This window comes from Schistocerca piceifrons, chromosome X (assembly GCF_021461385.2).
Source record: "Schistocerca piceifrons isolate TAMUIC-IGC-003096 chromosome X, iqSchPice1.1, whole genome shotgun sequence".
Lineage (NCBI taxonomy): Eukaryota > Metazoa > Arthropoda > Insecta > Orthoptera > Acrididae > Schistocerca > Schistocerca piceifrons.
The window spans coordinates 545,244,236-546,397,668 of record NC_060149.1 but is presented as its reverse complement, the minus strand read 5'-3'; the positions used below and the strand labels follow the sequence as shown (position 1 = coordinate 546,397,668).

Here is a 1,153,433-nt window from a genome sequence, read left to right as displayed (position 1 = left end):
TTTTTCGATCACAAGGCACTTTTCTAGTACTTCCTAGAGGCCTGAAGTTAGTTCTTAATATATGTTTACGTCTTAAATTTATATAAAGCCATTCTATGCTAAATTGTAGACTGGCAGCATATCTTGTTTTATCGTTTTAACTTCCTATATTTATTCCTAGAGTAGAATATAAGCTGTCAGTTGTACAGTTTCTTTGTCTCACTGATATCCTTGTTAATTTTTTACACATTTTGGAATACTCATGAAATTTATTGTCCTTTATTCCGTTGTAAGCTACACAAGAAACTGTTTAATTTTTTTCATCGTCATCATAGTCATCATTTAAGACTGATTATGCCTTTCAGCGTTCAGACTGGAGCATAGTCCCCTTATAAAATTCCTCCATGATCCCCTATCCAGTGCTAACATTGGTGTCTCTTCTGATGTTAAGCCTATTACTTCAAAATCATTCTTAACCGAATCCAGGTACCTTCTCCTTGGTCTACCCCGACTCCTGCTACCCTCTACTGCTGAACCCATGAGTTTCTTGGGTAACCTTGCTTCTCCCATGCGTGTAACATGACCCCACCATCTAAGCCTATTCGCCCTGACTGCTACATCTATAGAGTTCATTCCCAGTTTTTCTTTTATTTCCTCATTGTGGGCACCCTCCTGCCATTGTTCCCATCTACTAGTACCTGCAATCATCCTTGCTAGTTTCATATCTGTAACCTCAACCTTATTGATAAGGTAACCTGAATCCACCCGGGTTTCGCTCCCATACAAAAAGTTGGCCGAAAGATTGAACGGTGCACAGATAACTTAGTGTTGGTAATGACTTCCTTCTTGCAGAAGAGAGTAGATCGTAGCTTAGCGCTCACTGCATTAGCTTTGCTACACCTCGCTTCCAGTTATTTCACTATGCTGCCATCCTGTGAGAATATGCATCCGAAGTACTTGAAACCGTCCACCTGTTCTAACTTTGTTCCTCCTCTTTGGCACTCAGTTCGCTTATATCTCTTTCCCACTGACATTACTTTCGTTTTGATGATGCTAATCTTCATACCATAGTCCTTACATTTCTGATCTAGCTCTGAAATATTACTTTGCAAATTTTCAATCGAATCTGCCATCACAACTAGGTTATCCGCATATGTGAGACTGCTTATTTTGTGTTCACATATCTTAATCTCACCCAGCCAGTCTATTGTTTGCAAAATACGATATATAAATAATATGAACAACAGTGGAGACAGGTTGCAGCCTTGTCTTACCCCTGAAACTACTCTGAACCATGAACTCAATTTACCGTCAACTCTAACTGCTGCCTGACTATCTATGTAAAGACTTTTAATTGCTTGCAAAAGTTTGCCTTCTATTCCATAATCTCCTAGAACAGACAATAACTTCCTCCTAGGAGCCCGGTCATACGCCTTTTCTAGATCTATAAAGCATAGATACAATTCCCTGTTCCACTCGTAACACTTCTCCATTATTTGCCGTAAGCTAAAGATCTGGTCCTGAAAACCTCTAAGAGGCCTAAGCCCACACTGATTTTCATCCAATTTGTCCTCAACTAATACTCGCACTTTCCTTTCAACAATACCTCAGAAGATTTTACCCACAACGCTGATTAAAGAGATACGTCTGTAGTTGTTACAATCTTTTCTGTTTCCATGTTTAAAGATTGGTGTGATTACTGCTTTCGTCCAGTCTGATGGAACCTGCCCCGACTCCCACGCCATTTCAGTTATCCTGTGTAGCCATTTAAGACCTGACATTCCACTGTATTTGATGAGTTCCGACTTAATTTCATCCACCCCAGCCGCTTTATTGCACTGCAATCTATTGACCATTTTCTCCACTTCCTCAAATGTGATCCTATTTCCATTATCATTCCTATCCCATTGTACATCGAAATCTGAAACATTACTGATCGTATTTTCACCTACATTGAGCAACTCTTCAAAATATTCGCTCCATCTGCCCAAGGCATCAACAGGATTCACCAGCAGTTTTCCTGACCTGTCCAAAATACTTGTCATTTCCTTCTTACTTCCCTTTCGAAGACTGCTAATTACACTCCAGAATGGTTTTCCAGCAGCTTGACCCAAAGTCTCCAACCTGTTTCCAAAGTCTTCCCAAGATTTCTTCTTGGATGCTGCAATTATCTGTTTGGCTTTGCTTCTTTCTTCAACATAATTTCGCTGTCTACCTGAGTTCTAGTATGTAGCCATTTTATATATACATTCTTTTTCCTTTTACGGGCTGCATTGACTGTGTCATTCCACCAAGCTGTTTGTTTCATCCTACCTTTACACACTATTGTTCCAAGACATTCTTTAGCCACTTCTAGTACTGTGTCCCTGTACCTCGTTCATTCCTTTTCCAGTGACTGTAATTGATTACATTCAACTAACTGATACTAACTGATACCTTTCTGAGATCACTGTTATGTACTTGTGCCTGATTTCCTTATGCTGAAGTTTCTCCACTTTTATCCCCCTACATATGGACCTGACCTCCTGCACTTTCGGCCTCACAATACCAATTCCACTGGAGATTAAATCGTGATCAGTGTCATCAAAGAATCCCCTGAATACACGTGATCTGTTATTATATAGTCAATGACAGATCTGGTTCCCTGCTTTCCCAAGTATACCAGTGAATGTTCTTATGTTTAAAAAAGGAGTTTGTGATTACTAAGCCCATACTGCCACAGAAATCCAAGAGTTGTTTCCCGTTCCTGTTGGCCTCCATATCCTCTCCAAATTTACCCATAACCTTTTCATACCCTTGTGATCGATTTCCAATCCTGGCATTAAAATCACCCATGAGCAGAACACTGTCCTTGTCCTTTACTCTAACAACTACATCACTGAGTGCGTCATAAAAACTATCCATCATATCTTGATCTGTCCCTTCACAATGCGAATATACTGACACAATCCTAATTTTCTTGTTAGGCACTGTCAAATCTATCCACATCAGTCGTTAGTTTACATACCTTATTGCAACTACGCTGGGTTCCATTTCTTTCCTGATGTAAAGCACTACACCCCATTGTGCTATTCCTGCTTTCACTCCTGACAGGTAGATCTTGTATTCTCCAACTTCCTCTTCTTTCTCACCCCTTACCCGAATGTCACTAACAGCTAAAACGTCCAGCCCCATCTTACTTGCAGCCTCTGCCAGCTCTACCTTCTTCCCAGAGTAGCCCCCATTGATATAGCTCCCCATCTCGCTACCATTCGTTTGCCGAGTCGTATCTTAGGAGTCCCTGGTTTGTCAATTAGAGGTGGGACTCCGTCACCTCCAAAGGTCCGAGGCATTTTGCTCTGATTGTTGCCAGCATCATATTTAAAGTACCAGGGAAGCATGTTGTTAGCCTTACTTGCGCCGGGTCCCATTGAGTTTTACCCCTAACGGTTGAGGGACTAACCGGTGGGTTTGGTAGTCTTTGCCGTCTGAGCACAAAGGTGACCACGACTCAGAATGTGTCTGAGATGCCCAGCCTTATTCCAAAGTAACTGGTATCCCGACTGTCAGGACCACTTACTTGGCCACTCATACGTTGCCCGTGGGTCATGAACTAGGACATGACAACAGGAACCCACACCATGAACCACTAATTTTTTTTAATCAAGAAATTTGTATTTCATCCTACTAGCTTTTTGCAGTGCTGTGTAGAAGTAAAGCTATTGGAAATGCTACATAACAATATTGCAGAGTACGAATTAAAAAAAAAATCTGTCGAAGTCGCCCCATAGCAAAAGCTGTGGAGTCTAATTTTGAAATGATATTTTGCCAAGAACTGATTTCTTATTTGCATCCTTTATCTGGTGGGATATGATAAAACAATTGCTCTACGTACAACTCTGTATGTCCTCTCAACAACATGCTGCAGGGCTGCGCATGGTCGCGTGGTGCCCCACCACGTACGAAATTCCACCAGAAATGCGACGAAAAGCGAATGAGCAGAGCGAGTACCAAGCACGGGCTGCCTACGTCATCGTAGCTGCGCGTGCGCAGCACAGCCTGTTGTCTGGCGCTGTCTGGTAACTGCTCAAACGAACCTAAGTATCTGATTTGATCCATTATAAATGGTTTTTGAAAGCCTGCGACTGTAGATACAATAGGTTTGTTTATAAATAAATAAATCTTCTGCTACCAGTCACGATTTTCCTTATTTTACTATTTGCACGACGCGTTTCGAGAAATAATTCCCATTTTCAAGTGCGTTTTTATGATGTGTGTTAAGCCATTTCTTTTGATGTTGTCAGTGTGTGTGAGTCTGCTTCATTTTGTTGACTTTTAAATTTTCTAATGGTCCATTTGTGTAGAGAGTCACACACACTTAACATCACACACAACTTGTACATTTTACACATCGAAAATATCTTATATAAACAAAACAGTTACAAAGATCTTCTTATAGGTAGTTCACAGAGATAACATTATAGGTCTTCCACAGATTATGATATGCTTTTGTACAGAGGTTAATTTATCTTTACAATTTGGCTCATGAATTACTTATACTGATTTTACAATTGTGCTTATTTCTATGTTTTACTGTTTTTATTTAAGTATATTATCGAAACATCTGAAGAAATTCACTGATTCACTTTCAAGTTTTTCATTTAATATTTTATCTTCATATTTTCTGTAATGTGAATATATCTCCAGTTCTTCAAGCAAATCCATTTTATGTCCTTTATCTAGTCGGTGGAGTACTTTGACATTTTGCTCTATTTTTCCAAATGGGTGTCCTGTATTATGTATGTGTGTTGCTATTGCTGATGTAGCGTGTTTGTTGTGGGTGTATGCTCTAATATGCTCTGTGTACCTGGTGTTGATATTTCGGCCTGTTTGTCCTATGTAGAACTTGGAGCATTCCTGGCATGTTACCTTGTATATTCCAGAGTCTGAATATGGATCATGATTACACCGACTAGATAAAAGACATAAAATGGATTTGCTTGAAGAACTGGAGATATATTCACATTACAGAAAATATGAAGATAAAATATTAAATGAAAAACTTGAAAGTGAATCAGTGAATTTCTTCAGATGTTTCGATAATATACTTAAATAAAAATAGTAAAATCAGTATAAGTAATTCATGAGCCAAATTGTAAAGATAAATTAACCTCTGTGCAAAAGCATATCATAATCTGTGTAAGACCTATAATGTTATCTCTGTGAACTACCTATAAGAAGATCTTTGTAACTGTTTTGTTTATATAAGATATTTTCGATGTGTAAAATGTACAAGTTGTGTGTGATGTTAAGTGTGTGTGACTCTCTACACAAATGGACCATTAAAAAATTTAAAAGTCAACAAAATGAAGCAGACTCACACACACTGACAACATCAAAAGAAATGGCTTAACACACATCATAAAAACGCACTTGAAAATGGGAATTATTTCTCGAAACGCGTCGTGCAAATAGTAAAATAAAGAAAATCGTGACTGGTAGCAGAAGATTTATTTATTTATAAACGAACCTAGGTAGTCATGTCACGTCAGGGGCGAGCCTCCGTTACTTACTGGCTGCAGGCGAGGCACCCCTGTGGATGCTTCCCCTCTCCACTGGCATGAGTGAGTGGGATCTGCCAGCTGCCTGCACTGCCACCTCCGTGTGGGGGGACGGGTCGCCTGTTGCTCACACCTGCAGAAGTGGCCCTGCAGTGACGTCACATCAGCTGGTCTCACGCCTGGGAATGTCGCCCCTGTTGTGACGTCACGCTGGCAGTCGCGCACAAGGTCTCGCTACAACACCTGTGCCCCCCCCCCCCGCGCCCCCACCAGCCGCGTTGTGATACGGGCACCTGTGCTGTGCCGAGCTACGTCCAGCTACGGTCTGCTACTCGGTCACCATTTGGAACGTCGTAGTCCTCTGCTTAACCCTTAGCACATGTTTTAGTGCTGTGTTTTTACTATGAATGTTTACAAAAATACATACATAGAAAATTCCAATAAAATATGAACTGACGGTCATTAAAATTTACAATATTATTAATGGAAAAACTGCCTTACTGCTTTCTTTCACTTAAATAATGAACCAAGGATCGAAAATTTCGCTCTTATCTAAAAAAAATGAACTAATCGTTTTCTAGTTGTGAAGCCGTGTTGCTGTTGTGTATGTAAGTGTTATACTAGTTTCCCAACACCACTCATGCACCCCAATGGACTAAGCTGGCACAGACTGCACATTCATACTTCAATCATTCTCACAGCATGCAACATTTACTTTTAATTATTCTACACATTACCGAGTTTATCTACCTCTAACCATTCCTGCTTCACGCTACTTGCACTTTGATACTTCTCCTGATGTCAACTTGTTGGACGGTGATGCTGATGCTGATATCTGGCGCAGAATCTGGGTCGAATACTGCTCATCGCCATCTGTACACTTCTCTCTGTGCTGTCAGCGCAGATCAGACATCGGCACGAATTCAGCTTTCCCTCGGAAACTGACCAATAACTCTCAAAAAACGACCTACAAATATCATCAATTAACAGCTGCTGCAGTGACATAAAAATACCTGGTCTTTTTAATAATTTTCTTTTAATGGAGAAGGATTTGTATCTTCCGTTTTCATCTGGTCCCATTCGCCATTTCATTCCTATCCACCTAAAAACATATTACCGTGCCCCGCACTCCATATGCTCATACCACGTAATACAAAAATTTAGCGATGACGCAACTCTGGAGCTGGCGATCCACAGTCAAAATACTTCAAGGCAAACATCATCGCACTACTGGCGATAATGCATAAGCGACAACCACTGACGGAAAAGTACCAACAGCGAAACATATCGCACCATAGGCGATTATCCATAAGTGTAATCAGACACGAAAACCACCAACGAGAACATATCGCTCTACTGGCGATAACCCTAACTAAACCACAGCGAGGAAAATAACCTTACTCGAACGTCAAAACTCATCTGGTGTGAATAGCCCTTGTCCATCTTGAAAAATACCCCCACCGGCATCGGTGACATGATCCAGAACACGCCGAGATCCACTATAGGATCAAAAATCAACTTCTGTGGCACCACTATCGCCTACTCACTCCGAATGGTGGAACGGACAGTGCATACGCCCCACTGGCATTGCACACAATATCAATGGAAGAAACCAAAAAACATTACTGCATTCCACGATGAATTCTGGGAAGAATTGTGTCTCCAAAAAAAAAAAAAAAAAAAAAAAAAAAAAAAAAAAAAAAAAAAAAAAAAAAAAGACAGCTCTCCGTCTTCAGGCCACGAGTGGCCTACCGGGGCCATCCGACCGCTGTGTCGTCCTCAGTGAATCAGTGAAGGATGCAGGTAGGAGGGGCGTGGGGTCAACACACCGCTCTCCCGGTAGTTATGATGGTATTCTTGACCGAGGCCGCTACTATCCGGTCTAGTAGCTCCTCAAGTGGCATCACGAGGCTGAGTGCACCCCGAAAAGTGGCAACAGCGAATGGCGGCCTGGATGGTCCGGCATCCAAGTGCCGACAGCGCTTAACTTCGGTGACCTCACGGGAGCCGATGTATCCACTGCGGCAAGGCCGTTGCCGCGAATTGCGTCTCCAAGAATTGTGCAATTGTTTCTGAACCAAAAAATGCAACTTTCACGTTGTTCCAACGCGTAATTTTACTGTGGCGTGACAAGCTACTAAAACAGCAATGTTCAAGTGTTGAACCAAACAGTTTTGTCATAAACCCGAGATGTTTCCGTCGAGAAATCGGCACATTTCCTTACACGAAATAAATTTCCATCAGTGAAACACGAGAGGACACCAACACGTCACAAATTTGCGGTAGATCATCAAATTGAAAATGCTGGACAGAAAACTACGAACGCCAAAGTTCTTGATCAGATTATTCGTTAATAATAATAATATATTATGCAAGTGCGAACAAATAAAGAATAATACACTAAATGACTACACAAATGAATCGTAAACAAATGATTCTTAACACTAACTTAATGATATAACGAAGCCGCAGCTGCCGACGGTCAATCCCTGCGTCGACTCCTGCTGCGGTTTCTGTTTGAGGGGCTAGGTGGTCTGTTTCCACTGCGTCATGCTGGTGATCAAGTTGCGGACTTCGCTTACAAATCCCTTCATTAATCCTTGTTTTCCCACAATTCCAGACCGGCTGCACGAAGTGGTTAGTATTTTGTATTTCCCTCCTGCTGCTATTTCCGCTTCCGTGAAAGTTACCGCCATACGGTCCCATCTGCTTCTATCATTCCACTGAGGCTCATTATTAAATCTTTGGCCTTGATAATCATTTCTTGTTGTCTTATTTCTATTTCTATTTTGCCCGTCATTATTTCCTCCTGATACACCTTGCGAATTTCGTTCATTATGTTTCATTTGGTCCCTCGCGTTTTGTGCTTCCTTGACAAAGTCTAACTCTCGTAGAGAGCTTTTGAATTACTCTATTGTGTCATTACATTAGCCAGTGAGCAGTTCCTGGTACCTCAATGACAGTTTCATGTAGCATTGTCCCATTATCTTCTTATCACTACATGGTTGGTGCGGGTAACTGTTCTTGTTGACTAGCGTCTCGAAAAACTTTACCGGACTGCGGCACCCCGATGCTTCGTAATCCTCACCTAGCATAATCTCCTGTCTAATCCTCTCTTAGGTGTCCTGTGACGAGTAGGTATTTGGGAAAGCCTCTCTGAATTCGCGGCAGATTGCTGCAACGCTACGCATGTGCTCTGCCATTGAACCTTCCAGGTATCAACACAAAAAAATGGCTCTGAGCACTATGGGACTTAACATCTGTGGTCATCAGTCCCCTAGAACTTAGAACTACTTAAACCTAACTAACCTAAGGACATCACACACATCCATGCCCGAGGCAGGATTCGAACCTGCGACCGTAGCGGTCACGCAGTTCCAGACTGAAGCGCCTAGAACCGCACGGCGACACCGGCCGGCGTATCAGCACACAAATTCCAATTTGTATACGAGTATCCATGACTCGGGTAGTACCCAACCACACTGAGCAATTCATGACATGGGGTGTAATGAATTGCTGTTCTCTTTCTAAATCTGAAATTTTGAATTGAGAGAAAATATTTTAAGTCAAAATATTCGTAATTTTGCACCCCTAGACTTTCTCTAAATTCCAGCATGCGTGCGTCCGAGATTTCATGGCCGACCGGTCCCTGAGTGCTGTTGTACCCCTGTCTCGTATCATCAGAGTCACGTAGTAATGTTTCCGCACGTCTGAGTCGCTCAAAGTTGTGGTCCGGCTTGATACTTTGTGTACTACGCGCCACTGACTGCGCGCGTTCTGCCGAGCGTCGTACCCCGCTACGCAAGCACTAACTGCCGTATATCGGCCTGAGCCGTGGATGTGGTTCCAGGCTTTTCACAATTCTGTCTTTGACATTCCTGGGGACCAACGAACTCACTGTCTTCAATCTCTGCTTTTACCCTCTTAACTTCATTCTCGATGTGATTTATGTTTTCGACAAACTCATCAGTTCTCCTTTGAATGTCCTTAATTTCTTTCGTTACTTCGACATGTCTCTTTCCTTCTTGTCTTGTCGCTTCTGAATTTCCCTAATTTCATTACTGAGGAACTCCTATCTTTGGTTTTCTTCCTGTCGTCGTCTTTTCTCTGCCTCTTGGAAAAACGAATGATCGATTCTAACTGCGTACTTCCAGTAACGTATCCCGGACTAGACGCACGCCACTCAGCTACGCTATGGCGCATTGCCCACAAAATCGGACTGTTACTTTCCCTGACTGTACCTCTTTGCGTATTTATAGAACTTACGTGATCTGCTACCCCGGCATCGTTTTCACTTTCATTTCCTGAGTGAATTAAACCCTTATCATTGGGTATTCTGCATTTGACATTTATGTCCCGTTTGCAGAGTGCTTTAAAGGAGCTTCTTCCGCCGTCCTATCTTGTTCTGAAGCAATGAGTGGCTCGTGTTCCATTTTGGACGACAATAGTACGCAGTCTTTCTCACTACATACACGAGCTTTGTTTCTCCTAAGCATTCAAATCAATTGCTACTTCCGCAAGTTTCCGACTCTAATGCATCACGCGCCACAACGCTACTCTGACCTTCTTTCAAGGGTGTTGTGTGATGTCCTTAGGTTAGTTAGGTTTAAGTAGTTGTAAGTTCTAGGGGACTAATGACCATAGATGTTAAGTCCCATAGTGCTCAGAGCCATTTGAACCATTTGAACCTTCTTTCAAATAATGCACAGATTTATGCCTAAGCTCGTGGAACAAAACCTATTCTAAAATATATTTAACATCCCCATAAACAAATTTGCTCCACAAAAGCTTGCTTAATGCGGCTAGCAACGACGGAATATCAGACAAGAAGTGACGCAGAAGTCACTGACAAGACACAATGACAAACAAAAATAGATTACACAAACAATACATACACTGAAACGAAATGACTACAAAGTACTACAAATTACTGAGATACAACGCATAGCGTAAAAACCGAGTCCAAAAGTTCCCAGAGCACAATACACTCACTTTGAAAAAAAAAAAGAATGAAAAAACCAAAAACATGCTTATGTTCAGCAAGCTACACCCTTAATTTTTATATATGTGATTAGCGAATCTACTCATGGCACTTTTGTTGCCTGTGTCTGTGGTCACTTTTAGATCTCAAATTAATAACCAAATTAACTAATTAAATATGATTGAATTTTGAACTGTTGGTGCATTAATGTATCACCGCAATAAAATAAAAACAGTGAATAGTTGAGGGAGTATAAATACGAACAGTAGCGTATTTAAGTTTATAGAAATAATGAGCTGATATATCTTACAAAAAAATGACAAACATAAATCAAAAAAGGGATGGTGCTAGACTGGCAAAGCATTCACTGGGGTGGGAGCTACACAAACTGTCCCCTGAATTAATCCGCCTTACAATGCAATCTGACATTGTTTACATGAATCCACTGTGAGGCCCAATTCTATTCAAATGGAATCAACTAAGACCAAGTACACCACAAACTATAGTTCATGGAGAACAGGGAGCTGTGAATATCATTTAACAACCTTACGCCGGTGCATCAATACTCTACCGTTCCACCTTGATTCAAGCAGCAGTAGAAACCGGCACGCTGTGGGCGAGGAGAGACGCACTGTATTATTCTGACGCGTCCGCGAAAATTTGCAAACTGCACAGACTAGCGTTCTGAACATTAGAGCGCGGGTAACTTCCCTATCAGAGACCTGAAATCGCAACAGATTTCAGTGCTAGGTGCACCCGTTCGCTGGTCTGGCCAAACCAATTTGACTCACAGGCACAACGGTGCGTGATGGAATTTTTAAACGTCAGACGGTTTACTCAGAATGAATAACTTCAAGTTACAGGCCACAAGTCTAAACCACTAGGGAAAGACCTGAAGTTCTCCACCAGTGGAGAACCAAACGACGAAGAAGGCATAGAATCACAATCGCTTTCCACCAAGCCTTGGTACGGAAGCTGAATTAGCCAAAAAAAAGGGGGGGGTCACCAAACTGTACAAACCAGTCGAACTATCCTGTACTCATTGAATCTCCGCTCTTCTGTTCTGTTGGCCTGGTAGCCAATCTAGACACAGCACTGGGGTCCCCATGCTCGTGGGGCAAGCCTCTGCTTTGCGTATCCTGAGAGGAGCCAATCAGCAACTCAAAATCTCTCTCGTTTCAAAAAAGAAGATTTTAGACTAGGGAGGCCTCGTTCTCAAGTTAAGCATGACCATGTTTCGGCAAAAAACATCTACCTAGACAGAACCACAGTCCCTCATTTATGGACAGATCTAATCTTTCTAGGCTGATCATTTCCAATTTCTGAAAGAAGGCTATTCAGCTTCCCAGACAGTCATGCGTGTGAAATATATGTTTTTTCCACTTGCTAAAAGAACCTAGCGTCAGGGAAGTTACAGTTTTGCATCCACTAAACATGTGCCCCAGCTGCTCTGTTCGTACCGTTCCAGCTTCTAACATGAGAATTCTTGGAGTTTTATGATCTTCCAACCATATGCACAAAAGCTCAGATTACAGCAGTCTCTCTTAAATGACTTCCTCCTTCCACTTTCCACCAACTATCCGCATTCGTGTCAGTCTGTTGCCTGGCCCAGGTAAAATGTTTTGCGAACTGGGGTCCTCCTGCTCTGACCCTAAGTGGGAAGAGGGTAGCGCCACGGTCCGATGTCCCTCTGTAGGCTTTTCAGAAGCACTCACACAGCCAGATCGGTGGATACAACATTCATGGCCCCCAAATCCATTTTTCTCCCTGTTCTCCATCGCATCCACTATGGCCTCTTACGTACAAGATCTCTACAGGCTACACATGCAGTTATATGAACACTCTGCTACAATTTCTTCATGTAAAATGTCATATACCACACATCCTAAATGTAGCACTGGGGAACACCGAGATCCTAACCTAAAATATGAATATTATTCTGATTGATAGTGTTGTTAAAGTGAGAGAGTGGCATGCCACCTCTAAATCTCTCATTGGGGATGAAAAACACTTCAAATGGCTCTGAGCACTATGGGACTCAACTGCTGAGGTCATTAGTCCCCTAGAACTTAGAACTAGTTAAACCTAACTAACCTAAGGACATCACAAACAGCCATGCCCGAGGCAGGATTCGAACCTGCGACCGTAGCGGTCTCGCGGTTCCAGACTGCAGCGCCAGAACCGCGCGGCCACTTCAGCCGGCGAAAAACACTTTGACATTTTTTTTAAATTAAAGAACAGATTCCTTCATATTTCACTTTCAGGAGAGTTACAAGTGTTAGCTATATACCGAAATACTTTCCTCTTTGTGTGCTATCACTTATTGGATATCTTTCTCGGATGTCTTGAACTGGTTATAATATATTAGTGTAGTCCATGTAACGTGAACCACTGTGTGCAGTGTTCTTGCATAGATAATCTCCTCTTGCATCTGTATGCACCACTGCCCCCCCCCCCTCCCCCATCCTTCTCTCCACATGCACACAGACACGCACTTGAATTGCTATGTGTTGATGCATGCTATACATGATAGCATACATGAGGTAGGGAAAAGCATATCCACCAGATGGCAATGCATTTTAAATTACAGCCTCACTAAGAAAAAAGAAGAAAAGTAGTGGGCAAAATATTGGAGAATAATTTTTAAAGCTCGGAAAGGATGAATTAGTTGTGGTGAAGGCACACCAAGGCATCACTAAATATGATGATACGTACCACTTCTGGAAGAGTCTCATAACTGCAGTAATCCCCTTTGTCCTTCAGAGGCACATGTGTGTAAAATTTAAAATGTAAGAACCTGTGTATGATGAATTGCACACAGCGAGTTCAGTACAAATTTCTCCTTCAAAATAATGACTGTGCACTAATTCAACTTACTTCATCGTTATACATAACTTTGCTTCTTGTGTTATACGCCTGTGAAAAAATGTTCTAGTTCAATATTTTTGTGTGGGATGTTCTTCAGCAGATACTGAAATGTATTATTGCTTCTCTGCAACAAGAATATAAGTTTTTTGGAACAGTTTCACCATGCAAGGAAAAAACTCTCCTAAATGTCTATCGATATTCGTGGTGTGACTCCATAACCACCCATTTCCTATGTGCTTCAAAATTCGATGAGTCACCACAATGTGAAAACAAAACCAACAGAACAATAAAATCATTGTTATGTAAGATGGCTCTAATTGGATAGCAGTGAAACACTTCTGACTACATTGTGTTGCCTACGACATTCAGCTGCTAGGTGTAAGAGCACAAAGAAAGTTGGTAGGCTGTGTGTGGAGTCGGCGCACTGTCCACAGCAGCTATACAGACCCACGGGTACACACAAAGAATGCTGGTTAGCCTACCAGTCAAGGTGGAGCAGTGCCATTACGGGTAGTACGTCATGTACAATCTGTCAGCTGTGTAGTCTTTCTCGCATGATTTTACAGCAACTATTCATTAAAAAACTAGATTTTTACGTTAGACATAGCTTTGTATGCCAGCTTTATGGTGAAGTGCCCGTCATCTCTCCAACAGTCATACTTATTATGATATTCCCATTTAAGTAAGACCCTGCAGGAAATTCGAAAAAGTTTGCAGTGAAAAACATGAGTCAATCCGATTTTGCGTTTGGTGCATATTACACCATATGTTGCTGTGAATGAATTTAGCTAAGACATTAAATCTTTCTTTAGACTTGAGATGAGGTCCCTATCTGTCTCCAGTCTCAAGAAATTGAAATTTATGTACCTGCTAGAGAATGAAATATTCATAACATACCTCATAGTTCCTGAACCGTTTGAGATATCGAAACGAGATTTGGGCAAATAACAGCACACAATGAGGAAAATATTTTGCGATGTGGTTATCATACGGAACTTTCTTATCTTCGTCCATAAAGCTGAAGTTCCTGTTTTTATTTAATTTTTTTAATTTAGTGCTGTAATTTTTATAAAGTCATTGACAGCTAGTGAAAATATAATTTGCTAGTATGAAAATAAACATGAAGTTTCTTCTCTTATGTTACAGCAAACCAACACAATGAGATTTGCCATAAGGTATTGAGTACTCTAGCTGCCTACTGTTTGTTTAATAAGGCACTGTGTGTCAAGATTCTGTGGTAACAGCTACTGAGAGGTGAGTTTGTGTAATTTATTCTGTGATTTGACAATAAAAGCATAATTAGACCAGTCAACAAGAGAAATGTCACCATTCCTCATAATTGAAGACGATTCCTCAAATGAAAAATGGTTAATGACTCAGACAAACTAATCGCCGATTCTGTTACAATTTCAGGGGAATTCTGTATCTCCTTGTATCCTTAATAATGAACAGCTGGGACTGAAACTTACCAAAGGATTTTGTTTCTACAACCCAGTAAATTTGCCGCATGAAAAAGTACAGCAAATAGCATTTCTGCTTTCCGTTCCTATCCTGTACGGAGAGTGAATCTCCTCACCATAAATATATTTTAATTTGTCGGTGATATTGACATCGATGAACAGTTGGCAAGGTTGTGCAAGTCGTCAGTGAGTTCACAGCATCAGAGTTACGAAAGAGTTTTATTGGGTCAGTTCTACCCTGCAGCAAAAATTATGTATTTTTCTCTTAGACATAACGAATTTGGTGCTTGTGTATCTGCGGATAACAAAGTTACAAAAACATGGTAGTCATTACTGTATGCAACGCTTGAGATTGTAAATATATACCATTTACCCTTACCACATCAAAAGACAATTAAGGTGAAGAAGATCACCACTTCACTCCGAATGGGGATAGGAACAAGGAGATATGCACTATTTGCTACGAAGAACAGGAATAAAATCACTTAGTAAGTTTTCATTCCAGCTGTTCACTATTAAAGTATGATGGATTACGAGTTTCTGCCAGAATTGGAACAGACGTTTCAAGTTATTTTTGTCTAAATCGTTAACCTTGTACCAGTTGAAGAAGATTCGTCAGTTATGAGTAACTGCTATGTTTTTTTGTTGACAGGTTTAATTTTGCTAAATTTGCTTCTTTTGACAAAACACAGTATAATTAGGGCAAACTCGTCCTGCAGTAAGTACTGCGATGTAATTCTGAAACAGTGTCGTATCAAATAGCCAACTGGCGACCGGAGATGTCTACAGCTTATGGAAATCCTCATTGTTTCAGTTTGAAGCAACATAAGAGAAGAAATTTTATGTTTATTTTAATACTAGCAAATTCTGTATTCAGTAGCTGTCGAAGACTTAAAAAATTACACTACTGGGCTGAAAAACATAGAATAAAAACCATAGCGTCTGCTATACCGCTGTAGATAAGAAAGTTCTGTATGTTAACCATACAGCAAAATAATGTTCTCTTAACATTGTATCACTTGCCAAAATCTCGTATCGATATCTCGAACGATTTGGGATTTATGAGGTATGTTACGAATATTTCATTTCCTCGCGCGTGAGGTTGTAAGTGAATATGCTACATATTCATGCTTTTCTCGAGACTGGAGACAGACAGCGACCTCCTCTCAAGTCTAAAGAATAATTCAATATCTTAGCTAAATTTCATTCGTACACATAAATGGCGGGATGCTTGAGACTGTAGAAACTCCACATTTATATGTGTAATGTAGATCTCTGAATGCAATTCCTGATGCACTGTACCTGGTGTAAGTAGGCTGTTTATGTTTTCTTTATGTAAGTAGGCTGTTTATGTTTTCTTTATGTAAGTAGGCTGTTTAGGTTCTTATATTGGTAACGCCGCCGCCACGTAGCGCTCTCTGTATGAAAATGAAATCACTGGCTGTGCTGTGTGCAGTCTGTGGCTAGTTTGCATTGTTGTCTGCCTTTGTAGAGGGGCAGCTGGATGTTAACAGCGCGTAGCGTTGCGCAGTTGGAGGTGAGCCGCCAGCAGTGGTGGATGTGGGGAGAGAGATGGCGGAGTTTTGAAATTTGTCATGAACTGCTATATTTATATATGATGATATCAAGGTAAATACATTGTTTGTTCTCTATTAATATCTTTCATTTGCTAACTATCCCTATCAGTAGTTAGTGCCTTCAGTAGTTTGAATCTTTTATTTAGCTGGCAGTAGTGGCGCTCGCTGTATTGCAGTAGCTTGAGTAGCGAAGATTTTTGTGAGGTAAGTGATTTGTGGAAGGTATAGGTTAATGTTAGTCAGGGCCATTCTTTTGCAGGGATCTTTGATAGTCAGATTGCGTTGCGCTAAAAATATTTTATGTCAGTTTAAGCACAGTCATGTATAAAATGTTCAAAGGGGAAGTTTCATATGTCGACCCTTAGCCGAGGATACCTCACTGGAATCTTCTGATTTTTTTTCTTGTAGTTTGTGTAATTAGTGTAGATTTTGTTTATTGCTAGCGCGTAATTGTAGAGAAAATCTCCTTTGTAGTTGCAGTCTTTCATTGTTGTACAGTAATACAGTTGTGGCATGCATGTAGATTTGCACCAAGTATTTCGCAGCTGCAATTAACTAGATATTATTTTCAGTGCTATGTTAACGTGTTCCCCTATTTTTGCTCTTCAAATTGTGTTCTTCTGTGTTGTCGTGTGAAATACTGTGACAATAATGGCGTGTGAAAAACGTAATACTAGGCTCCAAAGTAAACTGAGAAAAGACAGTGAAAATGAAAGCAGTGTGTTAGCGCCACCGAGTAATGAATTAACTGATGTTCCAAGTAGTAATTTGGTAATTGTGCACAGGGAAATGGAGCGGGCGGCAAACAATGGTGTAGACAGTGAAACAATTAGAGAACAGGGAAGCATTATCGATCGATCGGTCGGCAACATCTCGCCTCAGGAATCCGAAATGACAGGAAACAATCTCGCAAATACTGTAGATTCAGGTTTTGCGTCCTCACCGTTTTCTCAAATAAGTCAAGACACATTTTCAGCTTGTCAAAATGTGAATGTTGCCGGTGCAAATGCACTGCCGAAAAGAGTAGAGGAACAGATTCCAGACACTAATGCATTGTTATTACAACTAATGCAACAAATGGAACAAAATCAGAGACAAACACAGCAAAAGCTGCAAAAGTTAGACACAATGGAACAAAATCTTAAAAAGTTAGACTCATTGGAGCAAACTATTGAACAAACACGTGAGGATTTAACTACTGAGTTACATAACATTGAATCGAAATGTCAAAAAGTCTGTAATGACGTAAAAACACAAATTTGTGAGCATTTTCAACCTATTTTTTCGCGGCATGAAAATGCATTACAGAATCACGAAGCAGCCATAAAAGAACTGCAAGCCATTGTTCATGAAAATCATGAGACCTTGTGGGCTAAAATTGACTCAGTTGCATCTACCGATTCGGTTACACAACTTGCAATAACTCAGGAAAACTTAAAGGACACAGTAGATTAGATTTCAACACAAATGGACACTCTGAAACTTGGTTCAGAAAAACACACTGAGGAAATGTGTTCACTATCGGAGAAAGTAGCCGAACTTTCGGATCAGGTCACTAACTTATCTACAAAGGTAGATGATGATCTGAATGACACAAGACCTGTAGCCTTCACTGACACAGAAGAGTATGAACAAATTAGAAAATTCAAACAGAATCAAAATCAAATCAATACACAGTACAAAAGAGAAATCCGGGAAGTACAAGATCAGCTGACACAGGTAATTCAAGAATTATGTATTTCAGAGGATACTCGCGCCCCAATACGGGAAGAGGGACACAGAAATACGGAACAGCCACAAAATAATAACACAGGGCATTTCGGAAGTTATGAAAGAAATTGGCAAGGTACACCGAATTTTGAGATGGAACCGCCGAAACGACGTAACAATGACCGACATGCGACTCGCCGACATGATGATTTTGATTATAAGCTGTTCATTACTACACGTAAATTCAAAACATTTAAGAATTCTGGCAACGACATTCACCCACAAGCATGGCTCCATCAATTCTCTCATTGTTTTCCTCCCAACTGGTCGTTAGAACACAGATTAGAATTTATGTGTGGCTACTTGGAGAATGAACCAGCTGTAAGAATGCGATCGGTAATTCACGATTGCCACAGTGAAGGAGAGTTTTACCATGCCTTCCTCTCAGCATATTGGTCTCAAGCCACACAAGACCGAGTAAAACATAGCATCATAATGATGAAACGTTTCGAACAATCTGAATTTTCCAGTCTTATGAAATATTTTGAAGACATGTTGCATAAGAATCAATATCTTTCAAACCCATACAGCCCCTCAGAACTCATCCGCATTTGCTTAATCAAACTGCCTGAACATTTACGACATATTATTTTGGCAGGACGTTGCAGAGACGACATTGAAGCATTTCAGGGACTCTTACAAGAATTAGAAATTGACACTGACAATCGCGGAACGCGAAACCAGGAACACAACAATTACAGGTCACATCCGTCGCAATTCTGCGATGAAAGAAGTAATAACTTGACACGACAAGGCTATTCTCACAACACAAATCGTGACCAAAACAGACACCACCCGTATGACAACCGTTGGCAGAGTAGTAATAACTACAGGGAAAGATCACCTCTCCGTGGTAATGACTATCACAGAGACAATAAGAGAAACAGACAATATGGTAACCAGAACTATTATTGTCAAGGGAGACAGAATAACTTTAGACGCAACGGACCAGCGCGCAGTTACGATTCAGGGAGAAATTCTCCACCACGTGGCCGACAAGAAAGAAACTGTGTAAACTACCGACAAAACGACAGACCTGAATTCCATCAGAACTGGCGAGCTTCAAACAGGGCAGGGCCTTCCCGTCAAAGTGAATTTGTAGAAGTTAGGTCTCCTAATCCCAATAACGGCGCACGCCAACAAAGAGACAGACAATGACTCGCATAGCAGGCAGCCACGTGCGCCCACTGGCTCCGAGAAAAATAACATAAGACGCTAGCCTTGAGAAAAATTTTAGCATTCTTTACCGATGTATACAACATGATAATTGCGTTGAAGTTGAAACTCTGCGTACTAGGAAGAGCAAAGGTTTACACCACATTTCACATGTAAAACCGTTTATTGAAAGATAATCTGCTTTTTAACTTTGTCTTTGCCATAAAACTTTTCACTTCACATTTCTAGTATGCTTTGTCAGATTTAGAATCTGTTAACATGTAACAATGTTTGAAGTGAAATATCCAGTCAAGAACCAAGAGAACTTATTTAAACAGAAATTACGAATGCATTGTTATAATGAACAGATGACACAGTGTTGTTAATTGTACATTCTTGCTTGTTAGTTGCACGATTACATAACGACTATCAGGCTTACATACTTAGGACACATACTGGTACTGCTAATGAGATTTTAATGCAACTTTTGGTTTACTTGAAAATACATTCTGGGTTTAAAGTACTTTCTGTGAGATACCAGAGGACACAGTGGTTAGTTTATGTGACAGCTACACGATGTTATCACGACGCTACTAATGAGTGACAATTCACAATGTTGCTTTTGCAGTGTATTTGTTTTATATCTGCACAGTTTTCTGAATTCTTCTAGGAAGAAAAACATGTTTTAGTAGTAACTTTTGTGGTATAGCAACAATGAGACAGCCTTTTTTTGTGGCATAACAATACGTTACTGTACAGTACTTTCTTCATCACGCCAATAAGCATAATAACTACGATATCTATACGCAAAGCATTTCACTTTTGTTTATCATGTGGTAAGTACATTGACTTCTGCAGAACTTAGCTTTCGGAGGACGATAACTACGACACTTCCACAGAGATTATGTTGCGACAAGATGCACAGTTTAGCGCTACAGTACACGCATTTGAGTGATTAATCTTATACTTAAAACACTTATTTTTAAAGATTTTTTTTTTAATTACAAAGAAAGTTTTCCGTGATACATTTTATTCCATTGCTGTAATTTTGTAACACCTGGGAGTATAATTACATTTATCCTCAGGGGGGTACACACTTACTTTGTGTATCATGTGTGTGGCAACCACAAGGAACCCTAGCTATTATGGTATTTGCTTATACAACTTTACACATCGGTACCATATTTCTCTAACACACAAATTACACAGCTATCTGATCATGTAACTGAGAGATAAACTTTTTTTATTAAATCGGTGACATATGTTTACGCAATTACAGAGTTGGATTACTTCACACTTACTAAATTGTATTTTGTCTGTACTGTGTGATCTGTTCATATTTTTTCGGAACCATTGTGATACTATGAGAGCTTTGAATGATATATTTGGTAAGGGAGCATGATTTTAAAGTACGTTTGAGGTAGATGACACTATTGAAATGAGCAGAGAATTTTTTTTAGGTTTTGAAATTATTGCAGAAAGCTACGACATTTTTGAGATTTGACTGAGGTGTTATGATGTTATTATTACGACGACGATGTGTACTATGCTGTTGAGATATGTTTATGATCAATAAGATGATGCTACCGTATATGAGGAATAAGAAGTATGTTGGAAACCAAGAATCGTACTTTAAGAGTTATGAAATGTGCGTAAATGCGTGACTGTACCACAATACTGACGAATATTTTATTTGGACACTTATATTTATAGGATTTTCTTTCTACAGATTTGCAATGCTAATTCTTGACCTGTGAAATATTTTTATGTGAGACTGTCACTGTAGCGGAAACTGGTGTCGTAAATATTTCCGTAAGAAAGTTAAGTGGCCACCTGCACGTAATGCGTTGTGGGCACGCAGCTGTGTCAAACACCTGGAGAACAAGCCATTAGGGTGTGCCTTTCCGGAAGCACAGGTAGAAAAAAAAAAGGAAAAAAGGCAGGCCTTTACCCTCGCCATTGACATTCCTTTAGAGAAAATATTGCAAATGCAACACCCTCATTACTTCCATTAACCTTGCTATTGACATTCCTTTGTAGAAAGCATCGCAAATATTACACGCTCATTACCTGAAAACATATGATTACTTGTACTTTGTGCTAATTACTGCAATGCTTATGACTTGATGGGAAATATTCGTACATCTGCACACCTGATTATGACAAGTGTCTTTCTATGAGAGTTGAGAGCTACTGACTTACGAAATGCCACATGACTATTGAATGATGTTTTTATGCTTTGGTTTGTGTAATTGCTTATTTCATTTGACATCTGTTTTCCAGCTGTGTTGCAGCATTGGTTTCATAAAATAAAATTAAATGCATTTGCTAATGTGAACACTTTCTGTCAACAGATCTATTAAATAATAATTTTGTGATCCACATTCTTCAAAAAAGGAGCACTTGGAAAGGAAAGAACAATAAGAAGGGACTAGTAACAGTAACTGCATACATAATATTCTTTTCAAGTACATGGTAATATTTCTTTTACAATAAGTTGTTGTGGTGCACCACTTTGATTACTTTGACATTAAGATGTGATTATACATTTCCCTTATCTGCATTGTTATCTTTAGTGTACTATTTTTTTTGCTTGAGCTATGTCATGTTTAGATATAAGCTGCTGTTTGCCAGGCATAGTGCTACTGAACTTTAATTTGTGTTACTCTGCTAAGCCAGATTTATTTTTTTGTTTGCTGCGCATTGCCTCATATTAGTTGTAATGTTGAATTGCTTGGTAATTTAGATTTACTGTAGCTTGCTTTGCTATTTTCCATTTTTTTCCATTGCTGTTTATATTAATTGTTTTATGTGCTGCTGCATTGCCTCGTCCCTTAGTTTAGCATCTGAGCTCAGTAGATTTAAGTTAGCTTAAGAGGGGGTAGACTATATAAGAAACTGACTATGGAGAATAGGTAAAGAATGCATTGAGAAGTTATACAAAAAAAGTACAGAAAACAGGTTTAGGTAGGATTTTCTTAGAAATAAATGTTGAGGTGAGAAATGTGTGAACATATAAATACAGAAAGCATGCTTAGATAGAATTTTTTTGGTGGAAACAAAGGATGAAATAAGAGGAAAGATATATGAAGTTTTGGGTTGGACTGCAGTACCAAATGTTACACTGAAAACGAACCCTATCCTTTCCTATTGGTGTTATCCCACTATGTGTTTGTGTACCCTTGTGTAGTTGTTTTCTTCCTGTCTCTGTGTAGTTTCATAGAATTTTTTCCTCTTTTAATATTAAGCTACATTCACTATGATGAGGAATACTGTTATCCTCAAATATAATTGGCATTAACAATATGTTATTTACTTTGTAAAGATGTTAGACATTATTCATTCTGTTTAAATGCTCATGTGTGAAGTTGATGTTTCGCAAGTTATTCTGATCTTCTATGTATGTACTCATGTCATAATTCCTGTAACACTGACGTATATGTCTATTTCCATTCTTTTGTAAAACCTGTACTACAAATGTTATCTATATTGTTATGTTTTTAATGATGTATTTTGTACCTTTATTGTATTCTTATGTTATAAAATTGTAATTATCACCAGTTCATGATATTATTAACTTGTTAGTTACATTTCACTGCACACGTTTCTGTTGGTCATAGTATATGGACAATATGTGAGAAGTTGGGACTGTTAGTGTTTGCACGTGTGTTAATAGTTCAGCAAGGGACTGGATAACAGCATTGCTGGTTCTAAGGACAATTCCAAAAACTTTGTGAGTGCACAAGTGGTGGTTATGGACTTGCTATATTATCCGCAAGACTCTTCAATGGTGATTGTGCACCTGCACAGTCACAACAGATGGCTGCTGGCTATCTCTACAAGGACTACAGTGGGTCTGCATCTTTGATGACTCACCAGTACCATTATCTCTACAAGGACTACAGTGGGTCTACATCTTTGATGATCCATCAATACCATTATTTCTACAAGGACTGCAGTGGGCCTGCACCTCTGGTGGCCCACCAATACCACAATCTCTACCAGGACTCCAGTGGGTCTGCTCTGTGATGACCTACCTACCAATATTCTTCAAAACTTCGAATGACTCTGCTGTGGGTTTGCTCCATTGTGACCCATTACCTGTCAGCATGTCAAGAGTCAGCACTGTCTTTCCGTTGGAAGGACAACACTACTTCTTCAAGACTGTATGGAAATCCACTACTTCTATGTGCAATTTCTTTTACTAATGGGAAACTGTAATTACTATTATGATGAATGATCAGGACTATCTTTATGGACTGTGAGAAAATTTTAGCTTTTGACCAACATTGTATCAATAAGTGTGTGTATTTTATATCTTTGTTACTGTAATTGTGAAAAATTTTTGTCAAATCTGTATTGGCCAGTGCCCAACACCATTTGTAAAATTTTTTTGTGGGGAGCATGGGGGCTATGTAAGTAGGCTGTTTATGTTTTCTTTATGTAAGTAGGCTGTTTAGGTTCTTATATTGGTAACGCCACCGCCACGTAGCGCTCTCTGTATGAAAATGAAATCACTGGCTGTGCTGTGTGCAGTCTGTGGCTAGTTTGCATTGTTGTCTGCCATTGTAGAGGGGCAGCTGGATGTTAACAGCGCGTAGCGTTGCGCAGTTGGAGATGAGCCGCCAGCAGTGGTGGATGTGGGGAGAGAGATGGCGGAGTTTTGAAATTTGTCATGAACTGCTATATTTATATATGATGATATCAAGGTAAATACAGTGTTTGTTCTCTATCAATATCTTTCATTTGCTAACTATCCCTATCAGTAGTTAGTGCCTTCAGTAGTTTGAATCTTTTATTTAGCTGGCAGTAGTGGCGCTCGCTGTATTGCAGTAGCTTGAGTAGCGAAGATTTTTGTGAGGTAAGTGATTTGTGAAAGGTATAGGTTAATGTTAGTCAGGGCCATTCTTTTGCAGGGATCTTTGATAGTCAGATTGCGTTGCGCTAAAAATATTTTATGTCAGTTTAAGCACAGTCATGTATAAATTGTTCAAAGGGGAAGTTTCATTGGAATCACAAAAGAAATCGTTTATTTCAGTAGCACAGTTGCAGAGAGGTGGAAAAATGTAAGAGATCGGTACACTCGCAAAGTGCTCAAACAGAAAAAAAGTGAAGAGTGGTTCAGCGGCAGATGCCAGAAAACAACCCATTTTCTTCAAGCAGTTTTCGTTTTTCAGCGGCTATATGTAAAACTAAACCTCCTGTTGACAAAGAAGCAGACAATACGACAAATAAAGAGTCAAAAACTTATAAAGAACCATCACCTACTGCCTCAGGCTCTATAATTCCCAAAAAGACTTTATGCAGAGCACAAATTATTTAGTATACTTGCAGATAGATAGAAAACGAAATTAATGGAGGTAGATCCTGACTGATTATTTCTCTTGTCTTTGCTACCTCATCTCAAGGCCATACCGAAGAAAAGTGATTCAATGCGAAATTCGAATTTGTGAGTGTGGTGCATAAATACATTACAGACGATACTGCTCATGAAAACGTGGATGTATTACAAGGAAACGTAAGTGTAACGCACATTGTGCAACAGGGCTCATATGCTTCCGTGGCCACTTATGAAGAACAGCTGGCTCAGACAGCACAAAGGGCGTCAATGCAATCACCATCTCAGGTTTATGATACATCAGTGTACGAAGATTCATTTTAGGATGTCTACACATATTGTAATTTTCTTATGTAACGCAAATTGTTAAATTAAAATCATTTTGAAACGGTACAGTACCGCCCGACATTGAAAATAGGTACAACATACTTCATTATTTTTGTCAGAACAACACATTTTTTTGTAAAAATAACTCAATTTCAATTAATACAGCGAAGCCGGATATCAGTGTGGGAAAAAATGACAATTTATTTATTTAATTGATCACATGTGCACTCCCACAAAATAAATCCCTACATCCAGTTTGGTGAGATCTGAGAAATGAATGAATGTATGGTCGTCTGCTAACCGCAGATAGTGAATGTGAATATATGATCATCTTTGAGACGATCCTTTGGCCACCTTTGGTGGAACCAAAGAGATGAAATTTTCCTGAGCTTTAAGCGCCTGAAATGTGGCTGACCAATACGGTAGCAAGGTGCTCCCCCACTTCGGCAGAGGTGCGACAGAACCCGAAGAACGGCCATGTTTCGGCACACTGCCGCTGGATCTTGTGCTGTTAAGACCTGTCTTAGGTGTGTTGACTGAAGACAAAAGAGTGGAGACATGGTATGCATGTGGACTACTTAAGAGTAGTTTGAAATAATAATTTCTCTATTTCAGGAATTTTTGTGGGGAGAATTAAATGTCAGGCAGGTAATATTAATGGGATCGTAGTAATCTTCGGAAGTGACCAACGGTCACAATGAAACCACGTGTAGCAATAAGTTGAAATACTTCCATGCGCTTAAGTTAAGCTGAATTACTAGCGTGTGTACAATAAGTTGAAATATTTAAGAAATGGCGTGTGCAGGACTTGAAATTAAAGACGAGTACTTCCACGTGGTGAGTACTGTGTGAGTCTCAAACTGTGTATGAGACAAAAGATAAAGAGAAGTACTCGCCCATGGTATCAGTTGAGGACTCGCGTGTGTGATGGATACGTTCTTAGTATTACTTTGCGTGATATGTTTCCGTGTGACGCTTGATTCAAACTATAATACTCTGAGAGAGAAGCAAGGTGAGTCAGCCGTCTATCCAGCAACGCCACTTGGCTTGCATTGCATAGGAAGACGTGCATATATCTCCAGAGTTCATAGTAGGAAAGTAGAATTACGAAGTGGGGCAGTGTCGTGTGGAACTGGGATAAATATTAATTGAAGTGGGAAAGCTGAAAGTGATAATGTTGTGACTATTCCCTGTGTTGTATTTCATGTTGTAGTGTGGTGTATGTCATGTAATTTAAGTATGTGTGGTTTGCATGAGAGAGTAGCAAGGTAGTTTCAGAGGTAGTGGGTTATGCGTGTTCCTTTTGTACCGCTCGGTCTATAGGAAAGTTTCGTGATGATGGTTGTGAGAGTCGAAGTGTGAGATATAGCAAAAGATCCACCATCCTATCCAGAAAGTGCACGGTAGCGTTAAATAATTACGAGACCATAAGATAGAGAATCACCAATGTAAAGCCATGCCCACTGGGCGGAATTTCTCATGTGTTATTGTTGTAGGTTATAGAATTTGTGTGTTTAGGTTATAGAATTTATCGGAATAAATAAGATAGTGAAAAGAAAAAGATTGGTGGACTTTTCCTTCGAATTGTATGTTGTCATGATATCCAGAATTTATAATGTGTGCGTCACTCATATTCAGTGCGATTGCCACGTGTTAATAAAAGCCGTTAAAAAAAAAAGAAAATGTGGTATTGCCAGTGCGTAGTGAACAGTCAGAGTTCTGTAAATTACTGATAGTCAGATCTGAGTTTCCGTTGCGTATTATTCATATAGGAGGATAATTTGTAACTTAATTGTGAGTACGAGAGTTCATGTTACTCGATAAATAAGAATGAATCCACTCACTTGGCAGACCACTCATCTTGCAGGCCTGACTGCTTGATGCCACAGTATGAGCAAGGCATGTGGGTGCCTCTCAATTTTACATCAACTGTCTGTACTTCCCTTAATGTGATGGCCAACCTTTCCTCAGCAGAAATAGTGTTTCTCATGCAACTGTTTTGGCGTGAAATATGTTTTTTCAGCAAATGCAGTAGTTCTTCAAATATCAGTACTGACATCCTGAAGTAGTTGAAGAACTTAGCACTGTCTTCACGTTACTGCATACGGTACAGAAGTGAACGTATATTGTACGGGTGGTGACACATTGGGTGTTGCCAGTACTCACTTTTACGACGTAAGAGCCTGAGTTTTCTTTTGGTCAACACAGCCAGAGCCAACACTTCTTCGCCTGAGTCCATATTACCGAATGAGCGGGAAACAGCACGGCGTAAGCAGCGGCGATTAACGAGTGGCAGCACTACTAAATAGTGCGACGCAAGCTGCTCAGCAGCACTGCTGAAAACCGCCTGTGTGTAAGAGGCCTTTAAGTGGTCTGACGCGGTAAGTTGGCGCAGCCACCTGAAAGGTGCTATTACGCTGGAATTGCCGACCGTAGTGGCCGGCAGTGACTGCGGGCCGTTAACTACTGTTCTTAGGCAATAAGGCAAAGCAACGGACTATATGGCTCTGCAACTGTTCTACAGTCAACTGTCTTGACGAGCGAGGGGAATGACGCAAGCTGTTCAGCAGCGCTGCTGAAAACCGCCTCTGTGTAACATGCCTTTAATTTATATGGCGCGGTCAGGTGGCACGACTACCCGGGAGGTGATGTTACGCTGCGACTGCAGGCCGTAACGGCAGTGCTTAGGCAAATCAAAGGACCTTATGCCTCTGTAACTGCACGACAGATAACGGTCGTGACGTCATCCGAACTGCTGCGACGGCCGCTGCAGAAGCTGTCTGGCAGTCGGGCCGGGTCTGTGACGACTGCAATGTCGAAGAAAGGGTCTTATGATGACGACGACGACCAGTTTGTGAAGTATATGAGCAGATACTCTACACTGTATGATTATAAGCATACAGATTTCAGAAATGTCGTGGCAAAGGATAAACTCTGGTAGAAGATAGGAGAAGCAATGAAAGTACTTGGTAAATCTTTTTGCGTACACACATTTATTTACTTATGACTTTTTTCCTAATATGACACTTAATTTTACAATATTGAAGTTGGAACAATACCTTCCTTCTTCGTGTCGCCAAAGAATTACAATAATGGTAGTTATGAGTAGTAGCAATAAGCTATTTCCTTTATTTGAGCCTCAGTTCTTTTCCAGGTTGTAATCATTGGTTTGTAGGTTAACAGAAGTAATTCTTGAATGTATCTCGTACCTGAAACCCTTCAGCTTGGCAGAATCCGCCTATTAGAAGCACCGGAGTAATGTATTATGGTAAACTCATCACGGTCAAGTTCATAAAAAGGTCGTACACTTTTTTTCTAAGTTGGTATCCCTGAGGAGATTGTGTAGACGGTAGTAAGCTGTAACGAGTTTATCACATGTGTTACGTTGTAGATCAACATTTGTCTGAAACAGTTGAAATACCTGACTCAGAAGTCCAAAGGCATTTTCAGAAACCCTGCGCACTCGCGTCAATTTATAGTTGAAGATAGCTTTTGATTTATCTTGCTAGGCAATGTAAGGCGTGAGAATATGGTTTCGCAAACGCAATGCCTCGTCAACAGCTATAACAAATGGCATCTTGATTTCAGTCAGTTTCACCTGCTGGAAATACGTCTCTGTTCATGGTCATTTTCCCCATAGCCGACTTATTAAATACGCCACTATCTGCTTCTTTCCCATATGCGGTTACCAACTCCAAATTATTAAAGCAGGACAGTGCTTTACAAAAAGCCTGATATTTTTTAAAGAAGCCTGACGGTATATTTTAGAATAAATAAATTGTTTATATTTTACACAGTTGTGTAATAAACATGCTGTAATCTCAATATGAGCAAAAAATAATACATTGAAAATCTGCTATAGCATTAAACAATGGTATTTAATTGTTGGCCATATAATACAATCATCTAGAAGTAATTTTCAGTGCTTTTCTATAGCGTTCCCTTGGAGAGTGTATTTTTCAATAGAATGAACTGCTGAGAGGACCTCGTTCATTGTTTTGAAGAATCTAGCTATAAAATTCCTCTCAAAGCATATCAATGAAGTTGTACTTGAGCAGTGAAATTCTTTTCAATGAATCTGTCAACAAACGTTTCCTCTCTTTCTTGCACTGAGCAGCTATGAGATAAAACACATGTTAATAGATGCATTGCTTGCAGGAATTGCAAACAAAATTTAGCAAGTTTTTAAAATTTCAGTAAATAGTGTGACATTTTGACTCTTTTTAAACAAAGAATACCACTGCTGGCCTAGTTTATAGTTTTCTTCCAGCATTGTTCATTTGTCACACTTCTTGATGTTGCAGATCTGATCAAACTATTTCGAATCATCTGTTTCACGCTTTGGTTTATAAGTACTGAAGACATGGAAGAATGTCGTCTAAGCAAAAGTCCTTTAAGTCTTTGAATTTAAGTCATTTGAGGAACTTGAACTCTGCCATTGGTTGCATCCACTTTTCTACGTATTCACTGCGAGTTTCATAGAAATACGAAAGATTTTCCAAATACACTGGTATTCTTTTTCCAAGCCACCATCTGAAAAGAAATGCAAAGCTTGTCTTACTGAGAGAGATGAACTAATTCTAAAATCTGTTATTCAGAGAAATTAGTATAGTTTGTAATAAGTCATGCACTCAATAGAACTGTTTTCCTCTTAATAAGACATCATTTTGCAATGTAAAATTTGCGTGATCGAGTAGAGAAGCAGAAGATATGGCTCCAAAAAGTCGTCCCGTAAAGGATTCTTAATTGTTGTATTAACAGAGTTTCAATTCTTTGAGAAGAAGTAACATTTAAGTGCTGGCTCCACTTGCAGAATCTTTGTATTATTGGATACGATGATAGCCACCCCCTCACGTAATAGTTTAGGAACTACTGGTAATTTATGTCTACAAATTCGCAGAAATTTTTCGGTTCATCCTTGTGTACTACATACACGTAAAAAAAATTGAACACTTTCATAAAGAAAGATTCTACATCTAAAGGTAGAGAATCAGTTCCGTGTTGCAAGTTATTACGCAGTATACGCAGGGTATTTGGCTATCGTTTAGCTGTGATTTGAGAGCAGAATACACACTTCTTTCTCCCCTGCATGCAGACCACCGAAGTTTGCATCTGAATCGTCACCAACAAAAGCAGTTCGTTGAGAAATAGTAAGGTGCTGCTTTCTCAAAGTATCTATAATATAATTGGCAATGATTTCGTTTGAAAAACATTGTAAGTCAACGGCCTTTGTCTGAATACCACTGATTTAGTAATCAAAATACTGAATTACAATTGGGGAACATTTCAGTGCACCATGATTACTTTTATCTGTCCCCGGGTCAAAATACGGAATTTTGTCATTCAAAGTGTTGACAAAAATGTCTACAGAGTCAGGTAGACGACATAATTAGTTATAGCTTCTCTTTTAGTTCTTCTACAACATAAATTCTGAGCAACCTCAGATTTTGGAAATAGTTTTATATTATTGTGCTTGTACAATCAATCGATTGGAGTGGTATGCCAGAGTGTCTTCTGTGGCTTGAAAGTTTCTAACTACAGGCGTATGGTTTTTACTAATAAAATCCAGCGTTGAGCACGATGTGGAGCTGGTTCGTACCATTCTTTCATGTTTTCCTATGCTAAGATGTTTTTCCTAGTCCATAGCACCCTCATTTCCTATATTAACGTAACAATCACACACTGAACATTTAGCTTCACTTTCGTTTCGTCAAAATACAAAGCACTGGTATTTTGCATTTATTTCGTCTGAGAAATTGCACTGCCTTTTTCTGTCGTCACTTCTATATAACTTAGAAGACTTCATACTCCAAATCAGATATTAACTAACAAGCTTTTGCTCAAGTATGGGAATATCAAAGCAGTGCTACACAAACTACAGTATCTGGAATTGAGATATCACACACATCAACTATGAAAATATCGAGACAGTGCTACGACAGTTAGGCCATTGGCAGCGTGCCTCATGAAAAAATATATAGCAAAGTGTGTGCAGCTTACAATTCAGTGCGGTTACGCTACACTAAAATTCTTTGTATGATGAAATGCAACTTTGGTACCAAAAAGTCGGACTTTTCTAAAAAAAAAATTCCGGCCGGTCATTATGGAAAGGTTTGAGAAACTGAAGATGTTCGTAAAAAGCCGGACGCTTGGTAACTCTATTCTCAAATGAACTGATGTCGATCGCACCGAATTTACAGTTCGAATCAACCAATACCGAAAGTTACTATGGAGAAGTAGCCTTTAGAATTCCAGAAAAAAACAGAACCAATTTTTCCAGGATACGGTATCAAATGGTTCAAATGGCTCTGAGCACTATGGGACTCAACTGCTGTGGTCATAAGTCCCCTAGAACTTAGAACTACTTCAACCTAACTAACCTAAGGACATCACACACATCCATGCCCGAGGCAGGATTCGAACCTGCGACCGTAGCGGTCGTGCGGTTCCAGACTGTAGCGCCTTTAACCGCTCGGTCACTCCGGCCGGCGATACGGTATCCTTACATGTTTCCTGTCAATAGCAGCGCAATAGTTAGGGAAACCCCATAGAGTGCAGAATTGTTTCACACTTTACCAGAACGATTCTCGAGATGGAGGAGGTAGGAAGATAGGTGAGAATCTTTGTACGTAGCCTCCAAAGTGTCACGAACCATGGTGCTCACATAACTTGGTGATGCCCATAAAACTCTCACCTGTAGCTAGAAACCTGTAACACAACCATAATTATTATTAATAGGCTCTACATGAAACATAAATTATATGTATTGTACTGGTTACGCATCTAAAAAAAATATCTTTCTGTTTTAGGTAACCCGTGTAGGAAGAGAAGGGAGTGGTTCAACAGACTAAGTTTTTTGAGAGATTTAGAAAGGTAGGGATCTTCTTTTTATAGTTTTCCGCTACACGACCCAACAAATGTTGAAAGACTGCCATTTGATGCAGGCGTACAAAATGCTGACAAATGTTCAAATGTGTGTGAAATCTTATGGGACTTAACTGCTAAGGTCATCAGTCCCTAAGCTTACACACTACTTAACCTAAATTATCCTAAGGACAAACACACTCACCCATGCCCGAGGGAGGACTCGAACCACGCCGGCACGGTAGCTCAGCGTGTTCGGTCAGAGGGTTTAGCTACCCTCTGTAATAAAAAAAAACTGAGTGAACAGATCAACGAACAACCTGAACGAGTGTCATCGGACGTCTGCCACGAACAAATTCGACGAACAATACAGAACAAAAAAAAAAAAAAAATGAGATAAAAAATACCTCCGCCGGGACCAGCCGCACAGTCCATGACTGCAGCGCCTCTGACCGCTCGGCTAATCCCGCGCGGCACAAAATGCTGACGAAAAAGGGTGTGACACTACACAAGCCATTGCTTCCTTGTCCTCTAGTGATACGCCTGCTGCCAACTCTTCCTTCTCAGTTCACAGTTCGAGGAAAACCCAATGGGATTCCATCAAGAAAAGCCCCGAGATGATATGGGGCTATTCATAAGAAGCATCGCAGCACCAATTAGGAAACTGACACGTCACCTCACTAATAAAGCGAAAATTGACATTTTAAGCTATGTTACAGGACTTGAATGTTCTTCTGAATCATCTCTTGTGCAACCAGCTATGACCATCAGTGCTTCAAGCTCTTCTTCCTCCCATCTCCACTTTAACGGAATTCACAACCACTAGATGTTTCGTCAGTTGGAGACGATGGGTACACTTTCATCCCATTAATAAACATCGAACCATGGGCAGGTGATGCTGCTACTTTTGCAAATATTTGCTAATAATAATGTAAACATAAAGTAAATATAATGTAAAAATAAACAACAAACTGTACAAGCCCTGAATCACTTCTATATAAACCTATTATCCTGATAGAATTTTATCCTATTTCGCAGATATGCAGAATTACTCATTTTAAACTGATGTTGATGATTAAGTATATTTTTATACAGCTACTTACCGTAAAATCACCGTCATCTGTTCATCAGCTTTATTGGATTTTGCACCCCTTGTAGCTGTTCCTGCTATATCTTCTTTCACCAGGGTTAAAGCAAAATCGAACTAAAATGGATTAAGCCTAAAAAAATTTCTGAACCTTTCTTCATCGTTGTGTGAGTGGCCGTTCACTAAGTTATCAGAAATTCCTTCACTTTTCCGTGTTTAGAAAATGATGTGGGGGTGAGCTCTCTTAAGCATTGCCAAAATTTCCTCTTCCTTTTCTTCCTAGTGTGCCAAAAAACCTACAGCGGTATTAGCATCTATTCCGCGAACTCACGTGCCTGTTTCTTTCACAGAGGCGACGCACTGAGTGACGTGACCGCCGCGGTTTGCAGACTCAACGAAATACAGACACTGACGGGCGGCAGTTACGGCTGGTAGTTACTGCCGGCCGCTACGGCGTGCAGTCGCAGCGGAATAATACTTTACTGCGACATAAGTTTCGTTGCTTCCACTAAGAACATTAGTTAATTGCCCACCGTCACTGCCGACTGGCCGTACTTGCCGCTGGCACAAAGGCGTCTGCCTCGCTGCGCGTGAATGCAAACAGGAATATCGTCGCATTGAGCCGCAACCACGTTTGGTTTCCCTTTGAGGGCCGCCGGCTGTCTCCTGAGTCAGTCCCTCATGACTAAGTTTTGGGTTTCGTCTAGCAACAATTATTATCTCTCTCCAGGCAACTAGGCTAAAAAAAACTTGGTCACCAACTGCAGATGTGAAACCGGTATTGTTCCTGTCACCGCTAACGCTTGGCCAGTAGTGGCTAACAGGCACAATACTGATGCAGTAACGCCTACACTCGTTAGAAACTCGTGTGCGTAACAACTTCAGGAATTCTAAATTTCACTGACACATAACGAGTCCTGTCACTGTCGCCATGTCTATGGTGGGTGGAGGGGGGTTTATTAAGCTGAATGAGGAATGAGTGAATAATTAATTTGACTGTCCGTTTTCCTTGTTTCCCTAATAACTAGCGATATTAAACCTCACCTTTGATTGTTCCGCTCTGCCGATCGCGGACAGCATCAGGCTCCATCACCTTTAGCTGGATTTCAGTGATTAATTAATAAATAGACAACAAGAGGAAACCACAGACCAAGAAAACAGACAGGCAGACGTGGTACGATGATCCATACATCGAGGCAAGGCAACATGTTACGTGCGAGATAATCTGTTACACGTGACTATTTGTTACTACTCGCCAACTAAGTTAATAAATTAGCAAGACTCGTCTTGCTGCAGGTCAAGACACAATAATAATCAAATAGCACGAATTATGGACATGATATTGAATGGTCCAACCCTTGCATTAAGAGAGAGTGCGCCAAGAGATAGTTGAAATAGGAATTGATGATGCCAGCGCAGGCAGGGGCTCTTGAGACTGATTTTACAGAAACGTGATACGGTTCTTGCATCAACCCTTTGGCGTTCAGGTTATCGCGTCGCGTCGGAATTACTGTTGACCAGTACGGAAAGTTGAAGAACAGAGAATTAGAGAGAGAGAGAGAGAGAGAGAGAGAGAGAGATTTGCGTGCGTATAATAAATACATTACCTCGAAAATTCCTCTCCTTCCTTGTCTGTGTTACCACATATGACGTGTCACTGATCTTATTTGTACTAAGACTGCAGTACACGTGAGGTCCCTATTTGCTTTCACCGCCTGAGCAGAATGAATAAGTTAATAAGTTCTAATAAATATTCACCAACCTGCAGGCTTCTGTAGTTGTTGTCCCCTGCGCAGAAAACAGCACGTAGGTCGTGAATCCGTCATCTTGAAGCTGTAAGAACCTCTTAGCGAGGAACTGTTATTTTAGAAATAATTAAATTTCCAATTAGTTTGTTTATATGGGATGGCAGTCCTTTTTTTTATTAGCAGAACGCGAGAAACTGCACAGCTATAATCCGTTTTATGAATCACAAATAATCTCCATTCTTCACACTTTCGTAGAAAATAAACAAATTAATGAACAGCGTATTTGCATAGTTACTCAGTTGGATGCCCACATAACCAGAAACTGCTAATTAAGTCCGTAACCGATACCGACCAAGGCAGACAACATGTCTTCTAAGACTACCGAATCAGTTGTGATCTTACAGCCAAGCCAATTCGCCCGCCATCCGAATAACCCCCAACCCGAAGATCTCCGAAGTACTTTGCCTGCCTTTTTTGATTAACTATTGTTTAATATTCTGCTGATAATTGACAATTTTGAAATAATGGAATGATAACCTGCTATTGAGAGACGGTTTTATGTGAAAGGCAAGTAAATCCATTGTTCAGTTTTTCTAATATTAGTAACAGAAATTTAGCATTTTGGCGCACAACTTCCGAAAGCAGCCGCCAATCGAGGTGTAATACCACAATTTAGGCGGTCTTTCCCATGATACCCGTATCAAACAATTCATCTGTCAACGGTACCTCACACCACATTGCGTCATCTTCTCTCTGCTGCCTTCTCAATCTCTTGTAGATGAATGTGATAGCTGTAAAGCCACAAGTATTACACATCCCCCTTATTCTGAGATTTCCAAAAATTGGGATGTTCTCGCAGACAACAATCAATTTTCGAAATAAGCAAATTTTTATTCAAATTTTTATCAATTTTTCAGCTAGCATCTCTCTACAGCTGTATCATTTCACTCTACTTGTGATTCGTTATTGTTTTTCAAAACTTGAATCTGTTTCGTATTTTTTCATTCTCAAGTTATAAATTAATTTATATAATTATCGACTTAATTATTTTATGATTAGAAAATACTAATTGTTTCTCACAATAAAATCCGTCTATAACCTTATATCCTAAAATAATTAATGTTAAGTTACAATTTCTATAGTAATAACACTATTGTTTGAGTAGCAAAGATTTTCAAAGTCGCATTACTCTGCATCTTTATGTTGTTGATAGTCTTTTTTTAACGTAAAATCTATCATTTCTGCTAGAATACTCCACAGAAGTTCGTTACCTCCTAGCCAAGTTTCAATCAATCAGAAATTTTATACTCCTGTTAAGCCACTATCGGCGCATTGCCGTACATTAAATTCAACAAAATATTTCTCATGACTAATTTACATTGTTATTCACTTTTGTCACACTGACTTTCTTTTAAATTGACCAATTACTTGCTATAAAAAGTTACACCTCTATTTGAACTAGTGTCGGCGCATTGCTGTCCTTTCAAATCGATGGAACATACTTTACACTATTCCGCACCATGCCGTTCTGCATTTAATTATATTTTAATGCGTTATACAGACGTCCATTTCACATGGTTACAAATAAAACAAACACAGCATCTACACATTTCACAAAAACATGGAGACGGATGAACGTTACACTCACACTCTTTACCACAACATACGCAAGCAGCCCACAACAGCAATCCATATTGAGGATTCTGTTGTCCATGATGTTGCCCTGCACTGTGAAACTCCAGACTTTCCCAAATGATGTTGAGTTCAGCAACTGTCTGTCCATTCTTCCATCTAAAACTTCTTCATACAGCTCCAGTACAATTCCATGAAAAATTACGAAACGTCTTAAATTAGTTTCTCAATAACTTTAAACAAATTTCAAATAAACATGTTTTCATACATTGTTACAATATACAAGTAGGGAGACAAGGACATCAGCATATTTGGATAGTGCGGGTTTCCTACATCAGGAGGAGGTATGCAGTCAGGGGCAAACCAATTGCTCTCCTTTGACTGACAGGTTATTAACCTATTGTTCTCCTTTGATTGACAGGCCCTTAACCTATTGTTCTGCCAAAAGGATCCGTCCTACTCTCCCCCCACCCTTCCATCCTCCCAAGCCCTCAGGAAACCTCCAACCCATTTCCTCCCCCTCACTGCTGCAGGTAGACTTTCAGGTCTGAGTTATTGGAGTAGCCCCTTTCAGTCTTACCAATGTGATTGACTACATAATTAAATTGATCAATTAATTAACCTCTCCCCCTCTGGTAAAACTCCTCCCCTCCCACCTCCCTCCTGGAAATTGGCGGGAAAAAGAATGAGTTGAGCGGTCATTTGGAGGAAATTCGATTGCAGTTTATGGAATATTGTTTAAACAATTTAGACCATGTATAGAATGTTGTTTAATTATTTATAGGTACATACAGAATATAGATTATTCTTTTAGTTAACGAATTTATCCAGAAATCGATTTCAGTGTACGGACTATTGTTTAAACAATTTAGACAATGTGTGGAATATTGTTTATTTAAACAATTTATGGAATTCAAGGCAGTGTATGGAATATAGTTTATTTATTTAAAGAATTTTTCAGGAAATCGATTCCCACCTCTGGTAAACCCCCATCTGCCCCCCTCACATCTCCCCTTACCCCCCCCCCCCCCCCCCACCTGGAAATAGGCGGCTCTGTGGTGGAAGGATCTCATGAAAGGAAATTCAAGGGTATATTGTTTATTTATAAAAAAGTCCCTTTGAAGGGGTTGGATTTCTCTTGCTCATCATTCTATGCTGTTTGCAAAGAAGCAGGTCTTGTAAGAAGTAATTAAATGGACCGCCCTTCTTTTTATTCCGATCATGCAAGGAATACCGTCATGCAACACACACCACACATAATTACACAGTTAAAATTTTTTCGATCGCAAAGCATGCACCGCTCACCGACAATGTGCACTGGACAACACATGCTGCCAGGAGTCAGGATGTACCAGTAGCCCCGCAAAGTGACGATGCGGCCATCAGTTACCGAACCACGTGCAAGTGTCAGTTCAAGTCCAGCAAAGATGAGGCGGCGGCATCTCTTTCATACTTGACACCTGAGAAATACCTGTTGAAACACGTGTTCACTTAGGCACCATTGAGGGCATGATGACGCATAGCTGCGGGTGCAGTACCAAGAGAGATGTTTGCATAGTGGCTCACCCTCGCAGATGCAGCTATAAGGTCTTCATTGTAATATTGACATCTCATGTCTATGTAAATAACAGCTAAGTCTCCCTCTGGGTGTGCTATAGAAATTATCCATAGTGACCCTAACAGGACAGCCAATCCATTACATATCAGTCCCTTCTTGGAATTCGTAAGTGTCGCAAACATAGTTAACGGTCTCTTTTGTTGTTGTTGTTGTTGTTGTTGTTGTTGTTGTAGGAGATTTCGTGATGTATCAGCTTGTCTGCATGGAAATTGTTGTTCTAACAGGACCTGTTTACGAAAATAGCCATGAATAACACCGAATGCATTGTTCCTGATGATCCTAACAGGATAGCCCATCTGTCACTTAGTTTACCTGTAAAACTACTGCTGCTGCTAGTGTGGCAGCACCGTCTGCCATTGTTTTCTGCAGATGAGGCTTTCAGCGCAAAACTATTTTGTACAGATCTCCATATTGCACTGACAGTAAAACCTCGCAAAATGGTCTACAGATCATCAAATACATCCCAAGTACTCACCGTGCTGCAGTGCAGGGCCGGCGGAGGATATTGCCTCCATAAACACAGCCCATGACTGTAAAACTGCTGCTGCTGCTAGTGTGGCAGCACCGTCTGCCATTGTTTTCTGCAGATGAGGCTTTCAGAGCAAAACTATTTTGTACAGATCGCCATATTGCACTTACAGTAAAACCTCGCAAAGTGGTCTACAGATCATCAAATACATCCCAAGTACTCACCGTGCTGCAGCGCAGGGCCGGCGGAGGATATTGCCTCCATAAACACAGCCCATGACTGCAGCCACGGAAGCGAGTGTTAGCCAGGGAGAGGGCCAGCCGACCGTGGACGACCTCACATCCCACGAGTACCTGAGTGGTAGGAGTTTGAACGCTATGGATTTGCAAAAGCTCGTCGTATTGAATCATCTCAAATTTCCACAGAGGATACATTCGACACACGCGGTCCCGAAGGCAACCCAACGCAAACTGGGTATTAGTTCATTATTTACCCATTCAGGGGGAGCCGCAAGCAAAATTGGGATAAGTCGGAAGCTTTCTTGGACTCTCTGAGCTGGTGAACAAAGGATGTGCAAGTCCCAGCTCAGAACAAAGGTGTCCGCTGAAATGCTGTTTCTGGTCCCGACCTGCTTGCTTGCTGCTACGCTTTCTGTGGCCATTTCCAAACTCACAAGAATATTGGGAACCAGGAATATATTTATCTGTGCAACTACAATTAAATTGGATTTCTGCTGCAGTCTGACACTGAGCGATGTCCTCTCTTGCCGGCCGTGATTTTGGAACGAATCTAAATATCTATAGCGCACATAATTTTCCACATGAAAAAAAAAAAAACATATTTCATTCCCCTTGCGACTATCGATCTGCTGAATCTATACCTTCCTCACAATAGGACACACAGTAGCAACCACCAGACACTCGTACATATACCGCAAAAACTGTTGTACAAAGCCTGGGACGGTTCCTCTCGGCACAAAGGCGTTACTGTTTCTGGCCCCCACCTGCTTGCTTGCTTGCTTTCTACACCCATCTCCAGACTCTGGGATTACAAGAACATATGTATTTTCGCATGGTTTTCCCAAATTTTATAACATTTACGCGATACTTCTCGATATCAAGCACATAGCAACATCGCTTGCATAGCAATGTCGCTTACACAGTATAATTAGGAAGATATAGACTGGAAAATATTTCTCTAGAAACTCGAAACGTTAGCGAGGTGCAGTGTGCTGTAAACTATCGTGTAACTAGAAACTTATCCTGTCTGTGGAGATCTTTAAGTGAAAACTCGAAAAAAATAGAGGAAACTGATATTTCCAATCACGATTACCGATGTCAGTGATATAAGTGATTTCAAAGCATTCTTATAATTTACGAAGTCAACTAAGCTGTTTCTCATGTCTGGAGAACCAGCAAGCGTGTCTTCCACCCGTTTTTCACCTGCTAGATGCACACATCACAATCGTTGTTCTCTGAACCAAATAAAGCCAAGAAATGTGCACAAGCAGTCAATCGGACAATTTACATGGGAGGGAATAATGGTCCAGCGTAAACACACGTCGATATTGAATCTTCTCAAGTTTCTACAGATTACACACGCGATCACGAAAGCTGTCCAACACATACTGAGTATTAGTACGCTATTCAGCCGTCTAGAGGGCGAAACAGTTAGGTCAGCTACATTCCTGTACCCCAACCGGTCTGTCGGTTCGGACGGCTCCTACCGTTAGCGGGAAACGTGAATCATTCTCACCATTGGCCACCGCCGCCGCGCGCCACGCACCCCAAGACAAAATCATGTTAGGGAACCAGCTACAAATATATTTTATCACTGTACTTACAATTAAGTATTACGATCGCAATCTCAACTGAATGATATTCGACAATGAGTGAAATATCGGAAATACCCCATGCTGACGGCTCTGGCTCAGGAAATAGAAATATCCCTCCCATTCTTATGGCTTGACATACTTTTCCCTTTGCTATCACAGTATTCCACGTCAAATCCATACCTTCCTTACGACTGGACATAGTCATTTCCTTTGCACAATCAGATCACACACACATACATTATAAGCCTGATGCTGTCACGCATCCCCTACTACTGAGTATAATACCTTCCCCAATAACTGATTGCTGGCGATATGAAATAATACTCACCGAAAATCAGTGATGGGTGGACATGTCTCATAAGCTTATCTTGCGGGTGGTTACCCCTGTGTCTTAGAAAGAGAAACGTAATCGTCTTACAAACCGCAAGATGCTAAAAAAACACGACCGCAACAACTACTGTATGTTACTGTCACAGGTGTTCTTGGTTTTACAGATGCTCACAAGTATCCATGTTAAAAGCTATACTGGCTTTATAAATCGAAGTATTGCATTGCCTTCGAATGAAGTGGTCTTTGCAGACAAATACTGTGACACTGAATATAGATACTAAACGCTGGAGTGTATATAACAGACCAACAGTTACACGTCGCCGACGGTGCTACCTCGAATAAAATTACCGAATGTAGGAAGTGATTTGGCTAAGGAATGTGGTATGAAACCGGCATTTGCAACTCACTCATGCCGTCGCTAGGTATTTCTCCAGTATTTGTAACGCAGTCTCCGGCCATGTCAGAGGTCCGGTGATATATCCACTGGGTTACAAGCGATGGTTGATTGAGAAGGATTACAAACAGTAGATGGTGCGCTGTTTGGGGTCGTAAGAAATGTACACTAGCTTTTCAGATCTCTAGTGCTATGTTTTCCGGTAGAATGATGTCTATGATTTCGAATCAAGTCTTTCCATTCAGCCACATACCTGCGTAGTATCCAATGGAGAAGCATTTTAATGTTTACAGTCACTAGTGAATCATATTTCTGGCGTTCTCATATCTCGAAACAAGTCATCTTTCTCGAACCTATCTGCTACAGTATAATTTTAGATAGTCCCAATGCCTCTTGCAACTCCTGCCATTTCTGCAGCTTTGCACATGTGATCGTTGAAATTTAAGTCGGAACTGAGTAGAAGTCTGAGAGAGAGAAGGTGGTAAATATAGCCCCCTCAGACTTTTTACTGTAGCAGCTAGGATCGGGAAAGGTGACTCGTTTCGAGATGTGGGAGTGCCAGAAATATGACTGAGTAGTGGTTTTAATCATTAAAGGAATTGTCAATAGGATCCAACGCAGGTATGTGCTTGAATGGAAAGACCTGTTTCGAAATCCTAGACATCATTTCTAGAGAATAGCGTAACACTAGAGACCTGAGAAGCTAGTGTACATTTTCTTACGACCTCAATCAGCACATCATCTACTACTACTGTTTGTGGTCCTTCTCAATCAGTCATCGCCTATAACTCAGTGGATATATTGCGGAACCTCTGATATGGTATCGAGACAGAATATGCTACAAATACTATAGAATTATCTACCTGGGGCGGTGTGAGGGAGTCGCAAATATCGCTTACATACCACGTTCCTTAGCCGAATCACTTTCAAAATGCGGTAATTTTATCACGATGTTGCATCGAAGGCTACGTGTTGGTCTGATAATACACATTCCTATGATCACCATCACGGTATTTGTCCGAAAGGCAAAGGTCCCGAGTTCTAGTCTCGGTCCGGCACACAGTTTTAATCTGCCAGGAAGTTTCATATCAGCGCACACTCCGGTGCAGAGTGAAAATCTCATTCTGGAAACATCCCCCAGGCTGTGGCTAAGCCATGTCTCCGCAATATCCTTTCTTCCAGGAGTGCTACTTCTGCAAGGTTCGCAGGAGAGCTTCTGTGAAGTTTGGAAAGTGGGAGACGCGGTACTGGTGGAAGTAAAGCTGTGAGGACGGGGTGTGAGCGAAAGGCAAAGGTCCCGAGTTCGAGTCTCGGTCCGGCACACAGCTTTAATCTGCCAGGAAGTTTCATAACAGCGCACACTCCGCTGCAGAGTGAAAATCTCATTCTGGAAATTTGAGAAGGCTCAATCTTGGGTGGCCATATATCATTTCAATCAGTAGTATATACGGCAACCATCCCAGATTAACCCCCAAATATTAAAGGTTCGGTCTTGGGTCCTCTGCTGTTCTTAATATATATTAATGACTTGCCATTCTATATTAACGAAGATGCAAAGCTGGTACTTTTTTCGATGACAGAAGTATAGCTATCAAACCCAACAGACAAGAATTAACCGATGAAATTGTAAATGATGTTTTTCAAATATTCATTAAGTGGTTCTCTGCAAATGGGCTCTCATTAAATTTTGCGAAAACACAGTGTATACAGTTCCACACAGTAAATGGAACTACACCATTAATAAATATAGACTTCGATCAGAAATCGGTAGCTAAGGTAGAATATTCAAAATTTCTAGGTGTATGCATTGGTTGAACTGGGAAAAACACACTGAAGATCTGCTGAAACGTTTGAGTTCAGACACTTATGCTATTAGGGTCATTGCAAATTTTGGCGATATACATCTCAGTAAATTAGCTTACCAGCCTATTTTCATTTTCTGTTTTCGTATGGCATCATTTTCTGGGGTAATTCATCATTGAGTAAAAGAGTGTTCATTGCACAAAAGCGAGTAATCAGAATAATTGCTGGAGCTCATCCAAGATCATCCTGCAGACACTTATTTAAAGAGCTAGGGATCTTCACTGTAGCCTCACAATACATATATTAACTTATGAAATCTGTTATTAACAATCCGAACAAATTCAAAAGTAATAGCAGTGTACATGGCCACAACACTACGAGAAAGGATGATTTTCACTACTCAAGGTTAAATCTAACTTTGGCTCAGAAGGGGGTAAATTATGCTGCCACAAAAGTCTTTGGTCACTTACCTGCTAGCATCAAAAATCTGGCAGATAGTCATACAGCATTTAAAAGGAAATTAAAAGAATAACTGAATGGCAACTCCTTCTACTCATTAGATGAATTTTTGGATATAGTAAGTGGATAATTTCCCCACTCCTCACCCAAAAAAATTGATAATAATATTCAGTTCAAATGGTTCAAATGGCTCTGAGCACTATGGAACTTAAATTCTGAGGTCAGCAGTCCCCTAGATCTTAGAAGTACTTAAAGTACTAAGATTGCTGGTACTTGTGGGAATCTGTTACTGTCACGATGGGAGTAACCAGTGATCGAACTAAGAAAGTCTAATAGGAATCTTGTTCTGAGTTTAAACAATTTTTTGTCATCAGAAGAATAACTAGTATTAGAGGAGTGTTTATTACCATATTTGGCTGTTTATTATTGTACAGTTGTGTGGGAACAGTTGTTGAAGTTGGAGGTGAAGATGATCTGTTAAAGGATATTTATTGTCCCAGAGACCAACAGCAAGATTCTGATGTTGTCGACTCGGTAGCGTATGTTTGGTTGTCAACAAATGAGGGAGAAACCGTAAGTATGGACGAGTGTCCCCGTGTGGTGGAGGCAGAATGCAACAGGTGAGGCACAGTTGGAGAGGCCCCTCTTTCGGCAGTGTGTACCAGGGAAAGTGACTGCCAGGTACTGGACGTAAACTACTCCAGTTACCTCCCCAACGCAATACTGTCCGTAGGCACTCTTCGATCGGTGATCTGGGGCCCTATTCTGTATCGTTCATACCGATCGGTGCAGTTGCTTAGAATCGGTAATGATGTCATTTTCGGTTCTTTATCTGAAGTTCCTGTTCAGTAAGCTTCTGAAACCTATTATCGTTCGGTCCTCCTGCCGATTTTTCGACAACTGTACTGGGAGGTACTGGATTTCAGTATGGCCCTCTCATTCGGTTTGGTGTGGTTTATTTACACCTAGAATTTGTTATTTTAAACATATTGAGCGGTTTTAGCTTCGGATTTAGTGATTCTGTTAAGAAGAATCACCAGGACGCATCCGGGTGGAAAGAGAGTTCGTAACAGACTGTTTTCCTTTGTTAGGAATATGGTTTTAATTGTAGTTACTACGAATGATTATAACATAAAAAACAGTTTCGGTCAATATTCTCATAAAACACCTGCTATTTGCACATAATTAAGAGTTTCAAAAATCATTAAATTTGAAAAGGTCGGCTCTGCTTTGTATATCACATGAGTGTTACCTGAAATTACTAGTGACTTCGCGCACTTTTCCGCAGATGGTGTACTTATTAACTATCGAAACACGTTTAAAACTTTTAAGTAATAATGCAAAGGAATTTTTTGAAGCCTGATAGAGGAAACCTTCCAAAATTTCATTCATATACGGCTTACGCCCACATCATTCACAACAAAGTCAGCCTGCGTCTCTCTCGAGTGGAATTATGTGGAATAAAGAAGTGAAGGCATGGGAGCTGTAGTAGCCAAGTTGGTGCCGGCACGGTAGCTCAGCGTGTTCGGTCAGAGGGTTAGCAGCCCTCTGTAATAAAAAAACTGAGTCAACTCGATCAACGAAGAACCTGAACGTGTGTCATAGGACGTCTGCCCCGAACAAATACAACGAACAATGTGGAACAAAATGAGGCTGAAAAAAAAAAAGAAGTTGAATAGGCAACGAACTGCCATGTCGAAGGTCGTAGGTTCACATATTGCTGGGTACGAAAATATTTTCTTTTTCTCTTTGTGTTCGTAACACATTCTGAGACGTGGTTAATCCTCAAAGTTAAGGATTTTTCTGAAATATTAATTGTTATTTACATGTATGAGCGTGTTTTCTCAGTATCGAGTATCTTCGATTTCGTGACTTCCATATGTTTAAGAAATGAAAGATGAAATTGCTGTGCGCGAATCAACTGACAGTGACATTTATACTTTTTCTTGTCACAAATATTTCACCATTTTTTTCTGAACACGTAGCGATTTCCGAGAGTGTGGTCAGACAGGAATCTTAGGCTAGGCGCAAATTGAGAAGCATATAGCATGTGTGACGTGACACGACATTATAGCGCGACACGCACGTGCCGCACGGGTCGCGCGGGTCCAGCGCAAATTGCGACGCGTACACCAACTTCGTACGCGCCGACTGGCGAAGCTCTGCGCTGACTGAATCGAAGCGCGTGCAACCTCTTATCTTTCTCAAACGATTTTACAGAAACTATTCTCTGAAAATATATGATTTTTGCCTTACTTGTAGCGTTATATACCAGCTTCGTGACGAAGTACCCATCACCTCGCTAATGACCATTCTTATTGTGATGTACACATTTCACACTACGCAAAACTCAAAAAGTTTGCAACGAAAATTAGGGGTCGCTATGATCTTGCATTTGGTGCGTATTACACCATATGTTGCTGCGTATGAAATTTAGCTAACATGCTGAATTTTTGTTTAGACTTGGGAGGAGATTTCTATCTGCCTCCGATCTCGAGAAAATGGATCCCATGTAGCGCGCTCACTTCCGATCTCACGCCCGCGAGAATGAAATACTCGCAACATCTCTCGTATCTCCTAAACCGCTCGAGACATCGAAACGAAAGTTTGGCGAATGATAGTACACAAGGAGGAGAGTGTTTTGCCAATTATTAAACACACGAAACTTTCTTATCTATGGCGATATATCACTACTTATACTTCTTTTTTTATCTATTTCACTCCAATGACTGTAATTTTTTAAGGGTTATCGACAGCTAGCGAAACAAGAGCTTCCTAGAATGAGATTTTCACTCTGCAGCGGAGTGTGCGCTGATATGAAACTTCCTGGCATAGTGCTAGTTCTGCAAGGTTCGCAGGAGAGCTTCTGTAAAGTTTGGAAGGTAGGAGACGAGGTACTGGCAGAAGTAAAGCTGTGAGTAGGGGGCGTGAGTCGTGCTTCGGTAGCTCAGTTGGTAGAGCACTTGCCCGCGAAAGGCAAAGTTCCCGAGTTCGAGTCTCGGTCGGGCACACAGTTTTAATCTGCCAGGAAGTTTCATAAGAGCTTCCTAGTACGAAAATAAACATGAAATTTCTTCTTTTACGTTACTGCAAACCGATACTATGAGGTTTTTCGTAACCTATTGAGCTCTGTGATTGCCAATTACTTGTTTAATGAGGCCCTCAGTTTCGGAATTCTGTCTCAATAGCTGCTGTGAGATGAGTTTGGCAAATTACATTGTGACAAAGGAAGTCCAATTAAACCAGTCACCAAGAGAAATGTGGCCTTTACTCATAAATGGTGATGCTTCTTCGAATGAGAAAAGGTTAACAACTCACATAAAAACAGTTTGGCAATTCTGTTGGAATTTTGGTGGGATCCCCGTAACCCATCGTATTTTTAACACTGAACGACTGGAATGGAAACTTACCAAAGCATTTTATTCCTTCTCTTGATCTGAGCAGTATTAAAATAATGACGATCGTTCCTTCAGGCGGAATGATAGGCACATGCCAGATACTGTTTACTCACCTAGGGCTTGCCAAACTGACAATGCGTGATCGCGAATAAAATAGTTGTTATTGAGAAAAATAAACAATTGATCTGTCGCACAACACAATGGTCAGTGTATTGTCAGCAGCGAAGGATAACGCGCGCGACGGGAATGCAGAAGCTACCCATGTGTGCCTTGTGAGATGGTGTTCGAAAAACATTGTCATGAAAGTAGATCTACCTTTGTCAGCAGCACATTTCAACAAATTAAATATATCTAATCATAACACTCTTTTAGGACATTCCTACTTTCGTAATAATACCGACCATTTTCTTCATTTGTGTAGCCTGTTGTTGTGTAATTGGTTTATTCATGCTGATAATGTCCATGCAACAATTGAAATGCTTTTCCTCAGCACGGCGAACCAATTACAACATTGTTATTTGTGTCTGCTTTTCGACTGTTTCTAGCTTGCAGTGGAAATATGTTGTTCACATGCATGTAGTACAGTGTGTTGTATTACATTATTACACCCATATCAGAGTAATCACAGTGAAACTTCTATACTTCAGATCTTGGACGCTTTTTACCACAAGCACAGAGGGATCACACCTGTAGAGATTATCCCTCTCTAAATTTTTGTAACAGATCGTACAGATACGCTAGCTTACTAGGCAGCGAGAATATAACCTTGCTTTACTTTCCTGCCTTGATTCTTAATCACATGATTTTATAATATTCCTTGCTTCCTTATTCACTACCCCCTGTCCCTTCTTGCGAGCTGAAAACATCGCGGAGGCATATGGTGCAATTCCAGCGGCCAATGGCTCATCAGTTACTGAAGTATACATTTTTCTTGACAGAAGAAAAACAAAACAAAACTCTGCAGATATAAATAACAGAAAAGTATATCGTGCTAACGAAGAAAGCTGGAGCGTTTAAATGGCGAAAAACGAAACACTACCCAAAGGCAATAAAATTCAGGACACTGTAAGGCAAAATTTATCGTATTGGCAATACTACCAATGCTGATATGCGCCGTTCCGATGTGAGCATATGGCCGGGCTACTTTTGCGCTCCCCGCCTCAAATTTCCCACGGTACTAGCGAGGCAAGCGCGACGTGCGGCGCGAGAAACTGTGCCTCAACCACAACGCCGCGCGACCTGGCGCAGGCGCGTGTCGCGTCCCAGTCGCGTCGCGTCACAATTTGCGCGGTCCCATTTGAACCTGTGAAGTTACAAAAACGCGCGCTGCGCTGCGTCGCACCACACGCGCTATACGCGTCTCAATTTGCGCCTAGCCTAAGAGCACAACTTTAAATTACCACGATTGAAACTAGGAGCAATCGTCTTTATGCTCTAGCTTGTCACAAGTATGTATCTGCGATCAAAACTTAACAACAGTAGACAGCGGTGAAAGATTCCTGCGACAATATTTTCATACTATACCACCATATATGAAACATTTTGATTCATCAGATGTATGTTATAAACTACAACAAATATAGCTGCACTCGCCACACGCTCTGGAAAAGGCGGTTCTTTAAATTTTGTTTTTAAGAACCAAATCGTTGAGGTATCATATAGGGAAGTAGGCTACTTCATCATTTGGACCTCTAGGAGAGAGTTCCAGCCACATTCTAGGCATCTTCTTATTCTTAGACATTCTCTTAAACAATTTTTATGGTTTCTGGAAATGTCTTTGCAACTAACTGAAGGCAGTTTGTTTATTGCCATACGCGTTTCGCTTCTTTTATTTGTGAAGCGTATTCACGAATGAAAGAAGCGAAACGCGCATGGCAATAAGCAAACTGCCTTCAATTAGTTGCATAGACGGAACGTACCTCTATGAATTTTGAAGCCACTAAGGAACGACGGAAAACAGAAGATAATGACGAGTTTTTCGGGTGTTTCTGCAGATGTATTTGTACAATGTTGTACTACACTCCATTCCTAACTCATATTCTGAAACGTAAAATGCAAAACAAGATGTCGATGTGAATGAGGATAAAATGACATAATGTGACATTCATCAAAGTTTCCAGAACATAGACAATATTCTATCGTTATCATGCATTCATGGAAGCATGAATCTGCCAGGAAAGTATCATAACAGCTCACACTCCGGTGCAGAGGGAAAATCTCATTCTGGAAACATCTCCCAGGCTGTGGCTAAGCCATGTCTCCGCAATATCCTTTCTTCCAGGAGTGCTAGTTCTGCTAGGTTCGCAGAAGAGCTTCTGTGAAGTTTGTAAAGTAGGAGACGAGGTACTGGCGGAAGTAAAGCTGTGATGGCGGGGCGTGAGTCGGGCTTGGGTCGCTCAGATGGTAGAGCACTTGCCCGCGATAGGCAAAGGTCCCGAGTCCGAGTCTCGGTCCGGCAAACAGTTTTAATCTGCCAGGAAAGTTTCATAACAGAGCACACTCCGCTGCAGAGTGAAAAACTCATTCTGGATGGAAGCATGTGATCAGCGAAATCTGAACAGTATTACGTACTCTAACCACACTTTTCAGTACTGTGAAGAATAGCGTTCCTGGATCGGCTGCTAGCTGCTTCGGGTTCATGTCGCTTTGGCGCTGCGGTGTGCATGCGTGGATCTGAGGCATATTGCTATTGATTTATTTGCGCGAGGAGAACTGCCAACAGCATTCCGGCTCGCTCTGACGCTGCGGTGCGCATGCGCGGATCTGAGGCATATTGCTGTTGATTTATTTGCGCGAGGAGAACTGCCAACAGCATTTCGGCTTGCTTTGACGCTGCGGTGCGCATGCGCGGATCTGAAGCATATTGCTATTGATTTATTTGCGCGAGGAGAACTGACAACAGCATTTCGTCTCGCTAGGACCCTTCGGCATCGTTTCCGGAATGCTTACAGAATAATGTTGGGGCTATCCTTCTAAAACAAGACTGTTCGGTGCGCTCACGTACTGAATCGACAGGCAAAATGGCGGAAAGATGCAGAACAGGGCCCCTAGGGAGATATTCTGTATCGTTCATACCAGACGGTGCAGTAGTGTAGCCACGGAAGTGACGTCATTTGTTCTTTATACGAAGTTGCTGTTCTGTAAGCTTCTGAGACCTGTTTCCAATCGGTCGTCCCACTGATTTTTCGACAGCTGTACTGGGAGGTTTTTGGTTTAGGTATGACCCACTCGTTCGGTTCAGTGTGATTTATTTACACCTACAATTTGTTATTTCGGACATGTTGAGCGTTTTTAGCTTCGGATTGAGTGATTGTGTTACTTAAGAATCACCAGAACATATCCGGACGGAAAGCGAGTCCATAATATACTGTTTTCCTTTATTAAAAATATGGTTTGTATTGTTGTTACTGTGAATGATTATAACATCAAAAAAAACGGTTTCAGTCAATATTCTCAAAAAATACCTGTTATTTCTACGTAATTAAGAGTTTAAAAAATCATAAAATTTTACGTATATCACATGAGTCAAATGTTTTTTATTCCAGTCTTTGATCACAATATCAATTCTTTTGACGATGGCCGGTTTCAGTCAGTAATAACCATCCTCAGATCATTTCTACACCATGTCCTAAAGTGATAAGGCCGTAATGGCCGTGCTGACTGAAACTGGTCATCGTCAGAAGAATTTATATTGTGATCAAAGACTGGAATAAAAAACATTTGGCATTATTGGATCACTGTTACACACGCGACTGTGTTGCAGCTGGTGGTATCACAGGAGTGTTGCCTGAAATTTCTATGGACTTCGCGTATTTTTTTCCACAAATAGTTTACTTATTAATCATCGAAACGCGTCTAAAACTTTTAAGCAACAATGCAAAGGAAGTTTGTGAGCCTGATAGAGGAAACCTTCCAAAATTTCATACATTTACGGCTTACATTCGGCAACGAAGTCAGCCTGCGTCTCTCAAGACTGGAATTATGTGGAATAAAGCACTGAGGGCACGTGGGTTGTAGTAGCGAACAAGTTGGCATGGTCTTCAACTTGTTCTGTCAGAGAGCTGGCTGTGCTCTGTAATAAAAAAAATTAAATGAAGGTATCAACAACGAACTTCGTCGGATGTCATGTGACGTCTGCTGCGATCAAATACAAAGAGCAATAACGATCAACTGAGTAAGGCAACGAACTACAGTCTCCAAGGTCGCTGGTTCGCATGCCGCTGCGTACAAAATACTTTTTCCCTCTTCGTATTTGTAACATATTCGGAGACTTCGTTAATAGCCAAAGTTAAGTATTTTTCTGAAATATTCGTTGTTATTTACATGTAAGATGGTTCAAATGGCTCTGAGCACTATGGGACTTAACATCTGAGGTCATCAGTCCCCTAGAACTTAGGACTACTTAAACATAACTAACCTAAGGACATCACACACATCCATGCTCGAGGCAGGATTCGAACCTGGGACCGTAGCGGTCGCGCGGTTCCAGACTGTAGCGCCTAGAACCGCTCGGCCACCCCAGCCGGCTACATGTAAGAGCGCGCTTTCTCAGTAATGAGTATCTTCGATTTTGTGACTTTCATGTGTTTAAGAAATGAAAGTTGAAATTTCTGTGCATGAAACAACTGACGGTGAGTTTTTCTTGTCACAAATAATTCACAATTTTTTTCTGCATACATAGCGATTTCCAAGTGTGTGGCCAGACAGGACTCTAAGAGCACAACTTAAATTACTGCGAATCGAACTAGCAGCAATTGTCTTTATACTCTTGCTTGTCACAAGTCAGGCTATGGGGGGGGGGGGAGGGGGAGGGGGGGGGGTGAAACAAGAGCTGGCTGCTCTGCAGTAATCTCTCCGAAAACCAACCCTTCGCTGAACAGTAGTGCCAGCCACCTGGGCACCTGTTGCAGGAGGCTCAACCACCCTGAAGCCTGTTCCCGGGGCCGGAGACCACAGTCAAGCGCCTGTGCTCCCACAACCGTCGCCCAACGCCCCCCCCCCCCCCCCCCCCCCCGTCAGCGCCTGTGCGCCCGCCATACCGCCATCGCGCCACTGCGACTTTGACAGTGTTTGGGGGTATGGTCCGCAGTGGGGGAAACAACCAGGCAGGACCGGTATGCGCGTGAACAGAAATTATAGTGACGTCCACATAAAGTGAAATTGCTTGTGTAGTTAGGAGTGCGAGACATACAAAAAGTCTACGTCTTCATACATACTCCACAAGCCACTGTACGCTGCGTGGCGGACGGTACTCTGTACCACTACCAGTCATTTCGTTTCCCGTTCCACTCGCAAATAGAGTGTGGGAGAAACGACTATCTGTATGCCCCCGCACGAACCATAATCTCTCTAATCTTGTCTTCGTTGTCCTTATGTGAAAAGTTCGTTGTCAGCACTAGAGCTGTTCTACAGTCAGCATCAAAGGCCGCTTCTCTAAATTTTCTCAATAGTGCTCCGCGAAAAGAACGTCGCTTTCCTTCTAGTGGCTCCCATTTGAGTTACAAAAGCATCTGAAACTGATTTAATTTACTTAGTGGACTCTCAACTCAAATTTAGAAGAGAGTTTATTTGATTCAGTTGTTTGGTGTTCTTTCTTCTGCCATGTGTAAGTATCCTTCGAGACAAGATTGACTCCTTTATGAGCTGAAGTTTAATAAAAACATAAAATATATAAGGACATTGTAAAAATTCATGCAGTGAAAAGTTCCATTTCGACGAAACTTTGTTCTCAGAACTGTGCCTTAGATTAAGAATATTAATGATTTATATAAGAGGAAGTCCTGAACGGATTTTTCTATTTGAGTATTTGTGTATCTTGTGTGGAATTTATTTTGTTTTGTTGTATTACAGCTAACATTTGTTTTGCTTGGAGTGTACCAATGTTTTCAGTGTCTTGATCTTGTCATTTATTTAAATACCAATTAGGGTTCTATTTAGCTTAATCGCACCTTAGGGGTGCGGTCTTCTAAAGGACGCCGGCCGGTGTGACCGAGCGGTTCTAGGCGCTTCAGTCCGGAACCGTGCGACTGCTACGGTCGCAGGTTCGAATCCTGCCTCGGGCATGGATGTGTGTGATGTCCTTAGGTTAGTTAGGTTTAAATAGCTCTAAGTTCTAGGGGACTGATGACCTCAGATGTTAAGTCCCATAGTGCTCAGAGCCATTTGAACCATTTCTAAAGGACGTCAGCATGTCTTCAGACTGCAGATTTTTCGTGGACTGGCCACAAAGCCTGCCATCGATCTCTACTGCTGCATGGTCCAGCTCAATGACATAGAGAGAGTGCACTAAGCAAATTAAATGAATAACTTTAACATCTGATTCGGGTTAGTCAGAAAATTATCTTTCGTTTGACATGCATCTCCAGTTGTTTAAACTCTTATTTCAAGAGTCGTCATAATTAATTTTTAATTATTCACTATCAGACTAATTTTCCCCGACGATTTGAGATCACCATTGGCTTGCCTAACCAGCGGGTTTTGGGTTCGTGAGGGCAGAAGAATTTTCTGGGTCCTAATTTGGTTAATTCTGTATCGCAAGGTGGCAAATATTGGCAGAAGCTAGCTAGCCATTAGTTTCAAATTCAGGCCACGGCAACTTGCCGCGGAAGGACACGAGCGTGCTGCCGTTCTCGCGGAAGGTGCTGCCTCTTCATATACTCAACCCTTGCTTGGACCGCGGTCTCTGACCGCAGCGCTGATTGGGTCGGCTATACGCTCCTCTTGTTGTCGGCGGAAGCTTACTGTGTCGACGGCTCTTCCGCTGTATAAGTTACGAGAAACACCTTGACCGTCCATTTGTGACTAGTTGATCCAGTTAAACGGAAGTGAGCAGTTACGACGGCCGCGAGTTCGCGACTAGCCACATTCTTATCTTCGGTGAGGCGAAAGAAAGGTGAATGACAAACTTCACCACTTGCAAGGAAACAGAGAAATCGTCTGAAAAAAAAAAAAGGTTCAAATGGCTCTGAGCACTATGGGACTCAACATCTGCGGTCATCAGTCCCCCAGAACTTAGAACTACTTAAACCTAACTAACCTAAGGACATCACACACATCCATGCCCGAGGCAGGATTCGAACCTGCGACCGTAGCGGTCGCGCGGTTCCGGACTGAAGCGCCTAGAACCGCTCGGCCACACTGGCCGACCAAATCGTCTGCACAAGTAATTATTTTGCAACATCTCTGCAGATCAACCTTCATTTGTAGAACTTTTCTATCTTCTTCGGCACAGATTTTGCGTTCCTGTTTCATTGGTATGAATATTTACACCCCATAACTCATGGTGGATAGAGAAATATGTGTTAATCTGTGGAGTTTTATTGATTGCTATTCCCGAAGAGTACATAATGGCATGTTTTTCATTGTTACTCGTACGATGGACAAAATATTTTGCCACTTATAGCGTTAAGGCTGCTGGCACCTTGGCACCGACACCTGACCATCCAGCTGACGAGCGACGTGGTCGAACACAGCTCATGTTTTCAGTGTTGCGCAGTTCCACATGTACGATTTGATTGACAATGAATTTGAATTTATCGACTGACTTTCCCGACGTCTGACGGTGATCGCCGAAACCGAAATTCTTTTTTTTTTTTTTGGTCGACGTCACAAACAGCAAGAGATGGATGCGAAAAAATTATGGTTACATAAATATTTTTGTATAAAGAGTACGTTAGAGATATTTCTGGAACTGGTTTGTTAATTGTTGCTTTGCTTAAAATACCGTAAGGAAAAGAAATTGTTTTCCGCTTTATTTTTTCCGTGCCACCCGTTCGCCACTTTCTTGTGAAAAATAAAAGGCTTATTATGTTACATGCAATCGGGAAGATTCTTAAATGTGTAAAGAAATACTTACCTTTTCCATGTTGATTACTGTTAATGTGAAATCTCGGAGTTGCTCTAATACACGCACTTGATTCTTCAATGCTCCAAGTGGTTATATTTAAAGTACAGATACCCACGTAGGTCCAGTGTGGGCTGTAATTATCTTATGACAGCGAAACTTGCTAGATATTCCAACGCGTTAATGTGGAACTGATGCGCTTTGGAAAATAGTTAATTCCAATAGCCGTCAGATGCAAATCTTGCGCTGTACAGCATTTCGTCGACGTCTCCGGTGCTGATATTAAACATACTGTGTAAATGGCGGGTAATAATAATCTCAACATTATGAATTTCTCACTTGTTTCACCTTTTCTGTCCACGTCTTCCTAATTAACTGCATATGAAAACATTTCTATACGTCTTTATTGAATTCACAGTGCCTGATTTACATATGGTTGCCAAAATTTGACCAAATTTTTTTCCATAGTAAATCGCTTCCGCATTAACGGATTAGAATAACTACCATGTTTCGCTGCTACACAGCCCACACTGGACCTCTGTGAGTAGCTACACTTTAATTACAACCACCCAGAAATACAGAATAAGATGAGATTGATCAATTTAAGATTTAGTTCAAAATTTAACTGAAAATAAGTAAACGGTTTTTAATCTGAAATAACAATGTGTGACCAGTTCTGTAGTATTGTACCAGGGTCTGGAGGTCTTGTCAGGTAGACATGACAACAGACATCGAACGAATTCAGATACGCGCCGCTAGAATTGTAACGGGCTGGAATAGCCCAGTGGCAGCTTATGAAAAATTTTTCCACTGTCATACAATACTACAAAAATAAACAGATTGCGTTCCCGTATGTCGTCACCATAGGCACACTTAATAATGTTGCTATATTAGCTGTACTTAATGCACTAAGACCATACATGATGTTTATATGTTTATGACTTCCACTATTTTTTTCACTCCCACTGTACCCCACACATCTCTGTTCCCAAATAACAAACATGAAAAGCAAAAAAAAAGATCATTGTAAACATCACACCCACAAATCCAACCCTTTTCGTATACCTTCGTACTAAATTTCCTCAAATACTCGCTTTTTTAGCACCACGTACTGCTTTTTGAGTTACAAGGCAGATAATCATGACTAAATCGAATATATTAATTTTGCATATATAAACTGAACTCTTTAAAGATATTTAAATTTTGTAAGGAATGGTGGCAGCAGGAGTCAAACCCAAACTTAACCACTGCGCACGACACTGACACTGACACGTCATTTGCTGGTCAAAAATCCCTCATACCTCATATTCTACGCGTATATCTTTACAGAGCATTTTATCTTTTCCTGCGGCCCTCTCAGGCGAAATATTCTAGGAACTTGAAAGGGACATCTACCTGCTTCTATTCACATATGTAGTTTGAGCCAAACCAGTGTTCTCTTTGTCATGACCTCTCCTTGTTAGATTTGAACTGGAGTATGTCTACCTAAGTCTTTAACTCTCACTTTCTATTCCAAAGATCCACTGGAAAAGGGCCTCTTTAGCAGATCATCTGTAGAATTCACCATGTTGGTTCACAATACTTTACACGCACTTTCAAAGAAAAACACTACCCTGGTGCTGTGAGCACGACAACACCCACAGTGCCAGAAGTGATGACATTACATCAGAGCATGCACAGTCGAAAACGGACAGCTGCGTTCCTTATGTGAGATGTCTGCAGCATGGCTGACATCATTTCAGCGCTCGGCACTGGTTTCTAGTTATAGCGGAGAAAACGCTACAGAACATGGTTTCATCCTTTTTATATGCATACCAGCATGCATGTGAGGAGAAATGGGATAATTTTACTGCGATTCCCATCTCACATATGAAGAGAAATGTCATAATTTAAGTGCGATATTTACAGCGTGTTGTAGCACGTTAGCACATGAACACGTGTATGTCACAAACTAAAATGTAAAAAAAAAAAAAAAAAAAAAAGCTCGAGGAACTTAAATTGGGCTCCGTGGAATCCTGTTGGGTAAATTTAGAGAAACTGTATTCAAAGAGCACTTTGTGACCATTATGCTGCTGCCATCGTACATCCTGCATAGGGAACATGGGAAAAGGATAAGTGAGTTTAGGACACATAGGAGTCTTCAAAGTCATTTAGACAGGCATTTTACCACGTTCAGTAAGTGAATTAAATAGGAAAGAAATGCGCTAGCAAGTTGCAGTAGGTAGGAAGAAAAAGCCTTTTTTCCTGTAAATATGTTACAAAATAATGAAAAGGTGCGTACACTACAGCATTTTATTCATTACTTGAAGACAATGTAGTTTTCTTTCATGTGGAAAACTTTTTCACACATACTTACTGTAATAGTGTAATGTCTTAACATTACGTTAATTAAACTTACGTTTTCGGTGTATAGTGTGTGTCATTTGTTTCTGTAAGTGATGCCAGCTTTCCAGGTTTTTTGTTTTTACTTGTTTTCTATCTGTCTTTATATGTGTTTGTGGAACTGTGTTAATATAGAATTAGGAGAGGAATGAGATTTGTAATCACGTGTAGGAATGTATGTCTACTGCGTAATCAAATATTGTTAACAGTGAGTTGCTTTTCATATTTACTTAGTCATTTAACAGCAGTTTATATTCTGTGTTTGTTTCCTATACATAATAGTTTTCTTGTACAGTTATCAGGTGTTTAATTATTTATTCTATTTTCATGTATTCCTCTCTTGTAGATGGTCTATGATTCATTTCTATTAACTGTTTTGCTAAAGTTGGTGGCATGTCCTATACCGTTAGCCTCTGGCACGGAATATGTGTACTCCAACTCTTTGCGTGTAGTGTTATCCACGTGAAAATGAGCAAACGTTTTCTGAATGTTTGCGAGCCGTGCATCTGGCCGGAACTTTGGTACCAGCTGGGTATTCACCTAATGGGATGTGGAAAACCGCCTAAAAAGCACGTCCAGGCTGGCCAGCATATTGACTTTCGTAGTAAATCCGCTGGGTTGATTCGATCCAAGGCCAGCGCACCCTTACGTCACGGAAAAGGTGCTTTTAACACGCTCGGCTAGCTTCTTTTTTTGTGGGAGGGGGTTCTCCTTCCTCCCCTCCAATCCATCCATACGCTCGCCAACTTGTACTTTCTCGGCACGGCCTCTTCGCCTTTAAGCAAAAGATGTAACGAAGACAAATATAAAAGTGTTACTTCTGCATTATATTAAATCCAGTGGTTTTTTAAATTTTTTTAAAGGAAAGTTGTCGATACCAGGAAGCTGGAGACAAAATGGGCAGGTGTCAAGGAACTTGAGACCTGGCCAAAAATCTGGAACTTATGGCGACATTTCTCAGGAGCCATAATGTGTGAAGGCGCTTTTCTTTATGGCACTGTCGTTGTAGTATGGTTTTCCTCTACTGGATAAAACAGAAAATTATTTTCCCTCCTTTTTAAAAAAAAATAAACATTGACACATGACAAACAAGTATGACTCAAAGAAAGTAATCTCTTCTTGAAAGGGAAAAACGTTTTGTCGTGAATTGCGATATTTACTAAACATGCAGATAGTTTGTTAAACAGCTTTGCATCCACTCTTTGTATTTAGGTTGTGACAAACGAAAGTGCTCCGCCGTAAAGAATAGTGTAAAATGTAGCAAGGAAACGTGTCCTTTCGAATCATATAATAATAAACATATGGTTCCAGCAGCCAAGTCACGCTGTTAGTTTTTGCATTGGGATAGCAGTACCAGGCAGGTTTCAGAATATAACTTACGACTATCTGCGATCGATGGTTCTGATGATACTTGATACTTTCTTCCTTATCCATTTCAAGGTTTCGCTCCGATCTCTGCACACAAACCTGTGTAGGAAGGAGTCAACGAGCTGACCTAGTCGACACATACGGCTTGGCGTTAGATTGATTTATGTAGTTTTTCCTTTGTGGGAATTGTGTTGTTAACAACATCATACCAGGTGGCCCTATTGTGGGACAGCAGGGTAGGATTGTTGATATTCTTCCATATCCTCTGCCAATTTGCGATAGGCTATTTTTGTTTTGCTGGCTTCCGTGGAAAGTGTTTTGTTAGTTTGACGTACAAGGATTTTAATGGTCGATCGGGGTGGTACTTCTTGCAAATGACAAAGTTCCAATAAGTATCGCCCTATATAATCTAGTTCCGGATTTATGTAACCCACATTGATTGGGGGTAGGCTGGTCGTAGGTTCTAATCGCGTCAATAAGCATTTTGTTATGGCATTGTAGTTGTTATGAAGGGTTTTACGAGTTTCCTTAAGAAAAAGAGCTGTAGCTTGTGCCATGAAGTTCTTGATTCCTAAGCCTCCGTTTATCCGTGTTAAGTCTTAAAAATGGTACCCTGCCAGACGTACCAAACCAAGAGACTGTGGATTTTCTGAGCAATTGATGTTGTTATGACTAAGACAGTTGCCACGTATGTATTTTGCTAAAGACATAGATGTTTAAAAAATCGAACCCCTGAAATCTGACGTTCTTGCTTTATGTTCTTTAACTGTAGCTAGAAATACATTAAGCTTATCTGTCCCGTTATCCGTGCTGGCGTCCTTAGGTTCGGCCCATATTTTCAGTCCCAGTTGAGTTCTGTTTATTGTTGTAGCCAATAAGTTATGTGCGAATGTGTTAGCAACTCGACCTAGTTTCAGTGATTTGATATTTCCGAAAATTAATATTTGCTCCTACCGCATCACAATAGTGCTCGTCAATGCGTTTGGGTGTCTATATTTCCCCATTATCGTTCACTATGAAACTAATGCCGTCCGCATATGCGAGACATACTGCCTTGGTGTTAAAAATTTGGAGAGCTTTTAATGTGAGATGCAACTTTTTTACTAGCGGTTCCATACATAATACGTATAAGGTTGTTGACAGGGGACATCTTTGGCGATTTGAGCTGGTCCTGTAAGCTGTCCGTTGATTTTGATTCTTGAAAAGGATTCCGTTAAATTTTTTCTATAATTTTCGCAAAATGCACACTAAAACCCATTGTCTTCAAAGTAGTCAGTAAAAATGTGTGATTTAGCTTGTCCTAAGCTTCATCGAAATCAAGGAAAACGAGAGACAGTTTGGTCCGGCATACTGACGTGAGCTGTACTGTGTGTCTGTATTCCGACAGAAGATTAGACATAGAGCGACCAGTTGCAACGCTGGAATGATATGAACCCAAAAGTTTGGTAAGTGCCAATTTCTTTCTGTCCTCTAAAAGACGCTCAAAAATTTTAAAATCGCCGTTCAATAAACTTATGGGCCTGCAACAATTTACTTGTTACGCATCTCATACCTTGGGTACCAGGACTACCACTCCTGCAGTGAAGGTGTCAGGGAAGCAAAGTATCTGATTGAACGTTTTTGTAATTTCTTCGCCAATATCATCCTACATCAGAGCATAAAATTCTAGAGGAAACCCGTCTATTCTAGGGGCCTTGTTTTTAGGTGCTGGGTTGATCTTTAAAAGAATTTCTTGCGACATAAAACGCTCTAATAGGCCCTCATTGTCAGCTGCGGTTACCTCACTACGCACTGAAGACGAAATGTTGTTCCCTTTGTAAGGTGTCAGGCAAATCCAATACCTTCCATGAAAACCCTGACATGATAAGCAAATCCAGTAGTATGTCACATAGCTCCGAATAAATCGTGACATTAATTTAACCAAAGTAATACGAGTAACGAGTGAGCAAATGGAATACCACAGACTAACTCAAGAATGCCTAAATGCATGTCATACCTTCCCACCATGAGACAGACGCAGTTCCGAGGGGAGAAACGAGAACAGAATCCGAGAGCAGAACCGTGTTAAGCTGGAAGGCCCTACGATAAGGGACGGACACCCACGTGTCCAGCTAACCGCTATGACCACCCCCAGCCCATGTTAAAAGCTAGAGCCCTCCAGAAGAACAGTATAGATCTTACGATAACACAAAGGGCCACCCAAGCCACAAGTTTTAGCGTGAGACTTTTTCGCGTCTCTGTTACGTCAGGACCACCCCCCAGCCCATTTTAAAAGATAGAGCCCTCCAGAAGAACAGTATAGATCTCACGATAACACTAAAAGGACCACACCAGCTGCAAGTTTTAGCATGAGACTTTTTCACGTCTCTGTTACGTTGCAAACTTTAAAAACATTGCCCCACCACGAAAAGTATAACGTTTCTCATTGGATAGACAGAATTTTTGTAGGCAGAGCTTAAGGTAAACATTGAGACCCTGATTGGTCGGATGAAAACACAGCCAGATAGTTTTTTTAAACCAACTTCGGTAAATTGTAGTAAGGAGAAGTTAGAGGAGAGTTGCTTCCGAGACGGCGAGGTGAGCGGAGCTGTGCTGTCCGCCGCCCCCTGACGAACACCGACAAGGTAATGAACGCACGCGATGCCACATAACAGCGCATAAAGCTTCACTCAGAACTGCAGAAGTCTCATCTGTTACATCCCCTTTTTGCGTAATACTAGTGTCAATTGTCAATTAAAGCTCATGGTGTTCACATTTGCCACTTGAAGTAAAAATCTGAAACGCGATGATTTTTCTGTTATATAGTTACTGAGAAGCCACATCAGCCACTGTAATTTACGACAAGTTAGATAAGTAATTAAAGATAATTGAGGGTCGCTGTAAACCATTTTGATAGTTTTCTCTGTTGTGAAACTTATTTTAAACCTAGATAATAGATGTGATATGGCATAGGTCATCCTTCGATCCATTGTAGAACTTGGAAACCCACTCAGGGAATATTCGTTCACATTTTTGTTGAACGCAGTTGGTTTTTATCATCCTGTATTAAAACATTTCCTTTTATCAATAGTGCAATTTATAAACAATGTTTTGTGAGTAGAATAAAATTTCCAATGGTAATAAACTTCACTGCTTTTTCGACGTAATTTTACCAGCTAACTAAAATAGGAAAGCCTTGAACCCCTTCCACTAAATTTAGTTAGTATTAAGATTCTTTTACAGGGAGTGCAGTGGAGCTGACGCTGAAATCATTAAGTATTTGGTTATATCATCGCTAGTCTCACTGAACTCTCCTGAACTCTACATGTCATGTGTGGTCTGGCGTCTCCTTACCAGCAACAGGTCCCAGGTTCAAAATGGTCAATTCCCTAAAAAACACGCTCAGAGCGTCGTTGTGCGAAAGTGGAAGTGAGACGCGATATAGAACAAACAGACACCATGCAGAATGTTAGAGAATGGCGTCCCTGCCAGGATGGTAAAATACCATGATTGAAGGTCGACCACATGCCTAACTAGGTCAGAGAAATATCCTGTTAAAAAATTTTCGTAATAAAAAAATTTTTTTTGAAAGGCATAAATAGTTGAAAACAGGAGCTGCAGCGATAGATAGTGAGACATTCTAGCAGAGACAATAGCATAATTATGTTATGAATTTTAAAAATTGTTAGAATTACGTTTTCTCCTCAATGCAAGCGCACAGGTGGCGGATACATCGTTGACAAGTTGGTTCTGATCCAACAAGTAGGTGAATGGATTGTCAGTCTTGGGTATAATAAGTGTCAAGTCGTGTGAACAAAAAGTTTATGAAACGCGTGAGATCGTATGAGCGCATGTTGACTCGAAGTAGGGCGCGCGAATTGCTTTTAAAACAGAAAATAAGGGATTCGGAAAGATTAGCAATGGCAGATCGAGACCTTGACCGAATTGAGGTAGAGACCCAGCATGAAAATGGACAGAGAATAGAGGACAGTGCAACAGACGATGCAGTATCGCGAGAAATAGGACATATAACGCACCATAACGAGGATAATGTACGTCAAGGCATAGAAAACGTAAGTAAGCATACGACAGAGGAGCAGAAAAGTAGAGAGACAGTCGATGAGGATTCTAACTTGCGTCTTCAATACGTAGAACCCATAGTACAAGTAATCAGAGCTACCTCACCACAGAGTACAAGGAATGCGAGCAGAAGTGTGTCACAGCACAGTTCAATGCTATCGGTTGCGAACCAACACTTGGGCGAAAACACAGAGCGTAGGACGTCGGAAGAAAACGCAATAGGACCCACCAATCTGGCAGAATTATTACAACAAATTACTTAAACCATGACAAGGCAAGATAAAGACTCAGCGAACTAAATTCAAATTCAGAATGCAGAAACCACGAGACAAATGCGTGCGATTAAAAAACAAAACAAAAAAATTTAGTTACACCTAAATCATATTGAAGACGAGGCAAAAGAATCTCGAGAAGTGATAGGAAACTTAATAATAGGTCACAATCAATTGAGAACAGACATTGACAAGGTACACGCGGACGTACAAACATTGCGTAATGACATTCAGGGCGAGATCAAAACATTACGTAACAACACCCAGGGAGAAGTCAAGAAACTAGAGAAACTGATAAACGAAATTACTGGACAAGCAGCAGGTACAGCGCGTGAAGTTGTTGAAAACAGTGTGTTACACAAACGTATCACAAAAGCAGCGCTGAAAAGATATGATAACCGCATAGTCAAAATAGAAGCGCAAACGAAGCGACAATATCAGAAATTGCGAACAGAGTTGTTGCAAACCATTGAAGAGCGTAATGAACAGGATCGAACAAGCACAGAGTCTGCAACCACATCCGTATCTGTAACAGCACCGTAAAAACAAGCAATTAACGAAGATATTACGCATTTGAGATTCCAGTCACAGGCGGAAAGTAACATACGTGAAATCAGACAGCCTGCACAGCAACAAACACGTTTCGAAATTCTTGATGAACAAACGTCATCACAAACACATGCGGAACCACAAGTGTATGTTTCAAGACGGTTTGGATCGTGCAATGAAACACCAAGGTTAGCCAGACAAGATACCGAACCAATACCTGACAATAGAAAGCCAGGTCGTGAAGAGTGCAGTCAAATGCATTCAGCTACACGTTCACAACCGATGGAAGAAAATTATTGCGTACCACTCCAACGATACTACGCAAGGGTAGGCGAAAGTTACAGTGGACAATATCCAATGGATCTACCACAACCGGAAAGAACGACGGGAGAAATGATCAGAAACAAAAGTGGCGAAGAATCGCGAATTTCATATGGAACTATGACGAAGTACGACAACGATCATTTCCTCACAGTCAGAAAATTTCAACACTTTCGAGAAGGAAACTCATTAATCCACGAACTTTTATTGATCAATTCCGAGTAGAATTACCAGAACACTGGACGCTAGCACACAAATTAGACTTTATATGTGCAAATATGTCAGAAACAGTCGCAGAAACCATGCGGAATGTTGCAGCGACATGCCGATCGTACGAAGATTTCAGAGAGAAGTTTCTCTCACGATATTGGTCCAGCGAAGCACAGAACAGAGTGAAGTACGAATTATCACAGAACCCATATTTTGAAAATTCAGGAGAGAAGAGTCCCGTGAAATTTTTCGAATTAATGGCAAAGAAAAATCAATGCTTAGATATACCATACAGTGACGGAGAGTTGATTAAATTATGCGCGATGAAGTTACCATTGAAATACCAGCAATTATTAGTAGGTCGCGGAGGCAATGACGTCGAAGCATTTAAAGGTATTCTAAGGGAACTAGAGTTCATATTTTCGGAAGATGACACAAGAAAAAGACGAAGCGCACGTGAAAACGAAAGCAAAAAGCAGTGGAATCCACAAGACACAGTGCGAAGAAACAATAATTACGAACCATGTGATAACTTCGCACCAAGAAACGACAATAGATTTCAACAAAGAACCGGTTATGGATTTAGAAGAGAATATGGCAATAACTATAATTTACCCAGGAACGGCAACAACTATTACAGAGGGAATAACGACAACCGGAACGGGTACTGGAGAACCAATAGACCGACAAATTATCAACAAAGAAACCGCTATCAACAAGCTGAACAAGAAAAGAGAATACAGATAGAAGAGGTGGAGGTAAGACCACCAAACCCCGATAAACGTTCGAATTGACAGATAAGCACCCATGCCAAAGAGAATGACGCACCGACCCAGGACAATTGCAGCACCTTGAGCAGAGAAGTAAAAATCTTATCACGAGAAGAGAAGAAGGAAGCAACAAATTCGCAGAGACCAGATGAAAACGAAGACAAGAAAATAACAATAGCGTGTTGGGACGAAATTAATTGGGAGAATACTGACGAGGAAGATGAATTACCAGAGGCATGCACAATGAATGTAGGAGGAAAGGACGAAGTAATTAGTATTGCAGAGCTATTTGAGATGGAAACCAGGGAAAGTGAATTCAATGAGGATAACGCGCAGTCGACAGAAGTTGAAAATAAGTTACGAGTTGGCACACAACCCAACGTATATAATGAAGGAAGTTATGAAGCGATAATTAGAGCATTTAGATGCGATTATGTGGAAGTAGCGACGAAGAAGGAGAAGATAGACGAGGATGAGGAAAAAGTAGAGGATGTTGAAGAAAGCGTAAATGAAGGAAGAAATAAAGAAGAGGAAATAAAAGAGAGAGAAGTAGCAGTCGAAGCTTATCCTACAGAAAGTTCGAATTCACAAGGGAAATTCCTAAAAAGACTCATGTATGATTCAGTGGAGGATTCGTTGATGCAAGAAGAAGAAAAACAGTACCAACCCTTTCAAATTCAACCAATTGTGAAGGCCAAGGTAAAGCATATCCCAGTCAATATTGTAATTGATAGCGGAAGTGAACTGACTGCGATCTCAGAAAATTTATTCATGCAGTGTAATGCCAATGAGGGATTGCCAGTTCTGAAAACACGTAAGATTAAAGTAAGAGGTCCTATTAGAAACAATGCTGCGGAAGTTACGAGACAAACAAGGTTAACTCTTTCGTTAAAAGGTCAAAAGATCGAAGCCAACTTCGTGATTATACCTAAACTAACTGTAGATTTGATTATAGGTGCAGATTTTTTAAATGAGAGACGAGCGATAATAGATATGGGGAAAGGTAGCGTAACATTCGGGAATGCCACACTTCTCTTTGAGCAAAAGCTAAAATTAGAAGAAATACCAGTTATAAACAAACAATTAAGAATGACGCGTGATAAAGAGGATGAAGAATTAGCATGGTATGCACAAAAGGGGGAATCGCTTCAACTCATGTTAGAAGTCCATTAAGAAATCGACGAAAAATTGCAAGAAGTTCAAAGTATTTCGGAACACAGTAAAAGAGAATTAGAGGGTATTTTACGAGATAAAGCAGAGGTATTTTTACCTAAGACTGGCAGTATTAAACACTTTCAGTACAAGTTTGAAGTAAAACAGCACAAACCATTTAGAGTGCCACCCTATACAATCCCATTAAGCTACAGGAATAAAGTATTCCAGGAGATATCTAAAATGATAGATGACGATATTATTGAACCAGCTACCTCCACATATAACAGCCCGCTCCACATTGTACAAAAACGAGATGGGAGCATCAGGTTAGTGCTTGATTCCAGACAGATCAACACAATCATAATCACTGAGACAGATCGCCCAGAAAAATTAGAGGAATTGATACAAAGCTTCCACGGTGCTAAGATATTTTCATCAATTGATTTACGGAGTAGTTTCTGGCAAATAGAATTGGCCCCAGAATGTAGAAAATTTACAGCATTTATCGTATTCGGTAGATGTTACCAGTTTAAACGATTGCCATTTGGTTTAAACATATCATCAGCAGCGTTTATTATGGGATTTAATACTATGCTCAGTCCTGAAATTTTACAAAAAATTACTTGTTATGTTGATGATGTGATTATAGCAGAACCCTCTTGGGAACATCACAACGACACATTAAATCAGTTTTTACAGATCATGAAAGAGCATGGGATCACAGTAAATATAACAAAATCCAAATTTGGAAGGCGAAAGGTCAAATTTCTAGGACACATAATTTCCGAGAAAGGGGTAATGCCCGACCCAGAAAACTAACGGCAATCAAAGAATTCTGCAGTCCATATAATAAGAAAACTCTCAAAGGATTTCTAGGTCTCACCGGATTCTATAAAAAATTTATTTGGATCGACTCTCTCACAACACCACGCCTATGTGCATTGACTGGAAAAAACACGCCATGGGTATGGGATCAACAAGCCAATGAAGAATTTTTAAAAGTGAAAAACGCACTAACAACAGCACCGATTTTAGCACATCCTGATCTAACACAAAATTTTTGTATGGCCACTGATAGCGCGAAAACAGGTTTATTTGTTTTATTCCAAGAATACGAACAGGCAGGGCTAAGATCATATAGAACAATTGCATTTGCCACTCGGGTACTCACAAAAAGCGAAAAAAACTATTCAGTCACGGAACTGGAAGCATTGGTCGTTGTATGGGGCTTCCAACGTTTTCGATACTTCCTATTCGGAAGAAAAACAAAAGTATACACTGACCACAAGGCATTAGAATTTCTGTTATCCACCAAACTAACTCATGGGAGGTTAGCCAGATGGATGTTAATATTACAAGAATTTGACTTCACTATTACACACATACCAGGACCAGCGAATGTATTAGCAGATGCTTTATCACGATGTCCACAGGGTGCATCCAATAACATAGGTTTGGAAGCAGCAGAAGACCAGTTTACAATGTACTATATGAAACAAGTACCTTCCGAAAACTGCATTACGACAGCATTGAAAAACATAGGCAAAGAACAGGACAAGGATCCCGAAATACTAGGAATCAAACACAAGTGGAGAGGTAAGGATTTTCCAGACATTCGACAGCACTATCTTGTAAAAAACAATGTTTTATTTTTTAGACGAAATGTTGCAACGAATGAATGGTTAATTTATATCCCAGATGAACTAATTAATAAGTACATATGGTATACACATTTAAGTAATGGCCACTTTGGACCAAAGAAATGATTTTTAAAAATAAAACAAACAAACCATTTTCCTAATATGGAAAGACGAATTAGAACAGCATTAGTCAAATGCAAAAAATGTATGAGGGCTAAACACGTCACTTTCCAAACCAAGCCACCTATGTTTCAAATAATCCCTAAAAGGTTAAAACAAATCGCTGCAACAGATTTGATATGGCCCTTCCCACGCACAAAAAATGGATATATTTTCATATTTGTCGTTTTGGAACTTACTTCTAAATATGTTACCTTGACACCATTAAAATGGGCAACAGGTCTTACTATAAGTAAAGCATTTAGACAAGATTTTTTCAGACAAGTACGTCAAGTGGAACGAATAATTTCGGATAATGGCCCACAATACAAATCAGTGCAATGGCAGAACACGTTAAAACAACACAAAATAAAACCCATCTACATATCTAAGTACAAACCTAGCGTAAATCCAGCAGGACGATCTGTGAAGGACATAGGCACTTTATGCCGATTATATGCAGGCTAAAGACACAACACTTGGGATATATACCTTAAAGATTTTCAAGAAGTAATAAATGAAATGCCACATAGCACTACACTACTATCTCCAGTTACTGTACTTAAAAATATTGAACCCCCAAACATAACCAGAGAAAATGTTAGATTTCCTATTGTACCACGTAGACAGCACAAACAAGTCATAGCAACAGCACTCTCCAACATCAGAAAGGCAGTCATTAAAAGAAAAGAAAGAGGAGATAGAACAGCAATTAAAAGAACATTCTCAGTTGGCCAGAAAGTATTAGTAAAAACACACCATCTCTCCAGCAAACAGAAACACAAAATACATAAGTTTTACGCTGCATACAAAGGACCTGTCATAATTAGCCGAATTGCTCATGATAATGCTGTGGAACTAATGAACCCAAAAACAGGCAAAACCTTAGGACTTCACCATGTGAGCCATATCAAAAAGTTTGAAGATTAATTTTATTATTGGTAAATAATCAGCACAATATTTCAAGATTATGTTGCAGATAAGATCGTCAGGAGAAAGAAGAATGAAGAGAGAGGAAGGTGGGAAAAACAAAGTAGTTTCAATAAAAACAAAAACAAAAATAACACCAATAGTACCATAGAGTAAGGTGAAGGGATAAAGCGTAGATAGTCTAACACCATGAAATACTAAAATGCTATACACCACGACACTACACATAAATAAAAAACGAATTTGAGGATTCTACATCTTGTAGACGTTAAGACTCAAAATATCATAGAATTGTAACACGGAAAGGGCGCCGAAATTTGTAAAGCTTTTAAGAAGGCGTAAAACAATGTAGGTACTAGACATATGTTAGATGATTGTAAGTAAAACTTTTTGTAAGAACCATTGTAAAAACTCCAGCGAGGACGAGATGCAACGACCCACAAGTTGCAACACAAGAAGTATCAAGAAAGGAAAGGACGTAATTAGCAAGACACGATTCCTACAAGGCAGAAGCGTCGAGAGAAGGGAAAGGACAGCGAGACCAACAGAAGGCCCTTGTAGCCAGAGTGGGCAGTAAATAAATCTGCTGCCAGGCTCAACCACAGGGTGGCGGAACCCTGCTGGGATGGAGCACGGAACCACACAGTGGCGGAGCCCTGCAGAGACACGACAGGACGCCGAACGCCAGAAGGGTCTCCGAGCGCCCAGACTTGGTGGAGTGAGCAAAAACCAGCCTGATGAGAAGACTGCTTGGGCAAGCCACCACTGGCAAAAAAATATGTGTAAAAGTCACACTACTACTATTAAACAGCACGCTGATACACGAAACTGAAGAAAACTTCCACAAAGTAAAAATGACATGCCCAAGCAATTCATCAAACTGTTACTAAGACGAGAACTTCAAAGCGACTAGTTACCAATAAATATTTCCATATCCTGCCCAGAGAAGAACCAAGAAGCAAGTAAGAAGCAGAGAAAAAGCAGGAAGAACAGAAGTTGAAGATTCGCAAGACTGAGACCAAGAAATAAATGGCTCTGAGCACTATGGGACTTAACTACTGTGGTCATCAGTCCCCTAGAACTTAGAACTACTTAAACGTAACTAACCTAAGGACATCACACACATCCATACCCGAGGCAGGATTCGAACCTGCGACCGTAGCGGTCACGCAGTTCCAGACTGTAGCGCCTATAACCGCACGGCCACTCTGGCCGGCTGAGACCAAGAAAGAAGATGGGTGAAGAATAGACGACATACCTTCTCAAATCTCTATCCTATTGTAAACTAGTCGTCTGCGAAGTATTACAACGAGAAACGACCGCTTTCAGCGACACATAACGATGACTTTCACGCATACAAAGCCAATAAACCACGAGATTCTGCACTCCCAGCTCCATTCCATTATGGGACCTCCACAACAGCAACACTCACTTGCAAAGCCAACAAGGAATGACGAACGAAGCTGTACATCAAATACTTGCCCACATCCATCTCGCTCAAGTCCATCACCTTCGTGCAAAAAACATTCGCCAACCTCATGCTTAAACATTCATAGGATTGTGTGAATGTGTGAAATCAAATTATGTGATGTAGGAATTGTGCAAAAGAAACGTGTGAAAAACTAAATAAGTTAAGCACACCAGACAGCTAATAAACTACAAAATAACAGTCATTGACTATGGACTTAAGTAAAAAATAGACTATCGATAAAAATAAGTAATTAGTTCTGAAATGGACAGTATATAAAGAACAAAAGTAGGGCGTAATAAACACTAAAACTATATGCCACTTATTTTCTCCTCATAAAAATAAAAGAATAAATATATTTTACTTATTTTCTCCTTATAAAAACAAAGAATAAAAAATTATCTTGTTGGATGTTTTCCCGTTTTTTTAACATTTGTACCATTTGTTAGGATAATATCTCAATACTTGTGTATGTATATTTCTTTGTCAAAGCAATTCTTGGAAATAATTCTTATTTGTTAGTGTAACAATGTTGAAATGAGTGTCTAGAAACAAAAACATTTTACTTGTACATGATATTTAGAAAATGTGGTAGGAATAGATTTTACTTAATTACTACATTTATAAAAACAATATTTCTAAGAGAATCGATGTGAAAGACTCCTCACTTTCGATAACAAACTTCTTAAAAAACAAACTTCACAATTAAATAAAGAAAGAAAATAATTAAAAAATAATAATTATAATAGAATAAAAATATTCTTCCCTTGTCAATATAAACATATTTTTGATAATAATGTGGAAGAATATAAAAATATAAATTAGTAATACAAACTAGCATAGAACAGAATAACATGGCTGAACAGTAGGCAACAAAATTTAGATAACCGAATAAATTTTGACTGACTTAGACAACGATTCAATCATTGCCTATCTTCAGTGCAAAAATTAAGTTCGAAGGGTGGTGATATGTAAGGTGTCAGGCAAATCCAACACCTTCCATGAAAACCCTGACATGATAAGCAAATCCAGTAGTATGTCACATAGCTCCGAATAAATCGTGACATTAAATTAACCAAAGTAATACGAGTAACGAGTGAGCAAATGGAATACCACAGACTAACACAAGAATGCCTAAATGCATGTCATACCTACCCACCATGAGACAGACGCAGTTCCGAGGAGAGAAACGAGAACAGAAGCCGAGAGCAGAACCATGTTAAGCTGGAAGGCCCTACGATAAGGGACGGACACCCGCGTCGCCAGCTAACTGCTAGGACCACCCCCATCCCATGTTAAAAGCTAGAGCCCTCCAGACGAACAGTATAGATCTTACGATAACACAAAAAGAGCCACCCCCGCCACAAGTTTTAGCGTGAGACTTTTTCGCGTCTCTGTTACGTCAGGACCACCCCCCAGCCCATGTTAAAAGATAGAGCCCTCCAGGAGAACAGTATAGATCTTACGATAACACTAAAAGGACCACACCAGCTGCAAGTTTTAGCATGAGACTTTTTCGCGTCTCTGTTACGTTGCAAACTTTAAAAACATTGCCCCACCACGAAAAGTATAACATTTCTCATTGGATAGACAGAATTTTTGTAGGCGGAGCTTAAGGTAAACATTGAGACCCTGATTGGTCAGATGAAAACACAGCCAGATAGTTTTTTTAAACCAACTTCGGTAAATTGTAGTAAGGAGAAGTTAGAGGAGAGTTGCTTCCGAGACGGCGAGGTGAGCGGAGCTGTGCTGTCCGCCGCCCCCTGACGAACACCGACAAGGTAATGAACGCACGCGATGCCACATAACAGCGCATAAAGCTTCACTCAGAACTGCAGAAGTCTCATCTGTTACATCCCCTTTTTGCGTAATACTAGTGTCAATTGTCAATTAAAGCTCATGGTGTTCACATTTGCCACTTGAAGTAAAAATCTGAAACGCGATGATTTTTCTGTTATATAGTTATTGAGAAGCCACATCAGCCACTGTAATTTACGACAAGTTAGATAAGTAATTAAAGATAATTGAGGGTCACTGTAGACCATTTTGATAGTTTTCTCTGTTGTGAAACTTAATTTAAACCTAGATAATAGATGTGATATGGCATAGGTCATCCTTCGATCCATTGTAGAACTTGGAAACCCACTCAGGGAACATTCGTTCACATTTTTGTTGAACACAGTTGGTTTTTATCATCCTGTATTAAAACATTTCCTTTTATCAATAGTGCAATTTATAAACAATGTTTTGTGAGTAGAATAAAATTTCCATTGGTAAACTTAACTGCTTTTTCGACGTTATTTTACCAGCTAACTAAAAATAGGAAAGCCTTGAACCCCTTCCACTAAATTTAGTTAGTATTAAGATTCTTTTACAGGGAGTGCAGTGGAGCTGACGCTGAAATCATTAAGTATTTGGTTATATCATCGCTAGTCTCACTGAACTCTCCTGAACTCTACATGTCGTGTGGTCTGGCGTCTCCTTACCAGCAACAGGTCCCAGGTTCAAACTAGTCAATTCCCTAAAAAACACGCTCAGAGCGTCGTTGCGCGAAAGTGGTAGGGAGACACGATATAGAACAAACAAACACCACACAGAATGTTAGACTTTGATCAGAACATGTCGACGGCGGTGCGTAAAGCTTAGTAATATAGTCTGCTACATGTTGATTTATGGTCGTTTAAGTATCGCAAAGTACACCTCGTGCATCAGTTAGACGATTATTTGACTTCTGTTTCACTCTTCTTTCTTCTCGTATTACGCGGAAAACAGAGGTGCGTTCCGAATGAACATCACAATCGTTTCGGGCAAGGATGCTTCTGACATGCTAGGATTGTCGATTTAAGGAAAGAATTTTCGCTTTTGTCTGCTTCATTTTAACAAACTTTTATTTCACTACGGTATATTGATAATTTTCACTTATGGGCAACTGAATAAAACACAATTTTAGTGCCATACGCGTTTCGCCTTTATTTTCTGCAAGGCATCATCAGTGGCAGGTTGCGTAGACAGTTTCTTACATATTACACTTCTGTTGCATTTTTGGTGTTGTTCTTCTTCCTATGAGCGCCAATTTGCTGTTTTTCCGCATTCCACAGCACTATGCACTGAATGCTTGTTTTAATGCATTGCTCAAGAATTATGACGCTTTTGGAAAATGATCATCTTCTCTATAAAAATCAATATGGACTTCGCAGATAGAGATCCTGCGCAACTCAGCTCACTCTGTTCCTCCATGAGATCCACAGTGCAGTGAACAACGGCGCTCAGGCTGATGCCATGTTCCTTGATTTTAGTAAGGCATTTGACACCTACCCGCATTGTCATTTAATGAAAAAAATGCTAGCTTAAGGAGCATCGGAACAGACCTATGATTGGATTCAAGACTTTCTTGCAGATAGAACTCAACACGTCGCTCTTAACGTAACTAAATCAACAGATATAAAGGTAATATCCGGAATACCATAGGGAAGTGTGATAGAACCGTTGCTGTTCACAATATATATAAATGATCTAGTAGAAAGCGTCGGGTGCTCTTTAAGGCTATTCGCAGATGATGCAGTTGTTTATACCAAAGTAGCAACGCCAGAAGTTAGTAAGAATTTGCAGAACGATCTGCAGAGAATTGATGATTGGTGCAGACTCTAGCAGTTGACCCTGAACGTAAATAAATGTAATATATTGCGCATACATAGGAAAAGAAATCCACTACTGTACAGCTACACTATTGATGACAAACAGTTGGAGACAGCGTCTGCCGTAAAATAACTAGGCGTAACAATCCAGAGTGTCCTTAAGTGGAATGACCATATAAAACAGATAGTGGCAAAAGCAGACACAAAACTCATATTCATCGGAAGAATCTAAAGGAAATGTAACTCATCCACGAAAGAAGTGGCTTATAAGGCGCTTGTTCACCGGATTCTTGAGTATTGTTCATCCATCTGGGATCCCTATCAGGTAGGAGTGATAGAGGAGATAGAGAAGATCCAATGAAGAGCGGCGAGTTTCGTCACGGGATCGTTTAGCTGGCGAGATGCTACACAAACTCCACTGGTAGACGTTACAAGAGAGACGTTGTGCATCACGGAGAGATTTACTATTGAAATTTCGGGACAGCACTTTTCAGGAGGAGTCAGACAACATATTATTTCCCCCCACATACATTTCGCGTATTGACCACGAGGAGAAAATTCGAGAAATTAGAGCCAATGCAGAGGCATACCGACAATCATTCTTTCAACACACTATACGCGAGTGGAACAGGTTTGGAGGATTCAGATAGTGGTACCGAAAGCACCCTCCGCCACGCACCATTGGGTGGCTTGCGTAGTATGATGTAGTCGTAGATGTAGATTACAAACTTCTAAAATAATCTGTTTCAGCGCTGGCTCATACAAGTGGAGATGTTCAGATTCCAATTATTACTGCCTCGAGAGATTGGCGAGAAAATTTGACCCAAATATGGTACGCACAGTCATCGAAGAATCTTACCGACCATATTTCCGTGCCAGTGACACTGGACATCATAGGTTTTGATACATATATTCCTGTCTAATCTATTCGCTCTGTTATTCGCTGCAAATGTGTACGTCGTAACATTTGACCGTAATGTGCACGTGTCTACCAAGAACGGCAAATGGAAGGAGAGAGATACAGAGATGCCGTTAGTGAGATGGATCTCCGTGCGTTTGATAAACCCCTTCCCTCGAAAATCTGTTTCCTTCATACCTCCTCTGTGTTACCACATTCGACATGTTACTGATATTATTTGTACTAAGATTGCAGTACACGCGAGGTGTCTATTGCTTCTACCGCCCTGAGTGGAATGCATAAGTTGTAATTAATGTTCACCAACCTGCAGTCTTCTATAGTTGTTGAACTCTGCGCAGAAAACAGCTTGTAGATCATGAATCCGTTATCTTAAGGTTACAATACACTCCTAACGAGGAACTGATATTATATAAATAATTAAATTTTCTGTTAGTTTGTTTATACGGGATGCCACTCGTTTTCTTGTTAGCAGAATACGAGAAACTGTACAATTATGTTCCACTTTTTGAATCACAAATAATTTCCGTTCTTCACACTTTCATAGAAAATAAACAGAACAAGGAACTGCGGATTTGCGTAATTATTATAAAATTGTTCTCAACTACGTATCCAAATAACCAGAGGCAGACAACATGTCTGTCTTCCGAGACTGCAGAACCAGCTCTGATCTTACAGCCGAACCACTTCGCCCGCCACCCACGTTGGCGCGATTCGCAGATCACCGGCGTGCTTCGTCTGCCTTTTCGTGTAGCAGTTGTTTACTATTCTGCTGGCAGTTAACGTTTCTGAAATAATGAAATGATAGCCTGCTAAAGAGAGGTGCTTCTTCATGAAATTCAAGTAAATACACTGGTTAGATTTTCTAATATTATAACAGAAATTTATATTTGTGGCGCGCTATTTCCGATCACAGCAACCAATCACGGAGAATGACCACAATTTATGTGGTGTTTTCACGAGCCCGTACCGAATAACCCATCTGTCACCAGTACCTCACATCACATTACATCATCTTTACACTACTGACTTCTCAACTGCTCTACGATGGCTGTGAAGCCAGAAATATTACACAACTCCAGTCCACTTGTTAAAGTCTGCAGTTCTTCACAGACATTGAAGTTTGGGATTTGGTCCTGATTTCGTAATACACTGTTGAAGTCCCCACCAAGTAGCACTGAGCGGTACGGGCTTGCTAAAAGAATTAATTAATACGTTGTCTGTAAAAAATGGCTTCTGCGCGTTGTTTGTTCCCCGTGGCGCACACACACTGATATGCAACGTATCCTGCAGCTGGACAGCTACGCCCTTTGCATTGTCCAGGACCGCCGTTGTCGTTAACTGAATAACTTCTTTCAATAAAATTGCAGTGCCACAGGAACCGTCAAAATTAATAATTGCCTCAAAGTTACGTACTTGGTTTATTTTACAGTTCGTGCTTCTTGGAGCTAAATAATATCATTGTCTGCAGCAAAAAGATAATCTTGCAAATCCTGAATTTTGAGACTCGATTGAATGCTGTTTAATTGAGATTGGCAAATTTTATAATCTTGCATAGAATGCGGTTTGGTAGAATTCTAACATATCTTGCAAATGACCTAAATAGAAGTAAGTACAAAATTTTATTACGGTTGAAGTTGCAATTTTGTAGAATAACATAGTCGACTTATTCAACAATATATAGTCATTTTCAATGAATGATAGCTCAGGAGGCATGAAAGAAAACAAATCTGGTTAAATGAGTGTTCGATGTCCGTATTCAAAGCGATGTGTTTCCCATTATTGGTGACCCACATTAAATTAATCGGTGTATGTAGTAATTTTAACATGGCTATACACTGAAGCGCCAAAGAAACTGGTATAGGCATGCGTATTCAAATACATGTCAGGCAGAATACGGCACTGCGGTCGGCAACGCCTACATAAGGTAACAAGTGTCTGGCGCAGTTGTTAGATCGGTTACTGCTGCTACAATGGCAGGTTAACAAGATTTAAGTGAGTTTGAACGTGGTGTTATAGTCGCCGCACAAGCGATGGGACACTGCATCTCCAAGGCAGCGATGAAGTGGGGATTTTCCCGTACGACCATTTCAAGAGTGCACCGTGAATATCAGGAATCTGGTAAATCATCAAATTTCCAACATCGCTGCGGCCGGAAGAAGATCCTGCAATAACGGCACCAACGACGACTGACGAGAATCGTTCAGCGTGATAGAAATGCAACCCTTCCGCAAATTGCTACAGATTTCAATGCTGGGCCATCAAAAGAAATCAGCGTGCGAACCACTCAACGAAACATCATCGGTATGGGCTTTCGGAGCTGAAGCCCCACTCACCTACCCCTGATGACTGCACGACACATAGCTTTAAACCGACATTGGATTGTTGATGACTGGAAACATGTTGCCTGGTCGGAAGAGTCTCGTTTCGAATTGCATCGAACTGATGCACGTCAGCAGGGGACTGTTCAAGCTAGTAGAAGCTCTGTAATGGTGTGGGGCGTGTGCAGTTGGAGTGATATGAGACCCCTGATACGTCTGGATACGACTCTGACGGGTTACACGTACGTAAGCATCCTGTCTGATCACCTGCATCCATTCATGTCCATTGTGCATTCCGACGGACTTGGCCAACTCCAGCAGTACAATGCGACACGCCACACGTCCAGAATTGCTACAGAGTGGCTCTAGGAACACTCTTCTTGGCCACCAAGGTCCCCAGACACTGGGATACCTTGCAACGTGTTGTTCAGAAGAGATCTTCACCCCTCGTACAATTACGGATTTATGGACAGCCCTGCAGGATTCACGGTGTCAGTTCCCTCCAGCACTACTTCAGACATTAGTCGAGTCCATGCCACGTCGTGTTGGGGCACTTCTGCGTGCTAGCGGGGGCCCTGCACGATATCAGAGAGGTGTACCAGCGTCTTTGGCTCTTCAGCTTACTTCGGATAAATGGCAGCATCGATCGTAAATATTGAGACCCTTTATCTTAAAGATCGATTTCGTTCATTGTGTGACCATCTTCAGTATTAAACATTCATAAGAGCCATCAGACATGAGGATCTTAACACAAATGTGTGTGTGTGAATTCCTAAGGGACCAACCTGCTGATGTCTTCGGTCCCTAGACTTACACACTGCTTAAACTAACTTATGCTAAGAACAACACACCCATCTATGCCCGAGGGAGGACTCGAACCTCCGGCGGAAGGGGCCGCGCAGTCCGTGACATGGCGCCTCAAAAAGCTCGGCCACTCCGCGAGTCTTAACACAAATGTGACCCTATGAATAACCACCATCAAAAAATACAGAAACAGGAAAATGTACACAAATATACAGATTCTCGTTCATACCAAATTATTCAAAGCTTGTAGCCCCATATCATAACAGCTGAACATTTTCTGTGAGGCGAGAAATGTACTGTGATGATTACTTCCAACAGATATCTTCAGTTTTACTGCATACAATAATTTTTCAATATAATATGTGGGCCAGATGGGGTGAAAACTCAAAGTTAGATATTGTGAGCATGTTTCACTGGATGGGAAGGATATTGCCGACAGATCCAAATTTGCGGCACATTTGATTGATGCGGGCCATCTCTCTCCTGACTTGACATTGCAGCTTAAATTGCTGCATAGAGGAGAAAAAGGCAAATGTCTCGATCTCCTTGAGCAGATGGAGATTTTCTGTAATTTGGATATCGTAATTGCACGTTGTTTAACTAGAAGACAGTTATGGAAAGTGCCCATTTCTTGGCAGCAATTTGAGAACTGCCTAGCGCATGGAAAAAAGCCGGCCGCAACGCCAACGAGGAGGAACATTAACTTTTTTTTCCTTTATTGGATTTCAATCCCCCCCAGAGGGGGGAGGGGGGGGAACGGGCTGGCAGCAGCGTAAAATGCTGCTCTACAGCCTACAGAAAAGTTAAAAACGTAATGAAAATATAAACAAACAAGAAAAACAGGCGATAAAACGGTGATATTGTAAAAAACTGTAAAATGGCGGAAAGTTGTGGAATTTAAAACATAAAAACACTGCGGTGACGATGCGGATGAAGATACACAAGAAGGAGACAGGCATAATTAAAAAACACGGCGACAGTCTCGTTTTCGTTCGCACGAGATAAAAAACACAACTAGCGATAGTATGGTGGCTGTTCGCAACACTGACACGGGACCCACAACACTGATCACTCACTTACAACAGCACTATACAGGTGGCACGGCGGCAGATTGGGAGGTGAGGGGAGCGGCGGGAAATCGGACCTATGAGGGGGAAAAGGGGGGAGGAGAGAAAAGCAAAAAAAGGGGGAGCCGATGGAGGGAGGGAGGGAGGGAGGGAGGGACGCGTCATAGAAAAGGGGGGCTGGGCGGACGCGAGAGGGAGTGAGAAAGGCAGGGGAGGGGAGAGCAATAAGGACTCGGGGGGGGGGGGGGGGGGAGTGAAGTGAGGCAGAGAGAGGGTAGGTGGGGAAAAAACAGGATGGAAGGGAGGGAGAACATTATCCGGTATGACGCTCTTATAGAGGGCAACACGCTGATTCATGAGATGAGCATAAACTTGGTGCGCATTTAGGCAAGCCTCCTCTTCAGCAACTTTTTGCTATGAGGGATTTAACAGGTTTCCTAACAGCAAATGGTGAATTTAGTTTTATTTTTGAGCGCTATTTGCTGTTTATATTTGGCATATGCCTGTTTATCCATTGAAGTAACCAGTCATGCACTTGATCGTTATTGAAATTTAATGTCATTGGTCACTTCGAAAATAGCAGTATTACGGCTCTGGTACACCATATGGGAGATTATTGTAGATCTGTTACTGTCTTTGTATTACTCTTTGTAAATGCCTGTTAAGAATTTACGCTGATAATGTCAATCAATAGGTTGGTCAAGTCTTCGAGTATGATAGAGAGGGCGTAATGTCCAATTTTAAAGGGTTAATGTTTTTACATTTAATCGATGATTTTGGAAATGTAAAAAGGCTGTTTCTGATGTTAAGTTTTCTGTGTTTATTTTTAAGAAATTACTATGTGCTTTTACATTAGGTATACTCCTATAAAATTTTATCTTGTACTTTACATCAGAGGGTGTAACTTTATTGTATTTTTTGTTATGCCTGTACCGCGTTTTTAAAGATTTTCTGTGACTTGTGACGGTAAAAATTCATAATATGATTTTGAAGGTTATCTTTTATGTGAGCTTTGGTTTTTCTGTTAATGGTATTTGTTGTATTTGATGTCTACGTCTTGTACACTTTGGAATATAGAGGGCACTATGATGCTTGTTTTTCCAACACTGAGCTTAGCTAGTTGGCTGGGGTAAGCTACGAGCTCACTGTGCGTTGGATTGGCAACTGCTAAGGTTAAAAGATAGTCTCTTCCGTAAATTTAAAAATTATTATCTGCAGTAAAAGTGAAGATATCTGTTGGAAGTAATGCCTCATAGAAAATGTGCTGTTATGATACGGGCCTACAATAGAATATATTTCACTGTACGGGATAAAAGGGTGTGCCTAGGCTAGGAAGTTACCAGGAGTAGGCCAGTATATGAGGTCGAACAAACTAAATGAAGTGGGCAATGGGAATGGAGGCGATTCATGTTAAGCTCTGTTGGTGGCCGGTATAGGCGGCCAGAGCAAGAGGATATGCTTCCCGAGAAAGACATCTGCTCTACTCGAGGTCTGGAGTACAAGAGAGAGAAGAGTTGTGTTCTGCTCTACAGAAACCTCCACAGCCCATACACGCGACCTGACTCCCACACATACTTTGGCTTAAACCGATGGCATGAATTCGTTAGTAATTTCAGCAGAAGGCTTAGGGCGTCCCTTGTCAGCAGCTTTAACCGGACAGAACTGCCTCGGTTCTGAAAGGCAGGCAACTTTTGTCACGTAGACACTCTGGGAGAAAAATTGTAAGAATTTGCCTGGGACATTTGAAATAAAATTTTTAAACCAATTTTCTAAAATATTCCTTGTCTGGTTGCCACCCTGTATATCCCTTTCACCCTCCAGAGACGTGGCAACTCACATTATCTACATAAGGGCGTCATCCACTCCCCAGAAAGACGGTTTGCCCTGCTAAGGGCCTTAATACTATGGGAGCGGTCTGTTACAACATTTCATTTAGTGTAAGTGGGAGGGGACTTACATGTAGTCAAATTTATCAGATTTCGTGAGATAAGTAAATAGAAAAGTATTAAATGTTCAAATTTTGTGCAATGATATAAAATTCTTAGTAATCATCACACTCAGAATTATAAAAGAATGATTTCGGTACAACAATGGAACGAATTTTGATAAGTCAAAAATTTCCTTTAACAGTTTACGGTTTACACTGCTAAACTCGGTGTAGTAAACGAACAGAAATTGGCCGAACTTTATCAGCACTGATCTTTTAAATGTTTACAGGCGCCCCTAGAAATGTGTAGGAGTTTTTGTTGCATGGCAAATACTAATCTTGATGCTACATAGTGAACCAATAACAAAACATAAAATGTATCGCCAGCATGACAGCATAATTACCTAAAAATCAATGTATTTGGGCGACAAACATAATAAACCGACCTACTGCAAAACTCAGCACTAGAATTGATTAGAACTGGATTAAGTACATTTGAAAAAGGTTGCAACAAATGTAAAATATTGCTACATCTTCCGTGTATTAGTTAAGAATGGTTGCACAAAATTCCACTGGCTAAAATGTATTACCAAAATTTCACTAAAGTGTAGAATTCAGTTAACAAGCGTAAAAGATGGTGTAGCATTAAAAAAAAAAAAAAAAAAAAAAAACATCAAAACCTTATCTACGTTATACCATGTCAAAATACAGAAGTTGAAAACCATTTCTTATACTGACAAAATATTGGGATTACGGATAAAATTAGGGGTTAGCACGGGCTACACAACAAAACACACGAATTTCTAAGGCTAAAATCCTACCTACTCACTTTGGAGCACCTTAATTTACCTCATTGAATAGTGGTCCTTCAGAACACGGCATACTTAGGAATACACAGTACTAAAAACACAGTGAAATGTTACACCTAGGTAATTAATTTAAACTGGAAAAAGGGTAGCAAAAACTAGCCTGAGCATGTGTTAAGCTGCCGCTGCCTCAACTTGGGTACATCATTGGAAATGGCCAATACAGCCAAACAATAGTGAAAATCTCAGAAAAGCAAAAGAAAAGATATATCTGCTCACTTAAAAATAATTTTAAATTACCTCATGGCGTAAAAGTCCTTATGCACATCACATGTAAATTAATTAGACATAATTGAGGCAAATGGATATTAAGAAGGTTGAAATGAGGCAAAGTTGTGATCTGAATAGTTATAGGTTTGCACAAGTTATACAGGTTTCATAAGTAGATAACTGTAATCAATATCTCCCATAAGTTACTACTCAAGATTCGACATGCCACAATATTGTCCAATTGTAAAACGACGATCCGGCATTACCTTAAATATTTCTGGAGCGAACGCATCTACCTAATGTGAGAACCTTCCAATCATAATACAGTTTCGACTTATTCTCACTAATTGCGGAAAACACAACCTTCTTTAAATGCTTATCGAATCCCCAGAACTACAAAATAAAATCATACATGTGTCACCTCAATAAAAGAACATAAAACAAAAGCACTTGAGAGAACAGTTCTGTGGCAAATCGTTAATACCCACTATCTTACGTAAGAACACTGCTCACTTTATCAGCCGGCCGGAGTGACCGTGCGGTTCTGGGCGCTACAGTCTGGAACCGGGCGACCGCTACGGTCGCAGGTTCGAATCCTGCCTCGGGCATGGATGTGTGTGATGTCCTTAGGTTAGTTAGGTTTAATTAGTCCTAAGTTCTAGGCGATTGATGACCTCAGCAGTTAAGTCGCGTAGTGCTCAGAGCCTGTCACTTTATCATCAATCAACACTAACGTAAACTACGATCCACTGATTGAATAACACTCTAAGTCTGTTTGGCAGGAAAACACACGAAACATTACTAATTACCATTACTCTAAAGACGTAATATGTGAAAATGCACCAAGAAAGTGCAAAATATAAAGCTACTGGCACGGAGAAACACAAGACAAAACTTTAGAAATCGTAAATTAATTATGTGCCCACCATAATGAAACAACTAAAACTATTCTGGGCCCATTAATAAAACTTCTTATAAAGGAAAGAAAATTATGCAGTGAGCAGTACATAAAATACGAAAGGCCATGTCCAGAATGCTGTTTGGCGCGACAAAAACGCATGTTTGTAGACGAACTTCTCACTGACAGAAAAGAGCACATGAAATGCACGGCGGAGAAGGAGAGATATGCGTACGACGCGACAAACCTTATTGGCGACTCAAACGCGTGAGAGGAAGAAGGCGTAGAGTACAGCAAGTTACAGCTGAAACGGTTGCGCAAGGCGGTTGGGGAGGGGGTGGGGGGCGCTATCCCTACGAAAAGCGGTAGGAGGGGAGAGGAGGAGAAACTGCTCGTTGTTACGGAAGGAGTGAAGGGGGACGCTGAGGAGTAGGCGCAAGGGAGGAGGAAGGCAAAGACGGGTGAGGGGTAGATGGTACTTAACAGCCCTCTGCACAGCACAGTGCTAACGATGAGCCTGAGGTGACCGAATCGGCCTTGAAGTAGACACATGTTTTAACACACAGCTGGTGCCACATACCGGCTCTGTGTCGCCAACAATTTCCCAGCACCAGGTAAAACAGAGTAAGATAATGCTATATGGCAGCAGGTCAAACACCGATAACAATCAGTACAGAGCGACATCAAATTCGTACTCGAAATTTGTATGACAAAACCAAATACAAAGCAGCACAGTAAACAAGATTTAAGTAGACTTAGTTCAGATCGTTAGTACAGTACTTGTAATTTTGAAACAGAAACAGGATGACAATGTGTCTCGGAAAACACTGGCCAGTCGCTTTAGGAATTTGTTGTCCGCATTGAAACCACAACAATCACCTCAAGACGAAAATACCGATACGTAAGGGTGTGAGTGTGATACAGTGCTGCAGTTTGGACTTCATATAACGGTAAAACAAAAGTGCATATTAATTTCGCTAGACACAGGTCAGGAAAATCTTACAAAGAGAGATTAAAGAGAAACTGTCAGTTCAGCGGACATAAGAATAAAAAACGCCCAATTATTTTTTATCCTTATGAGTGACGCCATGAAACAAAATACGGAAGTAAATGCTTCTAAACTAACAATAGAATTAGCTCGTTTGCATGCATTGTATCCTCCTTAGCTTCCACCACAAAACATTACTCCCACAACAAAAACAACATCACTCAAAACAGTTGACACAGGAACTCTTGTCTGCACACAAATAACATCAGTAAAAGAACCTCACACAAATCTTCATATCAACAAACCTTCGGTATGTTCTGGAGGATAACAGCCGAAAGTCATCGTATACTCAGGTAACAACACTTGACAACTTACTTCGTCATTCATTATATCTCTTAGTACAGTACATCACTTAATATATGGTAGCACTGTGCACTGCGTAACCAGTTACAAGCAAGTATCACTTACGAAAAAACATAAAATATGGGCAAAATAAAACTTGAAGATGGGGAGAGAAAAAGTAGAGACTGGTAGAAAGAAGAGAAGAAGACGACGGAGAAAATTCAATCCTTTCGTTCCACAATCTGGCATATCACACAGTGTCCCATTGGTTTCGGCAGCACAAGTGCTAATTTTGTAATTATGGCTGTGTACGTGCTTGGGGCCTAAGTCGCCTGTCTGTCCAAAGTTACTTCGGAATTGACAGTTTGCAGGAGCGCGTGGAACCGCGGAAAAGTGTTGCCACGCCCCGCACGGAACACGTGCTTAACCTTACATTTCATTCAACTCGTGCAAACAGGCAAACTATTCATTTTATAAATATGTAAATTGCATCAATGTGTTCTGGAAGAGTTACACTACGTTTTGATTTTTGTTTTATCTGTGGCAACAAATTATTAAGACGATATGACAGTTGACGGAAGTGCATTTTCTCACGACGTTACCGAATTTTGGACATGCGGGAAACTTATGTTGTTATTGAAGTTAAGTGAATACAGTATGCGAATGAAATCTACGACTACGTCACATTTTCATATGTTAACCAGAACTCTGTCGGAGATCTCTAATGCGAGATAATTTGAGCTAAATATGACGCGTCAACTACTAATCGGGCGCCTGTCCAATTTCGACACGAGAAACAGATCACTATAGGTTTGTAATGGAACTGTTATTAACACAACAACAAATAAGATTAAGCGTGTTTATCACAATGGGAAAACATATCTTAAATAGGCCGACCTCAATTGCTTAGAAAGAACAAAAGCGATGCAAATAAAAGGACCTCTGTATTTCAGCAGTTATATTTACAATAATTTATAGTAATATTTATTTTGTGTGATACATACTGAATTCCTCACATGAACTTCCTTTGGAATTAGTTGCTATTAAGGCATTCTTATTAAAATTTCACGAATTATGACGATATCATTTTGTTATATACATACTTACAGATGTAAACTGCGCACGCCAAACACATAGCTGTATGTGCCTGTGCTCCCTTTATATGGGGATAACAGAAAAACTCCACTGATATCACTAATTTCGCGATGACGGATTCTTGTATCGTTACTCTCACTGTCACTGTCGTCATTTAAATGAAATTGTCATCTCCTCCACTCAATTTTACAAAAGAGCTTTATTCTGCCATGCTCTTTCCATGATGCTCCGCGTATGTTCGACGGCTTTCTTCAATCTTCAGCAATGACGTTCCTGACAGCTTCTCTTGTGAGTGCTTCGACTGCAGAGAGGGTAAATTTATAATTAGTCCTAGCAATTTAACTTTTGATTTGAGCCCTATTAACTCTATTGGGTGGAAACGGCATTCGTGCGGTGGTAGCCTGACTGTATGGTCATCTTCTTCTTGCCAGTTCGTCGATTTCATATTGGGAGAACTGTAACTTATGGGGAACATTTTTTTTCCATATGCTCCACCTTTTTAAGGTCATCACTTACATCGACGTTATGACGCTGGAGCTAATCAGTCATTTCTTCCTTTCGGTTTGGCATGATAGGTACCTTGTCAAAAACAACTGAATGGTAAGTAGCATTATCTAGAACAATTGTTGACCGTTTTCCAGTTTTTGGTATTGGTGAACCTTCGAAGCAGTTTTTAAGTGTAATATGCTTCTTTTCTTCGTGATAATCTCCTGTTTTCTTTGGTTTAAAAAGCAAGAGACTGTTTGGGAGAAAACCTTGCGAGGTGCCTGCAAGAAGAAGAAGAAGACTGACCCCCTTGCTGGAAGACTTTGCCATAGTTCCCATAGCTGTGTCGTCTGTCCAGCTCTGCTTGACAACGTGACGGTATTTGACCTACGTTTCTTCAAGCCACGCCACTACGTCGATATTTATGCTACGGATGTCCCTTAAAAATCGGCACCGCCATGCGGGTATATCCTCCGTTTCCATCAACAGCTTACGGCCACAGAAACGGCCATAACGAAAGCCAAGGTTGTGTAAAACTGTGGACAAGGATGTGCGACTACCTTGAAAAAGTCCTCATTCTTTAAGTGTGACCAATAAATTGCTGAGCATTGGACGTTTCTTCCTGCGATAATAATCATAACATGACGACGAATCGCATCCTCTGCAGAGGAATCGATATTGTTAAACCGCTTATCCATACGATGATTTTTGCCTGGGATGTTAAGCTTCCGTTTCTTTCTCGAACATTTCCTTCCCAATCTTCACAACAGTGTTTTTGTTTATTTTTAAAGCTGTAACAGTTCTGTCGATCACTTTGGTAATGGAGAGCACCGCCATTAAGTTTTTAATTCTCAAATTTGGCTCGCAACTGTCCTCGTAGGGTAATTCCCTGGACAAGAGAACGGCCTCGAACTTTTCCTTCTATAACTTGCGACGAATTTAACGCTGACATCGTTCAGTACTACAACGAATAACGGAAACAACAAATAAAAGATTAACTCCTACAACCGTAAAAACGAACGCACAGAAAGTCACAGGGCGCAACGATTACACAGGACAGCAAGCTGGCTGCAGCTGAAGCCCACTGCAAGCAGGAAGTGTTGCGGTGTGGGGTAAAGGTCATGTTATAATCCGCAGCAACAGCAGAGCCCGCGACAAGATCTGCGCCTGTTATCGGCGTGGCGGCAAGGCTGCGTGGCCTGACACATTGCACTCAGCGGAGTGGTGGCGTCAGTGGGCGACGCAGGTGGGCGACAAGCAGCTGGTGGGCGGCGGCAGCGTCAGTGGGCGACGCAGGTGGGCGACAAGCAGCTGGTGGGTGGCAGCAGCGGCAGTGAAGCCACGACGACCGTGGGTGGGTCGCCCCGGGCGATTACTGAGCCACGGGAGCGGCACTGACGCAACGAGCTTTTTTTCTTATGTCTCAGCGCCCTGCTCAAGGTTTGCGCGAGGCGACAGAGTAGCAAAGGCCGCTGCGACAGACTATGTGGCCGACGCGCACGCTGCATGCACGTGCCCTGCGCTCCACTCAGAGCACAGAACTAAGCAGAGGGGCTTTTCCCTTGGCTAAGGACCTGCACCTACCAAACCTAGCGCAGCATCAGCCGCGCTCTGTTTTCGCCGTGTCTTCTTGTTTACTCACCATCTCATTTCGCCTTTCTGTATGGTTTCCTTTAGATTAGTTACTTTTCGAGTTAATTATAACTTGTTCATTTTACAATTGCCGACGGAAGAACGCGAAACTCAACTTTATTTACTTGCAGACGGGACGAAAGGCATTCGATGATACTCGACAGTACACGATTGACGCACATACCTCGGTATTGTGCAGTCATGTTATAGTCATAGTGTGTTACTACTTCTGCGTATTGTTAGCGTCTGCTGAAATGGAACGTCACTGCGCAAATATTCCCTGATCGCAGAGTATGCTCAGATGGAAATGTGTTGATAAATAATGTAGTTAAATTCTGTCGAGAAGAAAAACGGAGAGGTTTGCTTCGGTTTAAGAAATGTAAAAACAGGATATTTCTGTTTGTGTGAGAGGACATTGTAGCATGGCGTCCACACATTCTTAGAGCAATGAAAGAAAACGGGAAAGATGCCAAGAAACCTGCACCTGCGATCTAACCTCCAACTCCAGTTATTAGCTCGTAAAACAACAGTTTTGTTTTAACTGAACAGCCGACGACAGTTCGTCAGCGCACCTGACGATGGTGACATTTCTGACCGCCAAAATTGCGTGTCCGTTTGATACTGTGGACCAGCGGTACACCGGTGAACTGTTCTATCAACAAATACGCCAAGAGAAACTGAAAAATCACAATTTTATTTTAATTTCGTACGCTTCACTGTAGAAGAATAGCAGTTGTATTAGGCGTTCACTGCTGTTAGACAGTAACACAAGTTTTATTTTATTTATTTATTTTCATTTCCTACGCTTTTCTGTAGAATATATTAAAAGCGAGAGTACCGTTGTCTCGCCAGCGGTGGCCGAATGGTTCTAGGCGCTTCAGTCCAGAACCACGCGACTGCCACGGTCGCAGGTTCGAATCCTGCCTCGGGCATGGATGTGTGTGATGTCCTTAGGTTAGTTAGGTTTAAGTAGTTCTAAGTTGTAAGGGACTGATGACCTTAGATGTTAAGTCCCATAGTGCTCAGAGCCATTTGAACCATACCGTTCGCTCCTACACGCATAGCTGGAGTGTTCGACTGTAAAACGAGTTTCATTTTCCTATTGTTAATTTCCATTGTTTTTGCGGAGACGTGTGTTAACAGAATATATGTTTGTTCTACTTGTTGCACTTATACCAAGTACACTTCAGGAACCGTGATAACATTTTGACTGAGCGCAGTTATATCGCTCGTGCGTCATACGAAACAACCAACAGCAGAACATGTCAGCAGCTCTCAGCGCTTTCAGCTAAAAAAAAAAAAAAAAAAAGTGTGAAATCTTATGGGACTTAACTGCTAAGGTCATCAGTCCCTAAGCTCACACACTACTTAACCTAAATTATCCTAAATTATCCTAAGGACGAACACACACACCCATGCCCGAGGGAGGACTCGAACCTCCGCCGGGACCAGCTGCACAGTCCATGACTGCAGCGCCCAAGACCGCTCGGCTAATCCCGCGCGGCGCTTTGAGCTAAAACGGAAGTGCTAAAGTGCACAGGTTATGCAGAAATAAGTTAGTAATATGTTACTAACGTTGTGAACAAAATAATACAGGTAACATTGTTTCCTGAAACCAAGCAGCATAGACTGAAAAAAAACAAACAGTAGCGTCATGAGCTGATGACTCCCGGAGTCTTTTCATTTCATTAAGTTTTTCTTTCATTTCTAGCTTCGCTTCGTGACACCAGATACGAAAATGAAGCAGCTCCGCATGCCGCATAGCAGGCGCCAATAGCCGCGCGTGACGCGTAACTTCCAACCTCGTTGCGGACAGTCTCCAATATATCTAACATATTTTCTCGACAGTGGAAAGAGGTATGATTCTCCCTCCACTCTTAAAAACAATTTCGATATGTTTTCCACATTTCATACGCATGGACCTATGCTCTGAAACCCATCAAATGTAAACTGGCGAGCGCTACATTTTTCACTGCAAACTTTTCAAAATATGCACGGTGTTGTACTTCGAAGTATCACAATGACTATGGGCCATAATGAAAGGAAAACACGTTCGTTATCAAGCTGCAATGTGTGGCTACAAGATGCGGAAAAATATTATTTTCTTACTGAATAGTATCCTCAGAAACGAATAAGAAAGATTGCACAGCAGAGAACACGCACGAATCCCAAAACAGTGCTCCTTTTTTTTACGCGATAACTAAAAGTTTTACTGAGAAACTAACTACAGAGACGGATATAGCGTTGATTCACCTACGTAAAACAATTTTGTTGAGGCAAATCTGATGTCACGATATCACTCCCCGTGTATCGAGCGGTACGTCCTGCTTGGATCGACTAGCAGCTCAGTGGTAGTGGGTACACAGATGGAGGGGGAAGCTTGACATATCTCGCGCGGCCTGAAGGCCACTATTTACGTCTGTGCTCTCTGGCTGCACTGCTCGGCTCGCTTACTCGGGCGCGCGTGTTGGTGCGACGCGCTGTTGTGAGACAGCTCGCGCTGCGGCCACTGCCTGCGACAGGCAGCGAAGCGATGCAGTACATTTTGCCCCGGGCGCCGGAATATGCGAAGACAGCGTCTAGCGCGGTAGCAGGCCAGCGCGCTACGACAGACAGGCACGGCTGGCTCGGCTCGCGCCGGACTGACAGCGGCGAGTACTGAACGGGCACACATCGAACATGAACCAAAAGTAAACGGCCGCCCTATAGACTGAACGGTAGAAACGAATCCCACTCCTGACACCAATGTACGTGAACGAGGAGAGAAGCGCGTTGTTGCATCCCGCTTCTGAGAACAACGTGCAATAGTGGGGAGATAAGGATTTATAGGATCTGGCTTGTGACGACGATGTACAGGAGGACGAGCGGTCAGGACTTGTGAGTGGGTATCCAGGGTTTACGTTCATTGATAGAACATGAAACAAACACAAGACCAACGATGAACAAGTGAGCAACGACAACAACATGACACCTCTCACTGAGTGTGTTGTCAGAAGCGTCTGCTCATATCACATTTCGCCATTTTTGAGTAAGTGCATGCGAGGTGAAGTAGTGAGCGGAAATTTGTGAAAAACTGAGTGAAAGCAATGCACTAAATACCAACTGATTGAGACATCAACCAGGCACACGAAACAGGACGGATAATGTAAGTACAGAAACGTACATAACCTTTACCCTCGAAATAGCTTTCCTCAAATACGCAATAATTTTCTTCATTGCTAGTTTGCAGATGACATGCTGCCAAAAAACGACGAAAACGAGCACTGAAATCGATGTATAACAATACAGTTCAGTTAGCTATCTAATTTTAAGGTGAGTGTCAAAACAAAACGAAGCAAATTGCAAATATTGTACTTCTTAGGCCTACAACAGTTAAATTATTACAAATGTGATATTGTACTTTACAGAAATAAAAATTTCACCCACAGAAGATGACACATGTGCGGGTAAATATAAAAATAAACTAATTGTGTTTGCATAAGGCTGATTTCCAAAACAACCAGTTTTTATTATGAATGAACTACCTGAGCGGACGATTGCATTCTTTGCATTACCAGGTAATTGACGATTACCAGGTACACGAGATAAGTGACAGTGTTACTTCATCTTCCCTCATGTCGTTACTTCTTCATCTTAGATCATTCTGAACTAAATCTGTCATCTTTACTTTTCTTCACTATCCAGAGCTAAGACGAGCACTATCTCAGGGGGCAATAGCACTCTTCGCACTGCCAGGTAATTTACGATAACCAGGTGCCTGAGTTAAGAGCCGGAATTATTTTATTTTTCTTCATGCTGTTACTTCTTCCACTTCGATCATTCTGAACTAAATCTGTCTGTCTTCTTCTATATCAAAAAAGCTAAAAGCTAGAACGAAAACACAAAACACTGGATATGACAATAAACACGTAGGTAACAATTAAATAATCACAAGTAACCCAGCAGAACAAACATCTGCAAAGTGCAGGTGAAAATAAATATGTAAAGGATATTTGACAAGGATCATAGATTCGCAGGCAGGAGAATATAAAATAACGGTGTATTACGAAATATATATTTAAGTTAATAACAGACATCGATGACAACTGGTACCACGGAAAGATGTTTTTTGAACTGCAAGGGCTGTTATGATGGAATAGAGGAACAAAAAGATTAACATGCATAATAATATGAATAAGCAGCAGAAGCAAAGGACTGCACTAAACCAGGTACGTGCATATGACGTATTAAGAGGGAATGGAGAATTAAGTGGCGAAACAGAGCAACAGCTTGTACATCGTCTCGAGATAAGAAATAAACAAAGGCTGTGTCAAATTAAATAGATAAATGTTATACGTTGAGGGAGTAATTAATAAGTGGCAGAGGTTTCCGCTGAAATAAATGATTATACGATGATAGGCAAGAGATTGTTCTGTCAATAAGGTTTATTATGAAGTGGGGATAATTGATAGACGACCGGTAAGTCGGCTAATACGTTATAGTGTTTGAGATGAAGAAGGCGACGTGTGAGTCAGCCAATGGTTTACCGTATTGAAGTGTATAAGCTGACAGGTAAGTCGGCCAATTATTTAGGGAAAGAAAAAGTGATGTAATAGGCGAAGTGGTTTCCACCAATTGTTTAAGAAATATGATGAAGTAGACACGTTGTAATGTTGTTACTTTATTTTGTTCTGCTGGGCATTCAGGACCATAAAAGTGGGTTAAAACCTGTGAGCTGTCTGGGGAAGTTAACCTTCCATTACTGCGCAACTGTTTCACCAGGTATCCAGTCTACCGAGCGAGGTGGCGCAGTGGTTAGCACACTGGACTCGCATTCGGGAGGACGACGGTTCAATCCCGTCTCCGGCCATCCTGATTTAGGTTTTCCGTGATTTCCCTAAATCGTTTGAGGCAAATGCCGGGATGGTTCCTTTGAAAGGGCGCGGTCGATTTCCTTCCCAATCCTTCCCTAACCCGAGCTTGCGCTCCGTCTCTAATGACCTCGTTGTCGACGGGACGTTAAACACTAACCACCACCACCACCAGTCTAGCTTACCAAATTCTCAACCCGACTAACATTAATTATAATCCTTTAATAGTCATACGACAACCGGTGATATATATATATATAAAAGAGAATTTAAATAAAAAGAAATAAATCAGTTTATATTTGGAAATTTATTTTAACATTGATCATTGAAATTTCAGCATATTAAACTTGATTCATAACTAAACTGGTGCCTTATTTAGGATTGTGAAAATGTGAGTTGTAATCATACGGAACACATCAAATATGGAGCCAAGATTGGGAGACTGCATACAACACTGCATTCATAATATAACACACGAAGAACGTTGAAACATATGCAAGAGGAAATTAACCACAACCAACCGATTCAATTTTCACCCAAAGAAGTTACGTTCGTAGCACAATCCTGTCCGTCATGTAATTACCACACACTGGTATACTAAATTCACACTAATTCCCTGTGAAATCTTCCCGAAAAGAGTAGCTGAGGGCTACTTTGATGATTACACCACATACTTCACGTGGTCAACTTGGTTTACACAAAGAGTGTAACTCCACAATAATTTTGATAATTAAAATAAATTAGATCGAAAAGCAATTTACAAAAGAAAAAACCTCAAACTGGTTACTATCGTCTTACTATTAACCTGATGGGTCAAACTATTGTTTGAGCACGTGGTACTGGTCTCCCAAAGTACACCCCACGTGGGTTGAACATAAAGAAAAGTTGCTATATTGAAAAATATTGTCAAGACGAGATGTTATAATCTCACGCACATTCGCATTTAAGATTGATGATCTTAGTTAGAGTTACTGATCAACACGTGGTTCCACTTTACTCACAAAGTAGTGACAAAGCAACTACCGGAATATATTCTGAACTTCACCCTCGAATTACACTGCGCTGCAATTTAAGATAACATTAGATATTATTCGGGAGGACGACGGTTCAATCCCGTCTCCAGCCATCCTGATTTAGGTTTTCTGTGATTTCCCTAAATCGTTTCAGGCAAATGCCGGGATGGTTCCTTTGAAAAGGCACGGCCGATTTCCTTCCCAATCCTTCCCTAACCCGCGCTTGCGCTCCGTCTCTAATGACCTCGTTGTCGACGGGACGTTAAACACTAACCACCACCACTACCATTAGATATTTTAGAGCTAAACCTGAAATAAAGGTGATTAAATTTTCAGTTAGGCTGAATTTAAGAAATCCATTGTCCTACGGACTTAGCAGACACGTGCTTAGCCGGAGATCTTACCACTTCAGACGCTCGCCGCAGACAGACTGCACTGGTCCCTTCCTGAGGGTGGCTCACAAATACAAACGGAAGTGGCCAGAGAGGCAGCTTCCTATACCAACATGACAAGGGACAGACAGGACCATACTAAGGATAGAAAACTCTTTGCTTTTAGAAAGCGTAGCTACCTGTTCCGACGTTGGTCCTGCTGTTCTCTAGCAGACAGGCTTGTCTGCTACCATCCAGCATGCAACTAGAAATACATTTGCTCATTCATCCTCTCACACAGAAGGGATGGGTCATGACAGTATCTTATCATATACAGTATATAAAAGAAAGCGGATGTAGGTTCCGTATGAGACTGTGTGACATGAATTACATATAAACTGTGTTTTAAAGTGTAGTAGTGTGACAGATCGTTCTTGTTTATATGTAAAAGTAACACGTTTCACTGCTCAGTCTCCTCCCAGATAGTTAGAAACACCAAAGTAAATTTAGAAGAGGAATTTATGCCGTAAATGACAACAGATTTAAGAAATTATCTTGAGAGGAATCCAACAGAGGCCTTTCATAACCCCAACACTCCGGGAAAAGACTGTGCAGGGAATTTTCTGGCCATGCTAGGACTTTCCCAAGCAGGCTTCTCACACTCAACTTAAATCAAAAATGTAAAGAAAAGGCGAAAGGTCACCAGCTACTTGCTAAAACACAATAACTTCAACACATCTTTAGAATCTACCAATTTCAAAGAGAAAAATAACAATCTGTGACACCTATTTAAAAGATAGTGTAGACCTAATTCGGTCAGCAAGTAAAAACAATGGTTCCTGTGTCATTAATATGAAAACAATTTCTGGTTGTTACCCTTATGGAGTTCACCAGTATTTGCTCATTGCAAGAGCCAACTGATCACAGGAAAATTTATGACTGTTTATTATCAAGTCAAATTCATGAAAATAGCAAAGGTGCCACAGCAATTAAAAAAACATGAAAATAACATCAGTATTATAAAGCAGAACATTACAATGCACAATCCGTAAAAGCAAAAAAAAAAAAAAAGATAAGAGAGAAAACATGTTTTACAAAGTGGTTATCGCAAGAAAATTCTATATCTTATAAAACTAATAATTTGTAGAACTGAAATAACTTTGTGGCACTAATTTAATCACTCTACTATATTTCAGTTAGTTAGCAAACAATGAGCACTGTGTCATTATACTGAAACTACTATTAATTATATGATTGTTACCCTTATGGGGTTCCTCACTATAAATATGCCCCATGCAAAGGCTAATCGATCACAGTCCAATGAGAATGAATAGCTATCTGACTGATAAACGAAGCAATGCCACAGGAATGAATTTACGAAACAAAATATCACAAATCTAATACATCACACAAGAACAAACATTGATCAATAAAACAGCTCTGAAAGTACAATAGTCAACACCTAAAAAAAACACCAATAAATTAAACACCTGCAAAATACAAGAGTCAAAGTCTAAAAAAAAACAATAAATAGAACACCTGCAAACTACAAGAGTCAGTCTAATAACACCAATAAATCGAACCACTGCAAAACACACGAGTCAAAGTTTCTCTGACAGAAACACACATATATGCATTGAACTAAGAACCGTATAATCACTGTTCACTGACACACTCAGTAGTTCCACTGTTCCGAGGCACAATATAAGGGGAAAGGGGGGGGGGTCTCGTCGCCGCAGCTGTCAGTAGGGATTTTTGTCCATCTGTTGCGTGCAATCCCGCCATCTCTGCCCTCTCATGAAGTTTCTCTTGGTGGCCCGTGTCACGTGCATCTCGATTTGGTTCCATGTTTGTGTTGTCAAATTCGTGCGGTATCCTCGTTGGACTCGCCAGGTTGATATTCCTGGGCAAGGATGACACTTAATGGCTCTTCTTTGTGCCACCCTTAGCTACCAGCGAACATCGAACTATGATTTACTGTCGCTTGACAGTGGGCATCCGCCAGGAAATGTTGATAGGCGTCGTTGAAGTCTGCCAGTTTCTCTGGACAGTATGTGTCAAAACGCTCCACACTCCTTGTGTTGTTACATTCTTGAGTTATCCTCAATTGGCTCGCCGGTTTGATATTCCTGAGCAAGGATGACACTTAATAGCCCTTCTTTAGGCCACCCTTAGCGACCAAAGAACATCGAACCATGATTTACTGTCGCTTGACAGTGGGCATCCGTCAGGAAATGTTGATATTCGTCGTTTCACCGCGGCCGTCTCGTCACGGTTGCGTGCGTGTGGTGCGTTGCCAGCAGATGGATTTCCGCGCCGTGGACCGGTCGCCCATCTCAGGTCATCGCCTCCACGAAGGGTCGCACTGGTGCGGCCACCCATTAGCTCCAGGTGCAAGGGAAAGTGTTTTCCGCGTACACTTCTTTTGTTGCCTACCGCGCTCCCGAAGTGGCCCGGTTGACAGTGTGGCCTGCTGGGAAACCCGCCTGTTTACAACTAGTCCTCCTCCTCGCTGCTCCCGCTGTCTCGTAAGAGTTTAGCCGGTTCGCTCTCACGTTCTCAACTGCATTCACAGAAATTGTTCATCATAGTTATGTGATTACAAAATGTCATACATAATACCGCTTAGTATTGTCTTTCACAATTTTTAAGAACAAAAGTGAGACTTATTCTTTTTTTTTAAATAAAAAAAGTTACATGAATCGACAATATAAAATTAAAAGTTAAATGACTTGACAATATAAGAAATAAAAGTGAAATGACTTGACAGTATAAAAATAAAAATTAAATGAACTGACAATATAATATCTAAATTCACATCACTAATGTCGTTCACTTGCGTTTTAATAAATCAAATGCTACTTATTAATTCACTAAAATGAATAGGATTATGCCTTGTGGAAGTATAGGTCAGGACAGCATAGGGTTCACATGTTATTTACACACACACACATGCACACCTGTTGTCTATACTACAAACTAACTACTCATAAACATGTATTACTCAAAATTCTACTTCAATCCACTACTAGTTAATTCAACAAGCTACTTCAATGCTACTCCAACACAGTGTTTATACCACTACAACATTGTTCTAATTCGTCCTCTTCCTGACGCTCGCGGCATATGTCTTGTCACATGATAAATATGGAGAAACTTTCCTTAAACACACACAGTAAAAAGAACAATGGTTATATACACGACAAAACATTTATACCAGTTGACACACCTGATAAGAGACTCGCAATTATACATTTATCATACTCATATGTTAACACACAAAACAGTAAGACAATTTCATCTAAAATTACGTTATCACAAGAATTAATCACACAGATGACTCTGAGAAGGGTAAAAATATTTTCATTATATAGGTTATACTACATTTTCTTACCCATTTCGTTCCTTCTTTAAGTTACCTTTCCCTTCCAAATCAGTTATTTCGCCTGTGGTGGTCATTCTGGATTCATTTCTCATGAATGGCAAAATTGGGGCCACCTCTATTCTGTAAAACAGTTTCATCTTAACATATTGAACTTACAACAGACACAAAAGATCCGAATCCTCCTGTAGTGTAAATGACAAATGTTTTGCTTCATCCTTATTACATTAAACCAAGCTTTCCTTCGGTCCCATAATCAAAATTATTTAATCTTACTCTACCTTCAAGAGGGAAATTTCCTCAGTACAAATCATATAGGCTGCAGTGCATCCCGCACCAGCGAAAACAGTAAGCTGTAATGCTCACAGCATCAGCAAAACACATAAACGTCGCTTTTCTAGGACAAGTATTAACGCAGAATAATTTTTCAGGCTCTGGCTCAACATCAATCAAGACTACAGAAAGGATCCATATTTCTGTTCCATTCTCCATTAGCTGAAAAACTGCTCGTATTTGACTACCACAATAATATTTCAGGGCCACGTCGCTTTTCTAGGACAAGTATTAACGCAGAATAATTTTTCAGTCTCTGGCTCAACATCAATCAAGACTACAGAAAGGATCCATATTTCTGTTCCATTCTCCATTAGCTGAAAAACTGCTCGTATTTGACTACCACAATAATATTTCAGGGCCACGTCGCTTTTCTAGGACAAGTATTAACGCAGAATAATTTTTCAGGCTCTGGCTCAACATCAATCAAGACTACAGAAAGGATCCATATTTCTGTTCCATTCTCCATTAGTTGAAAAACTGCTCGTATTTGACTACCACAATAATATTTCAGGGCCACGTAAATTACACAACCACAATTCTTCTTTCACCTTGAAGGGAATCAATATACTGACGAAATCCACAGACAGCACTTTACATACTCAGCTATAAAGAACAAAAAAGATATATATCATCAATATTAACATATCATCGCATATTGGGAAGCCAATGGTTAAACAATCGTATTATTGCATCCTGTTTTCAAGATTCTAAACTTACTCATCCCTTTCTCAGAGTTCCCCTATCTTAAAATATTCATACCGCACGCATACTATAGTAAGAGATCATCATTTATACTGACAGATATGGAATATTAATAGATAGATAGTAGCACTGAAAGCAGAAAATCGAAAACACGGCTACTAACAGCTGAGGACCTGGGTTTGCCAGACCCATAATACTCACAGATCGGATATTCCCCTGAGTTTCACATTAATTCAACACAGATCTTGCTTCTCTCAGGAGCGACTCGTTTCAATTTACACAAAAAAAAAAAAATAAACAGCATTTCACTCGTTCACAAAGGAACCTTTTATCTTCACCTTTGAACCAACCTAAATCCTAATTGCACAAGGAAAGAAAAAAAATTTAAAAACATCACTTCAATCAATCACATAGAAACATCTTTATCATTATTTTTACCAACATATTATTCAAAATGCATACGCCACAAATTTAAACTAATCAATTTTTTCTCCTCACCGTCCTCTCTACTTCTCACTGTCCTTTCCACTCATTTGCCATGTCGCTCATTTGTTCCGATTGGGCGCCTTCTGCGCTGATCGTTTGCTATCGCCGGTTTTGTTCATTTCCATTTCCTGGATTATGTCTAGGGTTAGCCGGCCGAATTTCAACATCATGAGGTGCTCCGCCTACAGTCCTATTCCCACCGTATTCATCGTAGTATCGATTCTGGTTGCTGTACCTGTAGCGTTCACGATCTTGTCCACGTCCTCGATCATTTCCGTTGTTCCACCTGTGTTCGCGACTGTTACCCCAGTTTCTATACGGCCGGTCCCGATTATTGTTCCGTTCGCGTCGCGACGACCAGTCACGCCGTTGATTAGTACTACGGCCACGACTGCGATCGCACTGTTGTGCCCCGTAATAACTTTGTGCCTGATTAGGCGGGCATTCTCCTGTATTGTATTCCAACTCTTGGAGAAGTGTCTTAAACGTTTCCACGTCCTCTTTGCATCGTCCCGCAAGAATGACGTGGCGCAAGTGCATCGGCAATTTGGTGATGCATATCCTAATTAGTTCCACAGGCCCGTATGGGTCGTATAGAAATTGATTTGCCTGCAGCATGTGGTCGAATAGGCGTGCTGGGCTGCCGAAACCAGACTGGTTCAAATTTGGCAGCATAATTATGCCATGCTTGACCCTATCTTGTGCCGCTTCCGACCAATAGGCGGACGGAAAGGCTTGTCGAAACTCCCGAGCGGAGCTGCAGTGACGCGCTGCCGACCTCATGCGAATCGCCGATTCGCCTTCCAAATAGTCACACATATATTCTATCTTATGTGAACTTGCCCAGTTGGGGGGAAGAAAAAACTCAAATTGCTGGAGCCATGCTCGTGGATGTATTCCTTTTTGCGAATTTCGAAATATCTCAAACTTTCTCACCGTAAGGAAATGTTTGAAATCAAATCCCTGCATTTCCTCCCGGCAAGGCCCTTGAATGTTTCTATTTTTCTCATGTCTGCCCCTCAAAATACATTCTTCCTTGTCGTCAAAATCTCCCTCGTGGCCGGAGTCCCTCTCTGCACTTTTCGTACAGCTATTTTTAGTGCTATTGGCGAGTTCGGAATCACACGCCATGCGGTTTTCCAGATGCGCCACGCGTTCTTGTAATTCGCCTGTTACAGCTTTGTGCCGCCTGTTCACTTCGAACTGTCCCTTCTGAAATCTAAGAAGCGAACGCACTTCTTCGGTCTCTGCGACCGCTACCGGTGTAGTATTGTTCTCGCTTTCCGTCACCTTCATCGTGCCTACGACATCTGCTAATACCGCAATCTTATCATGTATTTGTCTGTTGACCTCCGCCCCAGTCTGCTTCAATTGTTCTACTTGCTGTTCGAGTGCGTGAATCGCTTGACTGTTGTCCGCTACTGTGTTGCTAACGAATGGGTAAAGGAATCATTGATGTCGATGCTAAAGTTCAGTCGGCAACCACAGAAGACTGCGGGTCCATCCAATAGCGAATGTGCAGCGACAGATTTGATGACATTCCTTTTCTTGTCGGCAGCTGATGTAGTCATTTCGACGTCTTCAATTGTTTTATATATTGTCTGTCTTGCAATTGAAGACGTCGAAATGACTACATCAGCTGCCGACAAGAAAAGGAATGTCATCAAATCTGTCGCTGCACATTCGCTGTTGGATGGACCCGCAGTCTTCTGTGGTTGCCGACTGAACTTTAGCATCGACATCAATGATTCCTTTACCCATGGGAACGGATGGTTAACAGTCGCTATTGTACGTGGTGGTACAGGCGTACCAAATGTATCAGGACTGGAAAGCTTCGTCGATCGTGATGTCATAGCCTATCGAACATATCATGTCACAGAAAATGCAAATAAAGACTTCGGCAAATCAACGTATATCTCACCCTCACCCTTCTCCTTGTATACGCGTAGTAGACGTAAGATATCTGTTAATGAAACTGTATTTATATGGATTAAAGGTAAAGGTACATGTACCCTCGAGAGTACCTGCTGGTGTTCCCTTTGGCATTCTTCTCTCAGCGCTTGGAAATTCCTAAGTAGCTGTTCTTCGCTTTCTTTCGATTCCGCATCGCGACTCCGCTTACCCTGTTCTAAGGCTTGCAGACGATCATCGATTTGTTCAAATGTACGGCCTAATTCTTTCATAATATCACTTTTTATTTCACTTGCCAGATTGTTTATTCTTTGTGGGATATCATCGGACACTCTCTGCATCGACTTGTCGACTTTATTTGTCTGCTGGATTAGTTTTTCGTCTATTTGTTCGCCTAGCTCGCGGATCGATTTTTCAAATTTCTGCGTCATTTGTTCGCCTAGCTCGCGGATCGATTTTTCAGATTTCTGCGTCATTTGTTTGCCTAGCTCTCGGATCGATTTTTCGGATGATTCTTTTTGTTCTCGGAACGATTTTTCTGATTTCCCTGCGTTTTCTTTATTTTGTTGCAATAAGGCTTTCATGAGTTCTGCCAAATCAACTTGGTTAGCAGGAGGCAAATTAATTTCTGGCTCTGCTGTGAGCCCGTTCGTCCTGTTTTGCATTTCGTCTGAATTATTCCCCCATTGCATTTTCGGAACCGTCCGACGAGTTAATATTCGAAATCAAATTATCCCCTTGGTCCATGTTGCTTAAGTTGTTGGACCGCCTACTTTTAGCTTGGTTACGTGTCTGCATTAGTTCAATTTATACCCGGTACGCAACACACTAATCACAATAAATGTATCCCCCAAAAATTACGACAATCACACGAAAGGTACCCGACCTAGTACGCACTTTTTCACACGCAAAACAAATTTTTATCTTTGATCGAAGCAGTGCAATTTACAAGCGAGAAAAAAAAAAACACACACACATATAAAACACACAAACATAGGAAACAAAGCAACATGACAAGCAACACATCGCCACTCAACAACGCCGTGAATCATTTGAAAGTCTGCTCAGAAACAACACAGAAATTGTTTGAGTGCTGCAGGGAAAAAAAAATTAAGGTTATACAACGCTCGCAATCTAACGTTTCAGAGATTCCAGAGTCTAGCGGAATCACAGAACAGGGTCGCCATGTGTAATGTTGTTACTTTATTTTGTTCTGCTGGGCATTCAAGACCATAAAATTGGGTTAAAACCTGTGAGCTGTCTGGGGAAGTTAACCTTGCATTACTGAGCAACTGTTTCACCAGGTATCCAGTCTAGCTTACCAAATTCCCAACCCGACTAACATTAATTATAATCCTTTAATAGTCATACGACAACCGGTGATATATATATATATAAAAGAGAATTTAAATAAAAAGAAATAAATCAGTTTATATTTGGAAATTTATTTTAACATCGATCAATAATATTTCAGCATATTAAACTTGATTCATAACTAAACTGGTGCCTTATTTAGGATTGTGAACATGTGAGATTGTAATCTTACGGAACACATCAAATATGGAACCAAGATTGGGAGACTGCATACAACACTGCATTCATAACATAACACACGAAGAACGTTGAAACATATGCAAGAATAAATTAACCACAACCAACCGATTCAATTTTCACCCAAAGAAGTTACGTTCGTAGCACAATCCTGTCTGTCATGTAATTACCACACACTGGTATACTAAATTCATACTAATTCCCTGTGAAATCTTCCCGAAAAGAGTAGCTGAGGGCTACTTTGATGATTATACCACATGCTTCACGTGGTCAACTTGGTTTACACAAAGAGTGTAACTCCACAATAATTTTGATAATTAAAATAAATTAGATCGAAAAGCAATTTACAAAAGAAAAAACCTCAAACTGGTTACTATCGTCTTACTATTAACCTGATGGGTCAAACTATTGTTTGAGCACGTGGTACTGGTCTCCCAAAGTACACCCCACGTGGGTTGAACATAAAGAAAAGTTGCTATATTGAAAAATATTGTCAAGACGAGATGTTATAATCTCACGCACATTCGCATTTAAGATTGATGATCTTAGTTAGAGTTACTGATCAACACGTGGTTCCACTTTACTCACAAAGTAGTAACAAAGCAACTACCGGAATATATTCTGAACTTCACACTCGAATTACACTGCGCTGCAATTTAAGATAACATTAGATATTTTAGAGCTAAACCTGAAATAAAGGTGATTAAATTTTCAGTTAGGCTGAATTTAAGAAATCCATTGTCCTACGGACTTAGCAGACACGTGCTTAGCCGGAGATCTTACCACTTCAGACGCTCGCCGCAGACAGACTGCACTGGTCCCTTCCTGAGGGTGGCTCACAAATACAAACGGAAGTGGCCAGAGAGGCAGCTTCCTATACCAACATGACAAGGGACAGACAGGACCATACTAAGGATAGAAAACTCTTTGCTTTTAGAAAGCGTAGCTACCTGTTCCGACGTTGGTCCTGCTGTTCTCTAGCAGACAGGCTTGTCTGCTACCATCCAGCATGCAACTAGAAATACATTTGCTCATTCATCCTCTCACACAGAAGGGAAGGGGTATGACAGTATCTTATCATATACAGTATTTAAAAGAAAGCGGATGTAGGTTCCGTATGAGACTGTGTGATATGAATTACATATAAACTGTGTTTTAAAGTGTAGTAGTGTGACAGATCGTTCTTGTTTATGTGTAAAAGTAACACGTTTCACTGCTCAGTCTCCTCCCAGATAGTCAGAAACACCAAAGTAAATTTAGAAGAGGAATTTATGCCGTAAATGACAACAGATTTAAGAAATTAACATGAGAGGAATCCAACAGAGACCTTTCAACGTATTATCGACATTCGTGAGGCACAACAAGAAGTTATAAGGATGTAACAAAGGATGCCAAATGGTAAACATAATATTTGGGTATGAGGTCACATGAAATGAAGTAGACAACGTAACGTCATGCGCTTGACCAAAATAATAGGAAAAAAAACAAAGGCCTAACTGTAAGAATCATAAACAGCCCCAGAATACATTATAATATTAAACGTTAGTAGGTAGGTATACAATGCACGCTTAAAATTAGTTCCACTGGCGATGTTGATAACGACAACATAACATGCAAGTACACAAGGAGTAAGAAACTCATACTGTCGAATGAAGCACTGAGTACAAAGTTGGATTCAACGAAGCAAAGTATTGGCTCAAATGGCTCTGAGCTCTATGGGACTCAACTGCTGAGGTCATTAATCCCCTAGAACTTAGAACTTGTTAAACCTAACTAACCTAAGGACATCACAAACATCCATGCCCGAGGCAGGATTCGAACCTGCGACCGTAGCGGTCTTGCGGTTCCAGACTGCAGCGCCTTTAACCGCATGGCCACTTCGGCCGGCGAAGCAAAGTATTAGCAGCATTCTCTCAGTGTATCTTTGAACCGCAATTGTGTATCTTAGAAAACACAAATTGCTCAAGACTAATAGGTAAATAAATAATAGTTGAAATGTAATCCAAAATGTGACGTAATTATGAAATATGACTTAGAAGGGACATAAGTACGTAATGATGCTTTTGAAATTACGAACAAAGCAGACGAGTAATGCTGTTTTTATATCACGACAGAGAGTACGCTGAATATCAGTGTGAGTCATGGACATATTTGCGACAGATGATTTGCTAGCGTATAAAGACGCTGGGAGAGTATTACGAGCAATGCCCCAGCCGTTTGAATGTCACACAGCCACGCTTAAAGAAAAAGCAATAATAATACGTATTAATTTTGTATTCATATATAATAATCATGTGTTTGTTTCACTAATTTAAGTTATTTTGTATTGTTACGTAGAATGGTATGGGTCCTGTATGCTGTCTGACGTTGGAAACGGGAGGACTAGTTGGGCAAATCTGAAGTCACGCAATGTGAAACCATACCTCAGTCAATGGAATCATGTCTGCGTGTTGCTGTTGTGTGTTTTCTGCACTTGTTTATCGCATCTGTGGGTGCAAATTTGAGCCGGCCGGTGTGGCCGTGCGGTTCTAGGCGCTTCAGTCGGGAACCGCGTGACCGCTACGGTCGCAGGTTCGAATCCTGCCTCGGGCATGGATGTGTGTAATGTCCTTAGGTTAGTTAGGTTTAAGTAGTTCTAAGCTCTAGGGGACTGATGACCTCATATGTAAAATCCCATAGAGCTCAGAGCCATTCGAACCATTTTTTTTCTTCTCTTTTTTCTTTTTTTTTTTTTTTTTTTTTTTTTTGCAAATTTGATCCATCGTCTCCACGTCCATATGAAATGTGCATAAAGGTTTTTGCTTTTACCCTGTAAAGTGAAACGTCTGCTTAACATAAGGAAGCGTTGAACTGCGTACAAGACAGTAATGCGCCGATATTGAAGTGTGCAAAGACATCCAAATGATCGAAATGTTTCTTGTTCTTGTTTATAAATTTAAAGGATGGCAATGCGTCGATAGGAATAGTGCGTGGTTACTCTGTTAAATGAAATGGCTGCTTGACGTAAGGGATTGTTGAATTATGTAAATGCCGGCAATGCGCCGATTTGTAAGTTATCGTAAGTGTGCAAAGACATCCAGATGATGCAAATTTTTCTAGTTTATAAATTTAAAGGACGACAACGCGCAGTTAGGAAATGTAGATATTTAATCTGTTAAGTGACATGTCTGCTTGACGAAAGGAAGAGTTGAATTACGAAAAGAACAGCAACGCACAGGTATGTTAGTGGTGATGAGGTAAAATATCCAAGTTTAACTGAGAACGTTTCAGAGAGAGAACTCCCAAGGTTTCCTAAGCTGGCGCAGACTCGGCTGTTGGGACAGCGGGGTTTTCTGTGTTTCTGCGCGCCTCAAGATCAAGAAGACGCTCCGTTGAAACTTGAATCTTTTTAACTGCCGCCACCATATGGAACAGTTTATTAATTCCTCGCAAAATTACTGCTGCCGAAATCTGTTTACACACATCGCTTCCTCTGTATGTAGTGATTTATTATCACAAGGCTTGTTTTGTTTCCGTAATTATTTCAGTGCTTCAATTTGTGGTTGAATCTTTAGATACTTCGAAATAAAACATATGCAAATTATAGATGGAGCAGCTGTTTGTTCCTCATCAAACGGTCCCAAATATGTCACCTGATTTCATATTCATTAGTTCTTTTTGACTCCTTGACTTCTCCTTTGTTTCCGACCTTGCGCGGCCACTCGCGCGCTTTTCGCAGCACGTGGCGTTCTTGGAAGGGTTCGTAACACGATATGTTATAACTTGCCCCCTCTCCCCTCAAGAACTCTAAGACATGTCAATTAACTATGGTTCAGTCATCCCTTCCGCTACCAAAATTGGATTACCCTTCGTAAAAATATGTAGCCTAACACATGAATGAGTCAGTAGAAGGAATTGACACTATTATTGAACCAATACAAACGAAAAATATGGGACAAATATAATTATGTAGCACGAGAACTAAGACAAACACATTCGAAATAAGAACTCTTTCAACATTAATTTTGGTCCTTTTCATTCAGACTTGTTTGCAAGAGCACTGGAAGCTCAACTCCTCAGAGACAATGGTGGATCACTAGCTGATGCGTTGGCTCCGCTCCTAGTAGAGGGTAACTTACAGTTCATAACTTATATACAGATACCTCCTCTTAGTTTCACGAATCAATGTAATTATACTTGTTTCTCTAATAGACACTACACTCTGGTTCCTAAGGAATTCATGTCTCTTGCATTTCCAGTCACACAATGTTATGGTCAAATGGGGAAGAAACGTAATCAAACACTTTAAATTTTAAAGTAGTGTTAGGCTCTAGTCTTCCAGGAACTTGGGAAGGTTTACTGCTTCTCTCTTTTTCTCTTAGTGCTCGAAGTAACGTCTCTAAATTAAGGTGAAGTTATAAGTTTCTAAACCAATGTACATCCTATCAGCTGCCTGGACAAAACACATCGCAGGACATTACCACATTACTTAGAAATTACCAGAAATTGACATATGCACTTTCGTCTTTGCGAATACTAAGGCGATTTTTATCTAACAAGTATTGCGAGGAACACAAATGTTCATACCAACTCGATCTGTAGGCGTGCGGCCTAATACACAAAGCACTGGAGTTCGTGCAGGTCCTATAAATTATTGGGGAGTGGCAGTAATTGGATTATTAGGGGCAATAAGATTTTTGTCTCTTCCCTATTAGTTTTCGGAAACTGTTAGTTCAGCAAGCCTCCTTTCGACACTAGTAAATGTTTGCGTGTGTGTGTCCAAACATCCTTGATCAGTAAATCACTTACGACGTGTCAGTTACTTCACGAGCGTAGATTGGTCTGCTACAGCAGTCGAACACAACAATCAGATCCTACCCGAACTGGCGTAATCAACTCTGAAGAAGACTAACTACCTTCAGTGAAGTAATTTTGTCGGGGAGCTGCGCCGGAATCTGGACCGTAATACACGAGCAAGAGATCTGAACGGTCAACCTTGCGAGAGATTTTCGGTGCTCTGCCTACTAACACTCATAAATAAAAACTACCGGAGCGGGACATTAGCCCTTACATGACTAGAATCAACGAAAACAATTTGGTCTTGTAACATCACCACTGGCTTGGGACGAACTACTGACTGAATTTCAAGTCAGTCCCACAGAATTCTGCGTTATCTAATAACATCTTACTAGGTTTAAATTTGCACCAGAAAAACTGAAATAAACAATGATATTACACTGTACATACAATACTTAACAGCACCGTATAATAACACATAAATAACTCCACACTTCTTTAAACAAGCTTTAATTCTCGTGTGATATACCTAAGGGGAAAAGGGGTTTCTTCATCAAATAATTATTTCCCAGCTCAACTAAAACATTTATATAGCATACTTATGCCCTGAAAACTTTTTTTTAGCACCATTCTCCAGATCTTCTGATAAGTATGAATGGTATACGATTTTCTGATTAATTTCCCTATCTCTTGGAAACACTGTTGCACCGTTCCCGCAGTGTGGTAGAATCTTGTTCAGTGAACTGATAAATCCTGTCATGAATCCAGGAGCGGGAGGTGAATTGAACAGAAAGCTTAGGCCGCCTTCACACGGAGCCACCGAGACGTTGAGAGGTGGCATGAGCCCCCTCTCATATTTCTATCTTACTCTGAGTAATTCGATTTCCCTCTCTAATTGCATGCAGTGAAAAGTTGCTATTCATTCGCACTCGGACTTCCCACACAGCGTCTCTGGTGACCCAGGTGGTCCGGTGACAGGCAGGTTCGGCTGATCTTGAAAGGGTTAAGCCAAAGGGTGTGAGGGAGTCGAGTGGATGCTTTCAAGACGCCGACGTTGTCATATGAGCGGGAGCGACACGCCCACAGGGGCCTGAGGGAGCGGCTGCGCTAGAGATTCCGTTACTTCGCAGAAACTTAGTGAAAACACTTTCTGGCGGGCTACCAGCGAGGCGTGGGAATGATTTGTGTTCCCAGGCAGTCTTGGTGGGCAAATTCCAGCGTTTTCTGCAAAATCATAACTATAATTGGCTTGCTCACGGGATAGCTCCGTGACGTAGAAAAATCAGCGCAGAAATTGGCGCCAAGTCCACTATTGGTGGAATAGTAGTGCGTCGGCAATAGAGTGGAATTTTCCGCCGGTTTTCGAGTTGCTGATTGGAACGTTTAACCACGGCCACTGTCGTGGGGGCGGGAATGTTCTGTGTTCTGATTGTACAGGTGCTCTTGAGGGGGTCGGCTCTCGCCTTCCGGTCGGAGTAGGTTACAAGACTGAGCTCTCGCTGCTCTGGCCAGCCTGCCTTCTGTTGGCTGTCTAATATACTTTCATTTAATTGTAACTGTTTGACGAAGTTGCTGAAGTTTCGACTTCAATGTAACTTTCCGAGTACAGTTGGCAATTGAGCGTTCTGCATACAAGCGGCCTATGTTGTCCACCTTGAGCAGTTTTGGCTAAAGTTGACTGTATCGGAGTTACTGTGTGACTTCGCTTGTTAAAATCAGTCACCGTACCGTCAGTGATTGTGTGCCGAGCTTTCTTCGTCTCCCTCAGTGGCGCATTTGTATTGATGGGAAGTCTTTAGTCTGGAACAACCAGACCAGGATAATTTGTTTTGGGGTATACTCGTGACATTATCATCACCACAACTGGATGTCGAAGCAACCAGCCATCACTTCCGGTACGCCAGATCGTGTCCTTGCAGTTAAGAAGACAGCTTGGTAATTTATGTCCGCAGCACCGGCAGATTAGGGAATTTTGCTCTGTGATAACCAGAGCTCAGCAGAGCGCGCCTGTTCCCGTATTCTCTTACGTGGTTCTGTCTTGGGTATTCATTGTCTGAGTTCTCACCCGTTCAAAAATTTGAGAGCAAAATGTATCACGTACTTAATTTACTTTTACGCTGCATAAACTAAAAGTGTATCCTCACCATTATCAGTATTCCACTTAGCGCTATGACTGGAAGTTCTCACTACTGCAACAGCAATTAATGTTGGGTTGGCTGGGTGTTTCTCTTAAGATTTGAGTTGCAAGGAATTGGCTCCACATCCAATTGGACGTATTGTAAATGTTTCATGTGTTCTGTTTATTATTTAGAGTTTAGTAATTACAAATCAAATTGTTATTTTGGACACGAACTTTCATTCTGTAGATCGGTAGAGCAACCCTTTCATTTCTCACCACGTTAATGAAACTTATTTATCAAATTAATTTCTATCAAATTAAATTATTGCAGGTGCCAAACTCTTTTCTACTCTACTTGCAGGGTCGATTAGAGTCAGTTCGCGTTTCTTCTTAATCCGTGTGCAATAGCAAAAGTCGGAGTTAGAAAAAGGGGGGCTTAGAGCATCATTTCCATATGAAGATTCTAGAAGAATTTAGTGTTAAATACACTGCTAGCCCCGGCACCTCGCAAAGTGCTTCTCAGTGGCTGCCTTTTTAATAAACATTTTAAAGCTTCTCCTTCGAGAAATGGTGGCACCAATGATCTACTTTTAAATTACCTCCTTTTCATTTCGTTACTCCGTAAGAGAAGTAAGAGAGAGGCACACTGCTCATCAGACTCCATGACGGAACCGAAACACGGTGACGCGGCAGCAGCGGCAGAACAAAGCGGCGACACAGGAGTTGCTTCTCTTTCCAGTAGAGCCCCGCCGCGCAACGTTCTGGGAAGGCTCGGCGCTGCAGATAAAGCGCTTCTCGTTGGTTCGTGTGAAAGAGGCCTTGCCTGTCACACGGAGTAAGCTAGATGGCGCGCATGGTTGCCGACTGGCAGGGAGGGGAGGGGGGCGGGGTAGACGGCTACCTCGCATGCCGAACCTCTCACACAGTGCATAATTCCGCATAGAAGCTAGCTGGCTGGCTTCACTTCGTGACGGACATGTCGCGCGAGCCGGGTAAACTGGTCTTTCTCAAACGATTGCAAAGAAACTTGTCGGTGACAAAAATTAATTCGAACTGCCTATCATTTCGTTAGTGGTCATATTTGTTGTGATATTTTAGACTTAAGTAAACTACTGCAAGAATTTCCGAAAGTTTGCAGTGAAAAATGGAGGCTGCTATGAGTTTGCGTTTGGTGCATTTTAGGTCATATGTTGCTGCATATGAAATGTAGCTAACAAATTGTATTTTTCTTTAAACTTTTAAGGATATTGCTATCTATCACCAGTCTCGAGAAAATGTATTGTTATGAAGTGCTTCGTCGCGAACTCGCGCACCACCGAAAAAGTCCGAATGAAAGATTCGCAAAATTCCTAATTCCTCGTATCTCGTAAACGGTTTCAGTTTCAGATATCTAAACAAGATTTTGGCTTCTACTTCTTTCGCCAAGACACATCAGAGTTTGTAATTATTTCATGTCACTAACATTCTGTTTCAACCTCCCTCCCCCTTCCCCCCCAGCTCAGGAGTTGTAATATGTCAGAACGACCGATAAGTGGCCGCCGCATGCGGCTGACTGATCCCTCAAGTGCGACTCATAAACCCCATGAAGAGCGCCGAGGGAAAACAGCCAACCGCCGTCGTAGTGAGCCGTAACAGCTCCGGCCGTCCACCCAGGACAGCTCGATCAGTGCCCACAGAGAGCTCTGCACCCTGGAGTCCACGCGTTCGCGACCCTGCCCCGCCCGTGCGGAAGGCAGCTTGCAGTTCGCCGGACAATCCTACCCAGAGCGCGGAGGCTAGCAGCTCTCTCGCTCCTCGCGCTCGTGTTTCTCTAAGGTGCGATGCGCCCCCCCACAGCAATGACGCGTCTGTGCAACATACGTTGCAGGTACTGTAGCTTCAGCGGGCCACCGATAGCTATCACCAGAAGGTCATAAAGGTTGGCCTGCAACTTAAACGATCCTCGTTGTCTCCCGTTCTAGACGCATATAAAGTGGCGACACGACTGCCTGCTTTGAGCCTCCGGGCTCGCTTATTTATACGTCGTTTCCATAAACCTCTGACGTAGTTCCTCTGAAGGGGACAAATAGAGTGCTCTTTGATAATTCCAACGTCAGCTTTACTCAGCCCACTTGGGCCCCTACACGCAGGTCGTTAGGCGTTGTTGTAACTGAAATGTATGGGTTCTTTACAGCACGTCAGTGTCCTGTGCTGCCCTGATCATTTCACATTTGTATACAGTCCGTACCTGGTCGTGCCTTCTAACGGTGTCGTAAACCTGCCTCGTAGAATCGTTTGCGAAATATCAACATCGCCCGCGCCTGCCAACTGATGTGCCAATCGGTCCCTTAATTACTGTCTTCCAGCCATAGCTGCGCAAAATTTACAAGAATTCCCCAAATCCACGCCTGAATTTATTCGTGGCGCAGCAATTCTAATGCAGCTGAAATTGCGACAGACTCATAACACAACAATTGATGTAAGAACATGTCAGTAGTTTATGAAAATGCCCATTCTCAGTATAAAAATAAACTGTAATTTCTTCACATGCACTATGAGATCAAAAGTATCCGGACACCTGGCTAAAAATCGGTAATGCTGGAATTAAATATGGTGTTGGCCCACCCTTAGCCTAGATGACAGCTTCCACTCTCGCAGGCATACGTTCAATCAGGTACTGGAAGGTTTCTTGGGAAATGGCAGCCCATTCTTCACGGACTGTTGCACTGAGGAGAGGTATCGATGTCGGTCGACGAGGCCTGGCACGAAGTCGGCGTTTCAAAACATCCCAAAGGCGTTATATAGGATTCAGGTCAGAACTCTGTACAGGACAATCCATTACAGAGATGTTACTGTCGTGTAACCACTCCGCCACAGGCCGTGCATTATGAACAGGTGCTCGATCGTGTTGAAAGACGCAATCGCCATCCCCAAATTGCTCTTCAACAGCGGGAAGCAAGAAGGTGCTTAAAACATCAGTTTAGGCCTGTGCTGTGATAATGCCACGTAAAACAACAAGGGGTGCAAGCCCTCTCCGTGAAAAGCACGACCGCACCATAACACCACCGCCTCCAAAATTTACTGTTGGCACTACACACGCTGGCAGATGACGTTCACCGGGTATTCGCCATACCCACGCCCTGCCTAAGGATCGCCACATTGTGTACCGTGATTCGTCACTCCACACAACGTTTTTCCACTGTTCAATCGTCCGATGTTTACGGTCCTTACACCAAGCGAGGCGTCGTTTGGCATTTACCTGCGTGATGTGTGGCTTATGAGCAGCCGCCTAACTGTCATAGCACTTGCAGTGGACCCTGACGCAGTTTGGAATTCCTGTGTGACTGTCTGGATAGATGTCTGCCTATTACACATTACGACCGTCTTCAAGTGTCGGCGGTCTCTGTCAGTCAACAGACGAAGTCAGCCGGTACGCTTTTGTGCTGTACGTGTCCCTTCACATTTCCACTTCACTATCACATCGGAAACAGTAGACCTAGGGAAATTGTGGAAATCTCGCGTACAGACGTATGACACAAGTGCCCACGTTCGAAGTCCGTGAGTTCCGCGGAGCGCCCCATTCTGCTCTCTCACGATGTCTAATGAGTACTGAGGTCGCTGATATGGAGTACCTGGTAGTAGACGGCAGCACAATGCACCTAATATGAATAACGTATTTGTAGGGTGTCCGGATACTTTTGATCATATAGTGTATGTTGTTCCGACCCCATAGTAATTCTCGTTTTACCAACTTTCGACGGCACTTACATATTTCATTGAAAAATCTGCAGTCGCTCGAATATCACGGTAGATATGGATATTTCACATATTAATCATGTAGCGAAATACTCTCCTCTTTGCATACTGCCATTTGCTAAAATATTGTTTCGATATTTAAAACCGTTTACGAGATACGAGGAATTTTATGAATATTTCATTCTGGCCTTTTCGCTGGCGCCCGCTTTGCGTATGATCCATTTTCTCAAGATTGGTGATAGATTGCAATATCCTTCAAAGTTTAAAGAAAAATTCAGTGTGTTAGTTACATTTCATATGCAGCAACAAATGACTTAACATGCGTCAAACGCAAATTCATAGCGACCCCTATTTTCCACTCCAAGCTTTCCGAAATTCTTGCAGTAGTTTACCAAATATCACAGTAAATACTGCCATTAATGAAATAAGAGGCAGTTTATCAAGTAGCTGACGGATGAAGCTATCAGATGTGCGAGAATCAATTTTTATACCGAATGGTTTCTTTACAATCGCTCGAGAAAGATCGCTAGTTCGCCGGTGGGCGCGTAACGTTGTGTTTGGTCTTGAGGGTTATTTGGCGTTGTCTCGGTTTCAGCCCTGTAGGCTCTAACGTCAGTCGCCAAACACGTCTCCTGATTGGCCAGCCAGAGAAGGCCTCAGAAGAAAAGTAGCACTGGACCTATCAAGGAAAACATGCGCAGCTTCCTGCAGTGCAGCCGGCGAGCGGACGACAGAGCCCTCAAGGGAGCCGCCGCACGAGGTGACAAGTAAGATAGCGCTGAATCTTACTCCGTGTGAGACGGGTTTAGCCTGCACTGCTGGCGGCATTTTATTCTGCCAGAGCGAACAGTTCTATAACTGTTGAGGGCTGACTAAATCCTAAACTGAAGGCAGCCATTTGGTCTACCAAGTTTCTAACGCGCCCCCTCTCGTTTATTGTGTATGGTTGGCACAAGGGTGATTTTTGCGAGTACCTACTACCTCTCAATTGTGAAGTTTCGAGGAATTTGGCTTAGGGAGACCTATCAGTTTTAATGTGCGCAACAGAAACTTTAAATTAACGGAATCTTGAAATCTGACCATGTCACTCTTAAATAGCCCCAGTGGCTAATGTTAGAGCACAAATTAAAACACTAATCATATCAGTAAAAGGAAGGATCAAGGATAAACTATAATGCTCCTAGAAGGACGAATGCTAGTGTTCACTATACAGTTAATTTTAAATAAAACTGTGAAATAAATTGCGAAGTAAATGAACTTAAGTAATTTTGGGAAGCTTCTGGCTACTTCTCCCCAAAATGGATAATGCGATCTGAGAAAAACTGCACGATACGACTGCGTTCGTCTGTCGTACCAAAAACTAGAAGATGCTACTGGAATCGATTGATTGGCTTATAACCTCTGCCAAGTAACCTTTATCCGTGATCCGAACAATTTTATCTCTATCTGCCCTAACAATCCGGTTCCGTTGGCTATATCACCATAGCAAAAGCGTGCTGGTTGACGCAATGATTATACTCGATGTAACTGCAGCTGGTGACAAAGCTACAGACCTACAGATGTGGTGAGAGCTGAAACCTGTCACCTTAGACAGCAGACTGCTATCTATAACTGCTAAAGCAAAGCAGCAAACGTAAGACGCGAACTCCCAGCACAAGGCGGAATTCAGCAACGTCTTAAGCGCAAGCAAATGACAGCAAAGCACTCACAAGAATTGTATACCAGACGCAAGACGGGAACTTCCACCACCAGACGGAGTACAGTATCGTTTTCAAACGTACAGCAAAATACAGTGCCCTAACTGATCTCTAAGACGGAAGTTCTGCGTCGCACTGAGGCTAAAACAGAATTCTTCCGTGCGCTTGGGAGCAAAGACAAGAAAGTGTTCCTGCTCTTTCAAGAGTTGAGACAGAGTCTCCTGCTCCTTCCAGAATTCAAACAGGAATGCCGTAGCCTCTTTTTACCTCCCACGTTGGTACGGGCGAGCGAATCATCGCTTAGAAACCACAGTGCATGCTCCCTCTTTCCTCATACTAAACGGCTCCAGCCAATCACACTCAAATTTTCGTCGACTTTTCAAAATGGTTCAAATGGCTCTGAGCACTATGCAACTTAACTTCTGAGGTCATCAGTCGCCTAGAATTTAGAACTAATTAAACCTAACTAACCTAATGACATCACACACATCCATGCCCGAGGCAGGATTCGAACCTGCGACAGTAGCGGTCGCTCGGTTTCAGACTTTAGCGCCTAGAACCGCACGGCCACTCTGGTCGGCGTCGACTTTTCCAGAAGGCATCCTTCCTACCAACGCTTTAAGCAAATGCGCCAATCCGGAATGTTCGACTCAAAATTTCGAGGGAGCAAGTCTGGTGTACGTGCCAAAACAGCTAACGGCTCGAGGCGCCAACACATCGCAGCAAGATCAACCACCACAGCCAAAAGTACATCCTCATGTTTACCTTGCGAGATGCCATCGGTGGTATTAGTAGTGGATTTATCGCTATCTGACTCTGGGTCTGTTTTTCGCGTCAACACGAGGTATCCTTGGCATGAAAAATTATTTTAATTGATCCTTCCCTATATATACATTCCATTTATAATGTATTCAGGATGAGTATAGGGACTAATCCTGGCTAAATAAGATAAGGAGGATTCAATTAACAAACGTTCAATTGTAAAATAAAAACGAAAGTGCAAAAAGCACAACAATGAATGTCAAGAAATATACAATAACAAATGTTACTATTTACTATGTCCAAGACTGGCAGAACACCTAGCTGTCTAAATGCGTCTCCTGTCATGTTTGTTAAGAACACTGCAAAGATTGATACTGTTAATCCTTTTGTCTTCCCCATGAACATGGACCTTGCCGTTGGTGGGGAGGCTTGCGTGCCTCAGCGATACAGATGGCCGTACCGTAGGTGCAACCACAACGGAGGGGTACCTGTAGAGAGGCCAGACAAACGTGTGGTTCCTGAAGAGGGGCAGCAGCCTTTTCAGTAGTTGCAGGGGCAACAGTCTGGATGATTGACTGACCTGGCCTTGCAACATTAACCAAAACGGTCTTACTGTGCTGGTACTGCGAACGGCTGAAAGCAAGGGGAAACTACGGCCGTAATTTTTCCCGAGGGCATGCAGCTTTACTGTATGGATAAATGATGATGGCGTCCTCTTGGGTTAAATATTCCGGAGTTTATCAAACCAGTCTCAGGACTGAAGACCACAACAACAATCCTTTTGTTAGTTCAAACCACCACCTAAGCTAGCGTAGACAACGAAAACTCATCGAGACGAACTGGTGGAACTGTATATATTTAACTTCACAGTTCCCTATATTAGCTCGATGCGCAAACAGTACCCAAGTGATCAGAAAAATGTGGACCTTACGCGTCGTAGAAGACTGGCGGCCGCGTGGAGATGCAGCGTAGCGTCCAGAAAATAAATATGGCTACACCATTGACATATTATTGTATCCGAAAACTCATCGAGGTTCTTAACGAGACTCTGCAGCCGCTAGGAACGCTCCCTGCCTCTTCGTTGCTACGGCCAGCGAGAAATTTAGTTTTCCCAGAGCATGCTGTTTTACTGTGTTACGACAAGCTAGCCAGTAACAATCATTTCCGTTAATAAAATGACAATTCTCCTCACAATCGATCTCTCTTGATGTAAAATATTTGTATAAATTAACATAACTGATGACTTTTAATTGATAATTCTAACATGTAAAGTGTCCAAAATACCGGCGCCTTACATAACATTCCTCTAAAACGACTGATCTGCTAGGGTCGTGTGAAAGTTGAAGTGCTACATGATTATGCATAAAATTCGCAGTGCCGAGTATCATGTGCTTTCGTAAGCCCCAGAGCTAAGTCTCTGTAGTGCCAATCTATCCACACACATACAGATGTGCTTGGAGACTCCATTAAGAAAGTTAATCTGTGGTCATTATTTAGCCGCGTGGGATTAGCCGAGCGGTCTAGGGCGCTGCAGTCATGGACTGTGCGGCTGGTCCCGGCGGAGGTTCGAGTCCTCCCTCGGGCATGGGTGTGTGTGTTTGTCCGTAGGATAATTTAGGTTAAGTAATGTGTAAGATTAGGGACTGATGACCTTAGCAGTTAAGTCCCATAAGATTTCACACACATTTGAACATTTTTTTTGTCATTATTTACTTCCCTAATCCGTCACCTCTTGAGGGAGAACACTGGGTTCTGTGACATTGTTACAATTATAACGGCACAATGACCCAGATGCAAAAAAGAAAAACTCGACTTTAGATCATCAAAGACAATTGTTTGTTATCTACATTGGAAAAGGAAGGGCAATCTCCAATCTACTTGAGTGCTCTTACACAACCCAAATTGCCATCAACTACCTCAGCCTCTCATCTTCAAGCAACACACTCATTCCTCATCAGCCATTCTCTAAGCAATGCAAAAATTATTCTACAAATGAACTTATTGTCTACGGCCATCCACCCTTAAGGAAGAATATTACTACCTAAAGTTACTGTGATCTGCGTTTACTTTTTATATAATTTCAAGATCAAGAAAAACCGACTAAACGACAATCAGTATCACATGATATTAAACATAGCGAACTGCACTTAAATATACGTTACTTTAATGTAACTTGATTATAAACATGCAAGCATTATCACTCAAAGTAAATAGAAAAAGAAACACAAGCTATGCTGATCTGCATTTAAATTTACTTTCGTCAAATGCAGCAGAATCACCACAACATATCACAGAGAAATGTTCCTAATTTTAACTACCGTTAGTATGCATTTAATGTTAAATTGAGGGCTGAATGAATGGCCAAACGTAAATACAAAGAAATACAGATGAAAAAGACAAACATAAATATATTATTGTAGTATACACAAGTCACTGCAAGATGGCTTGGCTTTACAAAACATAGTTACATAAATGGACAAGTACACAAGTCATTCCATGATGACATGCCTTAACAAAACATGGATGTTTAGAAAGAACAAGTACATATTTAGAATAGTAGGGCAAGTTGTAAAAAGCCTGTGCAGAATGTTTTTGAAGAAAAAAGGGACCGAACTTCCCAAAAATTGTTTTCATCAAGGAGAAAAAGTTTGTGACCAGTGCAAAACCTGTTTTTGTCTGTGGAAAAAGTTTTTGGACTAGGAGCACTGAATTTAAAAAAATGTTTTTGGCAGAACTTTACTTTGGAGCGATTGTGTTTGTTGAAACTCACTTCACTGCCGTAGTTCTGCAGCTATAGACTGTGCATCCGCTCTACTCTAACGAGGAGCTGAAAATACTACCATGTGCGGTGACGTTAGCGGGTGGCGGTATCACACCCACAATAGGAGCTGTGTACTAGTCCGTGAGAGTACACCGCGTTCGAAGCATTATTTGCCTGTGGTTGCGACGGTCAAGTGAGCTGTCGACTCCGGTACTTTGTCGGGAGGATTACAGAGACTTACGTCGCTGAGGAACCACTTAAGCCCTTGTAACGGCCTGGAGATTGACGTCCGCGCCCTGTTGTGTTCCAGGTCTGCAGCGTGCCATTGTGAGACGGGGCGCGTGCGTGGGCTGGCACCGTATTATCACCGCTAGGCCACAAAAGCACGTGCCGCTTGCAGTGATGCGCTGGTCCTGTTATCTCGGCTCACAGGGACGGCGACTCGTAAATTTCCCTTCTTCTGGCGGGCAGCCTGCCGCCTGCATTCGGTCTAGTGTTCGGTTGTCTCGACAAAGATCGCTGTGTGACGATTACTCCTCAGTGCTTCCTTGGCTCGCCTTATAATCTCCTCTGATCTCTGCACAAACTGTACATTGCGTATAAGTACTTACGGCTAAACAATTCATTACCTATCCATCAAAGAATTACAAATTTCACGTAGACAAACTGCAAGTTGAAATGTAATTGACACCAATGAAAGTTAACTTTCAAGTTAAAGCTAGCGATAAGGCTAGTTATTACAAAAAGGTAACTTGAAATTGCTTACATCATGGCAAAGTCAGCGATAAAGTAATTTTTTTAAAAGGTAAATAATGCAATTATCTATGAATTTTAATTGCATATAAAGCTACCTGCAGAGCTAGCCATTATAAAAACGTAAATTAAAATTGTTAAAGTGAAAAGTAAATTTACACATATTTAATTAACAAAAGCAAAACAGCAAATAAGTAAAATATAACAAATACTCGTCCATTCATGCTTCGCGGATTAGTGGGTCAGCGTGATTTATTTTGTTAGAATGCAGGCAAGAGTAAGTCTTCTACTACCAACACAACTATTCCTTAGCAAACTAATCAACTACCGATACCACTATGCGTTAGTAAAGGAATATATTTTTTGTAAGTAACCCCCTTCTTCTTGATGATGGTGCTTATCTCGAGCACATGACGTACTTATTTTCAGTTCGCTGTCATCATTTCCATTTCATTTGGTGCTGAAATTTATTATATTTTGGATTTGTCTGCCGAACGATGAGAACATCAGTGGTACATCATTCATTCACTGCGACAAAGTCATTTTGTCGTGAAATTTGCACGCACAGTACAGCTTCTAAGTTCGCAACCAATTAAAACTTTTCCGCTTCATTCAACGAACGTACCGTGTCCTTGTTAATCCGTCTCTCGTGCGCAGTGCTTCATGCTCCTTTCCTACATAAAAACTCGCTTCCGCACCTGCGTAAAGCTCACCTCCATCCATATAAATTGGTCATCTTTGTCGGGTCTGGTAGTGAGATCGTACCATAAAATAAAACACACAATTCTCAATGACTTGTCCAAGGAACAACAAACGTATGAGTTATCGACTGCTGAGTAGGACAAATATCTTTTTCAGTCGCAAAACGGGAAAATGTTCATCCGCACAATGCGTCCTGCACCTCCTTTTTTAGAGAGTTAACCGACGCTCTTTTATAATTTTCTGTTTGTTGCACCACCCTACCACTCTCTAGCTGTTCATACAGTCGTATTTCTTAGTGAACCAACGCTTTCACTGTTGGTTACGTTGCATGTCAGTGGAAATGTACCTCTCAATTTGCGGTGAGTGTACATCGCGCTTTCTAAGATTTTGTTACTGTAAACGAACATGCTGTCCTTTCAGCGGTTTTACTGCATGAGTAGTAAAACGGTTGACCCAAAAAAAAACTTCTCCTCTAATCTATGATGTTTTTGTACAAGTGGCCATACGCTACGTACACACTACTATTCCAACCTTACAAATACTACTTTTTGTTTTATATTTATTGACAAAAGAATTCCTTTACTTGGCTTATATGATGCGCCTCCAAAGACTTTTTTGACTTGAGAGTCTCTAATTCCACTGAATTTACGTGTGTTATCCTGCGCACACGCACAAGGGCATAATAAGTTGCAAAGAACTTGTGGCAGACTCTCTTCTGTCGGTCAAACAGTGAGACTTCACCAGGTTTTTGTCCCCATCGTTTAATTCTCTTACCGTTGCCATTTTACACTGAAGAGCGGAAGAAACTGGTACAACTACCTAATATCGTATAGGTACCCCGTGAGCAAGCAGAAGTGCTGCAACAAGACGTGGCATGCACTCGATTACGGTCTGAAGTACTGCTGGAGGGAATCGACACCATGAATCCTGCAAGGCTGTCCATAAATCCGTAAGAGTACGAGGGGGTGGAGATCTCTTCTGAACAACATGTTGCAATGCATACCAGATATGCCCAATAATATTCATGTCTGGGGAGTTTGGTGGCCAGTGGAAGTGTTTAAACTCAGAAATGTGTTCCTGGAGCCACTCTGTAGCATGGACGTGTGGGGTGTCGCGTTGTCCTGCTGGAATTGCCCAAGTCCATCGGAATGCACAATGGACATGAATGGATGCAGACGATCAGACAGGATGCTTACGTACGTATCACCTGTCAGAGGCGTATCTAGACGTATCAGTGGGCCCATATCACTCCAATTGCACACGCCCCACACCATTACAGAGCCTTCACCAGCTTGAACAATCCGCTGCTGAAATGCAGGGTCCATGGATTCACGAGGTTGTCTCCATACCCGTACACAATTTGAAACAAGACTCGTCTGTCCTGGCAACATGTTTATAGTCACCATGTGTCCTTTGTCAGTGTTGACGGATCCATGTGAGGCGTAAAGTTTTGTGCCGTGCAGTCAACAAGGGAACACGAGCGGGCCTTTGACTCTGAAATCCTTTATCGATGATGTTTCGTTGAATAGTTCGCATGCTGACACTTGTTGATCGCCCAACATTGAAATCTGCAGCAATTTGTGGAATGATTGCACTTCTGTCACATTGAGCGATTCTCTTCAGTTCGTTCTCTTCAGTTCGTTGGTCCCATTCTTGCAGGATCTTTTTCCGGCCGCAGCGATGTCGGAGATTTGATATTTTACCAGATTCCTGACTTTCACGGTACACTCGTTACGTTGAATCCAGCCTAGTCGTCGAATATGGAGTGTCTAGAAAACCCGATTTCTCAGATCGCTAGACAACATTCAAACAAATCGTATTAGTGAATTTTATTACAAACGGAAATGATTAAAATATTTAACTTTGTGTTAAACAGATGTGTCGCAAGCAAAGTCCGACAGACAAAATAAGAAATCTCTTCAGTGTAACAATTCCAAGTTTGAGCTACACAGAATGTACGAGCAAAGTAATAAGTGTTGACGCTTCTCTCCTATTTGCTAGTCTTGACGCTGATGTAGAAATGGCCGCGACCGGTCGGGCGCGGCGCGTATGTTCTGTCCACATAGTGGCCGCTGCTGTCGTGTTGTTGTCATGGAGAGGGGCCGGTCAGTGTGCAATTGGCTTACATCTTCTTCACAGCCCTCTCTGCTGTCTCGTTCCGACTGGCGCGCCGGCGCTTGACTTTACGCCGTAACATTCCTCCCTCCCTCCCCCCCCCCCCCCCGCCCCTCCTCAAAGCGACGAACCGTCGTCGCATAGGGAGCACGACAACGGCGGGAGAGGCAGGAGCGCGGATGCTGCGATGGACTGGAAGCTGTGGCTGCAGGGGACGGCAGACCTCCAGTCGTACCCCGCCATCCGGCCTTCGCTCTGGCAGAAACGTCCCCCGGAAAACGACCTGAAGGGTACGCGTCACCTCCTGAGGCCCGCACCCAGGTGTTGAAGGCGTCGGCTGCTGCAGCGTGGGCGGGTCCAGCTCCATCGGTAGGACGAGAGGAGGCGAAGGCTCCACTTCCATGGAGTCGTCCCACGGTGTCGTGATGACTCCCTCTGGCGGCTGCTGTGGCCGCGCTGTTCTCGGGATGCGTGAATCTGGTGGAAGAGCTACAGAGGGATCACCGTGCACATGACAGTGGAGACTTCGATTGTGATGTCGGCGCTGCACTCCGTCTGGGCCTGAAATGAGATACATGCATGTGTCAAGTCGACGAAGGATCTCGCCTCGTGCCCACCCTCTGCTGCCGCTAAAATCCCTGTAAAACACAATATCATGCAGCGCGAAGCGATACTTTCGCTCTTTCTTCGGCGCTGGATGCTGAGGAGGGTGGAGCAAATGGAGCAGTGTTCGATGGCGGCGATCGTGAAGCAATTCCGCTGGCGATGATCCACCTCGTGGATGCGAAGGATAGGAGGAGAGAAATAGTTGCAATGCTTGATCCCTGGTGTGTGCGGTGCGAAGTTTTGCCATATGCTGCTTGGAGGTTCTGACAGAACGTTCCGCTTCGCCGTTTGACTGTGGATGGAACGTTTGTAAGTAGGCTGTTTTGGTTTTTATGTTGGTAACGTCACCTAGCGCTCTGTATGAAAATCACTGGCTGTGCTGTGTGCAGTCTGTGGCTGGCTGGCATTGTTGGAATATTCGCCATTGTAGTGTTGGGCAGTTGGCTGTTAACAGCGCGTAGCGTTGCGCAGTTGGAGGTGAGCCGCCAGCAGTGGTGGATGTGGGGAGAGAGATGGCGGAGTTTTGAGGGCGGATGATCTGGACGTGTGTCCGCCAGAAAGAGTAAATTTGAAAGACTGGATATCATAAACTGATATATATATATATATATATATATATATATATATATATATATATATATATATATATATACGATGACTTTGAACTTTGAACACTATTAAGGTAAATACATTGTTTGTTCTCTATCAAAATCTTTCATTTGCTAACTATGCCTATCAGTAGTTAGTGCCTTCAGTAGTTAGAATCTTTTATTTAGTTGGCAGTAGTGGCGCTCGCTGTATTGCAGTAGTTCGAGTAACGAAGATTTTTGTGAGGTAAGTGATTCATGAAAGGTATAGGTTATTGTCAGTCAGGGCCATTCTTTTGTACGGATTATTGAAAGTCAGACTGCGTTGCGCTAAAAATGTTGTGTGTCAGTTTAGTGTTGATCAGAATAAGTAAAGAGAGAAACGTCTGAGTACGTTCAGTTCTGCTCAGCTGTTTGAAAATCAAATAACGTAATAGGTTTATCAGCACAGTTATTCATAAATTTTTCTAAGGGGACGTTTCACGTTCCATTATTTAAATGCTGTATGTCATTGCGTTCACAGAACGTTTCAAATTCATTTGACGTGAACTGAAGGCTGTTGTTAGATACTGTGACTTCAGGCAAACCGTCGAGGCAAAAAATAGAGGACAATACCTGAATGTGCTACGTGACGTTATCAAGTTCATTGGTACAGCAAAAGGAAACTTGCCGTAAGAATCTTCCACAATCAACCAACGTGTGTTCCAGAAATGTTCCACAAAGTCTGTGTGCACACGTTGCCATGATGAATGCGACATAGGCCAAGCAGAGAATTTTTATGGCGGAGCGAACTGATTTTCCGCACATGCTTGACACTGTGACGTCATCTGTTCTATTTGGTTGTCCATACCCTGCCAAGTACAGTGTCTACGCGCTAACTTTTCGTACGAACATATGTCCTTGGTGATGTAACTGCAACACTTCTTTTTGCAAAGCTTTGGGGATCAACACACGTGGCTGCCCACTGATGTGCTTTAGCAAAATGGTCAGATATTAATCAGCTTCCGTGGCCTGTGAAATTGTCCTTGATTGAAGCAATTCAGAATCCGTAGCATCGATGTAACAACAAGATGCAGCAGAAGCGTCAAAATCTGTGTCAGGGCCAATGGGAAGACATGAAAGTGACTCCGCGTTACCATGTTGAGCCGTCGGACGATACACAATCTCGTACTGGTATTGAGACAGCAACAAAGCCCATATTTGCAATTTGTGGGCAGTTCTTACACGAACCGGCTTCATCGGATGAAACAGGACTACAGCGGCTTGTGATCCGTTACTAAGTAGAACTTTCTGCCATACAAATAGTGGTGGAATTTGGTGACACCATACACAATAGCCAACGCCTCTTTCTCTATTTGTGAATAGTTGCACTGGGCGTTGGATAACACTTTTGATGTGAAAGCAATAGGCCTGTCTTTATCACTAAATCTGTGCGAAAGCAGTACATCTATTCCGTAAGAGGAAGCGTCAACTTGCAACACAACTGGTTGCAGGATCAAAGTGAACCTGCGAGGTGCCGGGGCTAGCAGTGTATTTAACACTAAATTCTTCTAGAATCTACATATGTAAATGATGCTCTAAGCCCCCCCTATTCTAACTCCGACTTTTGCTGTTGCACATGGATTAAAAAGAAACTCGAACTGACTGTAATCGACCCTGCAAGTGGAGTAGAAAGGAGTTTGGCACCTGCAATAATTTCATTTGATAAATAAGTTAAATAAAGGAAAGTTTCATTGACGTAGTGAGAAATAATAGGGTTGCTCTACCGATTAACAGAATGAAAGTTCTGTCCAAAATAACAATATGATTTGTTATAACTCAAAATAATAAACAAAAACACATGAAACATTTACAATACATCAAATTGGCTCAAATTGGATACTCAAATAAATGCTGTGAAGGTGAAGTTGTCCCTGAACTAGATTGTGACATTTATGACGAAGTGGTATGTGGAGCCAATTCCTTGCAACTCAAGTCTTAAGAGAGACACACAGCCAACCCAGCATTAATTGCTGCTACATTAGTGAGAACTCAGACAATGAACACCCAAGACAGATCAAAGTTAGAAAAGACAAACAGGCGCGCTCTGTTGAGCTCGGATTATCACCTAGCAAAATTGCCTGCTTTGCTGGTGTTGTGGACGTACATTAACAAGTTGTCTTCTTAACTGCACAGACACGATCTGGCATACCGGAGGTGATGGCTGGCTGCGTCGATGTCCCGTCGTGGTGATGATAATGTCGCGAATATAGCCCGAAACAAATTATCCTGGCATGGTTGTTCCAGACTAAAGACTTCCTAGCAATACAAATGCGCCTCTGAGGGAGACGAAGAAGGCTCGCCACACAATCACTGATGGTACAGTGACTGATTTTCACAAGCGAAGTCACACAGTAACTCCGATACAGTCAACTTTAGCCAAAACTGCCCACGACAGACAACGCGTGTATGCAGAACGCTCAATTGCCAACTGTACTCGGAAAGTTACGTTGAAGTCGAAACTTCAGCAACTTCGTTAAACAGTTACAATCAAATAAAAGTATATTAGACAGCCAACGGAAGGCAGGCTGTCTAGAGCAGCGGGAGCTCAGTCTTGTAACCTACTCCAACTGAAAGGCGAGAGCCGACTCCCCACAAGAGCACCCGTACAAACCAAACACAGAACATTCCTGCCCCCACGACAGTGGCTGTGGTTAAGCGTTCCAATCAGCAACTCGAAAACCGGCGGAAAATTCCACTCTATTGCCGGAGCACTACCATTCCATGAATGGAGATTCTTCGCGCCAATTTCTGCGCCGATTTTGCTACGTCACGGAGCTATGCCCTGAGCAAGCGAATCACAGTTACGATTTTGCAGAAAGAGGGGGATTTGCCCACCACAACTGCCTGGGTACACAAGTCATTCCCACGCCTCGCTGGTAGCCCGCCAGAAAGTGTTTTCGCTAAGTTTCTACGAAGTAACGGAACCTCTAGCCCAGCCACTACTTCAGGCTCCTGCGAGCGTGTCTCCGCCGCTATTCTACAATGTCGGCGTCTGGAAAACATTCACTCGACTCCCTCACACCCGTCAGCTTACCCTTTCAAGATCAGCAGAGCCCGCCTGTCACCGGACCACCCGGGTGACGAGAGACGCTGCATGGGAAGTCCGCGTGTGAAGGAATAGCAACTTTTCACCGCATGCAATTAGAGAGGTAAATCGTAAGATAGAAATATGAGAGGGAGCTCATGCCACCTCTCGAACCAAGTATCGATCACTGAGCAATGCATCTTTAAGTTTTTGAAACTTAAGCTTTTGGCACTCATCTGTCCAAACAAAGGGAACGTTCTTGCAGCACAAGCGAAGCAATGGGGCTGCGATTTGTGCAGCATCCTGTATGAACCGAATATAATAGTTCATTTTCCCTAATACTGACTGCAATTCTGTGACATCGCGAGAAACTGGCAAATCACGTGTGGCTAACAAATGTCACTGAAGAGGATGTACACCTTAACTGTTTATGACATGACAGGATACTGCAACTCAGGTTTAAAAAAAAATCACACTTGTCCGGTCTACAATTTAGACCTGCATCAGATAATACACAAAACAAAGCACGCAAATTTGCAATGTGTTCTTCAGGTGTACGACCTGCTACCCCAATATCGTCCAAATAGTGTGAACAGTTTGGTACTTGAGTAGTCAGCTGTTCCAAATGGCGGGTGCGGAAGCACTGCCAAAAGGCAAACGAAAATATTTAAACAAGCCCAAATGAGTGTTCACAACACACAGTTTTTGAGATTCTTCATCTAGTGGAATTTGAAGATATGCGTCGCACAAATAAATTTTTGAAAAGTAACGACCAGCGCCTAATTTTTCCATGATATTCTCTGGGTATCGCAATGGATAAGTATCTATTACAGTTTGTGGGGCGACTGTAGACTTAAAGTCAACACAGGGGCGAATGCGACCAGGAGGTTTGGGGAGAAAAACCAGGGGACTTGCCGATTGACTAGCTTGTATGGGCACAATAGCTCCGCTATCTTACAATTCATTAAGTTCATCAGCGACTTTGCCCTGTAATGCAATGGGAACTGTTCTGACCCGGCAAAATTTCGCCCGTTTTCCTCTAGTATGCAATTGAACCAAAAGTTTGTTGGACTGGCGTAACACTGGAGAAACCGTTTGCTTGTGAGTTTTGCTAATGCCTGCAGCAGATTTTGAATACACTGCATTGATTACACGAGCCTTGGGAATAGATTTTTGTGAGTGGGCAGAATTCTTTTGTTTGTTCCGTTGCAAACATACGGACTGTATGTGACCTTACTTGCCACAAGTGTAACACTGTGCTTGTCAGGACGGGCAGTCTTGGTGTTTGTGGTGTGAATAACACCACACCGAGGGTATGACTTAATTCTGTTACCTGTTTAGAGAACTTTTTATGCAGTATGGAGAACTATTTATGTGGTGTGGCGCACGCATGTTGTCGCTGCCTACTGGGCCGGTCGTAAGCAAGGGACGACTCATCCCGACAAATTGGAGGCTGTTCAGATTTATTGGCCGAAATGGCACCTTGATCGTACTGAAATGATGAATCGGACTGTTTCAAAATCTGTTCTCTAAGTTTGACATCAGTTACATTGTACATGATCGCATCTTACAACATAACATCTTAATATCAAGCAAAAATGGCTCTGAGCACTATGGGACTTAACATCTGAGGTCACCAGTCCCCTAGAACTTAGAACTACATAAACCTAACTAACCTAAGGACATCACACACACCCATGCCCGAGGTAGGATTCGAACCTGCGACCGTAGCGGTCGTGCGGTTCCAGACTGAAGCGCCTAGAACCGCTCGGCCACACCGGCCGGCAATATCAAGCACCGCAAGCACATTTGAATTTTCATTTTCTCATCATAACCTGCAAACCTGTTACCCACTTGTGATAAGTTTGTTCTGACTTTTTATTGGAATTGAAGAATTGGTACCTGGCTGCTACCACATTCACTTGTTGGGCATAATAGTTAGTCAGCGAATCTACAACCTGGTCATAGGAAAGTTCACTTAGAGTGGCGTTAGGGAACAATTTCTGAATGAGGCGAAACACTGCACTTCCTACCGTTAACAAAAAGTAATTTAGTTTCACAGTACCTAGTATGGGGTGAGCAATTACGTGGGCTTCAAACTATTGTAACTGCTCGAGCAAGTCCTCTTAGTTTTCATTAAACTGGCGAGAAGGGGAAATGGCACTCGGAGCTACAATTGTAGTTTGCACTGCATTAGTGGTTTGTTTCATCAGGAGCCGCTGCACCGTGGTTAGCAGCGAGCCAATTTGCAGGTTCTAAAACTGAAACATCTGTGTTAGCTGCGTTAAATCTATCGCTTGCATCTGAGGCGCCTGAGTAAGGTGTGGGAGAGGTGGGTTGGTCATTTTGGAATACACAAATGCAATAACAGACAAGGCAAGCAATGAAAATAAGCACACAAGCAAAGAAAATTTCCGCAATGTCCACCTGAAAATACTGACTAACAAAAACACTAAAAGAGACACTATTAAAGCAAGTAAACACACCCCTGCAACGAAAAAGTCAAAGTAGAATTAAGGCGCCAGCAAAACAAAAAAGCCCACGAAAAATCAAAAATTTGTGCCAACCAGGCGCGGGGTTCTTCTTACTCGTCCCCAAATGTTAAAACTGCCTAGTCAAAGAATACGGGGTGTCTAGGAAACCTACTTTCTGGGATCGCTAGACAACATTCAAACAAATCGTATTAATGAATTTTATTACAAAAGGAAATGATTACAGTACTGAACTTTATGTTTAACAGATGTGTCGCAAACAAAGTGCGACTGACAAAATAAGAAATCTCTTGAATTGAACAAGTCAAAGTTTGAGCTTGACTTTACGCCATAACACTTGAAAAGGTCGTACAGGAAATTCCCCACTTCATCGCTACCTCGGAGGTGCTGTGTCCCATCGCTCGTGTGCGGACTTTAACACCACACTCAGACTTACTTAAGCCTTGATAACCTGCTATTTTAGCAGCAGTAGCCCATCTAACAACTGCGCCAGACACTTGTTGTCTTATATAGGCGTTGCTGACAGCAGCGCCGTATTCTGCCTGTTTACATATGTCTGTATTTGGATACGCAAGCCTATACCAGTAACTTTGGCGCTGCAGTGCATCTGCCCGTTCCTTGCACTTCCGTCCAGTTATCATTATATTGTGGAGCGTCTGTCTCACAATATCAGTGTGACGAAGTCGTGACCTCGGCGGGAAGTCCACTACTTCTCGTACTGGCTCGGAAGGATTTCTTATTTTTTAGGTTTCCTCTCTGCTGACTCACGGGTGTCGTTCTAAAGAAGCGTCACATGCGTCTTCCATTTGCAATCTGAGGTAGCTGGAAGGTATTTGTGCCTTTACGGCTTCCTCGTCAAACCTAATGTCGACTTGGCCATTTTCTTCCAATGTTGCCACGCCTCTCCCAATGTCCGTGATTGCCTTTCGCTCTGACAAGAAATACATTCTCAGGATGATTCCTGTTGCCAGATTCGTCACCACGAAAAGATTAACGGATAATTTGTGTCCCTGACACAAGATCTCTAGTCTGATTTGTCTGCTGATCTCAGTGCTCTTGTCTAAGATTGCCCCTCGTATCTTCGTCTTTTGCATCTTTTCCATTGCACACAACGCACTTGTCTTGTACAACTGTTCAGAGACTGTAGAGAGTTGGCTTCTCCTAAGATAGCTTCTACCCTTACTTCGCCAATTAAGATTTCCAAAATTGGGTATAGATCATGCCGATGTTTACATCCGGTTAATCAGCTAATAATTCCACTGAATCGTCGTAGTCTAATAATTTGAAGTGACTGCCTCCCATCCTTTCTGCGGGATCCCTTGCAGTCTTTCCCGCAGCGGAATCTAGTCAGGTTTGCGGAGCGTCATCTTGCCTTGCCCGACCCCGGTTCGGCGGACGAAGTTCAATCTCGTTATTATTTGGTTGTTGCTGAGCATCGCTCGCTTCATGTCCCTGACTTTTGTACTGGTTTCCATTATCATTCTGACTATTTCGCCAATTGGTGTACTGACCGTAATTCTGACTGTTATGGCCACGGAACTGCTGACTGTTGTATTGTAATCGGCATCCGTTACGGTTCCCGTTGCTTCGTTTCTTGTTGTTATAACCTTGATTTTGGTTGTTATATCCTGGATTTTGATTATTCTGACTATTATTACAGTGGTTGTTGTGGTTGTTCTTGCTCGACTGATCATATGTAGACTCCTGTTATTTCCGTTTTTCCTTTTTTGCTCTTCATTCAGTGTGAATTCTGACACGACGATCAAGAACGGAAAAACAGATAGGGGTGTGAGACGACGTCAGCCAACAGTATGCTGACGAACCCCTCTCTAGGAGGACACCAAAACAGGAGCGGCCTCTACACGAAGAGAATATAAGCGCCGCGCCGCCTAGCCGAGCATCGTAAAATTCCTCTGAACGCATCTACGTCATCTCCGTACTTTCCAATAAGAAGCATTTATTGGTACGTAAGTCGTGTCGTGTGACTAGGGCCTCCCGTCGGGTAGACCGTTCGCCGGGTGCAAGTCTTTCTATTTGACGCCACATCGGCGACTTGCGCGTCGATGGGGATGAAATTATGATTACGACAACACAACACCCAGTCCCTGAGCGGAGAAAATCTCCGACCAAGCCGGGAATCGAACCCTAACCCTTAGGATTGACATTCTGTCGCGCTGACCATTCAGCTACCGGGGGCGGACGGTACGTAAGTGGGAGCCGGGTAAAACATAGCTGTATTGTCTCGTTATCGCTACATGTAGTGTCCAGAAATTGATTCCTTTTGGGCATGTGATCCAAAAGTTTCACTGCAGTTTTTTTATCCTGATCCTTCCATATGGCGACTCATCAATAACTCGTGTTTTATCAGTTCCTGTGTTGTTTTCGACCAGTATTGGCTGAGAAACGCATTTTTAAAGTCCTCGACGTGTTATATACACGTATGGCTTCTCGCATTGTCTCTGCCACGACTTCTTCTAGGTGAGCACGGACGCAGTCCCTCTCTTTATGCTCGGGCCAATACGTTGGATTGCCTCGGTAAACTGTTCTATGAGCGTTCTCGGACGGAGACTGTTTCCATCTTCCTTGCAATGTTGAAACCGTCTGACCGTTAAATATTTCTCGTGATCGACTATTGTCATATTGTCGCCTGTTTCTTTCGGTCATCACGTCTCTCGCTCACGTCTGTCTTCAGTTAGTGCCGATTCTGCTGGACGTGGTGACAAACATTTTTGATTTGTGTGTAGCGGAATGCAGTTTGTTACTGGCTGCTCTTCCTAGTTGCCAGTGCTCACACATACCGGTTCCGTGTCTTAGTGACACATTACAACGGAACATCGCCTCATGTCTACGATTCTGCCGAGTGCGGTATTGCTGTTGTCCGCATATTATGACTTTCCCGTGCGACTCACACGTCGTTCTGTCTGTTTTCACTCACTCATGAGGAGACGCTACTAACGTTGCACGTGACACCGCGTCCGCAAGTGTCCGATGTTTCCGTGTCCACGACTGAGCATAATGACGATCCTTTTCGTTCCAAGGGTTGCCGAAGCCTCTCTTCTAGAATTTCTTTTTCTACTTGATGATACTTCGCATTCTGGTATTCGGCCGACAATTGTTCTAAAGCCTGCTCCCTTTCTTGTTCCAGTTTCTTGATGCGACTCTGCATTTTACTGAGAACACTTTTACCCGTTTTTGCTGTCGCCTTATTTCGGTTCTAAGCTCTTGTGCTATGCGCTTTGCTTCTCTTGCGAGCATGCGCGCCTCTTTCACCTCTTTTTGAGATTGTGAAACGTCTCGTTTCATTTCAGCTCGGAAAACCACCATCTGATTTTCCAGCTGCTCTACTATTATTTTTTTTTTCAGTTTCGTCATTTACTTGCTTGACCTGTTTCTGTAAATCTGTTCGATATTTGATAATTTCCGCCTGTAATTGTGTACGGAAGTTCTCAATCTCCTTCCGTATCTCTATTCCGTCCTCCTTCAACGCTTTTAACTAATCGAGTATGCAGGATATTTCGTTTTTCGTGTTTGCGTACATCGTTTCACTCTCTCCATCTAAGCTTACTCGCGATAGTCTAACACCTCGAGAACTCGGTCTTTCTGTTTGAACTGTACGTTCACCGTATGTGGCGTTAGGACTACCTCGCACAAGACGGTGGTTCGCTGTAACAATTCCTTGTCATGGCTGGACAATCGGAATCACTATCCGAATAGTGTAGTATCGTAATTGCTGGTTCGACGTGCCTGTGTGAGTCCTGCTCAGCGTCGGATGGGTACTCAATTATCTGTTCCCTATCTGCGTTTTCCCGATAGTACAAATCACTATCAACAATATTTCCCCGTTCTGCTTCTGCCATTATGTCGCAGTGTACTGTGCGGCTTTGTTCTCTTTCTTGTCGAGCACTACTATTCGTGATCATTAATACGGTAGTATTCGCACGTACATGACCTAACGCAGTTCAGATTCTACACTAACGTACACTCTTTGACATAAAACTTGACCGGCGGCCGGCCGCTTCAGAGGCTAAGTCCGCGCCGATCGCGACATGGGACAATAAAACTGGCCAACTCGCTAATTCTCTAAGTCCGGTCATCTGCACAATCTGGCAACACTGCAGACTGCGGCACTTCCTGGAGGAAAACTTGTCCCATGATGGAGAAACTATAGGCTGATTGCACCTGTGGTCTAGCGGTAGCGTGCGTTGTTTATGTTCATAATGTCAGTGGATCGAGAGCAGCTGGCATAAAATATTTTTATAGCCTCTTCTGCCTGAATACTGAACACGTGAATGTAATAGTAGCGCAGATTCAATCTATTTCGCTTTCTGACACACCGATATCAAAATTTTGTCCAGTAACCATTTTGCGGCAGATTTCCTGCAGACTGTCCTCCTCTGGACGCCGTAAACGGCAAAGCTCCGGGATCCATTTGCTGGCTACTGGCAGCGGCCGTGGCGACAGCAGCGGCGCTGCACTCCCCCGTTCTTTATCGAAAGCGCCTGCTACCGCTCATCGCTTTTGATGATTTAAAACGCTTTATTATTAAATGTTGCTCCACAGAAAATTTCTACGATTTCCATTCACGCTCAAAAGCAACGGAGACAGACGCCCTGATTAGTAGGCGGGTATTATATTACATTAATCGGCAAGAGCTGAGTATGGCCCGAAATTAATTTTATAGACTGGGACGAAATTAAACCACCTCACTACATTCGATGAATTTATAAATGCTTCATACCTCGTTTCTTTTCCTTTCAAACTCAATTATTTGTGCAACTTTTGGTCAATGTTTGGATGTTTTCGTCAAGCCAGAGTGAGCGTCTGTGGTGTAAAGTGTATTACAGTTCTTGTTTCATTTCTTATGGTAAGTCTATGCGATAAACTGTGTGAATACCTTGCAATGCATGCTCTGTAGCAGTGCAGGAACACTGCACATTTGGAGTTCCATGTATGGGTTCATGAAGTATTTATTGTTGATCGGAAGTGATAGTTAAGGTCATCAGATTTAAACCAGAAAAATTTGTCGTTTTGAAGGTTTCAGAGAACGGAAAGGAATTGCTAACGCCGGTGTTAGAAAACGTCTACAGTTAAATGCTATTGCAAAAATTTAGAAGAAGGGAACTATATTAATGAACATGTGCACTTCATAAACAACCTTCTGACATGTTAGACCTATATGACGAACAAAGCTCAAATTTATATCGTTGAAAGTCGGTTTGAATCTTTTCAGGACCTATTTTACAGTGAAGCACCTTGGAATTTGCAAAGCAGAAGTCCATGATATTAACTTAATTTACTAAGTCGAAATCGGACGAAGGTTCATGTTTAAAGGCATTCTTCAGATTTCGCATAAGAAATTTTTACTAGCAGTTTGCAACTCCATTACTTAAAATGGAAAGTAAAAGGTTGTAGTCAGCGGCTTCTACCGTGATTCGAACTGCTATGTCTTATAGTACAAGCACTGCAAAGCACAAGGGAACCTCTGAACTAACGACACACTGGCGGCCAGAGGCGGACTATAGTCACTGCGATGTTGCCTGAGCCTCAAAACGTAACCTTAAACACACAGAGGAGGTGGAGATTACTGTTTTAACGTCCCGTCGACAACGATGTCATTAGAGACGGAGCACAAGTTCGGATTAGGGAAGGATGGGGAAGGAAATCGGCCGTGCCCTTCCTAAGGAACCATCCCGGCATTTGCCTGAAGCGATTTAGGGAAATCATTGAAAACCTAAATCAGGATGGCCGGGTGCGGGATTGCACCGTCGTCCTCCCGAATGCACACACAAACAGGTGTTACTTATGTGAAGAACGCCGTTCTTGGAGTCCAGAAATTAAATATAATTTCTAATTGTGTCATCTTGCAGTGGATTATATCATACGAGTCTTCGATGTGGGAAACGAATGTCAAGTGAATTTAGCGAGGTAACGCCGACCTACACCCGGAAGTAAATGCACTATCAGAGTGTTGACAAATACTTGCTACGATGCTGCCATTTCTCGGCTCTCTGACGAGGCAGCTCTTCAGCGAAATGCTTGCCGTGATTCTCCGATACGGTTCTTCAGAGTGGAGACGCGCGCGCACGTTTGGTTTTTATGCGGCGTTCTCCCCTGATGGTTTCTGACGTCGCCTTGTGGGCTATGGATACATATGAGACACTCAATTATCATTAATCCAGAATGATACAAGTTTCAGCTTCCGGCGTGGAAGAAGGCTGTTGACGCCGACATTATATCATTTCAACGTAGGGAAAGCAAAACGGATCATTCAATGTTTCTCATTCAACATAAAGCATGTGAGATAAATTTCCGTAACGTTCATAATCATCTAAAAATACAAACGAAGTAAAAATACACCGGAAGCTCATTCGAATTGAATATAATGTAAGATACCAAACGCTTTGCACCTCGATGTCGAATTTGTCCACTTGCAATCTTTTGCAGCATACACATAGAATGTCATGATTACCACGAGAATGAAGAAATATGTTGGTAAGGATGGAAGCAAGAAAGGACGCAGTCAACAAATATTCTATTCCTCATGGCATACATTTCATTTGACACGTAAGAAGAGGTAAAGCGGGAATTTACTTTCGTTAACACGAAAGACATGCCGCACATATTGATAACGAGGAAGTCTGCGTCTTCATACGTTTCCTTAGCAAATATCAACTTTAAATTGCATAACGCAAACATTTTTAACAGACACGAATTCCTACCCAGCATCTATTGTCCCTGTTAACGAACGACGAGAGATGTTAAATATTGCTTCTTCACAAGTAACTTACTTGAAATGCCGTGAGGTAAAGCTGTGTGTTGGACACGGATTCGAACCCGGAACCTAATCGGATTGCTATCGAAGCACAGTCAAATGTGACATATCGGAATTTTGCGGCAGTAGCTAGATGTTTTAACTGAAATGACGAGACGAAACATTAATTTTTTCCTTCCCAGGACTCCAACCCGGCACCTATCGCTGTTATATTCTAGAGAAAACGAACGTTAAATATGGGTTTGTTGCACCAGCAGTGACATGTGAGCATGTTTGAACTGAAATAATATGACGAAGAGTTCAGCGCTCACTGGGAATAGAGCCCCACACATATCGTTGTTGACTACACACAAAGGTAAGTCAGCTACCGAATTGTTCTCCACCAGCTGCTCAGAATAGCATCTTGAACTTACAGTCATCTCGCAAATAGTTCTGTGTCTCACTGGGAGTTAAAAACGTCAGATATCGTTAGTGTTGACAGCGAATGAAAATACATTAAAAATCAAAATTATTATCCACCAGCAGATAGGTGTTCTCATGATAGAGCTTGATAATACATAATTAAATCTTTAGTGCCGGGCCAGGATTCGATCCCATTCACGCGTAATATGTGAAGGTGTTGAGGAATCTGCAGTTTTGGACAAACAACAAATTGTAGCCGAGCTGTATTGCCACGAAGGGATCAAATTCCGCGTTAAGGGCGGTCTGAGTTGCATTCCCAGTTCAGAACCAATTTTATCGACATACAGAAGCTCAAATAAAAGATGGAATAAGTGTCCTGTGACCATACATAGCGTTTGTGTCGTCACTTGAAATAAATAACTAGTATAAGAAAGGTTACTGGTGATAGAGTTTCTACATGTCGCCACTCCAGACTTTATTGTGGTTCAACCTACCGTCTACTTGGTAAAGAAGGAATATCATCTTTAATGTGAATTTTCAGACCACGCAGCCATTATATCTCCTTCACTTAGTGTAGCCAGGAGAGAATGGAATCTGTCTCTCCCTATCTAAAATCATTGACAGAAGTGGGAATCGAACCCAGACCATAGGTATAACAACCTACCATCCGTCCAACAGACCACGAAATCCCGTTCTCTGCGAGTCATTTTTCTATCGTAACGCAGTTGTGCCACACTGGATGAGAATTCTGACACACAGGCGTCCTGTAGTAATTTGCAGCATGTTCAGTAAATTCATTTACCTGGTTGACCGAATCACCATGAACTAAGCTGCCTCGGCTACCCAGTGCATACATTCGACTATTTTGTAATCACAGAAATAAAATCACGTAACTGCCACCTACACACAACTGCCAACAGTGTAGGATGCAGAAGTTTAAATAGGAAGTGTTCCTTTCCACTTGAGCTATTCTATTGCGCTATCTGTTACTAGAAAACGTCGCTCAGTCCAAAAGAAAAGCTGTAACTGTTTTTCTCTCAGAAGTCAAGACCTGGCCATATGCATAATCTCACAGTGCTGTGGAATCCAAAAGTTCTGGAGGAATAGTTGCCGAGCTCTGGAGCTGTTGTAGCTACGTGTCAGCTTGTAGCATAGATAAGATGTCGCGAGTTCGAATACACTCAGTGCCACATTTAATAAAACGCAATTCTGCTCTCTGCTGAAGTTACCAATCTAATGGAACTTTGAACTTAATTCCCTTCACTTCTCAACCCAAAGTAGTCGCATGTGGAAAAAGGACTAACTACTGTGACATTTTGTTCTGTTCAGGTTTAATAGACAGCAGGCAGCAGATGCATCTCGAAGATGTGTAGGGAGAGCGCATCGTGCCATAATACGTCAGAAAAGTATTTTCTACATTAGCTGTCGTGTGGTAGTGATATTTTATTCTTCTTCAAACTTTGACAGCTTTATCTCAGAACAAGTTTTCTACATGCATGTAATCAATAAACTGCATGTGCATTGTCAGACTGTCATAGGTAACATCAGAGAATTCGCATATATCGTTGATGATTAATTTCTCTCTCATGTTTACTATTGTTTTAACAACACTAAAGGAAACCTTACGAAAATTGTGCACTGTATTATAAGAAATGAAATAAAACTAACCATGATAACCTTACGACGAAAGTATCTGTACGCAAGCATGCCTCTATCGACACGAATTAGAAAAATACTACTCACTTAGATTTTGATTGGGTCTGTGTGTAATTGGTATGCTGTGTCATACTCAAGAGGTATGCAAATGTGGCATTTCATAAATATAGTTACGTATTCCTAGAAACCCAAAATTCGCTTGTCAGCAGCGAAAAGAGGCGTTACCTGTTGTGCAGCATTGTAAGTTTTTCAACATTGCACTATGAGCTGAAAGCGTTTTCTTGCGATTTCCTTATTAATGTTTGATCTGACTGCTTGTAGCTCTTTCACAGAAGGGATAAAAACGTTACAGTCAGTGAGACTGGAACTGCGAAACGTAACAGACGCTGTTTCACAGGTCAGCACGTTACCACAGAGCTGGCGAGGAGGTACGGGTCTCAGCTTCATATTTCGAGGGCAATAGTAACTAGAACTCGTAAACCGCTATTTAACGGTCGAGATTAGTTGCGATTTCCACCTGCAACGACTTTCCTGGGCTGAAAACCGTAAATTTTCAATCTTTTGTTACCCTTCAAGCGATAATAACTCAGATTATTCAATGGAAATGACAGGTAAAATCAAGTGAACTTTGAGGCTTAATTCCGTGCACACCAGGAAGTAACTCGTCGATCACAGAGTTGCCAAACATACGTTGCCTTGTTGCCAAATCTCAGTTACAGTACCAGCAGGAAGAAGACGAACCGATGTGATCCTACAGCGGTCTGGGAAGTGACCATAGCTGGTGTCTCCAAGTCGCGGCTGCTACGGCCTGGAATACGTAATGCGTCTGATTCGCTTTCTGTAACTAGGTTTAGGGACTGGAGCGTAGTTACTAATAATACTGAGAACTGACTGCAAACTGAGCATCATAAATCAGTAACTCTCATTGTTGTTTTTATATTTCTTTCGTAAGTGTACTCAAAACTAAGAAAGTCATTCACAGGCGTTTTCGTGCCTCGCCGATAGTCGAGCACAACAAACAAATAATTAAAAAAAAAGAATGTGTGTGTGTGTGTGTGTGTGTGTGTGTGTGTGTGTGTGTGTGTGTGTGTGTGTTTGTGTGTGCGTGTGTGTGTGTGTGTGGGAGAGAGAGAGAGAGAGAGAGAGAGAGAGAGAGAGAGAGAGAGAGAGAGAGGGAGGGAAATAAAAAGCAATGAGAGAGAGTGTAAAAAATTGTTGTAAAGAAATTGAATCATGGTATTTAAAGAACTTTTTCATTAAAATGACACGTTCCACATCATTACGAAATGTCGTATTCATGATCTATTGAACAAGAGGTAATCTAATGTAATCTAATCTAATCTAATCTAATCACATCATATTGATGATTAGCCATGAAGAGTCATGAATTACCGAAAGTTTTGCCAATACCAGTAACCAAATCTAAACTTGAAAATAAAAGACGACAATTTTTGTAATAAACCGTGACTCCTATCAAGACCCTTTCGTCCCTGTTATCTAGCCACGAAAGATGTCTGATAGACCTCCATTCTGAAGTAACAAAGTGTGCATGCATTTAAAGATGAAGTGCATGATGTGAAGTTCTGTGACGGAGATACGAACCCAACACGTAATCCGATTGTTAACTAAGAAAAATCAAATGTTACGTATCAGTTTTTCTTACGAGCCGCTAGGTGTCTGAATCTAAAATAAGGATACAAACTTTTGTGCCTAAGCGACAATCGAACTGCACACCTACCGTGCATCCACGAATATAGCATAAGTATCAGTTGCTTACTCATGAACAGTAAGATGTGTGCGTGTTTGACCAGAAATAACGACACCTGTTGCGATTGTTGGCAACACATGAACAGACATTGAAATTGCGCGTTAATTTTCACTAGCAGGTCGGTGTGCACTTGATAAAGCTAGAAATGAAATTATGAATATTTTTGTACTGGATCAGGTTTCAGACCCACATACTTACCTTTGGAGGAGACCTAGAGAAGATTGCAGTCTTGGGAAAAGGAACGAAATGACTGAACTATACTGTTCCGAGAGATTCAGATCCTCGAAAGAGGAGATACGAATTCGAATCACAGTCCAGCACCAAATTTTTAAACGTCTCTAGTTCAATCAAGTACATATAAAATAAGAGCCCTGTCCCTTTAAATGGCTATCGGTTCATTAAATAAAATAAAATTTGCTAATGTAAGTAAGCTTACTGGCGACTGTATTTCTGTTTACCATGATTTCCGCTGTGTCATTTCCCAACGGAAACCGGCTCTGCCCAGTCGGTAATGAAGGAACGTGATGTTTAATGCGGATTCTGGATTATAACGTCTTTCTCTTGAGGTTACCAGAGGTAAAATAAATATGTTTGTGCCTCTTAAAAGTAAATGCCTGAACCCACGCATTGCACCTGTGATAGCTCGTTCCACCAGACCATTGTGGTCACATTACCCAGCCCCAGGAGTGTGCTGTAACGGATGATGTGCTTAGCTTACAAAATTAGTCACGGTGGAAAAAATGCGAGTCTATTAAATGGTCAAGTAGAAGCAAGCCTCTGACGCAGAGATTATGCTATTCTCATGTCAGCAGGATGTAAAGACTCTTCTAGGCATCATAGGCAGGATGTGAAGCCATTTTGATTTTTCACAAATTCAGCAAATTTCTTAGTTCGCGAAAATCCACTGTGAAGTGTGAAGTTGCCGGATAATTCGATTATTACTGTTATTATTAATATCATTTTAATTATACCGCTGCTGGAACTCAAGTGCTTGAACATCATTTAATGCCTTTTGGTCACTATAGAAGTAGTTTCCCATGAACAGTTTCTTTCCCTGTCTACGGAATCCTTTTCATGTTAATATCAAACACCAGCAATTAGTCGTAGATTACATTAAAACTAAAGTAATTGACGAAGACATTACGTGGTAACAAAATCGCACTGCCTTTCTTCATTTACTTTCGCCTAGAAATGGCTATCGAGTACTGACAAACCAAAAGGCAAGTGATCTTACTGCCTTCCGATATACGTTGCTGTTAGTTCTTCCACATGATGTGGTCGACATGACCTGTTTCAAGTAGTGTATGACAGACAGTGTTTTAGAAAATCTATTGTTTCCCTTTGCAATAAACAGAAGTATTTTCATTCTAAGCTGTCCAAGTACAAAATTTTCGCAATATTAGTTCAAATTTAATATTCGCTTCTATAATGTAGGAAAGTATTTCGCAGTCGCAAACTCGCATCCGAAACGTTGACCTTAGACTTAGTCGCTGACCATAAGGTCTAGCTCAGAGTGACACCAGTTTAAATAACCGAATGTAGCGAAGACTGTTAGCCAGTGCTCTTTCTCACCGTAAAATACGCAATTCACTCATTTGGCTCCATAACTACACTGTAACAGTAATTTCTGTGTGAAATTTGTCAGTAAGCTTTCGCCTTCCAACCGGCAAAATACGGAAGAGTACGGCCGGTAAACAATTCACAAACCACGATTTAGTGCCGATAAGACGATTTCTTTAAACATTGTCGAAGCTGAGGGAATTTAGTTTCTGCTTAAATTGTCTTAAGCAGCAACGTTCACAGATATCTCAAATAGGAAAAAGCTGAATATCCAGGTACGAAAGTTGTAAAACAAACTTCCCACAATTTGTGTCAGGTTGATCTTTTCGTCTGATAACACTGCTTAAGTATTCTGTCTAAGAGGTATCACAAGTAGTATCCCTGTAGCTGTGGGAATCATTGGTTGAAAACGAGTTTAACACCAATGGGTACAGGGCTGCTAAATTTTCAGAATTATTATGAACCTAAGTCTGAGTCCATCCACAAACTGAGGCGTATTTATAATATTGAAGCTAGACTGTGTATCCTTGTCTTTCTTGAGTGGTCATTGGAAGGCGTTTACACAGACGTATACAATACTATGAATACTTCGAACGGTATGGTTAACGTTGCTCTCTTAAAAAATACATTTTGTTTTAAATTCTTCTGGGTCTTAAGCGTACAATATGTGTTGTAGATACAGTCTCAGACCAAAAAATTGACCGCCGAGTCGTTCACGTAAGGTGGACAATACAGTCATGCTCCTCTCAGAATTCTATGTCTGGCAATATGCTCGATCTGGCAACATGTAGACTGCGGCACTTCCCAGAGGAAGTCTTGACTCCAGTCTTAGTACATTACTCTTGACTACGACCGTAGTCGTGAGGTAAAACGCGAGACCAGCTAATATGATATTGTAGATTCGCTTGTATTACACTCATAGCTTCAGCACCGAGAGGAAAGGGGCGATAAAAATTTTGTCGATATGTGCTTTCGGTCGCCAGACGTCATATTAGCTGGTCTCGCGTTTTACCTCAAGACTACGGTCGTGTTCCAGCAGCGGTATGAATAAAATGATATTAATAATAACAGTAATAATCGAATTATCCGGCAACTTCAGACTTCACAGTGGATTTTCTAGAACTACGAAATTTGCTGAATTTGTGAAAAATCAAAATGGCTTCACATCCAGCCTATGATGCCTAGAAGAGTCTTTACATCCTGCTGACATGAGAATAGCATAATCTCTGCGTCAGAGGCTTGCTTCTACTTGACCATTTAATAGACTCGCATTTTTTCCACCGTGACTAATTTTGTAAGCTAAGCACATCATCCGTTACAGCACACTCCTGGGGCTGGGTAATGTGACCACAATGGTCTGGTGGAACGAGCTATCACAGGTGCAATGCGTGGGTTCAGGCATTTACTTTTAAGAGGCACAAACATATTTATTTTACCTCTGGTAACCTCAAGAGAAAGACGTTATAATCCAGAATCCGCCTTAAACATCACGTTCCTTCATTACCGACTGGGCAGTGCCGGTTTACGTTGGGAAATGACACAGCGGAAATCATGGTAAACAGAAATACAGTCGCCAGTAAGCTTACTCACATTAGCAAATTTTATTTTATTTGATGAACCGATAGCCATTTAAAGGGACAGGGCTCTTATTTTACTTGTACTTGATTGAACTAGAGACGTTTAAAAATTTGGTGCTGGACTGTGATTCGAATTCGTATCTCCTCTTTCGAGGATCTGAATCTCTCGGAACAGTATAGTTCAGTCATTTCGTTCCTTTTCCCAAGACTGCAATCTTCTCTAGGTCTCCTCCAAAGGTAAGTATGTGGGTCTGAAACCTGATCCAGTACAAAAATATTCATAATTTCATTTCTAGCTTTATCAAGTGCACACCGACCTGCTAGTGAAAATTAACGCGCAATTTCAATGTCTGTTCATGTGTTGTCAACAATCGCAACAGGTGTCGTTATTTCTGGTCAAACACGCACACATCTTACTGTTCATGAGTAAGCAACTGATACTTATGCTATATTCGTGGATGCGCGGTAGGTGTGCAGTTCGATTGTCGCTTAGGCACAAAAGTTTGTATCCTTATTTTAGATTCAGACACCTAGCGGCTCGTAAGAAAAACTGATACGTAACATTTGATTTTTCTTAGTTAACAATCGGATTACGTGTTGGGTTCGTATCTCCGTCACAGAACTTCACATAATGCACTTCATCTTTAAATGCATGCACACTTTGTTACTTCAGAATGGAGGTATATCAGACATCTTTCGTGGTTAGATAACAGGGACGAAAGGGTCTTGATAGGAGTCACGGTTTATTACAAAAATTGTCGTCTTTTATTTTCAAGTTTAGATTTGGTTACTGGTATTGGCAAAACTTTCGGTAATTCATGACTCTTCATGGCTAATCATCAATATGATGTGATTAGATTAGATTAGATTAGATTACATTAGATTACCTCTTGTTCAATAGATCATGAATACGACATTTCGTAATGATGTGGAACGTGTCATTTTAATGAAAAATTTCTTTAAATACCATGATTCAATTTCTTTACAATAATTTTTTACACTCTCTCTCATTGCTTTTTATTTCCCCCCCTCACTCTCTCTCTCTCTCTCTCTCTCTCTCTCTCTCTCACACACACACACACACGCGCACACACACACACACACACACACACACACACACACACACACACTTTCTTTTCTTTTTTATTTGTTTGTTGTGCTCGACTATCGGCGAGGCACGAAAACGCCTGTGAATGACTTTCTTAGTTTTGAGTACACTTACGAAAGAAATATAAAAACAACAATGAGAGTTACTGATTTATGATGCTCAGTTTGCAGTCAGTTCTCAGTATTATTAGTAACTACGCTCCAGTCCCTAAACCTAGTTACAGAAAGCGAATCAGACGCATTACGTATTCCAGGCCGTAGCAGCCGCGACTTGGAGACACCAGCTATGGTCACTTCCCAGACCGCTGTAGGATCACATCGGTTCGTCTTCTTCCTGCTGGTACTGTAACTGAGATTTGGCAACAAGGCAACGTATGTTTGGCAACTCTGTGATCGACGAGTTACTTCCTGGTGTGCACGGAATTAAGCCTCAAAGTTCACTTGATTTTACCTGTCATTTCCATTGAATAATCTGAGTTATTATCGCTTGAAGGGTAACAAAAGATTGAAAATTTACGGTTTTCAGCCCAGGAAAGTCGTTGCAGGTGGAAATCGCAACTAATCTCGACCGTTAAATAGCGGTTTACGAGTTCTAGTTACTATTGCCCTCGAAATAGGAAGCTGAGACCCGTACCTCCTCGCCAGCTCTGTGGTAACGTGCTGACCTGTGAAACAGCGTCTGTTACGTTTCGCAGTTCCAGTCTCACTGACTGTAACGTTTTTATCCCTTCTGTGAAAGAGCTACAAGCAGTCAGATCAAACATCAATAAGGAAATCGCAAGAAAACGCTTTCAGCTCAAAGTGCAATGTTGAAAAACTTACAATGCTGCACAACAGGTAACGCCTCTTTCCGCTGCTGACAAGCGAATTTTGGGTTTCTAGGAATACGTAACTATATTTATGAAATGCCACATTTGCATACTTCTTGAGTATGACACAGCATACCAATTAAACACAGACCCAATCAAAATCTAATTGAGTAGTATTTTTCTAATTCGTGTCGATAGAGGCATGCTTGTGTACAGATACTTTCGTCGTAAGGTTATCATGGTTAGTTTTATTTCATTTCTTATAATACAGTGCACAATTTTCGTAAGGTTTCCTTTAGTGTTGTTAAAACAATAGTAAACATGAGAGAGAAATTAATCATCAACGATATATGCGAATTCTCTGATGTTACCTATGACAGTCTGACAATGCACATGCAGTTTATTGATTACATGCATGTAGAAAACTTGTTCTGAGATAAAGCTGTCAAAGTTTGAAGAAGAATAAAATATCACTACCACACGAGAGCTAATGCAGAAAATACTTTTCTGACGTATTATGGCACGATGCGCTCTCCCTACACATCTTCGAGATGCATCTGCTGCCTGCTGTCTATTAAACCTGAACAGAACAAAATGTCACAGTAGTTAGTCCTTTTTCCACATGCGACTACTTTGGGTTGAGAAGTGAAGGGAATTAAGTTCAAAGTTCCATTAGATTGATAACTTCAGCAGAGAGCAGAATTGCGTTTTATTAAATGTGGCACTGAATGTATTCGAACTCGCGACATCTTATCTATGCTACAAGCTGACACGTAGCTACAACAGCTCCAGAGCTCGGCAACTATTCCTCCAGAACTTTTGGATTCCACAGCACTGTGAGATTATGCATATGGCCAGGTCTTGACTTCTGAGAGAAAAACAGTTACAGCTTTTCTTTTGGACTGAGCGACGTTTTCTAGTAACAGATAGCGCAATAGAATAGCTCAAGTGGAAAGGAACACTTCCTATTTAAACTTCTGCATCCTACACTGTTGGCAGTTGTGTGTAGGTGGCAGTTATGTGATTTTATTTCTGTGATTACAAAATAGTCGAATGTATGCACTGGGTAGCCGAGGCAGCTTAGTTCATGGTGATTCGGTCAACCAGGTAAATGAATTTACTGAACATGCTGCAAATTACTACAGGACGCCTGTGTGTCAGAATTCTCATCCAGTGTGGCGCAACTGCGTTACGATAGAAAAATGACTCGCAGAGAATAGGATTTCGTGGTCTGTTGGACGGATGGTAGGTTGTTATACCTATGGTCTGGGTTCGATTCCCACTTCTGTCAATGATTTTAGATAGGGAGAGACAGATTCCATTCTCTCCTGGCTACACCAAGTGGAGGAGATATAATGGCTGCGTGGTCTGAAAATTCACATTAAAGATGATATTCCTTCTTTACCAAGTAGACGGTAGGTTGAACCACAATAAAGTCTGGAGTGGCGACATGTAGAAACTCTATCACCAGTAACCTTTCTTATACTAGTTATTTATTTCAAGTGACGACACAAACGCTATGTATGGTCACAGGACACTTATTCCATCTTTTATTTGAGCTTCTGTATGTCGATAAAATTGGTTCTGAACTGGGAATGCAACTCAGACCGCCCTTAACGCGGAATTTGATCCCTTCGTGGCAATACAGCTCGGCTACAATTTGTTGTTTGTCCAAAACTGCAGATTCCTCAACACCTTCACATATTACGTGAGAATGGGATCGAATCCTGGCCGGCACTAAAGATTTAATTATGTATTATCAAGCTCTATCATGAGAACACCTATCTGCTGGTGGATAATAATTTTGATTTTTAATGTATTTTCATTCGCTGTCAACACTAACGATATCTGACGTTTTTAACTCTCAGTGAGACACAGAACTATTTGCGAGATGACTGTACGTTCAAGATGCTATTCTGAGCAGCTGGTGGAGAACAATTCGGTAGCTGACTTACCTTTGTGTGTAGTCAACAACGATATGTGTGGGGCTCTATTCCCAGTGAGCGCTGAACTCTTCGTCATATTATTTCAATTCAAACATGCTCACATGTCACTGCTGGTGCAACAAACCTATATTTAACGTTCGTTTTCTCTAGAATATAACAGCGATAGGTGCCGGGTTGGAGTCCTGGGAAGGAAAAAATTAATGTTTCGTCTCGTCATTTCAGTTAAAACATCTAGCTACTGCCGCAAAATTCCGATATGTCACATTTGACTGTGCTTCGATAGCAATCCGATTAGGTTCCGGGTTCGAATCCGTGTCCAACACACAGCTTTACCTCACGGCATTTCAAGTAAGTTACTTGTGAAGAAGCAATATTTAACATCTCTCGTCGTTCGTTAACAGGGACAATAGATGCTGGGTAGGAATTCGCGTCTGTTAAAAATGTTTGCGTTATGCAATTTAAAGTTGATATTTGCTAACTGATACTGTCTAAAATCGAGGTATATCACTCTCTGTATGCCTAATCAGGAATGACTGTTAGTGTCCGTCAGTCACGAAATCTTTGCTTAGTCTGCATGAGCTGGGTTTGAATCCAAATGCAGAACAAGACGGTTCGTCGTGTCATTTAATGTTAATACATATTCTCAACTAGCTGCTTGTGAATAACTTAAATTTTTAATGTCATTTTGTGTTAAATAGTTCAAATGGTTCAAATGGCTCTGAGCACTATGGGACTTATCTTCTAAGGTCATCAGTCCCCTAGAACTTAGAACTACTTAAACCTAACTAACCTAAGGACATCACACAACACCCAGCCATCACGAGGCAGAGAAAATCCCTGACCTCGCGGGAATCGAACCCGGGAACCCGGGCGCGGGTAGCGAGAACGCTACCGCACGACCACGAGCTGCGGGCACATCAATAATAACCTCGTGTATTGCTTCAGTGACTGTTACCGTCTTGTTTGACACCGAGATGATGTAAACAACACAAATTCGGGTCCCTGACAGATAATTCTAGTCTCTTCAGGGACTTAGGCTTGTTTGGTTGTTGTTGTAGATTGGCATTCGCGAAGAATACTACTGTCGCAAATCCTGAGAGGTTTTCGAAACACATACGATACGGAGGGCTAAGAATAGTCTCTCAGTTTTGACCTTTAGAATAGTAGTTGCCGCGCGGTGTGGCCGCGCGGTCGAGTGCGGCGTGTCACAGATTTCACGACCGCTTCTGCCGGAGGTTCGGGTCCTCCCCCGGGCATGAATGTGTGTGTTGTCCTTCGAATAAGTTAAAGTCAGTGTAAGTAGTTTCTACGTCTAGGGACTGTTGACCCTAGCAGTTTGGTCCTTTAGTCATTAGAACTTAAAAAAGAGCACTAGCGGAAGGAATTGATAAGATCAAGCTTCTGCAGAACAACTGGAACTAATGAAAAAAAAAGCAGCTATGGTTACACAATTTGAGCACTTTACTGCAGCAGTGCCTTGTTCGCACAGTAGTAAATACTGCCCTTACCATAATCGTAGCTGACGTATACAGCTGCCAACGTGAAACATGAAGAGTACGACCACCTTTCGCATGAAGCGACCATTTTGAACTGAAATACGTTTCCTAACTCAAAACCACTCCTTCTGTGATAATTATTGACAATATTTGATCGAGATGACAAGAAAATATTAAATGGATGTAGCAGATACAATGTAGCCCCACAACCGCAAATCATTCTCATACTAACACAGTTGCCAACAAAGGTGTACGACGTTGTGAGTCCTTGACTACGTTAGTGGCAAGAACTGATATACATAAATTTTCCTACTTACCTTTTCTCTTCTTAGGCTTCTCTCCACAGTTACTTCTTACACGACTCTGCGATTCGTTTCTATCTCCGTCTACCTTGTTTTGGTCATTTTCCACAACATTCTGTATCCTGTTACCTGTAGGCGGATTATACTTTATTTTTTCAGATTCAGTCTTTCACTTCCAAAGAAAAGAGTACTCCACATCGTCCATTTTGCAGTGTGTTTCTATGTTTCTATCACTTGTATGTTTACTTGAAAGAATATTATTCGTAAACATAAATGGTTTGCTAGCACTTTTATTCGCTTTACTTTTGTTAAGCATCTATTTCTCTCTCATTCTGGTCCTGGCGTGGCTGAAGTGCTATACTTTTAATGCCATCAGTTTTTATTGCTGTGTTCCTATGTTTATTACTTTTTCTCATTGCCATTACCATTGGTGGTTGTTCTTACATTCCAGTGTTATTATCTTCTCGATTTTCGGGTAATACCTGCAAAATGTTGTTCATTTTGTTTCTAAATCTGGAATGATTAGGAAATTGTTAACAAATGTGATGCAGCGTATCTTTTCACAATTGAATTTAACTTTTAATGTTAACTGTTCCGTTGTTTGTATTGCTTCTGTAATATATATACACGGTGTTAAGGAAAGTGGTTTTCCATACTTTGCGAGTCGGTAGTATGGACTAAAACAAGACAAACTGCATATCGTAAGAGCTACACGCACTTCTGTACAAGAAAAGTGTTTTAAGTAGAAAGACAGATGTTTTTCACAGTGGTAAAGGTGAGGAAGTGCTCATTGCTCTTAAGATAATCATTTCAGACTCATTGCTCTTGTTTACTGAATATGTTTGTCTTATTTCTGTCCATCCTATCAGCTCTCGAAATATGGATTTCTTGTTTTTAATACCCTATATTCGAAGCAGATATGTAGACAAAGGACGTCCTCGCTTACTCATTTCCAGACGTCATATTCCCATTTTATTCCATTTGTATTGATTATTGAGCTAATCAACTCAATCCAGGCCAGTTTTTTATAATAGTAAAATTATACCTTCCATTTCGAACCATTCCTAAATCAATGAAGGCATTATTTCTTTATCGGTTCATTTCTTCTCTTTTAACTAGCAGCACATACGAACCTGTAACTGATTTGGTTGTTCTTACTTTGTTCCCGAATTGGCCTGCCCCAATAAACCGATCTATATTTCCTTTTATTAAAATAGTACGATATTCGTACGTTTCTTGGAGGCATGCTCTACTTTTCACTGTTGACTGCCTTGACTGATTTTTCTCTTAAAGTTAAGCATGAGATAAAATATACTTTACAGTACTTTACTAACATTACAGTTATGATCTATAACATTTCCCCCAAGGTATACACTCTTTTTCTCCAGGTCACTTCCCGTAACTTAGAATATAACTGCGCAGTAAAGTCCACATGTAAAATTAAAATGTGTTCAACGTCTTCGTAAGTGCATTTCCTCACCTCCTGGCATGGGTGAATGATAACACATCTGTCAAACAGGAGAGACGAGGCCTGTATCACCAAATCCCAGGTCGTTCGCGCTGGTTTCTGCCAGCCACTTTGACATTGGAAGTGCGTGGTGACGGGGCTAGGAATCGGAGAGTGAACGTACTGGTGACGTAGTTTGAGGTTCCTTGTGTCTCAACCTAAAGCCGCTCACCCTAGTGTGCTTTCTGTCAGGAAATATCGTCCCCGAAAAGTGGACAGGATGGTTTTCTCATCCTTTGAAATTGTGTGATAGCCGGATCAGCACGTTTCCAGGATAGTACACAGTTGTTCATGGGTTCGAGATTTGTTTCTTGTATATCTTTCTCATTATTCATCCTTTACATTCAGTTTTGATATCAGCTGGCAACTGCCCGCATTGCCTTGATTAAAAATTATATGACAAAGAAACAAACTGTTTTCATGTTTAATATTCCGTAGGTGCATGCAAATATATGAATTGGGTTACGATTTGCAGATTTCTTGATCTTAGTCATAACAGCAACGTTGCATACACGAATTGTTCTTGAGCAATGAGCATTACATAAAGATACGTACTCGTAGTGATATTTAGTTCTCACTAATATGAAGGGAAGATTATTTTATTAACATTCCTGAAATCAGCCATTTACCTCAACTGCAGGCGTTTACTCCGAGCGCGGGGCCGCGTTGGCACGAGGTGTGAACAGGTGACGTCAGCGGCCACGGCCGCCTTCCGTAAATGCAACACATTGAGCGAACGAGCACGTGTAAAGTCCGTAGAGAATATCTCACTATAAAACAGATTTTTTTCTTCTATATATCTTTGACAGTGGATGTACAGAAGAAAGAATTCTATAGTGAAGGCAATCAATCGTTTTGAATAAGCGAAGCAGATTAGCTTTACAACCATGCAACGAGTCTAACAGTTCAACAGACTGCTGCACTGTATTGAACAACCTACACTCGACCTCATCATTACCAAAGCATAGGAGTGGTCTCGCGGTTCTAGGCGCTTCAGTCTGGAACCGCGCGACTGCTACGGTCGCAGGTTCGAATCCTGCCTCGGGCATGGATGTGTGTGGTGTCCTTAGGTTCGTTAGGTTTAAGTAGTTCTAAGTTCTAGGGGACTGATGACCTCAGATATTAAGTCCCATAGTGCTCAGAGCCATTTGAACCATATTCAGAAAGAAGGCCTACCTGTGTGTTATAACTGGCGCCTTAAACTGTATTACCATTCGCTCTGTATCCTGATCTCCGTCCCAGCACCCTCCCCTTGTCAGCATAGGTTTTTGTCAACAGCTATCAGCAAAGTATTTTGGACTGTGGAATCCTCCGAATGATTTATAGACCTGTAGCTTAGACTACACAGCCATTCAGCAAAGTATTTTGGACTGTGGAATCCTCCGAATGATTTATAGACCTGTAGCTTAGACTACACAGCCATTGCAGTTGTCGAATTTTTTCACAGTATGGAAATTAAGTATTCATAGTATTAGAAGTACTGAATTTCGAAATTAATGGATGATCATTTCTTTACAGGATCATAGCCCGATTCATAATAGCCTAGCAGTCCAGAACTGGTTCCAAGATCAGCAGAGAATAAAACTTCTTCCTTTCGTGCCAAAATCACCAGACCTCAACCCCATTGAAAATATGTGGGCGGAGGTTACGAGGTCGTTACCACCTGGGTCAAGGAATTCGGAAACTCTGTGGGAAAATATAGAGAATACATGGTGGGAGATCAACGATCATCTCAACCTCTCGAGGAATTTAGCCTTATCACTTCCCAGACGCCTTCGAGCAATTATAGAAAACGAGGGAGGATGGGTAGGGTACTGAAAGAAAAATAAAGGTCAAACCAGTTGCGTGGTCCTAAAGTGTTCCGGAAACCTACTAAAGCTAAATGGTCCCTGTGTATTCTCATTAAATGTGTCACTGCGTGATTCTTCCACATAGCAACTACTAATTAAATTCTTTACTCAAGGAAATAAATAAACAAATGTATGCACAACGGATAAATGTTTGATTTTGTAGTATTAACCCCAAATTTGGTACACTGTTAATCACCTGACGGTGTTTAAAGAAAAACCGTAAGTAACCGGAATCGTAACTGGACCTGCATAACAACTCCTCCTCCGTTCTACAATCTATTTCGTTTCATTCTGTCTTACTTTCATCTCTCAAAACATAATAACGGTATTACCAGTAACATACAGGATTAAATTCCCTAACAGATGATCTTGTAACAGCTCATATAAAGATATTTCTACTTCCTATGGTTTCTTACGAAGATAACCATTGTCTCACCTACGGGAGGGAACGAAGGATAGCCCACAATGCTTGATTCATAATGTCACAGCCACACACTATCACTCTTATTACCATTGGACAAAGCAATGATCGTATCTCAACGCGGACTAGTTCTAGAAAAATTCTGTAACTTCTTCAATCACTGTCTCATCCCAAAAACACCTCTCACTTATCGATGTGCCTCGATGTTAACTAAGTCTCGCGTGGTTGGAAAGTTCGCGCGGTCGCGATTCTGAAATTTACGTTCCGCTCATATTCGTGCGCGGCACGTTATTCCAACTGAAAAAAAAACCTCCACAAGTTACTTAGACTGATTTCCTAATAATATCTCGAGACCATTAAATAATATAGCATCCAAAACCTCCCTTCCAAAAGATACATAAATACACACACAGAACTTTTCACAATACTTACAGTTCGTGTATAGATTGCATAGCATGGCTACACGAATTACTGTTATGCTGGTTCCCCTTTATTTAATTCAGGAAACCGGTCTCACTGACTCCCACGTATCTTTCAAATCCTGTTGTTCTAAAAATCAGCTTCACACGTAAATTTCTACTGACTCATTTCACAAAACGTGACTTCTTATTCTTTCATATTAAATTAGCAACCTTTCCTTCATCCATGAATTTCAGAAACCCGTCAAAATACAAATTGAAACACATGCAAGCTACAAATGGCTTCTTTGAAAATTAATTTTTTCAGATCAAAATTAAGAACATTACTTTCTGCCATGAATTTCTCGTAGCAGCTCGATTAGTTGAAGCCACGAGTTAATATGTTCCTGCACTTCCAGATCAGATTTTGATACAAACTAACCAAAATCATGAATTGAAATTGACCATTACTAAAAAATTATGGTAAATCAACACATTCCTACTTATAAACTAATGGTTCCGAGCACTCACAAATGGTTCAAATGGCTCTGAGCACTATGGGACGTAACTTCTCAGGTCACCAGTCCCCTAGAACCTAGAACTACTTACACCTAACTAACCTAAGGACATCACACACATCCATGCCCGAGGCAGGATTCGAACCTGCGACCGTAGCGGTCACGCGGTTCCAGACTGAAGCGCCTAGAACCGCACGGCCTCGCCGGCCGTCCTCTCAACCCAGTCGACGTATATTTAGGATACGATAAGTGGGAAAAGTGGGTTTTCATACATTATACCAAAATAATAAACTCATTCAGTTACTCTGATCAGTTTCCTTAACACAGCAGGTTGATTCAATAAAAATCAACAGCTCAGATCGAGCGTCTGATAACACATACCTGATACCTGACGTAGCAAGGTATTCTAGCAATTACATGTGGATAGAAATTCCTGTGTGAATATGCTGATATTTTTGTAGTGACAGCGCCTTTGGGTTATCGGGAAGTAAATTCGGAGGAATATGGCCAAATTAAGGGCGCTGCGTTGACAGTGCCCACGCTCAGTATGAAGAGCCTGCTGCTCTTCCTGTTATTTTGTTTCTTTCGTTCTGAGGTGTACCACGAAGTAAAGTTCTCATCCGCTAAGCGATTTTCGCTTCTATTCGAAAAGCTTCTTGAGTAACCCCGCAGTGAACATTACATAGAGATGATACTTATACTTTTTGAAATATGGACATATTTCTAAGGATAACGAACTGTAGTCGAAACTAAACCAGATGATGCTGAAGGAATTAGGGTATGACATGCGACAGTGAGAGTGGTAACCATTGTTTGCTATGTGGGAAGCAAGACACCTGAGGCCTTCAGTTGTAACTTGTATGTCAAATGCAATAACAAGAAATCCTTTTTGATGGGGTAAGGATGCTAAAATGATATATGTCTGAGGTTCAGGAAACATTATCTGAAAGTATATGACAGGCTTCCTGCTATTATGTAATGTCGCTTGCTTTCAGTAAACATATAGATAACCCATAGCAGGGCTTTCTCGTCATCCGAATCACATCAATGGGAATAGCCATCAGAGGGTTATTACTAAATTGTAGGCACATGGCCAAAAATTTGGAGAGCAGAATCTCTCGCGACAGATTGGATGTCTGGATCCTATCATGAAATATTCAGGCTACGAAAACACGTTCTTCTTGCTGTCAGCGTGGTCCTGACTGCAACGTTGTAGGCATCACTTGGCAATCCTGTAGGCATAACAATGATTTGCAGCTGTGGGACAGATTTATTCTGCTAAATTCGCCTGACGTTTTCTTGTCTTCTCTATGAAATATTCTGAATATTTTGTGAATACAAGGTCATTTCATGCAGAAGCTACCCCTTGTCTCATCTTTCATTTTGCGAGTTTATCAGTTATATACTGCAGCCGCGATTGTGGCAATGAGAGTGTTTATGCTGGAATTCCTTGGCAGCGTAGTTGTAGTGACTTTATAAAATGGTAGTTGCCTCCGAAAGCTGTTCCAGGTTTGCTGCAAACGATGTATCAATTCCTTTCAGTAAATTTTAAATCAGGTGATACCTGTCACATGTAAGTGTGTCCTAACAAGTTCGCAGAGGTTGCCATGATCGTAGACCTAACTGATCTTAAGTCACATCAAAATTACTGACAAAATTACTGAACAGATTCGAAGCATCTGTAAGAGTCACGAATTTGTACTTTTTTTAATCAACTTGGTCTGAAACAAGAGGGAAAAAACTACAGGGACAATGACTAAGTTTGTCAGTATACATTATCTGTGGTAGATCTAGAGGTGAAAACGTACGAAAAAGTACAGCTGCGCTTTTGCGAATTGCTTTTTTATTTTCGCATCAATAGTGTTGTGAACCCACCATCTGGTATCGATGCATTACATTAGCATCCATTATATATAATCATTTTGATAGTACACCGGATATTATAGATGAGTAGGACACAAGACGGGACGTATATAATGTCCGTTTGACGTCAACAGTGTGTAACATTTTACTTTTTTTGAATAGGACAATGTTGCTCTCCAATCATTTTAGATTAGTTACAATAAGCTTAAGCTGCAAGAGAATTCGCTTGTATTTTTCAATATGTGATCTGTTATCGGTTTGAAGGTCTTCCATTACATCGGCAACTTAGTGCAGCTCCTCCGAGGGCTCTCTGGAGTAGGGTGCAGATAGCAATGTGAAAGCCGCGAGCTTCATACTGTTAGTGCGATTGGGACTTGGTATACTCTTGACGACGTTTAGCACCTGTGCGGTCAGTAACCCAATTTCAAAATTCATGTTGAGTAATCCTGCTCCATTCAAATAATATTGTCTTTTTATATTGATAAGTAATCTGGATAGTCGTCACGTTCATGTGCCATCTACATCGCAAATTTAATGTTACGATCCTAACAAGTAACCTGCAATACGTTTTGTATTTCATAATCGGAACTATCTGCATTAACCGTCATCAGAGCAGTGTCAGGGAACAGACTGCAGCACTGCCTTGGTAGCTACTTGGAGACCTGCTTGAGTCGTGTTCTAAGGTTCACATTATATTACACTAGCGAGAAGTATCGACTTTTCCTTTTTTTCTGCAAACATCCAGAACTAAATTCAGTAACAAAATGCTAAGAAGATTTTGCATTGTGCCAACTCAATGATCAACCTATTTTTATAGATTTTTATTTTCACAGCCATTCTCGTTCTGCATTGCAATAAACTTCATTCATCATTTGCTTGTTCTTGTTACGATTATTATTGTCATTCTCTCACTCGCAAGAGTTTTCACATCCCTATTTGCTATCGATGCACATGAAGAGTGGCTATGAAAGAAGGGAATACTGAATGTTACGTTATGCAGAATACACTCATTTACTTCTACTTCTCGTGATCAACGCTACAGGAGAAAAGAGATACATAAAGTTGACAATGGAGGACAGATATGCTGGCACAACTCTGCAACTATTCCTCTTGTTTTAACACAGCGTTACCAGATAAACAGATGCTGCGGAATCGAAAATGTAGTACGGACTTTGCCACAGTAGCAGAGAGCTGCTAATTTCGGACCATGACCGTGGATTACTCTTCGGTCAGCTGCTGGTTAGAGTGTTGCAACTGTAAATGGATGACTTTGTTTGATAGTCTTGTGCTGATGTTGTCTGAATAAATTATGCCATTGGATAAAAAACGGTTTAGTTTTGAGACCTAACCCTCGAGGGGAGAAGGCACAGTGGTCTGCTTCATGAATTCCAAGCAAAAAACACAAACAATACAGGAAGGGTTCAAACAACTACTTTCATGCAGAGACACGCATTTGGAACCTGTTCATCTTTAAGGGCCAAACAAGAGCGTAACATTACGGAAACAATAATCAAGCTACTTAGTATATAACAGAGCATACAGATTTCAAGGAGGAAACGTATGAAGACGCATACTTTCTCGTTATCCATATGTCTGGTATATCTTTCGCGTTAACGAAAGTAATATCCCGTTTTACCTCTTCTTACGTGTCAAATGAAATGAATGCCATGAGGAATCGAATATTTGTTGACTGAGTCTCTTCTTGCTTCCATCCCTACCAACATATTTCTTCATTGTCGTGGTAATCATGACATTCTATACGTTGCTGCAAAAGATTGCACGTGGATACATTCGACATCGAGGAGCAAAGCGTTTAATATCTTACATTATATTCCGTTCAAACACGCTTCCGATGTATTTTTACTTCGATTGAATTTTGAGGTGATTACGAACGTTACGGAAAATTATCTCACATGCTTTACGCTGAATGAGGAACACTGAACCATCCGTTTTGCTTTCCCAACGTTGAAATGATATGTCAGCGTCAACAGCCTTCTTCCACGCCGGAGGGTGAAACGTGTATCATTCTGGATTAATGATGATTGAAAGCCTCAGATGTATACATAGCCCACAAGGCGACGTCAGAAACCGTCAGGGGAGAACGCCGCAGGAAAACCGAACGTGCACGCGCGTCTCCCCTCTGAAGAACCGTATCGGAGAATCACGGCAAGCATTTCGCTGAAGAGCTGCCTCGTAAGACAGGCGAGAATTGGCACCGTCGTAGCAAGTATTTGTCAACACTGTGATAGAGCATTTACTTCCGGGTGTAGCCCGACATTACTTCGCTAAATTCACTTGACATTCGTTTTCCACATCGAAGACTCATACGATATAATTCACTGTAAGATGAGACACCTATAAAGTGTATTTAATTTCTGGACTCCAAGAACGGCGTTCTTCACATACATAACACCTGTTTGTGGGTTTAAGGTTGCGTTTTGAGGCTCAGGCAATATCGCAATGACTATCGTGGGCTTGTTGCCGGCAGTGTGTCGTTAGCTCAGTGGGAAAAAAAAAAAAAAAAAAAAAAATGGTTCCCTTGTGTGCTGCGACGCTTGGGCTATATGAGATTGCAGTTCCAATCTCGATGAAAGCTGCTGAGTACAACTTTTCAATTTTAATTAATGGAGTTGCAAACTGCTAGTAAAAATTCCTTATACGAAATCTGAACAATGCCTTTACACATCAATCTTCGTGCAATTTCAACTTAGTAAATTATGTTAATATCATGGATGTCTGCTTTCCGAATGCCAAGATGCTTCACTGTAAAATGGTTCCTGAAAAGATTCAAATTGACTGTCAACGATACGAATTTGAGCTTTGTTCGTCATATATCACTTCCGATCAACGTTAAATAGTTCATGAAACCATATATGGAACACCAAATGTGCAGTGTTCCTGCACTGCTACAGAGCATGCGTTGCAAGGTATTCACACAATTTATCACATAGACTTACCATAAAGAATGAAACAAGACTGTAATACACTTCACACCACAGACGCTCACTCTGGCTTGACGAAAACATCCGAATATTGGCCAAAAGTTGCACAAATAATTGACTTTGAAAGGAAAAGAAACGAGGTATGAAGCAGTTATTAATTGATCGAATGTAATGACGTGGTTTAATTTCGTCCCAGTCTATAAACTTAATTTCGGGCCATACTCCGCTCTCACCGATTAATGTAATATAATACCCGTTTACTAATCACGGCGTCTGTCTCCGTTCTTTTGAGTGTGAATGGAAATCGTAGAAATTATCTGTGGAGCAACATTTAATAATAAAGCGTTTTAAATCATCAGAAGCGATGAGCGGTAGCAGGCGCTTTCGATAAAGAACGGGGGAGTGCAACGCCGCAGCTGTCGCCACGGCCACTGCCGGTAGCCAGCAAGTGGATCCCGGAGCTTTGCCGATTACGGCGTCCAGAGGAGGACAGTCTGCTGGAAATCTGCCGCAAAATGGTTACTGGACAAAATTTTGATATCGGTGTGTCAGAAAGCGAAATAGATTGAATCTGCGCTACTATTACATTCACGTGTTCAGTATTCAGGCAGAAGAGGCTATAAAAATATTTTATGCCAGCTGCTCTCGATCCACTGACATTATGAACAGAAACAACGCACGCAACCGCTAGACCACAGGTGCAATCAGCCTATAGTTTCTCCATCATGGGACAAGTTTTCCTCCAGGAAGTGCCGCAGTCTACAGTGTTGCCAGATTGTGCAGCTTACCGGACTTAGAGAAATAGCGAGGTGGCCAGTTTTATTGTCCCATGTCGCGATCGGCGCGGTCTTAGCCCCTGAAGCGGCCGGCCGCCGATCAAGTTTTATGTCAAAGAGTGTACATAATATCCTATCTTAGCACACATAATATCATAAAAACATCAGTATAACGACAGAAACAACGGCGAAAATATTGTGAGAACAGAACTCACACAACAACAATAAAGAGATAAATTGATTGAGTAAAGTGCAGCAGACTCTACCACTAATATTACGAATGTTATGCTAAAGCGTGACTCTGATTTAACTATAGTAAAAAGAAACTATCTGAAGTATTACTTTTTCCACACATTTACTGTTAAATTTTCAGAGCTCTTTCTTGTCTATTTAACTTAGTCTTTTAGTCTTCTTGTTAATACAAAAACAACATACACTATCAGAATTGATATTTATTTATGCACGAGCCTGCGGCGCGGAGTAGCCAATTCTATGCAAGATGCCATCTGTGATATTAGTAGTGTATTTATCGGTATCTGACTCTGGCTCATATTTTCGCGACAACACTGACGTGTACTTGTCATGAAAAATTAATTTTATTGATGCTTCCCTGCCGGCCACGGTGGCCGAGTGGTTGTAGGCGCTTCAGTCAGGAACCGCGCGACTGCTATGGTCGCAGGTTCGAATCCTGCCTCAGGCGTGTATGTGTGTGATGTCCTTAGGTTAGTTAGGTTTAAGTGGTTCTAAGTTCTAGGGGACTGATGACCTCAGGTGTTAAGTCCCATAGTAGTGCTCAGAGCCATTTGAACCATTTGATCCTTCCCTGTATATCTATTCCTTATCTAATCTTAAATAAGAAAAGGAGGATTCAATTAATACATATTTAATTAAAAATAAAAAGGAAAGTGTAAGAACAGAACATGGGATGCTAAGACATATACCATTATAAATCCTACTATTTACCGTATCCAACACTGGCACAACACCTAACTGTCTATATGCGTCTCCTGTTACGTTTGCTAAGAACACTGCAAAGGTTGATACTGTTAACCTTTTTGTTTGTTCTGACCACCACCTAGGCAGGCATAGACAACGAAAAACGCCGGCCGCTGTGGCCGAGTGGTTCTAAGCGCTTCAGTCCGGAACCGCGCTGCTGCTACGGTCGCAGGTTCGAATCCTGCCTCTGTCATGGATGTGTGTGATGTCCTTAGGTTAGTTAGGTTTAAGTGGTTCTAAGTCTAGGGGACTGATGACCTCAGATGTTAAGTCCCATAGTGCTTGGAGCCACTTGAACAACGAAAAACACAGCGAGACAAACTAGTGGAACAGTTCGTATTTAACTTCACAGTTACCTATCTTAGCTCGATGCGCAACTATCACTCAAGTGATCAGCAAAGTGTGGATCTTGCGAGTAGTAGAAAACTGCTGGCGGCATGGAGATGCAGCATGGCGTCCAGAAAATAAATTCAGCTACGCGATGGACGTATTATTGCTCCTATGGTTGAAGATATTCAGCTATCGCAGTCGTTTTCGAGTTCTGCAGTCTACTTGTCTACACTGGCCAGGAGCGAAATTTTGTCTCTAGTGCACAAGCGTAAATGAGCACGTCTCAAAATTAGCAGCGCCACAATGAAGTACCAACCAGTTCTCGCACTTCAAGTAGCGCAATCAACAGTGTACTGAGTAAGACAGAGGCTAGTCGCTGTACACGTTGCCAGCAACTCCTCAGAACAACGTTGCTCTGTGACTGTCCTGCTCGCCTCCTCTCGCTAGACTCCTGCACGCTCGCTTCCAAGCCTCCGTTACTCCAGTGTCTGTTTTGGACACAGCTATCCATTCGAAGCGATTTCCTCCCATCCGTGTAGGATGTGAAACCGCAGCCTACAAGGCGCTTCCAGAACCTTCGAGATGTTTCTCGAAAAATTCAAGCAAATCTTCTTCATTGTTACGGCCAGCGAAAAATATTTTTCCCGGAAGAAGCTAGCTAGTATCAAACCAATCCGCTTATGAAGTGACAGCTCTCCAAACCATCGATCTTTTTTGATATAAAATGTATGTAATAATTAACATAACTGATTACTTTTAATTGATAATTTTAACATGTAAGGTGACCAAAATACCGGCGCCTTACAACCTCGCCCTACCAGCTGTGAATTTCATATCCTCTTTTCTGGAAAATCAAATGAAAACGTCTACACATTTATTCAAAACGTCCCGGACACTGTAAAAATATGTGCGTGGCCCGACGAGTTTATGCTTAAGATCAGTCGCTTCAGGTTTGCGGACGATGCTAGGATTTATACGGAGTACATATGAGTATTAGAAAGTTTGATGCCCTGGCGCGTAGGTTATTAGAGCGCTACTCTGACAAGAGAGGAGTCAGTTACTACCGAGATCAGTTGTCTACCTTGCGGCACAAGCTGAATAAAGAGTTTGAGACTTTTGCTGACATAATTCTGGCTGTTTCGTGCTGCACACATGTATTACGGTCAAAGGTTGCACGAAATGAAGCGCTCAGAAAGGAAGCAGAGTATCGAGCAATAGATGTCAATGTCAGAGGGCTACACCCTCACATAGGTGTTCAGGTTAAGGTTGCTCCCAACCCCCCACCCTCTCACCCCCCCTCCCTTCCCTCCCCCCCCCCCCCCCCACACACACACGACCTTTTCCTTGGATGAAGCCGTCAGAGTTGCGTTCCTATGGGACGAGGCTTATAGATTCGTGTCCCCGCCTCCACGGAGAAGTGAACTTCGCCATGTGTTTGCGGAAGTGGCAAATTGCCGCCGATGTGGCCAGACCGGTCACGTCGCTGAGCACTGTCCCAATCCTTACCGTTCGACGTACCGTCAATTCGTCCATATGAGGAGGCACTGTACATAGGTACAGTACCGACGAAGTTTCTGTCGCTGCACTGTACCCGCAAACCAGCCATATCAGAAAAACAGTAGTGAGATAAACGCAGTCACCACCGCTCAACCTCCGGAGAAACCACACCAGGGTTCTAATACTAAAAGAAGGAGGAAGTGTAGCAACCAAGACAATCCCAAAGCCAATAACCCGTGGCCAGCTGAGCACAGATGTGGTAGAACAGGCAGCTCATCCCGTTACTGCCCGCCTCCCAAGCGAACAGTAATGCAAATCAAAGGGGAAGACGAGATTGTAAGTATCAATGAGGAAATGTTTAATCAAGACTGACTGCAAGTGTTAGGAACGGATGAACAGTACACACGGTATGAAGTCAAAGCTGATTTAGCCCGTTTCTGCTCATGCGTTATAGAATGGAAATTGTTTGGCTACTGCCGATGTGTTTAGTTGCGCGCCGTACTTTGCTGCATGGAGCTTAGAGTCAATTTACTGCATCTATTCGTAGTGTTTCGATGTTCTGTTATGTGTATGTCATTTCTATCCTATTTTAGTTTAAGATTTGCCTTATTACAGAGGTACGGTGAAACAAGTGAATAGTGTGTCTTATCCCAGTTTTCCTTGTGGTCTACTGACAACACTAGTACCAGGAGAGCGTTCGTGCACACAATCACATTGTTTAGGAACACACAAGAATTAGATCTGAGACTGTTGTTAGGTCATATCGTGTTCCATGAAATTCAGGCATTCCATATTTAATCGTGAGCAGAGACCAACAGTCCTCAGCTCGTGGTCGTGCGGTAGCATTCTCGCTTCCCGCGCCCGGGTTTCCGGGTTCGATTTCCGGCGGGGTCAGGGATTTTCTCTGCCTCGTGATGACTGGGTGTTGTGTGATGTCATTAGGTTAGTTAGGTTTAAGTAGTTCTAAGTTCTAGGGGACTGATGACCATAGATGTGAAGTCCCATAGTGCTCAGAGCCATTTGAACCAACCATTTGAAGAGACCAACAGACATGTCAACTTTATTCTCACACCCATATTGCAAGTGCTGTAGACTTACTACTGTAGCCAGATGGTTACACCTCGTTACGTCGCTTTATAAACAATTACGAGCAAAGTCCTGAATAATATTGCCACTGAATTTATTTCAACCAGAGTACCAAAACAAAGAAACCAAGGAAAGTGGCGTACTAGCAAAGAATTCTAATATGTTGACTACGGACGATCTAAATACAACCTGATATTCTTCTGCCAGTTGCTTGCACATAATGCCATTCCTAAAACTATCTTTGTAGCTTTGTAGTGAGAAACATATTTTGTGATTCGTTCCATCCAACTACTACTGACATGTTTGTTTGCCGGTAGGCTGTCAGATAAAGGAGAGACCCGTGCTGCGAGGATGATTAGAGAACCCTGTGATGTTGTTCCGTCCGTAAAATTAATTAACAGTACAACTAATGTTGCTATTGCTAGATTGGCGCGTGAGACGTCAGAGTGACAGCCGTCAAATGTTTGAATCTCCAGGCGGACACGTGCTGCGCTGCTGTACTGCGAAGGCGCAGTCTACCTGCTATCCTCCACCTCTTTCCTCGAGCGCCTAGCGTATGACCACGTGGTCCGTGTCTCCCGCCTGCGCCTCCTTCTTTTCCGCTCTCTGCCCTCCATCCGGCGCTTCACTCTTTTCCCCTCTCCCCTCCCTCCTGCGCCACCCTCTTTTCCCCTCTCTTCACTCCCGCCTGCGCCTCCCTCTTTTCTCCTCTCCCCCCTCCCTCCTGCGCCTTCCTCTTTTCCCCTCTCTCCCCTCCCCCCTGCGCCTCCCACTTTTCCACTCTCTACCTCCCGCCATTGCCTCCCTCTTTTCCCGTCTCTCTCCTCCAAGGTAACACACTTTCTAGCCGCCAGACCCAGCTGTGGTGCTACTGCGACGTCAAACCCCTCGATATGAACATACGTGGGCTCCGTAAAGTTGTGTTCGCACTGGAGTTCGTTGACGCCTAGAGCTGCTACTACGAGAGGTAGAGTGGTTGATCAATGGATTGGTGCGCTAGCCATCACGCCCTGACTGATCTACGCAGCAAACAGGTGATAACCGACAGATTTCCGACTATGGCTACTAAATTATGTACAACCGTACCACACGAGCGAGTTTCGGGTTGTTTTGACGTTACAGTCACTACCTCGAGTAACCTTTCCTTCCGTTTTTCCTCTCTACGAAGCCATCGCTAATCTTCTCCGTTGATACCTTGCGTTCGATGGCCGCGCCACGCGTTGTGCTATACGCACCGTCCCGTTACGTAACACGTGCGCACATCGACGCAATGTGACGTATGGTGGATATGCCACGTGCATTGCAAAACACCATGTATTCAGAACTCCACCCCCCCCCCCCTCCTACTACCAACGGAAATGTTATCCAAACCACACTTATATATGCGGTTCTAGGCGCTACAGTCTGGTACCGCGCGACCGCTACGGTCGCAGGTTCGAATCGTGCCTCGGGCATGGATGTGTGTGATGTCCTTAGGTTAGTTAGGTTTAAGTTGTTCTAAGTTCTAGGGGACTGATGACCAAAGAAGTTAAGTCCCATAGTGCTCAGAGCCACACTTATATACATGTGTATGGACGGACACACCACTTACAGCTGTTACCAAGCTTTCTACCATGAATGGTAACCCTCAGTCGAAACAGATGCCTTACGCACCGTTCCGGTGTTTTCTCAGTGTAACCCCATCCTGCGCTCATAGTAAACATTCATTTACCTTATGTTTTGAGTCACCCTGAATGTATAATACCTTATTAGCATCAGAGGAATGATGTTTCTCCGATTCGTACTATGTTTAATCAGGTAGCCACAAGACACGCACACAAACAATGAGCCGTTACTTACGTAACAAACAGCCCCGACTTTCTATAACAGCATCCAGCATTACAGCCGATCCAATATGATGGTAATTCTTCAAAACTCATACACCATAATGTCTAGTATTCCCGTTTCACACCATTTCCAGGTTACAACCTAAGATATAGCTCAGTTCGGCAAGGAATCAACACCGCTGCTGCGTGTCAACGACCTGCCTCAGACACCATCGTCATCACCAACTGTCACCATTACATCGAGGGATACAACGGTTTTGCTAGTAGCAAGGATACAGCCGTTGGGAAGAGAGTATTCAAAGTTTATTACCTGCTAGACCAAGAAGTTAGGAAACAACTTTTATGCTTTTACACGTTTGCAGTCCCACATGTCTACACAGACCTCCTTAGGGAAATCCTAATTACCTTTACACTATACGGGTTACTTCATCCATCACACGTTGCGTTGTCGAGTTTAGAGGAACAAATGAGTCAAGATACAACTAAGGACACGTTCCAGAGTTTTTGACACTTTTATTATACTCGCGCTACCACCTCGCCGCTGTCTGACGACAGGAAGCTGGAATCATAACGGGTTTGGCTTGCACTGGCGTCCTCGCCGTCAGCAACGCCGCTGCCTGCAGGTACGCTCAGAAGCTGAGCTAAGCTGCTTTAAAACAGCAACGAGAACTTCTCATTCGTTCATTACATTACCCCAAAGAATCATCTTCACCCTTCTACTGATATGGAGTACGTTCATAAACATTTAATCCACAACCTGCTTGCTATCCACGTAGTTGAGAATTCTTTTGTCATGTAGTTCACGTTCATTGCGATTTTTCCATTACTACAACACTATTCGTAAATCAGATGCATGCACCTAACTTTACAGAGAAAAAAGTTACTAATAGACACACTTGCAGAACGGATAGATTATATTTAACTCTAAAATTCATTATAACCTCCCGCAACAGCGAGCAGTAATGCTTTTACCGTCCTCACCAACATTACAGACCGTTCAGCGAGAACTTAAGCGAGCCTGTCAACACCAATTATCTTCGCCACAAGCAGACGTTTGTCGCGGGATTTGAGGCGCCATGTCACGGATTTCGCGACCTCTCCCGCCGGAGGTTCGAGTCCTCCCTCGGGCATGGGTGTGTGTGTTGTTCTTAGCATAAGTTAGTTTAAGTAGTGTGTAAATCTAGGGACAGATGACCTCAGCAGTTTGGTCCCATACGGATTCACACACATTTGAACATTTTTAAGAGACGTTTGCGCCCTAATTAATTATGTAGGGGTAAGACTACTGTCTCGTTTACTCACTGCCTCTGTTCCGCTGTATTTATGTTAGTTATATTGCTTCCTTAGATGCTCATTATGTGTTTTTGTCCATATGATGTTATTGCACATGTACTTTATGTATTGGTGATGCCGTGAATAGTTTCAAATATTTTATGTGTATGTAGTTCATGTAATTACTTTGACACTGTCAGGCCCACTGTCATCACTGACCACCACACTTTGGTGCCCATACATAATCGGATAGTAGGGAGGAGAGTTGGAAAGTGTTTAAGTCAGAATGTAACTCGCATCCTACAGCTGACGTCACATGAGTTATGAATGATTTTTGTGTCCAGATGGATATTGTCAACCATTACTCTGATTACATTTGCTACAATGTCTTTTGCTGTCATCTTAAGCCTCTTAACACATACATGTTATATAGCCCTAGATGTCTAATCCATATACCTGTGACTTGGCCTCCACCGAGCACCCTACTGGTTTATAGAAATTTAATGTTGATCATACCAAATTCAGTGACCCTTCGTTGAAGAATAGAATAGAATGAGAACATCGAACTCCGTAAATTCTGATTTCACTACCCAGTCTACCGGCTTACCAGTTCATATCCGCCCCATTATCCCCTTCCTGTGTCCAAAGAAATCGTTAAAGACTACTAATATTGCAACCGCCGTAGTTTTCATCATGTAACTTCGGAGTGAACAGACAACCTCCACTGTACACTGGAAATCGTCGACTGGAGATGACATTACTTGCTTCCAATCTGTCTAAAAAACCCTTTCCTAAAGCACCCAAGACTCGCTAACCTGCATGTTCGATTATGTCTATTGCCATCCTTCGTCGAAGCGAGAGTATTTTTATGTATTCCTAGTTCTGTCTATCCCAACACATAGGAGAAGCCGTTTTTATTGAACCATGTGCTAACAATTCACGGACCTATCCTGCAGCAAGTGTTCGTGTCTTTATAACTGCATTCGCAACTGTTGAAGAACTTCATACCTGTCGGTGTGGCCGAGCGGTTCTAGGCGCTTCAGTCCGGAACCACGTGACTGCTACGGTCGCAGGTTCAAATCCTGCTTCGGGCATGGATGTGTGTGATGTCCGTAGGTTAGATGGGTTTAAGTAGTTCTAAGTCTAGGGGACTGATGACTTCAGGTGTTAAATCTCATAGTGCTTAGAGCCATTTGAACCATTTGAAGAACTTCATGATTACTGGAAAATTGTTTCCTTTTCCGCATTACGTGATGTAACATTGTGTATTTCGCCTTCGACGATACGTGTAGCACCGAGGCAGATAGTTGAATGTTTCGTGTAAACTTTGTCCCTTGTGCCTGTTATACTAAATTTTTCCGGTTGTAAGTTAAGGAAAGAGTACTGAATGTCTTCTGTCAGACCGGCCGGAGTGGCCGAGTGGTTCTAGGCGCTACAGTCTGGAGCCGCGCGACCGTTACGGTCGCAGGTTCGAATCCTGCCTCGGGCATGGATGTGTGTGATGTTCTTAGGTTAGTTAGGTTTAAGTAGTTCTAAGGTCTAGGGGACTGATGACCTCAGAAGTTAAGTCCCATAGTGCCCAGAGCCATTTCAACCATTTTTTCTTCTGTCAACCTCTCTGTAACCAAATTAAAATGCCGAGCATCCATTATCAATACTTGGAAGCGATACCTTGACATCGGGGCCACATAATGAACTTCAGCACTGTGCCTGTCAGTATTAGGCCCCATAGGGCTTTGCATTGCATTATTTCCGTGACTAAGTAAACACATGCGAATAAGTGATACTGATACCCATGGCGACTTATCACTAGCCATTGATGTTAGAAATATGTACACACAGTTACCTATAATTGCCCAATGTCAACCTGGATTTTACCAACTTTATCCTGTTGCGTGGCTTGGCCAGCTAGCCCTTTTTAGTTACAAGCGCACAAACTTAACAGCTGCACCTACATATATTCCCTCCCTTTCCTTTCCTTTCTTCCCCTCTCCCCCTTTAATTTACATATGCACTGAAGCGCCAAAGAAACTGGTATAGGCATGCGTATTCAAATACAGAGATACGTAAACAGGCTGAATACGACGCAGCCGTCGGCAACTCCTATATAAGACAAGTGTCTGACGCAGTTGTTAGATCGGTTACTGCTGCTACAATGGCAGGTTATCAAGATTTAAGCGAGTTTGAACGTGGTGTTATATTCGGCGCACGAGCGATGGGACACAGCATCTCCGAGGTAGCGATGAAGTGGCGATTTTTTCGCATGATCATGTAATGAGCACAATGTGCATATCAGCCTTTCCCTCCTTTTACTCTGTAAGGCCCCTATGCCCAACACCGCCCTGTCTGAAGGAGCAACTTCACACTTCTTTAAATAATTGTAAATTTTAGCTGCTGTTCTTGAAGAAGGGGGAGGAGTGTGCAGGGCCGCTAGTTCAGAAGGAATTACGGTAGGCAGATAACAAAATTTTTATTATCTTCCTTTCAACTGCAGTTAACGTAGAAGTACTGCTCGGAGCTGGCTTAGCATGGCTACGCACCAAGGTTACGCCACGAGTTGTTCACGTGAATACCACTCAGCTGTCCATGGGTAAAACTGCATAGTGCATGGCGCCTCTACTTCCGCGGTCCTCTCAGAGAGCCAGTAGCATGCGAGGGATGTTTGGCGTGAGGTGCTGCGGCGATCACCAAACAGACGTAGCGACGAAGGCGACGCTTTCTTCTGTGGTGGCTACCGAACCGAACATATGCACCTACTCTTATCTCAATTATGCGTTCCTCTCAGCCCCACTGTTTTAACACCTCTGAACTGGTGGCATCCTCCTGGTGACACCGGATACCGAATCAGAATAAATTTTATTTATGGTTTAACTTGAAATTTTGCTTCACAACGAAGGGACGACCCAACATCACCTGTCCTCACCTGACCGTCCTCAACAGCAGTTTTAAAGCATAGACCACTGTTAGTCAACGCCTGCCCATGAAGTAAATGTATCGCGGTCGATATTCGGTAGGCTGCGGAAGGTACAGTAACAGTCTTGCTGTTGAATTCACAGTTAGGCTGGCGGCTCGACTACTTCATTCTGGTAGGCAGATGAAATGGTGAGAGGCTGTCACTGTCTCTCTGTTAGGGCTTAGCAGTGTTGTCGAAGCAACATTCCGTCTTGTCAGGTATTCCTCTTGTGGGAATGGTTTCTTGAAATAAACATACAAACAATGTTTTACCACCTGAAGTTGCCGACCGTGGTGGTCGAGCGGTTCTAGCCGCTTCAGTCCGGAACCGCGCGACTGCTACGGTGGCAGGTTCGAATCCTGCCTCGGGCATGGATGTATGAAATGTCCTTAGGTTAGTTAGGTTTAAGCAGTTCTAAGTTCTAGGGGACTGATGACCTCAGATGTTAAGTCCCATAGTGCTCAGAGCCATTTGAACCATTTTTGTGTAATTTATAGGGAGTCTTGTTTTCGCTCCGCTGAAAAATTTGGCCAAAACATTATTAGTGTTAATATACAACAAAATACGTCCTTTTGCGTGCTTTTACTTCAAAAACCTCGTTTCGATATCTTGAACCGTTTATGAAGTTCGGCGAATTTTACGATCACTTGATTCTCGATGCGCAGGAAACGATTCGGGAGCGCGGCGAACGACCCGTTCGCAGATATAACAGCCACTATCTCGACAAAACAGATATCTTTCCGCTCTTAACCTTAATTACAATTTCGATATGGTGGTTACATTTGATACGCAATAATATATTACCTTAAATTAACTATACGCAAAGTCTACGCAATGTGGTTTTATCTCTCCAAAGTCTTAAAACATTTCGTGCACTCATTTGCTTACTTTCGTGCAGCACAGTAGCTATGACGAATAACGAAAATAAATTCAGTCCTTCATTGAGCGAATATATCAAGCTGTAAGATGCGAAAGAATGATATTTTTTCACTGAATAGTTTTCTTAAAACGGGATGATAAGTGTTTTATAGTTTTATAGCAGCCGGCGCGTCCGCTCCAGCGCTTTGCCGAGAAGATTCGTAGCTGTCACTCTCACCGTCACAAGTTCTGCAGCGGCAAGATCCAAACGTCGCAAGTTGTAGCTGAGGACAGGCAGCGCCACCGACGTCGCACACCGAGGACACTTCCGCAACCATACCTGCTGTTGTGTTTTATCGTCTGGAGCTGTAGCCCGCTGTCGTTCGCTTCTGCCGCAGGACGCGGCCTGTTACCTGTCAGCCGCAATCAGAGTATCGGTGTATCACCGACCGCAGCCACAGCACAGCTGCGCACGTCAACGCATCGCAGCGCAACAAGGCAACGAAATAAAATAAAAGAAATCGTAACTTGAGAGAATAGTCACTACAGTCCCGAGAGAACCAGCAACCGCGTTGATGTTTAAAACAATTATCATTTATTTTTCGGTCTCAGTTGCACATTTTTAATTAGATGTTTAGATCACTCTGGATCTAAAACAAAATAAAACTGCACAAGTACCGTTTAATATTTTATAGGCATAAAAAAACAAAACTTTATAACGTAAGTACATGATATTTTATATTGTTGGATAGATACGCAATCGACACTCTCCAAGATACGATCCTCACCATTTCATCAACAGCGCAGAGTCGCATGGCGCATGTGCGCCAGTGACAGGGCACACCTACCTTGACATGTTGCCGAGCTTTGCAGTTCCACAGATGCCTCCTGACGTAATTTTCCAGCAGGATGTCACCCCACCCCACTACCCTGAGAGTGGGATGAGAAGAAGGGGCCCATTGCCTTGGCCCCCAGTTTCCGGACCTGATTGCGCTGGATTTCAAAAATGGCTCTGAGCACTATGGGACTTAACTTCTGAGGTCATCAGTCCCCTAGAACTTAGAACTACTTTAACCTAACTAACCTAAGAACATCACACACATCCATGCCCGAGGCAGGATTCGAACCTGCGACCGTAGCGGTCGCGCGGTTTCAGACTGAAGCGCCTAGAACCGCTCGGCCACCTCGGCCGGCTGGATTTCAGTGCATGGGGATTTATTAAGGACATTGTTTACAGATCAAGAGTTTGAGATCTGATCGATTTGAGACATCGAATCTACGACGTAGTAGAGGCCATGACACCTGTCACGCATATGAACATGTGGCTAGAAGTGGTGCATGGTTTAGATATCTGACGAGCTAAAAGCGGTGCCCAACTGAACTGTGTCTACATGCATAAAATGTTTGAGTCCCTGTGTACAATGTTGGAAAAATGAAACTATAAACCTTAATAGGTACTGAAATATAAAAAAATATTTTTGTACACTCCTAGCCCGGACACCCTGTACAGAAATGTAGAATTTACGTAAATGGTTACGTCCGCGCCCTGGCTCGTCTGTTAAGAATCTCAGATCAGAGTACCATGTTTTGGAATTACAGTCAATGTTTTAAATACATATCTAGTGGGAGTAGAGGAGAGAGGAGGGGGAAAGAGGGAGAAGGGGAAAATGGAGAGAAGGTAACCGGGTGAGTGAAAACGAAACAGGGAGGGGGAGTGATAGGAATGTCATGGATTAACAAGAGGGGTATTGGTTGGCTGGTTGGTTGATTTGGGGAGGGGACCAAATAATGAGGTCATCGGTCCCATCGGATTAGGGAAGGATGGGGAAGGAAGGTGGCCATGCCCTTTCGAAGGAACCATTCGGGCATTTGCCTGAAGCGATTTAGGGATTTAGGGATTTAGGGAAATCATGGAAAACCTAAATAAGGATGGCCAGACGCGGGTTTGAACCGTCGTCCTCCCGAATCCGAAAGAGGGGTATTGCTAAAATTATAAAAAGTATAATTATGTAAACATTATCATGATAAAGATATACAAAAACCCTGTGCATTACTGGACAGTGAGCCCTTGATAGGCGATACATCAAGTTTACTCACATTATCATCACACGTCACAATGTAATAATAGTGAGGCTGGCAGAGAGCATGGGACGAGGGGGTGAAAGAGAGAGGTCCGTTTGGTAGGGAAGACTGTACGTCATGAGAAGCCAATGAAGGGCTTAGGACGCAGTGTGTGACCATACAGAGAGAAGTATATCTATCTAGCCTCTGACGAAGTGATGAAGAACGAAATACAAAAATGGGCCATGAGGTGGCGAGACAGCTTCGAAATTACGTCGTTTGACGTCACATTGGGCGACTTGCGAGTCGATGATGATGAAATGATAACGAGGACAATACAACACCCAGTCCTTGAGCAGAGAAAATCTCCGATCTTGCCGGGAAACGAACACAGGCCCGCCGCGTAGCAGTCAGACACGCTGACCGCCCAGCTAGTGGTGGGGAAATTAGGGGTCATATCAGAAGTGAGAAGCTGCAGGCAAGCTGCTAGTAGACCTCGTCATTGGTCGTTGTAGGGGTAGCAGTCAGGACTGACGGTGTTTTTAGGCAGTTAGCTGTGGGGCTCTGTGTTTTGTCCTGGGTGCCACTGACAGATGCACTTTAGAGCAGATGGAACAGTAACAGGCAGTAACCATCTTTGTTTTAAGACTGGGCACTTCGTGGGTACACCTGAGCCAGGGCAGTTAGCTTGGTCATTGTAGTAGTTCTGATAAACTTAGAAGTTGTTAATCGTTTCTAACGGGATTTATTTTCTAAGTTACTTTTCACACAAGTAATTCTAACATCACAGCCAGATCAAGTCTCCTCTTTATAACGGTCAATCGGCTAATTCCCCTATTACGAATCGTCTTGCCCAATCTAAGACAATACCTCTGGTGTCATCGATATTTCGCATAATGACTCTTAAGGTCAGCACCACCACAGACACTACTGTAGTGTATTCACTGAGATGTGGGACGAAACAGAAACCTTCACGTGACAGACGACAACCTGTTCCAGTGGAAGCAGGGGTGTCGAAAACACTTCGTGCACGCTGTGCAATTGGCCGCCGATCTGATTTCACAGTGCAACGTGCGGGCTTAACTGTATGTACGGGCCCTGCAACGAACGACGCCCACAAGAAAGACAGGCCGCGTCACGAAGGCAGGCCTGACTCGCTCGCTCACATCAGCAGAAAAACTATGCTTCAGCACCTGTTAACTCGAAATTGCGTGTTTACGTGCAAATGAGAGTTGCATCTTCTACTCTGAATCCGCTATTATGGAGTCTTATTGTTTATTAGTCCTACAACGATCGAAAGTCCATATGCCCACTAATAATTTGGCAACGGCCTTGACGCAGTGGATACACCGGTTCCCGTGCGATCACCGAAGTTAAGCGCTGTCGGGCGTGGTCGGCACTTGGATGGGTGACCTTCCAGGCCGCCATCCGCTGTTGCCATTTTTCGGGGTGCACTCAGCCTCGTGATGCCAATTGAGGGGCTACTCGACCGAATAGTAGCGGCTTCGGTCAAGAATACCATCGTAACGACCGGGAGAGCGGTGTGCTGACCCCACGCTTCTGCTATCCGCATTCTCCATTGAGGATGACACGGCGGTCAGATGGTTCCGGTAGGCCACTCGTGGCCTGATTGATGGAGTGCTACTAATAATTTGTTACACTGTACTGCATATAACAAAATTTTATCGGTTGGATGAGGCACTACATCTTGTATAAAATGATGACTGTTAAGCAGTAGAGACTAAATGCTATAAACGAGCTGTTATACCATTTATGCAGAACATAGATCTTAAATTACAGCTAGTGCACAGTTGTGTATTTTGTTATAGCACTAGTAATGAGTAAGACCCTATAAAAGCAGATTTCAGTAGAATATGCAATTCTCGTTAGTATGCAAACACCCAGCTACGAGTTAACACGATTAGAAACGCATTTCGTTTGCTGAGCTGAGCGAGCGAGCTAGCTCATGCCTACCCTCGTGACGCACGCGTCGCGGCCCGTCTTTCTCGTGGGCCTCGGCAACGAACTTGTGATGTCACCACATTTCGCGAACGTTCATCTCTGTGCAGGGCCCACGGGAAATCATGTTTGTTTGAAAAGGTACCCTATAAAAAAAAGTTTTAATTTTGCCGTGTGCTACCGAGAACTTGCATGCATTTAAACACACAGTCAAAAATTATTAAACTTGTCTAGAAAAGTTACTTGCTTCCCTCTGGAAACGGTTGCTGGCACTCTTAAGACCTGTAGTGTCACGTGCTGTGACGTATTGTACGCGCCGCAGCCTGTCTTTCTCGTGTGCCTCGGAAGCGCGTGTCGCTCGCGGGAATCTCATTATGAGCTTGGGCTACAGTGTAACGAGAGAAAGCGTAAAAAAACGACAGGCGGCGTAGCAGATTCAAACACAACCCAATTTAGTAACAATACCAGTTGCAATAACGTTAAAAGAACGATAACAGCCTGCCGGGGTGACCGAGCGGTTCTAGGCGCTACATTCTGGAACCGCGCTACCGCTACGGTCGCAGGTTCGAATCATGTCTCGGGCATGGGTGTGTGCGATGTCCTTAGGTTAGTTAGGTTTAAGTAGTTCTAAGTTCTAGGGGACTGATGACCTCAGAAGTTGTCCCATAGTGCTCAGAGCCATTTGAACCATTTGAAAGATAACATATTTTGATTCTGTCCAACCTGACCTTTTTCATTTAGGTTTACAACAAAACGCACTTCTTTCTCCTCTGTAATGCAATCTAATTTCCACATTTGTGTTTCAAGTATTTCCACCACATGAAGGGCACAATTGTTCCACTCTCCTGCAGTCACTGTTCTCACCGCTTGTTCTAACATATTTTTAATTTCTGTTTTTTGGTGCGACATAACCTTTGATTCTGGCCCAAACTAACTCGATGGCGTTTAATTTGCAGTGGTACGGAGGAATTCGAAGAACAGTTTTCCCTGCATTCTTAGCTACTTCATCTATTGAGTATTCATTGTTTCGCTTTTTAAAAAAAAAAAACGATTTCTTGTAATTCCTAGTGATAATGCTAGCCTTTCTGATATACCTTGCTTATTGAAATCCTCATTAAAAACTTTTTCTTTTCGATCTTGAAACTATTATCAGTACATCTACCATCCCACAGGTGGCATATGCAATATCGTATTTATCCACCGACACTAGGCAAGCGACGTTCAAGTATAATGTCTTCCCTGTACAGGAATATACATGATGGACGTACGAGTACAGGTTGCAGACACATTGTTGACGACATATGGAAGTTTGGGTGTGGCCGTGAGTCGTGCTCGGATAGCCAAATGGTAGAAGGCATGGTAGCTCAGCGTGTTGGGTCAGAAGGTTAGCTGCCCTCTGTGGCAAAAAAACTGAGTAGATGGAACAACAATGAACTTAAACGGATGTCATGGGATGTCCTTCCCGAGCAAATGCAACGAACAATAACGAACAAAATGAGATTTAAAAAAGTGGTAATAAACGGGAATTCCGGGTTCGAGTCCTGGTCCGACACACATTTCCACTGTCGTCATTCCATTGCACAGCTGATGGTTTTGCATATTCGCAACTGCGAATACATTTCATGTATTTCATAAGGGCTGTAGTCGCTGCAGTGCCTGAAAGTTTTGCATCGTAATTCGGAATAACTCAGGCAGGCCAATATCGTATCGTATATAAATGTAGAAAGGTGCAACAGTTGAGGTTTACCTAGAGTATGGAGATGCATTCCATCTACCAGTTGATAAATTGTCATGTATGTCTACAGTTAAGCGTAACATTCCAATAGCACAGGAACATGCAGGGAAGTTAGTGGGTGACAGCTCCTACAGGCTTCCGGAAGGACAGAAAATGATCTTAAGAGAGCATAATGAGCAAATGTTGAAATGTGGTATAATTGTTGAAAGCGAGAGCAAATGGAATACCCCGTTACTATTGGTTCCACGAAAGACAGACGCCAGTGGTAAACAAAAGAGGAGACTCACGACGGACTGCAGATAATTAAACGATATCAGTATAGTCAATGCATTTTCACTTCTGAATATCTTCGATATAAAGGACAAACTTGGGCAGGTAGTGCATTTATCAATGCTTCATCCTGTGAGAGGATTGTGTGTGTGTTTGTGTATTGAACTGGGGACCTAGAAAAGATGGAGAGGCTTCGTCCCGCCGTAGCCCTCAGTGGTTCACTACAGGATACAGGCCACAGCAGTCCACCCACCCCACCGCCGCCCCACACCGAGCCCAGGGTTATTGTGCGGTTCGGCCCCCAGTGGACGTTCCCAACCTCCTTCGGAAACGTGTCATACTAGATGAGAATAGCCCCAAATGTTTGCGTGGTAATTATGGTGTACGTGTACGTGGAGACAGTGTTTGCACAGCAATCGCCGACATAGTGTAACTGAGGCGGAATAAGGATAACCAAGCTGCATTCGCTGAGGCAGATAGAAAATCGCCTTAAAACCCATCCACAGGCTGGCCGGCACGCCGGACCTCGACACTAATCCGCCGGGCGCATTCGTGCTGGGGACCGGCACGCCTTCCCGCTCGGGAAGCAGCGCGTTAAACTGCGCGGCTAGCCGAGTGGACTGCAAGAGGATACTATCAGATACTGACGGGCGAGAAAGACAGAAAGAACAATGCGTTCAGTTGGAATTAGGAGCACTACGAGTATAAGCGGATGCCAATGTGAGTGAAACGAACACCAGAATGTTTTCAGCGGCTCATGCACACGGTCTTGGCAGGCCTGCAAGTCATAAAATGTGTTGTCTATCTAGACACTATCTGGCCAATATAGTGTGCTATGGAAGAAACCGGCAGGAGAGTGATGAGCACATCCTCGAAATTATTGATACACAGTATGGCGAGAGAATAATTTAAACGCACAAAGTGACAATCAGTGAAGGAATATATTAGGGAATTTGTTTTAAAAAAAATGTTATTTAGCATCTCCAGTCAAATCTTTACAAGTTACTCCCTGAATAACTTTGGCTGTGCATGTGTAACACAAGCTGCCTGCCTTTCAGAATTGAGGCAGTTCTGTTCGGTTGAAGCTGCCGACGAGAGACGCCTTAAGCCCTCTGCTGAAGCTGCTAGTGAACTGCATGATCCGTTCAGCGAATAACATGCATGGGAGACAGGTCACGTGTGTGGACACTGGAGGTTTCTGCAAAAGCCGGCCGGGGTGGCCGACCGGTTCTAGGCGCTACAGTCTGGAATCGCGCGACCGCTACGGTCGCAGGTTCGAATCCTGCCTCGGGCATGGATGTGTGTGATGTCAAAAAAATGGTTCAAATGGCTCTGAGCAATATGTGACTTAACTTCTGAGGTCATCAGTCCCCTAGAACTTAGAACTACTTAAACCTAACTAACCTAAGGACATCACACACATCCATACCTGAGGCAGGATTCGAACCTGCGACCGTAGTAGTCACGCGGTTCCAGACTGTAGCGCCTAGAACCGCTCGGCCACTCCGGCCACTCCGGCCTTAGGATAATCAGGTTTAAGTAGTTCTAAGTTCTAGGGGACTGATGAATTCAGAAGTTAAGTCCCATAGTGCTCAGAGCCATTTGAACCATTTTTTTCTTTCTGCAGAGCAGAATAGACACTTTCCTCTCTTGTGATCCACCCCTCGAGTAGAAAACACATCTTTCTTGGGAGGCAATGCCTCTGGCTCTGCGCCTCAGGACCGTCCACCAACATAGCTTAGCATGTAGCGCCACCTCTCCTCGTTGCCCACTTCTTTAGTTTGTTCGTCCTCCTAGACTGGCCTACGCCTAGTAATTTCCTATCTTAGGCTGCCCCGTGTATCCCTACACTGAATTATATTGTCTTTATTTGACCCAATTTCCTATTCTACCACTTTTTAACACCAGTTCCGAACGGCCACTCCTCAGTCCTGACCGCTCGACCTATCAGAATGAGGATCGGTTCCCACGTTTCGGTCTATGGGGCGGCTGTTTACTTTCGGTTCATATTTGATGTGTGGAGTATTCGCCGCTGTTACTCCGCTGCGAGCCGAATCTGGGTGCTGCAACGCTCCGGCTGTGTAGCCGCGCCAGACGCTGCTGCTACACATACCAGGGCCCCGGGCAAAGTCTACTACGCAGCAGAACACCGCGCCCCACCAACACGTGCGCACTAAGTGCAACGAGCAGCGCGTTGCAGCGCATCAGAGTGCTGCATGCGCTACGGTACCATTTGACTGTCGCAGCAGGCGTAGCTTCAGTCGCCGCGTCCGCGTCCTACTTTAAGCTGCGGTATCAAGCCAAAGTGTGCGACAGCTTCAGGCAACAAACAGAAGCCCAGGTATAGTAACGGAAGTCTCCTTGGTGACCTGCCTGTCCTGTGCTACAGCTTGCGACGTTTGAATTCAAACGTGTTTGAATCTTATCGCTGCATCGCGCGCGATAGTGAGAGCGACAGCTACGAGTCTTCTCGGTAAAGGACTGGAGCAGACACCAGGCTGCTATGAATTATTTATCATCCTATCTACGGGGTGTTCAAAACGTCTCTCCGCAGTGCAGTATGATTGTTAGCCGCGCGTGCTGTATGATTGTTCGCCTGCCTGGGTTACTTCCCTTCAAGTGGACTCTCCCAACATTCCACTTGTTCGTTTATCTCAGCCAGCGTCAGTAGTATCGTTGGTGTGTGTCGTTACGTTTTGACTTGTACGTTTAAGTTTTGTTCCTTTGCTCGCTTGTTCCGTTTCAGTCACTGTTAAAATGCTAACCATCGAAGAGCGTGTGTTGTTAGTCGAGCAAGTGTTCAAAGCTGGCGGTAAATACACAGTTTCAGTTCCTCAAACATTTAATTCATTTTTCCCGGAGACAACAATCCCACATCGCGTTACTGTGCGAGATTTGATTAAGAAATTTCGAAGTACGAATTCAGTGACAGATGCACCGAGAAGTGGTCGTACTAGCGTTTTGTCTGAGGATAAACTACTCGATATTTCCGATATAATGTCCATGAGTCCGAACAAGTCAGTAAGAAAACTCGCCCAGGAAATCGATGTCAGTGTCGGAACGGTCCACACAGCTGTAAGGAAAAAATAGAACTTTTCCCATGCAAAGTGACAGTCGTGCAAGAACTGAAAAATACTGAGCATGGCAAGAGACTGCATTAATGTCAATGGTTCAAAAATGTCGTTCAACAGAATGGAAGGGATATTCTTAATGAAACGTTTTTCACTAATGAGGAGTGGTTTCATTTATCCGGGTACATGAACTCACAAAATTCCCGTATGTGGAATACTGCAAATCCATTGTGTATTCATGAGGAACCACTTCATTCTGTGGAAATAGGGGTTTGGATTGCAATTTCTAGACGTCGGATTGTGGGTCCCATATTTTTCAACGAAACAATAAACGCACAACGATACTGCACTGATATTCTGTACCCATTCATAGGAGAACTTGTGTTATGTGAAATACTGAACGGTTATTTTCAACCAGATGGTGCAACCGCGCATAAAGCTCGCGTTTCAATGTCACTGCTTGCTGATGTTTTTGGTGATCGCATAATTTCACAGGGACTTTGGCCCCCACGATCGCCTGACCTAGCCCCACCTGACTTTTTCTTCTGGGGTGCAGCGAAAGCAACTGTCTATAAAAACCGTCCAAAATCCATCGATGAATTGAAGACTGCTATATCCATTTTCACTGCTTCTGTTTCAGACGAAATGTTACAGCTTGTGTTTGGAAACATGATTAGACGAATTGAATTGTGTATTCAATAACAGGGGGGACTGTTTCAACATTTAATGTGAAACTTTGTAAGTAAAACTGAATATTCAATAAATTTATAACTTGTACTTCGCTGAGTTTCATTTCGGTATATTCACTGCGGCATACGGCACGCACGGGTAACAATCATACGGCACTGCGGAGAGGCTTTTGGGACACCCCGTATTTGGTGAAAAGAAATTGATTGTTTCTCATCTCACGAACTAATATCTTCGCTCGATAAACGACTGAATTTCTTTTCGTTATTCGTCAGAGTAACTGTGCTGCACAAATCAATGTAAACGACTGCACGAAAATTTTGAAAGTTTGCAGAGGTAAAAAAGGATTGTGTAGACTTTGCCTGTAGTTCATTATCGGTCATAGATATCAATGTATGAAATGCAGTGAAGTTATCGAAATTGTATTTAAAGTTGAGAACAGAACAATATCTCTCTTACTTCTCAAGATTTTGGATACGTGAATGTGACGGATGGGTCGCGCGCGTCGCGCTCATATCCATCCCTGGGCGACACGAATCATGCGATCGTAAAAATCGTCGTATTTCATAAACTGTTCACGATATAACTAACTGTTGAAAATATGGAAACGAAGTTTTTCGCAAATGACAGCATGCAATGAGGATGTATTTTGTCGTATGATTAACACTCAAAACTTCTTGTTCAAATGTTAGCTACTAGCTATGAAAATGAAGTTTCAAAAAGTTCATATCTTCAAGGCCTAGTTACTTTGCGCATAAAAACATACATTGGTGTGATATTAAACTGTCAAAAAGACTTCCTCCGAATCAATCTCTAAATTTTGTACATTTCGAGAAGAGAAGATGCTAGGAAGGCGAATGAGGTGTCAGTAAGTACAGAATTTCTGACTGAAATTTGTAAGTAAAATGATAAAAGAAATCGGTCAAATATTTTGTGAAATGATTTGTAAAAAAGAAATAAAATAATTTACATACGCATTAGACGTGCTGTCGAATGATGCTCGAAATAATGCGCTGCAAATGAGGTGCACCAAATGTTTCTCTATTCTGTTTTGTTTCATACTTTTAGACAAATCATTTCCCAAAACATTTTACCTTTGTTTTCAAAAATTTTGTGTGTGTGTTTTATGCAGACTATTTAAATTAATTGAAACACTTGGCATTAACACTGAATGATGGTTCAAATGGCTCTGAGCGCTATGGGACTTAACATCTGAGGTCATCAGTCCCCTGGACTAACTAACCTAAGGACATCACACACATCCACGCCCGAGGCAGTATTCAAACCTGCCACCGTAGCAGTGGCGCGGTTCCGGACTGAAGCGCCTAGAACCGCTCGGCCATCGCGGCCGGCACTGACTGATGATGACGTAGGTTCCCAACAATCAAATATGAGTAAAATTTCATGGTTGTTCAATGTGATTTATTAGGAATTTAATGTCTGTGATATAATGGGATAGATGCGTGTTTATTTAAAGATGAAGCACTTTGGCAAGACCTGACAAATACCCTTTGAAATGCAGTGTAAAGAGTATAGATAAAACTTGGTACTCAGAACAGGTGAAGACTACGAACAGCTCGTATCAAACACTTCTCAGTATTTAGTATTTACATTAGTCAGTCATTCTTCTGCACTTATCGGCTGGTGAAAGTGCTTGATCAGGTAAGAAACACTCGTCGGTAATTCATTGATAAGACAGTAGAACGTATCTGTGCTCATCCACGCAGTTCCCAGAATTTATTTGGTGGTCTTTGTAGCTGACTGTACAAATTATGAAATAATCCATGAAGATTCCTCTGTTTGTAAATTTCATACACAGCGATCCTTCATCGCCTTAGAAGATAATTTTGCTGCCTTACTCTCGAATTACAACATTCCACGATTCGTTTTACAGGAAAAGCTGGTCGGCTCTGTTAACCATCTTGTAGCATGAGTTTGTCGCTCGCACGCAGGACACGCTGCTGCTTTTATACTCTGTTCATCATAAGACTAAACCTGATGTAAACAGTACACAATTTCTTCTTCCGCGTCTGCTTGAATCTCATTGGATTTCGTTTCACGTGGAGCGGAGACCAATACGTGTCCAGTACAGTCAAGTACGATCATAAGGATACGTTTTATGCTGTGCATTACACACACATAGACTGAGCGATAATGCGGGACAACAACTTTAGCGGCGCATTTAACTTGGATCAAGGAACATAGAATAAAAAAGGTATGCCAGATTGGCTTAGTGCGCTGTCATTGGTCAGCGACTTGTTACGTCACCTGGTAGCCAGACGGCAGCAGTCTCCGTTTGTAGAATATGAGTGATTGCAAAATAACTGTTTTCACGTCTCTTCTCTTCTCATATAACGTAAAGTTTCGCGCTCACAGGGTTGAACACACTTCATGTTAATATTATATACAAGGTTTCCGAAAGAAATGCGTTAAATATTAGTAGCAATGATGATATATCGCCACGTAAAACTAGTGGCCGATGTTCGCATCCGCATTCATGCTCGTGTTTTAGGCATCTGACTACGGTAAATGTTTTACAGTTGGGTACTGCCGATTTTACACATGTTTTTGTAAATAAAAAGATAGTAATCGTCGAACTTACCTTACAAAGCTGATGCAGAAGCTACGTCGAAGATGCTGAAGGCGACGCTGACCAGAGCCGATTCTTCCTTGCCGAATTCCGTTTCATTGCATCAATTTTGGCTCTTTTGTTTAAATGTCTAATCCGTATAAAAGTTCTTGTTCTGACATATAACTGAACTATTTTGCTATTAAGTTCGGGAAATTTCGCACTTATATGACCTGCTAAGGTTGCCATCACTCTATTACAATGAGAAATATTTGATCCATGAAAAGCAGCAAATATAATTTCTAACTCACGTATTTTAGCAAACCAGTCAGTAGAGGGAGAAATGAGGCCCCCTTTTGAGATAATGGTAATCCAATCTTGCTTCAGACTTAGTTCTGTATCAACAACACACTGCCCTGCTGTATTTCCCAAAGAACTGTCAACGTTTTTGCACTTGAATGCTATATATCCTGCTAGATATTTTAGAGCATCCTCATTCACGTCTTCACTGGTACACACTGAATCACTGAGCTCGAAATGTAAGAGCAAGTTTTCGTCATCTGTAGCGACGTCAAATGATTTATCAGTTACTCTTATACATAATTCACTCGAGGGAAAACGTGCAAAATCTTCCTCAGTTTCATCAGCTGGTGTCCGGTAGTTTTCAGAAACAGAATTCTCATTTCTGTCCTCTGAAGTCGAAGCACCAGAAGACAAAGGTATTTCACTTGCACTTCCAGTCAGTATCAATAAACGAATTCTGTTTTTCACCTCGAAAGGAGTGGGATTGTTGTAGAAGACACCAAGGCCACGGATTCTGGAAAAGAAATTTTCCAGACAATCTTGATTAAGTATGGCTGTCAGTATATAAGTAACTCCGAAATTTTTCATATCATTGTACAATCCAAAAAGTGAATTTATAGATACAATGAATCCCTTCTGAAATGGGAGAAGACTGCTTCTTTTTCCTACTCGCATACTAAAGCACATTTCAAGAAATCTTTTTAGAGTGTTTTCCTGACTTCTGATATGAAACCCGTAACCACTTCTAAGGGGAGCTTTCTCATCTTGAGGGTATCTCGAATTCAGCACATCGAAAACATCGTTCACGAGCTCAATGAAGCTTCCTTCGCGATTTTTCTGCAGAACGTATCTCACAGCTTGGGCAGTGCGACGTGAAAATATCTGTGCAGCCCTTCGGACATTCTGACGATCACGTCCACTAACGTTAAGATGAACCTCCGATATGTGGTGATTGATCGAAAGGTCGCCTTTCTGATGTCGAAGAAGATCTTCTATAACCATTTTTGTAATCACAGTACCATCAGGCAAAGTGATTCCGTCATCAAGAAAATGATTTCTTAATAACTTAAGCAAATGTGGAACATCAAAAATAACCCAAACTTTTCTGCTGTGATCAACAGGGTTTGAAAAGAATGTCTTGGATGTAGACACACCAAGTTGCTTCCACACATTCATATTTTTTGGTCCCATGTCACACGTAACAGCTACAATACGGATTCCTGCTGTTTCAACTTCTTTTATGACATTCTGCAACAAATCGCTAGACATTGCAACATCAAAGTCATAATACACTGGCTGCTTCCATTTTGAAAACAAGCTGCGAACCATGACAACTTGGACATTGTTGTGTGGTCCGAGTACTACATCGTCGGACGAATCATAAGTCACACGACCGTCAATGCTCATCTCGTCGAAGCTTAGGACACCAATCGCCTCTAATGATGTGAACATTTCTGACCTACTTTTAATTAACTCCAAAACTGGTTTCAAAATACCTGGTCGGCACTTGAACTGTTTCGTCCATATCTGGACTGTTGACCTGCAGGGAAAAGGATAATTCTTCCTCCTCAGGTAGGCATATGCTTTAGGAGACAAAGCTCTCAATGTGAGAGCATTTGAAATGTCCTCTGAGCACCACTTTACTTGCTTCCTCTTCTTTAACAGACAACGAATTTGTCCTGGTGTGAAACACTGAGAAAGTGTACTTCTCACATCCGAGCATACACATTTGTGCTTCTTAGTGTGAGACACATTAGGTTTTACAGATGTAGCTTGCTTTATAACTTCTTTCATGGACTTAATTCTTTGTTCCAGTCGAACATTTTTAATCTTCAAACTAACCAATTCTTTCTTCAGTGCTTGAATTTCCTGGTCTTTAAATGAAATTAGCGGATCAGTAAAAACGTCTGTGTTGCTGGATTTGTCCAGCTTACTTTTCTTGGGAGATAAAGTTTTCAACGTTGAGAAAACTCTTTTTTTTACTGTTCTAGTGTCACAGCGACGTTCTCTCTCTGTTAGAACACTACCGGTAACATTCGCGGTGCTGGGACCTGGAACTTCGAATAGATTTCCGTGCCAGTTTGGTATTTTTAGAGACGGAACAGCATTATCCTGTAGCAGTTTCCGTGTAGGTAGACCTAACAATTCATTCTGCAAGTCTCGTTTGTAATCGCTTTCACAAAAATGTTCAGAACAAACTCTTGCATTATTAACATTAATTTTGTCCTCTCGTTTACAACGAGCAATCCACTTACGCTGTAGTTCAACATTTTTTGGAAAACGATGATAAATTACGCCTTAAGTCTTACGTCCACTATTACTACATTCAGCAACTGCACAATACGACGTATTTGTAGACATAATTCCAAGAACGAAGCTACAAGACTCACGGAACAATTCCTTTCCAACTGAACACTCGGCAGGACAAGAATTACACACAAACTAACGTGTAACACGAACTCGCATGCACGCCTTCGATAGAAACACTGAGACACACCGTTGTAAACAAACTGCAGCAGCTGCCAGGTGACGTCACAGCTCGAGATTCATCATGGCGGAAAAAGGAGTGGGAGGTCGCATTTACACTCCCCTGACTTGGATAGCACTGGCCAGCCAGCTGGTCCAACTAACCTGCAATGGTGTGAGCAGTTGCAGTTCAGACGTAAAAAAGAGAAGAGGAGAGAAACAATATAGCTTCGAATGTCATTTAATTTTTAAAGAGAATGAAATAATATTCGACAAAACTCCAGCAATACCGCACGCTTCATAGGGGACCAGATGGAAAGCATAATTTAAACACAGGGTAATTTTTCTGAACGAGCTATATGTGATGCAAAAGTATACTGCAGGAATTTCACCATATTGTTGAATAGTGCAGCCACTGTGGCTATTAACTACAGTAAATCGCCTGGTAATCTCTTAGCTCCTTCCTTATCCGAATCCGAGAAATACATTTCAGTTCTGGAACTTTGATAACGAGTTGATCAACATCAGAATCCAGGAAGCCACCAAGCCACCGCATTTTCTCATCTTTTATGACGCGCTGTTCTATACACTGCCAGCGTTTGTCAGAGACCTGTGAAAAAGCTGCGTGCGTTAATTCCAGTACCTCCTGCAGCTAAACAGTCTTGTTATTTTTAGAGACAAATCCCTTAACTTGGCGCCAGATCAGTTCTGTTGGATTCATATCGTAATGGCAAATGTAAAAATGCAGCGTTTGTGTGGTGTGCTCGATCCTGTGAAAATGTTTTTCATGTTACTACGACACTTACCAGTCTGGCTCGTGTGAGAGTCATCTGCGGTATAAAACAACGGACATAATCCAAACAAAAAGTATTCGGTTTTTCATTTTGTCCTAAAAATTAAACTGTTATGTTTTCTTTTATTAACAATTTTTCATAAAATGTCGATAATTAAGAATTCATATTTGAAATGAAAACAGGAATTTCGCTTGCAATATGTAATTAGATACAAGAAGACGTACTTTATTCATAAAAAATGATGATGAATTTTACAGGTACGAAATGCTGGTATTTCAAATCGAACGAAAAAAGGATGACCAAGGCCAGACTTGAATCAGCGATCTATGAACTGCACCAGTTTACTGCGCTACAGATTACGCTTATAACCAGTGCGTGTTTGTATCTCAACTATATTAAATACAGTCCCTCCGAAAACTACAAAGCCGATTTTTTCTGTAAATTTACGAAAAACCTTAAGAACAACCTATTTCTCGTGATTTTTTAACTGTGCTCCACGGGCGTATTCCACTACGGACCAGGAAGCAGCCTCAGCCATTTTCACACTGCGTATTATCAACGCGACAGTCAGAGCCCAACGTTACAAATACTGTGACTGTACACGATTTTTTGAAATAAAAGCTACATAGCTAAAGAGTGATTAAGAAAAAGTTAATGGGTATTAATACATTAGAATATCTTAAAGTCCCATTTAACGTAAGTAAGTAACAAGATGCCCGCCCGGTTAGACGAGCGGTCTAACGCATGGCTTTCCGGAGCGGTAAGGAGCGCCTGGTTCCCGGCACTAATCCGCCCGACGGACTTGTGTCGAGGGTCCGGTGAGCTGGCCAGTCTGTGGATGGTTTTTAGGCGCCGACTGTAGTGGCCGAGCGGTTCTGGTCGCTACAGTCTGGAACTGCGCGACCGCTACGGTCGCAGGTACGAATCCTGCCTGGCATGGATGTGAGTGATGTCCTTAGGTTAGTTAGGTTTAAGTAGTTCCAAGTTCTAGGGGACTGATGACCTCAGAAGTTAAGTCCGATTGTGCTCAGAGCCATTTGAACCATTTTTGTTTTTAGGCGGTTTTCCATCTGCCTCGGCGAATTCGGGCTGGTTCCCCTTATTCCGCCTCAGCTACACTATGTCGGCGATTGCTGCGCAAACAAGTTCTCCACGGACGCGTACACCACCATTACTCTACCACGCAAACATAGTGGTTACACTCGTCTGGTGTGAGACGTTCCCTGGGGGGGTCTACCGGGGGCCGAACCGCACAATAGCCCTGGGTTCGGTGTGGCGCGGTGGAGGGGTGAAGTGGACTGCGGCAGTCGTCCTGTGGTTGTGGACCACTGCGGCTGCGGCGGGGACTGAGCCTCACCGTCGTTTCTAGGTCCCTGGTTAACATACAACATACAAGTAACAAGATATCTAACACATGAGTAGGACCTACTTCCAAGAGTGTAACAACACCAGTGTACGTGTATCACAGCTTCTGACCAGTCATCGCTTTTGTGTTTGTTTACATCAGGTCATTCTTACGATGAACAGAGTATAGGTGGAAGATCGGGTATCCAGATGTTGCGCGCTGTCGATCGTTTCTGTCGCTTACGCAGGACGCAGCCTACCCTGAGCCGGGCGCCGGGACATGATAAAGCGCGCAATGTGTCCTTACCGCTCCTGGGGCCACACCATGCCCAAGGGAGCGCTACCCACCGCCAGAGCGGCTGCCTCTCAGCTAACGCCGCCCAAAGGCGCCGCCCACTAACTGCATGTCGCCCACCTGCGTCGCCTACTGGCGCCGCCCGCCGCTGAATGCAGTGTGGCTGCCTTGCCTGTCAAGGTGCATTGTTCAAGGTGCTACAGCGGCCTGCTGCAGCAACAGCCTCCTCCTCCCTCCCCTACACCCCCTCCCCCCACCCACAATCGTGCATTGCTCAAGGTGTTACAGCGGCTTTCTGCAGCAACAGCCTCCTCCTCCCTCCCCTACCCCCTCTCCCCATCCTTCCACCACCCATAATCGTAACTTGTAGCTGCCTGCTCGCGCATGCGCAGTTTGAGTTTGTGCTGCGACGCGCTTCACGCTTCTACCTAAAGGTACGTTGTCCAAGACGCGACGCACACTAGCGACTGCGACGGGTCGCTACGTGACGTCAGAAGTTGCCTGCTGGCGCATGCGCAGTTCGAGTTTGGGATGCGACGCGCGACTGTTGCGGCAGCTGCCGCAGCACTGCACCAGTGAGCAGTGTTGCGACGGAAGTCGGACGACACAAAGACGTACGGCTGCCAGAAAGATGTCGAGCCAGTCAAGGAAAACTGAAATGAGCCACTCACAGGATGTGATGCTCTGTGAGCTGATCTCGCAACATCCTTGCCTTTACGATTTGAAGAACCCTAAATATCGAGACACTATGTTCAGAGGCAGAATTTGGAAGGAAATTGGTGCACAGTTGAAACTGGCAGGTGAATGTAATATATAAAATTTTCCCATTAATGCAAATTTTTCAGGCCTGTTATGAAAATCAGTATAATCCTTGCAGATGTAGAATTAGAATGATGAAAATGAACTTGAAGGTCAATTTTCGCATTACTCTTTTCTGTGACGATAAAAATTGAAAACGGCAATTACATTACAAAATGAACAATCTAAAGTACAACGAGAAAGTTACATTTTACAATACCTTCACTTTTAAAGTAAACTGTAGATTGGTGTCTTGATGATACCTTCTAGTTGTGAAAAACCACCACCAGATTGTTGTACAGCTTTCTGTAATCAATAGATGTTCGTTTTTGACGAAGGCGTTTCTCAACAGATTGCGCAAACAGTATGCTGCAATAAGTAATTTGTCACATTCACTTCAATTCATTGGTAGAAGAGGGTGCTCAAAAAACTTGTGCCAAAAGTGCACTACTGTTTTACAAGGCCCTTCTGACACAGTTCACAATTGAAATTCGTCTTTTGTAAATCCTGGAGTCATCTTTTGAGTGCAGCTTGGCAAGATTAAGTGTTCATGTCATCCATAATGATGTATGCTGTCAGAATATAAGAATATGGAAGTTCATTTGGATGGGAATAAAGAGTCAGTCGGCCATGAAAGTTGCCTTAGCTTGTTCCAAAAGTTTCTGCATGGGAGAAACTGACAAGTATAATTTGGGGAAATTTTTTTGAACAAGCACGGACATTATTTCTTCCACATTTCTGCCAGTGTATACTGTAGACGTTCAGAATGAAAATTCTAGAGATGTTTAAGGTGTAACCCTATCTTGTTGTCAAGAACTTGAAACAATGTAATGACGCTAGTGTGCGCTTATTGTTAATAAACTTATCTTTCATTGGAATTTTAGGTGAAATGTGCAAAAACAGATGGAGGAATATTCGGGACTCGTATCAGAGAAATAAACGAGAAAGAAAGCTTGGAACAGGTTCAGATGCCTCAGCAAAACCAAGAAAATGGGTTCTGCTTGATCACTTGGCTTTAAGAAAACTACATTTCGTGGCATTTTAAATGAAATTGTCAAGAGCATATGGAGAAATATTAGTAACTCATACCGGAGAAATATATGACATAAAATGATTTCATTAGGTCCAAATGTGTCAGCGAAACAAAACAAATGCATTCTCTATCGTGTGATGACCACACGATTCTCGTTGCGCGTCGACAGAACTGGCGGCTAGTCGCGACGCTCCCGGAGATATATGAGCCCAAATCTCGGAAACGGAGATCGATATCACTCTGATCTCAACTTTAAAAATAATTTCGATATGTTAGCTTCTTTTCATCGCCAACGATGTATGACCTAACGTGAACCATACGTAAAGTAGCCAGCGACCACATTTTTCACTGTACACAATTCAAATTTTATGCAGTAGGTTACTTGTAAATTAAGTATCGGAATAACTGTGACGAATATCGGAAAAATAGACATCTCATTATCAAGCTGTGATGTGAAACTGTAAGATACGCAAACATCAATTTTTTGTGCCTTTTACTTTCCTCACAATTGATAGAGAAGTAATATACAGCGAAAAAAACACGCAAAACCGGAAGAGATACTTTTCAATTTTGTAAAGTAAAAGGAGAATCTGTATCGAAAAACTAACTCTGGGAGCCGATGTAAGTTTGTTGCATTAACATACAGTATTTTTTACAGCAAGAAAATCGGAATTCTTATTTTTCTGATGTGTTTGAATCCGCCGCCGCCGACCGGAGCTTGGGAAACAGCGACGACTCCTGTCGTGTTGCGGCCGTGTCGCCGTCTGCCAGGGTGGGAAAAGAGGAGGGGGCAGCGTCGCAGTCGCAGCCAACTGTCGCGTCTTGCACAACGTAACTTAACGGGTCTGCCCTGACCCGTGCAGGAGCAGGCTAAGCAGTCTTCTGCTATTCCTGCGTAAACCTTACAGATTGGAACTGCGGCCTCTCTGCATGGATTGGCCTCTAGGTTTTCCTGGATGCGGATGTCCTGTCTCTGTTGCGGAAGTTTTCACTCCCGCAGCAGGTCAGGCCAACGTGTTGTTAGCCTGTGGTGTGTAGGGTGGCCCAGATCCCTGATGAGCCGGTTTTCGGACCGTTCGGTCCGCTCGTAGAACGTCCGCGCCGATTGCTTGAAGCGGTCGCGGAGGAGGGGGATTCCAGTCTGCTCGTGTAGCCGAGCGGTCGAACATAACCTCGGCAGGCGCAGAGCGAGCTTGAGCGCCCTGTTCTGCACCCTCTGCAGCTTGCTGATGTGTGTTTCGGCCGCGTTGCCCCACACCACAGCCGCGTATTCCAGCACTGGACGTACCAGCGCCAGGTACAGCGTGATGCCGTGGTGAGGCGGCAGCGCAGACGAGGGATTGAGCAGAGGGCACAGGACGCGTAGGCGCCCTATTGCTCTGCCCCTGACGTCCTCGATGTGCGGCTTCCACGTCAGCTTATGGTCCAATGTGACACCCAGGTAGCGGCCAGTCTTGCTCCATGGGACGGGGCTGCCCATGATGGTGACTGGCGGAAGATCAGGCGGCAGTGGTCTTCTCGTGAAGACCACCGCCTGGCTCTTCGCCGCGTTTTGCTTGAGGCGCCACTTGGTCGACCAGGCGCCAAGGGCCTCGCAACCTCTTTGGAGAAGACGGCGCATCTCGACCGCCTTCATGCTCCGCACGAACAGCGCAGTGTCGTCGGCATATAGTGCCAACTTCACCGGCGTCACGCGCGGAGCGTCGGCGGTGTATAGGGAGCACAATAGGGGCCCAAGGACGGACCCCTGCGGCACTCCAGCACGGATGTGTCGATGGGTGGATGTCCCATCGTCCAGTCTGACGTGGAAGGACCCCTCGGCTAGGTATCAGCGGAGGAGGACTCCGTGCGACGTCGGTACCCCGTGCACGAAAAGTTTGTACACGAGGCCGTCGTGCCACACGGAGTCGAATGCCCTGGAGACGTCCAGGAACACCGCCCCAAGGTATTCCCGAGTCTCCAGGGCGCGCATGGCTTCTTCTACCAGCCGCATCAGCTGGTGGACGGTGGAATTGCCCCTCCTAAAGCCGAACTGCTCGTCGGGTATGATGCCTTCCGCTGACACGTGGCGGAGCAGTCGTCTGGCGTACAGGCGCTCGAACACCTTCGAGAGCGCCGGCAGCAGGCTGATGGGCCTGTAGTTGGCGGCGTCCCGTGGGTCCTTGTTCGCCTTGGGGATTGCCACCACCTCTGCATGTTTCCATACAGTGGGGTAGACCCCAGAGCGAAGGACCTGATTGAAGATGCCCGCCAGGAACGGGTATGCACCCGCCGGCAGGCTCCTCAGCAGATGGTTGGTGACGCCGTCAGCACCGCCAGCCTTCTTGGTGCTGAGCGCTGTAATCTGCGCGGCCACCTCCTCATCGGAGATGGGGTCGATCTCGTCCGCGTCGTCCCTGGCTTCCAGGAACACAGGGAGCTGCTCTTCAACCCGGTGGAGGTGTTCTTCGTCTATGTTGTCATCCACCGGGGTGAATGACAGCTCGAAGTGGTCCACCAGGGCGCCTGCCTTGCCGTCCGGGCTGCAGACGACGTCTTGTCCGACGAGCAGAGGCGGGACGCGCTGCCTTCTGCGTAGAAAAGACTTCACAGTCCGCCACGCGCTGCCGTCCTCAGGGTCGAGGGAGGCGACGAAGTCCGTCCAGACGTTGTTCCTGTGCGCCTCAGCCGCCGCTTTGATGTCTCTCCGCATGCGGTTGAGGCGCCGTTTCGTCGCGGGTTGGCGGGTGAAGGCCGGTTCCCACTAGAGCGCGGCAGCGCGTCGTGCGGCAACGGCAGCGGCAAGCGTTTTCCGCTTTGACGCGGCGGCTCGCGGAATTGGCGTTCCCATCTGGAAGCGGCAGACGCTAGCGGTAGCCAATGACGGACAGCCACTGAGGTACGGGGTGGGACCCAGCGAAACGACCGGTGTGTTTGAATTACTATATCTTATACCTAAATGAAGGAAAGACACGAAGTTGGGTGAAGACATACAGATTTTTCATTTTCTGTACAATGTACTCTTTTACATATTTCATTATTCATGTTTTCTCATTTCAACATAAACAGATTTCATGACTACCGTTCATGATTGTTCACTATCTCCTAACACATTGAAACGATGTACGATAAAAGAGATTATTCAGATAGTTAAGCGTGACAAAAATTTAAAGTGTGATACGGTAGCCGGTACAGGAAAACACTAAAAACACAAAGGCTTGTGGGAAGGGATGAAAGTGGAAGCCACCTGATAGAATTGCGCACAGAGCATAATGTAATCATCGCCAGCACCTTGCTTAAGAATCATGAAAGAATAATACATACTTGGAACAAAGTTTTCGAAACCAGATTTTAAGTTATAAGATATTTCCTGGTGCAGACGCAAACCTACAATAATTTATTGGTTACGAGCTGCGGTTTGCAACTAAAGAGACAGTAAACGGTAGCAAATTAAGGAAATTGAACTTGAATAAGTCAAGACCCACAGTTTTTCGATAATCTTAAAGTTACCATAATGCAACGACTCACTGAAACAGAGAAAGGAATCCGCTAGAATACGAATGGATATCTTTGAGAGAAAAAGTGGTGAATGCAGCAGAGTATGTGAACGGGAAGAAGGTACAGTAGAAATCGTTAGATAAAACGTGATATATTAAATTTGACACGAGGGAAATGTATAAAAATGCAGCAAAAAAAGTAGGCCATGGGAAATAGAAATGTCTAAACATGACGTTGACAGAAAGTCCAAAATTGCAACGCGATTTTGCACTTGGAAAACAGGGGAATGAAAATGAGAAAGAACAAAGAAAACTTTGCTCAAAGGAGAAGCAACTGTCAAGGACTCATCTGGCAAGCCAGAACTAAGCAAATAAGAGAAGGCTAGAAAGTGGAAGGAATATGTAGAGAGGAGAGGGGGAGGGGTTGTACAAACTAACATAAGCAAAATGTTAGATTCCTGTGAAATGTCTGTACATGCAAGGCAATACTGATCGTACCACTTAGTTAAGTAGACACACTGAAGAACTGCAAAACTGTGTTTATAGCATTTGCATGTTTAGAGAAAGATTTTGACAATCTTAATTAAAACATTCTTTGAAGCTCTAAAACATAGGGCCACAAGATTATCTACAACTTTTACAGAAACCAAACTGCATTTCTAAGACTTCAATGACTTGCAAGGGAAGCAGTAATTGAGAAGGCAGAAGTAGAGAGGATGTAAAATGAAGACTGTGAATAGCAACAAAAGCGTTCTGAAAAAGAAAATTTGTTCACATCGAATATAAATTCTAATGATTGGGTACAATTTTAGAGAGGTATTTGTGTGGAGTGCAGCCTTGTATGTAAGTGAAACGTGGGCTATGAACAGTTCTGTCAAGAAGACAATGGACGCTTTCAAGACGTGGTGATCAATAAGAATGCTGAAGATTAGATATGAGGATCGTGTAACTAAAGAAGAGGAACGGAATTAAATAGAGCAGGAAGAGGAAGAGGAAATTACAGCACAACTTTGACTACAAGAGGGGTAAGTTGACAGGACATATTATGAGGCGTCAAAGAGTGAGGACAAAGGGGTTGGGTGATAGTATTCTGATAATAATCATCTGTTGAAATGCTATTCTGCTATTTTATCGATTAATGTAAGCAGTGAATTTACTATTCCATGCACTTCTCCACAAAACATTTAAACCAAAACTGAAATCAGCTGAACACCAAATCTTTCAACCACTGTCTGACAACAACTGCATTCTCTTTCAACTTTCTATAACTATCACTGGCTTGCCACACACACATAAAGATATAAGGAGGACAGAAATAAACAAACATTAGTTTTCAGCATATAATTCTTTAGATTGGCAACATGCACATAAACAAACCAAACAGGAAGGGACATGAGGTGAACACACTGTAGTTATGACTTCAAATCAGTGTTTTCGGTAAAATGTCTACAGCTATTGACAGAAGAAAAAAGAGCGAACATAAAAATGTGCTTATGTTCCATAATCTAAGTTTTAGTTCAACTTCCAGTATGTGACCAGGTGAGGGGAAACGCAGATGTCCGCCAAAAACTCGATTCACTGTAAGTAATCAGTTATTCACGTAAAAAAAGATGTGAACTGTTTTATGATCTGCAAGTATCACATATCAAAACAAAACTGAATCCTTCTAGATTCCACCGAAGATGCCTTAAAGTAAAAGGCGAAACGCGTCTTGAACCAATAAAGTACACTGGATAAAGAAAAAAACGTTTGTTACTTCCAAAGGAAATAATCAATAGCTGTAGATAATTAGCAAATTACATCTTATGACATACCAGCAAATTAGTCTCGGTTTAAGTTCTCATTACACATGCTATTAAATGCTGTTTAAAAAAATTCATCTATCCCTTCTGAAAAAACTGTAGTTTCTTTCATATCTTGGTAGTTAAACAGATTTTGGATATTTATCATGCGGCGAAATACATAAGTTTTTACAAGTTATCGTTTGCAAAAAAACACGTTTCGATTTCTTGAACCGTTTACGAAATTTGCAGTTGATACAACCGCATGGTTTACGACGAGCAGGACGAAAGTATCGGTCGCGTAGCGAGCGATCCGCGCGCGGTCACCGCACAGCCCGTCCGCCGACATATCATCCAATGTCTCGAGAACGGTGATAGCTATCGTTCTGCTCTCAGCTTTAAAAACAATTTCGATATGTTGACTAAATTTCATACGCAATAATGTATTACCTAAAATGAACTGTACGCAAAGTCCACGCAATGCGTTTTTACCTCTGCACACTCATTCAAATTTCGTGTAAAGGTTTACGTAAATGCGATACAGCAAGTAACCACGACGAATAACGAAAAGAAATTCGGTCCTTTATCGAGAGAAGATATCAGGCTGTAACATGCCAAAGAATCAAATTTTTCTATCGAATAGTTTCCTTGGAATCGGATGATTAGTATTTCATAGCTGCCGCCGCGTCCGCGCCAGCGGTTTGGCGAAAGTTCGTGTGGCCCGGGGGTCCGTACCTGACGTCACGCTCAGCGCGTTCTGTGATTGGCGGCACGCACCTGGAGCGCGGCACGCGGCAGCGGAAGCGGTTCGACATGGTCAAACAGCGACGCAGAGCCCGCCGCGCCTTGCCGCTGACGCCATTTCCATGGCAACCACGCCGCTGACGCGCGGTTTTGACGCGCGGCAGCCCTAGTGGGAACCGGCTTTGAGCTGCCACTCCCGGAAGAGGCGGTTCTTCTCCCGTATTGCGTCCCGGATGGGAGGCGGCAGGTTACGGGAGAGGTCCCTGGTACCCCGTTGAGGGGGAGGGGAGGCCGCATCCGCTGCTTGCAGCAGCTGGCGGGTGAAGAATTGAAGGGCTGCATCCGCCCCCACTGCCGCGGGGTCGGGTGATTCCGCCAGTGATGCCAGGACATTGTCCTGAAATCGATCGCAGTCCAGGCGCCGGTACGTCTGCCGACGTGGCGGGAGCGTGGCTCCAGCGATGTCGATTTCGTAGACCACCGGCAGGTGGTCGGACGACATCGCACACCGCGTGGTGACGGTCGTGTGGTGCCCGATGCCTTTGATGACGGCCATGTCGAGCACGTCGGACCGACCTCTGGCCGGGAAGATGGTGTGTTCCCGTGGGCCCAGGACCAGGGCGCCATTCCTCTGGGCAGCGCGAAGAAGTCGGCGGCCACTGACGTTCGTGAGGCGGGAGTTCCATTCCGGGTGCTTCGCATTGAAGTCACCCGCAATGAAGGCCCTTCCCCCAAACGTCAACAGCGCGTCGACGTCCGCCTCTTGGAGGTGTCCACGTGGCCGCCTGTATGCGACCACGAAGGTTATTTGCCCCGCAGCCGTGGTGACGTTCACCCCGGTGGCTTCCTGGGTGGGCATGGCTGGGAGCAGCACCTGGTGGTGCCGGAGTGAGGCGCGGACATAGATGGCCGTCGGCCTGTCGTTCCGGTAGCAAACATAGTTTGCTACCTTCACGTGAACACCTGGCTTGAGGTGAGTTTCGCAGATCAGACACAGGTCGATGGCCTCGTCCTGCATGAACTGACGAAACTCACCTTGTTGCGGAAACAGGCTGTTGGCGTTGAAGCCACAGATGGTCAGGACATGGATAAGAACATTATCCATGGTGTGGCTTCGTGGCGACGGTAGCGGCCTGGAGGGCCCCCGTTACGGTGGTGACGAGCACCGGCAGTTGTTGTAGCAGGGCAGAGAGGGAGCTCAGCATTGCTCCCAGGTCTGCTGCTTCCGGTCCTGGTATCGCAGCTGGAGGTGCCGCAGTTGCGGCTTGCGGCGTGGCTGTGGTGGGGGGACAGGTTTGTCGTCCACCCTGGTGTTGGTCGTCCTGGGTGCCGGCTGCCTGGTTAGGCGCCGTGATGGCCGGGAAGTCCACCTGCCGCTCCCTGGGGGCGCCCGAGGGCTCCCCCTTGGTGGCAGAGGCGAAGCTGGTGCCTGGTTGCACCTTTCGCGCGGGTGCCGCACGTCCTTTCTGCTGTGGGCGGCGCTTGAAGGCGGCGCAGCCTCTGTAGCTCGCCACATGTGGCTCGCTACAGTTGCAGCACTTGGGCGCCTCCTCCCTCTTCTTCGTGCAGTCCCGACTCTGGTGGGAGTCGGCGCACTTGACGCAGCGCTGCGACGCGCTGCTGGTGCGGACTCCGCCGCAGCACTATATCAGTGATCAGTGCTGCGATGGGATCCGTGCGTCTAGGGTGTGTTCATATAGTGTTGTCTCGTGAAGTTTACCCAAAGAAAACTGTAATGAGACATTCACAGAAAGTAATACTCTCTGAGTTAGTATCTCAGCATCAGTGTGTTGAAATTTAAAGCATCATAAGTACAAAGACGCCTTGTCTAGCATCGTCACAGCTGGAAAACTGTGATTTGGTTGAAAATTCCATTGCTTGTTCCAAATGTTTTTCTGTTCAGGAAACTGGGAAAGAAATAGGGGACAGTTGGTAAATGACGCAACCAGCCATAAATACTTTCTAAATATTTTATTTTAGTTCCATAACCGGTTTCGAGCTACCATACCCATCTTCAGATGGCTAATATTTTTCGTTACATGGATGTTACGATCAACAACATGTCTGTTCCAAAGTGCACAAGAATATTTTGGGTATTTAGAGTCACTTTATCAGTTGTTTCCTTAATAAAAATACGCTAAAGTGCATGCATTTTATATACAAAATAGTTGCTTTCACTTGCATATTTTACAGTAAATGGCGATTTGTTTCGTTGTGGTTCGTTTGGTTCTCTAGCTCGCTGTATATGTTCCCGAAGTCCACCACAATACACACATTGTACTTAAGTTACGGTGGCACACTTCATAATATTCTTAAAATGCGTGTTTATCATCGCGATGTGTTATAAACGGGATGTTATTCATTACAGTGCAAGAAAACTCAGAAGTTTACAAGATTATCTGTGACAATTGCCCCAGCTTTTATCTTGGACAGACCGGCAGAAGCTTCAGTATAAGATATCGAGAACACATGGATGCCTTTAGACTAAAAAATTTAAATAAATGCGCAATAGCCTGTCACATTAACCAATATGGACACTCTGTTTCTGACATTAAGGACAACTTGCACGTATTGCATACCACTAACAAAGGGAAGAAAATTAACCTCTTAGAGGAACTAGAAATACGTGTTCACACCCTCAGCTCACTTCAATATATTCTAAAAGAACAACTGGAGCTAGCCAATAAACATTTTCTAAATAATATCCCTGGACTGTTCACAAAAATAAAAAAAACGAACTCCACCCCTAGAAGTTATACACTGCAGTTTGAGATAACAGTCTGAAAGTATATACAAATGTGCTGCTCTCATCCACCCTACAGCTTTTTAATTTTGTATTTCTTGCAACTGAGGTATGAACTGTAGTCCAGAATGAGATTTTCACTCTGCAGTAGTGATAACTGTAGTGATAACCAAATATCTGTATATATAAATTTGTGTACATATATGTCTGCTTTATAACATACAGTAGGTTGGCTTTGAAGTACACTGTGTGATCAAAAGTATCCAGACACACCCAAAAACATACATTTTTCATGTTAAGTGCATTGTGCTGCCACCTAAAGCCAGGTACTCCATATCAGCGACCTCAGAGTCATTAGACATCCTTGGGAGAGCAGAATGAGGCGCTCCGCGGAACTTACGGACTTCGAATGTGGTCAGGTGATTGGGTGTCACTTGTGTCATACGTCTGTACACGAGATTTCCACACCTCTAAACATCCCTAGAGCCACTGTTCCCGACGTGATTGTGAAGTGGAAACGTGAAGGAACAAGTACAGCACAAAAGCGTACAAGCCGACCTCGTCTGTTGACTAACAGAAACCGCTGACAGTTGAAGAGGGTCGTAATGTGTAATAGGCAGACATCTATCCAGACCATCACACAGGAATTCCAAATTGCATCAGGATCCAGTGCAAGTACTATCACAGTTAGGCGGGAGATGAGAAAACTTGGATCCCATGGTTGAGTGGCTGCTCATAAACCACACATCACGCCAGTAAATGCCAAACGATGCCTCGCTTGGTGAAGGAGCGTATGCATTGGACGACTGAACAGTGGGAAAACGTTGTGTGGAGTGACGAATCACGGGACAGCATGTGGCGATCCGATGGCAGGGTGTGAGTATGGTGAATGTCCAGTGGACGTCATTTGCCAACGTGTGTAGTGCCAACAGTATCCCCGCGCCCGGGTTCCCGGGTTCGATTCCCGGCGGGGTCAGGGATTTTCTCGGCCTCGTGATGACTGGGTGTTGTGTGCTGTCCTTAGGTTAGTTAGGTTTAAGTAGTTCTAAGTTCTAGGGGACTGATGACCATAGATGTTAAGTCCCATAGTGCTCAGAGCCATTTGAACCATTTTTTTGCCAACAGTAAAATTCGGAGGTGGTGATGTTAGGATGTGGTCCTGTTTTTCTCAGAGGGGGCTTGAACCCCTTGTTGTTTTGCTTGACACAGCACAGGCATACATTGATGTTTTAAGCACCTCCTTGCTTTCCACGGTTGAAGAGTAATTCGGGGATGGCGATTGCATTTTTCAACACGATCAAGCACTTGTTTATAATGCACGGCCTCTGCCTGAGTGATTACACGACAATAACATCCCTGTAATGGACTGGCCTGCTCATAGTCCTGACCTGAATCCTACAGAACACCTTTGTGATGTTTTGGAACGCCGACTTCGTACCAGGCCTCATCCACCAACATCGATACCTCTCCTCAGTGCAGTTCTCCGTGAAGAATGGGCTGCCATTCCCCAATAAACCTTCGAGCACCTGATTGAACGTATACCTGCGAGAGTGGAAGCTGTCATCACGGCTAAAGGTGGGCCAACACCATAATGAATTCCAACATTGCCGATGGAGGGCGCCATCAACTTGTAAGTCATTTTCAGCCAGGTGTCAGGATACTTTTGATCACATGGTGTATTTCGTCAATTATTTCCACTGACAATAAAAAAATACTACTAAAAACTATTTATGTTGCTGCCATTTAATAATAAATTTAAATCTAAGGTGCAAACATTTTTCTGTTGTTAACATGTTACATTTTGCACATCCCACACATCATTTTCACCTTATGGATCTGCAGCTCTAGTCCTTTCTTTCCACTTTTGCAGTTAAATTATGGGTTGTCACTTCCACGTTTTGCAAATGCACTGCTTCTTCATTTTATCAAAACATGTTCCAGCATCTCTGTGCCATCATCGGTGGATTTTTGTTTATTGAAAACTGTAAAAAGTCAAAATATTTTAGGTTATAATTGATTTAACAAAATGAAACCTTACGAAGCAAAACGAACAAAAACTTTCCTTAGGCCTCACAATCAATTATAACCTAAAATAGTTTCACTTTTTAGTTATCAATAAACAAAAACCCACTGATGAATGCGCAGATGTGCTGAAACATGTTTGGGCAAAAAGAAAAAGCAGTGTGTTTGTAAAAGGGCGGAACCGATATCCCACACCTCATCTTTGTATCTATTTTTAATGATAATATTTGCGTTATAACGAATAACATCGAGTGTGTAACACCTGGCAATGCCCAATACGCATTTGAAGAATATTATGAAGTGTGCAACAGTAACTTACTTACAGTATGTGTGTTATGGTGGAATTCAAGAACATATACATCGAGCTAGAAAACCACATGGACTACAACAAAACAAATCGGCATTTACTGGAACATATGTAAGTGAACACAACTATTTTGCATCATACATATAAAAAATGCAAACAGTTTAGTGTATTTTTGTTTTAAAAACAACTGATGAAAGCGGTACTAAATACTCAAACATTCTTGTGCTATGTGGAGCAGACGACACGGTGTTGATTAGAAAATCTATGTAACGAAAAATATTAGCCATCTGAAGATGGACATGGTAGCTCTAAACTGGTTATGACACTAAAATAAAACATTTAAAAAGTGTTTGTGGCTGGTTGCGTCATTCATCAACTATCATTAACGCCCTAGGAGTTCACAAGAGCCAACATGGATAAAATAAAATACAAGACAGTCTGTTAAGAAATACGAACAGCACTTCTTCCGTAATTCTGCTGACGTATTCTGCAGAGATTGGGAAGAAAAATACTGGAGATGGGTAAAATTCTGCTGTTGTTAAAAACCAGGAAAAAGATAAGCAAACTAGTATGTCTTTTCAATAAACCGTTATTTCATGGCATTTTAAGTGATACGGCGGAACATTGAGGACTCATGTTAGAACAATAGAAGAGAAAGAATGCTTGGAACAGGATTCAAAGTCTCGACGAAACCAAAGAAATAGGTTCTCTATGATCACAAGGTTTGCCTGGGTACAGTCCAATGCGAAAGACAACGAGTAAATTTATTGCATTTAAGCATTCTACTTTCATTTGCCTATAGTTTCCGCTTCTTTGACTTTGGGAAAAATAAATTTGTGATGTTACAGCGCATACAAAATAACTTAAGGACAGGTCTAAATTTCGTTGAAGCCACATGTGTCCCTAAAATAACAGCATTTCAGACAGTGTTTTACATGGTGTTATTAGACATCTTAATAATGGTTTTCAGTTAAAATTTCACTGTTGTAGCTCTAATACCTTGGGAGGTGGAATATTTTACCGTTCTATAAACAGAACTAAAAAGTCCTGTTTTTCTGACTAAAATGTTTCTTTTCTCGAAACCTGCTACTCCTATAGCTATGAAATTTTTACTGCTGTTTCAATACAGCATAGAAATCATAAAAATAGCAATACGACGTGGGAAAAAAGTCCCTACTCACTTCGTCACCTATAAAGCAAATTTTTTCTCCGATAAATTCGGTTTCATAATAGGTCAGTTTCGTTCCGCGATAACTCACGATTGACAACATTTAGACCTATTTTGACTGCAGATGCATCACACACAAAACTCGCAGAAACAACTGCGTCCTCAGAATTCACCCAAGTGTTGCCAATCGGTAGTTATCACACAACAAAAGTGACCAATTTTGCCACTAGGATTTTTTTCTACGCGTGTGATTGCTATGGTGTACTGGAGCGGCATTAAAAATTTCATAACAGTAGAAGAAGCAGTTTTACAGAAAGAAAAACTTTTAGTCGGAAACACAGTACTTTTTGTAGCTCTGGTTGCAAAACGGAAAACATAGACTCTCCTAAAGTATTAAAGCCGGAGCAGTGAATTTTTAACTGTAAACTCATATTTCAGATCCGTAATAACATCATGTAGAACACTGACTGAAATGTTGTTACTTAAGGGACACATTTGGATTCAACGAAATTTAGATGGGTCCCTAAACTTTCTGCAAGCGCTACACTGATACATTTGACGAACTAAAACAGCAAATATTTTTGTGCAGATCTGTCTTCAATATTTGACTCTCTCAGTCGGAAGAAAACACTGACAGTATTGTTTCAAACAATGTGACTGATTCCAGAGACTATACAGAACTTGTATCCATATTACTTAAATGGAAGAGCCTGACATGAAACAGAGATGCGAGCTCGATTAAATGATTCCGATGAACATACGAATTTCGTACAGGTAAACAGAGGCTCTTATCCCAGTGGCATAAATTTACATAAGAGAAAGAAGGTGAGTGTTGAGAACAAGATGTATCTTCTTCTTCGTCCAGTTAAGGAGCCACGGTAATATTACCGTATCATCCTGTTCTTCATGTTATAAATTACCTAATTAGTTCAAATCCAATTCCGCCATGCTTTTCTTCATCACGTTGCCGACTGCCCCGCTGCTGCCGCGGCTGCGTCTGGGCGGCGCCTTGGGAAACAGAGCGGCGGCTGCGGACGAAATTCGGGTGCGTCGCAGGATACCTGAGCGAGCAGACAGCGTCTTTCGCCGCAGGGGTCTGTCGCTGACGCAAGCTGTGAACGCTTACTACTTAATTTTCAGTCATTTGTGGTATAAGTTTTGAGTGAGTGTAAACAGTGTTGAACATGGTGGGAATCTGTTTTCTTTCGAAAGAATGCATTAATTTAACCCTACGTAGGTTTTTCTACAATGTTACTTTTTACAAGTCTGATTTGTTCGGTACTTCGCTTTGTTGTCAAATAAAGAATATACGGTGTCTGTTCTGTTTGCCTTTTATTGTCACTGAACCATTACACTTCAAATTTTCATCTAAATCTTGTAATTAATGCCCCACTGCTCCCCAGACGAGCTAAGTCCATTGTCGGCTTAGAAGCATTTATTTCCGTTCCTTTCTTCCAAAGTATCAGTAATAAGAGTTAAAAATAGTTTTGGGTGTATTTTTAATTCTACTGCATGTTGAACTGCTTATCCTTCTTATCCTTTCTTTTTCCGATTTTCTCTTGCCCTGTGATCGGTGAAAAAATAAGCACTCTTTTTTTGCTCATCTGACATCACCAGTATAATTTTCATCCGAAATTTATGCTACAATATCCCTTGACACGTCAGTTCTTTTACTTACCAAATAGTGTTATCCTAGAGCGTCTGTGTTGTGTGTCAATGCAAACAAATTCCGTAAATGGTGGCCAACATTTTATGAGTTTGATGTTGCTGAGATTACACACAGAAACTCGCTAGGACACCACCGAAATCTGAAATTATGTATTCTTTGTCTACCTGTTTGAATCGTTACACTTTTTCTTATTGTAAAGATGAAATTCTACTGTACCACTCTATTTCTGCCACTGCCGTTTTATATTAATTCAAGTACTGTACAAATGATCTGAACAAACCCTTCTTAGACCTTGTTTTCGTCATGCAAACGTTAACATTCGTTCACTTACAAATTTAGTATCACTCTCTGCCGGCAGTTACTAGTGTTAAAGTTGCTGTCAGATAACATTGTCATACTATTTTCGCGCGTACTTAGCGTTGTATCGCTGGAACACATCACCAGCTATGAGTTTAGAAACATAGTTTCTCCGAGGTCGCTACAGCAAGCGCACGTATAACACGAGCGCTGGCTGGGAGGCTTTACTCTCCCCTCTGACCCTTCCGTCCCCGAGCGCCTATCCCTCCAGTCTCCCCTTCACATCTCTATTACAGACAGCAAGCCACGTAAAGCAGCCAGCAGTTAGTGGTGGGGGAGCCATCTATTCCAATACAGTCAGACTGTGCGCTAGCTGCGTTCTATTCGGCAGTTGGCGACCGACTGTCGACAAGAAACGTTACATACGCATTCAAGAAAGGTGGCAAGCACAATGATTTACGCCTTTGTGAGGAAGACCACTTGATCAAACTGTATAAAACGTGTAACGTAGCAAAATAACAACGCATGGTAATAGGATGAACAATGATAACAATAATAGATTACGTTATTTGTCGTTTCTGTCGATCAATGCAAGAAAATACCGTGATGAGTAACTGGGGAAAACCACGGCCCATTTTTTTATCTTCCCCGTTCGAGCTGGGAGTGAAGTCTTGCGAAATAAAATTTAAAAAGAAGAAGAAAAGAAACGCAACGAAAACTGTATATTTACTCGCACATCCTGGACTAGCAGTGGCTTTTCATCATTCTCAAACAATTTTTAAAATATCCATTAAAATTTTTGCAGTACATGAGATTAATGGGAAAAACTGCGGCACATTTAAATGATTTAAGCTAACGACTGAGCGGTCTACATGCGCAGTATCTTGTCGGTACGCAGCTGAAATAATCTTATTTCAGAAAACATAAAAAAGGTCTGTCATACATTAAAAATCATTATTTTAAAAAATAATGGCTTTTCTGTTTCTAGACACCTCACTTACATCAAATGATTTATATTTGTCGTCGATATTGTTTCTATTGTACGGAGTTGTTGCCATACCTAACATAAAACAAGTTTCCTCTCGCTTTTTGTTGGGGCTGATCTCGGGGAGAGCAAGGACAGATTTCGATAATCTTTCGAACAAAGCGCGCGGAACAGGGCGTAGCGCATCTTCCCTCCCCCGTCTGCCCCACTTAGGCGGCGTACAACGTGAGTGAACTGTTGCGAAATCGGCACGGCTCGGCGAGCGACCGCGCGAAAATATTGAACAGTGGCCAGCTGTTCAATTGTCCTGCGTGAGCTCATACGCACGGGGCGGACGCTAGCGGTTGGTTTGTGGGCGCGGTTGTGGTTTGTGGTTTGACTTGCTACGAGAAGCTGGAAGTTCCTTTTGCGATATTGCAGAAAGGCTTGGCAGGAGTGTAGCTACTGTACATGGTTGCTGGGAGCGATGGTTACGGGAATATACTGTTGCAAGAAGGCCGGGCTCCAGACTACCACTTGGCACTACCGGAAGGGAAGATCATCGTGTTCGGCGTATGGCTCTGGCGCATCGTACTGCATCTGCAGCAGCAATTTGAGCAGCAGTTGGCACCACATTGACACAACGAACTGTTGAAAGTCGGTTACAAGGAAAGCTCCGAGCCAGACGACCTGTAACGTGCATTCCACTGACCCCAAACCACTGCCATTTGCGACTTCCTTGTTGTCAAGCGAGAGCTCATTGTAGGACGGGTGGAGGTCTGTTATGTTTTCTGCTGAAAGATGGTTCTGCTTCTGTGACGGTAATGGACAACTCCAGGAAAACCTGTGGTTAGTCGACCTTGACGTCTACCTGCTGATAAGCTGTGGACAGCCAAGAAAGAATTTGCCAAGATGATTGCTGACGGATCTGTATCTCGTTCTCACAGTGTTGCTCATCTCCATTGTTGTTGTTGTTGTTGTTGTGGTCTTCAGTCCTGAGACTGGTTTGATGCAGCTCTCCATGCTAACCTATCCTGTGCAAGCTTCTTCATCTCCCAGTACTTACTGCAACCCACATCCTTCTGAATCTGCTTAGTGTATTCCTCTCTTGGTCTCCCTCTACGATTTTTACCCTCCACGCTGCCCTCCAATGCCAAATTTGTGATCCCTTGATGCCTCAGAACATGTCCTACCAACCGGTTCCTCCTTTTTGTCAAGTTGTGCCACATACTCCTCTTCTCCCCAATTCTATTCAATACTACCTCATTAGTTATGTGATCTACTCATCTAATCTTCAGCATTCTTCTGTAGCACCACATTTCGAAAGCTTCTATTCTCTTCTTGTCCAAACTATTTATCGTCCATGTTTCACTTCCATACATGGCTACACTCCATACAAATACTTCTAGAAACGACTTCCTGACACTTAAATCTATACTCGGTGTTAACAAATTTCTCTTCTTTAGAAACGCTTTCCTTGCCATTGCCAGTCTACATTTTATATCCTCTCTACTTCGACCATCATCAGTTATTTTGCTCCCCAAATAGCAAATCTCCTTTACTACTTTAAGTGTCTCATTTCCTAATCTAATTCCCTCAGCATCACCCGACTTAATTCGACCACATTCCATTATCCTCGTTTTGCTTTTGTTGATGTTCATCTTATATCCTCCTTTCAAGACACTGTCCATTCCGTTCAACTGCTCTTCCAAGTCCTTCGCTGTATCTGATAGAATTACAATGTCATCGGCGAACCTCAAAGTTTTTATTTCTTCTCCATGGATTTTAATCCCTGCTCCGAATTTTTCTTTTGTTTCCTCCACTGCTTGCTCAATATACAGATTGAATAACATCGGGGAGAGGCTACAACCCTGTCTCACTCCCTTCCCAACCACTGCTTCCCTTTCATGCCCCTCGACTCTTATAACTGCCATCTGGTTTCTGTACAAATTGTAAATAGCCTTTCGCTCCCTGTATTTTACCCCTGCTACCTTTAGAATTTGAAAGAGAGTATTCCAGTCAACATTGTTAAAAGCTCATACATCTTCCTCAGCAGATGGTAGAGTTTTGTCAGGACTGGCTGTCCCAAGGCCGCCAGTAGTTCTAATGGAATGTTGTCTACTCCCGGGGCCTTGTTTCGACTCAGGCCTTTCAGTGCTCTGTCAAACTCTTCACGCAGTATCGTATCTCCAATTTCATCTTCATTTACATCCTCTTCCATTTCTATAATATTGTCCTCAAGTACATCGCCCTTGTATAGACCTTCTATATACTCCTTCCACCTCTCTGCTTTCCCTTCTTTGCTTAGAACTGGGTTTCCATCTGAGCTCTTGATATTGATACAAGTGGTTCTCTTTTCTCCAAAGGTCTCTTTAATTTTCCTGTAGGCAGTATCTATCTTACCCCTAGTGAGATAAGCCTCTACATCCTTACATTTGTCCTCTAGCCATCCCTGCTTAGTCATTTTGCACTTCCTGTCGATCTCATTTTTGAGACGTCTGTATTCCTTTTTGCCTGCTTCATTTACTGCATTTTTATATTTTCTCCTTTCATCAATTAAGTTCAATATTTCTTCTTCTGTTACCCAAGGAGTTCTACTAGCCCTCGTCTTTTTACCTACTTGATCCTCTGCTGCCTTTGCTACTTCATCACTCAGAGCTACCCATTCTTCTTCTACTGTACTTCGTTCTCCCATTCCTGTCAATTGTTCCCTTATGCTCTCCCTGAAACTCTCTACAACCTCTGGTTCTTTCAGTTTATCCAGATCCCATCTCCTTAAATTCCTACCTTTTTGCAGTATCTTCAGTTTTAATCTACTATTCATAACCAATAGATTGTGGTCAGAGTCCACATCTGCCTCTGGAAATGTCTTACAATTTAAAACCTGGTTCCTAAATCTCTGTCTTACCATTATATAGTCTATCTGATACCTTTTAGTATCTCCAGGATTCTTCCATGTATACAACCTTCTTTCATGATTCTTGAACCAAGTGTTAGCTATGATTAAGTTATGCTCTGGGCAAAACTCTACCAGGCGGCTTCCTCTTTCATTTCTTAGCCCCGATCCATATTCACCTAATATGTTTCGTTCTCTCCCTTTTCTTACTCTCGAATTCCAGTCACCCGTGACTATTAAATTTTCGTCTCTTTTCAGTACCTGAATAATTTCTTTTATCTCATCATACATTTCTTCAATTTCTTCATCATCTGCAGAGCTAGTTGGCATATAAACTTGTGCTACTCTAGTAGGCGTGGGCTTCGTGTCTATCTTGGCCACAATAATGCGTTCACTATGCTGTTTGTAGTAGCTTACCCGCACTCCTATTTTTTTATTCATTATTAAACCTACTCCTGCATTACCCCTATTTAAATTTGTGTTTATAACCCTGTATTCACCTGACCAAAAGTCTTGTTCGTCCTGCCACCGAACTTCACTAATTCCCACTATATCTAACTTTAACCTATCCATTTCCCTTTTCAAATTTTCTAATCTACCTTCCCGGTTGAGGGATCTGACATTCCACGCTCTGATCCGTAGAACGCCAGTTTTCTTTTTCCTGATAACGACGTCCTCTTGAGTAGTCCCCGCCCGGAGATCCGAATGGGGGACTATTGTACCTCCGGAATATTTTACCCAAGAGGACGCCATCATCATTTATCCATACAGTAAAGCTGCATGCCCTCGGGAAAAATTACGGCCGTAGTTTCCCCTTGCTTTCAGCCGTTCGCAGTACCAGCACAGCAAGGCCGTTTTGGTTAATGTTGCAAGGCCAGGTCAGTCAATCATCCAGACTGTTGCCCCTGCAACTACTGAAAAGGCTGCTGCCCCTCTTCAGGAACCACACGTTTGTCTGGCCTCTCAACAGATACCCCTCCGTTGTGGTTGCACCTACGGTACGGCCATCTGTATCGCTGAGGCACGCAAGCCTCCCCACCAACGGCAAGGTCCATGGTTCATGGGGAAGGTCATCTCCATTACAGATGGTTAAAAAGAATATCGGTAAATGGAAAATGCGTAGTGATTACAGAGACCTGAACTCTCGCACGATACCTAAGAGGTACTCAGTACTAAATGCAACAGATTTTACTAGGAGCTTGGCGGATGCGCGTCTCCTTATTATGCTCGATTGTACAGAAGCTTTTGCACAGAATCCAATGGCCCCTAAAGACAAGTAGAAAACTGCTATAACATCTCGATTCGGAGTATCTGAGCAAAATGTGATGCCGTTTGGTCCATGAAACGCTGCTCAGACGTGGCAACGTTTTATGCACAAGATACTCCACGGTCTCTCTTCTGTTTTCTGTTACGTTTATGACATTCAAATTTTTCCTCAACACAAGAAGAACATGTGGATCATGTGCGTGCGGTGTTTCAGGGATTGGAAAACTATGGGATTATGATTAATGTCAATAAATATGTTTTTTATGGAGGAGGAAATTCTTTTCCTGCGATACGTGGTATCATGCAACGTCATGTCACCTACACCTGAAAAAGTATCCGATATCGTGCAGATGCCCCTTCCTGATACTTTAAAAGGGCTTCGGCGGTTTGTAGGTATGCAGAACTACTATCGTAGACACATAACAATGTCGACTTAAATTCAAGAGGTTCTCAACAACCTCCTGAAGGACGGAAACAAGTCAGGCAAGAAGAAGATTTCTTGGTCTGCAGTGGTAACGACAGCTTACGAGGATTTAAGAAGTGCACCCGCTCAGGCTTCATTATCGGCACATCCAATTGCCAATGCTCCCATCGCCCTGATGGTGGATGCTAACCAAACAGCAATAGGAGCGGTCTTACAGCAGTCAATATCTAGACGGTGGCAGCCATTGGCTTTCTTCTACAATAACGTCTCAGTCCAGTAACAATTATGGAGCCCCTTGTCCGAGAGCTTCTAGCTATTTATTTAGCGGCGAAACATTTTCGTCCATTTTTTTATTGCTCATTTGGGACTGCAACATAGAGATATTTAGAAAATGACATTGTTATGAAGAAGGTCCAGAATAGCTGCAATGTAATTATCAGTCTTTATTTTGCGACAGATCTGTTTCGGCTTTCGTTGTCATTTCCAAGTAGTCTGCGAATACAGTGTAGGTGAGATCATTTATGTACATAACACACCTTGCACTTTTGATTGATTACATATTAGTACTTATGTGCAGGTGAACTTAATGTGCATATTACATCGATAGCAAACTGTCACGTAACTGCCAGTGCTCAGCTGTTGGTAAAACTACGTAACCAATACCTGTTATATATTGAATGTGTTTTGACAGTAATTTGACATTTCTGTTACTACGAAGTTCTATGTTTACAAAGTATATGCGAATAGACGGAGATGATGTTATTTCCCACTGGTTGGATTTCGACATAGACTATCTTTGGTTACTGTGTGGTATTTGTTTTTAAATTTATTCTTTTTCGTGCTCCAGCTTTTCAATAGTTCTTTAGGTAGATTCAGAGAGAACATCAGAAACAGCGACAGTAATCAGCCCAACTTCTTTCTCCATCTGAAAAATCAACACCACAAAGTTGTTAACATTGAAAATGCGTTGCAAATACTTTATAGGATAGCCAAAGGTCCCCTTATGAACATTCTAGAACAATTAGAAATGTATATACAAACAAAGAACACGAAGAGGTATAAAATAAAAATAATAACACACAGCAACCATAGATAGCCTACGTTGAAATCCAACCAGTGAGAAATTACATCATCGCTATCTATTTACATATACTTTGTACACATACAATATCATAGTAAGAGAGCTGTCAAAATATTGTCAAAACGTGTTCAACCCCACCAAATATTACAATTACGTTATTTTACCAGCAAGTGAGCACTGACAATTGCGAGACAGTTTACTATGGATGTAATATGGATATCAAGGTCACCTACACCTAAGTAGCAATATGTAATCAGTCAAATGTGCGAGATGTATTATATATACGCAAATTATCTCACCAACAATGTATTCGCAGGTTACTTGAAAATGGCAATGAAAGCCAAAACAGATCTGTCGTGAAATAAAGACTGATAATTACATTGCAGCTATTGCGGGCGTGCTTTATAATTTTCGCCCGTGGTTGGAAGGTCAGGTTTTTTTCTACTTTCACCAATAATAAACCGCTGACATCTTTCTTCAAACGAGTTAGAGAGCTTAACTCCCCACGGCAGCTGCACCACGCCGAAATCATTGCACACTTTTCCACCGATATTCGCCGTATCTCGGGGTAAGGCAATGTGGTGGCTGACTGCTCGTCCTGCTCATGCGTGGTGGTTACAGATATTGATTAGGCGGACGTGGCTGCAGAACAGGATACGGACCCGTTCCTTGTCTGTTGCTGCCAAATTTAAAAGAACGCAAAATTCCCAAGACTGGCAAAGTTTTACAGAAGCCCGAAATTTAGCGCGAACTTCAGTGTGAGATGCTTTTAATAGATTCCACAATCAAACTCTTTCACGAAACCTGGCAGAAAACACAAAGAGATTCTGGTCGTAAGTGAAGTACGCCAGTGGCAAGGCGCATTCAGTCCCTTCACTGCGCGGTAATCAATAGTTATTGATGACAGTGACACTAAAGCAGACTTACGAAAAGCATTTTTCCGAAATTCCTTCACATAAACAGACGAATTAACTATTTTAGGATTGGAATCAGGAACAACTGCCAACATGAATAACTTAGAAGTAGATATCGTCGGTATAGCGAAGCAGCTTAAAACATTTAAGAAAGTCAAGGCTTCCGGTCCAGATTGTATACCAATCACGTCCCTTTCAGATATGCTGATAAAATAGCTTCATACTTAGGAATGATATACAACCGATAGTTCGTAGAAAGATCCGTACCCAAAGACTGCAAAGTTGCACAAGTCCATACTCAAGAAAATAAATAGAAATAATCCGATAAATTACAAACCCATATCATTAACGTCGATTTGCAATAGGGTTTTATAACGTATACTGTGCTCGAACATTATGAATCACCTCGAAGAAAACGGTTTATTGACGAATAACCAACACGGATTCAGAAAATACTGTTCTTGTGAAACACAACTAGCTCTTTATTCTCACGAATTAATTAGTACTATCGACAGAGGATATCAAAATTGATTCCATATTTTTAGATTTTCAGAAGGCTTTTGACACCGTCCCTCACAACCAACTTCTAGTCAAAGTGCGTTCCCATAGAGTATCACCTTAGTTGTGGGTCTAGACTAGTGAATTCCTGTCAGAAAGGTCACAATTCGTATTGACTGACGGAAAGTCATCGAGTAAAGCAGAAGTAATATATGGCGTTGCCCAAGGAGCTATTATAGGCCCTCTGCTGTTCCTGACCTACATAAACGACATATGAGACAATCTGAGCAGCCCTTATAGACTGTTCGCAGATCACACTGTCATTTATCGCCTTGTAAAGCCATCAGATGAGCAAAACCAATTACGAAATTATTTATACAAGATATCTGTATGATGCGAGAAGTGGCATTTGACTTTGACGAAAAGTCAGGAACCGTACACATTAGTACTAAAATAAATCAGCCTAATTTAGGTGACACGATAAACCACACAAATCTACAGGTTGAAAATTCAGCTAAATACTTAGGTATTACAATTACGAATAACTTAACGTGGAACGATCACATAGATGATGTTGTGGGGAAAGCAAACCAAAGTATGCAGTTTATTGGCAGAACACTTAGAAAGTAAAACAGATCTCCTAAATTCATATGATCTGATGCAGACTGTGTTTTTTCCAACCAGGGTGCAGGGGAACAGTAGCACAGCCATAGACAACATTTTTATTCATTCTTCATTACTAGGCGGGCATTCTGTTAGTAAAAGGGTGAGTGGCCTTTCAGACCATGGTGCACAAATTTTAACACCAAAAGGTTTTTGTACTCAAACAAATGTTATGTATAATTACAAACTATGTAGAAAAGCTAATCCAACGGCACTAGAGAGTTTTTTAAACCTCATTAAGGAACAAGAGTGGCAGGATGTTTATGGTGTCGATAACTTAGATGACAAACATAATGCTTTCCTTAACAAATTTCTCATGCTCTTTGAAAGTTGCTTAGAACGTTCTAAACAGGATACTAGCAGTGGGTGGCCGACCAGTGGGATAGGGATATCATGTAGAACAAACTGGGAATTATACCAAAATGTCAGAAATAGTTACAAACGAGCTACAGTAGCTCATTACAAACAATATTGTAAGGTGCTTAAAATGTTATTAGGGAGGCAAATAGTATGTGGTACGCAGCCAGAATAGCTGATTCACAGAATAAAATTAAAACAATATCGTCAATTGTGAAGGGAGTGTCTGGTCAGCAGCACAAGGTTGACAATATAAAGTCAGTTCGTACTAAAAATATTTCTGTTATTGAGAAGTCAGATATACGTACAGTATTTAACAATCACTTTCTGAGCATTGCTGCGAATTAAATAAAAACTTAGTTTCTACAGGGAAACATATAACTCTCTTCGAAAATGTCTTTCCGAGACTGATGTCTGAAATACTCCTCTGTGACATTGACACGGGAGAGACTGAGTCAATAATTAAATCACTGAAGACTAACGACTCTCATGAATATGATGGAGTACCTAGCAGAATATTTAAGTTCTGTGCTACACATGTTAGCCCTGTACGTAGCCATATTTGTAATTTTTCCTTTAAGAATGGTCAATATCCTGAACGATTATAGTACTCTGTAGTAAAGACGCTTTATAAAAAGGGAAAAAAGGGATAATTTAGAAAATTTTAGACCTATTTCTTTGCCATCTAAAGTTATTGAAAAGGCTGTGTATGCAAGGATAATTTATCATTTTATTTCACATAATTTGCTATGGTTAACAACTAAAAATGCAATATTCTCTTTTCTTTGTGAGGCATTGGATGGATTAAACTAAAAGTTTCGAACGCTAGGCATCTTTTTTGATTTAGCTAAGGTCTTTGATTGTGCTGATCACAAAATATTGCTCCAGAAGTTGGACCATTATGGAATACAGGGAGTAGCTCACAACTGGTTCACCTCTTACTTTAACAACAGACAGCAAAAGGTCATTATCCACAGTGTAGAGAATGTCTATGATCTCGGGTCTGAGTGGGGCACCGTCAAATGGGGGGTGCCTCAGGAATCAGCGCTTAGGCCAAACCTGTTCCTTATTTATGTAAATGATATACCCTCTAGTATTACAGGTTATTCTAAAATAGTTTTGTTTGCTGATGACCCTAGTTTGGTAGTAAAGGATGTTGTGTGCAACAATGGCACTGTTTCAAATACTGCAGGTCATGACATAAGTTCATGGCTTGTAGAAAATAAACTAACGCTAAATCACAGTAAGACTCAGTTTTTACAGTTTCCAACCCACAGTTCAACAAAACCCGACATTTTAATTTCTCAGAATGGGCATATGATTGGTGAACTGTGCAGTTCAAATTTCTGTGTGTTCAGATAGATAGTGAACTGACGTGGAAAGTCCACGTTCAGGATCTTGTTGAAAGACTTAATGCTGCTATTTTTACTATTCGAAGGGTATCTGAAGTAAGTGATAGTTCTACACAAAAATTAGTCTACTTTGTTTATTTCCATTCGCTTATGACGTATGGTATTATATTTTGGGGTAGCTCTTCCCATTCTCAAAGGATATTTTTGGCTCAGAAACGGGCGGATCGGGCAATAAGTGGTGTAAATTCGCGAACGTCTTGTCGACCCCTGTTCGGTCTGGGTATTCTGACATTGGCCTCTCGATATATATATTCTTTACTGTCATTTCTTGTTAAAAGTATCAGCCTATTCCCAAGTAAAGGATGTTGTGTGCAACAATGGCACTGTTTCAAATACTGCAGGTCATGACATAAGTTCATGGCTTGTAGAAAATAAACTAACGCTAAATCACAGTAAGACTCAGTTTTTACAGTTTCCAACCCACAGTTCAACAAAACCCGACATTTTAATTTCTCAAAATGGGCATATGATTGGTGAACTGTGCAGTTCAAATTTCTGTGTGTTCAGATAGATAGTGAACTGACGTGGAAAGTCCATGTTCAGGATCTTGTTGAAAGACTTAATGCTGCTATTTTTACTATTCGAAGGGTATCTGAAGTAAGTGATAGTTCGACACAAAAATTAGTCTGCTTTGTTTATTTCCATTCGCTTATGACGTATGGTATTATATTTTGGGGTAGCTCTTCCCATTCTCAAAGGATATTTTTGGCTCAGAAACGGGCGGATCGGGCAATAAGTGGTGTAAATTCGCGAACCTCTTGTCGATCCCTGTTCAGTCTGGGTATTCTGACATTGGCCTCTCGATATATATATTCTTTACTGTCATTTCTTGTTAAAAGTATCAGCCTATTCCCAAGAATTAGCAGCTTTCTCTCAGTTAATGCTAGGCAGAAATCCAATCTGCATTTGGTCGCACTTCCATGACTCTTGTGCAGAAAGGTGTGCGTATACTGCTGCATCCATATTCAGTAAGCTACCACAAGAATTCAAAAATCTTAGCAGTAATCCACGCGCTTTCAAATCGAAACTGAAGAGTTTCCTCGTGGGTCCCTCCTATTCTGTCGAGGAGTTTCTTGAAAAATTAAGCTGATTCCTGTGTTATATTGTTGATTGCTTTTATATAAACTTATAGCTTGTCTTTTTGGATTCATAAACATTTTATTTTATCTGTCATTGCTTTTATGTTGTAATTTTATGTACTGCCACGTTCCATGACCTTTGAGATTTGCTTCTCAGTTTGGCCCTACCGAACTAGACGTGTAAAATACTCGTAAATAAATGTACAGAGGGGCATACGACAGCCTCATATAAGAAACCCTGGGCAGATCTAAAATTTTAAGGCTGGCGCGTAAGTAGCATCTGACGCACGAGAACCTGAAACCTTATTGAATATAGCCGTCCGTTCCATTGATCCCGTAGTAGCTAACAGATAACTCTACAAGAGATATCTATATTTATTAGTGATGTGATGGCTTCCGCCTATTTAGGAAACTGGCCAGATAAAACGGTTTACGGTCATCGAGTGACACAAGTACTAGGAGACACTAAGTAAGGCGGTAACTTATAATAAACTGTGTTATGGACTCGTCCAGCACTATCGTAAATAAAACAGAGCGAAGATTTTCAGGGAGAAGCTCAGTGGGTTGTTGCAGAAACACAGTGAATCCGCGGACCTCTTCTCTGACAGAATCAGGAAGATAAAAGCACAAACTTGTGTGTGTGTGGTTTGGGAATTTATGGGCGCCCAACGGCGAGGCTATCAGCGCCCTAACAATGATTAAAATAAATGAATGTGGATAAGAACGAAAACTGTCGTACACGCATGCACGCGAAATGACCACACAACTTATGAGTTAAACAGAATGCAATATTGACAGGGTCATCGTACTTGAGGTGGAGAACATGGATTTAGCTGTATTTGTGGGCGGTATTTCTGCGGAGATGTCAAGAAGATTCAGGATGGAGAACCCAAATGATTTGTCTGCTGCTATTAGGATCACCGAACAGCTGAAAGAAACCGACATTGGTAATGGGAGACTGAATGAGCATAATGTTTCCTACTCCGAGGTAAAGTGTTGTAGGCATGGGTATACAGGCCATACCAGAAACCAATATCGCCATCTGGAATGTTATGTATATGGAGAGGTCAGACATAAGGCGCGTGATTTCCAGAGCAAAAGATGAGATAAACAACATTCAAGTGGCCGTTTGATACACATGAATGGAGGTGCCTCATTGTCGGAAGCATTCCCAGTGGAACGGAGTACTGCAGAAACGTATGCAGAGATGGAATGTTGCTTCCTAGGCACATTAAACGGTAAGGAACATCTTTTTTTGGTGGTTACAGGTGCTCACGTGTCGATCATCAGTCTGGATCTCTTGGGCAGAAAGTAAGTAAAATCTCCACAATATAGCTTATGTGGGGTAATGAAAGTGACATGTCGTCACTTGGGACAACGCTGCTCTGCTCTAATGGAACTAAGAGTTTTCAGGAGCGTATGGCAGTTTTTCTATATGTTGGTGGGGTGTACTGTGCTATCTTCGGACTTGACTTTCTAGACAAACATCATGTAAAAATTGATCTTTCGCAGTATACAGGTGCACTCAGCAGGACAATGTTTCACCTAACGCCAACGACAAAAAGTGTCACAAGGTTAAGTGATCATCTAGGTGTTACCAAATAAACTGTGGTGACATACGCTGCAGATCAATTATCATGACAGCATACCGAGAGGCACAGGGAAGTTGGTCTGGGTTAGTGAAGATACTGATTTACAGAAGGAAGTATCATGTGCTGCAGAGCCATTGGAAAGCAGAAGCGTAGTATGCATCAATAACATGGACAGATGTTTAATGGTTCTGGTTAGTCTTGATAATTTTGACATGCACAAAGTCAACCTGCTAAAGATTTTACTGATTGCTAATTTAGATATTCTAGACGAGAATGATATGGATAGGCCAAGTGAGGACGTTATGCATAGGCCGAGTGAGGACGTTTGCCGCAAGCAAACCGTCGATGCGTCAGCATCATGTGAGAAAGTAAAGTACTTACAAGGAAGCGATACGAAAGCAATGGAAACCTCATTACTGCAGTTTACAGAGTTATTTGATCCAAGCGGTCCATTAACAGCAACGCCAGGCACGCAACACAGGATACCAAACTGAAACAACGCTCCAGTATATAGTAAACCAATACAGGGTCGAGAGATGTATGCAACTATTGAAGGAAGGATTTATTGACCAACAGCTAGCAGATGGGATCTTAATAATAATGACAGGCCATGGGCAGCATTGGTCGCCTTGGTTCCAAAAATGTCATAGGATGGCAGTAATAAATATACACTCCTGGAAATGGAAAAAAGAACACATTGACACCGGTGTGTCAGACCCACCATACTTGCTCCGGACACTGCGAGAGGGCTGTACAAGCAATGATCACACGCACGGCACAGCGGACACACCAGGAACCGCGGTGTTGGCCGTCGAGTGGCGCTAGCTGCGCAGCATTTGTGCACCGCCGCCGTCAGTGTCAGCCAGTTTGCCGTGGCATACGGAGCTCCATCGCAGTCTTTAACACTAGTAGCATGCCGCGACAGCGTGGACGTGAACCGTATGTGCAGTTGACGGACTTTGAGCGAGGGCGTATAGTGGGCATGCGGGAGGCCGGGTGGACGTACCACCGAATTGCTCAACACGTGGGGCGTGAGGTCTCCACAGTACATCGATGTTGTCGCCAGTGGTCGGCGGAAGGTGCACGTGCCCGTCGACCTGGGACCGGACCGCAGCGACGCACGGATGCACGCCAAGACCGTAGGATCCTACGCAGTGCCGTAGGGGACCGCACCGCCACTTCCCAGCAAATTAGGGACACTGTTGCTCCTGGGGTATCGGCGAGGACCATTCGCAACCGTCTCCATGAAGCTGGGCTACGGTCCCGCACACCGTTAGGCCGTCTTCCGCTCACGCCCCAACATCGTGCAGCCCGCCTCCAGTGGTGTCGCGACAGGCGTGAATGGAGGGACGAATGGAGACGTGTCGTCTTCAGCGATGAGAGTCGCTTCTGCCTTGGTGCCAATGATGGTCGTATGCGTGTTTGGCGCCGTGCAGGTGAGCGCCACAATTAGGACTGCATACGACCGAGGCACACAGGGCCAACACCCGGCATCATGGTGTGGGGAGCGATCTCCTACACTGGCCGTACACCACTGGTGATCGTCGAGGGGACACTGAATAGTGCACGGTACATCCAAACCGTCATCGAACCCATCGTTCTACCATTCCTAGACCGGCAAGGGAACTTGCTGTTCCAACAGGACAATGCACGTCCGCATGTATCCCGTGCCACCCAACGTGCTCTAGAAGGTGTAAGTCAACTACCCTGGCCAGCAAGATGTCCGGATCTGTCCCCCATTGAGCATGTTTGGGACTGGATGAAGCGTCGTCTCACGCGGTCTGCACGTCCAGCACGAACGCTGGTCCAACTGAGGCGCCAGGTGGAAATGGCATGGCAAGCCGTTCCACAGGACTACATCCAGCATCTCTACGATCGTCTCCATGGGAGAATAGCAGCCTGCATTGCTGCGAAAGGTGGATATACACTGTACTAGTGCCGACATTGTGCATGCTCTGTTGCCTGTGTCGATGTGCCTGTGGTTCTGTCAGTGTGATCATGTGATGTATCTGACCCCAGGAATGTGTCAATAAAGTTTCCCCTTCCTGGGACAATGAATTCACGGTGTTCTTATTTCAATTTCCAGGAGTGTAGCTTTTGCTGTGACTATCGAATCCCCAGTGGAAGAACTATCACCGATGCATAACCAATACCGAACGTAATGGAGACTCTGGACAACTTTGGTTAGTGCTAATAGTTTTCAACAATGAATTTGAAGAGTGGATATCACCAATTGGAAGTAGCACCGGAGGACAATCCGAAGACAGCTTTTACTGTCCCATGGGGCCATTTTCAATACCAGCGAATGCTGTTTGGACTCAAGAACGTCCCAGCTAATTTTCAAAGACTGTTGGGTGGGTTACCTTGAGGCGAAAGCTTGGTCTATTTGGATTAAACCACAGGACATGGAGGAATGTAGCATGAAATGTTTACAAGACTGAGAACAGCATTTCTTCCCACAGTGAAACAGTTGCAGTCATTTTTTAGTCCTCTGTAATTATTATAGGAAATTTGTAAAGAATTTTGCCGTAATTTCCGAGCCTCTGAACTGATTATTAAAGAAATGAGCAAAATTTGAATGGTACACCAACTGGCAGTCAGCATTTGAAATCTTGAAACACACTGACGTCGGGCCCAGAATTAGTATTTCCAAACTTCGTAAAGGATTTCATTTCGTTCTGTAATGCAAGCGTGGAGCATTCTCAGTCATAGAATAGATAACAAGGAACGTCCAGTAGATACGCATCCAAAGAATTGATCAAAGCAGAGCGAAATTATTCCACTATAGAGAAGTATATGTTAGCACTTATCTACAAGTTTTCCTAAAAACTGGTTCTAATGGCTCTGAGCACTATGGGGCTTAACTTCGGAGGTCATCAGTCCCCTAGAACTTAGAACTACTTAAACCTAACTAACCTAAGGACATCACACACATCCATGCCCGAGGCAGGATTCGAACCTGCGACCGTAGCGGTTCCAGACTATAGCGCCTAGAACCGCTCGGCCAGCCCGGCCGGCAAAGTTTTCCTACTTCCATTGTTATTTGTGTGGTCAAATGTTTAAGGCAGTGAGAGATGATGTCGCGTTAATGTGGTTAAAGACCCTTCCAGTAGGTTAACAAGGTGAGCACTGAAGTTAAACGAATTCCATTATGAGGTGGACCATACACCAGGGAAAAAGTAAAATAACACCAATAATTTAAGAAGGAAAACTGCAGTTCTACAAGAACTAGGCAAGAGTGTTGCCAAGTGGCAAAAAGTACAGGCAGCAGTTGTCAACCACCAAGCATTCAAGTGATAGCCACAGTTCATGATGCGGCGGGTCATGGATGTCGTAAAGCAGGTAACTGACAAGTGGCTGAAAGTTTTGGTGGAGGACAAGGGAACAGGATGTCGAGCAATATGTTAGGAACTGCATACTTTGTGGGTAATGGGATGGCTTTAGTCACTGACCAATTACATTACAAAGGCTACCAAAAGCGTCGAAATAATTCAAAATGCTAGGACTGGATATTTCAGATCCATTTAATAGAAAATCAGCAGGTACACGATGTACGGGGGTTGGAACTTTAATAGTGGCAACTGTTTATTTACTGCTCGTTCAAAATAGATACGTTTTTCAGAGTTTTACTGACCTTCAAAGTAGTCACCAGCATTGTGTAAAACTCGTTGCCAACGATGTGCAAGTCGTAGGATACTCTTAGCAGTGCCAGTTGTGTTGACTGTTCGAGCGGTGCGGTCTATTGCCCGACGAATTTGTAGCAGTTCTGAAGTGAATGCCGTGAAGTGTTTCCTCCAGTTTAGAAATCGAGTTGAACTCGCGAGGGCTTAAGTCAGGGGAGTGCAGTAGGTGGTATAGCACTTAGAAGCCCCAGCAGTCAAACAAATCAGTAACAGCTTGGACTGTACGTGCTTGAGCAATGACCTGCAAAATTATGGTCAGGTCCTGCAGAAAGTGTCATCACTTCTGTCTCTAAGCAGGTCGTAGGTTGTGTTCCGAAAATGAACAGCATAGAGACAAGTAAAAGTACCCTGACTTGTAGAACTAGTTTCTCAGTGCTGCAGCTAACAAGTTCCGATTGCTCCATCCACTCTCCTGTGATGACTATAATCTACGGTGCCACTTTTAATTAGATCTGGTTGACTCTGCTGCCAACAACGGGTGCTGCCCCATCCTTGCCTACGCTGATGGGAAGACTTTAGTGCCTTCCAACATCAGGACGCTGCAGGTCACTGAAAGTCCCTAGGTCCTAGGTAGTGAGCTGATCAACGACCGTCGTTCCGCGGGAGCACAGTAATTACTCCCGCCTCCCCTCCCCCCCCCCCCCCCCCCCAACTCGCAGCTATGGGCAGACACTGACGTCGCGAAGAGGCTGTGACATAACTGTTCATGACTACGGCCACTTCATGCAGAGCTGGTGGGCGCTTTTCCTGGACTTCTCTTCGACGTCCAGGAGACGCCCTAGAAATTAGATAGCAGAGCTGCAGCAGGCCACCAGCCAGCACTGGCTGTGTTTGAGCTGCTACAGGGTCATCGACCATTCGCTCTGTTGGTGTGCCAGGCTGTCAGTGATCTGGAGAAGACGATCCTGTACTTGTTGTTAATAAGTGTGTAATGGCTCTGAGCACTATGGGTCTTAACATCTATGGTCATCAGTCCCCTAGAACTTAGAACTACTTAAACCTAAATAACCTAAGGACATCACACAACACCCAGTCATCACGAGGCAGAGAAAATCCGTGACCCCGCCGGGAATCGAACCCGGGAACCCGGGCGTGGGAAGCGAGAACGCTACCGCACGACCACGAGTTGCGGACAATAAGTGAGTAAACTGACAGTTTCATTAACACTTTCGGGCGTCTGACAGATCCTCACCACTGCATTCTTCATGATGCCATGCTGATGACTGTAGAGGCCACTGTTCCAGCCCTTTACAGTTGATTTGAAAGGTGATGTGCGTAGGTGGTTTCACACTTCTGGTAACACCGATAACAACATTTATTGCACCTTATGTGTCAATAAATGGAAGTGTGTTTAATGAAAGATGTTACCAAAGGACATTATTACAGAATTCACAAGACTGAATACAAATATGTATGGTCTTGAAACTGAAACACGATGCACAATGCATAAAACAGAAGGTGTGAAACATCCATCATCAAAGGAATTACACATTGATGATTACTGAGAATGTATATTAAATCAAGTTGATAAATCGTCTCTTAAGTACATAAGTCGATCCCAGCTGCATACAGTTTTCACCATAAAGCAAAATAAATCGGCGTTATCAGCAAAAGACGAAGTCAGCACAGTAGCGTAGGGATGGTAACTTGCATGTGTCTTGCAAACTAGAAGAGGGCCACTCACCAGTTTATACAATGTAAATTCATTGGGTATGTAGAACGAACTATGAGAGGAGGATGGTGGAACGGGGAACAGACATTGAACTTTCTCAATAAACGGGACTCTGGGATATCTGTAAGGAACTACCAGAGCAAGATGGCGTCTCTGGGTTACGAAGAACTAACTATGACAACGAGATAGCAGAGAAAGGGCCATAGATAGAACTTTCACAGTAAATGACGACTCTTGGCTACATAGAATGCACTGCTAGAGGAAGATGGCAAAGCATGGGTCACTAGCAGCTCCGGGGGGCGTAGAACAACCTATGAAAATACAATTGTGGAGCTGGGGTGCAGCAAACAAACAATCACATCTTATAATGTACAGAGTGTGCTCGTGTATGTGAGTGTGTGTGTGTGTGTGTGTGTGTGTGTGTGTGTGTGTGTGTGTGTGTGTGGGTGGGTGTGGGTAAGTGGGTGTGTGGGTGGGTGGGTGTGGGTGTGTGTGCACGCATGACAGCCACTGTAGCAGCAACAGTGCCAGATGCCTGAGAGGTATGTGATGTTACAGGGACGTTACTAAGGATGGTACGATACTAAGCTTACAAATCATGAACGAGAAGCCCCCGTACCTTACTAAGAAAGTGTGTAGTGTACATGGTGGCAGCAAGTCAAGGAATATTTTACGGAATTGGTTAAAAAAATTTGTTTCAAAGGCCCAGTCAAATCTTTACAAGTTTACTCGTAGAGCAACTTACGCTGTTCCTACGTGACACAAGATTCCCGTCAGCAGCTTTACAAGGTATATGTAACAACCTTCTACCCCCTTCCCTGACCATATACAGTACAGTAGATAAATTGAACGTTTGATTATTTATTAAAATTGTGAGAAATATAATGTTTGTGTGTGTTTTGCAGGTCAGTCAAACAAGTGTCGCAGCGACAGTCCCTTGGGAAACAAAGACGTAGTTGATTGACAGGTGTTGACCACTAAGAAAGATGCGTTATGTTGCCAAGATGTTTAACTGAAAAATTGATGTGCTTTCAGTAAGTGAAACTGACAGATTTGTTTAAATATATGTGTCATTGCAAACAACTTATTTAGATAATTGGTTACTACAGTAGTTCTTAATTTCGTATGCATTCATTATGCTCTTGTCCCTCTATTCTTAACCTTGTTAAGCGAAAGATGTGGCTGCTTGACGTGAATTGAGGAAAACCTCTTTAAGTGAGAAGAGCCACTTCTGAAGCTCACCTGTTAGAAACCGAGTAAGTAGCAATCCTCTATAGTTGAGAAAAATTTCCTTATACATTGAACACTTTCTTACCCAAGTTATACAGTATTTAGGTTCTTTCATACTGCATTATATTGTGGAAAAGTCCTAAGGATCTCATGTACACGCACAAAAAGAACGATGGAAGTCTGTGGTTTACCGCCCTCTCGATAACAAGCTCATTAGCTGAAGACAATGTGGAAGGATGGAGACGGAAATCGGACTTATCCTTTTGAAGGAAATAATACCGGCATTTTATCTTAAGCTATTAGGTAACGATGAAAAATCTAAATAGGGATGGTATGGTGTTTATGCCACAGTCTGCTGTTCATTTTTGGCGCACAATTTACGACCAGCTTAGAGACAGAAGTGATGCCACTTTCTGCAGGACCTGACCATCATTTTACAGGACAATGCTCAAGCACGTACAGTCCAAGCTGTTACTGATTTGTTTGACTGGTAGGGTTGCTAAGTACTATACCACCTACTGCACTCCCCTGACGTAAGCCCTCGTAAGTTCAACTCGATTTCTAAATTGAAGGAAATACTTCACGGCATTCACTTCAGAACTGCTACAAATTCGTTGGACTATAGACAGCGCCGCTCGAACTGTCGACACAACTGGCACTGCTAAGAGTATCCTCTGACTTCCACATCGTTGGCAGCGGGTTATACACAATGCTGCTGCTTACTCTGAAGGTCAGTAAAACTTTGAAACACGTATCTATTTTGTATGAGCTGTAAATAAATAGTTGCCACTATTAAAGTTCCAATCCTCGTAGATGCTATCCTTTCATAGTAGGGGCTGTAAATACGGTGGTGTCGACGAGACTTGTGAAAGATAAGGAAAGATGAAGGCAGCTATACGCGCCGACAAGTCCACGAATTGAGAAAACCTTTACTTGTATTGCATGTCTAGCGTTGTCCGGCATTAACGGCCCGGAATTGACGATTCATCGGTACGTGAAATTTTTCTCAGGTCGGCTGCCTTTCTGTCGGCATCATCTACATTTAAGGGGAGCAATGTACTTGCCTTGTGTATAATATGTTTCAGTAATATTTTCGATAGGCAGTTTTCTGGAGCTGTAATGTATTTTATAAACATCTCGTTGGCTAAGTCTCTTCATAGAGCTACCGCTTTTACCCTATAGATCGTCATAAAGCCACGAACATCACCTTAGAATATGTATACGTAATCTATCACGCTTGCGAACGCAAATTTTGAGTGAGATTTAAGGTTATTTTTTATAACTTTGAGATGGAATGGTAGTTATCGGAAGTATGATAGGTAGGATTATGTATCATGGTCTGATGATTATCATGTACATCTAAACTGATACCACAATAAAGAGATTGACACTGCAGCAATCGCTGTGCATTTCGACGATATATTCAGAAAGTATTAGTTTTTTCAGCTATGGTTCCGTCTTTTGGAATATTTCACGAGGCAACATTATTTCCTCAAGACTGTACGTTTATGTTTATTTAAACCAGCAACGGTCAAACTGGATACAATATTTCATGTATTCACAGGCTTGTCCACTCTAAAATGGCTATGGAGAATTTTTCTTAATTAAGAACGGAAACTGACACGAGTGAGTGTAAGCGATTATAGCAGTAAACATGGTTCTGAAAACGAGCCGTTTCCGATAACTGCATGGTTCCAAGTAGTCACTGACGTTAGTATGAATTACGCTGAAGTGATAAAACTCATGGGATACTTCCTTTTGCCCGGCGTAGTGCAGGGATACGTTAGTCGTACGTCCCACATTGATTTCTGCGGGTATCTGGCGCTGTGTTGTTTGTCTGTTAGCAATGACAACATTGACAACTCTACGCAAATGCCGCTGCTCTCGGTCGTTATGTGAAGGCCGTGAGCCAGTACGTTGTCCGTGGTGAGTTGTAATGCCTGAAGTGTGGTGGTCTTGGGACACTCTTGACGCTACATATCTCGGAAAACTGAATTCCCTAACGATTTTCGAAATGGTATGTCCCATGCTTCTAGTTCCAACTATTGTTTCGCGTTCAGAGTATGTTAACTCCCGTCGTGCAGCCATAATCACGTCGGAAACCGTTTCACATGAGTATAACTGACAGCTCCGCTAACTCACAGCCCTTTAATACCCTGTGTAGGCGATAATACCGCCACCGTAAATTTGCATGTCGGTATCCCATGACTTTTGTCACCTTAGTGTAGTAAAAATGTATTTAACATGTGAGCTTTTTGATGAAAAGTCCCTATCTAATTGGGCTCTAACTTCACTCACGGAGCATGGATGGGAAATGTGGTACGAGCGCGCGCTGAAAAGTAATGACTTGGAATTTTTTGTGCGAAAACTCGTAAGACTATTTAAATAAAAGAAACGTTGTTAACATTTTACATCTTTATTTTTTATGTGTACATATTTACAGCCCTCTTCCGCTAGAGGGCTCCAAATTGTAGCTTATAACATGGAGGTGTGTAACGCAACTATGTAGGTGCATGGGAAAAAGCGTGCTGTAATTCAGTTTCGAAGTCGAAGAGTTCGTCCACACATTGAGCACCCTCTCCTTCAGCATGACAATGCCAGACCACACTCGAGCGCTGCGATATCGGAAATCTGTGGTAAGTTCCTATGGGACCAAACTGCTGAGGTCATCGGTCCCTAGGCTTACACACTACTTGATCTAACTTAGACTAACTTACCCTACAGACAACACACACATGCCCATGCCCGAGGGAGGACTCGAACCTCCGACGGGGGGAGCCGCACGAGCCGTGGCAAGGCGCCAAAGACCGCGCGGCTACCCCGCGCGGCGCTGCGATATCGGCAACATCACTCTCATCGATGATCCGCCGCACAGTCCCAACTTGCCGCATATGATTTTCATTTGTTTCCAAAACTTAAAGAACATCTTAGAGGGTTTCACTTTGATAGTGATGAAGCATTGGAAGCACAGGTGAGGTTGTGGCTCTGTCAACAAAGTTAAACGTACTACATTGATGCTATCAACAAACTAGTCTCTCGTTGGGAATAATGTGTTCGTCGTCAGTGAGACTACGTTGAGAAATAAAAAAGTAGATATAGAAAATAAAGATGTAGAATGTTAATAACGTTTGTTTTATTGAAAAGGCTTTAAGAGTTTTAACACAAAAATTCGAAGGCATTACCATTCGGCATACCCTCATAGATCCAAGACCAGGCACCGACACATTTTGCTACTGGTGTGAGGCGACATCTAATGAATCAATATTGTCGTGTCCAGAGGAATAGCCAAGTCTTACGTTACAATTATTAACAAGCCGGAAATAAAGTCAGGTATTAGGGCAAAAGGCTAGTCTGCCAGGCAGCTGTGCGTGGCAATGATACACGCACATTGAGTGGCCCGTTTCGTTACTGGATAGTGAGCCACTGATAGGCGACGCATCAAGTTTACTTACCTTATCATCACTCATCACAATCGAATAATAGCGAGACCGGCATCTCTCGTTAGAGATAGTGTGGGATGAGAGGGAGAAAGAGAGAGGTCCTTTTGGTAGGCACGACTCTATGCCATGAAGAGCCAATGAAGGGCTTAGGATGCAGTGTGTGACCATATAGAGAGAGGCGCCGATATCCCTCCACACAGCCCCTTGAACAACTGCTGAAGAACAATGCGTAAAAAAGAGCCAATGAGGTGGCAAGGATTCTTCGACATTATATCATGTCGGGGACAGGCGGAGTCGAAAGGAAAAAATAAACAAAACTCGGGAGCAGAACACTTCGAGGGCGTCATAAGGAAGTTCGTAGTCGTAGTCTAAAGTGAGAAGATTCAGGTAGGCAGCTGGAGGAGCTTGTCAGACGTTACTGCAGAGGTAGTAGCCGGTTGGTTGTTTGGGGAAGGAGACCAGAAAGCGTGGTCATCGGTCTCATCGGATTAGGGAAGGATGTCGGCCGTGCCCTTTCAGAGGAACCATCTCGGCATTTGCCTGGAGTGATTTAGGGAAATCACGGAAAACCTAAATCAGGATGGCCGGACGCGGGATTGAGCCGTCGTCCTCCCGAATGCGAGTCCAGTGTCTAACCACTGCGCCACCTCGCTCGGTAGTAGCCGGAGCTGATGGGTTTTTAGGCAGTTCGCTGTGAGACTCTGTGTTCTGTCGTAGGTGACGTTGACAGGTTCACTTTAGAGCAGACGGAACGGTGATAGGCAGTTATCGTCTCTGTGTTACGACTTGGCCACTTCGTGGGCACGCCTCAGCCAGGGCAATTACCTTGGCATTGTTATAGATATGGATAAACTTTGAAGTTGTTAACCGCTTCCAACCGGGTTTATTTTCCAACTTATACCCCATTCCTTCCCTTGCACACAAGGGATTATAACATCATAGCCATGTCACGACCCCCTCTCACAACGGTCAACAAGCAGACTCTCTTTATTAGGAACCACGACGCTCAATCTTAGACAATACTCATGTCTGAGACGTGACAATATGGCCAAGATGGATAGGTCGCGCAGAGTCTGTATCCTGGACTCCAAGGTCACCTGTCCTCAATCATATGGACTTTTTTTGCCACAGGTTGTGACAAAAGTGAAGTCTACAGCACTCCTGTTAATACGGTTGAAGAACTGAAGTAGTGAACTGCACACAATTTTCGATACTTAGGACATGATCTCGTATGTTGGAAGGATTTGTAGCTCACTGTAGAGCAACAATCATTTACTGATAAGGTAGGTCATGAGTGAAATTTGAGCCCAATTAGAAGAGAGCTTAATCGGAATTCGCAATTATCTCGAAAAACGGCTCGTTTCTAGAGCCTTATTTCCTGGTTCCTTTTTGCTCACATTATCATCTACAATGTGTTTCACAATTCATCTTACACTCTTCTAGAGGTTGTAGAGGGGACTTAGTGGATAAAATTTTACATAGGAACCCATGTCCGGAAACGTTTTCCAACGACGCTACAGAGCATTAAAGTTGTAGACACCAGAGCCAGTAAATTTGTGTATATAGAGGGTGCTTCTGCGATGACGTTACAGACTTTCAAGGATGATGGAGACGGATAAGTTTATCAATTTGGGGTAAAGGTCTCTGGTTCTGAAATGAACGAGTCGGAAGTTATGATACCTCTGACAGTGGAATTCATGTTGTTGCTGAGAATGTAGGGTATGCAACTTTCGGAGGTGGTAGTATGGACCAAGACAAGAAAAATGTCTGGTAAACATGGGCTCTATAATGCATGTCTGGGGAGCTATGAGCACTTGTTCATATTCACTGCTGTGAAACACATATCCTCTAATGAACAAGTGCTCATAGCTCTTTAAAAAAATGGTTCAAATGGCTCTGAGCACTATGGGACTTAACATCTATGGTCATCAGTCCCCTAGAACTTAGAACTACTTAAACCTAACTAACCTAAGGACGTCACACAACACCCAGTCATCACGAGGCAGAGAAAATCCATGACCCCGCCGGGAATCGAACCCGGGAACCCGTGCTCGGGAAGCGAGAACGCTACCGCGAGACCACGAGCTGCGGACATAGCTTTTAAAGTATGCATTTTAGAGCCCATGTTTACCAGACATTTTTTCTTGTTTTGGCCCATACTACCACCTCTGAAAATTACCTATCCAACGGTCCTATGTATTCCACTGTCAGAGAGATCATAACTTTCGACTCGTTCGTTTCCGGTACAAGGATCCTCACCTCAAATTGATCGTTTATCCTTCTCCATAATCCTTAAAAGTTTGTAACATCATCACGGAATCAAACTGTGTATATATAGATCGATACTTTGACACTCTGTAGCGTCGTTGGATGACATTTCCGGACATGGGTTCCTATGTAAAATTTGATCTACTAAGACCCTCAACAACCTCACGAAGTGTGTAACATGAATTGTGAAACACCTTATATTTCCTAGCAGTCATTTGTCGTTAGTAATTATCATACACCCTTTCTGGCCATACCACCCCAAAGGTAGTGGAAACAAATACAGTTGTGTTTCGTAAAACATATATCGCGTGTTTTCTTCTGTTAAACGTTTACGTGTTGCCGTCCCAGGCTGAAGATGGGGAACCAAACGCTCATTCTTCTTAAGAGGTGAGAGAATGGTCTTATAATAATCACACACAGTCTAACAAAGGTACGTTATACACAAGTGATAATTTGACACAGAGTGCTGACGAACATAGAGGTTAAGGAAATACAGGCAACGTCTGCAGAGTACACTGAATTTAATAAACATGGTCATTTCCTATTATGTCTGTCAATATTATTTTATGTTTTATTCATCATGATTGGAATTTCGAGTATCACTCTTCATCTTCAGGGAGAAGTCTAAAATATTAATTGGCACCCGGTCATAAACACAGCCGTTAGTCCAAACATCATGCGAGTACTAATGTTGTACAAGTCATAAGGTACATGAGTGGTCACAAAACAGGATATAGACCACGATAGTAACGTATTCTTTACGTTCATATGGGCCCACTTGAGAGTAAATAAGTGTTCAGATAAACAGGCACGAGTAGCGCATTATTTTGTTTTTGCTAATTTAGCCCTAAAACGTGATTGCCTTCGGATATTGATTGTTCTGATGGTAACACGTTCAGGTTTACTCTGAGGTGACAAAAGTCGTGGGATAGCGGTATGCACTTAAGCAGATGGCGGTAGAGTCGCGTAGAGAAGGCATAAAAGGGCAGTACGTTGACGAAGGTGTCATTTGACTCAGGTGGTTCATGTGAAACGGTTTCCGACGTGATTATGGCCGCCCAATGGGAATCAACAGACTTAGAACGCGAAATGGTACTTGGAGCTAGACACATGGGATACTGAATTTCTAAAATCGTTAGGGAATTCAATATTCCGAGATCCTCAGTGTCAACAGTATGCCGAGAATACCAAATTTCAGGCATTACCTCTCACCAGGGACAATGTAGTGGCCGACGACCTTCACTTAACGACCGACAACAGCGATGTTTCCATAGAATTGTCAGTACTAACATACAAGCACCACAGCGTGAAATAACCGCAAAAATCAATGTGTAACGTACGACTAACGTATTCGTTAGGGCAGTGCTGCGAAATTTGGCATTAATAGGCTGTGGCAGCAGACGACCCCCGTGAGTGCTTACACTAAGAGCACGACATCGCCTGCAGAACCTATCCTGACCTCGTGACCGTATCGGTTGGACCCTAGAAAACTGGAAAGCCGTGGTCTGGTCAGATGAGTCCCGATTTCAGTTCGTAAGAGCTGATGGTAGGATTCGAAGGTGGCGCAGACCCCACGAAACAATGGACCCAAGTTGTCCATAAGTTCAAAAATGGTTCAAATGGCTCTGAGCACTATGGGACTTAACTTCTGAGGTCATCATTCCCCTAGAACTTAGAACTACTTAAACCTAACTAACCTAAGGACATCACACACATCCATGCCCGAGGCAGCATTCGAACCTACGACCGAAGCGGTCGCTCGCTTCCAGACTGTAGCGCCTAGAACCGCTCGGCCACCCCGGCCGGCCTGTCCATAAGTACTGTGCTAGTTGGTGGTGGCTGTGTTTGCATGGAATGGATTGGGTCCTCTGGTCCAACGAACCGACCACTGACTGGAAATGGTTATGTTCGCCTATTTGGAGACCATTTGCAGCCATTCATGCACTTCATATTCCCAAACAATGATGGAATGTTTTGGATGACAAGCTGGTGTTTGCACTCAAAGCAATTTTTTACGGTAATAGGACAAAGTACCATTTGGAATGCCATGAAGATCACCAACGGGCGAGGCAGCCACCTCGGCCGCCCAGGAGACTGTCTGCCGCCGTCCGTTTGGGCATGTCCAGCCGCTGGTCCCGCCGGCCGCTCCGCTTACAACGCAAGCGGGGCATAGGAACACCGAGAGGCTAACATCTCACCACGCCGCCGCCACTGGCGCCCGTACCAACGAAGAATAACTACAGCTTTGCCTAAACAGCGCTGTACAACACCTGGAACAACTTCCACCGGCACACAACACACCAGTAGAAAACGTCTCCATTGCGCACAACGAAATGGAAGAACCTCTGCCACACGAAGTTTCTTCATCGTCACAAAGCGAGGAAGAAACGGAACAGCAAAACGAAACGTAAAATCCTCAGGTGAATGAGTTTGAGACGGTGTAATATAGACGCCGTCACCACCGGCAAAAAACAGCGGAGGAAAATCCGCGTTAACGAAAAGCGAAGGTGGAAACGGCCAGTCGATTTACTCAGATGGACACCTCCCCTCCTGCACAAGGAGAGGCACCAGCAGACACGAGCAACACCCCTGCAGACAACGCAAGACCTGCAGAAGTGACACTAACACACTGCAGAATACCGCCAATAACCATATATTATACGAAAAATTATGTACAGTAGAATACAACCCTCAAACAACAGCTACAGGGTTCACTCAAAGCAATTTATCAGGGAAACAGGACAAAGTACCATTTGGAATCCTATGAAGATCATCAAAGGGCAATGAACTTCTTCAAACAATACCAACTTCCATTTTTCACCCACCACCCCTCTGAGGCAAAGGAACTGAAAGTGGTAATTATACGTCTACTTACACCGGTTTCAGTGGCGGAAGCGGCCAGGGCACTACAGGTAAAAGGCTTCCCGGCCGCAAGGGTACATCAATATGACGAGGAAAGAAGCAAACAGCGACTTGGTACCAATGCCAATCTTAGTCATGAACTTTCCCAAATCAAAGGAAAACGACAAGATCTACAACATACAATATCTACTGTATACAAGGGTGTAAACTGATCATAATGCAAGAAAGATGGACCAAAACAGTGTAAGAAGGGCCAGGGATTTGAGCACACAGCTAATTACCTGTATTGCTCGTTGCTAGCACGTTGTGTCCGCTGTGCAGGTTTCCATGCATCGAAAGGCTGCACAGTGCCGCGCACAGCAAAGGCAAAATACGCAAGCTGTGAAAAGGACCACCTGGCTTCTTAGAAAGGCTGTGAAACAAAAACAAGAATTACGTCGTAAGACCAAGACCAAGACGTCAAACAAGTACAGACGACGCAACCGAAGCTGGTGTTTGCACAGCAAGAGGCACCACCCCAGCAGACGCAGGCCCCACCACCGACCACAGTACAACCCTCAACTTCCCACACAACTGATATACCTGCAGGAGTCAGGCGGACAGCAAGAACCTCCTCTGATGCATTTCACAACTGTCCGGGTACGCAGGAACCAACACCCTTTGCCGCAAGCCACCTGACATCGCAAAGTATTACGAAGCCATTTTCACAAGCTTTGATGGACATCGCATTGCTTCTCTCAGCGTTCTAGCAGAAAACCACATCCTTACTCAGCTTGGTGGAAGGAACAATCAAAGCGTTCGCGTCTCCTTAAATGGACCTACGAACGGCAACGAAATACCTCCGCTTACTTAAGACGTTAATGGCCGCGTGGGACCTCTCAGATAAAAAATGCTATCTATTCTCGTAATAGCTCCCACCTCTTCTATTCCTCTAGCTAGTTGCGAGACTAATACAGACTTTCCTACGTGGGAACACTCAGAAAGAACAAATGGCAAATCCACAATGAATTGAAAGAGATAAAAAGGAAAGGAGCCGTTTTCTACTATGTTTGCATTCCGCAAAGAGGGCACTATGGTGTCGTATGTGCCCGTAATAAAATAACAGGAAAAACGTCATTGCGAATTCCAGCATGCATATGGATGGAGCGATTGACGAAGAAAGTGGGGACAAAATGGCTCTGAACACTATGGGACTTAACTGCTAAAAGTGGGGACAAAAAGAAATCGAATATGATTACCTGTAGATGTGGACGTGGTCGATAAAATGTGTTCTGGGTACAATGTTCAAAGAGGCGCAAAACGGTGGCCAGTCGTTATTTTTTACGCGATGTTGAATGTTGCTGGCATAAACAACCAGATCATATCTTTAGCAAACAGAATCGAAGTGCCGGCCCGCCGAATCTTCCTCCGTAATCTGGTAAAAGAACTAAAAGAAGCCAGATGCAAAAGCGTTCGCTGCTGCCCCAATTGCCTCGAATTATTTAATTCCGTCTTCGGGAACTTCTTCCCCAATTTGAAACACCTGCGACTCCCGGTAACACAACAACCGAGGGCACCTAAACGCGAAAGCGCTGCCAAATATGTTGGGAGAACAAGACTACAAGACTCTACCCACGGTCAATATTTATGTGCAATGTTTTGTCCCGATAGCTGTGACGTTGATGAAGACATCGAAGACAGTGGGTGATGATACGTCTTCCGTTTTTATTTTACTTCCTTAGAAAGGGACGTTATTTTTTACTGCTTCCGTACCTGTTTCATTGTTAGATTCTAGATACATTACTGTATTCTGAGTAAAGTTTCTACATGGTAATAAATAAACGTTCTAGTGCTCATTCTCACACAATAAATGTTCAGTTGCTATTATTTTAATACATACATGTTTTGTTCCGCGCTATGTTTTCTTATTCTCTACAACATCTGCGGTTAACTGAAGTTAATGGGACAACGTTGATGCAGTATCTCGCAGATACCACGCAACCACCAATGTGCCAGCTAGTGACGTGACCATTGGAGTATTAATCGGAGTGCGAACGGCGTTCACAATAAAAAAGCGGAACTAACCGACTTTATTACACGTCACCGCGTCTAAGTTGCGATGGTGATGAAAACCAAGCTTACGGACTCAGTCTTCTCTCGTCTCCTTAATATGCAGATGTACAGGACGGTTAGGATGGATCGGAGCTGAGATGCCACAGCGATTTTCCCATGAAATTCGATATGACACCATAGGGAGACACTACCACCGTTGCAGACGTTGGAGGACACAGCTGTTCACACAGCAGTTGGAAACATTACGTTGGTGACAGGATATATCAGCCCAAACTGCTGGCTCATTCGAGAAGATTACTCACAATTTTCGACGGGTACCCAAAACTTCTCCTAGCGGGCGATTTAAATGCCAAACACTCTACTTGGAACTCCAGAAAAACAACCAGAAGGGTTACACACTTTTAGAGCTTCGATAGGACCTAAACTGTGTTGTGCACGGATCACTGAATCCTACCAGGATCAGTCACTTCCAGGGTCAATCAGATGATTTCCTCGACATTGCGTTAACAAAACGCATTGATTCAAACGTACAGGTACGCGACATAAATGACCTATAATCGGATCACCTTTCAGTCGTAGAAATCATCAGCGGCTGCAGATAGGTGAGACCACCCATTAACCAAACGGAAGTCAACTGGGAACAGTTCAAGAGGTTCCTCACTAACAACGTCAGGCCGACAATATTTCTACATACGACTGTTGATATTGATGCGGCATTAGAAACTTCAACAACGAAGATCCAACAGGTTTATCGTAGGACGGCAAACGTCACATATCAGACCCACAATTAACTGTCTTCCCACGCCATCTGCAAAAGATGAAGACGCTGCGCAACAGAGTGATAAACCGTTGGTGAGATTTAGAGATCCAGCTGACAGACGGAGAACGACACGTCTGTCGAGAGAACTGCCAAAATGAGCAGTAGAGTGGAGTCAACAAACAAGGGAGAACACCGTTCCCCAATTTGTTTTACAACCAAGGAACGAGTGGAAGCTGGTGAAACGACACGGCAACCAAACATCAGCTAAGCGAACCTTTGCGGGACGGAATGAATTGGTATACAATGCTACAGAACAGGCCGAACTGTTTGTAGACACGTATATCCAGCAAATGACGTCTCCAAAATTTAGACAAGGCCCCTGAGGACGACAAAGGGACGATGAAGAAGAAATACAGGCTTTCGTTGCATAATTCCGAACGGAACCGCTTAGTGTTCAACCTAGTCTTATCACTCCATGAGCGGTAGTGCAAATCATCAGGAGGGCAAACAACTTGGTACTTTGGAATTGACCGTATAACCAATACTGAACTTCAGCACCTACCATAAAAAGCCGTCGTCCTCTTCACGAGGATCATAAACAAATGCTTGATGACCACATACGTTACAGTGGCGTGGGAAATGGGGAAGACAGTACTAATACCAAAACGGGGAAAAGGTCTGGCGGTACCCATGAACCATCGGCCCATAAAATTACTATCCACGCTGGGAAGAATCCTGGAACGTGTGCTATTGGTTAGGATGACGAACTGTTTCCAGGAACACGAAATTATCAGGCTGGAGCAGTTCGGCAGCAGAATTACAACTGGTATGACTCAATAAACACTGTAACGAGGCAGGGTATTTTATCACCTCATATCTGATTCTTCACGACATGGTGATTCGATTGATGTGGCACATGCCATACTTTGGACGTAATTAGCTTAATTTGCATAATGAGAAGTGCAATGAGCAATCGGCACAAATGTGGCTTTCATGTCCTCTCTAATTTGCATGCAGATAAATGCATAAATTTTTATAGCAACGTGCAATTGAAGTGAAAGGGACCAGTCACTCAAGTTAGAACGCAGAAGCGTGACATTGAAATCCCATTTAGGAAACATTAGTGAAGCACAAAAAACTTCCCCCGACCACAGGGAACCAATTTAGCACCACAAGGGTCTGGGTCATTGCCTCTGGGCATTTCAATGGCAGGTGGAAAAAACCCTCTGCTTTGGAGTTTTAGTAACCACTCGAATCACGTGATCTGTCGTGAATAGCTCGTGGGCTTCACATGTAAGAACATTTACCCTGGCGAAACTTAAACGCAATAATAAAAACTCAGACGATGACTGAACGAAAGGAAGACAAGGAGGGAGAAGGCGACGTTATTGCGATGGAGAAGCTTACCAGGAGAATTCTGATTGGATTGAACAAGCAAGTATGGAATGTACAGAGCACTCCATTGGCTGATACCAGTGTTGATCCGAGGCAAGGTCGCAGTACAATGGGAGAAGTTCATGTCGATATAGTCAACTGCTGATGGATAATTAGGGCTCTCTTCTCTCGAGAGGTATCGAGTGTTGCACGGGACGCTTAACAACCTGTGGTGACTCAGACAGAGGTTTTTCTGTGAACATTTTAGGCTCGCTAGGCTCTGTTTCATCCCTCGTAGATCTCCAAAGTGGAGAAAACGAAATGAGTCGCTTTAGATAACGTTCTTGCGAGAACTCTGAGGGCAATATTGTGCACTTCGCCCAGCCTTGGCCGGCATACATAGCAATTCTGTTTTAGCCTAGGGACACATGCAGTCTTCCGCTTCACGGAAACTTAGGGAAGCATAGTGTTATTAGGTTTGCAGGTAAAAGACACGTCGCATGAAGCAGCCGGCCACCGCCGCCATTGTTGCTGCACACTTCGAAACATAAATCATACATTGCTGATGCTCTAAATGTTGGAGTCACTAGCGTGTTTACACTTCAGAACTGTGTAAGCTTGGAGTAATAGCTAGAGTTCCCTCGTATTTGTGAGAGCCACACATTTATTTTGTTAGTTACTAGGAATAATAGCGCCATCTGCCAGGATTGTCATTTATCTTATATTCTGTGAGTTAGTAGCAGTCATAAGGTGCATTATCCTGTTAGAAATAAAAAATTGTTACTCCACACTGACGCCAGATCTGAGAGTATAATTTAAAAGAAAGTGTGTGCTATAACTGCCTAAACAATTTAAGTTTTCGTTTGTATGATATGTATATATACTTTATTTACATGTTGGAGTCAGTAGTTAGAGAAATTTCTGTTTTTTCATTGCAGGTGCGCAGGTGACTGTCTCGTCGTTGCTGAGTTCCGGTGGATTCCATTACAACAATATTGAGTTTGAAAGTACAGCTTTGCACTGAAATTTCGATTTAAAAGCGTAGGAAATTTACGTGGGGACTATGTACCTATGTTGCTTGGGAAAAGAGTTAAGTCATATGATCGAATGTTAACGCGAATTCAAGCGCGCGAACGTCCCGAAGGTTAGAGAGATCCGGAGGCGGAAAGACATAGATCAGGACAAAGACAGGTTGTTGACGACCTGGATAGGATCGAGATGTGGGAAGATTATTTGCGTAAACAGCACGATTTAGAGCAGGGAATGTCAAATGATAAGGCAGGCATAGTTACACAACAATTGCACCTGGTTGCACATGATGAACATGGGGATGAGGCTTTGAGTGAGGTAGACGTGGATTCAGATGAGTTTAGTTGGAGTATGTAGAAAAGAACGAAATCGTACTGAACCAACCGGCACAATATAGGGCCGAAAGAACGAGTGGTAATGCACCAGCACTCTGCTCTGAACTCAAGGAATCGCCACTGGAAACACAGAATAGGGAAAGACTGCATGAGAATGGTTACAGGGGGAGGCACGAACGTACCAGATAATGCGTTTGCATTGTGTCAGTACTTGACTCAGGTCATGCAAACCATGCAAAAGGGGTTGCAGCAAACCCTGAAACAAACGAATACAGGGATACTAAATCTTGAAACGGAACAGAAAAAATGTGAGAGGATATCAGTCACAAAATCCAACACACGCTAACAGATCTAAATAAACAATTATATCATATTCGAAAGGATACGAAAGAATCACGAGACGTGATTGAAACAAACTGTTTCCAGGAACGCGAAATTATCAGGCTGGAGCAGTTCGGCAGCAGAATTACAACTGGTATGACTCAATAAACACTGTAACGAGGCAGGGTATTTTATCACCTCATATCTGATTCTTCACGACATGGTGATTCGATTGATGTGGCACATGCCATACTTTGGACGTAATTAGCTTAATTTGCATAATGAGAAGTGCAATGAGCAATCGGCACAAATGTGGCTTTCATGTCCTCTCTAATTTGCATGCAGATAAATGCATAAATTTTTATAGCAACGTGCAATTGAAGTGAAAGGGACCAGTCACTCAAGTTAGAACGCAGAAGCGTGACATTGAAATCCCATTTAGGAAACATTAGTGAAGCACAAAAAACTTCCCCCGACCACAGGGAACCAATTTAGCACCACAAGGGTCTGGGTCATTGCCTCTGGGCATTTCAATGGCAGGTGGAAAAAACCCTCTGCTTTGGAGTTTTAGTAACCACTCGAATCACGTGATCTGTCGTGAATAGCTCGTGGGCTTCACATGTAAGAACATTTACCCTGGCGAAACTTAAACGCAATAATAAAAACTCAGACGATGACTGAACGAAAGGAAGACAAGGAGGGAGAAGGCGACGTTATTGCGATGGAGAAGCTTACCAGGAGAATTCTGATTGGATTGAACAAGCAAGTATGGAATGTACAGAGCACTCCATTGGCTGATACCAGTGTTGATCCGAGGCAAGGTCGCAGTACAATGGGAGAAGTTCATGTCTATATAGTCAACTGCTGATGGATAATTAGGGCTCTCTTCTCTCGAGAGGTATCGAGTGTTGCACGGGACGCTTAACAACCTGTGGTGACTCGGACAGAGGTTTTTCTGTGAACATTTTTGGCTCGTTAGGCTCTGTTTCATCCCTCGTAGATCTCCAAAGTGGAGAAAACGAAATGAGTCGCTTTAGATAACGTTCTTGCGAGAACTCTGAGGGCAATATTGTGCACTTCGCCCAGCCTTGGCCGGCATACATAGCAATTCTGTTTTAGCCTAGGGACACATGCAGTCTTCCGCTTCACGGAAACTTAGGGAAGCATAGTGTTATTAGGTTTGCAGGTAAAAGACACGTCGCATGAAGCAGCCGGCCACCGCCGCCATTGTTGCTGCACACTTCGAAACATAAATCATACATTGCTGATGCTCTAAATGTTGGAGTCACTAGCGTGTTTACACTTCAGAACTGTGTAAGCTTGGAGTAATAGCTAGAGTTCCCTCGTATTTGTGAGAGCCACACATTTATTTTGTTAGTTACTAGGAATAATAGCGCCATCTGCCAGGATTGTCATTTATCTTATATTCTGTGAGTTAGTAGCAGTCATAAGGTGCATTATCCTGTTAGAAATAAAAAATTGTTACTCCATACTGACGCCAGATCTGAGAGTATAAGTTAAAAGAAAGTGTGTGCTATAACTGCCTAAACAATTTAAGTTTTCGTTTGTATGATATGTATATATACTTTATTTACATGTTGGAGTCAGTAGTTAGAGAAATTTCTGTTTTTTCATTGCAGGTGCGCAGGTGACTGTCTCGTCGTTGCTGAGTTCCGGTGGATTCCATTACAACAATATTGAGTTTGAAAGTACAGCTTTGCACTGAAATTTCGATTTAAAAGCGTAGGAAATTTACGTGGGGACTATGTACCTATGTTGCTTGGGAAAAGAGTTAAGTCATATGATCGAATGTTAACGCGAATTCAAGCGCGCGAACGTCCCGAAGGTTAGAGAGATCCGGAGGCGGAAAGACATAGATCAGGACAAAGACAGGTTGTTGACGACCTGGATAGGATCGAGATGTGGGAAGATTATTTGCGTAAACAGCACGATTTAGAGCAGGGAATGTCAAATGATAAGGCAGGCATAGTTACACAACAATTGCACCTGGTTGCACATGATGAACATGGGGATGAGGCTTTGAGCGAGGTAGACGTGGATTCAGATGAGTTTAGTTGGAGTATGTAGAAAAGAACGAAATCGTACTGAACCAACCGGCACAATATAGGGCCGAAAGAACGAGTGGTAATGCACCAGCACTCTGCTCTGAACTCAAGGAATCGCCACTGGAAACACAGAATAGGGAAAGACTGCATGAGAATGGTTACAGGGGGAGGCACGAACGTACCAGATAATGCGTTTGCATTGTTTCAGTACTTGACTCAGGTCATGCAAACCATGCAAAAGGGGTTGCAGCAAACCCTGAAACAAACGAATACAGGGATACTAAATCTTGAAACGGAACAGAAAAAATGTGAGAGGATATCAGTCACAAAATCCAACACACGCTAACAGATCTAAATAAACAATTATATCATATTCGAAAGGATACGAAAGAATCACGAGACGTGATTGAAACAAACTGTTTCCAGGAACGCGAAATTATCAGGCTGGAGCAGTTCGGCAGCAGAATTACAACTGGTATGACTCAATAAACACTGTAACGAGGCAGGGTATTTTATCACCTCATATCTGATTCTTCACGACATGGTGATTCGATTGATGTGGCACATGCCATACTTTGGACGTAATTAGCTTAATTTGCATAATGAGAAGTGCAATGAGCAATCGGCACAAATGTGGCTTTCATGTCCTCTCTAATTTGCATGCAGATAAATGCATAAATTTTTATAGCAACGTGCAATTGAAGTGAAAGGGACCAGTCACTCAAGTTAGAACGCAGAAGCGTGACATTGAAATCCCATTTAGGAAACATTAGTGAAGCACAAAAAACTTCCCCCGACCACAGGGAACCAATTTAGCACCACAAGGGTCTGGGTCATTGCCTCTGGGCATTTCAATGGCAGGTGGAAAAAACCCTCTGCTTTGGAGTTTTAGTAACCACTCGAATCACGTGATCTGTCGTGAATAGCTCGTGGGCTTCACATGTAAGAACATTTACCCTGGCGAAACTTAAACGCAATAATAAAAACTCAGACGATGACTGAACGAAAGGAAGACAAGGAGGGAGAAGGCGACGTTATTGCGATGGAGAAGCTTACCAGGAGAATTCTGATTGGATTGAACAAGCAAGTATGGAATGTACAGAGCACTCCATTGGCTGATACCAGTGTTGATCCGAGGCAAGGTCGCAGTACAATGGGAGAAGTTCATGTCGATATAGTCAACTGCTGATGGATAATTAGGGCTCTCTTCTCTCGAGAGGTATCGAGTGTTGCACGGGACGCTTAACAACCTGTGGTGACTCAGACAGAGGTTTTTCTGTGAACATTTTAGGCTCGCTAGGCTCTGTTTCATCCCTCGTAGATCTCCAAAGTGGAGAAAACGAAATGAGTCGCTTTAGATAACGTTCTTGCGAGAACTCTGAGGGCAATATTGTGCACTTCGCCCAGCCTTGGCCGGCATACATAGCAATTCTGTTTTAGCCTAGGGACACATGCAGTCTTCCGCTTCACGGAAACTTAGGGAAGCATAGTGTTACTAGGTTTGCAGGTAAAAGACACGTCGCATGAAGCAGCCGGCCACCGCCGCCATTGTTGCTGCACACTTCGAAACATAAATCATACATTGCTGATGCTCTAAATGTTGGAGTCACTAGCGTGCTTACACTTCAGAACTGTGTAAGCTTGGAATAATAGCTAGAGTTCCCTCGTATTTGTGAGAGCCACACATTTATTTTGTTAGTTACTAGGAATAATAGCGCCATCTGCCAGGATTGTCATTTATCTTATATTCTGTGAGTTAGTAGCAGTCATAAGGTGCATTATCCTGTTAGAAATAAAAAATTGTTACTCCACACTGACGCCAGATCTGAGAGTATAATTTAAAAGAAAGTGTGTGCTATAACTGCCTAAACAATTTAAGTTTTCGTTTGTATGATATGTATATATACTTTATTTACATGTTGGAGTCAGTAGTTAGAGAAATTTCTGTTCTTTCATTGCAGGTGCGCAGGTGACTGTCTCGTCGTTGCTGCGTTGCGGTGGATTCCATTACAAGAATATTGAGTTTGAAAGTACAGCTTTGCACTGAAATTTCGATTTAAAAGCGTAGGAAATTTACGTGGGGACTATGTACCTATGTTGCTTGGGAAAAGAGTTAAGTCATATGATCGAATGTTAACGCGAATTCAAGCGCGCGAATGTCCCGAAGGTTAGAGAGATCCGGAGGCGGAAAGACATAGATCAGGACAAAGACAGGTTGCTGACGACCTGGATAGGATCGAGATGTGGGAAGATTATTTGCGTAAACAGCACGATTTAGAGCAGGGAATGTCAAATGATAAGGCAGGCATAGTTACACAACAATTGCACCTGGTTGCACATGATGAACATGGGGATGAAGCTTTGAGCGAGGTAGACGTGGATTCAGATGAGTTTAGTTGGAGTATGTAGAAAAGAACGAAATCGTACTGAACCAACCGGCACAATATAGGGCCGAAAGAACGAGTGGTAATGCACCAGCACTCTGCTCTGAACTCAAGGAATCGCCACTGGAAACACAGAATAGGGAAAGACTGCATGAGAATGGTTACAGGGGGAGGCACGAACGTACCAGATAATGCGTTTGCATTGTTTCAGTACTTAACTCAGGTCATGCAAGCCATGCAAAAGGGGTTGCAGCAAACCCTGAAACAAACGAATACAGGGATACTAAATCTTGAAACGGAACAGAAAAAATGTGAGAAGATATCAGTCACAAAATCCAACACACGCTAACAGATCTAAATAAACAACTATATCATATTCGAAAGGATACGAAAGAATCACGAGACGTGATTGAAACGTGCACGGCTGGTCACAAACAAATGCGGAAAGACATATATAAGATACAAAAGGACAGAAACACGTTGCGTGGCGATACTCAACAGAGCGACGAAAAAGTTAACCAATGGTTGAGAGTATTTTGCATGGAGCACAACTTGTCAAGCGCAACATGTAATAGAGGAAAGAACAATAAGGAGAAGTGTCACAAAAACAGCTTTAAAGCGATTTCGTAGACGAATTCTAAGAATAGTGTAGTGTCACAGAATAGTAAAGAGGCAGTAGGTTAGCCAAGAGGTCAGAGGATTGCACATGTATCGGTATGTGTCGTCACGCAGGGGCAGTGGCCTGGTTACACACAACAGGCGAGAGAGAATTGCTTAGCACGTGGGTTTGTGTTAGATGGAGACTTTCGTAGAGTGTAAGACAGAGGGTTAGCGTCAGCTGTACTGCATTTCATAACTTCGCGTAAGTCTGCCGTAACAACACGTAACTCTGTCACAAGAACACTTAAGGGGCGAGTACAACAGATAAATCAGCAGTATAAGTGGAACGAATGCGTTCATTACAAACGAGTATGACGTCAGGACGTCGCTCGTGCTTCCTTTAAATACGCCAGCTTTGATAGCAACAAGGCACTCGCAGTTAGACTTGCAGTTAGATGTGTACTGGGACGCTACATAGCGCTCAGCTCGGTGATCGACATGTTAATCTTTATTAAGGAGATGTTGCAGTAAGGGCGGCCCATCCAGCAGCAGACGTGAGGGGACAGTACCAGCTCTGGTCCTCTCTGCTACCGCTGTCAATCATCAACCCAGGATTAGCAGACATCGTGGCAGACTCGCTCGCCGCCAATGCTGACCACATCAGTGAGCCGTCGTCGAGATCGTGCGGGGCCTAGGCCCTGTGCATCCGCCGTCACAATCGGGTGAGCCGACGACGCTGGGGTACTGCAGCCCGTTCCGCCCGTTCACCGCAGACGAGCCACCAGGAGGAGCAGGGAAGAAGACGGGGTGGGATAGAGTACACTCCACACTACGAGAACACTTCTTGTGCTGACAGCGCCGGGACTCCGACCCGGAGCCTCCTACGCACAGTGGCCTGCTGTCCGCCGCCAAGCCGGCCGGCAAGCCGGGCACCGCCAGCCACACGTGGCCAAAGTAAGGGCATTCTACCGCTACGTCACAGTACGCGGCGTTGCGCTAGCAAGACTGGTGCAGCCCGGAGCTGGTGTCATCACTCTGAGTCGGCAAGGACTCAGGGAAGGTCGTTGATATCAACAAGCTCAGCCAGCCTGTGTTACGCGGGCCACATTGTACTCGGCAGGAATAAAGGTGTCATGAATTAATAATGTTTCTTTGGCGTTTCTGACGCGTCCACAGTCATTTCCTAGCATCCTGTCAACTGAAGAGGCCACAACTCGGCTTCCAGTCCACAGTAGGCGACCGGGACCACCGGGGCGCGTACAGATTTGGTGTTAGAAGTCCTCGCGGCCACCGCCTACAGATATGGTATCAGATGTGTTCGAACCGCCCACTACAGCACTGGCCTGTAGATCTGGTATCTGGAGTCGTCTACAACGCCACTGCAGGACTGACACCACAGAGTTGCGGTCAGAACTGTCGACTCTACGCAGCCTTGTGTAAGTAGGCTGTTTATGTTTTCTTATTGGCAACGTTACGTAGCGCTCTGCATGAAAATCACTGGCTGTGCTGTGTGCAGTCTGTGGCTAGTTTGCATTGTTGTCTGCCATTGTAGTGTTGGGCAGCGGCAGCTGGATGTGAACAGCGCGTAGCGTTGCGCAGTTGGAGGTGAGCCGCCAGCAGTGGTGGATGTGGGGAGAGAGATGGCGGAGTTTTGAAATTTTTAAAACTGGATGTCATGAACTGGTATATATATTATGAGTTTTCAACATTATTAAGGTAAATACATTGTTTGTTCTCTATTACAATCTTTCATTTCCTAACTATGCCTATCAGTAGTTAGTGCCTTCCGTAGTTTGAATCTTTTATTTAGCTGGCAGTAGTGGCGCTCGCTGTATTGCAGTAGTTCGAGTAACGAAGATTTTTGGTGAGGTAAGTGATTTGTGAAACGTATAGGTTAATGTTAGTCAGGGCCATTCTTTTGTAGGGATTTTTGAAAGTCAGATTGCGTTGCGCTAAAAATATTGTGTGTCAGTTTAAGGATAGTCGTGTATAATTTTTCTAAGGGGATGTTTCATATGTCGACCCTTAGCCGAGGATACCTCACTGGAATCTTCTGATTTTTTTCTTGTAGTTTGTGTAATTAGTGTAGCTTTTGTTTATTGCTAGCGCGTAATTGTAGAGAGAATCTCCTTTGTAGTTGCAGTCTTTCATTGTTGTACAGTAAAACAGTTGTGGCATGCATGTAGATTTGCACCAAGTATTTCACAGCTGCGCTTGCAATTAACTACATATTATTTTCAGTGCTTTGTTAATGTGTTCTCTTATTTTTGCTCTTCAAATTGTGCTTTTCTGTGTTATCGTGTGAAATATTGTGACAATAATGGCGTGTGAAAAACGTAACACTAGGCTCCAAAGTAAACTGAGAAATAATAGTGACGACGAGTGCAGCTTACCAGCACCGCTGTGTAACGAATTAACAGACATTCAAAGTAGTAATTTGGTAACTGTACATAGGGAAATGGAGCGGGCGTCAAATAATGGTGTAGACAGTGAAACAGGTAGTGAACAGGGAAGCATTATCGATCGATCGGTCGGCAACAGCTCGCCTCAGGAATCGGGAATGACAGAACACAATATTGCAAATACTGTAGACTCAGGTTTTGGGTTCTCGCCGTTTTCTCAAATGAGTCAAGAAACATTTTCTGCTTGTCAAAATGTGAATGTTGCCGTTGCAACTTCACTGCCGAAAAGCACTGAGGAACATGTTTCAGACACCAGTGCATTGTTATTACAGTTAATGCAACAAATGGGACAAAGGCTACAAAAATTAGACACAATGGAACAAAATCTTCAAAAGTTAGACACAATGGAACAAAATCTTCAAAAGTTAGACACAACGCTTGAACAAAATCAGAAACAAATGGGACAAAATCTTCAAAAGTTAGGCACAATGGAACAAAATCTTCAAAAGTTAGACACAACGCTTGAACAAAATCAGAAACAAATGGGACAAAATCTTCAAAAGTTAGACACAATGGAACAAAATCTTCAAAAGTTAGACACCACGCTTGAACAAACACGTGAAGATTTAACTACTGAGTTACATAACATCGAATCGAAATGTCAAAAAGTCTGTAATGACGTAAAAACACAAATTTATGAGCATTTCCAACCTATTTTTTCGCGTCATGAAAATGCATTACAGAATCACGAAGCAGCCATAAAAGAACTGCAAACTATTGTTCATGAAAATCACGACACCTTGGAAGCTAAAACTGACTCAGTTGCATCTACCGATTCGGTTACGCAACTTGCAAAAACTCAAGAAAACTTAAAGGACACAGTAGATACGATTTCAACACAAATGGACACTCTGAAACTTGGTTCAGAAAAACACACTGAGGAAATAAGTACACTATCGGAGAAAGTAGCCGAACTTTCGGATCAGTTCACTAACTTATCTGCAAAGGTAGATGATGATCTGAATGACACAAGACCTGTAGCCATCACTGACACAGAAGAGTATGAACAAATTAAGAAATTCAAACAAAATCAGAATCAAATTAATACGCAATACAAAAGAGAAATCCGGGAAGTACAAGATCAGTTGGCACAAGTAATACAAAAATTTCATATCTCAGAGGACACTCGCGCTCCAACACGGGAAGAGGAACTTAGAAATACGGAAAAGCCACAAAATAATAACACAGGGCATTTCGGAAATTATGAAAGAAACTGGCAAGGTGCACCGAATTTTGAGATGGAACCGCCGACACGACGTAACAATGACCGACATGCGACTCGCCGACATGATGATTTTGACTATAAGCTGTTCATTACTACACGTAAATTCAAAACGTTTAAGAATTCTGCCAACGACATTCATCCACAAGCATGGCTCCATCAATTCTCTCATTGTTTTCCTCCCAACTGGTCGTTAGAACACAGATTAGAATTTATATGTGGCTATTTAGAGAATGAACCAGCTCTAAGAATGCGATCGGTCATTCACGATTGTCACAGTGAAGGAGAATTTTACCATGCCATCCTCTCAGCATATTGGTCTCAAGCTACGCAAGGCCGAGTAAAACATAGCATCATGATGATGAAACACTTTGAACAATCTGAATTTTCCAGTCTTGTCAAATATTTTGAAGACATGTTGCATAAGAATCAGTATCTTTCAAACCCATACAGCCCCTCAGAACTCATCTGCATTTGCTTACTCAAATTGCCTGAACATTTAAGACATATTATTTTAGCAGGACGTTGCAAAGACGACATTGAAGCTTTTCAAGGACTGTTACAAGAACTGGAAATTGACACTGACAATCGCGGAACGCGAAAACAGAAGCACAACAATTACAGGTCACATCTGTCACAATTCCGCGATGAAAGAAATAATAACTGGACACGACAAGGCTATTCTCACAACACATATCGTGACCAAAACAGACACCACCCGTATGACAACCGCTGGCAGAGTAGTAATAATTACAGGGAAAGATCACCTCTCCGCGGTAGTGACTATCACAGAGACAATCAGAGAAACAGACAGTTTGGGAACCGAAATAATTATTAGCAAGGGAGACAGAATAACTTTAGACGCAACGGTCCAGCACGCAGTTACGATTCAGGGAGAAATTCTCCACCACGTGACCGACAAGAAAGAAACTATGGCATCTACCGACATGACGACAGACGATATGATCGTAACGACAGACCTGAATTGCATTAGAACTGGCGGGATTCAAACAGAGCAGGGCCCTCTCGAGGAGGTGAATTTGTAGAAGTTAGGTCTCCAAATCCCAATAACGACGCGCGCCAACAAGAGACAATAGGCAATGACTCATACCGTTGGCAGCCACGAAACGTACGTGTGAAACTGACGACGCAGCTGCCGTAGCTAGTAATTACGTAAAAATGGAAGACATTAGGGACATCTTACTCCAGGAACACGACGTAAAACATAACAACATTGCATATCCTGTGATTCACATTACTGTAAATGACGTAAAATTCACGGCAGTACTTGACTCTGGCAGTCCCATTTCAGTAATTAGTGAAACAGCTTTTAGCAAATGCAACAAATCGAACGATTGCCCCACACTTCCGTTACGTAAGATTAAATTACAAGGTGCAATCTTTGGAAAAAGTGTAGATGTACGCCAACAAACCAATTTAGAATTCTTTTGCCAAAGCCACAGCTTCTCTATGAACTTTCTTATTGTTCCATTATTGTCGACGGAAATTATATTGGGAGTAGACTTTTTGAATGAATACAAAGCAATCTTAAACTTTCACGATGCTGAAATAAGTTTAGAGAAGGAAGGTAAGTCAATAGCTTTGAAATTTGAAGATTGGCTCTCAAACCATGACGAAGAAATTAATCGGCTTTACCTTCTGTTGGACAACAGTTCGGAATTTTCTACGGAACTAGACACTAACAATCACTCTGCAAGTACTGACAGGGATGATATCGACGGCATATTTGAGGAGGAGGAGGAGAATAGTGTTTAACGTCCCGTCGACAACGAGGTCATTAGAGACGGAGCGCAAGCTCGGGTTAGGGAAGGATGGGGAAGGAAATCGGCCGTGCCCTTTCAAAGGAACCATCCCGGCATTTGCCTGAAGCGATTTAGGGAAATCACGGAAAACCTAAATCAGGTTGGCCGGAGACGGGATTGAGCCGTCGTCCTCCCGAATGCGAGTCCAGTGTGCTAACCACTGCGCCACCTCGCTCAGTGGCATATATGAAACTAATGAGTTAATTCAGAATAAAATTCAAACAATTGAGAATTGTAATGACACTGATAGGCAGGACCTTTTTGAGATTTTACAAGCACATTCCACAGTTTTTACTCACAAAACAGGAACAATCAAAAGATTTCAATACCAATTTCGTGTTCGTGAGCATACTAAATTTTGTGTTAGACCATACGTAATTCCAGCACATTATAGGGACCGTGTTAGAACAGAAATACAATCTATGCTTCACGAGGGCATTATTGAGCCTGCAGTAAGCTCATACAACAATCCATTACATGTTGTTGAGAAGAAAAATGGATCGATCAGGCTTGTCTTAGATTCGAGACAAATCAATACTATCATTATTCCTGAATCAGACAGGCCGCAAACGTTGGAAGAACTTCTTCAAAATTTTAATGGTGTAAAAGTGTTGTCTTCCATTGATCTCAGATCCAGCTTTTATCAGATCGAACTTCATCCAGAATGTAGAAAATACACACCTTTCCTTTGTTTCGGCATTTGTTATCAGATTCGGAAACTTCCTTTTGGTTTGAACATTTCTTCGGCAGCATTCATTCGCGGGCTAAATTCCATATTACCTGAGTTCTTAAAACGTCACATCACCTTATATGTGGACGATATTCTAATAGCAGAAGCTTCATGGGAACAACATAATCGCATCCTCAACAGTTTGTTACGTATTTTTGCAGAATCTGGATTACAGTTAACTTGGAAAAGTCTGAATTCGGTAGGTCAAAGGTGAGGTTTTTGGGACATATTATTTCTTCTGAAGGTATTCAGCCGGATCCTGAAAAGTTAGATGCAGTAAGAGCCAGTCCAGTTCCATCCACAAAAAAACAAGTCCGCAGTTTTCTAGGTCTTGTAAATTTTTACCGTCGTTTTCTGAATATGCAAATTCTAGTTACACCAAAACTTTGTTTTCTCACTGGAAAAAATACTATTTGGAACTGGGATGAACAAGCACAGTTGGAATTCAATTCTTTGAAAGAATCGCTACTTAACGCGCCAATACTAGCTCATCCAGATCTGTCACAAGATTTCTGCCTTAGCACGGATTCTTCTAAAGTCGAAACAATTTGTAAAATTTTTTGTGGGGAGCATGGGGGCTATGTAAGTAGGCTGTTTATGTTTTCTTATTGGCAACGTTACGTAGCGCTCTGTATGAAAATCACTGGCTGTGCTGTGTGCAGTCTGTGGCTAGTTTGCATTGTTGTCTGCCATTGTAGTGTTGGGCAGCGGCAGCTGGATGTGAACAGCGCGTAGCGTTGCGCAGTTGGAGGTGAGCCGCCAGCAGTGGTGGATGTGGGGAGAGAGATGGCGGAGTTTTGAAATCTTTAAAACTGGATGTCATGAACTGATATGTATATTATGAGTTTTCAACATTATTAAGGTAAATACATTGTTTGTTCTCTATTACAATCTTTCATTTCCTAACTATGCCTATCAGTAGTTAGTGCCTTCCGTAGTTTGAATCTTTTATTTAGCTGGCAGGAGTGGTGCTCGCTGTATTGCAGTAGTTCGAGTAACGAAGATTTTTGGTGAGGTAAGTGATTTGTGAAACGTATAGGTTAATGTTAGTCAGGACCATTCTTTTGTAGGGATTTTTGAAAGTCAGATTGCGTTGCGCTAAAAATATTGTGTGTCACTTTAAGGACAGTCGTGTATAATTTTTCTAAGGGGATGTTTCACTTGTAGTAAGTGCATGAGGCGATTTTTGTTAATAACTATGGATGCACATTCTTTGTTGGGAGTGCACTTTGTGAGACCTGCTGAAACAGCAGATTTATCTGAGTTTAAGGGAAACAGTTGGGAAACGTACTTGGTACCAGTCAGATGTACTGTGTGTAATTTAACGGGGCATGGGGAGCCATGCACGAAGTTTGTACCAGTAGAATGTCCAATTTGTAGACGGTTTGGTCACGCAGCGCACAATTGTAGAGAGTGTCGCTGGGCAATAACAAGGTGGAAGGATTAATTTTGTTTAGTTGTGGATTGTGAATCTTGTTTGTCTTCTTGTGTGTAGTGCTCAACTGTGACAAAGGAGTTGAGTAGCTAGTGTAGTTATTGTTCTGAGGAGTAAGTTGTTGGTAATTTGCATAAATCATGCCGGAAACAAGATCCGTTAGTACTGAAGTGAGTATAGCTGCTCTGACGGAGCAAGTCTCAAAATTGTTAGAAGAGAATGCGCAGCATAAGTTACGTCATGTAGAATTAATGACGCAAATGGAGATCTTGCGTTCGGCGCAAGAGTTGCAAACGGGTTCAAGTGAGCGCAAGTCAGTAGCAATGTCCAAACTTGCAATATATCCTTCAGTAGCTAACCTGATCACGTCTTTCTCGGGTAAAACAACAGAGGATGTCACAGCGTTCATTAACGATATTTTGGCAACAGCTGCAATGAGCAATTGGTCGGACGTAACTACGATGGCAAATTTGCGACTTGCAGGGGAAGCCAAGACGTTCGTGATGTACCGTGAGACGCTTAGTAAGGCGAGCACATTTGAAAAATTGGCAGATGGGTTACAACAAAGATATCGTAAGCAGAATAGTGCAAGATTTTGTAGGGAGAAGTTAGCTAATTTGACACAGAAGGTCAATGAGACAGTGGAGTCTTTTTCAAATAGGATACGGAAAATTAATTCGCAGACCTATGAATTATCGGGTAATCCTGATGCGGATCGTGTATTACTACGAGAGACAGAAAACAGAGCCCTCGATGTATTCCTCAGGGGAATTCCTGCAGAATTTTCTCGTAGGGTTAGGATGGAGAATCCTGGGGATTTAGCTGCAGCACTGCGTATTGCAACGCATCTGCAGGAGATAGACACTGCAACAAGGGTTCGCAATGATAAATGCATCTTTGCGTCGGAGAGGAATTGTTACTGTTGTGGGAGGAAAGGTCACGTGAAGGCTTAATGCAGACAGCCGCAGTGCTATGTTTGTAAACGCTACGGTCACAAGGCGAATGAGTGTCGTAGTAAGCAGAATGGTAACGGGAATAAACAGGAAAAAGCGTTAAACGGGAACGGGAGTGTTTCGTCCGTCGGAAGACATTCCCGGTAAGCAGAAGTACGGTGAAAACTAGTACAGAGACGGATTGTTGCTTGATGGGTGTTGTAAGGAATAACAGATGTAAGTTTATGATTGATACAGAGGCACATGTATCTGTTGCTAGTCTACACCTCGTGGGTAGGAGAAGACTAGGTACTCCTAGGTATAGATTACGTGGAGTAGGGAATAATGAGTTGCAATCATTGAGTACAACACAGCTCGTTTTTAAGAGTGGAACTGTAGAGTTCGGAGAGCAAATGGAAGTGTTGCCAACTGTGGGACTGGACTTCCTCGATAAACACCATGCCAAAATTAGTTCTTCACAGCGTACAGTTGAACTTAGTGGAAACTTGTTTTCAATGGGTACAACAGCTATAAATGTTTCTACGTCGCGAGGTGCATCCGTTGCTAAGATAACACCAATTGAACCGCGTACAAGGGCATTAAAGATGATTACGCATGTCAAAGTGCCTTCGGAAGCATTGGATGAAATGCATTGTTTTATTAAGAGGAGCGTTGCTCGCGTAACGGATATAAATGGGGAACTGATGATTCCGGTCAGTGTAGATAATTTTGGGGCAGATGAAGTGATCTCCCAAAGGGTTTAGTGGTAGCAAGTTTGAAAATACTCGACGATGAGGATATAGCTGAATCCCAAGGTGATTATAACGTCAAGCAAACCGTCAAGGCATCTCTACTACGTGATAAGATTCGCCATTTGGAGAATGGTGATCGGAAAGCTATGGAAGCTTTGTTATTAGAGTATTCAGATTTGTTTAATTCAGAAGGTCCATTACCAGCAACTCCTATTACACAGTACCATATACCGACTGGCGATAGTCCGCCAGTCTATAGAAAACCATACAGGATAGCGAAACACCTACAACCACTAGTGGAAGAATTTATTAATCAACAGCTAAGGGACGGTATTATAGAGAACAGTGAAAGCCCGTGGTCTGCCAACATAGTGGTAGTTCCTAAGAAGGCATTGGACGGTACTAAAAAGTATAGGTTTTGTTGTGATTATCGTTTTCTGAACGCACGAACTGTAACAGATGCGTATCCAATACCAAACATCACGGAAACATTGACAACCTAGGTCGGTGTAAATATTTTTCGACACTAGATCTAAGGAGTGGGTACCATCAGATAGAAGTAAGTCCCGGGGATAGACCGAAGACGGCCTTTACAACAAGCCTTGGTCACTTTCAGTATCGCCGAATGCCATTTGGGTTGAAAAACGGTCCTGCTACTTTCCAGCGTCTGTTAGATGGTGTGCTTCGGGGACTGAAACCGAAGATTGCTATGGTATACCTCGATGATATTGTTACTTTTTCGCGTAATATAGAAGAGCATGTGGAACGACTGAACGAAGTATTTAGTAGGCTAAGAGCGGCAAATCTTACGCTTAATGTCGAGAAATGTCAGTTTGCTCAGACGCAAGTGGCTTATCTTGGGCATATCTATCAGTCAGGATGGGGTAAGAACGGATCCTCGTCTAACGTCGGCTGTGCATAGTTTTCCAGTACCACAGACCACTAAACAAGTTCAGCAATATGTCGGTTTATGTAATTACTACAGACGATATGTAAAGGGGTTCGCGGAAATTGCACATCCATTAACGAGATTGTTAAAGAAAGGTGTTAGGTTTGAATGGACAGCACAGTGTCAGGAGGCATTCGAGAAGCTCAAACACATACTAACATCAGACCCAGTGTTGATACTTCCTGATTTCGAACAAGAGTTCATACCATCTTGTGATGCTAGTAATATTGCTGTAGGTTGTATTCTTTCTCAGAGGGTTAATGGACAGGAATATCCAGTGGCTTATGCTTCCAGGCAACTGAATGAGGCAGAGAAGAATTATTCAACTACAGAGAAAGAAATGTTAGCAGTGATTTACGGTATCTCGTATTTTCGCTGTTATTTATATGGGCGTAAGTTCAAGGTGATTACAGATCACGCAGCATTGAAGTGGTTGTTGGGGTTGAAAGATCCTTCGAGTCGTTTAACGAGGTGGACATTGAAACTAAATGAATTTGACTACGAGGTAATTCACAAACCAGGGGTAAAACATACAAATGCAGATGCGCTTAGTAGAAGAATAGCAGCTGTACAAGTTGTGGGCATAAGTAAGAAGGAGTGGATAAAGGCGCAAGCCACTGACAGAGAGTGTCAATTGTTCCAAACGCAACCGCAGTTTGAGATGCAAGATGGGTTGCTTTGCAGGAAGGTGAAGTGCGGACTATGCGTCGTATTACCGGAGTCGCTGAGGGAAGAAGTGTTGAAACAAGCGCACGACCATGTATTGTCGGGTCATGGTGGTAAAAGAACGACTGACAGACGGATAGCTGAAAGGTTTTGATGGAAGACACGTCCAATGATGTAGAGCAGTATGTGCAAAATTGTATACCGTGTGCACAGAGAGCAGATTTAAGTCATCAGAAAATTCAGTTACAGAGGCTACCTGAAGCGGATCGTCCGTTCGCATTCATCGGATTAGACGTAATCGGAGCATTTAACAAGACCCAAGCGGGTAATCGATACGTATTAACAATATTAGATCATTTTTCCTGATACCTGGTAATGGTAGCTATTCCAGATCAGAAGGTAAGCACTGTTGCGCAAGCCTTAGTAAATAACTGGTTGCTGAAGTATGGTGTGCCTGATACTATAATTACAGATCAGGGTAGTAACTTTATGTTGGAACTGATGAAGCAGTTATGCCGTTTATTGAAAGTTAAGAAATTGCGGACAAGCCCATTACATCCTAAGTCGAATGAACGAACAGAACGGGTTCATAGGACGTAGTTAAGATGATTAGTCATTAAATAAATTCAGAACACACGGATTGGGACGTGTATTTAAAACTGTTGACAAGCGCATATAGTGCAAAAGTTCATACAGGAACGGGGCTCTCTCTGTATGAGGTAATTTATGGTCGGAAAATGCCATCACCATTTGATGTGCTCAAACCTCAGGTAGGTTCACAGGATGAGTCAGTGAAGTATTTCGCCAAGAAATTGAGAGAGATTTGGCAAAGGGTACGGCGTGCTAATACTAAAGCTTTGGAGAAACAAGAGAGTACTGAGCAAAGAACAGGTAAACTGCCGCAATACAGAATTGGTCAGTGGGTATTGTTGGCTAATCCTTAAGTTCCGAAGGGTAAAACGAAGAAGTTTTTGACGAAATATTCTGGACCATATCAGGTAAATGAAATAGTGTCTACAGTGAACGTAAAGTTGCAGTTACCAACCAAGTCGTCAGTAGTTCATGTGAGTAGGATTAAGCCGTTTAAGGGCGCAGTGGATGTGTTATCGCATTCCTCCAGCAGTAACAAAGGGTGTGAGGGTACCGAAGCTAAAAGAACAGCAGAGGAACGTTCCTTACGTACACCGCAGACGAGCCACCAGGAGGAGCAGGGAAGATGACGGGGTGGGATAGAGTACACTCCACACTACGAGAACGCTTCTCATGCCGACAGCACCGGGACTCCAACTCGGAGCCTCCTACGTACAGCGGCCTGCTGTTCGCTGCCGAGCCGGGCGCCGCCAGCCACGCGCGGCCGAAGTAAGGGCATTCCACCGCCACATCACAGCACGCGGCGCTGCGCTAGCAAGACTGGTGCGGCCCGGAGCTGGTGTCATTGCTCCGAGTCAGCGAGGACTCGGGGAAGGTCTTTGATATCACCAAGCTCAGCCAGCCTGTGTTACGCGGGCCACATTGTACTCGGCAGGAATAAAGGTGTCATGAATTAATAATGTTTCTTTGGCGTTTCTGACGCGTCCACAGTCACTTCCTAGAATCCTGTCAACTGGAGAGGTCACCGCTCGGTTTCCAGTCCACAGTAGTCGACCAGGACCATTGGAGCGCCTACAGTAGAATCGGAAACAAAGAACAAATCCAACGGCTCAGATCAGAATTGTCGCAGAGTATTGAATGTCAGAGTGACAATGATAGCTTGTGTTCAGGGTCAAGCGTGACGCCACAGTCAACCGTAGGTCCGCACAACAGAGCTGGTAAGAACAGAAAGAAATCACCCGCATGTGGTAATAACCCGGAAAGAGATCGCGAAGCAGTTAACAGATGCGAATGTGGGTGCGCGGTTTGCAAAGTGAAGAAACGTGCGAAAAGTCAAGTACTCCGATGCACATAATGAGTACTGACAATCAGCACATGAAATCATGACTTTCGCAGGGGCAAATGATACCTCAGATAGGAACAGAACTCCGTGGAGAGCACCAGAGTCCGATACATCAGGCATAAAATGTAACTTACACTTACAGGTGTCAACAAATTAATACACAGCTCTATTGTAGTTCGATCAGGTAGCACAAGGTCACTGAATAGGACAGTACATACCGTACAATAGTCCAGTGCCACTGGCGAGACAGGACACAGACTTTGAGATTAACAGCGTGTACCAAGGTTGCGAAGCATTACCCATGATAGACAGTCCAGTACTTACGGCGCAGTTTGAAGCACATAACTGTGTATAGTTGCGACGATGTCACACACGTCTGGTTGACAGCGGAAGTACACGATGGCAGTACAACATACAGAATAGAGTAATGTACGCACGACAGGAAGGAGCAGTAGTATATTACAACAAACACTATATGGTTAGTGCACAACTGGAGCACAGAACAGAATGAAATATGAGCAACTTCAGATGGCATTATACGAAAATGCGGGAGAGGAAAACCCAGAAAAATTCTTTGAGAACATGGTGAAGAAGAATCAGTGCTTAGATAATCTGTATAGCGATGGAGAATTCATACATCTCTGTACAACGATGCTCCCATTACAGTATCAACAATCATTGGTAGGAAAAGGAGGAGATAAAGTGCAAGCTTTCAAAGGAATCCTCCGTGAATTAGATTTCATTTACAGAGAGCATGATACCTGTAAACGTAGAAATCAACGAGAAAGTAACAGTGATAGGTCGAGTAATGGAAACGTGTAGAAACAGGAACAATGGTAGTAATGGAAGACAGACTCCATGGCGGAATTACTGTCGAAATGGAGCAAATTGTAACCTACCACGAAATGACAGTGGTTATAACAATAGGTTCCAGAGAAGTAATAATAACAGAAAAGGTAACGGTAGAAACAGTGACAACAGATCAAGTGGTTTCCAGCACCGTAATCTGAACAATTTGAACACGAGTATCCTTACGGGTGTTGCAAGAGCAACAGAATCTGAACACGCGAGGTGATCAAAGGCGAAACGAACCACAACCTGAGGTCGAGATTACACCGCTTAACTCAGGAAAACGTAAAAATTGACCAGCTGTGGAAGCGGGAAACCGGAGGAGAATACACAACCCAATGAAAATTGCGAAGTTGGCGGTAAACAGATAAAATAGACTCAATTATGGTAGAGGAAACAAGCAAATAGTACCAACGATGGAACAGATAAGTCGAAAGTCACTATTAACATGTTGGGATACTATTGATTGGGATTCAACCAATAAATGTAACAAGACCTGAAGATGCTCATCTGTTACATTGTTTGTTGCAAATGTTCGACACAGAGGCTGATGAAAGCAAAGCTCAGGAAGATAATGCGCGCCCAACTGAAACATAAGCCCATGTGCAATCGAAAACAAAACCAAATTTATACCACTCAGGGGATTATGACGCCATAGTGCTAACGTGCGCTCTTGATTATGAACAAATTTCACCCGTAAAGGCTAGACATGCAGTTGACGTTAGAGGAGACGAAGTTGTCGATATATGTCTGCTGCGAAGCTTGGTTTCCGGAGCTGTCCATGGTTGTTTAAGTTAAGGGTTATAATGAACTGCAGAAATAACATGTTGCTACACGACCCCATTACGAATTGATTAAAAGCTGTAGTAAACGCATCACTAAAGGTAGTCTACGAAGCTGAAGTTGAAAACTCTCCTATCGAAGGGCGGGGCATGTTGTCATCATTGCTGGTGGACTTAAAGAGGCACAAAGTTTAAATGGAGCAAGGTGTAGGTCGAGGTTCCGTAAGCAGAATGCAACCAAACCATTAAAGATATTTGGGCTCATAGTAAAGGGCATGAGATACCGACATTTTTATAGGACTCGGCGAAGGTATGGGATCCTTTGACAATGGTTAATAGGTGACAGGAAGGGCTGTAAGCGGTATTTTTGGATTAGCATCTAGGAACAAAAGTTGGGCGATTCGAAGAAAGATAACTCGTTATATGAGGGAGAGATGTTGAGTAAGGAGGAGTAAGCCAGTGATGTTTTTAACTTTCGTGTGGCGTTAATACGTCTTTGTTCATCATGGCCATTACAGTTGTACACATAATTAAGGAGAAATGGAGTAGCTATCTGGACATTGACACATACACTCCTGGAAATTGAAATAAGAACACCGTGAATTCATTGTCCCAGGAAGGGGAAACTTTATTGATACATTCCTGGGGTCAGATACATCACATGATCACACTGACAGAACCACAGGCACATAGACACAGGCAACAGAGCATGCACAATGTCGGCACTAGTACAGTGTATATCCACCTTTCGCAGCAATGCAGGCTGCTATTCTCCCATGGAGACGATCGTAGAGATGCTGGATGTAGTCCTGTGGAACGGCTTGCCATGCCATTTCCACCTGGCGCCTCAGTTGGACCAGCGTTCGTGCTGGACGTGCAAACCGCGTGAGACGACGCTTCATCCAGTCCCAAACATGCTCAATGGGGGACAGATCCGGAGATCTTGCTGGCCAGGGTAGTTGACTTACACCTTCTAGAGCACGTTGGGTGGCACGGGATACATGCGGACGTGCATTGTCCTGTTGGAACAGCAAGTTCCCTTGCCGGTCTAGGAATGGTAGAACGATGGGTTCGATGACGGTTTGGGTGTACCGTGCACTATTCAGTGTCCCCTCGACGATCACCAGTGGTGTACGGCCAGTGTGGGAGATCGCTCCCCACACCATGATGCCGGGTGTTGGCCCTGTGTGCCTCGGTCGTATGCAGTCCTGATTGTGGCGCTCACCTGCACGGCGCCAAACACGCATACGACCATCATTGGCACCAAGGCAGAAGCGACTCTCATCGCTGAAGACGACACGTCTCCATTCGTCCCTCCATTCACGCCTGTCGCGACACCACTGGAGGCGGGCTGCACGATGTTGGGGCGTGAGCGGAAGGCGGCCTAACGGTGTGCGGGACCATAGCCCAGCTTCGTGGAGACGGTTGCGAATGGTCCTCGCCGATACCCCAGGAGCAACAGTGTCCCTAATTTGCTGGGAAGTGGCGGTGCGGTCCCCTACGGCACTGCGTAGGATCCTACGGTCTTGGCGTGCATCCGTGCGTCGCTGCGGTCCGGTCCCAGGTCGACGGGCACGTGCACCTTCCGCCGACCACTGGCGACAACATCGATGTACTGTGGAAACCTCACGCCCCACGTGTTGAGCAATTCGGCGGTACGTCCACCCGGCCTCCCGCATGCCCACTATACGCCCTCGCTCAAAGTCCGTCAACTGCACATACGGTTCACGTCCACGCTGTCGCGGCATGCTACCAGTGTTAAAGACTGCGATGGAGCTCCGTATGCCACGGCAAACTGGCTGACACTGACGGCGGCCGTGCACAAATGCTGCGCAGCTAGCGCCATTCGACGGCCAACACCGCGGTTCCTGGTGTGTCCGCTGTGCCGTGCGTGTGATCATTGCTTGTACAGCCCTCTCGCAGTGTCCGGAGCAAGTATGGTGGGTCTGACACACCGGTGTCAATGTGTTCTTTTTTCCATTTCCAGGAGTGTATATCATCCGGAAAAAAATAGCTATAGAAAAGATAAAGAGGTAAGGAAGAGTTTATAATGGTACAGTAAATCAATCAAAGATATTCGAATGATAATTCGAATAATAATTTTGAGATGCCTATCGAGTGAAAGAAAGAATCTAGTCGATAGCATAAAACGCCTATGCTTCGAAGGTTTCAGGGACCAACAGGAAAGACAGAGTACTGATGGGAAACTATAATGCCGTTATAGAGGCAAAGGCCAACCCGTAAAAAAAGTTATATTACTAAACATGATCATACTAACCTTTTCGTAGATTTAGATTACAAGGTGAAGAAAAAAATGATGGGTAACCAACCGCATGATATGACTAATCTCCCACATTACGCATCACCATTATTCCATACCTGTACTTTCTCTATGAAACTGAGGAAACTTATAAGATTTGGATAAAGAAATTGATGTTGGCACTTGGATGCAACACCCGAAACATGTTTTTTTACGGTTTAATATTAATTCCTTTTGTTCTAATTTAAATTTATGATGAGTTTATACGCCTATTGTAAAGGCCATTGCAGGGCGACATGTAAATGTAGGATTACGATATTACAGAGTAGAGTTTAACAAAGACTAACATTGTAAGCATGAGAGGTTGACACTCACCACAAAACAACGCCACAACTGATCAACGATCCAGAGGCAGTATGAACTTCCAGCATCGGAAGATATGGCAGCGGAAAAGCGACAGAAAAAGACAGAAAGAGTTAACGGAGATGCGAGTGTAATTACCACTCATATTGTTGCAGTAGCAGACAATTTTAAGAAAGGTAGATAGCAGAGTCAGTGGAATGTGAAAACGGAACCAGGCGTCAGGCATACACAGGGGCAGCAAGAATTTGGAAGAGCTGTTCGGCAGGAAGCGTATACTTGATATTGGATGCGTGAAACGAACTGCTGAAAGGGTGTGTTTTGGCAGTTGTGCCACAGCAAATCCTATAATTACCAGACCACACATCATATCCTGATATAACAAATATCCTGGTAAACCGAATATACAAATTTTGTATTTTAATGCATTTTGCCGTATACCAGGCCAGAGAAGAAAAAAATACAAGAGAGAAGAGGGGAAGATGCGGTAAGAGCGGAAGAGAAGACCGTCAAGAAAAGGAGAAGAAAGAAGATGGGCTAGAAGCATGAAGAATTAACCTTCCCAAATCCCACCCCAGAATTTTAGTCATGAGTATGAGACAACGATTACTGATCTACATTGGAACAATTTAACTGCATGTCGTATCCATACTGACAGCACATTTTTTCCCTGGAAATCTACACAGCAATGTCCGAAGTAATCGACTCCAATGTTGAATTGATACAACTGCTACGGGGCGACACAAGCTGATATCTATGACCCATATAAGAGGCGTACCGATGCTCTGCTGATTCAGTCTGCTAATGAAGCTCATCTCTCATGGCACTTTCTATGGAGGTCGAACGTGACATTCTCCGAGTACACACCCTAAGCCGTCCCAATCCCTGAATCCTTCAACAAAACGTCATCACTCGTCACGTTCTACAGACTGCGTCGTCGACAGTGACAAATAAATATATTGGTTTTATGTGACTGTGAATCACAGCCGATTAACAAAAAGCAAAAAATGTTCAGAATGTTGCGTCATGAGCAGTGCAATACCATTTAAGTGTCACCAAAAACTTTTTTGACATCGTAAAGGTGGACGACGCAGTATGGCATGACAATCTCATATCGAAACTATATTGTCAAACACCCTTACCGGACTGTCACGTGTAGCTGTTAAGATAGTTTTCTACAAGGAAAAAACTACGTTACAGTGTACGGCAAACGTTCATCGAGGGAAACACCAGAAGCAGGTATCCGACAGGGATCTGTTATCTCACCACTGCTGATCAGCGTACATATAAATGACCTACAAACGATCCTCTGGTGACCTGCAGTTTATCTGCCGACGGTACTGCATTTGTCATGTCGAGCCGCAAACAGGACCAGCTAATAAACAGAGCACAACGCCAAACAGATATCATGGAAGAGTGAGTGCAGTTCAACAAGATAACAATCAACCCCACGAAGACTGCTGCAGTGCTCTTTACTAAGAAGAGGCTATCCCATGGTCACACTCGACGAAATATCTGTGGATCATTCAGGGTAAGTCCCTGACCTTCACCACACATACACAGTAACGAAGAAGGACACCATGAAGATGGTACACACACCGATACCATTCTTCACCAGCACTCATCTCAACGCCAAGAAGAAGTACCAACTCTGCAGATCGACAGTCCAGTCAAAACTCGTCTACCGCTGTGCAACGTGGCGAGTCAATGCGATAACAAATACGTTCACTCTAACCAGTACAGAACCTGTGCCTAAGTGTTCGCTGGGTACTCCTCAATGGACGAGAATCGGGGAGCTACACGAAGTTCTAAAGGAGATATACCCGCACGAAAAAATAACAGACTATGCCACAAAGCTCTTTAACAAAGTGAACCACTGAAGAGACGAAATACTGCAGCTCCGGCTAATAGGCACTATTCAACTCCAGCACTTGCATAAGTACAAAGAGCCACAGGCCTTGTGTGGTGTGCGTACTGTAAGACCTTCGGTACACACACCATCAGATTATTTGACTTGTCACTCTAACGAAGTAGGCGAGTGTCAGCAATATGTCTCTTGGTCTTATCGTGGCGTGTTTATCTTCTGCTGTTAGGTCAGACGATAGAAATGCCACTTGCACGCTTAGAGTAGCAGACTGACAGTGACCAACTTTAAACAGAACTTGATTAATTTTCACACACATTTATTAAACTAATAAAAAGCATAGACATTACGTAACTTGATTCTGGATGCTATTTACAATTGACAATCTGAAGTTCCTTTGGTCTTGGTACATTAATCTTATTCTCACATATATCTGATACTTGACAAAGTGTCTATACATTTATCTTCATGGCTATGTAGAGGAATATGATAATCTTATTAGGTGCAGACTGAAACTTGACTATAGACTGGTACAGACTAATGCAGACTGGTACAGACCGGTGCAGACAAATGCAGACTGACTAATCGGGGATCTGTATACTCGTTATAATACCTCACACATTCAGGTATCACTACGCGAGTGTGATCCGCGAGGAGAAAAGGTTCTACATTAGCAGCAATCTCATTGGCTGCATTACATATTAATATGCGGATCGGTGGAAGCAGAATTTGGTCCGTCTCTAAGGCAGCGCCAACTCGTAGTGCGGAGACGGACGAGCGCTGCACCTGCGCTGTTGTGCTTAGCAGGGCGCGCTCTAGTGGGAAAGTTGTGTACGCGCTGACTACGCAGAACTATGTACACAACAAAGTTCTAAAGGAGATATACCTGCACGAAAAAATAACAGACTATGCCACAAAGGAGACGAAATACTGCAGCTCCGGCTAATAGGCACCGTTCAAATCCAGCGCTTGCATTAGTACAAAGAGCCACAGGCCTCGGTCCACTGACACCCGCCATAAGTTTGTGCACCAGTCATGAAAAAGTTGCGTGTACCACAGCTCGTGGAACGAATTAAGAAAAGGTCCCTACAATACCAAATACTCATATTGTAATGAAAGAACGTCCCTAATTAGAGGACCAAAGGATCCGATGAGGGTCCAGCTACCTCACAAAGTGTATAGTAAATTGTTAGATAAAGAGATATAAACATGTGAATACCTATCACACACCGAGAACAAACTCCAGACTGTGGTCCACTACTGACAATAAAAAAAAGAAAAAGAGAAATTAGGAGGTATCTCGTGACTTTCGTCGCCTCAGTGTAAAGCTCCACTCAACACAGTATAATACGCGACACGAGGTGACTATGTGAGGATGTTGACGACTTCGCTTCTGCCGTAGCGCTTGGCCAGGTCGAACGGCGTCTTGCCGGAGTGGTCGGTGGCGGTGGGGTCGGCACCGAGCTGCAGCAGTGCGCGCACCACTTCCGCGTGGCCCAGCTGCGCGGCGCAGTGCAGCGGTGTGCCGCCGGACGCCCCCGGTGCGTCGAGGTGTGCGTTTGCGGCCGCCAGCAAGCAGGCGGGCGAGACGCGCCGCATCCAGGCCGCCTTGTGCAGCGGCGTGTCCCCGCAGCGGTCCCGCGCGTCCACGTCGGCCCCGGCGCGCAGCAGACTCGCCACGACCAGGTCGTGGCCCAGCGCCGCCGCGCAGTGCAGCGCCGTCCAGCCCGCCGCGTTCCGCGCGTCCACCGGCGCGCCCGCTGCCAGCAGTCTCCGCACGTCTTCCGCGCTGCCTCGGATCGCCGCCTCGTGCAGCTGCGGCAACCTGTCCGACGACTCCTGCGCTTCACGCGCCGACCTGTGGGAACACCGATCTGCTCTAACGTTTGCAGTAACTACTACAGCCAGAAGGGAGACAGGAAGAAGAACGGGGGCTTAATGTCCCGCCTACGACGAGTTTACTAGAGTGCGCACGGTAGTGGAAGCAGGTTACCCGGACACTGGATGACGGCGTGAGACAGCTGGAAACAGAGTGAAGAATATTGACGTGTTGCTGGCCGGCTCACTACAATGCGGTAACGGCAGCGCATGCACACCGGTTGGTGTGTGGTGTTTCTCAATCGATTTTAAAGAAAGTATTCCATGAAAAATTATTTTTTTTTTCGCATCTTACAGTCCGTTCGTCGCCTTCCTATCGTTTTCGTTAATCATCGTAGTGATTGCAATATTTCAAAACTAATTAACCTGCCACACGAAATTCGAATAGTTTGCAGTGGAAAATAGGAGTCTCTATGACTTTAGGTTTGGTTCGTGTTAAGTCACACATTCCTGCTCATGAAATAGAAATAACATATTATATTTTTCCTTAAACTTGGGAGGAGATCATATTTATGTGTCTGCTCCAGAAAACTGAGCGTATGTGGCGCACTCACTCTTTCTCGCGTGCGCAAATCGGACAGCTATTCGTAAAATATGTCGTATCCCGTAAATTGCTTATGTTTCTTTGTAAGAGGTATTCTCTGTTACTAAAGATCATTTTATATAGGACCGATGTGGGCATAGTATAATTTCTGAACTGTGATCGGATGTGGACAGTGGACGCTATACATCTCTGGAAAGCTATATTGTGCGTGTATCTGTCCACTTCTAAGACAAAAAAAATTACCGAGCAATATTTGCCAGATCAAATGAAAGGAGAACAATCGTAACTTCATGAAATTAGAAGTATCAGAGTTCAAGAATTGGGAAACCATGGTGGAGGACAGTTATGAAGGGAAGAGAGATAAGATGCGTAATATCAATACACGCGCATTAAGACACTATTTAAACCGCAGTTGGACGTCAACAGAAGTTTACCATACGTTACGTAAAGTAGGGACATCAAGTAGCAAGTCGGATCACGAATTAAACACGTGATGGATCTATTAGAGACTGTGCCAAGAGGCACAAGCCCTGACGCTAAAGGAAGCTTTCCAGTATACGTAAGTGGTAACTTCGAGTGGAAACCTATAAGAGAAATCGAACATTAAAGTGTTTACGTGTTGAAGGAGCCAGCAAATGGAACTATCCCGAACGGATCTTATAGAAAGTCAGCCGCGACTTAGAACGGTATATAAGCAAGAAAGAGATTCTGTAGAGGATTCTGGGGGAGCAGTAGTACGATCGACTAGCGAGTGGCCGCTTTGAGGACCCACCGTGTAGTTACGCTAGGCAGCAGTAGCACACGTATGCAGAAGTAATATTCTCAGCGAGAAGTCGGTGATCAGATCTGGTGACACGCACATCAACTGCGAGATAAGTAATCATTATCTATTCTGGGGAATAGCTTTGAACATTGGCAATCTGTCTTTGTCTCAAGGAGTAGATAGGATTGGTAGTTTCGCAATTAACAAGAACAATTTACGGAATAGTAATTGTCTCTTGCAAGCTTAGGCGAGTGGCCTGTTGGTAAGAATAAACTGAGTCTGACATTTATTAAAGAAGAGGTTAGGAACTGGCATCTCTTTTATAAGTTATCAAACAGATAACAAATGAATTACTTATATAAATAGTTAACTCTTCAGCATACCCATCATGCCATTAATCCTAAAAGATCACCACTGCAACCAATAACCACCCAGTTCTACCTCGGAGAACTTTCTCCCTCTCATCTCCGATAACAAAGGTGGACAGCCCAACAACCCTCAGATTGTCGTCAACGTTCCTATTGCATGACAAAACTGTGCTGGGACGCGACATATCACACAGAGACACTGTTTTAAGCAAGTAGTTTTCTCGTTTACGGTCCGATACCATAGTTTGTCCTAGAGAAACCTACAAGAAGGATGTATGTCATGCGCTGGAAATATATTTCTTACATTGGAATATTAACGACGCTGCATTCTACATGACTGATAAGGTAAGAAACTCAAGCAATCTAACGTTATAGGCTGTTTTAAGTGCGCAACGTTGTAGCCTTAGGAGTGCATGTGTTTATCTTCTCTATTACCAATACCTTCCAGGTACTGGTCCTAGACTCTAGAACCATACTTTAAAGTTGATAGCGTAGTTGATTCACGTAAAATGCTTCGAACTCCATCTATCTGGAGCTCCATCATACATAAAAATCACCCGTTTCTTGTTATTCTTAACCATCTGCTATTACATCACAACACTTTCAAATCTGTTACTATACACCGATAAGGGGTGCTAACATTCTCGACATGGGAGCATATGGCGAAATCTTGTTTACTTGGATGGGCGTGGACTCGGTTAGCTCCATTCATTCACGAGACACTAAGACTAAGGAAATGTTACCAGTGTGGAAAGATAGGACATGTATCCAAACATTGTCGTAGTAATACGCAAGTCAGGTGGGTACCACCACCCAACAAAGTGCAAGAAACGCGTAAATTTCAAAATTATTGTTACTACTGTGATAAACCTGGGCATACGGATGCACCATGTGAGAAGATAATTATATAACAAAAATGTAGAAGGAGAAGACACAGGGTAAAAGACTGTTGAAGTCCCAGTAATAAATATGGGCATACAATGTTTAAAGGTGGAGAAAACCGTGGAAGACAACCAGGGGAATGGCCGGGAAATGAAGCAGGTGGCACCCAAAGCAGTCGCACGCAACCACCGTTAAATGGCCCAAAGTGTGGGTAGTAGACCGCAAGGCAGAAAATGAAATAATTACGATATACTGCAAAGAATTCGGTACGGGGTTAAAGTTTTTAATCGACACAGATGCTCATATAAGTCTGCTCAAGGAAGAAGCAATAACCGTGGAAATACCTGTGAATTATAGAGAAATAAAAAGACTGAAAGGTGTTACAGAAGGTACAATGGACACAATGGGCATAGCGGAATTGAATTTAAGACTAAACGGAAAAGTGTTGGGTAAGCAGACTTTCCATGTATTACGCAAGGGAACAGATGTTCCGCATGATGGACTATTAGGAAGAGATTTTCTACAACGGCATAGAGCTATAATCGATTACCACAGGAGACAACAAAGAGTGAATGGGCATGACATTCCGTTAGTAACAGAAGCAGAAGGACAGCAAGGCAGGGCCAAGGGCACGTTACCAGGACGATATGGAGCTGACAACAGAATTACGTAAGTTCAAGGGAGCATTAGCTGTGGACGGACAGATAAGAGGTAAACAGTACGGCACGTTAAGGTCACAGCATAGAAGGACACCAGATCTGGAGCTCCCGCAACGCAAACTTACGGAAATAATCGGACCTAGGGAAGAAAGAGTAATGATAATTAGATTAGCTGAACACAAAAAAAACTCCCGAGGGAGGAGATGTAATAATACCGAAACAAGAAGTACTTAAAGGTGTGTACATTCCAGAAGCAATAGTGAGAAACATTCAAGGGAAATGTATTATTAATATGTTAAATACCAATGAAGTACAATGTGATGTGAGTTCTGTATGCTTAAGCACAGAACCATTATATGTGGAAGCAACAGCAAGGAGGGTAAACGAAACGCCAGAATAGGTAATGGATTACAAGAATCGTACTGCACAGGTTAGAGACGCATTACGAGTGGATCATTTAAATGAGGAAGAGAAATATGAAGCGAAAAAACTGTCTAGTGAGTACTGTGATGTCTTCCATTTAAAAGGAGATAAGTTATCATTTACAGAGATCGGAGAACACAGTCTTCCGATACTGCCAGAGCATTCAGGAAAAGTAATCAATGTCATACCACATAGAATACCAGAATCCCAGAAAGAAGCATTACGAGAGTACGTAGAAGAAATGTTAGCAGACATTATTGTAGAAAGCCAAAGTCAATGGAATGCGCCGATTCTATTAATCCCTAAGAAAGTGGGTACCGTGACGGATTATCGTAAAGTAAACGAGATTTCAGTAGGGGAAGCATTCCCGATCCCGAATACATCGGAAATATTAGAACAGCTAGGAAAACCAAGTACTTTTCGACATTGGATTTAGCCAGCGGATATCACCAGATAATAATGGAGCCCAAAGACATGGAGAAAACAGCGTTCAGCGCTAATTATGAACACTATAACAGAATGCCTATAGGTTTAAAAGGAGCGCCTAGTACGTTTCAGAGATTAATGAACGTAGTGTTATCAGGATTACAAGGAACCAAGAATTTAGTGTATTTAGACAACGTAATATGTTATGGAAGTTCGCTAAAAGAACATAATGAAAAAATGGTTCAAATGGCTCTGAGCACTATGGGAGTTAACTTCTGAGGTCATCAGTCCCCTAGAACTTAGAACTACTTAAACCTAACTAACCTAAGGACATCACACACATCCATGCCCGTGGTAGGATTCGAACCTGCAACCGTAGCGGTCGCGCGGTTCCAGACTGTAGCGCCTAGAACGGCTCGGCCACTCCGGCCGGCACATAATGAAAAATTAAGAGAGATTTTTGATAGATTACGAGAACACAGGCTGAAGTTACAGCCAGACAAGTGTGAATTTTTACGAACCGAAGTAATATTTTTGGGGCATAAGATAACAGATGAAGGAGTACAGCCAGATGAGCGGAATGTAGAAAAAGTAAAGAAATTCCCAGTACCAAAGACAAAGAAGGAATTGAAAGGATATCTAGGTCTCGTAGCATACTATCGCAAATTTCTAAAGGATTTCATGAAATTGCAGCACCTTTACATAAATTATTAAAGGATGACGAACAACATGAATGGGGAAGGGCACAGCAAAAAGCATTTGAAGAATTAAAAGAAAGATTAATCAATCCTCCCATTCTGGAGTATCCTGATTTCGACAAACCTTTTATTATTACGACAGACGCAAGTGGAATAGCACTTGGTGCAATACTGTCACAAGGGAACATTGTAAGCGACCTACCGTACGCCTCCAGAACATTAAATAAAGCAGAAGGAAATTATTCAGCCACTGAGCTGACATGTTAAGCATTAGCATGGGCAACGAAACAATTTCGACCATATGCGTATGGAAGAGAATTTGAAATAGTAACAGATCACAAGCCTTTAACATGGATTTTTAGTGTGAGTGATCCATCATCTAGGTTCTTAAAATTGAGATTAAAATTAGAAGAATATACATACGAGATTGTATATAAGCCAGGAAGATTAAATGCCAATGCAGATGCCTTAAGCAGAATAAGGTACAGCGATGAAGATGCACAGGTAATCGAAAAACAAGAGCCAGTTAGAAGAATAAATGAGGACACGGAATTAAATGAAGACACCACAGAGCTAAGCGAGGAACAAAAGGCCGGCATTATGAAGGAAGTACATGACAATCCATTACGTGGATATCAAGGAATACATAGGACACTGGATCGTTTAAAAAGATATGGTACATGGAAAGGAATGAAAAAAAGATATTGAAAAGAATATTAGAACATGTGATAAGTGCCAACGGAATAAATGTACGCAGGGAAAAACAAAACTGCCATTAGTTATTACGGACATGGCAGAAACAGTGTTTGATAAATGTTGTATGGATGTAATTGGTCCATTAGACAAAACCATGGAAGGGAACAGACATATTTTGACGTTTTAGGACGATTTAAGCAAGTTTACAGAATCAATTCCAACAGAGAGACAAGATGCGGTTACAATAGCCGAGAAGTTCATAGAAGAAGTTATTTTGAAGTTTAGTATTCCTTCACTATTATTGACAGATCAAGGATCAAATTTTCAAAGTCAAGTGTTCAAGAGAATATGCAAATTATTAAGGATAAAGAATATACAAACGACCGCATTTCATCTGCAGACAAATGGAACATTGGAACGAACACACAGGAGCTTAGTAGAGTATCTAAGGCACATTATCAAGGGAGATCATAGTGATTGGGACAAGTGGATATCGTATAGTTGTTTTGTATTTAATACGACACCACACAGCAGTACACAGGGTATGCCCTGTTTGAATTAATGTTCGGAAGAACAGTGAACGTACAAAGAATGTGCAAAAGTAAACAGCCACAATAGGATATGATTACGACGATTATGTATACAAAGTCAAAGCTAGGATGCAAGAAGCGCGACGAGTAGTGAGAGAAAAAATAAGAGAGGCCAAAGAAATAGGCAAGGTGCATTATGACAAAACAGAGCATCAGAGAGCTTGTGCGTGCAAAAAGATTAAAACCATATTACTGAATAAGCTAGACAGGTAACATCAAGACTTCTATTACAGACCCATCAGGATGGCATCAATCCTAATGACGTGGATTCTAATTATCATCAATGGATGGTTGGTTTACAGTTGCCACGGGCAAGGAAATATGGATGGACTTGTGAAGATTAATCAGATAAGAATATCACCAGGAATATATTACCATCACAGAGGCGACCTTGAAATTACGAGTACAACATGGAAATTGGTAACATATTCTCACTCTAGTTCCAGTTGTTCTTTATCTATGAATTTATCAATATCTTCCAATTTCTTGCCCACTACTCTTAAATCGTCTAAATTGGAATTGAGGTGTTTTAGTGGTAAGTCAGATTGTATTTTTGATTCATTAATTTTTGTTTCCATTTCCATACAACAATCTAGATTCAAATTAAAATTTGGGATTACGTCTCTTTGTAGTATACTTTGTCTGTATTACTTTGTCTGCTTGAATATACACATGTGATCCATAACCTTTACAATTTTTCTTAAACGCTAATATACCTAGTTAATTTAATAACGTTTGCTGGATATGGGCTACACAGAACTGTCATGGCTTCCTCCTTAACGATTACATGTAACCACTCTTTAGTACTTCAACTGGTCTTTAAACTTCTTTCTAATGAAATCATTTTCTTGGCACAATTAGTTGGTATATGACTGACTTGTAACAATTTTACCCCACAATCTTCTTGATTGTACATGGAAATTAATCCAAACGTTTGCTCACTTATCTTTCTTTGTGCTTCTAAATCTTTACAATTTAGCTCATCCCATGATAACTTAGCATATAGTTTCTTAGAGCTATCTACTAGTAAGTATTCCTTTTCAGGTTGATCTGCACCTGAAGTTAATTTAATTGGTACTGGCAACATTTTGTACGGACTAAAAAACTTTGTTTTCAATAAGTGGTATACTAATAACATATCACAATATTTCATTAGTTACGAATACATCGAGAGCCATAATTTTCGATAACATATATCCACATTCTTCCATTAAGGGGCTCGGGAATTTGACTTCTCTTAAGTCAAGTTGGATTTCTCTCAGATACGTGACAATTTGTACTGGATTAACAATATGAGGTGCAAGAATACCCTTTTGCGCATAAATTATTGCACTTACAAATCCTTCATATTCCCTACATATTTCAACACATACCATTTGTAATTGTAAGAGTTGTTTATTGAGTGTCATGAATCCAGCCATTTTCTTGAGGCCATAATCTGTGGTCCACAGAGAATATTTAATAAAATTTTCTAACTTATTTATTCCTTTTTTGAGCAATTGCTCATTGGTCGACATTGTATCTACTGTTTTATTCAAGCCAGACGATGTGTCTCTGACTACTGCTACTTGCTCTCTAGATAATTTTAACAATTGTTCAGATCTCGATTCCATATTATCGATGTGCGTTTTATAGTATGCAGCATCTGCCTCATCTAAGGTTCGAAATAAAATTTTACTTATTTCCCCCACAAAATTTATAACTCCTCTCTTTTGCCTTCTCACTGGTCTGGTTAATTGATTTATGAGGGACTTGGTTTCTTTCAATTGCTCTATATGGTGCGTAAACCCGTTAGTCAACATATTACACTTTACTTGACTAATGTTTAACTGTTCTAGTCTTTCTTTGCACTGATGTATCATTTTTAATCCTACTCTTTGTACAGCGTGAAATTTGTCATCTAACGTTTTCAGATTTACATATGTTACCAATTTCCATGTTGTACTCGTAATTTCAAGGCCGCCTCTGTGATGGTAATATATTCCTGGTGATACTCTTATCTGATTAATCTTTACAAGTCCATCCATATTTCCTTGCCCGTGGCAACTGTAAACCAACCATCCATTGATGATAATTAGAATCCACGTCATTAGGATTGATGGGTATATTGTTAAATGACAAATTTCACGCTGTACAAAGAGTAGGATTAAAAATGATACAGCAGTGCAAAGAAAGACTAGAACAGATAAACATTAGTCAAGTAAAGTGTAATATGTTGACTAACGGGTTTACGCACCATATGGGGCAATTGAATGAAACCAAGTCCCTCATAAATCAATTAACCAGACCAGTGAGAAGGCAAAAGAGAGGAGTTATAAATTTTGTGGGGGAAATAAGTAAAATTTTATTTCGAACCTTAGATGAGGCAGATGCTGCATACTATAAAACGCACATCGATAATATGGAATCGAGATCTGAACAATTGTTAAAATTATCTAGAGAGCAAGTAGCAGTAGTCAGAGACACATTGTCTGGCTTGAATAAAACAGTAGATACAATGTCGACCAATGAGCAATTGCTCAAAAAAGGAATAAATAAGTTAGAAAATTTTATTAAATATTCTCTGTGGACCACAGATTATGGCCTCAAGAAAATGGCTGGATTCATGACACTCAATAAACAACTCTTACAATTACAAATGGTATGTGTTGAAATATGTAGGGACTATGAAGGATTTGTAAGTGCAATAATTTATGCGCAAAAGGGTATTCTTGCACCTCATATTGTTAATCCAGTACAAATTGTCACGTATCTGAGAGAAATCCAACTTGACTTAAGAGAAGTCAAATTCCCGAGCCCCTTAATGGAAGAATGTGGATATATGTTATCGAAAATTATGGCTCTCGATGTATTCGTAACTAATGAAATATTGTGATATGTTATTAGTATACCACTTATTGAAAACAAAGTTTTTTAGTCCGTACAAAATGTTGCCAGTACCAATTAAATTAACTTCAGGTGCAGATCAACCTGAAAAGGAATACTTACTAGTAGATAGCTCTAAGAAACTATATGCTAAGTTATCATGGGATGAGCTAAATTGTAAAGATTTAGAAGCACAAAGAAAGATAAGTGAGCAAACGTTTGGATTAATTTCCATGTACAATCAAGAAGATTGTGGGGTAAAATTGTTACAAGTCAGTCATATACCAACTAATTGTGCCAAGAAAATGATTTCATTAGAAAGAAGTTTAAAGACCAGTTGAAGTACTAAAGAGTGGTTACATGTAATCGTTAAGGAGGAAGCCATGACAGTTCTGTGTAGCCCATATCCAGCAAACGTTATTAAATTAACTAGGTATATTAGCGTTTAAGAAAAATTGTAAAGGTTATGGATCACATGTGTATATTCAAGCAGACAAAGTAATATAGACAAAGTATACTACAAAGAGACGTAATCCCAAATTTTAATTTGAATCTAGATTGTTGTATGGAAATGGAAACAAAAATTAATGAATCAAAAATACAATCTGACTTACCACTAAAACACCTCACTTCCAATTTAGACGATTTAAGAGTAGTGGGCAAGAAATTGGAAGATATTGATAAATTCATAGATAAAGAACAACTGGAACTAGAGTGAGAAAAGAAAGTACACAATTATTCCATTGTCACTTACTAAAACATATGTTTAATTATAGGTGTTATAACGTTTGTATGCTGTGCAAAATGTAAATGTTGCATGTATTTACACAAAAAGTTTTCTGATGATCCAAAAGATGGAAATTGCTGTCGACCTATTTGTATCAAGACGACAGCCGTTCAAACTCCTGAAGTAAATTGAATTCCTTTAATATTAGCCGAAAGCGAAGAAGATGTAGTAATATATGAAAGAAATCCCAGAAACACCGATGTCCGACTAATAATTACCAACAGACGATAAGATGCTTTCTTTCCGGTATAAAATAAGAACCATGCCAAAGGGAAATGTGAAACCCTCAAGTAAAACTAAATGTAAAACTGCTAATAGAATGATTTCAAATGTATACAGGGCGTTACAAAAAGGTACGGCCAAACTTACAGGAAACATTCCTCACCACAAAGAAAAAGAAATGTTATGTGGACATGTGTCCGGAAACGCTTACTACCCATGTTAGAGCTCATTTTATTACTTCTCTTCAAATCACATTACTCATGGAATGGAAACACACAGCAACAGAACGTACCAGCGTGACTTCAAACACTTTGTTACAGGAAATGTTCAAAATATTCTCCGTTAGCGAGGATACATGCATCCACCCTCCGTCGCATGGAATCCCTGGTGCAGCCCTGGAGAATGGCGTATTGTATCACAGCCGTCCACAATACGAGCACGAAGAGTCTCTACATTTGGTACCGGGGTTGCGTAGACAAGAGCTTTCAAATGCTCCCATAAATGAAAGTCAAGAGGGTTGAAGTCAAGAGAGCGTGGAGGCCATGGAATTGGTCCGCCTCTACCAATCCATCGGTCAGCGAATCTGTTGTTGAGAAGCGTACGAACACTTCGACTGAAATGTGCAGGAGCTCCATCGTGCATGAACCACATGTTGTGTCGTACTTGTAAAGGCACATGTTCTAGCAGCACAGGTAGAGTATCCCGTATGAAATCATGATAACGTGCTCCATTGAGCGTAGGTGGAAGTACATGGGGCCCAATCAAGACATCACCAACAATGCCTGCCCAAACGTTCACAGAAAATCTGTGTTGATGACGTGATTGCACAATTGCGTGCGGATCCTCGTCAGCCCACACATTTTGATTGTGAAAATTTACAATTTGATCACGTTGGCATCAAGCCTCATCCTTAAAGAGAACATTTGCACTGAAATGAGGATTGACACATTGTTTGATGAACCATTCGCAGAAGTGTACCCGTGGAGGCCAATCAGCTGCTGATAGTTCCTGCGAACGCTGTACATGGTACGGAAACAACTGGTCCTCCCGTAGCACTCTCCATACAGTGACGTGGTCAACGTTACCTTGTACAGCAGCAACTTCTCTGACGCTGACATTAGGCTTATCGTCAACTGCACGAAGAATTGCCTCGTCCATTGCAGGTGTCCTCGTCGTTCTAGGTCTTCCCCAGTCGCGAGTCATAGGCTGGAATGTTCCGTGCTCCCTAAGACGCCGACCAATTGCTTCGAACGTCTTCCTGTCGGGACACCTTCGTTCTGGAAATCTGTCTCGATACAAACGTACCGCGCCACGGCTATTGCTTCGTGCTAATCCGTACATCAAATGGGCATCTGCCAACTCCGCATTTGTAAACATTGCACTGACAAAAAACCACATTCGTGATGAACACTAACCTGTTGATGCTACGTACTGATGTGCTTGATGCTAGTACTGTAGAGCAATGAGTCGCATGTCAACACAAGCACCGAAGTCAACATTACCTTCCTTCAGTTGTGTCAACTGGCAGTGAATCGAGGAACTACAGTACATACTGACGAAACTAAAATCAGCTCTAACATGGAAATTAAGCGTTTCCGGACACATGTCCACATAACATCTTTTCTTTATTTGTGTGTGAGGAATGTTTCCTGAAAGTTTGGCAGTACCTTTTTGTAACACTCTGTAAATGTAACACATTTGGAATTACTTGACAAATTTTCTTGCAAATGGATAAATGTTTAAATGTATTAAAGGCACTCTGAATAGTGCACATTAATGTAATTTGGGGGGGAGGGGTCCAACCCCAAGAAAAAAAATTAATAAACAATCTTGTAAGGTCAAATTAAAGGAGAACAATTTTAACTTCATGAAATTAGAAGTATCAGAGTTCAAGAATTGGGAAACTATGGTGGAGGACAGTTATGAAGGGAAGGGAGATAAGATGCGTAATATCAATACACGCGCATTAAGACACTATTTAAACCGCAGTTGGACGTCAACAGAAGTTTACCATACGTTACGTAAAGTAGGGACATCAAGTAGTAAGTCGGATCACGAATTAAACACGTGATGGATCTATTAGAGACTGCGCCAAGAGGCACAAGCCCTGACGCTAAAGGAAGCTTTCCAGTATACGTAAGTGGTAACTTCGAGTGGAAACCTATAAGAGAAATCGAACATTAAAGTGTTTACGTGTTGAAGGATCCAGCAAATGGAACTATCCCGAACGGATCTTATAGAAAGTCAGCCGCGACTTAGAACGGTATATAAGCAAGAAAGAGATTCTGTAGAGAATTCTGGGGGAGCAGTAGTACGATCGACTAGCGAGTGGCCGCTTTGAGGACCCACCGTGTAGTTACGCTAGGCAGCAGTAGCACACGTATGCAGAAGTAATATTCTCAGCGAGAAGTCGGTGATCAGATCTGGTGACACGCACATCAACTGCGAGATAAGTAATCATTATCTATTCTGGGGAATAGCTTTGAACATTGGCAATCTGTCTTTGTCTCAAGGAGTAGATAGGATTGATAGTTTCGTAATTAACAAGAACAATTTACGGAATAGTAATTGTCTCTTGCAAGCTTAGGCGAGTGGCCTGTTGGTAAGAATAAACTGAGTCTGACATTTATTAAAGAAGAGGTTAGGAACTGGCACCTCTTTTATAAGTTATCAAACAGATAACAAATGAATTACTTATATAAATAGTTAACTCTTCAGCATACCCATCATGCCATTAATCCTAAAAGATCACCACTGCAACCAATAACCACCCAGTTCTACCTCGGAGAACTTTCTCCCTCTCATCTCCGATAACAAAGGTGGACAGCCCAACAACCCTCAGATTGTCGTCAACGTTCCTATTGCACGACAAAACTGTGCTGGGACGCGACATATCACACAGAGACACTGTTTTAAGCAAGTAGTTTTCTCGTTTTACGGTTCGATACCATAGTTTATCGTAGAGAAACCTACAAGAAGGATGTATGTCATGCGCTGGAAATATTAACAACGCTGCATTCCACATGACTGATAAGGTCAAGCGATCTAACGTTATAGCCTGTTCTAAGTGCGGAACGTTGTTGCCTTAGGAGTGCATGCGTTTATGTCCTCTATTACCAATACCTTCCAGGTACTGATCTTAGACTCTAGAACCATACTTTAAAGTTGATAGCGTAGTTGATTCACGTAAAATGCTTCGAACTCCATCTATCTGGAGCTCAATCATGCATTAAAATCACCCGTTTCTTATTATTCTTAACCACCTGCTATTACATCACAACACTTTCAAATCTGTTACTATACACCGATAAGGGGTGCTAACATCCTCGACATGGTAGCATATGGCGAAATCCTGTGTACTTGGATGGGCGAGGACTCGGCTAGCTCCATTCATTCACGAGACGCGGAATGTAGCGGTCTACTTCCGATCAGCTGCAGATTAAATCGGTAATGGTGTTGCAGGGCGGGCTGGTCAAAGACAGTGTGGGGAGACTTTTTAGTCACTAATTTTAGCCTAAGACGGCAAGAATGCTCTGTGGCTCCCATCCGCATAGAGATAGATCGTAAATTATGCACTATGCTCAAAGTGCTAGAAATTTTAAGAGCACTGTCTGGTATGTTTGATGTTGTATGTGTTTGACAATTAACAATTAATGGACGTACTGCACTGTCCTCTATCTACATTCGCAATGCTACTCGCAAAGTGGAGAAGGGGTGGTTTAGCTATGATACTGAAAGTGGGAAACATGCTGTCACATCATTGGTTGGTGTTGAAATTACAGTACATTTTCTAAAATTGTTCACACTGTCAACTGTTATGCTTATTATTTCAGTATATCGGCGCTCTCTTTTTCCATCCCATTTGTCCACTGACACGCTGTTGGTTACCAAATAATGATTGACTGACAATGCTTGCTTGAGTTGGAGAAAGAGTTTTGTGGATGGGTGACACCTTCTGGGTATGGCTAGCACCAAAACAGTAAAAACAGTAATAGCGTATATAAGTGTAATATGAGGAATCAGCCGAAACGGAACGCAGAGCCATCAGCTCTTCCGTCACTGTGACAGATGAGTTTAAATTTAGAAGTAGCCCAGTTGACCTATCTTCCCTCCAAAATTCAAACTTTCCACCACGGGGGGCTTGTCAGGTGGGGGGGGGGGGGGGTGGCACTTTCCCGCCATCTTGGGTAATGGTACTCGCTTCATCAACTGACCTCACAGTAGCCCTCGTGAATATCGTCAATCGCGTCACAGTGTGAGGTCTAGTTTTCTGCAAGAGGCTGTCGATCAGAACGTGTTAATGTCAGCTTAGAACCTGACACAGACCTCGAAGTTGTGGCGGAAAAACGAAACGTATGGCAGTGTACAAAGCGTACTAGAGCAGGTAAAAATCTTATCAAATTCTATATTGGATGAAGTTAGTGGAGCTTTTATATTTCGTAATTTTTCTCTGATAGATGGTACAGAATAATGATGATAGCATGTTGTCCCTGATAGACATGAATGGGACCTGAGTGATGTGGATCTGCTTTGGACTGTAGTATCTCTATGTCGTTTGGCTACGCACCACGATGAGCCCATTTCCTCTGAATGATCAAAACACGGACCTGTCGCACTTACTCAGGTTGCTCTGTTTCTACACGGGTTGTGGAAGGTGGTGGATGTGACTTTCGCAAACTTCTACCCAGTTCCAACTTAAATTGGAACGATCATATGCGCAAAACTGCGGAAATGGCAGCAGTCACAAGATGCGTAGGTACTGACTAAAACCACATTGGAATTTTACTGTAGCAGACAGGTTCGAGAAAGGTGATTCGTTTCAAGATACAAGAGTGGCAGAAATATGATTCACTTGTGTTTGTAAGGTGACTCGATTCGAGATATGAGAGTGCCAGAAACATGATTCACGTGTGGCTGTAATGATTAGAGGACTTCTCCATAGGATCCAATGCAGGTATGTAGTTGAATGGAAAGACTTGATTCCAAATCATAGACATCATTTCTAGCAGTTAGCGTAACACTAGAGATATGAAAAGCTAGTGTATATTTCTTACTATCTCAATCAGCACACCATATACTACTATGATTCACTTGTGGCTGTAAGGTGACTCGTTTCGAGATATGAGACTGCCAGAAACATGATTCACTTGTGGCTGTAATGATTAGAGGACTTCTCCATAGGATCCAATGCAGGTATGTGGTTGAATGGAAAGACTTGATTCCAAATCATATACCTCATTTCTAGCAGATAGCGTAACACTACAGATATGAAAAGCTAGTGTATATTTCTTACTATCTCAATCAGCACACCATCTACTTCTGTTTGTGATCCTTCTCAATTAGTCATCGCCTATAACTTAGTGGATATATTGCAGAACCTCTAACGTGGTATCGAGACAGAATACAATACAAATACTGGAGAAATATCTAGTGACGGCGGCATGGGGGGGGGGGGGGGGGTTGCAAATAGTGGTTTCATACCACATTCCTTAGCTGAATCACTTTCAAAATTCAGCGATTTTATGACGAGGTTGCATCATGGTCTACGTGTAACCAGACTGCTGATCTGATAGTATAAACTCCTACGATCACCGTCTCGGTATTTGTCTGGAAAAACCACGTGATTCATAGGTAATGCCATGTGTGGGTTTATAAAGCTGGTGTAGCTTTTAACATGGATACTTGTGTGCACATGAAGAACCAAGACCATCTGTGACAGTAACATACAGTAGTTGTTGCGATATGGTTTTTTAACATCTGGCGGTCTGTAAGACGATTATACCTCTCTTTCTAAGACACGGTGGTAGCACTCGCAAGAAAAACTTATGAGACATGTCCACCCATCGTTGATTTTCGGTCAGTATTATTTCGTATCGTCAGCGATCAGTTAGTAGTAGGGGGTGCGTGATAAGTTTGCCTTGAGCATCAGGCTTATAAAGTAAGCATATATGAAGATGGTATCTGTTCTTTTGGACATGTCCTAAAGAACAGATACCATCGGTGATGGTGCAGCTCCTTAGGATGAAATTACAATGAAATGAATACCCTTAGCTGCATACAGGCGTTGATTTAAGTCAATGGGGACAGTTGAAATTGTGGCCCATGACCGAGACTCGAACCCGGGATCTCCTGCTTACATGGCAGACGCTCTATCCATCTGAGCCACCGAGGACACAGACTGCAGGTACTTATCTCTGGAACACCTCCCGTGAGACCCACATTCGCAACTTATTGTCCCGCGCTATATTCATAGTGCCCCTGCCCATCATACTCATTACTCGCGGCTTTACTGCTGATTCCCGCAAGCGTTCGGGCACTGTTTGTGCATCCACACAGAAGAAGATGGTCAAATGGCCGGTGAGCCTTAACTATATGTATATGAAGGTGATATCCGTCCTTTCGGACATTCTCTATTTTTTCGAGTTTCTGTGTAAATGTCTTCACAGACGTGACAAGTTTCTAGTTGGTCAGTGGTTTACAGCACGCTCCACCTAGCTAAACTTTCGAGTATTTAGAGAAATAATTTCCAGTCTATATCTTCGGAATTATGTTAAACGAGCGAGATGTAGGGCACTGCTGTGTGCTTGATATCGAGAAGTACCGCGAAAATGGTATAATATTATGGCATACCATGCGAAAATACATGTGTTCTTGTAATCCCAGAGTCTGGACATAGGTGTAGAAAAGCAAGCAAGCAGGTAGGTCTGGACCAGAAACAGTAACGTGTTTGTGCCGAGGAGGAACGAATCCGAATTTACACAACAGTTCTGAGAGTGACCCCAGTCCACTGAGGACGCTCTGGTCACCCTTCTGGGGTGGATGACCGCCGACTTCGCAGGGAGTGTATGCAAGGAGTGTATACGGTGCTGTCTGTCTTTGCTGTATATGTACGAATGATGTAAAAGGGCTGATTTTGTATGGTGCAGGATATGAATTGTATGTTTACTACATCGACACGATACACAGTGATATATTGCTGGGTTGGAGATCTCTTTCACACTCTGATATTCAAGCTCCTGTCCTCAGTGGAGAGAGAGTAATTGAGTTGGAGTCTTTCCGTATTTGACGATCTATAGGCCACTTTGCACGATTTAATTGTCAGTACAATGTGGGGATCTGTACAAAATACAGTCATAATGCTCTATTCATTCACAAAACATCCTTTGTGCCAGGACGTAAGAGTGTCTACAAACTGATTCGAACAAGATGGAGGCAAGGTATGTAGAAAAATTCTGACAAAGCAAGCGTTCAAAGACGAATTGAAGCAGACCATCAATATCTGCCATCACTCATCTGCAACTGTAGCATTAGAACATCTCCAGACCTGTAGCTATTGGATACAGAAAGTTCTGGCCATTTTTTTCTCTTCTGTAAGACAGTACTTCATTGAATAATTGTTCTGATTTCCCCCTGTCTCTGCTTAGAGAGTGCTCTCTTTCCAAACCACAAGAATGCTTTTATGATTAATGGTGTTTTCACGAACGTGCACAGGTTTTTAGCGGTGAGAACGTTTAACGTTTCTGAGATGTACATATATTGATAGCAGGACAAACATTTCGTGCGATGCGTCAGCCACGCTGGGTACGTGTACGTGGCTAGATGCAGCTCTCATGTCCCATTAGAATCCCTAGGAACAATGCACCCTGTGCTATTCTGTGATGTCAGTATCCACAGGTATCGCGTCAGCAATGGTAAACGCACATGCTGCCAGAAGCGTCTCGCGTATTGGGACTGGCGTGAGCGCGCCTTTAAGTTCTATGACGTCAGTATAACACTCGAAGAACTCTAAGTGTATACCCGAAAATAGACCCAACTTTCACCTGCTAACTGTAGGCAGCAGCAGTGTGAGAGCGATGGCTTGTGCTGGCTTGTATCAGGTGGTGGTTCGCATCGACGTCGACGTGCGCGTTCACTTGGAGCGTCTGTGCACTGCAAATAGGTCTGGTCACGTCAGCAACAGTGCCTAGGTGATCACGTATTTCAAGAGGAATTTCTCAGGTGTCAAGTATGAAAGGGATGCTGCTGCCTCATGCTTGTGGGATCCAAACAGACACCTGTGCATCGCTTGGCAGTTGATGGCTGCACCACCAATTCGCGGGACCCGCCGATGCACCCGGACTCCAGTGTCGACATCGGGCATCAGTTCACTGGATTTGCTTTTTACTAGCGATCTTTTGTTTAAACTATATTCCATCGATTTTACTGACCAATAGCATGCTGTGAATCAAGAAAAACTACCCCATACATGTGAAGAATACCGATTTAATTAATTTGCATAAATTTTTTATATCAACAGGGTATTAGCGGTACAATAGTTAAGGGGCAGGTGTGTGTCAGTGGGTGACATGGAGCAGAACAGCAAGTTCAGTGCAGAACACTAGGTTACTTTGAACAGTTTTTTATGTAAAATGCAGTACAATAATTTAAGGGGGTAGGTGACAAAGAAGAATCCGCCAGAAATGTCGTTCAAAGCATGTGATAATTGGAAAGTGTACCAGAAGATGGTAGGAGGACATAACTAATATCTTAATTTGGTATCAAAGGCAGTACAACAGTTTAAGGAAATGGGGGTGACATGGAAACCACTTAACAGAACAATAGGTTAAGTGCCAACAAAAGCCCAAACATTAGGTTGAGACACCCAGAGTACAGTGCCAAACATTAAGTTATGCAACATGTTTGCCCCATGTAACTGCTTCTTAGAAGACCTATATGTTTCCAAACAGCAGAGGATGATGAGCAAGAGAAATCCAACCCCACAAACTGAATTTTTTATAAATAAACAATATACCTTTGGATTTCCTGTTATGAGATCCTTCCTCTCCACCAGTTTCCATATATTCCATACACTGTCTTGAATCCCCTAAATTGTTTAAATAAACAATATTCCACACAATGTCTAAATTGTTTAAACAATATTTCATACACTACAATCGAATTCCCTCCAAGTAATCGATCAACTGAGTCTTTTTCCCGCCAGTTCCTAGGAAGAGGTGGTGGTCAGATGACTTAGGTTAGTGGAGGTAGCCCAAGTGCCCTTTTTCCTGCCATTATCTTAGGTTAATGGGGATAGCCATGGTGTGCTGCATTGTACTGATGGAATTTGGACTTCCCACCATTTTCTGGAGAAGGGAAGAGGAAGGGGTTTACCAGAGGGTGAGTGGTTAATTAATAGTTCAATTTAATTAAGTAACTAATCAAACTGATGAGAGTGAGAGGGGCTATTCCAATAACTCAGACCTGAAAGTGTACCTGTAACAGCAAGGGGGAGGGGGTGGGTTGGAGGTTTCCTGAGGGGGAGGATTGTGGGAGGGGCTGGGGGAACAATATGTTATGTGCCTGTCAATGAAAAGGAAGGATCCTTTTAGCAGAACAATAGGTTAAGTACCTGTCAATCAAAGGAGAACAAAAGGTTAAGTACCTGTCAGTCAAAGGAGAACAATAGGTTTGCCCCTGAGTGCATAGCTGCCCCTGATGTAGGCAACCCCCACTAACGGAATGCGCTGATGCCCCTGTAGACCCCCTACTATCACCGTCTCATGACTCTCACCTCACTGTAGCGATATGTAAAAATTTATGCTGGACTGGGACTCGAACCACTTCGGCTGCCCGTGGACACCAATTACATTAGAATTAATTTCAGATGGCTGTCAATCGTTATTAACGACTGTTCATCCAGACATGCAATTAAATGATACCTATGTTTACTTTTAGGTTGTAAACATGAATGAAAATTACACAGAAACTCCTGCAGTGTGTCCCATAACAGCTGTTTCTGTTGGAAGTGGAGTTGATTTATCAGCTGAAAGCCCCATAAAAGAAAAATTAAGAAGTAAAGTAAAATTGTTGCAAGGAAAAAAAGGAAAAATTAAGAAATAAAATAAAATCGCTGCAAGGAAAAACCGATATTTGCAAAAGGCGAAGTAGCTTCATAGTTCAAAAATGGTTCAAATGGCTCTGAAAACTATGGGACTCAACATCTGAGGTCATCAGTCCCCTAGAACTTAGAACTACTTAAACTTAACTAACCTAGGGACATCACACACATCCATGCCTGAGGAAGGATTCGAACCTGCAACCGTAGCGGTCGCGCGGTTCCAGACTGAAGCGCCTAGAACCGCTCGGCCACACCGGCCGGCAGCTTCATTGTTATCTGAAGCTAAATGCAGTGGCAGTTCTCAGCCTGCACATGTTAACAGCACAGTAGTGAATTTTGAAGTTTATATGATAAGTTTTTCACTACCGATTTATCACAACTTGTTTCATTAGCGTTATCTTTCGCAAAACTTTTCATTTATTACGGATCATTAATTCTCTTTCGTAAGAATGTCAATTCGAGCCGTAGTAGTACAGGTAAACAGCTACCGTTTTGCGTTTACAGCGTTTCAATATGGCGTCGAGCGCAACGCTTCACTTCATACATGTCAATGGAGCCGCTCTCTGCTTTCCTTTCTGTATGCTTCTGTTCTGCGGTATGACTTCGCATGTAGCGGCTCATTGATTTGAAAAGCTCAGCTGTCTTCGGCCGGTGTCGGTCGACGTCGGAATCTGCCAATATCTGTGTTACTGTAATCGTAGTCGTACAGCAAGAGCAAGGCCCGCACATTTGCACAGGCTTTCTAGGCTGCAGCCTATGGGTCCGCACTACGACGATATCTGCATAACAAAAAAATTAAAATATATAAATCCTTGCTTAACACTGTGGTGCGGTATGATTTCGCATGTAGCGGCGTATTGATTTGAAAAACTCGGCTGTCTTCGGCCAGTGTCGGTCGACGTCGGAACCTACCAGTATCTGTGTTATTGTAATCATAGTCTTACAGCAAGGCCCGCACATTTTCACAGGCTTTCTAGGCTGCAGCCTATGAGTCCGCACTACACCGATACATACATAACAAAAAAATTAAAATACAGTATGTAAGTCCTTGCTTAACACTGGTGCGGGCTCTCTTACGGTAGTATCAGAGGTGGGAATAATAATTTTATGTGGGTTGATTCGGTTGAATTTTTTCAAGAACAGCTGACAGGAATTACGGTAGCATTCATCTCTCAAATCCTGGACTCCCTCGTGTCAAATTCCCCGTGGCGTCCAGTCAAACGAGCGGCTCTTTAGTTGAGATAATCGCTAAGACTTTGAAAAGAATGGTTAACGGAGTTTTGGCAGTTGAAAGTGAATTACATTTCGCGGTACGTCGATTTCTTGCAAACCTCATGTCATCCAAACCAGGGCCTACCTTTTTTTTTTTTTTTTTTTTGCTACCTGTCGCCAGATGCATATTCTTTGGCTCTTGGAGCTTGATCGATTTTAGCTAATTTTATTCTCTTTGCAGATACTGCGGGATACATAGAATATGTCTTCAGACACATGGTGTCATGGCATGGTCAAGCAACTGTTACATCTTAATTAAATATAGGTAATATTTGCTTGATTGTTGCATTCCCTTCGTTATCTTGTATTTGTTTAACAAGCCTTGTAGCGCAATACATTAATTTTTAAAATTCAGATACTGATGTTTTTGACTTGAAATGATTATTCCTCCTTTTAAAAAAGCGTTTAGTTACTCACTGAGATGTTACAAACTGTGTTGGATGCCTTAATGATCTCCGTTCACTTTATTTTTTAAATTTCAGCAACACATTAAATCATTAATTGTACAGTGTAATTGTTTACAATTAAATAATAACCTTAAATGCTGCCTTGTAGGCTTACAACTCAAAAGCAGCTCTGAAATGCTGCATTTACGTGTTAGTTATCACAAAATTTTTCTTGGTAGTGGCCACACCATGAGTTCAGCATACAGGTCCTTAGATCCTCAATATGGCCTCGTTACAACATCCAATTCCATCATAGCTGTAACAAAGTGTTCATGTCTCTCATAGCTGGGAAATACAAATGCATTTAGTATGTAATGAGAAAGGTCAGTTCAGAGAAAGCTGCCCAAGCTTCTTTTCTGTATTGAATGTGAATTTACAACGTACAAATAGACTTATACATATGGTAAACGAAAGTAGCTCTCGAAGACAAAAATAAAGTAACGTTAGAGGTGGCTCCGAAACAGTTTCCTCAGCGTGGCAGATTGCTAACCGAAGAGGCCCGTGTTCGATGCCCAGCCGGGTCGGAGGTTTTCTCCGCTCGGGGACTGGATGTTGTGTTTTCCTTACGTTTGTATCGTCGAACTAACAAGAAAGTCGTCTTCGCTGCACTGCCGTATCGTCTATCCATTACTGAAATTGTTGAATGGGCACGAACCGAAAGTCAATAAACTGAAACAAAAAAAAAAAAAACAACAGTTTCCTCATAATTAAGTATCACAAGACACGGTTGACGCACTGCGCCGGTGACGCAGTGTCGCAGGCACAAACAAACACGACGTAGATGTGAATAAAGACTGTGGTGACATCGGGACTGTCGCATAAAAGTTAACTAGTGAACTCCTTGAAGGACTTCCAATAGGTTTTTCAGCAAAACATGAAAGCAAAAACAGCTGAGTACTGAGTTTGATCCAGAAAACAGACGGAAATCTCCCACTGAAGCAAGTACCTGTATTGAACACAACGGAAGAAATACACAACGAAGCACTAGAAAACAATGAACTGAAAATGCGAACAACGACCGCTGAGATTGTGGACACAATACAAGACACGAAGCAAAGTATCAGTAAGAAATTTAAAAAATCACAGAAATTCCAGATTTCTTTGTGAAGATGTAATAAATAGGGTATATAGGGGTGAAAAGAGAAAACACCCATAGTTTGAGAGAAGACAAAGGGAGAGAGTAACACAAAAAACGACATCGAAACATAGGCACAAAGGACCGAGGGGCAATGAATGCCAGCGATGGTGACGAACCGAAATGTTTCTCCTGTTTGAGAGTCGTAGGCTCTAGCAAAATCTCTATACAAAAAGATGAGAAAACCATACGTTAAATAATGAACCGAGATCTAGGAAGGGAATAGACAATATAGAGCTCATGGGGGAAGTAATTAATATAGTTAATGTCAATATAAATGTGATTAAGACTGAAGCCGTAATTCGGTAATACATTTTGAAACACTGGTTACGTATAGTATTCACAAAAACAAAATTTGGTTAGTTCAAATGTTCAAATGTGTGCGAAATCTTATGGGACTTAACTGCTAAGGTCATCAGTCCCTAAGCTTACACACGACTTAACCTAAATTATCCTAAGGACAAATACACACACCCATGCCCGAGGGAGGACTCGAACCTTGGTTAGTAAGACGAGCTGAAGAGTTGGGGCCTGAAATAAATGAACTGAACCTTGAAAAAAAAAAAAAAAAAACTCTCATGGAAATCGTACCTTGAATCTTAAATTATAGACCTAGAAAGAGATAATTTTAGTTGGTTTGAATACAACGTTGAAATAGGAAGGACTAAGGTGAAATGTATTTAAAAATGTATTACAGTGTATTAAGAAAAGGAGGAAAAGGAACTAAGGAGAAAAATCGTTATTCAATTATTTGTTTCATTCATTCTACTATTTATGTGTTTATTCAGTGTGCTGTAAGAGAAGATCGCTTACAGTGAAGTACGAGTAAGGATGTGAACAGACCACTCAATTCCAGAGACAAAACCAGAATTTAATCGAATTGGGGAGAAATGAAATTTGCAGCGCACCTTTATTAAAAGAAAAAATGGTTCAAATGGCTCTGAGCACTATGGGACTTAACTTCTGAGGTCATCAGTCGCCTAGAACTTAGAACTACTTAAACCTAACTAACCTAAGGACATCACACACATCCATGCCCGAGGCCGGATTCGAACCTGCGACCGTAGCGCTCGTGCGGTTCCAGACTGTAGCGCCTAGAACCACTCGGCCACCACGACCGGCTATTAAAAGAAAGGATCTCTTGATAGGACACATCCTGTGGCATCAGAGAACAGCTAATGTGGTAATAAAGAGAAGTAAAAATCGTAGAATGAGACTATGGCTAATTTACAGTAAGCAAGTTCAAACGGACGGAGGGTGGCTTAGTTATGCAGAGATGTAGAGACTTGGACGGGTAGACTAGCGTGGTGAGACGAAGAGACCTGCACTGGATAGAATAGCATGGAGAGCCACAACAGACCTGTCTTCGGACAGAAGACCACAGCAATAACACCTGAATTAAAAGCAGTATTTTTTAACATTTTAAAAAATCAATTTTACAACAAGTTTTTACAGTTGATTGATACTAAGATCAACAGTTTTACAGGAAACTACGAAAATGAATAATTGTAAGAAGTGTAATATAATGTGGTGAACGTTTCATTGGTTTATGTCGCACAGTCTGTGTCAAAATGGAACTTTTATATCCGAAAAGGTCTTTCTGCAGACATTGCTAGGAAACCTGCCGCTGATCCTGGCCAGGTGCATAGCCACGGTTGCTCTTTTTCACTTTTTCGCCTTTGCTGCGATCTTCCTCCCCAATTTCGTTTGTTATGTAGTATTTGTGATTTGTCTTGATCTGCTTCATTTTTTAAAGATATGCCTAAAGCTGATGTATTGGAGATATTTTCAAACAATTTTACTCAAGAGTCATACGTGCATTACATACGCCTGTGCAAAGGATTTTGATGTCGTTTTTTATATTACACTTTGGAAGACTCGTTGGCGTTTTGTGCACAGCCAACTAAATGTTTTCACAGTAGGTTCGGGTGAATTGATCTTCTGTCAAGACTCTATGCGTGGCTTTACTGCTCTCCAGCCTTTAGAATCTAGAGGCCCTCTGCAACGGCTCTCTTCATGCATAACAAAAACTATCTGACAATTGATATCATAACATCTATTAGTGGATATTAATATGGGGGTGTATCTGCCCTTTGCCTTCATGACGGTTTGAACTCAACTGGGGGCGCTTTCAATGAATGCCTGTGAAAGATTGGCAGCCCATTATTCCTCAACAGCCGAAACCAAGGTAGGTAGTGATGTTGAATGCTTGTGTCTAGTGAAAAGTCTACGTTCTAACTTACCGCAAATGTGTTCCACTGGGTTCAGATCGGAACCATGGGCATATTAGAACTTTCCGGAAATAATATTATTCACAAACGATTGCCACAGAAAAGCTGCTTTATGAAAGTGTGTACCGTCATGTTGGTACAAACAATCATCGTCTTCGATCTATTCCTGTACTGTACACAGCTCACAATGCTGTAAAAGGCGTTGATATCCTTCCGCACTTAGCAGTTCTTAAGTGCAACAAGAAAACCACACCCAAACCACGAAAAGTACTTCCCTACCGCAACAATCCCTCCACTGCACTTCACTGTTGGCACTACACATGAAGGCAGGTAACGTTCTTCAGGCATTCGCCAAACCCAGAGCCTTCCATCAGGTTGCCAGAGGGTATAGCGTGATTCATCACTCAAAATCACTCGTTTCACTCAACGACTGTCCAGTGTCGTTGCTCTTTACATCGTCTCAAGCGTTACTTAGCGCTGACTACAGACACGTGTAGTTTACAAAGAGCTACTCGACCATTGTACCCCACTATTTTTAACTTCCCATGTTGTCACTGTGTGCTAGCTTGGCTACGTAGCACTTTGGAACTCACGAGTGATTCATTCCACTGATTTCATGCTATGCTTTACAACCACCATCTGTAATTCTCAACTGTCCCCATGCAGTACATGCGATCTACCTGGTATTGGTTTAGCTGCGGTTGTTCCTTCACGTTTCCACTTCACAGTCACTTCACTAGCAGTAGACTTGAGCAGCTTTAGCAATGCTGAAATGTCCCTGGTGGATTTGTTACTCAGGTTACATCCAGCGACATTCGAAGTGACTGAGCTCTCTTGACCTCTTGACCGACCCGTTCTGCTGTTACTACTCTCCCTACTTTTATACTCGCGTGTCCGCTTGTCATGACGTCTAGTGCTCAATTCGGCATTACATACAGGTATCCGGATACTTTTGATCAGATAGTATAGTTCACGGCATGTTTCCTCATCGATCTACTTAAGAGGCAAACATATAACCCAAACGTCTTTTCAACAAATTCTAATCTCCTTAATTTCTTTTACCTCGGAATTGATAAGCTGGCTGTTGGATGTCCACTTCCAATTTTTTTTGTGGCCTGTAAGCGCATTACAGGTTAATTTAGTTCAGCTTAATTTTTTTGCATGTTCAGACGATCATATTCGCGATTTGGCGTAGTGACATGCATTAATAATTAAGAAGGTGTAAAATTCACCTTAGTAACCTCAAGCGCTACAGAACGCATTCCCACTCTGGGAAGTTGCTGTCTCTCGTTTCTGTTCTCACAAGTTGAAGTGCATATACGCTCTGCAGATTGTTCATATCACACACCAACCGGTGAATTAATAAAGTCATTTACGGTACATTATCGCGATAAAATTTCTAGTCTTACATCGTAACAATAGTTAATTCCTGCAAAATGTTTCAGTTTTCAAACAGTGATTACTATAATAAAAATGGTTCAAAATGGCTCTGAGCACTATGGGACTTAACATCTGAGGTCATCAGTCCCCTAGAACTTCGAACTACTTAAACCTAACCTAACCTAAGGACAGCATATACATCCTTGCCCGAGGCAGGATTCGAACCTGCGACCGTAGCAGTCGCGCGGTTCCGGACTGAAGCGCCTAGAACCGCTCGGCCACCGCGACCGGCTACTATATTAAGTTTTCGACATTATTATTTTCAATTTTTTAGCTCTCGCGATGAGAGCGGATGAATTCGGCATGTATGTGATACATGAATCTGGAATTTTCTTAACAATTAATGATGAGCGTGTGAATTATATTGTGTAATAGAGCAGAGTCACCATCAAGGTTTAACATGCTTAGTGTAAAATAGTCAATTTAAGGATTCTAGAAGCAAAACTCTTTACTTTTGTCTTTACGACCAGTAAATAAGGAATCATTTTCAGTTTATTTGATTTTCGGGAAATACTAAGTCTGGAAAATCATTTAAGTAAATTTTGATAAGAGGATTGGTCACGAACGGATATTACCATGCTGTCAGAGACAATCGTCAAACCGACTGGCCAATCAGAATTCTGGAATGGAGAGAGATTTGCGCGTGCTCGTCTCGAGCAGTCGTAATTCAGCTTTAATAGCGTGACGTCAGCTGGTTTTATGTTCTAGTAAATTGAAAACATTTTGTAATTTACTTTCACTAATAAGTTGACTGTATTGTAAAATGATGAGATCAGCTGTAAACAAAGTTTCCCATAGTCTTGTGGATGGCAGATGTTCGCAGTGCCACTCCAAAATAATCCACACACTAACTTCACTGTCGTTGTTCCTGGTAGGAGTCAGACTTAAGTACGCTTTTGGCTACGTTTAGTATGGTTACCCAAATAATGTCGTACCTAACATTATACCTTTCTAAAAGCGTCCAAAAGTAGATATCTGGCCGTAGCACTTGACATGCTATAGCATTTAAAAGAAACAGAAAACATATTAGCAAAAATGAACTTCAAATATACAAAGTAAAGATTTTAAAAGTAACAAAGTGAAGAATCGAAATTTTTGTATCCAATCTGATGTATAACCTGTCACTTATGGGCTTATGAAAACACACATGACATTAGTCTTGAGAAGAGGTCAATACGTCGAGATGTAAAACCCTTCATGATATGGCAATTGTCCTCAGTAAGTGGAAATTGTGATCATTTACGATATCAGATGGTTGCTTAAAAACATCTCACTTAGTGATTGCACACTATATCGATAAAAGTTGCGGGTCCATTACTGCAGTAGTTGACAACAAGTAGCCAGCCATCAATGTAGGTTCGGTTTAAGTAGTTCTAAGATCTAGGGGACTGATGACTTCAGATGTTAAGTTCCCGTCTACAGTGAACTGGGAACAATCACTCCAGCTCACTGTATAAACAGGTCTCAATACCGTGGACTGTGGACACTGGACGAAGTCCACTGCAGCTACGCGGGAAATGCGTGGCAAATGTTCAAATGTGTGTGAATGCCTAAGGGACCAAACTGGTGAGGTCATCGGTCCCTAGACTTGCACACTACTTAAACTAACTTAACGCTAACGACAACACTCACACCCATGCCCGAGGGAGGACTCGAACCTCCGGCGGGAGAGGCCGCACGGTAGTGACATGGCGCCTCCAACCGCGCGGCCAGATCTACGTGAAAAAGTTTAAGACGTGATTACAGCCGCGCGGCAAATGTGTGGCGATCACTGTCTCCGCCATATTTTATAGTCGCCTGATCGCCACTGTCTTCCAACTCCTTGTATCCAGTCATGGAATAGTGATATGTACATATACAGATGACGGTAGTATCGCGTACACAAGGTATAAAACAGCATGCATTGGCGGAGCTGTCATTTGTATTCAGGAGATCTATGTGAAAAAGTTTACGACGTGATTACAGCCGCACGACGGGAATTAACAGAGTTTGAACACCGAATGGTATACTATGTGATCAAAAGTACCCAGACACTTGGCTGAAAATGACTTACAAGTTCGTGGCGCTCTCCATCGGTAATGCTGGAATTCAGTATGGTGTTGGCCTACCCTAAGCCTTAATGACAGCTTCCACTCTCAAAAGGCATACGTTCAATCAAGTGCTGGAAGATTAATTGGGGAATGGCAGCCCATTCTTCACGGGGTGCTGCAATGTGGAGAGGTATCGATGTCGGTCGGTAAGGCCTGGCACGAAGTCAGCTTTCCAAAACATTACAAAGGTGTTCTGTAGGACTCAGGTCTGGACTCTGTGCAGGCCAGTCCATTACAGGGATGTTGTTGTCGTGTAACAACTCTGCCACAGGCCGTGCATTATGAACAGGTGCTCGATCGTGTTGAAAGACGCAATCGCCATCCCCGAATTGCTCTTCAACAGTTGGAAGCAAGAAGGTGCTTAAAATATCAATGTCGAGCCCCCTCCATGAAACACGCTACCACACCATAACACCACCGCCTCTGAATTTTACTGCTGGCACTACACACGCTGGCAGATGACGTTCACCGGGCAATCGCCATGCCTACACCCTCCCATCGGATCCCCACATTATGTACCGTGATTCGTCACTCCACAAAACGTTTTTCCTCTGTTACATCATCCAATGTTTACGCTCCTTGCGTGCCTCAGCGATACAGATAGCCATACCGTAGGTGCAACCACAACGGAGGGGTATATGTTGAGAGGCCAGACAAACATATGGTTCCTGAAGAGGGGTAGCAGCCTTTTCAGTAGTTGCTGGGGCAACAGTCTGGATGATTGGCTGATCTGGCCTTGTAACATTAACCAAAACGGCCTGCGAACGGCTTAAAGTAAGGGGAAACTACAGCCGTAATTTTTTCCCGAGGCATTCAGTTTTACTGTGTGATTAAATGATGATGGCGACCTCTTGGGTAAAATATTCCGGAGGTAAAATAGTCCCCCATTCGGATCTCCGGGCGGGGACTACTCAGGAGGACGCCGTTATCAGGAGAAACAAAACTGGCTTTCTACGGATCGGAGCGTGGAATGTCAGATCCCTTAATCGGGTAGGGAGATTAAAAAATTTAAAAAGGGACATGGATAGGTTAAAGTTAGATATAGTGGGTGTTAGTGAAGTTCAGTGGCAGGAGGAACAAGACTTCTGGTCAGGTGAATACAGGCTTATAAATACAGAATCAAATAGGGGTAATGCAGGAGTAGGTTTAATAGTGAATAAAAAATAGGAGCGCGGGTAAGCTACTTCGAACAGCATAGCTAACGCATTATTGTAGCCAAGGTAGACACGAAGCCTACGCCTACCCCAGTGGTACAAGTTTATATGCCAACTAGCCCCACAGATGCTGAAGAGATTGAAGAAATGTATGATGAGATAAAAGAAATTATTCAAATAGTGAAGGGAGACTGAAATTCGATAGTAGGAAAAGGAAGGGAAGGAAAAGTAATAGGCGAACATGGAATGGGGGTAAGGAATGAAAGAGGAAGCCGCCTGATAGAATTTTGCACAGAGCGCAACCTAATCATAGTTGACACTTGGTTTAAGAATCATGGAAGAAGGTTGTATACGTGTAAGAGGCCTGGAAACACTGGAAGGTATCAGATACATTATATAATGGTAAGACAGTTTTAGGAACCAGGTTTTATATTGTAAGACGTTTCCAGGGGCAGATGTGGACTCTGACCACAATCTATTGGTTATAAACTGTAGATTAAAACTGAAGAAACTGCAAAAAGGTGGGAATTTAAGGAGATGGGACCTGGTTAAACTAAAAGAACCAGAGGTTGAAGAGAGTTTCAGAGAGAGCATTAGGGAACGATTGACAAGAACGGGTAAAAGAAAACAGTAGAAGAAGAATGGCTAGTTTTGAGAGATGAAACAGTGAATGCAGCAGAGGATCAAGTAGGTAAAAAGAAGAGGGCTAGTAGAAATCCTTGGGTAACAGAATAGATACTGAATTTAATTGATGAAAGGAGAAATGTAAAAATGCAGTAAATGAAGTAGGCAAAAAGGAATACAGACGTCTCAAAAATGAGATCGATAGGAAGTGCAAAATGGCTAAGCAGAGATGGCTAGAGGACAAATGTAAGGATGTAGAGGCATATATCACTAGGGGTAATGTAGATACTACCTACAGGAAAATTAAAGAGATCTTTGGAGAAAAGAGAACCACTTGTATGAATATCAAGAGCTTAGATGGAAAAGCAGTTCCAAGCAAAGAAGGGAAAGCAGAAAGGTGGAAGGAGTATATAGAGGGTCTATATAAGGCAATATATAGGGCAATATTATGGAAATGGAAGAGGACGTAGATGAAGATGAAATGGGAGATATGATACTGCGTGAAGAATTTGACAGAGCACAAAGACCTAAGTTGAAACTAGGCCCTGGGAGTAGACAACATTCTGTTAGATCTACTGATAGCCTTGGGAGAGCCAGCCCTGACAAAACTCTACCATCTGGTGAGCAAGATGTATGAAACAGGCGAAATACCCTCAGACTTCAAGAAGAATATAATAATTCCAGTCCCAAAGAAAGCAGGTGTTCACAAGTGTAAAAATTACCGAACTATCAGTTTAATAAGTCACGGCTGCAAAATACTAACAAGAATTACAGACGAAATGAAACACTGGTAGAAGCCGACCTCGGGGAAGATCAGTTTCGATTCCGTAGAAATGTTGGAATACGTGAGGTAATACTGACCCTACGAATTATCTTAGAGGATAGATTAAGGAAAGGCAAGCCTACGTTTCTAGCATTTGTAGACTTAGAGAAAGCTTTTTACAATGTTTACTGGAATACTCTCTTTCAAATTCTGAAGGTGGCAGGGGTAAAATATGGGGAGCGAAAGGCTATTTACAATTTGTACACGAGCCAGATGGCAGTTATAAGAGCCGAGGGGCATGAAAGGGAAGCAGGTGTTGGGAAGGGAGTGAGACAGGGTTGTAGCCTATCCCTGATGTTATTCAATTGTATACTGAGCAAGTAGTAAAGGAAACAAAAGAAAAATTCGGAGTAGGAATTAAAATTCATGGAGAAGAAATAAAAACTTTGAGGTTTTCCAACGACACAGTAATTCTGTCAGAGGCAGCAAAGGACCTGGAAGAGCAGTTGTCTTGAAAGGAGGATATAAGATTAACATCAGCATTAGCAAAACGAGGATAATGGAATGCAGTCAAATTAAATCAGGTAATGCTGAGGCAATTAGATTAGGAAAGGAGACACTGAAGGTAGCAAATGAGTTTTGCTATTTGGGAAGCAAAATAACTGATGATGGTCAAAGTAGAGAGGATATAAAATGTAGAGTGGCACTGGCAAATAAAACGTTTCTGAAGAAGAGAAATTTGTTATCATCGAGTATAGATTTGAGCGTCAGGAAGTATTTTCTGCCGGCCGGTGTGGCCGAGCGCTTCTAGGCGCTTCAGTCTGGAACCGCGCGACCGCTACGGTCGCAGGTTCGAATCCTGCCTCAGGCGTGGATGTGTGTGATGTCCTTAGGTTAGTTAGGTTTAAGTAGTTCTAAGTACTAGGGGACTGATGACCTCAGATGTTAAGTCCCATAGTGCTCAGAGCCATTTGAACCATTTGAAGTATTTTCTGAAAGTATTTGTATGGAGCGTAACCACGTATGGAAGTGAAACATGGAAGATAAACAGTTTAGAAAAGAAGGGAATAGAAGCTTTTGAAATGTGGTGCTACAGAAGAATGCTGAAGATTACATGGATAGATCACGTAACTAATGAGGGGGTACTGAACAGAATTGGGGAGAAGAGGAATTTGTGGCACAACTTGAGTAGGAAAAGGGATCGGTTGGTAGGACATGTTCTGAGGCATCAAGTGATCACCTATTTAGCATTGGAGGGCAGCGTGGAGCGCAAAAATCGTAGAAGAAGGCCAAGAGATGAATACACTAAGCAGATACAGAAGGATGTAGGTTGCAGTAGTTACTTGGAGATGAAGAAGCTCGCACAGGTTAGAGTAGCATCAAACCAGTCTCTGGACTGAAGACACAACGACAACAACACCAAGCGAGGCGTCGTTTGGCATTTATTGGCGTGATGTGTGGCTTATGAGCAGCCGCTCGAACATGAAATTCAAGTTTTCTCACCTCCCGCCTAACAGTCATAGTACTTGCAGTGGATCCTGACGCAGTTTGGAATTCCTGTGTGCTGATCTGGATAGATGTCTGCCTATTACACCTTACGACCCTCTTCAAATGTCGGCAGTCTCTTGTCAGTCTGCAGACAAGGTCGGCCTGTACGCTTTTGTGCTGTACATGTCCCTTCACATTTCCACTTCACTATCACATCAGAAACAGTGGACCTAGGGATGCTTAGGTGTGTGAAAATTTCGCGTACAGATGTATGACACAAGTGACACCCAATCACCCGACCACCTCCGAAGTCCGTGAGTTCCGCGGAGCGCCCCATTCTGCTGTCTCAGGATGTCTAATGACTACTGAGGTCGCTTATATGGAGTACCTGGCAGTAGGTATCAGCACCATGCACCTAATATGAAAAACGTACGTTTTTGTGGGTGTCCGGATACTCTTGATCACATAGTGTAGTTGGAGCTAGACGACCGGGACATTTTATTTCGGAAATCGTTATGGAATTCAATATTCCGAGATCCACAGGGTCAAGAGCGTGCCGAGAATACCGTATTTCAGGCATTATCTCTCACCACGGACAATGCATTGACCGACTGCCTTCACTTAACAACCGAGAGCAGCGGCGTTTGCATAGAGTTTTCAGTGCTAACAGACAGACAACACTACGTGAAATAACCGCAGAAACCATTGTGGTGCGTACGACGAACGTATCCGTTAGGACAGTGCAGCGAAATTTGCCGTTAATGGACGATGGCAGCAGACGATCGACGCGAGTGCGTTTGCTAAAAGCATGACATCGCCCGCAGCGCCTCTTCTGGGCTCGTGACCATATCAGTTGGACCCCAGGCGACTGGAAAACCGTGGCGTGAACAGATGAGTCCCATTTCAGTTGTTAAGAGCTGATGGTAGGATTCGGGTATGGCGCATACCCCACGATGCCATGGACCCAAGTTGTCAATAAGGCATTGTGCAAGCTGGTGGTGGCTCCATAATGATGTGGCTGTGCTTACATCGAATGGATTGGGTTCTCTGGTCTAACTGAACCGATTATTGACTGGAAATGGTAATATTCGGTTATTTGGAGACCATTTTCAGCCATTCATGGACTTCAATGTTTCGGTTGGTTTGAAGAACATTCTGCACAATTCAAGCGAATGATCTGACCAGCCAGATCGCCCGGTATGAACCCCATCGAACATTTATAGGACATAATCAAGAGGTCAGTTCATGCACAAATTCCTGCACCGGCAAACACTTTCCCAATTGTGCATGGTTATGGAGACAACATGGCTCAATATTTCTACAGGGGACTTGCAGTGACTTGTTGAGTCCATGCTATGTCAAGTTCCTGCACTATGCCGGGCAAAAGGAGGTCCGACGTGATATTAGGAGGTATCCCATGACTTTTGTCCTCTCCGAGTACAGTGCTGATCATCAAAACAGTGGCAATAGGAAGGATAGGAAATAACGAACTTTTACTTTTGGTGTATGTGCAGTATTGTAGGATTAGTACGTAATTAAATTTGTAGACGACTTGGGGGTATACAGAGTGCGGAATTTAGTACACGGAACTGGCGCCTCTGTCAGTAACAATGGTTCTAATTCGGCTGGACATGGAGTTGAACTGTGCGTGAATGAAAGATACGGATACACCATAGCATACAACGTCAACTCGACACCAGTGTTCATCAGTCGTAGTGGCTAGTGACTGGTGGCATGCCATTCCCTCAGCAGCCCATGACAAGCTGCTTTCGGTGGTTAAGATACCTGGAGAACGTTCTGGTCAGTGTAACAGTCAAACACCGTCTGTATTAGGGTAGGTCAGGACAATACAGGGAACATGTGGTCTACGTGTTACATTGTTGAAAGGAAACGCAATGGAAACCTCCAAGATGCGTCACAGACACCGGTCTTAACATAACAGAAATATAACGGTTACTGGGTAGGCGAATCCTAGGTCATTGTGTTGTGTACTGGATGGCATACAATACCATAAGACCAGATGTTGGGCCTGCTTGTAAATGACGAATGCAATCTGTCAACGTTCGTTCTCCTCAGAGCGTTCATACATGTATAGGTTCATCATGATGCTGAACATAGAACCGGCACTAGTCTGAAAAGAGACGTGATGCCAATTCTGTATCCAATGTTGTCGCTGGTCGCACCACTGTTGGCAAGCCGCTCTCTGCTGCCGCGTCAAGGGAGGCGGCAACAGTGGTCGCCTTCCTGCCAATCTGCACCGCTCCAGACATCGTCATACTGTCTGTGTGGACATTTGTCTTACTCATCTTCTGACTCAAGGCACGTGACTTGGCTGTGCAATACTGCATGGCCAACTGAAGGATATTTTTGTCCTCTCGGGCGCTAGTCATTCGGTACCACTGACATTCTGCATAGTGTTGCGTATGGCCCTCCTGCACAAATTGGTTCCACGTGTGACTGGCAACTGTGGAATTCTAATCAACACTATCATCCATAACACGGAAGAATTAACCACAGTCTTGATAAGCCTCGATCTTCCTGCTGTCAAATTTCGATAATGCTGGTAGAAATTTCTCCTTCTTACTCGGTAGATGATACGATCTTCTCGAGAAACCAACATTCGAATGAGACTTCTGAAAGATAAAGCATCTGCGTAATATTTCCTTATTTACAGAATGTAAGAGACACGTTCAATTAGTAATGCAACACATTTTTTTTCTAAAAGGAGGTTGATGTTATGCAGGATTCCAATACACCTTATTATTTCCCACTCTTTCTGTTACAAAATCCTGGTTTTCAACATAACCTCCGTTCAATGCGACAGCCGTACATCACCCTACTGGATGTCCCTGTATGGTCGCATGGTACCACTCTAGTGGTCGGCGTCGTAGCAAATGTCTTACTACATCATTCAATAACCTCCCCATCATCCACGTACTGCTCACTGCGGAGTGCATCCTTCATTGGACCAAACGGATGGAAGTCGGAAGGTGCAAGATTTTGGCTCTAGGGTGGGGAAGGAAGAACATCCCAATGAAGATTTGTGAGGTCCTCTCGGGTGCGCAGACTTGAGTGAGGCGTTGCGTTGTCATAGAGAAGGAGATGTTCGTATGCATGCGGCGATCAGCTCGAATGAGAGTGTCCACATGTAACGCTCCATGAGTCACAGATGTGTGCGGCCGCCGGCAAGCTGGAGATCGGACAGGTTTGCGCGACCTTGCTGAGATTATGACAGATGTCTCGCCCAACGACTCACTGTGCTTTTATTCACTGCCAACTCTCCGTAGACATTCTGCAAGCGCATATGAATATCTGAGTTGCTCTGGTTTTACACCAAAAGAAACTATATGACAGCTCTCTGCTTGGAAAGCACCTTCGTTACAGACATCATTCTGAAGGCTACTCATAGCGCCGCCACCTGTCGAAACTTCATGAAACTGTAGGGGCTGAAGCGGGAATATTCCACGAGGTCTCCCAACAAATTCCGCAAACTTTTAACCGAAATTCGTCGAAAAGTGTTACATTACTTACTGAATGCCCCTCGTAAATGGTGCTAGTCCACCCTATTATGTATGGTTGCATAACCAAGAATTTAGTCCCCTTCATGCCAATCTAATGCTAGTTGCAACTGCCTTCGTAGTATTGCACTTTTAATTGCTAACAGAGTATACATGTTACCTCGCTTCCAGTTTCCACATACTATGTGGTTCGCAACAATGACCTGTCTAGGTCGTGTTTCTTCAAAGACGGCACCTTCTTCCCTCATGGGTTTATTGTTGTATCTCATGAAATATCATTTCTTGTATGAAATTCAGTGGTGGACCATATATTCATGTGTATTACGGCAGAGATGAAGAGACCCAACTACGTAGCGCACTGTTTGGTACACTGGACTCTCATTAGGGAGGACGATGGTTCAAATCCCATACAGAATCAAGTTTTCCGCGATTTCCCTAATCACTCCAGGCAAATGTCGTGATCTTACCTTAAAAGGGTACCGCCCATTTCTTTCCCTACTCTTGAAACATTCCGAGCTAGTGTTCTGTCTGTAATGACCTCGATGTGAAACGAACGTTAAACCATCATCATCTTTCCTTCGGGTCAAATCCGCGTCCGGTCCTCCAGATGTAAGTTTCGTGTGGTTTCCCTAAACCGCTCAAGGGGATAGACCAGGGTAACGCTCGAGTTTGAAACTAATGTTAATGATTTTTTTTCAGTAACATAACAAAAGAAATTACAAAACTGACTTTGGACCTTTATTGTACACCCTTAAAATTGTATCACGTTTTTTTAAAGTAAAAAGCTTACTCCCAGAGGACACTACACGACATCGACGATAGGCTTTTGTGGAATGCGAAGGTGGCTGGTGGGAGTTCTGAACGCCACAATTTTTTACTTAGAACAAAATTTGAAATACTGCTTTGAAACTGTTGATATTGTCTAGCGTAGTACGTATGGCTATTTTAAAAGAAGTTGATTTTAACAAAATGGTGGACTGTGAAGTAAAAATCGATTTCTTCGCAAAAAAAGTAGTTTTAAAAACGTGCAACAGAATCTAAATTAAAATATATTACAAAAATCTTACGTACTACAGTAGAAAAACGGCCGACTTACAAATTACGAAAAGGTATAATTTAAGTGCATTTACATTTCATGAGTTGTTCAAATGGGTTCAAATGGCTCTCAGCACTATGGGACTTAACATCTAAGGTCATCAGTCCCCTAGAACGTAGAACTACTTAAACCTATCTAACCTAAGGACATCACACACATCCATGCCCGAGGCAGGATTCGAACCTGCGACCGTAGCTGTCGCGCGGTTCCAGACTGAATCATGAGTTGCAGCGCCTGCCAACTTGAAAACTGTTGTTTTCAGAAAACAGCGTTTAACGTTTTAACTTGTGTTTTTTAATACTCAAACTGAACAAATCTTTAGCCGGCAATGCCAGCACCGTACGGTTGGCCGTTTTTTCGCTGATGTCGAAACACTCACATTTTGACGAAATTATATCAATTAACTCATTTCCGCTTGCGAATCGAAGCGCTTTTTCCACGTCTGGGATTACTTTTCGAACCTTTTCTATTCGTATAAATACATTTGATTGTCACTTTCAAGCTCTACCTAGTACTTCGTATGATAAACAAGCGAAACAAGTTATGCAGACACGACACAAGCACTTGCTTTCAGCCTGTTTACCATAAACGAATCATGTTACGAAGAGAAATCTTGTTGAGAATCATATTGTAGTTGGTACTCTCGGAAACTAAAAGGACCCCTATTCAGTTGCTAACTGTTACAATATTACATCGGTTATATTCGACCAGTCAGATGCGCCAGACCCCCGGCTGCAAATCGCGGTTTTAGCATATTTTAACATTTATCGTTCACTTTATATGAATGATTTTTGTTAAAAACAGACTCTCTAAGGAACATTTTAAGCCAATAAAAATTAGGCGCATAAAATTCTATCCTACCCCGTTAAGACAAATTCTGTGATGGGTCCTTTGGAAGAGCACGACGGAGTTTGATCCCTAAGACAAGCCACTGGTCGATTTTTAACGACCTCTTTGACGGAACGTAAGACACTAATCGTCCTTCAGTCTTTTACACAGACACAGAGGAATATAAAAAGGACGGAAAGTTAAGCTGTAACCTCTTGTTGACGTCGATGCAATCAGAGCAAAAGCTTATATTGGACAAGGGGGGTGGGAAATGTGCTTTCAGCTTATTTTAAGGAACTAGCCTGGCATTAGCCATGTGATTTATGGAAACTCGGTCAACCTGATTACGGATGGTCAGACAGGTGCCACGCCGGATAGCCGCGCGGTCTTAGGCGCCTTGACACAGTTCGCGCGGCTTCCCCCCCACCCCCCCCCCCCCCACCCCATCGGAGGTTCGAGTCCTCCCTCGGGCATGGGTGTGTGTGTTGTCCTTAGCGTAAGTTAGCACAAGTTAGATTAAGTATTGTGTAAGCCTAGGAATCGATGACCTCTGGAGTTTGGTCCCTTAGGAACTTACCACTACCAGTCAGACAGGTATTTGAACCCCATTAGTCTTCGAATACGAACACGTCGTCTCAAGCATTGCGCTACTTCACTGGGTGTGGGAATTTAAAGTGTGCAGTAATGCGAACCTGTTGGCTGACGTCGTCGATGCGACGTGTCGACAAACTTCGATGAGTATTTGCGGGTGGTTCCGCAGCGCTTCCTCCCAGCCGCGGGTGCCCATGACCTGCACGGGGTGGCTCCTAATGAAGGCGGCGGCCGTCTCGCGTAGCAGAGGACACGAGTGCAGCACGGCGAGCACGGCGGTTTTTGCCGCACTCTCTACGCACAAGTCACTCGCCAGCTGCAGCTCGCACCTCTTCTTGAGCAGCGCCACGTCGTACTTGTCAGCCGCCGCGAGAAGGTCGTGCGCCATGGTCGCCATCGCGGGCGCCTCGTCCGTGTAGACGAAGGCGAGCAGCTGGCCCAGCACAGGCTCGGATACGTCAGGGATGTGGACGCGGCCGCTGCTCGCCTCGAGTGTAGGGTGACGCAACATGGCGGCGAAGACGGGGCTGCGAGCCGCCAGCACGGTGCGGTGCGCGGGCAGCTGCGAGGCGCCGGCCACCAGCGTCACGTCGGCGCCCTCCCCGCTCACCAGCAGCCCCTCCAGGTCGCTGGGCAGGTTCCGCGACATCGCTGCGGCCACTGTACCAGGCAAACCGACATAACAGGGTAAATATTGCTCGTATTCGAGTAGAGAGTTTTAATCTTTGTTGCAAGGAAATTGCACAACTAAAGGAAAAAACCACTAAAAGATTTTTTGGTTTTATTTGTTTGTTAGCGATTCCCTGCGAGCTCACGATACGGATACAGCAGATACTATTCCTGAACCTTTCAAAATTAAAAGATGGAGAGCAATTATTGCACGAAGAAAGGAAGTAAAAATGAAGTGTTACACAGAATGAGGTTGCAATGGATGTTTTTCATAATTCCGAGAGCGAATTTACGCAATACTAAGGACACCAGATAGCACCCCAAGTGTGGTCACACCTCCGGTTGTGACTGTGCATAAAGGGTCTACAGTGTTCAGTAAGTGCTGTGAATGTCCTCAATACAGAACTCCACCTACCAAGAGGTGGCAGTGCGCACCGAAACAAGAAAAAAAGTCTAGTAAACATGGGCTCTAAAATGCTTATCCTAAGAGGTATGAGCACTTGTCGATCTTCACAACTGCGAGACACACCTCTTCTACTGAATGACCTTCGCTTTCCACATTTTGCGAGGTGGTAGTACGGACCAAAACAACAGAAAACTCTAGTAAATATTGGCTCTAAAACGTATAACTTAAGAGCTATGAGCACTTGTTCATCTTCGTTACTGTGAAATAAAACAATAAAAAACTCAGTAAATATTGGCTCTAAAACGCATACCTTAGCAGCTATGAGCACTTGTTCATTTTCATTACTGTGAAATACATCACGTCTACTGGATTTTAAAGCCCATGTTTACTGGACCTTTTTTTTCTTCGTTTGCTCTATACTACCTCTGTGGTGTCACCACCAGACACCACACTTGCTAGGTGGTAGCCTTTAAATCGGCCGCGGTCCGTTAGTATACGTCGGACCCGCGTGTCGCCACTATCAGTGATTGCAGACCGAGCGCCGCCACACGGCAGGTCTAGTCTAGAGACTCCGTAGCACTCGCCCCAGTTGTACAGCCGACTTTGCTAGCGATGGTTCACTGTCTACCTACGCTCTCATTTGCAGAGACGACAGTTTAGCATAGCCTTCAGCTCCGTCATTTGCTACGACCTAGCAAGGCGCCATATTCAGTTACTATAATTACTTCAAGACTGTATTCTGAACAGATAATATTGTGAATCATATACCGTCATGAGCGACGTTCATCATTAATGGATTAAAGTTAAGTATCAAACCAATTACGTCCGCTTTCTGAATTATCATTCCTTGTCATGTTCCAGACCTCACGTCAGTAAAGTTCTTCCCTCTTCAAGCCAGCCTGCGTGAGCTAAAACGCGTGCATTTCGGCCTCCACTCGTAACACGGTGTTGGCTCTTCTAACACAAAAACCTCCCAAAATGTGGTAAACAAAGAGTGTGCAGTAGGAGAAACGTGTTTCACAGTGTCGAAGATGAGCAATTGCTCATAGCCCTTAAACTGTGCAATTTAGACCAGTTGTTTACTAGACATTTTTAATGTGTTGGTCCGTACTACCGCCTTTGAAAGTTTGTCAGTGGAGTTCTGGTTCCCTAGTTAATATATACATATGACCCATGTGTTCCTTGTGTGTTGCAGGCTGTGCGAGTGACAAAGCGACTGTAGGCAGCAGAGTGACCCGGTATTCATGTCGGGAACAAGCCGACATGGTGTCTGTGAACGGCCAAGCAGATGGAAATGGTAGAGAGGCAGCACGGCTATGCCTAAACAAGTAACCTCACGGACTTCCAACGTACTCCCCCGGTCGTTATGACCCGTCCTTACTACTTGCCACACACGGTTACATCTGACAGAGCTAAAGTACCTGTGAACCCAGGCCCTGCAAGGTAAGATCCCGGATGAAGGCACGATTAGACATCAGAATAACAGCCGTCATACATGCTTTAAAATATTTCTTTGAGGAAGAAGTAGACTCTACTCTAGAACACACGAACAACTGTTACCTGTACTAAATCTTTTTATTACAGAATCACCATACACATAGGGTTCAGGTGTGTAGTTGACATTGGAAAATCCTCCACAACTGGGAAGATCCTGACAAGGCATTCACAAACTAAATGAAATTAATCGTGATAAACGTTCATACATAACCTGTCAAAAGCGTTCCTACAGGAGAAAGGAACCCCTAGCATAACTTACAATACAATAATCACAAAATAATATAACCTCCAAAATATTACACTCACCTCACTTCAATATGCCCTATTGTCCATGCTATTTTAGCTGGAATATAACGTATATTTACCGATACCTTTCTCGACTTTTAAGCCCTATTAACACACACGCGATACGTGGCTAGCATGGGCACGAGGAAATGAGAAGAAAAGGCATAAAACTCCAATCTCCAATAGAAGTGAGCCGTGTATCGACTCGTGCTACGCCTTGTTTAGATTGCATTGGTTTTCCTTTTCTTCCCCTGACATCTTTGTTTGATATGTTGCCTGTCATTAAGTGGCTGCTTCGTTGTCTTTTCCCTCTGCTATCGATATCTGCGTTTTTGCTTCCGGGAAACTGCTATGGAGGAAGTGAGATCTTTGACCGGTTGTAACCTCGTGTGATGGCGCGGAAGTAGGGGCGTTGCGCGCAGTGTGTGGTGGACACGGGAGGGCAGTGTGGCTCTCCAGCGCGAAGCAGGCGTGGTCGGTTGTACCGAGTCGCCACGTGATGTATGTCGGTTGTGTGTAACGAGCGGGTCGAGTTGACGGAAGAGCTCCCCGCGTGTTGGTTGTCTACAGAATCGCCCCACAAGTAGTTGCTATTCATTTCGCCTTGGTGGGACGTTAACAAGCTTCTTTAAATCCTCCGTTTCAACACTGGAGTTTAAAAGGAGACACTTAACATGAAGGAGCGGTCACTACCCGTCAACGTTGCAGAGAAAACGTGAACTCCGGTGACAGAGCGTGTTGTCGCGTGACAGTGGCGTGTTGGGTACGCTGGCGACGCGCGCGCAGTCGGATGTGTGGATCCTTGCCATCGGAGGTCGTGTACTGCCTGTTCGAGCATAATTGCAAGTTAAGTTCGTGGAAGGTTTAATTATTAAGCAATAATTTTGTGTAACCAGAGTCTCTTCTGCCTTGTGGCCTCCGGCGACCGGTTTTGCTGTCCCTGCCACAGGTGTAATTTAAGACGGTGATCTTTCCTCCTCCTCTCGTTACTATCCGATGGGAGGTGTAGTTTTGGCAGTTTGTTTCGCTATTCTGTCGTGGGTTATGAATAAATTCATGCTTATTGGTTGATCATGTGGTCGCTCATTCAGGACGGTGTGTGGTAATGTTTCCTTGCACGAGGTTAGCTCTAATTCTGTCAGCAAGTTAAGCCATCTTATAACAAGTTTTCGCTGGCTAAAAGTCGGTGCAGTGACCAGCCTGAGTCGCAGTTGTGTTTACGGGCGTATTTTAATTGGTCAGTATTCTGTCTAGGCTGAGCATCTCTGAGTGGGTGATTTGTGGCCGCCTTACACGGGTCCGTCATATATATTATGTTCTAATGATATTCCAGGACACCTTTGTTTAAATTTTTTTAAATTCCTCCAAGTTTGTAAATTCATTTTATTGCCATTAATCGTGTGCTTGCTGAGACCTGTTTAATTTTTTTAATGGCGGTGTTGGTAGCTTCACTACCTCACCGTGCCTTATTAACAAAGTTCTGTATTTACTTTAGTAGCCTGTTTACTAATGTTCTTCAAATTTTTTAAATTATTGTATTGCTATAAATTACTTTGATTGGCGTTAGCGGCGTGTTTTAAAAGGTAGTTTATTGCCGTACTGCTAGCTTCTGTTTTTTTAGTTTCAAATTGTTGTATTGCTATAAATTACTTGATTGCTGTTAGCGGCGTGTTTGAAAGGCTGTTTATTGCCGTACAGCTAGTTTCTGTAAGATACGAATAAAAAGTTTGTGAAAAATCTCAACTCGACAGTAAACTACTAGAAATTTGGCCCCGTTTCCCAACTTGTGGTGTGGCTTGTAGTAACCGTAACCACTGTGTCAAGAAGTGCACACACACGTTAGTGACTCCCTTACTGAGCGCCTGAGAAACGCGATACTTATCGTGCTTTGTCGGCGGCTGCTGTGGTCGGCAGTGGCGTATGACGACGGCGAGTCGATGCTGTGCGGACCTGTAAACATAAATACTATTCTGGTGTTGATTGTATCAGCAGTCTGAAACTGTCCTGAGTTTTCGTGAGACGAAAAACTGTTCCCCCTAGATAAACTATTGGCAATGTCCACTGGCTTTCGCCGGCCACTGTGGCTGAGCGGTTCTAGGCGCTTCAGTCTGGAACCGCGCTGCTGCTACAGTCACAGGTTCGAATCCTCCCTCGAGCATGGATGTGTGTGATGTCCTTAGGTTAGTTAGGTTTAAGTAGTTCTAAGTCTAGGGGTCTGATGACCTCAGATGTTAAGCCCCATAGTGCTTAGAGCCATTTGAACCATCCACTCGCTCTGGCTTAGCAAAATGTACACCTCTGCCCTTTGTAATTGTTCCGCAGAAACAACTAATTGGGGTCGAAATCCGTGATCTCCACCCCAGGGAGGTTACGCGATTTTTCGATCACTGTGAACGTAAGTGTACACTAAAAAGCTCTTCTAGGCCTAAAGAACAGTAAGTGTTCCATCTACACACAGCCCTGGTCTGAAGAGATCTCCCTTCTTCTACCCATAGGTCCGGTCTCTACGAGGTGCATTAAAGTTCTAAGGCCTCCGATTTTTTTCTAATTAACTACTCACCCGAAATCGATGAAACTGGTGTTACTTCTCGACGTAATCGCCCTGCAGACGTACACATTTTTCACAACGCTGACGCCATGATTCCATAGCAGCGGCGAAGGCTTCTTTAGGAGTCTGTTTTGACCACTGGAAAATCGCTGAGGCAATAGCAGCACGGCTGGTCAGTGTGCGGCCAGTGTCTTTCATTGTTGGAAAAAGCCAAAAGTCACTAGGAGCCAGGTCAGGTGAGTAGGGAGCATGAGGAATCACTTCAAAGTTATCACGAAGAAACTGTTGCGTAACGTTAGCTCGATGTGCGGGTGCGTTGTTTTGGTGAAACAGCACACGCGCAGCCCTTCCCGGACGTTTTTGTTGCAGTGCAGGAAGGAATTTGTTCTTCAAAACATTTTCGTAGGATGCACCTGTTACCGTAGTGTCCTTTGGAACGCAATGGGTAAGGATTATGCCCTCGCTGTCCCAGAACATGGACACCATTTTTTCAGCACTGGCGGTTACCCGAAATTTTTTTGGTGGCGGTGAATCAGTGTGCTTCCGTTGAGCTGACTGGCGCTTTGTTTCTGGATTGAAAAATGGCATCCACGTCTCATCCATTGTCACAACCGACGAAAAGAAAGTCCCATTCATGCTGTCGTTGAACGTCAACATTGCTTGGCAACATGTCACACGGGCAGCCATGTGGTCGTCCGTCAGCATTCGTGGCACCCACCTGGATGACACTTTTCGCATTTTCAGGTCGTCATGCAGGATTGTATGCACAGAACCCACAGAAATGCCAACTCTGGAGGCGATCTGTTCAACAGTCATTCGGCGATCCCCCAAAACAATTCTCTCCACTTTCTCGATCATGTCGTCAGACCGGCTTGTGCGAGTCCGAGGTTGTATCGGTTTGTTGTCACACGATGTTCTGCCTTCATTAAACTGTCGCACCCACGAACGCACTTTCGACACATCCATAACTCCATCACCACATGTCTCCTTCAACTGTCGATGAATTTCAATTGGTTTCATACCACGCAAATTCAGAAAACGAATGATTGCACGCTGTTCAAGTAAGGAAAACGTCACCATTTTAAGTATTTGAAACAAATCTTTCTCGCCGCTGGCGGTAAAATTCCATCTGCCGTACGGTGCTGCCATCTCTGCGACGTATTGACAATGAACGCGGCCTCATTTTAAAACAATGCACATGTTTCTCTCTTTTTGTTCCCTCCACGGTGCCTTGTGTTCATCCCTTACGACAATTCGTAGGGGCCAATGCTGATTGTGGTACGACTTGCGTCGTTTTTTGGCCCAATGAAGCTTGAGTGGTGTATTGGGGTGTAAAGTATTTTCCTTCTGGCCTATAGCACTCATGTATCGCTCCTATACCCTCAGACTCCGCCGATTCGTGAGCTGTCCACGTGCACCCTCATGTTCTCCATGCCATCACCACGTGATAGGCCAGTATTTGTTAAAAAATAGCAGTGCTTTCCACTGTGGCCTATTTTCTGTTTTGTAAAAAATAGTGACAATTTTTTCGTGCTTTTCAAAGACCTCCAGAGTTGATTGTGAAAGCATTACTTTCATAGCTTTCCCAGGCATCAGGTGTAGTCTTTCTACATGGGTTCTGTCCCGTCATCTCTGCCCACTGTTAACTTTATTTTGTGCGACTTAACATTTTTTCATAAATGAGAATTCCATGTATTAGTCTTCTAAGAGCGCCACACACTCATGTTACGTTAAGATGTTTCTTTCTATTCTACGCAGATGTCAGAAAAGATCGCTTAATGGCTTATTGTTAGCTAATGGTGCCTGCCTCCCCACTGAGAAGAGACGGTCCCTAATTGCCTCCATCAAAATGCATTCCATGTTCTTATCTCGACGGCGGGAAACTCCCTGTGTGCACTACAATTCAAAGTGATAGCAATACTACGGGAGTATTAACACGCAAGGGAGGGAATGCTTGTTAGTATCGAGTTCAAGCTGGCCACATATGAATGATTACTCTGTTCTACACAGATTATCACTTTACTTGAAGTAGGGCATTCGTGGTATCAAACTCCTCAGCTAGATGAATAGATTATGTTTCTGTATTTAAAATAGTATGTGATCGGATCCATAATTAAGGAGATACAACAGAATTCCGAAACATGCCATGGTGTATGTTCACATTGTGTTCACAGGACACACAATCAGTCTTGGGTAGACAAGTGCAGTGAATGGTACGTTTACACAACAATCATGTTGCTGATACAGCAATTACCTTTTACTGAAATTGTCTCCTGTGTACTGTACACCTTGCGATGCCATACAAACTTTCATCGTAGGAATATGGAGAGATGGTGTACATTTTGGGCTTTTGTGACGGTAATGTGAAAGCGGCTGTTGCCGAATATCACCATCGGTATCCTAATTATAGCATTCCAAGTGCCAAAACGTTTAGTGGAACATATCGAACATTGATAAAAACTGGTACTCCTCCCAGTATTCATATTCACTCCAGAAGACATCGTGCCCTTCAAGAAGAGGAAAACATTCTTAATTCTTTAGAGCACAGTCCTCATTCAAGTTCAAGATTCCTTGCTACCAGACTGAATGTTCACATTCTAAGGTGTGTAGGATTCTTCATGAGAATGGACTGTATCCTTTTCATGTGCAGGAAGTTCACCATTTGGAGCCACATGATTGTGCCAACCATCTGAACTTTCGTAACTGGTTAAATGGAAATTGGAAGCTCTGTCGCTTCATAATGTTCAGTGATGAGGCAACCTTTACAAGAGATGGCACCAAGAACATACATAACATGCACGTCTGGGCAGACGAATATCCCCATGCCACAGTAGTATCTCAATTTCAGTACAGATTGTCAATGTGTGGTGTAGTGTTGTGTGTGACCAGTTACTGGGTCCATTAATTCTCCCAGGAAATTTAAATTATCAGATGTACGGTGCCGGCCAGAGTGGTCGTGCGGTTCTAGGCGCTACAGTGTGGAACTGAGTGACTGCTTCGATTGCAAGTTCGAATCCTGCCTCGGGCATGGATGTGTGTGATGTCCTTAGGTTAGTTGGGTTTAATTAGTTCTAAGTTCTAGGCGACTGATGTCCTGAGAAGGCGCATAGTGCTCAGAGCCATTTGAACTATTTTTTAGATGTACAGTAACTTTTAACATGAAAAGTTACCACAGCTTCTTGAAGATGTTCCTCTGGAAACAAGATGCCACATGTCTAACATGATGTGACACATGCACACTTCCACCATGTGGTAACAATTTATCTTAATCAGCAATTCCCAAATCGATGTATAGGTGGGGGGGGGGGGGGGAGGCGGCTATCATCTGGCCTGCCAGATCCCCAAATTTAACACCCCTAGATTACTGCATCTGGGGATGGATGAAAGACATTGTGTATGAAGTTAAGGTGGAAACATGAGAAGAATTGACACAACTTATTTTCGATACAGCAACATAAATAGCGAATGGGCACGTGAAGTTACGAAATGCCACTTGTGCAGTTCTCTCCAGTGTGAATCTTTGCCTTCAAATGCAGGGAGGAAATTTTGAACATTTGCTTCAGATCCACTGTGGATGCAAGAGACTGCTACAAAATGGTTTAATTATTTGCATTTTTTATAGTGAAATCCTACAATAAAAGTTTTTGTGCCACTTTCCTGAGTTTTTAAATTACTGTAGCTCCTTAATTATGGATCTGATCCCATTACTATATTTACATTTTTGTTGCAAATAACCTAAGGAGTACCCTCCAGAAACTGGGGGAAACCCTCACAACTCACCCTAAATATGGATACATATGCTGTAAATGTTTCAATTCTAAAATTTTGTTTATAGATGGCACATATTCTATTATTCCATACTGAAAATTAGTATTCATTAATTCAACAATTATCTATTGACGGTCTCTATCATTCTGAAAATTAATACTGATAAATACCAATAATTATGTATGGTTTGAGTTACATCTAATACTTTTCCTTATCAATCATACACGCTAAGTGTGATGATGAAAATGGTTGAAGATGAGGAAATTTCCTTTGTATAATTACTTGAACCACAATTTCTCAACCAGTCTGTATAATTTCAATTATCATCAGTCCTCTAATAGTTTAATATTATCATTTGGATGCTATCTGGAAGTATGTCAAAATTCTTGTATCTTAAAGCTTATCATCAATTAATATCCTGAATATGGATGTTGTATCTCCAATAGCACATGAACAGGCACTATGCCACTTAACCTGCAACAAAATGGCTTTAACGCAGTATTTGTAACTCTCTAACAATGCAAAAACGTTAGTACATACATATATACCTGTGAGAATGTGGTTTTAACAAAAATGTAAAAAGGAATATGGGTTTAACAAAAATGTAAAATAGTAATACACACATAAGTAGGACAATCTAATCTACAATCATATATGTCAATTCAAAACATTCAATCTGTTCACAAGAGGGACACCCACCTTTATTCTTATCCCTCATAAATGCACTAGTTTTCATCATATCATTCATTTGAAAATAAATTACTGAATATATCCTTTAGATTTTTCTTTGTTAATGACACATGAAAATATTTTGTACAAAGTTAGTATGTAACTTTGTTTTCATGTTGATATTGCAGTCTTCCTTGGCTGAGGTGTGGTGCCAAGTAGATGAAGAAATTGGGGGTCAGCACAGAGTGAGTGATATGAGAAAGTGTGGCATTGGAGTTACCGTCTCCTAACTGTTAAATCCAAAACTACACTCATGCTCATAAATTAAGGACAATGCTGATACATGGTAAAACAACTCTGGTGGGCGGTTTGTGGGTTTAAATCATCTCGGGGTATGACTAGGTGGTGCATTTGACCTGTATGCTTATAGCATTCAAGTTTCGCTCCTATACTCTGACTCCGCTGATACATGAACTGTCCACGAGCACCCTCATGTTCTCCACTCCATCATGTGATGTGCAAGTATTTGTTAAAAAATAGTGGTGCTTTCCATTGTGACCTGTTTCCTGTTCTGTAAAAAATACAGTGACAATTGTTTTTGTACATTTCAAAGACCTCCCAATGTGATTCTAAAGGCATTCCTTTCCTAAAAGCTTCCCCAGGCATCAGGTGTGGTCTTCTTACATGTGTTCTGTCCTGTCGTCTCGCCCCTGCTGATTACTTTATTTTGTGCGACAACATTTTTTGTAAATGCGAATTCCGTGTATTAGTCCTTTAAAAGCGGCCACATGGACCACTGTTATGTTAAGATGTTTCCTTCCATTCAACACAAGTATGTCAGATAAGCTCGCTTAATGGCTTATTCTTAGCTAATGGTGCCTGCCTCCCCACTGTGAAGGGTCAGCCTTTTATGGCCTGCCTTGAAATGCATTCCATGTTCTCCTCTCGAAGGCTGGGAACTCCCTGGGTCTACATCAGTTCAAAGTGATTGCGATACTATGTGGGTATTAATATGTAAAGTAGGGATGCTTGTTAGTATCGAGTTCAAGCTGCCCGCGTATGAATGGATTATGTTCAAATGTGTGTGAAATCTTTTGGGACTTAACTACCAGTCATCAGTCCCTAAGCTTACTCACTACTTAACCTAAATTATCCTAAGGACAAACACACACACCCATGCCTGAGGGAGGACTCAAACCTCCGCCGGCACCAGCCGCACAGTCCATGACTGCAGCGCCTTAGACTGCTCAGCTAATCCCGCGCAGCATGAATCATTACTCTAGATACTTTGCAAATTAGTATCACTTTACTTGAAGTAGGGCATGTGTGGTATCAAACTGCTCAGCTTGATGAGTAGATTACATTTCTATATTTAAAACAGTATGTTAAGAAGCAAAATTATACCACCACCTTACAAGAAGTCAGTCATGCCACACATTTCACGCTCTTTATGGATGTTTGCATGATCATGGGTTCTTTCAAACACAAAAATGTGCAGGAAAGCGGTGGACTGTGCAAACACCAGATGTGGAGGACCAGGTTCTACAGGATATTGAGACAAACCATAGTACAAGCTACAGGCAAGAGGCCTGCCAATATGGTGTAAGCCAAAGTATGATTATGCATATCCTGCATGACAACCGCTAGTATCCCTGTAATCTGCAATCCCATGGAGGCCATTTTGAACATCTGCTATAATGTGGATGCAATGCAGCACTTTAGTGTGTTCTTGGACCATTTGTTGTCACATGCACAGTGTCCATTTCCAGAAACACGTTCATAGGGCCTTTTTCCTCAATTTGCAGTCATGAATCCATCTGTCCAGTTCGTCGGTTTTTTAATGTATATATATATTTCTTTCTTGGGGCCTTTGTCCCACTCCAACGTGGGGTCGGGAGTGTTACTATTGACTTGGCAGTGTTAGTTGCAGAGGGTGGCCAGATAACCTTCCTGCCATCACACCGAAGCCCCTGGGATGGAAGTAGTGTACTCCCTGCGTCTAGTGTAAGCCATGTATTCGTGCAAAAGTTTTCAAATGTCTGCAAGTCGAGTAACTGAGGCGGAACGTGGGGACCAGCCTGGTATTCACCTAGTGTGATGTGGAAAACAGCCTAAAAACCACATCCAGGCTGGTCGAAAAACCGGCCCTTGTCGGTAATCCGCCAGGCAGATTCGATCCAGGGCGCCTACTAGTCCAGGAAGCAGTTCATTAACGCTCCCCTGGAGGGTATATATGATCAAATGAAACTATATGGTTCCAGAGACCCTTTAAAGCCTCAAACATCTATGGTGTATGTATGCAGACTGAAGCAACGAATGAAAATTTGTACAAAGGCCAGGATTCGAACCTAGGTCGCCTACTCATTAGGCAGATACACTAACGACTATATCACCCTGGCATACTGGCTTTCCACAACTGCACAGACTACCCTACCATGCTCCCCCCCCCCCTCGATCCAAATTCCTATTCATTCGATGCTGAGGTACTATTCAAATAGTCGGAGAGCCTCTGTGGGGATGTTCCAGTTTATGGGAAATACCAAGTGGGCTAGGACATGAATGGGAATTTAGCTCAAGGAGGGACACATGCTAGGGTAACACATGCAGGTCTGCAAAGCCATTATGCCAGAGTGTCATAGTGCCTAGCATGTCTGTCTAGTGATCAGGAGACTTGGGTTCGAATCCCGGCCTTAGTACAAATCTTTATTCGTCACTTCAACCTGCATATACACATCTGATCACTGACACCGGACTGATTTTTCCGCATGGTCCAGGTTTGTCTACCCATCCTGTGTCGTACACACTGGCCCGTATGAGACCAGTGTATATTGTACCTGGCTGGTGAGCTTACATGGCGACCGCTCCTACTCGTCACCGGTTTCGACCAATTTATGGTATATGGAGGGCTTTGCCAGAAACGAAAGTGAGATAGGTGGGAGCTCCAGATAGCCAAGCATATAGTAAAAATTACATTTTTGATGCAGATAGACATAAGCCATTTATATTAGCGCAGTTTCCGAGCAGTGGCTGGAGCAGCGGAAAGAGAAGGCAACGGTAGTATCAGTGTTGTGGGGTCGAGTCCCTATGCGTAAACATTTTTATTTTCTATTTATAAAATGGTTCAAATGGCTCTGAGCACTATGGGACTTCTGAGGTCATCAGTCCCGTAGAACTTAGAACTACTTAAACCTAACTAACCTAAGGACATGACACACATCCATGCCCGAGGCAGGAATCGAACCTGCGACCGTAGCGGTCGCGCGGTTCCAGACTGAAGCGCCTAGAACCGCTCGGCCACACCGGCCGGCTTCTATTTATATTTTCTAATTCATGATTGGTTCGTTGATAAGATTAGTCAAATCTGATCAGGTAGAATGCTTACTTTGATTCTGATTTGTATGCATTTTTTCTGAAGTTTCGAGGTCCATTACAAGTAGACTGGCTTCTCTCTCGGGTTGGTTCTCAGGTGGTGATTACACATCATAACGGTTCCGTTAGTCCAGTCCTTCTTGCAAATGCGGGGCTCTACAATATTTTGGGTGGAGTTTACAATCTTCCACCCGAAGTGGACGATCCATTTCTTAAGGCGGAGTTGCTTCCTTACAGAGTCGTTCGGCGTATCTGGCAGGAACGCTGGTCTGCTCAACATCGTTTGCAATGTTACAGTGGTATCCGAACCGCAGAAATGTGTGTTCAAAAGAATATTCCTTCACACCGGAATGTTTGTGGTAACCGAATTCATGACACGTATGCAGGGCAAGGACATGCTTCTTTTGTAATGAAAGTGGCCACATCAGATCCAATTGTCCGCGAGGTGTTATGGTTTTGAAGTTGTCCTATGAAAAACGTCGTCCGCTGACATTAGCTAAATTATCTTCGCAGTCTGCTGTTAGTACTTATCCAGCTTTAGAGGCGTTGGTGAGACATTTCCCCACTCCGAGCGACTTCCCGCCGTTACCGGCACGTTCATATGCGACCTCTGTTGCCTTTAAGGCGCCGGCACCGGTGGCATAATTTAAACGCCATCGGACTCATTATGGGGAAGACTTTGAAGTCACCTCTCCCCAACCTCGTCTCTCCCAGGAGGTGGTGATGGAGGGTGCTTCTTCTAGCAGTGACGCTTTGAATACTGACGATAACAGTTCCTGTTTCATCAGGGATGACGAGGATAGTTCTCTTGATGTTGAAATGAATGTTGCATGTCCTCTCCTCCGCCCGTAGGAACGTCTGTTCCGGTGGGTTCCGATGATTTAACGGAGACATCGTCTGCTGTTCTGCCTTTACAGTGCTCTAGTGCAATTCCATCCCTTACTCCGTCTGATACGATGGAGCAACTGGTTACTGCCGATTCTCTTCCGCATAGTCAGATTATGGAAACAGTTTCAGACGCTGCATTGCCTGTCTGTTGTTTATCTGATGTTCACCGCTGCCTGTTGTATTTCTCTCATTCTGTTGAGTGGAGTGGGGTCGCCTCCATCTCCACAGCACACCTTGATGAGCCCCCTGCCCTTCCGCGTCAAGAAGTTACGTTGGCACAGAGTGGTGTAAAACAACGTTTTTAACCTGGGTGTGCAACGTCGCAACGAAACAGTGCATGGAATCTGCACCTTCCGCTGGAGAAGATTCAAATCCTGAAGTTTCGTCTCCGCTGTCTGCCTGTGCTGTGGAGAGCGGGACATGAGTACATTTTTTTCTAACACTACTTTCGTTCCTTGTTTGTGTTGACTAATGCAGGCGTATACATTTCTGACCCTTAATGTTAACAGGATAAGATCTTCATTACGGCTTGCTACGTTACGACAGTTTATTTAGGATTCACAAGCTGTTCTGTTTGCAAGAAGTGTTTTTTATGTGTTGTCTCACTAGATTTTGTATGTTTTTTAATGCTGCGCCAGAAAGTTTTGCTCGCATGGCCGTACTTTATAAGGACGGTATTCCGTTGACATACTTTGAAACGCTGGACGACGGTCAGGTTATACGGTGTCGTTCTATGAGCACGCCTTAATGTTTCTTTATGCTCCATCTGGATCTGGTCGTACATATGACCGCCCGCGCTCTTCTACGGAAGATGCATTTAACTACTTCGACAAAATCCGCGGTACATTTTGAAAAGGGGGAGATTTCAAATGCGTCTTACGTCCTATGGATCAGACTCCCAGCTATAACTATTGGCATCGTTGAGCCCGCAGGGTGCTTGGATCCTCAGAGATCCCACATTAGTGCGTTTTACATATTTTACAACTACTTCTAGTGGTTGACGGGACCCTTTTTGTCTGCTTCCTTATTAAGCTAACTTTTGTCAACTGATGTAATTCCTGCCAGCTTCATTGCCCACAGATAGAAGATACGGTAATGAAGTGGTGAAAGGGGTGCATATCCCGCCATCCTTGAAAATCGGAAAAATTATTTTAATTGCCAAAAAGACTGTCTGTCGTGGATCAGGTCCGACCGATAACTCTACTCAATTTTGATTATAAAATCGTAGAGCGGGCGATAAATAGCCGTTTGGCGGTTCTGCTTGCTGACAGTCGCGCGTTATCAAAGTTGTTCCCTAGGTCGTACTCTTCTAACTTCCGTTCCTGAATATCGTGATCTCATCTCTATTGCTTCCACTGTTCCTGTATCGGGAGCTTTACTTTTCATTGATTTTAATCATGCGTTTGACAGAGTTAGTCTTGATTTTCTGTTGTGTGTGTTGACGGCTGTTGGTTTGAATGATGCCGCACGATGGATATTCACTTCTCTAATTTCTGGTATTCAAGCGTCTGTTGACGAGGATGGTAGTCTTACTCCCTCATAGAAGTGTGTAGAAGTACCCTTCCTATGTCGTTATTCGTACCATTTCTGGAACCCTTACTGAGACCCATAGCTGCTAGACTGGGTGGCTGATCGTTATTGGCGGAAAAGGTTCATCTTCCACGCATATTCCGGCGACGTTGTGGTATCTCTTCGTACTCGTGACGACATACCGATGCTCAAGGATGCGTTCAGTCGTCTTACGGGACCACAGATTAACGACCGGAACTGTCGGTTACTCAGTTTGCGGGAATTTGACGCGGGTCCATGGGCTGTGGCGGTCGCGCGCCATCAGTCGCTGGGTGTTATAATTGGCAGTTTTACGATTAAGGTGGATGCGTTAAATTGGAAGGGCGTCACTGAAAGGATCGAATGAGCGATCCTTGAATACGAGCGTCGCTCTCTCTCATTACTTCAAAAGGTTCGTACCTTGGAAACCTGTGTGTTGAGCAAAGCTTATTTTGTTGCCCAAATTTTTCCCCTTCCTGAGATGATGTCCCGAAAGTTACAACTATTATCAGGCAAGTTTATCTGGTAAAACTCTAATGCACTGTGAGGTTATGTCGACACCTCAGCTAATGCGAGGTTTGGGCCTCCATGATGTTCGGGCCAAGGCTTCTATTTTATTTCTTCGACGCACTGTTTTCACGTGTCTTCGCGTCCCCTAATCACTTGCAGCTCGCCTTTTTGCCTGTCCCCGACCTGCAAGCTTATACCCTCCTATAGATGTTCGTAGGATAAGTAATAAACTAAAGCATATTCGTGAATTTTTTCTTGATGTCAGTTATTTGAGTGTTGATATTCTTTCTCAGCCGCAGAATGCTGTTATGCCGCTGGACGTTTCCAAATCGCACTTCCTCTGTGGAGTCCCTATCGCCAGAGACAGAGTGGAACGTTGGTTGGTCCAATGTCAGCCTACCTAATTTACCGATGGAAGTAGCGTACTCATCGTACGAAGTCGTTCATAACCTTCTCCCCACTAACGTTAGACTTTTTCGCATTAGCCTTGGTGAAACAGACCGATGCAGTCGTTGTCGTAAACGGATACATTATATCAGTTGGTCCCTTGCAGACGCACACTGGAGATGGCTCCGCAGACACTTGTCCTTTCTTGCCAGGACGGCGGTAGTGGCAGTCTCCAGTAAGACTTTGTCGTAGATAGTAAAATATTCAGTCCTAAGAATAGTAAAATGACCAAGTGGGAAGTATTCAGATTTTGTCAGAAAGACAGTTTAGAAACCGCTGCTGAGCGAGTGGCCTGTGAAATACGTGTCTGACACGTCGGAAGCCGCTTGCAAAGCTTGTTCTCCTAACAAGAAATGGACCCTGGAGCATCACGAGGTTTCTAGCAAGCACAACCATCTGACCCTTGGACGGCACAGGCACCAGCACAAGGGGAGCACTTGCAGATGACGTTGAGCAATATCACGTGCTAGCAGCAAGAAGTGTCACGTTAACCTCAAGACAGTCACAGATTAAACAGTCTTCATGGCACGTTCCAGAAGGGTGGTGTCGGGTGCAACCACCCGTTGTAAATAGGCGATCCGCCGACTGGTGGTAGAGCTCTGGTGGGTAGACGTCAGGGACGCTACCTTTGTCGGTCAGGATCAGGAGCCGGACTTGTCATAATCCGTAGCAGAAAGTACTTAGTAAAACTCTGCGCAGCAGTTGGGCTGTTGAAGTTTCATACTTATGATACTCGTACGTAGTAACGTCTATATAGTTAGGGAATGTGCCAGGGGGTACTTCTAGGGAAAGTAACAACTTGTCTGAGTAGATGACTTGCATCCTCTAACCGACCAGATTCCTATCAAGTTCCACACTCTACACTAGTCAATACTCAACTTTTCAGCTGAGGTCGGGGCTACAGTAGGCGGCCCACGAGCAGTGCCTCATCGGAATCGCCGACTGAGGTAAGTTCTTCTGTCTCGTGCAGCGAGTGTCGGTCTCACTCCCTCTGAGGACACAATTCTCCTGCGTCCCGATTCCACCTTTTCCAGAAACAACAATACGGTTATGTGGCTTGTTTTGCATGATATTCATTACATGATGGGGAGCGGGTATGACCCGAACCCTTGTGCCTTTTCCAAACATATGGTTACTGCCCACTGGACATGGCAAACGATGCCACTCTATCGTGAGCTTTTTGCTAGTGTGCTGTACCCGGTATTTAATCGTCAAGGAGTTGGATGAAATATAGAACCCCTTTTCTGTTCGAATGTTTCGTTCTTGTTGCCTTGCATTTGATAACTTTAAAAAACAAGAAAAGGAAAAAAGGTGTAGAGTTAACTAGTCCTCTCGGCACTTTTGTGTTGTTTGATTTTTGTGGCCCTGTTTCTCTTGTTTTTGTTTAATTAATAAAAAACTAAACAAAAATTGTTGCAGGCCATGAATGAAAATTAATTTTTCTTCTTTTTGAAGTGGGAGAAACCATGCAGAATAAAGTCCGATTTTGTTCCTTTTCCTTTTGAGTAGCAAGTTGTAAGGTTTCAACAAAAAATAATAAAGATAAAAAATTTAAAAAGTCCAATACGATGTGTAGGGCTACCATAGAGACAGACGGGAGTAGGCATCGTGTTTCGTGGCCTGGCCTCATTTGTACCCCTGACCACCTTGCCTACTCCCAGCCTGGAAGCTGACTGTGTCCGTCCTTTCCTGCCGCTAAGAAAATAAAATGAAAAACTGAGTAAACTGCTGGCACATCATGAAGCTGTCGTTATTCCTCGTCAGGCTCCTTTTTGTTTTTTACTTTTTTAGATGTCCGTTCCCTAGTCCTCGTCGTTTATAAGCAGGACATCATTTTATCTCATCACAGTAGCCTATCACGTGACAGCGAGATCCATTAAACTGCATGCACGTGCCTACTAAACCACACAGTGCACAACCATAGCTGGTTCTGTCGAGTTCATGTAGGGCGGCTTCCAGATAGTGCACAAACGATGAAAACTTCGATAAGCTTTTGGTGCATCCGATAACCAAGCTGCTGCTGCCGCTGCTCGTGCGTAAGCTGCACGGTAACCTCAAAGGTGCGATCCCAACAAGAACTTTTTCGTCGCCTGGATCAACGCCTTCAAGAAACCTGTAACATTCGTCCGCAAGTAATGGACAGAGGTCGTCCAAGGACTAGACGTACTCCAGAGGATGCGATTCTTCAAACCGTTCACCAATCACTTCGGCGAAATATCCTTGATATTGCAGTGCTGTTCCAGATATTTGAAGAACATCACCTGTATCATTACACGTTAACTCGACACCAGCGGCCAGAATACCGCATTCGAAGAGTACAGTTTTGTGAATGGCCTTTGCACCTAGTAGAAGATAACGAACATTTTATACAATGAAGCGCCAAATAAACTGGTACATATGTCTAATATCGTGTAGGGCTCCCGCGAGCACGGAGAAGAGGCGCAACACGACGTGGCATGGACTAATCTAATGTCTGAAGTAGTGCTGGAGGGAATTGACGCCATGAATTCTGCAGGGCTGCCCATAAATCCGTAAGAGTACGAGGGGGTGGAGATCTCTTCTGAACATCACTTTACAAGGCATCCCAGATGGGAGGCCGGCCGAAGTGGCCGAGCGGTTCTAGGCGCTACAGTCAGGAACCGCGCGACCGCTACGGTCGCAGGTTCGAATCCTGCCTCTGGAATGGATGTGTGTGATGTCCTTAGATTTGTTAGGTTTAAGTAGTTCTAAGTTCTAGGGGACTGATGACCTCAGAAGTCCCATAGTGCTCAGAGCCATTTCAGATATGCTCAATAATGTTCATGTCTCGGGAGTTTGGTGACCACCGGAAGTGTTTAAACTCAGAAAAGTGTTCCTGGAGCCAGTCTGTAGCAATTGTGGACGTGTGGGGTGTCGCATTGTCCTGTTGAAATTGTCAAGCCCATCGCAATGCACAACAAACATGAATGGATGCAGGTGATAACAGGATGCTTACGTACATGTCACTTGTCAGTCGTATCTAGACGTATCAGGGGTCCCATATCACTCCAACTGCACACGCCCCACACCATTAGAGCCTCTACCGTCTTGAACAGTTCCCTACTGACACGCAGGGTCCAAGGATTCATGAGGTTGTCTCCATACCCGTACACGTCCATTCGCTCGATACAATTTCAAACGAGACGTCCAAAAGGCCATATCGATAATGCTTCGTTGAATCGCTCACACACTGACACTTGTTGATGGCCCAGCATTCAAATCTGCAGCAATTTATGGAAGGGTTGCACTTCTGTCACGTTGAACGATTTTCAGTCGTCGTCGGTTCGTTTCTTGCAGGATCTTTATCCGGTCACAGCGATGTCGATCTGATATTTTACTGGATTCCTGATATTCACGGTACACTCGTGAAATGGTCGCACGGGAAAATTCCCACTTCATCGCTACCTCGGAGATGGTGTGTACCATCGCTCGTGCGCCGACTATAGCACCACGTTCAAACTCAAATCTTGATAACCTGCCATTGTAGCAGCAGTAACTGATCCAACAACTGCACGAATAGCTAAATAGTAAGGCCGCGCGGGATTAGCCGAGCGGTCTCAGGCGCTGCAGTCATTGACTGTGCAGCTGGTCCCTGCGGAGGTTAGTCCTCCCTCGGGCATGGGTCTGTTTTTGTCCTTAGGATAATTTAGGTTAAGTAGTGTATAAGCTTAGGGACTGATGACCTTAGCAGTTAAGTCCCACAAGATTTCACACACATCTGAACATTTGAGCTAAATAGTAAGGCTACTGCTCGCGATAAGCGGGAAATCCTGATTCGAGTCCCGATCTGGCACAAATTTTCTTTGTCGTCAGTCCATTCTACAGCTGATGGCTGTCCTTATTCGCAAATGCGAATACATTTAATGCATAGGAAATGTTGTGGGGAAGGTGAACCAAAGACTGCGTTTTATTAGAACACTCAGAAGATGCAACAGATCTACTAAAGAGGCTACCTACACGACGCTTGTCAGACCTCTTTTGGAGTACTGCTGTGCGGTGTGGGATCCTTACCAGAGAGGATTTACGGAGTACATCGACAAAGCTCAAAGAAGAGCAGTACGTTTTGTATTATCGAGAAATAGGGGAGAGATTGTCACGGACATGGTGCATGATTTGGGGTGGACATCATTAAAACAAAGGCGTTTCCCTTTCCGACGGGATCTCCTCACGAAATTTCAATCAACTTTTCCTGCAAATGCGAAAATATTTCGTTGACGCCGACCTACATAAGGAGAAACGATCATCATAATAAAATAAATGAGTTCGCTCGGAATGATATAGGTGTTCGTTTTTTTCCTCGTGCTGTAGAATAATAGAGAATAAGTGTGAAGGTGCTTCAATGAGTCCTTTACGAGGCACTTAAGCGTGATTTGCAGAGTAGCCATGTGTGTATAGATGCGTGTTGGATATCCGGGTTGCACACGAAGGCATCGTTGCCATGTATCGTTGACCTCCTGTTCCAATTGTGCGTCCTTCAAAAGTGGCACGTTGAGTTGTCACGCGCCCCTCCCCAGAAGTATTTTTTGTTTAGTATGCTGCGCGGTTATGTAAAATGCGCGGTGATCCGAGAAGTTAATGAATAAAATTTTAGTCAGTTACATTATGGATAAAACCTTTCATTACATAGTCCATTTCTAGTCTGCTTGTCGAACTAATAGATACGTACGTGTATACTCGTGCTTACGGACGGAGATACCACCAAGTATCTCTTAAATCTAGTCAATTAGTTAACAACAAAAGGTTCTGGCAAAAGTTGAAATTCTGAACCTGATCTTCTTGATGCAGAACGTAATTAAAATCACCACCCAAAATTATGTTCAAACGAGCATCTGTTATTGATGGGACGATTTCATTTCGAAACAGGTTGCTCCTCGCACGTTTCCCGCTGGATCCGCAGGGAGTATATACATTTACAAGATGTAGCTCATACATTTTTGCAGTTATTCCTTGTCCAGATTAAAGAACAGCTTGTGCTGTACGCTTTTTTTTAGCAAAATTGCCGTTTCGCACTCACTCCATATGTTCCTCATATCCGAATACGTCCGCTATTTTCGTCTTAATGACCTTTTGTATTATCACTGTCAATGTCGGCAACGTGTAAGTAGCCCTTTAGATATTGTAACTTCACGTTGAAAATAATGCTGTTTACACTGAGCGTGGAAATCTTACGCGCCTGCGTCATTCAGTAGTACTACTAATCACACTGTCATCAGACCGCGCAACACCCTTATCAGGTCCACAGGGTGTCCTGTATCCATCTGTTCTTCAGTTGGGGAGACTTGTTTCATATGTACAGCCTCATTCATGTTTGTAATGTTTGTGTTTCCGACGTCAACCACGTCATGCTTCTCGCTTGGGTCTGTTTTGAGAATTTTCTCGGTACGTGGGAGTTTTTGCTCTAGCTCTTGAATCTCTTCAAGGCTCTGTTTACGTGGTTGCCGTTTGAGTTTCGCCGGCTGCTGTCTGAAGTTATTTTTCTCGGTATTGTTAAACTCTCCTAATAGGGTGGTGTTTTGTTTTTATTGGAGGTCCATTCGATGAGAAGAATTGGTTCGCTTTGAGGGAGCTCATTCAGATTTGGTTCTTCCATAACGTTAGTCTTAACAGTGGAAGAATTAATCTGTTCCCCTTTACCTTCCGGGGTCCGTTGTGCTGAATCCGTTATAGTCATGATTTCCTTCGGCTCGGTTGGTCTTGGTCCTGTTGTCAGTGATGGCACTCTGGGCTGCTTCTTGGGTTGTATGGTTGTCCCTATTCATGTTAGGGCTTTGAGTCAGAACTTGTCCGTGGGCAGTCCAGTAAGTCGCTGGCAGCGCAGTCTTTAGCCGGCGGTGACGGCGCCGTGCCAGCCAGCAGATACGCCACTCGCTGCTGTAAACACTCAGCACGGGCGGGGCTGGGAGAGTTGCACGCCGAGCACGTCCTTGGCCGGACGTCATACACAGTGGCGCACATAAAACCGGCCCCAACCGGAATGCGAACGCTCGTGGGTAGCATTACTAGCTTGTCAGTTTCTTTGCCACCTTCCAACAGCAGTGGCGTGTGAGTAGTTCATACGGGAAGTAGTCATTATAAACCGTGTGCTTCATTGTGATGCCTTACTCCATTGAAGAATGTGTGTTTATTGTTGAAGAATTTGTGCGGTCTAAATCCATTAAAGCTGTTCGTGACACTTTTTATGAAAAGTTTCCAGAAAGTAATATTCCTGCAAAATCAACGATTCAGGATCTAGTGAGAAAGTGGCGTTCGACAGGCAGTGTTGTTAATTCAAAGAGAAATACGGCACCGACTGTACGTACACGTGAAGTTGTGGCAAACGTGACGGCACACATTGAAAGAAGTCCCTAAAAGTCAAAACGACGATTATCACAGCAATGTGGTATATCTCGCAGGTCATGTCAATGCCTCCTTCGTGGCTTAAAAATGAAACCTTACCGTGTGAGTCTTGTTCAGCAAATAAAAGAAGCGGACAAGGGTAAGCGTACACATTACTGTAATTGGTTGCTGGAAAATGTCGCTGGGGGATATCTTGATCCGTTCAGACTTTTTTCGATGGATGAAGCTTGATTTCATCTGTCTTGTTAACTTAATTCACAAAACACAAGACACTGGGCTACAGAGAATCCCCACGGCATACTGCAAAAGCCGTTACACGAGTTAAAAATTGGTGTATGGTGTGCTGTATCTGGTAACAGAATTATCAGGCCATTGTTCAACGAACATGTTTACTTGCAAATCTACAACGAATTTTCGTCTGTTAACTCCAAACGAAAAATGTTGTGCATATTTCCAGCAAGATGGGCAACTTCTCATGTCATTAGCTCGTATACATGCTGATTTTACAGAAAAGAGGGCCATTAGTAAGGGCTTGTGGCCACCTCGCCATGTGACTTTTACCTCTGGTTCTTCTAGAGTCTACCGCAACAATCCCAAAAAACTTGACACATTAAAAAACATATGTGAAGAAATTTCGAACACTCCTCAAAGACATTTTCATTATGGCAGCGACAACAGCAACCGTTACGAAATTGTCTCGAATGAAAAACAGCCCACAGTTGCACTAAATTATGTTTATTTTAATCCTTGACCATGGTTTCTGCTATAATAATATAGCCTTCTTCAGAAGTCATAAACACTAAGGCATTTTTTATTTATTAGTGTATGACTTCTGAAGGATATATTATTATAGCAGAAACCATGGTCAAGGTTTAAAATAAACATAATTTAGTGCAACTGTGGGCTGTTTTTCATTAGACAATTCTTCAGAGTACTGAAAAGTGTTTTCCTTAACGTGCTTCTACGTGCAAAACTTTGCTTGGATGGCGGAGAACATTTTGAACACAGGCTTTAAATTACTTTCTAAAATATGCTCATTAAACTAATAAAAGTAAATCTGTTACTTAAACTTTTAATTACATAGTTAATAATGAAACTGTACAATAAAATTTAAGAAAGCGATGATGTACGTGGATTTTCTTCATTCATATTCCTTTCAGCGCAAGGGCCGGTTTTATGTGCGCCACTCTGTATAACTATGCCTTGGTAACCACAGACGCTGATGTACGATGGCTTGTGCAAACCCACCTTTAACTGTCTCACTCCGCTGAGCACTTGGAATTTGTGTGCATTGGACAACCGTTCGGCAACATAACTGAAGGCTTTGCCGTACGGCGCTGTCACTAAATTTTATTCTGCTGGTACTTCGAACGGCAGTTCGAATATCCTGATCGTCCGTATTACACACCCTGCATGAGCAGCGCTAACTTCGCCTGTCTTCCTGTAACAATGTTTAAACTTCATCATTCTCCCGACAGACCCAAGTACCCTCTCGCACAAGTTGTCATCCTTTAGTTTGACAGAAACAACACTGCTCACTGTCGAAAGATGTATTCCAATAACGTCCACGAAATAAAGTTTTACTTCTTGTTCTAACCGGCCTTCGATTTCATGTAGCTTGGCTCGGGCGTAATTGCAATCCAATAATAATTTCAAAGTACTTTTTCTGTTGAAGTGGGCCATCAAGATATCATATATCAAATTTCAATAAACGGACAAGTTTCTGCATCGCTACAATAAGCACTGCTACTTAAGACACCGCAGCACAGCGGACCACGGAGCACGAAAGCCACCACACGTCCGCACAGCACAGCACCGCTAACGCAGCCAGACTGCTAACGGGACAGCTCCGGCACAGCGCAGAGTTCATTGTACCTGTTCTTAGTCACGCTGCACGCAGTCATGACGTTGTCAGAGCCACGTTTTTTAAATCGTGTTTCTATTAAACCTACTGGCGCTACTAGGTTTTGTTAGATACACTTTTCTCTTGAACTGGGATGAGGAATTGCACGCCGACCGCGAAGTGCGGTATTTCCTCTTCACCCCGTACGTTACTTCATAGTACCCATGTACGTCACCTACTTTCACTGTGGCCACTTCTTGAGCCATGGCGTTTTCTGTATCGGTTGCACACAAATATTCGCATAGATCTTTAAACTTAACCTCTAAAACTATTACATTGATGTTAATCATAGCAATTTTATAAGCTTCAACCTGCGTAGTGAAGACTGCTCACTCTGTCTCCCGGCCATGCCATCATTGTATCATAGTTCCATCCACAAAAATCTATTCATTTCAGTATCCCTTGTGGTAGGGATAGCCATGATCTATCTCCAAATCTATTTCCCAAGTCGTGCTACTTTGCATACTCTATGGATGAATCTCTGATGGTAAATTCGGAAATCACAGATAACATCACTGAGAGTGAAAGTTTGAGTCAGGCATGGTAGTATACCCAGATAGCCTAACGATTAAGGCGACTGCTCACGACATATCTACAACTACACAATTACTCTGCAGTTCACAATTGTCTGGCGGAGTTCATCGAACCAACTTCAAGCTATTTCTCTGCCGTTCCACTCTCAAACGGCGCATGGGAAAAACTAGCCCTTAAATCTTTTTGAAAGAGCTCTGATTTTTATTTTATTAGGATGATTATTGATAATAACAGTGATGTAATACTTACAACACGGGAAGGAAAAATGGAGAGTTCAATACGCAGCAACAAAAATTTTTGATCACTTGCAAAATAACATAAAATGTCTGACAGGTAGCGCAGCAAGTTTTAAATCTAATTTAAAATCATTTCTCCTGGACAACTACTTCTATTCCACTGACGAATTTCTACTTAAAAACTGGTAGCCAGTAGAAAAAAACGTTAGTAAGCGTAGTTGTATGAGTAGGATAGCTCTTTGCCAGATATAGTTCATTTATTACTCTTGTGAATCTGATAGTCATAACTGTGGTAACACAGGATTCTTCTTCTGCGCCTTGTGCTGCAGTGATTTTTACATTCGTTAACCTTTGAACATCGATTTTACACGAATGCAGAGTCTTACAGAAAAGTGACGTCGATGGGGCGAATGGGTGGGTAGTATTGACACACATCCATTTTTAAAAATCTTTTATACGATTTTAACCACTGCAGCTGGGATATTTCCCTTATCAGTGTGGTAGCTGTGTCAAATCTAATCCGTACACGAGCTGTTGGGATTTAGCATGCCTTTGACTAGTAAATTAAGAGAATGCTCTTTCCGTTACGTGTGCCTCATTTAAACCCTCGAAAATCTGCTGTCACCGATAATGTCATATAGGACAAAAGTGCACTCGAGATCCCGTTCTCAGTAATGACACTGTCATATAGAAGAACGAAAGTGCGTTCGAAAGTCTGTCACAAATGATGTTGTCATATAGAAATACAAAAGTGCGTTTGAAAACCTGCTGTTACTAATGTGACTAATGTTGATGTCGTTATATAGAACGACGAAAGTGCGCTCGTAGGCCTGCTGTCACTAATGATGATTTCGTGATACAGAAGGTGAAAAGTGCATCGCAAACACGATCGAATCTTGTCGTCCTCCAAGTCTATCACCAAAGGTAATGTTGCGCAGTGGAGCTCAGAACAGAGAAGGCTAGCTGTCGGCCGCTGTACCGATCGGAATGTCAGCAGATGTACCGCTGTCACCAACGCCAGGGCATGAAGCGAGCATTGTCACACAAACTCAGTGAGGAGGCAGAAACGCAAATGTGGCAGTGCTACATAACAAGGAAGTGTAAAGTAATACTTCGTAATTTCAGCGCCAGTATGTCACTTAAAAATCAAAAGCAAGCAGAAAGATCTGAGCTCGGCACTCAGAATAATATTATCGAATTACCACCGTGAGACAGAGTACTGACGGAACCGATAAACGGGGGCAAATGCGTTCATACACATAGAGCCACCACGTCATACGTGCAGGCTTAAGGACATATTCAGTTATGCTGCCATTCTGTTGGTGTTGCTAGAACCAGAGAAATGATAATCTATTGAGTTTCAGTGAAACCACGACAAGCCAATCGAGCCGTTGGCTGTCCACTGGGACATCATGTATGAGACGAATGGTGTGCAGTCAGCTCTCCCCCACTTCGGATTATGCCGGCCGGAGTGGCCGAGAGGTTCTAGGCGCTAGTCTGGAACCGCGCGACCACTACGGTTGCAGGTTCGAATCCTGCCTCAGGCATGGATGTGTGTGGTGTCCTTAGGTTAGTTAGGTTTAAGTAGTTCTAAGTTCTAGGGGACTGATGACCTCAGAAGTTAAGTCCCATAGTGCTTAGAGCCATTTGAACCAGCCACTTCGGATTATCACAAACGATCAGCAAACTTGAAGCCCAACTGCTGCTTTTATTTACTAATGTATATGTAGGCCTTATGCCGATAGTCTAATGCATTTTGTCTAACGCTAATAACGTAATACAGTTATCTAGACGGCATCAGTTGTAAATCTGATTTTATTGTTAATGCGGGTTTTGTGACTTGTGTTGATTAAAATCCGATCACGATCTTGACTACCCAAACTGAGTTTACATTGCCAATGTTATCCACATACATGTTCGCGACTGTGGTTTCATCAGTTGGTGCGTCTGTTTGACTGATTCACGCCTTTCTGTTTCGTTGTCTGTATGACAGAGCCTCCCTACACTCGTTATTCAGAATGACTGAGACTGCATTTGTTATATTATTTAACTGTATCTACTGTCTGGGTCCCGTACTGCTTTGTGTAAGTTTTCTTGCGTTTGTGAAGCATATCTCACGTGTCAAAATAATCTGCAGTGTATTCCTGTGAGTTCTATTTCTCTGCAAGTGCGTTCTAGCCCTGGTCTGTGATTTGCCCGCTTTGTGTGTTGAATAAAAATCACGTCTGGTCAAGAAATGGAACCATGCCACAGCTGGATTTCACATGTGCCATTTCTAGCCACTGCCTCATATCGGGGAAGAATGTCTATTCTACAGCCCTCATCGCCGTTTCTCCATTCGCTCTGCCAGGTATCCACCTGCTATCTAGTCGACTGACGTTTGTGTTGTATGTTTCTGTTATGGTCAACACCTTGTCCATTTTCCCATCTTCAGCCAGTAGGCTGCAGCCCTGTATTTAACGGTGACATCTACAGGCTATAATCCCAACAGCACATAAAGTTAGTCCACTGACGTCGTTCTGAAAGTTCCTGAGAGTCTCCTAAGAACCTCTCTTTTTCTTCTCGTGACTGCAGTGTTATTGGTTGACAGACTTCATCAGTAAGCCCATGCGTTTGTCGAAAAATCAAACAATGGACTCAAAAAGTGAGAAATTGTTTTCTCATACAACATAAAGGCAGCCTATATTCTGCCTAATGTATTCGACAAGTCTGTTAAAGAATTTCTTTTTTTTGCATTGTGGACATCCCTTAAGATTCCTTTGATCACCTTCCGGCTACCCGCAGTCGACTCTACTATTCTGTTTCAAAAATAATGAATAACGCTGTAGAGTGCAGGAGACGTATCTGCTGTTCTCTAGACCGCGCAAGCAGGGAAGGCCACCTAAGGTTGTCGAATGTGCCTGTGATGTCTGTTAATATTGCAACAGCTTATTTCCGACCTGTGCTATCTGCTACTCGAAGGGCCTAATCTGTCACGTCCTCAAGGTATCGACGTCATTCGTGTAATTAATATCTGTGTGTGTGTACTATTAGTGAACCGTCGTCCGGCAAGAAGTTGTACAGCAGAAATTTCGCGAAATTTCCCCATCCTTGTCATGTCGACGTCAGTGTTTCTCAGCGTTCACACGCAAAAAACTCGGGGAAGCACAAAGTTCACTTCCTCAGCCAAAGGTCTATCTCATAGTTGTCTATAGATTTTTCTAATGTCTCTTCCTGGTCTTATAAATATGTGTCTTATATGCAGTCTTTTTATCCTTACATATCAGTAATCTGAATTCTCTTTCCGTAGCTGTAATCACTCACTGGTAACGTTTCCTACTTTTCCGTGTTCCTTTTCGTAACTTTTTTAAATTTCTAACTCAAAGGAGATTCTGATGTTTTTGTTTCAAATGCAAGATGGCTTCTCTCTGTGTTTAATTTGCAAGTTCAGTCAGCGTATGCATTTTATAATCTATGCTCTAAGTGGCCACTTTAAGTGGAAAGTCTTCTATAATTTTGCATAACTTTGCCCAGTTTACCTATGTACACTCTAAGACAAAAAATGGCACACCACCAATGCTTCGTTGCCGTGTCTTTGCGCTGTTGCCGCGAGTTCAGTTTTAGTTGTCATCCTTTTGGTGTCTGTTTAAACTATACCATTCATGATACCACCCGATACGAACTTTACTGGTTTCAACGGATCATCACATTTAAAGTATCATACTCTTTCCTACTACTGTTTCTTACAGAGGTGTATATTGCTGGTACTAGTTTCCTCTCATTCTAGCTTTCCCTAAGTTTTCCGTATCATTCACTACACATACACTCACTGTCAAACACTTCCACTTCTGATTTTTCGACTCTTAATATAACAGCTTTTTTCTCATGGTCACCTCCACCTTGACTGTCCCCTCCCGAAGATCTAAATTGGGGACTATTCCGGAATCTTTTGCCAATGGAAACATGGACTGTGGGAAAACCGCAATGGAAGAGAACAGAAGCATTTGAGATGTGCTGCTACAGACAAATGTTGAAAATTAGGTGGACTGATAAGGTAAGGAATGAGGTTAGTAGGGGGACTAGGCCGCTGTCACCCCAAGTAACGCTATCCAAGATGGTGGTGATGACGTCATCTAAGATGACGGCCGTGACGTTATCTGATGACATCATCCAAGATGGCGGATTTTGGCGGAAGTTTGAATTTTGGGTGAAAGATAGGTCAACTGGGCTTCCTCCGCTAACCTAACCCCACTCCCCACCGCTCCCCCAGAAAATGGTGGGAAGTACAAATTCCATCAGGACAATGCAACACACCATCGCTACCTCTACTAACCTAAGAAAATGGCGGGAAAATAGGTCACTTGGGCTACCTCCAATGACCTAAGTCGTCTGACCGACACCTCTTCCTAGAAAATGTTAAACAGTTAGAGGCAATACCTACATCCAGTGTGTTCGCCATGGGGTCTAGAGTCCAACTAACTTAGTACACAGTACTGCCACCAGAGGGCGCTGTTGTCCCTTCTGTGACATAATCCAAGATGGCGGTCTGGTGGTGGAGAGGAAGGATCTCATAACAGGAAATTCAAGAGTATACTTTTTATTTATAAAAAATTCAGTTTGTGGGGGTTGGATTTCTCTTGTTCATTATTCTCTGCTGTTTGTAAACATGTAGGTCTTGTTAGAAGTAATTATATGGGCAAACAGGTTGCATAAACTAATGTTTGGCACTGTACTCTGGGTGTCTTAACCTAATGTTTGGCCCTTTATCAGCACTTAATCTATTGTTCTGTTAAGTGGTTTTCCATGTCACCCCAATTTCCTTAACCTATTATACCACCTTTGATACAAATTCAGTAATTAGTAATGTCCTCCCACCATTTTCTGGTACACTTTTCGAACATCTCATGCTTTTGAACGCCATTTCTGGTGCATTCTTCTTTGTCACCCACCCCCTTACACTATTGTACAGCATTTTACATAAAAATTATGCAAATTAACCTACTGTTCTGCACTTAACCTGCTGTTCTGCTCCACGTCATCCACTTACGCATACCCTCCCCTTAACTAACGCTAACAGCACCTTGGTATAAAAATTATGCAAATTAGTTAAATAGATATTCTTCACATGTATGGGGTAATTTTTTAATTCTCAGCGTCCTATTGGTGGGTGAAATCGATGGAATATAGTTTAAACGATGGCTAATTAAAAACACATCCCACCACTCGACGCCCGAAGCAATCCCTGTGAAGTGACGACGTGGTCATAAGCTGCCAGGCGACTCGTAGGCGTCAGTTTGCGTCTCGCAAGGATGAGGCGGCGGCATCTCTTTCATATTTGACACCTGAGAAATTCCTGTCGAAATACGTGGTCACCTAGGCACGGTTGACGCCACGATGATGATTAGCTATGGTGTGGGTCCAGCGCTGAGAGAGATGTTCCAATGCTTCCCAGAATAGCACAGGGTGCATTGTTCCTAGCGATCCTAACTGGACAGCCCGTTTTAAAACAGTCGTTTCTCGTTGCAGCGGGATCTTCACGAAATTTCAATCACGAGCTTTCTGCTCCCAATGTGAAAATACTTTGTTGAAGCAGACATACATAGGTAGAAACGATCATAATAAAATAAGGAAAATTGGAGTTCGCACGGAAAGATATAGGTTTCCGCTTTTTCAGCGCGCTGTTCGAGGGTGGAATAACAAATTATTGTGACGGTGGTTCGATGACCCCTCTGCCAGGCACTTAAGCGTGATTTGCAGAGTAGCCATGTAGATGTAGATGTAAATAATGGAGAAACATATTTATTTTGAAAATTAAGAAAAAATAAATGAGGAAAACTTGTTTTATTCGGTGATTACTTCAATTTCAAATCATTACTAATGACATAGAAATCATAAGAAAATTAGAAATGCGCTTAGTATTGTCACTGTCAAAAAATCGCCATGTTATTGTTTTTCACGGAGCCTTATTTACTTCCGGTGGAACACCAGTGTTCTGCGGAACACAATTTGGGAAGCGCAGCCGTACCAAAGCAGCAGCAAGAACTCCATTGTCGAACGTCAGTGGGGTGTGTAAGAGGGGCCACCACGTGTAACAAACGCATGCACTGTCGCAACGTGATCCATGTCAGTGGTAGAAGTCTGTTGGGTATTCATTTATTTATGATGCTACTTGGACGAAATGACACTGTGATAACAGCGTATATTTACATCCGCAGGTTGAGGGAGAGGCTTCTTCTCATAGGCAGAAGGCAGGAACAGGAGGGTTAGGACAACTTACTTACCTTTCCCTGTTATTTTTCAAACCCTATTTCTTATTTGTCCCCTCAGTTTTTGCGCCTTTTCTGTGCCTGTTACTATGGCATGGGCTTCTCTCTGCACCCTTCCGGTGCTGCCCTGTGCTACTAAGAAGTCTTTATTTTCAAAGTGTGTAAACAGATTTACACGAATGAGCCAAAATATTAAAAGTACTGTCCATCGCGAGACTGAATGCCGACTGGTGCCACTGCGAGCACATCCCGGGGTAAGGAAAGAAGTGCAGTAGAGATGAATGGGAAATCACTCTAACGACGATACGCGCGGAAAATGATATAGGCGACTTCAACAAAGGGCAGATTGTTACGCCCTGCTGCCTCAGAATGAGCATCCCGGGAACGTCAAAGATGATAGCCTGTTTGCTTGCTGCTGTCGGGAGCATCTACGGAAGATGGTTTCACATGTACGCGACAATGTGTTGCATATATACGTCTCATTGCTGAACGTGGAGGTCGGAGGATTGCGAGCTCCGTAAAACAGGATTACAAGACAGAGTACAATTCTGTTGCAGACATAAGTGTTCCAGAATATACCGTTCAGTGTACATTGCTGAATATCGGGCTCTAGAGCAGGCGACTCCGTATGTGTTACCACGTTGACCCGACGGCATCGTCAGTTACTGTTTCATTGAGCACAGGATCATCGGGATTGGACTGTGGCTCAATAACGTATATCCTGGTTGGATGAATGACATTTATTTTCATACCAGGTGAGGGTGTGACATACCGTCATCAGGGATAAAGGCTGCTCAATACATACATCGTGCCACTGGCGCAGATCAGAGTAGTAGCGTTATGCTATGGGGGACGATCACTTCGAATTCCATGGGAGTTACGGAGCTAATGCAAGACACTATCACGACTATGTACCACGTTAACATTGTCAACCACCTGCAACTCTCAATAGACGAACGCGACCGTGATGTCTTTTAAAATGGAGTATATCCATTTCATTTATTAAATGGAAGAGAAGCATATTTTATGTTAAAGAGGTGAGAGGAGATATATAAATGCAGCACTCAAATGCAGTCTAGCGTTCACATGGCACGACTACTAACAGTAAGGAGCTGAAATCTGACGAATTTCGCGAGTCGAGGTTAAAAATTTTGCGAGCCACACGAAAGCGCCAGCCGTCGAGCAATGGCGTCATCGTAACGGGCTAAGGTGGCAGACTAGAGATCTGCAAGTATTGCTTTCATGTTAAGTTTTTTTCTGATCTTCCACCACCAACTTGTACCGCTACAACGAGTCATATTTCTTAGGACAGAAATAATAATAATAATAATAATAATAATATAATAATAATAATAATAATAATAATAATAATAATAATAATAATAATAATAATAATAATAATAATAGAATTAGTATTAATTATTATTTCTTTCTTTTCTCAGACCTTATGTCTGGTCAAAATGTAAAGTGACGCGGACCTTGATCAAGCGTGACTTCCTTTTAACTGTACGGTATATGTTATATTGCATTTAGGAACTTTCGGGTTATTGAACATGTATCAATAATTACGGATTTCTGTAGTTAAATATATAAATTTGGATGTAGCTGTATTGCATTCATGTACTGGTGGATATTGTGTGGTATGACTCCTGTAGTTGATAGTATAATTGGTATAATGTCAACTTTATCCTGATGCCACATGTCCTTTACTTCCTCAGCCAGTTGGATGTATTTTTCAATTTTTTCTCCTGTTTTTGTATTGGGTATGGATATTTCGATTAGTTGTGTTAATTTCCTCTTTCTATTGGTGAGTATGATGTCAGGTTTGTTATGTGGTGGTGTTTTATCTGTTATAATGGTTCTGTTCCAGTATAATTCGTATTCATCGTTCTCCAGTACATTTTGTGGTGCATGCTAGTACGTGGGAATGTGTTGTTTTATAAGTTTGTTGTAAGGCAAGCTGTTGATGTATTATTTTTGCTACATTGTCATGTCTTCGGGGTATTCTGTAATTGCTAGTATTGTACATCCGCTTCTGATGTGATCTACTGTTTCTATTTGTTGTTTAGAAAGTCTGCATTTATCTGTTGTGGTATTGGGATCTTTAATAATATGCTTGCTGTAATATCTGGTGTTTGTTTGATCCTGTATTGCAATCATGAATCCTTCCGTCTCACTGTATATATTGCCTTTTCTTAGCCATGTGTTGGATGCGTCTTGATCGATGTGTGGCTGTGTTAGTTGATACGGGTGTTCGCCATGTAGTGTTTTCTTTTTCCAATTTACTTTCTTCGTATCTGTTGATATTATGTGATCTAAAGGGTTGTAGAAGTGGTTATGAAATTGCAGTGGTGTAGCCGATGTATTTATATGAGTGATTGCTTTGTGCATTTTGCTAGTTTCTGCTCGTTCTAGAAAGAATTTTCTTAAATTGTCTACCTGTCCATAATGTAGGTTTCTATGTCGATAAATCCCCTTCCTCCTTCCTTTCTGCTTAATGTGAATCTTTCTGTTGCTGAATGTATGTGATGTATTCTGTATTTGAGGCACTGTGATCGTGTAAGTGTATTGAGTGAGTGCTTCTAGGTCAGTGTTACTCCAATTCACTACTCCAAATGAGTAGGTCAATATTGGTATAGCATAAGTATTTATAGCTTTTGTCTTGTTTCTTGCTGTCAATTCTGTTTCCAGTATTTTTGTTAGTCTTTGTCTATATTTTTCTTTTAGTTCTTCTTTAATATTTGTATTATCTATTCCTATTTTTTGTCTGTATTCTAGATATTTATAGGCATCTGTTTTTCCATCGCTTTTATGCAGTCGCTGTGGTTATCCAATATGTAATCTTCCTGTTTAGTGTGTTTTCCCTTGACTATGCTATTTTTCTTAAATTTGTCTGTTCCAAAAGCCATATTTATATCATTGCTGAATACTTCTGTTATCTTTAGTAATTGGTTGAGTTGTTGATTTGTTGCTGCCAGTAGTTTTAGATCATCCATGTATAGCAGATGTGTGATTTTGTGTGGGTATGTTCCAGTAATATTGTATCCATAATTTGTATTATTTAGCATGTTGGATAGTGGGTTCAGAGCAAGACAGAACCAGAAAGGACTTAGTGAGTCTCCTTGGTATATTCCACGCTTAATCTGTATTGGCTGTGATGTGATATTATTTGAATTTGTTTGGATATTAAGTGTGGTTTTCCAATTTTTCATTACTATGTTTAGGAACTGTATCAATTTAGGATCTACTTTGTATATTTCCAATATTTGTAGTAACCATGAGTGGGGTACACTATCAAAAGCTTTTTGGTAATCAATGTATGCGTAGTGCAGCGACCTTTGTTTAGTTTTAGCTTGATATGTCACCTCTGCATCTATTGTCAGTTGCTCTTTACATCCTCTTGCTCCTTCGCAACAGCCTTTTTGTTCTTCATTTATAATTTTGTTCTGTGTTGTATGTGTCATTAATTTGTGTGTAATGACTGAAGTTAATATTTTCTATATTGTTGGTAGGCATGTTATGGGGCGATATTTAGCTAGGTTTGCTGTGTCTGCTTGATCTTTAGGTTTCAGATAAGTTATTCCATGTGTAAGTGTATCAGGGAATGTGTATGGGTTTTATTATTATTAGTATTAGTATTATTAGTTCCCATGGAGGCCCGGGAAAAGAATAGGCCTCCGGTATGTTCTGCCAGTCGTAAAAGGCGACGAAAAGAACAAACCACTAATAGGGCTAACCCCCCCCTTTTAGTGTGATTAGTTGGTTCAGGACACAACTAAAGAAGCCTCGGACAAACGCTGTCATGGTTGGGGACGACGCTTGAACCCTATGCCCGCCCACAATGGTAACGACACTGCTAGCCAACTGGGAAATGATTCAAATCCAAATAGAGGTGTTTTGCAGGATATGCTTCCTGCAACCACCCTAGAAGGAAACAGACAGAGGATGAGATGGTCAGATGAAGTTAACTGACACCTCATGTTCTGTTATTACCAAGCAACAAACCTAGGAACCAACACAACTGGATACAGATCACAAGTATACACAACATTTATTACCAGATACCCAGAATTAAAATTTTTAACAGAACGACTAGCTGATAAGATCCGTGTAATAATAAAAAATAACAGGATACCCCAGTCAGAATTAGAAAACATCAAACAAGAAGTACAACAAATACTGAAACAAAATAATGTGCAATCAGAAGAAGAAGAAAATACAGTAATGGACTCAAACATCCCAGAGCAAACAAAGAACAACACGCATCAATTAAACAATCAGAGGAAAACCAAATCTTAAGACAGCCACCAGAACAAACACAAATAGAACACAAAGTGACACACATGTTAGATATAGAAGAAAAATTTCAGCTGACATATATAGAATACAAAGACACAAATACAGACATTAGACCATTCTTGCATAGACCGCCAAATAACCCACAAGTCGAAACAACAATAAAAACTATCAACACAATCATACACAACAAAATAAATGAAAACACAACTATGGAAGAGTTACAACTACTGGTTTATATAGGAGCACTCACTACACTAAAACTGAGAAAAGACATCGGACAGCTAACACAATTTATAAGAAATGAAATGTCAGAAAAAAAGAAAAAGGTTAGGTAAAATCTCACAACAAGAAGTGATTGAGCAATTAGATGAAAAGAAGCAGAAATTACAAGCATTGGCCAAAAGACTTAGAAGATACAAAAAAGTGAAATAGAAGGAAACAAAACCAAACATTCAACACAAACCAAAAGAAATTTTACCAGACAATAGATAACACACACATTAAAATAGACAATCCACCAAACATAACAGACATGGAACACTTCTGGAGCAACATATGGTCAAACCCAGTACAACATAACAAGAATGCATGGTGGACACAAGCAGAAACACACGTACAAGATGATACCACAAATGCCTGAAGTGATAATTTTGCAACATGAAGTCACCCAAGCAATTAATTCTACTCACAATTGGAAAGCCCCTGGAAAAGATAAAATAGCAAATTTCTGGCTAAAGAAGTTCACCTCAACACATTCACATCTAACTAAATTATTTAAGTTACATTGCAGACCCATACACATTCCCTGATACACTCACACATGGAATAACTTATCTGAAAGCTAAAGATCGAGCAGACACAGCAAACCCAGCAAAATATCGCCCCATAACATGCCTACCAACAATATACAAAATATTAACTTCAGTCATTACACAGAAATTAATGACACATACAACACAGAACAAAATTATAAATGAAGAACAAAAAGGCTGTTGCAAAGGAGCAAGATGACGTAAAGAGCAACTGACAATAGATGCAGAGGTGACATATCAAGCTAAAACTAAACAAAGGTCGCTGCACTACGCATACATTGATTACCAAAAAGCTTTTGATAGTGTACCCCACTCATGGTTACTACAAATATTGGAAATATACAAAGTAGATCCTAAATTGATACAGTTCCGAAACATAGTAACGAAAAATTGGATAACCACACTTAATATCCAAACAAATCCAAATATCACATCACAGCCAATACAGATTAAGCGTGGAATATACCAAGGAGACTCACTAAGTCCTTTCTGGTTCTGCCTTGCTCTGAACCCACTATCCAACGTGCTAAATAATACAAATTATGGATACAATATTACTGGAACATACCCACACAAAATCACACATTTGCTATACATGGATGATCTAAAACTACTGGCAGCAACAAACCAACAACTCAACCAATTACTAAAGATAACACACGTATTCAGCAATGATATAAATATGGCTTTTGGAACAGACAAATGTAAGAAAAATAGCATAGTCAAGGGAAAACACACTAAACAAGAAGATTACATATTGGATAACCACAGCAACTGCATAGAAGCGATGGAAAAAAGATGCCTATAAATATCTGGGATACAGACAAAAAATAGGAATAGATAATATAAATATTAAAGAAGAACTAAAAGAAAAATATAGACAAAGACTAACAAAAATACTGAAAACACAATTGACAACGAGAAACAAGACAAAGGCTATACTTACGCTATACCAATACTGACCTACTCATTTGGAGTAGTGAAATGGAGTAACACTGACCTAGAAGCACTCAATACACTTACACGATCACGATGCCACAAATATAGAATACATCACATACATTCAGCAACAGAAAGATTCACATTAAGCAGAAAGGAAGGAGGAAGGGGATTTATCGACATAAAAAACCTACATTATGGACAGGTAGACAATTTAAGAAAATTCCTTATAGAACGAGCAGATACTAGCAAAATACACAAAGCAATCACTCATATAAATACATCGGCTACACCACTGCAATTTCATAACCACTTCTACAACCCTTTAGATCACATAACATCAACAGATACGAAGAAAGTAAATTGGAAAAAGAAAACACTACATGGCAAGCACCCGTATCAACTAACACAGCCATACATCGATCAAGACGCATCCAACACATGGCTAAGAAAAGGCAATATATACAGTGAGACAGAAGGATTCATGATTGCAATACAGGATCAAACAAACACCAGATATTACAGCAAGCATATTATTAAAGATCCCAATACCACAACAGATAAATGCAGACTTTCTAAACAACAAATAGAAACAGTAGATCACATCAGAAGCGGATGTACAATACTAGCAATTACAGAATACCCCGAAGACATGACAATGTAGCAAAAATAATACATCAACAGCTTGCCTTACAACAAACTTATAAAACAACACATTCCCACGTACTAGCATGCACCACAAAATGTACTGGAGAACGATGAATACAAATTATACTGGAACAGAACCATTATAACAGATAAAACACCACATAACAAACCTGACATCATACTCACCAATAAAAAGAAGAAATTAACACAACTAATCGAAATATCCATACCCAATACAAAAACAGGAGAAAAAATTGAAAAATACATCCAACTGGCTGAGGAAGTAAAGGACATGTGGCATCAGGATAAAGTTGACATTATACCAATTATACTATCAACTACAGGAGTCATACCACACAATATCCACCAGTACATGAATGCAATACAACTACATCCAAACTTACATATACAACTACAGAAATCTGTACTTATTGATACATGTTCAATTACCCGAAAGATCCTAAATGCAATATAACATATACCGTACAGTTAAAAGGAAGTCACGCTTGATCAAGGTCCGCGTCACTTTCCATTTTTAACCAGACTTAACGTCTGAGAAAGTAAAGAAATAATAGTTAGTGGTGCTTTCATTGCGAGATATGATCTAGGTATCGTAATGAATCGTTATTAAATGATCTTTTAACTACTGCTGATTTCGTGTGACTATTAAAATGTCGTCACAGTCAAGTCATTACATTCTTAGTTTTTCGTCATTGATGACACGACTGCATTTTTAGTGGTATCTATCATAAAAGAATGAAAAGCATAGCGTAGGCTTGCACCAAGTACATTTTGTGAATGGCACTTACTGACGCACACTTTTGATTTTTAATAAATTTAGTGGAATGAACGCTTCATTAACATTCACTGAAGAATGGTCGTTAAGAAATAATTTTTGATGCAAACCACGTCAAACGCACATACCCGAGTGAGACTTACGCCTCGTGTTGAAAGGGTTAATGGCGGAAGTAAATTCTCGATAAAGTTTGTACAATAAATTGCTGAGAAGTGGAAGAACAGGAAAAGTGTTGTCCAAACATTGATATTTATTTACTAGAGAAAATATATGCATGGACCACATCAAAAAGCATTGATAAGACCATACAAAGAGCCTGTTTACCTTATTCATGGTGTTTTTTTACTTTTTTCTTGTTCTTCTAAGTACCAAATAACGTCAAAAGCGACTGCACTTTTCTCCTTCAATAGAGCTGCCGTTTTCGCTGTTAAAAAAAGTCTATTAAACGAAAACTGCTGCATCAATTTACTTTCTTATTTATACACAGTGTAGGCTGTTTTTGATCAGGTGATATAAAACCTAAAGCATTTTTCATTTACAGAAATTTTTTTTTGTGGAAGGACACTCAATAGAAAAAATATCGAAGTCGTCATTCCACTATGTCAAGAAAACAAAGAACATAGATAAAATATAGGCGCTACTATAAAATGAGCGATCGCAACGAAAATAGGTTAACTTCCGGCGTTAGCAGACGGCGACACTATTCTCTCTCCCACCAACGTCTGTCTTTTCTCTCGAGAAAGCCTGTGTGAATTGGAAATACTTTGTGGAACGTTTTGACGTTCCGTTTCGTCCCGTTATGTGTGAATCATACTTCAGCCGGTTGCCCTGACGCTACTGCTCCATGGCTGGCACTCACGTATGGTATTCAACAGTCTCATAAAATAAAACCACGAACCCCCATTTCTCTAAACATTGTGAGACACGTCGTAGTTGACAGCCTTTATTACATCTACTACAATCGCGGCACCAGCAAAATCCGTGACCTATTTGGGTGCATGCTACCCTTGACAGTGGGAATGGCGCTGTTGGGTGCCCTGTCAGTGGCATAGAACTTATTGCGGAGGTAAACATCCAAGGTGTTTCATTCTCTGCGCTCAGGAGTTTGCTGCTCTGCGCTCAGGAGTTTGCTGCTCTGCGCTCAGGAGTTTGCTGCTCTGCGCTCAGGAGTTTGCTGCGCTACGATCAGGACTGATCGAGGGGATTTTGGGGTCACCTGCAGGAAGCTATTATTAGATGTTATAGTATAACGAAAAATGCTGAGCAGGAATCATTTGCCAGGATTGTAGGTAACAATGGGACAAAAATCGACCTTACTAAGCCAGGAATGTCGTAAATGTTTCGCAGTGAACCGAATTCAGGAAGTGGTCTATGGGGAGGGGTGGAGGGAGGGACCGACGTTGGCCGGAAGAAGTCGAACTGATAGTGAGATTGTGAGTTCAGTTTCCTGCGCCGTACTTGTTACATACGAGGGTAGCGCGTTGCCCGTAGCGTGCCACTAGCTTCGTGTCAGAAAAACCCTGGTAAAATTCTCAACTTAAGGTTTTAAAAAATGTGATCTACGAAGTGCCTGTGCGGGTGCAAATGCCTGCATGCTCAAGTATGAGGTATGTTATCTATCAGCCGGGAATCGAACCAAAGTAAAGACGATGGCCCAAGCCTCGTTAGTTAAAGGAACCTCTTAAACAACGCTATGTTCCAGCATCATTAAATATGTAGATACTGCTCCGTACCAACACCATTTCACGGTTAACTTCTTCCTGATACTATATAAAGAACTTGGCTCAAATGGCTCTTAGCACTATGGGACTCAACTTCTGAGGTCATCAGTCCCCTACTTAAACCTAACTAACCTAAGGACATCACACACATCCATGCATCCATGCCCGAGACAGGATTCGAACCTGCGACCGTAGCGGTCGCGCGGATCTGGACTGTAGCACCTAAAACCGCTCGGCCACCCCGGACAGCTATAAAGAGCTTCTTACAACGTTTAATGCTGCCATTTTTCCAGCTTTTTTATGAGCAGTAATCACGATCGAACTTTTCCAAAGCTGTCAATGTTTCCGGTTTCATTATAATATCAAGACACGATGTTAGGAGTGTTGGCTGTCACGAATGATGCAACATATGCACTTTTATAGATGAGAAACTCTTTCACATCTGGTTCAAATAATCATTGCCAAGGCATTTCCAGACTGGAGGCATCCAGCTGTTTTGAGCACTTATCAGAAGTACAGTGATAATTTCGTTGTGGATGTGAACTATCCAGGATCAGCCTTGAATTTTTATTGGTGGAAATGTCAAAGCGTACCACGCACCTGTCGAGCATGAGATTACTTCTCATTTGAGTTATCGGCAAACCGTAACAAACGCCGCAGACTTCAGCTACCTAAATTGTGATTGGCGTACTCGGAGTAACACGATGCAACAAGACTCACACAACACGTAAATAAATCTTCTAGTGAAAGGGAAAAAGGACATCCGCCAGTTCAAACGCAAAACGTTCTGTTTATTGAATAAAAACGTAAGGTAAACAAAACTATAGAAACATTATTGGTTCAAATGGCTGAGCACTATGGGACTTAACATCTATGGTCATCAGTCTCCTAGAACTTAGAACTACTTAAACCTAACGAACCTAAGGACATCACACAACACCCAGTCATCACGAGGCAAATACTATTGCAACTGGGATTTTAACAAACAACTTCGAAGTGCGCGAAAATCTGAACACTGCGTATGGAATTACGGGAAACTGCAAGAGAAAAGAATAAAGAAGAACGTGTTTCCGTGTCCTATGAAATACATACGGAAAGATATATATTATGAAATAGGAAAAGCTACTTAAGCTTATCCACGAGCTGCATACGAATGAAACACATTTTCATTACTAACACGCAAAACCCATGGTAAATTAATATTTCTCACTGCATAAAAATATAACATTACGTTACCTCATTTCAGTATAACTGACTCATTCTAAACAGCATATTCATCGTCACTGTTGTTTCCACAAGTGCTTTGACAAATATCTGAAAGTTTGAGTAATTTGTAGCACTAACCTCTGTGTCACGATATTTTTTTTTTAGTTTATACCTGCTGCTGTAATATGTTAACAGTAGGCCAAACGAAGTATGCAGTTATCTTATCGTATAACAGCTGATCAATAGCAGTTCACTGGTCCTCATATAGGAGACGAATAAGCCTGCAGCGGAAGACAGCCTAAACCAATTTTTATGATAAAGCGTTCTACAGAGCTGCATCTGAGGTGGTTCACTTGGAGTCTATTTTATGTTTCAAACGGCTAGGACAGTACAATTATGTTAAAATGCATCAAATTATTTCTGTAACTAACCAATGTGTTTATTTTCGCTCTTGTAGTGAATGAATTTCTCCTTGACGTCCAAGACGATGTGTTCTCACTCAACGTGGCTCGGTTATCACATTGCAAACGCTTTTCCTTTTGTGCTACTCACAGTAAGTGCCGACTTCTTCGATGAGTGGACTGCGTCTGCAGGCGTGATCACAGCTGTTTGGGATTAGGTTACACACTGCCGTTCGAGGTCCCTGTAGCGTCCCGACGCGGCGATGCTGGCGCTGCCTCTGCGATAAAAAACGGCCGCGTTGCCAAGCCGCCTTCCCCGATCACATCGGCGTCCTCCTAGATTTTACTAGCGCAGTTTTCAAAACGAAAAACCGGGCCAGAATCCCGTTTCTTGTATATGGCGCGAGGGAGGGACTTTCGGAATTGGTCGATCGGATTGTAGTCACGGTTTCCAGGAAAGTTTTAGGTACGAAGCAAACATCTGCACTATCTTATCAAAAGTGTACGGACACCTAATAGTGGACATTAATATGGGAAGTGTCTACTCTTCGCGTTTATGGCGGTTTGAACTCTGCTGGGTACAGTTTCAGTGAGATGTGTAGATGTCTGTGGAGGAATGGCAGCCCATTCTTTGTCAAGAGCCGAAACCAGAGAAATTATAGATTTATTTTATTTTACTTGTTCTTCTTAATTACAGCCTATTATCTGAGAAGCAAGAAAAGCCATACAGAAAAATTTTCTTCGATAGTATTAAATTTATATAAACTATTTATTCCTGTATTTCATTTCCTTAAATACTAAATGTACTTATACTACTAAAAAACTACAATAAAACCCTTAACGAGTTACCCTACTACTAGCATTTCTATAAGTCTTACAGAATGTGTTCTCTGCTCATTCGTTTATTTTGGTGAATTTAATTTGTGGATGGTTGTTTCTGCTACTGGACCAGCCCTCATACGTACAACCCCGGTCAACAGCCATTGTCTGCTGGATTCCTTAGGCGTCGGGTAGCACGTCAGCAGAGTTTCTACTTGAGAAGGCAATTCCACCCATCACTATTACACCTTAAAGTCCATAATCACTTGTACCAACGCATTGTAGATTCTTGGGAAACTATTTCATTCTGTGGTCGCCGACCTCAGTTATCTTCTCTCTATATGCAGAATGTTTTTTAGCCTGGATGGCAGCATGCTGACTTATGGTTGAATGCCTCATGAAGTCTTCCGTGGTCTTCCTGGATACTGCGGCTGTAGTGTCGTCCAAGGTGCGCCGGGTCGACTCGCTCCTTAGTGCTGCATTGGGATCAAACATCCTTAATACCTGACGTCCATTACCCGCTGCATCTTCACAGAGCACACAGTCACCCAAGGTGAGTTCTGGTGTGCCCACACTGCCGCAGGCGCAGCTATCGTTCATCTGTCTTTCGATTTTGTATAGATGCGTAGGATACGGGCCATGGCCAGTCAGGTAATGTTTCAGTCCACTCGACGGAGTAAGAAATCTCATTTTTAATCTCTCCGTGATGCTAGGGAGAAATCCGTATATTCTCATGCCTGTGCCTGAAGTGTTCCTTGAATTTTGCCACAGTTGTAATACGCGATCCTTTATCACTTTTTTCGCGCTGGCCTCAGTTCCAAGCACTCTTCGTACTTCCATTTGATTGCCTTTCTTTAACCAGTAAAAGGGTATAGTAGGTGTCTGTTAATCTTATTACTACTACTCGTTGAACTCTTCTCACTAATTATGCTGGCTTCAGTATCCGAGCGAGTTGGCGCAGCGGTTAGCACACTGCATTTGCATTCGGGAGGACGACGCTTCAAACACGCGACCGGCCATCCTGATTTAGGTTTTCCGTGATTTCCCTAAATCGCTCGAGACAAATGCCGAGATGGGTCCTTTGGAAGGCCAGGGCCGATTTCCTCCTCCATCCTTCCCTAATCCGATGGGTCCGACGACAAGCTGTTCGGTCCCCTCTCCCAAATCAACCAACCAGCAGCTGCTATCTACGAGCCCAAACGCTCGCAATATATCCTACGACTGATGCTAATATAGATTGGTAGTATACTCTGATTGGTTTCAAGGGAAGCCGAAATTGCCTAACTGCAATGGTTATAATTTTAGTCATCAAATTTGTACCTTTCTGCTTGCTTCCTCTGTATGATGTGCAAAGTTACGACGTTCGTCCAGAAATACCCATAGATATCTCGTTACTGCGCATCTTCTAATCGTTGTATGATTTTATTTTATTTTAAGGTTTCTTACTAACTTCACTTTCAGTGGGAGGTACGTTGTTTTGTGAAGCGCTGGTGACAGTTTAACACTTCAACATTATCTCTCAGCCGGCCGGTGTGGCCGAGCGATTCTAGGCGCTTCAGTCTGGAACCGCGCGACCGCTACGGTCGCATGTTCGAATCCTGCCTCGGGCATGGATGTATGTGATGTCCTTAGACTAGTTAGGTGTACGTAGTTCTAAGTTCTAGGGGACTGATGACCTCAGAAGTTGTCCCATAGTGCTCAGAGCCATTTCAACCATTTGAATCATCTCTCAAGTTCGTGGAGTGCCGTATTACATTTGTCTTCTATAATTCTTCTGGAGTCACCACTTACAACGAACAGCACGTCATCTACAAATGCTAGCAGACCGCTTGTATTACCGTTGTCATCTAACTTCTGTAGTATGGGCTCCAGTGCTACATCCCAAAACTCTGGACCACACACTGATACCTACGGACTGCCTTTTGTTATTGTCTTCGTTATTTTCTTTCCTGGACATGTTGAAGACGAGTGTCACCAGTGGAAATGTCTCGGGCAGTTGCACAGCGCTTCTGGACACTACAAATCCCTAAGCCGACAAAAGAAAGACGGCCACCATGGGTTATCAAAAGCGCCAGCAATATAGATCATCGTCGCTATAACGTACGTAGAATGTCTGTCGCTAGCGAAATCGTCGTATTAATTGGGTCTTCAGTTGACTTGCCTCTTCTATGCCCGTACAGGTGAGGGCTCATCCCGTGTAGCAGTCTGTGATCCTGTGATCTTTTGCATAGTTTTTCAAATAGCTTGCTGAGAACATTCAAAAGACCAATTGGTCTGTAGTATTTGGGAATCATTGGATCCTTATCTTGCCCTTTACTAATTATTACATCATCAGAGTTTTTCCACTGTGCAGGGAACCCTTTCTTGAAAGACACACTCGTTGTACAGTTCGCGCAAGTAACTATCTCTAATTGGACACATAGTGCTAGTATTACTTCGGCTGGTATCCCGTCCGGTCCTGGAGATTTTTCTTTTTCAGTCCTAAAATTATTTACCTAATTTCTTCTTGTGCCAAAGGGTACACAGGTTTGTTGTTTCTATGGTCTTCCCATAACATTTTCCGTAACCTACACTGATCACCTGTCTCGCCTTCGTCTCCATCGTCAGGAAGTAGTGTGTGTCCATTAGCAGGGTAACTGACTGTTCCCAACTTTCTGTTACCGTCCCATTGAACGTGGATGGGACTATTGGTGATCGTAGTTTCTGGCAGGGATCGGTATCTAAGTTAGCGTCTACGAATTCCTTCCATCGTTCCATTTTTGGTTTCCATAACTCTTCCTTGAAACATTTAAGATACCTGTATTTATGCAACCTTCGGCCTCTTTTTTCTTGGGTCATTCTGCTCTGGTATAGCTTCCTGGCTCTTATTGCTTCACATCTTAATTTCTGCAGCGCCTCGGTCGAGATGCAAGGTACTCCGTTAGAATGACCCCTGCTGGCAGGTATTGATGCCTCTATGTACAGCCACAGTCAGTTCTTGCCATTTAACACCTATCTTATCACACAGCGATGGACTCCCCAGACGCTGAAACACCCTTCTTAGTTCTTCCCAATTAACGTCCTTGAACTTGTATTTGGGCCTGTGGGGTCTTGGATTTCCCTTCCTGTGATGGTATAGTGGATGATGTGGCCATTCGATGTCATTCCACTCTCAGCCTCTCAGCCTTCCAGCATTCCGCATGGCGCGCCGCTGCGTCCGTGTTATATTGTTTACTTCTTTGTAGTAGGTGTTTGTTTCCTGTACGAACTGACTCTGAGTCTTGTACTGCTTTTGTTGCAGATTCACGTCCTGCATTGGCGAATCTTTTTACTTCTGCTGGCAATGCAGTGTATTCCTCAGGATGTGTGTTGTCGCATTCTACGAACAACTGCCAAGTTTGTGTCATGTCACCAAATCCTTATCGCCTGTATCATGTATCACTCTTACATCCGCCTCTGATGTCACTTCTGTTACACCACATAGATCCGAATTTTCGTGAAAAATTTCTTTCCTGCTTTTTCGTAGGTGCATGATGCTCTACTTCTGTCTGTGTCATATGCTCTTTTCTGTGGTACTTACTGCTCACTTTTGCCACAAATTCGTTCTTTATTAGTAGAGTAATTGATGTTGGACACTGAGGTCTGGAGCGAAATAGACGTTCTGACTCATCCCAAACGTCTACTTCTGGGTTAAGTTAGGAATTCCGGGCAGGCCACTCCATTTCAGGAATGTTGTTGTTCACAAACCATTCCCTCACAGCAGCTGATTTCTGAAAGGGTGCAGTGTCATGCTGACAGAAATAATCAGCATCTCCAGACTGTTGACCTACTATACGTAATACACAATGCCGTAAGATGTGTTCATATACTTCCGTATTTAGCGTTTTCTTAGGTGCAATAAGGGATCACACCCTAACCACGAAAAACTCCCCCATACCGTAACACACGTCCTCTGTATTTCACTGTTGACACTACGCATGGCGGCTGGTAACATTTTCCCGCATTCACCAAACCCAAACCCTTCTTTCGGATTATCGCAGCATATGGTGCGATTAATCACTCCGAATCACTTGTTTTCAGTCATCCACTGTCCAGTGGCGCCGGTCTATACACCCCCTCCAGCGTCTGTTAAAAGTGACTACGAGGAACTGGTCAACCATTGTACCCTATTACTTTCTACTTCCTGCGTAGTTACTGTGCCAGTTGGAATGCTGGTAGCACTTTGAATCTCACGAATGATTCATTCCTCTGATTTAATTTGGTTTTTTCAACCACCCTCCGCAAAGCTCGACGATCCTTGTCCACCAGTACATGAGGTCTGCTTGGTCTTGGTTGAGTTGTGGTTGTTCGCTCGCGTTTCTACTTCACAAACACGTCACCAACGGTCGACATGGGTAGCAGTAGAACAGTTGAAAATTCGCTGATGGATCTGTTGCTCAGGTGATATCCAGTGACTACTCTCTCTTCAAAATCACTGAGATCTCCTGGCCGGCCCATTCTGCCGTGTTTCGCTAATGACAACACAGCATTCGCCGCCTCGTTTTATACTGGCAGGTCTGCTCTTCGTGACATCTACTGGTCAGTTCTGCATGTCATTGGAGTGTCAGGATACTTTTGATCAGATAGTGTATCTACATCTAAGACTATAATCAGCCTGAAGGTTGCTTTACTAGGTGTGGTCCTAACGGAGGTCGGTAAACTGTTGCTTTCCTCCGACCTTTGAACTCGGGCAGTTACAGAAAGCCCTACGGTTTAATGTGGATTCCAAATTACGATGCTACTCGGATTTTTTCACATTAACAGACGTTGCCAGAGATGTAAGAAGCCAGACATAAAAGTCCTAGTTCTGGTCAATGATCGAATCCAACACTTTCGAATCTGAGACTTCCTGGCAGATTAAAACTGTGTGCCGGACCGAGACTCGAACTCGGGACCTTTGCCTTTCGCGGGCAAATGCTCTACCAACTGAGCTACCCAAGCACGACTCACGCCCCTTCTTCACAGCTTTACTTCTGCCAGTACCGCGTCTCCTACCTTCCAAACTTAACAGAAGCTCTCGGTCCAGCACACAGTTTTAATCTGCCAGGAAGTTTCATATCAGCGCACACTCCGCTGCAGAGTGAAAATCTCATTCTGGGAACTTTCGAATCTGTAGACTACCTCAGCACTCAGCCACCTAGCCACGTTCCCAATTACCTCTGTATTTGCGAATCACCGTGAAAATACTTTTTCTTGTATTATCGTAAAATGGGCGAATAGAAGCAGTTTTCAACTTTAAAAGAACAAATTGGTAGTTTTATAAAGAAAAATGAACATCAAAATCTAAAGGGATTATGGTTTTTGTGTCTAACGTCTAAGTTTTTGGACCTAGCTCAAGATTTTATAACATAAAAAAATAAAAATTTGTTTCTATATTCACCTCGAAGAGAGGGGTGAATGGAAACAGCGATGTTCATCTTCTTAGTGTTTCTGTTTATTGGTCCTTCGGGCGCATAGGGACATGTCAAAAACTATTTTGTTTCTAGAAGAATAAGGAACAAAATTTATGTGGTTCAAAAAATTTTGTTCAGTACTAAATTAATATCTGCATGCATTGTGATTTTTAATTCTGTTTTCCAAATAAACAGTGCGTTGCCTGTAATATTATGGTATGTTGGTTATTTTTACTTTTGTACCGTCTAATTATAACTGTTATCTCTAATTACGTTATTGTTACATTAAACTGATGAACTTTATTTGCCTGTTAATATATTAAGCAGCTGACATTTTTGAATCTAAAAGTTGTAGGCAGCCCCATAAGCAAAGCAGAGCCTTCGAACAACGTGACTCCTGATCTGTTAAAATAAACTTATTTAATCGCTCTTGATTTTTCAAAAAAACGCTATCACAACCTCTGCTTTCTAAACAACAGAATTTACATACATACATACAATCTATATGACTGCTGTCCGCCTCCTTAGCTGAGTGGTAACGTGCTTAGCACCCATACGCTGTGTCGGGGTTCGATTCCCGGCCGGATAGAGATTTTCTCCGCTCGTGGACTGGGTGTTGTGTTGTCCTCATCATTTCATCCTCTTCAGCGGCCGCAAGTTGCCCAATGTGGCACCGCCTGAAGTAAGACTTGAGCTTGGCGGCCGAACCCGACTGGGGCCCTCCGACCAACAATGCCGTAAGATCATTTCATTTATATATGACTGCTTACTCTTCCATATACTTAAACCACAGCATGATCTCTTGAGCTGAGAACAATGACAGGTGATTCGTCATTTGTCAAATTTTTGGTCTTCTTCTGAAGAAACACTGACGGCTACAGTTTCTATTCACCCCACAAATTCCGAAAACATAACTCGTCTTTTATCAGTTAGCTGAAACACAAGTCATGTTAGAGCATACTTTACAACGGAACTTGTGGTTAATGAAATGATGTAGAAAGTTCGAACGAAAGGTATTGCAAATTTGCTTGCTAGGTACCGGTACTTCAATTAAAAAACGCAGTTTGATTGGTACTCACAGCTGCAGTTCGAAGTAAACAAATTCAACTCGACATCCAATGTTTGTCATACAGTAAACAAAACATTAACTGATAGTCACCAACGTTGAAATTCATACTTTCTCTGTTAGATTGGTTCTCTACTAACCTGGACAAACAAATCTTTGAATAATCCTCTCATTCGTCGTCCGAAACGATAGCGTAGAATTTTTATAGAAGTTTCTTTTCTATTCACCCCATTATTTACATTCTCGCCATTTTACGAGATATATCAATTTTATCTTTCATTCCAGTGATGTATGTAGCGTGAGAAAGCGACTGCTTGTACATCTCTGTGGACTTCATTTGATTTAATCTGCATCATCTCTGCGAGATAGATGTGTAGGAGGCTGGAGAATATTCGCAGTTTCTGCTTTAAAATACGGTTTTGGAAGTTTCCTATGGAAGTTCTATCGATATGTATGGCGTCTTTCTTCAAGTGATTGCCAGTTAATACTTTTTCAACATTTCTCACATTTTCAGGCCAGTGAAATAAGTCTTACACCATTCGCAGTACCCTTATTTTTATAGGCTTCCCCCGTTAGCCCAATTTAATATTGGTCCTAGATACTTGATTGGTACTAAAGTATTGGCCGTGCAATTTTTTGTATGAAATCTCTTTTGGAGACGAACTTGAGTTTCTCCATATCCTCCTAGTGCATCATAACCTCTCATCTGCTGCGTCTGCGTTGTTGTTCCACTTCGTACTTCTGTATATTGTTTCACATAAATATTTGGATGACCTTACCAACTACTTTTAACTCATTAATCTGGTAGTAAACGGATATCACGCTTTACATGTGGCGAAGTGGGTAACTCTGCATCACTCTGCTTTGAGAGCAATCTGCTGGGCTGATACTTTGCTGTAAAGTGCAATTAGATCTTGACAGTTTTCACCGGATAATTTTCCTCAACTACAAAAATCCAAAGACAACGACGATACTACAGGGTGTCCCAACTATCTTGTCCACCCAAAATATCTCTGGAACAATAACAGCTATTGGAAAACGACTTTCACCAGTATCAATGTAGGGCTGGGGCCCATGAATGTACATATTTGGAAACATTCTAAAACGAAAGCATGTGTTTTTTAACACACTTAAGTTTTTTTAAGTGGACCTCCTATATTTTTTTCTTCAGCAATCCATAGCATGACAAAGCACATACACAATGGCGTTGATTGCATCGCAATATTCCCATTACATTTCGAGATATTGAGACGCGAAGTTGACGCTTGAAACACCCGGCATGCGCTGCTAGCGCACGTCCTGAGGCTCAGGCGTGAACCTCATGCTGCCCGTAATCGCGATGTGATTGACATGCGTAATCACACTTCCATACTTATCAAGAGGTCCAAAATGAATAATACGGTCTGCTGCCATCCTGCATTAACATCGTACATTCCTGCAGGTATTTATCCCATAGGCTAGGGGCGGTGCGGTTCTGTAACATATCTGTGTACCACAATGTTAGTCACAAAGTTAACTTCACTTATCGTTAATCCGTTACTAAAAAGGTAATGCCGTTCAACGTTACAACTTTACTTTACTGTAGATCAAGCGCAAGTGACAGTTAATCATTCACTCGTAATAGTAAAATTCATGTTGATGGTTTTCATGAAACGAGCAAGTGGACTAAAAGTTTTACCGTTGTTTAGGTAAAAATGTTTTGATTTGGGAAGTTCAGGTAGGACATAGAAGATGAATGTAAACATGTTTAACCAATTAGTTTTATTATCACATAATTATCAATGTTATGTTTATCTAATGCGTTAAATGACAAATTGTTGCAAGCAAATGTTTCTTAACATCACTGGGTAAAATGGCCCTTCGTAGAAACTTCCCCTGTGATACCAGCACTACATACTAAACATAGCGTTCACATCTCATGCTCAAAGTGATGCCCATTGGCTTGCATACATAAGGTCACTCTGCGGATGAAGGATGCCCTACTTCGTGCTACTGTTTCCTCTTTGATGGCTGTACAAGCATCAATAATGCGTTGCTTCATGTCCTCTGGTGTTGTTGGTTCATGTTGGTAAACAGCATCCTTCACTGCTCCCCAAAGAAAATAATCCAGCGGTGTAAGGTCCGGAGATCGGGCAGGCCACCTAACTGGGCCACCTCATCCAATCCACCTACCAGGGAACTTACAGTTCAGAAGTCGTCGTGCTCGTAAGGCGTTATGTGCAGGGCATCCGTCATGCTGAAACCACATGACCATTCTCCAGTTCAGAGGTATGGTGTCCAAGAGAACAGGAAGATTGTGTCGTATAAATCTGGAGTATTGTCTGCCATTTTGGATGCCATTTATAAAGAAAGGTCTGATAATGGTATCTCCAATAATCCCACACCAAACATTAACTTTCCACGGACGTTGATGCTCTACCTGACGGAGCCATTTTGGATTGTCTGCAGACTAATAATGCATATTCCTCATATTGACAATTCCTTTGTTGGCGAATGATGCCTCGTCGGTAAAGAGAACATCTGCAAAAAAAATTTGGATTAGTCAGAAGTTTTTGCTGAGCCCACCGACAAAATGTTACCCTATTGCGGAAGTCATTTCCATGAAGATCCTGGTGTAAATGGACATGGTAAGGATGAAATTTGATGTTTAAGAATACGCTCTGCACTTGATTTCGACACACCAACTTCACGTTCAATTTGACGTGTGCTGATTTGAGGATTCACAGCCATGGTAGCGAGCACAGCAACTTCAGCACGTTCATCTGTCGAGGTCTTGGATTTAAGCTTCCCGTTTCACGTAGACTAGATGAGACGACCAAACATCCGGCGCGAAGGCGATGGCTTGTCAGGGAATCGTCTTCTGTACAGTCGTTCTGCCTGCACAGCATTTCGTCCACTTACAACGGGGTAAAGTACATGTATGTAGAGTAGGGTAGAAAACAGACATATTAACTTAATAATCATAATGTTCGCTAACAGTACTATCAACAAACAAGCAATCTCATAACCTATTTCCCGTCAACGTACGTTCTCCATAGATCAGCAGCATTTCTACCATATCTTCATGTGTGTACATTATACTGCACAGTATGAGTTCCACAACACAACGTTTATTCACAACGTGTACTACCTCCGTGCCGTCACTAGATTACTCTGATGCACGACTACACTGGCAAGCGGTGTACTGCACGCCAAAGTAACACCAAATGGGCTGCTCGGAAGGTGGAGTACAGGAGTTCGCATGGGTCGCAAATCATAAACAAGACGAAGTGGTAGCTGTGGCAGTAGTGCGAACTACGTTGGACACATGACTAGGTAGAGCCAGGCCTTGCGCGACAGGCACACTGGGTCATATAACGCATTAGATGAACCTTATTTTGGGTGTGCAGAATAAAAGAGACGACCTGACGGGTGTACACCGATCGGTACTGGTTCATATTGTGTACGTAGATACGTAAAACGTGCAAGAGGGAAGCCATTATGTGCTTATGAGAGTTGATGGCAGCAGACCGTTTATTCGTTTCGGTCCTCTTGATACGTATGGAGGTGTAATTACACATGTCAATCACATCGCGATTACGGGCAGCATGGGGTTCACCCCTGAGCCTCAGGACGTGCGCTAGCAGCGCATGTCGGGTGTTTCACGCGTCAACTTCGCGTCTCAATATCTCGAAATGTAATGGGAATATTGCGATGCAATCAACGCCATTGTGTAGGTGCTTTGTCATGCTATGGATTGCTGAAGAAAAAATATAGGTCCATTTCAAAAAACACAAGTTTGTGTTAAAAACACATATGCTTTCGTTTTAGAATGTTTCCAAATATGTACATTCATGGGCCCCAGCCCTACATTGATACCGGTGAAAGTCGTTTTCCAATAGCTGTTATTGTTCCAGAGATATCTTGGGTGGACTAGGTAGCTGGGACACCCTGTATACCCTTTGTCGTTCATATACGACGTGAACAGAAGCTGTCATGTTTCACTACCCTGTAGAACCTCGAATGGGCAAGCAATAGGCATTTCAACGTTGATAATGGTATTAAATACATAAAAAATGGTTATGAATCAACACATTCCATGCTGTATAACGGTGTAAGATTTTATGGCGTCGTTCACCAGTCATGGACATGCAACGACATCTGTATCATGCATGCTACCTTATGGTGTGTGACGGATATAACTTATGTGCCACTGTTACTTTCCGTCTTTACTATTCCAGTCGCGAATGTTCCGTGGGAAGAACGAAGCCTTCCTGTGAGCTCGAATGGCCCTGATTTTACGTTCGTGGCCTTTTCCTGAGACAGACGTTGAAGTAACTCTTGTATTAATTCTTTTCTAGGAACGTACGCTCTAGAAATATTAACATTAAACAACAGCATGATGAGAAACGGCTGTTTTTCACCGTCTGCCACTGGAGCTGGATGAGCGTTTCCGTGACGCTTTCGCGTGACAAAACGCTTTGCCCTTCTTTGGATTTTCTCTGTTTATTCTATCAATCCACTCTGGTACGAATCACAGATTGACGAGCAATATTGAAGTGTCGGCCGAAAGAGGGTTTCGAAACTGCCTCCTTCTCTGGGAGGTCGGCACTTCCTGATCATTCTTCCAGCGAATCTGTCTGGCATCTGTGTTGCCTGCTATTAGTTTTACGTGATCATTTCGCTTTAAATTACTCCGTACGCTTACTCCCAGACAATTGACGGATATTTTTGCTTTGTCGTTCTACTCCTCTTCAAAAGCGCTGTCGCAAAGTTTCAATAGCAAATGTCTCCGTGATGCACAACGCCTCTCTTGCAACGACTGCCAGTGGAGTTTGTTTAGCATCTCCGTAACGCTCTCTCACCAGCTAAACGACCCCGCGACGAAACGCGCCGCTATTCGTTGGACCTTCACTATTTCCTTTGTCAGTCCAACAAGATAGGGATCCCAGAGAGATGAACAATACTGAAGAATCGGGCGAACAAGCGCCTTATAAGCCACTTCTTTCGTGGATTAGTTAGATTTCCTTAAGAAACTTCCGATGAATCTGAGTCTGGTATCTGCGCTTCATACAATCTGTTTTATGTGGCCATTCCAAGTAAGGTCGCTCTGGATAGTTACGCCTGGATATTTTACGGCAGACGCTGTCTCTAGCTGTTTGTCTTCAATAGTGTAGCTGTACAGTAGTGGATTTCTTTTCCTGTGTATGCGCAACATGTTACATTTATTTACATTTAGGGTCAACTGCCAGAGCCTGCACCATTCATCAACTCTCTGCAGGTCGTTCTGCAAATCTTACTATCTTCCGGCGTTGCCACTTTGGTATAAACAACTGCATCGTCTGCAAATAGCCTTCAAGGAATTCGACGCTTTCTACCAGATCATTTATATATATCGTAAACAGAAACGCTCCTATCACACTTCCCTGTGGTACTCCGGATATCACCTTCACATCTGTCGATTCTGTTCTGTTAAGAGCGACGTGTTGAGTTCTGTCTGCAAGAAAGTCTTGGATCCAATTTTCAAGTCTGCTCCGATACTCCGTAAACTCGTATTTTTTTCACTGAACGGCAGAGGAGGACGGTGTCAAATGCCTTACTGAAATCAAGGAACAGTGCATCAACCTGAGCGCCGTTGGCCACTGCACTGTGGATCTTATGGAGGAACAGAGCAAGCAGAGTTGGGCAGGATCTCTATTTGTGAAGTCCATATTGATTTTTGTAGAGGAGATGATCATTTTCCAAAAACGTCATACTTCTTGAGCATAAAACATGTTCCACAATTCTACAACAGATTGGCGTCAACGATCTGTCCTACGGCCTTTCTTAAAAACGGGAATGACCTGCGCGTTTTTCCAGTCGTTGGGTACCTTTCGTTGCTCAAGCGATCTACGATGAATTACTGCTAGAAGGGGAGGAAGTTCTATCGCATAATCTTTATAGAATCTTATAGGTATAACATAGCCGGCCGGACTGGCCGAGCGGTTCTAGGCGCTTCAGTCTGGAACCGCGCGACTGCTACGGTCGCAGGTTCGAATCCTGCCTCAGGCATGGATGTGTGTGATGTCCTTAGGTTAGTTAGGTTTAAGTAGTTCTAAGTTCTAGGGGACTGATGACCTCAGCTGTTAAGTCCCATAGTGCTCAGAGCCATTTTTGAGGTATAACATCTGGTCCGGACGCCTTTCCGTTACTAAGCGACTGTAGCTGCTTTTCAATTCCGGAGCGGACAAGACATCCAGAACAGCGCTACACGAATCCCTGTCTCTGGCACCAGTTTTGATGGTACAACACTCCCAGTCTATGCCCGGCAAGTTGAAGTCACCCCCTATTAAAACGGCATAATCAGGAAAATTACCAATGATGTTCTGCAAGTTCTGTATGAAGCGCTCTACAGCTACAGATTCTGACCCAGGTGGTCTATAAAAGCATCCGATCACCATTTTTGACCGTTCTTTGATACTGAATTTTGCCCAGATTAATTCACATTCGGAATACGTGATAATCTCTCTATATGTTATCGAATTTTTTACTGCAATAAACACGACACCACCGTTGGCGACTAACCTATCTTTACGACAAAAATTCCAATCTGGACTTAGGTTTTCGTTGTCATTGACGTCTGAGTTGAACCAGCTGTATGTTCCCAATACTATTTTTGCATTATAACTTTCATCAAGCGATACTAATTCTGGGACCTTTCCTCGGATGCTCCTGCAGTTTACTAAAATCATGTTAATCTTTTCCATCTCTGATCCGCGAGGACTAAGCTTCTCTGAAGTCACTGTGGCTGATTAAACAGGCAAATCGTCTTTGATCCCAAGGGAAGGTTTCTCTTACCTAAAAAAGCCCCATGTTCACGCCACACCTACTCAGATACCCTAGTAGCCGCTTCCTGTGTGTAGTGCACGCCTGACCTATTAAGGGGAACCCTACAATTCTGCGCCTCATGACGGAGGTCCAGAAATATGCATCCTATACCGTCGCAGAGTCGTCTGTCTTAGACTCTGGTTTAGACCTTCCACTCTGCACCAAACCAGAGGACCACGATCGACCCTGGGTACAATGCTAAAAATAGACGGCTTAGTCTGCACACCGAATGCGTTGCTAGTTGCCTTTACCAAATGTGCCAGCCGTCGAAAGAAGCCGAGGATGGCCTCAGAACCCAAGCGGCAGGCGTTATTCGTGCCGACATGTGCCACTACGTGCAGCCGGTTGCACCCAGTGCGCTCGATAGCCGCTGGCAGGGCCTCCTCCACATCGCAGATGAGACCTGCCGGCAAACATACCGAATGCACACTGGAATTCTTTCCCGATTTGCCTGCTATCTCTCCGAGGGGCTCCATCACCCACCTAACATTGGAGCTCCCAATGACAAGCATACCTACCCTCAGTACTTGTACTGACTGGGCATGAAAATCGACCGCTGGCCCAACAGGAAGGCATCCAGTGCTGGCTCAGAGTTATTACCAACATTGGGTAGCACCTTGTGCCTGTTGCTAAGACGTAAGGAGCCAGCCATACGGCCTGCTCCCTCTTTCGCCTTCTTCTCAGTGACACGTGAACCCACCACCGTCTGCCACACACTCTGGACTGAGGATGGAAGTAGTGAGACAAAGAGACCGTCGCCCCACTCTCCATTGTTTCTACATTTATTCAAGATGACGGATCCAAGACGGCAGCGATAGATATGGCAACGTCGAAATGACGTCATGGCGGAAGTTCAAATCTTGGCGGGAAAATAGGTCAATTGGGCTACCCCCACTAACCTAATCCCCTCACCTCACACCTCACCCCTCAACCTTCCCCACTCCCCCCTCTCCATCACAGAAAATGGCAGGAAGTTCAAATTTTGGCAGGGAAAAAAGTCACTTGGGCTACCTCCAGTAATCTAATTCATCTGACCAACTCTTCCTAGGAATTGCCAGGAAAGGACTCAGCCTGTGCTGGGCTGATGGATAGGATGGACATAAGTCTTTACTTTGCATGCAGTGTTTATCTAAGCAATTTGAGTCGGTAGCTCCATTAAGTGTGTTCACCATGAGGTATGGAGTCCAACTGAAGTAGTACACAGTACTGCCACCAGAGGGCACTGATGTCCCTTCTGTGATGTAATCCAAGATGGCGGTTTTTGGGGTGGGGGGAGGGGGTGATGGCAGGAAAGGGACTCAGCCTGTGCTGGGCTACTGGAGAGAGGAAGGCGTGTACTTTATTTACTATGGAGCCATTTATTTAGGGATGGATTTCATGTAGTTCATTTATTACACTGATACAAAACACTCGCCCTGAGGTGCTTGAGATCACGTTGTACAGTCTACAGATCTGCAAACTACTCATAAATTATCGAAATAATGCAGTACACTGATTATACACGCAAACAACTCGTAAATTGTCAAAAAATAGTGCATGTAAAAGGCTCTGCAAACATGCTCACAATGCTTAAACAGCCGAAAATAATGCTATGCACAAACACTCAGTACCCATAAAAAAAAACTTTCACACTATTGTCAACCGCAATGTATGAGGTAACAACCGGTGCACACACAAACGTCACCGACACTGCACAGGTGCTTTGCAGGGGCAGCCGGATGCAGGATCATGAGCCATCGCTCTCAGGCTGCTGCCATCTACAGCAAGCAGGTGAAAGCCGTGTCTATTTTCGAGTATACAGTTAGAATTCTTTGAGTGTTATACTGATGTCACATGTGTCTCTGTTTGGCCACGCATGTGGTCACCTAACCACCATGGCTGGTAAGATGACTTATAGCTGCGAGTCCAGTGTCAAGAGAGATGTTTACATGGTGGCTCACCCTCGCAGATGCAGCTAAAAGGTTCTTAATGTTATACTGACGTCTCAAGGTGCGCTATAGGAATCTGTTCCAATGCTTCCCAGAATTGCACAGGATGCATTGTTCCAAGTGATCCTAACAGGACATGCATGCTGCATCTAGCCATGCACATGTTCACCTGCACTGTATGGCTGACAAATTACTGCGAAATGTTTGCATAGCGATTCACCATCGCAGGCATATCTAAAAGGTCTTCAGTGTTATACTGACATCACATGGCTATGTAAATAAGAGGCAAGTCTACCTCTTGGAAATTGTAAAGTGTCGCAGAAATAGTTAACAGTCGCTTTCATGATCTCAGCTTTTCTGTATGGAAATTCTTGTCCTAACAGAGGCTGTTTACGAAAATAGCCCAGAATAACGCTGAATGCAGTCTTCCTGATGGTCCCAAAGTGGCACCCCGTCCATCACGTGTTACCCTTCCTGGAAATCTTTAACTCCTGCTTTCAACAAACATCTCCAAAACACAAACGTTCTCACTGCTATGTAGAGGCTCCTATGTCCCAGCACAAAAGATGTCTTGTGAATCAATCCAGCACTGTGATTGGCTCTTACTGAAGTTACCCTCTAAATTACTGATGCTGTCGGTGTGGAAGCACTGACCGCCTTTTTATTTCTGCAGACGAGACTTTCAGTGGCAAAACTATTTTGTACAGATCGCCATATTGCACTGACAGTTAAACCTCACAAAATAGTCTACAGCTCGTCAAATACATCCCACATACTCACCGTGCCACTGTGCAGTGCTGACGGAGGAAACTGCCGCTGTAAAGGTGGCCCATGACCGCAGCTGCGGAAGCACATGTATGCCAGAGAGGGGTCAGCTGGCCGTGGATGACCCCCACACCCCAGGGGATTTGAGTGGTAGCAGTTAGACTGCTATGAGTACTCCCAGTGCACACACTCGTCGTATTGGATCTTCTCAAATTTCTGCAGAGTATACATGCGGCACATGTGGTCCTGAGGGCAACTTAGTATTAGTTCACTATTCGCCGCCGGCCGCGGTGGTCTAGCGGTTCAGGCGCTCAGTCCGGAACCGCGCGACTACTACGGTCGCAGGTTCGAATCCTGCCTCGGGCATGGATGTGTGTGATGTCCTTGGGTTAGTTAGGTTTAAGTAGTTCTAAGTTCTAGGGGACTGATGACCACAGATGTTAAGTCCCATAGTGCTCAGAGCCAGCCACTATTCGCCTGCCCAGGTGGAGCCACGAGCCAAATCGTCATAAGCTGGAAGCATTATCGGACTCTCCGAACTGGTGTACAATGGATGGGCAAGCCCCATCTTGGAACAAAGGCATCTGCTGAGATGCTGTTTCCGGCCCCGACCTGCTTGCTTGCTGCTACACTTTCTATGGCCATCTCCAGACTCACAAGAATATTGGGAACCAGACTCACATTTATCAGTGTAGCTACAATTAAATATTAGGATTGCAGCAACAGTCTGACACCAAGCAATGTACTGGATATGTCTCCTCTTTCCGACTGTGGTTCTAGTTGTTTATAGCGCACATAATTTTCCACGTAAAAAAAGTCTTTCATTCTCCTTGTGACTATAGATGCGCTGAATCTAAACCTCCCTCAAGATGGAACACGCAGTAGCAACCATCACAGTCACACATATACCGCGAAGACTGCTGTACAAAGGCTGGGTCGGTTCCCCTCAGGCATCACTGTTTCTGGCCCTGACCTATTTGCTTGCTTGCTTGCTTGCTTGCTACACACATCTCCAGACTATGGGATTACAAGAACACATGCATTTTCACATGGTTTGCCAGCATATTATACCATTTACGCGATACTTCTCGATATCAAGCACATAGAAGTATGCTGCCGCTCGCTCACACAACGTAATTCCGAAGATATAGACTGGAAATTCTTTCTCTAGAAACCCGAAACTTTAGCGAGGTGGAGTGTGATGTAAACCACTGACTAACTAGAAATATGTCACGTCTGTGAAGACCTTTATGTGGAAACTCGAAAAAAATAAAGGAAACTGATATTTCCAATCGCGAATATCGATGTCGATGATGTAACAGATTCCAAATCTCCCAGATAATTTAGTCAACTAAGGTGTTTCTCATGTCTAAGAGAACCAGTAAACATTTCTTCCACCCGTCTTTCACCTGCTAGATGCACACACAACAATCGATGTTCTCTCGACTAAATAAAGGCACATAATGTGTAGAAGCAGTCAACCAGACAATTTACATGGGAGAACATAATGGTCCAATGCAAGCACACGTCAATATTGAATCTTCTCAAATTTCCACGCGATTACGAAAACTGTCCAACACATACTAAGTGTTAGTTCGCTATTCGACCGTCTGGAGGACGACATGGTTAGGTCAGATAAGTTTCTGCATCCCAACAGGCTTCTCCATTCGGGGAGCTCCAACCGCTAGCCGGAAACGTGAATCATTCCCGCCATAGGCAACCGGCGCAGACAAAATCATCCTAGGAAACTGGTCACAGATATATTTTCAGTGTACTTACAATTAAATGTTGCGATCGTGGTCTCAATTGGACGACATTCGACATTGAGCGAAGTATCGGAAATACACCCTGCTGACGGCTGTGGCTCTGGAAATTGAAATATCAGTACCATTCTTATGACGTGACATACTTTCCCCTTTGCTGTCACAGTATTCCACGTCAAATGCATACCTTCCTTATGACTGGATATAGTCATTTCCTTTGCATATGTCTGAACACACACACATACTTTATAAGCCTAATGCTCAAGGTGAACCTATCATGCATCCCCTACTACTAAGTATTATACTCCGCCAATAACTGATTGCTGGCGATATGAAATAATAGTGAACGAAAATCAGCGATGGGTGGACATGTCTCACAAGTTTTTCTTGCGAGTGGTACCACTGTGTCTTAGGAGAGATGTAATCGTCTTACAAACAGCCAGATGTTAAAAAACAACCATATTGCTATCACAAGCGATTTTGATTCTACAGGTGCACAAAAGTATCTATGTTAAAAGCTATACTGGCTTCATAAATGGAGGTATGGCATAACCACTAAATGAAGTGGTTTTCCCAGACAAATACTGCGACGCTGAATGTAGACGGTGATCGCCAGAGTGTGTATTATCAGATTAGTAGTGTGGTTACACGTCGCTGACGGTGCACCGAATTCAGAAAGTGATTCGGCTGAGGAACATAGCATGAAACCGGTATTTGCAACTCCATCACGTCACTGCTAGATATTTCTCCAGTATTTGTAATGCATTCCATCTTGATGCCACATCAGAGGCTCGGTGATACGACTGGTTTATAGGTGATGGTTAATTGAGAAGGATCACAAACAGTAGACGGTGTGCTGATTGAGGTCGTAAAAAATGTACACTTGCTTTTCAGATCTCTAATGCCACACTTTCGGTAGAAATGATGTCTATGATTTGGAATCAAGTATTTAAATTCAACAACATACCTGCGTTGTATCTGATGAAGCCCTTTAATGATTACAGCCATTAGTGAATCATATTCCTGGCACTTTCATATATCTGCTTCAGTAAAATTTTAGATAGTCCCTATGCCTCTTGCAACTGCTGCCATTTCTGCAGCTTTGTGCATGTGATTGTTACAATTTAAGTCGGAACTGAGTAGAAGTGGGAGAAATCTACCTTCTACACCTGTGTACAAACAGGCTAAGCTGAGTTAGTGCGACAGGACTGTGTTTTGACCATTTGGTAGAAATGGAAAGATGTTGTCATAGCTCTGCCAACAATGCACGATGTGTAAGGTCAGCACCAAACGAAGCCTGCTCCTGCAATACCAGGTAGTATAAAAGACAGTACAGGAACTGGGAGAAGGACGAGGGTTTTGCTACTGCACTGTAGTGCTTTTCCAAACTACTTACAGATACTGCAGTCCAAAGCAGATTCGCGTCCCTCAGGGCCCATTCACGTCTATCACCCCAATATTCTATCATTATTCTGTAGCATCCAACAGAGAAAATTACGAACTATGAAAGCTCCACTAACTTCATCTGATAGAGCACTCGATAAGATTTTTACGGCATCTCTCTCCTCCCATATGTCGAAAACAAATACCGTGTGCGTGCTGGCACTGAGCACGCACATGTGGCGATCCTGTTAATATAAATGCATTGATCCACTGCACAGACCAGTTTAAAGATCCATCGCCTGTAGTGTAGGATGACCATACCCTGCAGACTATACTGTAAGTCGCAAGTGATGCTCCCTGTGACCCTGTGTCATTGTTTGAAACATGGCTTTTTCTTCTACTGTAACACGCTTTGTACACTGCCATAAATTTTCTTTTTCCGCCACAACTTTGAGGTCTGTGTCAGGCTCAAAACTGATCCACATTCTGATCCATTGCCGCTCACAGAAAACTAGACGTCGCACGGCGTACATTACGTTATAACTGCTGCTACGATAACAAACCACACTTGCACTGGATGATTTTAAATAAAAGATAGTTGCAACATAAGGAAACTGGGATAGTTTGGCGGCGTTGTGGAACGTTTCTTAACTGCAGACCGGAGATGATTATACACGTCTACATTTAAATTCACCTGTCACAGTGATGGAATATCTGATGGCTCTGCATTTCCTTTCGACTGATTCCTCACATTGCAGTCATGTATGCAATCACTATTTCGGTGCTAGCCACCCCCAGAAGGTGCACTTCCAACAAAACTTTCTCCATCTGAAACAAACGTCAGTCAATCATTAAGTGATAACCAGTAGCGTAACAGTGGACAGATGGAATGGAAAATACAACTTTGATGTACTGTAATAATAAGCATCACAGTTGATAGTGCGAACAACTTTAGCAATTTTACAGTAATTTCAGCACCAACCAGTGATACGACAGCAGGTTTCCCAATTTCAGTATCATAGCTAAATCGCCCCTTGTCTACTCTGCGAGTATCATTGCGAATGTAGATAGATGACTGTGCAGTACATCCATTCATTGTTAATACTCGAACATATGCATCATCAGAGTATACCAGACAGCACTCTACATATTTCCAGCACCTCGAGCATAGTGCATAGTTTACAATATATCTCTATGCGGATGGGAGTCACAGAGCATTCATGCAGTCTTAGGATAAAATTAGAGACTGAAAGACCCCTCGCACTTTCTTTGACCAACCCTTCCTGCATCACCGTTACCGATTTAATCTGCAGCTGACCAGAACTAGTAGCCGGCCGGGGTGGCAGAGCGGTTCTAGGCGCTACAGTTTGGAACCGCGCGACCGCTACGGTCGCAGGTTCGAATCCTGCCTCGGGCATGGGTGTGCGTCATGTCCTTATGTTAGTTAGGTTTAAGTAGTTCTAAGTTCTAGGGGACTGATGACCTCAGAAGTTAAGTCCCATAGTGCTCAGAGCCATTTGATTTGTGACCAGAAGTACACCGCTACATTCTGTGTCTTGTGAATGAATAGACATCACCAAGCCCTCGCCCATCCAAGTGCACAAGATTTCTCCAGATGCTCCCATGTCGAGGAGGTTAGCACCCCTTATCAGTGTACAGTAACACATTTGAAAGTGTTATAAAAGTAGACGATTAAGATGACCAAGAAACAGCTGATTTTTATGCATGATGCATCTCAAGACGGATGGATATCTAAGTATTTTACGTAAATCAACTACGCTATCAATTTTAAAGTACTGTTCTAGTGTGTGGGATCAGTACCAGGAGGGTACTGGTAAGTGAGAACATACACATGCACTCCTAAGGCTACACGAGTCTGCACTTAAAACAGGCTAGACGCAGCTCACATGTTCTGTTAATATCGCTAGGAACAATGCACCCTGTGCTACTCTGAGAAGCATTGGAGCATATTTCTATAGCGCGACTTGTGACGCCAGTATAACATTGGGAACCGTCATCGCGCCAGCCACGGTGGTTAGGTGACCACATGCGCGTCCAGAGACATTGACTTGTGACATCAGTATAGCACTCGAAGAATTCTAACTGTATACTCGAAAACACACGACTTGCACCTGCTTGTTGTACGTGGCAGCAGCCTGAGAGCAATGGCTCGTGCCCCTGCATCCGGCTGCCCCTGCAAAGCGCCCGCGCGGTGTCAGTGGCGTCGTGTGTGTGTGTGTGTGTGTGTGTGTGTGCGCGCGCGCGTGCGTGTGCGCGCGCGCGTGCGTGTGCGCGCGCGCGTGCGTGTGCGCGCGCGCGTGCGTGTGCGCGCGCGCGTGCGTGTGCGCGCGCGCGTGCGTGTGCGCGCGCGCGTGCGTGTGCGCGCGCGCGTGCGTGTGCGCGCGCGCGTGCGTGTGCGCGCGCGCGCGCGTGTGCGCGCGTGTGCGCGCGCGCGTGCGTGTGCGCGCGCGCGCGCGCGCGCTCGTTCGTTGGAGCTTCTGATACATTGCGGTCGACGATAGTTCGAAAGCGTATTTTACGTGCACTGTTTGTGCATAGCATTATTTTCGGCTGTTTAAGCATTGTGAGCATGTTTGCAGAGCCTTTTACGTGCACTATTTTTTGACAGTTTACGAGTTGTTTGCGTGTCTGTTCGTCAGTGTACTGCATTATTTCGGTGATTTACGAGTAGTTGGCAGGAGTGTATGCTGTGTCCTGCATTATTCCAGTAATTTACGAGTTGTTTTCGTGTCTGCACATCAGTGCGCTGCATTATTTCGCTGATTTACGAGTATCTTGCAGGTCTGTGTGCTGTGTACTGTATTATTTCGGTAATTTACGGGTTGTTTTCGTGTCTGCACATTAGTGTACTACACTATTTCGGTGATTTACGCGTAGCTTGCAGGTCAGTATGCTGTGTACTGCATTATTTCGGTAATTTACGAATTGTTTGCGTGTCTGTACATCAGTGTACTGCATCATTTCGATAATTTACGAGTATGTTTGCGGATTAGAACTTAAGGACATGGCGGAGCTACTGGAGATGGGAAAATTTACACTAGGAAGCCACACTACGCAAGGATATTCACAAGACTTACACAAAAACAAAAACTACAATTAATTTTCTAACCACCAGTCTACACAGTAAAATACACATGTATTGCGTGAAAAGAGAGAGACTAAATTAATTTACTGTTTATGAGAAAACTGCTGCTGCTGCTGCTGGCGGCGCTGCTGCACGTCCTCTCACCTCGGCTATTTGCAAACATGAGTGACCTGCACTGTTTTCCAGTTACTGTTACCATTTCGCTCCTGCAGCACCCTAAAGTAGACTGCTGTTAGAAGAGGAGCTAGTTCTACTGCATGCTCTGAATAGTATAGTATAGTATAGGATAGGCCGCAGGGGCCGAGCGGTTCTAGGCGCTACAGCCTGGAACCGCGCGACCGCTACTGTCGCAGTTCGAATCCCGCCTCGGGCATGGATGTGTGTGATGTACTTAGGTTAGGTAGGTTTAAGTACTTCTAAGTTCTAGGGGACTGATGACCTCAGACCGTAGAACTTAGAACTACTTAAACCTAACTAACCTAAGGACATCACACACATCCATGCCCGAGGCAGGATTCGAACCTGCGACAGTAGCGGTCGCACGGTTCCAGGCTGTAGCGCCTAGAACCGCTCAGCCACCCCGGCCGGCAGTCGTCTTTCCTCTTCTGTGCGATTTCAGCTCATCTTACGTCCTCTCATCACTTAATTCTATATGTGTCAATTTGATATTCGTATGACGATTCAACGGAGGAACCGCAGTACGATCCTCCTCAGTGAAAGTTTTCGAAAAAACCGAATTTGATATTTCAGCGTTATCTCTGACATTCTGTGTTTCGATGCTATAGTGGTCACAGAATTTCTGGACTGATGGCTTCGATCCGTTTACTAATTTATCATAAGACTCAAACTTCTCAGGATTTTGTCATACCAATAAACGAATTACTGCTTTTGAATTCGTTGAATACTTTATGCGTGGTTCTTCTTATGCTAATTTTAGTTTAGGAGAAACTTTTGACGGGTGTAGACCATTTTCCAGTAAAGTAAACGAGAATACATGAATCCCAGTTATGTACACTAGCATCATTACATAGTCATGGACGACAAGTCAGCAGTTGGTGATCTTGTGGTTAGCGTTGCTGACCCTAGTTATGGGGCTCTGGGTAAGATTTCCGGCTGGGTCGGGGATTTTCTCCACTCGGGACTGAAGATGTGCAAGTCGCCGAAGTGTGCGACGGTATCTAATGGGCTACTGCAGGTGAGTTGCTCTTCTAAACAGCATCACATATAGCAAACCAGTTGCGTCTTTACCTGTGGTTACTCGTACTTCAGCTACTCTGCACGACTCTGTTTAAAAAGGGAAGCTCGATGTAGTCACAGGGTCGAGCCGCGCACGTCTACTTTCGCCCACAACAGCCATTTCGCTGCAAGTAATAATCTGTAGCTGCGATCCTGCATTCAAAGTGTCTGTGCATCGGCTATAACTGCAAATTAATAAAACACACAGAAATAAAAAAATAAAACTTAAATGAGTAATTTAATAACGAGGGTTCTATTCTAACGTCTGTAATTGACGCAGACAACAGTGAATTATGCTGAATAATGTTTATTCTAGAAAGATCTCAAAAAAAGGGAAGTTGTCCTACGATACTCAGTTAAAACACAGGCAGAAAATACCATCATCAAATGTAGTAATGTTACGTTGAGGCCGTTATGGGAAGTTAGCAAAATCACCAAACTAAGCTGGAATCAAAGTTCCCAAAAACGAAGTTATTTCGTAACCGCATACACGAAATATTCACTAGCTCAAAACAGTTGAGAGTTCAGCATGATGATTTACGAATTATCACACACGATACAAAGAATAGTAACTCATACCCTACCCTCAGTTCCGTTACACAAGTGTAAAATGTTAGGGTCCAATACTGGAGCACATTCAGACGGCTCGAAATATATTAAGTCCCTTAAGAAGTAAAAGTGTGGTAGCGGCCGTCCACCTCTCAGAATCAATCACCTATACGAGCGAATACAACTCGTGAGGTCTGTCTCCTTGAAACACAAATGTAGAAGTATCCAGAATCGATCCCTTGAGCTCTTCACTCGAAAAAGTCCCAGTCTCCACTTGAGTCCAGTAATGTTCCGATACTGTCTGTTTTACCATTGAATGGAGGCCATCCCTACCAAAAACGCGTTGTTCCTAATTTCTACATACATGATTTTATTCAACTTCACCACTTTCTCGCACTAAACTAGCATATTGCAACAGTATTTAAATAAATGTGTTATAAAAATTTGAGCACCATGCACAAAGAATGTAAATAATGTATTATTCATCATTAAATAAGCCAGCATTCTTGCGTAAGTGTGGTCACGATAAATGAAAGCAAATTGTTGCTTAATATTGTTTTAACAATTATTTAAGCCTACTTGTCAGAAACGTCTTTTGACACTCCTTTAGACTTGCTATGAGCTAACATATACGACTGACCACGTCTTACATTACCATGATTCTGCATTATCAGGTGCAATTAATATTTACGTAAAGTTACTGGCCAAATAATAAATTATTCATAAAATAAATACTTACGTACGGCAAAATATGAGGTATTCATACTGCATTTATTTGCTAGGTAACTGTGGAGCATATGATATTCTGATAAACATTTGCGTAATAAAAAATACATAAGGACTTCACAAGTCAATAAATAAAACAGATACAGATAGGTGGCTTTCAGTGATGATAGTTATCATGCAATGCTATCATCTGAGATATCGTTTGTTGCTATTGCATAAATCGTTTAAAAAGTCTTAGTTCAGAGGTTCCTTATAAAAATGTTTATTCATTGTGAAATATCAACTTCTGTAGTTTTAAAGATATTGAAAATACCGTTGTGGCGTTGGTTGCGCCTCATTTATTAGAGGTTGGTGATGTATTCAGATTTGTATTAGATGACTGCGAGTTATTGTAGATTCTCAGAGCTGTAAGAAGGGCCATCTTTCAGCTTGTCTGACAATCCCTCATATTTGGTGCATCTCCTGCACAAAGGCCATGCGAGCAACAGCAGTACATATTCCCATCTTTGGTATTTACCAATTTCCGGCGAAGCTACTTATCTTTGTACCTGGACTCACTCGTACTAGTCACTTAACCGGACCTTCCGCGGCGCGTCGTGAGCCCTCTGTCCGCTAGTGTTAAGTTGTACAACAATTTCACCTCCCCTCGCACCACCTCCAGGCGGCCAAATCGCTGGTCTACATAGCCTAACGTTGCGTGTGGCGTGAACTAAAGAGGCTGGCAGTAGGTGGCCAAATTCCCCAGAAGAGGGATCCCGGCCACAAATGCCATAATCAAATTTAATTTCATCAGGGGCAAGTAGACACAACGACAAAGAGAGTACAGTCATCATTAGATGAGAAGAGATATTCTAACCACGTTCCAAGGATATAGCAAAGAGCGTAGGTACTGCAGGACACTGGAAATAAGAATATGTAACAGTGTGCAAGTTTCAGTTTCGAAACAAGTCACAACGGCAAGCAAAGCCACAAAAGGGGACAGTTTATGAGGAAGAACGGTGTGCGGCTACCACAATAACTAAGCCCAAGGGTACGATTAACCGGTGGCAGATACTTTAGGTGAACAGTACAAAGAAGGAAATCGAATGGTACACAGAGAAAATCCTTTCACATAGGTGGAAGGAGGAGATAATAGAGCGGGCCAACGTAAACACACGTGACAGAGAAAAATATTGCAAAGAAAAAGAACAAGATTTAAAAACAAAACAAAAAACAAGATAAGGAATAAGGATAATAAGAGAAGATCTCAGGTGAAATCAAAATAGATAACTGGACCATTGTGCCCTGTCAAATTGAAAAAAATGGCTTCTGAAGAAAATATGAAAGCCACAGAAGTTCAAAACCCAAAATTGGGTTGCCTAGCAATCACCACTCCACGGAGGTCGCGCTCGAAATTTGCCCTTCAGGTGTTAGTTTATTTGTTACGATCTGACAATACTACAATCTTCCGGTCATAACCGTGGGTACTTTTATCGCTCTGAGAGATGGGTGGTCGGAACTACAACATACGAAACACTAGCCCACTTCATTACAAAAATGATAAAGTGCTATACTTCACTTTATACTGGTCATTGGCACAGGAATGAATCGAATATTTACAACTGTCTTTGAACAGTAAAGCTTCACTTGATGCACACAATTACAAACTGTTCTCTTGAAGTACAAGTTCAACATTTACAAGAGCACAGTTCCATCTGATACTTGAATAATATGGGTATCCTAACTACATGATGTTGACTGTTTCATCGGAGGATACGAACTGGGGCAGAGTGAGCCCATACTCGGCTGTCTATCGACTTCAGTGCGATAGCGCTGTGATGCTAAGAAAGAGGAATGTCTTCAGGAGCGCCTCTCGTTCGTTGTTGCGGACTGCAGCGAGACATCGCTAATGACTATGGTATCGATGCACGTTGCCGACTTTGGTGTGGCACCTCGGTATTTGGACGATACCACAGTTTCGGGTTCCTGGTGATACCTTAACTGTGTGTTAACTGTTTGTAACGTGTGCATTCTGTCATGCATGTTGAAAGGTCGGTGGTCAAAGTGGTGAAGGTAGGGAACTGCTGGCCACTCGTAATCGTTCGTCAGTAGCACCACACAGTATTCTGAACGCTATTTACAGTGCTCTTCAGCTCCTGAACACTGACAGACCATATGGACGAATCAGCCAGTGATCTCAGCTTCTCTGATAACTAATAGAAGCTTGTCTGCAATCCACCTGTGAAATGGCAATGTGGAGAGGATCCACAACTGCTCATCAAGGCCAATAACCTACCGATGTGACAGAAGGTCCTGGGGTAGCTTCACAACAAGCAACGAGCACAGCAACAGTTACATTCATCACTGCGAATCAAATCACCAGAAAAAGGTAGAACACACTGCTAAAAATTTTAATGAACAGTGTGACGTTGGACATTACTTGCACTCATTGGAAGTGTGCATAAAGAAACAAGCATTGGAAGATTGTATCCAATGGTTATAGATCAGCTGATATATAAACAGGGTCCACAGATTTCTAACAGTGTCATGCTGTATGGCTGTGAACGTGTATCGAATTCAAGACAGCAGCAGCAGCTACTTATTATGTGGTTCAAAACGCTGTTACAGTGCATGAGGATCTTGCAGTGTGTTTACCAACTATCCTTATTAGACAATAAAAGACGTCATGATTCAATTTCAGAATAAGAAATAATGGACATCCTCATTACTATAGGTATGTACTACCTAGCCCACCTTGAATTTTTACGGTTCCACTAGCTGATCTTGAACACAATTATTGACCTTCTTTGAAAGTCATACATGATATCATCAATGACCTTGAACTCATAACGTTATCATACTAATACGTGACATCATTGTTCTTATCAGTGTGAAGCCACACCCCTTCCTCCGCCCCGCCCCCCCTACCTTCCTCCCTCCTCGTCTCTGGAAAATCGTAATGCAATATTAAAAAATCCAGGATTGTGGTGATACACTAACTCAATTAGTGGAAAATTTAAAAACTCTTCCCCTCCCCCAAATCACAATCAGTCCCACAGTGCAGTACCTCCTATCTCCAGCCAGTTATAGTGTGTAAAAATCGAAGATTGTGGAATCAGCTAAATTGTGTTATTGGGGAAATTAAAAGTTCCATCATCCCAAATATCTCCAGTCCATCATAGTGCGGTATTAAAACTATAAATTGATAGAAATGGACCCCCACCCCCCTCTGATTTCCAATCAGTCAGACCATTGTATTAAGTGATGTGTAAAAATTGTGTCAAATAACAATAATAGGGGGACAAGGCCAGCATCAGCGCGTTTTGTTAGTGCAAGTTGCTTACATCAGGGGCAAACTTACAATAAGGGTCAAACCTATTGTTCTCTTTTGATTGACAGGTCCTTACCCTATTGTTCCCTCCCCTCCCCCCCCCCCCTCCCCGAACCCTCCCAATCACCCTCACTGATACAAGTACACTTTCAGGCCAGAGTTATTCGAATAGCCCCCTATCACTCCATCAATTTGATTGACTATTTGATTGACTGGTTATTTATAAAAAATTCGTTTTGCATGGGTTGTATCTCTCCAGCTCATTCTCTGCTGTTTGGGAATGATGCAGGTCTTGTAAAATACATCGAAAAGAAGTAATTAAATTGATCGTTTTTTTTATCCCGACCGCGTAAGGAAACACACAATTACGCTGTTAATCTTTCGATAGTGAAGCACGTGCGTTCGGCGTCTCCGGTCCTCTGGCCCGCACCCAGTGCCGGCTCGCACCAATGCATACACAACTCGCTCGGGATTCTGCAAAGCGCGACCGCGCCGAGCGCCTATCCACAAGAGTGTCACGCAGGCTCCGCGACTGACAGACTGGATGCCACGATGTAATCTCCCCCTCCTTCCTTCTGCCATCTATTGTCCACATTAAACAATGCCCAATCCAAGTAATTAATAAAGCAAAGTCCTTTATGAAGATCTGAGAGGAGCGAAGATTAAAATAAACTTTCGAGTTTATGTAGCTTATCACGTTGAGATGGCTCCAGTTCTTCTTGTCTAGGGACCTGATACTTGAAACTGAAAATCTAACATGAAGTCCTCATGGTTGGTTTGAACTAAAGAAATTGGAAGGTTGTTTCTGCTGAACTTTTTTCATAAATACTGTATTTTCCACTGATTTCTCACGTTTTAGTATATCATATAGTATTTTGATTTTTCACGTTAACAAAGCCGAAATTTCATTGTTCGCACCCATTATACAAAAATACGTCTGATCACATCAGGGGGCAAGCTTACGACTCACACTCTGTGGAAGTAACAATATTCCAAAGGGTTTAAAGTTTTTCTTAACAAATGAATTCCTACCAGTTTTCGTTACGTTATTAATTTCGATTTTTATTTCATAAATGAATCCAGAAATAAACATAGACAACAATACAGGATTGCGTAATTAATAATAGAAATTTTAAGTGTGCAAATAATTTGTAATTTCAAATGTTTCTAAGAAAAAAAGTAATTTTAACTGTAGTCAGAACTAGTACTTATCGATTATAACATCGAAACTAAAATATTTTATAAAGAAATTCCTTTTCATAAATTTTAGCTTTAAATATAAGATAATTTTTATAAAATTATATGAAAGTTTTCAAAAACGCAAGAGGTAATATTGACCTGTCCAAAATTCGAAAAATAATACTGTTGCAGACAACTACTGTTAAGGAAAAGTAATTCTAGAGGAGGACGTCCCGTTACAATGCTAATCCCTGAACAAAAGGACAAGAGAAATTCCAGTCGAAACAGTGCCCCTGTGGAATACCGACGCATGCAAGAATTCTTTCCAAGGCAAATTCCTGACTGAGAATGGATTCCGCCATGGGCTCTAAGCTGTCGTCTGTGCTCGAAAGAAAGGATCTCACGAACAGAAATTTAATTATATAGCACAGTTTACTTATAAAATTTAATTATATAGCACAGTTTACTTATAAAATTTAACTTGCAGGGGCTGGATCTCATTTTCCACATCCAGCAACTACATGTCCTGATTATGTAATTACACTGCTGTATATTTAAGTTGTCATCTAATATGAAATTTTCCTGTTTGTGCTCACCTTGACATGCAGGGGTCGACTGAGCTAGTGCACAGTGCCACCACCAGAGGACATCCCAATCCCCTACCCCTTGCGCCTCTCTCCCCACCACTCCCAGAAAGAAATTGGTAGAAAAAATACTCACTCTGTGCTCGAGAAGAAAGATCTCACTACACGAAATTCAAATCGAAGTTAATAATACATTGATACATATTCTTTACTTAATTAGTTTGTGGGAGACGTGGTTCCACCACTTGGTTAGACATCTCGGCTGCACCCCGTACCCTTGCTCTCCATGGCATAATAACTGTAATCGCAAGGGAATGGAACGAAGTGCGATATAATAGCAACCATTTGAGGTCTCCCAAGCGTGCGTCTACCGTCAGGGCGCCGTCATGAAGGTCAAAACAGTTCAATGTCCTATTTACAGTTCACCTTACCAAATACCACCAGCGACGGACCCGATATCGGCCTCCATCGATGTCACGGCCCCCAAACAAAGCATCAAGTGACAGCGTTATGCTGATTGGCAAATTCCAAACTCGCTTCCTGGATCTGTCGCTCTCAAAAAGCCACTACTTGCTTGTCTATCACGAAATACAACACCATTGGAGTTTAGAGTCCTCCCTCGGGCAAGGGTGTGTGTGTTGTCCTTAGCGTAAGTTAAATTAAGTTAGATTAAGTAGTCTGTAAGCCTAGGGATCGATGACCTAAGCAGTTTGGGCACATAGGAACTTACCACAAATTTGCAATTTTTTTCCAAACATGAAGGTGGAGGTTTTCATCTCTCCTCAGAATACTGTATTCCAATTGGCTAATCCTGCAGACAAAGGGAAAGCTAATGTAATTTCGAGATCAAAATTAGAGTGAAATAATCCATTTGCACTATCCTGTCAAATTAATTGTTTAAAAATTTACAGGAATCAAATAGATCACTTAAAACACTCACTTCCATCTGACAATGATCTATCTTCATAATAAAATATATTTTCAACGTTTGAGTATTGCCGCAAACATCATGCAAATCAAGTAATAAAACTTCCATCACAAGTAGATTGTATCACTAAACATATCCGAGGTCCTGTACGTGTCGTCCTGCACGACAACGTATCCACTAAACATATCAGAGGAAAAAAAACCTGTCAATCTCACAAACTAACGACTGCGAGGCACGCGCTGTTGGCTATCTACAGTGTAGCTCCCATCAGTGTTGGTACTATGCCGATTCTGCCCCAAACTACCGTTATGGCGCCGATGACGTCATCCAAGATGCCGACCATACCGTCAACTGATGACACGAGACACGTTATCCAAGATGGCGAATTGCAGCACCCCCTTCTCTCCCCTAGCCTAGAAAACTGGCGGGAAGTTCAAATTCCAACAGGATAATGCATCACACCAAGGCTCTCTCTACTAACCTAAGAAAATCGCGGGAAGATCGGTTATTTGGGATAACTCCACTGACCAATGTCATCTAACCATCATCTCTCCCTAGGAACTGGTGCAAAGTTTGAATTTTGGCGTTAAAGATAGGTCATTTTGCGTATCACTACTAAGCTAAGTAAATGGCGCGAAAAAGGACACTTGGAGTAACCTCAATCACCCGACTGCCACCTCCTCGTAGGGATTCGTGGGAAAAGGACTTGACCAGTGCTGGACATAAGTCTTTATAATTTTACATACACTATTTTATTTAAACAATTAGAGGCACTACCAATATCCAGTGTGGTCGCCAAGGGTTCTGAACTCCAACTGACCGAGTACACAGTACCACTGAGAGGCACCCACGTACCTTGCTCATACTGTGGCATCAAGCAGTCAGGCCTGCAAGATGAGTGGTCTGCCAAGCGAGTGGATTCATTCTTATTTATCGAGTAACATGAACTCTCGTACTCACAGTTAAGTCACTAATCAACCCCCTGTATGAATAATACGCAACGGAAACGCACATCAGTAATTTGCAGAACTCTGACTGTTCACTACGCACTGGTAATACCACATTCTCTTTTTTCTTTTATTTAACGGCTTTTATCAACACGTGGCCACCACACTGAATATGAATGGCGCACACATTATAAATTTGGGACATCATGACAACATACAATTCGAAGGAAAAGTCCACCAATCTTTTTCTTTTCACTATCCTATTTATTCCGATAAATTCTCTAACCTAAACACACAAATTCTATAACCTACAACAATAACACATGAGAAATTCCGCCCAGTGGGCATGGCTTTACATTGGTGATTCTCTACCTTATGGTCTCGTAATTATTTAACGCTACCGTGCACTTTCTGAATAGGATGGTGGATTTTTTATTATATCTCACACTTCGACTCTCACAATCATCATCACGAAACTTTCCTCCAGACGGAGCGGTACCGAAGGAACAAGCATAACCCACTAATCTTTTGAAACTACCTTGCTACTCTCCCATGCAAACCACACATACCCAAATTACATGACATACACCACACCACACTACAATATGAAATACTACACAGAGAATAGTCACATTATCACTTTCAGCTTTCCCACTTCAATTAATATTTATCCCAGTTTCACACGACACTGCCCCACTTCGTAATTCTACTTTCCTACTATGAACTCTGGAGATATATGCATGTCTTCCTGTGCAATGCAAGCCAAGTGGCGTTGCTGGATAGACGGCCGACTCACCTTGCTTCTCTCTCAGAGTTTGAATCTAGCGTCACACGGAATCATATCACGCAAAGTAATATTAAGAACGTATTCATCACACACGCGAGTCCTCAACTGATACCATGGACGAGTACTTCTCTTTATCTTTTGTCTCATACACAGTTTGAGACTCACACAGTACTCACCATGTGGAAGTACTCGTCTCCAATTTCAACTTATGGTACACACGCCATTTCTTAAATATTTCAACTTACGGTACACACGCTATTTCTGAAATATTTCAACTTATTGTACACACGCTAATAATTCAGCTTAACTTAAGCACACGGAAGTATTTCAACTTATTGCTACACGTGGTTTCATTGTGACCGTTGGTCACTTCCGAAGATTACTACAATCCCATTAATATTACCTGCCTGACATTTAATTCTCCCCACAAAAGTTCCTGAAATAGAGAAATTATTATTTCAAACTACTCTTAAATATTCCACATGCATACCATGTCTCCACTCTTTTGTCTCTACGGAGCACAACTAAGACAGCTCTTAACAGCACAAGGTCCAGCGGCAGAGTGCTGAAATATGGCCGTTCTTTAGATCATCTCGCACCTCTGTCGAGGTGGGGGAAGACCATGCTACCGTATTGGTCAGCCACATTTCAGGCGCTCAAAGCTCCAGTAAGTTTCATCTCTTTGGTTCCACCAAAGGTGGCCAAAGGATCGTATCAAAGATGATCATATATTCACATTCACTATCTGCGGTTAGCAGACCAACATACATTCATTCATTTCACAGATCTCACCAAACTGGATGTAGGGATTTATTTTGTGGGAGTGCACATGTGATCAATTAAATAAATAAATTCATTCTTTCCCACACTGGTATCCGGCTTCAATGTATTAATTGAAATTGAGTTGTTATTAGAAAAAATATGTTGTTCTGACAAAAATAATGAAGTATGTTGTACCTATTTTCACTGTCAGGCGGTACTGTACCCTTTCACCACCGGCTACCCATGCAGAAAAAATGGCACGGTACTATCCTTGCAATACGAGGGTAGTTCCGAACTTTTTTAAGAAAGCTGTATTAGAACAAACGTAGCAAGTCATCAAAATAACGAGGAGGAGACCTTAGCCCCTGGTGACCTCAAATAGACGACCAAATGCTGTTAATTTACCAAATTATTGACACAGTTGTTGCATTATTGTACTCTCCACAATCCGGAGTAACGTACACATACAAATTTACAACAATCCAAATGACAAATAAAACATCACATCATACAAATAAAAAATAATGGAGAGATAAAAATTGGCTTAGTTACCAGCATCTGTTATTTTTAGGAGTAATCCAAACTTCAATAATTCTAAAACAAATAAAAAATACTAATTGTACTCATGAAATTTTAAATAGCTCACCATCCAAACACAGAGCAAGTAATCTGACATTCATAAATTGCGGGGTAAAAACCTTTACACAGCAAAGTCTAAATACAAAACAAAATCAACAAAAGAAAAAATTGCATATACTAGTTACACGTAGAAGTCAGGCTCCATATCAGTACTCTAAAATATACATCAAACCTACAGAGGAATAAAACTGAGAAGAAAAACAATGAAATATACCACAAGTTACATACTGGTTACGTAATATAGTCAACCTAAGACATCATGTCACACCTCGTTAACTATCATCACTTAAGCAATTGCCACCACTACTCGACTGTGAGTTTAACCTTATCCTTGTCCACCAGTACAAATGCCTGCTGCTGAGCCAGTCAGTCCATCAACTTTGATCAATACACGCAGTAAATAGTTTAGCAATAAGTGCTTGAATCCACCAGTAGCTCTCGTATCTTACTCTACTGCTCATTTCTCCGTTGTTACACATTTGGACGACAAGAACTTGCATTTCGACTAGCCTTCGTTACACTTTAATGTGAAATATCACCACTGTGATAATGAAAATAAGTGGCTTCAGTCAACACCAACAAGATCATTACTGTCCACGACATCAAAATGCATCAATTAATTCCGATATTTGTTGTGCAATGCAAACTCTTGTCCCCTGCGACAACCTTACTGACCTATGCAACAAGAGCCGCTACGTTAGTATTACGCCACTGGCTAATAATTTAAGCATCTTTGTACCAAATTTTCTAATAAACATGCTACGTGAACCGGTAGCCCAGAACAAAAAAAAACTAACAATTCTAAACACAAATGTTAATGAAATACAATTACACTTGCTGTCCCTTCAGGAATGAAACATATAAAAAAATTTACTCAATTACAAGTATTAATACATTATTCCCTATCTTGCGAGTTAAACGGAATCATTTCATTCTGTGATTTTCTTGGGGTCAAAAAAGTTGCTGACAGGTTCCCTAGAAACACTGTCTCGGTGCCAAAGCTCCCCCATGGTTACCCGGACGAAAGTCTTTCACTCAAATCGGCATTTTGAACACGCACTGAACAGTAAACTGTATCTCACATTAAACACAAATGTCATAGTCACTCTCAGCGTACCATCCACACGAATCTGGTTGTCCAGAAACGGTCCTACAACTACTATTACCCACGGTTCTGTCCTTTCAGTTCATGGTGTAATTAAAAGTCGTAAGTTCCAACAAACAGCACTTATTCCCGCACCAATTCAAGAAATGTCTCCTACTATGATTGCAAATGTCAATGTCCCACTTTAGTTTCTTGCGTTCATCCAATAATTAGTCACCAAACGACAACTGTCCTCTTCAAGAATACCAAGCGTCCCACATGCAATTCACAAAGCACACTTAACAAGTCACTGCCAAAAGTTTATGGATCCCACCGTTCAGTGGTCAAGACAACACAAAACAATCGTCCTGTCTGCTAAAGACAAAATCTTTTTCACCACTCACAACGCGGAAACACCAGTCCTTCACTTCCCACCTTATGGAGACATACGAGCAGTCATCTTGTTTCACAGCTCCACAGTCCACTACTAGTTAATAGTTGCTGTTACAAAATGCCCGCCGGACTCTGCCGCGCGTCGTTCATTCTGCCGTGGCGCCGCCGCGCGCGCCGTTGAGCAGAAGAAACCACCCGCTGTTGCCTCCGCGGGATACTTTCCCCAGTCGTAAAGGTGGCGGAACTTACGAATGGCCAGTGGTACGTGCATGTCGCCCCAGGCCGTTGACCTGCTCTAGCGGGCGCGTGGGGTGTACCCCGACCAGCAGTGGAGTGGGGAGTGCCGCGGTTCTGTTGCCGACGTCTGCTTGGCTTATGTGGTACGGGTGTGTTCTGTGTAGCCCCTCAGCGCTACGACACCCAACCAGTCGGACCCTTCTGTGCACCTCACAACATTACAGACAAAATGATATTCTTACATTATTTAAATACTCATTGATTACATGTATGATCTATTAGATACATTGGCAATAAAAGAATCTTTGTTCTAAAAAAAAATAAAATTATACACCCTAGTTTTCTACACATACATCAACATTTATCCCTTTTCTATATACAGCCCATACTTGTGCTACTGATTGTACCTGTCGTCCCTCATACAAAACATGAAAGTGCTAAAAAAAAGGAATAAGAAACAATCTATACAGCTCATAATTACAATATCAAATAGTAGACTACTTTAACATCCTATCACAGTGAAAATATTAGAAACTGTTGATCCTAAAACTACAATATACAACACACCTTTGTGCTTGTGACAGACTGAAAGTAATACCCCTTGAAAGTGTTCTAACAAAAAATAAGAAATAATCTCAAAGCTCACAATTACCTACCACATGTTATTAAATAGTAAACTACTTTTACATCCTAACACAATAAACATTTTAGAAACTGGTGACTCTAAATCTACAACATACAATGCACCTTTGTGCTTGTGACAGACTGAAATCAGTATCTCTTTATATATTTTACATTTTATTATATATAACAACATTTCTAGGACACGTATGTACCATCCACATGTCAGATCCTGACCTGCCATCGAGGTTCATCCCAATCAAACAATAAAACACAATAATGTTTTAGTTACGGATCGGTAGCATCCCCTTTACAGGAGTGTGAGCGTTGATCACACTACTCTACGACTCTCACTCACCAAACATCACATTTTCCTTCTCATTCAACCCATTAATACACTAACAGAATAGGTCTAGAAGTTAGCTAACCTTAACACCACCACACTCACGACAACATACCATACCTTTGCTCCCTTATACTCAACCACATAACACATGAAGCTGTTTCGGAGATAGCATTCCAGTCTCCGAATTCGTCCTTTCACTCTGGAACCTCTCTCCATCGGCTTACCTCTGCATTCACTTTACCGATTATTCATCCTGCTAAATATCAACTTAGAATTGCGACATTTCATCTAAGAACAAAAAAATACACAAATTATTCATCCTGCAAAATAACTGTACACGTTCTTGGTACCGTTTTGATTAGTTATACTGGTACCAGGCTTCAATAACAACAAACATTATTTTTTTCATATAGCAAATGTTAAGGTAAGATTTAGGTTTACACTTATATTACATCTTACGTCAGAAAGGGCACAGTACCGCCCGACATTGAAAATAGGTACAACATACTTCATTATTTTTGTCAGAACAACACATTTTTTTTGTAAAATAACTCAATTTCAATTAATACAGCGAAGCCAGGTACCAGTGTGGGAAAGAATGACATTTTTTTTAATTTAATTGATCACATGTGCACTCCCACAAAGGAAATCTCTACATCCAGTTTGGTGAGATCTGTGAAATGAATGAATGTATGGTCGTCTGCTAACCGCAGATAGTGAATGTGAATATATGATCATCTTTGAGTCGATCCTTTGGCCACCTTTGGTGGGACCAAAGAGATGAAATTTGCCTGAGCTTTGAGCGCCTGAAATGTGGCTGACCAATGCGGTAGAAAGGTGCTCCCCCACTCCGACAGAGGTGGGAGAGAACCTCAAGAACGGCCATGTTTCAGCACTCTGCTGCTGGACCTTGTGCTGTTAAGACCTGTTTTAGTTGTGCTCCATAATGACGAAAGAGTGGAGACATGGTATGCATGCGTAATATTTAAGAGTAGTTTGATATATTACTTTCTCTATTTCAGGAACTTTTGTGGGGAGAATTAAATGTCAGGCAGGTAATATTAATGGGATTGTAGTAATCTTCGGAAGTGACCAATGGTCGCAATGAAACCACGTGTAGCAATAAGTTGAAATACTTCCATGTGCTTAAGTTAAGCTGAATTACTAGCGTGTATACAATAAGTTGAAATATTTAAGAAATGGCGTGTGCAGGACTTGAAATTAAAGACGAGTACTTCCACGTGGTGAATACTGTGTGAGTCTCAAACTGTGTATGAGACAAAAGATAAAGAGAAGTACTCGTCCATGGTATCCGTTGAGGACTCGCGTGTGTGATGAATACGTTCTTAATATTACTTTGCGTGATATGATTCCGTGTGACGCTAGATTCAAACTCTGAGAGAGAAGCAAGGTGAGTCGGCCGTCTATCCATCAACGCCACTTGGCTTGCATTGCACAGGAAGACGTGCATATATCTCCAGAGTTCATAGTAGGAAAGTAGAATTACGAAGTGGGGCAGTGTCGTGTGAAACTGGGATAAATATTAATTGAAGTGGGAAAGCTGAAAGTGGTAATGTTGTGACTATTCCCTGTGTAGTATTTCATATTGTAGTGTGGTGTATGTCATGTAATTTGGGTATGTGTGGTTTGCATGGGAGAGTAGCAAGGTAGTTTCAAAAGATTAGTGGGTTATGCTTGTTCCTTCTGTACCGCTCGGTCCGGAGGAAAGTTTCGTGATGATTGTGAGGTATAATAAAAGATCCACCAACCTATCCAGAAAGTGCATGGTAGCGTTAAATAATTACGAGACCATAATATAGAGATACACCAATGTAAAGCCATGCCCACTGGGCGGAATTTCTCATGTGATATTGTTGTAGGTTATAGAATTTGTGTGTTTAGGTTAGAGAATTTATCGGAATAAATAGGATAGTGAAAAGAAAAAGATTGGTGGACTTTTCCTTCGAATTGTATGTTGTCATAATGTCCCAAATTTATAATGTGTGCGCCATTCATATTCAGTGCGGTGGCCACGTGTTGACAAAAGACGTTAAATGAAAAAAGAAAGAAAATGTGGTATTGCCAGTGCGTAGTGTACAGTCAGAGTTGTGTAAATTACTGATAGTCCGAAGCGTGTTTCCGTTGTGTATTAATCATATAGGAGGATAACTTGTAACTTAAGTGTGAGTACGAGAGTTCATGTTACTCGATAAATAAGAATGAATCCACTCGCTTGGCAGACCACTCATCTTGCAAGCCTGACTGCTTGATGCCACAGTATTAGTAAGGCATGTGGGTGCCTCTCAACAACAACAAAAATTATTTTTTTCATATAGCAAATGTTATGGTAAGAATTTGGTTTACAGTTATATTACATCTTACGTCAGTATTCCACAACGTTCACCATCTGGATCTCATACTCCCTTTGTCCTTTCACGTTGTGCAGTTGTCCTCATCTCTTCATTCGTATTTCGGCTCTCCGTCCGTCCATTACTCCATCATTTCCTGGTCTTCCTTCGCCATTCGCATCAATCTCGATTGCAGCATACACAGGCTTCTCTGTAACATACCTCTAAGACATCTCCATATTATTAGTTCTACTCACCTTTATTTACCACTGTTTCATCACGTCGAATCTCTCTTTATTAATCACACTGCTTCACGTCGCTTCTCTCCTTAAATATCACCTTTATCCACTACTATTTATCACGTCGCTTCTCTATCTACCATCTTTATCCACTCATTAATCATCACGTCGTTTCTGCTTGATCCTTATTCATATGACAAAAATACGTACATACACCACTCTGTCGACTCCTGTTCATGACTCATTCGACCAGTCTATTCCGTCATACTTCCTGACATCCCGCCTGAAAACTGTTATGTTCGATTTGCCCCTGCACAACATTACACGCCACAAATAAATACACTATCTACCATAAATTGCCTACTTTCGATCTATCCTTAACTTTTCCATAATTTGATGTTAGAAATGTGATGAAGCCCACGAGATTGTTTTCCCTTGATCGTCTCAATCAGTACAGCATTTTCATGGACAATCCGCCTCACTCTGAATGGTCCACTATACACCCTAAAGAATTTGCTAGTTAGGAATCTGTGCTTCTTTGATAATCGATGAGTTTTAATTAGAACCTTGTCTCCTACTGCCAATTCGATCTTACGGATCTTTCCTTTCTGCTTCTCCTGCCTATCCTTAGCTGCTTTCTTAACACGCTCTATCGCAACCTTGACAATTTCTGTGTGCCTCTGCTTTCCTGATCGCGGAAAATCTACCAGCTCCCTGACTCGATCTGGTGGTGGTTCATTCTTTAGTACCGTAATTGGCGATAAACCAGTTGCTCCATGTGGTAGCTCATTGAGGATGTCCTGAAAATCTTTGAGAAAAATACTCCAACTTCTATGTTGCCTATGGCAATAGATCTTACAAAACTTTCCCAGTTCTTTTACCATTCTTTCACTGGGGTTACTTGCAGCATGGTATCGGGATATGAACACCGGTTTTATCCTTCTTCTCTTCAGTGTGGTTAGTTTTTAACGATCGCTGTTGCTACTGTCCTTCTCGTCGCACGTTTCAATGCGGTAAAAGTCACATACTTTGACACCAATTCCACTGCTACTAAAACATATCTATATCCTTGCACTGACTTAGGTAGCGGGCCAAACAAATCTGTTGCTCCGAATTCCTTCAATCTACCTGGCACTATCGGAAAAAGCGGTGCTTTGCAGGAGATAGTTAACGATTTTGCCTTCTGGCACAATTTGCAACTACCCAGCACGTTCTTGATCCTCCTCTCCCTACTAATGAAATAAACTGATTCCCTTAACTTCTTACAGCATTTCCTTGCCCCGTAATGCCCGTAACTTAGGTGCGTGTACCAGATCAACTTGTTGACTATTTCATTTGGTATACACAACACCCAGTCCTGTGTGTTCGGATTTCTACGGTAGAAAAGGACCCCGTTCTGAATTGTATAAAAGCACGCTATATTGGCATCTAAGTTCGCTCTAACTCTGTCCTTCACCATTCTCCATGACGCGTCGTTATCCTGCTCTTTCGCGATATTTGTGAGTAACGCCCCTATGTATTTCTCGAACGGCACGCCCTGCATATACAATATGTCATATCTGTTCTCGTTTACCTCCTCATCAAAGCATTGACCATGACCTACTGGGTTCATTGACAACGCATCTGCCACTATATTCTGTGGCCCAGGAATATACATGACCGAAAACTGAAACTCCTGTAAATAGAGTGCCCACCTAGCGAGTCGTCTATGGTTAAGTTTGGCCGACATCAGAAACTGTAGTGACTTGTGGTCAGTAGAGATTTTAGTATGCCTCCCATACAAATAGTATCTAAACTTACTAAAACCCCATACTATTGCCAAAGCTTCAAGCTCAGTTACCGTGTAATTTCTCTCAGCTTTGCTAAGCACTCGGCTCGCAAATGCAATAGGTTGTTGTATTACTTCTCCTCCTTGCTCTTGCTCTTGGAACAATGTTACCCCAAGTCCACTACGAGAACTGTCCGTGGCCATACAAAACTCTTTCCCTAGGTCTGGATGCCCGAGAAGAGGTGCCGATAGAAGTGCCTTCTTTAACGCCTCATATTCTTCCTGCGCGACAGGGTCCCAATTCCATACCGTTTTCTTTCCAGTCAGCTGACATAGTCTGGGTGTCGCTGCATCCCCAATCTTAATGAACCTCCTGTAAAAATTGATTAATCCTAAATAACCCCGTAGCTGACGTTTTGTTCTTGGCACCGGATAATCTCTGATTGCCTCGAGTTTGTCTGGATTTGGTCTTATTCCCTCTGGTGTCACAATGTTACCTAGAAACTCGATTTCTTTTCGTCCAAATTCTGACTTTCCCAAATTCACGGTTACCCCATGTCTCTCCAGTGCACCGAGCAATATGCTTAACGTTCTATTGTGGTCTTCCCAGTTTCTTTCGGCTATCAGGACATCATCCACGTACTGTGTTACCTTATCTTTTATTTCATTAGGAATGACAGTATTTAGGGCTCTGATAAATGCCGCGGATGATACATTTAACCCAAATGGTAGTTTCCGGAATTGATACGATTTCCCGTAGCACAAGAAAGCAGTGTATTTTCTACACCCCCTATCTAACCACCTGCCAGAAACTCATTCTCAAATCAACTGAGCTGAGAACTCTGATTCCGTGGAACTTTTGTAGCAATTCGTCCAGTGTCAGCGGCCGATCTTTCTCTGGCTCTGTTATCTTATTAATCCTTCTTGCGTCCAAAACTAATCTAATTGACCCATCCTTTTTTTCAACACAAACTAAAGGGCTGTTGTACGGACTGGATGCTGGTTCGATAATCCCTTGTTGTAGCATGCTTTCGATTTCAGCTTCCACTCTTTCTTTGTACACAACAGGTATCGGGTACACTTGGGCCCTAAACTGTTTGAGGCTTGACCTTGAATCTATACACAAAATTTCTTATTGTACCCGCAGCATGTTTAAATACCTTTCTATTCTCGTATAAAATTTTCTGCAATTCCCCGTAGACCGTGGTCCCTCGTAAATGCCAGATTTTCTCCCTGATCTCCTCCTCCAAACATTTATGAATTTCCTTCTCTTGTTCGAACCCCATATTCTGTGCCTGTCTACCGGACTTTACCGCCAGACATAATGCTAAGTGTGCGTTATCTTTAGCATATAAGCAATCGTCGAATCTTAATGTAATTTCCTCCGAATCTCGTTTCAACTCCATCGAACCATTTCTCATGTTAACGACTGCTTTATATTGGTTCAAAAAATTAACGCCTAATATCCCTTCAACAGTTAGAGATGACACATTCATGAACACTGTACTAAACCTCTTCGCCTGGCACACAGTCTACCTGCGCTTGTAACTTAACCTCAATTCCCTTTCCTGTAACTGCCCCTCTCACTGTTGTCCTTTGCAATGGCAACGTTGGCCATGGTTTTGTAAGACTACAACACTTAAACACATCTTCCCTCAAAACACTCATTACACTGCCCGTGTCGATGACACAAGGTACGATTATATTATTTATTTCTACGCTAATTATTGGGTGGACTTCACTCCCCACATCTCCTACCTCCTCTAACAGATTCTCCCTTAGTTTTCCGTAATCGATATACCTAATATTTACATCATTAATAGTCCTGGTTTGTACCCGTCTATCATGTAGTCACCTTCTTGTCCCTCCGTCATTGTGACAGTGATTGTTCTGTCGTGAACCCGATGACTGCCTATCCTCTCTTCGCCTTTCATTTTCCCTTCTTCTTCCATCTCTGTCCCATCTTCTATTTTCCCGGTTTGCCGGTCGATATCCCCATGAATTCTGCCCCCTATTTCCTCGCCATCTTCCATTTCCGTCATTCCTCTGATTCCATGCTCTCCTGTCATTCTGATAGTTTCTGCCGTTGCTATCCTCGACTCTGTCTGACCTATGAGTCGTGTCGCCGTTTACAATGTTGCTCTCATTATCCAGTTCCTGTAACAAGTGCTGAAATGACGCGGAATCGTCTAAACCTCTGCCTGCTATCACTATATCTCTGCGCAATCTCACTGGCAACTTCGTTATACAGATTCTAATGAGCTCCCCAGTTTCGTATGGCACATCCAAATACCTATTTCGTCTCAGCATTTCCTGATAGCACGACACTGGATCTCTTTTACCACCTTCGTTACAATTTGGCATCATCAATATGCTTTGCTTAACCTGGTCCTGCTTACTTTTCGACCAGAATTCATTTAAAAACTTGTCACAAAATATCTTGTAACTACTACAGTCTTTAATAACTTCCTGCATTTTCGCTCTAGCCTCGTCCCTCAAATGGTTACACACAAACTTCATTTTGAGGAGCGGTCCCCACGATGAAGGTAATGAATCTTGAAATTGAGACAGCCACAGGCATGGATGTTGGTAATTATCAGGATCCGGAAAACAAGTGTACGTTTGTACCAACACAAAGTGCCTCCTACATTCTTCTTCCGCATTTACTTTTCCGACCTTGGACTATACCCAGTTGGGTTTGCCACCTGTTTTATCCGACGCAACCGTTCTTCTAACTCTCTGAGTTCGTCTTCCTCTTTCTGCCTATTTCCGTTTTTTGAATTTATCTCACTCTCCCTCTGCAGTCTACCTGGTGGTGTTTCACCTTTGCTTCTGCACGCTAATTGTAACTGTGCTAGTTCTTCCCTATGTTTCCTATTTGTTTCTAATTGTGCCTCATTAAACTGTAATAGTGATTGTATCTCCTCCTGGTCGGCATAAACCTCTCGTTGCGTACTGTCAGAGCCTGTTTCGCCTCTCATACTGATCTTTTCTACATCTGCGCTAATCGTATTCATTCTGACCACTACCTCCGCAACTTCATCCCTGTGTTTATTTAGCGCCACTTCCTGCAGGGTGACTTGAGCTTCCACGCTGTCTAATGCCCCTTGTTTATCTGCAAGTAAGTCCTCCACTATCTCTTTGATTCGCTCATTCGGCAACACGTCCCTATGTTCTGTAATATCGCTCTCTATTGCACTTATTCGTACCTCCAAATTATTGGCTTTTTCTTTCAAGGCATCACATACTTGCCTCAACGCATCCAGATTCTTCTCCCCCTCATCTAACCGATTATTAACTGCGGACAGACGCTCATCGATAACTGTGTGTAGCTCCCTCATTGCCTCTTTATTTCCCTTATCCATTGCCTCCAGTCTTTCCTTATTTGCTTCCAATCTTTCCTTAGTCTCCCTATCTCTCTCCTTATTATCTCTATCCATAGCTTCCAATCTCTCCTTATTTGCTTCCAATCTTTCCTTATTCTCCCCATCTCTCTCCTTATTATCTCTAATCATCGCTTCCAATCTTTCCTTATTATCTCTATCCATCTCTTCCAATCTTTCCTTATTATCTCTATCCATCCTCTGTAAAATCTGCAGTAGCACATTGTCATTTGCTACTTTCGGTGCGGTCACCTCGTTCGCCTGAGAAACGGTAGCTTCGCTAAGGGTAGCTGCACTTTCACTGCATACCTGACCTAGTCCCGGCTCACCCGCGTCGTCGGGAAAAGCCCCCGGTTGCGGACAAAGCCCGCCGGCTCAAAGGATCACCTAGCAGCGGTCCACTGAACAATTCAGCCCCTTCCGAGTGTTTCCCGTTCCCACTCATTAGCCCATGGTCGACACCTACTTCCTGCTGCACTGCTACGTTCACCCCAGAATCGCTATTCTCCATGGTGACTACACTTTTCGACTGCAACCTAGTTACAACGGACATTACGCAAAAAAAATTATACAACGATATTCCAGCCTTGGACGATATAGCAATTAATTACATAAAAAAATAAAAGATCCTCACCAATCCAGAAAGAAATTGCATACAAAAAAATTTTACTTCTTAGCGCTATCACAATATATTCCATCAAAATAAAAAAAATCTTAACAGCAAACCCTAACAGCAAAATATCCTGGCAAAATATCCTGGCAGGGTCGAAATTATGACCTACAACAATATCACATGAGAAATTCCGCCCAGTGGGCATGGCTTTACATTGGTGTATCTCTATATTATGGTCTCGTAATTATTTAACGCTACCGTGCACTTTCTGAATAGGATGGTGGATTTTTTATTATATCTCACACTTCGACTCTCACAATCATCATCACGAAACTTTCCTCCAGACGGAGCGGTACCGAAGGAACAAGCATAACCCACTAATCTTTTGAAACTACCTTGCTACTCTCCCATGCAAACCACACATACCCAAATTACATGACATACACCACACCACACTACAATATGAAATACTACACAGAGAATAGTCACATTATCACTTTCAGCTTTCCCACTTCAATTAATATTTATCCCAGTTTCACACGACACTGCCCCACTTCGTAATTCTACTTTCCTACTATGAACTCTGGAGATATATGCATGTCTTCCTGTGCAATGCAAGCCAAGTGGCGTTGCTGGATAGACGGCCGACTCACCTTGCTTCTCTCTCAGAGTTTGAATCTAGCGTCACACGGAATCATATCACGCAAAGTAATATTAAGAACGTATTCATCACACACGCGAGTCCTCAACTGATACCATGGACGAGTACTTCTCTTTATCTTTTGTCTCATACACAGTTTGAGACTCACACAGTACTCACCATGTGGAAGTACTCGTCTCCAATTTCAACTTATGGTACACACGCCATTTCTTAAATATTTCAACTTACGGTACACACGCTATTTCTGAAATATTTCAACTTATTGTACACACGCTAATAATTCAGCTTAACTTAAGCACACGGAAGTATTTCAACTTATTGCTACACGTGGTTTCATTGTGACCGTTGGTCACTTCCGAAGATTACTACAATCCCATTAATATTACCTGCCTGACATTTAATTCTCCCCACAAAAGTTCCTGAAATAGAGAAATTATTATTTCAAACTACTCTTAAATATTCCACATGCATACCATGTCTCCACTCTTTTGTCTCTACGGAGCACAACTAAGACAGCTCTTAACAGCACAAGGTCCAGCGGCAGAGTGCTGAAATATGGCCGTTCTTTAGATCATCTCGCACCTCTGTCGAGGTGGGGGAAGACCATGCTACCGTATTGGTCAGCCACATTTCAGGCGCTCAAAGCTCCAGTAAGTTTCATCTCTTTGGTTCCACCAAAGGTGGCCAAAGGATCGTATCAAAGATGATCATATATTCACATTCACTATCTGCGGTTAGCAGACCAACATACATTCATTCATTTCACAGATCTCACCAAACTGGATGTAGGGATTTATTTTGTGGGAGTGCACATGTGATCAATTAAATAAATAAATTCATTCTTTCCCACACTGGTATCCGGCTTCAATGTATTAATTGAAATTGAGTTGTTATTAGAAAAAATATGTTGTTCTGACAAAAATAATGAAGTATGTTGTACCTATTTTCACTGTTGGGCGGTACTGTACCCTTTCACCACCACCAGATTTCTCATCTGTAACATAATCCAAGATGGCGGGGGAGAATGGCGGCAGACAGTATCTCCACCAAGAAATCTAGAGTCCAACTGACCTAGTTCACAGTACTGCCACCAGATGGTGCTGCCATCCCTCTTGTGACAAAATCCAAGATGGTGGTCTGGAGGGATAAAATGGCACAAAATGGACTCAGCCTGCGCTGGGCTGCTGGGGAGAGTAAGGAAGGAGCGTACTTTATTTATTTTTGAACAATTTATATGAGGATGGAGTATATTTATCAAACTGATACGAAACACACGCTTGGGGTCACAATACACAGTCTGCAGACCTGTAAACTACTCCTAAATAACTCTCAGCAGCCATACAAAAAACTCCTAACTTACCAAAATAATTTCAGTACAGACCTGCAAGCTGCTCCTAAATAATGAAGCACAGTGATGTGTAGGCACACTCATTACTCATAAACTGTCCAAATAGTGCATAGCACAGCCTACAGACCCACTCGCAAAATAATGCAACAGACACGCACAGACACTGCCCACCACCTCCTGTCCATTGGCCTGCACATGCTCCCAAAAGTGGGGATGCATTGACAGCCCCAACCGGGTGACACGGATGTCAGCTGTCAAACTGCACACAGGCACCAGTCTGTGCGTGCGTGTTCACTGCTGCTGGCCTGAATTCTCTCTCCACCTGCGGTCCGGTGAAGAGCTTATTGCTGAGCGACCCTGTAGAAATCCGTTCCAGAATATCACAAGTGGCTTTCTCCCTAGCGATTGTAATAGACCATGCATGACGTTTGGGCTGATGCATCGCTGCGCATAGCTACATACCCCCACAGGCGCGTCTAGCAACACTGTCAATGTTATAGTGAAGCCAAATGGCTATATCAAATAATAACCACGTCGAACTCCAGTAAATTGCGTAGTGTCCCAGAAACACTTAACGTGCGCTTTTGTAGGAGTTTTCATGATGTCTCACGTCGTATGCACGGAAATTCTTTCCCAAACAGAACCTGTTTATTAAAATAGCGCAGAATAACATCGAATGCACTCTTCCCAGCGGTCCTAACGTGATAAACGTCCTGCTCTCAACATACGCATGTGTGCTCACTGTTATGTAGAGACTGCTATATCCCAGCACAAAGGATGTCTTGTGAATGAATCGAGCATTATGATTGGCTCTTATCGAATGTACCTGCCGAGTTACTGATGCCATCGGTACCGAAACACCATCCACCCTTTCTTTCTTTCTGCAGACGGGACTTCAGAAGTAAAATTATTTTGCACAGATTGCTAAATTGTACTGACAGTTAAGCCCACAAAGTTGTCTGTCTAAATCTGGGAAAACATTGACATCGAATCGAAGGGAATCAGGGAGGCAGTCAATTTTTCTCCGTCGAGATAGCATTATACTGTAATCTATTGAGGTACCAGTGATACATGCGAGTTGACTACTGTATTTGATGCTTTTCAGGAAGACTTCGAACCATCCGCCTCTAAACTTACTTGCATCTGCGTTAAAGGATAACAGATAGTGGAGGGGGTGATAGATTGAGATGCAGCTGTAACGAGGTAAGATTTAATGCTTGACTGATGATGCGTTCTAGAGAAGGAGAAGTTGCTGGAGGTCAATTTTGCCAGTGTTCTGTCAGGATGCAACAGTCACATGACACAGGCTGCGTTCTACTCATATACAGCCACGTGTCCTGTACGTGGTTTAAAGCACTGTCTACTTGCTATCGTTAACGGTAAACCTGTCGGTCATCAGAGGACTTCCATCCCATGTGTGATGAAACGTGGCACATTCCTCTAAACAAACTTTGATTTATGCAATGTACTCCATCCCCCCTGTCGCATCTTGGGTGTAAAATCAAGACTTCAGCGTCATAACTAAGTTAACGATAGGTGCTTGTGAGGCAGTGCAATCCCTGTGTCCACATTTGCCTGACAGGTGTGCTGTTTACAGAGTTAGTGACGAAATGACCTGTAATTTTCGCAAGTCGGACGCTGCTGCTATGTGTTTATCTGTTTCCTTGTAAGAGGTTAAAAAATGGTTCAAATGGCTCTGAGCACTATGGGACTTAACATCTTAGGACATCAGTCCCCTAGAACTTAGAAGTACTTAAACCTAACCTAAGGACATTACACACATCCATGCCCGAGGCAGGATTCGAACCTGCGACCGTAGCAGTAGCACGGTTCTGGACTGAAGCGCCTAGAACCGCACGGCCACCACGGCCGGCCCTTGTAAGAGGTATTCGGCGTTACTAACGATCATTTTATATAGGGCGATGATAGCATGTAGGGCTGATTGATTTGAATGGATACGGATCTGCTTTGGATTGTAGTATCTGTATCTAGTTTGGAGACGTACCACATTGAGAGCATTTCCACCAAATTGTCTGAACACGGTTCTGTTGCACTAACTCGGGTCATTCTGTTTCTACACGGTTTGCAGATGGTCGTGGATATGTCTTTCTCCGACTTCTGTTCAGTTCCAGCCTAAATTGGAATGACCACATGCGGAAAGCTGTAGAAATGGGAGCAGTTACAAGATGCGTAGAGATTGACTAAAACCACGTTGGAATTTTACTGTAGCAGCTAGGTTCGGGAAATGTGACTCGTTTCGAGATATGGGAGTGCCAGAAATATGGTTGAGTAGTGGTTGTAATCATTAAAGGAATTGTCAATAGGATCCAACACAGGTATGCGTTTGAATGGAAAGACCTGATTCCAAATCATGGACGCTATTTGTAGCGGATAGCGTAACACTAAAGATCTGAGAAGCTAGTGTACATTTCTTACAACCTCAGTAAGCATATGATTTACTACTGTTTGTGATTCTTCTCAGTCAGTCATCGCCTATAACTCAGTGAATATATAGCAAAACCTCTGACATGGTATCGAGACAGAATACATTACATCAACTGGATAAATATCTAGCGGTGTGAGGGCGTCGCAAATACCTATTTCATACCACATTCCTTAGCCGAATAACTTTCAAAATACAGCGGTTTTATCACGAGGTTGCGTCGTGGGCTACGTATAAGGCTGGTCTGATAACATACACTCCAGTGATCACTGTCTCTGTATTTGTGCGGATAGAAAAACCACCTCACTCAGAGGTAATGTCGTACCTCGATTTATAAAGCCAGTATAGCATTTAACATGATATTTGTGTGCACCTGTAGAAGCATGACCGCTTGTGACAGTAACATAAAGTAGATGTTGGGATCGAGTTTTTTTAACATCTGGCCTATTACGTCTCTCTTTCTAAGACACTGTGGTAGCACACGGAAAAAAGACTTGAGACATCGTTGTCTCAGTATTATTTCATATTGCCAGCGATCAGTTATTGACGAAGTATTATACTTAGTAATAGTCTGTGAGACGCGTTTGCGTTGAGCATCAGGTTTATAAAGTATGTGTTTGTGTTCCGACATATGCAAAGGAAATAACTATGTCCAGTCGTAAGGAATGTATGGATTTGACATGGAGTACTGTGATAGAATGGAAAGAGTATGTCAAGTCATAAGAATGGTACTGGTATTTCTATTTCCAAAGCTACAGCCGTCAACAGGGTGTATTTCCGACACTTCGCTCATTGTCGAATATCGTTCAACTGAGACCGTGAACGTAACATTTAGTTGTAAGTACATGGATAAAATATATGTGAGTGATTTCTTAGGATAATTGATTCTACCTGTGCGTGCTCGGCCTGCAGCGCCTGTGACCTGTGCAGGGGTGATTCATGTTTCCCGTTAATGAGAGGAGCTGTCAGAATGGAGAGGCCTGTTGGAGTGTAGGAATGTAGATGAATTAACTGTGTTGACCTCTAGACGATCGAGTAGCGAACTAATTCTTAGTATGTGTTAGATAGCATTCGTGATTGCATGGAAATTTGAGAAGATTGAATATGGAGGTGCCTTTGCTCTGGATCGTTATTCCCTCCCATTTAATTGTTCGGTTGACTGTTTCTGCACATTTCGCGCCTTTATTTAGTTGAGGGAAGATCGATTGTGGTGTGTGCATCTAGCTTGTGCAAGAAACGTTCGCTGGTTCTCTAGATATGAGAAACACTTTAGTTGACTTTGTAAATTATAGGGATGATTTGGAATCTACTACATCACCAACATCGGTATTCAAGAGTGGAAATACCAGTTTCTTGAAAAAAGAGACAGCTTTGGTCGTATATTTTTTACTATTGCAAAATCGATTTTCTGTCACTGAGTGACCATCTTCAGTGCTATATTGTATAACTTAAATTGGGATGCACTGTTGTCACTAAACTTACGGCAATGTAGTTTCTGAGTAAATGTCTTTGCAGGTGTGACAGGTTTCTAGTTAGTCAGTGGTTTACATCACGACCCACCTAGTTTCAGGTTTCTAGAGAAATAATTTCCGGTCTATATCTTTGGAATTATACCACGCGAGTGGTACTGCTGTGCAAGCGATATTGATATGTGCTTGATATCGAGAAGTACTGCGAAAGTGGTATGATATTTAGCAAACCATGCGAGATTAGATATGTTCTTGTAATCCCAGAGTCTGAAGATGGGTGTAGAAAAGTGAGCAAGCAAGCAGGTCCAGACCAGGAACAGTAATGCGTTTGTGCCGAGGGGGGGAAATGAGGCCGAATTTGTAGAACAGTTCTGGGAGTGACTTCGATCCACTGATGGCTTTCTGATATAAAAGGGATGATTTTGTATGGTGGAGGATATGAATTGTATGTTTACTACGTCAACACGGCACACGGTGATATATTGTTGGGTTGGATATCGATTTCATGCTCTAATATTCAAGCTCCTGTCCTCAGTGGGAGAGCAGTATAATTGAGTAAGAGCCTTTCTGTATTTGATAATACGTATGGCACTTTGAAAGGTTTAGTTGTCGGTGCAATATGGCGATCAATTTTTTTTTTGGGTGTTGCACAGATGTAAAAGGTAACTGCACTGTTTGTGCAAAATGTGTATATATTACATTGTAAAGTTACTGTGGCTTATATAGTGTAAAATGTGTATGTATTGCATTGTAAAGTTACTGTGGTTTGTGTTGTGGCATGACTAGAGAAGATGACTGTGTGTCCTGTCGTGAGGGACGTACAGATTCAACACATTGATAGCTGCAAGGGTATGGGAGAGATTTTTTACGTGGAAAATTATGTGCGCTATAGATACTGAGATTCACTCCAGGAGCACAGCCATCAAGAGGAGACATTACCTGCACATCTATTGGTGTCACACTGTAGCAGCAATCATAATATTTAATTGTAGTGTTCCTGGCTTCCAATATTCTTGTGTGTCTCGTAATTATTTGACGACCTATAAACAACTTTGCAGGTTTAACTGTCAGTGAAATTAAGCGATCTCTACAAAATAATTTTACTACTGAAAGTCGCATCTCCAGAAAGAAAGGAAAGGTGGATGGTTCTTCGATACCGATGGCATCAGTAATTTGGTGGGTAAATTCGATGAGAGCCAATCATAATGCTTGATTCATTCACATGACATCCTTCGTGCTGGGATATAGGCGTCTCTACATAGCAGTGTGAACGTATGCGTATATTGAGAGCAGGAAGGGTATTATGTTAAGACCGCTGGGAAGAGTGCATTCGATGTTATTCTGTGCTATTTTGATAAACAAGTTCTGTTTGGGAAAGAATTTCCGTGCATACAAGGTGAGACATCACGAAAACTCCTACAAAAGCGCAGTTTAAGTGTTTCAGGGACACTATGCAATTTACTAGAGTTATTGGTTATTATTTTAGATAGCCATTTGGCTTCAGTATAACATTGCTAGATGCGCTTGCGAAGGTATGTAGCTATGTGCAGCGATGCATCAGCCACACGTCATGCATGGTCCTTTGCAACTACTAGGGAGGAAGCCACTTGTGCTATTCTGGAACGTATTTCTGCAGTGTCGCTCAGCAATAAGCTCTTCACCGGACCATAGGTAGAGAGGGGGTTCAGGCCAGCAGCAGTGAACACGCACACACGGACTGGCACCTGTGTGTGGTTCGACAGCTGACATCCGTGTCACTTCACAGCGCTGTTGATGCATCCTGATTTCTGGGAGTGTGTGCGATCCAATGGACAGGAGATGGTAGGCAGTGTCGGTGCATGTCTGTTGCATTATTTTGCAAGTGGGTCTGTACGCTGTGCTATGCACTATTTGGACAGTTTATGAGTACTGAGTGCATTGACACACCACTGTCCTGCATTGTTTAGGAGCAGCTTGCAGATCTGTACTGAAATTATTTTCGTAAGGTAGGAGTTCTTTGTGTGGCTGCTGAGCGTTATTTAGGCGTAGTTTACAGGTCTGCAGACTGTGTATTGTGAACTGAAGCATGTGTTTCATATCAGTGTTATAAACATACTCCGTCCATAAATAAACTGGTCCAAAATAAATAAAGTACGCTCCTTCCTTACTCTATCTAGCAGCCCAGAGCAGGCTGAGTCATTTTCGTGCCATTTTACCCCTCCAGACCACCATCTTGGATTACATCACAGGAGGGATGACAGCAACTTCTGGTGGCAGTACTGTGTAGTAGGTCAGTTGGACTCTAGATTTCTTGGTGGAGATACTGCCTGTGGCCAGTGTCCCCCACCATCTTGGATTACATCACAGATGAGAGCGGCCTCTGGTGGTGGTAGTGTGTACTATGTCAGTTGGAGTCCAGACCCCATGGTAACTACACTGGATCATGGTAGTGCCTCTAATTGTTTAAATAAATTAGTGTATGCAAAATAATAAAGACTTATATCCAGCACTGGTCCAGTCCTTTTCTCATGAAACCCTAGGAGGAGGTGGTGGTTGGGTGACTGAGGTTAGTCCAAGTGTCCTTTTTTTCGCGCCATTTTCTTAGCTTAGTAGAGATATGCGAACTGACCTATCTTTACCATCAAAATTCAGACTCTGCGCCAGTTCCTAGAAATAGGTGGCATTCGGATGAGTTTGGTTAGTGGAGGTAGCCCAAGTGACGTATCTTCCCGCTATTTTGTTAGGTTAGAAGAGATAACCTTAGTGTGATGCATTATCCTGTTGGAATTTGAACTTCCTGACATTTTTCTGGGTGAGGGGAGGGGATGAGGGTGTGACACTGAAACTCCATAAGCCGCCATCTTGGATAATGATATCTTGGGGCAGAACTGGCCTAGTACCAATACTCCTATCTGCACCAGCCAGAAGAGATATCCACACCTGAACCCATGCATGCATGCAGTAAAACTATCTGAAACAATAAATTGATCACTCAAAACTTCACACCGCGTTTGGATTTTTAAAAGTAGCATGAACTTCTTAAATTTATTCTCCGTGCTCCCTTCGGAAGGAGGGAGGAAGGTTCTACTACGTGATAGAATAGAAACAACAGCAAATAACACTGCAAGGGTGTGTCCACTGCGATGTGTTGAGAAGCACTAAACACGACACACTAAAACCGCCATCCAATTGATATCAATAATCTGTCATGGATTGGTGTCGGAGATAGCTAAACCCATTGCACGCTCCGCAAACTCCTGTCCCAAGGTCCACACACAGCGCCTTCCCCCATGTACATAGTCAGCGCCGCGTAAATAGGTCAAAGAAAATTTCCGCCGCTGCCGCAGTCGCAGTCATGGAGGCGCATGTACAGTATGCCAGAGCGCACCACCCCCTGCCATGGAGAGAATCTGAGAATGATTGAAGTGGTAGGAATTCGGATATTATCAATACGTCCAGCGCAAACGTCCACTATTTCCAATCTTCTCTTGCGCAACAAATACGCTTCCGCTTGTGTCACGCTCGCCCAGCACAGTGGTCACTTCGCCGCCCCTAGCTGCCGCGGGCAAGATGAAACAAGTAGGTGCATTCTTTGTATACATCAAAGGCTGAGCTAATACGTTACTTCTGGGTGCCGACTTCTCATGGCCGCCCTTGTAAGGCAGCCGCGGTGCAATGCGAAACAAGCAGCTGCAGCTTGGGTGTATACAATAGTTCTAACCCCCCAGGGGGTCCACAACTCTTTTGTGGACACGTGCGTAGCGAGCACGGGACCCCGAGCTAATGTGGCCCTCCTTCCTTTCCGGGCTGCATACCTTCCCTTCCCTTTCCGCATCCCTCCCCATCCCCCATCTTCGCCCCGCCCCCCCTCACCTCTGGCTCTTTCCTTCCCTTTCTCCCCCTCTGGGAGTATGGTTTGTGCCTACGTCCGGAGACGGACGCTAGAAACTGTTCCAAATTCCTTGCTTTTACACTTGCAAGTCCTCTGTCTTTCTCTTTTCCTTCCCTCTTCTCCTTGCCCTTTTCTCCGCTGCGGCGTTTGAGACCCCTCTTCTTTCCTTTCCCCTTCTCTTTTTTCCTCCCTGTGCATGTCTGAAGGCCGACCCACGCACTTCCATGCGTAGCCGGTGACGGGGTAACGCGTAATTCCCCGCCCCGGGTAGACAGGTAGGACACGTACGTACCCCCTGGTAATGGCCAGCCCCGGGGAGGGGTGATTACCCAAGCTGATACCTTCCGAAAGTGCCGATTGGTCCCTCCGTCCGTTTGTCGGGAGGTGTGACCTGAGGTGTGAACAATCACCTAAGGCGGGTGTGCCCTCGGTGAGGGCCCCCACAAGGGAGGAGCGCGCCATCGGAGACGCCGGTAATCATGGGGGATTCTTCCGCAATGGTTTCCTCACCTTCCACTATGTCTGCTCACAGACGTAAGTTCCCTGAGTCTCAGCCACAGACGGTTCTTCCATCGTTGCCACAGTTCCTTGTTGTTTCTCGGTCTGACGAAGGTCACGACTTTTCCACGGTCAACCCTTTCTTTATTCAGAAAGGTGTCGACGCAATTGCGGGTCCTGTAAAGTCTTGTTCCAGATTACGGAATAGCACCCTGTTGTTAGAAACACACAGTGCCCTCCAGGCTCAAAAATTGCTGCGTACTTCTCTGCTCCACACCTTCCATGTTCGGGTGGAACCGCACCGTACCTTAAATTCCTCGCGTGGAGTCGTTTATACCCGCTCCCTCGATGGATTGTCTGACGAAGAAATTCAGCCCTACCTGTCTGACCAGGGCGTCACGGCTGTTCATCGGGTTATGAAAAGGGTTGACTCGAACATCATTCCAACCCGCACTGTCTTCTTGACATTTGACAAAGTTCAACTCCCATCAAAAATCAAAGCAGGCTATGAGATAATTTCCGTTCGCCCTTATGTCCCAAACCCTACGCGTTGCTATCGATGTCAGCGGTTCAATCGCACCAGCCAGGCCTGTTCCAATCCGGCCAAATGTGTTACGTGTGGCAAGGATGCCCATGAGGGTGCTTGTCCACCTCCATCCCCTCGCTGCGTCAACTGTATGGGTGACCACGCTGCTTCCTCTCGAGATTGCCCAGTTTTTAAGGACGAAAAGCTCATCCAGGAAATAAGAGTGAAGGAAAAGGTGTCGACCTTTGCTGCTCGAAAGTTACTCGCCAGTCGACAGCCCACCGTGCCTCAGAAAGGAAAATACAGCACTGTCCTTGCTTCTCCTCGGCCAACAAAGGAGGCGGCCACGCAGACTTGCGACCTCACCTTTAGTACCACGGTCGTCAGATCGGCCAGCGCAAAGATCGCCCGTTCAACCTCACCACTTTCGCCTGCCCACTCTATGGCTCACCCTTCGTCGGGTTCTGCTAAATCTCGAGCCCAAAAGTCAGACGCCAAGTCTTCGAAAAAAGAGCATTCTCGTGAAGAGTTTTTATGTACCGCTACTTCACAACCATCGGTTCCTCCTTCATCTAAACATCATACTTCCAAGAAGGCTACGAAGAAACACAGTTCCTCTCCTTCTCCGCCAAGGCGTGTCCCATCTACAGCACCACCTGGCGGCAATCGCCCTCGGCCGTCTTCTGTGTCACCGAGGCGCACTGCTGGTGGCCGGTCAACAGGCTGATCGTTGGTGGCAGCAGCTGCTCCTGACCAACCTATGGATCAGGATCTTCTGCCTTCAACTGAATGCCATTCCATGCTGTCGGTCGCCAGCTCTGAGCAGTCGTTGAGTTGACAGCACCCTTGGTCACAATCCTCCAATTTCTGTTCACCCTATGTCCATTATCCACTGGAATATCCGCGGCATTCGAGCCAATCGGGATGAACTGTCGATCCTCTTACGATCCTACTCGCCGGTCATCTTCTGTCTTCAGGAAACAAAGCTGCGTCCCCATGACCGCTTTGTTCTCCCTCATTTTCAGTCCGTCCGATATGACCTCCCCTCTGTTGAAGGCACTCCAGCCCATGGAGGACTCATGATTCTGCTCCATGATACTCTCCATTATCACCCAATCCCCTTAAACAGTTCCTTCCAAGCTGTCGCCGTCCGTCTTTCCCTTTCTGGATACACGTTCTCTCTTTGTACGGTATACATTCCATCGTCCACACCAATGGCACGAGCTGATCAGCTTCCACCCCCCTATTTGCTGGTTGGGGACTTCAATGCCCACCACTCGCTTTGGGGATCTCCACATCCTTGTCCACGTGGCTCACTATTGCTAGACGTCTTCCACCAAGCGGATCTAGTCTGCGTCAACACTGGGGTCCCCACATTTTTGTCTGCTTCCACGACAAACTTATCTCATTTGGACCTTGCGGTCGGTACTGTTCCGCTAGCTCGACGCTTCGAATGGTTCGCCCTTGATGATACACACTCGAGTGACCACTTTCCATGTGTTCTTAGACTGCAGCCTCAACTGCCATATATGCGCTCGCGACGCTGGAAGTTTGCCCAAGCCGATTGGACACTTTTTTCGTCTCTAGCGACATTCGATGACCGTCGCTTTCCCAGCGTCGACGATGAGGTAACACATGTTACCGACGTTATTCTCACAGTTGCGGAACGTTCAGTACCACGCACCTCCGAATTGCCCCGGCGCCCCCCAGTTCCTTGGTGGAACGAGGCATGCCGTGACGCAATACGTGAGCGGCGACGTGCTCTTCGCATTTTCCGTCACCATCCGACTTTGGCCAACTGTATCCGATATAAGCAGCTCCGTGCGCGATGCCGTCGCATCATCCGCGATAGCAAGAAGGCAAGCTGGAAATTCTTTATTAGCTCATTTAACACCTTCACTCTCTCCTCGGAAGTTTGGAGTCGGCTTCGACGGTTCTCAGGCGCGCCTAGTTTCTCCCCGGTCTCTGGGCTCACTGTCGCGCATGATACCTTAGTGGACCCCGTCGCAATTTGTAACTCATTGGGTCAGCACTTTGCTGAGATTTCGAGCTCTTCAAATTACCACCAGCGTTTCTCCCGAAGAAACGTGCAGCGGAAGTGCGACATCTTGCTTTCTCCTCTCAAAATCACGAAAGCTACAATACTGTTTTCTCCATGCGGGAACTCCAACATGCCCTCTCTTCTTCTCGCTCCTCCGCCCCAGGACCGGATGGTATCCATGTCCAAATGTTGCTGCATTTATCAACCCATAGCCTGCGTTACCTCCTTCGCCTTTATAATCGAATTTGGACCGACAGTACCTTTCCCAAGCGATGGCGGGAAGCTATTGTCGTTCCCGTTCCGAAACCTGGACAGGACAAACATCTCCCCTCTAGCTATCGCCCCATTTCTCTCACGAGTAGTGTCTGTAAGGTTTTGGAGCGTATGGTGAATTACAGTTTAGCTTGGTGGCTGGAATCCCGCAGTCTTTTAACACCAGCCCAATGTGGATTCCGAAAGCATCGTTCTGCCGTTGACCATCTTGTTGCTCTCTCCACTTATATCATGAACAATTTTCTCCGGAAACGCCAAACGGTAGCAATATTTTTTGATCTGGAGAGAGCATACGATACCTGTTGGAGGACAGGCATCCTCCGCACACTGTTCTCTTGGGGCTTTCGAGGCCGGCTGCCACTTTTTCTTCGCGAATTTATGGCAGAGCGCACATTTAGGGTGCGGGTGAACACTACTCTCTCCCGTACTTTCTCCCAAGAAAACGGGGTACCGCAGGGCTCCGTGCTGAGTGTTGTACTGTTTGCCATTGCCATTAATCCAATTATGGATTGTCTCCTTCCTGATGTCTCGGGCTCCCTCTTTGTGGACGATTTTGCGATCTACTACAGCTCTCAACGGACCAGCCTTCTTGAACGACGTCTTCAAGGATGTCTCGATCGCCTCCACTCGTGGAGCATCGAAACCGGCTTCCGGTTCTCACCCAGTAAGACCGTTTGTGTTAATTTTTGGCGACGTAAGGAGTTTCTTCCGCCCTCCTTACATCTAGGTCCTGTCAACCTTCCGTTTTCCGACGTCGCTAAATTCTTGGGTCTTATGTTTGACAGAAAACTGTGCTGGTCCTCCCACGTTTCCTATCTTTCGGCTCGCTGTCTGCGTTCCCTTAACACCCTCCGTGTCCTGAATGGTACCTCCTGGGGAGCGGACCGAGTGGTCCTTCTACGCCTCTATCGCGCCTTAGTGCGCTCGAAATTGGATTATGGAAGCATAGTCTACTCCTCTGCTCGGCCGTCTATTCTTCGGCGTCTCGACTCTATCCACCACCGTGGATTACGTTTAGTGTCTGGAGCTTTTTACAACAACCCTGTGGAAAGCCTTTATGCTGAGACTGCTGAACCTCCGCTGTCCAATCGGCGGGCAGTCCTTCTGAGTCGTTATGCTAGCCATCTGTCTTCCATGCCTGCTAATCCAGCCCATGACCTTTTTCTCGACACCTCCTTTGATGTCGGGTATGCAGGCCGCTCCTCCTCCCTACTACCCCCGGGAGTCCGCTTCCGTCAACTGCTCCATTCTCTTTCCTTCCGCTTTCCTAAAACCTTCTTGACAACTTGGGGTACAGCACCGCCTTGGCTCCGTCCCCGGATCGACTTGCTCAGAGACCTATGTCAATTTCCCAAGGATGGTACCCCTACACTTGTTTACCGTCGGGCATTTGCTGCTCTATGTGCACAAATGACGGAAGCCACATTTATTTACACCGACGGCTCGAAAACATCGTTAGGTGTAGGGAGTGCCTATATTGTTGGCGACACCCCAAATCACTTTCGGCTTCCCGACCAGTGTTCGGTTTATACTGCGGAGCTTTACGCTGTTCTCCAGGCTGTCCACTACATCCGCCGCCATCAGCGGATACAGTACGTAATCTGCTCAGATTCTCTCAGCTCTCCCCTAAATCTCCAAGCTCTTTACCCTGTGCACCCTCTGGTCCACCGGATTCAGGACTGTCTGCGCTTGCTCCACCTGGGAGGCGTCTCAGTGGCGTTCCTCTGGCTCCCGGGACACGCTGGTATCTGTGGGAATGACGCGGCCGATATGGCGGCCAAGGCTGCAGTCTCTCTTCCTCGGCCAGCTATTCAGTCTCTTCCGTTTACCGATCTACGGAGAGGTTTATGTCGCCAAGTTGCTCATTTATGGCATGCGCATTGGTCAACACTTCCCCATAATAAATTGCGGGAAGTGAAAGCCCTTCCTTGCGCGTGGACCTCTTCCTCCCGAACGCGTCGTCGGGAGGAGGTAATTTTAGCTAGACTCCGGATAGGGCACTGTCTTTTTAGCCATCGACATCTTTTAAGCGGTGATCCTCCCCCACTCTGTCCCCACTGCTCTCAGCTGTGGATGGTCAGACACCCTTTAATTGAATGCCCCTATTTTAATCCGTTACGCTCCCGTCTACAGCTATCGCCTGATCTATCGTCGATTTTAGCAGATGACACGCGCTCAGCTGACCGCGTTCTACAGTTTATTAGTGACAGTGAAATGACGTCAGTCATTTGAAGCTTTTTTGGGGACAACCAACCCCTTTCTATAGTGGATTTTTAAGCATTCCTTCTGCCTTTAGTTTCTCAAATTTTATGACTTTGTTCCCATTGCTGCTGATTTTAAATTTCGTTTTTTTCCTGTTTCCTACGTCACGGGCTGGGCGCTAATGACCATAGAAGTTTTGCGCCCTAAAACCACAAACAAAAAAAATATAGTTCTAAACAGTTTTATCCCTACATAGGTCCACCAGTTTCAAAAATCTACTTTACCCAAACCGAGGAAACGATGTTGTTGACTATGTATTTCGAATTTCTCACAGGAAATGTAGGTTCCTCCCGTTTATACGAGTTATTTTCGAAGATAGAAGAAACAAGACAAAATACACGTTTTCACGTCGATAAAGTATCGTTACTTACTGTGAAAATCCTGTACAGGACTATGGCGTAGGTTATATACCCTCCAAGTATTCTTTCAGCACGTAGAAAAATATCTTTTATCTGTCACATGATGCATCACAGAACTGGAATATTAAATTCATTTTTGGTACATGACGGAGTGCTAAGATGTACCAATGTCACTGGACGCCTCCTCACTTTCGAACTCTCTCTTAAGGTAACCAACTGTCTCGTCACATACGAGGTTCTCTTAAGGTAACACAAGTTGTAAATATAAGTTTTATGTTACATACCACTTTATGAATTTGGTAACAAATATGATTTTATTACGATGGTTGTCTCTCCTTGTAAAGGTGGACGATTGAAATATCGTTAAAAGATATCATCGCAACGAAAAAACACAAAGTGAAAGATCATATTCATGATGCACTAGCCATCGGCTAAACCCAACAGTGGGCATGTCACTGATGTCAAATTAATAGGCTAATTAATTAAACTGATAATGAGTCACTTTGCGTGGTGAGTAATTTTTTGTCAGTAGTTGATTACACTCACCAGGTATTTCAACTTGGAATCCCTGGAGGGAAGACGATGTCCTTTTCGGGGAACACTATTGAGAACCGATATTTGCAGCTGACCACAGAAGGATTCTGCCGCTGGCAACATATATCATGCGTAAGGACCGCTCTATTAAAAACACGATCACAGCAACTATGTTACTGTCACCCTACATAAAAAGCAGTCTTTGTTGTACATGCACACACAAGAGTCACTGATAGTATAACGCTTTCTGGTAGAAATGTTGTCAGTGACTTGGAATCAAGTCTCTTAATTCAGCCACATACTTAGGTTGCATCCTATGGAGACAACTTTTAATGATTACAGCCACAGGTGAATAGTATTCGTGCCACACTCATATATCGAAACGAGTCACTTTTTTCGAACCTGTCTGCTACTGCTACGCATCTTGTAACTGCTCCTCAGCCTGTCACCGCCACCATTGCAGCTTTGCGCATGTGATCGTTCCAATTTTAGTCGGAACTGAGTAGAAGTCGGAGAGCGCTTTGTCCACCACCTTCTGCAACCCGTGTAGAAACAGGGTAAGCTGAGTTAATGTAACAGGGCCGTGCTTTGACCACTTTGTGTTGTGTCCTCGTCGCCACTGTTGAATCTTGTAACATAGGAATCAAGGGAGAGGATGTTATTTTGTGGCCGGTATCCTCTTTCTACAACCCTATTGCACACGTCTATTAACATGGTTCCATATTTAAATGAACAGGAAGCTACTTGTCTGTAAGAGAGTCTATGTGTTGTGGTACAAGCTGTTCAATATTTGTTCACATTAGCCTGACTGCTGGTGTATTACGAGTTCCGCTGTGTGATGAATGACAGCCGCCAAACTGGTGTGCGAATTGGTGCATCAGTGACTGAGCTAGTGACTGAGCGACTGCACTACTGAGTGGGGCTGTGACTGTCTGCAACCCTCTGGTGAGCAGCGGTGATCTAAATACTTGCGGTTGAGAGGGCATTGGCGACAGCTTATGCCAGAACATTTCTCCCCCCCCCCCAACCCTACCCCACCCCCCCAAAATAGCACACCATTGTCGTGTAGGGAAAATGCGAACCACAACTGGGAGGGAAGCAGGATGGTGGATGTAGAGATGAGCTGGGAGCAGTGACAGTGCAGGACGGTGTACTCCCAACTGTATTCCACCATCTGGCATGCGATGCAACAGGAATATCCACTGGAAAACTGCTTCCATCGTACAAGTCAAGGCCTGAGGGCGTGTCCTTCGGCGATGACGGCGACGGCGGGTCTAGGTCCATAGGGTCGGCGAGCGGGGATGGTGGGGGCGAGGGCACATCTATCTGCTCCTCCTGGCGTGACATGGTGGCATCAGCAGGTGGCTATGAAGGCTCCACGATTCAATGAGGCCGTGAATCTGGGGGAGAAAAGCAGCAGAGTCCCGCAGCAAATACACTCACAAATTTGGTTCTGGTGGCAGCATTGCAAACCATCGGGATCTGCAATTAAGTATATAAAAGAGCCAATCTATTACTAAATCCCACCTCTTTCCCAGCGCCCAAAGTTGCCATAAGTAGTGGGACAATGTTCGAACGGCTCCATGTTGTATTGTTGCCAAATTTATTGAAGATGGCGCATCCAAAATGGCGGCAATAGATATGGCAACGTTGCAATGACGTCATGGCGGGAAGTTCAAATTCTGGCGGGAAAATAGGTCAATTGGGCTACTTCCACTAACCTAACCCCTCCTCTTTTCCTTCCCCTCCCCTCCCACCCTCCCTATAAAATGGTGGGAATTTCATACTTTGGTGGGGAAAAAAGGGCACATGGTCTACCTCCACTAACCTAAGAAAATGGTGGGAAAATAGGTCACTTGGGCTACCTCCACTAACCTAAGTCATCTGACCGCCGCCTCTTCCTTGCAACTGGCGGGAAAAGAACTAAGCCTCTGCTGGGCCACTGTATAGGATGGATGTAAGTCTTTATTTTGCATGCAGTGATTAATTTCAGAAATTTGAGGCAGCAGCTCCATTCAGTGTGTTCACCATGAGGTCCAGAGTCCAACTGACCCAGTATACAGTACTACCACCAGAGGGCACTATCATCCCATGGAAGTCTGGGGGAAAAATGGCGAGAAAAGGATTCGGCCTTTTCTGGGCTGTTGGACAGGAAGGACTGTATTTATTTCGGAACAATTTATTTAGCAATGGATTTCACATAGTTCATTTATTACACTGATACAAATCACTCACTCTGAATTGCTTGGAGTCACACTACATAGCCTACAGACCTACAAACTACTCGTAAATCACCGGAATAATACAGTTCACTGATGTACAGACACGCAAACAACTCGTAAATTGTCAAAATAGTGCAGATTTAACACTCTGCCAACACGCTCACAATGCATAAACAACCGAAAATAATGGACTGCACAAACACACAGCGCATGTAAAAAAATACTTTCTAACTATAGTCAACCACAATGTATCAGAGGTTCCTTCACGTGCCGCCACTGACGCCGCCGACTCCGGACGTGAGCCACCACTGGAGAGACAAACGCAGATGCGCAAGCCATTACTCTCAGGCCGCTGCCGCCTACAGTCAGCAGGTGAAAGTCGCATCTATTTTCCGGTATAGAGTTAGAATTCTTCAAGTGTTACACTGACGTCACATGACTATGTAAATAAGAGCCAAGTCAGCCTCTGGATGTGCACGTGTTCACCTAACCAATGTGGCTGAGGCGTACCTGCGTCCAGCGCCGAGAGAGACGTTACATAGTGACTCATCCTCACAAACACAGATAAAAGTTTCTCAATATTATACTGACGTCACGTGTTTATGTAAATAACACCCAAGTCTTTCTCTGAACGCGCTATAGAAATGTGTTGCAATGCTTCCCAGAATAGCACAGGGTGCATTATCCCTAGCAATCCTAGCGGGACATGCGAGACACCTCTGGCCACGCCCGTGTGGTTGACACATAGACGCGAGATGTGTGTGTAATGTGGCTGGAATTTTCGGTGTCCTACAGCTACTGGTCTGGAGACGCTCTAATACCACAATGTCGGATGAGGAACAGCATCACACCAGAGATGAATGGTCTGCTTCAACTTGTCTTTGAACACTTGAACAAAGAATACATCACCTTACACTCAGAACTTTCCATAGATGCCTTGGCCCCCCCCCCCCCCCCATCTTGTTCGAACCAGTCCGTAGAGGCTCCTATGTCCCAGCACACAGGATGTCTTGTGAATGAATGAAGCATTATGGTTGGCTCTTACTGAATTTACCCATCAAATTACTGATTCTGCCGGTGTGGAGGAACTGGGCACTGTCCGTCTTTCTTTTTCTGTAAACGACTTTCAGTGGCAAAAAATTATTTTGTACTATTTACCCATCCAGGGGAGCCGCGAGCCAAATCGTCATAAGTCGAAAGCTTTCTCGGACACTCTGAACCGTTGTACAAAGGATAGGCAAGCCCCAGCTCGGAACAAAGGCGTTCACTGAGATGCTGTTTGTTGCTGCGACCTGCTTGCTTGCTTGCTTGCTGCTGTGCTTTCTACGGCCATATTTATCAGTGTAACTACAATTAAATACTAGATTGCCGTCGTCGCTGTCTGCCACCGACCAATGTATTGGAAATATTTCATCTTGACAGCTGTGGTTCTGGAACGAATCTCAATATCTATGGTACACATAATTTTCCATGGAAAAAAAACACCTTTCATTCCCCTTACGCTATCGATGTGCTGAAACCACCAGACACTCGTACATACACCATGAAGACTGTTGTACAAACACTGGGTAGGTTCCACTCGGCACAAAGGCGTCACTGTTTCTGGCCCTTGCCAGCTTGCTTGCTTTCTACGCCCATCTCCAGACTCTAGGATTAGAAGAATACGTGTATTTTCACACGGTTTACCAGAATATTATACCTTTTACGCGATGCTCCTCGATATCAAGCACTTAGAAGTATGCTACCGATCGCTTGCACAGTATAATTCCGAAGATATAGACTGGATATTATTTCTCTAGAAACCCGAAACTTTAGCAAGGTGCAGCATGCTGTAAACCACTGATCAACTAGAAACTTACCCCGTCTGTAAAGACCTTTACGTGGAAACTCGAAAAAAAAATTAGAGGAAACTGATATTTCCACTCGCGAATACCGATGTCACTGATATAACAGATTCCAAATCATCCCTATAATTTACAAAATCAACTAAGGTGTTTCTCATGTCTAGAGAACCAGTAAACATGTCTTCCACCCGTCTTTCACTTGCTAGATGCGCACACCCCAATCAGTGTCCTCATAGTTCGTAATTTCTCTTTGTTGGATGGTACAAAACAACTATGACAGTAAGCTTGGGTGACAGTCGTGAATGCACAATGAGGGACACGGATCTCCTTCGGACTGTAGTACCTGTAATTAGTCAGGAAATGCATCACAATGCAGTGGCAAAATTCTCGTCCTTCTTCCAGTTCCTACACGATGTGGAGTCTTCCTAATTTCGCTGATAAGAAACACGGCCCTAACAATTCGTGCTGTCTTTTATACTACCAAGTGTTGCAAGAGTAAGCTTTGCTTTGGAGCTGACCTTACACTTCATATACCGTTGGTGAGGCTATGACATGTTGTCATTTCCATAGAACTGTCAAAACACGGTCCTGTCTCATTAACTCAGCTTACCCTGTTTCTACTCGGGTTGCAGAAGATGGTATATGTAACACCCTCCGACTTCTGCTCAGTTCCGACTTAAATTGTCCGGAGATGTGTTCTTTGTTCGAAGCTGGATCCACTGGAGTCAGAACCGGGTCATGGGAGCCATCCACGGCAAATGTACAGACGCAGACATACAGAAAACAGAGGAGGCGCACGGAACGAAAAGTGATGTCATGATCTCATGGGAAGAAGTGACATAAAACCGATAAAATTACGAAAAATGACGGAAAATATGTATAAATGCTGGGAAATTGAGGGAGTACGTGCATGTCTTCTGGTTGGTGCAGAACAGTTCTTGTACATCGGAATTAGTACGTGACAGCAAGAGGAATACGAGGAAATGTTGACATGGAAGCATCTGGTATAAGGGAAACAGCTCTTTTTTTTTTTTGTCGTCGAGATAACATCCTGTTGAATGTCTATTGAGGTAATAATGATACACGCCCCCCATGAACCATGGACCTTGCCGTTAGTGGGGAGGCTTGCGTGCCTCAGCGATACAGATGGCCGTACCGTAGGTGCAACCACAACGGAGGGGTTTCTGTTGAGAGGCCAGACAAACATGTGGTTCCTGAAGAGGGGCAGCAGCCTTTTCAGTAGTTGCAGGGGCAACAGTCTGGATGATTAACTGATCTGGCCTTGTAACATTAACCAAAACGGCCTTGCTGTGCTGGTACTGCGAACGGCTGAAAGCAAGGGGAAACTACAGCCGTAATTTTTCCCGAGGACATGCAGCTTTACTGTATGATTAAATGATGATGGCGTCCTCTTGGGTAAAATATTCCGGAGGTAAAATAGTCCCCCATTCGGATCTCCGGGCCGGGACTACTCAAGAGAACGTCATTATCAGGAGAAAGAAAACTGGCATTCTACGGATCGGAGCGTGGAATGTCAGATCCCTTAATCGGGCAGGTAGTTTAGAAAATTTAAAAAGGGAAATGGATAGGTTAAAGTTAGATATAGTGGGAATTAGTGAAGTTCGGTGGCTAGAGGAACAAGACTTTTGGTCAGGTGAATACAGGGTTATAAATACAAAATCAAATAGGGGTAATGCAGGAGTAGGTTTAATAATGAATAAAAAAATAGGAGTGCGGGTTAGCTACTACAAACAGCATAGTGAACGCATTATTGTGGCCAGAATAGACACAAAGCCCATGGCTACTACAGTAGTACAAGTTTATATGCCAACTAGCTCTGCAGATTATGAAGAAATAGATGAAATGTATGACGAGATAAAAGAAATTATTCAGGTAGTGAAGGGAGACGAAAATTTAATAGTCATGGGTGCCTGGAATTCGAGTGTAGGAAAAGGGAGAGAAGGAAACAGTAGGTGAATATGGATTGCGGGGAAGGAATGAGAGAGGAAGCCGCCTTGTAGAATTTTGCACAGAGCATAACTTAATCATAACTAACACTTGGTTCAAGAGTCATGAAAGAAGGCTGTATTCATGGAAGAACCCTGGAGATACTAAAAGATATCAGATAGATTACATAATGGTAAGACAGAGATTTAGGAACCAGGTTTTAAATTGTAAGACATTTCCAGGGGCAGATGTGGACTCTGACCACAATCTATTGGTTATGACCTGTAGATTAAAACTGAAGAAACTGCAAAAAGGTGGGAATTTAAGGAGATGGGACTCGGATAAACTGAAAGAACCAGAGGTTGTAGAGAGTTTCAGGGAGAGCATAAGGGAACAATTGACAGGAATGGGGGAAAGAAATTCAGTAGAAGAAGAATGGGTAGCTCTGAAGGATGAAGTAGTGAAGGCAGCAGACGATCAGGTAGGTAAAAAGACGAGGGCTAATAGAAATCCTTGGGTAACAGAAGAAATATTGAATTTAATTGATGAAAGGAGAAAATATAAAAATGCAGTAAATGAAGCAGGCAAAAAGGAATACAAACGTCTCAAAAATGATATCGACAGGAAGTGCAAAATGGCTAAGCAGGGATGGCTAGAGGACAAATGTAAGGATGTAGAGGCTTGTCTCACTAGGGGTAAGATAGATACTGCCTACAGGAAAATTAAAGAGACCTTTGGACAGAAGAGAACCACTTGTATGAATATCAAGAGCTCAGATGGCAACCCAGTTCTAAGCAAAGAAGGGAAGGCAGAAAGGTGGAAGGAGTATATAGAGGGTTTATACAAGGGTGACGTACTTGAGGACAATATTATGGAAATGGAAGAGGATGTAGATGAAGACGAAATGGGAGGTAAGATACTGCGTGGAGAGTTTGACAGAGCATTGAAAGACCTGAGTCGAAACAAGGCCCCGGGAGTAGACAACATTCCATTGGAACTACTGATGGCCTCGGGAGAGCCAGTCATGACAAAACTCTACCATCTGGTGAGCACGATGTATGAGCTTTTAACAATGTTGACTGGAATACTCTCTTTCAAATTCTAAAGGTAGCAGGGGTAAAATACAGGGAGCGAAAGGCTATTTACAATTTGTACAGAAACCATATGGCAGTTATAAGAGTCGAGGGGCATGAAAGGGAAGCAGTGGTTGGGAAGGGAGTGAGACAGGGTTGTAGCCTCTTAGAGTAGTAAAGGAGTTTTGCTACTTAGGGAGTAAAATAACTGATGATGGTCGAAGCAGAGAGGATATAAAATGTAGACTGGCAATGGCAAGGAAAGCGTTTCTCAAGAAGAGAAATTTGTTAACATCGAGTATAGATTTAAGTGTCAGGAAGTCGTTTCTGAAAGTATTTGTATGGAGTGTAGCCATGTATGGAAGTGAAACATGGACGATAACTAGTTTGGACAAGAAGAGAATAGAAGCTTTCGAAATGTGGTGCTACAGAAGAATGCTGAAGATAAGGTGGGTAGATCACGTAACTAATGAGGAGGTATTGAGTAGGCTTGGGGAGAAGAGGAGTTTGTGGCACAACTTGACTAGAAGAAGGGATCGGTTGGTAGTACATGTTTTGAGGCATCGAGGGATCACAAATTTAGCATTGGAGGGCACCGTGGAGGGTAAAAATTGTAGAGGGAGACCAAGAGATGAATACACTAAGCAGATTCAGAAGGATGTAGGTTGCAGTAGGTACTGGGAGTTGAAGAAGCTTGCACAGGATAGAGTAGCATGGAGAGCTGCATCAAACCAGTCTCAGGACTGAAGACCACAACAACAACAACAACAACAACAACAACAACAACAACAATGATATACGTGAGCTGACTGCTGTCTTTGGTGCTTTCATGGAAAAAAGAGAACCATCGGCCCCTTAACTTACTTGCATCTGCGTTAAAGAATGACAGAGACTGGATGGAGCTATCGGTTGAGATGGAGTTGTCCAACGAGATATGATTTAATGGCGGACTGATGATGCATTCTAGAGAGGAGGTGAGAGATGTTGCTACAGGTCATTTGGCCATTTTTTCCGCTGTTCTGTCAGGACGTATCAGTCGTGTGACATAGTCTGTGTTCGATTCGTATAGAACCACGTGTTCTGTATGTGACTTAGAGCACTGTCTATTTGCGATCGTTAGCAGGAAACCTCTGTCATCAGAGGACTTGCATCTCATGCGTGATGAAACATGTCCATCCTGTTTCGACACATTCCTCTAGACGAACGAAGATTAATGCGACGTACTCCATTCTCCTGCCGCATCTTGGGCATAAAATCGAGGTATCAGTTTCATAACTACAGCGATTGTAATTTAGCGACAGGTATTTGTGAGGTACTGCAATCCCCGTGTATGCATCTGCTTCACAGACGTCCTGCTTACGGAGTTAGTGGCAACGTGACGTGTCTTTTCACATGTCAAACACCTCTGCTATGCGTTTGTCTCCTTCTTTGTAAGAGGTATTTTCCGATACTAACCATCATTTTATATAGGACTCATGTGAGCGTAGTATAATTTCTGAACCGTGATCGGATGCGAACAGTGGGTGCTATACACCTCTAGAAAGCTATCTTGTGCATGTATCACAAAGAATCGATATTTTAAGGAAGTTTTTTTTTCATTTTAAAATTTGTCATCATCGTCTGTCGTAGAGAAACCTGTAAAGAGAATGTATGTCATGGACTGGATTTTTTAAATTGAGATGGTAACAGCGTTGCATTCCACACGACTGATAGGTCGGAAACTGTGATGATGTAACATTAAAGCATGTTTTAAGTGCCGAACCGTATAGCCTTAGGAGTGCGTGTGTTTATGTTCTCTCTTACCAATACGTTCTCGGGACTGACCCCAGACACTAGAACAATACTTTAGAATTTATGTCGTAGTTGATTTACGTAAAATGCTTCAAACCCCATCCGTCTGGAGCTCTATAATGCATAAAAACGACCTGTTTCTCGTCCTTGACCGTCCATTATATCATCACAACACTTTCATATATACTATACATCGATGAGGGGGTGCTAACCTCCTCGACATTCGGGTATCTGGGGAAATCTAGGGCTCTTGGATGAGTGCAGGACAGCAGTTACGGACTCGGTTTGCTTTGTTCTTCACGAAACGTGGAATGTAGCGGTCTGTTTCTGGTCAGGTGCAGATTAAATCGGAGACAGTGTTGCAGGGAGCGTTGGTCAAAAACAATGCGAGGAAATTTTTCGGTCTCTATCTTTATCCTAAGAATGCGAGAATGCTCTGTGACTCCCATCCGCACAGGGCATCGGCAATCGTAATTGTAAATTACGCACTATGATCGAAGTGCTAGAAATATGTTGGTCACTGTCTGATATTCTTTGATGTATATGTTCGAAAATTAACAATGAATTGACGTACTGAACAGTCATCTATCTACATTTGCAATGGTACTCGCGATGTAGAGGTGGAGTGGTTAAGCAGTGATACAGAAATTGGGAAAGATGCTGCCGTGTCACTGGTCGGCGTTGTAAAAAAACTGGTAAAATTCCTAAAATTGATGGCACTATCAACTGTGATACTTATTACAGTTCACCAGTGGCGTCTTTTCCATCCCACTCATCCACTGGTACGCTGTCGATTACGCCAGAATGATTGACTGACAGAGACTTGGTGGAGGGGCAACACCTACCGGGGATGCCTAGCACCGAAACACTGATTATGTACATGATTGCAATATGAGGAATCGATCGAAATGGAACACCGAGACATCAGCTATCCAGTCACTGCGAAAGATGAGTTTAAACGTACTGATTGTCAATCACCTTCGACAAGTCTGGAAACGCTCCACAGTGCCGCAGAACTCTCCCAGTTTCTTTATGTTGTGACTGACTTTTATTTTAATCATCCAGTGTGTGTGTTAAGAGAGCAGCAGCAGCAAATGGTTTACACCGTGCGATGTCCAGTTTTCTGTAAGAGCCAATGGATCAAATCGTGTTAATGTTTAGAACCTGACACAGACCTCGAAGTCCTAGCGGAAGAAACGAAATGTGTAGTGGTGTACAAAGCATGTTACAGCTGAAAATACACTGTTCGAGACAACAAAACAGGGACCCTCGCTTGTGACTGATAGTCCGTGGAACATGGCCCTCCTGCGATACAGGCGATGAAACTTCACACTGGTCTGTGGAAGAGACTTGGATCACTGGTGCCGTCTGGTTTGAGGTGCCACGTCACGGACTGCGCAGCATGGGTGTGTGTTGTTGTTAGCGTAACTTAGCTTAGGTAGTGTGTAAGTTTAGGGACCGATTTCCTCAGCAGTTTGGTCCCTTAGGAATTCATTCACATTTGAACATTTTGATCACTGTCCACCTGCTCCAGTGGAGTTGTCTGTCGGATGAAGTTAGTGCAGCTTTGCTAATTCGTAGCTATTCTCCGTTGGGCGGTACTAAATAAAGATGATAGAATGTTTGGATGAGAGACGTGAATGCACCCTGAGGGACGCAGATCTTCTTCAGACTTTAGTACCCGTATTTAATTTCAAAATGCATCACAGTGCAGTTGTAAAATCCTCGTTCTCCTTCTGGTTCCTGTATGATGTGGAGTCTTCCCAATTTTCCTGATAAGAAACACCACCGTAACTGTTTGAATTATCTTTTATACTACCTCGTGTTGCAGGAGAGAGCTTCGTTTTGGCATTGACCTTAAACATCGTATACCATTGGCGGAGCTACGACAACATGTTCCCATTTCCATCGAGTAGTCAACACACAGTTCTGTCCATTAATATAGCTTACCCTGTTCCTACACGGGTTGCAGAAGGTGGTAGACTCCCGTTCGGTTCCGACCTAAATTGGAATGATCACATGAACGAAAATGCAGAGGGGCCGAGGCTGAGACTCAGGAACAGTTACAAGATACAGAGGAATTGTCTAAAACCACGCTGGAAATTTGCTGTAGTACATAGGTTCGAAAAATGTGACTCGTTTTGAGAAATGAGAGTGGCACGATTATTATACGCCAGTGCTTGCAAACATTAAAAGGCATCTCCATGGGATCCAACACGAGTATATGATTCAATGGAGAGACTTGATCCCAAATCGCTGACAGCATTTCTACCACAAAGCGTTAAACAATCAACTACTGTTGTGTGTGCCTGCAGAACCAAGGCTGCTTTTTATACAGGGTGTCGGTAACATAGTTGTTGTGGTAATGTTTTTAACAGAGCGGTCCTTATGCGTAAAGTATGTTGCTGACGGTAATATCCTTCTGTGGTCAGCTTCAAATGTCGGTTCTCAATAGTGTTCCTCGAAAAGAACATCGTCTTCCCTCCATAAATACCCATTTGTGCTACCTAGTGAGTGTATTCCGACTACTAAAAATGAAAAATTACTCACTGTGCAAAATTACTCTCATGATCCATTTAATTATTTAACCTATCAATTTGATAGCCGCCAGGTGGGTGTCGGTGATGGCTTGGATGCCACGGTTATGGTTTTTCACTCAGTGTTTTCTTCGTTGCAGCGATATCTTTTAACGATATTGCAGTCGTCCATCTATACAGGGAGTAACAAACATCGTAATGAAATCAGATGTGTTAGCGAGTTTATGAAGTGATACACAGTATAAAACTTATATTTACAATTTCTCAACGCTGTTGCCTAAAGACGCTTCGTTTGTGGCGAGACATTTGGTTACCTTAAGAGAGAGTTCGAAAGTGAGGAGGCATCCTGTGACAGTGGTAGGCCCTAACACTCCATCATGAGCCAAAAATGAGTTTAATATTTATTCCTCTGATGCATGACATAATAGATAAGAAAAACTGTTTTTCTCTCTGGTATAAGAATACTTAGAGGGAATATAGCCTATGCCATAGTCCCATACAGGATTTTCACAATTAACGATACTTTAGTGACGTGAAAACGTGTGTATTGCCCTATTTCTTAAGTCTTAGAAAATAGCTCGGATAAACCAGAGAAATTCGAGGTGTACAGTCAACAACATGGATGCCTCACGGTGGGTAAAGTAGATACTTTTAAACTGATGGTTCTATGTCGAGGGGGATTGTTTAGAACTACACTGTATGTTCAAGCTGCAGCTGCTTGTTTCGTAGTGCAACGTGGCTGCCTGCAAGGGCGGTCACGTGGAGTTGGCAACCAGAAATAATGGATTAACTCAGCCTTCGATGTGTATAAGGAATGTGTCTACCTGTCTGATCTTGCCCATGGCAGCAGAGGCTGGCGAAGTGACCAGTGTGCCAGGTGAGTGCGACAGAAGCAGACGTGTGTATGAGAAAGATTCAAAATGATGGATGTTTGTGCTGGAGATATTCATAGCATCTGAAGTCCTACTCTCCAGTTCTCCCAGGATGCTCTCCATGGAGGAGGGTGGTGCACTCTGGCATACATGTGTGTCCATTATTTGCGACTGCGACCGTGGCGGTAATTTTCACCGATCTCTTTATGCAGCACTGGCAGTGTACAGTCTTAGACATAAAAACTGACCGCCGGCCGGCCGCCACAGAGACTAAGTCCGAGTCGTTCACTTAAGGTGGCCAATAAAACTGACCGCCCCTGACAACTCTAAGTCCGGCCAGCTGCACAATCTGGCAACACTGTAAGATGTGGAAGTGTTAGGAGGAAGTGTTGTCTACTTCCGATATGTTCTCGGGTTGTATGAGCCCATGGTCTAGTGGTAACGGTCGTGCATCCTAATCTTACAGTCGCCTGTTCGCACCCAACTGTATTTTTTTTTTAACCCATTTCGGTCTAAAGTTATGAGTCTGATTGAACATCGAAGATAATTCGCTTAACATTCTACCCACCAGCAATAACAAGTATTCCAGAAACAATTCCGCAGGACAGCTCGTGGCTGCGTAGCGATCGTAACAGCTTACACTCGAGCGCTTCCTCGCGCTGCAGCGGCTCCCGGCCAGACGCCACCCGCCGCCTGAAATCCGGCGCCGCCCGCGTGAAAGCAGCGCGACGCTGTCAGTGTATGTATCAACTGTCATTTTCGAATTTGAAGTTGTAGTTATCATCTTGCAGTTCAGCATTGGATTTCGCATACTTGAAAATCATGAACTACCGTTATGCATTGTAAAATTGCGGCGCAAGTGGGAAAAGGTGTAACATCTGCAACACAACGTTTACTTTTGGTATAACAGAGGGGTGAATGCAGAGGAGGCAGCTAGAAAGATTTGAACTGTGTGTGGAGCGAGTGCTTTTGTGAAAAATAAGCCAGAAAAAGATATTCTTGTTTCAACAAAGATCGTTCTGGCATGAATGATTTTCCACGTTAATGAAGTCTCGACTACTGATATAGGTGATAGATTACCATTTTACCATCATGCGACATTTGCATTCAACAGGCAAAGTTCAGAAGTCTGGTGTAGGAGTACTGCATGCTCTAATTCGAAATAACAAAAATCAACGGAGTGACTATACTTGAACGTCATTGAGCATTCCTATGCAGTACTGTTACCGGTGACGTGTTATGATGCCTTTATCGTTAACTTCCTAGGAAGAAATGAAAGGCTGAGCCCCACCGAAAGACGTAAACTCGAGCAAAGAGTAGTGTGAACATAATATTTTACATCTGATAGCTCCAAAAGTGTGTTTTGGGCTACGAATTCTGCCCCAAGGGGTGTGTGCAACACAGCTGGAATTTGTTGCCAACAACTGAGACACCTTTCGGTCGCAGTGTAAGAAAATCGAGCGACAAAACTACATCACCTGTGCTACTGCATGATAACACACACTGTTGATTTGAGAAACAAAACTATCCAGGAGATGGATAGGAAAGTCGTCTCTCAGGCACTTGTATTGGTAGGGAAGTCCTCTCTCAAGCACTTGCCCCTCTCGTCATATATTCGTAAAATTTTACCTTTCCCGCTCTTGCTCGATCAACCGTCAAGGCAATTCATTTATATGACGAAAATGCTCTTAAAACTACACTGGTTTAATGACACCAGTAGAACCAGTAGGTTTCTACTGGCGTAGAATTTGTAAACAACTTTAGCATTGTCAGATAGTTTTAGATATCGTGAAAGAAAATTCTGTTGCTGATTAATTTCTCGTTGATGATTACTGTTGCGTTTAGTGAACTAATGGAAAATGCAATTAAAATATTCACTGTACTAATGCAAATTAAATTCAGCTTACTACAGAAACATCACGACGGCAGTCTATCTTAATAAAGCATTAAGTGTCTGTAAGACGATTGAGCCTATTTAAACACGAATTAGTAGTATGTTATCGACTTTTGACTTCGAAAAGATCTGTATTTACTTCATTTCGTGTATCATTCGCAAGTATTATGAAAATGTGGCATCTCATAGATAAAATTATGCATTCACAACAACAAAAAATATGTCGGCAGAAAACAAAAGTGGCATTATGAATTTGGCAGTACCGTAAGGTTTTCGCTCTGACACTAAGGGTTACTGAAAATAGCAAGACGAATTTTGCTCGAGCGTTGTCTTACGATTCCCTTATTGAGTTTGTAGCTGCCTGCTTGTAGCTCTGCTACAAAATAATTAAAAATCTGGCTTTCAGCGAGTCTCGAAAGGCGAACGAAAGCAGCTTGCACATGGTAGCCAAGCATGTTACGTGGGAACTGGCTTTCTCCTAAAGTGGGAAGACATCCTTTTGTGGTTGAATTGTTGGCAAATGTCAGTCAGACGTGTGCCGTTGGTCTAAGCGTTTCGGTGTGTTGAATTTGTACCAATAATTTTTCTACAGGTTTTTCTGTCCCAAATAGTGTTGAAGTCTCCCATTAGTATTTTCACGTCATCTTAGTGAATTTTGCTCATAGTATTTTCGAATGCCTTCCAGAACGTTTCGACAAATTCTGTGTTTTTCTTATTTTCGATGTTGGTGGGGGCACGTGCATTGATGAGTGTATATTTTTTACTGGGGCTCTGAATGAGCATAGTCATAAGTCGAGTGTTGATGGGTGTGATTTCTTTGGCAGAGCTGATGATAGATCTGTGTTCGAGAAATGCAATGCCGAATATTGGTACGCCTTTCGCTACCTTTTGTTGTATTTTGCTCTTGAAGATGCACTGGTTTCCGTAATGCAAGGTTTCATAGTCAATTAGTCGTGGTTCTTGAAGAGCAAGGATGAGAAATTTTTGTCGGTCGATTTCTTTTGTGAGATTATTTAGTTTTCGTGTTTGGATCAATGTATCGATGTTTAGTTTCCAAATGCATTTTTTCTGCTCGTAGGGAAATTTACCAGAGATCTTCGGTATTCTCTACCGTGCTAACTTGGACTCCCCAGAATCCGAAAATCCAACTGCCGCCTGTCGACAGCCGGGTTGTGGACCACCTGGGGTAAAGCTGACTTTGCTTGCACAGTTCATGTTTGCTTGTGTTTCATTGGTTTGGCTTGCGTGATACCAGTACCGGACAGGACCAGAGAGTGTTGAAGCGTTTGGAAGCAAATATTTTCAGCCAAGCTCATTGAGCTAACAGACGGTGACCAGAGTAGCGATGATTTTCACTCTGAGACGTGTCTGTATTATGGGTTCAACGGATTGAGTAACCGTTCAGGATTGAGTTAGTATTTTGTTCACCCCAAGTATTTGATTTCCTCGGTACCACCCATATGGGGGAGGGTTTTCCCTATCCGCCACACGGGATTATTATTATTGTCATTATGTCATCAGCAAATCCGACATGGTTTATCTTCCCACCACTGAAATAGATGTGTATTGTTCGATTCAGTATTTCCATCACATTAATATGGGTTATAATTACGTTACAGTGCTGCTAGTAGACATACGAGGGATGTTTCTTAAGTAAGGGCCGTTCGCGCGTATAGTCCCGTAGTTCGCGCGGACGCCGCAACAAGCCACCGCGCCACTTGCAGGCATACTTCCCGTTCACACTGTTGCAAGTTGCAGCTCTGTAGCTGACGTGTACGCATCGCTGTGCTACTTTATAATGTTAACGATTATTGAATCGCCCGCCGCGTGTGAGATACGGTCAGTGATACGTTTTTTGACCGCGAGAAGCTTTTCAGCTGCAGAAATTCATCGTCAGTTAACAGAAGTTTATGGCTTGAATGCAATGAGTGAAGGTAAAATGCGTCAATGGGTTAGAGAGTTTAAAAATGGCCGTCAAAACGTCCATGACGAAGAAGCTCATGCCGACCCTCTGTGATCACTGATGATTTGGTGGCTGCAGTCGAAACAAAGATTCGTGAGGACAGAAGATTCACAATTTCCACTCTTTCTTTGGCATTTACACAAGTTTCAAGATCGGTTTTGTACAAAATTGTGTCTGAAAACCTAAACTTTAAGAAACTGTGTTCTCGGTGGGTACCCAGACTCCTCACAGAGGACCACAAAGGGAAGAGATTTGCCACTTCATTGGACTTTTTGATTCGTTACGAGGAAGAAGGGGATGACATGTTGAGTGAAATTGTCACTGGAGATGAAACATGGGTATCCCATGTCACTCCCGAAAGCAAGCGACAATCGATGGAATGGCGACACACAACCTCACCCGTCAAGGTCAAAGCCGAACAGACGCTGGCAAAGCGCAAGATTATGGCAACTGTGTTCCGGGACCGGCGCTGTGTTTTGCTAGTGGACTTTATGCCACGAGGAACGGCAATCAACTCAGATGCCTACTGTGCAACTCTAAAGAAGCTCCGCAGAGCAATTCAAAACAAAAGGCACGGCATGCTGACAAAAGGAGTTTTGCTCCTGCACGATAACGCTACGCCTCACACCTCTCAAAAGACTCGGGATTTGATTGATTCTTTTGGCTGGGAAGTTTTGGACCATGCACCATACAACCCCGACCTTGCTCCTAGCGATTTTCACCTTTTTCGGTACCTGAAACACCATCTTGGCGGGCAGCACTTCAATGACGACGATGAAGGGAAAGCGGCCGTGAACTCTTGGCTGTCGGAGCAGGCGGCCGAATTCTTTGAAGAGGGAATTAAAAAGTTAGTTGTACGGTATGACAAGTGCTTATATAAACAAGGCAACTATGTAGAAAAATAGGTAAAACTGTGTAGAATCAGAAAATAAAAGTTTTTTACAAAAGTATTTGTATATTTTTTTTTTAAATAAAAACGGCCCTTACTTACAGAACAACTCTCGTATTTCTCACTTTTTATTAGACAGTTGCTACCTGTTGCTCCATCATAGGAATTCATGTGCGCAGCATTGTTGCAATACAGACGTTCAAATTATCCGATTTCTGTAATTTCATTTCGATACCAGATCGTTCTACTCGGTTTCAGCCAGTCAGTCTTAATGTGGATATCCGACTACGATTCTTATCATATGATAGACTGGCTAAACCACGATCTTAATCCGACTGTTGAATTTAGATCACTTATCTACGACAGGGCCTGAATTCTTAAACACTGCGGAAAGTAACAATGCAATGTGCTTATTACAAACACGTTATTTAAATATAAACACGTTTATTTACAGGAGCAGAGCCCCATCCATCATAGCAGAGCAGTGCGAGATTGGTTTCAGGGCCAAGAGCGGATAAAGCTGTTGCCGTTTGTTCCACGATCACCGAACATCAACCAGATAGAGAACATGTGGGCAGAGGTAACAAGGTCATTGCTATGTGGACCTACAAATGCAAGCTACCTGTGAACGAATATAGGAAACGTACGGTGGGAAGTAAACCATCACGCTACACTGTTGACGACATAATGAAATCAATTTCCCTTCGCCTTCGAGAAAAATGGTTCAAATGGCTCTGAGCACTGTGCGACTCAACTTCTGAGGTCATCAGTCGCCTAAAACTTAGAACGAATTAAACCTAACTAACCTAAGGACCCCCCCCCCCCATGAACCATGGACCTTGCCGTTGGTGGGGAGGCTTGCGTGCCTCAGCGATACAGATAGCCGTACCGTAGGTACAACCACAACGGAGGGGTATCTGTTGAGAGGCCAGACAAACGTGTGGTTCCTGAAGAGGGGCAGCAGCCTTTTCAGTAGTCGCAAGGGCAACAGTCTGGATGATTGACTGATCTGGCCTTGTAACAATAACCAAAACGGCCTTGCTGTGCTGGTACTGCGAACGGCTGAAAGCAAGGGGAAACTACGGCCGTAATTTTTCCCGAGGACATGCAGCTTTACTGTATGATTAAATGATGATGGCGTCCTCTTGGGTAAAATATTCCGGAGGTAAAATAGTCCCCCATTCGGATCTCCGGGCGGGGACTACTCAAGAGGACGTCGTTATCAGGAAAAAGAAGCTTGCACAGGATAGAGTAGCATGGAGAGCTGCATCAAACCAGTCTCAGGACTGAAGACCACAACAACAACAACAACAACAACCTAAGGACATCACACACATCCACGCCCGAGGCAGGATTCGAACCTGCGACCGTAGAGGTCTCTCGGTTCCAGACTGTAGCGCCCAGAACCGCACGGCCACTCCGGCCGGCGGTTCGAGAAATCTCACGTAATGATCGTGGGTGGGTTGGTTACTAAAAGTATACTCGTCCACAAAACCCATGTGGACAATTATCTAATAATCGGTCAAGCTTTGCTTTGTCGCAGCTCTTTAGCACACAAGTCCATTTACTTTCAGTCTCCTCCTTACAATTCTGGCAGTGCAAGGTAATTGAAAAATCTCATCCACTCGACGCCAGCTGAGGAATTGGCTGGTGCTTGTGTTGTTCAACACACAGTAATTGTCACCCTCACTGGAATCAATGACTCTGTGTGTGTGTGTGTGTGTGTGTGTGTGTGTGTTTTCGTGTTCACACACAATCTGTATCAATACTATTAACATTAGAGAGACAACCAACAATAAATATTTCATCAAATATGACTGTAAAGTATTTTAAGTGATGCGAAGTTACAAACTGAATTTTTACCCAACCCACGTCCTGCATACTACGTTAAGTAAGATGTATTAACTCCATAGTATCGTTAGCAGAGACAGTGCGCTCTTGTTGTCGAGGCTCGCGACAAGTGCAGTGATTAGCAGTGCCAATTGCCGCCGCGATTTGTTTATGTTGGCTGAGCGCGGACACTGCAGCAGACGCTTCGCCATAAACAGAAGGAAATCACCTTGGCCCTGACTGCAGTGATCGGATATCACTGCCTGCGTATTCTTAGAGTAACCAACGTGAGACTCTACTCACAGGTGCCATGGAGCAGTTGCAACGGGTATCATGTCATTAGCCATCAGAATATTAACCTGTGATGAAATGTCCACTCTACTTGAATCTCAAGAAAATAGGAACCTTTTCACAAAGGAATGTGAGGTGATATCAAAACTTATCCGACATACAAAAATTAACTGCAGGGCTTTCATCTATGCAGTAGTAGCACACAAGGAAATATTATGTCTTGGAAGCGTATATTTCACTTCCTCTTCTCATATTAACGCCCTTGTTTTAGTATGAAATGAGAAAATAAGCACGAAAAACTAAAGTTCCTGAGAGGCATATAAGACATTTCCTCGTCTCTTATCATAACTTTTGTTTTAGTATGAAGTAGAATAATAAACAGTTTAGGGTTCTGAAGCATAATATGATACCAGATTCTTATCGTAGGCGCTATCGGAAACTCAAAAAGCAGGGAGCTATCCATTCTTTTGTCCAGCAGTCTGTTTCCTTTCATGCATTACTCCCGCTAGGAGATTCTTATTTAAGGACTTGTGGGCATCAAGTTCTTCAGCAGACTAAGCCTTGTGATATTGTGCTAATTACGGTATGGAAAAAATGCAACAAACACGAGTTCCCCTAGTGCAGTGAGGATATTTACGCATGTCTGTATTCAGCAATGACTGTCAGCTGCCACAACACATCACATAATCCCTGCGGCAGGCAACACAACTGTGCGTGCACTTCAGACTTCATTCAATAAGACGTCAGGAGGTCGATGGAAACGTCAAATTAACGTCACTTTCCGAGTAGTATTCATTCCAGAATGAGGTGTTATTAAGGTAGTTGAGCGTTCTAGCAATTACACTTTTGTAATTCCCATATGAGTATTCCGACAGCCAAAAGAACCCGTTAGTGTGAAACCATGGGGAACTGCATTAATATCAAACTGCAAGAACTTGAGACAATACGTGAACTCTTCTCTTCGCTGGGTGACCTACTACTGTTATTTCGGATTCTCTCCGTCCTAGGGGTAATGCTAATGGAACTTCAGAGGCGCTTTCCGCTGATCTTCACAAACATCAGTAACCTGTAATCACTGCGAGTTACAAATGCGTGATGATAATGGTTCAGGTTGTCAGTAGTTGTGGTGGTGTTATGCTGTCGAACTGCTTACAGCAACGTTAATGGTGGCTCCATAATTTAGCGCTGACTACCTACTTAAGTAAGGATAGTGTTATGGCATCGTCGCTGGTCTTTATTTGGGCTCAGTGAGTAATCCGATTTAACGAACATAGTACTCCATTCGCGGGCTGCTAATGATACAGTATGACTACAGAGATCATCGTGCGGGTATTACATTAATTCTGCAATGAATTGTTAAACAAATATTACCCTCAGCTGTGCAGCCGGAATGACTCATTACAAAGGTAATGTATGTTGCACTTGGTTAAGTGATCAGTTCGCTGCAATCTTGCTTCTACTGTTTGTAAATACTTGTATACTTCAAAAATTGTTCAAATGGCTCCTAGCACTATGGGACTTAACTTCTGAGGTCAGCAGTCCGCTAGAACTTAGAACTACTTAAACCTAACTAACCTAAGGACTTCAGACACGTCCATGCCCGAGACAGGATTCGAACCTGCGACCGTAGCGGTAGCGCCGTTCCAGACTGTAGCGCCTAGATCCGCTCGGCCACCCCGGCCGGCATACTTGTAAACTGACCATTCGTTATTTGACTAAATATGAACTACAATATGATTGGCGTATATATGACACGGATTAGCGCCGGCACAAAGCAATGACTATGGCTTGGATGCCGTTGAAGTCCCATTACATTGATGGCAAGAGAAATTTTCGCAAATCACCTCTATTGCCTCAAAAACAATTGCATCTTAAATATCGAAGGACCGACGTCCACACTGTCACAGCGCGTTGAAATACAGCAAGGACGGCAGATGAAAATTTGTGACCGACTGGGCTTCCAACCTAGACCTCCTGCTTACTTGACAGACGTACTGATCAATGCAATTTTTTATTTTCTTTTAAAGTTTGAGAAGACTTTCAGCACCGGGTAGGCGGAGGCAAAAAGGGCAGGGGTCGATGATCCGAGGCCTGGCCACAATGCCTCTCCCATACCTGTCACTGAGCAGCTGTATTGTTCCCATGTATTCCGTGTTTGCACCCAAATATTCCTTTAAAATGTAGAACAAAACTGACGTAGTAATTAAGATAAAATAAGTTACAGATTGCCGCCTCCATGGCGTGCGTTCCTTGTAGAATAAAACTTATAACAGTGAAAAGGGGGGCGGAAAAATACATAACAAACATTCATTCAGAAATATATTCAGAATTTAAGTTAGTATGCACTGTATGCATATGAGGTCTGTAAGGAAGCCATATACACTCCTGGAAATTGAAATAAGAACACCGTGAATTCATTGTCCCAGGAAAGGGAAACTTTATTGACACATTCCTGGGGTCAGATACATCACATGATCACACTGACAGAACCACAGGCACATAGACACAGGCAACAGAGCATGCACAATGTCGGCACTAGTACAGTGTATATCCACCTTTCGCAGCAATGCAGGCTGCTATTCTCCCATGGAGACGATCGTAGAGATGCTGGATGTAGTCCTGTGGAACGGCTTGCCATGCCATTTCCACCTGGCGCCTCAGTTGGACCATCGTTCGTGCTGGACGTGCAGACCGCGAGAGACGACGCTTCATCCAGTCCCAAACATGCTTAATGGGGGACAGATCCGGAGATCTTGCTGGCCAGGGTAGTTGACTTACACCTTCTAGAGCACGTTGGGTGGCACGGGATACATGCGGACGTGCATTGTCCTGTTGGAACAGCAAGTTCCCTTGCCGGTCTAGGAATGGTAGAACGATGGGTTCGATGACGGTTTGGATGTACCGTGCACTATTCAGTGTCCCCTCGACGATCACCAGTGGTGTACGGCCAGTGTAGGAGATCGCTCCCCACACCATGATGCCGGGTGTTGGCCCTGTGTGCCTCGGTCGTATGCAGTCCTGATTGTGGCGCTCACCTGCACGGCACCAAACACGCATACGACCATCATTGGCACCAAGGCAGAAGCGACTCTCATCGCTGAAGACGACACGTCTCCATTCGTCCCTCCATTCACGCCTGTCGCGACACCACTGCAGGCGGGCTGCACGATGTTGGGGCGTGAGCGGAAGACGGCCTAACGGTGTGCGGGACCGTAGCCCACCTTCATGGAGACGGTTGCGAATGGTCCTCGCCGATACCCCAGGAGCAACAGTGTCCCTAATTTGCTGGGAAGTGGCGGTGCGATCCCCTACGGCACTGCGTAGGATCCTACGGTCTTGGCGTGCATCCGTGCGTCGCTGCGGTCCGGTCCCAGGTCGACGGGCACGTGCACCTTCCGCCGACCACTGGCGACAACATCGATGTACTGTGGAGACCTCACGCCCCACGTGTTGAGCAATTCGGCGGTACGTCCACCCGGCCTCCCGCATGCCCACAATACGCCCTCGCTCAAAGTCCGTCAACTGCACATACGGTTCACGTACACGCTGTCGCGGCATGCTACCAGTGTTAAAGACTGCGATGGAGCTTCGTATGCCACGGCAAACTGGCTGACACTGACGGCGGCGGTGCACAAATGCTGCGCAGCTAGCGCCATTCGACGGCCAACACCGCGGTTCCTGGTGTGTCCGCTGTGCCGTGCGTGTGATCATTGCTTGTACAGCCCTCTCGCAGTGTCCGGAGCAAGTATGGTGGGTCTGACACACCGGTGTCAATGTGTTCTTTTATCCATTTCCAGGAGTATTTTTCAACAAGTGAAAGAAATTTTGGAGCCGGAGTGGTTCTGCCAAATTAAAACAGTTCTAATTTTAGAACCAACGTAAAAGAATATTACAGGAATAAAAACAGTGAAAGGATAGTATTCTGCTTCTAATCAATAAAACTGCCCACCTCTTTGTAGCCCACATAAAGCAATAGATACAAAATTTTAAACCATTCCTTATATGTGTTCTTCTTTTTCAGCTTAAAATGTTCTTCTGCAATATAAAACATGTACTCTTAAGTTTTGTTTGTTACCACGTAAAACACAAACTGTCCCAGGAGCCACGAATAACTGTTATTCTTTGCGGACGGATAACATTTCCAGTCGGGTTGTAAAGCTTCAGTTATCGGTATATAACTTTCTGAGGTTCTGTTGATAGTGCTAATTTCATCTTAGTCCAGTTAAAAAATCTGATTCTATTTTCACATAAGATGTGCGCTACAGTTTCTACAAGCTGACATTTGTCGCAGTATGGAAATGGTCTCCATTTGATTTTCCACAATCGTTCCGCTGTGGGCATGGTTTCGTTTACAACGTCGCACCATACGGCACTGACTAGTTAGTATAATTTTATCGTTGATATTTTTCCAGACGTACCTCCAGTTTTTTGTATGTTAATTTACCGGAGTTGATTTGTATAGACGACGTCTGGTAATATAACCATAAACGGTTCTAGTGATGGTTTGTGCTGGTGGAAGTCTTATGCAGCTCCAATCGCCATAATACTTTCTGATACAATCTAGGCTGGCGTGCTACATTAACAGGAGCGTTCCTATCCCCAGGATCTAACGAGACGAACAGAAGTTTCGTGATGCCTGTCTTAGTGGCATGTATTAGTTCAAAAGTACGTCGTTAATTCCAAGTTCTCCGTTTTGCCTCTGCAAAGTCGCCGCGTGGAAGGATACTTTGAAGATATTTTGTTTCCACAAATACCAAGAGGCTACAGTTAATATTTTATGTGCAGTGACCTGCAGTATCGGTAAGACTGTTGCGACATGATAAATTTTGCTAAGTATGTGTGTATGACTAGATCACAAATGTAAGATATTTGAACCATTTTTAAAGTATACAAGTATTTACAAACAGTAGAAGCAGGATTGCAGCGAACTGATCACATAACCAAGTGCCATATAGAGTACCTGTGTAATGAGTCATTCCAGGTACATAGCTGAGGGTAATATTTGTTCAACAATTCATTGCAGAATTAATGTAATACCCGCAAGATGATCTCTGTAGTCATACTGTATCATTAGCAGCACGCAAATGGAGTACTATGTTCGTTAAATCGGATTACTCAAGCTGAGGCCAGATAAAGACAATCGACGACGCCACAACACTGTCTTTACGTAAGTACGTAGTCAGCGCTAAATTATGTGCGCCACCATTAACGTTACTGTAGGCAGTTTGACAGCACAACACCACCACAAGTACTGCCAACCTGAACCACTATCATCACGCATTTGTAACTCGCTGTGATTACAAGTTGCTGATGTTTGTCAAGAATAGCGGAAAGGGCCTCTGAAGTTTCATTTGCATTACGCCTGGGACGGAGAGAATCCTAAATAACAGTAATAGGTAACCCAGCGAAGAGAAGACTCCACGTATTGCCTCAAGTTCTTGCAATTTGATATTAATGCAGTTCCCCATGGTTTCACACTAACGGGTTCTTTCGGCTATCGGAATACTCATATGGGAATTATAAAACTGTAATTGCTAGAACCCCCTATGAACCATTGGCCTTGCCGTTGGTGGGGAGGCTTGCGTGCCTCAACGATACAGATAGCCGTACCGTAGGTGCAGCCACAACGGACCAGGAGAGCTTCTGTAAAATTTGGAAGGTAGGAGACTAGGTACTGGCAGAAGTAAAGCTGTGAGTAGCGAGCGTGAGTCGTGCTTTGATAGCTCAGATGGTAGAGCACTTGCCCGCGAAAGGCAGAGGTCCCGAGTTCGAGTCTCGGTCGGGCACCACACAGTTTTAATCTGCCAGGAAGTTTCAGTGTAGCGTGATGGTTTACTTCCCACCATACGTTTCCATCATTTTGGCCACAGGTAGCTTGCATTTGTAGGTCCACATGGCAATGACCTTGTTACCTCTGCCCACATGTTCTCTATCTGGCTGATGTTCGGTGATCGTGGAACAAACGGCAACAGCTTTATCCTCTCTTTGCCCTGAAACCAATCTCGCACTGCTCTATGATGGATGGGGCTCTGCTCCTGTAAATAAACGTGTTTAAATTTAAATAACGTGTTTGTAATAATCACATTGAATTATTATTTTCCGCAGTGTTTAAGAATTCAGGCCCTGTCATAGATAAGTGATCTAGATTCAACAGTCCGATTAAGATTGTGGTTTATCCAGTCTATCATATGATAAGAATCGTAGTCGGATATCCACATTAAGACTGACTGGCTGAAACAGAGTAGAACGATCTGGTATCGAAATGAAATTACAGAAATCGGATAATTTGAACGTCTGTATTGCAACAATGCTGCGCACATGAATTCCTATGATGGAGCAACAGGTAGCAACTGTCTAAGAAAAAGTGAGAAATATGTCTACTAGCAGTAATGTAACGTAATTATAACCCATTTTTATGTGATGGAAATGCTGGATCGAAGAATACACGTCTATTTCAGTGGTGGGAAGATAAACCATGTCGGATTTGCTGATGATATAATAATAATAATAATAATAATAATAATAATAATAATAATAATAATAATAATAATAATACCCGTGAAGGCCCGGGAAAAGAATAGGCCTCCGGTATGTTCTGCCAGTCGTAAAAGGCGACGAAAAGAACAAACCACTAATAGGGCTAACCCCCCTTTTAGTGTGATAAGTTGGTTCAGGACAGAACTAAAGCAGCCTCGGACAAGCGCCTTCATGGTCGGGGTCGACGCTTGAACCCTGTGCCCGCCCACAATGGTAACGACACTGCTAGCCAACTGGAAAATGATTCAAATCCAAATAGAGGTGTTTTGCAGGATATGCTTCCTGCAACCACCCTAGAAGGAAAACAAAGACAGAGGATGAGATTGCCAGATGAAGTTAATCGACACCGCATGTTCTGTTATTACCAAGCAACAAACCTAGGAACCAACACAACTGGATACAGATCACAAGTATACACAACATTTATTACCAGATACCCAGAATTAAAATTTTTAACAGAACAACGACTAGCTGATCAGATCCGTGTAATAATCAAAAATAACAGGATACCCCAGTCAGAATTAGAAAACATCAAACAACAAGTACAACAGATACTGGAACAAAATAATGTGCAATCAGAAGAAGAAGAAAATACAGTAATGGACTCAAACATCCCAGAGCAAACAAACAAAGAACAACACGCATCAATTAAACAATCGGAGGAAAACCAAATCTTAAGACAGCCACCAGAACAAACACAAATAGAACACGAAGTGACACACATGTTAGATATAGAAGAAAAATTTCAGCTGACATATATAGAATACAAAGACACAAATACAGACATTAGACCATTCTTGCATAGACTGCCAAATAACCCACAAGTCGAAACAACAATAAAAACTATCAACACAATCATACACAACAAAATAAATGAAAACACAACTGTGGAAGAGTTACAACTACTGGTTTATATAGGAGCACTCACTACACTAAATATACACACTAGGCAGAGATCAGAACCAACCAAGACACAGAAGAACCCCACAAAACCAGCATGGCAACACAGGCTACAGATCAGAATAGAAAAATTGAGAAAAGACATCGGACAGCTAACACAATTTATAAGAAATGAAATGTCAGAAAAAAAAGAAAAATGTTAGATAAAATCTCACAACAAGAAGTGATTGAGCAATTAGATGAAAAGAAGCAGAAATTACAAGCATTGGCCAAAAGACTTAGAAGATACAAAAAAGTGAAAATAGAAGGAAACAAAACCAAACATTCAACACAAACCAAAAGAAATTTTACCAGACAATAGATAACACACACATTAAAATAGACAATCCACCAAACATAACAGACATGGAACACTTCTGGAGCAACATATGGTCAATCCCGGTACAACATAACAGGCATGCACGGTGGATACAAGCAGAAACAGATACATACAAGATGATACCACAAATGCCTGAAGTGATAATTTTGCAACATGAAGTCACCCAAGCAATTAATTCTACTCACAATTTTAAAGCCCCTGGAAAAGATAAAATAGCAAATTTCTGGCTAAAGAAGTTCACCTCAACACATTCACATCTAACTAAATTATTTAACAGTTACATTGCAGACCCATACACATTCCCTGATACATTTACACATGGAATAACTTATCTAAAACCTGAAGATCAAGCAGACACAGCAAACCCAGCAAAATATCGCCCCATAACATGCCTACCAACAATATACAAAATATTAACTTCAGTCATTACACAGAAATTAATGACACATACAACACAGAACAAAATTATAAATGAAGAACAAAAATACTGTTGCAAAGGAGCACGAGGATGTAAAGAGCAACTGATAATAGATGCAGAGGTGACATATCAAGCTAAAACTAAACAAAGGTCGCTGCAGTACGCATACATTGATTACCAAAAAGCTTTTGATAGTGTACCCCACTCATGGTTACTACAAATATTGGAAATATACAAAGTAGATCCTAAATTGATACAGTTCCTAAACATAGTAATGAAAAACTGGAAAACCACACTTAATATCCAAACAAATTCAAATAATATCACATCACAGCCAATACAGATTAAGCGTGGAATATACCAAGGAGACTCATTAAGTCCTTTCTGGTTCTGCCTTGCTCTGAACCCACTATCCAACATGCTAAATAATACAAATTATGGATACAATATTACTGGAACATACCCACACAAAATCACACATCTGCTATACATGGATGATCTAAAACTACTGGCAGCAACAAACCAACAACTCAACCAATTACTAAAGATAACAGAAGTATTCAGCAATGATATAAATATGGCTTTTGGAACAGACAAATGTAAGAAAAATAGCATAGTCAAGGGAAAAAACACTAAACAAGAAGATTACATATTGGATAACCACAGCGACTGCATAGAAGCGATGGAAAAAACAGATGCCTACAAATATCTAGGATACAGACAAAAAATAGGAATAGATAACACAAATATTAAAGAAGAACTAAAAGAAAAATATAGACAAAGACTAACAAAAATACTGAAAACAGAATTGACAGCAAGAAACAAGACAAAAGCTATAAATACTTATGCTATACCAATGTTGACCTACTCATTTGGAGTAGTGAAATGGAGTAACATAGACCAAAAAGCACTCAATACACTTACACGATCACAATGCCACAAATATAGAATACATCACATACATTCAGCAACAGAAAGATTCACATTAAGCAGAAAGGAAGGAGGAAGGGGATTTTTCGACATAAAAAACCTACATTATGGACAGGTAGACAATTTAAGAAAATTCTTTATAGAACGAGCAGAAACTAGCAATATACACAAATCAATCACTCATATAAATACATCGGCCACACCACTGCAATTTCATAACCACTTCTACAACCCTTTAGATCACATAACATCAACAGATATGAAGAAAGTAAATTGGAAAAAGAAAACACTACATGGCAAGCACCCGTATCATCTAACACAGCCACACATCGATCAAGATGCATCCAACACATGGCTAAGAAAAGGCAATATATACAGTGAGACGGAAGGATTCATGATTGCAATACACGATCAAACAATAAACACCAGATATTACAGCAAGCATATTATTAAAGATCCCATTACCACAACAGATAAATGCAGACTTTGCAAACAACAAATAGAAACAGTAGATCACATCACAAGTGGATGTACAATACTAGCAAATACAGAATACCCCAGAAGACATGACAATGTAGCAAAAATAATACATCAACAGCTTATAAAACAACATGTTCCCACATACAAGTATGAACCACAAAATGTACTGGAGAACGATGAATAAATGTTATACTGGAACAGAACCATTGTAACAGATAAAAACACCACATAACAAACCTGACATCATACTCACCAATAAAAAGAAGAAATTAACACAAGTAATCGAAATATCCATACCCAATACAACTAATATACAAAAGAAAACAGGAGAAAAAATTGAAAAATACATCCAACTGGCTGAGGAAGTCAAGGACATGTGGCATCAGGATAAAGTTGACATTATACCAATTATACTATCAACTACAGGAGTCATACCACACAATATCCACCAGTACATCAATGCAATACAGCTACATCCAAACTTATATATACAACTACAGAAATCTGTAATTATTGACACTTGTTCAATTACCCGAAAGATCCTAAACGCAATGTAACATATACCGTACAGTTAAAAGGAAGTCACGCTTGATCAAGATCCGCGTCACTTTCCATTTTTAACCAGACATAACGTCTGAGACAAGAAAGAAATAATAATAATAATCCCGTGTGGCGGATAGGGAAAACCCTCCCCCATATGGGTGGTACCGAGGAAATCAAATACTTGGGGTGAACAAAATACTAACTCAATCCTGAACGGTTACTCAATCCGTTGAACCCATAATACAGACACGTCTCAGAGTGAAAATCATCGCTACTCTGGTCACCGTCTGTTAGCTCAATGAGCTTGGCTGAAAATATTTGCTTCCAAACGCTTCAACACTCTCTGGTCCTGTCCGGTACTGGTATCACGCAAGCCAAACCAATGAAACACAAGCAAACATGAACTGTGCAAGCAAAGTCAGCTTTACCCCAGGTGGTCCACAACCCGGCTGTCGACAGGCGGCAGTTGGATTTTCGGATTCTGGGGAGTCCAAGTTAGCACGGTAGAGAATACCGAAGATCTCTGGTAAATTTCCCTACGAGCAGAAAAAATGCATTTGGAAACTAAACATCGATACATTGATCCAAACACGAAAACTAAATAATCTCACAAAAGAAATCGACCGACAAAAATTTCTCATCCTTGCTCTTCAAGAACCACGACTAATTGACTATGAAACCTTGCATTACGGAAACCAGTGCATCTTCAAGAGCAAAATACAACAAAAGGTAGCGAAAGGCGTACCAATATTCGGCATTGCATTTCTCGAACACAGATCTATCATCAGCTCTGCCAAAGAAATCACACCCATCAACACTCGACTTATGACTATGCTCATTCAGAGCCCCAGTAAAAAATATACACTCATCAATGCACGTGCCCCCACCAACATCGAAAATAAGAAAAACACAGAATTTGTCGAAACGTTCTGGAAGGCATTCGAAAATACTATGAGCAAAATTCACTAAGATGACGTGAAAATACTAATGGGAGACTTCAACACTATTTGGGACAGAAAAACCTGTAGAAAAATTATTGGTACAAATTCAACACACCGAAACGCTTAGACCAACGGCACACGTCTGACTGACATTTGCCAACAATTCAACCACAAAAGGATGTCTTCCCACTTTAGGAGAAAGCCAGTTCCCACGTAACATGCTTGGCTACCATGTGCAAGCTGCTTTCGTTCGCCTTTCGAGACTCGCTGAAAGCCAGATTTTTAATTATTTTGTAGCAGAGCTACAAGCAGGCAGCTACAAACTCAATAAGGGAATCGTAAGACAACGCTCGAGCAAAATTCGTCTTGCTATTTTCAGTAACCCTTAGTGTCAGAGCGAAAACCTTACGGTACTGCCAAATTCATAATGCCACTTTTGTTTTCTGCCGACATATTTTTTGTTGTTGTGAATGCATAATTTTATCTATGAGATGCCACATTTTCATAATACTTGCGAATGATACACGAAATGAAGTAAATACAGATCTTTTCGAAGTCAAAAGTCGATAACATACTACTAATTCGTGTTTAAATAGGCTCAATCGTCTTACAGACACTTAATGCTTTATTAAGATAGACTGCCGTCGTGATGTTTCTGTAGTAAGCTGAATTTAATTTGCATTAGTACAGTGAATATTTTAATTGCATTTTCCATTAGTTCACTAAACGCAACAGTAATCATCAACGAGAAATTAATCAGCAACAGAATTTTCTTTCACGATATCTAAAACTATCTGACAATGCTAAAGTTGTTTACAAATTCTACGCCAGTAGAAACCTACTGGTTCTACTGGTGTCATTAAACCAGTGTAGTTTTAAGAGCATTTTCGTCATATAAATGAATTGCCTTGACGGTTGATCGAGCAAGAGCGGGAAAGGTAAAATTTTACGAATATATGACGAGAGGGGCAAGTGCTTGAGAGAGGACTTCCCTACCAATACAAGTGCCTGAGAGACGACTTTCCTATCCATCTCCTGGATAGTTTTGTTTCTCAAATCAACAGTGTGTGTTATCATGCAGTAGCACAGGTGATGTAGTTTTGTCGCTCGATTTTCTTACACTGCGACCGAAAGGTGTCTCAGTTGTTGGCAACAAATTCCAGCTGTGTTGCACACACCCCTTGGGGCAGAATTCGTAGCCCAAAACACACTTTTGGAGCTATCAGATGTAAAATATTATGTTCACACTACTCTTTGCTCGAGTTTACGTCTTTCGGTGGGGCTCAGCCTTTCATTTCTTCCTAGGAAGTTAACGATAAAGGCATCATAACACGTCACCGGTAACAGTACTGCATAGGAATGCTCAATGACGTTCAAGTATAGTCACTCCGTTGATTTTTGTTATTTCGAATTAGAGCATGCAGTACTCCTACACCAGACTTCTGAACTTTGCCTGTTGAATGCAAATGTCGCATGATGGTAAAATGGTAATCTATCACCTATATCAGTAGTCGAGACTTCATTAACGTGGAAAATCATTCATGCCAGAACGATCTTTGTTGAAACAAGAATATCTTTTTCTGGCTTATTTTTCACAAAAGCACTCGCTCCACACACAGTTCAAATCTTTCTAGCTGCCTCCTCTGCATTCACCCCTCTGTTATACCAAAAGTAAACGTTGTGTTGCAGATGTTACACCTTTTCCCACTTGCGCCGCAATTTTACAATGCATAACGGTAGTTCATGATTTTCAAGTATGCGAAATCCAATGCTGAACTGCAAGATGATAACTACAACTTCAAATTCGAAAATGACAGTTGATACATACACTGACAGCGTCGCGCTGCTTTCACGCGGGCGGCGCCGGATTTCAGGCGGCGGGTGGCGTCTGGCCGGGAGCCGCTGCAGCGCGAGGAAGCGCTCGAGTGTAAGCTGTTACGATCGCTACGCAGCCACGAGCTGTCCTGCGGAATTGTTTCTGGAATACTTGTTATTGCTGGTGGGTAGAATGTTAAGCGAATTATCTTCGATGTTCAATCAGACTCATAACTTTAGACCGAAATGGGTTAAAAAAAAAATACAGTTGGGTGCGAACAGGCGACTGTAAGATTAGGATGCACGACCGTTACCACTAGACCATGGGCTCATACAACCCGAGAACATATCGGAAGTAGACAACACTTCCTCCTAACACTTCCACATCTTACAGTGTTGCCAGATTGTGCAGCTGGCCGGACTTAGAGTTGTCAGGGGCGGTCAGTTTTATTGGCCACCTTAAGTGAACGACTCGGACTTAGTCTCTGTGGCGGCCGGCCGGCGGTCAGTTTTTATGTCTAAGACTGTACATGTGGCAGGAGCACTGTGTTTGGACACTGTGACAGGAGTGTGCGAGTGTTTTCAGCTATCTTCGACATCTAGCCATGACAGCTTTTTGCTATGGACTGGATCATGATTTAAGTGTGTCATTTCTAGGCCTACTCTGTACATTGCAGTGGACTGCATCTTGCAGTGGTATATGCTGTTGTCTCTAGTTTATCATGCAGTAGAACTTATCATGCGGCAGAACCTTCTGAATGTAATGTAGAGAATTCATTTAGGAAGCCTATAGTACTTTTAAAAACCCAATCGAGACGTCAAATTCTCGATTGATCAATTTATTGTTTTTGCTTGTTTTATTGCGTGCGCGCATGCATTCGGGTGTGGATCTCACTCCCAGCCGGTGCGGCTGAGGCTGTGCTGTATGTGGCAAACAGCACATGCCTTGCAACTGCTATTTTGTTTGATTGGTAGGACTTTTTTCCATCTGATACGTTTAATGGGAGCACTGTGGTGGAGAAGGGCACATGTAAGACATCAGTTTTATGTAGTATACGACCTATTTGTGACGTTAATTTCATTATTTGATATGCATAATGTTTGTGTGAGATACCAAAAGTTGAAAATATGTGTTATTATGAAGAAGGATCGTTGTAAGGTGGAAGTGAGTCATTTTAAGCGATGCATATGGATTATCTCACTCTAATTTTTATATCGAAATTGCGACAGCTATCCATTTGTCTCCACCATTAGCCAATAGGAATACAGTATTATGAGGAGAGAGGAAGACATCCATCTTTGTGTTTGCAGGCGTTGGTCCTCTGGAGGTAAAATAGTCCCCCATCCGGATCTCCGGGTGGGGACTACTCAAGAGGATGTTGTTATCAGGAGAAAGAAAACTGGCGTTCTACGGATCGAAGTGTGGAATGTCAGATCCCTTAATCGGACAGGTAGGTTAGAAAATTTAAAAAGGGAAATGGATAGGTTAAAGTTAGATATAGTGGGAATTAGTGAAGTTCGGTGGCAGGAGGAACAAGACTTCTGGTCAGGTGACTACAGGGTTATAAACACACAATCAAATAGGGGTAATGCAGGAGTAGGTATAATAATGAATAGGAAAATAGGAATGCGGGTAAGCTAGTACAAACAGCATACTGAACGCATTATTGTGGTCAAGATAGATACGAAGCCCACGCCTACTACAGTAGTACAAGTTTATATGCCAACTACCTCTGCAGATGATGAAGAAATTGAAGAAAAGTATGATGAAATAAAAGAAATTATTCAGATAGTGAAGGGTGACAAAAATTTACTAGTCATGAGTAACTGGAATTCGGTAGTACGAAGAGGGAGAGAAGGAAACGTAGTAGGTGAATATGGATTGGGGCTAAGAAATGAAAGAGGAAGCCGTCTGGTAGAATTTTGCACAGAGCACAACTTAATCGTGCCTAACACTTGGTTCAAGAATCATAAAAGAAGGCTGTATACATGGAAGAACCCTGGAGATACTGACAGGTTTCAGATAGATTATCTAATGGTAAGACAGAGATTTAGGAACCAGGTTTTAAATTGTAAGACGTTTCCAGGGGCATATGTGGACTCTGACCACAATCTATTGGTTATGACCTGTAGATTAAAACTGAAGAAACTGCAAAAAGGTGGGAATTTAAGGAGATGGGACTCGGATAAACTGAAAGAACCAGAGGTTGTAGAGAGTTTCAGGGAGAGCATAAGGGAACAATTGACAGGAATGGGGGAAGAAATACAGTAGAAGAAGAATGGGTAGCTTTGAGGGATGAAATGGTGAAGGCAGCAGAGGATCAAGTAGGTAAAAAGACGAGGGCTAGTAGAAATCCTAGGGTAACAGAAGATATATTGAATTTAATTGATGAAAGGAGGAAATATAAAAATGCAGTAAATGAAGCAGGCCAAAAGGAATACAAGCGTCTCAAAAATGAGATCGACAGGAAGTGCAAAATGGCTAAGCAGGGATGGCTAGAGGACATACGTAAGGATGTAGAGGCTTATCTCACTAAGGGTAAGACAGATACTGCCTACAGGAAAATTAAAGAGACCTTTGGAGATAAGAGAACCACTTGCATGAACATCAAGAGCTCAGATGGAAACCCAGTTCTAAGCAAAGAAGGGAAAGCAGAAAGGTGGAAGGAGTATATAGAAGGTCTATACAAGGGCAATGTACTTGAGGACAATATTATGGAAATGGAAGAGGATGTAGATGTAGATGAAGATGAAATCGGAGATACGATACTGCGTGAAGAGTTTGACAGAGCACTGAAAGACGTGAGTCGAAACAAGGCCCCCGGAGTAGACAACATTCCATTGGAACTACTGACGGCCTTGGGACAACCAGCCCTGACAAAACTCTACCATCTCGTGAGCAAGATGTATGAAACAGGCGAAATACCCTCAGACTTCAAGAAGAATATAATAATTCCAATCCCACAGAAAACAGGTGTTGACAGATGTGAAAATTACCGAACTATCAGTTTGATAAGTCACAGCTGCAAAATACTAACACGAATTATTTACAGACGAATGGAAAAACTAGTAGAAACCGACCTCGGGGAAGATCAGTTTGGATTCCGTAGAAATATTGGAACACGTGAGGCCATACTGGCCCTACGACTCATCTTAGAAGCTAGATTAAGGAAAAGCACACCTACGTTTCTAGCATTTGTAGACTTAGAGAAAGCTGTTGACAATGTTGACTGGAATACTCTCTTTCAAATTCTGAAGGTGGCAGGGATAAAATATAGGGAGCTAAAGGCTATTTACAATTTGTACAGAAACCAGATGGCAGTTATAAGAATCGAGAGGCATGAAAGGGAAGCAGTGAGACAGGGCTGTAGCCTATCCGCGATGTTATTCAATCTGTATATTGAGCAAGCAGTGAAGGAAACAAAAGAAAAATTCGGAGTAGGTATTAAAGTCCATGGACAAGAAATAAGAACTTTGAGGTTCGCCGATGACATTGTAATTCCGTCAGAAACGGCAAAGGACTTGGAAGAGCAGTTGAACGGAATGGATAGTGTCTTGAAAGGAGGATATAAGATGAATATCAACAAAAGCAAAACGAGGACAATGGAATGTAGTCAAATTAAGTCGGGTGAGGCTGAGGGAATTAGATTAGGAAATGAGACACTTACAGTAGTAAAGGAGTTTTGCTATTTGGGGAGCAAAATAACTGATAATGGTCGAAGTAGAGACGATATAAATGTAGACTGGCAATGGCAAGGAAAGCGTTTCTGAAGAAGAGAAATTTGTTAATATCGAGTATTGATTTAAGTGTCAGGAAGTCATTTCTGAAAGTATTTGTATGGAGTGTAGCCATGTATGGAAGTGAAACATGGACGATAAATTGTTTGGACAAGAAGAGAAAAGAAGCTTTTGAAACGTGGTGCTACAGAAGAATGCTGAAGATTAGATGGGTAGATCACATAACTAATGAGGAGGTACTGAATAGGATTGGGGAGAAGAAAAGTTTGTGGCACAACTTGACTAGAAGAAGGGATCGGTTGGTAGGACATGTTTTGAGGCATCAAGGGATCACCAATTTAGTATTGGAGGGCAGCGTGGAGGGTAAAAATCGTAGAGGGAGACCAAGAGATGAATACACTAAGCAGATTCAGAAGGATGTAGGTTGCAGTAAGTACTGGGAGATGAAGAAGCTTGCACAGGATAGAGTAGCATAGAGAGCTGCATCAAACCAGTCTCAGGACTGAAGACAACAACAACAACAACAACAACAACAACGACAACATCTATCTTTATATGGGTTAGCAAATGTGTTTACATCAAGTTAATTTCCACACATTGTTGCCTTGATTGCAAACTCTAAAGTATGTGTCAGGAGAGGGGAAAGTCAAGATAATGTAACACTAGAAAAATATAATCAATAACAATTATTGGAAAAATGATTGGCACATAGTGCAGGTTAAGTACAAGGCAAATGATGTAAGGCTCAAGTAAATTATTTTACATCAAGTATGATACTTGTAAAAAATGCTACAATATTCTAAAATGCATAAGAAAATGTAATGTTTATGTTGCAACACTGTCTAAATATGTAATGTGTACTCACTCTGATTATTTTTCTTCTCTCATTACCTAACTTTTTTTCTTTCATCACCAGTTTAGGAGAGGAAACGAAGATAATGCTTTACAAGAAAAAAATACAATCTATGAGAAGTGTTAGAAACAAACTTCTGCTAAATCATTCAGGAAACTATGGTTCATGAAAACAAAAATGTAATCGACTACAGAAACATATTGAATGATTGAGACCTCTGCCAGTTGTTTGTAAAATTCTTGCTCAGTATTTCGACGCCGTGGTTCACTGTCTTCTTCAGGTCCTCCGTGAGAATGTTGCGAGAATGATGCAAAGAAATGTCAGATGTCCTGATTATTCAACATATCACAAGGAAAGCCTAAAGAAATACTACACAAACATCTAATAAAAATGACATTGACCGTTTATAAACACACTCATGAGAGATGACGAAAGATGGTAACAGTGAAAGATATGACATTTCCAAAGAATCTCGAAAGTAAATAGAATTATTTACCATTTATTGTGAGACTTCTCACACTTTACAAGCACAATGAAGCTTCAAATTAAATATTTCAGCATCTAAATTGTCTGTATTACTTATTAAAATACACACAGCTTGCATGCTTATCATAAAACGCAAGACCACTATGAAAATCCGAGCTAAAATAATGTTGTGTTTTATGTGAGATGTCACACACTTTTGTAAGTTTCAAGTTAAATATTTCTGTACATAAATGTCTGTATTACTCATTAAAATACTAACTATTGCTTATTGGCACTATAGGCAACAACTTTAGGTTCAGCAGTATTGTTAAGAGCTACACATGTGTACTACCCTTAAATATTCCACTATGAAAAAGAAAAGTAATTACATTCTTTCTAAGATAGTGATTTATTTTTCACAGTTAACGATGTACAAAAATGTTTATGTTAACTTTCCATTTTATATGTCAAAACTCTTCATTGATAGTGAATTTATTACGACAGATATGCTATTACTGTAGCTAAAATATGATTCTGATACACAGTAGTAGTTTAAGAAAGGGAAAGTAAAAAGTGAATAGAAACAGCGATGTGTCTGCATAGAAATAATGGCACGCCCTTTTCATCTTGAAAGCAAATTTTACACAGGCAAATGTTGTCCAAAGAAGCCTTAACCATTTTATGGTGAGAGTTACATGTTCCTCTCATCATGCTTAGTGTCACTACTTTTGTGTTAAAGAATATGGATTGGATTCCTGGTATCTCCTAAGATTCTTCTGAGGCAGGGAGGTGTGGAACTTGGTTGCACAGCATTCCATAACTTGGTTTGATCATAATATGAGCAAATGCAAACATGTGACAGAAATTTTGGGGCAGTTTGGTACAGTTTGAGGGGCCAATCTGATACACTTTTGGGTCTCACTGATACACTTTTGGGACTAGTTGATACAGTTAGAAGGGCAAGTTGATCCACTTTTGGGGCGAGTTGATACACATTTGAAGAAAATTGATACAGTTTGAAGGGTAATTTAATACCTAACTAATAAGCATTTGGGGCTAGTTGCAGCAGTTTGATAGGAAATTTAGTGCACTTTTGGGGCAAGTTTATACATATTTTGGGCAAGTTGATTGGGACTGAGGGGCAGGTAGATACACTTTTTTGGCAAGTTGTTGAACTTTGAGAGTTGATTTGATACAGTTTTCTGGGAAACTGAAATAGTTTTAGGCATCATTTGATACACTTTTGGGGCAAGTTGATACAGACTTAGCAGTAATTTCATACATTTTTGGGGGGCAAGTTGACGCATTTTTGGGGCAACATAATACAGTGTGAGGTTTAGTTTCATAGACTTTTGATACAACTTGATAGATTTTTGAGGTAATTTGACACTGTTTGAGGGGGGTTATACAGTTAAGGTAATTTGATGCAAGTTGCTACTGCATTTAATGTCAATAAATTACCTACTTTATTTACACATCTGGCTCAGACTCATCTCTCTCATTTATACACTGCAGTAAATTTCTTCTCCCTCTTTGTAATGTTTATTTTAATGAGATAACAAACTACAGTCTCTTGAGTTATTAAGTCTCAACTTGTTTGCTCTTGTTGTGCCTTGCAGGAACAAATCTCATCTTGCTTAGTCAACACCATGACAACATCTGAACATGCTCATTGATGCACTCTTCAGTCGAGTATAAAAAGCAATGTATGGGCAATTTGTTTAATTTTGTTGTGATTTATTGTGAAGGTAGCATGAGGAACTAGAGAAAGATGATGTACCTAACGCTGGATGCAAAAAATTTCACTACATTTTTACAGAGGAGGAGAAGAGGGTGCAAGCAATTCAACTTCCCACTAGATTGAGTGAGTAAAAATATTAAATAAGAATATTTATATATCCCTTTAGCATTACTTGAAAGAGATATTAATGAGTTATTGCTCCGAGTATCAGATCCTAATCCAACTTTGCCTAAAGTTGGATGCAAAAAAAAACTCTCACCAAGTTTTTTCATAGAAGAGGATGCTAGCACTTCAACTTTCCATCAGACTCGGTGCATAAAAATGTAAACTAACTATAATTGAATAATGCCTTATCATTACTTAACAGCGATATTAATGAGATATTATTTTTCGTTTCAGACCATAATCCTGCTGTTCCTAAAAACAACTTGTCAGCTTTTGGGAGAGGAGAGGAAGATATGGTTCAAGACCAAGTGTGCATTTCAACTTCCTATTACACGTGCTTCTTAGAGACTGAGACAACTATTCTGAAAGAAGACAGATAAAGATGTTAAAAATTGTATTTGTGAAAGTAGTAGAAAAAGATAAATACAGGGGGAAGAAGAGGCAGAGTATGAACTGCTGTCATCATCGTTGAACAAAGAGACAAAATGTGTGAGACTGTATACAGCTACAGGCGTGAAGCAACATCAAGGGTGTGGATAACTGGTGATTCACTGGTAGATGTCAGTGGGAATGATTTAATTATTCCCAATGTAAACTACCTGAGAACAATACGATTATATAATCTATTGTTTAAAATTAAACCTCGTGAAAAAAGTTAGGCAACAAAGATCTTCGAAATCTTGGTAAAATTGTCAAGGCCAACAGTCCTCATAAACAAAGCTATTTCGCCTATGGACAAGTAAACTAAAACAGAGGTTACAAATAGTTGACGCTGCATCAGATAAAACTGGTGGATCATTTTTGGGAGATGATGACACACATATCAGCATGGCAGAGAACGCAATTCCAGCTGTACTTAAAAAATCTCGCAAGTTATTGTCAGAGGACAAGAAAAATATGCAATTTAATAAACTTGCACTTCAACCCACTTCTCAGAGATTGGGACAGCTGTGCTGAACGGAGACTGATGAAGACATTAAAAACAATGAATTATGAAAGCAGAAGGTGGAGAAGAAGAACAGTATTGTGGTCAGGAAGATGGAGCTTACGACACAGAAGTTGAGGATGATGACATTCATGATTGCAAGATGGTCTCGAACAAATCACCAGCACATTTTGACGCAAGTATAAAGGTGTAGCAGTTAGTTTCCTTGCTGGATTCGAAAGCAGTGGGCATTAGGTTACACAATAATGAAATAATATCTACTGAAGAAGAGCTTTGGGAAGCATTTATTATTGTCTAAAAGTTTGATATATGATGAAACAATGTAGTGAAAAACTAAATTCGGAAACAGTCCACATAACTATCGATTTTAAGATTGAACTGCATGCACTGGATTATGGACCTCTGCAGAAAAATTTAAAAAATATTAGAGTCTTTCTTTTTTGCATATTCACCACAGCAGCGTTTCATTAAGCTGGCATCTAGATTCAAGCTGCCAAGTTCATTTTCAAGCCAGGCCTATTAAAGCTGCACTTATAATGCCTGGATAGGCAACAGTCAATTCACACATAGGTAGTAAATACATTATGTGTAGTCATATGGAATGTCAAACCGATTTCACAATGTAGGTGTATTCATAAAGTATGGGTGAATTAGACTGCAGTAAACTTTATGAATGAGGGTACATCTACATTGTGAAATTCGTCTGACATTCCATGTGACTATGTATCATGTGCATATTACGTATGTGTGAATTGGTGTCACAAAATCAAACACTATGAATGCAGCTTTATTAGGCCTGTCTTGAAAATGAACTTGGTAGTTCGAAACTAGACGCCAGCTGAATAAAACTCAACTGTAATGGAATTGCAATAAAGAATTTGCTATGCAAGTTGCTGGTCCTGCCCTGACTTCATGTGGGAAATATGTAAATATTAGGGTAAATAATACTGGGTACGTGGAGTTAGGCAAAGAAATAAGTGCACTCAAGACAACATTCTGCAAGATAATAGATACGCGTAATCTGACCTCTCTCTTGCAAGAATGGTGCCATGCTTATTGCCACTGTTGAGACAAGTGCTTATGTATTAAAACATTATATGTAGGGGGGGGGAATTTCTCTCTTGATAATACAAATAAAAATTGATGTAATTTGTCACTTTTTTAATGCAGGGTGTCTCCTATGGTTCTCTAGAGCCTAGCAGTCGGGAGAACAAGAAATTGAGTGTGATAACCCTTTCCAAATTTCACATTGCATTTTCATGTCTCTATCAGGGAAAAAAACAAATCTCTTACCTAGCTTAGATTTATCTGCTTTGTGGGAAACAGGTGTTTCCGAGAATGTCTGCTGCACAATCCCTGATTCAGCACATGAGATAAGAAATTCCTGCTGCTTCATCAGGGTGGCATAAAAACTGGTAAAATCTCACTTAGAAGCTATTTGTTGAACCTTTGGAGAGTCATGAAAAAATGTATGTACAAGAAGAACACAATAAGAATCCCTGCTTATATATTTTTATTATCAATTACTTTCTGTAATACATGTAAGGTGTTGCTGTACTTGAACAGCTCTGGAGAGCACAGTATACATTGCAGGACTGTCAACACTGAAAAAGGAGCAGCACCACCTAATACTGATCGCAAAACGCATCATCACCAGATTTGGAGCAATGGTACTGGTTCATCGAATGGAATGCAAGGTATATCTACCATTAAGATTCCTGACCCTCCGTCCTGCCAAACTTGACTTCCTCAACAACAGTAAAGTGTGCATAATATAGTGTAGAAGAGAGGATAGCACAGACACTGAAAATTTAGAAATTAATGGCATGTAGTTGTTTGTGTATAAGAAAATGTCTGTTTCTATTTACAAAGTATCACACTGTGAAAGAATAAGAGATAGTAATATTAGAGCTCTACAACAAGACTATCGTTTTATTTCGAAGTGTTGAACTCCCATGTATTTGTAATTTAAAGGTTTTTAGAGAACCCATGAAACATATTCGCAGTTGTAAATATGGAAAACCATCAGTTGTACTAAAGAATGAAGACAATGAAAATTTGTGCTGGACCAGGACTCAAACCAGGATTTCCCACATGGCACGAGCAGTCACCTTACCATTAGGCTATCTGAGCGCGACTCACGGCCTGAATTAAACATACATATTTCGTCAACCATGCGTCTACAACCTGCACTCATACATTCATTATGTATATTCCCGTACAGGTGAGACATTTTACTCAAAAGTCCCTTGCCTGGTGTGGGTGGATAAATGCGACATTGCAGTGCCTGTGTTATTCAGAAGTATGATGCAATATTCCTTCAGAGATGCACGATTGGGTGTGGCGATGAGTTGTGCTTGGATAATCTAATGGTAAGGCGAACACTCGCAATGAGTGGGAAATCTAGGTTCGAGTCCGTCTGGCACAAACGTTCATTGTCGTCATTCCACTATACAGCAGGTGGTTGTCCATACTGGCAGCTGCAAATACATCTGATGCATTTCATAATGGCTATAGTCACCACAGCACTTGTTCCTTCAGACATGTATGCATGCCCAAAGGAACATTGCCTCATACTTCTGAATAACACAGGCACTGCAGTATCATATGTCTTTTACAGAAGTCAAGGGCTGAACAATATAATCGCTTCAATGAGAGTGCTTTACTGATTCCAAACACTATTGTAAGGTGTCCACATTTTCGGGCCTTACATAAACTGCATAACGACGATACCGAATAAAATCACCAGCAAATAACGATATTATTGACAACAAGAAGTAATTAGAGCCATCTCATGTATGGAATATTAAACGATTTACCCTTTTAACGACAGGGGCATGAGTAATATAACAAAGTGATCGCAGCTTGGAGATGGACAGGGCAGGTGGCTAATGATATTGGAACGACTCAAACAGCTTTAACAAAAGAAAGCCCAGGTGCACTGCAGAAAGAATTAAGGCAAAATCAATGTAATACCTATCAGAATAAACACGGCCGAGACGCAAGTAAGTGGTCAGAGTACATTAATGAGTGGAGACCAAAAAATGTTCAAATGTGTGTGAAATCTTATGGGACTGAACTGCTAAGGTCATCAGTCCCTAAGCTTACACACTACTTAACCTAAATTATCCTAAGGACAAACACACACACCCATGCCCGAGGGAGGACTCGAACCTTCGGCGGAACCAGCCGCACAGTCCACGACTGCAGTGCCTCAGACCGCTCGGCTAATCCCGCGCGGCAAGTGGAGACCCAGGCAAGAAAAATAAGTTTACCTTTAACGTGGGAGCAGTCGGCTGAAGCCAGACGTGTGACGTAGTAAAATAAAGGTGGGGATGATAACGTCATATAAAAGCACTTTGAGAACTCAGTTATGACACACCTTCCGCGGAATTGACGAGGCCAGATTCCAAGCCGAACTGCTCGGCCGCTTTGAAGATGCCCCAGATCCTGCCCTGGAGGGGGCCGATCTGCGCTGGCCTTTTTTACGCGGCACACCCTTAGCGCTGCTGCCGCTGCATCTCCCAGACAGCCGCGGCGGCCCCGAGAGATGTCTCGGCAGCTTCCTCCGCACATACTGGAGGCTATAACGGCCAAAAACCGCCTCTTCCGCGAGTGGCAACTCACTAGGCAGCCTGCGACCAAGCGTCGCCTCAATCGGGCACGGCGCGAAATCCGGGCCGCCATCGACCAACACCGAAACCGTGACTGGGCTGGCCTTGTGGCCACCCTGAACACGACTGATGGGAGTGCCTGGCGGACCGCCAAGCGCTTCCTCCGCCGCCATCAGCCTGTTCCTCCGCTCCATGTCGGCGGCGAGGTTGTCTGCGCCCCGGACGCCAAGGCCAACGCCCTCGCAGACGTGTTCGTCGACAACTTCCGACCGGTCGCGGATGTTTTCGACGCCGAACACGTCCAACTCGTGGAAGACCACCTACCAGTTTTCCACGCCGCAAGGGCCGCTGATGATGTGATCACGCCCATCACAGCTGAAGAGGTTGGACTCCAGCTCCGCCGCCTCAACCCGAGGAAGGCAGGTGGCTCTGATGGAGTCACAAACCACCTCCTGCGGCTACTGCCGCCGGCACTCTATCAGCCACTAGCGGACACTTTTAACTGTGTCCTCAGCTCCCGGATCTACCCTTCCGCGTGGAAACACGCGGAAGTGGTGGCTATCCCGAAGGCCGGCAAGGATCCGCGTCAGGTGGAGCATTACCGGCCGATCAGCCTGCTCCCGTCTCTCTCCAAGATTTTTGAGAGATTGTACGTGGAGCGGCTGTGGCGCCACGTCACCGCTGAAGGGCTCCTTCCTGCGGAGCAGTTCGGATTCCGGCGGGGCCACTCGACCACGCACCAGCTCCTACGCCTGGTGGAACAGGCGATGAGGGCGCTGGAGACGCGGGAGTACCTTGGGCCGGTACTCCTAGACGTCTCCAAAGCGTTCGACAGCGTGTGGCACGAGGGCCTCGTGTACAAGCTCCTTGTACATGGGGTCCCGACGTCGCACGCACTTCTACTGCGGTCCTACCTCGAGGGCCGCACTTTCCACGTCCGGGCCGCCGGCGGCACATCCACCGACCGGCCGATTCGTGCAGGGGTACCGCAGGGGTCGGTTCTCGGCCCCCTGCTGTACACCTTGTACACCGCCGACGCACCGCGGGTGGCGCGCGTGAAGTTGGCTCTTTACGCCGACGACACTGCGCTGTTCACCCGCAGCATGAACGTGGTCGCGATGTGCCGCCGACTCCAACTTGCGTGCGACGTCCTGGGGGCGTGGTCCACCAAGTGGCGTCTCAAATTTAACGCCGCCAAGAGCCAGGCGGTCGTCTTCACTCGGAGACGACTGCCTCCTGCCCTGCCGCCTGTCTCGATCTCGGGAGGCCCCATCCCGTGGTCACCAACAGGCCAATACCTCGGTGTGCGGCTGGACCGGCATCTCACCTGGCTACCGCACATCCGCGACATCAGGGGGCGGGCGATTGGGCGTCTCCGGGCGCTCTACCCGCTGCTGAACCCCTCGTCCACTCTCCCCCCTCGGCACGGCCTGACCGTGTACTTGGCCCTCGTCCGGCCGGTACTCGAGTACGCCGCCGTGGTGTGGGGGAATGCTGCTCCGTCGCACGTTGCGATGCTCCAGCGCGTCCAAAATCGGGCGCTGCGACTCGCACTTCTCAAGCCGCCTCGGTACCCCACGAGACTGCTTCATGAGGAAGCTGGCGTCCCGTTGCTACGGGATCGCATCAGGCAGTCCGCCAGGGTGTTCTATGCCTCTGCAGAACACTCTGGCAGTCATCTCATACGTGGACTGGGACACCAAGTCCACCGCAGGCCAACCACGCGCTGGCCTGATCTGCTGCGGGAGTAGCTTCTCCCGCAGCAGCTATGACGCATTTAACGCAGCGTCCGCCCTCACGCGGGCGCTCACATAGGCCAAACCAACAGTGAGGCCACACAGCAGCTCTAGAGGTCCAAACAGGAACAGCAGCTTCGCTGCTTAGCCTGTCCCTCCTCCTGGTAGATGAAACCAGTGATTTGCAGTGCAGTGCAGTGCAGTTATGACACAAAGACAGAGAGAGCAGACACGCACGTCTAGCGGCGGGCCACACACCTACGTGTGGTAAAGGCTCGACTCTGACTCTACTTTACAATTGCGAAGTGAGGGCGATATACTTCACGTATCGTGGCGACAAACGTAAAGCGACAGTTAAATATTCCTGCGGGTATCTTTTCTGGCTGAATTTTGTGCATGTCGCTTCAATCCAGAGCTAGTGTGCAACTGCCATTAATTTCGTTTAGGTAAGATTGAACATTCCACAAAACGCATAGCGTTTGAGACTGATTACTTTCAGTCAAGGCCAGAGTAGGGAATTAGCTACTTCAGATCCGGCATGGAGACAACGCCGCCGCAGTTGCCGTTTGGTAATGTACGAAGTGCTTTTGGCGAAATTTAATGTGGAGTCCAATTTTGTGAGAGTTGCATACGTTAACATGCGTACACTTTGAATAGACAAATTCAAGAGCTAATTACTAACCTACCCTCCAATGAGTACATGTGAACAGATTAGATAAAGTCATCCTCCCCCAACTTAGTTCATTGTACAGCTATGGCGCAGGTGTAATTTTCACTGCTGAAGATATACTCGTTTCAATTGATAACATTTTCACATATAGAGATATATTTGATTAACTGCATATTCAATCTTTAAATATTACTTGATTTATTGAGAGAAGAAGGACTCTTGAGAGCTTTGGTAAATTAAATGTAATATGGAAAAGGGAGAGATTGTGTTATCATTCTAGGTTACATCCCAAACTTGTCATTAACATCAATTTTTGTATTCTTTGAATGTCACAGTAGCATTTTTGATTACTTTGAGATAGGGACAGAATGAATAGCTATGTGGAATGTCTGTTTACCACCCTGCGCTTGAGATGACGGTCAGAACGTTATCGTTTGCCGCATTCAAAATTAAAAAATCCAACGACACATTAAACTATGTTCTATTTTATGTAAATCATAGATACATGCCGGCCGGAGTGGCCGTGCGGTTCTAGGCGCTACAGTCTGGAGCCGAGCGACCGCTACGGTCGCAGGTTCGAATCCTGCTTCGGGCATGGATGTGTGAGATGTCCTTAGGTTAGTTAGGTTTAATTAGTTCTAAATTCTATGCGACTGATGACCTCACAAGTTAAGTCGCATAGTGCTCAGAGCCATTTTGAACCATAGGTACAAGTATGTTTATGACACATAACTGCTTCAGTTCCAGTGTAAGAAGCTGGTCGATTGCTGCACTAAGGATATATATTTATAATGTACACAGTTTCCTCACAAAATGCTGTTCAGCGCCGTTTGAATTTCATTAATGCAGATACAGTAGTGAAATCTCGGTTGTCTGATGCCATTGTTTTAAATATCTGCTCAGATTGCAAGACACTACGGTTTGCAAGAGACAGTTCTGTAAAAAGTGTGTAGGATTATGTAGAAAGTGCATTAAGTTTGTACTTTTTCACACTATAAAATGTAACAGCTAACTGTAAACATTTTTATATAATAAAGTTTTTATATATTGTTTTTCCTTTTATTCCTCAGTAATGTATTAAAATTATATTAATTCCGATACATTTGTGTGTGTGTGTGTGTGTGTGTGTGTGTGTGTGTGTGTGTGTGTGTGTGTGTGTGTGTGATGCAAGAAACGATTACTAGAAAAGAAAAGGGGTGTACAGAATTTTCACGGTATAAAATATAGAAATAAGTGTGTGTATAAATGATGCAGAACTTTTTGGCCTTGGGTTCATTTTCTAATGTTATGCCAAAGGTATATTTATGTACACAATCATCTTTGACTTTCACAGAAACAAATTACATTGATACCACTTTTCATACATCATAAATTTTTGTAGAAATCCGTAATAATACTTGCATTTTGAGATAGTGTTTAGTGTCTACTGTTTAACAATTACCATTTAGTGTTTAACATTTGATGTTTACTATTTCCTTTTGACTAATTACCATTTAGTATTTAGCATTTACTATGAGCATTTAGCATTTCCTGTGTAGTATTTAGTGTTTAGCATTTACCATTAAGTGTTAAGTTTTTACCATTTATCATTTACAGTTTAGAATGTAGTGTTTACCATTTACTATTAAGCATCTACCATTTTGCATTTAGCATTTACCATTTAACATTTAGCATTTACCATTTAACATTTAGCATTTACCATTTAACATTTAGCATTTACCATTTAACATTAAGAATTTATAGTGTTTACTTTTACTCATTTAGCATTTACTGCTTACCATTTACCATTTAGTGTTTACTGTTTAGTGTTTAGCATTTGCTGTTTATGGTTTCGCATTTACTCTTTAGCATTTAGTGTTTAGCTATTAGCGTCCACTATCTAGTGTTTACCATCTACTATTTAGCCTTCACTGTTAAGCATTTAGCGTTTATGGTTTAGCCTTTACCATTAAATGTTTACCATTTAGCATTTGGCTTTGTTGCTTATCATTTATGGTTAAGCATTTACCATTTACTGTTTAGTATTTACCGTATACTATTTAGCATTTACTGTTCACTGTTATGCGTTTAGCATATCCTAGAGAGGGCATGGGGTGTAAAACACACGGCTCGTCCATTTCCATAAACTTGGAATTTTAACATCACGATGGAAGGAGATGGGCAGGGGGGACTGTAATGTATGTCGTTGGTCTGTACACAAACAATATAGCTTGACACCATTTTTGTTAGAAAATAATGAATATCGTTGACTTTCAAGGGAATAATGTGACTTTCGAGTGGCACCATTGTCACACATCTTTTAAATACTACGTCCTCAAGGGTAGAAAGGGGAGGAGATGGGGTACAAAGAACACAACCGGTCTGTTTCCATATATGGAGGTGGGGGTGCTCCATTAACACAGCTGTCCTGTTTCTGCCCTCTTGGATATTTAGTACTGTCCTATGATTTGCTGGAAATAAGGAGGGAAAGGGGGTGACTTGATGTGTACATCAAAAATAATGTTATTTGACATCATTTTAATACCATATTCTTACTGGTTTGAAAGAAGAGGGGAAGGGCACATGAAACAAATAATGGGTATGTCTCCATGCAAGGTGTTGAGGGGGTTTTCAATATTCAATTAACACAATAGTGCTACGTCCATCATTTTGGATTTTTAATATCACAATATGACTGGATGAAAACAAACTGTGTGATTTGTTAGTGATAGGGAGAGGGAAGGGGGGTTCTAATTTTCCATTAATGCAGTTAGGCTATTTCTGCTGTCTTGGATTTTTTAATACTGCATTATGATTGCCTGGAGATAAGGAAGAGCATGACCTCCTAATACAAAAATATTACATCACTGATGACATCATTAGTTCAAAGTCATCGATAACATCATGTATGACATCACTGAAAATAATGATGACAACACTAGGTCGATGACCTCAGCCATTTGATGTAAGCAACACCATAATTTCCTATGTAAACAAAGTGTCCCAGGCAGTACATACCTATATTACCCCTCTAACCCTCCGTTCCTAATCTCCACTGCAGTATTAAACATCCTAGTCTGGGGCCAATCAGAGCATTGTATTAGAAATTGCTCCAGATATGCAGCAGAAAAAAATTGTATCTGATGCACCTGAAAGTCTCATTATCTCCACGAAAATTAAAGAGATTCATTATTTCTGGCATTAAAAATTGTGTCAATTTTCATTATTTATGTACAGGCCAATTATGTTCTTTTGTACCCTATCCCAATCAGCACATAGTATTAAAACGATGCTCCAAACATACAGTAAAATTGCATTACCGACCATCATTGACCACTGACCATCATTGACCACTGACCATCACTGACCACTGACCATCACTGACCACTGACCATCACTGACCACTGACCATCACTGACCACTGACCATCACTGACCACTGACCATCACTGACCACTGACCATCACTGACCACTGACCATCACTGACCACTGACCATCACTGACCACTGACCATCACTGACCACTGACCATCACTGACCACTGACCATCACTGACCACTGACCATCACTGACCACTGGCAACCAGCGCCAGTTTAACGCCCAAATAACACAAGCCACCTCTTGCAACACCAAGCTGAGTGGATCGACAGATTGTAAGACTGTAAGATTTCTATACAGGACGTATCACAATTGGTAGTGGCCGCCTGGGGCACCAATGTGAGACGGGCTCCCATATGTAAGATGTGTAAGCAGTGCATATCACAGTTAATACAACAACTGAAACAGGCGAAAGTGTAGAAGGGAAGAAGAGAAGGGCGCTAAACAGTAAGTCGCTTATGTGAAAAAATGTTCTTGGACCAGCCCTGTTGATCATTCATCATTATTGATCACTGAATATCGTTAATCACTGACCATCAGTGATCACTGATCATCAGTCATCACCAACCATCATTGATGACTAAACATCAGTGATCAATGAGCATCAGTGGTCTTGATTGATGACTGACCATCATTAATCACTTCACATCACTGGTCACTGATCATCATTGATCACTGAGTATCACTGGACACTGACAATCACTGACTGCTGATCATTAATCACTAACAAAATGTGATGCTACTGTCATTCTGCAGTAACAAGAACATGTAAAAGTTGGCTTGTGTAAAAGTATACTTTCAAATAATAACCACAGAAAGGTTAGGTAAACTATTCTTCATCTGCCTACTGTATTAATTATAGCCTAACGGCTAGTGCATAATGCCTCCAGGCAGCAGCGTTATAATACACAGTTTTCCACCTTCCCTTCCCTCATCCATCTGCCATTAGACCCAGTAACCCCTAATGCTTAATGGCTAACACATAACAGAATTATATTACAGAGGGAGTACAGTTTTCTCCTGTGCAGCAGCTGACATCCCCCTGGTGTTAGAATACTATTTAAGACACAGTGACCTCTAACGTCTAATGCTGTGAGGAGTGGTATAAACTGAGACATTTGCTTGTCATGATCGAGCAATGCAGTAGTCAACATGTCTCAGATCGATTGGATGGAAGAGTAGTCTTGACAGACAGATGTTGAAATATCCTCAGGAAACTGGCATTGCTTCATGAAAGGTATGCTCAAGCGGCTGACTCTGTATTGGGAAGAGCATTTAGACCCATTTGTCAACCACAAGAGAGTTTGGTAGAACTATTCTGGCGGAAGAATAAGACTTTCCCAGACAAGGGAGGGGTATCTAAAGTACTTAGGAAAGCAGAAGACGAAGATGATGGCGATGGAGATCAAGTAGAGCCATGAGAGAAAATTATGCCAGAGGCATGGTGTAGACTGGTAACATAATATTTTAGTAAACCAGTAGACAGAATGCATTATACTGAGTGTGAATGATTACTGATTCACCGTTAGATGTCGATGTCGTTAATTTAGTAATTCATGATGGAACCTTCATGGGTACAGGAGGATTATGCAGTCTATTGTTTAAAATTAGACCTCCTAAAACGAGTTACATGGCACGAGATCTTCAGAATTCTAGAGGCTAGCAATGCCTGCAGCCAAATCTACCTCTCTCACAAACCATTAAATTCAAAGCGTGGCTACAAATACATTCAAATAATTAAGCCTGCATTAAATAAAACTGGTAGATCGATATTGAGAGACGATGATACATGTATTTGTAAGAGAGAGAACAAAAATGCACTTGAAGTTCGCGGAGGAGGGTACCAGTGTTTAATATCTCGTTGACCATGAGGTCATTAGAGGCAGAGCGCAATCTCAGTTTAGGGAGGATGGGGAAGGAAATTGGCGGAGCCATTTCAAATGACTCATCCCGGTATGTGGCTTAAGCAATTTTGGAAAATCATGGGAAACCTAAACCAGGATGGCTGGATGCGAGTTTAAACCCTCATCCTCCTGAATGCAAGTCCAGTGTGGTAACCACTGCATCACCTCACTCGGTTTGAAATTCGTGATTGGAAGATAGATAGAGGATGAACTGTAATGGTTCTTGTCAATGAAGCTCCCTATTTGGTTATGATTAGAGCAATGGTAACACAAATGGTCATGTTCTTATCTTTGTGGTTATAGGTTCCCAGGAATCCTTGTGTAAAGTTTTTAGGCTAGGGAATCATTTACTTTTGTGTATTAATTATCTTTAAGAACTACTTTGTCATGTTTACTGAATACTGTTCATTGCCTGTTTCCGTTTGTTGTTACTAATGTTTTCTCCACAGGAGGAAAATGTTACCTTATAATTTGACATTGAATTGAATGTTTATTGATCTAGTATACATAGCCGACACGCATTTACTATCAGAAAGTAACATAGAATATGTAGTTTGTTGGTCAAGTGCGTTGTGATAGCTAATATAGTGGGGTGGAAATTATTGCAATTAGTAAAGAACACATTAGACCAGCTTACAAAGAGGTGTTTGCAGTATTAGTGAACTTTGCAGAAGAAGTTCACTCTGCAAGTAAACCATAACTACATTAAAAGAAAATGCAATACAATTTATTAAGAAATGTAAATCATGCTTAGCAAATATGTGCACTAATGCCATACATATAAATGTGTAAGTTAACCAATAATTCCATGTGTAATTTTGTTAATATACCTGATTACTTGAGATAATGTATTATTTTGATTGATAAGTGGTGATAACCAGTTTAATTGTACTTCGTTTAATATGTTTCATGTAAGAAGAAATATGACTACTTGAGGGAGAAGGTAAGAGACTGAGACTACCAGCAGAACATGAGAAGTCCAAGCCAGAGAATGGGCCTTGTGAAGGAAGCTCACCTGAGATAGTAGGCACAAACAGATTCCAGCTGTGCGACCTTCAACAGCCAGTACTGTCAAGATGAGTTTTGCCGCATGTATGAAGCTTCTGTGTCCTCCAGCCAAAGTTTGAGAAAGTTTGTTTTCAGGTGATCAAAACCAATGTTGATATTAGCTCACTCTCCAGCCCAACATGTGCTACAAAACTATGATGAACACTTCCATAAAATGACAATAGTACCGTTACCTACTATCAGTGAGTGAGAGAGTGAACTAATTTTTGCTGCTTTGAACAATCAAATCCAATTAATAACGTGTGGTGTTAATTTTTTCCATTTATCCAACAACTTTTTATATATACTATTTAATGATAACTGTAAGTTTTCAAACATAATCAGACTTCAACAAGATTTCTCAGATAATCATTTGTATTTGTGTTAAATCGGAGGCTATTCACTTTGCTGAACTAATGTGGTAAGGCCACAGATGCGACGATCTTATGAGTTATATATAGTGATACAATTGATTCCGTCTATCATATGCCACAATGACCACATTTAGGTCCAGAGAGGCAATGCTTAAGTAAAAGGATCATGTCCATGTAATATTTCAGGCAGTAGTTTTAAAGTTATGGGTATATGGGCTCAATAGTAGCCACATGTTTAACCTCTGTTGTTTCAGAGCATTTTTTACATTATTAAAAGATGTTCATACCTTTTTTTTGCATATAAAGTCTACAGCAAGGCCATATTTGAAATTACATCTTTTTCAGTTTTCTAATTTATGAGCATCTTTTCTACATAATTTGAGGATGTTCACACCAGCTTCTATGTGTGACATCACGGCCAAAATGAGGCTATGACTTTAAATCTATTTCCTACACCTACCACCTTGATAACTTACATATACCATTTGTAAATGGCACTTCTCTACTTAATTTTTTTTACTTTTATATAACATATAACAAATTTAGGCCACACTACTGTACTATTTACAGCAGAAGTAATGCGCCTCTATGAATATTTAAAAAAGTTGTTACATTTTCATTTTAATGATTTTTGTATAGCTTGTGCGTTATTATGTCAATATTCAGACCATGCCATGGTGTCATTAGCACAGATGACACAACTTATTGTGTATTTAAAACACCTTCCATATTTTGTTTAATCTGAAAATTTCTGTATAAATTTTGTATTAGTGTGTCAATATTTGAATTATGAAATGTGACTGCTCTTTTACAAATATTTAAAAGAATTTTGTTATACCACTCTAAGGCTAATGAGGACTATGTGTCTTAGTTTGTTTCAGTGTTTGACACATTTTGAACTATATTGATTATTGTCCTACTATGGTGAATGACGACCACTTTTACGCTTGTTAGGATGATTTAGACCGTCAGCTTGGAATCTGTTCTGTTGGTTACTCTACAAAAACACTCTAATATGCCCTTCAATTCCAGCCAAGTGTGATGAAAGCTGTTGCTCATATTTGCCAGCTTCAACACATTATGTTTGTTACATATCTACTAGCGAGCAACCTTTGCTGTCATTAGTGCTTCCAATGATTGACTTTTGTATTTCCACATGGTAAGGGCACAGATATCGATCTTGTCTCTGATGGATCATATCTATCCTTACACATTTTTGCTCGAGCAATGTAGTGTTGCTATGGGGATGCTCCAAAGGGTACAGTTTTGGGGGCTGTAGATACTTAGTTCAGTCGAGCCTGGGCTACCTGGCAGGGCAGGTGCTGGGTGATTGTGGTTCACATGATTATAACTAAAAGTGAAAAAAACTGAAGGAAAGAAACTTGAAGCTCCAAAAAATAGTTAATGTAGCGTAATCAAATTTCTGGAGTACATTTGTCTAGGTAACATATTTAAGTGATTAACATTGCAAGATCACAGGTTAATGCAAGCTCGAGGTAAGCTGTTGCAAATATGAACTGCTGGTACATCAATAACTGGTGTAACCGCCAGAATGTTGAATGCAAGCATACAGACGTGCTTGCATTGTGTCGTACTCGTGGCGGATGTCAGTTTATGGGATGAGTTCCATGCCTGTTGTAGTTGGTCGGTCAGCACAGGGACAGTTGATGATGGTTGCGGATGACGCTGGAGTTGTCGTCTGATGTCCCATATGTGCTACATTCGAAACAGATCTGGTGACCTTGCAGGCCAAGGTAGCATGTCGACACTCAATAGAGCATGTTACGATACAACAGCAGTATGTGGGCGAGTGTTATCCCCTGGAATGCCGTTCATGAATGGCAGTACAACAGGTCAAATTTGAAGTCAGTTTGCGTGGGATAACCGTGAGAGTGCTTCTGCTGCCAATCGAGATTGCACCTCAGACCGTAACTCCAGGTGTATGTCTAGTGTGACTACCACACACGATAGGTTCGCTGCAGGCCCTCAACTTTCCCCTCCTAACCAACACACGACCGTCATTGTTACCAAGGCAGAACCAGCTTTCACCAGAAAAAACAACGGACCTCCAATGAACTCCCTATTAACACCACTGAAGTCGCAAATGACAGTGGTTTGGTGTCAGTGGAATGCACGGTGCAGTGCGTCTGGCACGGCTCAGAGTAGTCCTTGACGTAGCCGATTTGTAACAGTTCGTTGTGTCACTGTTGTGTCAACTGCTGCTCAAATTGGTGCTGCAGACGCAGTACGATGCCCCTGAGCCACACGTCGAAAACGACAGTCTTCCCTCTCGGTAGTGCCACGTGGCCGTCCAGAACCCGATCTTCTTGTGACCGTACATTCTCTTGACAACTGCTGCCAGTAATCACGTCTGTGGCTACATTTCTGCATAGTCGTCCTGCAATATCACAGAAGGAACATTCAGCTTCTCGTAGCCCTAACACACGATCTCTTTCTAACTCAGTGAGGTGTTGGTAATGGCGTCTTTGCCGCCTTAAGGCATTCTTGCTCACAACTCAATAAAAAGTGAAGCTACGGTATGTAGGGCACAAAGGACCCCAGTGAGCCCAAAGTCCTACAAACGATTACAATAAAGATGTACAAAACCCACCTTTCAACCTTGGAAGTCCAGCCGCCAAAGGTGGTAGCACTTCGGCAACGACACCACACAGGTAAAAAAAAAAAAAAAGGCATTCTTGACTAACATCAACTCACCACGTTCAGTGTCACAAGTAACTAACATTCACAACCGTTACAGCGTGTATTTATAGCAAATCTGGTTTGAATCCTCATACTGGTGCTACTAGCGCCACTTCTATGCTACTGGCGCGAAATTTGAATGTACATAATCTTTCAGACGTAGAAACACACCTATCAACTCCTCCTTGATGTTGCGACTTTTTTCCGTCAGTGTAGCTCTGTGAAAGGATTAATATTGGTGACATTTCCGTATTAATTGAGACATTTTGCAATACTTAGAGTTCAAATTGAGGAACCATGTGATGTGGATTACGTATATGATGTGGTTATTTATGGCTCAGAAAATTTTCATAATTTGCAGAGCTGATCGTATTTCGTCAATCAGAGAAAGACATTTAAGTCAACGTCGACCGTAAAGTATCGGACAGCGACGACTAACTCAAACGAAGTGGTGTTTAGTTAATGACTGTGGCTGTAGAACGACTGAGAATTGAAACGTAAAGATATACCCACTGATTTGTGTGTGTATATATATATATATATATGTGTGTGTGTGTGTGTGTGTGTGTGTGTGTGTGTGTGCAAAAGTACAATCTAACTTCTGCACCATTTCAGTGCAGTAATGTGTTCATTGTAAATAAGTATTATAGTAGTTGTATTACATCTTTATTACCTTATAAATAAATAACTTTTTTATTTTAAATTAAGTGCATTAGTATTTGTAAAATGACTCTTTCATATAGTGTTCATTAAAAAATGACGATCATTCCACTTGGGTCCTGTGGAATGGTACATTAGCTTATTTTTGTTTTAGTTGTAAATATCTGCCATGTATTGTTGTTTTTCTGACATGTTCCACATCCTGGAGGACCTCCTCACTACGGATCAATTGGAATGAAAGTAAATCTAATGTAATTTAATCTAGTCTACTACTTGCAACTAAACTGCAATATCGACTGTTCATTACATCAATGTTAATATCATTTGCCATATCATTTTAATGCAAGTATTTTGGTGTGGGTTGTGAACAGTTACAGAAGAAATAGGAAAAACACGTGTCATTAGTCTCCTGGTCAAGAACAAGCACGATTTGGCACGTCTACCTTGATTGTAAGTTCGCCCTCGTATGCTGTCAAACCCAACAAGTTTGATGTCTATGAATTTCAGACAGCCAAATTACTGCAAGTACTTTCAATTAAAAATGAGTGGCTTACATATGTCAACCAGTGACATGACCGTACAGTTAAGTTTTCAGAGGTGATAGTGTAAAAAGAGTAGGGGTAGGTTCCAAGCATTCGCATGCGCCGAGGCAACTGATACTATGAAGAAGAGACAAGCTGGACCACGTGACGAGCCTGTGGATGAAGCAGATGCCACATCACAATGCACAGCAGCCATCAGTAGCAGAAAACAGCGAATGTGTACCAAGTTGCTCTCGGCCATTAACTAAAATCACTGCTGTAGAAAGTAATCAAACAGTGCCGCAATATGCGATAAGGATAGCTGCTGTAGTCGGCTAAACAGTATACTCAAAGTTATTTTTGATAAAAAGTAGTATTCGCAAATTTCAGGTATTGATACAGTTGTGTAATATTCAGGAAAAATAGTAAGCTTAATATATAGCAAATGAAGTCAATATTATCGGTAGATAAGGCCAAACGGGAGAGCATGTTAGATGAGGACAATTGTCAAGTAAATGTAGGAAAAAGAACAATTGTTATCACGAAGAGAAATTAAAATGGAGAACGGGTCCGAAGATATCAGATCGATAACTCGACGAAATTCTCCTCTGCCAATAGCACTGGGAAAAAATAGTATGGAAAATACGGCCACACACCAGACAATAAGTGTGGGAAGCATAACTACACTTAAACCGCTGCAGCGCGAAGTCGTAGTGGCAAGCACAGATAGTGGCTTGCTATGGAGTGTGTACAGAAACACGAAAACAATCTAGTGAAACAAGTTCAGTCATTAGTAGGACCATAACCGGGGGAACTTACGTCCTCAGCAGATAATAAATCAAATAATTAGAAAGAACTGAATTCATTAGTACGGATAAAAATGACTGAAAAAACCAGATAAGTGAATGAAAGCATAAAGATCGTCATTTGATGAATAACCGGACAGGGAAGTAAAATTAGAAATTCAGGCAATTAAGCAAATTCAGGAAAGGCAAATCTTGATTCAAGGAAATTTTCGAAGCATGAAAGAAAGAGGTAGATGAGAAAACAAAATCAGTATGGGAAGAACTACGCAAAACGAGCGAAAAATTAGTCACATGTAGGAAGACGGGGAAAAAAAACTAACGAAATACGAGAACAGCAGAAACAACATGGGACAGTAAGAGTAGACACAGTCGTAGTTCTAACAAATATGAATGCGCAGAAGTAATATGACACTACTTTACACATAGTCAGACACGTAGCCAGTGTTTGCCAAGTGGTACAGAGCATCCAAAATCAGGGAAGTATGTTTAGAGCAAGTATCAAACGACAAACCACATCTTTTTCTACTGAAAAGGCAGCAATAAATTCTACAAACGATCTACCGGTAGTACAGTGTGAAGACGCACAATAAAAGTTTCGTGCAAAAAAAAGCCTTTTGCGGAAAGAGAAATCGAAGGAAATAAAGATCGAGACACACAAGATGATGACCAAAATGTAGTACGTGGAAACTGCAAGAACTTGAGAGGTGGCATGAGCCCCCTCTCATATTTCTATCTTCCGATTCTCCTCTCTAATTGCATGCGGTGGAAAGTTGCTATTCCTTCACACACGGACTTCCCACGCAGCGTCTCTCGTCACCCAGGTGGTCCGGTGACAGGCGGGCTCTGCTGATTTTGAAAGGGTAAGCCGACGGGTGTGAGGGAGTCGAGTGAATGCTTTCCAGACGCCGACATTGTCAAAAGACACGCCCGGAGAGGCCTGAAGTAGCGGCTGGGCTAGAGGTTCCATTACTTCGCAGAAACTTAGCGAATTCACTTTCTGGCGGGCTACCAGCGAGGCGTGGGAATGACTTGTGTACCCAGGCAGTTGTGGCGGGAAAATTCCCGCGCTTTCTGCAAAATAGTAACTGTGATTGGCTTGCTCAGGGCATAGCTCCGGGACGTAGCAAAATCAGTGCAGAAATTGGTGCCAAGAATCTCCATTGGTGGAATGGTAGTGCTCCGGCAATGGAGTGGAATTTTCCGCCGGTTTTCAAGTTGCTGATTGGAACGTTTAACCACGGCCACTGTCGTGGGGGTGGGAATGTTCTGTGTTCGGCCTGTACGGGTGCTCAGGGGTAGTCGGCTCTCGCCTGTCGGTCAAGGACGTCGAAGCAACCAGCCATCGCCTCCGGTATGCCAGGTCGTGTTCTGGCAGTTAAGAAGACAGTTTGGTAATGTATGTCCGCAGCACCGGCAGATAGGGATTTTCCTAGGTGATAATCAGAGCTCAGCAGAGCGCGCCTGTTGGTCTTTTTCTAACTGTGTTCTGTCTTGAGTAGCAGCAATTAATGTTGGGTTAGCTGTGTGTCCCTCTTAAGATTTGAGTGGCAAGGAATTGGCTCCACATACCACTTCGTCTTAAACCTCACAATCTAGTTTAGGGACAACTTCACCTTCACAGCGTTTGTTTGAGTATCCAATTTGAGCCAATTTGATGTATTATAAATGTTTCATGTGGTTTTGTTTATTATTTTGTGTTTAGTCTTAATAAATCATATTGTTATTTTGAACAGAACTTTCATTCTGTTAATCAGTAGGGCAACCCACCATTTCTCACTACGTTAATGAAACCTCCCTTTATTTAACTTATTTATCAAATTAAATTATTGCAGGTACCAAACTCTTTTCTACTCCACTTGCAGGGTTGATTACAGTCAGTTCGCGTATATTTTTTAATCCATGTGCAACAGCAAAATTCGGAGCTAGAATAGGGGGGGGGGCTTAGAGAATCATTTACATATGTAGATTCTAGAAGAATTTAGTGTTAACTACACTGTTTGCCCCGGCACCTCGCATAAAATGGCGACCCTTAGCCTGGGATCTTTTCTGTGAATTGCTGATAACCAAGTATTATTAGTGGTAGGGACACTCAGAATTTTTTTGCTTAATTTTTTATTGATTAATACTCAAGTTTTTTCTGGTAGTTCCGTGTTTAGTTTTAAGTAGCGGCGCATGATTACAGTTTTTTTTTTCAGTGTATATATTCTTTTGTTCATTGTTTTGTGTTCCTTTGATGGTGTGTCCGTATCACATCACACTTTGTCGGGTTTGTGTGCGGTTTCTGTACCACAACAAATCGTGCGTATAATTACAGCGTTGGAGAGGCATTGTTGAAATTTTATGTCTATGTGTAAAAAATATATGGAGTAGATTAATTTTATTGTGCATTTTAGATAAATTTGTTTTTCATGAATGATAACGAGAAGTAAGGCACGACTATTATCGAGCGAAGCTAAAACAAAAGAGGATATCATAATGGATAAGGGGCAGTTTACTGACGGGAATAGGTTCGGAGATGAGATGGGCACATTTTTAGCAGGACAGGACGCCAGGGTCATTGATGAGGAAGGTGATTTGGGCGCGATCTCAGAACAGCTTTGCAGCCGTGATTATGATAGTGAAGTAGAGGATGAAACAGAGACAGGCACACAGGTCGAGACGGTAGCAGAAGTTTATAATCAAACGAACGAGAGCAGACAGGGGCTAGCTCGGCCACGTCAGAGCTCTAGAACCCAGGTGTCCAGAGTTACATCTCCCACGTTTGAAGAGGATCAAAAAGATGACGTAAACCCAATACTGAGCTTCCTACGATCAATAAAGAAGAAGCTGATGAACAACGTAAGAAGGAGAAGGAAGAAGCTGACGAACAGCGTAAGAAGGACACTCAGGAAATAATTTCGCATATACGAGAAATTCGAGAGGAATTACTGACAATAAAGAAAGAATGTGGAGAAGTAAAACAAATGTCAATGGCTGCACAAAAAGTAGCAGGCTTGGCCAAAACGGCAGCAATAGGGGCAATGAAAGTCGCGGAAGCAACTTCTAAACTTGCAGGGCGCTTGCGACGTACAACACAATCCCACTCAAAATCCCTAGCATTCTTAAAAACTCAAGGTAATATCGCGGTTGCGAACATCACGAAACGAATGGAAGAAGTAGAGAGTCGGATAGCAAAACGGACACACGAGATCTGCGCGTTCGGATACCAATGATGGAATACACAAAATTGTGTCTCCGAGGAAAAGCCCGCCGTGCTCTAGCCCAATGACCGAGTGCGGAACTAACAATGCACACGCAGAAACAGCGAGTAATAGCTCCAATAATTATAGCCCACTTAGGAGAGTGAATTCTGAGTGATACAGAGGTAGCACATCACAGTTATCAGCAAGATAGAACAGGACACTCAGCAGACGTGCAAGTATCGGAAATGAGTGACAACACCAGTGCGAGGATCAGACAGGATTTTGATCACAATCACTTCCTGTCGATACTAAAATTCCGGAAGTTCAAAGAAAATGGAGGGTCGATGCATCCGAAGAGCTGGGTGATGCAGTTTACAAATTCATTACCGGCATCATGGCCAACTCAGACAAAATTAGAATTCATGTGTGGACACATCGAAGGCCAAGCCGCGGAAAAGATGCGGGGTGTGGCAGTGACGTGTCGGACTTATCAGGAATTTGTTGGTGCATTCCTGCGGACCTACTGGTCAAAGGAAACGCAAGACAGGATTAAAGAGGAAATAATATTTTGTCCTGAACTGGACGTGTCCGGGCATAGGAGCGCAACCAAATTTCTTGATGATTTACTCAAGAAGAATCAATGTTTAGATAGTCCATATAGCAACGGAGAAATCATTAAATTTTGCTTTTCCAAATTGCCAGTTAGGTACCAACGGACACTTGTCGGGAAGTGTGGATCTGACATAGAAGCATTCAAGAGTCTGTTGTGCGAACTCGAAGTAGTCTTTGATAAACAAGACGCAAAGGACAGGAAGAAGGGGCAAACTAACAAATACCATGGGCCAGGAAGGGAAGACAACAGATCGCATAATCGCACTGGTCAGTTAGGAAACCAGGGTTACGGAAGTCAAGGTTACGCTATTCAAGGTTATGGAAACCAAAGACACGGAAACCAGAACGTCAGGGAGCAGGGTCAATCTAGACAAGGAATCTGGGATAGGAGGAATAACGAACGGCAAAGCGACCGTAATTGGAGAGAGCGAAACCAAGGACAACAGTGGAACCAGGAGATTGAAACTAGACCCGCAAATCCTAATGCACGTCAGAGGAGGGGGAGCTTAACAAGGGATTGACGCCAGACTAGTGCGAACACAGGCCGCCGGAATTTCGCACGTAATCTCGGACCTGGCCAACTACGGATGATACATTACGAAGATTTATCAGAAATCCTGCTCGAGGAACATAAAGCAACTCCTCGACAAGATCGGCAGCCTCTTATCACAGTAGCAATAGCTGAAAAGAGTATGAATGCGATAATAGATAGTGGAAGCTACATAACAGCAATATCTGAGGCAGCATACAAGAGGTGCTCTCAGGAGATGGACTGGCCTGTCCTATCGGTTAAGAAAACCAAAATAAAAGGGGCATTAGCGGGTAAATATACGGAGGTCACCCAACAAACAAGACTGGAATTCTCCTGCCAAGGACACAAAACAGAGTCTAACTTCTGGATCGTGCCAAATCTGGCGATCGACATGATAATAGGAACGGACTTCCTAAATGAACATGAAGCGATAGTTGATCTAGGACGAGGTGAAGTGGTTTTGAGGAAAGGGAATCCCGTCCACATTAAGTTCGACGACCAGCTGATCCCAGCTCAACTACCGTCTAACTGTGTACGTATAAACTATGCGTGTCTGAAAGACAGAAAGGAAGAACAGGTCGACGTTGCGGGTAGGGGAGAGGACACGGATGAGAATGAAGTCGGAATAATGGGAGAAATAAAGGAGAAAATAGGAGAAAAAGTGGAAGCAATAAAGAATATAAGGTGCGACCACCGCAAAGAACTTCATAAATTACTAGTAGAACACGCGGAGGTCTTCCTTCCCAAGACAGGATCAATAAAGAACTTCCAATATGAATTTCGTGTACGTCCGCACAACCAGTTTCGTGTGCCACCCTATCCAATCCCCTTGGCATATCGACAGAAAGTAGCAGCTGAAATTACGCGATTGCTGAGTGAAGGAATAATAGAACCTACGGGTTCAGCCTATAATAACCCGTTAAGAGTAGTCGAGAAGGCAGATGGTAGTATTCGTTTAGTCTTGGACTCGCGACAAATTAATACCATAATAGAACCCGAAACAGGCAGACGGGAACGATTAGAGGAACTCTTACAAAACTTCCATGGAATATCAATCTTCTCATCAGTTGATCTAAAATCGAGTTTCTGGCAGATCAAGCTCCATCCAAATTGCAGACAGTACACAGCCTTTTTAGCATTTGGAAGATGTTACCGGTTTCGTCGTCTACCATTTTGTTTGAACGTTTCATCTGCCGCATTCATTCGGGGGCTGGACGGCATACTAAGCGATAATTTGAAACGTCATGTCACCATCTATGTGGACGATTTGCTGATCGCGGAGAAATCTTGGGGAGAGCACAATGCGGTCCTCGGTGAACTCCTTGCGACATTCAAGGAATACGGAGTGACCTTAAATATCGAAAAATCGAATTTTGGGACGTCCTCTGTCAAATTTCTGGGACATATCATCACGAAAAGATCGAAGCGATTGAAAAGTTTCCTATTCCTACGACAAAGAAGCGGTTAAGGGGGTTCTTGGGGATCATAAATTTTTACAACCGCTTTATACATGTCAAAACTCAGAGCAGTCCTGGGGTGCATCAACTTACAGGAAAGAAGATTCCTTGGGAATGGGATGAGGCGGCCGAATCCGAATGGAAAGCATTAAAATTCGCATTATTACAAGCACCCATCCTATCACACCCTAATTTAGCAGAAGAGCTTTGCATAGTAACGGACAGTTCATACTCAGGTCTGGGTGTCATGGTGTTCCAAGACTATGTACATGAAGAAAACAGGGTGTGGAAGACAATTGCGTTTGGTAGCAGAGTACTAGCCAAGAGTGAGAGGAATTACTCAGTAACCGAGTTAGAGGCGCTGGCTATTGTATGGGCGTTTGAAAAATTCAGATACCTTCTGTTTGGTCGCAAGACGAGGGTCTACACAGACCACAAGGCAAACGAGCTCTTGATGACTGCAAAGCTTAATCACAGGCGGCTCATTAGGTAGGCATCATATCTGCAGCAGTACAACTTTTCGATAGAATATATCCCCGGTAGTCAGAACATTATTGCAGACTCCTTATCACGGTCACCGATCGGATTTGAGCACAACATGGAAGAAGATCTGGAGGAAAATCACTACTGCCTTTTCTATATGCAGAAAGTAGCCTTTGAAAATTTTATTACCTGTAGTATGCAGGACATCAAGAAGGAGCAAGACAAGGACCCTGCCCCAGTGTTATTGAAACAGAAATGGATAGACAGAAGACACGCCACCATCAGGCAGTTCTACCTCTTGCGGAAAGGCATAATTTTCCACCAAAATTATGCCAATGACACTGAATGGGGGGTATGCATCCCTGAACACCTAATAAACAAGGTTATATGGCATACTCACCTCAGCTATGGACACTTCGGACCACGCAAGTGCAATCTCAAGCTAAGAACCATGTGTTACTTTCGAAACTTGGAGCGTCGAATTCGGAGGGTACTGTCGGTGGGTAAAGACTGCCAAAAGGCTAAGCACACCACTGTGAGCATACAGGCACCATTATACCCAATCGTACCGACCAAATTAAGACAATTAGCAGCAAGAGATTTGATGGGACCTTTGCCAAGAAAAAGAAGAGGATATACTTACGTACTAGTGTTTGTTGAACTAACGTCCAAATACGTTACCTTTACGCCACTGAAGAGGGCGACAGGACGAACTGTATCACGAGCCCTAATCCGGGATTTCCTACCACAGGTTGGTCATGTGAGTAAAATTATTTCTGATAACGGGCCACAGTTTAAGTCAAAAACATGGAAGGAGACGTTGCGTCGACGTAAAATTGATCCCATTTTTATATCTTCACACCATCCGAGCTCGAATGCTGCAGAACGGGTTATTAAGGAACTCTGAAACTTGTGCCGGTTGTACCGTAACGAACAGCACACGACATGGGACGTTTTCCTTAAAGACTTTCAGGAGGTGATCAATGAGGCACCCCATGGGATAACAAAATTGGCACCCATTACAGTACTGAAAAACCGGATTCCTAAGGACTTGATAACCGTGGTCGTAAACTTCCCACCAAGGGCGCGAACGCAGCACCAAGCCATAATGGATTTGGCTCTCATGAGGATACGGGCTGCAGCAGAGGTCAGGAAGAGACGCGCCGACAGGGGAGCTCGTCTACGACACTTCTAAATTGGACAAAAGGTGCTCGTGAAGTCTTTCCGACTTTCGAACAAACAAAAAATGAAATGCCAAATAATCTATTCTGTTTACAACGGCCCGTACCGTATAAGGAGAGCAGCTCACCACAATGCTTATGAATTGGAGACGCTGAAAGGAAAGAAGTCCATAGGACTCCACCACATCTCTCACATAAAGGAGTTCGTGGAATAGTAGTAGTGTAAGTGGTGTACATAGTAGAATGGGCAAATACATGAACCTTGTTTTTTTTTTCTTAAATTTCTTTCTCTAGTGTTGTTTTTGTAATGTATGTTATACCTTATATGTGTTTGTGTTTTACACTGTAATTCTTATGTAAGTGATAGAGTAGGGCGCACAAATTACAAATTACTGTATTGTTCTCCACACCATGTTTTTTTTTTGTATTTTGTATTTATTGTTGTGTGTATGCAAACAGTGTGCCTGAAGTCCCCATAAACTGAAGCAGATACCACCACTGTCATTGTGAATGGACCATCAGTTCAGGGAACATTTTGTAAAGGTTATTCTTGCTGCAGGGAGACAGAATGAATCGGAGGTTGTAATTAGATTCCGAAAGCTCACAAAGAGATTGTTAACTTAAATAGTATCATGTGTGAGTGAGTTCAGGATAGTTTAATGATACAAGTTGTTGTAACATCTTGGGCATTTAATTGCAGAGCACTCCAACTCTGATTGTAAAGAATAAACTGCTCCATATTTGGCTCACATGCCCAGGCTATATTTAGAGCGTGAATGTCTGTGTGAATCGGTGTTTGGAAGGGGCTCCCTGGGTATGGATGTGTGATGTGAGTGTTAGAGTTCCATATTAAGAAGGTGAAGTTGGCTACATCATAAATAATCCTCCCTCTGTGAGCTGCATTTTTCAGTGCAGTGATTTTCTTTATAGAGTGCGGCATGTGGAGTCAGTTTGCAAGATTGTTCTTGGGCGATTGACTCACTACCTTGCTCCTAAGTGAGCCAACCGCTCACCAATTACAATCTAAAATGGCGTAGGGGCAATGAGAGGTGGCATAATCCCCCTCTCATATTTCTATCTTACGATTCTCCTCTCTAATTGCATGCGGTGGAAAGTTGCTATTCCTTCACACGCGGACTTCCCACGCAGCATCTCTCGTCACCCGGGTGGTCCAGTGACAGGCGGGCTCTGCTGATTTTGAAAGGGTAAGCCGACGGGTATGAGGGAGTCGAGTGAATGCTTTCCAGACGCCGACATTGTCAAAAGACACGCCCGGAGGGGCCTGAAGTAGCGGCTGGGCTAGAGGTTCCATTACTTCGCAGAAACTTAGCGAATTCACTTTCTGGCGGGCTACCAGCGAGGCGTGGGAATGACTTGTGTACCCAGGCAGTTGTGGCGGGAAAATTCCCTCGCTTTCTGCAAAATAGTAACTGTGATTGGCTTGCTCAGGGCATAGCTCCGGGACATAGCAAAATCAGCGCAGAAATTGGCGCCAAGAATCTCCATTGGTGGAATGATAGTGCTCCGGCAATGGAGTGGAATTTTCCGCCGGTTTTCAAGTTGCTGATTGGAACGTTTAACCACGGCCACTGTCGTGGGGGTGGGAATGTTCTGTGTTCGGCCTGTACGGGTGCTCAGGGGTAGTCGGCTCTCGCCTGTTGGTCGAGGACGTCGAAGCAACCAGCCATCGCCTCCGGTACGCCAGATCGTGTTCTGGCAGTTAAGAAGACAGTTTGGTAATGTATGTCCGCAGCACCGGCAGATAGGGATTTTCCTAGGTGATAATCAGAGCTCAGCAGAGCGCGCCTGTTGGTCTTTTTCTAACTGTGTTCTGTCTTGAGTAGCAGCAATTAATGTTGGGTTAGCTGTGTGTCCCTCTTAAGATTTGAGTGGCAAGGAATTGGCTCCACATACCACTTCGTCTTAAACCTCACAATCTAGTTTAGGGACAACTTCACCTTCACAGCGTTTGTTTGAGTATCCAATTTGAGCCAATTTGATGTATTATAAATGTTTCATGTGGTTTTGTTTATTATTTTGTGTTTAGTCTTAATAAATCATATTGTTATTTTGAACAGAACTTTCATTCTGTTAATCGGTAGGGCAACCCACCATTTCTCACTACGTTAATGAAACCTCCCTTTATTTAACTTATTTATCAAATTAAATTATTGCAGGTACCAAACTCTTTTCTACTCCACTTGCAGGGTTGATTACAGTCAGTTCGCGTATATTTTTTAATCCATGTGCAACAGCAAAATTCGGAGCTAGAATAGGGGGGGGGGGGCTTAGAGAATCATTTACATATGTAGATTCTAGAAGAATTTAGTGTTAAATACACTGCTTGCCCGGGCACCTCGCAAACTTCCATGCAAAACTTGCAACTTTCGAATAGGAACAATAGCAATAGCACTAAAAATGACAACAGAACAAGAAAGAGTAATATGCGCGCTGATCGAGAACGAGGTATGCAGCCTCCTCATCGGCTAGGACGTACGTATGGTGACACGAGGAAGAACAGTATGCACGCAGCAACAGCCCATAAAGAGACTGTCGGACACGCAAAACTAGTTCTTCCACGCTGTGGACAGAAGACAAGAATCCGCCATGAAGCAGAACGAAAAAGCAGATACGATGGGTATCATTGTGGATACAACCATGAAGTAGTAGGCAGGGGAGAACGGCGTGGTCTGAGCGAAGGAAAACGCAAAGCAAAGTGAACGAGGAGAATGGGCGTGCAGCAGCCAGCCAATCACAGCACAGGAAATCTCCTGCTTTAGTGAGAATACACAAAATGTATTGGCTCACAAGCAGCTAGAGGTGCAAAAGTATTGCAAAGTCTGATATGGAAAACAAGAATGATAATTCGGGGAATTAAATTTATTTAAAGAAGGTAGCATCGTTAGGGTCTTCAGAGACCTGTTCTGATGGAGTTTAGTTTAGTTAGTAATTATACAATAAAAATCAAATTATATGGACAAACAATAAAATTAGTTATAGACTCTGGAGATATGCCATAGTGTGTAATGTCTACACAAAAGTACTGAAGGAAAAATAGTATTACAAATCTTTCAGGTTAGTGGACTTAAAGGACAAAAGGCACTGTGGACTAATAGTACAATCCTATAGACTGCCATGAGTTGCTGGACTTAAAAGGGGGAAGTTCAAACGTTAGGGAAAAATATACTGCTTGGACATATCGTTGTGCCGTATTTACAGGCAGAAATGATGGCTGTATTGACGCAATGTTACAAAGAAATATTACAAACAAAAGAGAGGTAGTGAAATTAGATTACACTAATACTTGTTCAATAGATCATGAATACGACACTTCGTAATGATGTGGAAGTTGCCAGGTTAATAAAAGATGTCTGTACAAGATATTACATTACACAAAATATCGCATGACACTAATGTTTAAGTTGTTGTTGTTTTTTCCCTTAATTTATATCTAAAAATTCAGCCAATGAGTAGAAGGGTTGTCACCTAGAAATTCTTTTAATTTATTTTTAAATGTTAGTTCACTATCTGTCAGCCTTTTGATGCTGTCTGGTAGGTGACCAAAGACTTTTGTGGCAGCATAATTTACCCCTTTCTGTGCCAAAGTCAGATTTAACCCTGCATAGTGAAGATCATCCTTTCTCCGGGTGTTATAGCTATGCACACTGCTATTACTTTTGAACTGGGTTGGATTATTAACAACAAATTTCATAATTGAATATATATACTGTGAGGTTACTGTGAGGATCCCTAGATCCTTAAATAGGTGTCTGCAGGATGACCGTGGGTGAGCTCCAGCAATTATTCTTATTACACGTTTTTGAGCAATGAATACTTTTCTACTCAACGATGAATTACCCCAGAATATGATGCCATACGAAAGCAGTGAATGAAAGTAGGCATAGTAAGCTAATTTACTGAGATTCTTGTCACCAAAATTTGCAATAATCCTAGTAGCATACGTAGCTGAACTCAGACGTATTGCTTCCAGTTTAACCTCTCATCAATGGACACACCTAAAAATTTTGAAAATTCTACCTTAGCTACAGACTTCTGTTCAAAATCTATATTTATTACTGGAGTTGTGCCATTTACTGTACGGAACTGTATATACTGTGTTTTATCAAAATTTAAAGAGAGTCCGTTTGTTGAGAACCACTTAATAATTTTGTGGAAAACATCATTTACAATTACATCACTTAGTTCTTGGTTTTTGGATGTTATTACTATACTTGTACCATCAGCAAGCTTGAAGTAGAAATGAGGTGAATTTATGTAACATGGGAAGATTCATATCAAATATTTTTTATGGGCGGCAACATTGAGGAATGAAGTACAGGAGTTTTTCTCGTACATAACCGTAGTTGCGTATGGAATTCTGAGCACTAACAGAGGCAATGAAATTCCGATCTAAAAATAAGAATATTAAGGACCTACACGTTTAGAGCTGAGATTTGCAATGAAATAAATTATATTACGTATTTTAAGGGAAGGAAGAATAATTATGGAATTATTAGCAGAATTATAAAGCAGTTTCGGCATATCACCAGAAGTAATAAAAGAACAGTCGAGAAGAAAGTAAAGTGAAACATCGTAAACTTACATTGTATATCTACATATTCTCTACAACAAGCAACTGAGCGAGGTGGCGCAGTGGTTGGCACACTGGACTCGCATCTGGGAAGATGACTGTTCAAACCCGGGTGTGGCCATACTGATTTAGGTTTTCGGTGATTTCCCTACATTGCTTCAGGCAAATGCCGGGATGGTTCCTTTGAAAGACCACGGCCGACTTTCCCATCCTTCCCTAAGCCGGTGGGACCGATGACCTTGCTGTTTGGTCCCCTCTCTAAAATCAACCAACAACCAGCTATGAAACATGAAAGCAGGAAGAAAAGGCGGCACATCATATGCTGCCTGCGCTCCAAATGAAGATAACAAAACGATATATAGTGAAGAAGAAAAAAAAGGTCATGCTTTTTGATAATATGTATGACTATCAGGAATGAACAGTATCAGTTCTCTCAAGGTGGCTCTCGTCTCTTTTGTGAATACGTGCTTGGCCTCCACAGTGCCCCATCGTTTGCAGCGCTACTTCCCTTTCCGTGCTATAAGTGCTACTATTCTCTCTTTTCGCCTTTGCCTTTCCAGTGGACGGTTTTCTTGATACCGACCATGCTTGGATTTAGTTTACGATTTTCGACATTCGTTTTTCTCTCTTCTGACACTTTCTATAACTTTGCATCCTTTAATATATGGTCCCCATTAATCATTTAGTCTGATTTACCATTCCTCTTCCAAATATTACAGATGTGCGGAGTGAGCAGCGAAGGGCACTCAACATGGTATTCATTCCACCTTTTGTGCCTTTCTATCTTTGCAACTTCCCTTTCCAGTAAAAATACTGCACCCAAAACCCAACACAGTAGCCATCTCATTGGAGGGGAGGGGGGGGGGGAGGATGTCGGGTGTCGTCTAGCATCTGCATGGTGGTCGCCCCTGAACCACGTAGAGTTCATCCTACTGGTGCCTGAACCGGAAACGCCCCAAGTACCAAGGAGTATGTACCCATGATGGTTGGGACACAAGGACTCCAGGCAATGGTTTACTGACCAGGTTGGCGATGGCTGTGGCTGAGTGGCCCCCATGGAGTTAGCACCAGTTCGAAGTGTGTGACACCAAAACGAATGACCCGGAAATGAAGCCGATCAGTCTTTATTCTGCTGGTGGCCACATACCATAGCACTCTTCACCAGACTGCACAGTCATTCAAAGAGAGAAACAAATGTAACAATACAAAACTCTTGACTGACTCAAGTATCAGGAGGCCAAGAAGAAATATGATTGTCTGCATTTCGTATGTATGTATGTATGTATGATGACGATGATGTATGCTATGCCTATGACATCAGCCTCTCTATCACTGGTATCCTTGCCTTTGTACCTTCTATGTCAGGCCCTTGGGACTGCTCAGCTACACCCATACCTCTGGTACTTGGGGATCCCCTCCTACTGTTTCCCTCACACAGACTTTGCGAGTATTGACTCCCTACCCAATGGGACTATCAGTCCCCAACACCCAACTGGAGAAGCAACACCTTCCTACGGTATATCACCAGGACATGGCCCTCAGGATGTTCCCTTCCCAGGATTCTGCTGATCTGTAACCAGACACTAGCCAGTGGTTGAAGGAGCCACAGGTTGCTGGTCACACAGCTTTGTGTTCCTCCTCCACCCCTGAAATTAGGACACACAAGCCCTCATGAACATCAAAATCATCCAATGAAAAGAAGAACAAAAAGAAGACCTCCAAGATGAAGGAGGTTGCAGTGGTCCCCATACCTCCGGACGTCACATGTTCTCTTTCATTGCATGAGGTGGAACTCCCAGTGGTCCCTGTAGTACAGGATACCCCCACATGACCTCATTCTGAACCAATGTGTATTGATGCTGTATCCCCATAAATGATGGCAGAAGGACACCAAAGGGTATGACCTGCCTCTTTGGTCCCTTCACGCCCCCGCAGGATATTGATAGCATGATATTCCAGTGAAACCTGGTTGAGGTACAATACCTCTTACATGTTTCCCCTAGTTTCTGCATTGTTATCCAGGGAAGTTTTTTCCCAGCATTGAGAACTTTTACTCTCCTTGGCTGTCAGGGCCATTTTAAGAATTTAATTACGATGAAACATTGGGCAGATTTAGATTCCTTCGCCTCTCCCATCGTCTTTAGCAATCTGTCATCTGAAGGTATTGATGCACCTGTCCAGAGCACAACCACAGTTATTCTGTTAACAGGATAAGTTCACCAATAGATGCCTGTACACTTTTGCTTCTTGTGAGGGATAAGGATTTTGTGGATAATATTTGTCAGAAGAGAGATGCAAAAATTACTGCAGGCTGCAGCTAATATTAGAACTCCATCAGATCTTCTGAAAACAGCATGTGGCTGTGAGAGCTTCTGACAATGATTAGCTGTGTAAAATCGGCTTCCACGAAGAAGTGGGAGTACAGTTCTTTTCCTACAGAAATACTGCTGCTTGTGTTAAATGTGAACCTCCCCTTTCCTCGTGTGCTGTGTGTCAGAGCCCTGTTTTAGCTACAGTAAAAGCATCTTTGACGATGGAAACAATTTTTTAAGAAATAATATATTTTACAATGTATTTTTATACTTCATTAACACATACTGTGAACGATAAAGTATTATAGTTAAAATGGGTTCTTGTCTTTTTTTTCCTACATCAATCACAGTTAGGTTTTCCCTTAATATGATAACTATGATTACATTGTGATCTTAACAGCTCTTGGCCTGTATTGAAGAATTGTGATTTTTTACTGTCGAGGCGTGGAACTGACGTACAATACTACCATTTTGTCAATGTGTGCAGACTCCCATGGGTTCAGAACACATCACTTCCTCCCCCAGCAGAGTACTATTGTTAAGATCTGTGCTAGAAAGTTCCATAGTAGGGACTAGATTCTGTATTGGGATGAACTGCAGGGAGAGACCTTCTGCTGTTGCTCCATTACACCATTGACAAGAAATCACTAGAAGCAACACCAGTCATAAAAAATATCTGGATGTAAGCATCTGCATTCTTGTGAAATCCTTCCTGTACGTTACTCTGCTAATTTTCTTGTTGTGGTAGCTCTCTATCTAACCAGTGATGGGTAGAGGGCTCGACAGCCTTCTAACTATTGGAACAATGCTATCAGGACATGATGGGATTTCGACAGAATTAGCAGGGGTCTGTGACTTGTCTGAGACATCCTTACTCGTGAAATATATGTGATGCAACTGCCAAATTTCGAATACTGGAAAATTCATAAGACTGTGGGAGGGTACGTGATGCACCGACAAAGGGGGAGTCGAGAGGTGAGCTTCATCTAAATGTTGTGAGGAACCGTATTACTCCCTCCCACATACCTCTTGCGAAGTGACTGCTATGACAAAATTAGGGGATAATACAAAGTAACACAAGTTCCGTCTTTTGTTTTCCTGATAAATGAGAGGCAGCATGCTTGTGTGAGTTTTGTTTGCCTATAAATGAATAAACTGACATCTTAATAGGTAGACTGAAAGAAATGTCTTGAAAACACATCTTTAGGACCACACACACAACGTGTCGTCCGTGGAAATACGCTTAAGGGGAGTTACAACGGAAAAACTCACATTATTGGATTTTTATCTCATTATAAAATTTGCAATTTTACGAATAAAATGATATACATATCACTTATAAACTCACATGGGAAGTGACTTCTGAAATTTTCCCGGCGTATTTCTTCTTCTAATAATTTCCGGGTATGCAGCCGGATCCCGTCGACATTCTGCCACCATATTTCGGCTCAGAGACGTCCGGCCATCATCAGGTGAGTACACAACTACTGAAGAGTCCAGGTGCAGTCGCGGTATTTATACCGAATCTCGCGTATGCGAAATGTACTGGCATCCTACAGCGCATGCATCAACTGTTCACTTGCGCGGCATAGCCGAGTTGTATGTGCTGCCCTCGGTGGTGAAAGTAAAAGGTCATCTAGTCATTGGGTATCGAATGACGCCGTCGATTCCGCTGTGATTGTATAATTTTAATAACAGGGTTCCAATTTATATACAACTGAAGCCGTTGTCACGATTTATAAGATTATCGGCAAGACGTATTTCCACTGATTCTTTGATTACAGAATCCCAAAATCCGGAAACCGGAGCTAGAATTTTTGTTCCATTGTGTTCCAGTGAATGTCCCAAAGAAATACAGTGCTCTGCTACTGCCGATTTTGATGGTTGCAGCAGAAGGGTGTATCTTCCATGTTCTGTACATCGTTCATGGACAGTTCTTGTCGTCTGGCTAATATATGCAGAGCCTCATTCACAGGGAATTTTGTAGACGCCTGCTTTCTTCAGTTGTAAATCGTCTTTAACGGATCCAACCAGGATCAAAATGGCTCTGAGCACTCTGCAGCTTAACTTCTGAGGTCATCATTCGCCTAGAACTTAGAACTAATTAAACCTAACTAACCTAAGGACATCACACGCATCCATCCCCGAGGCAGGATTCGAACCCGCGACCGTAGCGGTCGCCCAGTTCCAGACTGTAGCGCCTAGAACCGCACGGCCACGCCGGCCGGGATCCAGCCAGGGCCCGGTTCTTTGCTGGTGGACGGAAGATAACCTTGATTTTATTTTTCTTCAGCAATCTGCCTATTTTCGACGACACAATCCGGCCTATGGTAGGAACGCAGTTGCTTTATAGTCGTCATCAGCGTCCTCAGTGCGTTGCTTCTTGTTATGACAGTTGCGCATGGCCTTCCTTATTTGGCGTGAAGTGTAGCCATTCTCCTTAAAAACCTTCTCCAAGTGTTCTAATTCTGCGTGGAGGTTTTCAGCATGGGATATTACATGCGCTCGATGTATTAAGGTACTGAGAAACATTGGCTGTTTGTGCTGGGTGATGGCTGCTTGACGCCTGGAGGTACAGATCTGTGTGAGTCGGGTTCCTGGACACAGAATGTGTTAATGACCCATCATTTTTACGGCGTACTAGCGCGTCTAGAAATGGTAAAGTGCCATCTTTTTCAATCTCCATCGTGAATTTGATGTTCTCATATAATGAGTTTAAGTGATGAAGGAATTTCTCCGGTTCCTGTCTGCCATGAGGCCATACAACAAAAGTATCATCTATGCACCGCCAGAAGACCGAAGGCTTTAAAACAGCAGACTCAAGTGCTTTCTCCTCAAAATCCTCCATAAAAAGATTAGCTAGCACAGGAGACAAAGGGCTCCTCATGGTGACGCCGTCTGTTTGTTCAAAGAATTCGTCATTGAATAAAAAGTACGTCGAGGGGAGTATATGATCAAACAAGGCCGTCAGTTCTGCACTGAATAAGTTACCAATAAGATGTAACGAATCCATTAAAGGCAATTTGGTAAAAAGTGAGACCACATCAAAGCTGACTAATAAATCCGAGCTGCTAAGTTTAACTTCCTTCAAGCGACTGACAAAACCCTCGGAATTACGTATATGATGGCAACACTTACCCACATACGGCTTTCGTAGTGAGACCAGATATTTTGCTGTAGAATAGGTCGCAGCACCAATATTACTCATTATTAATCGTAATAGGGCACCATTCCTTGAGTATCTTGGGAAGACGATAGAGTCTTGGTGGTACTGCGTTGTGTGGTCTCAATCTCTTGATAACTTGTTCAGGTGGAGAACAGTCGTTCAGAAGTGTAGCAGTTTTCCTTGATATTCGGCTTGTTGGGTCCTTTCCAATTCTGCAGTAAGTAGAATCATTTAGCTGGCTATATATCTTCTCGTTGTAGGCTTCTCTTGCCAGAAGAACTGTGGCATTACCCTTATCCGCAGGCAGTACGGCTGTGCTAGTATCTTCTCTGAGGCTGCGGAGAGCAGCTCTTTCAGCTGGCGAGATGTTACTTCGTTATTGGGCACACTTCAACAACGTTCGGCATGATTCACGTCGAATTTCGTCAGCAGAATCCACAGGGAGACGTCTAAGGGCTTGCCTGTTCGTACTGTTCCTGTGAGCCCAGTCTGCCTTGGCACAGGATACGCCGTCAATCCAGTCCCAGCTGAGAGAAGAACATCTTGCTGCAATCTTCAGATGTAAATAATATAAATTCCTGGAAACAGCGTCTAACTCACGACGTGTAAAACGGATTCGTTCTCTTACTAAGGCGAGTCTCGCCTTGCGTTTTATATTGTTGGAGGCCACACTATTAATAAAATGAAGAACCCTTGCGAAAGTTGGAATCAAGTCTCTACATTTCAGCAAAAAATTTAGTGAACACAGCAACCTGGCTCTTTCTCGCGTAATTTATCCAGTCCGTGGATATCGTGAACCATCTCCTCCCCGTAGAGGTATTTCATGTGACTTCTGAAATTTTCCCAGCGTATTTTTTCTGCTAATAATTTCCGGGTATGCAGCCAGATCAGGTCGACATTCTGCCACGATATTTCGGCCCAGAGACGTCCGGCTTTCATCAGGTGAGTACACAACTACCGAAGAGCCCAGGTGTGGTCGCGGTATTTGAGCCAAATCTCGCGCATGCGAAGTGTACTGGCATCCTATTGCGCATGCATCAGGTGTTGACATGAGCGGCATAGCCGAGTTGTACGTGCTGCCCTCAGTGGTGAAAGTAAAAGTTCATCTAGTCATTGAGTATCGAATGACGCCGTCGATTCCTCTGTGATTGTATAATTTTAATAACAGGATTCCACCAAATATGTAGTTCTGAGGATTTTGTCAGTCGCTTGAAGAAAGTTAAGCTTAGCAGCTAGGATTTATTAGTCAGCTTTGGTGTGGTCTCACTTTTTACCAAAGTGCCTTTAATAGATTCGTTACATCTTATTGGTAACTTATTCAGTGCAGAACTGACGGCCTTGTTTGAACATATACTCCCCTCGACGTACTTTTTATTCAATGACGAATTCTTTGAACAAACAGACGGCGTCACCATGAGGAGCCCTTTGTCTCCTGTGCTAGCTAATCTTTTTATGGAGGATTTTGAGGAGAAAGCACTTGAGTCTGCTGTTTTAAAGCCTTCAGTCTTCTGGTGGTACATAGATGATACTTTTGTTGTATGGCCTCATGGCAGACAGGAACCGGAGAAATTCCTTCATCACTTAAAATCATTATATGAGAACATCAAATTCACGATGGAGATTGAAAAAGATGGCACTTTACCATTTCTAGACGCGCTAGTACGCCGTAAAAATGATGGGTCATTAACACATTCTGTGTCCAGGAACCCGACTCACACAGATCTGTACCTCCAGGCGTCAAGCTGCCATCACCCAGCACAAACAGCCAGTGTTTCTCAGTACCTTAATACATCGAGCGCATGTAATATCGCATGCTGAAAACCCCCACGCAGAATTAGAACACTTGGAGAAGGTTTTTAAAGAGAATGGCTACACTTCACGCCAAATAAGGAAGGCCACGCGCAACTGTCATAACAAGAAGCAACGCACTGAGGACGCTGATGACGACCATAAATCAACTGCGTTCCTTCCATACGTCGGGATTGTGTCGTCGAAAATAGGCAGATTACTGAAGAAAAATAAAATCAAGGTTATCTTCCGTCCACCAGCAAAGAACAGGGCCTTGGTTGGATCCGTTAAAGACGATTTACAACTGAAGAAAGCAGGCGTCTACAAAATTCCCTGTGAATGAAGCTCTGCATATATTGGCCAGACGACAAGAACTGTCTATGAACGATGTACAGAACATGAAAGATACACCCGTCAAAATCGGCAGTAGCACAACACTGTATTTCTTTGGGACATTCAATGGAATACAATGGAACAAAAATTCTAGCTCCGGTTTCCGGATTTTGGGATTCTGTAATCAAAGAATCAGTGGAAATACCTCTTGCCGATAATCTTATAAATCGTGACAACGGCTTTCAGTTGTATAAAAATTAGAACCCTGTTATTAAAATTATACAATCACAACGGAATCGACGGCGTCATTCGATACTCAGTGACTAGATGATCTTTTACTTTCACCACTGAGGGCAGCACGTACAACTCGGCTATGCCGCGCATGTCAACAGCTGACGCATGCGCTGTAGGATGCCAGTACATTTCGCATGCGCGAGATTCGGCATAAATACCGCGACTGCGCCTGTGATCTTCAGTAGTTGCATGGGGAGCCCAAATGGCCTGAGCAGATCGGCGAATATTTCGTCGTTCTGCGCATGACGTCAGCATAGGAGCACATTGTGTCGAGGCGCCAAAAGAGCTTTTTTTGTCGGTGTTGTTGTTTTACTTTAGTTTGTGGTGTTGTTGCGTTACTTTGTAAAAGTTTTGCGTTAAAATGCCTGAATGTGCTGTAACAGGGTGTCTGTCGTGCAGCCGAAAGACAAATGGCACAGATATAATTTATCATTCGTTCCCAAAAAACGTTAAAGTGCAGAAGACCTGGATAATGAAGTGCCACCGAAAAGATAGCTTCAATGTTGCGACGTCAACTGTTTGTTCGTTGCATTTCACATCCGATGATTATCTACGTGACTTGCGAGCAGAACTTCTCAACTTACCGCCGAAGAAAACACTTACACCGGACGCAGTGCCTAGTGTAAATATACCAAGAAGTGTACCCAGTGTTAGTGGAAATTCAGGCCCTGATGACACAGTTTCTCTGAATAGGGCAGACAGGTTGCAGGCAAGACAGACAATGAAAAATTCAATTGAGCAACTGACTAGCGTATCTCCGAAAAAAAGAAAAATAGACCAGTCAACAGCGACAGATGACTGTGACACTGATAGTAAACAGATCAGCGAACTCTGTAAACGTATAGAAGAATTAGAATACAGGAACCGCAGACTGACAGCTATGTGTGCAAACCTCAGGTGTAGTGAGAAGTGTTTGAAACTCAAATTGAAAGCTTGTGGTGAGAAAATAAAATATCAACAAAAGTGACAAACGAAGCAAGTGCAGGAGAAAGTGACTCAAATATTAGGCAAATTGTTTTCAAAAACACAGATTAACTGCTTGTTGAGTGGAAAGAAATGAGCAAAATGGCAAAGTGAAGATATTTGTAAAGCGGTTACACTTCGTGCTATGTCTAGGAAGTGTTATTTGTTTCTAAGGAATCAGGTCGGTTTCCCACTTCCAGGACTGTCAACACTTAAGAGGTGGACGTCACGCTCTTTCAGATGCTTTCCTGGTGTGCTGACAGATGTTTTGCAACTAATGAAGGCCCACTCATCTGTATTGACAAAAACTGAACGTGTGTGTGTGCTATCATTCGACGAAATGAATGTAGATAGCAATATTACTTATGATCCTGTTGAAGATCGTGTCTCTGTACGAGATGTTGGTTACGATGTTGTTGCGGTAGTGTGTGACCTTGGAACAAAAAATCGATCTGTGTGGAAAGATTTTAATGTAACAGAAACAAATTCCTGCTTTTCCAATCCGCAGTATGAAAAGAAACGAATCTGGGTGTTTTCAGATGTTCCGCATTTGTTTAAATTAATGAGGAACCACTTTCTGGATGACGAACTAAAGCTTCCAAGTGGGAAAATTGTTAATAAATCTATTGTAGAAAGACTGCTCGCATTAGCTAGGAGTGAAATGAAGTTGTGTCCGAAACTCAGTGTCAAGGGGAGAGAGCGTCAAAAGGTTTATTTGGCAATGTAACTTTTTTCGAGTACCACAGCTGAAGCTATAAAGTACCTAATGCCTGAAGAAGAGGAAGCAGCAAATTTTTGTTCAGTTAGCAAACGACGCATTTGATATTCTGAATGCTCGAAGGTACAATAAGAATGCGTTATCCTGTGGTTATGGGATACATGAGGATGTTCAAGAAAGAAAATTGAGAGAACTGTGTAAGTGTGCCGAAAAAATGCGCGTAGGCAATGCAAATTATTTGCTCCCATTCCAGATAGACATTATGACAATTGTTCGGTCATTATTTGGACTGTTTTAAGACCTTCAGCCACTACAAATGACATATATTTTAACTGCAAGATTGAACCAGGATGCACTGGAAAATTTTTTTCTCACAGATCAGAGGAATTGGTCATTTCCATTTGAACCCTTCTCCAACAGAAGTAAAATATCGATTATGGCTGTTACTGCTAGGACACAGTGCTCATGACATTCCTCTGTCAAGTGACACATCAGTAGAGGCAGATGAGTGTGACGGATTTTTGACGTCATACCCGTTCACAGGAATTTTGACTGACATGAGCGAAGCACTGCAGATGGTAGATGGTGAAAAACAGCTACGAGATATTAACTTTCCTCTTCAACCTGCACCAGAAGAATCTGCTGTCAAAGAGGGATGTGACTGCTTTGCAGAAGGATTCCGTTACCTGGCTGGCTACATTGCATATCATGCAAAGAACTGTGACAAGACACTGGGAACGCTGTCTCCTTATACACTCCTGGAAATTGAAATAAGAACACCGTGAATTCATTGTCCCAGGAAGGGGAAACTTTATTGACACATTCCGGGGGTCATATACATCACATGATCACACTGACAGAACCACAGGCACATAGACACAGGCAACAGAGCATGCACAATGTCGGCACTAGTACAGTGTATATCCACCTTTCGCAGCAATGCGGGCTGCTATTCTCCCATGGAGACGATCGTAGAGATGCTGGATGTAGTCCTGTGGAACGGCTTGCCATGCCATTTCCACCTGGCGCCTCAGTTGGACCAGCGTTCGTGCTGGACGTGCAGACCGCGTGAGACGACGCTTCATCAAGTCCCAAACATGCTCAATGGGGGACAGAAACGGAGATCTTGCTGGCCAGGGTAGTTGACTTACACCTTCTAGAGCACGTTGGGTGGCACTGGATACATGCGGACGTGCATTGTCCTGTTGGAACAGCAACTTCCCTTGCCGGTCTAGGAATGGTAGAACGATGGGTTCGATGACGGTTTGGATGTACCGTGCACTGTTCAGTGTCCCCTCGACGATCACCAGTGGTGTACGGCCAGTGTAGGAGATCGCTCCCCACACCATGATGCCGGGTGTTGGCCCTGTGTGCCTCAGTCGTATGCAGTCCTGATTGTGGCGCTCACCTGCACGGCGCCAAACACGCATACGACCATCATTGGCACCAAGGCAGAAGCGACTCTCATCACTGAAGACGACACGTCTCCATTCGTCAATCCATTCACGCCTGTCGCGACACCACTGGAGGCGGGCTGCACGATGTTGGGGCGTGAGCGGAAGACGGCCTAACGGTGTGCGGGACCGTAGCCCAGCTTCATGGAGACGGTTGCGAATGGTCCTCGCCGATACCCCAGGAGCAACAGTGTCCCTAATTTGCTGGGAAGTGGCGGTGCGGTCCCCTACGGCACTGCGTAGGATCCTACGGTCTTGGCGTGCATCCGTGCGTTGCTGCGGTCCGGTCCCAGGTCGACGGGCACGTGCACCTTCTGCCGACCACTGGCGACAACATCGATGTACTGTGGAGACCTCACGCCCCACGTGTTGAGCAATTCGGCGGTACGTCCACCCGGCCTCCCGCATGCCCACTATACGCCCTCGCTCAAAGTCCGTCAACTGCACATACGGTTCACGTCCACGCTGTCGCGGCATGCTACCAGTGTTGAAGACTGCGATGGAGCTCCGTATGCCACGGCAAACTGGCTGACACTGACGGCGGCGGTGCACAAATGCTGCGCAGCTAGCGCCATTCGACGGCCAACACCGCGGTTCCTGGTGTGTCCGCTGTGCCGTGCGTGTGATCATTGCTTGTACAGCCCTCTCGCAGTGTCCGGAGCAAGTATGGTGGGTCTGACACACCGGTGTCAATGTGTTCTTTTTTCCATTTCCAGGAGTGTATTTTAAGTCCTCCAACAAATGAAAATTGTGGTTGGATTGAAGCCCTATCTTACAGTTCCAACAGGTGAGTGGCTACATAAGGTGTCTCAGTTTGAACTAATTTTTAATGAATTTAATGGATTGGGTAATATTTCCAAGGAAAAAAAATATAGTGAAAACAATATGCACTGCTGTCCAAACTAAATACCCGGAATGTTCTTCACAAGTTATAAAACTGTATGTCTAAACGTGACTTTTCATTCGTATGCGGTTCCTCAATACGAAGCATAAAATGCAGAAAGCAGCTGCAGCACAGAAGCGGAAATCAAGACAGTGGCACTCTTCTACCACTGCAAACATCTAAACAGGTAAATCAACTGTTTTAAATAATTTCCTGAGAACTTATTGCTGTTAAAGGAGTTGCTTATCTTTAGTAAGAGTCGCTTGTTGCTCTACCTGCTGCCTCGCATTGCTCCTACAGTGACGTCATTGCGCCAGCCAATCACAGCCGATTTAGCTTCGGGCCCAACGTCCCTTTTAAATAACCTTGAGTGGTTGTGTACGGACGTCTCCGCGCCGAAATATCGTGGCAGAATGGCGACAGGATCCGGCTGCATACCCGGAAATTATTAAAAGTACACATGGGAAGTACTTTACATATAATCTACACCGGTTGAAAATGTTAAAATTTTTACTTTAATTGCTTCAAGATCTAATAAAATCGGTAATTTTTTATATAGAAGGCTGTGGATTGCTGTGTTATAAAGGTCATGTCCAGAAGAGTATGGGCACCAGGTTGATGAAGTTGAAACAGAGTTTGAGAGAAAAGAAACTTTCTGGCGGTAAAACAATAAGAGGCAGGCTGACAGACAAAATGATTGATGAACTACAACAATATTATGGGATGGCCATTAGAAATAATACTGAGGATTTGTTGAAAATGAAGCAGGCAGTATGGACTACCTTATTCCACAGACTGTCAATTGATGAAAAATCAGTACATTACCTTTGCCCTCCTGGACCTGATGCATGGTGCAATTACTGCAACGCCCAGTAGTCAAACACTTCATACATCCATAAACATTCCATCCCAGCAGCAGTCATGGTTATCATAAAACCTATTTACTGAGATCTGGCAAATCCTGAATTACTGAAGAAGTTTCTCTGTGGTCAGACTCAAAATCGCAATGAGTCATTCAATAATCTTATATGGACTCACGTACCAAAAAATGTTTTTGTTGGAATGAAGAGATTGAAGTGGGGGGTCAGTGATACTGTTATTGCAATGGCAACATTGGTAGGGTGAAATTGCTACAGCATATGGGATATAATCCTGGAACAAACTGCATCAGTGAACTTGAACGGGTGGACAAGGTTCAAATTGATAAAGAAGAGTATGCAGCACAGTTGGCCACTAAGGAGTCCAGAAAGAAGAAAATACTTGGAAAAGATCAAGAGGATGATATACAGTATGGCGCAGGGTACTTCTGAGTGACTAAAAATAAAAAATTAAGCATATATTAAGTGTGTTACAGTCTTTTGAAACTTTTAGGAGCCGTTCCTGAAAATTTACATTTTCTGTTGCATTTTTCCCCAAAATCTCATAAATCACTTCTAGTAGAGTATTTAAATGTTCAGGCAGGAATAACATACATATCATGAGTCTACTGAACTGAAAGAACAACATAATGTTATGTATAATTTAAATTATTTAGGATGACATACAAAATTGTACACAAAATTTTAACTATGTAATTAAAAAATTGTATTACCGAAAGCAGTGGCGGAAATGCAATTATTGTAGTTCCGTAGGGTCAGAACATACAGTTTATTATCCTGTATTAGTTTCATGTCAATGGTTACAGTGGTTCTTGAAATACAGGGCAGCCAAGTCACTAAATTTAACATTGTCAGGATAGGGCATTCCAACTGCACTTAACGATTTTCAGGTGGGAAGATGGGAAGCATATTGTTTGCTGTTGGTGAAACGTTCTGGTATTTCCCCACTTCTGGAGGTTGGTGACGTTTAAGTGCCCACGTGTCCATCACTCCTTCTGAGAAGAATAGGATGGCTTTTGCTTGGACAAGTTGTGGAATATCTCTGAACCACCCTCAAAGCACCCTCTCGTGTTTGAAGATACGAATCCCTTTGCTCTTTGTCACGCCTTTTAGTGTGCAGGTGTTCCAGGAATAACAAGTACTGTGGGGGCTTACACAGAGCAAGCTGTTAGGGCAGCGCCAACACAAAACAAGCCGTTAATGGTTTCCAGGTCCTCAGACAGGAAGCATGATGGTGTTTCCTATCAGTTCTGGAGGTCGGTCACAGCTTAAAGTCTAGTTTACATGACGACACTAGGTTGCAGGCAACTGTGCTACCAGCTACTGTGCATGCGCGCCACGCGTTTGCGCAACTCGTCGGTGAAACTAAACTTCGGCGTGTTCCAACTTTAGCCACACTAGTAGCATGAGTTTTGAAATTATGTGTGTTCATAGAGTGAGGGCAAACTGAAATATGAAGTGGGGAACGGAGAATAATGTTCGCTTTTTGGATATCTATGCTTTGCATAGGTGTTTGTGGGATTTCAGTGATGCTGATTACAAAAATAAGCAACACATTGCTGCTCCTGAGACCGTCACGTGCGATCAGAATGTAGATAGTTTGACAATATGTGATCTGCAGGGCAAAATTTATTGAATTAGGAGCACATATACAACTGGATTAAGAAAAATACAAGCAAATGTAATTCTAGCTATCGAAATGTTCTTGTCTACAAGACTAAAATCCTTTTTTTTTTTTTTTAAGGAATGTTGTTAGTAGGAGGGAAGGCTACACAAATAAAGAAGCTACATTCTTTATTCAATATTCCTCTATTTAAAACGTCACACAGTGCTCCTCATTAACTTATGTCTGAATTTTGAAATATTGCCACTGTACAGATCTATCTTCAAGAGAGTAGTTTGCAAACCATTCTCTTCTTAATGCGACCTGGTGTTAAAGTTAATAATTATTACTGTTAATAATTATTGGTGTTAATGAAAAAGCGTCATCACCAACTAAAACCGCATCTCATAGCATTCCGAGTGTTGTGGATTGTAATGCATGAAATGTGATATGTAATTTCAGTTCTGGCGACAGTGCTTCATGTATTGTAATATCTTTATTCCTTGTCGCATAATTCATTCTATTTAGAAGAAACGTTAACAGTTCTGGTGACATTATAAGATAACTAAAATAACTTCTTGGGTCTTCCATTAGAAATTATTTCAGGTTGCTGAGCAACCCAGCTGACGTCTTTTCTTCATCCAGTCACTAATCGAAACACGTTTCTTATTTTTTTCTTATGCAGCGATTCCATGCAACAAGCTTTAACTCTATCACAACTCATGCGACGTGCAGCTGCCAAAACTTTCATTTCAGACATGACTCAGGAACCCACAAAACGACGAAACTTAAGTGTATACTGGTTTCGCTGTGTCTACAGCCAAATATGAAACCATCTGCGTGCAAATCATTCCACGCAATGAGTGGTGCAACTCAATGTCGTGGTGTAAACTAGACTTAAGTGTGTAGCTGTTCCAGGAAATTCTTAGTTCTTTGTCAGTGTCTTTCAAGTGTGCAGGTATTCCAGGAATCCTTTCACTCTTTGTTGGTGTTTCAGGCAGAACTTCAAGAGGGCATTATGAGCAGCTAGTCGTGAAAGCAAGCTGCCAACAAAGAAAGATCTGGGGAAAACCCAATTCTGTAGACTACCTATGGATACAGAGCAAGACCCATTGGTTTTTTACGGCACTCAGTAAGCTGGTGGGCAGCCTAAGGGACAATAGGCCACCCACCACCCTGCAGGTCTTCCAAGGTCGCAACTGCCAGAGCACAGGCCTGAGTTTACTCGGCAACCACTAGATGGCCCAGGCATGCAGTGCAGGCAGTCCACTGTGGGGAGAGATGGCTGCGCTGCATGAACAGCAGTGCACGCATGCCCCATAGTTTTTCTTTCTATGTTTATATCTACAGTCACAATTTATTTATTTTGTCTACTGGCTACCAGTTTTGGTACACATATCATCCTCAGGCCATCTCTTGGCACACAGTCCTCATGCTTCCGTCCCAAGTGGGTATGCCAAATAATTGTATACAACAATTGAATAGGGATTTTGAGGCCATACAGTGTGCAGTTACACCTGCATTGCACGCGTTTTCCTGTGAGAAGGGACACATTTTGGCATCATTAACAGTGTTGTTCAGTTGAAATAAGCCATATTTATGCTTAGCACAAGTGACCTGGGAAAGTAAGTCAGATGGTTCAAATCTGACAACTGTCATATAGTATGATGTCACAGCAACCATGCAGGCTGTGTCAGCTATGAAATGTCATTATTTTTGTATTACATTCCTGCAGCATTGTCAACAATTTGCACCAGACAGTCAAGTGCACTACCACTGCAACTGACAGAGTGAAGGTGGCTCTCAGATGACTCATTTCTTTTTAGTTACTGTCTGATTCGATCACAATTCATTATTTTCTTCTTTAGCCAAAAAAAGATCTAGATTTTGGGATGCATAATTCTGTTATGAATATTGTTTATGGCTGTGTAACACGATCTCTCTCTCTCTCTCTCTCTCTCTCTCTCTCTCTCTCTCTCTCTCTCTCTCTCTCTCTCTCACACACACACACACACACACACACACACACACACACACACACACACACACACACACACACACACACATACACATTTAGTAAAATACAGAAAATGTAACAGTATTGTACATTAATATTGCAGGAAATAAATTATTTTGTTGCTTTATCTACAAGAGTGTGTGCAGTATTTGCAGTATGATATTTTGCAATTTCATGTGTCAAGTTTTGTATTTTACATGTTTTAAGAATCCTGCTATTGAATAGAAACGATGATCAAGTAAGAATGGTCTTAGGATTTTACTAAAAAGTGAGAATGGTGAAATAATTTTATCTTATGTGGAAGACTGTTGTAGATATATGTTATACTGTTTGTAATGGGACTTTTATAAGCTGATACAGTTGCCGACTGGATATGAAACTTTCCTTTTTGTTTTATAAAATGTTTATGGATATCGAATTTTTTATTTATGTATGTTACAGACTGACCAACGTGAGTAATACAGGAGCAAGGGCGGAAATGGGCGCTTTAATAGAGCTTAGGGAAATTTTTGTATGTCCATTTTCATTAACAAATTGTGTGGTTTGCGAGTCTGAGACAGCTGACATCTGCCATGGAGTGCACTGCAGTAGCAAATCGTGTTAAACAGCACATCCCATGCGACATGAATGTTGTGTATCATGCAGTTGGATTTCCCATATGCATCCACGTCAGTAACAGTTGCCTTGTACCATGTGAGGATTGTCTTAGGGCTTCTCCTGCGTTACCACTATTTGAATTTGTGTAGAAAGCCCTATATTCATCTTACCAGAACTATTGTTCTTCCTGACACCACACTTCAGTAGTTCCAACTCTATCTAATGTCAACTTACTCATTTCCATTTTTAAATTCTCCAACCTATCTACCCACCTAAATAGTTTAACACTTCAGATTCCAACTCATAAAATGCCAGTTTTGTGTTTTCTGATGATGACATCGTCATGACTAGACCCAGCTGAAGATTCAAATGAGGTACTATTTTACCTGTCGTTAATCATGTCCAAGAGAATTCCATCATCACTGAACAATACAGAGGAGCTGCATGTCCTTGGGAAAAAAATATCAGATAAGCTTTACCTCGCTTTCAGTCATTTGCAGTTCCAGTACAAGTTCAACTTGGCTCATGCTACAAGGCCAGATCATTCAGTTATTTAGACTGTTGCCCTTGCAACTACTGATAAAGCTTATACCATCTTCAGGAGGCACAGGTTAGCCTGTCCTCTCCATAGATACCTCTCTGTTGTGGTTGCACTACACTACAGCTACCTTTATCATTGACGTGGTAGGGCATGCAACACACCCCTCCTTGGCAAGGTCCCCAGCTCATGATGAGGGAGATTATCAGTACTAATGATACCTAAAGCCTCCACCTAAATTTAATGCAAAAGAATCATGTCTCCTATAAGGTGACGTGACATAACTGTTTATTTGTAAAACCTGCTTCCTTATTAAATTTCAATATGGGTAAGGTACAAAGAGTACAGGAACTGGTGTGATGTAAGCTTAAGTAGAACATTACGTAGACGAGGCAGTGAGCTGCTTCAGGGTGACAGTGCTGTTTCAGGTGTATATGGTCAGAAATGGCGCATGGGAAAACAGTTTCTTTCTCAAGTGTTAAAGAAGTTCTTGGTGGATGTAGAGCTTCTGTAGCATGAGAAATGCATGGAACGACTCTTCCATAGGCGAATGGCAGGAGGTGGTTTGCTCAGCAATACACTGACATCACGAAGTTGTACTATCAGTTTATTAACCTTTCGGGTTACATAGCATTTTGTTAATGACAAATTCAAGCAGAAAGTGTAGAAGATGGCCTACTCAGGTAAATTCCACTTCAATAATGAATATCAATTCATTACTTCATAAACAGAGATTTACATACTAATTTAACTTTTGAAAGCATACATAAAGTGGAAAGAAGTGTCTACTGATGCCTTGATGTGCAGTCCACCGAGATTCGATATTCGACTTCCATAGCAGACGATCACGTACACAATGCTCCATGAAAATACTAGCCTTGGTGCTAATAAAGTACTTTTACGTTTACTAACTTTTGTATCGCACTGGATACAAACACAATTTGCTCATTATATCCACAATAGACAAGTATATATTGCTCAGAGTAAATTTCGAACCCGGTTTGTATACTATGTTACTGTCTAAATGAACTCTGAGTGGCAGCAAGTTTTAATTCCCCTCAAATATACATACATTATGTGTCGACCAGGCAGTGACTTAAGTCATGTGAAAAAGTATAATTTGTACATGTGAAGCTATTTAGAATTACGGTAGTTCCAACTTCTTTAGACATGATGCTGCTACATCAAGACAGGTAAGTGATTCTGGAATTAAGTTTTCATTTGCGTGATTTTCTGTGTTTGCTTAGATTTCGTTCATGTTGATGGCCCACTGGTCGTATGACGAAGTTTTAACTCTCGTTTCAATGTTAAGTTTGGAATATGCAGGTGTGGAAGCATTGCGTGTCGAAGCACACTTCTACATTCTGTCTCTGAAGGATGATGTAGAGGCACACATGGCAGAGCAGTTTCAGTTTCTACTGTTTGTCACTTTTACTATCTTGATTACAAGTGAAATTCACAAATTCTGTTAGATTTTACTTTCGATCACATTCTGGCCAACGTTACTTAGTGAATATTACTCTCACGACCTTTGATTGTAAGCATCACGAAAGCGATCTCGTTAAGCCTCGCATCATAAGGCGAATGCCTGAGAGCAACTTTTTTATGTGCTTCCTTACACACTTTTTTCATAAGGTACCATACGGTACTGAGTAGTTACAGGATGTAACACAGCTGAGTATCAGGTCAACGCTTGGGTGTAATGACAGTAAGTGCTGGATTGGCATTGTTCAAGATGCATATATATGCTCCAATCTACAGTTACTGTGTTTGCAGGTAGTCAAGAAAGTAGCAAGTCTCCAAATCCTCAAGTCAATGTATGCTGACATTGTTCACTGGTATTATAAACCTTCGTCCAGATATAGAGACAGAGGTAATTATTTGGAAACACCAAACTTGCTGAGATCTGTTCTATAATAAACTACTATCAGCAAAAATTAGCACAATTTCTTGTTAGATCCTGATAAATTTTCAGTATGGTTCAGATGTAATCAACTTGTCTTAAATGTTGAGAAATGTAAAACTGTGAACCTCTCAAAACAAAATCGCTAATGCATGGATCTATGAAAAGGACTTTCTGATCATTTTGACAGCAATGTAAAGTATATGGTGGTAGGAACTCACAAACAGGAGAGGAAAATATGTAGAAAGGTATGTCAGGCAAGTGAAAAATATTGAAGCCTTCAAAGAGAACCAAAAGCAGTTGATAAGACAAACAAGAGCCAAATCAGCAAATGAAATTGTTTCAGAATCAACAAATAAAGTGAAATGAGCGAAGGATATAACTAATAGTGAAAGGGGTTACAAAAACACACAGAGAGAACAAATTAAATGTCAAGTGTGAAAGTGAGTGACAAAATCGTCTGGGTTAAAACAGAAATTGCCAAAACCATTAATAATAACTATATCAATACAGTAGAAAACATACAGAATGGAATAAATAGCCAAGTAAGTCACCAGACCATAGTTACAAATAATCCAGACCACTCAATGTTCTTGAAACTGGTACCTGAAGAGGAGCTGGCAAATCGTTTAAAAAAGCTAAAGGTAAAAAAGTCTGCTGGAAATGAGGAAATATCAAACTATCTAACCAAGGAGACGTTGTAGAAAGAACTACAACACTATTGGAAATCGCCAACTGCTCCTTCAAAGAAGGACTGTTTCATGATCAATTTAAATTAGTTAAAGTAAAAATGCAAACAACTATGATCCTAAAAATTGCAGACCAATATCTTTAGTATCAGCCTTGTCACAACTAGCATAAATGCTCACACTCAATAGACTTACTGCTTTCCTGGAAAATCATAATATAATAACTCTAACACAACATGGGTGGCAGATATGGAAATTAATGAAACAGAAATTCAATGTTTAGCAGAGATCATTATGTAAGATTTAGACGAAACAGTAGTTTCGTAAGTGTTCCTTAACTTATCTAAGGCATTTGACACAATTAATTACACAGTTTTGCTAAAGAAATAACAGGAATTATAATGTGACTGCCAATGTTGTGTGGTATTGTATAATACAAGTGATAAATGGAGAACACAATGTACAGGTATGTTTCATATTCATTATTTTCTTTTGATCCCTATTTTGTCTTTCACTTCTGATTGATTTTTTTTTCTTCTTTAATTTTTTTCTCTTTAATTTTACTTTCATTTATACTCATTACTCAGCAAACTGCAAAATTTATGACGCAGATCAACAATAATCATGCATAAAGTAGTGTGTTGACAACATCACTTAAGTCATGTACTTTTTCTAAAGAGACATTGCTTTTGCAAAAGTTGTGTTACTGTTTGAATGAATTAGTATTATAATTCTTGTGGGCAAGTATTTAAACACTTATTAAGTAACAACAATGTTCGATGGAAAGAAAATAATGACAACAGTGGGAGATTTTGTAAACTGGTCAGAAAAAATAATATTGTTAAAAGTTTTTGATTGTAATTCTGATGGCTACAAATTTCAAGTAATCTATAATAAGAAAATAGTACTTTTTGAGTTATATAATGGTGGAAATTGGACTAATACTTATAGGTAAATTAGAATTAGTGACTTTGAGACAAGGGAATTTATCTGCCACACATAGAATGAACATATTCAGCATGCATATTAAGGATATTTTATTATTGTTCTAATGAGATCTGTGTCATTAATGAAATATGGTGAGAGTTTTGGGTTGTCCTGCCAGCTAAATCACCTGCCACAAGGCAGAATCTTGTTAGGTGACAGAGAATGCAGCAGACTGTAGAATATCATATATCAGTAACAGGAGACCATACGTAACGACTGACAGCTTACACAGATCAGAAGTTAGAAGCATTAAGTGCAGTGTTTCGGAAGGAAATTAATAGAACCTATCATGTTCAATTTATTTGTTAACAACGTACAAATATATGAAATAGAAATATGAAGGCATATAAGTGCATGACCAGCTAACAAACTACCTAGCTACAAACAGCCTGCTAGACGAATACCAATAGGTTTCTGTAAACATTTCAACACAACTTCTGTCATAATAAAGGTAACAGATGACATGAAGCTGGCCATGGACGCACAACAGGGAACCATCATGTACTTCATAGATGTTAACAAAGCCCTCGAGACCGTCGACTATGACATTTTAATTGCCAAACTTAGCAGCCTAAATTTCACACCAAGAGTAGTGCAATGGTTTCACCCATATCTGACGTCTCATCAGCAATATGTCATGTCTGGCACAATGAAGTCACAATGCAGTCAGTAGTATCAGGCGACCCCCAGGGTTTGGTATTATGTCGTATATGCTTTTCATTGTACAGAAATGATGTGTCATCAGTTTTGCCCTATTACAGATACCACTTATAGACTGATGACTTCGAGTTGTATCTATGTGCAAAACCAACAAACCTGAAGACAGCTATCGAGAATCTCAGTGTCAACTTTTGTTCACTATCATAATGGGTACAGGACATAGGATTAAAGTACAATCTACCAAAAACCCAAGATGTACTGATTGGTCTTTCTAGGCTTATTAGTCCGAAATATCACGAATCCCTGCCGTCTTTAACCCTTCTGCTTCAGCAAAGAGTCTATGAGTAATAACAGATGAAAATCTAAGTTGGACTGACCACATAACTGCAATGTGCAAGAAATCATCAGTATCTCTCTGTGCCCTACAAAAATATAAAAAGTTCTTTCCTCTTGACCTGAAAAATAAACTTGTACAAATATTTATACCTCCAATTATTGATTACAGCGATCTTATCTCGCAAGGCCTTTATCAGGAAAGCTCAAGGTGCTTGGGAACTGGTTATGAATGCCTGTCTTCACTAAATCTGTGATGCTCGATTCTTTGATTTCATTTCACCGTCATATGCACAGCTATCCTGGCTGCATGCAGACATATATTTCTGTACCTTCTGTCTTCTCTACTGTCTCATCTTTGAACACTGTTCCTCATATCTCTCCTTGTCTGAGCAACACAGTACACCCACATCATCGTTCAGGAACCTTCTCAAAGTCCTTCTCAGTAGCAGAACCCAACTCTGGAACAAACTGCCAAATTATATTAGAGAGTTAAATAACACTTCGAGCTTCAGAAGATAGATAATGACATATCTACTAAAGCACCAATAAGAATTATCACTGTCCCTGCAGTCATTACCCTTGTACACCCCTCTTTACAACCTGGTATTCCTCTTTTTCCTGTATTCTTAGCCAATGTAGTATCCTCACATTTCCTTCTCCCAGAACTCTCTGTATCAGACAACATGTTTCTCCACCTATAAACTCTTCTTATACCTGCTTATTGTTCTTAACGTCACAATTACTGTCATTTTATTATTGTTGTTGTTGTGGTCTTCAGTCCTGAGACTGGTTTGATGCAGCTCTCTATGCTACTCTATCCTGTGCAAGCTTCTTCATCTCTCAGTTACTGCAACCTACATCCTTTTGAATCTGCTTAGTGTATTCATCTCTTGGTCTCTCTCTACAATTTTTACCCTCCACGCTGCCCTCCAATACTAAATTGGTGATCTCTTGATGCCTCAGAACATGTCCTACCAACCGATCCCTTCTTCTAGTCAAGTTGTGCCACAAACTTCTCTTCTTGTCAATCCAATTCAATACCTCCTCATTAGTTATGTGATCTACCCATCTAATCTTCAGCATTCTTTTGTAGCACCACACTTCGAAAGCTTCTCTTCTCTTCTTGTCCAAACTATTTATCGTCCATGTTTCACTTCCATACATGGCTACACTCCATACAAATACTTTCAGAAATGACTTCCTAACACTTAAATCTATATTCGATGTTAACAAATGTCTCTTCTTCAGAAGCGCTTTCCTTGCCATTGCCAGTCTACATTTTATATCATCTCTACTTCGACCATCATCAGTTATTTTGCTCCCCAAATAGCAAAACTCCTTTACTACTTTAACTGTCTCATTTCCTAATCTAATTCCCTCAGCATCACCCAACTTAATTCGACTACATTCCATTATCTTCGTTTTGCTTTTGTTGATGATTTTATTATTATTATTATTGTCACAATTAGTGGCAGCAGCTGCAGTAGTACAAGAAATGCCAGTATCAACTTTGTTGGTTCATAGTCATTATAATTTATCCACACTGCCATTTTGAATATTAAAATCATTTTAATACTCATTGTCGTATTAAAATTCGTATTTCTTGGGTAACTATGATGTAATAGATGCTGTACATGTGAAATCCTGGTCTTTTGTAAGAGAGGACCTGATGACCCTAATCAGATCATGTTAACAAATAAAAAAAATAGATACTGCATGCAGATGATATGACTGTACTGAATGTGACCAATAATATTGAAGTGTTTGAGAAAAACAGTTTCATATCTAGCAGTAATACAGAACAATGGATCGTGGAAACTGAGCTAATAATTAATCTGAAAAAAATCTGTGAGCGCAGTTGTTCACATTAAATAAAAAGGAAAACACATGGATTGATTTTTTGATGTATAAAGACTGGAAGAAGTAGATTTAGTTTAGTTTTAAGGTCTAATGACAAACAGTGAGCTAAACTGAAGACTGCAGGTAAACACAGTTTCCAATAAATTTAATTCAGTGACATTTATAATTGAAATAAGTGTATACCAACTGCTCTTGTTCACTGTCTTTAATGGTTTTTTTGAGCTGTATGTGCAAAATGGAATCACAATATGGGGGAACTCTAGGATCACAGGAATAAAAACAATATTCACTCCATAGAAAAAAGCCATTAACACAATTAAAAAATACATTAGTGTAGGAATTGTTTTAAGGATCTTAAGATTTTAACATTTCCATCAGTGTCTGTATTCAAGACTGTTGCGGCTGTGTTACAGTATCCCACCACACTGGAGACCAACGAGATTTTTTATCCCCATAAGACAAGAAACAGAAAATGATTGTGGTGTCTTTCGTATTGACTACAGATTTTTAAGAAAGGACCCCAATGCTTCAATAAAAATTATTACAAACATTTCCAACAGAACTATAAAGCCTCAGAACTGAAAAGACTTTCCCTATAATCCTATGAAATTTTCTGATGGAAAAGAATTCTTTAGTGTGGCAGGATATGCGAACAGAAAGTGAGCTAACAATACTTGTTTACCCCGTGAGCAACGAATTTTATGTACCATATCACATAGGCAATCAAAAATAATAATACATCACAAAATACTGTTTTTAACCTATTTTATGTCATGAACACCATTTAAATTACGTTTACATCTTGATTCATGTTTGTTTTTACGCACTTGATGGATTATTATGAAATAATTGTGCTAGTGTTAAGGATTTGGATATTGCAGAAGTTTTACCATCTTACTGTAGGATAGATGGCTTTCTATATTTCTAATGGCAACGTCGTTTTCCACTTTATGCCTACATGATAAACTGCTAAAGAAGTTCACCGAAATAATCTGATATACTTTATATCATATGCTGAAAAGGTTTAATGAAGGTCTTCATCCAGCTTTTCAGTGTTTGTACCATGATAGTATCTACATCTCTAGCGTTCTCATTACTGTATACAGGGTGTTCGAAAATTTCTGTTACAAATTTCAAGGGCTTGTAGAGGAGAGTGAACAGATAAAACTTTGAATAGGAGCTCATGTTCGCAATACAGACATTTCAAAACATGCTTGCTAGGCAGATTTGCAACAGGGTAGTCATAGTGGGGGCTGCTTAAGTTTGATTGGCTGATATCATTTGAAGTCTATCCTCTCTCACCTGGTTCAAGCCTCATTCACATGACTGTGAGTCTTAGAGCAACGTGCTTGAGTACACATTTGCAGAATACGCCGACATGATCCTTCTGTGTGATGAAGCGCCCATTATCATGACCAGGCTACAGTTTCGCTTGTAGAGAAAAATTAATTTACAGAATATAGTGGTTGTTGATTGAGCATATGGATCAGTCTAGCTCTGAACATCCTCAGTGGCAATGTTTGAAAGTCCAGTGGTAGGTGGTTGAACATCTTCAGGACTGCTGTGGGTAAATTTACCAATGTCTTAATTACACGACAGCTTCGAATATCAATGTCGCCCTTATTTCGTGTGTTGTAGTTCTGAATGTCTTGTCTCATACAGAAGGACTCTTGATTTTCTTTTATATAGAGAAAAGAGTGGAAAACATACTGGCTACTGCTTGAAAATGAGTCTACAATGCTCAAATACAACCTCCTTTTGTAGTAGTAATATGATTTTGCTTCCAGTAGTGTGTCCCCAAAGCAGCAGTTCATATGTCATGTAGCTGTGGAAAATATTATGTCATTCAGTGATGATCTGTTATCACACATTTGAGCTTACTGAGGAGATATTTACTCTTGACAGCTTAGAACATGCATGTACAGTGTATTGTGTCCACATCAGCTTATTGCCTATTGTGATTACCAAAACTTTGACATTATCAACATCTGCTATAGATCCAGAGTCACCAAGGCTGCATTATATTTTCTGGGTCTTACTTTAATTCCATTTCGTTTCACTCGCTATGAGATACTTTTTGGCTACTTCAAACAAACTATCAGCATCTTTTAGTGCCTCAACTAAATTTATGCCCTTCGCCATTAATGTTCTATCATCTGCAAAGAGCAAGGATATGACCACCACAACTTAAGAGACTGACAAATATTAAAAAGAACAGAGTGCCAAGTACTGAGATCTGTGGGACATACATACATTGATCCTTGTTCCATAGATCATGAATACATTTCCTAATGATGTGGAACATGTCACTTTAACAAAAGTTTTCTTTACACAAAATATTTAATTAATTAATTTTTTTAATAGTTACTATTCATATCTAAGAATTCATCTATTGAGTAGAAGGAGTTGTCATTCAGAAATTCTTTTAATTTGCTTTTAAATGTTGGTTGGCTATCTGTCAGACTTTTAATACTATTTGTCAAATGACCAAAGATTTTTGTGGGAGCATAATTCACACCTCTCTGTGCCAAAGTGAATATCATCCATTCTTCTAGTGTTGTAGCTCTGCACTTTGCTGTTATTTTTGAATTGGGATGGGTTATTAATGACAAATTTCATAAGTGAATATATGTATTGCGAATGTACTGTCAATATCCCAAGTTCCTTAAATAAATGTCTTGGGTGGGCAGCTATTATTCTGATTACATGCTTTTGTACAATGAATTCTTTCTCTCTTAATGACGAATTGCCACAAAATATGATGCCATATGAAAGCAGTCAATGGAAGTAGGCACAGTAGTCTAATTTACTGATATGTTTATCACCAAAATTTGCAATAACCCTAATAGCATAAGTAGCTGAACCTAACTGTTTCAGCAGATCATCGATGTGTTTCATCCAATTCAATTTCTCACCAATGCACATACCCAGAAATTTTGAGTATTCTGCCTTAGCAACAGACTTCCGTTCATAGTCTATATTTATCAATGGTTTTATGCCATTTACTGCACAGAATTGTATAAACTGTGTTTTCTCAAAATTTAGTGACAGTACATTTGCAGAGAACCACTTAATAATTTTCTGAAATACATTATTTGCAATTTCCTCAGCTGATTCTTGCTTGTTGGGTGTTATTACTATACTTACATCATCAGCAAAAAGAACTAGCTTTGCATCTTTATAATTACAGAGTGGCAAGTTGTTAATATATATTATGAACAATAAGGGACCCAAGACTGAACCCTGTGGGACACTATTCTTGATACCTCCCCAGTTAGAGGACTCTGCTGGTTTTTGCAGACTACCTGTACTGTTAATTTCAACCTTCTGCATTCTTCCAGTTAAGTATGAATTATACCATTTGTGCACTGTCCCACTCATACCACAATACTTAAGCTTATCTAGAAGATAAGTGCTCAAATGCTATTTCACGAGACACTACTTCCTGAATATAAGCTCCCTGCCACCTGTCTGTTAGGTAAGATGACAGAGTATCAGAAACGTCACCCTTTATAATATAAGATTTTAATTTTTCCAACAGTGTATCATAAGATATGTAACGGAATACCTCGCTTGGATCGCAAAAAATTGATGCCACACAGTTCTTTTCTTCGAATGCTTCCATTAATTTTGTTATTATATCAAGCACTGCAGTAAATGTAGTCTTCTAAATCCATGCTGATTGCGCAGGAAGAGGCTGTTGTCTTCTAAATGACATAATAGCCGTTTCTTCGTTATACTTTCAATCACTTTTTCTACTATAGGTATTACATAAATTGGTCAGTAGCTGGATGTGATGTCAGGATAACCTTTTTTTATACATTGGTACTGTCTTTTTCTGTTTTAAGATCTCTGGAAAAGTACCAACCTCAAGGCATTGATTAAAGACAGCAGCCAAAGGCCCAGCAATATGAGATATAGCACATGACAGAATAGCACATGACATGCCACATATACATATGCCAACAAAGTGTTTAAAATCATCCACAGTTTTAAATATGTCCTCTGGAAGCATTTTCTTCCACCGGGTCAAAGTTCAACTATTGCTAACACCCATATTGCAAGTAATATCAATAATTAAATATGGTACTTCAGCTACATTATTCCCAACAACATCAATAAAATATTTCCTATAATTCTCATGGTTGCAAGACTTTATTGTGGCATTGCATCTATTTCTGTGCTTCCAGGATGCTTTGCGTGGCTTGTGGGCTTCAGAAATGAACCTAATGTTATATTCATCCTTGGCTGCTTCTGCTGCCTTCCTGTTTTAGTTTTCAGGTAATAACAATGAAGCATATCTAAGGCTCTGGCATCTGTCGCTGTTATAACTTGGTCATGTAGCAGAAAAACATCACACTTTATGTTTTCCAGCTTGGGAGTGTAACATGCTTTGTCTCTGTTTATTTTTCTTCTAATTTGTAGTTTATCTAAGCGATTCTGCATGGTTATTGCTGGAAACAGGTGTCAAAATTTATTCTGAGGAGCTAGAAAATACGCTTAAAAGTGTCACTTGGTCCCAGGCCTACAAACTTCAGACTGACAGTCAATCCTGGCAAGCACATTTTTAAAGATATTTATTCATTGCTCTGTTATAACTCCTTTAGTGAATGTATAGCCAGAATACTACACATTGCCTTTTCAAAGAAGGTTTCTTTGACTATTTAGGTGGACAGCTAATGCATCAAAATCTTTTGTCAGAGGCTACATCACACATATTTTGTAGTCCCAGGTGTTTAGGTTGGTGATGACAGTGTTGAGGCAAGTCTCTTCCATTGTTGGTATATGGTTAGCCACATACAAACCATAGCTACTCATCAAGCATGTAAATGTTTTCTCCTTAGCATTGAATTCTCTAAAATGAATGTTGAAGTCACCACACAACACAATTTCTGACTTCATACCCCTTAGGTAGCACAAACAGTTCTCCATCGTGGTGATAAAATTATCAAAGTCTCCAACAAGTGCATGGTAACAGACACAATAACAATATTTACAACACAAAGTTGCAACATAGCCAACTATAAATTCAGGTCAGCATAAAACTGTTTAAGGTCAACTTCCCAGGCTCTAAAAATGTTGTCTGCATAAACAGATACCCCACCATGAGTGGCTGTTTTATGATACCATGCACTTATCGTTTCAAGATATTCCATGTGTCTACAATAATCCCTTTCCTGCTCAGCTAGACACTATTTATCAATGCACAAAACACCTAGTCTGTCTTGGCACACAGAGATGGTTAAATTGTTCAGTTTGTTCTGACACAATGAATATTAACACTTGCTACAAGCACATTTTATTCTAGAATTCATTACATTTTAAAATGGATAGATATCCATTAATGACAGTCTGAGATCGAAACTGGTTGATGGTTAAGTTTTTCAATAAAACAGGAGATGGTCAAATATGCATTTCATGAAATTATTGATGGGTGTTATCAGTGATCTAACAAACATGTCTTTTAAACCATAATATTGATATCAGGCAACAGTATTTACTGTAAAACAATGTGTATTGTAAATCAATTCTGTGTAAGCTATTATATGTATAATTATATTGTCTAGGTTGTAAGCGTAATGATGTGCCATTTGCTATAACTACATGGCTGCATATAAGGTAATTTATGGGGAAAATAAAAATCCAATTTCAAAAACGTAGCATCCTATCACTAAAGTACCAGAGAATCATTTTTGGATTCCCTTAAATCGTACAAATACCTGAGTGTGATGATATATGTTTATATGGGATGCAATGATCGTGTAGGTACAGCTGTAGGTAAAGCAGCTGACAGACTTACTTTTTCATATATTAATTTTTTTGCATGGAGTCCCTTCCAATGATGACTTTTACAAACATTGGAAAAATAGTACTACAATAATTACACTAAAAGTATATTATATAGTACAATTGTAACATCATATACCTATTTTCTATATTTTTTTATTTTATGGTTGACATGTTACTGCTTTATATCAAAAGTAATGTCTTAAAATTCATTGACTAAATAAAAACATTTCCCTCTCAGAAAAGATTTTAATTTTTTGTTAAAATCGTTGCCCTACATGTGTTCAGAAAGTTTGGTAGTTTCCTACACCAAATCAAATCATTGGTTTTTGGGCTTCACCAACTAATTTTTACCTTTTGTTTTACTGAAAGTAGTTACATTTTGTAGTGGTGGAGTGATCATGTACATCAATACAGTTGATAACTACACTTAGATGGCTCATAAAAATGTTAGTAATTTGTATTTGGCTAAAGAATATTGTGTTAATTATTTGTATTTCACAAACACATCTCGGCATGATGCCCTATGGCCTATCGAATGTATAAGTATAATACCAACATTCTTTTTAAGTAGACATCAGTGCACTGCTCCCAGCTCATGAATATAGTTCCTGTTCAAACATTAAAAATTTTGTACCATGCAATAACTTACCCTGTTATTAACTACACAACTGAATTCAGTTGTGTAGTTAATAACAGGGTAAGTTATTGCATAGTACAAAATTTTTAATGTTTGAACAGGAACTACATTCATGAGCTGGTTAAAAATGTATAAGCCACTGCTGACTTTTTGACATACTAAATTAATGTGGTTTGTATGCTGCAATTTTTCATCAGTGTATACACCCTAAAGTTAACTGCAGCTAGTTTCTGTTGCTGAGATGTAACATAAGTCATACTATTTAGGTTGGTGTGATGAGAAATGTGTTTTAAATTTTGCTCTTTTGTAAGATACTGACAAAATTCAGTGTGACCTATACAAAATAGAAATAACCTGGGATATTGTATATATAAAGAAAGACAGCATCAGACAGTGCATATATTAGTTTGGCCCATGAGTTACTCTCAGAAATGATAACATATTCAAATTTGTAGACATAGAAGATGGATTGCAAATGTTCTGTGAAAGTATGTTTACAGTCAGTCAAAAACCAGTTATTAAGAGAGCAATCTTGGAACATACTACAGCTTCCTAATTATTGCCGCTATATGGAATGCAAAGACAAGATTAGTCAAATTATAATGAGTACAGATTCATTTAAGCAATTATTATTTCAACATTCCATAGGCCAATAGGAAGAAACCACAAGGTAGTTTCATGTTCCATTGATCTTTGGAATGATTAATCATAATAATGTGAAATGGCTCATTAAGAATTCATTTATAAATATGGCTACCTATTGACTATGTAGAAGTTTCTCTTTCTCGCCACCTTCTGCGGGTTAAAAAATAGAAATACTTCTTCAGAATAGAAAGAGTTGTAAGGAGAAACTTTTTCAGTTTGTTTTCAAATTTACCTTTGCTGGTTGTCCATATTTTATATCTCACTGTAAGTGATGATAAATTTTGGTTAAATTACTGTGTATCCTTTCGTGCTAAAGTCAATGTTGAATAATTAATGTCAGTTTTTGTTGTGTTATTATTATTATGCACTGTCCTATTCCTTCTGAACTGCAGACAATTATCTACAGCAAACTTCACGAGGGAATAAGCATACTGTGAAGCAGAAGCCAAAATGTCTAACTCCTTTGACAGATGTCTGCAAGATGATCATAGGTGAGCACCACCTGTTTTTGAGTATGTTTCAGCATGTTCATCTCTAAAAGATGAATTAACCCTGAACGTTATTCCATATGACAGTATTGAATGAAAATACGCAAAATATGTCAACTTACTGATTTGTCTGAACAAAGTTTTTTAGGAGTTCCAAAATGTGTTTCCTCCAGTTTAAATTCTTACCAATATGGACACCGAAAATTTTTTTAGTCTCCACTATATTACGTCCTCACCATGTGTTACACTTATCATTGGTATATTACCACTTGATGGCAACTGAGTTTGTTGTATTTGTTTGAAATTGAGAGTGAGACCATTCGAAAAAACCAATCAATAATATTTTCAAGAATATTATTTATCATTTCCCATGTTGTTACATGTATGTTTGGACTGGATACAATACTAATGCCATCTGCAAAAAGAACTAATTTTGGTTTTATATAGAGAGAATAAAAGCTCATTTAACGAAAATAATAAAAGAATCCTTCAACTCCACCATAGCCGGTCCCAAGACCGGTTGAGAGAGGAGGAGGGGGAGGAGTAACACCTCATTAAAAAACCTTGGTTCACCTGGTCCGTGTGATGGTACCTTGTGAGGGCCTCTTGCCAGGCATACGGTGAAGACCTCAATGGCAGCAAAAGTGGAGAAGATGGAATTCAATGCGGCAGAGCTGGTGGAAGAGGCAACCTCTTGTCCAAGGCCAAAATGGAGAGAGGGTATGACAGTTCCACATGTTAGTGGCGGCACCCCAACAGCATCTGTTCCACATGTTAGTGGCGGCTGAATAAGTAATATTCCAGGCTAACAACCTGGTCTTACTTTGGGAATTCAGGGATGACTTTGGATTCCCTACTCTTTACAATTTACAGCTTCAAATCGCAAAATGAAAAGTTCACACAATGGATGCTCTACCCCAGGTGGTAACTCTGATGACGAATCCACGATTACATCATGTAACACAATGCGACCTAGGATTCTGGGGAGTCCCAACATTTGCAGTAAAGAAGAGCTGGAGTATATTGAAAAGCCTTCCAAGTTTCAGTTCAGGAAGAAGTTCTACTTTGGAACATCAAATATAAATTCTCTTCTGAAAATTGGCAAACAAAAGGAATTAGAATTACTTCTGAAGAAGAACGATGTACAAATTATAGCATTCCAGGAAACACAACAGTTTACCAACAGTGATAATAATGGAAAACATGCTGATGTTTGGAGCAGCACTCTATGTAAACAGAAAAATTGTAGACAGTGTAACACAATCTAGATTGAATTCAGAAAGAATATCCATGTTAACAATAAAGTGCAAGAATAAAGTTTACACCCTCATAAACTGTCATGCACCTACAGATGCTGAAAACAGAAGAAATCTGGAGAAACTAAATCAATTGTGGGACCTTTTAGAATCTGAAATTTCTATCATACCTAATAAGAACGTAAAAATACTTCTTGATGACTACAGTGTGCAAATTGGGAGGGAAAAGAAGTTTAGGACTATTGTAGGTGAATATCCAGCACACTCAAGAACAAACAAAAATTGTGAAATACTGATCAAGGAGAATTTCAACTGGATCACATAGTCATGTCTAAAAGGTATACCTCAGAAATTATGAATGTTAAAATAGAAATGCGGAATTTGATTCAGATCATTATCCCTCTAAGATTAAAATAAAATTTCTCCCATCTAAAACAAAAAAGGCGACAAAGAAAGTGATTATATGCAACACCACTACACTTAATATTACAAAAGAAAATACAGAACAATTTGGAGAAGAAACTGAGACGAGTAAAGGGAATTGTGAAATTTTACCAAAAATTTTTTAAAAGCTGTTAAACTGTCCGGTTCCAAAAGATAAATTAGAATTTCCAGTGACATCTCGAAGTCTAGAAGAAGTTTTCCCACCAACAGAGTTAGAAATTCATGAAGCCATCAAAACACACAAAAACAATAAAGCAAGTAGTGAAGACTCCATAAGAGGAGAATTATTGAAGTGGTCAGAACCAAAAATCGTAAATGATCTTCATCTGCTTTTTTTGAGGACATTTGGAAAACTGAAAAGATTCCAGTTGAATGCAAACAGCATTAATCCACCCACTACATAAAAAGGGAGACAAACAAAATGTCAATACTTACAGAGGAGTGTCACTTCTGAAAGTGGCATGCAAAATATTAGCAAAACTTCTCCTGAACAGAATGGTAGATATCTTAAATAGGCAATTGGAAGAATATCAGGGTGGTTTTCGAATGGGAAGATCTTGTACAGAACAAACTTTTGACTTAAAGTCAATAATTCGCCATAGAATGTTAACCACCAAACCAATAATAGTGTAATTTACTGATTTCAAGAAAGCAATTGATTCTATAGACAGAGAAACAATAGACAAGGTCATTAGAGAATTTTGAGATAATTCAACATTAGCAAATATAATTTGTGAAACACTAACAGGTACAATATCTAAACTCAAATTTGTGGGAAAGTATCTCAGCCATTTGAAATAGAAACTGGTGTAAGTAAAGGTGATGGTTTATCACCTTTTCTGTTTAATTGTGTTCTAGGAAAAAATTGTAAGGATCTGGAATTTGGAGCTAAAAATCACAAAATTGAACCAATAGCTCTGGGAAGGAAAACAAACGGAATTAAGGCAAATTGCTTGGCTTTTGCGGATGGTTTTGCACTACTTTCAAAAAACCTGACAGAAGCAGTGACTCAGATAAACCTTCTGGAAACAGAACTGGTCTCATAATTTCAGCTGAAAAAACAAAATTCATGACAAATATAAAAAATGCGCCAAAATTCATAGAAACACAAATAGGTAAAATAGAGCAAGCAGGTAGGTTTAAATATCTTGGAGAAACTATACAACATAATGGACTAGAAAATTTGCAATAGATGTAAGAATGAACAAAATGGAAAGAGCTTATGGTTTGACCAAAAATATTTACAATAAGAAATGTATATCTAAGAAAACAAAACTGAAACACTACACCACAGTGGTATGACCAGTGTGTTTATATGGATCTGAATGCCTAAACAAAGGACAAACTAGAGGTGCTGGAAAGAAGGATTATTCGAAAAATAATGGCTGCAATAAAAACTGCAGTTGGTTGGAAAGTAAGAAGTAATAAGAAGATCTACAAAAATATAGAGAAAATATCTGAAGTAATGGCCAAACAAAGATTAACGGTTTTCGGACACCTCTACCAAATGGATGGAAATAGACTAACAAAACAAATATTCCTATATTTCTGGAAGGAGGAATGGACAATAGCATGGGTAACAGAACTAAGGAAAGATCTAGAAAGAAACAACATCAAAGAATCAGAAATAGCAGAAAGAAACCGTTTTAAAAATAAAATACTAAATTTGGAAGGCTTTCAAAGCAAAAGAAATAAAAAAATTGTGAACATGGACAGAAGAAAGAAAGAGACTTCATGGGGAGAAAATGAGGTAACACTGGAAAAATAGGAAACAACGACAAAGGAAGAAGAGGAACTGAAGTTGTTAACATGATTCTAGTTGGTCAATTGGACAGCAAAAAAAAAAAAAAGTCCTTCATAACAGGGAAATTTCCAGAGTATTTAAAAGAGGCAAAGTTACGCCCTACTAAACAATGATAATACAGAAGACATAGAAAACTGCCAGCCCATTTCTCTGCTTTGAATAAATACCCTGAAAGGGTAGAAGTACAGAATCAGTCATAGTAGAATTCACAAAAGTGGCTCTTCATGCTCTTGGCAAAGATGAGTGTTTCACAGGCATATTTTTATATCTTTCTCAGGCTTTTGATACTGTTGACTGTAAGATTCTACTAAATAAGTTAGAAGCATCGAAATAAGAGATGGTGAACAACTGGCTCTGATTATACCTAGCAGACAGGATACAAAGAGCAGGGCTAAAACATGCCCCAAATAAGTATACACTTTTGCTAAAAGGGTTATCAGAGCCAAAATGCATTAATTTAAGAGTTCCTCAAAGTAGCGTTTTAGGACCAAGACTATTCCTGGTACACATCAGTGACTTCCCCAGCAGTATTAGTCATGGGGAAAAAATTCTCTTTGCTGATGACAGCAGTATTATAATCACTGAGAAAACAAGAGATCCCCTTGGACTTGAAATCCTCAAGGAAGTTTACTATTGGCGAATAAGCAGTATAAATGACACTGAACATAAAGAAAACAAATGTCATGAATTTCAGTTTGAAGTGAGAAAGTGACACTGTTAAATTAAATGTAGATGGCACCTGCGTAGACGGTGTAAAAAGTACAAAATTTCTGGGGATTAAATTTGAGAAACAGACAAAGTTATAAATGCAAAAAAATTTCCCATTTTCCAAATCTGTAAGCATTTACTTAAAAACTCAAAATTATATGTGTACATGTTGCAAAGAGCATTTTTTCCTGTTTAAGAGAAAGAAAATAAGAGCCCACTGATGATGCTGGAACTTCATCAAAACGTGTTTCGGTAAAGAAGAAAAAGAAAACGTTCTGTTTGGTGTAAGGTGGACTCCCACCCTAAAACAAATTTATATTTTTGTTTCCTTTTCTGGAAAAACTTGTTCATGAAGCTATGCTGTGTGTAATACTGACACCCTATCCTCTTCCTGAGCTAAGTGTCCAACTCGTTTTGCAGGGATGCTGACTCAGCTTATCATTCTAGCAAGTGAAAGGTTGTGGTGCACAAAATGGACCTGACATCAGCTGATAGTATGTGTAGCGTTATAAAACAATGTGTGTAGAACGTGTGTTCTGTGTGTAGTAACTGGGAGTGAGAAATGTATGAACAGTGTATCATTAGCCTCTTTATGTATTAAATAACTTATCTGTTACACAGTACTGTACAGTAGGGGTAAACCAAATGGGGTAACACTGTTTTAAACGCGGAAACCTTGTGTTTGGGAGACTGGAGGCTTCAATCTTCATCAACCATCCTGATCGTAGTATCTCGTGGTTATCCTAATTTATTTTAGGCGAATGATGGGATGGTTTCTACTATAAGGCCACAGCTGACTACCTGTCCCATTCTCTTCATACTAGACCTTAAAGTCTGTAGATGTCTGTATTTGTGAATTACTTTACTTTGGTTGTTTTTAAATTGAAATGCCAAGACACGTCCAACATCCTTGTAAAAGAAATCTACAGGTGAATAAAACTACTACTACTACAGAAGGTCCTTTACGTATATGGGAAACGGTAGTGGACCTAAGATTGAGCCATATTGTACCACACAAGTGATTTCTCACCTGCTTACTCTGATTGAACTATTAAGTACAATACAAATGCTTATTTGGCCGACCTAAAATGCACTCAATTCCAAATATATTTGCTCCATTCACAGTCAGCCAATGACGACACAGGTTAAAATCAGCCAATGAAAACATTCTGATACAAGTGACATATTGTCTACACCTTCCTGGTTCACGTGGTTTGAATACGGATGAAATGTGCAGTGTTCTGCAATGTTTGTGGGAAAATTTTGTCCACAGCTATAACTTATAGAAACGTATGTGCGTTTGACACAGTTACAGCAAGGCAGAGAAAAAAACAGTGTCACATTTGCAACGGATCTCAAAAGATACATGAAAACATGCAGGCCTACAATAGGACAGATAAGGAGAGTATTCAAAATAATACGATGTACTGTAGTGTTGTGAACATCCTTACCATGTATCCTGTTCCTTTGTTAATCTGTCATGCAGCTGGAAAATTTTCACGTGAAAGAAAGGGTGATAAAACTGGAGTTTGTCTGTGCCAGATAAGGAAACACATTTTCAGCGTATTTTGTTGTATTTGTGTTTGTTTGTACCCTTACATTAGTAAGATGCGACATTGGGCTATGCTATAAATCAGTCCTTCACTTATATCGCATTCACTGACCCATGACCAAACTGCCACTTGTCAACCTAACCTAGATCTCAGGGTATGACACAGATCAGTCTGTCGCCTGGGTCAATATTTCGTGTGAGAGCACTATAACACTGAAGCCATATTTTATAGAGCAAAACAAAGGAAGAATGATAATTGTAGCTGCCAGTAATTAACTGCTTGTCTCCTTGCATGTGGCTTATTTGATTGCTAACAGTTTTTGTTGTTGGAAATGTTTATCTTTTTCCCTTTCGTGAGTCAGAGTGATATGGACAGGGTACCTCCCAACCCCCCCCCCCCCCCCCCCCAAGTAATCTTGATTCAGGAATAGATGTTAGGCTGAAGCCTCAAACCTATGTATTCATTACTGTATATAGACTTTGCTCAGTTACAAGGTGCGATTAGGTTCATTTCACTTCAGTATTTAGTGTGTTTCCTTGAGAAAAACAAGTTTACAAAATTTTTAAGTGTCAAATAATTTATCACAATTGATACTTGTGTATTTATGGTTGCAAGCAGAACACTGGACATTACAAAAGGCAGGACATGTCTCTTGTGATAACCACAGATAGCAGTGCATGCTCTGCAACATGCTGCCATGCTGGTCGCAAGTTTGGTATGTAGTTCTTGTGGTAGGGCCTTCCATTCCTCCACCAGCACAGTTGACAACTGCAGGATGGCTGTTCGTGCTTGTGGATGTGCTGCAGAGTATCTCCTCAACACACCCACACATGGTAGGTACGAATTAAGGCAGGGTATTGGGCAGGCAGCCCACTTGCCAAATATCTTGCACCTGCACTGGTCAATGCAGCCATGCGTTGTCATCCATAAAAAATTAAATTGTGGCTGAATGCACTCCCGAAAAGACGCATCTGGAAGAAGTAGTGTCACAGTGTTGTCGATCTGTAAGTGTATTGTGTTCAAAGATTTTGAGGCAGTATGCCCATGTAACATCATGGCTCCCCATATCGTAACATCTGGAACACCAAAATGACCATGTGGCCTCATGGTGTGAGCATGTAATGCACCCCAACAATGTTGCCAAACAATAGTTTTTGTGGTTCAGTTGTTATGGTGTGTGGAGGCACAATGTTGCATTGGCGTATTGTCTTCAAATCTTTGAACACAATACTCACCAGTCAGTGTCGTTATGATAATCTGTTCCTTCCTGATGTTTGTTTTTCAGTAGTGCATTTGGCCCTGAATTCGTTTTTATTGATGACAATGCTTGACCTAATCGAACAGTGTAGGTGGAGGAGCTCTTGGAATATGAGGATATTCGACAAATGGACTGGCTTGGCTGTTCCCCTGACTTAAATTCCATTGGGCATGTTGAGGAGATGTGTTGCAGCATGGCCACATACGCCAACTACCATCCAGCTGTTGCGAACCACACTGGTGGAGGAATGGAACACCCTACTATTACAACTCCTTGCCATTCTTGTGACTAATGTGTGAGCATGTTGCAGAGTATATTTTGCAATCTGTGGTTATTACACACTCTATTAAGAACCATGTCCAGCCTTGTGTAATGTCCAGAGGACGATTATAGTTCCTGGTGACTTTGAGGTAAGTATTGTCTTTGAATGAAAGCATTATTTCCGTTTATGATAAACTGTATTTCTTTCGGTTACCTCCTGCACTTTAGTCAAGTAGATATTTCTCTCCATGGTTTCATCAGGCTGTGTTACTTGACAGTGGTACATTATGCGAAAGTTACTTTTGTCATTGTTTTCACACCAGTGTAGTTTGAATGTATGGGCCTGTGAATTCTTGAGGGACCTTGTTGTTGTTTACTGTGCATGAAACTAATATATTTTGTACAATCTGTTGCATGTACAACATGACCACCATCAGGAGACCCTGAAGAGCATACACTCATCTCCAGGCAGTCAACAACTTGTTCCTGTTACTGACCCACTGCTATCAACCAGCTGTAAGTGTCGACTTCCTGTAGTCTCCAACCTGTAGATGCCCTCGACATATTGGATTTCATTGTAAATCAGGTTCTTGAGAGCTGCCAGAAGTCGAACTGTCGTCAATTTTTAAAGGGGACTTTTTCAAGGAAACATTTGGCCAAATGCCAGGATGAAGCAATGTAAAGGTTTGTGCCACTCACTCCAACAAAAGCCAACCCAAAAGACATTTCTGGCCTTCTCCAAAAAAAACAGCTCGTATTGAAATTTTTATTGATTCAGTTTGCAGTAAAACTACACTCCTGGAAATGGAAAAAAGAACACATTGACACCGGTGTGTCAGACCCACCATACCTGCTCCGGACACTGCGAGAGGGCTGTACAAGCAATGATCACACGCACGGCACAGCGGACACACCAGGAACCACGGTGTTGGCCGTCGAATGGCGCTAGCTGCGCAGCATTTGTGCACCGCCGCCGTCAGTGTCAGCCAGTTTGCCCTGGCATACGGAGCTCCATCGCAGTCTTTAACACTGGTAGCATGCCGCGACAGCGTGGACGTGAACCGTATGTGCAGATGACGGACTTTGAGCGGGGGCATATAGTGGGCATGCGGGAGGCCGGGTGGACGTACCGCCGAATTGCTCAACACGTGGGGCGTGAGGTCTCCACAGTACATCGATGTTGTCGCCAGTGGTCGGCGGAAGGTGCACGTGCCCGTCGACCTGGGACCGGACCGCAGCGACGCACGGATGCACGCCAAGACCATAGGATCCTACGCAGTGCCGTAGGGGACCGCACCGCCACTTCCCAGCAAATTAGGGACACTGTTGCTCCTGGGGTATCGGCGAGGACCATTCGCAACCGTCTCCATGAAGCTGGGCTACGGTCCCGCACACCGTTAGGCCGTCTTCCGCTCACGCCCCAACATCGTGCAGCCCGCCTCCAGTGGTGTCGCGACAGGCGTGAATGGAGGGACGAATGGAGACGTGTCGTCTTCAGCGATGAGAGTCGCTTCTGCCTTGGTGCCAATGATGGTCGTATGCGTGTTTGGCGCCGTGCAGGTGAGCGCCACAATCAGGACTGCATACGACCGAGGCACACAGGGCCAACACCCGGCATCATGGTGTGGGGAGCGATCTCCTACACTGGCCGTACACCACCGGTGATCGTCGAGGGGACACTGAATAGTGCACGGTACATCCAAACCGTCATCGAACCCATCGTTCTACGATTCCTAGACCGGCAAGGGAACTTGCTGTTCCAACAGGACAATGCACGTCCGCATGTATCCCGTGCCACCCAACGTGCTCTACAAGGTGTAAGTCAACTACCCTGGCCAGCAAGATCTCCGGATCTGTCCCCCATTGAGCATGTTTGGGACTGGATGAAGCGTCGTCTCACGCGGTCTGCACGTCCAGCACGAACGCTGGTCCAACTGAGGCGCCAGGTGGAAATGGCATGGCAAGCCGTTCCACAGGACTACATCCAGCATCTCTACGATCGTCTCCATGGGAGAATAGCAGCCTGCATTGCTGCGAAAGGTGGATATACACTGTACTAGTGCCGACATTGTGCATGCTCTGTTGCCTGTGTCTATGTGCCTGTGGTTCTGTCAGTGTGATCATGTGATGTATCTGACCCCAGGAATGTGTCAATAAAGTTTCCCCTTCCTAGGACAATGAATTCACGGTGTTCTTATTTCAATTTGCAGGAGTGTATATGTATTGTATAACCCTAATCAGTGTTGCTCAGATGCTATTTGAAACACATTTACCAAGTCACTCCAGTATGAACACTTAATTAACATTATGAAATATTAATGTGATTTAAAAAAAATTGGAGATTACTTTATATTGGAATTGTTCCTTGCAGCAAACAATAGGTGATTAGACTTGTTAGCAACATGTTCAATGTTTAAACTAACATATTTTAACAATGCAGTTGACAGAAGCAAGGCAGTTTCTTCATAGAAATAAGGTAATAACTGTATTTCTGTAAAACTGAAATGAAAAAGTGTTGATATCTTAGAACAGAATCTACAATTCATCAGTTTTCTTGTTAAAATCGTATATTGTACATACAAATATTGGTACAACAAATGTGATAAGTCTTGTAAAGAGTGTGAAAATTAATTTTTTGATAAAGAAGCTTTAAAGCTGTTCATCAACTATTATATTTGTGCTAAACAAACATTATGCATCCCCTTACTTGGTTCAGATATACAGGAATAATCATCCTACAGTTAAAAATCAAAAGTGCTGACTTGCTGAGAGTTGAATTGAATGTTGCATTAAACATGGGGAATAATGTTCTGTTGATAACATATATACAGTGAAAACATTTTGCAACAATGAATGATCAGTTTGTAATAGCGAATGATGCTTATCAGTCTTCATATACTTGCATTGTATTGAAATATAAACCTAATAATGCCATCAAGTCGTAATATAGCATTATGGATGCTTTAAGACTGTTGCTTAAAGTATTATATGTCAGTGTGGACCAAGTTTATGAAAGATACACATATACAATAGAAAAACCCAACTACTCTTCTTATTGATGTAATATGCTTTACACATTCCCACAGTAAAAAGTTAGAGGTGAAGTCAGGGAAATGCATGTGAGGAACTTGGCATCTATTTACTCACCAACTGAAAGTAATACAATACTTGAATTTGGGGTTGTGACTGAACAAATATCTTGCATGAAATATCTACAACTAGGGTTACATAGTCATTTAGGATGGGAAAAACATGAACTATTTGATAAAAGTATGAATAAATATCGTTACAAATAAAGAATATTTCGGAATTACTGACTCATTTAAACAGCAGTGTGTGTTTGCTACATAAAGGCGTGTTACTATTTGACAAACTGTGTACTGATAATGTGTCTAAAAAGGACTGTAACTTCAGACTGTGATTGTATATGCCACTGTGGTATTGTGTCATAGGAGAATGAGGCTGTCTGCTTGCATAGAAACATTTCGATATGCAATCAGATTTGATCATCAGTGTTTTTATGATGGAAATAAAATAGAAAAGAGCCATGTTGGAAATTGTGTAGTGTACATCATTTGCACAATTCCTACAAATATGTTTACTACTGTTCTCCAAGGCTTTGATCATCAAGGGTCCAGGGTAGGCTTGCCAAACGAACAGTTTTAGCCAGCTATACGGAATTTTCGCATTTTGTGCTGGGTACGGTGCAAACCTTTAACCATACGCCAAATCTTCTGATTTTAAACATAAGGCATAACGACTTATACTTTTTAATCTTTCAGTAGCAAATTTTACGATGCAGATTACGTTTTTCATGCTAGGGCGCGCTTGTGATGGCAGTTCAGACTGAGAGTGAGACAGATGTGACGTCAAACGCAAAACTGCGTTGTGTTCAGTCTACTATCAAAGAGACCAACTATGCCTGCCTAGTTCTGGCTCGCCAGAAGTCGGTCAGAATTGGCCTCCTCATGTTTTGTGTCAATCGCTGTCAACGTCAGTGATTCAACACAGAACATTGCAGTTTACCCATTGCGAAGTGATTGTTGTGATGGGGTTTTCGCATGCGTGTAGGCAGACAGCGGGCAAAGTCCGTGTTGCCGAACTGTGTTGCTGCGGACAACAATCCTGTTCATTTTCCTTTGGTACATTGTATTATACATTCAAATCTATGAGGGAATAACACATTTTAAAACCGATTTCGATCATTCTTCTACGTGAGATAAATCTTACTTGTGAATATTGGGGTTGTATCCGCTGCCCCACGGCAATTGTCTGTGTGACACTGGAAGGTAACAACAACTAATAAAACTTTGTGAAGAAGTCAAGAACAATGTTTCTCAAAACTACGACTGTCTAACGCACAAGATCATCGAAAATAGTTGCAATAATTGCCATTTATTTCGATTTGGACTGTATTATAAGTAAATATGTAATGCATAACAAAATAAACGTCCCATAGGAACTTACACAAATTTTCAAATTTCAAAGTCGAACCGAAATCATTATATTCGTTTGATAACAGCTCCTACTCCATATAATTTTTAAATGTGTATAATGCGTGTATGTGGGTGTGTTTCATTGCTGTTCAGCGTAAATCATTATGCGTAAAAAAGAATTGCTGGTAACAATCACTAGTGCAAAAGACTATCGTAAAAATTGTCAGGGTGGTATCATATTTTTCGATGTCAACAGGCATTATGAGTTTAAACTAACTCGTTCAACATTATAGTGGGAGAACGCATTTATGATCCATTGAACAAGCTAACAATTAACCGTCTTCTGTGAATAACTCGACGGTATGCTGACCGATAACGTCGAAAACCTCCGATATCTCGACACGTAAGCCTCCCTTTCATTTTAAGGCATTTTCCAATTCTTGCCATTAAAATGTCGAGGCTTTACGTTACGAAATACTGGGATTTTTGAAGAATTTATCCAGGTGCGCTCTCGCAAGTAAGACAACAGGCAGGGAAAAGGTTTTTATCCATCTTCACCTCCCTGTGAAAGTCTTATTTTTGAAACTTTTCAGCGTTACTCACATAGTGTGCCCACGCTGTCTGTTGCTTCGTCCACAAGACTTTCAGTGTCTGTTATCGTGAATGTTTTCTTTTTTCCTCATATAGCTTGCAAACTGTGCGCAAATTAATTCTGTCGGGTTATACTGACAATAATATGTGGGTAAACACGAAACTGTGTGACATCATTCACATCCAAGAAAGTCAAATTTGTGCATTCTGTCTTATGACTTTTATAAATTAACGAGCTGCAGGGGTTCACCACAATTTTTCCTTATATTAGCTGCAATATTTTTATTTTTCAGCCAGTGCAAAATATCCCCTTTCCTGGTGCTCTTACTTGCTCATTTCTCTGTAACAGCTGAATGATAACTGGCACGGTAATTACAATGACCGACTGCGAAGCTAGGTATGGCAAGAGTTATTCAGTGAATCACGTCTTAAAAGTGACAGCATTCATTTCCGAATGGTAGTTACTACTGTTTTTCTTTCACCTAAATACGACTTTACTATCAGGAACCAAATCAGAAGAACCAGCATGCAGAATAAGTATCCGAAAACCATTTCCTAAGGGAACTTCAAAACCGCCAGTTCCATCACTCACTTTCCAGCAAGTATTGATGGAATGATCAACATAATACACTGTAGAACTACATCATCCTCTTGTATCGTATACATTTACAACGGACGTGCTTCGTGCTGCTTCTGTGTCACTTGTATCAATTAAAACTCTCTTCTGAACATGTTTAAAACCAATGTATTTTAAAATTCTTTACATTGACGAAGCGCTGCCTTTGATGCCAATTTGCACAAGCATAATCGTAACAAGTTTTTGTGGTGTTGGGTATTCCGTTCTTATATACATTTCGAACATGGAGCGCTTTAAAAAATCGTTGTCAAAACCGTCTATTTGTGTTAGAGCTTTCTTGCTTTTTCGACGATTTTCAAGCGACAGGAAAACAGATTTTCCTTAGGTTTCTACAGCCCCGACACTTTTGTTTACTATTTTCCGTACAGTTCTCTTGCCGACACGTGCTTCTGCAGTTCTTTCTTGAGTCTTCAAAATTTCAAAAATAGAAGTATCGCTTTCAGATTCACATTTGAAGAAGTTACAAATGCGGGACATAAAGCTCCTCGACTGATTGTGAAGCATATAGCCTACGTCTACATGATTACTCTGCAATTCATAATTAAGTGTCTAGTAGAGCGTTCATAGAATCACCTTCAAGCTACGTTTTTCTTTACTGTTCCCCTATCGAACTGCGTGCAGGAAACACGAACGCTTTCATCTTTCCTTTCTAGCTCTAATTTATCTTGTTTTTATTATGATGAACGCTCCTACCCATGTAGGTGGCCGCCAACAAAGTATTTTCACGCTCTGAGGAGAAAGTTGACGACTAAAACTTCATGAAAAAATGCTGCCACAACGGAAAACGCCTTTGTTTTGATGGTTGCCACCCCAATTCGCGTATCATATCCGTGGGTCTCTCCCCTATTTCGCGAAAATACAAAACGAGCTGCCTTTCTTTGAACTTTTTCGATCAGTTCTATCTGCAGTGGATCCACCATCTGACAGCAATATTCCAGAAGAGGGCACGGAAAAGCATAGTGTAAGTAGTCTCTTTAGTAGACCTGTTGCACTTTCTAAGTGTTCTACCAATAAATCGCAGTCTTTGGTTTGCTTCCCAAACAACGTTATCCATGTGATAGTTGCATTTTAAGTTATTCGTAATTTTAATCCATAAGCATTTAGTTGAATTCACAGCCTTTAGAATCGTGTGTTTTATCCTGTCGACCGAAATTAGCGGATTCCATTTAGTACTAATGTGGATGACTTCAGACTTTCCATTATTTAGAATCAATTGCCACTTTTCTCACAATACAGATATCTTGTCTAAGTCGTTTTTTAATTTATTTTAATCTCTACTGACTTCATAAGACGATAAATCACAGCATCATCCGCAAACAGCCTAAGAGGGCTGCTCAGATTGTCTCCTAAATCGTTTATTAGATCAGGAAGAGAGGAGCGCCTATAACACTTGCTTGCCAATGCCAGATATCACTTCTGTTTTACTCGATGATTTTCGGTCGATTACTACATACAGTGATCTTTCTGGCAGGAAATCATGAAACCAGTCCCACAACTAAGATGATATTCCGTAGGCACGCAATTTAATTAAAGTCGCTTGTGAGGAATTTCATGTTTATTGCTGTCACATGACATTTTCATTTGGAAATCACAATAAAACGTTTACAGATACACATTCAGAGCAGTACTGCTACAAGAAAGTAACATCAACATCTGAGTGAATAAATCGGTCGATCTGCGAATGAAACTGCATTGTTACAAAATAGGGCAACACTGCAGCTTGTGGGAGAGGGATTCTCGCGGTCCAGTTTGCAACTTGGCGGCTAGCCGCTTGCAAGGAGAATGAATCCTATTGGCTACAACAGTTAATGGTGGGGGATGCGCAGAACTACTGAAAATAGGGCCACCTTCCAACATGATGCGAGCTATAGCACTGCGTGACAGAAGTGCGGCTTGTTCACACAACACTGCACCCCCCCCCCCCCCCCCGAATTATTCTTCTTTTTGAGAACAAGCTACAAGCTGTACTTCCACTCCATGCAACAAGTCACATTAATTCGCTCATTTTGGGAGCAGGTTCAATACCTTATGGTAAGCCATCGCATATTTTACGTTTTAGAACTTATTTTTTTGTGGAAGTATGGTGTTCAAAATGGATGGGATTGTGACAAATCCCACGAAAAGAAAATTACATATACAAACCAGCACATGCTGGAATAGGAGACTGCAATTGTATCGTTCAGTTTGGGTAAAAGAATGTCCAGAATCGCGGCCAGTTCCAGGAAATGTATATAAAGCAGCGTGTATCTTATATGTTGGAAAAGCTGGAGAGGGATTTTCGATTTCACACGTAGGCATAACCGACGTTAGGCATCATTTTAAGTGTCAACCACAAACGCAGACTCTTAATGTCAGTACATACCACACTGATGAAAAGTCTCTACAAGACAGACTCTGTTGAAGCAGACAAGGTATGTAGTAGGTGCATGCTAATTTAAACATTTCTACTTTTCAAGATAAAAATAGAACTGTTTAAGCAAGTATAAAAAGAAGCTATTATTACTGCTTCTTTTTTCGTTTGCACATAACAGCATTTGAGCGTACATTCACGTTTCACTCATTTGAACATCATCTTATCTATGCCAGCACTGACTGCAATGTAAAATATATCTTCTCAGTTATTCCCAGATTAGACAATTGCAGATAAAATCACGTGTGGTAAAACATAATGTGAGGCATTAATTACTGGTGTTTTGGGACCAAATAGCACCAATAATTTAACTCAGGATAACAAGTTTTTAGGTGTGGGGTTTGATGCTTCCGACAAAGGTAATCAAAAATGTTATCCTATTTGTGTAAGGTACTTTGATCTGCAAGCAGGCATGCCCCACAGAATTCTAGAGTTGTATGAGGACTCTAGTGAATCTGCATCTGCATTGTCTGAGCAGATCTTGAAAACGATTCCAAAACACGAATTGCCTCGCGGGATTAGCTGAACGGTCTAAGGCGTTGCAGTCATGCACTGTGGGGCTGGTCCCGGCTGAGGTTCGAGTCCTCCGTAGGGCATGGATGTGTGTGTTTTTTCTTAGCATCATTTAGGTTAAGTAGTGTGTAAGCTTAGGGACTTATGCCCTTAGCAGTTAAGTCCCATAAGATTTCACACACATTTGAACATTTTTTGAAAACACGAATTGAATTCGTCCCAGACTTTAAGTTTTACTACAGGTAATACAAATTCAAACTATGCGAAGAAAAATACTGTTTACGTTCACTTAAAAAAGGAAGCTCATGGTGTAGTGAAATCAAACTGCTGCACACATATAGTCCATAACTGCTGTAAATCTGGTATGGATGCTATGTCAATAGATATTGAAATGTTAGTAATTAAGACTTTCAACTATTTCTCAAATTCAGCTAAAAGGGTATCTCAGCTGACAGATTTCTTTCAATTTGTTGATATAGAATACAATGTTTTGTTAGGCATGTACCTATAAGGTGGTTAAGACTAAAGCCTGACATAAAAAGATTGTTGAAAAATCTTCCTGGAATTATATCATACTTTTATAATGGAGATGATTGCCCAAACTTCATTAGAAACAACCTGATAGATGTGTCTGGTTCAGGAAAAGAACTTATTTTAGTGGAATTATACCTACAATTTTCCTTGCACTTAAGTGACATTTTTTCGAAGGGTGTACTCAACTTAGAAAAAAATGAACTAACAATTTGTAAAGTCTACTGTGTGATGGAGGAAGTATAAATGGAGTTATAACAAAAGATAGATGATCTGTTTTTTTATAAGTTGCAACATTTGCTAGATAAATTGGAGAACCTGATCCCAGGTGAAAAACAAACACAACTGGAAGAATGCAAACATATATTTGGAGTTTGTTGAAATGTTTAAATAAATGGTTTCATTTTGATGAGAGTAACATTTTGTCCTTAATGGATTGCATATCACGTGAAAAAAATGAGTTAAAAAAAATTGAAATTAGCTGAATCACTTTGTCTTGCTGCTTTCCTTAACGTAGATAATAGGTATTCAGAGGTCACTGTGGTTTCTGATTCGTTGCGGGGGGGGGGGGGAAGGGATGGAATGAGCATTTGAAAGAAAAATTAGTTACTATGACAACACCACAGAGATGAGTCTATATTATAGAAATGATTGGTGCATCAAAATTGTTTTAATTTTATTTGCATTTGTTTTGAGTATATTTCTTTCAAATTCATTCACAGAGAGCGAGTTTTCTTCATTATGAACATTAAATGGAGGAATGAGTGAAACAGATGTTCAGTTGATCTAATAAAAAAATGAATTGTGCACTTATTTCAATTATGATGAAAGTTGCAACGATTTTTATAAGACAGTATTGTCTAATGAAAAAAGTTGAGAACTGCACACTCAACAAAAAAGTACTACTCTCCATTGTTTTGAATATATTATAAACAAAATGTGAGTAAATGTGTTTCTACTTTCCCTCACTGAAATCTGAAATCTGGCAACACTATCTGGGGGATTAACAGATAATATAAGTTGGCAACATCACAGTTTAATCCATTTTCTGGAGAACTTCTATTGGGATACAATGAATACAACAATGTACAATCTTGAAGAAGAAACTGGATATGCAAGACATTTTCTCGTGCCTTATGTTTCCCATTCCTTACTCACCTGGAAAACTCTCTCTCTCTCTCTCTCTCTCTCTCTCTCTCTCACTCTCGTGGTATTTGGATAAGTGAAAGGCTAAAAAGATGAAAAATATCCACAAGACACTGTTTTGGTAAGTTTTGTTTTATCCCAGTTGTGCATACAGTGGCACAAAGTAGTATATCAACATGCCATTGCTCAGTCCTCTACAGAGAATCAGTCATCTTCCAGACTGTTAGCAATCTCGTGGTTTCACAACAAAAGTTGAATAAGTATTTTCTTTAGTGGGCTGCATTATAACTGAATTGTGCCTCTTTGTTCACCTATTACACTTCTGAAGCTTCCATGTAACAGGTTCGCTCCTGAGAACAAAATACTTACTATTTTCATTCTTTGAACCTCTGGACGCACATTCTGCATTCTCATGTGAAGGCCTTCTTAGACACGTTTGCATGGATGAGCTCAACATGCAGTGAGAACATCTATACAATTACCATGGATAGTTCTACTTACTTCGCGGTTTCCACCCCACACAATTTCAGATTTATTTTGTGGGCAGAAGCACATAATGACTTGTCTGATTGTAGACTAGACTAACAAGAATAAAATGTAAAAGCTACATTTTCAGGATTTTTATGGCAAGATAATTTTCCGATAGTGGACATTATTCTGACGCATCTGTCCATTCAGACTATTCACTGCTAGCATTTTTCATGTAAAGAACCAGCATTACTCATCAGTCCGTCACTTGGATCAAAGGGAATTTTACTTAGCCTTCACTGCTACAAAATTTGAACAACTTACTTATCTATAATTGTTTTCTTGTGTAAGGAAAAAAACTCAGACATTCATAAGGTGAAGGATACATTATTTTCTAGCCAAAAATTTATAACCTATGTGCTTTTTCCTATGGAAGAGAATGTCTGAGAATCTCAAGATCGAGTTATCTGCCAACAAAGTTTAGAGCAAATAATGACACCAGGTTTAAGTGCAGAGCATTACAATATTTCTTTTTCATTTAGAGCTACATTGAGGACACATGGTACCTGCATAAATTGCTACCAGTTAATTTTCCCACAACATAGACATATTGCAATATATGAACAAAAAGGGAAATACTAGACTGCAACCTATAAAAACTTTTATTTAAGTAGCAGGGCACTTTCAGAGCAATAATTACTACACTAAACATCAAGTGGCTCAAATGGCTCTGAGCACTATGGGACTTAACTTCTGAGGTCATGAGTCCCCTAGAACTTAGAACTACTTAAGCCTAACTAACCTAAGGGCATCACACACATCCATGCCCGAGGCAGGATTCGAACCTGCGACCGTAGCGGTCGCGCGGATCCAGAATGTAGCGCCTAGAACCGCTCGGTCACTCCGGCCGGCAAACATCAAATACTGCATGAGTTCGTTCTCTATGGCCTAAAACAACATCCATTAGATTTATGGCATCTGGTAGAGATTCATCGTTGCTTCTAAAGTTGTGTTTAAATTGCAGGATTCTCAGTGACTGTAAAACTGTGTGTCATCAATTTCCGGCCTATGATTAGCAAGCTTTCAATTTCAATGGACGAAACAACTATACATTACATGATCTTTCCAGTGGAGTCACATGGGATCAATCAAACATAGCGGCAAAGTAATGATGGCCTGTGATTGCATAAGATCTGGCAGCTACGTACACCTTTTGACACATATGTGCCTTCATCAGATTTGATTCCATGGGGAATTTTGTCCTACATATGAATCTGCTATCAAGTGGTGCCACACTGTGACCTCAAGTATTTGAAAGCAATCATCATCTCTGTGTCTCCTCTACATGCACCTACTGCCAATACATTCTTATTCTTCCACCCATGTACGATGGTTGTTGGTTTTTAGTCTGTTAGCTAAATGTGCAAGGAATTACAAATTAGAAGAGCGTGACAGAAAAAACAAAAACGTAAGACAGGCAATCACTCATTCGTAGATAACTGATTTGTGGTGCACAGGTACACAAACAAAAGATCTGATGTCTCAACTTTTTGAGCTATAGATATTTTTGTAGCATGTAGGTTCTAGACGAGATTTAGACATGCACACCTACACTGAAACGTGAAGCTATTTGCCAAAGCAGGAACAGGCTCAGATGCTGCAAGAAGGCAGCAGAGAAGCACTGAATGAAGTCGTCTGTGCCTGAAGTATTGTAAAATTAATTCTTTCTATCATTGTATTAAACTGGAAAATAGGTGATTGAGGGTGTAATCCATAAAAGAGCGTAATTTAGACGTTTCAAAAAATTCAATGTGCTAAAGAAGATAACGTGATACAGCAAATATAAAGTTATTTGAAGCAGAATGGTATAGACTGTGGAACAGTAATTATAGGCCTACTGGTCATACTTTGTGACATATAATTAATACAGTCACTGCTAGTGACTGCTACCTTCACTTAGTTACAACTGCAGGAGTGGAGGAGTTAGGCCTAAAGCAGCACAACTCACTAACCTAAACTCTTATATTCCTCAACCGTTATCCTTTAAAGAGACTTCCTGTTTTGCACACTATAGCCAAGGCTAGAGATTCTGTTACTGATCACAGTTATAAAACAGCGAGAGCAATACAAAAGAGTGAAATGCGACAACTGGATATACCAATGACAGCCACAGTTACGGAAAGGTCGCACAACCTTGGCAAGGAAACACAAAACTACATAAGTAACTCGATTTTTACCCAAAGTGCTACAGCAAATCTCTATAAACGTATTGCTACATCCAAAGTCAGCATTCGTTTGCATTTATATGGATGTGTCCACATACAGTTTTACATATTCTGCTAATGTCATTTTCTTTAGTTTTGGGAATTTGGTTTCGTCACATCTCATCAATAATTTCTACTTCAGTTATTGACCTACATCATCATGGAATTATGTGGATAAATCTTTGAAACTGATGGCGAAAAGAGTATCGATCAGTTTGCAAATTTAAAAAGGAAATCGCGGACCCTTATGATGCAAACTCTGAACCAAACCAGAAGAAATGGTGCAAGTATGTTGGGTAGTGTAGCAGTGAAAAACAGTTTAGTGAATTAATTGAAATAGGGAATTTTGTCCTTGAAGTGCCAGCCCATAACACTTGTATTGAGAGGTTGTTCTCCTTAATACAGTCGCAGTGGAGAAAGGAGATAACAAGCTGGCAACTGAATGTGTAAAATGGAAAATTTAATTTATGTAAAATTTTAGTTATGCCAAACAAAAGGAACTTCTAAAGAAAATTCAGGCTAGTGAAAAATACACAAGAGACATGGGATGTAAAGCAAGTTAGGTATTGTGATGTGTCGTCTATAATATTTTTATTTTTATTGTTTCATATCTAATATAGCAATATGACATCAACATGAAACTGAACTAACAATGTTTCATTCGGCAGTCCTAAATGGTTTGATCTGGATCTCGATTGGAACATCACAGTCACTGTTTCGCAACAATTGTATTTTCTTATTTTAAAAAAATCCCAACCTAGTACCGATTACCTGGGCTATGGTACAGGTAAGAGGTAGTGCAGTCATACCTCTTTATTAAAAAATCTTGGTCAGCTATATATGATAAGAAATCAACAATCTTTGCCTTGTTCTACACTCTCAGTGAGGTCGATACTGGACCGGTCTTGAAAGAATGGTAATTAATCCTGTTGCGGGAGTCCTCATTTTGCGGTTTCAGAATATGGCAATCCAATGAGAAGTACATAGAATATTCAAGTGTTGCAAATGTCAAGCCTCCAATGAACAATGCACCTTTCTACTATGCAAATCTTAGCTGATCATTTACTTGTTTCAGAGATTTGCAAACTTCCTTTCAGGAATGAATAGATGTCACGCATGTTCAAGTAGTGGTAACGTAATTATTTTGCTTTAACTTTTTTCTATTTTTTTAATTTTGCTCTCTGTTTGTTTTTCTTTTTTTCTTCTGTCTGCATCTTGTCATCATGGTTGTGCTGTGGTTGAAATAGTATGTAATACTTTGGTATTTATGTAAATACGTGGAAATTTATAGCATTAAGAGCAACACACATTTTACCATCTGTTGTAATTAACCAAGTATCCACCGACGATTTCTCCAAGGTTTTAATTTCCGTAGTACAAAATCAAATTTAGCCTACATACACAAAATTAGACTTTGAGAATTTTGGGCCTGTGGGGATATGAATACTGGTGCACAATGACTACACTGCCACACACTTCACTCACAGGTTCATTGAATTCCACATTAAAACAGTAACGAACATGAAATATTAAATGTCAGGGTGAATCATGGCTTTGTGGGAAAAAAATAAAGGACACAACACAGAAAGTTACACGGTTTGCTAAACTGGCACGAATATTTCTTTTGTTTCTCCAATTATTTACTACACAATTACAACGTCGGAAGTTAATTTCCAGTCGATTCGCGCCGAACGTTTTCAATGGCTGTCAGTAACTTCGTGCTCGTTGGTTGACTGCAAGATTTGACTTTGGAATGGAATGTATTTTAGGTCGAGGAAATAAGCGCACGTGAGTACATTACGTGTCGTAATGGAAAGTACGTCCTACCATACACTTCACAGCGCTTTGGTACGTACAGCTGTAGCTGTAGAAACAATTGATGTTACAGATTTTCTTTCTATCGAATCAGTTGTTTCGATTCTATCGTATAGATATTATCCTCGATAAGAGTCGTATCGAATGTAGAGGTCGAATGTTCCTTAGCGACTAGCGAGATAGCGACTGTAGTTCAACGGTTTGTTTGTGTAGTGGTGGTTAGTGTTACAAAATCCGTGTGTTTAGGCGTGTTGGTGTTGTGGAAGTTACTGTGTTTTATCTGTTTGTGGACATTTTTTATGTTTCCATCAGATATCAAGAGGATTACGGTATTCCACGAAGCTAGACATGAAGAAATCTCATAAGGTATTTAATAAAACGTGGTTATGCACCATGTTATACACGGACACATATATTATCTATTTTACAATGTGCAGTTGTAACTATTTCGTTTTTGAACTGCCAAATTATAATGTATAGTGCCATATTTCTGGTCTCAGGACCTTGACCGTGTTTCACACTGTATGTACATTCGCGTGTGAATATCAGGTTTTTATACTGCGGTTTTTATTCGATTTGCGGCGATAGCCCATATGTGATGCACCTGAAACTCAATTCTATTTAATTATAGGTTAAGAATAATCGTTCCATGCCGTGCCTGTTTTGATATCAAGTAGATAATGCGTACACAAGCGAGGCGGACAGATTGATAGTGCACATTGGGGGGTATGATATACTATGCAAATAAAGTCATGCGCCTGAGAGAGAATGTTTCTTTTTAGTTGAAAGACGTCCCTTCTTCAAATGGGTAATGAAATATAAGAGAATTTTGTGTCGTGTAGACATATTTTGCACGTTATTTACAAATGCAGACGGTATGGCGGGAAAACACGCAGTATTGTGCCCTAGCATCACCTTTCTTCTGTTATCAGTTTCAGAGTTCTGCAAGTAATCTGTTATTGTAGAGTATGCAATATTTAAGAGGTGCACTTTGATTGCTTATGCAAATAAATGTATTTTTTACCAATATCTTTTCTCTCTTTGGACAGATTAATATACAGTTTTAGTCCCTGTTAGAAAAGTGTTTTCACTTGTTAAGTGTAAGCACAAACTGGCTCTTGTTCCATAATAATGTGTAAAACTATTCGTGGAATACTTAATAATGTGTTTCATAATGTGCACAAATTGTTGGTACTGTATATGACCATATGTGGCACAGTACCCTAAGGATTTGTTAAATATTTTCATTCAGTGAGCCTGACAAATATTTTTATTACAACCCTTATCTGCAGCTTGGAAACAGGGTCCATGTTTAATGTATTTGATCTCTAGGATAGAATCCTGTGTCTAAGAACTGTATGTACAAAGCAATAGTATGTCATCACAAAGCACAGTCTTTTGCATACTGATGATAAGGCTCTAATGGCACTCTCCTTCCAATCTCTCTCTCTCTCTCTCTCTCTCTCTCTCTCTCTCTCTCACACACACACACACACACACACACACACACACACACACACACCCTGTGTGTGTGTGTGTGTGTGTGAGAGAGAAAGAGAGACTATTTCTATTCAAAATTTGTTTATGGTGTAGGAGAAGCTATTGAGGAGAAACTGTGAAAACATTTCAGCTGTTTGTTATACATTTTATTTCCACATATACATTGTCAGAATGTTTTTTACTTGTATGTATCACTCCTTTCTGCACCATAGTTTTATTAATGGTTAACACTTGTGATTTTACCTACTTTTGTTGGACTTGTGAGTACTGTTGCTACTCTCAAATTCAGTTCGACTGTTGATACCACATTTCATGATTGAAGAAGTGTACTGTGAGGCAGTGATTACTATTCACAGCTGCTTAAAGGTGTGACTGCAAGGTGTGCCTGTGTGAACACCTCCCAAAATCTAATTAGGCCTACTTTGTTTTGTCCTATGAATACTTTTGTGTGTGTCAGAAGTTACCCCATATTATAAATGCATAACGCATTAGTGGATGAAAATATGTTAAGTTACTGGCTTCTATATTCACAAAGTTAGCAGTTATTGCTATGGCAAAAGTAACCGATAATAAACATTGTAGCAAGTTTTCTATAAGGATTTTCCACTTTTAATTTTTCATCAAGATGCACACCTCAGAACTTAGAATTTTCTGTGTTTTTTACAATTTATTGTTGGTATGATAGTTTAATTGGGAATAGACTGGTTTTTACTACACAAAACAAGATTTACAGCATTTTTATCAACGTTTAAGCCTAGCCTATCTGTGCAAAATCAGTTAGTAACTTTCACGAAAACACTATTTACTATTTTTCCTGTTAATGCCTGTTTCACTTAGCCTCAAAAGAATGCTTGTATCATCTGCAGTCATGAGTAATTTTGCACCATGATTCAAATGAAGTGGTAGATCATTAACATGAAGCAAGAACAGTAGTGGACCAATGATCAGACTTTGAGAGACTCCCATTGTAATTTCTCCCCATGCAGATGGTGATGCATCCCACTTTATTACCCCTGGTCTGCCTACAGTAGCGTTCTCCATTCTGTTTTGTAAATGAGAGCTGAACTATGTTTTCCAAAAAAAGAAGAAAAAAACTACCACTTTCTGAATAGAATGGTATGCCTCAGTCACAATCAGATGCCTTTGATAAATCACAGATGATCCCAACTGGTGATATTTTATCAATGTGGAAGTGTCTAATTCTGCCTGTCTGCTTTGACCCATATGTCATTAAGGTGGCAGACACCCCTGTTTCCAGCATATATACTACGTGGCAAACACAACATACCAAATACACCCATGAACAGTGATATAAATGACACAAAACATTTCACACCAACAATAAAATGAAACTAATACAACTAATGTGGGAAGTGGGGGATTTAGGGTTGGAACAAGTCAAATATACAGTAGTAAGAATAACATCCCTGTTCCAAAACAAGCAAAACTGAAAAACAATACACACAGAATACTTGAGAATAACCCGGAAAAAAACACAGTTACTTGAATATTTGCCCTGTAGAGCTCAGACGAAAACACACACACAAAACTAGTATTGCAAATTTCTCTTGAATTATGGTTCAAACCAAGACAGCTAAAAAAACCAACACAACCACAAAAACCAGTATTAGAAAGTTCACATGACCTATATAGCTCATACAAAACCCATGGTACCAAGAACACACAACTAACGCAACTGTAAGTTAGGAATTATTAATTAATAATATTCCATCATCAGTCACGTATTTTTATTTTTTAATTGCCGTTTAACACATTTTGGAGCTAGAACTCCATTTTCAAGGACTGTATGGTGACAGTGGATGTTACAGCTGCTTCAGTTTTTCACCTAATAGTAACAGGATGACACAGTTGTTTTATGTAATGGGATAAACTCTACCTCAGTTGGCATTAATGAAAAAATGCTAGATTGGATTTATTATTATTCCCATTTGCATAATAGTAAATCCAATACTCCATCGTATCACTAGAACATCGGTTATATATGCAGCATTTGAGTCATGTAATACTATCATAAACATGTTAAGTAGTTTCAGAATGTATGTGCAAATGTGGAAGCCTTTCGCCAATGCAGAAGGTGAAAGTTACACGCTGAAATGCAAGTAATATGTTACAAGACTTTGTCTCAAATTTCTCTAGTATTTTATCATTATTCCCAGTTGAGCTATAATTTATCTTTTCAAATTTAACAGTTGTCATTCTGTTACATGATAAACAGACTTTTGTTTTGACTTTTTAAGAGGCCCATGTGGTTTGTGGTATTCATTCTGCAAACATTTGTAAAAAATATTGCTGCTTTGATGTTTATTGTTAAGATGATGTACTGTCAATGCAGCCTCAGCAGGCCAGGCTCGAAAATGAGTCTTGTAAGGTTTGAAACTAGTCGCTTAATTTAAATACTGCAATTGTTGACATAATCATTAATAAACACTTTATGAAGCAGGTGTAATACCCATTATAGCCAAACAGTTCTTGAAACTAGAGTTTTAGCTCCAAATCATGTGGGACAGCAATTAAGTAATAAAATTTGGTGATTAATGATTGAATGTTATTAACTAATAATCCCTAATGTAGAAGTTATAGTCATGAACAGTCTATGACTTAATGTCTGTTAATAACATAGCAGAACTATTATTGAAACATAATGATATCAAAATGACTGCAACACACTCCACGATACCTACAGCTATAAGTTACCAAATATGAACTACAATTACCAACACAAACCACATCATAAAAAACTAGTGCAACATAAATTTCAATGCATGTATATCAAAGTTAATTATGAATGTAAAGAAACACAATACTATTCTAACAATAAAGACCAAAAGTACAATAAAACATACTTACTTACCACCCCAAGCACTGCTGACACTTAGTACATTATGCCAAGAGGCCACATAACTAAAGAAATTTAATTGTAGACATTATATTGTTGTCCATTGCAGCAACCAATGAACTGTTAGTAAATTTCGTTATAAAATATCCACACTTAGTGTACAAAAAAAAGGTTTCAGGCCATTAACAACACGATGAAATAACAAATTCAAAACAAATCAGTGGCCAACAGCTGAAATGAAAATAACACACTGCAAGGTCACAAAAATGAAGCCCCAAAACTTCAAGTAACACAAATTATCAAGTCCAGTGCTGCACTAACATCACTCACAAACAACTCAGGAACATAAACATTTCAAACTGGAGTGCACAGCTGCTTACTTTAACATTTCCTTAGCAAACACAGTCTATTTCAAATATGCCATGCCCCGATGATGTCACACAATGCCAAGTCACTTGCATCGAGGATCAAAGCAGAGGCTTTGCAAATGTATAGGTAGTTCACTCAGTAGAGTGGCCCTTTTGAAATCCTGGCTAGCTAAACATCCCATTACCACACAGGTAGGTGGAAATGCTGAACCACATTACCTCCTTAAAGATTTTAGAGAATGATGTAACGAGTGATGCCGGGCAGTAGTTGTTGACATCTGCGGAGTCATTCTTCATATGGAATGGCACATTGTAATAAGTTTGGGAAAACACCTCAAATTAATGATACACAAGTGACTGTGAACATTACATTTTATAAGGCCACAACTTTTTAGTATCTTGATGGAGGTATTATTCCCTCCATACAAACTTTTACTTTTGTTATGATCATCTTCCATATTTCAGATGTGCGATTAATTTTTATTTCACTAAACCTCCTCTGCATTGATCTTTCATTGTACTGTTTTGTTTTATCTTCTGAACGATTTGCATCACTTTTCTCACTTATTTTTTAAAATTGGTTACTAAAAATATCTTCTACACATGAACTATCTTTAACGGTGCTTCCATTGTGTCAGTTTCTTATAAGATATGCATACTCAAGGTCTTTTTCAACTTTTATCAGTATATCAGAGTACTGTTCATGATATGAAAATATTTCTGCATGGTTACTTGTTCTTTATATTTTGTACAAGCTCTTTTATCATTGTGAAGAGACACTTATATCTGTTGTGATCCAACATTTATGTAATGACTTCCTACTATTATTACATTTAATTATCTTTCTGGAAAAACTACTTTCAGAAACGGATGCAAACTCATTAAGAAATATCTTGAATTTAGAGCTGGAATTAGGCTCATTGTAAACTCCGTCTCTGCCACTATTTCTTAACTTTCTTTACAATTTTCAGTAGTTTTTACATTAATCACCCTCATTGTTTTCTTAGAGTCTTTTTGAATTGTACATGGAGCTAAGTTACATAATGTGATTATCTGTTCATTGTGGTCTGACAATCCATTTAGCAAAGGGTAGTCAGACATCTCTTAAACTTCCACTTGGAACTACTGCCTGCCTTGAGACTGAATGCCACTTAGTGCCATTGTAGGAATGTGGCGTGGTAAGGACGTTATAAACTGATGAGCCAAAACATTATAACCATCTGCTTAATAGCTTGTGTGTCCATATTTGGAGTGAAATACATAACTGATTCTGGATGTCAGGAATCTGACTGTTAGATTTTAGGAGGGATGGGGCATTAGATGTCTATGCACAGGTCATGTAATTTGCTTAAATAATGGGCCACTGATTTGTGTATGCAGTAATGGTGCTCAATAGCGACTCAGATAGGTTCCATAGGAACATCATCAGGCAAATTTGGTCGCCGAGATATCAACATGAGTTCACTGTAGTGTGGTTCTGGCTCAGAGACATGGACAATTATACTGCTGAAAGATAACATTGCTGTTGGGGAAGACATCTAGCATGAAGGGATGCAGGTGGTTTGCAGCTATCAGTGTGTCTTTGATTTCTACCACAGGTCCCATGCAAGCACAGGAGACAGAAGCGTCCGATCCCGCACGTCGGCTTTGACCCGTGACGTAAGGGTGTTGTCGTGTGTGACATCATGACGGCGCAGAGTTTGGTTTGAGTGTGGCTGTCTCCAGTTCTGTTTTATCTTATTTTATTTACTTTTCTGATCTGTTCGTTCTATCTCGTGAGATTTTTTTTTTTTTTTAATTTAAAAACACTTATTACTTATTTTAATTATGTTTCCTCGAATTTCTGTTTTAGTTTATTATACTTATCTTTCTGATCTGTTCGTTCTATCCCGTGAGATTTTTTTTAAAAAAAGACAAAAAACACTAATCAGCTACTGAAGCATCTTTATCTTCTATGGGTTGCAGGGGTTACGACCCCTGGGGAGGTGGGTGGGTATTCATGCATGGCTGTCTTCACTTACACGTTGTAGCTACGCAAGGCGTCTAAATTTGTTTATATTTAGTTTGCCCCCCACCCAAAACACCCCATTTCCCGCACTTGTCCCGTTAGTGTCATTAGGCTTCTTGTGGAAAGTGTGTGTGTTTGTTTTTGTTTCCGCCATATTTGTGACGTCATGGGTCAAAGCAGATGGGTGGGATCGGACGCTTCCGTATTTCCAATTTCTCCCATAGCGTAATACTGCTCCCACCAAGTCTGCATTCTTGATGCACTGCACTGTTCGAGCCGCCAATCGATGATGGCATTTGTGGAGACTGCCAGTGACCTAGAGTAGCAAAAATGTAATTCACCCGAAGAGCCGACATGTTTCCATTGTTTGATGATTGAATACTGATTGTCCCATCCCTGCTGCAAGCATAATTGATATGTCATTGGGTCAACTTGTGAACACGTAGGGGTGGTCTGCTGTGGAGCTCCATGTTCAAAAATGTACTGTGAGCAATGTGCTCTAAAACACTTGTATGTGCACCAGCATTGTGCTCTTTTGGCAGAAATGTCACAGTTCACCATCTATCCTACTCTATAGAGCAGGCAAATGTTCAAACTCCACATTATGTGAAGAGTTGTGGAGGTCCAACCATTTAGCTCCTAGTGGTGGTTTCACTGACCTCCTACCGCCTTCTGTAGCTGCTCATGACAGTAGCATGTCAATATGCAAACACGTTTACCGTTTTCGAGATGCTCGTTCAACTGCTCTGTGTAATAATAATCTTCCCTTTGTCAGAGTTGTGTATCTTAATGAATATGCCCATTTGTTGCCCTTATTTTTGCTAAGGTGATGCTCTGTTTGTCTGTTTGTATCAGCTCAGCTTACATACTTTTGTTACTGCACCACGTGTCCGCGGCACCACCAGGCGTTTCCCGCCCCCTCCCCTCCCAGGGGCTCTGACTGCTCTTCGGTGAGTATGTGCTTGGCTACCACGGTGCCCCAGCCTTTGCGGCACTACTTCCTCTTTCTGTGCCACAAACCTATGCTGCAACTATCTGTTACCTCCTCTGACTTTCTGTCAGGTGGTCCTTTTGGTACAGACCCTGCCTGGATGTGGTTCAAGATTTTGGCATTGATTTCTGGTTTCATTCTTAGCGCTGCCTTCACCTTCCATTAAGGATTATATGGTCCCCATTATTGGGTTCGATCTGCTATCTTTTACAGAAGTGCATGTTGTGCAGCAAAGGTCGCCTGCTGTGGTGTATGCTCTGCCTCTGTACCTTTCTGGCCTGGCACCCTCCCTTCTTGTTGTCATACAATCAAACACCAGTATGGTAGCAATTCCATTGTGGGCTTGGGTGGCGCGGGCGGGGGGGGGGGGGGGGTGTTCATCATGTACCTGCACGGTGGTAACCCCTGACCATACAGGGATCACACTCTTTGTGGCTGTGCTGCACACTCCACATGTATGCCATGGAGCATGTGCCCATCATGACTGGGGCACGGGGACCCCCAACAGTGGATTACTGGCCAGGTAGCTGTGGCTGGATGATGCCCATGGGGAGAGCCCCTGTCTGGAGAGGATGACACTGTGGTGGATGTTTTGCACATGAAGTAACTTAAGCTTTCTCACACTGGTGGCCCCACAGCCCCAGCAGTCTCTTCGCATGGAAAGGCCTCTTATGATCCCAACAAGTTCCCTTCCCTGGCCGTGCTGTGGGAGGAATGCAGGACTAGACAACAAGGAGCAAAATCCTCCTTCCAGTATCTGGTCTGTACCAGGACTGACAGGGACACCTGTTTGGCCACAAAGCCTTTATTTTTTTCTTGAATACGTTGAGGATAAATACGGGAAATCTGTAGCTACCTTTAAAATGAAGAACAGTTCTCTCCTGATTAAAATGTCATCTCCTGCCCAGTAACAGGCTGACTCTAATTGGGTGACGTTCCCATGACAGTCATTCCCCAAAAGAATCTCAGTATGGTCTGCAGTGTCATCTCTTACTGTGATCTTCTTTTACAATCTGACGATGAACTGTGGGTCAACTTGGAGTGACAGAGTGTGTACTTCATCCATCGTGTCCATAGGGGACCAAGGGAAAACAGAGTTGCTACCGGAGTCCTCATCTAGGCTTTCGAGGATGATATGTTCACTGAGAATGTCAAGGTGATGGTGTACCAGTGTAACGAGAAACCCTATGTTCCGTCTCATACGGGATGCTTGAGGAATATGAAATTTGGACTTGTGTCTTCCCAGTGTACCGTCACCACCATCTGCATGTATTGCAGACATCCTCTGCACGTGAACATTGCTTGTGCCCCTCCCCCCATTTGTGTAAACTGCAGCGAGCTCTACTCTCCCTGTTCTCCAGATTGCTTCACTTTGAATCATGAAAAGAAAATCCATGAGTGTAAAACTCTAGATAAGCTCACATATCAAGAGGCCAGAAAAAGTATGAGCATCTTGAATACATACAAGTGACCCAATCTTATGCTACAGCCGCAATGTCTTTGCCTTCTGTCGATTGTGCTTTCCCCTACTGTGCATCTTACAGTGAGCCCTCAGACCCACCTGCTAATTCCTGTTCCCCAGCCGGTTGGGGCCCCTTCTGGTGCGTCCACTGCACCCACTTCAGCAGCACTGACTCCCCACCCGCCGGGGACACCAGTCCCCATCCCCCAGTGGGAGGAGCCCTATCCTCTGGTTTCTCTAGCTAAGAAGAGGTCCCAACCACAGGCTGCTGGCCGTCAAACTTCTCGTTCTTCCTCTGACCCTGAAACAAGTTCAGGGGAACCACCTTTTCATTTCTCATCTTCTAATCAGAAGGACAAAAAGAAGTCCTTAAGATGAAGGAAACTCTGTGGCCCCCACACCACTGGGCTCTGCATGTCCTCCTGTGCCCATGGTGGAGATCCCAGTGGCCCCTGAGGCAATGGATTTCCTCAGGCAGTGTGTTGCAGAACCTGTGTTAATGGATCACCTAATGTCTCAGTCAGTGGCAGCACGTGACCCTAGGTCATAACCTGCCCACCTGGTTGAGCTACAGCAACTTTTAAGCACTTACCTGCGTTCTCTGTTGCCATCTAGGAAATGTGGTTTCCAGCAACTCGGATCCCATCTTTCGTGGATACTGAGGTTAGTTTAAGAATTGTACTGACTATGAGAGGGTATCAGGTGGTGGTTGTACGTGTGTGGTGGATTCGGTATACAGTGACCTTGTGCCTCTTCATACACCTTTCGAGGCTGTCTCTGTTCAGGTAAGTAAGGGCACATCAGGGTTTTACCATCTGCATCACTCTGTCAGCTCCCACCCCTTTCCTAATCTTGGGTGACTTCAACATCCGTAACCATTTGTGGAGTGGTACAGTGATCACTGGCCGTGGTAAAAACATTGAGTCTTTACTGGCACGGCTCAATCTTTGCCTCTTGAACTCTGGTGCCACCACACTCTTCAGTGTAGCACACGGAACTTATTTGGTCATTGATCTCTTTTTTTGCAGCTCTGGCCTTCTACCATCTATCCACTGGAGGGTCCATAATGACCTGTGTGATACTGACCACTTCCTGACCTTCCTGTACCTCCCTCAGCATTGCTCCCGTGGACACCCACTCAGATGGGTTCACCTCTGCTGTTGTCTTTAGCTCCCAACCACAAGGCAGTATTGATGCAGCTGTTCAGAATACCACAGCAGCCATTTTTTTGGCAACCAACCAAACCACCCCCTCGTCCTCTGGATTCAGTCACCAGAAGACTGTACCCTGGTGGCCCCTGAGATCACTGCGACCATTAGAGATTGTAGGTGGGCTCTCCAGTGCCATAATTGGCATCCTTCACTGGAGCATCTCATTGGCTGTAAATGGCTGTGTGCCAGAGTCAGCTTCCCATGAAACGATGAAAGCAAAAATTAAACAGTGGGTGAAGGAAATGCACTTATCTTTTACTACCCACCACCTGGAGCCGTATAATACTCCAGTCAGTGAATGGGAACTCTCCATTGTCCTAGTCCATTGCCGCGATGTAGTCCTAGGTCCAGACCACATCCACAACCAAGTGCTGAATCATCTGTCAGTGGATTGTCAGCATTTCATCCTTGCCCTCTTTAATCCAGTCTGGAATGAGAATGAGTTCCCAACTCAGTGGTGAGAATGTGTGCGTACTCCAGTTCTGAAAGTGGGTAAGAACACTCAGAGATGGACAGTTATCACCCAATCAGCCTTACTGTCATTCTCTGTAAGTTGCTCAAATGCATGGTGAGTGAGATACTGTGTTGGCTCCTGTTGTCTCGGGGCCTTTTGGCTGCATCTCAAGATGGTTTTTGCGAAGGCTGCTCCACTGCTGATTATGTGGTTCACGTGGAGTCCACAATTCAGATGGCCTTTGCATGTTGTCAGGACATCATCGCCATCTTATTTGACCTGCTTATGACACGCCATGGTGTCAAATCCTATGTTATATGAGTGGAGTCTCGGGGGGTGGGGTCCGCTCCCAGTTTTTGTCAAGAACTTCCTGTTGCACCATATGTTTCAAGTTTAAGTGGGTGCTTTACTCAGTAACCCCCCTCTCCCCCCAAAATCCAAGAGCATGGGGTCCTGCTGGGCTCTGTACTGAGCATTCCCCTCTTTCTGGTTGCCACCAATGGTCTAGCAGTGGCTGTGAGGTCTTTGGTATTGCCCTCATAATATGGTGACAATGTTTCTTTTATTATTGCTCCAGTGGCATGGGTGTTGCTTGCATCACCTACTGGGTGCCATACGGAAGGTGCAGTCACGGTCTCTCGCCCATGGCTTTCCGTTTCAGCTGCAAAGGCTTTTGTCATGCACTTCTGTCGCTGTTATACTGCCAACCCACACCCAGAGCTTTACCTATATACTCAGTTAGTTCTTGTAGTTGAGACGCACCACTTTTTGGGACTAGTCTACCATTCCCTGCTAACGTGGCTTCCCCACCTTGGCCAACTTAAGTGAAAGTGCGGATGACACCTCAATACACTTCGCTGCCTCGGCAACACTATCATGTATGCAGATTGCTTTATTGTTTTGCAGTTCTACAAAGCCCCATTTCTATTCCATCTAGATTACGGGAGTCTCACATATGGTTCAGCCTCACCCTCAGTATTGCGGATACTGGACTCCATTCATCATTGTGGGGTCTGACTTGCGACAGGAGCCTTCTGAACTAGCACTGTGAATAGCTTACTGTCGAGGCTGGAGTTCCTCTATTACCTATCAGGCACCAACAACAGCTACTGAATTACACTATATGCTTTTGTAGCTTCCCAGAACATCCCAGCTACCATGCCCTTTTCCCTGGAAGGGTGCTGCACCTCGCAGAACTGAGTTTGCAATTCATGACTGCCTCCAGTGTCTCTGTTCGGAACTGCAACTTCCTCTGCTGTCACCTTTGGGCTGCGAGACATTGCCCTGTGCCCCCATGGTTTGTGGCTCAACCTGAGATATGTCTCGAAGTATCCTTTGGTCCGAAAGATTCCATAGACCCCACAATATTTCACTGCCTGTTCTGGCCCCTCTTTGAGACATATCTGGGCTTGGAAGTGGTATTCAGATGGCTCAACAGTTGATGGACGAACAGACTTTGCATACACATGTGCACAGTGCAGTGAACCCCACTCTCTGTCAAATGACTTAAGTGTCTTGACTGCTGAATTGATGGCCATTAAACTAGCCCTTAGTTATGTTCGTTCTTGCATTGGCAAGAGTATCCTAATCTGTAGTCATTCCCTTAGCAGACTTCAGACTTTAGACAAGTGCTTCTCTCCTCACCCACTGGTTACAGCTATCCAGGATCTTGACATCCATCAAGCTGAATGGCCAGTCGTTTTCGTTTGTACCCCCGACGGTCAGAGTGGGATTTCAGGAAATGAACACGTTAGTCAAGCTGGCCACCAGGATGCCGATTCTGGAAATGGGGGTCCCAGAACTGTACCTTTGGTCATTTATACACCATGAATTTCTGGAAGTTAGAATGGTCTGCCCTGACCTTGCCAAACAAACTGAGGACAATTAAGGAGACCACGACCCTGTGGCAGTCTTTCTTGCGTGAATCTCACAGGAAATCCACCGTCCTCTGTTGAGTCTGTATTGGCCACAGTTGGCTGGCCCATGGCCACATTCTCTGAAGCGAGAATCCTCACTGTCGATGTGGAGCCCACCTGATGGTGGCCCACTTACCACAGTTGGCTGGCCCGTGGCCACATTCTCTGAAGCGAGAATCCTCACTGTCGATGTGGAGCCCACCTGATGGTGGCCCACTTACTCATAGGCTGCCCTAACTGGACTGCTTTGAGGCGGCATCCTAATCATCCTGCCAAGCTACATCTTGTGTTAAAAGACAATATCAAAACAAGTTTATCTCGTGTTATGTTTTGTCCACAAAGGTGGTTTACATTTATCTCTGTAAGGTATGGCCATTTGGCCTCATTGATTGCCTGAAGGGTTGGTGGGGCACCCTTCTCCTGCTCTTTCCTCCCCCCCTCCACTCGCCCCCAGTTGTCTCTTGTCGGCCCTTACTGTGTTGCCCAGCCTGGCCTCCATCCTTTCCACCTTTTTTTCTTTATTCTTTTTCATTTATTGGTTTTAAGCCTTGTCTTGGGTGATCTTTTAACAACTTGTCTGTGGTGTCTTTTTTATGTGCTTTTTTATCTGTTTTTATTGTGTTAGTTACACTTAGGCTTTCCAGGATTTGCCTTTCATCTCCCTTCTTCAACGATCACTCCTGGTTTGCCCCTTAACGGAAGGATTTTAGTCTCTTTCACTCCAAATCAGCCACCAGGCAGCATTCAACGTCACGGTGGGCAGCACCCCTCTGCGGGTCCGGTTGTTAGCATAGGTCCGAGGTATTCCTGCCTGTTGTAAGAGGTGACTAAAAGGAGTCTCACATGTTTCGGCCTTCATGTGATGGTTCCCTGCAGGGTTTGACCACCATTTTTCAAAATTTTCCTGAAGAGCAAGCCAATTGGGGAAGGGCGCCTTACATGGTGCATAGTGTCTATCATGTGCTGAGACCTCTCGCAACCTTCGTTGACGTGGATCTGCACTTCCGCTCATTCTCCAGCTGTTGGGTGAGGTCACCCTCCTGGGTGCGTTTTCCTCCATCCTCTGTGCGGCACCGCTTTCTGCACTTGCTCATTTGGGTCACATACCCTGTTGGTTGTAGCCTCTTGACCACACTGGGATTGCTCTGCTGATGTCTGCGCCGTTAACTCCCCACAATGCCAAGGAGTAGATGCCCGTCACCCTGGCTTCGGGACTCCTGGCAATGGCCATCCTGCCAGGTGGCCTTCGCTGCGGCTGGGTGGTGCCCGTGGGGACGGCCCCTGGTCAGAGTGGGTGGCATCAGGGTAAATGACACACCATAAAGGGTAGTACATCATGTGTTGCTGGTACCTCGCATGTACGAGTGTTGATGGGGAATCTTTCTAGTCAATGAAACACAGTTTTTTGTGGAGCATTTATAGGACAAGTTTGTGTAGGTGGAGGGCTTATCCAAAATGTGGTCAGGGTCAGTCTTAATCAAAACAGCATTCTTTGCCCAGTTATGGGCACTACTCGCCTATGACAATCTGGGGATGTTTCTGTTTCCTTCACGCCCCATGAGAGCTTAAATATGGTCCAGGATATCATATTTCACAGTGACCTTCTTTTGCAGTCTGACAATGAGCTGCGCGCCAGTTTAGAGTGGCAAGGTGTCCATTTCATCTGGTGCGTCCACCGGGGCCCAAGGGATAATCAGGTTGCCACCTCCACCGGTGCCTTCACCTCGGCCTTCGAGAGTGACACATTACCCGAGAAGGTCAAGATGATGGTCTACAACTGTGACGTAAAGCCATATATCCCTCCCTCTATAACACTACCGCCCACTACTGTTATACTATAACCTCAAAGCTGGAGGCAGTTCGTATAGTGAAATTATTTTTATTAAAGCAATTACAGTATGAAGAAACAGAGCAGTTTACTCTCTGAAAGGAATTTTGTTGTTTTGACCTTAATGTACCTGAACGAGGTGGCTTATCGGACGTGAAAGTCTGACTTACATAAAGGTTTAACAAGTAACAAACAATATTTTATCTATCCTAACTGTCCAAATACTTGAATGGGGGGGGGGGGGGGGGGGAGGGTCGCCAGCCTAATTAGGCATAAGAATGAGTAATGTTTCTATTCAAGAAAAAGTAAGCAGTTTTAGTATAAAGACACGGCCTATACTTTTCTCTTACAAAAGTGCAATGGGCCCAGTCACAAGCCACAACAAACGTTTCAGTGGGTAAAAGTAGTAGCAGCAAGATGTTCACATTTTCACAATCACAAAAGACACTGTTATGTTCATCAATATTAAATGCTTTGCCAAACTGAATAACTCCATCAACACTACACATGCAAGTCATTGTTAAACTGGAAATTGGGCATGGGCCTAGTCTTCCTTCATCAGATATTTTCTGCACAGTACAAATTTAAATAATATTCACATGCAATAAGATTCACACTATTCTTCAAAGGCAAAGAAGTAACTGTTCTCATGGACAATGACATTCATGGCAACTTTACCTTTAGTGAGGATAAAACAAAGTAGGTGCTTGTAAACTGATCTTACACTTTTTAGAACACAAGGAGTACAGAACTCAACGTAAATATCAAGAGTAGTTAGAACTTTCTATAATCAAGTAACTTTGTGCATTTGAGCAACTTTCAGTGAGGGGTGGCCCTTAATCTTGACTACTGAAGTAAAGCAAACTGGTACATTTTTATGAACATTGACTCACCTTTGGTTCTATTTCAACAAGCTGCACAACAAATTTATTTACTAGGGAAAGCATTTCAAACCAATCTTTGATTACATTTAATTTGCAACTTACCTCAAAATGGCCTATTGCCTTTTCATTATCATCACAGTCTTTAACTTTAAAATCAATCATTAAGCAAGTGATTTTAAAAGTCCACAAAACTTTAAATTGATTTATCTTAAATACTGGGAAGCTCTCACAAAACTACACTTACTGCCTCCCTCAACTTTACCAAATTCCACAGCAAATTTAAATATTCCTTTTTACCAAATTTCAAATAAAATTAATTTACTAACTGTTTTACTTTATGACTTTCATTTTTCACTACATGGACACTCGATAATCATAGTTCAAGTGGAGAGGAACCTAATAGTTGTTGTGATAATGAAAAAATCAAGGTAGGTACATAAATTCAGGTATTAGTTACCTTATATTTAAGTACACTAAAACATCCAATGAGCTGATCCTTCACTTTGCATATCTACAATTCCTCCATTACGTTACAGCGATTGCGCAAAGTGGTGGCGAGTACGTCTTGGCAGATGGATTTGCAGTAGGTAATGTTGAGCTCTATCATTTCTTGGTAGCGACGATCCTCAGATTAGTATCATTTCTAGAATAAAGCCAGATCTTTATCCATCCATTTGAGGCTTTGGCACATTGGAAAATGGCACGAAAAGTCTCTCTCGGCACCAGCACAATACATGACTTTTACATAAGCTGTTGGCAGTTTGGTAGCTTGTCCCCGACTAAGTCTTGGTTCACCTTTTCATTAACGCCAACCACATTTTTCGCGTGCTGCACGATTCCGTTCCCGTGGGGAACCACAACACCTTTTATACATATAAAGAACTAAGAACCCTAAGTGAGGATCAGCAAATACAGCATAGCTACAAGATTTTTTGAACAAAACATATTGTTTGCACGTATTGACAATTCTACAAAAAATTATTTACAGGAATTCCAGTTATATACGACAAGTTTTGTCTCCAGACAAAGAATTTAAATGATAGGTACATTACATTGCATAGAATCAAACCATATCGAAGTTTTTACAAAGAAAAAAGCGAACACTTTTGTGTTATCAATATAACAAACAGTATTTACAACAGAATGTTAAATAAAACACAAAAAGGCCAAGTAAATTAATAGAGCTCTGGTGTTACACCCCGATGCGGTGCTTTTTAAGTGCTGGAAGTTTGGCCATATGTCTTCCTACCTTACTTCCAGGGTCACCTGTCAAGATTGTGAACATCCTTCGCATTCCAAACTTCCTGTGCCCCGCCTCCCATCTGTGTCAACTGCAGAGAGCATCATTCGCCTTGCTCGTCAGACTGCTGGATTCTCCAGAAAGAAAGAAAAATAATGGAAGACAAGACCCTGGACCAACTGACCTACACTGGGGCTAAGAGACAATACGAGAGGCTATGTACTGTGCATATGAAGTCAACCTACACTGCCACTATGACAACAGTTCCACCATCTTCTGTTCCGCCATATACAGTTGGCTCTCAGAGCCGTAGACTACATCTGCTCCCCTTGATGGTGGGGGGCACTTCCCTCCCTGTTGCTCCTGCACAATCTACTTCAGGAGCAACACCCCCACCCCCCCCAGCCATTGGGGACGTCAACAATCCCCACTTCTCAGGTAGAGAAGCGTAAGTTGTCTTTGGCTTCTCTCGCCAGGAAGGGATCCCTTGGGTCACTCCCTTCCCAGGTTCCTACCAGTGGCAAAGCTGACACCTGCCAGTGGCTGAAGCAACCACAGGTAGCTGGTCGTAGGGCTTCACAGTCCTCCTCAGTTGCTGAGACTGAATCAGTGAAGCCCTCCAAGCTGGACACACGTAAGGAGCACCAAGAGAAACCTAAAAAGAAAAAGACCTCCACCCAAGGCACTGTGGTGGCACCCACACCACCACTACCTACAAACTCTGTGTCTGAGGATGAGGTGGAGATTCTGAGATCTGCTGAGGACCTAGATCTCGCTAGGACCTCTGACACAATGGATGTCGATCGCACAGGTACTCATCTGGTGGCAGCAGGTGGCCCTGAGTCGTAGTCTGCCTCATTGAGTGTTTCATGCCTTCCCAGTCTCACGGTCACGTAATCCTCCAGTGGAATTGCGGCAGTTTCTTCCACCACCTGGCTGAGCTATGACAACTGTTAAGCGTTACACCTGCTTTCTGCATTGCCCTCCAGGAAACCTGGTTCCCGGCAATGTGGACTCCTGCCCTGTGCAGCTATAAGGTATGTTACAGGAACTGTAGTGACTATAATAGTGTGTCAGGTGGGGTTTGTGTCTATGTCCTGAACTCAGTATGTAGTGAACCTATGCCCCTTCAAACCCCTCTTGAAGCTGTGGCTGTCAGGATAAGGACAATACAGGAAATAACTGTGTGCAGTGTATATCTTCCTCTAGATGGTTCAGTACCCCTGAACATATTGGCTGCACTGAGTGATCAACTCCTCAAATCTTTCCTACTTTTGGCAGATTTTAATGTGCAAAACACCTTGTGGGGTGGTGCGATGCTTATTGGCCGAGGTAGGGTGGTTTAAAATTTACTATCACAACTCGACCTCTGCCCCTTAAATACAGATGCCCCCACACATTTCACTGTAGCACATAACACATATTCGGCCGTTGATCTCTCGGCTTGCAGCCGTGGCCTTATCCCATCTATTCACTGGAGAGCACATGATGACCTGTGTGGTAGTGACCACTTCCCCATCTTCCTGTCACTCCCCAGCATCAAGCCCACAGACGCCTACCCAGATGTGCTTTAAACAAGGCAGAAAGGGAAGCCTTCACCTCTGCTGTCACTGCTGAATCTCCTCCACATGGTGCCATAGATGTTGTCGTTGAGCAGGTCACTACAATGATCATTTCAGCGGCAGAAACTACGATCCCTCGTTCTTTAGGATGCCCCCGATGAAAGACAGTCCCTTGGTGATTGCCAGAAGTGGCTGAGGCAATTAAAGAGTGTTGGAGGCTCTACAGCGACATAAGTGGTACCATTCCCCAGAGCACCTAATAACCTTTAAGCAGCCCCATGCCTGCATTGGCCAGCTTATAAAACGATTTAAACAGGAGTGTCGGGAAATTTAAGTGTCGACCATCGGGTGCCATACGTCACCTTCCCAAGTCTGGATGAAGATCAGACGTCTTTTTGGGTACCAGACCCCAACAGGTGTTCCTGCCATTAACACCAATTACATGTTATATGCTGACGCGAATGCGATTGCCGAGCACTTTGATGAGCACTATGCTTGAGCCTCTGCATCAGAGAACTGCCCCCACCCTTTCGCACCCTCGAACGGTGGATGGAAAGGAAAGTCCTCTCATTCAATACACGCCACAGTGAACCCTATAATGCCCCATTTACAGAGTGGGAGCTCCTCAGCGCCCTTGCAAATTGCGCTGACACAGCTCCTGGGCCGGATCAGATTCACAGTCAGATGATTAAACATCTCTTGTCTGACTACAAGCGATGTCTCATCATCATCTTCATTCAGATCTGGTGCGATGATGTCTTTCCATCACAGTGGCGGGAGAGCACCATCATTTCGGTGCCCAAACCTGGTCAAAACCCGCTTGATGTGGATAGCTATCATCTCATCAGCCTCACCAACTTTCTTTGTAAGCTGCTGGAATGTATGGCGTGTCAACGGTTGTTTGGGTGCTGGAGTCACGTGGGCTACTGGCTCCATGTCAGGGTGGCTTCTGCCAGGATCGCTCTACCACAGATAATCTTGTATCCCTCGAGTCTGCCATCTGAACGGCCTTTTCAGACGCCAACATCTGGTTGCCATCTTTTTTGACTCATGTAAAGCATACGACATGACCTGGCGACATCATATCCTTGCCACATTGTGTGGGTGGGGTCTCCGAGGCCCGCTCCCATTTCTTACCCAAAACTTCCTTCACTCTGTACTTTCGGTGTCCAAGTCGGTGCCTCCCATAGTTCCCCCTGTATTCAGGAGAATGGTGTTCTGCAGGGCTCTGTATTGAGTGGCTCCCTATCTTTAGTGGCTATTAACAGTCTAGCAGCAGGTGTAGGGCTGTTGGTCTCACCTTCTCTGTATGTGGATGACTTCTGTCTTTCGTACTGTTCCTCCAGTACTGGTGTTACTGAGCGGTGCCTACAGGGAGCTGTTCACAAGGTGGAATCATCGGCTCTAGCCCATGCCTTCCAATTTTCAGCCGCGAAGTCATGTGTCATGCATTTCTATCAGCACCGCACCATTCATCCAGAACCAGAACTTTACTTTAATGATGATCCACTCACTGTAGTGGAGACATATGGATTCTTAGGACTGGTTTTCAATGCCCGATTGAATTGGCTATGTCACTTTCGTCAGCTTAAGCGGAAGTGCTGGCAGCACCTCAGTGCCCTCCGCTGCCTGAGCAACACCAACTGGGGTGCAGATCGCTCTACGCTGCCCCAGCTCTACAGAGCCCTTGTTCAATCCTGCCTAGACTATGGCAGCCTGGTTTACGGTTCGGCAGCGCCCTCGGCATTGTGTTTACTCGACCCAGTGCACCACTGTGGCGTTCGCCTAGCGACAGGAGCTTTTAGAACGAGTCCAGTGACCAGTGTCCTGGAGGAGGCCGGAGTCCCTCCATTGAAGGTTAGGTGTGCACAACTGCTCATCAGTTTACATTTTACACATTTGTAGTTCTCCTGCGCATCTGAATTACCGTTCCATTTCCCAACCACAGCGGTTCATCTCGCGCATCCACGGCTAAGGTCAGGGCTTACATTTGCGGTTCATGTCCGGCCCCTTCTGTCTGAACTAGAGTACTTCCTGTTAAGACCTCTCCTCAAGGTCCATTCACGTACCCCCCCATGGTATACACGTAGGCCACAGATTCTTCTGGATCTTCCATGGCCCTAAGAACTCTATTAACCCTGCGACTCTACACTATCACTTCCTCTCGATTCTTGACATGTACCTGGGCCATGAAGTGGTTTACACCTATGGCTTGATGGCTGATAGTCATGTAGGCTTTGTGTATGTTTGTGGAGGACATATTGAACCGCACTCCTTTGCAGATGGCTGCAGTGTTCTCACTGCAGAGCTGGCGGCCATATCTCGTGTTCTTGAGCACATCTGCTCATGCCCTGGCGAGTCATTTCTCCTGTGTATTGACTCCTTGAGCAGCCGACGAGCTATCGACCAGTGCTACCCTCACCATCCTTTGGTAGCATACATTCAGGAGTCCATCTGTGCCCTGTAGTGGTCCCGTCGTTCAGTGGTGTTTGTGTAGACCCCAGGACACGTCGGAATCCCAGGCAACGAACTTGCTGACAGGCTGGCCAAACAGACAACACGGAAACTGCTTCTGTAGATAGGCATCTCCAAAATTGACCTGCATTCAGTCACGTGGCTAATGCATGGTTACTTCCTCTGTTCCGAGGACTCACCTCGGTGTCGCTGTGGCTCACAAATGACTGTTGTCCACCTCTTGTTGGATTGTCCACTTTTAACCGCTCTGTGGCAGACTTGTAACTTTCCCAGCACCCTACATTTGGTGTTGGGTGACAGTGCCTCAACAGCAGCTTTAGTTTTATCTATTATTTGTGAGGGTGGGTTTTATCATTTGACCTAAGTCTTAGCGCACGTCCTTTGTCCCTCTGTGTCCTCCATCCTAGTGCTTTTAGGGTGGAGGTTTTAATGTGTTGCAGAGTGGCTGGCCTCTCCTTTTTATTCTCATGGTAATCTGCTCTCTTGTTTTGATCTCTTCTACATGTTTCTTATGTCTCTCTGTGGTTTTCTTGTCTGATTTTGTCCATTTTAGTGTTTGTTGCCCTTATCTCATTCTTGTGGTTTTCTCCTTTCTTCCAGCTGTGTTGTGTATGTCTATTATTTTACTACCACCCTTGTGGAATTATTTTAATTGGAACAAGGGACCGATGACCTAGCAGTTTGGTCCCTCCACCCCTCTTTTAAACCAACCAACCAATGGTGGGCAGTGGTCGTAATGTTTTGGCTTATCGGTTGACGTTGGACTTTTAAGTTCTAAAAATCTTAAATTAGGTAACTCAAAAAGAGAGTTCTTCGCTGCAATGTGCGCAACAAAGATATAAATAACATGTTAACCTTTTATCTGCTACACCCACTCAGGGAACAGTGATGCCACTGTTTTTCCTGAGTTAACTTAGACCAGACACATGCAAATGCAAAAATATTGTTTCTAAACCCTTAATGTGGTTTAATTTTGCTAAGGAGATCTCTTACGTAAATTCTTCCAGAAAGTATTTCTCATTTGTTTTTGTTTTTAGGCACGTTCTGAACTGAGGCCGCATTTTCGTATAAAGTATTTAAATAGTTCTTTCTCAGTGTGGATTCTGATGGAACGCTGTGGTGACAGTATTTCTCTAGAAGACTTTTGAATTGGCTATTTTCAACTGTATTGAATGGTACGTTTGCTGCAACAATGGCTCGACACAGGTCACAGTGAAATTAGTTTTTGTTTGTTACGTTTGGTTTAGCTACAAATGTTTGTTTCAAATTTGATTTATTTTTTAATTTTGCCTGGTGTTTAATCTCTGCAGCATGCTGATTAAATGCGACCTCGGTTCAGAACGTGCCTAAAAACAAAAACAAATGAGAAATACTTTCTGGAAGAATTTACGTAAGAGATCTCCTTAGCCAAAATTAAACCACATTAAGGGTTTAGAAACAATATTTTTGCATTTGCATGTGTCTGGTCTAAGTTAACTCAGGAAAAACACTGGCATCACTGTTCCCTGAGTGGGTGTAGCAGATAAAAGGTTAACATTTTATTTATATCTTTGTTGCACACATTGCAGCGAAGAACTCTCTTTTGTCTGTAGAGAAATCGGGAAATTCTTGTAACCACTGATGAATCATAGGTGATTTGAAGCTGGTTACTGTCGCCGTGCTTGACTTTCTACAAATATACTGGCGCTGTGAAATAATGTCATGTAGAAGAAGGTGTAATTAGATGAATGACGAACACCAACTTCACCTAATGAAGGTTTATTCAGCACTTACACATACAAGAGTGTGGAGCGAACTGCCTGAGGCCAGAACACATACGGAATATGTACAGTTACAGAACATTCCAGTATATTGATTCTTTACATTTGTGGATACTTCTAGAAGGTACTCGAACCGAATATAGAAATTAAAATTTTACAGTTGAGGTGAGTTTTGGACTCATGACCCTCCATGCAACACTCTAGTATCATAAGCACTAAACCACGGTGACTGTGCTACTCATCTTCTTCTGTGACATTGCTCCCTCCTTAAGAGAACAGCATTTCTGTGTTATGTCCTCCTAGTCCGGGAATGATTCATTGGTCCTGCATACTCCCACTCCTGATGACTAATGTTCGCCCTGGTGGGGATCTTCTTAGAACCTCCTTTGGTGCCACGCTCTTCATCACCTTTCCGCTTGTTGCCTTTCGCTGGAGCTTCGAATTTACCTTGGGTTGCAGGATCCTTATAGGGCTTCATTCGAAGGACGTGGACCGTATCTCTGATCTTTCCTCATCTTGTGTGGGGGTCGAAATCTTCAACTTAAAAAGTAACATCAGTCGACTGTTTTAGAACCTTATAAGGTCCAAAGTAGCGCCTGAGGAGCTTCTCAGAGAGACCAACCTTCCGAACAGGAGTGAAGATCCAGATCAGGTCACCAGGCTGGTAGAGAACAGGGCAGTGGCTCATGTCATACCTTCAGCGGTCGTTTTCTTGAGCCTGCAGCATGCTTAATCAAGCTAACTGCTGAGCTTCCTGGCCGATTTAGTCATTGTCCACGTTATCAAGATGTAATGCAAACACAGTGTTCATCGTCGTAATCGCCTCACACCCATGCACCAGGAGAAATTACGTAAATCCTGTGGTGTCTTGTTTGGTAGTGTTGTAGGCAAATGTCGTGAAAGGTAGCACTTCATCCCAGTTGTTCTGCTCAACATGGACGAACATTGATAGCATGTCGACCAAGGTCTTACTAAGGCGTTCAGTAAGTGCATTAGTTTACGGATGGTAGGCAGTCATCATGTGATGAGTAATGTTGCACCAGCGGTTTATCTCTGTCACAAGATTCGATTGAAAATCTTTCCCTCAATCTGTAATTAACAACCTTGGGGCACCGTGTTTTAATACAATGTCTTACATGATGAATTTGGCTACCTCGAATGCTTCGGCTGTTTTCATGGCATAGTGTGTCAGATAATAAGTGGAAACAATAATCCATCTATTGCCACTAGCAGACATTGGAACTTGTCCGAGGAGGTCTATCCCAAGACGCTGGAAAGGTGTTTCAGCTGGTGGGATTGGTATTAGTCGGCCAGGTGGTTTCTGAGGAACTGCCTCTCTCTTCTGGCACTCTCCTCAGTGCGACACATAGTGACGGATACCCCTAAATAAACCTGGCCAAAAAAATCTCTTTCAGATTCTATTGTATGTCTTATGAAATCCTAAATGTCAAGCCTCATGTGTGTCATGGAATTTCTGTAGAACATCTAAGCACATGTGTTTAGGAATCACTGGTAGCCACCTCTTTCCAAATGGGTTAGAGCTTTTCTTGCAAAGTAATCCATTAACTACCTTAAATTGTCCTTTCACAGCCTCTGATTTAAGGCAAGCATAACGTGAGATATCTTGGCATCCTCCTTCTGCTCGGCAGAGAGATCCTGGAGTGCAGCCATCCAGTCACTATCTTCATCAAAGTCTTGATGGTCTTGCACAGGGTTTCTTGAGAGATAGTTGGCATCTTGGTGTTTTCTTCCACTTTCGTACACTGTGGTAATGTCATACTCTTGAAGACGTAGTGTCCACCTGGTGAGTTGTCCTGTTGGATTCTTAAGACCTGTCAACCGACAAAGTGAATGATGGTCTGTAACAACTGTGAATGGCCTTCCATAGAGATACTGTCAAAATTTGTAAATGACCCTGATCACAGCAAGACATTCTCTTTGTGTAGTTGAGTAGTTTCTCTCAGCTTTTGTAAGTGTCTTAGAAGCATAGGCTATAACCTTCTCTTTTCCATCCGAAATTTGCACCAGAACAGCACTGATCCTGTACCCACTGGCGTCTGTGTGTAGTTCTGTAGGTGCTCTCTCATCATACAGACCAAGTACAGGGTCAGTCATCACAGCTTTTCACAGCACATTGAAAGAATCTTGTTGAGCACCACACCAGATAAATTTAGCATCGGCTTTTAACAACTCTTGGCATGGCCTGGCTTTGATAGAAAAGTCTTTGGTAAAACGACGGTAATAAGAACACAATCCGAGGAAGCTTCTCACATCTCTACTTTTAGGAATAGGAAATTCCGCTATAGATCTCACCTTTTCTGGGTCTGGCCGCACACCTTCGTGTGACACAAGGTGTCCAAGTATTTTGATTTCTTTTGCTCCAAAGAGAGACTTTCATGGATCAAGTTTCAGTCCGCCTTGTTGGAGACACTTGAGAATGGCCCTCAGTCTTTTTATATGTTCATCAAATGTCTCTGAGAACACTATAATGTCGTCTAAATAACAAAGACACATCGTCCACTTCAAGTGACTTAGAAGATTATCCATCATCCGTTCAAAAGTTGCTGGTAAATTACACAAACCAAACGGCATTACCTTAAACTCATACAGACCTTCAGGGGTGATGAATGCAGTTTTCTCACGATCAGCATCATCTACTTTTGATTTGCCAGTATGCCGAGTACATGTCCCTGGTTGAGAAAAACTTAGCCCCGCTCAGACAATCTAGTGTATTGTCAATTCGTGGCAAGGGGTAAACTTCATTTTTACTTATCTTATTAAGCTTCCTGTAATCAACACAAAAGCACCAACTGCCATCCTTCGTCGTGACAATGACCACTGGTGATGACCATGAGCTCTGTGAAGGCTGAATGACGTCATTCTTCATCATTTTCTCTACCTCGTCGTGAATTATTCGACGTTCCGTTGCTGACACACGGTATGCTCTCTGGCTTATTGGTTGATAGTCTCCAGTGCTAATCCCTTGCTTCACCATTGATTTGTCTAATACGCTCTTCACCTGTGGATTGAAGCATTCAGAGAACTCTTGAAGAATGGCAGGTAGCTTCTCCTGTTGTTCCTTAGTGAGATCTGGTGATAGTCGAGCTAGAAGATCTTGTCTCATAGTGGTAGCACCAATTTCGCCCACAGACTCGGCATGGGAAGTTCCTGTGACGTTCAGATGTTCTGCAATTAACGGCTCAGCGTTTGCTATGCACATGCATCTTGGAAGGATCTGCGGTTCTTCGTGACAGTTAACTATCCACAATTCACCTAATGACCAAGTTATTCTTCAGTGGTATGCTTCTCTGCATCCCATTACAAGATCCATGGGTTGATGCTTGGCATGACACATGACAATTACCTTTCTAGCGCTGACTGCAGGAATGATCACTTCATCCAACACACACAATCTTCACACACTCGAATGCGCATCTTCCTGTCTACAGTATCTCATCTCGTCTACCATAATCTTCGAGTGACCACAATCTGTAATTGCTTGAGAAGCTTTCAAATAATCCCATCCAAGAATGACATCATGACTACACTCTTGTAAGATGATGAATTCTAAGGGCTGTGTATGGCCACTTATACCCGCATGAATGACACATCTTGCTGTAGGTTTTACATATTTCCCATTAGCCACCTTCAGCAGAGATGTTTTGTTGGCGACGAATACGGTTTTCTGCAATTGGCGACGGTACGTCTCCGAAATGACTGAATATGATGCTCCAGAGTCCACAAGAGCTTGGGCTGGTTGGCCATCCATGAGGATATCGACGTAGTTTCCTATCATTTTGGTAGTGATCGACAGCGGAGGATTTTTGTCTTCGGCGGCCTCACCTGTAAGGAAGGTCGCACCCTTTAGTTTTCCAGGTTGAGGTGGCTAGGTGATGATCGGCTGGATCTTTCAAACGGCGATGGAGACCTTGATTGGCGTGTTGGGGAGCATCTTCGCCAGTGGCTAGCTTGCGGCGATGGTGACCTACGTCGTTTTGCACCCACATCTTCTTGTTCATTTTCGTCGTCCTGGAGTTGGCATCAGCTAAGATTGGTCTTCTGGTGTGGGCGTCATCAAATATCCACCGCCTTTCTCGACAATAGCGCACCACATGTCCCATTCGTCCGCAGTGGAAACATCCTAGTTGATTATCCTGGGTCCTCCAGATGTCAGTCTTCCTTGGTGCCCAAACAGGTTCCTGATGTGGCATTGTAGGAATTTAACTTCGCCTGGGTCTTGACTTTTTCACCGTTTTAAAGAGAAATGAAGGACGAAAGATTGGGTTCAATATCTGTTCCACTTCCTCCCTTATGACCTCTTGAAGAATCTGTTTTTTGCTCACCGTGCAATCCAAGTGCCTTCTGAACTTCCTCTCTCACTATCTGATGAAGAACACTTGTGAAATCAGTTGCTTCCTCTATCACAGACATATGAAGTTTGGAAGCCGTTGAAACTTCTTGCGTGTAATTCTTTTTTGACGCATTGTCTCGATATACTGGCACCATTTTATGAAGTTGTCTGCTGTCGAAACCTCCTTCAGGAGTAGGGCTTGATACATGTCCTCAGCAACACCCTTCATGAGATGTGCAACCTTATCTTCCTCCTTCAGTCTAGGATCCACTATTTTACACAGCTCCAAGACGTCTTGAATGTAAGTTTCTCCTGGACACTGTGCCCTGTACTTTAATTTGTCTTCAGCCTTGCACTTCTGTCATTGTGTCCCACCGAAATACTTGCACAGTTCCACCTGGTATACTTCCCAGCTTGTGATCTCCTCATTGTTCTCATACCATTGCTTGGCAGTGCCCTCCAAGTAGAAAAATACGAGTACATTAGTGAAACACACGGTGTCATCCCATTTGTTAAATTTGGCTATATGCCCATATATTTGGATCTTGGCCATTGTCACCAGAGAACCCAGAAAGATGTCTCATGGGGTGGCACACAGTTACTGTCATCATAACGTCCTCTTCTTCTTCTGTCTCTGACAGATTGTGATCTTTTGAAAATGGCTCGAACTCTGGCTTCTCGCCACTTAAACGGCGGATCTGTCGTGGCCTGATGGAAGCCACTGTGTCGTCAATAATGTGTGCTATCACAAGTTCCAATACCCAGCGCCTTCACCAGAATAATGTCATGTAGAAGAAGATGTAATTAGATGAATGATGAACACTAACTTCACTTAATGAAGGTTTATTCAGCACTTGCACATACAAGAACTCGGACTGAACTGCCTCTGGCCAGAACACATACGTTATATATACTGTTACAGAACATTCCACTGCAATGATTCTTGACATTTGTGGATACTTCTAGAATGTACTCAAACCGAATTAGAAATTAAAATTTTACAGTTCAGGTGAGTTTTGAACTTGTGACCCTCCATGCAACAGTCTAGTATCATAATCACTACACCACGATGACTGTGCTACTTAGCTGCTTCTGCGACAATATTTCACCACGTTCGACCAAAAGAAGACAGTGCTGGTGTTTTAAACTTGTTGTTCTGACAAGGAAGGAAGGTGCCGGAGACAGATCAAAAGGCTCCTCAGTGCCCTGCCGGCCCATTTGACGGTTCACAGCGAGTGACAACGCTCTGCCGAGCAGGGCGGGCTGGAACAGCCTGGCTTAAGCTGTCGTCGTCTGACTCACGATTGGTGTTCAGATATGCAAACAAACCAGTTATCATTCAGTTCCTGTTTTTTAAGTAGTTGGGAGGACCTGAAACATAGATTTTTAAAAATTAGATATAGTCAGGTTCTAACATGAAATTAGGTATTTTAGATATGATAAAATTACAATTTTCGATAAAATATTTTCGTAATTCTTAGCTGGGAAGACCATGAGAGAATGTTAGTCATAAAAAATTGTATTAATTGGATTTTTAAAATTGAGGTACAATCAGGTAGTAATCTGCAATTAGGTATTTTTAGGTGCTATAAAACTAGTGTTTTCGGTCATAAATTAGCGTAATTCGTGTATATACAACTTTTATTGCCTTTATTTTAATGAGAAACGAAATAGGTTTTTACCAAAATTCCGAGGTCTACTCATCAGTGTATAAGCAAAACAGATAAGAATGGGAACCATTCTGGTGACAATATGAGCCCCCAAGTGGGCGAAATCCACTAATGTAAACAACTAGGCAGTGAGTCTCTCAGACATAATGGTGCTGGTCTGCCATTTTGAGAATTTGTGGAAAGTTGCTGAATGACAGTGAAACCACAAGTAGGTGACAAGGTGCTGTGCATCCACACCTAATTGCAGAATGTGGATATCGGAAGCTTACCCACTCTATCCAGCAGTATATGTAGCAATCTGTGGCAGATGTGATAACAGCATACAATGTAGGTGCAGATAAAATGGTTTCAGAGCAGAACATTCAACGTGCATTGTTGATCATGGGGCTCTGCTGCAGCAGACCCCTATATGTTTCTGTGTTGACCTAATGATATCCTTAATTATTATTGCATTCAGCATGGGATCATTGTAATCTGAATCAATAGAAACATGTCACCAGAATCTTCTTTCTTGTTATGCCAGGGCAATGGCTTTGCCCCGATACACCATCATCCAGGTGAATCATTCATTGCACCACATTTTCAAGTCGATAGGGACTGTAGTATGCTATGGGGAATATTCGCCTAGGCTTCTGTAGGACCTGTGCTAGTAATCAAAGACACTGTGACAGTGGAGGACTACAGTTACTCCACAAAGTATTCGTCTAATACATGATTGTATGTTTAAGGGTGGAAAACTGGTGGATTGAAATAAAGCAGGGACAAGGATGTCTTTATTGATGAGTGAAAATGAGAATACAATAAAGAAATACAGTTTGCTACGTAAATGAACATAGTTAAGCATTCAGAAGTACAGATAGGCAATGTAAGACGCAAAACAAGTATTCGTCTACAGTACTGAAAATCACACTTTAAACATAGAATGTTGTTGTTAGTATTTAGTAGGGCCTCCTTTCCTCATTATAATTGCTTGCATTCTTCTTGGCATGTATTTCACCAGAGATTCTGTTGTTTGCACTGTAATTTTACGCCATTCCTCTTGTAGAATGGTCTGTACATAATTTCTACTGGACATGTGACGATTCCTGATGTCTTCGTTGAGTAAATGCCACAAATTCCCGAAAGGCTTAATGTCAGGGGATTGTGGTGGTGTCTGCACCCAGTGAGGTGTGTTATACATCAACCACGGCTTTGTATCTAGAACAGGATGTTTTGGATCATTATCTTGTGTGAAAATATAATCCCAACTGAGATCTATATGATTCACACTACAGGATAGATGCATTTTTAGGATATTTATGTAGATCTTGTGGTCCATAATGCCATCAGTAAAACACAAATCCCCCACACCATTTGCACTCATTCACCCTCACACAAGTGCTGAACCTCCTGAGAATGTTATATTTCTCTTAAAGTTCACAATTCTTTTTTCCCCACACCATTTGCGCTTTTTAGACTTAAACAGCTCAAGTCGACTCTTGTTAGTAAATAAAACTTTCTTCCAGAAATCAAACCCATCTGATTTATGTTCCCTTGCAAATGCGTCACTTTCTTCTGTTGATTTTACTGACGTACGGTTTTCTATAGGCTGTTCGGCCTCCGTACTCAGCTTCATGAAGCATATTTCTGACAGTCTGTGCTGAAACGAACTTTCCTGTACACAAATGAAAAGTAGTAGCAAGGTGTGGAGTGCTCAGTTTCGGATTTTTGATGACTTCTCGAAGTAGCTGTCATTTCTCCGTCTAGGATAGAACTGCAGGATAATCACGTCGTGATTTGTTTTCGTACTTTCTGCTCTGATTAAACATGTATATAATACTCTTCACTGTACTGGTAGGTCTACTGACGGTCTCTCCGGTTTCTTGAAAATTTTCCTTGTCGAAAGAACCTGACTCAAATTTCTCTCTCTTCCTTTGTAGTTTCACAATGTTTTCGACCCATATTACATAAATATTACTCAACGGCTTTCAGACCGGAGAGACAACTATTAACTGTGCTGGGTGGAACACAACTGCATAACAAATGCGAGAGGGGAGTGTGTCAGTGCGGCCCAATACCACAGATATTACTTACTAGACGAATACTTGTTTGGCACCCATTGCGGTGTGATTTTACATAGCGTGTATTTGGTCACAAATTAAGCCACATATGAACCATAAAGAGCGTTTTATTTCCAAGTGTAGAAAGCAACCAATGTAAGGATATAGTTATTATTCATTTCACAGCTATATTTGTATGACTGTGCATATTTAGTCTGTGCGCCACGGTTGGACAAATACTTTGTGGAGTAATCCCTTCATACGTGATATCTTTCCCAATGGTGATAGTATCTTCCAGCAGGCTAACTGTTTGTTCACAAACCCAAATTCATGCTACAGTGGTTTGAGGGGCATGGTAGGAAATTAATGTTGATATCTTGTCTGCGAAATTCGCCTTAGCTGAGCCTGATTGGACACATCTGTGATGCTGTTGGACTTCAGCTCAATGCCCACATGGAATTATGTGATCTTTCGTCTCATCAGCATATATCAAAACACATTCAAAATCATTTAGTCAGAAAGCCTAGAGGCAAATCACAATGGGGAATATTATTATAACATTGTATGTATTTTTGTTACAAATATTGTGGGAAATTGTATATAATAATCATTTTGGCAACTCAAACATTAAGTGAGATTAAGTGTAGTTGTCTTATAACAAGTTAAAATGAGGAAGAAAGTTATTATTTATATGTATATTATTCTCTAAAGCTTTTGTGCCATCTGCATTCAGTTGGTAACTAAATCAGGTGCCCTTAATCACAAAAACAATAACTAGTCATTCAGTATGCTTATTAGGATGTTGAATTAAATGTAAAGTAAGCTTGTAAAAATATTTGACCACTATAACTATTTTCAAGAAGGTCCTGCGTGTTGGTTGAATTTTAATTTGCTAATGTTTTCTTATAGGTAGGGTGACTGGTTGTTCCTCAGTGCTAACATTTCAGCTATGTCAATGACCTCACCAGCTTATCTTTTTGAGTATTGCTTTAACTAATTCCAGTCATTTAAGAGCTGTTTCAGTGTCATTTTCAACTCATTCAGTTTGAATGTATACATTTAAAATAAGACTAATGTTCTGTAGGATAACTGCTATGTGATACACTGATACTCTTGTTTTTCTGTGCGCTTATAAACTAAGCTTCTGTACAGTTTCATGACACAGAATATTAATGTTTTGGCTGTAGATTCTTTAGTCTTTTCAGCTCTTGCATCATTTAGTGACTTGTATTCCATAGCTATACTAGGTACCTACAAACAAGGCAGATACAGTCCTTTTAGATTATTAATTACTGGCCTGGATGACTCTCTGCATCTAGTTTGGTTTATCAGTACACAGTGGCTCAGACAATGTACTCTTACGAGGAACTAGTAGGCTACAAATCTTTGTCCATTCATGTTGTATGTTTTCTTCCCTCATGTGGTAATTTACACAATAGCTCATTATACTGCGGGACACATCAGTTGAACTAATACTTTTTCATTCTAGCTATTTATATTTGTCTTTCTGTTTCTTAGCAACATTGAGCATAATTTCTCAGTAGAATATGAAAAGTTAGCCAGGAGGAATAGTTGCAGATCATTTTTAAATTATCTTCATTATCTCTTAGAATCTATTAATTCACCGGGGAATCAATCGTTGATTCTTGCTGCCTAATTCCTTCATTTCTTACAAGATTAATGTTAAGGTCTGAATAGTGATTTCCATGTTTTGTTCTTGTACTATTATTTATGAATTTTTCAGTGCCTGCAAATTATGTATGTTAATGACAAACTTAATCATTGCTAGATGCGCGTGTTTAGAATCTATACTACAGTTACATGGTGTACATCTCCGTCTGAAAGTATGTACATAAATTGAATTTCACATAAATAAAAATTGCAGTAAAGGTTTGACCAAAAAAGAGATGGGAAGATTGGAGAACAGAAGGGGAAAGTTGCTGCCCTTTAGGCTGAATTATGTAAGACTACAAAATATGTAGACAGGTTAAGAATGTGGAAAGTGACAACAGATAATAGAAAGAACAGGTGTAGAACTTCATCTGCCTGCTTTGTAAGGAACATGAAAAATAAGTTTGATGTGTTACTTCAGTTAGAAACAGATGAGCCTCAAGTAGATTTAGATGTAGGCGGGCCATGGCTAACTCAACCAACTTTCAGCAAGGAATTGAAAAGTAAGAAGCTAAGGAAGTGAGTAAAGAGAGAGAAATTTTTGTTGTCTGGTAGTTATTGTGCTAGAGATGTAGACCAACTTTTGCACAATGATGAAGGATCAGAATACTAGATCACAGTTTTGTTATACGGACAACTTATCTACCAACTGAGCTGGCCAAGCACGACTCATGGCCCACCTTCACAGCTCTAATTCCATCATGCCTCGTCTTGTTCCTTCCAAACTTCACAGAAGTTGTGCAGGGGTTGTGTGGACTGGGCGGTTTTTTAGGTTAGATGGCCTCGGGCAAGTACAGAAAGGGCAACAGCCTCAAAAGGTGCGGGGCAAAGTCAGGACATGCGGGGACCAAGCAGCAATCGGTATTGTAATTGGAAACTGTCAAAGCTGCATTGGTAAAGTACCGGAACTTCAAGCGCTGATAAAAAGCACCGAAGCTGAAATCATTATAGGTACGGAAAGCTGGCTGAAGCCAGAGATAAATTCTGCCGAAATTTTTCCAAAGGCACAGACGGTGTTTAGAAAGGATAGATTGCATGCAACCAGTGGTGGCGTGTTTGTCGCTGTTAGTAGTAGTTTATCCTGTAGTGAAGTAGAAGTGGATAGTTCCTGTGAAGTAGTGAAGTAGAAGTGGATAGTTCCTGTGAATTATTATGGTTGGAGGTTACACTCAACAACCGAGCTAGGTTAATAATTGGCTCCTTTTACCGACCTCCCGACTCAGCAGCATTAGTGGCAGAACAACTGAGAGAAAATTTGGAATACATTTCACATAAATTTTCTCAGCATGTGGTGGAGATTTCAATTTACCAGATATAGACTGGGACACTCAGATGTTTAGGACGGCTGGTAGGGACAGGGCATCGAGTGACATTATACTGAGTGCACTATCCGAAAATTACCTTGAGCAATTAAACAGAGAACGGACTTGTGGAGATAACATCTTGGACCTACTGATAACAAACAGACCCGAACTTTTCGACTCTGTAAGCGCAGAACAGGGAATCAATGATCATAAGGCCGTTGTAGCATCCCTGAATATGGAAGTTAATAGGAATATAAAAAAAGGGAGGAAGGTTTATCTGTTTAGCAAGAGTAATAGAAGGCAGATTTCAGACTACGTAACAGATCAAAATGAAAATTTCTGTTTCCACACTGACAATTTTCAGTATTTATGGAAAAAGTTCAAGGCAGTCGTAAAATGCGTTTTAGACAGGTACGTGCTGAGTAAAACTGTGAGGGACGGGAAAAACCCACTGTGGTTCAACAACAAAGTTAGGAAACTACTGCGAAAGCAAAGAGAGCTTCACTGCAAGTTTAAATGCAGCCAAAACGTCTCAGACAAACAGAAGCTAAACGATGTCAAAGTTAGCGTAAGGAGGGCTATGCGTGAAGCGTTCAGTGAATTCGAAAGTCTATGTACCGATTTGACAGAAAATCCTACGAAGTTCTGGTCTTACGTTAAATCAGTAAGTGGCTCGAAACAGCATATCCAGACACTCTGGTATGATGATGGCATTGAAACAGAGGATGACACACGTAAAGCTGAAATACTAAACACCTTTTTTCAAAGTTGTTTCACAGAGGAAGACCGCACTGCAGTTCCTTCTCTAAATCCTCGCACAAAAGAAAAAATGGCTGACATCGAAATGAGTGTCCAAGGAATAGAAAAGCAACTGGAATCACTCAACAGAGGAAAGTCCACTGGACACGACGGGATACCAATTCGATTCTACACAGAGTACGCGAAAGAACTTGCCCCCATTCTAACAGCCGTGTACCGCAAGTCTCTAGAGGTACGGAAGGTTCCAAATGATTGGAAAAGAGCACAGGTAGTCCCAGTCTTCAAGAAGGGTTGTCGAGCAGATGTGCAAAAACTATAGACCTATATCTCTGACGTCGATCTGTTGTAGAATTTTAGAACATGTTTTTTGCTCGCATATCACGTCATTTCTGGAAACCCAGAATCTACTCTGTAGGAATCAACATGGATTCCGGAAACAGCGATCGTGTGAGACCCAACTCGCTTTATTTGTTCATGAGACCCAGAAAATATTAGATACAGGCTCCCAGGTAGATGCTATTTTCCTTGACTTCCAGAAAGCGTTCGATACAGTTCCGCACTGTCGCCTGATAAACAAAGTAAGAGCCTATGAAATATCAGACCAGCTGTGTGGCTGGATTGAAGAGTTTTTAGAAAACAGAACACAGCATGTTGTTCTCAATGGAGATACGTCTACAGACATTAAAGTAACCTCTGGCGTGCCACAGAGGAGTGTTATGGGACCATTGCTTTTCACAATATATATATAAATGACCTAGTAAATAATGTTGGAAGTTCCATGCGGCTTTTCGCGGATGATGCTGTAGTATACAGAGAAGTTGCAGCATTTGAAAATTGTAGCGAAATGCAGGAAGATCTGCAGCGGATAGGCACTTGGTGCAGGGAGTGGCAACTGACCCTTAACATAGACAAATGTAATGTATTGCGAATACATAGAAAGAAGGATCCTTTATTGTATGATTATATGATAGTGGAACAAACACTGGTAGCAGTTACTTCTGTAAAATATCTGGGAGTATGTGTGCAGAACGATTTGATGTGGAATGATCATATAAAATTAATTGTTGGTAAGGCGGGTACCAGGTTGAGATTCATTGGGAGAGTCCTTAGAAAATGTAGCCCATCAACAAAAGAGGTGGCTTACAAAACACTCATTCGACCTATACTTGAGTATTGCTCATCAGTGTGGGATCCGTACCAGAGCGGGTTGACGGAGGAGATAGAGGAGATCCAAAGAAGAGCGCCGCGTTTCGTCACAGGGTTATTTGGTAAGCGTGATAGCGTTACAGAGATGTTTGGCAAACTCAAGTGGCAGACTCTGCAAGAGAGGCGCTCTGCATCGCGGTGTAGCTTTCTGTCCAAGTTTCGAGAGGGTGCTTTTCTGGATGAGGTATAGAATATATTGCTTCCCCCTACTTATATCTCCCAAGGAGATCACGAGTGTAAAATTAGAGAGATTTGAGCGCACACAGAGGCTTTCCAATTGCCGTTCTTCCTGCGAACCATACGCGACTGGAACAGAAAAGGGAGGTAATGGCAGTGGCATGTAAAGTGCCCCCCCCCCCCCCCCCCCCTGCCACACACCATTGGGTGGCTTGCGGAGTATGAATGTAAATGTAGATGTAGATGTAGAAGTTCTCTTGCATACCTCCTGCGGGTTCGGGGGTTAGAATAGGCCCGCGGTATTCCTGCCTGTCGTAAGAGGCGACTAAAAGGAGTCTCACATGTTTCGGCCTTATGTGATGGTCCCCTCTTGGGTTTGACCTCCATCTTTCTAAATTATTCCGAAGAGCGAGCCAATTGGGGAAGGGCGCCTTACATGGTGCACTGTATCCGTCGTGCAATTAGACCTTTAGCCGGCTTTCTAGTCGTTGCAATGGTGTCCCGCTCGTTTTCGATCTCTTGGGTGAGGATACGTCCCTGGGTGCGATTACCACGCTGCACTCTGCAGTGTTTCTTTTAACTGCGACGACGACCTTGGACATTTTTGCACCTAAGATCCAGCATGGTAGCCAGTCCGTTGTGGTGGGGCCGCCATGTACCCTGTTGGTTGTAGCCCCCTGACAACACAGGGATTGCTCTACTGATGCCTGCGCCGTTAACTCCCCACGTATGCCAAGGAGTAGCTGCCTATCCTCCTGGGGTATCGGGACTCCCGGCAACGGCCATCCTGCCAGGTGGCCTTTGCTGTGGCTGGGTGGCGCCCGTGGGGAGGGCCCTTGGTCGGAGTAGGTGGCATCAGGGCGGATGACCCGCAATGAAGCGTGGTACATCATCTCTCGCTGGCGGCCAGCCGCCAGCAGTCTCTAAGCGTTCTCGGGCTCAATTTAATGCTCAGAAGTATGATCCGAAAACGTTCCCCTCCCTGGCCATGCCGTGGGAGGAGAGTAAGTCTCAGGATGGAGGTAACAGTTATTCGCCCAGATTCTTAGTTTGCATGAGAGCTGATGGGGCGTCTTTTCACTCCACAAAGCCTCAGTTCTTCGTCGAGCATTTAGAGGACAAGTTTGGGGAGGTGGAGGGCTTGTCTAAAGTGCGCTCTGGGTCAGTACTGATACAAACGGCATCCTCCGCCCAGTCACGCCAGTTACTTGCTTGTGACAAGTTGGGGGATGTTAACATTACTATTACACCACATAAGAGTTTAAATATGGTCCAGGGTGTTATTTTCCATAGGGACCTCCTTTTGCAGTCTGATGACGAGCAGCGCGCCAACTTAGAACGTAGAGGTGTTCATTTCGTCCGGCGCGTTCATCGGGGTCCGAGGGACAATCAGGTTGCTACCGGTGCCTTCATATTGGCCTTCGAGGGTGATACATTACCAGAAAAGGTCAAGGTGATGGTCTACCGATGTGACGTCAAGCCCTATATCCCTCCCCCGATGCGGTGCTTCAAGTGCTGGAAGTTCGGCCATATGTCTTCCCGCTGCACTTCCAGCCTCACATGTCGAGATTGCGGACGCCCATCTCATCCCGATACTCCATGTGCCCCGCCTCCCATCTGCGTCGACTGCAGGGAGCACCATTCGTCTTGCTCACCAGACTGCAGAATATTCCAGAAAGAGCGCAAAATCACGGAATATAAGACCCTGGACCGACTGACTTATACTGAGGCCAAAAGGAAATACGACCGATTACATCCAGTGAGACTGACATCTTCCTACGCCGCTGCTACAACACCTGTGCTCGCCCCATCAGTTTCGCGACTTCCGGCCGGATCGACGAGTGGTACAACTCCTCCTGCCCCCTTGCCAGTGGGGGGCTCTACCCACCGGGTTGCTCCTGTGCCACCTACCTCAGGAGCAACACCATCCCCCCCATCGGGGACGTCGGTCCCCGCTTCTAAGCCGGGGAAGTGTCCAACTTCTTCGGCTTCTTACGCTCGCAAGGGGTCCCTTGGGTCCCTCCCTTCCCAGATTTCCACCAGCGGGAAGGCTGACGACTGACAGTGGCATAAGTGCCCACAATCAGCTGGTCGAAGGGCTTCACGATCCTCCTCAGTCCCGGAGACTGAATCGGTGAAGCCCTCCCAGCCAGTTAAACCCAAGGAGCAGCGTGAGAAATCAAAGAAGAAGAGCTCTAAGCCCAAGGAACTCGTGGTGGCAGCCACCCCATCGCAACCTTCCAGCTCTGCGTCTGAGTACGAGGTGGAGATTCTACCGTCCGCTGATGACCTCGATCTCGCAGGTCCCTCAGACGCCATGAATAGCACTAGCGCAGGTGCTCAATCGGAGGCAGCAGGTGACCCATTAGCGTAATCTGCCTTCCCAGTCCCATCACGCCTTTCTCAGCCATGGACAAAACCATCCTCCAGTGGAACTGCAGCGGTTTCTTCCACCATCTAGCTGAGCTCCGCCAACTTATCAGCCTTCACCCTTTCCTCTGCATTGCTCTGCAGGAAACTTGGTTTCCAGCAATGCACACCCCCGCCCTCCGTGGCTATCGGGGTTATTATAAGAACCGAGCAGCTTATGAAAGGGTGTCTGGTGGCGTCTGCATCTATGTCCTTAACTCTCTTCACAGCGAGTTTGTCCCTCTACAAACAGCTTTAGAGGCTGTCGCTGTTAGGGTGTGGACGCCGCAGGCTATTACCATCTGCAGTCTTTATCTTCCACCAGAGGGTGATGTCGCGCAGCATGTCCTGGCTGCGCTGATAGCCCAATTGCCGCCACCTTTCTTGTTACTGGGCGACTTTAACGCCCATAACCCTCTGTGGAGTGGGTCAGTGGCAACAGGTCGAGGTGCCACTGTTGAGCATTTATTGTCGCAGCTCGATCACTCGATTTTGAATGATGGTGCCTTCACACACTTCAGTGTGGCGCATGGCACATACTCCGCCATTGACCTTTCAATCTGTAGCCCTAGCCTCTTAACGTCTGTCCAATGGGGTGTGCATGGCGACCTGTGTGGTAGTGACCATTTTCCAATCTTTCTGTCACTGCCATGGCGCCACTGTTCTGGGTGCCCCAGCAGATGGGCTATGAATAAGGCTGACTGGGACTTGCTTTCCTCCACTGCCGCTATTGAGCCTCTCTCTCGTGATGACATTGATGCGGTGGTTCAATCGGTCACCACCGGCATCGTTACTGCCGCCGAATCTGCCATTCCCCGTTCTTCTGGGTCCCCTCGGCGGAGGGCTGTGCCTTGGTGGTCGCCTGAGATCGCTGAAGCGATTAAAGATCGCCGGCGGGCGCTCCAGTGTCACAAGCGTCATCCCTCCATAGACCACCTTATCGCCTTCAGACGGCTGCGTGCGCGGGCCCGCCTCCTTATCTGCCGAGGCAAGAAGGAGTGCTGGGAGCGGTATGTGTCCACCATTGGCCTCCATGTCACTCCATCGCAGGTCTGGGGGAAGATTCGACGCGTCTATGGCTATAGGACCCCTGCCAGCGTCCCTGCGCTCTCACTGAATGGAGCAGTTTGAACAGACTCCGACATCATTACAAGCCGCTTGGCAGAGCATTTTGCTATGAGTTTCGCTTCTGCGAATTACCCCCTGGCCTTCTGCTCCATTAAAGAGCAGATGGAATGTCGGAGCCTTTCGTTTCGCACCCACCATCCAGAATCGTACAATGTTCCATTCAGTGAGAGGAAATTCCGCAGTGCCCTTGCCTCTTGTCCTGATACCGCTCCTGGACCAGATCGCATCCACTGCCAGATGCTGAAACACCTCTCAGTGGACTGCCAGCGACGGCTCCTCGACCTTTACAACCGTATTTGGGTCGAGGGTGAGTTTCCGTCGCAATGGCGGGCAAGTATCGTTATCCCCATTCTGAAACCAGGCAAGAACCCTTTGGAGGTGGACAGCTACCGCCCCATTAGCCTCACCAACGTTCTTTGCAAGCTTCTCGAACGGATGGTGAGCCGGCACTTGACTTGGGTACTGGAGTCTCGGGGCCTTCTGGCTCCGTCTCAGGGTGGGTTCCGTAAAGGCCGCTCCGCCGACGACAATCTGGTGAGCCTGGAGTCGGCCATCGGTACTGCCTTTGCCCGCTGTCAGCACCTGCTCGCTGTCTTTTTCGACATGCGGAAGGCGTACAGTACGGCATGGCGTCATCACATCCTTTCTACGCTTCATGGATGGGGTCTTCGGGGCCCTCTGCCGATCTTTATCAGAAATTTTCTGTCGTATCGTACCTTCCGCGTGCAAGTCGCAGCCTCATATAGTTCCACCCACGTCCAGGAGAACGGTGTGCCACAGGGTTCTGTTTTAAGTGTCTGCCTGTTTTTAATAGCCATTAACGGGCTCGCTGCGGCCGTGGGAAATTCTGTCTCTGCTTCCCTGTATGCTGATGACTTCTGCCGTTATTACAGCTCTCCTGGCATTGCAGTTGTTGAACGTCAGCTACAGGGTGCTATCCGCAAGGCGCAGTCTTGGGCTGTAGCTCATGGGTTCCAGTTTTCGGCAGCCAAGACCTGCGTTATGCATTTCTGCCGGCGACGCACTGTCCACCCGGAGCCGCGGCTTTATCTTGCCGGCGAACTTCTTTCAGTGGTGGAATCACACAGGTTTTTGGGGTTGGTTTTCGATGCCCGGTTGACTTGGCTGCCTCATATCCGGCAGCTTAAACAGGTGTGTTGGCAGCATCTAAACGCTCTGAGATGCTTGAGCCACACCCGCTGGGGCGCCGACCGATCTACCCTGTTGCGGCTCTACCAGGCGTAAATCCAGTCCCGCCTGGATTATGGGAGCCTGGCTTATGGCTCAGCATCCCCCTCTGCGTTGCGGGTGCTGGACCCAATACTACACAGCGGGATCCGACTTGCCACTGATGCCTTCCGCACCAGCCCTGTGGACAGCATCCTTGTTGAGGCAGGTGTCCCGCCACTGCGGTTACGACGCCAACAATTACTGGCTGCTTATGCTGCCCATGTTTTTAGCTTGCCTGGGCATCCAAATTACCGTGTCCTGTTCCCGCAGTCAGTTGTCCGTCTGCCAGACTGTCGGCCCCGGTCGGGTTGTCCGATCGCTGTATGCGTCAAGGAGCTTCTCTGCGGGCTTGGTTTTTTCCCTGTTCCACCTCCTTTCCGGGCACTTCTGCGTACACCCCCGTGGTGTGTTCCTTGCCCTTGCCTTCGGCTCGACTTGCCACGGGGCTTGGTTTTTTCCCTGTTCCACCTCCTTTCCGGGCACTTCTGCGTACACCCCCGTGGTGTGTTCCTTGCCCTTGCCTTCGGCTCGACTTGCCACGGGGCTCGAAGGACTCAGTCCCTCCAGAGACCTTCCGCCGCCGCTTTTATTCCATCCTGGCCACATATCCGGGCTCTGGAATTGTTTACACCGACGGTTCGATGGTTGCTGGTCGTGTCGGGTATGCGCTAACTCTAGGGGACCATTCCGAACAATGGTCCTTGGCGGCTGGCTGCAGCGTTTACACTGCTGAGCTGGTCGCCATATTTCGAGCACTAGAGTATATCCGCTCCTGCTCAGGTGAGTCCTTCGTTATCTGTAGCGATTCCCTGAGCGGTTTACGAGCTCTCGACCAGTGTTTTCCTCATTCTCGTCTGGTGATGGCTATCCATGAGTCCCTGCATACTCTTGCGCGTTGCGGGCGCTCTGTGGTCTTTGTGTGGACCTCCGGTCATGTCGGTATCCCGGGCAATGAACATGTTGACCGCCTGGCGAAAGAGGCCACGAGACAACCGTCTCTGGATGTTGGCCTCCCAGAGGCTGATTTGTGGGCAGTCCTCCGCCGAAATGTTTTGGCGCTTTGGGACGCTGAATGGCGCGATCGGATCACGCCCAATAAACTCCGTGCCATTAAGGAGACGACGAGTGTGTGGCGGTCATCCATGCGAGCCAACCGCAAGGATTCAGTCGTCCTTTGTTGGCTCCGCATTGGCCACTCCCGGCTGACACACAGTTACTTACTGTGCCAGGAGGACCCTCCTGTATGTCGCTGCGGGGCGGCTTTGACAGTGGCTCACATTTTGTTGGCCTGCCCCCTTTTAGCTGTGGTCAGGCAGACATTTGCACTGCCTGATACACTCCCTGCCATTTTATCTGATGACCCTGTTATGGCTGCCTTAGTTTTACGTTTTATTAGGGCAGGGGGTTTTTATTCTTTAATCTGAGTGTTTCTGTTTTATTTTATTGTTTTGTGTTTATTCTGGCCTCCGGTTTTAAACTGATTTTTAATGTGTTTTAAGTGGTTGGCTTTTCCTTTTTTTATTTCTATGGTCGGCCAACCACCGTCACACTCTGTGTGATTTTAGTTCGTTTTGTCTGGTCTTTGTCTCAGTTTCTCTTGTTCTGTGTCGTCTGTGCTCTATTCTGTTAATCGTTTTTATTCTCTGTGGGTGTTTTTAGTACTTGGAAAAAGGGACCGATGACCGTAGCAGTCTGGTCCCTTTAATCCCACAAACCAACCAACCGTTCTCTTGCATACTTTGTGGCATTAGCACTCTTGGAAGAAAGGATACTGTGGAGACAGTGAGGGTGAGTCGTGAGTTGTACTTAGGTAGCTTAGTCAGTGGCATTCAAAATTGTATGGCATAAATAGAATCCCAATTCAGTATTCCAGGCAGGCTATTTCCCTGCTCATAAAGAGAGACAATTCTGGTAGCTCTCCTCAAATCTATAAAGGGTTAACTGTGTCTCAGTGATTACAAATGTGTCACATTGTTGAACTATGTAGGAACGACCATGGAACAAATGGTCACCTGTCACGTAGGTTGGTCACTAGAGGATAGGCAGCTCTGTAGCCACTCTGTTTATGCTCAGAAGGTTTTGATTGGCAGTCAACAACCAGACCTAGCTGGAGATGGCTGTATGATAGGCTTTCAAACACAGATAGAATTGTAGAAATCTTTTTTAACGTAGTTAAGATGAACAACCCTACATGGAAAGACAGCATTCTAGGGCAGACTCAGCAATGGAGCTTTAGTACGCATCTGTCTGTATTTATTCAGTCCTTCATTATCGCAGTGACTTTTTAGACACCAAGTTGGTGAAATTTTTCTTTCAATTTTCAGCAGTAGAATTGTGTACCTCAAGGAAGTGTGTAAAGTCATTCTGTATTTACCATGTTATTTACCTGTGAACATTCTTGTAGTTTTTTACTTCTTCCAACCCCTCAATGGCAATTCATTGTTAAGAGATTGGAGTAGCAGGTGTGGAGACAGGTCTTTAATTTACTACAGATAACTGTGTGTGTTAATTTTTAACCTTTTTCATCATATTTGCAATTTGATGTGACCTACAAATGAGGGATATCGCTCTATCTTTCAGGATTCGGCATGGCTCTTGTACTCATATTTGATTCAAAATTGCTATAATGTCCCACATTAAGGACATGAAGACAGTCAACATCTTACAGTGTGATAACCACAGATTGAAGGCTTTTTAAGGCTGTTATCCAATCTCTCTGCTGAGTGTTGGGAGCTGCTACTTTCCATCTGGTGGCAACTTCTCATAATGTGTGAGGCACATGCTGGGTAGTTATACTCATAATTAAAGTGCAGCTACTGATGGAGGTCCAGTATGGACTGCAAAATTTGGAACAAGTGCAGCTACTAACTATATTAGTGAAACCTGGTGGATATGCTAATGTGTTAATGTGGAACCGATTTACACTAGAAAAAAATTAGGTCGAATTTTGGCCACCAGGTGCAAATCAGGCATTGTACAGTGTTTGTATTAAGGTATGACACCCACACTCTCATTTGATAAGCCATAACATGAGTGAACAGTATGACTATTAAGATAAGAGAGAGTGCACTCTCAGTGAAACTGTTTTATGTGAACGGCAGCCATTGCAGTCCTGCATTGACAGAGCATCGCAGATTGAAAGGTTTGAGGAGAGGTCTGTTGCCACCAAATGGTTTAAAGAAGGTGATGAAGAAACGCTAAAACACAGGTGAACTTGGTGCGGCACCTGGAAGAATAAGGCATCCTATCCCACTGGAAGTTATTGAAGAAGTTGTTGTTGCTGTAACTGACCATGCAGCATGTGACCTGGGTACTGCTGATGTTCATGCAGCATCATGAGAATCCTGTGGTCAACACAATAACGTTTTGTGGTCTGTGTTACACTGGTACCTGTACAAGATTCAGATGATGCAGCAATTGAAAACTCATGATCTGCAGCAATGTTCTGAATTTGCACTTTGGTTTCTGGCACAGACTGAAGATCATGACATGTGGCTGGGCAATATTCTTTAGAATGCCAAGGCACATTTTTCATTACAGGGATCAGTGAGTACACAGAACTGCTGAATTTGGGGTACTGTTAAGAGGACACTGTACGTCAAATTCAGTGAAATTTGACATGCTCTGTTTTCTATTCCATGATGTACTTTGGGCTTTCTGAACATTTTGATATATCATTCATTAAAACATACAATTTTAAAGTATTTGAATAGTATTTTGAAAGTTGACATGTGACTTACAATTTTCACGACTTTGCGTACACTGCCACCATTGAACAGTCATATCTTGGGAAGTGCACAATCTAGAAGCCTGTGAATTGGCTTGTTTTGTGTCTACTACTACATTGGCATTAAGAATAAACAAACCAGTCCTTTGTTTCTGGCACAAGTTTTTGACTGAAAGTAGTGTGATAGCCGGCAGTATCCGTAGTACACTTGCTTATATTGCTCTTTCATATCCAAATAAAATGACCGTGTAAAAGTATCTTTAAGAAATGCAAATTTGCGGGTAACAGATATGTGAGATCTGAAGTATTAGATAACACATGTGCTAACAGTGAAGAAGTAGTTTTTGAATTGATCACACCTCCTAATGCACCCAAAAGAAAAGTAACATTAGAAATGCTTGACAGTGGTAAAAGCGATTATTTTATGGACAACATCATTATTGAATTGCAAATCCTTGCTCAAGTTCTTTCTCATAACTTGATTTCTTTGATTTCTTGTTTTCTTTCATGGTGAAGATAAACTTTATGAAGATATTGAAGCCAGGGTGGATGGTGTGTGTAAATTAATTATTAAATGTCAAAAGTGCAAAGCTGAAAAAGCATTTCAGGCAATGGATTGTATGAGACTAATGTGAGACTGTTCTAGGGCCTTAGATGTGTTGCCAAAGGTGCAAAGGCTGGTAATGTTCTCTGCCCTTTGTTGAATTTGCTGAAACCTCCTCCTAGATATAGTAAATATGTAAAGCTGCCAGGGCCTGTGTAAATTTTGTGGCTGAAGAGTCAGTTGTTGCTGCTACATCAGAAGCTGTGGAACAGAATGAAGGTGACTCAGACATCAACATTGCTTTAGATGGATCCTGACAGAAGCATAGGTTTAGTTCTAAAAATGGTATTACAACTATAATCAGTATTGACACTGGCAAAGTTTTGGATTTTGAAGTTCTCAGTAAGAACTTCCAAGGTTGTACAGTGAACTATAAAAACAGAACCTTTCATATGTAGCAATGGGAAATACGGAAGCGTCCGATCCCGCCCGTCTGCTTTGACCCATGGCGTCACAAATATGGCGGAAACGACCGTAAACCACGATTCCAATATGGCGCATATAAAGTCGTTATGTACACATTATGAGGACGAAAATACATTGAAAAACAAACACACACACGTTCCACAAAAAGCCTAATGACACTAACGGGACAAGCGCGGGAAATAGGTTTTTTTTTGGGTGGGGACAAACTAAATATAAACAAATTTAGAAACCCACCTCCATACAAAACCACACAAAACGATGAAAAGAATCGACGTCACAAAACTCCCCACCACCAAACACAATATCATCTGGAATCGGACACTTCCCTTGACCTATATAGCTCAACAGCAGCTCCTGATCCCATAAATTAGGACCTAACACTTCCCTTGACCTATATAGCTTAAAAACATCTCTCGATACCAATACCAACATTCACAGCCACACATTGGGATCGAACATTTCCCTTGACCTGTTATCCTTACATCTCCACATACAGCCGTCCCTGGTCTGACGCTGGAGCTTTAAGTAAGCCTCATTTCTTCACGACATACTGAACACTTCACGACTTCATCCAAGAATCCGAATAGTTGAAGAAATTTTACTAGAGACAATGCACTGTCCCCCATCACAGCCGACAACCGAAAACTGTTGACCCTGTCAGTCATATCCATACCTACAAAAGACATAAAAAAAAGCAATTTACCAAAATTCACACACGATGCCACACTCGCAAACTAAACCAAAAACATCACCTAACACACCACCAGAGAGCACCACCGATCGCATCAAAACGATACCTACAAACATGCCACTCTCACAAACTAAATTCCGCGCCATCGTGACGTCACACACCACAGCAGCCTTACGTCACGGGTCAAAGCCGACGGGTGGGATCGGACGCTTTGGTCGACCCTAGCAATGTATAAAACAATTATGATGGCAGAAGTGGAGGAATGGAGGTAAGAGGGGCAGTCAACATTTTCCAACATTTGCAGAAGGAGAGAAGTGTTGTATATGTGAGTTACTTAGGTCATTGAGACAGAAAAACATTCATTACAGTACAGAACAGTAAGCTGTATGATGCAGCTCTACAAAAACATGAATGTGCTGGACATATCAAGAAGAAAATGGAAACATGCCTGTGTCACCTAGAAACCAAACTGGGTGACACAAAACTGTACGATTGGAAGACAGTAAAATGTGGTGGAAAACTAATGGAAAAGGTAATTGATGAATCACAGGAATATTATGGGAAGGCCATTAGAGAAAACTGTGATAATTTAGAGAACATGAAAAGAGCTGTGTGAAGCACTGTCTTTCATTGTATATTAACTGATGAAAAGCCATGTCATGTGTTGTGTCCACCTCCACCAAACACTGGGTATAAACAAAGGCCTCTTCCTTTGCATGTATGGAGGCAGTTAAACCTATTTTCAAGTATTTGACAAATCTAGAGCTACGAAAGAAATGTTTGTATGGGAAGACCCAGAATGTGAATGAGTCCTTCAATAATGTGTGATGCTGTGTGCCTAAAAATGTTGTTGTTGGCCTCATGACTCTAAAAGTTAGCAGTGTCTGATGCTGTAATAACTTTTAACTGTGGGAACTAGGAAAGATGGGAACTATGTAAGACTGAAGGTTCTGGAGAAGTTAGGGATGAGGTTTGGACAGAACATAGCTAAAGGACCAAGGGAACTGGGTGAGCTTTGTGTATGTGAAGCAGTGTGTGCTACTTAGCAAATGACGAAAGAAGCAAGAAAAAAGAAGGCAAAACCGGGCAATTGTGACACTGAAGAGGCCTCAGAAAATGAGCCAGGACAATTCTAGTGCTTAAAAGCCTTAGAAATGTAAGTCTATATGAGAATTTGTAATAAAAAGAACTTCAAACCTCACTATCTCAGAACTACATTTTTTGCCATAAATGACCATTTTTCTGGAAAAGTACTGATCGTAGAGATATGAGGTTTCCACAGTATGCCAAGTATGAGATTCAACACAAAAAGTATACCATGGTGTTTAATTTTTATATTCATTTATTTACAGAATTCTGCCAAAAAGTTGCATGTTTGAGAGAAAAATTTTAACACGTCACCACATGATTTTTGCAATAAGTCTAGTTCTGTTCATCTACAAAAGTGCTTTCAGTAATTATGAAAAGCTGGCATCTGAAAAAAAATTTAAGATAATGGGTCACAATGTTTGATAATATAACATTGGCTGCATAGGTCATACAATGTCCCCTTAAATTGTTGTGCACAGAGAGGCATTGCACTCACCATGTGAAACTGTGTAGAGTTGATTCACAGGCACCTTTATTCTCAATGTGTTCTTTGAAGAGAACTTACACAGAGAGTCTGTCAAATGTACTGTGACATCTGGACATTATTGAGAGAACCTTGTACAGTATGTGATTCCTGACGTGGAAGAGTGCAGCTGTGTGGAAACCACTGTTTTCATCCAAGATGGGGCAACATCTTGTATCGTTTGTCCAATGGAAGATCTGCTTAATACAACCTACCACGAACATATTATCTCGTGAGGTTTTCCGGATACGTAGTGTATAAGATTGCCTGATCTGAATCCACGTGACTTTTGGCTCTGGAGATATCTAAAAGAATGTGTTTACCAGGGACTCCTTTAGTCTCCATCTGATCTGAAGGCCAGTATACAGGGACACAGTGCTCAGATTCCATTGGAACAGAAACTGTTGCTCACATCATTTTATGGGTGCAGCATCTTGTCAACATCTTCAGTCCACATATTGAACAAATTTTGTAAACAGTGGTTAATAATAAATCCAACATTATGCTTTTTCACTTGTTTTATCTTTTTACCTACTTCCTGTTCATAATCTGTATGAATGGAAACATTTCTATATGTCTTTCTTGCATCCACAGCACTGAATTTGCAGCTGGTGGCCAAAATTGTAAGGTTTTTTTTCAGCATAAATCAATGCCACATTAACAAATTAGAATATGTACCTAGTTTTAACTGCCATACGATAATTGCAGCCCCCACATGCGACTTCTGTGAGTAGCTGCACTTTAGTTATAACCACCCGCTAGGACTGATCCACGTTAAACCAAATTCGCCCCACACCGATCTGTTGATTATTGTACTGTGGAATAAATATCCTGAATGAAATCGTTCATAAGCAACGAGGTTATTTGCATCACTTTGTAAAATATGAGCTAGAGATACCAGTTGTTGAGCAAGTAAGTACCAACCCAAACCAAGGGTTGGAGCCAACTTCCACCCTGGCTGTAGAATAATTTCAGATGTTGTGAGGTGAAGGAGGGAATGCACTCCTGCATGTATTTTTAATACAGTGTTTTGTGAAATTTTAAATGAGCACAACTACCACTTAGCTGCAATTACAGATGGGCCTCTGTTGGTTCCTCTGTGGTTTTTCCTGATCTCGTCCTCAATACCTGCATGTTTAAGGAATTAACTGTGTATGATGCACATGATTTTGAGGGCACTGGTGCAGATACGTATTTAGACTGCTAATTGCCATTTGTACTCTGACTGCAACTGCACTTCAACCTCTACCTAGCCTGTTCCTAAAAGATAAAGTACCCAGGATCCCCCCACCCCCCACCCCTCCCCCCCCCACCCCTCCACCTACAAAGGATGGAGAAGTATGTCTCATTCTGCTGTGTACCAGTGCCCATGGGAATTTAATGCAAGGAGGACGTGACAACCAAGTAGGCGAGTACCTTAAATCGTGTGGATCAATATACTATCTCCTTATATGCTACATTTTAGCTCTTGAGCTATAAGATCATGACTCAGTGTAAAGAAAAGTGGCTACAGGTGATGGGCAATAAGTTGCTGTTGCTAAATCAACTACTCTGCAGTGGTATACCTACTTCTAACCATACAAATGAGGTGGTGCTCTTCTCACTCCTCCATAATAGCATGCAGAACATAATTGCTCCGAATTTTTTATGTGAAAACTCTTGGTGCATCATGTAACTATGTCGGTGCATGAGAAATGGTGTGCTGTAATTGAGTTTTGAATTCCAAGAGTTCTTCCACACATGGTGCAACCTCTCCTTCAGCATGACAATGCTAGACCACATGTAAGCACCATGATAGACTTCTTGGATTCACTGTAATCAGTCATCCTCCATAAAGTCCCACTTTGGCCCCATCCGATTTTAGTCTGCTTGCAAAACTTAAAGAACATGTTCGAGGCATTCACTTTGATAGTGATGGAGTGATGCAAGCAGAAGTGAGGTTGTGGCTCTGTCAAAGTCAGCAATGATTGTATCAACAAACTTCTCTCTCATTCAGAGAAATGCGTTCATCACCATAGTGACTATGTTGAGAAATAAATATGTAGACGTAAAGAATAAAGATGTAGAATGTTAATAAAGTTTGTTTTATTAAAAAAGGTTTAAGAGTTTTCACAGAAAAAATCAGAGACATAACTTTTCAGCATGGCCCCCTACAAGTAAGACACACTTGTATGGCACAGTGAGAAGACTATCCAATGTGTGGTGTTTGTGGCATATGCTGATCAGCCAGAACATTATGACCACTGACCTGCTATCAATATAAACCCATCCAGACAATAACAGCATCACATGGTGAGGAATGACTGCTAGTCAGACACATGCATGGTGCATGTAGTATTAGTGAGTGTACTGTCCATGTGTAGAATGGGGGAGGTGCATGATCTATCAGAATTTGACCAAGTGCAGATTGTGATGGCACAGAGGCAGTGAACTGGTGGAACTAACATCAGACTTTAATGCTGGGCAGAGTACAAAGGTGTCTGAACACTCAGTTCTTTGAACACTCTTAACGATGGGCCTCCGTAGCCGATGACACATGCATGTGCCAATATTAACACTATGACGTGGACAACTAAGACAGAAATGGCCCTGTGACCATTGGCACTGGACGTTGACGTAGTGGCAGAGCATTGCATGGTATGACGAGTCCTGATACTTTCTTCCTCATGCCAGTGGAAGGGCATGAATCTGTCACTCATAAGGGGAACAGCTCCTTGACACCTGTACTGTGGGACAGAGACAAGCTGGCAGCGGCTCCATTCTGCTCTGGGGAACATTCAGGTGGGCACCTATGGGTCCAGTATGGCTGGTGCAAGGCACCATGATGGCTAAGGAGTATCATACACTGCAGACCTCGTACACCTTTTCACGATGATCGTGTTTCCCGATTTAAGTGGCATTTTTCAGTGAGATAATGCTCCTTGTCAGAAGGCCTGGAGTGTGATGGAGTGGTTTGAGGAACACAGTGACGAGTTCCAATTGATGTGCGGGGCCCCCAACTGTCCAGATCTGAACCTGATAAACACATCGGGGATGTGATTGAACATGACATCAGAGCTCGCTGTTCCCCTCCCCAGAATTTATGGGAATTAGGTGAGTTGTGTGTGCAGATGTAGGGCCAGCTCCCTCCTGTGACCTACCAAGGTCTCACTGCTTACATGTCATGATGTGTCGCCGCTATTATTCGTGCCAAAGGTGGGCATACCGTCTTTTAGGTAGGTAGTCTTAATGTTCTGGCTGATCAGTGTTCAGATCAAGTCACATTTATTGTGACTACATTTTGCATTCTGACAATATTTTGTATTCTGACAAGAGGACAGAAGCTTAGTTACCCAGTGTACCCTCTATAGCTGATAATGAGATGAATGAGGTACAATTTTTAAGATTCTGTGTCATGTCTGACTTGCTTCCTAAAATATTTGAGGGTTTTTAATGTGTGTTTCTTCAACTTTGTCCTGTGTAATTCATGGCAAAGTGCTTCATAGTGAACAGTGGGATGTCAGTGTCCAGTGGGTACAATATTTCAACAAATGACCACTTTGCCATCATCAGGTGTGCTGATGAATTGAAAGCCTTTGGACTTAGCACCAGGCTTATATCTCCTCTTCTCCCTCCTGCCAGGCATTCTGTATGAGGCCCACATCCAAGTGCGGGTGTGCCTCGAGCATCTTGTCCTCACACTCCTCCCAGAGCCAGGCCGTACCATCCAAGATTCGCACACCGGGACACATGCTGGTGGCACCTCTGCTGCTGCTTTGCCTGCTCCTGAATTCAGTTTGTTATGGGAGTTCTCTTTCCTCTTCTCAATCAGACTCTGTACAGGTTCATTGGCCTTGCTAAGGATGGTATCACTATCATGATTGATCAGTGACTCCCTTACTTGAATATCAATATATACTGTAATTAGGCAGCACCAGAAGTTAGTTGGTGTCAGAACCATAGTATGTGAGCTACAGCGTGTACCATAAGAAGATGAACAGTGACCTAAATTTATATTTGCACAGCTGCCACTACGAGGCACGGAGGAGTGGTATGCTCAAAACATAGGTACATGTGACTTTCATGTTCCCTGACAATGGGAGTCTGAACCAAAAACTTCTGAGGATGGTATTGCAGAAAAAGAGATAAACAGAGTGACAATTTCAGAGAGCTCTGCATCCTGCACTAATTTCAAAACAAGTGGAAACATAAAAGGAACCTTAGGAGGATTCGCCTATTGCAATTAATCAATTTTGTGGTGCAGTAGTGAGGAAGATTGGACAAATTATTTGGAAATATAAAGTGGAAACTGTCTTCCACCTCTCATTAAAATACAGGCACTGCTTGTTAGCATAAAGGACGACCTCTAACTACAGAAATCTATTGTTTACCAAAACCTCCCTTTCAATGTGCCATAACTTATATAAGCCAAATGGTGCATACTGTCATAGATCATTGTCAAGAAAACCAATGACACGCCAGACTTCGGCAGCCTATAAATTTGACAGTCACGGAACATTGCCTATCAGAATTACATGAAATGTATTATGACTGTACTAACGTTCTGAAACAGATGTCTTCTGGGACTGTGTAGTTAAAAATCAATTGAGATTTGAGAAAGTGAGCCGCTGATCAGTCGTGATCCTTAATAAGACCTGGAAACCCACACTGAGTTTGATTAAGAAGACGGAGGAGATATCCTATGATGAAATGATTTCGGAGCTGGGCAGAGCAACAGCAGGGATGCCACCTGCGTGCGTCTCTGTGTGCAGATCTTAGACAGAACGACTTGGTGGCAGGAAGAGTGTGAAAGAAATACTGGATGCATGCCCTCACTTGGGTGTGGACCTCGTACAGAACTCCAGGTAGGAGGGAGGAGCAGGAGGCATAGGAGTTACAAGGTCAGCGCCAGCTCCTTGGCATCCAGTTCATCAGTATGCTTTGCTGAAATGCGGTGTTCATTGGACACTAATGCTTGTCTGTTCATCCATGAACTATTTTGTCCATTTTTAATGTCATTACAGGGATGGCTTATCCTTTTTTTTGTTATTAATTAGGCAGTCACACACCTCTCTGTCAGTGTTGCAGACTTCTTGTGTACTCCAGTTTTAGTATTTTAGACATTTAGACCACATTTATCTTCAATTATTTTGCTACAGATGCTGATAGTCCCATTGTTGAGTGACTGTACCTACAGTTTTGGACAAATTTGCCATAGAATTTATAGGGATTCATCCCATAGTAGGTGGATTGAGTGGGCAACATGTTGCATCTGATTCAGCTAATGCATGCATGTATTTTTCATTATAACATGGGTGTTAAAGTTCTTTTGCTTTTTGTTGTGATGTTCTTGAATGTGGGCTTGTTTTCAAGCTTAACATGTATCTGATCTGTTCATATACTTACCTATGCAGGAATCGGTGACACCTAAAACACTGCCGCGGAAAACGTTAAGGCCTCGCAGAGTTAGATTTGACCTGCCTGTGAAGGAGAAAGAGGTTTCACCATCTCAGGATACATTGAAGGAGTCTAGCTCTCGTCAGAAGAAAGTGAAATCCTCCCCATCTTCTCCAACAGTTAAAGGGTCATCTGTGGCAAACAGGACAAGAAAAAGAAAGGTACATTTTTTGGATTAATAATCTAATGAATAGAAGGCTTCTCGATATTTACTGCTGTCTGCTCATCCTGAATGTAGAAAATCAAATGCTTTCACTCAAGTGCACCCACCCACTAACTGGCTTGATGCTCTCACCTTGTTTTATTATTGTCAATCTTATTGGTGTACATTATGTTTTTAGCCATTTCACTTTTACTCTTATGGATTGTAACTCGCTGTCCTGCCCCCTATGCCTCAGTTTCATAAATCTCTTGGAATTTATACTTTAATCATCATCCTGTTGTTGATGACTATGATAAACTGTTATTAAAAGATATACACAATAATGTGGAGTTTGGTTTTTATTTCTCTTCACATTTATTAACACACAGTGTAATTCAGTGATCAGCTTTGTAAATTATATTTTTGCATACTCATTAAGTTAAACAAACTCATTGTTTTCACATCCAGCAATAAGGAACAAAATATCTGTGCATGTTGGAGACTCAATAAGAACTTTACCGGACTGTCACATAGTAATTGTACATTTTGAACTTTTTTAAGACAACAGTTGACAGGGTGAATATATTTTACAAGATACATGTTAACTTTGCTGTCTTGAGTTTTTCAGTGTGTAAAATTCAATGCAGCAAAGTTAACTTGCAGTTTCTAAAATACACACATAGCTACCAAATACTGACGGACTGATTTAGTGATTATATTAATGAACACCAGCCGCAGACTGACTGAGGCTTTGCGTGGTACGCCTACTTATAGACATGCATATTATAGCAATTACAAATTGGTAAAATTCTGAATTATTCCATTTTAGATATTAACATAAAAGACTGGTCGGTTAAAAGGGACAAAGATGTGGTAGAGAAGTATGTTCATTTAACTAAGACGTGTATAACCAGCAAATAGCAAAATCATCGGTACAGTCTTATGGGAGAGCAGTTTTAATGTGCATGTGGATTCCCAAAGTTTGCCAAAAAGTCTGTAGAAAGTGAAATATTTAATAAACTAACAGGTTATTTTAGTGAAATTATACATTTTTTGAAAGAGAAAAATCAGGGCCACTAAACTGAGGCACTGAGTTTCGGAAAGAATGATGTCTTAATATTGAAACTTTCTGGAACACACAAATTTTATATACAAATAGGTTTCAGAGTATTAAGTTTTTGGTGAAAAGTAAAATGTTTGTTGAAAAGTAAAATGTTTGTTGAAAAATGAAGAATGATAGATTTAAATGAGTGATACCAATCTTGTAACAAACTGTACTGAAATCGGATGTGTACGTGATGTACAGATGTAGTAGGTCATGAACACATCTACAGATAAAATGTTTCTGTAAAAATCAGATATACTATTGCCATCAGCAATCAGTATGAAGTTAGTCATTTCATGAACTATCACATACATACTACTAACAAAACCAGAGAAAGAAAGTATTACTGACATTAGGAGTGGCATAAGAACAACTAGGATAATCTCACATTACTGTTACAGGATTTCATTTCTACTTAGCTATAAGGAATTATTCATTCCATTACTGTCCTCTCAAAGCATGAGACAGGTGGGGAGTCACTTGTGCGTGGAGGAGGCACCTCTTGCTGAAAATGTACGTAGTAGGATGGTGGTGTGTCTTCATCTGCTCTCTGGCCTGCAGATGTGTGCACTTCTTTCTGCAAAATAGTGTCTGTTTCAGGTAATGATGGTACAGTTGTCTAGCGATCATGCACCCTTCTCCTTTTTTCCAAAGTAGACCACAAAGCCTCAATAATATTAAAATCTGGTACTGGTGGCTGGGACGATTCATCCTAGTGCTTCTATCTCTGAGGCAGTTATTTCTGATGTTTTGCACAAATAGTACTTCCAGTGCCTTGATATTTTCACTTGTACATACAGGGGTGATGAAAAAAAAATGTGAACACCACAAACGCAATACATTACTGTACCTAATAAGGTGTAGGAAAACTGTTAGCATGCAAAAGAGCATCCTGTTGTCTCTCAATTGATAAATTCAACTCCTGTATGATGTACCTTATACCATTCTTTCTGCAAAATAGTGTCTGTTTCAGGTAATGATGGTACAGTTGTCTAGCGATCATGCCCCCTTCTCCTTTTTTCCAAAGTAGACCACAAAGCCTCAATAATATTAAAATCTGGTACTGGTGGCTGGGACGATTCATCCTAGTGCTTACAAAACTAGTTCCGGACAATGCGGGTAATGTGAACATAGTCCCTGTTGTCTAGGAACACAGCGTTACCATTGGGTAACAATCACTGTACCGTGGGACAGATGATATCAGCCAGGATGGTCACTTAATTCTTGGCTGTAATGTGACCTTGCAGAGTAACCATGGAGCCCATGGAATACCATTATATGGCTGCCCAAATAATCACCAAATCCTCAGTGTTTCACTCTTGGCACCTAAACTCATCCAGGAGTTGGAAACAGTATAAAAGAAGACTCATCCAATCAAATGACATTCTTCCATTGTTCCACAGTCCAGGCTTCATGACTTTGGCATCCCATTTTCCTGTTACAGGCATTTGCATCACTGGTGAGTGGTATTGGAATCCCAGCTCATCCTGCAATTCTTGGTCCAAAGTTTTGTGGCGGTGTTCGTAGCGACAAACAATTCGCGGTAGAAACGGCTTACGAAGTCACCGCCACACTTTTAATAGCGGGCCGACCGGTCCGCTGGAACAGTGAACAGAAAGATGAAAACCCAAACACTCTGATTAAATAAAAGTCGGTACTTATCTTTATTGACGAAGATACAGAAACACAATAGTGAATTCCGTGTCTACAGAGATCTGTCTAGTTCGAGTCGGAGCGGCTAGGTCAGCGTCGGCTGACGACAAACAACAACTCTGCTGCGATGAACACACAACTGACTAGCAAGTACACAATTCGGTGGCGAGTATACAACTGAGCGACGAATACAGAACTGTCCTAGCGCTCGCGACTCCAGCGCTTAAGAAGCCAGAAGCCAGCGGTGGCGCGCGCAGACTTGCGGCGATTTCCTGTCTCGCTGGCGCTGCTTATGCGGACGGCGTCCGGACTTTGATGCTGCCAACCTTTTGGCAGCGGGCTCGGGTGGCATTACTGGCTAGGATATAACACAAAGTATGTCAGAGCAGCAAACAGGGCAAAACCTAGAAATCCTCATTTTTAATGTCAGTTGGGCGTCAGTTCATTTTCCCAACTTGTGGCGAGAAGCAGTTTGAATACAACTTTTAAAACCCGTGAAGAATCACACATACCTTGTTAGTTATTGTAGTGTTGCCCTCATTAGCTGGGTGTACAAGGCCTTGAAGTTGATGATCTTAGAATCCAGGCAGGTCCTGAGTCACTCTCTTTGTGGGTTGAGGAAGTATCACTCTACCTTTGATAACATTGCTCTCCTGGAGGCACCCATACAACAGGCTCTCTGGTGCTGTTATCACCTCCTGGGTATATTTTTTGATGCTGAGAAGGCCTGTAATAGTAGTTTGAAATTTCATCCTCAGGAATTTATATGAATGGGGTTTTTGAAGGTTCCTTCCTCTCACCATGCTAATTTTCCTGTTGTGTCAGCGACATCCTCTCTAATCTCTTTGAGCACCTGTTTCTAGATATTTCTGGTGTATAACACTTCGGTGACCAAGCCCAAGCGTAACTTGAGCCACAACAAAGGAGCATATCTCGTGCTCCAGTTTTCATGATGCAGGAGCCACCTATCATTTGAAACCTGGACTGCTTTCATATCTGAGTAATCTACAGATGTGTTGCTATTTGTCCTGTGACAGGTGCTGCCTTCTGTTGTCAATTTCTGTAATTTATTTGAAAGAGGAAGTAGTGATTCTAAGAGCTGCTATCACAACTGATAGCCATTGCGTGCCTGCATCATTGTGAATTTCATGTATTTACTTGTTAGTTTTTGCAGTTTGCTATAGTTTGTCTACATATATGTCACATTTGAGTGAGCAAGAAGTTTTGGAAGCTCAAGAGGAAGAATTCAATGATTTTGCATCAGAGGGAGAAACATCAAGATGGGATCAGCCTGAAGAAGATTCATATTCATTTAAGCTGCAGTTTGCTACAATTTTTCATCACTAATATTGTTGCTACATATACTGCTGCCGTAAATGGATTTTAATTGTATTTTATTTGTATTAATTTTTTTTTTTACGGAGGATTTTCAAGACAAAGCAGCATCCAGCATGGGTTTCCAAGATTTTTTGGAGAAGATGAGACAGTTTTTTGGCAAAATAAACAGGAAAAAAAACCAAGCTCGTATTGCCGTGATTGTAATGTTCCTCTGTGTATGGCAGAATGCTTCAGACTACTTCAGGCAAAATCCAGTTGTGTGCAAAATAAAGAACTAACCTCTCACTGCTTTTTGGAAGGATGATTGTACTTTCTGTCACAATTATTGTTAAATTTTTATTATGTCAAAGAACTAAACTGATAAGAAAAATAAACATTTAAATTTGGCATCTTTTAGTGTGTATTACCCTGTAAGATGTGTTAAACACAAATATGCCTGTAGCATTTTAAAAAATGACATAATGGTCTGATCATCAGGGCTCACAATTTTTATGAGTAGCTGGAGCACAAAGCGTAAATAATTTTGTCCCCCTTATCCACATTGTATTTTAATATGAATGCTAAAGATGTTGCAGTTGTGCGTCCACACCAATCATCTCCTCCTCCTCCTCCTCCTCCTCCTCTTCCTCCTCCTCCGTACTTCACTGTTAGCACTACATGTGGTGGCAGGTAATGTTTTCCAGGCATTCACCAAACCCAAACCCTTTCATCGGACTACCACTAGGTGTAATGTGATTCATTATTTGAAATCACTCTCCTCGACTATCGTGTGCAGTCCTCTTTAACTCCCTACACTGGCTGGACTGCTGCTAGCACTTCGTTAGTCATGAGTGAGTCCGTCTGCTGATTTCATGTGATTGTTTACAGCCACTCCGTGCAAAGCTGAATGGTTTCTATCTACCAGTACATGAGATTGGTCTGGTCTTGGTTTAGTTGTAGTTGATCCTCAACATTCTCACTTCACAATCGTATCACCAACAGTCAACTTGTGCAGCTTTAGAATGGTTGAAATGTTACTGATGGATTTTTTTTTTTTAACACAGGTGACATCCAATGACTAGTCCATGTTGGAAGTAACTTAGGCGTGCTGGCCGATATGTTCTACTTCTCTACAGACAGCACAATATTCCCCACCATCATTTATACTGATTGGTCCACCTCTCTTAACAGAGCAAGGTGGCACAGCAGTTAGCACCCTGGACTCGTATTTGTATGATGGTTTAAATCCTATCCAGCCCTCCCGATGTAAGTTTTCCATTATTTCTGTAAATTGTTCCAGGCAAATACTGGGACGGTTCCTTTGAAAGGGTATGGCTGATTTCATTCCCCATCCTTGACATAATCAGAGTTTGTGTTCTGTCTCTAATGACCTCGATGTCAATGGGACATTAAACCCAATCTTCCTTCTATTTGTCCAGATACTCTTGCTCAACTAGCTATCTGCATTTAGCTCACACCTAAGAGAACAAAAATACACAGCCAGTGGCATAAGAAAATGCCTGTCAATACTACAATCTGCTAAGAAAGAAGAAATAGAAATCGTCACACGTACGGTGAGACATACAGACATTATTTTGATTGAACAGATGAACCTTGGGGAAAAAAGCTTCCAAAAAACTTCAGCATTGTTCTTCAAACCTTCAATATGGAGACATTCTTTTGCTTAGACATTCCATTAACACAGATAATGTAATTTAGTTAAATTGCATAATCTGTTAGTTAACGAAGTGAATGATTTCTGGATGGAAAGCATGTTGCCACTGACAAATAAACAAAATCCAAATTTATATGCTGACTATGTGTGTTATTGACAAACATCTTTGGTACATGCTAATAAATGAGTTTATGTATCAGAAGTTAAATTATATGAAAAAATAGCAGTCACATGATTCATTTGAAACACTGTAGATAAATGTGTTTCGAAAGCTATTGTCTTTCGTAAGGCAGATACTGTTGAAGATGAATACATGCACTTGATACTATTCTGGCAATAAATAAATGAAAGTTCACTCTATTGGGTAGCATATATCAATACGAGTGAAGTGGGGTTAATGGGGGTGAGGGTGGAGGTGCGTGCATGTGCGGGGGCTAGCAGAGATTGAGGCCAGGAGGAATGACTATTTGATGATGTGTTTCAAGGACAGTTCCCATCTGTGTAGCTCAGAAAACTGATATGAGGAAGGGGGGGGGGGGAGGGAGGGACAGAGGCGAGAAGAGGGCATACCCAGATGGAACTTTTTGTGAAACAGCTGGTTGGTGACCATGCCCATGTAAAAGGCTGTGCAAAGGTCATTGTGGAGATGGCATATGACATGACTGCTTTTCATATCACTCTTCCTCTGATAGCGTAGTGTATGTCTGTGGCAGGAATGGCATGGTATGTGCTGGGTGGACAGAGCAGGTCTTGCACATGATTCTTTCACAGATGTATGACCCATTTGGCGAGGTTTTGAGAGTGGCAGTGGCATTAAGATCTACCAGAGTATTTCATATATTTAATAGGCAGAAGAATGCCATTTTTCGGGGTGGGAATGGTTGTGGGTAAGATATTCCTCATTTCCTGACATGAAGCCCTGGTGAACAGTTTCGTTAAATTGTTCCAGTTGATGCTGATTTTGGGTAATGTGGAGGGGGAGAGGAAGTCCTCCTTTGCAACTAGTTTACCAGGGTGGTCATAGGATTGGTTGCATGTGTTAATATGTTTTGGGAGAGTTGTCTGTGAAGGCCTCAGAAAGACCAGCATACTGGCCAGGCATTGTGTGTCACTACAGATAGGCTGTTGAGTGGTGCCTAGACTGCATTGCAAAGAATTTGTAGCGTGCAGTGGATGGCAGCTATGAGAGTGAAAGTACTGTTGATGTTTAGTGGGCTTCATTTATATTGACCTTCATGGAGACATTGGAGTGGAGGACTTTTAATGTCCGGTATTCCTGCGTGTCGTAAGAGGCGACTAAAAGAAGTTTCACACATTTCGGCCTTTATGTGATGGTCCCCTGTAGGGTTCGACCTCCATACTTCCAAGTTTTTTCCGAAGAGCTAGCCAATTGGGGAAGGGCGCATTACATGGTGCATCGTGTCCATCGTGCATTGAGATCTTTCACCTGCTCTCTCATCGTCACATTGCAGTCCCACTCACTCTCCATCTCTTGGGCTAGGATACATTACTGGGCCCAGTTTCCACCATCCACTATGCTGTGTCGCTTTCTGCGCTGCCGCCGACCATGGACTTCTTTGCACCTGATATCCAGCACAGTAGCCAGTCAGTTGTGGGCCCCCCATGTACCCCGTTGATTGTAGCCCCCTGACAACACAGGGATTGCTCCGCTGATGCCTGCACCATTAACTCCCCACGTATGTCAAGGAGTAGTTGCCTATCTCCCTGGGGCATCGGGACTCCCGGCAATGGTCATCCTGCCAGGTGGCCCTTGCTGCGGCAGGGTGGCGCCTGTGGGGAGGGCTCTTGGTCGGAGTGGGTGGCATCAGGGCAGATGACAAGCAATGAAGCGTGGCACATCTCTTGCTGGTGGCCAGCCGCCAGCAGTCTCTAAGCATTCCAGGGTTCAATTTAATGCAAACACATATGAACCCAAATCGTTTCCCTCCCTGGCCACCCCTTGGGAGGAACTAAAGTCTAAGAATAGCAGCGAAGCTTATTCGTCCCAATACCTAGTATGTATGAGAGCTGATGGGGATTACTTTGTGTCCATGAAGCCTCAGATCTTCGTAGAGCATTTAGAGGACAAGTTTGGGGAGGTGGAGGGCTCGTCTAAAATGTGGTCTGGGTCAGTCTTGATAAAAACAGAATCCTCTGCCCAGTCATGGGCATTACTTGCTTGTGACAAGCTGGGGAATGCTTCTGTTACTATCACACCCCATAAAAGCATAAATATGGTCCAGGGGACTATCTTCCACAGGGATCTTCTTTTACAGTCCGATGACGAGGTGCGCGCCAACTTAGAGTGACGAGGTGTCCATTTTGTCCGGCGGGTCCACCAGGGTCCGAGGGATAATCAGTTTGCCACCGGTGCCTTCATCTTGGCCTTTGAGGGTGACACATTACCCAAGAAGGTGAAGGTGATGGTCTACCGATGTGATGTCAAGCCATAAATCCCTCTCCCGATGCGGTGCTTTAAGTGTTGGAAGTTTGGCCATATGTCTTCCCGCTGTGCTTCCAGCCTCGTATGTCAAGATTGTGGTCGTCCATCCCATCCCAATAGTCCATGTTCCCCGCCTCCCATCTGTGTCAACTGTGGAGAGCACCATTCCCCTTGCTCACCGGACTGTAGCATTCTACAGAAGGAAAGGAAAATAATTGGATACAAGACCCTGGACCGACTGACCTACACTGAGGCTAAAGGGAAATTTGAAAGACTCCGTCCCATGGGCGTGACATCATCTTATGCCGCTGCTATCACTACTGTTACAGCCCCATCTGTTGCACCGATCATAGTCATCTTTCAGAGTCGTAAGACCACACCTGCCCCCTTGATGGTGGGGGGTGCTTCCCTCCCTGTTGCTCCCGCACCACCTACCTCGAGAGCAGCACCCCTCAACCATCGAGGACATCAGTCCCCACTTCGAAGCCGGAGAAGCGTAAGTCTTCTGTGGCTTCTCATGCTAGTTAGGCATCCTTTGGGTCACTCCCTTCCCAGGTTCCTATCAGCGGCAAAGCAGACACACCAGTGGCTGAAGAAGCCTCAGGTAGCTGGTCGTAGGACTTCACGCTCCTCTTCAGTCCAGGAGACTGAATCAAAGAAGCCCTCCCCACTAGAGCAACCCAAGGAACAGTGCGAGAAATCGAAACTGAAGACCTCTAAGAACAAGGAAATTGCGGTGGCACCAACACCACTGCTACCTACAAGCTCTGCGTCTGTGGCATAATCTGTCTCCTCGGTCCCTTCACGCCTTTTTTGGCTGCGGACAATGTCATTCTCCAGTTGAATTGCAGCAATTTTTGCCACCACCTTGCTGAGCTCTGACAACTTATCAGCCTTCACCCTTTCATTTGCATTGCTCTCCAGGAAACTTGGTTTCTGGTGTTACAAACCCCTGCCCTCCGTGGCTATCGGGATTATTTTGAGAATCGGGCAGCTTATGAGAGTGGTGGAGTCTGCGTCTACATCCTTAACTCTCTTTACAGCGAGCGTGTACCTCTTCAAATGCCTTTAGGGGCTGTCGCTGTTAGGGTGTGGATGTCACAGGCTGTTACCATCTGCACTATCAATCTTCCACCAGACAGTGATGTCCCACACCATGTATTGGCCCACGCTGATAGCCCAACTGCTGCCACCTTTTCTGTTGCTGGGCGACTTCAATGCCCATAACCATTTGTGGAGTGGATTGGTGGCAACAGGCCGAGGCATTGTCACTGAGCAAGTGTTGGCACAGCTCGACCTTTCTCTTTTAAATGATGGTGCCTCTGCACATTTCAGTGTGATGCATGGCACATACTCAGCCATTGACCTTTAGATCTGCAAGCCTGGCCTACCGTTTGTCCAATGGAGTGTGCATGACTGCTTATCCGGTAGTGACCACTTTCCAATCTTTCTGTCACTGCCCTAGCTTCACTCACCTGGGCGCCTCCTGACATGGGCTTTGAATAAGGCTGACTGGGACCCGTTCGCCTCCATTGCAACTATTGAGCCTCTTTCTCATGACACCATTGATGTGGTGGTTCACACGGTCACCACCAGAATTGTGTCTGCAGCGGAATCTGCAATTCCCTGTTTTTCTGGGCCCCCTCGGTGGAGGACTGTGCCTTGGTGGTCACCAGAGATCACTGAGGTGATTTGCGATTGTAGGCAGGCCCTCCAACGTCATAAGCAGTGCCCATCACTGGACCACCTAACTGAATTTAAGTGGCTCCATGCCCAAGCCCGATGCCTTACTAGCTGATGTAAGCAGGAATGCTGGAAAAGGTATGTCTCCACCAATGGCCTCTGTACGTCTCCATTGCTCTTTTGGAACAAGATTAGGTGGCTCTATGGATTTCAGACCCCCGTCAACATCCCTGGGCTTCCCATGTATGGAGCAGTCTGTACTGGCTCTGACATAATTGGGAACTCTTAGCGGAGTATTATGCTCAGAATTCCACTTCTACGAATTACCCGCTGGCCTTTCACTCCCTGAAAGACTGGTTGGAACGTCGAGCCTTTCATTCCATACCCGCCATCCTGAATCGTACAATGCTCCATTCAGTGAGTGGGAATTCCAAAGTGCCCTAGCCGCTTGCCCTAATACGGCTCCCAGGCCGGATCGCATCCACTATCAGATGCTCTAACACCTCTCGGTGAACTGCCAGCAGTGCCTCCTAGAACTTTTCAACTGTATCTGGGTTGATGGTGAGTTCCCATCACAATGGCAGGAAAGCATTGTCATCCCTGTGTTGAAACCTGGCAAGAGCCCACTAGAGGTGGACAGCTACTGCCCCATTAGTCTCACTAACGTTCCGTGCAAGTTGCTCGAACGAATGATGAGCCGGAGATTGAGTTGGCTACTTGAGCCTCAGCGCCTTCTGGCTCCGTCCCAGGGTGGGTTCCGTAAGGGCCACTCTGCCATATATAATCTGGTCTGCCTGTTGTTTGCCATCCGTTCAGCATTTGCCTGCCGACTGCATCTGGTTGCCATCTTTTTTGACGTGCGGAAGGCATATGATACAACATGGTGACATCACATCCTCACCACGCTTCATGCATGGGGTCTTAGGGACCCGCTCCCAATTTTTATTCAAAATTTTCTGTCACTTTGTTCCTTCCACGTGCACGTTTGTCTCTTCCATAGTTACTCCCGAGTTCAGGAGAATGGGGTCCCGCAAGGGTCTGTCTTAAGTGTGTGCCTCTTTTTAGTTGCTCTCAATGGGTTCGCTGCAGCTGTGGGAATGTCCGTATCGGCTTCTTTGTATGCTGATGACTTTTGCCTGTACTATAGCTCCATTGGTGTTGCGGTTGCTGAAAGGCAGCTGCAGGGCGCTATCCGCGAGGCACATTCTTCGACCGTATCATTCAGCTTCCAGTTTTTGGCCACCAAGACTTGCGCCGTGCATTTTTGCTGGCATCACACTGTTCACCCTGAGCCATGGCTTTATCTTGACAGCAAATCTCTTGCTGTGGTGGAGACACATTGGTTTTTGGGACTGATTTTTGATAGCCGGTTGACTTGGTTTCCTCATATTCGGCACCTTAAAAGCATGTGCTGGTGCCATCTTAACACTCTTCATTGCTTGAGTCACACCAGCTGGGGTGCCGATTGGTCTACCCCTATACAACTGTATCAGGTGTTGATTCAGTCCCACCTCGATTATGGGAGCCTGCCTTACGGTTTGGCGTTGCTTTCCGTTTTGCGACTGCTTGACCCCATACTTCACTGCGGGATCCAACTCGCAACTGGAGCTTCCCGCATAAGCCCTGTAAACAGCATACTTTTGGAGGCTGATGTCCCTCCATTGTGGATCCGTTGTCAATGACTACTGGCCGCTTATGGTGCATATGTTTGTAGCTTGCCCGGGCATCCAAATTATAGTCTCCTAATCCCCAACTTGGTTGTCCATCTTCCAGAAGGCGGCCCCGGTCAGGCTCTACAGTCGCGGTTCGTGTCCGGGCTGTTCTCTCGGGGCTTGAGTTTTTCCCTCTTCCACCTCTTTTCTGGGCTGATATAAGTATACCCCCATGCTGTGTGCCCCGCCCATACCTTCGGCTGGATTTGGCACAGGGCCCGAAGGACTCAGTCCCTCCTGAGACCTCCCACCGCCATTTTCTTTCCATCCTTACCACGTTTCACGGCTCTGATGTGGTCTACACCAAAGGTTCGAGAGTTGCTGTTCAAGTTGGTTATGCTATTGCTCTTGGGGATAATTCTGAACAATGCTCATTGCTGGCTGGTTGCAGTCTATTCACTGCAGAGCAGGTAGCCATCTCTCGCGCCATAGAGAGTATCTGCTCCTGCTCAGGTGAGTCCTTTGTCATCTGAAGTGACCCCCCCCCCCCCCCACCCTCCGAACAGCTATCGACCAGTGTTTTCCTCACTCTCGTCTGGTGATGGCTATCCAGTATCCAGGAGTCCCTCCATACTCTTGCACGCTGCAGCCACTCCTGGGCTTTGTGTGGACCCCAGGTCATGTCTGCATCCCGAGTAATGAATGAGTTGATACACTGGCCAAACGGGCTGTGATGCACCAGCCCTGGAGATTGGCAAAAGGTCCTTGGTACCAGGAGTGATGAATGGCACACCATGCCTTACCCAACAAACTTCGGGTCATGAAGGAGACTACCGGTGTGTGGCGCTCCTCCTTGCAGGCCTTTTGCAAGGATTCCGCTGTTCTCTGCCGGCATCGCATTGACCACACCTGGCTGACGCATGGCTATTTATTGCGCTGCGAGGACCCATCTCTCTGTTGCTGTGGTTCAGTGTTGACAGTGGTCCACATTTTTTTGGACTGTCCGCTTTTAACTGCACTCAGGCAGACGTTTGCGCTTCCTGTTATGCTCCCTGCGCTTTTAAGGGCTGACACTGCAATGGCAGGCTTTGTTTTGGGTTTTATTTGTGCAGGGAGCATGTATCACTCAATTTGAGGGTTTCTCTCTCTTTTTGTGTTGAGTCTGGCCTTTGGTCTACGGTTTTAGGTCGGGGTTTTTAGTGTGTCTCTTGGTGGTTGGCTTTTCCTTTTTTGTTTCCACTGTCGGCCAACCACTGTAACACTCCACGTGTTTTTTTAATTCCTCTTTTCTGGTCTTTGTGTAGGTCTTTCTTGTTCTGTGTTATCCCTTGTTGTCTCTGTTGCTTGTTTTTCTTCTTTGTGGGCGTTTCATGGTCGTGGAATAAGGGACCAATGGCCTTTGTAGTCTGGTCCCTTCCACCCACAAAAACCAACCAACTAGTTTAATGTCCATGAATGCTGCATATTGACCTATGCTGTCTGTTAATGAGGATAGTGTTTCTTAGCTCTGGGTCCAGATCATGGTGATATCATCAGTGAACCAGAACCAGCCATAGGGTTGTAATGTTGGGGTGACTTGGAACACCTTTATAGGCCTATAAACTGGTTGGCATAGGAGGGTGCCGTGTGGATATGTATAATAATTACTAGGTTTTGTTTATATATCCTCCCATTACAGGGGAAGTAGTCGTGAGTGAGAATGTAATTTGTCAGATGTATAAGGAATGGAGCTGTGAATTTTGAGTCAGTATGCTGTTGTGAGAGAGACTGTTCAAGAGCAACAAAGCCATGGGAATGGTGTGGAGGGATCTAGATGGTAGGTAGTAGGGTGGGGATGGTTGAGAGATGATTATGGAGGTGGCCTGAATTTTTGGTATTTGATTCTCTTGTGCAGCCTGTGGGTTGGTGTTGGTCAGTAAGAGCTCATGCTCTTCCCATAAGACCACAATACAGCTACAGTGGATTATAGAGGAAGTTAATGAATTTTAGGAAGATGGAAATCATCTGTACAAAACAGCTTTTGATCCAGAAAGCCTCCTCACCTCAATCTCTGCTAGCCCATCCCCCTCACCCATTTGCAACCCTATCCACAAAGAACCCACTCCTCTCATTCTACTCCCCAATCATACCATCCTCTCTGTCGTCTCTCTATGCCACATGCAAATCTCACTGCCCGATGTGGAGAGAGTTCACCAGTGCCTCATTTCTGTCCCGTGTGCTTACTGCTTCTCGTTCCCATTCTCTGCCTGCCTGCATTCTTCCTCCCTCACACACTACTTTCGATATAACCCCTCACGCAATTGAGAAGCAGTGCCTGTTGAATGCAGTTGGGCAGATGAATATGTACTCTGTAGTTGGCTCTGATGAAGGATGATACCTGAAAGCTTGGCAACATTTGAAGCCTTATTTATGTGCCTATTGGTCACTCAATGGCTCATCTATGTATGATGCATTGTTACCTTTACTCCCTCTATGACTTATATTCTATGCAAAGTGTTGGATAGAAAATTTTGATGTCTGTTCTGGTTGCCTGTCTTGTGACAATGCTTTGCACTCCTGTCTTGTGAATATAACTGTTAGTTTAACATGTAACACATGTTAAGTTATTGTAGGCTAGTAAACACACTCTGTGTGGTAGGTGCATAGGACATCCCACAGTGGATGCGGAAGGGCTCAACAGACTAATGAGCAGAGCTATTCTTGTTTTGGTGATCGCGAGGGCAACATTTATTGTATTTGGCTGACATGTTCTATTTAATAAAGGAGTTCAGTATTAGTGAGACTTTACTTACCACAAAAGTTGTTATTCAAAGTGAAATTATTTACCAGTTATTATTCATTAAACTGTGATAGATCACTGTAGAATCATCTATTTTTTTCAGTGTCACCTAGCCATAATGCCTGTTATTTCTTTTAGCTGCTGTATCATCATTTTAATTGTTTTTAACTACAAATTTTATAAAATGTAATTTATATTTATTTCGTGTTTTTGTGTGAATGAGTGACTGAAAGCAAATGACACTGGGGCAGAGTGGATAATATTTCAGTCAAGAGATTTTTACCTCTAAATACTTTTAAACAGTTTAACCACTTTCACCTTAAGACAAATTGGTGGTGGTGTTCATGACCATGATGTTGAGTACACCAATCATACAACCATACAAATAAATATTAAATTTTCTACAGTGTCTTTTCTTCTAGTAATGCTTGCTCAGTAATGTATTCAGGGGCTAGAAAGGTTGAAGAGTGATCTCAGTAGAGGCATACACATTGGAATCCATGCTATAGAATCTGAAGGCATCAGTTGCTAAGATGCAGAACAACGGGGCAGGTGGGAGCAGAAGCTTACACAGTTAATGTACGAAGAGAAGGTGGTGATGGAATAGATGTGAATATCAAACCTGCCAACTGTGATTTACGGAAATTGGAGCATTTTACAGTTTTATGGACAATCGGTATCATTTTACAACTTCATGGACTAAAATTGGAAACATTATCATTTGTTAATCACCCCACTTCCATACAATCAATTGTTTGCATGGGTCGAACTTAAGTCTACGATAATTGCTAACTCGTTCTTTGATGTGGTTCGTATTTTTAACTGTGTGATGTTTATGTTGTCATTGGAATTGAATTTAAAGCCGGGATACAGTTCTTCTATGTATATCTTACATGTCGACAGGCTCTGGTTCACAAATTCTTTGTTCTCCTTTGTTCGCTTGTTGTGATTTAACCCGTATTCTTTGACCACGTGTAGACTAATTACATTCGTTCCATATACAGGGTGTCCCAGCTATCTTGTCCACCAAAAATATCTCTGGAACAATAACAGCTATTGGAAAACGACTTTCACCGGTATCAATGTAGGGCTGGGGCCCATGAATGTACATATTTGGAAACATTCTAAAACGAAAGCATATGTGTTTTTAACACGAACTTGTGTTTTTTGAAATGGACCTCCTATATTTTTTCTTCAGCAATCCATAGCATGACAAAGCACATACACAATGGCGTTGATTGCATCGCAATATTCCCACTACATCCCGAGATATTGAGATGTGAAGTTGACGCTTGAAACACCCGACATGCGCTGCTAGCGCACGTCCTGAGGCTCAGGCGTGAACCCCATGCTGCCCATAATTGCGATGTGATTGACATGCGTAATCACACCTCCATACTTATCAAGAGGTCCGAAACGAATAATACGGTCTGGTGCCATAAGCACATAATGGTTTCCCTCTTGCACGTTTTACGTATCTACGTACACAATATGAACCAGTACCGATCGGTGTACACCCGTCAGGTTGTCTTATTTATCCTGCACACCCAAAATAAGGTTTATCTAATGCGTTATATGACCCATTGTGCCTGTCACGCCAACGTAGTTCCCACTACTGCCACAGTTACCACTTCGCCTTGTTTATGATTTGCGACCCATGCAAACTCCTGTTTTTCACCACCCTCCAAGCATCCCATTTGTTGTTGCTTTGGCGTGCAGTACACCGCTTGCCAGTGTAGTCGTGCATCAGAGTAATCTAGTGATGGCACGGAGGTAGTACACATTGTGAATAAACGTTGTGTTGTGGAACTTATACTGTGCAGTATAATGTATACTCATGAAGATATGGTAGAAATGCTGCTGATCTATGGAGAATGTACGTTGACGGGAAATAGGTTATGAGATTGCTTGTTTGTTGATAGTACTGTTAGCGAACATTATGATTATTAAGTTAATATGTCTGTTTTCTACCCTACTCTACATACATGTACTTTACCCCGTTGTAAGTGGACGAAATGCTGTGCAGGCAGAAGGACTGTACAGAAGACGATTCCCTGACAAGCCATTGCCTTCGCGCTGGATGTTTGGTCGTCTCACATCTCGTCTATGTGAAATGGGAAGCTTAAATCCAAGACCTCGACATCGTCCTAGAACACGCACAGATGACCATGCTGAAGTTGCTGTGCTCGCTACCATAGCTGTGAATCCTCAAATCAGCACACGTCAAATTGAACGTGAAGTTGGTGTGTCAAAATCAAGTGCACAGCGTATTCTTAAACGTCATAAATTTCATCCTTACCATGTCCATTTACACCAGGATCTTCATGGAAATGACTTCCGCAATAGGGTAACATTTTGTCGGTGGGCTCAGCAAAAACTTCTGACTAATCCAAATTTTTCTGCAGATGTTCTCTTTACCGACGAGGCATCATTCGCCAACAAAGGAATTGTCAATATGAGGAATATGCATTATTAGTCTGCAGACAATCCAAAATGGCTCCATCAGGTAGAGCATCAACGTCCGTGGAAAGTTAATGTTTGGTGTGGGATTATTGGAGATACCATTATCAGACCTTTCTTTATAAATGGCATCCAAAATGGCAGACAATACTCCAGATTTATACGACACAATCTTCCTGTTCTCTTGGACACCATACCTCTGAACTGGAGAATGGTCATGTGGTTTCAGCATGACGGATGCCCTGCACATAACGCCTTACGAGCACGACGACTTCTGAACTGTAAGTTCCCTGGTAGGTGGATTGGATGAGGTGGCCCAGTTAGGTGGCCTGCCCGATCTCCGGACCTTACACCGCTGGATTATTTTCTTTGGGGAGCAGTGAAGGATGCTGTTTACCAACATGAACCAACAACACCAGAGGACATGAAGCAACGCATTATTGATGCTTGTACAGCCATCAAAGAGGAAACAGTAGCACGAAGTAGGGCATCCTTCATCCGCAGAGTGACCTTATGTATGCAAGCCAATGGGCATCACTTTGAGCATGAGATGTGAACGCTATGTTTAGTATGTAGTGCTGGTATCACAGGGGAAGTTTCTACGAAGGGCCATTTTACCCAGTGATGTTAAGAAACATTTGCTTGCAACAATTTGTCATTTAACGCATTAGATAAACATAACATTGATAATTATGTGATAATAAAACTAATTGGTTAAACATGTTTACATTCATCTTCTATGTCCTACCTGAACTTCCCAAATCAAAACATTTTTACCTAAACAACGGTAAAACTTTTAGTCCACTTGCTCGTTTCATGAAAACCATCAACATGAATTTTACTATTACGAGTGAATGATTAACTGTCACTTGCGCTAGATCTACAGTAAAGTAAAGTTGTAACGTTGAACGGCATTACCTTTTTAGTAACGGATTAACGATAAGTGAAGTTAACTTTGTGACTAACATTGTGGTACGCAGATATGTTACAGAACCGCACCGCCCCTAGCCTATGGGATAAATACCTGCAGGAATGTACGATGTTAATGCAGGATGGCAGCAGACCGTATTATTTATTTTGGACCTCTTGATAAGTATGGAAGTGTGATTACGCATGTCAATCACATCGCGATTACGGGCAGCATGAGGTTCACGCCTGAGCCTCAGGACGTGCGCTAGCAGCGCATGTCGGGTGTTTCACGCGTCAACTTCGCGTCTCAATATCTCGAAATGTAATGGGAATATTGCGATGCAATCAACGCCATTGTGTAGGTGCTTTGTCATGCTATGGATTGCTGAAGAAAAAATATAGGAGGTCCATTTCAAAAAACACAAGTTTGTGTTAAAAAACACATATGCTTTCATTTTAGAATGTTTCGAAATATGTACATTCATGAGCCCCAGCCCTACATTGATACCGGTGAAAGTCGTTTTCCACTAGCTGTTATTGTTCCAGAGATATTTTGGGTGGACAAGATAGCTGTGACACCCTGTGTGTGATATATATATATATATATATATATATATATATATATATATATATAGTGTGTGTTTTTTACCATGTGCATATTCTTTGTTTGCGATTTTGGTGTCATGTTCATATAATGGTTTAAGACTTTGTGTGCTGTGATGTGTTTCAATGAAGTGTTTGAGTGCCTGGAGTGTTTGTGTTATAATTTTATGTGATGTTCAGTGATCCAGGTTCCTTTCGATGTTTCAATACATATTGAGACATTTGTTCTTGGACATTTCCATGAGCTAGATTCCTATTGTAGGATTCATGAATAAATCTAACAACAAACAGTACTCCCAGACATTTAAGGAATCATATTCGGTTGATTTTCCGAGCATACTGAAATCGGGAAAAAGAGAAAAATTTGCCTTTTGCGCTATATGTGGGTGTAATATTAATATTGCACATGGTGAAAGAAATGATTTAAGTAATCGTGAAGTGTGGTAAACATGTAAGTTATGTTAAATCAAAGGAAGATAACAAGAAAATCAACACCTTTATTTCCCGAGCTTGGAAATGTTATCAGTGACATAATTATTGCCGAGTGTCGGTTTACTTCCTTTTTGGTGGAATACAATGTGCCCTTAACTTTGGCTTATCATGGTGGTGCTTTATTTAAGATGATGTTTACCACGTCAGAAGTTGCAAAGAAGTATAGCTGTGGTCACAAAAATGACATGCATTGTAAATAAAATGGCAAAAAGTGCATCATCTGAAGTTGTTACATGCCTTCAGGATGGACCATTTTCTTTGGCAACAGATGGGACCAATGATACAAATGCAAAGTTGTATCCTGTTGTTACATTCTATGATATTCCGCAGGTTACATTCTATGATATTCCATAGGAAAAAGTAGTGAGCAGTGTGCTACCCATACCAGCATTAGACGGTGACTGAACAGGGCGAACCATAGGTAACCTGATGTTATTACAGCTGAAATCTCGTAACATATCAATTGAAAACTGTGTGGTGTTCTGCTTTGACAATGCTCCTGTTGTGATAGGGCACAAAAATGGAGTGTCAGCAGTTCTAAAGGAAATTAACCAGGTATTGCCATCATCGGTTGCGTTTGCCACCTAATTAGCAGCTAAAAACGTGCCATCTAATTAGCAGCTAAAAAAAGAGCTGGAAGATTACCACTTAAAGTGGATGAGATGGTTGATGATATACTTTATTTCATAGAGAAAAACAGCAGAAGGAAAGGAAGCCTTCAGAAATTTCAGAATTTCCACAATAAAGAGGCAAAGAAATTTCTGAAGCATGCATGTACTAGGTGGTTACCTGTAGGCAGATGTTTGGATAGACCACTGGACCAGTGGGATCTGCTTTTTTCTTTCTTCAGGGAGGAAATAATATTATGTATGCAAAACATTTCTACAAGCTTGATATCTTTCATAATACCTAGAGTTGAACAAAGTGAATCCAAAGAGTATAAGAAGAAGAGAATTCTTGATTCTGCTACTGCACATGCCCCTAAAAGAATAGCATATTCTTCCAAATGTGACAGACCCATCCTAAAAAGTAAGAGATTTGCTACACCATGTAAGGAAAAATTGTTTATGTTCCTGTCCTCAAACTTTAACAAGGCCTTTTGCACTTTCCTTTGTGTGACTTTTCCTGTATTTGACAAACTGAACATTGCCCTTCAGACTTCTTCCCCACAAGTTCACTTTTTGTTAGAACTTCTAATGGATTTGCTAAAGCTGTTGTTCACCAAGTTCCTCATTGCTTGAAATTGAGTGCAACTTGATTCAAAATCAAAGAAGTGATGATGAGTTAGTTATTGGATTCAGTCCTCAACCATAGTGAAAGATCTCCAGGGTACAGACAAATCTCTCTTCTTTTCATCAGTGAGAAACTACTTTTATACTGCCTGTGACTACATCATCAAGAAGTTTCATCTCAAGGATGATGTGTTAAAGCATGCACAAGTTGATAGGTTAGACAAAATTGAAGATGCAAAGTTTTCTTCCATTCGCTTTTTCTTTGAAAAGTTTCCTATCATGTTACACAAGGAAGAGAATGAAACTACAAATGACGAGGTGAATAAACTTCAGAGTCAGTTCACAGCTCTTCAGGTAGATGACACTTATGATGAAAATCAAGATGCTGCAAGTGATTCCAGTTGGGAACAAATATAAAGAATTTATGGAGCCAATGAGCCTCTTAGTATAACTGAATTTCTAGAATAATGTTCTCTATTCTCACCATACCATCATAGCAGTGCAGAATGTGAACGTGTTTTCAGCCTTGTGAAGAAAAATAGAACAGAGTTCAGATCATCCATGACCATTGAATCTCTGGAGTTCATTTCAATTTTAAAGACCAGGAGTTTTGGTCCCTGTTATGACAAAACATTTTCTTAAGGTTTTTTGCAGGATGCTAAAAGGGCCTCAACTATGACTTTAAAGTCGAACTAGCATGTAATTTGCAATGTGTATTATATTATTTCTTGCATGTGTTACATTAAACAAGTTTTATTGTATAAAGCCTTTTTCAGTTATTGCATATCTGCTTATTTGATCAAGGAAGTACTGTTATGTATGCTCCAAACCAATGTTCACTCTGCCTGCTGCTGTTTAACATGGATTTCTTCTTGACTGTTATGTTCATGTACAAATCGTGGCCTATAATGTAAGTAGATGTGATTTCAGTGAAGTATCCTGATTAAAGCCTGAATTACGGTATTTTGTAGACCAGAAGTATTTTTATTTTCACCAAGTGGGGTATATAAAAAATTGCTAGATTTTTTTTGGTTGCACATAAGTTTCACTTATAGCTCTTTTCTAAAGTTGGCAGTTATGGAATATACATCAACTTATACTCAGCGTATGGTGATCAGATAAGATGTTTTAGGACCAGGAATGACAGTGGTGTATAACATTCTCAAATGGGACTGTAAAAGTTGCAGAAGGATAAACTTCTTGAGAGGAGTTCGGTTTTCAGTGTAAAACACTGCAATGATTTCTTTGATTTTAGAAAGATATATGATAGAATGTTCACTTATCTAGTGGAATGAAAGTAGGGACCCAGCCATCAGAATCCTTTGAGGCTGAACCAACACATTCTCGTAACTCATTATTAACACTGAGCTGGCTAACTTTTCCCAGAATCCTGGGAGTTCCTGGCAGTCTCACTGTACTGCCATGCAACACGTAGATCTAGATTAGATTACATTTACTTTTATTCCAATTGATCCATAGTGAGGAGGTCCTCCAGGATGTAGACCATGTCACAAAAACAATAGTACATGACAAATATTTACAACTAAAACAAAATAGGTAATGCACCTTAAACAGGTCCCAAGTGGAATGATAATCCTTTTTATTATTATTATTATTATTATTATTACTACTACTACTACTACTACTACTACTACTCTCTCTCTCTCTCTCTCTCTCTCTCTCTCTCTCTCTCTCTCTCTCTCTCTCTCTCTCTCTCACACACACACACACACACACACACACACACACACACACAAGTTGGTTCTACTGAGAAATTCATCAATAGAGTGGAAGGAGTTGGCCACTAATAAATCCTTTAGGCTTCTCTTAAACTGAAGTTCTATGTACCTATGTACAAATAACTGTGTTCATTCACTAGTTAATGTAAAAATAAACACATTATGGACAGAATGCGAAAAAAAGTTGAACAAATTCCAGTTTCAGTAGCCTCCTGTAAAGCATAAGAGCCAGTCTCAGGCTGTCAAGACAAGGATTAAGGCAGCCAGTATCAATTACTTGGTGCCTTGCTAATCCTTCATATTACAAAATTTCTATAGAGATCTATATTTACAAATGGTAGTGAGACTTCATTACTGTCAAAGGGAAATTATTCGAAAACAAAGTGTTTCACTGAAACTTTGAGATATTGACAGTCAGTGTTCAAAGAAATAGTACACTACTGGCCATTAAAATTGCTACACCAAGAAGAAATGCAGATGATAAACGGATATTCATTGGACAAATATATTATACTAGAACTGACATGTGATTACATTTTCACGCAATTTGGGTGCATAGATCCTGAGAAATCAGTACCCAGAACAACCACCTCTGGCTGTAATAACGGCCTTGATACACCTGGACGTTGAGTCAAACAGAGCTTGGATGGCGTGTACAGGTACAGCTGCCCATGCAGCTTCAACACGATACCACAGTTCATCAAGAGTAGTGACTGGCGTATTGTGACGAGCCAGTTGCTCGGCCGCCATTGACCAGACATTTTCAATTGGTGAGAAATCTGGCGAATGTGCTGGCCAGGGCAGCAGTCGAACATTTTCTGTATCCAGAAAGTACCACTCAGGACCTGCAACATGTTGTCGTGCATTATCCTGCTGAAATGTAGGGTTTCGCAGGGATCGAATGAAGGGTAGAGCCAAGGGGCATAACACATCCGAAATGCAACATCCACTGTTCAAAGTGCTGTCAATGTGAACAACGGGTGGCAGAGACGTGTAACGAATGGCACCCCATACCATCATGCCGGGTGATACGACAGTATGGCGATGATGAATACACGCTTCCAATGTGCATTCACCGCGATGTCACCAAACACGGATGCGACTATCATGATGCTGTAAACAGAACCTGGATTCATCCGAAAAAATGACGTTTTGCCATTGTGCATCCAGGTTTGTCGTGGAGTACACCATCGCAGGCGCTCCTGTCTGTGATGCAGCGTCAAGGGTAACAGCAGCTATGGTCTCAGAGCTGATAGTCCATGATGCTGCAAACGTCATCGAACTGTTTGTGCAGATGGTTGTTGTCTTGCAAACGTCCCCACCTGTTGACTCAGGGATTGGGACGTGGCTACACGATCCATTACGACCATGCAGATAAGATGCCTGTCATCTCGACTGCTCGTGATACGAGGCTGGTGGGATCCAGCACAGTGTTCCGTATTACCCTCCTGAAGCCACTGATTCCATATTCTGCTAACAGTCATTGGATCTCGACCAATGTGAGCAGCAATGTTGTTATACGATAAACCGCAATCGCGATAGGCTACAATCCGACCTTTATCAAAGTCGGAAACGTGATGGTACGCATTTCTCCTCCTTACACCAGGCACCACGACGACGTTTCACCAGGCAATTGTAATTTGGAAATCCGGTGAAAATCCAGGATTTTTTTTTCTTGTCCACGTATACACCCTGTTGTATTTTAGTAGAAGATATTTGAACTTCAAAGGGGTGATTTGAAATATTGTTTTGGCACTCCAGTATGTTAAATTATGAATTGCATATTTACCTCTTTCTTCTGCATCAAGCCTGCTGCATCTACATGGACTACTGATCCCTGCATGGCAGCAGTGGGCTGCTGGATGGTGAGCAGTGGTTTCATATTGACATCCGAAAATACAGGGCCAACGTCCAGGAATCATATTGGATGATAAGATTTTGGATTCACAGTGTCCTTGCTAGAGTGTTTCTAAATGTTCACAACTTCTGCCACTTTCTCATGGAAAAATTTACCAACCCACAAGCACCAGTTATATATTTCACACAGAGAAGTTTAAATGTTAGGCATTGGCCTGAGACTGACTTCAACCAGGGTGCCATCAGGGACAAGTGCTTTGGAACTATACAGTGTAGGAGATAGACTGATAAGCTAAAACATTATGACCTCTGCCCACCTTGATGTTGGAAGCCACCTAGTGGCATTGTGGACATGTGACATGCTAAGAGAACTACGTAAGCGGAACAGACATGGACAGGAGATCACTGTAGTGAAGGTGTGGGAAATCTATTGAGATGACTGACTTTGACAAATAGAAGGTTATTACTACACAGACTGAGCAAATATCCCACAAACAGTGAAGTTGGTAAAATGTTCACATACTACTGTTGTGGGCACCTATGGAAAGAGGTAGGAGGACAATGAAACTATCACTGGTTGGACGTCCATGACACTTCACAGAATATGATTATCTGTGACACCTGTGCCAAAAGAGCACAATGCTGGTGCACGCACAAGTGGTTTGGAGCACACCGTTCATCACACTTTGTTGAACATGGAGCTCAACAGCAGACCACTACTATGTGCTCACATGATGACCCAACGACGTCATCAATTATGATTGCAGCAGGCATGGGACCATCGGGATCAATGGAGACGTGTCAGCTCTTTGGGTGAATCAGAGTTTTGCTATAGTAGGTCAATTGTCATCTCCAAAAACGCCATCGTCTAAGTGAATGGCAGCCTGAAACTTGCAGCACCATGGACGCTGGCTGGTGGGAGCGGTGTTATACTATGGGAAAATTCTCGTATGGTAGTAATTGAAGACATGCTGATAGCTGCGAACCACCTGCATCCCTCCACGCCTGATGTATTTCCCGTCAGTGATGTCATCATTCAACAGTATAATCGTCCATGTCTTCTAGCCAGAAGCATGCTACAGTGGTTTGGGGAGCTTTATGGTGGACTCATGTTGATATCTCAGCAACCAAATTCCCCTGATATAAATCCTATGGAACCAACTGGGGCACTATCGGGCACCATAACCCATACACAAATCAGCGGCCTGTTATTTACAAGAATTGCATGACTTTTGGATGACAGTGTCCTCTGTAATGATGATATAGCCCTGCCTCGTGGATGCCTGCACTTTCCTAGTGGACCACTGAATAAATAGTTGAGCCACAACAGCTTGCCACAGTGACACCTGAAGACGATGAGCAACTGCCTTGTGGAAATTAGACTAAATGATCCAATGCTGTGACTGAGAACATTTCAAGCATGTGAATGTTCTTGACATTTCACTAGAAATTGTGGAAATGTTAGAAATAATGCTGATGATTCAGAAAAATTCTGTTGAAGCATGATAATTGTGCTATGAAACAGCCTGATACAAAAATCATGAACTGCAGTAGTTTTCTGTGATAAAGAAAAGTCTGTGAATGTTTAGTTAAATGAAGGATGGGAAGAAGCTCAGATGTGGGCAAGTGCAGAGTCTGTTAAGTTTTGTAAAATTTGAGTCTAAATTGTACAAATGAAACAAAGAATTACATGGAAAAAATCATGCACCAAATGAAGCTGAGAGGTGCGAAATAAAAAAAAAATATTTGAAAGATTTATAACTGTCCATGAATGAATACGTGCCTTTATTGATGGAGATCTACAAGACTTTGTAACACTGCCACAAAGGTTTTAGCGACAGTGCTATATTACTCCTCGCCAAATCTGTTTTCCCAATCAGCCAATCATACGTATTCCTTCAGTAGCTCATATGTATTCCTTCAGTAGCATATTATAATATGGACATTGTATAATTGACATAAAGTAATGATGAATCACAAAAACTATTGTTTATTATTCCACTTGCTCGTGTACAAAAACCAGCTTGAGCTACACATAGATGAAAAGTCCTATGTGCCACAACACTGAATTTCTTCATATAGAAATTTTAGGTATATACAACTACCATGGAATGAGTAATTAAATGGAAAATAATGTCAAAGTGGGTGCAGTTTCATCCCAGTTACATCAAAACTTAGGTATCTAATCACATCTGCATGTTACGAATCAGAACTGTAAAATGAACCAGAATTTTTTAAAATAGGAGCCTCCTGTGTCAATACAGTCTCCATGCTTTGTAGGCATCCTTGAAATCATGGGATGGAATGTCTTGTAGCGTGCACATAATCCTGTAGTGTGCACATAACATCAGATTTCACGTTGTTCACTGTCTCAAAATGGTGTATTTTCAAGAGTGTCTTGAGCAGGGGAAACACAAATGTTCACTGGAGCAAGGTGGGGGCTGTATTAGGAGTCATGTAACATCATGGTTTGTGACCAGATAATATTTTGCTAAGAAGGTGGTGTGGCTGTATGCATTGTCTTGGTGGTGTTTCCAAGAATGAGTGATACGTGTTCAGTTTTTTATCTTTGAGCAGTTCCACATAAAACGCAGCATTGACGGTCTGTTCAGCAGGTTGAAACTCATGGTGAATGATGATACTATTAGCACTGAGAAAGACAATGAGCATTTCCTTCACATTTGATCTGCTCAGGAATGCCTTTTTATGGTATGGTGACAGTGAGATATGCCATTCAGCTTTCTATTTTTCTCAGGACCGTATTTGAAAACCTGTGGCTCATCTCCTATTACAACAGTGTCTAAAAAAGTTACAAAACTTTCTGCAGAATTCCAGAAGCTTTTCACAAACGAGCTCTCGATTGGATATGCGAAAATCAGTTTAAATTTTCGGGATTAATTTTATCCACACTTCCTTCATTCCTTCATCCACATTGCTCGGTTACAGTCTTGCAGACATTTTTTTGGGTGTATCCAGATTATGAGCTATAAGAATAACACTCATTATGTCTATGTTAAAAAGTACATAAGAATCCAGCTTCAAGAAACAAATGCAAAAGTGATACAAGTGACAGAATGTGATGTTTAACGGAAAAAATGCAAGTGAAGAAAACAAACAAAATTTTTAGAACTTGGTTACCACATAGAAAATACAGGAAACAAAATGGATGTAAACATCTGTCAATCACATTACACAGGTTCGTGAGAAGAACTAAACTTGTGTCTACAACAGCAAATATAATTACGTACTTATAATCTCAAGAAATATTGTTACTCGTTTGATGTGGTTCAGGAATATCTACTAATGTGACATCAAAATTGTTTTGTCAACCAATTTTTCAAATGACTTTTCGTAAAAGAGAAGAAAATGCTTCTCAAGTGTGGTCTGTATTCCTAAACAAACTCATCATGATATGAAGTGTGTCTACTTACACTAATCATTAAATATTGCCATTATGAGCAACAGATCAAATAATTATATAGCCACGTGGCAAGACTAATGCGATGCAAGTCCATAACATTATCAGAATGTCAGGCACTTGGGGAAATTATCAAATGTATTGAGTGTACACATAAGGTGCAATAATTTTTAAACCCATTCAAGTAAATGTTAAGATTATTAGTATGAGAAAATGCAGAATGGGCAAAGATAAGTTTGTGGCACACAGTTCGCATGTGTTAAAAAAAGTTTCTAAATAAATAAAAAAAATAGGAACTGTATGTGAACACAGTTTACATCACACTATTTTATTTTAATCTTTCCCTTTACTCATGGATGTTCTGCTTTGTTAAGATACTAACTGGCACTTGCTTCATAAATGAGGTGCCATAGTGGTGTTTAGTCCATGTGGTTGTGGCTACAAGCACACAGACTCCAGGGCCACATGTAGTGGCACTCTGTTGTGTTGTATCACAAATGGACCGGACCAGAACATTCCACACTCACCTGGATTGGCAGCTCATATTGCAGAGAATCATGTGTGAGCAGTTCAGCAGTGCCTTTTGCACACTGCTGAGTTGTCAGTTCATATCACAGTCTATCAAGAACTGGTAGCACTGCAGGGCCATGTTGTGGAGCACTTGTTAACTCATGATGTCACATGAGCTGCCATCTTGTTATTCCAGTGAACCATTTACTTGCATTTGATGACTTAGCAGTGTGATGTTGGTGATGCCACCATTCCAGTACTTCATAAACTGACACACAACAATATCACACAGAGAGAATACCTCCACTACTCATAGACTCTCATTATCAGACACTTACATTAGTCACACACAAAATAGAGTGAAATAAAACAATATTATCAGTGATTAAATATAATTTGAAAAACACCACCAGAGTCGAGATTCCATTTCACCTGCCTAACACTTTCATGACCAAGCCTGAGCACAACTTGAGCCACAACACAGTATTCAAAATACCTTGCCCAAGTATATATTGGGCTATGATGTTCGCACTGCACAATCAATCTGTTGCTTGAAAACTGGTGCCATATGAGAACAATGTACAGACATTTCACTACCTGTCCATTGCCAGGTGCTACCTTCTGTTGTCGGTTTCTAAATATATTTTGAAAGAATCGTAGTGAATGTAGGAGCTGCTGTCACAACTGACTGAGCTGTTGTGTGCATGAATTGTGAGATTCCCTTGTATAGTCATTAAGCATTGCTAGGTGTTGTAATTCTGCTACAAATGTTCACATTTCTTGAGTGGGCAAGAAACTCTGAAAGCTCTGGAGCAGGTTGCTCTAGTGCGCGTGCCTGGTGCAGAAACTGCACATGCGTGCAGCAAGTAAGTCTGCTGCACACTTACAGGGATGGGAAAATGGGTACATAATAGAACTGGTTATATGGAGAGTATGACTAAGTAATGCATTGTAACAGGATCTGTAAACAGAGAAATTCAGCCCGAGTGAAAAATAGTAAAATTCTACTACATTTGTGAAACAAGACATTTCTTTTTTATTACAAGAATCGAAAAAATTGGAGTGAGGTCCCTTGCTGTGGCAAGACGCAGACTGCTTTTCAGTGTTGGTTTATGGAGCTGGGACCTTTCTGCAGTTTTTATTCTCTTCATAACAGAAAACAGCTGTTCACAACAATACATAGAGCCAAACATAGAAATAATGTTACCTGCATTTGAGTGTAGCTGTGGAAACTCTTCTGCAGGAGCATTAGGGTACCATCTTAACAAATTGGTTGTACTGTAATATCTCTTCTTGAGGACAGTGCAGTTTTGCAAATTAATGAGTTATAACTGCATCTCCGAAGGCACAGTGTCAGGTGCAGCAGAAAATGACTTGCTGATCACTTTGAATTCATTTTTCAGGTTACATAGGTCTCTAAACCTGGTTTAGTACGACTGTCAGAGTAGCACAATGTTTTGTTGATAAATTGCAAAACATGAGTCTGGAGGTAATGGTAGTGATGCAAAACATTAGGCTTTCATGAGCTGCCTTTCAGACAGACATAGTTTGTCCATGAATGCACAAATTTTGTCATACAGGCTAGGAATAAGCATATAATTTCCTTGAAATGACAATTTAAGTGAATTAAGTGTCCTGTGATATCAGTAAGAAAGACTAAGTCTGCAACCCATTTGTCATTACCGAGTGCTGGCTGTCTCTCTCCTTTCATTTCCATAAATATGGTGATTTCCTCCCAAAAAGAAAAAAAAACAAAAAAAAACAAACCTTTGAGAACCTTGCTTCCTCTAAGCCATTGTACTACACAATGATAGAGTACATCACCATATGAATGGTGGGCAATGAAAACTTCATAATTCCAATAGCCAGTGACTGCATTATCAAAGACAGATTTGGAAGTGCATGGATTTCTCCAAACTGTCAATAACTAGGCTTGTATTATATAATTAAAAATGTAACAACACTATCTGTATTACTTTATGTATTTTTTTAGAAGCTATTTTTGCTTCTCCTGTAAAATTTAACAAAATGGAGTTACGAGGTTTTCATTGCCTATCATCATTATGCTGCTGCGGAGTCTTTTAAAACTTCTTGGAGCTGGTAGTGACTGATACCATGGTGCCTTACAAAATTCACACATTGTATAATGACCTCCATGACTTCGCTATATTGCACACTTTCTGTGCATAGGGCTTCCTAGTGGATAAAACAGTGTGTACTTGATAAGTCTTTCCCAAATTTTGTCTTTTTTTTTTTCCATACGAGACAAATCCATTCTGACTTGCAACCATGTGCGGAACTCCATCTGTTACCACAGAACAGAGCCTGTCCCACAGCAAATGTGTTTTAAGTGAATTCACACACTACCTTGAATATTTCATGATCTATGGTTGTGTAATCTGTAGGCATAACATCTAATAGTTTCTCAAAACCTGTACTTCATAGTCAGCACCCTGCAAAAATGTTGCAGGCTGTGCATAATCTGTTAGTTGGTGGTTTCATTGAGTGCTAATGAATAAGCAATGAAAGTCTGACCTTTCTCCTTCAATCCTCTACATCCATATCTCGAATCCAACAAGAAACTGTTTGTTTGGAGAGGCAAACTCCTTCAAATTTTCTTACCTCTCCTGGTGTTAAGCACTCTGTGGCAGCTAACAAACAGGATTTGAACAGAGGCTCCATTGAAAATATGCCACTCCTTGCAAAAATGTGTGCAACTTTGTACCTTGCTCTTAATGCAACATAGGTGCATTATCAGAATGCTGCTCCTCATCAGCTGTCTAAAATTAATTGCATAAAATGTATGTAAAAATTGAAATTGACACACATGAAGAACATGCAGAAAGTCTATGTTATGATGTTTTGCTGACTCAAAATTACCTGTTGTACTTTGCCCTTTCAGTGTGGCAACAGGTTGCTTTCTTGCAGCTCTGTCAACCTTGACAAACTGCCCGGCATGAAGGGACATGTAGTGATGCAGCATATTGTACTAAGCATCTAATGGCACACTAGGCACTGAGGCAACCCATCCTTTACAATAAATAAGAACTGTTCTTCCCAACTAAGGGAGAAGGGCAACAGGATGTTTAGAGACATCATCACTATAGCTATGTTCACGACGAAGTGTGAAGTATTAATAAATCCTGTGATGCCATTATCAGGTGTGCACCCAGTGGAGCACACAATGCGATTGTGTGGTGTCAAAGGACTGCCTGATGGGTTGCCTACCAAACTTGTGCCTGCCTGAGGGCAAATTGAGAGGCACACATGGGTGCCCATGCTCAGTGAACCAGCATTGGAACAGCCTGCTGTAGAGGAAGAATTTGGTGATTCTGGATCAGGACGGAGAATTTCTGAGTAGGAATTGTCTGAAGAAGGTTCGTATTCAGGTAAGCTGCAATCTGCTTCAATTTTTCATCGCTAATATTGTTGCTACAGATACTTCTTCTGTAAATACAATTTAATTCTGTTTTGTTTATCTTAACTTTTTTTTTTTTTTTACAGATTTATCTCCTGGCAAAGCAGTAGCCAACATGGGTTTCCAAGATTTGTTTCAAGAAGATGAGACAATTAACTGGCAAAATAAGTAGGAAAGAAGCACGCTGGTATTGCCCTGATTGCAACATACCTCTTGTGCGCCATAATGCTTCTATTTTTTTGTACAAAAACCAAAGATTTGTAATCCATCACAAAACTAAAATAAATATTATAATTTAACCTTGAAGCTTGGTATTTTTTAAAATGTGTATTGCCCTTTAAGATACATCAAACAAATGTGCCAGTTACACTTTAAATGATGTCATAAATTACAAGTTTCGTGGACCTGAAATATTTCTGTGTGGCAGGATCTGAGAATGTCGGTGAAGGTGACACCTGCACAGCACAAAGACACAATTCTTGTAGAAATGATCAGTGGAGGGTTCTGAAGCAATCTGTCACACATTATCAGTGGGAAGATTTGCAACCATTCTGTTATATATTATTACTTATGGTAATACACAATGTATTTCTCCACAACATGTAGTTTTGCAAGTCACATGTTATCTCCCGACAGTACATGTAAAAGTACTTCCTCCTCCCTTTCTAGTGACTTTTTCCTCTTCCTTTCTGAAATTAGCATACAGTTCTCTTCCACTTTTCTTCTCATGCTGCCATTTCTTGAACAAATACACCTGGGAGTGTTGTCTTGAACTTTGCTGATGTAAATATCTGTATGCCACATGTTTCCACATACGTGGTTACCAACATACATCTTATCAGCCTCATTGAAAGTATGCAAAGTGCAAATTTAACCTTCCAACTGCAGGTGATTTTTCAATTCTTTTTCATATAAAACTGTGGACCAGTTTTATTCAATAATGAGAAGAGTTATAAAGATTGTCTTAAATGAATGTAAATGAATGTAACAAGAATACCAAAAACTGAATTTGAAAGTGAGTTTTAATTGACATTCAATGTACATAATGTGCAAAGCTCACAAATCACATTCAAATGTTATAAACACAGGAGAGAGTTATTGATACATTTTCTGAGTGGTGTGTATCATGAAGAAATGTTGCATACATAAGGCCACATTGCAATCTTCATTCCAAGTTCATGTTTCTTTCTGCATTTTTTTCATCAGCATTTCTTCTGAAATAGCATACAGCACACCTACAAGATTTGTTATTTGCTGCATTCAGACGTATATGGGATGCACAGTGCCTTTCTGTCAGTCTTGTGCCTTGGGCATGGATGTGTGTGATGGCCTTAGGTTAGTTAAGTTTAAGTAGTTCTAAGTTCTAGGGGACTGATGACCTCAGCTGTTAAGTCCCATAGTGCTCAGAGCCATTTGAACCATTTTGTCAGTCTTGTTGTATTTGCATCTCCTTGTACATGTCTAGGTAATGCTCATGCATGTTTCTTGAAAATCACTTCATTGCATCCATTCTAAATTCCAAAAAGGTTTTCTTTGTTATTTGGATTTTTTGGAGTAAAATAAATGCATTGAGTAGAGAATGATCAATAAGATGCAGAAATACTTTGGTGTGATACTTCTTTTGATGTTTCCTAATGATTTCATAATAAAAAATTTCATGATATGCTGCCCATTGTATCGATATAGTCATATTTCAACTGAGGTTAAATTATTAATTTTGTCACTTTTTTTTATTTCGGTTATATGCGATGGTGGTGAGTGTATGGGGCTGAAAGTACATTCTTTTGTCTTGTCATGTTACAACCATGATTTTCCTCTTTGTAAAGCACTGGTTTTTACCTTTTTAGATTTTGTATCTGCAAACACGGTCAGTAGATCCTTTCCATTTGTTCAAAGAATTGCACAGATGCCTATTCTGCATTGTACCCAATAATCAGCTAGTTCATGTGATGTGTAAAAATTGTCATTTATTACACAATAGCATCTGTCTGATAGAGAATTGATTAGATGTTAAACATTTTTGGTAGACGTACGGTATTCCTTATACTTATCCAAGTATGCCATACTTTTGCCAACGTAAAATAAAAAGTTCCACATGTAACCTGATTATGATTCGCACAGAACAGTTGATTTTATATCAGAGGAAGATCATTTTGTTGGTGTATACTGTTTCCACTGAAGTCTTTCTTTGAATAATAGTAATAATAATAAAACTTTCATACATGCTACCAATTCATTCTGGAATTAAAACTGAGCTGAACTAGTTTCATAAATATTCAGTAACTTTGTATACTTTTCATAACGATACGAGATAAGGTAAAAATGGAAAGAGTACTTTGACAAACTACTAAATACGAGAAACAGCATTGAAAAGGGAATAGAGATACAGCATAGGGACACTGGCCTGGAAGAACAGAAAAATGTTTTGTGTTAGAAGTAGAAGTAGCACTTAGAAGAATGAAAACAGGAAAGGCACTTGGGATAGATAAAGCAGGTGCAAAGATGATAAAAGCAATGGGACCTACTGGGCCACAATTGTTATATAGATTGCTAAGAAGCAGATCTACTCCAAAATGCATGCATGAAAATGGGGAAAGGTAATAATTCCAATGTTTGAGAAGGGAGACAGAAAAGTGTGTGAAAACTGTCAAGGGGTCAAATGGTCCAAATGGCTCTGAGCACTCTGGGACTTAACATCTGAGGTCATCAGTCCCCTAGAACTTAGAACTACTTAAACCTAACTAACCTAAGGACATCACACACATCCATGCCCGAGGCAGGATTCGAACCTCCGACCGCAGCAGCCGCGCGATTCCAGACTGAAGTGCCTAGAACCGCTCTGCCACACCAGCCGGCTGTCAAGGGGTCACAATCATATCACAAGTAGCAAAAATTATGGAGCGGATACTGGAAAGATGATTGAGGGGAAAAAGAGGAAGGTCAGTTAGCAGAGGAGCAGTATGGCATTTGACGTGATAGATAAATAGAGGACCCAATCTGTAGTATACGACAGTCGATGGAAAGGAATTGGGGATATGGGAAGTATCTGGTGAGGACATTTCCTGACTTAGTGAATACTTAAAGTAGTGTTCGCAAAAGGAAACCTCAGAGAGAAAGGGAGTTGGAAAACAACAGTAATTCTTCAAACAGTATGTGACAAAAGCTTCAGCTGTAACCAGACCCAAGTTGGAAGAACTGATAGGTTTAGTAATGTTACTGGGTTGAGACAATTATGTTTGGTGCCACAATCCTTTTCCACGTGTCCTGTATCCACTTACACCTTACATCTGCCTAATGCATCTACCCTTCCTTCCCTCTCTCTGTTGATTTCGTCCTCCTCCACACTCTCTCCATCCCCTCATTTGTTCATCTCAACCTGACCCTAGCCATCCTCACCAGCACATGTAGCCCCTGCAATACAGTTGAATAAAGCGGGCCGATAGTACTCCCACAACAAGCCTGTCATGCAAGAAAGCCTTGAAAATCATTTGCTGTTGATGTACAGGCCACCATGCAAAACAGGTCAAGAAAGCAGGCTGATACTGTTTCCAACCAACATGCTTGTCATGCCAGGTAGTGTGTACACCTGGAGCTGGGAAAAAATGTGTTATCATCATCATCATCTCATCTCCTATTGAAGCTAGGAGGCTATAAACCCAACAGTGCTGATATTCATGAGGGCTGCTCATTCTGTGTGAAATTTGGTTGAAATTGCTGCAGGGGTTTGGGAGATCTCAGACATACACTCTATATTTGTTTCCTCACTGCTTCACCACACATCTCTTGGTGCGTCTGCACTCTCTCTCTCTCTCTCTCTCTCTCTCTCTCTCTCTCTCTCTCTCTCTCTCTCCCCCCCTATCTCTCTCTCTCTCTCTCTCTCTCTCTCTCTCTCTCTCTCTCTCTCTCTCTCTCTCTCTCTCCCCCCTCTCTCCCCTCTCCCCCTCTCTCTCCCCTCCCCCCTCTCTCTCCCCCCTCTCTCTCCCCTCTCCCCCCTCTCTCTCCCCTCTCCCCCCTCTCTCTCCCCTCTCCCCCCTCTCTCTCCCCCTCTTCCCCCCCTCCCCCTCCTCTCTCTCTCTCTCTCTCTCTCTCTCTCTCTCTCTCTCTCTCTCTGTTCATTGTATTCCTACCCTCTTTCTGTCCATCTTGGCCTCTATCCTGTCTCCCTCTCCACTCCATCTCCTCATTTCCCTTCTCTGCATTCATTCCCTCCTGTGTCCATCTCAGCCTTCCCCTGGCATGCTCATCCACACGTGTAGCCCCTGCAGAGGTTGTTGATGAATCAGCCTGGTACTATTCACACTACATGCCTATATGCGAAGGGCTGGAAAACCTATTTTTTCCCATGATGTGTAAGCTGCCATGCAAAGCAGGCTGATAAAGCGTGTTGTGCTGGGCAACCTACACGTTTGGGGTGGAAAAACTGTCTTACCCCTGACGTGTAGGCTGCCCTACAAAGCAGATCGGTACTGTTCCCACACAAGATACCTGTCGTGCAGGCAACCTATTTGGCAGGGTCTTAAAAAAACACAAATTTGTATCTCTGTGAGTTTTAGAGCTATAACATTACAAATCCCTTATGTTGGTCCTCTCGGGGCAGGGATTTCATGTATCAAATTTGGTCCACTTCAGTCCAGGAGCCTGGGAGGAGTTCTTATACATATTTACATACATACATACAGATGCTCAGCTTTATGCAGTGTGTTTGTAAATTTTCGTTATAAACTTGTAGAGGGGAGTGAGTACACAATATTTTAAATAGGAACCCAAGTTCCAAAACATACTGTTTCTGTTCTATGATGGTTTCAATTCAGATGTTCAACTCATCCATTTCTGCTTCTGGAATTAAATTAGGCATGACACTCTACAATTTTTAGGCAACGGTTCAAAAGGAAACGTGATGAAACTTACATTTCTCACTTACGCACATTGTGTTTGTACCTTATTCCAAAACAAAAGAAATCGAGCATACTGTACTTATAGCACAGACAACAGCCTTGCCACAGTGGATACACCAGTTTCCGTCACATCACTGAAGTTAAGGCAACCACATCCTGGTTCAGGTAAAAAAAAATCGGTTTTCGGTTTTCATCATATTTCGATAGATTAAGGTTTGATTTAAGTACTCTGAAAAGGATTTTGCTGAAAAAATTTTTTTTTGATCATTTAAAGAGCGATTTCCTACCACGTGTGTTTATGTGCCACGCCCACTTTTCTGTCACCCACTTTTCAGAATATATTTTAGATCTTTATATCTCCTACATTGCACGGCAGGTATTTTTTTTACTCCCAAGTGTGTTGGCTATCCTTGGAATGCAACTGTCGGTATTCTTTTGTTTCTGCTGGTTGTAAACAACATGCGAGTAGTTTTTATACTTACGTTTTCAGTGCTTGTTTACGTGTGTTTTGTTGTGTTTATTGAAGATGACGAAATGTAAAGGCATTTTCAAGAAACGACAGTTTAGAGGAAACAAGTTTAGATAGCTCTCTGTACAAGAGGTTATGTCGCCTGGAAACGATGTTTCTATTTGTAATTCTTTAACAAGTGCTCTCACCATTTCAAGAGGGTTACAATGCATTTTCTGTAAGTGACAAGGTGTACAGTAACATTTTTATAAATTAAAGAATATTATCAGATGTAATTTCTAAATTTGTACAATGTAGACAGTGTGGTGAGTCACAGAGAGTGAAAATTTGTGAGAGTGCCAGTGGGAGAAAAGGCCTAGCAATTGCTTTGGATTTAATTTGCACTAAATGCTAAGCTGTGATTTCATTTATGAGTTATTCAAAACCAGATGCAAGTTACCTGTATGAAATCAATACTAGATTAGTTTATGCCTTATGATCCATTGGCTAGGGCACGGCTGCAGGGAGAACATTTTGTTCAGTGATGAACTTACATCAACCACCGTATAAATTTGAAAAACTGACTGCAATATTAGAGAAAGCTGTATGAGGTGAATGAGGAAAGCATGAAACTGGCTGCTAGGGAAGCAGTGGAAGAAAATGATGGATGTTCGAATATTGCAGTTACACTTGATGGAAGTTGGCAGAAATGAGGATATACTTCTCTGAATGGAGAAGTGACTGCTACGAGTGTAGATAATGGAGTGGAGATAATGTCTAAATATTGCAAATGTTGTAAAGTCAATGAATATGAAGAACACAACTGTGTGGCTAATTTTAGAGGAACAAGTGGTGGCATGGAAGTTCATGGAGTACAACAAATATTTCATCGCTCTGTAGAAACAAGAGATGTATGGTACACCAAATCTTTGGGCGATGGTGACAGTAAGGTATGCAACAATGTGGTAAACTCTAAGCAATATGGAGATGCCATTATTAGTAAAATAGAATGTGAAGGCCATGTTCAAAAACGTTTGGGAACAAGACTGAGAAAACACTGTTGATATGAGAGGAAAAAATTTAGAAAATGGAAAATTGTTGACCGGACAGGGTCAGTTAACTAAAACTGAAATAGAAAACGTGCAGGTATACTATAGGCAGGCAATTAGGAGAAATAAAGAAAATCAGGAGGCAATGAAGAGAGATGTTCGGACCATATTCTTCCATAAGTCCTCTACTGTTGATAAGCCATGTCATGGATTGTGTCCATCAGGAGAAAATTCGTGATGCAAATACAATAGGTCTCAGGCAACAGGAAAATCTTATTCTCACCAGCAGTCTCATCCTGCTGCTGTTATTACAGCAATTAAACCTATTTTCAGAGACTTGGCTCATCCTGACCTTCTAAGGAAATGTCTGCATGGGCAGACACAGAACCCAAATGAATGTTTCAACAGCATAATTTGGAATCACCTTCCTAAAACTGTATTTGTAGGCATGCTTACAATGAAACTAGGAGTTCACGATGCTGTTATTGCATTCAATTGTGGTAATATTGCAAAGTGTTGGGTAATGAAAAAACTGGGAATTAATCCTGGTGAAAATATGATCACTGGGCTGCAACATTGTGATAAAATGAGGATAGCCATATCATACAGGTCTGCATCTAACATGGCCAAGAAAGCAAGACAAACATCCAGGAAGGTGAAAAAGAAGCTGGAAGACCTGCTAGAGGCCCAAGAACGGCCATCATATGCAGCAGGACAGTTTTAATTAACTCTTAAGTACCAAATTTCAAAAGTTTTTTCTCTAAGTCAATTTCCTGCAAACTAAAATTTTCAGTACATATGCCCGATTATATCAGAAACTCTCATAGATAAATGAATGAAATTTTCAGAGACTCTGCATAACATAAAAAGCCGTCTCTGGTACTACATTTATTAATATTCCCCCATTAGGAAGTTCACAAAAAATATTTTCTACAGGAAAAACTTAATATTTTTTGTTAATAAATTTTAAAAAAGTATAAAATGGATGAAGTAGATTTTAGTATAGTTGACTCTGTAAGCATCATGTGACATACAGTAAAAAATATTAAGGTCGTGCATCAAATAGTTTTTTTCAGACACTGGTCAAACACTTGCCTAAATTACATGGGTTAGATAGGCAGGGTCTGGTCCATTTAAGCACTGTCGGGCATGGTCGGCACTTGGGTGGGTGACCATCTGGGCCACCATGTGCTGTTCCAATTTTTTGGGGTGCAGTCAGCCTCATGATGCCAGTTGAGGAGCTACTCGACTGAATAGTAGCGGCTCTGGTCAAAGAAACCCATCGTAATGACCAGGAGAGCGGGGTGCTGACCACATGCTCCTCATATCCATATCCTTAGCTGCGGATGGTCCCGATGAGCCACTTGTGGACTGAACACGGAGTGGTGGTGCTGCTGCTGCTGATGCATTACAACAGATGTTAAGGGCATCAGGTGACCATTTGATGGAGTACATGTCATCATGTCTATCCTACTGCATACCAGGACAAGCAGCTCTGAGACTTTTTTTCTTTCGCTCAGCAAACGTGGATGCATTAAAAATCTGAATTGAAATCATTTTAGCTGGAAATGGAACATTTCCTGATTTGAGTTCCTGTTCGCCTCTACAAGTCATAAAAGTTTGTAATGGGGATTTCCAAACTTATCCTTTTCCCTACATGTAATGTGCACATCTCTTTGTCCTCTCCTCTCCCTCCCTCCCCCTTTCTCTCCCTCCCTCTCCCCCTCTCTCTCCCTCTCCCCCTCCCCCTCTCTCTCCCTCCCTCTCCCTCTCTCTCTCTCCCTTCCTCTCCCCCTCTCTCTCCCTCCCTTTCCCCCCTCTCCCCTGTCCCCCTCTCCTTCCACCTCCCCTCCCTCCTCCCTCCCCTGTCCATATGCACCTGGAGTCCCTGCAGAAGAGGTTGATAAAGCTGGCCAGTACTGCTCCCCCATGTCTTGAGCAGCAAAGCATATACACCAAAGGCTTGGAAACCCATGACATGTTGCCTGCCATGCAAAGAAGGCCTCTACTGCTCCAACACATGGCTGTTGTGTTTTGCAGCCTACACATCAAGGGCTGGAAAACCATTTCTTGCCCATGGTCTGTACGCTGTCCTGCAAAGTATGTCAATAAGGCAAGTCGTGTAGCAGTACCCTGTATGACAGGGCCTTGAATCATCATGTAACATGTATCTCCATAACTATCAGAGGTAGAGCATTGTAACGCCCTGTATGTTGGTCCTCTCAGGTCAAGCAGTTTGTGTTCTAAATTTGGAGCATATCGGTCCAGGGCCCAGGGAGCAGTTCTTATATTATTATTATTAGTCGTAAAGCTCCCAACATGGAAGACGCTAAGTAAAGATGGTTCACTTCTGGGGCTTCTTATTCTTCTTGTTTGCCCACCAGGTCTTCATTCTTTGTGAGAATTCAGCTTTTCTTTCTTCGCTCCATTTTGTTCCAGTTCTCGGCGCTTTTGTCTCTGGTTTGACCTCCCATTTGTCAACTTTAAGTTTGAAATTGTTTCTTTTGTTCATGTCTTCAGTAGTAATGTTGGCTAATTCCAGATCTTTCTTTACATTTTTGATCCATTCTCCTCCATTAACAAGGGATGCTACGTATCTTACTATTTTTTTTGTAAGTCTGTGATCGGGAAGTCTCATTATGTGGCCATAGAATTTTAGACGCCTCTTCCTCATGTCTATCTCTATGTTAGAATATTCTTCAATTTTAGAATTTTTCTGTTATCTATACCCTTCTTTGGTCCATCTTGGTCCCAGAATTTTCCTAATGATTTTCCTTTCCTCTTTCTTCAGGTTTTCCATATCTGTTTTCCTTTTAAGTGTCAAGGTTTCGCTGGCATATAGCATTAGTGGTTTAATTACCGACTTATAATGTTTAATTTTTGTATTTATAGATAGACATTTTTTATTGTAAATGTTTTGGACCAGCCCTAGACCCCTACGAGCTTTTAATATTCTTTCTTGTTGTGAGTATTTTTCAGAAATTATCTCTCCTAAATATTTAAAGTATGGTACCCTCTTAATTTCTCCATATTTGGTTTGTAACTTAGAAATTTCTAGATTTGTTGTTGTAAACACCGTTTTCTCAATAGATATTTGTAGGCCAACTTTTCCTGCACACTCTTTTAAGGTTTCTATCTGTTTGACTGCCATTTCACTAGAATCTGCAGTTCTTATATATACATTGTATACATATTAAGATGGACGTATGTGGGGGGGGGGGGGAGGCAGGCAATTCATCCACATGTGGTGGATTGCCTAACTGATTACCCGTAAGGGGCCTGATGATGTGTAGGCTGCCCTTCAGAGCAGTTCCATAATGCAGGTCAATACTGTTCCCACACAACACACACATTGTGCAGAGCAGTCTATATGGTAGGGGCTTAAAGAAGTCACATGTCTGTATCTCCATACATATTAGAGCTAGAGCATTTTAAACCTTCCTGCCTTGGTCCTCTTGGGGCCAGGAGTTTCTGTGCCCAATTTGGTCGAGGGGCCTGGGAGGAGTGTATATGTACTATGGGAATTAACAGACTTGTAACACAGAATGGAAGTTGGAGTTGGATCCAATAGACATTCCATTTCAGAAATCATTAGGGAATTCAATATCCCTAGATTCACAATGTCAAGAGAGTGCTGAGAACACCAAATTTCAGGTATCACATCTCACCACAGACAACACATTGGCTGATGGCCTTCACTTAATGACCAGGAGCAGCATTGTTTGTGTAGCGTGATCAGTGCAAACAGACAAGAATACTGCATGAAATAACTGCAGAAATCAATGTAGGACGTACTACGAACTTATTTGTTAGGGCAGTGGGATGAAATTTGGTGATACAATTTGAATAAATGACAATGCTCCATGTCACTGGGCCAGAACTGTTCACAATTGGTTTGATCATTCTGGTTAATTCATGCGAATCATTTGGCCACTGACATCACCTTAAATGATGATGCCCATCGAACTTTCATGGGACATTATTGAGAGATTGGTTCGTGCACAACATCCTGTAGAAGCAACACCTTTTCAATGGACAGCTGTAGAGTAGAATGGTTCAATATTTCTGCAGGGGTCTTCCAATGACTTGATGAGTCTATGCCATATCGAATTTCTGTACTACACCATGCAAAAAGATGTCTGAAATGATATTAGGTAGTCTGTGACTTTTGTCACCTGAATGTATAAAATAGATATCTCTTGGTCCCTCTTCTCCTCCCATCTCTCTGCCCATCACCTTGTTGCCTGCCTGTCTATCCCTCTCATTCTACTTCCCAGCCCGTCTCCTCTTCCCCCCCCCCCCCCCCTCCTCTTTCTGTTAATCTTCTCTTCCCCCTTCTGTCCTCCATCTCTGACCACTGAAACCTCAGACAACTGGGCTGGATGGCATTCATGCTCTACTGGTGGTCATCTGTGAGAGTGTACAACTAATTTCTACTCATCCTTCAGCATACATTGTTTGTAATGCAATCAGGATAATATGATGTGTGCTGGGGTTGCATTCACATTGTCTACCTGTCTTGAGGACCTCATTACCTAGGAAATATGGTTGTATGTATTTGTGTGCATTATGTTCAGGGGGCAATATGGACCCCACCTTGTGATATACCTGCCCCAGGATCTTCAATCTGGTGCGCACGACAGTGTGCATAAATTGTGGTGGTGTATCGAATGACGTCATCTGGAACACTGCATTATATTTTCGAATGTGGTTTAAGAAAAGTCTTGTCTGCACCATGTCACTTTGTGTCAGTGTATCAGATTCGTCTGGTGGTGGACGGAGGTGTGGTTGTTTAACCGGGAAACCACACAAACAATTTGTATCTCTGCATTTGTCTCCTGAGGTGTCTAATGATAGGCCAGAATGCAGAGGAGTGAATGTGCCTCTGCCTGATAATGTCGTGTGTTTTCAAGGCATGTCTCATGCTGTAGTGGAGTCCCATGTCCTCATGAGTGGGAGTCATACTGTATTAGCCATTCAAACCTCATAGCACAGTCATTGGCATACTCAAATGCTCTACATGTTGCTGTAGTAAGTCACATCTGTACATTACATTTCATGTCTTCAGGACGATCCTGCACACGCAACTTTTTTTGGCCTTTGGCACTGGGGCACACTTAAGCTTTGGGGTGTGCTGTTGTCTTGCCATGTTGCACCATTTTATGTCATGTGAATTGCAGTAGAGGAGTTGTGAAGTGTGTTCAGGTCCAGTGCCAGGAAGTGTCAATGCTGTTCAGCCACGTCACACAGTGTACGATGTCATCCTTACTGGATACGTTATGAATGAATGTGGTAATGGAGATGGAAACATGTAGGCATTTCACATTGGATAAACGCAGTGGTACATACTTGCGTTAAGAGCTGAGTGACCTCACAACATGGAGCACACTTCGGAAGTTTTATTGCTACATATGCAGTGCACTTCCTGTGATGTACTAATGGCCATCTCTATGGAAACGACACTCTGTTGTCAGTGGAAGGATGGAAATGGATGGGTGTATGCTGGGGGGGGATGTGCATATAGAATGTTGCATGTTCAGGTGCCTGTAAGTGGTCTGATGTGTAGGCTGCACTGCAGAGCAGTTCAGTTACACAGATCAGTACTATTTTCACACAGCACACCTGTATTGCAGGGCAGTGTATATAACAGGGCTTAAAAAATGCTGTAAATGTTAGAGGCAAGTACTTTGTCAGATTTGGCCCACTTTGGCCCAGGGATTGGGAAATTCTCCCAATCCCTGGGCCAAAGTGGGAGAAATCTGACAAAGTACTTGCCTCTACATATCTACATATGTGTTTGTCACCTATAATGCACACGTCTTGGTCCATCTCCTATTCCCCCCCCCCCCCTTTCTCTCCTCCTCTACCCCTCGCCCTTGCTCTCCCCTTTGTCCATGTCCTCTGCACCTCTCTGACCATAGCTTGTTCCCCCCTTGTTCTATCCATATCCTGCTACCCCTCCCTCTGCCCATATCCTCATCGCCTCCTGCTTTTCCACCTGCCCACTTTCCCTGTATCTTTTCTACCTTCCTTCTGCATCTCCCCCCTCGGTGTATATCTTTTCCTTCCCCTTCTTACGTTGTTCCCACATCCCTCTCTCTGCTCAGCCGTACCTGTCCCCAGGTGTAACCCCTGTGAGGTATGCCAATACTACCCGCACGACATTCCTCCTTCCCCCCTCGCTGTTCATCTCCTCTCTTTTTTACCTCTACCCATCACCCTTTTTTACCTCTGTTTATCTCCTCCCTCTTTCCTCTCTCCACGTCATGCTCACTCCCTTCCTCCACTTCGTCACCCCAACTCTACTCTCACCCTCTTCCCCTCCCCCTCTCTTCCCCTCCCCCTCTCTTTCCCTCCCCTCTCTTTCCCTCCCCCTCTCTTCCGCTCCCCCTCTCTTTCCCTCCCCCTCTCTTTCCCTCCCCCTCTCTTTCCCTCCCCCTCTCTTTCCCTCCCCCTCTCTTCCGCTCCCCCTCTCTTTCCCTCCCCCCTCTTTCCCTCCCCCCTCTTTCCCTCCCCCCTCTTTCCCTCCCCCTCTCTTCCCCTCCGCCCTCTCCTTCCCGCCCCCTCTCTTCCCCTCCGCCTTCACCTTTCCTCCACCTCTCTTTCCCTCCACCTCTCTTTCCCTCCACCTCTCTTTCCCTACACATCTCTTTCCCTACACATCTCTTTCCCTACACATCTCTTTCCCTACACATCTCTTTCCCTCCCCCTCTCTTTCCCTCCCCCTCTCTTTCCCTCCCCCTCTCTTTCCCTCCCCCTCTCTTTCCCTCCCCCTCTCTTTCCCTCCCCCTCTCTTTCCCTCCCTCTCTCTTTCCCTCCACCTCTCTTTCCCTCCACCTCTCTTTCCCTCCACCTCTCTTTCCCTCCACCTCTCTTTCCCTCCACCTCTCTTTCCCTCCACCTCTCTTTCCCTCCACCTCTCTTTCCCTCCACCTCTCTTTCCCTTCCCCCTCTCTTCCCCTCCCCAACTCTTGCCCCCTCTCTTCCCCTCCCCTTCTCTTCCCCTGCCTCTCTCTTCCCCTCCCTCTCTCTTCCCCCTGTCTTCTCCCTCTCTCTTCCCCCTGTCTTCTCCCTCTCTTCCCCTCCCCCTAATCCCTCCCCCTCATGTTGTTCCCCCTCCAATTCCCCTCTCCCAAACCCCTCTCCCTAACCCCTCCCTTCCCCTAACTGCGCTGCCCATCTCCCCTCCCGCCCCCACGCTCCCCCTCCCCATCTCCCCTCCCTCCACCTCCCTCACACTCTCCCCCCTCCTTCCTTCTCCCCCTCCCTCCTCTCCCTCACACTCACCCCCTCCCCCTTACCTCTTCGTCACTCCCTTCCCTCCCCTCTCTCAATGCCCTCGCCTCTCTCCCCTCTCTCAACGCCCTCGCCTCGCCAATCCCTTCCCTCTCTCCCCTCCCTCCCATCTCTCCCCTCCCTCCCGTCTCACCCCTCTTTCCCGTCTCTCCCCTCTCTCCCCTTCCTCTCCACTGTCCCTTCCGTCCCCACTCTCCTCATCTCTCCCCTCCCTCCCCACTCTCCCCTCCCTCCCCTCTCTCCCCTACCTCCCTCTCTCTCCCCTCCCTCCCTCTCTCTCCCCTCCCTCCCCTACCTCCCTCTCTCTCCCCTCCTTCCCTCTCTCTCCCCTTCCTCGCTCTCTCTATCCCCACTCTTGCCCCTCCTCTGTCCCCCTCTCCCCCTACCTGCTCTCCCTCTGTTCCCCTCTCCCCCATCCCCCTACCTGCTCTACCTCTGTCCCCCTCTCCCCCTTCCCCCTACCCGCTCTCCATCTGACCCCCTCCCCCTTCCCCCTACCCACTCTCCCTCTGTCCCCCACTCCACCTTCCCCCTACCCGCTCTCACTCTGTCCCCCTCTCCCCCTTCCCCCTACCTGCTCTCCCCCTACCTGCTCTCCCCTTATCCCCCCTCTCCCCACCATCCCCCTCTCTCCCCACCCTCCCCTCTCCACCTCTCTACCTGTCCCTCCACTCCCTCCCCTCCACATTGCCCCACCCCTCCCCTGTCTCTCCTCCTTCCCCTTCCTCCCTCCCCTCTCTCCCACCTCTCCTCTCTCCCTTCTCTCCCCTCCCTCCCTTCTTTCCCCTCCCTCCCTTCCCTCCACTCCCTTCCCTCCCCTCTCCAAGCCCTGACACTCACTCCCCTCCCCCTCCCTCCCCTCCCCCTCCCTCCTCCTGCTCTCCCTGCCTCTTTTCCCACTCTGGCCCCTCTACCCACTCTGGCCCCTCTCCCCACTCTGGCCCCTCTACCCCCTCTGGTCCCACTCTGGCCCCTCTCCCCACACTGGCCCCTCTACCCCCTCTGGTCCCACTCTGGCCCCCCTCTACCCCCTCTTGTCCCACTCTGGCCCCTCTACCCCCTCTGGTCCCACTCTGGCCCCTCTACCCCCTCTGGTCCCACTCTGGCCCCCCTCTCCCCCCTCTTGTCCCACTCTGGCCCCCCTCTCCCCCCCTTTGTCCCACTCTGGCCCCCCTCTCCCACCTCTTGCCCACTCCGGCCCCCCCTCTCCCCCCTCTTGCCCACTCTGGTCCCCCCTCTCCCCCCTCTTGCCCACTCTGGTCCCCCTCTCCCCCTCTGGTCCCCCTCTCCCCCTCTGGTCCCCCCTCAGGTCCCCCCTCAGGTCCCCCCTCTGGTCCCACTCTCCCCCTTTGGTCCCCCCTCTGGTCCCACTCTCCCCCTTTGGTCCCCCCCTCAGGTCCCCCTCTCCCCCTCTGGTCCCCCCTCAGGTCCCCCCTCTGGTCCCACTCTCCCCCTTTGGTCCCCCCTCTGGTCCCCTCTCTGGTCCCCTCTCTGGTCCCCTCTCAGGTCCCCCCTCTGGTCCCCTCAGGTCCCCCCTCTGGTCCCCCCTCTGGTCCCCTTTCGGGTCCCCCCTCTGGTCCCCTCTCAGGTCCCCCCTCTGGTCCCTCTCTCCCCCTCTGGTCCCTCTCTCCCCCCTCTGGTCCCCTCTCAGGTCCCCCCTCTGGTCCCTCTCTCCCCCCTCTGGTCCCACCTCTGGTCCCACCTCTGGTCCCTCTCTCCCCCCTCTGGTCCCCCCTCAGGTCCCCCCTCTGGTCCCCCCTCTGGTCCCCTCTCAGGTCCCCCTCTGGTCCCCCCTCTGGTCCCCCCTCTGGTCCCCTCTCAGGTCCCCCCTCTGGTCCCCCCTCTGGTCCCCCCTCTAGTCCCCCCTCAGGTCCCCCCTCAGGTCCCCCTCTGGTCCCCCCCTCAGGTCCCCCCTCTGGTCCCTCCACTGGTCCCCCCACTGGTCCCCCCTCTGGTCCCTCCACTGGTACCCCCACTGGTCCCCCTTCTCCCCCCTCTGGTCCCCCTCTGGTCCCCCCTCTCCCCCTCTGGTCCCCCCTCTCCCCCCTCTGGTCCCCCCTCTCCCCCCTCTGGTCCCCCCTCTCCCCCCTCTGGTCCCCCCTCTCCCCCCTCTGGTCCCCCCTCTCCCCCCTCTGGTCCCCCCTCTCCCCCCTCTGGTCCCCCCTCTCCCCCCCCTATGTTCCCCCCTCTGGTCCCCCCTATGTTCCCCCCTCCGGTCCCCCCTATGTTCCCCCCTCTGGTCCCCCTCTCCCCCGTCTGGCCCCCCTCTCCCCCCTCTGGTCCCCCTCTCCCCCCTCTGGCCCCCCTCTCCCCCCTCTCCCCCCTCTGGTCCCCTCTCAGGTCCCCCCTCTGGTCCCCCCTCAGGTCGGTCCCCCTCTGGTCACCCCTCTGGTCCCCCCGTCTGGTCCCCCTCTGGTCACCCCTCTGGTCCCCCGTCTGGTCCCCCCACTGGTCCCCCCTCTGGTCCCCCGTCTGGTCCCCCCTCTGGTCGGCCCTCTCCCCCCTCTGGTCGCCCCTCTGGTCGGCCCTCTCCCCCCTCTGGTCGCCCCTCTGGTCGGCCCTCTCCCCCCTCTGGTCGGCCCTCTGGTCGGCCCTCTCCTCCCTCTGGTCGCCCCTCTGGTCCCCCCTCTCCCCCCTCTGGTCGCCCCTCTGGTCCCCCCTCTCCCCCCTCTGGTCGCCCCTCTGGTCCCCCCTCTCCCGCTCTGGTCGCCCCTCTGGTCCCCCCTCTCCCCCCTCTGGTCGCCCCTCTGGTCCCCCCTCTGGTCGCCCCTCTGGTCCCCCCTCTCCCCCCTCTGGTCGCCCCTCTGGTCCCCCTCTGGTCGCCCCTCTGGTCCCCCCTCTCCCCCCTCTGGTCGCCCCTCTGGTCCCCCCTCTCCCCCCTCTGGTCGCCCCTCTGGTCCCCCCTCTCCCCCCTCTGGTCGCCCCTCTGGTCCCCCCTCTCCCCCCTCTGGTCGCCCCTCTGGTCCCCCCTCTAGTCGCCCCTCTGGTCCCCCCTCTGGTCGCCCCTCTGGTCCCCCCTCTCCCCCCTCTGGTCGCCCCTCTGGTCCCCCCTCTCCCCCCTCTGGTCACCCCTCTGGTCCCCCCTCTCCCCCCTCTGGTCACCCCTCTTCCCCATCTGGTCCCCCCTCTCCCCCCTCTGGTCCCCCCTCTTCCCCCTCTGGTCCCCCCTCTTCCCCCTCTGGTCCCCCCTCTTCCCCCTCTGGTCCCCCCTCTCCCCCCTCTGGTCGCCCCTCTGGTCCCCCCTCTCCCCCTCTCCCCCTCTGGTCCCCCCTCTCCCCCTCTCCCCCTCTGGTCGCCCCTCTGGTCCCCCCTCTCCCCCCTCTGGTCGCCCCTCTGGTCCCCCCTCTCCCCCCTTTGGTCGCCCCTCTGGTCCCCCCTCTCCCCCCTCTGGTCGCCCCTCTGGTCCCCCCTCTCCCCCCTCTGGTCGCCCCTCTGGTCCCCCCTCTCCCCCCTCTGGCCGCCCCTCTGGTCCCCCCTCTCCCCCCTCTGGCCGCCCCTCTGGTCCCCCCTCTCCCCCCTCTGGCCGCCCCTCTGGTCCCCCCTCTCCCCCCTCTGGCCGCCCCTCTGGTCCACCCTCTCCCCCCTCTGGCCGCCCCTCTGGTCCACCCTCTCCCCCCTCTGGCCGCCCTCTGGTCCACCCTCTCCCCCCTCTGGCCGCCCCTCTGGTCCACCCTCTCCCCCCTCTGGCCGCCCCTCTGGTCCACCCTCTCCCCCCTCTGGCCGCCCCTCTGGTCCCCCCTCTCCCCCCTCTGGTCGCCCCTCTGGTCGCCGCTCTCCCCCCTCTGGGCGCCCCTCTGGTCGCCCCTCTGGTCGCCCCTCTGGTCGCCCCTCTCCCCCCTCTGGTCGCCCCCTCTGGTCCCCCCTCTGGTCGCCCCTCTGGTCCCCCCTCTCCCCCCTCTGGTCGCCCCTCTGGTCCCCCCTCTCCCCCCTCTGGTCCCCCCTCTCCCCCCCCTCTCCCCCCTCTGGTCCCCCCCTCTCCCCCCTCTGGTCCCCCCTCTCCCCCCTCTCCCCCCTCTCCCCCTCTGGTCCCCCCTCTGGTCCCCCCTCTCCCCCCTCTGGTCCCCCCTCTGGTCCCCCCTCTGGTCCCCCCTCTGGTCCCCCCTCTCCCCCCTCTGGTCCCCCCTCTGGTCCCCCCTCTCCCCCCTCTGGTCCCCCCTCTCTGCCCTCTGGTCCCCCCTCTGGTCCCCCCTCTCAGCCCTCTGGTCCCCCCTCTGGTCCCCCCTCTGGTCCCCCCTCTCTGCCCTCTGGTCCCCCCTCTGGTCCCCCCTCTCCGCCCTCTGGTCGCCCCTCTGGTCCCCCTCTGGTCCCCCCTCTGGTCCCCCCTCTCCGCCCTCTGGTCGCCCCTCTGGTCCCCCTCTCCGCCCTCTGGTCGCCCCTCTCCCCCCTCTGGTCGCCCCTCTCCCCTTTCTGGTCGCCCCTCTCCCCCCTCTGGTCGCCCCTCTCCCCTTTCTGGTCGCCTCTCTGGTCCCCCCTCTCCCCCCTCTGGTCGCCCCTCTGGTCCCCCCCTCTCCCCCCTCTGGTCGCCCATCTGGTCCCCCCTCTCCCCCCTCTGGTCGCCACTCTCCCCCTCTCCCCCCTCTGGTCGCCCCTCTCCCCCCTCTCCCCCCTCTCCCCCCTCTGGTCCCCCATCTCCCCCATCTGGTCCCCCGTCTGGTCGCCCCTCTCCCCCGCCTGGTCCCCCCGTCTGGTCGCCCCTCTCCCCCGCCTGGTCCCCCGTCTGGTCGCCCCTCTCCCCCGTCTGGTCCCTCCTCTGGTCGCCCCTCTCCCCCGTCTGGTCATCTCTCTGGTCGCCCCTCCCCCACAGGTCCCCAGTCTCCTCCCCCTGGCCCGCCTCTCTCCATCCATTGGTCCCCCTCTACATAACTCATCCTCCCTCTCCCTCTTTCCCAACTCCCTCCATCCTTTCCCCCTCCCTTCCCCTCCTTCCAACGTCCTCCAGCCCTTTCCCCTCCATCCCCCTCTACCACTTTTCCCCTCCGCCTTCCTTTCCCTCCCTCCATCCCCCCTTCCCCTTCCTTTCCCTCCCTCCATCCCCCTCCCCCTTCCTTTTCCTCCCTCCATCCCCCCTCCCTCCTTCATTTCCCTCCCTCCATCCCCTCTCCCTCCTTCATTTCCCTCCCTCCATCCCCCCTCCCTCCTTCATTTCCCTCCCTCCATCCCCCCTCCCTCCTTCATTTCCCCCTCATCCCCCCTCCCTCCTTCATTTCCCTCCCTTCATCCCCCTTCCCTCCTTCATTTCCCTCCCTTCATCCCCCTTCCCTCCTTTCATCCCCCTTCCCTCCTTCATTCCCCCCCTCCATCCCCCCTCCCCCTTCCATTCCCTCCCTCCATCCCCCCTCCCCCTCCCATTCCCTCCCTCCATCCCCCCTCCCCCTCCCATTCCCTCCCTCCATCCCCCCTCCCCCTTCCATTCCCTCCCTCCATCCCCCCTCCCCTCCCATTCCCTCCCTCCATTCCCCCTCCCCTCCCTTCATCCCCCTCTCCATTCCCTCCCTTCATCCCCCCTCCCCCTTCCTTTCCCTCCCTCCTTCTCCTCCATCCTTCCCCCCTCCTTACCCCCTCCCCCTTCCTTCCCCTTCCTCCTTCCCCCTCCTTCCCCCTCCCCCTTCCTTCCCCTTCCTTCCCCTTCCTCCTTCCCCCCCTCCCCCTCCCTTTCCCTTCCTTCCCCTTCCTCCTTCCCCCCTCCCCCTCCCTTTCCCTCCCTCCTTTCCCTCCCTCCATCCCCGTCCCCCTTCCTTTCCATCCCTCCTCCCCCTTCCTTTCCCTCCCTGCATCCTCCCTCCCCCTTCCTTTCCCTCCCTCCATCCCCCTCCCCCTTCCTTTCCCTCCCTCCATCCCCCTCACCCTTCCTTTCCCGCCCTCCCTCCCCTCCTTATCTTTTTTCCCTCCCCACCCCTCCACTACCTCCCATCCCTCCTCCTTCACTCCCCCTTGCTCCCCACTCACCTCGCTCCCCTTGCTCTCTCTCTCTCTCTCTCTCTCTCTCTCTCTCTCTCTCTCTCTCTCTCTCTCCATCTCCACCTCCTTCCTGCCCCCAACTCTATTTAGCTATGGTTATCTGCATGTATATAGCTCTTGTACAGTAGGTTGATAAAGCAGGCCAATACTGCTCCTACAGAAAATGCGTCATGCAGGGCAGCCTGCACATTGGAGGCTGTAAAACCATTTGTTACCCCCTGATGTTGATGTGTAGGCTGCACTTATAAGCAGGGCAGTATAGCAGGCTGATAGTATTCCAGCACAGTCTGCCTGTTGTGGAGGGCAGCCTCTTCATCTATATGCCAAGGGGTGGAAAAATACATTTTTGTTTGTATCTCTGCTCATATTGCAGTTACAGGATTACTAAACTCACAGTGCTGATACTTGTGAAGCCTACTGTTCCTGTTCCAAATTTGGTTCAAGTAGATGCAGGAGTTCGGGAGGAGATCCGTATAGTAATGGACGAAATTGTGAAAGAGATAATAGAAGTACATAGAGGAAGGGAGATGAAGTTATTGCTTTTGCTGATGATATTGTGGTGTGGGGAACCAACAGTAAGTATGGCCAAGGACAAATAGACATCATTAAATGATATAATCAAGAAATATGGAATGAAATGCAGCATGGAGAAAAGCAAAACTATGGTGGTAATTAGAGAAGACAGAGAAGGCAAGGGATAAATCAATATTAAAGGACAGGAGATTGAAATTGTGGATAAGTCTCAATATTAGAAAGTGTGATAATGGAGAATGCAAGAATGTAGGCAGAGGTTAGGAAATTGTGCAACAAAGAAATGCATTTTATCAGTGTAGGGGTATAGACTGGGGAAGGGAGGTGCCAAAGAAGTGTGAGGAAGTGCTGTGTAAGACATACTTCACACCAGTGCTGAAATACGAACGAAGACATGGACAGTGAGAAGCCAATCCAGTTAAATGAAATTCTAGGAGAGACAGAGTGAGAAATGAAGATGTTAGGAACAAAATAGAAGTAGAATTCAGAAGAACAGGTTACAATTGTTTGGGCATGTAAAGAAAATGGAAGATAAAACAATACCAAAAATCTGGATATTGATTCATATTTTGGTTGAATTATCTGGAAAGTGTCACTATTTCTGATCATTCTGAATCTGTCTCATGACATTAAAAATAAAAAAAATCTCAACTCGAATTGTTTCACGTTTGAAATACTACCATTCTTGTTCAGGTAAATTTACTGTACTTTCTAATAACAAAGTACCTATGAAAACTTCCATCTTCATTAATAGTAACCAGATGAATCATGATACCTCAGAAAGAAACATGTACATTACCATTATTTGCATGACGATTCTGATGGTGTAATCACATTTTCAATATCTTTATTGGTTTAAAGTTTAGTATCTGACGATAAATTATACAAGTAACACCCAGCAACAAATTTCCAAAATCTAAACGCTTCATCCCCTTTCGTCGATCGATGCATCTTTAGAAAGATATGAGTGTAAACCTAAATTGGTATAAATTACAGGCATGTAACTTGAATAGTACATGAGTTATTGGAGGTTAAAGTGGCAGATTACTATCAATCGTGTCAGGCCATAAGTACTCCACAGTGACATGAAAAAACAGTAGCAGCATGCGTATAAATATATTTATTCATCTGTGTCTTTGTTTGTATCCGATATGTACTATTCATTAAGAAATTGGTTAAATATTTACTGTTTTTTAGAAAGCACAGAGACATAAGGCCACTGGCCTACCTTTTGTTGCTATTCCTTTGATATATGTTTATTTAATTTGTTCATGTATTACATAATGCATGTTAGAGCGTGTTTATGTTCCAGCTATAGGAATATTTATTTAATTTCAAGTTATTTAAATGTAAATTCAATATTTCGTATGTGTTTCAATATGTTTGTGAGTGTATGTTGGCTTGGAGACGTGGAGGGAGCATTCTAGCCAATCACAGCACTCGTTAATAAGAGAGACGTATGGAGGTAAAGGAGGAGCATTGTTTCCGGAGAGGACACGGGGTCATTGGGGGGGGGGTTTCTGAGCAGGGCGGTGCGAGAGACAGTCGCACTGGACACAGAGGAAGTGCCGGATGCACGGTCACGAGGGAGACTTCGAATGTGTGGAACGATTTGCACATGTTCGTGAGAGATAGAAAGACTTCAGAGTGCCAACTTGTGAGATTTCTGAGGTTTCTACAGTGAAGATGTAGTATGCCCTTAGAAGTTAATATCTCACGAGCTTTGTTGTCGTTCATAACTAATTACGTGCAGTAGGAATCTATTGTTTCCCTGTTATTCAACTTATATTTTATTGAGTTGCTGGACCATCAACACCAATAAGTGTTTTGCAGAAATATACCACATTCTCAAAAGTACTTCTATTATTTTCACCAACTGCGACATGGTCGCGTATAACAAAAAGTGATCCAATACTGTCAAATGTTTTTTATTCCAGTCTTTGATCAGAATATGAATTCTTTAGACGATGACCAGTTTCAGTCTGTAATGACCATCCTCAGACCTTTTTTACACCATGTCTGAAAGTGATAAATCCATAAAGGCATGCATTTTGATGATGTCTTTATGGCCTTATCACTTTAGGACCTGGTGTAAAAAAGATCTGAGGATGGTTATTATGGACTGAAACTGGTCATCGTCTAAAGAATTCATATTGTGATCAAAGACTGGAATAAAAAACATTTGACTTCTACTATTGTACTCATCATTTAAAGTAGTTAAGATAGTAACTGCAGATTTTACTTAGTTTCAATCTTTCATTTATAAATGTTTATATTACGTTCAAAATTCACAATTGCCGATTGATAGGAACCTTCGACCATTCGATTCGTGTGTCTGTTCATATTGTATATTGTAGACTCAGCAGTATTTAGCTTGTAATGTGGCAGCTACATATCCCAGTCCCTAGACAATGAAAGCAGCTAAAACTTCAATGTTTCAACTATGTGTCAGAGGGTACATAGCTGAACGCCACACAACACCATCAGTTCATGTTATTTTCTGAAAGCCCGCAATGGGAAAGAGTGATTTTCAACATTTCATTCAAAATTTCTTCTTACCAGTCATAGAAAAAATCATTGTTTTTTTTAAGAGTATTGGATTAAATGTAGCGTATCTCCATCTTTCAGGACGACAACAAATGAGTGTTGGTACAAACTGGGTTCTCCTTAGTACTAATAATGTGATTCAGCCTCTTGTTAAATAGTGTTTTTGCCCATGGAAAGATGTAGTTTAAACACCTTTCATTTGTGTTTTACATTTGCATTGGTACATTTTTCAAACTTGATTATGTACACTTGATGCACAGCTTAGTATACACAGTAATGCTTGTAACCCTTTTCTACTCCATACAGTTTTTGTCTAAAGAAAACTGATATTTACTGAATGTGCCCCGATATATTAACTTTTCTTTTGTTAGGTGTAAAGTGTTTTTGTCACGTAAGACACTCTGAATTTTTATGATGGCAAATAAACAAGAAATTGCTTGATTGTTAGTGAACTGCATAAAATTCAAAGTAATAATTCATAGATGTTATAAAATGATTTACAGCTATATACTATTTCATTTAAACAAATTAAGAACCTAACTGAAGTGAAGAACACCATTATTTTTGTTCTTTTCTATTCACCTTGAGGACTGAATTGTATCAGCAACATTTTAACTTTCAGTCTGATTGGGAAGTAATCGAAAAAAATAATTACATGTGACATTTTTGCTGTACTTTAAATGCTTGAAATAGCCAAATGGCTGTCATGCTATGCATCACATTACTCTTGTCAAAGGTGCTTCATCATGTTCACCAATTTGTGCTGTTATACAGGATGGACTGTATAAACCACTATTAAAAGTGGCTATTTGTGTGGCAAAAATGAATAACTTCAACTTTTTTAAAAATATTAATGTAGTCTGGCTTAGCAGTTCAAATTTTAACACTATTTTCTTTTGGTGTATTTCTGTACTGAACATTTCTGATTAGATTTCAACCTTTCTGGTGGACCATTCCCTTGGCAGTGTACCATGTGCTAAAGTTCCTTGTCAGTGGTCATTTCTGCAACACATGGGCAACATGGGCAGTTGGTTGGTCCTCACTAAAAATGTTCTGTCCACAGATGGTCATACTTTATGGGGTGGACTTTTTAGTACAGAAGGAATGGGAGCTGTGAAAATGCAGGTATTGTAGATAGTTATTGGGCCTACTATGAACAGATGTTTGGATGGTGTCATCAGATTGGGGGGGGGGGGTGTCAACTTCTAGCAAGGTCGCATGCTACGCTGAGGAGGACCAAGTGATGGGAAAGATGATGTTGAGGCTGTGGGGAAATGATTGAGTATTTTGATCCTGGTTTCGAATCACGAAAATATCATAAAGTAACCTGAGCCACACAAGGATTTTGATGTTTTGACTGGCTAGGAAAGTTTTCTTTAGATAACCCCCAAAAAGGTTGGCATAAGAGGGTACCATGTGGTTGCCCATGACTGTGCTGATGATATCTTTGTATCTCTTTCTTTCAGAGGAGTAATTGTTGTATGTGAAGGTTGTAGTTTATCAGGTGTATAAGAAATGATGTGGGTTTGGAGTCGATAATGTTAATCGGTAGCATTTGAAACCACCAAGCATTGGTTTTGAAAGTTGTTGGCGTATGTAGAGAGCTGATGTCAACAGTGCTGAGTAGCGAACCATGTGGTGGTGTGGATGTGGGAATCCCGGAGACACACTGAAGGAGGTGGTTTGTGTGTTTGATATTGGAAGTTAGGCTGCGGGCAAGTGGTTGCAGGTGTTGATCAGCAAGAACTGAGTCTATTTCTGTGTGAGCAAGTAACCAAGTACAAAATTCCTTGGAGGATAATTATGTTTATGGGTTTTGAGGAGTGTTTAGAAAATGTTGGTTGTGTGTGTGTGTGTGTGGTGGGGGGGGGGGGGGGGGGGGGGAGGGGGGTCTTTTCAGAGTAGGGAAGGCTTTGGGGGAGAGAGACTTTGATGGGCCCTTGGATTTGGGTAGGAATTGGAAATGATTATAAGCTTTAGGGTGGGTTCACTGTGACACAGCTTGTAGGTCAGGAGGAGTCAGACTGTTGCCAGATACCTTCTGTCAGATAGTCACTGTAGTTCATGATAAGAATTGTGGACCCTTTGTCCACAAGGGGATTATGTCATTGTGGTCTGTGTCATATATGTGGGTGGTGGTTTTTTACTCCATGAAGAGATTTGTGTTACTGGGATCAAACCTAAAACAAGAGGGTAACACCAAGTTGGAAGCAAGGAATTCCAGGAAAGTACGGGTGATTAGGTGGGATGTGGGGTGTCATAGCTGAATGGAGGAATGCACTGGGAGAGGGAACGGTCAGAGTGGAATTTTGTTTGGCTCTGATTGGATGGATTGATGGCAAAGAAATGCGTCCGCTGTGATTTGTTGTTTCATATCTCTGCTTGTATCAAGTTTATTCACAATATGATATGCAAAACAAATGCAAAAGTTAGATTGAAATCATAAATAATGTGTCTATGTTGAGTGTTGTATATTGTGACATTCTGAGTGTCACCCACTGTAATCTGTTGGTTATAGTTGTTGGCTGTCAATGTGCAGGTCACTAATTTGATTATTTGATTCCTGCCTTTTGCAGTTATTTATCATTCATCATCTTTAATTTTTGGAAAGTTCTGGCACTTGCTTGTTTATGAGATATTAGAAATTGATAGAGCAGTCTATGTACATATAAGTAGGAGCACACTCTGCTGCATTGGGTAAGGGGGAGTTGTAGGGTATCATATTCATGCTTGGTAGGATCCTGATTGAAATCCACACCTGACCATTCAGATTAAGGTTTTTTGTGATATCTCTAAATCGATTTAGATGTGCTGGGATAACTCATTTGGATGGACATGCGTGATATCCTTCCCCATCCTTTCGCAGTCCAAATTTGTACTCCATCTCTAATAACTTACATGACTGTAAAGACTAATCTTCCTTCCTTCTATCTGTCCGTCCCACTCTCCATTGAAGCAGGGGCTCAGCTATGCATGTACTTTCATGTATGCTCAGTAAGTGTGCTTTTACTATGGGGTTCTAATTCATATGGGCAATTCTGCTCTGTTATCTGGTAGTAGATGCTGGATTCTTTGTGACATGGTGTGGTGGTCATAGAGCTAAGCATAGCTCCAGGGTATAATCTGCTACCAGTGGATATGAAAGCATCAGTGAGTCAGATGGACATCAGGGATCTAGCAGCATTCTTGGGAGATGTTGGTCAGTATCCAACAAAATGCGGAAAGGATTCAACCATATCACTAAGTACAGCAGTTGAAATGACAGGATGAGTCTGTTCAATATCTGCTTATACATGAACAGCACAGACCACCAATCATTTGAGAATAACAAAGAAAACTCCAGAAATTGGACAAATGTCAGGTGGAAATTAAAAAACAGTTTTGTGACAACAAGTGGCATTTCTGTATAGCTGAATAACAACTAAATAACAGGGCCTAATACTAGGGGAAATGAAACAGTCATGTACACAAAATGTTTAGGTGCTGTGTCAGTGGACCCGAATATGCTTGAACCTGAAAAAGTCTCACACCCAACAAAGGGGGTGGCGGAGGGTGAGTATTGGTCACTTCTTTTGAAGGGTGTCAACACAACAGAGGACTTCATTAAATGGTGGCATCACATTGAGACAGTACACCAGAATGGATTACACTGCAGAATGTTTAAATAGACGTATGAAAGCTGCAAATTGCTAATAAGGGAAATAAAGAGAAAATACAGTGTTTTATGATATTTGTTAATATTGAACCCTGATGACCAGGATCAGCAGTGTTGGATGTGGAATACAGCTGGGAACAGGGAGAATCATTAATTCAAGAAGGGGCTCATTGGCAATTGGCACCAATATCTACAGGGAAGACCAACATTGAAGAATGGATCAGAAATGTGGACTTATGCCACAGCTGTCAGAATTCATGCTGGGTTCTTGATTAGATAAATGCCAACAGTTTCCTTACTAATTTAACTGCTGCACAGGAAGACAGAAATTTATGAGAATGGAGTATAGTATCGTGCAGATATGTTTCCTTTGTGGGTGCCCTGGGAAAATTTTTGCTACTGTAAAGAAAGAATAGTGTTGTGTGACAAATATGGAGCAAGACACCAAGCAATAGGTTAATTCTATGCTCACTAGGCAATTGCAGGCGACTGTAGCAAACCTACAGGACAAAGCACACCACCATTATGCAGTTGACATAGTTTTTAAATGTGTTGCAGTTGTTTCACATCACCATACAGAGGGTCTAGCAACCCACCCGCTTGCAGAAATCAGGAAAACTGTCTATGCGAGTCAGGTCGCCACGTGAAAATCCTCCATGGCTGACAGTAGCCAGGATGTTGGGATATCGCACTGAGATTACAACTAACTGTCCAGGCACTAGTTCACTCTGAGATGTCATTTCTTGTAATGTCTGATGTTTGTATTTTTCCAGCTGAAGAATACTATCTTCTGAAATTCAAAGGTCATCATGCAGAAGGTTCCAAATTGAAAATAATCCCACGTAATAGGAGCCTGTTTTGTGAGCTTAAGTGTCAATGACATAACACAGCCATTAGAATTTGTCATTTTACCAGAATGCAGCCATAGTGTTATCTTCAGATAATATTTCTTGCAGGCATCACAAGCAGTCATATGGAAGGTGGGAGCTTCTGACACACAAAATTATTCCGACAAAACAACCATTGCTTTCTGCAGTTGCCTACATTGAAGATACAGGGTGATTCAAAAAGAATACCACAACTTTAGGAATTTAAAACTCTGCAACGACAAAAGGCAGATCTAAGCACTATCTGTCGGCGAATTAAGGGAGCTATAAAGTTTCATTTAGTTGTACATTTGTTCGCTTGAGGCGCTGTTGACTAGGCATCAGTGTCAGTTGATGCTAAGATGACGACCGCTCAACAGAAAGCTTTTTGTGTTATTGAGTACGGCAGAAGTGAATCGACGACAGTTGTTCAGCGTGCATTTCGAACGAAGTTGGTTCAAGCACTGTCTGCAGCTGATAGGATTAAAAGAATCGATTTCTGTGATTTTATCCTTGCTCAAATGGAAACAGATGAATCTTTCGTTTCAAAGATTGTGTTTAGTGATGAGGCAACTTTCCACACTAACGGGAAAGTCAACCGTCACAATGTCTGTATATGGGGCACTGAGAATCCACGGGAAACAACTCAGTATGAACGTGACTCGCCTAAGGTGAACGTTTTCTGTGCCATTTCAGCCAATAAAGTTTTTGGTCCCTTGTTCTTCGAAGGTGCTACAGGAACTGGACTACAGTATCTGGAGATGTTAGAGAATTGGCTGTTCCCTCAGCTCGAACAAGAAGCACAACAATTCATATTTCAGCAGGATGGAGCGCCACCACATTGGCACTTACCTGAACGTCAACTACCCGAGGCGATGGATCGGCCGCCAGGCAGCCCGTGACAGAGCACTTCATCACTGGCCTCCAAGAAGCCCTGATCTTACCACCTGCAATTTTTTCTTACGGGGGTATGTTAAGGATATGGTGTTTCAGCCACCTCTCCCAGCCACCATTGATGATTTGAAACGAGAAATAACAGCAGCTGTCCAAACTGTTACACCTGATATGCTACAGAGAGTGTGGAACGAGTTGGAGTATCGGGTTGATATTGCTCGAGTGTCTGGAGGGGGCCATATTGAACATCTCTGAACTTGTTTTTGAGTGAAAAAAAACCTTTTTAAATACTCTTTGTAATGATGTATAACAGAAGGTTATATTATGTTTCTTTCATTAAGTACACATTTTTAAAGTTGTGGTATTCTTTTTGAATCACCCTGTATATTAGGGGCATTCAAGAATTAATACAACACATTTTTTTCTCGGCCAATTTTGTTTGAAAAATGCAAAATTCGTTGCGGCACATCATGAAATATTGGCACATCAGCCCCTATAGTTTCATGAAGTTCTGATTGGTGGCAGCATTATACACAGTCTTCAAAGTGCCACCAGTAATACAGGTGTTTTACAAGTAGATAGCTGTCATTGAGTTTCTCATGGCAGATAACCAGAGCATTACAGACATTCATAGGTGCTTGCAGAATGTCTACAAAGAACTGACAGTGAATAAAAGCATGGCGAGTCATTAGGGTAGACGTATGCAGTCATCGCAAACAGGTTATACAGTCCTGTCCAATCTCCTGCATGCCCACAGCTGTGACACCTGCAGTGTTGGAACATGTGGACACTCTTACTTGATGTGATTGATGGATCGTAGTAAAATACCTTGCTTCTCAACTGGATACCCATGTTGATACTGCTGGCACACTCGTCTACCAGTATGGGCACTCAACGTTGTGTGCCCACTGGGTTTCTCACGGCCTAACAGAGGATCATAAAGACAAGTCTGCACAATCTGTGCAGACTTGCTTGCATATTACAAAGCTAATCGTGAAAATTTTTTGTCAAACATTGTCACAGGCGATGAAATATGGGTTCATCACTTCAAACTGAAAACAAAACGGCAAGCCATGGAGTGGCGCCACACCACCTCTCATCTGAAGAAAATGTTCAAAGCCTCACACTCAGGCAGTAAAGTCATGGCAATGGCTGTCTGAGACTCTGAAGGGGTTACCATGTTTGATGTCCTCCCTCATGATGCAACGATCAGCTTTGAAGTGTAGTGTGCTCGTCTCAGGAAATTGAACAAATGACTTCAGCATGTCCATCAACACAAAAATGGGGATGAACTTTTCCTTCTCCATGACAACACAAAGTGTCACACAAGACTACGCAACTGAGAAGAGCTCGCAGAACTTCATTAGACTGTTCTTCCTCATCCACGCTGCAGCACGAATCTTACGCCTACTGACTTCCATCTCTTTGGCCCAGTGAAGGATGCACTTTACAGGAAGCAGTACGTAGATGCTGGGGAGTTTGTTGATACAGCAAGACATTGGCTCTGACATTAACCCGTAGAGTGGTAACATGCGGGTATAGAGGCCCTCGCACGAAAGTGGTGTAAGGCAATCGCACCAAACAGAGATTGTGCTAAAAGTAGGGTTTTGTAGCCAAAATAGTGGGGAATAATATGGTGGTGTTGGAATCCTGAATAAAACCAACCTGCTTTCAGGAAAAAATGTATTGCATTCCTTAGTGAGTGCTCCTCATACGTATCCCACTCTCATCAAGGAGACGAGATCTAGTCAACTTTCTGGATGGTCATTTAAACTGTGAATCTTGTGTTGAATGCAAAAAGGTACTGAGGCTCAGAACTGTATATGTCAGCAATGATCATAAACATTACAAGTAGACAAAAGTGAGCTCTGGGTGCCAGTTGCCATGAACTGCTGCAGCTCATCCCAAAGAGATTTAGAGAAAGCTGAACCAGTTGAAGAAGGTCAGCTCGGTGCCATAGATGGAGAGTCACGCAGCACTACCATTAACAAGTATACACCTGGGAAATTTATTATCCAGATGCCAACAATTCCTGGATTGACTGGGCATTATTTAATTTGTTAGCAGCTTTAAAGCCATTACTGGCTCAGGAAGGACTTCAATTTGCAGCAACAAAAATCTTTGATCATGTAGCAAATAACATAAAATGTCTGACAGTTAGCAAAGCAGATTTTAAATCTAATGTAAATCATTCCTCGTGGACAACTCCTATTCCTTGGATGCATTTATGTTTAAAAACTGGTAGCTAAAAATATCTAATTGTTAAGTGTAGTTGTATGAGAAGAATCCTTCAAGTGATGTATGTAACTAACTAACTAACTAAAGTCCTTGGACCTCCCCTTTGCCACCATGAGTGTGCATTTTAAGTGGTTGAATAAAATCACCAGAAAATAAGTATCCCCACAAATTTATGAAAGCTTGGGCTTTCTGCAGGGAATGAAATATTCCTCCACTAGGGCTGTGCAAACTTTCTATTGGCAGGCCAAAGTCATTAAGGCTGGCCAGGAAACGACTGCTATCTTAACACCTAATAGACTCAAAGAGTTCTAAATTATGCTATTTTGACCGTGCAATGCTTCAGCCACCTATGAATGTATCGTGGGTAGTTTGTTTTAATATATTAAATGGACCATCCATTTTTGTTATCAGGTTAACGTCTTGTTTTTGTGAAGGCATTTGAGGACCATTTAAACCACTTTACAATTGTTCTGAAGTGTGTCCAAGATACAGATCTTCATCTGTGTCGAAAAAAAGTGACTCTTCATCAGTCAAGAAATACTGGGCACATAGTAAACAAAAATGAAGTCTCTTTTGATTCAAGAAAATTAAGGGTCCAACAGATGTTCCAACTATTCAGCATGTTTGTAATGTAAATGGTTGCAGAGAAATGCCAATTTTTTTGGAGCGAGACATCACCTTCAGTTATGGCACTTTGTAACAAGACTGCTGACATAGAACTATGCATTGATTGATCGGATGGATGGAATTCTACTGCAAATCTAGGAAGTTGGTGAAAGAGTGATAGCTTACACCTCCAGAGTACTCTCCAAGTCCAAGAATAGCTACTCTGTGACTGAGAAAAAGTGTGCTGCAGTTATTTGAACAGTCAGTAAGTCCTAATCCTAATTGTACAGCAGACTTAACTTTCGACTGAGCGAGGTCGCGCACTGGTTAGCACGCTGGACTCGCATTTGGGAGGACAATGGTTCAAACTAGCATCCGGCCATTGTGACTTAGGCTTTCTGTTATTTCCCTAAATCACTTCAGGCAAATGCCGGGAAGTTGCCTTTAAAAGGGCATGGCCAACTTCTTCCTTACCCATCCTTCCCTAACTGATTACCTCGTTGTTTCGTCCCCTCCCCCAAATCGACCAACCAATTTAACTTTCGTGACTACCGTTCATTACAGTGGCTGAGAAGCCTTACAGATCCTTCAGAGCGATTGACACTGAAGCGGATTGTCACATTAGTGTACAAAACTTGATGTAAGCAGAGAGATATTGACTGCCTTTCACCTAATCCATTGAAGGAATATTGCAGTACTTGTAATACATGTCATCCCTGCACTAACGAAAATTTCCGCCAAAGAAACAGGAGATCCAGCATTACTGAAGACCAGTAGAAGTAGACACCTTGGAGAAGGAAGAAGCTGTTCAAATCAAATGTTCAAATGTGTGTGAAATCTTACGGGACTTAACTGCTAAGGTCATCAGTCCCTAAGATTACACACTACTTAACCTAAATTATCCTGAGGACAAACACACCCACCCATGCCCGAGGGAAGACTCGAACCTCCGCCGGGACCAGCCGCCTTAGACCACTCGGCTAATCCCACGCGGCTGAAGAAGCTGTTAGGAAGAATTCAGACTAATGTATGAAACATCATATAAAAGTAATTACAATCTAAGAGGAAGAAAATGGCTTCTCATCATTCAAGTCCATATGTGGCTCACTGTATTGAATGATTTTCACAGAGCACTAACATCAGGTCATCTGGGATTAGAGAAGACCCTTGATAGGATCTGATGCAGGTATCACTGGCCAAGTTTTTGCCCATCTTTCGTAGATTGTGTAAGCCACAATAGGTAATACCAATGATGGAAGCACGTGCATCAATTATTCCTAGGACATCTGGTACCAGTTCCTCATGCAGTTGCTCCATTACCTATCACTGACCTCTTGGGGAGGTTTTCCAAGTCGACAAATAGGAATAAATGACTGGCAGTACACTATTATAGAAAGCAAGAGGAAGTACAGGGTGACAGAATAATGGGAATGTTTGAGTTTGAAATGAGTAGTGGCAGCCATTGGCAGGTGGCAGCACTGCGGGTTCGTGACAGTGACAGTTAGCGAGTAAAGAGTCTGCCATTTCAGTAATCATGGATCAGTGGAACAGACAACAGCATGCGTTAGCCATAAAAATGTTTTTATAAAACAATGACAGTTTGGTAGTGGCGCAGAGGCAGTTTCGGCGTTTTTATAATTTAGGATTTCATGATACTGCCGGCCAGGGTGGCCGAGCGGTTCTAGGTGCTTCATTGTGGAACGGCGCGACCTCTACGGTCACAGGTTCGAATTCTGCCTTGGGCATGGATGTGTGTGATGTCCTTAGGTTAGTTAGGTTTAATTAGTTCTAAGTTCTAGGGGGCTGATGACCTCAGATGTTGAGTCCCATAGTGCTCAGAGCCATTTGAACCATTTGAACTTCATGATGCCATTCCGTGGAAACACGCAATACAATGTTGGATTAATAACTTTGAAGAGACTGGATCTGCCTTCAAGAAGAAACCAACAGGACGATCAAGCGAACACTGATGTTGCACGCAAGTCTGTTTTACGGAGCACGCGACATTCAATTCGTAAGCGAGGAGCAGTGGTGGGAATGTCCTGGGAGAGTGTTCGCAGGATTCTTCATCTTGATTTAAAATTTCATCCGCACAGACTACAGATGGTACAACAATTGAAGGACAACGATTACTGGTTACGATTAGGATTCTCTCAACAAATGATAACAAAAATAAACAATGACGATGAATTTCTAAACAAGTTGTGGGTGTCAGATGAGGCACATTTTCATCTCACAGGTTATGTGAATAAACAGAACTACCATTACTGGGCAAACACAAATCCTAATGATGTTCATGAACGCCCTTTACATGCTAGTAAAGTGACAGTATGGTGTGGTGTTTCATCACATGGGATTATCGGAGTGTATTTTTTCGCAAATGAACAGTGAAACACAATAACTGTCAATGTTGATCGTTACGTGGAGATGTTACGAACTTTCATTACACCTGCATTGAACCTCTTTCTAAACATTCAAGAAGCCTGGTTTCAACAGGATGGAGCGACATCACACACTGCACGGCAATCAATGGCATATATGCGAGAATTGTTTGGCAACCGTGTGTTCTCACGATTTGGTAACATTCCCTGGCCCCCTAGATGGCCAGATTTATTCGTTTTGTGATTTTTTCTTATGGGGCTACCCCACAAAGTCTACACGACTTGACCAAGAACCCTGGATGAGTTAAAACAGAGAATTCGGGATGCAATTCACAGTATCCCAGCTGAGATGTTTAAGCGATCAGTGAGGAATCTCAACAGCAGATTTCACGAATGTATTCGCACAGGACGACGCCATCTAAAGGACGTAATATTTAAAAAGTGATAAATGCCGTTAATGTCTCAGTTACTATGAATGCAATTCCTATACTTCATCAGTTCTAATTTTATTGTATTGTGGAAATGTTCCTATTTCTCTGTCACCCTGTAGATGAAGATGAGATGGGAGATAGGATATTACAAGAAGAATGTACCAAAGCACCAAAAATCTAGCTCAAAACAAGGCCAATGCAGTAGGTGACATTCCTTCAGAATTATAAAGATTCTTGGGAGACCCAGCCATGACAGAGCTATTCCATCTGGTTTGCAAGTTATATATGACAGGGGAAGTACCCTCAGACTTAAAGAAGAACGCAATCATTCAATTTCCGAAGAGCTCTGGCGCTCGAAGGTGAGAATATTACTGAATTATCTGTTTAGTTAGCCATGGTTGCAAAACACTGACACGAATTATTCATAGGAGAGGGGAAAACTGGTAGAAGCCGACCATGGGGAACATCAGTTTGGCCTTCAGAGAAATGTAGGAACGCATTAGGCAATACTAACCCCACGACCAGTCTCAGAAGATAGGTTAAAGAAAGGCAAACCTACATTTATAGCATTTACAGATATTGAGAAAGTTTTGACTGGGATACTCTCTTTGAAACTCTGAGGGTACAGTGAATGAAAAATTAATTACAACTCGTACAGAAATCAGATTGCAGTTGTAAGAGTTGAAGTACATGAAAGTGAAGCAGTGGGATTGTGAGACAGGGTTGTAGCCTATCCCTGTTGGTATTCGAGTTTTACATTGAGCAAAGAGTGAAGGAAACCAAGAAGAAATTTGGAAAAGGAGTTAAAGTTCAAGTAGAAGTAGTAAAACTTTGAAGGTTTTCTTATGAGGCTGTATCTCTCTCAGAGACAGCAAAGGACTTGGAACAACAGCTGAGTGTAATTGATAGTGTCATTAAAATAGGTTTAGGATGAACATCAACAAAAGTATAGCAAGGGTAATGCAATGTATCAAATTAAATTGGGCAGTGCTGAGGGAATTAGATTAGGAAGTAAAAAAACTAATAGTAGTAGATTAGGTTTGCTATTTGATCAGTAAAATAGAGAGGAAATAAAATGCAGACTGGCAGTAGCAAGGAAACATTTCTGAAAAAGAGAAATTTGTTAACATCAAGTATAGATTTAAAAGTTAGGAAGTCTTTTTTAAAGATGTCAGTATGGAGAGTAGCCTTGTGGGGAAGTGAAATGTGGATCTTAAACAGTGGAAAGAAGAAGAGAATAGAGACTTTTGAGATATGGTGCTACATGACAATACTGAAGTTGAGGTGGACAGATTAACTAATGAGGAGGTACGGAATCAAACTGAGGAAAAACAGAATGTATGGGACAACTTGACTAAGAGAAGGGATTGTCTGATGGACACATCCTGAGACATCAAGGAATTGTCAGTTTGCTAATGGAGTGAAGTGCACGGGTAAAAATTGTAGAGGGAGGCCAAGGGATGACTACAGTAAGCAGGTTCAAATGGGTATAGGTTGTCATAGTTATGCAGAGATGAAGGGGCTTGAATAAGACAGACTAGCATGGAAAGCTGCATCAAACCATTCTTCAGACTCAATTCTACAACCAGTATGCTCTGACACCCTCTACACTATCAGTAAAGCTGTACCAACTGCTGAAGCTCTAGAAGTCATCAGTTTTTTTGTCAAATACGAAATTTTGAAGCATGAAACACCATATTGAATGGCCTCTGATCATGGAAAGGTATTTTAATCAAGACAGATGTCAGAAGTAATTTCGTGATGCAACATTGTGCAAGGATGACAACTGCCTACTACCAAAAACAAATGACCTGCCACATCATTTATTAAAATGCACGCTGGACTCAAAATTGGAATGATGACAGTTCAAATCTGTGTCCGGCCACCCAGATATAGGTGTTCCGTGATTTTCCTAAATTGCTTCAGGCAAATGCTGGAATTGTTGCTATGAAAGAGCGCAGCCAGTTTTCTTCCTCATCCTTGACACAGTCCGAGCTTTTGCTCCATCTCCAACGATCTCAGTGTCGATGGCACATTAAGACCAATCTTCCTTCCTTCATTTATTAAAATGTCCTCGGATAAACCATTTATGTAGAGCAGATACACAATGCAAAATTGCCTGTTGTGGAATTTGGGCACAACAAAGCAAATTAAGACGCTACAGATTTCACAGTTTTTCCTGACCCATGATTGAGGGACTGTATAACAATGGATAGTGTGTGTCCGTTTCAACCTGACAGTGCTCAGTATGGTTACCTCAAACAGGCTGATCACTATAGTGTGTTTAAAATAAATTGTGACTTTTGACAGTTCAGTACGGAGCGAGGGGAGGGAAGCGTAGTGGCTGGGCGCGTCAGCAAGTGGACCGGACAGGCTCGCTTGACTGCGTGATCAGCAAGACGGCCGATCTGCTATCTTTCTCAAACGATTTTAAAGAAACTAATCAGTAATAAACTCTCATTCTAGCACAGCTTATAGTTTAATTAGTCAGCTTCATGATGAGCCGCTTATCATTTCATTAATGGTCATTGTTATTGTGATATTTCGATAGTAGGTAAACTACTGCAAGAAATTCTTAGTTTGCAGTGAAAAATACGGGTCGCTGTGAATTTGTGTTTGGTGCGTGTTATGTTACATGCTGCCGCGTATTAAATGTAGATAATATATTGAATTATTCCTTGAACTTCGTCTGTTCCTAATCTCGAAATAATGGAATGTGTGTAAAGCCTTCAGTCACTAACTCGTGCGTCAGTGAAAAAACTAGAGTGAAATTTTCATAAACTTCTCATATCTCACACCTGGTTTGAGATATCGAAAAAAGATTTTGGCAAAAGGTAGCGCGCAAAGACTAGAGTGTTTTGCCATATGATTACTATGCAAAACTTCCATATCTACCGTGAGATTCAAGCGACTACAGATTTTTTTCAATGAAGTAATGTAATTATTTATGTCCATCGATAGCTAATGAAACGAGAACTGCTATGGGTTTTGTAACAATATAAGTGAAGTTACGCATTTATTTTTCTACCGAGAATGGGTTGTTTCATAAAGTATTGTCCTGACTTGTTAGTTTAATAATACACTATTTCAGCATTCTGTTGCAATTTCATATCCATTAGAATGTTAGTGAGATGAATATTTCTAAACTCTGCTAACATGGCAACAAGAGAAGTTACGCATCCCTCAAAACTCGTCACAGTCCTTCATGAACAAATGTCTCCTCAGCTACCTTCTCAGTATGGCTGACAACTCAAGACCAGTCCTGTCGTATAGCGTTCGCAGTGGCTTCTTTTCTCAATATTTCAAAATCACTGAGCGTTAACTTGCTGCTGTTTATTGCGTCATTACTTTTCACCTAGGTCCACATGTTCTCAGTCACATTCAAACGAGCATGATACGGAGGAAGCACGATTGAGCTATGCCCTTTACCAGTACCCAGTTCGTCGACCTGGGAGCGTGAAGTTGTGGTTTGTACAGCACTAAAAGTTCCATTAACACAGCTTTGTACATGCTAGGTTCAGCTTTATCTCATGGAACATTTCGTTGTACCCAGAGCAAATTATCCGTTTTCCTCCACTACACTGTTGAAGCTTTATGCATCACAACACAGTGGTAAGGCGTTTTGCCCATTACTATTGTCGACTTCCAAGGTTTTTTTTTTGCAGCAGAACGTTATCTCACCAGCCAGTAGAAGCGTTCTTGGACAGCACTTTTATTGCAAATCTCGTATTCAGATGTATTGCACTGTTGTTATTAATGCAACACCAACATAAAATGCTTGTTCACAATACCTACCAAACTACGGAACACTTAAACCCTAGAAAATACGACTCTATGAGTGCTGACGAATGTTGCTTCATGTAATGTGTGACACCACGTGGTTTCATGGTGAGCCACACAGAGGCGCTTTATCAGCCGAACCGCAGGCAGCGGGGCAGGGAATGCCGGCTCGGCATTGATATTACTTGTGCGACGGCGTCACGTCCCCCTCCAGTCAAGTATCGCAATAAATTTGAAACAACTGGGATGCATATGGATCTTGACAATTAACATTGTAATTCCGAACACCGACCTGTAAGCGAAAACCCAGGTGACTTAATATGAAAGTTTATACCAGTGTGAAATATCAGAATCAGAAAAATTAATAATGCTACTTTGGTCCTTACCAAATGCTGCGTCATTTGTCACTCATCACCTACAAAGTTGAGAATGTTGATCGAACTTTGAGAAGGCAAAATTACTAGAGATCTTATCATGGTCTTTCCCATGAAGATCTGTCCTGCCCTGCAACAGCAGATCAATGATGGGAGTTTCCAATACAAGGAACATTAAGATCTGCATGACGATTGCGATGCCTTGGCAGAAGTAATTCTGTTTACATGTCACAGTGACCATGATGATGTGACAACACAACCAGAATGTAGGAATCCACCACTGCTGCCATATGAAAGCCCTTAGGACCCAGATTCAGGAAGATACAGTCCACCTTTGGCAGTTGTTTATGGTAGCTGGTGACATGAGGGTCACTGTTTCAGTTCTGCCTTCTGAAATTTTTTGTCATTCATCATCAAAGATTTGTAGGGGGTTCTGGGACTTATTAATACAATATTGGAATTTGTGTGAGCATTGTACGTACGTGTGAGTGGGAGCACGCTCTGCTGAGGTAGGAAACTCAGCTCTATATGTACTTATGTATTTGATCAATAGGGCGTCCCGTGTGGCCGAGTGGTTCTAGGCGCTTCGGTCCTGAACTGCGCGACTGCTACGGTCGCAGATTTGAATCCTGCCTTGGGCATGGATGCGTGTGATGTCCTTAGGTTAGTTAGGTTTAAGTAGTTCTAAGTTCTAGGGGACTGATGACCTCAGATGTTAGCTCAGAGCCATTTAAACCATTTGATCAATAAACATGCTTTCAGTCTGAAGCGTTATAGGTTATTGACAATCTTGCACTCATAATTGATAATTGATTTTGGCTTTTTTTCTGACGCTGTAAATAGAGCTTTAATTCTCATATAATTTTGTCCATTTTCAGAATTTTGATTTCTTAGATATGTTTCAGGAATTTGGATCACCTCCTCTCCTAGACATTTGAATTGATACGGTTTTAGAGTCCTAGTTCATTTTTAGGGCTGCACCATCAATAGAACACAATATTTGTAAAGTGTCTGCACCTGGCTTAAATGTGGAATCCATGACTGAAGCCAAGGTGTCGTGAGTGGAGCATTGTATCAACATCAATAACTCGTGTGAGAAAGTCATTGTCCAAAGCAGGGTTGAAATCTAAATAGCAGCTAGATGAGATTTAACTGAGCTCATGAAGCCTACTATACTAGACGAACCTGCAGCTGCCCACTTAGCTCTGTGCTACTATCAGGTTGGCCAGCGTCAGTGGGTAGAGCGGCAGAACTTCCTGCCATCAGGAGGAGGACCATCAACTCAGGGTCAACCCCATCAGGAAGCCTGGCTAAGGACTGGGGGTAGTGGAGGTGGGTTGAGCGTATGGAAGGGCGCTGCCCTAGGGCCACCTGGGTGGGGGACAGTTGGGATAGAGAGAATAGTTCTGGCTCCATAGATTCCCAAACAATCACCCCTCACCATGGTGGCATGGGGGCAGAAGTCACAAGAGGGAGAAAGACCTGGCTGGAGGCGACCCCGGTGTGTGATCTGTGGGTCACAGGCAGAGACAACGAGAGGCACCAGTAGTGACTGCAGTCGTCACTGGAGCTGTTTGCAGTGACGGGTCAGGCAAATGTGACTGACAACTATGTCAAACAACTGACTAGCCATTTGGGCCATGATGACTCCTTCAGTTGACCCTGAACACCGGTCGACTGTGCATACCTCTTTTGGAGTGTAGCGAGACCACAATTTTTGCTTTGGTGTACAGGACGGAACCATTAGGACTGTTCAAAAGCATTTAATGAAATTGGAATGTCATCCGAAGCAGCAAAGGGTATTTACATTTTTTCAGCCCTCTGTGTGATCGTGGAGGGGGGGGGGGGGGGTGGCATGGACACATGCGTGAATGACATGGCTAAGGGTTGCTGCAAGACCCCCACTTCTGCAACACCTCAGTGATACGTCATGAGGAAGCTGTACAAGTCATACTTGGGGTTTACCTCTTCTGCAAGGCCTTCCACATATACAGGGTGTTACAAAAAGGTATGGCCAAACTTCCAGGAAACATTCCTCACACACAGAGAAAGAAAATATGTTATGTGGACATATGTCCGGAAATGCTTACTTTCCATGTTAGAGCTCATTTTATTACTTCTCTTCAAATCACATTAATCATGGAATGGAAACACACAGCAACAGAATGTACCAGCATGACTTCAAACACTTTGTTATAGGAAATGTTCAAAATGTCCTCCGTTAGCGAGGATACATGCATCCACCCTCCATCGCATGGAATCCCTGATGCGCTGATGCAGCACTGGAGAATGGCGTATTGTATCACAGCCGTCCACAATACGAGCACGAAGAGTCTCTACATTTGGTACCGGGGTTGCGTAGACAAGAGCTTTCAAATGCCCCCATAAATGAAAGTCAAGAGGGCTGAGGTCAGGAGAGTGTGGAGGCCAGGGAATTGGTCCACCTCTACCAATCCATCGGTCACCGAATCTGTTGTTGAGAAGTGTACAAACACTTCGACTGAAATGTGCAGGAGCTCCATTGTGCATGAACCACATGTTGTGTCGTACTTGTAAAGGCACGTGTTCTAGCAGCACAGGTAGAGTATCCCGTATGAAATCATGATAACGTGCTTCATTGAGCGTAGGTGGAAGAATATGAGGCCCAATCAAGACATCACCAACAATGACTGCCCAAACGTTCACAGAAAATCTTTGTTGATGACATGATTGCACAATTGCATGTGGATTCTCGTCAGCCCACAAATGTTGATTGTGAAAATTTACAATTTGATCACGTTGGAATGAAGCCTCATCCGTAAAGAGAATATTTGCACTGAAATGAGGAGTGACACATTGTTGGATGAACCATTCGCAGAAGTGTACCCGTGGAGGCCAATCAGCTGCTGATAGTGCCTGCACACGCTGTACATGGTACGGAAACAACTGGTTCTTCCGTAGCACTCTCCATACAGTGACGTGGTCAACGTTACCTTGTACAGCAGCAACTTCTCTGACACTGACGTTAGGGTTATCGTCAACTGCACGAAGAATTGCCTCGTCCATTGCAGGTGCCCTCGTCGTTCTAGGTCTTCCCCAGTAGCGAGTCATAGGCTGGAATGTTCCGTGCTCCCTAAGATGCCGATCAATTGCTTTGAACGTCTTCCTGTCGGGACACCTTCGTTCTGGAAATCTGTCTCGATACAAACGTACCGCGCCACGGCTATTGCCCCGTGGTAATCCATACATCAAATGGGCATCTGCCAACTCCGCATTTGTAAACATTGCACTGACGGCAAAACCACGTTCGTGATGAACACTAACCTGTTGAGGCTACATACTGATGTGCTTGATGCTAGTACTGTAGAGCAATGAGTCGCATGTCAACACAAGCACCGAAGTCAACATTACCTTCCCTCAATTGGGCCAACTGGTGGTGAATCGAGGAAGTACAGTACATACTGACGAAACTCAAATGAGCTCTAACATGCAAATTAAGCGTTTCTGGACACATGTCCACGTAACATGTTTTCTTTATTTGTGTGTGAGGAATGTTTCCTGAAAGTTTGGCTGTACCCTTTTGTAACACCCTATGTATTGTGAGGGTGTGGACCATACATCAGCCTCTGGGCTGAAGGCACTGTGGAAATGGGTGGTCGTCAGATGTTCAGTGCTGTTGGGGCAAAAGGTCATCACGAACTGAGTGGATGTAAATTGGGACGCATTGTCTGATACCAGGCTGCAGGGTACCCCTCAGTGGCAAAAACCCTCCAAGGGCAAGCATGGTAAAAGGTGTAGTTAACAACGGCATGCCTGTGACAAACAGAAAGTTGATGAAGGCATCCACCACCAGCATGTAGATGTCAATCCTGACCCAAGGGTGGGCAGGGTGGGGCCATGGTGAAAAATACTGAGCTGGGGATGCTTGATTGAGAGAGCAGGCACAGCAGAACCAGCATGCTCATTCAGTGTTGGCATTGATGCTGGGCCAATAAACTTGCTACCTGGTCAGTGCCTTCATGCGCCTCATCCCCAGTGTAATGCATGAAAGGACTTGAGGATGCAGGGCTGGGGCAAGAGTAGAATTAAGACTCTGAAGTGTAAGTCCTCCATGGCCAGTGTTAAAACGCCATGTGTGCTATTGAACTTGAAATGCAATGTGAAATAATTCCAAAAAACTGAGTCAGTCTGGTGGTAAATATGCTCCACCACCCCTTCTGGATTATTAACAAAACCTCGCATGGGACTGGATTGCGGAATGCTGCCAAGGCGATATTACACGCCATCAGTGGGAATTCATCCAATTTTGTGTGCAGCTGTTGTACCAGTGCAAAATAAACAGTATTCTGGCGAATCAGTTCTGTGTTGGGGCAAAGAGGGAGGCAGGACAGGGCATCTGCATTTGTATGTTGGGTGGCGGGACGAAAATGGATTTCGTAAAGTTAACTGCTTAAAAACAAAACCCTGCAGCAGACTCTGTGCCATCTTATTTGGGAACTTAGACTGATTCCTGAACAAGGAAATGGAGGGTATGCGATCAGTCAGCAAGTGAAGTTTGCAGGCTTACAAATATACATGAAACTTCTTGACACCATAAATGATCACTGAAGCCTCCTCCTCAGTCTGGGGATAATTGAGCTGTACAGTGTTTAACATTTTGGAGGTGAAGGCAAGCGGGCACTCTGAACAATCTGACATGGTCGCACATTACTGTGACATCTCTATGACAAAGAATGTGCCTCAGGTAATTCATGCTGAGGGCGAAGAAACAGCTCTTTTCCAATTGGCAGCAGAGTCCATTTTCCAGGTGCTTTTCAAAAAAGGCTGGCAAGATACTTGCGAAGCTCTGCACTCATTGCCCCTATAGCGATAATGTCATCGAAATATACTTCGCTACCCAATTAAAGGGTCACATTTTCGAAACTCCGTCTTACTGTCCCATTACAATGCAGAAGTGTGAAATTTGGCCTGAAGGTGTCTACAACCTTTCTCTTTGATAGTGAAAAAGCGTGGCACCTGCAACTTCACCCTCAGGCTCAGTGATGCTTCAAACAGCAAGGTGTTGACATATGCAAAAAGGGTAAGAGCTCAGAAATTCATGTGATGTGTAATGTGTGTTAATGATATCACATTGGCACCAAATTTTGCTACAATTCTGCCCAATATCACTGTCAACATCGTACATGATGGGAAGGTAGTTATACCTCTTCTTATGTACACATCACCCCTTCCTTTGCAATGGAGGTCAGAACTGCGATGCCCAGATTTAAAATCACGTGGTTTTCTTATGGGTGTCTGTGGATAACATCTGAGGTATATTACTACTCGGAATCAACATGAAAAGGCCTCAGGCGGTGCCATGAAGTATGTCAATGAAACCACCATTCCTTTTGGAATGTTGATTCCCACACATTCCATGTTCGAAAACAACAGTTCACTGTTGTGTCCTGTCCACACGTCTAATTTAGGGTGCCTAGGAAACCTGCTTTCTCGGATCGATAGACAGTTCAAGCAAATCGTATTAACAAAATTTATTACAAAAGGAAATGATTGCAATACTTAACTTTTTGAAATATGAGAAGTGTTGCACTCAATGGGCAACAGACAAATAAGAAATCTCTTCAGTATATGCAACTCATAACATAAGTCACTGCTGTAGATCTCGTAGAACGGCTAGTCTTCCACTGGGCTGTGGCCAGGCAGTGAGGCGCTTATGTCCCCTTCGTGTAGATGGCGCTACTGTCTCGTCATCTTAGGGAGGGGTCGGTCGGCATACTAAGCGTACTATTGGCTGAAGTTGTCTCACTGCCCTCTCTGCTCTAACATTCTTGACATTGAGCCGGAACATTTACTGTGTGATTTCCTACAGGATGATGTTCTTAATCTTTGACACTGCTGACACCCCTCTGGACGAATCTACCCTTCTGTAAGGACATAATGGGCATGCAACCACACTGAACATGATTACATCCCTTTGGAGTGTAGTGCAGCCTCAGTTTGTGTTCTGGCCTACAGGGCAGAACCACTAGGGATCGTTCAAAACCATTTGACAAAACTGGTATGTGATATGAGGTAGCAAAGGGTGTTCATGCATTTTCAGTCCTCCTGTTTCATGCCCTCCTGATGCATATTATGGGCATGGGGGTACGACATTGACACATGCATGAATAGAAGGGCAAAGGGTCCCTCCAAGGCCACCCCAGTTTGGATGCCACCCATGCACTTTATTGGATACTTTAAAAACGTCCTCCTACAGAGACAGACATTCATTGTTTCCTAGGCACCAGTGTGACAGGCACCTATTTCGACACATCTCAGCTGAGTGGTGCTATGACGCTGAACTGGTGCCTGCTGGCCGCATGTGAAACCTATTAAGTGTTGAAAAGGATGCCTTTCATGTCAGCACTTAGGAAATGGTGAATGGCTGTCTCCATACAGGGACATTTTAAAGTGGCCAACAACAAAGCTGTGCAGTTGGTACTGAGGATGTTGCCAACCGGGGGGGGGGGGGGGGGGAGGGGGGGGGGCGGCGGCGGCTGGCTTAGAGGGTCCCTTTACCATTTTATCCACACGTAAATGTTGTACTCCTTGATCACGTCACAGGAGGGCATGAAACAGAAGGGCTGAAAAAATACGAACACCCTTTGCTGCTTTGGATCACATTCAAATTGCATCAAATGGTTTCGAATGATCCTTAGTGATTCTGTCCAGTGCATCAGTGCGGTGTGATCATGTTCAATGGGGTTGCAGGCCCATGGTGTGCTTAGAGAAGTGTTTTATCATCTAGGGGTGTCAGCAGTGTCAAAGGTTGTCAAGAATGTCATCCTGTTGCTCATCATACTGTGAACTGTTGTTTTTGTGTGCAAACTGTGTGGGAATAAATGCCCAAAGAGGAGGGGTGTTTTCATTTATGTCTGTTATGCCACTCTCAGAGAACTTCTTGTGTCTGTTCTGAGTGGAGGTGTGTCTGAAAAGTTTTCCTTGGCCACACATAAGAAAAATCACTTGTTTTCAGCGCTGGGTGTTGCAGTTCAGATCTCCATAGGATATGTATCAAGAGAAGGGGTGAAATGTGGATAAGAGAGGGTGTGATGACTTTCCCTTCAAGTGAGATGCCCACAATGATGTTCGGCAGAATTGTGGTGAAATTTTGTTCCAATGCGGCAGCATTAACCCACATTACACCTCAAATGAACTTCCGAGCTCTGGGCTTTCTTTCACTTGTGTTTATACCCTGCTGTTTGAAGCATCACTGGGCCCAAAGGTGACATTACAGGTCGCCATGCTTTTGCACTGTTACAGAAGAAGGTTTTAGGCACCGCTGAGCCGTATTTCAAACCTCTATGGGCCAATTGGAGACAGTTATGGGGTTTTGAAAAAGTGAAAGTGACTTTGTATTGGTATTGCTCAGTGTAGATGACACTATGCAGAGTACGTTGAATCCTCTGTTGAAACTACTTTTGGAAAATGGTAAGTGCACTTGAAATCTCAAGTGCCTAGCAATTATACCTGCATGAGCTGAACAGTATATTTAATACTAGTAATTGCTCTGAATTCTCATCAAGTGGCAGTTGGAGGAGTATATCCTAAAAATGAATTTTTGTAAACTAGTGGCCCACAGCTAGTTTAGATAACTAATCCTCAGGATAAGGCAGTAGGTATAGATCAATGTTAGACTGTAAGTAAACTGTGGACTTCAAACAACCACGAGTACTTAACAACCCATTCAATGTTTAATGATCACCATAGGCATTGTCCATTGACTTGTGAAAACTGAGGACATAATATCGTGGTCCTGAAGCCACACGAGTTCTGCCTGAACAGTCTCATGAGCTGCAAGTGGAAGCAGGTGAGCTCGACAAAATTTAGGTACTTCCAGAGGCATCAAATAAATGTGACTCTTGAAGTTACACATACATACCAAACATTGGTTCATAAAGCTCCGTATATGACGTGCACAGGGCATCAGGATCGGAGAAAGGAGCTGTGGTTGTCACTAAATTGACTTGGACTTCTATTGTGGGCCCAAAACTGCTAAAACTGTCTAAGCCATTAGTGTTAGTATCAGTACGGGAGCATATGACTAGGAAGGTTTGCATGCATTCAACATTTTTATACTTAGCTGCCAGTGACAGTTCCGCAAGGAGAGGAATGCACCTGTGGCAGTAAGACAGGACATGATATTGTGTCTGTTGCACCAAGGTGAAGCTGGCGGCGTGTGTTCTTGTTCAACAAGATGTGTAGCTGGAACTCTATGGACTGGCTGAATGACATCAAAGCCAAAATGAGTTTCCATGGCAGCAAGGAAATCCTATAGTTCTCCATCCATGACTGTGTACTGCAGCGTAGACCTCATGTTGCTCCTGAGCATGTGGCTGTATGCCACTCATTGACAGATATTGGCCAGGTGACCCATTTGCCGCAGGCCCAGCAGTTTTCTACATGATGCAGGCATCGGCTTCTGTTGTGCTTGCTGCCACATTCCAGACAGGACTGCAGATTCTTTGATGTGCGTGACATCTCACAACCCCAAGGAGGGAGGGTGTTTCTGACCTGCTGAGTGACCAGTGCTTGCAGCAGCGACTAACAACCTAAGTAACTTGAGTATCATTTGTAAGAACCTGCTGAGCTTTCAAAGCAACCTTGAAAGATTTTGCAATTTGAAGTACGTCACCAGAACTAGGATCATATTTAGCTAAAGCTTTTGTAGTGACCTCCCTGTCAGGAGTAAGGTGCACAGTCACACATGGAATCAATGATTCCACAAAGAAAACCTTACAGTTGTGGCACATGAAACTACACTTCCTTGTGAGACCCTGCAAGCCAGCAGCTGATGCTGTACATGCCTGCCCGTGTTGTTTATGATGCTGATTAAGCTGGAGCCTTGCTGGAGCAAGGTGTATCAGCTGACTGTAGTATTCAGTTAACAGGGCACAGAGATCACTGAAAGACAATTCACTGGCATCTGAGAGAGGTTTAATTTTTTGCACCTCTTCTTATAGACAACTATTAGAAGACAAAGGCAAAGAACTATGCTCCCCACCAGAAATGTTATAAGCAAAGCAGTTAAGTTCAAAATGATGATGGTAGACTTCTCAGCTCTTTGACAACTGGTCAAATGCAGTGAATGGCGATGGGAGCATAGCCACGACCACTGACTAATGTATTTGTTGCTGCTGAGGCACGAGCAGGAGAAGAGCAGCCTGTTGCACCTGAGCTGCAAATTGTTGCTCTTGTAGCTGCTGCAGTGACATCTGTTACTGCCAAAGTTCCATGAACGTTGCCGTAAACATGATAGGGTAAGAATTTGTTGCCACTAAAGTGTGCATTCCTTTCACCATTGTGTAATGCATGAACAAACCCAAGGTTGTCTTGAGCGGAGCACTGTATGAAAACTTCGAATGTAAGCTAAAAACTCTGTGTTCAAAGGAGGGTTGAAATCTTAATATCAGCTTGGTGAGATTTAACTGAGCTCACTGCAGCATACTACAGTAGACGGGCCCACAGTCGTTTGCTTAGCTCCATGCTGCTATCAGCTCGGACCATGTGACCCTGTGATTGTGCCTCAGGTGGCATTGGACAGATGCTAACTTATAGTGCCTCAGATCCACTCTCCACATTCTTTCCTGGTGGGGATATTATAAGCGGCAATCAGAAGGTTTCTTTTTGAGGGAAAGTTGTAGCGCATATGCAACACAGTGCACCTCTGTCACCTGTTGAACATCGGTGGTTGTTGAGGATGTCATAATTTATTTGAACATTTGAGACCCCGGGAGAAGCTCAAGTTTTGTGTGTTTCAGTTTTTCTGATGTTATCTGTAGTATGACATTATTGGTATGTTGTGTTGTCAGGCCTCACATTCAAGTTTATGATTTAGATTGTTTACGGTTTACATAATCACACTTCACAAAGTCCATGTTGCTTCCTTCAACTCTTTTTATAATTGAAATACCCATTCAGCTCTCTTTACGTTGTAGTGAACATATTATTTAAACCAAATTGATAAAAAAATTGCTGTTGGGGTTACATAATAGACTTAAAATCATATTGTTTTGCATAATTAATGTTAATAAAATCAGTTTCACTTTGATAATTAGACCTGTGAAATAAAGTTGTAAGTCTATCCCTGTTGGCACTTTCTTGTAGCACTTGCTTGTGTGCATGCATGTTTCTATGGATTGGTCTGTACTGGTGTTTTTGACATTCATAATTTTTTAAATGTATCCTGATTGAAATTTGGTGTAAGAAAAGTGTTACTTCCTGTATCTGTACATGTTGGTCCCAATATTGTAATAATTGTTGAAATTTGCTGATTAGGTGTCAATTTCCACCCATTTTACTAAAAAATCCTGAATGAATTTCTTCTATGGTATTATCAGTGGAGAGGAAATACACAAACATGTTTTTGTGTGTGCAGCGGTCTGTGGCACCTTCCTCCCGTCTGCAGAAAGAACCAGAATGCAACCTTATTAAGGGTGATTTGCCAGCTGGACAGTCAGAAACTGCCTGTTCAGCACCTGCACCAGTGCTTTCGGACACAATAGAGGAGCCCGAAGAGTGTCCTCCGAAGAGACGAACACTACATTCTCTCTTAAGTGTGGAACAAGAGATAGTCCAAATATTGGCAGAAATGCAAATGAAGGTACTGTACTGCTGCTTAAATGTTTTGAATGTAATTACCAAATAACACAAACTCAGTTTGTAGTTGTGATTCTGCTGTTTTGCCTGTAACTTACATGACAACTCAGTTTTCTTCATAGGAATACCAACTGGCTTGAAAAACATGTAGATTAAACCAAAATAAGTACACTGAATGAGAATAATTTGGTGTTGGCTGTTATTACATATAGACATACTATCTATTAGTGACATGTGAAAATTTGTGCCTGATCCGGACTTGAACTCAGATTTCTCTCTTCACAATCAGTCACATTAACCACTTTGACTATCCGTACATGCCTCCTGGACCAGCTCAAACTTCCATATTCCTATATCATTGTATCCTAGTCCCCTACATTCGTAATTTGATGCTCACAGCATTACTCTTTATTCCTGCACCAGTAAGAATGAGTCCAGGAGGTGTGCATGGATAGCCAAAGTGGTTAATGCAGCTGCTTGTGATAAATGGGAAATTTGGGTTCGAGATATTTTCATGTGTTACCAGTTGGTAGTACATCTATACCTAATAAGGCTGAGCCAAAGCATTCACACTCAGCAAATTTATTTCGAACTAATTTGATACAGTCGTTGATCGCTAGTAATGTCAGTCTCTTTCCATCATACAAGTAAGTATTACACACCAAGTTGGGCGAAAAGATAACATCATTTGGTCATGATTTCTCAGATTCTCATTCTCACTAGTGTGGGAATCCAGAGTAATGATGCAAGCATTAAGTAATAAATGTAGGGGACTGCTGTGCAAGGATGTAGTGATATGTGGAAGTTTGGATCAGTCCGAGAGGCATGTGTGGATAGCCAAAATGGTTAAGGCAACCATTCGTGATAAGTGGGAAATCTAGATTTGAGTCCCAGTCTGCACAAATTTTTATGTCCCTAATAGGTCGTATATCGATACCTAATACTGCTGATGCCATGATATTCCCACTGAAGTAATTTATTTCGAAATAGTTTTGTAGAACTGTCAATAGTAATGTCTCTTCTTTCAGACATACAAGTAAGAAGTAGATTAAAACTGAATCAGCTGTAGGAGAATGTCACAGATTTGAAATTCATTAGTGAAAGACTTAAGAATGTAATTGATGAAACTGGAGTCAAAGGAAAGACTCAAAATAAGCTGTGTTCAACATGTAGTTTGTGAACACAATTGGAGAAGTACTTGTAATAGAATTTGCAGATAAAAGTAGATGAGTAAATTATTGCTTTTATAATAGCCATGATTGTGTTCACCAAAGGTGGGTGCCCAACAAATGTAGCAGGAAGGAATCTCCATTGCCACACACATCTGTAGCTAAATGGAAGTGGGCTTCCTGCACATTACCTACAATCTCTTCACAGGGCAGTATCTCTAAAACAAACTCCTTAAGCAACACATGAGAAATAATAATGTCATTTACAATGAAATGAACACCCTTAGCTGCTTACAGGCATTGACATATGCCAAAGGGGTAGGTGAAAATGTGTGCCCCGACCAGGACTCGAACCCGGGATCTCCTACTTACATGGCAGACGCTCTATCCATCTGAGCCACCGAGGACACAGAGGATAGTGCAACTGCAGGGATTTATCTCTGGCACGCCTCCCGTGAAACCCAAATTCTCAACTACATTCATAGTGCCCCCTCCCATTATACTCATTACTCGCAGTGCATTGCTGATTCCCGTAAGAGTTCGGGCACGGAAGAAGAAAATGGTCAAGTGGCTGGTGAGCCTTAACTATATATATACGAAGATGGTATCTGTTCTTTCAGACATGTCCGAAAGAACAGATACCATCTTAGTATATATATAATGTCATTTGTTGAAATGAAACCAAAATATACTCAGGTTTGGAAATCCAGAGAAGGTGTGGCACTGATGTAAAGTCCTGCATCAATGCTACTCTAACACAGTAGATGATTATTAACTAATCTAATTGAAGTTCAGTATGGAGAGAATTTAAATTCAGTTTCTCCATAGACAAACACTTCGAATGTTATCCTGTGAACTATTTGGTGGATGTATCAAACTGTTTTGGGTTTCAGCAGTGTTTGCGGTGACAGATTTAAGTAATGGTTGGGAAATGTCCTATTTCAGTGTCTTATGTGAAAGTACAAAATAGACCACGGTGTGAGTGCTGTCAAGGAGGCGAGTGATCATGCTTTTTGACACTTTCCCGACAATAACTGCTTCAGGGGTTCACAAGTGTCACATCAGATAATGTTGTGAAAGCTGCATAATATTTTAACAAGGCAGCTGCCCATCATCCTCAGGCACTTACTTTTTCGCTGTGGCTCATCAATTTATATGCTGGGTTGCCAGAAAAGCACAGTCACCAAAGGGTGGGGCTATAATGTCATTGTAGACGAATCATAAAGAACGTCAACATCAGGAGCCCCCGCTAGAGAAACAGGCCACTATCATTACACATATGACGCAGGCAAAGCGCAGCTGCAGAATGCAGCCCAGCATGTGCACGGGCAGAGTGTTGGCCCCCAGTTTAAGTTTCCTGACTTTGATTTCCCAGTAAGTGTTGACACATTGAATTTGTTCGACTGTGGGTGACAATGCCTTAGTACTGCCGGTGCTAGTTTGCATGCCTTGCTAACTTTTAATCATGTGCCTCTGTTGACCAGGTTGTTAACTGTATGTATCTCCACTGTTTCTTGGATGATGGAGTTCCAATAGGTGGAGATGGATGAAAGGATCTCTGTATTTCTGTAGTTCTTGCTATGTCCTGTGTCCAGGCAGTGTTCAGTAACAGTAAGCTCTTATGGTTGACCTAATCTGGTGTAACATTTTTGTTCATCACATCTATCTTTAACAGTGCAACACGCCTGGTAATTATACGGTATCGCACACTTGCATATTTTATGTGTTTCTGGTCGCCTTAGACCTAGGTTGTCTTTAGCAGAACCCAACATTATTTGCACTTGCTTTGGAAGGCAGAAGACACACTTAGTTTGATGTTTCTTGAATAGCTTGACAGTTTTAAAGCACATGGCACCAACATAAAGTAGAGAAACTGTCCTCGTGCAGTTCTGTTTCTTCTGGCTGTTTTTGAAGCTTAGTGCATTCTGGTTGACACACATTTCAGATCTGCTTATCAAAGTATCCATTGTGCACAAACAGAGTGAAGATGGCTAAACTCTGCTGATTGGCTCTCTGGATCAGAGATCCCTGTGAACTAGTGTCCGTAATACACTACTATGTTGTGATGGGTGGTAGCAACTTGTAGATATAGGTCAGTGTGATTTGGTTTACAGAACACATAGTGGCCCAAGGAATCACCTTTTTTCTGTTGGCCAAGACATCTAAAAATGAGAACTCTCAATTTTTCTCCTCTACCATTGTGAAGCAAATGCTCAGCTGGAAGGAGCTCAGGTGTTAAGGAAATGAAGGGAATGTTGCTGTCCCATGTGGCCATACCACAAAGGTGTCATCCACATACCTCCAGAAATGTTTAGGTTTCAAAACTACTGACTTAGTGCTTTGTTCTCAGTCTTCCATAAAAAGTTTAGCTACTATGGGAGACACAGGGGGATAACCCATAGCAACAAAATCGAGGTAAGCATATATTTGAAAAGATGTGAGATTTCCTCCTCCAGCTTAGCTCATATGATGAGCAACTGTCTCATTAAAATATTGTTGAGCTCTCACATTATCTGACAAGACGCCTGTGAACCACTGAAGCAAGGAAAAGCAAGTTCTAACTTGACCAGAATAACAAAGTGACTGTCAGTTAGATTTGTTAGTTCAGTTCACATGCGTAATGTGGGCACAGCAGCAACAGCTGTGTAGTTCAGCACTGAATTCCTTTGTATATTTGCTATTACCATTGCAGGATCACAAGAACCTTAACCTTTTTTCTGTTCACATTCACTTTTAGCTGCAGGCTTTATTTTGCATATTATAAAGAAATCAACTCAAAAAAACAAACCACATGACTAAATGAACTGCAACAGTTACATTAGAGACTTTGTCACAAGCAGAGCGATATGCCAATGGTGAACGAAAGAGTAGGTGCGACCAAGTTTGTTCTGTGGTTGAAGGTTGCTATGGTTTGCCCTTTTGTAAACAGCTAGCCATCCATCACTTTGTTATTCTAATCTAAGATAGAAATACTGGTAGACTTCCACATGGAACACATATTGTAATAAATGAGGAAACTGCAACATACTGTAGTTCAGTTAGACTTCCAGTTTGCCAGAATTAAAATAAAGAGTAGTAAACTGGTGTGAACAGTGAACTCTTGAGAATTTATGTTGCTCGCATGTTGTTACAAATGAATCCTAGAAAAATAGGTGTAAATATCTATAAAGTTAGTGCAGAATAATGTTAATCTGGAAAAGGAGTAGGGGAATTTTCAGAAAAATCTTGTAAGCAAACCATTGCAAGCTAGAGGTTACAAGATGAGCTCTTAAGATACAGAAGCACTTCAGTTGAAACTAAAAGTGAAAAAATGCTATTGATAGAGTAAAAGTTGTCTGTTCAGCCAATATTCAAGCTAGACTTTAGTTAGTTTCCACCTTAGTTTGCATCATGACTCATCTCAAACCTTCAGTCACCTGTACCTTTCTTGTACCTTCCCCTCTCCCACCTCATTATTGTAGTGTCAACATGTCTTCCAGAAATAAAGTTAATATGTGTTTGTTTTCAGACATATTGGACTTGAATGTGTTTAGAATGTACCATAATATGCAATAGACCATAATATATTCAATAAATTTGTTTCATCACAGCAATACAGCAATATATATATATTTTTTTTGATGAGTGGCGTTATTTGCGTACACAGTCCTGCCACTTTAATGTGACCACCATCTATGTCTGCCATCAATGTGCAATAACAACTCACTCACGACAGGTGGCAACACTAGAAGTCGAGGGATGTGGGAAACAATACAGACACTGCTGTAATGCATACATGGAGTGATTTATCTGAATTCCAAAAGGGCATGATTTTTGGCTTTTGAGCCATGGGTGGAAGCTTTTTGAAATGCCTAAGTTCGTAAACTGTTTGTGCGCTCACATGGTTAAAGTATGCTGTGCATAGCAAAATGGTACTGTGCAAAACTGCCACCAAGCCAACTGTGGTGCACCACGGGCTGTAGAGGACAGGGGTGAACAGCAACAATGGAGATGTGTATGTGTGAATAGATGTGCAACTGATGAGCAGCTAACTGCTCAGATGAACCAAACGGCTACCAACAGTGTCTCTTCTAATGACCATTCAATGAATGCTACTGTGTTTGGAACTCCACAGCAGGCGCCTGGTTCATGCACTCTTGATGACTACTGTTCATTGCCAACTAAAGCTGCAATTTGCACACCAGTACAGCAACTGGATGTCCACTGAGTGGCAACAGGAGACCTTTTCAGATAAATCACATTTATGCTCCATTGGACAGATGGCTGTTGGCATGTATGGCATGAAACATCTCAAAGCAAACACCATGCAACAGTTGTCAGAGGGATCCAGGGCAGAGGAGGGGGCATCACATTCTGGAGAATGTTTTCGTGGCATTCCCTGAGTTATTTTGTCATTATGGAGGGACAGTGGCTCAGTACAAGTATGCATCTATTCTCAGGGCCCATGTCCACCCAGCATGCAGTTTGTTTTTCCTCGGCATGATGGCATCTAGCAGCAGGGCAATTCAACATGTCACCTACCTCACAGTGTACATGCTTGATTTGAAGATCATCAGGATGAGTTTGCCATACTTTCGAGGTCACCAAACACCCTAGGTTTAAACCCAATTGAGAATATGTGGGACCACCTTGCTTGGGCTATATGTGCCATGGATCCTCAGCTGAGAAACCTAGCATAGCTGGCCATGTCACTGGAGTTGGCATGGCTCCATGCCCCTGTCAGTACCTTCCAGAGTCTCGTTCTCTCACTTCTTGCATGTCTCATTGTGGTCCATGCTGCAAAAGGTGGTTATTTGGGCTCCTGACAGGTGGTCACATTAATATGACTACAGTGTAATTGTTAGGTGTTCAGCATTGAGTGTTCTGAATATCAAACATATTTCCTTTTTCTGCTGTATGAGAAATGAAAAGATTTGAGCTTATGTGTGGGTACTGTGGTGCGTCCGTTTTCTCAAAGATGGATATTAAATGTGTAGTGATTGTTTTGGCTTTTGTTTATATGTTCTTTGTACCTTGTGTCTTCATTTCTAGTTTATGTTCTGTCCAGAAGCTGATTTTTACTTTAGTATTTCAAGATGTGTTACTTATTTTTGAGAAATATTTCCCATGTATCGTAGTGAAATGAATTTTTATGTCTTCTTTCTTCCTACTAATGTGAATGTTGTTTGCTAATGTTTCTTTCTACATTTGGCCATAATTTTCTTTCTGTGTTTTATCAATTATAGTCAGATTGTAGCCATCATTTGCTACTTCAGCTTTAATTGGATCTAATTCTGTCTTCATATATTCTTCAGCAAGGGGAGCTCTAATCGTGTGATCTATCATATCGTGAAAATACACTGTTTTATGTGCTAGTGGGTGACAGTATGAGTTACTACTGGTATTTTTGTGTCTGTAATCTGATTGGTTACATCCAATATAATTTTAATTGTATATTTTTTGGTATGTGTATATTATTGTTTAAGCAATTCATTTAGTTCTTCTTTTAGTAACTAAGTATGCTGGGCTATTTATGTAATTTACTAAGGTATAATAGGAATACCATTTTGGTGTATTTTCAATTGTGCTCTCAGTTTCGGTACTTCTGGGTTCATAACTACGCAACTGCTCATTTCCTTAGTAGGAAGTAAAAAAAATCACATTTTCTAACTGCTTGTTTAATAATTCTCTGAAATTTGTTTGTTGGTTTTTTGTGCAATCTCACAGTGTCATTTACTCTGAAAAATTCTTTTCTTCTTAAAAAAAAATGGAGTCATCTTTATACATAACTACAGTTGTATTGCTTTTGTTGCTACTGCATTATGTTATTGTAATTTATTGATTGTGTGTTTCTAAGTTAGTAATTTCATTTCATCATTATTATTAATATCATTTCTTTACTTTCTCAGATGTTAAGTCTGGTTAAAAATGGAAAGTGACGCGGACCTTGATCAAGCGTCACTTCCTTTTAACTGTACGGTATATGTTATATTGCATTTAGGAACTTTCGGGTTATTGAACATGTATCAATAATTACGGATTTCTGTAGTTGTGTATATAAGTTTGGATGTAGCTGTATTGCATTGATAAACTGGTGGATATTGTGTGGTATGACTCCTGTAGTTGGTAGTATAATTGGTATAAAGTCAACTTTATCCTGATGCCACATGTCCTTTACTTCCTCAGCCAGTTGGATGTATTTTTCAATTTTTTCTCCTGTTTTCTTTTGTATATTTGTTGTACTGGGTATGGATATTTTGATTAGTTGTGTTAATTTCTTCTTTTTATTGGTGAGTGTGATGTCAGGTTTGTTATGTGGTGTTGTTTTATCTGTTATAATGGTTCTGTTCCAGTATAATTTGTATTCATCATTCTCCAGTACATTTTGTGGTGCATACTTGTATGTGGGAACGTGTTGTTTTATTAGTTTATGTTGTATGGCAAGTTGTTGATGTATTATTTTTGCTACAGTGTCATGTCTTCTAGTGTATTCTGTATTTGCAAGTATTGTACATCCGCTTGTGATGTGATCTACTGTTTCTATTTGTTGTTTGCAAAGTCTGCATTTATCTGTTGTGGTATTGGGATCTTTAATAATATGCTTGCTGTAATATCTGGTGTTTATTGTTTGATCCTGTATTGCAATCATGAATCCTTCTGTCTCACTGTATATATTGCCTTTTCTTAGCCATGTGTTGGATGCATCTTGATCGATGTGTGGCTGTGTTAGATGATACGGGTGCTTGCCATGTAGTGTTTTCTTTTTCCAATTTACTTTCTTCATATCTGTTGATGTTATGTGATCTAAAGGGTTGTAGAAGTGGTTATGAAGTTGCAGTGGTGTAGCCGATGTATTTATATGAGTGATTGCTTTGTGTATTTTGCTAGTTTCTGCTCGTTCTAGAAAGAATTTTCTTAAATTGTCTACCTGTCCATAATGTAGGTTTTTTATGTCGATGAAACCCCTTCCTCCTTCCTTTCTGCTTAATGTGAATCTTTCTGTTGCTGAATGTATGTGATGTATTCTATATTTGTGGCATTGTGATCGTGTAAGTGTAATTGAGTGCTTCTAGGTCTGTGTTACTCCATTTCACTACTCCAAATGAGTAGGTCAATATTGGTATAGCATAAGTATTTATAGCTTTTGTCTTGTTTCTTGCTGTCAATTCTGTTTTCAGTATTTTTGTTAGTCTTTGTCTATATTTTTCTTTTAGTTCTTCTTTAATATTTGTGTTATCTATTCCTATTTTTTGTCTGTATCCTAGATATTTATAGGCATCTGTTTTTTCCATCGCTTCTATGCAGTCGCTGTGGTTATCCAATATGAAATCTTCTTGTTTAGTGTGTTTTCCCTTGACTATGCTATTTTTCTTGCATTTGTCTGTTCCAAAAGCCATATTTATATCATTGCTGAATACTTCTGTTATCTTTAGTAATTGGTTGAGTTGTTGATTTGTTGCTGCCAGTAGTTTTAGATCATCCATGTATAGCAAATGTGTGATTTTGTGTGGGTATGTTCCAGTAATATTGTATCCATAATTTGTATTATTTAGCATGTTGGATAGTGGGTTCAGAGCAAGACAGAACCAGAAAGGACTTAGTGAGTCTCCTTGGTGTATTCCACGCTTAATCTGTATTGGCTGTGATGTGATATTATTTGAATTTGTTTGGATATTAAGTGTGGTTTTCCAATTTTTCATTACTATGTTTAGGAACTGTATCAATTTAGGATCTACTTTGTATATTTCCAATATTTGTAGTAACCATGAGTGGGGTACACTATCAAAAGCTTTTTGGTAATCAATGTATGCGTAGTGCAGCGACCTTTGTTTAGTTTTAGCTTGATATGTCACCTCTGCATCTATTGTCAGTTGCTCTTTACATCCTCTTGCTCCTTTGCAACAGCCTTTTTGTTCTTCATTTATAATTTTGTTCTGTGTTGTATGTGTCATTAATTTCTGTGTAATGACTGAAGTTAATATTTTGTATATTGTTGGTAGGCATGTTATGGGGCGGTATTTTGCTGGGTTTGCTGTGTCTGCTTGATCTTTAGGTTTCAGATAAGTTATTCCATGTGTAAATGTATCAGGGAATGTGTATGGGTCTGCAATGTAACTGTTAAATAATTTAGTTAGATGTGAATGTGTTGAGGTGAACTTCTTTAGCCAGAAATTTGCTATTTTATCTTTTCCAGGGGCTTTAAAATTGTGAGTAGAATTAATTGCTTGGGTGACTTCATGTTGCAAAATTATCACTTCAGGCATTTGTGGTATCATCTTGTATGTGTCGCTTTCTGCTTGTATCCACCGTGCATGCCTGTTATGTTGTACCGGGTTTGACCATATGTTGCTCCAGAAGTGTTCCATGTTTGTTATGTTTGGTGGATTGTCTATTTTAATGTGTGTGTTATCTATTGTCTGGTAAAATCTCTTTTGGTTTGTGTTGAATGTTTGGTTTTGTTTCCTTTTATTTTCACTTTTTTTTATCTTCTAAGTCTTTTAGGCAATGCTTGTAATTTCTGCTTCTTTTCATCTAATTGCTCTATCGCTTCTTGTTGTGAGATTTTACCTAACCTTTTTCTTTTTTTTCTGACATTTCATTTCTTATAAATTGTGTTAGCTGTCCGATGTCTTTTCTCAATTTTTCTATTCTGATCTGTAGCCTGTGTTGCCATGCTGGTTTTGTGGGGTTCTTCTGTGTCTTGGTTGGTTCTGATCTCTGCCTAGTGTGTATATTTAGTGTAGTGAGTGCTCCTATATAAACCAGTAGTTGTAACTCTTCCATAGTTGTGTTTTCATTTATTTTGTTGTGTATGATTGTGTTGATAGTTTTTATTGTTGTTTCGACTTGTGGGTTATTTGGCAGTCTATGCAAGAATGGTCTAATGTCTGTATTTGTGTCTTTGTATTCTATATATGTCAGCTGAAATTTTTCTTCTATATCTAACATGTGTGTCACTTCGTGTTCTATTTGTGTTTGTTCTGGTGGCTGTCTTAAGATTTGGTTTTCCTCCGATTGTTTAATTGATGCGTGTTGTTCTTTGTTTGTTTGCTCTGGGATGTTTGAGTCCATTACTGTATTTTCTTCTTCTTCTGATTGCACATTATTTTGTTCCAGTATCTGTTGTACTTGTTGTTTGATGTTTTCTAATTCTGACTGGGGTATCCTGTTATTTTTGATTATTACACGGATCTGATCAGCTAGTCGTTGTTCTGTTAAAAATTTTAATTCTGGGTATCTGGTAATAAATGTTGTGTATACTTGTGATCGGAATCCAGTTGTGTTGGTTGCTTGGTAATAACAGAACGTGAGGTGTCGATTAACTTGATCTGACCGTCTCATCCTCTGTCTTTGTTTTCCTTATTATTATTATTATTATTATTATTATTATTATTATTATTATTTTAAAAGTTTTATTTTTCTGTACTTGCTTATTAATTCAACCTGCATATTTCGTGATTATGTGGTTCTGTTTCACTATTGGAAATTTTGCTGTATCTAATCTGACTTTGCAATGGGCAATTATGGGTTTAATATTATCATTATATGTAGGAATTATATTGCAGCTTAGTCCTTTATGCACTTATTCTAAATCGTTACTGTCAAAATTTTTGTGAATATTATTGGCCAGTCTTTCATAAAACTTAACATTTGACTTGGGTTTGTCTTTCTCTTGGATTTATTTATTTTGTCAGTCAGAGCAGTAAGCTTCCTGACGTGTTTTTGCCTGACCACATCAGTTTCTCTATATGCATATTTGGACAGTGTATTCACTATTAAATCAAAATGAGTATGAAGTAAATTTCTCCTAATTTCACATATGCTAAGTAAAGCAATTTTCTCAAAAAGTCTTTATATTTGTATTTTTCACTACTTTTTTTTCTCAGCTGCTATTGTTAACTTTTTTAAACACATTTTGCCATGGTAGTAGTTGCTGTAATATAATATTGCAGTGACACTGGCAAATATTTTCTTAGATCACTTATAAAATAAAATTTTTAGAGAAAAAAAATTCAGTGGGGAGATCAAGTCACTTATTACTGACATTATGTTCTTGTTACACTTTTTCTGTTTAATTGAAATAGTGACAAAAATGAATTTCATAAAAAAAAGAGCAACATGCACAGCAGCCTCAAATTTACCACCAGATAAAAAAATTCGTATGTATAAAAATAGCTGATAATAAATAGTGTCCATAAGTTTGGCATATTTCAGAACCCAACCTCAGGTGACTGTATAATATGTAACTCATCAGTTCACCCACTAACATGTAAAACAGCATATTTTCACACTATGATAGATTGCTTGATTAGAGAAAATTTGAAGACAGAATTAAATACAATTAAAACTGTATTGCAAATAATGGCTACAATGTGACTACAGTTGATAAAATATATGGAAAGAAAATTAGGGCCAAATGTGCAAATTAATATCAGGAAGTAACATTTTCGAAAGTAGAAAGAAGAAAATAAAATTCATTACACTACCATATATGGGGAACATTTTTCAAAAATTAGTAACACATTTCATAATAATAATGTTAAAATTAGTTTCTGCATAGAGAGTAAACTAAGAATGGAAGTAATACACTGAACAGACAAAGTTAAAAAAACGATCATTCATCATATAAAAAATGAAATGCATTAACCGTGACATGTTCTGTGTCAGAGAAATAGGGCTAGAATTGACTACAAGGTACAAAGAGCATATAAACAAAAGCAAAATCAATGTTTCCACATGTAGTATGCATCTTCTAGAAGATGGACACACACAGAAATAGACACAATTACTAATCCTCTCATTCTTCATGTAGCTGAAAAAGGGAGCTATGTGAGCATCTATCACAAAATAGAAAGCTTTGCACATTTGCCAAAAAATTCAAATAATGTCTTAAATGAACAAACAGATCTCAGAAATAAGAAATTTATTGAGAACTTCAACAAAGTTCTTATGGGTGTCACATAAGTCAGAACAAAAGACAATCCTAAATTTCGAATATGATATAAATTAGTTTTAATCAAAAATGTAAATGTAATAGCAAACCATATTTCATACACATAAATCAATGATTTAAAAACAATGCATGAAATATGACAAAACAAAAGTGCATCATATTTGAAAAATTACATTTGAGATGTTACAAGTTAAAAAAAAAACTATATATACACTTATGTGCCAAAGAAATTGGTATAGGCATGCATGTTCAAATACAGGGGTATGTAAATAGGTAGAATATGGTGCTGCTGTCAGCAACGCCTATATAAGACAAGTGTCTGATGCAGTAATTATATCTGTTACTGCTGCTACAATGGCAGGTTATCAAGATTTAAGTGTGTTTGAACGTGATACTTTAGTCGGCACACAAGCGGTGGGGCACAGCATCTCTGAGATAGCGACAAAGTGTGGATTTTCCCATAAGGCCATTTCACGAGTTTACCGTGAATACCAGGAATCTGGTAAAATGTTAAATCTCCGACATTGCTACATCCGGAAAAATATCCTGCAAGAACAGGACCAGCTACAACTGAAGAGAATCATTCAATGGGACATAAGTGCAACCCTTCCACAAATTGCTGCAGATTTCACTGCTAGGCCATCAGCAAGTGTCAGCGTGCGAACCATTCAATGAAACATCGTCGACATGGGCTTTCAGAGCCAGATGTCCACTTCTGTACCCTTGATGACTGCACGACACAAAGCTTTATGCATCACCTGGGCCCATCAACACCGACATTGGACTGTTGACGGCAGGAAACATGTTGCCTGTTCGGTCAAGTCTCGTTCCAAATTGTATTGAGTGGATGGACGTGTACAGGTATGGAGACAACCTCAGGAATCCATGGATCCTGCATGCCAACCAGGGGACTGTTCAAGCTGGTGGAGGCTCTGTAATAGTGTGGGGCGTGAGCAGTTCGAGTGATATGGGAGCCCTGATACGTCTAGATAGGATTCTGATATGTCTAGATAGGATCCTGACAGGTGACATGAATTTAAGCGTCCTGTCTGATCACCTGCATCCATTCATGCCCATTGTGTATTGCGCAGGACAGTGTGACGCCCCACACATCCAGAATTGCTACAGAGTGGCTCCAGGAACACTCTCTTGAGTTGAAACTTTTCCGCTGGCCAACAAAGTCCCCATACTTGAACTTTATTGACCATATCTGGGATGCCTTGCAACATATTGTTCATAAGAGATCTCCACCCCCTCATACTCTTTGCAGATTTACGGACAGCCCTGCAGGATTCATGGCGTCAATTCCCTTCAGTGCTACTTCAGACATTAGTCGAGTCCATGCTGCATCATGTTGCGGCAGTTCTGTGTCCTTGCAGGGCCCCACACAATATTAGGCAGGCACACCAGTATCTGTGGCTTTCCAGAGAGAGAGAGAGAGAGAGAGAGAGAGAGAGAGAGAGAGAGAGAGAGAGAGAGAGTGAGTGAGTGAGTGTGTGGGTGTTTTTTTTTTTTTGTGTGTGTGTGTGTGTGTGTGTGTGTGTGTGTGTGTGTGTGTGTGTGTGTGGGGGGGGGGGGGGGGGGGGGGTGCGCACACACTGCTTGAGAATTTGCCATCGCTGAAAACCAGTAACAGTAAATATAATGCATAAAAGGGCCTCTGGTGGATTAGTACTACGTTTGTATGCATTTCATACAATTTCTTGTGGCTGCAGAACAGCATACAAAAGAAACATTCTTTTCATTTATTTTATAAATTAATTTCTTTTTTGTGACAGAAATTAAATAATTTGTGTGTGTGACTGGTACCATGACCAAATTGCCTTGGCTTGGATGGTTCCACATGGCAATTCAAATTTAAAGTAATTAATAATGACTTTGTGATAATTTCATACACTAATTAACAGAGGCCTGCGAACATGTGGCCATCTGGGTGATCAGTACATGGATTTGGTGTGCAAGGAAAAGAGCACAAATACATTTTTCTAACATTGGCAGAAGTTGCTGAAGAAGACCAATGTTTCCTCACCTTATGACATAAGTGAATGAGCACTTGGTTGTGGCAGGGTGTATGTCATGTGCTTGTGCACAGCTATGCGGATATCATGCTCTCACATTCACTTGCACATAGGGTGTGAATTTGTAGTGTGCTCATGTGTGATGCACTTTGCTTCCATCCAGAGTTGGGCACATTTATTTATTATTTGTGACTAACAACTAAAGATATTTATTTGAAATATTATTAAATTACACTGATAAAAGTATTTATTACTTATCTGCGAATTAAAAAAATGTTATGAATAATAGATATTCTTGAAATCCAATTACATTTATTGCTCCAATTCTTTGTCATTTATCATACACTTTTATTTTTTATCGCTTTTAAATTTAGTTTTCAAAAAACCTCATTTTTACAAACATCTCATCAGAAATCTTTTTTGATTTTCAAATAGTTGCCTCTGTGACACACTAAACAAAATATGTTCTGTACATGTAAAGAGAATATCGGTGCATTATAAATCCTGAAATCATGGGTAATGATACAAGACTTTCAAATCACAGTTGTCTTCAACAAAACTTGAGAAATCATCAACTCTGCTGCAGTTTTCTGCAAATTATTCATTCTGATTCAACGTTACCTTCACCTCTCAAGTCACGTTCAAAATAAAATCATCTTTTTATGACAGAACATCATTTGAAACCCGTGACCCAGTTTCTTCACCATTTCTTTGGCTATTGTGTGTCTGTATTTTGTTGGGAGCCTCCCTAGGTCTTGGACAGCAATGCTGGTGCTCTATTTGCATATATATTGTGGGTAAGACATTGCTGCAATATTTACAGTTGGTGTAGATATATGGAAAAAGTCTTCCAATTATCTCTTGACACTTAAAAAGAAAAAGGTGCAAGTGTGCTGCAATATTATGAATCTGCATAGATGCACGTTGCATTGAAAAACTATTCCATCATCTACTGGAAAGCATACTTAGAGTTAATCCCAAAACTTTTTCAAATGACTTTGGATGTTCATCAGCATTCCATGAACATTTTAGTAGAGTTTAGATTATAAGTCTATTGATATTAATCGTTAGCAGCCAGCGAGTTCTTGCAGGGTTCACTCATTTTTTAGCACTACAAACATCAACAGATTGCATAATTATGAGGACGTGCTGAAATGGAATGCTTTCACATTTTTTGTGTAAAAACTCCTTAAGTTTTTAAAATAAAACACACTTTATTAACATTCTGCAACTTTATACTTCATGTCTACATATTTCTTCCTTTAGTTAGTTTGATGACAAACACATTTCTCTGAAGGAAAGACCAGGTTGTTGATACCGTCACTGTGGAATGTCTGACTTTGTTAACGGGTTCATGACCTCCCCTCTTCTTAATTTGTTGATATGGTCAGTGTTGAATATTTGAAATTGTTGTCAGAGCCATAACCTCACCTCTGCTTGCACCACTTCATCATGATCAAAGTGAAGCTCTTGAAGGTGTTCTTTAAGTTTTGGAAACAGATGAAAATTGGGTGGGACTAAATTGGGAAGCTGGATGGCAGTGAACTCACGGTTTTGGAGTTGCAGATGTCACAGAGCTCATGTGTGGCGTGGCATTGTGATGCTGAAGGAGAGGGTGCTCCATGTGTTGAAATCGAAACTCGATTACAGCACACTGTTTCTTGCACATCAACATAGTTCTGTTACACACCACCTTGTTACATGCTAAAGTTTAGTGCCTTCTAGCAGCAGAGGGCTGTGAATATGTAGACATGAAGAATAAAGATATAGAAAGTTAATAACATATGTTTTATTTAAAAAGCTTTAAGAGTTTTCACAAAAAAATTTGGAGGAATTACTTTTCAACATGCCCTTGTATATCAAGGATGCACCCATATTAGATGTGTTAGCACTCTAAGTATAGTGTTGGAAGTTAAGAGATTTTGTTGATTGCATTCTTTAGCTGCTTATGTAGAGTACTTGTGCATGTTAACAGGGGGAGGGGGGGAACTGGAAGATAGAGACACAATCGAATGGGTCTATGTCGGTAGTGTAACTGCTGAAACTGTCCGCCTATAAGTAATATTAAGTTTCATTTGTTGTGTTGTAAATCACATAGAGCCATGCTCAACCCAAAGGTTGGATTGAACACTGCAGTGGTACACTGGGCATGATGGTGTGCCCTTGATTTCCTCACACCGCTGAACTGACTTATACAGCTAGTTAGAGAGAGAGAGAGACCTACATTTCAGCATCTACTCCAAAACATGGTGCATGCAACTTGGCTTGACATTTTTGTCATTGTTTACGGTGAAAGAAGTGATAAGTAATGGAGAAAATAGGGCAACCTATAGAGGATCAAACCCAAAACCTTGAATTTCACCCACTGAGCCACAGAGGTACATTTCTGTACAAACCATTAATAAGCTATTTATCAAATAGAAGCTGCAGTGAGCCAAGGGAACAAACACTAGTCCTAGAATTCAGTACCCAAAGTAAACAAAGAAAATACAGTGGCTTACATTATTAATGATTTAAATTACAAATAATTTATTCATAAATAAATTTGTTTGAATTATCTACATATTTGAATAATGACCTAGTTAGAAATATATTCGAATAAGGACCATCTCTGCTTATCACTACACCTTGTGCATTCTTCCTCTCTCTGGTCATTGCAGTTAATGCTATCAACTGTAATTAGTCTTATTAATTAATGTGCTTGATTTACTCATGAGAGCCTCCAGTGTAGCTGGATTGAAATTAGTTTTTGCTAATTTTGAACAAACCAGACAATTACAATTATTTGTCATGCTTGTCAATGTAAATCTTTCAGTTTGTTCTCTTCAAAATATTTCTCAACAGCAGAGCGATTATGGCTGGAGACTGAGTGTGAGCGTTATTTCATCAGCTTTCATTCATGAAAATTTGCAGTTACACAGCTAAATTGATGACCTTCCGAAACATTCAATATTGAATTCTCACTTTATGTTTCATTATACGCAATCATACTCATTTGCTGTGATAATAACTGATGAATCTCAGGCATAAAGCATGCTTGCCAGGCCAGTTAGTGTCACTACATTGTGACAAAGCTGTATAGTGTCTATGTTTCCCCAGCAGCTTTCAAGGCTATGCACCTGTTGCCTCCACGTTCAGTGAGTGAGTGCTGCATGATACCAAATGAAGCTGTATGATACCAACTGAGGAGACTACTGAGTATGAGCTTACATGTATGAAGTGAATGATGGGCAGTGAGTGTTACTCATGCAGTTTTGCCACGCAGATGCAGTGCCCTACTAATTAAGCTGTAGATTCTTTGGTTGGTTTATATTCAGAGTTACCAGTATCTTAAAATTCGCTGGGAGGTAGCTGCTACTAATCTTTAATACTCATGTCAAGCAATTTGCCACATTGTTTAAGGCAGCTGACTCACATTTGATGGGGTTCTTATTTTCCTCCAGCTATTCAGATGTACGTTCTATAGTGCCTTTTAATTTTTCGAGTATATGTTGTATGGTTTCTAGCAAATGATTGTGCCTGATTTTCTTCCCTGTCATTGTCTGCTAGGAGCTTTTATTACTGAGCTTCTTAGTGATGAGACATTAATACGAACAGAAAAAAATATTTTATTTCCAGTTTATGTGTTATATCCCTCCAGTTTGCTTTTATTTTTTGCCTATTTCAGAGTTATTTTTGGTCAATTTTTGTGTTATTTTCTGCCTATTCTTGCTTTATGTTGCCAATTTTGGTATAAGTTTGTGATGGCTAATTTTGGAAGTACTGTATGTTCCTATTTTTGCCTTATTTCTTTTCAATGTTACATTGAAAATTAAAACAAACCTACTAGTTACATTATATTTATTGACATCACATCACGTTTATTTATGTTATTAAAAATGAAGCAATTTGTATTAAAATCACTAAATCTAATCAGTTAAAAATGTTGGTAATCATACACTGTTGAAAGTTTTCGAAACAAAGCACTGGCATAACTTCAAAGTTCTCTTTCGAGACTTTGTGCCTTTAAACTGTCAATACTTCACTATAGTGTGAAAGCAGCTGTCCAAAGTCAAAATTTGAACTTCAGAGACAAACTACCTTCAGCACAGTACTGACATTGGACAATATCCACATATCCTGCTGGCATGGAAATTTGCTTTTCCACTAAATTATAAGGGATGTGTATCCACCAGAATGTCTTTACATGGCTGAGCCCTACCTTTCTAGGTATGCATATCTGTTTGACATAGCAGCATTAATAGAGCTCATTGTTGAAGAGCCCTTTGTTGAAGCAAGAACCTAGAACTGTGAACACAGACTTAATACATGAATCTGTGTCCATAAGAGTTGTTAGTGTAATTTGCAGGTGCAACCCAATGCATTTCAGCATTCCCTCCATCTCTTCCTGAAGTATTTGTCCCAATACAGTAAATGTTTTAACAGTCAACATCACATTTCCCAATATTTTTGTGAAACAAATCATGCCAAGAACAATACAGTTTGGGAGATCTTTAATGTTGTGCATCAGTTATACTGCATGTTTTTGTAGTTCAAAAGTATACTATGGCCCCACAAACACACAAATCACACCATACCCACTTGGTTTACTTGTCAGCCAGTCACAGCTCAGGACACATGATGTCACGCAGATGTGTTTCTGGTGGTAGAACATAACACTGGGAATATTCATTTCAGTGTTTGTTCAATGTTATTTTGTTCTATTTATCAATGAAGTCTGTGGTGACAGCATGATCTGTTACCTAGGCTAGTCCTTATGACAGGTCGAAAGCAAATATAGTTTTGTTTATGTGATGATAACCAATATTGTGGAATAAAGTTTACGCTGACTGACTGCAATCCCAAAATCTCTTCAAAGAATATTATTTCCTTGTCAAGAAATCAAGTTATGACTCATCAGCTAAGCTAACGGGCTTAAATTAACTGAGGCATGCTGTTTCAGTTTATATTGTATACAGCATGATGTCAAATTAATTTTATCAGCTAAATACACATTGGGTCAAAATAAAGATGCATGTTTCTTGATTTATAGTTTGCATTTATTGCCACAGAACCTAGTCAGTGAACCCAGTCCTTGTGTGTCATCTCCAACAATTTCAGTTGCAAAAAAATATGAAGGAAATGTTCATAAGAACTTCGACTGTACAATACAAAAATGACAGTTTCTTCAAGTTATTGCTGAAAAAATTTACCACACTACAGTCTATTTTTTGCCCCATGAAATTGATCAGTAGGGACAAAAGCTTTACTCTAAAAATGGTGATGGCATTGTCATACTTCATGCAGAAGGCACAGTCAGGCAAAGGACAGCACATGCTATTACACATGCTTGAAAGCTTAACGTCCCCTGTTATTTTATCATGTTCCATGATCTCTCTGTGCTAAATGTTGTCATTATGCACCACTCTTCACTACATAGTGACCTTTTGGTCCACTAAGAGGTCTGTATTTTGTAAGAGCAGAACAGGTTCTTTATTATTTTCCATTATATGGTATATACTTTGATTAAAATAACTTTCTGATTGACGTTTCAGTGAGTTGGGTGGTATAGTGCAGTGACAAGCCCATCGTAATTCCTTCTTGAGTGCAGCATGTTTGGTGTGTTGCTGATTTTATTGGCATGTGCAGAGCTTCACCAGAGATGGCTGGCTGTAAGCAGGCAACGCAGACCCGTGACTGCAGTCTGTCAGTCACAAAGTAATTTTAGTTGAAGTGTAGTAATATGTTTGTGGTGAAAGAGCCAGTGACATGGGTATCATGTGACAGCTTGGGTGTCTGCACAATTCCATTGAGGTTTTCTCTTCTGTGCAAATGCTCTTTTGCAGTTGTAGGAGTTCTTGTTCTAACAGTTGTACCTATCCAGAGTACTTTTAGGTGAGTGGATATTTACAGTGCTGCTACTTTGTGTTAATTTGTGAATATTTATTTATTTATTTCAGAGATCTGGTTGTACTTTTGGTACTAACGATGAAGAAACCAAAAGAAATGTTACAAACGACACACAAACAGAAGATAATGTGAGTACTGATCTAGTCACGCAGCATTAAACTTTAAACAAACAGCTAAATTGTACAATAATCTTGTTTCTCCTTTGAATTTAATACCTGATGAACCATATGTTACACAGTCATAATTTTTATTATAGTTAGACCTTTACTTATGAAAATGCTCTGTAATATTGCAGTGAACATTAACAGTGCTTCCTGACTACTTACAAATCACACTGATGCTAACAGGGTGTACCTTGGACAAGGTTATGGCATTTTCCTTCCCCCATCCTCTTTTTGTAATCATTGTACCTGTGTCCAGAGCACTCTTAGGTTAATGGATATCTACAGTGCTGTTACTTTGTGTTCATTTGTGAATATTTCTTTATTTCAGAGATCTGGTGTCAATGATGAAGTTATGGGGGAAAATGCTATAAACCATGAACAAACTGAGCATAATGTGAGTATTGTTCTAGTCATACAGCACTGAACTTTAAACACACAGCTAGCATGTACAACGGTCTTATTTCTCCTCTGAATTTAATACAGTTTAAACCAGTCCTTCATCTCAAATTACTGAGACATTGTAGATAACTCTTCACATCAGCGTCAAGATGTAAGTCAATATCTTTGAAAGGACATGAAATAAAATAAAGGTGTAAGTTCAGTTTTGGAATGTATGATACTTTGTTGTAAACAGTATTTTTCATCTATAGTGTTTTGCACACTACAAATGATTAATCTATTTAGCAATATAAGATGATGCACATCTGAATATTGGAAGATTATGTTCACGAGTCATGACAGATGCTGATACCATAGTAGTCTTTGTTAAAACTATATTTACAAGGAAAGTATATATGAAGGGCTACTCTGAATATGAATGGAAAAACTAGTAGAAGCCAACCTCGGGGAAGATCAGTTTGGATTCCGTAGAAACACTGGAACACGTGAGGCAATACTGACCTTACGACTTATCTTAGAAGAAAGATTAAGGAAAGGCAAACCTACGTTTCTAGCATTTGTAGACTTAGAGAAAGCTTTTGACAATGATGACTGGAATACTCTCTTTCAAATTCTAAAGGTGGCAGGGGTAAAATACAGGGAGCGAAAGGCTATTTACAATTTGTACAGAAACCAGATGGCAATTATAAGAGTCGAGGGACATGAAAGGGAAGCAGTGGTTGGGAAGGGAGTAAGACAGGGTTGTAGCCTCTCCCCGATGTTGTTCAATCTGTATATTGAGCAAGCAGTAAAGGAAACAAAAGAAAAATTTGGAGTAGGTATTAAAATTCATGGAGAAGAAATAAAAACTTTGAGGTTCGCCAATGACATTGTAATTCTGTAAGAGACAGCAAAGGACTTGGAAGAGCAGTTGAATGGAATGGACAGTGTCTTGAAAGGAGGATATATCAACAAAAGCAAAACAAGGATAATGGAATGTAGTCTAATTAAGTCGGGTGATGCTGAGGGAATTAGATTAGGAAATGAGGCACTTACAGTAGTAAAGGAGTTTTGCTATTTGGGGAGCAAAATAACTGATGATGGTCGAAGTAGAGAGGATATAAAATGTAGGCTGGCAATGGCAAGGAAAGCGTTTCTGAAGAAGAGAAATTTGTTAACATCCAGTATTGATTTAAGTGTCAGGAAGTCATTTCTGAAAGTATTCGTATGGAGTGTAGCCATGTATGGAAGTGAAACATGGACGATAAATAGTTTGGACAAGAAGAGAATAGAAGCTTTCGAAATGTGGTGCTACAGAAGAATGCTGAAGATTAGATGGGTAGATCACATAACTAATGAGGAAGTATTAAATAGGATTGGGGAGAAGAGAAGTTTGTGGCACAACTTGACCAGAAGAAGGGATCGGTTGGTAGGACATGTTCTGAGGCATCAAGGGATCACCAATTTAGTATTGGAGGGCAGCGTGGAGGGTAAAAATCGTAGAGGGAGACCAAGAGATGAATACACTAAGCAGATTCAGAAGGATGTAGGTTGCAGTAGGTACTGGGAGATGAAAAAGCTTGCACAGGATAGAGTAGCATGGAGAGCTGCATCAAACCAGTCTCAGGACTGAAGACCACAACAACAACAACAACTCTGAATATTTTGAAAAAGTGTCAGAAATAGATACTTTACAAAAACTTATTGTTACATGTCATAAATGTACTTCCTTTCTAGTTGTGTGCTCTTGGGCATTCTCTAAAACAACACAGTGAAATACTTTAATAAATTGTTACTTGAGCTGGTTGTTTAAAAGTCTGCAGGGAGATGTAGATGCTTATGGTGCCTTGAAATGATTATCATATATAGGGTGGGCCACTGGTAGCTACCAACACCCAGTCTGACAAGAGGGCTCGTGTAGCCAGTCGTCCTGACTCGGGAGCGAAATCTAAGGGTATCATGTCTAGTAACAGAACACATGCTGGCAGTCAGAATTTGTTTTTAATTGTTAAGAGGAAAGAGGGCAGCTTTGAGAAAGTTTCACCTTCCTATATTCAAAAAGGGCTAGAGGGCTTTGCTGAAAGTTGAAAATCTGCTAAGTGATTGCGTAATGGGACGTTGCAGGTGGAAACTGCTGGTTTCCTATTAAGCTAAGAATGCAGAATGCGCAATCCGTTGGGGAATATGCCATCGAAACTGAGCTGCACACCACCTTGAATGATAGCAAAGATGTTGTGACATGCAGGGATATTCCCAAAGAGGAACTGAAAGATGAGTGGCTCCAGAAGTAATAGTTGACATGCAAAATATCATGAAGAGGGTGGATGGGGTTCTTGTTAAGTCCGACTCCTTTATCCTGACGTTCAGTAGCATGAAACTCGCTGAGCATATTAAGGCAGGTTTCCTTCGCTTAAGTGTGCGGCCTTATGTACATAACCCAATGCAGTGATTCAAATGACAGTTCTTTGGGCATAATAATCTTGGGTGTCATGGAGAAGTTACTTGTGGCAAGTGCGGTCAGGAAGGTGTCCATTGTTAGTCTCCATTGAAGTTTGTGAATTGCTCTGGACCTCACCCTGTCTGGTGTCAGGACTGCAGTGTGTATCTGGAAGAATGGAAGATACAGGAGCTTAAAACTATGAAGCTCATCCCCTATGGGAGGCAAAAAACTTACAGAAAGTCATGCTGCACCCGTGTTTTGCTACCTCCTTCACTTCAGTTGTTAAACAGCCAATGCCGGAAAGCTAGTGCTGCTACAAAAACGGAGGCTGCTAATGTCAGCAGTAGTACCTGTGTGTGTCCATGCACTTGTGCTACTGCGGTCGTTTCTAAGCCTGTCCCTCCCCAAAGAACTTCAGAAAAAGCTGTGGTTGCTGACATTGTGGTGCTCCCTACCCATCCAAAGGTTCCATCTGATATGCTGTACAATGCTGCCACACCCACAACTGCAGTAGTGGCTGCAAAGTCCTGGCAGGGGAAAAAACTCCAAGGCAAAAAGTCCAACACCGGTTGAACTGGGCAGAAAACAGCCTGACGTTCTTGAGAACGACCTCTCTGACGTCTCTCTTGAGTCTTCTGTAGAGGCTATGGAGCTTGATGTTGGATATGGGCAACCATCTTGCTCCAAAACTGAGCTTCCACCCATTGTGGGCTCACCTCCCCATCAGAAAGTCAGGATGAAAGTACTACCCCAGGCACCCCCACCCCCGCCCAAATAGATGGCTCCTATTATACAAACATGAAAGGATTCAGGATGCTCATTGAGGAACTGAAACTCCTGATGCAGCAATGCCCTCTGTGCTTGTGTTTACAGGAAACATGTTTCAAAGCATCTGATGCCCCTGCACTATGGGGCTATCGCTATATCACAAGGATGTCCTGACGGGGGCAGAGGCAAAGGAGGGGTTACCGTGTTTGTCAATTTTGTCAATAATGGGCACCACTCCTCTGCCCTTCCTCTGTATACCAACCTGCAAGCAGTTGCAGCTGAAATTTCTGCACGTTAGAGGCTTAAAGTTTGTTCTCCTTATTTACCTCCACTGGATGCAGCCATTATGCCCTGTGGGGCTCAACATCTACTTACCGTCGGGGTCGAGTTTTGGAAAGCCTCCTGACATCTCGAGAACTGTGCATCCTAAATACTAGTACCCCAACTCATTTTTGTGCTGCTTCTGGGTCATTCTCAGCCATTGACCTACCTCTCTTCTGCCGGCCACGGTGGCCAAGTATTTCTAGGCGCTTCAGTCCAGAACTGTGCGACTGCTACGGTCGCAGGTTCAAATCCTGCCTCGGGCATGGATGTGTGAGAGATCCTTAGGTTAGTTAGGTTTAAGTAGTTCTAAGTTCTAGGGCACTGTTGATCTCAGGTGTTAAGTCCAATGGTGCTTAGAACCATTTTCTACCTCTCTTCTCTCCAGCCTTCGCCGACTCTGTTCACTGGGAGGTCATTGACAAGCTTCATTCCAGCGACCACTTCCTAACCCGCCTTCAGCTACTTGAAGGTGTGTTGTAGGAACAGAAGCCACCAATATGGATGATTGGCGGGGCTAACTGGACACCGTTTGGCCAGTTGGCTGGGTTTGAACACCATGACAGCATCCAGGAATAGGTGGATCACATCACACGTGTTCCATCATGTTGCTGATGTATCCATACCAAAGTTTTTCGGCCCTCTTCAGATGCGACCTGTCCCTTGGTGGACAGAAGAGTGCCATTTAGCCATCCGGGACAAGCGTGTGGTGCTTCGACAGTTTAAATGCCGCCTGACAGCAGACAATCTCACACCATTTTGACTCGCGAGAGCCAGGGCTCGCCGCGTCATTAGAGAGAGCAAAAAGTGGTCATGGCATGAGTTCCTGAACTCCATAAATCATTCCAGTTGTTCCTCCAAAGTATGGGAAGCCATCCAGAGGATTTATGGTAAACACAGCCATTTACTGATAGCTGCAGTGCTGCACTAAGGTTGCCTCCAAACAACACCTAGAGACATTGCTCAGACACTGGCCGAGCATTTTGCACAAACTACTGCCAGTGCAAGCCAGGATCCAGCGTTTCATCACTACTGTGCGACTGTCGAGAGGGAAAAGTTGAACTTCAGATCCAACAGTTCTGAGGTCTACAACTCCCCTCATGGGAGCTTGAATCGGCACTGACTTCCGACTTCCGACACTGCACCCAGTCATGACCACATCTGGTACTGCATGCTTCGACATTCGCCGGCGGCATCAAAGGAAGTCGTCCTTGAATGTTTCAATCTAATATGGCAGACAGTCGTATTCCACAACTCGTGGAGGGAGGCAATTCTAATCCCTCTCCTCAAACCAGAAAAGGACCGCACATGACCCAGTAGTTACCGGAGTATCGCCTCAACGAGCTGTGTAGGAAAGACCCTGGGAAAGATGGTTAACTGTCATCTGGTCTGGCTGTTAGAGACCAGGTAACTCCTTAGCTGCTCTTGGTGTGGATTCCAAAAATTTCAGTCCACCGTCGACAACCAGACCCTCTTAGAGGTGGCTATTCAGCAGGCTTTCCTCGGTCAGCATCACTGTATTGGCATATTCTTTGATGTCAGTAAGGCATGCGATACTACTTGGAGACACTGTATTCCCATACAACTGCATCAATGGGCCTTTGGTTGCCACCTCCCCATTTTAATTTTGTCTTTCCTGTTTCAGCAGTTTTTTAGGACCTGAGTTGGTGACACGCCGTCTGATCGATTTGAGCAGGAGAATGGTGTCCCTCAGGGCAGTGTTTTTTAAGTGTTACCCTCTTTTCTATAGCCATCAACAGTATCACATCTACAGTAAGGAGTCCTGTACAGTGCTCCTTATATGTGAACAATTTTGCTGTTTTCTGTTCCTCCTCCAGTGTTGCAACAGCGAGCCATCGGCTGCAACTTGCAGTGTGCTGCAAAGACAGGTTTTCAGTTTTCTGCTGGTAAGTGTGTGTGTGTGTGTGTGTGTGTGTGTGTGTGTGTGTGTTCATTTTAATCATTCTCATCATCTTTTTAATTTGCCTGCCTTGAATAGGGGGGACACTATACTACATTTTAGAGACACAGTGTGATTTATGGGCTGCATTTTGGACTCCAGATTGTCATGGTTGCCCACATCTGTGAGACTTGAAAGCCAGAACCCTGAAGGCACTAAACATCCTCAAGTGCCTTAGCTGCAGGTCTTGGGGGAGGCGACAGGGCATGTCTCCTCCAGTTTTATCAGAATATTGTGCCTTCATGGCTGGACTACAGGTGCACGGTGTATGGGTCAGTGAGGCCCTCGTATTTGCAGATTGTTGATGCTGTCCACCATGTGGGGATCTGACTGGCCACAGGTGCTTATTGGACCAGTCCCATACCCAGCCTCTGTGTTGAGGCCAGGGAACTACCACTTACCATCTGGCGGCAGCTCCTCCTGGTGCGCCAGGTGTGGAAGTTTCTTGCAGCTCCAACTTCACCCGCTCACTGTTATTGTTGGTCATCCACTTTTGGACCGTCTTTTTTCCCACCGTCCCTGAGCCATGATGCCATTTGGGATTCATGTGCAATGTGTGCTGGAATCCCTGTATGGTCCAAATCCAGGGTTTTAACCACCTGCCACCCTGGTTACTGGAGAGGCCCAGAGTGATTTTTAGATTTGGTGGGGTACAAGAGAGGTTGGACCCCTGCTTCCATTTTTAATGCAACATTTTCTACCATTTTATCTGAGCAGCACGACTATGTAGCTGTTTCTATGGATGGGTCGAAACAGGGGGATTCTATTGGTTGCTTTGTTGTTTTTTTGGATTGTGTGCTCAATGTCCGACTGCCTCAGACATTTACTGCCTTTGATGCAACAATTTCTGCGATCTTGCGGGCACTGGAGCAGATGAGACCCTCTTCCCGTCCTAAATTTCTTGCCCGTTCAGATTCACTAAGTGCTTTCACTCGTTGCAACATTTGTACCCAGCAACTAATATACTCCACACGATCCAGGATGCCCTCCTTCAACTACAACAACTGGGGAAGGAGGTGGCTTTCTACTGGGTTCTAGGGTACATGGGCATTGCTGGGAACAAAAAGACAGCTCTCGCAGCCAAGGAGGCGTGTCTTGATTCACAACTATTTCAGTGTGCCATCCCCCTGCACGCACTCACCTCACTGTTGAGCTCAAGAGTCTTACATCTGGGAGGATGAGTGGCTGGAAATGACTGGCAATAAGCCCTGTTTAGTTGAGCCCACAACGTGTGTGTGGTGTACTACTTCCAGTCACGTAGACGGGACGAGATTCTCCTCACTCGTCTTCATATAGGTCATAGGCCTTTGACACACAGTTCTTTGCTCTGTGGAGAGGACCCTCCAATGTGTGGTGCTTGTGGCATCCAGATCATGTTTTATTGGGTTGTGTTTTATTTTCTGACCAGCATCCCATGGCTGACTTCCCTGTGGATCTGCCATCTCTTTTAGGAAATAATCAAACAAATGTGGTTAAAGTTTTAAAGTTCTGTGACTTGTCCAATGTTTTTACCAAGATCTTAGGGAGAGGGTCTTAATTTGTTCACAGGGTGACTGGCTCACCCGTATTTTACATAGGTGGCCAGCCAGTGACAATTTTCTGTGGCGTCCTTGACACTCCTTTCTCGTTTTACTTATGTTTTATTTTCTTATGCAGCATTTTTTGTCGTTTCCAGCTTTCTTTACTTATAAACTACCATTTTACAAATTTTGTTCACATTCGTTTCTTTTAATGTGTGTTAGGGTGCTGATAACCTCGACATTGAGAGCGCCCCCCCCCCCCCCCCACACACACACACACACACACACACACACACACATATGCACGCACGCGCACGCACCACGAAGCCTCTTTCAGATTGTCAGGTGCTGCTAAACTGTCTCACTTGAGTACATGGCATCTCCATCTCCTCACTGGTCATTCGACATCTGATGCTGTTTTTGCTGTTGTATGCTAGTAAGACTAGTAAGTTTTAGTAAATAAACTAAGCATGAATATAAGGAGTAGGATAGAGTGCTACTTACCGTAAAGGTGACCTGTTAAGTTGTGGACAGGCACAATGAAAAGACTGCTACACATGCAGCTATCAGCCAAAACCTTCCTCAGCAAAGAAAACATACACACATTTACGCAAGCACACACACCTCACACACACTCTGCCACCACCACCGGCAACTCTTACTGGAATTCTGATCAGAGCTGTCAATGGTGGTGGCCAAATGTGCGTCAAGTGTGCTTGATTGTGTGTATGTTTTTTGTTTTTTTTTTTGCTGAGGAAGGCTTTGGCCGATAGCTGCATAGGTATGTTTTTTCGTAGTGCCTGTCTGCAACTCAACGGGTCATCTTTACTGTGAGTAGTAATCTATCCTATTCCTTGTATTGTTGTTATTCCTGCCTGGAGTTTGCATTGTTTAAATGATACATTAACATTATTTCTGTGCTCCAGTGATTGTTCTACCTGTCACAGAGAATTACAACTAGAATCATTTTCATACCTGCTGATTGTGTATGTGTACGAAGTTATGTTGACATCTGGGTCTTCTGGGTGCTTCACATTTTTGTCAGACAGTAATCACCATAACTGTTAATGCATTTATCCCATTGTGACATAAGGCAATCAGTGCCTTTCTGGAAAAATGGTAACTGTTGCCTATGAAACCGTGATTGTACCCAGGTGTGCACCTCTTCATCTGAAGCCAATAGGCGGCCACAAATGTCTTTCTTCAGGCCTTCAAAGATTTCCCAGTCAAACTGCTGCAGTTTAGTCAAAACAACCTTTGCAACATGGGGCAGACATTGTCTTGCAACAGAATGATGGCGTCCGTCAACATTCCTGGACATTTGGACTTGGCATCCTTCATTGAATGCACAGCAGTTCATGGACACTTTGCAGAAATGTAGTGCACCAAGTTCAAGGGCCCAAGAATATTGATGGACAGCAACACTCTGTTGCAGAGTAATCCCTGCCCACATGTTGTCAATGTTGTTTCGACTATGCTGCAAGAGTTTCATTGGAAAGCCGTTACACATCCACGTACTTTTTTTCCACCTGTCTCAATTTCATTTGACTGCCCTTTTATAAGAAGGCATCAGATCAAGACTGCTAGGTGGACAATGAAGAGTCTCGATTTTGGACATATAGGAAATTCTCCTATGTCTCAGTTACTAATGGTGCCTTCTTAAAGTGTGTTTCCAACAGTGTGTTAAACCTGTAACATTCCGCTACTGAACTGTGTGTGCCATCTAGTATCTCTCTCTCTCTCTCTCTCTCTCTCTCTCTCTCTCTCTCTGTCACACACACACACACACACACACACACACACACACACACACACACACACACACACACACACACGCTCACTCACACACTCTAGTTGTTTAGGTGATAGCCTCTCTGTGAACATATGAACTAAAGCATGCCAATTTCTTCTATTATGCACTACTTTCTGCAGACTTTCCAGGTTGGAACCCATTACTTCTGTGATTCCATCAATCCATCTCATTCTTTGCTACCATTTTCTTGTTGTTCCTTCAGTCTTCCCTAGCACTCAGGTGTTTTCCAGTGAATCATGCCTTTCGAGGCGCAGTCTGGTTTTATTTGTTGCACTACTGACCTATTCGTTTTCTTTGTGGTCCATGGAGCTCTGAAGAGTTTCCTCCAACACTACAATCCAAAGAAGTTTATTATACACCATTCAGTCTTTCTTATGGTCCAGTTCTTACATCCATACATCACACTGGAGAGACAATAGCCATTACTATATGGATTATTGTTGTCTACTCCTTAAAACGCTCTCAAGGTTGGATATTGCTTTTCTGCCAAGTAACAAGAAAGTACAAAAAGTATAACACTATAGCAAACTCATCCGACAGTGGTGTGGATTTAGTGTTGGTAAACCCAGCCACCGATGACAGTTTTTTGTTTTTCTTAAATATTATGATATGTCAAAAAGCTAGTATTTGGCTGTTTCAGGGCTGTGGGCTTGAGATAGCTGATGTAACTAAAGACAAAACTGCAGGGAACTGGGAAGCAACTGTTATCCCAAATCAACTCGGGGATGATGGGAATACTATGTTTATGAATCTATCATCCAATAATCAGTACATATTTCTGCAATTATATAAGCTACTTTTAAGGTGTACCAACTACAGATGTATCCTGTGAAACACATATTTCCATAGGTTTCAAATCAAGTAACGCTGTGAAAAGGATTAGAAAATATCAGATTCCACAGAGCATTTATGAAGCAAGGCAGTTGGTGAAGAGAGAGATTTCAATTCGAAAGTGCAACTTCCCTGTCTCCAAGCCGGCCACTGTGGCCAAGCAGTTCTAGGCACTTCAGTCCAGAACCGCACTGCTGCTACGGTCTCAGGTTCAAATCCTGCCTCAGGCATGGATGTGTGTGATGTCCTTAGGTTAGTTTGGTTTAAGTAGTTCCAAGTCTAGGGGACTGATGACCTCAGATGATAAGTCCCATAGTGCTTAGAGCCATTTTGAACCCTGTCTCCATCTGGGAACTGAATTCTGCACTTCTGGTGTCATTTAACCGCTCCTAAAAATTCAAATACAGTGCAGAGTTTAGACAATAATGTGAAATAAATTCTTATATCTATTTTTGTGTGTGTGTGTGTGTGTGTGTGTGTGTGTGTGTGTGTGTGTGTGTGTGTGTGTGTGTGTGTGTGTGCGCGCGCGCGCAATTGAATTTAATGTGAATCTTGTTGATGTATTCAAGTAAGTATTGAAACGAAGTTTCTATCAGTCATGGAAATTGAATCTACGTTATAGTGTTTATAGTTTGTTTCCAAAATATTGCGGTTTGCTGCAAAGCTGCCATGTTGATTGTTTCAGGGCACTGTTCCAGTTGCTGTTGATGTCATTAATGCTATTACTGAAATTAACCAGGATAAAACTCTCACCCCAAATCACCCTGAAGATGTAAGTTTCATATTTACGTCTATTATCATTTAAACAGTTAATATTTCATGAAAGGTACTTGAGTGTCTGATTTCAATCATGATAAAGAGTGGAACTGACTCTCTGTGAGAAGTACTCTTCAATGGGTAGGCTTACAGAACTGCTTCTAAAACCCCAATGCAGTACGTAGAGATGAGGTGGTAGACATCCTTATTGCTTCCCTTAATGCCGTTTTTCTTGTTCTGTGAAATTTCGGGGGAACTGCCAGGTGTCAGTATTAGCCTGAGTTAGTCAGAGTTTCAGTGGATCATTTTGCACACTAGATTGTCATGATGTGGAATGAGTCTTTTGATATTTACATCGCAAATTAATTTGTACGTATGGTTACATTTTGAACATTTCTAAGGTTTTTTCCATTCTCTCTCTCTCTCTCTTTCTCTCTATTTCTAGTGGAAAAAAGCTATTCAGATATGAGTTAATAATTCCTACCCACCACCTTCTTCACATTACAGTAATAGAAATTCTTCTATGGAATAGAAGTTGTCAAGGAGAAACTTATTCAGTTTGTTACAAAATTTTACTTTGCTGTCTGTCAGATATTTTATATCACTGGGTAAGTGATGAAAACATTTTGTTGCAACATTGTGCATCCCTTTTTGTGCTAAAGACCACCTTAAGATGGAGTAATGAATGTTGTTTTTCTTTCTGGTATTTTAATTATGGACCTCATTATTCCTTTTGAACTATAGTGGATTATTTACAACAAACTTCTTGATGGAATAAATATACTGTGAAGCAGTAGTCAGAATGCCCAACTCCTTAAACAGGTACCGACAAGATGATCATGGGTGAATACCAGATAATATTCTTACAGCAAGGTTTTGCACAATGAAGACTGTTTCTTGAAGATGAGTTATCCCACAACATTATTCCATATGACATTACTGAATGAAAATGAGCAAAATATGTCATCTTACTGATTTGTCTATCCCCAAGATTTGCAATGATTGTATGTGCAAGTGTGGCCGAACTAAATTGTTTTAGGAGTTGTTTACCCAGTTTATTATTTCTTCACCATGTGTTACACTTATCATTGGTATAGTACCTCTAGATGTGCAGAAGTGAATGTGTTTTGTCTTTCTAAAATTGGGGTTGAGGCCGTCAATGACAGTTCTAAGAACTTTGTTCACCGTTTCTTCTGTTTCCATATGTATGCTTGGATTGATTACAATACTAGTGTCATCCGCAAAAAGAACTAATTCTGCTTGTTGTATACTGAATGCAAGATCATGTACACATATGAGGAACAGTACTTTGGGGAGCCCCATACGTGATTTCTTCCCAGTCAGAATTAAGTCCCTGGAATATATTGCTTGATTAACTAAGTACAACGTTCTACATTGTTTTGGTAAGATATGACATTATCCATTGATTGGGTATAACCTCAGTCCCATAAAAGTCAATTTATCTGGGAGAATTCTCTGACTCATGCAACCAAATGCCTTAGAGAGGTTGCAGATATTACCAATCAGTGGTATTTTATTATTTCATGTGTGTAAAATTTGGTGAGTGAACGTGTAAATGGCATTCTCAGTAGAGCAACCCTTCTGAAGCATACTATTGTTGCTAAGGTGAGATACTATTCTAGAATGCTTCATCTTCTCAAAAATTTGTAATGTTGTCAACAGTGAAACAGGTTGGTAGTTACTGACATATCTCTTATCACTTTTCTTGAAGACGGATTTAACTACACATATTCCAGTCTCTCTGTAAAAATGTCCTGAGTTAGTGATGCGTTACATATTTCAGACAAGACTGGGCTTATTACATGGAACAAATTTTTAGTGCTCTATTGGAAACATCATCAAAAGCAGATGAACTTTTATTTTTGAGAGAATGTATAATTTTCTTAATTTCAAAACTAAAAGTTTATGATCGAATTTTATGGAAGTTGCTTTTTCAGCATACTGCTGGGATATTGCTTTTGAACTTTTTGTTCTTATACTTTCTACTATATTTAAGAAATGATTATTAAATGCATTTGCTACCCATGACTCATCATTTATAGCCTTTCTATTCAGTTCAGTAGTGATGTCATGTTCTGTGGCTGGTTGTCCTGTCTCTCATTTCACTACATTCAATATAGGCTTAAGTCTGTTGTCCGAAGAACTGATTTCTGACATTATGTGCAAGTTTCTTGATTATTTAATAATCTTTCTTAGTAATTTTGAGTAGTTTTCATAGAATACAACTGCTGCAGGATCCCTACTTGTTCTTGCCAGAAGGTACATTTCACAACACACTTTAATCCCTCTAGTGATCCATTGTTTTTTATATGGCTGTTTAGTACCCTTTCTGATTAACTTATCTGGAAAGTTATTTTCAATTAATGAAATTTCGTGGAATAATGTATAAGCTGTCAATATTTTAAACTCTTACATCAATCTGTCTTATTTGTAGTCAGTGTGTAATGTATTTGGCTTTGACATCTGAATGTCTAATGTTAAAATTCCTTCTTTCTTTCCTTATTGGAAGAGAGTGAATTTAATTTTGTGTGTTTGTTTTTGTAGTAACTGAATTTACTGTGATTCTTGTTGATGTATTAATGTAAATATTGAAAGAAAGTTTCGGTCAACCATAGAATTTGAATCCATTACAGTACTTATAGCCTGTTTCCAAAATATAGCAGTTTGTTGGAAAGTTGGCATTTTGATTGTTTCAGGCCACTGTTCTAGTAGCACTTGATGCTGCTAGTGCTATTATTGAAAACAACCTGGAGGAAACTCTCATCCCAAATCACCTTGAAGATGATGTAAGTTTCAAATCTGAATCTACTATCCTTTAAACAGTTCATGCTTCAAGAGAGGTACTTGAGTGTCTCATTTCAGTCCTGATGAAGAGTGAAACTGATTTTTCTTTCTGTGAGAAGTAGAGTCTGCAATGTATAGACTTGCAAAAATTGTTCTAAACGCCAAATGTATTACAGCATTTTGCAGAATGTAGAAAGTCATGGGAAAAAATCCTTATTGCTTTTATTAATGCAGTCTTTCTTGTCCTGTGAAATTTTAGGGGAACTGCTACATGTCTAGTATTAGCCTGAATTTTCACAGAATAATCTATAAACTGTGGAAACTTTAAACCTCACATTAATCTGTCTTATTTGAAGCCAATGTCTAATACATTTGGCTTTGACTACTGAACATTAATATTCGTTCCTTCTTTCCATATTGGAAGAGAGTGTGCTTAATGTGTGTGTGTGTGTGTGTGTGTGTGTGTGTGTGTGTGTGTGTGTGTTTGGAAATATATTATTAAAGGAAAGGTTCTGTCAGGCCCTGGTATGTGGGGTTAGTGATTTGGCAAGATTCTACAGTACAGTATTACTAGCTGACAAAAAAATGTTTTGTATTGTCTGAAAGCTAGCATTTTGTTGTTTCAGGGCAATGGTCCAGTAATCACTGATGTCACTAGTGGTAATATCGAAGACAACCTAGAAGAAGCTATAACGTCAGATGACGTCAGAGATGATGTGAGTATTGAATTTATCGATCTTACATTCTTTAAGCAGATCACACTTGAAGAGAGATCCTTGAGGCTTTAATTCCAACCTTACTGAAGAGTTCAACTGCCCTTTTTCCATGTGGGAGCTGAACTCTGCTTATTGTTAGTGAGTGAAATTGTGCTAAATATCCAAATGCACTACCGTATGTTTCAGAACAGAAATAATGTTGTGGAAATAATCTTTTACTCAGCACATCATGGTGTTGCACTTAGAAGCTGCATCAGAAAAGTGTGGCCAACTGGTTTGTGATTAAAAAAAATTTTTTTTATTTATTGTCCTCTGAATCAATACTGTACATGACATGCACATGGTGATGCACAAACATACATTTGATGTTGGACATTTCAGTCCTAGATTCCAGGATACTACTGACCTGTAAGAGGTATTGATCTACTATTATAATTGTGACTGCTTGAGGTAACAAAAACATTTCTGCATGGGTAACTTTTAAATATATTTTACAATGTTGAGGAGAGCTATGAATGTACTTGGAAGATTGATATGCTTTGGTAGCTCCACAAATCTAGCTTGCAGTGACATGTTTGCAGCTTCATAAGATCCAAACTTTCATAATGATTTTTCAGTCATCAAGACAAGAATACACACACTGAACAGTGAAAAGCTAACCCTTGGTCCTCTGTTTCTAGTGTGATTATAGTTCATCGACAGTAAAATTCTCCCTTCGGTTTTCATTGTTTGTGATTAGCTTTCAAAAAGCTACTTCTCAGTTCTGACTGATGGTACAGTGATTGATGGAATGAGCAGCTAGCACTGATTTTAAATTTTTGTTCAGAAAAATTATGTCACTGTTAATTAGTGTATCACGGTCTTTCTTAAACTATTTTGGTTCGTACTGAGGCCACTGCTTCAGTTGACAAAGTTTGCTGAGGTTTTTATGTCCCATTTTTGGAAGTAACTTACACTGTTGCTGCGTGTTGAGGATTTTAATGTCAACATCCTCAGATGACTAAACACCATCAAATCTCAGATTCACAGATTGTGTGAAGCCAACTGAGAAAGCACCAGTTTGACAAGGTTTTTGCATGATCCTGGCATTCCATATCATTGTGTTTCCAACAACTGTGTTGATAATTATGAATTACTAATTTCATACCTGTGGCTTTGCTCATGCGTGCATATGTCACATATATTGCATACATCTTCTTGTCCCACCTCTCCATGTCCATCTCCTCCTCCTCCTCGTCTTCATCTTCCTCCACCTCTCTGTCTCCATCTCCTCTTCCCCCTCTCTCTGTCCATCTGCTCCTCCCCTCTCTCTGTCCACGGTATCACTCTCTCTCCCCCCCCCCCCCCCCCAATCACTCTCTCTGTCTGCCTCTCCCCCCCCCCCCCCAATCCATCTCCTTCCCCCCTCTCTGTCCATCTCCTTTCTCCCCCTCTCTGCTCCCCCTCCCTCTGGCCTTCTCCTCCTTCCCCTCTAGCTGTCCAGCTCCTCCTCTCCCTTTCTCTCTGTATTCACCTCCTATATCACCCTCACTCCAGGGGGAAGCTTGGTGGTTCTTACCACTTAAATAAATCTCTCATATATTTTAAGCCAAATGACACACTGGTTAAGGCATTAGATTCTTATTTGGGACTAGCAATATTTGAACTATTTACAATCATACTTACCTAGCTTTCATTGCTCGAATTCATCTTAGGTGAATGCCAGAGTCTTCCCATTAGCAGCCAGATATCAGTTCATTTTATGCAGCTTTGGCCAGATGTGATAAACTCTGATGTTAAATGACCTTGAAGTCATAGATGCATTAAACACTAATCTCTTTTCTTCCATGTCTATATGAAAACTTTGAGCAGTAAGATAATTTGGTATTTATTAAAAGCAAGATCTGGTCACACTTTATGAAGAACAATTTAAGATTCTTACCAAAGTGTGGATTAAGTTACTACCCTGTTTATTAAGGAGATGTGGAATTATTGTAATTCTGAAGTGTGAATGTGGGGAGAGTCATTAAACTGCTTTTTGATATTCCTTATCCACATATTCAGACAAGAGGTAAATTCGTGTTATACGTGGCAAAGTCATTTTGGCTACAAAGGAAAAAGAAGGGGGTGCTATTCTTCTAGGTACTCGGTCAACATCAGAATTCAGGTAAGCGTGGCTGCAGGTGAAACTGCTAATAACGCTTGTGTGTCACTCACCAATTGCTGAGCTGACCTGCTACATTCCTGACTTTTAAGATATGAACTCATTCGTAAGTTTGAGGATGTGGATGCACAGAGGTATAACAGCTGGTGAAAACAATGATCTGGGCATACTGGTCTGCCACTTGGCTACTTGCTTGAAAATGATCATCCTGATACACCTTTGATAAACGTCTTTGGACACTTGTGTACCTTTTCTGGTGTGAGAAACCAGTACAGCCTAAGTCGCTACAGTTTTCTATGTCTCACATTTTATCATTGTGCCTGCTGTATACACGGAAGGCAGGCAGGCTTGAGTTCAGTTTTTCATTAACATTCCAGTCATCAGGGATAATTCTCTAAATAAGAAGATCAGTCAGTTTACTGACTGATCTGTCCTCCATTACATCTGATGATAAGATTGATGTGGAACATACTTGAAAATCATATATTATGTGTGACTGCCTATCTAAATAATAATTTGTCATCTGCATGACAGGCTTACCCACTTCTTGTAAGCAATTAGTCAACTATATTTCTTTGTATGCTGGGCACTTTGAAATTTGAATGTATTCAATAAGGGACATCTTAAATGTCTGAGCTGCACCATGAGGTGGATTTCAAAAGTATTTATGTGACAGACCGGCGTTCTGGCATACAACCCATCACCAGTGGCACATACTGTGCATGTCTACATGAATTGACATGCCTGTCAGGCATAAAATCTTTATGATGATTATAAATGATGTTGATCTCTGTGGTACATAGATTGTCATATGTACATCTTATAAAACTGTTAGCCATGGAATGGAATGAGAATGATGATCTCTCTGAAACACATTGAAACACGACCACTAGACAATTAGTTCCATTAATTGTGTGTGAAGTGCAATGTCACTTGTCTCAGCCACAATTGTGGGTCATGTTGGACAATGTTCTGATCATTGGATGATAAATATAATGCTTTCCTTAACAAATTTCTCATGGTATTTGAGAGTTGCTTTCCATTAGAATGTTCTAAATGGGGTACTAGCAGTAGCAGGCAGCCCGGGTGGCTGACTAGTGGGATAAGGATATCATGTAGAACAAAGTGAGAATTATAACAGAATGTTAGAAGTAGTCACAATCAAGCTACAGTAGCCCACTACAAACAGTACTGTAAGGTGCTTAAAATGTTATTGGGAAGACAAAGAGTATGTGGTATGCAAATAGAATAGGTAATTCACAGGATAAAATTAAAACCACGTGGTCAGTTGTGAAGGACACGTCTGGTCAGCAACACAAGGTCGACAATTTAAAGTCAGTTCATAGTAAAAATATTTCTGTTACTGATAAATCAGATATATTTACAGTAATTAACAATCATTTCCTGAGCATTGCTGCTGAATTAAATAAAATTTTAGTTTCTACAGGGAATCATATAACTTTCATGGCAAATGCCTTTCCAAGATTGATGTTTGAAATACTCCTCTGTGATACAGACAAGGGGGAGATTGAGTCGATAATTAAATCACTGAAGACTAAGGACTCTCATGGTTATGGCGGAGTGCCTAGCAGAATATTAAAGTACTGTACTGCACATGTTAGCCCTGTATTTAGCCATATTTGTAATTTTTCCTTTAGGAATGGTCAGTTTCATGAACGATTAAAGTACTCAGTAGTAAAGCTGCTTTATAAAAAGGGAGAAAGGAATAATGCAGACAATTTTAGATCTATTTGTATGCCATCAGTGTTTGCTAAAGTAATTGAAAATGCTGTGTATGTAAGGATAATTGATCATTTTATATTACACGATTTGCTATTGAATGTACAGTTTGGATTTAGAAGTTGTTTAACAACTGAAAATGCTATATTCTCTTTTCTCTGTGAGGTACTGGATGGGTTAAACAACAGGTTTCAAATACTAGGCAAATTTTTTATTTAACTAAGGTGTTTGATTGTGTTGATCACAAAATATTGCGCCAGAAGTTGGACCATTATGGAATACAAGGAGTAGCTCACAATTAGTTCACTTCTTACTTTGGCAATAGACAGCAAAAGGTCATTATTCACAATGTTAAGAATGGCTGTGTTGTGGGGTCTGAGTGGGGTACGGTCAAGTAGGGGATGCTCCAGGGATCAGTGTTGAGGCCACTCCTGTTCGTTATTTATATAAATGATACACCCTCTAGTATTACGAGTAACTCTAAAATATTTCTGTAAAAATATTTCTACAGGGAATCATATAACTTTCATGGCAAATGCCTTTCCAAGATTGATGTTTGAAATACTCCTCTGTGATACAGACAAGGGGGAGATTGAGTCGATAATTAAATCACTGAAGACTAAGGACTCTCATGGTTATGGCGGAGTGCCTAGCAGAATATTAAAGTACTGTACTGCACATGTTAGCCCTGTATTTAGCCATATTTGTAATTTTTCCTTTAGGAATGGTCAGTTTCATGAACGATTAAAGTACTCAGTAGTAAAGCTGCTTTATAAAAAGGGAGAAAGGAATAATGCAGACAATTTTAGATCTATTTGTATGCCATTAGTGTTTGCTAAAGTAATTGAAAATGCTGTGTATGTAAGGATAATTGATCATTTTATATTACACGATTTGCTATTGAATGTACAGTTTGGATTTAGAAGTTGTTTAACAACTGAAAATGCTATATTCTCTTTTCTCTGTGAGGTACTGGATGGGTTAAACAACAGGTTTCAAATACTAGGCAAATTTTTTATTTAACTAAGGTGTTTGATTGTGTTGATCACAAAATATTGCGCCAGAAGTTGGACCATTATGGAATACAAGGAGTAGCTCACAATTAGTTCACTTCTTACTTTGGCAATAGACAGCAAAAGGTCATTATTCACAATGTTAAGAATGGCTGTGTTGTGGGGTCTGAGTGGGGTACGGTCAAGTAGGGGATGCTCCAGGGATCAGTGTTGAGGCCACTCCTGTTCGTTATTTATATAAATGATACACCCTCTAGTATTACGAGTAACTCTAAAATATTTCTGTAAAAATATGGCATTTCAGTCTCAGATCGCTATTTTTTATTTTCTATGACTGGTTTCAGGCTAGCTGCCCATCTTTGGATCATAATTGCAGTTACAGAGTAACCTGTCAGTACAGAACTATTGGTTCACTGTCATAACAGCTCTGTACTGACAGGTTACTCTGTAACTGCAATTATGATCTGAAGATGGGCAGCTAGCCTAAAACTGTTCATTGAAAATAAAAAATAGTGATCAAAGACTGAAATGCCATATTTTTATTTAAAGAACAATCGCGGTAATCCCAATAAGACAATCATGTCTGGTTTTGATAAAATATTACTGTTCACAGATGACACTGGCTTGGCAGTAAAGGATGTTGTGTGTGACATTGGCTCAGTTTCAAATAGTGCAGTTCATGACCTAAGTTCATGGCTTGTAGAAAATTAACTAATGCTACATCTCAATAAGACTCAGTTTTTACAGTGTCGAATACACAATTCAACAAAACATGATGTTTTAATTTCACAGAATGGGCCTATAATTAATGAAACCGAACAGTTCAAATTTCTAGGTGTTCAGATAGATAGTAAACTGTCGTGGAAAGCCCATGTTCAGAGTCTTGTTCAGAGACTTAATTGCTGCAATTTTTACTATTCGAATGGTATCTGAAGTGAGTGATGGTTTGACCTGAAAGTTAGTCTACTTTGCTTATTTTCATTTGCTTATGTCGTATATTATATTTTGGGGTAACTCTTCCCATTCTAAAAGTATAGTTTCGCGAGATGCTGTTCTCAGTACCGTATGTAGAAACATCAGAATATGGAACAGTATGCAGAATCACAGGTTCCTCATTCTGTGAGGGAAGAAGAATTGATTTATAGGCGTTAGATTAAGGAAGGGGGACTGGTAGTTCATCAAAACCCCACTCTCCTGTCTAACATGAGTAACCCTCACCTCACATTGATTCAGGCTAACACGATGACATGACGACATATGCCATCTGTCAACTTTTGTGATTATTCGAGACACTGAACTGCAATAGCCATTCTAATAGATGAATTAAATGAACAACTCATTATATTTTAAAATTAAAATTGACTTGATAATGAGAGTACATGTATTAAAAATGCCGACCTGTTTTGGTCAAGTAGTGACCGTTTTCAGGCCATATACACAATGATGGCAGCTGTTGGTGGTGAACAGAGCATGTATCATGGAGGCATGCAGTTGCCATTTTTAATAAATGTTTTGTTGCAGTCATGACTATTTTAATTTTAAAACGTTTTGTTGAGATCACTGTTTACCTCCATAAAAATACTTTCAAAAGTTAGCTCACTATATCTCCAGTTAGTACGTTCATAGCAATAAGGACCTAACAGTACAGTTTTTTGAATTGTAAATTAGTGTTAACAGTTGTTATATGTCATTGTGGCTTAGTTGGTTAAGTGCTTTTATATGGTGGGAGAGATTCTATGCTTGAACCTAGTGTGAGTCATCAGTTTTTTCTCCTTTAAGAGAAAAATGCTGCCAAGTTGCACTGTGGTAAGAAGTTCACATTAAACTCAATAAATTAATTTAAAGACTGGATCAGGAAGGCAAGGACATTCTGGAGGTAACAGCACCACTCCAGTGACAGCAGTTTCCATTTAACACAATGTTCTTTACATGTACATTGTTATTCTGCAAATCATTGTGAAATGCATGGCAGATTTACCATGAAATAATGTTTCTTCCCATTTCAGTCACCTATAGAGTGCGGGTAAATGATTGTTTAAACACCTTTGTGCACGCTGTAATTAGTCCAATCTTGTCTTTGTGGTATCTGCAAAGTTATACGTAGAGGACTGAAGACTATCTCTATATTCTTCAGTTAATATTGATTCTTGAAACTTAATGAATAGGCTTCAAGTGTCCACCACTCCACCAATCCACATGTTTCACTATTTTGGTGACATTCTTCCACAACTCCAACAGACCTGTGATCATTTGTGCCATTCTTCTTTGTATATGTTCTGTAATATTTGGTAAGGCTCCCATACATTTTAACACTATTCTAAAATTTGACACTAGAGTGTTTTGCAATAATTCTCTTTTGTAGACATTTTCGTTGATATTTTTGGAGCACTCTGCTTTACAAATGTAGAATTAATTTCCATTTTGATTTGAGTTTTCAATTTTTTTAAGGTTAAACACTCTAATCTGAAGCTCTATTACACAGTAATTGAGTTTTACTGGAAATGTCCTGCAATGTGTTTGTTATGAAATTTGTACACACAATTTTGGCACAATTTAATTCTTTTACAGGTACTGGCCATACAATGATTGAAAAAAAGTGGTGCTTCAGTATGCACATGTTGGAAAACTTGCAAAACTCTTTCAGCACTTCTCACATATATGTACAAAATCCAATATTGTATATTACTGATGTGAGGGATTACAGTATCTTGTTCTTTTCTTATGATCTTAGAACTAACTTATTCAGTTGAACATGAACTCTGCACGCCACAGTGTGACAGCACTTAACCAACTGAACAACAAGGACATAGGAACTGTAAACACTAATTTACCATTCACAAATCATATTGTCAGATTCTTTTCATAAAGCTGACAGGTTCTCACTTGCAAAGAAACAAATTGCAATGAACACACCAATTGAAGGTATAATGAGCTGCTCCTTTAATTCATCTGCTAGAGTGACTACCACAATTTAGCATATCATATGTTCACGAAAGTCGATACATGACTTTCATCATTTTCAATATAGCATGGACACATCATAATGATGTCACATTCATTTGAAAAAAAGCTCTTTCCCTGAAGAAACTTTGGGTTCGGAAATCAAGGAATACTGTTGCTAATTTTTATGTTTTCACCTCAACAGTATTGAGAATTACACCACTTGAAGGAGACTACTATCCAGTGTGCACCTGAATGTAGGTGTTCTGTGAATATAACATTTCTTTTATAATAACTGAAGCAGAAGAAATGAATTAAAATTTGTGCTATGCCCGGGACTCGAACTTAATTCATTTCTTCTGCTTCAATCATTATCGAAGATAATGAAGAGACTTAAATGTCTCAGGGAAATATTTAATTATTTCTTTTATCCTAACAATGTAAAATCCAGGATAGAATGTGACAATATTGTGAAAAGGATAGGTGCTACTTACCATATATCAGAAGTGAGCTTTCGGGACAGTTTCTGGCTGCTGGAGGCCAGGCCTCGGCAGCTAGAGACTTTGGTTTTTGTGTGTGTGTGTGTGTGTGTGTGTGTGTGTGTGTGTGTTCTATTTCTGATGATGGCCTTGTGGCTGAAAGCTCACTTTCTGACAGTCCTTTTGTTGTGCCCCTCTGCGACTCAACATCTCTGCTATATGGTGAGCAGCAACTATCCATGTCATAATATTGTCACATTCTTTTATACTAACATTTTAGAACCAATGATACAGACACTTTTGTTCATAGTGAGCAATGTACCTGATCTTGAAAATTTCTCGGGTATTCAGCTGGGTAGCGTCATCCAAAAGGCACGATATTTCGGCAAGCCGACTTCTTTCTATCTTTAGGCGTTCTTGGTGTCTGATTGATCTCTGATGGATGCCGACTTTATATAATCTCCACCCGTCTCCCGCAGCCTCCGTCTGGGCACCTCAAAGCAGTCCGTGGCCAGTGGTGGGGGAAGGGCGGTCCTGGGTGTTGGGGGAAGCGCGGCGCCCCACAACAGTTCATGGGCCACAGTCCTTCCGCGGCTATGGCCGCTTGCGGAACTCTGCCGTCCTGGTGACAATGCTTCTTCTTCTTCTTCTTCTTCTTCTTCTTCTTCTACTTCTTGTTCTTCTCCTCCTTTTTCTTCTTCAGGTGTCATGACAGGAGCGGATTTCCATGTAGACTGTCGTGTTTTAATCATCCAGAAATGAAAGCTGGTTGTTTTCTTCTACCTCCATTGTGAACTTGATATTCTGGTGCAGTGAGTTCAGATGCTGCAGAAAGTCTTGGAGGCATTGTTGTCCGTGTGGCCAGACTATGAATGTATCGTCTACATATAAAAAAAAAGCAAGAGGGCTTGTAGGCTGCTGACTCGAGAGCTTCATCTTCAAAAGCCTCCATAAACATATTGGCCACTACTGTTGATAGCGGACAGCCCATCGCTACTTCATCTGTTTGTTCGTAGTAGTTCCCATCATACAGAAAGTATGATTCTTAGGGAGTCTCTTAGAGGTACCCTTGTACTTTTTTTGATATGTAGATGATACATTCATAATCTGGCCGCACGGACAATGCCTCCAAGACTTTTTGCAGCATCTGAACTCACTGCACCAGAATATCAAGTTCACAATGGAGATAGAAGAAAACAACCAGCTTTCATTTCTGGATATGCTCGTCAAGCGAAGACCAGATGGCATACTAGGACGACAGCATCTATCGTAAGCCGACACATACAGATTTGTACCTGCATGCCTCCAGTTGTCATGCTCCTTCACAACGAGAGGGTGTTCTAAGCACACTGGTGCACAGAGCACACTAAATCTCGGACTGTGACAGCCTAGCAGCTGAATTGCAGCACTTGCAGGCGGTGTTATGCATGAACAGTTACAACAACCAGCAGATAAAATGCCCCTTAAGACCGAAGACGCAGAGACCGCAGCCTTCTGAGGACAAAGACAAGCCGGTTGCGACAGCGATCGTACCATATGTGGGGAACACATCGGCAAAGATTAGCAGAATACTCAGATAATATAATGTCAAATGCATGTTTCGCCCTCCATCCAAAATGAAAACCTTATTATTATCAGTCAAGGACGACTTAGGACTCCGGAAACTGGGAGTTTACAGCATCCCTTGCCAGCGCGGGAAAATGTATATAGGCCAGACCATACGGACGATACAGGAAAGATGTAGTGAACATAAACACCACACAGACAATGCACAGCTGACCAAGTCCGCCGTCGGAGAGCACTGCATCTCACATGGACATGACATGAACTACGATGGGTGTTACAGCAATCGAACACCTTCTGGGATTGTCTCCTCAAAGAGGCAGTGGAGATCCAGCTGCATGACGAACTAATAAAAATAAAGACAGCGGTTTCCAGTTAAGCAAAGCCTGGGATCCAGCTTTGAGTATGATTAAAACACGACGACAGTCTACACGGAAATCCGCTCCTGTCAGGACACCAGAAGAAGAAGAAGAGGAGGAAGAAGAAGAAGAAGCATTGTCACCAGGATGGCAGAATTCCGCAAGCGGCCGTAGCCGTGGAAGGACTGCGGCCGATGATGTGTCGTGGGGTGCCATGCTTCCCCCACCACCCACCGCCACCCTTCCCCCACCACCGGCCGTGGACCACTCGGAAGTGCCAAGACGGATGCTACGGGAGAGGGGTGGAGATTATATTAAATCGACATCCATCAGAGATCAATCAGACACCAAGATTTCCTGTAGATGGCAAGAAGTCGGCTTGCCGAAATATTGCGCCTTTTGGACGACGCTACCCGGCTGAATACCTGAGAAATTTTCAAGATTTTTGTACACTGGAAAAACCTCAGGTCACACATCAATGTATCTGATATTTCCAAATTTTGTCATTGCTTCAGGAACAAAAATTTGTTATTGGAAAATACTAACCAATTTAGAGCTGAATGTCTACACTTTCCCACCTCTACATCCATGCTCTGCAAACTACCTTATGATGTGGTGGAAGGTGCTGTGGTGACTCCTTCTATTTGCCTCCAACTTTAGCAGCAGACGACGGGTTGTGTTGACTGAAAACTAGTGATCAGCGTAGTTCGTGCTGGATGAAGTACCACCTCATCTCCCCAGAACCCTTGCTGGTCACTTCCGCTGGAGGTAGATCTTAGTTTACCACACTTTCCAGACACCCTGCATGCTGAACCATCGCCTGAGCAGTCTCTTCTTCTGCTTCGACGAAGCAACACCTCCCGGCTGTGCTCCTGGCAGCCCGTCCTGCGCAACATCAAGTGGCTCTCATTGTTGCCTGCCACACTTCTCTGGAGTATGTGTGGACTGCAGGATTTTACAATTGCATCCAGTGTCATTATTTTGTTGTGGTTTGATTAACAAGAGGACTGCTACCATGTCTTCAGCTCCACCTTCCTGAGCCGCTTTCCTTCCTTGAGGGGATACCCTTGACTGTACATAGCCTGATAGCCTGATGCCAGGCGTCTGGTGACCCCCCCCCCCCCCCCCCTCCATTATTCGCACCTGGAATACCATGTGCAGTGTGGTGAAGTGTAGAGTGCACCAGGAGTACCATTTGGGTTTATTACCATTCCAACCCCAGCCGTTTTGGCGTCCCTTTACTGCTAAGTGTGCCACTGAAGTGAGTGTTCCCGCACTGCCCAGTGGTGCAGTACAAAGTACTGGAAACCATTCGTAGCCACCCTGTTCAAAGATTCCACCACGAGTGAGGACCTCCCTTGATTCATAAGTAGCACCTCATTAAATTTTACCCTATCTGTTTGCTTTTTGGAGTAACATCCCTGAACCAGCTGCTGTGCCTCTTCCAGGACACCCCATTATTTATTGTTATCTTTTTTAATTAGCATGTATGCCCCTCAGGAGCGTAGAAGGGAACCTAATTCATTGCTTCAGCACTTGGTGTGGTGGTGGTTAGTGTTTAACGTCCCGTCAACAACGAGGTCATTAGAGACTGAGCGCAAGCTCAGGTTAGGGAAGGATTGGGAAGGAAATCAGCCGTGCCCTTTCAAAGGAACCATCCCGGCATTTGCCTGAAACGATTTAGGGAAATCACGGAAAACCTAAATCAGGATGGCCGGAGACGAGATTGAACCGTCGTCCTCCCGAATGCGAGTCCAGTGTGATAACCACTGCGCCACCTTGCTCGGTGCACTTGGTGTGCCATTGTCACTTCCCCATTTTCCTGTTCCAATTGTGTGTGGTTAACAAGAAGAACAGGTTCTGATAAGCCTCTGCGTGGACTTGAATCTTTAATTTTATCTTCACAGGCTTCTTACGAGATATAAAAAAAGGAGGAAGCAATATATTGGTTCTCTTCTAGGAACGTACATTCTTAGAATTTTAACAGTAGACCAAACAGTGATTCAGAATGCCTCTCATGCAGCATCTGCCACTGGAGTTGACTGAGCATATCTGTGATGCTTTTGTGATTACAAAATAGACCTGTAATGAAATATGCAGCTCTTCTTTGGACCTTGTCTATTTCCTCTGTCAATCGTATCTAGTGTGGATCCCAGACTGACAAGCAGTATTCAAATATTAATTGAACAAATGTTTTGTAAGCTACTTCCATTGTTGATGGACTACATTTCCTGAGGATTCTTCCAATGAATCTTTTTGGCATTTGCCGTACCCACAGTTAATTCTATGTAGGTGTTTCACTTCAAATCACTCCATACACGTACTTCTAAATATTTTATGGAAGTAACTCCTTATAGCGATTGTTCTGCATCATACAGTAAAAGGGTCTCTGTCTGAGTATTTGTAATATGTTATATTTGTTTGTGTTGAGAGTCAGTTGCCACTCCCTACACCAAACATCGATCCTGTGCAGGTGGAGCAGGGTAAGCCTGCCTAAGGACAGTAGTTACAGCACTAGGGGTGGCCTGGGTGAAAAAGGAATAGCAACTGCACACACAAATGTGTTTTGTGGTGGTCCTGCAGCACCATGACCAGTCCTGGGTTAATACTGCTGAGGACTGTGAGAACACTGAGTCAGTCAGGCAGATGCTGACTAAAATGAAATCTCATATGAGTTCAGTGCCTGTTGCTACAGCTGGGAGATGGAGATACACTAGACATGACCTACACCTCAATAGAAGAGGGAAAGATAGTTTGGTTGAGCTTCTTGCAGGTAATGTACAGGAGGCAGATAATATATGGGAGGCCACACAAAGTAAGGTCTTTGTGATTACTGGTGTCAGAGAGGTAACCTTTTTATATTAGGATCAGGATTCAGGCACCCTATTTTGAAAGAAGTCAGAATAACAGAAGAGCCTCGCAAAATGCTTAAGAATGCACAGAAAAGTAAGGTTAGCTTATTTCATCCATATTTTAGAGGGGACTGAGTAATAAGGTAAAAGAGCTTCTTGTCTGTTTGGAAAATTGAGAGAGCTCTGAAATTACAGATATCCTGTGCCTATCTGAGCACTACATAACGACAGGATTAGATAAGTTGCATAGGAAAGACTACAACTAGCAGCTTACACGTGCAGAACTAATATGGGAAAACGAAGATTTATGACATAAATCAAGATGGAACACAAGTTCAAAAACATTGTGAAACTTAGATTTTCTACTGATCAGTACACAGGTGTATGTGGTTGGGAATTAATACTAAAAAATATCACTTTTAATTGTCATTGTGTATAGGTCTCCACTTGGAAATTTTGAAATGTTTATGAGGCATCTGGATTCCATACTATGCTATCTGTCAGACAGCAGCAACAGTTAATATTCTGTGGTGACTCCAATGTAGATTTTATAAAGGATTCTGATAGAAAAAATGATTTGGAATCCTATAATTTGAGCTCAGTGATTAAGTTTCCAATATGGGTGGATAAAGAAATTTGGATCCTAATTGATATTATTTTCTTTGATGAAGCTCAAGGCAAGAAAATAACTGTTTACCCAGTAAAAAATGCTATCTTTGAACATGATGCACAGTTAGTTAGGATAAATAACATAGTTCCCTACAGTATGGAAACTTTTAAGTGGAAATCAGTTAGAATTATTAATGACTCCAGGACATAGGTTTTTAAGCATACTTTATAAGAGATAACCTGGGATTGAATTTGTAATGAACCAAATGCTAACATTAAATGCAATCTTTTCCGTGATAAATTCATATCATTATTTGAAAGGAAATTAAACAGCCATATAAAAACAATGGATCAGTAGAGGGATTAAAGTATCTTGTGAAAGGAAAAAAGGAAATTTATCTGTTGGCATGACCAAGTACAGATCCTGCAGTAGTTGCACACTACTAAAACTACTCAAATTTACTAAGAAAGGTTATTAAAAAAGAAATTAACGTACACATTATGACAGAAATCAGTAATTCAGGCAACAGAATTAAGGCTATGTGGAGAGTAGTGAAATGAGAGACAGGACAGCCTGCCACAGAACAGGATAACAACACTATTGAAATGAATGGAAGGGCTATAAATGACGAGTCACAGATAGCAAACATACTTAATAATTATTTCTTAAATATAGTAGAAAGTATAGGGACAAACAGTTCTAAAGAGAAAACACTGCAGTATGTTGAAAAAGAATCAGTCATAAAATTCAATCATATGAATGTAACACCAACTTCTCCTTCAAATATTAAGAAAAATTAAGCATTGCAGATGCAAGACATGTCTCATACATCCTCCCACCACCACCTACTCCATTCTGGTCACAAGCATCACCTATCCCATCAAAGTCAGCGCAACCTGTGAAATCAGTCATGTGATCTACAAGCTAAACTGCAAACACTGTGCTGCTTTCTACATGAGCATGACAACCAACAAGCTGTCTGTTGGCATGAATGACCACCAACAAACTGTGGCCAAGAAACAGTTAGACCATCCAGTTGCTGAGCATGCTGCCCAACATGATGTTCTTCATTTCATTTCCTGCTTCACAGCCTGTGCCATCTTAATCCTTCCTACCAACACCAACTTTTCTGAATAGTGCAAGTGGGAACTCTTCCTGCAGTATACCCTTGTTCCCATAACCTCCTGGCCTCAACCTTCGGTAGTCATTGACCTTTACGTACCTATCCCCTTCCCTGTCCCGATTCCAGTATTACAGAGCTGCACAGCCTTGTATTCCACCAACACGACACAGTCTTTCTGCTTCTCTTCTTTTCTGCTCCTACCACTATCCCCCCCCCCCTCCCCCACCCCCACCCTCCATTGTAGCATCCTGACTGCGACTACCTGCCGTACCCTCTCTCCACCTTGTCCCTGTATGCCCTCACAAGCAGCACATTACTGTCCTCCAGCCCTGCCCTGCTATCCCTCCCCCTTGAAACCTCCTCCTTACCCCCACCACTCAGTTTGCTTCACCCGTCATGTGCTGTTGCTCGCCATCTGGCCACGGCAGCCAGGGACAGTGGTCATGTGTGCACAAGTTGCATTCGCATGAATATCTCTCTCTCTCTCTCTCTCTCTCTCTCTCTCTCTCTCTCTCTCTCTCTCTCTCTCTCTCTCTCTCTCTCTCTGTGTGTGTGTGTGTGTGTGTGTGTGTGTGTGTGTGTGTGTTTAATTCAGGAGACTTTTTGGCTGATAAATTACTTGTTTAGCAGTCTTTCTGTTGTGCCCGTGTGTGAATCAACATTTCCATTATATGTTGAGTAGCAATCCATCCTTTTCATAATATAGAAGAGACAAATCAGTAAGTTGACATATTTTGCTTATTTTCATTCAAGAGTGTCGTATGGAATAATGTTCTAGAGTAATTCATTTTTAAGGAACAGACTTCATTGTGCAAAAACTTGCTGTAAGACTATTATGTAGTGCTCACCCACGATCAACTTGTAGACATGTGTTTAAGGCGTTGGGCATTTTGGCTACTGCTTCACAGTATATTTATTCCCTCATGAAGTTTGCTGTAAATAATCCACTACAGCTCAAAAAGAGCAACGAGATACATAATTACAATACCAGAAAGAAAAACGACATACTCTCCATTAAGGTTGTCTTTACTACAAGAAGAGGTACACAATGTTGCAACAAAAATTTTTGAATACTTATCCAGTGACATAAAATGTAAAATTTGATAACAAACTGAGAAAGTTTCTTCTTGACAACTCCTTCTATTCCATAGAAGAATTTCTATTGCTGTAATGTATGAAAGGTTGTGGGTAGGAATTACTAACTCACATCTATATATTCAACCATATTGACAAATTAATTCATGATGTGAATGTAAAATGATTGCTCCACTTCACTACAATTAATTGTCTAAAATGGTTTATGAAACATGAAACTAATGAACTAACTAACTAACTTCCTGCATTTTGCTACAGTTTTCTGGCCTTTCAAGTTGTCTCTATCAACAACACCATCCGCATAAACCCTCATGGAACTTCCAATGTTATCTACTGGTTCATTTATAGTGAAAAATAATGGTCCTGTAACACTCCTGTGGGGCATGTTCCAAATTACTTTCATGATTGAAGACTTCCTTCTACGTAGAATGACATGCTGTGTTTTTGTTTGCTAGAAACTCTTCAGTTAAATCACACAGTTGGTTTGATATTCTGTATGCATCTATTTTGTTCATTAGGTGGCAGTGCATAACTGTGTTGAACACCTTCTAAAAGTTGAGGAACACTGCATCTACACGAGTATCTGTATGTACTGCACATGGAGGAGGCATTGAATGGCAGATAGGCACAGTTCTCGAAAGTTGACCAGATAATCTTCAGCTATTTTATTACGTCATTTGTCAATCGTAGACAAAACAGAACTCACACATTTTCACACAAGCACAACTAGTACGCTCATGGCCATTGTCATCTCTGAGTGCTAAGGGCCAACTGCAACTTTGTCTGAGGCGATCTGTTCTGGGTTGGGTAGTTGGGATACAGAGGTGGTGTGGGGTGGGAAAGTGTAGGGATGCCAGATTTTCTGAACTGCACAAGTGAGAACTCTCCCTGCAATGTATACTTCATTCACATAATCTTCCTTAGTGTAACCTTTACTAGTTGCAGCCATCCACCTGCCTATCCCTTTCCTTGCTCCCAGTCCAGCCCTACACATACCATCTACAGGATGAAGAAAAATTCGCGCACTTGGACTTCGCAGTGTGGTTCCTCACATGCTAGCAAACCAAAAATGTCTGTCACAAAATTTCAACTCGCGCATATTTCTGGCAATAAATGGACCTTAAAGATAGGCAATCTGGCAATGCTGTAATCTCATATGGTAACTACCTGTGTCAGGATATAGGAGTTGTGCAGTTGTTGCAGTGGATAGCATGTTGCATTAGCGTGCTTGAGGTTGTGGGTTCAAAGTGAATGCAGGTGTAAAAACAAATTTTTATTTTGATTGTATCATATAATATTGTAGCATACGTTGTTTCCTAAACCCATGTGTATCCGACATTTACCTAATACAGTTTTCTGTGACAGTGAACAAAACAAAAATGTGGTCAGACAAGTTAGAAATATGACAGAATAACTTCAAAAATAGTATCAGTTGTGAGATGCTAAGATGATTGCACAGTTAAATAACTCAACATCTACTAGTCATTTATAGTACATGCAGTACGTCCACTCAGATGCAACACATTAGCTTTTGTGGTGGCGTTCGTAGCGACAAACAATTCGCTGTAGAAACGGCTTACGAAGTCACCGCCACACTTTTAATAGCGGGCCGACCGGTCCGCTGGAACAGTGAACAGAAAGATGAAAACCCAAACACTCTGATTAATAAAAGTCGGTACTTATCTTTATTAACGAAGATACAGAAACACAGTAGTGAACTCCGTGTCTACAGAAATCTGTCTAGTTCAAGTCGGAGCGGCTAGGTCAGCGTCGGCTGACTCTGCTGCGATGAACACACAACTGACTAGCAAGTACACAATTCGGTGGCGAGTATACAACTGAGCGGCGAATACAGAACTGTCCTAGCGCTCGCGACTTCAGCGCTTAAGAAACCAGAAGCCAGCGGTGGCGCGCGCAGACTTGCGGCGATTTCCTGTCTCGCTGGCGCTGCTTATGCGGACGGCGTCCGGACTTTGATGCTGCCAACCTTTTGGCAGCAGGCTCGGGTGGCATTACTGGCTAGGATATAACATTAGCAACCAATAACAATGATAATTTTCGTATTAATGAGTGCAAGATATTTACAAAATAATATTTTGACCTCAGGATGCCCAACGCCTTAAACACATGTCTACAAGTTGATCGTGGGTGAGCACTACATAATAGTCTTACAGCAAGTTTTTGCACAATGAACTCTGTTTCTTAAAAATGAATTACTCCAGAACATTTGCTCAAAACTACCCCTCTGCGTGTCCAAACATTGCACAACCCACTGGATCATGCAGCTATGGACTCTGAGCAATATGGCTGCATCCCAGCTGGCCGAAGTGGTTGTGCGGTTCTAGGCGCTGCAGTCTGGAACCGCTACGGTCGCAGGTTCGAATCCTGCCTCAGGCATGGATGTGTGTGATGTCCTTAGGTTAGTTAGGTTTAACTAGTTCTAAGTTCTAGGGGACTAATGACCTCAAAAGTTGAGTCCCATAGTGCTCAGAGCCAATTGAACCATTTTTGCTACATCCCATAGATACAATGTGAATACACACTATCTGTTCTTCCACACTTGTCACCGAGCGAGGTGGCGCAGTGGTTAGCACACTGGACTCGCATTTGGGAGGACGACGGTTCAATCCCACGTCCGGCCATCCTGATTTAGGTTTTCCGTGATTTCCCTAAATCGCTCCAGGCAAATGGCGGGATGGTTCCTCTGAAAGGGCACGGCCGACTTCCTTCCCTGTCCTTCCCTAATCCGATGAGACCGATGACCTTGCTGTTTGGTCTCTTCCCCCAAAAAACCAACCAACCATCCACACTTGTCGGCAGAGTAGAATACGTGTGCTCCTTCCTGTTTCCCCATTGGAAGAAATCCAGGAGATTTAGGTCAGGTGAATGTAGAGGCCATACAACTGGACCTTCCTGTCTGAGCCGTTTCCCTGGAAAAGTTCTGGCTAAATACTGTTGTGCATTAATTCCAAAGTGTGATGTGCACCATCGTATTGAAACCATAACCTCTGCCGAACATGAAGTGAAACATCTCCCAGTGTATCAGACAAATAGTTTGAGAGGAATGCATAATTCGTTTGTGCAGTCAACTGGTCAGGCAACGAGTAGGGACCCAAACTCCTGTCTCCCAGTATTCTGGCTCAGACGTTGGTGCCAAAGTGAACTTGATATCCATGGTTGTGGGAGATGTGCGGGTTAACATCACACCCATATGACTGATAGCGGTTTTATCTGTTATCTGTCAAATTTGACAGAAGTCATTGCGGTAGAAAAGTTGTATGTACTTACATCTCAGATCTGTATTTAATTATGTACGTTTCTCTTCTATCGACACGAAAGGTGAGTGATGGCTTGGAGAGACTTCCTTATTTCATTAAACAATTCCGTACCAGCTACATAAGTGTGTGGATGAAACAAAAGGATTGAACTATCTTATTGAGAATTGGCGCTGTGGAACAGGGCGAAGGATGGAATGGAACACTGTTTTGAGAACAGTACCTCAGCCAGAGTCTAGCATTCACATCTTTCATGAAGTCTAAACATTGACTCGACCAAGAAGTATCTCCCCTTTTACATGTTAGGAGCTTGATTACATAAAGTATATCATATGGAAGATAGCATGGTCATTGGTCAGATAGAGTACACAAAGGTATGCCACCTCAGTTTTTAAGCCTTATTTTTTAATGAATATTATTCTGATGAACAGTATTTTTATTTTAGGAAAAAGGCAGTAGTCATTCCCTCCTGGAAACAAGGAAGGATATAAGATGTTTTTTATGTTGCTGCCATCAGCTATTGAGCAGATAAGGTGGTGAATTACCACTGTACAGTAAAACTTGATCAAAATGAAATCACATGGGACTAAAATAATTTTCCAAGTTGGAAAAGTTTCCAAATTACACAGAACTCACTAGGTTACATAAAATTTATCAGATATCATACATAAAAATACAAATTTATAATTATGCACAAATTTATGTACCTTCACTACTGCATAGTAGGTGTTTATTTACTGTATATTGTACAATAGAATACTACACGATTACACTAATTGGTAAATAAGACAGTGTATTTGTGTTGTTACTCTAACTTTAATTTCATTTATTGTTGTATGTGTTCATGTATTATTCCTGTGTTTATTTGCTTTTCATTCCACTTTTTTCATCACATATCAAGGTGGGAAACCTGCTTGAATTTCCTGAAAAAAACTTTTTTTTTCTATGCAATATTTTGCACTATACGATAGTTCTAACAGCTTGGGAGAATTTGTGTGTGCTGCTAATGGCAGAACATTGTCTATGCTCCTTCATACCTATTAATTTTTCTAGGGCCATCATTTTTCTTCTCCTCTTCCTCCTTTGTTCCTTTCTGGTCATCTTCTGTATTGTGGATTTCTGTTAAATTTGTTGCTGAAGTAAAAATGGAATGAGTTCACAAAAAGTAGTAACTTTGAATGTAGTCATCTGCACTATATGAAATGTTTTGTATTTTAATTCAGCAGTTGCTGTGTTGCATTTTCTTGAGCTTGAATGGCCACAGAAGTGTCTTGTTCTTGACCTCCAAAACCCGCTTTGTTGACTCACTTGGTAACAGTTTCAGGCTTTATTTCCCTTACTGCCAAGCCAATCCAGGACAAAAACTGACGAGGCAAGAGAAAATGCACTTTCTGCTTCTTAGACACCAAGAATAAGAGACTGTTTCAGTAATTGCCTATCATGCGACTTGAATGTCTAAATAACTCCCTGGTCGATGGATTGCATGAGGCTGGTTGCAACTGGTGGGAACCAAGCCAATTTCATGTTTGATAATTTGACTTTTAGGTGGCAAGTTGCATTGTCTAGGAATAGGAGAACTTCGCAATTTCCTTTTTTTGTTTTGGCATTTTGAGAGCCCAGCAATTCTTCCATAACCACTCACCATCCACACCTTTTTATTGCTTCACCATGTGACTGGAAATTTACTGATGTCTATTTTTTGAAACAATGTGGTTTTGCTACTTTTCCAGTCAGCAGTGGCTTGTCCATATTACCTAACATGTTCCACACAGCAGTACAGTGAGTCTTTCCTTAGAAATTTTTCCACTGGTGCACTTCTCACCTTGAGTTGCTAGAGATTTTGAAGGCAGTACACAATAACAGTCCCGTTTCATTGGCATTGAAAAGGTCTTTTGGGTCATAATTTGCCATTAGGTTGTACATTATTGTTTTCCATTCTGTTGCTACACTTTCCTACAGATTCTTAGCTTCATCACACACTTCATTCCGTATGTTATGCCTAGCTTTGAATCTGTCCAGTCATCTAGTGACTTTCAGAGCCTCACTCTGCAACATGGGTCCACACAGAGGTAAGTTTTTTGCTTGAGCACTTATGAATGATTCCCATACACTCTCATTATTTTCTTCATTTCCTGTCTTCTTCGCCTTTTTTCATTTGTCCATTCCCTTTCATCCATTCATCCTTTATCTTATCCTTGTTTCTTAAAGCATCATAAATTTGTGTTTTACCTCATTTGAAACACAACATTATTTCACATGCAGGGAATTTGTCATTTTCACTCACCTCGATTACCTGAACCTTTTCGTGATGTGTTAGCAACACATACTTTTTGCTCGACAACATTTTATCACTTGAAGTGCTATTAGTCAACTGAAACTGGCAGAAAATAATGAAGTTAGTGTATTTCTTTGGAATGCTTGACCTTGCCGGGTAAAACTATTGTTTAACGGAAAAAAAAGGAAAAAACTCTTCACCGTGCAGATTGCGACAGGTTGTTTGTAGGTGCAGAACACTGCTCTAGTGTCCATTGTTGCACATCAGTAATAATGGAAAATGAGAAATGCCCACAAACAGAATGCTCACAAACAAACCACTTCATTTGATGTACCGACACCATGCATAAGTTGTTCGTTGTTACACGGAGTGGGGCAGTTTGATGTCCACACTTTTAGTGCCGCTCTATGCCAAACCTCTTTTCTTGTTTTTGTGCCACTTAAAAACATTGTAGGGCTGTATAGTCTCTGTGTTAAAAGTACTGTATTTGAAGAGTCATGAATAACTAATGTATACTGTAATGCAGTATTAATGTGTAAGCTCTTTTCCACATTATACAATGAATTATTAATTAAATCTTTAAACTTTATTCCATTTCTGTGTTAGGCACATTCTGCTTTATGCAAAAAATTACCATATGAAAATGTATTGAATGCATCAGGACTGAAATACTGTTCACAAGACATATATGTTCATTTCAGGGACAGAGAATATGGAAAAACTGTTTTCTAACTAATTCTGTATAGCTTTCCAGTGTACAATGTGGTTCACATGTTTTGTATCAACTTGTTCTTATGATTTTTTTAGGCTTAATGAATGAGATCAATAAATGTGAAGAAATTTTTTTAATAATTGTTTGTAATGTAAATGTTGCATTGTCTTTTGGCGACAAATCTAATTTGTACAGTTGTCAATGCGAGGATGATTTAAAATGGCTGCAGTTATTGTATTAGTACATTTTCTATTTTGCTATAAATTATGTAAGGAATAAATATAACAGTTCACCTTGATAAGCACATAAATGAGACTGAGCATATTGGGATTACCGTAGTCATTTTTCCAAGCTACACACACACACACACACACACACACACACACACACACACACACACATATACATTTACTTATGCACATACACCTGCACGACTATAATGGTATACCTAACTACATTGTGACTACACTGTAGCTCGACTAAGACAATGGCTTGTGTTTGATAGAATGGGTGAGTGGGTAAAGGAGGTGATGAATGGGAGGGAGGGCTGGAGGAAGGGTTGCAGACAGCTGGACGGCAGACGTAGCAGGCACAGGGAATTGGAACATAGCACCAGTGACCTTCTTCTCACCACAGGCAGGGTTGAATTGTACTTCAGTGCACATTAATGTGCAAGTGTGAGTCGGGAGGAAGACTTCGGGGATAAGGTCTCAATCTTGTTTATACCCCCATTGACTACTCAGTGTTTCAGCTACATGGTCAGCTGTTACATTCATTTCTTTCATTATCTATGTTCCACCAAGGACTTTCCATTACTCTATTTGTCTTTTTATGTGTTGTTTATAAAATACCGTGTGTCCTTTTAGGATGCTGGTTGCCCAGAAAACACTGATCCTGCTGCTGACATTGATATAAAAGAAAATATTGATGCAGTTGTGGCCACTGATCAAGTTAATGATGGGGTAAGTGTTCTAATTGTTGATGTATCCTCTGCAGATTTTCTATGTACTAATAAAGCTGACATGGAGAATGTGTTCAGGAGGTAACTTGAGACTAAGAAAACGTGTTCCCCATGTTGTTCCATTTAGCAATTCTGCACAAGACAAAAAACAAAAAAGAAAGTTAGTTACTGGTGTGTGTGTGTGTGGGGGGGGGGGGGGAGGGGGGAGGGAGGGGGGGGGGAGCAGAGCAAGAGCGCACTCGCTTGCGCACATCACCCCAGTAAAGATCTCTGTTCACTTCATATGCAGACGGTACCTGTCTGTCTGTCTGTCTGTCTGTATGTATTATACATTGCCTACTAGATAATTATACATCGTGAGTCACCTAAAACTTGCACTGTAAATGTTGTGGAAATGGAAAATGCCATTGATGTGTGGTTTTCACATACTGGATTGGTAGTCAGTTACTTCTTTGTTAGCCAATAAACAGATTGTAATAATGTTTAGAAAGCATATTTCTTTTGCATACATACAGTTTTTTAAATGGAAAAATGCCTATTAACAGTAACAGATCAAAAATAGGTTAAATTAAAATGTCAGTGGTGTTTGTTGCAGTATTCTAGCGTGCGTCATTAACAAGATACTGTATTTTGAAAAGTTTCCACACTGACACTTATTCGTGCCATTCAGCCTACTTAGAGGCTAGGTACGATGTTGTTATGTTTGCTTACAGTGTGTGCTTGTGTGTTCTTTGAGTACATTGCGACTTGCTAGTCAATTGGTGCTCAGCTTTTGAAAACATTGCAGTCTAGTCAGTTACTTCATATTTTAAAATTTTGAAAAAAATATTATTGTTTTTAATGATTTGTTCTTCTAGATTCCACAAATGTTTCAAATTTTTCTGTTAAACTGAACCCGAAAATTTAAGTTGTAGGAGCAGATGTCACTTACCCAATGAATGTCACATTCAGTACTTTCAGGCTCTGGGCCTTACTGACACATCAGTATCTATTTAAATAGTATGTTGAGAGTAAAAGTCAACAACAGTTAACAAAATTTGCATTTCAGAAATTTTTTTCACAAATGGGAATGAAAAAGTACCCTCCTGTTGGTAGTACACATTAGTGAAAGCATGTTGTTATTTCTAAGAGTGGGCTAAAAGATATATCCAGCTGCTTTACTCTCACTTACATATCATTATGTGTTAAAAAGTATGATGTTGATGCAAGTCAGGAACAAATAATGTTTATTTTTATTTTTTTATTTTAAGGATGGGCATGAAGTACCCCCACTTGGTAATGCGCATTACGAGAAATGCGTTGGTATTCCTGGGGTTAATAACTCACTGATAGATTTTTTTCTTTTGTACCTTTTGTAATACTGACATTTTCATTTTATTACTGAGACCTGAATGAAAATGCTGCCCCTCTGAGAACACAACTATAATACACAAGTCAGCCTGTCTCACTATTTTCTTTCCTACATCTGAGCAGCTTGTTTATGAATTTAGTGAAGACTAATTTGATAAGTTGTTACAGCACAAAGTTGTTCCTTTGTATAATGACTTTTCATGTATCTCCAGCAGAATGTCACATATTAAATGTGAAAGTAATATTGGTGGTGAAACTGCTAGTGTGTACACATAAGTGGTGTGTTCCTGTTTATTGTTAACAGAATTGCTGGCAATGTCCTGATTCCAATTTATTTCATAATATCTCACCATGTAAATGACAGTGCTTTGCTGTCTAATAGTGTGGTCATGGTGTGTAGTCATCTTCATGGCTGTGCAAAGCCCTAAAGAAAGGGTAGAAAAAATGACAGTAAGTTATCTACAAAGAAAATGATTTTTAATCATTTTTATAAACAGTTCCTCATTTTTTACCTATTGAAACTGTGTATGGGGGATGCTATTCTAAATTTTATCAAATTATTATTTCCACAGTTACTATTGGTTTTGAAAGTAAGATAATGAGCTTCTTGCACTTGAGTAAAATAAAACTAAGGGTAATAAATCACTGAAAATAGTGAAGTGCCCCAGCAGATGTGCTTGAAGAGCTGATAGATCATTGCTCCAGTTTTCTAATGGATATGTTAGATCTCAATTTGAGAACACTCTTTATTAAGGAAGTATTGAAGAGAGTATTCTGTCAAAAGACTCCATAAGTTCCAAATGATGGCATACTGCTGGTAGTGGGTGGCCATTGGTTCAGTCCTGCTCCTATTCTGTTTGTAGAGCTATGTTTTGCATTCCAGTGGCATTTTATTGCAGTGTGTCACTGAAACCTATTTTGAGTGAATATTTACAAATCAACAACACAAAGCAATACCATTTGCAAAAGAGGAGAACTTCTGTTTTTCAGTGAACAAAGAAATGTGCTGCCAAAGTAACTGATATCATGAACATTCATTGAGCTCATATACACCTAGTGTCTTTGCTGTGTGTAAAATAGTTGGTGAGGGACAGACACCCCTAGTGTGTGCAGTTCATAATTTGTGTTTCCCTGAAGGTAATTTTGAAGTATTGTATTCATAAACACGGTTTCCTCATCTGGTTATTTTTGAGTCATTATTATATGGTTCATTCAATTACTGTTAGGTGCAAATTGTCCACAGTTTTATTGGTAATTTCTGCTGCATATTAGTTAAATATCTGTCTGATAAATAAAACATAAATAGATGTGAGTTACATCTATATTTTGTGTGTAAAGTTACAGAGCCTAGAAGAATGCTGTTTGGCACTTGTGGACTTCATTGAAAAACTTTTCTTATTATTGGCAGGAAAGAAAATGTCAGACGAATCTCATCAGCTGTTTACGAGACAAGTAGGTTCATTTCAGTGACAGAGAAAATGGAAAAACTGTTTTCTAACTAGTCCTACACAGCTTTCCAATGTACAGGTGGTTTGCATGTTTTGTACCACTTGTTCATCTTACATAGGCCCGTATATCATGATTTTTTTTTTTTTTTTTAGAAGTGGTGAGCGAGATAAATTTAGATTTATCACATGCAAATTGCTTCACTAAGTAGTGAGGCAATGAACTGACTTAGTACTTCATTCTCAGCTTCTGATTCCACTCTGCTTGTGCTTGTTGAATGGATAAATAATCATGATAAATTGGTATATGTTCTTACTGCTGCATATTTTAAAAGATGCAGGGCATTATAGTTAAGAACATATTGGCATTTTTCTTTGGTTCCTGTTTTGTATATGTGTTCTGTGCTGTCCAAACCTCCATTCTCCATCCCCAACCATTCTTGCAAACCATCTGCTCAGTTGCCTCTGCTTGCCTGTTTAATGCTGCAGTTTAATACTTTTATTCTCAGAACTACAGTGCCAGTACTAATGAAGTTACAAGTACAGCTCACCTTGAGAAATTCCACCTAGTTATAATAAAATCAGTTACCTGTTTGCTTTTAATTTTATGTTTGGTGTATCTATTTTCTTTGACAACATTATCATATAGAGATGAAAGGACACAGATGAGATTATATAAACGAACAACAGAAACAAATAGTAGTTATAGCCCACAGTGGCTTCATATGTAAATCATACTGTTAGCACTTGTGAGTACACAAGTTTCCAGCCTACAGGGACATCAGCAGTAATTACACTTTTACTGTGTGGCCCCCTCAGAATATGACAACATGCTTCAAGCTTTTCAGTAAATGTGGCCCCAAATTTTTGTTGCAATTTGTATGTGAATGTGAAGAAAACTTTTAATAATTGTAATGTAAATCTATTCTGTTTTGTTGATGTACCTGATTTGTACTTTTGGTTGTTTCTTTTTCCTTAATTGCTTTCAGTTGTGCATGTGAAGATGATTTAAGATGGCTACATTTATTGTAATAGTACGTTTTCCATTTTGATATAAATCATGTAAGCTATACGTAAAACAACTCACCATATAATTGAGGCATTGAATCATTGATAGGCACTTAAGCGAGACTGGGAATATTTCTAGCTTTTGAATGAGTTGTCGTCCTATGCATACACCTCTGCATGGCTACATTGACTTGACTGACTACATTGTGACTGGTGTATATCTCGACTGAGATGTGGGGTTGTGTTGGATAGTATGGGCAATGAGGAGATGGAGGCGATGAGAGGGAGGGTTGGGAGAAGGGTTTATGCTGGCTGGGAAGCAGAGGTAGCAGGCACAAGTGATTAGAATATAGTACCAATGAGCTCCTTCTGGCCACAGGCAGAGGGAATTGGGCTCAGTGTGCATTGATGTGTACGATTAGATTGAGGGGAGGAGATGGAATGGAGGAAGAGGGAGACTGGGAAAGATGTCTCAATTGTGTTTATGCCTCCATTGACCACTCAGTGCCTCAACTATATGGTGAGCTGTTACCTTTATTCCTTTCATATTTATATTCCATTAAGGACTTTCCATTGCAGTATTTACATTTTGGTATGTTGTTTATAAGACACTCTGTATTATTTTAGGACTCTGATTGCCCAGTAAACATTGATGCTGCTGCTGAGATTGATACAAAAGGAAATATTAAAGCAGTTATGGCCACTGATAAGCTTAATGTTGAGGTGAGTACTCTAATTGTTTATGTATCCTTGGCTGATTCCTTATGTACTAAGAAAGCTGCCATGGAGTGTGTGGTGGAGGGAACTTGATAAGAATACTTGTTCCCTGTCTTGTTCCATTCAGTAATTCTGCACAAAAAAAGCAAATTACTGATGTATATATGTCCTAATTTCTGTACCTAAATCATTATAGTTTTTGTATTGCATCTGTGTAGGAATTTTTGTGTGTGTGTGTGTGTGTGTGTGTGTGTGTGTGTGTGTACTAGGAAGTATTTTATTAAATTTGTCAGACAAGTATCATACATTGCTTTCTAGATAATTATATACTGTTTAAAATAATTGAGGCTCTGGGCAAAAGATACTGGCATTTACGCACACAGAAAGAGGAAAAGGCAGTTCTGCTCAATTGTACATATAAATTATGCTATAGAAACCTGAAACTATTGCAGGGACATGCGAGTATAGACAGTACCCTTTCCACATTTTCCATATGATTCTCCCTCTTGTGTTCTCACCATACACCACAGTCATTAGATGTCAGAAGCCTTTGTCCCAAATGCCCATGCTTGTCTAGCCGAACCAGAAAACTATCTGCTGAACAATGCTGTCTGACATGTAACCACAATGAATTACAAGGCACTCATTTGAAAATGACACAATTACAGAAATCAATGGATAGCATAAAGCATATTGCAATAAAGACTTACAGGGTGACAATTATTGAGCTATATGAAATAAAATCATCATAACTTCTGAACAGTTTGCGCTAGGATGTCCCAACTGCTTTGTTGGGCATGGGGGCACATGCGCCTGCACCTTCTTGGAGTCAGCCATTTCCATTTGCATTTGAATGGATTCATCAATAAGCAAAATTGGCACATTTGGGGGACTGAGAATTCCCTTCAACGGGTGACTGTGTAGTTAGCAGTGTGCAATAGTCCTTGATGGCACGGTGACTGCTGAACAGTTTGTGAAGGTTTTAGAAGATGATTTATTCCCCATTATCCAAAGTGACCCTGATTTCAACAAGTTGTGGTTCATGTAACACAGAGCTCAACCCCATCGAAGCAGGATAGTTTTTGATGTCCTGGGGGGATCACTTTGGGAACTGCATTCTGGCTCTGGGGTACCCAGAGGCCACTGGCATAGGCCTCGATTGGCCGCCATATTCTCTGGATCTGAGCACATGTGACTCCTTTTTGTGTGGCTATATTGAGGACAAGGTGCACAGCAATAATCCCAAAACCATTGCAGCTGAAAATAACAATTCAGGAAGTCATCGACAGCATTGATGTTCCAACACTACAGTAGATCATGCAGAGTTTCGCCATTCGTCAGCACCACATCATTGCCAATGATGGCAGGCATGTCGAACATGTCATAATCTAAATCCAAGTATCTGTAATGATATTTACATGTTGAAAAAAGTGTGTGCATGCCATAGTTTGCAAGTAACTTAGCTTTTTGTCATATAGTTCAATAATTGTCACCCTGTATGTGGCCAGAAATAGACAGTGACTTCTTTTAAACATTGTATAATGGCAGTGAAACTATGCACCAAGCAAATGTTTGAAGTACTATATTGAAATAGCAACTACAGCTATATTCCTGTTTAGTAATATATTCTTGTACGGGTAATAAGGTATATTGTAGCAGAATGAACTGTAACTACTCATCTAAATTATGTAACTATTTCTGTTTTAACTACATGACTATTTAAGCATTCATTATCTCTGTATGTTGGTTTTAATCTTTGTGGGAAAAAAAATTGGAGTCTTGCTTCTTACAAGTAACATCGGCATATGAGACAGGACAAGTAGAATACTGTTTGTCCGGCAAGTGTTCTGCCTCATATTGATAAAGTTTAAGGAGGGACAACTAAAGTGGGAGATGATGGGAAAGGGAGCAGAGAGGAAACAGTGTATAACTTCAGGGAAGAGAAATAACAACATGGCAGTTGCAGTCTGCAGTCCAGTAAGACTTCATTTCCTCTAGGATTATCTTTAAGGTTGCAAATAAATTTTTATACATTGTATATGCTTACTTCTGTTTGACCCAATATGTCTTGTAATTGAGTTATCTTAACTTGCAAAGAAGAACAGCAGCAGCACGTGATGAAAGTCACAGCTCTCTTTGCTGATGTACATCATGTTTACACAGTGAACACACAAGCAGATTGTGGTTAGCAACAAAGTTGTAAAGCTGTGCCTGCTGCAATGTGAATGAAGTTGTATGTTGCCACATAAACCCTGTCAACAATAGGTGTCTCTCTGATAGCTGTTGCTTCTTATGTATTACCTGGGTCACAGCTATGGCAGAAGTGACATTTTGGCGATGGTGTGCACTTGAGTGCAACTGACCAAGTTGGACTAAAGGTGGGAGAACTGATATTCCCCTCCCGGCTGCCAGTTTAGCTGCTTCCTAGTGTGGGTTTGCTGTATAGCTATTGATTAGAATCATGATTACATTTCTAATCACAGGAGCATCAATTATGTAGTACTTGTGGTAATTTCAATGATTAAAGTTGTTGTCTCAACAGTATGATGCATCTGTGACTAGTTAAATGATTCACGGGAAATGAGCTAACAATTCACAGACGGAGATAGCAAATTCCATTGGAATGTCCCAAAGTTTAATTTCTGAAGGAATCGCTGAGATCTCACTCCCTTATGATGATTGTTGACAACCACTGGACTTGTGAACTGATTGTCAGTAATATTTCACCATACATTAAAAATGAAACAACTAGTCTTACAGTCACTTGTCGTGTTTGAGGGATGTGACGTGTTGGTTTCGTTGTGAATAAATATTGATTTGTCAGTAAACAGAATGTGTGGAATAATTCACAATGTTGACACCTCTCTAATTCTGAGATGAGATAGACATTTTGTAGACCTTCAACTAGACACTTTTCATGCATTCTCATTCAGGAAGCCATCAGTGGTATTCTCAAACTAAAGCCCTTGCATTTAACTGTAAATGTACACTATGTTGCCACAGTCTTGTTATGGAAGTATTTATGTTGCCACATACAGGGTGTATATGACCCGGGACAACCGGGAAATCCGGGAGAAACCTGGGAATTTTTTCATCAGGGTAAAAACCGGGAAAAACCCGGGAATTTTTTAGAATTCCGGGAATTTTTCATTGTTTTAGTTTTCAGTTAAATTTTTGTAATTTTGACTGGTAAGAACCATTACTCTAACAAAGGATATTACTGTACCCTACTACTGCAGAATAATACTTCAACAGTAAAACATAAATGAGAGGAAAAAAAGGAAAATGACTTAAATTGTAAAGGAAGTGCGCTATATACGACGACGACACGTAGTCCTCATGCAAGCGTCTGCCAACAGCAAATGTTTCAAAGGCTTTAGGAAGACTATGCAATACTTCATAACAACAAATTCCCTCCGATGAGCACGAAGTCACGACTGTTTACATTTGATTTGTGTTAGCAGTTACGAGCGGGTTCATGCACATGTGCTGTTGAGTTGCATTTGAGTAGTAGATTCTCCCCCTTCTGGCTACAGGAATGTGGCTGTTGGCTATGCAAGCAGTTGCAGCAAGCAGCTAGATGCTACCGGGAAAAGGGGGGCACCAAATTCAAATTCTCGAGGAAAAAAAACTTGTTTCTCAAAGCACCTAGCATCCAGCGCATATTGATCAATCAATCATTTATATGATCTTGAAATGCGTCCTTGTTGGTTTTTGAACATTTTTGAACTCGTTTTAAGTTCATTTCTGAATGAATCATAAGTTGATTTTTGAATGCGTGCATAGTGTACGTGTTGTCTCTGTCAGGAGAATCCTCGTCACATCTAGAAATAAACTTTCCACAGATAAAAGGGGATGGGGCTATACGAGCTGAGCGGAGTAAAGCTGAACGGATGAATGCCAATCGCTGTTGTATTATGTGGTTGATTGAGTTTCCAAATGATCAGCATTGTTATAATTACTAGCGAAATCCATAGATTGAGTCTACCAGAATGGAAATAAACGACTATAGGAATAACAAGTGAGAAAGATTACGTATTATCTTCTTGTCGTATCCAAGAAAATTAAATTCGGACAGAAAATTTTTGGCCAGATCGCGACACTACTAAGGACTAGTTGTACAGTCCCCAGTTAGCAGCTGCTTAAGTTCTATTTTGGAAGTAACGCAGAAAAGTTTTGTACGAATATGTAACAATGCCTAACTGCATATTAATCGCGGGGTAACTAAACCAGTGATACTGGCCGGGTCAGTGAAGTTAAACGGTGAACAAATTTTGACAATGGCAGGAATAGCTACAGAATTGGTGATGACAAGATTGTTAGAATGAGGAAGCAGAAGAAACAGGGACATCACACAAATTATGGAAGAATAAGACGATTCCAAATTTATATAAAAATTTCGTAATACTACTTTTTGATCTCATGCTTGAGAAACTGGTGTGTATGAATGAAATGTGAAAATGTTTCCTAACATAAAGCTTTTTGCTTCTAGTATGCGTAATAGGCATTTGATATTGGTACTTTGTGAATTATATTCTGTCGTGTTATAAAAATGATCATTTGTGCCAAAACAGTCTCGCTTATTTGGTGTGTGTTACAGAATTGCTGCAATGTTAGAAAGGCCTATTTTGTTTTATCTAGCATACAATGACAAAATAGACATAATCAGATCGAGAAACCACACCAGTTTTGGGTATTATTTGTATTAACAGCTTTTTTAGTATTATATAACGAAATTTCGATTTTTCATTGACAAACTTTGGTGACACTAGAGAACTGCTGTAAACTTTCTAAGTCAGACAGATGAGAACTGTAAGACTCATTTCTCTATCACTTTACAGAAGTGGTGTATACATTAGAGATCTGCAGCTGGCGTTTTGTGTGTAGGGAACAACTGCATTTGCCTTCACTCGTGGTTGTTCAGGCATCCACATCTACATGCACATAGATACTCCACAAGCCACCGTACAGCACATGGCTGAGGGTACCCTGTACCGCTACTAGTCATTACCTTTTCTGTTCTGCAAGGGAGAAACGACTGCCTATATGCCTTCGTATAAGACCTGATTTCTCATATCTTATCTTCGTGGTTCTTATGTGCAATTTATGTTGGTGTCAGTAAGATTGTTCGGAAGTCAGATTCAAATGCTGGTTCTTTAAATTTTCTCAGTAGTGTTTCTTGAAAAGAACATCTCCTTCCCTCCAGGAATTCCCTACCGATAACAAATCTAGCAGTGTGCCTCTGAGTTGCTTTGATGTTTTTCTCTAATCCGACCTGGTACAGGTCCTGAACACTTGAGCAGTACTCAAGAATAGGTCGCACCAGCAGCCTATATGTGATCTTCTTTACAGATGAACCACACTTTCCTAAAATTCTTCCAGTAAACTGAAGTTGACCATTTGCCTTCCCTAATGCTGTCCTCACGTGCTTGTTCCATTTCATATCACTGTGCAATGTTACGCCCAGATATTTAAACGACGTGACTGTGTCAAGCAGGACACTGCTAATGCTACATTTAGAGCTAGCTACCATTCATGACACCAACTAGAAATTTTGTCTTAAGTCACTCTGTATCATCCTACAGTCACTCAACTTCAACATGTTACCATACACCATACCATCATCAACAAACAAATGCAGAATGCCCCCAACCTTGTCCACGAAATTGTTTATGTACATAGAGAACTACAGCAGTCCTATCACATTTTCCTGTGGTTTTCCTGATGATATCCTTTTTCCTGATGATATCCTTGTCTCTAATGCTATTCCATATGCTATTACCTTTGTCAAATGATTGCCGGAAATCTAGAAATATGGAATCTGCCTGTTGCTCTTCATCCATAGTTTGCAGTAGAATCATGTGAGAAAAGGGGAAGTTGAGTTTTGCATGAATGATGCTTTCTAATAGCATGCTGATTCGTGTGTATAAGATTCTTGGTCTCAAGAAAGTTTATTATAGTCAAACTGAGAATGTGTTCAAGGATTCTACAGCTTCCTAATGTTAGTGGTATTGGTCTGTAATTTTGTGGGTCTGTTCTTTCACCCTTCTTATATACATGTGTTACTTACACTTTTTTCAGTCGCTTGGGATTTTGCACCGGGTGAAAGATTTACCGTAAATGCAAGCTAGGTAAGGGGCCAGTGCTGTAGAGCACTCTTTGTAAAACTGAATTGGTGTTCCATCTGGATGTGGTGACTATTTGCATTCAAATCTTTCAGTTGCTTCTCTATGCCAGGGATGCTTAGTACTACGTCGTCCATATAGGAGTCTGTTCGATAGTCAAATGATGGTATGTTCATGTGATTCTCCTGTGTGAACAATTTTTTGAACGTGAAATTTAAAACTTCGTCTTTTATGTTGTTATCTTCAACTGCCATACCATACTAGCCCACAAGGGACTGGATGGAAGCCTTAGATCTGCTTAATGATTTTACATAATAGTTGTCTGCCAGATCTTCTGCTAAGATGTGATGGTGGTAGTTGTTGTATACTTTGTGCATAGATCTTTTCACAGACACACAAATCTCTACTAACCTTTGCTCATTGGCATTTGTGCATTCTCTTTTGAACTGAGAGTGCAACAGCCTCTGCTTCCTCAGCATTTTCTGAATTTCGTTACTAAACCATGGTGGGTCTTTTCCATCCTTCCACCTACTATAGCTGTGTGGAGCTAAGACAGCAGGTGATGGTGTGATGCACAGTAGCAAAGGTCAGTGTACTATGTGACACCCCAAACAGTAGCGTCATTCCCCCTCTTCAGTCTGTTTTATGCGTTGTTGTGTGTGCTTTAAATGTGTAGTGATGATTTCTTCTCCAGTGTACGTGTGCGGATGATTATATTGTCTGCAAAGTGTTAATTATGGCTGATGGATCAGGAAAGAGGCAAGCACTACACAAGCAAATAAGAGCTATAGTATTCTGATTGTACAACTTCTTCAAAAGTGAAGCCAAAGCAGACAACTCATCACCACACGGTTGTCACTCTAGCGTTGCCGGCAGCTGGGTGAAAACAGCTGAGGCATGCTGTGTGGGACTGTGAACTGTGCATTGTATCTCCAGTGAAATGAATGCATCTATTAAAGCCAATGAGTCAGCATCTTTTAAATCGCCAGGGAAGTAGGTGATGTGGACAATTGTTCTAGTAATATTTTACTTCGGACAATATTTGATATGTATTCAAAAGGCGAATACCTGACTGCAGACAATTTAGTTTCCTGAATGAAAGACAAATTGGATTTTAATGACAGTTGATGGAGAATGCCACGGATATTAAAGGAAATAGGCTTTGAATATCATAAGATGAACAATGGGAGAAAATTCTCTATGGAGAAGAATGATATTGTAGCTGCAAGGACTGTATTTTTAAGAAGAATGCAGGAGATTCAAGACAGTGGGACATCTCGCATTTGTTATATAGACAAAATGTATGTGAACCAAAACCACACAAGATCAATGTGCTGGAAAATGAGCAATGGGTTTGGTGGTCTTAAAGTTCAAATAGGTAAGAGTAGTCGGCTTATTAGTGTACATGCAGGGTCAGTGGACCCATGATTTATTCCTGAAAGTAAACAAGATGATGTACAGTGTATTCAGACAATGGTTTACAAAACAATTATGGCCATATCTCTGTCCAAATTCAGTTATTGTGATGGACAATGCCAGTGTCCACTCAACACAACTCAACAAAGTCCCTAGTACCAATACCATGAAGTCAGATGTTGTCATTTGGTTATCAAGTAATAACATCCCTCATGATATATCACGAACCAGAGCAGAACTGATGCTGCTTTTCAATGCAAATAAGCAAGCTTACCATACCTATGAGATAGACAAGATTGCTAAACAATATGGGCACCAAGTAATTAGAGTACCACTGTACCACTACCATTACAATCCCATCGAGATGGGGTGGGTGCAGTTGAAAGCTTACATCACAGAAAAGAACAGTACCTTTAAAACTGCAGATATTGAGAGTCCTATGTATGCAATAATTGAGAACATCATGATTTCTGCATGGTTGGACTGTGTAAGGCATGCAGAAAAATTACAGGCTGAGGACTATCAACAAGAAATCAGTGGGGACTGCATTATTGAGCCTTTCATAATAAACCTCCATGAGTCAGATTCATCGCAGTCTGACTGCGAAGAAGGTGGTGTTGATTAATTGGCTTGTAGTTGGTAAGTACTTAACTCATCACCACCTTTTCTGTGTGGCAGTTGGATCTCTGTTATTAGTTATTAGTAGCTGAGAATGCATCTTTGAAAGAACGATTATGCAGTTTTATATTTTATTTGTGTAGAGGGAAATAGTGATTGTTAGTAGCTATTCTAAGTACCTGAAAATAATTTCTGACATTTCAAAAAAATCAGTCTTCTTTTTTTTTTATCTTGAAACGATTTGACAAACTGTGAAAGTACAAGATTAGTTAGATGAGTAGTTCATTAGGTTGACCTGAATATATAAATCACAAGTTTATGATCAACAGTTTGCATTATTTCAAAATGTGCTACATTTATGTCACTGTTGAGTAACACACAGTATGTTGTTTATATTTTCACTCAGAAATATTTTAGCCTTATTACACACTGATCAATGGGGCTTTTCTTGCATCCACATATGTACTTACAGGACTGCCTGTCTTGGCTGGTCCAGGTATACTTTGCTAAAATTTTTAATTTATACAGCATCAAGCTGCTATTGAAATTCATTCTCATTGCTGTTGTTTTCGCTTGATCACACTATTTTCACTCCCACAGTTAAAATAATTCCAGTACATGTCTGTTTCCTTGCCGTCTGCGGTCGTTCTGAAATAGTGGCTGACAATTGCATTTTCTACAAAATCAGTAGTATACTGTTCATTTACGTGGCTACGATGTTGCTTGCTATATATGTTAATGTGTGCAGGAACTGCATGTTCATGGCAGTATAAATGAAACATTTGAAGATACCTTGTAAAACATTTCTAATTGGTCTCGGCTGCATGTTGAAGAGAGTGCTTCTTCACTTAGGAAGCATCACCACTGTCATTATTTTGTCTCAATAAGAAGAATCATGCATAAGAACAAAAAATACATTGAGTAGATGAAAAAGAGATTGGAATCTATGAAAACAGCAAGCAAATCTGCTCAGAAAGTATGACTGAAATGTGAACTTAAAGTATAGGTACATAACATATCCATTGGAATGGTGAGATTCTTATGAATAACAACATTGCTAGACATGTGACTGCTTACCACTCAGCTAATGTCGGACAGTGCAGCGCTGGCAGTGTAAACTGGCAATGTTGCAAGCATTCTCTCTCTCTCTCTCTCTCTCTCTCTCTCTCTCTCTCTCTCTCTCTCTGTCTCTGTCTCTGTGCAGAACACTTCATTCAGCCGCTGTCTTACCTGCACCCTACTATAGACACACAACTCTCCAGACCATGATGTACAGTCTGCTTAAACTTTGACCATAATTCCACTACGTCTAGCATACTGTAACTAACTGATGTCAATTCACTGCCTAAGTGGCATGGTAAGGCTGCTTATCTACCCTTTCTAGCAGAAACACTCTCCTAGCCTTCTTGACTGATGTATTAACTTTCATAACCATAGTTGCTATAATGACATCATGATCTCTAACCCCATTTTCACACTGATGTCAATAAGGTCAGGCATATTTGTAGCTACAGGGTCTAAGATATTCTCATTGCGTGTGGGCTGCTGAACTAGCTGCTCAAGACAGTTTTCAGAGGATGTGTTCAAAAGTACTTTGCACAACAGTCTGTCAGATAGCATTACATGATCTGGGTAAGAATTGAGTGGCCAGTAAAAACACCCAGTAATTAACTTGATTTCATCTACATCTAGTATACATAACCAAATAACTCCACAGTCACATTCAAATTCAACCTCAATAGAGAAAATAGCTTTTTCAAATCCAACAAACACTCCTCTCCTGCCCCCCAGGGGGTCCACAACTCTTTTGTGGATACGTGCGTAGTGAGCACGGGACCCCGAGCTAATGTGGCCTTACTTCCTTTCCGGGCTGCATACCTTCCCTTTCCGCATCCTTCCCCATCCCCCCTCTTTGCCCCCCTCCCCACACCTCCGCCTCTTTCCTTCCCTTTCTCCCCCTCTGGGAGTATGTTTTGTGCCTACGTCCGGAGACGGACGCTCGAAACTGTAACAAATTCTTTGCTTTCTCCGCTTGCAAGTCTTTGTCCTTCCTTTGTCCTTCTCCTTTCCTTACCTCTTCTCTTTGCCCTTTTCTCCTCTGCGGCATTTGAGAGATCTCTTCTTTCCTTCCCTTTCTCTTTTTTCCTCCCTGTGCATGTCTGAAGGCCGACCCACGCATTTCCATGCGTAGCTGGTGACGGGGTAACACGTAATTCCCCGCCCCGGGTAGACAGGTAGGACACGTACGTACCCCCTGGTAACGGCCAGGCCCAGGGAGGGGTGATCACCTGAGCTGATACCTTCCGAAAGTGCTGATTGGTCCCTCCGTCCGTTTGTCGGGAGGTCTGACCTGAGGTGTGAACAATCACCTAAGGCGGGAGTGCCCTCAGAGAGGGCCCCCACAAGGAAGGAGCATGCCATCGGAGACGCCGGTAATCATGGGGGATACTTTCGCAATGGTTTCCTCATCTTACGTAAGTTCAATGAGTCTCAGCCACAGACAGTCCTTCCATTGTTGCCACAGTTCCTTGTTGTTTCTCGGTCTGACGAAGGTCACGACTTCTCCACGGTCAACCCTTTCATTATTCAGAAAGGTGTTGACGCAATTGCAGGTCCTGTAAAGTCTTGTTCCAGATTACGAAATGGCACCTTGTTGTTAGAAACAGTCAGTGCCCTCCAGGCACAAAAAATTGCTGCGTACTTCACTGCTACACACCTTCCCTGTCCGGGTGGAACCGCACCGTACTTTAAATTCGTCACGTGGGGTCGTTTATACACGCTCTCTCAACGGATTGTCCGACGAGGAAATTCAACACTACCTGTCTGACCAGGGCGTAACGGCAGTTCATAGAGTCATGAAAAGGGTTGACATGAACATCATTCCAACCCGTACTGTCTTCTTGTCATTTGACAAAGTTCAACTCCCATCAAAAATCAAAGCAGGCTATGAGATAATTTCCGTTCGCCCTTACATCCCAAACCCTTCGCGTTGCTATCGGTGTCAGCGGTTCAATCACACCAGCCAGTCCTGTTCCAATCCGGCCAAATGTGTTACGTGTGGCAAGGATGCCCATGAGGGTGCTTGTCCACCTCCATCCCCTCGTTGCATCAACTGTATGGGTGACCACGCTGCATCCTCTCGAGATTGCCCCATTTTTAAAGACGAAAAGCTCATTCAGGAAATCAGAATGAAAGAAAAGGTGTCGACCTTTGCTGCTCGAAAATTAATCGCCAGTCGACAGCCCACCGTGCCTCAGACAGGAAAATACAGCACTGTCCTTGCCTCTCCTCGGCCAACAAAGGAGGCGGCCACACAGACTTGTGACCTTACCTTTAGTGCCATGGTCGTCAGATCGGCCAGCGCAAAGATCGCCCGTTCAACCTCCCCACTTTCGCCTGCCCACTCTATGGCTCACCCTTCATCGGGTTCTGCTAAATCTCGAGCCCAAAAGTCAGACACCAAGACTTCGAAAAAAGAGCATACTCGTGAAGATTTTTTATGTACCCCAACTTCCCAACCATCGGTTCCTCCTTCATCTAAACATCATGTTTCCAAGAAGGCTAGTAAGAAACCCAGTTCCTCTCCTTCTCCGCCAAGGCGTGTCTCATCTACAGCACCACCTGGCGGTAATCGCCCTCGGCCGTCTTCTGTGTTGCCGAGACGCACTGCTGGCGGCCGATCAACCGGCCAATCGCTGGTGGCAGGAGCTGCTCCTGAACAACCTATGGATCAGGATCTTCTGCCTTCGGCTGAATGCCATTCCATGCTGTCGGTCGCAAGCTCTGAGCAGTCGCTGAGTTGACGGCAACCTTGGTCACATTCCTCCATTTTCTGTTCACCCTATGTCCATTATCCACTGGAATATCTGTGGCCTTCGAGCCAATCGGGATGAATTGTCGATCCTCTTACGATCCTACTCGCCGGCCATCTTCTGTCTTCAGGAAACAAAGCTGGGTCCCCTTGACCGCTTTGTTCTCCCCCATTTTCAGTCCGTCCGATTTGATCTCCCCTCTGTTGAAGGCACTCCAGCACATGGAGGACTCATGATTCTTCTCCATGATACTCTCCATTATCACCCAATCCCCTTAAACACTTCCTTCCAAGCTGTCGCTGTCTGTCTTTCCCTTTCTGGATATACCTTTTCTCTTTGTACTGTATACATTCCATTGTCCACACCAATGGCACGAGCTGATCTCCTTCATCTTCTTGGTCAGCTTCCAACCCCCCCCCCCCCCCCCCGCCCACCCCCCACCCCCTATTTGCTGGTTGGGGACTTCAATGCCCACCACCCACTTTGGGGATCTCCAAATCCTTGTCCGCGTGGCTCACTATTGCTAGACGTCTTCCACCAAGCGGATCTAGTTTGCCTCAACACTGGGGACGCTACATTTTTGTCTGCCTCCATGACAAATTTCTCTCATTTGGACCTTTCGGTCGGTACTGTTCCGCTAGCTCGGTGCTTCGAATGGTTCGCCCTTGATGATACACACTCGAGTGACCACTTTCCATGTGTCCTTAGACTGCAGCCTTAACAGCCATATATGTGCCCGTGACGCTGGAAGTTTGGCCAAGCCGATTGGACACTTTTTTCGTCTCTAGCGACATTCAATGTCCGTCACTTTCCTAGCGTCGATGATGAGGTCACACATATTACAGACGTTATTCTTACAGCTGCGGAACGTTCAATACCACGCACCTCTGCATTGCCCTGGCGCCCTCCAGTTCCTTGGTGGAACACGGCATGCCGTGATGCAATACGTGAGCGGCGACATGCTCTTCGCGTTTTCCGCCACCATCCTACTTTGGACAACTGTATCTGCTATAAGCAGTTCCGAGTGCGATGCCGTCGCATCATCTGCGATAGCAAGAAGGAAAGCTGGAAATTCTTTACTAGCTCATTTAACACCTTCACTCCCTCCTCGGAAGTTTGGAGTCGAATTCGCCGGTTCTCAGGCGCGCCTAGTTTCTCCCCGGTCTCTGGGCTCACTGTCGCGCGTGATACATTATTGGGCCCCGTTGCAATTTCTAACTCATTGGGTCAGCACTTTGCTGAGATTTTGAGCTCTTCAAATTACCTGCCAGCGTTTCTCCTGAAGAAACCTGCAGCGGAAATGCGACCTCTTGCTTTCTCCTCTCAAAATCATGAAAGCTACAATACTGTTTTCTCCATGCGGGAACTCCAACATGCACTCTCTTCTTCTCGCTCCTCCGCCCCAGGACTGGATGGGATCCACATCCAAATGTTGCTGCATTTATCATACCATAGTCTGCTTTACCTCCTTCGCCTTTATAATCGAATTTGGACCAACAGTACTTTTCCCAGACGATGGCGGGAAGCTATCGTCGTTCCTGTTCCGAAACCTGGAAAGGACAAACATCTCCCCTCTAGCTATCGCCCCATTTCTCTCACGAGTAGTGTATGTAAGGCTTTGGAGCGTATGGTGAATTGCCGTTTAGCTTGGTGGCTGGAGTCCCGCAGTCTTTTAACACCTGCCCAATGCGGTTTCCGAAAGCATCGTTCTGCAGTTGACCATCTTGTTGCTCTCTCCACTTATATCATGAACAATTTTCTCTGGAAATGCCAAACAGTAGCAATATTTTTTGATCTGGAGAGAGCATACGATACCTGTTGGAGGACAGGCATCCTCCGCACACTGTTCTCTTGGGGCTTTCGAGGTCGGTTGCCCCTTTTTCTTCACGAATTTATGGCAGAGCGCACATTTAGAGTGTGGGTGAACACCACTCTCTCCCGTACTTTCTCCCAAGAAAACGGGGTACTCCAGGGCTCCGTGCTGAGTGTTGTATTGTTTGCCATTGCCATAAATCCGATTATGGATTGTCTCCTTCCTGATGTCTCGGGCTCCCTCTTTGTGGACAATTTTGCAATCTACTACAGCTCTCAACGGACCAGCCTTCTTGAACGACGTCTTGAAGGATGTCTTGATCGCCTCCACTCTTGGAGCATTGAAACCGGCTTCTGTTTTTCTCCCAGTAAGACCGTTTGTGTTAATTTTTGGCAACGTAAGGAGTTTCTTCCACCCTCCTTACATGTAGGACCTGTCAACCTTCCGTTTTCGGACGTCGCTAAATTCTTGGGTCTAATGTTTGACAGAAAACTGTGCTGGTCCTCCCATGTTTCCTATCTTTCAGCTCGCTGTCTGCGATCCCCCAACACCCTCATTGTCCTGAATGGTACTTCCTGGGGAGCGGACCGAGTGGTCCTTCTACGCCTCTATCGCACCTTAGTGCGCTCGAAATTGGACTATGGAAGCATAGTTTACTCCTCTGCTCGGCCATCTATTCTTCGGCGTCTTGACTCTATCCACCACCGCGGATTACGTTTAGTGTCTGGAGCTTTTTACACCAGCCCTCTGGAAAGCCTTTATGCTGAGACTGCTGAACCTCTGCTGTCCAGTCAGCGAGCTTTCCTTCTGAGTCGTTATGCTAGCTATCTGTCTTCCATGCCTGCTAATCCGGCCGATGACATTTTTTTTGACGCCTCCTTGGATCTAGGGTATGCAGGCCGCCCTTCCTCCCTACTACCACCGGGAGTCCACTTCCGTCAACTGCTCCATTCTCTTTCCTTTCGCTTTCCTAAAACCTTCTTGACAACTTGGGGTACAGCACTGCCTTGGCTCTGTGCTCGGATCTGCCTGCTCCATGACCTTTGTCAATTTCCCAAGGATGGTACCCCTTCACTTGTTTATCGTCGGGCATTTGCTGCTCTATGTGCACAAATGAAGGAAGCCACATTTATTTACACTGATGGCTCGAAAACATCGTTAGGTGTAGGGAGTGCCTATATTGTTGGCGACACCCCCAATCGATTTCGGCTACCCGACCAGTGTTCGGTTTATACTGCGGAGCTTTATGCTGTTCTCCAGGCTGTCCAATACATCTGCCGCCATCAGCGGATACAGTATGTTATCTGTTCAGATTCTCTCAGCTCTCTCCTCAGTCTCCCAGCTCTCTACCCTGTCCACCCTCTGGTCCACCAGATTCAGGACTGCCTGCGCTTGCTCCATTTGGGGGGCGTCTCTGTGGCGTTCCTCTGGCTCCCAGGACACGTTGGTATCTGTGGCAATGAGGCGGCCGATATAGCAGCCAAGGCTGCAGTCTCTCATCTTCGGCCAGCTATTCGATTGATTCCCTTCGCCGATCTACAGAGCGTTTTATGTCGTCGTGTTGTTCTTTTATGGCACGCACATTGGTCGACACTTCTCCATAATAAATTGCGGGATGTGAAAGCTCTTCCCTGTGCTTGGACCTCTTTCTCCCGAACGCGTCGTCGGGAGGAGGTAATTTTAACTAGACTCCGGATAGGGCACTGTCTTTTTAGCCATCGACATCTTTTAAGGACATCTTTTAAGCGGCGATCCTCCCCCACTCTGTCCCCACTGCTCTCAGCTGTGGACGGTACGACCCCTTTTAATTGAGTGCCCCTATTTTACTCCGTTACGCGCCCGTCTGCAGCTGTCGCCTGATATATCTTCCATTTTAGCAGATGACACGTGCTCGGCCGATCGCGTTCTTGAGTTTATTAGTGCCAGTGAGATGACGTCAGTCATTTGAAGCTCTTTTTGGGGACAACCGACCCCTTTCTGTAGTGGATTTTTAAGCTTTTCTTCTCCTTTTAGTTTCTCCAATTTTTTGAGTTTCGTTCCCATTGCTGCTGCTTTCCATTTTCGTTTTTTACCATTTCCTGAGTCACAGACCGGGCGCTAATGACCATAGCAGTTTTGCGCCCTAAAACAAAAAAAAAAAAAAAAAAAAAAAAAAAAAAAAAAAAAAAAAAAAAATCCCCTCCCCTAAGGTGTTTAATCTGTCTTTATGATGTACATGACTTGTTAAACATCTCAGGGCTTTCCACTTTGGGTTTCAGCTAGCTCTTGCTCCCAAGAATAAATTGAGTGCAAGAACTTTCCTGGAGGGCAGTACACTTCGGCTCTTTGTTACAAATACTTCAACAGTTTACTGCTAAAATTTTGACAGTCAAAGTGTTTTTACTTTGAATACAGTCTGACTTCCCTCTTGCATATTGACTGGCGAGTGTTCATCACCTATAACTTCAGCCATCTTTCTGCAAAAATAATTATTCTCAACAAACCATAAGGACATTGATACTTAATACTTCCTATATGGAGCATGAGCTTAGCTTAAAAACATCATGTGCATTCCACAAGTGCTCTACTATCCGAGTAGCTGCTTCCATTGTGCAATGAATCCCAGACCTATCATGGGAATCCCCACAAGTCCCCACCCAATAACACAGGTCTAAAAATCTACAACCGAGACCATCACAAAGTTGATCAAATCTTTGGTTGAGACCCCCCACTTGACTCTAAACAAACCAAAGGTCCCCAATCAACTCTGAGAACAGTGCAGCAAACTGTGACATCTGCTTGCACTCCAAATGCGATGCCAGCAGCCTTCACCATCTCAGTCAGCTGCCTGAATGAAATGAGGATGGCATCAGAATCCATGTGACAGACGTTTTTGGTGCTGATATGAGCCACGACTTGCAGGGCCACCTCCACATCTTATATGAGGAGGCTCTCTGGCAGACAGTCCATCCCTGAATGCGTTGGTCTGAAGGGTTCCATAATGCACCTAATGTTGGAGCTCCTGACAACTAGTAAACTCCTACCCCTGTTTGCCTGCTCAGAGTCTGCTGAAGCAGTGGCCACATGTCCACTCACAGGGTGAATGGACGAGGCCAGATGGCCAGTTCCCACATTGGTCCTGTGCCTCAAGTGATGGTAATGCATTACCACCGACCACTCACCTTGCTGTGAGGGTGGATCCATTGTGTTGGATACACTTGGAGGTGCCTCAGCAGCAGAGCCCATGGGGGAACAAGCAACAACTGAGGTGGCCCATGCTTGAAGGACTCAGTATTCTACCTATCTGATTGCTGCTCGGCCACTTGCTGCGGAATCATGGTGCATTAATTTGAGCTTATATGTGAGAGTGAAGCTAGATTCCAAAGAATATGTCTTGAGTACAAAATATGATGGTCATAGCAGTGTTTCCTGTTACACAGGATGGAAGTTAGCTTGGCTATGTGCACTTTAGCAGCACAGGTGTTGTACTGTTATAACCTTTAATCACCAATACTTGCATGGATATTCAAACACACTCACTTAGAAACAATAGCTGGTTACATGATAACAACTCAGTATCTCTCATTCGACTGCCGTGCCGTGACATGCGGCCAGCGCCGTTCGTAGCTAGGTGGCGCTCCCGCGCTCAGCCGAGTTGTGGAGCGCCTCTATCGCCGTTTGCGCATACTGTCGTGGCGGCACTGTTAAATGTCGTGGCACTGTCACAACACTTTCCCCCCCTTGAAAAAAAAGACACTCACTTCCTTGGAGACATGGACAGTGCGGAGACATCCATGGCCTCTTGTGAGGCCCCAAGAAGATCCAGCGGAGAGACGCGAGAGTATGGTTGAAAATGTCCAGGACGGAAGCTCGTGCGTGGAACGTGCCTCCTCGACGAGATGATGGGTGAAAACTCCAGAGCTGCATCCATAGGTGTCGTGGACCTGGGGGTGTGCTCCAGCGAGATGGGTCCTGGAGAAGGTGGCGTCGCGACTGGGGCCGGTTCCGGCGTACTCGGAAGCGGTAGCGACGTCGGCTGCATCAACACGTACGGTAGATCAGCAGCAGCGACAAGACTGGATTCTCGGCCTGGTGGAGGCGAAGGAAGGGGAGGTGGCACCGGTGTGGCCACCACTCGTGGGCGCATCTGGTCGTAATGGTGAACAACCATGCCGTCGTCCGTACGTATTTCACAAAGCCGGCGGCCGCGAAGACCCTTGACCACCCCTGGAATCCATTTAGGGTGAGATCCATACCCTCGTGCCCACACGTCGGTGCCCACCGAGTATTTTCCCGCACTAGGGGACACAGCACAAGGCCTCACAGGGTGAAGCAGGTGCAGTAGGGTGCGCGGTTGGTGGCCATGCAAGAGTTCAGCAGGGCTGCGATCACCCAGAGGCGTGAAGCCATAAGAACTCAGAAATTGCAGCAGAGCGTCATCTGTGGAAAAATCACTAAGGAATTTTTTCATCTGGCTTTTGAAAGTGTGGACAAGGTGCTCGACCTCCCCATTCGATTGCAGATGGAAGGGCGGTGCTGTAACATGATGAATCCCTTGGCCAGTACAAAAATCACGGAAGGCCTGCGAAGAGCACTGAGGGCCATTGTCCATGACGATCGTGGATGGAAGACCTTCTAGCGCAAAGATTTTGGACAAAGCCAGCGTTGTCACAGCAGTGGTGGGCGACGGACATCGAACAACAAACGGAAACTTCGAGAAGGCGTCAATCAACAGTAGCCAATAAGTACCGAGGAAGGGGCCGGCAAAGTCAGCGTGCACCCGTTCCCATGGCTGCGCCGGATCAGGTCATGGAGAGGGCATTGAACAAGATGCAGCCAGTTGTTGAGCACACTGACCACACACAGCAACCATGTGGGCAATGTCCGAATCAATACCGGGCCAATAAACGTGCCTGCGGGCCAGGGACTTAGTCCGAGAAATCCCCCAATGGCCTTCATGCAACAGTTTGAGAACATCTTTGCGGAGCGAGGCTGGCACCACTACCCGTGGAGATGCGCCATTCGTGGCCAGAAGAACAACAGTATCACGAACAGACAGACGAAGGCGCAAGGCATGGTAGTTGCGAAAGGGATCCGATGCCCGGCCCTTCGTCCTGTCCGGCTAACCCCGTCGAACAAAACCGATCACCTGACGCAGGACCGGGTCTCGCGCAGTAGCCGACGCAACCTGCGAACCTGTAAGTGGAAAACCCTCAACCGCATGATGTTCTTCCTCATCAATGTGGAAACAGAGTAGTTCATCACGATCGAAAACTGGGTCGGGGCCCATCGGCAATCGCGACAATGCGTCAGCGTTGGCGTGCTGTGCCGTGGGGCGATAATGAATCTCATAGTGAAAACGAGACAAGTATAAGGCCCAACATTGCAAGCGGTGAGCTGCCTTATCCGGAAGCGACACCGATGGGCTGAACAGAGAGATCAGCGGATTGTGGTCGGTGATGAGGTGAAACTTAGAACCATACAAAAAAACGCTGAATTTTTTAGAGCATAAATGATAGCGAGCGCCTCCTTTTCAATTTGAGAGTAACGCCGTTGCGCATTGTTGAGGGTCTTGGAAGCATAGGCGATGGGTCGTTCCGACCCATCCTCATACCAATGGGCGAGAACAGCCCCTAGGCCATACTGTGACACGTCAGTCGCCAGAACCAAGTGCTGACCCGGACGGAATGTGGCAAGACAAGGCGCCGACTGCAAATGAGCCTGCAGGCGGACAAAAGCCTGCTCACGCTCGTCGGACCAACAGAAAGGGACATTTTTGCGTAACAGCTGATGCAGAGGATGAGCTACTGCCACCACGGATGGAATGAATTTGTGATAATAAGCAATCTTGCCTAGAAACGCCTGAAGTTCTTTGACCATAGACGGCTGGGGTAGAGCATTAATGGCCGCAACGTGCTGACGTAGAGGACGTATACCTTCACGGGACAAGTGGAAACCAAGATACACAATGGAGGGTTGGATGAACTGTGACTTGTCCAGATTGCACTTCAACCCAGCCGAATGCAAAACCTGAAACAGTGAACGCAAATTGCGAAGGTGTTCCTCAGTGGAGGCCCCCGTGACAACAGTGTCATTCAGATAGTTTATGCAGCCGGGAACGGAAGCCGTGAGCTGTTCCAAAAACTGCTGAAAAATGGCCGGCGCGCTAGTGACGCCAAATGGTAACCGCTGGTACTGATACAACTCACAAGGAGTGTTGATGACGAGAAATTCCTTGGAAGAAGCATCCAACGGCAACTGATGGTATGCCTCCGATAAGTCAAGTTTGGAAAAGAACTGGCCCCCAGTGAGCTTGGTAAATAACTCCTCAGGACGGGGAAGAGGATAAGTGTCAATGAGGCTCTGAGTGTTGACGGTGGCTTTAAAATCACCACACAATCGCAGACTCCCGTTTGGTTTAGAAACCACCACGATTGGCGATGCCCATTCGCTGGAGGTAACAGGAAGGAGATTCCCTGAAGCTGTTAACCTGTCTATCTCAGCCTTGACAGGAGCACGCAACGGCACCGGAATAGGGCGTGCCCGGAAAAACTTAGGGCGAGCTGTAAGTTTAAGAGTAATGTGGGCTTCAAAATCCCTGGCACGACCCAGACCAGCAGAGAACATGGACGAAAATTCAGAACACAATCCATCCAGCTGTTGATACGGAATATCCTCAGATATGAGGTGCACATCATCATCAATGGAGAACCCGAACAACTGGAAAGCATCATAACCGAACAGGTTTTCAGTGCCCGCATGATCCACCACATAAAACGTGAGGGGCCTAGCAACAGACTTGTAGGCAGTGGAAGCATCAAACTGGCCAATGATAGGAATTTTCTGTTTATTATAAGTTCACAGATTTCGCGTAACTGGAGACAAGGGAGGGGAGCCCAACTCCAAATACGTGCGAGAATTAATGTGAGTTACTGCAGAGCCAGTGTCCACTTGCATGCGAATGTCTTTATCCAGAACACGAACAGTAACAAACAACTTATTTGTTTGAGAAAGCACACAGTTAACATCCATGTCCGATGCCTCGTGCTTGTCGACAGGAACTTTAGGGGACTGACACACACAAGCAATGTGGCCTTTTTTCCTACATGAATTACACGTGGCCCAACGTTTTGGACATGCGGCCCTGTCATGCTGTACGAAACAACGTGGACAAGAAGGAAGTGCGGAACGAACCTGCTTCTGTGGTTGCTGTTTTCGCTGCGAGCGTTGCGGCTCAACACGACGTTGTTTACGCGAGTGAACCACCGCCACATCTTCGTTCTCCTGTGAAACAGGCAAATTGTCCGTGTCGAAAGTTGACTGTACAGTGCCTACATCACACCACTTGTCTATTTGTGCGCCAGCAGCGTGAGACACTTCAAAGGATTGAGCGATGCTTAGAACTTCCAACAATGACGGGTTTGGCAGTTGTAGGGCACGTTGCCGAACTTCTTTATCAGGAGCAAGCCGTAGAATAGCATCCCTAACCATTGAATCAGCATAAGACTCATGATGAGTGTCCGTGACAAACTGACATTTCCTACTCAGACCGTGTAGTTCCGCCGCCCAAGCCTGGTAAGATTGATGGGGCTTTTACAACACCGGTAGAACGCCACGCGGGCAGCGACGACGTGGGTGTTTTTGCAGTAATAGTTACACAATAAGTCACACATTTCGTGGAAGGACAGGGAGGCAGGTTCCCGCAGAGGGGCTAACTGAGATAGCAGCTGATAGATCCGTGGGGAAATCCAAGATAGAAATAACGACTTACACATAGGAGTGTCGACAACGCCGAAAGCCAAGAAGTGTTGCCGCAAACGCTTCTCATAATCCTCCCAGTTTTCAGCTGCCTCATCGTAAGGAGGGAATGGAGGCGGAGAAGAGGAAGACAGACGATGAGTAAGCGATGTCGACAATGCCTGAATAGCAGCCGTCAGCTGTGTTTGTTGTTCAATGAGCACTTGCATAAGCTGTTCCGTGTCTGCCCCATCACGAACACACAAATCCACAACGCAGTGAAAATATCCCATCCTCGTCGCCAAAAAGTGTTATAACCTTTAATCACCAATACTTGCGTGGATATTCAAACACACTCACTTAGAAACAGTAGCTGGTTACATGATAACAACTCAGTATCTCTCATTCGACTGCCGTGCCGTGACATGCGGCCGGCACCGTTCGTAGCTAGGTGGCGCTCCCGCGCTCAGCCGAGTTGCGGAGCGCCTCTATCGCCGTTTGCGCGTACTGTCGTGGTGGCACTGTTAAATGTCGTGGCACTGTCACAACATGTATTGTCGTCTCTTTCAGTTCCATTATGACTCATCTGAAGGCACATGTCTACAGAACCCACCATCATGTAATTTGGAAGCAATATCAACTTCATTGAAAGATGCTGTCACTGAAAATGGTATAGCAGTGTGTGCCAGAGAGCTATGCCCACTTACATTAGTATCAGGTGTAGGATATCATGTTTGATGTCAGCAGTTTGTAGGTGTCAGTTCACAGTTTGGATGCCCCCAACATTTTGCATCATCCTACAATAGGGCCACGCGACACTGAAATGTGGCCAAATGTGATGTCCAGTAGTTCTGAGGCCATAAATGTGAATTCCTTCTCGTGTAAAAAAAAAAAAAAAAAAAAAAAAAAAAAAAAAAAAAAAAAAAAAAAAAAAAAAACCCATGGAAAGTTTATTAACAATCACGTTGCTGAAACGATGTTTAATTGAGGAGTTTTTAAAATACTTTTCTTGTGATGTATTTTTAATTTCTCAAGTGGTAACATTAATACCAGTACTGACAGAATGTAGCATGTAAATTTGAATTAATAAAACAAAGCACATTGTAAACAGCAGGAAGGGGATGTATCAGCTCAAGTTCAACCATCATTCCAAAAGCTGATAGTTGCTTCATTTTTCTGTGAAACTTGTAACTGCTTCCAAAATTCTGTTGTCCACAACCACCTTGTTTCCTCTTATAGAACACAATTATGTCACCTTTAGACACTACCATGTGGGGATGTATATGTACGGTATAAATAAATTGATCCGAGTAATAGCTCCGCCAGGTGCTAGGAATATCAGAAGTGACACTGGGCTACAGACATAGAGCTACTACAGTTAAAGCACTTAGTAACTAGGGTACCAGACCAGGCTGCCTCATCCCACCCCGCAGTGTCCCATTTGGTCGCAGCAGGCTTGCTGTGAGCATTTGAACTTGGGCATATCATTCCTGTGCTTGCCACACTGAAGCAAGTATGAGCTAGCAAAACCCTCAATTTGGAGACTTCTTGGTATACGTCTTTTTGTGAGTGATATGTGTATTTAATTGACCAACATGGGAAATACATTCTATTTCTGTGCAAAGTTGTGAAAAAGGAAACAGCTGAGTGAAAGATGCATTCCCACTGTTACAGTGTGTGAGGACATTGTTTGTAAGAGAGATCTGTTTTGTCAGTCTGATGATATTCTTTAAAGCAACCTGTGCAGCATAACAAGTGGAAGTTTTGTCGGTATACACTAAAGTCTTAAATGAAATATATCTATAATTTTAAAAGAAATGACATTAATCTCCCTTTGACCACCCAAAGTTTTGCCCTGAAAATGTTACAGCTCCACACATTATACCTTAATATTTCCTCCTTTACCAAAGACTGAAAAAGAAATAATAGTCTGTAATTTCCAGAAATATTGTTATTTTTATGTTTACTGTTTTCTAGGGCATAATATAAAACAATAATTATCCATTTCCCCGTTGTGATTAACAACTGTTATAAAACCATTTTTGACCAAAATTACATTGCTAACATTTAGGCTATTCATTGTTGCATTATAAAACTCATATTAGCCACATTTAAATATTAAACAGTGTCCCGACACACAACAACAATTGAATTTTGGAAAGATATATATACAAATATTAGATTTCAGATTAAATAGTGGTTGTCATAAAGGCCAAACACACTTGGCACAGCAGATTAAGTAAGATTATATCCTAATAATTATGGCAATGGTCTGTAAGCTTCTGTGTAACCCCACACTAAGTACAATCAGACAACCCTTCGCTTTAATTTATTTATTTACACATACTTTACTCCTCCTCTTTTTCTGCCTTTGTTTCTAATTTTTTTACATCATTAAGCCCCTGAAACTGCAGCTCTGAATTGGGAATCCACTGGTCCATGTGTCTAGATAAGCTTGTCAGTAAGGTGCTGAAGGTACTTGCATTAATAACTTTCTGAAAGATTTCTCCTTTTGTACCTTTCATAATATTGGTATTTTCATTATGAGTATTACTGAGACTTGAATAAAAATAATGCCCCTCTGGAAATTGTGTATACCACTATAATACACAAGTAATAGTCTGTCTCACTAACTACTTTCATGTGTCTCAGCAGTTTTTGAATTTAGTGAAGATTAATATGTTAAGTCATTTCCTTTTATAATTACTTGTGATGTGTTTCTAGCTAAATATCAAGTAATAATTATAAAAGGAATATTGAGGGTGAAACTACTAGATTCTATGCATAGGCAGCATGTATTTATAACAAACACATTTTACTTTTTATTACTAACAGAACTGCTGTCGAATGCCCTGATTCCAATTTATTTCATATGATGTTGCAATGTAAATGACAATGTTTTGATGCCTAATAGTGTGGTCATGATCTTTAGTCATCTTTGTGGCTGTGCAGGCATTGACTGGATCTCAGTTACATGTTGAACTAACAGTTAAACTATTAGTGAAGGAAGAGGAACCTCCATTTGTGGTGCTTCCTTTGCCTGCCACATGATTGACTCAGCTTACCTGATTATAGAAGTCAGAATGGAATGAGTGAAAAGAATCATTCCCCATGTTGTTGAAGTGCTGACTAGTGGATTGTCATGTCAACAAAAAGTTGATTGTTGTAGCATTTTCAGCTTATGGACCCCTTCAGAGCACATGGACATACTCACTGCGTGTCTCAAATGTGAAAAGCTACAACTGTAAACTTCTGGTTGCTGTGCATGTCCATTGCTCAATACCTTAGTCTTACGGTAAATGCTTGCATTTACTCATTACATTGTTCGTATTCCATCCGGGATGTTTCATTATTGTGTTATTTGACAGAAAATGTTGGTGAATATGATATGACAAGAATAAAATATACAGGTGTTGATGGGAGTAAGAGATGAAGAGAGACATATTAGTATGATAGTAGGAGCAGCAGGAGGAGGAGGAGGAGAAGAAGAAGAAGAAGAAGAAGAAAACAGGACAGGTGTGGAAACTCCAAAAATTGGCAAAATGGCTCTCATTAATGCACCACATTTGTATCTGTGGAATGTTCCTCAAACCAGCTTTACCAAATTCGGGAGTGTTAAGGTCATTTATTTTTTCTGTTAAAGGTGCAAGTCACCTTCAGGCTGCTAGGTGAACGTTGCCTCCATCCCCGCATCTCTTAACAAAAGAAGATTGATCGGGGTTTGAGAAGTGCCAGAACAGGATCTCTAAAGATTTTCAGAGAACGTACAATGATCTCATTGTTACCTATCTCCTTAAGCCAGAATTATTGTGGGTAATGTGAATAACAAGAAACAGTTTATTATCATTTGGAAGAAAATAATTGTTTTTTAATTCTTGAACTTGTAAACATAAGGAAGACTGATACACATCTGTTTATGTGTACTCGATCCATCTCGTTGTAGACGTGATACGAAGGTGTGACACTTAATGGAATTTACGCTCACAAGCAATGAAACTGCACATTTTGATCTCTATGTGTGTAGTGTAGTGGTACTGGACAGTAGGATGGAAGGCTGGGAGTGATTGATTGAGTTACAAATTGCAGTAATTGTTACATTTATTTAAACAACCACCTTTGTAATGTGTAACAGATTATTACAAATTGACTATTGCTTTTTGAGCTTATCTGCAAAACACATTTTGTTCTCGGAATTTAGCTTGAGTGATGTTACAAAATGTCTAGTAAAGAGAGACAAGATTAAAGGCATTAACAAAGCACTTAGGAATTTAAAAGTAGTTTCACAAACTTTAAGAAACAGAACTTAAAAATCAGAGCATTTTTAAAATATAGCTTACTGGTAGCAACCAATGAATTATGGTGCTGACCATTACATAACACAATCTTTTAAAACTCAAACATTTAAGAAAGGTAGCTTTTGTTTGGATGAAGAACTTTGATGATTCCAGGTTTGGATCGCAGACGATGTTGCTCAAATCTGGCTGCTGTTAAACATCCACCAGGTTCCACTGGTCATGCGGACTGGTTGCAACATAATTTTAGCTGAAAAATCATAATATAAATATATAGTTTACATCAAAATAATGTAAATATATCGTTGACATTAAAATTAACCACTACTCAAAAGTTTATCTGAAACTTCAGTATTAGACACAAGACACAAAAGCATATTAAGAATGTCAGTTTGAACAATAACTGATTCTGCTTGATTGTACCCATTCACATACAATGAAAACTTCATTCACTGTGGCATAACCTCATTATTAATGGCCAGTTCATCAAACAATAAGTTACAGTACATTAGAGTGAACTAATACAGTCCACTCACTCCAGTTAAGCGAGGGGAGAATTAACAGAAACATCACTTTATGGTGCCAGGGTGAAGCATTACCTTTCTAGAGACATGCTAATCACATTTACTTGCAGATCATACAATAATGAACATGTCAAAAATGTCAGAAACCTCTGTGACAATTGCACACTCAACATCATCAAGCCACATGCTCCAAACTGACAAGTGTGTACTTTGCCAGATAGACCACGAGGCTACCTTTGCTGCTGACATCACTCGCCTCATGCACTCCACAGTTAACAACCTCGAACTTGACTCATAGCAAGTTAATTTGAAACATTTGGTCTTAGATAAGTTTTACATTGCGTGAACACATTGGTAGTTCATACTAAGTTATGAAAAATTTAGAATTATAGTTTGTTTCAATTGCTTAAGGGGATTTTTTTCTGCCTGGTTTACTTGTTCATAAAAATATATTATACAGATGACACCAAACTGTAGACAAGTAGACAAATATATCTAACTTAAAAATACAATACTTGCTACATCAAACACTAAAAATGATTTTTTAAAGAAAGTATGCCAGATACATTATAGCAGGTGTCAACAGGTGATATTTAGTGATTACACAAACTGGCAGACCTATTACATTCCGTTAATGTCATCACAACGTTTGTTGATATGTGGTGGAGTAATGAAATATATGAAGGGACTCCAAAGTAAATGAAAAATTAGCACGCCAGGCCAAATAACTTCAGCGCTTCAAAGCGACACGGATACACAACTCTGTTTTTCGACATAGTCACCAAGTCTCTGTGAACAACAGACGAAACTTTCTATCGGTAGTTCAGTACTTTAATGATAGAAATCTGCTCCTTAGTCATGAAACCATTCAAGAACTGATGTGTGAATATCCTTATCATTGAAAAATCTCTTTCCCCAAATGTTCTTTCAGCTTGCCAGAAAGATGGAAAACAAATGTTGCAAGATGTGGACTCTGTGGTAAATTGGCATCACCCACATCTCTATGGTCTCAGTCAAATTGTTGGTGCCATTTCACTATGATTCGACATGACATTGTATTTGATCCGCATACTGCCAGAATTTCATTGCAAATTTCGATCTCCCCCCCCCCCACATGAAATACACTGTCCTATGTACTTCAGCCCTGGAGTACTTTTCCAGTTTCCACATCATGTCACTCATACACTGTGCTGCACCTGTTATCCATACCATGGCAGAGTTGTGACAGCAGGACACCGAAAAGTGTACTATCTTCTGACAATGTGCCACTCTCATTGCTTAAAGGCCTTAATGTGGGACGAAATGTGTAATTACTTTTCGAAGCTCATGTGTATGTCTGTAGGTTATGATACAGAGTGGAATGTGCAGTTAAATTTTAGCTGTGCTATCAGGTCCCAACACAGCCAGCGCATGTAAATCGGGTTATATTCTGATAGAAATGCCAAAAGTGTATGACAGTTATGATGATATTTAAATATTTGTGCTGTGTGTTTGTCTCAGCTATTTAAGCTGTGCTGTTAGGTCCCAAACTAATCACAATCTCAGAAATCACATTTTCTGGAAAAGAAAAATACACCATACACCACTTGATAATGTCTCCCTGTAACTACAAATCAAAGTTATTGGATTTTTCTGCAGAACATTATACCAGCAATTCCCATATAGTGCTTACATTTTTCATAATAGATACCACATCTGTGACAGTTTGCATTCATTTGAACTAACGCTGACGTTCAGTCCAAATTCATTCAATGATGTAACTATGAAGAACACTACACACAATATAACTATTGTTAGGTTAGCAGTATTAGGAGACAAAGCACTAGTGGCATGAATTGTTCTGACTTTTAATGGCCTCTGCTGCTTCAGAACTACTGAGTCCAGAGCTCAAGAAATTTAACTGTGTAATTCTTGTAAACACTACTTGGTAGCCAGTGCCTTGCTACCATCATTTGATGACAGTTACAAGTACATCATTCTAGAATGAAATTTTCACTCTGCAGTGGTGTGTGTGTGTGTGTGCTGATATGAAACTTCCTGGCAAGTTAAGAATGCATGCCAGACTGAGACTCGAACTCGGGCACTTTTGCCTTTTGCTAGTGAGTGCTTCACTGACTGAGCTACCCAATCACAATTCATGACCTGTCCTTGCAGCTTTTCTTCGGACAATACCTCGTCTCCTCCCTTCCAAACGTAAACAGAAGCTCTCCTGTGAAATTTTGCAGGACCATCACTCCTGGAAGAAAGGATATTGCGGAGGCATGGCTTAGTCACAGCCTGGAGGATGTTTCAAGAATTAAATTTTCACTCTGCAGTGTTGTGTGCACCAATATGAAACTTCCTGGCAGATTGAAACTGTTTGCCAGACTGAGACTTGAACTCAGGACCTCTGCCTTCCGCAGGCAAGAGCTCTACTGACTGAGCTACCCGAGCATGAGTCATGACCTATCCTCACAGCTTTACTTCCAACAGTGAGGAGGTAGGAGACGAGGTACTGCCAGAACGGGATGTTGGTCATGCTTGGGTAGTAGTCAGTAGAGCATTGCCTACAAAAGGCAAAGGTTCTTTGTTCGAGTCTCAGTCTAGCACACAGTTTTAATGTGCGAGGAAGTTTCAAATACTTCATTGTTTTCCCCCCATGATCATTGTATCATCAGATGTGAATGGCGAGCAATTAAGATAACACGAAAGCAGTTGCAAATTAACACTGTAAGCAGAAAATGGGAAGGAACTGATAAGAAATATCTTAACAATCTAAAAATATTCATTCTGAGGATTTAAAAGGGGGTGGGGGGATTATACTGTAATTTTGTCCATTTTGGCATTATTAAAAGACATCACAAAAAATTACATTGTATGATTAAGGCATGTTATGATACACATAGAAGTGTCAAAAGGATGGCATGTAGTTCTGCTCCTAATAAGAATGCAACACCACCATAGTAGGTATGGGCATAACAATTACAGATGCAAAGTTCTCTCTGTAGAATGGATAAAAGTGCAACTTGTGTATCTGGATCTTGTCACCATATCTGCATACACAGTACAGTAAAATATATCAGCAAATCTTTTAAAATAAAATCACATCAGCATCATGAAATAAAATAGGTTGAATATCAACTTGGTTCGTGTTTCCAGTATCACATTTCTTTTCAGAGGAATTTCATTTGGTAATTATATACCATATATGTAAAATTAGTTTCACCAGAGAACAGCCAATATGGTAATAATTCTTAACTAAACAGTTATGCAGTATGAAAATTACGAATAAATTCATATTCATTTGTGTGTGCATGTGTACGTGTGTGTGAGAGGGAGTGGGGATTGGCAGAATTTTCATCACCCTGCTCCACTCCCACCCTTTTTTTTGTCAGTGAATTATACTGAATCTGATGAAACCATGTAGCACAACAATGGGTAAAAAAGATCATTTCCTCGACTTTCAATCAAACAAAACTATTATAATAAACAAAATTATACTTCTCAATGCAAAATCAAAATAAAAATGTCCCAAAGCATCTTAATCAAAACCAAGTCATATCTCAACCAATCCTGATTTAAATGTTAAAATTTTTGCAAAATTATCAGATTGTTCGTGAAATGTATAAAATGTTGTTAAGTAACAGCGTGAGTCAGTGTACATTTGGAATAATTGTTTGCATTGTAAATTGACAGTTATTATCACTGAAGTACCATACTTCTATTCTACTTACAAAATAAACACCATTATCAGAATCACACTAAGATAATCTAAATATCAATACCTAATTAAAAGACACAGTACAGTACAATCAGTTAAATATATATAATCTAGAGAATATTAGACATAAATTTATTTTATTACTTCCATTTAGTGTCATTCTGGTACTGATATTAATTTATACATGTCCTTTTACTTTAATTCCCTTTTTAAATGCTAGTGAAGTCTTAAATAGTTACAGAGACAGACATCATCATCATCATCATCATCATCATCAGCTACTATGTTGGTTCACAGAGGCAGCTATTTCAGAATTGTTCTGAGTTGTGTCCTGATAGCTTCTGTGACCTCTGAAGTGACTCTTCTGTTAATTATATTTTATTAGGTATATTTCCAATACAACTTGAGTAATTGTGCAAACTTTGTCAGTGATCTCAGAAGTGTAGGTTTGCTTTCAGGATAGCAGCTGTTGATAAAATTCAATTTATAATTTTTATGTTTCAGGTCTCTGTCAGCATTTCCGTTGGACATGAAAAGTGTACTATGAAGCAAGAGAAAAATGATGGTTTTAATGGGGATGTAGAGGAAAGGGTAAGTGCTTGATATGTCAAATTTACATGTGATATATAATGTTAATTAGCATACCAGCTCATTAACTGCTGTGTGCAAGGTATTTCAAATGTAGACGGATCTTCATTGGATTTTGTTTATTAAGATGTAAGATTAAAGAATGAAACAAAAGAAAATTATATTTTGGAAAATAATAGCTCCACTTTTTTAGGCATTTGTGCAATCAAATGGGAAGTTTCTTGTATTCTCTTTTGTAAAAATTAAAAAAAAAGATGTATGCAGCTAGTTACAAACACGCTGTGCCACACAATAATTGTCTTGGAGTCACTATTCTTTAATAAATTCCTGAAGTGACCCTAATTGGTGGAAATCAAGTGGTGGTGAGTCAACTGAAATACGAAAAAGATATTTGGATGCATCACAGAAGATTTCTGTCAACCTATGCTTTGTCTGACTGCAATAGGTGTTGTATGGGTGGTCACTTCAGGGAAACTGCAGTTTAAACATGGCAGACGTTCCTAAAAAGCCAAAGTATGTGGTGCAGATTCCTTTGGTTGGCAACATGACATAATTTTCAGCCTGCTTACTAGCCCCCTCCCCATATTCATCTAGTTCTCAGCCAAGCTGATACCACTGTTATCCATCCAAGCCTTCCATGGTGCTGTGCTTGAGCAACTGTGAAACACAAACAGCAATATTATATAGGGTGCAAATCATATGTAACAACAGGAACTAATACATAAATAAAAGATCACAATCACAATTCAGTCCAAGTCTCAAACTTTTACTCTTCTTGTGACCTGCTGATGTCTTTTGGTACTGTCTCTGCAACGGACCTTGCCGCTGTAATTTATTTTTGCAATAACAGTTACAGTCAGTTTAATATGATTTATTTTGTTTATTAACGACTTCATTCTGGATTAATTTTCCTTTTTGTTTCATCGGAATGTCACTATCATGTTCTAAAGCTGACTAAAATCTGGTAATGTTTGTACCCAGTATTGTAATACGTGAACAGTGACTGAATTTCTCATTTGTAACCCATTTAGTAAATCATTACAGTCTCTCATAATCAACTAAAATATTGATCTAGGTTCAGAATCAACTAAAATTTTTTTTTAAGAACATCACTTCCGCTTTTGAATGTTACCTTCACTTACAAAGCAGCATTAATGTTTGTAAACAGTATCCATACAAGGGTGAGCAGTTTCATTGCAGAGCTGTTCAAATACAACAAGATTTTTAAGATGACACAATTTAGTGCTGTTTCTGACAGTGTGTTTCACAAAACTGTCAAATTTTAAACAGACCAATTGGTAGTTTCTCACGTATTCATTGCACCAGTGCTGTGCAAGTCAAATGTCACACATCATTCAAGCAATGTTGGTGCTGTATAGAGTGTTCCAGTGTATCGGGAAAACTTGAGTTTTCTCGAATGTGAGTCTCGCTTGCCCTACTGAATTCTTCAAAATATATCTGCACGTGACTGTAAGACGATTCCTTGATACTCCATCAAATAACATAAAAGTGTTAGCATCATCATAAATAGTTTCTTCTCCAAATATAAGATGATCCTGTATTTTTTGAATGACAAATTTAGGAAAAAACTTCATTTTATAATTGGATAAATATGGCACGTGAGGCCTTATGTTGTGGTTGTCATGAAATACCTGATCTCTGATGTGAGATACTGAGGTGCATGTACAGCGAGGTGAAGAACTAGACATAGCATGTGGTAACCATGTAACTTGTCTAGTGGCAACAATCCTAAGTGGGTGTATGAATCACTGATGTGGTAAATAGACAGATATTGCAGATGTAACATACACAAGCAGTCATGGTTGGTTGTAATCTCTTAGAGTTTTTGCTAGTAGTTTCATTTTAAATCACTGGCTAAGTGATCAAAAATTTTAGTTGCAGCAGTGTGCACATTTTTTTTTCTTTCTAAAGACAACCTTAATGTGGAATAATCAATGTCAATTTTCCTTCTAGTGTTGTCGTTATGTACACTATTGTCAGGATGCCCAACTCCTTAAACAGATGTTTACAAGATGCTCATGGGTGAGCATCACACATTATTCTTGCAGCACATTTATGACCTGTGAAGACTTCCTTTCCTAAAGATGAGATACTCTAAAACAGTAGTCCATGTGACATTACTGAACGAAAATTTGCAAAATATGTCAGTGTACCGATTTGTCAGGATTTGCAGTGCCAATGCGGCTGAACTGAGTTGTTTTAGGAGTTCCAAAATGTACTTTTTTCCAGTTTGAAGTTTCCACCTTATGTATTATTTTCTCATCATGTGTTATACTTATCATTGGTTTAGCACCCCTAGATGTGCAGAGCTGAGTATGTTGTGTCTTTATAAAATTGAGAGCGAGACCATTTGCAGAAAACCAGTCAATGATATATTTAGAACATTATTTGCCATTTCTTCTGTTTCTGTATGTATGCTTTGATAGATTGCAGTACTAGTGTCATCTTCAAAGAGAACTAATTCTGCTCGTTGTGTGGTAGGTGGAAGTTAGTTTACATAGATGAGGGACAATAGTGGATCTAAGATTGGGCCTTGGTGAACCCCGTATGTCATCTATCCCCAGTCAGAATAATGTCCACAGACTACATTGGTTGTATTACTAGGTACAGTTTTCTGCATTCTTTTGGTTGGATGTGATATTTTCTATTGGTTGGCTATACCATCAAGCTCATGAAACTTAAATTTCTCTATGGGAATACTTCGATTCACACAGCAAGTGCCTCGGAAAGGTCATAGAAAATAACAACTGGCACTATTTTACTATTTAATAACTGTAAAATTAGGTGAGTGAACATGTAAGTGGTATTCCCAGTAGAGCTCTTTTGAAATCCAAACTCTAATATTGTGATGATATTATTTGCTGCTAAGATGAGATACTATTCTAGAATACATAGTCTTCTCAGAAAATTTGGAAAATGATGTCAGCAGTGAAATGGGTCAGTAGTTACTGACATCTCTCTCCTACACCTCACAATGGCATATTTCAGTAACTCTGGAAAAATTCCTTGAGTTGGTGATACATTACATATTTCAGATCAGAGTGGGCTTACTGTACAAAGCTTCAGTACTCTATTGGAAACACAATCAAAACAAGTTAGCTTTTATTTTTGAGAGAATATGTAATTTTCCTAATTTCAAAAGGAAAAGTTGGTGATATATTCATATGATTGAATTTAATGACAGTTGCTTTTTTAACATACTGCTGTGATTTTTTTCTTTGAACTGTTTGGTCCTCTACTTTCTACTGTATTTAAGAAATAATTATTAAAGATATTTGCTGTTTGTGACTTACCGTTTATAGCCCTTCCATTCAGTTCAATAGTGATGTTACCTTGTCCTGTGGCAAGTTGTTCCATCCCTCATTTCACTACATTCACTATAGCCTTAAATATGTTGTTGAAATTGATGATTACTGACATAATGTGCATGTTACTTGACCGTCTGATAACCTTTCTTAGTAATTCCAAGTAATTTTTTGTAGTGTGCAACTACTGCAGGGTCTCTGCTTGTTCTTGCCACTAGATACATTTCCCTTTCCCTTTCACAAGATACTTTAATCCCTCTAATGATCCCTGGTTATTTACATGGCTGTTTAATTTCCTTTCTATTAGTTTATGCAGAAAGTTGGTTTCAAATAATGATATGAATGTCTCATGCAATAGATTAAATTTAAAGTGTTTGCATTCATTTCACTATAAATATCATCCCAAGTCATCTCTTGTAAATTAATTTGAAAAACATTTGTCCTGGTGTCAAATTATTCAAACTGATTTTCACTAAGGAGTATCCATACTGTAAGGCACTAAGTTATTTATCCTAAGTAACTGTGCATAGTGATCATAAAGAGCTGTTGTTACTGGGTAAATAGGTATTGTTTTGCTTTGAGCTTCACTAAAGAAAACATTATTAGTTAATGCCCTACCGTCTTTATCCATCCTTGTTGGAAAGTTAATTACTGAGATCAAAATAAAGTTTCCAGATAATTTTTTCTATCAAAATACTTAGGAAATCTACTTTGAAGCCACCACAGACTATTAACCGCTTGTTGGTGTCTTACAGATAGCCTAGTAAGGAAACCAAATTCCTTATAAACAGTTCAAAATCTCATTGTTGGGGAATAATATACAGCTAAAATTAAAAGTTAACTATTTTTCAGTATTAATTCCCAAGTACATACATCTGAGTGCTGATCGGTATAAAATCTATGGTTCTTAAAGTTTTTGAACTTGTGTTCTGTCTTAATTTATGTAATAAATCTTCATTTTCCCATATTAATTCTGCCTGAGTAAGCTGCTAGTTGTAATCTTTTCTGTGTAACTTATCTAATCCTGTTATTATGTGGTGCTCACATAGGTACGGGATATCTATCTTGTCAGAGCTCTCTCAATTTTCCAAACAGACAAGAAGCTCTTCTATCTTACTTCTCAGCCCTGTAACATTTTGACGAAATGGGCTAACTTTACTTTACTGTGCATTATTAAGCATTTTGCGGAGCTCTTCTGTTGTTCTGACTTCTTTCAAAACAGGATGCCTGAATCCTGATTTCAACCTAAAAAAGGTACCTGCCTGACACATGTAACCGCAAGATTCATGCTTCGTGTGATGATGACTATCCTCTGGCAACATACACATTTATCACATATTGCAGCACAGATTACATACTTAAACGTATAATTAATTCACTGAACACACTTTAAGCTACAATAAGTTTCATTATTTGCGAGCCGCAAAAATTAGGCCCACAGTTTTGTACTTCAGATGTATGATATAACATAAAATGTTAATTATTTCTGCCTACAACAAGAACTCAGTACTTAACTTCAGTATCTGTTAATTAACTTCATCACAGTAGAGTGTTATGTAAACAAACTACTAGCGCAGGAGACTAGGTAGGAGATGAGATACTGGCAGAAGTAAAGCTGTGAGGACGGGGCGTGAGTCGTGCGTGGGTAGCTCAGTTGGTAGAGCACTGGCCCGTGAAAGGCAAAGGTCCCTAGTTCAAGTCTCGGTCCGGCACACAGTTTTAATCTGCCAGGAAGTTTCATATCAGCGCACTCTCTGCTGCAGAGTGGAAATCTCATTCTACTAGTGCATATGTTTCTAAATCAAACAACATAACATTTACACAAATTTCTGGAGATATGAACTTAGTAATGGATTGTTATGCTCTACTCAAATTGCTGGAAAGAAAAAAAGAACAATGAAATGAGATTCTCTAAGTTAATTGCACCAAAACATAAACAAAAATATGACTCCAACCTAAAGATATTTTCACATTTTCTGGAATAAAACAGAGAGAAAATTGATGCCTTTAATAGGAAGCTAAAAACCCACACTAATATACATACAACCCCGCTCATTAATTTCAATACACCCTGGTATTTCAGATTTACAACTCAAATCGAACGTTTTTTCTCACAAAATATAATTATATTAACTTCCACATATATAACACAATCTCAGTCATTATATTTTACTTTCATCAAAGTATCATTCTTTGGATTTAATGACTGCCTCACAAACTCAGAGCATGCGGTCAATCAGTTTTTGTAGGTATTGTGAATCTATATGATTCCACACATCTTTAACAATATTCCAGAGATGTTCCTTGCTGGATATATTAACTTTCCTGATATGTCTGTCCACTTCATCCAAGACCATTTCAATGGGATTACAATCCGGGCTTTAGGACAGCCCTATCATATCATTCAGTACTTTCTGTTTTTCCTTTAGTGCTTTGTATTTCATACAGTATGCCGACCAATGTTTTGGGTCATCATCCTGTTGTAAGGTGAACCCTTTCCCTATTAAGTGCAATCCACTTTGTATTGCATGATACTGAAGTATGCAGTGGTACTGCATCTGATCCATACATCCTTTTATTTTCACACTATCGCCAATTCTATCTCTGGCAAAACATCTGCAAACCACACTAGAACCTCCACCGTGTTTAACTGTAGGTAGAATACACTGCTGGCTACCCTTTTTGATACAAGTTGGCGAACAAATATTCTCCTTCTGGCTCCAAAACTCTCAAACTTTGATTCATTGGTGAATAACACCTTTGTCCACTCTTCCGGTGTCCAATTACGATGTTTTCTAGCCCATTCAAGTCTCTTCTGTTTATTTATGGGCCCTAGAAGGGTTTTACTTGCTGTGACACATCTTTTCAAGCTGGCTTCCATCAATCTCCTTTTTACTGTTGCAACAGATATTGTTGCCATGTTCATTTCTACCAATTATGCACAAATTTGTGGCACTGTTTTGAATCTGTTTCTCTTACTGGTAATTCTGATATATTTATCATCACTTTTAGTTGCTTTATGAGGTCGTTCTGGTTGTGTTATGTCCTTATTGCTATCTGTTGTCTTTTGGCGGTGAAGGGTGTATTACCCTCCCCTTATAGACACACTACAATGTTTCACAATTTGGCGAATAGATAAACCTGCTTGGCTAAGTGCTACAATTGCAACATGTTTTTCTGTGGATATCTCCACTTGTGGAGCCATACTAGCGATGTGCACACGTCAATGTTGGGAAGGAACTGACGTGGAGGAACCACATGTTATGTATCGTAGCAGTGCTTGCTGTTCACTGCGGACATCACATCACTGCAGGGAACAACACAAGTGCACCAAATGCGACGTCTGTTGGCAAGTAGGTAAACAAACATACCAGATAGGTACATAACACTTATGTACACTACATTGTTTATTGGATACTATTGTATCTGTTGTATCTCAATGGCCACGAACAAAAATCGTGACATGTGTACAACTGTTGTACTATTGCTTTTCTTCCTTAGACCTTATCTACAGGGATCTAGATGTCATTTGTTGGGTGTATTGAGATCAATGAGTGGTAGTGTATTTAATGAGTAATATGTACTAAAATAACTTTTATTGAAACCCAAATAACTTACCTTTATGATATTGCAAAAACTCACACGTCTTGCCTGACATAGGGCTGCCAACTACCTCACCCGGTTGAATGGCTACCAACTCTCACCATTATTGTTAAACTGTATGTTGGAAAAAATAATACAAGAATGTCACAAGTAATTGAAATTCAGATTACTACTTAAACTTTTAAGCATTGAAACTAAGAAGGATGATGCTGGTTAACTTTTGCAAGTGGTAAAGTGATAGTAAGGGATGATTTCCAGATGGAAGCAACAAAAGGTACCCTTGTGAAAGATAAAAAGAAAATCCAAGGAGGGTGCAGCTGCAATCCCCTAACTTGCGCTGGATACTCCCTTGAATTGGTAGGAACATAGTATTGTTTGTTCAAGAGCTGATATATACAATGTGTTAAAACATTTACTATTTACCTTTCGTTTTACTGTAGAGCATACTTCCCGTTTATGAGGCATGTACGCCGTGAAGCTCGGCATTAGAGTGTGTAGATTTTGTAAGAAAGATGGAAAGGAGCTTTTGGAAATAGCTCTCACATGTATTTTATCTTGTTGGTTCATGTTACATTTCATAGGAGATCAATTTCTCGTAACTGATTCTGCCTGACCTTGAAATTTGATTGTCATAATAACCCTTGGTAATTTTCCCATTGGTTTGTTAATGTGACAGTGTTTTCTAAGAAATGCAGCAGAAGAATACACTAGAAATAGGCTGTGTATCAACCACTGTTGACTACTCCATTTTGTTGATGTTAGGGCTGTTTGCACTTGAGATACTAAAATATAGTGTACAATACTAAATTATGTGCAAGAATGTAATGACTACAAACAGTTGACACACACAATAGACTTCTGCAGTGACTAGTCAGGAAAACCAAATTTTCTGATAGCATGATTTTAACATTATTTTCCTCACCCCTATGTATATTTGGTTTACAGGCTTTAACTTACATTTGTTTTGTGTACTTAGAAAAGTGGCAAAATTTGTTTACTGCAAAACTAGACCCATTGTGAATTTTTAGAAAATATTGGCTAACCTGACTTCCCATAAATATATGCAGTTATGCTTCTGAATGCGAAATGACTAGTACAACAAAAATCCAGCAAAAATTAACAATATTATTAATATTGATCATCTTTCACATTGTTAATGTTGGTTATTATATACAGGAGCCGGCCATTGTGGCCAAGCAGTTCTAGGCGCTTTAGTCCGGAACCGCGCTACTGCTACGGTCGCAGGTTTGAATCCTGCTTTGGGCATGTATGTGTGTGATGTCCTTAGGTTAGTTAGGTTTAAGTAGTTCTAAGTCTAGGGGACTGATGACCTCAGATGTTAAGCCCCATAGTGCTCAGAGGCATTTGAACTATTTATTATATACAGGAACAGACGTGATCCTTTAGTGCAATAGAAGTTGTAACTGTCTTAAAAGAGTAGAAAGTCCGGTTACTCAGCATATATTAATTCATTTTGTATTCAAGTACTACCACATAACCCAACAACTTGATACTTCAATTGATGTAAACTATTTATTGATTAACCTGCATATTTATAATCCTGAAGTTGATGTCACAGCAGTAACTGGGCTTTTGATAGACTCTCTTGATTCTGTATTTTGCTTCCTGTTTCTGAACTGTAATAGTTGGTCATGAATTCAACAATTCATTATGTCCTAGTATTTTAGGCACTCTTGCCTATTCAAACATGACTGTAACACCATCTCCCTTTCCTGTGTGCACGCTCTTAAGTTCCATATGACTAAGTAAACACTTCTGAAGAATCAGCCCACAACTCGTCATACTTTGTTAATTTTTTGTGTATAATGTAATGTTTTATTCTTTCAGCACCCCAGTAACCCAACACCTGATGATATCCGCAATGGTGGCACTGAAGAAGATTCAGATGAGCTTGAAGTTATATATGAAAGAAAAAAGCATGTAAGTATTCACATTTTTAATGTATAAGTAACATGAAATTGCAACAATTTTAGTACAAATTTCATAGTTTTCAAGACTGATAACTTACGTAGATTCTGGAATAAAGAACAGGTTTCACTGATTTCTTACAATATTATTACCTTAAGGCATAGAATTTTAAGACAAACAGACATGATAGACAGGCATAGAGTGTAATTTTTTGGGGGTGGAAATGATAAATGTGTGTGAATTTATCTCTGGGGACTTCGTGATTTGGTTAGTTATGAACACTTTAGGTCACGAATACAGTTGGACTGAAGTAATAGTGTCAACAAAGATAATATGGAGCTCTAGTCAGTCACTAGAGGAACGTTGCTCATCCAGTTAGGTAGTGGATTTTGCCGTGACTGAGGATTACAATATTGTGCTTGATATGGGGAGTGGAGAAATTAGCTCTGCCCTGGGCTTGGGTCACCAGAGGATGGACAGGGGTGGAGCTAAGCAATGGTCCCTTCCTTCATGCAACATTGGAAACCTCAGAAGTGGCATCTGTGTTTGGCTTTTTGGAGCACTATCAATGTAATACTGGCCTGCAGAGTGAATGAACACACAAATAATTCAAGTAAACAGAAATGACTTCATGGTTTTCAGGTGGTCAGTAAAGGTATATACTTTTCTACAATATACAGGGTGATGCTATCTACCTAGTTCTGTCTGTCAGAACTTCTTTAAGACATTGGTGCCAATTTCACTTGTCCAAATGGTTCTACAATAATTTTTACACCTTATGTCATAGATCTCGTAGAGATGAATTCTACAATGTTTAACTCTAAGAAATCCAATAAGTAATTGCAGACAAATTATAATATTTAGAACTCAAAGTGTAAGTATTTCCAGTATCAAACCAGTTGCTGTCGAAAGCGGAAGTTTGTAATATCATCCTAAACTGCCACATCTGACTTGTGGAACAGTTCAGTTTGATGCAACTGGAAGTCAGATTATGAATCTGGAATAGTTGAGAAGAGTTTAAATTAAAACTGATACAAATCCTTTTTTGCTACATGTGAATGGGCTGACGCACCAGATGGAAGACAGAGGGCGTAGCTTTCACCAGTGAAATATGGTATCAGTTCAAGTACTGTTATTGCCAAAGTCTTGAAAGGATGGTGAAATTCTCAAGTTGAATGGATTTGTGAAGTTACGGTGTAAATTTACGTCATCAACAGTAAAAAGTAATTTACTGGGAAAGTGATAAGAAACATTTCCATAAAATTCCATTCGTATCATCAAGTGTCTGCAGTGTCCACCATCAACTCAATTACATATGTACAGTCACTGATGCAGGGGCATCTGGTCAGGCTGAAGGAATTCCTTTGATATCTTACATGTGTTACATTAATGTAGTGTTTTAAATCTGTGCATCATCAAATGAAAAACATTGCCACTGAGACTGTGTGATTTGCCAAAATTTCACAACTGGAGCATTTCATGAAGACCTGTTGTTCGTACAACTGATTACTCAACCTGTGGAATTGCCAAACACTTGACAACTCACCTACAGCAATTTATACAAAAACTGTCTCTAATATTAAGGATTCTAATTGCTTTATCAGAAAATTAAAATTCTTCACATTGAGTCCAAGTGGTAGTTTGGCCACTTTTGATGTTGTATCACTGTTTACCGTGGTAGTTCTGAATGAAGTAAAGTCACACACGGAATGTATTTTCATGAAGAATATGACAAATCACCTTACATATTGTCTCACATCAACTTAATTTCAGTGTGAGGACAAATTATAGGAGAAAATTGATATTATGGCCATGAGGATCCACTCAGTGCATTTGTTGCAAATTTCTGTATGGTAAAATTGGAAGAATTAGCCCTCTTTGGATAGCCAGGAAGAAACCCAGTTGTTGGTTTTGGTATGTTGATGACACTTTCATTATATGGTCTTGTGGAGGAAACAACTCTTGGAATTTCTATATTTTCTGAATAGTATTAAGTCTAATGTAAAGTTCACAATAGAAAGAGAATAAGAATGTCAGATTTCATTTTTGGGTGTTCAGGTACTTTGAAAAACTTTTGGAACTTAAGGGCAGACAATCTAAAAGTCCACTTCATAGAAATTCCAGTCACCATCCCAAAAGAAAAATGAAGTAATTAAGACATAGGTGGTATGGGCTAAATAAATCTGTACGTGTCAATACTTGGAGCAGGAGGAGATCAATTATTTAAGAAACACATTAACAACAGTCAGTACCACATGCTAAAAGTTTTGGAGATTCTATTGTAAAAAAGAAAAGGGGGTGGAGTGAGTGAGTGAGCGAGAGAGAGAGAGAGAGAGAGAGAGAGAGAGAGAGAGAGAGAGAGAGAGAGAGAGAGAGAGAGAGAGCAAGGAGAAGTTGCACTCCCATTCATAAATACAGCACAGATCACGTCAGTATAGTGCTATATTGACATTGTGATTAGACCGACATGAAAAGTGCATGGATATTTGAACACCACTTGCCACTGCAGGAGTGTACAAAATTTCTTGTACATGTGGTTAAGTACACATGGGAACATTTAAAAGAAGCGTCAATGCCTGGCTTAAGAAATGTGAGAAATTTTTTCGTCAATGCCTGGCTTAAGAAATGTGAGAAATTGTTGTCTTGGCAACACTGTTAAATTAGCAGTAGCAGATCACACACTGAGACTAGAGAATCACGAAATTCTATTCCTGAATCACCAAATTCTATTCCTGGTACTGTAGGTCTCTCAAGTTCCAGTCATTACTATGCTAGAATGTAAAGAGAGGCAATAGAAATTCAAACACAAAAACATCTTTAACAGAAAAGTACTAGTACTAAAATTAGACAAGCTGCAGACCTTGCACAATCCTAGAACATATTCTCAATTTGAATATAATAAATTTTTTTGAGACTGAGAAGCTTATGTCCACAAATCGGCATGGTTTCAGAAAACATCGCTCTTGCAAAACTCAGCTTGCCCTTTTCTCACATGATATACTATGAACTATGGATGAAGGGCAATAGGTAGATTCCATATTTCTAGATTTCTTGAAAGCATTTGGTGTGGTGTCCCTTTGCAGGCTGTTAACAAAGGTATGAGCATATGGAATAAGTTCACAGATATGTGAGTGGCTCGAAGACTTCTTAAATAATAGAACCCATTATGTTTTCCTCAATGGCGAGTGTTCGTCAGATACAAGGGTATTCATCAGGAGTGCCCCAAGGAAGTGTGATAGAACTGCTGTTGTTATTCATATACATATGTATATACATAAATGATGTGGCAGACCTGGTGAGCAGCAATCTGTGGTTTTCTGCTGATGATGCCATGGTGTACAGTAAGGTGTCAAAGTTGAGTGACTGTAGGAAGATACAAGAAGACTTAGACAAAATTTCCAGTTGCTGTGATGAATGGCAGGTATCCCTAAATGTGGAAAAATGTAAGTTAATGCAGATGAATAGGAAGATCAAACCTGTTATGTTCAGATACATTATTACTAGTGTCCCTCTTGACACATTCAAGTCATTTAAATATCTGGGCATAATGTTACAAAGCGATATGAGATGGAATGAGCATGTGACAACTGCGGTAGCGAAAATGAATGGCCGACTTCGGTTTGTTGGGAGAATTTTAGGAAAGGGTGATTCATCTGTAAAGGAGACCGCATATAGGACTCTGGTGTGGCCTATTCTTGAGTACTGCTTGAGTATTTGGCGTCCGTACCATGTTGGATTGAAGGAAGACATCGAAGCAGTTCAGAGGCGGGCTGCTAGATTTGTTACCAGTAGGATCGAACAACACACAAGTGTTACAGAGATGCTTCAGAAACTCAAATAAGAATCCCTAGAGGGAAGGTAACCTTCTTGTTGAGAAACACTACTGAGAAAATTTAGAGAACCAGCATTTGAAGCCGACTGCAGAATGATTCTACTGTGGCCGATACATTGTGCATATGGACAACAAAGATAAGGTACAAGAAATTAGAACTCATATGGAGGCATATAGACACTCGCTTCTCCCGTGCTCTGTTTGTGAGTGGAACCGGAATGGAAATGATTCATAGTGGTACAGGGTACCCTCTGCCATGCACTGTACAGTGGCTTGCAGAGTACCTACATAGATGTAGATGTAGATATACTCCAAACTAAAGCAAACAGCACCAACTCTTCTACAGTACAAGATCCATACACACACTACTGCAGCTCCATGATCTGTGGCATTGGTTGAATGACATCACAGCCATATCATTCCATGTCCTATTTAAATATTACAGCCTGATCAGCTTGTTTTAGTTTGAAAAGTGACTAATGAGGTCTTTATAGCCTCCAAGGAAATATGCTTTTGTTGTATGTTAAGATGAACTTCGTCTGAAAGTGAAGCTTATCATTTTCTGCCACATTTTAAATGCCTCCTGTGGTCAACAATAATCTATCCTCTTACACATATTGTATTTATTCTAGACTTACCATTGTTACATATTGCTTTTAGTTATTGTGATAACACCCTTTGCCACCTTACACTTTATTTAAATGCTAAGGGTAACATAAGAATGATCAAATGTTTCCTTCGTGAAGTAGAGAGAGAAAAAAAGTCTGATTTTTAGGTATTTGTAGACCAGGAGAGGGGGAAACTTTTCAGTACCACTCCGACATCTGCATGATACCACTGGCTATTCCAAGTTTTGAAGACTCCACAATGTTGTGCTGTGCTGCTTCCCCTGTCCTGTTCAGTTTGTTAGCACGTTCCTTCTTTTGCAACGCAGTATAGTATTTATATGACCTTTTTGCGTGGAAGTGAAACGTGTGCATCGTAGTTTACTAGGTCTTACTTTCAGAGGTGGCTGCTGTTCTGTATCACCAGTCCACTACATTAACATCAATATCTACAACTGTAATCCACAGGCCACATTACGGTGTGTGATGAAGTGTTGTTCATGTACCACTAACATTTCCCTCTTTCCTGTTGCATATTTAAATGGTGCACAGAAAAAATGAGTTGTAAGCATCTGTTTGAGCCAGACAGTGGCAGAGTATTTTGACATTATGACATCTAGTATTAGACAAGACCAAAATTTCAATGCTGCCAGGAAACTGTGCAAAAGAGAAAGCCGTTATACTTCGTAATAATGTATGTAGTGGAGAATGCAGTTCCTGGTTTTAACAATGTTCACTGTCACATGCTGTTGCAGCTGAATCCTCTGGAACCTTTCAAGCAACAGGACAGTATTCTGACTCATTGAGATAGCTATCCTGATTGACTTCTGAATCAGGGAAGACTCCTGAAGCTCTCAGAGTTGATGTTACAGTACTTCTCCTAGCTGTTGTGTAGGAAAGGATGTTTAGTGAATGTTCAACACTCAGCCTGTATAAATTCTGAACAGGTATGCTACACCGTGTAGATGTATTCTACACAAAACCACCCTAGACAACTGGAAGTGTTTCTACACTTATTTTCTACATACGCTACACCGTGTAGATGTATTCTCTAATCTAGAGAAGGCAAATGGTATTGCATTTGCTGTATCATGTATTAGCTCACTCAGCTGTGGATTCTGTGAGTGTGTGTTCTTTTTACTGTGGTTCTTTTGAAATTGATTGATGCTGTTTTAAATACATAGTCAGAAGAATGGTGCCTTTAAGGAAACTGTTTATTTTTGTGTTGTTTCTACTAGTTCTATCTCACCCACAGTAAAGGGCCCTGTTGAGTTTTCTTTGTGTGTGGATGAATTCTCTATTTTTACCTTTAATCCAGTTTTGCAGCCACATCTCATCAGCCTTGGCTGGCTATCAAGAACTTGGAGAAATGGGCAGCGAATACTTATTTTAAAGTTTGCAGTGATAAAACAGTGAGCATAAATTTTAATCATACCTGTTGTGTTTTTATTGTACATGATTTAGATCTTTTTAATGTTAGCATTTATGAATATGATTCACAGGTTGTGTGGTTAACGAGAGACTGACTTGACTGACAAATATGAAATACCTCAAAGCTAGACCTGTGAGAGAACTTGAACCATTGAAATTTTTAAATGGCAAAACTTCAGAGTGTATGTGACTGAGATGGTACAGTAGTAAGACACTGTACTCGTATTCTGGAAGATGGCAGTTGAAATCCCCATCCAGTTATCCAGATTTAGGTTTCTTGTGATATTTCTAAATTGCTGAAGGCTAAGGCTAGGATGATTATTCCTCCGAAGGGGACACAGCCAATTTCATTTCCAGTCCTGGCTTACGCTCTGTCCAATGGCCTCATCGTCTACATGGCATTAAACCACTATCTTCATTTTTGATTTTCTTGGGAATGATAAGCTGAACATAGTTCCTATAATTTTACATAAGTTGTATTTGGTCCCACATTGACTGTGACTGCAGCATCCATAGAGCTACAGTTTCCATAACTGAAATTTCTAGCTCAAATCTGTCATGAGAGCATTAGATTGACTTTTGGGGCTGTAATGATATTGTTATTACCCATCTACATATTAGCCTACTTCATTAACTGACAAGACTCTTGCTTCAGTGCTAGGACCACTTGGGTGTGATGGTAGTGACCTACTGATTTCAGTAAAACATATTTTTACTGGTGTATTATGTGTCCTGGCAGGAGAACAGCTTTTGGTTTAAGTAGTAAATTACCATTCTAGATAATGACATACTAAGGGCCATGTTTTAAATTTTTGTATACTGTCAAATCTTTCATGTGGTTAACTGACAAGACTCTTGCTTCAGTGCTAGGACCACTTGGGTGTGATGGTAGTGACCTACTGATTTCAGTAAAACATATTTTTACTGGTGTATTATGTGTCCTGGCAGGAGAACAGCTTTTGGTTTAAGTAGTAAATTACCATTCTAGATAATGACAGACTAAGGGCCATGTTTTAAATTTTTGTATACTGTCAAATCTTTCATGTGGTTAACTGACAAGACTCTTGCTTCAGTGCTAGGACCACTTGGGTGTGATGGTAGTGACCTACTGATTTCAGCAAAACATATTTTTACTGGTGTATTATGTGTCCTGGCAGGAGAACAGCTTTTGGTTTAAGTAGTAAATTACCATTCTAGATAATGACATACTAAGGGCCATGTTTTAAATTTTTGTATACTGTCAAATCTTTCATGTGGTTAACTGACAAGACTCTTGCTTCAGTGCTAGGACCACTTGGGTGTGATGGTAGTGACCTACTGATTTCAGTAAAACATATTTTTACTGGTGTATTATGTGTCCTGGCAGGAGAACAGCTTTTGGTTTAAGTAGTAAATTACCATTCTAGATAATGACATACTAAGGGCCATGTTTTAAATTTTTGTATACTGTCAAATCTTTCATGTGGTTAACTGACAAGACTCTTGCTTCAGTGCTAGGACCACTTGGGTGTGATGGTAGTGACCTACTGATTTCAGTAAAACATATTTTTACTGGTGTATTATGTGTCCTGGCAGGAGAACAGCTTTTGGTTTAAGTAGTAAATTACCATTCTAGATAATGACAGACTAAGGGCCATGTTTTAAATTTTTGTATACTGTCAAATCTTTCATGTGGTTAACTGACAAGACTCTTGCTTCAGTGCTAGGACCACTTGGGTGTGATGGTAGTGACCTACTGATTTCAGCAAAACATATTTTTACTGGTGTATTATGTGTCCTGGCAGGAGAACAGCTTTTGGTTTAAGTAGTAAATTACCATTCTAGATAATGACATACTAAGGGCCATGTTTTAAATTTTTGTATACTGTCAAATCTTTCATGTGGTTAACTGACAAGACTCTTGCTTCAGTGCTAGGACCACTTGGGTGTGATGGTAGTGACCTACTGATTTCAGTAAAACATATTTTTACTGGTGTATTATGTGTCCTGGCAGGAGAACAGCTTTTGGTTTAAGTAGTAAATTACCATTCTAGATAATGACAGACTAAGGGCCATGTTTTAAATTTTTGTATACTGTCAAATCTTTCATGTGGTTACAACATGACAGTACATCGTCACCAGCTTAAGGACCTAAAACTACCTGCATCAGATGTGTTGTTTTATCAATGGATGAGGTGTGTGTTGTTTTATCAATGGATGAGGTGGTTAAGTGAAATTTCTCTGGTATTGAAGCCCTCTAGATTTAAATCACCTGGATTTGTTTGGTGAAGTGACTTCATCACTGATAGTATCACAGCCAAAGTAGAAATTCAGTCCTTAGCAGATGAATTGACAAGTGTGCAAATGGAGATGGTGGAGTGTTGCAACGTGCATATGATTAAAAATTACTAACTTTGTACAAATTTTGTAAAACAACAAAGTGTTGTGCCTCTTGTAATTGTTTATGCAGGGTAACATTCAGACCTGTAATTACTTATTAAACTATCGTGATTCTTTGAAAAGAGATTATCGTGTTGGTTTGAAAAATAATTGCCAGTAGGAAAAAAAATAAAGAATATATTAATCATATCGGTTATAAAATATTCTTTTTTCATTTTGATGGCTACCACCACCACCATTTTCAGGTGGACAGCTGTAAAGTTACATAGCTGGTGTTAGTGAAGAGCACGGATGTCTTTCCACTAACACCAGCAACGTAACTAAACAGTTCTCCACCTGAAGTTGATAGTGTGAACCATCAAAATGCATGGTGGCACAACCCTCACAATGCTGTTCTGTATGGATGTAATATTGAGAACCTCCTTTGTTTCTCAGAAGAGTGAAGAGTTTTGATGAAACTGAAATTGTTTAATAATTAGATATGAACTGCATCAGGAATTTTAGATCTGAGAGAACTCAGTGAAACAAGACAAGAAGGAAACTTTGATGAAATGGTAGCAACAAATGAGGTTGGAAAACATGAATGGTAAGAACTGGAAAAGGGCAGAATGCGTAAGTTCAAGGTAGGGGAAAGATAATCAGAATCTGTAATTGTGAATGGACAAAAGTGGACAGTTTTTAAGTAAAAGGAAAGGATAACCATATTGGAGAATAAGCCAAAGAAAATAAAACAGTAGAACAGCCACTGAATGTAAAAGGAGGGTACGAAAGGGAAAGATTTAGTGAAATGTTTCTCAAAGAGTGGTAATGTTACAATAGAAATTGGAGGAGGACTGGTGAAGGTAACCACCAGAAATAATAGCATATATTTAAAACAGGTGGATAACAGGAACCTAACATATGCTGTACAGCAATTATTTTATGATATGTTTCTCTGTTGTGTCATATTCCAAGTTTCTAAGTACTCATATTATCCACTTCTGCTTCATGATCTAGAAGTATTTGATTGGTGCCCATTTTATAGATATGATCACAGTATTTTTTAGCACTCAATCTAATTTTTTGTTTGTTTTTGTTTGTGTGCATGAGTATGGACTCATGAAATGTATTGACAGATTAAAAACATAAGCTTTACCAGCACTTGAAACCATATGCCTTTTTCTGACCCAGCCAGACCCAAAAGTCATTCTTCTATTACCTTCATCAAGACACTTTGTAACAGTTTACACTCTGCTACAAAATGAAAAATGCATGTAGGAAACATGTTCTCAACATTTTCTGGAACATTATAAACATTCGTTGTCTAAGCACTAGATTTTTGCTTTGATGTTTTGAAGAACAGCTGGTATCAGACAAAGTGATAACGTTCTGTATCAAGTATTGTATTGTCATTATGTGTAAGTTTTTTTTTTTTTTTTTTTTTTTTAAATTGTGTTTCTAAGTACTTCTTATAGTCACATCTGAGGTCTTTCTGCATAATTTTGTGGTGTTAGATATGGGTATCATGTCCTACACAACTTATGGAAGCATTACAGATTATTGCACTACAATTCAAGGTAATATTTCATAGTATACTGTTGAATAAGACAATGATCTATCCTAATTTCTGGGTTGGCAATTACAGCATTGTATAACATGGTGAATGTGATGCAAAATAATAGGTAATCAGCAGTTTGGTTTGTGATATTGGTGCATGCTCACTGGTTTACAGTAACGTAAATTACATAACAGTCTCCAAAACAAAGTGTAAATAGTGTAAGGATTAGAGAAAACTAACATTACCACAGCCTATACTTGTTTTGACCTAAAAACATACAGTATGAGATGCTTGAGGACAACCTCATTATAGGAAACAATATTTTTTGTGTAGAAGTGTATGTATGAATAGCAGGATGCACTCCATTTCCTATGCCTCAAAAACCAAGAAAATTCTCCCTTAACAATTACGGAAAGTATTGCTTTCACCTGTCATATGGTGTAATTATGAAAAAACTACATGGGTTTTGTTTCAGATGTCCACATCTCCTGTTGTAAAATATCAAAAAAGTGCAGTTCAACCAGAGGAGGCAAGTCATTTTAGTGTGGACATAAAAGTTGCGGTAAGTATGTGTCAGATGAACGTATTACAATATGAATAAGATGCTAATTGCTTATCATATGTTTCACTCTCATTCTACAATTGTTGACATTTAGATTTATATGTATTCCTGTCATCACTCAAAATAAAAATAACAAAGTAATTTTCACGTCAGATAAAAAATTATTTTTCCTGGGTAGCTGAATATTTATTCATGTGAATAAAATGTAGACACTGTGTTACTACTAGTAAAAGTTTATGAAGGGTCTTTATTACATAGTTATCAGATTCCTGACACGTTTCCTCACTTAGTATTATGTCACCAGCTTTTCTGTAGAAAAAATGTACTGGCAGACTCCTAGTCCGACAACATTGTGTAATAGTTATCACAGAGCTTCCAACTTCACAATATTCTGTACTGAGTAAAAGTTAGTAGCTTCCTAAACACAACAGAGTTACATTATGAGCATGTAAAAACATAATTATTACATTGTTGTAGGGTAAAGAATCGAAAGCTTTCAATCAGTTTGACGTTAAAACCATATAGACTTTTGAGATTGAGGTCATTCTGTATTTGCTGCTGTCGATTACTTCTTACCTCATGTAAGCACGTTAGGTGTCACAGAAGAATGAGAAAATTATTAATTTTGATCATTATTCAAATTATTAATGTTGGAACAAACATGATCCTTAGGTGCAAAAAGAGTTGCAACTATCTTAAAAGAGTAAAAAGTCCAGTGACTGAGCATATATTAATTTAGTTTGTATTCAGGTACTACCACATAACCCAACAACTTGGTGCTTCAGTTGATATAAAATATTTATTGGTTAATCTGCACATTTATAATCCTGAAGTATATGTCATGACAGTAATTAGACTTTTGGCAGACTCTTTTGGTTCTGTATTTTACTTCCTCTTTCTGAACAGTAATAGTTGATCAGGAATTCAACACTGCATTAAATACTTGTACTATAGACACTCTTGCCCATTCAATCATGTGCGTAACACCTTCTCCCTCTTCATATGACCAACAAAGCACTTTTGAGGAATCAGCCTGCAGTTCATCATGCTTTTTAAATGTTTTGTGCATAACTTTGTTTTATTCTTTCAGCACCCCCGTAACCCAACACCTGATGATATCCGCAATAGTGCTACTGAAGGAGATTCGGACGAGGTGCAAGTTATATACGAAAGGAAAAAACATGTAAGTATTCACATTTTTCATGCACAAGAAACATTAAATTTTCCCATGTATTTATTTATTCCAGTCATCTATTAGGTCATCTCGTCCTCCCTCCTGTGTCCGTCCATCTCCTCTTATCTGTGCCTCTCCCCTCTTTCCCCTCCACTGTCTGTCCATCTTCTCATCCTCCCTTCTCTCTCTACATTATCACACTCACCCCAATAGGGGGATGGTGGCTCTTACCTGTACAGTATTTCTTTCCAGATGGTAACTAATATGTGTACCAAATTTGATTGAAATCATCCATGGGTTTTGGATGAGCTTTTTGTCCATGGCTTTGATTGCATACACACATCCAGTATATTTACCCATATTTAATGCATGTTTGTACATGTATTTCATCTGTATGTGTAACAAATTTCACCTTGCAGTTTTATTTTCACGCACCGTAATGTTTATGACTCATATCTCCTGAACCATGTGCTGTATAGTCATATAATTTTGCAAGTACATCCAGTTATATATGCGCCTACTGTCTGCAAAATGTGTTGCAAATGGAAGTAATAAATTAAAAAACATGCATGATGTGGCAGTTTCTCATGCATCTCAGTGTTTCTGACGTCGTAACTGCTGAACTGTTCATTGTAAAATGACGTATTTGCCTAGGTACATTCACTGACGTATGTGGATACTGTCTGTGAAATGCTTCAAGAATTGAGTTAACAGTAAAGAAGTACTAAATTAGACCATCAGACATGATACGGCAGTTTTTTCTTTGGTCTCAGTGTTTTAACACGTTATCCCCTGAACTGTGTGTTGTACAGTGATATATTTTTGTAGTTATATTCAGCAACAGATTTGAATACCATCTACAAAAAGTGTTGTGAGTAGAGTTAGTAGCAATGAAGCAATAAATTTAAATGTCTTGCATGATGCGGTTGTTTTTCACACATTCAGTGTTTATGACATCGATATCCTTAACTAAGTGTCTCGGAATGATGTAATTTTTCTTGTACATTCAGTGATATTTGTGAATACTGTCTGCACAATGTGTCACAAATACAGTCAGTAGTAAAGGAGTAATAAATTAAAATGTCCTGCTTCATGTGGCACTTTTACTGCATGAACAGTGAAAATGTAGTAAGCTACTAACTTTTCTCCTTTTATAATTCTACATGGGGCAGTGAGAAAAAGTTTTGTAAAGATCTGAAATTACGTGTAACGTCTGTTGCAAGTTTCTGAATGCTCTCATTCTCAAATACTGGATAAATAAATGTAGGGTATTCTCACATCATGAGCTAAGCTGCTTTTTCACCCCCACCCTTTTGATAAGTACATGGTTCTTACACTCACAGTGACTCTTTCCAGACAGTAAATGATATGTGTACTGTGGTGGAAATCGATCCTGTGGTTTAGGAGGAAATGTGGAACATACATACATATACATACATACATGTACATCCATTTTTATGATCTGCATGGATTCCATAGCTTTCAAGAATGATACATTATGTATATTTTGAAATAAAGAAGAAGTTGCATTGATATTTTACATGTTATTACCTCAAGGCATAGGATTCGAAGACACGCAGGCATGGAGTGTCATTTAACTTGTGGGTAAAAAAAATGTTGTACCACAGCTACATGTTGAGTGATAGTTGAATAAATAAATGAGTGTGATTGTATCTCTAGGAACCTTATTGTTTGGTCAGTTATAAACATTGTAAGTTATGAATACAGGTGTACTGAAACAATAGTTTACCCAAAGAAACATATGGAGACTTAATTTGGCTGGTGGATTTTGCAGCAACTGTGAATCGTGATATTGTGTTTGATATGGGGAGAGGAGAAATTAGCTCTGCCCTGCACTCAGATTACCACAAGGACAGGGGAAGGGGTAAGCAATGGCCACCTCCATCATGCAATGCTGGAAACCTAAGCAATGGCATCTGTATTTAGCTTTTTGGAGCACTATCAGTGTAATACTGGCTGGCACTGTGAGTGAACACATAAATAATTCAACTAAACTGAAATGACTTCATGGTTTCAAGTGGTCAGTAAAGATGTATACTTTTTACAATATACAGGGTGATGCTGTCTACCTAGTTCTGTCTGTCAGAATTGTTTTAAGACATTGGTGCCAATTTCACTTATCTAAATGGAACTGTAGTAATTTCTGCAGCTTGTGTTGTAGAATTCAAAGAGACGAATTCAACCATGTTTTGCTCTAAGAAATCTGATCAGTAATTGTGGAGAAATTGTAACATTTAGAACTCAAGATGTATGTATTTTCCAACATCAAGCCAATGAATCATCTTGGGGTTGAAGGTCTTTTTTTCCGTGTTTGCTTTAGCAATATGTATGTTTTGGATAGGGTCCACCTTTAGCAAAACACATTTTTGTTTTTTAACCCAAACATATTTCACTGTAGTTGCAGTGGGCTTTCATTTTCCATCTGTTAAAGATGAAGAGTGTTCTTTGCTGTTTGTATACATGTAGCTATTAGTTTTTAGATAGTAATTACAGATATTTGAAAAAAAAAAACACATAAATTACGAATTCATACCTTTTTACCACATGATGTGGTTTTTCTAATGTGTTGTGTTTATTTAATTCTATGTGTGTGTCTATTTACATAATGTTTTACTTACATTTTCCTTTTAATCATCTTCATCACTGTTGAACACTATATATTGAGTTGTCACTGTCCCTGTAACTGTTTCACATAGAATTAATTAATTTCAGACATATAAATAACAAGTTTTCAAATCGTAATTTTGGCTTAAACAGTAAGGTATAAGTGGTTTCAGATGACAAACTGTGGAAAAAAATGGTCACTGTAGAAACACAACACATTAGAAAAACCACACCATGTGGTAAGAAGGTATGAATTCATAATTTATGTGTTTTTTCAATTATCTGTAATTACGATCTAAAAACTAATAGCTACATGTATACAAACAGCAAAGAACACTCTTTATCTTTAACAGATGGAAAATGAAAGCCCACTGAAGATGCTGCAGCTGCAGTGAAACATGTTTGGGTTAAAAAACAAAAATGTGTTTTGCTAAAGGCAGACCCTATCCAAAAACATACATATCAAGCCAATTGCTGTCTATAGTGGAAGTTTGTATTATGTTTCTAAACAGCCACATTTGGCTAGTGGGATGGTTCATTTTCATGCAACTGGAGGTCTAGTTATTGATTTGAAATAGTTGATAAGAATTTAAATTAAAACTGTGGAATACAAAGGATGTAGCCTGTTGGGACAGTTTATGGTGTCACTGCCAGACACCACACTTGCTAGGTGGTAGCCTATAAATCGGCCGCGGTCCGTTAGTATACGTCGGACCCACGTGTCGCCACTATCAGTGATTGCAGACCGAGCGCCGCCACACAGCAGGTCTAGAGACACTTCCTAGCACTCGCCCCAGTTGTACAGCTGACTTTGCTAGCGATGGTTCACTGACAAATTACGCTCTCATTTGCCGAGACGATAGCCTTCAGCTACGTCATTTGCTACGACCTAACAAGGCGCCATTAGCAGTTACTATTGATGCTGTAAAACATGTACCGTCAAGAGCGATGTTCACCAATTATGGATTAAAGTTAAGTTTTCCAGCAGCTACGTACGTTATTGGCTATATTAATTACCTTGTCCTGCTCCAGACCTCACGCCAGCCTGTGTGAGCTTAAACGCGTGCCTTTCGGCTTCCTCATAGTGGCTTGGCTGTCTTGCCAAGCCACAACACAGTTCACCAGTGAAGTATGGTATCAGTTCTGGTATTGTTCCTACTAAAGCCTTGGAAGAATGGTGAATCTCACAAGCAGAATAGATTTGAGAAACAGGAAATTGAGCTATAAAGATTGTTAAGTGATCTTTTTGCTCTACACAGTTACAATGTAAAATTACATCACTAACAATAAAAAGAATTTAAGTGGTAAGAAACATTTCCATTCATGTCATCAAGTGTTTGCAGTGCCCACCACCAACTCCAATACATATTTACAGACTCTAATGTAGGGACATTTGCACAGGCTGAAGACATTCCTTAAATGTCATTGTGTATATTGAAACAGTGCCATGTTATAGATGCTCTTAGGTCTTTGCAACTTGTGTACTGATTTTCAACTGTGGTCATATCCGAGAGAAAAAAGTCCATTGGAGTCAAATTGGGTGGATGTATACACCAACTGGCAATGTCCTCACATTATATTCAGCACCCATAGAAAGAGTTGGGCAACAGCTTCCTAGGTACCTGTGAGTAGCGAGCCCCTTTCCTGCTTGGGATGCTCATGGTATTTTTTGTGAAGGTATCTGTCCATGAATTTCTAAGAATGAAATAGCCATACTCACCCTATGTGGTTGCTCTGTCCAGAATACGAGCAGACGATATTCTTCCTAACACTCAAGCTGGAATCAGTCATTTACCTAAACCAACTGAAGATGAAATGTACTGGGAATCGGACAGTATGTTGTTTAGGGGCAAACCTTGTAAATGTGACTTAATAAAAGGTGAGAATAATCTCTGAGATTTGAAGTCTGATAAAGTCATGCTTATTCATCCAGCTCATCAGGGCAATGCTACTATAATATTGAGGGAAGAAGACTTCAGAAGCAAAATGTAGAACATATTAGAACCAAGGAGATTTAGAAAGCTTAGTTGAGATACCACCAGTTTTGTACTAAGGGTAGTGGACAAATAAATTAAAGGATCTCCAATTTCTCCCATTGCCAAGAAGTGTCTCATCACATTAGAAATGTTGCCACCTTGACAGTGGTTTACCAAAATTGGAAAAACCAGGCATTCCATTATGATTGTTAGCAGTATTGATTTCCCACCCAGTGGAATTGCAAAACACGTAGCAACTCACCTACAGCCATTTATATGAAAAAGTGTCGTATATTAAATATTCTGATTGCTTTACCGAAAAAAATAAAGTTTCTCTCAGTGAGTCCAAGAGGTAGCTTGGCCAGTTTTGATGTTGTATAGTTGATTGAGGTGAAGTTGCAGATGGAACATATTTTTATGAAGAATATGACAAATCCCTTTAAACATTGTCTTGCATCAGCTTACTTTCAGTGTGACAACAAATTATAGGAGCAAACTGATATTGTGGTCATGCGGTCCCATTCAGTGCATTTGTAGTGTATGGAAAAATTAGAAGAAGCAACCCTTCAGATGGACAAGAAGAAATCTACTTCTTGGTTTTAGTATGTTGGTGACATCTTCAATATATGTTATTGCAGAGCAAACAAACTCTTGAAATTTCTGAATTTCCTGAGTAATAATAATTCTGACGTAAAGTTCACAATAGAAATAGAATAAGAACATCAAATTTCATTGTTAGTATATGCAAGTACTTAGAAAATCTTACGGAACTTAGGGGCAAACAATCTATAGGAAGTCCACTCATGTGGAAATACCATCAAAGAAATTCCAATCACCATCTCATAGGAGAAATGGAGTAAGAAAGACATAGGTGGAATGGGCTAAATAAATCTGTGACCTCGATACTTGGAGAAGGAGCTCAGTCATTTAAGAAATACTTTCAGAAGAAATGAATGCTTTGATTACAAGAGATAAATAGAATAACACACACTAAAAGGTGTGGAGATTCTGTCATTAAATGAAAGAGAGAGAGAGAGAGAGAGAGAGAGAGAGAGAGAGAGAGAGCGCTAAAGGGAAAGTTTTATTTCCGTATTTCCATTCATAAATAAAGCACAGATTACATCAGCATACTGCTACGAAGACATGGTATTGACACTGTGATTAAACTGACAAGTAAAAGACATGGATATTTGAATACTATGAAGAACCCATGATCACTGCGTGTCATGGCAGAAGTGTGCAAAAGTTCTTGCACATTCGTCAGTTGCACATGTGAACATAAGCACCAATGCCTAGCTTAAAGAACATAAGAGGATTTATTGTCATGGTAACACTGTTAAATCACCAGCAGCAGACGATGCACTGAGATTAGGAAATCACCAAATTCAATCTCTCGAGTTCCAGTCATTACTGTGCTAGGATCTAAAGAGACGCAATAGAAACTCAAAACAGAAAAACAGCTTAAACAGAAAAGTAATTGTAGACCTTAGTGCTAAATAAAGGAAACAGCACCATTTCTTCCACAGTACAAGCTCTATAAAACGCGCTAATGCAAGTCCGTGATCTGTAGCAGTGGTTGAGTGAATCCATGACCATACCATTGCAGGCTATGTTTAAAGATTTCAGCTTGTTCAACATGTTTGAGTTAAAAAAATCAATAGCCATATCTTTATAGCTTCTGAAGATGTCATTAGCTTTAGGAGATCAAACTTTACACTCAGGAACATGCTATAGATAATGGTCCAATGCCAATATAATTAAAGTCGCCAGAGATATTTAATTATCTAAGTGTGTAAAAAAAGAGTCTGCCATGCAGAATGTAACCAGTGTTTGATAATGTGAAATAAACAGGCAGAATAAAAAGCCAGATCTTCTTGGTACCCTTTTATACCTGTTTCATAATGGTGCAACACTCTCCCTTCCTCAGTATGCATAGTATCGTATTTCCTTATTTGGACGTGGAATCACGAACTTTAGCATAAGATAGCAGTCAGTCTGATATTCAGTACAGAGAAATCTTAAACGAGTTAAAGGTTCCACAGAATGAAACTTGGATGAATTTGCCATTTTTAGGTCTGTGATACTAGCAACAAATATTTACTATAGTTCCATTTGTACAAACAACATAGATACTAATACCTTTCTCATATAGGGCAACATCAAGAGACTGTATGTCATTTAACGAGGAGTTCCTGAAATTCATCAGAGTTGTAACAGAATTGTGATACCTTAAGTCATACCCTAAATATTTCAAGTGAACAGCATTGCTGAATCACCTTCTACATGTCACTTCTCAATAGGAAAAACCAAGAGAACATGTGTAATTTTCACACTTTGATTGTTTTAAATAATGATAGTATTTGGAATAAGTGCATTTGTTGGCATAAGGGTAGTTGTGGGACTGAAGAGAAAACATCTTTAACAATGAATCAAATGATGTGAAATAATAACCATGAATTTATGATACGTCATTGTACACACAGTTCCATGAATTACTGCTTGTAATTTGTAAATTTTGATCATAATATTAATGTTTACTTGTTATTGAAGAGAAGTTTAATGACAAATACTAATATAAAATTGTCAGAAGTAAATAAATGTAGAATGTATAGGTAAGAATGTACTATTCACTTCTTACATGGTATATCACTAATGCCACAATAACATATAACTGTACTTTAAGATTTTAATGCACTTCTTACTTTGTGTAAGCACGTTAGGCCATAGTAACAATACGTAAATCATTATTCAAGTCAACAATGACAGATATGTTTATTGTTTCAGAAAGTACATTTGTTCAGAAAAGTCAACTTTTAAGACAGGCAGAGATAATGAACTACCACAAGTGGTCATGGTTATTACCTATGCCAATGCTGTAACATATTATCCAGTTAATAAGTACTTTAAAACAAATAAAATGGTACTTGTAATAAGATTATATAGAAAGGGAGTCTCTTATTCATCACTAATAAATTAACTTCATATAATACAGGTATTCAGCTGGTCAGCCATGATGCCCCTTTTGTGTAGGATAGTTAAAAGTCCCTTTTATCTTAAAATAGTCATGAAACGGTAAGTTTTAGTTAAAAATTAATATGAAGTGTCAGAAGTTGGTTCAAAAACCTTTCTAACAATACCAGATTCATCCCAGTTTGATTAGTATGTGTTGAGAAAAAGGGATGTTGAATTGAGAAACGATAGATTTTGCCATGCTCTTGTGGTGATGTGTAAACAAGAAAACAAAAATGACAAATTAACTGCACCAATTTAATGTAGTTAATAAAATTTCATTGACTGCATTTTTAAATAATTTGTAATATCTCCAGTTCTTCTCTCAAAGTACTATATTTTACATGCCTAGTAATAGCCTGAAATGAATTGCCATAGAGTTTCTATAAATTTGCTACTGACAAGTCTTCTGTGATACTGTTCCTGTGCTAATTCCACACTGTCCATGTTACAATTTTTTCTTTTGTAGTGTTTATCTCTTCCCACAGGACCTGTTATTGCTTTCATGGCAAATTTATTTTTGGTTTTATTTTGTGGCTGGATCCTCATCCTGTTATATCAGTCATCAGTTAATCCAAGGAAGGAAGGCCTGTGCGTCATCTGCCTTTGAATCATATAAATTTTGTTCACTGTGTCATTGCATTGTAGCTATTTAGATGTCCATTTTTAGGCAGATGTTGTGGACAACTCCAGCATTTCCCTAAATAAGTGTGGAAAATGCCTAAAACCGTACTCAGGCTAGCTAGTGTACCAGACCAGTGGTCCTTAATCTCACACATAGATTCGGTCTGGGCCTGGGTCACATCCCCATCTTTCAAGCTAGTGTGCTGCACCTTAAGGTAGACCAGGGTTGGCCATGGAGTGCAGAACTTAAAAACTTCACATATGCACAATGTGCTGCCCACATGTGGTCTCGGCACTACTTGGTATGTCTACTTTGCACCATCGTTCTTGGTATACCGTGACATTTAATTTATCAATGGGATGAGACACTTTCTTCCAGCATTTGCGGCTTGTTTTGGTCAGCATGAATTTCTTCAGTTAAACAGAATCATAGTATATGTGCTGTTTATCCTTCAGTATTTGTTTGCAGTATAGAGGAAGGTCACAGTTCCAATGGCTGCGCAAAAAGAGGCACTATCACAATCCTACAAAAATGAATGGGAATCTCAGAGGAGGATGATATCATCTCTCACTATCTATTATGTAGCCTTGTAATCAGTGGGTAGTGCAGAATTGCTATGAAGGGGCATTACAACACCATGCAAAGATAATTTAAAGATGTAGTTGACGATGAAAGACTTAAATTTTTTATGATCAACTGAAGATTTGTACAGTGTTCATTGTTCTTTTTGTGTTAAAGATGCAGGCATGGAACACATGATAGAATTGATGGTGTGAATTGTAAATTTTCTGAAGGCATATGCATTATTGCTTTGTCAGTCACAACAGTCTTTGACAGAACTGAACGAAAGTATGGAGATGTTATATATTACAGCAAAGTATGTTGGTAAAGTCAAAGGACATGTGTGGAATGAGTTTTTGACTTAACAGCCACTATTGTTGAATTTATGAAGGAAAAATGAAAGCAAGAATGAAAATTAGAAGATGTGGAATGGATTGCAGAACTTGCATTTTAAATAAAACTGTCCTCAGTAAGACATTACAGGGTCAGAAGCAAATTATTTCTGATGTTATGGCAAAAATGGGTGCATTTAAAAAGAATATTGCATTGTGCAAGGGACAACTTCTGATAAGGAACACCATGATGTCCCTAAGCTCACTGGCATTAAAGGAAACACGAAATTTGGACAGTCCATTGTGGTGTTGAAAGACTTTCAGGAATAGCTTTCTAAACATTCGAGGACACTGCCAATCTTAAATGTGGTTTTGAGCTGTGTTCAAGGCCATTTGCCATTTCAGTAAAAAGCACCCGTGTTGCATCTGCAAATGGACCTGGTCGATATGTAATGTAATTCATGTTTAAAAGGCAGATTCTTTTATTTTAAAACTGTCCAGGAATTGTATGTTGTTTTCCTCAGGAAGAGTTTCCACATCTTCATAATAAGGTTGTAAAAGTGATGATTAAATATGTGCTGGAAAAGCTTTCTCCAGTAATGAAACTACATAAGCCCCGATTACGTTTGGGCCAGATTTAATTTTGTTATGACTTCAGTGTGCCAAGAATAGTTAAATAACACAAAAAATGCATTTTGTTTGTGATCTTCATTGTTGAGAATTATGATATATGAAACAAAGCCACATGCTGCACTTTTGCAGTTTACGCCCCCCCCCCTCCCCCCCCCTCCCCCCCCCCCTCCCCCCCGTCCAATCTCATCCAGACAGTGTTGTGTGGTAGAGAGGGGGGGACTTATACACTTGTCTGAGAGAGATTCACACGCGTGCATGAGCACCACACTTGAGCACAGTTCTTGGCCATCTCTGAGCAATACAAATAGGTTGTCCAGGTCATAATTGTACAGTTAAAAATGGAATCCTTCCTCTGTACCCATGACATTGATGATGAAGTCCATCCTTCTTGACAAAGCGTAGGGGAACGATGTGGGAGACCTGCACCGCTGTACTAGTCAAGGTCCTAATGGAAGTGGTTTGCCGTTGCCTTCCTCCAACCATAATGGGGATGAGTGATGATGAGGAAGACGACACAACAACACCCAGTCATCTCGGGGCAGGTGAAAATCCCTGACCCGCCGGGAATCGAACACGGGACCCTGTGCTTGGGAAGCGAGAACACTACCATGAGAGCACGAGCTGTGGACACCCATGACATTACCTACATAAAATTTGTGAATATGTTTATTGATCTGTATACAAGGAAATAGTCATGTTACTTATGCTGTTACCTCAGGAATAACTCTCCTTTGGAGCCATTCAACTTTCCTCAGTTTATTTGTGCAGTGGTAATATACTATTGTTATATATTATGATGAACTTTGTCTGAAAGCTAATCATTTCCTGCCTTTTTTTTAGATGCCTCTTGGCTACACGCAGCTTCCTCTCTTTGGTTTATAGTGATCTGTCCTCTTACACGTATTATATTTATCCTAAATTTACCATTGTTACATGTTGTTTTAAGTTACTGTGATAACACTGATAACCCCCTTTGCAACCTACACTTCAAGTATAAGGAAAGAATAACAAAAGAGCACTTAAATGTTTCTTGGCGAAACAGAGAGAGTTAAGAAATTTGATGTTGGCAGTTGTAGACCAGTAGAGAGGGACAGATCTTGACACCACATGAACATCTGCATGGCACGAATTGTTTGTTTGTTTTTTAAAAATATCCTGTCAATTTGGATTTGAAAATGGTTCATGAAAGTTCTTTGTATATGGGCTTGTAAGGTATAAGAGGCATAACAGTAATAAAAAGCGATGAAATAGAACACGATGAAAGTTAGATTGTTAAATTGAGGAAAAGTTAAGAGACAGTAATTGACATATGCTCAAGTGCCAATATTCTAGATAATGACATAAGTAATAAACAGCTTTCATAGTGCACAGAGTAATATAAAAACTATAAAACAAATAGCTAAAGAAGCCACAATGAAAGGGTTGGGTTGGGTTGTTTTGGGGGAAGAGACCAAACTGCGAGGTCATCGGTCTCATTGGGTTAGGGAAGGACGGGAAAGGAAGTCGGCCGTGCCCTTTCAAAGGAACCATCCAGGCATTTGCCTGGAGCGATTTAGGGAAATCACGGAAAACCTAAATCAGGATGGCCGGACACGGGATTGAACCGTCGTCCTCCCGAATGCGAGTCCAGTGTGATAACCATTGCGCCACCTCGCTCGGTCACATTGAAAGAAAACATACTGTTGACATAATCGGCGCCCTCTGTTAGTGCTAATGCTAGAATGACACATAGACAAAAAGTGTTTAGAGGAACGTGAGTGCCAGAAGGCCCCTTGTACCCTGCGGCATGCCACTGCAAGGAAAGAATGATAAAATTCCATACCAGTGCATGAACAACATTATCTAGTTAATGCAGTATATTAAATGAACAGAGCGGGAACAAGAAAATACTAGAGTTATGGGTACAACATACAAAAACGAAGTAAATATGTAAGGCACTCTATACTGGGTGAAACTATCAAATTGTATAGAGTGCCTTACATATTTACTGGGTGAAACTATCAAATTGTATAGAGTGCCTTACATATTTACTTCGTTTTCGTACATTTTATGCATAACTCTAGCACTGGTATGCAATTTTATCATTCTTTTCTTGCAACAGTGTGCCACAGGGTAGGAGGGGTCCTCTGACGGTCACGTTCTTCTAACCACTTCTCTCCTATGCGTAATTCTGCCATTAGCATTAACAGAGGGCACTGATTATGCGCAGCAGTATGTTTTCTTTAATTGTGGCTTTCTTTAGCTGTTTTATAGTTCTTATATTACTCTGTGCGCTATGAAAGCTGTTTATTACTTATGTCATTATCTAGAATATTGGCACTTGAGCATATGTCAATTACTGTCTCTTAACTTTTCCTCAATTTAACAATCTAACTTTCGTCGTGTTCTATTTCATCGCTTTTTATTACTGTAATGCCTCTTATACCTTACAAGCCCATTACAGATTTTATCGATTATATACCCCCTGTATTATTTTACGCTGTTCAATTAATCATTGAAGACTTGTGTATGCCTACAGTAGTGACATCTGGTGAACTTACAACACAAATATCTTGTGGCTACTGTACGACAGTTTGTTTTGAACAGTAGTGCTGCTGACAACATGACTCATGCATATGCTGTTATTTATATATATTTGATGATGCTGGTGCTGATTTTGCATTTAACATGTGACGATGCCACTATGGCTGCAGGACATTAGGACATTGTTTTCATAAAATAGGTATGCCTCTTCATACTTAACGTGCACAGATGCATATGTATTTATGTTTCCCATATTTTGCTCCAGATTTGAAGATGGTCATTATAGACTGAAACTGGTAATCTGTTGACAAAAAATTTTGTGACCATAGACGTAAAGTAAAGGAAATTTTTACTAACATTACCACAGCATATACTTATTTTGACCTAAAAACATACAATATGAGATGCTTGAGGACAACTTCATTATAGGAAACAATATTTTTAGTATAGAAGTGTATGTGTTAATAACAGGATGCACCCAGTTTCTTAGGCCTGAAGAACCAAGAAAGTCTTCCATTACAAGTTATGGAAAGTAGCTTCTAGTGTTTTGCTTTCACCTGTAATAAAGTGTAATTACGAATTGTTTCAGGTGTCCACCTCTCCTGTTATAAAATATCAAAAAAGTGCAGTTCTGCAAGAGGAGGCAGGTCATTTTAGTGTGGGCGTAAAAGTTGCGGTAAGTATATGTCAAATGAACATGTTACAATGTGAATAATATGCTAATTGCAATTATTGACATCTAGATTTATTTATGTTTCTGTTAACACTCAAGGGAGGGAGGGGTAATTTTCACATCAGACAAAATTATTTTTGCCAGGTAGCTGAACATTTATTCACATGAATAAAATGTAGACCCTATGTTACTACTAGCAAAAGTTTATAGAAGGTCCTTATTACAAAGTTATCAGATTCATAACACTTTTCTTTGTCAGTTTTATTAAACTCATTCTGTATTAGCTGCCGTGTCATAATGTTGAATAGTTCAAACACCAAAATAATCAGATATTATGATACAAAAGAACACTCACTAAAATTTTAGTTAATTTGACATTACTTCCATTTTTCTCGGGACTTCAAGGAAGTAATTAATACCTGAAAATGGAATATCTGATGTGCTTGACAATATTTTGAGCAAAAAGTAACAATTTTAGACTCACATACTGTCATTCTTTTTTGATCATTGTTAGATTCTTGTGAAAGATTACTGAAGTGAGAAATTCATTTTTCTGCTAACATGTTTGTCCTTTAAAAGAAAAATCATATGCTTACAGTTTGCTAAACTTTACAGAAATAAAATGCTGGGTCATATAAGAATCTTTACATTTAATAGTAAACCTGACAATTAAAAATAACTACTATTTAAGTAGCAGAAACATTTCATTCATGAAAAGTGTAACAGCAAAGACAAATTACAAGCAGGCAGATTTGAACTGATTTCACTCTGAGCAATGAGCATAAGAAAAGGGGTGGGAGAGGGAGAAACTGAAACATGGTAGAACACTTGAAATGAAGAGAGGATGGAAGAAAGTGACATGACTGATTGAGAAGAGGAAAGACAAAGACTTGTAAGTGGGGGAAGATAGACGCTTTTGCACTACAGTTTGACAGAGAGGAAATGGCAGTGGGCATTTAACACAATGCAGAGTAGCTTATTCTAGAAGTGAACAACAGCTACAGAAAGGAGTCAGGTAATGTTTGTATTTTATGGTTGCACACAGCTTGGATACTTGATATGTGACACCTGTTGTGATTATTGTGAGATACTTGACCTCTGATATGAGATACTGAGGTGCATGTGCAGCAGGAAGATGATGAATGGGATATAGCATATGGTAATCACGTAACTTGTCTGATGGCAACCATCCTAAGTGGATGTATGAGGCACTGACATGATAAATAGACAGATATTGCACATTTAATGCACAAAGGCACTCATTGTTAGCAGTAATCTACTGTAGTTTCAACTAGTAGTACAATGTTGGATTAAATCACAATATAGAGGTTCTGCAGAACAAGTGGTTGCATGTGTTTGTTTCACATCCTGTGGGAATATGTGCGAAAACTTGTGGAGGGTATAGAGCATGTGGGAGTCTTTTTGCATGTGGTGACAGTATCCTCTGCTAGTTGAAGTGCTCATCAAAAGTTACACCAAAGTTTTTCACCATTTTCTGATTTGGTATTGGGATACCATTGAGAAGAATAGGAGACAATATTTTGCAAAATCAAGAACTTCTTAATTTCTGATGGGGATACTAAAATTACTTGTGACTTTGTCACATTTAATATGAGACCTTAGTTTTGCTGAAGTCTAGTAGTGCCAATATTGTGGCCTCATGGTTGTCATCGTATATTACAGGTGATCAGTTATCTTAATTAGGGCAGGGTTTGTGCTGTGGTGTCTAAGTAAACAGACCAGGTATGCCATATAAGTGAATTTGTGTAAATATTCAGTTGATTCATTGTGGACAGTATGGTTCAGGGCTTTGGAAACAGTAGGTAAGGTAGTAATTGGTTCTTAATGGAAAATGATTGTGAGGTTTTGTTCTTAGGAACTTAACTATCTGCACAGGTGTGACAATGTCGCTACGCTTCATGATCAGCACAGATATTTCACAGACTAACAGTGGCTTGATAATACCTGGGGAACAAAACCCTGTGAGAGAAAAATGAACATGCTATTGAGTCAGTCTACAGGAAGCAGAGAGTCTGAACCCATGTAGAGATGGACACAGGAATGACTCAACATGCAGCTGGTGTGGACGGCTAATAGCTAAGCTAAGCACTCAGCAAAATTACACGGCACAAAGTGCAAGATGATGTCTGTGGTGGTTGAACTCCAGAAAGGCAGTGGCCCGCCTGGGCTACTGCTGCCTGCTGGTAAACACCTCACCAACAGGTCTGCCCCTACTACTTTCTGTGGCAGGATTTTGCATTATCCTACTGTGCTATCCATGTCAGCTCATTTATGTCATTCATGGTGTCTACTGGTGGGAATACTAACTCCCTCCATCCTGAAAAGACCATGTTGTTGTTGTGGTCTTCAGTCCTGAGACTGGTTTGATGCAGCTCTCCATGATACTCTATCCTGTGCAAGCTTCTTCATCTCCCAGTACCTACTGCAACCTACATCCTTCTGAATCTGCTTAGTGTATTGATCTCTTGGTCTCCCTCTACAATTTTTACCCTCCACGCTGCCCTCCAATGCTAAATTTGTGATCCCTTGATGCCTCAAAACATGTCCTACCAACCGATCCCTTCTTCTAGTCAAGTTGTGCCACAAACTTCTCTTCTCCCCAATCCTATTCAATACCTCCTCATTAGTTACGTGATCTACCCACCTTATCTTCAGCATTCTTCTGTAGCACCACATTTCGAAAGCTTCTATTCTCTTGTTGTCCAAACTGGTTATCGTCCATGTTTCACTTCCATACATGGCTACACTCCATACAAATACTTTCAGAAACGACTTCCTGACACTTAAATCTATACTCGATGTTAACAAATTTCTCTTCTTGAGAAACGCTTTCCTTGCCATTGCCAGTCTACATTTTATATCCTCTCTACTTCGACCATCATCAGTTATTTTACTCCCTAAATAGCAAAACTCCTTTACTACTTTAAGTGTCTCATTTCCTAATCTAATCCCCTCAGCATCACCCGATTTAATTTGACTACATTCCATTATCCTCATTTTGCTTTTGTTGATGTTCATCTTATATCCTCCTTTCAAGACACTGTCCATTCCGTTCAACTGCTCTTCCAAGTCCTTTGCTGTCTCTGACAGAATTACAATGTCATCGGCGAACCTCAAAGTTTTTACTTCTTCTCCATGAATTTTAATACCTACTCCGAATTTTTCTTTTGTTTCCTTTACTGCTTGCTCAATATACAGATTGAATAACATTGAGGAGAGGCTACAACCCTGTCTCACTCCTTTCCCAACCACTGCTTCCCTTTCATGCCCCTCGATTCTTATAACTGCCATCTGGTTTCTGTACAAATTGTAATTAGCCTTTCGCTCCCTGTATTTTACCCCTGCCACCTTCAGAATTTGAAAGAGAGTATTCCAGTTAATGTTGTCAAAAGCTTTCTCTAAGTCTACAAATGCTAGAAATGTAGGTTTGCCTTTTCTTAATCTTTCTTCTAAGATAAGTCGTAAGGTTAGTATTGCCTCACGTGTTCCAACATTTCTACGGAATCCAAACTGATCTTCCCCGAGGTCCGCTTCTACCAATTTTTCCATTCGTCTGTAAAGAATTCGCGTTAGTATTTTGCAGCTGTGACTTATTAAACTGATAGTTCAGTAATTTTCACATCTGTCAACACCTGCTTTCTTTGGGATTGGAATTATTATATTCTTCTTGGAGTCTGTGGGTATTTCGCCTGTCTCATACATCTTGCTCACCAGATGGTAGAGTTTTGTCCTGACTGGCTCTCCCAAGGCCATCAGTAGTTCTAATGGAATGTTGTCTACTCCCGGGGCCTTGTTTCGACTCAGGTCTTTCAGTGCTCTGTCAAACTCTTCACGCAGTATCTTATCTTCCATTTCTTCTTCATCTGCATCCTCTTCCATTTCATATAGAAGAAAAGACCATGTAGGGCTGAAAATGACCAGACTTGGGCCCCAACTCCGGCGAAGAACCAGAGAGGCCCCTGGAGAACTCGCCAGCTGATTGACCTCTGAAATAGACAATGGTATCGCAACTGGCTCCACTGGAAAAGCAGAAGGGCCCAGAGTCTGAGGCAGTAGTGGTTGACCAGCAGCAGCAGTGGAGGCGGCCTAGCCTCCATCGGTTGGTGGGGGGCAGTGGGGGGGGGGGGGGGGGGGTTGGGGATGAGGTGAAGGGCGAGGAGTAAGGCTGATCAAAATCCATGGGCTCCACATTGGCAGGCATAGGTGTGAGATTCACTGGGGGCCGTGGTTGCAGGTGACGGGAGGACAGCGGAGGGCATGGAGGGGAAGGCAACGGGGAAGCACGCCACTGCAAGTGGGAGCCCTCACCCGGAACCACGTCGTGACCAACCCTACCAGCTGCCTGACCAGAAGACCACGGTGGTGATGTCCCAACAGGGTGCGGGTGCAGCTGATTAGCTGGCCAGGTCAGCTGCTCCCTGCTGACATCCACCACAAACCACTGCTGACCTTTGTGGCCCGCAACACCACCCGACAGCCGCTCCTGCCGCTGGCTGGAGAACTGGGCCTAAACAGCAACCCTGGAAGGAAAATGCAGTGGTCCATGGTGGTCCATGGCATGCGACTCTGGGTGCAGCAAATCCAGGAGACCCTGCGGCTGGCACCTCCGGAAACGTTCTGCCAGACTGCACTCGTTGACCGGTGTTGCCAGGTATGTAGCCAGACAACTTGACACCGCATTGTCACAGGAAGAGGCAGTCGCAGACTACTTCATTTGGGTCTTAAATGTATGCACGAAGTGCTCCGCCTCCAAGTTAGAAGCTAGGTGATATAGGGCAGTAGTCAGATGCCGGATACCTTTGCAAATACAAAAGTCGACTAATTCCTGTGATACAAATTGCCTACTGTTATCAGACATAAGGGTCCCTGGAGATTCTTCAGTGGCAAAAATAACTGACAACGTGCAAACAGTGGCTGTTGACGACTTGGACAGCTTGGCTATGTAGGGGAAAGTAGACAATGCTGGCAGGTTGACAGTGGCTTTGATTTAGTTGTCTGTAGCAACAAGACTATCTTTGGTAAGCACATATCCCAAAAAAATGAAGCCTTGGTGAGAAAACACTGCAATTTCCCAGTTTGCAATGAAAACCATTCTCCAGGAGGCACTGGAAAACCAACTGCAGGTTTCTTAAGTGCTCCTCTTGCGTAGGATCCAGTACCTAGATTTATCAAGGTAACTGATGCTACGTGGAATGTCCTGAATCAATTGCTCCAAATACCATTGATAAATTCCAGGCACAATCAAGATTCCAAAAGGCAAATGATTAAATGGTAAGGCCTGAAGGAGGGTGTTGAGGACCAGGAAAGTCTGAGAAACATTGTCCAATGACACTGCAGGTAGGCATCATGCAAGTCAATGTGGGAAAAATATCGACTCCATGGCAGCTACTGCCACCCGCAGATGAACACCTCCACCAGTGGGTCTGCCTATACTACATGTTGCTTTGCACCCTCTATGGTAGGTTTTTGCACTCTCCCACTGTGCTATCCATCCCAGCCTGGCTGCCTCCATCGTGATGGCCACTGGTGGAAATTCTAAAGGATCATTTCAGACTCTACTTCTTATCTGTTGATTGGAATACATCCCATTCATGAGGAAAAAAAAAGTTAAATACAGGGTGTCCCACTCAAACCTCCCTGATTTCAAGGACCCAGGAGAGAAAAACCACAGTAGATACGACAACGAAATATGCACCACATTTTAGAGCATCTCGAATAATTTATATTCCCGCATCAGAAGTGCCAAGTACCGTTTCCAGAGTGCAGCATGGTCGCGTGAAGTGAAAATGGTGACTCCACAGCAGCACGCGCAAACAGTAGTGTGGTTTTCAGAAACAAAATCACCGATTAATATGCAAAGAAATTATTGTTGTGTGTATGAATGTGATTCACCTGATGTGAAAACAGTTAAGGAATGGTAAAGGAAGTTTCTGGCAACAGGAAGTGTTCTGAAACATTCTGGTGGTGCACATTGCAGCGTTTCTGAAGAAACAGTGGAGGACATCAGACAGACGTTTCTAAGAAGCTCATGTAAGTCAGTTTGTCAAGCACCTAGGCAACTGGATATGCCTTGATCAACATTGCATCACATAGTTCACCAGCATCTTCATACGTGTGCTTACAAATTGTTAATTCTGCAACATCTGATGCCGTACAACAAACCATGCTGACAACAATTTGCTGCAGATATGCTGCAGTGTATTGATATGGAAAGATGTTTATTCTCAGATGAGGCAATCTTTCATCTATCTGGAAGGGTTAATAGGTATAATGTTTGGATTTGGGGTTCGCAAAATCCGCACATTGTCATTGAACGTGTTTGTGATAGCCCTAGATTACATGTCTGGTGCGGGCTAATACACGACAGGATTGTTGGACTGTTCTTCGTTGCAGAACAAACAGTGAATGGGTCAGTGTATCTGGACATGTTGGAGCAGTTTGTGTACCCTCAGATACAAGACTTGCAACCCAACATCATTTTTCAACAAGATGGAACTCCACCACATTGGTCAATGGCTGTTTGCAACTTCTCGCATAGGAAATTCCAAATCGTTGGATCGGACGCGAAGGACCCATTGCCTGGCCACCACATTCATCTGACATTATGCCGCTTGATTTCTTCATGTGGGGATTCGTGAAGGACCACGTGTATGCCACCAAAGTGGACCATATTCTTACGTTGCGACATTGTATCACTAATGCGATTGCAACAATAACAGAGGAAATGTTACAAAGAACTTGGCAAGAAATTTAAAATAGACTCAATGTTCTTCATGCTATAAATGGTTCACATGTAGAGGTGTATTGATGATAAATAAATAAGTTCTTTGAGATACTCTACAATGTGGTGCATTTTTCATTGTTGTATCTACTGTGGTTTTTTCCTGGGTCTTTGAAATCAGGGGGGTTTGAGTGGAACACCCTGTATTTCTGTCAAGACTGCTACTAAGTTATCTATAATCATGGTAGTGGTGATAAAATCAGTGCCTTTCACTTTAGAAGAGATTCTAATTATTTCTCATTATTTTATTCTTGTGTTTATTGTTATGTGTTTTAGGTTATTCAGTGTCTGAAAGGGGGCCAGGGAGGATGTCTAACAGATGATAGTTCTTGGGAGCTTGGGGGCTGGCTGGTACTGAAAAAATTCATTCTGTTCATCAGCTTAGATAAAAAAAATGGTTTCTGATTTTGTCTTTTCAACATCCAAGCTAATGATATTCTACTACAGAATCACAGAATTTGTATCACTACTTACAATGGAATGAGTGTACCTGATTTTGGCATTGTGAATGTATTGTTTTACCATGTTTTGCGGCTGCACCCCGAAGGGGATATCCCGGCCAATAAATGCCATATGATCATTTCATTTTCACCACATTCATAATTTCCAGGTATAAGAATGCAACATTCTTCATAACACCAGACACATTGTCTATAAAAATTTCAATAAATGGTTAGACAGTCGTAAAGAAATAGCTGCAGTGATCACCAGTACTCGAAGTGGCTGCAGTTTGGACAATGTAATGAAGAAAAAAAATAGACTTAAGATGTCTATGGTGAAATGGAAATGAAAGTGTTGTCAATAAACTGTACATAAGTGGAATACATGTATTAATTTGATATTCTAAATAACATAACCTAATCTTCATAAATTCCTCCTCAGTTGATTTATTTGTTGGTTCACGTGTTTCTGGAATAATAATTGAAATGGTACACTGTGGGATGTGAGTACTATATTATTACAAGCTAGAATAGCTTTCACCTCTCACTATAAATTGTCTGTGGCTTTGCTATAGTACCGTATTGCAAGCTAGAATAGCTTTCACCTCTTGCTATAAACTGCCAACAGCTTTGCCGGAGTGGTAACATCAGTTCCCATCAGATCATCAAAGTTAAGTGTTGTTGGGCTCAGCTAGTAGTTGGATGGGTGACTGTCCAGGGCTGCGATGCGCTATTTGCAAGCGGGGTGCTCTCAGCCCTTGTGAGACTGATTGAGGAGCTACTTGACTGAGAAGTAGTGGCTCCAGTCATGAAAATTAACAACAGCTGGGAGGCAGTGTGCTGATTACATGCCCCTCCATATCTGCATCGAATGACAACTATGGAATGAGGATGACATGCAGTCAGTCAGTACCATTGGGCCTTCAAGGCCTGTTTCGATGGAGGATCTTGCTACAAATTCTAAAATAACCATGAGACGATCTTTAGTATAAATTGCGTTTCTTAAATGAGTATCTTGTTTGCAAATATGAGGGGCTACTTTCATAAGGACAAATTGAAATATTTGTTCATCTGTTCTTAAATAATTTTCGTAGCTCTTTATGTCATTGCACTGTAGCTCAAGAAGCAAATTCTGGTGAACACTTCAAGCTTCTCCTCTCACTATCCATGGTTTCACTCACAGTTGTTTATCCTTCTCTTTCTTTGTAAGCAAAGCACTTGCTGCCAATATTACGTTAAATAACGCTCCAGTTAAGTTGTTGGATCAAAGCAATTTGACAAAATCGCTTACAGAAATCATTGATCAAATGATTTTGACAGCATAATATGGGTCTAAGCACTGGAAAATATTAGGTAACAATATTCAAGATACTGTAATGGAGTATTTTGCTGTGATATTCTACAGTGAGGTGACAAAAGTCATGGGACATGTCCTAATAACATGTTGGACCTCCTTTTGCCTGGTGTAGTGGAGCAAATCGATGTGGCATGATCTCAACACGTTGTTGGAAGTCCCTTGCACAAATATTGAGCCATGATGCCTCTATAACCATCCATAATTCAGAAAGTGTTGCCAGTGCTGAATCTTGTGCATGAGCTGATCTCTTGATTGTGTCCCATAAATGTTTGATGGGGTTCATGTCTTGTGATCTGGGTGGCCAAATCATTCTCTTGAATTGTTCAGAATGGTCTTCAAACCAGTCGTGGACAGTTGTGACCCGGTGACATGGCACACTGTCATCCATAAAAATTCCATTGCTTTTTGGTAACATGAAGCCCATGAATAGCTGCAAATGGTCTCCAAGTAGCCAAACATAACCATTTTCAGTTAGTGATTGGTTCAGGTAGACCAGAGTACCCAGTCCATTCCATGTAAAAACAGCCCACACCATTACGTAGCCACCACCAGCTGGGACAGTGCCTTGTTGACAACTTGTGTTCATGGCTTTGTGGGCTCTGTGCCTTTCTTGAACCCTACTTAATTGACCAGGCCACAGTTTTCCATTCATCTGGGGTCCAACCTTTACGGTCACAAGCCCAGGAGAGGTTCTGCGGTTGATGTTGGCCTGTTGGCAAAGGCTCTTGCATTGATCATTTGCTGCCATAGCCCATTAACGCCAAATTTTGCCACATTGTCCTAACGGATATGTTCGTTGTATGTCCCACATTGATTTCTGTGGTTATTTCATGCAGTGTTGGTTGTTTGTTAGCACTGACAACTCTTCACAAATGTCACTGTTCTCAGTTGTTAAGTGAAGGTTGTTGATCACTGCATTGTCCGTGGGGAGAGGTAATGCCTGAAATTTGGTATTCTCAGCGTACTCTTTTTAATGATTTCTGAAGTGGAATTTCACATGTGTCTTCACTCAAACTACCATTCCACATTCAAAGCCTGTTAAGTCCTGTTTTGCAGCCATAATCACATCGGAAAACTTTTCACATGAATCACCTGAGTAAAAATGACAGCTCCGCCAATGCACTGCCCTTTTATACATTGTGTAAGCAATACTACCACCCTCTGTATTTATGCATATTGCTGTTTCATGACTTTTGTTACCTCTGTGTATTTATACTACCAGCTGCGACAAGGATTTGTTTTCCTACCTTACATAATAACGTGCACTGAATGCTCATCTTTGTTGCAGTCCTACTTGGAATTTACTTCATACAATGAGGCTTAAAATTTTAATTCTTAGCTAATTGAAATCTTTTCAGAAATTTTTGTGTGTATCTTGTTATTATTTCGTATTGGGTTACTTACCTTCTTAACCCTGCTATTCATACCAATTTTGATGCAGAAAATGCAGAATGCATCTAGGAATTGAACAGAGGTTGTCTGCTTTCCAGCTAAACACCTTGATCACAGTGCCAGTGGTGCTTTCATTGGATAGAATTTACCTTATGGTTGCATAGATGCAGTGGAATAAGTTTCATTCTTCGGTTTATAGGAAAATATGTTTTTGTGAGCACCCATATGTGAGAATAAAAATGATCAATTTTTTCGATTATCTAGTGATCCCGTTGCTTTCCAGTTGATTGCATGTCATGAACTATTGGGTTAATTTTCTCAAAAATGGATAAGTATTGAGCCAAAATATCTTAAGAGTATTTAATTTTAGATTGTACACCACTGACCTGCCAAATATGAGCTAAATTGTTTGACTGTGTACGGGGCCTTCCTTTATGAGATTCATGGAGCTGAGATCTGACTGATCTCTCTTGATTAGTCAAGGTTTGTCTTTGTAGTAACATATATAAGAATGTTACTGTTTGCGGTGTAGTGAGTAGATTTTATTAGAAGGGAGCTCATGTTGTTGCAAAATTATTCGTCTTAGGTTTATAGTGGAGTGTGTCTCAACAAGTGTATACTCATGTCTCCTATTCTAATGATATGGTCATCTTGGCACTAAATTGAATGTGATTCTGACTGGAAGGATGTTGGTGTGCTAATGTTTGGTGTCTTGTAAACTATACAATTTAAGCTTTTGTGGCCCAGATAACTTATTCTGATGCACATAAATTGTGCCTGTCTTTCTTCATTCGGTTCCAGTGTACTTATGACTTTTGGTTTGCAGTCAGACTGTATATATGCATTGACACTCCCAGCTTGAAGAAACCTATATTGTGGGACATGAGCAGATGCAGAGGATTTATCTCTCTTTAGCTGCAAGGCAAACAGGAGGACTGATGAAAGATTTACTGATGAAAAAATGGATCAGTTCTTTGTAATGTGCAGAAAGGTGTTGAACAATACAGTGCTCAGATGTGTACTTCTGGGTGGCTTGCTGCTGGTGGCAAGCCTTATTCAAGATGACAGCTTTTGGGTGTACCTTTGTTCTAAGTTCAGTATGTGTTGTGATACGCAAGAGTGTTGCACCATGCCATCACAGTGTATAACAACACCATTAGTCACTGAATGATAATTTTGATAGGACAGAAATAAATTAGCTTGTTCTCTCTCACTTTGGAGAAAGAACACATGCACTGACTTAAATAAACTGTGTTAGAGATTCAGTTTTTGTAGAAGTTAATTATTCTCCTAAGATCTCTAGAGGGTTTTGGAGTAAAGCCCCTTTAATTAAAATCCACGTGTTATACTTCTATGTCCTTGTGCTGTTTGGTGCTGTTGGAAAACTTGTTTATAGTTATTACAGTGCTTATATCCCCATTGGGAACTTCTTGGATATTTCTAGAAAAAATCGAGTCACTATTATATTACCTAGTATACAAAAGAAAGTAAATATTAATCTGTGCAGATTTTAGTATTAATTTTCTGAAAGTTCCGGATGAAGGAAATAATTTGGAAGATTATTTGACATAGATGATAGGAGTTCTGCGGTTGATTTTCCCACCAAAATTGCACAGGAAATTTGAACACTGATAGACAGCAGATTTGTAGCTGAACACTCAATCAGTGATAGAGAATGCTGATATAATAGAAAGGTATCATTGAAAACAGAGTGATCAACGAAGAGACACCAAAACATTTCAACACACTGTTACACAGAGCTGACAGGAGTGTTGTTTATAGTAGTGTGATAGATGTGTGTTAGAAATTTGGTGTGTGTGTGTGTGTGTGTGTGTGTGTGTGTGTGTGTGTGTGTGTGTGTGTTTTTGTGTGTGTTTTAACAGCTGCTCTCTCAAGAAACAAATAAAGTGCGGCCCTAGTGAAACATAAAAAAAAATCATAGGTTTCAAAAGTTAACAATATATTGCAGAAGGAAAAGGAAATTACATGAAATCATGTACCAACAAGCGGAGTGATTTTGGACAGTATGGTTTATTTGTTCTTTCCTGCCACTCAGCGATGAAGTTCTGCCAGTTTTAATTCTACATACCTATTATTTTAAATGCAAGATTGTACTTCCCAGATTCTGTGACTTTTATTTTGGGTTGAATGTTTACCTGGGTAAATATCTGATGAAAACATGCTCACTGTTGAAAGTTCACACAGTATTATCAAGTAGAAACTTTTTATTGTTGCGACCAGTGGAAAAGTATTATAACTACAGTTGTCAATGAAGTCAGTAGCCTATGGCATTGAGACAACTGCTGTACAAGTTTGTCAAGATATTCATGTAAAGTTATAAAATAATGACAGATTTTACAAAACTGAGTACTGTGTCTGGGTGATTTCGGACAATGCTGAGAATGTATAACAACAAGAAAGGTGCTAAAGTACAGTGTAATTATGACCTGCAACTTTTAGATAAAGCTGTTCATTATACACTCCTGGAAATTGAAATAAGAACACCGTGAATTCATTGTCCCAGGAAGGGGAAACTTTATTGACACATTCCTGGGGTCAGATACATCACATGATCACACTGACAGAACCACAGGCACATAGACACAGGCAACAGAGCATGCACAATGTCGGCACTAGTTCAGTGTATATCCACCTTTCGCAGCAATGCAGGCTGCTATTCTCCCATGGAGATGATCGTAGAGATGCTGGATGTAGTCCTGTGGAACGGCTTGCCATGCCATTTCCACCTGGCGCCTCAGTTGGACCAGCGTTCGTGCTGGTCGTGCAGACCGCGTGAGACAACGCTTCATCCAGTCCCAAACATGCTCAATAGGGGACAAATCCGGAGATCTTGCTGGCCAGGGTAGTTGATTTACACCTTCTAGAGCACGTTGGGTGGCACGGGATACATGCGGACATGCATTGTCCTGTTGGAACAGCAAGTTCCCTTGCCGGTCTAGGAATGGTAGAACAATGGGTTCGATGACGGTTTGGATGTACCGTGCACTATTCAGTGTCCCCTCGACGATCACCAGTGGTGTACGGCCAGTGTAGGAGATCGCTCCCCACACCATGATGCCGGGTGTTGGCCCTGTGTGCCTCGGTCGTATGCAGTCCTGATTGTGGCGCTCACCTGCACGGCGCCAAACACGCATACGACCATCATTGGCACCAAGGCAGAAGCGACTCTCATTGCTGAAGACGACACGTCTCCATTTGTCCCTCCATTCACGCCTGTCGCGACACCACTGGAGGCGGGCTGCACGATGTTGGGGCGTGAGCGGAAGACGGCCTAACGGTGTGCGGGACCGTAGCCCAGCTTCATGGAGACGGTTGCGAATGGTCCTCACCGATACCCCAGGAGCAACAGTGTCTCTAATTTGCTGGGAAGTGGCGGTGCGGTCCCCTACGGCACTGCGTAGGATCCTACGGTCTTGGTGTGCATCCGTGCGTCGCTGCGGTCCGGTCCCAGCTCGACGGGCACGTGCACCTTCCGCCGACCACTGGTGACAACATCGATGTACTGTGGAGACCTCACGCCCCACGTGTTGAGCAATTCGGCGGTACGTCCACCCGGCCTCCCGCATGCCCACTATACGCCCTCGCTCAAAGTCCGTCAACTGCACATATGGTTCACGTCCACGCTGTCACGGCATGCTACCAGTGTTAAAAACTGCGATGGAGCTCCATATGCCACGGCAAACTGGCTGACACTGACGGCGGCGGTGCACAAATGCTGCGCAGCTAGCGCCATTCGACGGCCAACACCGCGGTTCCTGGTGTGTCCGCTGTGCCGTGCGTGTGATCATTGCTTGTACAGCCCTCTCGCAGCGTCCAGAGCAAGTATGGTGGGTCTGACACACCGGTGTCAATGTGTTCTTTTTTCCATTTCCAGGAGTGTATTCAGTGTGGCAAATTATCATATAGAAAAGTGTAACCACAAATATTGGTGCAAGGGAAGTATGTGTGAAATTCTTGTACCCACACAACAACACTAGACACTTATTTATGTTTCCTAAAGTCCCTACTAAAGACGCAATAAAAAAAGAACAAGTTTCACGAGTACTTCCTATACCAGTTCAGAAGAGAGAGAGAGAGGTTTATTTTTAGAGCAGATGTGCTTTAGACTCGTAGGCCATTGTAATGTTATAGTCAATGTTTGAAGTGTTTGCCACTTAACTTTGAATGTTGAGTAAGAAAATTGATTTGGATTTTTTACTAGAATTTCTTTATATTGTATTTGTTTTTATTATTTAAAGTTAGAACTGTAAAAAGATGCACTTTAATTTGTTAGAAACTTAGAACTGATCTTTAATATATAACATTTTTCATCTCAGTCTTTATTACTTGTTTGTAATGATGGACATCCTTAAAATGTGTGAAAAGTAACTAAAATCAAGTAGGAAGAATGTAGAACTTAATTTAATAAAATAATCAATTTATGTCCAAGTCCCCTCTCCAAATACTTTGTAACTATGGATATATGTTTAAAAAACTTGGGCCCAGTATCATCCCAATCCATGGGGTGACACCTTGTCTATCTCAGGCAAATATAGCTACACATAGACTTTCTGTTTTTAGGATATTGTATTCATTATACACACACCTCACAACTTCTCTAACATAAAATGGAATCTAACATAACCTATGCATGTTATCGTGAGAATAACCTAAAAACTGTCCAAAATCACGCCATTTCACTGCACCTTAAGTGCTCAAGTATGACCCTTTTTCATATTACAACAAATACTGCCCTGACTAAAGCAAAGTGATTAAACAATAAGAAACTGTAATGTCTAAAATTAACAAATCAGCCAATAAAATTAACAATGTGTAGACAAAAGATAATAGAGAAACCTGAAAATCAGTTAAGGAAAGTAAGGACCGGGTTATTAAAGAGAATGATGAAATAATAAGTGGTAGCAGTCAGGTTACCAACATATTTGATAAATATTTTCCGAATGTAGCTCATTAGATTTATGTGGATAATTCAAGGGGTAAGTCAATAGAATATGTGTGAAAGCAGTACCATACATATGCAGATAAGTCTCAGTTACTCAATCCTCTGTATTATGTATGCAAGAGCAATAAAACACCAATCATAAAATGAAACTTAGTATCAATTTGGGGTTTAAAAGGGTCACTCTACAAAAATTCCATTTTTCGATTCAAAAATCAACTTATACTACAAAGTTTAAGTGATGAAATCATGCCAGCGGACAATTTCTGTGATCTGTGAAAAGCATTTTCTTGTACAGTTCACAGTATTTCCTAAATAATCCCAAATATTGTGGCAGCAGACATCTTGTAGGCAACTGGTTTTAGTTCTGTCTAACTAAAAGAATGCTGACGGCCACATTTAGGAAGGGGGCAGGAGTGTGTGTAATGAAACAGCATCTTTTTCATGTTATGTATAAACGATCTGCCACAAAATATCCTAGAAGTTGAATTAGTTCTCTTTGATGACAATGCAACTTTTATAATCAAATGTAAGAGAAATGTCAGCCCTTTAGAATGTAACTAAGATTGTGTTGAAAATTACCAATTGGCTCTCTGCAAATATACTATCATTAAACTAGGATGGAACCCAGCACTGCAAGTCTGTTGGTATATTTCAAAGATTGTGCATAAATAAAGCAACTGATAGAGAAGTCTAAATAGAAGAACTTTGGAATAGGAACTTATGATCTTGGAAGTAATCTAGGATCAGCGAAAGCTCTGGAATATCAGAAACAATGAGGACAATAAATTGCATGGGCACATCACTCCACTGATGTGACACTGCTAGCTTTTTTCTTGTTAAGAGCATATCAGAGCCTTGTGCATGTAACACCAGTTCTTGACGAAGAAACACTTCTCGCTAAGATACTTGTATTGTGTGGTGGGATTTGTGCAATGCCTGGTGCACTTTGTAGAGTGCACCAGTATTTTCTGCAAAGATGTTACACTTGTATTGAAAGTGGTGTTAACTATTTTGAAGAAATTCTGTAATGTACAACATAGTTGAGTAAATAGTACATTATCTTTGCTTAACTTAAAGTGCACGTGCATAGATTATTCTTCTCGTTCCTGACATTCCAAAGCTTTCACTGGCTCTAGATTGCTTCCAAGACAATAAGTTCTTATCCCTTTTGAAGCAGTCTGTGCGCAGCACAAATACCTAATCCCACACTTTAGAAATAATTCATATGTCAGAAATCAATAAACGAAGCAGAGTATTCTAAATATGTAGAAGCTGAACTGAAAAATCAACAAATGGTCCAGAAATCATGCCCCTCTGTCAGTCTCAATGATCAGATCAGATGTCCCCGCAGGAATTGGGGATGATCAGCTCATAATTGGGCATGAATTCATGTAGATACTGCAGATAAACAACTGAAGTGGTCCATCAATCAATCATTTGCAAAGGGTTAGTATGTTCTAGAAGGTCCTCTCATTGGGCTCATTTGTTACTAATTGAAGGCCAGGTCTGCTGGTACTTCGATGTTTTTCATGAGATATACTGGAGAACGTGGCAATTTGTAATCAAAGATTACCAGTGTGGTGGGAGGATGCAGCAGTGGGAATGTGCCTGTGAATGCCTAGTAGGCAGTTGCCATAAATGACAGTGTTTTATAATTACAGTGTCAATTGATTCAGTTCCTACAGGTATATAAAAACCATTACTTCTGCCACTCTTGGCTCTTTGGTTCCTCTGGACTGACTCATTCATTAGGGATGCCAGCTACGTGTATCCATGTAATTCCCACACATGCTTAATGCCATCTACTCATCTTTCATCAGGGTGTCATCTTGGTCGTACCTTATCTAACAGTGCAATTTGACCTGAAAAATGGGTATGTTTCATGTATGTTCCAGTATGATTTGTTACTTCATCTTTTTCTCATTTTAACAACCTGAGAGCTTTCTCTGGGACTCCTCAGAATAGTTACAGTGATAGGATATCTCCTTATCTGATGCTTTTTTTCAATTGTAGAATGCACCAAATTAAGTTTCTGTTTTGTTTCCTCCTTACTTCCATACCTTCCAGTTGTTACTCAAAGCAAATTTTCATTGTATCTATTCATATCCTGGTGAAGGCATTTCCAAATAGTTCGGTTTAATTCACCATATTCCATCATATTCCTGTTATCATTTTCTCACATTTTCAGTTGCTGTGGCATTCCATTTGAGCGTTTTGTATTCTTTGCTTTCTTTTTAATGTGTACCATCTTTTGTTATTTCTGTGAGTGCCTGTGTTCAAAAATGTCCTCATTTGTTAAAAAAGCTGTTGAACTTGTTGCTTAATTTTATCTGGTATACATGCATAGTCTTAGATAAATTCCCACAATCTGCATATCTGACTTCTTGCATGAGGAGTCTGTTTCTTTTTTAGATTTGTACTTATCTTTACCCTGCATTTTATGAGTGTATGGTTACTTAAATTCTTAATTGGTTTGAAATGGTCACATTGTGTTCTAACATTACTACCCAATTCTCTAAATAGAAAGTTTTTATTTGTCCCAAGAACATTTTTCACATTTCAATTTACTTACTTTAAAATATGAACCCAGTATGTACCACTGAGATCAGTATTTGATAAGACACTAGTAATTATAAGACAATGTGAATACTTAATTTTGATGTTAAATAAAGAGGTCCTGGATTCTTCAATGTAAATTAATAGCCTGAGAGCTTTTGTATATAACTTTACATTTATTTTCTTCAGGTGCAGTGGACACATCCACAAATTTAAACAAACTTCACTTCCATTTTTCAAATTATTTCAATTTCAGGTATTGATAATTACAAACCTTGCTACAAGTACTGCCTTATTAACACTTCAACAACCAGGAACGGACTGTACTGTCCTCAGTAACTGAACTGTCACTGTGCAGGTGCAATTCAAAGCTACAGGTGCATTATTAAAACAGTTGCTTTAGTTATCTTACACTGACAAATGATACATTCACAAACCTTCAAAAGTAAGACTGTGCTTTGCAAAAAGGATTAAAGGGTTTGACATAAACACATTTCTCACAAAACTTATGATTCCAGAATGAAATTTTCATTCTGCAGCAGAGTGTGTACTGATGTGAAGCTTCCTGGCAGATTAAAACTGTGTGCTAGTCTGAGACTAGAACTCAGGACCTTTGCCTTTCGTGGGCAAGTGCCCAGCCAACTGAGCTATCCGAGCATGAATCACTAGCCATTCTCACAGCTTTACTTCCACCAGCACATTGTCTCCTAGCTTCCAAGCTTCACAGAAGTTGCCCTGCAAAACTAGCAAGACTAGCACATCTGGAAAAAAGGATATTGCAGAGACATGCTTAGCCACAGCCTGGGGGACAATTCCAGAATGAAATGACGTTTTGCAGGAGAGCTTCTGTGAAGTTTGGATGGTAGAAGATGAGGTACTGGTGGAAGTTAAACTGTGGGAATGGATTGTGAGTTGTACTTGGGTATCTCAGTCGATGAGCATTTGCCTGTGAAAGGCAAAGATCCCAAATTTGGGTCTTGGTCCAGCACACAGTTTTAATCTGCCAGGAAATTTCAAATTTATGGTTACCTATTTCTTTTAAACTGAGACCTAGTGACCTGCACACTTCTGCAAGGGTTACTTTTGAGTGGTCTCCATGATGATCAGCAACTCTACTGTACTGTATTGTAAGTGGTATAATTTAATATTTTCTGATGAATTAGTGTTTACTGTAAATGAAAGTTCAGTACAAGTATATAGGCCAATTGGTGTCCTTTTCGTCCCCAAATACCGATATATCCAAATGTCGTCTAGCAATAGTCATGTGGCTGTGCAGTATGGGACTGGGTATGTCATTTAACTTCTACAGTTCAGAAGAAAGTTATCATCATTGAAATCAGTGGATCATCATGTGAAGCCTCCCTTTAACAGAATTCGGTGATATAATCATGCAGAAACCTCAGTATTTGTGCTGGTGTTGTTGTCTAGACTGAATAACCAGCTTTTGATAATTTCAGCCTACTGCTAGTCTGTGATGAAATTAATTTATTATTATTATTAATATTATCATTAATATTATCATTATTATTATTCTTTATGTCAAAGATATCCTGTATTGGTGGGCTAACAGCAAATGTTACTTCCAATTTGATTGTACTTGCCACAACAAGTGATCCACAATGATTTACAATGCAGAAGCTTTTACATCTGTTGTGGAAAATTAACTACACATTATTGTAATAAAGGGATGTTTTCCAAATAGTATGTCTCTCAGAACAAGGAAAAAAACTGCTAGTCTTGGAAGCTTTATAAGAACCTCTGTATCCTTCCATAGAAAGCCCACAAGTTGACCCTTCAGCTACAATGAGGCCAGCAGGAAATTCCATGTTAAGGATTTATGTAATGCATCTGTTCCCACCAACAGTACATTTTATTTGCAGAAAACTTTTGTGCCTTCTGAAATAGGTCAAGAGTACAGACGTGATTTGTATCAGTGCTTGCCTGAACTTTGACGCTGACTACGAATTCCCACCACCCTTCTTTGTGCTGTCCAGTATACATAGGCCATCTTTGAATTACAGGATGTTTGTGAGAGTTTCATGGTCAAGCAGTTCTAACAGATCATACTATAAGCTTGTTCTGATTGCTACCATTTTTTCAAGCACTCTTAACTGTTCAAAATAATTCTCATTTATTCTTCATTCTCAGTCACACATTTTTAAATGCATGACACATTTCAACGTATCTGGATCTTCTTAAGATCTAATTCAAAGTAAAACAAAATATGAACTGTCTATTATTTTACAATGAGTTGAAAAGAATAGTACATAAATGTAGAACTTACCTGTCTAGTTGCATATGCAAGCTGTCATGTCTGTGTCAGAATCTCAAATCACAATACTTTATTTTGCTGCTGCTCTCAATGTTTTAACTTTGTACCTGCTGGAGGTGGGGGAGAGGAGAGGGAGGAAAGGGGGAATAGAAGGGGGAGGGGAAAAATGGAGTGAGGGTGACTGGGAGAGGGGAAGGAAGCAGAGAGGGGGAATGGTAGAGGTGTCACAAGTTGAACAAGAGAGGGTCTTATGCTGAGATTACAAAAATTATAACTGTATAAAAATTCTCAGTGAAATAAGTAAAGTGTAGAAAAGTTGTTGTGTAAACTGTAAAATGCATAAAATTGTGAAACTATAAAATGTAGTGAGAGGAATTGAGAGAGGTGAGAGAAGATGGGGGAGGGGAGGGGTACTTTACATAATTCTGCTTTTATAATTATACTGTTTGTTCTTTCATTGTTCTATACTTTTAATATAAGACCCTCATGGTTTTATACCAGTGTTTCATGCTTTTAATATTGTAAAAGACACTAATTCAGTTTTAGTCACATTATTTCCTCTTTTATAATTTACTATTGTATGCCCTTTACAGTTTTTCGCATCCATTGGTCTACACTTTTGATACTTTAATGGAAATTTTTGTACATTATTTACGTTTTACAATTTTAGTGTAAGACATTCTTTTGTTAAACTCATATCATGTCTAACACTCTCTTCCCCCTCCCTGCCTTCTGTCCCCATCACTGCATTTCATAATTTTACTATTTTATGCCTTTTACAGTTCACACATACATTGTTCTACACTTTAAGTATTTTAATGAGATTTTTTTGCATGATTACACTTTTTGTAATTATAAGTTAAGATCCTCTCTTGCTAAACTCATGATGTTTCTACCACTCCCCCTCTCTGCTTCCTTCACCTTCTCTCGTTCACCCTCACTCCATTTTTCCCATTTCACCCTCCCCTCACCCCTACATCCACCACATACCAATTTAAAACTCCTGACTGCAGTTAAAAAAAACAGTACTCTGGTATGAGTTTCTGGCGTAGACATGACAGCTTCCTGATGTTACTAAATAGGTAAATTATACATTTATGTATTCTTTTCTACATATTGTAAAGTAATAGATGGTTCATATTTAGTTTTAGTTTGTTTTAGATATAAAGGTGATCCAGATAGATAAAATGTGCAACTGAGACTGAGGAATAAATGAGAACTTTTTAAAATGTCAATGCAGTTGCTGTTCTCTCGTGACAAATATGTTGGCTGTAATGAAAATAACTCTTAACTGTAGTTTTCTTGAAATGTTGTTGCTCAGTGACTGTTCTGTTAAATTTAATAAAAATGTAATGAACTACGTGGTATTTCATATTATAGGAATCGGTGAATGCATTACAGTGTGGGGAACCTAGTCAACAAGAGGAAGAAAGGAGCTTTAATGTGGATACAGGTGTCTCGGTAAGTATTTAAAGCTTGATAATCACTGATTTTGCATCACATGTTACTTGTTTGCCGGCTGGGGTGGCCAAGCGGTTAAAGGCGCTTCAGTCTGGAACCACGCGACCACTACAGTCGCAGGTTCGAATCCTGCCTCGGGCATGGATTTGTGTGATGTCCTTAGGTTTGTTAGGTTTAAGTAGTTCTAAGTTCTAGGGGACTGATGACCTTAGAAGTTAAGTCCCATTGTGCTCAGAGCCATTTGAACCTTTTTTTTGTTACTTGTTTATGATTATTGCATAGGTTGTAATGCCTGTTCAGTAATATATGTCATGGCCTTAATGGTGGTTGTGGTCTAGTTAAAAGTAACAGCAGTTGGCGAAGTCTAACTAGAAATGATATTCTAAAATAAAAAAAATAAATAAAAAATTGTGAAACACTGAAAGATAATTGAATAATTGGTGACAAGATAAAAGTGGAAGTGGAAGTTGGTAAATAGGCATTAGCATTGAAAGGAGGTGGAAATTTCAGCAGGGAGGTTAAATATCTCCTGATGTGAGAACAGGAACAGCTGTGAGATGTGAAAGACAAACAGAACCCAGACTTCTGACGGGAGTAAGCATATGAAGTTGAAGAGATTGATAGTGAAATCACCTATAGTTCTAGATGTGAAAGATTCACCATGTTGTTGCTACCCAGAAAGTGGTGTACCATAATTTCTATGCAAATATTCTATGAATTTTCATGTAGTGTTGTGTGATAATGCGAAATTTGATGGCATTGCAACTATTTAAGCTGAAGTATATGTTTTCCTCAGAACTAATGGTTTCCACTGTAAGGTTAACTGCACAAGTCATAAATTTCTGCATAAAAATGGGAAATTTTGTTCATTACCTTTACTGTTGTACTGCAATATGCTTTTAAAGATTTTGTTCAAGGTTTGAACCAGATACAATGCACAATTGTTTGTTAGTGCATATCTTTGATGATTAGTCTCAAACTTTTATTGTTAGAATTGAAGGAAAATGAGTATCTATCATGTATGAAACAATTTTCTGTATATAAAAAAAGTGTAATGTGGTTTGGATGTCAGTTGAGTGAACTCTGCACCACCACTATGTAAGTTGAAACATTACTGTATAAACAGATTAAAATGCAGTCATAGGAACAATGATGATATCACATATTTCAAATGCCCAATTGAGGTTTCTAATGACAAAATATTTTGGAAAAAAGTGATTTTCTCATGAAAGGAGATTTCAACAATTAATGTTTGTGAGGTTGTCAAGATGGTAGGAGCCTCGTACGAATTGTTACGTAGTATTCTGAATTAAGTTTTGCATATGAAGAAACTGAGTGTACATTGACTTCAGACAAAAGCAGTTGGAGGAAAAATGTTTCTAAATGATGTTTACAGAAGTTGAAACATAATCTGAAGGACTCTGGCAGTAGATAAAACATGCATCGGCCATTACTCCAGAAACGTAAAATTGTAGACAAAACAGTGTATCAGCAAAGGTGAAACTGCACTGAATAAAACCAAAAGCTGTTGTGTTTTGTTTGGAGAAAGTAATGGTGACTGCTTTTTGTGGTTTAGGTTATATCATCGCGATTAGTTACTTGGATTGAGTGTCTATTTCCATAGTTGAAGTGCAGTCTATGAAGGTACATTGGACTGGTTTCACCGCACGAGTTGTGTCTGTTTTCTTACCTCAAGAATTGGCCTGTTGGGAAGAACTTTTCAGTCAGTGAAGAAGTTACCTGTGTTACAAACGATCTAGGAATTATATTGCAAAATGATAAAAATTGTGATAATGTTTTTTATGTGAACAGAAATATTAAACACTTAATGGAATTGGATATAATCTGTGTGTAAATAAGATTACACTTTGAAGAAACCCTCTTTTTCTTACAGAATAAATAAAATGAAATTGTTTAATAACTTCTTCGCAAAACAGTATTGTACACTAGGGACAAACTGAATGAGGTAACACTGTTCTAAACAGATTAGCCATGTGTTTGACAGGATAGTGTGTCAAGTCTTCATCTGGTCTTTCTGATTTACATTTTCCATGGTTTCCCTAAATTACTTTAGGCAAATGCCATGATCGTTGCTGCCATAAGGCCATAGCTGACTATCTGTCCCGTTCCTGTCTACAAGACCTGTAAGCATGTAAATGCCTGTGTATATGAATGTTGTAGTTTTTGTTATGTTTAATCTTTAACTACTATGGATGGTTTCTCAGACCACTACAGCTTTTTGTCTTGTGATATTTCATACACCCCTGTGAAATGAAATAGATTCTTCTGTGTACCTTGCTATTGGATGGCAAGTTATGTGAGCCAGAAATCTGCCATTGTTGTTGCAATTTGTTTGTTATTTTTTGGGCCTTGAGAAGTCTCACAGATGTACCATAGTGTTTGTGTGTAATGTTTTTGTTGAATGTTACTGTTTCTCCATGGTAAGGAAAGCTAGGCCTTCTATGCAATGTTTACTATGTGAGACTGATGTAAGTGTTCAAGAAAGCCTCAGTGAGTTCTCAGATGAAGACTTTGATGACAGTGACAATGACCCTGATTTTGAATGTTTCTTGATCACAATACTAATTTGGAAGAGGAAACTGGAAGTAATAAAGTTGTCACAGCACAGGTGATGATGATGGAGAAGAATACTTCTTTGGTAAGAATAGAAAGATGTTTTTGATGGATAAAATGGAAGCCGCTACCTAATGTAAGAACAAGGTGATTCAATATTGTCTTGCAGCTGCCTGGTCTGCAACAGATTCCAAAAAGTCTTGGAGAAAACTTGCTGTTTTGGGATATGAGCCTCAAACACAGAAACAGTTTTTTTGAAAAACAAAAAGCATCAGCCATTTGTTGTCCTTGTTTGAAGTGGAAAACAAGATACCCATGTTGACAGTGTAGTGGTTTGATTTTGTTGAAGAATTGTTGGAGGGTCTGCATGAAATACATGCACACTGAACACAATTAAAATTTTATTCAGGGCTTCAGAAGAATACAATAGGTAATCACTACCTTCTTGATTTTTAAAATAAAAATTTGGCAAAATTTCGCCTTTGATAGAATTATGGGGTGGAATAATTGCTCTAAGGCTGAAGTGAGGAGAAGTAAACACAAAGCTGATTCCAAATAAAATTTGTCGTTAGTGAAATATGTTTTTCCATACAGTTATGTTGTGAATCTGTAATGCTTTATCTCCCTGACGATAATCTGTGAGTGAGTAGAGATGTAACTAAGTGCCATTAGTGTTATAATGTCAAATTGAACACATATATTTCAAAAACAACACAACACATGTAAGTCACAGAGCAAGTAGACAAAGTAAGACATGTGTACACAGTAACAGTCAAATCAGCACTGAGTCCAAGTCTAGCGGCCGCTTAGGTGGCACGGCTGCTGCATGGCTGGCAGACAGCTCCGCATGTAGAAGACTCGCGTAACTGCGCGGCAGCACTTTGAAAGATCAGTGAGTCACAACAATTAGTTTAGTAATATATAAAATATAAATAATCTGCAAACTTAGCTCTGTTGTAGTTTTCAAAGTTTTTGAAATTCTGTATTGTTTAAAAAATTGAAATTTCCTTTAAGTCTGTCTCCAAGAAGTATAACAAACAACAGGAAGACCCGAAAATGTGTACACGGTAACAGTCAAATCAGCACTGAGTCCAAGTCTAGCGGCTGCTGGCTGGCTGCCTGGCCGCTGGCCGGCTGGCCGGCTGGCCGCTGGCCGGCTGGCCGGCTGGCCGGCTGGCCGGCTGGCCGGCTGGCTGGCCGGCTGGCCGGCCACTGGCTGGCTGGCCACTTAGGTGGCGCGGCTGCTGCATGGCTGGCAGCCAGCGCCGCATGTGGAGGAAGCACGTAACTGCGTGGCGGCACTTTGAAAGATCGGCGAGTCACAACACTTTTTCCCGATTTGAATTTTTTGCACTGGTCTTGATGGAGGTGGCCTGTAGATTGCTAACGTCCATAGGTGTTGTTTGACTGGCTGTAAAGTCGCGAGGAGGCGGCTTCCCGTATGGACGGAAGTGTCCCTGATGATAACGGGTCGAGATGACAGGAGACGTAGGGGTCAAATCTGCTGGGACCCCATGCACCAATCTGCCCGTTGTGGCAAGTCCGGTTGCTATAACAGGAGACATGGGTGATGTGTCGGCGTCCGTAGGAGGAGGAGGCGAGTAGAGTTGCTCCGACGGATGCTGGTCATCTGGTTCCTGCATCTGCACATCTTCTGGTGGCGTCCGTTCTTGTGCTGGCACTGAGATGATGGTGAGAGGGCTGTGTTGTGAGTAATGAGAGATGCCAAGATCCTGAGCGTCAGGTAGAGCTGAAGGTGGTGTAGCGGCATTCGGAACAGGCGTTGCCAGCACCGAGGCCGAAGCTGGTCCGAATGACGCACTGCAACACCCGTGTCTGTCTGGATTTCATACAGGCGTCAGCCACGGTGTCGTAAGATGTGGCCAGGACTCCATTTTGGCCACCTGCCATATCCCCGTACCCATACAAGGTCGTCGTCGGTGAACCGGCCCAGCGAAGGCACCCGCGGCCGTGAGGTGGAAGGCCGCAGAAGATGAAGTAGCGTGCGGGGCTGTCGGCCATGTAAGAGCACTTTGAAAGATCGGCGAGTCACAACAATTAGTTTAGTAATATATAAAATATAAATAATCTGCAAACTTAGCTCTGTTGTAGTTTTCAAAGTTTTTGAAATTCTGTATTGTTTAAAAATTTGAAATTCCCGTTAAGTCTGTCTCCAAGAAGTATAACAAACAACAGGAAGTCCTGAAAATAAAAAGACAGCATGAGAGACCCCTCCATAGTAAGTGTGTTCCTGTTAACATCCATAGTAGCTAAGGATTAAATTGTAATACTGTGACATTTCAATATCTTTGTAAAAGTGATCTACGGATGAATACTACTACTACTACTACTACTACTACTATAGTTCAATTAAAATTACTTTGTGGTTGACGTTTTAGTGAGTTGAGTTGTAGGGACCAGTCATCAACCAATCGTAGCTGTTTCTCGGGCTCTATGTGCTCACTGCGTTGCCTGCTCTGCTGTTACAAGTCTTTCAAGGTGATGTGGATGTGTCTACAGGGTATGGGAGGGAGCAGCAATGGCCAGCCACAGGGGCAGGAGGGAAGGGGAAGGAGCTCCGTATATGTACTGATTTTCACATTACACCACTGTAAAAATATTTTTGTGCAAATAAGGCAAAACTATATTTGCTACTAAAGTTAGTCTTTGGTAAATATTTTAGTTAGTGTACAAAAATAAGGAAAGAATAATTTCAGATGGTCAATCTTTATTACATGATAAAAAATTAACTGTTTGGTTAAAAGAGTTCTTTCTTTCTGTCACATTTTATGATGTAACATCATAGCTTGCCTTTAGTGGTCAAAGTTATTATGATGGTTTGAAATTAAGCAACATACAGTGCTTAATTTGAAGAACTTGCAGTGAAAAATCTGACTGATTTATGTTCAGTGGACTTTGCCATATGATACTAAACATGAAATGCTGCCATCACACCAAAATTGTTTTAAGGGTGGGAGGACAGCCATATCTCACTACATTGTGGAGTAAATATAATTTATATACTCACAGTTCACCACTATTTGCCACAGTCACAGTTGTTCCCATGCACTATGCCAATCTCGTGTTTCATTTCGTGTTACTGTTTAATGTGCAATTTATCACATCAGTCACACCTACGATCTAAGTTGGCATTACAGTTATACTGTACTGCAACAAGATTAAATGAAACAAAATTGTATGTTTGGCTCATTAGTGTAAAAGCAAAGTGCTGGTCTGTAAATGGAAATTTTGATAATACCAAGGACACATTCAATCTTTCTTTAAGCTTGCTTTACTTGTCTCTAAAAAAAATCTGTTCCCATAGTAATGCATTGATAAAATTAATAGCTCTCATTTTGGTTAGTGTAGCATTTTTGTCAATGTAATAAACTGTTTTGTTATTTTATTTCTACATCCATACATGTAAAAAGCTGAGAATTTATATAAATCAGTATTCTTTGAGTTTGGTTGTTGATCGATGTATTAGATTGCAATGAAACTTTATCCCTGCCACAGGCATACATAACTCAAATCTGTGAATTGTTCTGTAGGTGTTGTTGATATCAAAGAGCCATCAAGAACTTGAGCAAACCTTCAGGATTAGTTATCACTGTAATGTTATTGATAAGGCACCTACAGTAACTTCCAGAAAACAAGACATTGTCAATTGGGTATAACGAAAAAACATTCCCATAGCAGATGACTATACCAAGACTGAAGAACTGGATCTTGTGGCTCACAATAAAGCCCCTTACATCAATACGCTGTAGATGAATTGGCAAAACATATGGCTCTAGGGTCCTCATACTGCCATCATATCACTGCCACTTTAATTACATTATATTCATATGGACTCAAGGGCTACATGGTAAAGAACAACAAAAAAATGTACACAGACAGAAGTGGAACCATTGACAAAGGTTACTATAAACCGATCACCATCATATTATCATAATGTTGTAAGACACACGAAGGAAGTGCCCCACCACTAACTTCCCCACTACCTTCAATGATGTTAGCAACTGTCTGTAAGTTAGTATGCGACTTGTTCCTTTTTTGGTGCATGCATGGGAAAATGAATGTGTAGTGAAAGTAACATAGGCCAACTTATTATTTCGTCAAATTCTGACTGCAGTTCTGGCAACTAACAGAAGGTGGTGAAAGTTATTCAGTCGTAACTGGCATGCATCTGTTAGTGGAATAGTGTGTAAACGAAAATTCATTTGTGTTCACCCCTCACATTGTTCTTCGCTTAGTTAGATAATTTCTTAATTTGTGATGTGTGTGACTGAATACTTATCTTATTGCTGTTATTTGTCTTTAATGGCAAGTTAATACATTGCTGTACCTACAGAAGCAGTGCCCCACCACTAACTTCCCCACTACCTACAATGATGTTAGCAACTGTCAGTAAGTTAGTATGCGACTTGTTTCTTTTTTGATGCATGCACAACTATCAATCAAATCAGCATGTGGCATGTTGTGTATGAGCAGGCAACTCTGCTCATCACCGCTGCCATCTGTCAATCACAAAGTAATTTTAATAGGTGTATGCTGCTGCTGCTACTGCTGCTGCTGCTGCTGCTACTGCTACTGCTGCTGCTAAAGCAAATCACATTTGATACTAAAACACTTCTTTATTTCTCTTTTCAAACATATCCAGTTATTTTCAGTTTACAGGACCATTTTATAGTGTCATCATCAGTATGTGCAAGCACAACATAAATCATATGTAGTAGTTATGTTATAGTATCATAGTAACAGTCATGCCAGTATAGAGGGATATGCCACTTAGTAAGTTATAACATGTTTGTGTATTGCACCATGGGTAGAGATGAGAAAATATAGCATCTGTTTTTGGTGAAATTTGCATCTATTTTTGGAAAAATTCACATCTAATTTTATTTGTTTGTGAATGATTATATAAACAGATTTAAAAGATTGTCAAGCTATGTGTGTGAAGACAAAGACTTAGAGCTTCAAAACTGATGGGGGGTAAGGGGGGGGGGGCGGAGGATGGCATTCGGGGAACTTTTCAACTGGAGCATTTGCTTTTTGCAAAAACTTCTGCAGTTTTTTTTCTGTAGTGGCATTTATTTTTCTTCTTTTGTTGTATTCAAGCTTTCAACAAACGCTCGTTCTGTTTAGAAGCAGTAGCATTTTCCCCGCCAGTGAACTGAATGTATTTCTGATTTAAGGTGCTCCGCAATACTACTTTTTCTTTTTCTGCCAAGTGAGATAATTATAAAATCTGCAGAATATTAACTCTGAGCTTTTGTAGGGTTTCAAGGCTGTGATATGTATACTTGACAATGCTGTAGGTAGAACTGAGAAGGCACTTAGCATAGAAGTACATCGAAAATAACTTACTTGTTTACTCACATGTTAGGGGAAGAATTTTGGTATGGTTGAAATACACTGTTTTGTTTTGCAGTCTCTGTAGTGCAGAGCTTTGACACTAAATATTTGCTGATGACCGCGAGTGTAAACAATTGAGAATTTTCACCACCAGAGGGGAGAGGGGCAGTGCAGGGAAACAAGCCCTGCCTTCGTTTCGCAGGACAGAACCCTGCATCTGTGTTCTATGTTTCTGCGAAAGCAAGACTGACTCATGTTCACAGGAATCACAAATCCCTTCTGGTGTTGTGAGAGTCATAATCAATCCGTAATAGACCAGGATTAGTCTTTTCATTCACTGCAAAATAAGAAAATAAAAGAATGATTAAGAGAGTGGCTACTGGGCTATTGCTGCTGAGGTTTGCAGAATATTGTAAACAAGGTAGTTCAGGCCTGATCTCTAGTGATATTTCATGCAATCACAGCTGAAAGCATCCGCTACCTACAACTGCCACTTTAAAAGTTTTTGAATTATATCAACTTTTGAACTTAAGCTAGCAGACAGATTTGTGCCTTTCTTTGTTCTAAGATATTAGGTCCAATGGCTGAGTACAACAATGCATTACATGTGATGTATCTTATACAGACCATTCTGCCACTCACAATTGGAGAATAAAGTTTGCTGGTGCACCATTGCATTTATGCACTTTTTTATTGTGCAAACACTTTCTTACGCACATTATCTTTCCAAACTGGGGTTCTCCAGATGATGTGCAATACCAGTAACCAAAAATTTGGCTGCATTTTTTATATTTGTATGCACCAAAATTAACAAAGGAGCGTTGTTAAGAGTTTAATAAAATCTTAAATTCTTTATTTACTTTATGGTTTAACAGTGAAAGTTTTCTGATTAGCTAACACATGCTGAACTTAAGCCACTAGTTAAGAAAGGGATCAAACTTATGTCTACTATAACTTTTGCCAACATTCTCAATAAATTTTGAAAAGCTGTTTCTATACTATCTGTCTACAAATAATATATTGTTGAAGTCACGCTTTAGATTTCTGGAGTATTTGGATACTCAGAAGGCTATTTACATGTCCAGTGACATTGTAATTAACTAATTTTACAATAAGTTACTGGCTACAGCTATAATATGTGATCTGTCAAAAGACATTTATGTTCTTGAATCACAAATTCTTCTCAAGTGAATTAGAATAGTGTAGTGTGACAGCAAATTCTCCAAAGTGATGAGAAAACAGTGAACAAATTGTGTCAATTGGAAAGAATCATTTTTTTTATCAGTGTTCATCCAAGTAACAAATTAAATTTAGTTTTAGAAAGATCAGTTACTGAAATTTACATGCTCATTAACAAAGGTTCATAGCTAATTCACAGCAATCTAATTCCCTAATTCCGTTCAGAGCTTCCAAATTGTTTCAACTTAACATATGCAAATAAAATTAGGATCTAACAGCCCAAAATTGTTGGGGCTAAACAAGCGAAACCTTGATAGAATTTTTTTTTTAATAGGAGCCTACTTAAGAGCTACTGAAACACCTAAATAAATACTTCTTTGAAATGTGAGTCTTGTCAGACATATTTGACATAAAAATGGCATACATTGTCTGCATTCATTCAGTGATATCATATGGAATCATATTTTTGGTTATTTGTGATGCCAAACTAATGTTTTTCCACTCCAAAGAGTATAATATGAATTAACTGTGATGTAAATTCAAGAAAGTTTTGAAAAAAATGTGTTCAAAGAATTGTAAATACTAGCTACTGATTCTCAACACATTTGTTCCTTAATGAGATTTGTTGTAAGGATTATATCCCTTTTTGAAACACCAGCTTAGTTCACAGAATAATACTAGAAATAAGAACAATCTTCATAAAGAATTAAAGTCATATACTTTGGTCTAAAAATTGTCTGTGCAAGAGAGACATTTTCAATAGCTTTCCAGCAATCATAAAAAAGTTTTAGCTACTAATACAGTTTTAGAAGAATCTTAAGGTTTTCTTTGTGGTGAACTACTACTTAACAGAACCATTGATATATACATGGATAGCTGTCGTGTATAGGTAACTTTGCAACATGGAAAAATTTTGTTGCTCTGATCATTAGGTTGTGCAAAACTGTATCACAGGTGGGCAGCTGCTATGAGGTCCTCAAACATCTTGAAGCTGGAACGTAATAAGTGCACCAGTTAATCTTATTCCGAAGTGATATACTCGTACACAACTCCACTATGTTCCATTTATTCTAGGAGAACTTTATGAAGACATATCCAGGCCATGTAAGCACTTGTTACAAAAATTTTTAATCATACTTGACAAATATTTTCCCAAAAATTTCTGACTAACATGATAGATAGGCCTATGAGAAATATCAGGTTTTATTAATAAGCACACAGTTAGTTAGTTTCATGTTTCATAAATAATTTGTACAATTAATAATAATGTTTTGGAATCGGACTTTTAGATTCACATTACACATTCACATGTAAATAAGGTTACATGCCGATTTTTCTCTTTTGTTGCACTGTTGAGAGTTAATAATTTGTACACATCACCTTTTACACTTTTTTAGTGATTGATTGTTTATTATTGAGTAATAATTTACATTTTGCTGTGTCAGTTTCATGCGAGGAGTGTGTGTGTATGTGTAACTATAAATTCTTCTATGGAATAAAAGGAGTTGTCAAGGAGAAACTTCTTCAGTTTGTCCCATATTTTACTTCTCTGTCTGTCAGACATTTTATGTTAGTGAGTAAGTAATCAAAACGTTTGGTGGAAGCATTGTGCACACTCTTTTTGTGATAAAGACAACTGTAATATGGCATAATTAATGTCATTTTGTTCTTATATTGTAATTATGTACATCATTGTTTCTTTTGAACTGCAGTGGATTATTTACTAAAAACATCACAAGGGGATGAATATACTGTGACACAGTAGTCAAAATGCGTAACTCCTTAAAAATATGTCTACATGATGACTGTGGTTGAGCACCACATATATTCTTACAGCACATTTTTGGGCAATGAATACTTTCTTGCTTAAAGTTGAGGTACCTGAACATTATCCTGTTTGACATTATTTACTGAAAATATGTAAAATATGTCAGCTTACTAATTTGTCTCTTCCCTAGATTTACAATGATTCTAAATGCAAATATAGCCATACTAATTTGTTTCAGGAGTTCCAAAATGTGTTTTTTCCAGTTTAAATTCTCATCTGCATAGACACTTAAAATTTTGACATTTACACCGTAGTTATTATTTCCTCGCCGTGTGTTATACTGTATATGTGTATGTACTGTATATGTGCAGAACTGAATACATTGTACACAGGAAGTTTGAATACAAATACCTTCAGTCACAACTTGTTAATGTTTTATTAAATTACATGATGCATTTCTGACCATGTGGGTTTATCTTCAGATGTAAATTGTCTAATACATAATTTACATTTGCTCTTCAGTGAGGTGAAATGCATTTTCCTATTATAAGAAAGTTAGATGTTAGGTTTCATATTTCGTGAATTGAGTGCAGCAGCATGTGGGGAGGAAAAAAAACCCTATGAAAAACTAGTTGGACAAACAAAGAAGAACAATTTTAATCTTTTTGCTTCTTTTAATGTAACTAACCTATTTACAAATATATGAATTGAAGAAGCAATAGAAATAATCTTTAACAACTAAGTAAAGCATAAAAATTTATTAGTTTCAGAAACATCAGAGGCCACTGCAACTAATATTGGTACATAATTACTTCACATTAAATGGGAAATTTTACCAATGGAAAGCGGTAGTTAAGCCTTCAGATCGGTGAGCTCTTTCCCTTTGTGATGGGGACTATGCTCTTGAGGATATGGACTTCCAATCAGAGGCACCAGAGATTAAGGAACCAACTAACATTCCTCCTGACCTCCGTGGTACATCACCGCCTCCAAGGGAGCAGGAAAAGAACAACCATTGCCAATCAATGGCTTTCACAGGGACTTCTGTGTTGCAGTGGAATTTGAACAGATATTGCTCACATTTGGAAGAACTGCAGCTCTTGGCCCAGGAGAAACCATTCTGCATCTGCTTACAAGAAACACATCTTAAAGTTGGTGACACATCTGCATTACGGGACTACCATGCATACAGAAAGGACGATACTCCTGGAGACAGGGCTACAGGTGGAGTGGCTGTTTTCATTGATGACAGATGCCACTCCTGTCCTGTCCCCCTTACCACAACATTGCAAGCAATTGTTGTGAAAGTTCTTGCACCCTTTAATATCACAGTGTGTTCTTTGTACCTCCCACCTAATGATGTTTTGGATGCAGATGTACTGGCAGAACTCTTCCGGGCACTCCCATGCCCATTCCTCCTTGTGGGGGACTTCAGCCCACACATTGTGCTGTGGGGCTCAGGAGATGTCTGATCGAGTGACTAAGCCATTCTGAGAATATCTGCCTGCTGAACATGGGTCAGATACGTTTCCACAGCTACAGGGTCTTTTTCAGCCATTGGTCTTTGTTTTTGTTCCCCAGCTATTACTGACTCAGTTCAGTTGGAAATGGCTCAAGATCTACATTCTAGTGACCGCTTCCCGGAGTGGATCCGTCTGCCAATTAGGACAGTGGCTGACAGGAGGCCACACAGATGGAAGATACAAAGGGCAAATTGGTTGCAGTACAGTCAACAGGCTATTTGGGAACAAAAGAATTGTGCACAGGATACAGTGGCCCATATCACTTGTGGGATCCAACGGGCTGCCACAGAGTCCATCCCCCAGTCTAGTAACCACCACAGACAATGGCCTGTATATTGGTGGAATGATGGCTGTCGATTTGCAGTCAGGGCCAGATGAACAGCTCTGCAGAATTCCAAACACTGTCTAACTACAGAAAATCTTTATGCCTTCAGATCTGCGAGAGCACATGTGAGGTTAGTGATAAAAGACTGTAAGAGGGCTCCCTGGAGAGAATTTTCAACTTCCATTAATTGGTCCACTTCCACTGCACAAGTATAGGAATCAATTAGATGGATTTAAGCAAGGGTAGTACATGTCCAATTAGGGCCTTGTCAAGTAATGGGGTCTTGGTGGACATACCAAAAGACATAGCTCAGGTTTTAAATGAACACTTCTTTACTGTTACTATGTCATCCAGACAAGCTTCTGCTTTTCAGGTGTTCTGTAGGACTGCAGAGATGAGGAAGCTCAATTTCTTCTTGCATAATGAGGACTTCTACAACCTTCCATTCTCCATGTGGAAACTGGAATCAGCTTTGTCTGCACAGCCAGGGCCTGATGAGATCCATTGTGCCATGCTTCGTCATCTGTGCTCTGAAGTGAAAGGACAGCTCCTCTTTTGTTTCAATCCAATCTGGTTTGATTAACAGTACCTTACAACTTGGAAGGAGGCAATATTAATTCCGTTCTGGAAACTAGGCAGGGACTGTAGCACCCCTAAAAGTCACCAGGGTGTAGTCCTTACTAGTTGTATGGGTAAGACTCTTGAATGCATGGTCAATTACTGCCTCGTCTGGCTGCTCGAATCCTTAGGTCACCTGAGCCGTTCTCAGTACAGTTTCAGGCACTACCGTTCCACCCTTGATAACTTCTACTGGAGGCGACAATACAGGAGTTCTCCTTATGCTGAAACCATTTGGTTTGTGTGTTTTTTGACCTCAAATGAAGCGTATGACACTACTGGGAGGTACAACATCCTTCGCCAAATTCATGAACGGGGACTATGTGGGCACCTGTTGCTTCTTATCCAATCCTTTCTCAAGGACAGAGTGTTTTCGATATCGCATTGGCGATGCCTTGTCTGACTACAATGTTACGGAGAATGGTGTCCCCCAGAGCCGTGTCCTCAGTCTCACATTGTTTTCCATCACCATCAATGGCATTTCCTCCGCAGTCAGGAGCCCTGTCAAATGCTCTTTGTTTGGGGGCAGCTTTGCAACCTTCTACTCTTCCTCTGATCATGTAACGACAACGGGGCAGCTACAGCTGACCATTAGGAGACTGGAAACTGGGCCAGGCAATGGTTTTTGATTCTCACCCAAGAAGACCACATGTGTCAATTTTAATCGTACTCGGCGAATTTTTAACCAACCAGTTCTCACAGTGGGGGACAATATTTTACATTTTCAAGACACTGTGCACTTTTTGGGTTAATTATTTGACTCAAAATTAACTTGGCTCCCACATCTGAAAGACCTGTGAACAGTGGGCTTCCAGTCATTGAATATTTTGAAATGCCTTAGCAGAAAAACATAGGGAGCTGACAGGTCCCACCTCCTGCAGTTTAATAAGGCATTTGTTCGGTCACATTTAGATTATGGCAGCGTGGTCTACAGATCGGCCCATCCTTCCTATCTCAAGGTGTTGGGTGCTGTCCACCATGAGGGCATTCAGATATCGACTGGAACCTTTCGGACCAGCCCAGTTTTGAGTCTGTGTGCAGAGGCTGGTGAACCACCACTCTGCATTCGGTGACATATGCTTTTGGCTTGATAGGTGCTGAAATTCTCAGCGTCACCTCAGTCATTGACTTTTAGTTCAGTGTTTCAACCCACCTCTGAACGGCTGTTCAGGATTTGCCCCAAGCGACCAAGCCATTTGGGATACATGATACAGACTGTCTCAAAGATCTGGATCTCTCAGGCATCAAAATACACAGCCGGGAATGGTACACATTGCCTCTTTGGTGTCATCAGAGGCCCAAAGTGATTTTAAGTGTGGCACAGTACGAGAAAACTTGTACTCCCGATCACATTTTTGGAACTTTGTTTTCATCCATTTTAAGTACGTACCACAGTTTTATCATTGTGTATGCAGATGGATCCCAGTAAGAGAATGCTCTGTCATTCTGCTGTTTTCCCTGATAGCATTATTAAAATGCATCTTTCGGAACAATTTACAAATTGTAATGTGAAATTATATGGCATTCTGATGGCACTGGAGAGGGTTCACAGAAATCACCATACAAGATTTTTTATCTGTTCCAACTCTCTTAGTACATTGCAAGCACTTCACCAAAAGTATCCAGTATACCCACTGATTCAGCTCATCCATGACTCCTTACAGTGACTCAAACACTGTGGCAAGGAGATGATGTTTTGCTGGGTACCTGCCCACATTGGGATACAGGACAACGACATGGCCAACAAAGTCACCAAGGAAGCACGTTGGGATGATGCTGTCCAGCGATGCCCCTTCCTGTTGCATGCCATCATCTCATTTTCTGACAGATGCATCATGTGTCAATGGGAGACTGAATGGTTGCTCAAATCGATCACAAAGGCTTGGCCGACTTCCTGTCAGCCTCGCCATTGGAAGGAGGTTCTACTTACCAGACTGTGCATCGGGCATAGACCTTTAACGCAAAGCTTCATCCTGCAGCAGGAGGATTTACCACTCTGTGAAGTTTGTGGCGTGCTGTTTTCAGTTCAGCATATTGTCGCTACGTGTGTCCTATATACTGATATTAGGGCAGCCCTCAGTTTCGATGTAGACCTGTCCACCATTCTTGCAGATACCGATTCTAGTGTTACAAGGGTGGTGAAATTTTGTGAACTGTCAGGGCTCATCCCTGAATTGGTGGGGAAAGGTGGCAGATTTTAATACATTATAAACTGCACCGCATGTGGAGACAGCCTTTGTCCATACCCGTGAGATTAGCATGCTGACTTTTCGTCAGGGCACTGATGACCATGATGTTGAGTGCTCCTCAGCCAAAATAATCATCATCATCACTAGATAGGTGCAGTATTTGTGCTGGGCGCTGGGGAGGGGGGGGGGGGTGTCAAAGAAGAGAGGAGAGTAGTAGAGAAGGGGAAATAATTTTGCAGTTGTGCTGATGGAATGTAAGGCATGTTTAAGGCTTGGGTAGAAGCAGGGAGGGAAATAGAGGCAGTTGACAGACAGGCATTAGTGCAAGTTGAGGCCATGGGGGTTAACAGGAACGAATGGTATGTTGCAGGGAGACTTCCTACTTGTGCATTTCAGAAAAGCTGGTATTGGTGGGAAGAATCCACATGGCACAGGCTGTGTAGCAATAGTTCAACTCCAGCACATTGTGTATTGGGTGGCGAGCTCAACAACTAGGTGGTTCAGCTGTCAGTTGGCCACAGTTTCATAGTGACTATTTGTATGAACAGACAGCTTGTTAATGGGTGTGCTCACATAGAATGCTGTACAGTGGTAGCAGGCAAGTTAGTATATCACACGGCTACTTTCATATGTGGCCCCGCCTTTGATGAGCTAGCAGATACCTCTGACAGGTCTAGAGTATGTGCTAATGGGAGGAAATCTTTGGAACAGGTCTTGCATCTAGATCTGTTACAAGGATATGAGTCACATGGCAAGTGTTAGAGAGCAGGACGGACAAGGTAAGGAGATTGCGTAGGTTGGGTGGGTGGCAAAATACCACTGTGGGAGGATGATGAGAATAGTGAGAAGGATATTTTTCATTTTAGGGCACCAATGAAAGTTAGCTGATCTCACAATAGAAAAAAGCATTCACACTAGCTTTTCCTGTCAATAGTACACTCATTGGGTTCAGGAGGACCAGATTAAGCAAATGGGGGAAGGTGTTGAGGTTTCAGAGGAATGTAGATAGGATGTCCTCACCCTCATTGCAGATCTACATCTAATTTATACTCCGCAGGCCACCCAACAGTGTGTGGTGGAGGGCACTTTACGTGCCACTGTCATTACCTCCCTTTCCTGTTCCAATCGCATATGGTTTGCGGGAAGAATGACTGCCGGAAAGCCTCCATGCATGCTCGAATCTCTCTAATTTTACATTCGTGATCTCCTCGGGAGGTATAAGTAGGGGGAAGCAATATATTCGATACCTCATCCAGAAACGCCCCCTCTCGATACCTGGACAGCAAGCTACACCGCAATGCAGAGCACCTCTCTTGCAGAGCCTGCCACTTGAGTTTGTTAAACATCTCTGTAACGCTATCACGCTTACCAAATAACCCTGTGATGAAACGCACCACTCTTGTTTGGATCTTCTCTATCTCATCTGTCAACCTCACCTGGTACAAATCCCACACTGATGAGCAATACTCAAGTATAGGTCGAACAAGTGTTTTGTAAGCCACCTCATTTGTTGATGGACTACATTTTCTAAGGACTCTCCCAATGAATCTCAACCTGCCACCCACCTTACCAACAATTAATTTTATATGATCATTCCATTTCAAATCATTCTGTACGCATACTCCCAGATATTTTACAGAAGTAACTGCTACCAGTGTTTGTTCTGCTATCGTATAATCATACAATAAAGGATCCTTCTTTCTATGTATTTGCAATACATTACATTTGTCTATGTTAAGGGTCAGTTGCCACTCCCTGCACTAATTGCCTATCAGCTGCAGATCTTCCTGCATTTCACTGCAATGTTCTAATGCTGCAACTTCTATGTATACTACAGCATTATCCGCGAAAAGCCACATGGAACTTGCGACACTATCTGCTGGGTCATTTATATATATTGTGAAAAGCAATGGTCCCACAACACTCCCCTGTGGCACGCCAGAGGTTACTTTAACGTCTGTAGACGTCTCTCCATTGAGAACAACATGCTGTGTTCTGTTTGCTAAAAACTCTTCAATCCAGCCACACAGCTGGTCTGATATTCCGTAGGTCCTTACTTTGTTTATCAGGCGACAGTGTGGACCTGTGAACGCCTTCCAGAAGTCAAGGAAAATGGCATCTACCTGGGAGCCTGTATCTAATATTTTCTGCGTCTCATGAACAAATAAAGCGAGCTGGGTCTCACACGATCACTGTTTCCGGAATCCACGTTGATTCCTACAGAGTAGATTCTGGGTTTCCAGAAATGAAGTGATAAGCAAGCAAAAAACATGTTCTAAAATTCTACAACAGATCGATGTCAGAGATATAGGCCTATAGTTTTGTGCATCTGCTTGATGACCCTTTTTGAAAACAGGGACTACCTGTGCTCTTTTCCAATCATTTGGAACCTTCCGTTCCTTTAGAGACTTGCAGTACATGGCTGTTAGAAGGGGGGGAAAGTTCTGTTGCGTACTCTGTGTAGAATCGAATTGGTATCCCATCAGGTCCAGTGGACTTTCCTCTGTTGAGTGATTCCAGTTGCTTTTCTATTCCTTGGACACTTATTTCGATGTCAGCCATTTTTTCGTTCGTGCGAGGATTTGGAGAAGGAACTGCAGTGGGGTCTTCCTCTGTGAAACAGCTTTGGAAAAAGGTGTTTAGTATTTCAGCTTTACATGTGTCATCCTCTGGTTCAATGCCATTATCATCCCAGAGTGTCTTACTGATTTAACATAAGACCAGAACTTCCTAGGATTTGCTGTCAATTCAGTACGTATAATTTTACTTTTGAAATCACTGAACGCTTCACGCATAGCCCTCCTTGCGCTAACTTTGACATTGTTTAGCTTCTGTTTGTCTGAGACGTTTTGGCAGCGTTTAAATTTGCAGTGAAGCTCTCTTTGCTTTCGCAGTAGTTTCCTAACTTTGTTGTTGAACCACGGTGGGTTTTTCCCATCCCTCACAGTTTTACCGGCACATACCTGTCTAAAAAGAATTTAATGATTGCCTTGAATTTTTTCCATAAACACTCAACATTGTCAGTGTCGGAACAGAAAATTTCGTTTTGATCTGTTAGGTAGTCTGAAATCTGCCTCCTATTACTCCTGCTAAACAGATAAACCTTCCTCCCTTTTTTTATACTCCTATTTACTTCCATATTCAGGGATGCTGCAACAACCTTATGATCACTGATTCCCTGTTCTGTGCTTACAGAATTGAGAAGTTCGGGTCTGTTTGTTATCAGTAGGTCCAAGATGTTATCTCCATGAGTCAGTTCTCTGTTTAATTGCTTGAGGTAATTTTCGGATAGTGCACTCAGTATAATGTCACTCGATGCTCTGCCCCTACCGCCTGTCCTAAATATCTGAGTGTCCCAGTCTATATCTGGTAAATTGAAATCTCCACCTCAGTCTGTCATCAATGAACCTGAACCAGTTGGGGGTTTGGCATTCTAGGTGACTGGGAAGGATTCCTCTAGATGGCCCATAAATAGTTTGGCGTAGAATAGTGCCATATGCCTAAGAGCCCATTCACTATGCTGTCTTCAATGTCATAGAAGAGGGAAAATGCATAAGAATAATGTCATTTAAGGAACAACATGGAGCCTCAGCAAATAAAAGTGCAGGTTCTTGCCAATTCAGACTGTACAGAGGGTGAAAGTCAAGTGCAGTAGTGCCCATTCTGACACTGGAGGGGAAAGAGAGAGAGAGAGAGAGAGAGAGAGAGAGAGAGAGAGAGAGAGAGAGAGATAAGACTTGACATAAACATAACACACACACACAGCCACGGTACACACTATACATACAATTCTGAAGAATTTAGAAAATTGAGATGCAATTTATCAACAATTTCCATGGAGAAGAGTGATCATAATAACATTTGTTGAGAAGTAGTAATATGATTATCAATGTTGTGTTTGTTTCAGGTCTCCAATATTCCACCTTGCACGAATGCTGCTAAACACAACGATATTGTAGACACTGAAAAATCTGATGGAGCAAACATTGAATATGTTGTAAGTATTATTGGTAGTGACATGCAGAAATGAAGCAGTACTGCATCTAGTGTTTTATTGAAAGTGAAGTTTTCTTACATTGTGAAACGTTTATTGTGTAATGAATTCAGGGTTGATGAGATCTTGTGTAGCCTGTTGTAATTGTGGCTAAAACAAATGAAGACCAAATAGAATTAAAATCAGGACATATTTCCATTACAGAGGGACAGAGCTGGTAGGAAACTTAGTGCTTAAAAAAAATTAGCAGTATTGGAGAAATCGTGCACATAATGACAAAACTTATTTTGAAAATAAACAAAAGGTATTTCATTTTATCATTCAAGCTTGCACCAATGTTCTCACATTCTGATGCAGAAACTGAAGGCCTGTATGAGGTGGTGTTTTTATTTTATTTTTTATATATATATATATATATATATATATATATATATATATATATATATATAGAGAGAGAGAGAGAGAGAGAGAGAGAGACATTTGTTGAAACAACATGATTGTTCTTAAAATTGTCTTTCATAAAGCAATAGCAAATGGTCTTGGCAGGATATGAATGCTTTAAATCTCTCTAAAATTTTAAGATGATCATAGACTGATAAGACCAAGAGTAAAACTTGAAAAAAAGCTGGAAAGAAAGAAACCCATGAGCCATAAAATCATAAGTGTAAAATATGTGATATCATTTAAAAATAGTGAGGCATATCATATTACATTAAGTAACTGGTTCAGTATGTTCTGAAAAGAAAATTTTACAGACATAGACAAAAGGGCTGTATACTAAATAAACAAAAATACTTAAGGAAACAGCAAATGATGTAGGTCAGATAGACCTTAAAAAAAAAAAAAAAAAGAAATTATCAGATAGAACAACGCATCTACACACAGAAAATGTATTGAGAGAAATAATAGAAAACCATGAGTATGAAGAAGGTAAAACAGAATCTTATGTTTGCTAGACACCACAGTCCATCAGTTATGATGGCACAGAAACTTACAACAGAAAACTGTTTGTATAAGCAGTCCAGGACTTCTTAAAATGTTTGTATAGTTCAAGAGATGAACCCCAGACACAAGTAGTTAATAATTGAAACAGCACTATCCTGAAAGTGATTCCAGATGATATGTATAAAGCCATTTGAGGTATGAAGAAAGGAACCAACAAATGGTGGTGGTTTGGTAGAAATAAATAATTCCCAAGGAAAAGAATACAAAAGAAACCTACAAAACAATTTACTGAATGCCTGGAAAAGCCGGATTTCCATAAAACCTGAAAAATTCTGTAATTGTTCTGCCTCACAAGAAAGAAGACAGAAAAAACGTAAAAGTCCTATCAATTTCCTTTCCATAATGTACACGGTATTCACCAAGTATATATCCAGCCACATATAAAAAACACTATACTTCAATCAGGCAAAAGAACAAGCCAGTTTAAAATGTGGATATAGCACAGTGGTTGGTTAGCAAGTCAGGGATGGAGCTATAGATGTAATCAGTATTAATTAGCACTTTGCATGGGATTAATAGATTCTGGGAAAATTTTTGACTTAAATTCTGTACTAATCTCTACTAATGTACTTGGATGAACAAGAAGGTACTAATGCAAACAGTGTTAGTATACTTGAGGATATATATGTGAAAGTTTCATTACAGTAGAGGGAAATTCTGAATTGTAATTGGAGTCAGTCATGGAAATTCAGTATCACCAAAACTATTCATAACACCCCTAGAAGTAGTCTTCAGATTCCTAAATTATGAAAATGGAGAAAGAAAACAGTTTAATGGTAGATACCTCAACCATGTTTGTTTACTTGGTGATATACTCATTGCTTATAGTTTGGGCTACTTCAACAGCAAATGGGATAACTTAAAAGAGCAGATTTGAAAATAATGTTTTAATTAATGTATCAGAAATAAACTTGTACAAATGAGCAGTGAAGTCATATATCAAGGTGGTCATTTTATTTATGGCAATTAAAGACAGAAGCTAAATGGAGAGCAAAGGAAATAGAAGAGTAAAAATAACCGGAAATGCTTTTGGTAATATAGAGGTTCCTTTTTAATACCTTAACTGAGATTATTTGTCTTTTAGTAAATGACAAGTATTTTATTCTTCAGTTATGGGGGTGATCTAGCTTAATATGAAAATAGAAGTAAAGAACTTCACACAGCCAAGGTCACTATTTTACAGCATTTATTTAGAGTGCAGGTTTCAACAAACTAAGTTTCCATCTGTAGGTGTGGGAGGGGGAAAACACCACCTAAACTCCACCCAAACAAGTTATGAAGGCCCAGTGTTACTGATCAGCTGCCATGTCATCTTCAGCCCACAGGCATCACTGGATGAGGATATGGAGAGGCATGTGGTCAGCACACCGCTCTCCCAGCCATATGTCAGTTTACAAGACTGAAGTTACTACTTCTCAATCAAGTAGCTCCTCAGTTTGCCTGACAAGGGCTGACAGTACTCCACTTGCCAACAGCACTCGGCAGACCAGATGTTCACCCATCCAAGTGATAGCCTAGCCCAACAGTTTTTAACTTCGGTTATCTGACAGGAACTAGTGTTAACACTGAAGCAAGGCCATTGGCTTGGACATGTAAAGCATAGCTCAAAATTGTAAGGACAATAGGTTCATATATAATGGGGTGTGATACATTCTTACGTAACAAGGATGTATAATATAACATACCTTATGCCATACATTTCAATGAATCTCGACCAAGTGCACATTATACCACATTGCATCATAAAAAGACATTTCAAAAACATGGAAACCATGGTTTATTGGCATGTCAGGTATAAAGAAAACGTTACATAAAATGACATGCATGTTGGACCAACTATACATTCTCATGTTTATATAGTAGCTGGATGAAGACTGAGAGTCTGATGTAAACAGTAGAGATGTTGTGATCAACCACCAGATGGCACTGGAGTAGCGACAGATAGACTGCATCTATTTTCAGTGACAGTTACCCGTCCACATCTTGTATATGCTTTGGAAGTTGCATTATGAGGAGAATGATGCCCTTTCAGTTGTTTTGTAATCTTTTGTGATATACCACATTTATGCTTTTATAATCTGCACAGTTATTAATTCCTGGAAATAAAGAAAATCATTTGTATAAGAGTTCTGGAGATGCAGTTATTTTAACACCGAAATAATAGTTGAGTGTGAGAACGTTCAACCCCAAGTCTTTCATTTACCACATGGATTATTTGCTTCGTACTGTTTTTACTAGTAAAATACATCACTCTCTTGACTCATTTCTCCTCTCTTACTTTTAAGTCAAGATTTGCTTTTCGTTTTTACATGGATCTATTTTATACCTTACTAATGGTACTGTTACACTGTCAAATAAGAGGAGACAGTAGTTCTAGGTCACGAGCTTGGATGGAGTTGTACTCAAATGCACTGAGAACATAGATTTCATCTCAGAAGTCAGTAGTTTTACACGACACAGCTGTTGTCTGTATTGCCCAGATCCGATTGATGAGTTAGCGAGGTGGCTGAGTGGTGGGAGATGTTGTGATTAATTTACAGATTCAGGTATACCCCTTAATTTTGCCTGAAAATCTGCTCAGTGCAGCAAATAATTGTCAGGCTGATTGGTCTAGTTGTAAAGCGCAACTAAAAATTGGGAGGTAATAGGACCATGGAAATATTTCAGTCTGCCTTTAGCTTATCCTTCACGTCTCAATGGTGAAAGATTCACCAGGAGCAACACATGTTTCAAATTCCACATTCCCCAGGGAATTACTATGTTAGGTTATGGACATGTGAGTCGCTGAAGGGGCATCAAGTTGAAAGATTTGCACTAGGACATTGAACTGCATGAAATTGTTGTTGTCAGTATTATTATTGTTGTTGTTGTTCTTGTTGTAAGAATTTGGCCAGATTGGGACAATGTAGCTGATTTGTAAGATCGTATTCTTTTCATTTTTTGCCTTCCCAGTACTGCTTTATTCTTGTTCCTTTCATTCTTCTGTCGATTATTATTATTATTATTATTATTATTATTATTGTCATTATATTATATTGCATTTAGGAACTTTTGGGTAATTGAACACGTATTAATAATTATGGATTTCTGTAGTTGTATATATAAGTTTGGATGTAGCTGTATTGCATTGATGTACTGGTGGATATTGTGTGGTATGACTCCTGTAGTTGATAGTATGATTGGTATAATGTCAACTTTATCTTGATGCCACATGTCCTTTACTTCCTCAGCCAGTTGGATGTATTTTTCAATTTTTTCTCCTGTTTTTTGTATTGGGTATGGATATTTCGATTAGTTGTGTTAATTTCTTTTTTTTTATTGGTGAGTATGATGTCAGGTTTGTTATGTGGTGTTGTTTTATCTGTTATAATGGTTCTGTTCCAGTATAATTTGTATTCATCATTCTCCAGTACATTTTGTGGTGCATACTTGTATGTGGGAACGTGTTGTTTTATAAGTTTATGTTGTAAGGCAAGCTGTTGATGTATTATTTTTGCTACATTGTCATGTCTTCTGGGGTATTCTGTATTTGCTAGTATTGTACATCCGCTTGTGATGTGATCTACTGTTTCTATTTGTTGTTTGCAAAGTCTGCATTTATTGGTTGTGGTATTGGGATCTTTAATAACCAGACTTAATGTCTGAGAAAGTAAAGAAATAATAATGACAGATACGAAGAAAGTAAATTGGAAAAAGAAAACACTACATGGCAAGCACCCGTATCATCTAACACAGCCACACATCCATCAAGACGCATCCAACACATGGCTAAGAAAAGGCAATATATACAGTGAGATGGAAGGATTCATGATTGCAATACAGGATCAAACAATAAACACCAGATATTACAGTAAGCATATTATTAAAGATCCCAATTCCACAACAGATAAATGCAGACTTCGCAAACAACAAATAGAAACAGTAGATCACATCACAAGCGGGTGTACAATACTAGCAAATACAGTGTTGTTTTATAAGTTTATGTTGTAAGGCAAGCTGTTGATGTATTATTTTTGCTACATTGTCATGTCTTCTGGAGTATTCTGTATTTGCTAGTATTGTGCACCCGCTTGTGATGTGATCTACTGTTTCTATATGTTGTTTGCAAAGTCTGCATTTATCTGTTGTGGAATTGGGATCTTTAATAATATGCTTACTGTAATATCTGGTGTTTATTGTTTGATCCTGTATTGCAATCATGAATCCTTCCGTCTCACTGTATATATTGCCTTTTCTTAGCCATGTGTTGGATGCGTCTTGATCGATGTGTGGCTGTGTTAGATGATACGGGTGCTTGCCATGTAGTGTTTTCTTTTTCCAATTTACTTTCTTCGTATATGTCATTATTATTATTATTATTATTATTATTATTGTCATCATCAAATGAATGATGCAAGCTGCATAGCCAGTACTTCCACATCAAATGAATAAAGCCATTTATATTATGGAAATGTTGGCTATTTGTAAACTATATATTTATTTTACATTAATAATAAAGTCTTCCAAAATCAAAAATAGACTTGAATGTGAATTTATATTTTCTGAGTGTGATGTGTCCATTGGACAAGCTCACCAAACTGGCTATAGTAATTAGGGCGTGTGCAACAGAGAAAACTTTAATATCAGTTTTCTGAAATACTTAAGAGTGTCAAGCTAGAAGTTAAAATTGGTGTTTATTTTATCAGTGACAGTCATTTGTGCAAGATATAATACAAACCTGTGTCCTGTAATTGCTAACTTCCTCATATAAAAAACACTTTCTATACAATTCTGAGCACATATCTTCATTACAGAAGTATTTTTTTCTGTGGTGGTCTATACGTTATTACTGTTGTCATGTTTTGTAATTATTGGAATTGTCGGTTATTATGTCAATTATCATTACTTTCAGAACTTTCTTCAAAGTTTGTTTAAAAAATATAGTAAATAGAAATGATTACAGAGTGTTTTATTTAGGAGTATAACAGTTTCATATTTTTGTACCTTACAGATGGTTCTGTCTTACTTCAACATGTTTCAGATTTGAAGTTTGATAGCTGTCCAAATTCTGTAGTATGTATGAATCCTTTCATTCAGTTGAATTACTGTAATAATCGAGGCAAATATTAATTTTTACTCAGTAATTCAGTGGAAAATTCACAGTGGATTATAAATATCAGACGAAGATAGATTACAACTCCCATAATAGAGGCATATAGAAAAAGAAAGTTGCTAGCTGCTGCAGAGAGCTAATAACACACACCTCTCCCCCCCCCCCCCCCCCCCAACCCGACACACACACACACACACACACACACACACACACACACACACACACACACACAAAAGAATGTGCATAGACCTGCATATCTCCCCACCTGTAGCTGCTGTTGCCTCTTACATTCAGTGGACAGAAATGTGTCCTCATATAGATTCCAATTTTAGACACTGATCTGGCGCATTCACTTTCTGGGAATACAGAATCATCCGATTCTACCCTTTCTGCTTTGACCCATGACGTCACCATTATGGCGTAAACGACCATTCTCAACATTTCCAATATGGTTTCATTACATAAACGACAACAAACACGAAAATACATGTAAAACCAACACACATACATATATCTCTCCAAAAATATAATCAAACTAATGGGACCAGTTCAGGAAATTGGAGGTTTTTGGGTGGGGACAAACTAAATGTAAACACATACACACACACAGCACAATCCCAAACCACAGAAAACGACAACTTAAAAACACCACAAAATTCCCAAGTTCTGCTACACTAGCAATATCGACAGGAATCGGTCACTTCTCTTCACCTACATAGCTCAACCGCAATTGTCGATACCACAAAATAAAAACCAACTACTACAAAAATTATAATCACTCCGTAACTATCGATACCACAAAACCAACACCTAAAACAACAGAAATTGGAATTGGACACTTGCCTTGACCTATATAGATCAACAGCAGCTCATGATACCAAAACACACATAGCTACAACGACACATTGTAATCGGGCACTTCCCTTGACCTAAATAGGTCAACAGCAACTCATGATACCAAAACAAACACAGTTACGACAATACATTGGAATCGGACTCTTCCCTTGACCTATATAGGTCAACAGCAACTCACGATACCAAAACACACATAGCTACGACGACAAATTGCAATTGATCACTTCCTATGACCTATGCAGCTGAAATACAACTGACGATACCAAAAAAAGAAGATACATAAATCAGCCACCAACACGTGCAGTAAATAACACCGACCCAACAACACATAAAAACCCTACCGAACATCATAACATGTGGGGGAAAACAGAAAAAAGAAAGACTACTTAGCATTAAAAAGTTCTGGTGCTACACACTAACCCCCAGCTCGCATATTCTGCTTGTATACACTGCATTTCACTATCTCCATCACAAGCCCAAAAGTTTGCAGAAACTTAATGACAGACAACATGTCGTCCCCCATTTCACCCCGCAGACACACACTATTAAACTTAGAAGTCATATCCATACCTAACAAAAGAAGCAACAAATTGAATTAAACGACTTACTGCGCGACAAACAGCAAACCAATAACATCAGGTGACACTGCAATAACATAAACACAACAAAAACTTAATTCCTAACTCATTGAATCTAATTTCTACTCTTCTATAACAGTCGTGACCGATAAATGCGCACTTCAAACACTGACACCCAAATGAACCCAATAACCACCAGAGGACACCACCAACCACAACAAGACGACATCTACAAACACAACACACTCATAAACTAAACTTTGCGCCATCATGACGTCACACAACGCAACACAACACCCTAACATCACGGGTCAAAGCTGACGGTTGGGATCAGACGCCTCCGTTGACCCCATATTCTTATGTGTTATACTGAAGCGGCTCACATTTTCTTCTTCTTCTTCTTCTTCGCTTCACACATTGTAAATTGTAGATCTGTATCCTACAACCATGTCTTCTCAGTTACTATTATTCTTTGCCTTCCTTTTTTTTACATCACTTGATCAATCATGATCAGTCTTCCACTTCTACAATAAAAAGTCAGACACACATGGAATGATTTGTGTGTACTTTATTTCATTACTTTGCTTAGCAAACTACTCTCCTGCTGCTGCCTCGTATTTGTCTGATGATTTACTTTTCTTAGATCTAATTTTTGTGTTAATATTTGTTTGATACAAAAAATGTTTAGTATTAGTATGGTGCTTCAAGTTTGGCTATAACCAGATTTGCTATGCATTGTGTTTGATACACTGTTATAGATAATGGTTTAAATTAAAAGTTAATTGATGTAAGTGACAATTCAGCAAAGATTTCAGAAAGTTAGCTTGGTACTTATAAATTGATGGGATAAATTTCTGAACCATTATTTGAAATTCTATGTTTCAGTGTCCTATGTGTGTCTTGGCTGCATCCCACACCACTGATGATAAGCAAAAGAATGCAGGCTATTTGAAAGCAATTACAGACAATTCGGTAGGTATATAAGGTTTGATGTTTACATCTTGAATGTCGGCTTACTTGATGTTCTGTGTTATTCAGTTATGTGTATAATGTGCAGTATCATTTGCACTTAACAACAATTTTTAAGAATGAAGCAATAAAGTGAACAGGTACGATTTTTTTTTCATTAGTTATACCAAAAATTTCTTTATCTTCCAAATTATTTCATTATGTAGTATGACTATACTGAAATACATCAGCATGAAATATGCGAGGCAAGTCCCAAAAACCACAAAACAAAAGAGAAACATGTGAACAACAAGCTATAAACATTATATTGTTCATGTAGACAAGGAAAAGTCCATCCTTCTGCAAATAAATATTTGTTTTGTTTTGGGGCAAACATGTTTCACCTGTTCATACGAGGTGTCATCAGTAGTTTTCATTTTTCTGCTCCTTTTATGTATTCGTTGTTCCTTCTGTATGTGCTTTGTGCATTTAGTACCTGCAGAAGAATCAGTGTACACCAGAAAGTACAGAAAAACGTAAGCTACTGGATGATGCTGAGTAGGAATAGGTGAAATATGTTTGGTTAAGAACAAAATAAACATTCATTTGCAAGAGCCGGATATGTTATTATCTACTTGATAAACATAACTGATACAGTTACTGAGGAATAATGACTGAAAATATTAACAAAGCCATATACATATTGTGTGGTGATGTAGACTATGCAAACATCCACTTGATAGTGGAAAATATAGCGTCATTATTCATTTTTCATATATTGTATTGTCAATCTGGTAATAACCCTCCAAAATTGTAGGGAATGTAGCTTATCATCTATGCAGTGAGATTCCTATATACTGCTCCTGCTCCTGCTCCTGCTGCTGCTGCTACTACTACTAGAACTAGTACTACCTACTATTACTACTACTACTACTACTGCTACTGCTACTGCTGCTATTTTTACAGCTGTAAACATGAAAAATGAGATCACTGTGCTAGACATCATATTTGACCACTAGTGGGACTCTTTCCAAACATCTAGCAGTACATGATGAATCTCCAAATAATTTGTGGAAATCTCTGTAAAGTGGTATTTTGTAGTTTGTAGGTGGATATTTTATTGATACTAATGGTTTTCAAGTGCACCCTTAGATCATTTGGGACTATTATCAGTGTGCCAACAACCACTGGGACCACTTTCATGGGTTTATGCCAGAATCACTGAAGCTCAATTTTCAAATCCTCATATCTGGCAGTTTTTCAAGTTGCTTAAGATTGATTCTGCTGTCATTTAGGATGTCAATGTCAGTGATCCAAACTTTGTTTTTCTATCCAGTTGTGATGTCTGGTGAATTGTGCTCCAGCATTCAATCTGTCTGAAGTGACAAGTTCAGAGGTAATCTGGTATGTTTATTTTTGACAACTTTTTTCGGCGTAGGGTACCATAAGTTTCTTGCCACCAGCAGATGATAACTCTGCTATAAGTTCCAGTGAATCATTTGTGCCCCAGCAGTGTGTGTCTGCTGGTAATCATTCTGAGGGATTAGTTTGCAGCAGCTCAAGATATGCTCAGTTGTTTCGTCAGCTGCTTTATAGAGTATGCACTTTGGGTGTTCTGCTAATTTCTTGAATCTGGCTTCGATGGCTACGTAGGACTAGATTAGTGTTGTTTATTATTATTTTAATACATGCATCATTGACTCCACCAGAAAGTCTTGCTTCTGCAGATAATTTGGGCAGCTCACAACTACTGATGGCAGTTTTTTTAGGAATCTTACAGGTTACCCTCTGTTCTATGCAAAAAAGAGGGAAGTTATTCGCTTGGTGTAATCCATTTTGCTTTGCTGGGTCTTTGCTTTTCTGAGGGAACTTTTTCTTGATTTTGCTCATGAGCATGATGGCTGGTACTTACAGAGGGTGGGATCTATATGTTAAGCTGGCAAGGCTGTACAGTTTCTGTGTTTAGTCATAAGCAGCCTATGATGATGCGGCAGGTTTCTTTAACAGCAGCATTCACTTGAAAGTGGATCTGTATCACACCAGATATGCATATTCAGTAACAGAATATCATAGTGCTACTGAAGATATCTGAAGAGTTTTTAGCAGTGCTGCTTAAACGCTACCTCTCAGCTTCTACATGGCATTTTTTCAAGCTGCTGTTTTGTGCTTGGTGTTTGAGAACTGTTTCTTCTACTCGAGAACTGAACTAGGCTCACTCTGAGGTATCACAGAATAGTACAGTGTTCTAATGGAACACACCCTCAGGTGATTTGAGGCTATTTATGTGCTTTTATGCTTCAGTATAAAAAATTAGATCTGAATCTAGCTAGGGTGTTTGTAATCATTTAATTATATATTTGCACTAGTAAGGATAATGGAAATCGAATAGTCTTCGTGATGTATGTACTATGTGTCAAATATCAATTTTGGTTATACAGTCAGAACATGCATAACATGATATGATCATGAATGTAAATGTACAGTGTATTGAGATAAATTGTGTATAGGTATAGTTAAATTTCACTGTTACTCTTTTGAATTTAATCATCTTGTAACAGTGTCAACGTACTTGAAAAAAACACTAACCACAATGACAACAGCCGCACAGCTAGAAAGTCATCTGTGTAATGAGGGGGAAAAAAATATTCTACCTGTCTGGTTGTGGAGTATTATTACTCTGACCTTTTTCTATCATATAAAAAAAGACTGAATGAGTCTCTCATTTTATTTCATTTAACTGATGAAATGTTATCTCAGATTAAAAAAGAAACAAACTGGGCATCAGTGACATACATACAGTAAATCATTTGATGAAGAATATAAGCTAAATATACTGATGAGCCAAAACATTATGACCACTGCCAACCGCTATGTTGTATGCTGCCTGGTGGTGCTGAGGGCATGTGATGTGATAAGAGAAGTATGCGAGTGGAGCTAAGACGAATGGGGAATCATTCTAGTGACAATAGTGACACAAATACGGAAATTCGCTGACTTAAGTGACTTTGGAAAAAAGCCAGGTTGTTGTGGCCCAGTGCCTGGGATTGAGGATCTTGGAAATGCCAAAGCTGGATGGCTGTTTGTATGCTACTGTCCTGAGCATCTATGGAAAGTGGTTGAAGAATGCTGAAACCATGACAGATGACAAGAAGTTGGACATCTGTACCTCATCAATGTAGGGATTGGGAGCTTGCCCTCTTTTTGAAGCAGGGTAGGGGGTGATCTGTGGCAGATCTGATGGCAGAGTACATTGCTGTCACAGGGACAAGTGTTTTGGGGCACACAGTTGAGCAAAAAGTGTGGAAGATGGTGTTCTGCAGCAGAGGACCCCTAGATGTTCCCATGTTGGCTGGGACTGCTGACCCAGCAGTTTGGCCCCTGCCCCAACCAGCCAACCCTGTTGACCCAACAACATTGTCGGGTATGATTACAATGGGCACTGGATCATTGAAATTGGACCATGGATCAATGAAATTATGTTGCCTGGTCAGATGAATACCATTTATTGATGAACCAGATTGATGGTCATGTCCAGATGTGCTGTCATCGTGGCGAATGGCTGCTCAAAACACACAGCTCGCCATGGACGAGGGCCGATGGGAGCGATGTTATGTTATGAGGGACATTCACCTGGGCTCCCATGGGACTTGTGGTAGTAATCAAAGGCACCATGACAGTTGTGGACTACGTGAACATTATTAAGGACCACCTGGAACTCTTTATGCGTGACATCTTCCTCAACAGCTATGGCATCTTCCAGCAGGATAACTGTTCATGTCAAAAGGCCAAAACCATGCTGCAATGGTTTGAGGAGCATGATAGTGACCTCACATTGATGTCTTGGCCGTCAAATTCGGCATATCTGAAGCCGATGAAACCCAGCTGGGATGTTATCAGGCACCAGCTCCACACCCACAAATCAAGCACCCATAAATCACTGGATGTGTGTGACCTGTGTGTAGGCATCTGGTGCCATAAACCTCTGGAAACCTATCAAGTACTTGTTGAATCTAAGGCATGCAGAATCATTGCTGAATTGCATTCAGAGGTTGATCAATGCGCTATTAAGTGGGTGGTCATATTGCCTTGACTCCTCGGTGTATTTATTGCCATCACCTAAAAATGAGCATTAGAAGTTAAGTGATACTACATGTTTACTTGCTGAGTGGATAAAAAAAGTGGATGTCCAGGGCGGGTCTGTATCAATCAGAATATCTGATATAGTCACCAAAATGCTGCTACTGGTTATATATTAGCTTAATTTCTATCCCAGTTTTAATTTAATATAACGGCAATAATTTTCACTACTTAGTGAATCAGAAAAAGAGCCAAATAATTTGCATTATTTTAAAAATGACGCTTTAGATATTATATCTAATAATTAAGTAATACTTGTCAGTACTACTACTACTACTACTACTACTACTACTACTACTACTATTACTACTGAGAGATGGAATCCTCAAAATCATCTTCTTCTCCTCCCAGCGGGAAGGGTGTACTGCCTGGGAGTATTCACACCTATTCATCCAAAAGAATGAGAGGGGCTAGTCCTCCTGATAATAAGAATACTTTGGACTGCAGTAACAGGGCTCATGGAGTCATGAATAATAATGTGTTTTTGGTGATAAAGAGGAAGCGGGAAACATTTTAGAAACTGCCCCCTTTTATATCCATAAGGGTTTGGAAGGTCTTGCAGGAACATTAAAATCTATAAAACAATTGCATAATGGCTCATTGTTGGTCAAAACTAACAGGTCAAAGCAGGTAGACCTTCTTAAGAAATCGCAGAAACTGGGTGACTATGATTTCACTGTTGAGATGCAATCCTCTATCAACTCCAGTAAGGGCGTTTTTGCATGCTTGAGATATCATGGACATGGACAAAGCAGAACTGAAGCAAGAATGGGCATCCCAGGGAGTGGTCGATGTGGGGCAATAACGCAGGAATAATACAGCTACTGAAAAGACTGCCACTTCTGTTATCACATTCAATTCTCCGACGCTGCCTGAACATCTTGTGGCAGTGTTCCTTCAACTTAATGTTCAGCCTTACATTCCAAACCGTATGCGGTGCTATTAATGCCAGCATTTCAGCCATACAGCCATGAGTTGTGGAGGTGAAACGATATGCGGGAACTGCAGAAAAGTCACTCATGATGCTGGGACTGACTGACTGCGTGTCTCGGGCGATCTGCATCAACTGCTCTGGGAACCACCCAGTCTTGAGCTGAGACTGCCCTGTTTTTGCTGAAGAATGCAAAATACACAAGATAAAAGTGACCTAGTGGATCCCCTATGCTGAAGCCAAAAAACAATATAAAGCGACATAACCCCCTATCTTTGTCACTTCATATTCTACAATGATGCAGAAACCTATTCCCAAGCCGGCCGCGGTGGCCGTGCGGTTCTGGCGCTGCAGTCCGGAACCGCGAGGCTGCTACGGTCGCAGGTTCGAATCCTGCCTCGGGCATGGGTGTGTGTGATGTCCTTAGGTTAGTTAGGTTTAAGTAGTTCTAAGTTCTAGGGGACTTATGACCTAAGATGTTGAGTCCCATAGTGCTCAGAGCCTATTCCCAAGGCGCACACTTCGACACAGATGACGCGTAGTGTGCCTGTATCCACCACAGGCACCAGTACTTGCACATGTACGTGTCAAGGGAAAAAGAGTAAGGACAAAGAAATCCAGGTAGCTGCACCAGGAAAGACCAACAACAGTTCCACATCAAGCACCCAGAAGACACAAGAAAACAGTGTGCCTCTCAGTGCTCTCAAAGGGACAGGGTGCAGGGAAAGGCTCACGATTTTTGAATCAAAAACTGTCCCAAGTGCTGTCAGACATCATCCTTTCCCGCCTGACTGATTAGAAGGATATCATGGAGTTGGATGCCTTGGATCCAGTCAGCCCCTCCACTCCCCCTCTCTCTTAAAGTGCTTCACGTCCCTGGTGCAAAGATAGGGGTAAATTAAAACCGCACCAATGACATGGCTTCCACACTACAGTGGAACATGAATGGGTTCAGGATTCGTGTGGAGGAACTGAAACTTGTAACACAGGTACATACCTTGTGCTTTTGATTACAAGAAACACATTTTAAAGATATAGATGTCCCTGTGCTACAGGGATATATGCTGTACCGCAGTGATGACATATAGGGGGAAACGGCCAAGGGAGATGTCGCAGTGTTTGTCACTAATGCGCACCACTCCTCTGCTCTCCCCTTGGCTACTGACCTACAAGCAGGTGCAGTTCAAATTCATGTGTCAAAGGATCACCGTTTGCTCACTGTATTTACCTCCACAAGATGCACTAGACTCTGAGGCTCTCACGGATCTTATCGCACAACTCCTGCGACCACTCCTCCTCCCTGGGAGACTTCAATGCCCATCATGTCCTGTGAGGCTGGGCTAATGTTTGCCCTTGGGGTTGCGTTTTTGGAGGGCCTCATCATGTCTCACAAGCTATGCATCCTCAACATATGTACACACACACACATTTCTCTAGTGCTACTGGGTCATTCTCAGCCATTGACATCTCTTTCTCTTCTCCTGTGCTTGCTGACTCTGTTCAGTGGGAGGACATTGATGACCTTCCTTCTAGTGACCACTTCCCTCTGTGTTCGAACACTGCAACAGCACCCAAGGATGGATGGATCGCATGACACAAGTGATCCATCGTGCCGCTGGCTCTCCATCCCACAGTCCTCAGGTAATCTCATGAGGAAACTGGTAGCTTGGTGGATAGATGAGTGCCATTCCATGATCCGGAAAAGGCAATCAGTAGCTTGGTGGACAGATGAGTGCCATTCTGTGATCTGGGAAAGGCATGCAGCTCTTCAACATTTTAAATGCCGACCGAAAGCAGAAACCTTAGGACCTTTCGAGTCACGAGGGCCAAGGCTCAACACATCATTAGGGAGAGTAAAAAAAGGTCATGGGAAGCGTTCCTGGACTCTAGCAATCATTCCACTTCATCTATAGAAGTATGGAAGCCATCAGAGGATTTCCGGTAAATGCAGTTGTTTACTGATATTAGCTGTGCTGAAACATGAGTGCCTCCAAACAACACCCAGACATTGGCCAAACATTTTGCACGAACTACTGCCAATGCAAGCCAGGATCAGGTATTTCGTCACTGTAGAGAGTGAAAAGTTGGACTTCAGGTACAACAGTTCTGAGGCCTACAACTCCCATTTCTCCATCTGAGAGTCGAATCGCCACTGACTGAGATTCATGACACTGTACCCAGTCATGACCAAATTGGGTACTACATGCTTCAACATTTGTCAGTGGCATCAAAGGAAACTCTCCTCAAATGTTTGAATCTAATATGGCAGGCAGGCAGACAGGCAACTTCTCCAACTCCCCCCTGCGGGTTCTGGTGTTAGAATAGGCCAAGGGTATTACTGCCTGTCCTAAGAGGGGACTAAAAGGAGTGTCTCATGTTTTGGACTTCGTGTTATGGTCCCCTGTGGGGTTTGACGTCCATATTTCAAAATTTTCCCGGAGAGCGAGCCAATAGGGGAAGGCCACCTTACATGGTGCATTGTGTCCATTGTGCGCTGTGACCTTTCACATCCTACATCGATGTGGATCTGCACTTCTGCTCATTTTCCAGCTGTCAGGCTTGGTCACCCTCCATCCACTGTGCAGTATTGTTTTTTGCACTGACGGTGGTAATGGACTTGTTTGCACCTCGTATCCAGCAAAGTAACCAGTCCATTGTGGTGGGGCTGCCATGTACCCTGTTTGTTGTAGCCTCCTGACCACACAGGGATTGCTCTACTGATGCCTGTGCCTTTAACTCCCCACATATGCCAAGGGGTAGATGCCCATCCCCATGGGGCAATCAGGACTCCCGGCAATGGCCATCCTGCCAGGTGGCCTTTGCTGTGGCTGGGTGGTGCCCGTGGAGAGAGCCCCTGGTTGGAGTGGGTGGCATCAGGATGGATGACATACGATGAAGCGTAGTACATCATCTCTTGCTGGTGGTCGAACACCAGCAGTTTCTAAGCATTCACGGGCTCAATTCAACACACAGAAGTACAACCCCAAATCGTGCCCCTCCCTGGCCACACCATGGGAGGAACATCAGGCTAAGGATGGCAGCAGCTCTTGTTCGTCCCAGTAGCTTGTATGTTTGGGAGGTGATGGGGAATCTTTCATGATGATGAAGCCTCAGTTTTTTGTTGAGCACTTACAGGGCAAGTTTGGGGAGGTGGAGGGATTCTCCAAATTGAGATCTGGCTCAGTCTTGATCAAAACAGCATCCTCTGCCCAGTCACGAGCGTTCGTCACTTGTGACAAGCTGCGGGATGTTTTTGTAACCATCATGCCCCATAAGAGCTTAAATATGGTCCAGTGTATCATATTTTACAGGGACCTTCTTTTGCAATCTGACGATGAGCTGCGTGCCAATTTAGAGCAGCGAGGTGTTCATTTCATTCAGCATGTCCGCCAGGGTCCGAGGAATAATCAGGTTGCCACCGGTGCCTTCATCTTGGCCTTCAAGGGTGATACATTACCCAAGAAGGTCGAGGTGATGGCCTAGCGCTGTGATGTAAAGCCCTATATCCCTCCCCCAATATGGTGCTTCAAATGCTGGAAGTTCGGCCATATGTCTTCCCACTGTACCCACAGCATCACATGTCGAGATTGTGGACGCTCATCACGTCCCAATATTCCATGTGCCCCGCCTCCCACCTGTGTCAACTGCGGAGTGCACCATTCACCTTGCTCGCCAGACTGCAGTATTCTCCAGAAAGAAAGGAAAATTATGGAGTACAAGACACCGCTGCTACAACAGTTCTAGTCCCATCAGCTCCGCCAGCCCCAGTCACTTCTCAGAGCCAGAAGACTACACCTGCCCCCTTGATGGTGGGGGCACTTCCCTCCCTGTTGCTCCTGCACCACCTACTTCAGGAGCAACACTCCTACTTTTGGGAGATTTTAATGCCTATAACCCCTTGTGGGGTGTCAGCGTGCTTACTGGCCGAGGCAGAGATGTCGAAACTTTCCTGCCTCAGTTTGACCTCTGCCTCTTAAATACTGGGGCTGGCACACATTTCAGTGTGGCTCATGGTAGTTACTCGACCATTGATTTATCAATTTGCAGCCCAGGACTTTCCCATCTATCCAGTGGAGAGTAGGATGGATGGATGGATATGGTGTTATGGGCGCTCAACAGTGTAGCCTTTAGCGCCCGCACTGGAGAGTACATGATAACCTGTGTGGTAGTGACCACTTCTCCATCTTCCTGTCACTGTCCCGGCACCATTCCCATGGACGTCTACCAAGATGGGCTGTAAGCAAGGCAGACTGGGAAACTTTCACCTCTGCTGTCACCGTTCAATCTCCCCCACATGGTAACACTGATGTTATGGTTGAGCAGGTGACTACAAAAATCATTTCTGCAGCAGAAAATGTGATCCCTTCCTCTTTAGGGTGCCCCTGGCAAAAGGCAGTCCCATGGTGGTTGCCGTAAGTTGCTGAAGCATTTAAGGAGTGTCGACCAGCTCTACAGTGGCATAAGCAGCACTCTTCCCTGGAGCACTTGATATCCTTTAAACAGCTCAGTGCCCGAATTCGCCAACTTATCAAACGATGGAAGCAGTAGTGTTGGGAGAGAGACGTCTCGACCGTTTGGTGCCATATGTCACTTTCCCAAGCCTAGGCAAAGATCAAACATGTTTTCAGGTACCAGACCCCAACAGGTGTTATCGATGTTAACATAAATGGCGCGTTATCTACTGATGCAAATGCAGTTACCGAGCACTTTGCTGAGCACTATGCTCAAGCCTCTGCATCGGAGAATTACCCCCCAGTCTTTCACATTCTCAAACGGCGGCTGAAGGGGAAAGTCCTCTCATTCACTACACGCCATGGTGAATCCTATAATGCCCCATTTACAGAGTGGGAGCTCGTCAGTGCCCTCCTTTCACATTGCCCTGACACAGCTCCTGGGCCAGATCGAATCCACAGTCAGATGATTAAACATCTCTCATCTGACTGCAAGCGACATCTCCTTGTTATCTTCAACCAGATCTGGTGTGATAGTGTCTTCCATTGCAATGGTGAGAGAGCACCATCATTCCAGTGCTCAAACCCGGTAAAAACCTGCTTGATGTGGATAGCTACCGGCCCATCAGTTTCACCAACTTTCTTTGTAAGCTACTGGAACATATGGTGTGTTGGCGGTTGGGTTGGGTCCTGTAGTCACATGGTCTACTGGCTCCATGTCAGGGTGGCTTCCGCCAGGGTTGCTCTACCACTGATGATCTTCTGTCCCTTGAGTCTGCCATCTGGACAGTCTTTTCCAGACGTCACACCTGGTTGCCATCTTTTTTGATTTTTGGAAAGCGTATGACACGACATGAAGACATCATATCCTTGCCAAATTATACGGGTGGGGAGTCCGAGGCCCGCTCCAAATTTTTACTCAAAATTTCCTGTTGCTCCATACTTTCTGTGTCCAAGTTGGTGCCTCCCTTAGTTCCCCCCATATCGAGGACAATTGGGTCCCGCAGGGTTCTATATTGAGTGTATTTCTATTTTTAGTGGCCATTAACGGTCTAGCAGCAGCTGTCGGGCCGCCTGTCTCACCTTATCTGTATGCAGATGACTTCTGCATTTTGTACTGCTACACCAGTACTGGTGTTGCTGAGTGGCACCTACAGGGAGCCATCCATAAGGCGCAGTCATGGGCCCTAGCCCACGTTTTCCAGTTTTTGGCTGCAAAGTCGAGTGTTGTGCACTTCTGTCGGCGTTGTACCATTCATCCAGAACCAGAATTTTAACCTAATGATGTTGCACTCACTGCAGTGGAGGCATATCGATTCTTAGGTCTGGTTTTCGATTCCCGATTGACTTGGCTTCCTCACCTTCGTCAGCTTAAGCGGAAGTGCTGGCAGCACCTCAGTGCGCTCCACTGCCTGAGCAACACCAACTGGGGTGCAGATCGCTCTACGCTGCTGCTGCTCTACAGAGCCCTTGTTCAATCCCGCCTTAACTATGGGAGTCTGGTTTATGTCCCGCAGTGCCCTCAGCGTTATGTTTACTCAACCCAGTGCACCACTCTGGCGTTCGCCTAGCGACAGGAGTCATCCTTTGGTAGTGGCGATCCTAGAGTCCGTCTGTGCCCTGGAACGTCATTCAGTGGTGTTCGTCTGGACCCCAGGTAATGTTGGAATCCCAGGCAATGAACTTGCCGACAGGCTGGTCAAACAGGCTATGCGGAAACCGCTTATGGAGATTGGTTTCTCTGCAACTGACCTGCGTTCAGTACTATGTCGCAGGGTTTTGCGTCTTCGGGAGATAGAATGGCATAACCGCAGTTTGCAAGCAAACTGTTTGCCATTAAGGAGACTACAAATGTTTGGAAGACCTCCACATGGGCTTCTCCTAGGGACTCTGTGGTTCTCTGTGAGCTCCGCATTGGCCACACTTGGGGGGACACATGGCTACCTCCTGTGCCGTGATGACGCACCTCAGTGTTGGTGTGACACCTGGCTGACAATGGTCCATATCTTGGTGAGCTGTCCTCCTTTGGTTGCCCTGCGACAGACTCTTCATTTACCGGACTCTTTGATATTAATTTTAGCTGACAATGCGTCATCGGCTACTTTAGTTTTAAATTTTATACCTGACGGTGGGTTTTATCATTCTATATCAGTTTAGTGCATATCCTTTGTCCCTTTGTGTTCTCCACTCTAATGCTCTTAGGCTAGATGTTTCAGTGTGTCACAGAGTGGCTGGCTTTTCCTTTTTATTCTCGTAGTTGGCCAGCCACGGTTATCTGCTCTCTTGTTCTTATCTCTTCTACCTGTTTCTTCTGTTTCTTGCTTCTCTCTGTGGTTTTCTTTTCCAGTTTTGTCCATAGTAGTGTTGGTTGTCCTTTGTCATTCTTCTGGCTCTTCCTTTCTCATGTTATGGTGCTTTACATCTCATTTATTTTCTTCTTTCCCTTGTGTATTTATTTTTCTGGGAACAAGGGTCAAATAACCTCGCAGTTTGGTCCCCCCCCCCCCACCCCCCCCCCCCCCCCACCCCACCCTCGCCCCACCCCCTCTTTTAAACCAATCAACCTTCCCCAACTCATGGAGGGAGGCAATTTTGATCCATCTCCTCAAACCAGAAGAGGACTGCACGTGTCCCAGTAGTTACCAGAGTATCGCCTTAACGAGCTGCGTAGGGAAGACCCTGGAGCAAATGGTTAACCATTGTCTGGTCGGGTTGTTAGAGACCAGGCAACTCTTTAGCCTCTCTCATTGTGGATTCCGAAGATTTCAGTCCACTATCGACAATCTGACCCTCCTAGAGGAGGCTATTCAGCATGCTTTCCTCCGTAAGCATTACTGTGTCGGCATATTCTTCGATATCAGTAAGGCATGCGATACTACTTGGAGACACTGTATTCTCCCACAACTGCATCAATGGGGCTTTCGTGGTCACATCCCCATCTTCAAATGGTCTTTCCTGTCTCAGCGTTTTTTTAGGGCACGAGTTGGTGACACGCTGTCTGATCAATTTGAGCAGGAGAATGGTGTTCCTCAGTGCAGTGTTTTAAGTGTTACCCTCTTTGCCATAGCCATCAACAGCATCACATCTATGGTGAGGAGTCCTGTACAGTGCCCTTTATTTGTAGACGATTTTGCTGTTTTCTGTTCCTCCTCCGCTGAGAGTGCGGAGGCTAGAGGAGTGGTCTGCAAAGATGGGTATCCAGTTTTTTGCTGATAAATGTGTGTGAGTTCATTTTAGTTGTTCTTGTTGTCTTTTTAATTTGCCTGCCTTGAATATGAGGGAGACTATCCTACATTTTAGAGACACAGTGCAGTTTCTGGGCTTAATTTTTTACTCCCGGTTATCATGGTTACAACACCTGTGAGACTGGAAAGCCAGAATCCTGAAGGTACTGAACATCATCAAGTGCCTTAGCCACAGGTCTTGGGCAGTGGACAGGGTGTGTCTCCTTGATACATGTGGAACATGCTCTATTCTATTACAGTGATGATCCAAAAGATTACAACCATGTACTCAGTAGCTTCTTTGTTCTTCTTTGGAATGAAATACGTCACTGATTCTGCATATCAGGGATCTGACAGTTTGTTGGTAGGTTCATGGAGGTATGTTGCACCAGATGTGTAGGCAAAGGTCATGTAATTCGCATATGTAAGAGGCCACTGATTTGTGTATGCATTGGTGCAGCCCGATAACGACCCAGATCAGTTCCATAAGATTTACATCAGGCAAATTTGGTCCCCAAGACATCAACATGAGTTCACTTTAATGCTCCTCAAACCACTGTAGTAGAATTATGGCTCCCAGAGATGGACACTTATACTGCTGAAATATGACATCACTGTGGGGGAAGACATCAAGCATGAAGGTCTGCAGGTAGTTGCAGCTGAAAGCATGTCTTTGATTACTAACACAGGTCCCATACTGGCATAGAGAATGTCTCCCACAGCATAATACTGCTCCCACCAGCCTGTGTCTGTGTCATGCTGCACTTTTTGAGCTGCTGTTCATCTTGGTGATGGTCTTTGTGGAGATGGCCATGGACCTGGAGTAGCAAAAATGTGAGTCACTGTAAAAGCCAACACATTTTCATTGATTGACAGGGTATTCCCAATGGTCCCGTGCCAACTGCAATCATAATTGACGATGTCTTTTGTTCAGCATGTGAACACATAGGTGAGGTCTGTTGCAGAGCTCCATGTTGAACAACGTATGATGAATGGTTTGCTCTGAAACACTTGTGTGTGCAATAGCATTGTGCTCTTTTGGCAGATATGCCACAGGTCACCATATATCCTACTTTACAGAGCAGGGAAGCCTCCAAACTCTACGTCCTGTGAAGAGTCACGGATGTTGAACCGTATAGTGCCATAGATGGTCACGACATTTGCACATGAAAATTTGAGATACTCACTCACAGGCTCTGTGTAATAATTATCTACTCTTTGTCAAAGCTGCTTCTCTCAATGGATTTTCCTATTTGGAGCCCATATCTTCGCTGACGTGATACCCCATCTACACTCCTGGAAATTGAAATAAGAGCACCGTGAATTCATTGTCCCAGGAAGGGGAAACTTTTTTGACATACTCCTGGGGTCAGATACATCACATGATCACACTGACAGAACCACAGGCACATAGACACAGGCAACAGAGCATGCACAATGTCGGCACTAGTACAGTGTATATCCACCTTTCGCAGCAATGCAGGCTGCTATTCTCCCATGGAGAATGACTTAGTAGATAGTGTCGGAAGTTCCATGCGGCTTTTCGCGGATGATGCTGTAGTATACAGAGAAGTTGCTGCATTAGAAAATTGTAGCGAAATACAGGAAGATCTGCAGCGGATAGGCACTTGGTGCAGGGAGTGGCAACTGACCCTTAACATAGACAAATGTAATGTATTGCGAATACATAGAAAGAAGGATCCTTTATTGTATGATTATATGATAGCGGAACAAACACTGGTAGCAGTTACTTCTGTAAAATATCTGGGAGTATGCGTACGGAACGATTTGAAGTGGAATGATCATATAAAATTAATTGTTGGTAAGGCGGGTACCAGGTTGAGATTCATTGGGAGAGTGCTTAGAAAATGTAGTCCATCAACAAAGGAGGTGGCTTACAAAACACTCGTTCGACCTATACTTGAGTATTGCTCATCAGTGTGGGATCCGTACCAGGTCGGGTTGACGGAGGAGATAGAGAAGATCCAAAGAAGAGCGGCGCGTTTCGTCACTGGGTTATTTGGTAACCGTGATAGCGTTACGGAGATGTTTAATAAACTCAAGTGGCAGACTCTGCAAGAGAGGCGCTCTGCATCGCGGTGTAGCTTGCTCGCCAGGTTTCGAGAGGGTGCGTTTCTGGATGAGGTATCGAATATATTGCTTCCCCCTACTTATACTTCCCGAGGAGATCACGAATGTAAAATTAGAGAGATTAGAGCGCGCACGGAGGCTTTCAGACAGTCGTTCTTCCCGCGAACCATACGCGACTGGAACAGGAAAGGGAGGTAATGACAGTGGCACGTAAAGTGCCCTCCGCCACACACCGTTGGGTGGCTTGCGGAGTATCAATGTAGATGTAGATGTAGATGTAGATGGAGACGATCGTAGAGATGCTGGATGTAGTCCTGTGGAACGGCTTGCCATGCCATTTCCACCTGGCGCCTCAGTTGGACCAGCGTTCCTGCTGGACGTGCAGACCGTGTGAGACGACGCTTCATCCAGTCCCAAACATGCTCAATGGGGGACAGATCCGGAGATCTTGCTGGCCAGGGTAGTTGACTTACACCTTCTAGAGCACGTTGGGTGGCACGGGATACATGCGGACGTGCATTGTCCTGTTGGAACAGCAAGTTCCCTTGCCGGTCTAGGAATGGTAGAACGATGGGTTCGATGACGGTTTGGATGTACCGTGCACTATTCAGTGTCCCCTCAACGATCACCAGTGGTGTACGGCCAGTGTAGGAGATCTCTCCCCACACCATGATGCCGGGTGTTGGCCCTGTGTGCCTCGGTCGTATGCAGTCCTGATTGTGGCGCTCACCTGCACGGCGCCAAACACGCATACGACCATCATTGGCACCAAGGCAGAAGCGACTCTCATCGCTGAAGACGACACGTCTCCATTCGTCCCTCCATTCACGCCTGTCGCGACACCACTGGAGGCGGGCTGCACGATGTTGGAGCGTGAGCGGAAGACGGCCTAACGGTGTGCGGGACCGTAGCCCAGCTTCATGGAGACGGTTGCGAATGGTCCTCGCCGATACCCCAGGAGCAACAGTGTCCCTAATTTGCTGGGAAGTGGCGGTGCGGTCCCCTACGGCACTGCGTAGGATCCTACGGTCTTGGCGTGCATCCGTGCGTTGCTGCGGTCCGGTCCCAGGTCGACGGGCATGTGCACCTTCCGCCGACCACTGGCGACAACATCGATGTACTGTGGAGACCTCACGCCCCACGTGTTGAGCAATTCGGCGGTACTTCCACCCGGCCTCCCGCATGCCCACTATACGCCCTCGCTCAAAGTCCGTCAACTGCACATACGGTTCACGTCCACGCTGTCGCGGCATGCTACCAGTGTTAAAGACTGCGATGGAGCTCCGTATGCCACGGCAAACTGGCTGACACTGACGGCGGCGGTGCACAAATGCTGCACAGCTAGCGCCATTCGACGGCCAACACCGCGGTTCCTGGTGTGTCCGCTGTGCCGTGCGTGTGATCATTGCTTGTACAGCCCTCTCGCAGTGTCCGGAGCAAGTATGGTGGGTCTGACACACCGGTGTCAATGTGTTCTTTTTTCCATTTCCAGGAGTGTATTTAGGTTTTCTGTGATTTCCGTGAATCGCACCAGGCAAATTTCAGGATGGTTCCCTTCATAGGGTGGGGCCGACTTCCTTCCCCGTCCTTCCCTAATCTGATGAGACCAGAGACCAGTGACCTCGCTGTTTTGTCTCTTCTCCCAACCCCCCCCCCCCCTCCCCCTCATAATTTTGCTACTGCATTGCGTGCCAATGACATCACCAGGTGGCATCTAACATTGCTGTGGACATTGGTCATAATTCAGAATGAAATTTTCACTCTGCTGCATAGTGTGCACTGATATGAAACTTTCTGGCAGGTTTAAACTGTGTTCTGGACTGAGACTCGAACTCAGGACCTTTGCCTTTCACAGGCAAGTGCTTTACCAACTGAGCTACCCAAGAACGACTGACAGCCCATCCTCACAGCTCCAATTCCACCAGTACTTCATCTTCTACCTTTCAAACTTCACAGAAGCTCTCTTGCAAAACTTGTAGGACAAGCACTCCTGGAATAAAGGATATTGTGGAGATATAGCTTTGCCACAGCCTGGGGGATGTTTAGAGAGTAAAATTTTCACTCTGCATTGGAGTGTGCGCTGATATGAAACTTCCTGACAGATTAAAACTGTGTGCTGGACAGAGACTCGAACTCGAGATCTTTGCCTTTTGTGAGCAAGTACTCTACCATCTGAGCTAACCAAGCATGATTCACTCAAGTTTCGCAGGAGTGCTTCTCTGAAGTTTGGAAGGTAGGAGACAAGGTACTGGCGGAGCTGGTTTGTGAAGGTGGGTCATGAATTGTGCTTGGGTAGCTTAGTTGGTAGAGCACTTGCCCGCGAAAGGCAAAGGTCCTGAGTTTGAGTCTCAGCCTGGCACAAGTTTTAATCTGCCAGGAAGTTCCAGTGGTCATAATGTTTTGGCTTATCAGTGTATAAACTGAAGTTGCAGCAGTGGTTGATGTGCATTAAGATTTAAATCCTTGTCATTATGTGTGGATACATGATAAATATGACTATACAATTCTTCACAAATTATCTTCAGGTGCTTGATGAATTTCATAAAACTCAGTATTGCTTTGTTTCAGAAATCTGGTTGTCCAGCTGTAGTTAGTGCTTCAAGCAGTGTTACTGAAGGAGATCAGTGGGTAACTGCTGCTCTCGACAATGTGCAGGGGCAGGTAAATATATTTTATGTTTGGATTGGAAAAGCAGTTGCTGTTATATTACAATATGCAAAAACATACAGGTACGACAGTAGGTTGACGTAAATGGCCATATCGTTTGATTGCATTGTCTTGAAAGTGTAAATTTTTCACACTACTAAGGGATTATTCACCTTAGTGTGCGATGTAAATTTAAACTTGATACCTTTACCTATTCCTGAGAAGAAGGGGTCCTAACAGTCTGGCGGACACACAGATAGGAAGACATACATCAAAGTGGACCTATTACAGGGTGTATACGCCCCAAAACAAGTGGGAAATCTGGGAAAAAACCTGGAATTGTTTCATCTAGGAGAAAAGCGGGGAAACCCATGAATTTTTTAGAATTCTGACAATTTTTCATTGTTTTAGTTTTGAGTTAAATTTTTGTAATTTTGAGAGGTAACAACTGATACTGTAACAAAGAATTTTAATTTAGCCCACTACTGCAGAATAATCATGCGGGATTAAAACATAAAGGAGAGAAAAACACCAATATAAAACTTTTGCAAAGAAAATGTGCCTTTTACAACAACAAAACACAGTGTGCAAACAAGCATCCACCAACAGCAAAATGTGTCAAAGGCTTTAGGGTAAAGACTATGCAATACTTCATAACAGCAAACTGCTTTCACTGAGCATGGTGTGACAACTGTTTAAATTAGGTTCACTTGAGCAGTTGCCCACGGCCTCATATGCATCTGCTGAGCTGTAGTTGCATATGAGCTGCACCTTCTTCCAATTCTTGTTACTTGGAGTGTGGCTATTAGCTGTATGAGCAGTAACAGCAGGTAGCCAGATGCTGCTCAGAAAAAATTTACTGATGTGCTCAAGCTGCCAGGTTCACTCATGCACGGAGCAGTCATTACAGTGTGGAGTAGTCTCCATGTGGCCATAGTTTGTTTTTTGTGGGTTTGCTGTTCTCTCTTCATGTTCAGCTCTCACATCAAATGAAAATAAAATGGATATCTGTGGCTGGGAGCTACCAAATGAATTAAAATACATTCACATAATTACAGAAGACTTAAATATGGTATTAGTTTCAGTTTTGTGATTCTTTTTTATTTCCATGTTATTGGTAATCAAGCATTAATTGCTTTGCAGAACAATGAAGTTATTTTTGTAAGTTTACTAAAGAAATTTGGCTTTTATTAATATTTTTCACAAAGGCAATCAGTTTATTGGAAATGAAGTGTTCCATTATACACTATTACCTAATTTCAACTGTTCACTGAATTTTAAGTGTACATTTTCATCTTCAGGCACGTGTGGCATTATGCCATAATAAAGAACCAAGTATTAGATTATACAGTAGTGGCACTCCCTAAGAAAACTGGCTTCCCAAAAACCACACTGAAAAGCTTTGCAGAATTTTACATATCTTCTTTCTGTGAAACACTGTTTTTAAATCAGAAGACATGTTTCAAGACTTCTCTGGTACCTCGCCTGAGCTTGATGTTATTTCTTAATTTGTGTTGTTTGCATCTTAAATCTGCAGAACACCATTTTTGAATTAATTATAGACTAGTAGCACACCATGTTTTACCATAATAACTCACCACAAGGGTAACACAAGCAAAAAAAAAAAATTTAAAAACCATCATGAACTTTTCCTGTCTATGTTCACACTACTGAACAATGATGTTGGTATTGACTATGACTAAATCACATTTGCTATGCTCTGTCATTTGCTGGTGAGATAACATGTCTGACAGAAGTGTATCGCAATCTCGATTTCAGTGCTTCGCAAACTAATATGCTGTGTTTGGTGAAATTCGTATGTATACTTTCATAATACAAAAATACGCAACGTACATGTTGCTATGCATCAAATATCTTTCCAAAATGCATTTTTTTTTTTGCTAGGTTTCTTGTCCTAAAGTGCCAGGATGTTCTATACTGGCGTATAAAATCTTTACGATTCACAGGATTGAAAAGTTTTACAGTTCTGAGGGAAAGTATACTGTCACGTAACATGATGAAATGTGTTTTTACCAGTGAAAATTTGTATTTTCACCAGGGGAAAAGTGTATTTTTAACTGGAAAATCTGGGAAAATCCAGAAAAGTTCATTTCTTGTCCGCGTACGCACCCTGTATGAAATTTGCTTTTGCTGATTGAGGTGCTGACCCCTATAAAGTGTTATGAACTAAACATATGCACTGTAAAAGAAGAGTCAGAAGAAAATAGAAGAAGTTGACTGGAACATCAACAAACAATGGCTAATGAAAATTTACCAGTAAAAATAAAGAAATGTGATCAAGAAGGAAAATGAGACCCTGGAAGACTGACGAAGAAATGGGAACCATAGCTTGTAGTACATAGCCTAAAATGGAAAGTAGAGAAGGGATGTGGAAGTAGAAGACAAAGAAGTAGTAAGTCAACATTTTTGAGTCATCAGTTTTCTGACTGGTTTGATGCGGCATGCCATGAATTCCTCTCCGTGCCAACCTCTTCATCTCAGAGTAGCACTTGCAACCTATGTCCTCAATTATTTGCTGGATCTATTCCACTCTCTGTCTTCCTCTACAGCTTCCTTTAGTACCATGGAAGTCACTCTCTGATGTGTTAACAGATATCCTATCATCCTGTTGCTTCTTCTTGTCAGTGTTTTCCACATGCTTCTTTCCTCTCCGATACTGCGAAGAACCTTCTCATTTTTTATCTTATCAATCCATCTAATTTTCAACATTCGTCTGTAGCACCACATCTCAAATATTTCAATTCTCTTCTGTTCTGGTTTTCCCATGGTCCATGTTTCACAACTGTACAATGCAGTGCTCAGAAATTTCTTCCTCAAATTATGGCCTGTGTTTGATAGTAGTAGACTTTTCTTGGCCAGGAATATCCTTTGTGCCAGTACTAGTCTGCTTTTGATGTCCTCCTTGCTTCATCTGTGACTGGTTATTTTGCTGCCTAGGTAGCAGAATTCCTTAACTTCATCAACTTCATGACCATCAATCCTAATGTTAAGTTTCTCGGTGTTCTCATTTCTGCTACTTCTCATTAGATTGTTCATTCCATTCAGCAGATCATGTAATTCTTTTTCACTTTCACTCAGGATAGCAATGTCTTCAGCAAATCATATCATTGATATCCTTTCACCTAGAATTTCAGTCCTAGTCCTCAACCTTTCTTTTATTTCCATCATTGCTTCTTTGATGTATAGATTGTTGAAAAACTACGCCCCTGTCTTACACCCTTTTTAATCCTAGCACTTAGTTCTTGGTTGTCCTTTCCTGTTATTCCCCCATGGCTCTTATACATATTGTATATTACCCATCTCCCCTATAGCTTATCCCTATTTTTCTCAGAATTTCCAACATATTGCACCATTTTACGTTGTCGAACCCGTTTTTCAGGTCGACAGATCCTGTGAATGTGTCTTCATTTTTCTTAAGTTGTGCTTCCATTATCAGCCACAATGCCAGAATTGCCTCTCTGGTGCCTTTACCTTTCCTATAGCCAAACTGATGGTCATGTAATGCACCATTCTTCTGTATATTATCCTTGTCAGCACCTAGGATGCATGAGCTGTTAAGCTGATTGTGTGATAATTCTCACACTTGCCAACTCTTGCAGTCTTTGGAATTGTGTGGATGATATTTTTCTGAAAGTCATAGGGTATGTTGCCAGATCCATATATTCTACACACAAACATGAATAGATGTTTTGTTTTCGCTTCCTCCAATGATTTTAGAAATTCTGATGGAATGTTATCTATCCCTTCTGCTTCTCCTTTCTACCTACAAATCCTCAGTTATTTGTTGAACATCTTGAGGATAAGTTTGGGGAAGTGACAGTGCTGTTCAAGATAAGAAGCAGTGCAGTCTTGATTCAGACAGCATCCCCAACCCAATCCCAGGCATTACTCGCTTGTGACTGGCTGGGTGATATTCCTGTTTCCATCAGTCCCCATAAAAGCCTCAACATGGTCCAGGGGATTATTTTCCATCGCATCATCCTCTTGCAGTCTGACGATGAGCTCCACGCCAATGTAGAATGGCAGGGTGTTCATTTCATCCAGTGCGTTTACAGGGGACCCAAAGACAACAGGGTTGCTACTGGTGCCTTCATCTTTGCCTGTGAGGGTGATCAATGCCTGAAAAGGTGAAGGTGGTGGTTTATCGCTGTGATGTTAAACCATACTTCCCTCCCCCTATGCGGTGCTTTAAGTGCTGGGAATTCAGGCACATGTCTTTCCACTGCACTTCCAGCACCCCATGTCGAGACTGCAGGCGTTTACTTCATCCAAATACTCAATGTGCACCTCCTCCCCCTTGTATCAACTGTGGAGAGCAGCACTCCCCCTGCTCACCAGACTGCACAGTATTGCAAAAGGAATGGAACATCATGGAGTACAAGACCCTGGACTGGTTGACTTACCAAGAGGCTAAACATAAATTTGAAATATAACACCCCATTTGGTTGATGTTCACATATGCTGCAGCTACAGTACCATCGCTGTTACAAGTACCAGTTGTGCCACACTCTGTGCCCCGAACAGTGGGCCCTCCAGACCTCCATAGTACATCTGCCCACGTGGTGGTAAGGGGAAAATCTCCTTCCATTGCTCCTTCTTGAGAAAGCCCCCCTCTCCCCTCCACAAAACACAGGGGACATCGGTCCCCTCCCACCAGCCAAAGAAGCAACAGCCTCCTCCGGCTCCTCTCGTGTGGAAGGGGTCCTTTGAGACCCACTCTCCGAAGCTCTCTGTTAATGCCACAGCGGACGCTCGCTAGTGACTAAAGGAGTCAAATGCTGCTGGACAAAGAGCTTCATTGTCTTCCTCCATGCCTGAAGCTACTTCGGAGAAGTCCTCCCAGCAAACCCCTAAAGAGAAGCGAGGGAGCAAGCAAACAAAGAAGTCAGCTAAGAAAAAGGACCCTCCAGTGGTCCCAACACCACCACTCCCTACCAATTTTGCACCTGAGGATGAGGTGGAGATCTTGGCATCCCCTGAGGACCTGCATCTCAGTGATGCCTCATCCACAATAGGGATGGATACAAATACTCAGTTGGTGGCAGCAGGTGGCTCTGAGACATAACCTGCCTCCTTGCCTGCTTTGTGCCTTCCCAGCCTCACGATAACATCATCCTCCAGTGGAACTGCTTCGGTTTTTTCCACAACCTGGCTGAGCTATGGCAGCTGTTAAGATTTACACCTGCTTTCTGCATTGCTCTTCAGGAAACCTGGTTCCCGGCAATGCGGACCTTTGCCCTCCGTGGCTGTTGGGGACATTAATAGAAGCGTAACGACTATAATAGTGTGTCAGATGGAGTTTGTGTCTATGTCCTGAACTCAGTATGCAGTGAACTTGTGCCCCTTCAAACCCTTCTTGAAGCTGTGGCTGTTAGGATAAGGACGATGCAGGAAATAACTGTCTGCAACGTATACCTTCCTCCAGATGGTGCGGTACCCCTGAACATGTTGACTGCACTGATTCATCAACTCCCTAAACCTTTCCTACTTTTGAGAGATTTTAATGCCCATAACCCCTTGTGGGGTGCCACCGTGCTTATTGGCCGAGGTAGAGATGTCAAAACTTTCCTGTCTAAACTCGACCTCTGCCTCTTAAATACCCCCCCCCCCCCCCCCCCCACACACACACACACACACACACACACACAAACACACATTTCAGTGTTGCTCGTGGTCGTGGCACTTACTCGGCCATTGATTTATCAATTGGCAGCCCAGGTTTTCTCCCATCTATCCACTGGAGAGCCCATGATGACTTGTTTGGTAGTGACCACTTCCCCATCTTCCTGTCACTCCCCCAGCGCCATTCCCCTGGATGTCTACCAAGATGGGCTTTAAGCAAGGCAGACTGGGAAGCTTTCACCTCTGCTGTCACCGTTTGAATCTCCCCCCCACATGGTACCATCGATGTGGTAGTTGAGTGAGTCACTAGAACGATCATTTCTGTGGCAGAAAATATGATCCTTTGTTTTTTAGGGTGCCCCGGCAAAATCCAGTTCCTTGGCAGTAGCTGGAAATTGCTGAGGTCATTAAAGAGCATCAGCGTGCTCTACAGCAACATATGCGGCACCCTTCCCTAGAGTACCTAATAGCTTTTTGACAGCTCTGTGCCCGCGTCTGCCAGATTCTAAAAAGACAGAAACAGGAATGTTGGGAGAGGTCCGTCTCGACAATTGGGTGCCATATGTCTCCTTCCCAAGTCTGGACAAAGATAAGATATGTTTGTGGGTATCAGACCCTGAAAGGTGTCACGGGCATTAACATCAGTGGTGTGTTATCTACCAACACAAACGCAATTGCCGAGCACTTTGCTGATCACTATGCTCGAGCCTCTGCGTCAGAGATTTACTCCCAGCATTTAGCACCCTCAAACAGCAGATGGAAAGGAAAGTTCTCTTGTTCACTGAATGTCACAGTGAATGCTGTAATGCTCCATTTACAGAGTGGGAGCTCCTCAGTGTCCTTGCACAGTGCCTTGACACAGCTCCTGGGCCAGGTTGGATCCACAGTCAGATGATCAAACATCTCTCGTCCGAATACAAGTGACATCTCCTTGTTATCTTCAACCAGATCTGGTGTGATGGCATCATTCCATTGCGATGGCGAGAGAGCACCATCATTCCAGTGCTCAAACCTGGTAAAAACCTGCTTGATGTGGATAGCTACCGGCCCATCAGTCTCACCAACTTTCTTTGTAAGCTACTGGAACATATGGTGTGTCAGCAGTTGGGTTGGGTCCTGTAGTCACATGGTCTACTGCCTCCATGTCAGGGTGGCCTCCGCCAGGGTTGCTCTACCACTGATGATCTTCTGTCCATCGAGTCTGCCATCCGGACAGTCTTTTTCAAATGCCAACATCTGGTTGCCGTCTTTTTTGATTTATGAAAAGCTTACGACACGAGCTGTTGACATCATATCCTTTCTACATTATATGAGTGGGATATCTCGGGCCCATTCTCAATTTTTATCCAAAATTTCCTATCGCTCTGTACTTTCTGTGTCCAAGTTGGTGCCTCCCATAGTTCCCCCGTATCCAGGAGAATGGGGTCCCGCAGGGCTCTGTATTGAGTGTATCTCTATTTTTAGTGGTCATTAACGGTCTGGCAGCAGCTGTTGGGCCATCCGTCTCACCTTCTCTGTATGCAGACGACTTCTGCATTTCGTACTGCTACACCAGTACTGGTGTTGCTGAGCGGTGCCTACAGGGAGCCATCCACAAGGCACAGTCATGGGCTTTAGCCCACGTCTTCCAGTTTCCGGGCACGAAGTCATGTTTCATGCTCTTCTCTTGGCATTGCACCATTCATCTGGAACCAGAACTTTACCTTAATGATGATGCACTCACTGTAGTGGAGACATATCAATTATTAGGACTGGTTTTCGAAGCTCGATTGACGTTGCTTCCTCATCTTATTCAGCTGAAGGAGAAGTGCTGGCAGCACCTTAATGCCATCCGCTGCCTGAGCAACACCAACTGGGGTGCAGATTGCTCTACGCTGCTACAGTTCTACAGAGCCCTTGTTCAATCCTGCCTTGACTATGGAAGTCTGGTTTATGTTTCGGCAGCACCCTCAGCATTGCATTTACTCTCTCCTGTGCACCACTGTGGCATTTGACTGGCAATGGGAGCTTTTAGCATATCTCCAGTGCCTAGTGTTCTGGTGGAGGCCGGAGTCCCTCCATTGAAGGTTAGGCTTGCACAACTGCTCTCACCAGTTACGTTGCACACATTTGTAGTTCTCCTGAGCATCCGAATTACCGTCTCCTTTTCCCACCCACGAGGGTTCATCTCGCGCAACGGAGGCCCAGTTCAGGGCATATGATAGGGGTTCACGTCCGATCTCTTCTGTCCACCTATACTCGAGGTCCATTCACGTACAACTCCATGGTGTATACCTAGGCTGAAGCTTTAATTGGACCTTTCCCCATGGTCCTAAGGACTCGGTTAACCCCGTGGCTCTCCTCTTGATTCTTAACATGTGCCAAGACCATGGAGTGAAGTGCTTTGCACCAATGGCAAGAGGGCTGATGGTCACATTGGCTTCGTGTATGTTCGTGGAGGACATATTGAACAGCACTCTTTGCCAGATGGCTGCAGTGTTTTCACTACCGAACTGGCAGCCATTTCTCGTGCTCTGGAGCCCATCAGCTCTTGCTCTGGCGAGTCTAATCAGAACGAGGGATGGATGACCTAGCAGTGTGGTCCCTCCCCCCTCTTTTAAACCAACCAACAATTTAAGAGTGAGATTCCCATTGCACTCTTAATTTTACCACCCTTTCTTTTAATTTTGCCAAAGGTTGTTTTGACTTTCCTATATACTGAGTCATTCCTTCCGACAATCACTTCTTTTTCTATTTCTTAACATTTTTCATGCTGCCATTTCATGTTAGCTTCCCTGCACTTCCTATTTATTTCATTCCTCAGTGAGCTGTGTTTCCGTATCCCAGAATTTCCCTGTACATATTTGTACTTCCTCCTTTCATCGATCAACTACAGTATTTCTTCTGTTACCCATTGTTTCTTCACAGTTACCTTCTTTGTGCATATGTTTTTCTTTCCAACTTCTGTGACTGCCCTTTTTGGAGATGTCCATTCCTCTTCAACTGTACTGCCTACTGCGCTGTTCCTCATTGCTGTATCTATTGCCTCATAGAACTTCAAGCATATCTTGTCATTCCTTAGTACTTCTCCATCCCACTTCTTTGCTTATTGATTCTTCCTGACCAAGGTCTTAAACTTCAGCCTAATCACTACTACATTGTGATCTGAGTCTGTATCTGCTCCGAGGCACGCCTTACAATCTAGTTTCTGATTTTGGAATCTCTGTCTGACTATGATGTAATCTAATTGAAATCTTCCCATATCACCCTACCTTTTCTGAGTATACCTACTCCTCTTGTTATTCTGGAACAGAGTATTCAGTGTTAGTACCTGAAATTTACTACACGACTCAATTAGTCTTTCTCCTGTCTCATTCTTTGTCCCAAGCCTATATTCTTCCGTAACCTTTTCCCCTTCTCCTTCCCCCACAACTGCATTCCGGTCCTCCATGACTATTAGATTTTCATCTCCCCTTACATACTATGTTACCCATTCAATATCCTCATATACTTTCTCTATCTCTTCATCTTCAGCTTGCGATGTCAGCATGTATGCTGGAACTATCATTGTCAGTGTTGGTTTGCTGTCAATTCTGATAAGAACAGCCCTATCACTGAACTGTTCACAGTAACACACTCTCTGCCCTACTTCCCTATTCATAATGAATACTACTACCATTATACCAATTTCTGCTGCAGTTGATGTTACCTTTACTCATCGGACAAGAAATCGTTGTCTTTCTCCCATTTCACTTTAGTCACCCCTACTACACTCACACTCGTAAATTAAGGATAATGCTGGTACATGGTGAAACAATACTCTGGTGGGTGGTTTGCGGGCTTAAATCACCTTGGGGTATGACTATGCAGTGCATTTGACCTGCGGTCGTCGCACGGTGGCTCTGGCAGCAGTCCACATACACAGAGGTGTGTTGGTGCATGTCAGAGTACAGTGCAGCGAGTAAGTGCGCAGACGTTTTCAGACGTGCTAATGGTGACTGTGTATTGAAAATGGCTCAAAGAACACATATTGATGACATTATGAGGGGTAGAATTCTAGGGCGACTGGAGGCTGGTCAAACACAGCAGGTCATAGCAAGGGCCCTCTGTGTGTCGCAAAGTGTGATCTCAAGATTATGGCAACCATTCCAGCAGACAGGAAACATGTCCAGGCACTACAGTACGGGACGTCCACAATGTACAACACCACAAGAAGACCGAAATTTCAGCATCAGTACCCGCAGATGGCCACGGAGTACTGCAAGTAGCCTTGCTTGGGATCTTACCGCAGCCACTGGAACAGTTCTCTCCAGACACACAGTCTACAGAATACTGAACAGACATGGTTTATTCGCCTAGAGACCTGCAGGGTATTCCACTGACCCCTGGTCACAGGAGAGACCGTAAAGCATGGTGTCAAGACCGCAGTACATGGTCATTGGAATAGTGCTCCCAGGTTATGTTCACAGACGAGTCCAGGTGTAGTCTGAACAGTTATCCTCGCCAAGTTTTCATCTGGCGTGAACCAGGAACCAGATACCAACCTCTTAATGTCCTTGAAAGGCACCTGTATGGAGGCCGTGGTTTGATGGTGTGGGGTGGGATTATGATTGGTGCACGTACATCCTTGCATGTCTTTGACAGAGGATGTGTAACAGGTCAGGTGTATCGGGACGTCATTTTGCACCAGTATGTCTGCCTTTTCAGGGGTGCAGTGGGTCCCACCTTCTTCCTGATAGATAATAACGCACAGCCCCACTGAGCTGCCATCGTGGAGTACCTTGAGACATAAGATATCAGGTGAATGGAGTGGTCTGCCTGTTCTCCAGACCCCCATCAAGTATGTCTGGGATGCTCTCAGTCAACGTATCACTGCACATCTTCAAACCCCTACGACACTTCAGGAGCTCTGACAAGTACTGGTGCAAGAATGCGAGGTTATACCCCAGCAGCTGCTCGACTATATGATCCAGAGTATGCCAACCCATTGTGCGGCCTGTGTACATGTGCACGGTGATCATATCCCCTATTGATGTCGGGGTACGTGTGCAGGACACAGTGGCGTTTTGTAGCACATGTGTTTCGGGATGATTTTCTCAACTTATCACCAATACCATGGACTTACATATCTGTGTCGTGTGTGTTCCCTATGTGCCTATGCTATTAGTGCCAGTTTTGTGTAGTGACACATTGTGTGGCACCACATTCTGCAATTATTCTTAATTTATGAGCATGAGTGTGTATCTAGATTGAGCCTTTGCATTTCCCTTTTCAGATTTTCTAGCTTCCCTACCACAGTCAAGCTTCTGACATTCCATGCCCTGACTTGCACAATGTTATCATTTCATTGCTCATTCAGTCTTTTTCTCGTGATCACCTTCCCCTTTGGCGGTCTCCACTTCAAGATCTGAATGGGGGATAATTGTAGAATCTTTTGCCAATGGCGATATCATCATGAGACTTTTTCAGCTACAGGCTAAAAGCCCTGTGGATACATGTTATGTGGATTTAATGCAGTGGTTTACATTGCCTTCTGTATCCTCATGTCGTTGATCATTAGTGATTCTTCTACCTTTAGGGGCAGTTTCCCACCCCAGGGACAAGAGAGGCCCTGACCCTCTGTCCACTCATCTGTCCTTTTTTACAAAGCTGTTGGCAGAATGAGGGTGAGTTCTTATGCCAGAAGTCTTCAGTGGCCAGCGCTGATTAATAATCAAAAGTTAAGCTGTGGCAGTTTTGGAACCTGGGACCGAGGACGATTTGATTACTAATCAAAGACACAACCCATAGACGATTTAAATGCATTATGCACTATGGAACACAATCACAGATGTTTACTAGATGTTTAGAATATCATTTTTCTTCTACGCATTGCATTGTGTTTTAACAGTCTTAAATTAATTTCATATTCATTGCTACAAATATGTACGTAATTTGAAGATGACCGTCACTATAATGAACCTCCACAAATCCATGTTGCTCCTGTTTGAAATTTATACCATAGCAGCTGATCGGTACGAGGCACACAGGCACATGAGTTGTCAGCACCAGAAGACAAATAATAGCTAATTCCCCTTCTCATGTCTTCTAACTCACAATGGACACTCTACTTACTATTCTGTCCCTGAGGTAAGTGGCAAACTTCACTTTACTCATGGCCATATTCACCAACCTCAATTGAAATGTAAAAATATTACTGTCTCTCTAAGTATTTTAGTTTGTTACTTAGCAGGGTAACTACAATATTAAGAACCTCTTAATGTAAGTTGAGGTGTTTGGATTCGGTTGCTGCATGCTAAATGCATTTTGTTATAATATGCAGTTGAGAAGGGTGGGCTGGACAAATACTTGATATGGACCGAAGTTTATAATAAAAATAAATTCAAGAAGCATGTGTCACATAAAGTCCAAAGAAAGCGTGGAGTGATTGTACAACAATAAGAGTATTGATACAAGTGGAACATACTCTATTGTATTATAAAGAGGATGGCTCACAGTGATTAGTATGAATTATAATTCTAATCCTTGTAATATATGTAGACATGTGTTAGATGTGGCTATGTAATACTTCACAAATCGTCTTCAGTTTTTCAGTGGATTTCAGGAAAATCGGTGTTCTTTTGTTTCAGAGCTCTGGTTGTCCAACTGCTGTTATTGTTTCAAACAATGATACTGAAGGAAACCAGCGGGTGAATGCTGCTATCGACAGTGTGCAGGAGCAAGTAAGTATATTTTATGTTAAATTTGAAAAGCGGTTGTTTTTATATTACAATATGCAAGAACATACATGTATGAGATATATGTTGACATAAATGGCCATATCGTTTGATTGTAATGAGTTAAAAGCTTATATTTTTCACACCACCAAGGGATTATTCATGTGTTTGACATAAATTTGAACTTGATACCTTTACCTGTTCCTGAGTAGAATGGGTGGTAGCAGACGGATGGGCAGATGGGTAGACAGATAATGAAGTGATTCTATAAGGGTTCTGTTTTTACCAACTGAGGTACAGAAGTGCATTAACTTTTGCTTGAAACTCTAGAAAACCTTTACAGAGACACACCAGATGATGCAGGAAGCCTAAGGAGATGAGTGCTCAAGTCATATTCGGTATTATGAAAGGTTCACATGGTTTACAATTTGCTGGACGGAAGTTAAAAAGACTCTTATTCAGGACACTCTTCAATGTCTACAGATGATGCTCATGTCAGGAATGTCAACAAAATTGTGCAAGCCAATTGAAAAAAAAAAAAAAAAATTATATGATTCAAATGGCTCTGAGCACTATGGGACTTAACATCTATGGTCATCAGTCCCCTATAACTTAGAACTACTTAAACCTAACTAACCTAAGGACATCACACACCACCCAGTCATCACGAGGCAGAGAAAATCCCTGACCCCGCCGGGAATCGAACCCGGGAACCCAGGCGCGGGAAGCGAGAACGCTACCGCACGACCACGAGCTGCGGACAAAGCCAATTGAAGATTGACTGTCTGAGAGATTGCAGAATGTAACATTTCTGTTGGAACATGTCATGGAATCCTGACACAGCATCTTGGAATGCATTGTGTTGCCGCAAAGTACATCCCACAGCTCATGAGTCATGAGTGACTATTGCGCAAAAAATGAAATCATTGTGCTGCCTCATCCTCCGTACTCTCCATACCTTGCCGCTGTGGACTTTTACATTTCCAAATTTGAAAACCCTATTTAAAGGACAAAGATTTGCAACTACAGACAAGATAAAGGAAAATTTGCAGACTGCACTTCATCCAAACCAGCAAGAGGTGTACCAAGACTGCTTCTGGAGGTGGAAGTGGTGTATCAATTGTGGAGGAGAGTATTTCAAAGCAGACCATGCACAATAAATACAAAGTAAGTGAAGAAAAATTTTGTGGATTAAGTTCTGGAATTTTTTGAACAGACCTCGTATCTTGACATATATGGCTATTTCTTTTGATTACATTGACTTAGAAACTTAAAATTGTCACAGCACCAAGGGACCATACCTTTTTGTACGTGACATAATTTGAAATTGAGACTTTTACCTGTTTGTGTGAATAAGGGGTCTTAAACAGTTGGATGGACAGTGAGAGAAAACAAAGTGATGTGATCTCACAAGGGTTCCACTTTTACCACCTATGGCACAGGAAAAAAAAAAAGATATGGTTTTATCAGAAATTAACTAAACATATGGAATTTAAAAGAGGAGTTAGAAGAAAATAGGTGAAGGTGAATGGAACATCTACAAAGAATGAATAATGAAGCGTTACCAGTAAAAATAAAGAAATATGAACCAGAATGAAAACAAGACCCTGGGAAACTGAGGAAAAGATGAGAACCATACCTATTTGTGATAACCTAAAATGGGAAGTGAAGAAGAGAAGAGGAAGTAGAAGAAAATGTTGTAGTAGTTCAATTTTATAATAAATATACATTCAAGAAGTGTGTGTCACATTAAGTCCAAAGAAAAGTATGCAGTGGTCATATACCAGTAAGAATGTTGACACATGTACGTGCTCCATTGTATTATTAAGAGAATGCTAGCAGTGATTTATGTGTATTAAGATTTTAATCTGTGTCATTGTACATAGAAGTGCCTTAAATGTAGCTGAACATTACATCACAAATTGTCTATTTTTCAGTGCATTTCATGCAAATCATTATTTTTTTGTTTCAGATATCTGGTTGTCCAACCACAGTTAGTGCTTCAAATAATGTTACTGAAGGAAACCAAGAGATATCTGATGATGTAGGCATTGTGAAGGATGAAGTAAGTATATTTCATGTCTGGATTGGTAAAGCAGTTTCTTTTCTATTACAGTATACAAAAAATACAGGTATGAGATGTATGTTGACATAAATGGCTGTATCTGTTGATTGCTTTGACTCAGAAGTTTAAAGTTTTCACACTACCAGGAGACTATAGCCCTTGGTATGTTTCATAAATTTGAACTTGATACCTTTACCTGTTCCTGAGGAAAAGAGGTCTTAACAGTTGGACGGACAGACAGACAGACGGATAACAAATCGAGTCCAATCAAATAAAATAAAATCGTTTTATTACATCTTTAAACATTTTACAATGTTCTTGATTTTGACATACAGAAATACATTAGTTACAGTACATAAAAACAAATATGTAGAAAATACATGGAGACTTTATACAAAGAATGTGACCTGCACCATGTTTGGTTAAAATATTTGCAATTCAGGTCTACAGGATTGTCAGATTCTCACAAACAAGTGTCAGTAGATAAGATGATCTTTACAGCATGTATAAAATCTTCAAGAGTATAAAAAGCTTTCTTTTAGCCATTTCTTTGTAATATTTTTAAAAGCAGACAGTGTAACACATCATATGCCTGTAAAGTTAATGAATCAAAAAACTTAACTGCCAAATACTGGTAGATGTTAATTCTCTTCCAGTCAGGGTGTATACGCTCCAGGACAATTGGGAAATCCAGGAAAGACCCGGGAAGTTTTTCATCCAGAAGAAAATAGGAAAAAAATCCAGCAATTTTTTAGAATTCCAGGAATTTTTCATTGTTTTAGTTTTGAGTTACATTTTTTTGTAATTTTGACTGATAAGAATTGATACTGTAACAAAGAATTTTAATTTAGTGTGCTACTGCAGAATAATACTACAGCAAAAAAACATAAACAGGAGAAAACATCAATATAAAACTTAAATTGCAAAGAAAATGTGCCATTTACAACAACAAAACAGTGCACACACAAGCATCTGCTGACAGCAAAATGTGTCAAAAGCTTTGGGACTAAGACTATGCAATACTTTGTAACAACAAACTGCTTTCAATGAACGTAGCGTCACAACTGTTTGAATTGGGTTTATTTGAGCAGTTGCCATCGGGTTCATGCGCAGGCGCTGAGCTGAAGTTGTGTATGAGTAGGGCTGCCTCCTGCTTCTTGCTACTTGAAGTGTGGCTGTTAAATGCGTAAGCAGTAGCTGCAAGCAGCTGCATGCTACCCGGAAAATTTTTTCTGGTGCACCCGAACTTTCAGATTCTCGCATTCATGGAGCAATCAGTTGCAGTGGGGAGTCGTCTTCACGTAACCTGTGTTTAGATTTTATGATTTGCTGTTCTCTCTTTGTTTACAACTCTCATGCCAGATGAAAGTAAATGGATTTCTGTGGATGGGAGCTATCAAATGAATTAAAATACATTCACATAATTACAGAAGGCTAAAATATGGTATTAGTTCCAGTTTTATGGTTTCATCTTATTTCCACATTTCTGGCAATCAAACATTAATTGCTTGCAGAGCAATGAAGTTATTTTTGTCAGTTTGCTAGAGAAATTTGGCTTTTATTAATCTTTTCCACGGAGGCAGTAAATTTGTTTGAAGTGAAGTGTTTCATTCCACACTATTAGCTAACTTCAACTGTTTGCTGAATTTCAAGTACGTATTTTCATCTTCTTGCTTGTAAAGCATTATGCCATAATAAAGTACCAAAATGAGACAATACATTACTGGTATGCCAAGAAAATTGGCTACTGGAAAACCACACTGAAAAAAACCTTAGTAGTATTTGACATATCTGCCTTCCATGAAACACAATGTTTTTTGATCACAAGACATGTTTCAAAACTTGCTTGGTACCTCCTCTAGGCTCGTTATTTCTTAATTTGTGTTGTTTACATCTTAAATTTACAGAATGCTTGCCATTCTTCAATAAATTATAGACTGGGAGCACACCATGTTTTATCATCATAACTCCTCACAAGGCTTTATATTTACTCCTGGAGTAGAGTATAAACTGCTAATTGTACAGTTTCTTGGCTTCACAAGTAACCTAGTTCTGCCAATTTACAGTTTCTTGGCTTTACAGGTAACCTAGTTAATTTTTATACAGTTTGAAAAGGTCATGAAAAGCTCGTTGTTCTTAGTTCCAGTGTATAGAAACAACTGTTGTTATTTATGTATTTTATTTTTGCAAGAAATTTGCATTCCTTCTTACTAGCATTTTGCAAGTATGTGTGCACATAAATTTGATTAAAAACACTATGGAAAAAAAAACTATGTTAAAGTTACCATATAGCAAAATATTAGGGTACTTTGAATTGTTGAGTCTAGTTCCAAGAACTGCTTTGTAATTTTGCATTCCTTATTTGGATAGGATGTGATAAAACAATTGTCCTTAGTACAAATATTCTGTATTTCCTCTTCGAACATCATGCCCCACTGCTGCACGTGGTGATGTGATGGACATGAAATTCCAAACAGAAATCGGCGAAAGGTGTATGAGCAGAACAAGCACAAAACACAGGCTGCCTGCATAATTTTAGCTGTGCATATGCAGCAATGCCTGTCATCTGGTGCTCTTTGGCAACTGCTCAAACCAACCTATTTCTAACAGGTTGTGGGGAAAATATTGTGAGTGGTGATCTGAGAAGTGTTACTTTCAAAACAAATTTTCTTTTACCCAAGATGAATTATGTTACATGTAAGATTGTGCGATGAATTTCTTAAATGACAGAGCATTTGACTTTCATTCAAAACTTGACACTTTGAGGACCAGTTACTTAAAAAATATTTCAGCCTAAAAGACCAGACATTTATGTCATCATTTAAAATTTTACTGGCACATTTGTGTTTAATACATTGTAAAGGTAAAGGATAAGACATGAAAAAAAAAAAAAAAAAAAAAACAGTATTATATGTGAAAGTTTAGCTTTTTTTCCTGTACTGTATGTATATTGATTTAAGCCATGAACTTTTCCTATTTGTGTGTTCACACTACTTAATAGTGATGTTGGTATCAGCTGACAACCTAATGTGCCATATGCTCTGAATATCTGCTGTCATTTGCTGGTGGGATAAGGTGACATAAGCTATGATTGGCTGACAGAAGTGCATCACAATCTCAATTTCAGTGTTTCGACAACTAGCCCACTGAGTTTGATGAAATTTGTACTTATACTTTTGTAATGTGACAATATGCAGTGTACATGTTGCTGCGCATCAAAGATCTTTCCAAAATGCATTATTTTTTTTTACTGGGTTTCAGTTCCTAAAATGTGGAAAGTTCTACACTTGTGTATAAAACCTTTACCTTTTAAAGGATAGATAAGTTTTACATGTCTGAGGGAAAGTATGCTGTCACTTAACACAAAGAAAGTGTATTTTCACCTGGGGAAAATGTGTGTTTTCACCTTGGAAAAAGAGTATTTTTAACTGAGAAATCTGGGAAATTTTTATGTTCCTTGTTCGCATACACATCCCATGTGATGTCTAGTTGCAGGTGTATGTTTTCTTTGTCATACCTCATGTAGGTGAATTTATTTTCTGAGGGTACCCTTTTCTTTCATGTATAATAAACAGTGGAAGAATGCACGATATGAAGTAAGTGTAATATTATCACTAACATAAGTTTTAAGTTTACCCAATACAAAAATGACCCTTGCTGTTTTTGTGTATATAAAATTTGAATGTGTCTCCCAAGTTAATCTTGAACCAAGGTGAATACCAAGGAGCTCTGCTGATTTAGTATCTCTTTCTATATTACATAGACTGAATAGAATACTTATTGTTTTGTCAGGTTTGATTCTTCACTCATTGATTTCAAACCAGTCATTAAATGCTCGTAATTGTTCTTCACTTTGTGATTTTAATTTGTCTAAGTCCTTCTAGGTATTGTAAAAGTAGTGTCATCTGCACAAAGTGATCCTATAAGGATTCTGCTTTTCCAGATTTAAGTATAGAACCCCAAAAAGAATGATGATATAATCAGAAATGAACTAAATGTACGCACTGTAGAAGAAGAGTCAGAAGAAAATAGAAGTTGAATGGAACATCTACAAACAATGGATAGTGAAAAATTGCCAGTAAAAATAAAGAAATAGCAACCAAAAGGAAAATGAGACCCGGGAAGACTGAGGAAAATATGGGAATCGTAGCTTGTAATACACAGCGTAAAATGGAAAGTAAAGAAGAGATGAGGAAGTAGAAGAAAAAGTAGTTGTTCAACTTTATTATGAAAATAGATTCAAGTAATATGTCACTTAAAATCCAAAGAAAAGTGTGGAGTGGTCATATTACACTAAGAGTGTTGATACATGTGGAACATGCTCTGTTGTAGTATAAAGTGAAGTGCTAGCAAATCAGTAAGATTTTAATCCTTGTCATTACATGTGGAAGTGTGTTAAATGAGGCTTTACAGTACCCCACAAATTTCTATTATGTTTTTAGTATATTTCATGAAAATAAGTATTTCTTGGTTTCAGAACTGTGATTGTCCAGCTGTAGTTAGTGCTTCAGATACTGATACTGAAGGAAACCAAGGGGTAACTGCTGCTCTAGACAGTGTGAAGGACGATGTAAGTATATTTTATGTTTGGATTGTGAAAGCAGTTGCTGTTCTCTTACATTGTGCAAAAATGTGGAGGTGTGAGATCTGTTGTTAAACTAACATATTATACTAAGGTTTTTATGGAAATAAGCTGAAACAATGAAATGTTCAATCATTATACAATAATTTGAAGCTTAGTGGTGTAGTAGTTACTTTACTTAGCACCTGTAAACCTTTTGAAAAAGGGGAGGGGAGTTTAATTCATATTTTGCTGTGAAGAATGGTTTTGAAACAGTGCTCTGTTTACAGGTTATAGGTTGCTCTAATAGACATCATAGTAGTTCAAAATCATAACAAATCTGTAATCTGAACAAAGACCCTTTATTCTAAGGTTAACACCACTAAACATAAAACAATGTGGAAGACTAATTGATATACCCCATTTCAGGAATCTGAGACTTCCTTTGTGAAAGAAGAAACAATAGTAGACTACACAGTAGATCCAGATGACTCGGTAAGAATTCAAGATATATATACACTATGTGATCAAAAGCATCCGAACACCTGGCTGAAAATGACTTATAAGTTCCTGGCACCCTCCATTGGTAATGCTGGAATGCAGTATGCTGTTGGCCCACCCTCAGCCTTGACGACAGCTTCCACTCTCACAGGCATATGTTCAATCAGGTGCTGGAAGGTTTCATGGGGAATGGCAACCCATTCTTCATCAAGTGCTGCACTGAGGAGAGGTATAAATGTCAGTCAGTGAGGCTTGGCACGAAGTCGTTGTTCCAAAACATCCCAGAGGTGTTCTATAGGAATCAGGTAATGACACTGTGCATGCCAGCCCATTACACGGACTTTATGTTGTGTAACCACTCCGCCACAGGCCGGGCATTATGAACAGTTGCTCGATCATGTTGAAAGATGCAATTGCCATCCTCGAATTGCTCTTCAACAGTGGGAAGCAAGACCATGCTTAAAACATCAATGTAGGCCTGTGCTGTGATAGTGCCATGCAAAAAAAACAAGGAGTGCAATCCCACGACACGACATCACCATAACCCTACCACCACTGAATTTTACTGTTGGCACTACACACACTGGCAGATTATGTTCGCAGAGCATTCGTCATACCCACACCCTGCCATCAGATTGCCACATTGTGTACCATGATTCATCACTCCACGCAACATTTTTCCACAGTTCAATTGTCCAAGGTTTACGCTCCTCATACCATGCAAGCCGTCATTTGGAATTTACCAGTGTGATGTGTGGCTTATGAGCAGCCGCTCGACCATGAAATCCAAGTTTTCTCACTTCCCACCTAACTGTCATAGTACTTGCAGTGGATCCTGATGCAGTTTGGAATTCCTGTGTGATGGTCTGGATAAATGCCTGCCTGTTACACATTACGAATCTCTTCAACGGTCAGCGGTTTCTGTCAGTCAACAGACGAGGTCGGCCTATATGTTTTTTTGCTGTACATGTCCCTTCATGTTTACACTTCACTATCACATTGGAAACAGTGGACCTAGGGTTGTTCAGAAGTGTGGAAATCTTTCACAAAGATTTATGACAAAAGTGACACCCAATCACCTGACCACGTTCGAAGTCCATAAGTTCCACGGAGTGCCCCATTCTGCTTTCTCACAATATCTAATGACTACTGAGGTCGCTGATATGGACTACTTGGCAGTAGGTGGCAGCACAATGCACCTAATATGAAAAATGTATGTTTGTGGTGGTGTCCGGATACTTTGATCACATATGGTATATATACACTGATTTTTAGTTTTATTACGTCATTAGTCATTACTTAATATGTTCCATATGCCTTTTGCATTATGAGCCATGCTGTGCTAACAGATAGAAACATTTGTTGTTAGAGGCTTGAATTTTCTACAGTGTAGAAATAGGTTCAAATGCCAATGTGGTTTTTCTTGCGTATTACGAAAAAATACATTTTAATTGATACAACACACTAGAGATCTCTTGAAAATACATTATTTCTGGTTCATGCAAAAGTGGCAGAAAATGTGACAGCATTTAAAACTGTTACTGTAGTGGAGTTAATTGGAAATGGGTTATTTTTGACTGATGTCACATGTAGGCCATCATTTATTTGTGTGGGAAGTTAAGTCATTTTTAGGTTGTACTAGAAAATCAACATTGAAGACAAAATCAGGATCCAATCACACTATTAAAATACCTTTCAGTTATCAAGATTATTAAACTTATGCCCACATATTTATGACATGTTTACATGGGAATGGTAAAACTGACAAATCTGTTTACATTTTACAAAAAAATGATGCTTTCACATTAAATTACTAAAAATACTACTTTTGCATTGTTTACTTGAGATAGTCATTTCTCTAGTTACAGAAAATTGTTACCTATAAGCTATAACAAGATACTTTCTTGAGAAACTTTCTCCTGACCCTGATGTAAGTTAAAAGAATACTGCGTATATGAAAACAGTGTAACAAACCCTGTATAAATAAAACTTTCATTGCAGAAGTGCTATTTAAAGAAAAAAAAAAAAAAAAAAAACTATAATTTGTTGTCCGAAGTCTACTTTTACGCTGTTGCTTATCATAGAATCTTGATGTAATGAAAATGCAAGGGAAATATCTTCAACCCACTCTGGAGAATAATGGATACTGTACAGTGGTCATATTGTGGTTTCACTGTTAAAGTCATTTTAACTTGTGGTCTTCCCTTTGAATAAAATTATGGTTTTTCTCTTTTCGTGGTTATGGCAAATAAGGACTGACAATAATCTGCTAACATGCTGCATTTCCACCACCCTACAAACCACTTTTCCATTACTGCAATGTCTTGTTGAAAGCATTCCCCATGTTCATCGCTTATATCCCCCAAAGTTTGAGGTGGACAAAGTCCAGATGAAAATCAAGCAAATGTAATTTTGGTGCCGTATGGCACTTCATATGTTGGAAACAGGTGATCATGTTATTCACAATCTCTTTATAGTCATCAGATTTGTGGTTTCCAATAAATTGCATACACACTGACTTGAAGGCATTCCCTGTACCTTTTTCAGTCTCACTTAATGAGTTGGCAAAATCTGTATCTCGCATAAGCTGTCGTACTTGGTGGCTAAAAAGTACTCCCTCTTTAATCTTTGCATTGCTTTTAGTGGGGAATCTTTCTTCCCAGATTTGCAAAAGCTTCCCCTTCTCTGTCCAGCATCTTCGCAAATGTCTGTGTTAACCACTTTTTAATATACAGATGTGGGAGATACACATCTTCAGAGTTTACTAACGATTTATATGACATACTCCTTTTACCCAGAATGTAGACGTTTCACTTAGCCTGCTCTTTACATAAGTAATGTTCTTTGTTGTTGTGGCTGCTCCACTCGCACAGAAAGCAACAGTACTTCATATAACCTGGTTGCATACCAGTTGATAATCCTGTTACTTTCAGATCTGCACACAATTTCCAGTTATACATATCATAGTATAAGTAACTGAGTAAAACTCGCAATGTTTCATAAGTCTCTTTCATGTTAATCGAGTATCGGACTGGAACTGAGAGATATTTCTTACTATTATGGAGGAGGACTGCCTTTAAATTTGATCTTGAGGAATCAGTAAAGTGTCTCCATTCTTTAGGGTTGTGAATGTGACACAGTGTTCCAAACAAATGGCTGATGTCACTGCTGTACAAAAACCCATTGGAGGAAAAGGAAAAGGTTGTTTCAGTCACATTCTGACACCTACTATATGAAGTCACTTTAACTCTCTGAATGAGCAAATTCCATCCTTGTAGTCACGAAGTCAGTAACTCAGGTTGTGCCTGTGACAGAGTCAAGCCCCAACAGAGTTCATTAAGTTCTCCCGGTATAATGTGATGTGGTGATGTTGATTGTAGTGGCAAATACTCTTGATCTGGAACAACATGTGTTACACTGGTTGCTGCTGCTGTTTTGTTCCCACTGCTATCGGATAACATCTCTATACGTTGTTCATCAATGGTCCAATCACTTGGTGGCATAGGAGATGGAGAAGCATCATGAGGAACTGTCTTCATGGCTGAGGGCAGGTTTGCATATAGTTTTCATTTTGCAGTTTACACTTTCACCTTGGTCAAGCAAAGTAGCAGTCATTGTCTTCTGTTTGCAGCATGTTTTGTTACCATAAATGACACTGATGTTCAAGAACCCTGCAACGACTAACACAAGTTGCTTGCACATGTGCTACAACAAAGATAAGGAGGAAAGGCCTTACCTTGGTCCCCAACTGTGCAGCCAAAACCCTATTTTAACACTTTTTGGTGGACTGACCCAAAAAACAGTAAAATGTAGGAAAGTATAAAGTACAGGGAAGCATGGAAATACAACAAATGAAAATGAGTAAATTGCTCGTACTGTCATTCTCTTTATGTCATTCAAAATATTAAATTAAAACAATTTAAATTTTGTCTATTTAAAATATCTGAAGAAGTTGTTTTTGTTTCCTTATAACAGCAGTTAGCTCTGCTTGTCTCTCCACACTATACAAATCATCAGTCACAAAAGCAGTGGTCAAGTGCTGACACACACACACACACACACACACACACACACACACACACACACACACACGTATGTGGGTTTTGCGTTTCCCTCTTCATTCTAATTGTGTCCAACGGTGTAAATTAAAATGATATTCGTGTTCTAATGTGAGACTTATTGTTGATAATCATTGTAAAATTAAGCAAATAAAACTTGAAACACAGTATTGTGTAAAACACTAATGTTGGCAGTTTTCATAAATGGAGAACAGTTGGCAGGAAATCTACAGCTTATTGCCAACAAGGAGGTCACTTGGCTCGGGTATGTCGTGGGTGAGAAAATGGACAGACACTGTCGTCATGCTATGGGGTATCTTGAGCAGGAATGTGTACGTCTGACATCAAGTCATACCAACCTAAGACTGCCAGCATAGTACAGATTAGCATATTTCATGCAGAGGTAACGACAGTTTGCTAAAGCCTATTATAGAGACAGCAATCTTCAAAAGCAGTGTTTATTTGTGTAAAGGATTGTGAAATTAAATTAAAGCTCTTGTAATGCAACACAAGGAGCAGAAGAAAAGTTCCTACTAGAGTCACTATCATCAGATCATGAGTGTCATTAAGGCAGTGACTTAGCACACTTTCCCACCCTTCCAAACATTGCTAACCTACGATACTGGCTGCCTTGACTCAACACGCTGACAATGAAAATCTTTCTTACCACACTACATTACATGATCAACAACTTTGTGTATAGTCTGCATTTTCTGCTTTGCTCCAAGCAGTATTGCTCGTCTGTATGGGACCCTTACCAGTTGGGTCTGATTCAAGAGATTGAGAAGGTCCAAAGAAGAGCAGCAAGATTTGTGACTGGTACATTTAGCCATCTCAAGAGCATTACAAATCTCATAGAAAGTTTGAAGTGGGACACATACAACATGCTAAACGTAAGGGGCTGCTCACTAAATTCCAAAATCCGATCTACACTGAGGATGTAAAGCATATATTATTACCACCAACTTTCAAATCGTGCAATGATCACCATTCAAAGATAAGGGAAATTAGTGATTGTACTGAGGTATTCAGAAAGTCATTTTTCCGTCGCGTGATCTGCGAGTGGAACAGGGGGGGGGGGGGGGGCTGACTCTGAGAAGGAATATAATGCACTTTTAGCAGAACTCTGCATAAAAATTGATGTCAAAGGAAACTTAAAATGTGGGAAATGTAACATGGAATCATTAATGATGGGAAAGCATTTTATTGAGAGAATAGGACTTCTGTTGGGACCGATAAAAATTAATATAAAAAAAGAGGAAAACGTAAAATGCGACAACATAAAAATGAGTTTTTACTGCAGTACACCTTCTTAACTGCATGAGTAAGTTATACCTTTGGCTCTTCACTCTATATTACCCACATGTGTAACAAACATATTGAAGTTATTTACACATATCTAGATATTTTGTCCAGAAGTTTCTGACAGAATATACTCATATATCACACTCTTGACATATGCACAACATGCGATACAATAGTGACTGCCATTACAATACAGCACCAATACTCTTTTGTCAAAACTGCATGAAAACTCACCGTGTGGTAGCACAAGGCAAAATTGTGACTCCTTTTATGATAGCTAACACAAGATGGACAGACACAGAGATAAGAATAAAATAGAGAAGAAAGTTACTGAGTTGCATGTGAATTGAAACTTATTCCAATTAAATTAAAGAATATTTCTATAACAGAGAAAAGAAATCAATATCCAGAGGAAACTGTACATGATGGAGAAAAACTGAAAATCAAATATGAATTCAGCATATGACAGTTGTCAATAATCACCTGTCTTCATGCAGAGGGCAAAAAGTGTGTTGTGCAGTGCTTACAGTGGTTCCTATGGCCGCATTGAAAGGAAAAGTACCTGTGAAACTGTTTGTTTTCATTCAGTGGCCCAGGCAGTTTCCCAGCAAGTGATCTGTGCTGGAAAAACCATTAAGGGATCAGTACTATCATGCAGCATCTCAAGGATATTAAAGTGTTTCTTTGTGAGGAATTGTACAACCATCATTTAGCATGTATACTTAGCTGTATCGCTGAGTATTCAGCCTATTTTTTATATCATAAGTGACCTGTACCATGTTAAGTGGTTGTTCATAGTATTTTGTTCAATCTGTGCGGTTTCCAGTTGGTTAGTGAGCCCAGTCATAGAGGTAGAGATGCCCAAACTCTGTGCAGTGATAATTTACAAACTTTAAAAAGCATCCTATACATAATTCTAATCCAATACAACACCAAGCCAGCTATCTATGTGGGAGAGATATCTGTTTTTGCCTGATGTTATCCTCATGAAATTAAGAGCAGTAACCAGCTGTTGTAGCAGTCATCCTATTGCTGGATTTTGTCAGTATAGACAAGGATCCTTATATATCCAAAAATGTGTCTTCAGTAGGAAATAAAATTTCAGTTTTAGATTTACTGGATATTTTGCCATGCAGCTGCTGGTAATTGATTAATGTAGAATATTATTCAACAGATGATGATGATGTTAGGTTTGTGGGGCACTTAATTGCGCACTCATCAGTGCCCGTACAAAGTCCCAATTTTTTCATAGTCCAATTTTTTTCACAGTCCAATGTAGTCACTGTCATGAATGATGAGGATGATGATGAAATGATGAGGACAACACAAACGCCCAGTCCCCGGGCAGAGAAAACCCCCAACTTGGCCGGAATTGAACCTGGTTATTCAACAGAGAAAATTTATACAGATGACCACCTAATTCCACTAATTAATAACTGTTGAATGTGAAAGTTAGATATAGTTTTCAAATTACACATTGCACTAAAATCTAGTTTTTATCTGATATGTGGCATTGACAGTCCTTTCGTTTTATTTTGTATGTTATTTTGGGATACCAGTGCATCATACACACTCAGTCATAAAACACATAATTAAATTAAGTGAAGAATAAATAAATTTAATAATGATTAAATAAATTTAAAAATGAGAACAGTGTATCTGTACACATTCAGATTGAGGTGTTTCATAGATTCCCTAAATCACATAAGGCAGGGATGGTTCCTTCGAAAATGGCACGGCCGATTTCCAACCCAATTTTCCCCAACTGGAGCTCATACTCGTTATCTAATGACCTCATTTTTCAATAGGATGTTAAATCCTAAATTTCCTTCCCTCTTTCACATCACGATGGATTGGCCTCCCTGTCATGAGACATCATTTTAAGAATAGTTTTACCTAAACCCCAAGTGGCTAAGCCTATTAAAGAAAGTTAAATGTGTCATCAACCCGATGCTTGGTTTAAACTGCACAGTAATTTACTAGGCATGTTTGTATTGGAGGTGGTATATCCTTGCATTCTTCCTTACCCAATCAATGATATGGGGAGCTGCAGTTTAATGTCGGGTTTGAACTGTGAAGCACTTTACTATTCTGTGTATACAAATCATTTCCAGAGGTGAAATAACTAAAAAATGACATAAAAACATTGTGAGATTCACTGGAGTTTGAACCTCAGAACTTTATATTTGTAGCCTGACACCTAAACCATTTAATCACTGAGCCATGGTGATCCTAATTACAGTTTTATGAATCTTAGATATCTTTGCAGAGTAGGAGTTTGTTAAGGAAAAAGCTGTGAAACTAAACTTCAAAATATGTCGATTACTACTGACTGTTTTCAGTTCTCCTGGAAACTGAAAATGTATGCTTAAGAATAATGTCTACTTTTCTGATTGAAACGCTTTAATATACTCCGCATCTACTGAGCTTTGTCTTTATGTAAACAGCTGTTCCTTGCAAACAAGTGTACTTTGTTAACAACGAAAGGCATGAAATATTAGGTTCACTACACTGTCTCAGTATATAAATTTCCAGGGTATTAAATAGTGCTGTACTGCTGTTTCTGAGTTAATATTGCATATGACATATGACAGTGTGTATCAGTGGGTAAGTGTCAGACACATACAAAGGTCCATAGTTGGTGCAAGAACTTTTTTCTCTCAGTTACTGCTCCTGTCACCTCTGTCAGTGAGTATCATGTGTGAAAAATGTAAATTGTCAGATGTTAAACTGTATGCCCCTCAACACTGTCTGGATAATTCTGTTCAAAGGTTAAAAGAATTTGAGGGGACTATGCCTAATAAAGTACTGAGGTCTTCAAACTAATATTCAGGCTGTTCTCATAAATATGTTTCACCCTTATGTTTTCATATAATTTGTTCAGCAGCAGTGAAATTTGACGAAGTTAGCTGTAGTCGAGGCAGATTAAGAAGATCCGTGACAGTTGGAAAGGCCTGGGTGTGGTGGTTCCCACCTCAACCAATCACATAATTCAATTATGTAAACATCTCTTTGGTAATGCCTCAGTGTTGTCGCAGCTCTATAGGAGGCTAACTCCAGCTGTTTGCAAGTCACAGTTGGAAGCTGACAACAGCACTGCTAGCTGTCGGGGATCTTCTTATGCTGTCTCAACTGTAGTTCCATACTTAAAACTGTGTGAAGAAAAGTTTCTTGATTATTATTTCATCATTGTGTGTAAAAATATGCTGCAGATTTCTGTGCATATCTCCTTGTCATGTATTGGCTGTATTGAGGCTCCATTGCAGGTCAATGGTATATAAAAAGTGCACTGCAAATATTCTGCACTAGGTTTTAATCTGAACTTATTGCATTGATAAATGGCAAACAGACTTCATGTGTTTTTTGGAGGAAATATGACTATAACAATAATAACTTATTTCCATCTGCTTTCTCTGATTTTTAAAAAGTTTATCAGTGGATATGGAATCAATAATTATGGTATGAGGAACTGATTCGGGTTGTTATGGTAGCAAAATTATTGTACCTGAACTTCTGAAGAATGTTATTATAGTGTTCCCAAATATGTAGAATAGCATCATCTGCAAATAATATTGTTTCATGATGAAGGCTACTTCCAATGTATGAAACTCTCCACTCAAAAAATAATTTTTGTGTTTTTTTTTAATATAGTGCACACTCTAATAATCTTTAAACTTGTAAACCTTCCACTTTATTGTTTGTGGGTGCTATGTACACTAGTACATATTTCAGTTACTAAAACAAAGCCGGCCGGTGTGGCCGTGCGGTTCTAGGCGCTTCAGTCTGGAACCGCATGACCGCTACGGTTGCAGGTTCGAATCCTGCCTCGGGCATGGATGTGTGTGGTCTCCTTAGGTTCATTGGGTTTAAGTAGTTCTAAGTTCTAGGGGACTGATGACCACAGATGTTAAGTTCCATAGTGCTCAGAGCCATTTGAACTAAAACAGTTTCTTATTGTGCGGGATGTGGTATTTCTACAGCCAGGAAAAGTGGCACTGTGCCTAGAAGTTAACAATGCATTGTCAGATATTGCAGGAAGTTCTGCATTTTAGGGGCATGCATCTCCTGTACAGCATTGTGAAATATCTGCAGTCGAAGAGAAGGAAGAAGATAGTATTGATACTGAGGAACATGACTTTGTTAGTATTTTTAGTATAATATTTATTGATGTATTTATTTTGAGGTTAGTTACATGGCTGCATTGCTGAAAGTTGTGTTTACTTTGATTTTCAATTTCTTTGTTGTTTCAAGTAACAATCCTAATAACAGGAATGGTTTTGTTTAATAGGAGCTGTAACCCCTTTATGTAGCATTGTTGTTGTTGGACTATCCATCACTCAGAAATTAGCTAAATCTTAAAGATGAGCCAGTAATGTGTTAGTCCATTGAACTATGTATTTAAACTTAGTTGCTATATGTTTCATATTATTTCTTTCCTGTGTAAAAATATTTAAATACCAGTTCCTAGCTTACTTTCAAGTAATCACTACCACTGTGTTACACTGTAATGCATGTTCAGCGAGATTTATAAGTTATATTCAGGTTCTTTGATTATGTCTTAAATAGGACATCTAACCAAGGATATTACTAGTTTACTCTGAAAAATGCTCTACATCAATGGGTGGAAATATTCAGAATCTGTGAGAAGAGCACATGCTAATAGAAATTTGTTTCACAATGTTATTTGTTATATAAAGGAAGGAGTAGAGCAAAGGAGAAGACATCAAAGTATCAGAGGCTCTAAAAAAAATCGATATGAGTTCAAGTGAAATGGATATAAAAGATGAAATAAGTGCAGTCAGCATAACACCACACACAAGACTAGAATCTAGGGAAGCGTCTTCTGTTTCTGATTCTGTTGTACCCCATCTCATTATATTTTCCACCTATATGCAACTATTACTCCCAATGTCCCATACAATCTCTTTTTTTATTTTTAGGTTTTTGTCTTCATTTACAATTTTTTACCTCCACTGTTCCTTCCAGTACCAAATTAACTGCTACTGAATGCCATAGCAGAAGCAGAATTATTAAATCTGTGTTTTGATCCTGTTTCTCAAATGAAGTGATTCAAGATCAAGGGTTGTATGACAGTACAACCATCTTGAGGCTGAAACAAGTTTTCTTTTTTATAATTGCAAACTTTTGTAATAATCATTGGTTAAGTAATTAACACATTGGGGAGCAGTGAGGTTCAAACCCATATTTGTCCATCCAGGTGTAGAATTTCAGTTGGTTCCATACATTAATTAAGACAGATCTACCTACTGTGTCACAGGTTTCCTCACCCTACCCATATGTGCACTGATAAACTGGAATACTGTCACCATCTCTGTTCCATAGAATTAAGTACTTACAGGATACATGAAGGTTACATGATGTGGTATCAAAGATACATTACAAGCTCCTCATTCAGGGCCGGCTGGGATGGCCGAGCAGTTCTAGGAGCTACAGTCTGGAGCTGCGCGACCACTACGGTCGCAGGTTTGAATCCTGCCTTGGGCATGGATGTGTGTGATGTCCTTAGGTTAGTTAGGTTAAGTAGTTCTAAGTTCTAGGGGACTGATGACCTCAGAAGTTAAGTCCTGTAGTGCTCGGAGCCAATCCTCATTCAGGTCATGAGTTCCAAGGATGTCTATCAGCTGCCGTGTCATCCTCTGCCTTGTGGCATCATGCGGATGCAGTTTGGATGGGGATGTGGTTAGCACACTACTCTCCCGCCTATTTTTCAGACTTTCCATATTGTGGAACCACTACTAATTAGTCAAGTAAGTCCTCACTTGATATCACAAGGCTGAGTGCCCCACTTACCAGTCCTCTCACCAAGGAAAAAACTGTGGCAGTACTGGGAATCGAACCCAGGCCCTCTGCATGGCAACCATCTAAGCTGACAGTAAACTATGGAGACAGACAAAGATGCATTACAGGTGCTAAAAATGCAAAGAAATCTGTCATCATGGCCTGGTGACTGAGAATGAGTATGAAGAAAAAATCACCTCACCTCTGATGTTCCAGTGCTTTTGTCATTAGCATCCATTTTTAGTGTCTGAAATTGAGCATTGCTACAGGTGACACTTCTGAAATATACAGATAGCTGTCACAACAATTTGTTTATTAACTGTGAAACAGAACTCAGTGCACAGTTTCAAGGGATGTGGTGTCCACACTACTTGATTACAAACTGAAAAGTCAATCCAGACTCACAATGGCGTGATCCGTGAAAGCGTAGTTGCTGACAAGCAGATAGGGAGCTCATGGAAATGGAGACAAAAGGCCCCACAGCCTTGAGCTTGAGGGCAGCTGAGACCCATGTCCAGTGCAGTGTGGCACCTGAAAGTGCCTGATGGAAGTCAAGTGACACGTTGCACTCGAGGGCTGCCAATGGAAGTCCTGTGATGTGTTGCACTTTATGTCAGCTGATGGAAGTGCAGCGAGTGTCAGACAGCAGGTGCTCATGGCAATGGCAAAGGTGACTTCACTGGATGGGCTGTAGATATGGCCAGCATAGAGCATGGAGCATGTACTGGCCCAAGCAGCCACCAGCAGATGGATACTTCAGTGGCGTTTAGTCAGCAGGTGATTTCATTTAGGAAAGGAGGGTTGTGCCACCCAGTGCCATGGAGACTGTGTGAGGCTTACTTGAAAACAGCTTGATGAGTTGTGTTGATGTCTGCTGTTTACGTGCGATCTCATGGTGTAATGTTACTAGCAGGCCAGGGCTGCATCTACCCATGGTACACATCTGTAAGAATGGTGACCGTGTTGTAAGGTGTCAGCCCAGCATGTACAGTGCTGTTAGAAATGGACAAATACACGTAAATGATGGGATACTGAAAGATCTGTGAATATTCCAAGAATGTCTGTGTTAGAGACTTGTCTGTGCCGTGAAGTGGACTGAATAACTGTCTAAAGTAAAAAATGACTGTGTAGTTTACATGCTGTTTTAATTTTTGATTAATATAAATAAGGCATCACAACAGAAAAACTGTATATTGACTACGTTTGTTGCACAAGATGATCATGTACAATTGCAGTAGCCACAGAAACATAGCAACTGCACCATGAAATAATTGAAACAAGTTGCCTGGTCTCCTAAATCACCCAATACTGCGTGTGAATAATAATTTCACACTATATTGTCTTCTGGGAGGGTGTCTTGACAAATGTACCATTGAACATACATAGGACGGTGGTGATAGTATTATGCTATTTGGCACATCTACATAGGCCTTGTGTTGTAGAAAGCATAGGAAAGGCGTGGATGAGCAAAATATCATTGCTGGGCTCTTGAAACCCTCTGTGGATGATTAATTCTTTTTTACAGGAATGACAGTTCTAAAAAAATTTCATGCCTCAAGGCCCTATGTTATGGTAATGTGTATCATCACTTACTGGTTCTTTAACATACTTCATGAACTCTTTGTTGGTAATTATGTAGGACTTGGACTGTACAATTTTCTTGAATAAAAAATTAACTTTCAACATATAGCAGTGTTGTCTCATGTGAAGCTGTAGATCCACGAAATATGTTTCAACAGAAAATCATGCTACCATTAACATTGTTAAAGTAGTTTGCTTCCAAAACCTGCTGCTTTTGGAAATGGTCATTTCTTGGTTATAAATGTTACTCTGTGCATTTTCACCTTGTGAATTCAATGGTGAGAACATTTGTCATCAGTTCTTACTATATGGTGTTTAAACTACTCTCAAAAGTTCAAGGTTTTTTTCCAAAACCTGCTACTTTTAATGATCTGAAATGAAATTTTGTTTCCATCTCATGGCTATTTATTTTCTGTGCCAAAAATCAGCTGTTTTGCTATACTAAATGTAGGGCAACACAGCATTAATTAGAAAACCTGCTATTTAAGTTCTGAAGAAAATTCTCAGAAAATGTTCATTCCCAAAAATGGATAGCTTTGTGATATATTCAGTTGTGGTTGGCAAACTTGTGTTTATTGTTGGACACCTGTCACATTGTTAGCACTGTAATAATGCCGTTATTTCTCTTCTAGTATGAACATCTTGTTATAAAGAGCATTCAGCTTGTGGTAATTATGAGTTTGTTGAAATATGTTTGAAAGTGGAGATTTTGCTGACATTGTAGAAGAAATAGAAAAGGAGAAGAGTCAAAAAAGAGGTATCAACAAATAAGGATGAAATAAAAACCAAATGGAAAATAGAAAAACTGACTAAAAGAAACAAAGGGTGGAAAGTATATTGTAATCATAAAACTACCCACTTGTGTAAAACTAAGGAAATTGCTAGGAATGACATTGGAGTGTTTCACTATAAGGTTTAGACTTTGCAAGACAATGCATTCAACAGACTATTCAAGTAGCCACGATCCACACACATTCTTCAGAAAATCGAAAAAGAAACTGTTTATAGAGCACCATCTACACTGTTCAGATACAATAGGGACCTTTGAGGGTGTATAAAAAACATTTCTTGGAATTTTAAGCATAGTAAGGTCCAAAGTTGAGTATGATGCTAAGATGATTATGGAAGAAGATGCAGAGACGAAAGGGAGAAGAGGTGGCTCTCAAGTGACTGAAAAGATGAAATTGCTTAAAGAGGAAACAAAAGGTCATATTATATCATATTAAAAACTCATAAAACATCTACATCTACATGATTACCCTGCAATTCACAATTGTGTGACAGAGTGTTCATTGAACCATCTATAAGCAACTTCTCTGCTGTTCCACCCTCAAACAGTATGCTGAAAAAACGAACATTTAAATATTTCTCTGTGAGCTCCAGTTTCTCTTATTTTATTGTGATGACCATTTCTCACTATGTAGGTTGGTGCCAACAAAATATTTTCACCCTCTGACGAGAAAGTTGGTGTTTGAACTTTCACAAGAAGGTACTGCCACAGCGAAAAGCGTCTTTGTTTTAATGACAGCCACCCCAATTTGTGTGTCTTAGCCATGTCTTTCTTTCCCCTGTTTTGTGATGGTAAAAAATGAGCTGCATTCTTTGAATTTTTTTGATGTCCTCAATCAATCCCATCTGATGTGGATCCCACACTGCACAGCAATTCTCCAGAAGTAGGTGTTCATCCAATAAATCAGTCTTTGGTTTGCTTTCCCCCACAAAAGTATCTGTCTGATCATTCCAGTTTAAATTATTTGTAATAGTAATCCCTAAGTATTTAGTTGAGGTTTTACTGTCTAGATTTGTGGGATTTATCATGTAACAGAAGTTTAACAGATTCTTTTTAGTTCTCATGTGGATGACTTCACATATTTCATGATTTAGAATCAATTTCCAATTTTTGCACCATACCAGTAGACTCTAAATCATTTTGCAATTTGTTTTGATCACCTGACGACATTACTTGGCGGTAAATGACAGCATCATCTGCAAACAAATTAAGACATCTTCTCAAATCGTATTCTAAATCCTTTATGTAGATCAGGAACAATAGAGAGCCTATAACGTTTCCTTGGGGAATGCCAGATATTACTACTGTTTTACTTGATGACTGTCTGTCAGTTATTATGAACTTCGGCCTTTCTGACAGGAAATCCCAAGTCCAGTCACACAACTGAGATTATACTTCATAGACACACAATTTAATTGCAAGTTGCTTGTGAGGAAGGGTGTCAAAAACTTTCTGGAAATCTGAAAATGTGGAATCAATTTGACATCCGCTGTCAATAGCACACATTACTTTGTGAGAATAAAGAGCTAGTTGTCTTTCACAAGATTGATATTTTCTGAAGCCTTGTTGGCTATTTGTCAGTAAGTTGTTTTCTTTGAGGTGACTCATAATGCTCGAGCACAGTATGTATTCAAAAATCCTACTGCTAATCCACATTAGTGATATGGATCTGTAATTCAACGGATTACTCCTTTTTCCTTTCTTGGTGTTAGTTTCACTTGTGCAACTTTCCAGTGGCGGAGTACAGATCTGTCTATGAGTGAGTGGTTGTATATGATTGCCAAGTACAGAGCTATTGTATCAGCATACTCTGAAAGAAATCGGAGTGGTGTACTATCTAGACATGAAGCCTTGCCTTTCTCAAGTGTTTTAACCTGGTTCACTACACCAAGGATATATACTTTTAAGTTATTAATGTTGGCAGTTGTTCTTGGTTCGAATTCTGAGATATTTACTTCATCTTGTGAAGGAATTTTGGAAAACCATGTTTAGTAACTCAGCTCAAAGCATAAATGGTTGCAAAAACATACTTGACCTCTTTGCAACAAATAATCCCAACCAAATAAGGAGCATCTTGACAGATACAGGGATTAGTGACTGCAAGGTAGTTGTAGCTAAACTGAATGGTCAAACCTACCAAAAATAAATGCAAAATATATCTATTTAAAAAATCAGATAAAAATTCACTTAAAACTTCCTTCCTTGAGACAGTCTGTATTATTGTTGATGGAATAAACTGTAGAATCAACTGTGGTCCTTCAGTACAGAGCTGAGGGGAGGATCTTAATCAAAGGCTCAGACGGTTCTGCAACTGTATAAGTTGCAGATTCTTCGACTTGTGCCATAAGGTTCTGGATTTCAAGGTTCCGTTAAACAGGTCAGGAGTCCACTACATGCAGGAAATGGCTACACAGTTCTGAACACAGCTTTTCCAAAAATTTTCTGCAACAGCTAATGTGACAACTCACATGCAATGGAAATATTTTATCCCTTATAACTATGAACAGGTCTGATCTTATCAACATTGTCAGTATAGAGACAGGGATTAGTTAACTTGATGTCATCATTGTGACTATGGCTGCTAAACTTAATAACTGCATCAAGAAGGCTAGGAGAGTATTTACGCTAGAAAGAGCAGATAAGCAGTTGTTAGGATCATACATAGACAATGCATGGACACAATTTAGTTCCAGTATGATGGATGTAGACAAATTAGGGCCAATGTATAAACTCATTGCAGATCATGCTCTGGAGAAGTATGTGCTGAGTATGTGGATTAAGGACTGAAAAGACCCACCATAGTTTAATAACAAAATTTGGAAAAATCAAGGAAGCAGAAATTTTGGTTCTTTTGGTTCAAGAAAAACCACAGAAATGCCAACAGGCAAAAATTAGTAGAAATTCATGCAGAAGGATGTACAGTCATATCATCATTTGACCATCACACAGACCTCGGTATGGAGACCATAGTAATAGTCATCCCCAGCAGTGAGAACCAACTGAAAGATTTGAAAACAAGTAGGTCAACAGGTCCAGAGGGAATTCCAGTGCATTTTTACAGTGTGTGCTCTTCAGAGTTAGCTCCTTACCTAGCTTGGATATATTGCAAATCTCTTGTCTAGCACAAAGTCCCAAGCAACTGGAAAAAGTGGGGGTGACTCCTGTATATAAGGTCAAAAGAATGATCTTATAAAATTACATACCAATATCCTTAACATCAGTTTACTCCAGAATTCTTGATCTTATTCTAAGTCTGAATATAATAAATTTCCATGCGGCAGAAAAACTTATGTCCACAGATCAGCAGCGATTGAGAGACCATTGCTCTTGCAAATTTCAATTTGACACTTTATCACATAACACACTGCAAACCATGGATGAAGGGTAATGGATACATTCCATATATCTGGAGTTCCAGAAATCGTTTGTCATAGTGCCCCACAGCAGACTTTAATTAATTTCTGAGCATCTGGAATAGGTTCCCAGATATGTGAGTAGCTTGAAGTCCCTTCAAATAATAAAATCAAGTAAGTTGTCCTGGGTGATGAGTGTTCATCAGAGACAAAGACATTGTTAGGGGTGTCCTAGGGCAGTACGACTGGACTACTCATGTTCTCTGTGTACATAAATTGCGTGAACAGCAATCTGTAATCTGTTTGCTGAAGATGTCGTAGTGTATTGTTGTTGAGTGACTGTAGGAGGCTATGGGATGACTTAGATAGAATTTCTATTTGATGTAATGAATGCCACCGTATTCTAATTGTAGAAAAAAGTATGTTTATGCAGGTGAGTAGGAAGAATAAACTTGTAATTTTCAGATAGAACGTCAGTAGTGTGCTGCTTGACAGTTACGTCTAGGTGTAATGTTGCGAAGCAATACAAGATGGAACTAGCATGTGAGGTCAGTTATAGGGAAGGCAAATGGTTGGCTTTGGTTTATTGAGAGAATATTAGGAATGTGTAGCCCATCTACAAAGAAGACAGCATATGGAACATTAATGTGACCCATTATTCAGTACTGCTTGAGTGTTTGAAATCCCTTCCAGTTCAGATTAAAGGAAGAAATTGAAGCAATTCAGAGGTTGCTACTAGATTTGTTACTGGTAGATTTGATCAACATACAAGTATTACTGAGATGTTCTGTGTACTCAAATGGGAATTTCTTGGGGGAAGATGATGATGTTTTTGCAAAACACTATTGAGAAAATTTAGGTAACAGACATTTGCAGCTGACTGCAGATCATATCTGTAGCTATCAATATACAGTGTGTGTTTAGTTTCTGCATGTGTGTGACAATGCTGCTACACTACACTGTTGACACAGGTACTTCATGGGCTGATGGTGGCTCAATTATAACTGGGGAACAGAACCCTGTAAGAGGAAATGAAAACTCTCCATGTGAGTCAATCTATGGGAAGCAGACTGGCCAAAACCATGTGTACGCATGTACAGTTATAAACTCAGCATGCGAGTGATGACTGAACAGTCTACAACAATCCTCGACATGAAGTGCAAGGCGAGATGTGTGGTGGTTGAAATCAGTGTAAGCACTTTCCCACCCGGCTTACTGCCACTCACTGGTAAACACTTCTGTCAATGGCTATGCCCATACTATGTGTCGCGTGCAACCTATACGGTAGATATTTGCACAGTTCTGCTGTGCTGCCCACACCAGGTCTTCTGCCTCCATCACAATGTCCACTGGTAGGGTACTTTTCTAAGAACCGTGAAGACAAGATAAGGAACATTAGGGCTAATATGGAGGCATATAAACAGTCATTTTTTCCTCCATTTCATTTGAGAGTGGAACAGGAAAGGAAGGGGAAAAGTATGTTGGTAGCAGGTACATCCTGCCATTCACTGTGTGTGGCTTGTGGAGAATGTATATAAATTCAGGTGCAGATGCAGGTGTGGATGTGGATGCAGTACACTTCCTGTTCAGAATTTCATCCTAAGTAATGTGAAACTCAGTATTTCAGTGTCCAAGTGGGCCACTGAATTTCTAATTGTCCAACAAAAGGAATCTGGAAATCAAACTGAAGATAGTGTGAGTTATGTCTCATGTTGTAATACTAATCCTTGTGTATTGAGTGTGATGCATATACACTGAAGTGCAAGAGAAACTGGTATAGACATGCGCATTCAAATACAGAGATATGTGAACAGGCAGAATGTGGCGTTACAGTCAGTAATGCCTATATAAGACAACAAGTGTCTGGCACAGCTGTTAGATTGGTTACTGCTGCTACAATGGCAGGTTATCAACATTTAAGTGAGTTTAAACCTCGTGTTATAGCCGGTGCACATGCAATGGGACACAGCATCTCCGAGGTAACGATGAAGTGAGGATTTCCAGTAAGACCATTTCACGAGTGTACTGTGTGAATGTCAGGAATCCGGTAAATCATCAAATCTCTCACATTGCTGCAGCTGGAAAAAGATCCTGCAAGACTGGAACCAATGACAACTGAAGAGAATCATTCAATGTGATAGAAGTGCAGCCCTTCTGAAAATTGCTGCAGATGTCAGTGCTGGGCCATCAACATTTGTGAACTATTCAACAAGACATCATTGATATGGGCTTTTGGAGCCGAAGCCCATTCGTGTACCCTTGATGACAGCATGACACAAAGCTTAATACCTTGCCTGGGCTAGTCTACACAGACGTTGGACTGGTGATGACTAGAAACATGTTGCCTGGTCGGACAAGTCATGTTTCAAATTGTATTGAGCAGATGGACGTGTATGGAGACAACCTCATGAATCCATGGACCCTGCATGTCAGCAGGGGACTGTTCAAGATGAAGGAGGCTCTAAATGGTGTGGGGTGTGTGCAGTTGGAGTGATATGGGACCCCTGATAAGAGTAGATATGACTCAGACAGGTGAAATGTACGTAAGCACACTGCCTGATCACCTGCATCCATTCGTGTCCATTGTGCGTTCTCATGGACTTGAGCAATTCCAGCAGGACAGTGTGACACCCCACAGGTCCAGAATCGCTAAAGAGTGGCTCCAAGAACATTCTTCTGAATTTGAACACTTCCGCTGGCCATCAAACTCCCCAGACATAGACATTATTGAGCATATCTGGGATGCCTTGCAACATACTGTTCAGAAGAGACCTCCACCCGCTCGTACTCTTACAGGTTTATGGACAGCCCTGCAGGATTCATGGTGTCAATTTCCTCCAGCACTACATCAGACATTAGTTGAGTCCATGCCCTGTCGTGTTGCGGCTCTTCTGCATGCTTGCGGGAGCCCTACACGATATTAGGCAGGTGTATCAGTTTCTTTGGCTCCTCAGTGTAATTTTGGAAGACCACAGTATATAGCTGTGTACATAGAGAACTGTGTTATGTCTTTATTTCAGACTTCTGATTACACAACTGAAATTTCCAGTTTTAAAAGAGATATTAACACAAGCCCTGAAGAAGCTTCCTTGTCTCACTTGTCTCATGAAGCTGAAGACAACCTTGTAAGTATTTCCACTGTTTATTAATTAAGGTAGCACAAATTACCTTATTATATGTTTCACCAGTTAATAACCATGGAATCTTCCTTATAGAATAAAACCCATTTTTTCAATAAGCTCTTTAGTAACTGTTATCTTGCAATTCAGCTAGTGGAGCCAGAAACTGTAAAAATAGTGTGTGTGTGTGTGTGTGTGTGTGTGTGTGTGAGAGAGAGAGAGAGAGAGAGAGAGAGAGAGAGAGAGAGAGAGAGAGAGAGAGGGGGGGGGGTGGAGGGGGGGGCTGGAGGGGGGGGGGTATGGGAGAGATAGCTAGGGGGAGATAATAGCTTCTGGAGTGTGGTTGTTGATTGTTGTGTGTGAAGAGAAAGGTTAAGGTGAGCTAAATCATGCACATTACAAGTTTTTAACATCTTTACTTCCATTACTGAAGATTGTATTTAGGTAGCCATAGTTTAACAGTGTTTGAGATCATCAAATGGAGGATTGTATTTAGAACCTTTGGTCCACAGGTGTGATGACCAGTGCCGCAACCGAGGTGCTAGGTGAAAAATAGACATTCAGTGTGTTTGGCCAGTGTATCATTTGGTGTGTCATTCATTGTGATATCTGTCTATGCTGTCCGACATGAAGGATTTAAACTGACCACAAGTGCATTTCGAAGCAGTACTATTCACATTCTAATTGTTAACTTTACAAGATTCCACTTATTTTTCAACAGTAACTCTTTATGGTACAACAGGTCATATGGGCATTACCTGTAGTTCACGTATTTGCATTCTGTACTGTGACACCCTTAATTATATAATCATCATAGCATTGTGTTTCAGTAAACAATGGAACTCCCTGGGATTTACACTATGAAAGTATGTATTGGGCAAGATGTAACACAGAATGAGATTTTTAGCAAGATTATATTATAAAAGTCATTTACTGAAAATATGGTAATGGAAAGGTGTAGTAGAATGTAAACAATTTAGGAGTAAAAGTTGTATGATGCACAGTTTTCAGTCTTGTCTATTGGGCTGTCAACGACTCAGTGTTCTACTGTCTGATGAGATTATATACTGAAAGTATGGTTTTGTAATGTATTCTTATAATATACTGCTCAACATAAGAATAAAGAAATGGAAATTAGAACATTTTCTGTGCAGTGATAGGGGAAGAATGGTTGATTATCATTAGTGTTCTCAAAGCTGGTGCATGTTAGGAATCACTGCAAAAGCAAAGTCCACTCATGAAGAGATCTGATTGAACTTATCATGGATTCAATTTATATCTACTCTTTTTCATGCTGCATAAAATGACAATACCCTTACTCTCCAAAAGTATTGGCCACATTGAAATTGGTATCTGCAAACTGTACCTAAAAATACGTGTCAATCAATGCCTGCAAAGAGTTTGCATATTATGTCTGAATTGATACAAATTTTTTGAAGTGTTCACAAAACTGTGTAACTCTACAGTGACCAATGCTAGAAGTGTCAGCCTCCACACTAGCTATAGAAAAATGATAGTATTAACTATAACTTTGTGTATAGCCTCCAGGCCATCCAAGAACAACTTTTAGTTTTTCCACTCAGTTGCACAGCAGTTGAAGCCTTTATTGCATTGCATCAGCAGTTTAGAGATTCCAGTATTGAATCTGGTGGTTTGGTCATAGAACAACTACCACATACCTGATTTCAGAGGAGAATGTCTGGCCACCCATGAATTTCAGTGGACTGAACACGTAATCAGAAGTGTCAAGATCTGAATTATGTGGTATTTCCTCTGGATCCTTCCCAAATGACTACAGTTCTATTTGCCAAGTGAGACTAGACAGTGTCAAAAAGAAAAACTGCAACTACTTCGAGAATTATGCTTAACTGTTTCTTAGTGACAAGTTACAGAAATGTGAGTGTGAAGCATTGGTGGTAACAGGTTTTGGTGTGTAATTGAGTGAGGAAGGTCCTCATAAGTCCCAAAATACTGTAAAAACAGCTTCCTAATGGATGGCATATGGTGGAATCTCTTTACAGGTGACTTAAGATGTTCACACACCATGCTCTTCTGTTTGAATTCTGGTGTGAAATTCAAGACTCTCGGTTCAGACTCTATCATCGAAAAACTTTTCACTGTCAGAGTAATATTGTAAATGTAGTAGTGATGATGTGGTTCTATTGACCTTATAATTATAATAACCTGTCAATTATAATCACCCTTTTGAATATCTTCCAGCATTTTAGTCACATAAAATCTTCCATTATACCCATGAAATGCGAACTCCCTGAGAAATGATCAAAGATAAAAAATTTAAATTCTCTTCCATAAATGTATCCACAATGGTATGTCAGATGCCAGGTCATGCTGACTGCTCACTCTCATTCAAGTATCCTCAGCCATTAGTATAACACCACCTCATTCCTCTCAATGCAAGATATTTGTCTTGTCTCAGAATTTCAGCCACAATTTGCTGTGAGCCTTTATGGGCATTCAAGTTTTCCTCTGTTACTTTCTGCATGTACAATATTAACATGTTGAGTAAATCATCTGTATTGGCCAACAGACAATGGCACCATGCTATGAGGAAACAAAACTTTACTTCCATGTTATCCTAGTCATAACTTGTGGCACTGCATCCGTATCCAATTACTTAATCACTTGTATGATAATATGGATGCAAATAAATAGAGAAAATAACTTTTTCTTGCTAATTGTGGTGTTAACTAATTGGTTTACCATATCCTGCTTCTTCTTTGCAAAGTTTTCTTTTTATTCCATAATTCCTGTGCACGCAAATTTATCTAAGCATAATTTTATCGCCATGATTTATGCTGCCAATTTTTAGCGGGAAATCTACTGTATTACTCAGATGTTTTATTTGACCTGTTTCCAGTTTTTTTCACAAACAAATTCACAATGTGTGACAATTTGCTTAAAAAGAACAATTATTCTCATTTGCTTCAGATCCACAAATGATCTCCAAGTCATACAATTGATGCCTCCTACAGCCTTCATGTTATGTTAGACCAAGAGAATATAGTATCTTCTTGCTATGTACAAGATCACACCACAGTCTATAGAAATTAACAATGTAGTCAAGTAGCCAATAAAATTTGACTGTTTTGAGTGCATACCACACCAGGTTATTAAATGATTAATTGCATGACATTCTGTATTTCAGGGACTTTCATATTCTTGCTTTGGATGGGAAAGACAAGAGTCTGAAGCAGATATTAATGAGGTTACTGATGACTGGGTATGTGTCTTTAGCATAAATCTCAATTTAGTGTGTTTTACTTATTTTTTAGTTTCAAAGACGATGGGCTAATGAATGGAAACCAAAGAAATAACTGATCTTAAAACTTATTTTTTATTTTTTTAACACTCTTCTAAACAGAGAAAGGGTTCATACACTTCATTACTTTAAAGTAGGTTAAAAGTTAAAAATGCATGCCTAAAAATTATGGCAATCGGCATACAACCATACTTATTTTAATCATTCAGCATGTTTAGGCATTTTTCTTACTTTGGAATTATAGATATATTGTTCATGTGCAGTGTGATGTCCATTGTTGGGTCAACAAATAGTTGCTGTGTGTCAGGCATAAAGAAAGTTGAGGGTAATAATTGTATACACATGTGGGAAATGAGTGTACATCATCACACACCAGAAATCAACTGGAAATGCTGAATATACAGTACATTATTTCACATACAAAATATCACTCCATGGCAAGCAGTGAACTTTCCCTTAGCAGATGTTTTTAAAAATTTGTCCACATTTGAACTGTTCAGGTTTCAGGCATTAAAACATTGCATTCAGGCAACCCTGAAAAGGATTCGAATTCTGGATTTAGCATTGTGAAGAAAGATAGTTGATAAAAAAACCAGTGATTCAACACTTTATTTCATTGGTCTCCACGATGTTAAAATTATTGGGAGTTGGTCTTCAACTGGACAGTAAGCAAGAAAAGGCTCGCAGAAAATGCTTTGGCTGAATATTCATTTCTGTAACAATCATATCAAAACTGCTTATTTTTCCAACTTGGATGCCCAACATTAATTTGTTAACAATATTCCTGGATAATGAATTACTATAGACGGATGAAATACTATGTTCATAAATTTGTGACTTTTCAAATTATTTTTATTTGTAAGGATACACAAAAGACAAGGCATTTTTTTCACTTTTAACCATTACTCTTCAAGATATGAAGAACTGACTTGTTCCAATTTCAAAGTCAACTGTAGTTGCTGTTTTATACGTCAAAAAATTAACTGATAGTGAGATTTTTTATGATATTCAATTCTTATATCCAGTGATACAACTTGGAAACTTGCACTATACACTGGTGTGTGAAATGTGAGAGTGCCTTTGAGATAACAAGAGGAGATTTACTACCTTTTGTAATGGCAGAAATGAATGACTGCCACTCTGTAGCTATGTAGAGCAGAACTGTCACTACAGTAGATTTTTGACTGACTGTCTGTGACAGGAGATATTTATAATGTAAATTTGTTTTACTATACTCTTCAAATTAAATTATCTCTCTTTTGAAAGAAAGGGAGCTCACGAGGGGAATGTGATACTATTTTGAAGTTGTTATCCTCCACGTTGGTAAATTATTTTGGGTATATTTCAACATGAGATAACCAAATCATACTTTCAGAATAACCTTTCTTTTTAAAATACAGATTGTAGGTGAATCAGTTTAGTTAGCATCGTATTAAGAACTCAAATTCTCTGTTCTTTAGATCAGAAGACAGCATCTGAATGCATTTGTAGACAGAAGCTGTAGTTCTCTTTTTACACACTAAGGGTTGTAAGAGTGCACTGGACTTGAATAACCATCATAGTTCTGTGAAGGTACATTAACCCACTCCATAATACATATCCTGTTACAGCAAAGTGTGGTAAGATATCCTGAAGATTCAGTCTGTTTCTGTTGCCAATAATCCCTCACCATAAGTGTATTCAGTCTAACTTTTCAATAGGAAGAATTTCCATCAGATAAGAACTGGGATGAGTGTACCAATGGAGCAGCAGAACAGAAAAGACTAAGTGAAGAAATGTTTGCAGAAGGAAGGAAGTGGAAGTGGCAAGCACAGCAGAAAACTGAGAAAGAGGTAGAAAGGAATAGCAAGAATATACAAGAGTGCTGTTAACTTGGAAGTTTAGTATGACACTAGGATAGTGCACCGAGGACACGTGAAGCCAAAAACATAAAAAATGAAGTGGAAAAGTAAACTTCTAAAATTTTAATAGCACCCTGATGGCTTGCGTAGTTTATATTTGAAAATTGCTGCATACAGCCACCTGTGTGTTGCAGATAGAAGTAAACCTGCTTTCTCATTGCTGTTTGGTCAAGCACACTGTCTCTCCACTTGGGAGTTTTAGAATGGTACACTGAAAGTTCTTGAAGGGCAATTTCAAGCTTAGTCTAGGATTGCCAGCAAGGGAAGTTGCTCACCAAATTGGCATTTTGAATGTTCAGCTGCTATTGTGAGACACAGAACATTAACACTGTTTTGTAGTGGTTGCTCATGTTCAGTGACACAAATTAATGGTCACTCCCTGCAAATTATGGGTCATAAATATCTTGAGGATGATGCTACAAACTGTATGCTACCTTCTTGCAGGGATCAGAGAGGGGTATTTCTACCTAGACAGTATGCAACCCCCTCCACTTAATAAATTTTGCGTATATGCACTGATTATGAACAACAGTACAAAACCTCCAGCAGCTTGGTGTGTGAAGAAATTGGGCAAGGGAACACCTGCAATGGAAGCTGAATCAGTGGTGCTGGGTTCTTGCTATGGACAAGTTGAGTTGATCTGATGGCTCAAGATCATCCTATACATTCATAGAGACGTCTATACTCTGATTAAAATTACTTTGTGATTGAGATATCAGTGAGTTGAGTGGTAGCGGTCAGCCACCATCCAGTCGTAGTTCTTGCTTGAGTGCTACACTATCTCTGTGTTGTCTGTTTTGTAGATATGTGCGACACCTTGTGAAGTGTGTCTGGGTGCCCCCACCATTGCAATCTGTCAGTCACAAAGTAATTTTTTATTGGAGTATAAATACCAATACATATCTCAAGCATGGAGGCCCATATGTTCAAAAAGGAGGTGGGTCTGCTGTGTTTTAAGCAAATGTCATGTAGAGATGTTACAAGCCTATTATTACTGTTGAGGGTAATTTGAGCTGTACAATCAGAATTTTTGTGATGGGTTCATCTTTCAAGTCAGTAATGCACAAGTGCAATGTGCACACATCGTCAACACTATTCTTCAGGAGACAATGAACTAAGTGGCATTGCCTAAGGTATCTGCTGTCGTGGTCCATACTGAGCATACTAAAGACCTGTTGGAAACTTGAAGTATGACATTGCAGAAACTCCCCTCACACACTGGATGACCTAAGAAAGCTTACTGTTGAAAAGTGCAACATTGCTTGTGTGGCGTTGTCTTGACCACCTTGTGTGTCACATGCTAAGGAAGATCCAAGCATGTTACAGTGCAAGGGTTGATACAGTACTCTATTGAATGTTACCCAGCAGTGGATTTTGACATCACATATGTGCAAAAATGTACACTTCTGTGCAGACTGTCTTTGATTTGGTTATTGTTTCGTTTTTATTTTACAGTAACGATGTTTATGTTATAAAACTTATTCTTTTAGCTCCAAGCAACGTGTAGTTGCAGATTTGCAAGCGGTGCAAAACTTTTTCTGATCCATTTATATTATAGTTAAAATTAAGTGGACTAATAGATAAAAATGGCACTGCTAAAATGGAAAAATAAAATGATGACAGAATGAAAAAATAATGAAACTGAAGAGCTGAAGAGAGACATAAGAATATGCAGAGAACAATAGTCAGTGAAGATACACATAAAGTTGATTATGGGAAAAGGGCGATACCAATTCGCGATTTAGATGATCTGGTGTTGTAGATCAAATTCAGATGGATTGAGGCAACTGTAAAAATCAGAGCTATGGTAAAGTACAGTGTATTTAACAAGTGGGTGTGCAGCTTTCCTGTTAGTTATACTTTTGTTTAGCTACAGAAAATTCACATACTTTTAACAAATGTTTTTGTGTAGACTGCACCAAACTAAGAGTAAATATAACTTGTGAAATACAATATAATGGAAAATAATCTAACAGAGCAACATGTAATAACCACATATGTATGAGACAGAATGTTGTACACTAAGGTGTAGTAGATAGTGTAATTCACCTTATTTCCAGGGCAGGAAAAAGAGAGAGTGCCTGATAGGCAGACTACATTGTGCTAAAATGAAGTTGCAGATCTTGTGTAATGACTTTTCTCTTATCCTGGATTTTTAGAAACCCAGTTTCTTCCAGTGTGGCACTGTTGATACTGTTAATGATTAATAAAAACCACCCCATCTGTGTTATTACACATTTATTGTGCTGTGAGTGGTTTTGTTGTTTGAATATCTTCAGGTTGTCTGCATTTAAACAAAACAGGAAATGAAGCTAAAGCTACAGCATCTTAATGAATAAAATAACAGTCCAATACTAAGTCCTCACCGAGTTGTGCTAGTCATGACGGAAATGATCTGGTGGTCATAGGTAATGTGAAAGATCAAATCCAAAACACTGCTCATAAACATTTTATGGTCAATAGTAGCAATCCAGACTGTTATTTAAGTATGCATACTGGCAGTGGATTATCAGAGCTCATTCATTGTCTCATTGACTGCAAGATAGATTTTACAGCAAGTGTATGTGTGTAAAACTGGGGAAAACTGCTATGTCTCCTGTACTAAAACTGCTATGTCTCCTGTACTAAAACTTTAGTTTCAGACTTTTGAAAACTAAAACACCAGTTATTTTTAGTTGTTCATAAATGAGGTAAACTGGCTTGAGAAGAAAATGTCATCATAAACATTTTTTTCCACCTTGTAAACTGCGTCTTCCATATGGGATGGACCCACCAATGATTTAATGTAGAAACTAAAGTGCAGTGTGATTTGTAATTTTTTGCACTTACTAAGTGTTCCAAGAGCCAGAAGTCATGTTACGTGCAACAGAAAATCTGAGGATCAACCACTGGCACAGGCCCTCAGGAATAATACAATAATAATCAAACAATAAAAAGTCCAGGATGGAATAATGACAGTATTATTAAAAGGGTAGACACTGAGTCACAGACAGGCACAACAGAAAGACTTCTCAGACACACATGATCACTGTCTCCAGCTTTATGTGTGTATGATTTGTGCTTATGTGAATGTGTGTGTATTACACTTCAGGAGGAGGCCTTTTGGCTGAAAGTTTAAGTGTATAGCTGTCTTCTTGTTGTGCCTGTCTGCAAGTCAACACCTCCTCTATATGGTGAGTAGCAGTCTGTCTTTCCAATAATACTGTTGTAATGCAGTGATAAACATACCAAATTTGTTTTTAATCTGTGTCCACTTACATTGGCATCTAGTCTGTGTATTGAAGTTTTATGTGATATAAATTTTTAAACTGTCACATCAGAAACGTAACATCTTTGAAAGACAAACTTATGTTATTTAAAATCAAAATATGAATTTGTAATGTACATCTACTACACTTGATAGGAATGTTTTTTCAAGAGTATGGGTTGATATTGAGATGGTACTGACCAGATGTTTGTCATATATTTTCAATACTTGCATATTAAATTGCATATTAGCCTTGTGACAGAAACACCCTGTTGCATTGATGATGTCAATACTTGGCATATGTACCTCTTTGTTCTGGATACTCTGTTGGCGAGAATGTTGTAGACAACTCTGTAAATTTACACACATTTTATATTCATATATATTTCTCAGCTGCAAGTTTGTGTTACTTTGTTCCAGGAAACTGATTGTCCACCAGAAATACGGAACCCAGATGCTAACATTGAGAGAGATCTCCAAGAAACTGTAATTTCAGATGAATACATTGTGAGTATTGTTATAACTTACATGCTGTTTTATATAAAAAGGGCTCTCATTTGACTATTTGCGTCTTAACTTGGATAGCTTATACTAGATTCATTAGCCTATCTCATTTAAGTAAAACACATTTAAATGTAAGATTTATGTTAAAGACTCATACACAATCATTAGTATCGCTGTTTATATTACCTTCAGACTGTTGTCTTTCCCATCCACACCAAGCACACAGAAGTCCCTGAAATACAGAAATTCATGCACTTAATCATTTAATGACTTGCTCTGGTTTGTTAATAAACAGTTGAATTTTATTACATCACGAGCAAACCCGGCCATGCTTCGTAATTGATAAATATGTATGGTAAATCAATATACATCCTAAACTACTTCCCAGTACAATTTGAAGTAAATCGGTGAAGTATTTTTCAAGGTATTTGCTAAGAACTTTTCCCAGATGATGATGATGATGATGATGATGATGATGATGATGAGCACCCGTACAAATTCCCAATCTGTATACAGTTCAGTCTTCCCACTTTCACGAATGTTGATGAAATTATGAGGACAACACAAACACTAGGTCCCAGAGTGCAGAAAAATCCCCAACCCGGCCGGGAATCGAACCTGGGACCCTATGATCCAGAGGCATCAGCACTAGCCACTAGATCACGAGCTGTGGACAACCTTTCCCATTTATATAGTATACACATACTTATATACCATACATATTGTAAATTGTGTAGCTTGTATCCGTCCAAACAGTTATTAGAGTATAATGAAAAAAATTAAAGTAAATTGGTCAAAAACTTTTTGAGATGTTTGGTAACAACTTTAAAATGTGACTTGTCTTTATATAATAGTGAATAGATAGATGTGATATATAGATCTGAAAGCACACCCATTTCATGTGCTATCCGTTATATATATGGTTGAATTTTCGGATCTATATTGCACCCAGTACTGTACATGTTTCCTTACCTATCCAGGAAAGTGGAAGTCTCTCACACTAACACTTTCTAATGATGCTATTTTTATTGTGATGATGGTGGCATCAAGTGTTCTGTCTTTGGCCAATTTTTGCTTCAATGAAGGCCTTCTTGAGTGTGTTGGTCTGCTTCGTATATTCTGCATTCATACCTCATATGCTATTTTGCCTCGAAGGTAGCAGAATTCCTTTATTTTTTTTGCTTTGTGGACCTCAGTTTTAATGTTCAGTTTATCTCAATCTTGATTCTGCTGCTCCTCATTAATTTCATATTTCTTCACTTTAGTCTCAATAAATAATAAGTGCTCATAATGCGAAGAGCCTTATGAGCACTTATTCTATTCAGCAGGCCCTGTAATTCTTCCCTAGTTTCACTGACAATAGCAATTTCATCAGGAAATTTTGTCATTGACATCCTTTCACTCTGAATTTTAGTCTCACACTTAGACCTTTCTTTTATTTCCATTATTATTTTTTAAATGTGTAGATTGAACAGTAGGGATGAACAATAAAACCTTCTGGGTTTAGAAGCTGTGTCATTTTGAATAAAGCAATCAAGCTTTTGACATCTGTCTACTCCATCATCAGGAGTTGAAATCACAGACTGCCGGGACTAGCATGGTGTTCTGCTTTATATAGATTTAATGGAGCATCTGAACCTTCCATAGTGCCAAAGTGGCGCACACACAGAAGGCACATGGGACCAAGTAACTTCACATGGTGCAAGCGGCTGGGGCCACATTTGAAACAGCTGCTCCCACATCCCTACAGGCGTCAGTCCTACATCTTTGCTTCTGCTCAATGTCCAAAGACTCTGAGAACGCAGTGGGAGTGACCGACTGCATCCCTGTGTTACATGCTTTTTAATCTGCACTTTATTCTCAACCTTTCATCCATAGTGTTCCGTCTTGGTTCCTGTACTTATTGTATACTAATTGTCTTTATCTACAACTTACACCTGTTTTTCTGAGAATTTCAAATCCTGTGCACCATTTTACATTGACAAACACTTTTTCTAGCTAAACATATCCTATGAAAGTAACTTGGTTTTCTTATGTCCTGCTTCCATTATCAAGCACAATATAAGAACAGCCTCACTGGTGTTTTTGTATTTCACAATGGGGAACTTCCATTCTTCTGTGTATTATTCTTTTCAGCATCCTGAGTGAACAATTTGCTAAGCTGATTGTGGAATAGCTCTCACACAGTTCCACCCTCACTGTCTTCACATTTGTGTGTATGGTATTTTTGTGAAGGTCTCAATTCTCGTATATACCACACACTAACCTCAATAGTTCTTTGGTTATCATTTCCCGTGGTGATTTTAAAATCAGTGAAAGGATGTTATCTATACATTCTACATTTTTGATCTCAAGTTTTCCAAAGCTCTGTCCAACTGTGGCTCCAATACTGGCTTTCCAAGTCAACTCCCATTTCTTCTTCGATCACATTAGCCTATAGTTCCTCCCTCTTGCAGAGAACTTCAGTGTTCTCTTTTCACCTGTCCATTCTCTCCTCTGCATTTATTCGTGGACTACCACTTGTTAGAATTCTTCAAATTGTTCGTGCACCTTATATTGATTACATTCCTGAGTGACACACTGATGAGCCAAGCATTATGATGGCTGCACACCATGAGACGGAATACCTCCTGGTGGTGTTGTGGGCACATATGGGGCAAGGTAAGTATATGAGTCAGAGTTCACCACGGCATGCAGAACATCGCATGTGTGGTCTGGGGCTCAGTTTGTCTGCCACTACTCAGTATTCCTCCGCTTCATTAGGTTCATCTTGGTTATGCTCTGCCTTTCTTGGAACTACTTGGTACAGCATGACAAATAATTTAGCTGTGCGATATGACACTGCTTCTTCTGGCATTTAGTGCAGCATTTTTCATTTAACACCACTTTCTTCATTTTGGCAGACTCATAGTGGCAGCACTGTTTATCCCTAGCTATTTTCTCATGGTGTTTAGGGAGATCAAAGATCCAGTGGCTGTTGCTAAAAAAAGAGGCTGTCTAGTGATCTGCTGTCACAAGTTTTTAAAAATAAATGGGAATCAGAGTCTTTGAAAAGAAGATTCAGAATTCTCAATCTCTATTAGGAACTCACATAATCTACAGTACTGGAAATATACTATGGAATGGTATTGCAGCAGCGTGCACAAAGGATTAGTTGATGATGGAAGAGCAAAAAATTACAATGAACACTTTGTGATAAATTAGAAAGCATGGAGCTCATGTTGATATTGGTGGTACAGTAGTAGATTTTCTTGTGTCATGTGCATTATTACATCATCAGTTCCAATAGTGTTTGATCGAACTGAGCAAAAAGCACTGAGGCATTGTGTATGAGGGCTATCTGGAAAGTAACAGACTTTTAGTCTATTGCAGCAGTGGTAGCATGTTGCCTGTTACTCTGCCACTTTGTTTTCTGTGGCTTGTTAAAATGTGCGCTGCAATAGAAAATCTCACCATTTGTGAGGTGTGTTATGTGATTAGGATTTTGTTGGCAAAAAACTGCAAACCAACTGAAATTTATCATGATCTCTGTGATGTGCATGGGAAAGGAATAATGAGTGAAAGCCTAGTGAGGCAATGGTGCACTGATTTTAAAAATTGCTGTACCAATTTTCATGATCAGGACCGCAGTGGTAGGCCTACCTTTGTGACTGACAAACTGCTGATGAAAACCAATGATAAAATTTGTGAAAATTGTCGTTTTATGATTATGGAACTTCCACAGTATTTTCCCCCAGTTTCATGGAGTTTGATGCATGAAACTGTGATGAAGAAGCTTGATAACCACAAATTTTGTGCTAGGTGGGTTCTCATTATCCCAACGAAAGATGACAAAAATACAGAGACTGGCTACATCACAGATCTCCTGTGCAGATTACGAGAAAAGTTCTAACAAAGTTATCGATTGTATGGTAATTGGGTTGAGACTTGGGTGAAGCATGCCATTTGTGAAACAAAAAGACAGTCAATGGAATGGGGACCCACAAATTTTTCCGAGAAACCAAGGAAGTATTTGCAAATACTGTCAGCAAGACAGCTCATGGATACTCTGTTTTGGGACTCAAAGGGAGTGATTCTTGTTGATTTCCTTGAATTTGGCACAACAATTAACTCATAGAGGTATTGTCTAAGACTGACAGAGTTAATGCGGGCAATACAAAACACATTTCAGGAAAAACTTAGCACAAAAGTTTTATTTTCTCTTGACAATGCACATCCACATAGGGCCAGTCCAATTGTACCTGAGAGGTCCTACAGAGTTTTGGACAGGAGATTTGTGATCATCCACAATACAGCCTGGATTTGGTGCCGAGCGAGTATCACCTCTTCTCAGCAGTGAAGACATGGCTCGCTACACGAAGCTTTGATACTGACTCCGAACTGCAAGCCAGTATGAATGAGAGGTTGCAATTGCAGGCAGCAGATTTCTACAGAGATGTTATTGAAAAATATGTGCTGCGGTATGACAAGTGCCTCAATTTGAATGGCAATCATGCAGAAAAACAGTGTAAAAGTTTACCTTTAAAATTTATGTAATAAAATTTGTTTATTTCATACTGTTAACTTTATGTTTGAAAATGTCTGTTACTTTCTGGGCAGCCTTCCTATTATTATGTTGGTTAAGTTGAAGAGCATGCCCAGAACAATTGAAAGCATTGGTGCAACAACATTTTTATGACATTTATCAAATTAAAAAGATGGGCATGTCTCACTCATGTATCAAACAACTTCATTTTTTGAATATGTCAAAAAAATGTAACTAAAGAGACAACTGTAAGCAATTTACAGGTTACTGAATGTGAAGAGAAAGCTGAGAATAAAAAAAGGGTACTCTGATAAATGTCAAAGGTGTGGGGGGTTAATAAGTTCATTGTGGTGTATGTAGCATCTGTAACAATTCTGTCACAGACCACCTTATTATAAAAATCCATGTCTGAGGCTGCCACATACTTTTTAGTGAGCTTCATGACATCTTTGGACCTCTGTTTTACCTTTTCAGGCATATACTGACCTCAATTTATTTTCTGTATGGGAGCCAATATCACGAACAAACAGAGGGTGTAGCTGTGGACAGCACTCTGACTACAGTGGTTGCCAATATGTTTAGGGAGAGATTTGAAGAGGAGGCATTAGAGATGGCTAGATACAAACCTAAGTTCATCATAGAACTGGAAAAGGGTGGCAAGTTGCTGTTCCTGGATGCACATGTCAAAAGGAGAGAGTGTCGCTCATTTGGCCGCATTGTGGTGGTGGTTAGTGTTTAACGTCCCGTCGACAACGAGGTCATTAGAGACGGAGCGCAAGCTCGGGTTAGGGAAGGATTGGGAAGGAAATCGGCTGTGCCCTTTCAAAGGAACCATCCCGGCATTTGCCTGAAACGAGCCGCATTGTGTATTGAAAACCAACGCACAGTTATTTATACCTGTGAGCCAGCAGCGCTCATGACCCAGTGCAGAAAAACGAGATTCTGAAGACATTGGTCCACAGGGCATACACCTTGTCAGGCCCAGATAGTTTTCAAGTAGAAATAGAGCATCTATGATCGGTGTTACGCAAGAATGGAGACATGACCAAACATATTCGGAAGGCCCTTCAACCAGCCACTCTGCCACACAATCTAGAAGAAGAGCAAGATGAGACAAAGGCTGGCCCACCTGTCCTATGCGGGATCTATTTGTGCCCCAGCAGGATTCTCAGCAAGCACAATACCATGTGTGTTCTGTCCAGCTACCACAATAAGAGGGCTACTTGGAAATGTGCAAGATGACCTGGGACTACAAAAACCAAAAATTTATAATGCACTTTGCAAATGTGGTATATCATACATTGGCTAAACAACTAAGACCATGGACATTATATACAAAGAACATCAGTGACACATTCAACTAAGATAGGCCCCTAAATCAGCCATTGCCAGGCACTGCCTGGAACTCAATCCTAATATGAACTATACTGAATCAAGGGTTCTGGCACAGACCCCCAGATGGGGGGGCAAGGTTATAAGAGAGTGATGGTGATGGACAACCACATGAATCGGGACACTGGGTGCCGACTCAGCAGAGCCTGGGATCCTGCACTGGAGTTGCTGAAAACACAATGGGAGCAGCAGTAGAACTCTACAAAAAGCAGAACTGAGGGTGTGGACATGGGAAATGAACCCCACATAGAGCATCAGGTGCACTGAACCATAGATGGAATGTCACAGGGTGCTTCTAATGGGAGGAAACCATGAAGGGAACACCTAGAACTGCACCGGACTGAAAATGGAATGCCAGTGCACAGACAGGTGCATGGGACTGAAGGCAAAACACCAGTGCTTGCCCTGGCATACTGAACCGAAGAGGAAACACCTAAGAAAGTTTATAGCAGGAGCACACAGCAGAGAGAAAACCTGAAACTGCAGTGGATCAAAAACGGAATGCCAGCCCACAGACAGGTGCTCCAGACCAAAGAGGAAATTCCTAAGAATACTGCTAGCAGGACAGAAAGCCTGGAACCTTTGATGGAGGGGCAAGAGCATAGATGCAAGTATTGGACCTGTTCCACTCAGTGAGCAATCTCAGCTAGCAGGTGATGAAGATTTCGTGTCAGGTTGTTGAAATATTGTGCAAGAACGACACTGATATCCAGCAGAATACATGAGACCTCAAGATGTAATCCTTATATTTCTCATATTTAATTGGCAGAGGCACTTAATAAAGTTTTTTACTGGGAAATCTGACTGAAGTTGAGGCTTTTTGAGTGATGAAGTCATGATAGATAAGTTGTGATAATGGTGCATGACAATAAACTACATGGTTGTATGCAGTGAAGTACTCAAAGAACCTGTACTTTAAAACAGTAAACTTCTCATTATCAGCACTCATAATGTTAGCTGCAAACAGATTTCTTGGGTGGAACAATAAGTCTAAAAATTGATCTTATGTAACATCAATCACAGTGAATTTCTTGGATGTATTTCACATACCAATATGTGACTACTGTTTGCTGCAATGACAAAGCAAGCCCTGGACATGTCTCGTTCTTATCCCAAACACCAACCATCGACAAGTCTATACCTTATGTTCTTCTGAAATGGTCCCATGAACAGGTCTCATTCATGCACCATTCAATAGAGCAATTTTCAAACTATGCAATGTTAGTAAAATTTCATTTTGGCCAAAAGTGGACATATCTGGTTGTTGTACCAATGTCTTCAATTTTTCTATTAAAGGCATGCTATTGTTGAATTTCTGAAGGAAAAGTGAAAGCAGGAACCTAAATTAGAAAATCCAGAACTGATTGCAGACTTCACATTTTTGGTGGAATTGACTGCACAGTTGAATGCCCTAGTAAGACCATGCAAGGTGAGAACCAATTTATTTGTGGTTTGTTGAATTTTTGTGCTGGGAGAGCTCCCCAGAGTCACGTACCAGAGTTACCTGTGGTACCTCAAGTACTATACTTACCTGTGACTGCTGTCTTTTCTGCAGAAAGTGTGGGATTTGACATGGCTCATCCACCTGATGACTGGGAGTAATGTGTTTGTTTTAGTTCTAGGCATCCTCTACAAGTAGACAGAGACCAGGGAGGACTTGTAGTGTGATACTGATCCCCCTAACTAGCAAGTTCGAGCTGCTGTCTTTCACTGAAACTGAACTATTGGTACTCACGTCACCTGTCTTGGAAAAACCTACTTTGTTCTGTGTCAAGAGCTCCTATCAACCACCAGACTCAACTCTTGATGTAACTGAAAACTTTAGAGAGAACCTCAATTCACTTGTGCATAAGTTCCCCAATCATAGACTACTGATCAGTGGAGACTTTAGTCATGCAACAAACAAATGGAAAAATTAGTTTTGTTAGTGGTGGGCATGACAAGACATCAGGCAGATAATTCGGAACCCCCATCATCATGCAAATATAAGAGCTGATCAACACGTTTCCGTTGGAAGGCTGCACAGTCCAGAATTGGTACGCCAATCCGGCAAAATAGCCGTGAGCATTGAGGCATATACCACCAAGAGATCAGGTTGAAGATATCTGCTTGGTAAAACACCGTGTCCTGCTGCGTGAAGAATTCCATAACTGCATGCTGCACATCCTCATCTGACAGGAAACATCGATCCTTTGAGGCCTTTTTTAAGGGACAGAAGTTATGTTAATCATATGGGGCATATGCTTGAGTGTCTCCCACTTTAGTTGACATGACTTCTGCATTATGACATCAGTATTTGTCCTTCGGCAGTAAAGAAAAGAGTAACTACTTGTACTACACGTGACATACCGAACGTTTTGGATCGAGGTAGTCAAATAGATGCAGTATTTTTGGATTTTTCAGAAAGCATTTGGCTCAGTCCCACATCTACACTTATAATTGAAAGTTCAATCAGATGGGGTATCATGTATAATTTGTGACTCGATTGAGAAATTTTTAGTAGAGAGGATGCAGCAAGTTATCTTGGATGGAGAGTCATCGGCATAGAGCTAACTTAGGGTTTGCCTCAAGGAAATGTGTTGAGACCATTGCTGTTCATGTTGTGTATTAGTGATCTTCTGGGCAATATTAATAGTAACCTCAGACTTTTCTATCTATAGTGAAGTACTGTCTGAAATAATCTACACAAATATTCAGTCATATCGTGATAAAATTTCAAATTGGAAGGTGTTTCCAAATTTCCATAATGAGATTGCAAATGTGATATCAATTTTATTTCAATGATGAACCTAATTAAGTAGCAAATATGTGGCAATCTGTTTGATGAAAATCTGCAAAATTGTCTGTATCTGTCTGTCTGTGTACTGATAGTTTTTTTATAGATATTAATTTTATTATGTCTGCAGCAAGTAGCAGTGAAAACTGGTATTGTTTGTGATCTGTGTTGTTGTGAAATATTAAATGTGCAACGAAACTGCATACAAGCAATTCAATGTTCCTTGCACCACTGCACTTTCATTTCATTAGCAATTTCCCCCTCTTCCCACTCACACAGCATGGTGTGGTGGTGGGGGAAGTGTGCAGTCAGGCAAGAGAGATCTACACATGAGCGAGAGCTCTGCACAGGTTCTTGCCTATCCCAGTATAAGCAGAGCAGAGATAATGGGGAATCATTCCAGCACTGATACAGGCCACTTCTTTACACATTGTTTCTTCCTGATGAGTCCCTTAAATTTCAACCTACCCTCCGTCAACACTAAATTGTGGTGTGTGTCTATATGTGCTTCTGGCTATGCCTTACAGGCCAATATCTGATTATGAAATCTCTCTCTTACCATGATTTAATCAAGCTGGTATCTTTTTGTAACTTGAGGCTTTTCCCAAGTATACCTCCTCCTCATGTGATTTTTTATCGGTATATCCACTATTACTAGCTGAAAGGTATTGCAGAACTCAATAGGTTTTTGTCTTCTCTCATATTGCTGACTCTGTATACTGTTGGTGTAGGTTTACTGTTGATTTGGTTGAGAGAAACACTGTTTTTGAACTATTCACAGTAAATCACTGCCTGCCCAACTGCCCCATTAGTAACAAATCCTATTCTTTGTTCTACCATTTTCTGTTGCTGGTGATATTACCCTGTTTTAGGCTGACCATACATCTTATCTTTTTTCCATTTCACTTCACTGATCCCCATTATATATAGAGTTAACCATAGTGTTTCCCTTCTCAGATTTTGTAGCTTCCCTATCACATTGAGATCTCTTGGCATACAGTGCTCTAACTTGTAGAATGTTGCCATTCCATTGTGTATTCAATCTTACTCTCATGCTTATCTCCCCCTTGGTAGTATCCTACTGTAGTTCTGAATGGGGAACTAATTGAATATCTTTTACCTGTGGAGAGATCATCAAGACACTTTTAATTACAGGCCACACATTTTATATCTTGTATGTAATGGTTTCCATTGCCACCTGTACCCTAATACCATCGATGTTTTGCTGATAACTCCTCCTTTAGTGGAACTTTCCTACACTTAAGTGCAAAAGAGTCTCCTGAACCTCCAACCACTGTACCATCCTTTCTGACAAGGCTGTTGACAGAATGATGGTGACCCTTGCACTGGAGTTCATCAGCTGCCATTGCTGCAGATTTTTAATGCATAATTTAAGCAGTGGTCTGTAATCAAATGCAAGACCCAGGAAATTGTGAGCAGTGGTCAATGACACCACCCCTAGACCATGGCTATCATTTACATGAATATTGAGAACAGAAGTTATATCAGTCCCGTACTAAATTATAATCTAAATCTATATCTGCTCCTGGATATGCTGTATAATTCAGTATCTAATTTCAGGATCTCTTCTGAACATGATGTAACCCAGCTTTAATCTTCCTGTCTCTCTTGGTGTTTCCCAAGTATACAACCTCCCTTGTGATTTTTGAGCAGAGTATTCACAATTACTAGTTAACTTTTATTGCAAAACTCAATAGTCTCCCTCATTCTCACTACCAAGCCCATATTCTGCCATAACTCTTTCTTCTACTCTTTCCCCCAGAATAGCACTCCACTCCCTTATGGTTATTAGATTTTCATCTCCGTTTACATACTGAATTACCTGTTCAGTATCTTGAATACTTCTCTTCATCTTCTGCTTGTGATGTTGGCGTGTATGTCTTGACTATTGTTGTTGGTGTTGGTTTGGTATTAGCTATGATGATAAGTACCCTATCACTGTATGTTCCCAGTAATTCATTGTCTGCCCTATTTTCGTGCTCATAACAAATCCTATTCGCATTATACCATTTTTTCCTACTGTTGATGTGACCCTGTGTTTGTCTGACCAGAAATCATTATCTTCTTTACATGTTACTTCACAAAACCACACTATATATAGATTGAGACTACATGTTTCCCTTTTATCACACTGAGACTTCTTGACAATCTATACTCCAAATTATAGACAGAGAGAGGGTCCACCAGTGCTGCCACACAGAGGCCCAGTGGCAAGATCTAGATACTGTGTGATGTAGCCATCTCCAGTGAGAACTCCTGAAACAAAGTATCACCGTTTCTCCAGGAGAGGGAGCAATGCCAGAGCTCTGCAACATACAACATTGTGTAGCAGTTAGCATCACTGGCTGGTATGGTGTGAGTTGGCAGACCAAACCTGACCACCAGCCATTATTTGAATTTAGTATTTATCATTTCTAGTTTTCAGAATTTCTTATGTTTGCATATTCTGAAATATGCAATGTTTTTGTATGTAGCAACACTTTCTGTCAAAGACTTAGCTCCATTCCATCTCTACATTGGTGTACATAATAAACATGCTTTCAGTGCAGAGTGTTGTTCATCACTGACTACATTGCTTTTGCATTTTGACTTGATTGTGGTTTCGATGCACCAATAATGTCACCACCGGGTTTCTTAATGTAAGGCACTGAGCAGAATGATTGAAGACCCTTGAAGAATATACCTTATTTAAAAGATCGGAAGCCAGTAGAAAAAATTCAAATGATAATGGTTTGTTGTGATGGAAGTAAAGGCTGGTTGTAATTAAGGACCTGCAGGAGACAAATAATGAATAGATCATTGAAAGGAACACACATTTTAATTCTCACATGAGAGGATACCATTCATTAATTGCATACCATATTTACAATCATCTGCTTCAACAGTCAGTCTGGAACTGCACTAGAGGTACTATTTCACAATTTATAGAAAAGCATTTTCATTTCCCAGTCAGGTGTATAAATTATATTTATTCAGCCACTTTTGGTTGTTTCAACCATCATCAACTGGAGGAAGAAAACATATTTCTCATAGAAGATGCTTTCATATACCACATGTAGCATTGGAAAATGTAAAATGCAGCATAATCAGATTCTTACTAACTCTTAAAAAACTTAGATAAATTACACACACATTCGTGACTGTCTACATTGGCTCAAAAGTGAAAGTATAATTATAAAAACCCTTCATTTGTGCAGGTCAGAGAATGTATCAGGCAGGAAATCTTAAGAGTTCATTTAAAAAATTCAAATGATGTGTAATATAAAATTTTTTGTGAAAATTTGCTAACAGCAAGTTCAAAGTTAAATAACAAAATATTAATGCATTAAGACAAATAAAAGAAAGAGTTCTTAAAAATGAATTTTATGTAATTGGGTAGCAATTACTAGAAGCTCATTTCAGAGATAACCTAGTTATCTGGCTGTATCTTTTTGTTAGCAAGTTTACGCTGAGTTTGTAATGAAGATGTTATTGATAGGATATTAAATACAGACCTTCCTTCCTTCAGTTGTCAGTAGTCAATTTTTAAATATATTAGGCAATGACATTTTGAGCACCTTACAGTTCTGTGAATATAGTTTGTACTTTGTAAACTTGCACATAACACACATGTATTGAGATGAGAGAAAAGAGATCCTTTCGGGAACCCAGTGACTTGAAGTTTGTTTCTGAAGTTATTGTGCTAGCACTGGTGCCATTACAATGATGGAAAGATAATTGAAAATCTCAGAATTTCACTTTTGTGCATTGTTGTGTATACTTCCCTCACTACCTGCCTCAAATGCTCTCTGTACTTCTCTAATTACAGGATTCAGTTCTTCAGACAAGAGTACTGGATAGTCCTCAACCTTCAAAGGAAGACAATAGTGCTGTAAGTATTGCAGTTGCCGAGTCAGTAGTTCAGAAACTGTTAACTGATAGTTATTCCTACATCTGCGTTACATGCTTATGTACATATGTACGTATGTACATACTCCACATGTCACTAACGTGGCACTTCCTGACACAAAGTGCAAATGGGTATCCTGAACCTCCATCCTCTGCACCGTCCTATGTGATGAGGCTTTTGACAGAATGATGATGACCCTTACACTGGAGCTCTTCAGGTGCCATTGCTGTAGATTTTAATTCATAATTTAAGCAGTGGCTTGAATCAAATGTAAGACCCAGGACATTTTCAGCAGTAGTCATGGACATCAATCCATGGTTATCATTTATATGCATATCAAGAACAGAAGTTAATTCAGTATCAGTCACTGTGACACTTTCTTCTAACACTTAGAATATTAACTCTTTATTGTCCTGCAAGCTGTACGGTATGCAGTGTTGTGTATGGGTTAGTAGCACTGGTTTGCATGCTCTGGGTTGTCTGTTCAGACTGACCACCAATAGTTAATCCTTATTTATTAATTATCATTTCTGGAAGGTACTTGACATTTCTTAAGTTGATAACGTTTGCACTCTGTGGAAAATTTGAAGTTTGTATCGACGAGTTCAGTTCTATTTTCCCTGTACAGTGGTGTCTACAATAAAAATTATTGTAGTGTTAGGTGTTGTATGTCACTGATGATGAAATTTTTTGATTTGGACTTGATTGTGGTTATGATGTGACATTGTTTGGTGGAGATGTTGAGTACTATAAAACATGAACATCACTGGAATATAAGCAGTACATAATTCCCATAGTCTGTCTATTCAGGAAACCAATGGGTTCCAAAAGAGCTGGAAGTCGGGCATCCATCAATGTTTCCTGGAAGTTCTGATCAGTGCCTGACAGAATGGTTGAAGGGGCTCACCAAGTTAGCAAATACAACATGTGGGATGACACAATAAGTTTGGCAAATGTGTACTTTTATTTGAGCGCTCAGCCCACCAGTGTTTTGAGAACAATGAAGAGAGCTTGATAGCTGGGATAAATTCCATGCTGAACTGAAGAAAACATTTGGTGAAAATCAATAGCAGATTTACCTAGTGGAAGTTTGACCCTTATGCCACTTCTTAAATCTGAATACAAGAGAACTGATAAAACACATACTTTATTAAATTTGTTCAGCTCTTGTGGTAAAGGATGTCACAACATATCATGACAGCCAGAATGTCAGATTAAGAACATAAGAGGCAATGTCCTTGTACACTTACCGCATTCCAGCAAGTGATAGATTATGTAAAATGTGACATACCTGTCCACAAATTTAGGTGATAATGAGTTGAATGTGGCACGTGTTTTATATTTTTGTGTTTTGTCTTCACTTGTACCTCAGCTCATAGGTCACCACTTTTAGTATGTTACAGAATGACTGGCTCCTCCTGCTGCTGTTTTTATGATACGCCGATCTTCTTTTCTGGACTTGCCTCTTAATGGCTGTCCAGATCAGATGTCATTGTTTGTAATGGTCTGCCTTGGCTCACTTGCTAAATTGTCCCATTCAGGGGAGTCGTGTGTATTCATGTAAACAAGAGCTCAAGGGAGAAACCCCATTGGCTTCACAGTCAGCGTATGGGTGCTGATGACTGCATCGTTGAACCACTTCAAATATATATACACACACACACACACACACACACACACACACACACACACACACACACACACACACACAGTGTGTTAAAGAAGTAGGTTATCAGTCTTCAGCACCAGTCTCTGCCATCAGTGAAACATGTCTGCATGAATTGATTTGGTCAACTTGAACTAATACTGTAGCCATCACGACAACCGAACACCTGACCAAAGCAGGTGCAATCATTCCTTCTGCCATGGATAACGCACCACAGAACAACAGACATTTGAAGAGCAGGGGAAACAAGGCATTCTGTATCCACTGTAGTCCAGCTGGACACAGTGTGTACAGAAGTATCTGAACACCTGGCTGTAAATGACTTACAAGTTTCTGGTGCACTCCATCGATAATGCTGGAATTCAATTTGGTGTTCGCCCACCCCTAGGGTAGATGACAGCTTCCACCCTAGATGTATGTTCAGTCAGATGCTGGAAGGTTTCGTGGGAAATGGAAACCCATTCTTTATGGAGTGCTGTACTGAGGAGAGGTATCAATGTTGGTTGGTGTGGCCTGGCACGAAGTCGGTGTTCCAAAACATCCCAAAGGTGTTGTATAGGATTTAGGTCAGACTCCGTGCAGACCAATCCATTACAGGGATGTTATTGTCTTGTAACCACTATGCCACAGGTTGTACATTATGGACAGGTGCTCGATTGTGCTGAAAGATGCAATCACCATTCCCGAATTGATTTTCAACAGTGGAAAGCAAGAAGATGCTTAAAACATCAATGTAGGCCTGTGCTGTGATAGTGCCACACAAATCAACAAGGAAAGCAAGTCCGCTCCATAAAAAACAAGACCACATTGTAACACCACCACCTCCGAATATTACTGTTGGCACTACACACACTGGCAGATCATGTTCACCTAGCATTCATCATACCCACACGCTACCAGTGGATGACCACATTGTGTACCATGATTTACCACTCCACTCAATGTTATTCCACTGTTCAATCATCCAATGTTTATGCTCCTTACACCAAGCGAGAAGTTGTTTAGCATTTACTGTCATCATATGTGCCTTACGAGCAGCCACTTGATGACGAAATCCACGTCTTCTCACCTCCCACCTAACTGACATAGTACTCAACCCTCTTCAAGTGTCTGCGGTTCCTGTCAGTCAACAGATGAGGTCAGCCTCTACTTTTTTGTGCTATACATGCCCCTCCACGTTTCCATTTCACTATCACATTGGCAACAGGATGTTTAGGAGTGTGGAAGTCTCATGTGCAGACGTATGACACAAGTGACACCCAATCACCCTACCACGTTCGAAGTCCGTGAGTTCTGTGGAGTGCCCCATTCTGCTCTCTCACGATGTCTAATGACTGCTGATGTGGAGTACCTGGCAGTAGGTGGCAGCACAACATATCTAATATGAAACACGTATGTTTTTGGGGGTGTCCGGATACTTCTGATGACATAGTGTATTTCTCCATTGCCAGTTGTTGATGACAATCCAGATGGCTTGAAAGGAGCAATTTATTTCTCAACTAAGGACACATAGACAGGCTGTTGGAGAACTGAGGTTGTTCAGGCTGACATGAGTAAGGTTTCCATCAAAACTCCAAACTGTCTCTATCAGTTCAAAGTTATGCAATTTCCACCACGTACTGCACCAGCCACATTTGAATATATAATGGACAACCTTCTTCAACACCCTATATGGACATAATATTTTTGCTCTCTGGATGATATTGTCGGTTTTGAAAGACATTTGAAGAACATCCGAGCCACCTGAGATGTGTGCTAAAGTGTGTTCACAATGAAGGCCTAGGCCTCCCTGAATCTGAAAGACTTTCTATTGGTCGCCTAGAAAAAAATAAAAAGATATTGGGCCATTTACTTAATGGCAAGGAGTAATCCTGATCCAAAGAAAATAAAGGCAGGCACAAGTTTTTCCACCTTTTTCGCACAACTGTGGTGTGAGAAGTTTCTTCAGGATGTGCTTATCCTACTCATCTTCAGTCATCCATGAGATGTGTAAGATAATTTACTGCTACCAAGTTTAGAGTTAAATAATGAAATATTAATGCAGCATGGCAAATAAAAGAAAGAGTTTTTAAAAATGAATTTTACGTAGTTGGGTAGAAAATGGTAGAAGCAAACTTCAGAGATATCTTAGTTATTTATGTCTTTGTCTTTTTGTAAGCGTGTTTGTGCTGTGTTTCTGATGAAAATGTTATTGATAGGATATTAAATACAGACCTTCCTTCTTTCAATTGCCAGTAGCAAATTTTTGAATCTACTAGGCAATGACATGTCAAGCACCTTAGTGTACTGTGAATATAGTGTGTACTTGTAAATTTGCATGTTAGGCTTATATATCAAGAGAGAAGAGAGAGCCTTTAAGTATCCTAGTGGCTTGAAGTTTGTCTCTGAAGTTATTGTGCCATTACAATCATTTTATCTTTCATTTTTCTGTCATGAACATAAGCAATTTATGGGAAAGAGTATTGTGTACATCTCACCATCACATGTGGAATATGTTCAGTAGTTAGAAAGATTGTTAAGGCTGTCGAGTACTTCTTTTCGGGGGACATAATTCTTGCTACTGATGATAGAGAAAGTTGTTGCAGAAAATAACACCTCTAGGTTTTAACTATTTGGCCAGGCTATTTATCTCTCTGTATTTTTAACATTTTTGTTTCATTATAGTTATGTGTAACACTTACTTGAAAAGGTAATTGAATATCTCAAAATTGTCGCTTTTATGCATTATTGTGTGTACTTCCCTCACTACTTGCCTGAAATACCCCCTCTACTTCTCTGATTACAGGAGTCAGTTCTTGTGACAAGACTACCGGATAGCCCTCAACCTTCAAAGGAAGACGGTAGTGGTGTAAGTAATGCAATTGCCAATTCAGTAGTTCAGAAACTGTTAACGGATAGTTATTTCTACATCTGCATTACTTGTAGATACTCCACATGCCACTGATGTGGCACTTTCCAACACAAAGTTGGAAGGGGTATCCTGAACCTCCATCCTTCGACACCTTACATTGACAACATGTTTTTGCTCTTTGAGACATTTGAAGAACATGTAAGCCACCTGAGAACTGCGCTAAAGTGTGTTCATACTTAGGTCTCCCTATGAATCTGAAAAAAATCTTGAGACATATGGTTAATGGCAATGGAGTCCATCCTGTTCCAAAGAAAATCAAAGCAAGCACAGATTTTCCACCTTCTCAGCAAGACTGTGGTGTGAGAAGTTCTTTCAGGATGTGCTGATCCTACCAGAGATTCAGAAAGGACTTCTGGAACAAGGTATGTCCATTGCATGAATTGCTGCAGGAAAATGCTAAATTTTCCTACAATGAGGCGCTAAAGTTCTTTCCTTGTCCTTAAGGAGGCATGAACATCATCTTCAGTAATAGCATTTTATGACAAGAATGCTGATCCAGAACTTCACACCAACACAAACAGTTATGGGTTAGGTGAATTTGTTTTACATCTACAGTTAGGTGCTGAGAAGGTGATAGCGTATGCGTCCAGAGTACTATCCGCCAAGTCTGAGATGAACTACCCTCCAACCAGAAGAGTGCCATGAAATTGTTTGGGTCATGAACTAGTGCAGCTTTACTTATTTGCAAATTACTCATGCTGGTGATGAATCAAGATTCTCTTTTCTAGATGACTAGCATGATGATTCAGTCAGGTTGACTGACTAGATCAATCCTGAGGCTTCAGTGGTATGGCGTCACAATGGTGTACAAAAACCAGATACAAACACAAGGATGCTGAGTTCATGTCAAGGATTTTTTTAAAGTGGTGATCAGATATCAGACTGGTTTAATGCAGCATGCTATGAATTCCTTTTCTGTGGCTATCTCTTCATCTCAGAATAGCACTTGTACCTTATATTGAATGTGTCTCAATCTCCATCTTCTGCTGCAGTTTTTACACTCTACAGCTCCCTCTAGTACCATGAAAGTTATTGGCAGATGTGATAACTAATGTCCTACCATTCTGTTCCTTCTTCTTGTTAGTGTTTCCCATGCCTTCCATTCTTCAACGATTCTGTGGAGCACCTCCTCATTCCGTGCTTTATCAACTGACCAAATTTTCAACACTCTTCTGTAAAACCACATCTGAAACACTTTGATTCCCTTCTGCTCCATCTTTTGCACAGTCTATAATTCACTACTATACAAAGCTGTACTGCGAACATACATTCTCAGAAATTTCCTCCTCAAATTAAGATCCATGTGTGATACTGGTATACTTCTTGTGACCAAGAATACCCTCTTTGTCTGTGCTAGTCAGCTTGTTAGGTCCTCTTTGCTTCATCGGTCATGTCCTTCCAAGGTAGGAGAATTCCTTAACATAAGGATCACCATTTTTTATGTTGACCTGCTTTGTATTCTCATATCTGCAACTTCTCATTACTTTTGTCCTGCTTTGGTGTACTCTCAGTCCATATTCAGTACTCATTGGACTGTTTATTCTTTTCAACTGATCCTGTAATTCATCAGCAAATCTTATCGCTGATATCATTTCACCATGAATCTTAAATGCACTCTTGTACCATTTTTTTATATCTGTCGTTTATTTGGTGTATGAACTGATCAGCCGAGATGAAAGATTACGTCTCAACTTTACACTCTTTTTAACCTGAGCACTTTGCTCTTGGTTTCTAGTCTTACTTTTCATTCTTGATTCTTGTACATACTGTGTATTACCCTTGTTTGCCTATAGCTTGCTCCTATTTTTATCAGAAATTGGAACATCTTACATCATTTTGCGTTGCTGAACAGTTTTTCTGTGTTGACAATTCCAGTGAATGTGCTTTGGTTTTTATTTGATCTTGCTTTGATAATCAAGTGTGTCAGGACTGCCCTCGGTTTGCCTTTCCCTTTCCTAATGCCACAAATTGATTGTCATGTAATAGATCCTCAGTTTTCTTTTCCATTCTTCTGTATGTAATCCGTAACAGCAACTTGCATGATTGAATTGTTAATCTGATTGTCCAGTAGATCTCACACATATTAGCCCTTGGTAACTTTTGAAATGTGTACATGACATTTTTTTCCAAAAGGCTGATGGTATGTCACCAGGATCATTGATTCTACACAACAGGTTGAATAGCAGTATTGTTCTGATTTCCCCCAATGATTTTAGAATTCATTGGGGGAATGTTATCTTTCTCTTGTGATTTATTTGATTTCAAGTCTTCCAAAGGTCTTTCAAATTCTAACACTAATACTGGATCCCTTATGTCATTTATATTGACTTCAATTTCTTGTTCTCTCATCTCATGAGACAATTCCTCCCCTTCATAGAGCCATTCTGTGTACTCTTTCCACGTATGTCCTCTCTCGTCTGTATTCAACAGTGGAATTCCCATTGCACTCTTAATGTTGCCACCCTTCCTTTTAATTTCAGTGGAGCTTGTTTTGACTTTTATATGTGCTGAGACAGTCCTTATGATGGTCATTTCTTTATGGATTTCTTCATATTTTTTGTGCAGTCATTTTGCATTTGCTTCCTGGAACTTCCTGTTTCTCTCATTCCTGAGTGATTACAGAGCTCTGTAGCATACAACATGGTGTAGCAGTTAACATCACTGGTTGGCATCCGGTGCATTGCCAGGCAGAACCTGACCACCAGCAATTACTTGAATTTAGTATTTATTACTTATAGTTCTTCAAATTTCTTATGTTTGCATATTCTGAAATATTCAACATTTTTTTAAATAGCAGCATTTCTAATCAATAATTTTAGTTCCATCCTATCTGTACATGGGTGTCTGTAATAAACTGGTGTACAGTGCAAAATGCTGTTCTTCATTGACAATGCTGCAATCACATTTCAACTTGATTGTCGTTACAATGTGACAATATGCCACTGTTGAATTTATTAATGTGCGGCAATGAGAGGAGTTAAAGAAAAACCTAGAACAACATGCCTCATTTAAAAGATTGAAAGTCAGTAGAATAAGTTCAAATGAAAATGGTTTGTCGTGATGGATGTTCTCAGGGTGGTTATAATTAAGGACATGCAGAAGACAAATAATGAGCAAACCGTTGAAACACATTTTAATTCCCACATGAGAAAATAACATTCATTAATTGCATCCGGTATTTACATTTCACTTTAGAAACACTGCTCACTGTGGACAACCATCTGCATCCACAGACAGCCTGGAACTCTACTAGAGATTGTGTTTCACAGTTTATAGAAAAGTGTATTGTTTGCCATTGAGGTGTATAAATTATATTTATTCAGCCACTTATGGTCGTTCACCCATCATCAACTGGAGGAGAAAATGATTATATCTGTTGGTTTAGAAAAGTGTATTTCTCATAGAAGACACTTTCATACTCACATACACATACTACTCACATACTAACTGTAGCATTGGCTAATTTAAAATGCATCATAACCAGATTATGACATACTTGTAAAAAGCTTATATAAATTACACATGCATTCCTGACTGTTAACTATCAGGATTACATATGTAGTTTCTATAAGTTTTTAAGAGTTTGTCACAATCTCATTGTGTAGCATTGTCTGTTTTGCCGAAGCTACATGTGATATATCTAAGTGTGTTCTATGAGAAATATACATTTCTAAAACAACAGATGATATAATTTTTTCATCCAGTTGATGATGGTTGACACAACTGAAATTGATGGAGTAAATAAAATTATACAGCATATTTTCCAAATAAACATGCTTCTGTAAAATAACTTTCTGCTCTAGCCAGTTACCAACATAAACTGATTTTCCAGTTTTCTACAGCAGTTTTCAAATGGTAGACCATGGAATGTTCAGCTGTCATGACACAGGTTGTGCACTGCCTGAAGACTGCACAATTCATCCAGCATTCTCAGTGATTTCAACACTAACTTTTTGAACAATTTGTGGTGCAATTGTCCATCAGCTTCTCCCAGGAGTAACTCCCAAATCACCAGTTAATTCGAGCTTTTGATTCATGTTCTTATACCCCAGTGTGGAAAGCAAACATCTCTGTATTCCTTCAATGGATCAATACTCATGAACAGCAGCAGCAGTATTGCCACTGTTTTGGTAGAATGGCTTTTGAGAAATCCCTGCTGACATTGTGTAGACCCATGTTGACTGTCTGCAACTGTAATGGACACTGATGACAGCAAGTTATGACACCAACACTACTAACCACACAAATCCTGCAGCACACAGTCTGCACATCATTCTCATAAAGTTGGTCACCCATATTGTAAACAGTGTTATGTCTACAGTGGCTTCAAATATAAAGTGTAATTATTAGCAGCCTTTGTTTGTACAGCCAAGAGAGTGCTTCAGGCCAGAAATCTTGAGAGTTTATTTAGAAAATTCAAGTGATGTGTAAAATAAAAAAAATTGTGAGAATTTTCTGCTACCAAGATTAGAGTTAAATAATAAAATATTAATGCAGCATGGCAAATAAAAGAAAGAGTTCTTAAAAATGAATGTTACATAATTTGTTAGAAAGTACTAGGAACAAATATCAGAGATTTGTTCGTTATTTATCTCTTTGTCTTTTTTTTTTTTTAAGTAAGTTTGTGCTGTGTTTCTAATGAAGATGTTAATGATAGGATATTAAATACCGGACTTCCTTCCTTCAATTTCCCGTAGCCAATTTTTAAATACACTAGGCAATGACATGTCAAGCACCTTAGTGTACTGTGAATATAGTTTATACTTGTAAATTTGCACATTATGCTCATATATTGAGATGAAAGAAGGGAGAACCTTTAGGTATCCTAGTGGCTTGAAGTTTGTCTCTAAAGTTGTTGTGCCATTACAGTGATTTCATATTTTATTTTTCTGTCATGAACATAAGCAATTTATGTGAAAGAGTGGTGTGAACGTCTCACCATCATATGTGGATTATGTTCAGTAGTTGGAAAGATTGTTAAGGCTGTTGACTACCTCCCTTCAGGGTACACAATTCCTGCTACCGATGGTAGAGAAAGTTGTTGCAGAAAATAACACTCATAGGTTTTAAGTATTTGACCTGGCTATTTATCTCTCTACAATTTTAACATTTTTTGTTTTGTTTTAATTATGTATAACACTTACCTGAAAAGGTAATTGCTCTGATTACAGGAGTCAGTTCTTGAGACAAGAGTACCAGATAGCCCTCAAACTTCAAAGGAAGACAGTAGTTCTGTAAGTATTGCAATTCCTAAATCAGTAGTTCAGAAACTGTTAACTGATAGTTATTTCTGCATCTGAATTACATGATTGAATACATATACGTATGTACATACTCCACATATCGCTGATGTGCCACTTTCCGACACAAAGTGGCAAATGGGTGTCTTGAAACGCCATCCACTGTACCGTCCCTTCCTATGAGGCTTTTGACAGAATGATGGTGACCCTTGCACTGGAGCTCTTCAGGTGCCATTGCTGTAGATTTTAATTCATAATTTAAACAGTGACTTGAATCAAACGTAAGACCCAGGACATTTTCAGCGGTAGTCATGGGTGCCACCCCTAGTCGATGGTGATCATTTATTTGAATATCAAGAATAGAAGTTAATTCAATATTTGTCACTGTGACACATGGTTCTAACTTTTAAAATATTAACTCATTATTTTGCTTCAAGCTATACGGCATGGAATGTTGTGCAGAAGTTAGTGGCACTGGCTTGCATACTCTGGGTTTTGTGTTCAGACTGACCACCAATAGTTACTGCTTATTTTATTATTTATCATTTCTGGAAGGTACTTGACACTTCTTAAGTTTGTAATGTTTGCATATTGTGGAATATTTGAAGTTTCTATCGAAGAGTTCAGTTCTGTTCTCTCTGTACAATGGTGTCTACAATGAAAATTATTTTAGTGCTAGATGTTTTATGTCACTGACGAGGAAACTTTTTGATTTGGACTTAATTTTGGTTATGATGTGGCACTGTTTGGTGGAGATGTTGAGTAATTCGAAACATGTATATTACTGGAATATAAGCAGTACATAATTCCCACATTCTGTATATTCAGGAAACCAATGGATTCCAAAAGAGCTGGAAGTCGGGCATCTGTCAATGTTTCCTGGGAGTTCTGGTCAGTGCCTGACAAAATGGTTGAAGGAGCTCACCAAGTTAGCAAATACAACATGTGGGATGACACGATAAGCTAGGCAGATGTGTACTTTTACTTCAGTTCTCAGCCCACCAGTGTTGTGAGAAAAATGAAGAGAAGGTTGATAGCTGTGATAAATTCCATGCTGAACTGAAGAAAACTTTTGGTGACAATGACTTCAGATTTGCCTAGTGGAAGTTTGACCTTAATGCCACTTCTTAAATTGAAATACAAGACAGCTTAAAAAACACATACTTCATGAAACATGTTCAGCTCTTGAGGTAAAGGAAATCACAACAGCAGAAAAATTCATGATGTGGCTCCAGAGAATTGAGGGAGGAGTAGAGAATAGAGTCAGAGTAATGAGATATGATTTGACTCCCAAATGTGGTACCAGTTGTAGTTGTGGAAGACCACCACGATCTTGCCTGTCTTATATGACAGGTAGTGCAAAAAGAGATTAAACATATCATGATAGCCAGAATGTCAGACTAAGAACACAAGAGGTAATGGCCATGTACACTGACCACATGCCAGCAAGTGATAGCTTGTGTAAAATGTGACAGACCTGTCCACAAATTTAGGTGATAATGAGTTGAATGTGTGACGTGTTTTATGATTTTGTGTTTTGTCTCCACTTCTACCTCAGGTCTTAGGTCACCGCACTTAGTACGTTAGCGATCGACTGTCTCCGCCCGTTACTCTTTTTATGATCCGCCGATCTTCTTTTCGGGACTTGCCTCTTAGTGGCTGTCCAGATCAGATGTCATTGTTTGTAATGGTCTGCTTTGCCTCACTTGCTCCATTGTACCATTCAGAAGAGTCATGTGTGTTTTGTAAACAAGAGCACAAGGGAGAAGCCCCATTGGTCTCACATAGTCAGCGTATGGGTGCTGATGACTACATCGTTGAACCACTGCAAATGCGCGCGCGCGCACACACACACACACACACACACACACACACACACACACACACACAGTGTGTTAAAGAAGTAGTATATCAGTCTTCAGCACCAGTCTCGGACACCAGTGAAACTTGTCAGCATGAATTGATTTGGTCAACTTGAACTAATACTGTAGCCATCACATGACAACCCAGCACCTCACCAAAGCAGGTTCAACCGTTACTCCTGCCAAGGATAATGCACCGCTGAGAAACAGACATTTGGAGAGCAGGAGAAACAAGGCAGTTTGTATCCACTGTAGTCCACCTGGACACAGTGTATACCGTTGCAGGGGAAGAAGGCAAGTGTTTGGCAATTGTTACACCACCAGATGTCAACCATAACAACATTTCTCTTCATGCCAGCAAGCTGTAAATGATTACAGTCAACTATGGAATGAACACCATTGTCATCCGATTGTGTATTTGTTCTCCTAAATGGTGTTGCCTTGTCCTGTCTTTGTCAGAGGTACCAGCCATTCTCCTAGCCACTGAATTTGAAAAACTAAGTGAATCAACCATCTATGGAGGTGAATCCACCACAGATAAAGATCCTCCATGGATGACAGTAAGTATGATATCACAAAATCTCATTGACATCTTCATCGACGACCAGCCTCTCTATGAGCTAGCCAATTCAGAGGTTTGTTTCTGTGTATTGTTGATTGCACTGTGGATCATCCTTCAATTAACCAGCAATCATATAAATTGTTGCCGGATGAATGATGAGTAACACAGGTGGAATGGAGAAAGTGGTGCAAAATGTCATCATTAAACGCTCAGTGTGTCCTTGGTTCTGTGCTATGGTTGCTATGGTTATAGTGAGAAACACACATGGCATATGACATTTGTGCATTGACTACCGAGAACTGAACTATATTAACAAGAAATACACAGTATGTGATCAGAAGTATCTGAACACCTGGCTGAAATTGAGTCACAATTTTCTGGCACACTTCATCGATAATGCTGGAATTTAATATGGTGTTGGTCCACTCCTAGCCTTCATGACAGCTTCCACCCTAGGCATATGTTCAGTCATGTGCTGGAAGGTTTCGTGGGAAATGGCAACCAATTCTTCAAAGTGTGCTGCATTGAGGACAGGTATTAATGTTGCTCGGTGAGTCCTGGCACAAAGTCGGTGTCCCAAAACATCCCAAAGGTGTTCTATAGGATTCAGGTCAAGACTCTGTGCAGGCCAGTACATTACAGGTATGTTATTGTCTTGTAACCACTGTGCCACAGGTTGTGCATTATGAATAGGCGCTCAGTCGTGTTGAAAGATGCAATCTCCATCCCCGAATTGCTCTTCAACAGTGGGAATCCAGAAGGTGCTTTAAAACATCAATGTAGGCCTGTGCTGTGATAGCGCCATGAAAAACATCAAGGGATGCAAGTCCCCTCCACATTGTGTACAGTAATTTGTCACTCCACTCAATAATATTTCACTATTCTGTCATCAAATGTTTACGCTCCTTACACCAAGCGAGGAGTTGTCTGTCATTTACAGACATTATGTCTGGCTTATGGGCAGGCGCTCAACCACAAAATCGAAGTTTTCTCACCTCCCGCCTAAGTGTCATAGTACTCGACTCTCTTCAACTGTCTGCGGTCCGTGTCAGTCAACAGATGAGTTCGACCTCTACATTTTTGTGCTGTACATGTTCCTACATGTTTCCACTTCACTATCACATTGGAAACAGTGGACCTAGGGATGTTTAGGAGTGTGGAAATCTCGAGTACAGACGTATGACACAAGTGACACCCAATCACCCTACCACGTTTGAAGTCCGTGAGTTCCATGGAGTGCCCCAACCACATTTGAATATGTAATGGACATCATTCTTCAACACCTTAAATGGGCAACATATTTGTGCTGTCTGGATGATACTGTCATTTTTGGAAGACATTTGAAGAACATCCGAGCCACCTGAGAACTGTGCTAAAGTGTATACACACTGAAAGCCTCCCTGAATCTGAAAGACATCCTATTGTTCTCCTGAAAAAAAGGAAAAGAAAAAAAAAATTGTCCAGTTAGTTAATGGCAATGGAGTCATCCTGATCCAAAGAAAATAAAAGCAGGCACAAGCTTTTCCACTTTCTTGGCACAACTGTGATGTGAGAAGTTCCTTCAGGATGTGCTTACCCTACCCACGCATGTCCATTGCAACAACTGCTGCAGGGAGATGACAAATTTTTCTAGAGTGTGGTGCAAGAAAGTCTTGACTTGTCCTTAAGGAAGCATGAACTTCACCTACCATCATAGCTTTTATAGTACATGTTGAGGAAGGTGCCGAATAGGTGATAGCTTATGCTTCCAGAGAATTCTCCTCCAAGTCTGAGATGACTACTTTCAAACCAAAAGAGTGCCCAGGAATTGTGGGGGTCATGAACAAGAGTATCTTTATTTATTTGCATATTAGTCATGCCGGTAATGAACCAAGATTCTCTTTTCTAGATGATGAGCATAATGAATCAGTCAGATTGACTGGTTGTTTGTATGCTGAGGCTTCAGGAGTATGGTGTCACAGTGGTGTACAAAACCACATACAAACACAAGGATGCTGTGTGCCTTTCAAAGATTTGTTTAAAGTGGTGATCAGATGTCAGACTGGTTTAATGGAGCATGCTATAAATTCGTTTCCTGTGGCGATCTCTTCATCTCAGAATAGCACTTGCACCTTAGAGCCTTAGTTATATTTTGAATGTTTCTCACTCTCTATCTTCTGCTGCTGCTTTTACCTTCTGCAGCTCCCTCTAGTACCATGAAAGTTATCGCTTAATCTCATAACTCATGTCCTATTGTCCTACATATTCTTCTTGTTAGTGTTCTCCATACATTACATTCTTCAACTGTTCTGTGGAGAACCTCCTGATTTTTTAACTTATTAGCCCACCAAATTTATTACATTCTTCTGTAAAACCACATTTCAAACACTTCGATTATCTTCTGTTCCGGCTTTTACACAGTCTGTGAGACACTATCGTACATAGCTGTGCTCCGAATGTGCATTCTCAGAAATTTCTTTCTCAAATTTAGGGCAGTGTGTGATACTAGTATACATCTTTTGGCCAGGAATACCCTCTTTGTCTGTCCCAGTCTGCTTGTTAGGTCCTCCTTGCTTTGCCCATTATGTGTCATTTTCCTTCTGAGGTATGAGAACTCCTTAACGTAGTGATTATCAGTTTTGCATTGTATTCTCTTATCTGCAGCTTCTCATTACTTTGGTATTTGTTTGGTTTACTCTCACTCCGTAGTCAGTACTCATTGGATTGTTTAGTCTATTCAACAGATCCTGTAATTCATCAGCAAATCTTATCACTGATATTATGTCACCTTGTTCTCTTCCCCCCCCCCCCCCCCCTTTCTTGTCTCTGTTTATTTGATGTATTTACTGATCAGTAGAGGTGAAAGATTATGTCTCAATCTTACACTCATTTTAATCTGAGCACTGCTTTCTTTGTTTCCAGTTTTATTGTTCCCTCTTAGTTCTTACACAAATTGTGTATCACCCATCTGTTCCTATAACTTACTCCTAGTTTAAATGAAAATGGTTAGTCGTGGCGGATGGATAAATTGATTTCACAATCGTCTATTTTCCTCAGAATTTCGAACATCTTACACCATTTTACAGTGTCTAACACTTTTTCTTTATTGGCAGATCCAATGAATGTGTTTCGATTTTTCTTTGATATTGCTTTGATTGTCAAGCATGTCAGGACTGCCCCCATTTTACCTTTCCCTTTCCTAATGCTGAACTGATTGTCATGTAATAGATCCTCAGTTATCGTTTCCATTCTTCTGTATATTATTCTTGACAGCAACTTGCATACATGAATTGTAACCTTGAATGTCCAATAGATCCCACACGTATCTGCCCTTGGTGTCTTGGGAAATGGAAATTTGTAGGTGAGAATTTTCCCAAAAGGCTAATGGAATGTCACCAGGATCATAGATTCTACACACCAGGATGATTAGCAATTTTGTTGCCACTTCACCCAATGATTTTAGAAATTCTGATGGAATGTTATCTTTCACTTCTGATTTATTTGACCTCAAGTCTTCCTAAGGTCTTCTAATTCTAACACTAATACTGGATCCCTTATCTCTTCCATATTGACTTCAATTTCTTGTTCTGTCATGTCATCACATAACTCCTCCCCCTCATAGAGCATTCTGTGTACTCTTTCCACGTATGTCCTCTCTCCTCTGTATTCAACAGTGGAATTCCCAATGCACTCTTAATGTTGCCACCCCGCCTTTTAATTTCAGTGGAGCTTGTTTTGACTTTTATATATGCTGAGACAGTCCTTATGATGATCATTTCTTTATGGATTTCTCCACACTTTTTGTGCACCCATTTTGCGTTTGCTTCCTGGCACTTCCTGTTTCTCTCATTCCTGAGTGATTCCAGAGCTCTGCAGCATACAACGTGGTGAAGCAGTTAACATCACTTGCTGGCATCTGGTGGATTGCGAGGTTGAACCTGACCACCAGCAATTACTTGAATTTACTATTTATTAATTCTAGTTCCCAAAATTTCTTATGTTTGCATATTCTGAAATATTCAACAATTTTGTAAATAGCAGCATTTCCGATCAATGATTTTTAGTTCTATCCTATGGGTGTCCGTAATAAACTTGCTTTTTTCATCCAGTTGATGACGGTTGAAAGAACTGAAATGGGTGGAGTAAATATAATGATACAGCATATTTTCCAAACAAATATGCTTCTGTATAAATATCTTGCTGCTGTAGCCAGGTACCTACATAAATTGATTTCACAGTTGTCTGCAGCACTTTTCAAATCGTAGACCATGGAATGTTCAGCTGTCATGACACTGTTTGTGCACTGCTTGAAGACTGCACAATTCATCCAGCATTCTCAGTGATTCCAGCACTAACTTCTTCAACAATCTGTGGTGCAACTGTCCATTGACCTCTCCCAGGAGTAACTCCCAAATCAGCACTTAATTCGTAATTTTGATTCATATTCTTGAACCCCAGTGTGGAAAGTGAACATCTCCGTATTCCTTCAATGGATCAATATTCATGAACAGCAGCAGCAGTATTGCCAGTGTTTTGGTAGAATGGCTTTTGAGAAAGACCTGCTGACATTGTGCAGACCCATTTTGACCTTCGGCAACTGTAATGGACACTGATGCTGATGTTTCAACCCTATTAACATTCCAGTACCAGTGCCTAACAGCAAGTTATGACACCACCACTACTAACCACGCAAATCCTGCAGCACACAGTCTGCACATCATTCTCACAAAGTTGGTCACCCATATGGTAAACAGTGTTATGCCTACATTGGCTTCAAATATAAAGTGTAATTATTAGCAGCCTTTGTTTGTGCAGCCAAGAGAATGCTTCAGGAAGGAAATCTTGAGAATTATTTAAAGAATTCAAATGATGTGTAAGATAAAAATTTTTGTGAGAATTTTTTGTTACCAAGTTCAGAGTTAAATAATAGAATATTAAGGCAGCATGGCAAATAAAAGAAAGAGTTCTTAAAAATGAATTTTACATAATTCGGTAGAAAGTACTAAGAACAAATTTCAGAGATATCTTCATTATTTATGTCTTTGCCTTTGTGTAAGTGTGTTTGTGCTGTGTTACTGATGAAGATGTTATTGATAGGATATTAAATACAGGCCTTCCTTCCTTCAATTGCCTGTAGCCAATTTTTAAATACACTAGGCAATGACATGTCAGGCACCTTAGTGTACTGTGAATATAGTTTGAACTTGTAAATTTGCACATTACGCTCATATATTGAGATGAAAGAAGGGCGAACCTTTGGGTATCCGAATGGCTTGAAGTTTTTCTCTGAAGTTATTGTGTCATTACAATGATTTTATCTTTTATTTTTCTCTCATGAACATAAGCAATTTATGTGAAAGAGTGGTGTGAACATCTCACCACCATATGTGGATTATTTCAGTAGTTAGAAAAATTGTTAAGGCTGTCGAGTACTTCTCTTCGGGGGACATAATTCCTGCTACCGATGCTAGAGAAAGTTGTTGCAGAAAGTAACACTCATAGGTTTTAACTATTTGGCCAGGCTATTTATCTCTCTATAATTTTTAACTTTATTTGTTTTGTTTTAATTATGTATAACACTTACCTGAAAAGGCAATTGCTCTGATTACAGGAGCCAGTTCTTGAGACAAGATTACCGGATAGCCCTCAACATTCAAAGGAAGACAGTAGTGCTGTAAGTATTGCCATTGTCGAATCAGTAGTTCAGATACTGTTAACTGATAGTTATTTCTGCATCTGCATTACATGCTTGAATACACATCTATGTCTGTACATATTCCACATGTCACTGATGTGGCACTTTCCGACACAAAATGCAAATGGATATCTTGAAATTCCATACGCTGTACTGTCCTTTCTTATAATGCTTTTGACAGAATGATGGTGACCCCTACACTGGAGCTCTTCAGGTGCCATTGCTGTAGATTTTAATTCATAATTTAAGCAGTGGCCTGAATCAAACGTAAGACGCAGGTCATTTTCAGCACTATTCATGGGTGCCAACCCTAGTCGATGGTGATCATTTATTTGAATATCAAGAGTAGAAGTTAATTCAGCATTTGTCTATGTGACACTTTCTTCTAACTTTTGAAATATTAACTCATTATTTTGCTTCAAGCTATACAGTATGGAATGTTGTGGAGAAGTTAGTGGCACTGGCTTGTGTACTCTGGGTTTTGTGTTCAGACTGACCACCAATAGTTAATGCTTATTTTATTATTTATCATTTCTGGAAGGTACTTGACATTTCTTAAGTTTGTAATGTTTGCAAATTGTGGAGTATTTGAAGTTTCTATTGAAAAGTTCAGTTCTATTCTCTCTGTACAATGGTGTCTACAATAAAAATTATTTTAGTGCTAGGTGTTGTATGTCACTGACGATGAAACTTTTTGATTTGGACTTGATTGTGGTTATGATGTGGCACTGTTTGGTGGAGATGTTGAGTACTTCAAAACATGTATATTACTGGAATACAAGCAGTACATAATTCCCACATTCTGTATATTCAGGAAACCAATGGATTCCAAAAGAGCTTGAAATTGGGAATCTATCAATGTTTCCTGGGAGTTCTGGTCAGTGCCTGACAAAATGGTTGAAGGAGCTCACCAAATTAGCAAATACAACATGTGGGATAACACGATAAGCTAGGTAAATGTGTACTTTTGCTTGAGTTCTCAGCCCACCAGTATTGTGAGAAAAACGAAGAGAAGCTTGATAGCTGGGATAAATTCCATGCTGATCTGAAGAAAACTTTTGATGACAATGACTTGCAGATTTGCCTAGTGGAAGTTTGACCCTAATGCCTCTTCTTAAATTGAAATACAAGACAGCTTTATGAAATGTGTTCAACTTTGTGTTTGTGCTGTGCTGTGTGTTTGTGCTGTGTTTCTGATGATGTTAGTGATAGGATATTAAATACAGGACTTCGTTCCTTCAATTGCTTGTAGCCAATGTTTATGTATACTAGGCAATGACATTGTGAAACACCTTAGTGTACTTAGGTATCCTAGAGGCTTGAAGTTTGTCTCTGAAGTTATTTTGCCATTACAGTGATTTTATCTTTTATTTTTCTGTCATGAACATAAGGAATTTATGTGAAAGAGTGATGTGAACATCTCACCATCATATGTCGATTATGTTCAGTAGTTAGAGAGATTGTTAAGACTGTAGAGTACCTCCCTTCAGGGTACATAATTCTTGCTACCGATGGTTGAGAAAGTTGTTGCAGAAAATAACATTCGTAGGTTTTAAGTATTTGACCAGGCTATTTGTCATTGTATAATTTTAACATTTTTTGTTTTGTTTTAATTATGTATAACACTTACCTGAAAAGGTAATTGCTCTGATTACAGGAGTCAGTTCTTGAGACAACAGTACCGGATAGCCCTCAAACTCCAAAGGAAGACAGTAGTTCTGTAAGTATTGCAATTGCCAAATCAGTATTTCAGAAACTGTTGACTGATAGTTATTTCTAGGTCTGCATTATGTGCTTGCATACATATACGTATGTACGTACTCCACATATCACTGATGTGCCACTTGCCGACACAAAGTGGCAAATGGGTATCTTGAAACTCCATCCACTGTACCGTCCCTTCTTATGAGGCTTTTGACAGAATGATGGTGACCATTACACTGGAGCTCTTCAGGTACCATTGCTGTAGATTTTAATTCATAATTTAAGCAGTGACTTGAATCAAACGTAAGACCCAGGACATTTTCAGCAGTAGTCATGGGTGCCACCCCTAGTCGATGGTGGTCATTTATTTGAATATCAAGAATAGAAGTTAATTCAGTATTTGTCACTGTGACACATGGTTCTAACTTTTAAAATATTAACTCATTATTTTGCTTCAAGCTGTACAGCATGGAATGTTGTGCGGAGGTTAGTGGCACTGCCTTACATACTCTGGGTTTTGTGTTCAGACTGACCAACAATAGATAATGCTTATTTATTATATATCATTTCTGGAAGGTACTTGACATTTAATAAGTTTGTAGTGTTTGCGTATTGTGGAATATTTGATGTTTCTATCGAAGAGTTCAGTTCTATTCTCTGTGTACATTGGTGTCTACAATAAAAATTAATTTAGTGTTAGGTGTAGTATTTCACTGACAATGAAACTTTTTGATTTGGACTTGATTGGGGTTATGATATGGCATTGTTTGGTGGAGATGTTGAGTACTTCAAAACATGTACATTACTGGAATATAAGCAGTACATAATTCCCATGGTCTGTATATTCAGGAAACCAATGGATTCCAAAAGAGCTGGAAGTCGGGTATCCATCAATGTTTCCTGGAACTTCTGGTCAGTGCCTGTCAAATTGTTTGAAGGGGTTAACCAAGTTAGCAAATACAACTTGTGGGATGACATGATAAGCTTGGCAAATGTGTACTTTTACTTGAGTTCTCAGACCACCAGTGTCATGAGAAAAAACGAAGAGAAACTTGATAGCTGGGGTAAATTTCATGCTGAACTGAAGAAAACGTGGTGAAAATCACTAGCAGATTTGCCTAGTGGAAGTTGGACCTTAGTGCCTCTTCTTAAATCGGAATACAAGAGAGCTTATAAAACACATACCTTATGAAATATGTTCAGCTCTTGTGGTAAAGGATGTCACAACAGCAGAAAAATACATGAAGTGGCGCCAGAGAATTGAGGGAAGAGAAGAGAAAAGAGTCAGCGGAATGAGATCTGATTTGACTCCCAAATGTCGTACCCGTTGTAGTTGTGGAAGACCACTATGATCTTGCCTGTATTATATGACAGGTAGTGCAATATGAGATTAAACATATCATGATAGCCAGAATGTCAGACTAAGAACACAAGAGGTAATGGCCATGTACACTGACCACATGCCAGCAAGTGGTAGATTATGTAAAATGTGACAGACCTGTCCTCAAATTTAGGTGATAAAGAGTTGAATGTGTCACGTGTTTTACGATTTAGTGTTTTGCCTTCACTTCTACATCAGCTCTTAGGTCATCGCTTTCAGTATGTTAGACAGGGTGTATACGACCCGGGACAACCGGGAGATCTGGGAAAGCCCCAGAAATTTTGTCATCCGGGAGAAAACCGGAAAAAATCCCGGGATATTTTCAGAATTCTGGGAATTTTTCGTTGTTTTAGTTTTCAGTTAATTTTGTGTAATTTTGACTGGTAAGAACCGATACTCTAACAATGGATATTACTGTATCCCATTACTGCAGAATAATACTTCAACAACAAAACGTAAACGAGAGAAAAAACGAAAATAACTTAAGTTCCAAAGGAAATGTGCCATATACGACGACGACACACAGTGTTTATGCAAGCGTCTGCCAATTGAAAATGTGTCAAAGGCTTCAGGAAGATATGCAGTGCTTCGTAACAACAAGTTGCTTAAAACGAGCAACTTTTTACCTTAGATTTGTTTTAGCAGTTATGCGCGGGCTCATGCACATGCGCAGTTGAGTCACGTTTGAGTAGTAGATTCTCCCGCTGCTGGCTACAGGGATGTGGCTGTGCAAGCAGTCGCAACAGGCAGCTAGATGCTACCGGGAAAAGCGATTGCCAAATTCATATTCTTGAGGAAAAAACTTTGTTTTACAAAGCACCTAGCATCCAGCGCACGTTTGTCTATCGATTATTCATATGATTTTGAAACGCTTCCCTGTTGGTTTTTGAACATTTTTCAACACATTTTGGTTTCTGAATGAATCATAAGTTGACCTTTGACTCCATGCATAGTGTACATGATGTCTCTTTCAGGAGAATCTTTGTCGCATATAGAAATAAACTTTGCACAGAGAGAAGGGAACGGGTCTATACGAGCTGAGGGAGTAAAGCCGAACGGATGAATGCCAATAACTGTCTGATTATGTGGTTGATTATTGGGCTTGTGAATGATCAGCATTGTTTATAATTACTAGCGAAATCCATAGATTCAGACTACCAGAATGGAAATAAACGACTGACAGGAATAACAGGTGAGAAAGATTACATATTATCTTCTCGGTGTATCCAAGAAAATGAAATTTTAACAGAAAGTTTTGGCCAGATCGCTACACTAGTAAGGACCAGTTGTACAGTCCCTGGCTAGCACCCGCTTAAGTTCTGTTCTGGAAGTAACGCGGAAAACTTGTTGTTCGAACACGTAATAATGCCTAACTGTAAAATAATCGTGGGATAACTAAACCTGTGATTCTGGCAGGGTTAGTTAAGTTAATTTTAGAACAAATTTTGACAATGGCCAGAATAGCTACAGAATTGGTGATGACAGATTGTTTGTTAGAATGAGGACGGAGAAGAAAAGGGGACATCACACAAATTATGGAAGAATAAGACGATTCCAAATTTATATAAAAATTTTGTAACACTGCTTTTCGATCTCATGCTTGAGAAGCTGGTGCGTATGAATGAAATGTGAAACTATTTCGTAACATAAAGCTTTTTGCTTGTAGGAGGCCTAATAGGCATTTGACATTGATACTTCGTGAATGGCCATTTGTGCCAAAACAGTCTCATTTATTTGGTGTGTTACAAAAGGCCTATTTTGTTTTATCTACAGACAGTGACAAAATAGAAGTAATGAGATCGAGAAACCACACCAGTCTTGGGTATTATTTGTATTAAGGCTTTTTCAGTATTAGATAACGACATTTCGATTTTTCATGTAGCAAAACGTTTGACGAACTTTGATGACATAATAAAAAAATGGTTCAAATGGCTCTGAGCACTATGGGACTTAACATCTGAGGTCATCAGTCCCCTCGAACTTAGAGCTACTTAAACCTAACTAACCTAAGGACATCACACACATTCATGCCCGAGGCAGACAAATAATCCCATCCGTTATTAATTTCGAGATTTTTTTTTAAGAGGGGCTGGCTGTCAAACCGGCCGACTGGGAGCAGGAGAGGCTCCACAGAACATTTCAATTTCCACTCTCCTAAATATAGTTTGGATGTGCGGTAGAAAAATGATTTATGAAGAGTCGTGGCACTGCACTTTGGCATACTTAAGACCAAATAATATGTCTTACATTTCCTCGAATACATATGTTTTATGTTTCAGACTTTTCTGAAAGATGTACACTACAAAATGAACATATTTTGAAAATTCGATTTTTTTTTAGTGTTAACCCGGTTCGCAAATATCGTAGATCCGGAGCTGATGCGCAGAGCAGTCTGAGTTATAATGGGTAGACTCCACGTGACCCGTGTTTACATTTAATGATTATGCTGTTTCCCCTTCGTTTACTCTCATGTCAAATGAAAACAAAACAGATATATGTGGTCAGGAGCTATCAAGTGAATTAAAACACATTCACATAATTACGGAAGGCTAAAATATGTCATTAGTTGCTGGCCGGTGTGGCCGTGCGGTTATAGGCGCTTCAGTCTGGAACCGCGTGACCGCTACAGTCGCAGGTTCGAATCCTGCCTCGGGCATGGATGTGTGTGATGTCCTTAGGTTAGTTAGGTTTAAGTAGTTCTAAGTTCTAGGGGACTGATGACCACAGATGTTAAGTCCCATAGTGCTCAGAGCCATTTGAACCATTTTATGTCGTTAGTTTTAGATTTGATTTCATTTCCACCTTTCTGACAGTCTAATCGCCTTGCGGAACAATGAAGATATTTTTGTCTGTTTGCTAAAAAAACTCGACTTTTGTTAACCTTTTCTGCAGAGGCAGTCAATGTATTTGAAATGAAATGTTTAATGTCACAGTACTGGCTAGTTTCAATTGTTCGCTGCATTTCAAGTGCACGTTTTCATTTTCTAGCACATATGGCATTATGCCATAGTGAAGAACCAAACATGATATAATACAGTACTTGTGCTCCAACGCTAATGACCTCAGCAGTTGAGCGCCCTTAAACCTCCCCCCCCCCCCCCCCCCCCCACTTGTGCTCCAAGAAAACTTACATCCCGAAAACCACACTGAAAAGCTTAATATCAGGTTGAGGTCTACTTCATTGGAAATCTGGACATATGAATGTGCACTTTAAGTATGCACTTTAAATGTGCACGAAATTCGGATGCTCTTGCAGTATTATCTGATATCTTGTTTCTTTTATGCCATAATGTATGATCTTTCAATGTTTTACACGTAAGTACATACGGGCTTCCTATGTCACGATAGCTACCCAAGCGCGGTGTCGCCTGTTATCTGCGCTCCCTGGCAACTGCTGAAACAAACCTATTTCTAACGGGTCGTGGGAAAATATTGTGAATAGTGGTTTGAAAAGCATTACTTTCAAAGTAAATATCCTTTTACGTAAGTTGAACTATGTGCAAGGATGTGCAATGAATTTTTTAAATCACAGAGCATTTGACTCTCATTTAAAAATCAACTCTTTGATGATGAGCCATTTAGAAGAATTTCGAACCCTGAAGTTTAGACATTTATGTCATTATTAAAAATTTTACTGGCACATTTGTGTGATGTATCTTAAAGTGTAACATGCACAAAAAAGATCAACAGTATATGCGAAAGCTTAGCTTCTCTTGCAGCTTATTGACCTTACAGACCAATATTATTATATGTTAAAGCATTGCTTTTCTTGTAGCAACACTATGTAGATTAATTCAAACTATTAACTTTCCCTGTTTGTGTGTTTGTGCTACTTAATAGTGATGTTGCTGTTGGCTGACTACATCACGTGTCCTATGCTCATAATATCTGCTGTCATCGGCTGGCGAGATCACATGACATAAGCTACGAACGGCTTACAAAAGCGCATCGAAATCTTGATCTCAATGATTCGGGAAGTAACATGCGGAATCTGATGGAATTCCAATGTATACTTTCGTAATACGAAAATACGCAGCGTACGTGTTGCTGCACATCAAAAATATTTCTAAAACGTGTCGTTTCCCTGAGTTTCATTTCTAAAGTGCTGGGAAATTGTACGCCCGTGTATAAAACCATAACCATTCAAAGGATTGATAAGGGAAAATATACTGTCACCTGGGAGAAAGTGTATTTTTAACCAGGAATTCCGGGAAAAATCTGGGAATTTTTTTTCCTTGTCCATGTATACACCCTGTTAGAGAATGTCTGGCTCCTCCCGTTACTGCTTTTATAATCCACCGATCTTCTTTTCTGGACTTGCCTCTTAGTGGCTGTCCATATCAGATGTCATTGTTAGTAATGGTCTGCCTTGCCTCTCTTGCTCCATTGCCCCATACAGAGGAGTCGTGTGTGTTGATGTAAACAAGAGCACAAGGGAGAAGCCCCATTGGTCTCACATAGTCAGCGTATGGGTGCTTATGACTACATCGTTGAACCACTTCAAATGCGCCAGCACACACACACACACACACACACACACACACACACACACACACACACAGTGTGTTAAAGAAGTAGTATATCAGTCTTCAGCACCAGTCTCGGCCACCAGTGAAACTTGTCAGCATGAATTGATTTGGTCAACTTGAACTAATACTGTAGCCATCACATGACAACCCAGCACCTCAGCAAAGCAGGTTCAACCATTCCTCCTGCCAAGGATAATGCACCGCTGAGCAACATACGTTTGGAGAGCAGGGGAAAGTAGGCATTTTGTATCCACTGTAGTCCACCTGGACACAGTGTATACTGTTGCAGGGGAAGAAGGCAAGTGTTTGGCAATTGTTACTCCACCAGATGTCAACCATCACAACAGTTCTTTTCATGCCAGCAGGTTGTAGATGGTTATAGTCCACTATGGGATGAGGGCCATTGTCATACCCTGTGTGAAGTTGTTCTCCAAAATGGTGTTGCCATGTCCTGTCTTTGTCAGAGGTACCAGCCACTCTCCTAGCCACTGAATTTGAAAAAAGCTATGTGAATCGACTATCTATGGAGGTGAATCCGCCTCAGATAAAGATCCTCCATGGATGACAGTCACTAATATATCACAAAATCTCATTGAAATCTTCATCGACGGCCAGCCTGTCTAGGAGCTAGCCAATTCAGAGGTTTGTTTCTGTGCAATGTTGAATGCACTGGAGATCATCCTTCATTTAGCCAGCACTCATATAGATGGTTAACAGATGAATGACTCGGTGGTTAGACACTGGACTCGCATTCGGGAGGACGACGGTTCAATCCCGTGTCCGGCCATCCTGATTTAGGTTTCCCGTGATTTCCCTAAATCGCTCCAGGCAAAAGCCGGGATGGTTCCTTTGAAAGGGCACGGCCAACTTCCTTCCCCATCCTTCCCTAATCTGATGAGACTGATGACCTCGCTGTCTGGTCTCCTTCCCCAAAACAACAGATGAATGATGAATAACCCAAGTGGAGTGGAGAAATTGGTGCAAGATGTCATCATTAAATGCTCAGTGTGTCCTTGTTTCTCTGCTATGGTTGCTATGGTCCTAGTGAGAAACACACATGGCATATGATATTTGTGCATTGGCTGTTGGGAACTGAACTATATAAAAAAAAAATACACACTATCTGATCAGAAGTATCTGAACACCTGGCTGAAAATGAGTTAAAAGTTTCTGGCACACTCCATCGATAATGCTGGAATTCAATATGGTGTTAGCCCACCCCTAGCCTTTATGACAGCTTCACCATAGGCATATGTTCAAACATGTGCTGGAAGGTTTCGTGGGAAATGGCAACCCATTCTTCAAAGTATGCTGCACTGAGGAGAGGTATTAATGTTGCTCGGTGAAGCCTGGCACAAAGTCGGTGTTCCAAAACTTCCCAAGGGTGTTCTATAGGATTCAGGTTAGGACTCTGTACAGGCCAATACATTACAGGTATGTTATTGTCTTGTAACCACTGTGCCACAGGTTGTGCATTATGTGTAGGCGCTTAGTCGTGTTGAAAGATGCAATCTGCATCCTCGAATTGCTCTTCAACAGAGGGAATGCAGAAGGTGCTTTAAAAAATCAATGTAGGCCTGTGCTGTGACTGTGCCATGAAAAACAACAAGGGATGCAAGCCCCCTCCATAAAAAACACATCCACACCATAATACCACCGCCTCCGAATTTTACTGTTGGCGCCACACACAGTGGCATTCACCATACCCACACTCTACCATCGGATAGCCACATTGTGTACCGTAATTTGTCACTCCACTCAGTAATATTTCACTATTCAATCATCAAATGGTTACGCTCCTTACACCAAGCGAGGAGTTGTCTGGCATTTATGGACATTATGTGTGGCTTATGAGCAGGCGCTTAACCACAAAATCGAAGTTTTCTCACCTCCCGCCTAAGTGTCATAGTACTCGACTCTCTTCAGCTGTCTGCGGTCCCTGTCAGTCAACACAAGAGTTCAACCTCTACATTTTTGTGCTGTACATGTTCCTACATGTTTCCACTTCACTATCACATTGGAAACAGTGGACCTGGGGATATTTAGGAGTGTGGAAATCTCAAGTACAGACATATGACACAAGTGGCACCCAATCACCCTACCATATTTGGAGTCCATGAGTTCCATGAAGTGCCCCATTCTGCTCTCTCATGATGTTTAGTGACTACTGAGGTCACTGATGTGGAGTACCTGGCAGTAGGTGGCAGCACAATGCTCTTAACATGTAACACGTATGTTTTTGGTGGTGTCTAGATACTTTTGATCACATAGTGTAAATTTCGATTGCCAGTTGTTGATGGCAATCCAGATTGCTCGAAAGGAGCAAAGTATTTCTGAACTAAGGACATGTAGACAGGCTATTAGAAAACTGAGGTTGTTCAGGCTGTCCTGAGAAAGATTTCCATCAAAACTCCTGACAGTTTCTATGAGTTCAAAGTTATTCCTTTTGGACTTAATAATGCAGCAGCCACTTTTGAATATATAATGGACAACCTTCTTCATTACCCTATATGGACAACATATTTGTGCTGTCTGGATGATACTGTCATTTTTGGAAGACAATTGAAGAACATCCAAGCCACCTGAAATCTGTGGTAAAGTGTATAGTGGGATGAGAGAACAGAGAGCCTGTCCGAATCTTTGTAGCTTGAAGTTAGTCTCTGAAGTTTTTGTGCCATTACAATGATTTTATCTTTCATTTTTATTTTGTGAACATAAATAATTTAATGTGAGTGAGTGGTGTGAACACTCAGCATCACATGTGGATTATGTTCAGTAGTTAGAAAGATTGTTAAGACTGTCGAGTACTTTCCTTCGGGGGACAAGTTTTGCTACCAATGATAGAGAAAGTTGTTGCAGAAAATGACATCTGTGAGTCTTTACTTTGGCCCATCTATTTTTTTCTCTAATTTTAACCTTCGTTTGTTTAGTTTTAATTATGGATTACTCTTACCTGGAAAGGTAATTGATTATCCCAAAATTGTTGCTTTTATGCAGTATTGTGAGTACTTCCCTCACTACTTGTCTGAAATATCCCATCTACTTCTCTGATTACAGGAGTCAGTTCCTGTGACAAGACTACCGGATAGCGCTCAACCTTCAAAGGAAGACAGTAATGCTGTAAGTAATACAATTGCCAATTCAGTAGTTCAGAAACTGTTAACTAATTGTTATTTCTACATCTGCATTACATATACAATCTCCACATGCCACTGATGTGGCACTTTCCAACACAAAGTGAAAAGGGGTATCCTGAACATACATCCACAATACCGTCCTTTCTGACAAGGTTGTTCACAGAATAATGGTGACCCTTACACTGGAGTTCTTCAGCAGCTTTTGCTGCTGGTTTTTGATACATAATTTAAGCAGTGGCTTGTATCAGACGTAAGACCCAGGAAATTTTCTGCAGTATTCATAGACGTCAATCCTAGACCATGGTGATCATTTATATGAATATCAAGAATAGAAGTTAATTCAGTATCAGTCGCTGTGACACTTTCTTCTAACGTTTAAAAGATTAACTGTTTATTTTGCTTCAAGCTATATGGCATGTGGTGTTGTGTAGAGGTTAGGAGCACTGGTTTGCCTGCTCTGAGTTGTCAATTCAAATTGATCGCCAATAGTTAATCCTCATTTATTATTTATCATTTCTGGAAGTTTCTTGAAATTTCTTATGTTTGTAATGTTTGCATATTGTGGAATATTTGGTGTTTCTATGAAAGAGTTCACTTGTGTTCTCTCTGTACATTGGAGTATACAATAAAAATGCTGTCAGTGCTAGGTGTTACATTTTACTGAAGATGCAACTTTTGAATTTGGGGAGTGTGACATTGTTTGGTGGAGATGTTGATTACTTCAAAATATGTGCATCACCAGAATGTAAGCAGTACATTATTCCCATGGTCTATATATTCAGGAAACCAATCAATTCAAAAAGAACAGGAAGTCAGGCAGCCAACAATGTTTTCTGGATTTCTGGTCAGGGCATGACTACGTCTGCAAATACAACATGTAGGATGACACGATGAGCTTGGCAAATGTGTACTTTTACTTGAGTTCTCAGTCCACCAGTGTCCCAAGAAGAATGAAGAGGAGTGTGATAGTTGGGATAAAGGCCGTGCCAAACCAAACAAAACAGTAGGTGACAATTACCAGCAACTCTACCTAGTGGGAGAACTATTGCAAAGCAGGTGGCACTGGCATGCAGAAAGGACAGTGTTACAGAATATTATGGCCCTATGCCACAAATTTAAATCTGAATATAAAAGAAGCTGACAAATCCTCACACTTTGCAGAAGGTGTGCTGTTCGTGTGGTAAAGGATGTGATAACAACAGAAGAGTTTATGAAGTGGTGTTAGAGAAATGAGGGAATGCAGAGAAAAGAGTCAGACGAAAGAGTTACGTCTTGACTCGCAAATGTGGTAACTGTTGCATCTGTGGAAGACCCCCATGATCTTGCCTCTCACATATACTCGGTAGTGAGAGAGTGGATTCAGCATTTTATGACAGCCAGAACTGTGAAACTAAATACAGGTAGCAGCCATGTACCCTGACCCCATGTGAGGCCGATGTAGAGTATTTTAAAGCAGAAGTTTATCAATTTTTAGCACCAATCTGTGCCACCAGTCAAACATGTTAGTAAGAATTCACTTGGCCAACTTAAACTTAAGCCATAACCATCACATGACAACCCAACACCTGCCCAAAGCAAGTCCAACCATCTCCTAAAGATGTATTCAACATCTATTACGCCACCAGCTGTCAACCATCACAACAGTTCTATTCACATCATTAAGCTGTAGGTGATTATAGTGAGCAGTGGGACAAATCCCATTATCATATCTAGGCTGAGATTGTTCCCCAACATTCCATGGCCACTCCCTATTGTCGTAGAGTGGGACCAGCCTCTCACCTAGTCCCTGAATTCAGGAAAACTAATTGAAACGAGCATCTGTGGAGCTGAATCCACCATAAGAGGGAACCCTCCATGTGTGACAGTCATTAAGATGTCAGGAAATGTGATGGAAGTCATCATTGACAGCCAACCTGTCTAGGAGCTAGGCAACTCAGAGGTTTGTTTCTCTGTAATGTTGAATGCTTCTCATTGCCAGCTAAAGAAGCTGTATTTTGTGATACGATTACAATTGTGTTGATACTTGTAAATGGGAAATATGCTCAGCCAAGAGAAACATGATTTGCAAGAATAACTATCACTATCGTAACACAGTCCTTCACATTTGTTGTGTCAACAGAATGTAGTCATAATATCATTCTTGGATGATACTTCTTGCAGGCATCACGAAGCCATTCCAGCAAGTACATAATAAACATTGCTGTGGATGTGTGTTGTTGAAGCATTTTTATCCCACAATGATCAACAACAAGAGTTCCAGTCACCAGGCTAGATGCTCACTTTTACTGTGAAGCTTTAGCCAATTGCAAAAAGGTACTCAGGCCCATAAAAGGAATCTACATGATAGTGATGATCATAGGTACTGCAGGTGTTCAACGAGAACTTAGTCTCACTAACTGTGATAAGCTGCCACATCTCATCCCTAACAAGAGCAGCCAAAGCTGTCCCAGGTGGGCAGCTGAGTGCCATTGATGAAAAGAGTCATGCTGTTCTACGACTCTGGACAGTGCAGGGGAGGAAGCTACTGTCGAATTACCTATGGGATCTGGCCTGAGGAAAGAACCGTGTCAGCGAGTGATAATAGTTTTGTGTTAGTTTTCGAGTGCTTTCAATTCCGGAGTGGAAAACAGACAGACATTATGTACTAATGGTAAAACACCATTTTAAGACTGGGACTCGTCCTTCACTTAGCCAGCAGTCATATAGTGTGTCGCCAGTTGAATGACAGATAACGCAGCTGGAGTGGAGAAGTTACTGCAACATTTTATCACTAAACCTTCAGAGAGTCCTTGGTTCTCTCCCATGTGAATAGTGAAAAATACACATGGCACATGGTGTTCCTGCATTGTGTACTAACCATTGAACTATATCAAGAAGAAATACAGCTGTCCATTCCAGCCATTGATGACAGCCTAGATTGCTGAAAAGTAGCAAAGTTTTTCTTAACTATCACATATAGACAGGCTATTGGGAATCTGAGGCTGACAAGGCTGATTGGAGAAAGATTGCCCTCATAATTCCTGATGGTCTGCATGAGTTCAGAGTTGTGTATTTTGGTCTGTATAATCCTCTAGCCACAATTGAACATATGATGGACAACTTGTTTCAACACCTTATATGTACAATATGATTTCGCTCTCTGGAAGACATTTCAAGAACATGTGAGCCACCTGAGAACTGTGGTGAAGTATGTTCATACTGAACGTCTTCCCCTGAATCTGTTAAAATGTTGAGGCATTTAGTTAATGGCATTGGAGTCCATCCTGATCCAAAGAAAATGAACGCAAGCACAGATTTTCCAACTTCTCGGCATAACTGTGGCGGGAGAAGTTCCTTCAGGATGTGCAGACCCTACCAGTGATTCAGAAAGGACTTCTGCAACAAGGGATGCCGATTGCGTGAACTGCTGTAGGGAGATGCAGAATTTTCCTAGAATGAGGTGCAAGATGATCTCTTCTTGTCCTTAAGGAGGCATGAACGTCACCTTCAGTCATAGCTTTTTCTGACAGGAATATCCAGAACTTCACACCAACACTAGCATTGATGGGTTAGGTAAATTTCTAGTACCTTTTCAGAAAGGTGCCGAATAGGTGACAGCTTATGCTTCCAGAGTATTCTCCTCCAAGTCTGAGATGAACTAATCCCAAACCAAAGGAGTGCCCTGAATTTGTTGCTGCCATGAACAAGGGCATCTTTATTTACTAACCAGCCAAATCTGGCAGCACACAGTCTGCACATAATTCTTATAAAGTTGGTTACCCATATGGTAAAGAGTGTTATGTCTGCACTGGCTTCAAATATGAAGTGTAATTATTAGCAGCCTTTGTTTGTACAGCCAAGAGAATGCTTCAGGCCAGAAATCTTGAGAGTTTATTTAGAAAATTGATGTGATGTGTAAAATAAAAAGTTATGTGAGAATTTTCAGCTACCAAGTTTAGAGTTAAATAATAAAATATTAAGGCAGCATGGCAAATAAAAGGAAGAGCTCTTAAAAATGAATTTTACATAATTCGGAAGAAATTACTAAGAACAAATTTCAGAGATATCTTCATTATTTATGTCTTTGCCTTTTTGTAAGTGTGTTTGTGCTGCGTTTCTGATGAAGATGTTATTGATAGGATATTAAATACAGGCCTTCCTTCCTTCAATTGCCTGTAGCCAATTTTTAAATACACTAGGCAATGACATGTCAGGCACCTTAGTGTACTGTGAATATAGTTTATACTTGTAAATTTGCACATTACGCTCATATATTGAGATGAAAGAAGGGTGAACCTTTAGGTATCCTAGTGGCTTGAAGTTTTTCTCTGAAGTTATTGTGCCATTACAATGATTTTATCTTTTATTTTTCTGTCATGAACTTAAGCAATTTATGTGAAAGAGTGGTGTGAACATCTCACCACCATATGTGGATTATTTCAGTAGTTAGAAAAATTGTTAAGGCTGTCGAGTACTTCTCTTCGGGGGACATAATTCTTGCTACCGATGCTAGAGAAAGTTGTTGCAGAAAGTAACACTCGTAGGTTTTAACTATTTGGCCAGGCTATTTATCTCTCTATAATTTTTAACATTATTTGTTTTGTTTTAATTATGTATAACACTTACCTGAAAAGGCAATTGCTCTGATTACAGGAGCCAGTTCTTGAGACAAGATTACCGGATAGCCCTCAACCTTCAAAGGAAGACAGTAGTGCTGTAAGTATTGCCATTGTCGAATCAGTAGTTCAGATACTGTTAACTGATAGTTATTTCTTCATCTGAATTACATGCTGGAATACATATCTATGTATGTACATACTCCACATGTCACTGATGTGGCACTTTCCGACACAAAATGCAAATGGATATCTTGAAACTCCATCCGCTGTACTGTCCTTTCTTGTAATGCTTTTGACAGAATGATGGTGACCCCTACACTGGAGCTCTTCAGGTGCCATTGCTGTAGATTTTAATTCATAATTTAAGCAGTGGCTTGAATCAAACGTAAGACCCAGGTCATTTTCAGCAGTAGTCATGGGTGCCACCCCTAGTCGATGGTGATCATTTATTTGAATATCAAGAATAGAAGTTAATTCAGTATTTTTCTGTGTGACCCTTTCTTCTAACTTTTAAAATATTAACTCATTATTTTGCTTCAAGCAACAGCATGGAATGTTGTGCGGAGGTTAGTGGCACTGACTTACATACTCTGGGTTGTGTGTTCAGACTGACCACCAATAGATAATGCTTATTTATTATTTATTATTTCTGGAAGGTACTTGACATTTCTTAAGTTTGTAATGATTGGAATATTTGAAGTTTCTGTCGGGGAGTTCAGGTCTGTTCTCTCTGTACATGGGCGTCTACAATAAAAATTATTTTAGTGTTAGGTGTTGTATGTCACTGACGATGAAATATTTTGTAATGGACTTGATTGTGGTTATGATGTGGCATTGTTTGGTGGAGATGTTGGGTACTTCAAAACATGTATATTACTGGAATATAAGCAGTACATAATTCCCACGTTCTGTATATTCAGGAAACCGATGGATTCCAAAAAAACCTGGAAGTTGGGCATCCATCATTGTTTCCTGGAACTTTCGGTCTGTGCCTGACAAATTGTTTGAAGGGGCTCACCAAGTTAGCAACTACTACATCTGGGATGACACAATAAGTTGGGCAAATGTGTACTTTTACTTGAGTGAACAGCCGACCCGTGTTCTGAGAACAATGAAGAGAAGCTTGATAGCTGGGATAAATTCCATGCTGAACTGAAGAAAACATTTGGTGAAAATCACTAGCAGATTTGCCTAATGGAAGATTGACCATAATGCCAATTGTTAAATCAGAATACAAGAGAGCTTACCAAACACATACTTTATGAAATGTGTTCAGCTCTTGAGGTAAAGGATGTCACAACAGCAGAGTCAGAGGAATGAGAGATGATTTGACTCCCGAATGTGGTACCCGTTGTAGTTGTGGAAGACCACTACAATCTTGCCTGTCTTATATGACAGGTAGTGCAAAAAGAGATTAAACATATCATGATAGTCAGAATGTCAGACTAAGAACACAAGAGGTAATGGCCATGTACACTGACCACATGCCAGCAAGTGGTAGAAGATGTAAAATGTGACAGACCTGTCCTCAAATTTAGGTGATATTGAGTTGAATGAGGCATGTGTTTTACGATTTTGTGTTTTGTCTTCGCTCTACCTCAGCTCTTAGGTCACCGCTTTAAGTATGTTAGAGAATGTCTGGCTCCTCCCATTACTCGTTTTATAATCCACCGATCTTCTTTTCTGGACTTGCCTCTTAGTGGCTGCCCATATCAGATGTCATTGTTGGTAATGGTCTGCCTTGCCTCACTTGCTCCATTGCCCCATTCAGAGGAGTCCTGTGTGTTGATGTAAACAAGAGCACAAGGGAGAAGCTCCTTTGGTCTCACATAGTCAGCATATGGGTGCTGATGACTGCATCGTTGAACCGCTCCAAATCCACACACACACACACACACACACACACACACACACACACACACACACACACAGTGTGTTAAAGAAGTAGTATATCAGCCTTCAGCACCAGTCTCGGCCACCAGTGAAACTTGTCAGCATGATTTGATTTGGTCAACTTGAACCAATACTGTAGCCATCACATGACAACCCAGCACCTCACCAAAGCAGGTTCAACTGTTACTCCTGCCAAGGATAATGCACCGCTGAGAAACAGACATTTGGAGAGCAGGAGAAACAAGGCAGTTTGTATCCACTGTAGTCCACCTGGACACAGTGTATACTGTTGCAGGGGAAGAAGGCAAGTGTTTGGCAATTGTTACACCACCAGATGTCAACCATAACAACATTTCTCTTCATGCCAGCAAGCTGTAAATGATTACAGTCAACTATGGAATGAACGCCATTGTCATATCGTTGTGTAGTTGTTCTCCAAAATGGTGTTGCCATGTTCTGTCTTTGTCAGAGGTACCAGCCACTCTCCTAGCCACTGAATTTGAAAAACCAAGTGAATCGACCATCTATGGAGGTGAATCCACCACAGATAAAGATCCTCCATGGATGACAGTCAGTATGATATCACAAAATCTCATTGACATCTTCATCGACGACCAGCCTCTCTATGAGCTAGCCAATTCAGAGGTTTGTTTCTGTGTATTGTTGATTGCACTGTGGATCATCCTTCAATTAGCCAGGAATCATATAAATTGTTGCCAGATGAATGATGAATAACACAGGTGGAACGGAGAAAGTGGTGCAAAATGTCGTCATTAAACGCTCAGTGTGTCCTTGGTTCTCTGCTATGGTTGCTATGGTCATAGTGAGAAACACACATGACATATGACATTTGTGCATTGACTACTGAGACCTGAACTATATAAACAAGAAATACACACTATGTGATCAGAAGTATCTGAACACCTGGCTGAAAATGAGTCACAAATTTCTGGCACACTCCATCGATAATGCTGGAATTTAATATGGTGTTGGTCCACTCCTAGCCTTCATGACAGCTTTCACCCTAGGCATATGTTCAGTCATGTGCCGGAAGGTTTCGTGGGAAATGGCAACCAATTCTTCAAAGTGTGCTGCATTGAGGACAGGTATTAATGTTGCTCGGTGAGTCCTGGCACAAAGTCGGTGTCCCAAAACATCCCAAAGGTGTTTTATAGGATTCAGGTCAAGACTTTGTGCAGGCCAGTACATTACAGGTATGTTATTGTCTTGTAACCACTGTGCCACAGGTTGTGCATTATGAATAGGCGCTCAGTCGTGTTGAAAGATGCAATCTCCATCCCCGAATTGCTCTTCAACAGTGGGAATCCAGAAGGTGCTTTAAAACATCAATGTAGGCCTGTGCCGTGATAGTGCCATGAAAAACAACAAGGGATGCAAGTCCCCTCCACATTGTGTACCGTAATTTGTCACTCCACTCAATAATATTTCACTATTCAATCATCAAATGTTTACGCTCCTTACACCAAGCGAGGAGTTGTCTGTCATTTACAGACATTATGTCTGGCTTATGAGCAGGCGCTCAACCACAAAATCGAAGTTTTCTCACCTCCCGCCTAAGTGTCATAGTACTCGACTCTCTTCAACTGTCTGCAGTCCCTGTCAGTCAACAGATGAGTTCGACTTCTACATTTTTGTGCTGTACATGTTCCTACATGTTTCCACTTCACTATCACATCAGAAACAGTGGACCTAGGGATGTTTAGGAGTGTGGAAATCTCGAGTACAGACATATGACACAAGTGACACCCAATCACCCTACCACGTTTGAAGTCCGTGAGTTGCATGGAGTGCCCCATTCTGCTCCGTCGCAATGTCTAATTACTACTGAGGTTGCTGATATGGAATATCTGGTAGTAGGTGGCAGGACAATGCACTTAATATGAAACACGTATGATTTTGGTGGTGTCTAGATACTTCTGATCACATAGTGTATTTCTCCATTGCCAGTTGTTGATGACCATCCAGCTTGCTCAAAAGGAGCAAAATATTTCTGAGTTAACGACATATAGACAGGCTATTGGAAAACTGAGGTTGATCAGGCTGACATGAGAAAGATTTCCATCAAAACTCCTGACAGTTTTTATCAGTTCAAAATTATGCCTTGTGGACAATATAATGCACCAACCACATTTGAATATATAATGGACATCATTCTTCAACACCTTATATGGGCAAAATATTTGTGCTGTCTGGATGATACTGTCATTTTTGGAAGACATTTGAAGAACATCCGAGCCACCTGAGAACTGTGCTAAAGTGTATACACACTGAAAGCCTCCCCGAATCTAAAAGACTTCCTATCGTTCGCCTGAAAAAAAGGAAAAGAAAAAAAAATTTGTCCAGTTAGTTAATGGCAATGGAGTCATCCTGATCCAAAGAAAATAAAAACAGGCACAAGTTTTTCCACCTTCTTGGCACAACTGTGATGTGAGAAGTTCCTTCAGGATGTGCTTACCCTACCCACGCATGTCCATTGCAGGAACTGCTGCAGGGAGATGACAAATTTTTCTAGAGTGTAGTGCAAGAAAATATTGACTTGTCCTTAAGGAAGCATGAACTTCACCTACCATCATAGCTTTTATAGTACATGTTGTGGAAGGTGCCGAATAGGTGATAGCTTATGCTTCCAGAGAATTCTCCTCCAAGTCTGAGATGACTACTCTCAAACCAAAAGAGTGCCCAGGAATTGTGGGGGTCATGAACAAGAGTATCTTTATTTATTTGCAAATTACTCATGCCAGTAATGAACCAAGATTCTCTTTTCTAGATGATGAGCATAATGAATCAGTCAGATTGACTGGTTGTTTGTATGCTGAGGCTTCAGGAGTATGGTGTCACAGTGGTGTACAAAACCACATACAAACACAAGGATGCTGTGTGCCTTTCAAAGATTTGTTTAAAGTGGTGATCAGATGTCAGACTGGTTTAATGGAGCATGCTATAAATTCGTTTCCTGTGGCGATCTCTTCGTCTCAGAATAGCACTTGCACCTTAGAGCCTTAGTTATATTTTGAATGCTTCTCACTCTCTATCTTCCGCTGCTGCTTTTACCTTCTGCAGCTCCCTCTAGTACCATGAAAGTTATCGCTTAATCTCATAACTCATGTCCTATTGTCCTACATATTCTTCTTGTTAGTGTTCTCCATACATTACATTCTTCAACTGTTCTGTGGAGAACCTCCTGATTTTTTACCTTATTAGCCCACCAAATTTTTTACATTCTTTTGTAAAACCACATTTCAAACACTTCGATTATCTTCTGTTCAGGCTTTTACACAGTCCGTGAGTCACTATCGTACATAGCTGTGCTCCGAATGTGTTTAGTCTATTCAATAGATCCTGTAATTCATCAGCAAATGCCCGATCCTTCCCATCACTGTTTATTTGATGTATTTACTGATCAGTAGAGGTGAAAGATTATGTCTCAATCTTACACTCATTTTAATCTGAGCACTGCTTTCTTTGTTTCCAGTTGTATTGTTCCCTCTTGTTTCTTATACAAATTGTGTATTACCCATCTGTTCCTATAACTTACTCCTAGTTTAAATGAAAATGGTTAGTCGTGGTGGATGGATAAATTGATTTCACAATTGTCTATTTTCCTCAGAATTTCGAACATCTTACACCATTTTACAGTGTCTAACACTTTTTCTTTATTGGCAGATCCAATGAATGTGTTTCGATTTTTCTTTGATATTGCTTTGATTGTCAAGCATGTCAGGACTGCCCCCATTTTACCTTTCCCTTTCCTAATGCTGAACTGATTGTCATGTAATAGATCCTCAGTTATCGTTTCCATTCTTCTGTATATTATTCTTGACAGCAACTTGCATACATGAATTGTAACCCTGAATGTCCAATAGATCCCACACGAATCTGCCCTTGGTGTCTTGGGAAATGGAAATTTGTAGGTGAGAATTTTCCCAAAAGGCTAATGGTATGTCACTAGGATCATAGATTCTACACACCAGGATGATTAGCAATTTTGTTGCCACTTCACCCAATGATTTTAGAAATTCTGATGGAATGTTATCTTTCCCTTCTGATTTATTTGATCTCAAGTCTTCCTAAGGTCTTTTAAATTCTAACACTAATACTGGATCGCCTATCTCTTCCATATTGACTTCAATTTCTTGTTCTGTCATGTCATCACATAACTCCTCCCCCTCATAGAGCATTCTGTGTACTCTTTCCACGTATGTCCTCTCTCCTCTGTATTCAACAGTGGAATTCCCATTGCACTCTTAATGTTGCCACCCTGCCTTTTAATTTCAGTGGAGCTTGTTTTGACTTTTATATATGCTGAGACAGTCCTTATGATGATCATTTCTTTATGGATATCTCCACACTTTTTGTGCAGCCATTTTGCGTTTGCTTCCTGGCACTTTCTGTTTCTCTCATTCCTGAGTGATTCCAGAGCTCTGCAGCATACAACGTGGTGAAGCAGTTAACATCACTTGCTGGCATCTGGTGGATTGCGAGGCTGAACCTGACCACCAGCAATTACTTGAATTTACTATTCATTAATTCTAGTTCCCAAAATTTCTTATGTTTGCATATTCTGAAATATTAAACAGTTTTGTAAATAGCAGCATTTCTGATCAATGATTTTTATTTCTACCCTATGGGTGTCTGTAATAAACTTGCTTACAGTGCAAAGTGATGTTCTTCATTGACAAAGCTGCAATAATTGTGGTTACGAATTGACAATGTGCCACTGGTGAATTTATTAATATATGGCAATGAGGGGAATAAAGGAAAAGCCTAGAAGAACATGCCTCATTTAAAAGTCTGGAAGTCAGTAGAAAAAGTTCAAATGATATTGGTTTGTTGTGGTGGATGTTCTGGGTGGTTGTAATTAAGGACATACAAAAAACAAGTAATGAATAAACTGCGGAAAGAAACAAATTATAATTCCCACGTGAGAAAATAACATTCATTAATTGCGTACCATATTTACATTTCAGGTTAGAAACACTGCTCACTGTGGACAACCATCTGCATCCACAGACAGCCTGGAACTGTGCTAGAGATACTGTTCCACAGCTTATAGAAAAGCATATTGTTTGCCAATGAGGTGTATAAATTATATTTCCTCAGCCACTTTTGGTTGTTTCAACCATCATCAACTGGAGGAGAACATGATTATATGTATTGGTTTAGAAAAGCATATTTCTCATAGAAGACACTTTCATACACCAACTGTAGCATTGGCAAATTTAAAATGCATCATAATCAGATTTTGACACACTTGTAAAAAACTTATATAAATTAAACATGCACTCCTGACTATTAACTATCAGGATGACGTATGTACTTCGTATAAGTTTTTTTAAGAGTTTGTCAGACTTGTATTGTGCTGCATTTTCTGTTTTGCTAATGCTACATATGGTATGTGAAAGTGTCTTCTATGAGAAATCTGTGTTTCTAAACCAGCAGATGTTATAATTTTTTCATCCAGTTGATGATGGTTGAAAGAACTGAAATGGGGGGAGTAAATAAAATTATACAGCATATTTTCCAAACAAATATGCTTCTGTATAAATATCTTGCTGCTGTAGCCAGGTACCTACATAAATTGATTTCACAGTTGTCTGCAGCACTTTTCAAATCGTAGACCATGAAATGTTCAGCTGTCATGACACTGTTTGTGCACTGCTTGAAGACTGCACAATTCATCCAGCATTCTCAGTGATTCCAGCACTAACTTCTTCAACAATTTGTGGTGCAACTGTCCATTGACCTCTCCCAGGAGTAACTCCCAAATCAGCACTTAATTCGTGCTTTTGATTCATATTCTTAAACCCCAGTGTGGCAAGTGAACATCTCCGTATTCCTTCAATGGATCAATATTCATGAACAGCAGCAGCAGTATTGCCAGTGTTTTGGTAGAATGGCTTTTGAGAAAGACCTGCTGACATTGTGCAGACCCATATTGATCTTTGGCAACTGTAATGGACACTGATGCTGATGTTTCAACCCTATTGACATTCCAGTACCAGTGCCTAACAGCAAGTTATGACACCAACACTACTAACCACGCAAATCCTGCAGCACACAGTCTGCACATCGTTCTCATAAAGTTGGTCACCTATACGGTAAACAGTGTTATGCCTACATTGGCTTCAAATATAAAGTGTAATTATTAGCAGCCTTTGTTTGTGCAGCCAAGTGAATGCTTCAGGAAGGAAATCTTGAGAATTATTTAAAGAATTCAAATGATGTGTAACATAAAAATTTTTGTGAGAATTTTTTGTTACCATGTTTAGAGTTAAATAATAGAATATTAAGGCAGCATGGCAAATAAAAGAAAGAGTTCTTAAAAACGAAGTTTACATAATTTGGTAGAAAGTACTAAGAACAAATTTCAGAGATATCTTCATTATTTATGTCTTTGCCTTTGTGTAAGTGTGTTTGTGCTGTGTTTCTGATGAAGATGTTATTGATAGGATATTAAATACAGGACTTCGTTCCTTCAGTTGCCTGTAGCCAATGTTTATGTATACTAGGCAATGACATTGTGAAAGACCTTAGTGTACTTAGGTATCCTAGAGGCTTGAAGTTTGTCTCTGAAGTTATTTTGCCATTACAGTGATTTTATCTTTTATTTTTCTGTCATGAACATAAGCAATTTATGTGAAAGAGTGATGTGAACATCTCAACATCATATGTGGATTATGTTCAGTAGTTAGAGAGATTGTTAAGACTGTAGAGTACCTCCCTTCAGGGTACATAATTCTTGCTACCGATGGTTGAGAAAGTTGTTGCAGAAAATAACATTCGTAGGTTTTAAGTATTTGACCAGGCTATTTGTCATTGTATAATTTTAACATTTTTTGTTTTGTTTTAATTATGTATAACACTTACCTGAAAAGGTAATTGCTCTGATTACAGGAGTCAGTTCTTGAGACAAGAGTACCAGATAGCCCTCAAACTTCAAAGGAAGACAGTAGTTCTGTAAGTATTGCAATTGCCAAATCAGTATTTCAGAAACTGTTGACTGATAGTTATTTCTAGGTCTGCATTATGTGCTTGCATACATATACGTATGTACGTACTCCACATATCACTGATGTGCCACTTGCCGACACAAAGTGGCAAATGGGTATCTTGAAACTCCATCCACTGTACCGTCCCTTCTTATGAGGCTTTTGACAGAATGATGGTGACCCTTACACTGGAGCTCTTCAGGTACCATTGCTGTAGATTTTAATTCATAATTTAAGCAGTGACTTGAATCAAACGTAAGACCCAGGACATTTTCAGCAGTAGTCATGGGTGCCACCCCTAGTCGATGGTGATCATTTATTTGAATATCAAGAATAGAAGTTAATTCAGTATTTGTCACTGTGACACATGGTTCTAACTTTTAAAATATTAACTCATTATTTTGCTTCAAGCTATACAGCATGGAATGTTGTGCGGAGGTTAGTGGCACTGCCTTACATACTCTGGGTTTTGTGTTCAGACTGACCACCAATAGATAATGCTTATTTATTATATATCATTTCTGGAAGGTACTTGACATTTATTAAGTTTGTAGTGTTTGCGTATTGTGGAATATTTGATGTTTCTATCGAAGAGTTCAGTTCTATTCTCTGTGTACATTGGTGTCTACAATAAAAATTAATTTAGTGTTAGGTGTAGTATTTCACTGACAATGAAACTTTTTGATTTGGACTTGATTGGGGTTATGATATGGCATTGTTTGGTGGAGATGTTGAGTACTTCAAAACATGTACATTACTGGAATATAAGCAGTACATAATTCCCATGGTCTGTATATTCAGGAAACCAATGGATTCCAAAAGAGCTGGAAGTCGGGTATCCATCAATGTTTCCTGGAACTTCTGGTCAGTGCCTGTCAAATTGTTTGAAGGGGTTAACCAAGTTAGCAAATACAACATGTGGGATGACATGATAAGCTTTTCAAATGTGTACTTTTACTTGAGTTCTCAGACCACCAGTGTCATGAGAAAAAACGAAGAGAAGCTTGATAGCTGGGATAAATTTCATGCTGAACTGAAGAAAACGTGGTGAAAATCACTAGCAGATTTGCCTAGTGGAAGATTGACCCTAATGCCACTTCTTAAAGTGGAATACAAGAGAGCTTATAAAACACATACTTTATGAAATATGTTTAGCTCTTGTGGTAAAGGATGTCACAACAGCAGAAAAATTCATGAAGTGGCGCCAGAGAATTGAGGGAAGAGAAGAGAAAAGAGTCAGCGGAATGAGATCTGATTTGACTCCCAAATGTCGTACCCGTTGTAGTTGTGGAAGACCACTATGATCTTGCCTGTATTATATGACAGGTAGTGCAATATGAGATTAAACATATCATGATAGCCAGAATGTCAGACTAAGAACACAAGAGGTAATGGCCATGTACACTGACCACATGCCAGCAAGTGGTAGATTATGTAAAATGTGACAGACCTGTCCTCAAATTTAGGTGATAAGGAGTTGAATGTGTCACGTGTTTTACGATTTAGTGTTTTGCTTTCACATCTACATCAGCTCTTAGGTCATCGCTTTCAGTATGTTAGACAGGGTGTATACGACCTGGGACAACCGGGAGATCCGGGAAAAACCCGGGAATTTTGTCATCCGGGAGAAAACCGGAAAAAATCCCGGGATATTTTCAGAATTCAGGGAATTTTTCATTGTTTTAGTTTTCAGTTAATTTTGTGTAATTTTGACTGGTAAGAACCGATACTCTAACAATGGATATTACTGTAGCCCATTACTGCAGAATAATACTTCAACAACAAAACGTAAACGAGAGAAAAAAACGAAAATAACTTAAGTTCCAAAGGAAATGTGCCATATACATCGACGACGCACAGTGTTTATGTAAGCGTCTGCCAATTGAAAATGTGTCAAAGGCTTCAGGAAGATATGCAGTGCTTCGTAACAACAAGTTGCTTAAAATGAGCAACTGTTTACCTTAGATTTGTTTTAGCAGTTATGCGCGGGCTCATGCGCATGCACAGTTGAGTCACGTTTGAGTAGTAGATTCTCCACCTGCTGGCTACAGGGATGTGGCTGTGCAAGCAGTCGCAGCAGGCAGCTAGATGCTACCGGGAAAAGCGATTGCCAAATTCATATTCTTGAGGAAAAAACTTTGTTTTACAAAGCACCTAGCATCCAGCGCACGTTTGTCTATCGATTATTCATATGATTTTGAAACGCCTCCGTCTTGGTTTTTGAACATTTTTGAACACATTTTGATTTCTGAATGAATCATAAGTTGACTTTTGAATCCATGCATAGTGTACGTGATGTCTCTTTCAGGAGAATCCTTGTCACATAAGAAATAAACTTTCCGCAGAGAAAAGGGGACGGGGCTATACGAGCTGAGGGAGGAAAGCCGAATGGATGAATGCCAATAACTGTCTGATTATGTGGTTGATTGGGCTTGCGAATGATCAGCATTGTTTATAATTACTAGCGAAATCCATAGATTCAGACTACCAGAATGGAAAGAAACGACTGACAGGAATAACAGGTGAGAAAGATTACATATTATCTTCTCGGTGTATCCAAGAAAATGAAATTTTGACAGTTTTGGCCAGATCGCTACACTAGTAAGGACCAGTTGTACAGTCCCTGGCTAGCACCCGCTTAAGTTCTGTTCTGGAAGTAACGCAGAAAACTTGTTGTTCGAACACGTAATAATGCCTAACTGGAAAATAATCGTGGGATAACTAAACCTGTGATTCTGGCAGGGTTAGTTAAGTTAATTGGAGAACAAATTTTGACAATGGCCGGAATAGCTACAGAATTGGTGATGACAGATTGTTTGTTAGAATGAGGATGGAGAAGAAAAGGGGACATCACACAAATTATGGAAGAATAAGACGATTCCAAATTTATATAAAAATTTTGTAACACTACTTTTCGATCTCATGCTTGAGAAGCTGGTGCGTATGAATGAAATGTGAAACTATTTCGTAACATAAAGCTTTTTGCTTGTAGGAGGCCTAATAGGCATTTGATATTGATACTTCGTGAATGGCCATTTGTGCCAAAACAGTCTCATTTATTTGGTGTGTTACAAAAGGCCTATTTTGTTTTATCTACAGACAGTGACAAAATAGAAGTAATGAGATCGAGAAACCACACCAGTCTTGGGTATTATTTGTATTAAGGCTTTTTCAGTATTAGATAACGACATTTCGATTTTTCATGTAGCAAAACGTTTGACGAACTTTTATGACATAATAAAAAAATGGTTCAAATGGCTCTGAACACTATGGGACTTAACATCTGAGGTCATCAGTCCCCTCGAACTTAGAGCTACTTAAACCTAACTAACCTAAGGACATCACACACATTTATGCCCGAGGCAGGATTCGAACCTGCGACCATAGCGGTCGCGCAGTTCAAGACTGAAGTGCGTAGAACCGCTCGGCCACATTAGCCGGCGATGACGTAATAGATACTTTCGCAGAAAGGAAAGCATGCCATGAAAAGTTGCAGCAAGATTAGAGAGGAAAAAAAGGTTTGAAGAAATGTGTAATTTCTTGCTTATCTCTTGTCAGTATTGGTTTTATATATCCTATATTTAATTTTATGTCACACAGAACAGCAAGTTATTAACTAATAGGCAATAAAGAGTTCAGGTTTTCTGAAGAGTTCTTGTTCTCTTGATTACAAATAATCCCATCCGTTATTAATTTCGAGATTTTTCTTAAGAGGGGCTGGCTGTCAAACCGGCCGACTGGGAGCAGGAGAGGCACCACAGGACATTTCAATTTCCACTCTCCTAAATATAGTTTGGATGTGCGGTAGAAAAATGCTTTATGTAGAGACGTGGCACTGCACTTTGGCATACTTAAGACCAAATAATATGTCTTACATTTCCTCGAATACATATGTTTTATGTTTCAGACTTTTCCGAAAGATGTACGCTACAAAATGAACATATTTTGAAAATTCGATTTTTTTTTTTTTTTTTTTTTTTTTTAGTGTTAACCCGGTTCGCAAATATCGTAGATCCGGGGCTGATGCGCAGAGCAGTCTGAGTTATAATGGATAGACTCCACGTGACCCGTGTTTACATTTAATGATTATGCTGTTTCCCCTTCGTTTACTCTCATGTCAAATGAAATCAAAACAGATATATGTGGTCAGGAGCTATCAAGTGAATTAAAACACATTCACATAATTACGGAAGGCTAAAATATGTCATTAGTTGCTGGCCGGTGTGGCCGTGCGGTTATAGGCGCGTTAGTCTGGAACCGCGTGACCGCTACAGTCGCAGGTTCGAATCCTGCCTCGGGCATGGATGTGTGTGATGTCCTTAGGTTAGTTAGGTTTAAATAGTTCTAAGTTCTAGGGGACTGATGACCACAGATGTTAAGTCCCGTAGTGCTCAGAGCCATTTGAACCATATTATGTCGTTAGTTTTAGATTTGATTTCATTTCCACCTTTCTGACAGTCTAATCGCCTTGCGGAACAATGAAGGTATTTTTGTCTGTTTGCTAAAAAAAACTCGACTTTTGTTAACCTTTTCTGCAGAGGCAGTCAATGTATTTGAAATGAAATGTTTAATGTCACAGTACTGGCTAATTTCAATTGTTCGCTGCATTTCAAGTGCACGTTTTCATTTTCTAGCACATATGGCATTATGCCATAAAGAAGAACCAAACATGATATAACACAGTACTTGTGCTCCAAGAAAATTTACATCCCGAAAACCACACTGAAAAGCTTAATATCAGGTTGAGGTCTACTTCATTGGAAATCTGGACATATGAATGTGCACTTTAAGTATGCACTTTAAATGTGCACAAAATTCGGATCCTCTTGCAGTATTATCTGATATCTTGTTTCTTTTATGACATAATTTATGATCTTTCAATGTTTTACACATAAGTACATACGTGCTTCCTACGTCGTGATAGCAGCCCAAGCGCGGTGTCGCCTGTTATCTGCGCTCCCTGGCAACTGCTGAAACAAACCTATTTCTAACAGGTCGTGGGAAAATATTGTGAATAGTGGTTTGAAAAGCATTACTTTCAAAGTAAATATCCTTTTACGTAAGTTGAACTATGTGCAAGGATGTGCCATGAATTTATTAAATCACAGAGCATTTGACTCTCATTTAAAAATCAACTCTTTGATGATGAGCCATTTAGAAGAATTTCGAACCCTGAAGTTTAGACATTTATGTCATTATTAAAAATTTTACTGGCACATTTGTGCGATGTATCTTAAAGTGTAACACGTGCAAAAAAGATCAACAGTATATGTGAAAGCTTAGCTTCTCTTGCAGCTTATTGACCTTACAGACCAATATTATTATATGTTAAAGCATTGCTTTTCTTGTAGCAACACTATGTAGATTAATTCAAACTATTAACTTTCCCTGTTTGTGTGTTTGTGCTACTTAATAGTGATGTTGCTGTTGGCTGACTATATCACGTGTCCTATGCTCTGAATATCTGCTGTCATCGGCTGACGAGATCACGTGACAGAAGCTACGAACGGCTTACAAAAGCGCATCGAAATCTTGATCTCAATGATTCGGAAAGTAACAGGCGGAGTCTGATGGAATTCCAATGTATACTTTCGTAATACGAAAATACGCAGCGTACATGTTGCTGCACATCAAAAATATTTCTAAAACGTGTCTTTTTCCCTGAGTTTCGTCTTCTAAAGTGCTGGGAAATTGTACGCCCGTGTATAAAACCATAACCATTCAAAGGATTGATAAGGGAAAATATACTGTCACCTGGGAGAAAGTGTATTTTTAACCAGGAATTCCGGGAAAAATCTGGGAATTTTTTTTCCTTGTCCATGTATACACCCTGTTAGAGAATGTCTGGCTCCTCCCGTTACTGCTTTTATAATCCACCGATCTTCTTTTCTGGACTTGCCTCTTAGTGGCTGTCCATATCAGATGTCATTGTTAGTAATGGTCTGCCTTGCCTCTCTTGCTCCATTGCCCCATACAGAGGAGTCGTGTGTGTTGATGTAAACAAGAGCACAAGGGAGAAGCCCCATTGGTCTCTCATAGTCAGAGTATGGGTGCTGATGACTACATCGTTGAACCACTTCAAATGCGCGAGTACACACACACACACACACACACACACACACACACACACACACACACACACACACACACACACAGTGTGTTAAAGAAGTAGTATATCAGTCTTCAGCACCAGTCTCGGCCACCAGTGAAACTTGTCAGCATGAATTGATTTGGTCAACTTGAACTAATACTGTAGCCATCACATGACAACCCAGCACCTCAGCAAAGCAGGTTCAACCATTCCTCCTGCCAAGGATAATGCACCGCTGAGCAACATACGTTTGGAGAGCAGGGGAAAGTAGGCATTTTGTATCCACTGTAGTCCACCTGGACACAGTGTATACTGTTGCAGGGGAAGAAGGCAAGTGTTTGGCAATTGTTACTCCACCAGATGTCAACCATCACAACAGTTCTTTTCATGCCAGCAGGTTGTAGATGGTTATAGTCCACTATGGGATGAGGGCCATTGTCATACCCTGTGTGAAGTTGTTCTCCAAAATGGTGTTGCCATGTCCTGTCTTTGTCAGAGGTACCAGCCACTCTCCTAGCCACTGAATTTGAAAAAAACTATGTGAATCGACTATCTATGGAGGTGAATCCGCCACAGATAAAGATCCTCCATGGTTGACAGTCACTAATATATCACAAAATCTCATTGAAATCTTCATCGACGGCCAGCCTGTCTAGGAGCTAGCCAATTCAGAGGTTTGTTTCTGTGTAATGTTGAATGCACTGGAGATCATCCTTCAATTAGCCAGCACTCATATAGATGGTTAACAGATGAATGACTCAGTGGTTAGACACTGGACTCGCATTCGGGAGGACGACGGTTCAATCCCGCGTCCGGCAATCCTGATTTAGGTTTTCCATGATTTCCCTAAATCGCTCCAGGCAAAAGCCGGTATGGTTCCTTTGAAAGGGCACGGCCAACTTCCTTCCCCATCCTTCCCTAATCTGATGAGACCGATGACCTCGCTGTCTGGTCTCCTTCCGCAAAACAACAGATGAATGATGAATAACCCAGGTGGAGTGGAGAAAGTGGTGCAAGATGTCATCATTAAACGCTCAGTGTGTCCTTGGTTCTCTGCTATGGTTGCTATGGTCCTAGTGAGAAACACACATGGCATATGATATTTGTGCATTGACTGTTGAGAACTGAACTATATAAACAAGAAATACACACTATGTGATCAGAAGTAACTGAACACCTGGCTGAAAATGAGTTAAAAGTTTCTGGCACACTCCATCGATAATGCTGGAATTCAATATGGTGTTAGCCCACCCCTAGCCTTGATGACAGCTTCCACCATAGGCATATGTTCAGACATGTGCTGGAAGGTTTCGTGGGAAATGGCAACCCATTCTTCAAAGTGTGCTGCACTGAGAAGTGGAATTAATGTTGCTCGGTGAGTCCTGGCACAAAGTCGGTGTTCCAAAACATCCCAAAGGTGTTCTATAGGATTCAGGTTAGGACTCTGTGCAGGCCAATACATTACAGGTATGTTATTGTCTTGTAACCACTGTGCCACAGGTTGTGCATTATGAGTAGGCGCTTAGTCGTGTTGAAAGATGCAATCTCCATCCCCGAATTGCTCTTCAACAGAGGGAATGCAGAAGGTGCTTTAAAACATCAATGTAGGCCTGTGCTGTGATAGTGCCATGAAAAACAACAAGGGATGCAAGTCCCCTCCACATTGTGTACCGTAATTTGTCACTCCACTCAATAATATTTCACTATTCAATCATCAAATGTTTATGCTCCTTACACCAAGCAAGAAGTTGTCTGGTATTTTCCGACATCATGTGTGGCTTATGAGCAGCCGCTCGGTCACGAAATCCAAGTTTTCTCACCTACCTAACTATTATAGTACTCGACTCTCTTCAACTGTCTGCAGTCCCTGTCAGTCAGTAGATGAGGTCTGCCTCTACATTTTTGTGCTGTACATGTCCCTTCACGTTTCCATTTCACTATCACATCGGAAACAGTGGACCTAGGGATGTTTAGGAGTGTGGAAATCTCGAGTACAGAATGTTCTACCACATTCGAAGTCCATGAGTTCCGTGGAGCACCCCATTCTGCTTTCCCACAATGTCTAATGACTACTGTGGGTACTGATATGGAGTACGTGGAAGTACTTTTGGTGGTGGCTGGATACTTTTGATCACATAGTGTATTTCTCCATTGTCAGTTGTTGATGACAATCCAGATTGCTTGAAAGGAGCAAAGTATTTCTGAACTAATGACATATAGACAGGCTATTGGAAAACTGAATTTGATCAGGCTGACATGAGAAAGATTTCCATCAAAACTCCCGACAGTTTCTATGAGTTCAAAGTTATGCCTTTTGGACTATATAATGCACCAGCCAAATTAGAATATACAGGGTGGTCTATTGATAGTGACTATGCCAAATATCTCACGAAATAAGCATCAAATGATAAAACTACAATGACCAAAACTCGTCCAGTTTGAAGGAGGTAACCACATGGCGCTATGGTTGGCCCGCTAGATGGGGCTGCCATAGGTCAAACGGATATCAACTGCGTTTTTTTAAAAAGGAACCCCCATTTTTTATTACATGTTTGTGTAGTGCATAAAGAAATGTGAATGTTTTAGTTAGACCACTTTTTTTGCTTTGTGATAGATGGCACTGTAATAGTCACAAACGTATAAGTACATGGTATCACGTAACATTCCGCCAGTACGGACGCTATTTGCTTCTTGATACATTACCCGTGTTAAAATGGATCGCTTACCAATTGTGGAAAAGTCCGATATCGTGTTGATGTATGGCTATTGTGATCGAAATGGCCAACAGGCATGTGCTATGTACGTTATTTGGTATCCTGGATGACATCATCCAAGTGTCCAGACCGTTTGCCGAATAGTTACGTTATTTAAGGGAACAGGAATTGTTCAGCCACTTGTGAAACATCAACCATGACCTGCAACAAATGATGATGCTGAAGTAGGTGTTTCAGCTGCTGTCGCGGCTAATCCGCACATCAGTAGCAGACAAATTGCGCAAGAATTGGGAATCTCAAAAATGTCGTTGTAGAGATTGCTACATCAACATCGATTGCACCCATACCATATTTTTATGCACCAGGAATTGCATGACGAAGACTGAACATTGTGTACAGTTCTGCCACTGGGCACAAGAGAAATTGCGGGACATAGACAGGTTTTTTGCACGTGTTCTATTTAGTGATGAAGCATCATTCACCAACAGTGGGACCGAGCGAGGTGGCGCAGTGGTTAGACACTGGACTCGCATTCGGGAGGACGACGGTTCAATCCCGCGTCCGGCCATCCTGATTTAGGTTTTCCGTGATTTCCCTAAGTCGCTCCAGGCAAATGCCGGGATGGTTCCTTTCAAAGGGCACGGCCGACTTCCTTCTCCGTCCTTCCCTAATCCGATGAGACCGATGACCTCGCTGTCTGGTCTCCTTCCCCAAACCAACCAACCAACCAACCAACAGTGGTAATGTAAACCGGCATAATGTGCGCTATTGGTGAACAGAAAATTCACGATGGCCACGACAAGTGGAACATCAGTGACCTTGGCCAGTCAATGTATGGTGCGGCATTATGGGAGGAAGGATAATTGGCCTCCATTTTATCGATGGCAATCTAATTGGTGCAATGTATGCTGATTTCCTATGTAATGTTCTACCGATGTTACTACAAGATGTTTCACTGCACGACAGAATGGCGATGTACTTCCAACATGATGGATGTCCGGCACATAGCTCGCGTGCCTTTGAAGCAGTATTGAATAGCATATTTCAAGACAGGTGGATTGGTCGTTGAAGCACCATACCATGACCTGCACGTTCACCAGATCTGACGTCCCAGGATTTGTTTCTGTGGGAAACGTTGAAGGATATTTGCTGTCGTGATCCACCAACAACGCCTGACAACATGCATCAGCGCATTGTCAATGCATTTGCAAACACTACAGAAGGCAAACTACTTGCTGTTGAGAGGAATGTCATTACACGTGTTGCCAAATGCATTGAGGTTGACGGACATCATTTGAGCATTTATTTCATTAATGTAGTATTTACAGGTAATCACGCTGTAACAACATGCGTTCTCAGAAATAATAAGTTCACAAAAGGTGCCTGTATCACATTGAAACAACCTAAATAAAATGTTCAAACGTACCTACATTCTGTATTTTAATTAAAAAAACCTACCTGTTACCAACTGTTCGTGTAAAATTGTGAGCCATATCTTTGTGACTATTACAGCACCATCTATCACAAAGCGAAAAAAGTAGTCCAACTAAAACATTCATTTATCTTTACATACTACATGAATATGTAATAGAAAAGGGGGGGGGGGTCCTATTTTAAGAAATGCAGCTGATATCTGTACGACCTATGGCAGCGCCATCTAGCGGGCCAACCATAGTGCCATCTTGTTTCCTTCTTCAAGTTAGACGAGTTGCATTCTTTGTAGTGTTTTCATTTGACACTTATTTCGTGAGATATTTGGCCCGGTCACTATCAATGGACCACCCTGTATTATGGAGAACCTTCTTCAACAAGTTATATGGACAACATATTTGTGCTGTCTGAATGATACAGTCATTTTTGGAAGACATTTGAAGAACATCCGAGCCACCTGAGAATTGTGCTAAAGTGTATTCACATTGAAGGCCTCCCTCTTTCTGAAAGACTTCCTAATGGTCAGAAAAAAATAAGAAAAGAAAAAAAGGAAGAAAAGAAAAGAAAAAAAAAGCATTGGAGCATTTAGTTAATGGCAATGGAGTCAACCTGATCCATGGAAAATAAAAGCAGGCACAAGTTTTTCCACCTTCTTGGCACAACTGTGGTGTGAGAAGTTCCTTCAGGATGTGCTTATCCTACCCACACATGTCCATTGCATGAACTGCTGCAGGGAGATGCCAAATTTTCCTAGAATGTGGTGCAAGAAAATCTTGACTTTTCCTTAAGGAGGCATGAACATCACCTTCAGCCATAGCTTTTTATGACGGGAATACTGATCCAGAACTTCACACCAACACTAGCATTGATGGGTTAGGTAAATTTCTAGTACATGTTCAGGGAGGTGCCGAATAGGAGACAGCTTACACTTCCAGGGTTTCTCCTCCAAGTCTGAGATGAACTACTCTTAAATCAAAAGAGTGCCCTGAAATTGTTGGTGCCATGAACAAGTGCAGCTTCATTTGTTTGCAAATTACTCATGCTGATGGCGAACCAAGATTCTCTTTTCTAGATGACGAGCATGATGAATCAGTCAGGTTGACTGGCTGTATGTATGCTGACGCTTCAGGAGTATGGTGTCACAGTGGTGTACAAAACCACTTACAAACACAAGGATGCTGAGTGCCTTTAAAGGACTTCTTTTTTGAGTGGTGATCAGGCGTCAGACTTGTTTGATGGAGCATGCTATGAATTCCTTTCCTGTGGTGATCTCTTCACCTCAGAATAGCACTTGCACCTTATAGCCTCAGTTATTTGTTGAATGTTTCTCAATCTCTATCTTCCGCTGCTGTTTTTCCTTCTGCAGCTCCCTCTAGTACCATGAAAGTTATCACCAAATCTTGTAACTCATGTCCTATTGTCCTACATATACTTCTTGTTAGTGTTCTCCATACGTTACATTCTTCAACTGTTCTGTGGAGAACCTCCTGATTTTTTACCTTATTAGCCCACCAATTTTTTTACATTTTTCTGTAAAACCACATTTCAAGCACTTCGATTATCTTCTGTTCCGGCTTTTACACAGTCCGTGAGACACTATCGTACATAGCTGTGCTCCGAATGTGCATTCTCAGAAATTTCTTTCTCAAATTTAGGGCAGTGTGTGATACTAGTATACTTCTTTTGGCCAGGAATACCCTCTTTGTCTGTCCCGGTCTGCTTGTTAGGTCATCCTTGCTTTTCCCATCATGTGTCATTTTCCTTCTGAGGTATGAGAACTCCTTAACATAGTGATTATCAGTTTTGCATTGTATTCTCTTATCTGCAGCTTCTCATTACTTTGGTCTTTGTTTGGTTTACTCTCACTCCATAGTCAGTACTCATTGGATTGTTTAGTCTATTCAACAGATCCTGTAATTCATCAGCAAATCTTATCACTGACTATAAGTCACCTTGTTCTCTTTCCCCACCCCGCCACCCTTCTTGTCTCTGTTTATTTGATGTATATACTGATCAGTAGATGTGAAACATTATGTCTCAATCTTACACTCGTTTTAATCTGAGCACTGCTTTCTTTGTTTCCAGTTTTATTGTTCCCTCTTGGTTCTTACACAAATTGTGTATTACCCATCTTTTCCTATAACTTACTCCTAGTTTAAATGAAAATGGTTAGTCGTGGTGGATGGATAAATTGATTTCAGAATTGTCTATTTTTCTCAGAATTTGGAACATCTTACACCATTTTACAGTGTCTAACACTTTTTCTTTGTTGGCAGATCCAATTAATATGCTTTGATTTTTCTTTGATATTACTTTGATTGTCAAGGATGTCGGGGCTGCCCCCATTTTACCTTTCCCTTTCCCAATGCTGAACTGATTGTCATGTAATAGATCCTCAGTTATCTTTTCCATTCTTCTGTATATTACTCTTGTTACTCTGATTGTCCAATAGATCCCACACGTATCTGCACTTGGTGTCTTGGGAAATGGATATGTGTAGGTGATAATTTTCCCAAAAGGCTGATGGTATGCAACCAGGATCATAGACTCTACACACGAGGATGATAAGCAATTTTGTTGCCACTTGTGCAATGATTTTAGAATTTCTGATGGAATGTTATCTTTCCCTTCTGATTTATTTGATCTCAAGTCTTCCTAAGGTCTTTTAAATTCTAACACTAATATTGGATCCCTTATTTCTTCCATATTGATTTCAATTTCTTGTTCTGTCATGTCATCACATAACTCCTCCCCCTCATAGAGCATTCTGTGTACTCTTTCCATGTATGTCCTCTCTCCTCTGTATTCAACAGTGGAATTCCCATTGCACTCTTAATGTTGCCACCCTTCCTTTTAATTTCAGTGGAGCTTGTTTTGACTTTTATATATGCTGAGACAGTCCTTCTGATGATCATTTCTTTATCGATTTCTTCATATTTTTTGTTCAGCCATTTTGCGTTTGCTTCCTGGCACTTCCTGTTTCTCTCATTTCTGAGTGATTCTACAGCTCCGCAGCATACAACAAGGTGTAGCAGTTAACATCACTGGCTGGCATCTGGTTGATTGCGAGGCTGAACCTGACCACCAGCAATTACTTGAATTTACTATTTATTAATTCTAGTTCCCAAAATTTCTTATGTTTGCATATTCTGAAATATTCAACAGTTTTGTAAATAGCAGCATTTCTGATCAATGATTTTTATTTCTATCCTATCCATACATGGGTGTCCGCAATAAACTTGCTTACAGTGCAAAGTGATGTTCTTCATTGACAATGCTGCAAACATATTGCAACGTAATTGTGGTTACGAATTGACAATGTGCCACTGGTGAATTTATTAATGTATGACAATGAGGGGAATAAAGGAAAAGCCTAGAAGAAGATTGGAAGTCAGTAAAAAATTCAAATGATATTTGTTTGTTGTGATAGATGTTCATGGTGGTTGTAATTAAGAACTTGCAAAAGACAAGTAATGAATAAACCACAGAAAGAAACAGATATTTAATTCCCACATGAGAGAATAAAATTCATTAATTGCCTACCATATTTTCATTTCAGGTTAGAAACACTGCTCACTGTGGACAACCATCTGCATCCACAGACAGTCTGGAACTGCACTAGAGATACTGTTCCACAGCTTATAGAAAAGCATATTGTATGCCAATTAGATGTATAAATTATATTTATTCAAACACTTTTGGTTCTTTCAACCATCATTAACTGGAGGAGAAAATGATTATATCTGTTGGTTTAGAATAACATATTTCTCACAGAAGACACTTTCATATACCAACTGTAGCATTGGAAAAATTAAAATGCATCATAATCAGATTTTGACACACTTGTAAAAAGCACTCATGCACTCCTGACTATTAACTATCAGGATGACATATGTACTTTCAATAAGTTTTTTAAGAGTTTGTCAGAATTGGATTATGTTGCATTTTCTGTTTTGCCAATGCTGCGTGTGGTATGTGAAAGTGTCTTCTATGAGAAATATACATTTCTAAGCCAGCAGATGTTGTAATTTTTTCATCCAGTTGATGATGGTTGAAACAACTGAAATGGATGGAGTAAATAAATATATATAGCATTTTTTCCAAATAAACATGCTTCTGTATAAATATTGTTCTATTGTAACCAGTTACCTACATAAACTAATTTCACAATTGTCTACAGCACCTTTCAAATTGTAGGCCATGGAATCTTCAGTTGTCATGACACAGCTTATGCACTGCTTGGAGCCTCCACAATTCATCCAGCATTCTCAGTGATTTCAACACTAACATCTTCAACAATTTGTGGTGTAATTGGCCATCAGCTTCTCCCAGGAGTAACTCCCAAATCACCAATTAATTCGAGTTTTTGAATCATGTTCATGAAAAGCAAATATCTCCGTATTCCTTCAATGGATCAATAGTCATGAACAGCAGCAGCAGTATTGCCACTGTTTTGGTAGAGTCGCTTCTGAGAAAGCCTTCCTGACATTGTTCAGACCCATGATGACTGACTGCAACTATAAAGCAAGCTGATGATTATGTTTCAATCCTGTTGACATTCCAGTGCCAGTGCCTAACAGCAAGTTATGACACCTGCACTACTAACCGTGCAAATCCTGCAGCACACAGTCGGCACATCATTCTTATAAAGTTGGGCACCCATATGGTAAATAGTGTTAAGTCTACTCTGGCTTGTAAGAGAAAGTGTAATTATTAGCACCCAGTGTTTGTACAGTCAAGAGAATGCTTCAGGCAGGAAATCTTGAGAGTTTATTTAAAAAATTCAAGTGATGTGTAAGATTAATTTTTTGTGAGAATTTACTGCTACCAAGTTTAGAGTTAAATAATAAAATATTAATGCAAGTAGGAAATTAAAAGAAAGAGTTCTTAAAATGAATTTTACATAATTGGGTAGAAAGTACTAGACACAAATTTAAAAGATATTTTGTTATTTAGGTCTTTGTGTTTTTGTTAGCGTGTTTGTCCTCTGTTTCTGATGAAGATGTTATTGATAGGATATGAAATACAGACCTTCCTTCCTTCAGTTGCCAGTAGCCAATTTTAAATATTCTGGGCAATGACATGTCAAGCACCTTAGTGTACTGTGAATATAGCTTGTACTTGTAAATTTGCATGTTACACATATATATTGAGATGAGAGTACAGAGAGGCTTTAGGAATCCTAGTTTGTCTCTGAAGTTTTTGTGCCATTACAATGATTTTGTCTTTCATATTTCTGTCATGAACATAAGCAATTTAATGTGAATGAGTGGTGTGAACACTGAGCATCACATTTGGATTATGTTCAGTAGTTAGAAAGATTGTTAAGGCTGTCGAGTACTTCCCTTCGTGGGGACAAGTCTTGCTACTGATGATAGAGAAAATTGTTGCAGAAAATAACAGCTGTGGGTCTTAACTTTGGCCCATCTATTTTTCTTTCTCTAATTTTAACCTTCGTTTGTTTAGTTTCAATTATGGATTACTCTTACCTGGAAAGGTAATTGATTATCCCAAAATTGTTGCTTTTATGCAGTATTGTGAGTACTTCCCTCACTACTTGTCTGAAATATCCCATCTACTTCTCTGATTACAGGAGTCAGTTCCTGTGACAAGACTACCGGATAGCGCTCAACCTTCAAAGGAAGACAGTAATGCTGTAAGTAATACAATTGCCAATTCAGTAGTTCAGAAACTGTTAACTAATTGTTATTTCTACATCTGCATTACATATACATTCTCCACACGCCACTGATGTGGCACTTTGCGACACAAAGTGGCAAGGGGGATCCTGAACATACATCCACAGTACTGTCCTTTCTGACAAGGTTGTTCACAGAATAATGGTGACCCTTACACTGGAGTTCTTCAGCAGCTTTTGCTGCTGGTTTTTGATACATAATTTAAGCAGTGGCTTGTATCAGACGTAAGACCCAGGAAATTTTCAGCAGTATTCATAGACGTCAATCCTAGACCATGGTGATCATTTATATGAATATCAAGAATAGAAGTTAATTCAGTATCAGTTGCTGTGACACTTTCTTCTAACATTTAAAAGATTAACTGTTCATTTTGCTTCAAGCTATATGGCATGCGGTGTCGTGTAGAGGTTAGGAGCACTGGTTTGCATGCTCTGAGTTGTCAGTTCAAATTGATCTCCAATAGTTAATCCTCATTTATTATTTATCATTTCTGGAAGGTTCTTGAAATTTCTTATGTTTGTAATGTTTGCATATTGTGGAATATTTGGTGTTTCTATGAAAGAGTTCACTTCTGTTCTCTCTGCACATTGGAGTATACAATAAAAATGCTGTCAGTGCTAGGTGTTACATTTTACTGAAGATGCAACTTTTGAATTTGGGCAGTGTGACATTGTTTGGTGGAGATGTCGATTACTTCAAAATATGTACATCACCAGAATGTAAGCAGTACATCATACCCATGGTCTATATATTCAGGAAACCAATCGATTCCAAAAGAACAGGAAGTCAGGCATCCAACAATGTTTTCTGGATTTCTAGTCGGGTCATGACTAAATGGTTGAAGGGGCTCACTAAGTCTGCAAATACAACAAGTGGGATGACACTATGAGCTTGGCAAATGTGTACTTCTACTTGAGTTCAGAGTCCCAAGAAGAATGAAGAGGAGTGTGGTAGTTGGGATAAAGGCCATGCCAAACTGAAGAAAACAGTTGGTGACAATTACCAGCAACTCTACCTAGTGGGAGAACAATTGCAAAGCAGGTGGCACTGGCATGCAGAAATGACAGTCTTACATACAGAATATTATGGCCCTTTGCTACATTGTAAATATGAATATAAAAGAAGCTGACAAAACCACACACTTTGCAGAAGGTGTGCTGTTCTTGTGATAAAGGATGTGATAACAACAGAAGAATTTATGAAGTGGTGTTAGAGAATTGAGGGAATGCAGAGAAAAGAGTCAGACAAATGAATTATGTCTTGACTCGCGAAAGTGGTAACTGTTGCAGCTGTGGCAAACCCCCACGATCTTGCCTCTCATATATACTCGGTAGTGAGAGAGTGGATTCAGCATTTTATGACAGCCAGAACTGTGAAACTAAGTACACAAGAGGTAGCAGCGATATACCCTGTCCCCATGTGAGGCCGATGTAGAGTATTTTAAAACAGAAGTTTATCTATTTTTAGTACCAATCTGTGCCACCACTCAAACGTGTCAGTAAGAATTGACTCGGCCAACTTAAACTTAAGTCATAGCCATGACATGACAACCCAGCACCCGACAAAAGCAAGTACAATCATCTCCTTAGCTAAGTATGATGTCCTGCAAAAGAACTGACATGTGGAGAACAGACGATACAGGACAGTTTGTTTCCATTGTTTCCGCACTGTACACGTGGTATGCTTCTGGAGAGAAAAATACATATTCAACAACTATTACACCACCAACTATCAGCCATCACAACAGTTCTATTCACATCATTAAGCTGTAGATGATTATAGTGAACAGTGGGACGAAGCCCATTATCATATCTTGGGTGAGATTGTTCCCCAACATTCCATAGCCACTCCCAGTTGTTGTAGAGTGGTACCAGCCACTCACCTAGTCACTGAATTCAGGAAAACTAATTGAAACGAGCATCTGTGGAGGTGAATCCACCATAAGAGGGAACCCTCCATGGATAACAGTCACTAAGATGTCAGGAAATGTGATGGAAGTCATCATCGATGGCCAACCTATCTAGGAGCTACGCAACTCAAGAGGTTTGTTTCTCTGTAATGTTGAATGCTTCTCATTGCCAGCTGAAGAAGTTGTATTCTGTGATATGAATGCAATTGCGTTGATACTTGTAAATGGGAAATATGCCCAGCTAAGAGAAACATGTTTTGCAAGAATAACTATCACTGACGGAACACAGTCCTTCACATTTGTTGTGTCAACAGAATGTAGTCATAATATCATTCTTGGATGGTACTTCTTGCAGGCATCACGAAGCCATTCCAGCAAGTACATAATAAACATTGCTGTGGATGTGTGTTGTTGAAGCATTTTTATCCCACAATGATCAACAACAAGAGTTCAAGTCACCAGGCTAGATACCCGCTTGTACTGTGAAGCCTTAGCCAATTGCAAAAAGGTACTCGGGTCCAAAAAAGGAATCTACATGATGGTGACGATCGTAAGTACTGCAGGTGTTCAACGAGAACTTAGTCTCACTAACTGTGATAAATTGCCACAACTCATCCCTAACAAGAGCAGCCAAAGCTGTCCCAGGTGGGCAGCTGAGTGCCATTGATGAAAAGAGTCATGCTGTTCTATGACTCTGGACAATGCAGGGGAGGAAGCTACCGTCGAATTACCTATGGGATCTGGCGTGAGGAAAGAACAGTGTCAGCGAGTGATAATAGTTTTGTGTTAGTTTTCGAGTGCTTTCAATTCCGGAGTGGAAAACAGACAGGCATAATGTGCTAATGGTAAAACACCATTTTAAGACTGGGACTCATCCTTCACTTAGCCAGCAGTCATATAGTGTGTCGCCAGTTGAATGACAGATAACACAGCTGGAGTGGAGAAGGTACTGCAACATTTTATCACTAAACCTTCAGAGAGTCCTTGGTTCTCTCCCATGTGAGTAGTGAAAAATACACATGGCACATGGTGTTCCTGCATTGTGTACTAACCATTGAACTATATCAAGAAGAAATACAGCTATCCATTCCATCCTTAAGGAGGCATGAACGTCATCTTCAGTCATAGCGCTTTTTTACAAGAATGCAGATCCAGAACTTCACACCAACACTAACATTATGGGTTAGGTGAATTTCTACTACATCTACAGGTAGGTGCTGAAAAGGTGATAGCTTAGGCATCCAGAGTTCGCTCCTACAAGACTGAGATGAACTACTCTTCAACCAAAAGAGTGACCTGAAGTTGTTTGGGCTATGAACAAGTGCAGCTTTACTTATTTGCGAATTACTTGTGCTGGTGATGAATCAAGATTCTCTTTTCTAGATGACTAACATCATGAATCAGTAGGGTTGACTAGCTAGATGGATACCGAGGCTTCAGGAGTACGGTGTCACAGTGGTGTACAAAAACAGATACAAACACAAGGATGCCTAGTGCATTTCAAGGATTTTTATTAAAGTGGTGATCTGGTTTTGATGCAGCATGCTATGAATTCCTTTTCTGTGGCTATCTCTTCATCTCAGAATAGCACTTGTACCTTATATTGAATGTGTCTCAATCTCCATCTTCCAGTGCAGTATTTACCCTCTACAGCTCCCTCTAGTACCGTGAAAGTTATTGGCCAATGTGATAACTCATGTCCTACCATCCTGTCCCTTCTTCTTGCTAGTGTTTTCAATATGTTCCATTCTTCATCAATTCTGTGGAGCACCTCCTCATTCCTTACCGTATCAGTCGACCAAATTTTCAAGTTCTGTAAAAATACATCCCAGACACTTTGATTCTCTTGTGTTCTAGCTTTCGCACAGTCTATAATTCAATACTATATAAAAATATGCTCCGAATATACATTGTCAGAAATTTCTTCCTCAAATTAAGATCAATGTGTGATACAGGTATACTTCTTTTGACCAGGAATACCCTCTTTGTCTCTGCTAGTCCGCTTGTTAGGTCCTCCTTGCTTCTTCTGACGTGTTATTTTCCTTCCGAGGTAGGAGAATTCCTTAACATAGTGATCACCAGTTTTGATGTTAACAAGCTTTTTGTTCTCATATTGCAACTTCCCACTACTTTTGTTCCTCTTTGGTTTACTCGAAGTCCATGTTGAGTACGTATTGAAATGTTTATTCTATTCAACAGATCCTGTAATTCATCAGAAAATCTTATCGCTGATATCATTTCACCCTGAATCTTAAACACAATCTTGTACCAGTTTTGTATATTTGTCATTGCTTTCTTGGTGTACGAACTGATTGGTAGAGATGAAAGGTTACATCTCAACCTTACTCTCTTTTTAATCCAAGCAGTTTGCTCTTGGTTTCCAGTCTTATTCTTCCCTCTTGGTTCTCATACATATTGTGTATTACCATTCTTTCTCTATAGCTTGCTCCTATTTTTCTCAGAATTTCAACCATCTTAAATCATTTTACTCTGCTGAACACTTTTTCTGTGTTAACAAATCCAGTGAATGCGCTTTGATTTTTGTTCAATCTTGCTTTGATTATTAAGCGTGTCAGGACTGCCCTCAGTTTGTCTTTGCCTTTCATAATACATTAATTTAATTGTCATGTAATAGATCCTCAGTTTTCTTTTCCATTCTTCTGTATGTTATTCTTGACAGCAACTTGCATGCATGAATTGTTACTCTGATTGTCCAACAGATATCACACGAATCTGCCCTTGAAATGGAAACGTGTGGGTGATAATTTTTCCATGAGGCTGATGGTATGTCACCAGGATCATAGATTCTAAGCAGCAGGTTGAATAGCAATTTTGTTGCCATTTCCCCCAATGATTTTACAGATTCTGATGGAATGTTATCTTTCCCTTGTGATTTATTTGATATCAAGTCTTCCAAAGGTCTTTCAAATTCTAACACTAATACTGGATCCCTTGCCTCATCCATATTGACTTCAATTTCTTGTTCTCTCATGTCATCAGACAACTCCTCCCCCTCATAGAGGCATTCTGTGTACTCTTCCCACCTGTCTCCTCTTCCCTCTGTATTCAACAGTGGATTTCCCATTGCACTCTTAATGTTGCCACCCTTCCTTTTAATTTCAGTGGAGCTTGGTTTGACTTTTATATATGCTGAGACAGTCCTGATGATCATTTTTTTATCGATTTCTTCATATTTTTTGTTCAGCCATTTTGCGTTTGCTTCCTGACACTTCCTGTTTCTCTCATTCCTGAGTGATTCTACAGCTCTGCAGTATACAACAAGGTGTAGCAGTTAATATCACTGGCTGGCATCTGGTTGATTGCGAGGCTGAACCTGACCACCAGCAATTACTTGAATTTACTATTTATTAATTCTAGTTCCCAACATTTCTTATGTTCGCATATTCTGAAATATTCAACAATTTTTGTAAATGGCAGCACTTCTGATCGATGATTTTATTTCTATCCTATCTGTACATGGGTGTCCGTAATAAACTTGCTTACAGTGCAAAGTGATGTTCTTCATTGACAATGCTGCAATCATATTTCAACTTAATCGTGGTTACGAATTGACAATGTGCCATTGCTAAATTTATTAATGTATGGCAATGAGGGGAATAAAGGAAAAGCCTAAAAGAACATGTCTTATTTAAAAGATTGGAAGTCAGTCGAATAAGTTCAAATGAAAATGGTTTGTCGTGATGGATGTTCTCAGGGTGGTTATAATTAAGGACATGCAGGAAACAAATAATGAGCAAACTGTTGAAACACATTTTAATTCCCACATGAGAAAATAACATTCATTAATTGCGTTCCATATTAACGTTTCACGTTAGAAACGCTGCTCACTGATGACAACCATCTGCATCCACAGACAGCCTGGAACTCTACTAGAGATTCTGTTTCACAGTTTATAGAAAAGTGTATTGTTTGCCATTGGGGTGTATAAATTATATTTATTGAGCCACTTGTGGTTGTTCACCCAAGATCAACAGGAGGAGAAAATGATTATATCTGTTCGTTTAGAAAAGTGTATTTCTCATAGAAGACACTTTCATACTCACATACTAACTGTAGCATTGGCTAATTTAAAATGCATCATAACCAGAATATGACACACTTGTAAAAAGCTTATATAAATTACACATGCATTCCTGACTATTAACTATCACGATTACATATATAGTTTCTATAAGTTTTTAGGATTTTGTCTCAATCTCATTGTGTAGCATTTTCTGTTTTGATACATGTGATACATGTAAGTGTGTTCTATGAGAAATATACATTTCTAAACCAACAGATCATATAATTTTTTCATACAGTTGATGATGGTTGACACAACTGGAATTGATGGAGTAAGTAAAATTATACAGCATATTTTCCAGATAAACATGCTTCTGTGAAATATCTTTCTGCTATAGCCAGTTACCAACATAAATTGATTTTCCAATTGTCTGCAGCACTTTTCAAATGGTAGACCATGGAATCTTCAGCTTTCATGACACAGCTTCTGCAGTGCTTGAAGACTCCACAATTCATCCAGCATTTTCAGTGATTTCAACACTAACTTCTTGAACGATTTGTGGTGCAGTTGTCCATCAGCTTCTCCGATGAGTAACTCCCAAATCACCAGTTAATTCTAGCTTTTGATTCATGTTCTTGAACCCCAGTGTGGAAAGCAAACATCTCTGTATTCCTTCAATGGATCAATACTCATGAACAGCAGCAGCAGTATTGCCACTGTTTTGGTAGAATGGCTTTTGAGAAAGCCCTGCTGGCATTGTTCAGAACCATGTTGACTGACTGCAACTATAAAGCACACTGATGATTATGTTCCAACCCTGTTGACGTTCCAGTGCCAGTGCCTAACAGCAACTTATGACACCAACACTACTAACCGTGCAAATCCTGCAGCACACAGTCGGCACATCATTCTTATAAAGTTGGGTACCCATATGGTAAACAGTGTTATGTCTACACTGGTTTGAAATTTAAAGTGTAATTATTAGCACCTCGTGTTTGTACAGTCAAGAGAATGCTTCAGGCAGGAAATCTTGGGAGTTTATTTAAAAAATTCAAGTGATGTGTAAGATTAATTTTTTTGTGAGAATTTACTACTACCAAGATTAGAGTTAAATAATAAAATATTAATGCAACTAGGCAATTAAAAGAAAGAGTTCTTAAAATGAATTTTACATAATTGGGTAGAAAGTACTAGACACAAATTTTGTTATTTAGGTCTTTGTGTTTTTGTTACCGTGTTAGTCCTGTGTTTCTGATGAAGATGTTATTGATAGGATATTAAATACAGGCCTGCCTTCCTTCAATTGCCTGTAGCCAATTTTTAAATACACTAGGCAATGACATGTCAGGCACCTTAGTGTACTGTGAATATAGTTTATACTTGTAAATTTGCACATTACCTTATAAATTTGCACATTACGCTCATATATTGAGATGAAAGAAGAGAGAACCTTTAGGTATCCGAGTAGCTTAAAGTTTGGCTGTGGAGTTATTGTGCCATTACAGTGATTTTATCTTTCATATTTCTGTCGTGAACATAAGCAATTTTATGTGCATGAGTGGTGTGAGCATCTCACCACCATATGTGGATTATGTTCAGTAGTTAGAGAGATTGTTAAGGCTGTCGAGTACTTCCCTTCAGGGGACATAATTCTTGCTACTGATGGTAGAGAAAGTTGTTGCAGAGAATAACACCTGTAGGTTTTAACTATTTGGCCAGGCTGTTTATGTGTCTATAATTTTAACATTTTTTGTTTTGTTTTAATTATGTATAACACTTACCTGAAAAGGTAATTACTCTGATTACAGGAGTCAGGTCTTGAGACAAGAGTACCGGATAGCCCTCAACCTTCAAAGGAAGACAGTAGTGCTGTAAGTATTGCAATTGTCGAATCAGTAGTTCAGATACTGTTAACTGATAGTTATTTCTGCATCTGCATTACATGCTTGAATACATATCTATGTATGTACATACTCAAATGTCACTGATACGGCACTCTCTGACACAAAGTACAAATGGATATCTGTCCTTCCTTATAATGCTAATGATGGTGACCCTTACACTGGAGCTCTTCAGGTGCCATTGCTGTAGATTTTAATTCATAATTTAAGCAGCGGCTTGAATCAAACATAAGACCCAGGTCAATTTCAGCAGTAGTCGTGGATGCCACCCCTAGTCCATGGTGATCATTTATTTGAATATCAAGAATAGAAGTTAATTCAGTATTTTTCTGTGTGACCCTTTCTTCTAACTTTTAAAATATTAACTCATAATTTTACTTCAAGCTATACAGCATGGAATGTTGTGCAGAGGTTAGTGTCACTGTCTTGCATACTCTGGGTTTTGTGTTCAGACTGACCACCAATAGTTAATGCTTATTTTATTATTTATCATATCCGGAAGGTACTTGACATTTATTAAGTTTGTAATCTTTGCATGTTGAGGGATATTTGAAGTTTGTATCGAAGAGTTCAGTTCTGTTCTCTCTGTACATTGTTGTCTACAATAAAAATTATTTTAGTGTTAGGTGTCGTATGTCACTGACGATGAAACTTTTTGATTTGGACTTAATTGTGGTTATGATAAGGCACTGTGTGGTGGAGACGTTGAGTACTTCAAAACATGTACATTACTGGAATATAAGCAGTACATAATTCCCATGGTCTATATATTCAAGAAACCAATGGATTCCATAACAGCTGGAAGTCGGGCATCCATCAATGTTTCCTGGAACTTTCGGTCTGTGCCTGACAAATTGTTTGAGGGGGCTCACCAAGTTAGCAAGTACTACATGTGGGATGACACAATAAGTTGGGCAAATGTGTACTTTTACTTGAGTGATCAGCCCACCAGTGTACTGAGAACAACGAAGAGAAGCTTCATAGCTGGGATAAATTCCATGCTGAACTGAAGAAAACATTTGGTCGAAATCACTAGCAGAATTGCCTAGTGGAGGTTTGACCCTAATGCCACTTCTTAAACCGGAATACAAGAGAGCTTATAAAATACATACTTTATGAAATGTGTTCAGCTCTTGTGGTAAATCATGTCACAACAGCTGAATAATTCATTAAGTGGCACCAGAGAATTGAGGGAAGGCAAGAGAAAAGAGTCAGAGGAATGAGACATGATTTGAATCCTGAATGTGGTACCCGTTGTGGTTGTGGAAGACCAATACAATCTTGCCTGTCTTATATGACAGGTCGACCAAGAAGAGATTAAACATATCATGACAGCCAGAATGTCAGACTAAGAACACAAGAGACAGTGGCCGTGTACACTGACTGCATTCCAGCAAGTTATACATTATGTAAAATGTGACATACCTGTCCTCAAATTTAGGTGATAATGAGTTGAACGTGTCATGTGTATTACAATTTTGTGTTTTGTCTTCACTTCTACCTCAGCCCTTAGGTAACCGCTTTCAGTATGTTTGAGAATGACTGGCTCCTGCCGTTACTGTTGTTATGACTCGCCAATCTTCTTTTCTGGACTTGCATCTAGTGGCTGTCCAGATCAGATGTCATTGTTTGTAATGGTCTGCCTTACCTCACTTGCTCCATTGCCCCATTCAGAGAAGTCGTGTGTGTTCATGTGAACAAGAGCACAAGGGAGAAGCCCCATTGGCTCACATAGTCAGCATATGGGTGCTGATGACTGCATTGTTGAACCGCTTCAAATGCGCGCGCGCGCACACACACACACACACACACACACACACACACACACACACACACACACACAGTGTGTTAAAGAAGTAGTTTATCAGTCTTCAGCACCAGTCTCTGGCACCAGTGAAACGTGTCAGCATGAATTGATTTTGTCAACTTGAACTAATACTGTAGCCATCACATGACAACCCAGCACCTGACCAAAGCAGGTGCAACCATTCCTTCTGCCAAGGATAACGCACCGCTGAGCAACAGACATTTGGAGAGCAGAGGAAACAAGACATTTTTATCCACTGTAGTCTGCCTGGACACAGTGTATACTGTTGCAGGGGAAGAAGGCAAGTGTTTGGCAATTGTTACACCACCAGATGTCAACCATTACAACAGTTCTCTTCATGCCAGCAGGTTGTAGATGATTATAGTCCACTATGGGATGAAAGCCATTGTCATACCATGTGTGAAGTTGTTCTCCAAAATGGTGTTGCCATGTCCTGTCTTTGTCAGAGGTACCAGCCACTCTCCTAGCCACTGAATTTGAAAAAACTATGTGAATCGCCTATCTATGGAAGTGAATCTGCCACAGATAAAGATCCTCCACAGATGACAGTCATTAAGATGTCACAAAATCTCATTGCCATCTTCATCGACGGCCAGCCTGTCTATGAGCTAGCCAATTCAGAGGAGTGTTTCTGTGTAGTGTTGAATCCACTGGGGATCATCCTTCAATTAGCCAGCACTCATATAGATTGTTGCCAGATGAATGATGAATAACCCAGGTGGAGTGGAGAAAGTGGTGCAAGATGTCATCATTACACACTCAGTGTGTCCTTGGTTCTCTCCTATGGTTATAGTGAGAAACACACATGGTGTATGACATTTGTGAATTGACAACTAAGAACTGGACTATATAAACAAGAAATACACACTATATGATCAAAAGTATCAGAACACCTGGCTGAAAATGACTTACAAGTTCCTGGTGCCCTCCATTGATAATTGTGGAATTCAATTAGGTGTTGGCCCACCCTTAGCCTTGATTACAGCTTCCACTCGAGGCGTACGTTCTGTCAGGTGCTGGAAGGTTTCTTGGAGAATGGCAACCCACTCTTCACAGAGTACTGCACTGAGGAGAGGTATCGATGTCGGTCAGTGAGGCCTGGCCTGAAGTTGGCATTCCAAAACATCCCAAAGGTGTTTTATAGGATTCAGGTCAGACTGTGTACAGGCCAATCCATTACAGGCATGTTATTGTCATGTAACCACTCTGCCACAGGTTGTGTATTATGAACTGGTGATCGATCGTGCTGAAAGGTGCAATCGCCATCCCTGAATTGCTCTTCAACAGTGGGAAGCAAGAAGGTACTTAAAAGACTAATGTAGGCCTGTGCTGTGATAGTGCCATGAGAAACAACCAGGGATGCAAGCCCCCTCCATAAGAAACATGACCACACCATAACACCACCACCTCCGATTTTAATGTTGACACTACACGTTGGCAGATGATGTTCACTGGGCATTCGCCAAACCCACACGCTACCATCGGATCACCACATTGTGTACCGCAATTTGTCACTCCACACAATGTTATTCCACTGTTAAATCATCCAATGTTTATGCTCCTTACACCAAACGAGGCATTGTTTGGCATTTACCTGCATCATGTGTGGCTTATGAGCAGCTGCTCTACCATGAAATCCATGTTTCCTCACCTCCCGCCTAACTGTCATAGTACTCGACCCTCTTCAACTGTCGGCGGTCTCTGTCAGTCCAATGGTGAGGTTGGCCTGTACAATTTTGTGCTGTACATGTCCCTTCACGTTTCCACTTCACTATCCCATCAGAAACAGGGGACCTAGGGATGTTTAGGAGCATGGAAATCTCGTGTACAGATGTATCGCACAAGTGACACCCAATCACCCTACCGTGTTCGAAGTCCATGAATTCTGCGGAGTGCGCCACTCTGCTCTCTCATGATGTCTAACGATTACTGAGGTTACTGATATGGAGTACCTGGCAGTAGGTGGCAGCACAATGCACGTAATATGAACACACATGTTTTTGGGTGTGTCTGGATACTTTTGATCACATAGTGTATTTCTCCATTTGCCAGTTGTTGATGAGAATCCATTTTTCTAGTAAGGAGCAAACTGTTTCTCCACTAAGGACATATAGTCAGGCTATTGGGAAATGGAGGTTGGTCAGGCTGACTTGAGAAAGATTTCCATCAAACTCCTGACAGTCTCAATGGGTTCAAAGTTATGCAGTTTGCACTATATAATGCACCAGCCATGTTTGAATATATAATGGAGTACCTTCTTCAAAACCTTATACGGACAACATATTTGTGCTGTCTGGATGATATTGTCATTTTTGGAAGACATTTGAAGAACATCCTGAGAACTGTGCTTAAGTGTGTTCACACTGAAGTCCTCCATGAATCTGAAAGATTTCCTGTTGGTTGCCTAAAAAATAATAATAATATTGGGACATTTAGTTAATAGTAATGGAGCCCATCCTGTTCCAAAGAAAATAAAAGCAAGCACAGATTTTCCATCTTCTCAGCATGACTGTGGTGTGAGAAGATCCTTCAGAATGTGGTGATCCTACCAGTGATTTGGAAAGGACTTCTGGAACAAGGTATGCCCATTGCATGAACTGCTGTTGGGAGATGCTAAATTTTCCTAGAATGGGGCACAATGAGATCTTTCCTGTCCCTAAGGAGGCATGACTGTCATCTTCAGTCATAGCACTTTTTGACAAGAATGCTGATCCAGAACTTCATACCCACACTAACAGTTAAGGGTTAGGTGAATTTCTACTACATCTACAGGTAGGTGCTGAAATGGAGATAGCTTATGCTTCCAGAGTACTCTCCTCCAAGTGTCAGATGAAGTACTCTCAAACCAAAAGATTGCCCTGAAATTGTCGGGGCAGTGAACAAGTGCATTTTTATTTATTTGCAAATTACTCATGCCGGTGATGAACCAAGATTCTCTGTTCTAGAAAACGAGCATGATGAAGCAGCCATGTTGACTAGCTGTATGTATGCTGAGGCTTCAGGAATATGGTGTCCCAGTGGTGTACAGAATCAGATGCAAACATAAGGATGCTGAGTGCCTTTTGTTGTGACTGGCAATTCGGTATTTTTCACAAACACAACTTTTGTTGATGTAAGTTCACAAGGTTGATAACTGAACAACCAACAAAAGGTATCAATAAGGATGCCAGTAAAAGTCTCCTAATTGAGGCAAACATAAGTTCACTTCTAGTTTTCCACAAAGGTTTGTGGTAAACGCACACACTCTAGTAATAGTCCAATTCAGAGACGAAGACATAATCTTCCACAGTTGAAGTACACGAGGTCGGCATCCGGAGTGAACTGAACTTTGATGCTGGTTCTAGCCCCTAAATAGCTGTCTCCAGGTTTTGGCGTAGTGATACTTCCTGCAGGCGGTAGCTCGAGCTCCCCCTGCAGGAAGTAGTGCTCATAATGTCTGTTTCCATTATCTTGTATGTAAATAGCCCATGTTTACCATGGTGCTTTTGGTATGCCTTGGACATAGACAACGTCATCCTCTGTGGTGTAATATGGGTTGCCGGCCCTCAGGGGCTACCTTTGCTCTGCTATAACACCCCTGCCCCCTTGGAAAAGCTGATGCGGCACAGGCGACCGCAGGGGAAAGAGTACCAATATATCCCTGTGCCGTAGGCTGATCTGCAGCTAAGCCCTCCTGAAGGAGGCGGTGGAACCTGGCTGCCGGAGAGAAGGGCGCCTCCTTCCACGCGAGGTGGCTGGAATGCCACAGCGGTGGTGGTTGTGAGGTGGCAACAGGCTGGGCAAGCAGCATGGGGACGTCCGCGTCGTCAAACCGAGGCGGCGCCGAAGAGGTGCCAGGAAGTGGGTTCAGGGGAAGGTCCCAGAGCTGTCCCGGGTGGAGAGTCTGCGGTGGCGCGGGGCTAGCAGCCGGTGCCTGCTGGCTATCTCTGGGAAGATCATCCACCAACTGAGGAGAGGGCATTAACATAGGCCCCAAGGAAGGGACCAGCAATGGGAGAGAGACAGGAGCCCGTGTTTGGGGATGTGGCTGCTTGAGGAAACAAGGACACATTTGGTTGCGGTGCCGCAAAACCACCTTGTCAGCTAGGCATATGCCGAACAGTTGTCAACCATGGGGCCAAATAATGACCCCCAGAAGCCAGCTGGTCCGGGGCCCAAAACCACAAGCCCACACCTTGGAGCTGGAGGCATACCGTGAAGCACCTGGCAGGGTGCAAGGTCCAACCTGTGGCAGGAGGAGATGTAGTCGGGTCTCAGGCTGGCGGCCATGGAGCAGTTCGGCTGGACTCTTGTCACCCACCGGCGTGGCCCTGTAGGTACTTCATCATTTGAGTTTTAAAAGTGCGAACAAGGCGCTCTGCCTCTCCATCGGATTGAGGATGGAAAGGAGGGGTAAAGACATGGTGGATACCATTATTGTGACAGAATTTGGCATACTCGTGACTGTGAAATTGCGGGCCGTTGTCTGATACCAAGGTGACGGAAAGGCTTTCAGTGGAAAATATTTTTGACAGGGCCATGATAGTATTCTCTGTGGTGATAGTGGAGCGGCAGATAATGAAAGGGAAGTTGGAGTAGGCACCTGCGATGAGAAACCACTAAGCGCCAAGAAAGGGTCCCGCAAAATCCACATGGATGCTTTCCCAGGCAAGGGAAGCAGTCGACCAGGACTGGAGGGATCCGCGCGGGTGGGATTTGCCTGGGTACACTGCTGACAACCCCGAACCATGTGCTCCACATCTGCTGTCATGTCTGCTCAGAAGACATGACGACATGTGAGCGTTTTTGTCTGGGCAATACCCCAGTGACCTTGATGTAAGACGTGGGTAGTCCAGGACCGCAGGGAAGTTGGTACGATGACTCGTGGAATGGTGTTATTTTCCGCATGGAGAAGCACCCAGTTGATGGCCACAAGTTGATGGCAGATGGAGAAGAAGAATCGGAGGTCAGCCTGGGCACGAGGCGGAGGAAGCATCGGACAGCCGCGGTGAACATAGCGGTGCACCAGTTGGAGGAGCAGATCTGCGCTCGTCGCTGCGGCCACCATATCAGCTGTGACTGGGAATGCAGCTAACACATCCTGTATATCGTCGTCAACCTGAATAATTAGAAGGTCCAACGAATCGAATGCCGAATCCTGGTCGGAGGGGAGCCGAGACAAGGCATTGGCGTTGGCATGCTGGGAGGTGGGCCAGAATTGGATCGTGTGTGTGAAACGTGAAAGGAATATGGCCCATAGCTGCAGGAGGTGGGAAGTCTTCATGGGTCACTGGGCTGACAGTGAAAATAAGGCCACGAAAAGACCTACCGTAAAGATACGGGAGGAATTTGGTACAGGCAAACATGATGGCTAGGGCGTCCTTCTCAATTTGAGATTATTTGCATTGGGCCTCTGTAAGGGATTTAGATATGTACGCCACCGGGCATTCTGATGCATCCTTTAGACTGTGCGAAAGGACTGCTCCAACACAATAGTCTAAGGCGTCCATAGCCAAGAGGAGGGGAAGAGAGGGGTTATATGGCGTGAGACATGCCGCAGAGTGCAACCTCCACTTTAAGGTATGGAAAGCCGATAAGCTGGGAACAAATGAAAAGGCACGTTCTTCGAGCATATGTGATTTTTTGGCGGGGGGGGGGCAGCACAATGTGGGTGGCGGAGGGAATGAACTATGAACTTTTGACAGTAAGCAATTTTACCCAGGAAAGACTGCAATTGGCGGACATCGCACGGACAAGGAAGGGGCATTATAGCGGCGCTGTGGGAGGAGGTAGGTGATATGCCGTCACGGGAAATGATGTGACCCAGGTAGGAGATAGCAGGTTGAAAAAAGGGGCATTTAGCAAGGTTGCATTTTAGGCCCACAGTCCGCAGGCGCAGGAACAATTGTCGCAGATGACTGAGATGTTCATTTGCAGTACAGCTGGTGAAGACGATGTCGTCGAGGTAGTTTATACAACCTGGTACATCCCACAAGAGCTGTTCCAAGTAACACTGAAAGATGGCCGGTGCACTAGCGATGCCATACATGAGGCAGTTCAACCGGAACAGCCCAAATGATGTGTTGACGATGGCAAAGTGAGTAGAAGGCTCCTCTAAAGGTAATTGGAGGTAGGCGTCAGCAAGATCTTTGAAAAAAATTGTCCCCCCTCCCCCCCAAGCTTTGAGAACAGGTCCTTGGGATGTGGGAGAGGATAGTCTTCAACCTGTAGCTGAGGGTTAAGCGCAGCCTTGAGGTCGCCACAAACTTGAAGACGCCTATCTGGTCTCTTGAGGACGACCGAGGGTGTCGCCCATGAACTGTAACGGACTGGAGTGACAACTCCCTCCATGGTGAGACAGTCCATTTCTTGTTGAAGAGGCTGCTGGAGGGCATGGGAAACCAGCCGGGCTCGGAAGTACTTCAGGTGGGCAGACGGTTTCAGCTGGAGCGACGCATGACAATCTGGAGCACAGACGACGCCTGGCAAGAACAGGTCCTGGAATTCCTTGCATGCACAAGGTATTGACTGCCGGGAACGGAACCTGGGAAGACACCAGATGAACATTATTGTCAATGGATGGCGAAGCCAAAAGCCCAAAAGGCATCCAACCCAAAGAGATATGCCATGGCCGCATTGTTGACCACAAGGAAGGTAACTTCCTGGCGAACCAATTTATACATGGCAGAAGCTGTGAACTGACGCAAGAGGGCGATCGCTTGCTTATTATAATTAAGGGGGAGGCTCCGAGGTGTGGGCGCCTGGGGGGGCCACCCCAATCTTTGCATAAGAGGAATAGTTCATCCGTGAGACCGCTGCTCTGGTATCCACCTGCATCTGCAGCGGCTGACCGTTGACATGAAGATCGATCATCAGCTTGGAAGATCCCGAAGACTGCACCTGGCTGACATCCATGGGTATAGGCCCTGAACAGTTATTGGCTGGGTGAGGAGGGGGCTGCTGAGATCAGCAGACTGAACTGACATGTCGGTTACGGGTACACACCGCACAATACGCCCACCTGTCAGGGCAGTCTTCCCTTGCGTGTTTCTTAAAGCATCCCTGGCAGGGCGGCAGCAGGAGGGTCTGGCGGCGCTGGCGAGGGCGTTACTTCAATGCTAGATCAATGATCTGGTCCAGAGTATGATCGTTGAGTCTGAGGGTGTCGCGCCGGAAAGCCGCGTCGGGGTGGGGCTAGATGAGGTGGTCGTGGACTCTTTGGAGACCCGTGTGTTGAAGTGACATTTCTTGCTGAGACCTTTCAGTTCCACTGCCCACCAGTGATAGGATTATCCAGCCTTCTTGCGGCACTGGTAAAATTCAACTTGGGAAGCCAACACGTGGAACTGTCATCGGTAGCAAGCAGCCAGAACCTCACAAATCTGGGAGAAAGTCAAAGAATCTGGAGGTTGAGGTTGGAGTTTCGACAAGAGAACATACAATTTGGACTGGTTCCAGGACAAAAAGTAGGAACAACGAGCAGCCTCCTGGACAACCTGGTGGATTTGAAAATGCTGCTGGAGCCGCTTATCGAATGTTTCCCAGTCTTCCGCATCCGCACTGTAAGCTGGAAACAGCAGGGGCGTCGGAACCAGCGGTTTTGCAAGAATTCCATAAATAAACGTTCTTGTATATCCTGAGATTTCTTGCAAAACTGGTTTGTTGTGCACGTTTTGGACCAATCGCTGAAGGACAACTTCCGCCATGAGGAAGACACATGCAGGCACCAACTCGTTGCCATTTGTGTTGTGACTGACAATTCGCAATTTTTCACAAACACAACTTCTATTGATGTAAGTTCACAAGGTTGATGGCTGAACAACAAATGAAAGGTAATAATAACGATGCCAGTAAAAGTCTCCTACTAGAGGCAAACAGAAGTTCGCTTCCAATTTTCCACAGTGGTTCATGGTAAACACACACACACTAGTAATAATCCAATTCAGAGACGAAGATATAATCTCCCATGGTCAAAGTACATGAGGTCGGCATCCGGAGTGAACTGAACTTCGGGGTTGGTTCTACAGATGGTATGTCACCAATATCGTTGATTTTACACAACAGTTTGAATAGCAGTATTGCCCCCAATTCCCGCAATGATTTTAGAAATCATTGGTGGAATATTATCTTTCCCTTGTGATTTATTTGTTCTCAAGTCTTCCAAAGTTCTTTTAAGTTCTAACATGAACCCGTTACCTCTTCCATACTGATTTCAATTTCTTGTACTGTCATGTCATCAGACACCTCCTCCCTCTCATAGAGGAGTTCTGTGTACTCTCTCCACCTATCTCCTCACCACTCTGTATTCAACAGTGGAATTCCCATTGCACTCTTAATGTTGCCACCCTTCCTTATAATTTCACTGGAGCTTGTTTTTACTTTTTCATATGCTGGACAGTCCATCTGATCATCATTTGTTTTTCAATTTCTTCACATTTTTTTGTGCAGCCATTTTACGTTTGCTTCCCTGCAATTCCTGTTTCTCTCATTCCTGAGTGATTCCAGAGCTCTGCAGCATACAGCATGGTGTAACAGTTAACATCACTGTCTGGCATTTGGTGGATTGCCAGGCTGAACCTGACCACCAGCAATTACTTGAATTTACTATTTATTAATTCTAGTTCTCAAAATTTCTTATGTTTACTTATTCTGGAATATTTAACATTTTTGTAAATAGCAGCATTTCTGATTGATGAGTTTAGTTCCATCCTATCTATACACGGGTGTTCGTAATAAATGTGCTTACAGTGCAAAGTAATGTTCTTCATTGACAATCCTGCAATCACATTTCAACTTGATTGTGGTTACAATGTGACAATATGCCACTGCTGAATTTATTTATGTATGGCAATGAGGGAAATAATGGAAAAGGCTAGAAGAAGAACATGTCTTATTTAAAAGATTGGAAGTCAGTAGAAAAAGTTCAAATGATAATGGTTTGTTGTGATGTATGTTCAGGGTGGTTGTAATTAAGGACATGGGAAACATAAATAATGAATAAACCGTTGATAGAAACACATTTTAATTCCCACATGAGAGAATAAAATTCATTAATTGCCTACCATATTTTCATTACAGGTTCGAAACACATCTCACTGTCGATGACCATCTGCATCCACAGACAGCCTGGAACTGCACTAGAGATACTGTTCCACAGTTTATAGAAAAGTGTATTGTTTGCCAATAAGGTGTATAAATTACATCTATACAGCCACTTTTTGTTGTTTCAACCATCATCAACTAGAGGAAATAATGATTATATGTGTTGGTTAAGAAAAGCGTATTTCTCATAGAAGGCACTTTCATACACCAACTGTAGCACTGGCAAATTTAAAATGAATCATTATCAGATTGTGACACACTTGTAAAACACTTATATAAATTCCACATGCATTCCTGACTGTTAACTATCAGGATTACATATGTAGTTTCTATAAGTTTTTAAGAGTTTGTCAGAATCTGATTATGTTGCATTTTCTGTTTTACCAATGCTACATACGGTGTATGTAAGTGTGTTCTATGAGAAATATACATATCTAAACCAACAGACGCTATAATTTTTTCATCCAGTTGATGATGATTGAAAGAACTGAAATGGGTGGAGTAAATACAATTATACAGCATATTTTCCAAACAATCATGCTTCTGTATAAATATCTTGCTCCTGTAGCCAGGTACCTACATAAATTGATTTCACAGTTGTCTGCAGCACTTTTCAAATGGTAGACCATGGAATATGCAGCTGTCATGACACAAATTGTGCACTGCTTGAAGATTGAACATTTCATCCAGCATTCTCAGTGATTTCAACACTAACTTCTTGAACAATTTGTGGTGCAATTGTCCATCAGCTTCTCGCAGTAGTAACTCCCAAATCACCGGTTAATTCGAGATTTTGAATTGTGTTCTTGAACCCCATTGTGGAAAGCGAACATCTCCGTATTCCCTCACTGGATCAGTTCTCATAAACAGCAGCAGCAGTATTGCCACTGTTTCGGTAGTGCCTAACAGCAAGCTATGACACCAACACTACTAACCACACAAATCCTGCAGAACGCAGTCTGCACATTATTTGTATGAAGTTAGTTAAATAGTGTTATGTCACCTCTGGCTTGAAAGTGGCAGTGAAATCATTAGCAGCCTTTGTTTGTACAGCTGAGAGAATGCTTCAGGCTGGAAATCTTGAGAGTTTATTTTAAAAAATTCAAATGATGTATAAGATAAAAAAAAATTTTGTGTATTTACTGCTACCAGGTTTAGAGTTAAATAATAAATTATTAATGCAGCAAGGCAAATAAAAGAAAGAGTTCTTAAAAATGAATTTTACATAATTAAGTAGAAAGTGGTAGAAGCAAATTTCAAAGATATCTTAGTTATTTTCATGTTTGTATTTTTGTAAGCATGTTTGTGCTGTGTTTCTAATGAAAATGTTATTGATAGGATGTTAAATACAGGCCTTCCTTCCTTAAATTGCCTGCAGCCAATTTTTAAATACACTAGGCAATGACATGTCATGCACCTTAGTGTAATATAGTTTATGCTTGTAAATTTACACATTACACTCATATATTGAGATGAAAGAAGAGAGAACCTTTAGGGATCCTAGTGGCTTGAAGTTTGTCTCTGAAGTTATTGTGCCATTACAGTGTTTTTATCTTTCATATTTCTGTCGTGAACATAAGCAATTTAATGTGCATGAGTGGTGTGAACATCTCACCATCACATGTGGATTATGTTCAGTAGTTAGAAAGATTGTTAAGGCTGTCGAGTACTTCCCTTTGGGGGGACAAGTCTTGCTGCCGATGACAGAGAAAGTTGATGCAGAAAATAACAGCCATGGGTCTTAACTTTGGCCCATCTATTTATCTTTCTGTAATTTTAACCTTTTTTGTTTTGTTTTAATTATGTATTACTCTTACCTGAAAAGGTAATTTACTATCTCAAAATTGTTGCTTTTGTGCAGTATTGTGAGTACTTCCTTCACTACTTGTCTGAAATACGCCCTCTACTACTCTGATTACAGGAGTCAGTTCTTGTGACAAGACTATTGGATAGCCCTCAACTTTCAAATGAAGACAGTAGTGCTGTAAGTAATGCAATTGTCAATTCAGTAGTTCAGAAACTGTTAACTAATTGTTATTTCTACATCTGCATTACATATACATTCTCCACATGCCACTGATGTGGCACTTTGCGACACAAAGTGGAAAGGGGTATCCTGAACATACATCCACAGTACCGTCCTTTCTAACAAGGTTGTTCACAGAATAATGGTGACTCTTACACTGGAGTTCTTCAGCAGCTTTTGCTGCTGATTTTTGATACATAATTTAAGCAGTGGCTTGTATCAAACGTAAGACCCAGGAAATTTTCAGCGGTATTCATAGACGTCAATCCTAGACCATGGTGATCATTTATATGAATATCAAGAACAGAAGTTAATTCAGTATCAGTCGCTGTGACACATTCGTCTAACATTTAAAATATTAACTCTTTATTGTGCTTCAAGTTATACGGCATGTGGTGTTGTGTAGAGGTTAGGAGCACTGGGTTGCATGCTCTGAGTTGTCAATTCAAACTGATCGCCATTAGTTAATCCTCATTTATTATTTATCATTTCTGGAAGGTTCTTGAAATTTCTTAAGTTAGTAATGTTTGCATATTGTGGAATATTTGAAGTTTCTATGAAAATGTTCACTTCTGTTCTTTCTGTACATTGAAGTATACAATAAAAATGCTGTCAGTGCTAGGTGTTACATTTTACTGAAGATGCAACTTTTGAATTCGGACAGTGTGACATTGTTTGGTGGAGATGTCGCAGTACATCATTCCCATGGTCTATGTATTCAGGAAACCAATCGATTCCAAAAGAACAGGAAGTCAGGCATCCAACAATGTTGTCTGGATTTCTGGTCAGGGCATGTCTAAATGGTTGAAGGGGCTCACTAAGTCTGCAAATACAGCATGTAGGATGACACGATGAGCTTGCCAAATGTGTACTATAGTTGGGTGGCTCAGCCCACCTGTGTCCCGAGAAGAATGAGGAGGAATATGTTAGTTGGGATAAAAGCCATGCCAAACTGAAGAAAACAGTTGGTGGCAATTACCATCACCTCTGCCTAGTGGGAGAACAATTGCAAAGCCGGTGACATTGGTGTGCAGAAACAACAGTCTTACATACAGAATATTATGGCCTTGTGCCACATTGTAAATCTGAATATAAAAGAAGCTGACAAAACCTCACACTTTGCAGAAAGTGTGCTGTTCTTGTGATAAAGTATGTGATAACAACAGAATAATTCATGAAGTGGTGCTAGAGAATTGAGGGAATGCAGAGAAAAGAGTCAGACGAATGAGTTATGTCTTGACTCGCGAATGTGGTAACTGTTGCAGCTGTGGAAGACCCCCACGATCTTGCCTCTCACGTATACTCGGTAGTGAGAGAGTGGATTCAGCATTTTATGACAACCAGAACTGTGAAACTAAGTACACAAGAGGTAGCAGCCATGTACCCTGACCCCATGTGAGGCCGATGTAAAGTATTTTAAAGCAGACGTTTGTCAATTTCTAGTATCAATTTGTGCCACCAGTCAAACATGTCAGTAAGAATTCACTTGGCCAACTTAAACTTAAGCCATAACCATCACATGACAACCCAACACCTGCCCAAAGCGAGTACAACCATCTCCTAAAGATGTAGTCAACATCTATTACACCACCAGCTATCAACCATCACAACAGTTCTATTCACATAATTAAACTGTAGGTGATTATAGTGAACAGTGGGACAAATATGTTGGGTGAGATGGTTCCGCAACGTTCCTTAGCCACTCCCCATTGTGGTAGAGTGGTACCAGCCACTCACCTAGTCACTGAATTCAGGAAAACTAATTGAAACGAGCATCTGTGGAGGTGAATCCACCATAAGAGGGAACCCACCATGGATAACAGCCACTAAGATGTCAGGAAATGTGATGGAAGTCATCATCGATGGCCAACCTATCTAGGAGCTACGCAACTCAGAGGTTTGTTTCTCTGTAATGTTGAATGCTTCTCATTGCCAGCTGAAGAAGTTGTATTTTGTGATATGAATGCAATTGTGTTGATACTTGTAAATGGGAAATATGCCCAGCTAAGAGAAACATGTTTTGCAAGAATAACTATCACTGACGGAACACAGTCCTTCACATTTGTTGTGTCAACAGAATGTAGTCATAATATCATTCTTGGATGGTACTTCTTGCAGGCATCATGAAGCTATTCCAACAAGTACATGATAAACATTGCTGTGGGTGTGTTGTTGAAGCATTTTTATCCCACAATGATCAACAACAAGAGTTCAAGTCACCAGGCTAGATACTCGCTTTTACTGTGAAGCTTTAGCCAATTGCAAAAAGGTACTCAGGCCCACAAAAGGAATCTACATGACAGAGACGATCATAAGTACTGCAGGTGTTCAATGAGAACTTAGTCTCACTAACTGTGATGAGCTGCCACAACTCATCCCTAACAGGAGCAGCTGAAGGTGTCCCAGGTGGACACCTGAGTGTCGTTGACAAAAAGAGTCATGCTGTTCTACGACTCTGGACAATGCAGGGGAGGAAGCTACTATTGAATTACCTATGGGATCTGGCCTGAGGAAAGAACAGTGTCAAAGAGCAATAATCATTTTGTGTTAGTTTTCGAATGCTTTCAAATCCAGAGTGGTAAACAGACAGACATTATGTGCTAATGGTAAAACACCATGTTAAGACTGAGACTCATCCTTCAATTAGCCAGCAGTCATATAGTGTGTTGCCAGCTGAATGATGAATAATGCAGCTGGAGTTGCGAAGGTACTGCAACATTTTATCGCTAAACCTTCAGAGAGTCCTTGGTTCTCTCCCATGTGAATAGTGAAAAATATACGTGGCACATGGTGTTACTGCATTGTGTAGTAACAATTGAACTGTATCAAGAAGAATAATAGCTATCCATTCCAGCTGTTCATAACAGCCTAGATTGCTCAAAAGAAGCAAAGTTTTTTTTTAAACTAGGACATATAGACAGGCTGTTGGAAAACTGAGGCTGACAAGGCCGATTGAAGAAAGATTGCTCTCATAATTCCTGATGGTCTGTATGAGTTCAAAGTTATGCATTTAGGTCTGTGTAATCCCGTAGCCCCACTTTAACATATGATGGACAACTTTCTTCGACACCTTATATGGACAACATGTTTTTGTTCGCTGGAAGACATTTCAAGAACATGTGAGCCACCTGAGAACTGTGCTGAAGAATGTTCATACTGAACGCCTCCCCCTGAATGTGAAAAATTCTTGAGTCATTTAGTTAATGGCAATGGAGTCTATCCTGATCCAAAGAAAATGAAAGCAAGCACAGATTTTCCACCTTCTCAACACGACTGTACTGTGAGAAGTTCCTTCAGGATGTGCTGATCCTACCAGTGATTCAGAAAGGACTTCTGGAACAATGCATGCCGATTGCATGAACTGCTACACGGAGGTGCTAAATTTTCCTAGAATGGGTTGCAAGAAGATCTTTCCTTGTCTTTAAGGATGCATGAATGTCATCTTCAGTCATTTTTATGACAAGAATGCTGATCCAGAACGTCACAACAACACCAACAGTTATGGGTTAGGTGAATCTCTACTACATCGTCAGGTAGTTGCTGAAAAGGTTATAGCTTATGCGTCCAGAGTACTCTCTTCCAAGTCTGAGATGATCTCCTCTCCAACTGAAAAAATGCCCTGAAATTGTTTGGGCAATGATCTAGTGCAGCTTTATTTATTTGCAAATTACTCATGCTGGTGATGAATCAAGATTCTCATATTTAGATGACTATCATCATGAATCAGTTGGGTTGTCTGGCTAGATGGACGCCGAGGCTTCAGGAGTATGGCATCACAGTGGTGTACAAAAACAGATACAAACACAAGGATGCATTTTGAAGTACGTGTTTGGTCACATGACACACGTCCAAGCAATAGTCTGGTTTACCGGTATGTAGCAGTACCTTGACAGTGATCATCACAGCAGTGGTGACAATGACCATCACAGCAGTGGTGATGGATTCTCCGAGCTGTTCCAGTGTTCTTGGCAGTGTGAGTACCTAAACACAGTCTTTAATGAGCCCCTTTAGGAAAAATTCACAAGGCATTAGGTCAAGCAACCTGGAGGGTGGGAGGCGAGGAACAGAGCCACATCATCTTCACCATTTTGCCAAGTCCATCACTCTGGAAGTTTGTTGTTTACCTAGCAATGAATATCAATGCTTCAATGAAAGGGTGCTCTGTCTTGTTGTGAGATGAAATTTTTGTAATCAGCAATCGTTTTACCAGATAAATGGAAGGTTGCTTCACCACTGAACTTCAACTTGAAGGCAAAACTCTATTTTTGCTTTAATGTCATTTTGTCAAGGCACTGCATTCCTAATGCCAGCTGGTGGGTGCAATGCAAACTCAGTGAGTTTACAGTTCTATTTACGCATCACGTCAGTCATATTTGTACATGTAATGCTTAGAAAAAATGTAACTTTGAAAAGGAATGGATCATTTATAGTAACCATGCATTTAGTAGCCTTGTAACTGGATACTAATTCAGTGTTTTTTATCAGTGGAGAGATCATCATCAGATTTTTGATTACAGGCCACATGTCTTGTGGATAATGCAGTGTCTAATGCAGTGCTGTCCATTGCCACCTACATCCTAATGCCATTGATGTTTTGCCAATTCCTCCTTGTTTACGGGCAGCTTTCCACTCGAAGGTCAAGAGGGTACCCTGAACCTCTAGCTACTCTTCCACCCTCCTACACAAGGTCATTTATATAATGAGGTGAATCCTGAAACTTAAATTCTTCTGCTTCCATTACTGCTGCTGTTTATTCATGACTTAAGCAGTGGCCTCAGTTGCACCAAGACCTACAATGATTTGAGTAATAATCAAAGTCACCACTGCTAGACCTTGATGGTCATTTACATATGTGTAAAGAATAAAAGTTAATGCTGTATTCTTCTCCAGGACACACCAAACTGCACCTCCTTTTAACTGTTAAAGTATTAACCATTCACATGCAGCCCCTGAGTTTCTTAATGTAAGGCACTGAGCTGAGTTACTGATAAGCCTTGAAGCACGTGCCTTATTTAAAAGATTGAGAGCTCAACAACAAAATTCAAATGATGTGGCTTGTGATCAGGAAGTGTTCATACAGCTAAGAGCAAATCTCCATGGTTTCATTAAGATATTCAAGTGATGTGTGAGATAAATTTGTTGTAAGAGTTAAATCATAAAATATTAAATGCAGCAAAGCAAATAAAAAGATGCTCTTAAAAATGAATTTTACGTAATTAAGTAGAAAGTACTAGAATCAAATTTCAGAGTTATCTTAGTTACCTATGTCTTTGTCTTTTTCTAAGCAAGTTTGTGTCATGTTTCTAGTGAAGATGTAATTAGCTAATTTTTAAATATACTAGGCATTGACCTGTCAAGCACCTTATAGTTCTCATGTTTATAGTTCGTACTTGTAAATTTGCATGGTATGATCATGTACTGAGATGAGAGAAGAGAGATCGTTTTGGGATCTCAATGGGTTAAATTTTGTTTCTGAAGCTGTTGTGCTAGCACAATAATTTTACCTTGTATTTTCTATCATCAATGTAAGCAATGTATGTAAAAGAGTGATGTGAACATCTCACCATCACATGTGGATTATGTACAGTAGGTAGAAAGATAAGTTAAGGTTTGCCGATACATCCCTTCATGAGATGTAGTTCCTGTTACTGATGATAGAGAAAATTATTTTAGAAAATAATACCTTAGGTATTTAACTATTTGGCCAATCTGTTTATGTCTCTGTAATTTTATCTATTTTCTTTTGTTTTATACAATTACTTAGGCAGTTGAATACCTCAGAATTTCCCTTTTCTGCACTATTGAATGAAGTATTTACTTTCCTTACTACTTGGTTTAAATACCCTCTTTACTTCTCTAATTATAGGTGTCAGTTCCTCAGACAAGAGTATTGGGCAGCCCTTTACCTCCAGACAGAGCTAATAATGTAAGTATTGTCACAGCTGATTTAGTAGCTCTGAAACTGTTGGCTGACTGCTTCTTCAGGGACAGGAAGTCTTCTTAGATTGCTGCAGCTTAGTTTGGTGAAACAAGTGGTACATGCTTTGTACATAGTAACTGCTGCAAATTGTTAGTTAATCCTTTTATGGTTTCTTTTAGAAGAGGCATTTTTGCTGGCATGAACATTTTAAGTTTTTTGTATAATTCATATTGGATTACTGATAGTACAGTATAATGTTGCAGTTCATTTGTAAAAAATTTACAGCATGGGCAATGATTTTCTCAATAATAATACAAAAAAGAATAATAACATTAAAATGAAATTTTTTTAATTTATGTACCGTGTTGTATCCAGCTCAAATTTCCAGTTTGTCTGGCATAAATTCATCCACTGAGTAATAACATTTCAGTTTCTGTGCCTCATATAGCTTTATTTTAAATGGACCTAAATTCATCTGCATCAACTTCCCCTTTTAATTTATTATAAGTGTTGATTCATGTGTATTAAGGTCCCTGTGCTTACAGTTTGAGGTGATTGTAACATGTGCCATGGTACTCCATAGACCAAATAATATTTTTAATAATTATAATACATACATAATTATAATACATCATAAGGTAGCTGTGTTCTGTTTTAATTTGTTGTCTAGAAGATTGTTTCTTTGTTTAATTACTTTAGCATAACTTCAAAGTGGGGAAACTGAGAAGTTGTTCAGTTTCAGTGTAACATAACAGTGTAGTAAGTGATTCCATTCTGGATTTAATAGTTCTGGTGGCAGTTCGTGTCAGAAAGTTGTTCTCCTTATTCTGTGAAATTAAGTAAAAGATATGGACAGGGACAGTATTTGTAGTGAGTTAAATAAAGAGTATTTTTGAAAATATGATTGGTTAATGATTTCATTAGGAGTAACATTTTAGAACTTTTTAAGTCTACAGCACTGAATTATATTGTCTAGTGCTTAATCAATATAAAAAATTTTCTGTATAAGAAGTTAGTGATGGAGCAAGCACTGGAGTGTAGTCTGTAATATATGTGTGTAATTATATATCACATCCTCAGTTTACTTTGAAATCCTTTTATTGTATATTGCAGATCTGCTGTGATGTTTTGTCACTACCAACCATTATGCTATATTCCTTGTTCTGAGCAGTGTCCTCTTCTTGTTTAATTTCAGGATTCAGATCTCTGCATAGGAAATCAGATAAGTTCTCCAGTTTCAGCTGAAGATAACAATGTTGTAAGTACAGTCAATATTGATTTACTAGATATACAGGTAAGTGGTTATAGTTTTGATGTCAACTGATGCTAATTAACTGTCCAAACTTGATACCACCAAGCCTTGCATTTCATGTTGTATAGAATTAAAAAGTGAATCAGTCTAGACTAAATTTGTTGAGCTGACTAAATGGTATTGTTGTAAATATAAGTGACCAGAGAAGATATCAAATGTAACATATTGGTAAGTTGTTAAATGCATTTGTGTAGAACAATTACATTGTCTGAGTTATATTTTAAATTATTTAATTAGTATGAGATTTTTATCTATGTGAAAAAAGTTTTTTCTAGCTTGAACAAAGATGTGTATGGTAAAATCCAAGTTGTTCCACATGGAACTTCTCATGCAGGGACTGTCTGGGAATGAGGAACCTTTGGTCATGGAGTCAACACTTTGTGCTCAGTATTAGTGGGTATACTCCAATTAAAATTACTGTACAGATTATAGTGGGGGCAGGGAGTAGCATTGCCAGCATATGGCTCACGCTGCACATACGTACAAAAGAGGTAGCAGAGTGGACATGTGATGGCTGGCCACTACCGCTCGACTTGCTGAAACCCAAATCACAAAGTAATTTTAATAGGAGAATAGTGAATTAACCACAACTAAGGAAATGTGGTAGTAAGAGAATCAAGCCAATAGAAAAATTGAACCTAAATAAAAAATACTAACATATTATTTTGTTTGTAGAACACTATGTTCCTCTTTATATGAAAGTGATAAAATCTTTTGCTAAACCCAACTTTTCCATAAGTTGCAAAATGCTAATCCATGGTGGATTATGAATCTGGGACCTTTCTCTTTTTTTGGCACTTTCGTGACAAAAAAAGCTGTTAATGAAGAAAACATTGTTCATAAACTTGATGTCATCTGTATTTATTTGTAGCTTAGGAAACTTCTACATGTGTGTCATGGTTCCATAATGTAGTACATGTTCTTGAGCAGAGAGCAGTTTTGTAAATCAATCACTTGCATTTCCAGATATGCAATGCAAGATTCAAATAAAAAATGGAATGGTGAATGATTTTCATTTATTTTCTAGGCTACATGTCTCAGTACTATGACCAAGCTACACAATGTTTTCTCAATAAACCAGGAAACATGTATCTGGAGGTAACTGTAGTGAAGACAGACATTTGACAAAAGTCCAGTTTACTCTACCAGGCTGTCTTTAAAAAAGTTACAGCTCATGCATGAATTCATCTGTAGATCCCTCACTGGAAGTGTCATATTTAGATTATTTAATTACACATGTATCAGTGAGAGAAGGTGCAAATGTGGAGCACAAAGGTCATGTGGTGGGCAGCCAACAGTATGCACCTATCCACTGGGCAAGTTGGGGGTACCCATGCCCCATGAGGCAGAGTTGGAACAACTGTCTGTGAAACTATCAATAATATAATACAGTACATAAATGTAAATTGATATTCAGCTGATGTAAAATACCACTTTCACAATCTCCATTTACATTCTAATACTTCCTACCACATGTTACGGACCTTCTGGGAGAACAGTAAACCACAGATACTCTGTAATCATTTCCATTCTTTGGTGTGGATTAATTTTTTGTAATTACAGGAATGTGGTCTTCAGTCAAGAATAGATGACAGCCCTCCAGCTGCAAAGGAAGATAACACAGTTGTTGTCGTAAGTACTGTCATTGTAGATTTAATGGTCTGATACAGTACAGAACACTGTTCACAATTTCACTGGTAAATAATACACTTTAGTACTAAATTCTTAATATGTAGAACATTTAGTACATATTTTGTAGAATTTTAAAATTGAAAAAAATCAATTTACTTGTGATGAGTTAACCTTTTAATCTGTTAGTCTCTGCCGTGAGCAGTCATCGTGATTCACAATCTCGCACACCTGACCAGTTGCAGTGCACTTGTTGACGTGTCAACTTGAGCTGGGACAAAAGGAGCAGGGTATTATTGGTGAAGTTCTATTATCAAAAGAAAAGTAATCCTGCAGCTGCACTTTGAGAATATCAGTGGCTGAAAGAATTACAGAAGGGTCCTATTTCTCCACCTTCTGTGGGGAGCATGATGAAGAAATCTGGATCAACTTGAGAACTGGGCGTCGCTCTCGGAAGAAGCCGAAGACCAGTTGCACCACAGTTGGTTGATGTAATAGCTGTTGCTATGGCAGACAATACTGCATGCATTTCCTGATCATCAAGCAGTGTGCATGCTGTGTCATGGCAGTTGAACATCATGTAGTCGACTGTATGGAAGGTGCTTTGAGCCATTCTCAAATGGTATCTGTACAAGAACCATATTGTACAGCAGCTTGCACCACAGGACGCACTACAATGTGTTGACATCGCCCTCCACTTTCTCACAAGGATTGAAGTTAATGAGGGTGGCCCTGGTCCATCCTATGGACAGACAAAGCTCATATTTCCCTGATGGGTGAGTTGAGCTCACAGAATTGCTGAGTGTGGGCATCTTCACCTCCAATCACTTTGTATGAAGTTCCTCTGTATGGTGAACGTGTCACCCTATGGTGTGGCTTCCCAGCTACGTTCATCATTGGCCCATTCTTTTTTGAACAGGTTGGTGCTCATGGCCCAAAGACATACAGTGTGACTGGCCAGCATTACTGCTATATTCTTCGCCAGCATGTAATACCCGCCCTATAGGAGAGAGACACATTGGACTCGACAGTTTTCATGCAAAATGGGGCCCCACTGCACATCGCTCGTGAAGTTCACCTGCTTCTCTGAAACACATTTTAAAATGATTGAATTGTCAGCCAATTGTTTCTAAATGCTTGGCCTACACAATCATCTGGTCCCACTGACGGTTATTTCTGGTTGTGTAGCTACCTGAATGACAGGGTTTACTAGGGCAACATTCATACATCCATTGACCTGAAGTGCAGTATGTCAAGACAGGTAGCCTTCATACCCATGTACATGCTTTGTTCTGCTGTGCAGAATGCAATCCTCACTTTCAGACTCTTCTGGACACTGATGGGCGCCATATTGAGCCCTTTTTGTAGCAGTAATGGTATGATGTACCATTGCGGCACATTAAAAGTGTTTCAATTGAATTGATTCTGCATTATTTCCTTTCCTCATGTCCTTGACATTAATGTTACGAAGTTTGGTACTCTTACGGCAATTAATTTCTGTGTTATATTGTGATAAATAGAGCAAGTGTAATTACAACCAGCCAGTATTACTTGATTTCCTGTATTCCTCTTTCTTGATTTAATATTTGCCACTGTATGTAGCAGTTTTTGTCACTGCCATGCAATTCAACATTGTTTATCTGTATTAATTTGTAATTTCTTATCTGAATAAACCACCTCATTTACTTAATTACAGGAATCGAGTCTTCAAACAGGAAAACTGAGAAGCTCTGTAGTTATAAAAGATGATAACAATGTTGTAAGTATTGCCATTACTACTTAAAGAGCTCTGATGTAAAATAGTTGGCATTTTATTTTTATTTCATTTATTTATCAGGTTTCATGGGACTATGTGATCCAAAGCTACATTGTCACGGAATGGGTCAGTACATAGTTTATAGAATACAGATCAGAAAATTTGTAAACAAAATAATAATAAAGCATGAAAAAGTTGGGAGAGAGTATACAAATAATTAACTCCTTACAGAGAAAATTTCTCAAGTACTGTGAGGGACTGGTGTTTGAAATGGATGGAATGTGCTACAAGTAATCCTTTCAGCTTACTATATACACAGCATAATTTGACCCTTTTCCAGAAATGAAGGGATCAGTGTAAGTTGAAAGACTTTGGGCCAGTGTGGAATGTTTGTGCCCATTGCCAGCCTTAAGTACTAAACAATACAGCACACCATTGTAAGCATTGTGAATGCAATTTTTATTCCAGTGTGCTGCCTGCCATGTGAGAAAAAGACAGAGCTTGTTTCCCCCTCCCAGTGCAGCAGCCCATAAATTAGTTTGCAATTGCATGATTATGCTCCAACATCTCCTGCAAAAGTCCCAGTTGCATTGTATTTGAAGACTTGGTGCAATTTCAGTGGCAACAAATGTTTAATAAATGTCATAACCTTTGTATTTCATGTAGAATTAAAAAGAGAAATGTGTGGATTTTTTCCCTAACCTAATGTGAGCTGCATATAATGTGTTTACATAATTCTGAATGATCAATCTAAATACTACTAGGAGCATTATGCTAATAGTTTTGTTTAGTTATGCAGAATTGTGTTGTTAACTGATTAAGCCCTGCTAAATTTTTTATCTATATGAGTGAAGTTTTTTGTAGCATAAGTGTTGAAGTACATTGTATAACCTGTATGTCGAATTAGTGATATTATTCTGTACATCAACTTCAGTTGATGGAAACATTATATTTTGTATCACTTTCAGCATCTCGATTTTTACATTGAATTACTTGCCACTCTGTATAGCAGACTGTCATTAACATGCAAGACACCATAGTTTATATTTGGACATTTGCTATTTCTTATTTGAAAACCGATTTTTGTTTAATTACAGGAATCTGGACTTTCTATGCAAAAACTGAAAAGACCTGTAGTTTCAAGACAAGGTAGTGTTGTAAGTATCCTCATTATGATACTGATTCTCTAGATCTGGTATAGATTAGTAGTTGTAATTTCTGTGACAAAATCTTCATTAAATGTCAGTACTTATTGCTGAGAAACTTGTATTTCATATTGAACTGAACAGTGAGTGAATCAGAATTACATCTTCAGTGAGTTTGAAAAGAATATATGAAGTGCATTTTTAAAGTACCATTTTCAAATATGGCCCCTTGCACTCTGTGGTTGCCATACAGCACATCCTTGCAAAGTACCTTTAGCTGTTGGCTATTCACAAATGCCACAATGATCATTTATTTATGAGTGTTTCAAATGGCTGAGCTGATTAAAAATGTCTGCAATTGTGAAATGCACACTGTTATTTGTTTCTTAAATGCAGGAGATATGATAGTTGCCGAAATTCATTGGCAGATTAATGAAATGTATATAGAAAATGCTATTACTGCTGGAATGGTTAGAAAAAAGACAATGAGAAACAAAATGGGCGACCATTGTTCAGAACTGGTGGCCTGGTGCAGAATGTCAATAAACAAATTTGAGAATACAGACACTATAGAATTTCATCATTTCTCACACCTTACATCAGATTTCAAAAACTTTTCTGTATGAAATAGTGAAAAAAAAGTCTACAGTATCGGAAGGTGTACACAAGCGGCAGATTTCCATGAGGATTGGTTTCAGAAGTAACGGTACTGTAAGAACCTTAAAATAAGAGGAACTTATGACAGAAAGTTGATCATTGGCTGGGTTTTCTTATGAAAATAAAGTTGTTATAATATTGTTTTTGTTTTTTATTTTATTTTAAAATGCCATTTACTTTAAAAATGTGGCTTTTACTTACACATGAGTGACTGATTAAATCCTTATAATCCAAAGGAGTACATGTTATACAGTTGCATAGAACTGTAAATTGTTTGTTTTGTGTTGTAATGTGCTTACTCAATTTTTTTATAACTGAATTCATTGTTTATTGTCATAGAGCTTCAGCAAAATATACTGTAGTGAAAGATACAGTTTATCTACCAGTGTGGCTAGACTCTACAGCAACATGAGTATGGGTGATAAGTGACTTGTAAATATCATTAACAGAAAGACTGTGTAGGAAATTTTTGTATAAAAGTTTAGGTTATTATGTCAGTTTCAATCTGATCCTTAGAGCAAAGCATTTACCAGCAGATATGAAGATTTGCTAAATTATCAGCTCTATGTGCAAGTAGTAGCCAGTATCTAAGTTTTGCCATTTTAGTGTACAAATATTTTATCTTTCTAGTGTCTGAAATAGACTTTTGAGATTTAACTGCTGGATTATTGTTTCACAGCTTGTTTTACTGAGGAATATGAAGTAGTAAAAGCTCACTTTTTGTTTGTATATGCCAATGTCATATAAACAAAGTATTATTATTAAGTACAATGAGAGTGATAACAGCCCCAAATATTCCTGTTGATCCACTGAACAAGGACTGTTTTTTAATTGTGAAAATTTATCTGCCTTGTGAAATTGATGTGTCATATTTAATGTGTTAAAAATAATAATTTGAACATTCATTAACAATATTGTTACATTCCATTGTTTAATTTGAACATTTGGTACAGCTAAAAGTTAATACCTCTGCACTAGGGATGTTTTGTTGCAGATAGAATGAAGACCATTCCTGGAAAGTGTTTACTATGTAACTTGAGAAACACGGAATTCCTTTCTTTAAATTTTTGGGTTATCAGGGAAATTGTAAACTTGTAACAGTATTACTCCACTGTGTGTTAACAAAGCCACATCGGTTGACTCTGTGATGTGAATAGCCTCTTCCTTCAATGCAAGTGGTCTGTACTATGTATTTATTGTTCAACTATTTTTTTCATGTAAGCAGTGCTTGCTAGGGTTTGCTTACAACAGGGCAGGCTGTGGCGTACCAAACTACATGTGAGCCAAATGTGCAGATCACATGTAGGCTGAGGGTTGGCTTGCAAATAATTGCTGGGTACTGCAAACTTGCTATGAAATGACATTACAGTGCCATGCAGGAAGAATTTAAAGATTTAATTGTCATTCAAAGAGCAAAAAATTACAGCACTCAACAAATGGAATTCAGTGTTCTGTATATCAATAGGCATGTTGTGCTGAATTATATGCATGGAACACCTGAAGAAATTGGTGCTACAAATAGTAACTTTTCCAAAGTTGCACACATTATTCCACTGTCAGTTGCAACAGTTTATGATGGAACTGACCAAAGACTTAATGTATTACTGAAAAGTAGGTTGGTTATGTTAAGGGGCATGCCTGGAACAATTTTTTTGATTTAAAACCTGCTTTTGTTGAATTTATGAAGGAAAAGAGAGAACAGGAAGAAAAATTAGAACATCTGGAATGTATTTCAGATTTCACATTTTAAGTAAACTTGACTGCACACTGTCCACAGTCAGGCATTGCAAGGTAAAAAATAACTTATTTCTGATTTTATGGGGTTGCAATTAAAAAAAAATGTAGAATGAAGAAATTCTGACACACACACACACACACACACACACACACACACACTCCAGTTCCTTAAGCTCACTGGAAATATGAGATTCAAAGAATTCATTGTGACCTTGAAAGAATTGCAGAGATAGTTGTCTAAATGTTTTAAGGACACTGCCAAGCTTACAGCTGTTTTTGAACTGTTTTTCAAGACTGTGTGCTGTTGTAGTTGAAAATGCCCCTGTTCAGGTGCTGATGTAACTGATTTATCTACAATGTAGTTCTTGTTTGAAAGCCAAATCCTTTTACATTAAAACTGCCCACAATGTATACATTGTTTTCCTTGGGTAGGGTTTCCAAGTATCCATCATGAGGATAGAAGAGTACTACAATGTTTCAATCAATATGCGTGTGAAAAACCTTTTTTGATTTTGAAACTAAATAAGTGACAATTATATGACAACCTGATTGCAAAAATCTCTGAAATTTTGTTTCTGTCTGACAGTTTATACAAGATAAAAATTATATTGTCTTCAGCACACCAAAAATAATTAAATAATACTGAAAAGTTTTTGTTTGTGATCTATGCTGTTGAGAAATATGAAATACGTAACAAAGTCATATGCAGTGCTATTGCAGTGCCATCTAAATACAGTGCATTTCCAGGTTTTCCCCTCTTCCCCCTCATCATGCTCAGACAGTGTTCTTTGGTGCAGGGCAAAATATGCAGCCATGATGAGCACTATGGCACTTGTGCTAGGGCATGGGTCCTCAGCTGAATTACTGTTATAAATTATCCTCTTGTAAGCTCCTAGGTAAAATGTTTTCAGTTCAGATTGTGTTGTCAACCTGATTGTGTGTTGCACAGTTCACCCAGATTCTTTGAGGTAAATAGCAATACCATCTTTTATGTGAAATGAATTCAAATTCTTCATTCTGTACCATAAAATATGACTACGAATAAGACACTACGGTTTTACTCTTACAAATGTCTTAGTTAGCTTACTTCATTTCAGCTCTCTTGCTGTGTTCCTGAAAGCTGGAACCCAAATAGAATCCTTGTAGTAAAGCTGAGAAAAACTGAAGTGAGTGATTACTATAAAGGAATTGTGAGTACCATAAAAGTACTGTAATAATTTCAAAGTAATCCAGCATCTGACATAATGCCATTAACTTCAGAACTGATTTCAGGATGATCTAAGTTTCAGGTGGTTGTGTGTCATATGGTATCATATTTGCTTAACTGATGCCATATGACAGACTACCACTTGAGAATCGGTTGAGATCCTGGAACTGGTTGTTGGATTAAAAATAAGTGTATGAAGTGACTGAGGTGCTTTTATTAAAACAGTAATTCTATTAACTAAACTGTAAATTGAATTAGTATATACCTGTGAAATAAATGTGTATCGAGAACTTTGAAATAAATGTGTGCTACTGTACAGAGGAAACAAGAAACTGCAGTTGTAGGTGGACAAATGTAGGCTACAGTTTGTAGTGCAGTCAGTTTAAGGACATGTTGCTTGTATATGCAAGGGTACCTGTATACATTTGAATTTCATGACTTATTCATCCTTTATTGCACATGTTATGAGATTTCTGTAAAATGGGATCGAAAAATAGGCACAGTTGGTGATTGTTATGTAGCAAATAGATGTACATTAGCATGAAATGAGAGAAAAGTACTTTTAATATTATCTTGTCTTCATGCTTAAACTGCACACTGACACAATGAACATTATTTTGGGCTGCATAAATACCTGTGATAGAAATTGTATCAAGTGTTGTTATTTACTGCACTAATTCTATAAGTTCTGTGTATACTGATTATGGGAACATAGTACACTTTTTCTGCACCTTATTTTGAAACAAACATCAGTATCTGCAGATTTATTGAATGATTCCAGAATCTCCACCCCTTCTCCTATGTGGAGAAAGCTTTTTTCTGTGACAAATGACACTGTCATCATTCTTACACACTGTAGGGGTGAGATTAAAAGTGTTGGGTTTTCCATGATAGTGTTGAGATTGGAAGATATGCTTGCTTTCTTGCATGCAATAATCAAACAGATGAAGATATTCTCAGGATGCTGCATATGAAACCCCATCCCAAGGTCACATGACCCCCTCCTTCCTCTTTCTCCTTGCTATTTCTCTATCTTCATCTTCCTCCCATGTTGTTCTTTTCTGAACTTCTTCACTCATCCAACCAGTTTGTAAATCTTCAGTTTTTCATCTCTTTGCTGTCTAATTAGTTTTGCCCCTGTCACTCCCTCCGTTTTCATCCTGCATATCTTGCATATAGTTTTGCCTTCAATACTGCCATCTCCTTCCCACTGTCCCATAGTTACCAAAAATGATGTGTTTCTTAGTGATCTTTAATGCAGTGCAGTAATATTCACATAAACATTCTCGCTCTTGGCTTTTACCACTAGGAAGACATTTGCATGACGTTGTATGTCCTGTGCTGTGACTGGCTGTTTCAGTCTCATTGAGCATAAGCTTCTTGTTGTTTTTTGCCATATTACTTCTCACCTAGGCCCATATATTCTCATTTGGATTTAAATGAGCATGATACAGAGGAAGCCTGATAAAACTATGTCCCTTAGTATCAGTCAGTTTGTTGACCTGATAGCATGAAGTTTCTGGCTCTAACAGCACTACAAGTCCATTAACTTCACCCTATACATGCTAGGTTCAACTTTATCCTGTGGAACATTTCTTTGCACCTAGAGCAAAATATCCACTTTCCTCCACTGCATTGTTGTAGCTTTACTGAACACAACACAGTGGTATGGCATGTTGTCAATTGCTATTATCGAATTCAGAAGAATATTTTGCAGCAGAATATTAGTTTCACAGTGGTGAATTTGTTCTTGGTCTACCACTTTCATTGTAAAGCTCATGTTCAGATGTGTTGCACTCTTATTGCCAGGCCAACACAAAACACTTGGTCACTATACCTGATGACTGCAGAGCACTTCAGTGTCAGAAAATACCATTTTACAAAAAGAGCCAATATATGTAGATGCATCTAACTCATGACACCACAGGGTACTGTTTATCCACAGCATGGCAACAGGGGCATGTTAGTAACCAAACTGCTGGCAGCATAGTAGGGAAAACCAGCTCACTGTTGGTGTTATGTGGGGGATGCTGTTGGTGTTAAGTGGGGGATGGCATCATGTCCCCTCCAGTCAGCCAAACGTCAAAAGTTCGAACTAATTTTAAACACACTATATGTCCTCCATACAGGAGTTTGTGTAACAGTCAAATGATGGTATGTCTGTAGAACCACCCTCTGTGGATAATTTTTTTAAAAAGAAAACACAAGATTTAAAACTTCAGCTCTCCTTTTGCTATCTTCTATTGCTATGTCAGAGTGGTCAAGGAGTGACTGAAACAAACCATCAATTTGCTTATCGATCTTATGCAGGATCAGAATTTTCTAATGTCCTAGCCATGCCTTTCTCTAATGTATGGTGGTGGAAGTTGTATGCTTCATGCGTGAATCTTTTTGAAGAGACACAAAAATCTCTACTAACATTTGCCTGTTAATAGTTCTGCATTCTTTCTTGAACCATGAATGCAGCAGTCTCTATTGTCTCAGATTTTCCAAATTTTGTTATTAAATCATGGTGGGTATTCTTCATCCTTAATCCACTTACTCAGCACACGTTCCCAGAACGCGATTTACAATCAGTTTAAATTTTGATCATAATATTGGAAGTGAGTGATGTTCATTTATTGCCTAAGCAGCATGCTAACAACTGAATGGCTTCTGTTTCAAACATAAAATGTCTCCTGGCCTTCGTAGTGCATTAACTTTCGTAAGTCATCTGTATGATATCGTGATCACTAATCTCTGTCTCCTTACTGACACAGTTGATTAGGTCAGGCTTGTTTGCAGTGGCATGTGGTGACCATTCAAATAGCTGAAGCACAAAATATTATATTTTTAATTATATTATTATTATGTGAATTATATTTATATTATTAATAATTTATTTATTTTGGTATTTTAAGTAAACTATTCTAAATAAAGTGGCCAGCTCATCTTGACAACACTCACAACTGGTAATATTTTAAATTAAATGAATAAATATTAAAGATTGAAATTGTAATTGGTAAGAGTTTAAATTTAAAGAATAGGTATTGAAGTAATTATATCCAGTATCAATTTATACTGCTACAAGCAAAATTTTTGTTGAAAATAACTAGTTCCTGGCTTTAATCTCTACCTTAATGCTTTGGTAGACCATCTCTGCAAGATCATTAGGATCAAAAGTCCATTCTTCTCTCATAGGAAGCAAATTTGGTAACCACTTCCTCAAAGAAATGTTTCTTCTTTTTGAATTCTCGTAGTAGGTGAGCTTCAACTGAAAGTTGAGAATGTCTCTCTTCTCCAGTTGAAGTTACAGAGTAGCCATTGATCCTCTTCACAGCTGAGAACAACTTTTTTACTGAATACACACTCACTGTTATTGTATACCATAGTTAAAGTAACATATTAAATTGCTGAAAAGTTTTGTTTGGCATTGAATTAGTGCTCAGTAGTTTTGCAGGTTCACTCATGGTTGTATTTCTAAACTCATCAGTACTGTACTCTACAGTCAGCTTATTTTTCTACTGAATGGCCCAAAGAGCTTTCCATATGCACCTAAGGGCTTTATAAGCTGCTTTCAGGGAACTGGTTAAAGTATTGTCCACAGATTTAAAGCAACAATAAATTAAAAAATCTTCGAATCTTAAACAAAAGTGGGTATTAGTGTTATCAAACACTTTGCAAGAGACTCATTTATAGTTGATATTTTTCCCTTTCGAATGTTCTCCTACTTGAGACATAGTTCCTTGCAAAACTTGTTCACAGTCATCAAGTAGAATGACTATGGAGTGGCGGGTTTCTTGGATTTTATGTTCACAGTGCAAAACATCACTTGCCTGGTTCTGCAGGACATTATAAAGCATGCCATTGAAGATAAATATTCTGTTGGATGTATTCTAGAGAAAAAAACAAATTTGAAATTGTCTAAAAGTGGCAAAAATACCTTAATTGGTGGTAAAATAGCTGAATCAATTTCTTGAGGTTCTAGCATGGCACTAAACCCACTACAATGTAAAGTTCTGCTTCTGTACTCAGCATTCATCAATCTTTATGTGGAATTGCATTGCAGTGGACAGACATGTGGAAGACAACACAGAAAAATCATCCAAAAATTTAATACATTTACAAGATCTTGGGGGAAAAACTGCAAGTACATCAAGCAAATTAAAAAAATATTTAAGACTTTAGTATTTGTCTGGTGCTTTGAGACAAAACAAGGTTAAGAACATGAGTATTACGTATATTACAGAACACCAAGAATCTTTCCTTTATCTCTCCTTCATGTGATAATACATGACAGTAGAAAACTGTGCTTTATTAGACACATCTAAGGTTTTGTAAACAGTGATGGCAACAAAAGGATCATCCACAATTTCCCACTTTATAGCTGATAAAATGGTCTAACCTACAGCTTATATTGGATAGTTTTAAATTTGATTAGAAATTCCTTTAAACATAGCAGAGGTTTCTACATGCTCTTCCAAATGAGGATTGTACTCTGCAGTTTACTTCAGCAATTCCACATAATTTCTCTGGTGAATATAAATTGTTGTTCCATCATGTCAGAAGGCCAACTCTTTTTTTCTCAGAAAAACTCTGCATTAATTTGCCTTTTAAGGATATCCCTGTTTGCCTTGCTTTTAATTGTGTAGAGATATTTCATTTTTTAGCTGGTCAGCAAATGTAGTTTCTGTTCTTCTTTCCCTGAAAGCAGCAATAGCTACAGATGATTCTAGATGTTTAACAGACCAAACAATGGACAATACCAGCTAAATACCACATTTGGGTCACTGCTACTAGTTAACCAGTAAAATGTCTAGTTCATTTATTAGTATTTTGAACCAAGTTCGGTAGTTCTGATGTTGACTGCCCATTTTTAACTATCTCCTTCTTTTTTGAGAAAGAATTTGCACAAAATAGTTTAGACAAGAGCTCTTTTGTAGTACACACAGACATATTTCTATATTATTACTAGTTACTACCAGACACCTTGACAGTCTTTCATACAGATTCGGCAAACTCATAAACTGAGCATTGCAATACTATACTATTATTGATACACTCCATTACCCTGTATTATATGCCCATGCAAGCTAACATGCTTGTTGCTGAAAAACTTGTACATGGCCCATGAGCCAATAGAGGTGCATCCATGAGTCTCTCATAGCCTGAAACTGGCTCCAGTTGTGACAGAAAAGTGCACACTATGCACGACTAACAGAGCTGCACACGAAACTCTCTCACTGCACATCTAAGCTACATGGGCATTGCTTTGTCTCAGCTCACAATGGTCTGTCAATAATGTAGTGTAACAATTGTATTAGTTCTATGTGTTTCAAGGAACTGTAAGGGTTTTATGTAGATACATTGGAATAAATGTATGATTATAAGAATGTAATATATTGTTACAGTTATTGTTACCGAAGCAGTGCTTCAGTTGCTTCCCTGAATGCACACCACTGCCTGTTTGTATTTACAAGGTATAAAATATTTCCCTTTCATCTGGATTGTAGAACTAGCTATTTGAGACAGTTTTGGAGAATGTTGTCAGAACTGTGTCACAAGACTGCCTGTCCATACCACCTGCATTGAAACCATAGACATCCCAATCTATACTTGTTAGGTTAAAGCCACATTCAGCTAATATTGGATGAGTGGGGTACTTCCGTGTGACATAGCATAGGCTTCCTTTGAATCATTTTTCAACTATTACAGCTGAATTAGGTGGCTAAAAAATATATAAAGATTTTAGTTCACCTAAGCTAGTTACTTGCATCTTCATAACTTTGCAGTCAGACTCGATTTAGATCTCAATAGACAACATTTTTGTGAAGTACAATGCACACTCCCTGTCTTGTGGCATATAACCTATCCTTTCAATATACGTTCCGCCCTCATTAAATATGTGGGAGTATTCCACTTTGCATTTCATCCATCTCTCTATCCCAAGTATAATTTGAGCATGACAGTTGTCCTGAAGGATGGTGAATTCGTGGCCTTTGTTATGATGCATCAGCAATTACTTTTAAAATTGTGACATACGAAGTGTCTTTACTTTGTACGTGATCTGATTTCACTATCTGCATATCATGTGGTATACATTCATCAGAGGGCCCCAAACTATTGCCTAATCTAAAAAACCCTTGTGCTCACTCCACAAGTGCTCTGCAACCCCCCAAGTTGCTGCTTCCTCTGTGTAGTGCACTCCTGACCTAATCGGGGGAATCATACTGTTCTCCACCTCTAAATATCGATCCAGAAATCTACAGCCACAACCATTACAGAATCACTGGAGGATCTTCATGAGATCCTTCAGAAGGCCCCAAACAAAATCACCCCAATCAACTCGGGGTATGATACCGCAAATAGGAAGCTCTGCTTGCATCTGCAAGCAAGACCAGTAATCATCATCACTACCACCAGTTGCCCACACGAACTGAAGATGGCCTCAAGACCCATGTGACAGGCATCACGTTTTGCATATTAGGTGCATTGTGCTACCACCTACTGCCAGGTACTCCATATCAGCGACCTAAGTAGTCATAAGACATCATGAGATGCATTACATATTGAGTAAATTATTCCCATTGTCTTGCATATTATCTAATGGCATTCTAGCATTTTTAGTGCAACCATCTGGGATTGAATAACAACAATATGAAAGGGATAGAGTGCTACTTACCATGTAGAAGAGATGTTGATTGGCAGAGGGGCACAATGAAAAAAGACAGCTAGATATTATTAGCTATCAGACTATGCCAGTCCTCTCACACAGACACACACAAGGAGTACTTCACACCTTGGTTCTCAGGGCCCACGTTATCTCAGACCCTGAAAGTTTGGCAGCTGAGCTATCACATCTCGAAGTCACCTTTCGTCAGAACGGTTATAGTGAGAGGCAGATCAAACATGTGTTGCGCCATCAGCCTTCTGTGCAATGGGTGAGTGACGATAGCAACGAAGTGGCACCTAAGTCTACGGCCTTTTTGCCATACACAGGAAGCATTCCCAACAGGATTGGCCGTATTTTGCAGAAATATGATGTGAAATATGTTTTTTGACCACCTTCTAAGATTAAGGCCCTGTTGGCATCCGTAAAAGATGATCTTGGTTTGCGTAAGGCTGGGGTCTATCGTATTCCTTGCAGTTGTGGCATGTCATATATTGGTCAGACAATCAGGACAGTGGAAGACTGGTGTATTGAACATAATCGTCACACACACTTACAACAGCCGAGCAAATCCGCTATTGCAGAACATTGCCTTGACACCGGTCATGCTATGGAATACAACAACACGGAGATTCTGGCTTGCACGTCCAGCTGTTGGGATAGTGTTATTAAGGAAGCTGTTGAAATCAGACTATCAAGCAACCTTATTAACAGAGATGGTGGATTTTGTTTAAATGCTGCTTGGAATCCGGCTCTGTCTCTCATCAAAAAACAAAGGGACAGAATTAGTGCTACCTCACCTGTTGATTAATAGTAACTATCGATAATTCTGATGTTGGTTATCTATGTTTGTGTTGACACTTGTTCTGTGTGTGTTGTCTTCCTTGTTTCTCCTCTGTGAACTGAGGTATTAAATTTGCTTGCACATTTCTTCTTCCTTGCATTTGTGCCTTGAGAATGGCAGGGTGTGCTCCTGTCGAAATATCGTCAGTGTTTGACGACGTCACCCGGCAGCAAACTCGTAAGTTATTTGAACAGGACTTAGATTTTCTATCATGCCCTGAAATAAAGAACATCCTACCCAAGATCCTTCTCACTGCTCCTAAAGTGGTGTTCCATCAGCCACCCAACCTACATAACATGCTAGTTCATACCTATGCCACAATAATGTCCAACCCCTTGCCACAAGGTTCCTATCCCTGTTGAATACCTAGATGCAAGAGCTGCCCAATCCACCCACCCAGCACTCCAGTATTGTCACAGGCTTATCCTACCTCATCAGCTCTGCACAGCTTTTTATGTAGGCATAACTACCAATTAGCTGTCAAGCAGGATGAATGACAAGCACCAAACTGTTGACAAGATTAAAGTTGAGCACCTGGTGCCACAACATGCAGCTGAGCATAAGATGCTTAATTTCAATGGCTGCTTCACAACCAGAGCTATGTGGATCCTTCCCTCCAGCATTAGATTCTCCAAACAACACAGATGGGAGCTTCCTTGCAACACACCTTTCCCTCCATTGTCCTGGCCCCAATCTGTTCCCCTTCATCCATCAGCATATCCAAACTCATGCCCCCAAATCACTTTCTGCATGTGCTGCTCCCTACCAGCTCCGACATTGGTGCATCTCATGCCTAGCCTATGCACCTGCCAACCCTCCATCCTACATTTCTAGCCAGCAAACTGGCTGCCTGCTGCTGAGTCTCTAGCAACCCACATCAACCCCTCTTCCTGTCCCCTGTCTCTCTCTCCCTCTACCACTCCACCCAACACAACCCTCAGTCCACCCCTAGTCACTTGCTGAATTGCAGCACTGGCATTTTGGGTCTAGCTGACAGTGTGTGTGTGTGTGTGTGTGTGTGTGTGTGTGTGTGTGCGCGCGCACTCACATGTAAGGATTACTCTGAAAGCTAGCAAGTTTTCTTTCTTCTTTTCATGTGTTCCTCTTGACGTCTCAATGTGTTTGCTCTTCGTTGGATGACCTCCTTCACTCCTAAAGTATTTACAGACTATAGTCTGACTAAACATACTTAACAGTTCATGCTTCATGTATTGGAGCTGTCTTGCTCCATTCAGAACACTCATCGCCTCACCTGAACTGTTCGCTATTGCCGCAACAAATGATCAGTTCACTCCTAATTCCTTGTCAGGCTCTGATTCTTGATCTATATGGATCCAGGGTCCTGAATCTGGCCTCTTAATTTCACATTGTGTCAGACATGATAACCACCCCATAAACAACACACACAAAATGATAGTAACTAAATATGCACATTTCGTACACAGCATTAGTCAAACACTACTGGATCCTTTCACACATGACTCAATTTGGGATCATGTATTTGTTTATAATCATCACAGAGATTGGTCTGTGGTGCCATAGTGCAATAGTGAAGTTGCAACTCTGCATGCTGAAGGTTGTGGGTTTGTATCTCGTTAGATGATATAACCCTTTTATTTTTATTTTTATTTTTAACCTTTTGTTGCATCACTTTCATCATTGGATTGACTTTTTTATTTGCTCTTATTTTTTCTTTGCGCTTATTTTTCTTCCTATCATTCCTGTTTTGTTTGTAATCTGCTTGTGCTGCCTATATCCTGTAACCAAGTGCCAACCAGGATTGCTCATTGGTTGGTATCATGTCAGCTTGTATAGTTTCAGGTAACAAATGAAAGTGAGAAGTTGCAGTTCACTTTTAGTACTGAAACTGAAATTTTTCTGCCTATTGTTTGCTCATGGAAGTCTGGTTTAAACAATTGCAATGAGCAAAATAAGCATCAATAATACTTTCCCAACAGGTTGTTGACCACTGTTTTCTGGAATACATTGCACATCAGGAGGCAATGGTTAGGTTGGGACGTGAGTGTAAATTCAGCACTACAAAACACGTCATCAGTCACAGTTTTGTTACTTAAAATCAGTCTGTGGATGGAGTTTCTCATGTTGCCACCATACCCGACAGCAGCTGCTTTGAACATTGATCCACATTACATGAGTAGCACTGTAGCACTTGTGAAGTGTCCCACTGTGTTTGTGTGTCACTTTTAATTGAGTGACAGCTGATGTGGTAACTCCGTATGCTAAGTGACAGACTTGCAGGGGAGGATAGTTCATGGCCATTGAGATGTAGTGATGGGAGAGGAAAGGCTAACAGAGTTGAGGTGAGGGACAGTGTTAGTGCTTCCAGTGGGAGCATGCAAGGTTGTGATGGGGACAGCGTAGTGGGCTGTTAGGTACAACATCGAAGTTTGTCTTGGTAAGGGGAGGGCAAATCAGAGTGGAGAGATGTAGAGGAGAGAATGGACTGTGCAGGTGTGCTGGCAAGGTAGAAGGTATTTGTAGGGTAGGAGTGAGAGCAAGGAAGGAGATAGGCAAGTGGAGGACCAGCACTGGTAGAGATTGAAGCCAGGGGGCTATGGGAACCAAGAATACGTTGCATGGAGAGTTCCTACCTGCACAGTTCAGAAAAGCTGGCACATCATGTTGGGTGCCATGCTCAACAGCTGAGTAGTCCAGCTGTCTCTTGGGCACAGTTTATCAGTGGCCATTCATGCAGGCAGCTCATTAGTGTCCTCATAGAACGTAGTACGGTGGTTGCAGCTAAGTTAGTAGATCACATGTCTACTTTCACTGGTAGCCGTACCTATGATGGGGTAATAGATTTCTGTGACAGGACTGGAGTCGGTGGTACTGGGAAGGTGTACAGGTCAGGCCTTGCATGTAGGTCTGTTGCAGGGATATGAATCATGGAGCAAGGGGTTGGGAGCAGGGGCGGAATAGTAAAGAGACCATGAGGATAAAATCAGAGAGATTAGAGCCCACACAGAGGCATACTGACAATCTTTCTTTCTACAAACAATACAAGACTGGAATAGGAGGGAGAGCCGATAGAGGTACTCAAGGCACCCTCCTCCACACACCGTCAGGTGGCTTGCGGAGTAGAGATGTAGATGTAGATATTGGGTAGGTTGGTTGTGTGGCAGACTTTCACTGTGGGATGGATGGCAAGGACATATCAGACCACAATGAGAGGTAGCTGAAACTCTGGCAGAAAAGATGATTCAGTTGCTCCAGTCATGGGTGGTACTGAGTCATGGGAGGGATGCTCCGTTTTGGCTGGGCAGTGAGTATGTGCAGGATGGTAGGTAACTGGAGGGAGAAGACATGGGGATCTATTTTTAGACAAGGTGGGGAGAGTAATTTCAGTCTTTGAAGGCCTTAGTGAGATCCTCAGAATATTTAGACTGCTCATCACTACAGATGGTATAACCATGGGTGGCTATTGTATATGGAATGGTCTTTTCTGTGTCAAATGGGTGGCAGCTTTCAAATTGGAGATGTTGGTGGTTGGTAGGTTTGGTGTGTGTGTGTGTGTGGGGGGGGGGGGGGGGGGTACTGGCGGAGCCATCCATTAGGTGGAGTTTGACAATGAGGAAGGTGGCTTGTTTGGCTGAGAAGGACCCGGTAAAGTGAATGGGGGAGAAGGTTTTGAGGATCTGGAGGAATATACACCCTCTACTCTGATCATGAAAATGTCATCAATGAATCTGAACCAGGTGTTAAAGGTTTTGGATTCACGGTGGTTATGGAGGATTCTTCGAGATAGCCCATAAACAGGTTGGCATAGGATGGTGTTATGTGGGCACCCAGTGCTGAATTTTGGATTTGTTTATGGTTGATATGTTTTATGGAGAGGTAATTTTGGGTGAGGATATAGTTGGTCATGGTGACCAGGAAGGAGATCAGTCAGGCATTGGGAAAGGTAGCGTTCAGTAGCGAGAAGGCCATGGGCATTGGGCATATTAATATGGAGGGGGGTGGCACTGACAGGGACAAGCAGGCTGCCGGTAGGTAAAGGAACAAGAACTGTGGAGAGTCAGTAGAGGTACTGGTGGGATTCTTTTATGTATGCAAGAAAGTTACAGATAATATGCTAAAAGTGTTGGTCCACAAGGGCAAAGATTCTCTTTTTTTGGGGGGGGGGGGGGTGTTTAACCAGACACGAGGAGATGTCCTGGGTGGTTGGACTTAAGTGCTTTAGGAAGCATGTTGAAGGTATGAGTGTGGCGAGTGGAGGGGTGAGTTGGTAGATAGACTCAGGGGAGATGTTCTGTGATGTACCTAGAGATTTGAGGAAGAACTGTAGATCCTGCTGGATTTCTGGAATGGGTTCACTGTGGCAGGGCTTGTAGATGGACGTGCCTGACAGCTGGCAGATTCCCTCCACCAGGTAGTCCCTGCAATTCATAATCATAATGGCCTTGCTTGGCAGGTAATGTAGTAAGGTGAGTATCAGTTTTTAGGTGGTGGATTGTAGTTCTGTCTGTGGTTGTGAGATTGGTTTTCATGTTGATGGATGTGGGGAATGATGGTGATGCAAGGTTCAAGATTAGGGAATTCTGGAAAGTGAACATAGGATTATTTGGGGATGGTGGGGTATCAGAATCAGATGGAGGAGTAAATTGAGTAGGGTGGGATTCAGAATTGGTTTTGATCTGATTGGTAGGATTAATGGTAAAAAAATGTTTGCCTATAGGGACTGGGTAAAGGGGACGAGGTCTTTAACAAGTCCAGTGTAATTTAATTTGGAAGTGGGGCAAAATGTGGGGTCTTTGAACTGATTGATACTTCTTTGGGATTTAGGATTGTGGACAACAAGTTCATGACTGTGTTGCAGGTCTGTTTAGACTCTGGGATCTGTAGGGTGGAGCGAGTGAATTTTTGCAGATGTGGTAAATGTCACATGTCTTCAAGGCAGCATTTGGCGGATATGTAGGGATTCAGAGGAAGTTTGAGGCAGGCTCTGGTGGTGATGGATAGTGGTAGTCAAAGGTGGGAGTGTGAGGTGAATACATTGAACTCTTTTTTTTTTGAGGTGGCATTGTGCATGCTGCTCTAATTGTTGGCAGCCAAGGGTTTCATATGGTGGAGAGAATGTAGATCAAGGTGGTTTGAACCTGATGTATATGGTTTTGTAAGGCTAATTTGATGAGGGCTATGGACAGACAGAATTTCAACAGGTAGAGTTCATTGTGGAAAGACACGTTGCAGCCAGAGATGGATAATTTGATGGTGAGGCCATTTGGGAGGATTTCATGACCTAGGCAACAATGCAGGAACATTAGGTGGGATTGCTTTCTCACTAGAGGTAGGGAAACATTTCTGTATTGGTACAGATGAATATAACAGCAGCCCATAGTCAATAATAAAAAGTGAAAAAATACATGGACATATCACAAAAAATACAAACAAAATAAAATGGATGGTCACCAAGTTAAACTACATCCTCAACAACAATTACTTCTCCTTACCTACAAACTAATCTATGGTACAGCAATGGGTAAGTAAATGGCATCATCCTATGCCAACTTATTGAGTGTCTGTGTTCTGTCTATCCTCAAAAAAAAATTTGTGAAAAAGTAGCAATTAATGTAGCAGTTATCAGGTAGAATACTTAAGATACACTAGTAACAGGAAGGACGAATTTTTTTTAACTTTAGACAGCTAACCATTTGAAAAAATAATATTCTAATTTGTCCAAAAGTAAATTCAACATTTTCATGTGTCTATGAATAACAGCAGGAGTTAGCCATTGCTCTAAAGTGAGCCATATTTTATAAATAAGTATCTCATTCATATTATTTTAAGATGTAAAACTGAATTAGTAGTGCTATAATATTAGATGTGTGTTGCACATTTACTACAGGCTGAAAAAATAGACTTTCACATATTGTTCCAGGAATCTCACGTGAGGGACAGAAAGTCAAGTAACATAAGGTAAGGATTTTCATTCCTTTTTCCAAAGAAGTCAGTGTATGTGACCAGTGGTGGCTTCTACAGAATGCATTCGACTTATACTCAATAGACAATAATCTATCTTTGTGTGGAATAATGTGCTTGGAAAGTGAAATAATATTTCTACACAGATCAAAAAAAGTTTTGCATCACCTCAGTTCTGGAATCTGTACAGAAAATTGTAGTATAAACATCATTTCTGTCCTTTTTATTCCTCATGAAAACCACACAATGCATGTTGTACCACCATACAGCAAGACCTTCAGAGGTGGTGGTCCAGATTGCTGTACACACCACTACCTCTAATACCCAGTAGCAAGTCCTCTTGCATTGATGCATGCCTGTATTCGTCGTGGCATACTGTCCACAAGTTCGTCAAGGCACTGTTGGTCCAGATTGTCCTACTCCTCAACAGCGATTCGGCGTAGATCCCTGTGTGGTTGGTGGGTCTTGTCATCCATAAACAGCCCTTTTCAATCTATCCCAGGCATGTTCAATAGGGTTCATGTCTGTAGAACATGCTGACCACTCTAGTCGAGCAATGTCATTGTCCTGAAGGAAGTCGTTCACAAGATTTGCACAATGGGGACGCGAATTGTCGCCTATGAAGATGAATGCCTCGACAATGTGCTGCCAATATGGTTGCATTATTCATTGGAGGATGGCATTCACGTATTGTACAGCCATTATGGCCCTTCAATGACCAACAGTGGTGTATATCGGTCCCACATAATGCCACCCCAAAACAGCAGGTAACCTCCACCTTTGCTGCACTTGCTGGACAGTGTGTGTAAGGCACTCAGCCTGACAGGGTTGCCTCTAAACACGTCTCCAACAATTGTCTGGTTGAAGGCATACACAATGCTCATCAGTGAAAAGAACGTGATGGCAATCCTGGGCGGTCCATTTGGCATGTTGTTGGGCTCATCTGTACCGTGCTGCATGGTGTCATGGTTGCAAAAATGGACCTCGCCATGGATGTCAGGAGTGAAGTTGCACATTATGCAGCCTATTGCGCACAGTTTGAGTCATAACACGATGTCCTGTGGTTGCACGAAAATCATTATTCAACATGGTGGTGTTGCTGTCAGCGTTCCTCCAAGCCACAATCCATAGGTAGTAGCCATCCATTGCAGTAGTAGCCCTTGGGCGGCCTGAGCGAGGCATGTCATCAACAGTTGCTGTCTGTCTGTCTGTCTGAGAAAGGCATGTCATCGACAGTTCCTGTCTGTCTGTCTGTCTCTCTCTCTCTCTCTCTGTGTCTGAAAAACATCAATTTGGTTCACTCCGAGACACCTGGACACTTCCCTCATTGAGAGCCCTTCCAGGCACAATGTAACAATGCGGACATGACCAAACCGTGGTACTGACCATCTAGGCATGATTGAACTACAGACATGAGCCGTGTACCTCCTTTCTGGTGGAATGACTGGAACTGATCGGCTGTTGGACCCCACCATCTAATAGGCACTGCTCATGCATGGTTGTTCACATCTTTGGGTGGGTTTAGTGACATCTCTGAACAGTCAAAGAGACTGTGTCTATGATACAATATCCACAGTCAACCTATATCTTCAGCAGTTCTGGGGACTGGGTGATGCAAAACGTTTTTAACGTGTGTATTTTAAGCTGTTAAATAGTTTCAAAGCTTTGTTTGATGGCAGCTTGATTGTAACCATATTCTCAAATGTTGGATTTGTATACACGCAGAAGTGTGGAGAGGTACAAAATATTTTTGTGTCTTAAAACACACTGATATAAAAGGTTCTCAGCTGCAGTTTAACCTGATTCATCAAAATGATGAATTATATTTTACCAGCTGTCTTACTGTAGTAATAAAATAGTAGACCTGTGATTAGTAGTAGCAGAGTTCATGGCCCCCAACTCTTGTTGTTTAAGTTTTTGTTAAGATCAATAGCTGATTCACTGCCTTTTCTTGACTCTTATAGCAAACATGCCATTTCTTCAAATATTGCCAATAAAATAATATTAACATTGGATGGAAAGAAGAGTATCGCACTAGCTGTGTGTGTGGCAAAATGAATAATCATGCCAATTTTATGGCTGATGTTTTACTAAACCACGTAAAATATACACTGATAAAGCCAAAACATTATGACCACTGCCCATCGTGATGTTGGATGCTTCCTAGTGGTGCCACGGTACCTGAAGCAGTAGGAAAAGTATGTAAGCAGAGCAGATACAGACGAGGGTTCACTTAGTGAAGGTATGGGCTGCAAATGAGGAAATCCATTGAGATAAGAAACTTTGACAAAGGGCAGATTATTATTACACAGTGTCTATGAACCGGTATCTCAAAAATGGCAAAGCTGGTGGAACGTTCAGGTGCTACTGTTATGAGCATCTATGGAAAGAGGTAGGAGGACAGTAAAACTACTACTAGATGCTGAATGGTTGGACGTCCACAACTCTTCACAGAATATGGGCTTTGGAACTTAATGCTCTGTAAAGTAGGATAGATCGTGGTCTGTGGCACCCTTGCCAAAAGTGCACAATGCTGGTGCACGCCCAAGTTTTTCAGAGCACACCGTTCATCATACATTGTTGAAAATGTAGTTGTGCAGCAGACCATCCCCACGTGTTCACATATTGACCCTGCAACATTTCAAAAATGATTGCAGTGGGCCCAGAACCATTGGGATTCAACTGTCGATCACTGGAAATATGTCGGCTCCTTGGGTGAGTCACATTTTTGCTAAACCAGGTAGATTGTCTGAAACTTCCTGGCAGATTAAAACTGTGTGCCCGACCGAGACTCGAACTCGGGACCTTTGCCTTTCGCGGGCAAGTGCTCTACCATCTGAGCTACCGATGGAGTTGGGAAGTAAGCTGTCTGATTATGTCAATTTCATACTGTTTGATGTCTCCCTTGACTCTTTGGTAGAAGTAATGGACGTTGTCTGACTGGGGTAATTGTTTCGCCCCACGCCCATTACAGGCTCGTGTGCTCAGCAAAAAGACTGGGTGAAAGCTCAACTCACATGATAGAGGCTCCAACATTACAATGGAACATTAATCGCTTCAGGGCACATGTGGAAGAACTGAAACTGCTAGTGCAGTAACGCCCCATGTGACTGTGTATACAAGAAACATATTTTTAAAGCCACTGACACTCCTATGCTACAAGGCTATACCTTTCACCGCAAGGATGACCTAACTGGGGACAGAGCCAAGAGAGGTGTTCCTGTGTTTGTCAATAATGCAAATCACTCGTCTGCTCTTGGAGGATCACTGTGTGCTCCCTGTATCTCCCTCCACAAGATCCATTAGACTCTGAGATTCTCGTAGGTCTTGTGGAACAACTCCCATGACCATTTCTCCTCTTGGGAGACTTCAGTGCCCATCATGTCTTGTGGGACTCAATCTATACTTGCCCTTGGGGTCAGGTTTTGGAGAGCCTCATGACATCTCATGAGCTGCACACTCTCAACATGGATACTCACACTCATTTCTGTACTGCTGCTGGGTCATTCTTAGCCATCGAATTCTCTTTCTGCTCTCAAGCTCTTGCAAACTCTGTTCAATGGGAACTCATTGCTGACCATTCTAGTGACCCATCTCCCACTCGGCTTTCACATATTGGATGGAGCATTTCCTGAAGAGAAGCCACAAAAATGGATGGTCAGTAAGGCTAACTGGATGCTGTTCAGCCAGCTGGCTTTGTTTGAACACTGCAACAGTGTCCGGGAATGGGTGGACCACATCACACAAGTGATCCATCTCGCCACTGACCTATTGATTCCAAAGTCCTCAGTTGGTCTTAGGAGGTGACCTGTACCTTGGTGGACAGATGAGTGCCATTCAACAATCCAGGACAGGCGTGTGGCTCAGACATTCTAAATGCTGTCTGACAGCTGACACACTCATAGCCTTTAGAGGCACCAGAACCAAGGCTCAACATGTAATTAAGGATAGCAAGAAAAGATCATGGCAAGCGTTCCTGGACTCTCAATCGTTCCACATGTTCTAAAAAAGTATGGGAAGCCATCCAGAGGATTTTTGATAAACGCAGTCATTTACTGACAGCAGCAGTGCTGAAAAAGGGGTGTCTCCAAACAACACCCGGAGCCATCTTTCAGACACTGGTGGAGCAATTGACGACAACTACTGCCAGGGCCAACTGAGATCCAGTATTTCACCGGTACAATGTGACTGTAGAGAGGGGCAATTTGGTTTTCAGATCCCCTGATTCTGAGTCTTACAACTGCCCTTTTTCCATGCGGGAGCTGGAGTAGTCACTGTCTGAGACTCGTGATACCGTACATGGTCACAATCAAATCCAGTACTTCATGCTTCGACATTTGCCAGCAGTATCAATCGAAATCCTCCTCAAATGTTTTAATTTAATACAGCAGTCAGGTCAATTACCCAACTCATGGAGAGAGGCAAATTTGGTACCTCTCCACAAACAAGGAAAGGACTGCACATGTCGCAGTAGTTATCGGAGTATTGCCTTTATGAGCTGAGTAGGAAAGACTCTGGAGCGAATGGTTAACTGTCATCTGGTCTCATTGTTAGAGCCCAGACAACTCCTTAGCGCTTCTCAGTGTGGATTCTGGAGATTTTCGTCGACTGTTGACCACCTGACCTTGCTCAAGGTGGCTCATCAGCAGGCTTTCCTATGTAAACATCACTGTATTGGTGTATTCTTCGATATCAGTAAGGTGTACAATACTATTTGGAGACACTGTGTTCTCGCACAACTCTGTCAGTGGGGCTTTTGTGGCCACCTCCTCGTCTTCATACAGTCTTTCTTGTCTCAGCAGTGTTTTAGAACCTTAGTCGGTGACACGCTGTCAGATCATTTTGAGCAGGAGAATGGTGTTCCTCGGGACAGTGTTTTAAGTGTTACCCTCTTTGCCATAGGCGTTGACAGTATCACTTTCACAGCAATGATCAGTGTACAGCGCTCCTTATTTGTGGATGATTTTGCTGTTTTCTCTTCCTTCACCAATGTTGCAACAGCAAGCTGTCAGGTGCAACTTAAATTGTGGAGGTTAGAGGGGTTGGCTGCAAAGATGGGTTTTCAGTTTTCTGCAGATAAGTGTGTGTGTGTGTGTGTGTGTGTGTGTGTGTGTGTGTGTGTGTGTGTGTGTTCATTTTAATTGTTCTCATTGTCTTGTTAATTTACCTGAGTTGCATATAAGGAAACTCAGTCCTACATTTTAGAAACTCAGTGAGGTTTCTGGGCCTTATTTTTTATTCCAGGTTGTTGTTGTTGTTGCCACACCTGAGAGACCTGAAAGCCAGAACCCTCAAGGCACATGAACATCATAAAGTGCCATAGCCACAGGTCTTGGGGAGAGGACAGGCCATTTCTTCTCCAATTTTATAGCACTTTCATGCTTTCATGACTAGACTACGGGTGCATGATATATGGTTGATGAAGGTTTCTCGCGTCTCCAGCCAGGTGGTAGCATTGATAAATCGTGACGTTTCGGGAAGTGTCATACTACCCATCTTCTGGCATAGTGTCACGACAGTGTTGTAGGAAAGCCAGTGTACTGAGAAGTTTTGCTTTTCTGGAGCTGTCAACCATGAGGGGATTTGGCTGGCCATGCGTGCTTATAGGACCAGCCTCATACCTAGACTCTGTGGTGAGGCGTGCCCACAGTCACATATATGACACCTCTACGAGGAGGAAATAGTCTGCAGCTTCAAACGGCTGTGGGCTTTCCCAGTATAAACTGTTGATGAAGGTTTCTCAGGTCTCCAGCCCAGTGGTAGCATTGCATCGTGATATATCAATGCTACCACCCAGCTGGATACCCGAGAAACCTTCAGCAATAGTTCACACCGGGAAAGCCTACAGTCACATGCACGGTATATGGATTGGCAAGACCTTCTTATTTGAATATCATTGATGCTGTCAACCATGAGGGGATTTGGCTGGCCATGCGTGCTTATAGGACCAGCCTCATACCTAGACTCTGTGGTGAGGCGTGCAAACCACCAGCTCATCATGGTGCATAAGGCATGTAAGTTCCTCACACCTCCGACGTCACCCGCATACCATACTGTTGTTCGTCCACTTGTGGAACGCCTTTTCTCCAACCGTCCATGAGCCACAATGCTGTTTGGGATCTGCGCGCAGCATGTGCTGGAGTCACTTGATGTGGAGTGAGTAAACCCCAAATCCAGGGTTTTAACTGTCTGCCACCCTGGTTACTGGAGAGGCCTTCGGTGATTTTAGATTTAGTGCAGTATAGGAGAGATTGCACTCCTCCTCCTGTTTTTAATGCTATATTTTCTGACATTTTAGCTGAGCATCCCAACTATGTAGCTGTCTTCGTGGATGTTTCCAAAGAGGGGGACTCTGTTTGTTGCTCTGTCATTTTCCCAGATGCAGTCCTCAAGCTCCAACTGCTTCAAGCATTTACTCTCTTTGACACAGAATTATATGTGATGGCACTGGAGCAGATGAGATGTTCTTCCAGTGCTAAATTTCTTGTCTGTTCTGATTCTCTGAGTGCCCTTCACTGTCTCCAATGTTTGTACCCAGCAGATAAAGTAATCCAGAATGCCTGCCTTCAACTGTAATGAGTGGAAAAGGAGGTGCCTTTTTACTGTGTACCTGGGCACATGGATATCGTGGGGAATGAAAGGGTGAATGTAGCAGCCAGGAAGGTGTGTTGTGATCCTCAGTTATTTCAGTGTACCATCCCACTGCAGGCTATCACCTCATTGTTGAGGTACTAAGTCCAGCGGCAGTGGGAAGACGAGTGGCTGGGAGTGGCAGACAATAAGCTCCATCTAGAAAAGCCACAATGCAGCCATGGAGTACCTCCTTCCAGGCATGTCGATGTGATAAGGTCCTCCTTACTCGTCTTCGCATAGGGCACAGCACTATCATGCCAGGCCTCTTGCTACGGCGAGAGGACCCACCACTTTGTGGTGTTTGTGGCATACAGATCACTGTGCACCACATTTTATTGGACTGTATTTCATTTCCCAACCAGTACGCCATCACAGATTTTCTGATGGATCGGTCCAGTACGTTAAGTAATGTTCAAACGAATGTGGTTTGAGTTTTAAAGTTTTGTTAAGTTTCCAACATCTTTCCCAAGATTTTAGGGAGATGATTTTAATATGTTAACGGAATTACTAGCTCACCCACGCTTTTTGTAAGTGGTCAGCCAGTGACATTTGCCTGCACCTTTCTTTTAGCTCCTTTCTCATTTTAATTGTGTTTTAAACTCGTGTATAGTTACTTGTACTTTTTCTCTGTTGTTTTAACACATATGAGATGTTGTGGTCAATTCAAGTGCATGAGTGTGGAACAATTTGTGGGTTTTGAGCCACATTTGTTTGTTTCAATGAGTGTAATGTGTAATGATGCTGATGCTGTATTTTCAGCTGAAGCTAACCAGGATCCAACAAAATAGCTAAAGGAATTTGAACTTACTGATAAAGACAACAGGTGAATGAAATTGTGTGTGTCACAAATGTCTACTTTTGTGCCAACATCTACTTTTACTTGAATAGTACAGAACAGCAGTGGTTTTGATGACAAATCTGTTCAGGTTTTAGTCAGTTCTGAGGCATTATTTTCTGTGACGTATAATGCTTCTTGTCACCAGCTGAATAATATTGTAAAGGATGAGCCAGTTTGTAGGAAAATTTTAATTTCTTTCATTAGCTCCCAGAAGTAACTTCATATTTCCATTACGGCAGAGTCATTGCTGGCAATATTGGCTGCCTGTAGATTCTTTCGTCCCACAGTCTAGCAACAGGAAATCAGCAACGAGGAAGGGCACCTTGATCCCGTGCCTCCCTCGTGTGCTGACGAGGTAATGCTGCCCCAGGCGTTGCTTAGCAGGCGGCGCTCTGGAAAGTTCCATGCCGTCCGCACGGTTTTCTCGATCCCGACCAATCAGGGCGGAGGAAGCCGCACGGTGCATCGAATATACCCGGCCGCTCATTGCAGGGCCCACACTCTTGTTTTCTTGCTCTCCTGTAAGTCAGACACGCACCCTGTAGCAGTGAACATCTTCTGCTTCTCCCGGTGCTGCGGGACTGTGGACTTAGTTTTCGCAGATACCAACCTTCGCCATACTTTACCTTCTGGCTCACCCTCACCTCCCTAGGCCTGGCTATGTGACCCCTTTTTATCATGCTTTTGCCAATAAATGACCTTTGTCTAAATGTTATCCTGATGAATTAATCACGCCCACTGCCTTCCCATCTGCCCATCGTGTACAACTGGTGGCAGAAGTGGGATCCGTTTCCGTAGCGACTTTGTCGCTACACTTAATTCTTTCCGGCAAGATGCCGTGCACTTTGCGCATGTGCACTGGCCACCACATTTGCTCCACACGGGCTGTGCCAGTAAACATGCACAGGACGCGCACTGCAGCGAGGCAGCCCGACGCTGCCGGTCAAGGCTTGGCTGTAACGGAAAAATGAAGTTACTTCTGGGAGCTAATAAAATAAATTAAAATTTTTCTACTGACTGGCTCATCCTTTACAATATACTGACAGAAAAAAAATCGCAACACCAGAATATAATAAATGTAGAGCAATGAAATTTCAGAATCCGTTTGTCTAGGTAACATACCAGGTGGCTATAATTAAACTTTCCCTATTTAACACATTACAACACGGAAACTAATTACCATATCAGTGCCAAACTTGGTAGCATTAATGTCAAGGATGTGAGGAAGAAAAACAATGGAGAATAAGTTCAATTGAAACACTTTCAGTGTGCTGCTATGGTACATCATACGATACATACCGGTACCATTACTGCTACAAAAAGGGCTCAGTATGGCACCCATTAGTGTCCAGAAGAGTCTAAAAGTGCAGGATTGCATTCTGCACAGCAGAACAAAGCATGTACATGGGTATGCTGGCTACCTCTCTTGATATGCTGCGCTTCAGATCAGCATGAACTTACAGGGAGTGAGATCAGGTGTTCGTGCTGGCCAAGCATTTCGAAATGATCGGCTGATAATTAAGTTTTTCCAGATGTGTTTCAGAGAAGCAGGTGAACTTCACGAGCAATGTGCGGTGATGCCTCATCTTTCATGAAAACAGTCAAGTGCGATGCATCTCTCTCCTATAGGACGGGTATGACATGCTGGCGAAGCATATCGCAGTAATGCTGGCCAGTCACACTACACAGTAGGTCCTGGAGCACTAACCTATTCAAAAAAGAGTGGACAAATGCTTAATGTAGCCATGGAGCTACACCACACGGTGACACACTCACCATACAAAGGAACTACATGTACAATGACTGGAAGTGAAGATCTACACATTCGGCAATTCTGTGTGTTCACCTCAGCTGCAGAGAAAAATGAGCTTCGTCTGCCCGTAGAATTGTCCAGAACCAGCCCTTGTCGATTTCAATCCTGGCAATCGTTGTGCATCCTGTGGTGCAAACTGCTGTACGATATGGCTACCATGTGAGAATCGTTCAAAGCACCTTCCATACAGTGATCGTGGGTTGTTCAACTGTCATGACAGAGCATGCGCACTGCCTGATGATCAGGAATTGTGTGCAGCATTGTCTGCCATAGCAACAGTGATTTCATCAACCACCTGTGGTGCAACCGGTCATCGGCCTCTTCCTGGCATGACGCTCAGTTCTCCAGTTTATTCGAATTTCATCATCATGCTCCCCACAGCAGGTAGAGAAAAAGTACCCTTCCATAATCCTTTCAGTTGGTGATATTCTTGAAGTGCAGCTGCAGCCATTACTTTTGTTTTGATAATAGAGCTTCACCAATAATGCCCTGCTGCTTTTGTCCAAGCACATGTTGACACGTCAACCAGTGCACCATGACTGGTCAAGTGTATGAGACTGTGAATCACGGCACCTGGTGGTCATAGCTGGAGCAGGACAGTGGCGCTGTGACGCATGGAAGTCGTATGCCCCATACTCTGGACATTAATGCTACCAAGTTTTGTACTCGTACTGTAATATTTTCTGTGTTATAACATGTTAAATAGAGAAAGATGAATTATAACCACCCAGTATTTACGTGACTAACATTGCCAGAGCATAGGCTAATGTAATAATGAGATAAGCCTGTGAAAATGAGAAATGCTGGTACATTAGTAACCTGTGTCATAGCCAGAATGTTGAATGCAAGCACGCATCATGTTGTGCAGGTGTCAGATATCAGTTTGTGGGATAGAGTTCTTGCCTGTTACAGATGGTCAGTTTGTACAGAGACAGTTAATACTGTTTGTGAATGAAGCTGTAGTTGTAATGTTTCCATAAGGTGAGGTTCAACAGCTGTAAAGTATTTTTAAAAATGCATTTTAATCATCAGTTGTTTATTTGTCCCATTAGTCATCTACTGGTTCCGGTTATTAACCAACGTCCAGGATTTAGTTAAAAGCATCCCATATTCCTCTGAAGCTGAACAATATCAAAATTATCCAATGAAATTGTTCAAACACCTGACATAATTTGTCTTAGGATACTGACAGTCACATCTCATGTCAAATAGACAGATGTCACAAGGAAAACAAGATGTCTGTCTGTTTGACATGAGATATGACTGTCAGTATTCTAAGACAGATTATGTCCGGTGCTTGTACATTTTCACTGGATAATTTCAATGTTGTTCAGCTTTAAAAAAATGTGCAATGCTTTTAACCAATCTGTTGTACCCTATATTGTGGATGAAGCTTAATAACTAAAACTGGTTGATGGCTAATGGGACAAATAAACAGCTGATGGTTAAAATGTAGTTCATAAAAAAAAAGATGCAAGGGTTGTCTGATGGTGTCCCATATGTGCTCAGCTGGAGACAGGTCTGGTGATGAAGCAAGCCAAGACAACATGCCAAAACTATGTATGGGTTACAAGAGTGGTATGTGGGTGAGCATTATCCTGTTGGAAAACACTCTTTAGGATGCAGTTCATTAATGAAAGGGGTGCACGTGCTGTGATACGAAATGACACCTCAGACCATAACTCTAGTTGTAGGTCCAGTGTGTGTAGCGTGCAGACAGGTTGGTTGCAGGTGTTCTGCTGGCCTCCTCCTAACCAACACAAGGCATCAATGGCACTGAGACAACACTAGATTTCATCAGAAAACACAACAGACCTCCACCCTACTCTCCAATGAGCTCTCACTTCATACAGCTGAAATCGCAAATGGCAGTCAGTGGAATGCACGTTACACGGCATCAGGCCTGGAGCTGTCCTTCAGGTATCCAGTTTGGAACAGTTTGTTATGTTACTGTGATGCCAACTGGTGCTCAGATTGCTGCTGCAATTGCTGTATGATGCACCAGAGCCATATGCCAAACACAATGATCTTTTCTGTCAGTAGTGCCACATGGCCAGCCAGAGACTGATCTTGCAACTGTACAGTCTTGTGGCGACTGCTGCCAGCAGTCATGTGCAGTGGCTACATTCCTGCCAACACTTTCTGCAATATCACAGAATGAACATCCAGCTTCTCGGAGCTCTACCACATTGTCTAATTCAATCTTGTGAGGTGCTGATAATGGTGCCTTTATTACCTTAAAGGCATTCTTGACAAACAACTCACCACATCCAATCTCAAAGTTAAGTAATGCTCATGATGGCTGTCACAACGTGAATTTAAGACAAACCTGGTTAGCATTCTCATAGTGGCACTACTGGTGCCACTGTAATGTGATGGGCTTGAAATAGGAGTGGACATAATTGTTCAGATGTAGAAACACACCTACCAACTTTTTTTCCTCCTTGGTGTTGCAATTATTTTTCTGTCAGTGTATTATATCTGGATATTCAAAGGCCATTGTACAGATGGTTGCAAATGGAAAATATGTCCAGCTGGCAGAACCTGTGTTGTGACAGTGGGTATCTGTGACACATAACAACTCTTCAAATTTGTTGTTTTATGAAAATGCAGCCACAGTATTACATTAGGATAGAACTTCTTGCAGGTGTCACAAGCAGTCATGAAATGCAAGATCAGAGCTCTGAATTGATGATACTACTCAAAGAAGTTCACACAAGAATGTTTGCTCTCAATGACTTTCAACTATTGAAGATACACTTATCAAATCTTCATCAGTGAGTTCTAATCAACAACATGGAAGCTCAGCTAACCTGTGGATTTTTAGTGGAGTGAAAAAAAAGGTCTTCATGCTCACAAAACAGATCTGTGTGCTAAAGATCATGATAACCATCACAAGTAGACAAGGAGAGCTGTGGGTCACTACTCATCCTTGCGTGTATGTGGATAGGTAAAGCCAAACCATTCCCAGGAGGTCAGGTCACTGCCATCAATGGAGAATCATATCACACTGCCAAATCATGGGCTACCCATCAGAGGAATCTACATCCAGCTGCCAATAAGTCCTGTGTTGACTTCAGTGAATATTGGCCATTCTGCATAAATTTTTCAGTGCATTCAAATCTGGAGAGGAGACAAGGTGGACTAGCCAACCCAGTGTGAAAACCATACCAACACTAGGGCTCATCCCCCCCTCGGTCAATGCTTTTATGTGGTTTTTGCAGCTGAGCAATGGATATTCAAAAGGAAATTGAGAAGAAGCTTCAGGTCATCATCAGTCAGTCATCGAGAGTCCTTGGTCATCCGCTAGGGTCCTCGTGAAGAAGAAAGATGATGTATGGCATTTGTGTTGATTGCAAGTGGCTGAACAAAATAACCATAAAGGATTTTTTACCATTGCTTTGAACTGATGGCATGAACTGTTTGAAAGGAGTGAAGTATTTTTCCACTGCAGACTGACAGATTGAGGATGGTGAGACTAACTGGGAAAAATGTGCTTTCATAATAATGGATGGCCTCTGAGAGATCAGTGTTATACTGTTTTGAATGTACAATGTACAAAGCCACCTTTGGGCATGTGATAGACAACCTGCTTTGGCTTCGTAAATATACAATGTTTCTTTCCCATCGTGATGACATTATCATTTTCTTGGAAGATATTTGAACCACATGTAAGCCATTTGACTAATATTCTGAAGTTTATATGTGATAGAGCAATTTGAGACAAATGGCCAGCATGTAAAAGTCTTGGAGTTCCTGTACTCTGATTAAAATTACTACTTTGTGATGGGTATTTGGCAGTGGCAGGGAGAGAGGGGGGGGGGGGGGGGGCAGAAAATGTTGCTGGTATGCAGCCATTCTTGCTTTACAAGTGCTGCACGTAACCTGCAACACATGCAATCCAGGGAGAAAGTGTCATTTGACAAAGAACAGTGATTGGCTGGTGGCTGGCCTCTACTGCTCGACTGGCTATCAGCCACAAAGTAATTGTAACTGGAATATAGTTGATTGGAATTGAGTGTGTCTGGATCCAGAAAATGTAAGAGGCATGACAGATTTTTAAGTACTCTGCAAATTTATGAAGTGTGAGGTTTCCTTAGGAAGTATTGTGCTACAGATGCTTCTCAAAGGATTTCAGTTGGATGGCATGACCACTACAAAGACACAAAATTTTCTGAGACCAACAAGAAGATCTTCCCATATCTTGAAGGAGACACTGACATCTTTTCCACTCATGGCACTTTTTGACAAGAATACAGCGATGTAACTACCTCTGATGCTCGTGATTAAAAGATAGGCCCAGTTCTAGTGAAAAACCAGGAAGGTGCAGAAAGTGTGATGCCTTGCATCTCCACAGTATGTTCCTAACTATGAGAGCCACTTTATGAGTAAGAAAGTGTGTCTTGCAGTTTCTTAGGCAATCAGTAAGTTGATATGATAGACCATTTCCTGTTGTGCCTGACTGCCATTATTTATGCAGATTGACAAGCATGAAGCATCTATCTGGTACATTTGCAAAATGGGCGTTGAAGCTTCTGTAGTATGTCGCCCCAGTAGTATACCCCACCAGACCAAAAAGTTTCAGGTCAGGATTAATAAAAAATGTAGAAACGTGAAGATGATAATTTTAAGGCTTACAGTATTCTATGTAGCCTCCCCCCCACTTGAGAACAATGCACAGAACATTAGCACTACCATAAGAAACTGTCAGAAAAGTCCTTCTTTGACATTTTGTCCAACTTGTGTCACATTAGCTTGAACATCGGTTATGTCATCAAAGTGTTGAACCTTCATGTGAATTTCCAGACTGTCATTTTGTAGTAGGTTCATCTTGATAACATCAAGTCTTCTCACTCGTGATGATTTTTTCTAGACATGAGTTGTTTGTGTTGTGGACTGGCAAGACAGCCAATCCACAGTGACGGGTAACCGAAAGGCATGCGCTTAAACTCATGCAGGCTGGCGTGAGGTCTGAAACAGGATACGTAATGAATGCTATAAAGAAAAGTACGTAGCTGCTGGAATACTTAACTTTAATCCACAATTGGTGAACATTGGTCTTGTTGATACAGTATATGCGTCATTAGATACATAGCAAAGGATAATTGGCGCCTTGCTAGGTTGTAGCAATTGACTTAGCTGAAGGCTATGCTAACTATCGTCTCGGCAAATGAGAGCGTAATTCTCAGTGAACCTTTCCTAGCAAAGTCGGCTGTACAACTGGGCGAGTGCTAGTAAGTCTCTCTAGACCTGCCGTGTGGTGGCGCTCGGTCTGCTATCACTGACAGTGGCGACACGCGGGTCCGTCGTCTACTAGCGGACCGCGGCCGATTTAAAAGGCTACCACCTAGCAAGTGTGGTGTCTGGCGGTGACACCACATTCCTCCCCCGCAAATCGGTGGACGGTTGTGGTATAAGGCTTCCGCCCGCCGTGGAGAGGACCCCATGTTGGCGTATGCGACGAGGTGGGGAGCCTAACAACAGGCGAGGCTGTGCCACCCGCACCCTGCCATTCGGTCCAAGGGGAGCTAGGAAACGCCTGAAAACCTAGTCCAGGGTGCACGCCAACGTGCGGTGTATGCGCCCGTAGATAGTCAGGAGGGGCCGACGGGTCGACCTCCATCGAGTCGGAGCACCCAACTGGCGAAGATGACATTTGGTCCGGAGCGGGCAAGAGTTCCATGTCGGCGGAATGCTGATCACGGGAAGCGATCGGCGGCGCGTGACCCAGGGAGGCGCCCGGCGGCAGCAGCGACGCGTCCTCTGCGGGCGGTGCCGGCGGAATAACAGGCGGCGGCAGCGGCGCGTCGCCATGGGGCAAAATGGAAGGCAGCGTCGGTAACACCTGGGGATGAGGCGAGCCAGTAGATGGGTCCCCAGGGCGCTGACCGGACGGCACCGTCGCTGAAAGCAGACGGGGAGCAGTAGAACCCGTGCGACGACAGAGGCGCAGCTGATTGAGATGCCGACGCACCTCACCAGAGGCCCCCAAAACCAGATACATAGCGCGGCCGAGGCAGCGAAGAATGCGCCCTGCGAGCCAACGCTGTGAACCGCGATAGTTGCGATAGTAGACAACGTCGCCTGCAGCAAAAGCAGGTGTCTGCCGCTGCACAGAAACCTGATGTGGCGGATGTAGCAAAGACATCAAGGTTCGATGAGGATGACCGTGGAGCAACTCAGCCGGTGAGCGACCATCTCGGGGCTGAGAGCGATACAAAGACAAAAGGAGCAATAACGCGTCCTCCCGAGAATGCGACTCTTTCAGCTTCAACATCTGTGACTTGAAAGTCCGGACCAGTCGTTCGGCGGCACCGTTTGACTGAGGCGAAAACGGCGCGGATGTCAGATGTTGAATACCATTGGCCATGCAGAATGACTGAAATTCTGCGCACATGAATTGTGGGCCATTGTCGGAAACAATAGTCTGTGGAAGACCTTCAATGCAAAAGATAGCAGATAACGCTTGGATGGTGGCAGATGACGTCGTGGAAGACATCCGGACAACAAAAGGAAAATTACTGAAAGAATCGACCACAACCAACCATCGAGCATTCCAGAATGGACCAGCAAAATCGATGTGCAACCGTTGCCAAGGGGAAGTGGCTTTCAGCCATGCAAAGAATTTCCGTGGCAGTGCGGATTGTTGTTCGGCACACTCCATGCAAGAAGAGCACATATTCGTAATCGCAGCATCGATTCCGAACCAAGTACAGTGCTGATGAGCAAGTTGTTTTGTTCGCACTATACCCCAATGTCCTTGGTGGAGAAGCCGTAAAACAGAGGACTGTAACTAACGTGGGACCATGACCCGAGACTGATCATTATCAGAACGCAACAACAAAACACCACGTCGAACAAAAAGTCTCTCCTTGTGAGCAAAAAATCGGCAAAGCAACGGATCCTCGATCCGAGACTTTGACAAGGGCCATTGCGGAGCAACAAAACGCAAAACGGTAGCAAGGACAGGGTCAGCAGCTGTAGCTGTAGCTACACGACGAAAATCAATCGGAAACGATTCGACCACGTCATCGGTTTCTGCATCAATGAACATGCAAGCAAGTTCGGAAGAATCGAATGCTCTATCCTCAGCAACAGGCAAATGGGACAACGCATCGGCGTTTCCGTGCTTAGCAGTGCACCGATACAAGATATCGTAGCGGTACTGCGAGAGGAAAATAGACCAACGAATAAATTTCTGCGCTGTACGTGGAGGTACAGGCTTGTTCGGATGAAAAAGGGATGTCAACGGTTTGTGGTCTGTGATGATGGTAAAGTGACGACCATACAAGAATTCATGAAACTTAGTAACACCAAACACGAGAGCCAAAGCTTCTTTCTCTATCTGTGAATAATTCCTTTGCGCTGACGAGAGCAATTTGGATGCAAAGGCAATAGGGCGATCATGCGAGCCATCTTTGTGCGCAAGCACAGCTCTGATCCCGAAATCCGATGCATCTACCATCAACAAAAGGGGTTTCTGGGGATCGAATGGCGTAAGGCAAGTATTAGAAAGCAACGCCGATTTCAACTGGCGAAAGGCGCGTTCGCATTCTGTCATCCAGACGAACGGAACACCTTTACGGCATAAGCGATGAAGCGGAGCTGAAATGGAAGAGGCATGTGGGATATATTTATTATAATAATTAATTTTTCCCAGCACACTCTGTAGCTGCTTCAAATTCTGCGGCGAAAGCAAGTCTTGTATGGCACGGAGGTGCTCTGGACTAGGATGGATGCCTTGTGCATTGATTACATGTCCCAAATATGGTGTCACGAGCAAAAATCACACATTTGTCCTTCCGCAAGCGAAGACCATTTTGTTGCAAGACCTGAAATAATGTTCGGAGGTTGGCTAAATGTTCCTCATCTGTCTTTCCGGAGATCACAGTATCGTCCAGATAGTTTGCTGCAGTAGGGACCGACGCACAAACAGTTTGTAGATACTGCTGAAACTATGCAGGGGCGGATGCACACCCGAATGGCAGTCTTTTGAATCGATACAAACCAAGATGCGTGTTAACCACCAAGACGCGCTGAGATTCGTCGTCCACTGGTATTTGCAAGTACGCATCTGCCAGGTCCAACTTCGAAAAATATTTACCCGGGCACAGTTTGTCAAAAAGATCTTCCGGGTGGGGTAAAGATATGATGCAATCACTAGTTGTGGATTCACTGTAGCTTTGAAGTCCACACAAAGTCTCAATTTACCGGAAGGTTTTGGCAAAATTACTAAGGGTGATGCCCAGAGAGAAGCCTGCACACGTTCAATTACACCTTGTTATTCCAAATCGTGTAATGTTCTTGCTACCTCATCACGCAATGCGTGGGGAACATTGCGTGCTCTGAAAAATTTTGGTTGCGCGTTTACTTTCAGTTCCAAATGTGCTTTATAGTTCTTAGCGCAACCAAGGCCCGGTACAAAAATGTCTGCAAATTCTTCACACAGACGAGAAACACTGTCTGAAGGCACAGTCTGGTTCACTGATAGGACCTGAATGACTATAAACAAGTTAAACAACTGAAATAAATCTAAACCAAACAAGTTCACAGCAGAAGAAGAACGAAGGACGTAAAAAGACACAAGTTTTGTTTGCCCCTTGTATGTTGCAAGAAGGCTGCACTGTCCTAACACAGAGATATGCTGTCCTGAATATGTAGTTAGCTTAACATTTGCGGCACGCAACATAGGTGTGCCCAGTTGTTTGTACGTGTCTTTATTGATCAGGGAAAAACCGCAGCTCCTGTATCGAGCTGGAATGGTATCACGTTGCCATTAATGTCTAAGTCTACAAAAAGTTTATTGTCCTGCTGACGACAAGAGCGACTGTCTCGTGCAATTTGAAGAGACACTGGTACAGAATCACTTGCCAATTGACGTGATTTCCGGCGTTGTCGACGCACACTTTTTGTGGGACGAACACAGTCACTTTTAGAGAGAGTGGCACTGGGCGGAGTGGAATTAACCACATGAATGTCCATGGTCGAAGGTTCACAAGCCTGAGTATTCTTGGTTCAATTCCGATTCCGGCGTGAAGCAAAGGGCCTGGAATGGTTGTGAGTGTCCGATCTGAGCTTTTTCTGGCAAACACTCTGAACATGTCCTTTTTTATTACAGAAAAAGCAAATAGCTTGGCGTGACAGGCAATTCTCACGTGAATGTCTAGTAGCACACCGCGGGCATGATTTTAGCACCGCATTTTCTTGCTGCCGCGGGACACGTGGTTGAGAGCTTGGCGGCAGCTGCGCGGATGAGCGGGAGGGCTGTTTACTGTTCCGTGCAGCTCGCCCGGTGGGCTGGTTAATGTGACACACAGCTGGCGAAGTTTCAAATGATTCCTGAGCAAAGTCAAGCGTGTCTTGCCTATCCAATATGTCTATCACTTGTTGAAGGGAGGGATTGACTAGTTTCAAAATTTGCTCCCGTATACGAACATCAGAAACGTTCTGTGCAATTGCATCACGCACCATAGTATCGGAATAAGGGAGTCCACATTCACACTCAAAAGCACAATCCCTGGTAAGGCCTTGCAAAGTTGCGACCCACTCCCGATTAGTTTGACCAGCCATACGTTTTGTACGAAAGAACGTATACCTTTTTGCAACTACATTAACTGATTTCTTGAAATAGGCATCTAAAGCAGACAAAATTTCGTCGTAGGACAGAGTTGCTACATCGCGTCGGGGAAATAATTTCACTATCACACGGTACGATTGCACCCCTACACACGCCAATAAGTGAGGCTGCCACTCGTTACTTTGAATTCTGTGCGAGATGAAATCCAAATTGGCGTGACCACTCCGTCCAGGTTTCCATCGCCGCATCGAAGTGTGGAAACGGTGGTGCAACTGCATGTTGTGGGTGCGGTAGCAGTTGAGCGGCGGCTGCCGCATCGTTTTGCATCGCACGTTGACCCTGGACGAGCTGTCCAAGGGCATCCAATAAGGCCTGCGTCTGCTGATTCTGCAAGTGATAAAATTCGGACAGTACATCTGGAGATTGTGGTGAAGCCATGACAAGGAAATTAGAGCAATACAACCGTTAAATCGTCGTCGTCAATAATGTTGTGGACTGGCAAGACAGCCAATCCACAGTGACGGGTAACCGAAAGTCACGCGCTTAAACTCACGCAGGTTGGCGTGAGGTCTGAAACAGGATACGTAATGAATGCTATAAAGAAAAGTACGTAGCTGCTGGAATACTTAACTTTAATCCACAATTGGTGAACATTGGTCTTGTTGATACAGTATATGCATCATTAGATACATAGCAAAGGATAATTGGCGCCTTGCTAGGTTGTAGCAATTGACTTAGCTGAAGGCTATGCTAACTATCGTCTCAGCAAATGAGAGCGTAATTCTCAGTGAACCTTTCCGAGCAAAGTCGGCTGTACAACTGGGCGAGTGCTAGTAAGTCTCTCTAGACCTGCTGTGTGGTGGCGCTCGGTCTGCTATCACTGACAGTGGCGACACGCGGGTCCGTCGTATACTAGCGGACCGCGGCCGATTTAAAAGGCTACCACCTAGAAAGTGTGGTGTCTGGCGGTGACACCACAGTTTGTATTTTCATTTCAATCAAGTCACACCAGATATCCACACGTCATCATTTTTGTTTGGGAGTCAAGGTGTGCAGTGCAAACTCTGCACATGCTTCTCTCATTTTCCATTCATTCTGCAGTGTGTCTTGAACACTTGATTTAGAGATGTTGCTCCATTGCAATTTGTGACAGAACAGTGTTCACACACTACAGCCACATGTCCACTACATAAAGCCCCTATTACATGGTACACATGTCATATACATGTCTTCACCAGCACCCCAAGTGTACAAGCCTGGAACTGCCAAATTTTTATTTTCCCTATTACACAATACTACTAACTTGTACAAGTCTGTACAAGCACCCCAAGGGTACATATTTTGAACTGCAGTCTTGTTTATGACATTAAGTGGAAAAACTGATCTTTTTGTAAAGCTGCTTTTTACTCATATTAAAATTTCTGAGAGGTCTGGGTTTGTATTTATTAATTGTGAAGCTGTCATGAAATTACGTTATAATTATACAGAATTATGGACTACAGTGTTAGTTTCATGCCGTGCTGATACTAACAAATGATTACCTCTGCAGCACTTGTTGTGACAGTAGCCACTGTAGTTGTTAAGAGCAGAACAGAATGATGATGTAATGCCAAGAAACAACTAAGTTCGATGCTGACTCGGAAGATGGGATGAAGGCACGGACAAATACATTCTGTTAATGAAGGAGCCGAGGCTGAAAGATCCACGGGAGGTGGATGTTCTTGAGGGATTTTTTAGGAGTGACATGGTGTGTTAAGAAAGCCATGTAAGGGAACCACTTCACTGTCATTTTACGCATTTTTATGATGCCTGTGCCACTTGTTTCAGTCTCTCTTATTTTTTTCAGCTCAATAGTACATCCGCAAAGATGCAAAACGGCTTTTGCTGTCCTCACTGGTCATAGGTGTCACAACTGCTCTTACTCTTGTGACTATTCTCCCAACACTATCCATCCTTGCTCGCTGTAATAATGCAAAAGCTGCAGTCAAATCAAACATGTGTTACTTTCACTAATGTAGGTGTTACATGCTCATATAAAAAGTAAAATTGTGTGTTCATTTATGTAAAACGTATAAACTCAGAATTTAACATTTGTAGACATACCTCATTGTGCTATAGTGTATCTAGAGGATCATATAGACACCTTTCATTGCTATGTGTCTCTGTAAGCACGCTTAAATGTTGTAAGTTCCTTCCCATATCACAGTAAGAAGCTGTCATTATATTTACAACTTTTCTCAGTGGCAATACAAAAAATGGGAATTTTTGTTGATTTTATTACTGTATTTATAAAAAAATTATTCATTGAAAAACGTGTAAAGTGTCTTGTGCAATTGCAAGAAAGAGTCCTCAAGAGATCATGTATATTTTATCTGCTGACCACAGGTGGAAACAGTAACAAGCAGAAAGCCCACTTGAAATGCTGTGTTCTGTACATGCGTGTTTACACTTTCTCTACTGTATATGTGCGGATCCATGGCAGAATAGAAAGGTTCTCATTTCTCATTGATGGATAAACCATCAGCTAAAATCATAGCTGCACCAGTTCTGCTGTTAGGTGGCAGGCCATCTGCATCTAACTTGTACACGTTAGGTGTGACATGTAATACTGGCTTAACACTGCCTGCTGACAATTGACTGATCAAATGCGCATCTGTTGTTTACAGTTGTTAGTTCAGATTGCCATAGTAGTTACTACACTGACATTGCCTTATGCCAGGAATAAAATCAGTATCAGAACTTTCTGGGCAGTGTACAAAAATGGTTGCCAACTGCCTGTCATGGAATCCATGGGAAGAGCAGTGCAATGCTAGTGATATGCCACAGCTGAACAAAAGGAAGATCCAGCATTACTGGGCGATGATAGAGGCCTTACAGAAGGCAGAAACTGCCAAAGAATAATTCAGACTAATATACGGAAAATTGTATAAAAGAAAGTATGGCCCAAGGGGATCAAAATTGCTGCTTGTCATCCCTGCTGATTTACAAATAGCTGTATAGAAGTATTTTTATGATCATACAATGAAGGCTTTCACTACCGGATGTTTCAGCTGCCAAGAACTCTTCCGGGTTGTATGGCCGTGCCATGGAACTCTTCTATCCCTGATGTTTCGTCCAAAGCTATGTTGGACATCTATGGAGGTGCTCCTGGTTGTGCTGAGTCTTGCCAACTCATGAGTCAGACATCGAAGAACAGCCTAAATACTGTGGAAAGTGGGCGTGGTCTAGATTTCACATGATAGCAGAGATAAACCTTGTCAAGGATAAAATATAACTATCGACCATAGTATGTCAAAGATAAAAACTTCTCATTGATTCTGTAGTGCCACAGTCGATATATTGCAGAGTTTCATAGCTGCTTTTTTTCTGTTAAAATTATCCCCATGTTTATATATTCCAACGGCTTCTCTATATAGCTGTGGATAATAGTTCGACATAATACATAAAACTTCAGTTTCTGAAAATTTCACTACGTGATCACCTGACTGAAGAGCATGTTATGCCACAACTGACTTGTCTGTTTTCCCTAGTCAGCAAAGACTTTTATATTCCTTCAATCATGTATTCACACTTCTCTTTGTAGTTCCAATGTAGACCTACCACATGTACACGGAATCTTGTATCCACTACTTGCAGACAGAGGGGGACATTTATCCTTAACAGAACGAAGTGCTTGGCCTATTTTCTTAGTTGGTCTGAAAATCAGTCGAACGTTGTGTTTCCTTAAAATCTTGCCAATTTGATACGTTACTTTTTTGATGAAGGGTAGAAAACTGTGTTCTTCCATCACTGTGTCCTATCGTTGTCCTTAGGCTTCCTGTTATTCGGTTGCAAAACTCTATTTATTTCCTTACTAGAGCACCCATTCTTGTCAAAAGCCTGCTTTAGATGTTTTAACTCGACATCTAGATATTCCGGCACACATATCATTTTAGCTCTGTCCACTAGACTTTTAATTACACCTCTTTTCTTTTGTGGATGATGATTGGAATCCTTATGCAAGTATCTATCGGTATTTGTCACCTACCAAAAGACTTTATGTTTCAAGCTACCATCAGTCTGTCTTATAACGAAGACATCCAAGAAGGATATTGCATTGTCTTCCTCCATTCCCATGGTAAACTTCACTCCTCAACAAACCTTTCTTCTCCTCCTCAAGCTACACCTAAATCTTGGAGAACTGAAAGCAAGCCTCATCTTTATTTTGTCACAACAAATGAAAACAACCTATCTTTGCAGTCTTCCCTTGAGCATTGCCTAATTTTCCTCATTCTCCACATTGGCAAGTACTAGGAGAGGGAATTACGGTGGAGAATGAGGAAAATTAGGCAATGCTCAAGGGAAGGCTGCAAAGATAGGTTGTTTTCATTTGTTGTGACAAAATAAAGATGAGGCTTGCTTTCAGTTCTCCAAGATTTCAATTGAAAGATGTTACCATCATTTGCATCAAAAGCTAAATTAAGATTACTTTCTTCACCCCAGTGTACTAGGCCATCCCTGTCCTCGTTCACTATTCAGCATTTTTTGTTCATGCCGCTTGTTAAAATCTCCTAGGTAGATTTCAGGAGATAAGATGCAGAGAACAAAGTATTTGATTCAAGTGATTGTTGAAAGCAGGTTTATAGATGATGTTAATCAAAGAATTGCTGACTTTTATGGTGACCTTGTGTATGTGATCATCCACAGATATCGTCCTAAGTACAGACCACTGAGCGAGGTGGTGCAGTGATTAGGACACTGGACTTGCTTTCAGAAGGATGACAGTTGAAACACACTTCCAGCCATCCTGATTTACATTTTCTGTGATTTCCCTAAATCGATTAGGCAAATGCCAGGATGGTTTCTTTGAAACAACATGACCAACTTCCTTCCCCATCCATCCCTAATCAAATGGGATGGATGACCTCACTGTTTGGTCCCTTTCCCCAAATCAATCAACCAACCTTAAGTAAAGATCCTTTTCTGATTTACAGACAGAACTCGGGTGGAAAAAAGTGACTGCTGGGAAGACAAATTTAGTTGAAGCCACAACAAACTGAAAGGCAAACACACTATTTTTTTAAGTGTTAATGACCTTATGGGGAGGTATTTATTATAGAGTGTCATTAAATTCTTGTATAGAGCATTAACTGAAGTATGTAACGCATATGTAAGAGAAGTCCTGTTAATGATGTGCATTAGAGAACAGGGGTTTTTATGTTTATGTTTAATTTGCCAGTGCTGCATGTGTGTATAAAGTCATCAGCAGTGTGGATCCATCAAGAAGTAGCTCATATTGTCCAAATTCCATGTGCTTGTTTCATGGCTGTATAGCAGTTGATCTTGGGACCACCATCTTGTAGTGCAAAGACCTAACTTGCAGTAGGTATGGTAAGGCTGTCCACTACAAAAGCTCAAAATGGTTCCACAAGCTCCCATCAGCTGCTCTGGTAGCTGTTCGGATGGCAGTGGTGTTACTATCTTTCAGACAGAAATATGAAATATAGGAAAGAAATAGTGCACATATTCTTATGCAGATTCGAAGTATACTCGAAAGCAATTCATTTGGGTAACTGATGGAATTAGGAGGAAACTTAAGTTGTATAATAATGTCGTCAGTCATAGGCAACTTACAGAATGTCCCTACAGGTAATACTGCAAAGTGCTGAAGAAAGTCATTACATATGCTGAAACAACGCATCACATCATGAGAATAAGCAGCTTTTGAAACAAAATTAAAGCAATATGGTCAGTTAAAGAAGTATTAGGACAAAATGTGGATGTTCAAAGTATCACATCTATTCTGTGGGGAAGGATACTATTAGTGATCCAGAAGAGTTGTTCAGAATGTAGGCAAGTGTGCAGAACTTCTAAAAGTTAGTACACAAAGCCAATTATGCTACATGCAGCTGCAGGAAACAAGCAAGGAGAAAACTGAAGCAATTATCAAATCGCTGAAAAGGGATACATTACATGGATGTGATGTAGTATCAAGTAGACTTAATTAAGATCAGTTCATCATGCATTGGTTGGCTACTGTGACCTGTGCTACATATATTTGACTTATGGGTGGTTTACATATAGACTGAAATGCTCATTATTAAAATGACCCTATAAAAAGGGATAGAGAGATAATGTAGACAATTGCCATGCTACCGGTGGTTTTGAGTACAGCTGAGAGTAATAACACATCTCAGTATCCAATCTGGCGTAAGAAGAGGATAATGTGCGGAAAATAAAATTTGTTTAAATTTGAAATTGTCAAACTGGAGCACAAATGTATTTGAGAGACACTTCATTCCCAAATGTCATTATTATATTTGATGGTTGTATTACAGTTAACAGGTTTTGACTTCAATGAATCATCCGAACTAAATCTAAAAAAACAAAAATGTAAAATTGCTAATGAATATAAACAGTTGTAAAAATATTAAAAACTGGAAGGGAAGGAACACATCAAGTGCTCATCAAGCACTCACTGTACTCCTATAATAAACTGCCACTCCTGTTCATGTGTCATACTTTAAAATGGAAATTTTATGTTTATAAAGCATGTGTGAGCATACTTAACTTACATATGTGAGAAGTATAGTGTAAAAAAATTGTTTAAGGAACCATAATATAATTATTATTTTTCATTCATTTTAGGGTTCTATAACTCAGCCAGTAAAACTGGAACCCTTATAGGATCACTGTGTTGTCTGCCTGTCCATCTGTTAAACCCACTTTTCTCATGAATCTGTTAAGACCCCTTTTTCTCAGGAAGGAGTATAGCTGTCAAGTTGATATTTATGTCAGGAACGAAGGTCCCTTGGTGGAGTAAGCAGTTGAACCTGCCAGGCCAGGTGGTCTAGTGGTAAAGTGCTTAAGGTCCCTTCGTGGTGTAAACACTTTAATCTGCCAAGCCTGGTGGTCTTGTGGTAAAGTGTTTATCTCGAAACTGAGAAGTTGCAGGATCAGATCTTGGTCGGACCACAGATCTTTCAGCCTTTGTTTTAACTTAACCATCAGCTCTCAACAGTGTGATGAGTCACCAGAAACAAAACATGGTTCATATTACACATTAAACTGTAGATCCCATATCCCTGGTTGGATAATTAGGGTAGGATAGGGGTACTCACGTCACTTAGAAAGACTTGCATTTGAACCACACTAAATTATGATTACTATTGTTGTTGTCATCATCAACATCATCATCTATATACATAATTCAGTTTGTGTGGAACCATCAGATTGCGAATTATGCTCACACTAGTCCAGGATTTTGGGTATAATCAGGCACAGTTTACTGTATTGAAAGAAATGTGGGCAAATGGGATAATACAGCTGATAAATGGAAATCAAACATGCTGTAGCTTACCAAACAAGAAACGCTGGTATGTTGATAGACACACATCCTTCATCAAAGACGCCAACCACTTTCTCGAACGCCTGGAATCCTTACCCAGTCTGTTACCCCCGGAAACCATCCTTGTAACCATTGATGCCACTTCCTTATACACAAACATCCTGCACATCTAGGGCCTCACTGCGATGGGGCACTTCCTTTCACGCCGATCACCTGCTACCCTGCCTAAAACCTCTTTCCTCATTACCTTAGCCAGCTTCATCCTAACCCACAACTTCTTCACTTTTGAAGGCCAGACATACCAACAATTAAAGGGAACAGCCATGGGTACCAGGATGGTCAGCTTGTACGCCAACCTATTTATGGGTCGCTTAGAGTAAGCCTTCTTGGTTACCCAAGCCTGCCAACCCAAAGTTTGGTACAGATTTATTGATGACATCTTCATGATCTGGACTCACAATGAAGAAGAACTCCAGAATTTCCTCTCCAACCTCAACTCCTTTGGTTCCATCACATTCACCTGGTCCTACTGCAAATCCTATGCCACTTTCCTCAACATTGACCTCCATCTGTCCAGTGACCAGCTTCACACATCCGTCCACATAAAACCCACTAACGAGCAACAGTACCTCCATTATGACAGCTGTCACCCATTCCATATCAAACGATCCCTTCCCAACAGCTTAGGTCTTTGTGGCAAACGAATCTGTTCCAATCCTGAATCCCTGAACCATTACACCAATAACCTGAAAACAGCTTTCGCCTCCCGCAACTACCCTCCTGACCTGGTACAGAAGCAAATAGCTAGAGCCACTTCCTCATCCCCTCAAACCCAGAACCTCCCACAGAAGAACCCCAAAAGTGCCCCACTTGTGACAGGATACTTTCCGGGACTGGATCAGACTCTGAATGTGGCTCCCCAGCAGGGATACGACTTCCTCAAATCTTGCCCTGAAATGAGATCCATCCTTCATGAAATCCTCCCCACTCCACCAAGAGTGCCCTTCTGCCATCCACCTAACCTTCGTAACCTCTTCGTTCATCTCTATGAAATCCCCAAACCACCTTCCCTACCCTCTGGCTCCTACCCTTGTTCATGTAAAACCTGTCCCATACACCTTCCCATGACCACCTACTCCTCGAGTCCTGTAACCTGGAAGGTGTATACAATCAAGGCAGAGCCGCGTGTGAAAGCACCCACGTGATTTACCAACTGACATGCCTACACTGTGAAGCCTTCTATGAGGGAATGACCAGCAACAAACTGTACATTCGCATGAATGGACACGGGCAGACCGTGTTTGTTGGTAATGAGGATCACCCTGTAGCTAAACATGCCTTGGCACACGGCCAGCACATCTTGGCACAGTGTTACACCGTCCGGGTTATCTGGATACTTCCCACTGGCACCAACCTATCAGAACTCCGGAGATGGGAACTTGCCCTTCAATGTATTCTCTCTTCCCGTCACCCACCAGGCCTCAATCTCCTCTAATTTCAAGTTGCCGCCCCTCATACCTCACCTGTCATTCAAAAACATCTTTGCCTCTATACTTCCGCCTCGACTGTTATTGTGTCTATTAACATACCAGCGCTTTCTCATTTGGTAAGTTACAGCATCTTTGTTTTTTATATATATTTTTCCCACATGGAATGTTTCCCTCTATTATATTCATATTATAAATGGAAATGATATATTTGTTTAATTTTATCAGATTCGCTCCCGATTTATGTAAGTTTTTTTCTGTACTAGAAGTTTGTGCAGCTCAGTCTACATGTATCTTGGAAGTCTAACTGTGCCATCCCAGTACATATATTCCATGGTGACATTTGTGTTTAGAATAACAGGCGTTTTGATAACAGTTACTTGACCATTATACAGAATGATGTGCACTGTTCCAGGTTATTTTGTCAGTAAACTGCCAACAGAGCTAAAAAGTGTGAGTGATAAATCACAGGTTTTCCAATATAAATTGAACACCAGTAGTTTAGCTTCCTTGTGCCTTCCAGAAAATATGCTTGCGATTTACAAATTTTGTAACTCTGTATACTGTGTTCTCTTAGGTTTAAGATAGCAGTGTCTGTATTTTTATTTTATGGTTTTTTTTCGCTAGGAATATGGCAAAAAAAGATCAACTGCAGGTTGACAGCTGTATTGTGACACTGTCGGAAGACTACAGAAATCATATTCCAGGAAATGCAAATCAAGGTCACCGTAACAGGTCAGGGAGCCTTGAAAATATCACAGAAGATTCCAACCAAGAGGACTGTGAAAAAGTAGGAGATTCTGCTTGTAATTATAATTGCAATTCCTGCTCAGATGTTTTCTTATCAAAATACAGTCTTATCAAACATGTATTTACCCATACTGGTTTGGATTCTCCTGTACACATTTGTAAATTTTGTGGGATAGTTTTTAATTCAGATGTTGAATTGCAGAGACACAATGAAAAGAGTTGTTCTAGAATATTGCACAAAGAACCCTGTCAATTTAGTCATAAGTCTCAAGAAGGGAACTGTAAAACTGATATTAATAGTTTCTTGGCAAAAAATGAAGGTGCAGATGGTGAATTTACTTGCAGTTCTTGTGAAAAAGTTTTTCCATCAAAATATTGTCTCATAAGACATGTATTTACTCATATGGATGGTGTACAGGCACCTTCACATATTTGTAAATTGTGTGGCAAGATTTTAAGTGCAGCTTTTAGCTTGAGAAGACACTATAAGTATGGTTGTAAGAAGTCATATCGTGAAGAATCATGGAATAGCGATAATCAGTTGCAAGAAGATACACATCATGATCACAGGAACTTGCAGGAGAATGAAGTGGTCAAGGAAGAAGTGGCACAAGTCAAACATGCTCCCAACACCAACAATAAAGAGTTATCATCAAAAGATGTCTATGATCATGTTGATGGCGAAGAAACGTACTCATACATCTGCAGTGTGTGTGGTGGAACGTTTAGTACGGCATCAAGACTGAAAAAACATTTTTTGAAACTTTGTAGCAGAATAGATGATTCCATACAGTACCTTAATGGAATACAGAGGAGGACACAAGGAAAAAAAATGAGTGATTGCTCAGATAAGTCTGACAGAACTACAGGAGGAACTACTCATTCTGAATTCAAATGTAGTTCATGTCCAAAAGTCTTGTTATCAAAAGATAGTCTTAAGAAACATGAATTTACTCATATAGATACTACATATGCCCCTTCATACAACTGTAAACAGTGTGGCAAGGTTTTCAATACAGAATTTCACTTGGAAATGCACATGAGCAGAAAGGAACAGTGCACAGCTGTAGAACAGAGAGACGGTGTTGTTGACCTTGACCTTTCTGACAAGAAAAGGTTTTTGCCTCAGATTCATAATGTGTCACAACAGGAGTTGGCCATATCTATTAGTGCTGCACAGTCATCAAATTCCAAATTTAAGAATATACGTGTCACATACAAATGGTCAGTTAGGAGTGGACGGAAGGTGAAAATGTATCTTTGTGATTTATGTGATAAACCCTTTAAAAGGTCAAGTAACCTTTTAACACACCGACGTACGCATACTGGAGAAAAAAACTGCATCTGCAATATCTGTGGTAAATCATTTGGTGTGATGAGCAATTTGAAGAGACATTTGATGTCACATTCAGGAGAATATCCGTATACGTGTAATGTTTGCAATAGACAGTTTAAGCAGAAAGAACATTTGAAGAGGCATGGGCGTATCCATACAGGAGAGAGACCTCACAAGTGCTGCATTTGTGGAAAGTGTTTCAAGCAATCAGGCTCATTGCAAAAACATAAAGTTGTACATACAGGAGAAAAGCCACACAAGTGTGAAATTTGTGGTAAAACTTTTGGTCTTCTTGGCAATTTGAAGCAGCATACATATACACATGCAAAGGAAAGATGCTATAGGTGTGACATTTGTTTTAAATCTTTTAGCAAGTCCACTACGCTGAAAAAGCATTCATGCATTGCCCCAAGTGAAGGCAGGCGATTTAAATGTACCTTTTGTTGTAAATACTTCTATCAATATTGTCTTCTGAAACAACACATTGCTATCCATACAGGAGTACGACGTTACAAGTGTAATGTTTGTGGGAAATCTTTTATTGGATCAGGTAATTTGAAGATACATATGTATGTACATACTGGAGAGAAACCATACAAATGTGAAGTATGTGGAAAAACTTTTAACCAGTCCAGCAGTATGAGGCGACATTTAAGAGTACATAATACAATGTAATGTGTGCACATGGTACTGTCTTCTGTGTGTTTAGCATAAGATGCCTTTAGATACAATGATACAAATTTTGTGTCACATAATTTCGGGTTGTAGAGAGATAATAAAAATATTTCATAAGTGTACATACTGGGGAGAACTTCACTGTGTAAAGTGTATGATGTATGTTTAAACTTAGTATTATGAGATGGCATAAAATAACCTGTGCTGCAGGTTCGGACTCATTGGCTTTCAGTACAAGATGCATCCATCAGCCCTCAGAAATGCAAATTTTGTATAAGGCTGTTGAAAGCTATTCTTGAATGTGCATAACCTAGTATGTATGATACGATTACAGTATCTGAAAGATATTGGGTGGATATTGCTACAATATTTAAAAGATATTGGCATTATTCTGGTGATACATAAATTTGGATTAATGTTGTGAGATGTATTTCTGTTGTGCTAATATATTATCTATTTATCACAGGTACCAAGTGGTGATATTTTTCAGCATGTTAAAAAGATAATACATATTTGTAAAGATAATGTAATGTCTTAAACTATTTTGTCACAATTATGTATTTAAATCCAAAAATTTGTATAATGTATGAAAATAAATTTTATGTCTCAATTTATCTTTTGTATTTTATATGCAGGGAACTGAGGTTTAATGAGTCAGATTATATAATAGAATATTTATTGGCGATATTTTCATTCTGCAATGGATTTGGTATTTGGGGGGCTGTGTATCACGCTGTGTTGTGGTGGTTACTGGTCTATATCCATGTGAGCGAATGTGTCTTTTCAGTGTTATTTAATAAGTCTAAAAATATTTTTAACTGCTTTTTCAGAGGAAAAACGGTGGATAATGGCAGTAGTTTCATCTCACTTTGAGTCTTTATGTCTGCCAACAGTTTTTTTATGTTGGTAATATTTTATCTTTTATGACACTTTGGAGCATTTTCTTATCAGTTTAGCAAACACTGTAACTATTGTTGCATACTATTTTCTGTATTGTAAGAAAATGAAATGCTGCACCTGAAATGTTTCACTCTACATAATACGTTTGTTTTTACATCAGATGTTTTTTCACTGTGTTACAGTTATCTTGGTACTTTCAAAATTCTGTATGTTTATTATCTATTATTTTCCATTCACAGAAATACTAATTAGTATATGTGACATTTTTTGTCTAGAAAATAGCACTATCTCATACAAATAGTCACATTATTAAGTTTGACATTGATTTATAGTTTGTGTCAGAATATGTGTATGAGATTAGAAGGAAAGTAAGGTTCAGAGTACATTCTGCAGATATCTAAGCTGTCACTGTAGGGTACTGAGTAGTGCTGTCAAGTGTGCTTTAATTTGTGACTTATTTGTGGGTGTCATGTTCCCAAACAATGATGGAATTTTTGTAGATGACAGTGCACCATTTCACTGAGCCATAATTGTTAATCATTGATGTTAAGAACATTATGGACAGTTTAAATAAATGATTTGTCCACTCGGATCGCCCGATATGTATCCCATCAAATATTAATAAGACATAATTAAAAGATCAGTTAGTGCACAAAATGCTGCACTGGCAAACCCGTGTGCAATTATGGATGGCTATTAAAGTCAGCATGGCTTAAAATTTCGGCATGGGACTGCCAATGAGCTGCAGAGTCCATACCATGTTGAGTTTCTGCACTACGCTGGGCAAAAGGAGGTCCAGCATTATATTAGAAGGTATCCCATGAGTTTTGTCTCCTCATTGTATTTTCATTTCCTATGTTACCACAATACACTTTATTAGTTGTTACTAACTGCTTCAGGAAACTAGAGACAGCAGAATTGTATCATTGTATACATGCTCGCTCCCTTCTTTCCACTATTTATATTTAAACTTTGCTGCAACAGATCATTTGACTGTTATGAATCTTTCACCTTTCTCATTCATCAACTGGTCGTAGGTTTCTTCGCATTCCTAATGCTTTTTCACAATTAAACTAGTTGCCGATTTATGAACATGCTTTCAAGAACAAGAAAGAAATGTGGGGTAGATAGTGTCCTTTCGAAAATTGTGCTACACTAGGCCAAAGCCGGGTAAGCATAATATTTTGCAACACTGATAAATATAGATTTTATGCATGACAGTAGTGAGTGCATATATGTGCATATGTATCATGTATTCAGTTGCGCATGGTATGACAACAATTCATAGAAAAATTACTGCCAACACTGATGGTATGATTCACTCATAATATGACTGTTGTCTATAAGAGGGGAGAAAAGTGTTAATCTGCTATATAAAACATACACACACCTCTTGTTACAGAGCCAAGACACATGAAAAATATTTCCTCCATCAAGTACTATCAGCTACATTGACATGATTAGAATCTAAACATCAAATTATGCTTTCTTAGAAACTTTTCAGAGTAAATCCAATTTATGGATGATACATTAATTTGAGGTATAGCTACAGATCCCATACAAAAGCCTGTTGGACTCCCTGTGTTCCATGTACAGCACATAGAACTATAATTGAAGTCTGTAGTAGATTGACACCTGTGCTGGGTTTCCTGATTTTTAACCTGACAAAATTATCAAAACCTGAATGAATCCCACAAAAGATTTAGTGTTACTAGGATTATTCTTGTACTGAAACTGATGCAACAATAAATTTTGAGTAGGTTGTCACTAACTTCTGACCATGAATCCAGATAGCCAGAAAGTTAGCAGATAATGAATGCAAGCTGTCAGCCTGTTGATACTATTGTGTGATGAAATATACAGTTATATCTAATTAAAGGGCATCATTTCAGCGCTTTAGCAGTCCCAAAAGATTATCCTTTGCGTATACAGTAAGCCATCATCTAAGATTTTGTTACTGTCAAGTACATATTGCAATATATTTTCCTTCTCTGAATCTCAAATTGCTTATTACACAATTTGCTGTCACACTGTAATTCCTTTCATCTCTTCAGGACAATTCAGATAACTTGAAGTTGAAAGAAATGACTGTCTTCTTTTGGCAGGTTCCGTTTACCTTTTCAGTGTGTTTTCTGATTTTTGTGGGCTATTTTTATTGTATCTTCCTTGCTCCAGTCTAGAAAAATACTCTGATGATCATCACTTTTTATGGTTCTTAATTAATAATTTTATTTGTTTGATTAAAAGTTTTGGAAAGCTTAATGTCTCAGTAAGTATATACATTATACCTACATAATAAGATTGATGATCCAGGTTGGTTTTTCTACTGGCAATGAATGTTCAAGACATTTTAAAATTTTATTTCGTTTATTATTGCAAAACGTTGTACAACACCTATTATGTATGAAGACAATTTTTGGTCAAAGATAACCATTCACTTATGAAATTACAAAGTGGCTCTATTTTGTGTTACCTATATATGGGCATTCAACCACAATAGCAAATTTGTGTTGATACAATGCCAGTTTCATAAAAATCAGGTTAAATTATAATATGCAATTAGAAGATGCACAATTTTCATACTGGTCATATTTTGAGCAAAAGACAGTCGGACTGATAAGTTTCTCCTTGTAAATACCATTGGCGTTTTACAACAATTTGAAAACCAATTTGGGAAAGCTGGATGTTACTCTCTTGCACACAGTCACGAGACAATTACTAGTTGAAGACTGACCAATGATAAATCTTTATTAGTATATGTTTACACATTGTGTACTTGGATGTAATGAAAAAGGACAGACTCAAGTGTAGATCTTTAAGCACACTTTAAGAGGTGCCTATGTTGCCCATGTAAAAATTGCTAAGTTTGAGGAACATTTATGAATAATCTACCAAATAGAAAAATTTGAACTTTTTTCAATACATAGAATGACTTAGTATTGCAGTTATGATCTGGAGTATCTTTTCTAGTTTGCTTTCAGTAATTTTTTTCACTATTGACCCAACATTTTTTTACAAAAAAATTGCTTTATTTAATCAAATTGAAACAAAACTACTCAACATATTGCCAAATGGCTGTGTTACAATACAAATTTGACCACAAGGAGTGCTGTCTAAAAATTTCATCTCTCTAGTTTGAGTGAATTTTGAGAAAATTCTAATTTACAAGAAATGGCTGTCAAAGTTTCTTAATACGTTCCTGCACTATAGGATGGATTATCAGGGTCTTTTTCTTCATCCTCCAAAAGCTTCCTTTTTGCTCTTCTTTTCTGGCCTGTTGTTCCATTATATTTCATATCCCTTCCTCTTCTTTCTGCTCCTCTTATCCTCTCTCTGTGAATATTTCTTAGTGCTCATACAGTGTTTAACCCAGCTGGAAATCCTAATGCCTTCAGTACTTCACACTTCACATAAATTCCAAAGTGCAATGTTTTTATGCTTACAAACACCCTTTTAGGAATCATTGTCCAAATTAAATTGTTATCGCTCTCATTAGGATTTTGCGTTTTTCCGTGTACACATTTGTGTAACAATTCCGGCTGTGTTAAGTCATGAAAAACTTGTTTTATTGCCTTTATCACATCTACTGGAAAACCAAGTCCTTTTTGGCAATATATTTGCACCAAGAATCTTTTGGATGCAGACTGTGTTGAGGGCATTCATTGTAAGAGGCACTACGAAGAACAATGCCCACACCGCTTTTTGCATGTCCCTAGCATTACTAGTATTTTACCTTACTGCATACCCATAGTATCTCTGTAGACGTTCAATCATTTCATCAGTACACCTGCCTCTCCCTTGTATTGACTTTCCGTCACTGAACTTACTTGAACACAAAGTTTGCTTGAGCCTTTGAAGCTGTGCACCCATCAAGTTTTGCACATGCTCAGTGCATTCCAACTTCTGAACTACAAATTCATTTCTGTATGGTTTCAGTTCCTGTATAGTATTGAAACCTTTGGAGTCACCATCCCCAGGGTAGTATTTGTTCCTAACATTGTATCTGGGAACTGAACGTTCAGAAATTTGTTTCACTCCTTCCACTTCCATAGCTCCACTTGATCCACTAAAATTTGCCTCACAGGTACCACTGTGCTCTCCTTTGATTTTATTTATGAACTTTCAATGTTTTGACAATATTGCTCTTATCACTTTTGCACTATCACCACAAGTAGCAGTTATGACCCCATTCAGGAAGCTAAGAACCCTCTTTTGCCAGCAAACATCTGATGCGACTACAAAGTCCCTATCGATTCCTTCACTGCTTACTTCATGGGTTTTAAAGCCACATCTTCAATAAAGGATCCTACCAGTTCACAGTAGTAACCAAAGTTGCTTGGAGGCGATGGCAATTTCATAATGCCGCAAAAAAGTTTACCAGCAGCAGATCCTTTTCCAATGGATCAAAGACCATGTACAAGTCAAACATTCACATCAAACCCTTAGATTGCCCATTTTCTCCAAAGAGACTGGCATTGTACAAAGTCACTTTATACTTACAACATGTACAGATTATCTTCATCTCACAAGCTAAACCAAAGTTCTTTGTTATCTCTAGTCGTACTCCTACACTTGAACAGATTTTTCACAGAACACTCTTTCAGCACAGAAAATAACAGTCCGATATTCAATACTTCATTAATATTATCATGTCACTCATATATTCACAAAATGTCACTTCCACCAGTCAACTTCTTGCTATAAGATGTCTCAGGCCTATGGCCAGCCATGTGTTGATTAGCAGAACAACGCATTATTTCCATAAGTACATCATCACAACTGGGTATTAGTGTTAATTTTCTTTTCCCTAATTTCTTCCTCTTCTTATATACACGATTACCAAAAATGGCATCACAACCAGGGGAACGCTTTACACAAGAAGAATAATATTACTAACAACCGGCGCAACATTGAACTAATTCAGAACAATCAATAACAAAGAGATGATGTTCGATGCCCCTAGCGCTTCATTTGTCACAGAAAACAATGTAGCCAACCTCTGCACACTCGCTGTCTGGGTAACATAAGGAAATATACAACTTCAGGACGAGAAAATGCCAAGTAGTTTGCCAAGAAATCACGAGAGGGTGTCAGATGCATTCAGTGGCCCCGCCAATTTCCTCCGCAGGCGTGGGAGAAAATGGTAATAACTCCACTTCTAGGGCGAATAGAACAAAAATTCAAAGTTTGCATTAAAGAGGAATTTTCTCATCACTTTTTGATAGCAAAAAAATCGTATTTTTTTGGATTTGACCACCTCCCCTTACTAATTTTGAGAAACCAATAGACAAGGAAGCATCTAGGTAAATTGCGCATTTTCAAAATTAAAATATATGATGTAACTTCTGTTATGCACATTGTATTTACTTTTTCACAATGGTGATATAAATTTTAGGTCACAGAGAGACTAGCATAGATATAGTAGAATTGAGGATGTTCTTTCATGTGTTAACACAAACAGCACAAGACAGATTGCATTATGCAAACAACTAACAGCACGGTCATTAGGTTGGTCTGATACTGCTTTATTGGATGGTGACTGTTAAAATTGATTGTGCTTATTTTGTAATTTTTTAAAAATGGTATTGTTTGTAAACCCTGAAATTAAAGGCTATGATGAAAACGTTGAGCAGGTCTGGCTGCAATGAAAGTAAAGGTAAACATTTCCTTAAACCTCCAAAAATTAAATCAGAATTTTTTAAAAATGTGTGTTAGCAATTCCTGAGAAAGTTACAAACCTGATGGCTAACAGTTTTGAGAGTGGTTCGCATTTCACAGAGTAGCTTATAACAGAAGCAGTCTTGTTTATCCTCTGTGATAAACAAGTTGATTATCCAAGAGAAAGATGGTCTTTAAAAGTTTGGAACCATTCCACATTTTTGTCCAAGTTTACCCATTGAAGACATTAAACAAAAGAAAACAGCCAATAATAACAATAGAAAAACTGTTTTATAGAAAATAAAATGACTGCAATGTTGGCAGAGTTTCCTCTGTCCAATAAAACACATGGAATTAATTCATGCTAGTTGCAACAACAGTTTCATTAAAAATAATAGTGAAGTGTTAGTGACTAAAAATTTTATGATTGTGAAATAAACTTAGAACAGCCACTACAAAAATAAGTCCACAAAGACATCAGTTTGCACGTGAAAAGGAGAAGACAAATCTATGGTATTTCCTAGATCATACAAAATTCAGGAAGGAACAGAAAATCATGGTTGATACAGTCGTACTGAGGTGCCAATTGAAAAGTAATGTTTCTTCTAGACAGCATACTTCTAAAAATTAAGTCACTCATTGGGTAAAAGCATTGCTTCCATACTTCTAAAAATTAAGTCACTCTTGGGTAAAAGCATTGCTTCAAGCATAAATTCTTGCCACTAGTTCTGGAAAAACATCTCTGAAATTTACAAAAGATTAACTATTGGATGTACATTAGCAATATCTGAGTACTTACGGAAAACAGAATTCAGACTCTATGTCTCGACAACACAATTTAGACAAGGTCCACTTGAATGTTATTTTGACATTTTTGCAATGATCATTCATCTGTAATAGACTTCAACTTGCACATTTTGTAGTATTTACATTCTTGTAAAACAGCCATTATTATCTGGTAGAAACTATGGCTTCAAGTGTGCATGCTCATTGGCATCATATGTTAACAATATGCAGACATTAGCTAAACATTTGGAGAAAAAGAAAACAGGTAGAATTAGGGAACTGGAAAATATACTGAAGGAAATGCTTTGTGTTCCACATATCCAAACCAAAATACAATCAAATTCACAACATATGTAGCATGTTGTTGAAAGAAACTCTGCAAAAAGATTGGGCTACGCCAGTTTTTGTTGCTATTGTCTTACTAGAATAGACTTCCTGCTAGAATAGCCTTCCTGATACTGAGCTACAATTAGAACATGTTTTTTAATTCCAATCTCCCACTTATGTCTCATTAGGAGGTAATATGCTATGAACTTGACCAGGTACACAAACTGCTACATGCACACTTTGTACTGTACACTAACGTGAACTGATTGCTTCACAGACAGCTGAATGAGTGAGCCGTGTTTGAATGGAACCGTCTTAGGTAAAAGCTGGTCTGTGTTGTGAATACTCATCAGCACCCTTCTTTGCGAACAACAGTAAAATACACAACAGAAAGCACATAGTCTTTACACGTTTATAATCATCAGAACAGGGATATGGTAGAATATTCAAAATGAAATCTCTGTTTTAACTGTAAATCCATAGTTGTCATAATTGATCAAAAACTTTAGACCTGACTGTATTTTCACAGAAACAAGGATGATTCAGGCAACAAACCAAATAAATCATAAGTACATTATCTCTCTGTAACGAGCAAGTCCATTTGTCTCTTATATCAAGATACTCAGAAAGTATCACTGAAATGGGGCGTTCCCCAAGGGTCGGTGCTGGGGCCACTGCTGTTCCTTATTTATGTAAATGATATGCCTTCTAGTATTACTGGTGATTCAAAAATATTTCTGTTTGCTGATGAGACCACCTTGGTAGTGAAGGATCTTGTGTGTAATATTGAAACATTATCAAATAATGTAGTTCATGATATAAGTTCGTGGCTTGTGGAAAATAATTTGATGCTAAATCACAGTAAGACTCAGTTTTTACAGTTTCTAACCCACAATTCAACAAGAACTGACATTTTAATCAGACAGGATGGGCATGTTATAAGCGAGACGGAACAGTTCAAGTTCCTAGGCGTACAGATAGATAGTAAGCTGTTGTGGAAAGCCCATGTTCAGGATCTTGTTCAGAAACTAAATGCCGCTTTATTTACCATTAGAACAGTATCTGAAATAAGTGACATTTCAACACGAAAAGTAGTATACTTCGCATATTTTCATACGCTTATGTCTTATGGTATTATTTTTTGGGGTAATTCTTCTGATTCAAAAAGGGTATTTTTGGCTCAAAAACGGGCTGTTCGAGCTATGTATGGTGTAAGTTCGAAAACCTCTTGTCGACCCCTATTCAATAGTCTGGGAATTTTGACATTGCCCTCACAGTATGTATTTTCTTTAATGTCGTTTGTTGTTAGCAATATTAGCTTATTCCCAAGAGTTAGCAGCTTTCACTCAGTTAATACTCGGCAGAAATCAAATCTGCATGTGCAATGCACTTCCTTGACTCTTGTGCAGAAAGGAGTGCAGTATTCTGCTGCATCCATTTTCAATAAGCTACCACAAGAACTCAAAAATCTTAGCAGTAGCCCAAACACTTTTAAGTCTAAACTGAAGAGTTTCCTCATGGTTCACTCCTTCTATTCTGTCGAGGAGCTCCTGGAAGAGATACAAAATTAAGCAAATTCCAGTGTACATTTTTGATTTTCTTTATTTAAACTAACGACTTGTCGCCTGAATATGTTTCTTATATTTCATTTTATCTGTTTCTACAATCGTGTTATAATTTCATGTATTGACTCGTTCCATGACCATGGAGACTTCTCCTAAATGTGGTCCCACGGAACAATAAATAAATAAATAAATAAATAAATAAATAAAACAACCTCTGAACGTTTGTCACTGGAGTCATGATGGCGCCGAATGAAAATTGTAACGACACGTCTGTCTCTACACGTAAGAAATGCAGAAAACGTGTGATAAAAGGAGTCTTGTGCGTAAAGTGCAATTTTTGGCTCCATGAGAGGTGCGCAAAAGTGAACCTAAAATTCATTAGTGACGGAGTTCCGTGGACATGCACCGACTGTTTGTAGTGGGAAACATCAGAACTTGTTAAGTACCATAAAGTCGAAAGAAGAAATAATTAAAGTGCTACAAAGTGATATCGGAACCCTCAAAAAAGAGATTCAGTCTCTGAAAGAAGAAAACGCAAAGCTAAAAAGAAAATCGGCAAGCTGCGTATGTGGAAACCCATTACAGAACAAAACAAACAAATGTGAGGTCTCTTTGTGTGCAAACTCCGTTACCGAGCAAAAAACAAAACCGTGAAAACTAACGTGCATATTCCGGCAAAAACAGTGGCGGGAAGCGAAACATGTGGTAATTCCGTAAACTCCCGCGTGGAAACTCCGTTACTGAGAAGTAAACAAACCTGTGTAAACTCGCATGTGCAAATCCCAGTGAAAACAGTGGCGGAAAACGAATCATGCGGTGAATCTGTAATCAAATATAACTGGAAAACTGTGACGTATAAGAAAAATGATAAATGTGAAAGCAATCCAGCAAAACAGATCGACAAAAGTGATTTATTTGTTACTGGAGATTCCATGTAAAAAAAAAAAAAAAAATGTAGTGGTTCCGAACTGTAAAGTCGATGTTCGCCCTGGAATCCGACCACAGCAGAGTGTGAAACATTTCAACAACATTAGGAACACGGAAAAATCCAACCAAAACAGCAATGATTTCAACACAAATTTTAAAGGCGTGATAATTCACGTAGGGACCAACTCTACTAGAAGCAGCAGACAAGAAGAAATCGTAAATGATATTCGTAAAGTAATTCGGTCAGCCAAAGGTTTGTTTACAAGCTCCAGAATTGTTATCAACGGAATTCCACAAAGAAGATCGGTGAGTAACACGTATATAAACAAAATATACACTGGCATCAGGGAACAGTGCGACGAACTTGGTGTTGTATTTGTTGACCAAAATAAATTTCTCGACGACAAATGTCTTGGTAAGGATGGCCTGCACCTAAACAGACTAGGTGCAGTGACTTTCAACAAAATGCTCCTGGACTCACGTAAAATTATAAAAAATAAGGGAAACTAATACAGTCTGAAGGGGGTCACTAGCCAAGAATACCATATGCAAACAGAAAACGCGAGTGTAGGCCTAATCGTAATAAGGAAGCAGTTGAACCAACACAGAACGACATTAAAACGAAAAGAAGTGGGAACGCAAATAGTGTTAGCAAAAATTACTTAACAGTTGTTAACCAAAATACATGTTCCCTAGCAAATAAGACCCAACAGCTAGAAGTGGAGCTGGAGTCTACAGAGTGCTCAGTTGTTTGTCTCACTGAGCGTTGGTGCAATGAGGCTGAAATTAACCAATTAGTCTTGCAGTCTTATAATTTACTGTGTGCATACGGTAGGACTTCTATGAAGTGTGGAGGGTGTTGTATTTATGTAAAACAAAATTATCAGTATAAGACCAGAAGCGATTTATGTGTAATCAGTGAAAAGCAACATTTTGAACTGGCAACAGTTGAAATCAAGGACCAATACAGGTGTAGGAATTTGATTATCTTATGTATATACAGATCTCCTAGTGGAGACTTCGACATCTTTTTCTCCAAACTTAATCATGTTCTTGACAAGATATCCACTCCAAAGAACCACATTCTCATATGTGGAGACCTACGCGTAGATAAACTGAATCCTGATGCTACATGGGACTCATTACTAACTCTTGCTCAAAGTTTCAATCTAGTTCCAATGGTTAACAGTGCAACAAGAATAACAAAATACTCAAAGACAGCTGTTGATCAGGTATTAACAGATTTAGGCAAAGAAAACTGTGAGGTGGTGGTAGCAGAGCTAGGATTATCTGATCACTCACGTCAAATCATTAATATAAAAGTGGCTCCAGAAGAAACAAAGAAAACACATAGTGACAGACGAATTTTTTCTAAACAAAATAGATATGAGTTTGCCAAACAGATAGCAGGACAAATATGGGACTCAGTATAGAGCTAGATGCAAATGAAAAATTCAAAAATTTCATGACATTTCCTAAAGTGTTATGTCCATTATCAACTGCAGGAAAAAACAAGTGGGTCACAAAAGGCAACAAAAAATCGTCTGAAACAGTAAAGCACCTGAGCTCCATTAAACACAGCCAAACTAATCCTGATATCTCACTCCTTTATAAAAGATATAGGAAAATATTGCTTGCAGCAAAGAGAGCTCATAACTCCAAACTGGTTCTCTCCAAACTGGTTCACTCTGCTGAAAACAAAAATAAGGCAGTATGGATGATTGTAAAGCAGGAAACGGGTACCAGGAAAATGAATCTGTCAGACTCGAAAATCAAAGAGGAAGGGTCTCTAATAAAAGACCCAATATATTTAGCAAACTATATAAATGATTATTTTAGTAGCATAGGAATAAAACTAAAGGAAAATTTTCTAACAGCCCCTCAGATCGAAAAGCCAAATAATGGTGTATCACACTCAATGGTGTTATTCCCTACAACACAGGAAGAAGTCTACAAAGCAGTCAGCAAACTGAAAAACAAAAACTCAGCTGGTCTGAATGAAGTCCCCATTTTTATAATTAAGGACTGTATCAAGAGCCTGCATCCACCTTTAGTTGAGAGAAATCAATCTCTCAAGCAGGGCTACTTTCCAGACTATTTAAAATGTGCTAAATTACTACCTCTCTTCAAAAAAGGTGATGCAGGAAAAATTGAAAATTATAGGCCAATTTCTCTACTCTCCGGCTTTGCAAAAATATCAGAAACTTTTATGAAAGATAGGCTAATGAATTATTTAAATAAATACAACTTACTGTCTGTAGACCAGTTTGGATTTCGATCAGGGAAAAGCACAGAATCAGCAACAGTACACCTCACAAAACACATTCCAGAAGCATTAGATAAAGGGAACTACACAACAGGTGTATTTCTTGATCTAACTATAGCGTTTGATACAGTTGACCACAACATATTGTTAAATAAGTTAGATGAACTGGGAATAAGGGGACTTGTGAAAAAAGTGGTTACAGTCATATCAAAAAATAGAAGACAGATAACTGAAATCTCACGTATTTCAAGTTGCTCAAACTATATTGTAAAGTATACTTCAGATCCAAATTATGTAAATATAGTTGTCCCGCAGGGCAGTGTCCTTGGCCCAATACTATTCCTCATTTACATAAATGACTTCCCACAGAGCATCAAGCATGGCAAACAATATTGTTTGCAGATGACTCAAATGTTCTAATCAGTGACAAATCACCAGATGCACTGAAAGGGAAAGCTGAACAAACACTAAATGGTGTACATGAGTGAGCATCCAATAATAAACTAACTCTAAATTTAAAAAAAAAATGCTGTTAACTTCTATGTCTGCAAAAAAACCGCACTGTAACAACTTTAAGTTAAATGATGAAACTATAGAATGTGTAGACTACACAAAATTTCTTGTTTTGCATGTTGACAGACAGTTAAAGTGGGAAGAACATATTAAAATACTCAGTAACAGAATCGCTGCAGCATGCTATGCTCTTAGAATTCTGACTGCAGTGTGTGATACTACATGTGTCAGATCTGTATATTTTTCTTATATCCACTCTGTTATTACCTACGAAATAATATTTTCGGAAGCCAACAGTAAAAATATTCAAATAGTTTTCAAATTACAGAAAAGAGCAATTCGTATAATAACCAAGAGCGGCAGTGGGGCTCACTACCTTGAACATTTCCAAAAGTTGGATATCCTAACTGTCCCCTGTAAATACATTTTTCGAAGTGTTATGTATGTAAAAAAAAAAAATATTGACTGCTATGTAAAAAATTCTTTAGTACACAGCTATGAAACTAGAAACCAGTACAATCTGCATGTAAAGAGGAAAAATAAAGTTAAAACTCAGCAGAGATTGTTGTACAATGCCACTAAATTATATAATAAATTACCCAAAAATATAAAAGATATTGACACAATTGGACACTTCAAAACAAAACTAAAAAAAATTATTAAATAAAAGTTTTAACGCAGTAACAGACTATCTGAATTAAAACATTTAGTGTAATTAAAGTAACCTGCATTGTAATACATGAGGAAATAATTATAATATGAAATCCAGAATTGTACAGTACTATAAGACAATTGTTGTTGTTGTGTTCTTCAGTCCCGAGACTGGTTTGATGCAGCTCTCCGTGCTACTCTATCCTGTGCAAGCTTCTTCATCTCCCAGTACCTACTGCAGCCTACATCCTTCTGAATCTGCTTAGTGTATTCATCTCTTGGTCTCCCTCTACGATTTTTACCCTCCACGCTGCCCTCCAATACTAAATTGGTGATCCCTTGATGCCTCAGAACATGTCCTACCAACTGATCCCTTCTTGTAATCAAGTTGTGCCACAAGCTCCTCTTCTCCACAATTCTATTCAATACCTCCTGATTAGTAATGTGATCTATCCATCTAATCTTCAGCATTCTTCTGTAGCACCACATTTCGAAAGCTTCTATTCTCTTCTTGTCTAAACTATTTATCATCCACGTTTCACTTCCATACATGGCTACACTCCATGCAAATACTTTCAGAAACGACTTCCTGACATTTAAATCTATACTCGATGTTAACAAATTTTTGTTCTTCAGAAATGCTTTCCTTGCCATTGCCAGTTTACATTTTATATCCTCTCTACTTCGACCATCATGTAGTGTCTCATTTCCTAATGTAATTCCCTCAGCATCACCCGACTTAATTCGACTACATTCCATTATCCTCGTTTTGCTTTTGTTGATGTTCATCTTATACCCTTCTTTCAAGACACTGTCCATTCCGTTCAACTGCTCTCCCAAGTCCTTTGCTGTCTCTGACAGAATTACAATGGCACCGGCAAACCTCAAAGTTTTTATTTCTTCTCCATGGATTTTAGTACCTACTCTGAACTTTTCTTTTGTTTCCTTTATTGCTTGCTCCATATACAGATTGAATAACATGGGGGATAGGCTGCAACCCTGTCTCACTCCCTTCCCAACCACTGCTTCCCTTTCATACCCCTCGACTCGTATGACTTCCATCTGGTTTCTGTACAAATTGTAAATAGCCTTTCGCTCCCTGTATTTTACCCCTGCCACCTTCAGAATTTGAAAGAGAGTATTCCAATCAACATTTTCAAAAGCTTTCTCTAAGTCTACAAAAGCTAGAAACGTAGGTTTGTCTTTCCTTAATCTTTCTTCTAAGATAAGTCATAGGGTCAGTATTGCCTCACGTGTTCCAACATTTCTACGGAATCCAAACTGATCTTCCCCGAGGTCGGCTTCTATCAGTTTTTCCATTCGTGTGTAAAGAATTCGCGTTGGTATTTTGCAGCTATGACTTATTAAACTGATAGTTCGGTAATTTTCACATCTGTCAATACCTGCTTTCTTTGGGACTGGAATTATTATACTCTTCTTGAAGTCTGAGGGTATTTCGCCTGTCTGATACATCTTGCTCACCAGATGGTAGAGTTTTGTCAGCACTGGCTCTCCCAAGGCTGTCAGTAGTTCTAATGGAATGTTGTCTACTCTGGGGGCCTTGTTTCGACTCAGGTCTTTCAGTGCTTTGTCAAACTCTTCACGCAGTAGCATATCTCCCATTTCATCTTCATCTACATCCTCTTCCATTTCCATAATATTGTCCTCAAGTTCATCTTCCTACTTTCCCTTCTTTGCTTAGAACTGGGTTTCCATCAAAGCTCTTTATATTCATGCAAGAGGTACTCCTTTCCCCAAAGGTCTCTTTAATTTTCCTGTAGGCAGTATCTATCTTACCCCTATTGAGATAAGCCTCTACATCCTTACATTTGTCCTCTAGCCATGCCTGCTTAGCCATTTTGCACTTCCTATCCTATTTTTGAGACGTTTGTATTCCTTTTTGCCTGCTTCATTTACTGCATTTTTATATTTTCTCCTTTCATCAATTAAATTCAATATTTCTTCTGTTACCCAAGGGTTTCTACTAGCCCTCGTCTTTTTACCTATTTGATCCTCTGTGCCTTCACCACTTCATGCCTCAAAGCTACCCATTCTTCTTCTACTGTATTTCTTTCCCCTGTTCTTGTCAATCGTTCCCTTATGCTCTCCTTGAAACTCTGTACAACCTCTGGTTCTTTCAGTTTATCCAGTTTCCATCTCCTTAAATTCCCACTTTTTTGCAGTTTCTTTAGTTTTAATCTACAGTTCATAACCAATAGGTTGTGGTCAGAGTCTACATCTGCCCCTGGAAATGTCTTACAATTTAAAACCTGGTTCCTAAATCTCTGTCTTACCATTATATAATCTATGTGATACCTTTTAGTATCTCCAGGGTTCTTCCATGTACACAAGGATATAAAGCTAATGTAAGATACTTTAAAAATGTGTGTAAATATTAATTTTATGTGTACAAATTGTAGGTATATTGTATTGTATATGATTTTGCTGACGAAATCCACACAATGTAAATTGTTACATGGATTAATAAAGAAATCAGTCAATCAATCAGCTCTGGTTTACACTGTGAGTGTAAGCGAACAGGATTGAAACTCAGACATCACCTTACCAAAAAAACAAAGAATCATCGGTATTTAAGAAAAATCATTCTTTCTGTGTACAAAACACTCAGTGCTAATATAAGGATCTCTCTTTAATCACATATACAACAAGTGTAACAAATACCACAGTATCAATAAATGATCGTATTGTTATAAATATTGATAGTGAACACGGTGTTGTACATGTAAAAGATATTGGATCCTCTCGTAATTACTGTCAATTAATAAAAGACATAGCTGCAATGGATATGTCAATCAGACTACACGCTTATAAAAGAGCTCTTTTGAAGCTCAAAATTCGAGATTTTTCAAGCATATCGTTAAACAGAAGCTGGGGTTAAACTTTTGTCAAAGATGCAAATACAGGAAGTGGTGCTTGCTGCAAAAAAGTTAGCAAATGACTAAGCAATACTTAACGCTCATAACAAAAACAAATCAGATTGAAAAACAGTGTGAAGAGGGCAGAGAAATCACAGGCTTCAAATAAAGTAAAAATTTTAGTGAAGTGTTTATCAGAGCACAAGTGCATTAACGTAAAAGGTCATCAAGACAGCATCTTAGAACCAATACATGACTGGTGCGTAAGTTCGTAGTGTTTTTCCACAATAAATAATAATAAACACATCAAATAGACATAACAGAGACTTTAGCCATCAATGACGTATTTTCCTTCACTATTTACAACCGTCTGCCGATGCTGTGGTAACATTTTCGATTCGGCGACAGCAGAAATGGCGTGGTTTTGAGGCGAAGAACACGCCGAGCCATGTTTGGAGTCCATTTTCATTCGAAAAAGGGAGTCCCTTTAAATTTGTTCGATGTTGTTGTTGTTGTGGTCTGCAGTCCAGAGACTGGTTTGATGCAGCTCTCCATGCTACTCTATCCTGTGCAAGGTTCTTCATCTGCTTGGTCTCCCTCTACGATTTTTACCCTCCATGGTGCCCCCCAATACTAAATTGGTGATCCCTTGATGCCTCAGAACATGTCCTACCAACCGATCCCTTCTTCTAGTCAAACTGTACCACACATTTCTCTTCTCCCCAGTTCTATTCAGTACCTCCTCATTAGTTATGTGATCTAGTCATCTAATATTCAACATTCTTCTGTAGCACGACATTCCAAATGCTTCTATTCTCTTGTTGTGTAAACTATTTATCGTTCACGTTTCACTTCCATACATGGCTATACTCCATACAAATACTTTCAGAAAAGACTTCCTAACACATAAATTATAGGGCCTCCTTGATGTAGACACTTTTCTCGTCTTCAGAAGCGCTTTTCTTGGCTTTGCCAGTCTACATTTCATATCCTCTCTACTTCGACCGTCATCTGTTATTTTACTCCCCAAATAGCAAAACTCATTTACTACTTTAAGTGTCTCATTCCCGAATCTAATTCCTTCAGCATCACCCAATTTAATTCGACCACATTCCATTATCCTCGTTTTGCTTTTGTTGGTGTTCAAGACACTGACCTTTCCATTCAACTGCTCTTCCAGCTCCTTTTCTGTCTCTGACAGAATTACAATGTCATCGGCAAACCTCAAAGTTTTTACTTCTTCTCCATGGATTTTAATTCATACTCCGCATTTTTCTTTTCTTTCTTTTACTGCTTGCTCAATATAGGGGAACCTGGCCTAAAATAACACACCCTAAGCAAAACTGACTCTATACTCGATATTTATTGATATTTGTTTGTACAAAGTTGCAAACACGAAGATAACTAACAAACGTATGTTTTAGTACACAAGATATTTTATAAAAATAAAATATTTTTTTCAGAAAATTAGGATTGCAAAATTACTTCAGTGTTTCATTTTACCCTAGTTACTGGGGGTAAAATTTATCTTCATGACTATGTACAGGAATATGGTAATCTTATTAGGCGCAGACTGCAACTTGACTATAGACTGGTACAGACAAATGTAGAACTCGTACAGACTGGTACAGACAAATGCAGACTGGTACAGACTGGTGCAGACAAATGCAGACTGACTAATCGGAGGTCTGTACACTCATTATAATATCTCACGCGTTCATGTATCACTGCACGAGTGTGATCCGCTAGGAGAAAAGGTTCTACATTAGCAGCAATCTCACTGGCTGTGTTACATATTAATACACGGATCGGCGGAAGCAGAATTTGGTCCATCTCCATGGCAGCGCCATCTCGTAGTGCAGAGACGGACAAGCGCTGCGCCTGCGCTGTTGTGCTTAGCGGGGCGCGCTCTAGTGGGAAAGTTGTGTACGCGCTGACTACGCGGAACTATGTTCACAACACTTTCCCACAACCTTTGCTTGTAAGTTCAATAGATATGGACTACTGGTTAAAATTTGGGAACCATCCCGTTTTCTTTTGCTTCGAACATAAGATCCAGAAGCTGATGGGACTGGTAATATATCCTGTGGTAAACTCGGATATGTTGGGTCTCGGAACAGTATGTTCCCCTTAGATCTGGACTATTCTCACTATTTTCATTAGAACCGTATGGAAGTGTAACGTCTTCTTTTGAAGTCGTGTCATTCTCGATACGTTGTTCTTCTGAATGTGTTGGCTCAACTATATTCTCCACTGTAACTTCTCCATTCCCAGTCTCTTCGCGCTCTTCATCAATGTTTGTTACTAAAGAAGGCAAAAATTCGTGCTCCGGAAATATTTGTGGGTTGAACGGCCAAATTTCGGTTTTCCTGAAACCACTTAAGGCACTAGGCTACTAATAGTAGCAGCTTTGCCATATGCCTCACAAAATATTTCAGCTACTTGAAATTGAGTTATGACTCTTCCAGGATGATTTTTTAACTACATTGTGGCGGACTGATCATAGTAATTCTTCAGGGGACTATAGAAACATACATCTAGAGGTTGCAGCTTGTGTGTGCAATGAGGAGGAAAAGAAATCATAATTATGCCGTATTCTCTCGCGTAAGTGACTACTTCTAAGCCTTTATGCGTACTATGTCCATATAATGGTAATAAAACCTTGTTATCTTTGCTTCCATTTGGATACTTTTGAAAATGTTTAAACCGAGTGAGAAATGAATCTCCCGTCATCCAGCCAGACTCACTAGGCAGCCCTAGTGATCCTGCAGGTGCGTCATCTAAAGGCTTGTGCTTCCATCTTTTCCTTAGAAAAAGTAGAGTTAGCGGGATAAAGTTTCCTGATGAACTCATGTAGCATACAACAGTAACATGATGTACTCTCTGTGCACTGGTGATTGTCCCAACTTGTTTTTTACCAGTTGCTGCAAACACTTTTTTAGGTTTCTGCAGTGTTGAAAGTGTTGATTCGTCAATATTCCATACTCTAGCGGGCTCAATATTATTTTTCTGTAATGTTTGTTCAAGATTGTTAAAAAACTTTTCTGAGAGAAATGTCTGGATTTCTCTTTCGAAACCCCCTAAGCCAATCCCAGCTTGCCATTTCATCTTTTTTGATGAATCTGTGAGGTACTCTATTTTGCTCTGCTAACTGAAAAGCTAATTTTCGTATATCGTTACATCTAAAACCAAACATTCAGGATTCTAAATCTTTTATGTGATCGACTGGCAATGTTTCAAGTCTCTTAGAAAATGTAGGGATGAATCTTCCCAAGCCTTTGTCTGCTCCAGTGATACGTTTATTTTTTCCCATAACTCTTCGACGTAACGTAGCTTTCGGAAGACCAAATGTCTTTGAAGCTTTTAGCCATCCGATATCTTCTCTTTCAATAGGTTGAATAGCTTGTTTCATTGAGTCTTCGTTCCATGACTGACGATCTGTCTCTCTCATGTATCTCCCAACCATTTGGGTTGAAAAGAAGCTGAGTATTACGCACTTTTGAAGTCGGGTCATTCTGGATACGATGTTCTTCTGAATGTGTTGGCTCAGCTATATTCTCCTCTGTAACTTCTCCATTGCCAGTCTCTTCGCGCTCTTCATCAATGTTTGTTACTAAAGAAAGATGTTTTATGATCCTACATAGACAGCATACTTAAAAAGTTAGGCATATGATATTATTATATTGCATCAATTACTATCAACCAGCAGTTATAGCCTACGCCCATAAATATTTCTGTATATAAAACATTTACGATATATAATTTTGCCGCGCGGTATTAGCCGAGCGCTCTAGGGCGCTGCAGTCAGTCATGGACTGTGCGGCTGGTCCCGGCGGAGGTTCGAGTCCTCTCTCAGACATGGGTGTGTGTGTCTGTCCTTAGGATAATTTAGGTTAAGTAGTGTGTAAGCTTAGGGACTGTTGACATTAGCAATTAAGTCCCATAAGATTTCACACACATATGCACATACATATGATACATAATTTCATTATCTTATTAACACCGTTTTGTTGTTTTTAGTATTATAATTAATTTTAATACGTAAACACACCAATAAACATTCAAAATATACGATTTATCTGCCAGGGTAAATGACCCACTGTTTCATTATACCCAAGTAACTGGAGTAACATTTTACCCTGGACAGCCATTTTGTACTCTGAACAACAGACGCATAACCAGCTTATGTCCATCAACAAAACTTTGTAGTAAAAAAAAAACAAACAAACAAAAGAACACGGTTCCGTGACCTTAATTTACATTTTTGACAACAATATAATAAAGCACGTGTTTAGAGCATTATGTGGCTTACCGATATTAGATCAGCAACTGTTGATTACGACTTTGAGCTCTAGCACGGAAAATAAACGCAAGAGGCGCACGCCATTAACACAGTACCACTACAACCAACTTATTACTTGCGCACTACACTAGATTTAAAGCTGAGTATCATGGTATTCGAGAAACAAGTGGTGTGTCATTTTATCCTAGCATTTCATTTTAGGCCAGGCTCCCCTAGAGATTGAATAACATGGGGGATAGGCCACGACCCTGTCTCACTCCCTTCCCAACCACTGCTTCCCTTTCATGCCCTTAGACTCTTATAACTGCCATCTGGTTTCTGTACAAATTGTAAATAGTCCTTCCCTCGATGTATTTGACCCCTGCCACCTTCAGAATTTGAAAGAGAATATTCCAGCTAACATTGTCAAAAGCTTGCTCTAAGTCTACAAATGCTAGAAACGTAGGTTTGCTTTTTCTTAATCTATCTTCTAAAATAAGTCGTAGGGTCAGTATAGCCTCACGTGTTCCAATATTTCTATGGACTCTAAACTGACTTTCCCCAAGGTCAGCTTCTACCAGTTTTTCCATTCGTCTGTAAAGAATTCGTGTTAGTATATTGCAGCCGTGACTTATTAAACTGATAATCCGATAATTTTCACATCTGTCAACACCTGCTTTCTTTGGGATTGGAATTATGATTTTCTTCTTGAAGTCTGAGGGTATTTCGCCTGTCTGATACATCTTACTCAACAGATGGAAGATTTTTGTCAGGGCTGACTCTCCCAAGGCTATCAGTAGTTCTAATGGAATGTTGTCTACTCCTGGGGCCTCGTTTGGACTTAAGTCTTTCAGTGCTTTGTCACACCCTTCACGCAGTATCATATCTCCCATTTCATCTACATCCTCTTCCATTTCCATAATGTTGTCCTTGTGTAGGCCCTCTGTATACTTCTTCCAACTTTCTACTTTCCCTTCTTTGCTTACAAGTGGGTTTCCACCTGAGCTCTTGATATTCATCATACAACTGGTTCTCTTTTTTTCAAAGGTCTCTTTAATTTTGCTGTGAGGCAGTATCTACCTTACCCCTAGTGATATATGCCTCTACATCCTTACATTTGTCCTCTAGCCATCACTACTTAGCCATTATGCACATCCTGTCGATCTTATTTTTGAGACGTTTGTATTCCTTTTTGCCTGCTTCATTTACTATATTTTTATATTTTCTCCTTTCATTAATTAAATCCAGTATTTCATCTGTTACCCAAGGATTTCTACTAGCCCTCGTCTTTTTACCTACTTGATCCTCTATTGCCTTCACTATTTCATCTCTCAAATCTACCCATTCTTCTTCTACTGTATTTCTTGTCAATCGTTCCCTAATGCTCTCCCTGAAACTCTCTACAACCTCTGATTCTTTCAGTTTATCCAGGTCCCATCTCCATAAATTCCCACAATCTCCTTAAATTCCCACCTTTGTTCGATAGAAAGAGTAAAAGTGGAAAACCTGAGGATGTAAGATCAACCCCAACTCCTGTATAATGTTTTCAACTGAGCCCTGTCGTCCTGGTCGGTGTTATTTGATTTCATATGCAAGAAGACTCAGTTGTTCACAGTAAATGTCAGCAATGATTGTTATACATTGGAGAAGCAAGTCATATTCCACCACACTGTCGCTGTTGTTCCACTAGATGCTTAACATTATCTTTTTGGATGTGCACCGGTCTTTGTATAGGGAGTTGCTGCTTTGTTTGGGCTCAGACATTCCTTTGTTTTCCTTATGTTTCCATGAAGACAACATTTCTTGTCGCTGGTACAGCGTCCGCCTCCGTAGCACAGGGGTAGCGTTACCGCATACCACACAAGGGGGTCTCCGTTCGATTCCAGGCAGGGAACTGGTTGTTGTTTGTCCTTCATCATCATTTTCATCATCATCGACATGCAAGTCGCCGAAGTGGCGTCAACTAAAAATAAGACTTGCAATAAGACAGCCGAACCCCGAAGGGGATATCCCGACTAATAAATGCCAACAATTTCATTTCATGGTGCAGTGTAGGAAGGGTTGGTGTTGTTCATGAGCAAACTGATGACAAGCAAGCAGAGATGCACATGTGACCACCTGTTGATTTTTGTTATTTTGGCTTAGAGCATACGATACCCATACACCCGATTTTTTAACTTACTCCATTGACTCAAATGTCACACTATGGTGGAATGACCCATAAGGTCTTCCTGAACGTGGAGAGTCGCCAATGTCAAACTGATCCTCCTTAAAACGAGAAAACTATTTTCTTGCCCTTCTCTAATGACCTTACCTCATACATTGCGCGAATGTTTCATAAACGCATGTCTTTAACTGCCTTTTACCAACCAACACCAGTTGTCAGCTAATTCACATGGTTTGTGCGCAGAATTAGCCATTTCTGAGTATTTCACCTCATACCAAATTTGTTTAATGATCATGAAAAGCTGGTATTTTACGCAATTAGGAATTGGCTTAAGAACTATGTCCATCACAAAACCTCGTATGTTGGAAATTTAAACACTAATAGGATCCAAACAGTTTAGCCCAATTAACTGTTAACAAAAGGATTTTCTGTGGAGTTTTCCACCTGCAGCTCCAATATCCATCTCAACAGTGCAACGCCATCTTCGAGAAAAAGGTGTCAAGGTTGTGCAGAGTAGCCAGAAAACCTTTAGTCATGAACAAAATAAGGTGAAAAGATTACAGTGGGTACAGAAACATAACTGGAGCTATGGTCCAACGCGTTGTTCACAGGCAAATGAAAGTTTGAAGTATTTGGAGGCTATCAGAGAACGTTTGTTCGTTGGTTTCATGGAGAACATATGAAGAGTTAGTGGGTGACACCAATGGTGAAGCATGGTGGAGGGTCAGTCATGGTGTGGGTATGTTTTACAAGCTATAAAGTAGGTTATCTAGTGAGAGTTAATGGAATATTAAGGAAGGAAGGGTATCAGAGGATACTTAAGAACAATGCTGTACCACCTGGCAAGAGACTTACTGGTCATGAATTTGTTCTGGAGCAGGGCAATGATCCCTGACATGCTGCTAAATCGTGCATAGGGTACGTCAATAGGAAATAGAAATGTGGGGAGCTGAAGAGCATAATTTGGTCAAGTCAGACATCACATTGAAATCGCAATGAAGTCTTATGGGATGGACTTTACAGAGAGGCCAGAAAACTGAGGTTATCTAATGTTGAAGATCTCTGGAATGATTATTGGCAGTGGCGGCTCGTGAGTATACATTCTGGGTGTTCACAAATTTTTAGATCCAGATAAATATGAGTGTGTGAAATTAATAGCATCTGCTGTATAACAGTTATGCTTATCAAGAAGTTTATACAAATATAGCCACTGCCAATAATAATAACAAGAATAGTAACAATAATAATAATAACAAGATGCGTAACTTATATGACAAAAGAAATATTTTTTTAGAATTTTGTTGTTTTTTGTACGTGATTTAATACAGTTTAGGACAATAACGAAAAAAGTGTAGGCTTTCGCAACTCTCCATATCGTATTTTTGTGTAAGTGGAAGTTTTCATAGTTTTCCACTTTTTCAGACGAATGTGCAAGATTCCTAACAGATATATTAGTTCACGAATTTACTTCTGGGCTAAAAATCAGATATTCTTAAGCTGCACCCACACAACAGCTTGTGCTGACTGAACACTTCCTTTTTAAATGTTCGCTTGTAGTCAATCTTTTTGATTTCGTCACTATCTCAGCCAATGGATCTGTTCTCGGAGGCCCTAGTTCGTTTGCGGCTAACTTTTCGTGGTAATTTACTTTTCTTATTCCAGAATTTGATTTGCACTCTGCAGCGGAGTGTGCTCTGATATGAAACTTCCTGGCAGATTGAAGCTGTATGCCGGACTGAGACTCGAACTCGGAACCTTTGCCTTTTTCGGGCAAGTGCTCTAACAACTGAGCTACCCAAGCACGACTCACGATCCCTCCTCACAGTTTTACTTTTCGGTTAGTATTTAAAACAGATTCAGCACAGTTCACGTTCACACTGCACACTAAAGTCGATTCCCGCATAGTAAACAACCAACTTCAAACACAAAGTGAAGTTTGTGGAAATGATTAAGCTCAAGTAGTAATGTCTACCAACATGGTGACTTGACTAGAATAGGCACTGAGATCCACAAGGGCCCAAAGCACACTGTCGTCGATCCCACATTTAAGTAAATATCAGAGAAACCGGTGATACAGCTGTTCGCGAATTTTCATATATACAAAGTGGGCCTACAACACAAATAAGCCTGACTCACCATAAGATCAGCATATTTCAGAAGCATGAGTAAATGCTACAGTCTCACAATTGATGGTGATGTGCTTTAGGCCGTTATGTTTCGCTGCACCTCAAATGGATAACTGTAAAATACATAACTGAATATGCTATTAACTCATTGAAAAACCCACAAAATAGGTTTACTGCCAGTACAGCTTTAAGATATACTGACGTCCGGTTTAATTTTACTACAGTGCATAGTGAGTGAATTAGAACATCTAAGATGTGCGCTATAATCTAGCACGATTTATGCCAAGCGAAAAGGGATGAAAGTCTGCCGTGGTGTGCTACCATCTGGTGGCACTGACATAAACTTCTAGTTGAGTGGCAAGGGCTTTCCGTGGACAGTGTGAACCGCGCATGCTGTTTATCAAATCCGTATATATTTGGCCCATAAGGCAATTACGTCACGCCAGTTGTGCATGTGCAAAAGCTCCTTAAAATGTGCGCAACTGAAGGTACGCTCATGTTGCCAAGTTTCACAGAGTCTAGAAGAGCAGTTACGAGGTAGAGTTAAGTGCCATATTTTTCAGGTTGCAGCGTCTATGTTACCTGTTTAATACCATTCAGAGAAACATAACCAATAAAGCTGCAAGATGCCCAAAGTTAGAATGTCCTTGTGCTCCTGCACACCAGCCACCACTGTATATTGGAATGCAATATCTCCAAAAACCCTACAAATGTTATCTCCAGAATGCCAAGAGTTTTTGCAGCTCTTCTGTGGGTAAAAGGTGGCTACTTCAAAGAGGATAAAATCTAACACATGTTGCATTATACTTAATGATAGACACAGGAATTTTTATGTTGTTGGTCTATTAAATTCGTATGATGTGTTGGTGCATTGAAATAAAGTATATAGCCTTTACTGTGGGTGATCGGAAACTTATGACTGGTAATATATCTTCACAGCCGTGAAGAAGCGCGTGATTTGCAGCAACAAAAACGCACAACATACAACACAGAGTACTGCAACAATACTCAGTCGAAACACGTACTTTCACTGCAGTGTGCTCAGTCTGTTCTATCAGTGTACAACACAGCATGTAACAAATGCAGAACTTTTACCTTACAGATATTGTTGAAAATGTCGACCACCATGGTTGTGGTAGTGTGCGCAGTAATGCACCATCTACTGTCTTACATGCTCAAGACTCACATGGCCTGGAAAAATTTCATATCTGGGAGCTGAGCTGGGCATGGAACAGGACCACTGTGACCATCCCTTGTCGACCAAATGAAATGTAATAACTATGTAACGAGCCACCAGAGATCATGGGTCTTTCACATTAAAATACTCTGAAGGTATCCATGAACAACCTTCGGAAGTTTGTTGATGGAGTTTTGCTTCGCTCTGTATATACACACTGGTGTGCCACACTTCAGGACAAAAGCAACTTTCCTGTGATGCGCCAGTGCTAAGAAACATAGATAAATGAAATTTCTACCATACATAGAAGGAACTGCTACAGTTTAGTACGGAAAATAATTGAAAGAAATACACAGTGAAACAAACTGAAATTACACTTTTATTCAAAGACAATGATTACCCTGAAGGCACTGCAATTAATGATTGTTCACTCAATATTACAAATGGCGGGACATGGTTTTACATAGCATGTGTGATCACCCTGGGTCACAATGCAAATTATGCAATGTGCTACCGTGTTAATGACAAGGTTATTAAGGAGTTCTTGTGTTAGGGCAATCCAATCCTTCACCAAAATGGTTGACTACTGCTGGATGGTCTTTGGTACACATGGATCAAGAACGATGGGATTTAGATCAGCAGAACAGACAGGTCATTCCATTCGCCAAATATTGTCTCATTCCATGAGCTCTTCCACATGTGCAGTTCAATGAAGTCATGCATTGCCATCCATAAAAATTAAGTCAGGACTGAATGCATCCCTGAAAAGATGGACTTGGGAAAGGATTGCAGTGTCACAATAACGTTGACTGATGAGCATACTATATTCAAATACCTGGAGGTCGGTACATCTATACAACTTTATGCCTCCCCATGGTCTAATACCGGACCACCAAAACGGTCATGTTAAATAGTGTTCCTTGGTGTATTAATACCCACATATGGCGCGAGGTGGGAACACACACTGCACCCAGGAACAGTGTCGAATGTAATCATTTTGATGGGCCACATGTTATGGTATGGAGAGGCACAATGTTCCACATGCGTGTTGAGCTCCAGATCTTAGAATATAGCACACTCATGGTCAGCGTTATTGTGACACTGTACTCTTATCCCTTATGCGTCTTTTCTGGAGTGCATTGAGGCTTGACTTCATTTGTATGGATGACAATGCTCGACTGTATCCAACTGCTCAGGTGGAGGAGCTCTTGTATATTTGACGAATGGGCTAGCCTGCCCGTTCTGCTGACATAAATCCAGTCGAGCATGTATGCTATGTGCTAAGAAGATGTACTGCAGCACATTCACATGCGCCAATGACCATCCAACAGTTGTCAATTCTGCTGGCGGAAGATTGGAACACCATACCAAAAGAACTCCTTACCAAACTTATGGTCATCATGGGAGCATGTTGCAGAGCATGGTGATCACACACCCTACAACGCATTGACTGCCTTGTGGCCACTGGCGGCCATACCAGGCGGCTCTGCTGCGCCACTAGCAGTCTCTTGGCAGTCAACGTCCTAAAAACCATGACCTGCCTTTTTTATTCTCCAGGGAACCATCATAAATGACAGTGACATCGATGTAATAATTTTTTTGAATAGAAGTGTCGTTTCTGTTCATCTCATTTCGTATTTCATTCAGTTACTTTGTGTACTATGGTGTAGCAATTCTTTTCATGTACAGTCCAACTATCAAAGTCTCCCCAAATTTCATTCCATGTCCTTCGTTTAAACAATGTTCCTCTACTGCCAGTTTTTCAGGCTGCTGGGAGCTGCGCTAAACTGACATGGAATTTTGTATACTCCAGGCTTCCTAAGTCCCAAATCATTACTGACAGAGCCGAGTAGCGCTTTAATCTTGGAAGGTGGACAGAACACACCTAATCTTAAAACTCCTTATAGTCCTTCCAGTCTTAAAGGATATGCCCCTAGCATAGGGAATAAAGGCCACTGATCTATACTCTTCTTCATGCACCTCCGGGGATGGTCCAAACTCCATAACCTGACGAATCTGGTCCACAGAGTACCTATTTTCTTTAAACACAGTCCTCAAATATGTGAATCTTCCTTCAGGCAGAGGCACTTTATTTTGCAGGAGTCCAACAGCACCACCATGAGACCAAGGTCGCACTGGATAGCAGTAAGAGTAGGCATCACCAGCAGCAGCCATGGGTTCAACAGCAGACTGCACCTGTCGCTGCCAGCACTGTGTTCCTCAAGGGAGTTAAAAGCTACAGCACTGCCAATCCCCCCTGTGGGCCCAGGGGTTAGAATAGGCCCAAGGTACTCCTGCCTGTTGTAAGAGGCGACTAAATGGAGTCTCACACGTTTTGGCTTTTATGTGATGGTCCCCTGTAGGGTTTGACCTCCATTTCCCAAAATTTTCCCGAAGAGCGAGCAAGTTGGGGAAGGACACCTTATATGGTGCATAGTGTCCTTCATGTGCTGAGACCTCTCGCATCTTTCATCGATGTGGATATGCACCTCCGCTGATTCTCCAGCTGTTGGGCGAGGTCACCTTCCTGGGTGCGTTTTCCTCCATCCTCTGTGCAGTATCGCTTTCTGCGCTGTCGACGGTAATGGGTATCTTAGTTCGTTTGCACCTGATACCAGCACAGTAACCAGTCCGTTGTGGTGGGGCTGCCATAAACCCTGTTGGTTGTAACCCCCTGACCACACAGGGATCGCTCTGTTGATGCCTGCGCTGTTAACTCCCCACGTATGCCAAGGAGTAGATGCTCATCACCATGGCTCATCGGGACTCCCGGCACTGGCCATCCTGCTAGGTGGCCTTTGCTGCAACTGGGTGGCACCTGTGGGGAGGGCCCCTGGTCGGAGTGGGTGTCATCAGGGTGGATGACATGCCATTAAGTGTAGTACGTCATCTCTTGCTGGTGGTCAAACACCAGCAGTCTCTAAGCGGGCAAGGTCTAACTTCAGGGCTAAGAAATACGACCCCAAATCGTCCCCTCCCCCTGGCCACACTATGGGAGAACGCCAAGCTAAGGATGGCAACGAAGCTTATTCACCCCGGTGCCTCGTATGAACGAGAGTTGATGCGGCATCTTTCTTGTCAATGAAACTTCAGTTTTTTTGTGGAGCATTTAAAGGACAAGTTTGGGGAGGTGGAGGGCTTGTCCAAAATGCAGTCAGGGTTGAACTTGATCAAAACAACGTCCTCTGCCCAGTCACGGGCACTACTCGCCTGTGACAAGCTGGGGGATGTTTCTGTTTCCATTACGCCCCATATGAGCTTAATTCTGGTTCAGGGTATCATATTTCACGGGGACCTTCTTTTGCAGTCTGACGATGAGCTGCGCGTCAATTTAGACCAATGAGTTGTCCATTTCGTCTGGTGCGTCCACTGGGGTCTGAGGGATAATCAGGCTGTCACTGGTGCCTTCATCTTGGCCTTCGAGGGTGACACATTACCCAGGAAGGTCAAGGTGATGGTCTACCGCTGTGACGTAAAGCCCTATATCCCTTCCCCGATGCGGTGCTTTAAGTGTGCGACCGAACCGCCGAATCTTTCCATCAGTAAATGGGGTATGTTCTCAACTGACTCGGTTGTTTTAACCCCCTCCACTGACGGAATGACCCGCTTCCTAATTCCGTATGTATAAAGCCAATACGGACTTGTAGCTGTCACGCCTTTGCGCTTACTGCTACGTATTTAAACCGTAAATAGCTCAGTTCTAATGGTAAGAGGTAGTAGTGAATTCACGTTGTTAATCTTTGAATACAGCACAGCTGCCACAAGCTCAGCTCACTTTTACTCCACTCCTACCCTCGCCATTGCACCACATTAATTAGGTGCTACATGGACCTTGCTAAATTCACTTGCGTATACATTTTTGACCGTTACTCGCCAGTATTTACCTAATGATTAGTACACTCCTAACCGGACTATTTCCGAAAGAGCTGTGATGATTGAACGGGTTCGATCCACGGCCTACAGTGCCCTACAGTTCACACGGTAACACTGCCTACCTGACCCACTTAACTTGGTAGTGAGCTTATGTATCCAATCACCACTGCTAGCAGCAGTGGATAATCCTATCAGCATGACGAGAGCAGCAGACTTACCGTCGAATCCTCCTGAAAATACTTATAACTACGGTCGCCAGTTCTGAAGGAGCAAAAGAATAAATCAATTTTTTGGCTCGTTTCAAAGTGAAACGGCTTGAGTTGAATTTAAACTTAATTCTGCATATTACTATTTCTGATCATTCTAGGTGATTCTACAAAGCAAATACTCTCTCAATTTCTGTGAGTTGGCTTGGTAATTACCACCAAGACAATTTATGCAACTTAGGTTAACAAAATTCTATCCTTCAACTTATTTAATGATTTTGGATATTACTCTTTGGACAATTGATACAGAATTAGTTAAGTGACTTTACTTGAAAGGTTACTCAGAAAAATTTAAGTAACTATAAATAGGCGACTCATTCTGGTGTGACCATTGCTCTTTTCAACATTCTTATACGCTAAAGTATTCTACAACCAAAAGAATTGTAAATGAAAGAGGCGATGGTGGCCTCAGTCTGATTTCACTACACTATGTTTGAGGTTACTACACTTTACAATGAACAACATGCGTCGTAATTTTACGCATTACTATATTCTGTCCTCTGCACTTGCATAAAAGAAAACTGGTATTCTCCTTTTACATGTATACAAAGTTCGACTTAACAATTGCAAGCAGTCTTGCCTTGGGTAGACGTGTCGGTGCTGGTGGTGAGATGCATGTGGCTAACGCAGCTCTTCACGCCTCTTGCCCTTAATGGCGGCTGGAACTACGAGCTGTAGCACTCGTATAAGCTACTGCACGTCCGCCATAAAATCTGGGCGCAGGAACTCTTACAATCCGCCCCAGTGGCATAGAGACAGCTTCGACAACCATTCGTCGCGCTCTACTCCACAAGCGGCGACGAAATTCGCCTCTTCGCTGTTGCACAATAACTTTTGCGTGAGCACAGTTACGCACGTCCGATCACGTCAACACTCCCCAGGCCATTCCATTGTTCAGTCCCTGTGTCTCCAGCTACCTCTAGCTACGCTCGTATCACCAAGAGTGGGGGCATTCCCCTACCACCTTTTCACCGAAACCATTTAGTATTTAAGAATATTTATATTTATTACCCTGGAGTTCATACCAGTCATAATAATTTACTACTAACGCTTTATAACATTAAATCATACAGTAATAACTTATAATTACCAAGAAAAAGAATACATTTGACTCCGAGAGCTTAGTGCATTGTCTGACAGGCAGCGCTAATTCCCAGTTTCGCCAATAGATGGCATCAGGGTGCACTCCCTGGCAGTCTCACACCAGCGCGCCCGTTTCCGACGCGCGGGCTCCAAATTACTGTCAGCCCACCATCATTTCAGTTCCGTTACAAGTGCTGGAAGTTCAGCCATATGTCTTCCAACTGTACTTCCAGCTTCACCTGTCGGGATTGCTTACGTCCTTCACATCCCAATACTCCCTGTGGCCCGCCTACCATCTGTGTCAACTGCCGAGAGCACCATATGCCTTGCTCACCAGACTGCAGGATTCTCCAGAAGGAAAGAAAAATAATGGAGTACAAGACCCTGGACCGACTGACCTACCCTGAGGCTAAGAAAAAATATGAGAGCTGCATCCTCTGCATATGATGTCAACCTACGCCTCTGCTATGACAAGAGTTCTACCATCTTCCATTCCTCCATGTACAGACTCCACCTGCCTCCTTGATAGTGGGGGGCAGGTGCTCCTGAACAACCTTTGTAAGCAGGCTGTTTAGGTTCTTATATTGGTAACGCCACCGCCACCTAGCGCTCTGAATGAAAATCACTGGCTGTGCTGTGTGCAGTCTGTGGCTGTGTGGCATTGTTGGAATTTGCTATTGTAGTGTTGGGCAGTTGGCTGTTAACAGCGCGTAGCATTGCGCAGTTGGAGGTGAGCTGCCAGCAGTGGTGGATGTGGGGAGAGAAATGGCGGAATTTTGAGAGCGGCTGATCTGGACGTGTGTCCATCAGAAACAGTACATTTGTAAGAATGGATGTCATGAACAGCTATATATATTATGACTTTTGAACACTATTAAGGTAAATAAATTGTTTGTTCTCTATCAAAATCTTTCATTTGCTAACTATGCCTATCAGTAGTTAGTGCCTTCAGTAATTAGAATCTTTTATTTAGCTGGCAGTAGTGGCGCTCGCTGTATTGCAGTAGTTCGAGTAACGAAGATTTTTGTGAGGTAAGTGATTTGAGAAAGGTATAGTTTAATGTTAGTCAGGGCCATTCTTTTGTAGGGATTATTGAAAGTCAGATTGCGTTGCGCTAAAAATATTGTGTGTCAGTTTAGTGTTGATCAGAACAGGTAAAGAGCGAAATGTCTGAGTACGTCCAGTTCTACTCAGCTGTTTGAAAATCAAATAATGTAAGAAGTCTATCAGCACAGTCATTCATTAATTTTTCTAAGGGAACGTTTCATATATCGACGCTTAGCCGAGGATACCTCACTGGAATCTTCTGATTTTTTCTTGTAGTTTGTGTAATTAGTGTAACTATTGTTTATTGTTAATTATAGAGAGAATTTCCTTTGTAGTTGTAGTTTTTCATTGTTGTACAGTAAAACAGTTGTGGCATAGAAGTAGATTTGCACCAAGTATTTCGCAGCTGCGCTTGCAATTAACGAGATATTATTTTCAATGCTATGTTAATGTGTTTTCTTATTTTGCTCTTCAAATTGTGCTTTTCTGTGTTATCGTGTAAAATTTTGTGACAATAATGGCGTGTGAAAAACGTAATACTAGGCTCCAAAGTAAACTGAGAAATGACAGTGAAGAGGAAAGCAGTGTGTTAGTGCCACCGTGTAATGAATTAACTAATGTTCAAAGTAGTAATTTGGTAATTGTGCATAGCGGAATGGAGGGGGGTTGCAAATAATGGTGTAGACAGTGAAACAATTAGTGAACAGGGAAGCATTATCGATCGATCGGTCAGCAACAGCTCGCCTCAGGAATCCGAAATGAGAGTACACAATCTCGTAAATACTGTAGATTCAGGTTTTGGGTCCTCGCCATTTTCTCAAATAAGTCAAGACACGTTTTCTGCTTTTCAAAATGCAAATATTGCCGGTTCAAATGCACTGCCGAAAAGCATAGAGGAATAGATTCCGGACAGTAATACATTATTATTGCAATTAATGCAACAAATGAAACAAAATCAGAGACAAACACAGCAACAGCTAGACACAATGGAACAAAATCTGCAAAAGTTAGACACAATGGAACAAAATCTTCAAAAGTTAGACACAATGGAACAAAATCTTCATAAGTTAGACACAATGGAACAACACCAGAGACAAACACAGCAACAGTTAGGCGCAATGGAACAGAATTTTCAAAAATTAGACACCACACTTGAACAAACACGTGAAAATTTAACTACTGAGTTACATAAAATCGAATCGAAATGTCAAAAAGTCTGTAATGACGTAAAAGCACAAATTTGTGAGCATTTTCAACCTATTTTTTCGCGGCATGAAAATACATTACAGAATCACGAAGCAGCCATAAAAGAATTGCAAACTATTGTTCATGAAAATCATGAGACCTTGCAAGCCAAAATTGACTCAGTTGCATCTACCGATTCGGTTACGCAACTTGCAAAAACTCAGGAAAACGTAAAGGACACAGTAGATACGATTTCAACACAAATGGACACTCTGAAACTTGGTTCAGAAAAACACACTGAGGAAATAAGTACACTACCGGAAAAAGTAGCCGAACTTTCGGATCAGTTCACTAACTTATCTACAAAGGTAGATGATGATCTGAATGACACAAGACCTGTAGCCATCACTGACACAGAAGAGTATGAACAAATTAAGAAATTCAAACAAAATCTGAATCAAATTAATACGCAACACAAAAGAGAAATCCGGGAAGTACAAGATCAGTTGGCACAAGTAATACAAAAATTACATATTTCAGAGGACACTCGAGCTCCGACATGGGAAGAGGGACTTAGAAATACGGAAAAGCCGCAAAATAATAACACAGGGCATTTCGGAAATTATGAAAGAAACTGGCAAGGTGCATCGAATTTTGTGATGAAACCGCCGACACGACGTAACAATGACCGACATGCGACTCGCCGACACGATGATTTTGACTGTAAGCTGTTCATTACTACACGCAAATTCAAAACATTCAAGAATTCTGGCAACGACATTCATCCACAAACGTGGCTTCATCAATTCTCTCATTGTTTTCCTCCCAACTGGTCATTAGAGCACAGATTAGAATTTATGTGTGGCTATTTAGAGAACGAACCAGCTGTAAGAATGCGATCGGTCATTTCACGATTGCCACAGTGAAGGAGAATTTTACCATGCCTTCCTCTCAGCATTTTGGTCTCAAGCCACACAAGACCGAGTAAATCATAGCATCATAGTGATGAAACATTTCGAACAATCTGAATTTTCCAGTCTTGTGAAATATTTTGAAGACATGTTGCACAAGAATCAGTGCCTGTCAAACCCTTACAGCCCCTCAGAATTCATCCGCATTTGCTTAATCAAATTGCCTGAACGTTTACGACATATTATTTTGGCAGGACGTTGCAAAGACGACATTGAAGCTTTTCAGCGACTATTACAGGAATTGGAAACTGACACTGACAATCGCGGAACGCGAAAACAGGAGCACAACAATTACAGATCACATCCGTCACAATTCCACGATGAAAGAAATAATAACTGGACACGACAAGGCTGTTCTTACAACGTAAGTCGTGACCAAAACAGACACCACCTGTATGACAACCGTTGGCAGAATAATAGTTACAGAGAAAGATCGGATTTCCGTTATAATGAATATGACAGAGATTACCAAGGAACCAGACAATATGGGAACCAAAAGAGTTATTATCAAGGGAGACAGAATAACTTCAGACGCAACATTTCAGCGCGCAGTTACGATTCAGGGAGAAATTCTCCACCTCGTGACCGACAAGAAAAAAACTGTGGAATCTACCGACATGACAACAGACGATATAATCATAATGACAGACCTGAATTTCATCAGAACTGGCGGGATTCAAACAGGGCTGGGCCTTCTCAGCAAGGTGAATTTGTAGATCTCCAAATCCCAATAACGATGTACACCAACAAAGAGACAGACAATGGCTCGCACCGCAGGCAGCCACGTGCGCCAGCTGGCTCAGAGAAAAATAACATTGACGCTAACCTTGAGAAAAATTTGAGCATTCTTTACCGATGTACCATATACCACATGATAATTCCGTTGAGGCTGAAGCTCTGCATAGTAGGAAGAGCTTACGTAACGACTATAAGGCTTACATACGTAGAACATATATCGGCACTGCTAATGAGATTTTCATGCAACATTTTGGTTTAGTTGAAAAGACATTCTTTATTTGAAGTACTTTCTGTGGGATTAAAGATGACTTAGCATTTGGTTTCTTTGATAGCTACACGATTATATCACGACGCTACTAATGTGTGACACAATTTACATTGTTGCTTTTGTGGTGTATCTGTTTTATATCTGCACAGTTCTTCTGAATTCTTCTGGAAAGTAAAACATGTTTTAGTAGTAACTTTTGTGGTATAGCTACAATGAGACAGCCTTTTTCGTAACACAGCAATACGTTATAGGGTAGTACTTTCTTGATCACGGTACTGTACGTAATAACTACGATATCTATACCCATAGCATTTCGCTTCTGTTTATTACGAGGTAAGTACATTGACTTCCACAGAACTTTACTTATGGACGACGATAATAACGACACTTGGCACATTTTTTACCGTTAAGTAATGACAGAGATTATCTTAGAACAAGATGCACAGTTTAGCACTACATTACACGTATTTGAGTGATTAATTTTGTACTTAACACATTTGTTTTTAAAGATTTTTGAAATACAAACATACAAAGGTTTTCCATGATACATTTCATTCCATTGCTGTAATTTGTAACACTTGATGGTATAATTACATTAATCCTCAGGGGGGTATCCGCCTACTTTGTGTACCATGTGTCTGGCAAGCACAAGGAGCCCTAGCAAATATGGTATTTGCTTATACAATTTTACACATTGGTACCATATTTCTCTAACACATAAATTACACAGCTATCTGATCTTTTAACTGAGAAAGACAAAAAATTTTTTCACAACATCAGTGACAGATGTTTACGTAATTACACCATTGGATAACTTCACACTTACGAAATTGTATTTTGCCTGTACTTTGTGAACTGTTCATATATTTTTCGGAACCATTGTTATACTATGAGAGCTTTGAATGATGTATTTGGTATGGGATCATGATTACTAAAGTACGTTTGATGTAGATGACACTATTGAAATGAGCAGAGAATTTTTTTTAGGTTTTGAAATTATTGCAGAAAGCTACGACGTTTTTGAGATTTGACTAAGGTGTTATGATGTTATTATTACAGCGACGATGTGTATTATGCTGTTGAGGAATGTTTATTATGATATGTATTTATTATGATGAAATATTGAAGAAGTGTCAACGAATATGTATACGTGTAATAAGGTAAGGAATAATGAGTAGTGGTTATGGACTCTGGTTTGTGAAAAAGGATGTTGGAAACCAAGTATTGTACTTTAAGAGTTATGAAATGTGTGTAAATGCGTGAATGTATCACAACGCAGGCGAAAATTTTTTGCACACTGTTATATTCATAGGATTTTGTTTCTACACATTTGCAACGCAAATTCTCGACCTGTGAAATTTTTTATATGAGACTGTCACTGTAGTGCAAACTGGTGTCGTAAATATTTCGGTAAGAAAGTTAAGTGACCTTCACATAATGCGTCCTGGGCACCCAGCTGCGTGACAGTCGCCTGGAAAAAAGCCATTAGTGTGTGCCTTTCAGAGGCACAGGTGGAGAAAAAAGGAGGCCATTATCCTCGCTATTGACATTTCTTTGTAGAAAGCATTGCAAATATGACACGCTCAAACTTGAAAACATATGATTATACTTTGGAGCTCTTAATTTATGATATTTCCTGAAATGCCTAATGAAATGATGAGAAACATTTTACATCTATTGTCTTTCTAGTTGAGAGATTGCTCATTTTGTTTAATATTTGGTTTCCAGCTGTGTTGCAGCATTGGTTTTATAAAATAAAATTAAGTGCATTTGCTAATGTGAACACTTTCTGCCAACAGATCTATTAAATAATAATTTTATGATCCACATTCTTCGAAAAAGGAGCACTTGGAATGGAAAGAACAATAAGAAGGGATTAATAACAGTAACCGCATACATAATTTTCTTTTCAACTACTTGGTAATTTTTTTGCTAGAGTAAGTTATTGTGATGCATCACTCTAGTGTTAAGATGTGACACAGGTATTAAACATGGCCATTTTTACTGTAATATTTTTTCTGCTTGAGCTTTGTCATGTTTAGGTATAAGTTATAGCATTTGCTGCTATTGTTTGTCAGGTACAGTTCTACTGAATTGTACATTGTATTAAGCCAGTTTTACTACTGATTTATTTTTCTCTTTGCTGCACATTGGCTCATATTAGTGATAATGTTGCATTTGCTTTGCTAATTTATATTATTTGCTGCTTGCTTTGCCAATTTGCATTTTTTGTCATTGCTGTTTGTGTTAATTGTTTTGTGCTGCTGCATTGCCTCATCCCTTAGTATATATATATCTGAGCTCAGTAGATTTAAGTTAGCTTAAGAGGGAGTAGACTATATAAGAAACTAACTATGAAGAATAGGGAAAGAATGCATTGAGAAGTTATATGAAAAAGATTTTGGCAAAAATGAGTATTGTACAATGAGAAACATTTATTTTAAAAGAGGATGAATAGAATACAGAAAGCAGGCTTAGATAGAACTTTTTGGGAATAATGATGAACGAAGGGAGATCTCCAAGAAAAAAAGTTTTGTTTGCAAAATACTGCAGTAATACAAAACCTGTCCTTTCCTTTTGTGTACCCTTGTGTATTTGTGTTCTTCTTGTTTTTATGTGTCTATCTGATAAGAATTATATTGTAGAATTTTTCTAATAATATGTTATTTACTTTGTAAAGATGTTTAGACATTATTTATTCTGTTCTGTTTTAATGCTCATGTGTGAAGTTGATGTTTCAAAAGCTATTCTGATCTTTTATGTATTTACTTATATCATAATTCCTGTAACACTGACGTATATGTTTATTTCTAGTCTTTAGTAAAGCCTGTGTTACTACAAATGTTATCTGTACTGTTATGTTCTTTAATGATGTATTTTGTACCTTTGTTATTGTATTCTTATGTTATAAAATTGTAATTGACACCAGTTCATCAAATTAAGTAACTTGTAAGTTACATTTCATTGCACACGTTTCTGTTGGTCATAGTATATGGACAATATGTGAGAAGTAGGGACGGTTAGTGTTTCCACGTTTGTTAATAATTCAGCAAGGGACCAATTAACAGCATTGCTGGTTCTAAGGACAATTCCCAAAAACTTTGTGCATGCACAAGTGGTGGTTTATGGACTTGCTATATTCTCCATGATTGTGCACCTCCACAGTCGCAACAGATGGCTGCTGGCCGTCTCTACAGGGACTACAGTGGGTCTGCATCTTTGATGACCTACCAATACCATTATTTCTACAAGGACTGCAGTGGGTCTGCACCTCTGGTGTCCCACCAATACCATAATCTCTACCAGGACTACAGTGGGTCTGCTCTGTGATGACCTACCTACCAATATTCTTCAAAACTTCGACTGACTCTGCTGTTGGTTTGCTCTGTTGTGGCCCATTACCTGTCTGCATGTCAAGAGTCAGCACTGTCTTTCCGTTGGAAGGACAACACTACTTCTTCAATACTGCATGGAAACCTACTACTTCCGTGTGCATTTTCTTTTACTGCTCAGACTTTGAGAAAAACACTGCTATTTTACTGTGATGAACGATCAGGACTGTCTTTATGGACTGTGAGAAAATTTTAGCTTTTGACCAACATTGTATCAATAAGTGTGTGCATTTGATTTCTTTGTTATTGTAATTATGATTATGAAAAATTTTAACAAATATATACTGGCCAGTGCCCAAAACAATTTGTAAATTATTTTGTGGGGAGCATAGGGGCTATGTAAGTAGGCTGTTTAGGTTCTTATATTGGTAACGCCACCGCCACCTAGCGCTCTGTATGAAAATCACTTGCTGTGCTGTGTGCAGTCTGTGGCTGTGTGGCATTGTTGGAATTTGCTATTGTAGTGTTGGGCAGTTGGCTGTTAACAGCGCGTAGCATTGCGCAGTTGGAGGTGAGCCACCAGCAGTGGTGGATGTGGGGAGAGAAATGGCGGAATTTTGAGAGCGGCTGATCTGGACGTGTGTCCATCAGAAACAGTACATTTGTAAGAATGGATGTCATGAACTGCTATATATATTATGATTTTTGAACACTATTAAGGTAAATACATTGTTTGTTCTCTATCAAAATCTTTCGTTTGCTAGCTATGCCTATCAGTAGTTAGTGCCTTCAGTAATTAGAATCTTTTATTTAGCTGGCAGTAGTGGCGCTCGCTGTATTGCAGTAGTTCGAGTAACGAAGATTTTTGTGAGGTAAGTGATTTGTGAAAGGTATAGCTAAATGTTAGTCAGGGCCATTCTGTTGTAGGGATTATTGAAAGTCAGATTGCGTTGCGCTAAAAATATTGTGTGTCAGTTTAAGCACAGTCATGTATAATTTTTCTAAGGGGACGTTTCACCTTCTTCAAGAGCAACACTTCCCCCCCCCCCCCCCCCAACCATTGGGGACTTAAGTCCCCACTTCTCAGCTGGAGTATCGTAAGTCTTCATCAGATCCTCTCTCCAGGAAGGGATCCCTTGGTTCCCTCCGTCCCCAGGTTACTACCAGTGGCAAAGCTGACACCTGCCAGTGGCTGAAGCAACCACAGGTAGCTGGTGGTAGGGCTTCACAGTCCTCCTCAGTCCCTTAGACTAAATCAGTGAAGCCCTCCCAGTTGGACAAACCTAAGGAGCAGTGAGAGAAACCTAAAAAGAAAAACACTCCATAGAACCAAGGCACTGCAGTCGCACCCACACTACCACTACCTACAAGCTTTATGTCTGAGGATGAGGTGAAGATTCTGGCATCCACTGATCACCTAGATCTCGCTGGGCACTCAGACACAATGGATGTCGATTGCACGGGTACTCATCTGGTGGCAGCAGGTGACACTGAGGCGTAGACTGCCTCATTGAGCGTTTCATGCCTTCCCAGTATCACTATCACGTAATCCTCCAGCAGAATTGCGGTGATTTATTCCACCACTTTTTCCCTCCAGGAAACCTGGTTCCTGGCAATGCAGACCCCTGCCGTCTGTGGCTGTAAGGGATGTTACAGGAACCATAGTGACTATAATAGAGTGTCAGGTGGAGTTTGCATCTATGTCCTGAACTCAGTATGTAGTGAACATTTGCCCCTTCAAACCCCTCTTGAAGCTGCGGCTGTCAGGATAAGGACGATGCAGGAAATAGCTGTTTGTAATGTATATCTTCCTCCAGATGGTGTAGTATTCCTGAACATATTGGCTGCACCTTTCCGACTTTTTGGAGATTTAAATGTGCATAGCTCCTTGTGGGGTGGCGCCATGCCTACTGGCTGAGGTGCCCTCAAACATTTCAGTGTTGCACATGGCACATATTCGGTCATTGATCTCTTGATTTGCAGTCCTGGCCTTCTCCCACCTATCCATCGGAGAGCACATGACAACCTGTGTGGTAGTGACCAGTTCCCATCTTCCAGTCACTCTCCCGGCGTCTTGCCCATGGACACCTGCTCAGATGGGGTTTAAACAAGGCCAGCTGGGAACCCTTCACCTCTGCTGTCACTGCTTACTCTCCCCCACATGGTTCCATCGATTTTGTCGTTGAGCAGGTCACTACAACGATCGTTTCTGCAGCAGAAAAGAGCGATCCCTCGTTCTTTAGGTTGCCCCTGGCGAAAGACAGTACCTTGGTGGTCGCTGGAAGTCGGTGGGGCAATTAAAGAGCGTCGGAGATCTCTTCAGCGACATAAGCGGCACCCTTCCCTCGAGCACCTAATAGCCTTTAAGTGGTTCTGTGCCCGCGTTCGCCAGCTTATAAAACGACGGAACAAGGAGTGTTGGGAGAGGTACGTGTCAACCATTGGGTACCATACGTTGCCTTCCCAATTCTGGACGAAGATTAGACGTCTTTTTGGGTACCAGACTCCAGCAGGTGTTCCTAGTATTAACATAGCCGAGCACTTTGCTGAACACTATGCTCGAGCCTCTGTGTCGGAGAATTATCCCCCAGCCTTTCGCACTGGAAGAGAAAGTCCTCTCATTCACTACACGCCATAGTGAACCCTATATCGCCCCATTTACAGAGTGGGAGCTCCTCAGCTCCCTTGCACATTGCCCCGACATAGTTCCTGGACTGGATCGGATCCACAGTCAGATGATTAAACATCTCTCATCTGACTACAAGAGACATCTCCTCATCATCTTCAACCAGATTTGGTGTGATGGCGACTTTCTATCGCAATGCTGTGAGAACACCATCATTCCAGTGCTCAAACCCAGTCAAAACCCGCTTGATGTGGATAGTTACCATCCCATCAGCCTCACTAACTTTCTTTGTAAGCTGTTGGAACATGTGGTGTGTTGGCAGTTGGGTTGGGTCCTGGAGTCACATGGCCTACTGGATCCATGTAAGGGCGGCTTCCGCCAGGGTCGCTCTACCACTGATAATCTTGTGTCCCTCGAGTCTGCCATCCGAACAGCCTTTTCCAGATGTCAACATCTGATTGCCTTCTTTTTTGACTTAGGTAAAGCATACGACTCGACCTGGCAACATCATATCCTTACCACATTGTATGAGTGGGGTCTCTGGGGCCCGCTCCCATTTTTTATCGAAAACTTGCTGTCGCACAGTACTTTCCGTGTCCAAGTCGGTACCTCCCATAGTTCCCCCCATATTCAGGAGAATGGCGTTCTGCAGGGCACCGAATTGAGTGTCTCTCTATTTTTAGTGGCCATTAATGGTCTAGCAGCAGCTTTAGAACCGTCAGTCTCACCTTCTCTGTATGCAGATGACTTCTTCATTTCGTACTGCTACTCCAGCACTGGTGTTGTTGAGTGGCACCTACAGGGAGCCATTTCTCCTGTGTACTGACTCCTTGAGCAGCCTACAAGCTATCGATTTGCGACTCCATAGAATGCTTTGTGCACAACGACCATATATGTGAAATTAGAAGGAAGGTCAGCGTTGGCCGTAATTTTGATGGTTTATTGACAGCAATAAACCATCAAAATTACGGCGAACGCTGACCATCATTCTAACTACAAGATATCGACCAGTTCTACCCTCACCATCCTTTGGTAGCGTCCATTCAGGAGTCCATCTATGTCCTGGAACGGTCCCATCATTTAGTGGTGTTCGTGAGGCCAAACAGGCTACGCGGAAACTGCTTCTGGAGATGGGCATCTCCAAAACTGACCTGCGTTCTGTCTTATGCCATGGAGTTTTTCAGTTTTGGGAGATGGAATGGCATAACAGTACGCACAACAAGCTGCATGTCATTAAGGAGGAAGTCTTCTGTGCAGTCCTCTTACAGTGAATCAGTTGTCCTCTGCCGGCTCTGCATTGGCCATATTTGGATAATGCATGGTTACCTCCTCTGTCACAAGGACCCACCTCGGTATCGCTGTGGCTCACAAATGACGGTAGTCCACCTCTTGCTGGACTGCCCACTTTTAGCCACTCTGCTGCATACTTTTAACTTTCGCAGCACCCTACCTTCGGTGTTGGATGACAATGCCTCAACAGCAGCTTTAATTTTTTCGTTTTATTCGTGAGGGTGGGTTTTATCATTTGATCTAAGTTTTAGTGCATGTCCATTGTCCCTCTGTGTCCTCCACCTTAGTGCTTTTAGGGTGGAGGTTTTAATGCGTTGCAGAGTGGCTAGCTTCTCCGTTTTATTCTCATGGTCAGCCAGCCATGGTAATCTGCTCTCTTGTTTTGATCGCTTCTACATGTTTCTTGCGTCTCTCTGTGGTGTTCTTGTCCGATTTTGTCCATTTTAGTGTTTGTTGCCCTTCTGTCATTCTTGTGGTTTTCTCCTTTCTTCCAGCTGTGTTTTGTATGTCTAGATTACTTTACTCCCATCCTTGCGGAATTATTTTAATCAGAACAAGGGGCCAATGAACTAGCAGTTTGGTCCCTCCCCCCTCTTTTAAACCAACCAACCAACCAGCACTGCCAACTTTCCATCCACAGCTGCTGCCACCAGCACAGAATTCCCCATGAGAGTTAGTGTATCAGCACCAGCCATCCTCCAACTCCTGTCAGAAGGCAGCAGCTAGACTCTTGTGGACAGTCTCCATGAGCCATTGTGGTAAACGTGTGATGGGCCAAGAGGCTGCTCCAGATGCCATCACTGGTGAAGAAATAGTGCGTTGCTGGTATAATGGCTGTAGCCTACAGAGGCTGTCAGCCACTTTTGGGCCTTCTGTTAGCAATGGAGGGTGCCTGCACAGCATCCTCTCACCAGGGTGGAAGCTTCTGCCTGTACATCAGCACCAGCCAGGTTCCTGAGAGTGAGATGTGTTTTGCCTTGTTGAACTATGACAAAGCATGTACCCCGTTGAATAAAGCATTCTTTACTGTCAGCAGAGTTTGCACTAGGCATTCTGACCCCTTACCAACACCACTCACCACACCAAGAGCAACTGAACCCTTCAGAGTGGTGTCTGGGGAACCAATGTCACCCCAGTCAACAGTCCAACTTCTGATCCACAGCCTACAATATCGTCGTTTGTAGTGAGTGAGACTATTTTTGTTCTTTTGTGGTGAAAATCATGGGGTTGGAGATTAGGGGGCATGATAATAGTAGGGTTAAAAACCAGTGGACTGCTCACAGTTTAAGGGTAATTCTAGAGGTGAATGGTTAGAACCTGCGCATTGCACACAAGTAGTTATTTGATTTGGCACTCTGTCCCTTGTGCTGAGTCTATACCAATTATTCGTTTTATGTGTAATCATTCTGAGCACATGGCTAGACAATATGGAGTCCAGCTAGCTCATGATTAAGCAAAAGAAGTGGGTTGGTAGCACAGGTAGTCACAGAGTGTTCTAGCTGTGTTGTTATTGGATTATTATTCATGTGTTGTTTTTAGATTATTAATTCTGAGTCATGACAGAGAGTAACGGTGAGGCACTGGCAAAATAAGAGACACAAAGTGTCACAAGAGAGGAGGCTAGATCGTCATTAGTGCATCTGATAGTTCAATTAAGCGCAAATAAATTACTTTCAGATAACAAACTAGTGGAGAAAAATGAGTAGATAAGACTGCTAAACTCACAGGCTCTAGAAGTGGATCTGGCTGTTGCTAACCTCATTTCTCCCTTTTCTGGTCGGTCGTCTGAGAATGTGTTAGAATTTGTCATCAGTTGACATCAAGTCATTGGCTGGTATCACTTCCTATTACTCATGTAACTTTTCTGACACACATCAGATTCATCTTCCAACACTGCACACATAATAAAAATTTATGTATGCAGTATCTTGTTGGGGCACACCTGTATAACTGGGCTGTACCACACCACATTCAGCCTTTGAGTGACTCTCTCGCCGTAACTTGGCCACGGAAAACAAACACGAGACTTCACATCTGTGGGTATAAAACATAATCATATTTACCAACCAACTTACGGAAAGCATTGCTGAACACCACAGTACCAGTATCACTCTAGGCGGCCACATGCCACCTGGAAGCTGTTTGTTTATGCTTTTTCTGGGCGTGTACACAACCAGCTGCCTGGCTAACAGCCTGCCAGTCATTCTGCAAGCTCCAACACCTACCGCCTCCACGAGCAGCCAAACCAGCAGCTCTTCATTGGCAGCCTGGAAGGATTTCACCTCCAGTATTCTCCATGAGCCACTACACCATCAACACACAACTACCTCTCACCGGCCGAATGCGGCCTTGCTGGACACCACCTACCTTACGTCCTTCAATCCACTCCGTTGTCGTCAGGTGCAACCGCTCTCACTACCTGTAACACCACTATCGATTGTGAGTAATTTGTACAGTGTAAATTTATTATGAAGTGTTTATTCTGTATGAGTTAAGATCTTTGAATTGTTGGAGGGAAAGGAAAACTTGTGATATATTTTTGTTTAGCTTACCAGTGTGCTTAAATAATGAAACTTTATTTAATATGTCTGTTTATGAAAACAAAACTGAATGTAAATAACTGGTTCATACTTATGGAGTGGTTTTGTATGTAAAGAAAAGATGTAGAGAACCCCCTCCACTACGGAAGGGGCTTGGTGCGCAAGAAAATGTGGAAATGGCGGTCATTTTGGGCGGCAAGAGATAGAGCACGTTATGCAGCCAGTAGCCAGCAGTCGCATAGTCAACACCACAGGTGACAAGTGAGGCGATCTGTAACCAAATCTACAATGGAATTGCATCAGATGTGGTTCCAGCTGTAAAAAGGGTGCTCTCATATTTGGAAAAGCTCTAAAGATGATGAAATCGCCGCCAAGAAGAATTAAATAGTGCTTAAAACCGCCAAAAGGAGACCTGATAGGCACCAGGTGCTTGCCACGAATATTGCGCAACTGCTTCAACTACTTTGGAAAACAGATACCTGTATATATGTCAGTGTGAACTAGTGTGCTTGTCTGTGCTTTTGCAATAATAATCAGTGTTGCAAAACATGTGTTTAAACTTTTAAGTTCCCCCTTCATGATACCAAGTAGAGTCCTATCCTGTTAGTACTAAACACCGAGTATCCTAATTATGAAGAAATGCTAATTTGTTTCCATTTAAATGTGCGTAAATTCAGTTTTAAAGCATATATAAGTTGCAAGGTAATCATTTGTTTCACAGATAAAAAGAGAGACACATAATATTTAACTGATGAAAAGTTTTAATTTGCTATGAATTGCTTTAATTTGAAAGTGTCAAAGTTTAGTACTAATGAACATAAATGTGGTTAGTTTGATCACTTGCTTCACTAATGGTGTTATGACGCACTTAAATTTGATCCTATTTGAAACTTAACTTGAACATCAATTTATTTCCAAAGCTTAATCAGAATATTGCTAGCGTAAATGGTTTTAAACCATTGAGAGCTAAATAATCTTAAGTGGAGTTGCAGTTCAGCATTTATGCGATGCAAAGTGTCTCTGAAATGTGAGCATAGTTACTTATAAAGAAAGGGACAGTTTAAGGGCCTCCACTTAATCTTTACTAGCAGGGGAAAGTAAATTTGAATCTGGGTTTTGCAAATGAATCTGAAACATTCCCACTGTGGTATGAATACGAAATGTGTTATTTCAGTGTCATATTATTGCATTTGTGATGTGTATATGTATGTTAGTTAGTTGGTTGGTTGTTTTGGGGAAGGAGACCAGACAGCGTTGTCATCGGTCTCATCGGATTAGGGAAGGATGGGGAGGGAAGTCGGCCGTGCCCTTTCAGAGGAACCATCCCGGCATTTGCCTGGAGTGATTTAGGGAAATCACGGAAAACCTAAATCAGGATGGCTGGACGCGGGATTGAACCGTCGTCCTCCCGAATGCGAGTCCGGTATCTAACCACTGCGCCACCTCACTCGGTATGTTAGTTAAACTTGAACTCTTGTCAGGTGCCACCTAGTATCGTGTTTTTTTTGAGAACATTTTCTGTGCTGAATTAGTTAATGGTTGAGGTGATGATTGTAGTTAACAGGGAGAAAGTCTCTTTTACATTTCTGTGATTGCTAACCTATACTGTTGATAATTACTGCTACCCACTGTGTAGTTCGCGTGGTCGTTATAGGTGTTCATTGCATTTTACTAAGAAAGAATTAATGAAAGCTCCTTTTGCAAGAGTATATATAAACCCACTAACAATAATGTTTGCACATTATTATGCCTAATTAGACTGGCGATCGTTTTTTCTGTTTCATTTACGTAAATTTTCTCTACTTTCATTATTTTCTAAATTATAGTCTTCCTGCTTTCTACTAATTGCCACCCTTAGGAAATTCACGTTCAATTCCCTCTGTCCCTTAGGTTAATGCATGGTCAAACTTTTCAAAATTCCTCCCAGAGGGTAACGCTTGCTTTATGTTAAGGTCATACTTGGCACATTTAAAATTCCGTTGTAGCGTTGTACTTGGCGCAGCGTCCAGGACGTTATTCAGTTTTGCTCTCAGAGATAGTGTAAAACGTAAATATTGAGCGAAAAACAACACTAGAACGTGTAGTAAACGTCCAGCGGCACGAGCTTGTAACATATAAGGTGAAATAGTTTGTAGAGAGTTTCCCAGAGTTGAAAAATAAAGATATAAAACAGTAACAGAATATAAAAGATGAATACAAAAGCAAAAGTAGAACAAGACGAGCGTGACGGGAAAGTACAGAATGCATTAGGTGGCAGTAGTTCGACAGGTGCAACCACCGATGACGCCATGAGATGGCAGCAGGCTTACATGGAATATCATACAAACGTAAATGAACGGAATCAAATAATGAACTTATCGCAAATGGAACAAGACAGGAAAGAGGACGCAATCAAAGACAATGGGTATATCAACAAATCGATGGATATGTTGGATTAATCGAAAGTCAAAAGTGAAGTGAATGAGGATGCATTAGGACAGGAGAGCGAAAAACCAATGAGCATGAATGACTTATTAAAAATGTTGTCTGCACAACTTGCAGTACACAGTAGCAATATTAATGCACAGATTGCAGCACAGGGTCAACAAATGAGAGTGTCGAGTAGTGATATTAACAAACAAATAAAAACACAAGGTCACAAAATTGAAATACAAAGGATCAAGATCAGGAAACAAAATGATGAATATATTCAAGAATAGGGATAGTGAGCAATGCCATTAGCGATTTAAAAAGTGAGATAAATATTATCAATGGAAATGTTGCCACAATGCAATGGCAAATTGATGAAATTATTAATCGATTTGACACCAAGATGATGAAAATTCAAGACAAGGTAGAAGCTATAGTAATAACTAAAGTTGACGAAAAAGTATTCAGTCTAATAACTAAATGCAACACCGAAATTGCTCAAATGAGACAATCGGTGACAGAATCCGAAAGAGAGTTCTGTAAACAAGTAACAAACTGCGACAGAAGTGCGAACAAACACTTCTGAGATTCAAGGCAAAATGTGTGACCTTGAAAAAAAGATAAGAGAAAGACCTAATCATATTACCGAAAGGATGATTTATAGCAAATTATTAGAGGGCAAAGAACGTTTCAACCCTGCAAAAAGACGTAATGGATGGCATCCTCTAGACTTTCTGAAAAATTGCGAAAGAAATTTCCCTGATTACTTGACAGATCAGGAGAAAATTAATGTGATGATCAGTGCTTTAGCAGGTGACGCAAAAAGGTGGGGATTAAATCTAGAAACAGACCAGATGTCATTTGAGGAATTTAAGCAAAAATTTATTGAGGAATACTGGTCAGAGCAGAAGCAGGACTATTTGTGGAGAGAATTTATTATGGCCAGACTGTACGATACTAGGGGCAGGAATTCCATGAAAGAATTCAGTGAAATATGGTACAGAAAATTGACTCATTTAAGATCTAGGTGAACAGAATCTGAAATAGTGTGGGAATTATGGAAGAAAGTTCCAGAGGATTCGAAAAGATATGTGGGAAGCAACCACATAAGCTTCTCATAATTCTTGGAGAGAGTAGAGGACAAAGATCACTGGAGAGGAAACCGTGACTATCGTCCAATCAATAATAAACGATTAAGGGAAAACCATGACCAAAACGAACAAACAGAGAATGATCAATATCGCGTAAACATCATACAGCGAAGCAGAGGTGGAGGATGCGGTAACAGTTCAGTTCGCGGTAGGGGATTTACGCAGCAAAATTTTCAAAATAGGGACGATGCAGTAAACTAGGGCCAGCATGTATTATGGGCCAGATTCACGCGGACAATGACTTCATGCCCAAACGAAAGAAATCATACGGAAATAATAAATATGAATGCACACAATGAGCTAATGGCAGGAATGTGTCACTAGTTGGTGCACGCGGGGCGACAGGTCACAATCGGGCACCAAGGCAGGCGGGCACTTGCGAAATAAGCCACAGCGTGCGATGAACCTTGTTAAGCGTTCTGCTGGCCACTGTGAGAACAAGATAGCTGTGGTGAAAAGAGATGATGGAGTCGAAGACTTCAGTGAACAAATTTCAGTAGTAAAGGTCTCCGAAGCAAATCGTAGTTTGGACATATTAACTAGTGGAGGCAATAAGAGAGAAATGTTGTGCAGGAAGGAATTGCCAAGGAGCGAAAAAGAGCAGGTTGATGGATTAAAGAGAGGAGGCGTAGAAGTAGAGACAGTATCAATAAATAGAAAAGAGAGGAAAATAGGATTTTCCATGCAGGGTGTGCGTGCAGCGAATGTGGTAGAAGTTAGAGGAAGAAATGAAGGTGCCGCGCAAGGTACGTGAGCTGCCGTTATTAAGGAAAGTGGCGCAGAAGATGATAAAATGGCCATTATAAACAGAAATAGGGTGGAGGATGAAATTATCTAAAATATGAATAAGGTTATGACTAACAAAAATCCTGCACATACAATTGTCAGTGGTAGAGAAAATGAGGTTTAGTCCGACTGTAACATGAGAATCACTGAAGTGCATAATGATCACAATAAGTACGAAATAAAAGCCGAAATAATTCAAAGTGATGTTGAGGAAGTGCCTGAAACAGTAGATCAAGTAAAGCATTTAAAAAATGATCGAAAAACTGAAAATAATGAAACGTCAACTGATGACTTAGCTCGTTGTCTCAAGGTTGGATTCATGATTGACTCAGATACTGAGGAAGAACCCAGTGATAGTTCTGAGGAAGAATACATAGAAATAGAGGAAAAGGAACAATACTTTACTGAAAATGAATATGAAAGACCCAACGAAGTTTCTTTCAAAACAAAACCCGGCAGTAGAAACTGAACTGAAAAAAAGAGCCTCCAGATAATATGATGCATGATGCTGGGGCAGAAATTGATTACAGTAGTTAAGGACTTTGAACTGTCAAAACCGAAAGAGCCACCTGATGATACAATACAATTGGAAGCGTTGAATGGGATAGTGAAATATGTAGAAAGCAGGAGACCAAAGAAGCCACCAGATGTAGGTGATCGTTCAGTAAGTAACAATTTACTGCCACCACAATCACAAGGCTTGGGGCAGGTTTGTTACATATTTTGAAAACATAATGAATACCCTTTTTCATGAAACTACAGGTTTTACACCTGAAGAAAACCTATTAAACTGTAAAAGTAAAAGTGTAATTGAAGAAACTTTGCAATTTCCACCCATTATAGATCTTGATCTGAAAGAAAAAAGAAGATTTGGTTAGGAAAAGAATGAAAGGAAAAGCGGAAGCCAGAGCTAAAAGGCACGATAAGGGCCTCAAAATGGCTAAATTCAAAATTGGTTATTTTATTTTAGTAAAAACTCATGAAAAATCCAGCAAAATAAACCATGAAATTTTCTAAATTCAAATATATTTTTGAAGTGCAAGGAACTCTGCACACCAATGCATATTATCTCATGCACCCCAAAACCAAAAATCCACTAGGGGTTCGCAATATTGTAGATCTAAAGCTGTATGTCCACAGAAACGAACAATAAGAGACAGTGAAAATGATCTCTATATATACACCTTAATGTATATGATTTTGTTTTCACAGTTATTACCAAGTGTTGTCATTTTGTAAAGAATTTTTTTTTCTGTTACCAAATTTCTAATGCCTGTCTGTAAGTTTCAGATTCAATATAACAAAATGAAATGTACTATATACCTGTATATATGTTCCTGACTATGAGATGTAGAAAGACTGCGATAATGAAGTATTGCAGTATGAGTATATGGACTGCCGAAGCTGTTACGGGGCAGACAAACAACGACAAAGAAAATGAGAAAGGACTGCCTTGAAAACAATGCGGCCAGCAATAAGGACTTGCCTAACTGGAGCAAGAGAGTGTATGTTTATCATGGAATACCATACATCAGTGATGTGCAATGTGCAAAAAATTGAAATTCTTTTGAATATTTTCTATGTAAATATGTGGCTAAGTGTTTGCAAACATAGACTGCCAAATACTACTGCAGGCAGCGAAATAATCTGATTATTATCTTAAGTATTGTTGTCTGTATTTTGCTATGATTTTCCAAAAATGGACTGTCTATTTCTATTGAGGTCAGTGAGAAATACACTATCTCATGGACTTGTCAGTTATGAATGCTGTGAGTCAATTCTCCTTCAATGATTGAACCTACACTCTGACTGAAATTTCATACTGATGGATACAAAGTAACCCATTGTCTCATTGTCTAGATGTGACTCTATATTTCGATCTTGTCATTTAGCAGTAACTCTTTACTTTCTTATTACTCTTGGTCCTCGTTTACTGACTTCATAAAGTGTTGTTCATCACTATCGGTGGCACATAAGTAAATGTGTTATCTCCTTTGTGGTCAGAGATATAAAAGCTGCAACGAGGAATGGGTTTACACGTGTGAACATGTGTCACACTTCTTTCCTAGACGTTTATTTCATTATCGTGACTATTATGGACCCAGTTCTTTTGCAGCTGAAAACTACTATGGGTCTCTCAACAGGAGGTGCAGCAGACATTATGCAGACAGACTGCTCCACACCCATGCCCTGGTTCCGTTCGGCCTCCTGCTGCAGTACCTCAGGCTCTGACTTGCGCGCCACTGGTGCTCTCGTTGCTGGTAAGCCCAGTGTTTGCTGGTATGCCACTAGCCCACATCCCGCTGGCGTGCATGCCACCAGTCTGCACGTTACTGGCCTGTCTACTCCAGCCTCCGTGCTACCACCCTGCATAACACCAGTCCATGCGCCTATTCCTGTTTCCTCAGGGGATCAGCATTTGCTGGGTATGGGCTTGGCGGCTCTGGAGTTCCTGAGCTGGAGTGGAGTAAGTGCCGCCAGTCCTCTGTCGCGATAAGCTCTGGGCATGCCTGAGTGACTACTGAGTTGTGCAGCGGTGGAATCTTGTGTGTCACAGGGAATGAGGATCTTAGCTTAACTGCTCAGGTCACGAGGTCAGTAAAAATCTCTTTAAAAATCCTTTGATCTCAAGGTTTTCTGTGTGCTGATAAGCTGCATTGCTTTTGAGTTAGAACAGTCGTTAGTGGACGACCTCTGGGGAAACTCCCGCACCTCGGTTGTATAAGGCTTACTCAGGTAAGTGCCGTCTGTCTGAGTGGTCCCTTTTTTCTCTAGCTGCTTGTGGGACCGAGATGGGACCCTTTGAAATTTTCTTCTCCTCCTCCCAGTGGAATGGATGGGCAGCTTATACGAACTCACACCCAGCCTCTCATGCGGCCTTACGCTGCGAGTTCTCCCAACTGTAGATTTGTTCAGATTAGTTTAGTATACAGGGTGTTAATTTTAAATGAAGGCATTGAAATATCTCGAAAACTACATATCAGATCAAAAAAAGTTACAGTTCCAATTTATTTGTCTCGGAGGGAGACATCCAATGAAACCACGCTCGACCCCTCACCCTGCCCTGTGCATGGGTTGGGGGGGGGGGGGGTGACAACTTTGAAATCTTCAGTGAAAACCTCCATTTTTTGTTGCAGATTAAGATTCTACGGAAAAATTTGTGTACATTTTGTCGATTGCATTTTCTTCGTTTCGCCACAGAAGATGCTGTAATCGGAGGAATAGAAATGGGTACACAGTCGTAGTTTACGACGTGCTCCTCAATGGCCCTTGAATATCCAATGGCACGTGGGATCCCCACCTCTATGCTGCGAGGGTAGGACAGGCCAGTATTTCATAACTTCAATTTGGAAACACCATTCACTACGTTGTATTCCTTCGACATATCGAACACGGGCTCCTCAACGCACCACTGTGGCTGTGGCTTTTCCAATTAGAGTAAATATTCAAACGTAGTACTGACGACTTCAGTGCACTCAGTAATCTGCTTTTCAAATGACGGTACACAGGACAGAAGCATATCTGCGGGAATATCAGCACAGGCGTTTCTAATGCAGCCGACCACCTCTTCATGGTTTGTTGGCACTTGCTGGTACACCTTATCATTTAAATATCCCCACAGAAAGACGTCCGGCGACCTAGCAAACCAATTAATAGAGCCACTTCTGCCGATCCACCGACCAGTGTAAACATAGTCTAATACCTCCCGTGCTTCAGTTGCATAATGCGCTGGGAAGCCGTCATGCTGAAATTACCTACGTTGTCGAACGTCCAGGGCAACATTCTGCAGTAGTTTTGGTAGTTCCTGTTCCAAAAATATTCGATATTTGCGTCCATTCAACGTGCCATCGACTAAATACGGACCAGTGAGTTGGTTCCCCATGGTGCCGCACCACACGTTAACCGACGAAGGACACTGACCGTCAACTTGCCATAACCACTGGGGATTGTCTACACTCCAGTAATGCATATTATGCCGGTTATTGCTTCGATTGTTTGAGAATGTAGACCCATCGGGAAATAGTACCTTGTCAAAGAAGGTGGGGGTCGTTTGCATTTGTTGGAATGCCCATTCACAAAACTCTACCCAGTTATGGAAGTCGGCGCCATGAAGTTCTTGATTCATTTACATGTGGTATGGACGATACTTATGACGATGCAGTATTGTGACAATACTACCTACAAACATACCAGAATCGCTGTGTAATTCCTGGGCACTAATTTGTGAGCTGTGGTGCACTGCCGGTAGTACAGCTATTTCATTAGATTGTCCTGTAACACGTTTGCTTCGTTTCCTTTTGCAGGTCTTTTCGCTGCCATCAGACATAAAGACGTTCACAGACTTGCAAAAGAACGAACGAGAATGAGTTTTCTCTGGAAAACGCTCGGCATACGTGGCAACAGTAGCCTCAAAACTTCTCCTATATTCTCCATAAATTAGGATCATTTCAATTATTTCTTCTGTGGTTACAACATTCATCGTCCACTTTCATGTCTGTTCTCCAAATGCAGGCAATAAACATTGCACTCGTACTCTAGCGTTTAGAGCTACTATCTGTTTTACGTTTGCATGACGTGAGTTCCGGTCACCATGTACTGCTTGTTATGATACGTCGGAGTTCGCTACACGGACACAGTGGAGTGTCGAGTAGTCCTCTGTTCGATATGTTAGAGGAATACAATGTTGCGAATGGGGCTTCCAATTAGAAGCTATGAAACACTGGCCTGTCATACCTTTGAAGCATGGAGGCAGGTTCTCATGTGCCTTTGGATATTTAGGGACCATTGAGCAGCATGTCGTAAATTAGGATCACGTACCCATTTCTATTGCTCCGATTACAGCGCTATCTGTAGCGAAACTAACAAAATGCTTCAGACAAAACGTATGTAGATCAGCAATAAAAAACGAGGGTTCCCACTGAAGATTTCAAAGTAGCCCCCTGCCATCTACGCAGGACGTGGGGTGGCGGGTCGAGTGTGGTATCGTTGATTTCCCTCTCTGAGACAGACAAACTGGTCTTATAACTTTTTTTGATCAGATGTGTAGGTTTCGAGATATTTCAATGCCTTCAGTGAAAATCAGCACCCTGCGTAGTAACAGAATACATACTGCAAGCCAGAATTTGTTTTTGATAGTTAAAACTGGAAAGGGTGTGACACAACAACACATTGCCCACATACAAATTTTTTCCTGCTTTATTAACAGTGTACATTTAATGAAGTATATAAAAATGTTGTGTATATTAGTGTGATGTGCACATGTTTTATCGAATCCTGCCTCCAGCATGGATATGTGTGATGTCCTTAGGTTAGTTAGATTTAAGTAGTTCTAAGTCTAGGGGACTGACGACCTCAGATTTAAGTCCCATAGTGCTCAGAGCCGTTTTTAAACCAAAGTGGTTATTGTTATTGTCGTACTGTGGCTGAGCGCAGGAGCGCGGCGCCGTCGGGCAGTGTTTGTCAGATGGTAACGAGAGTCGGTTAGCAACGAGTAAGCGGGTCGGACGAAAAGGAGGAATCCTGCTGCGAGAGGACGCAAGACTTGTTTCACTGCAAGATCCCAATAACGGCATCGTCAGGCATAATGTGGAGAAGTAATTGGACACAGCGCAAAGGCATCGAGATTAACCAGTGTCTAAGAAGAGCGCTGGAGGCCCAGAGTTAATTGTGGTGAAGTGCCTGTCGCCGTACATTGTCGTGGTATAATGGACCTCACCGCACCGACCACATCGCCATGAAGTAAGACCCGACCAGTTTATCATTTAGAATTGTAAAAGACTTGCCAGTGTTATTTGCAAATCGTTGAATAACAAATACCTTAGCAACTTACGTGTGTTACGGTGTGTAATCCTCAGTAACAGGTACTTGATAGTATCCTTTCTGTATCCATAACTAACCATTAATGAAGTGAAAGTAAGTGATAAGAAGGGTGAAGTTTATCGAACTGATTAATAGTTTAAGTGAAATTGAACCAAAAAGTTAGTTTTTTTGGACTTGCTAATTAAGTGCTGATAATTCACAAATAATTTGACAAAGCAGTATAGTTAACAATATTTCATGTTCAGACAATTTTCTGTGGGAAGTAATTTAAGTAACAAAAAGTTTGTTTTTTTGGAATTGCTAATTAAGTACTGATTATTGACAAGTAATATGACAAAGCAGTATATTTAACAATTCATGTTCAGACATTTTTGTATGAGAAGTAACATACGTAGCAATCAGTCAAAGTAGCGAGCTCCGTAATCAGTTTAAAAAGCAGTTATTATTTTAGAACAGCCAATTTAAATACTAAAATTATTCTTTTCGAAAAGTTTACCTTCTACAAAACAGTTTAATAGGAGTTAGCGTTACAGCGAGAAACGCAGTTCAGTTGTTACGTAACTGGTAGTGTGGAGAACTAGTAATTAATTTCATGAAGCAGTTGCAAGTTTGCTTTTGTCCATGATTGAAATTTTTCTGGGTGATCATTGTGTTTGGATTATGAGCGCAAGTCAGTGCCTGTGTTACTGTCCTCGCCTGCCAACATGTTACAATAGTAACGTAATTTAATCACAAAGTCAAGAGTTTTAATTGATTTCGCTCACACTAAGTGAGCTGGCGACCGTTCATTTACAGTAGTTTCCAAACAGCGCCAAAATTAATTAATCATTTCGGACGAAAATTTCACTAGCTACTTTCCGTATTATTTTTTCCATTTTTCATTTCTGCCGATCGTTACTGCACGAAATAAACCACCTAATAACGATTAAGGTATGACAGCACCTGACGTCTTCTCGGTAACATTTTCATTTCGGATTCGATGCCTTATTCCAAATTAATATGAAACCATTAGCAACATGGCAATTCTTTAATTAGGCGACCACCTGGAGAGGAAGGGAAGCATGGAGAAAGTTCCACCTTTTTACACTGAAAAGCGTTGAGAAGGAATAGTGAGTACATTAAAATCTTGTCAAGCGGTTGCGGCTTGGGATGCTGTTGGTCGAAACCTCTAGTTCCTAATAAGCGACAAATCTGTAGAACATGAGAAGACGTGCTGAATATACTATTGCAAATGAGCTACACACGACGTTAAATTACATAAAAGGTGTTGTTACGTGCAGGGATCTGCTGGACATTCCCAAAGAAGAACTAACAGTTGAGTGGGCTCAAGAAAGCACTGCTGATGTGCAGAATATCATGAAAAGGGTGGCTAGGAATCTAGCAAAATCCGTGTTCCGGCGTAAAGTCAAGTGCCGGCACGCCAGGCAGGAACGAAAGAGGACAGAGGGCTGTAAAGAGACGTCAGTCAATTGCACGCTGACCGATCCTTCTCCAGGACGACAATGCGACGGCAGCACCCTCTACACGAAGAGGACATAAGAGCCGCGCCGCCTGCCTGAAGCCCAGTTCTACAAAAGCATCAAAACCCGTGACCTGGATAGAAGCATCCACTGTATAACTTCACTTGTATTGGAATCGTTATATTGAAAGACATTGATTATATTGCATATTGCCCTTTGCTTGCGACACATCTTTGTATTTCTCAAAGTTAAGTATTCTCATTTATTTTCTGTAGTAAAACTTATTAACACGATTTTCTTGAATTGTTGTCTAGCGATCCAAGAAGCAGGTTTCCAAGACACCCCATCTTTGGAAACTCGGCAGGATACAACATTGACGATGAGTTAAAAGAGGAATAACGCAGCTGGCTGCTACAAATTTTTGATTTTTCGTGGGACATTGTGTTTTGCTGGCGCCTTAATTATACTTTGTCTTTTTTTCGTTGAAGGTGTGTGTTTGCTTGCTTTAATAGTGTTTCTTATAGTACTTTTTGCTAATCAGCGTTTTCAGGTGGGCGTTGAAGAAATTTTCATAGTTTGTGTACTTATTTTTATTGCTTGCTTTGTCCCTTTATTGCACTTGTTTCTCTCACAATGAGCAACCCACATCTCCCACCCCTTGCTCAGGCGCCACAGCTGCAAGCAATAGATGCAACTCAAGTAATGCGGATGTTTCAGTTTCAGATCCAACAAATATCAGCACTGCTAAACACAGTACAACAACTCTTGACAACTTGAGCCACCGCTACAGAACAACAAGCTGCAAGCTCCATGTGCAACAGCCGTTTCGCCAGTTTAAGGAAAAACGAGAGGAATGGCTTGAGTGTTTGCAACTGTTTGAAGCCCACATAATTGCTCACAATGTACCACGTACTGTGAAAGGCCATTTCTTTTTGTCCACTGTAGGCAGAGCAATGTTTCACCTCATACGGAAGTTGATCCCTAACGACACTCTGAATGAACTTTCTTGTGATCAGGTTGTAGATTCGTTAACTATTAGAAGAGCTCAGAACAAACTTACCACAAGTAGGTAACAGATTTGCTGGGTATGACGAGGAAATGCAAATTCAGATGTGCTTGTGGTGCTTTATGTTCAGATGGTATGTTGTGTGTTGCGATCGTGTACAATGTAGATGATGTCAGACTAAGAGAACAGAGTTTGGAACAGTCCCATCCATCATTGCAGCATGTAGTGCAAATACTCTATCAGTACGATTCAGGTGCTGTGTCGGCTGATAAATTTGAGCAGCCACAAATTTGCTGTGTCGAGTCACCCCTCGCCCGCGACCGGCCCATTAGGCAGCAACAGCTTGCACATGCCACGCCACATAAACAGTTCTCCATGCTGCGTAAACAGCTCTCTGAACAGGCAAACAGAATTAAGTCATGCCCTCGGTGCTGTTCACAGCACATATGCCAAGACAGCCCGTCCTGACAAGCACAGTGCTATGCTTGTGTCAAGAAAGATCACATAAACTCTGTATGTTTGCAATGGAATAAACATAAGAATTCCGTCGACTCACAAAAGTATAGTCGCAAGGCTCATGTAATCAATGCAGTGTATTCAAAGCCTGCTATGGAAATTAGCAAAACCAGCAAGTGAACAGTTTCTTCAGTGCTACACCACTCCAACAAACTTTTTGTTCATTTGCATATTAGTGGAAAACGTGTGAAATTTCGGTTGGACATTGCTGACTCGTAATACATATGAACTGTTAGGCTCCTCACGCCTCTCTAAAACTAGCACACACCTGACGGCTTATAATGGACAAGACATTCCCATTCCCGGAAAATTTACTTTGCGTGCCATGTTTCGTTTGCATACGTAAACTGTGACTTTCACAGTGCTACAATCACGCGATTGTGAGAACGTATTTGGCCCTGATTTGTTTGGATTTCTAATTCAAGACAATGTGTTATCAGTGACTTCATTCACTGCAAAAGACAGTGTAGCTAGCTTGTTGAAAGAACTCCCTGAACTTTTTTTCAGAAGGTTTAGGCAAAGCTAACAATTTTGTTGCACATATTATTATGAAAGACAATGCTCAGACGAAATTTTGCTGGGTCAGAACTGTTCCCGTTGCATTATGGGACAAAGTCGCTGCTGAACTTTCAGAATTGCAAGATAGCGGAGCTATTGCGCCCATACAAGCTAGTCAAAAATGGCTCTGAGCACTATGCGACTTAACTTCTGAGGGCATCAGTCGCCTAGAACTTAGAACTAATTAAACCTAACTAACCTAAGGACATCACACAAGGTAGTCAATGGGCAAGTATACTGGTTTTGCTCCCCAAACTATCTTGTCGCATTTCACTCTGTGTTGACTTTAAGTCTACAGTTAAGCCACGAACTATGATTGATACTTATCCATTGCCATGCCCAGAGGATCTCATGGGCAAATTAGGCGCTGGTCGTTACTTTTCAAAAATTGACTTGAGCGACGCATATCTCTAGATGGCACTAGATGAAGCATCTCAAAAATTGTGTTCTCGCCCCTATCATTCGCATCCACAAGATGGACCATCGCCGGCGGAATTGCTTCACGGTCGCCGCCTTCGTACACTGTTCCACCTGCTCCTACCTCCTCAGCATTGTGACGGTACAAACCCCCGTTATTAGATGAATTTTTCTAGTATGCACGGATTACTTTGTGGAGAGTGAGCGCGACGTGGTGCGCGATCCGCGGAAGCGCGTGGCGCACCCACGCGAGATTTGCAACGGTCTCCGCTGCCGGGTGGCCACGTGGCCTGCAGCTTGGGGCATTGTTAGGTTTTTCGCGCATTACGCGAAAACTATGTAACTTACGGTGAAGAGCGATGCGGCAGTGGATTGTCGTCAACAATATGCACTTCTGAAAGATCGATCTTTATTTCAAGTCACGAGACGCAAAAGTTATAGTAACCTCAAAATCGGTTAATATTACGAATACTGAAAGATTAATAAAAATAGTAAATAACAACTTACAGGGATGAGCGAGCACTCATTAAAAACGTTTCGTCATAGCGGATCGAGTTCCGTAGTCATATGTTAAGATTCATAAATAATGAAGCCTGTAAAGAGCAATAAACAAAGTTTGAGGGGAAATTGTTTATAAAATTCAATAGAAAATTCATGACGTAAAGAACGGCACTATATAATATTTTGGGTGGCATCACACGTATTTTAAACTAGTTAAGTTATACTATACACTTAACTTGCAATAGTTTTCATTGTTTGCAAATTATTATTAACATTTATCGCTCATACTTAATTAATTAATATAGATATGAAGATTTTGAGCAGTGCAATGTGTAGATCACTATAGATTACGCCTAAAAACGGTGCTATATCCAGTTCTATGTTAAAACTTTGCAGCACAGATGTCAACAAACAAATCTGCGCTAAGTGGCGAAATTTTGCAAAAACTAAAACTTGATTTACGGGCGATAGAATAATCCTAGATGAACTTCTTAGCGCGGTTCCGATGGTGAACCTATTTCTGTCGAGGGATGTATGTATCAAAATTTGTAACCTTAACTGGTGAGATTGGTACTTGCATAACCAGGGGATTGACGTCCGAGCCTATATAAGCGAGCGGCCATCTTGGTCAGAGGTCAGTCGTTGGGCAGTCGTTTTGGAGGGTGGGTGGCGAGCAAGCCCCACTTGAGGGTGGCCCATGTGGTCGTTTGAGAATTCTTTTTCGCGCCGATTGATTTCGACAAAGAGTATTGTTTAAGAGTGCAAGTGTGCAAACATATATTTGGTGAACTGGAAGTGCTACGATTATTTGTGTGAGTACGATTTACCAGGTATACATCGTCGTATGTGAACATGTGGCGAACTGTGTTTTCACGCCAAAACTGTTTGAACAAAAAGGACAGTGGGACTTGTGGTTCTGTTCGAATTGATTGATTAATTTTAGTTTATAGCAGCATACATTACTGCTATTGGGGGCTCGGAGTCAAACTATTATTAAAGTAAAACTGTAAACCGTCTCACCAGTGCTAATTTCATTGTGTGAAAGAAAAGAACAACGCCAATAAATAGTGATTGAACTGTGTCGTAAAAAAATGATTTTGGTATAATAATCGCCTAATTCTTGTTCCCTAGCATAAACTGTACTTATGTCTGAGTGAATAATTAATTCAAAAACTATAACAATGCGCGGGTGTGGAAGTGTACTAATGCACCAAGTGTGGAAATCACCCCCTGAGACTTACGTGAGAGTCAAAATTTGCAATAACATTTTTAATCAAAATTTGAAAATACACATTCATGTGAACACTCCTTCAACCGCAGTTCTTATTATTTACCGCCCTGTCGCAGCATCCAGCGCCGAAGGAAGGCTGCAAGTATCGCTTTGCATTGCATAATATTGCGTTTTTCAGAGTTTTTAGCAGCAGCAGACGGTAGGCGCGAGGCGAGATCCTTCGTCGACTTGGTGCATGCATGTATCTCATTTCAGGCCCCGAGAGATTGCAGCGCCGACATCACAATCAAATTCGCCACTATCACGTGCACAGCGATCCTTTGTGTCTCTTCCCCCAGATTCACTGATCCTGAGGACAGCGTGGCCACAAGTGCTGCCGCGGGACGACCTCATGGAGTCAGAGCCTTCGCCTCTCCACGCCTTCTGTATCTTGCTATGGGCCCCAGGAGGAGGACGCGTACCCTTCTGGTAGTTTTCCAGGGGACATTTCTGCCAGAGCGAAGGCCGGATGGCGGGGTAAGACTGGAAGCCTGACGTCCCCTACAGCAATAGCTTCCAGTTCCTCAGAGAATCCACAATCCCGCTTCCCCCGCCATTATCGAGTTCCATATATGATGGCACTCCATCGCGTTTGGGGTGAGGAAAATTCCAGCATAAAGTCAAGCCACAGTATGGCAGACGGGAATGAAAGAGAAGAGAGGGCGGTGAAGAGATGTCAGCCAATTGCACACTGACTGACCCCTCTCCAGGATGACAATGCGGTGACAGCGCTCTCTACACAAAGAGGACATAAGCGGTGCGCTGTCTGGCCACAGCCCAGTTCTACACAAGCATCGAGGTCTGTGACCTGGATAGAAGCATCGATTGTATTACTTCACTTGTATTGGAATCGTTATACTGAAAGACATTGATTATATTGTTATGTTGCCCTTTGCTTGCGAGACATGTATGTATTCATTTATGTATTTACCGCCTACATGGTGGCAAAGTGGCAGCCAGCATGGTAACTCAGTGTGTTCGGTCAGAGGGTTAGCTACCCTCTGTAATAAAAAAAAAAAGAAAAAAAAGTGAGTTAAGAGATCAACGACGAACTGAAACGGGTGTCTTGCGACGTCCGCAACGAGCAGATGAAACGAACGAAAACGAACAAAATGAGATTAAAAAAAAGTGTTAAAGTGGAAGACTACAAATACAAAGGTCTCGGGTTCGATCCCTTGTCAGTCGCACGATTTTTTAGCCGCACTTTTCGACGCTGTAAGCGCAGAACAGGGAATCAGTGATCATAAGGCCGTTGCAGCATCCATGAATATGGAAGTAAATAGGAATATAAAAAAAGGGAGAAGTTTTATCTGTTTAGTAAGAGTAATAGGAGGCAGATTTCAGACTACCTAATAGATCAAAACAAAAATTTCTGTTCCGGCACTGACAATGTTGAGCGTTTATGGGAAAAGTTCAAGGCAATCGTAAAATGCGTTTTAGACAGGTACGTGCCAAGTAAAACTGTGAGGGACGGGAAAAACCCACTGTGGTTCAACAACAAAGTTAGGAAACTACTGCGAAAGCAAAGAGAGCTTCAATGCAAATTTAAACGCAGCCAAAACCTCTGAGACAAACAGAAGCTAAGCGATGTCAAAGTTAGCGCAAGGAGGGCTATGCGTAAAGCATTCAGTGAATTCGAAAGTAAGATTCTGTGTACCGACTAGACAGAAAATCCTAGAAAGTTCTGTCTTACGTTAAATCAGTAAGTGGCTCGAAACAGCATATCCAGACACTCCGGGATGATGATGGCATTGAAACAGAGGATGACACGGGTAAAGCTGAAATACTAAACACCTTTTTCCAAAGCTGTTTCACAGAGGAAGACCGTACTGCAGTTCCTTCTCTAAATCCCCGCACGAACGAAAAAAATGGCTGACATCGAATAAGTGTCCAAGGAATAGAAAATCAACTGAAATCACTCAATAGAGGAAAGTCCACTGGACCTGACGGGATATCAATTCGATTCTACACAGAGTACGCGGAAGAACTTGCCCCCCTTCTAACAGCCGTGTACCGCAAGTCTCTAGAGGAACGGAAGGTTCCAAATGATTGGAAAAGAGCACAGGTAGTTCCAGTTTTCAAGAAGGGTCGTCGAGCAGATGCGCAAAACTGTAGGCCTATATCTCTGACATCGATCTGATGTAGAATTTTAGAACATATTTTTTGCTTGCGTATCATGTCATTTCTGGAAACCCAGAATCTACTCTGTAGGAATCAACATGGATTCCGGAAACAGCGATCGTGTGAGACTCATGAGACTCAGAAAATATTAGATACAGGCTCCCAGGTAGATGCCATTTTCCTTTACTTTCGGAAGGCGTTCGATACAGTTTCGCACTGTCGCCTGATAAACAAAGTAAGAGCCTATGGAATATCGGACCAGCTGTGTGGCTGGATTGAAGAGCTTTTAGCAAACAGAACACAGCATGTTGTTCTCAATGGAGAGACGTCTACAGACGTTAAAGTAACCTCTGTCGTGCCACAGGGGAGTGTTACGGGACCATTGCTTTTCACAATATATATAAATGACCTAGTAGATAGTGTCGGAAGTTCAGTGCGGCTTTTCGCGGATGATGCTGTAGCATACAGAGAAGATGCAGCATTAGAAAATTCCAGCGAAATGCAGGAAGATCTGCAGCCGATAGGCACTCGGTGCAGGGAGTGGCAACCGACCCTTAACATAGACAAATGTAATGTATTGCGAATACATAGAAAGAAGGATTCTTTATTGTATGATTATATGATAGCGGAACAAACACTGGTAGCAGCTACTTCTGTAAAATATCTGGGAGTATGCGTACAGGAGGATTTGAAGTGGAATGATCATATAAAATTAATTGTTGGTAAGGCGGGTGCCACGTTGAGATTCATTGGGAGAGTCCTTAGAAAATGTAGTCCATCAGCAAAGGAGGTGGCTTACAAAACGCTCGTTCGACCTATACTTCAGTATTGCTCATCAGTGTGGGATCCATACCAGGTCGGTGTTGACAGAGGAGATAGAGAAGATCCAAAGAAGATCGGCGCGTTTCGTCACAGGGTTATTTGGTAAGCATGATAGCGTTACGGAGATGTTTAGCAAACTCAAGTGGCAGACTGCAAGAGAGGCGCTCTGCACCGCGGTGTAGCTTGCTGTCCAAGTTTCGAGAGGGTGCGTTTCTGGATGAGGTACCGAATATATTGCTTCCCCCTACTTATACCTCCCGAGGAGATCACGAGTGTAAAATTAGACAGATTCGAGCGCGCATGGAGGCTTTCCGGCAGTCGTTCTTCCCGCGAACCATACGTGACTGGAACAGGAAAGGGAGGTAATGACAGTGGCACGTAAAGTGCCATCCGCCACACACCGTTGGGTGGCTTGCAGAGTATAAATGTAGATGTATATGTAGTTAAGTACTGTCATTTATTTTCTTTAATAAAACTCATTAATATGACTTGCTTGAATTGTTGTCTAGCGATCTGAGAAGCAGGTTTCCCAGACACCCCATCTTTGGCAACTAGGTAGGATACAACAATCTATCTTCATTATCCTTACATTAAATGGCACAGAACTCACAGAGATTGTCAAAGTCAGTTTCGTTCATTTAAACGTGCAGCCTTATGTCCCCAAATCAATGCGCTGTTTTAAATGGCAGCGTTCTGGGCACACCACTTAAGGATGTAAGGGAGAGGCTATTTATGGTAAATGTGGTAAGGTCACCCACCAAGAGTCATTTGTTCATCTCGTTTTGTGTGTCTGAATTGCTCTGGGTGTCATCCTGTCCGGAGTACGGACTGCAGTGTATATCTTGATGAATGGAAGTTACAAGAGCTTAAAACAACGAAGAACATTTATTACAGTGCAGTCAAAAAGATGTATAAGGCCCTGTTGCCTTACATGTTCACTACCACCTTTGCGTCAGTTCTTAAAAAGCCTGTTCAGAAAGCCAATATTGCTATACGAACAGATGTGGCTACCGTCTGTATTAGTGTTTGTCAATGCATTTGTGCAGCTACAATTGTTTTGATGCCCGTACCTCTCCCTAGAACATCGTAAAAGGCCGTGGTTGCTGACGTTTTGGAGCTCGATACCACTCCAATGATTCAATCTGTGCTGTCACTACCACTGCCGTGATTATAGCTCTGAAGTCACACGTCAACCACTGACAGAGACGGGGAAAACACGGTCTTAAGATGTAGATCTCACTCTCTATGATGTCTCTCTCGATGTCACTCTGCCTGACGTCGCTCTCGATTCATCTTCAGAGCCGATGGAGCTTGATGTCGACCTGGGGCACTCATTCCGCCATAAGACTGAGCTCCATCCGAGGCGGGCTCCAGGTGGAAAGAAGGGTAAAATTACAACCCCAGTGATTAATGGCGCTCTTACTACAGTGGAACATCAGTGGGTTTAGGACACATGTGGAAGAACAAAAGCAGGCCCCGTGTGCTTCTACTCTGAGGCAGTACCTTCCATCACCAGGATGACTCCACTGAGGAGAGGGTCAATGAAGGGGTCCTTGTGTTTGTCAATAACACTCCCCACTCTTCTGCTCTCTCCCTGGCTACTGACCTACCAGTGGTTGCAGTTGAAATTCATGTGTGCCAGGAGATCGCTCTTTGCTTGCTGTAATTACTCCACAAGTTGCGATAGACCCTGAGGCTCTCACAGATGTTGTAGAACAACTCCCTTGACCATTTCTACTACTGGGGGACTTCAATGCCCATCATGTCTTGTGGGGCTCGACCTATACTTTCCCTAGGGGTAGGATTTTGGAGAACCTCATGATGTCTCATAAGCTGTGCATCCCCAACATAGGTGCTCCCACCCATATTCTGTGCTGCTACTGGGGTCATCCTCAGCCATCGATCACTCTTTTTACTCTCCAGCCCTTGTGTATGCAGTTCAGTTGGAAGACACTGACAACCTTCGTCCTAGTTACCAAGTCCCACTCCAGAGTCACCTACTTGAAGCAACTGTCCATGAAAACACACAGTTATGATGATGATCAGCAGAGCCAACTGGACGACGTTCAGCCAGCTGGCTGTGTTTGAACGCCGCAACAGCATCCAAGCGGGGCAGACCACATCACACAAGTGACCCACCGTTCCGCTGTCGTCTCCATCCTAAACTTCTCCAGTCATGGTTGGAGGCAACCTACACTTTGTTGATTGACGAGTGCTGTTCAGTAATCCAGGTCATCAGTGTGGTCCCACAACAGTTTAAGTGCTGCTGAATGGCGGAAAACCTCACATCCTTTGGACTAACGAGGGCCAGAGCTCACCACATCATCGAGGAGAGTAAAAAAAAGGTCATGGCAAGCGTTCCTGGACTCTGTCGACCTTTCCACTCGTTCCACAATAGTATGAGAAGCTATCAGTGTCGTCTGCTGCTTGTGATATGGCGCTCAGTCACGATCAAATCTGGTATAGCATGCTGCAGCACTTGCCAACAGTATCAAAGGAAATCCTCTTACGATGCTTCAGTTCGATATGGCTGACAGGTCGATTTCCCGACATGTGAGAGGAAGTTTTGATACCTCTCCTCAAAGCAGTAAGGACTGAATGTGTCCCAGTAGCTATCAGAGGATCGCCATAGAGAGCTGTGGAAAGACCCTAGAGTACACAGTCAACCTTCATGTGGTCTGGCTATCAGAGACCATGCAGCTCCTTAGCCGATCGCAGCATGGGTTCACGTGTCGGTCAACTGCCAACAGCCTGACCCTGCTAGAGGCAAAAATCCAGCAGGCGTTCCTGCATAAAAAGCATTGTCTAGAGGTATCTCTTGAGGCCAGTAATGCGCATGACGCTACGTGGAGACAATATTCTCAGTCATCTATACCAGTGTGGCTTTCATCGACACCTCTCCATCTTCGTTTGGTCCTTCCTCTCATGACGCCATTGATGCATAGAGTCGGTGACATGCTGTCAGATAGTTTTGTGCAGAAGAATTCTGTTCCCCAGGGCAGTGTTTAAAGTGTCATCCTCTTTGTCATAGCTGTCAAAAGTATAATGTCTACAGTACAGAGACATGTGCAATGCTCCTTATTTGTGGGTGTTTTTACGGTCTTCTGCTCTTCCTCCAATATTGAAGCAGTGACTCGTCAGTTGCAGTTTACATTGAAAACGTTGGAGGAGTGGGCTGCGAAGACTGGTTTTACATTTTCTGCAGAGAAGTGTGTGTTTGTTCATTTTAATCGTTGTCATCGTCTTTTCAGTTTACCTGAATTGCGTATGTGGGACCCCATTCTCTCTTTTAAAGACTTTATGAGGTTTCTGGGCACCATTTTTGACTCCAGACTGTCGTGGTTACCACACATAAAGGACGTGAAGACAAGCGCCCTGAAGGCACTGAACGTCTTGAAGCGTCTTAGACACAGGTCCTGGGGAACAGACAGGGCACATCTGCTCTAGTTTTATAGGGCATTTGTGTGATGGCAGCTTGACTATGGGTGCACAGTGTATGGCTCAGCGAGGCTTTCTTACCTGAGGATCATTGATGTTATACACCGTAAGGGGATTAGGCTGGCCATGGGCGCTTGAAGGAGCAGCCCCATAACCAGTCTCTGTGCTGAGGCTGGTGACTCACCACTTACCATCCAATGCCAACTCCTCAACGTGTGTCAGGAGTGTAAGTTCCTCGCAATTCCCACCTCGTCAGCATAGCATACCGCTGGTTCTCCAGCTGCAGCGTGCCTCTTTACCAACCGCTAGTCGACAAGGCCATTTGGGATCTGCGTGAATTGTGTGCTGGAGTCCGTTGGTGTAGGACACATAGATACTCAAATCCGGGGTTTTAACCGACTGGCACCCTAATTACTGCAAAGGTCCAGAATGATGATAGAGTTAGTGCAGCAGAGGAGAGACTGCATTCCTAAATATGTTTTTAGTACAATATTTTCTGAGATTTTAGATAAGCACCATAAATATCTAGCTGTATTCACAGATGGGTCTTAACAGGTGGATTCCATTTGCTGCTCTGTTGTTTTCCCTGATCGTATCCTCAAGGTTCGGTTGTCTCCAGACTTCGATGCTGAGTTGTCTGCGGTCTTGAGGGTGCCAGAGTATATGAGATGTGCTGTTCCAGCTGAATTCCTTGTATGTTCTGACTCCATGAGTGCCCTTCAGTCTCTGCAACTCACGTATCCAGCCGAGAAAGTAGTCTACGAGATCCAGGATGACCTTCTCCACTTACAAAGGCTGGGAAAGGAGGTATATTTCTGCAGGGTGACAGGTATTGTGGGGGATGAAAGGATGGATGGAGCAGCCAAGGTGGTGTGTCGTTATGCTCAGTTTGTTCAGTGTGCCACTGATCTGCATGCTATCGCCTCACTGTTGCGGTAAAGAGTCATACATTGATGGGAAGAAGAGTGGTTGGAAGTGAGAGACGATAAGCTGCTTTTAGTAAAATACACAACACCATGGCATACTTCCTTCCACTCACGCAGACGGGATGAAGAGTCCTCCTTACTCATCTTTGCATAAGCCATGGCCCTATGACACATGGCTTCCTTCTCTGATGAGAGAACCCTCTAATGTGTCGTGCTTATGGCATACAGATTCCTGCGTGCCATGTTTTACTAGGTTGTATTTTATTTTCAGACCAGAGGGCAGTGAAAGATATGTCAACAAATCTGCCCTTTGTTTTAAGTGCATTCAAATGGATGTGCTTAGAGTTTTAACGTTTTGTGAATTGTTCAGCTTGTTGCCTAAAATTTTAATTTCCTAATGTATTAACAGGGAGACTGGTTCACCCATTTTTTGTAAGTGGTCAGTCAGTCAAATTTCCCTGTGGTGTTCCCCTCTGTCGTTTTCGTTATGTTTTAATCCCAAGTTTAGCACCTTTCACCCTTTCTCGATTGTCTTATGATGTGATGATGTATGAGCTGAAGTGATTTTATGTGTCAATCCAAGTGAGGTGGGAGTGTACTTCCCTTTCACTCTCTCGTTACTTTTAATATTTGTATTGGCACCAATAACATCGCTTTTGGGTGCGCCTAAACTCCACATACACACACACACACACACACACACACACACACACACACACACAAACACTCACTCATGTACGCACAAACACAGGTACACACACGCATGCACGCCTCTTGTCCTCCCTGTGCCTCAGGCCCCACAAGCTCATGCACTTTGGGTCCCACCAACTCGTGCACCACGAATGCTGGTGACTCTCAAACAGCTCACTGGGCGCCACCTGTTTCCGCGCTGGCAGCTCCTCTGGCGCCTCCTGTTCTCGCTGCTCACCCTTCTGACACCCGTCCTTCCCTGATCTGATGAGACCGATGACTTCACTGTCTGGTCTCCTCCCCCAAACGATCCAACCCTCTTCTTTACTTTACATTCCAGGCACACACTGGTCACTCTCCCATCCCCCTTTCTTGGAGCTCTCACTGGCAGTTGCTCCCATCAGTGGTCTATGACGTGGAGGTGCCATTATCTTCAAGGCCACACACACAGCGGCTTCACATCCTGTCTGCTGCCTGATGGCTGCACTCACCACAACATCAACCTTGGTGCTGCCACACCCTCACCACATTTTACTGGTGAGTCCTTTAGCACCCTTACTTCCATCATTGGCCTTCAGGATGCTGATACCTACCAACACCTCCTTGGCCTCACTATACATTGACCCTTCATATGACCCACCGATGCATTGGCTTCTGCCTTACAGTGCACCATCGTGTGTCTCCTCTTTGGTTCATACCCTCACCCTCAGAGCGTCACTCTCTCGAGATGTCTTCACCATCTATCACTGAATGGGGGAGGGGTGCAGTACCTCTGATGCAGTACCCTGGATGATTTGGTTGCACTGCACTACATTCAGCCTTCCAGTGACTGTCTTGCTATTACTCTATCATGGGAAAACAAACGCGATACTTCGTATCTGTGGGTAGTAAACATAAGCATATTTACTGAGGCCAGCCGGAGTGGCCTAGCGGTTCTAGGCGCTACAGTCTGGAACCGCGCGACCGCTATGGTCGCAGGTTCGAATCCTGCCTCGTGCATGGATGTGTGTGATGTCCTTAGGTTAGTTAGCTTTAAGTAGTTCTAAGTTCTAGGGGACTGATGACCTCAGCAGTTAAGTCCCATAGTGCTCAGAGCCATTTGAACCATATTTACTGACAAACTTATGGAAATCACTGCATAACACCGCGGAGCCAGTATCACTCCAGGCAGCGCCTCAATCACTTGCCTGTTTCCTATGCTGGCCATGTACTGCACAGAAACTGTTTGTCTATGGTTTCACTAGGCATGTACTTAACCAGCTGCCCAGCCAACAGCCAGCCAGTCTTTCTGCAAGCTCCAGCACCAGCCATCTCCATCAGTAGCCAAACCAGCAGCACTGCCATTGGCAGTTTGGAAAAACTTCAGCTACAGTGCGCTCCACGAGTTGCTATGCCATTACTACACAGCCACCTCTCAACCCCCAGCAGCGACCTTGCTAGACACTGCCTGCCCTACATACTTCAATCCATTTGGCCATCACCAGGTCCACATGTGCTCACTACCAAACACTGACTTCTGGACGCGCACTGATGAGCACTGTGAGACAGTTCTACTTCAGTTATCAAACCTAGATTCTAACTAAACCTTCTTACTAGTGGATGCAAAGTAATCTTGTTTCTCGTTGTCTAGAAGTGCCTCTTTATCTCGTTCTTGTCATCAAGCAGTAACTCTTTATTTTCCTATTATTCATATTCCATGTTTACTGACTTAATAAAGTGTTGTTCATCACTATCACTGGCACATCAATAAGTGTGTTATCGGCTTTATCGTCACAGACATAAAAATATAAACAGTATTTCACTAACTATTCTAACATGTACTTAGTCTGTACTTACATGTTTAAATTTAATGTCTAAGGGTGGTCTTTCCTCACTGTCCCTTTACTATTTCACTCCATCCACAGAAACTGTTTTGTACAGTATCTTCACACACACACACACACACACACACACACACACACACACACACACACACACAGCATGGTCGTACATACTGGACACCCCAATTTCTAATTTAACTCTTACTTCTGTCATTGAAACAGATTCAAAACACATTACTTAAGGTTATCTTCATTTCCTATTACCGTATAAACCTACCTCATTCACTGAATTACTGACAGTAGCCAAATAGTGAACTATAATCACCCACAAAACATGTCCTCAGAAATGGTATCAATTAGGTTACACTCACTTTACTTTCCAAACCTCAATTTGTCTCCTTAACATAGAATCTTTCTGTGACAGGATGGTAACTGGATGCCCATATTAATCTGTCATATTTCCATCTCCATAATTGTTAATACACTTAGCTGGTGGTGGTATATTTCACATTTCATCTCATGTCCTTCAATAAATCCATTACAAAGTTGCATCCATCTGGAAATAAAATCTCATTAATATAACTTTATTTACAGGTGCATAAAAAATCCAAATCTCATGAAAGTCTTCATGAAATATTGGGTTTCTTCATCCTTTGAGGCAACAATTTTCTTTCTCACACCTCGAACAACTATAGTGCTTGCTGCACTGGCGTCTAATCTATGGAATCCTCAATAATGGCCATGTTCCTTTTATTTCAGGTTATCAGAATTGTTCATACACAATCACTTACAATAACTCTGAGAGCATGTATAGGTCTTGCACAGACCTTCTTCATTACTGCCCAACTATACCCGCTAACCAATGATTTCAAGGATCATCTCACAACAACATCTGCATTAAGAACTATCAGAAAACTCGAATAGCTCAATCACTAGAGCATGAAAATTGCTTAGCTAAGCAATGACAGGTAGCAATATTACGTTAACAGGAGAAGCTGAGTCCTTTGTATGGTGTACAGAGGCACTGTGCCAGGCAGAGACTTTTGATCAGCTCAGACGAGGATTAGAACAATGACGTAGGAAGCAGAAGTGTGCATGATTTTTCCGTGAGCAGTTGAGTGTTTTTCAAACGGCATAATGAAGCAGTAGGAGCCTTTGCGAATAGATTAATGTACATATTTATTAGTTAACAAAGAGTGAGGACGTAAATAGAGTGTTACTACAGAAAGCTGACCAGTGTGTGCTTGATGCTTTCCTAAGAAGTTTAGCACCACAGAAGTCTAGGAAGGTACGCACTGGGATCCCTGATTAGCTCCATGCAGTTGATAGATTAGCATTGGAGTATGATAACATTTATGTGTCAACAGGTGTGAGGGCCTTAATAGAGTTAGTAAGTAGGAGACGTTGGAACCCCCCTTGTTACATGTTGTGTGGAGTAGGGTTAGTGATACACAACCATAAGGGCCGATCATCTCATGCAAGCATGGGCTACAGCATTATCCTAGAGTTAGACTTCTTGCATTCACTTCATGCCACTGCTGACAAAGCTGTTGTTAGTGTTATGTTTCAAAAAAATGGCTCTAAGTACTATGGGACTTAACATCTGAGGTCATCAGTCCCCTAGACTTAGAACTACATAAACCTAACTAACCTAAGGACATCACACACATGCATGATGGAGGCAGGATTCGAACCTGCGACCGTTTGATGTTTCACGTGGCGCATCTAGGGTACAGGACAATCCAGTTAAACCGCGAACAATGAAGCATTAGCGTATCAGACACCGTACATTATGGTTTAATCCTCATGACTGTGTTTCGAGTGGCACTGAAAAGCCGTTACGAGTGAATGTGGAGCCTAAATTAGCAAGTAATACGTTGTATATAGTGGATACTGAGGTATTGGATGCAGCATCTTGTTTGGTGAGATGTAGTATGGCACACGTTCAAGAAGCAAGGTAGGACCCATGAATGTGTATAATTTTCGAGTCAAGGAGGTTAAGTTGTTGAAGGCAACATTATTGGGTATATTGGAGATTCTGTATGAGGAAGATTACCGCACAGGTGGTGTACGCTGTAATAGGGCACAGGGTGCGGGTAGGACTGCATTTTGTGAACGCTAGGACAGCATTTTGTGAAAACTTAAGGCATTTGAAGGGGTCAGAAAGGACACACATAGAGGAACAGTTGCTAGAATTTGAAGATCCGTTTTTTTTTTTTTTTTTTTTTTTTTGTTTTCGCGCAAGGGCCGTTACCATCTGCTCCAGTAACACATCACAGGATACTGACAGGGAATAAAGCACTAGTGTATCAGAGACCATACAGACTACCACAATGAATACTATTATCTCTGCAACCAATTTTCGAAGAATTTATTAATCAGCATGGGATGATGATATGATAAAAGAAAGTAGTAGCCCCTGGAGGGCAGGAATTGTAGCGAACAAGTCTATGAACAGTTCGAAGAAATATCAACTTTGTTGTAAGTAGTAAAACTATGACAGATGCCTACTAAGTTTCGAACATCACAGAAACAATTGATATTCTTGGACAATGCTGGTACTTCTCGACAATGGACTTGAAGAGGGGATACCATCAGTTAGAAGTGGCTCTGGAGGATAGAGTGAAAATCACGTTTTCATCGCCTAGGGGACAATGTCAGTACAGAAGAATGCCGTTTGGTTCAAAACAAGCACCAGCAACATTCCAGCGTTTATTAGATGGAATACTAAAAGGATTAAAACCATGTCAGTGTCTCGTGTATCTCAGTGGCATGATCGTCTTTTCGAGAGATACGCAGGAGTGTACACAACGACTGAGAGATGTATTCAAGAGGTTATGGGCAGCTCATTTAACACTAAATACTGAAAAATCACACTTTCCCCTACAGGAAATCAACTACTTCGGCCACGTAATTAGTAAGGACGGCGTATGAATTGATCCTGGATTAGTCCACGCACTGAAAGATTTCTGGTACTAGGAACAACCTAGGAGTTACAGTGTTTTGTGGACCTCACAAATTACTGTAGAAAGTTCGTGAACGGGTCTGCAGATATTGCATGACTATCTATGCAGTTGTTGAAGAAGGGTGTTCAGTTTGTGTGGTCAGAGGAATGTCAGGGATCATTTGTTGAATTAAAGACGGTGTTAACATCGAGTCCAGTGTTTATATTTCTGGACCTTTGGAAGGCATTTACATTGTCGTGTGATGTATCGAACCATGCTCTAGGCTGCATTTTGAGCCACGAGGTCGATGGTCAAGACATTAAGACATTAGAACGGTGTGAAGAATAATTGTTCTACAATAGAGAGAGAGATGCTTAGATCGGTGTATGGAGTAATATACTTCCAGTGATACCAGTGCAGAAATAAGTTTAAGGATATGATGGGCCATGCTGTTTTGAAGTGGTTGTAAGGTCTGAAGGACTCACCCAGTCGACTGATGAGACGGGCATTAAACCCCAGTGAATATGACTATGAAGTACTCCACAAACAAGGGAAGAAGCACGGAAATGCAGTCAGGTTAAATAGGAAAACAGCAGTAGTACAAGCACTGGGTCAGGAGCTTGCTGAATGGCAGAAAGTGAGGAGCACTGACAAGGAAGGAAGAATGATGTCGATCAGCACATCCAAAATTGTGTAGAATGTGGTCAGCATGCAGATTTGAATCGGAAGCAGGTATTATTGCAGAGATTGTAAAAAGCAACGGATCTATTTAGTTTCATTGGTGTGCATGTTTTAGGACCATTCAGCCAAACACCAGCAGGTTATCGATTTGTACTGACCATAAGAGACCATTTTTCTCATTACATCGAGGTTGTGCCAGAGCTGGACCAACAGGTACAGTTACGTAAACGCTAGTTAATAGGTAAGTATTGATGTTTGGGGTGCCGGAGACAATACTTAGGGACCAAGGGACGAACTTTATGTCAGACCTAATGAAGGACTTGTGCCGGCTGTTAAAAATAAAGAAGTTAAGAACTAGTCCATTTCATTCTCAGGCTAACAGAAGGACAGAATGAGTTCACTGGACAGTTGGGAAGATGCAGGAATGGAGAGTAGGTCTGAGAATTTGCGAGAGCAGTGAGGGAAGCATGGAAGAAGGTACCGCAAGCAAAATACTAGGGCATTAGAGAAGCAAGAAAAGACAGTAAAGCGAATGGCAACGTTACCTCAGTAAATACGCCAATGGATGATGTTGTGCAGTCCATATACTCCAAAGGGGGAAAGATAAAGTTTGTAACATGGTACCAGAGCCCATACCAAGTAATTGAAACCACATCATCAGCAAATATGAGGCTGCAATGACCAACGAGGTCAACGACTGTGCATAACGGCATCAACAACCCTTCAAGGGTATGACACAAGCAGTTCCATGTGAGGCATTAATGAAATCGATTAATGAGGCAAGAAAGAAGAAGCGGAAAGATAAGCAATGGGAAGAGGTGGTGCATATACCTCAGTCTCTGTATACATTCATTGTTTTTTTTTTTTTTTTAATTGGGTATTTTCCTTTTGATGTGCCGTATAGATTATAGAAGTTATTTTGGATAAGGTTATATGCTACGTTAAGGTAGAAATTATCCTTAGTGCAATAACATGTGCTATTGGGATACAGCAGGCTTCTGACGTAAGGGGAGGTGATAATGGTCCCTGTCCTCAGGTTGGTATATGGATAAAGATGCAAGGAGAATTGCCACTGGAATTACAGTTGGTAGCAGAGCTGAGTAGCATGAACTTGCCATTCTACTACTGTGGAACAACTATGGGTTTGATAATAGGTAATGCATGGTTGTAACTATCATTGAGAATCCCAGTATCGAATAAGCATGTGTTATTTAGATGTTGCATGGTGTACACCTGTCTAGTGAAGCCTGCAGCAATTGGGAGATATGTGCAAATGAGAGAGGAGAGGGTATTACTAACGGCATAAAATGGGAATTGACAAGTGATGTTGACTGAGGGTGAGCTTCTGCAATGTCTGAGAAGGATGGCCACTATGTTCCTAACTCATCAGGTCACGGTGAGTGGAAGCACATGCATTATGCAGGGGTAAAGCAGTTTATCCTTGCCAAAAATGGTGATGTACCCAAAGCCGTATTTTCAGAGAACAGGTTTACATTGGGCGCCGTCAGTATGTGATGGCATAATAGTGGTAGCTAGTTGCCATGGGCAAGGCAAGCTCATGGGAGCAAGACATACGGAATTATTAGGCAGTGGACTGTTGACCAATGGCACTATGCGTGATGTTACATGAGCTATGTTTCATTTATGAGCAACAATGATGGGGGATACTCTGTTGAATGTAACACAGCCACAGCTGCGCTGGGCAGACAGACCTCTAGACATACTATCCAAAGAACCTAACCATTTTAAACGACACCTGGGAACTAAACCTGGACCATTCACTAAGCCAGATGGTAGTCGCCCAGGAGGGGCGGATCACTGCGGAGCAGTTGCAGCAGCATGTGGAACAGTATCAGGGTGGTAGACAACAGATGCTCGTGATCTGTGACAGTCCCTAGTGTCATAATGAACGATTTTTCTCTGTCTAGATTTTATGTGTCTGAAATGACGAGCCATGCAGAAATTTTATTCAGGTGTAATTCACGTACCCGTGGCCTGGATTTCCTTAGCGAGGGAGGAAAATGGATTTATGAAGTTGAGGATTGAAGTAGTAGTTGTACATGGTGAGTTTTTCCACAGTGTACAAACTCTTTGGGTTGATCGATGAGAGGATGTGGAACAAAAAAGTCTAATGAACTTCTATCTGTAAACGCCTGTTTTCCATGCTAGAGACCATTTATTCAATCATACTTTGTTAGAGAGACTGCAATGTAATATGCCTAGTAACATGCAACCACAGTTACAGTATGCATGGCGACACGGTCGTTTCAGGAAGTAGGAAATCATGAAGGATGCATCCAAAAGGTTTGGACACCAGTGTTGGAGGAAAATGCGATTAACACTGTTGACAGCGATCGCCATGTCAGTACCAGGCAGTTGACCTGCCAGTACAGGGTAAGCCAAGAGGACCATTTGGAACATTCCCCATGGCAACTGTTACTACCCTTATCGCTTATAGCGTGTGCAAGGCTTACTAGTGACAGACTTTCCACATCAGGAATAGTTTTGTCACTGGTTTATTCACCAGGCAACCACTGGATCTCAACCCATGCGATTTCTGGTTATGGGAGTATGCAGAGTCCATTCCAGATGTGGAGACACTGGAGCAGCGCCTGCTGTTGCCTTTCCCACTGTTTGGATGCGGCCTAGCCGATGTGAACGACGAGACTGAACATGCTACGGCACGTACATGCATATGTTGAGGCACATGGAAACCTTTTTCAACACATACTGTAACTGGGGCTGCGTGGTACAGTGCGTATTAGACTGCAGTCTCTGTAACAATATATGGTCGAATAATGGTCTCTAGCATAGAAACCATGTATTTCCATATGTAAGTTCATTAGCCGGCCGGTGTGGCCGTGCGGTTCTAGGCGTTTCAGTCTGGAACCGCGTGACCACTACGGTCGCAGGTTCGAATCCAGCCTCGGGCATGGATGTGTGTCATGTCCTTAGGTTAGTTAGGTTTAAGTAGTTCTAAGTTCTAGGGGACTGATGTCCATAGATGTTGAGTCCCATAGAGCTCAGAGCCATTTGAACCATATTTTTGTAAGTTCATTAGACCTTTTTGTTCCATATCCTCTCATCAATCAACCCGTAGAGTTTGTACATGGTGGAAAAAGTCACCCTGTATAGTATTCAGCAATAGCCAATGTAGGAGTATATATGCAAGTCTGCAGGCTTTCATGGCTGTTGTCACTAAAGTTAAAATCTTCTAGGTTGTTAGGGCACATAATATTTCCTCTAATGTAATCGACATTTTGATCCCTCCGCTGGGGTCTTCTTCTTCTGGGATTTCCAATATTGCTAGCAGTATTGTACACCGGAAGATCGTTAAAAAGATCCCAGCAGAGGGGTCGAAATGTCGATTATTTCAGAGGAAATACGCTGCGGCCTAACAACCCTGAAGATTTTAACTTCAGCAGTCTACACGTATTACACAAATTAAGGGTGTAGGTAATTTAAATAGAGAACTGGGCCAAAGCAAGACCCAAAAGAAGGCTCTTCTTTGTGGAGGGGGGCAGTGTAGTGTTGCTACCCAGTCCTTCAGCAAAAGTAATAGGAAGTGGTGAGAAAGCAGCCATGAAGTACCGCATTAGCAGCCACAGGCTAGTGGCCGCAGTATGGTGACATGTGGGTCAGAAAAACATGTGCGTAAGGTTCAAATGGTTCAAATGGCTCTGAGCACTATGGGACTTAACATCTCAGGTCATCAGTCCCCTAGACTTAGAACTACTTAAACCTAACTAACCTAAGGACATCACACACATCCATGCCCGAGGCAGGATTCGAACCTGCGACCGTAGAAGGCCGCGTGGTTCCAGACTGAAGCGCCTAGAACCGCACGGCCACACCAGCCGGCGTGCATAAGGAAATTCGAGATGAGGCTATCTGCACTCAGCGGAAAACTGCATCATATAGCGGTACTAACCGTTAGCACGTGGGCTAATGCCACCCCACCAGTGCAAGCTTCTTGTCATGGGTTATATGACTAGAGTAGTAGGGCAAGGCCTATGTCACCCCACTCTGCATTGTTGCCAAATTTATTCAAATTTATTCAAGATAGTGGCGATAGATGAGGCAACATCGCTATGGCATCATGGCAGGAAGTTCAAATTTTGGTGGGAAAAAGGTCACTTGGAATAGCTCCACAAAACAAAGAAAATCAAGAGAAAATCTTGGTGGGAAAAAAGGTCATTTGGGCTATCTCCACTAACATAAGTCATCTGACCACCACCTCTTCCACGGAATTAGTGGGAAAAGAACTCAGCCTGTACTGGAGTGCTGGACAGGATGGACATAAGTCTTTATTTTGCATGCAGTGTTTATTTAAACAGTTTGAGGTGTCATAGGCAGTAGCTCCATCCAGTGTGTTCACCATGAGGTCTTGAGTCCAACTGACCTAGAACACAGTACTGCCATCAGAGGGCACTGACGTCCCTCCTGTGGCATAATCCAAGATGACAGTTTGGGGAAAAATGGTGGGAAAAGGACTCAGTCTGTGTCCAGCTGCTGGAGAAGAAGGTGTGTACATTACTTATTTCCTGTGGTAAACTGGAACTACGTGCACACTACTCGTAAATTACCGAAATAATTCAGTACACTGATGTACAGACACACAGACAACTCAGCACAAAGGCTCACTGTTTTTGGCACTGACCTACTTGCTTTTTTCACCCATCGCTAGAATCTGGGATTACAAGAACATATGTATTTTCACATGGTTTGCCAGAATATCATACCGTTAATGCATGTATAAAGCTCTGCAAACACGCTCACAACGCTTAAACAGACCAAAATAATGCAGTGCACAAACAATCATTGCACATAAAAAGCTTCCGAACTGTCATTAAGAAATTCGACCACAGCTTACCAGTGAACTGCTCCCTACAGAGGTCCAACACGTGAACGCTGGGCGGCATGCACACGCTGGTGTGGCCTGCCCCGCAGAGTGATAATGCGGCTGTCTGCGGCTGAGGAACACGCAGATGTCCATTCATGCCTCACAAGCATGAGGTGCCGGCATCCCTTTCATACTTGACACCTCAGAAATTCCTGTCAAAACACGTGTTTAACCAGCCACTGTGGCTGACGCATAGTATTTGTACATATGGGTCCAACGAGTTGTTTGCACAGCGGCTCAACCTTGCAGGCGATGCTAAAAGATTGTCAGTGTTATACTGTCACATGTCTATGTAAATAACAGCCAGTCTTCCTCTGGATGCGCTATAGAAATCTGTTGGATTGCATTCAGAAACTTTTTATGAAAATATCCCAGAATAAAAAAGGAGGCATTCTTCCCAGCAATCCTAATGGTACAGCCTATCCATTACACATCAGCCCCTCACACAAATCTTAAAGTGTCACAGAAATAGTTAACCGTCACTTTTGTTGTTGTAGGAGTTTTCGTCATCTCTCAGCTTGTCTGTATGGAAATTCTTGTTCTAACAGGACCTGTTTACCAAAATAGCCCAGAATAACACCGACTGAATTCTTCCTGATGGTCTTAACGAGTCACCCCATCCATCATGTGTTACCCTTCCCAGAAGTTGTAACGTCCTGATTTCAACATATGTCTCAGAAGCGGTAAACATTCTCACCGCTAAAAGCCTTCATCATGTTTGCGAAAACACCGATAATCATAAAAACATTTTTATTGTTTGGAAAGGGATCACCGTCGAAGCACAAATCGGAAAATAAGACCAATTGTGGAAACAGAAATGGCTGGAATTTTCGGTGTCCTACAGCTGTTGATCTGGAGAGTTCTAATGCCACAGTGGATGATGAGAGACAGCATCCTGCTAGAGATGGCTGGTCTCTTTCAACTTGTCTTTGAACACTTGAACAAAGAAGACATCATGTTACTCCCAGAACTTTCTTGCCCCCATCTTGTTCGAAGCAGTCTGTAGAGGCTCCCATGCCCCATCACATTGATGTGTTGTGATTGAATGGGGCACTCTGATTAGCTCTTACTGAATTTACCCACCAAGTCACTGATGCTGTCAGTGAGGGAGCACTGTCCGCCATTTTTCTCTGCAGATGAGACTTTCAGAAAGAAAACTATTTTGTACAGATCGCCTTATCGCACTGACAGTTAAACCCTGCAAAAGTGATCTACAAATCATGAAATACGGTGAGACACTTCCTCAATTACACTGCTCTGCCACTGACGATGAAAGATTGAATATTTCTGCGTGAAACCAACCTTCAATCCGGCTATGTCATCACAACAATGTCGCTGTAGCAAACACACAACTCGTATCCTGCGCCATACAAAATCGTCACTTCCGCATCCTGCATATGGCTATCGACCGCCAGACACTAGTACATATACCACAAAGACAGATAGCATAAGCACATGTACTGTAAATACTCCGCCGGCCGGGGTGGCCGATCGGTTCTAGGCGCTACAGTCTGGAACCGCGCGACCGCTACGGTCGCAGGTTCGAATCCTGCCTCGGGCATGGGTGTGTGTGATGTCCTTAGGTTAGTTAGGTTTAACTAGTTCTAAGTTCTAGGGGACTGATGACCTCAGAAGTTAAGTCCCATAGTGCTCAGAGCCATTTTGTAAATACTCCTTGCAGCATTTGATATCTCCTGCAGCCCAGTAGGTTATTCACTGCAACGAATGGTCACAAGTCATCTGCCCTCACATATACACTGGCTCGATGCATGACCAGAGCGCCCTCAGCAGACAGAAGTCACTCACCGAACTTTTGCACAAAGGCTTGGTCGGTTGCCCTCAGCACGAAGGCTCACTGTTTTGGCACCGACCTACTTGCTTGCTTGCTTTCTTCACCCATCGCTAGACTCTGGGATTACAAGAACATATGTATTTTTACATGGTTTGCCAGAATATCATACCATTTTCGCGATACTTCAGGATATCAAACACATAGCAATATCGCTTGCATACCGCTATAAACTTGCACATTATAATTCCAAAGATATAGACTGGAAATTATATTTCTAGAAAATCGAAAATTTAGCGAAGTGGATTGTGCTGTAAACTACTGAGTAGGAACTTATCTTGTCTGTGCAGATGTTTATGTAAAAACGACGACGGTGTAAGCTCATCATAAAAACACCAAATTTAGGAAGTGATTCGGCTAAGGAACGTTCCATGAAGTCGGTATTTGCAACTCCCTCACGCTACTGCTAGATATTTCTCCAGTATTTGTAGCGCATTTTGTCTAAATGCCAGATCAGAGGTTCTGCAATGTATCCACTGGGTTATAGGTGATGGTTGATTGAGAATTTAATGATTACAGCCACAAGTGAATTATATTCGTGGCACTCTCATATCTTTAAATGAGTCACCTTTTTCGAACCTGTCTGTTACAGTAAAATTCCAGTGTGGTTTTAGATAGTCCCTATGCATCTTATAACTGCTCCTCAGACTCTGCCCTGCCATCTCTGCAGATTTGCGCATGTGATCGTTCCAATGTAAGTCGGAACTGAGCAGACGTCAGAGAGAGCTACATCTATCGCATTCTGCAACCTGTGTAAAACAGAGTGACCTGAGTTAATGTAAGAGGACCGTGTTTTGACTATTTTTTGGAAAAGGGAGCACACTATTGTAGCTCCGCCAACCATGTACAGTGTGTAAGGTCAGCGCCAAACGAAGCCTGTTCCTGGAACACGAGGTAGTATAAAAGACAGTACCAACAGTTGTGGTAGTATTTCTTATCAGGATAATTAGGAAGATTCAACATCATATAGGTACTGCAGTCCGAAGCACATCCACATCTCTCAGGGCCCATTCACATTTATCACCCCAACATTTTATCATCGCTATTCTGTACCATTCAGCAGAGAAAAATTACGAACTATATTAGTTCCACTAACTTTATCCGACAGAGAATCCAATAAGATTTTTACCGCACCTCTCTCTTTCGATATTTCCAAAGCAAATACCGAATACGTACCGGCATCAAGCATATGCAGCGGTTCTATCAAACATACAAGTATTGATCTATTGCATGGCCCGTACTGTAGAAGGATGACCGTATCCCACAGACTATAAGTTACAAGAGAGGGTCGCTGTGTCTTTGTTTGAAGTACTGTTTATTTCTGCTGTTACCCGCTTTGTACACTGCCATATATTTTGTTTTTTTCCGCCACGACTTCGAGGTTTGTGTCAGGTTCTAAACTGACATTAACACGTTCTGATCCATTTCCTCTCGCAGAAAACTAGATGTTGCATGGTGTAGATCATGTTGTTGGCTGCTGCTGCCACAACACACATGCAGACTCTCTCTCTCTGTCTCTCTCTCTCTCTCTCTCTCTCTCTCTCTCTCTCTCTCTCACTCACACACACACACTGGATGAATTTGTATAAAAGACAATCACAAAATACGGAAACTGGAAGATTTTTGAGGTACTGTGGAACATTTCCAAACTGCTGTCCGAAGGTGATTGACAGCCTCTACATTTAAACTCATCTTTCACAGTGACGGAATAGCTGATGGCTCTCTGTTCCATTTCGACTGATTCCTCGTGTTGTAGTCATGTACGCAATCTCTGTCTCGGTGCCAGCCATCCCCAAAAGATGTTGCCCCTCCAGAAAGACTCTTTCTCCCTCTCAAACAAGCGATCTCAGACAGTCATTATGTGGTAATCAACAGCGTTCCAGTGAACGGATGGGATGGAAAAGACACCATCGATGTGCTGCAATAATAAGCATCACAGTTGATAGTGCAGACAGTTTAAGAAATTTTAGAGTAATTTCAGCATCGACCAGTGATGCGACAGCATGCTTCCCAGATTCTGTATCATCGCTAAACCAGCCCTCCTCTTCTTTGGAACTACCATTGCGAATGTAGATAGATGACTGTGCAGTACGTCTATTCATTGTTAATTCTCGAACATATGCATCAAAGTATACCAGACAGCAATCTACAAATTTCTAGCACTTCGAGCATAGCAGGTAATTTATGATCTTTCTGTATGCAGATGGGAGTCACAGGGCATTCTCGAATCCTTAGGATAAATGTTAGAGATTGAAAGATCTCCTCACACTGTCGTAGACCAGCCCGCCCTACAGCACTGCCACCGACTTAATCTGCAGCTGACCAGAAGTAACCGCTACATTCCGCGTCTAGTGAATGAATGGAGTGTACCGAGTCCATAACTGCTGTTCCGTACCCATCCAGGTGCACAACGATTTCTCCAGATGCGTGCATGTCGAGGACGTTAGCAGCCCTTAGCGGTGCATAGTAGGAGATATTAAATGTATTGTGATATAATAGCAGACAGTTAAGAAGAACAAGAAACGGGTGGATTTTAGGCATAATCCAGCTTCAGATGGACGGAGTTCGAACCATTTTACGTAAATAAACTACGTTATCAATTCTGAAGTATTGTTCTACTGTCTGAGATCAGTGCCAAAAGACATTGGTAAGAGAGAACATAAACACGTACACTCCTAAGGCTACACAGTATTGCACTTAAAACAGGCTATAATGTTAGATCGTTGCAGTTTCTGACCTATTAGTCACGCAGAATGCAACTCTGTCAATATTACAATGTAAGAAATATATTTTCAGCGCATGACAACATAGCAGTACTACAATCATTAGACATTTAAAATTCTGTAACCTACAAAATAAAACTCCATTTATTTAGAAAGTAAAGCAAAATATTTTCTGAAGGTTCGAAGCAGGTCTCATCACTGAAGACAGTTCCTCTCCAGTCAATGAGATTCCAGGGCAAAGAGGTCCCTGGAAACGCCCGAGACAGCGGCGGGATACCAGCCTGACAACCAGGACTCACGACCTGAGGTGCCATTTCGTTTCGCAGCAGGGTCCCTTTCGTTGTCATCCGTGGTACCCTTACAGCACTGCGGTATATCGATAATATCTTGTGCCCCATTTTGTTGCCCTTCATGGCAAAACCATCCTGGGCTTACATTTCAGTAAGATGATAACCACCCACACAAGGCGAGATTTTCTACCGCTTGTCTTTGTGCTTGCCAAACCAAACCTTGGAGAGCAAGGTCGCCAGATCTCTGCCAAACTGAGAATGTTTGGAGCATTACGACCATGGACCTCCAAACAGCTGGGGATTTTCACGATCTAAGTCTCCAGTTGGTCAGAATATGCAGATATCCCTCAGGAGGACATTCAACAACGCTGTCAATCGATGCCAAGCCGAGTTATTGGTTGCATAAGGCCCAGAGGTGGACCAGTGTGTTATTGACTTGCTCAGTTTCTGAAGCTCTTTCTCTTCAATAAATCATCCAATTTTATTTTAAATTGTAATCATTTGTTTATGTACACATGAACATCACATCTACCGATTTACGACCCATTCAGATAATTCCTTCGTGGTGTGTTGTTTTTTGTTTGTCTTAGAAGGGTATTTTCTTAGTCCATTTTTAAAAGACGGTATTCACTATTTATATGCTTCAGCCTTTTCTGAAATTATGAAACTTACTACAAAAAGTAACATTTTTCCAAATGTTAGGAAGTGCTCCAACGTAGGATGTGGTCATATATCAAGGAACAAACATTCTGTTGAAATTTAAAAGCATTCCAACCGAAGAAAAGAATTTTAAAGTTTAACATCCTGTCAGCAATAAGGCTGGTAGAGACGGAGCACAATCACGGATTAGAGAAGGATGGGCAAGGAAATCGGCCCTGCCCTTTTGAATGTAACCAACCAGCATTTGTCTTCAGTGCTTTCTGAACATCACAGAAAATTTAAATCTGGATGGTTGGACGAAACGTCATCGCCCCAACTGTGAGTCAAGTGTACTAACCACTGCGCTACCCGTCTCCATTCCAGTCGAGAAAATGTGTTCATCTCTGTATTTAACGTTATACCTGTTAATATTTTTACTTTACTACATACCAATAGCCACTAAATGACATCAAATTCAAAATATAGCTGTTATCAAAATCCAGTTACAAGTTAAATCAGTTTTGAAAATACATAGGTGCTACTGAAAACTAACACAAATAGCTTAGGTAATAAGCTCTATGAAACTGACGTCAGTTTGAAATATTTTCTTGAGCTATAGTTAGTGTGTAAAATTTGTGGTTTGAACTTGGTTTCATGTGGATAATCATCTCACTGTTAAACTGTTATTTCTTGTAGCACGATGTCATCACAACAATATGGACTACATAGCATGCATTTTTCACGCAGTGAAAGTTAAAACAAGATTTTTGGATTTTAAAAGTGAAGGTAGAATTTAAGTAATTAATTATCTGAAGCAAAATTAGTAATATAATATCGGCCCCGCACCTTAACACTTCGTCCCCGCTCCTACTGAGATGGGAGGTGGCAACTCAATTGAAAACCCCAGGTTAAGTAGTCAGAAACCCATGACAGGAGATAAACTCATAACATCTGAGGAAACTCAATCTTATCATAAAGCAATGGCTAGGAAAGCTAATAACTTTGGATGAAAAGCTAACAAAACATGAACTGTCATTGATAGTCTTCAAAAACAAGATACACAATCACTGATGGCAAAGAGGATCTCAACAAAAATGCAGCGTGAAAGAACGACTTCATAAACATTCCAAATAAATCTGAGAAATCATCCTAAAGACAAGTCGTGCTTCCTTCTTCCTCTGAAGATTAAATTGTGCCAGTGGTCTCAAATGATGATGAGGACAGTGCTAATGAATAGCGTGCTTTTTTTAATCAGTCACGCTGTGAAGTAAAGAATGAAGAGCAGTGTATTCGTTCCTTAAAGTGCCCAAATGGTGTAACGACCTTTGTGCTAGCATTAGCAAGAATGAATGGAGTCATATGTGTGTCATATTTGTAAATAAGATGATTTTCGTAATATCTTATCAACCTTACCTGCCTCTCCAATGGAAAATTTGTGTTAGTTTTCAATAGCACCTATGTATTTTCAAAACTGATTTAACTTGTAACTGGCTATTGGTATGTAGTAAAGTAAAAATATTAACAGGTATAACGTTAAATACAGAAATGAACACACTTTCTCGACTGGAATGGAGACGGGTAGCGCAGTGGTTAGTACACTTGACTCACAGTTGGGGCGATGACGTTTCGTCCAACCATCCAGATTTAAATTTTCTGTGATGTTCAGAAATCACTGAAGACAAATGCAGGTATGGTTACATTCCAAAGGGCAGGGCCGATTTCCTCGCCCATCCTTCTCTAATCCGTGCTTGTGCTCCGTCTCTACCAGTCTTATTGTTGACAGGATGTTAAACTCTAAAATTCTTTTCTTCGGTTGGAATGCTTTTAAATTTCAACAGAATGTTTGTTCCTTGATATATGACCACGTCCTACGTTGGAGCACTTCCTAACATTTGGAAAAATGTTACTTTTTGTAGTAAGTTTCATAATTTCAGAAAATGCTGAAGCATATAAAAAGTGAATACCATCTTTTAAAAATGGACTAAGAAAATATCCTCTAAGAAGAACAAAAAACAACACACCACGAAGGAATTATCTGAATGGGCCGGAAATCGGTAGATGTTATGTTCATGTATACATAAACAAATGATTACAATTTTTTAAAAAATGGATGACGTATTGAAGAGAAAGAGCTTCAGAAATTGAGCAAGTCAATAACACACTGGTCCACCTCTGGGCCTTATGCAACCAATAACTCGGCTTGGCATCGATTGACAGCGTGGTTGGATGTCCTCCTGAGGGATATCTGCATATTCTGACCAACTGGAGACTTAGATCGTGAAAATCCCCAGCTGTTAGGACGTCCATGGTCGTAATGCTCCAAACATTCTCAGTTTGGCAGAGATCTGGCGACCTTGCTTTTTAAGGTTTGGATTGGCAAGCAGAAAGACAAACATTAGAAAATCTCGCCTTGTGTGGGTGGTCATTATCTTACTGAAATGTAAGCCCAGGATGGTTTTGCCACGAAGGGCAACAAAATGGGGCACAAGAAATTGTCGACATACCGCTGTGCTGTAAGGGTATCGCGGATGACAACGAAAGGGATCCTGCTATGAAACGAAATGTCACCTCAGATCATCAGTCCTGGTTGTCAGGCTGGTATCCCGCCGCTGTCTAGGGCGTTTCCAGAGACCTCTTCGCCTTGGAATCTCATTGACTGAAGAGGAACTGTCTTCAGTGATGAGACCTGCTTCGAACTGAGCCCTAATGACCTGCTAAGACGTTTCTGGAGATGCCCCGGATAGTGGTGGTATATCAGCCTGAGTGTCACCCGCAATGCGGCTCAGTAACCAGGAATGGTGGTTTTGGGTGCTATCAGGCTTCATAACAGGACACCTTTGGTTATTAACCGTGGACCCTTACAGCACAGCGGTTCATCAACGATATTCTGCTCCCTGTTTTGTTGCCCTTCATGGAAAGCCACCCTGGGCCTCCCATTAAGCAATGTAATGCCCTTCCGCATACGGCGAGAGTTTCTATTTCTTGTCTTCATGCTTGCCAAATCCAACCTTGGTCAGCTAGGTCGCCAAATCTCTCTGCAGCTGAGAACTTTCGGTGCATTATGGGCAACGTCCTCCAACCAGCTCGGGATTTTTACGATCTAAGGCGCCAACGTGACATCATTTGGCACAATATCCCTCAGGAGGACATCCAGCAACTCTCTCAATCAATGCGAAACCGATTAATAGCTTGTATAACGGGCAGAGGCGGACCAATGCGTTATTCACTTGCTAAATATGTAAAGCTCATGAATAAAGTATTTAATTTTTCCGAAATTATAAACTTTTTTTCTGTACATGTACATATCACCTACCGATTTTCATCCCATTCGGAGAATTCCTTCACGGTGCATCTTTTTTGTCATAGAGTTTATAGAAATATTGTGGTGTCACAGCCAGACACCACACTTGCTAGGTGGTAGCTTAAATCGGCCGCGGTCCATTTAGTACATGTCGGACCCGCGTGTCGCCACTGTGTGATCGCAGACCGAGCGCCACCACAAGGCAGGTCTCGAGATACGGACGAGCACTCGCCCCAGTTGTACGACGACATTGCTAGCGACTATACGGACAAAGCCTTTGCTCTCATTTGCCGAGATACAGTTAGAATAGCCTTCCGCTAAGTCCATGGCTACGACCTAGCAAGGCGCCATTAGCCTTACATAGTTTGAGATTTATCGTATAAATGTCTCAAGAAGAACGTTGTAAACCAACAAAGAATAAAGTTAAGTATTCGAGGAGCTGCATACTTTTCTTATTAGAAGTCAATACTTATCCTGTTCCAGACTTCACGTCAGTCGGCGTGTGTGTACGCGTGCCTTTCTTTCGGCTACCCGTCACTGTGGACTGGCTGCCTTAGCAGTCCACATCATTGGCGACGAGGGAAAAGTGTTCTTTCTAATTGCTTACATTTACTTGTGTCATGGCTTTGCCAGATGTTCTGTTCGAATTTTATCGCTTGCAGAATCAGCAGATGCAGGCGTTATTGGATGCCCTTGGACAGCTCGTCCAGGGTCAACGTGCCATTCAAACCGATGCTGCAGCCGCCGCTACATCGCTGCCGCCGCCACAACATGCAGTTGCACCGCAGTTTCGCCAGTTTGACCAAACCCACGAGTCCTGGACAGAATGGTCCCGCCAGTTTGGATTTCATCTCGCCGCCTACAGAATTCAAGGTAATGAGCGGCAGCCGTTTTTGCTTTCGTGTGTAGGTGTGTCCACCTACCGTGTGATAGTAAAATTGTTTCCCCGACGCGACGTAGCAACTCTGTCCTACGAAGAAATTTTGTCGGCATTGGACTCCTATTACAAAGAAACAGTTAATGTAGTTGCAAAAAGGTATACGTTCTTTCGTACAAAACGTACAGCCGGTCAAACTAATAGGGAATGGGTTGCAACTTGGCAAGGACTTACTAGGGACTGTGCATTTGAATGTGCCTGTGGCCTTCCTTATTCAGATACAATGGTACGTGATGCAATTGCACATAACGTTTCTGATGTTCGCATACGGGAGCAAATTTTGAAACTAGTTAATCCCTCCCTTCAACAAGTGATAGCCATATTGGATAGACAAGACACACTTGACTGTGCTCAGGAATCTTTAGAAACTTCGCCAGCAGTGTGTAACATTAACCGGCCCGCCGGACGCGCTGCGCGGCCCGGTAACCTGCCCTCGCGCACTTCGACGCAGCTGCCGCCGCGCTCTAAACCAGGTGTGCCGCGCCAGCACACAAATGCAGTGAAATCATGCCCGCGGTGTGCAACTAGACATTCGCGTGAACATTGCCCGTCACGCCAAGCTATTTGCTTTTTCTGCAATAAAAAAGGACATGTTCAAAGTGTTTGCCAGAAAAAGCTCAGATCAGACAATCACAACCATTCCAGGCCCTTTGCTTCGCGCCGGAATCGAACCAAGGACACTCAGGCTCGTGGACCTTTGCCCATGGACATTCATGTAGTTAATTCCACTTCGTCCAGTGCCACTTTCTCTAACAGTGACTGTGTTCGTCCCACAAAAAGTGTGTGTCGACGTCGCCAGAAATCACGTCAATTAGCAAGTGATGCTGTACCTGTATCAGTTCAAATTGCACGAGACAGTCGCTCTTGTCGTCAGCAGGACAATAAACTTTTTGTAGATTTGGACTTTAATGGTAAGGTCATACCATTCCAGCTCGATACCGGAGCTGCAGTTTCACTGCTCAATCACGACACGTACAAACAGCTGGGCAAACCTCCGTTGCGTGCCGCAAATGTTAAGTTAACTACATATTCAGGACAGAAAATTCCTGTGATAGGACAGTGCACTCTTCTTGCAACATACAAGGGACAAACAAAACTTGTATCATTTTACGTTCTTCGTTCTTCTACTGCAGTGAACTTGTTTGGTTTAGATTTATTTCAATTGTTTAACATGTCTATAGTAAATCAGGTCCTATCAGTGAATCAGACTGTGCCTTCCGACAGTGTTTCTCGTCTGAGTGAAGAATTTGCAGACGTTTTTGCACCGGGTTTAGGTTGCGCTAAAAACTATGCAGCACATTTGGAACTGAAAGTCAACGCGCAACCGAAATTTTTCAGAGCGCGCAATGTTTCTCACGCATTGCGTGTTGAGGTCGCAACAACATTACACGATTTAGAATCACAAGGTGTGAGTGAATGTGCGCAATGCCTCTTCCATTTCAGCTCAGCTTCATCGCTTACGCCGTACAGGTGTTCCGTTCGTCTGGACGACGGAATGCGAACGCGCCTTTCGCCAGTTGAAATCGGCGTTGCTTTCGAATACTTGCCTTACGCCATTCGATCCCCAGAAACCCCTTTTGTTGATGGTAGATGCATCGGATTTCGGGATCGGTGCTGTGCTTGCGCACAAAGTTGGCTTGCATGATCGCCCTATTGCCTTTGCGTCCAAATTGCTCTTGTCTGCCCAAAGAAATTATTCACAGATAGAGAAAGAAGCTTTGGCTCTCGTGTTTGGTGTTACTAAGTTCCATGATTTCTTGTATGGTCGTCAATTTACCATCATCACAGACCACAAACCTTTAACGTCGCTTTTCCATCCGAACAAGCCTGTACCTCCACGTACAGCGCAGAAATTCATTCGCTGGTCTATTTTCCTCTCGCAGTACCGCTACGATATCTTGTATCGGTCCACTGCTAAGCACGGAAACGCCGATGCGTTGTCCCGTTTGCCTGTTGCTGAAGATCAAGCATTCCATTCTTCTGAACTTGCTTGCATGTTCATTGATTCGGAAACCAATGAAGTGGTCGAATCGTTTCCGATTGATTTTCGTCGTGTAGCTACAGCCACAGCTGCTGACCCGGTCCTTGCTACCGTTTTGCGTTTTGTTGCTATGCAATGGCCTTTGTCAAAGTCTCGGATCGAGGATCCGTTGGTTCGCCGATTTTTTGCTCACAAGGAGAGACTTTTTGTTCGACGTGGTGTTTTGTTGTTGCGTTCTGAGAATGATCAGTCCAGAGTCGTGGTCCCACGTTCATTACAGTCCTCTGTATTACGGCTTCTCAACCACGGACATTGGGGTATAGTGCGAACGAAACAACTTGCTCGTCAGCACTGTACTTGGTTCGGAATCGATGCTGCGATTACGCATATGTGTTCTTCTTGCTTGGCGTGTGCCGAACAACAATCCGCGCCGCCGCGGAAAGTCTTTGCATAGCCAAAAGCCACTTCCCCTTGGCAACGCTTGCACATTGATTTTGCTGGTCCATTCTGGAATGCTCGATGGTTGGTTCTCGTAGATGCCTTCAGTAATTTTCCTTTTGTTGTCCGGATGTCTTCCACGACGTCCTCCGCCACCATCCAAGCGTTGTCTGCTATCTTTTGCATTGAAGGTCTTCCGCAGACTATTGTTTCCGACAATGGCCCACAATTCATGTCCGCAGAATTTCAGTCGTTCTGCCAGGCCAATGGTATTCAACATCTGACATCCGCGCCGTTTTCGCCTCAGTCAAACGGTGCCGCTGAACGATTGGTCCGGACTTTCAAGTCCCAGATGTTGAAGTTGAAAGAGTCGCATTCTCGGGAGGACGCGTTGTTGCTCTTTTTGTCTTCGTATCGCTCTCAGCCCCGAGGTGGTCGCTCGCCGGCTGAGTTGCTCCACGGTCGTCCTCATCGAACCTTGATGTCTTTGCTGCATCCGCCGCATCAGGTTCCTATGCAGCGGCAGACTTCTGCTTTTGCTCCAGGCGACGTTGTATTCTATCGCAACTATCGAGGTTCACGGCGTTGGCTCGCAGGGCGCATTATTCGCTGCCTCGGCCGCGCGATGTATTTGGTTTTGGGGGCCTCTGGTGAGGTGCGTCGGCATCTCAATCAGCTGCGCCTCTGTCGTCGCACGGGTTCTGCCGCTCCCCGTCTGCTTTCAGCGACGGTGCCGTCCGGTCAGCGCCCTGGGGACCCATCTACTGGCTCGCCTCATCCCCAGGTGTTACCGACGATGCCTTCCATTTTGCCCCATGGCGACGCGCCGCCGCCGCCGCCGCCGCCGCCGCCTCCTGTTCTCCCGCCGGCGCCGCCCGCATTCGACGCTTCGCTGTAGCCGCCAAGCGCCTCCCTGGGTCATGCGCCGCCGATCGCTTCCCGTGACCGGCCGTCCTCCGCCATGGAACTCTTGCCCGCTCCGGACCTCATGACGTCATCGCGCGTCGGGTACCCCGACGCAATGGAGGTCGACCCTTCGGCCCCTCCTGTCTCTTTACGCGCGCATACACCGCATGTTGACGTGCACCCTGGACTAGGTTTTCAGGCGTTTCCTAGATCCCCTCGGACCGAATGGCCGGGTGCGGGTGGCACAGCCTCGCCTGTTGTTAGGCTCCCCACCTCATCGCATACGTCAACATGGGGTCCTCCCCACAGCGGGCGGAAGCCTTATAACACGACCGTTCGCCGATTTGCGGGGGAGGAATGTGGTGTCACCGCCAGACACCACACTTGCTAGGTGGTAGCTTAAATCGGCCGCGGTTCATTTAGTACATGTCGGACCCGCGTGTCGCCACTGTGTGATCGCAGACTGAGCGCCACCACAAGGCAGGTCTCGAGATACGGACGAGCACTCGCCCCAGTTGTACGACGACATTGCTAGCGACTATACGGACAAAGCCTTTGCTCTCATTTGCCGAGAGACAGTTAGAATAGCCTTCCGCTAAGTCCATGGCTACGACCTAGCAAGGCGCCATTAGCCTTACATAGTTTGAGATTTATCGTATAAATGTCTCAAGAAGAACGTTGTAAACCAACAAAGAATAAAGTTATTAGAAGTCAATACTTATCCTGTTCCAGACTTCACGCCAGTCGGCGTGTGTGTACGCGTGCCTTTCTTTCGGCTACCCGTCACTGTGGACTGGCTGCCTTAGCAGTCCACATCAAATATATTAAACATTTATTACAGGACTAGCAACAGTTGGATGTCTGAAATGTGTTCCAAGGTGCAACACTCTCCTATTCTAGTGGATTTATCTGCTAAAAAATGTGTTGAAATGAGGAAAACTCTTGAGTAACTACTAATTATCCACAAAAAACACCTATCCTTTTTATTGGATGGTTTGAAATATTTTATATAATTTGAAGCCATATTGCTTTCATATTGGTTAAGATGTGCACAACTTAGATTCTACCAAAATGACTAGACAGACCATACCTAATACGGGTGTCCGAAAAGACTTTCCCTGATTACATAAATTAATAACTCAGGCTAGAAGTAAGATACAAATATGAAACTTGTGTCGAATTGTTTACAACTACCAAAGTTTTTTTTCTGTTTTAGGTTCACAGTACGTAAGTAGTGGATGAGGTGCAGTGCCCAAGAAGCCATGTTAACCAATCAGGAGAAGGCACAGTGTGTCCTGTGGTACCATGAGACACGATCACCAACCACAGTGCAGAGACACTTCCAGACAACATTTGGAAGGAATCCACCTGATGTCAAGAGCATTAAAGCCTGGTATGAGAAGTTCAAGAACACAGGATCGGTTGCTGATCTTCCGAGGTCTGGTCGACCAAGAACCTCAGCAGACAGGGTGGAAGCTGTAAGGCAGTCTTTTCTGCGAAGTCCGAAGAAATGGGTGCGCAGGGCCTCACGTAAATTACAGATGCCAAAAAGCTCTCTCCATGACATTTTACACAAACATTTATTGTTTCGTGCATACAAAGTGCAAACCGTTCAGGCCTTGTTGCTCAATGACAGTACACGTCGATATGACTTTGTGGTCGAAATGCTATCACGTATGGAGGACAATGATGGTTATCTCAGACGAATTGCCTTTTCCGACGAAGCGATCTTTTTTGTCAGTGGAGTGGTGAATCGCCATAATGTGCGCATTTGGGGTTCACAACCCCCTGGCGGGGTCAAAGAGTGCACCAGAGGCAGTCCAAAGGTGAATGTTTGGTGCGCGCAATTGCAAGATCGAATTATCGGGCCATTCTTCTTCGCTGGGCTACCGTCACATCTGCAGTGTATCTGGACACGTTGCAACTGTATGCTGTTCCTCAGCTGCTTCAGTATCACCCCGATGTCTTGTTTCAGCAAGACGGTGCACAGCCTCATTGGGTTTTGGACGTCCGTGCCTATCTTGATATGACCTTACCTGGGCGATGGATTGGTCGTGATGGGCCAACGGCTTGGCCTCCACGCTCTCCTGACATAACCCCATTAGACGTCTTTTTATGGGGTTATGTCTTGGACGAGGTCTACCGAACACGTGTACCAGATCTTGAAACCCTGCGGCAACGGATAACCACAGTCGTTGAATCGATCCCTCCAGTGCTGTTGGACAATGTGCGGACGGAAATTGAATATCGCATAGCTGTGCTATGTGCTACCAAGGGTGCTCATGTGGAAGTTTACTGATGTGTGGAAGAAACTTTGATAGTTTGTAAACAATTAGACACCAGTTTCATATTTATATCTTACTTCTAGCCTGAGTTATCAATTTATGTAATCAGGGAAAGACTTTTCGGACACCCTGTATCATCCACTTACTTGTGGTTTTAAATGTGTACCACATCCTCAATCAATGAAACTGTGGTGAATTTCAACCAACAAGAAAAACAAAATCTCTTCCACCTTCAGAAAATATTTTGCTTTACTTTCTAAATAAACGGAGTTTTATTTTGTAGGTTACAGAATTTTAAATGTCTAATTATTATATTGTATTGGATTAGTGCATAAGTACATAGCGTTAAGCACAACAGAGACAGTAGTCATCAATAATATATTCTCGATTACTATTTACAACAGTCGGCTAACGCTGGGGCTAATATCCGATTCCGTGACTGCAGAAATCATTTGGTTTTGAGGCGAAGAACTCGTTGAGACAGGCTCAGAGTGTATTTTCATCCGGAAAGGAAGTTCCTTGAAGGCTGTTTGATAAAGAGCACACAAGGTGAAAATCTGAGGGCGCAAGATTAGGTGAATGAGGTGGGTGCGGAATGACTTCCAAACCCAACTCCTGTATAGTGTTTTTTGTCAGTCTAGCAGAACGCGGCGGGCGTTGTCGTGGAGTAGAATCACTTCACACAGTCTTCCTGGTCATTGTTCTTGGACTGTGTCTACAAGACGTCTCAGTTGCTGACAATTAATGTCGGAAGTGATGGTTACACCTCGAGGAAGCAATTCGTAGCATACCAAACCGTCGCTGTTCCATTAGATGTATAACATTATCTTTTGTGGATGCGAGCAGGTTTTCGTACGGGGAGCTGCTGCTTTGTTTGGACTCATCCATTCCTTTCTTTTCATTATGTTAGCATAAATACACCATTTCTCGTCAGTAGTAACGATACAGGATAGGACTGGTCGGTGTTGTTCACGATCCAATTAATGACAGGCAAGTAGAGATGCACATATGGCCACTGGTTGATTTTTGTGAGTTTAGCGTAGCGCACGCGGTGCCGAGCACCCGATTTTTGAACCTTCCCCATTGCATGCAAATGTCGCAAGATGGTAAAATGATCACAGTTCATCATAGCTGCCAGTTATCAAGTACAGTGACTTGGATCATTGTGAATTAATGCGTTTAAACGATCTACATCAAACCGCGAATGTCTTCCTGAACGTAGAGAGTCACTGATGTCAAAATGATCCTCCTTCAAACGAGCAAACCATTTTCTTGCCGTGCTCTGTCCAGTGGAATTATTCCCATACACGGGGCAAATGTTTCTGGCTGCCTCCGCTGCTGGCACCACTGTACTGAACTCAAACAGAAGGATATGTGAGAAGCATTCCGATTTCTCCATTTACCACGCCATTTTCTAGCGTCCACATCTCAACTCACTATCTGTAACTGACAAAATGACAATATGTAAACGGAAATAGCAACACTGAACTACAAATAAAAAATGAAAATCGATAAATAAACCCATAGCAAAGGAATACCAACTTTCAAAACAAAAACGGTATGAACTTATGCACAAACCTAATAATACACAAAAAGGGACCACAAAATACAGTAGCAGATGGACTGTCACGCATAACAGACGACCCATCTGATGCCATTAGGAATACGGAAGAGACCGAAGAGGAAGAACAAGACGAACAGCAACCAGTGATTAATGAAATGGAGAAAGAAGCTGTTATGAAGCAGTTTCATGATTCGCCAACAGATGGACACCGAGGAATCAGTCATACATATGACCGTTTTGAAAGGTATGGATCATGGAGAGGTATGAAGTAAGACACAGAAGAGTACATTTGAAGTTCGTAGAGTTGTCGGAAGAACAAGATTACGCAGAAGAAGGTGAAGATGGAGTTAGTGCTGACCAAAATATGTAACCAGTTATTCTCTCGTTGTGACATCGACGTAGTCAGACTGCACCAAATAACAAAGAAAAGGAACAGATACATCCTAACGTTTCAGCTTGCCCTCACGAAATTCGTTGTAGCAGAGCGTATAGCACAACCGTTTGCTGACACAATAGCGCTAATTTTAGTATAGAGAATAATTTTCAGTTGCGAAATGCCATCAATATTAGTGAGTGACCAAGAAACAACCTTCCCAAGTGACATCCTAAACAGGGTTTGCCGTTTACTGAAGACTGAGAAGATTCAGTCTTGCGCATACCATTCGCAAACGAATGGAGCAGTCGAAACAACCCACCGAACTCTAACAGAATGGCTATGTCATTATGTGTTAAAGAAGAAGGAAAAGTGAGGTGAGCCGGCCGGTGTGGCCGAGCGGTTCTGGGCGCTACAGTCTGGAACCGCGCGACCGCTATGATCGCAGGTTCGAGTCCTGCCTCGGGCATGGGTGTGTGTGATGTCCTTAGGTTACAAAATTGTTGAGGCTTTCGTGGCCACTTGTTGACCAACTGCCTACTGACTTCTGTCTCGGGTTCTTCGCCCGACGTTCATCTAATGATTTTTCTGACGTTTAGTTAGGTTTAAGTAGTTCTAAGTTCTAGGGGACTGATGACCTTAGAAGTTAGGTCCCATAGTGCTCAGAGCCATTTAAACCATTTTTTTTTGAAAACTGAGGTGAATGAATGCATTTTGTCATTTTTATACATAACACCATACCGTATTCATCAACTACGTTCACACCATTCGAGTATTTTTCGGGAGAATATGCAACATTCCCGGGATGCCCCACTGGGATCTAGCCAAATACACTCCTGGAAATTGAAATAAGAACACCGTGAATTCATTGTCCCAGGAAGGGGAAACTTTATTGACACATTCCTGGGGTCAGATACATCACATGATCACACTGACAGAACCACAGGCACATAGACACAGGCAACAGAGCATGCACAATGTCGGCACTAGTACAGTGTATATCCACCTTTCGCAGCAATGCAGGCTGCTATTCTCCCATGGAGACGATCGTAGAGATGCTGGATGTAGTCCTGTGGAACGGCTTGCCATGCCATTCCTACCTGGCGCCTCAGTTGGACCAGCGTTCGTGCTGGACGTGCAGACCGCGTGAGACGACGCTTCATCCAGTCCCAAACATGCTCAATGGGGGACAGATCCGGAGATCTTGCTGGCCAGGGTAGTTGACTTACACCTTCTAGAGCACGTTGGGTGGCACGGGATACATGCGGACGTGCATTGTCCTGTTGGAACAGCAAGTTCCCTTGCCGGTCTAGGAATGGTAGAACGATGGGTTCGATGACGGTTTGAATGTACCGTGCACTATTCAGTGTCCCCTCGACGATCACCAGTGGTGTACGGCCAGTGTAGGAGATCGCTCCCCACACCATGATGCCGGGTGTTGGCCCTGTGTGCCTCGGTCGTATGCAGTCCTGATTGTGGCGCTCACCTGCACGGCGCCAAACACGCATACGACCATCATTGGCACCAAGGCAGAAGCGACTCTCATCGCTGAAGACGACACGTCTCCATTCGTCCCTCCATTCACGCCTGTCGCGACACCACTGGAGGCGGGCTGCACGATGTTGGGGCGTGAGCGGAAGACGGCCTAACGGTGTGCGGGACCGTAGCCCAGCTTCATGGAGACGGTTGCGAATGGTCCTCGCCGATACCCCAGGAGCAACAGTGTCCCTAATTTGCTGGGAAGTGGCGGTGCGGTCCCCTACGGCACTGCGTAGGATCCTACGGTCTTGGCGTGCATCCGTGCGTCGCTGCGGTCCGGTCCCAGGTCGACGGGCACGTGCACCTTCCGCCGACCACTGGCGACAACATCGATGTACTGTGGAAACCTCACGCCCCACGTGTTGAGCAATTCGGCGGTACGTCCACCCGGCCTCCCGCATGCCCACTATACGCCCTCGCTCAAAGTCCGTCAACTGCACGTACGGTTCACGTCCACGCTGTCGCGGCATGCTACCAGTGTTAAAGACTGCGATGGAGCTCCGTATGCCACGGCAAACTGGCTGACACTGACGGCGGCGGTGCACAAATGCTGCGCAGCTAGCGCCATTCGACGGCCAACACCGCGGTTCCTGGTGTGTCCGCTGTGCCGTGCGTGTGATCATTGCTTGTACAGCCCTCTCGCAGTGTCCGGAGCAAGTATGGTGGGTCTGACACACCGGTGTCAATGTGTTCTTTTTTCCATTTCCAGGATTGCACAACTATGATGGTTACGTAACGGAACTAAAGGAATGGATGCGCCAGATGCATTAAATGACAAGGTGTTTTAATAATGGATGTAAGGAGAAGACGGGAAATATTATGTGTTGACGGTACTCACGATTCCAGAGAGTACGGAAACACAATCGATAAGCCGCGTTCGAAACACCCGTCTGCCAGGGACGCAGCCGCCAACCCATGAGCGTCACGTGTGTGTGTGTGTGTAGCGATCGGTCGATGCCTCGTTAAATACCGGAGCACTGAGCTACGGCGAACAGTTCTCTTCAGGGCGCCGAGTCGTGTACAGTCTCCAATTACCGCGGAGTCTACAAAGCGCAGTGTTTGTCCGTCGTCTCTGAGACCTAGGCTCCGTAGGCATCGTAGACCAGCTGTGAACTTTACGTAGGCATCATTCAGAGGCACAGTGACGGGACGTTAATATTTTAGAGGGCTTGTAATAATTTCAAACGTTTAATTGTGCTGCTCATTTCACAAGAAGAATCATTTAAGTTGAGTATTTTTCATACTTTATAAATATCATTTTATTACTAATTCTTGAGAATCTTTCTGATTGAAGATAACCTACGCCGTCCTCCTGCATTTCCAACATATTAACCGTCGTACTCAAAACTACACGTAATTCATCGCAGGAGACGAGGTATTATTACACGATGAAAAAACCGAGTTCATTTGTCCTGAAATAATAAGGAGAAAGAATACGCTAAATTCTGTTTTAAAACAGATTATGAAGGGTCTTACGTGTAGGAATTCTAATGGTGTAGGTGAGGGAGATATTGTGAGTCGTCGTCGGAGACAGGCCGGACCCTGCCAACCTATTTTCCCTCTTTTAGCCTAACTCTGGGAGCAATAGCAAGCACGAGGGATAGGACAGTGTATGCGTGAACTAGAAAATAAGTTACACTAAACACTTGCAGGGACTGAGAGGTCTCACTGGTGCTGACAGATTAGACAGATTAGATTAGATTAGTTTTCGTTACATAGATCCGTGGTGGTCATAGTAGATGTGGAACATGTCAATTTTTTTAAGCTTAAATAACAATACTAATAGTATGCATATATACAATACATCATTTGTTTCTATTAAAAAATTCGTCAATGGAGTATTACTTCTTAAGTAATAGAACCCAGTACGCTGTCCTCGATGGTGAGTGTTCATCGGAGGTGAGGGTATCATCTGGAGTGCCCCAGGGAAGTGTGGTAGGTCCGCTGTTGTTTTTTGTCTACATAAATGATCTTTTGGATAGGGTGGATAGCAATGTGCGGCTGTTTGCTGATGATACTGTGGGTACGGGAAGGTGTCGTCGTTGAGTGACTGTAGGAGGATACAAGATGACTTGGACAGGATTTGTGATTGGTGTAAAGAATGGCAGCTAACTCTAAATATAGATAACTGTAAATTAATGCAGATGAATAGGAAAAAGAATCCTGTAATGTTTGAATACTCCATTAACAGTGTAG

General features: G+C 41.6%; 2 protein-coding genes, 1 long non-coding RNA gene and 1 other non-coding gene across 4 annotated transcripts; 1 reads left to right on the top strand and 3 right to left on the bottom strand.

Annotated features, from left to right (window-relative positions):
• Positions 1 to 35,865: 35,865 nt before the first annotated feature.
• Positions 35,866 to 82,691, bottom strand: LOC124723109. The gene is made up of 3 exons (XR_007006508.1): positions 82,649 to 82,691; positions 37,632 to 37,797; positions 35,866 to 36,504 (listed from the first exon to the last, which is right to left on the bottom strand). It is a non-coding gene; the product is annotated as an uncharacterized LOC124723109 (long non-coding RNA).
• Positions 82,692 to 261,404: 178,713 nt separating this feature from the next.
• On the bottom strand, positions 261,405 to 343,303 carry LOC124722511 (speckle-type POZ protein-like). The gene is made up of 3 exons (XM_047247665.1): positions 343,122 to 343,303; positions 300,495 to 301,053; positions 261,405 to 261,897 (listed from the first exon to the last, which is right to left on the bottom strand). Exons 2-3 carry the CDS (start codon positions 301,040 to 301,042, stop codon positions 261,405 to 261,407), a joined length of 1,041 nt encoding a protein of 346 aa, XP_047103621.1. The 5' UTR covers positions 301,043 to 301,053; positions 343,122 to 343,303.
• Positions 343,304 to 348,795: 5,492 nt separating this feature from the next.
• Positions 348,796 to 348,870, bottom strand: Trnas-cga. Its single transcript has one exon. It is a non-coding gene; the product is annotated as a tRNA-Ser (tRNA).
• Positions 348,871 to 528,353: 179,483 nt separating this feature from the next.
• LOC124721781 lies at positions 528,354 to 1,053,220 on the top strand. The gene is made up of 43 exons (XM_047246895.1): positions 528,354 to 528,572; positions 581,120 to 581,323; positions 660,595 to 660,819; positions 680,875 to 680,952; positions 681,317 to 681,382; positions 691,705 to 691,791; positions 694,493 to 694,582; positions 695,207 to 695,296; positions 718,342 to 718,437; positions 722,867 to 722,962; positions 753,477 to 753,563; positions 762,338 to 762,430; positions 772,678 to 772,764; positions 773,855 to 773,947; positions 786,812 to 786,898; positions 808,058 to 808,138; positions 827,580 to 827,669; positions 836,082 to 836,168; positions 853,547 to 853,639; positions 865,876 to 865,968; positions 867,935 to 868,027; positions 872,505 to 872,597; positions 873,018 to 873,083; positions 896,261 to 896,335; positions 901,943 to 902,029; positions 914,549 to 914,611; positions 919,081 to 919,143; positions 932,461 to 932,523; positions 934,202 to 934,264; positions 943,216 to 943,278; positions 947,928 to 947,990; positions 956,702 to 956,764; positions 972,626 to 972,688; positions 980,473 to 980,535; positions 993,396 to 993,458; positions 999,367 to 999,426; positions 1,000,616 to 1,000,678; positions 1,002,296 to 1,002,364; positions 1,004,058 to 1,004,120; positions 1,005,215 to 1,005,274; positions 1,008,754 to 1,008,846; positions 1,022,256 to 1,022,293; positions 1,050,599 to 1,053,220. Exons 1-43 carry the CDS (start codon positions 528,555 to 528,557, stop codon positions 1,052,730 to 1,052,732), a joined length of 5,565 nt encoding a protein of 1,854 aa, XP_047102851.1. The 5' UTR covers positions 528,354 to 528,554; the 3' UTR covers positions 1,052,733 to 1,053,220.
• Positions 1,053,221 to 1,153,433: the final 100,213 nt, after the last annotated feature.

What these genes read in the sequence shown, in the direction of transcription:
- LOC124721781 (XM_047246895.1), top strand. An exon ending in AAGCAATTACAGACAATTCG is followed by an intron (nt 836,169 to 853,546) that starts GTAGGTATATAA and finishes GCTTTGTTTCAG; the next exon opens with AAATCTGGTTGTCCAGCTGT. An exon ending in AGAAAGTCAAGTAACATAAG is followed by an intron (nt 1,022,294 to 1,050,598) that starts GTAAGGATTTTC and finishes TTTTTTCGCTAG; the next exon opens with GAATATGGCAAAAAAAGATC.
- LOC124722511 (XM_047247665.1), bottom strand. Translation starts at nt 301,042, where the DNA reads ATGTCGCGGAACCTGCCCAGCGACCTGGAGGGGCTGCTGGTGAGCGGG. An exon ending in TCGACGACGTCAGCCAACAG is followed by an intron (nt 261,898 to 300,494) that starts GTTCGCATTACT and finishes GTGTTCCCACAG; the next exon opens with GTCGGCGCGTGAAGCGCAGG.